A 1,133,110-nucleotide genomic window follows, 5' to 3' on the forward strand; every position below is an offset into this window, starting at 1 on the left:
TTGGATAGCCCTAACCTCAGCCCATTGTCATTTCTGCCCAGAACTCCTTTGAACTCAAGATCCACATCCATTTGGCATCATGGATGTGCTTTGACCACCTGAAACTCATCCAGCACTGAAATCGCTGCCCTCCTACCCTCAAAACTGCCCGCACTTCTCTTTCTAAGTGAGTGCTTCAGTTGTTCAAATCAGAAACCCAGCATAGGTGTTCCCGTTGTGGCTCAGCAGAAACAAACCCGACTAGTATCCATGAGGATACAGGTTCCATCCTTCACCTCGATCAGTGGGTTAAGGATCTGGCATTGCTGTGAGCTGTGATGTAGGTCGCAGATGCAGCTCGGATCCTGTGTTGCTATGGCTGTGGTGTAGGCTGACAGCCGCAGCTCTGATTTGACCCCTAGCCTGGGAACTTCTGAATGCCTTGGATGTGGCCCTAAAAAGGCAAAAAAAGAAACCCATCATATTAGACTTTTCCTTTTCCCTCTCACCCTTCCAGCCCCCACAGCCTGTCATTTCTGCCCTTTGAACACTTCTCAGTTGCCTTTGCCACTGGTCTCTACCATCTTTACTTATGTAGCTACAACTCTACTTAATGTCCCCTTACCTCTACTTTTAGTCCCACCAACTAGTTTCCACACTATTAACCAGCATGACTTTTTTTTTTTTTTTTAGGGGTGCACTCATGGCATATGGAACTAGAGGTCAAATCGGAGCTGCAGCTGCTGGCCTACATCAGCCACAGCAATATGGGATCCAAGCCATGTCTGTGACCTACACAGACATGTAGACATGTGCCTGGCTTTGCCCACATGCCTTTTCCCTTTGCTCCTTCTGCTTTTTATCTTTTCACTGTAAGAGTCATAGCCATGAGTATGACTATATGCTGAAACCTGGGAGTCGTCGTAGCAAACTGCTAAACCTGGTGGTCTTGGGGACCCTGGGTGCACTACCCATGCAAAGTCCATCTGGATATGGAAGGATGGTTATTATAGTGCTGATCTGCATAGGTCAAGCATAGAGGATGAGGACTCTCAAAACATACTTTTTTTTTTTTTTTTTTGTCTTTTTAGGGCTGCACTTGTGGCTTATGGAGGTTCTGAGGCTAGGGGTCCAATAAGAGCTACAGCTGCCGGCCTATGTCACAGCCACTGCAACGTCAGATCCAAGCCACATCTGCGAACTACACCACAGCTCACAGCAATGCTGGATCCTTAATCCACTAAGCAGGGCCAGGGATCAAACCCTTGTCTTCATGGATACTAGGCAGGTTCGTTAACCACTGAGCCACGATGGGAACTCCAAAATATACTTTCTAAAAATTTCAAAACATGAATCCAATTCAGGTATAGAATGAGCAGATCAACTTGTTAATGAAAAATCAAGTAGGATGATAAAGCTTGTTTGAGGAAAATAGAGGACAGGGATTATTTGGGCACTGGAGACAGAAATGTTAGAATATTTCTGGTTAATGTTCCTTAGAAGTGTGATAGGTTTGGACCTGGAACCCTCTACCTGAGTGCTTGCACCTGGACAAATACCTCCTCGAGCAACAAAATACAAATAAGTCATAAGGGACTAAAAATAACTGCACACATGCACTACATTGGGGCAAATGATGAACAGTAAGATATAAAAAGGCCAAAACCCAACTGCCGCTTCTGAGCTGCCAGGAGCAAAGCAGGATACTGGGCATGAGCCCTGCACACAGCACCACCAAGGGGGCTGGCAGATCACCTAAGTCACCCCTCTGTCCCAAAGAACTAATCTGTTCCCACCCTCAGCCCACTTAAGGAATCAGCCTGAGCTCCTGGGAAAGCAAGCAAGAGTACCTATTTTTGTCTTTCCTCTCCTGCTGCATGGATTCCCCTTGAAGCCATTCCTGGGATTCTCATCTGGTCTCAATTTTTTTTTTTTTTTTTTCAGGGCCGCACCTGCAGGATATGGAGATTCCCAGGCTAGGGGTCAAATCGGAGCTGCAACTGCTGGCATACACCACAGCCACAGCAACGCCGGATCCTTAACCTACTGAGTGAGGCAAGGGATTGAACCTGTGTCCTCATGGATGCTAGTCATTCGTTTCTGCTGAGCCACAAAGGGAATGCCTGGCTTCAATGCCTACCGATTCAACAGTCCAAGGACCCAAGTGGGTAAGGGGACATCAGAGTGACTTTCCTGCTTCTGCTGTTTTCTCAAAGTCCTTAAACTCAAACATATTCAATATGCTGAGTTGCCATATATGGGGTAGAGAGTCCTTATAACCTGGGGGGGCCCTGTGGGGCCTTCCTGTGACAGCCCTCCCCTCATCCCATAGTACCCAGATAATAGTATCTGATAAACATTTCTGAGTTGTTTTACAGATGCTAAAACCCCCACCAAATGGAAGAAATTAAATACTTGATCATCCTGAGCAAGTAGCCTCCAGACATACTAGCACCTAAGGATTGATAATTGTGTGTGTGTTTGTGTCTGTCTGTGTGTCTGTCTTTTAGGGCCACACCGAGGCACATGGAGGTTCCCAGGCTAGGGGTCCATTTGGAGCTGTAGCTGCCAGCCTACAGCACAGCTCATGGCAATGCCAGATCCTTAACCCACTGATCGGGCCCTGGGATCAAAACCAAGTCCTCATGGATGCTAGTCGGGTTCGTTAACCGCTGAGCCATGATGGGAACTCCAAGGATTGATAATGTTACCTGTGATGGTGCCCTGTTTCCTCACCATCAGCTAGAGAACTGTGCATGAGCTGATCACATGCCCTGTGACCCCCCTCCCCACCACCTGGTTGAAACCTTTCTGGGAGTTTGGAGTTATTGAGCATGAGACACCTGTTCTCCTAGTAGGGCGCCATTACAGTCAACACTGCACGTTCCCTCACCACAACCTGGTATCAGTAGATCGGCTTTACTACACATGGGCAAGCAGACCCAATTTTGTTTCCAAACCCCATCACTCTACACCCACAAGTACTGTTACACTGTAAGGGGACACATGAGAGGGGCTTGTTTTTATCAGTGATACTAATTTGTCAGGGTAATACTTGTACAGTCCTTTCAGCTTCTAAGCACTTGTATATTTTATTCAAATCTTTTAACGATCCTGTGAGAGAGACTAAGCATCAGTATTAGAGAAGGGATTAGAGTAACATAGTCATGTATCTGCAGTGTCCTGACATGGCTAAGTCAAGTGAATACGGAAACACTTAAATGGCTGCTTTAGGCAGTAGATCCTCTTCTATCTGGCTTCTGAGGAACCACTGAGACAGGAAGACAAGGGAAAAAGAATTTGGGAGGGTCTGGGGCCTGAGGGGTGGAAAATGAAAAGAGAAACACAATTAGGATTAGGAGTCTGGACAACAAAGCTGGGATTTAGTTACGACTGGTTCTTAGGCCCGAGATGTGAGAAGAAACAGGTGCAGAAACTGCTGTCAGGGCACCTGTGAGTGTGGCTGGGGGTGGGGACTGGGAAGGGGGTTGCTGGATCCCAGCGTTGGGGCGTGGCTCAGCTGTGGGTGGGGCAGGATCGAGAATGGGTGGGGCCTATGACGGGGGCGGGGCTATACTTAGGGCTCAGGTGGGCGTGACCGACGCCGGCGGGAACAACCTGTGGGTGGGCGTGGCCGACGTGGGCGAGCTGCCGACTAGCGGGTCCTGCAGGGCCGCCCGCGCACTTCCTGGTGTCACCCGCAGAGGGCGTCTGTCGCCGCGCCGCCTGGAGAGTCTCGAGGCCGGAAGCCGTCCGGCGCCGCCCCGCTCGCCCCAGCCGCCGCCATGAAGGCCGTGGTGCAGCGCGTCACCCGGGCCAGCGTCACAGGTCAGTCGGGCGGGGCCGGGCCGGGAGGAGCCGCCCCTGACCCCGCGCCCGGCCGACACGGCCACCCCCGCGAGGGTTCCCCCGCGCCGCCCCGGGGCAGCTGCAGCCCTGCGCGAGCTCGGTCCCCGGCGGCGCGCAGCCCCGGCCGGCTTGCGGTGCCGTCCACGTGCCCGGGGGGTCCCGGCGCGGCCCGAGCTGCAGGGTTTCCGCTTAGGGTTCACGATGAACGCGCCTCATTATTTTCACCAGCGTTTCTTTCAGTCCTGAGTGCCAGGTGGCCGAACCTCCTAGCATCCTCTGAGCACCTCTGTGGCCCGTTCTTCGTGGAATGTTGCACAAACAACATGTAGGGAGCATTTCCGGAGCAAGAACTACCCATTTTGCAACCTTCTGCTCGACATTTTCCTTTTGTTGCCCATTTTCTCCATATCCCAGTTTTGATGGAGCTTGACGCCCAGTGAGATGCACAGCTGTGAAGAGTTGTCGGTAGGGGTGAGTTCTGACCGTGTGTCCGCCCACGTGCCCAGCGCCCAGCCCCGGTGCAGCGCGTTCCTGCCCAGGACTCCCCTTCCTCACCGAGCCCTGAAGGGACAGTCAGAATCTAAAGGATTCAGGATGAGATGTTTCTCTTTTCCACCAGTTTCTTGTTGACCAAGCCACCCAACCATTAGTCATCAGTTGATCACTGTAGTCTGGTTTGAGCATCAGGGGTCCAGATGATTAATGGATAGAACGGAGTCGTTTATATTTTTGTTTGTTTGTTTTTTTTTTTTTACTTTTTGGTGGCATCCGCAGCTTGAGGAAGTTCCTGGGCCAGGGATGGAACCCGCGGCCACTGCTGTAAGCACAGCAGTGACAATGCTGGATCTTTAACTCACAGTCACCACACATTTCCTAGAAGGGAGTCGTTTTAAAAAACTCAAGCCAAGATAGTAAAGATATCAGGAAATTTTAAATGACTAATTTTAGATTATCTTCCAGTTTTTTGTTTTTTGTTTTTTTTGTTTTTGGCAGAATTCTAATACTGTTTCATTCAGGTAATCCTAGATAGCCTTTCCTTCAAGCCAGTCCATACCAAGTATGTGTTTTTGTGTCCAGGAAAGTATAAATCTAAAACCAAAACAGCAAAATCCCGAAGAAACAACCAAGCTCAGTAAAACCATATATTTAGATTTGAGATTCTACTTTCCAATCCTGCGTAATGATTTCTAAGCTGTTGTGGTAGCTGGTTTTGGTTATGGTCCTGGAGTAATAGGGAATAGGATAGCTCTGGGCTTTATGGAATTTGAGAACTGGGTTTTTTTTTTTAGCATTTTAGTTAATATATGTAACTTCACTAAAACTGGGAAAATTCATGGAGGAAAATGTCTTTTTTTTGGCTTCTGAGAAGTATCTTGCAGTTTGCTCTGTGTGTTCATCATGAACAGTGAGCAAACTTTGGAGTATTAAATTTTGATCTGAATGGAGAACGTTCCGTTCTGCTGATCTGAAATATTGAAAACATGGTTCAGTGAGATTAGCAGAATAGATTGAATGATTTCAGTTTACTAGTTAAATTGTATGATTTTCGTTATAAACAACAACTAAACCATCCTGCATATTAAAAAAGATAAGGGTGTTAATTGTGGGAAGGTGTTAGCAGAACGGAATTCTCTCAAGGTGCTGGAGGAACCTTCTGGTTAGCCAGGCCTCATATTTGAATTGTAATGGAGAGAGATTTTTCTGATTCCTTTAGAATGGGACTGGCTTCGCCGAGTGTGGCCTTTTGCAAATGGCATTTTATTTCAACAGTTCTAAAATGTCACTTCCGACTTTATGGATGGGACAGATTAGACTATTACAAATCACATGTTATGGTGCTAGTTCATTTTATAAGCTTGGTCAAGCACATTTATTGCAAGTACATTTAAGCAAGTTATTGTGATAATCTAATTTTAAAAGCTTTATGACGGGACATTCCAAACATGTCCATGTGGTTACACAGCTGGATACACAGCTGGAACAGTACCGTAACCGCCATGTCCCATCCCTTAGCTCTGTCAGCTAAAATCTCAATAGAATCGTAGAGTGTCAGGAAGAGGTTGGGGTTGACCATGTTAATTTGAGAGGTGTTGAATTCTTTAAGAAGAGGTCTCAGGTGATGCCAATATACTGGTGTCAAATAAACACTGACCAGGAGTTCCTATCGTGGTTCAGTGCTTAATGAACCCAGCTAGTATCCATGAAGATGCAGGTTCAATCCCTGGCCTCACTCAGTGGGTTGGGAATCTGCCATTGCCATGAGCTGTAGTATAGATCACAGACGTGGCTCAGATCCTGCATTGCAGTGGCTGTGGCATAGGCTGGCAGCTGCAGCTCTAGTTCGACCCTTAGCCTGGGAACCTCCATATGCTGCAGGTTCGGCCCTAAAAAGACAAAATAAACAAACAAAAACCAAAACACTAACCAGATACCTTAGTTCTTTTCTAGCCCTGTGATCTTTTGTTTAAAGTGGTGATTCTCAGGGTTTCCCCTTAGAAGTCCACTTGTCTATTATAAAATATCCTTCTGAACCTATGTATTCTCTTTTGTCTGACTGAAAAGAAAATGATATTGGTTTACTTAAACAGCAAATAAAGCCAAAGTTTTCTAAAGCAATGGAAGTAATGCAAACAAGCAAACAACCCCACTTGTTTGCTGCTTATGTCAAGATAGGTGATTTCAGTTTCAGCTTTTGAGCCAGGGGTTCAAAAGACCGTAAATCATGCATAGTCTGTTATTAAAAAAAGCAGCACAGAAGAAAACATTAAAATATTTGGATTTCTTTTCTTTTTTTTTTTTTTAGCATGAAAATAAGAGTTAAACTTTAAAAGGAGTTATTTTGGGAATAGGTTGATGCCCATGCTCCCCGGGTATCTGCCTGTCAGGTGTTCCCTTATCAGACACTTGCAGGAAGGTGGTGTCTCACCCTCTCCCGAGCTTGGCGATGGGGCAGCATGGTGAAATCTATGATGCCTTGTCAGGTATGTTTACAGATAATTTTTTTTTTCTTTTTTGGGTTGTTCCAGTGGCAAATAGAAGTTCCAGGCTAGTAGTCAAATTGGAGCTGAAGCTGCAGGCCTACACCACAGCCACAGCAACACCAGATCTAAGCTGCATCTGTGACCTATGCTGCAGCTTATGGCAGTGACAGGTCCTTGACCCACTGAGCAAGGCCTAGGATTGAACTGAAATCCTCACAGAGACTATGTTGGGGTTCTTAACCTGCTGAGCCGCAATGCCTACAGATACCCTTATCCAGCAAAAGCAAACAAGAAAATAGCAGAGATGACCCTTTTCCTGTTTGGAACATTATATCAGTACACGATAATCAAATAATCTCATGACCTTTGGCAAAAAGGTGAAAATTATGACGATCAACATTTGAAATATGGGTTTAGTTTCACCCTCACAATGGTGTGTCTCGGCCTAAATACTGTGCCAGCTCTGAGATAGTGTCTAGGGTGGTAGAGTGTACATTTGACTCTAAATACATATGCAAATGCTTGGAATAGGAATATATGTTTGGAGAGTTTTTTTTTTAATGGATGCGGTGCATCATTCAAAAAGATTTGAACATCATTGGCTTAGAATGCAACTTTATTTTTTTGTTTGTTTTTATTTTTTAGGGCCGCATCTGAGGCATATGGAGGTTCCTAGGCTAGGGGTCGAATCGGAGTTGTAGCCACTGGCCTATACCACAGCCATAGCAACACCAGATCTGAGCCACCTCTGTGACCTACACCACAGCTCACGGCAATGCCAGATCCTTAACTGACTGAGCAAGGCCAGGGATCGAACCTGCATCCTCATGGATACTAGTCAGATTCATTTCTACTGAGCCACTATGGGAACTCCAAGAATGCAACTTTAGTACCAAACTGGGAAGTAATAGAAGTTTGCTGACTTGAAGCTTAACTTTTAAACCGTGGCCTTTTTGTATATTTATCTTTTCTGCAGTGGGTGGAAAATCATTTCTTTATTTTTCTGACATAAATGTCTTCCCTTTTGCTCTGTATATTGTGCTACCTGACTTGCTGCTTTCCAAGAAATGCAGGCATCTCCTTTTTGATCATTAATATAAACTGAGCTGTATTCTCTGGGAAGGAAAACTTCCGTTGTTACCGATGACCAGACTCCATGCCAGAAAGTTTCACGTATCTCACTCAAGGTTGCCCAGATGAAATTGTGGCCCCAAAATCCAATGTAATGGCTGTTCACTTTACTGCTCATTCGGTAGGGGTGTAAAGTCAGAGTGGATGTAAGTTATCATAATCATACTGCATTGATGTCATTTCTTCAATGATTCAGTACTTGCTGACTTTACCAGAGAAATGAAGTGTGTGCGCTTTGCGGCACCTGTTTGGTTCTGAGTCTCTCTCTCTGTCTCTGTCTCTTTTTTTTTTGGCTTTTTAGGGCCTCACTCGCAGCATATGGAAGTTTTCAGGCTAGGGGTTCAATCTGAGCTATAGCTGTCAGCCACAGCCACAGCCGCAGCAACACAGGATCCAAGCTGTGTCTCATGGCAACACTGGATCCTTAACCCACTGCGTGAGGCCAGGCCGGGGATTGAACCCGAAACCTCCTGGTTACTAGTTGGATTCATTTCCACTGTGCCACAATGGGAACTCCAGTTCTGAGTCTGTTTTGCTGTTGTTTCCTCTCCAGTTGGAGGAGAGCAGATAAGTGCAATCGGACGGGGCATCTGTGTGCTGCTGGGTATTTCTCTGGAGGATACGCAGAAGGAACTGGAGCACATGTAAGAAGGAGATTTCTACGTCACTGATATTTTAATGGGGCATGTGGTGGTCACATATATATATATATATATATATATATATATATACACACACACACATATACGTATATATATACACATATAGAACTTCCATAGTATTTTGATCCTATAAAGTGAGCCCTTGTCAGTTTTTTAAAAAAAATTTTTATTCGAGTATAGTTGACTTACAACATCGTGTTAGTTTCAGGTGTATAGCAAAGTGAATCATTTATACATCTACGCAGATCCATTATTTCTCAGATTCTTTCCCCATATAGGTTATTATGGAATATTGAGTAGAATTCCCTGTGCTATACAGTAGGTCCTTGTTAGTTATCTATTTCATATGTAATAGTGTGTATATGTTAATCCCAAACTCTTGATTTCTCCTCCCTACCCCCCATGTTTCCCCTTTGGGAACCTTAAGGCTTTTTATTGTTGTTGATCAGTCCCTGACACTTTTATCTGTGTCCCATTTTATGTAGTGTGGTTTCTTCTGTGTCACAAATGAGAGCAAGGAGGAGACTTTACCCATTAATTCAGCAGCAGGGATAAATAATAGTCCTGCCTCATAGGGTTGATTGGTAATTTCCTTTTTTTGTCTTTTTTTTTTTTTTTTTTTTTTTTTTTTTTTTTTTTTTGTCTTTTTGCTATTTCTTTGGGCCGCTCCCGCAGCATATGGAGGTTCCCAGGCTAGGGGTCGAATCGGAGCTGTAGCCACTGGCCTACTCCTTTTTTTCTGTTACCAGCCCCTCCAATTCATAGCAGCTGCTGGTGTTACCAGCTCCTCCAATTCACAGCAGCTACTGGTGGGAGCTGTTTGCTGTTGCATCCTTGAACCACTCTCTTAATGCAAAAACTGAGCCTCTTATGAGTGTTTTATGTTTTCAGTTGGGGCACTATGATCTGGGCACTATTTACATATTTTATTTTTTTATTTTTTTCTCTTTTAGGGTTGCACCTGCATATGGCAGTTTCCAGGCTAGGGGCTGAATCTGAGCTGCAGCTGCCGGCCTATGCCACAGCCACCACAATGCCAGATCCAAGCCTCATATGCAACCTACACCACCACTCAAAGGCAATGCCAAATCCTTAACCCACTCACTGAGCGAGGCCAGGGATCGAACCTGAATTCTTGCAGATACTAGTCAGGTTCATTACTGCTGAGCCACAATGGAAACTCCTGCCAAAAGCTGCTGGGAATTGGAGGGGCTGATAAAAGAAAAGGAAATCACTAGTCAGCCTTAGGAGGTGAGGCTATTATTACCCCCTATTGCAGATGAGGAAACTGAGGCACAGATTGGAAAGTGACTGGCCCAAGGTCGCCCCTCCTATAAATGATGGAGCCAGCACATGTCCCTAATCAGGAGGATGCTGGTGATGTTTGGGGTGTGGGATGTGTTGGGGAGCTTGTGATTCTCCAGGTGGCACTCACTGCTCTTTTCCCCTTAGGGTCCGGAAGATCCTAAACCTGCGTGTGTTTGAGGACGAGGGTGGGAGGCACTGGGCGAAGAGCGTGATGGACAAGCAGTATGAGGTGCTGTGCGTCAGCCAGTTCACCCTGCAGTGCGTCCTCAAGGGCAACAAGCCCGACTTCCACCTGGCGATGCCCTCGGAGCAGGCAGAGGGCTTCTACAACAGCTTCCTGGAGCAGCTGCGTAAGGCCTACAGGCCGGAGCTGATCAAAGGTAGGAGGGGAGCCTAGCCGTCCAGGAGGGGCGACTCAGGGTGCGAAGGGGAGATTCTGCAGATGCAGTACTTCCTTTCCCAGAGAGTTCGCTGTTTATGCCGATTATTTAATACAAAGTGAGGCCTGCTGCTCCCGCCGCAGTCATGTGTGTCCTCTGAATGCCCCCCACTCCATTTCCCCTTCTTCATTCTAATGTCCATGTTTGAAATGTTGAACAGGCCACAAGTGTGTTTGATAGAGGAATGTTTTATTTTGGTGGCTTACCCTGTCTGACAGAGAAAGATAACATCAGCTACAAATTGGAGCCACGTGTCGTCTTAAATTTCTAGGAGCCGTATTAAAACAAAGGGGAGCTCCCTAGTGACTCAGTGGGTTAAGGATCCTGTGTTGTCATTGCAGCAACTTAGATTGGTACAGGTTCGATCCCTGACCTGGGAACCTCCGCATACCATGGGCACACCAAAAAGAGAAAAAGGAAAAAGAAATGAGTGAAATTAATTTAAAAACTGAATTTCATTTAGTCCCGTATGTCCCCAATGATGAAAATTCCTTCTTTGTACTGAAATCTTCTGATCTCATGTCCTTCGTGCTTACAGCACTTCCTCATTCAGACCAGGCACAGTTCCAGCACCTGGTGGCTGTGGGTGGCTCTCAGCCTCACTGTGACAGTGTTGGCTGTTTTTTGATTTGGGGGTTTTGTTTTTGTTTTTTTGGTTGGCTATGCCTGCAGCATGCTGAAGTTCCTGGGCCAGGGATCCAACCCATATTACAGTAGTGGCCTGAGCCACAGCAGTGACAACACAGGATCCTTAACTGCTAGCCCACCAGGGAACTCCTGGACAGTGTCAATTTAATGATTTCTCAGGAATGCCAGCCTAAGTTTGGCTGACCAAGGTTAAGTCTAGAAAATGCCTGAGTAGAATGGTCCTGGATTGTGGAATTATATGTTCATAATTATGAATTACGAATCTGAAATTAAGAATCTTATAAGGAGGGCCTTTCATTTCTAGCCTGTTTTCATGTGTCGGGAGCATATAGCATTTAAAGCACTTAGTTTGCCCTTTTCTTCAGAGTCATTAGAAACACATATTTTGGAGTTCCCGTTGTGGCTCAGCAGAAACAAATCTGACCAGTATCCGTGAGGACGAGGGTTCGATCCCTGGCCTCGCTCGGTGAGTTAAGGATCTGGCGTTGCCTAGAGCTGTTGTGTAGGTTGCAGATGGGGCTCAGATCTGGCGTTGCTGTGGCTGTGGGGTAGGCTGGCAGCTGCAGCTCCAATTCAATACCTAGCCTGGGAACCTCCATATGCTGCAGGTGTGGCCTTAAAAAGACATACACACACAAAAGAAAGAAACACATACTTGATTCCCCCTGGTGTCATGGCTCTGAGTGAGTGCTCCCTGAGCAGAAGTCCCCTTCCCTGTCTTCGTGCTCCCACTTCCGCCTTTCTTGGTAGACAGCTAATAGTTGTTAACAGTTAACTCTGTAGTGTCCCTAGACTTACCTTTCCCTCTCTGCATTAAACAAAGCCAAATCTGGCCTTTTTTTTTTTTTTTTGGCTGTTCCGACGGCATGTGGAAGTTCCTGGGCCAGGGATTGAACCTGCGCCACAGCAGTGACCTGAGCTGCTGCAATGATGCCAGATTCTTAACCCGCTGTACCACAGGAGAACTCCCAGGTGCTGCCCCACCCCTTTTTTTATCTTTTCTGACTACCCCGCATGTGGAGTTCCCAGGCCAGGGGTTTGTGACCTACGCCACACCTGCAGCAATGCTGGATTCTTAACCACTGTGCTGGGCCAGGGATTGAATCTGCGTCCCAGCACTCCAGAGACATCATTGATCCTATTGCACCACAGAGGAGCTCCCCAGGTCCCTTTTTTATTGGGCCTTTTTAACCTGTAGGTAAAAAAGTTATTATGTGAGTTTGGAGTTCTGTAGTGGAGCCCCACACTGAGGGATTGTCAGCTTATCCGGTCGGCTCAGGTTCAGAAGCGAGTCATATTCCAACCCCTCTCTGGTATTTCCTTTTTTTTTTTTTTTGCTTTTTAGGGCTTCACCCCTGACATATGGAAGTTCCTAGGCTAGGGGTTGAATCAGAGCTGCAGCTGCCAGCCTACACCACAGCTCAAGGCAGTGCCAGATCCTTAACGCACTGAGCAAGGCCAGGGATCGAACCTTTGTCCTCAAGGATACTAGTCAGGTTTGTTTCCACTATGCCACAATGGGAACTCCCAATGCTCTTCATTCTTGATCTCGTCCAGCCCTCACGGCAGCCCTGTCGGGTGGGCATTAGGATCACCCCCATTTTGCAGATGAGAAAACTGAGGTGCAGTGGAGTAACCTGAGGAAGGTCATGCAGCATGTAAGTGGCACAGCCTGGGATGGAACCAGCAGCCATTCCCAGAGCCCGAGCATCCCTGTAAAATTCACATCCTCTTGATTTGTTTGGTTTTTCATTATCTTCTGAATTCATCACCTCTCATGGGATTTTCCTGTCTTTTCTGCTGGGCTTAGGGAGATCAGCGGAGAATTTTAAAGTTCAGGTGGGTCTAGGAAGAGGGAGGAGGACCAGCCTGAGGCCAGGTGGTCCTTCATCTCTGGGCAGTGGTGTTAATCCAGGCTTTTAGTCCTATTTCTGTGCCTTCTCTAAGGCACCATTTATCTACCGGCCCTTGTCCTCGGCTCTGGGTCCACGGTGCTGTCCTTGCTGGAAAGGAGCTCCCAGTCCTGTGAGCAAGAGAGTGGGCAGCGAGGCTGTTTCTGCCAGAGCAGGAAGAACCTTGCCTTCTGCAAAACCACCTCTGAAACTACAGGGTTTGTGGCAAACCACTAACCCCTTGTGGCTGGGCCAGAAGGGAGCACGCTTATTTTTCACTTTCATAAAATACAGTCAGAACAGCTGCTGCTGCCAGCGCTGGTGACTTTCCTGCTGAAGGTGGTTCCTGTACTCTCACTGTGCTGCCTGTCTTTGCCTAAGAAAACCCCTGACCCTCTGCAGCCTGTGTGGTGTGCACACGCTCCCTGTTTACCAGTGCGTGTGAATTCTCATTATGGGAACAAGTATTGGCCTGATACTTCTGTAGTTTGTATGTGCTGCATGCTTGGAATGTGTGTGTGGGGATGAGTAATAGGTAGGTCTTGAGTGCTGGTGGCTGATGTGAGTGGTTGGGCTCGTTTCTCTGTTCTGAGCTGGACCGTCTTGACCCATCTCAGGAATTCCCATCTGCAAGGTTATTACGCTTGACGCAGGTGTATTAGGCTTCAAGTCCTCTTCCAGGAGATGAAACCCAAAAGCCTCTGGCCTTGTCTCGTTGTAATGCCCCCCCCCCCCTCTTGAACAACCTGGGCTGCTCACTCCCTGCTAGGGGAGAAATGTCACCCATTCCTCACCTGCCTCTATATAACCTGTCCTCTGTGTAATTAAGGCATCCTGCCTGAAACCAGTCAGATCAAATATGCCCCATACAGAGATCAAACCACACTCAGCCCTTATGCATGGTGTAGAGCACTGGGGGGTGGGGGGAGGAGAAATCGGGTCCCCACTCAGGTCCATGGCATGGGGAGGTAAAAGCAGTTGTAAAGTGAGGCATGTGTTTATGTGCATGTGTGTGCGTGCTCTCTTTCTTTCTCTCCCTCCCTCCTTCTCTCTCTCTGGAAATGTACTTTCATGTTAAAACATTTTAATGCATTTGTAAAACACCTGCCATTTTTTTTAGGGCAGCACCCGCAGCATATGGACGCTCCCAGGCTAGGGGTCAAATCCGAGCTACAGCTGCCAGCCAATGCCACAGCCACAGCAAACGCAGGATCTGAGCCCTGTCTGCAACCTACCCCACAACTCATTGCAACACTGGATCTTTAACCCACTGAACCAGGCCAGGGATTGAACCTGCAACCTCATGGTTCCTAGTCGGATTCTTTTCCTCTGCGCCACGATGGGAACTCTGGAAGCTGCAGTTCTATCATACTATCACGTGTACTGGGCTTCTAGGTAGCCTACTAGTCACTCACGTTGGAAACATCCCCACTTGGTTTTTCTTCCCTAGACTCTTAAGGGCCTCTTCTCCTGCTGTGGCTGTGACCCTGAGCGCTGGACAGATGAACCTCAGAGCAGAGGTCAGGTTTACCCAGGACTCTCCTGGTTTTAGCAGTGAAAACCCTGCACCCCCAGAGCCCCTCAGTCCTGGGCAGACTGGGATAGCTGGTCCCCCTAGAAGCAGCTGTGCAGCAGGGAAGCGCCCAGAGCTACCTGCACCAGGCAGGGTCACAGGTAGAGATGTCCTCTGAACCTGGGAGATAAGGTAAGGCTGAGGGTGACCAGCAGGCTGTCCACCCAGGAGGTTCAGGGCCAGAGTGAATGGAGGTGTGGACGAGAGACCCAAATGCTGAAAATTGTTAACAGCCTGATAGCTTGGTCATCTGGTGGACTGTCCTTCTTCACTTTGTTAGCAGCAAGGGCAACAGGAAGAGATGTTTAAACTGGGACCAAGGAGTTCCTTTTGTGGCACAGGGGAAACGAATCTGACTAGGAACCATGAGGATGCGGGATCTCTGGCCTCGCTCAGTGGGTTAAGGAGCCAGTGTTGTCCTGAGTTGTGGTGTAGGTCACAGACGAGGCTCAGATCTGTCATTGCTGTGGCTGTGGTATAGGATGGGAGCTGTAACTCTGGCGTAGGCTGGCAGCTACAGCTCCGATTAGACCCCTAGCCTGGGAACCTGCGTATGCCCAAGGAGCGGCCTTAAACAAACAAACAAAAAGAAAACTGGGACCAAAAGTGTAAGAAAAGATGCATACTCTAGGATTAGGAAGTGTTTTTGCAGCATGACCTGTCCAGGTTCTTTTTTTTTTTTTGCCATTTCTTGGGCCGCTCCCACGGCACATGGAGGTTCCCAGGCTAGGCGTCTAATCGAAGCTGTAGCTGCAACCTACGCCAGAGCCATAGCAACGCAGGATCCAAGCCGCATCTGCAACCTACACCACAGCTCACGGCAATGCCGGATCGTTAACCCACTGAGCAAGGGCAGGAATCGAACTCGCAACCTCATGGTTCCTACTCGGATTCGTTAACCACTGTGCCACGACGGGAACTCCCCTGTCCAGGTTCTTCATGTGTCCCTAGGGCTGCACACCCTTCTCAGTCTCTCTCCCTCATTCCCTTCGTCCTCCTCCCCTCTCCCCCTTCCCTGCCTTTCTTCCTTCCCCTTCCCTTCTTCCTCAGTCCCTTTCTCTCCCTTCCCCTCCCTTCCTTCTCTCTCTCCCTCTCTTTCTCTCTATTCCTTGTCTCTCCCTCTCTCTGACTCCCTCTCTTTTCAATATATTTTTTTGCATACAGTAAAATTCACCCTTTTTAGGATACAGTTCTGTGAGTTTTGACAAGTACCTAGAGTTCTGTCCCCGCCACTACCATCAAGACACAGAACAGCCCCCAGGTCCCCCAGATGCCCCTGTGCGGCCCTTTGTAGATCCCCTCCCCCATCTCCAGCACAAACAGCCTGTATACTCTGTGACTAATTTGCAGCCCACTTTGATAAAGGGGAGAGCTGGCATTTTCAAGGTGGTCAGCCATCCCCCCGGAGGATAAACTGCCGGGACAGGTTTCCTTGAGGGTCTATCCACCAGCATTTTTACGTAGGTGAAAATAGGCTAAAAATGAGTGTTCAGGGGAAGTTCCCGTCATGGCGCAGTGGAAATGAATCTGACTGGGAAACATGAAGTTGTGGGTTTGATCCCTGGCCTCGCTCAGTGGGTCAAGGATCTGGCGCTGCCGTGAGCTGTGGTGTAAGTTCGCAGACGCGGCTCGGATCTAGCGTTGCTGTGGCTGTGGTGTAGGCCAGCAGATGTAGCTCCGATTGGGCCCCTAGCCTGGGAACTTCCATATGCCGTGGGTGCGGCCCTAAAAAGACAAAAGACCAAAAAAAAAAAAAACAAAAAAAAAAAACCCACAACAAAAAAACCCAAAAACGTTCAGGGCACTGGGGAAAGTTGCCAGAGATCAGCATGCAGCTCCAGGAGAGTGACCCTAGATGGTTCTGGGGAGGAGGGCACTGGTTGGGCACTTACTTAGGTGTCAGGACCAGGACAGGTCACAGGTCGGGGTAGGTGTGAACCCATCCCCAGGGGAGCAGTGAGTGTCCAGGTGGGGCCTGTGCTGGGCCAGAGTTAAGGGGTCAGATTTGGGAGGGTGCAGACATGGGGGGTGCGGAGCAGGCGATTACTGTGGAGGGAACTGAGGCTTCGGCAATAGATAGAATGCTTCTGGATACAAGAAGCAGCCTGTCCAGTCGTCTGGACCAGAGGACTTACTGCTTTACGACTGAAACATGCAGAGGTTCAGTGAGGTCAGGTGTTTTGACCTAGAGGTTCCCTCTGCCATCACAGCTGTGATGTCTCTGGGGTTGGGGTTCTGTATCCTACTCTCCATGTGTTGGCTTTGTCCTCAGGCTGGCCTACAGTCCACTGGCCCCAGAAAGAGAAGGAGCCTTTGTCTCTGCCTTCCAAGCAGAAGTCTTAAAGGTCACTTTGCTTTTTTGTTTGTTTTTGTTTTACTTTTTTCTTAGGGCTATACCTGTGGCATATGGAAGTTCCCAGGGCTTGGGGTCAGAATCAGCTGCAGCTGCCGACCTGCAGCCATAGCTCACGGCAACACTGGATCCTTAATCCACTGAGCAAGGCCAGGGATCGAACCGCACCGTCATGGATACTAGTCCAGTTTGTAAGCCGCTGAGCCACAAAAGGAACTCCCTCTGAAGGTCACTTTGGACCAGCTTGGGTCACATGCCACCTTGAACCAATGTGGGATGGACTGTGGGGCTCAGCTTAGGTCACGGATTTTCAGGAGCATGGAGTCAGCCTCCTGGGTCCCACGTGGAACCACTGGAAGTCTGGGGCTGTTGGAGTGCGTGCTCGAAGGGCTCCCTGAAAATCCCCCCTGTGTGACCTTGACCTCTCTTGGCAGTGGCTTGGAGGTGGGGTAAATAGAAGGGGTGTGGACAGGGCAAGGAGGCAGTCCTGAGCTCCCGGCCTTCCTTTGTGTGAGGATGGGAAGGGGACTGTCTTATACACGTGTGCAGGTCTCTTCTTGGCCACTGGGAGGGAGGGGCACGTGGCATTGTTACACTGAATGGTGCGTTGGGGCTTATTTGGCCTCATTTGGCCTTGACTCGAAACCTTAAACCATTCTGGCCCATTGCACCCACAGGACCAGAGACTTAGCCCCTTTGCCCTGTCTGGAAACCCCTGCCTTTGCTCCTCCCACTCTGCTCAGATTCTGCTGGCCCCCTGGGCTTTGCCAGCGTGGTTCCTTTTTGCAGGAACTTGCTGCCTTGTCTTGTGCTCTGTTATCTATTGCTGCATAACACGGTGCCCCAAAACTTAATGGCTTAAAAAACAATTGTGTGTCTTCCTTACAGTTTTGTGGGTCAGAAATCTAGGAAGGGTGTGGCTGGGTGCTCTATGTCTTCAATCTGCGTGGTTTTGGCTGGGCTGGGGGATCTGCTCCTTAGATGGCCTGTGTGCATCTTCCTCCCCCAACTGCCCCCATCGCATCCAACTGTCCAGGGCCTCCCCACATGGCGAGGCTTCTCACAGCCTGACCATCTCAGGGCAGTGGGACTTCTCACTTGGTGGCTGGCTTCCTCCAGGCCAAGAGCAGGTGCTCCCAGAGGCAGGAAATGGAAGGCCAGCCCCCTGATCCCTGCTGGGATGGTGACCTGGCAGAGTGATGCTGTGTGCTGTGGGTCAGAGCAGTCTCTCAGGCCCCAGATTCAAGGCGGGGAGGGGACATCCTGCCACCTTTAGTTCTCCACCCCTTATCACTCGCCTCTCAAAGGGCTTTCTCATTCTCTGGCCCCTCTTCCAGTAGCTGCTTTAGGGGGAAAACCTAACCACACACTCATCAGTTCTCCCCTCACTGCCAAACCCGCCTGAGGTTCAGGGGGCTTTCCTGGACCCCCAGACCAGGGGGGGCCCAGGAGACTGGGTTCAGAGGCAGCCTCTGCAGCCCCTCCCCCCCCCAGGAATCTCCATCCTTCAGGTGAATGCTGAACGTCCTGTTTAGTGGGAGTCATTAACCACTTTCAAAATTGTCTCGAGAATGTGTTGCTTTTATAGTGGGGAAAAAAATAAACGTTCCACCAGAATGGAATGGCTCTCATGCCTCTCGTTCCAACTCTGAGCCATTCGTGATGGGCCCAGGAAAGGATTTATCTCTTGCCTTTGTTCAGCAAAACAGAAGCTTCCACGGTATTAAAAAAGTAGCTACCTGTGTATTCTCTGTGCGGTCTGACCTCTGGTGGGCGGCAGAGAGCTGGAGAATCGTGGAAAGAAGTGTAAGGAGTACAGCAGCTGCTGATGGCGTTGGCGCTGTTCACTCTCAGGACAGTGGTTACGTCCTGGTTCCCTGTAGGTTCATTGTGCAGAGAGAAGGTGCCAGAAGGAATAAGACCACATCTAGTCTTTGCTTTGTGGTTCGTGTTTGCTTTTTACAGGTTTGCTCAATTTTCTTCTCTTTCTGCTTATTAAAACACTTAAGCAGCATGAGGGAGCTTACAGTGGAAACCTGTTTTATGCGCTTTGACAAGGGCTGTGATGCCAGATGCACTATTGTTAACATAAATTTAGGCAGTCACAGAGCGGGATCACGTCTCTGTTGGGGACAAGTGGTGAGGCTGGCAGACTGGGCACAGGCTGGGCACAGGTGATGCTGCCGTCCGGTGGTTTTGTAGATGCGTGGCTGATTCTGAGCAAATCCAGGATATTTATTGTTCTTCTTTCCTCTTCTTTTATCCTCTTCAGTATTTTGCTCATCAACTTGCTTAGTTATCGAAGTTTGTCTCTTTTTGGTTAACGCTTACCCTTTTCACCCCTGTGGCTTCAATAATTTACCTTCTCTCTGGCCAAATGGCTGCTTTTACCCACTTTTGTTTTTAATCCTGGCTTTTCACGATTCCCTTGGTTTGCTTAGTTGATGATCCGAAGGTAAACAACAATCTAATTTGACCAGCTCTCTTTTCCCTCCTAAATAAGTATCCATCAGCTAAAACCCCGGGTAAGTCTCGTGGTGACTCAGGACCCCAGGGTCACGGCTCAGTGCCTCGTGTGCCACAGTGTAGGTGCTCAGAGTTCCGTGTGCGGAGGGCCTCTGGGCCCGGGGAGATGGGGGCCAGTCCTCCGTGGCTTTGCTGTTGCATCCGTCCTCTTCCTCTCCGGGCCTTCCGCCTCCTTATTCTCCTTTGTCCCCTTATCTCATTTCCCAAGTTTCCTTCATACTTCTGTTCCCGAATTTCAGGGCCAACCTTTTCTTCTTGCCCAGTGGGATCTATTACAGCAGTTCCATTGGAAGAAGTAAAGGCAGTTTTCAAAAGGAAGGCTTAAAAAGTGGAAGGAAACTCCTTTCACTGTGGTCACCACCCAAAGACATGAAATGACTCAGGATGAGGGGAATAGTCTGAATCTTTCAGCAGGGAAATAGGAAGAGTTTAAGACCTTATTGATTCAGGGACCACAAGTTCAGGAATATTGATAATTTAGTTGGGTCTGTTTTCTTCAAACAAGGGGTTTATTAAACAAATGAATGGTGTAAGTAGTATAGTGTCTTAATTGCCCTTTGCTGTGTGACTGAATCCTCTGGTTTACTAATTCTTTCTTTTTGGTGGTTGCCCTACAGTTTGTGCTGTACCTTTATAACTAATCCAAGTCCACTTTATTTTTTATTTTTATTTTTGTCTTTTTTGTGTTTTTAGGGCTGCCCCCATGGCATATGGAGGTTCCCAGGTTCGGGGTCTATGCCACAGCCACAGCACCATGGTATCTGAGCCATGTCTGTGACCTGCAACACTGGATCCTTAACCCACCGAGGGAGGCCAGGGATCAAACCTGTGTCCTCATGGATACTAGTCGGGTTCATTTCCACTAAGCCACAAAGGAGACTGGGAATTCCTAAAATTAGCCATTTTAAAGTGTAGAATTCAGCGACATTACTATATTCACAGTGTTATTCAGCTGTCACCATTTAGTTCCCAAACATCCTTATTACCCCCAAAGGAAACTGTGCCCATTAAGCAGTCACTCCCCATCCCCCCACCCCCACCCCCCCCTTAGCCCTGGTGACCACTAATCTGCTTATTCTGGATGTTTCATATAAATGGAATCACATAAGATGTACTTTTTGCATCTGGCTTCTTTCACTCAGCATGTGTTCAAGGTTCATTCATGTTGTAGCACATGTCAGAATTTCATGCTTTTCTATGAAAAAGAATTTCATTCTATGTCTTTGCATGAATATACCGCATTTGACTTTCCTCTTCCTTCACTGATGGACATTGGGTTGTTCTCATCCTTCTGACTGTTGTGAATAGGGCTGCTCTGAACATGTGTGTACGCCGATTTTCGTTTGAATCCTTGTTTTGAGTTCTTTTTTTTTACATGCTCAGCAGTAGAATTGGTGGATCACATGGTACTTCTGTGTTTAACGTACTGGGGCCCTGCCGCACTGTTTTCCACAGTAACCATTTTATGTTGCTACCAGCCATATGAAGGTTCCAATGTCTTGGCATCCTTGTCAACACTTAATATTTTCCTTTTTTTTTGGGCCGCACCCACGGCATATGGAGGTTCCTATGCTAGGGGTTGAATCAGAGCTGTAGCTGCCAGCCTACACCACAGCTATAGCAATGCCAGATCCAAGCCACATCTGCAACCTACACCACAGCTCACAGCAACGCCAGATCCTTAACCCACTGAGCGAGGCCAGGGATCGAACCTGCAGCCGCATGGTTCCTAGTCGGATTCATTTCCACTATGCCATGATGGGAACTCCATATAGTTTTAACCTTTGTATTTAGGTCTCTGATCCATAATTTTTGTAGACAGTGTGAGGTAAGGGCCCTGCTTCATTCTTTTGCACGTGAACATCCAGCTATCCCAGCACCATTTGTTGAAAAGACTGTTCTTTCCCCATCGAGTGCTCTGTGTTCTTGTTGATTGTATGTGTATGAATTTATTGTGAACTTGGAGTTCTGTTTCATTGTTTTCTGTGTTTGTCTCATGCCAGTACTATACTTTGATGACTCTAGCTTTGAAATAGGTTGAAGTAGGAAGTGTTAAGTCTTCCAGCCTTGTTCTGATTATTTTTTGAATACATACGTGATTGTGTAGTTCAGGTGTCACAGTGATGAAAAGACTGTTAAGGGTGTCTTGCTCTCACTTTTGTTTCTGTCCAGTCTCTGTCCCTTACTCTCCATAGCTAATCACTTTTATTCCTTTTTTTAAAAAATCTTTCTATTTCTTAAATATGAGCAAATATCAATACATATCTTCCACCTTTTATACAAAGGTAGCATATGTAACATCTTGCTTTTTTTTTTGGCCACAACTGCAGCATGTGGAAATTCCCAGGCCAGGGAATTGAACCTGTGGCACTGCAGTGACCCAAGCCATTGAAGTGACAGTGCCAGATCCTTAACCTGCTGCACCACAAGACAACTCCATGTCTTGCTTTTTAGAAAATTTCACAGTGTGTCTTAGAGATTCTTTCCATGTTAGTTCATACATAACTTTCTCACATCTCTCTCTTTTTTTCTTTTCTTTCTTTCTTTCTTTTTTTTTTTTTTAATAACAGCTGTGTAGTGTTCTGCAGTGAGAACAGAGCCTGGTTATTTAATGTATCTTGTATTGTTGGGCCCTTGGGTTGTTTCTAATTTTGGCTCTTAAAAACAACAGTGATGCAGAGTTCCCTGATGGCTCAGCAAGTTAAGGATCTGGTGGTGTCAGATCTGGTTTGATCCCTGCCCTCAGAACACATGCATGGCCAGCTCTGAAGAGCAGAGAATACCTTTGTGCAGGGCCTCCTGCTCGCCCAGTTTTCTTTAGTAGCATCTTCCTTTTTTTTTTTTTTTTTAAAATATAATGATTTTTATTTTTTTCATTATAACTGGTTTACAGTGTTCTGTCAATTTTCTGCTGTACAGCATGGTGACCCAGTCACACATACATGTATACATTCTTTTTTCTCACATTATCATGCTCCATCATTAGTAGCATCTTCAGTTTGGTTTTCTGTGGCCCACCTCCCTTTCCCACCTTTTGTCCATATACTAACTCCTCCTACTTTGCCTATATATCACCATGGACTGTGGGAGGAGTGAGCAGAGCAATAATGACTCAGATTTGCTGCCCACTGACTGTGGGCTCTGGGCCCAGTGGCCTGCCTGGTCTGACTCAATGTGCATCCTCCTTGTGGTGACTGTCCTGCCATCGTTCTGGCACAGTCCGGGCACTAGAGGCAGGGCCTGGCTTCTCAGTGGGTGGTGACGGGCAGTCAGACATGGTTCAAGGGCACGTGGGCGTTAGCGTTGCAGGTAGAGGGGCGCTCTTGTTTGGGGCTGGTAGGCCCTTGGACCTTGCAGGGGTGGCCCCCATGTGCAGTTTCCCTGCTAGAAACATGTGGGGCTTATATTGAAGGAGAACTGGATTATATCACCCTGGAGCCCTGATACAGTTTAGTAGATATGTTTCTGACTTTTAAGATTATTTTAAAAAATGGTTTTATTTTCCCTGGCCAATATAATTTTTCTTGGGGGCTTTTACTCTTTGATCTGGGCTGGAAAAAATGTTACCATTTTAAGACCTCTGAAAACATGTCTCTGGATTTATTGTCTGTACAAATGGAAATTCAGATAATAGTTCTGTCCTTAAGAAAACAGGAAAAGAAAATAAATTTCTTGCTACTTGGAATGATAAACACAGTGAAGTGTGTGCCGTGTCTCTTGCGGTAGAAACTCAAGGTCGGAAATAATTCCTTTCCTCCCCCTTCTTCTAGCAGCTCCCTGAGGAGTGCAATGGCTGATATTTGCTCCTAATTGTAGCCATAATTTTAGCCTGCAATTAAACACATGATTTCCTTCCCAGCTCATGTTTTTTTAGCTCTTCTGACATGGGAACGACAAAGCTCTATAATCTGAACGGTCACTTTAATCTGATAGGAGGTTGCAGGAAGTCACCATGCTCTGGGCACCACTGGCTGCCTGGGGGAACTAGACTGATCTTGCCTCTAACCTGGTGGGCAGCTTGGGTTCTGGTGTAGTTTCCATTCTGCTGCCTGTGCTGCGGGGTCCACTAAGACCCTTGGTGAGGTTAAGGGTCGTTGGAGCGAGCAGCAGCAGATGGGGAGGACCTGAGTTGGCCGAGGTCCCCTCAAGGTGGCGGATCTGGGGTTGGGGCCCCAGGGCTGAGCTGCCCTCCATGAGGGGCAAAGAGGCTTCTGCTCCAAGCCCGCTTGAGCTGCTTTTCTCATCCTCAGCCTGTCTCCCAGAGGCCGGCCGCCCTGTACAGGATATTGTGTGTGGAGCAGGGCTCCCTACTCCGGGAAGTTGGGGGACCGCCAGAGTGAGGAAAGAAACGGGTTTCTCTGCTCAAGGTCTTGAGAGCCCCTATCACTACTGTATGTCATGACCCCCAGGGACGTCAGGCAGGCGTGGTCCCCTGAGTCTGCAATGTGGCATCTTTATTCCGGGAGCACTGGCAGCCCGCGGTTTGGGAAGCCTTGCTGGGTGGGTCTCCTAGGATGGTGAGACTGACTTTGCACATGTGTTGGCCGCTGTCCCACGCACACATGTGCTAGGTCTCCCCTGACTTTTCACCACACCAGGGGTGCACTGAGAAGCTGAGGCCCCGGGGCTGGCTGGGGGCGTGAGTCCTGGCACCTGTGAAGTCTTGCCCCCCGGGAAGCCTCATCCAGGGGCCCTTTCTGATTCCCTTCCCCATCTTGGGTGGGAACTCTGGCCCTTCTGCGGCCTTGTGGTGGTGCGGTACTGTCATCCCCACCCGGTCTGCCCCCCAAAACCCTGGGGTCCCCAAGCACCCAACTGTCTGCACCTCTGAGTGGCGTCTGTGGTCTCCAGCACCGACCCTGGCACATAGTGGCTGTGCATGAAATCGGTGAGTGACTTTTAAGTGGGAAGTAGATCTCACCCTCACTCTGCTCCTTTGAGGTGGGAGGGAGAAGGGTTCTGGATGGTTCTCAGACCCCCGGGCTCCTACTGGCTTCACTCTGTGGCCCCGATGCCCGAATTGCTTGTGAATTTATTAGGAACAGTGCTGAGTCCCTCCCTGCTCGTGCACTTGTATGGAGCAAGTGCCGTGTGTGCCTTTGGCAGTGTTTACGCCAGCGTGTGCTGCTGACTCTGCCGCGCCTGCTCTCACAGCATCTGCTGGGCTCTCCTTGTACAAGTCAGGGGCCTGCAGGCCACCTCCAGGGCAGGGTATGAGATTATTTGGGGGGCCTTCTAAGCTTTCTTTGTCTTCCATATTTAATTTGTTCTAAAAATTTAATTATGAGGAGTTCCTCTTATGGCTCAGTGGTTAATGAACCCGACTAGCATCCATGGGGACATGGGTTTGATCCCTGGCCTCACTCAGTTGGTCAAGGATCTGATGTTACCGTGAGCTGTGGTGTAGGTCGCAGACTCGGCTTGGATCCTGCGTTGCTGTGGCTCAGGCGTAGGCCAGCAGCCACAGCTCCGATTGGACCTCTGGCCTGGGAACCTCCATATGCCACAGGTGTGGCCCTGAAAAAGACAAAAAGACCAAAAAAAAAAAATTTTTAGTTATGAAACATACAGAAAACAGATACAGGTGTGCTCATCAGCCAGGTGGTCACATAGGCATCCTGTCTCTCAAAGCCCCACTCCTGCCTTCTCGTCCATGTGGATGCTGCTGCTGCCTGCCTTGGGTATCCGTCTTTCCTGCCTCTGCTTCACGTAACTTCTCCACAAGTGACAGCATTTGTTTTGGGTATTTGAAAATATATGAATGGTGCCCTGATGATATGTCCTCACAGCAGATTACTTTTTAAAGATCATAATTTGTGTTTGAGACGCACTGTGTTGACGGCTGTGGCCACCCAGCAGTGTCCCGTGGAGGAGTTCAGGTGGAGTTCATGCATTTGTCCTTCACCGAGTGACCATCACGTCAGATCACTTTTTCTTTTATAAACATTACCAGAGTGAACACCCTTGAATGTTTCCTTTTTTGGTTCGTTTGTTTTTTTAGGGCCACACCAGGTCACATGGAAGTTCTCAGGCTAGGGGTTGAGTCGGACCTATAGCTGCCGGCCTACACCACAGCCACAGCAATGCCAGATCCTCACCGAGTGAGGCCAGGGATCAAACCCGCATCCTCACGGAGACTAGTCAGGTTCGTTTCCACTGAGCCACAGTGGGAACTCCCTTGAATATTTCTTTTTGTGTAAGGGTTTCTAGAGTATACCCCCACAGTGGAGTTCCAGGGTTGTAGGGTTTGTTCGTCTTGAACCTCGCTGGATACAGCACCAAAATGCCCCCCAAAGTGGTTGTGCCAGCTTTTGCCTTCTTGTCTTTTTATGTCCTGTTGACATCCCTCTTCCCTGATCCTTCTCTCTTGCCGGGTCTGCAGAGGCACCTGTGCGAGGGAGCTTGTCCTTCCTCTGGGGGTAGGCTGGCCCTGCCCCCCAGGTTACTGTTTACACTGACGACGTGGGCTTGAACTTGGGCTCTCCAGCTCTTGTAACCATTTGACTTGCCCTTGCAGATGGCAAGTTTGGTGCCTACATGCAAGTCCACATTCAGAACGACGGGCCTGTGACCATAGAACTGGAATCGCCAGCTCCTGGTGCTGCCACCTCTGACCCTAAGCAGGTAAGGCCGGAGTCGGAGATGGGCTGTCTCCTGGCAGCCAGTAACTTCTTGTGGCTTCAGTCTCGTTCCTGGAGCAGTTCTCAGTCTGAGGTGGAGAAAATGCTTTATTGCAGTGACCTAGAGTTTACTTGAATAGGTCCCTTCCCAAGAAGGCCCCTGTTCCCCCTGAATGTCCTTGGTGCTGTGACAGGGACTGCCTACCCTCCCCAGGGAGATGCCCGTTGTCCTGTGTGCCCTGTGTTGTGGCAGGGACTGCATGCAGCCCCCCACCCCCAGGAAGGTGCCTGTTGTCCCGTGTTTCCTCTGTGCTGTGGCAGGGACTGCATGCAGCCCCCCACCCCCAGGAAGGTGCCTGTTGTCCCGTGTTTCCTCTGTGCTGTGGCAGGGACTGCACATCTTGCTTCTTTCTAACTGGGTTCCAGACTGTCTTTGCAGACAGAGCCCAGTCCTCTGGGCTGTTCCAGGGTGAGGTGCTTTGGCTCCCACACGCCACTGGGTGGCAGCAGAGGAGCAGCACAGCCCCCTCGCCCCGGCCTGGTTCCGAGTGTGGGGTGGCTACGTTGAGGAGGTTTTATCCCACGTGTGGGTAGATGTGCTACCCGAGGTTCTTTGTAAATCTTCGTTTTTCTAAAGCAGTGTCTGACCTGGATTTGCTGCCAACTCTAAGCTTTCCAAAAAAAAAAAAAAAAAAAAAAAAAATTTAATTAAAATAGAGGAAGGAAATCTGCGCAAGTCTTTGTGAGCTGTGTGCTTCTCAGAGGTGCTCAGCACTTGTGAAGGCTTTAATTAATGCCCCCACTTCATGGCCTTTGAGAGGCAGGGGGTGGGCAGAGAGTGAGAGCTGAAGGGACAGCCTTGTTCTGCCCCCAGCCCCTACTAGGACGCTCTGAAGTGGAATGACGTGGGGGTTGGGGGAGCATTATATAAACTTCAAGTTCTGTGACCCGTTCAAAGTCATCATTTCCAAGGGGAACATAACCTTCCTTTTTTGTTACTGATTCTTTGAATTGACGGAGAAGCAGGAACACATCTGACGCAGCAGCACTGGGCTTCAAAGGTGATAATTGAGGTTCCTGGAATTACTGATAACATTAAAGAAAGTCACAAATGAAAAACGCACATGAAACATTCAACTTTTTATTTTGATGTAATTTGAGACTTACAGACAAGTTGAAAGGAGTCAGAGTTCCCATGCATTCTCTCCTCGGCCCCCCAAATTTTACCCTCTTACATAAGCACAGTCCACTCATCAGAACGCTGATGTCAATATTGATGCAGTACCACTGGCTACGCCACAAACCTTATTTCAGTTTCACTAGATTCTCCCTCGTGTCCTTTCTCTGCTTCAGGTTGATCTGGGATCCCACGTTGTGTTTAATCACCTTCTCTAGCCTGTGGCTGGTCCCTCGGCCTTTCCTCGTCCTCTGTGACCTTGTCACTTCCCGGGCCTGCTCTCTTGTAGGGTGTTCCTCCTTGGTTTCTGGAGTTGCACTGAGGTTGTGTCTTTGACAGGCTCGTTCTTGGAAACCCCTGTCTTCAACCTGGTTTTGTAGGACCCCATTCTCTCCTGGGTTCCCTCTTGCCTCTGACTGCTCCTTCTGCTTTCATTTAGTCACTATTTTGCAGTTTGGGTTTATTATTCTGCTTTAACTCTTATTTGGAGAAAATTTTTAATCAGGTTTTTTTCATTTTAAACATTTTTCTGGAAGTGATACAATAATACATTAAATCTTTAGGATCTTCAGCCTTTTTGTAGCAAGTACCCCTCTTTTCTTCTCTATCATTAAAAAAAAAAAGGTATCATTCTTTTTTTTTTGTTTTGTTTTTTCTTTGCTGCACCCACAGCATGTGGAAGTTCCCAGGCCAGGGATGAACCTGTGCCACAGCAGTAACCTGAGCCACTGCAGTGACAACGCTGGATGCTTAACCCACTATGCCACAAGGGAACTCAACTCCTTTTTTTTTTTTTTAAGTGTGGAGGTTCCCAGGCTAGGGGTCTAATCGGAGCTGCAGCTGCTGGCCTACGCCACAGCAACACCAAGATCTGAGCTGCATCTGCGACCTACACCACAGATCATGGCAGCGCCGGATCCTTAACCCACTGAGCGAGGCCAGGGATCAAACCTGAAACCTCATGGTTCCTAGTCGGATTTGTTTCCTCTGCACTACCACGGGAACTCCCCCCCCCCTTTTTTTTTGAAACCTCTAACAATTCATGCTAACTTATTAGGATATGAAAGTCTTTTGTTTTGGTTAGTTTTGAATCTTGTAAGAGCTTTCTCTTCAAATGCATGGAGTGTTCTGTGTCAGTTTCAATTATTTATTCCAGTTAACTGACTCCAGAAGCCCCAGACCCTAGAAACTGCCCAGATCTCAGTCCCCAGGCTCACCAGGAGGTGGCCCAGAGGGGCTTGGGGGCGGTATTGGCTTTGCCTGTGGCCTGTCTCTGCTTTTCCATTCTTAATAAGAACAGACTTCCTCTTTGGGCTCATAGCTGATTTGTTTGCTTTTATGTTATTTTAAAGCATAGGCTCCTTAAACCACCCGAACAAATGAACAATGTGTGTGTGTGTTTTATTGAAGTTGAGTTGATTTACAACGTTGTATTCATTTCTGCTGTACAGCAGAGCGATTCACTTATACGTCTATCTTGTTTTTCATATTCTTTTCCTTTATTACAGGATATTGAATATTATTCTCTGTGTTATACAGTAGGATCTTGTTGTTGATGTGTATTTATGTATCAGTGTCTTTTTATTTATTTATTTATTTTTTTGTCTTTTTGCTATTTCTTGGGCCGCTCCCGCGGCATATGGAGGTTCCCAGGCTAGGGGTCGAATCGGAGCTGTAGCCACCGGCCTACACCAGAGCCACAGCAACTCAGGATCCGAGCCGCGTCTGCAACCTACACCACAGCTCACGGCAATGCCGGATCCTTAACCCACTGAGCAAGGCCAGGGATCAAACCCTCAACCTCATGGTTCCTAGTCGGATTCGTTAACCACTGTACCACGACAGGAACTCCTCAATGTGTTTTTGGTATGTGACAGTGTACTGGGCACTGTTGGGGGGAGTGAGTACCCTCAGGGGCTAGTGCATTTAAGGTGTAAAGGCTTCATTTGTTCCTGTGTATGTGTTTTGGGTAGATTCTTAGTTATTTTAATCTTCTAATCATTTGTGGACGTGTTAAAAAAACAAACTCCTTACATTACTGACTTTGGAAGGTCAAGCTGAGGTTAACTAGTATCTTTTTGTTATTCCCAAGGGAGGGAGGTCAAGTTCATCCTCCCAGGGATTTATACATTGAGCACAACAATAATTTAATCAGCCAAATTCAAGATTTTAATCAGAATTCTTAGCTTTTTAGCTAATTTATTAGGAGCTTTCTAGTTCCGGGTAATGTAGGAAAAAAAAAACGTTCAGCCAGTCAGTTATGTTTTGTAGAAAGCCTTGTTCAAACATTTGCATTACTAATGGAAAGGGAAGAATGATCTGGAAGTGATAGAAATAAAAAATGAAGTTTTTTTTTTTTTTTTAAAGACTGTTCAATAGATTAAACACAGAAGTGTTTTGCAAACATTTGTCAGTCTGACTGATAAAAGGTTTATTATTTTTAATCCAGTTGGTCTTGAAGAGATGCTAAAGATGGGAGAGTGGGTTGTGAATTGGGTCAAGTGAGCTTTTAGGGGTTCGAGAATTGCTGTGGGCTTGCCCAGTGGATTTTCGGGGTGTCTGTGAATGAGTGCCTTTGCTGAGAGGGTGCAGGGCTTCTATCAGATTCTCCGCAGGCCTCCAGTGAAGTGAAGGTGCTGGGGGCCTGGGGGCTCTTGCGTGCACAGTTGCTTGTTCTTTCTTTATCTGAGTCACTTGGGACATCTGGCTTTAAGCCACTGAGGGTTTCTGCTAAAATGCAGAGTCTTGGAAACACTTCCCAATCTTCCCACCTCACCCCCCACAACTGCCAGATTTTTTGAACCAGAGTTCCTGGCATGTCTGGATGTGGAAGGCAGAAGGGTTTTGTTTGTTTGTTTTGCTTTTTTAGGGCCACACCTGGGGCATATGGGAGTTCCCAGGCTGGGATTGAATCGGAGCAGTAGCTGCTGGCCCACAGCAATGCCAGATCCAAGCTGTGTCTGCAACCTGCACCACAGCGCACAGCAACACCATATGTTTTTTCTTAAGAGTAATTTATTTATTTATTTATTTGTCTTTTTGCTATTTCTTGGGCCATTCCTGTGGCATATGGACGTTCCCAGGCTAGGGGTCGAATCGGAGCTGTAGCCGCCAGCCTACGCCAGAGCCACAGCAACACAGGATCCGAGCCACGTCTGCAACCTACACCACAGCTCACGGCAATGCCGGATCGTTAACCCACTGAGCAAGGGCAGGGACCGAACCCGCAGCCTCATGGTTCCTAGTCGGATTCGTCAACCACTGCGCCATGACGGGAACTCCGCAACACCGTATCTTTAACCCACTGAGCGAGGCTAGAGATCAAACCGGCATCCAGGTTTGTATCCTGCTGAGCCACAACAGGAACTCCAGATTTGTGTTTTTAACCATCTCTCCCTGGGCCCCTCACGTACAGTAACGTTTAAGAACTACTGAACTGGAGGCAGTTGGACAGTTGGCAGTAAAAATTGTCATTTTTATCTGCTCCAGGCGTTGGTCTCTTTTGGACCCCCTCCCTCCCCCATCCCGGGCTGAAATGTCTAAAACTACTTTACAGCCTGTGTTACTGCAGCTGCCAGGAAGCAAGATGGCCGAGCTCAATTACTGAGGTCACATAGGAGGCTGTTGTCATTTATCAGTGCCCCTCAGTCCCTTGCCACCCTCCCTCCACCCCCAGCCATGGTGGAAACACTCCCAGAGGCTGGTGCCTTCCACACGCAATTACAGATGTGCCAGGGAAAAGCCCATAGAGCAGCAGCTGCTCGACACAGTAGTGATGGTTGGTGGGCCCTCCTCTGAGGGATGGAGGCGTGTGCTTGTGGCATAACTTCTTCCTTACGAGAGGTGAGCCCTGTGTGTGGGTGGGATTGTGGCGCTATAGCCTCTTACAGTTTTCAGTTGAAAAGCAGTTTCTAGATCTCTTGGTTTTTTGGGTACCAGACATGGGCTGCCTTACCCATTGGTTGACATATTGGTTGCATTGATTGGACTAGAATCAAAACCCAAGATGACCACACCTAAGTCTTTGCTTGGAGAATTGAAGTCTCATGAGATGCATGGATATCAAGGTTACGTGGGCAGTTAACTAGACTAATCGTTTATGTTTAAAAACACGTGGGACATGGTTAAGGGATCATTTTTCACGGAACATTACTTGTTAGGTTTATGGTAGAGGCTTTTCCCATTGCATCGTAGGACTAGTTTCCTACAGGTTCCTTACTGTTTCTTGAGTAAGTGTCATTTTTTTCTCCTTAGCGTTTCTGTTCATTCTCCCTGAAATGAGCTCCCTCTCTCCCTCTTGCTGCCTTCCCCATCCTTTAAGGTCCGTTTCAGACGGTGCTTCATTGGTGACCTCATCTTAGTGCCCATCGGGGCCCGGTCTTCTTGTCTCTGAACCCTCGCTGCATGGTGTGGCACTGACTTCATGGTGCTTAATGCTCTACATAATGGCCCACGCACCTTTGTTCATTTCTCCATCTGTCCTTCCACCTGTGTGTCCATCCATTTGTCCACTCCTCTACCCACTGCCCAGCATCCCTCCACCCAGCAGGTACTCCCAGGGGGCCTGCTGCTACAGGCCCTGCAGAGGAGAGGTACAGCCCTGAGCAAAGCAGGCCCTTGTGGAGCTGGCATCCTAGTGGGAAACATACGGAAGTATGTGTCATTTATTTATTTTTTGTCTTTTGTCCTTTTTTTTAGGGCCATACCTATGGCATATGAAGGTTCCCAGGCTAGGGGGTCTAATCGGAGCTGTTGCTGCCAGCCTACGCCAGAGCCACAGCAACACCAGATCCGAGCCGCGTCTGTGACCTACACCACAGCTCACAGCAATGCCGGATCCTTAACCCACTGAGGGAGGCCAGGGATCGAGCCTGCAACGTCATGGTTCCTAGTCAGATTCATTTCCACTGCACCACGACGGGAACTCCCTCTGTAAAAGGGAGGTCTAAGTTTGTAGCCTTGTTTGCATTCCCTCTCCTCCTTCCCTGTGGGGTCACAGTGCCCAGGGAGGACCCTGGCCCGCCTTCTGTCTCAGAGCTGCAGTGCCTTTGACTGCTTGGAGGACAAAGGCTGCTGTTAACTGTTGGTGTCATTGCTGGATCATGGGACCTTCATGGGACAAGTACAATTTCTATAAACTTCATTCCAGAAATGCAGACCAGATCTGTGTTTTTTGTTTTTGTTTTTTTTCCTGTTTCATGTTGTTCCTTTGCCCCATCATTTTGTCTTGGGAAGAGTCTCATATTTTCATTTTAAAAATTTCATGCCAGCAGTGTATTAACTGGACAGTGCCAGGTTAGAAATGTTATTTTTATTAGTACGTTTTTATAGTGTTCCTGGGTAGAACTGATATTTTTATAGAAACAGTTCTTTTCCTGTCTTTTATTTTTCTCATGAGCCCATAAAATAACATTGTGATATTTTTTGTTACATATGATACATAAAATCAATATCTTTTAAAAAATTCGAAGTTTAACCAGAAGTTTGATACATTAAAGTTGCTTTTCTCTATAATCTCTTATTCCCAGAGCTAACACCATTAATAAGCTCTATGTGTTTTCTTCTAGACTTAATAAAAACATTTACCCACATTTACACACACTCATAGAAAACACGTGGCATTCCTAGGTGTGTGTAAGTGTGTTTGTCATACTTTTTTTTTCTTCTTCTTCTTTTTAGGGCCAAACTCTCGGCATATGGAAGTTCCCAGGAGGCCCAGGGTTGAATTGGAGCCATAGCTGCCAGCCTGCAGCCACAGCAACGCCAGATCCGAGCTGCATCTTCGACCTGTACCACTCAGCTCCTGGCAACACTGAATCTTTAACCCACTGATCGGGGCCAGGGATTGGACCTGCATCCTCATGGATACTAGTTAGGTTCATTCCTGCTGAGCCATAGCAGGAACTCCTCATTGGCATTTTAATACCATCCAATCCTCAGACCCCATTCATATTTTAGTGGTTACCCCTATAGCTTATCTATATATGTGTGTATGTGTGTGTATATATATGTGTATATATATATATAGACTGTGTGTGTATGTGTGTATATATATATGTATATATATCTAGACTGTGTGTATGTTGTGTATATATATATGTATATATATATCTAGACTGTGTGTGTATGTGTGTATATATACACACTATATATCTATATATCTATATATATATATATATATGCTAATACACATATATGTTCAGAATCATGTGTTGCATTCACTTCTCATATGTCTTTAGGTTCCTTCATTCTAAGTCCCTTCCTTGGTCTTTCTTTGACTTCTGTTATCTTGGCTCTTTGGAAGCCTATAGGCCAGTTATTTTGAAAAATGCCCCTCAGCTTGGGTTCCTGTGGCATTACCTTCAGGATGCACGTGTGTAGGTGTATGTGTGTGCATGTATGCGCATGCCCTTGACCTGCGTTTACTGTCCTGGGACAGGCTGCTTCCCCACCCTCCAGGTCACTTGTGTTGTTGCATCCAGAGCTCGTCCATTCATTTTCACTGCGGGGTAGGACTCTGTCATGTGACTGTACTGCCTTTGATGAGCTACTTTCCTTTTGGTGGACTTAGGGGTTTTGGCAGTTTTCTGCTGTTACTAACAGAGATGTAGACATTGTCCTTATTACATTTCTTTTGTGAATGTAGATTTTCAAAGCAACAGACCTTTATCATTGCCTTTAAAATTTGAACTAATTCAAACTTGCTGGACTGTGGAGAATAATATAACAACACCCAACTTTAGCCAGTATTAAATGTTGGCTCTAGAATCTTTAAGTTGGTAAAGTCATCGTCCCAGTCAATAAAGGGGAGTTTTACTGGGACTTGCTTAGAGTTAGTGGGTCACTGAGTGAGAATTACTGTTAATGATGAAATTGCCTCAAAAGTAATTTTTTTAAGGTCTCGCTCAGTGGGTCAAGGATCCGACGTTGCCGTGAGCTGTTGTGGAGGTCACAGCTGCAGCTTGGATCTGGTGTTGCTGAGGCTGTGGGGTAGGCTGGCATCTGCAGCTCCAATTTGACCCCTAGCCTGGGAATTTACATATGCCACAGGTGTGACCCTAAAAAAAAAAAAAAAAAAAAAAAGAAGAAGAAGAGCAGAAAACGAGCCTAGTGGCTCAGTGGGTTAGGCATTGGATGTTTTCACTGCTGTGGCTCAGGTTTTTGCTGTGGTGAGGGTTTGATTCTTGGTCCTGCAACTTCCACATACTGTGGGGGGAACCAAAAAAAAGCAAAAAAAAAAAAACCCCAGAAAATGTAGGCCTCCCACCCAGATGTGACCTGGGTAAATAACATAGCACATTGGCGCAGCCACCTTTTCTTTTCGGCTTCCTTCATGTCTCTGCAACAGGAGGAGTTGGTGAAGGTGAAGGATAATGGCCCTGAGAGGCTTGCTTGGCTCCTGGGCAGACTCGCTTCTCCTCTTGGATCCCTACCTTGGCCCTGGTGTCGCTTCGGGTGACATGAAAAGTGCCGTCAAGAGATTCGTCCCCAGCCTGCTCAGTCCCCAGTATAGATGGGTGATAAATCAGTTCCATGCTTGTGCATGATGTGAGGCTGACCCAGGAAAGGAGAAGGAAGGAATCGGGTCAGAGCCCAGCTGGGTTCACCAGCCCCAGGAACCAGAATTCTCCAAAGATGAAGAAGTCTGTCAAGGAGTTCCTGTCGTGGCACAGCGGAAACAAATCCGACTAGGAACCATGAGGTTTTGGGTTCGATCCCTGGCCTCACTCAGTTGGTTAAGGATCCAGTGTTGCCGTGAGCTCTGGCCTAGGCCGGCAGCTGTAGCTCCAATTGGACCCCTAGCCTGGGAACCTCCATGTGCCGGGGGTATGGCACTGAGAAACAAACAAAAACACCCTGTAAACTCAGGGCTTAGAAGCGTGGTGGGTGGGGGCAGCCTCCAGAGTTTTGTTGACCATCTTATTTTTCACCAGAGGAAATAGAAACATGGAGAGGGGGATCCTCTTGTGATCCCCACACCTGCCAGGAGAGACCCGGGGTCAGTCTGGACCGTGGTGTCCTTGACTACGTACAGCATTGGCCAGGGGTAGGAAAACACGAACTACTCAAACTCCGGCTCCTACAGGCTTAGGAGTCTGGTCTCAGTACCAAGAAGTGAAATCTCTTACCTTCTTTCCTGGGCATTTTCTCGGTTTCTTTTTATTTTTTTTGTTTTTGTTTTTGTTTTTGCTTTTTTAAGGCCCACACCTGTGGCTTAGGGACCCCAGGCTAGGGGTCTACTTGGTGCTGCAGCTGTAATGCCTACACCACAGCCACAGCAGCTTGGGATCCAAGCCAGACCTACACCACAGCTCATGGCAGCTCACACCGGATCCTGAACCCACTGAGTGAGGTTAGGAATCGAACCTGCATCCTCATGGATACTAGTCATGTTCATAACCTGCTGAGCCACAGTGAGAACTCCCTGGGTTTTTTTGTTTGTTTGTTTGTTTTTGAAATTTTATTGAAGTTTAGTTGATTTACAATGTAGTAATTTCTGCTGTATAGCAAACTGACTCAGTTATCCGTGTGTGTGTGTGTGTGTGTGTGTGTATTCTTTTTCTTTTCCATTATGTATGTGTTATACAGTAGGACCTTGTTGTTTGTCCATCCCATGTACTAGTTTGCAGCTGCTAATCCCAAACTCCCAATCCTTCCCTTCCCCGCTCCCCTCCCTTTGGTAACCACATGTCTGCCCTCTACATCTGCAGGTCTGTTTTTATTTCATAGATGTGTTGATTTGTGTCATATTTTAGATTCCACATATAAGTGATATCATATGGTATTTGTCTTTCTCTATATGACTTACTTCACTTAGTATGATAATCTCTAGACGCATCCATGTTACTGAAAATGGTATTATTTCATTCTTTTTTATGGCTGAGTAATATTCCATTATATATACACGGACCACATCTTCTTTATCCATTTCTCTGTCTTGGCTATTGTGAATAGTGCTGCAGTGAACATAGGGGTGCATGTAGCTTTTTGAATTATAATTTTGTCTGGATATATGCCCAGGAGTGGAATTGCTGGATCATATGGCACTTTTTTTTTTTTTCCTTGTCTTTTTGCCATTTCTTGGGCCACTCCCGCGGCATACAGAGGTTCCCAGGCTAGGGGTTGAATTGGAGCTGTAGCCGCTGGCCTACACCACAGCCACAGCAATATGGGATCCGAACTGCATCTGCAACCTACACCGCAGCTCACGGCAACTCCAGATCCTTAACCCACTGAGCAAGGCCAGGGATCAAACCTGCAACCTCATGGTTCCTAGTCGGATTCATTAACCACTGAGCCACGACGGGAACTTCTAATTTTAGTTCCCGAGGATCCTCCATACTGTTTTCCTAGTGGTTGTACTATGTATTCTCACTATGTACTATGTATTCTCACTGGGGTTTGTTTTTAATGCTAAATAACACCCTTAGGAGAGTTCCTCCTGGCTTGTCCATTAATAGTGGACTAAAGGGAACCACAGGGGTTTCTTCACATTTAACTGCCTTGGAATTCTGCTCCTGGCTGAAATAGTTTTTGGTGGTAATGTGTCTTTCACTTTTTAAGTCATGATGCCTTAATCGTAGGGAGAAAAAGGAGAGAAAGTCTTCCAGCCAGAGAAGCAAAGGCAACAACAGTCACCACAACCAGGAGCTAGTTTCGGGCTCTCTGGGGTCATTGCCCATACTCTTTGAAGTTCTCCGTAGTTTCAGTTATAAAAATGGAGTCTCTGCATTTTGGCACACAGCGGGGTGGACCTGTTTTCCGTCGTCACAGTGGGATTCCCATCTAGATAATAATCCCGAGGCTTTGTCGCGCATCCTTTCTAGGGATGCAGAGCATCCACATTTGAAGTAATGCCGTCTGGAGCCTCAGTCTGCTGCTGGATCTGTAGGTGATCAGGTGCCAGTGCAGTAGGCCCCAACTCAAGTTTGTCCCAAAGTTTGAGAGAGACTAGGGTGGAGTGAGCCTTCTCTGCACAAGGGTGAGTACATGGCGGCCACACCAGACCTTTGCTGGGGACCGTGTCCCTGTGGCCCACGGAAGAAGGAAGGTGTTATCATCTGCAGGCAGCGTCCTGTGTGGAGGGTGGGAGGGTTTTCAGGCCTTCCTGTGCTGTCCACCCCCCCCCCCACATCTGCCTCTTTATTCGAGGCTGGGGAAATACACAAAATGCAGAGTATAGCTTTTCCTTCCTTCATTTTCACTCCTGAAGGCCCTTGTGGCATTCAAAGTAAGAGAAGAGTCCTAAGCAGGGCCAGGAGTCGGGGTCCTGGGAATTCTGGCCTGATTGCTGCTAGGTGACCTTGGTCATGTTGCAGAACCTCTCAGGTTCCATGTCTTTGTGTATCAGGTTAGAGGGTGGGCCAGGTGGTCCTTTGGGCCTTTCCAACTCTGTTAATCCCTGATTCTCTAGTGCTGAGAGTAGGACCTCCTTCCTTGTCTGCCCTCAGTGGCTCGCTCGGTTGACCCTGTTTTAGGCCTACACCCCAAATGGTCTGCGGCCACCCCTGGAGGCTCTTAGGAGCTGTGAGCCTTGATGGAAATCAGAGGAGGGTGCGGTCAGTGAGCCAGGTCAGCCTCTTCTCCTGAGATGGTCCCTTCCCTTTAACCTCAGCTCAGCAGGGCAGATGAATCCCTGACAGGGGAAGGAATCCCCTCTTTCTCTGCTGCTCTAATCAATCAACCTGGAACTCTCAAAGGCCAAGGATTTCAGAAATACCAAGTTCTAGTAACTTAGCATTTGCATTACCAATATAGATCTTCCAAAATGTATGGGTGTTTTAATTGGCTTTGTGTAGGAGGCTAATTTCTATACTGACCATAACTGTGTATGTCAGAATTGGTCCAGTTATCAATTCTTTCCCCATATTTCCTTTTTTCGGGGGGGGGGGCTGCACTTGTGGCATGCGGAAGTTCCCAGGCCAGGGATTGAACCAGCACCACAGCAGTGACAACGCTGGTTCCTTAACCTGCTGAGCCTCAGGGGACCTCCTCCCGTTGTTTCTTTTCCACAGCTATTTGTTATTGCGTCTCATGTGCCAGATACCCTGAGTCATGGGTACAAGAGAGAGAGGTAAGACGTGGTTTCTTTCTTGAGGCTCACGTACTGTAAGGAGTTGGAAATCACATTCAGACAGCTCTGAGGGGCGTTGTTTGCCTGGTGCGGAGGAGGCAAGAGGAGCAGTGAATGCCTTGGGGGGCATGGTCGTCAGAACGAGTCTGTGAGCGGGTATCAGACATCTGAGCTGAGTCTTGAGCAGCTAGGAGGAGCCTCACTTGGGGCAGGACTCTCAGGACATGAACAAGGGGAGGGAGGTGGAGCCTGATTGGTGGGGCAGCAAGAGGTTGGGTCTGTGGGGCGGGAAGGCCATGCGTGGCAGGGAGGTTGGAGAGCCTGGGAGGCCAGCAGGTGACGCCTGTGTTCAGTGTCCTGGTAAAGACCTTGGGACTTGGTCCTTTGGCAGTGGGTGGCTACTGCAGAGGGGTGGGGGTGGGAAGAGTGGATTTGCTCCCCAGCCGTGACCCTCTTGTGACAGGATGGCAGGTTGATTGTCCTGGGCAAAGTGAGGGGTGAGCGCTGCCCTGGGCCAGGCCAGGGAGGAGCAGGGTGTGAGCTAGACGGGAGGGTGGGGGCTGGCTGATAGTGGAGGAGGGGGGGCGGTTGACGATGTGGCTTGGATTTCTGGTGGAGGTAACAAGGACATGGTGCAATCGTTGTCCCAGAGGCGGTCCCCATCACGTGCAGTGCTTCCAAAAGGTCTCTTCTGTCCCCAGAGCTACTGTGTGTCCTACAGGATCAGTTCTGTTTGCACATCTTGTGGTCCTGTCTGTTTTCCTCAAGTGCCCAGTTACCCTTGGATGTTGGTTCATATTTATGATAAAGGACCAGGTCACTAACCAGAAGAAGCTGGTGCAGTTTTCTCGTCTGATATCACAACAGGCCTTGCTGGAAGTGCCAGCTTCAGGGTCCTTGGCCATTGGTGGTCAGGTATGCCCGGTACCTGGTAACCTCAACCTAAGCTTCTGGTTCTCAGCCTCGGATGTGCCCTAGGGTGACTTGAGGGGTAGTAAAAATTCCCACTGCCTAGGCCGCACCAGCCCAATGACACCAGATTCTCTGGAGGTGGGGCCAGAGGTGGTTCTGGTCTGCAGCCAAGATTGAAAGCACGGGTCCAGGCTGTAGAGGGAGGGGCCAGGAGGATGGCTGTTGCCCTGGCCCATGCCTTGGTGGGAGTCTGTTACTCAGGACAACTGTGGGCTGGCTGGGTCATTTGTAGGCAAAATACTAAACTCCTTCTTCAAAAAGCAGGAAAGAGAGCCTTCAAAGCAGTGTAGAACTTTTTCCTTTTTTCTGTGGTCTCTAGACTTGTCACGGTGCTTTTATTTGCTATTTAATATCATTGTAACCAAAGATGAAAACTTAAATTATTGACGTGACCTTATCGCTTATATTGTCCAGCGCCATTTTTTTTATTCTCTTTTTTGGCTGCCACGTGGCATGTGGAGTTTCCAGGGCAAGGATCAGATCTGAACTGCAGTTGCAGCCTGTGGCAACGCCAGATCCTTTAACCCTTTGTGCAGGGCTGGGCATCAAATCTGCGTGCTGGTGCTACAGAGACCTGCTGATTCTGTTGTACCATAGCAGGAACTCCTCCAGTGCCATTTTAAAATGCAAATTTAACTTGTATGTGGGATCCCCGAGATCACACAGTTCATATTTCGTAACCTGCGTGTGTGTGTTTTGTTCTTACCAGAACAGTGGGATGCCGCTCAGAACTACCAGACCTGCTTTTGTTCCACTTTTTGCAGCACATGCTGCCAGCAGTCTCTGCCTTTGGCTTACAGATGAGTAAGAAAGGATTGTCAGGATAGGAGGTCCAGGTTGCCTTGTTTTTCCTTTTCTTTCAGTGTCACTGTGTTCAGCATAATCGGGGAGTACAGCAGAGGTTTTGGTGGGGTCCCTTGGCCGTTCGTGTTTCTTACGTGCTGTCACCCATTCTCTGCGTTCAGGGCACATTCTGGTTCGGGGGGAAGGTGTGGCCTCTCAGGGCTGTCAGCATTCCACTTGCTCACTCAGTCCTGGACCTTGCACGCTTACACTTGCTCCCCCACCCTGTGTGCTCACAGAATGCCGCATATGGCTGGGGTGGCAAGGAAAGGCAGCAGACGTCCTCTTACGTGCTCACAGGCATGCTCCCTTATCCCATTGGACTTTCCTGCCAAACAGAGTGGAAGATGAAATTATTAAGAATTTCGGAGTTCCCATCGTGGCGCAGTGGTTAACGAATCTGACTAGGAACCTTGAGGTTGCGGGTTCGATCCCTGGCCTTGCTCAGTGGGTTAAGGATCCGGCGTTACTGTGAGCTGTGGTGTAGGTTGCAGATGCAGCTCGGATCTTGCATTGCTGTGGCTCTGGTGCAGGCCGGCAGCTACAGCTCCATTTAGACCCCTAGCCTGGGAACCTCCTTATGCCACGGGAGCAGCCCAAGAAAATGGCAAAAAGACAAAAAAAAAAAAAAAAAAGAATTTCAAGATGGAGATGGCAAAGCAACGAACTAGGTGCAGGCCCTTCTGAGCACCAGCCCCCGTGCGCCTGCCCAGGTCATATGCCTGTTGCCCTTGGTCATACTGCAGCCTCCTGCCCAGTCTCCCCAGCACTGCATGCCCTGGCCCCCTGTCCTGGCCACCCTTCTTCATAGTGGAGCTTGCCCTCCCCCCATACTGCTGGCCCCCAACCCTGATCACCTGCTTCGTACTACAGCCCCTGACCCCCACCCCCGACCCCTGTCCCTGCTGTGAACTTCTAGTGCCTCCTGCCTGCCTCCACTTCCTGCCTTTTTTGTAAGATGTCACCTTCTGAAATATTATAACTGTATCTATTGGTTATTTATTTTAAACATTTATTGTCTCTTTCCCCTGCTGGACTGTATGTTTCCTAAGGGCAGAATCTAAGACTGCTAAGGGGAGGCAGTTGAGCATTGAATATTTGATATTTACTGTGTAAGAAAATAATGTGTTCTAAAAAGTCAGCATTACACATTCATGGCAGATGGAAGGATTTCTCAATAAGCAGTAGTTGGGCAACTGGTTGGCAATTATGGAAAACTTAATCATTTTAGATCCTTTTTATTATACCTTAAAATAAATTCCAGTGGAGTTAAAGAGATAAATGTAATTTAAAAACATCTCACAGAGCTACTGGCCTTCCTAGATATAAAGCGTATTACAGCATTACCGTAATTAAAACAGATGGTGCTGGCAGAGCAAGAGAGAAACCTGTCACTGGACCAGATGAGAGGCTGAAAGGGAGCCTGGTTGTTTATGAGAAATTTGGTTTGTAATAAAGATAGCATTTCAGATCTGGGCAAGAGGTGGGTTTCATCAACAGTGTTATGACAACTGGCTGGTGACTTTTAACAATTGTATTCAATGGAGATACATGCATTTATGTGAAAAATATCGTAGCTATATTATTATATGAAACAAGCACATCTCCAAATAATACATACAGTGTGATTCCAGTTTTCGGGTTTTTTTTTTTTTTTTTTGGTCTTTTTAGGGCCTCACCTACAGCATATGGAGCTTCCAGGGTAGGGGTCCATCCTGAGCTGAAGCTGCCAGCCTATGTTGCAGCCCAACCATGCGGGATCCGAGCTGCGTCTGCAACCTATACCACAGCTTAGGGATCCTTAACCTACTGAGCGAGGCCAGGGTTCAAACCCTCGTCCTCATGGATGCTAGTCAGGTTTGCTAACCGCTGAGCCACGATGGGAACTCCGACTCCAGTTTTTTTTTTCAATTTTTTTTATTAAAGTGTAGTTGATTCAAATATTGTGCCAATTTCTGCTATACAGCAACGTGATCCAGTCATATATACATATACATTCTCTTTCTTATGTTATCTTCCATCATTGATTTCAGTTATTTAAAAGCAAAGACTGGAGTTCCTATTGTGGCTCAGTGGGTTAAGAACCTGACATGGCATATGTAAGGACACAGGCTTGATCCCTGGCCTTGCTCAGTGGGTTAAGGATCTGGTGTTGCTCTGAGCTGTGGTGTTGGCCTCGGATGCAGCTTGAATCTGGTGTTGCTGTAGCTGTGGTGTAGGCCAGCTGCTGCAGCTCTGATTCGACCCCTAGCTATGAACTTCCATATGCTGCAAGTATGGCCCTAAAAAGAAAAAAATAAAAGCAAAGACTATCTGTTGGTATGTAACTCATTTATCTGCCTCCCACTTTCATGCATCTGCTGTCTGTAATATATTCTGGTTAAGAGGGGATTTATCGGGGGTTTTTTTTGAAAAATAGAAATGTAATTGTCATATAACATATTAATTTCAGATGTACAACTTAATGATTTAATATTTGTATATATTGTGAAATGATCACAGTAAACCTAGTTAATACCCATTACCATAAATAGTTACACATTTTCTTTCTTGTGATAAGAACTTTTTTTTTTTTTTCCCTTTTGGCTGTGCCAGTGACACATGGAAGTTTCTGAGCCAGGGATTGAACCTGCGCCACAGCAGTGACCTGAGCCACAGCAATGACACCACTTGATCCTTAACCCACTCTCCACTAGGGAATCCAGGGACTCTTAAGGTCCATTCTCTTAGCTACTCTCCAACACACAACACGGTATTATTAACTGCAGTCACCATGCTGTACATTACCGTCCATGATTTACTTATTTTACTAATTTTTTTTTATTACTCAAATGAATTTATCACATTTGTAGTTGTATAATGATCATAACAATCCAATTTCACAGGATTTCCATCCACAGCCCAACCACATCCCCCCACCACCTAAACTGTCTCCTCCGGAGACCATAAGTTTTTCAATGTCTGTGAGTCAGCATCTGTTCTGCAAAGAAGTTCCGTCTGTCCTTTTTTTCAGATTCCACATGTTAGTGAAAGCATTTGATGTTGGTGTCTCATTGTATGGCTGACTTCACTTAGCATAATTTCTGGGTCCATCCATGTTGGTAAAAATGCTGGTATTTCGTTCCTTTTAATAGCTGAGTAATATTCCATTGTGTATATGTACCACATCTTCTTGATCCACTCCCCTGTCGATGGACATTTAGGTTGTTTCCCTGTCTTAGCTATTGTACATAGTGCTGCAGTGAACATCGGAGTACATGTGTATTTGCCAGTTGTGGTTTTCTTTGGATAGGTGCCCAGGAGTGGGATTGCTGGATCAAGGTAGTTCTATGTTTAGTTTTCTGAGGAAATCTCCATACTACTTTCCACAGTGGTTGCACCAATTTACAATCCCATCACCAGTGTACTAGGGTTCCTTTTTCTCCACACCCTCTCCAGCACTTAGTGTTTGTAGACTTTGTGATGATGGCCGTTCTGGCTGATGTAAGGTGGTACCTCATTGTGGTTTTGATTTGCATTTCTCTAATAATGAGTGATGTTGAACATCTTTTCATGTGTTTTTTGGCTATCTGTATGTCTTCTTTGGAGAAATGTCTGTTTAGATCTTCTGCCCATCTTTGGATGGGGTTGTTTGTTTTTTTGGTATGGAGCTGCAGAAGTTGTTTATAAATTTTGGAGATGAATCCCTTGTCAGTCGATTCACTTGCAAAGATTTTTCTCCCATTCTGTGGGTTGTCTTTTCATTTGTTTAGGGTTTCCTTTGCTGTACAGAAACTTTTAAGTTTGATTAGGTCCCATCTGTGTATTTTTGTTTTTATTGTCAATACTCTAAGAGGTGGATCTGAGAAGATGTTGCTGTTGTTTATGTCAGAGCGTGTTTGGACTATGTTTTCCTCAAGAGTTTTATAGTGTCTGGTCTTATATCTAGTTCTTTCATCCATTTGGAGTTTATTTTTGTGTGTGGTGTTAGGGAGTGTTCTAATTTCATTCTTTTTGATGTGGCTGTCCAGTTTTCCAAGCACCACTTATTGAATGAGCTGTCCTTTCTCCATTGTATATCCTTGCCTCCTTTGTCATATATTAGTTGACTGTAGGTGTGTGGGTTTAATTCTGGGCTTTCTATCCTGTTCCACTGATCTCTGTTTCTGTCTTTGTGCCAGTACCATACGGTTTTGATGATTGTTGCTTTGTAGTATAGGCTGAAGTCCGGGAGCCTGATTCCTCCAGCTCCATTTTTCTTTTTCAGGGTGTCTTTGGCTATTCTGGGTCTGTTGTGCTTCCAAACAAACTTTAAACTATTTTGTTCGAGTTCTGTGAAAAATGTCCTTGGTAATTCGATAGGGATTGCATTGAATCTGTATATTGCCGTAGGTAGTGTATTCATTTTGATAATACTGACTCTTCCAATCCACAAGCATGGCATATCTTTCCATCTATTTGTGTCATCTTTGATTTCTTTCATTAGTGTCTTATAGTTTTCAGAGTACAGGTCTTTTGTCTCTTTAGGTAGGTTTACTCCTAGGTATTTTATTCTTTTGGATGCGATTGTAAACGGGATTGCTTCCCTAATTTCTCTTTCTCTTCTTTCATTGTTAGGGTATAGAAATGCCGTCAATTTCTGTGTATTAATTTTGTATCCTGCAACTCTGCCAAATTCGTGGATGAGCTTTTTCTGGTAGAGTCTTTAGGATTCTCTAGGTATAGTATCATGTCATCTGCAAATAGTGATAGTTTTACTTCTTCCTTTCCAACGTGGATTCCTTTTATTTCTTTTACTTCTCTGATTGCCGTGGCTAGGACTTCCAAAACTATGTTGAAGAGCAGTGGCGAGAGCGCCCATCCTTGCCTTGTTCCTGATTTCAGCGAGAATTCTTTCAGCTTTTCACCATTGAGAATAATGTTCGCTGTGGGTTTGTCATATATGGCCTTTATCATGTTGAGCTAGATTCTCTCTATGCCCACTTTCTGAAGGGTTTTTATCAGAAATGGGTGGTGGATTTTGTCAAAGGCTTTTTCTGCATCTATTGAGAGGATCATATGGTTTTTATTCTTCAGTTTGTTAATGTGGTATATCACACTGATGGATTTGCTGATACTGAAGAACCCTTGCATCCCTGGGATAAATCTCACTTGATCATGATGTACAATCCTTTTAATATATTGTTGGATGTGGTTTGCTAGTATTTTGTTGAGGATTTTTGCATCGATGTTCATCAGTGAAATTGGCCTATAGTTTTCTTTTTTTGTGGTGTCTTTGTCTGGTTTTGGTATCAGAGTGATGGTGGCCTCATAGAATGAGTTTGGGAGTATCCCTTCCTCTGCAATTTTTTGAAATAGTTTCAGAAGGAGAGGTGTTAGCTTTTCTCTAAATGTTTGATAGAATTCGCCTGTGAAGCCATCTGGTCCTGGACTTTTGTTTGTTGGAAGTTTTTTATTTTTTTTTTGAAATTTTATTTTATTTTTTTTACAGAATAAAATACATATATTTAAACACAATTACATTCACACAGATTATTATATCATGGATCTTAAGAAAGAGATTAAGTGACTCCCTTTGGAGAAGTGGGATGAAAAATATGCTGAGACAAATAGGAAATTTATTCTATACTTTATCCCATTTTTGTATGGCTTTCATCTTTACTCTTTAGTATTATCTATTACATTTCAATTTTTCTTTAAAAATTAGCATTATATTAAAATTGTGTATATTATTCAACTAAAATTTATAAAGAAGCCTTATATACCATTAAATATTTTATATAGCATATTAAAAAGAATAACAACTGGTAAGAATAACAAAAATAATATACCCTCTGAAAATAAGTAAAATATAATATGCATAAATTGGTTAGAAAACAGTGAAACTATATAAATGTGTCCTCACAATTTGTTACATCTTATTGATTCTTCAAAATAGGCATTACACCATTCTAGGTGGTGTGGTAAACAAGACGTTATAGACCTTACATTGTACCATGGAGAGAGATGGTTATTATAATAATACAATTGTAGAACTGTATTATTTAATTGTACAGTGGCATTGTTTAATTATAATTATCACAAATTCTTTGATGGAGAGGAAATCAGAATCAGATCTAAGAAGACTTCCAAGAATGATGTCAAATGACCCCCTTCATGGTGGATTATGCACTTATTTACTATGAGATATATTTCTTCTCCAGAGATTCCTTGTTTGTGTATCAATTGTAGATTTTTGGTTTGCAGTTATTCTGAAGTTTTGATATACGAGTCTATATGTATACGAGATTGTTTTAAGTTGTTGTTCTCTTAATTGCGAGTTCATCTCCAGTGTCCTGCATTTGTACCCACCTCTTCTCATGATTTCTGATTTTTGTTGTACAATTGTGCATGATGATTTTGTATCTTTATATATACCTTTACTGGTGAGCCTTGTCATGTGTGGAATTTTTGTTTCCTGTTGCTGCCTTTTCGTTTCTGCCTAGAGAAGTTCCTTTAGCATTTGTTGTAAGGCTGGTTTAGTGTTGCTGAATTCTCTTAGCTTTTGCTTATCTGTGAAGGTTTTGATTTCTCCTTCAAATCTAAATGAGAGCCTTGCTGGGTAGAGTAATCTTGGTTGGAGGTTTTTTCCTTTCATCATGTTAAGTATATCATGCCACTCCCTTCTGGCCTGCAGACTTTCTGCTGAAAAATCTGCTGATAACCTTATTGGGGTTCCCTTGTATGTTACTTGTTTCTTTTCCCTAGCTGTTTTCAAGATTTTCTCTGTCTTTAATTTTGGTCAGTTTGATTAATATGTGTCTTGGTATATTCCTCCCTGGGTTTATTTTATATGGTACTTGTTGTGCTTCCTGGATTTGAGTGAGTGGTTCCTTTCCCATGTGAGGGAAGTTTTTGGCTGTTAGCTCTTGGAATATTTTTTCTGTCCCCTTCCCTCTCTCTCCTTTTGGCACCCCTATAATACAGATATTGGTGTTTTTAACGTTGTCCCAGAGTTCTCTGAGACTCTCTTCATTTGTTTTCAGTCTTTTTTCTCTTTTCTCTTCCGCACCTGTAATTTCTACTAATCTGTCCTCCACCTCGCTTATTCGTTCTGCCTCCTGTATTCTGCTGTTAGCTGCTTCTAGTGAATTTTTTATTTCAGTTATTGTATTTTGCATCTCTTCGTGTTTGTTGTATATCTTGTATCTCTTTGCTCAGTGTTTCCTGTAAGTTATCCATCTTTGCCTCCAGTTTATTTCCAATGTCTTGCATCATCTTCAGCATCAGCAGTCTAAAGTCTTTTTCCTAGATGTTGAGAATCTCCTCCTCGCTTAGCTGATTTTCTGGGTTTTTTCCTTTCTCCCTCATCTGAATTATAGTTCTCTGTCTTTTCATTTTTATAGGTTTTTGGTGTGGTGACCTTTTTTACAAATAATAGAGTTGTAGCCTCTCTTACTTCTGGTGTCTGCCCCCCTTGTGGCTTAAGTCATTATGGGGGCTTGCTTTAGGCTTCCTGATGGGAGGGGCTGATGCCTGCTCACTGGTAGGTGGAGCTGATTCTAATTTCTCTGGTGGGTGGGGCTTAGTCTCTGGATGGGATTAGAGGCAGCTGTGTGCCTGAGGGGTCTTTAGGTAGCCTGTTTACTGATGGGCAGGGCTGTGATCACACCTGGGTTGTTGTTTGCCCTGGGGCTTCTCAGGCTGACTGACAGGTGGGGCCAGATTTTCCCAAAATGGCCACCTCCAGAGAAAGGCAGCTGCTGAATATTCCCGAGGGCTTTGCTTTCAATGTCCTTCCCTCACAACAAGCCACATTCATCCCTGTTTTCCCAGGATGTCCTCCCAGAACTGCAGTCAGGTTTGACCCAGATTCCTATGGAGACCTCAGTCTGCCCTGGACTCAGTGCACGTGAATGTCCATGTGGGCCTTTTAAGAATGGGGTCTCCGTTTCCCCCAGTTCTGTGGAACTCCTGCGCTCAAGCCCCACTGGCCTTCAATGCCAGATGCTCCAGGGCCTCTTTCTCCCAGTGCCAGATCCCCGCACTTGAGGATTTGATGTGGGACTCAGAACTCTCACTCCTGTAGGTGAGTCTCTGTGAACCAGTTAGTTTTCAGTCTGTGGAGCTTTCCCACCCTGGAGGTATGGGGTTGTTTATATCATGAAATCTCCCCTCCTACCTCTTGATGTGGCCTCCTTTTTTTCTTCTGGAGTAGGGTATCTTTTTTAAGGTTTCCGGTCCATTTGGGTGAAGAATGCTCAGCCTTTAGTTGTGAATTGTGTTGTTTTTAGGAGAGAAGTTGAGTTCCAGTCCTTCTATTCCGCCATCTTAATCCCATCTCCCTTACTTATTTTATAACTGGAGGTTTGTACCTATGATCCTTTTACCATTTCGCCCATCCCAACCCCACGGGCTCTGGCAGCCACCCCTTTGTTAAGAGAGGGTTTATCTTCAGCCTCTCAAGACTGGTGCCCTTGAGGCCATCTTACTGCATCATTTGGTCCCCTCTGGGGCCTCAGCTGACTGTATTCCTGGCTTGGTTGGAGCTCCTGGGTCCTGGTATAAGCTCGAGACAGCCTGCCCCACCCTGAGACAGGTCAGTGTGATTTTCTGGGGGGTAGTCTGAGCATCAGTTCTTCTCAAAGCTCCCCGGGGAGTTCCAGTATGCAGCTAACGCTGAAAGCCACTGCTCTTGTTGGATCTGGTACAAATGCCTCCTGGGACTAAGCACAAGGTCTCGGCCAGGAGCCAGTCCAGAGCCTCACAGGTGTACAGACACAGAGGCTGCAGTGCTCTGACCAGCTCACTTACTAAAGAGGGCAAAACACCCTCTGGGGTTGTCTGTCTAGAGGATAGAGATGGCCTTTAGCTCCGGATTCCTGCCCTGCTTGGCTTCTGAAAAGGCCCGCCCCTCCCCCTCAGGTAATAACCTCTCAGGACTTGCTTGAGGGAGGGGGCTGAGCTGGCACTTGGGCAGTGCTATCTGCAGCTGTGGCTGTTGTCCCAGGGGGGGCCAAGATTACAACATGCAGGCGCCCAGAAGGGTCTGTGTTGAAGTCTTTGCATATCCTCATGCACCCCATCCTGCCCATCAAGGCATTTTAGGGGAGTCTCATTACATGTTATTTGGGGGAGTTCCCATCGTGGCTCAGTGGAAAACGAATCTAACTAGCACCATAAGGACGCAGGGTTGATCCCTGGCCTTGCTGAGTGGGTTAAGGATCTGGTGTTGCCGTGAGCTGTGGTATAGATCACAGACTTGGCTTGGATCTGGCATTGCTGGGGTTGTGGTGTAGGCCAGCGGCTACAGCTCCGATTTGACCCCTAGCCTGGGAATCTCCATATGCTGCAAGTGTGGCCCTAAAAAGACAAAAAAAAAGTTTTTTGGGATAAAATAGTTGTAAGAATAAAATATCCTCTAAAGCAGTGATGTCAAAGCCTCATTTCTGGTTTATTTTCTGTCTGGTAGAATAGCTCCTAGGAAGGAGAAGTCAATCAGGTCCTTAGGCAGCAGGAACTGATTCCTTTCTGGTTCCTGCTTGGCTCCTATTAGGGAACCAGCAGGCTGAGCCTGGACTTAGCCAGGTGTGGCCTGGAGACCTCAGTAGGCGGGGAGGGGGAGGGGCAGGGATGCATGCAGTGACTTCCTGGTTCCAGCTCTGTGCAAAGTGTCCTTTTGTGGTAACTCATTGTGTTTGTCGTTGAAGGACAGGGTCAGGGATGTCACATAAATGGACCCTAACAGGTTCATCAACCTTGCCAGTCCCCTCAGGCATGTGCATCTCACATCTGAGAGAGTGCTCAGGCCTTCCGCTGTGATCACAGCCTGATGAGAGGGATGGTGGCCCTGGGGTCAGAGGAGAGTTACTCAGAGCAGGTATTGGCTGACTTGCTTCAGAAATAGAATTTTCCTGGTGTGTCTGAAGCTTCTTGAAGCAAAAAGGGCTCAAACAGCTGCAAATATGGCTTTTAACAAATACATTGTCTGAGTACCATGTCACCTAATATTAATTGAGGAATACTGACCAAATTCATGAATTATCTTTGCTTGAACTTAAGTATTGATCTAAAGTATATGAATATTTGAAAGTAGTAGTTGAGTTTGGTGTCTTGAGTGTGAAATAAAAATACACTAGAAAATGAAAGCAGCTTATGAAATCCAAGTAATTTGACTTACAAGGGGCTTATAATGTGATAGGTAAATCAGTTAAACAGACAGATGGCCAGCTTGTTTAAAAGTTAGCCAGATGTGAATTCATAAACTTCCATTCTGCCCTCTCTCTGGTATTCTCTCAACAGCTTCTTTTCTTTTGTAAATGAAATGTTGAGAAACTGTTGTAGGTTTTTTGGAAATGTATACCTCTAAAAATAAACGTTGCTTTTGAAAAGCGAAATTATTGTATTCGAAGAGTTGTCATAAACAGCAGACTGACATTGTTAATAAAAACACATTTGAAAACTAAGCTAAGTTTCTAAGCGTTGTATCCGTGCAACCACCGTGATAGGGGGAGAAACTCTGTCCTCTCCTCAGTTGACTTGTTCAAGGTCATGGGACATTGGCCACTAGGAAGCGAGATGGGTTCTAGCCGAAGACAGTCTTTCAGGTCACGCTGCCTCAGTTTTCTTCTGCCCTAACTTCCCCAACTACCATCTTTCTGATTTCTAATGTGGTCTGCTTCAACAAAGAAAGCCTCAAGACTTCTGAGACTGGTAGGTGAGTCAGCTGCTAGAGAAGTGGATTGGTGTCCTTGCCTTTGGCCTGCAGGTCGTCCGTGCTTGCCCCGAAGTGTGCAGGAGGTCTGTGCTCCCTTTTTCCCCAGCATCCCTCAGGACCTGCTTGCAAAGCCCTCCCTCAGAGCTTACTCATCCTGCTGTATTCTCCAGGTTCTGGGGTTGCTGGCTCCTCTCCAGAACCTGTGTATCTCACGGTGAGAAGCATTGTTTGTGTTTGACAGGCTGGAAATTTTTGTTGAGTAAAAGATTAGGTTATTAAAGGATATGTATGCAAATAAGTGTCCTACAATGTTAAAAGAACCTCCTTCTTGAGCATTAATTGATGTTGACAGTTTTCTTTCTGGTAGATTCACATTTACTTATCTGTTTATTGAGGTACAACATAGTGATTTCAACATTTAACTACATAATGAACCAATCACCATGATAAATTCAGTAACCATCTGTCACCATACAAAAGGATTATAGTATTACTGACTATATTCCTCATACTGTGTATTATGGTCCTGCGACTTGTTTACTTTATGATTGGGTGTTTGTACCTCTTAATCTTCTTCACTTATCTCCCCCCCCCCCCCAGCAACTACCAGTTCTATATCTCTCTCCCTCTTTTTTTTTTTTTTTTTTTTAAGCTTTTTAGGGCCATACCTGTGACATATGGAGGTTCCTAGGCTAGGGGGTCTAATCGGAGCTACCGCTGCCAGCCTGCGCCAGAGCCACAGCAACTCAGGATCTGAGCTGAGTCTGCAACCCACACCATAGCTCATGGCAACGCCGGATCTTTAACCCACTGATTGAGGCCAGGGATCAAACCTGCAGCCTCTTGGTTCCTAGTTGGATTCGTTTCCACTGCGCCACAGCGGTAACTCCTGAGTTCTGTATCTCTTGAGTTTACTCCTGTTTTGCTTCGTTTGTTAGTTTTTTAGATTCCACATATAGATTACATCATATGGTATTTTTTAATTTCTCTGCCTGTCTTATTTCACTTATCATGGTACTGTCTGGATCCCTCCACGTTGTTGTAAATGAAACTATTTCATTCTTTTTTATGGCTGAGTAATATTCCTTTGTGTGTATATACATCTTCTTCATTGATTTCTATATTGATGGGCACTTGGGTTACTTTCATAGCTTGGCTGTTTATAAATAGTGCTGCTGTGAACATAGAGGTGTATGTATCTTTCTGAATTAGTGTTTTCATTTTCTTTGGGTAAACACCCCAAATGAAATTGCTGCATCTTATGGTAGTTTAGTTTTAATTTTTTGAGGAATATCCCTACAGTTTTACATCGTGGCTGGACCAGTTTACGTTCCCACTGGCAGTGCATGAGGGTTCCCTTTTCTTCACGCCCTCACCACACTTATATGGTCAATTCATCTATGACAAAAGAGGCAAGAATATACAATGGGGAAAAGACAACCTCCTCAATAAATGGTGTTAGGAAAACTGGACAGCTACATGTAAAAGAATGAAACTAGACCATTTTCTTATACTGTATGCAACAACAAACTCAAAATGGATTAAAGGCTTAATCATGAACCATAAAACTAGAAGAAAACAGGTGGAACATGCTTTGACATTAATCTTAGCTGTATTTTTTTGGATCTGTTTCCTGAGGCATGGGCCACAAAAATAAAAATGAATGAAGTGTGGACTACATCAGACTGAAAAATAAAAAGCTTTTGCATAGTAAGGGAAACAATCAGCGAAATGAAAAGGGCACTTACTGAACAGGAGAAGATATTTGCAAATGATGTATCTGATAAGGGATTATCATTCCAGATTATATAAAGAAATCGTACAACTTGGTATCAACAAAACAGTCCGATTAAAAAAATGAGACCTGAACTGACATTTCTCCAAAGAAGACGTACAAACGGTCATTAGACACATGAAAAAATGCTCAGCATCGCTCATCTTCAGGGAAATGCAGCTCAAAATCACAATAAGATGTCACCTCATACCTGTCAGAATGGCTATTATCAGAAAGACAACAAATAACTAGTTTTGGCACATTATTATTTTAAAAAGCAATCAGGAGTTGGAAAATTAATGTGTTTATGGGTCATGCTTTTGTATTTTAATTTATACTTTAAAATATAAAATTAGTTTAAAGAATGTTTTTGGTTCTTAGACTATTTTGCTAGGTTATGATATTACATTTAAATTTAATTTCAGCAACAACACAGCACGAACTCCAAATCTTAGGGTCTTCAGTATTGACCCTAAGATCAATACTTCCAAAAGTATTGGAAGTGTGGATCCATTGGGAATGTTTTCTCTTCAGTATCTTTGTTTTTCGCAAAAGGTCGCAAACTCGCTTAAATTAATCTAGTTACAGCTTCAATTACCACTGAGTTTATGGGAGTGATTTTATAGACTGTTGAGTTAATCAGCAGCCCATTCTAATCACCGATGTACTAGAGCAATTGCTTTCTCTGCCTGGGTCAGCTTTCTTGTCTCTTTTAGTGAGTGTAGTCACTTCTGTTTTTTTTGTTTTTGTTGTTCCTTTTTTTCCTCCCACACCTGCGACATGCAAAAGTTCCCTGAGCTAGGAATTGAACCTGTGGCACAGCTGTAACTGGAGCCACAGCAGTGACAATGCTAGATTCTTAACCCACTGAGCCACAGGGGAATTCCCTCATTTCTGTTTGTTGCAATGGTTAGTCAGTTTTAATCATGACAATTTTGTGCAATTTTCATTTTTCAAACTTTGTATTATAGAAAACTTCAAACTCAAATGAACAGGATAATAAATCCCTGTGTACCCATCACTCGGTGTCAGCGACTGTAGTTCCTCACAGAGAGTTCACATCTGTGGTTGTTCCTGTGCCCAGCATGGCTGGAGACACATGTGGGCTCAGCCACATGGGAGGGTGGGGATGTGCGGGGACCAGGGGAGAAGGTCACTGAACAGCTGAATTTGTTCCCTGTTTGATGGGCACTTAATTTGTTTAAAAATTTTTTTCTAACACAAACAGATGGTGTGGCAGTAAACATGCTTGTATGTAAATTTCTGCTTACTAGTTTATTTCTGTAGGATAATGGAGGAAACATCTAAATATGAAGGAGGCTTGGGTATTTTCATTCTCCCCTATGAACATATTATTAAAACCTGGTAAATTTTGGCACCTTTTCTTTTTTTCTTAGAAGTTATAGGTGAATTATCATTTTCTGAATGAAATTATCTTTATTAAGATTATTATTATTATTTTGTCTTTTTAGGACCACACCCACAGCATATGGAAGTTCCCTGGCTAGGGGGCGAATCAGAGCTGTAGCTACCTATGCCACAGCCACAGCAGTGCAGGATCCAAGCCACATCTGCAACCTACACCACAGTTCATGGCAACACCAGATCCTTAACCCACTGAGTAGGGTCTGGTTTCGAACCTGGGTCCTCATGGATACTAGTCGGGTTCCTTAACCACTGAGCCATGATGGGAACTCTGAGATTATCTTTTTTAAAAAAGTTTTTTATTATAGTTTTGATTTACAATGTTCTGTCAATTTCATATTGAGATTACCTTAAGAGATGCTGGCTTCCACAGCAGACACTCATAAATCTCTATAGTTTAAGACAATAAAAGTTAATATCACCAACTTGCATGGGTTGGTAGACATCTGCTCCATTTGCTGACTCAGGGATCCAGGCTCCTTCCAGCTTGGAACACTGACCTCCCAGGCAGAAGAGAGGGATGGAGACACCTTATTAGCTCTTATGCGCCCCCTGAATTACTCATGTCATGGGGGATCCCGGGGTGCACTTGAATGCGGAGTGAGCGCAGTGTCTGCTCCCAGTTGTCCTCCAGTTATCAAGGAAGGGGACATCATACATTGGACTGCCCTCCATATCCAACCCCAGGTAATGCATGTCCAAACTCCTGAAGTCTTCGCCTCCCCAAGGGACGGGAGGTTTGAGATCAAGCCCTTCCTGAGCTATGGCTGTGTTAGAACAGCCTTTCCAAGTGCATTCTGGGAAAGTGGCATCTGAGCCTTTCAAGGGATGGATTTAGTGGCATTGACATTTCAGTGGCAGTGTGCTTTTTTTTGTTGTTGCCTTAAATCTATTTTATAGACTTTCTTATTTTGAAATAATGTTAGACATATTAAAAAGTTGTAAAAAGAGTCCCCAGGGACTGTATACCTGTGTACCCCTAGCCAGCTTTCCCCTAATGTTAACATCTTTCATAACTACAGTGACATGATTTAAACTAGGACATTAATGTGGATACGAGATCGATCTACAAATCTTATTTGAATTTTGTTAAAGGAGACACTCTTACAACCAAAGCCAGAGTTGCTCTGGTGTTTTCTCCAATTAGACCAGTAAAAATTAAAAGTTGATGTCATCCGTTGATGAGAGTATAAGGAAGTGGGGGCCGCGATACCCTGCTGGGGGGAGCAAGCTGGTGAAGCATTTTGAGAAGACACTTAGCAATCCTGATCAGGCTTTGAACCAGTGTAACTTGGCTGAGCCTCTCCTTCAGAAGGCTGTGCATGTGTGCATGAAGGATACGGGTACAGGTCAGTGCAATGTCATGGAAACAACCAAATCACTGATCAGTGGAGGAAAGGCTGGACCAATTGTGTCTCATCTGTAGTGTAGAAAACTTTGCACTGGTTACAAAGAGTGAGGCCAACCTATATGTACTGGCATCTTAAATTAGATAAGAATAGAAGTCAAATTATGCCCCCTCTCCTCTTTTTTTCTTTTTTCTTTTGGCTCTGTTTCCCTTTTAAACAGATATAAAACAGCCATCTGGTCACTCCTGACTTTCTTGTCACATTGTTGAACTGATACAGCTGCTTCAGATAATTCCGTTGTGGCTCAGGGAGGCTAAATTACTGATAAATTAACTTTCTTTTTATGGCTCTTATTTCAAAATTGTTTTATTGCTTTCATTATGTACCGGGAAAGGGGCATAAAGGTCCAGGGCTGAGGGAGGGGCTGCACTAAGGCGGGAACGGTGTGTCTCTGGCTTTGCCCAGTGGTCTGGTCCTCCCAGTTCCCTGGCCCCTTGTCAGCCTGGTCAGGTCAGAAGGGCATTGCTATCCTCTCTGAGCAATGGCCTTTCCTGTGACCAGGTCTTAATAGGACTGGCATCATGAAGAAGTCATGTTTTCATGATCCAGTTTGGAGGAAACTGGCATAAAAAGTATTCAAATAATAGTTTGAAGTTAACTAAGTACCTTGGTCTGTACTCCTTTCAAAATGAGTTGTACATTTTATTTAGTAAATTAAACTATTTATTCTTTCCAAAAAATTTTTGGAACAGAATTGCTTCTGTGAGCTGACCTCCTTTTCTGTATTTTTTTTTCAATTCAAAATATTGAATTATTTAAGACAAATAAGAAGGAGTAAGACAGTAAACACTGGTTTATCTACTTCCTAGCACAAGAAAATGTTCCTTTTACTCATAGATTCTTGAAGATGTTTCAGTGAAGGGGGACTGGCCCCGCATGCTGGTACCTTCTCTTTGAGTACTGGTATTTGGGGCTCAGCTACCTGCTGCTGCTTGTAGTGTCGCCTGTGATGGGAACATCTCCAGCAGTGCTCAGATTCTACAGTGATGCAGTGCTGGAGAAGAGACCAGGCCAGGAGAGCAGACTCAGAAAATGGCTTCTTGTGATTTCTTTGTGGATGAATTTTAGTACTTATTATTATTATTATTATTATTATTATTATTATTATTTTGCTTTTTAGGGTGGCATCTGCAGCATATGGAGATTCCAGGCCAGGGGTCAAATTGGAGCTACAGCTGCTAGCCTACACCACAGCCACAGCAACGCAGGATCCGAGCCGCATCTGCCACCTACACCACAGCTCATGGCAACATCAGATCCGTAACCCACTGAGCGAGGCCAGGAATCGAACCCCGCAACCTCACAGTTCCTAGTTGGATTCTTTTCTGCTGCGCCATGATGCGAACTCTGAATTTTAGTGTTTAATACAAAGTTTATAGGAAGCTGTTCCCCTGCTCTTGCCAGGGCTCTTGTAATTTGGGCACCTTGGGTAAGCCATTGAGATGAGTGCAGGAGTCCAGATCTGGTCCCTTTCCCATATTCATCCATCTGTCTGCACATGCATCTGTTCATCCATCCATCCATACATCCATTTGTCTGCCGATCATCTGTTCATCCGTCCTCCATCCATCTTGGCAACCCTTTGTAGATTCCTTGTTCTTTGAGCATCTCCTGTGTTAAGGCTCTGTGCCTGGCATGGCCAGGCTGTTGAACTTCTGCTTAGAACAATAAGAGCAGCTGTAGACCACCTTAGGCCAGCTCTACCCATCATTCTGCATCTTCTTCTGGTCCCACAGTGGCTTCAGGGTAGAGTCTAGAGTGGAGCCACCTTGCAAGCTGGTCTGTATGCCTGGGGGACATCTGTGACTGGGGGAGTTGATTTGATTGAGGATCTCAGTACAGGCTGACAAGGAGCCCTGGAAGGATTTTAAACAAAGAAACGATATCCTCAGCTTGCTTTTTCATTCTACGATTGTGGGGGCTGTGTGGAGTGCCTTGGGTAAGAGGCATGTGCGTGATCCAAGGGCAGCTGGTGGTCTGTTTTAGAGACCTGTAGGCCCTACCCTCCCAGGGCATCTGGGGTTAGAGTCCCCACTGGCCTCAAATCCCACCTCCTCCTCCATGAGGCCTGCAGGCTGCAGGGCTGTATTCATAATATACCAGTGGCCTCCAGAGTAGGCTGTGGGGAAAAAACTTCCATTTGGGGTATGGAAAGTAAATATCACCGCTCCTATCTGTATGTATCTCATTTTTATTTTATTTTATTTTAATTTTTTCTTTTTGCCATTTCTTGGGCCACTCCCGCGGCATATGGGGGTTCCCAGGCTAGGGGTTGAATGAAGCCGTAGCCACCGGCCTACGCCAGAGCCACAGCAACACGGGATCCGAGCCACGGCTATGACCTACACCACAGCTCACGGCAACACCAGAACCTTAACCCACTGAGCAAGGCCAGGGCTCGAACCCACAATGTTATGGTTCCTAATCGGATTTGTTAACCACTGGGCCACGACAGGAACTCTTTTTTTTTTTTTTTTTTTTTTTTTAGGGCTGTACCCATGGCTTACAGAGGTTCCCAGGCTAGGGGTCTAATTGGAGCTACAGCTGCCGGCCCTACACCACAGCCACAGCCATGCCAGATCTGAGCTGCGCCTATGACCTATACCACAGCTCATGGCAATGCCGTATCCTTAATCCACTGAGCAAGGCCAGGGATTGAACCTGCAACCTCATGGTTCCTAGTCAGAGTTTCTGCTGCGCCACAACAGGAACTCCTGTATGTATCTCATTTTTAAAACATTCTATTTTTAGGGCATTTTATAATGTCCTTAGTGTGTGAGTGTCACAGAAGATGTTTATCTCCTGGTTTGTAAAACCAGGGTGTTCCACCTGCCTGAGGCGCCACCGTCTCAACACACGGTGTGCCCACACCCGTGTTACACACAGTGGATCAGTACCGACCAGAGACTCTTTCCTGATGGTGTCCAAAGCCAGAACCCCAGGGGGCTTTCTCTCTCCCGTTGTTAACGTCCTGGGGCCCCAGTAACCCATCGAGTGTCAGGAAGATGCTGGCTTATCCAGCCCGCTTATATATGGTCCTTTTGGATGGTGCCCCTGAGTTCAAAATGTGACGAGTAGCTTTGATAACAAAGTGAGATGTTCTTAGCATTTGGGACCTGGATTCCTGAAGAGCAACAGTCCTTGCTTGGTGTTTGATGAAGTACAGATACCACTGCTCAGACATCCTTTGCAGCCTTTGTTTGCAAGGCTTACTTTGTAGTCCAAAATTTAAAAAACAAAATAAAAATAAATTTTCATAGTCTTTTGAGCAACTTTGAATACCTTTACAAAGGAATGCATCTGGTCTACAAGGGTTTATTTTTATGGCTCCTTGCGTCTTACTTGCAAAATGTATTTTTTCAAAAAAATTTTTTTTAAGGCAACCTGTGGCGTGCATAAGTTCCTGGCCTAGGTATCAAAGCCACACCACCACAACGACAACGCCAGATCTTTAACCACCAGAGAACGACAACGCCAGATCTTTAGCCACCAGAGAGCTCTGAAACTTTTTATTTTAAAATTATTTTAGACTTATAGAAAAGCTACAAAAATGGAAGTAAGTTTCTTCATCTAGCTTTCCCTTGTTAACATCTTACATGAATGTAGCACAAATATCAAAAGTAAGGAATTAACATTGTTACAATTTAATGAACTAATCTTCAACCTTTATTTGAATTTCTCCAGTTTTTCCACTGGAGTCCCTTTTCTGTTCTGGGACCCCATCAAGGACCCACCTTACACTTGTCTCGTCTCTCTGGTTTCCTCCAGACTAGACAGTGCCTCAGTCTTCATGTTATGTTTTTGAAAATGTGTCTGTCTGAGTTGGTAGAAATCCTTTATTTATTTATTTATTTTTATTTATTTACTTATTTTTTAATTTTTTGTTTCTAGGGCTGCACCCGAGGCATATGAAGGTTCCCAGGCTAGGGGTCTAATCGGAGCTGGAGCCAGCCTACACCAGAGCTACAGCAGCTCGGGGTTGAGCTGCGTCTGCTACCTTGTACCACAGCACACGGCAGTGCCAGATCCTTAACCCACTGAGCGAGGCCAGGAGTCAAACCTGCAACCTTATGGTTCCTAGTCGGATTTGTTAACTGCTGAGCCATGATGGGAACTCCAGAAATCTTTTGAACATAATTTTGTTTACTTCTCATATTCCTCGTGCTCCCAGCTACCACCTGGCTTTTCCTGCCAGGTTGCAACATTTGAGTGCCTGGCACATAATAATTGCTCAGTAAAGGGCAGCTATTGTCTGTGTGTGAACGAAGCATGGTCATTGCTGTGCCACCCGGATTCCTCACTTGCTCATGGAGAAGCTGATCAAGGGCTCCTTACATGGCACATGTGGGCAGGTGCTTTCAGTCTCAAGTTCAGGTTTTCACATGGCAGGTGTGAAGTGGGAAGGCACCCAGATTCTGTGCCAAAAGCATCTGTTTCCAGCCTCAGGACTGCTGGTGCTCTTGGGGGGTGTGGAGAGGGGCTGGCTTTCTCTGTTACAGACATTTGTGCTCAGGCCAATGCGGCCAAGCCTGAGAAAGCCCTGATCTCTCAGTTCAGTTTGTGCACAGCAAATGCACTTCCTGTGGGTAGCAGAGTGCTGGCCTTTCCCAGGACTTTGGGGTGCTCTAGCGGCGTCTCCAAGGCCGTGAAAGGAACGTACAAAGGTAGCACGCTTGCTGTGGTTGCAGACCTGGCTTGATGCTGGGCACAAATAAAGAGTGGTGGTAGGCGGACAGTGAGAGGGAGGGAGGGTGGTTTATTCTAGAGTTTTCTGTAAACGTGAGTTACCTGGACACTGGAGGTGTGCCCAGCTTGGTGTATTCAACTCAAGAATCCCATAAGTGTGTGCGTGTGTGTACATGTGTGTGTGCATGTGCTTATGAGCAGACACGTGGCCACACACGAGGAGAGATGGAGATGGAGAGGACCACTTGCCCCACTGCGGGTTTCCCAGGGGCCTGGGCTTGTGGTGTAGACACTGGGTTGATCCTGGGCAAACTGCAAAGGACCTACTTGGGACAGAAGGTAACAGGTTGGTGAGACTGGAAAACTTGCCTGTGTGAAGTCTCTTGTCATTGTCTTCTGCCATTGGCTCGTGCCTCTTTTAAAAGTAATCCTTACTTTAAAAAACTTTTAAGAAAACTACGGTTAGCAACATTGTCTTAATCTTGTTTTATCAACTTTCTGCTTATGTTTTGTGGGGGAATTTTGAAGCAGTTCTCTAATGCCCCGTCATTGAGTTACATCTTTAAGTTAAATTTTATTTAGGGGTAATTGTAGATTTATAGAAATGTTGCCAGGAGCGCAGCGTTCCCGAGTACCTGTCACTGTCTTCCATTTCTGGCACATTGGTCAGAATTGGAAGCTGACGTTGGTCTGCGACTGTTAACCAGACTCCAGCCTTCATTTGAATCCACCAGTCTCTGCATTCATGTCCTCTCTCAGATCCGGGATCCAGACACCTCATGGCATTTTGTGGTCTGACAGTTGCTCATCTTTCTCAGTTAAAGCATTTTTCATGACCTTGACATACTTGAGGATTTCCGGCCAGGTACCCTGCAGAACACCCCCGAGTCTGGGTCTGAGTCTGTCCCCTGTGCCTTGTGATTAGGTGGGGGTTATGGGTTTTTAGAAAGAGCATGGGTGTCTCATCATATTGGGAGTGTGTGACACTGGCAGGATGTCAGCCTCGCTCACCCGGCTAATGTCTCAGCCAGTGCCTCTGCTGCAGGGTCACTGTTTTCTCCTTTCCCTACACTGTTTTCGGACATGAATCCCTGAACACAGCCTCGAAGGGGTTCAGGAGGAGTGAGCACCACCTCCTGGAGGTGGAAATATTTATCATGTGTAGGGTTGCAGGATATCCCGGTGACACTGGTTTTTAGATAAACAATGAGTACTTTTTTAGTGTGTGTCTCTTGTGACATCTGAACTTCAGATTTAACCAGGCATCCTCTATTTTGTTAAATCTGGCAACCCTGATTATTTGGAATTCTGTAAGAAAAATTGGTCTCCTCCTCCCCACATTTAATTTTTAGTTTGATTCCCTCATTTTCCTGGTTTAGTTTTCTTCCCACTTTCTGTCCTTCTTTAGCAGAGTTTGATGTACTTTAGCGCTTTCACTCTGTCCATTTAATTTTCTTTTAAAGCAACATGGAAAATAGTTCTGTTTGTTTGCCTCAGAAGATGAATAAGCATGAGAGAGAGAGAGAGGGAGAGTGTGTGTGTGTGTGTGTGTGTGTGTGTGTGTGTGTGTGTGTGTTTAATCAGAGGCTTTTTCTCATTACGTGAGCCAGAAAGCGCATTAGTTTCCAGCCCTATAAATGAATCCCAGAGTCAAGGAAAGGAGATTTGTGCTGAGTTTCCAAGCATGGATTGTGGGAGGGGCGTGAAGGAGGAGCCGGTGTCCTTTGGGGCAGCAGCGAGCATGTGGGTGGACTCTGTGGGACACGGCCCAGCGAGGCTTGGGCTCCTGACCCTGGCTGGGGTGAGAGAAGCTCACTAAGAGGGTGTGGAAATGAAGAGGGCTGGGGTGGTGGGGACCTGGAAAGACTGGTGCAGTTTGCTGTTAAAAGGAGGCCAGACCCTTGTTTCCTTGAAGTGCACCTGGCCCATTGGCAGCTGCTGCATTCCCTTTAAGCGGCAGTTCTGCAGGACCGTGACCCTGGTCTTGTCCTCGTCAGCAGCAGGGGTTCCAGAAGGCAGCCAGGGACTGCCGCGCTCAGCGGTGGCTTAGTTCCTCCTGGACCCAGGGCCAGAAGCGCGTTCCCAGAGCTGAAGGGTCACTGATGGGCTTGGTGAGCAAAACATAGCTCTACCTGCTGACTTTGCCATCTTAGTTCATTTGAGAGGATGTGCTTGAGAGGGTCTGTGACACTTGAAGGTGAGAGCCTGCCTGACACACAGGAGGCATCCTCTTACATGTTTGTCCATCAAATGAGGGGATTCATTCTTTGCCCTGCCTTGTGCCCAGGTTACCCCCATAATTGTGACATTATCTGCTTGACAATGCCACTCAGTTGTCTTTGCCTAAAGTCTGTCCCGGGACTCTGGTGCCCGTTGATCTGAGTGCCCTCTCCTTGTTTCCTAGAGGATGGGGCTGCCCCTGCCTCTGCCACTGGAGCGGTCTTTCTTTGCTGCCTGTCTCTGGCACCCGGCACAGCCCTTGACCCTTCATCAGGCTGGGATTGTTTGTATATCCCGAATAAGAAATGCTTACAGGTACAGAGATGCCCAGGGTGACTCCTTAAAACACCCGCGCATGCGTCCAGGTCATGCATGGAGTCTGAGGCTGCGGGTCTCTTCTTCATAGGGAAACGAGAAGCCTCGCTCTTCACAGAGCCTCCTCAAGGTGTTGCACATGCCCGTGTGTGGCTCTTGTAATCCTCTTGACTAGAACAACACGTTTATCCATGTGTTTACATTTTTTAAGATACCAGATGTCTGTTGTGGAAGTGTTTATTACCTATTTTTGAATTATATCTTGAAATTTAGAAACGCATCTTGGGATATTGCTGCAGAAATGAGTGTTTTGTGCTACCTGATTGTGGAGTGTATTTTGGCAAGCTGTTTTGCGTTTTCTTGAATGTTTGTTTATGGGATGCCAGTGTTTAAATATACAAATTCAGTGACATCACTTCCTGACAGCTCTAAAAAAGAGCAGACAGCTATATTTTGGGTGAGGATTTTGGAGGGAAAGCATAAGCCCCAAAGAGTGACAGGCACATTCTGCATTGCTCAGAGGTGAGGACTTGGAGTCGGGGCTGTGCGCTGGGACAGTGGCTCCCTGGGCAGCGGCAGCCAGCTCAACCCACACCTGTCGTGGGGCTCCTATGTGGGCCCGTGGCTCCGCTGTCGTGGTCAGTGGAGCAGAGAGAGCCCTCCCGTGATGGTGACGAGGTTTGGCTCTCGGGGTCGCTGTCCCTCTGGCTCTGAGCCTCGGGGGAAGGGCCGAGTGCGGTGAGCTGCAGGGTTCTCATTTCCACACAGACCGCAGTCTCTTCTCAACTGCGCGCTCTTCTTTTACGAGGAAAAACTTAAATAGCTTTACTTGCCCGTTTCCAGATTTTCCTCCTTCTCCTTTTTATAGCGGAATATGAGGTCACCAGAAGGTTTTCTTTTCAGCTCTAAGGTTATTGAAGTGAACATTCCTGCAGCTGCGGCTCCTTGTTTTCAGATGTTGGTTTCCCTTGGTCCTGGCTAACGAGCATCTCGGAGGCGCGCAGCATCTTCCTGGAAGAGGCTCAGCCCCTGGGGGTCTTGGCGCATCCTCTTAGAGGTTAGGAAGGGTTATGCCATGGACCACTCGTTTTCAGGCTGTCTTAGCAGGGTTGTGTCTCCAGCACAGCAGGCCCTGCGGCAAGGGGGCTGGGTGCTTGATAGTAAGGCCCTGCAGGAGGTGGTGGGAGGGGCTGTCCCTGAAGCCACTTCTGATGAGCCCTGGGCCACATGGTAAGGAAAGCCGCAGCCCTGGAGTCCGGTCTCTGTGGGCAGGGCCACCGCACACCTGGAGGGGCTGTCCTGTCCTGCCCACCTCCCTGGGGCCGGAGACTCTCTCTGACCTTTGGGCCTGCATTTCACTGGCAGCCCCAGCATTTCCTTTGCTGTGTTCCTTTTCTCCGTCACATTCTAGATATGTCATCGGCTTGGGCCCTTGGGACCTGCTTCTCTTATTTGGCCTCCTGTTTTTCATCGGTCACCAGGGCCTGATCATCAGCACCCAGGTAATAATTAAAGCAGCATTAGTGGAGCCCTGGCAGTGCCATTCTGCGGTCAGTGTCTCCTCACCCAGGTGACCCATCCTTTCCATTTCTTGCATCGTTGCTGAGCCTGAGGACTTCTCACCTCAAACTGGAACAATTCTAATTGCCCCTGACGGGTCTGTATGCCCAGGCCTCTGTACTGTGCCTTGCATGCCAGTCTTGCTTAATCCCATAACACTTTGATTCCTCTGGTCCTCTCCACCAAGCTTTGCTGGTCCCCCAGCCTTCAGGGAGAGATCAGACCAGCCGGCCCACATCTCCTGCTGCTCCCCTGGGGGACCCAACAGGGTCAGGGAAGCACGTTTGTTTCCTGATCCCCAAGACGGTGCTCAAGCCTGGTCACCTCTGTGAGCTTCTTCCTCCGCCCTGCTTCTGGCAGGTGTGTGTCTGCGTGTGGCCCTTTGTCAGCTCTCGTTGCCTGGAGTTTAAGTCATTTCCATTTGACTTCTCAAGAGCTCATTCCTTGTTCTGCTTTAAATTACAAATTCTTTTTTATGAAAAGACCAGAACCTAAAAATCCGCCACAGCACCCATCACAGTTCACAGAGTAGGCGGTGGACAGATACTTGCTTTCCACTGGGGTTCTGAAGAAAGTCATTGCTCAGGACAAGCAGCCGAGTCCCTGCACGAGGACACAGTGTGCTGTGTCCAGCCCTGTTCTCCATGGTCACAGGCGCTTCCCTCTGATCAGAACGGAGAAGCCAGCAGAGTGAAGCGTGCTGATGTTTCTGTGTGGGACACTGAAAACACAGGCATCATCATCAGTGTTGTGTGTGAATAGCCCGCTGTGGGTCTGGAGTTCTGGTGGCATCCACAATGAATCATTTTGCATCATTTCTTTAATGTTATGATGTGACCGAGCTCCGTGGATTCTCAGCTGGGTGTGGTGTCAGCCTCCCAGAAAAGGGGGACAAGAATTGCTTGGTCCCTCCCTGATCAGCCTTTGAAACGTCTCCGTGGGGTGACCGCTTGAATGTGCAGAGTAGGGGCCTCTGTTTGCTGAAGGGTGGGGGCGCCTTTCTCTGTCTCTGGTATTTATTTCATTCGGAGACCTTGGTCTCATTACAGTTTAAATTTTGTTCTCTTACTTTCGAGGCTTATTACTTGAGAACATTTGATTAAAAAAAATGTTTAAAACCTAGCAGTTTAAAGAGTCTGAGGTCATGTAGAGGTTTTAATTGGTCCTTGTGATGAACGAAAGTGTATCCTGTAACTCCCAGTGAACGGCCTGCTGTCCCTTATTTCCCAAGGCCTTTATCCCTCTCCCTCAGCGTGGAGCAGCTTCGTGTTTTTGGCTGATTGCTCTCTTGAGTTATGCTCCTTCCAAGGCCTTGACTTCATCACCGAGAGGCTGCAGCCAGAGTGAGCTGGATCCCTCACTCCTGCGCTGCTCGTTGCACAAGGCATTAAAAACGCATCAACATGGTCATCTGTTCTATTTTTTATGGGCTCTGTCATCGCTTTAATTGGTTGTTGTTAGAACAGATGTTTTAAAAGGAATATTTTGGCAGGACTGTATTTGCTCATTTAATTTCTGATGACATACAGGACATTTATTTCTCGATTTTTTTTTTTTTTTCTTTTTTCTTTTTAAAGAGCTATGGGCCATGGGAGCAGAGCAACCCGTTGGCCCTTTCCAGACCCGGTCCTGGAAAGAGATAATAAGGTTGCTGGGGTGAGCTTTGCTGGGGAAGAGGTTTGCAGGAAGGAAACAAATTTGAAAAGCTAGGCCAGCAGGCGGAAGCTTCTCCATTTACAGTCAACAGGACGTTCCAAATGTCACACCACCTTCCTTGCAAGATGGCTTTTAAGAAGGCAAAAGCCAAGTTACCATTGTTTTAAGATAAGCAAAACTAAAAAGCAAGCAGTCAATTTGTTTAGAGAGAGCTTGTGAACCTGTTAAGTGTTTGCAATGCTGACACCTTAGTAAAGTACCAAACTGACCTCATTTCAGAACTTGGACTTGAGCCCTGGTTCATATGCCATAGCTAAATAACCCATGTATTATTTTTGTTCTTGGAAATGGGGTTTTCATAGAAAAGCTTATCAATACTAACTTAAAAAAAAAGATTTTTTTCCATGTTTGGGCCAAACTGTAATTCCTGAATTGCTGTTTCATAACAATGTTTGTAAAATAATATTGTAACTGTATTTTAAAGAATTTTAGGGAGTCCCCGTTGTGGCTCAGCAGAAATGAATCTGACTAGTATCCATGAGGACACAGGTTCGATCCCTAGCCTTGCTCAGTGGCTGAAGGATCCGGCGTTGCCGTGAGCTTGGTGTAGGTTGCAGACGTGGCTCAGATCCCGTGTTGCTGTGGCTGTGGTGTTGGCCAGTGGCTTCAGCTCCGATTAAACCCCTAGTCTGGGAAACTCTATGTGTCGTGGGTGCTGCCCTTAAAAAAAAAAAAGTTAGATTCAGAAAAAGTCTTTAAGGATAAAGGGACTGTTTAAAGGTTCTATATTCTTTTATACTATTTGAATCATCTTCTCTGCCTTAAAAAAAAATACCGGGGAGATGGGGAAACACCACTGGTTAAACCTAAAGCAGACCCCTGGTGAGTCAGTGTAACATCTTCCATGGACATGGTCATGAAGAAGCCTGTAGGCTGGCAAGATCCTTCTAGTTAATTGATTCATCAGCTGATTTGGGGCTGTATGGTTATGATTATACAGAAAGTGTCTGCTATGGGAAGCCAGGCAGATGCTTCTCAACCCATCATCAGCCTTCCTTGGTGCAGAGGTCTCTTGCTTCTGAGCCAAGAAGTAAGCATCTTCTGTCGCCCACCTGGGTCCTGTCCTATCTTCTTGGCATTGTGGGCACTGAGCTTGGTGCTCATTTGCTACATAGCCAGCACTCAGGGACCGCTTGTCTGATGGAATTGCCAAAGGCTGAACTAATGACCAGGTGTCATCTGTACATAGGGAGCCGCTTGGTGGTGGGGGTCGCCTGGTCTCCACGGTGTTGTTATTTTCTGTGAGTGTTAATTGATAGCAGCTAAGCTGATAAATCTGCCAAGTGTATTCAAGGCCTAAGTTGAAATTCTGAGGTTTTCTTGGATGTTAGTGTGATTTTTTGTTTTTATGTGATGTTTTAAATCATTTGAGAGCAACTGATCAATTTTTTTTTTTTTTGTACTCACCTAAGGACCTTACAGTTAATAAACTATCAAACCTTTCCTGCTGTGAAAAATGCTACAAAGCAAAGGCACATGGTAGAACACGTCTCTGAGTCACATTCGTTTCATGGTTGTTACTCATTTTTATATGTTATTGGGGGAGGGGGTGGGAGGGACTTAATTCTTTGCAGGTTCCCGCTCTTAGGTAATAAAAAGGGAAAGGTCTAGAGTGATGAAAATTATTCTTGTCAAGTTTATGATTCCTGACCTTTACAGAATAATGTCTATTCCAGTTGATGAGGAAAGTGGAAATGGAGTTTCATTGAAATACTGTCGCTTATGATTTTCAAAAGAGCTTTAACTCTTTAAAACCGGGTCACGTCTACATTGACACTAAAAGCCTCACTTTTACAGGAAGGAGAAATGGCATTTCTAGCTCATGCCTGGGGAAGCAAGCAGCATAGAAGTCTTCGATGGCTGAGTGGGACTAGACTATTTTTCAGCCAAGTGTCCTGCCTAAACCATTCTGGTAACATTTATCTGATCATTTTTCTCCATAAAAATATACTCAAAGTGAAATAAAACCTCACATTGAGGTATTTTTCTGTTAAGAATTCACAATTAAAACATTTTGTTATATTCTAATCTGGTAGCATCCATTTCAGAATCACTTTTTCAAAAATATTGGTCATAGGAGTTACCGTTGTGGCACAGTGGTTAACGAACCTGACTAGGAACCATGAGGTTGCGGGTTCGGTCCCTGCCCTTGCTCAGTGGGTTAACGATCCGGCGTTGCCGTGAGCTGTGGTGTAGGTTGCAGACGCGGCTCGGATCCCGAGTTGCTGTGGCTCTGGCGTAGGCTGGCGGCTACAGCTCCGATTCGACCCCTAGCCTGGGAACCTCCATATGCTGCGGGAGTGGCCCAAATAAATAGCAAAAAGACAAAAAAAAAAAAAAATTGGTCATAAAGGGGAGAAGATGCCTAGTTTCTCTTCTTAGTTTACCAAATTAAACTTCTTTACATTTCTCCCTGTATTTGCATCGATCGATTTCTATTTTTCCATGTAGATTTATATCAGAGATAGCTTCTCTCTTTTGGTTTGATTTCCTTTTTTTTTTTTTCCTTCCAGTTTACTGATTTGATGATATACACGGAAACTGTTGCAATTGAGATATTCTGAAGAGTAATCATTTTTTTGGCTTGGAAGCCAGAATTGTCTTCATTTCCAGTGGTTGTTTGCACTGCAGTGTTTAAAGTAACTGACAACCCTGAGATCATTACCAAAAGTTTATGACAAAAAAAGAAAAACAAGGGGTAGGGTGGGAAATGGAAAAAAGGCTGTTTAAATTACAAACTGCTTGTAGCAGTTACATAGGGAGGGCAGTTAACCCAAGTCATTTAAAACATGGTCGTAATTTTGAGAGTTAAAAATAATTTTGCTTTAGAAGAAAGGGCTAAGAACAAAAGTCTAACATCCAGATGGTTAAAAGATCATCAGAGGAGTTGTGCAGCTTGCCCAATTTCTTTTTTTTTTTCTTTTCTTTTCAGGGCCACACCTGAGGCACATGGAAGTTCCCAGGCTAGGGGTTGAATCGGAGCTGCATCTGCAAGCCTACACCACAGCCATGGCAATGCCAGGTCCTTAACCCACTGATCGGGGCCAGGGATTGAACCCTTGTGCATACTACTCAGGTTCTTAACCTGCTGAGCCATAATGGGAACTCCAGTGTGCATAATTTCAAGTGTTACTCTGTGGAAGAGCAATTTTTTTTTTTTTTTTTTTTTTTTTTTTTGTCTTTTCTAGGGCCACACTCAAGGCATATGGAAGTTCCCAGGCTAGGGGTCTAATTGGAGCTATAGTCGCCAGCCTATGCCACAGCCACAGCAACACCAGATCTGAGCCGTGTCTGCGGCCTACACCACAGCTCATGGCAATGCGGATCCTTAACCCCCTGAGCGAGGCCAGGGATTGAACCTGCAGCCTCATGGTTCCTAGTTGGATTTGTTAACCACTGAGCCACGACGGGAACTCCTGGAAGAGCATCTCTACTGTGGGTTTGCCTACAATTTGGGGCCACACATGCGACCTCGTGACCCCAGATTTATTCAGAGCGCTCTTTGTTGACAGGTCAGATGCTGTCTCCCCTGGGGGTGTTGGTACCCTCGCCTGGTGTCCCCTTTATGTAGTGTTCTCCAAGCACTACTGGAAGTTACCTGGCCTTCCAGGTGTCATGGAGGAGCCCTAGACCATGGTGACAAAAACGCATCCTGCCTCTGTTCTAGCAGAGCTCTGGCAGAGCAGTGTGAGTGCCTATACCAACCTCCCCGCAGCCCCTGAGTGAGGACCCCTGGCCCTTGCGGAGCCAAGCCTGCCTGGGTCACGGGCATTGAGCTGGTAAGTCAGACTCTGCGTTAGTTATCTAGGGCCACCAGCAAATCTCTCTCACCTAGGGGATCTACACAGCAATAAACATTTTCCGTGCACTTTCTGTGGGTCAGGAATTTGGGCTGAGTGGCTGAGTGCTTCTCCAGGGATCTCTTGTTAGGTTATAGTCAAGATGCCAGCCGGGTGGGTCCGAGGACCTGCTTCCCACGTGGCCCTTGAGGCTGATGAGCTGGTGCTGGGTTTTGGCTAGAGGCCTCAGCCTGCTGCCTTGTGGACTTTGCCATAGGGCGCTCAGAAGTCCTGCCAACACAATAGCTGGTTTCCCCCAGAGACTTCACCTCCAGAATTATACACTGTCACCTCTGCAGTGTCATGTTGATTATGCAGGTCAATCCCGTGCAGTGTGGCTACACAAGGTCAAAGTTCCTGGAGGCAGGAGTCACTGGGCAGACTTGAAAGATGGCCACACACCACCCCCAGCATCCCTTCCAGTGGGTAAAGTCCATCCTGTCATGCCATCGTGAGCTTAAAGGTGAATGGAATATTCACTGCCTGCGGATTCCATGTGATGAATCCTATTCTGCAGAGCTTGCAGAGGTGGCTGCCTGGGTATAATAGAGGAAAGTCTCATCCTTGCTTGTATGTGATGGAAGCATTTTATTCAAACATCATCCTTTTAAAATCAGTGGCAAGGAGTTCCCGTCGTGGCGCAGTGGTTGACGAATCCGACTAGGAACCATGAGGTTGCGGGTTCGATCCCTGCCCTTGCTCAGTGGGTTAACGATCCGGCGTTGCCGTGAGCTGTGGTGTAGGTTGCAGACGCAGCTCGGATCCCGAGTTGCTGTGGCTCTGGCGTAGGCTGGCGGCTACAGCTCCGACTGGACCCCTATCCTGGGAACCTCCATATGCCGCAGGATCGGCCCAAAGAAATAGCAAAAAAAAAAAAAAAAAAAAAATCAGTGGCAATACTTAATCTTGTTTTTTTTTTTTTAAGGGCCATACCCTTGACATATGGAGGTTCCCAGGCTAGGGGTCTAATCGGAGCTACAGCTGCTGGCCTTCACCACAGCCACAGCCATGCAGGATTCAAGCCTTATCTGCAACCCACACCACAGCTCATGGCAACGCTGGATCCTTAACCCACTGGGCAAGGCCAGGGATCAAACCTGCAACCTCATGGTTCCTAGTCGGATTCGTTTCCACTGCGCCGCAATGGGAACTCCACTTTTTTATAAAGAAGAAGATAAAATCACCTTTTAATTCTACCCTTCCTGGTACCAGAATACTTTAGTCTTTTCTCTGTGTAGTACTTCCCCCCATGCCTCTGTACAAATACCCATTTACAGCTATGTGTAAATTAACAAAATGGATATCACATCGTTCTGTTTTATAACCCAGTTTTCCCACTTAGGATATCACGGACATTTTTGCATATCTTCAAGTAATCTTTTCCAGCCTCAGTTTGAATGGGAGCCAATTCTTCTGCTGTCAGCTGCATCCGAGTCTGTTGAGCCGACTTGCTGTCGTTGGACATTTAAGTTATATCCTAGCTTTTCCTCTTAGGGCGGGGCTTTGGTTGAGGTGCATTGTGTCCCAAGTCTTGCTCTGCCCTGGGGTTGATTCTTGGCATAAATTCCCAGACCTGGAATTGCTGGGCGTGGCCCATAGACACACCCAGGGTTTGGTGCTTTTTAATCAAGAGCCCCCTCCATGCTGTCTTGAGCAGGTATCCCTCCCTGAGCTCTGGGCTCTGCACATCACCGTGAAGCTCTGCCAGGTTGTTAGATTGTTAGTTCGAAACATGGAAAAAGAAATTTTGTTTATCTGAAGTATGCTTCACTTACAGAAAAGCGAGTTAATTCCTAATCACCCAGGGAGACTGCATGGATGGAGGTGGTGGGGAAAAGTGGGGAGGAGCCTGGCTCCATGAAAGGAACTGCAGAGCAATTTGAGCAGAAACCTGAGCAGCCTCCCCTGTGAGAAGCTGACGTCTCCACCTTAGATGTAGCTAGAAAATCGGAAAATTGCCTTATATGTTTCATCCCTCGTTTCTTCCTGCCCACCCCAATCCAAGGGTCCTACCGAGCTGAAGAACAGACAAGAGCAGAGAGCACAGCATGGCGTGCCCGTCCCCAGGGTGACAGGTTTAGCTTCAGAGCATGGGGGCCAGCGATGTCCTGCCCCTTTGGCAGCCGGCTTCCGGGATGGTATTTTGGTCCCACCTGCCCTTGTGTCTGTGCTGGTTAACTTGGGCTCAGTGATGGACAGACTTTTGGGTCCCAGCCTGGTGTCCAAGGCCTGTGTATACAGGACAGATTCTGGCTGCCCGTTGACTGATTCTGTCTCAGGCCCCAAAAGGGCAGGAATGGGAAGGCGCTGGGCACTGCCATCTACTCAGCTCCCCGTTCCTGTTTCCTGGCTTCTCTCTTGTTTGTATTCTTACTGATGGCCTCAGCCCTCTCCCAAAAAGGAACGGAAAGAGGCATGTCGTATATTTGGGTGACAAAGTAGTTAATCACTTCTAAATAATGTGCAACTTAAACATTTCTCTTACATGTGCACTTTAAGGGCAAGTAAATATTTTCTTATTTGGGACTTTTGTTTTCTCTGCCTGGATTCAAGAGCTTTATAGTCCTTAACAGCCCATGTGCCCTTACATGGTTTGAGGTTTTGGTGTGCTGTTTCTGCAAACCTAAAGAAAACACACACAGCTTTTTCCATTGAGGAGGTGACAACACGTCTCATTTTTGTGAACTGGAGCCCTGACTTTTGAACCTGTCGCCGAAGCGTCCGTGTTGTTTCTGTGCAGCTCTGATGACTTAGGGACCATTTCAATGAAGCGTTGTTCCTGCTTTGTTTTACTCTCTTGTTTTTCTTTGTGGAACTGTTTCCTGTCATTTCAGAATACTGGACACGGGATGGGGGAGGGCGGCTGAGACTGACTGAGGTGCCTCCGGTGTCCCCCCAGTGCCCGGTGATGGTTGTGGGGAACCTGCCCTGGGGATGCTGTTCAGGGGGGCCCGTGTCCGTGCAGTGCCCTCGTTCACACAGTGCCCCCGTCTGAGCAGTGCCCACGTCCGAGTAGTGCCCAGGCTTTGGGTGTTGCGCCAGTACTGCCCAATGGAGATATTTACTTTCCCAAGCTTCAGAACCTTCTGTAGACACTGGTTGAATTCCCCCACCTCTTGGACACCTGCCTCAATTTTACTGGTGGGGAGGGCAAAGAACTGGGGACCTGAGTCAAATGAGAAAACTAGGGCCCTGACGCCCTCATATTTTCCCTCTTTCCTCATTTTTACTCACCTGTTTTCCAAATACATCTACAGACAAAGGCAAAATTCAGGAGCATTGACTCTACCAGTCTTGAGCAGTAATTTGAGAAATAGTGTTGCTTCTTTTTAAAGATTAAACCTCTACTCTCCACACTAGACACACAAGTGTGACCTTCCTGAAATGCGCAGGGTGAGAGGGAAGAGGGGGGCCTGACTCCACAGCGCCATATCCTTGATGCTCTGGTCCCTTGTGTAGTGAGTGATAAGTGCAGCTTTTCCTGCGATTTTTGAGATGATATGAGAGCCTTATGAGTGGAAATAGGAAAGAAAGGCATCGAAAAGAATTTGAAACTAAGAGGTGCTCAAAACTCAAATGTCCGTAGGGCCAAGATAGGACAGCAAACAAGAAAAGGAAGTGGAGACCACGTGCAGGAGGAATCTGGTGCGGATCCGAGGGGGTCTCAGGAGGGCCTGGGCCCCCCACCTGGCCTGGAGCCTCCTCTTGGCCCACATCTGCAGGTGTGCCACACCCAGTCACCTGGTGGGAGGAAATGGAGCTGATTGTAAGAGGTTTCTAAATGAGGGATGGGCCCTTAACACCTGCACTGGTAATTCAGCTTTACTGCCTGGAACCTCTCCTCTCTTTGGGATGTGCCTCTTCCTAGGTTAACCCCCAACTGCTGCTCACTGGAGGTGTAGTATCTCTCGAGTTCTGATTCTTGCCATTTTCTGCAAACTCAGTCTACTAATACACTTCAAGGAATTTATATATATATATATATATATATATATATATATATTTTTTTTTTTTTTTTTTTTTTTTTGCCATTTCTTGGGCTGCTCCTGCAGCATATGGAGGTTCCCAGGCTAGGGGTCGAATCAGCTGTAGCTGCCAGCCTATGCCAGAGCCATAGCAACGCAGGATCCGAGCCGTGTCTGCAACCTACACCACAGTTCATGGCAACGCCAGAAGCTTAACCCACTGATCTAGGCCAGGGATTGAACCTGCAACCTCATGGTTCCTAGTCGGATTCGTTAACCACTGAGCCATGACGAGAACTCCAAGGAATTTATATTTTGAAACTTGATTACAGGTGAAGGTCATATTTGTAACTGTGATTGGTTCTGAAAGGAGAGATTGGAAAAGTATTTGAGAAATAAACTTTCAAGGATTACAATGAATATTATCTAAATGCTTGATGTTGAGATGTTGTTCAGGTGAGCTGTTTACCACCCGGGAAGATGGCTTGTACCTCTTTGGTGTCCTATTCATTTTCTGTCTCAGCCTCTCTGGCTCTGCCCCGTCCCCACCTGCATTAGCTCGTCTCTCTGCTCCCCACCCGGGCCCCAGGAGAATTGAGTTCATTTCTTTTTTTTGTTTGTTTTGTTTTTGTTTTTGTCTTTTTGCTATTTCTTTGGGCCGCTCCCGCGGCATATGGAGGTTCCCAGGATAGGGGTCCAATCGGAGCTGTAGCCGCCAGCCTACGCCAGAGCCACAGCAACGCGGGATCCGAGCCACGTCTGCTACCTACACCACAGCTCACGGCAACGCCGGATCGTTAACCCACTGAGCAAGGGCAGGGATCGAACCCTCAACCTCATGGTTCCTAGTCAGATTCATTAACCACTGCACCATGACGGGAACTTCTCATTTCTTTTCAGTATATTTTGGACGTAGAATCAGTAAACTTTTCAGACACAGGTCTTCTCCTCGCTGTGCTGTCCCTCGGCTTTCTAGGAGAGCTCTTTTCTCCATGTTTGGCCCTACCATTTGTAGGACGACTTATGAAGAATGGAAGGAAAAGCTGGCGAGACCCCAGGCTTTATGTCATGGGTGTTCTTTGGATATTAAAGAAATGTCAAATTTGCTCTCAGAGTTGAGCCCATAATGAGCCACATCCTGATCAAAGTCAATCCAAGAGTGAGCCAGGGCCTTATTCCTGATTTTCTTGGAGCCGTACTTTTGAGTTGTGAAAGCATTTCTTGCTTTACCTTCTCTTCAGTTGCATCTGGAAGGGTCTGTTGGCCTGACAACCATTGCTATGGAGATGATACTTGCAGTGGGGCAGTTGCGGTTATCCAGAGCACCAGGTGCCTCTTTGTTCAGGGCGTGGGATGAGGTTCTGATCCACAGCACGTGACAGTGACAGACCTAACCTTGTTCTGTCCTCTCTGATGGTGCTCTGGAATCCATGTGACATGCGTCCCAGCCGTGGTCGTGATTGTAATTGGCCTCTGCAGTCTTTAATTTTCTAAGGCATCTAGAACTCGAGGTTCTTTTTTTGAAGAACAGATATTAAAAATGAGATTTTAAATAATCACCCTCTGATTTATATATAACACTGACCTGTGTAATGGACAGGAGGGAAAATGGATAAACCTCTGTTGGGAACTGACCTAATCAGCCCGGCCATGACATTTAGCTTCTTTTTGGTGGATAATAATCACTGCTGGCACGTTTGAGGTGGAGGAGGGTTAGTTATTCCCCCACAACCTCCCTGCAAGATGAGACACACACAGTCATCAGACCAAATTCTGCTCCACGGGATTGAGAAAGAGGTGCATTAATGGGCAGGCACGAACTAGCTTCTCCACCCGCTCTGTTACCTTGCTGAAGCCCCTGTGCTCAGGCTGGAGCTGCATCTTCTAGACTTAGAGGCAGGAACTCTTAGCTGTAGGTCTGCGTTGGGTTCCTGGGTCTGATTAGGATCCTGATCCGGGACCAGTGTGTGTAGCACCACGCCTGGGACATCTTTCCCAGGCAGAGGTGACACAGGTGGGTCTTATGTTCTGCTAGTGCAGGGTTGGGAGTTTAACTCCAATCGGGAGCCACGTCACAGTTCACAAATACCACTGGTTTCACTGGTTAGAACCCATTTCTAATACCCATTATGCAGATGGACTAATCCCTGCTTTTCTGCTGAATGCCCGCTTCTGACATCCATTGTGTCATAGCAGGCCTGTGGCCAGGGTGTTGTACTGAAGCTCCTGGCTCTGCAGCCTCTGGAATGTGGGTCCTGATTAGACACAGGGTGCCACTTCTGCAGTGTCAGTTCCTGCCAGGCTGTGTGGTCCAGGCCTCAGGGTCTCTGCCCAGGGTAGACAGCAAAGCAACCATGCCACTACTTTCTAGGGCAGAGACTGCTATCTTTCACAGGGTGACCTGGAACACATGGGGGGCCTATACTTCAGGGGAGTCAAAGTATAAAGTGGATCCAGTTCAGAGTGTATGATGGGTTAAACTTGGCAATATCATCTTTAAACGGCTACTTGAATTAGTTGATCACAAGGACAATTTTATACACTATAAAAGTCTTCCAGTTGGTTCCTTATCCCTAAAACCACCATAGAGAGGTTTCTGTTTTGAATGTGTATCAGTAATTTATTGGGTTCACAATAGGTTTTTTTTTTTTTTTTTTTTTTTTTCTTTTTCTGGCCACACTCATGGCGTATGGAAGTTCCTGGGCCAGGAATTCAATCCGAGCTGCAGCTGTGACCTGCACCCACTGTGCTGGGCTGGGGATCAAACCTGCACCACCACAGAGACAATGCTGGATCCTTAACCTGTTGTGCCAAGGCGGGAACTCCTAATAATGGTTTTTAATCATTCTTTCTATAAAGTTGACAAAAGCCAGCTGCAAGAAATAAGCATTCTCTTCTCTATCCCAGTGATGTTTCTTTAGGTCTGGCGAGTGATGAGTGGCTAAGAGGTCCTGAGTGCGGAACCATGCATGTCACACAGGGGCCTCCTGATGGGATGGGGGTCTGTGATCTCTGGTCAGATGCCAGCTGGCCATGCTGAGCTTTTGGTTTGGGACATCTTATAAGCAATCAGATTCATTTGCAATCTGGTTTGCTTGCAAGGTGTGGAATAATTTTAAGCTTACAGGCAGCCATCAGGCGAGGCCCTTTACAGACACTTTTACGGCCAGATGTCATCTACTTGAGCCTCATTAATTTGCCTGGATTGCACATACTGTGTAGGTTTACTGCCCTGGGAATTTTAAGGGGTCTGTAAAGAGGGTCTCTGTTTCTGGAGGAAGGTGTTTTACTGTGAGTTTTTCAATATGGAAATGAAATTCCATATTGCCTAGAGAAGAACAAGGGTGGAATTAGAGCGGGCTTCTTGTCAGAAACCACACAAGCAAGAAGAGAATAGAGGGGAGGAAACGCCGCCCATCCAGAATTCCGCATGCAGTGAAGTTCACCAGTGAAGGAGAAATAAAGGTCACTCTCCTTCACCGGTGGAGGAGAAACAAAGACTTGCTCAGACAAACTAAAAGAAGTGTGACGGTACCTGCCAGGGGCTCCCACCCAAGGAAGTTTGCTTTCCCTATGCATCCAGGGCTTGTCCTGCGGGTCAGCTGTGCAGGCACACAGTCCCTGCACGGCCCCAGAGGCTCCCGGTGTTCCCCACACGTCACTTGGTCAGTGTAAACTCTCCGGGCGCTCACAGAGTGACACAGGCCTCAGGCTGGCAGATGCTGTCATCATGCAGACGGTTCCAAGGGCCCAGCTCCTAGGATCTGCCCCATTAGTCCTAAAAATGGGCCTTTCTGGGGCCTATGCAGGCCTTGAGCAGCCCAGGCTGCACACCTTGTAATATTCTGTCAGAGGCCAGGCATTGATGAGGGTGTGAGACCCTAGGAAAGTCAATCTTTAGTGTGAGAACTGATGGTCATGTGATTCGAGCTGGGCTTTGTTCAGCCGGTGCTGTGGCTGGAGGTGCCTGAGGCTCCTGGTCGTCTGGCACTTTCATGGTCTCCCCTCTTACTCTGGGCTGTGCAGCCCCCCTCCTCAGAGAAGGTCAACCTTCCAGTTTTGGGGCTGTGAGTCCTCGTTGTCCCCTGGAGCCCTGTGCCACAGGGTGGGAGGTGGTAAGGAGCAGTCTGCCTGTGAACTTTAGTCCCTTGGCGGCAGCAGCTCCAATTCAACCCCTAGCCTAGGAACTTCCATGTGTCAAAGGTACGGCCCTAAAGAGGAAAACCGAAAAACTTGACAAGAAAATACAACAGACATCTAGAAAGCAAATTATCCTTGGTAATAAAATTCGTGGTCAAAGCACAAAAATTGGAAAAAAGAAAAAGGTTCTTTTTTCTCACTTAGGGAGCCTGGAGGGGCTAGAATGGGAGGAGTCCCCCTTTCCAAGTGACCTAAGGCTCTGTCAAGTCCGCTTTCTGGGAGGCGAGGCTTTGCCAGGGCTTGGTCCTTCAGCTCCTGGGGGTCAGGTGCACAGGAGCGCAGGTCCTATGCTATGGCCCCAGGAGTCTCTCTCTCACGGTCCACACCCTGTCTCCAGAAGCTAGCTGGCATTTCCCATTGAAATGTTCCTACCAGTTCATGGCTCCCTCGGCTCCTGTGCCGCTAAGCCAACCTTGCTGCGTCTGTCCACACACCTGTCTTTCCTTCTTGCGGGTGGTGGTTACTCTGCCAGCTTGGTCCTCTGATGGGTCACTGACGGCTTTTGCTGTCAGTGTTCAGTTTGTCCCGCTTTCTCTTGTGAGGACAGGAGTGATGACTCCCAAGGACTTTACGTGTTGGAGCTGAAGCTGGAAGCCTTTCCGAGCTGGTCCCCACGGAGTCACCCACAGCTTTGACAAGAGGCTCCTGGGAAGATGAGGGAGGCCGGATGGAGGTCAGCTGTTGGCTGGGGTCAGTCCCCCACATGCAGTGAAGGCGGGGAAGGATGGGTGGGGCTGAAGGAGCCTGAAGCTGGGCAGTAACCCTGAGTCGAGGGCTCTTCCCAGGCATGACCACAGCCAGGTCTGTTCTTGCGAAGATGTGTCAACTGGGCTGCAGAAGGGGTGTGTGTGACGGTGGCTCTGCTTCCATCTCTGGCCACGGGTGACTGCGCGATGGTTGCAAGGACAGAGGTGCTGGGAAGGAGAAGAGGCTTTGGCCGTCCTGGGCAGGGTGGATGCTCCACCCTCAGTGGCCCCCTCCTCAGACACCTGGATGGCAATCTCCCGTTGTGGTTGCCGAGTGCCCACCTCCGTTCAGTTACCAAATGCAGGGAATGAAGAAACAGGACACTTCATACTTAGTGCTGTGCTTTGGCTTTTCACAAAGCTCAACGTGAGCTTGCGCTTTGATGCGGCATCACAGATGATGGGGAGAGAGACGGCAATGCAGCAGGAGCATGGGGCAGCGACCCTGAGATGGGAAGGTGAGGGTGTGGGAGCCGCCAGAGGGCTTCTCCCTGGTCTGCACTGAGCCACCAGGAGACGTCCGGGCCGAGCACATACAGCTTAGGGCAAGTTGCTGCTGCGCTTGTAGGCTCTTGTTTGGCTGTTTCCCAGTGTGACTTCCTTTCCTGGGGCCTCACTTTTGCCACCTGGGTCTGCCCTGCCCAGTGAAGTGTCTCCTGTGTTTGCTTCAGACTCTGTCTCCTGGAGGACCCAGATGGAGACACTTATTTGCATGTATAAATTATATATTATTTATCTGTATTGTGATAACAGAGTATACACATGGTTTGTGCTCTGTTTTCAAAGTTATTTCATAGACATTTCCCCATTTTAATGATTCCTCTTTGTCATGATTGTAAAGGGCTGTAGAGTATTCCATGAAGTGAATATATCAACCTAAAAAAAACCAATCTCCTATTGTTGGGTATTTAGTTGTTTCCTGTTATTTATGTATTTTTTTGACAAATGCTGTCTTGTATGTCTTTGTAGATTTATTTTTGCATATACTTCTGGCACTTTCTGAAGGATAAATTTCTAGAAGTGGAATTTTTATTTTATTTTCTTATATATTTTGTTAAATATTACCAGTTAGCCCTCAGAAAGTGTATAATTTACATTTCTTTTTTTTTTTTTTTTTTTGTCTTTATAGGGCTGCACTTGGAGCATATGGAAGTTCCCAGGTAGGGGTCAAATCAGAGCTGTAGCTGCCAGCCTATATCACAGCCACAGCAACACCAGAACCAGGCCGCATCTGTGACCTACGCCACAGCTCACGGCAATGCTGGATCCTTTAAGCCACTGAATGAGGCCAGGGATCGAACCCATTCTATGGATCCTAGTTGGATTTGTTACCACTGAGTCATGATGGGATCTCCTATAATTTACATTCCTAACATTAGTGTATTCTTGCCAATATTGTGTATGCTTTTAATATTTTTGTCAATTTTGTGGGTGATAAGTGATCTGGGTGTAATTTATATATTACATGTGAAGTTGAATCTTTTAAAATACATTTAACTGTCTTTATTTTGTGCATGTGCGAATTATCTGCTCCTTCTGTCTTCTTTTTTTAAATCCAAGGGTCCTTTTCCCTCTTGTTTTTGTCTGGTCTTTTCGCCAGCACATCCTTCTGTGCAGGAGACGGTGTCCTGGGCCCACCTATAGACTACGTTAGAGGTGGAAGTTGACTCTCTCAGTCTTTCTGCTGATCCTTATTCAGCACCTGCTCTGTGCCAGGTGCTTCTAGACACTGGGATGTGGCAGTAAACAAGATATGCGCTGAGCCTGTGTTATGCATGGTATGTTGGGGGGTGTCTGTGAAGCCCTGGGAAACAGTGGATGTAGACAAGTGTGTCAGATGGTGGTGAATGCGGGGAAGGACAAGGAAGGCTGTGAGGATGCGGAGTTCCTGGTGGGCCGCATTTCTAGGGAACTATGTGCATCAAGGCCCAAGGGAAGGAGGAGCCACTTGGAGGTCTTGGGAAAGGCCTTTCAGGCAGAGGGAGCAGCCTGTGTGGGTTCCAGAGAGGGCCAGCGCTGGGTGAGTTGGAGAACCAGCCAGAAAAAAGTGTGGCCAGCATGGTACATGGGGTGTGAGGGTGGTGGTACTGGTGGGAAGCAGGTGAGGGGGCGTAGGACGCGGGGATAGAAGGCCCTACGTCCAGACTGCTTTAGAATTTAGGAATATGGATTGCAGAAGGCTCTTCTGATAAAGAAGCAAGCACTTCCCGGTGCTGCTAACCTGGGTCAGACTCAGTGAGACAGAGAAGGAAAAGGAGGTGCATGTTTGTAGGAAGCATATGTCGTGTTTTGAATGATGGGTTCGCGGTCTTTTGACAGTAATGAAGAAGGCAGTTTTCTAGAATTTGAGAGAACTTGTTTGCAGAAGGCTGTTTAATCTTGATCTGTAAGCAAGATGTCAGGACCTCACCTTCTCCTACTTCTGAGGTAGTTCAGTCAGTCGTTCCTTTGTTTTTATGGCTGCACCAGGGGCATATGGAAGGACCCAGGCCAGGGATTGAATCCGAGCTGCAGCTGCGGCCACACTGGTCCTTTTTTTTTTTTTTTTTGGTCTTTTTAGGGCTGTACTCGCAGCATGTGGAATTCCCAGGCTAGGGGTCGAATTGGAGCTACAGCTGCCGGCCTAAACTACAGCCACAGAGACACCAGATCTGAGCCACATCTATATGACCTGTGTTGTAGCTTGTGGCAATGCCAGATCCTTAACCTACTGAGCAAGGTCAGGGATCAAACACGCATCCTCCCAGACACTATGTTGGGTTTTTAACCCACTGAACCAAAATAGGAACTCCATGAATGCTATTTTTGTTGTCTGTTTTCATTCTATTTCCCAGTGTTTGGTTTTCTAACTATGGTGCATTCACAGAAATTCCCTGAGCAAAGATTTCCTTCTTGAGGAAGTGGTGCTGAGTCGGGCACTGTCCTGGAAAGCTCGGAGGTCCTGGCTCTCACTTGCCCTTGAAGGGGGGTGGGGAGGGAAGGAGGAAGGTAGAGCAGCAGTTGGAGCCAGCATCTCAGCCCGGGGGGGATGACCGAACGAGAAATCAAAAATTCAGAACCCTCTGAAAGCATTGCAGACCATTATGGGATTTGAAATTAGAAACATTGTGTGCATTTTTAATATTCTGCTAGGAAAAGGACCGTGGCACATCAATGTTTAATGCAGGGACCATAATAGAGAGCCGAGTAGCTCTCCGTGGCCCTATGGGTTCCAGCCTTGTCCAGAAGAAAGAAGTGTCGGGTTCTATTTTAGGCCTGTCTTTGGAACCTGGATTCTACTGTGGAATGAGAGCCCTAAGGTCTGACTTGTCTTTTCTCACCTCTCTGAGTGGGTACTTTTGATACAAGAAAAATGGTTTGCTCCGTGTTATCCATCCCTCCCCCTTCTATATATGTCATGTGCAATTTTCAGGGGTTATACGCAGTTTGGAAACTATACGTTCTTTTACCAGTTTTCTCTCTAGATGTTTGTAGAATCAGCTGTAGGCTTCTTTTTTGTTGTTGTTGTTGTTTTTTGTTTTGTTTTTAGGGCTACACCTGTGGCATATGGAGGTTCCCAGGCTAGGGGTGGAATTGGAGCTACAGCTGCCGGCCTACCCCACAGCCACAGCAACACGGGATCCAGGCTGCGTCTGTGGCCTATACCACAGCTCATGGCAATGCCAGATCCCCAACCCACTTAGCGCGGCCAGGGATCGAACCTGCATCCTTCTGTATACTAGTCAGATTTGTTTCCGCTGTGCCACAACGGGAACTCCCATAGGCTTCTTTAGGGTATTTCTAATAGGGACAGAAAAAGGGAATGGAATACTTATTAGCCTTTTTTCTCCCGTTGTTAGCATTTATTTGAGCAGTGATGCAACTGAGCTTTTCAATTGCTTGTGGATCAGCATGTCCCTCTATCACTAGGGAGGTTTATTTGGACGGTAGGGGGTGGGGGGCATCAAGAGAGCAGGGGGGATATTAATCACTAATATTGTTTGGAATTACCAGCGCGTGTTGACTGTAAAAACTTTTAGTTGGTTTTACTATTGTTTTAGAACTAGCTAGACCAGCACTGTCCAATAGAGTTTTCTGTGATGTTGGGATTGTTTTTATTTTGCATCTGAGCTGTCAAGTGCATTAGCCACTAGCCACTTCCAATGTGGCCAGTGTGATTGTGGAACTTTTTTTGGGGGGGGTACCAAATTCCTTTATTTGAAGGAATGGTACTAAGGAAAGAACTGAAGTAGATGTTTTGGCAGGACTTACAGAAAAGGTGAAGGTAACCCGAACATGCATGTACTGCTTTGGTGACCAGGGAAGTCACCCCCCCAACCCCCCTGTGGCTCTGGGAAGCCAGCCTAAGGCTTAGCTCTCCCTGCTCCCCAGGGTGTGCCTTGTTGAAAAGAAGCTCTGCAGGGCCATTCTCGGGGGGCCCCCATCCTGTGCAAGTTGGTAATGTGGTCACCCAAATCTTTGATGGATTTCGCCTGCTCATCCAGGTAATGTGTCTCAATGAAGTCACACGAATGGGGGTCATTTCTGTCAGTGGCCCATTTTTGCAGTTCCAGTAGCGACTGATTGACGTTTTTTCCCAAGTGCAGCGCACGTTCCATTGCATCAGCCCATTCTCCCAGTCGTCACGGTCTGGTTTCTTGATATCCTGCAGAAAGATTCAGCCACCTCATTGGTTCTGCAGCTTCATCAGTTTCTCAGCACGTTCCCTCTCTCCTCAGGAGATTGATGAAGAAAGTACTTGGCAAAGTTCTTTAAAGCCACATCATCACTGTCAAAATAGTATGACATGGACAGGTAGACCTAGGAGGCATGGGGCTCTAGGCTGGTCTGGCAGTTGATGGCTGCCTCCGAGTCCTGGTGGTAGTTCTGGCGCACCTGCGAGGAGCATGAGGTCGTCATAGTGGGAGGCTGAGGAGAGGTGGTGGCAGCAGCAGTGGCTGCATGGGAGCAGTGGCCTTGGGGTGGTCCGAGGGCTCTGGGAAGAGGTGGCGAGGGCTGGCTCTGAGCGGCTGGCCGCGGTGGGTGACCATTGCCAAGTTCCAGCAGTGCTTGGACAGGAGACCACAGCGACTCTCCATGAAGAATGTGGCCTGGTTGTGGAACTTAACATTTAATTTTAATAAGTTTAAACTGAAATAGCCCCGTGTGGCCAGTGGTCACCCTGTCGGATGGTGCAGGGCTGGACAGTGCCCGCCTGGTTGCCTGCCTCAACTGGGTCACCTTCACCCTCAGCCCCGATGCCTGGAGAACCTCACACCGGGTAGAACATCAAGCTGGCTCTCAGGCTGCTGCTCGCTTTTTGGTGTCAGCGCCATGAATAGAAGGCAGATGGCAGAAGGCAGGCAAGCGGTGCCCGTGTCACACATTACCACCTTGCTTGTGGCATATGGTGCAGTGCTAAGGGTAAAAAGCATACTTTAATTGAGTGCCTACTGTGTACCGAAGATGAGGGTGTCCTACGCAGACTCTGCCCTCCTCCTTAGTTTATTCTGCACTTAGTGTGCACCTTGGCTGAATGGAAGTTCCACTCTTTCCCATGTGATTAGATGGTAAGGTGACACCTGAGACAAAGAGTTTGATGTTTGCAGATTGGATGCTTGGTCTGTCGGTGATGGGGGAGTGAGATGGCTTCTGATTTCTTAGGGGAAGGTCTCTGGCCTGTGGCATGTTGGTATTTATATCTGTAGCAGACTCTCTGTATCTTTGCCTCCTGTGGTCATTTTCTAGTGGGAATGGCATGCATCTGGGGCGTCTGGGCTGTGGAGGAGGAGGTCCCCTCCCACACCTTGATCACAGAGCTGCCTGCCAGTAGGTAGGATCGTGTAGGGCAAAGGACAGGTGCTCTGCAAGCCACTGATCTGGTCGTCTGCGAGGTCAGTGGCCGAAAGGGACGTCCTGGAGGCTGGGTCCTCAGGCTGGAGGGAGGAGGAGCCCCCTCGAATGTCTCGAAGAGGGAACGGTGGCTCTGACCTGGGTTCTTACCAGCTGACACTTAGTGGGGAAATTAACGCTTACTTTTATAAAAATCATCCCCATAGTCTTCCTGCCGAAGGATAGAGCTTCGTATGAATTAATCAACACTCTTCTTAAAATACCTCATACCTTGAACTCTTCTAATTTGATATGTGCTGCTTGTACATTTGAACATCTTCTGGAAACATGACGTGGATATAGATTCATCTTTTCTGCTTTCAGTTGACACCTGAGTAACCATGACTCACATTTTTTTTTAAAGATTTTTATTTTTTCTATGATACAGATTTTTTGGTAACTGGTGAATTTGGTAACAGAATTATTCTTTGCTTTGCTTTTGACCTTTTATGATTCTTTCCTCTGGTAGTTGGGGGTGGTTAGAAAGGAAGGCGCTGTTTGTTCTCAAGACTCATAACCATGAAAGAAATCACTGAGAAAGTGATCAGTGAGTAAGGTTGTTGTTTTCTACCAGCTTTTGTCCAAAAACTGTGTCTTCAGCACACACCATGCTTACCTGATTCAATTAGCGCCTCTTTTTTCTCCTTAACCAAACACCTGGAAAGTACTGGCCTTCATACCCACCGTGTGTTCGGTGTCAGTGTGCTGCTCACCAGGTGTGGACCCGGGCGAGGTGTCTCCCGGAGCAGAGATCTCCAGCATCTCAGAAAGGCACAGTGCAGTGTTAGAACACGATGGGTGAGGGCCAGCGGGTCAGGCACCAGCCGCATCCCCCCCGGAGGTTTAAATTCATGAAAATTAAAAAAAACAAAAACAAAAAAAAACAACTTTCCTTTTCATGGCTGAGGTGTATTCCATCCCCCTATTTCCCACCTTCTTTATCCTTTCATCTGGCAGTAGGCACTTAGGTTTCTTCCTGATCTTCGCTGTTGTAAATGATGTTTAGGTGAACATGGGGGTGCAGGTATCTTTTGGAGTTGTTTTTGTATTCTCTGGATAAATACTCAGAAGTGGGATGGCTGGATCATATCGAAGTGCTCTTCCTCATTTTTTGAGCAATCTCCTTACTGTTTTCCATCGTAGTGGTGAATATGCTGTCTGGTATGTTAAAGAAGAAATAGGTTGTGTACATGAAAGAAACATCTCTCATGTTATAAACCATGTTACTTCAGTTTAAAAAAATAAAGTAACATGAGGATGGTAATACATGGATGTTTTTCCTCTTAGTCCCACCAGCCGCATTTCAAGTGCTCAGTGGCCATGTGAGTCTAGCAGCTGCCGAGTTCATGCAAATTAGGACGTTTCTGCCGCACAGAGAGTCCTGTTGGGCAGCGCTGTGGAGCCCGTTTTTGGAATGAGCTGTGTTTATCCAGTCGGCAGGTACTGCTGAGCATCTCCTTGTCAGGCCCTATCCTGACCACAGGGACCAGTCGCGAGTACAGGACAGGCCTGGCACTCACAGAGCCACCCTCGCCCTGAGGGACACGGTTCAAGAGGCTAAGCCAGACATGCCCACGTGGTGAACCTCAGGACCTCGGTGCCCACTGCTCGCTGGGGCCACAGGCAGTTCGGGGGACTGTCCCTCTTCTCTGCAGGGAAGGAAGATCATTAAATAGCGTGTTTTACAAAAGGGAAGAACAGTTAGTGCAAAGAAGTCCAGCCCTGGGCACGCCTCGTCCTTAATCTCCCAAGCTCTCTGAGCCCTATTTTCTCCCATTTTAATAGTAGGGCTTTTAGTACCTGTTTCACGGAGCAGTGGTGAAGGTTCAGAGAGAAGAGGTGTTTATAAAACCCAGCGCTCAGCACTCAGCATTAAACTCAAGACGGCTACTGCGCTAATCTCTTCCATCATAGAAACGTCTTAGAAGCTCAAAAAGTAACTTGAGCTGGAGGCGGGGGTTGGGAAGGCCCTTTCCTTGAACAGGCACAGCAGGGTCAGGAGCAGCTGCCTTGCACCTTCCCTGTTTGCGGGGGGTGGTAGGGTGCTGCGCTGAGTGAGGCCCCTGGTGTAAACGGATTGCTCTGCAGACCCGTTCTGCTCGTGTTTTAGTAGATGATTGTTTCTACCCAGGCTCCCCCAGCCTCTGTGTAAAGAGCACATCTTCCCTCGCGAGCCTTTCTTAGAATTCTCCAGGGTGAGCAGAAAACCTGGGCGTCCCTTCCGACCCTGTGTGTCACCAGCGCCCAGGACTGCGAGTGTTTGAGCAAGTCAGGTCACCTGCTGGGCAGCCTCATCCTAGGGGTCGGGAAAGATGAGATGACGTCTGCATTTCCTCGTCTTTCTCCCCAGATCATGTCTGGTCTTCCCACCCCTTCAGGTTGTGCCGACCCCGGGGCCCAGGCTCGATGGATGTGACTGAAATGCCCTTCAGTGAGGACATTCTTGGGAGGGGGTAACATGTCCCAGCAGTCGAGAAAGAGTTACCATGCTCGTGGGTGAGCTGTACCTTTTGTATTGCTTTTAAATGATTAAACAACATTACAAGAAAACACTGAATACAGGAAACCCATTTGCTCCTCTTAAGGCAAATGGGATCGAACCCACATCCTTATGGATCCTAGTCGGGTTCGTTAACTGCTGAGCCATGAAGGGAGCGCCTTAATTTTTTCTTTATATTCTTGCCCAGATATTCACATAACCTTTATTTTGATGTAATCATTGTGGATTTCTTTCAACTAAAGCTTTTCTTAAATATCTTCTGTGAGAGTAACTAATTTTCATGTTTATCATTTTTATGTTGTATATTAGTTATTAAATCAGTTTACTGTACTTACCAACTTTATGGCTAGACACCTAGGTTATTTTGAATTTTTTAACAATTGTAGATAATTCCAAAGTGGCCGTCTTTATTCTGATAATGTTTTCCTTTGATGTAAGAGGAATTGTAAGAAATGAACGTGAAGGGAGTTCCTGTTGTGGCTTAGTGGTAACGAACCCAACTAGTATCTGTGAGGATCCCTGGCCTTCCTCAGTGGGTTAAAGGATCTGGCAGCGCCGTGAGCTGTGATGTAGGTCACAGATGTGGCTCAGATCCTGAGCTGTGGTCTAGATCACAGATGTGGCTCAGATCCCATGTGGCTGTGGCTGTAGTGTAGGCTGGGCAGCTATAGCTCTGATTCGACCCTAGCCTGGGAACTTCCATGTGCCACAGGTGCAGCCCTAAAAAAGCAAAAAAAAAAAAAAAAGAAAAGAAATTGGTGTGAACACATTTATGGCTCCTATGTGAAAGCAAGTCAATGAAACTTTATCAGAGCACACATAGAATTTTACTGTTTTTAGGGTTTTCTAGGATCTGCTGATATGTTTGTTTTTAAAAATAATTACATAGCTCAATTCCATATTATTAACTGGAAATGTCCTTAACTTTTTATTATGGAAAAGTTTAAACAGTGTAGGCAGGGTGTAGAACCCCTGTGTACCCACTGTCCAGGGTCAGAGGTCACCCAGTTAATGGTACCTGTGGTATCTTTAACCCTCCAATCTTCAGTATTATTTTGAAGCAGATCTCAGCATTTACTTCAGAATTGTTTCATATATATATATATGTATACACATCGTTTCATATATATATATATGCATGCAGTGGTTAAAAAAAAAAAGACGCATGTAGATTTACACCCAAAGTCCTTACATTGATAAGCTGCACATGTACTAAGTATCTCCCCAGGGCATACTTTGACTCTTTGAGCCAGTGATTTTTTTTGAGCAGGAGGATGAAGTGGTGAGAAATACACACAATAGAATGGATTTGGAGCTCTCTGCAGGAGGCTTGATGTGAAAACCTGAAAGTGGGGAGCTGACCGTCTGCCATCCATATCTCTGTCTGTGACACTGCTGCTTCACAGTTCATTTTCTCTCTGTGTGTCTCGCTCTATCCTCTTAGGAATGGTGTTGATGATTGAGCCCTGCTTTGGCTGAAAGTAACAGAATTCTCAGTTAAAATTTCCTGAAGTATGACATTTAATTTCTCATAGTAAGAAGTCCCAGGGAAGGCAAGTCCAGGGTTGGTTTATTTGGCAGCTGAGTGGGGCCAGGGTTCTGGCAGCTTCTCTGTTGTTTTCTTGGTTCCCCCCCTCATGATTGCAACGTGGCTGCCACTGCTGTGCCCTTACACCGTCTATACCTGTGTCCGGTACAGGCAGGAGGGTTGCCTTTTCCTCTCATTTTCTTTCTTTCATCAGGATGAGAAGTCTTGCTGAGCACTGCCCCGCATTCTCTCTCCGGTCCTCTTGGCAGAGCTGGGTCACTGTGCTGGAAGTCTCCAGGGAGTTTGGGAGACTGAACTTCTGGCTTCCTGCATTTTCACCCTCTGGAGCGGAGCTGAGGCAAAGGAAGGGTTCTGCCACAGGGGGCTCTTATTTAACAACCTGCTTTCCGTGTAGGAAGAACCAAATCTAGAAGAGCTCTCTTCAGAGTCATAGATTGGGTGAAGCAGAGCTGGGCCTCATGGCCATTCTGACTGGAGTTTAGTGCTGTTTTTCCTCAAATGTCACCCCGGATGTCCCTGCAGGAGGCCAGGGCCGAGGGAATAGCAGCCCGGAAACGGGTGGAGCAGTTGGAATAGAAAAGGCCGAAGAGGGAAAAGCAGAGTCTAAGGGTAGACGCTCGCCGAGGGGGCGGGGCAGCCTGGCAGGAAGCTGACGCAGTTCAGCTTGAGGCTCTTTCCGGGAGGCCTGCAGAACCGGCAGTGCATCCTACCCGGGGCGCCTGACCTTGGTGTAGCTGTTAACTGGTGGTGTCGGTCGACCGGAGTGACATACATCCTCTCAGTTTCTCCATTGTAGAGGCAGTGTCCATTTATTTATTTTTGAAAAGAACATTTCTTAGGTATGTTTTAAAAAACACAGACGTTATTAAAAAATGGCTTATCTTTGACTATCGCCAATAACCTCCGCTGATACATTTAAGAAAATTAAACATTAAATGCACTTGGTTAGGAAATTCAAATGGTAGAGAATTATTTTTAAAAAAAATCCAAAACAAAAAACCTCCTCCTTGTGTATCCCTCTGGAAGGCTTCCTGTCCACATACTGAGACCATTGTGGACCCAGTTTCGAAGGAGAGGTGGGGGTAAAAGTCAGGGCTGAGGGGCCCGAGAGGTGAACGGGGTCTGGGAGCTTGATGGAGAAGAGAAGGCTCAGGGCAGAGAGGGAGCCTGGGAGGGGGAGGGCATTCCCAGCACAGACTGTGGAGATGGGCTACAAAGTCACTGGGGTCCAAGATACCCAACAGATGAAAGTTGCCAATAAAGTGATACCTAATGCTGTGATGCTGTGGGGTGAAAAAGCTCCTTCTGTTTTCCCATAGTGTTTTCTGGAGTATTCCTAACCAAGGGCAGTATAGCAATAAGGCAGCAGGTAATTGATGGGTTTTTTTTTTTTTTCTCTTCATTCATCCCAGGATGACTGACGAGGTTCTGGGTTTTCTCATCAGGGGCTGGAAGCCCCAGAGAGGCGCTGTCCAGGGGGTTGCCTGCAGAGATCTGGCCCCTGCCTGGTGTCTGGCACAGGAACACCTGTGGGCCAGAGAGAGATGATGTTGCCGAATCATTCCTGAGAAAGTCCCTGACAAGGGGAGTGTGTCCAGGTGTCTTTAAAAAGCAATGCAGGAATTCCCATCGTGGTGGTGCATCAGAAACGAATCTGACTGGGAACCATGGAGTTGGAGGTTTGATCCCTAGCCTTGCTCAGTGGGTTGGGGATCCAGTGTTGCTGTGGGCTGTGGTGTGGGTCGCAGGCACGGCTCGGATCTGGTGTTGCTTTGGCTCTGGCATGGGCCATTGGCAACAGCTCCAATTGGACCCCTGGCCTGGGAACCTCCATGTGCCGCGGGTACGGCCCTAAAAAGGCAAAAAAAACCCCAACCAAAAACAAAAACCAAAAACAATGCAAATGGCCTTCTCTAAATAGGGTAGTTCCTAATAATTCTTCACACTGTTTGCTAGATCCTGGCAGTATTCTTTGAGATTTTTAGGTTTTCATGGTGATAGAATGTTTGCCCTTCAGACTTCATACCTTTCCTTCATAACGTGCAGTCTGCAGGAGGTCAGGGCAGGAGAGCAGGGGCACGTCTTGGGGGGCCCTGTGTGAGCTGAGTATGCCTTTGAGAGGCCCTCTGTGCGGGAGCAGCTGGGATGGCCCCGCTCAGGGCATGGGCCTGCACATGGGTTGCTCAGGAGTTAGCATTTTGCTCATCCCGTCACCCAAGATGTAGCAGGCTGGCCTTCGGTAAGTACTTACTGAGTGAGTGATGTTCTTTGTGCTGCTCTGGCTTCGGCTTTTAAGTAATAAGTCGTGCAGATTGCTGATGTATCAGATCAAATGCACAAAGTGAACCAGCAACTCTGAAGAGGAACATATCTCATTTCTGGTTGATTTAAAGTAGCATTTAGAGTTGTTCATTTTGCAGAGAGCTAATGTAGTGCGATGCCTGAGGTCCATTTTAAAGTCCTGTTACGTAACCTTATCATTGTTACAAGAGGCATTTGTCTATGATCATTTTAGTCTATTGCATAATAAATGTTTAGAGATCCTCTTATTCACTTCTGTGCCAGAGCGTTTGGGAACAAGCATCTACTTGTAATGTTCTTGTACAGACCAAAGAGGTAAAGCAGAAATGCTAAGAGCAAGGACCATTTTATTGGTCCTTTAAGCCAGGACAGAGGGAAGGACTGATAATCTTTTCAAAGCAGGAAAGGTTTGCTTTCTCTTAACAGCTTTCATCTACAACATACAGCAGCATTAATTGTATTTATCACGTTGTGCATGACATCCCCGGTACTTATTTATCTTTTACCTGGAAGTTTGTACCACTTGGCTGCTTTCATCCAGTCCCCTCCCGCCCCACCTCTGGTAACCTCTGATCTCTTTTTCATTGAGCTTGTTTGCTTTTGAAGTGTAATTGACCTACAGCACTATGTTAGTTCCTGTTACACAACATAGTGACCTGATGTTTCCATGTGTTTCTTAATGATCACCATGATAAGTCTAGTTGCTTTATTACCACACAGAGATGTTACATTATTATTTATTCCGTACACTGTGCATCTCATACCTGTGACTCACTTATTTTGCAACTGGGAGTTTGTGCCTCTTCATCTCCCTCACCTGTTTCTCTCCCCGACAACCCCTTTCCCTCTGGCAGCCGCCTGTTGGTTCTCTGTATCTATAACTCCTCCTGTTTTGTTGTGTTTGTTATTTATTTTGTTTTTTAGATTCCACAAAGAAGTGAAATCAAACAGTATATGTCTTTTCTCTGTCTCACTTATCTTACTAAGCATAATACCCTCTAGGTACATCCATGTTGTTGCAAATGGCAAGATTCCATCCTTTCTATGGCTGCGTAATATTCCATTGTATATATGTCCCACATCATCTTTATCCATTCATCTATCGATGGACATTGAGGTTACTTCTGTATCTTAGCTGTTGTAAATAATGCTGCCATGGACAGAGGGGTGCATTTATTTTTTTCATAATTAGTGTTTTTGTTTTCTTTGGATAAATACCCAGGAGTGGAATTGCTGGATCAAATGGTAGTTCTGGTTTTAATTTTTTGATGTATCTCCATACCGTTTCCTGTAGTGGCTGCATCAGTTTACATTCCCACCCACAGTGCACAAGGGTTCCCTCTTCTCCACATCCTCACTGATACTTGTTATTTATGGTCTTCTGATGATAACCATTCTAGCAGGTGTGAGGGGATGTCTCCTTGTGGTTTTGATTTGCATTTCCCTGAGGATTAGTAGATGCTGAGCATCTTTTCATGTGCCTGTTGGCCGTCTGCTATGTCTTCTTTGGAAAAATGTCTCTTTGGGTCCTCAGGGGTTTTATATCTTCCTAATGCTCTCTGAAGCATTGAATTGGATTTTTAAAATGTTCACTTCAATTTGCTGAATTATCTCTGCTCAGAGTCAGCTGTTGTCTTTATTCCACTTGATCCTTCTCTCTTGAGCTATGGCTGCTCCCTCAGGCATCTGGATGTTTTTGGCTGTCTGTCCATACCTAAGAATGCCCACCAGAGTAGATTAACAGGAGTAGATTGGTGGGTAGTTAGTGTTGCAGGTTGGGCATTTGGGTTTCCAGGGGGCCTCTCCCCTGAACAGGAGGACGACTGAGCACTCAGCCTACATGCATGTGTGGGCGGGAACCTCAGAAAAACCTCAGTGCAGGAGCCCTGATTGACTCAGTTTTGAAGGCATCTGTGCTAGAGGTGGAGAAAGGGGCACTTAGCCAAGGGCAGATATGAGAGAGTAGCTGCGTCTTGTAGCACAAACTGAGACTTACAGAAATTCTAAGAAGGGCCTTTTTGCTGTTGTTTGTGTTTGTTTTTAAAATTTATTTTCATTTCTCAGCCATTTTCTACCCCAAGGACCTTTGGCACTATCCAGAGACATTTTGGTGTCACAGCCGGTGGTGGGGGGAGTGCAGCTGGCTTTCAGTGAGTCGAGGCCACAGATGCTTCTAAACTCCCTGAAATCCACAGAGCAGCCCTTGTGGCAGAGAATTAATCTGGCTTCGCATGCCAGCACTGCTGAGACCCAGGTTCCAGGTGCTTCATGCTGTGCCCAGGATGCTTTGGGGTTGTCACCCCAGCCAGCCCTGTTTGAGTCACAAGGTCTTGTTGGCTTGGGTGTTCTGGGGTTGCTGTCACATTCAGGCATACTTTACTCGGGGGCTGTCTCCGAGGCTGTGCTGACCTTCTCGGAACAGGTCACAAGGTGCATTCAGGTGCCAGTAAGAAGGATGTCGGATTGGGAGTCAGAGTGGGCACCCAAGACAAGGGAAGTGAACCCAGGGCTTCATCAAATTGCCGGGAACTAATCAGTGGTAATGCAGGAAATGAATGTTTACCGGACAAAGTACACTTATTCTGCAGCTCTTTCTTCACTGAGGGCTACACAAACGAGCAGCAAGTCAGGACCCTGAGGGCTTGCGGTAGAGGGTGGGCTTCTTCCCAAAAGGATCCAGAGAATTTGAGGGCTTTTCCTGACACGATAACGAGGCAGGGGTCTCAGTGAAAGGTAGAAGGGGATGGAAGAGGTTCAGCCGAGTCACCATGGTGACATTGTGTGAGCAGGTCTTTGATGTGAGAGTGACCCGAGTCAGAGAAGAGCCCCATCCCTATCCACCTGTGTAAGGGACATGCACCTGCCATGGGTGATGCTGCAGAAGACAGTGACCTTACTCCTATCTAGACTGTAAATGACTTAAAGGAACGGGGAGAATGGAGATTTTAGAGAGAAAATGCTACAGGACGAACTTTATTGGAATTTTTTTTTTTTTTGTCTTTTGTCTTTTTTTTTTTTTAGGGCTGCACCTGTGGCACATGGAGGTTCCCAGGCTAGGGTCCAATCAGAGCTGTTGCTGCTGGCCTACACCAGAGCCACAGCAACACCAGATCTGAGCTGAGCCCGTGCCTACACCACAGCTCATGGCAACACTGGATCCCCAACCCATTGAGTGAGGCCAGGGATTGAACCCGCAACCCCATGGTTCTTAGTCGGATTCGTCACTGCTGCGCCACCACAGGAACTCCTGGAATCTCAATTCTGCTCTAAAAATAGAAGTGTTTGCTCTGTGGCCCTGTACACTCCCCGCTTGTTTGCTGGCATTTGGGCCTGTGTCCTCCGGATGCACAGCCATTTGAACCCTCCTCCCCTGGGCCCTCTGCGTGTCCTTGACTGTCTGTGCGGTGGGGCTGTGCTACCCCAGCCTAGAGCCAAGACTCACCTGGAAAAGAGGGCAGCTTAATGCTCATGGTTTTCCCTCTTTTCCCTGAGGTTTGGATATGGAGGGTAAAACTGTGTGAGCTGCCACCAGTAGTTGTGTCTGAGGCTAGAGTCATGAGAGTTGTTGACCAAGCAGAGAGTCTGGAACTCTCTCCCTCTGCTGGTGGCTAGACCCAGGCCTTTGTGCCTGTGGGTGGCCTTGCTGGCCACACCGCTGAGGGTGGGACAGCCTTGCCTTCCCACAGGCTTGTCTGGCCCTTGCTGTGAACAGCATCATTGTAACTGGAAGGCAGAACATTGAAAGGGTGAAATACAGTCTCTTTGCTCCAGCTTTCGATTTCCTCATTGTGCTACTGCCATTTGGAATAGAATCTTCTTCCTTTGCTTTCCAGTCTGACAGGTAATCTGTCAGCTGGGTGGGGTTGTGCCTGGGTTTGGGCACTTCTGGGTGTCACCGTTGATGTTGGAAAAGGAGCATTGGGCGTCTTTATGGGCAGAGGACCCACTACCTTTAAAATGGGATTTGATGCTTTGACAGTGGTAGGACATTGCCTCTGAGGAGCTAGATTACTAGCTATAATCTCGTGAAAAAAATAACACAGAAAATGACCTTTTACTTCTTTTCCCTGGGGCAGTTCAAGTGGAGTATGTTTCTATGCATAAAAATGTTTTCTGTGAATTATACCTAAGGAAGCAGTGTGGCTGGGTGCTCGGTTATTAGCCCTGTCCTGGGGTTTAAGCCTCTGAAAGGAAGTGTTGCCTTTGCAATTGCGTTCTTTATAATCTTTCTAGTGGTGGGTTTATATAATCTAATTGTTTCAGCATTCAGCAGGTGACATATTTGGAGCGCTGGCATCGTACCCACCACGTGTGCCCCGTGGAGAGGTGGAGAGCCAGGTCCTGACGGGGCTGAGCAGCCTCGTGAGGCCAGACCCACATGCTTCTTTGCTCCCAAGCAGCCTGCCGTCCTTTTCCTGATGGTCATTGCCTTGAAGCAGTTCTTATCTTTATGAGCGAGACAACAGCGTTCAGAAGACTCCGACCTTCTTAGTTCCCTTGGATTTCAGTTATGTTCAGAAAGAGTTTTGTTGAGTGAACAAAAAAGTTAATCATAGTAATTGATTAGTAGAAACCAGAGACCCACTTGGTCTCAGCTCAAGTTCTTCAGTTTACAACCTCTTTAAGGAGTTTCCTGGTGGCTAGTGATTAAAGGAGCCAAGCTTGTCACTGCTGTGGCTCGGATTCAATCCCTGGCCTGGGAACTTTGGCATGCTGCAGGTGAGGCCAAAAGAAAAAAACCTATTTATTTTTTGTCTGTGTCCATGGCGTGCGGAAGTTCCTAGGCCAGGAACAGGTTCCTAGGCAACCATGCCAGAGCAGTAACCAGAGCCACAGCAGTGACAATGCCAGATCCTTTACCTGCTGAGCCACCAGAGAACTCCCTAATTGACTGTTTAAAACCACACAGAGTTGTTGACTAAGGAAAAGACCCCAGAATGCCTTGGAAATAGATGATTTCTGAGTCCTCCATGTCTGGCTTGGCCTCTCGGGTATGCGTCTGGTGTTAGCAATGGACCAGGCTGTAGAGGTCAGTGTCCTGGGGACCTGCCCTCTCCTTTGACTATAGGGCGCAGGGCAGGACAGCGGCCTCAGGACCCACAGTGGAGCCTGGCTGCTTGCAAGGGTTAGTGGCATTCTCAAGGAGAACCGTGGCCTCTGCTCACAGAGAGGCACCTGTTATTCCTCTTGGACCCTCCTCCGCTATTGAGGGGGATCTGAGCGCTGCTGCTTTTCTCTCTGGACAAGTGGACTTGGTCACAGAAAATCTTACAGCACGTGACAACACACATGCATGTGTGCATCCGTACACACTCATGTACGTGGCTTAGTGCTGCCTCCTTTCCAAGGAGAAGGGTGGGGGGACCTGGCAGAGAGGGGCAAGGGGCAGCAGCTCCTTGGCACTGCAGCTGGGGCCTCCCTGTAACCTCCCCATGGTCTGCTGGTCCTCAGGAGCCCACTGTCCAGCCCAGCCAGAGGTGGGATGGATCGTCCCCCAGGCCCCTTCCTGGGCTCCAGCTGGCACCTGGCCCTCACCTGCAGGCACCCAGAACAGCATGCCTATGGCAAGATAGGTGTGAGGGACAGCTTTGCAGACCCAGCTGGCTGGCTGACTCTCACCTTGGGGGTGGGGGTTCAGGGGCCATGCACAGAGGTGGTTGGGAGCTTGGGGAAGACAGAGAGAGCATCCTCTGCCTGCTGAAATGTGTCTGGTCCCGATGGAGGCTGTTGTGATATAAGGTGCATGTGGGATTTCAAGGAGTTAGTATAAAAAAAGGTGAAATGTCAGAGTTCCCGTCGTGGCTTGGTGGAAACGAATCTGATTAGTATCCATGAGGATGCAGGTTCAATCCCTGGCCTCGCTCAGTGGGTTAAGGATCCGGCGTTGCCGTGTGGTGTGGGTCGCCGACACGGCTCAGATCTGGCCTTGCTGTGGCTGTGGTATAGGCCAGCAGCTACAGCTCCGATTTGACCCCTAGCCTGGTAACCTCCATATGCCTTGGTTGCAGCCCTAAAAAGACAAAAATAAATAAATAAAAATAAAGGTAAAATATCTTGTTAGTGATTTTTATGTTGATTACATAATGTAACATTCACCTTTCCTTTCTAATGTGCCAAAAGAAAATTGTGTGTGTGCCTCTTATAGGTGGCTCCTATTGTATTTTTGTTGGGCAGCCTTGATTGGCACCTGCAGGCTTTAACTGCTTTCAGGGACAGTGGTGAACAAAGAGAGAGTGTCTGGACAGAGTATTTGCTGGCCTCTAGTCTTCAACAAAAGGGAGATTTTCTGCAGGGAGTTAATAAGAAAATTATAATAAAAGCAAGGAAGGGTGTGACCACGTCCGTGTATAGAGGTATATTCATATACGGTCACATGTGAATTTCCTGGGACTTTGAGATGAAAATGACTAAAATCTAATTGTAAATGCTGAGCTTTCTTGTCTCTACAACTCTTTCTCCACATCTCATTAGGGTGTATTATGGGAAAACTGTATGCGAATTATTGATGTGGTAAAATGTTTTGATCTCAAGAGAGCAAGAAAGTGCATTCACTGTTGAAATAAATTTCGCTTACATAAAAATGTTTTATGGACAGGAAGGTGATTTTGCTGATCACCGGCTTTTTGGTTACTCGTTTTTTAAAAATCGGTTTAAGTGGTAAAATTTTAAATCGAAGTATAGTTGATTTACAGTGTTTCAGGTGTACAGGCTAGTGGCTCAGTCATATATATACTCTTTTTCAGATTATTTTTCACTAAAGGTTGTTACAAGGTAATGAGTGTAGTTCCCTGTGCTACATAGTAGGTAGGCCCTTGTTGATTATTTTATACATAGTAGTGGGTATATGTTAATCCCAAATTTCTAATTTATCCCTCCCTCCTTTTCCCCTTCAGTATTGGCTAGTCATTTAAAAGATTTTTTAAAATTAAAGTAGTATAGTTGATTTGCGATGTTCTGTCCATTTCTGCTGTACAGCAAAGTGACCCAGTCCCCGCCACACACACCCATGCTTTTTCTCATACTATCTCCCATCATGTTCTGTCACAAGAGATTGGATACAGTTCCCTGTGCTGTACAGCAGGACCTCGTTGCTTATCCATTCTAAATGTAGTAGTTTGCATCTATTAACCCCAAACTCCCCGTCCATCCCACTCCCTCCCCCTCCCCCTCGGCAACCGCAAGTCTGTTCTCTATGTCTGTGAGTCTGTTTCTATTTCGTAAATAGGTTCATTTGTGCCATATTTTAGATTCCACATGTAAGTGATATCATTGGTCACTCATTTTAAAGAAAGGCATGTGGCTCAAGATTTTTTTTTCCTCAAATAAAATTCTTTGTTCACTTAAAAAGTGATTCTTGGTGTCTCCTCTTTGTTGCGGTTGATAGTTTTATGCCGTCGTTTGGGGAAACAGGATGTATCCATAGCTGCCTAGAGGGAGAGAGGTCAAATGGGAAAAACAGAGTTTTTCATATTAATGGTCAAATTATAATCTGTAAAAAGTTAGAACCTAATTCTCTCACAGATGTATAGTCAGCAGGTGTCATCAGAGATTTAGGTGACTCGCCAGTGAGGGAGCCAGTTGGATGGCAGTCGGGTCAGGGAGGCCGAGAGAGAGAGAGAGAGAGAGAGAGAGAGAGAGAGAGAGAGAGAGAGAGAGAGAGAGAGAGAGAGAGAGAGATGGGAATGTTGGAATTAGGTCGCGGTGGTAAATATGAATGGTTAACGGCCGTCAGACTGTAACCTCTGGGATTTTGCTCTCTTTCTATAACGTCGTTTGCAAGTTCTCAGTCTTCTAAATCTAGCCACTTCACACAGAGTCCAGGCCTGACTTAGAAGCAAACAGTAAGTCACGCTGAGCTTGGTTCCTTGGGTCCGTTGGACCCTGGTGCTCCCAACAGCAATGAAAGGTGGCCCAGACCTTGTCCCACCCATTTCCCATTTCTCCCTGTTTTTTTTCTATTTCCCAACAGAACAGGCTCGTTCGATCTTTTCCAGCATTCGTGACTCCCGGCGGCCTTGTCCACCCTTGTAAAGTCCAAGTGGACATGAGGATGTGTAAGATCACACAGGCCCCAGCTGTGCCCTGCGTCTCTTCCCCGGCCCCACTTCCCCCACTGCCGGGCCACCACCAGACCAGCCTACAGCCTGGCTTTTAACCTGTGGGAAGGTTTGGTTTTATAGTTGTTTGGGTAGTTTTGGGTAGTTTTGTTGTTTTTAATATCCAGTCTACTGAGGACCAGTACCATAAAATTCACAATGAGAATTGCCTCAGACATTTCTGAACTCTGTACCCGCCTCCTCGCCACCCTGCACAGTGGGGCAGACTGTGGGCTGCTGCTCTTACTTGGATCTGCACTAGCTTGGAGGGCAGTCTCCCAGCACTGCTGTCAGGTGGAGGTGCTGTCCCCTCTCACCTGCTCAGCGGTGGCACTGGGGGTAACTGTGGGAGAGCCCCCCATGCCCTCCTGGGTCCCCACCAATCTTGTAGGCTGCTCAGAATACGTATACACTGGACGTCACAGTGATGGTTTGCTGTAAAAGAACAGCTTCAACCCCTGCCCTCCCCCCGCCCCCAATGAATTGCCACATGGAGATTTTAGACCTTCCCTGCCTGCTGCCTTGAGGCAAATAATGGAAGACTTAGGAATGTACAGCGTTTTGTTTCCTAGCCTCTGTTATAAAATAGGACATTTTGAAAAAATGGAAGTACATGGTAAATAAAATCCCCATTCGCTTTGGTCTTTTGGAAGAGGCTAGATTTCTTTTTTCTTTTTATGGCCATGCCTGTGGCATATGGAAGTTCCTGGGCTAGGGGTCAGATCAGAGCTGCAGCTGTTGGCCTATGCCACAGCCACGCCAAAGCCGAGCCATATCTACGTCCTATGCAGCTTGTGGCAACACCAGATCCTTAACCCACTGAGCAAGGCCGGGGATCGAACCCTCATGTTCGTGGATACTATGTTAGGTGTTTAACCTGTTGAGCCACAACAGTAACTCCGAGGCTAGATTTCTTTTCAAAGGGTATCATCAAACCTTCCTCAATCATTACGTAAAAATGGACTTATATTTAAAAGTTACTTAAAAACACATCCAGGAGTTCCTGTCGTGGCGCAGTGGAAACGAACCCGACTAGGAACCATGAGGTTGTGGGTTCGATCCCTGGCCTCGTTCAGTGGGTTAAGGATCCAGCATTGCCGTGAGCTGTGGTGTAGGTCGCAGGCGCGGCTCAGATCTGGTGTTGCTGTGGCTGTGGCGGAGGCCGACAGCAACAACTCCTATTAGACCCCTAGCCTGGGAAACCCCATATGCCACAGATGCGCCCCCCCCCAAAAAAAAATAGACAAAAGACAAAAAACAAACAAACAAAACCCAAATCCAGGAACCCCCCTACTGCCCGTAAGTTTGTAAAGACATTTTCCTTCCCATCCAGCTTCCTTAGCCAGGAGCTTAACCCTGCAGACCATGGGCAGTACAGACATATTAATAGAATAAGCACAGTAATCTGAATATTAGAGAACAAAACCTGCAAAGCGAGAGCCAACACACAGGGGTTTGACCTGTTCAGTGTTTACACCTGAAGAAAACTAGTTGTGGGAATGTCCATCGTGGCTCATCAGAAACAAATCTGACTAGCATCCATGAGGATGCAGGTTTGATCCCTGGCCTCTCCTAGTGGGTAGGGATCTGGTGTTGCTGTGAGCTGTAGTGCAGGCCAGCAGCTACAGCTCCGATTTGACCCCTATCCTGTGAACCTCCATGTGCCGCAGGTACAGCCCTAAAAAGACAAAAAAAAAAAAAAAAAAAAAAAAGAAAGAAAACTAATTGTGTACATTTTCAGCTTTTGTCCGCAAAGCCACGACTCGGCCACCCCAAGCCTACAGAGGCCCAATGAGCAGCTGCTTTTTTTGCAGGAGGCACTGGCTCTTGTGTTCTCATCCCCTTGCAGGCAGCTGTACCTCCCGATCTCCCAGCACTTGTTGATTTTGCTTCCTCTGGTTTCACCTGCCCTGGTAAGTGCAGGGTGCTAATCGGTGGTGGATTCTCATCTGAAGCGTGGGTCCATTTCCAGCATAATGGTGGAAACAGGAGATCGTCCAAATGGCCCTTGAAAGTCTGTTATGAAGCCTGAGGTTCTGTAGAGACAGACAGTCCTCCACAGGAAGGTGCGTGTTTACATAAACTGGTGTGGGGCGTGCTGAGACATGTACCACAAAATCCATAGAAGGTCCCTGATGGTGACACCAGGGGGTGACCGTTCCTCTTCCTCCTCCTCCTCATGTTTGAGTAGACCAAGTTATCATTCCCCTCACTCCCTCATGGTCACTGTTCCTCTGTGACTCCCTGTCCCTTCTTCTGTCTCTTCCTGGAAGGTGCAGAAGGCTTAGCATCCACTGACCTGGCCCTTGAAGGCTCAGGTCATAGATGTGCTGGAGGTGGGCACGTTCTGTGTGCAGGTCTCCCTGGAACGGAGCAGGACCCTGTGGGCCTTCCTGGAGACAGACCCCCACCTCCATGCCCCTGGCTCGCTCTTGTAGAAAACCTTTAGTTTCCTAGGCTTTCCCTGGGTTCCAAAGAGCAGATTTAATCAGAGAAGTGAGAAGATGCAGAAACAAAGGGAGGTAGTCAAGCAAGACAAAATAATGATAGTTTAGCCATAAAACAAAGTCAAGGACTTTTAGTTCCTCTTTAAGGGCTGCAGGTAATATCCTGAGCCATAGCCTGGAGTTGTTTTGCAGATACCAAAAAACCCCACCAGGTGAAAGAAGTTAACTGCCTGCTGACCACCAGCCCGGACACCCCAGACAGGTTGGAACCAGAAGGTGGATGGTTGAGATTCCCAAAACATGACCCTGTCACCTCCCCACCCACCCAACCAGTCAGAGAATTGTGCCCAAGCTGACCACGCACCCTATGACCCCTCCCTCATGCTGTCTGTGAAAAGCCTTCCTTGAAAGGCGTCTGGGAGTTTGGGTCTTTTGAACATGAGCAGCTCCTTCTCCTTTGCTGGGATCTGCATTGAAAGCTGTACTTTCCTTCATCGCAGCCTTGTGGCAGTAAGTGGCTTTGCTGAGCGTCGGATGAGTAGACCCACGTTCGGTTTGATAAGATCTCCGGACAAGCGAGCAGCACAGACACACAAACACAAACACACACACACCCATTGCCACTGCCCATGAGCAGATGTTCTCCAAGGCCAGTGGCTGGCAGAGTGTCCAGGCCTGTGGGAGTTGCCATTTCTCCCTCCCTTCCTTCCTCCCTTGCTTTTTCTCTCTTTCTTTTTCTTTCTCTTTCTTCCTTTCTTTCTTTTTTTCTGAGTGCCAGGTGATTGAATTCTTATAAATTAAATGTACCTCTGGGGGGATTTATAATCCTGGGAGAGGCTTGGGCTACAGATCTTAACAATCTAACTGGGGGGCCTCGCATTTGCTCGAAGGTGATGGAAGCATCGGGTGAAGACTCGTGTGTCACCTCACACCCAGGAGTTACAACCATGTGAATTTACTTTTACGAAAGCGATCTAAGCCAAGATCCTTTCACAAAAGATAGAGCTTTTGACAAAGTAGAAAATAGCATTGTACTTTCAGAATCTCATGAAAATATTCTGGAACAAAATTTTTATGGGCCATGTTTGAAGGTAAATAGCAACTGTTTATTTTGTTAAGGATTCATCTATAAAACAAGCTCCGTGTTTAAAATTACCTCAGAGATTCATACGTCTCACTCAGATCTTTAATAAACAGTTAATTTTTTTATAAGATTGGCATTTCTAATAAAATCATATCTCATGACAGAATTTTGTTTACTAAGATGAGCTTCATAAAATCTGAAGGGAAAAATCAGCCCTTCAATTATTTTAAGTGGTTTCAGCCTCAGAAACAGCTGAGTAATGAAGACTTGCCCACAGCTTAGGATTCTGTGGGAATGATTATTGAACAGCAGCCCTTCCAGGAAGGTGGCTGCCGATGTGATTAAACGTGATGTGCCTGCTGGCCCACGTGCCTTCTGCTCAGCGAGAGCCCAAGCTTTCTGCTTCCTCTCCTTTGGCCATTTGAGGGTTAGGAAATTTGGAGAGAGTTTGGACAGTTTTTACTTTATTGAGTACTGGATATATTTGCATTCCTATAAATGGTTCTTGAGCTTTGTGGTTCGGGGACTTGCAATCAGTTTGATTCTTGTGGGTCTTGTTTTTATTGAGTTGAGGATATTGTTCCATCCGGGGCTGGTTGCTCCTCACTGTGGACACACGGCCTTGCCGAGCACCTCACCTGCTGTCCTGTGGGTCTGAGGTCGTCCGATCTGGCTGGTGTGCACAGGCTCTGTTCCCAGCCCTGTCTGGGGGCCAGGCCCTGTAACCCTCACTTGCAGGCGCTGCCCAGTACCTGGCCAGTGGTCACTCCTCCTCTCTGGCTCTGCCCTGAGCACTTTAGCTACTGTGGCCCCAGGACTCTCAATTCCATCTTCTCTGCTCGGGGGTCTTCCAGGCCCTGCATCTGTTCCCCTCTCCTCACCGCACCCTGGTTGTCCCTTTGTTGCCGCATGTCCAGTGTCTTGAAAACAGTTATTTTTTTCTTTTTTGGCCTCACCATGGCATATGGAGCTCTAGGGCCAGGGTTCAGATCCAAACCACAGTTGTGACCTGAGATGCAGCTGTGGCAATGCCAGATCTTTAACCTACTGTGCTGGGCCTGGGATGGAACCTGCGTCGCAGACTCCCAAGATACTGCTCATCATGTTACGTCACAGTGGGAGAAAACTATTTCTTCTATGTTTATCTTTTCTGGGGTTTTTTGGGGGGTGGGGGATTCAAATGGGAGGGTACCTCTGGTTCCTGTTGCTCCATCTTGGACAGAAGCAGAACCCTGAAGATAATTTTTAAAAAAATCTTGATTTATGCTAATCCCAACCCCACAGTCCATCCCTTTAGTAACCCTAAATTTGTTTTCGAAGTCTATGAGCCTGTTTCTATTTTGTAAATAAGTCAATTTGTATCTTTTTCTTTTTTTTAGATTCCACATATAAGTGATATCATGTTTGGCTTTCACTGTCTGACTGAACTTCACTTAGTATGATTATTTCTAGGTCCATCCGTGTTGCTGCAGGTGGCATTACTTCGTTCTTTTTTTACAGCTGAGTGGGATTCCATTGTCTATATGTACCACATCTTCTTTATCTATTCATCTGTCTATGGACATTTAGGTTAAAGAGAATGGATATGTGTATATTTATAACTGAATCACTTTGTGGTGCAGCAGAAATGATTGCAACATTGAAAATCACCTATACTTCAGTAAAACTTTTAACAATGAGAAAAGCCCATATATGCAATGGAATACTACTTGGCCATAAAAAGAATGAAATAATGGCATTTATAGGAACATGGATGCAACTAGAGATTCTCATAATAAGTGAAACCAGAAAGAGAAAGGCAAATACATATGATATCACATATGTGGAATCTAAAATATGGCAAAAACAAACTTATCCAGAAAACAGAAACAGACTCGTAGATGTGGAGAACAATCTTGTGGTTGCCAAGGAGGTTGTGGGAGGGAGTGGGATGGATGGGGAGTTTGGGGTTGGTAGATGCAAACTATTCCATTTAGAATGGATAAGCAGTGAGGTCCTACTGTACAGCACAGGGAGCAATATCCAATCTTTTGGGATAGAACATGATGGATGGAAGATAATACAAGAAAGGAAATGTGTATGTATATAAGACTGGATCACTTTGCTGTGCAGAAGAAATGGGTACAACACTGTAAATCAACTATACTCTAATAAAATATTTTAAAAAGAAAAGGAAAAAAAAGCCCTCTTTTTTGTCGAACTTTTTTTTTTTTTGCTTTTTAGAGCCGCATCTGTGGCGTATGGAGGTTCCCAGGCTAGGGGTCGAATCGGAGCTACAGCTGCACGCCTACACCACAGCCACAGCAAGGCAGGATCCTTAACCCACTGAGTGAGGCCAGGGATCGAACCCGCAACCTCATGGTTCCTAGTCGGATTCGTTTCTGCTGCACCACGACAGGAACTCCTGAACTTTTTTTCCTATGAGCTGTTCTGGCTCACGGTCTCTCTGTAGGTTGGGGCAACATCTGGGTTGCCTTCAAGTCCTTCCTTCTCCATTCTGCTTTTTTAGGACAAATCCAGCTTCCCCCACATCCCTTCCTTTACTGACTCCAGTTGTGAGAGATTTTCCTTTCTTTGAGTAAGGACTCTTGCTGTTGGCGGTTTGCTACTGTTCAGTGGGTCATCCTTTTCTTTCAGTGATTAAGTCTTGCCTTTCCAGACCTCGTGGGCCGGGGCTCTTGTTTACCTTTTGCCACGCCTCTGATGGTGATGAGCACAGGAATAAGCAGTAACATGCCAGCACATGCTTATTGGTGAAAAACTCGCTTTTGTGTCCAGAGGCACATGGGGGTGTCATTCTGAGAAATGCCGTATCTGTGTTTTGGGAGGGGTGTAAGGATGAGGTAGTGACCCTCACTCCCTGGCCAGGGTGGATGATCCTGGCCTTGCCGCTCTGCAGTCTCCCTCTGTCTGGGTTTTAGGTAGCCCTTTATGTCCCAGTGGGGTTGTGGCAGGGGTGGGGGTGGGAGTCGTCGGATCCCAAGTCAGCATGGAGTTGACCTGAGGAACTATCTGGAAGAAGCTTCGTCTTCCCTACTCACAGAGCTCAGTGGGCTCACTGGACCTCCCAGACTCCCATGTTCCAGACCTGCAGGTGTGCTGGGTCCCTGTCTCCCGTGCCCACCCTGCCTGCCTGGTCTCACCTTAGGTCAGGGCCATACACTGCCTCACACAGAACCCGGAACATCTTTTACCTGTAGGGAAGCCCTCCCAGGACCAGCCTCCCTCCTCGCCACCCCACTGAGATGTCAGCGCAGGGTCTGCAGAGCTCTTGTGCTGTGAGTGTCACTAGATCTCCTGTTGTGGAATCACTGTCATAACTGTTCTGTTTTACTGTCCCAACTGTTCTGTTTCACTGTCCCTTCCCTCATGACCCCTCTTCCCTGGGCCTTGACTGGAAGGAGCTGCGGGAGCTGTGGGCAGGGGTCACTGCAGCCTCCGATGCTGAGGCCCGCCCCCGGGCCTTCTTTGCAGAGGCCACTCTTTTTTTTTTTTTTTTTTTTTTTTTTAGGACTGCACCCAGAGCATATGGAGGTTCCCAGGCTAGGGGTCGAATCAGAGCTACAGCTGCCAACCTACACCACAGCCACAGCAAAGTCAGAGCTGAGCCACGTCTGCGACCTATAGTAGTACAGCTCATGGCAACACCGGATCCTTAACCTACTGAGTGAGGCCAGCGATTGAACCCGAAACCTCATGGATCCTAGTCATATTCGTTTCTGCTGCGCCATGACGGGACCTTCAAGAGGCTACTCTTTGAAAACGCCTCTTTGTGCTGTCTTCTGGCTGCTTTCTCTGCCTCGTGTGTGTCCCCTTGGCTTTTCCAGAACTGTTTAGTGTATGTAGGTTGTCTGACTTTGTGGACCTAATGACAGCAGAAGAGCTTTAATTATAGATGCCCGTGTTCTTTCTGCTCCTTCAAAAGTGTCCTCTTTTCAGAATCTTCCTGAGGTCCTTGTGCAGAGCTGGGGCCGGGGCTGTCCAGTTTGCCCAGCAGCCATCATGCTCCTTCCAGGAGCTGGCCATGCGGTCAGGAGCTGGGCAAGGACCTAACAGGGGCACAGTGGCCGTGAATGTGCTCGAGCTGCCCCATGTCCTGGTCTAGGTTGGCCAGAGCAGGTCCTCGGTGCACTTGTTGGCCTGGGGGTCATCGGCCAGGGCTCATGTCCCCATCTTTACCGTCTGACCACGTCCATTGGTCCTCTGACCATGTCTCATTGGTCCTCATTCTTCAGCATCTCTCCTCCCTGGATGTTCTTTTGCTTTATCTCTGGTTCCCTTCCTGCTCTTTCCCTTCTCCTGCTCATGTGGGCAGGGCTGTACCTCTTCTCAAGGGCGCCAACCGGGACTTCGGGATCCTTGAGTTTGGCAGTGCCCAGACCTCCAGGGCAGGTCTGTTACCTCTCGTTCTGCATCCTTCTCTGGACCTGGCAGGACTTCGAGGAGAATGGGTCCTTGTTAGAGGTCTTCATTGCCTTGACACGGGTGAGCTGTCAGGAATCCAGTGTGGTCTGCCCTGCCCTTCTCGAGAAATGTGACCCTGGGAGGCACTAGGCTTCCACACTTCGGTTCAGCTGCCTCACTTCTTTGGGGGTCCACAGGGCCAGGGACATGTCTGGGTGCACAGGTGTGGCCCGGGAAGGCCTCTGGCACAGACGGTCTGAATAGTTGATTGAACCTGAAGTTTTCAACATTTGTCTTTGCAGTGTGACCTTCTTGGTGACAGCAGAGACATTTTCTTTTCATGCTTCGTCAAACTCATTCTTCATCTGTTTGTCCAGAAATGTTCCTGATCTTCTCGATTTAATAATTGGAAATCATGCAATTTATTTGTTGGCCTCTGAGCCCCATATTTACTTTAATTCTCATCATGAAATTACATTGTACAAGTAATGTATTACCCAAAATGTAGCAGTGATGGGGGGCGTTGCCACTCCAGGCTTTTACCAGATTGTTGACATAATTCAGCCAGTTGATCATCTGTAAACGTCAGCTGCTGTCACTGAAATTTAGGTGCTTGTGTACGGCGCTGAAGAGACTAAAATCATGGAGATGCTTTTGAGGGTACCCCTTTGGCACGATGGGGGTTCTGCTTGGGTTGTAAAGTTGGTCTCAACAGGGAGACTTGCTCCTTTGGCTTTTGAGGAAGATCTAGACTTAGTCCTGGGGGGTTCTATAGGATTTTTTTTTTTAATTTATATTCTTTAAATGATTTTTTCCCATTATAGTTGGTTTAGTGTTCTGTCAATTTCTACTGTACTGCAAAGTGACCCAGTCACATGTGTATATATATAGAGAGATTCTTTTTCTCACATTATCCTCTATCATGTTCCATCATAAGTGACTAGATATAATTCCCTGTGCTATACAGCAGGATCTTGTTGCTTATCAACTCCAGATGCAATAATGGCCCCACCTGCAGCATATGGAAGTTCCTAGGCCAGGGATCAAATCTGAGCTGTAGCTGTAACCTATGCCACAGCTGTGGTAACGCCCGATCCTTTAACCCGCTGTACCAGGCAGAGGATCAAACCTGCGCCTCTACAGTAACCTAAGCCGCTGCAGTCGGATTCTCAATCCACTGCACTGGAATAGGAACTCTGCTTCGATATGATTTAATGCCACTTATTCTACTTTATTCAGTTCAGTAGAAAGGAGATAGGGACAGTGTTTTCCTAAGACGTTATTTGCCCCGGGGCTGGAGGAGGGGGTTGGAAGTGACTTTATCTTCTCCCAGAGAAGCAGATGGAGGGTTGGAGCCCAGAGCTAGTAAGGATGACATGTGGCCTCCTGTGACAATGGGGAGGTGTGGAGTGGCAGGGGCGTCATGGGCCATGGCATAGTGGTGGTCTAGGGCCCAGGACTCTCTTCCTGCATGGGGACCCAGCCAGAGTTTGTGCAGAAAGCAAAGGCTATTGACTCTGAGCTCTTGAGGGCGCCCCAGGCTGTGTGTGCTCCTGGCGCCCCCATGGGTGGGGCCAAGACTGTGCCCTGAGAACATGGAGGAGGGGGTGACCCGGGGGGTCTGGGCATGAGTGTGGGCCTGGGCAGGAAGCAGGCCGGGGGTGGTGGCGAGTTCGGAAAGCCTAGAGCAGGAATGGCAAGGTGAGGGAGTGGGAACGAGCTGGGGGAGCAGCGAGGCCGGTTCCAAAAGGCGCTGAGGAGCCTGAGCGTGGCCCTGTTGGGAGTAGGGACCCTCGAAGCTTCTTCATGGGGAGTAACTGGTTTTTAAACAGTTTTATTGAGGTGACATCCATGGACTATACAACTCACCCACTTAAATTCAGTGACTCTAGTCATTTATGCACAGTCGCGTGGCCATCCCCCGCAGCTGATTTTAGACACCTCCAGCAGCGTGGAAAGAAACCCCTACTGTGCCCTGAAGCTGTCACTCCCTATCTCCTCATCCTCCCCAGCCTCTTCCATCTCTGTAGATTTGCCTGTTGCCACCATTTCTGGTGGCTGCAATTATGCCTTTTGTGCTTGGCTTTTCCACTTCTTGTATCTGCACTGCTCGTCATCTTGTAGGGTGTGGGTCCTGCATCCTCGTCACCTCCACGTGATGTTCCATTGTGTGGCTGGACTACATTTGTTTAGCCTTTTGCCAGTTGGTGGACGTTGGTGTTGCTTCCATTTTGTTGTTGTTGTTGTTGTTGTTTTTTAGGGCCCCACCCACGGCATATGGAGGTTCCCAGGCTAGGGGTCGAATCGGAGCTGTAGCTGCCTGCCTATGCCACAGCCACAGCAACGCCAGATCCCAGCTGCGTCTGCGACCTACACCACAGCTCACGGCAACACCAGATCCTTGACCCACTGAGGGAGGCCAGGGATGGAACCTGCGTCCTCATGAATGCTAATCAGATTTGTTTTCTCTGAGCCACGGTGGAAATTCCTGCTTCCACTTTCTGGCTCTTGTGAATGGTGCTGCAGGGGGTGATGACTGTGGCCCAGTCCAGGACAGTTTGAGGGGACATGAGGAGCAATGAGCACTGTTAGGTGGTTTGTCTCTGGAGATGTTTTTCCAACCTCGGGGTGTGGAATCTTGTGTTTTAGCTAAAAGCTCCTGCAGAACCCATGTATAAAGCAGACAGAATGGAGCTGCCCTTGACAGGGGTGTGGAAGGCCTAGAATCCGAGCCTCCCCCCCTTCTTTGATGGGGCTGGTGGGGGGGTTCCTTTTTGAAAATGCCCCCAACGTGGTCACAGAGAGGGGTTTTCTGTGGGCAGTGTGGCCAGAGGAGAAGGGCAAGATGGGTGAGATGAAATGGAGAGTTGGAGAGAAGCTACGCACAGGGCTGATGGCGGAGAGAGTGGTGTGTCTGGATGTTATTTTGTGAAGGCGAAGAAGCCCGGGGAGTGTGAGGTGGGGGGCTTGACTAGAAACAGTGTTGCCCTGGCTGGTGGTGAGGCCTGGGCCAGAGACTGTGTGACAAGGGACTCCGTGGAGGTCAGAGGGGCAGAAGGTGGCATGGTCCCAGCTTGTGATGTGCTGGGGATGCGGGGAAGGAGGGAAGTGGGGGGTGGGCAGTAGGGTACAGCAGAGGGAAAGTTCTGCGGGAGGACCTTTGAGGAGCAGTGGCTAGAGGCAAGGCAGAGGGAGGCTGGTGCTGGAAGAGGGCTCTTTTCTCTGTGTGTGTGTGTGTGTGTGTGTGTGTGTGTGTGTGTGTGTGTGCACGCACGCGCACACACACATGGACAAGCAAGCTCATGAGCATGTGCGTGCACGTGCGTGTAATGTGTTTAGATTTGGTCCTCCACTGATAACCCTGCCTCTCTGCCTGGCTTAAACCACTTGCTGGACCTCAGGAACCCCTCGGCTGTAAGGCTGGTGGGATGGGCTGCCTGAAAGTTTCCCCTGGAGCTGGGAGGATGGGAGGCAGCCCAATGGGCTTCCTGCTTCACGGCAGCAGCAGGCAGGACTGGGGGATGGGAGCAGGTTTCTCTCCTAAGAGCCTCTCTCCAAAGCCACTTGCTGTGATCTAACTGAAAGCGGTGCTCCCTCTGCATCTTCAGTTTAAGATAAGCCCTTGAGCCCAGCGCTCTTACGAACTGAAGGTGCCCGTGAACTCCTGGGTCTGTTACAAGGCAGGTTCAAATCCTGCAGGTCTGCTTTTCCAGCTGCTCCCAGGAGATGCTTGGAGCCTCGTGGAGCTGCAAAGGACCAGCCATTTTCCCACACAGGATGTTGCTGCCCAACCCCTCTGTTTTGGTGTCTGGATATGGGAATCTGGAAAGTAGAGAGAAGCCGAATAACCTTAGTGGCTTGGCCGTAATGCTGTCAAATCTTTTTGGGACCTTTTTTGCCTAAGAACATCAATGACAGCACTTGTTGGAGATAAAACGGGTCTTTCTCCAGTGCAGGGCGGTGCTGATGTGTTTGGAGAAGCACCTGCACTATCCCGGGTCTGTCTGCTTACAGGTGTATTTTGAGGAAGAAGAGTCACAAGGGTTAGGTGGCTCTGAGCCTTGCTTCTGCTCTCTCACTTCTTTGTCAGCCAGCTTCCCCTCAGGAGGGAAGACATCTCCTGAAAAAGGAGTCCTGGCTGATGACAAAGACCTCTCAGGACTGGTGGAGTGAGAGCTCTTGTTTGTACTGAAACTACAACAGATGCTTTTATAAGTCATTTCCTCCCACACAGAGGCTTCATGAGAGTATCCTGGTGGCTTGCTGATACTTCTTAGAAGTAAATAGTAGGGATGACAAACAGTAGATTTCCAAGAAACTTTGCCCACTGTGTTCCTGGCTCCTCGTGGGGTGTTTACATGTGGGTCCCGAGGCTGGGTAGGCTTAGGAGTGCCTGGAGCTGAGGGTTTAATTAAATTCAAAGAGGTGTCATAATAACACTACTAGAGAGTACTTTGTTTTTCTGACCGGCTGCAATACTTGAGAATTCTAAGTTTGTGGTCGGCAGTTTTTATCTCTTTAGATATTCTGTTTGAAGGCAAGTCAGATTGTTGGAAGTGTCTGGGCAAAGCAGTGGCTGAAAACGAGGTGGTGTCACTCATATGTGTTCTTTTTTTTTTTTTTTTTTTTTTTTTTTTTTGTCTTTTTAGGGTTGCCCCTGTGGTATGTGGGGAAGTTCCCAGGTTAGGGGTCAAATTGGTGCTGCAGCTGCTGGCCTACACCATAGCTCACAGCAACACCAGATCCTTAACCCACTGAGCGAGGCCAAAGATTGAACCTGCATCCTTATGGATGCTAGTCGGGTTCGTTACCATTGAGCCACGATGGAACTCCACTCGTGTGTGTTCTAAAAAGTGTTTAATGCATAGTATCTGATAACTGAGAACGTTTGTGGTAACACATGTGTGTGTAAAAGGCACAAGGTGAAGGTAAGCATCCAAGGCTCAGCCTCCCACTTTGAGCCCAGAGCCGCACCCAGGGGCCTTCCTGTGCCCCCCTCACAGCCCCCGCCACCCCGCCCAGAGACACCCCCTCCTGCGTTTTGTGTTGGTCACCCGTCCGTCCCTCCCTCCCAGACGGCTTCAGCACCTTGTGTGTCTTATTGAGGGCTTGTCAGACGGGTTCTTCTGTGTATGTCTCCTGTACTCACTCTCTTCTGTCACCTCAGCCTTGTGGGGGCACTCGTGTTTCAACACCCTCCGCCCTGGAACAGGCCCTCACAGCTGAGTGTACTGTTCCCCAGAATTTACTCTTTTTTTTTTTTTAGTTGGTGAAGAGGTGGGAATTCTAGGTTTGGATGGCCGCAGCCCTAAATTTTCCTAGCAACACCTCAAATGGTAAATTGTTCTGTACTGAATGTCTCATAATGTATTTAAATTGTCTCTTTTTGTGGACATGTAGATTGCTCCAGTTTTTACTGTTACAGAAAGCAAGGCATTGACCCTTTGGCATGTATCTTTGTGCACTAAGCCACTTATTTTCCACAAGATAAATCCCAGGAGGAGAAATTTCTGGGTCATAATTTGCATATACTTAGTGCTTTGAAATGTGCTTGGCCAAATTGCACCCCTAAAGTCCAGATTTACTCACCATCACCAAAATGTAATATTTCTCTCCTTAAAGGTTTGCAAAGGCTGAGAATTATCATTGTTTAATTCTTTTCAGCTTGATGAATCATAAATTATTTCTCATTGTTTTTATTTGCATAAATTTAATTGCTAGTGAAGTTGAACTCTTTTTTCATACGCGTATTAGGTTTTTGCATTTCTTCTCATTAAAAGAAGAATTGCTTTTGAATCTGAATTTTAGATCCTGAGAAGTTTGATTAATTTCTCGTTTACATTTTATATTTTCTTCACCCATTAGTTTTGGGACTTGTAAAACTTGATACAGTTTCCATTATTACTCTCTTAAAAGGTTGGAGTTCTTCTGTGAGTGATTTATTTATGCTTTTTTTTAAAGGGTGGGAAATGCCATAATACTCTCTGAATAGTTGTGAGTTTGGGAACATTCTGGTTGGTATGGGATGTTTGGGTTGCCTTTTTTTTTTTTTTTTTTCTTTACTTCTTAGGCCGCACCTGCAGCACATGGAAGTTCCCAGGCTAGAGGACTAATTGGAGCCTACGCCACAGTGACAGCAGCATGAAATCTGAGCCACATCTGTGACCCAGACCACAGCTCATGGCAACACCAGATCCTTAACCCACTGAGTGAGGCCAAGGATCAAACCCACATCCTCATGGATACTAGTTGGGCTCGTTACCGCTGAACCACGACAAGAACTCCCTGCATATTGTCTTTTCCTCTCAGTATTGGACAGATTACATGAATTAATTTTTCTGAATCATTAATTTTCTTCCCTAGAGTTGGATCTGTTATTAACTGTATCCACTGTATGAGTTTTCTTCCTTAAATAAATTTTAAATTGCTTATTAACTATGTGCATAGATAAAGCCACATAGTACATAGACTTGTAAAGAAAAATAACCTTTTCTGCCTATTTTCCCTCATCCTTATCCTCTTCCCCACAAGCAAGTTCCTTGAACGTATTTTAAGCTGTTTCTTTGGATGCTTAACCGCTCTATCCCTATGTAATGAACTTTTACTTTTTCTTGATGAATTAAATTCTGACATTATGTATTTCATGCTACCGTAGATGAGGAGTTAGTGTTGTTCATGCCATACCCCCTCTACCTTTCCAGTGTTATGATATCATTTTAACTGAACCAATTAATGGTATTTATATTGTCGTGACTCTGTAACAGAGCCCAAGTTGTATCCTGTGCTTTTTTTTTTTTTCGTTCCTTATTTAACCCTTTGCTTTTCTGGCAATATGTACTTGTCTTTTCTTTCTTCTTTTTAAAAAAAATTTTATTGAAGTGTAGTTGATTTACAACGTCGTATTACTTTCTGCTGTACAGCAAGGTGGCACAGTTATGCGTATGTGTTCTTTTTTTGTTTCTTTGTGAAATTTTGTTGGAAGCACCACTTTTTTCCCTCCTGCTCCAGACCTGTTGCCCAGGCCTTCTCTCTAGAGGCCCTTCTGTGGGACACGCCCTCTGAAGCCCCCTCCTGGCCTCCTCCCCAGTGGACAGGTGGTCCCCCTGCTGCTGAGCATCCTGGCCTTGATTTCTCCCCCAAGTCATGTGCACTGTTTTTCTGCGTCCCACGCCTTCCTCTCTTCTGGATTATTGTTATTTTGCACAAGAATTCGTCATTGTTCTAGATCTGCTCTCTTGGCATTTGTACAAAATATAAGACCAAGTGGGGCAGAGAAAAGGTCTCCCCTCCCTTTTTAAAGAATCATGCAAATTGAAGAAACATTTTGAATCATTTAAAGAGCACTGTTGATTTAAAATGCTTATGAACAGTTTTCTGTTACCAATTACGCATTGGAATACCAAAATTGAAATTGTTCTAGTGTCTCCTTAAACTTTGCTCCAGCTTGTGATTGTTAACCAGACATGTGCCAGCAGTGAGCTCAATGTAGACTCAGGTTGAAGGTGGATGTTGACTGTTAGGTGCCTGTTATTTCTGCCTGGACTGGGTATGTGCACACAGGCCGGGAGGAGGAAGGAGAGCCGATCGCTCGGCCTGAGGAGTGGGGGAAGGCCAGACTCTGGCCTCCTGGGTACTAGGGCCTCTGCTGCTTTTTCGGTGGAGGGGAAATGGTTACTCCTTGTCCATTACTCTTGCAATTTTATTGTTAGCCCCCATCGAGGGAAGAGCCAGGCCTTGGTGTGATAAAGGTTTGGAACGTGGTAGAAATGCAGTCGATATCTTGTTCCTAGTGGGGTTAGGGAGTGGAGGGCAATAAAAATCCTGGCTGCTAGAATATATAGTTTGCCATGTATATTATGGGTGACCAGTCTTCAAAGAATTAGCGTATATATGGTGAAATGTCACAGGGCTATCCTGCATCTCTCAGCGCCTTGAGTGGGGATGGCATCCTAAACATCCCCGTGGCCCTGCAGTGTCCAGCATGCCAACCAGTGTAGGTACTGGTTAACAAAGGGCCAGTGACAAACTAGTTACACGTAACGAATGATCACATTAAATTGTGGCTTATTTCAAAGCATTTAAAATACTTCTGCTTTGGGTCCCCCATGAAGTGAATTTTGGCATAGGTCCAGGTAGTCAATTTAGGAAGTCTTCCCAGGAATTGAGACAGGGAGGGGGAGCTTGCAAAAGTGTGTTGGTGACCCCTGGGTACCTGGGGGACCTCGTAGAACACATCTCAGAGTTGGCACAGTGTTGCGTGAGGAACTGGAAGGGAAGCCCTCAGATCTCACTTCCTCCCCGCTAGAGGTGCCCTCTCCAGATGCTCCTGCCCTGCCCCACCCCACCCCCGCCAGCCGCATCTTCAGGCAGCAGGTGCAGGAGCTCGGGCTGTAGACGGCTGTCCCCCCGATACTGCAGGTGACGTCTGGTTTGGGGGCATAGCGGACCCTGACACCCTCTGCTGCCGCCGCTAACCTGGAGGATACGAGGGCAGCTGCACTGGTAGAGAAACACATGCCTGAGCTGACCTTGATCCCATGTTAGCCTGAGACAGGCCTCTACCAAGCCACTCCAGAGTGTGCCTGAGGCGCAGGGAAGAGCAGGGGACACAGCTGAGTAAGAATAATGCGAAAGACAGCCCAACGCCCCCCTCACCCACCACTTTTGCATGCCTAAAAGGGTTTTTGTAAACAATGGGGAATTAGAAAATAAAATTAGCTTGCATGATTTCAGATGGGAACAGATGCCTGCTTCCCTGTTTTTTTTTTTTTCTTTTTTAATTCCCACAAAAACCTCAAGCAGAGTTAATAATGTATGAAAATTCGTTACCATGTGTGTACTTTGCTTCGTAATGTTTTCATTAAGCAGCCAGTTGATTTAAAAATAACACAACACGACAGTTGACATAATGGCAGGCGCTTCGGTGTGTGTAGAAACATCCTCTTTGAATGTTCTGTCAGAGTTTCCATTACGCAAGGACAGTCTTTTGAAAAGAAGCTTTTAGAATTAATACATAATATGAAATTATATCAGGTTACAATGCGATAAAACAAATTGCCCAGATACACATTGCAATTGCTTTTTAAGAAATGGCTTAGTCAACTAGAGGTGGTCCGTGGAAGTAGGTTTCTACAGATTGCTTCTAATTCCATGGTAGATTCACACTTCCATCTTCTCGAAGTGTTGCTGGTTCCGTTTGCTGATTAGAATTTGCTTTGTCTTCTTTCCCTTCCCACCCTCTGCCCTGCTGGCCTGTCCGTAGTAGAAAGAAACAGGGAGAAGCAAAAGATCATGGACCCAGGAGTTTCCAGGAACTCAAGATGTCCCACTGCTGAGGGCAGCGTGGGCTGACGCCGGGCATTGGACTTGTGGTGGGCGGGGGTGGGTGGGGGCGAGTGCCCTGTCCTGGAGTTTGAGCTGGCCTCCATCATTCCCCAAGGCGTCTGCTCCTGAGGTCCTTGCCTGACCTGGAGGAGCAGTGGGCCACTCTGGTCGCTCTTCCAGGCCCTGGGGCTTTACTGCCTCCACTGTGGCGCTGGAAGGCTGCCTCCAGGCTGTGTGGGCCAGCAGAGCACAGGGGCCAGAGAGGTCCAGCGGTTCCACCTAAACCCCCAGGGACAGAGGGTTTGCTGTCGATGGGCTACTTACCTCTGTTTGTGTAGCTGAAAACGTGGCCTCTGTGCACCGGCGCCAGTTAAGTCTCGGAGACAGAGTTTTGGGCAAAGCAGAATGAACAGCTTTATTGCTCTGCCAGGCACAGGAGGCCACAGCTGGCTAACACCTTTAAAACTGTGTCCTGCCTTGAGAAGGGATAGCAAGGGGTTTTATAGGTTTAGTTTGGAAGACAGGGTTATTGATTAAGGTGTCAGTATTATTCTCCCTCCATAGATCATTTCAGAGTTGTCAAGCCTGGTGTCAGTGGGTCGGTGATGATTTCTGGTTGTCTTCAGGGTCATTGTTCCTTGACTTTTTTTCTGGAAAGAAGATTGCTTACAGGGGAGGGGGTTTAGGGAGTGTTCCAGTTACAAAAGAAAATGCTAGGTGCAGTATCATTCTAAGTAGAAAGTAACCATTACCAAAGGAAAGTAGTTAAGCAAGGAAGAGATCATTTGTGAAAAGCCAATTAGAGTAAGTTTGTGGGCCAAGGCAGGGCATAACATTATGGAGACTGTTGTAACTAGTTCTTAGCTGTATCAGTACTTCCTAACCACTGACTCTTGAGTCAGCCTTTTAAGACTGTGGGGAGGCCTAGGAGGCTAAAGGAAAGGTCTTTTCCTTCCAAACACAAGGACTTAGGACCTGGTATAAGGTTGCATCTGCTCTGGCATGTTTTACTTATTGCCTTGAATGCATTAAGTTGGTCAGCAAACAAGGATCAGTTGTCAGCTCCTTTTATCTGCTGAGTGCAAGGGTGGTCACATAGGCTGGTTTAAGTGACTCAACACCATCAGGACATCTATTACTGGTGGTAGAAGCTGGTGGACACAGGAAAGAGGGAGCGTCGTGGCATGAAGGTTCTAAGGCTATTCAAAAGGGTTTGTTCTTTAACTCCCGTCCTTACTTCTGCGGGGATGTGCCAGGCGTGTCCTTTCTTTGCACTTTCTGTGATGGCCCACTTGTGTCTCCTGACATTAGCAGGGCCACAGGTGTGGGCCAGCACCCTCGGAGCACTCTTACCTTGTGGTGTTCTAAAATGTAATTGCAAAGGAGACATTTGATCTTTATGACTCGTACCGTAAGACTTTCTTGGAATCTTTGCAAGGGGCAGTTGGAACAGAACTTTTCCATCTATACCACGGTCTATAAAAATCCTAGTAACTGACTTCATGGGGCTTGAGCTCCTCTTTTGTTATTTTCTTCACTCTCTAATTAGATTTTGCTTATGTGCGGGACAGAGCAGCCTGGCAGGACATAACCAGCATGAAAATAACTCAAAGACAGGGCTGACCCTGGCATTGCTCTAGCAAGAACAGAGTGGGCTTGGCTGCCCCGGACCTGTGGCTAACCTCAGAAGCCCTGTCCGGGTAAGGCCAGGAGTCTGGGGGCCTGGCATCCTTCCCAGCCTGGCTGCTGCCTGGACGTGGCCTTGAGTGCGCTTTCGAAACTGACTCCACCTCCATGGCCCTCAGAAACAATCTGGGGATAATAATATCTGCTTTTGGTTTCTCGGAATGCTCAATGTGACAAATTGGTTGTCACAGTCCAAGGGGTCACTTCTCCAATGTGAAGACAGACTTTCAAAGGCTGAAATTAAGACTTCAGATATGTTCATGGCCCTTTTGGGAAGGAGATGCTGCTTTTAGTCAACTGTAGTCTAAAAAGGAAGTAGAGAAAGACCTGAAATGGTTGTCGTGGAACTCATGAGAATGCACAGAAACGTCCACAGAAAGCTGTAATTTTTCACATCATTTCTCCAAATCCTGTTGGTAGCAGATTTGACACCATCTCACTCTGAGTGATCCTTACGTGAGAGATTCCTGGGCACCTGTTTTCTATAATGATTGCAGAGAAATCACTTTTCTAGAACCCTCCAAAACTGCTTCTAGGAGTTCCCATTGTGCTTAGTGTTTAATGAATCTGACTAGGAACCATGAGGTTGTGGGTTCGATCCCTGGCCTCGATCAGTGGGCTATGGATCCAGCGTTGCCATGAGCTGTGGTGTAGGTCACAGATGCGGCTCGGACCCTGCGTTGCTGTGGCTCTGGTGTAGGCCAGTGGCTACAGCTCCGATTAAACCCCTAGCCTGGGAATCTAGAAAAAGACAAAAAGACAAAACAAAAACCAAAAAACCCTGCTTCTTGTGCCTGTCGGGCAGGTGGTGGCAACAGCAGACACAAATCTCTCTGCAGCTCCTTCTGAGCCCCTCCAGCCTGGATGGATGGTACCAGTTGCAGAGTAGAAGCCTCACCTGAGCTTCTCCTAAAGGAATGGAATCCTCGGGAGGCCCAGAGTCTAACCGTGCATGGAGCGTGGAGTTTGCCAGTCTCCTCATCTGGGTCCCTGGGAGCTCACTAGGGTCTGGGAAGCCTGGAGGTGCTGCTTCATGACACATTTTATGTCATCGTCCACTGGATCATGCCACACTGTAAAGAGATCTGTCTTTAAAGATGCTTTAGAAGCACTCTTTTGAGTGTGAAGGACCAGGAAGGCAGGAGTAACACACATGTCTCAGAGCGCCATCCTCACGGCATCCCGGGCAGGTAATGGCCCGTCATTTACCGAAAATCAGATGATGCAGGGAGGGTACATGGGCTACCCCAGGCTCTCTGTGTCTCTTTCCAGTGACCTGCCACAGCTTAAGAGATAAATGCTCCTGTCCCAGGAGCAGGTCCCTCCCCAGTCCTCCCCTGTCGCACCTCCATTGTGTGGATCCCACCACCAGTTCCTTGTCCTGTGCTGGGGACAGAGGCAAAGACTGAGCCCCCGCCAAGCCTGTTACAGGTCACTCCGTCTTCCCTACACCCCTTCATCCATGTTTCATGGGCACTGCACCGTGGTCTGCCTTTACCGTCTTTGTTACTGAGGAGTCCCGGAGAGGTTTGCTCCTGGGGACACCCAATCCCCCAGCCAGCCATGTGGCATTGCCATGGCTGCTCTGTGCCCCAGGCTTTGGTGATGGTTGCCCTGGCAGTGCCCGACCCAACTCCACTTCCCTTACCTCAGATGTTGCACCCTCTGGCCTCGCTCCTCTCCCCCTTCTGGCTTTTTCTGGCTTGACTCCGACTTTTCTTGGCTTCTTGCTTCTCAGTCTCTTCTTAGGCAGCCCTTGATGTTCTGGTTCAGTCACCTCTGCTTGTCGCCTTCTTTTTTTTTCTTTTTTCCTTTCCTTTCCTTCCTTCCTTCCTTCCTTTCTTTCTTTCTTTAGCCTTTTAGGGCCACACGCAGCACGTGGAAGTTCCAGGGCTAGGGGTTGGATCACAGCTGCAGCTGCCTGCCAGCCTACACCACAGCCACAGCAACGCTAGAGCTGAGCCCTGTCTGCGACCTACACCACAGCTCACGGCAACACCAGATCCTTAATCTGCTGAATGAGGCCAGGGATTGAACCTGCAACCTCATGGTTACTAGTTGGGTTCATTACCAGTGAGCCACAATGGGAACTCCTGCCCGTCGGCTTCTGCTCGGGCAGCCTGCACTGCCTGTGCTCTCCTCACCGTGCCCAGTGGGAAGAGTGAACGCACAGAGGCCAGGGCTGGTCCTTGGGGTGGGCACACCTCTTCCTCCCTCCACCTGGACGCCCATCCCACCCTCAGCCCTGCTTTCATCAGCCCTCCCTGACCTGCCTCTGTCAGCTTCTCCCAACCTCCCTGAACCTGCCCCCACCTTGGACGGACTCCACACTCTGGCCACCCTGTGTTCCTGCTGCCATGCTCTGATGCTGACTGCTTTCTTGGGCAACTCCCTGCTCGTGATGGTCCCTTATCACCTCACCCCGTCTGGCCCTCCACTGCCACTGACCCCGCACAGGGCCTTTCCTGAGGTCAGGACCAGGCCCTCTAGACAGCTCCCACTAGGCCCTCCTTGCCTTTGGGGCTTCCCCATCCTGCTTCTTTCTCCAGCCTTGTTTCTGGCTCATTTAAGGTGAATGGTTGGTGCGGTTGATTCCCCTGCCATCAGGGTAGAAACATAACGGTCACACTGAGGTCCTGCAGCAGCTTGATGCTAAACCACCAAGGAGCAGGATCTGTGCTGGGGCCAGTTTCTCTTTAATTTGGCAAAGGGAGGTGGCCCTGAGGTTCCTGTATGTTCTCTGTCAGTGAGGACAAGCACAGTGAGCGGTGATGGCTTGGACTGCTGTGTGATCCAGGCAGAGTGGGGGTTTCCAGCACCCCCAGCTTCAAAACAAGGATGATCACAGTACCCTTTGTATGTGCCAAGGGCTAAGAACAGGGCCTGGCTTGTAAATGGAGATCGCTGAGTGTTTGTGTGGTGGACAGTCAGCCCGGGAACCAGGGGCTCTGCTTCTCCTGTGTCCTTGGCACCTAGAACAGGGCATGATGTGTAGCCAGGGCCCAGTAAATATCTCTTAAAGTTAGAAGATGAAGGAAGAAGGGCATGTGTCCCCCTGGAAGGAATTCAGAGTTAGGTGTCTGGAGGCCTGGAGTTTGGTCCCATCTCTGCCACTTGCACGCTGTGAACAATGCTGTGAGCAAGCCCCTACCTTATGAGGGTCCATTTCTCATGTGCCTTGATGGGCTTTCAGCTGCAATTGCTCCAGACCTGCCTGAGTGTGGCTGAAACAGTGAGGAGCTCAGTGACTTTCCCTAGCAGATGACTGGTTCCTCTTGCTCGGCCCTACCTTTCTCCAGAGACTTCTGTGTACCTCCAGACGCCCCCTCCTTGTCCTGGGAGCTGCCACCACTCCAGAGCTCCTTGTCTGCCCCCAGGTCTCCAGCACCTGTGTTCCTTTGGGAGAGACACCTTTCTTAGCAGCCCACCTAGAGCTCCCTCAGGTCTTGGTGGCTGTGAATTCTGTCTCCTGCCCATGTGATCACAGGCTCGGGCAGTGCCGCTTCTGAACCTGGAAGGCTGCTTGTGCCATCAGGGAGTGAGGAGGGAGCTGGGAAGATAACTCTGGTGCACGCAGCCGACAGTGGTTTCTCTGTGGGATGTTGGTGGGAGCACGAGTGTTATTGGGTTGTTCAGAGCAAATGGGATCACGTAGGCAGAAGTGCAAAGCAGGGTACCTACCAGGGGGCCATGCCTACCCCATCGAAAGTACTTTTGTCCAGATGTGTGTGTAAACAAAAAATGCAAGCTCTGGTGGGGCATGGAGGGGGAGGCTTGTCCTCTCCTTGTGGCCACAGACTTCACTATGCCCTAATGTTTTACACAGTTACTACACTCATTTTGCTTCTGCCTGGTCCCTCTGGGCATTAGGTTTGCAGACCCTGTGGAAGAGCCCTGTAACATCCATGTTCACCTAGTTGATTTGTACATTGGGCAATTACAGCACGAACATCTTAATTAAAAAAATTCTTTCTTTCTTTCTTTTTGTCTTTTTAGGGCTGCGCCCACTGCATATGGAGTTTCCTAGGCTAGGGGTTGAATTGGAGCTGCAGCCACTGGCCTACACCAGAGTCACAGCAACGCAGGATCCGAGCCACGTCTGCAACCTATACCACAGCTCATGGCAACGCCAGATCCTTAACCCACTGAGCAAGGCCAGGTTCCATTGAACCTGTATCTTCGTGGATACTAGTCAGATTTATTTCCGCTGAGCCATGACGGTAACTCTTTTTTATTTTCTTAAGCATGAGCTAGAGAGGTTTGGATCCAGGTATTCCAGTCCCCCTGCGTTGGGCACCCCTTTTTCAGAGATCCACCATGAGCAGCCTGGGCTGGCCATGGGGTGGTTACCTGGCCCCTGGTGTGTCTTGTGCCCAGAGCTGGCTTTGGAAACTTTGGGTTTTCTTTAAGGTGCTAGAGCCTGTATGGTTTGGACACTGTCTCCTTTGCAATGTGAACACTCTTATCAAATGATTATAAAACAAGCAAACAAAACCCCCAAAGTACTCCATTTCACTGTTTGTAGGTCCTGTGTTCACAGACCTGTAGTGGTTTATGTTCTTAACGTGCGTCTCCTCGTTAACTTGAAAGCATTGACATTCTGCATGAGTCTATATGCAGTACCAATTTCTTTTCTTCTTTTCCTTCCTCATTTGTCCCCCCCCCCAAAAAAAAACCTAACTACTTTCTTGCCTTGAGATGTAAATTCCACATTTTGGCTGCATAGGGTTCCAAGTTTTCCGAGAAAAGGCTTAAATTTATTAGGTTAGTTCACAGTGTTCTCACAGAGAACTTTAACTTTGAGGCATGGAGCCATATGTGGTTGGGGTTGTTTTAAGATAAATAATGGAAGAGAATCAGCATTACATCGTTTACAGAAACTTGGGCTGCGCCTGTCACTTAAATAATGATCACACATGATTTACACTCTTGGTCCATTGGGGACGGGGCTGAGGTGGAAGGTCACAAGGAGGTTGCCACAGTTTCGCTCAGTGCTGCTGGCGCCTCTGAGTCAGTGCGGAATCAGATGGGCACTGCAGGGACCTGAAAGCCTCTGGGAAGCCTGCTTCAATTGGGAATTATTCCCCATCACCCTCCCAGGATCTGGCTCCTCAATAGCGTTAAAAGAGTAGAAAGTGAGTAACAGGTTGGATCACAAACAAGCCTTTGCGTGAGATTGAGTCTTAGCAATTGGGGGAGCTTTGGTTTGGCTATGTCACGGGTTATAGTCACATTTTTAAATATTTAACTCTAAAGAAGGGAAGCAACTTAGAGGGCCTGTTATTAAAATTAAATCATGCTTTCTCAGTGTCTGACTCTGAACATGTTCACGATTATGTATGTGTATAAATATCTCTCTAATTGCAGATATAGACATACATAATACACATGTAAACACATGCAGGCACTGGTGTGAATGTATGTAATATGCACAAGTGTAAACACACATGGGTGTGAAAGTGTGTGAATATATGTAATACACATGTGTAATCACATGTAGGCACTGATGTGTCACTGATGTGAATTATGTGAATGAATGTAAAACACACGTGTAAACACATACAGACACTGATGTGAAAATGTAATACACACATGTGTAAACACATAAGATACTGATGTGAATTATGTGAATATATGTAATACACATGCAAACACATATACACTGATGTGAATTATGTGAATGTATGTAATACACATGTATAAACACACATGCAGACACTGATGTGAATTATGTGAGAGTATGTAATACACACATGTAAACACACAGGCACTGATATTATGTGAATGTATGTGATACGCACATGTGTAAACACACATACAGACACCAATGTGAATATAAACTGCTGGCAACAGAAGGCAATTTATCACAGTTCCCTGCTGAACATTGATTTCCAGATGTTTGGATTTCATGAACTAGGAAAACAGGAAGGGGGTCCAGCATGGATTGCCAACTTCTTGTTTCCCAAGATCATTAAAAAAATTTTTTTTGGTGATGGATGTTAGCTAGACTTATTGTGGCAATCATTTTGCAAGATATACAAATATTGAATCATTATGGTGTGCACCTGAAATTAATATAATGTTATATGTCAATTATATCTCAATACAATTTTTTGGGCCACACCTACAGCATGTGCAAGTTCCCAGGCCAGGGATTGAACCCAGATATTTGCAATCTGTGCCACAGCCGCAGCAACCCTGTATCCTTAACCTGCTGCACCACAAGGGAACTTCCAGTACAAATTTTTTAAATTGTAAAATACACGTAAGATAAAATTTACCATCCTACCCTTTTTTTTTTTTTTTGGTCTTTTTAGGGCCTGAAACTAATATAATATAACTAAGCTAATATAATGTCTGCTAGTTACATCTCAATTAAAAACATGCTAACATTTAGTCATCTTTGCTTCAGATCATTCCTGCCCTCAGGGCCGAGATGTGAGCTCTTTGTTACCAGGCCTGGCGAGTTGGAGAGCTCGACTGGAAGGAGCTCAGCTTTGCCACTAAGCACACAGCTCAGTGGTTTCAGTGGTGATGCTTTTTCACAGTGACTTTGCTGATGAAGGAAGCTGCGTGTTGATTTACATCCTGACACCGTGTGTCTTCTTGCCACAGGTCCGAGTGCCAGGAGCCAACGCTTCACATCTGGTGGTGGTCAGCAGCCTGGTTCTAGATCTGGTTTTGTTTTTATAGCAGTTAAAGCTTCCGGTTGTGGTTGGAGCCCTGCGGATTCATCCCACTATGACCCCCTTGTCTTCTCTTTCCTCTGAAGTCACCTAGTGAACTGATGGTCTGATGCTTCTAGGCCACCCAGCTTCTGCCCATTTGCAACAAGTAGTGCTGTGTGCAAATGGAATCCTCTCATTATGACCTCTGAAACTTGATTTGGTTTGTGTGACCTGGGTTTAAAGACTTAACCCGTTTGGGTTCACGTCGATCTGCTCTAGTGTGGCTCTGTGTGACTGTGCCACATGGTGGGCACTTGTCCTCCGATGAGTGCACATGTGGGTTGTTTCTAGGGTCTTGCTAATACACAACTGCATACAGTGGGGACTTTATCTGGGGGGGTTATCTGGGTCAAAGGTGAAGTGTGAAGTCTTCATTCACAAAATCAAATTAGCATGTTAACCAACCCAGTTGTGTATCACAGCTGTTCAGATACAGAGGGTGTGGGAAAGATAAGTCAACTATTAATAGATTTTTTTTTTTTTTTAATGACTGCACCCCGGGTATATGGAAGATCCTGGCCTGGGGATAATCTGAGCCACAGCTGTGACCTATGGTGTGGCTTTGGTAGTGCTAGATCCTTTACTTTTTTATTTTTTATTTATTTTACTTTATTTATTTATTTATTATTATTTTTAGGGCTGCACCTGTGGCATATGGAAGTTCCCAGGCTAGGGGTTGAACTGCGGCTATATGCCATAGCCGCAGCAACATGGGATCTGAGCCACGTCTGCAACCCGTACCGCAGCTCACAGCAACACTGGATACTTAACCCACTGAGCGAGGCCAGGGGTTGAACCCGTACCCTCATGGATACTAGTTGGGTTCATAGCCCACTGAGCTACAACGGGAACTCTCAATGCCAGATCCTTTCACCCACTGTGCCGGGCCGGGATGTAACCCACACTCCAGTGGCTGGAGCCACTGCAGTTAGGTTCTTAACCCACCATGCCACAGTGGAAACTCCCAATAAATGTGGTTTTCTGGACCAAATTGAAACCAGCTGAATATTGATCTATCTAAAGGTTTAGCTCCAAGTCTGACTGTAGTAAAGCGATGATCTGGGGCAGAGACCAGGAGGGAGGAGCCAGCCCCTCCCTAAGTGTCCCCCCTTTTAATGTGAAATAGAAAATGTCTGCAGACTTGGTCTGGGACACACATGAAACTGAGCCTTGCTATCTGTCTGGCTTTGTTACATATGGCTTTTTGAAATTGTCCAGGAAAATTCCTGGGTCATAAGTTGGTCATTCTCCTCTCATGAGCTTCTTTCTGGAGCAGCCGTGTTGCTGCTGAGTGTCAGCTGATCTCTCTTCACCCTGTCTAATCTGTGGTCCCTGAGCAAGTTGGGGACATGTCCAGGGGAGAAGTGGACCTGGTGCCTTTGGGGCTGGGTATCAGAAGCATGTTCCTCAGGTGGCCTGGAGGAAATCTGCAAAGGCCCCGTGGCAGTGTCCCTGTAGCTACCACACAGCCGCTGGGAGCACTCAGGGTTTGGGCTGTGGATGCATCAGGCTCCAGTCTCAGAACAAACCAAGAGCCAAGATGATGTCTAGATGTGCTTCGTGTACTTTATTTGAAGGCTTCCCTGTTACCTTCGGCACGTAGTGCAGTGTTTTGATCACGCTTTAGAAAACAGTAAGTGGGAAGACGGCTCTGTTAGAAAAAGCTATAGAGACATCAAAGAAAAAAATAACAGCCTAAAGTCTTTTCATTTACAGGTTCTGTTCAACCTGTCAAAGAAGCCTGTTAGTGGACCCTTCCCAAATACACTGTGACAGGCTGGGTTGTGTGTGTGGGGGGGTGTCACTCCTCAAATACTCGTGACAGGAACTCCCATTGTGTCTCAGGGGTTTAAGGACTAGTATCCATGAGGATACGTGTTTGATCCCTAGCCTTGCTCTCAGTGGGTTAAGGATCCAGCCTTGTAGTGAGTTGTGGTGTGTGTGGGTCGCAGACGTGGCTCCGATATGGTATGGCTTGTGGCTGTGGTGTAGGCAGGCGGCTGCAGCTCTGATTTGACCTCTAGCCTGGGAACCTCCATATGCTGAGGGTGCAGCCCTAAAAAAAGACCAAAAAAAAAAAAAAATTACTCCATGATAGGCTGAGTTGTGGGGGCCATTCCCCAAATAGCCCCTGACTGTCTGAGTTGTCGGGGAGAGCCTGACAGGGATCACAGGTATGACACGTCTGTGTTAAGGATTCTGGTGCTTAGCGAACAGATACCACGGTGACACACCAGGTTAACAGACAAAAAGCCTTCTCAGTGGTTGCCTGTGAAGTCGTTGGTGTTTTTGCACATACAGACACGTTACATTTGTAAAATAGTTCTTGTTTTTTATAACCAGCTGTCCAAGCTTGAGAAACAACAGCAGAGGAAAGAAAAGACCAGAGCCAAAGGGCCTTCCGAATCAAGCAAAGAAAGAAGCACTCCTCGCAAAGAAGACCGCAGCGCCAGCAGCGGGGCTGAGGGTGACGTGTCCTCGGAGCGGGAGCCGTAGGCCTGGGACGCTGCTCAGGTAGGCGCCCCCTGCGTGGCGGCTTCATCTTCCCACATTCAGGCAAAGAGTAATGAACTGCAGACCGAATGGTGTTTGAGACGATTCATTTATGGATGTTCATTCAGGGCTTCCTTATGGTGCTCCCTTCCAGGATGGAGAGAGGAGTGTGGTGGGTGGCTAGGGGGTCCCCAGGTCCCCTTGCGGAAGCTGTGTGTGCCCCTGTCAGCCAACCACCGCTGCTGCTCTCAGTGTTTCTCAAGTGTTCACAGGCACATGGTCCAGACAGGAGCCCCAGGCAGATCCCTCTTCTCTGCTCCAGCTCGGCGCACAGTGCAGGCCACTGTCAGCGTCGCCTCTTGTCTCTGATTCCCGAGTCCTGTTTGCCCCCCTTCCTTCGGCCTGCATGGCATTACGGTTCCCTTTTCCCAAAGCAGGTGCGTTTCCTTCTTGTCAGGAGTCACCCCGGCCTGAAAATCAGAGGCCTCCGAAGCTGTTCCCAGCCTTCTGATGGCCCTTTGCTCAAGTTCAGTCCCCCAGAGGACACGTTAAGGAGAGCCTTCTACTACCGGAGTTCACAGGTTCAGCGAGAAGTAGAGAAACAGTCACCCACTGCACGGTGCCGTGTGGTGGTGGGAATGCAGGGTGGGGAGCAGAGGAGGCCCTGGGGCAGGGGGGTCTGGAATGGGACCTCCAAGGACGTGTAGGAACCATGAGATGGGGGAGAGGGCCATGAGCTGCTTCAGCTGAGAGGAGAGCAGGTGCGTGCCTTGTGGGGGAGGGTCCAGGCTGGTGAGTTCAGGGCAGAGGCGGCGGAGAATTGAACATGTGGGCTGTTGTCCAGGGAGATGGAGGAGGAGGGAAGGGTCCAGGTTATCAAGGGTCTTGTGTGCAGTTTTGAGAAATTTGTCTTTCATCCTGGGGTAGTGGGGAGCCTTTGGAAGCTCTCAAGTGTACACCTGACAGATCTGAGGTTTCACCATTACTCCAGCAGCCGTGGGGGCGGTGGGCTGGAAGCAACGGGCCACTTACAAGGCAGTTGCCAAAATCAAGGGAACGAGAGCTTGTGGACTGTGGTTCACATCAAGTCAGCCTGCAGGTTTGTCCTGGAGACGCCAGATTGCGAGAAAGAACATTCATGAGATGGAGTCTGCCTCTTGAAGGGGGTGGGGGTTAGGGGTCTACCTGTGAGATGTCCTCCAGGACACATACCACCAGATATTGAGACATACTGCGGAGCCCACAGTGGTCCATAGTGGTCCACTGGAGCTTGCAAACGTGGACAAAGACAGGGTGGAGACCTTGAAAAGAACGGTTGTTGAGTCACAGTTTGAAGGGGGCTGTGTTGGATTGTAAATCCTATAATATCCTGTTGACTTTCCCCTGGTCACCGTGATTTTGCCTGCATGTAGCTACAGGGAGCTGACAGCTGTGCTCACTGCTCAGGGCTTCACGCAAAGGTGAGGCTGGAATCGGGAAAGTTCCTTCACACTCGGCCTCATTTGTCACTGTCACAGGCCCCACCTTTTTCTTGATCTTGTTGCTCCGGCCTAAAGCCATCGGTTTTTAATTCATGCACTGAAACAGTTGGTAAGAGTTAGGAGTCTTTTGAATGTGGTATTTGGTGTGTAAATCATGTTAAATACTCATGAGTACACAGCAGCATTTTATATGTCATTTTGTCACATAAAACTTCCATTCCTACTCCTGCCCATGCTTGATGAGGCTTAAGCATCATTGATACGGTCAGTTTTGTCATCAGAAATATTGCTAGTGCTTCTGATTTGCACCCGGTCCAGAAATCCTAAATCCAGGCTGAAACATGCTGCATATAGACAGTGCACAGGCGGCTCTCGTAGTTTTCTGTTAGGCTCAGTAAACAGGTCTGGCAGTAATGCAGAAACTCATCAGGTTCTTATTTGCATCCTACCAGTTTCTGTGTGGCAGTAGGTCATGTAATTTCTGCTTCCTTGGTTTTTCTTCTCTTTGCTAGACGAGTAAAACTCATCCCCTTCAATGGTGCTGGGAAAGTTGGGCCTGTAAAAGCCATAACACCCCGCACACTGGCCAGGAGGTGAAGGAGGGAGAGCTGTGGAAGGGGACAGCTGAGTGGGTGCTGCCGGGTCTCCATGTAGCCAGGGTGCAGGGAAGGGCTCGCCTGCCCTGTAGCTGCCTTGGGGTCCGTTGGGTCGGCCATGGGTCTTGGTGGAAGGGGTGAGGTGACCCCAGAGCTGTGAGGGGCCGGCTTCATCCAGGAGGCCAGAGTCATGGCCTCAGCCCTTAAGTAGCACTGATGGTCCCTGCAGCTCTCAGCCACAACCTCCACCTGGCCTCTGGGTGTGACCTGAGGGTCTGTTAAGGTGAGGCCAGGTCAGTTGGGGCCCTCTGGGCCCTGCAGTTGTGCATCTGTATGCAGGGCTGGTTGCTGGGCCCAGGGGGCCACTGAGGATCTGGCCAATTTGACACCAGGGCAAGACAGCTTTCCTGGGGCTTCAGGATTCTGCCCACTGCTACTCAGTGGGAAGGAGCCTCGTGAGGACATCTGGATGGGCCCGTGAAAATGCAGAAGCCATGTTATCTTTGCACATTTGTATGTAGTATCATCTGGGCTTTGGACCTAGAGCACGAAGGGACCGTTGAAGGCAGGGGTCCTGTTGCAGTTCTTCACACCAGGGATGGCAGCAGAAACCTGGGGGCTGGCACAGATGCACAGGCATGGCTGGAAGTGAGAGTCCTCTGAGACTCCCACCGCCAGTGAGAACTGGGAGGGGCTGGGGTTTTAACCGTGCTCTGGGATTTGCAGACGCTGAAGGGGTTAGACTACAAAGGAGCCACTGCTCCACAGGTATATTTGGGCGTTTTGCTGCCTGTAGACTTTCATTGCCCCTTCTGCTGGAATTTGTCATCCCAGGAGACCCCCAAAACCACCCCCTAGAAACTCGGATATCTATAAAGCTGAGTTAGGTAGTGACAGACAGAAGGTGACCTCGGCACTAGCTGTATTCCACAGGAAAACAGCAGCCCCTTGTCCCTTCCATGAGCTGCAGTTTTCATTTGCTTTGCTTCTCTTTCTTTTTCTTTCCTTTTTTTTTTTTTTTTTTTTTTTTGTCTTTTTAGGGCCACACCTGCAACATATGGAAGTTCTCAGGCTACCACTGAGCCACAACAGGAACTCCTGCATTTGCTTTTCTTAAAAAAAGGAAAGAGCCCTCCAGAGCTTCACAGGCCCTAGAGGGAACAGCTTTGAGAGAGAAAGAAAAGGCCAAAGAAAATGGAAGGAGAAACTTCACAATCTTGGGTGCATGTTTCTTTGAAAATGAGCCCCAGAGTTCCTGTGCTGGATCAGCGGAAACGAATCTGACTAGTAACCATGAGGACACAGGTTTGATCCCTGGCCCCACTCAGTGGGTTAAGGATCTGGCTTTGCTGTGAGCTGTGGTGTAGGTGGCAGACAAGGCTCAGATCCCCAGTTGCTGTGGCTGTGGTGCAGGCTGGTGGCTACAGCTCTGATTCAGCCCCTAGCCTGAGAACCTCCACATGCTGCAGGTGCAGCCCTAGAAAATACAGGAAAAAAAAAAAAAGAAAAAAGAAAAGACAATGAATTCCAAGCCTCCTTGGTCCAGAGGACATGCCTGGGGTGTCAACATTTCTCCATGACATGGACAACATTTCTTAGTTTATCAAGTGGATGTTAAACTGCTGAACTTCTTCTTTTTCTTCTAATTCCTTTGGGCTCCTCCCCTTGCTGGGAGGACTAGAGGTTTTCTGTGAAGCTGCAACTCAGCCCCACCTCCCACCCCATTTTCTGGCCTATATCTAAAGACCTTGGGGCCACTTCTCACTAAAAAAGAGTGTGGTTTCTGCTTCTGATTGCAGGTTCCAGGATTGCCTCATTCCAGTATTGACCTTACTGCCATCATTAGGGTGTGCATGAGAGGGGCGTGCTCCCTACCAGCATCCTATGTTTCTGCCCTCAGGGGAGCACTCGAAACTAACAAGCAAAGTGTTTTGGGAGCTGCCCTCTATTTGCTTTTTCAACTTGACCTCTGAATAGTGAGACATGTTCTGGCTGAGCACATTTCTGCCTAATGAGCTGGAGCAGTTTGTGTGTGTGTGTGTGTGTATTCTGTTAAAGGGATACTCCATCACTTTTCACTGTTTCTTTTCCTTGGAGAAGGTAGGATCTCTTTCATCCCCAGAGCTTTACCTGAGCTTTACCTTGCTCCCATATGAACATTCATACCACTTTCCCAGTCCCTATGCTGGTGTTTCATAGTATAAAACTCACTGCGCCTCCGAAGTAGTGTTTTTATTTTTATTTTTATTTTTTAACTTTAAACAACCTTCTTTTAGTGGCTTCCCTAGAGATTGCAATATGCGTTTTTTTGTTTTGTTGTGTTTTTGCTTTTTAGGGCTGCACTCACAGCATATGGTTGTTCCCAGGCTAGGGGTCAAATCAGAACTACAGCTGCCAACCTATGCCACAGCCACAGCAACGCAGGATCTGAGTCGTGTCTGCGATCGGAGTTGTGTCTGCGACCTACATCACAGCTCATGGCAACACCAGATCCTTAACCCACTGAGCGAGGCCAGGGATCAAACCTGCAACCTCATGGTTCTTAGTCGGATTTGTTTCCGCTGCACCACAATGGGAACTCCTGCAATATGCGTTTTTAACTAATCTGAGCCCACCTTCAAACATCCTGGCCACGTCTTGCATGCAGGTGCCTCATGATAGTGTTCCTCCCTCATGTTCTTTGTGACACTGTGTCACTTGTGTCATTTTCCATGTGCCATCCAACCCGATAACATTGTTACCATTATCATCTTATGAATAGCTTTTTTAGATTAAGAAAGAGAAAAGACGTTATGTTACCTTAATTTCATCTTTGACGTTCTTCCCTTTCATTATGTGAATCCAAGTTTCTGACCTGTACCATGTTCCTTCTGCCTGAAGAACTTCTTTTAGCATTTCTTATAGCGAAAGTCTTTATTTCTCCTTCACTTTTCAAGGATGGTTTTGCTGGTATAGAATTTTAGATTGGTGGGGGTTTTTTTGGGGGGGTTTTTGGGGGTTGTTTAATATTTTAAAGATTTTATTCCGCTCTCTTCTTGCTGGCATAGTTTCTTCTGAGATGCCCTCTGTAACTCTTGGTCTTGTTCTGCTGCAGGTGACTAAGGTTCAAAGCCATGTGCCCCTCCTCCCACTCCACCCCCAGCTTCTTTGAAGCCTTTCTCTTTGTTTTTTGCAGTCTGAATGTGCCTTGCTCAGGCATGGTTCTTGGGGCGTGTTCTCTGAGCTTCCTGGATCTGGGATTTGGTGTCACCTGTCACTAAGCTTGGACAGTCCTTGGCCTTTATTATTCTCTGCGCTCTCTCTCTCTCTCTCTCTCTCTCTCACTCACTCGCTCTCTCTCTCTCTCATCCCCTTCTGGTACTCCAATTATGTGTATGTTCCACCTTTTAACAGTTGTCCCACTGTTCTTGTCTGGTCTGTTCCTCCTTCCCACCCCCTGTCCACTCCTTCTCTTTCTGCATTTGGGAAGTTCCTACTGAGAGGTTCGTATTGACCTGTCTTCAAGCCCACGGCTTCATCCCCTGTCTGCGTCCAGTCTGCCGATGAACATTCTCCATTTCCTTTTGATTCTTTCCTGGAGTTTCCATCTCTCTGCTGACATTACCCATCTGCTCTTAAATATCTAAATCTCATTCTGATGATTGCTGTGGGTTTTCTGAGCTTCTGGAATCTATAAATGTATATCTTTCAATACATTTGGGAAATTTTAAGCAGTATTTCTTCCAGGATGATTTTCTGCCCTGTTCTCTCTCATATCACTGGGAGGAGGTTACTGTTCTCAAACCGTTAAGTGTTGTTCTGGCCTTTGTTATGGGAGGGCTGACCTGCTTTCTCACTGATACAAAGTAGGCACATTGTGTTACTCTGCCAGCAGTGGTGCTGGAATTTCTCCATGCCCCAGCTTGCACAGTAGTTGCCTTATTTATTAAAAAGAAATTGGCAAGAATCTGCCCACAATTAGCAATTCTGTTTATTGCAGAGCTGAGCTTACTGAGAACCTAGAATATAATAATACAGTAGGTGCTGCCTGCATGTGGATATTTAAATGTAAATTAATTAAAATTAAATAAAATTTAATTTCCTCAGTCATAGTAGCCCCAGTTCCTGTGCTCATATAGCTGGTGGCTGGCATCCTGGACAGAGCTGATAGAGAACAACGTATCACTGAGGAAAGGTCACTTGGAGGGCACTGGCCTGGAGGGGTTACATTTAGGCCTTGAGACCATCATCTGAACCCCTGTAGGTTTGGTAAGGCTAACGTGTTAGGAGTTCCTGCCATGGCACAACCGGATCAGTGGTGTTTTTGGAGCTGTGGGATGCAGGTTCATTTCCTGGCCCAGCACAGGCGGTTGAAGATCCAGCGTTGCTGCAGCTGCAGTGCAGCATAGGTCACAATTGTGGCTTCAATCTGATCCCTGCATATGCTGTAGGGTGGCCAAAAAACCAAAAAGACTGACATGGTTAAATCTATACAAGTGGATATTAGAAATACGTGGGGTAGAATTTAAGCCAAAAAAATAAAAACTAACTGCTATCAGAGTTTGTTCCTTCCTGATCAGGTGACATCAATTTGTTTGTTTGTTTGTTTTTTCTCCTGCTTTATTAGTTCACTCCAAGCTTTCTTTTCTCAGTGAGAAATCACATGACTGCCCCCAGGTTCTCATTGCCACATCAGGACCATCAGCACTGGCGCACAGGACGGTCTCTGCTCTGACAGTGGAGTGGAGGCTCACTGGGGTTTCCGACTTGCTAGAAGGGCCGAGTGAATCCTTCATAGATAATGTCAACTTTCCGGCAGCTTTTGTTTTTGCATGTTTTTAAAGGCCCCAGCTTCTTAAGTTTGGGTTAACATCTTGATTAATAAAATGTAGGAGCAAAGGGGTTGCTTTTGACTTTATTTTATTTTTTGTCTTTTTAGTGCTACACCTATGGCATATGGAGGTTCCCAGGCTAGGGGTCTAATTGGAGCTATAGCTGCCAGCCTACACCACAGCCACAGCAATTCCAGATCCAAGCCACATCTGTGACCTATACCACAGCTCAGATCCTTAACCCACTGAGCAAGGCCAGGGATCGAACCCGCAACCTTATGGTTCCTAGATGGATTCGTTTCCGCTGCACCACGACGGGAACTCCTGCTTTTTCTTGACTTTAAATGAGCTCATATTAGATTCCCGACCATAATATGAAATAAGTAAGTAAAACTCGGTTCTTTTGACAGTGGTTTGGGGAGCAGGTCTGTGGTGTGTGTACCCCGACTTACATCTTCAGTTGCTCTAATGGCCTGAAGCCAGAAACAGATCAGCTGGAAGTCAGCATGTTTCAGAGACTCAGTGTTTAAACCAGCTGTTGAGTTTTCCTTGCTTCTGATCCTGGCTGGTTCCCCGCTGCCTCCAGCCTTTGAAGGCAGTGGACGAGAACAGCCCTGCATCCTCTTTCTTTTTTCTTTTTTTTCTTTTTAGGGCCGCACCTGTGGCATATGGAAGTTGTTAGGCTGCGGGTCAAATCAGAGCTATGGCGGCTGGGCTACACCACAGTCACAGCAACGCAAGATCCAAGCTGCATCTGCAACCTGCACCACCGCTAACGGCAACACCAAATCCCTGATCCACTGAGGCCAGGGATGGAACCTGCATCCTCATGGATACTAGTTGGATTCATTTCTGCTGTGCCACAGTGGGAACTCTAGCACCCTCTTTCATAAGGCCATGAAATAGTGGTGCCAAGTTATCAAACACTTCTTAGGACTTTTATAACATTTTCTCTAAGCAGATAATTCATTGTCTCCGATTTCACAAAGATAGAGGCATACTATGTGTATAATGTTACCCACTTTTATCGTGGAACAGAGTATCATGAGCATTTTCTAGATCATGTATTCTGCTGTAGTAAACCTTGTCATTTTCATCTGCACATCAGATATTTGAAGCATAAATTTTCATCACAATTAATTCAAAATTTGTGGAATGTTTAATCGGAGTAAATAAAAAAGAATAATGTATTCGAGCAGGATCCCAAAGCTCATTTTAAGCTCAAAAACCAAAGGTTTTAATCTATGCCAAGAAGATAGAGTTCTTCGAAGGTAGAACGTGGGAACCAGTTTCAGGACTTTAGTTACTAGTATTATAGGTGAGGAAAGAGGTATTAAAAGGCCCAGCTTCTTAAGTTTGTATTAATATCTTGAAAAAAATATAGGAGCAAATGGGTTGCTTTTCTTGACTTTAAGATGTAAGTATTATGGTCTCCAGGATTTAGGCAGTGTGTTCCCCTGGTTATTTTTTAGTTATCTCTTAGGATGTAGTGCAGTGGGTTTCAGAGCCTGAGGGTAGGCCTGGGGAAAATTGTGATCCTCTGTGTGGGTCCAGATGGAATAAAACCGAACATCTTGCAGTTCCACTAGCCTTTCTTGGGTGGACCCAGGGACTTCGGTACTAAGCTGGGCTCTGGAACGAAAGGCTGATAATTCCATGGAGGCACTTGCTCACAATATGACCCTTTCTTAAGAATGTGACCTGTGTTGGAGTTCCTATCATGGCACAGCAGAAACGAATCCGACTAGGAACCATGAGGTTGCAGGTTCGGTCCCTGGCCTTGCTCAGTGGGTTAAGGATCTGGCGTTGCCGTGAGCTGTGGTGTAGGTTGCAGATGCGGCTTGGATCTGGCATTGCTGTGGCTCTGGCATAGGCTGGCAGCAATAGCTCCGATTAGACCCCTAGCCTGGGAACTTCCATATGCCGTAGGTGTGGCCCTAAAAAGACAAAAGACAAAAAAAAAAAAAAAAAAAAAAAAGAATGTGACCTGTGTTGCATGCATCTGGAAGCAGGTGCACAGTTGTGGCATCACCATGTGCAAATCACTGTAATGTTTTGCTTTTATTTAAGTTCATCTGATTAGAATTTAGGTGTGAGAGAATAGAAGCCACTCTGTTAAATTTGGGATTTACAAATGGGATTTCAAACATGGATGACAATACCTGCCACACAAATCTTGGCAAGACTAGCTAGCTTTTGTTGTAGGCTCAGAATTGCAAAGGGACACTCAAGACCATTGGACATTTTATATCAAAGAATCGTGGTCCTTTGAGTGGTAGTAAAAATCGCCCAAGAACTAGCATTTAAAGATATACAGATGGCCAACAAACACATGAAAAAATGCTCAACATCGCTGATTATAAGAGAAATGCAAATCAAAACTACCATGAGATACCACCTCACACCAGTCAGAATGGCCATCATTAATAAATCCACAAATAACAAGTGCTGGAGGGGCTGTGGAGAAAAGGGAACCCTCCTGCACTGTTGGTGGGAATGTAAACTGGTACAGCCACTATGGAGAACAGTTTGGAGATACCTTAGAAATCTATACATAGAACTTCCATATGACCCCGCAATCCCACTCTTGGGCATCTATCCGGACAAAGCTCTACTTAAAAGAGACACATGCACCCGCATGTTCATTGCAGCACTATTCACAATAGCCAGGACATGGAAACAATCCAAATGTCCATCGACAGAGGATTGGATTCGGAAGATGTGGTATATATACACGATGGAATACTACTCAGCCATAAAAAAGGATGACATAATGCCATTTGCAGCAACATGGATGGAACTAGAGAATCTCATCCTGAGTGAAATGAGCCAGAAAGACAAAGACAAATACAATATGACATCACTTATAACTGGAATCTAATATCCAGCACAAATGAACATCTCCTCAGAAAAGAAAATCAATCATGGACTTGGAGAAGAGACTTGTGGTTGCCTGATGGGAGGGGGAGGGAGTGGGAGGGATCGGGAGCTTGGGCTTATCAGACACAACTTAGAATAGATTTACAAGGAGATCCCGCTGAATAGCATTGAGAACTATGTCTAGATACTCATGTTGCAACAGAAGAAATGGTGGGGGAAAAACTGTAATTGTAACGTATACATGTAAGGATAACCTGACCCCCTTGCTGTACAGTGGGAAAATAAAATTAAAAAAAAAAAAAAAAAAAAAAAGAACTAGCATTTAGTTCGTACCCCATCCCTTTTCCCTTTACTTTCTTTAGGCTCAATACCCTCTGCCTCCCTCTTTGTTAGAAGGATTTAGAAACGAGACTTTTGTATTTTTTCAAGGAACTTGTCCATTTTATCCATGTCTAATTTGCGGGTATAAGGTGATTTGCCCTTTTTATTCTTTTAATGTCTGTAAAATCTGTACTGATGTTGCCTCTTTGATTCCTCATAGTCGTAACTTTTTCTTCTCTTTTTTCTTGGTAAGTCTAGCAAGAAATTTATCAGTTGTATTCATCTTTTCACTTATTTTCTCTTTTGTTTTTGTTTGAAATTTCATTACTTCCTCTCCTTATTATTCCCCTCCTCCTGCTTTTTTTTTTTTTTTTTTTTTTTTTTTGCCATTTCTTGGGCCGCTCCTGCGGCATATGGAGATTCCCAGGCTAGGGGTCTAATCGGAGCTGTAGCCACCAGCCTACGCCAGAGCCACAGCAACGCAGGATCGAGCCGCGTCTGCGACCTACACCACAGCTCACGGCAACGCCGGATTGTTAACCCACTGAGCAAGGCCAGGGATCGAACCCACAACCTCATGGTTCCTAGTCGGATTCGTTAACCACTGCGCCACGACGGGAACTCCTTTTTTTTTAATTTTTAAAAATTTTTTATTTTTATTTTTTTGTCTTTTTGCCTTTTCTAGAGCCACTCCTGCGGCATACGGAGGTTCCCAGGCTAGGGGTCTAATCAGAGCTGTAGCCGCCAGCCTACACCACAGCCACAGCAACGCAGGATCCAAACAGCGTCTGCGACCTACACCATAGCTCGTGGCAACGCCGGATCCTTAACCCACTGAGCAAGGCCAGGGATCGAACTCGCAACCTCATGGTTCCTAGTTGAATTTGTTAACCATTGAGCCACGACAGGAATTCCTTGTTTTGGGTTTACTTTGCTTTTATTCTTTTAATTCCGTAAGGCAGAAACTTAGATCATTAACTTGAAAGCTTTCTTCTTTTTCTAACGTAAGCATTTAATGCCATGAATTTCTCTCCAAGCACTGCCGTTGGTGAATGTCACAAATTTTGATGTTTGTATTTTCATTCTCTTTAAAATATTTTCTAATTTGCCATGTGCCTTCTCTTTGATGCAGAGGCCATTTAGAAGTGTGTTATTTAATTCCCAGATATTTAGTATCTTTTTGAGCTCTAAAAGTGAAGTTCTCATAAATTGGTGTCTCTTTGGTGAGAAGGTATTTGGATTTATATATGACAACACAGCAGATTTTTCACAGTAAAATGAAACACTCTCATTCTCTTGTCTTTGTATGAACTGGAAAGCTATTTTGTCATGCATGGTCACATATGTTAATAGGATTTGAAGGCCAGACTTTGGGACTCTTCTGAGTAATGTGTCTTGTCTTTGTTTTTTTTAGTGCATTATCATTGGGCAGAACTGGATCCTGAAAAATTCATGAAAGATACTAGGCACCTACACTACTTTAAGGATTTGGAACTGAATCCTGAAAAGGAAGATGGAAATAAGAAACTGGGAACCTGAATAGCCCTGCAAAAAACAAAAGCAAAACAAAACAAAACAAAAAACACCAAAGGAGCATTACCACTTTCTGCCGTTGCTGTGGTTTAATACAGGAAGTGGGTGCTGCCTACCCCCTCTCCCCGAGAAAGGCTGTGTTGGTTCCTATGATATTTTGGCTTCTTTCAAAACAGGCTGGCCCAGCATCATTCGTCACTGAGTCCTCCTTTCACAGTGTGGTTGGTGTATTTCTGCGTGTCTCTGACGGGTCCCAAATGCATTCATCCTCTCCATGTTTTTCCCAACACTGGCTCAGCCAGGGCACATGTTAAGATGTAGAGAGAACAGTCATCACTGATAATGTATTATGTGAGACCTTTGCATCTTGTAAATTTTCTCTCTTTTTTCTAAAAAAGAAATAAACTCCAACGCTCAACAAACCACTTTATTCTTAAACAAATCCCGCAATATTTCTTTTTAAGGATTTTGTTGGTAGAAATACGGTGTGTCTGACCCCTCTCTGTGTGTATACACTTCTTTCCAAATAACTCTTTTGCAGGAGGCCTTCCCTGAGTGGTCCACATGGACCCCTGATTTGACAGTGACAGCTTATCTATGGCAATTCATAGTTGATGCCATTTCCTTGGACCTGATGGCAGGAGAAGGGAGTGTCCATGGCAACCCCTTTTTAGAAAGGCCAGAAGACTGACACCCTGTGTGGCTGCCACATCTGTATATTCACCTTTTGGACCGCACAGATGCCCTTTTTTCCAGGAGCTGCTTGTTTGTGTGGACGTCCAAGTCAGTATCCCCACAGTTACGTGAAAATAGCACCATGTTCTACCAAAGAGTCTCCCAATTAATTTTAATCTAGTAGCATAACAGTAGTGGTCATTTTTAGACATTATATGATGTCAGTAGTAATATATTTATTATTATACATAATATACATTTATGTGACATATCTGTAGTACATTAATGCTTATATAAAGAGTCATCCTGGAGTTCCCGTCATGGCTCAGTGGTAATGAACCCAGCTAGTATCCATGAGAATGCAGCTTCGATCCCTGGCCTTGCTCAGTGGGTTAAGGATCCGGTGTTGCCGTGAGCTGTAGTGTAGGTCGCAGTCGTGGCTTGGATCCTGCGTTGCTGTGGCTGTGGAGTAAACTGGCAGCTGTAGCTCTGATTTGACCCCTACTCTGGGAACGTCCATATGCCACAGGTGTGACCTTAAAAAAAAAAAAAAAAAAAAAAAAGCATTATCCTCCCTGAAATACTTCTTGGATAACTATAGAAAAGAAATTTGGAGTTTCCATTGTGGCTCAGTGGATTAAGAACCCAACATAGTGTCTCTGAGGATATAGGTCCGATCCATGGCCTCACTCAGTAGGTTAAGGACCCAGTGTTGATACAAGCTGCAGCATAGGTCACGAATACAGCTCGGATCCCGTGTTGCTATGGCTGTGGCGTAGGCTCCAGCTGGCTGCAGCTCTGATTCAGCCCCTCTCCCAGGAGCTTCCATATGCTGCGGGTGTGACCATAAAAAGAAAAAAAAAGGAGGCATCCTCATTTGGCAAGTTTATAATGCTGAAACTTTATCTTTGACCTTCAAAATAACTTTAGAGTCCCTCTAGTGTGACCCAGTTGTCTACTTCAAATAAAAACACAGAAAACATGAGGGGAAAAAAGCTCAAATCACATCTCCACTGTGCATTCAAGTACCTGGAGTGTAGAGCCGGAAGGGGGCTGGCCAAGTTTGCTGTATTCTGACCTGAAGCGGATGGTCCAGGAGAGTCTACGATGGCATAAACCTCTAGATGTGAAGTCATGACATCCCAGATGCAGGTCCCTGGTTGGCTCCCCCAGCTCACGGCCAGGGAGGTCCAGGCAGCTCTCCTGTTTGTTGTCAAAGGCTTTTACAGAGTGAATTCAGGTTGACTTGATTCAAGTTACTTGAATCTCCAGCTTTGTAAACTCAGCTGTAGGGTCGTGGATTTGCCAGACGTGTCCCTGCCACAGCATTTGATTGCCTCCAATTCATGCTGGTTGAACAACTGCAGCCTGTCCGTGGGGCAGTGGGTGAGAGGATGCACAGAGAGAACCCCACGTACTCGACATTTGGATGGTGGTGAAACGGTAAGAGGCTTGTTGCTCACAACCAGTTCCCAGAGCCCATTTCCAAGGGACTTAGACAAATTGGAGTGTGACTAGCAGCTTGTGATGAACTTGCTGAAGAGTCTGAAAATTATAAAGGGAGATGAGCTGAAGAGGAAAACCCAAAGCTTTGAATATCTGAAAGACTCAGGGGGAGAAGCTGGGTCAGAGACCTAGCTAGGAGCAATGGGTATAATTGCATTAACAGAGATGCTGGCTTGATATATGGACCAACAACACATTCAGCAGTGGATGGTGATGCTGAGAAAGTTTAAGCAGAAGTCCTGAGTCTACTTACTGAGAAGATCTTTTATGTATCGTGATCGCAGTTTGCAACCTCCTGTGGATACCCAAGTCCACAGGTGCTCAAGCCCCTTATATAAAATGACGTAGTTCGAGTCCTCAGGTTCGGAGTCTGCATGTCTGGAGGGCAAGCCGTAATTTAAACATCTTCCCTTCCCAATGGGGGAACATAGAAATGTCAGAAAACGTTTGCTACTTTTGTAGCCCTGGATGGAAGGGAGCTTTTCCATCATCCTTAAGGTCCCTTTCAACTCCTAGCAACAGAAGAAGCAGTGTGTACACTGAAGACTGGCTGAAGAGGGTCAGGTCTGACCACAGGGCAAGGTTATGAAGATAGGAAAGCTCAAGAAGAAACCCCATGACATCCATAGCTGCATCAAAGAGGTAGTTAATTTCTGCCTTCCTCCAGCCCCTTCACTCTCCTTCTGAAGGTCGTCTCCAGCTCTTACTGTGGGACAAATGGCTAAAGTTAGATTTTGGGTTCCGCTTGCGGAGGATAAAACTCCGGGTCTTCGTGTTCCTCCCAGCATCTCCAGCTCCTCCTTTCTGCTTATTTATAAAGCTTGATGTTTATTGTCCATTAAAACACCATTCACATGTGGATGGGAGAGAATCGTACCATGTATGGCTTTTCTGAGCAGTCTTGGCAGACTCCAGGCCTGGGACTTTATAAACAGACCACCGCCTGGTGACACTGGGTAGCAGGGCCGTTTAATCTTTGCCTTTCATGGTTTACTTTACAGGAGACCAAGCTCTTCTGGGGACACAAAACACAGACCAAATAAAGACGCCTCCTGAGCTGGATACTCCACAGCATCGCCTTGGGCATGGCAGGCCTCGGGAAGGCGTCTTCTCTGTCAGGCTGCATCCTGAGTGGAGGTGGGCGCCGACTGGCAGAGAGAAGAGATAAACTGCACTGAGGTCACACAGCAGGTCAGCGGCACAGACGGAACCCAACCCTGAGTCTGCCGAGACCAGAACGCTGCTGGGAGCAGATCTGCACTCATTCTCAAGGTCACAGTCAAGGCCATGTCACATGAGAAGCTACTGAAGAACTAGAATAAGTTGGCCTGGAGAAGGTGGAGGGACATGAGATGCGGCCTGAACGCATGGCCGTGACTTACCAGGCCTGTTCCTACTCACTACCCAGTGTCCTTTCTGCCTGGGTCCCTCATGTGTCCCCTCCCTCAGCCCAGCCCTGGCAGTGTCTTAACCTCCCCTCTCTCACACCTTGAGGTGCTGCCTCTCCTGCCCATCCCACCATGTCCTGTGGACCTGAGCTCTCTGGAGGGTAGTCCAGGCCCACCTCCCTGCTGATGCACCTCCGAAAGACACCCCAGTAGCTTTCCTGCTCCATAATGGAGCCTCTAAGCCAACACCTTTCAGGAAGAGTCAATATATTGGTAGCAGAAGAGTTATGAATATGAAATATATTACCAAAAATTAATTTAAGTTTGAGATACCATCACTAAAAGATACTTTGCTAATGAGAATTTAAGCTTTTGTTTTCCAGAACCTCTAAACGTTCAGCATCTAAATGAAAACATTAGCAACAACTGCCGGAGGCCGACTCTCCTCAAAACTGATTTTCCGTCTTCATCTCTAATACCATCAATGGGAGGCTCTGCTTTTGATATTATTCCATGTCTTCTGAGATGAGGTTCCTAAACTCTATTCTTAAAAGACCTAAATCAGCAATAAATTGCAAATTAAGAACTCTTAAAGAGCTCGGCAGAAAAGGGCAGAAATCGGACTAATCAGAAAGCTCACCTCTCTGGTTTGGGACTTAAACTTTTTTTGTTCTCTGAGCTTCCACCCCATTCACACACTCCTGGAGCATGGGTGTCAGGGTTAACGGTGAGATGTACACTGGGCGTTCAGCACCACACCTCATGGTGACGCCCGCCAGGCAGGTCACAGATGATGTAGCGCCCTGTGATGAAAGCTACAGGAAGCAGCTGCTGCGTCCCATCTTTGACTCACCCCAAGCCTGCAGGCAACTAAAACCCTATGTGCTCCATATAACCCCTCTGGCCTGTGTCCAATCCAGATGAAGAATTTCATTGTGATCCTTTGGGGCGCCATCCTCTTGGGTCAAATATTATGCTGGCTACACATCCAGCTTTGTGTCATCTTCAGAAATGGTTTCTCTGTCTTTATCCAGGTCTTGGCTAAATGTGATGCACAGGACAGAGTTGGCTCCTGTTAGAAGTCTTCTTACAGGGAGTTTCCGTCGTGGCTCAGTGGTTAACAAATCCGACTAGGAACCATGAGGTTGCGGGTTCGATCCCTAGCCTTGTTCAGTGGGTTAACAATCCGGCGTTGCCGTGAGCTGTGGTATAGGTCGCAGATGCGGCTTGGATCCCATGTTGCTGTGGCTGTGGTGTTGGCCAGTGGCTTCAGCTCCGATTGAACCCCTAGTCTGGGAACCTCCATATGCTGTGGGAGTTGCCCTAGAAATGGCACAAAAAAAAAGAAAAGAAAAGAAAAAAGAAATCTTACAGATCAGCAGAGGCGTCAGTTATAGTCACTCAGCCCACCTTCCTCTTTCCCACGTCACTGTTCTTGCTGAAATCAGGCTCTGCTATTTTCACAGTATTTTGATGATTAATCCAGTGATGCTGTCCCAGAATATTAGTACAGCATGACGTGTAATTTAACTCGTGCTGGCTTCCAGTGATCACTGTGTTCTTTTCCACAGGCTCCCAAGCCATCTGTTTAATCATTGGTTCTAGGATGTTTTCAGGAATCCACTTCTAAATGGCCTGATGTGTCTGGGACCCTTCTTTTGTAAACCAGGATTTTGGACATGTTTAGTTTTCTGTCCCCTCTCTTCTTTTCAGAATATTTTTCTTTTTCTTTTTCTTTCTTTTTTTTTTTTTTTTGTCAGAATATTTTTCAAAGCAGTCAGTGGTAAGTCTGTTTCCTAATCACCTCTTTAAGTTATTTGTTATTCACTTCATTCAGAGAACCTAGTGAGTCCCTTCACCTAGCATGGGCTCTGAGTCCCTTTTTATGATGTTCGTTTTGCCTTTTCTGAGTTAGAAACAAATAACTCACTTAAATAGAGTGTTTCCCAATGACCAAAACAACTCTAAGCTTGTCACGTGTGTCACCTCTTATAATCAGCACTGCCCTTTTATCACTCCCCTCTTACAGTTGGGCAGGTGAGATTTGGAGAGGCAAGGGGGCTTGCAGAGCTGTGAAGGGCACAAGGTCTTACCTGTTTACGGCAGCAAGTTAGCCTGCCAATGTGTTCTGGCTGTGGCAGAACTCAGGAGACCCCGGGTCAGAGACAGCAGTAGGGGAAGCTGGAGTCAGCCTCCATGCTGGCTCCGGGAACCCCACTTTCCCGGGTGACACCTCACATGGAGCAGATCCCTTATTCACTGACTTGCTCCAAACGTCACTTGTCACTCACGTTCCTACCCCCTTCCCTCCTCCACTCTCATTCCATCCTGTTTGCCCATCCAGACACCCTCTCCAGCCTGCTGTTCCTGGAGGCTGCCCACCGTGCACCTGCTCCCCGCTGCCTGTTGGGTTTGGACAAGAGGAGGTGTCTGTGGGTGATCTGAGGGCTGGCTGACGAGGGCAGCTGTGGAAGAGGAACTTCCCTCTGTGGAGGCGAAGGCTTCCTCCAGTTTGTGTGTGTGTGTGAGTGAGTGATATAAAATAGGGGTCCAATTTCCTTTTTTTTTTTTTCCACATGGTTTTCCAGTTTTCCCAGCACCATTTGTTGAAGAGACATTCCTTTCCCCATTGAATATTCTTGGCTCTCATCTCAGTATTAGTTGAACATAATTTATAAACATAAATTAGGTTTATTTCTGGGCTCTCAATTCTCTTCCATTTGTCTATATGTCTGTTTTTATGCCAGTATCATGTCATTCTGCTTACTTTCTAATATAGTTTGAAATCAGGAAGTATGATGCTTCTACTTTTTTTTTTCCCCCAGAAGATTCATTTGATTCTTTGGGGTCTTTTGTGGTTCCATGTGAATTTTAGGATTTTTTTTTGTAAAATGCCGATGGAATTTTACATTGAATCTATTGATAACTTTGGGTAGTATGAGAATATTAATTCTTCCAGTCCATTAGCATGGAATGTTTATCCACTTATTCATGTCCTCCTTCATTTCTTCCATCAATATCTTATAGTTTTAATGTATAGGTCTTTTACCTACCTTGGTTAAATTTATTCCTAAGTATTTTGATGCTATTATAATAGTTTTCCTAATTTTTCTTTTTGTTAGTTTGTTGTTAGTGTATAGAAAGACAACTGACTTTTGCATGTTGACTTTTTATTCTGTAACTTTACTGAATTTATTAGCTCTAATAGTTTTTTGATGACATCTCTAGGGTTTTCTGTATATAAGTTCATATCCTCTGCAGAGACAACTTTACTTCTTCCTTTCTGATATGGATACACTGTATTTCTTTTTCTTGCCCAATTGCTCTGGCTAGGATTTTGAGTACTGTGCTGAATAGAAGTGGCAGGAGTTGACACCCTTGTTTCTGATTCTGATCATTGAATGTGGTGTTACCTGTGGGCTTTCTGGATATATGGCCTTTATTATGTTGAGGTACATTCCTTCTTTACATAATTTGTTGAGAGCTTTTATCATAAAAGTATGTTGAATTTTGTCAGATGCTTTTTTCTGTCTTTATTAAGATGATAATATGACTTTGTTCCTTCATTATATTATTGTGATGTATCACCTTTCTTGATTTGTGCATGTTGAATCATCCTTCAGCCCAGGAGTAATTCCAGCTTGATGATGGTGTACAATCCATTTAATGTGATATTGAATTCTGTTTGCTAGTATTTGGTTGAGAATCTCTCTATGTTCATCAGGGATATTGGCTGGTATTATCCTTTTCTTGTGGTTTGCATGTGTGGCTCTGGTGTCAGGGTAATGCTAGTCTCATAAAATGAGTTTGGAAGTGTTTTCTCCTCAGAAATTTTTTTGGCAAGAGTTTGAGAAGCATTCGTATTAATTCTTTAAGTGTTTGGTAGAATTCACCAGTAAAGCCACTAGGTCCTAGGCTTTTCTTTGGGGGGAGGATTTTAATTACTGATTCAGTCTCCTTGTTATTGGTCTGTTTAGTTTTTCTACATTTTTCATGATTCAGTCTTGGTAGGTTGTATATTTCTAGGAATTTGTTCATTTCTTCTAGATCATCCAATTTTCTGGTGTATAATTATTGATCATAGTTAGGGTCCTTTGTATTTCTGTGGTATACAAAAGTTATTAAAGTCTCTGCTTTCATTTCTGATTTTATTTGAGTCTTCTTTTTGTCTACCAAAAGGCATGTCAGTTTTGCTTATCTTTTCAGAAAACCAGTTCTGACTTTCATTGATCTTTTCTGTTGTTTTTCTGGTCTTTGTTTCATTTATTTCCACTCTGACCTTTATTATTTCCCTCCTTCTGCTAATTTTAGGCTTAGTTTTCCCACCTGGTTCCTTGGGTGTAAAGTTGGGTTGTTCATTTGAAATCCTTCTTTTTTTCTTAAGTAGGCATTTATTGACATGAACTTCCATCTTAGAACTGCTTTTATTACATCCCATATATTTTGGTATCTTGTGTTTCATTTGTTTTGAGATTTAAAAACATTTTCCTTTTGATTTTTTCTTTGACCTGCCAGTTTTTTAGGAGTGTGTTATTTCATTTCCACATATTTGTAAATTTTCTTTCCTCCTGTTACTGATTATTAGTTTCATGCCATTGTAGTTGGGAAAGATACTTGGCAAGATTTTAATCTTAAATTTGTTAATACTTGTTTTATGACCCAACATATGATCTATCCTGGAGAATGTTTTTATGGGCATGAGAAGAATGTATATTCTGATGCTATTGGATGGAATGTTCTGTATATATCTATTAGGTACATTATATCCAAATTGTAGTTGAAGTCTAATGTTTCCTTACTGATTTTCTACCTGGATGATATCACAAGAAAGCAAATGACATGAGGTTTTTTTTGTTGTTTCCCAGTGCATAGAAAAGTTATATTTATGCTACACCATAGTCTTTAAGTGTGCCATAGCATTGTATCTAAAAATACATTCCTTCATTAAAACATATTTTATTGCTAAAAAATGCCAGCCATCATCTGAGTCTTCAGCAAGTTATAATCTTTTTGTTTATAGAGGCTCATGCCTCAATGGCTGCTGACTGATCAGAATGGTGGTTGTTGAAAGTCGGGGTGCTGTAACAAATTCTTAAAATAAGACAACAATGAAGTTTGCTGCATTGGGTGACTCTTTCACAAATGATCCCTCTGTAGCATGTAATGCTGTTTGATAGCATCTTACCCACAGTAGAACTTCTTTCAAAATTGGAGTCAGTCCTCTCAAGTCCTGTTGCTGGTTTATCAACCAATTTATGTAATATTCTAAATCCTTTGTTGTCGTTTTAACAGACTTCACAGCATCTTTCCCAGGAGTAGATTCCATCTCAAGAAATCACTTTCTTTGCTCATCTATAAGAAACAACTCCTCATCAGTGAAGGCTTTATCCTGAGATTGCAGCAATTCATTCACATCTTCAGGATCCACTTCTAATTCTAGTTCTCTTGCTGTTTCTACTATATCTGCAGTTATTCTTCCACTGAAGTCTTGAACCCCTCAAAGACACCCATGAGCGCTGGAATCAACTTCTCCCAGACTCCTGTTAATGTTGATATTTTGACCTCTTCCCATGAATCATGAATTTCTTAATGGCATCTTGAATGGTGAATCCTTTCCAGAAGATTTTCAATTGGCTTTGCCCAGATCCATTGGAGGAATTATCATCTATAGCATCTATAGCCTTGTGGAATGTGTTTGTTTTTCTTTTTTTTTTAGGGCCACACCTACAGCATATGGAAGTTCCCAGGCTGGGGGTCGAATCAGAGCTCCATCTGCTGGCCTATGCCACAGCCACAGCAATCCATGATCCGAGATATGTCTGCGACCTACACCACAGCTCACAGCAACACCAGATCCTTTATTTAACCCGCTGAGCGAGGCCAGGGATCAAACCCGCATCCTCATGGGTATTAATTCGGTTCGTTACCACTGACCCACAACAGGAACTCCTGAAATGTATTTCTGAAATGTGTTTCTTAATAACAAGACTTGAAAGTTGAAATTACTCCTTGATCCAGGGGCTGCAGAGAGGATGTTGTGTTAGCAGGCATGAAAACAACATTGATTTTGCTGTGTATCTTCATTAAAGCTCCAGGGTGACCAAATGCATTGTCAATAAGCAGTGATATTTTGAAGGGAATCTTTTTTTTTTTTTTTTCTCCTGAGCAGACGATCTTAAAAGTGAGCTTAAAATATTCGGTAAATTTCTTCCCAGCAGTTAAAAGTCCTGGATGGCATCTTCTAAGAAGGCTGTTTCATCTACATTGAAAATCTGTTGTTGAGTCACCTTCATTAATAATCTGAGCTAGATCTTCTGGATGACTTGCTTCAGCTTCTACATCAGCACTTGCTGTTTCACCTTCTATTTTTCTGTCATGGAGATGGCTTTTTTCCTTAAACCCCATGAACCAACCTCTGCTAGCCTCAAACCTTTCTTCATTTCTTCTGTAGCTTCCTTACCTTTCTTAGCCTTCATAGAATTTTAAGAGAGTTAAGGCTTTGCTCTGGATGAGGCTCTGGCTTAAGAGAATGTTGGAGCTGGCTTGATCTTCTATCCAGACCACTCAGACGTTCTCCATGTCAGCATCAAGGCTGTTTCCATTATTTGCGTGTCCCCTGCTTCCTGGGACATTCAGGTTTAGGGGTGTGCCTGGTTGGCCCTGAAGCTTTGGCTCTGCCCCTATTTGCTGCCTTCCCCACCTCTCCACTGCTACTGGTCCAAGTTGCTTCCACCTGGACGATGACCACTTGTAACAGTTTCCTGCTTTCTCTGCCCACCCCCTTGGGTCTGTTGTGTATACATTGAATGACAAGAAATGGACTGCTTCTTGACTTAAAACTTGTAGTGGCTTCCGCTCCAGGCTCTTTATCGAGATCCATAAAAAGTCTGCAGTGTCTTTTGCCTACCCAGCTTTTTGGCCTCATCTCCCCCATACCCCACCCCCTGCTCCATTCCTCCTCTCTGACCTCACCTCCATCAATGACTGGTGTGATCTAGTTAGTCTAGGTCTTTCCTGGTCTTAGCACCGAATGTCTGACATTGCAGGAAACAGGTGTGGTTGGTCAGCCTACATCACCTCCCACTGCTCCCAGACCTCGCCCCCCACCCCTCCCCTTTGTTCTCTGTGCTCTTAGCACAGAGACCTTTGTTTTCCACAGTGGAGCCAAGCGCCCTCCTATCCCAGGGCCTTTGCACATGCTGATTCCCTGCTGGAGTTGTACTCCCCCTTCTAAGCTAGGTTCTTGCACGCTTCAGGCCCCTGCTCAGTTGTAGCTGTTCTAAGAGGCCTTGTGAGTACCTAGTGTCCAGGAGGATCCCTGTCTCTCCTGCCCATCTCTGGTTTTTTTTTTTTTTGTTTGTTTGTTTTTTTTGTCTTTTTGCCATTTCTAGGGCCATTCCCGTGGCATATGGAGGTTCCCAGGCTAGGGGTGGAATCGGAGCTGTAGCCTCCGGCCTATGCCAGAGCCACAGCAATGCGGGATCCGAGCCGCGTCTGCAACCTACACCACAGCTCATGGCAACGTCGGCTCGTTAACCCACTGAACAAAGGCAGGGACCGAACCCGCAACTTCATGGTTCCTAGTCGGATTCGTTAACCACTGCGCCACGACAGGAACTCCCCATCTCTGTTTTCAGAGCACTCTGTTCTTGCTGGCGCCCAGCACCGCTGGACCGTCCACCTCTCTGGTGTGCTGGCCAGATTGCTGCCAGATTCTTCCACTAAACTGGAGGCTCCTCAAGGGCAGGTACATCTGTCTGGTTCACCATGAAGCCCCAGCCCCTGGCCAGGGCCCAGCATGTGTGGCGAGGGTGCATGTGTCTGTTGACTGAATAAATGCACATGGGGATGGGCTCCTGCTGGGGAGTCATTTTCATCTTATCTAATGTTTTTAGTCTTCTCAGAAAAACAGGTAATTTTCTATGACTTAAACTACTTTTTAAAAAAGTTCCAAAGTTCCCATTATGGTTCAGTGGGTTAATAAGACATGTGTCCACAAGGATGTGGGTTCGACCCCTGGCCACACTCAGTGGGCTGAGGATCCGGCTTTGCTGTGAGCTGGGGCATGGGTCACAGATGTGGCTTGGATCTGGTATTGCTGTGGCTGTGGGGGAGGCCAGCAGCTGCAGCTTCGATTCAACTCATAGTATGGGAACTTCCATATGCTGTAGATGCAGCCATAAGAAGATAAAATAATATAAAATTAAAATAAAATTAAAGTTTCTTATCATGATCCTCATTCCATTAGGATTTCCCCAGATCTGCAGATAAGTCATGTGGATGTTTCTATTTGCTCCATCATCCTTCTGATTTTCCTACAAGAGTGAAGAGTGTAATAGCGTAATCCAGTGACAAAACGATCTGTCCAGGCCTTTGCTCTGTCATGTGGAGGGCACAAAAGTAACTGGTTTCCAAGGCTGCATTCCAGGGGCCAGGATCAAGTGCCGAGAACCCCTGCCGTGTACTCAGGCCCCCTCCTGGCAGGTGCAGGCACACCCCAAATGCAGGTGGCTCTTGAAGGACACTGGTTTGAACTTTGAGGGTCCACTTATACATGGATTTTTTTTTTCAGGAGCAAATACGAGTACCACACGATCTATGGCTGATTGAATCCATGGATGCAGTATCTCAGACACAGAGGGCTGACTGTAGTTACATGTGGTTATTTGACTGTGTAGAGGTTGGCACCTCTAATCCTCTCATTGTTCAAAGTCAACTGTACATGACTCGGAGTGGACATGTGAGTGGTTTTCCATCTGAGGCTTCAGGGTTGCCCTCTTTTTATTAAACAGACAAGAAGAGACTCACCTGTTCTTGGCCTCTGCTTTCTGTGGAGCAGGGCAGTGTTCCCTGCAGCCCTGGGACAGCCCAGACTAGAAGCAGGCATTAGAGAGGTTCTCAAACCCACCTGGTGGTCACAGTCATTTGTTGAGTTGCTTAAAAACAGATCTCGGGGAGTTCCCTGATAGCTGAGCAGGTTAAGGATCTGGAGTTGTCATTGCAGTGGCCTGGGTGATTGCTGTGGTGTGGGCCCTGGAACTTCTGCTTACCATGAGTGTGGCAAAACAAAACAAAATAGTACAAAACCAAAAAACAGATCCCAGGAGGGCAGTTCAGCAGCCTGAGGTGGCATGTGGTGTGTTTAAAAAGTTCCACAGGTGATTTTGATTTGGGACTTGCTTCTCAAACCAAGTGATTCTCAAAGTGGGGTCCCCAGAGTAGCAGAATCAGCACCCCCCTGGGAGCCTGTTAGAAATGCAGATTCTCAGGCTCCACTCCCACCTGCTGAATTGGAAACTGGGGGTGCAACCGTACAGTCTGTGTTAACCAGCCTGCTGCTGACGCTGATGCAGCTAAGCTTTCAGCACCACTGCCCTCACCTCTTCCAGGTGGGAGGCCTGAGTGGCCCCCACCAGGGTAACAAAGCATCAACTCTCTGGGGCTATCAGAGGCTCTTGGACTAAGCTGCATAAACAGACACCTGGGGAGTTTTTAAAAATCCTGGTGCCCAGGCTGTGTCCCAAGCCAGTGACTTCTCCCATCTGATTTCAGTGAGCAATGAGGCTGAGAACCAGCAGTGCAGATTTTACAATGCTCTTCTCCCTTCAAAGCTCCTTAACCACACCCTTCTTCCCTTAACCTATCAAAATAATGCACAGGGGGTAGTATCCTACATTTAAAAATGCTTTTGCAGGAGTTCCCATTATGGCGCAGCGGAAACGAATCCAACTAGGAACCAGGAGGTTGTGTGTTCAATCCCTGGCCTCGCTCAGTGGGTTAAGGATCCGGCGTTGCCGTTAGCTGTGGTATAGGTTGCAGATGCAGCTCAGATCTGGTGTTGCTGTGGCTCTGGTAGGCCAGCGGCTACAGCTCCAATTAGACCCCTAGCCTGGGAACCTCCATATGCCGAGGGTGCGGCTCTAAAAGGACGGGAAAAAAAAAAAAAGCTTTTGCAGATATGACCTCTGTGCTGAAACAACTTTGTGCTGTAACCAGAATTAAATCATCACTGTTATGCAGATTGGGCCACCAAGAAGGAAAAGGATTTGCTCAAGATCGAAGAAATAGAGACTGGGCCCTGGCTTGAGCCTAAGGCCCTAACTCTTGAGCCTCATTTGTTCATTCCTTCGTTTGTTCATTTGTTCGTTCATTCATTCAGCAGTGTGTATCAACTACTGTGCTAGTTGCCAGGCACACAAAGATGATGTAACTGAGCCCTGATCCCAGCCGGCTGAGAAGATGAATAGACTGGCAGACAGGTGAGCAGAGCAGAGCAGCAAGTACTTCAGTACAATTGGCAACAAGGCCTTTGGGAGAAGGCTGAGCAAGCATTCCAGAGCATTCGGGGAAAGTGACCATTGAGGGGAATTTCCCAGGCAGCTTGGTGGGTGGCCTGGGACATGCAGGGGATGCTCAGGCCACAGGAGACTGTATCTGCAGAGGTGCTCCTGGAGAAACACAGAGCATCCTGGGAACCTCAGGGAGATTTAATATCCGGACAGAAGGCTCCTTTGAAGACCTTGTGAGTCTTTCCCATCTTGAGTCTTCCTGTGGCCATGAATAGGTTATTCGGAAAAATCAGGGCTGTATGTTGAGGGCAACACCAAGCACTCCAGATTTTGACCCATTTTCGGTGGGTTCCAGAGGAAATGGACTTTGGTCTCAGAGTCTTATCTCTCATTTGGGCCAAGCACAGAGGAGGCCCTGCCTGCCTTGTGGCATAATGAGGGGGTCCTCTCCTGGGGCTCAGGGCAGGCAGTGGGAAGAGCTGGCAGTGGCCCAGATGAGTGTTTGCAGAAGGTGGAGCAAAAAGAGCAAGAAGCGCCAGGTCTGGCTTCCCGTCCTGCAGGTGTTCTTTGAGGTCACACCTTGGTCAAGCCCTTTGACCTCGGAGCCTCATTCTCAACTGAGCTATAGCTGTGGCTCCCACATGGCAGCAAGGTGGTGATGCCCAACAGGTGTGGCATCTGCAGCCTCTGGGAGTGGTGGTCGGGAGTGGAGGACCAGTACTGGGCTCTGATCAGGAGCCAGGGGCATGCTGGGGTCACCAGTTCTGGGTTTCCTCCTGGCAAATGTGGACACAACTGCAACTGCTGCTGCTCAAGGAAAACAAATACCGCATGGACAGCTGACAGCGAAGAATGTTCTCCCGGCATTTCTCAGTATTTCCTGAAGATGGGGTGCTTCCAAATAAGGGCAGGGAAAGAGAAGGGCCTCCCTGCTGGGAGTGGAGTCCCAGGACCATTTGCTTCTGAACAGAGTTGGGGTCATTTCCTCTTAGTGGAGAGACCCCCCTTCCCTCTCTCCCCAAGATGATGACAACCCCTTTGAGAAAACTCACCTCTCTGAAAAACAGTCTGTATTAACAAAAAATAAACTTTATTTTGGCATTTGGGGCCAGTGATATGGAGACACTAGAAATATGGAGAAAGATCCCTGGCTTTCCAGGAACGTAGGATTACAACCTATTGTAATAAAGCGTTTAAAGGATTACCTTTTAAAGCCCTTATTTGGAGATAATTTCAAACTGAGAGAAACGTGCAAGAAGAGTGCAAAAAATGCCCTTCTGTCCTGTATCCAGATTTGCCTGTTGCTGACGTTTTGCTCCATTTGCATTATCATCCTTCCCTGACCCCTCTGTACAGGTGACACTTTTTTTTCCTGAGCTTTTCAAGGGTAATTACATTCACATTTGAGGGTAAGGTCCACACCTCATAGCGCTTCCCTGGAGTCCTTCAGCGTGTGTTCCCTGGAAGGGGGACTTCTCACAGAACCCTGCCTCAGTGACTTGAATGCTTTCCATTTATTGTCCTTATTCTAACCCAGTAAAGGTTCTGCTCCCCAATTCTGATTCATGTGGGTGTCTCAGGGTTTCCCACACCAACAAGCAATTCTGGGTGTCTGGGGGTTTCCCACGCCAACAAACAATTCTCAGACAACACCACCTGGTTGTTTTACAACTTAACTCTTGACACTGTTTACTAGGGGACAGCGTCAATCCCACAAGTTAAGGCTCAGTCCTACCCCTCTGCTTCACCACCCCCCTCCCATCATTTCAGGCACTGGTTACAAGTCTAGCTGTGGCCTGTCCTGCTGATGGACTGGCTGAGATCAGAGTTTCCAATAACCACCCCTTGGATTCTATTAACCTGCTAGAGTGGCTCACAGAACTGAGAAATATTTAACTTACTATGTTACCAGTTGATTATGAAAGGATATAAGTCAGGAACAGCCACATGGAAGAGATTCATAGGGCAAGGTGTGGGGAAACGGCTGGAAGCTTCTACGCTGTCTCCATTCACCAACCCAGAGGCTCTCCAAACCCAGTCCTGAAGTTCCCGTCGTGGCGCAGTGGTTAACGAATTCGACTAGGAACCATGAGGTGGAGGGTTCAATCCCTGCCCTTGCTCAGTGGGTTAACGATCCGGCGTTGCCGTGAGCTGTGGTGTAGGTTGCAGACGCGGCTCGGATCCCGAGTTGCTGTGGCTCTGGCGTAGGCCGGTGGCTACAGCTGCGATTCAACCCCTAGCCTGGGAACCTCCATATGCCGCGGGAGCGGCCCAAGAAATAGCAACAACAACAACAACAAAAAAGACAAAAGACAAACCCAGTCCTTTGGGGGGTTTATGCAGGTTTCACTACTTAGGTGCAATTGATGAAAACATTGGCTACTAGCATTTGGTGCAAACACCAGCCCCACCACCGCCTCCTTAAAATTCTTAAATGAGATCCAAAAGTCACCTCATTAACATAAAAAAAGACACTTCTGTGGCTCTTAGCACTTGGGAAATTCCAAGGGTTTTAGGAGTTCTGTGCTGAAGACTACATAGATATTTATAAATCACAATATCACACCCAATCATGGACTTCATTGCTACATTTTTACTCTGGATTCAGTCTAGGATCAGGCGCCTTTCTGTAGTTTCTTTTTCTTCCAGACTAGCCCAGGAGCAAATCCCTTCCCGCTGTGGGCCATTGTTTCCTCACTGGTAAAATGCCAAGGTCCAGGTGGCTGATATCCAAGTTCTGTGATGATCTGATGCCCTGGGGTACCCAGCACAGTGCTTTATGTGATAGGTGCTTTTTAGATGTTTAACTGGAGTCCCACTTTCCATTTGAGGGAGCTTACATCTCACTTCCCTCTCTGAAACAAGACCGCTGGCAAGGGGGGCAGATCTAAAGACTGTCCTGGCCTCCAAGAGATCGCAAAGGTACCTGTCCAAAGGACTAATAGTAACAATGCATTTAGCGATTAAAACATACGGATAAGTGAAATGAATGACATGGTGTCACCAGGCTGGGAGGAAGGAATTGGGAGGTAGCTCTGTCATGAAGTACCTGTACTAGCTGCAAGCAGTATAGTGTCACTTGAAGGTGGGGCAAGATTAGTTTCAACTGTATATTTTAAACTCTAGGGCAAGTACACTATGTTTTCTCTAAGAAGCTCATTTTATTTATTTATTATTATTATTATTTTTTTGTCTTTTTTTGCTATTTCTTGGGCCGCTCCCGTGGCATATGTAGGTTCCCAGGCTAGGGGTCCAATCAGAGCTGTAGCCACTGGCCTATGCCAGAGCCACAGCAACGCGGGATCCGAGCTGCGTCTGCAACCTACACCACAGCTCACGGCAATGCCGGATCGTTAACCCACTGAGCAAGGGCAGGGACCGAACCCGCAACCTCATGGTTCCTAGTCGGATTCGTTAACCACTGCGCTACGACGGGAACTCCAAGAAGCTCATTTTAAATATAAAGACTCTGATAGGTTAAAAGGGATGGAGAAAGATATACCTTGCTAACACTAAGCAAAAAGCTGGAATAGCTGTGTTCATTTTTTCAGAATGAAGAAAAATATTATGGATGAAGAAGGGCACTACCTAGTCATAAGTGGGTCAGTTCTCCAAGAAGACATTACAGTGTATGGACGTAACAACAGGTCATTTGAACATGTGAGATGAAAATGGGTAGAGCTAAAGGGAGATATAGACCTGCCATTGAGGTTGGGGACTTCAACATTCCTCTCTCAGCAACTGACAGATCAAGCTGGCAGAAAATCAGTGAGGATAGAGTTGCCCTGAACAGCAATAGCCAATTTGATCTAATTGACATTTATAGAATACTCCATCCACCAAAAGCAGAATACACATTTTTCTTAAGCTCACATAGAACATTCATCAGGATAGACCACATTCTAGGTCATGATATACATCTTAACAAATTTAAAAGACTAGCAATCATACAAAGTCAGTTCTTAGACCACAGTGAATGAAACTAGGAATAAATAACAGAAAAAAAAATTTAGCAAATTCTCGAATATTTGAAGATGAAACAGCATACTTCCGAATGATTCATGGGTCCAAGAAGCCTTGACAGAAATTTTAAAATATTTTGAATAAGTGAAAACATGCAGCTTATTAGAATTTGTAGGAGGAAGCAAAAAGCAGCACTTTGAGGGAAATTTATAGCATTATAGTACCAGATAGTATAGTTTCACTGCCCCTCAAGTATTCTGGGCTCCACCAATTCATTCCTCTTTCTCCCTAACCCCTGACAACACTGACCTTTTTCACCATCTCCATAGTTTTGCCTTTTCCAGAATGTCATATAGTTGGAATCAGAGAGTATGTAGCCTTTTCAGATTGGGTTCTTTCACTCAGTAATATGCATTTAAGTTTCTTCCAAGTCCTTTCATGGCTTGATCTTTTCTTTTTAGTGCTGAATAATATTCCATTGTATTTGTGGACCTACCAAAAGACATCTTCGTTGCTCTAAGTTTGGGTAGTCATGAATAAAGCTGCTATAAACATCTGCATGACATCTTTATATGAATGAGGTTTTTAACTCATTTGGGTAAATACCAAGGAGCACAATAGCTGGCTTCTAAGGTAAGAGTATGTTTGATTTTGTAAGAAACTGCCAAACTGTCTTCTAAAGTGGATGAACCATTTTGCATTTCCAGGCACTGAATGAGAGTTCCTGTTCCTTCACATCCTTGCCAGCGTTAGGTGTTGTCAGTGCTTTGGATTTTGGCTATTCTAATAGGTAGGTAGTAGAACACACAGGTTTCATTTTTTGAGGTTCTGTGGATTGTTTGGATGGCTCTTCTCACATGGGCTGCTCAGCTGGGGCTGGGTGGTCCAGGCCTCTCACTTCTACTTCTGGACCTTGGCTGAGGTGGCTGGTGTGTTCTCCCATCCTTCAGCAGGCAAGCCCAGACTTCCTCACATATATATGCATCCCCGCCACCACCACCCATCATGGTCTATCCCAAGAGACTGGATATAATTCCCTGTGCTGTAGAGTAGGACCTCATTGCTTATCCATTCTAAGTGTAATAGTTTGCATTTACTGACACGGAAAACCCTGTCCATCCCATTCCTTCCCCCCGTCACCTTGGCAATCACAGGTCTGTTCTCTTGTCTCTGTGGACTCCACTTCTTGATGGGCACTGCTGAAAACTATTGTGTCCACATTTCCTCTGTCTGTGGCAATTGGTGACTGGGACCTAACTCAGCAACAGGATAACCTCTGATACTGCATTCAGAACCTCTGAATCTACATCTTAGGGTCCCCTGGAAAAGCAGCTTCTTGTTAATGCAGGGAAATAGAATAGGAAGGAGATTAGATACTTTCATTCTTCTTTTCTTTTCTTTTTTTTGTCTTTTTGCCTTTTCTAGGGCCGCTCCTGCGGCATATGGAGGTTCCCAGGCTAGGGGTCCAATCAGAGCTGTAGCCGCTGGCCTACGCCAGAGCCACAGCAACGCGGGATCTGAGCCAAGTCTGCGACATACACCACAGCTCACGGCAACACCAGATCCTTAACCCACTGAGCAAGGCCAGGGATTGAACCTGCAACCTCATGGCTCCTAGTCAGATTCGTTAACTGCTGAGCCACAAATGGGAACTCCTCGTTCTTCTTTTCTAATTACCCAGTTATTACCCAGTTGGTTTTGTTTCAAAGGAGCAGTCATATCTTCTTGGATCCATTAGGAACTCAAAGCCTCTGATCTTAATGCTCCATAAAAGAAGAACTTTGTCTTCATTTCTTTTTCATTTCTTTTTCTTTTTTTCTTTTTTTCCTTTTAGGGCTGTACTTGCAGCATGTGGAGGTTCCCAGGCTAGGGATCGAATCAGAGCAACAGCTGCTGGCCTGGGCCACAGCCACGGCAACACGGGATCTGAGCTGCATCTGCAGCTTTCACCACAGCTCACGGCAACGCCAGATCCATGACCCACTGAGCAAGGCCAGGGATTGAACCTACATCCTCCTGGATACTAATTGGATTCATTTCTGCTGTGCCACGGTGGGAACTCCCCTTGTCTTCATTTCTTAACAGCCGAGGAAGATGTTGTTGAGGTTTAAGGGGTCCTAATTAATCATGCTTCATCCCCTTCCATCTTTGGAATCAGTTGATAAATATATGCAAGCATTGGGAATTGGAGGTAAAAATAGTACTTCCGTTGCTGACAGTCCTGGACCATAGAATGAGGTTTGTGCTGCAGCCAGACGGGGTTCCCTGCTTCATCCCCTCAGAACTTGGGATGCCTATGAAAGTGGTACTTGGGTCTGCAGGGCAGGTCCCCTGGCCTGGCTAGACAAAGGAGAAGTGTTGCTGCTCAGATTTCAGGTCATAGCAGTCAACACAGAAGGATCAGTGTGAGTTAAGGATCTGGTGTTGTCACTGCTGTGGCTCAGGTCACTGTTGCAGCACAGGTTCAATCCCTGGCTTGGGAAATTCCGTATGCCATGGGAACAGACAAAAAAAAAAAAAAAAAAAAAAAAAAAAAAAAAAAGAGGGATCAGAGCAAGGCTTAGGAGAAGGGGAAAGGGGGCCATCCAGGCTCTATGTGGCTGTGGCTCCTTCTGTCTTCTCACCACCAGTCAGCTACAGTCCTGCCTTTCCCATGGGGAGGAGTCAGAAGGGAGAGGATGGAAGGTTAGATGGACACTTTCCTCCAAAACTTTCTGTTCAGACTTTAGGACAGTTTTTCTGTATGCACTTATATTTAAAACCTCTCACTGAGGCATATAAACCTATAGAGAAGAACACACATCAAAAATAACTTATGCCTCATATATTTTCCTAAATTACAAACACTCATGGAAAACATTCGGATCAAGAATCTAAAAATTACCAGCCCTCTAGAAGCTGTATGAACTATATTGGGGGTGGTGGTGGAGGGTCTGGCTTCTTTTGTTTAAAACTACGATTGTGGCATTCCCACCATGGCTCAGCAGGTTAAAAACCCAACTAATATCCATGAGGATGCAGGCTTGATCCCTGGCCCCACTCAGTGGGATAAGGATCTGGTGTTGCTGCAAGCTGCAGTGTAGGTTGCAGATGAGGTTCAGATCCAGTGTTGCCATGGCTGTGGTATAGCCTGGCAGCTGCAGCTCCAATTCATCCTCTATCCTGGCAACTTCCATATGCCACAGGTGTGGCCCTAAAAAGAAAAACAAACAAATAAACTATGATTGTGAGTTTCACTATGTTGTATATAGATGCAGATTAATTCCCACTGCTATTTAGTATCCTGCGCTATGAATACCCTGTAATTTATTACATTCTACTGTTGATGGGCATATGTGTAGTTGCTGGACTTGGCTTATTACAACCATTCTACTATGTGTCTTTTAGGAAAAAAAAAATGCAAGTCTTTCTGGTTGATATAGCCCTGGAAATATCCCCTAGGGCCCAGCAATTGCAGTTCCAGAGGTATAGCCAACAAAAATGCCTAGTGATGTTAGATACTGAAAACTTTTCCAGAGTGGAACTGTTGGACACGTCTGCTGGCCACCTCTTTGCCTCCTAATGTCTTAGAAAAGGCAGATGTTCCTGCTCTATAGATGAAAGCGGAATACCAAGAGAGGGAGAAAACGAGTTCCCCTGTAATTGAAAAGAGAAAATTTAAAAAAAATTTAAAACAACTAAAAGGCACCAATCTTTCTTATTTTTTTGGATGCATTTCAAAATAGGTTGCAGACAATTAATAGACGGGATCTTTTTAGGGGCAATACCACCCCGCAAGCAGGACAGTGATTTATGATCTAACTTGAGAAACTCAAGATGCTCGCAGAGTCACACCCAGGGATATGGAGGAAGGGTTTTTCGGACAAAACGTTCCCAGCACAGAAATTGTGATAAAGCACCAATTAGTGACTACAGCAATGAAGTGGGAGTGTTTAACCTTTCAGGCGTGCCAGCAATGTGCTCCTTAATTTGCAAATAGGGTACAAAGTGTTAGCAAGTGAAGAATAGTGATCATTCATCACTCAATTTGACATATCTCCTTTGCGGCAGAGGCGAGGCAAGGGAGCCTCTCTGCTCCGTTTATTCTGGCTTTCGTCTGCCTTCTCTGAGAATGGACCAGATGCTCTAATGAGGGGTACCAGACACTGAAAATATCTGGAGATCAGGCGAAAACATGCTGACAGCTTTCCCCTCGAGAAGCCTGCCTTCCCTCCACGCTCTTCAGGGCACTCCATATGCATTAGCCAGCAGCAAGGCTTATTATCTCTTTTTGCAAATGGGAGAAAAGTGATGCAGGGGGGCTAAAGAGGCTCGCTGGAGGCTACAGGGGAAGCCAAATAAATGTTCAGCTCAAAATAGAAAGCGAGAGCTCTGGGAAAATCAGACAGCCTGAGAGCGTCCTTTCATCTCTGGACCCTTCTGTGTCTTTGTAGACGATAAGCCTTCCCTTGAAGGAGTCCCCCCTACCCCCACCCCCAAGGACAGCTGGCAGCTCTCCTCCAGGATGTTGTAAAAAGGTGACATTTAACAGTGGAAATTGAAACTCTAATTGACTCCTCCTAAAGCTGAAAAACAAGTGCCCTGTCTCCTTTCTCTTGGCCTGATGTCTGAAACTGGCCCCTTGGGGTTTTACCTCGAGGGAAGCTGAAGAGGCTGAAGAGAACAGTTCGCTTGAACTGGTCTAGTCGCACCCTAGAGATTTGTTTTTACGGCGCGGTGGAAGACGTGCAGAGGCCATCCAAGCAGACAGAGGTTTCACGTTACTAAACCCTGGGACCGAAGCAGGCCCATAGTCTCTTGTAGAGATAAACAAAGAGCTGGAGGTAAATCTTCCATTTCCAGATCTGAGGGTTTGGGGGTCTGTGATTATTGGATTAGTGTGTTACTTGCTTTGGCTCATGGAATTTTAGCAGAAATGGGAGCAAAATCGTGACATGTACTCATGCAGGAGGTCTTGCCTTCTTGTGTTACAGTCTTCATCATGAGAAGAACATGCCCCAGGGGCCTGCTGGTCAAGCAGAATGAGAGACACATGGGACCTGGAGCTTAGCCCAGCAGAGCCCCGCCTAGATTGGCCAAGCCCTAGCCTCTCTGCAAACATGAAGCAAGAAATAAGTGCTTATTGGAGTTCCCATTGTGGCTCATCGACTAGTATCCATGAAGATGTGGGTTCAATCCCTAACCTGCTCAGTGGGTTAAGGATCCAGCTTTGCCATGAGTTGTGGTGTAGGTCACAGATGAGGCTCAGATCTGGTGTTGCTGTGACTCTGGCATAGGCCCAGAGCTACAGCTCCAGTTCAGCCCCTAGCCTGGGAACTTCCATATGCTGCAGGTGTGGTCCTAAAAAAAAGGCAAAAAAAAAAAAAAAAGCTTTTTGTTGTGAGCCTCTGAGTTTTGTGTGGTTTGTTATGCAGCACATTGTTATAGGTGACTGATACAGGGCCATTGAATGGAGAATAGAGATGCTTAGTGTGCCATGGACACAATTTGCCAAAGTGTTCAGTTTGGAATCATCACATAGCAAGCATCTAGCAACTGTGAGAGGAAGAAAATTCAACAGGGTAATTGTATCTCACATATTTTAAAAAAGAATAGCACGAACCACCCTATGTGTTCTGAATGTCTGGTCTGCCTTTGATATCTTCCTTTTAACTAACAGTAATTTTTTTTTTTTTTTTTTTTTTTTGGTCTTTTGCCTTTTCTAGGGCCGCTTCCCGTGGCATATGGAGGTTCCCAGGCTGGAGGTCCAATCAGAGCTGTAGCCACTGGCCTACACCAGAGCCACAGCAATGTGGGATCCGAGCCTGCACCACAGCTCACAGCAACGCCGGATCCCCAGCCCACTGAGCAAGGCCAGAGATGGAACCCGAAACCTCATGGTTCCAAGTCGGATTCGTTAACCACTGCACCATGATGGGAACTCCACTAACAGTAACTTTTATGAATCCTTTTCTAATGGCTTTTTCCCCATCTCCTCTCCTGTCAATAAGTTGATGTCTACGATTTAATACTGGGCTAAAGCCTAAACCCTCATATATTTACCACCTGGGTTCTACAATTAACATTTTGCTGTATTTGTTTTGTTATAAATCCATCCATCCTGTCTATCCATCCTTCTATCCAGCCAGCCAGCCATTTTATTTTTTAATGCATTTTGAAACAAGTTCCAGATATCGTTATACTTTATACTGTAGAGAACTTTTTAAATTAAAATATAGCTGATTTACATCCATGGAGAATTTTGATAAATGTATATATCCATTGCCTCCGAAAGTTTCTTTTTTTTTTTTTTTTTTTCTTTTGGATGTACCCATGGCATATGGAAGTTCCTTGGCCAGGTCTCAAATCTGAGCTGCAACTGTGACCTAGGCCACACCTGAGGCAATGCTGGATCCTTAACCCACTGTGCCACAGTGGGAACTCCCACCATCATCCCTGAAAGTTTCTTCATACCCCTTCCCAGTTATAATCTTATTCCCACACTTCAGGGTAATGATTGTTTTGATTGTTTTTCCATTATAGATTAGTTTTGCCAGTTTTAGAACTTTGTATAAATGGAATTATACACTATTTAGTTTTTTGTCTTTTTTTTTTTTTTTTCAGGGCCACATCTGTGGCATATGGAAGTTTCCAGGCTAGGGGTCGAATCAGAGCTACAGCTGCTAGCCTACACCACAGCCACAGCAAAGCCAGATCTGAGCTACATCTGCAACCTACACCACAGCACACAGCAATGATGGGTCCTTAACTCACTGAGTGGGGCAGGGACTGAAGCTACAACCTAATGAATACTAGTTGGGATCCTTACCACTGAGGAACTCCTTCACCATTTAGATTTTGGGGGGGGCATTTTCGATATTCATTTGTGTCATGTCTATCAGTAAGGGCCCTCATTTTATTTTATTTTTAAATTTTTTTTCTTTTTTAAATTACTCAATAAATTTATTACATTTATAGTTGTACAATGATCATCACAAACAAATTTTATAGCATTTCCATCCCACAACCCCAGCGCATCCCCCCCACCCCCCAAACTGTCTCCTTTGGAAACCATACAAAGTCTGTGAGTCTGTAGCTGTCCTGCAAAGAAGTTCATTCTGTCCTTTTTTCAGATTCCACATGTCAGTGAAAGCATTTGATGTTGGTGTCTCATTGTATGACTGACTTCACTTAGCATGATAATTTCTAGGTCCATCCATGTTGCTAAAAATGCCAGTATTTCGTTCCTTTTAATGGCTGAGTAATATTCCATTGTGTATATGTACCACATCTTCTTGATCCACTCCTCTGTCGATGGACATTTAGGTTGTTTCCATGTCTTGGCTATTGCAAATAGTGCTACAGTGAACATCGGAGTACATGTGTCTTTGCAAGTCATGGTTTTCTCTGTCTTTTTGTCTTTCTAGGGCCGCACCCTTGGCATATGGAGGTTCCCAGGCTAGGGGTCTAATTGGAGCTATAGCTGCCGGCCTACACCAGAGCCACAGCAACGTGGGATCCAAGCCGCATCTGTGACCTACACCACAGCTCACGGCAACGCCAGATCCTTAACCCACTGAGCAAGGCCAGGGATTGAACCTGTGACTTTATGGTTCCTAGATGGATTTGTTAACCACTGAGCCATGATGGGAACTCCTAATTTTTAATTTTTGACCACCCTGCAGCATATGGAGTTCCCTGGCCAGCGATCAGATCTGGAGCCACAGTCACAACCTATGCCACATCTGTGACAACACCAAATCCTTAACCCACTATGCCAGGAGGGGATCAAACCTGCATCACAGCATTCCAGAGACACTGCTTATCCCATTGAGCCACAGCAGGATCTCCAGGGCCCTCATTTTAAAGTGAGTAATTAAGAGAAGATATTTTCAAACTCCCTTTACCTTCGAAATTTGAGCTTCTGTGATGTCTATATGGTTACAGTAACCACTGTTTAAATAATAAACTTGTACCAAACATCCTTCTGAAACAGGTATCTCTCCTCCTTGTCTGTTAGAGACTTGTTCTTTGGTTTCCACTCTCACCCCACTCTTGTTTTAGGGTTGGTAAAGCTTTCAGAACTGTGGAGGGAATTTATCAAGATTTGTCCCATAGGCACAGTGCTTTTGATTTACTGAGTTCAGTAAGATGTAGGGGCCAATCCAGCTCTTAGGATTAATTGCATCTGACTTTTCTCTAGGGGGTCGTCTGCAGTTTATCCTTCACAGGCCTCACAAGAATGTGTTAAAACTGGGCATTAGTGGGAATAATGTTTCCATCAGCATCTTTCGACATGGTAAGCTGCCCTTACTTTGCTCTGCTCTGGTTGGGTGACCAGAATCCATAGCAGTGAGTAGGAAAAAAAAAAAAAAAAAACGAAAGCAAATAAAGCGGCATTTTCTCCATAATAGCTAAATGCCAGTACTCAGGCTATTTGACCGCTTTATCACTTAAACTTAACTTGATGTTCTGACCACACCTGTTCTAAAAAATCAAAGCCACACTGGATGTGGCTCCTGGCTTCGCGCCCGTGGTGGGCCGCGTGGCGGGGGTGGGGTTAGTGAAGCTGAAACTACATTTCCCAGAATTCCTCTCCCCACAGACATCCGGTTAGCGGGGCGTGGACCTCCCGTGAGCCTTGGAAGGTCGAAGTGACGCGACAGGGGAGCCCAGATACAGTTCAGCTTGAGGGAGCGTCCCTGGTTGCATGGTTTGGCAGGTGTGCGAGGCCGTGGGACCCCTGCCCGCTTCCCTGACTTTTGGGCCGGTTGCCTCTCTGCTGCCCACAAGTCCAGCCCGCACAGAAGCTGTGTGACCGGCACACTCCCACACGCGTGGAAAGCCACGTCCCCTCACCAGTCCCTATTCTGTGTCCCTCTTAGGGCTGCTGCCTCTGGATTGAATCCTGTATCCTGAGTGGATACACCCACCTCAGAGGGGCTCCCGTGCACCATGGGTTCTCCTCCTTTGCCCTCCTCACACCAGAATTTGGACCCTCCTACAGGCAGCCAGGAGATTAGGGAAAGCTGGCTGAGGCCCATCTCAAAGGTGACTTGGTGAACCTGTTGACTGAAAAAAATGCACAGCCCGTAAGTTGAGAATTATGTTTTATTTGCAGGACAAAACTGAGGACGTAAGCCCGGAAGACATCCTCTCAGATAACTGGGTCTGCCCTGATGAGGTAAGGGATAGTGAGGATATATAGGAGTTTTGCAATAAAAACCAGGTGGTGGAACTCAAGAGATTGCTGTTAATTAAGGAAAACCAGACATCTGCAGTTAAAATAATAAATTCAGTGCTTTTCTGTGTATGGGAAGATGCAAGGGTCTGGGCTCACTGAAATCATTCCTTTGATATGCATCTTAACTATCTAGGGCCAGTATCCTCCTCTTTCCCATGCAGAGGCCGCTCGGGGCTCACCGCTGGGGATGGCTGCAGTGGCTCAGGGCTTGCTGGTCACAACATCTCTGTTTACTGATACAGCAGAAAGTGTTTTTCATCCACAAACCTAATCTATTCCTGGTAAGGGTAATGGCCACAGTCCTAGTCAGTGAAAAGCAAGTGAAGGACTTGGGGAGAATAGGCTCTTTGGGTAAAGAGATAAGTATGGGAGACACCAGCTCTTTATGTTGCTGTTTACTGAATGTTGCTCCAAAGTGCTGCCGCCCCAAGGGTCAGTTGCCTTAGAGGAAAGGGCATCCGGATGATGGAAGGAGGGCCCTTGGGTCCTTGAAAACTGCTCAAGGAACCAGCCTGGGAGCAGCCAACTCCTCCCGTTTGCCTGGGACTTGCCACTTTAGCACTGAAGGTCCTGTGTCCTGGGAAACCCATCAGTCCTGAGTGTGAGGATGGTTCGTCCTTCTAGCCTTGCTTCAGGACTTCTTTAAGCCGTTTGAGTTGTGCTTTTTAATTTAATTTAATTTTATTTTATTTATCTTTTCCACTGTACAGCATGAGGACCAAGTTACACGAGTTGTGCTGTTTTTGGTGCTCATAGCTGAAAGCTTTCTGAATGGTACAGGGTAGTAAAAGAATGTGTTTTTTGTTTCTGACAGCAGTCATAAAAGAGGTATTTTGAAAGATGTTTGAGTATTGTCAGCATCATTGAAAAAGGGCTTTGCTTTTCTTAGAAACTTTATCTGTGTTTTTGTTTGTTCAAAACCAGTCTCATTAATTTACGGGCAGACATAACTTAGACATTTTATCTCATTAAAAGAAAGTTACCACTTGGGCATACATATGACATGTGGAACGATAAGGATAACTGTTCTTTTTAAAGCATTCGCCTGTCTTCAGCTTTATCTTAAAATAGGAGGGCTCTTACTTTGCCCTGTGATGCCTTTGTGAATGGAGGGAAGGGGTGATCTCTGGTCTGCGTATTTAAGAGTCTAAAGTAAGTTGCTGGGGCTTTAAAAATATATTCGTACTTGAGTTTGGTGTAGTTCAGTGTTTTATTTCCAGAAGGAAAGACTCCCAGGGCTTGGCACTGACTTCCTGTGGGTGTAGTTGGTTAATTGCATTATTGATCTTTGCCCTTTCCTGTGTCTACACTTGTTTTTAGCATGGGCTGCTATAGTAAAAATACCACGGACTGGATAGCTAATGAGCAACAGATTTTTATTTCTCACAGATCAGATCAGGGTGCCAACCTCTTTTGAGAGCCCTATTCCAGGTTGCAAGCTGTCGTCTTCTCATTGTATCCTCACATTAGAGAGCAGAGAGGGGGAAGCAAGTTCTCCTGTGATTCTTATTAGGGCACTAATCACATTCACGAGGGCTCCACCCTCAAGACCTCATCCAATCCTAATTATCTCCCAAAGGCCCTACTTCCTAATACCATCACTGGGGGGTTAGGGTTTCAGCATGTGCTTCTGCAGGTTATACAAACATTCAACCTATACTATTCTGCCCTTGCCCTCCCCCAATTCATGTTCCTTTTGCATGTCAAATACATTCATCCCATCCCCCAGTGCCTCCAAATCTTAACTTGCTCCAGCATCAGCTCTAAAGTTCGAAGTCTCATCTAAATACCATCTAAATCAGCTATGAGTGAGACTCAAGATATGATGCATCCTGAGGCAGAATTCCTCTCCAGCTGCAAACCTGTCAAGCCAAACAAGTTATGTGTTTCCAAATTACAACAATGGGACAGGCACAGGATAGACACTTTCATTGCAAAGGCTAGAAATAGTGGCAAGAAAGAAGGGCAGGATGGGTCTCAAGCAAATCCCAAGCCTAGCAAGTATGAGATCTTAAGGCTTGAGCACAATGCTTCCTTTTGTGCCACGCCCTGCCCTTTAGGTTGACTGGGTGACAGTCCCACCTTCCACTGGGGTAGAGGGACTGTCCCCATAGCTCTGACCCCCAAGGCTCTGCTAGATGACCCCACTCCCACTGATCTGGGCAGATGCCACATGGTCTGTTGAAAGCAAGGCAGTCACTCCCCTTTTGAAACTCAGGAGGCAGCCTTGGTCTCTGAATTGTCTTTAGGAGCATTCTTTCCTTGCTTTGAAGAATGGGGCACTTTCTGGAAGTTCCCCTGTGGCACAGCAGGTTAAGTATCCAGCATTGCCACAGCTGTGGCGCAGGTTCCATCCCTGGCAGGGGAACTTCCACAAGCCACGTGTGTGGCTTAAAAAAATAAAGGGGGGGGGTAACTTTCCTAGCCAAATTTTTACTTTCTGCCTCCTTTTAGCTTAACAGTTTTGTCTTGAAGTCACTTCTGCCTTCTCCCATTTTCTCGTGACAGCCAGTCAGGAGGAGCCAAGTCTCACCTTCCTCACTGTGCATAGAAAGCACTTCAGCTAAATACCAATTTCGTTATTGGCAAGTTCTGCCATCCACAAAGCTCTAGGACATGACCACAGTTCAGCCAAGTCCTTTGCCACTTTAGAACAGGGATTGCCCTCCCTCTGCTTTCCAGTAACATATTCCTCATCGGAGACCTCATCAGAATGACCTTTACCGCCCATATTTCCACTAATGCTCTGTTTGTGACTACTTAGATATTCTTACAGAAAGTTGAAGCTGTCTCTACAGCTCTCCTTTCTTTCCAAACCCTTTGCCAGAATTGCCTTTAAGGGTCTGTACACGACAATGTAGGCTTTCCCTAGCATGCATCCCAGAACATTTCCAGCCTCTATCCATTACCCAGTTCCAAAGCTGCTTCCTATTTTTAGGTGTGAATATAGCAGCATACTCACATCTCAGTACAAGTTTTCTGCCTTAGCTCAGGCTGCTGTAACAAAAATCCCATGGACTGAGTGGCTTATAAACAACAGGAATTGATTTCTTGCATTTCTGGAGGCGGAAAGTCTCAGATTGAGGTGCCAACATGGTCAGGTTCAGGTGAGGGCCCTCTTTAGGGTGGCAGACTGCTGACTTCCTGTTGTATCCTCACACAGAGAGCAGAGAGGGCCACAGTCTATCTTGTGATCTTATAAGGGCCCTAATCCCATTCATGAGGGCTCTACGCTCAGGACTCAGGAACTCATGTAATGCTAATTACTTCCCAAAGGCCCCATGCCTGGCAGGGGGGGCTTAGAGTTTCACTATGTGACTTTTGGGAGGCCACAAACATTCAGTCCATAACAACACCCTTTGCCATGTAGCCTGCTAGTGTTCTCCCACTGTGACCCTGGGATTGCCCCTGTGATGCTCTCTGGCCAGTAGGTATGAGCAGAGGCTGGAAAAGCACTCACGTGTTGGGATTCTTTGCTCATGCTCTGCCTTCCGCATGGCAGTGGGACGAGGTTAGCCTGTGGGAAGGCACCCTTGCTGACATTCAGACAACCTCCGGACATGCAGGTAGACCAGAGACCAGAAGAATCACCTGCTGAACCCATCCTAAATTGCTGGTCCATTAACTCATGAGCTAAGTAAATGCTTATTGTTATAAGCCAGTGAGTTTGGGGGTGGTTTGTCATGCAGCATTATTGCAGCAATTGATAACTAAGATAACTTTTTTTTTCTTTTTTTTTTTTTCTGTCTTTTTGCCATTTCTTGGGCCGCTCCAGCGGCATATGGAGGTTCCCAGGCTAGGGGTCGAATCGGAGCTGTAGCCGCCGGCCTACCCCAGAGCCACAGCAACGCAAGATCCAAGCCGCGTCTGCAACCTACACCACAGCTCATGGCAATGCCGGATCCTTAACCCACTGAGCAAGGGCAGGGACCAAACCCGCAACCTCATGGTTCCTAGTCGGATTTGTTAACCACTGCGCCACGACGGGAACTCCCAATAACTAAGATAACTTTTATCCATGGGGGACAGTTGGATGGGATGTAGGAATGGGTTACATATGTTGGCTTTATGGGCAGTCATACCTTATACAGTTTTACCCAGTAATCACCCATTTGGGCATGTATATGTCCTATTAAAAGATAAATGTACTTGTACCATTTTAAGTATATATGTGTGTCTTTAGGCCCTTAGCTTTGTGCAAAAATGGAGTGCCTTCACCTGGACCAGATCCCACCAATGGGGAGCTGGTTCTCTGTCCTACATGTGTAATAGTCTCAAGTGAGTTATTGGGGATTTGGGAATGGATTTTTATACAAGTTTGGTGTAATTCGGTGGTTAAAGATGGGGCACCCTCTAGATACCCGTGTAACTTCCTTACAACGGTTAGGATGATGTTGGGGTTGTTTCCCAGGATGGGGAATCATATATGGCTATCTAAATTTAAATAGATTATAGCTAAATAGGGAGTTCCCACCGGGGTGCAGCAGAAACAAATCTGACTAGGAACCATGAGGTTGTGGGTTCGATCCCTGGCCTCACTCAGTGGGTTGAGGACCTGGCGTTGCCGTAAGCTATGGTTTCAGTAGCAGATGCGGCTCGGATCCTGTGTTGCTGTGGCTGCGGCAGAGGCCGGTGGCTACAGCTCCGATTCGACCCCTAGCCTGGGAACCTCCATGTGCCGCAGGTGGGGCCCTAAAAAGACAAAATAAATAAATAAATAAATAAATAAAAAGTAGATTATAGCTAAATAAAACGAATTCCGCTCCTCAGTCATATGACGGCTATTGACTAGCCGTATGTCAAATGCTCAATAGCCACAGATCGCTGGTGGCTGCCGCTTTGGACAGCCCAGACACAGAACACATTCATTATCTCTGAAAATCCTGTTGGGCCGTGCTGGTCTCAGTGTTTGTGTTCAAATTTCTTATTTACAGAGAAGTAAAATTTCTTTTCACTCTGAACTTCTAGTTTCTGCTGACTACTTGGTTCCGACAGCCTCTCACTCTCTCCCCTCTGGGAAGAATGAGTTACCGTTGTTTAGGTTACCTCATAAAACTCAAGCTATCCTGCTTCGACACTTACGATGTTAAATATTCTCTTTGTTACAGGTCCCAAAGCTAAGCATTAAAGTTGGAGTCTGTATTTATTTATGTTTACTGACAGAGGGGGCGCCCATTCTGCCAGGCAGAGTGAGGCTTGGGAGGGACACAGGGCAGTGGACAGACCCCTAGTTTGAGTTGTACAAAGCCCAACACGTCATGCGGGGGAAAATGAAGAAAATGCAACACAAAAAGAGAATATTGGGGGGCAAAATCATGCTCCATGGAAGTCTCCCCTGAACCTGCCCTCACCCCCACCCACCCCACTGTGAACTAGAGGCCAAGGCCTGTCTCCACTCTCTGGTCCCCTGAAGGACAGATTTTTCTACAAACACTTTCTCCCCAAATCACTCCTGGCCTCTCTTCACCCCTTTACTCACTGGGATTAGGTGACTTTTTTGGGTGGTGAATCTCGGAAGTATAAACTAAACTCTTCCATGTCCAGAACTTTCACTGGGTGGGTCCCCCACTACCAGCTACATGTGCAGAGGCCTCCCAGGAAGGTGGCCAGGAGGCAGGTGGGTTTCTCTCTGCCTTGCATTGTGGGGTTTAATTGGCAGGACAATGGGGGCATCATATTAAGTCCTTCAGTTTTGCTTCTGTCAGTGACACAGGCAAATTTTTGGTCCCCACCTGCCATTCATTCTTTGTCTTATTTCTCAATTTCCTTAGAATTCAGATAGGGAAGAGAAATGCAGCTTACTGGATGTCCCCACAGGCCCCACAGTATGGGTAAAGTGTTTTCTGGGGCTGCCCTGTGCTTGATTTGGCCCGTATTTGTGCATCTGTCCCCAGTGTAGCATGTGTCTGACCCCCAGAGCTGGAAGTGTATCCAGCTGGATGCTTGTGTGGATTCTCCTGCATAGTGGATGGTATGGTGAGGTGGTGGTGGTAGTGGTCGTGGTGGCGGTGATGATGGTGATGTTGTTACTAGTGGTGGTGGTGGTGGTGATAGTAGAGGTAGTGCTGCTGGTAGTGTTGGTGGTGATGGTCATGGTGGTGGTGGCTTGATAGAGGCTGACGGAGTTTTAAACTGAAGTTTGAAGGAAAGACAGAGTTTGGGCAGAAATGGAGGACAGGATACAGAAACTTAGAGGTGGGAAGCTCAAGGAATGATCAGGAGGGAGTGTGAGACCAGCTGTCTGCAGGACTCCTGTAGGGACATGATGAGAGAAATGTCTAGAGAGGCAGATCATCAACTGGTGATACTTCTCTTTGCCTCAGAATCATTCAGCATATTTGCCCATCTTTTTTTTTTCATGCTTTTTTAATTTTTAAAATGAAAGTACAGTTGATTTACAGCACAACCATACAGAAAAATGATTCAGTTTTATATATACATATATAATTATTTCAGATTCTTTTCCATAATACATTATTATAAGGTATTGAGAGTTCCCGCTGTGGTGTGGTGGGTTGATGATCTGGCTTGTCTCTGTGGAGACACCAGTTTGACCCCTGGCCCAGTGCAGTGGGTTAAGAATCTGATGTTGCTGCAGCCCTGGCATAGGCTGAGACTTTGGCTTGGATTTAATCCCCAACCCAGGAACTTCCATATGCTGTGGGTGCAGCTGAAAAAGAAAACAAAAACAAGATATTGAATATAGTTCCCTGTGCTATACAGTAAATACTTGTTTATTTTATATATATAGTAGTATCTGTTAACCCCATACTGCTAATTTATCCCTCTCCACCTTTCCCCTTGGATAACCATTAGTTTGTTTTCTATGTCCGAGAGTCCATTTCTGTTTTGTAAATAAATTCATTTGTATTATTTTTTAGATTCCACATATAAGTGATATCATATAATATTTGTCTTTGACAAATCACTCAGCATGATTCTCTCTAGGTCCATTCATGTTGCTGCAGATGGCATTGTCTCATTATTTTTTTTATGGCTGAGTAGTATTCCATTGTGTGCATGTACCACATCTTCTTTATCCATTTATATGTTGATAAACACTTAAGTTTTTTCTGTGTCTTGGCTCTTGTGGCTAGTGTAAATAGTGCTTCTATGAACATAGCGGTTCATGTATCTTTTTGAATTATAATTTTGTCTTGATATATTCCAAGAAGTGGGATTACTGGATCATATGCTAACTATTTTAGTTTTTTAAGGGACCTCCATCCTGTTTTCCATGGTGACTGCACCAACTTACATTCTCACTAGTAGCGTAGGAGGGTTCCCTTCTTTTCTACACCTTCTCCAGCATTTATTATTTGTAGACTTTTTGATCATGGCTATTCTGACTGGTGTGAGGTGGTACCTCATTGTAGTATTGATTTCCATTTCTCTAATAATTAGCAATGTTGAGCATCTTTTCATGTCCCTGGTGGCCATCTTTGTGTCTTCTTTGAAGAAATGTCTATTGAAGTCCTCTATCCATTTTTTGATTGGGTTGTTTTTGGTTTTGTTTTGATGTTTTGATATGGAGTTGTATAAACAGTGTATTTTGGAAATTAACCCCTTGCTGGTTGCATCCTTTGCAACTATTTTTTCTCATTTATAGGTCGTCTTTTCATTTTGTTTATGGGTTCCTTTACTGTGCAAAAGCTTTTAAGTTTGATTAGGTCCCATTTATTTATTTTTGCTTTCAGTTCTTTTGCCTTGGGATACTGATCTAAGAAAATATTGCTATGATTTATGTCAGAGAATATTTTAGGAGTTTTATGGTGTTATGCCTTCTATTTAGGTCTTTAAACCACTTTGAATTTATTTTTGTATTTGGTATGAGGGAACGTTTTAACCTCATTGATTTACATGAGGCTGTCCAGCTTTATCAACACCATTTGCTGAAGAGACTGTCTTTTCTCCAATGTATAGTCTTGCTTTTTTTGCTGAAGATTAATTTACCATAGGTGTGTGGGTTTATTTCTAGGTTCTGTATTCTGTTCCATTGATCTAAATGTTTGCTTTTGTGTTAATCCCACACTTTTTTTTTTTTTTTTTTTTTTTTTTGTCTTCTTGTCCTTCTAGGGCTGCACCCATGGCAAATGGAGGTTCCAGGCTAGGGGTCCAGTCAGAGCTGTAGCCGCCAGCCTATGCCAGAGCCACATCAATGTGGCAACACTGAAATCTTAATCCACTGAGCAAGGCCAGGAATCGAACCTGTGTCCTCATGGGTGCTAGTCGGGTTCATTAACTGCTGAGCCATAATGGGAACTCCCACACTGTTTTGATTACTGTAGCTTTTGTAGTAATGTTTGAAGTCTGGGAGGGTTATGCCTCCAGCTTTGTCCTTTTTTTCTCAGGATTGTTTTGGCAATTCTGGGTCTTTTGTGTTTCCATATAGGTTTTAGGATTATTTGTTCTAGTTCTGTGAAAAACGTCATGGGTAACTTGATAGAGATTGTATTAAATATGTAGGTTGCCTTGGGTAGTATGGCCATTTTATTTTATTTTTTTGCACTTATTTTATTTTTGTTTTGGTTTTTAGGGCCTCACTTGCGGCATATGGAGGTTCCCAAGCTAGGGGTCCAATCAGAGCTGTAGCTGCCAGCAGTGCCAGATTCAAGCTGCATCTGCGACCTACAGCACAGCTCACTGCCACGCCAGATCCTCAACCCACTGAGCAGGGCAGGGATCAAACCCACAACCTCATGGTTCCTAGTTGGATTCACTTCTGCTGTGCCACGATGGGAACTCTGTAGTATGGCTGTTTTAATAACATCAATTCTTCCAATGCATATTTGCTTATCTTTTTAAGTTGAGGTATAAGTGACATCATATTAATTCCATATACAACAAAATTCAATTTTTATGTATATAGCGAAAAGACCATGACGATAAGTTTCAATAATATCTGTCACCATACATAGTTACAGTTTTTGTGTGTATGTGTGTGATGAATCATCATAGTTTTAATTTGCATGTCCCACTTTAATGATGATGATGAAAAGAAATACACCTCTCGAGGTGCATATCGGCCATTCATATTGGGATTCTTTTAATCTATTGAAAAGAAAGAAAGTCGTGAAGGGGATATGCGTGGACTGTGGAACTGCATTTCCCTCTGACATGTTGAGGCAGGAGTGGCGGTTCTGTTGGGGACCTTTCTGAACAATTCAGAGAACAGCTGGCCCTGGAGGAAAAGCAGGTATGGTGGCCCTGGGGCTGGGTTCGCCATTGGCTGCTCACAGTGAGCTTACTGGGGAATTGCCTGCCCTTTCATTTTAAACCCTCAGTGCTCCAATTGTCCAGACCTGTGGCCTCAGGTAAAGACTTGGTTTTGGAGCCCATTGGGTTTTGTTTAACTGCTTCATGTTAATAATACAAGCTCATCCATCATGTACCAGAGAAAATGTCCTTTGTATTTTCTGAATTCCTCCCAGAAAGAGCAGAGCTACCAGCACCTCCATTACTGTAGCTTCACTTACATAAAAGAGCAGTGTGGTTAGGAAAGGACACAGGCACCAACCCGATGGAGGTCCTAATGGCCCAATCTGGGACAATCTGAGGAAGAAAATAAATAGTCATCATAATAGATTTTGACCCACAGAATAAAATAAATATCCACAAGTCCATACTGAGATAAATCCATGATTGAACAAATAAAGAAATGGGAGAGAAGGGAAAGCTCATCATTACAGCAGAATTCCAGTTATTAAATCTAAAAGGAGTACTGGGCAAAGAAAATGACCATTTAGCACACATCACACTGATGGGCCATGAATGGATGCAGAAAGGAGTGGACTGAAGTATGATACAAAACAGGATAGTTGCAGTCTCAAAGTCTTTATCTTCCCACAATATACTTACTCATTACAGAGAGAAGCAGTTCCTGTAGGGGAGAGACCCTGTGGACACTACCTTAACCAAGTGATTAAGGCCACCATCATAGTTTTAATTTGCATAACACTGGCACAAAATACCTGCTGATGTGGTGCATCGAGAAGGCAGGAGAATACTTCTGTGGTATTCCTGCCAAAACCCCTCAACCTGAAATCATCAGGCAGACTGAAAGGGGGTTCTGGGGTCCTACCTCTGTTCAAATCTGGCTGCCCTACTGACTAGCTCTGTGACTTTGGAAAGTCACTTCATTCCTCCTTGCCTCAGTTTCCATAGCTGTAAGATGAGGATGAAACATAGTACTCACCTCAGAAGAAGATGAGGAGGGTTAAGTGTGTTAATACATGGACAGTGCCCAGAGCAGTGACTAGAGTCAGACTGAGGGCTGTATTATAATGTGCAGTTGGTATGTGAGACCAGCAGCATCTTATGCTCATCTGTGGGATATTTGCTTCTTTCTTTCTTTCTTTCTTTCCCACTCTCTCTGTGCTTCTGGAAGCTTTCTGGTGCAGGCCCTGGTGCTGATTCCTCCTCCAAACAGCTGTTTTGCTCCAAAAGCATTTCCCACTCCACCACCAGGCAGATAAGGCCCAATCCAGCATCAGGATCTGTGCCTCAAGGATCATCTACTTTTGAAGGAATCAGAATAACTGCTCTCTCAGTTAGGGTTGTTGGAAAGACAGAGCTCATGTCACCAAAGAACCTTCTGGGGCCAGTTCTTACTCCCAACATGGGGTGGGGTCCATACCTTTCTGGGCTTCTGAGACCTTGTGGTTTGGGGGTGTGTGTGGACCTGCCTCACAATGACCCGTCTGAGCCATTATCCCATGTCACATTTTAGCATCTGTTTGGCCAATAAGACTGCAGCACACACACACCAGCCTTATTTCCCACCTGGCCTTGCCTTTGATGTCACAATCTGCCCTTGTGGATATCAGTCTGCCCACGGCTGCTCACAAACCAGTGGGCAAGGTCCAGAGGACCAGCACAGTAGTATGTGGAAGAGAATCGACCACCAGCTCAAGATCAAAGCAGGGGATGGGCCTCAGGCAGGACAGTTCAAGGAGCTGGGTCCAGCTCGGGAACCCACTGTGCCACACCGTCTAGGGCTGTCAGAATTCCAGAGCTTCCCTGTGTTCGAGGACATCAGCCATCACATCAAAGAAATGGGGGCCCAACTGGTAAAGAAAGTCAATGCCGTCTTTCAGCTGGACATCACAAAGGATGGGAAGACCATCCTGCAGTGGACCATTGATCTGAAGAATGGCTCTGGGGACACATATCCAGGACCAGCCAGGCTCCCAGCAGACACTGTCTTCACAATCCCAGAGCCTGTCTTTATGGAGTTGGTTTTGGGCAAAATGAACCCTCAGAAAGCCTTCCTTGCCGGCAAGTTCAAAGTGAGCGGCAAAGTTCTGCTTGGCCAGAAACTGGAGAGAGTTTTCAAAGACTGGGCTAAATAATAAGCCTGCAATAATACCAGGGAAATGATCAGAACTTCTCTCCAATTATAATGTTGAGCGGAAATCACGCTTAAACTGAAGATTAAAACCAAAAGTATTCGATATTTTTACTCAAATTCTTCCTATTCAAGTTTGATTACTTTTCTTGCTGATGTGTAAATTTGGAGTGAGGGTTCTAGAGCAGTAAAGAGTGTTGGAGTGTATCACCCAAAATCTTTGTCTTTTTCTTTTCCTAGATTCCTCTATGCCCTATTATGGTAGGGTGAAAGCCTGAGGTAGAGAAACAGGTGGTTTTGACAGCTGGATTTCAATGCTCCAGTGGTTGAATTCCTGGGATTTTTATTTTGTTTTGTTTTTAGTCTGGTGCTTTGGGAAAGAAATGATAACCATCATTGTGCGGGTCTGCATGCTAATTGGTAGCTTGGTTCTTGGAGGAGACTTTGACCTGGGTTGCAGCATTCCAAGGGAGTGGGCCCCACAGCTGAGTGGATAGAATGAGGTAACAGAGGGGATGCTGTCTTGATTAGTGTGACCTCTGATGGGACTTAACTCCGGGGGGGGGGTGTCGAAGAGCTTGAAAGATGTTCTAGGCTAGACGTTCTAGACCATGCATCAGATTACCTGGAAGGCTGGTGGAAGCCCAGATTGCTGGCCTCCCCTCAGAGTTTCAACTCTGTAGGTCTGGACTGGGGAGGTGGGCATTTGTAACCAGTCCCCAGCAGATGCTGATGGGACACCCCCCCCCCCCCGTGCCACCACCAACACCACAGACCCTCCACGGTGGTCCATGTACGGCTTTCTGGATTGATCATAACTATTCTACTCTAGACCAATAAGATGCTGCCGTTATTCAAAGGATCTTCTGCAGACAGATTATGTAGCCCTCTTGTGGGCCACTTCTGGAGTGTCAGGAGCTTGTGTAGTGAGCATTTTACAAAATCACAGGTCATGCTGGGGGATTTTCCCTCCTGGGCCCATCTCCACACACTGGTAGGACTGGAATGAAGCAAGCTGCAGCCTGATGTGGCCTCCTTGGGGGGAAGGGTATGGGTCATCCGTTCCCAGGTGACTGGTGTGTATCTCATCTTGTAGGTTAAATACACACAGTGTGGATACTCTGTAAGCCATGTGGAAGCTTCATTAAAACGGCCAGGTACAGAGACATGACTTCTAGATAATCCAACTAGTCCATTCTTAGGTGTTTTCCCAAGAGAAAAGCATATGCATCAGTAAATTTGTATGTGAATGTTTGGGGGCAGCTGTATTTGTGATCATTCCAAACTATAAATAAACCAAATAGCCATCAATGGATGGACAAATTGTGCTATGTTGTATCCTGGAAAAGTACTCAGCAATAAAAAGAGATGAATTATTGATGCATGCACAACAACATGACGAATGTCAGACCTGTGCTGAGTGAATGAAGCCAGAGCAAACCAAGTATGTACCATATGATCCTATTTATACAACGTAGTGGAAAGTGCAAACTGTAGTGACAGAAAGATAGTGGTTGCCAGGAGACAGGGATGGGAGTGGGGGGTGGGGTGGGTGGGAGGGTCTTATAACTGGCTACAAGCAAACTTGGGGCTGATGGATACATTCATTGTCTTGGTTATGGTGATAGTTTCACAGGTGTATATGTAGGTCAAACAACAAATTGTGTACTTTACATATATATAGGCAGTTTGTTATGTGTCTGTTCAGTATAAACCTAATAACGCTGTTTTAAAAGCCCTCCCTTCAAAATGAAGTCTTTATAAAGAGGGTTACAAGTCCATTGTCTGCCTCCCACCCTGCCCCCTCCCCCCCACTGACCTGCCGCCTCTGCACAGGGCTTCCTAAGTCCTCTGAGTCAGAGCAAGGCAGAGCGAGGGCTCCTTGCCGACAGGATCTCATTCTCTCAGAGGGAAGCCTGGAGACCATTTGTTGAGCTGATGCTCAGCTCTGTGGTCAGGAGTTGCTGAGGTTTTGGGAGTGGAATGTGGAGCAACCCCTGGTTTCCTGAGTCATTCGGCAGGTGATCAGTGAGGTGTTGCTGCCAGCACCCTCGCCCAGGGCCATGGGGGGGCATCTCAGAGGCCTCAGGCTGATTTCGGATACTGTTTTTGTTTTTTGTATATTACTCAATGAATTTATTACATTTATAGCTGTATAATGATCATCACAACTCAATTTTATAGCATTTCCATCCCAAACCCCCAGAGCATCCCCCCCCCCCCATCCTATCTCCTTTACGGACCATAGGTTTTTCAAAGTCTGTGAGTCAGTATCAGATTTCAGATGTTGTTCACTTTGCCTGGTCCGGACACCTCTGTTCAGGCTGTATGTATGGGTGTCAGGCCCCGGGGTGGGGCGAGGGGGTGGGCAGGGCAGGGGCTGCTCTTAGGGACATGGCTTGCCCAAGCCTGTTCCCTGAGGGATCCTGCTTTTGGTACCCCAAGTTGATCATAGTCTTGGGGATTGGCCCTGAGATGGGTTCCTTAGAGATGTGGAAGGGGGTGGAAGGGGGTATGAGAGGGGGAGGGATTACAGAGGGTCACGCCAGGACTGGCCTCAGACCACAGGGAAGCCCACCCACAGGCTGGCCAGGGACCTGTGACCCATTATGACTTGGGACAGAAACATGACTGGAACCAGTTAGATTCCTTTCTCAGCAGCTTGGACCTGGGGAGCTGAGAGACTGAGCTGCAGGTGAGCGGTGGGAATGGAATCCGAAAGGCTGGGGTGTGGAGGGGCGGGGGAGGGGATGGGCCACAGAAGGAGCTGGAAAGAAGAGCCACCCTCTGAATAAGGAAAGGGAGCTGGTTTGGTCCTGAGGGAGGAGTCCAGCCTTGGGAAACACATAGCAAGCCCTCTGCAACCAAAAGAACAAAAGCATACCATGCTAGGGTGCCGTGTGGAGCAGCTGGAAAGAGGCAGATTTTGGACTCAGAAATGTCATTTTGAGCCAGAGTCCCCAGTTCATGTGCCGGTAATGCAGGTGGTCATTGAACCACTCTGGCCTCAGTGGCCGCATCTGAAAATGGGCCTGTGGTCCTTATGATGTCAGGTTATTGGGGAACAGAGAGCAGGTTCCCCCACATGATCATAGGGGTGGAGGGTCTACCATGCCTGTGAGTCCCTTTCTTTTCTGGGTGAGGGGAGCGGAGCCTCACACTGGGTCTCTATCCCCTCCAGAAAAAGCCCATGCTTGGGGCTTTCACCCTCTGTTCCTGGACCTTCTACCTCTTCTCTTACACTCAGTTGATGCCCTAGAAGGTCACTTCTGGCTCAAGACACATGTTTCTGTGCTGCTTGGTCTGTCCAAGGTTGGCCAGCACAGTGTTCTTAAAGTTTGAACAGGAATATTTTATACAAAAACTGGATTTCTGGCTTCTTGGGAAGAATTGAGTTATTTGGTCATATTAGGCCCTATTCCTGCCAGGCTTGGGGTCATGGCCAGGGTGGGCTCTCCAGAGGGCCCGTGGGAGGGACAAGGGATGTATGGGCCATGGCCACTCCTGGTCTTCCCCTCTTGCTGGGCTCCGTCTGCCCTGGGCCTCGCAGGGCGTGCCTGGCCTGGTGCATCCCAGATGGAGGACGCAGAAGACACTGCCAGGCATTGGGCCTTTTCCCTCGGGGACCACAGGTGTTGTCTGATCTAAGAGAGAGCCCTGGCTGTAGAGCAGGAATCAGCGGATGGAGCTGTAGAACAGCATCTCTGCAGCAGGTGGACGAGGGAGCAGGAGTAAGACAGGCCGGTGGGCTCCAGGCCGGCTAACAGGAATCCTGACTTTCCCCAAAGCCAGGAATACTGCAGTCATTTGAGCAAGACAGGAGATAGAATATCTCTTCTGATGAAGGGTTTTTAAATCACTTTTTTGTTCGAGGCGCAGGAGTCTTTCTCCTGGTGTAATCCCCCTCACCTGCCAATTTAATATGGGTTCAGTGGGTGTTTCTGTGGAAACTTCTGTTATCCTGTCAAGGGGTGGGAGGAGGGAAATCAGCCCCAGGTAATGGCTGTGGAGAGCTGGTCTGCAAGTGGGGGGCTCCTTCCAGGACATCCCTGAGGTGTAGATGCTGGGCATCCTTGAAGATGGCTCCTTGTCACCTATTGGTGGCTTGCTTTACACTCAGGGGATGAGCATCTCTCTGGGGGGTAGTACACAGGAAGTGTTGAGTGTAGGGCCTGTGTGCTGTCAGAACTTAATACAGTAATACAACCTCATATTGAAATGTTACTGTTTCAAAGGTGGAAAAACTTGTTCATTTAGCCAACATCTATGGTGCATCTTCCAAGAGCAGGCTCCGTGCCAAGGGTTGGGATGCAGTGGAAGAAGCTCTCCTTCTTGACCCAAGAAGATGACACCCCACTGGAAGGGGCTCAGTGGGGCCAAAAGCACACCCAGGCCAGGCAGGTGGAAGGAGTGAGGGCAGGGCCTGGGCTTAAAGAGCTTCCCTGGGACGCTGCCTTCCTCTGCCGAGGGGAGGCATGGCTGTGCACTGGGCCTTCAGGGGCCGGAGCAAATGGCTTGTGCCCTGTGGAGGCAGTGCCTGTGCTGGGCTTAGACCAGGTGGAGACTGGGGCCCCACTATCCTGAAGCCTGTTTATCCACTCCTCAAATGGGAACTGGGCAGCCTCAGCTCCCACAGGTGGGTCTGTTCACACAAGATCTGTTCTGGAGAGTCTAACTTAGGGCAGGTTTTGAGTTTTCAGCAGTGAGCTGCCAGATTTCACTTGTTCATTGATTGACTAAAAGATCCATTCATCTAACTAACACCTATAGCTCCTCTATCATGTGTTGGGCACTACTGATATTAAGCTAGTGTATACCATTAGTTATGAGCCCAGGATTCATCCTGATTGGTCAGACTCTGTTCTGATGGGTTTCTCCTTTGCTACATTCATCATTAGCTTTCTAAGAATCATCGAGTTGGGGGACAATGACAAGCAAGCCTAGGGTCCTCTTCTCCCTGAGATTTTATTTTTGGATGAGGTGTATGTGTGGGTGGTGGGGAGACACACAATAAGTGGTAAATAATCAAACATGACTTCAGAAAGTGAGTACTGGAGTTCCCATTGTGACTCAGTGGTTAACGAATCCGACTAGGAACCATGAGGTTGCGGGTTTGATCCTTGCCCTTGCTCAGTGGGTTAACGATCCGGCGTTGCCGTGAGCTGTGGTGTAGTCTGGCAGCTACAGCTCCGACTCGACCCCTAGCCTGGGAACCTCTATATGCCGCAGGAGCAGCCCAAGAAATGGCAAAAAGACAAAAAAAAAAAAAAAAAAAAAAAGAGTACTGGAGTTCCTGTCATGGTGCAGTGGAAATAAATTCAAATAGGAACCATGAGGTTGCAGGTTCGATCTCTGGTCTTACTCAGTGGGTTAAGGATCTGGCACTGCCATGAGCTGCAGTGTAGGTCACAGATGTGGTTCGGATCTGGCGTTGCTGTGCCTGTGGCTAGGCTGGCAGCTGTAGCTCTGACTGCACCCCTAGCCTGGGAATCTCCATGTGCTGTGGCTGTGGCCCTAAAAAAGAAAAGAAAGTGAGTACTATGAAAAGAGAAGCAAGTGAGGGGCTGTGGCTGAGGGAAGGTGGGTGACCAGGAGAGGCTTCCTGAGAGGGGCCACCTGAGTTAGACGCTTTGGGAGCAGACTTGGGGCAAAGATTCGAGTGGCAGCAGTTCATATGGGAGGTGGTCTTGGAAACACTGGTCAGAGTGTGGGGATGTGAGACTGAGAAGGAAGGAGACTCAGGGTTTGAACTTGAGCAGGCCACCACTGTGGATGGTCCTGTTTCAGGCCCATGGGATGTTTGGGAAAATGCCAGGGAACGTACCTTGGAGCCATATCACCAGGGAGGGAGCTGAAGGGCTTTTAAACCTGTCCCCAGCCGGGCAGTCTTTGTGGAGGGGGGCTGCTCCTGGGGCAGGTGTGTTGACTCCTATGCAAAGTGGGCTCTGGACACCTGGGGAAGTCCTCAGGTGGCTGAGCTCACCTGGAGGAGACAGCAAGACCCAAAAGGTGGACTATAGCAGGTGCCACCCCAGAATTAGGGGCTCTAATTTGTGGGGGCTGCAGGACACAGGGTAGGGACCTTGGATGCTCAGGCTAGACTGCCTGGGGCTGGGGCCAGACTTCCCAGCTGTGGGACCTCAGGCGCATTTATTTATTTTAAAATACACTTCCTGGAGTTCCCACTGTGGCTCAGCAGGTTACACACCCGACTAGTACCCATGAGGATGTGGGTTCGATCCCTGGCCTTGCTCAGTGGGTTAAGGATCTGGCATTGCTGTGAGCTGTGGTGTAGGTTGCAGACATAGCTTGGATCTGGCATTACTATGGCTGTAGTATAGGCTGGCAGCTGCAGCTCCAATTTGACCCCTAGCCTGGGAACTTCCATATGCCATGGGTACTGCCATAAAAAAGCAAAAAAATTGAAGATAATAAAATAAAATACACTTCCTTGCTGTTCTGCAACATCTGAGCTTAGAGATTCCTGGAAGAGAGGCTCTCAGCTTGTCATGGGTCTAAGCCCAGACTAGCAGGGGAGAGTCTGAAACTAACCACTGGCAGAGGCCGCCATGCTGAAACCTGGAGGAATTATTTTCAGACTTGATTTCTTCGCCAGTGCTCTTTACACCCACTGCTATGGCTCATCTGGAACGATGCTCTTTGTGGCAGGAGGTCCCGTCCTTCCAGGGCTCCACGGAAACTGTGCTGGGCCCTGGAGTCAGTAACAATGACCTCTCTCCCCCAAATGCAGAGATTTCCATTAACAACAACAACAAAAATACATGTGCAGCTCAACAAGCTTTCCCAAATGGAGCAAACCCTCGTAACCAGCTCCTGGCCTGAGAAATAGGACTTGAGAAACTGGCCTGCACCCCAGGAAGCCCCTCTCATGCCCTCTTCCTCTCTCCTCGAGAGTTCCCACCATTCTGACTTCTCACATCAGAGTGTTGCTGGCTTTTGTACTTGATGTGAATGGTTTCTTCCTCCCAGCATCTTCGTCTTCCTTCTGTGTCTGAGACCTGTGCCTACTGTCAAGGGGTGTTACGGTTCATGCACTTACTGCTGAGTGGTGTTCTGTGGCATTTGGTTTGTTTCCAGCTGGGGGCTCTTTCCAACAGGGCTGCTGTGAACTTCTTGTGTGTCTGTGTGATCCCCAGTCCCTTTTCATCACTTAGTATGTGTTAGCGTCTTATCCAAGTTTGCAGTGACAGCCACCGCACAGCGTCTTGCACCCAGCAGGTGCTCCATGAGTGTTTGCTGCAGGAATGTGGGGGCGGGCAGGGCAAGTCCAGAGGTGGAGCAATAGCAGGTTTTGGGATCAGGGGCCTGATTCCCTTGGCATTTGACCTACTCCATCTGCTTGGTTCCACCTGCTGCGTTTCAAAAGGAAACTCTGATGGCAGGAAGGAATCGAGCCCATGCTTACCCACCTCACGGAGAGCCTCACAGTGGCTGCCGGAGATCCCCTTTTGCTTTCCTTGGGGGAAAAACATTCTTCCAGATCTGCGACTTGGCTAATCACAAGAAACATCTGTGACCTCCTAAAAATATCTGCTTCGTGCCATTTTGTGGAGCTCAATATTTATATAGCCCCACAGTGTAATTAAATGGATGTTTAGTTAACGCTTGAGAACAGCTGGAGGCTCCCCAAGCCCAGGATGAGATTTGCAGGTGCCTGGGAAGCAGGCTGGGCAGGGGACTGGGGCAGAGCTGGTGGGGGGTAGGGGGGGAATGTTCCCTCAGGCTTTTGTGGGGGTCAGACTGGCAGGAAGAATACAGAGATGAGGGCCAGTGAGGAATCGATGAGGGCTGCTTGGCCTTCTGGGCAGCTAGATGGTGGTTATTTCCATGTTTCCATCTGGAAACCTCTGGAACACTTCTGACTGAGGAAAGGTTTTTCCCTAAAAGAACTAATCAGAAAGGGCCTCATCTCCAAGTGGCTTTTTTTTTGGTGGTTTTGAGCCTGAGGCGGTTAAGTGTGGTTAATGGTAGATCTTTTCCTGGAGATGTTCATGCTTGCTTCCAGGGAAGAGCAGGTACTAGTCAGGATTTTAGCCTGTGTGTAGTGAGTGCATGCTTTCTCCATCTCCTCACTAATAAAGAGCATGGCTGAAAACTTTTTTTTTTTTTTTTTTTTCTTTTTTTGACAAGAGAGTCCTCTAGCTTTTCAGCCAAGGAAGTGCGAGTCCCCAGAGTTTTGCAAGGCAGGATTGGAGCCTGTGAGAAGCAGTGATTCAGCACTCTTCTGAAACCTGAGATCTCCTTTCAGACATGGGTGGGTGTATTTTTTAGAAGTGCATCCAGGAGTTCCCATCGTGGTGCAGTGGTTAACGAATCCGACTAGGAACCATGAGGTTGCGGGTTTGGTCCCCGCCCTTGCTCAGTGGGTTAAGGATCCGGCGTTGCCGTGAGCTGTGGTGTAGGTTGCAGACTCGGCTCAGATCCCGCGTTGCTGTGGCTCTGGTGTAGGCCGGTGGTTACAGCTCCGATTTGACCCCTAGCATGGGAACCTCCATATGCTGCGGGAGTGGCCCAAGAAATAGCAAAAAGACAAAAAAAAAAAAAAAAAAAAAAAAAAAAAGAAGTGCATCCATAGCACGAGCTGGTTGGGGAATGGGATTCTAGGGGACTTTGAGGAGAGCTCTGGAGTTAGGAAGACAGTCCAGGAATAGCACCTCTCCCTTGGCTACCCCTTTTGGAATCCTGCTCTTTGCCTGGCAACCCATTGATGTTGTGAGCCCTTAAATATGGATTCATTCATCAGCAGTAAGTCTGAACACCTGAGATGTACTGGACCTTTGCCCAGTATCAAGGATGCAGTGGTGAGCAGAATGAACACCTCTGGTCCTCAGGGAACTTCCAGTGTGGTGCCTGGCTACACACTGTGGTGAGGGCTCAGAAAGAGAAACTAATGGGATCCTTGTGGACTGGATGAAGGTGAAGGTGGGCTTCACAAAGAATGAGATCAAGGGAGTGGGTGGGAGGCAACTTGATGTGGGGCAGAGGTGAGACTATTCCAGGCAGAGGAAACAGCATGTGCAAATGTCCTGTGGCTGGCAGAGCAGGATAAGTTCCAGGAACAAATCAGGCCAGTGGAGCGAGCTGAGCACAGCAGTCAGTGGTGGACAGTGGCAGGAGGGTGGACAGGCAAAGACAGAACTTGGACAAAAGGAGCCAGCCAGAGCATGGCCCTCTAGTCTGGGGATAGGACTTTGCTTGTCATCCTCCTATGATCTGAGGTTGGGAAGTGCTTGCGAAGATCTAGACACTGTGTTGGCCAGTCTTGTCTTTTTCTGGTAGAGAAGATTGGGTTGGGGGAATGACACTCTCCAAGTTGGGTCTAAAGACTTGAAAAGCTGGAATTTCCAGAAGGATTTAGTTTTTTTCTCCTATCTTGAGATCTGTGACCCCACATTCCTCCAAGCTCTCATAGTATCCCTCACGATGGAGGTGACTCTATGACATCACTGGTGGAACAGTGACCTAAACCCAAGACTCTGCTCCAGGAAACTGAGTGCTTCTTCAGTGTCTGGCCAGCCCATGGCCTAATAGGTCCCTAAGTAGGCTTGAGAGGAAAACAGCCAAGGGAAGGAGGACAGCTACCCCTTTGCAGTGGCATCTTTCCAAGTCAAAAAGAATCTCAAGGCCATGAATATGTGGCTAGTTCATGGCATTCAGTAGGGCCATGGGAAGCAGGTTGCAGGGTCAGAGGATACTGGTGGCATCCTCGTTGTATGGCCAACTAGACCTGTGATGCCATCCTTTCCATTCAGTGGGCCTCTTCCTCTTCAACCCCACAATGGCAAGCATGACCCTGGCTGATCCCCACGTCTCTTGGATATTTATACTTCTAAAAAAAAAAAAAAGGGTACTTGGAAGGTAACTGGGAAAGGAGAGTCACCTCAGTGATAACAGAAAGAGGTGGCACTTGGGGCACATTTGTCTATGTGCAAAGTACTGCATTGCATATCACCCCATTTCCTTGTCACCTCTGCTGGGAGAGGTCCTGAAGTTATTCCCACTGCCTTTGGGAGGGTGAAGACCTGCCAGGGTCCAGCCCTCAAAGAGATGGTGGCGCTTCCTCCACCTCCTGATGCATGTAACTAAAAGTAAAAACTGTGCTAAATCATAAATCAAGTGCAAGACAGACCAGCCAAGGTCTGGATCTTTCTCCATGGTGACTAATCTAATGTCTTTTGAAATATTATTATATATAGTTTGGGTGATGATTTATTTGAATGATGCGATTTTGAAATAGTTTAATGTAACAATAATAACAAAATCTCACTTTATTGACCTGAAGGTAAAATGGAGTACCAAGCACTTAAAGGTAGTTGGGAATTGCTGTCGCCATAGAACAGTTTGTAAATGTGTTTAAGCTACTGTCCGTGCCAGAGGGCCACTCTCAGCTGGTAAAGGGAAAACCTACCATCTGTAGTGAAAACTATGGAAAGCTTGGCCTTGACTTTTGACAGCTGGAATTTACATGAGGTCTTCAGGAAAGCATCTCTTCAATAAATACAACGGCCATACAGCAAATTATTTTGGAAAAAAAAAAAAAAGCTCAAGTGCCTTTGAACTGCTCTGAGTGCCTTTGAACTGCGTGTGGCCATGGGAAGGGCTCATTCTGCCTCCTGGGTCATCAGAGGAAGGGAGACCAAGACCCGCACCAGGGCATGAGGTCAGGGTGGAGCTGGGATTTGAAAACAGGGCTGTTGGACCCTAAACATCTCATCAAGAGAGATGGCATGTCCTTGACCTCCTCCCAGAGAATGGTTTAAAACAAAATCTAAGAGCTAGACAGGACTTTGGGTCTAACTTGGTCCAGGGTTTGTCTTTTAGAGTTGAGTAAGCTCCAGTCCAGAGAAGAACCGAAGGGTGCAAGGCCATGGCTGCCGTGATTCCCTGAGCTTCACCGGTTTTCCCAGGAAACTCCTGAAGGTGGACTGGAACTCTGTCGCAAGCTGGTTTCCAGCCTCACTCTGTGACCGCCAAGAGGTCACTTGCCCTCTCTGGGCTCTAGTCTCTCCTGTCTCAGATGAGTTGGTTTATGTGTACTCTCACCTTCTTTCAAGATTTATAGCTCCTACCTCGGGTTCCAGCCTCTTTTTATTGAGCTGCTTCCCATGTCCCTTAGGGGGAAATTGTGGTGCTGGAAGGGGGAAGGCCCCATAAGGGTGAAAATGAAACAGCAATGCAGAAGCAGTTGCTTTTCTAGGGAAGTTTATTTAATGAAGAGCAAGTAAAAATTTATTTCCTCTCTTTCTCACATCTCCCAAATATTCTTCCTGAAAGGGAGCTGCTGCATGACTGCTACCTAGACCAAGTGGTCATGAGAGATCTTTGATGATAAGGGACATCTCAGCTTCAGAACTGTTAAGATGGGAAACAAGGGTGCCTTAGATTCAAGTGAAACTTCCGTAGCCTCAACTGCCTGCAGGTCGGCTCTGCTGTCCACCAGATCTGTGACCTTCCAGAAGTCTGCTGCCTGGTTATGGGCTGTAACCTGTGTCTGAACCCTTGGTTTTTCTTCATCTTTCTGGAAATACTGTATGTCCACTGATGACATGGCTCCACTCCCCAGACCCCTCTAAAGTAAACCTAGGAACATGACTCAGTGATTTTGCCAGAGCAAAATGAAAAAGTACCATCAGCCTTCAGACCCAGGAGAGCTGTGGGTGTGGTATGCTCACTATCTAGTCACAAACGGGGAGAGAGTGTGTGCTGCCTTCCGCTACCACTCCTGGCCTTCCTCACACTTCCTCTCTTTGCAGGGTGAGCCATGGGTCCTGACTGACACCTGTGAGGGTTCATTTTCTGCTTGGCTTTCTCCAGTTGGCCCTGGGTTATACTTTAGCCCTGGTAGATGGATGCTTTGGTCTCTGCTGCTCCATGAAAGTGCTGCCCAGAGACCCTTATAAAAAAAGTTTTTTTTTTTTTTTTTTTTTTTTTTTTTTTTTTTTGGGACATGGGTTCATCCATAAAAGGGGTCAGGCAATTCCCCAGAGGGACTTTCCTGTTTATTTTTATTGACTTGGGAACCTGGAAGTTCAATATTCATCTCCCTGACTTCCGAGATTGCCCAAGAAGGGTTTGGAGGGTGGAAAGTTGAGGGCTTATTTTCCCGTTTAGAGTTTCCTCTTGGATGGTTCAGCCGCACCCTGGCCACGGACTAAGGGTCTGCTTCTTCTAAGGAGAGGTTTTGCACAAGTTTACTTTCTAAGCCAGCTTCCTGGAGATGTGGAGGGAGAGACCCACTTTCATCGAGGAGATGCTTTGGAAAAGGAAACACGTGCTTCAAGTCTGAACACAAGAGAAACTGTTCAGCTGAGGTGAAGGAAGCCTTTTCCATTTGCCCTGGACACATAGGCAAAGTGGGGAGAGGAAAGGAGGGGGTGGGGGTGGGGGCGGGGGCTGGGGAAGGCAGGAGACCCTCTTGTGGGAGTTGGAGTAATTGATCTCAATTCTTCCTTCCCCTCTATAGCTGGAGTAATTGATCTCAATTCTTCCTTCCCCTCTATAGCTGGAGTAATTGATCTCAATTCTTCCTTCCCCTCTATAGCTGGAGTAATTGATCTCAATTCTTCCTTCCCCTCTGCTATGGCCTCTCAGATGAGGGCCTAAGTGCTCCCCCTGACCCCTGACTTGAGCTCTGCTTGTTTAACTTGATTTGGCCAATGAAGTGTTAGCAGATGACATGGGAAGAGATGGCATGAAATGCTCTGAGGCAGCTCCCTGAGAGGCAGGGATCACCCATTTGATATCTGACCTAAATAAGAAAGGAACTCAAGCCAGGCACCAAAAATATGTGTGCGAGTCAGGATGCTCCATGGAGATATATGTATATATTATCTATCTGCCCATCTACCTATCTATCTCTCTATCTATGTATGATTTACTTTAAGGAACTGGCTCATATGATTATGGAGGCTGGCAAGTCCAAAATCTGCAAGGCGGGCCATCAGGCTGGAGACTTGGGGAAGAGCCAATGTTCCAGTTCAAGTCCAAGAGCATCTTCTGGCAAAATTCCTTCTTGCTGCTGGGGGGGAGTCAGTCTTTCTTTGCAGTCAGGCCTCCAACTGACTAGATGAGGCCCACCCACATTATGAAGAGCAATCTCTTTTATTCAAAGTCCACTGGTTTAAAAGTGAATCTCATCTGGGAGTTCCTGTTGTGGCTCAGTGGGTTAAGAACCTGAGTGGTATCCATGAGAATGCGGGTTTTATCCCTGGCCTTGCTCAGTGGGTTAGGCTTAAGGATCCGGTGTTGTCACTAGCTGTGCCATGGTTCGCAGATGTGGCTCGGACCTGGTGTTGCTGTGGCTGTGGTGTAGGCTGGCGGCTGCAGCTCTGATTCAATCCCTAGCCTGGAACTTCCATGTGCCATGGGTGCGGCCCTAACAGGAAGGAAAAAAAAGTGAATGTTATCCAAAAACACTATCATAGAAACATCCAAAATAATGTCTGACCACATATCTGGGTGCTAGGGCCCAGCCAAGTTGATATATAAAACGAATCATCACAATGGGCTTTAATCTTTCTTTGGCCTTGAGAGTAAGAAAACCATTTACTCCACATTGGCAAGCTGTAAGTTACCAGTAAGAAAGCCAGTGTCGGAGTTCCTGTCATGGCGCAGTGGAAACAAACTCGACTGAGAACCATGAAGTTGAGGGTTCCATCCCTGGCCTCGCTCAGTGGGTTAAGGATCCAGCGTTGCCGTGAGCCGTGGTGTGGGTTGAAGACATGGCTTGGATCTGGCATTGCTGTGGCTCTGGCGCAGCCCAGCAGCTACAGCTCCGATCAGACCCCTAGCCTGGGAACCTCCATATGCCGCAGGTGCGGCCCTGAAAAAAAAAGAAAGCTAATGTCATCCAACTGCTTTCATTCACCTCTCCTCACATCCCAGCAGAAGCAATGGGGGCCAATATTGAGGAAATTTCAGATTGGAATTCCCCAAGCTTTGGCAAAATATCATTTCTAATATTCTTTAAAAAACTTTGGCTAAATTATGGCATACATCCATAGAGTGCACAAATCAAAGCAGCTTGATGAATTTCACAAAGCAACACAAGATCAAAATATAGACCATTGTGAGCCCCCCAGAGACTGGAAGGTCACTACCCTCTTCCTAAGAGTAACCTCAGCCTCCCCTTCTAAGCCGCAGATTAATTTTGCCTATTCTGTAGGTTGTGGCAGGTGTATTTTCTAAAGATGGTGACACTAATATACTTACCCCCCTTCTGAAAACGAGGTGCTGATGTTCCTCCATTGAGAGGCAGGGTCTCTTTTCCTTCCCCTTGAATGTGCATGGACCTGTGACTGTGGTGGAGGTGACACCATGTGGCTTCTGGAGCTAAGTTATAAAAGGCAGTACAACCACTCCCTGATCCTTTTGGGGTGCTCACCCTTGGAACACAGTCCCATGCAAAGCTCTGTGTGTGTTCCAACCACAGCCCTGGCTGAGGTCCCAGCAGACAGGGAGCTTACAGCTTTCTAGCTGCCTTGGAGCAAAGCAAAGATGAGCTGTTCTCCACAGAGCTCTGTCCAAATTCGGATTCACCAGTGAAACAAATACTGTGGTTGCTCAAAGCCTCTATCTTTTGGGGTCACTTGTTACACAGCAAGAGATAACTTGTACATATTTTATACAAATGGCATTGTCAGGGGCTGTAGCGACAAGGAGTTAGGAAATCTACCTTTCAGGAAAATGCCCGTCTTGACACTTTGACAGATCCAGACCCAGAGTCACTGAGAAGGTCTGATACTTGTTGCAAGCTATTAAATGAATTAGATAGCTAAGCTGTTCGAGGTTAAAAAATCACCATGTACAATACGTAAGTTGCCCTTCTGGATAGGGGTTGTGGCTGGGAGTGTTCGATCCCGATATGCACATCTTCTTCACATGTCACCACCCCTGAAATCAAGGCCACTATCAGCGGCCTCTTGACCACAGCCGATGGCCAAGCAGCATTGGTGGCATAGCTGTCCTCACCTGGTCGTGTGATCTCAGCCATGGTTCCTCATACTGAGATCACTTCAGTTGTGTATTGTGGTTCTATGTCAGTTGGGTTTAATTTTCATTTAAAATGTAAACTAAGTAGTTCCCATCATGGCACAGTGGAAACAAATCCGACTAGGAACCATGAGGTTCCGTGTTCGATCCCTGGCCTTGCTCAGTGGGTTAAGGATCTGGCATTGCTGTGAGCTGTGGTGAGGGTCACAGATGCAACTCAGATCTGGTGTCGCTGTGGCTGTGGCATAGGCCAACAGCTGTAGCCCTGATTAGACCCCTAGCCTGGGAACCTCCATATGCCGCAGGAGTGGCCCAGAAATGGAAAAAAAAGAAAAAAAAATGGGCAAAATATCTAAACAGATCCTTCACCAAAGAAGATACATGGATGGCAAATAAGTACATGAAAAAGTACTCTACTTCATTAGTCATTAGAAAAATACAGATTAAAACCACGGTGAGATACCACAAACCACCTCCAAGAATGGCTTAAATTAAAAAAAAAAAGTAAACTAAAGGGAGTTCCCATTGTGGCTCAGTGGGTTAAGAACCCAACATTGTCTCTGTGAGGATGCATGTTCAATCCCTGGCCTTGCTCAGTGGGTTAAGGATTTGGCGCTGCTGCAAGCTATGGCATAGATCACCGACTCAGCTCAGATCCTACATTGCTGTGGCTGTGGCATAAGCCTCAGCTGCAGCTCCAATTCAACCGCTAGCCTGGGAACTTCCATATGCTGCAGGTGTGACTATAAAAAAGAAAAAAAAATGTAGACTAAAAAAGTAAAACATAAACAAAAGAACACATTAAAGGGCAACCTGGCCTTTCCCTACCTTCATTGGCATCTTTCTGGACTAATCTGATTTAGAGGGTAGAGCCTGCCTGCCGTGTGTGGGTCAGAAATCTTTTTTTTTTTTTTTGTCTTGTCAGGGCCTCCCCTGCTGCATATGGAGGTTCACAGGCTAGGGAGTGAATTGGAGCTGTAGCCGCCAGCCTATGCCACAGCCACAGCAATGCCAGATCCAGTCCTCATCTGCAGCCTACACCACAGCTCACAACAACACCGTATCTTTAACCCACTGAGCGAGGCCGGGGATCAGACTTGTGTCTTTATGGATGCCAGTCAGATTCATTTCTGCTGAGCCATGATGGGAACTCCCAGGAATCTTCTTTTTTTTTTTTTTTTTTTTTTTGTCTTTTTGCCTTTTCTAGGGCCACTTCTGCGGCATATGGAAGTTCCCAGGCTAGAGGTTGAATCGGAGCTGTAGCCACTGGCCTATGCCACAGCAACGCGGGATCCAAGCTGTGTCTGTGACCTACACCACAGCTCACGGCAATGCCAGATCCTTAACCCACTGAGCGAGGCCAGGGATCAAACCCGCAACCTCATGGTCCCTAGTCGGATTCGTTAACCACTGAGCCACAATGGGAACTCCAAGGAATCTTCTTAATCATGACTCTTGTTTTGTCTACAAGGCACTTCCTGGGACTGTGGCAATGGTATATTCCAAAAATAAGGCCAAATTTCAACTTTCATGTGTCTTCACAGATATGTTAAATGGGAGGAAAAGAGGAGTATGAGAAAGGGCCACTCCAAGGCTGTGTTACACTGGGAGGGTGTTACATTCTACAGATCAATGCTGTTAAGAGTTATGCTCCTTGCAAGCCTACTGGGTCCTGGAGATACAGGGCAAATATATACAACAGTCCTGATGTAGAGTCTTTTTCTAGAGAAAACTAGGGCACCTCTGATCTGATCTCTCTCCCGAGACTGGATCAAACTGCAGAAGATCAGTCTGTGCATAAGCCTGGGAAATTGCTTTCAATATTTGGTTCAAAAAGAATGTTAGAAAACTTCGTGGCAATAACTACTGAAGCAGAACAAAGACATATTCTATGACACAGCAATTCCAATTCTAGATACATATCCAACAGAAATACATACTTGTGTTTACCAAAAGATATATGTTAGAATGTTTGGCTTTTATTAATAGCCCCAAACTAGAAATAACTTATATCTGTCGATAATACAGTGGACACATAGATTGTATTGTAATTGTATCCATATGACCACAAATCAAAAAGCTGTAAGAATGAACAATCCACAACTCCATGCAACACTATGGAAGAATCTCACAGACCTAATGCTGGAATTAAGTCAAGTCATCATACTGTACAAGGCCATTTGGGGTGCTCCTAGGAGGAACTGCCCCTTTGCCACCGAGGTCTTGGGTGCTTGGGCCTGAAAATCCCACTCAGGGCTAATCAAACCCAGGGAAGCTACTGAGAGGTCTGAAATGAGGACAAAGGAGGGAACAGAACCAGGGAGTGAGAGGGAGAGAAGGATGGAGAAGGGGGGCAATGAGAAAGCAGTGGACCAGGGAGGAAGGAAGATGCAAAAGAGGAGAGAAAGCCACACACAATAAAGGTCAGGGCCCCAGGAGGCTGCTCCCATGTGCTTTGCCCACATAGCACAAAATAGTGATCTGGAAGCGTTCACGTGAGCCTCAGGTTCCACATCTATAAAACAGGAGCATCGCCATCATCTGCCTCCTTGCATTATCATGAAGGTTCATTGAAACAATAGCTATAAAGTCTATCTCAGCATCCAGTGTGAGGGCAGGGGTGGGGAGGAATAAATGTTTGATTAATGTAGTTGAGTGTCAAAATTCTACACTTATAGGAATCTAGACAGTAAGTAACAGATCTTCCTCTGACAAGCAAAAATACATATTTTTCTCTGGAAAATATTCTGACCAATTATTTCATATGGCTACATATAAATGATCATTAAAATTTTTTAAATTGGGAGTTCCGCTGTGGCTCAGTGGTAATGAACCTGACTAACCATGAGGACACGGGTTTGATCCCTGGCCCTGCTCAGTGGGTTAAGGATCCAGCGTTGCCATGAGCTTGGTGTAGATTGCAGATGTGGCTCAGATCTGGTGTTGCTGTGGCCATGGAGTAGGCTGGCAGCTATAGCTCCCACTGGACCTCTAGCCTGGGAACTTCCATAACTTCCTAAAAAAAATTTTTTTTAAATTAAAGTATAGTTGATTTATAACGTTATGTCAATTTCTGCTGTACAGCGAAGTGACTCAGTCATACATATGTATACATTCTTTTTTTGAAAATTATTTTCCATCATAGTCTGTCTCAGGAGATTGGCTATAGCTTCCTGTGCTGTATGGTAGAACCTCCTTGCTTGTCCACTCTAAATGTCATAGTTTGCATCTACTAACCCTACACTCCCAGTCCATCCCACTCCTTCCCTGCTCCCCCTTGGCAACTGCAAGTCTGTTCTCCATGTCTGTGTGTCTGTTTCTGTTTTGTAGATAGGTTCATTTGTGCCATATTTTAGATTCTACATATACTTTACATCATATGGTATTTATTTTTCTTTTTCTGACTTACTTCACTTAGTATGAAAATCTTTAGTTGCAGCCATATTGCTGCAAATGGCAATATTTTGTTCTTTTTTATGCCAAGTAGTATTCCATGTGTATATAGCCCACATCTTTTTAATCCATTCATCTGTCGATGGACATTTAGGTTGTTTCCATGTCTTGACTATAGTGAATAGTGCTGCTATGAACATAGGGGTGCGTATATCTTTTTGAAGCATATTTTTGTCCAAATACATGCCCAGGAGTGGGATTGCTGGATCATATGGTAGTTCTATTTTTAGTTTTCTGGGGAACCTCTATATTGTTTTCCATAGTGGTTGTAGCAGTTTACATTCCGACCAAGAGTGTAGGAGGGTTCACCTTTTCCCCACATCCTTTCCAGCATTTGTTATTTGTAGGCTTGTTAATGATGGCTGTTCTGACCAGTGTGACGTTGATACCTCATTGTTATTTTGACTTGCATTTCTCTAATAATTAGTAATGCTGAGCATCTTTTCATGTACTTACTGCCTATTCATATGTCTTCTTTGGAGAAATATCTACTTAGGTTTTTTGCCTGTTTTTTGAATGGGTTGTTTGTTTTTTTGTTGTTGAGTTGTATGTGTTTTGGAGATTAAGCCCTTGCTGGTTGCATCCTTTGCAGCTATTTTCTCCCATTCTGTGGATTGCCTTTTCATTTTTTTTTAATGGCTTTCTTTGTTGTACAAAATCTTGTAAGTTTGATTAGGTCCCATTGGTTTATTATTGTTTTTATTTCTATTGCCTTGGGACACTGACCTAAGAAAACATTTGTACAGTTTATGCTTATGTTCTCTTTTAGAAGTTTTATGGTGTCATGTCTTATGTTTAAGTCTTTAAGCCATTCTGAGTTTTTTGTGCATGGTGTGCAGGTGTGTTCTAGTTTCATCAGTTTACATACAGTTGTATAGTTTTCCTAGCATCATTTGCTGAAGAGACTGTCTTTTTCCCATTTTATATTCTTGCCTCCTTTTTTGAAGATTGATTGACTCTAGGTGGCTGGGTTTATTTCTGGGCTCTCTTTTCTGTTCACTGATCTGTGTGTCTATTTTTGAACTGATACCACACTGTTTTTGGTGGGAGGGGGATGTGTCATGTTCCAAAGTGCCTTTATATTTAAAGTTTTATTGAAGTATAGTTGATTTACAATGTTGTGACAATTTCTGCTATACAACAAAGTGATGTACCACATCTATTCTCTATCAGATTCTTTTCCCACGTAAATTATCACAGACTACTGGGCAGAATTCTCTGTGCTATGCAGAAGGTCCCATTGGCTAACTGTTCCATATACCTCAATACCACACTGTTTTGATTACTATAGTTTTGTAATTTTATCTGAAGTATGGGAGAGTTATGCCTCTTCCTTTCCCACCACCCCCTCAGGATTGCTTTGTAAGTTCTGGATTTTTTATGGTTCCATATAAATTTTTGGGTTATTTGTTCAGGTCTGTGAAAAAGGTCATGGGTGATTTGATAGGGATCACATTAAATCTCTACAGTGCTTTGGGTAGTATGGCCATTTTAACAATAGTAATTCTTTCAATCCTGGAGCATGGGATATCTTCCATTTCTTTGAATCCTCTTTAACTTCCTTTATTAATGTTGTATAGTTCTCAGCATATAAATCTTTCACTTTATTTTTTTTGTGTATGACTTTAAAAGACATTATATTTTTATTCCTTTTTAATACTTCATTATTTATATACGGAAATGCACCTGATTTATGAATGTTAATATTGTTTTCTACTACTTTGCTAAATTTGTTTATCAGAGAGAGTAGTTTTTGTGTGGAGTCTTTAGAGTTTCTACATATAGTATCATGTCATCTGCATAGAGTGACAATTTTACCTCTTTTCTTCCAATTTGGATACTTTTTATTTTTTACTTTTTTGTCTGATTGCTGTGGCTAGGACTTCCAATACTGTGTTAAACAAAGCTAGTAAGAGTGGGCATCTTTGTAATGTTCCATATTTTAGTGGGAAGGCTTTCAGCTTTTTTCTTTTGAGTATTATATTGGCTGTGGGTTTGTCATAAATGGATTTTAATGTTGAGATATGTTCCCTGTATACCCACTTTGGTAAGAGTCTTTATCATGAATCGAGGTTGAATTTTGTCAAGTGAATTTTCTGCATCTATTTGAGGTGATCATGTGGTTTTTGACTTTTCTTTTGTTAATGTGGTATATGACATTGATTGATTTGTGTATGTTGAACCATCCTTGTGAACTCGGGATGAATCCCATTTGGTCGAGTTGTATGATCTTTTTGATGTGTTGTTGGATTCAGTTCGCCAAAATTTTATTGAAAATTTTTGCATCTATAGACATCAAAGATATTGGCCTGTAGTCTTCTTTTTGGTACTATCTTTGTCTGGTTTTGGTATTATGGTGGTGGTGACTTCATAGAATGTCTTTGGGAGTGTTTCTTCTTCCTCAGTCTTTTGGAAGAGTTTAACAAGGATTGGTATAAATTCTTCTTTGTGTGTTTGGTAGAATTTGCCTGTGAGGCCATCTGCTCCTTGATAGTTATTTGTAGGGAATTTTATTATTATTATTATTATTATTATATATTCAATTGCATTTCTAATGATCAGTCTGTTAAAATTGTCTATTTCTTTTTGATTCAGTTTAGGTGGACTATATGTTTCTAGAAAATTGTCTCTTTCTTCTAGGTTGTCACATTTGTTGGCATATAGTTTTTCATAGCATTCTCTTATTTTTTTTGTATTTCTGTACTATCTGTTGAGATTTCTTCTTTTTCATTTCTTATTTTTTTGTGTGTCTTTTTACCTTTTCTAGGGCCACTCTCATGGCATATGGAGGTTCTCAGGCTAGGGGTCTAATCAGAGCTGTAGCCACAGGTCTACACCAGAGCCACCACAACGAGGGATCCCAACCACGTCTGTGATCTACACCACAGCTCACGGCAATGCCAGATCCTTAACCCACTTAGCAAGGCCAGGGATTGGACCTGCAACCTCATGGTTCCTAGTCGGATTCGTTAACCACTGAACTGTGATGGGAACTCCATTTCTTATTTTTTTATTCAGGTTCTCTATCTTCTTGGTGAGCCTGGCCAGAGCTTTGTCAATTTTTTTTCCCTTTCAAAGAAACAGCTCTTGGTTTTATTGATTTTTTTTCTACTGTTTTTTAATCTTTATTTTACTGATTTCCTCTCTGATCTTTATGATTTCCTTCCTTCTGCTGATTTTAGTTTTTTTTTTCTAATAAGTGATCATTTTTATTTAAAAATTTTTTAAAATTGTTTTTACTTTTTAGGGCTGCGCCTGTGGCATATGGAAGTTCTCAGGCTAGGGGTTGAATCAGAGCTGCAGCTGCTGGCCTACTCCACAGCCACAGCAACACCAGATGCAAGCCACATCTGCGATCTACACCACAGCTCACAGCAATGCTGGATCCTTAACCCACTGAGCGAGGCCAGGGATCAAACCTGCATCGTCATGGTTACTAGTCAGGTTCATTACTGCTGAGCTGCAATGGGAAGTCCTAAATGATCTTTTTAAAGATAGGCTATCGCCAGGTAAATGTAATTGAAGTAGATGAGATGACATAGAAGACATTTTGGAATCCTCCAGAGCCCCAGGGTACTGTTGGGACCACCATTTGCCATGGGCAGTAGCACCTATTGGTCTGAAACTTGTGATTTGAGTTTGAATCCTGATGCTGTCATTCACCAACTGTATGACATTGCGTGAGTCCCTGGAGCCCTCTGATCCTCAGCTTCTCATCTGTAAAAGGCAAATAATGAGAGTGTCTGTTATATAAAATGGTTGTAAAAGCTAAACATGGCTAGTGGGCAGACCCTTAAATAGGGGTGGGTACGTAGTTAGCACTCAGTACTTAGCAGCTGTCTTATTTGCAGTGGATGGGGGTGGGGGGGTCAGGGAGGATTCAAAGGGAACCCTGCTTAGGTAAATACTGAAAACTATTCACTCCAGGTTAGACCAAAGTGGGTGGAATACAGACTCTAAATTACTGCTTGCTGCCTGCAAAGTCAGCCCTCATTGCTGATGCCATGTGTCAGGATGGGGTAGAGGATATGGCTGCATCTTGGGAGGTTGTCATGAGCACTTAGGGCAGTTGGGTGGGCAGTGGGAGGCAGGCTCCCATGCCAGGACTTGGTCGACAGAAGCCAGCACTCCTGGAAGATCCACATCAGGCAAAAGAGGAAGGGTCCTGTCTTCCCAAGGGCTGTGTCACCCAAGCAGAACATTGTTGATTACTTTCAGTTCCTTATCTCCCCAGCCAGGTTTCCTTTGAAGGGTCCCTCCAGACCCATTCCCACCAGTGTACCCCAAGTGACCTCCACATGGTGAGGAAGTGAGAAAGAAGCTGGGTTGTGACTCTGGAGCCACCCTTCCAGGTTCCACTGTCCCCATGACATCTCAGGGTTGAAGTGGCAGAAGTGGATGGGACTGGTCTGCTGCCTTGAGACTTGTGCAGAGGCCATTCTCCTTGGCTATCAGTATGAGCACCGTCTCCTTTCTGGGTTTGGAGGATGTTTCATCTTGTTTATCTGGTGGAGCACAGGACCTAACCCCAAATGCTGAATGCTGGTGCTCCTGCCCTCCTCTGCAGCCAGGGTGCAGGCATGTCCTTTCGACCCTGCCAGCTCATGTCACGACCTTCATTTTGGAACCTTGGTCTGGAGGCTGGTACCGGATGGAAGCTGAACCTGGGCAAGTCCATCCTGGAAGGGTGGTGGCAGCAGCAGTGGGATCCATCTCATTCTCTGAGGCCACAGAACCATCATTAGATGGTTCCAGCAGGAGTGTCTGCTGTGGCTGGGGTCACTGGCGGGTGGTGGTCAGCAGCAGTGGCGTTGTGCTATTTATGCCCTGCCACTCTCCAGACCATTCTTCTCTGTCCTGATGGGCGTCCTGAGGTTGACCACTGTGGCCACACCACTGGTCTCTCTTGCCTGCTAGTTTCCAGTTGGGTTTGGGCACTGGGTAGCACCAGAAGGAAAGAGGACAGAGTCAAGGCGTTTCTTCCCTCCTTCTTGTCTGCTGGGGGCCAAATGTCTGGAAGGGGCTGTGTCTGCTGTGACTATAGCTCTGGACCAGTGTCCTCTCCTCCGAGCCTCTGGCACCCACTGGGCTTCAGTTTGGGCCTAGGATGGTGATGACTTCCTGCCTTTTTGAAGCTCTGGATGCTTCATTATGCCTTATCTTTATTCCTTTAATCTTTCTCACTTTGATAAATTCCTTTCTTCAGCTTAAAAGATAGTCTCTCTTCACTGTTTTTATTGAACTCTTAGGATACTTCTCTGCCCAGACTTGGGTCTTGCAAAATTTTTGTGTCCCAGGTGATGGTGTTGAGATTGAAACACTGTCCCATGGGCATCACAGTGAAGGGGTGCCTTGAATTTAAGCCCATGTGGAGGATACAGAACTGGGGTGTTCTTTGACCAAAACCATTTTATTAAAGATATCTTGAGTCCATTTTCATAGGTCTGGACTGTGTGATAACCAGGCAGAGGGTCCCTGTGGCATACTCTGGAAGGTTGGCCAGACTGTAAAAAGAGCCACACTCATTCTTTCTTTGCTGCACCCCTCTCTCTTGCAATGTGACTTTCAAGCTCCTCCCATTAATAGGGGTCTAATCCCACACCTTTTATTTATTTATTTTAATTTTAGGGTCACACCTGGGGCATACGGAAGTTCCCAGGCTAGGGGTCGAATCAGAGCTGCAGCTGCCGGCCTATGCCACAGCCACAGCAACACCAGATCTGAGGTGAGTCTGAGACCTACACTGCAGCTCAGGGCAGTGCCAGATCCTTAACCTACTGATCAAGGCCAGAGATCCAACCTGTATCCTCATGGATACTAGTCAGGTCCTTAAACCACTGAGTCACAACGGGAACTCTAGCAGTCCCACACCTTTGAATCTGGTCCTTCAACTCGCTTTAGCCAATGGAGTGAAGTGGAGGAGATGGGAGGTGGGGAGCAGTTCTGGGCCTACGCAAGAGGCCATGCCTGCTTCTGCTTGCTTTCTTCAGACACCTGTCCCCCTCTTCCCTCCTGTGTGCATCTGCCAGGGCTCACCTCCTGGGGGAAGAGAACCCTACTGCACCTGAGCCAGGTTGTCCCAGTTGAGGCTTGTGCATGCGAGGGAACCTGGGTGTATCAGCAAAACTCCTTGCAGCTGGTGGCAGACAAACAAGGGCATCCAACTGAGACCAGAAGAACCGTCCTGCTGAGCCTGACCTAAATTTCTGAGCCACAAAATTTGTGAGCTAAATAAGTTAGAGATATGCATTGCAGAGCTATCGCTAATGGCCACACTGACCTTGGGTGCCCTAGCAATAACTTCCAAGGGCGTGGTGGGTGGGCATGGCCATTGGTCACATCCGGCTATTTACAAGCCCCCATCACTAACCTCATTTTTCATTATGTGGGGCAGGGATTGAAGAAAAACTCCTATGTTACTGAGCTGAGTAAGAGAAAGAGGACAGTAGCGCAGCAGTTTCTTCTGCCCTCTGTGTCTGGCTCTGAGCTGAGAGCCAGAATTAGCAGTTTATCTGGTATCAGTGCTCTCTCAGCACTGCTTCCTCCATTCTGACTTCTCTGTGGCTTTTTCTGTGGAAGCAGCTGCTTCCCTGCCTCTTGTGTGTGTGCATCTCGAAGCTCAGACTGGTTCCCGAAAGGCAGACAGCAGAAGCAAAGGACTCCTCCGTCTTGACTGTTCAGCTGGCTTCTGAGCCATCCAGGAAGCAGTGGGAACCTACCTCAGAGTTGCTCTAAATGGGAAATTAGCAAACACAATATGATAAAATTGCCCCAAATTGAGAGAATTAACGTAAGGATGTGAGTTGGATGGAGGCGAAAACCATAATCAGGAACAATTGCAGGGGATGAATGGAGGGAAATGAGAATTGCTCGGTGGCACTGGGGCCCAGGCTCGCTGCCCCTCCCCCTCTAGACTCCTCTCCACCAGGCCTCACTTGCTGCTGGTTCCTCTGCTCCACGTTCCCAGCCATAGGGTTGGGCAAGTCTGCAGAGCATCCATCCCCCTGTGCTCCAGGGGCCCAGACCCAGATGTTTCTCTAGGAAAGCATGGCGCACACTCAGACGGACTCCCCACTGGCCATACCTCCTCCCCAAATGACTCTACCACTCTTGGAATCCACACCCTGTGTCCACAGGCTATCCTTAGCGTGAGTTCGAGGGCATAGGAGTGACCTAGGTTGGTATGCCAGTATTTTCTGTTGGAATGGTGAACAAGCAAACTGTTTTTTTCTCCAGATTTCATGACAATTACACATTTATTTCAATTTTTTTTTTTGAATTGCCTGTAGGGTCCCTGAAAGCAGGACTACGTCTCCTGTTTATAGAGGTGACCCCAATAATTGGTACAATACAGGGCTCTCGCTGGGTCACATATATCCACAAAATATATTGTAATTCAACTAACTATACTTCAATTAAAAAAAAAAGCAATTTTTTTTTTTATTGCTTTTTAGGGCCATACTCAAGGCACATGGAAGTTCCCAGGCTAGGGGTCGAATTGGAGCTACAGCTGCTGGCCTATGCCACAGCTGCAGCAATGCCAGATCTGAGCCATGTCTGAAATCCACACCACAGCTCACAGAACCCCGATCCCAGAAACACACTGAGCCAGGCCAGGGGTCAAACCCTCATCATTCATGAGGATGCTAGTTGGATTCGTTTCTGCTGCACCTCAATGGGAACTCCGGCAAACTTGTTTTCAACATCAATGCTGAGAGGGAGGGGGAGGGGAGAATGAGCAGCCTGCAACCATGGTGACCACAGGAGGGGGTGGGATTGGAGGCAAGCTGGGAGGAATTCTCTTTGGGCAAATTTCTATTTTTGGGGGGTCCTGAACTCCATAACTTTTCAAATTAGGCACTAGCTCCTCAAGAGGCAATTTCTTATGTGCTAATAGTAATTTTGAGGTGAGCCTGGCTTCTTGGAGGTCTGTGGATTCGCATTGGGGTGAGCACGTGATGACACTCAAATGACCCCAATGAGGGTTCGGTGGATGTACAAAGACGGGGGCTCTGAGATACCCTCCAGCGGCTCTGCAGAAAGAGTGGCTTAACATTGGGTCATCAGGATGTGTGTGAGGGACATTTGCCCAGCTCTGCACAGTAAAGGCATCACCAGGATGTGATGGGTAGAGAATGGTCTGTCATAGTGGGTCTCCTTCTTTGATGACCAGACCAAGATGATATACTCATTTTAATATTTGTATTTTGTTTTTGTAAATTATTTATTTGTCCTTTTTTTTTTTCCTCTTGGGTTTTTTTTTTTCTTTTTTCTTTTGTCTTTTTAGGGCTGCACCTGCAGATATGGAAGTTCCCAGGCTAGGGGTCTAATCAGAGCTGCAGCTGCCAGCCTACACCACAGCCACAGCAACTCGGGATCCTAGCTGTGTCTTTGACCTACACTGCACAGCTCGAAGCAATGCCAGATCCTTAACCCATTGAATGAGGCCAGGGATCATACCCTCATCCTAATGAATACTAGTTGGGTTCATTACCACTGATCCACAATGGAAACTCCTCTTTTGGGGTTTTAACAACTAATTTTTTTGGAAACCCTAGGTCGTTTTATTTCAAAATGTCAGCAGGAGTTCCCATCATGGCTCAGCTGTTACGAACCCAACTAGTGGCCATGAGGATATGGGTCTGATCCCTGGCCTGGCTCAGTGGGTTAAGGATCCGGCATTGTTGTGATCTGCGGTATAGGTCACAGATGAGGCTCAGATCCTATGTTGCTGTGGCTGTGGTGTAGGCTGACAGCTGCAGCTCTGATTTGACCCCTAGCCTGGGAAATTTCATATGCTGCAAGTTTGGCCTTAAAAAGCAAAAAAAAAAAAAAAAAGAAAAAAAAAAGAAAAAAAAAAGAAAAAAAAGTCTACGAAGTTTTAATTCTCCATTATACGCATAATTTTTCACAATTCAGACATTATTCAATATGTCCTGTAGAAAAACAATTAGTTTTTAAAGCCTCAATATGTGTTAGCTGTGATTTTTATACTGCGGGCTACATCTAATTGGCAGCATCAATTAACAGGGAACTCTTACGAGTTGGATTATCTTTAAGTATTAAAGCCATCAGCCAACTGTCTCTCCTCTGTGTTATACAGCTTTTTTTTCCTGGATCGAATCTGACTTTTAGCTTTGTATGAGTTGTTTCCGTCATTCGGAAAACTTAAGTTTGACGTAATCAGATTTATCTTTTCTTTCATAGTTTTTTCTTTTAGTGCCCAGAGAAAACTTCTCAATATCGTGTAGATCTCTAGTACTTCTATTGTAGTCTTCTCTCTTACATCCAGCTCTTGAAGGCAGCTGGAATTTATTTGAGAGTCTGTTGTATGTAGGGACATAACTTTGTTTTTCGGAAGCATTTAGATACTTCATTGGGGTCATAGCCCCACACCTCCTAGGCAGGCATCAGGAAAAAGTTGCCCTCCAGCACTTTGGCATTTTGAGAGGCTGAATCAAATTAAACTCTGTGCTACCTTGGGCCTGGGCATCCCCCAGGGGTGGGGCCCAGGTGGAAATCCTGCTGCTAACCGAAAGCATGTTGCCATTCCAGACCATCCCACCAGACAGAGACCTCAGAGAACAGCCCTAGGCAGGATGACCAAGCATTCATCATCCACCGAGGACACTTTTGAAAGTGAAGTGGGCACCGTTAATACTTATGCACGAATTATAGATATAAACTGAGATTTCCCCAGGCAAACCAAAGTGTTTTGTCATCTTTCTTGCAACTGATTTTCTCTCCTCTGATGATAAGGATTGAAACCGCCCCTGTACAATGAAAGTGGCATATGGGCAGGTTACATTACTTGTGCCCAGCTTCTGGGTGAGCCAAAGTTGACTGCCCCAGAATCTTTGACAATTAAATATGTCTCTTGAAGAAGAATCAACATTACGTCTGTCACGGTGTATATTTGTCCTGGGAGAAAGGCGGCCTGGAATCATGTCACCTTTGGAAGGAGTGCTGGTCAATTTAGTTACATAGGAGATCAATGGGCAATTTGATGTTTACACACCCATGGATTCCTGCTAGTACTGAGTACAGTAATGCACTTCCTAGGATAAAGGATGGCCTCGTTTTTCAGGGAAAAGATGGTCTAATTGGTTTTTTTTAAATGAGTGATAGTCATGAAGGTTTCCCTGCCTCCTCTTTCTTTCTTTTCAGCACCAGAGCACAGCAGCCCCTTGCACAGAGGTGCGATTGGGTGTTGCAGGAAACTCAAACAATAGCATACACGGGCTTCTGCAAGCTTGAGGGGCAACACTCCCGCTTGAGTTTTTTCCTGCAGAAATGTTGCTGCTGATTGATTGATTGATTGTGTGTGTGTGTGTGTGTGTGTGTGTGTGTGTGTGTAATTTTGTCCCCGCTGCTTTACTTTTTTGAGAGAAGAAGGGATTGGCAATGGCTTGGCATGATGATAGGGGTGTAAATGAAAACAGACACTTGCTCTGGGGTCAGGGTCCTGCTTTGAAAATCACCTGCTGCATTGGGGTTGGGGGGCAGTTAAAAAGCATCCTCTTGGAGTTCCCGTTGTGGCACAGGGGTTAACGAATCCGACTGGGAACCATGAGGTTTCTGGTACGATCCCTGGCCTTGCTCAGCGGGTTAAGAATTCGGCGTTGCTGTGAGCTGTGGTGTAGGTTGCAGACCCAACTCGGATCCCACTTTGCTGTGGCTCTGGCGTAGGCCGGTGGCTACAGCTCCGATTAGACCCCTAGCCTGGGAACCTCCATATGCCGCAGGTGTGGCCCTGGAAAAGACAAAAACAAAACAAAAAACACCCTTTTGATGGAAGTGGAATAAGTAGGACAAGGCATTTTATGTCATTTGAGTTGGCAAGGGATGTGGATATAGAAGTTAGCTTTGCTTCCCTGAGATACACTATTTGGGGTTTACTTATTTCTACAAAGATGTGTAACTGAGAAGTAAACATCATATAAAGAGGTGATGACTCTACAAGGTACAAAGGGTCATACTGGTTTCCAGTGGCTGCTGACAAACCATCACCACTTTAGTGGCTTAAAACAACACAGATTTATTCTCTCATCGTTCTGGAGGTCAGAAGCTGAAATCAGTCTCAGTGGGCCAAAATCAAGGTGTGAGCAGGGCCACTTCCTTCTGGAGGCTCTGAGGGGAGAGTCTGTCTCTGTCCCTTTGCCTCGTAGACGCTCATGGCCACCTCTACTCACCATCTTCTCTGAGTCTTGACACTCCCGCCTCCTTCTTGTAAGGACCATTATGATTGCATCTTGATCCACTCAGATTGTCCATGATAAACTCCCCATCTCAAGGGCTTAATCACATCTGTTGAGTCCCTTTTGCCGTGTAAGGTAATATTCGTGGTTCCAGGTGTTAAGATGTGACCTGTCGGGGGGTCATTGTCCAGCCCACTATAGGGTCTCCTGATCAGCCTTTTGGAAAATGAATTCTACATTCAGTCAAGGCCAGTGGCTCCAAATAGACCCTTTACTGGGAAAATGGTGAGATCTTTGAATGTGACCTTGCGTTTCCTAATTTATGAGGGGAAAACTGGCGGCAGCAAGGCCCCCAAACAAGACTCCTCAGCAACTCCTAAGAGGCTGAACCCTCTGAAAGCCAGTGGACATAGTGATGGAGGTGGAGGCCATGTGCGCAAACCAATGGAATCATGGGTTTGGAAGAATGCTTACCAAAAACAAACTCTCAAGTGTCAGATAAGTCACAGATCACAGAGAGAGAGTGGAAAACAGGACACAGTGTCCTGGAAGGTATCCCAAGGGAGGCAGCCAGATGGAGGCCCTCAGAGTGGCCAGGGAGCACTTGCTGCTTCTCCCAGGACTTAGCCAGTGGGGTTTTCAGATCCCCACTGGCTGGTTTCCTCTCCCAGCTCTATACCACCTGAGTTTCTTGCATTCTGCCTCTTGCTCCACTGTCTGCAAATGTGTATGAGGTTTTACATAGGCCACGTCACAGGGAATTTCACTGCTGTCCTTGCTTAGTCTCCAGGCAGTTGACCAGAGGAGGACAATACAGCTGGGTCCTTGTACCCCACAGATGCTTTCAGGTGCATAGGACCAGGCTTAGGGATGGCCAAGGAGGAACCGGAGCGCTTGCTATTTCCAGGTGGGACAAAGAAAGCCCAGGCCCTACCCAGAAAAGGAAAATAGGAAATGTGTAGCCACTACAGAAAATAGTATGAAGGTTCCTTAAAATTAAAAATAGAACTATGATCTGTCAATGCCACTCTGAGTATACATCTGAAATAAATAAAATCACTATCTCAAAGAGGTATCTACACCCCTGCCGCATTATTTACAACAGTCAAGACATGGAAACAAACTAAGTGTCCATCAACAGATAAGTGAATAAAGGAAATACAGTGTATACATTCAGTGGAATACCATTCACCAAGAAAACGAATGTGATTATGATGCATGCTATAAGGTAGATGAACACTAAAGATATTATGCTAAGTGAAACAAGCCAGATATAGAAAGGCAGATATTGGGGGAGTTTCCATTTGGTGCAGCAGAAATGAACCTGACTAGTATCCATGAGGATGCAGGTTTGATCCTTGACCTTGCTCAGTGAGTTAAGGATCTGGCATTGCCCTGAGCTGTGGTGTAGGCCGCAGCTACAGCTCCGATTTGACCCCTAGCCTGGCCCTAAAAAGCACACACACACAAAAAGAAAGACAGATATTGTATGATCTCACATATGTGTGAAATCTAAACCAAAACCAAAATTAACTCCTAAATACAGAGGACAGATTGTCAGCTGTCAGAGGCAAGGGGCGGGTGAGGGGTATATGAAATGGGTAAAGGTGGTCAAAAGGCACAATCTTCTAGTTATAAAATAAATGTCTGGGGAAAAAAATGTCTGGGAATGTAATGCACAGCATGGTGACTGGAATTAATGATACTCTATTGCACATTTGAAAGTTGCTAAGAGAGTAAATCCGAAAAGTGCTCATCACAAGAAAAAAGCTCTGCGACTACGTAGGAGGAGGGATGTTAATATTAAGTAGACTCGTGGGGGTGTTTAGTTTGCAGTCTATACATTGAGCAAATCATTATGTTGTACACATGAAACTAATATACTGCTGTATGTCAGTTATACCTCAATTTAAGAAAAAGGAAATGTTGTTTGGACAGCAAGTAAAGCCCCAAGACTTTGAAAATCAAGGCTGTATTTGGGGCATAAAAGAAGAAAATCCTCAGAAAATTAACAAAGGATGACTGAGTTGGTGTTCTCATGGTGTTCTGTGTCCCCACCAATAACACTCACACCACACACACGCACACGCATACGTGGCCCTTTTGACCATGCAGGTGGCCAGGATTCGACATCAGGAAACGATTACTTTCTACGTAGGGAGTGTGAGAGAGTGAAAGTCTAGGAGATCCGGTTCTGGTCTGAATCAGTTTTATTACATCCCCACACCTTCTGGATGACCTGAGATATAATTGACATAACCTTGTGTTAGTTTCAGGTGTTTATTTTTGTGAGGTTTGTTCCAAATGGTAGTTAAACCATTCATTAGTTTGAGGAATACTTTTTGGGTAATTGAAATGCTTGCTGTAACCTGAATTGAAATGCAGTAGTTGTTAATACTCTAATAGAGTTGTACTCTGGTAACTGATCACAATTCTGTATCTTTGCCTCCCTTTCCTTCTTCCATGTCCTACTTAGAATCTGGAAGTCTTGGCCATCCTTAGCTCCTGTGTCACCTAGCCAGTCTCTCTGTCTCCTGAGTCTGCAAGTTGACTTTTAGCCACATTGAGGAGTGAGGTGGCTAAGGTCACTTCACCAGGTCCCCTTTTGTCCAATCTGGTCACCCTCGGTGGGTGTACAGCTATTCCTTGATGCCCAAGGGTCCACAAGGAATGAGCTGTGTCCCATCAGAGGACCCTGGGGCAGGGAGGGGCCATCGCAGGTTCCTTCTCCCACAGAGGCTTGACTTCCTACACTTTCTATACAATCAAGAGCTTCCTCCCGCTGAGGAAGTGAATGGGATTAACACATCAAGGCTATACATTCTTGTTCTCTAGTAAGTCACACCAGGATCTGGGAGAATGTTTCTCAAAGAGAGTTCATGTAATTACAAAGTTATGTGGAAAACTTTAAAAAAAACCATGCCAGCGTGCTTCACGATGCCCTTGGAGAGGAGAAAAGAACTTATTGATTGAATCAGCTTTTCAGGGTGGAGATGAGTTTTGACTAATATCCTGGCCTCCTGTTGTTCTGATCTGGGAGAATACAAACAGAGGGTCAGAGGTGCTCTTCTCTCAGTTTAAGGTGTTTATGATGACTTGCTATATGTATATATCGCAAAACGGTTACCACATTGAGTTTAGGTAACATCCATCAAATTACAGTTATACTTTTTTTCCTTGTGATGAGGACTTCTAAGCTTTCCTTTCCTAGCAACTTTCAAATACGCAATCAATACAGGATTGTTAACTATCCAGAACTTATTGGTTTTATAACTGGACGTTTGTGTCTTTCCAGAAAAGACACTCGTGGACTTGGAGTACAGACTTGTGGTTGCCAAAGAGGAGGAGGAGGAGGAGGAGGAGGGAGTGGGATGGACTGGGAGTCTGGGGTTAATAGGTGCAAACTATTGCATTTGGAGTGGATAAGCAATGAGATCCTGCTGCATAGCACAGGGAACTATATCTAGTCACTTATGATGGAACACGTTTGGAGGATAATGTGAGAAAAAGGATGTATATATACATGTGTGACTGGATCACTTTGCTGAGTAGTAGAAATTGACAGAACACTGTAAACCAACTATCATGGAAAAAATAAAAATCATTAAAAAAAAAAGAAGTTTGTGTCTTTTGGCAGCCTTCACCCACCCTCCCAGCCCTACCTTTGGCAACCATCCACCTGTTGTCTGTTTCTATGAGTTTGGAATTTTTTAGATTCTACATAAAATGAATTCATACAGTATTTGTCTTTCTCTGTGTGATTTATTTCACTTTGTATAATGCCTTCAAGGTCAGTCCATGTTGCAAATGGTAGGATTTCCTTCTTTTGTGGCTGAATTATATTCCATTTTTTATTATAATCCACATCTTCTTTATCCATTCATCTGTCAGTGGACACTTAGGTTGTTTCCATGCCTTGGCTGTTGCGAACAGTGATAACGAACTCGAGGGTGCTCATACCTCTTTAAGATGGTGATTTTGTTTCTTTCAGATGCACCCAGAAGTGGGATTGCTGGATTATAGAGTAGTTCTGTTTTTAGTGTGAGATATAGAACCTCCATACTATTTTCCATAGTGGCTGCACCAGGTTATATTCCCACAAACAGTGCCTAAGTGTTCCCTTTTCTCTACATGCTCACCAATACTTGCTATCTCTTGTCTTTTTGATAATGGCCATTCTAACAGGTGTGAGGTGATGTCTCACCATGTTTTTTTTAAATTTAATTTCATTGGAATATAGTCGATTTACAATGTTGTATTGGTTTCAGGTGTACAGCAAAGTGAATGTCACAAATATAAATATATCCATTTTTTCCATATGTCACTACAAACTATTGAGTAGATTTTCCTATGCTGTACAGTAGGTTTTCATTAATTAATCATCTATTTTATACAGTAGTGTGTATGTTTTATTCTCACCCTCCCAATTCTCCCCTCCCCTCAATGGTTTCCCTCCCCCCAATGGTTTCATCAATGGTAACCATAAGATTGGTTTTGAAATCTGTGAATCTCTTCTCACTGTGGATTTGATTTGCATTTCCCTGAGGATTGCCCTGGCCTGATTTTTATTTTCAACTGTGGGCGTATGCTGATCATTCACACCGGCGAGTGTCAGGGTGAATATTGCTATTCATAAGAAGGTCATAGCTCAGGGAGAGTAGGGCTGGGTTCACGCTAAAGAAATGAAGGAATTTTGTTATAAATGGATTTTGGAGACTGTGGTAGGTTCAGTGATGAGCTGTCGGGGCCCACCTTATGAAAGCTGTGTTTCCTAGCTCCTAGGAATGCAGCTGGCAGACATCCCTTAGCCATCAGCCCATTTGGGATTGGCTGGTTCAAGTTCATTTTTTTTTTTTTCAGGTGCATAGTGAAAAAGTTTATGACAGATTTCAGAGAAGACAAAGAATGCACAAAAGCATCAGGAAACTGTTGCATAATAATATCCAATGACTGGTCAATGTGGGGTTTGAAGGCCTGGCCCTTGGCCCCTCAGGGGTCAGCTCTGATGGCCACTTGAGCACCAGAACCCCAGGGGATTGGCTGAGGCCTTGGTTGAAACTGCACCATAGCTTAGTCTTATCCTTCACCCAGTCCTGGTTCCTTCTCACCCCTTCTGCAAATGCTGACCCCAAGAGCCCTCCCTAAAAAGCCTCCTGCAAGTTGATCTTCATTTCCAAGTCTACTTTCCATGAAACCCAACCTGGAATGGTGACTGGATCCATGACACTGTGTGATAATCACACCCCTTGGCTGTGTGGGCCCTCTTTGTGTCCTGACAGGGAGTGTGTCCTCGGCCCAAAGACTTCTGTTCAGCAACCATTCTTAGGGGAAGTTCCAAGAGGCACTGAGGTCTGAACACAGCTCTTCTTAAGTCTTCAGGGAGCATACTTGCTCACACTTCCCAGGGGCTTCTCAGCTTTGCACCTAAGGCAAGACTTCTGTTTTCTTTTAAATTGAGGTATAACTTACATGCAATACAATGCATAGATCTGGCATTATTTCATTCTTTTTTTTTTTTTTTTTTTGTCTTTTTGCTATTTCTTGGGCCGCCCCTGCGGCATATGGAGGTTCCCAGGCTAGGGGTTGAATCGGAGCCATAGCCACTGGCCTACGCCAGAGCCACAGCAACGTGGGATCTGAGCCGCGTCTGCAACCTACACCACAGCTCACGGCAACGCCGGATCATTAACCCACTGAGCAAGGGCAGGGACCGAACCCGCAACCTCATGGTTCCTAGTCGGATTCGTTAACCACTGTGCCACGACGGGAACTCCTATTTCATTCTTTTTAATGGCTAAGTAATATTCCATTGTATATATGTAACACATCTTCTTTATCCATTCTTCTGTTAACAGACATTCAGGTTCCTTCCACGTTTGGCTATTGTGAATAGTGCTACTATGAACCGAGTGGTGCATATATCTTTTTGAAGCATATTATTGTATAAATATATGCCCAAGAGTGGGATTGATGGAGCATATGGCAACTGAATTTTTAGTTTTTTTGAGGAAACTCCATACTGTTTCCCATGGTGGTTGCACCAGTTTACATTCCCACCAACAATGTAGGAAGATCCCCTTTTCTCTATACCCTCTCCAGCATTTGTTTGTAGACTTGTTAATGATGGCTAGATGGCCATCTTCTTGCTGTGTCCTCTCATGGCAGAGAGAGAGAGAGAGAGAGGGAGGGAAGATAGAGCCGTCTCTCCAATGTCTCTTCTAACAAGGGAACTAATCCCACCATGAGGGCTCTACTATCATGACCTAATTACCTCCCAAATGTCCCATCTTCAAATGCCATCACATTGGGGATTGGGGGTTTCAACAGATAAATTTTTAGGAGACACAGTCATTCAGCCTACAGTATCCAAGTTGTTGTGGATATTATTAGGTCCTTCTTTTTTTGCTGAGAAGGATTGCATTGTTGGGATGGACTGTGGTTTATTCACTTTCCTGTTGATGGACATTTGGGCTGTGTCTAGCTTTTGCCTGTTATAAATATTCATGTACAAGTGTTTGTGTAGACATATGTTTTCCTTTCCTTTGGTGAATGAGGAGTGGGATTGGCGGATTATAGTACGTTTAACTTTATAAGACATGGCTGAGCAGTTTTCCAAAGTCGTTGCATTTATTTCCCTTCCCAGGGCAAGAAACTGGTTCTTTGATTATCTCCTGATTCATAGACTCAGTCAACATTAGACCAGGTGGCGATCTTGGAGTTTCTCACACTTTTCAATCAAATACCTCTAATGTTAGAAAAGTAGAAAATCATACTCTGGGAATGGAGCATTTGGCTCGATGCAGCCAACTGAGCACAAGTAGGCCCCATGATTTACTGTAAAGGTCCCCTGTTCCTACCTCCTTCCAGCACCTTACCCCTCCCCGTGGCCAGGTGCTCTGGGGTGAACCTCTGGGGGATTTAAGCCTGTTCATCAGGAAACATACATTTAGTCACCATCTTAATTTTATTATTATTATTTATTTTTTTGTCTTTTTTTTTTTTTTTGCCTTTTCTAGGGCTGCTCCCGCGGCATATGGAGGTTCCCAGGCTAGGGGTCCAATCGGAGCTGTTGCTGACAGCTTATGCCACAGCCACAGCAACTCGTTATCCGAGCCACATCTGCCACCTACACCACAGCTCACAGCAACACCAGATCCTTAACCCACTGAGCGAGGCCAGGGATCGAACCCGCAACCTCATGGTTCCTAGTCGGATTCATTTCCTCTGCGCCATGATGGGAACTCCCCCATCTTTGTTTTATACTCAGGCACTCAAGTAGCTTCTCTAAGGAAGCTATGGAATGAAATAGCCAATGGCTAGAACCCGATTTTCTTAACTGGCAGCCAAGAAAAATGAAATTCTACAGAGCTGGGGCCCCTGGTCACTCCTCCTCACTCCTCAAGTGGGGGCAGCGAGCGATTGGCTGGACGCCCTTGCCTTTGCTGTGTTTTACACTCCCACCCTGTCAGTGAGTGAAGACACTGCCACCAGGTCCTCAGAAAGGAGAAAGGGCTGAAGTTTTCTCCAGCAAATCAAACCCCACCTTGCATTTTAAGCAGCCTCAGAATGTAGGAACACAGAAAATTCACTTGGATTAAACTGTTAATATACCAAAGGGGATGCCAGCAAGTGGCAAGAGCGATTAGAAACACGAGCATCAAACTGCAGGAAGCCACCCAGAAATAGCAGCCTCCTCTAGCTCCCTGATGGGGAAATGAGCCTGTAAGGAGGAGAGATGACAGTGATGCGAGAGAACAGTGGCTCCGTGTTCCTTCTCTTAGCAGAGCAGTGTCTCTTCTTCCTGTTTTATGCAAGAGGTGAGCAGGGAGCAAGCCAGACCCTAACCTGGGGCAAATTCACATCACGGCAGCTGCACCCACAGGACTCTGCCATGTAAGGGCTCTGAGCTGGCCTGTAGGTGCCCATCCCAGACACCAGCCCTCAGCAGACCCCCTGTGCCATGGGTGAGCACCGTGCCATGATGTCTTCTTCCCCAAGCATCTTGTGATGATGGAAAGGACAAAAGATGAGAATTCTATTCATGAATCTGCCATGAACTGTGTAACTTTGGACAAGTCCTTCCATTTCCTAGAAGTGTTTCCTCACTATAAAAGACAGGATTGTTTATTTACTCACTCATTCTTTCTCTCCTGAACTCTAAAAAGCTAATAAGCACTTACTATGTACCTGCACAGAGATAAGCTCTGGGGATACAAAATGGGTAAGCCAGGGCCTCTGACCTCAGGAGCTTGTATAGACTGGGTTAATACCCCAGCTCTTCATCCCACCCTATATCTCATCTACTCTTTTGGCATTTGATTTTGTAGTCCCTCCCACTAAAGAAGTGGGGAAGGCCATGTGACTTGCCTGGGCTCATAGAATGTGTTAGAAATAAGTGTGCTGAGCCTCAAGAGGCCTTGGCTATTTCCCTTCTTGCCTCTCCTACTTCCATGAAAAGCACATGCCCAGGTGCCCTGATTTCAGGAGGAGGATGGACACATGGGGCAGAGCCATGCCAGCTGAGTCTAACTCGGATCAGCTGACCCCCAGTTAACTCACAGACACAGAAGCAAGCCAAGCCCGTTCCTAGCTGACCTGTTTGTTACGCAGCATTATTGTGGCTGTGGTTGGCTGCACAGAGCTGTTAGGTGAGCAGACATTTCAGTACAGTGGGATGAATATGTGGGAGACAGGGATTGTGAAGGGGTGGAGTGGGCTGTATAAGAACAGAGAATGGCATGGAGCCCCATGTGGGACCCCGAGAGGGGTCAGGCCACAGGTAAGCCTTTGTGAAGACCTGGAGGAGAAGCAGAGCTCAGATGTGGTGGTGGGAGGGGAGCTGGACTAGTCAAAGGATCCAACACTAGTTGCTTGAAGTTTGAATATGATTCACAGTTACTCTTACTTGGCTGGCATAGCATTTTGGACTTTTTAAATTGGTTAACCAATATTTTTAAAATGGGACGATTACATATTAAAATTCAGATTTTACCTTTTTTTTTTTTTTTTTTTTTTTTTTGTCTTTTTGCTGTTTCTTGGGCCACTCCCACGGCATATGGAGGTTCCCAGGCTAGGGGTCGAATCGGAGCTGTAGCCACCGGCCTATGCCAGAGCCACAGCAACGTGGGATCCGAGCCGCGTCTGCAACCTACACCACAGGTCACGGCAATGTCGGATCGTTAACCCACTGAGCAAGGGGAGGGACTGAACCCGCAACCTCATGGTTCCTAGTCGGATTCATTAACCACTGCGCCACAATGGGAACTCCAGATTTTACCTTTTCTAAAAAATTGGGAGACACTGGGTTTCCTTCCCCGCTTGCGAAAACGTCTTGGAGGTGAGCAGTGGCTGCCTCTTTAGAAATTACCTGTCCTCGCCTGTTCACTGTAGCCCTGGTTCCCTTGGTTGTCCCCCTTCCCTGGCTATGAGACTTCCTACTCCCAGAGACACTTGAGTCTTCACGTCTTGGACTAGGTAATCTTCCTGGACCCTGATGGTTCAAATTCACTTATTCCCTTGACTCCATCCAAGTCCAGGTTGTCCCATCTATCATGTTCTTCACCATGGCTAAATTTTTTATTTCCAGGGTTTTGAATCAGTCTTTTTAAAATATGCATCTCTCCTTCTTTGTATCAGGTTTTAAAATGAAAATTTTAATTTTGAGGTGATTGTAGATTCACATGCAATTGTAAGAAAGGATACGCAAGATCTCATGTATTCTCTATCCAGTTTCCCTCAATGAGAACATCTTGCAAAATTATGTACCACTGTAATGGTAAGGATACTGACATCAGTGGAATCCACCCACCCATCTGGCTTAGATTCCCCCAGTGTTTCTTGTACTCATTTGTGTTTAGTTCTCTGAAGTTTTATCACCATGTGTAGGCTTGTGTATCTACCGCCCCAGTTATGATACAGAATGTTTCCATCGCCACGAAGATCCCTTGTGCTGCCCTTTTATAGCAATTCCATCCTCCTCCCATTCCTCCCCAATGTGCCCCCCTGCCCCACCCGTCCTTAACTCTTGGCAAACACTTGTCTGTTCTCTATTTTTGTAACAAAATGGTACAGCATGTAACCTTTGAGACTGGCTTATTTTTTTTTCCAATCAATATAATTTCCTGGAGCTTCCTCTGAGTTGGTGTGTGTACCAATAATTCATTCTTCTTTATTGTAAGCACGTTCCATGGTACGAACGTGCCACAGTTTATGCACCTGTTGAAGGACATCTGGACTATTTCTAGCTTTTGGCTATGATGAATAAAGCTGTGATGAACATTCATGCACAGATTTTTGTATGAACATAAATTTTCATGTCTCTGGGATAAATGCCCAAGAGTTCATTTTCTGGATCATATGGTAGTTGTGTGTTTAGTTTTATAAGAAGCTATCAAACTGTTTTCCAGTTTGGATGTATCATTTCACATTCCCACCCGCAATGTGTGAGTGATCCAATTTCTCCACGTTATTGCCAACATTTGGTGTTGTCATTCTTTTTTGTTTTAGCCATTTTGATGGCTTTGCAGTGGTATCTCATTGTGGTCTTGATTTACGTTTCCCTGATGGCTAAGATGCTGAACATCTTTTCATTGTGGCCCTTTCAGCATGTGCTTTCATTGGGACATCCTTTTGGTGAAGTCTCTGCTTTTAAGGGAGCAGGTGGCTTGATTCAGCTCCTGGAATCAAACTGGATTGAAGTCTTCCTACATTTGTCAGCCCTAAGGGCCGTAATTCCAGGCAGCAGAAGGGTCTTCCTTTTGGGCAGCCTGTGTGGAAACTCCACCCTTGCTTCTGGCTTCGAGCAATGGACCTGGTGTCTTGTGTCAGAACACCTTTGTTCCATTTAGAATACCTTTATTCCAATTACTCTAGATGGAGTGTCCTAAACTGCCTGGGAAGGTCCACACTGAGGTCCCTGTATTCATCTGGGGTTCTTCACCACACAGCAATTGAATCTTTGTTTTTCCAGAAAGACACCGGAGTCAGCTCAACCTCCTGCTTATGTGTGTTTTGTGGGCTCTGTGCCTGACAGCTCTTTGGGTGATGGGTGGCTGGGTGAAGGACGCTCTTAAGGGAGGGCAGGTTGGGACCCTCCAGTAGATGCTGTAGGACCCTGTCCATATACTCTGAGCCCACCTCAGGTGTCGCCTGCAGACATTTTTGTATGTATCATGACTTCTTATATTTCTTTGCCTTGGGGCTTCTGGCTGCAGGTGTGTGCTCTGTCCCTAAACAGGGCAGCCTCAAAATGTTGGAGGTTTAATTCCCCAGAAGCAACTCTCACCCAAAGGGCGAATAATAATTGGTAGATTAGGAGTTTCCTTTATGGCTCAGTGAGCTAAGGGTCTGACATAGTCTTCAGGAGAAGGTAGGTTTGATCCCTGTCCTCACACAGTGGATTAAGGATCTGGTGTTGCTGTGAGCTATAAGGTAGTTCACAGATGCAGCTTGGATCTTCCATATGCTGCAGGTGCGGCCATAAAAAGAAAAAAAAAAAAAAGAATTGGTGGATGAATACCCTGCCTCTTTGACACTCAGTGGTACAACTTTGAGGCAGGCTATGCCCAGACTCTAAGAGGTTCCCCAGAAGGGCTGAGGCTCCTGCCAGCTTTATTCATAAAGGCCCAATGCCCCATGGATAGTACAAAAAAATAATTTACCCCAAATGTTAACATTTATCCTGTTTGCTGTCTCTCTCTCCTTCAGCCCGGATACCTAAGTGTACATTTCCTAAAAAAACAAACAAACAAACAAGAAAAACCACCAAAAAAAATTCTCTTACATAATTACAGTACAACTTTCAAAATCAGGAAATTAACTGTATATAATACTGTTGCTAAGCTATAGATTTTTTTTTTCTGCTTTTTATGGCTGCACCTGCAGCGTACACAAGTTCCCAGGGTAAGGGTCAAATCAGAGCTGCAGCTGCCAGCCTACGCCACTGCCACAGCAGTGCCAGATCCAAGCCACATCTGCGACTTACACGGTAGCTCATGGCGATGCCAGATCCTTAACCCCCTGAGTGAGGCCAGGAATCAAATCCGAATTCTCATGGACACTATTGGGTTTGTTTCCTCTGAGCCACAATGGGAACTCTGCTAAGCTATGGATCTTATTCAAATTTTGTCCTTTTTTCCATAATAGGTTTTACATCAAAAGACAAAAGACTCTCTGATTCAGGATTCCATCCCAGACTGTATATTGCATTTAGCTGCCATGTCTCTTTAATCCCCTTTAATCTGCAACAGTTCTTTAAAACTATTTTTGACTTTCACAACCTTGGTTTTTTTTAAGCGTATAAGCCAGTTGTTTTGTAGAACGTCCCTCAATTTGAGTTTGTTTGATGTTCCTCATGATCAGATTCAGTTGGTTTTTTTTTGGCAGGAACACCCAAGAAATGTGTGTCTTTCCTAATGCAGTGTATCAGGAGGAAATGATGTCCATTAGATCTGTAATTGGTGGTCCGAAGACCGATTGTTTCTTAAAGTAGGTGCTTAGAAGGAAGCCATCAAGGAGGATCTCTGTGTTTTAGGTTAAGCAAGGATTCACTCAAAATGTGTGCTATGGCCGGTGGGATCAGAGTTCCCTTTGGACGTGATTCTGTGTGGGTAGGGTACTCTCACCTTGGGGGCAGGTCTCTGGATTGAAAGATGATGGGTTTGCTCATGTCTTAGGCCTGAGCCCTGCTTCAGGAATTGGGGGCGGGGGAGTGAGAATTCTGCTTTCCTTCCCAGGCCCTGGGATTCAGAGGAAGCTGAGGAGTGGGGAAGTGGAGTAGAGACCTACGTCCTTGGATAAAATCTGTCCACACGGCTCTGGTCTAGACAAATCAGACTCACAAATCTGGTGGGAGCTATGCCCACGTGGGAGTCAGCTTCTTCAGCTATAGACTAGGCATCTCAGCTGCTGTGTCTCTATATTGTTTTCTTTTCTTTTCTTTTTCTTTTTCTTCTTCTTCTTTTTTTTTTTTTTTGCATTTTCTGGGGCCGCACCCGTGGCATATGGAGGTTCCCAGGCTGGGGGTCAAATCGGAGCTATAGCCGCCAGCCTACGCCACAGCCACAGTAACTCGGAATCCGAGCCTCGTCTGTGACCTACACCACAGCTCACAGCAACACCGGATCCTTAACACACTGAGCGAGGCCAGGGATCGAACCTGCAACCTCATGATTCCTAGTCGGATTCATAGCTGCTGCACCACAATGGGAACTCCTGCAGCTGTGTCATGAGAGATCTCCTGTGTTTGTTGCTTTCTAATGCAGTGTCGCCCACAACTACTCCTAGCAGAATAGTATATGAGTTTGGACAAGTGACTTAAACCCTTCGATCTCAGTGTCTTTCTCTGTAAAATGGTAATGATAATACATACCTTCTAGTGTAATATGAGGATAAGATGCTAAAACTGATATAAGGTGCAGCAAGCACCTGGAACACATACATACTCAACTTTATCTGTTATTGCTAATGATAATAATTAAAAAGTAGCTCACACTAGGAGTGAGGGAATCTGGGTTTGAATCCCACCTCAGCCTGTTCTGGCCTTTGTGACCTTGGCAAGCCTCCTAACCCAGGAGCCTTGATTTTCTTGTCTGTAAACTGAGGATAATCTTTTTTTTTTTTGGATTTTTAGGGCCACACCTGAGGCATATGGAAGTTCCCTGGCTAGGGGTCGAATTTGACCTTCAGCTGCCAGCCACAGCCACAAGCAACACTGGATCTGAGTCTCGTCTGCAACCTACACTGCAGCTCATGGCAACACCAGATCCTTAACCCACTGAGCGAGGCCGGGGATCGAACCCATATCCTCATGGTTACTAGTCTTCTTTGTTACTAGTTTGTGGCTTACTGCTGAGCCACAATGGGAACTCTAAACTGAGGATAATCTTATTGTCCCTGGCTGCCTCACTGGACTAGAAGGACGAAATGAGGTACTGTGTGTGGAAGCCATTTGTCCAGTATAGGGTCAATGCTAGTGGAGCCTGGCAGACCTCCTCACAGCAGCCTGGACCATGCTTCCATAAGAAGGGGTCTGGACTTTCTCATAGAAGGAGGGCTGGAGGTGGTCATTGGTCCTAGGGCTTTGCAGGGAAACCACTGAGTATCCTTCCTTGCCCCTCCCCTGAGCCCCAAAAGTTCAGCCCCAAAAGGCCTTTGGGATGCCTTGATGGCCCTTTGGTGGCTAGATAGCTCCTTGCTGTGGCATCGTGCTCCTGCAGGCTCACTTCCTATGCAGGTGGGTGTCAGACCTCAGGGGAGCCCTGGGCTCTGCAGATCTCTGCCTCTGCAATTGCCCTGGTTGCTCAGCTGACCCTGAGCTGGAGCAGAGATGTCTCTTCATCTGTGTCATTGGTACTGTGAGGCTTCTTCACAATTTCTTACAGATCCGTTGTATCAGTTGCTCCCAAACTTGGCTGCATGCTGGACGTCACCTGGGGATCTATAGCAGACACTGGGTGGAGCCTAGACATGAGTCCTTGAAACCTGGCCCAGTGATTAAAATCGGGAACTATTGCTCAAAAGTGTATTTTTCTCCAAGCCAGAATTTTATGGCTGTGGGAGCTCAGAGGCAATCTGCCCCACAGCCTGGGGCCTCTTGCAGTCTGGCTGTAGTTGGACTCTCCGGTGAGCCAGGGGCCTGCCAGCATGGCAGAGGAGCAAGACAGTCCTTTTAAGGGCATTGCAAATAGTAAATAACACTTACCAGCCTTTAGCCAGTTATGACCCTTCATGATTTTGACCTACTGGCTTGACTATTGGAAACTTTTGTCTATAAAAGTGTAGCTTGGGGAGTTCCCTGGTGGTTCAGTGGGTTAAGGATCCATCATTGTCACTGCTGTGGCTCTGGTTACAGCTGTGGCATGGGTTCAGTTCCTGGCCTGGGAACTTCCACATGCTGTGTTCATAGCCAAAAAAAAAAAAAAAAGTGTAGCTCTGAAGCACAAAATAATTTCACATTTCATTCAGTCCCTCCTGTGATCTTATGTGGTGGGGACTCATATAGAACCCACTTAAAAAAAATAAAACCCACTTAGCAACTTGAAAGATAGACCCAGGTGGTGGTGAATAGCTCAACATCACTCATAGCTGAATGGGCATCTTCCCCAAATCTAGGTCCTACGACCCCAATTTGTTACTCAACTCCTTGTGTCTTCAACTTTTGTGATATTTCCCACAACTTCTAGTACAGGACTGCATATACGGTGGATATTTTATTATGATTGTTAAAAAGCATTTTATCAAAACAGCTGACATTTATAAAGCATCTTATGATTTGCAAAGAACATTCTTATTCATGCTCTTTCTATTTTTTTTTTTTTTTTGTCTTTTTAGGGCTGCATTTGCAGTATACGGAGGTTCCCAGGCTAGGGGTCAAGTTGGAGCTACAGCTGCCGGCCTATGCCACAGCCACAGCAATGCTAGATCTGAGCTGTGTCTGTGACCTACACCACAGCTCTTGGCAACACCAGATCCTTAACCTACTGAGTGAGGCCAGGGATTGAACCTGTGTCCTCATGGATGCTAGTCGGATTTGTTTCCACTGCACCACGACAGGAACTCCCATGCTCTTTCCATTGAAATGCTTGCTGAAGGGTTGTGAATAAGTGCCTGGACATACAGTTTTGAAACGGAAGTTGGATGTTTGTATTTATACTCTTTCACATTCCCTGATATTCAGGAAAGCAGTTTCTTGGTCTTTGCCCTCAGACGGACGCATCTCCAGTCTGGTTCAGATCGTGATTTGGTTCCTCCCTCTTAACGCACCTCCTTCCCAGCCCCCACCCCGTGGTGTCTCACCAAGTGGCAAACCTCTGTCCTAGCTGGCTGCTCAGAACACACTTGGGTTTGATCTTGTCTCTGGTACCAATATAATGTGAAATTGGCTAAGTCATTTCCCTGGGTTTCCATATCTGCGTGTGACAAAGGAAGAAAGCTGGACTAGCCTGGTGCACATAGAAGGCCTATCTGTGCGTCTCTCCTCACCCAGGCACCCAGGATAATTAGGATGGACAGTGCACCTTCTCCCCTGCCTTTTTAGGGTACAGTCTCAGCACCCAGAGTCCAGAATGCCAGGGAGCCATTACTGATTGACTGGAGAGTTATCGTAGTGAGGTGGAAACCTCTCAGCCACCCTGTCACTAGATGGTTTCTGAATTTCCTCCCAGCTCTATTATTCTTTGATCTCTGATTTTACATGGTGGGCACTGCATGGAGAGCCTCCTGCAAGCTGTCAGGACCCTAAAGGTGGAGAGGGCAGCATAACTGGGGATGCCCAGGGCACTGATGAGGCTCAGAAATTTCTTTAAAGCAGTGGTTCCCAGGTTTGGCTGCACTTTAGAATTACCTTGGCAGCTTTTTGTTTATTTGTTTGCTTTTGAAGTAGAGGTATACCATACATACAAAAAAGTGCAGTATCTTAGGTGTGCAGCTCAGTGGATTTTTACATCTGTGTAACCACTATCTTAAGAATAGAACATTTCCAGCACTGCTGCAGGAGACCTTGTGTCCCTTCCCATTTGTACCCCGGAGGGTAACCACTGTTCTGTTTTCTGTTACCATAGATTAATTTTGCCTGATCTTGAATTTTGTATAAAATATGTTGTCTCTTCTGTTTGCCTTCTTTTGCTCAACCAAATGCCTTTGAGATTCATTTATGTCATTGCGGGTGTTCATTTGTGTTGCAGATTAGTATTCTGTCACATGAATATGTCTCACCTCACTCATTCTCCGGTGGATGGATGTCTGAGGATTTCCAAGTTTGCACTGTTTGGGGAATTCAGTGCATACTGTTGGGTGGATCCATGCTCTCTTATTTAGCAGTGGAGTGGGTTGCTGGGGGCTAAGGGCAGATGCACTGTCCATCCTAATTTCCATAGGTTCTGTATTGTGAATTTGCCTATTTGCCAAAAGAGATCTGTCGCCCCAGAAGTCAATACTCAAGCACATTTGCAGTCCTGCAGGCATATGCAGAGCAGAGGAATATATGAGTTGCCCTCCCAGCTGAGGTCAAACAAAGCAATGCTCTGCCTTCTTGTTTGAGCTCTCAGCCTTTAAACAGCGTCCTTTTCACTATGTATATTTAGAACCACCTTTTTTTCTTCATTTTGTGCTTTTATTGGTGATTTCAATGTTTAAAATGGCCCCAAGCCTGATGCTGAAGTGCCATCTGAGTTCCTAAGCTTGAGAGGCTGTGATGTGCCTCGTGGAGAAAATGTGTGTTAGGTCAGCTTCACTCAGGCATGAGTAATCGTGCTGTGGGCTGTGAGTTCAGTGCTAAGAAACCAACTGTAAAGTATGGTGTCTTGAAACAGAAACATACATAAAACAAGGTTAGGTACTGATCGGCTCATGGCAGTGTTATGACTAGATGTTTGTGGGAACCTAAGCCTGTATTTCTCCCGAGAACAGGGGTTCAGGAGTCAGGAGGTCAATGTCTGCTGTGACCTCGCAGAACAGGACTATGTATGTCCAACTTTTTGTTTGTTTGTTTTTTGTTTTTTGTCTTTTTAGGGCCTCACCTGAAGCATGTAGAAGTTCCCAGGCTAGGGGTCCAATTGGAACTGTAGCTGCAAGAGCCACAGCAACTTGGGATCCAAGCCACATTTGTGACCTACACCACAGCTCATGGCAATGCCGGATCCTTAACCCACCGATTGAGGCCAGAGATCGAACCCACGTCCTCATGGATGCTGGTTGGGTTCCTTAGCTGCTGAGCCACAACAGGAACTTGTGTGTCCAACTTTAATAAATCCTGTCCAACATTTTGCTAAGGTGATGCACCACCAGGGTTTTAAAAGTCCCCTTGGTCAGGCCAGTTAAATTAGCACCTCTCGCAGGGGGCCCGGTAACAGTGGTCTTAAAAGCCAGAGTCCACGGTGGTCACTGATAAAAACACACTGAATAAGGGTTGATTTTACCTAAGTGTGTTCTTTTGGGTTCTTTTTATTCAGTTATTTTGCTCTTTGTCTTTAGGTATGGTTTTCGCATATATAAATATAGTCAGTGGGAAACAATTGCTTACCTGGAAGGTAAATGACAAGAACGACCCCTACAGCAAGGTGCAACTGTCTCACCATCACAGGCCTGGCCGTGATGATAAAGGGCAAAGCAACTGCTCGGCCAACAGAAATAAAGAAGGCCAAATTGTGCATCTCTCAGCACCTGTGATCTCAGCAAAGGGAAGTGGGAAGCGTGTAGCACTCAGAGCAGTGCTGCTGCAGGAAACCAAAGTGAGGATTTCCAAATGCAAAGGAACAGCTCATTGTTACCGGGAAAACAGTGTCTCCTCTCAAAGCCAGCAGGGCCAATTTCCAAAGTAGTAGGCATGGACTTAGCCAAGAAGAACCAGATTTGCCCTGTCCCTAGAGGATTAACTGTTGTTGAAATGATTAAAGTCACTCAGGTTCAAGGGTGAGTTTGTGAAATCCACCTCTCAGTGACCAAGACAGTCAAGAGGTGCTCAAGGCACTCACTTTACCTGACCCTTGGGCACCAGCTTCCCACCCTGGAAGGAAGTACACAGACACAGGAAGACGACAATGATACCTGTGCGTATGCCTCCAGGGTGAGAAGCTCCAGCCAGCAGCGTTCAGAGTTGAAATGGAAATTTCTGAAGAGGGTATCTGAGTTGTCCAGGGCTTCTCAAAATGTGGTTCGCAGACCACAGCAACAGCGTCACCTGGGAACTTGTTAGACACACAGATGTTTGGGCTTCACCCGGATGAAATACAGGATGCCCAGTTAAATGAGGACTTCAGGGAAACAACAGTGATTTTTTTAGTATAAGCATGTCTCACACAACATTTGGGACTAAGTACTAAAAAGATATTATTTAGCTAAAATCCAAAGCTAAAGTCATGTATTTTTATTAGCAAATCTGGTAATTATACAATTCAGACCCATGGAATCTGAAACTCTGGAGTTGTGACCGAGCAAAGTGTATTTCAACCAGCTTTCCAGGTAATTCTGATGCAAACTTTAGCTTTAGAACTGTTGCTCTGTAGTTCCCGTCATGGCTCAGTGGTTAACAAATCTGACTAGGAAGCATGAGATTGCAGGTTTGATCCCTGGCCTTTCTCAGTAGGTTAAGGATCTGGTGTTGCCATGAGCTGTGGTGTAGGTTGCAGATGCAGCTCAGATCTGGTGTTGCTGTGGCTCTGGTGTAGGCAGGCGGCTACAGCTCCATTTAGACCCCTAGCCTGGGAACCTCCATATGCTATGGGTGCAGCCCTAGAAAAGACAAAAAAAAAAAAAAAAAAAAAAAAAAAAAAAAGAAAAAGAAAAAAAAGAAAAAAGAACTATTGCTCTGATTTCAGCTTTCCATCTTCTGTCGTTGATCTAGGAAAGGATTAACTCTGTCTCTCTCTTTGTCTTTTTTCCTTTTAGGGCCACACTCACGGCATGTGGAGGTTCCCAGGCTGGGGGTCTAATCGAGCTGTAGCTGACAGCCTATGCCAGCGCCACAGCAATGCCAGATCCAAGCCGCATCTGTGACCTACACCACAGCTCATGGCAATGCTGGATCCTTAACCCACTGAGCGAGGCCAGGGATTGAACCTGTGTCCTCGTGGATGCTAGTCAGATTCATTTCCACTGAGCCACGATGGGAACTCTGACATTTTCAAGTTTGAAATACAAAATCTGAAAGATTTTTACACTCACAAATATGAAGACAGTAGCGTGTATTTTCCTTTATACCTCATTTGTTCCAAAGACAGCTAGAATAGAAAATAGAAGATGGCGGAGGAGTAAGAGGTCATGCACACCTTCTCCCACAAACACATCAAAAAACCACATCTACATGTAAAACTACTTGTACAAAACATCAACTGAAAGCTGGCAAAAGAACTTAAACCTCCAAAAAAATCAAGAAACTCTTGACATAAGTGGGTGGAACAAAAGAAAAAAATATATATAGAGAAAAGGAATCAGGGTGGGACTAGCATTCCCAAGAGGGAGCTGTGAAGGAGAAAAGGAACCCACCTCCTGGGAAGCCATCTAACTGACAAAAGATGTGCCGAGTTTGCAGGACCTCAAATTTGCCAAGAAAAGCGCAACAGCTGGACTGAGAACAGCAAAGCAGAGTGAGAGCTGCACAGATCATCTGAACCACCGGCCTGGACATCACAGCCTGAGACATTCAGGCAGGGGCTGGCACTGAGACTCAGGCTCTGGAGGTCCTTGCTGCTGTTGAGAGTCCAATGACCAGGCACTGACTGCTGGCCCTAACCATTGCCTCCTTCTCCCTGAAAACACACTGAGCATCCTGGGAACAACACCTTGCTCACACTGAAGAAAGAGACAGCAAATATTCAAACTCTCGCACAAAAAATAAATATTAACCTCCTCCAAAAATACAAAGGGGTATTCTTGCATAGAAGTAACCTTACAAGACTACAGTTTGGCTTCCCCAAATTCACAGAAAAAGAAAAACGCAAGCAAGATGTAGAAGCTCAGAAACCATTCCCAGTTAAAGCAACAGGAGAATTCACCTAAAGCAGTCAACAATGAAACAGACCTCCGCAGTCTGACAGACATTGAATTCAAAAGGGAGGTATTGAAAATACTGAAAGAATTAAGAGGATACGAGCAGTAATGCAGATTCCTTTAGAAAGGAACTAGAAAATATAAGAAGGAGCCAAGAAAAACAGAAAATTCATTTGCTGTTACAAACTGAGATACAAACTGAGCTAAAGGCAATAAAGAGCAGAATGATTAATGCAGAGGAATGAATTAGTGACATGGAAGATAAAATAATGGAAATCACCCAATCAGGACAGCAGACAGAAAGCCAAACCAAAAAAACATGAAAGCAATATAAGAGGCCTATGGGATAATATAAAGCTGATCAATCTATGCAAAATAGGAATTCCAGAAGGAAAAGAAAAAGGGGATCAAAAATATATTTGAAGAAATTATGGCTGAAAACTTTCCAAATCTAAAGGATACTGATATTAAGATACAGGAAGCACAGAGGGCCCCAAACAAGTTGAACCCAAACAGGCCCACACCAAGACATATTATAATAAAAATGGCAAAAGTTAAAGAGAGGATTCTAAAGGCAGCAAGAGAAAAGCAAAGCATTAATTATAAGGGACCCCCCCCCCATAAGGCTATCATCTGATTTCTCTACAGAAACTCTTCAGGCCAGAAGGTAGTGGCAAGATGTATTTAAAGTGCTGAAAGGAAAAACTCAGCAACCTAGAATACTCTATCCAGAAAGAATATCATTTAAAATAGAAGGAGAAATAAAGAATTTCTCCAACAAACAAAAGCTAAAAGAGTACAGCAATACTAAACCCATTCTAAAATAAATACTAAAAGGGCTTCTCTAAATTAAAAAAAATGCAAAAAAAAAAGAGAAAAAGAAGAATTAAGATGGAAGAAACCACAATTGGAAAGCAGTCACTTAAATAAGCCAGCATACAGATCTAAACATGAAGATATTAAAAAAAAAAGACATCAAAATCATACAATGTGGGGAAGGAAAGTAAGAAAATATAGATTTTTTTTATTTTAATGATGTGTTTGAGCCTATATGACTATCAGGCAACAGCAAGCAGATATAGAAAGGGCTTAATGTGCTTAAAAAACAGGGCAACCACAAATCAAAACCGAACATTACATTCACAAAAGCTGAAAAGAAAAGTACTCAAGCATAAAATAAATGGAAACCATCCAACCCAAAAAAGAAAAGAAGAGAAACATTGAATCAACTGGAAAATGAGGTTTAAAAAGGCAATAAATACATATCTATCAGTACTCACCTTAAATGTCAATGCACTGAATGCCCCAATCAAAATACACAGAGTGGCAGACTGGATAAAAAAAGCAAAAACCTTCAGTCTTCTGTCTACAAGAAATTCACCTTAGAGCAAAGGACACATATAGATTGAAAGTGAGGGGATGGGAAAGGATATTTTATGCCAATGGACATGACAGAAAAGCAGGAGTTTCAATACTCATATCAGACGAAATAGACTTTAAAACAAAGGCCATAAAGAAAGACAATGAAGGACACTATTTAATGGTTAAAGGATCCATTCAAGAAGAGGATATTACAATTGTCAATATATATGCCCCTAATATAGGAGCACCCAGATACCTACAACAAATACTAATGGACGTAAAAGGAGGAATTGATGGGAATACGATTATAGTAGGAGACTTTAACACCCCACTCACATCAATGGACAGATCCTCTAGACAGAAAATCAGTAAGGCAACAGAGATCCTAAAGGACACAATAGAAAAGTTAGACTTAATCGACATTTTCAGAACATTACATCCAAAAAAATCAGAATACACATTCTTCTCAGGTGCACATGGAACATTCTCAAGAATTGATCACACACTGGGGCACAAAGCTAACCTCAACAAATTTAAGAGTATAAAAATTATTTCAAGTATCTTCTCTGACCAGAATGGCATGAAACTAGAAATCAACCACAGGAAAAGAAATTAGAAAAAAACTGACTACATGAAGACTAAACAACATGCTACTAAAAAACACATGTGTCAATGAGGAAATCAAGAAGGAAATTAAAAAAAATACCTTGAGACAAATGATAAGGAAGACACAACCACTCAAAATCTATGGGATGCTGCAAAAGTAGTGCTCAGAGGGAAATTCATAGCAATACAGGCCTCCCTCAAAAAAGAAGAAAAATCTCAAATCAACAACTTAACCCTCCACCTAAATGAATTAGAAAAGAAAGAACAAACAAAAGCTAAAGTCAGGAGAAGGAAGGAAATTATAAAGATCAAAGAGGAAATCAGTAAAATAGAGACTAAAAAAACAATAGAAAAAATCAATACAACCAAGAGCTCGTTCTTTGAAAAGGTAAATGAAATTGATAAACCTCTGGCTAGACTCACCAAGAGGAGGAGATAAAAATACCCAAATAAACAAAATAAGAAATGAAAAAGAAGAAGTCACAATGGATATTACAGAAATACAAAAAACCATGAGAGAATACTATGAACAATTGCATGCCAATAAATTTGACAACCTAGAAGAAATGGAAAACTTTCTATAAACTTACAGCATGCCAAAACTGAATCAAGGAGAAATAGACCAGCTGAACAGACTGATCACTAGAAATGAAATTGAATATGTCATAAAAACACTCCTTACAAATAAAAGTCCAAGACCAGATGACTTCACAGGTGAATTCTACCAGACATACAAAGAGGAACTTATACCCATCCTCCTTAAACTTTTTCAAAAGGTTGAAGAAGAAGGAACACTCCCAAAGACATTCTATGACATCACCATTACCCTAATTCCCAAACCAGACAAAGATCCTTCCAAAAAAGAAAACTATAGGCCAATATCTTTGATGAATATAGACGCAAAAATTCTCAACAAAATTCTAGACAACCAAATCCAACAACATATAAAAAAGATCATACACCACAACCAGATGGGATTCATCCCAGATTCACAAGGATGGTTCAACATATGCAAGTCAATCAGCATCATACACCACATTAACAAAAGAAAAGTCAAAAACCACATGATCATCTCAAGAGATGCAAAAAAAGCATTTGACAAAGTCCAACATCCATTCATGATCAAAACTCTTACCAAAATGGGTATAGAGGGAACATACCTTAACATAATAAAAGCCGTTTATGACAAACCCACACAAAATATAGTACTCAATGGAGAAAAGCTGAAAACTTCCCCACTAAAATCTGGAACAAGACAGGGATGCCCACTCTCACTACTGTTATTCAACATAGTTTTGGGAGTCCTAGCCACAGCAATTAGACAAACAAAAGAAATAAAATTCATCCAAATAGGAAGAGAAGAGGTAAAACTGTCACTGTATGCAGATGACAAGATACTATATATAGAAAACCCTAAAGACTCAACCCCAAAACTACTTGAACTGATTAACAAATTCATAGAAGTAGCAGGATATAAGATTAACATTCAAAAATCAGTCGCATTTCTGTACACTAACAATGAAATATTACAGAAGGAATACAAAAATATGATACCTTTTAAAATTGCACCCCAAAAAATCAAATACCTGGGAATACACCTGACCAAGGAGGTAAAGGACTTATATGCTGAGAACTGTAAAACATTAATCAAGGAAATTAAAGAAGATGTAAAGAAATGGAAAGATACTCCATGCTCCTGGGGTGGAAAAATTAATATTGTAAAAATGGCCATACTACCCAAAACAATCTCCAGATGCAATGCAATCCCTATCAAATTACCCATGACATTTTTCACAGAACTAGAACAAATAATCCAAAAAATTTATATGGAACCACAAAAGACCCAAAATTGCCAAAGCAATTCTGAGGAACAAAAACCAAGCAGGAGGCATGACTCTCCCAGACTTCAAGCACTATTATAAAGCCACAGTAATCAAGACAGTGTGGTACTGGAACCAAAACAGACAGACAGACCAATGGAACAGAATAGAGAACCCAGAAATAAACCCTGACACCTTTGGTCAATTAATCTTTGACAAAAGAGGTAAGAACATAAAATGGGAAAAAGACAGTCTTTTCAGCAAGCATTGCTGGGAAACCTAGACAGCTGCATGCAAATCAAGGAAACTAGAACACACTCTCACACCATGCATGAAAATAAACTCGAAATGGCTGAAAGACCAAAATATAAGACAAGACACCATCAAACTCCTAGAAGGGAACATTCTCTGACATCAACCTTATGAATATTTTCTCAGGTCAGTCTCCCAAAGCAACAGAAATAAAAGCAAAACTAAACCAATGGGATCTAATCAAACTGAAAAGCTTTTGCACAGCAAAGGAAACCAAAAGGAAAACAAAAAGGCAACTTTCAGAATGTGAGAAAATAGTTTCAAACAATGCAAGTGACAAGGGCTTAATCTCTAGGATATACAAGCAACTTATACAACTCAACAGCAAAAAAGCCAACCACTCAATTGAAAAATGGGCAAAAGACCTGAATAGACAGTTCTCCAAGGAAGTTGTACTGATGGCCAACAAGCACATGAAAACATGCTCAACATCCCTGATAATTAGAGAAATGCAAGTCAAAACTACCATGAGATACCACCTCACACCAGTAAGAATGGCCATCATTAATAAGTCCACAAATAACAAGTGCTGGAGGGGCTGTGGAGAAAAGGGAACCTTCCTGCACTGATAGTGGGAATGTAAGTTGGTGCAACCACTGTGGAGAACAGTATGGAGGTAACTTAAAACACTGTATGTCGAACTACCACATGACCCAGCAAGCCTACTTTGGGGCGTATATCCAGACAAAACTTTCCTTAAAAAAGACACATGCACCCGAATGTTCATTGCAGCACTATTCACCATAGCCAAGACTTGGAAACAACCCAAATGTCCATCGACAATGATTGGATTAGGAAGATGTGGTATATATACACAATGGAATACTACTCAGCCATAAAAAAGAACAAACCAATGCCATTTGCAGCAACATGGATGGAACTAGAGACTCTCATACGGAGTGAAATTAGTCAGAAAGAGAAAGACAAGTACCTTATGATATCATTTATAACTGGAATCTAATATATGGCACAAATGAACGTTTCCACAGAAAAGAAAATCATGGACTTGGAGAATAGACTCGTGGTTGCCAAGGGGGAGGGGGAGGGAGTGGGGTGGATGGGGAGCTTGGGGTTAATAGATGCAGACTATTGCCTTTGGAATGGATGAGCAATGAGATCCTGCTGTGTAGCCCTGGGAACTATATCTGGTCACTTATGATGGAGCATGATAATGTGAGAAGATAGAATGTGTACATGTATGTGTAGCTGGGTCACCAGGCTGTACAGTAGAAAAAAATTGTGTTGGGGAAATAACAATTAAAAAAATAAATGAGACAAAAAAAATCCATATACATTTTAACATAGAAACCACACACACACACAAAAAGAAAATGAAATGAAGAATCACCTGATAATATACCATTGGATTAATGTATTAGAGGGGGTCCTGCCAGGTTGTATGGTTTATCAGTTTATGGGTCAGAGGAGATGAGGTTGGGAACTAACATTACTGAGACATATTGTCTGCCTTAGCTTTGTTTCCTCCAGAGGATGAGCCTGAGACAAGGATTCAAGTGCAAGTACTTTGTTTGGGCAATGAGGGGAATGCCTGGAGGGGAGTCAGGACGTGATGCAAAGGAAGGAAAGCAACCAAGAGAGAGCCTGTCATCAACCCCTGTGGAAAGCTGGGGCTTAAGTGTGCTGGGCAAACAGTAAGCCACTATAGAAAAGGCTAGAAGGGTTCTTGTACTCAAGGGGAAAGGGAGCTGGGATATTAAAAAAAAAAATCCTCCTCACAGACGTAGAGAACAGATTTGTGGTTGCTAAGGGGGAGGGGGAGGGAGTGGGATGGACTGGGAGTTTGGGGTTAGTAGATGCAAACTGTTGCGTTTAGAATGGATATGCAGTGAGGTCCTGCTGTATAGCACAGGGAACAATATCCAATCTCTTGATAAAACATGATGGAAAAGAATATAAGAAAAAGAATACACACACACACACACACACACACACACACACACACACACACACGTGGGTCACTTTGCTGTATAGAAAAAATTGACATAACATTGTAAACCAACTATACACCAAAAAAAACCCTCCACTAACACTTGTCTGAGTTGAAGTCTGAGATTCCTACCTGCTCCAGGTGTGTTGTGGAGGTAAAAGAGACATCACAACATAACATGGAATAGGGAGGGATGGGCTTTGTCTGGGGCCTGGGCTAGTGGGTCAGGGAGGCTAAGGAGGTGATGCTGAAGAAGAGCCTTTGTGAAAGATTTGTGGGAAAGAGAGGAACGGTCTTCTGGAAAGAATAAATAGCATGTCCAAAGGAGTGGAACGGGGAAAGAGCGTGGCAAGTCTGAAGGACGGTATAATGTCTGTTCATCTGGCCATGTGGTCACCTGGTCATCTGCTCCTCTCATGCTATGGAAACCTGGGCTCAGGGAAGGGCAGGGAGTGGAGGGATGGGCTGCAGCCAGTCACAGAGGGTCTTATTTGACTGGAATTTGTCTTGTAAGCAAGAGTGAGGCAGGGAAGGGTTTTAAATAAGGTCAGATTTGCCTTTTAGAAAAATCTCTTTGGTCGTGGTGGGGATGGAGCGTGGGAGGGACACAGAGGCAGAGAGGCCAGCGGGAGGGGGTGGAGAAGGCCCTGGGAGAGCTGGGGGGAGCGGGATGATAGGAGGAAAGGATGAGGGGAGCCACTCTGGAGAGGGAGGAATTGCAGTGCTTCACCTTTTAAAATAAGGACACCAATGCCTTGAGGTGGTTACTGTTTTTCTTTTAACTTTAAAAACTTGATGCAATCTCAAATCTACAGAAAATGTGTAAGAATATTTTTCCTGACTGTTTGAGGATAAGTTACAGACACAATATCCCTCTGCCCCTTTATTCTTTCCCCTGTTTGTTCTTCTGACACGATTTCTCCAAAAGCCCTTTTATAAAACCGCTACCCAATTATAAAAAATGAGGAAATTGAACATATATAGAATACTATTATGATGTAGGCATCATTTGGGTTGCAGTCCTTTGCGGCAGAAAAAAAAGAAAAAATTCCTGGCTCAAACACTGCAATCAGTTGTCAGGTCCCTTAAACCGCCTGCAGGCGGGGAAAGCCTTCAGACCCTTGTCTTTCACCACCTTGACGTTTTTGAAGAGTGTAGGCTGATTATGTTGTAGAATGTTCCTCATTCCAAGTTTCTCTGATGTCTCCCCAGGATGAGACTCAGGTTGTGCATTTGGGGCAGAAATTCACAGAAGTACTGGTGTGTCTTCTGAGCACGTGATGCCAGGGAGCACGGGACACTATCGATCTCATTAGGGAAACTGATAACTTTGATCACTTGGTTAAGGTGGTGTCTGCCAGGCTCCTTCACTATAAAGCATCCCTTTCCCCTTTGTTATTCAGAAGGATCTTGTGGGGAGATGCTTTGAGTCGAGGCAAACATCCTGCTGTTCCTCAGATGTTCTCCTGAGAAGGATATTTTTAACCCATACTTTACAGATGCAGAAATGGATGCCTGGAGAAATCAAGTGACTTGTCCAGCTCATGATGTTTAGCCAGGAAAACTCGTGTTTGAATTTCCTGTCTTTGATCACACTTCTCTGTCTCCTCTTCTGGCTTAACAGTGTCAGTTCCTAAAACCCTCCCTCGAGTAGCAGATGCTGCCGGCGCCTCAGCCGGGTCCCCTCAGCGAGGTCCCCTCCCTTCCAGGTCCCTGACCTCGAGGGCTCTGTGTGGTCATGGGCACCTGTCTGCCACCCTATGCCCACTGATAGTGCTGGGAGAAGAGGCCCTCAGAACAGATTCTCAACTAGTTGAGGGCCACTCTACTGGGTGGGAGTTGCTGTAGGAATTCTTCAGCGACCCTGCCCCCGGGGGTGGGATGGGGCACAGCTCTGGGGTGAGTCCTACTGTTTCTCAGCGTCCTGGCCCCAGCAGGGCGGGGCTGCAGGTGCCCACAGCAGTGACCTGCTCAGTAATGTCATCTTTCCCTGGGTCACGCACCCCACATTCTTTCCTGGGATCACCTCCTAAATGAAGTGCCTGCATAGGAATCCTTGCCTCGGGGCTGCTCCTGGGGGAGCTAGACTGAGGCTCCTTGTGAAATGCTGGCTTCCCTCACCATCCTGTTCCCTCCCCCAGCCCCCTTTCAGGGTCCTGTAAAAGGCAGGGTCCCCAAGATTGGGCACAGCACTTGGGGCTGGGGTCTGAGCAGGCTAGATTAGCGCTGCCGACATCTCAGGAGGGGCCTGAGAGGGTAACCAGAGCAATTATCCCCTCACTAAACCTCACAGAACTGGCCAGAGGCTCCATTTGATTGGACAGAGACACAGTTGAGAATACAATAGGGCCAGAAATGAGGATTCTGAGCAGGGGGGCGACCAACAGAGGGGCCTTCACGGTTCCCTTCAGAGTTAGTAGTAAGTGGAGTGTGGGTATCAAGTTGGTGGGAAGCTTCGACATTGGGATGGAGAGCTCTTGTGAGCCAGGGTCTTACGAAGCAGCCCCTGAGACCACAGCATGCAAGTGTTTTATTTAGGCAGGACTCTGGAGAGACATTGGGAGGGAGTAAGGCAGGCAGGGGAGGGAAGAAAAAGAAGCAAGCAAGGCTGTAATTCCAGGTGAAGCCCCAGCCTCAGGCCAATCCTGTGAGTGGCTCTGGCATGTGAGGTGCATCAAGAGTTTGTTCCGCCCTGAGGCCAGAGAGGGAGACTTGCACACCCTGCATCCAGGTACCCTAAACACCAAAGCACCTGTGTTCTGTGTGTGGTAGTGGTTCTGGGCATGCAAGGGCACCGAATGAAGTAGGTTGCAGGTGTGGGCAATAGAAGTGAAAGGCCCAGAAGTGGGGGCCGGACACATAGAAATGGTGCCTTAGTTTGCAAGGACTTCCACAATGAAACACCACAGCCTGGGTGGCTTAAGCAATAGAGATCTATATCCTTATGATTCTGGGGGCTGAAGTCCAAGTTCAAGGTGCCAGCAGGGGTGGTTTCCAGTAAGCCTGTCTCCTGGGCAGGCAGATGTCCCTCCTTTTGGTGTTGTCCTCACATGGCCTTTCCTCTGTGTCCCAGTGATCCTGGTGTCTCTTCTTGTCATGACACCAGTCAGGCTGGATTGGAGTTCTACCTTAATGGCCTGATTTTTTTTTTTTTTTTTTTTTTTTTTTTTTTTTTTTTTTTAGGGCCGTACCTGCAGCATATGGAGGTTCCCAGGCTAGGGGTTGAATCAGAGCTATAGCTACTGGCCTAGGCCAGAGCCACAGCAACGTGGGATCTGAGCTGTGTCTGTGACCTACACCACATCTCACAGCAATGCCAGATTCCTGACCCCACTGAGCGAGGCCAGGGATCAAACCCGCAATCTCATGGTTCCTAGTTGGATTTGTTTCCACTGCACCACGATGGGAATGCCGTTAATGACCTGATTTTAATCACCTCTTTAAAGATCTTGTGTCCAAATACTATCACACTGAGGGGTTAGGACTTCAACCTTTGGATTTTGGGGGGGGGGATACAGTTCAGCCCTAGCTAATGGTCAGGAGGCTATCTGGGTGGAGTCTATGCAAGTAGACACCTCCAAACTCACATTGAAACCTCGCCATACCTTCTTTAGTGACCACTTCACACTGAGGGTGAAAAGCGGGGGTCCTGTCACCTGAACCCCCAAGCCTTGCCCAAGAGCTGGGCCTTTCCCATGCCCACATGGTTGGCCACCACCATGCTCTGTCTTTGCTCATCTTTAGTGCTGGGTTCTTCTTGTTTGGCGCCCTGCAGTAAATGCTGTGTTTTCCTTCACCACAACCTGGTGTCAGTAAATTGGCTTTGCAATAGGTAACTTTTAGCAAGTTCGGTTCCGTAACAGAATTAAGGCCCGTGGCACCTCTGGTGCCCTCTTGGTTACACTTCAGTTGGAGGTCAAGGCATTTGGCTTCCAGGGCGTGACCACCTCTGCCTCCCTGTAGCCATTTCCTTCACCGACTAGCTTGTAGTACAAAGGAAACACCTCCTCTTCCACCCTTGCTGCCCTTCCCGCCCTCAGATGTTGGCTGGGGCCACAGATCCTTGGGGGCTTCTCTTGCCGAGTCCAAGAGGGCTTCTCACACGGCTGCCAGCTGGGAGCTGAGCAAGGTTGGTGGCTTCTTCAGCTTGGTGGTCTCAGGGCCGTTGACCTCTTAGATGGTAGCTGTCCCCTCCTCCCCCTTCCCCCAGGACCAGAGTCCCAAGAGGACCCTGAGGAGCTTAGGACTTGTCCCTCCTGGCCTGGGAGTGACTCGGCATCTCTGCTGCTTTCCGTTAACAAATGAGTCCCTGGGGTGATCCTAGGTTCTGTGGCATGGGGTGGGGACTGGGGTGGGGGTGGCACAGACCGCACTGCCGAGGGAGGAGAGCTGAGCAGTTTGCCGACACACTCTCGTGCCATGATGGTGGTGGCATGAATTTTCCATGTTCTTTGTGCCTCCATAGATATCTTGGTGGAAACTTGGAGAAGCCTGAGGAGAATCTCATTTTGTCACATCTAAGGGAAGAGTCATTTCCTTGCTAGTTGTTTGTGGGATCTGGTGTGTGAGTCCAATGCAGGCGGTGGCAGAGGGCTTCCAGTCGGCCAGTCCACCCAGGGGACATGGGAGAAGGCAGTTGGGTGCATGGTCTGAACAAGGACTTATTTAAGTCTGTGTGGACCCGAGGGTCTGCATTTTAACAAGCTGCCAGATGACACTGCTGCTGGATCACCAGAACACACTTTGAAGGGGCAGGGGCCATACCAGGGCTTGGGGACCAGATCCTGCCAGCAGTGTGTTTTGTATGAGACATAGGCCAAGAGAGGGCTTTTATGTTTTTAAAGGGTTTTAAAAGAACCAAGAGGAGCATTTGTCAGAGACCATCAGCAGCCTGCAAAGCTCAAAATATTTACCGTCTGGCTCTTTACAGAAAATGTTTGCTGACCCTAATCCAAACCGCGCAGAGCTCCTGCAGGGCTGGAGGTATAACTCTTCTGTTCTTTGGTTTGTCCGAGCTCCTGTGATGGGTGTGGGGCCTTTGTCTGGGACATTTGGGAGCTCAGCATTGGGCTGAGGAAATGCTTTCCCCTTGAACTTTCGCCCCTTTTATCCCTCCCCTGCCAACCCTTCTTCTAGTGCTCACCCTTCAGTGGGAGGGTCCAGCCATTCAGCTATGGTTGCTGGAGAGGGGCTGAGCTGGGCCGGGGGTGGGGGTGGGACCGCTGTGATCCTCAGGGTGGAGAAGCAGCCTCGGGAGTGGGAGGAAGTCCATCTGACCTTGGGGAGTAGGGTCTGAAGGACAGAGCTGACCTTTCACCCTGCCAAGACGAATTTCCCACCCTTACATCTACTATATGTAGCTGTGATCCTGTTACAAGGCTCCCAATTCTCTGACACGCTTCCCATTCAGAGGCAGGGCCCGTGCTCCCTTCCCTTGAACCCGATTCTGTGACCGCGTGGTCAGGAGGATAGAGCTAAAGGGCAGTGATGCCAGTTTTCAGACCCAGGTAGTTTCTTCTCCCTGTCTTTTGGGGTACTGCCTCTCAGGACCTAGCTGCCCTACTGTGAGGGAGCCCAATGGCCTGGGAGTGGCTTTGGGGAGAGGAACCAGGGTTGGCTGTACCTGGCTGAGCTTCCCACCTGACTGGAGCCCCACCTGGGAACAAGGGAGTGAGCCACCTTACAGTGGAGCCTCCACCAGCCCCCACCTGGAGCAGAGATGAGCCGTTCTACTCTGCCCCACCTGCAACTTTGTGAGCAAAGCAGTTGACTGTGGTTGTTTTTTAAGTTGCTGTTTTGCTCCGGGGCAATCGCTAGCTGGGCATTTACCCTGAAAGTTCATCTTTCCGGGCCTAGGCACACATGACAAGTCTCCCAAGCTACTCTTCCAGGCCCGGGATATGTCAGGGCCCAGGAAATGTAGGGTGACAGATAGAGCACAAACCTGTCCTACAGCAGCAGGGTGAGGGGCTCCTGGGGAGATTTCCTCCCTCCTTGTGTAATTTCCCACCTGCTCTTGGGCTGCCCCACTCCACCGGCAGCCACACTCAAAGGCTAGTGAAAAACACATCTGTCAAAAAACAGTATTCCAAGAGTTCCCATCTTGGCTCCGTGGTTAATGAATCCGACTAAGAACCATGAGGTTTTGGGTTCGATCCTTGGCCTTACTCAGTGGGTTAAGGATCTGGCGTTGCCGTGAGCTGTGGTGTAGGTTGCTGAAGTGGCTCGGATCCCGCATTGCTGTGGCTCTGGTGTAGGCCAGCGGCTACAGCTCTGATTAGACCCCTAGCCTGCGAATCTCCATATGTCGCAGTAGTGGCCCTAGAAAAGGCAAAAAAAAAAAAAAAAAAAAAAACCCAAAAAACAAAAAAACCCCAAAAAACAGTATTCGACTCTACTTGCCCATCTCCTCCAGTGTTCCCCCCTGCCCCCAGGAGCAAATAGTTTAGATGGGCTGTTTTTCTTATGAACGAGCCTGAGCCATGGGGTTTTTCTCTTAGCACTTTGGAATTTGGGGCAGCTTTCCTGTATCTGAGTGTTCCTTGCTCGAAAGCTGCCCCTTAGGAATTTCTGTGCAGGAGGTCTGTTGTAGATGCATTTGGGGGGTATGTGTTCACAGCACTCAGTGAATTCTTTAAACTACCCTTCCTCCCTCCCACAGGGGTAACCTGCATCAGCCATATTTGCCCGATATGATCCCATCTCTCAGGGCACTGTAGATCAGATGCGGGGGTGTGTGAGTGTGGGAACAGGGGGCACCAAGCCCAGACTGGGCTCATGTCTCTCTCTGAGGGTGGCAGGGAAGGGGGATGGTCCGATGGCTCAAAGAGAAGGATGTAGCCGCACGCAGAGAGGAGCAGGGGCTGGGGTTGGGAGAAATCCTGCAGGGAGTCTCCGGGGCTCTGTTTCAGCCCTTCCCAGCCTGACTCCAGGATCCTGACGGTGAGCCTCCTGAGTTACGGATGCCAGCTTGAGTCCACTTCTGTTATTTTCCACCATGTGGTCCTATACAGAACTGCTTTCCCAGCGTCACTCTCTTTGATTTGTAGATGTGAAGGGGGCCGTGAGATGTGATCTGGGACAACTAGCCTCTATTTGCTGAGCCCTCGGCCAGGTTCAGGGCAGACAGAGATGAGCAGCACAGAGTCCTGCTATGTGCTCTATCCGCCCAGTCCCTGCGAGTCTGCAGAGAACTGCATTGTGGGAAGATCCTCCACCCCCTCAAAGGACAAGATGCCATGGCAACCGTGAATGCCGGGTCTGAGTGTACCAAATTTTCATGCTTTTAGTTCCAAAGAAGAAAATAAAAAAACCACCTAAATGTGCTTCCTCTCTTCAAAGGTTATTTTTTATTGAGGGAAAATAAAAACAAAGTCACAGAATTCTTTTTTTGTAAGATAGCTTTGGGGGCATAGAGTGACCTTTTGAGCGGGCGGAGAGGTCCAAATAAAAACACAAAATGTGAATAAAACTCTGAGAAGATTGGATGAGGACCAAGTAATGCTTTTATTTAAGATTCCATCCATGCTAAGGGCCGAGGCTGATAGATAAACTAATGAATTCACAAGGCAAGTAGTTATCGAGTGGCTGCTCTGCCTGGCACTAACCAGGCCAAGGGAATCCAGGTGTGTGTAAGACACAAGGTTTGGTGGAGTCTCTTCTTCCATTAGCAGAAGAAGAAAGAAAAAATGCACGTACCTGCCGTCTCTTTTCCAGGAGCTTAGAAAAGCAGAAGCAAATGTGAGCGGCTACTCATTCCCTCCAGGGCCTTTTTCATCCCAGTGGGCTAAGACAGCTTATGTAAAAGAAGCTCCAGCACCAAGTGTGTTCCAAGTTCACATGGGTAATGCAGATAAGACCTGTGTCTGGGACTCAGGAGGATGGCCCAGTGGGCTGGAGTGATCTGGGAGGGCTTCAAGGAGGAGGCAAGTTTTGACTTGTCCCATAAATGAGAGATTTTTGTTGGGCAGAGAGAGGGAGGGCAGGTGTTCTGAGGGAAGAGTGTTGAAGGTGACACAGTTTCTCTGGGTCTCAGCAGCTGGACTGACTGGCTCCTGGACCAGGAAGCCAGGCTGGTTGTGGATTGTGGAGCTTTAGAGGACTGGACATTGTTCTTTAGGCAATGAGAAGTATGACAAGTTTTGGAATAAAGAGGGGGTACATACAGAACTTGGCTCCACAAAGCTCACTCTGCCAGGAGTTCACAGCGTGGGTGGAGCACTGGAGGCCAGAGCCACGTTTGGGGACGAATGCCTTGGCTGGGTGAGATGTGCTGCTTACTTAAGAGTGACAGGACCCTCTGTAAACCATCTGACAACAAAAGCTGTTGTGGAAAGTCTGGAATCACCTTGTGTCCTGCGTCTGTAGGGCAGGGGTTTCTTCTGGGGGACTGGTTTTACTATTTCATGTGAGGGGGTTCAGGACACAATAGTCCACAGATGGCACCTTGGCCTAGGGACTGTCCCCAGCTGGAGGCATTAGAGAAAACAGCAGAAGCAGGAAGGATACTCTGACTCCACTCCCTCCCGCCCTCCCTTCTTCCCCAAAATAGGTCATAAAACTCCCATTTTTAGCACCAGAGATGGGGAATTGGGGAGCCAAGAAGTCTGTACAAAGAAACCTTGTTAAACTCACGCTCATCTTCCTATGTCTTTGCCATGCACTCCCCCAAGCCCAAGCCCCTTTGTTTTGTCAATTCTTCACAAATGTATTGTCTCTTCATCTACAGGGTATAAAAGCTGCCTACTCCGGTCAGTTCTCCAGGTCACCATTCTCTTGTGACAATTTCCATGTACATGTAAAAATTCAATAAATTTGCCTGCTTTTCTCCTTTGTCAGTTTAATTTTTGGACCCAGCCAGCGACCCTAAGACAGTTGAGGAAAACTCCCCCCTCCCCTTGCAGATGTCAGTCCCTTTTGGAAATCTCAGTGTCTGACTGTGGAGACTGCAGGATAGCCAGTGAACTTGGCCTGAGAAAGGTCACTTCAGTGTCTGAGGAATGGTGCTGGGCTGTATCCACCCAGGGGAGGAGACAAGCGTAGTTTATATCACTCAGAAGGCTCAGAAAACCCAACTGTCAAAGCAAATCTTGCCATGCTGCAGGTGGGGCTAGTGCCCTGTCCATCTGCTCTCTGGTCACTGTTTGGGGCATGCTGGGGGCCGGCTATGGCAGGTATCTCCAGCTCTCCACTGGAGGGCGCTCCCTAGCACACTTGGTCAAGGCGGGCAGAAGTTAGTATGCCCTGGGACTAGCCCTCTGCTAACCTTCATGTTATTACTTGAGGGATACACACCCCACTTCCTCACCCCTGTCCCAAAGGTGGGACAACTCTGTGCCCTGTTGTATGCTCTCTCCCAGAGTGCTCAATGTGACATCCCCAGTTGCCCACAGTGTGTCCCCATTCATCCCACCTCCTCTATTGGTGGCTCCCCTTCCTGGCCTCACTTTCCCATTCCTGTAGTGGGACTTCCTGGGACCACCTCTCAAATAGACTACTTACACTCAAATTCTCGTTTCAGGATCCTCTTCTAGGGGATGCCAACCCAAGAGGAATCAGTCAAAACCAGATGCTCTGATACGCTGCCATCCAGACATTCTCCTTTTAGCATCAGGCAAATTGGAATCACTACTCTTTGGAGCATGAGTCCATTCTGGGTCTACTTGTCCAGATGCAGGTGAGGTACCGATGGCTCTCTGTGAGGTGTCTCCGAAGTTCCTCACTCTCGGTTGCTACCTTCACTTTGAGTGTTGTATCTCAGGTTTCTATGAACTGGGACAGTCTGTGAGAATCAGCACTGCACTGTTTGGTAGCTCTGTGGATCAAAGAGGGTGTCTGATTGCTGTGTGTCATTTGGAGGCAAGGCCAGATCTAGGGATGAAGGGTAGGTGGCAGCAAAGTCTTGGTCATGTTTATTGGAACTTAAGGTTGTCTTTTCCTTAAACGTGTTGGAGATGAATTTCAGGCTCGCTACTCCTGGGGTTTGAAAGTCTTTTTCTAGTCATGACTCGGTTTTCCAAAAAGCTAACATCCCCATCCTTGAAAGCAGCCCCCTCCGTAACCATGTTGTCCCTGAAACTGTTTCCATTGTCAAGTTTGAAAATTTAAAGCCAGCAAAGGAATGATTCCAATAAAAGCAAATTAGGGAAGATTCTTAAGTCTTTCAAATCCACTAGTCTGCATATCTGAGGCCAATAGTTTTTGGTACATGTGAGTAAAAGTAATTTGTTAACTCCCTTGTCTTTTCTTAGTTTCTCTTTCTGAGCCTGACTCTTCCATGACTCCTTAGAGAGGAAAGTCAATGTGACTGAAAAGGTTTCTGGTAACTGATCCCCAATCAGCAAATCAGACCAAGCTGGAGGACCTGTAAAATGGCAAATGTGCATCAGAAAGATCTGGAAATATGTAATTATGAGTTTTTGAGATCAAGAGTGATTCTGGAAGTTTCCACTGTGGTGCAGTGGGAATCAGATGGTAGTGGCTGGGGTCACTGTGGAGGTGCCAGTTACACACCTGACCCGATGCACTGGATTAAAGGATATGGCATTGCTGCAGTTGAGGCTTGGATTCAACCCCTGGCCAAGGAATTTCCATATGCTGTAGGTTTGGCCATTAAAAAAAAAGAAGAAAAAAGAGAAAGAAAAGAATGATTCTTCTGAATAACCTGAAATAATAGTACCATTGTCCTTTAGGTAGCACAGTCAATTGCTGAAAGGCCTGGAGGGCATTTGGTGGGGGGGGGGGCAGTTTTAATCCCGGTGATGTTTGAAAACTTCTCTGTGAGGTACTAGTTGAGCTCAAATCTCAGCTTGTCTGAGCTTCTAAAATGGACCTTTATGACTACAGCAATCAGCCTGAAATCTTACCTATTTCTTTGTACATCCTCTTTGGACCTATGCTTATGGAAAAGGTAACTTTGCGGACAAAGTTAGAGCAGCAACGTAAGTAACCAGCCCCTCTATAAATAGTTTTCGTGATGGGCCAAGGGGACTTGGACAGCTGTTTTCATTCCAGAGACTCCATTAGAGTCAGAAAGTGTGTTTAGCACCAGGAGTTCTCGATAACATGCTGAGAAGGTAAAGGAGTCCTCCCCTGGGTTGGTAGGAGCCATTGATGAAGGGGTGAGAATGATTTCTGTAGGAGAAGAGGGGGGTTGGATAAAGGTACCAGAATGACTACACCTGTGAACCACGCCCCCCTTTTGCATTAGATCTCCAGAAATTACAGAAAAGACGTATAACACATCCATTATGCCTCTGCAAAACTGCATGTGTTACTTTTTATGGACCTACAATTACGAGGAATGCATGAAAGCCAGCAGGGGGATGAAATCAGAGAGAAAGTGGAGTTCACGTTCAGGTGAGAGTGCTTTAAATGGTGGGAGCAGTCCCAGGTGCTTTAGGAGGGCTCCCACAGAGCTACAAGCTTGAGGCTGGGGAGGCAGAGAGAGGGAGGTGTTCTGGGGTCAACTGTCCAGGTGATTGATGGGGTGTTGCTAGCCCAGTGGTTTGCCACTTACCTTTGTCACGTAGCAGCAGGCAGGTGGGAGCAGAGAGCACAGGTGCTTGGGAGAGAAGGTTGAATACCAGGTAGCTGATGACATTACAAGTTGACAAGCTTCTGAGACATCTGACAGAACATCTCAATACAAGTATCTACCAAACACCTGTGGCACTGCCATCAAAGTTGGGAACAACTCAAGACAGCATGACCATTGAACATTATACTAGAGGCCAATACAGTAAGAGAGGTAAAAATGAGCTTTTTGGATTTGATATGATTACTTAGAAAATCAAAGAAAATCAAGCCACAAATTATTAGACCAAAGCAGATATATATAAAGTGGTCTGGTATAATTGCAACATAAAAATCAAAGGATTTCTTAAATATTAGCAATAATAAATTAGAAAATCTAATACCACATAAGATTCCATAGCCACAAAACTAGAAAATATCTAGTAATAAATGTAACAACAAACTTGCAAGATCTGCATGAAAAAATTACAAATCTTTATTAAAAGTCACCAGTTGGGATTTAACTGCAGAGCCATACCATGTTTCTATACTGTCTATTTTTTTTGAATTCTCATTAAATTAATCCATAAAATACAAACAGGATTCTAAAAAAGCATATAATTAAGTATATTATGGAGTTCTTGCCTAATCAGCTATAATGTAAATCATGATATGCTTCATATATATCATATGCAATAGATTAGAGGACAAATGTACACATTACTATAAAAGTATTAGAAGAAAAGTACTAATAGAAATACAATTACAAATACACTAATACAAATAGGAACGTTTGTTAATAGTCTTAAGATAGGAAGATTTTCTTAAGCAAGACAAAAAAATGCATAAAGCATAATTGATATTTGATAGGGTACCTCAAAATTGAAACTGTAGTATAAATGGTAGCATTAAATCATCAAATTACAATAATGTAATAACCAGAAAATATCTGTAACATAGGGCAGTTAAAAGATTAATATTATGTAAAGTGCTCTAAGAAGCAATCGTAAAAGTGATAAAACAGTGCTGAATAAAAATGAGTGTGGCTGAATCACAAAATTACCCTCTACTCAGAAGTGTAGACAAAATACATTCCACTTTATTTCTCTGTGCCAGATCTGCTCTCTCCTATTGGGACCCCATGAATTTGTCCCCTCTAGGAAGTTTAATGTGAACCAGTATATTAAGTGGTTTCTTTAGGTAGATGCCAGGCTCATTTGGATAAAATGCCTAGACTTGTGTCTCCCATCCCTACCTCCTTCCTCCCTAAGGTGCTGCTGGGTGTGTGGGTGAAGCGGTAGCTTGGGTGGCCTTGTGATGATAAGGACGAGCAGAGGATTTATTTGTTGACTTCTGGATCCTCACTCATGTTTCCTCAGCCCTTGTATTGATGACTGTCCATGTGCCACAAGGCCAGTGCCTGCATATTCCATTTCCATTGGCTGGGGTTCTTTTTTTTTCTTTCTTTCTTTTTGCTTTTTAGGGCAGCACCCATGGCATATGGAGGTTCCCAGGCTAGGGGTCTAATCGGAGCTACAGCTGCCAGCCTACACCACAGCCACAGCAATGCCAGATCTGAGCTGTGTATGCAACCTACACCATAGCTCACAGCAAACGCCAGCTCCTTAACCCACTGAGTGAGGCCAGGGATCGAACCCACAACCTCATGATTCCTAGTCGGATTCATAGCTGCTGCACTACAATGGGAACTCCTGCAGCTGGGGTTTTGGTCTCTCTCTCAGCTTTGTCAGTACCTACGGCCCTTTCTTGCTGACCAGGCCCCCTGCTGCCTTCACTATGCCCACCGTCCCCCCTAGTTTACCTATGTTCTCAAGCCAGGTGGCCCATCCTGCAGCTCTTGCCTCTTAGGGAACTGCTGTCCCACTTCCCAGCCTCCTCCTCGCCCGCCCTTGGGCACACTCCCCAGCTACTCAGCTAGCCACCCAGGTTCCTTTGCACCTGAAGAGGCTGTGGGAAACTCAGGGTTCCATCTGTGCCACGTGTAGGGGTTGCCAGATAAAACTCAGGATGCCCAGTTAAATTCAAATTCCAGATAAACAGCAAATAATACTTTTTTAGGTATGTCACAAATAGTGTATGCCTTGAAAAAATTGTCTAGTGCATAGTTACACTAAAAAATTAGTAACCGTTTATCTAAAATTTAAATTGAACTGGACAGCCTGTATTTTTATTTGCTACATCTGTCACCACTAGCCGCAGGGAAGCCGAGGGCCACCTGGGAGACTCTAACTCAAGCCCTCCCTTCTTTGGCCCCCTGGCACACAGGGGTGAGCTAGCTCTGCCCACCCGGCTCCTTCTATAGTCTGGAAGGGAAGTAGTTGGGGGTTCTGCTGCCCTTTGCTTTCCCCACCCCCCAACTTATATACATGTCCCTACTCCTTCAACCCAGAGCAATTAATCCAGACACACTCCATCCTCGGCTGGCTGGCTTCTGGCCCCTCCTGCATTCTCATCCCCATCTCCAAATCCTCCTTTAGGTCCTCCAGGGTCTCCATGTGGTCCAGGAGGGAGGTGAAAGAATTGAGAAAAATTCCTTTTTCTCTGCACAAAGTCTGGCTCTGGAGCCTGTTACCTTGAGCCACTTAAGCCCTACTTTGAATGTCAGAATCTGAATATGAATTGTTGGTGTCACTGCTGTGCATAATTCTAAAATCCCTTCCTGGTCCTCAACCCCAAGGGCAGATAAATTCCTCAAGCAGCCTAGAGAAAGTTGGCTAAGGTATCATTTCCGAGAAGTTAGAAACATGACATACAAATACAAAATGAACACACGGCCGGGATTTTATTTAGCTCATTAATTATTGAAGGAGTCAGTCAGTTGTTAAAACAGATTTAAATCAGATTTTGAGTTACAGAGAGTTATATTCTCTTTGGGACCAAATCCATTTACATTGCTGTGGACAGGAAGCATTTATACTGCTACTAGCTGTCTTTTATTTCACTGCCACCCTACAGGCATATCAAATAGCTTAATCAATGGAAAGTCAATCAAAGGCACACACCTCTATAGGATTAGATAATCCGTGGAAGGTCCCATAGGCAATGCCCAGATCTCCAATGAAGGGACACCCAGGAATCCCTTTTGCTCATTCTCAAATCTTGGACAATTTTCTTCTGAAAAATTATAGTTATTCTCCAAAAAATGTTTAGCCTGTTACCAATACTGAAAGATAGTTTGTTCAAAGAGGAAATATAAATGGCTAATAACTTGACTAAGTGCTCAACCTCACCTGCATATGCATGGGAAACTCATATTAAAACAACATAAGGAGTTCCCGTCGTGGCGCAGTGGTTAACGAATCCGACTAGGAACCATGAGGTTGCGGGTTCGGTCCCTGCCCTTGCTCAGTGGGTTAACGATCCGGCGTTGCCGTGAGCTGTGGTGTAGGTTGCAGACGCGGCTCGGATCCCGTGTTGCTGTGGCTCTGGCATAGGCCGGAGGCTACAGCTCCGATTGGACCCCTAGCCTGGGAACCTCCATATGCCGCGGGAGCGGCCCTAGAAATGGCAAAAAGACAAAAAAAAAAAAAAAAAAAAAAAAAAAAACCAACGTGAGAATTTCGATGAGTTAATATCCGGGGTGAGGAAGCAAAGACATCCATGCCCTGATGTCAGGAGTGTAAATTGGTTATGTTTCCTGGAGTACAATTTGGTATCATCTATTGAAATTTTGAGTGCATACATCCTGGGCCCAGGAATTTCACCTATAGGTCCACCTCTTAAAGAAATTTTCACAAAAGTGCAAAGGAATGATCATGAAAGCATCATTCATTCATGTACCAAGTATTCAAAAAGCACCTCTATAGGCCAAGCTCAGAGATGTTTGAGATAAATCAGTGAACAAACCAGTGAACTGCCCTTGTGGAACTTACGTGTTCATGGGAGTAGATAGACAGTAAGAAGTTACCTAAGGAATATGTTAATTCTCTGGTGTTTTCAAAGGTAATAAGTAGAAGGGAGTAGAGGGGAGGAGAAAGTTCTCCTTGACTCTCTTAGGGTCCCTGGCTGGGTCTGACTATTCAATAGGCAAACATTAACAGGATAAAAACAAACAATTTAAGATATGTTTTATGAGACATGAGAACCTTTGTAAGTAAAACTGAAACACCTCTGGCTTGAACCCAGCCTAAACTCAAATTTGGACTTGAACCCTCAGTTTTTTAATTTGAATCACTCACCTGGGGTCTGGACTTACTGAGGCTCAGGTTCTTTGTGTCTCAGCACAGAAGGAATTTAGTGAGAGACAAAGTGATAGGTAAGAAATAGATTTATTAAGATAGGACACTTGGAGTTCTCATCGTGGCCCAGTGGAAACGAATCTCACTAGTATCCATGAGGGCACAGGTTCAACCCCTGGCCTCACTCAGTGGGTTAAATATCCAGCATTGCCAAGAGTTGTGGTGTAGATCGCAGATGCGGCTCGGATCTGTTGTTGCTATGTGGCTGTGGTGTAGGCCGGCAGCCACAGCTCTGATTCGACTCCTAGCCCGGGAACCTCCATAAGCCATAGGTGTGGCCCTAAAAAGACCTAAAAAAGATAGGATGCTTGTGAGAGATGCATGTGGGCAGGTGAGGAGGCTTTGCCTTGAAGATTAGGTGGACTAGATTTTTATAATCCAAGGGGAGTGGAGGAGCAGGAAAAGCCGTCTTCTTCATTCTTCAAGTAGATATCAGGTTTATATCACCAGCTCTCCTCTGTCTTGGATAAGATAGTATTGGACCCTGTAGGTCAAACTAGGACTGTCATGGTGCTTACACAAATCAGCAGAAGGGCGGTAACATACGCTAAAATATGTTGAATCATCTCAGGTCTCCATATGATGAGGGTCTCCGACTTTGGAATGTCATCCTTCCCTTAAATTCCTGTCCTTGGTCCTAAGGATCATTATCTTGCTGAACTTGAACGCAGGCCTCATTTTTATCTCTCCCTTAATGACCTGAGGCCTATCTCATGCTTTTATTTATGGTTTTATAGTTAAGCAAGCCTGTTTCGTTCCATAGGTGTTCTAATGGCTTTCTTGAGCAATTGTTAACTTACAGTTCTCTCCAAAGTTCCCTGGGTTTCCCTCTCAATATATCGCCCTCTGCTGGGACTCCTACAACTACCTGGGTAACTATCCTACTCTACCCCTATCACAAGGAAATGAAGACCAGAAGAAATAGTTGGACCTGAGTATTTTTTGCTGGGTTTGATGAAGAGAGAGTCATGGAGCAATATGATAGGTTAAGGGGTACAAGGCAACTATAGCAAACAAGGTCTTTTGTTAAGATTCTTCTTGGTGTCCCCTTGTCTTTAGAGATAAGGATGCTCTTTCCTCTGGGTGTAGGGAGTGCACCTCTCACATAAATGAGTGTCTTAGAACCTGTATTATGGGGGAAGGTTGGGGTAACCTTCTTGCTGCTACTTTCTCAAACTCCTTAAAGTGTTCGGTATGTCAAGGTGCCATATTTTGTCTTTTTTTTTTTTTTTTGCTATTTCTTTGGGCCGCTCCTGCGGCATATGGAGGTTCCCAGGCTAGGGGTTGAATTGGAGCTGGAGCCACTGGCCTACGCCAGAGCCACAGCAACGTGGGATCCGAGCCGCGTCTGCAACCTACACCACAGCTCACGGCAACGCCGGATCGTTAACCCACTGAGCAAGGGCAGGGACCGAACCCGCAACCTCATGGTTCCTAGTCGGATTCGTTAACCACTGTGCCACGATGGGAACTCCAAGGTGCCATATTTTGGATTCATGTATCCTGAACCCCATCAGGAAATCAGAGGTACTCAGAAGCAGGGTAGGGGTGGGGGTTTGGAAGTAGGGAACAGGTTTAGGCATTCAATAAGGTAGTCAGTGTAGGTCTCACTGAGAAGGTGAGATCTGAGCAAAGACTTGAAGCAGGTGAGGGAAGGTGAGGCAGAGACCTTGGGGTGGGACTGTGCTCAGTATACTTGGGGCAACAGGGGAGAATGGATGAGGGCAATCAACCTAAGAGCCTTATTGGATATCATGAGCACTTAGGCTGGCTCTGTACATAAAATGGGGAGCTTTTAGGATTTTGAGCAAGGGAAGGCACACCGTGTGATTTATGTGTCCCCGGAACCCCCTGGTGGCTGTGCAGGGAATATGTGGTGGGACAAGAGGGGAGAAGAAGCAAGGGCCCTGGTTAGGAGGCTGCTGCTCCTGGCCTGGACTAGGGCGAGAGCAGCAGAGGGGTTAAAGGTGGTTGGATTCTGCAAGTGTTCTGAAGATAGACCCCGTGTGATTTCCTGACATTTACTGTGGGATCAAGGCTGGCCCTGGGGTTTTTGCCTTGAGTAATCTGGCTGTCAACTGAGTTGGGAGAGGCTGCGGGTGGAGCAGGGATCTTTTTTGGGGTCTGTGGGAGTTGAGTTTTTGAACATAAGAGGTTAGAGATGAGACTTTTTTTTAAAAAAATTTCCCTTGGTAATAGCTAAAAGTTGAAAATGAATAGCCCTCCTTTGGGAAATAATTATCTAAACTAAGGTATAACAGAATGAAGTAGATCCACAGTTTTAGCATAGAAAGATTTCCAAGATAAGGCGTTGAAGAAAAAACAGTGTACAATGTACAATATGACCTCATTTATCTACATGTCTCAGTGACAACAGAAACAGAATCGTAGGTACTCTGCATACTCATACAGATGTAGCCAAGTATCAGCAGTGATATTCTTTCTGCTTAGATACATTTCTAAAGAAAATGGACGTTCAAGTATTGCTTATATCATTTAAAAGTGATGTAAAGAAAGCAACAGGGAATGATGAGAAATCTTGTCTTGCCATGGCCCCTGCTTTCCTTTTCTATAAGGTGACCTATAACATCTGCCTGCTTCTAGGAATCCACGTTCTATAATTTCACCTGAATATGGGTTTTTCTTATCTAAAGTCAAAGCGTGTGTGTGTGTTTAATACAGAAACTTCAGTTCTGGCCCAGTCATACCTGATTGTGACCAGAGAAGGACAGAATTTGACTTTTTCCTCTAGCAATAAAGTTGAAAGATCACTTTGAAGTTTGACTGAAATTTGGGATGCACATTGGTTTTCAATTCAGTTTCAAAGAGAAGTTAAAGCAAATGGCTTTCTGGCAGGTCCTTTCATGACTACATGGTCTCTTAGAAGAAGATGGTGAGATGTCGCTGCAATAAGTCCAACTTGGAGAGTGGTCTCATGACTGGGCAGCTGAAACCTTGGGGACATTAAGAAACATTCCTGGAAGTTCCTGCCATGGCACAGTGGGTTAAGAACCCACCTACAGTGGCTCACTTTGCTGCGGAGGTGTGGGTTCACTCCCTGGCCCAGCACAGGGGGTTAAGGATTTGGCCTTGCTCCATTTGTGGCATCAGTCACCCTGTGGCTCAGATTCAATCCCTGGCCCAGGAATTTCCATGTGCTACAGGCGCTGCCAAAAAAACAAAAAAACAAAACAAAACAAAAAAACAAAAAGTTGCACGAAGAAAAGAGAAACATTTCTTTCTTCTTTACATGGGTGATCAACCCTCACATATACTCAGATAGCAAAAGACTGTCTCACTCACTCCCTGACTGTATCTTCTGTCTCCTTACTGCTGCCCTGATTACTTAGCTCTTTGACTAGGTTACTGATCCCTAGTGTCTGACTATCACGGGGCAGTGGGATGATTGAAAAGATCTGGACAAGCGTGACCCTAAAGGCTAATGTATTTCCCCTAAATGGCTTGATCCACAATCAGTTCCTGTGGGCAGAGCATTTCTAGCTCTGTTTTTTAAAAAACAGAATTTATTTTAAGAAGCTAAGAATAAACTAAAAAATGTCTGACAGCTATGGCTGTTGACTTCCTCAAACTCCGCAGGATAATACTTTCATTTCATTTTTTTTTGATGATAAAAAGTTATGTGTTGTACTGATATATAACAAAATTGTAAAGATTCCAAAAAAGTATAAAGCCAAGTACCACCTAGAGATAATCATCATTCATATTTTTCATATTTAAGTCCAACCTCATTTTTATATGTGCTGTTAAAGAAAAATTATTCTCACATTTGTTAAAAGGAAAAGGAAGACTTTATTCAAGACTATTGCAGCAGGGGAGAGAGATTTGGCTTAATTTCGTGTATAGCAAAGACCGGTGGAATTTATCGTTAGTAAGCTGAACGAGAGAGGTCAGTGGGAGAATTACAAAGTGGAAAAATCAAGGGTGGGGGGATTCTTGCTAAAGGACTTGGAAGGATTCTTGCAATGACTGGGCTGTGCAGGGCTGGAAGGATGAGGCCAAGGTTGAAGTCTAGTAGAGAAAGGGGCTCAGAGGAGCCTGGCTAGAGTCTGTCAAGGTGAGAGTCTTTGTCAACAAATGGGGACAAGTAAAATATTTATTCACTGATGAAAGACCACAGCCTTTCCTCCCATATTTCTCCACACTAGTCCTCCCCAGCAGAACTGGGAAGCAGAGAGAGGAAAGAGCAAGGGCCCCAGGATCCACATCAGCCAGTGGTCTTAGGCAGGTGGAGGAAGCTGAGCAGAAGACGAGCCTGGCTTGTCCTCAGGGGAGAGGGGAGGGTGTGTTGGAGGAAAGGGGTGGACAGTAGATAGAATTTTCTCCTAATACCTCTTGATAGAAAGTGAGGGTCTGACTTTAGATACCAGGATTAGCATTTAGGGTTCCTCAGGGAGGCACTTGTTTTTGACAGACCATGGAGGAAGCAGCTCCTAATTAGCACCTAAGGAAGCTAGTCCTGCATCATTAAAACACAAGATCAAGCCAGAGTCATGAGGAAGGGGCTCCGTGTTTAATTCACTGTGCGGGTACCATCCCCTGTGTTGCCTTGAGTCACTCGGATTTCCCAGGCTTGACTTTCTTTTCCAGAATTGAAATGAGAGAGCAGAACTGGTCCACTTGTCAGCATCTGGGAGCCTGTGCTTTCCTCTGGTCTCTGGCAGCCTCGCCCTTCCCTTGGGCAAATGTGTGTGCCTCCCCTTTCTTCAAAACCGTGGCTGGCTCTGGGCACGGATCTGTTCCTGCGGTCCCTCTGGAAGAGTTCTTCCTGTTGACTCATGGCACCAACCTCAGGGTGCTGAGGCCGGGGCCAGTGGTTACCAGGATGCTCCCTGGTGGTCGGGAGAGTTTGGACTCAGGTGAACCTGAGGGAAAGAACATTTTAATGAGCTTGTGTGGGCAGTGAACCCATCTGCGGGGCAGTGGGTACAACTTAATGGAGTTGCTCCCTCCTCCCTCTGAGCTGTCTGCCTGCTCCCCGCCAGGACTGTACTACTTAATTATCTTTGCTGATGAAGATGAACGGTAGTCATTCAGCTCCGGAATGAGTGAAAAGAGAAATTGCGTGTGAGTCAACCAGGGTTTTCTTCCAAACCTTTCTGGAAACTAAGCTGTGTTTTTTATGACTTCGGTGCTTTGCAGGGACTCTAATTTCCCCCACCGGCCACCATTACGGTGCTTTATATAGAACAGCAACACAACATGGCACATTAACCTTTGCAAATGGCACAGTCAGACCGGGCTTTCGTAAGCAGCTCGCTCTTATGCAAACATGGCAAAATGAAGCAACTTTAGCTGCGTTACAGCTTGTAACCTATGCTATGCGTTGCATGGCTTTTCCCCGTTGCCCACGTGACACTTTGGAAGGGTCATAGACAATGCCAGCTCTGGACGTGGAGAGAGGGGGCTGTCACCAATGGCCAGTGTAGAACAGGATGTAGCATCTGACTGGTTTTCTCGGCCACACCAGCTCTCCCCAGGGTTATCGCAGCAGCTCTGTGCCTCAGCTTCCTGTGTCTACAGCTACCCCACAGTTATCTTTTCCACTAGCACCAGAGGGATCCTTTGATGGCGTACGTCGGATCATGTCACTGCTCCTCAGAGCTCCCCAGCCCCCCCCCCCCCCCTCACTCTGGGTAGAAGACAAGTCTTTCCAATGCCCCTCCTGGATCAGGCTCCCTGGAAGGGCCTTTGCCCTGGCTGTTCCCTCTTCCAGGAAGTCTCTTGACTAGATTTCCACTGGACCCCATCCCTCAGTTCCTTCAGGCTTTTATTCAAATGCTATTGTTGTAGGAAGGAGGACCTCTTCCAGGGCCTGAGCATGGGCTCTTGTCTAACACTCAGAAATGAGTTGTCCCGAGAGACACACCTGTTGATAAAGCAAAAGATGTTATTGGGAAGGGGAGTTCCTGTTGTGGCTCAGCGAAAATGAATCTGACTAGCCTCCATGAGGAGGTGGGTTTGATCCCTGGCCTCATTCATTGGGTTAAAGGATCCGGCATTGCCATGAGCTGTGGTATGTATTGCGGACATGGCTCAGATCTGGCGTTGCTGTGGCTGGGGTGGAGGCCAGTGGCTGTAGCTCCGATTCAACCACTAGCCTGGGAACCTCCATATGCCGCAGGTGTGACCCTGAAAGAAAAAAAAAAAAGCCTTTACTGGGAAGGGGCACCTGGGCGGAGAACAGCAGGGTGAAGGAACCCAGAACTGCTCTGCCACATGGCTTGCAGTCTCCTGTTTTGTGGGAATGGTGTTAGTTTCTGGGTTGTCTCTGGCCAGTCGTCTTGCTTGGCTCATACTTGGTCTGGCTCAGGATCCTCCCGGTGGCAGGTGCACCTCTCAGTCAAGATGGATTCCAGGGCCAAGGCTCCAGGGAAGTTGGTCATCTCCTCCCTTCTGGTGGCCCCTCCTTCATTCTCCTGGTTATCCTTCAGGGCAGCACCAGTTATCCTTATTAGGGCTTCCTGCTGTGAGACAACTCATGCAAGCAGCTATTATAGTGCCTGGCCAAAGTGGGTGGTTTTGGTCAATGGTCCACTAACATTCTTTTCAGTGAGGTCTTTCCTGCTCTAAAGATGCAAATGTATCCATCACACTCCCTTTCCTCTTTCTTAGCACTTACCAACATCTAACATGCTGGTTTCTTTCTTTCTTTCTTTTTCTTTTTTCTTTTTTTGCTTTTTAGGGCTGCACCCTAGGCACATGGAGCTTCCCAGGCTACTGGTCGAATCGGAGGTACAGCTGCTGGCCTATGCCACAGCCACAGCAACGCCAGATCCGAGCCGCATCTGTGACCTATATCACAGCTCTTGGCAACGCCAGATCCTCAACCCACTGAGCAAAGCCAGGAATCGAACCTGCAACTTCATGGTTCCTAGTCGGATTCATTTCTGTTGCGCCACAATGGAAACCCCCTAACATGCTGTTTTTAAATATAAGGCAAACAGTCCACTGGTCACTGGTAATTTTCAAAATCATCAGTATTGCATACAATAAACTTAATAAATTAAATATAATTTATTTATATGTATTTAAATAAATTATATTTCTGTCATAGATATATATACACATGATGTATGTATATATTATATACACATGTGTGTAATATGTCATATCACATATAGTTTATATATATAAATATATTTGTATTATATAATTTATATATCTTACATATAAAAATTATATTATTGTGTATATATCATATATATGATACTTATTAATGTTATTTACAGTTTATCTCCCCTAAGTGCAATAAGCTTCATGAAGATGGAACTTTTTGTCTGTTTTGTTCCCTGTCCTTGGGATTATATACTTTTCATCAGTGTTTCTCACACTTTAATATGCCTAAGAATCCCCTAGGGATTTTTCCAAAATATAGATTCTTTTTTTTTTTTTTTTTTTTTTTGTCTTTTTGTCTTTTTGTCTTTTTGCCATTTCTTGGGACGCTCCCGCGGCATATGGAAGGTTCCCAGGCTAGGGGTCTAATCGGAGCTGTAGCCGCCAGCCTACACCAGAGCCACAGCAATGCGGGATCTGAGCCGCATCTGCAACCTATACCACAGCTCACGGCAATGCCGGATTGTTAACCCACTGAGCAAGGGCAGGGATCAAACCCGCAACCTCATGGTTTCTAGTTGGATTCGTTAACCACTGCGCCATGAAGGGAACTCCCCAAAATATAGATTCTAATTTGGTGGCTTAGGGCTGAGACCTGAGCCTCTGCATCCCTAACAAGCTCAAGTGGCCCACACCTGGAATAGCAAAGCTGGAGTCCTTGTGGATCCCCACCTAGACATAGGGCCATTGTTGCTTCTTTCCAAAGCCAAGTTCAAAAGTCCCAGGCTGGGCTGATGGTACCGGAATCATGTGGGAGAGTTTCCAGGTACAGATTCTTGGCTGTGATTTAATAGGTCAGAAGCAGGGCCTGGGAACCTTGTTTTGTAAAGCTCTCCAGGTGACTGGAATATGGATCAGGACGGATGACTGCTGTAGAGAAATTAAGAATTTCTTGCATGTGCCTGGGAACCTTGTTTTGTAAAGCTCTCCAGGTGACTGGAATATGGATCAGGACGAGTGACTGCTGTAGAGAAATTAAGAATTTCTTGCATGTGCAGATGTGATTCTGATTTTGCCAAATTGTCATCTAGTGTGTATGAAATGAAAATTGATGTCTCGAATGAAAATCAGAAACCTCTCTTTCCTCCTTTGCATCATTTGGTTGGCCTCCAAAAGAATCTAATGATTTCAACAGAGAAAAAAGGAAAATGTGTATAATCAACTCAGAATATCCCCATTTGTCACTTTAAAATTCTACTTAGTGTTATGAAAATAGCACAAGCACATGATAAACAATTCAAGCAGTAAAAAGGTAGGCAATGAGAAGAAAGCTTTTCTTCTACCTTGGATTTCCAGTCTCATTCCTTTGAGGAAATTCTTGTCAACATTTCTTGTGAACATTTACAGAAAATTTCCAGACACACACACACATAGACACACACACACACACACATTTTTTTTTTCTTGTTAGAAAGAGGGAAATGTGACCAAAGTGCTTATCCCAGGCCTTTTCTTATTGTTGTGTGTCTACTGAGCCACGGACAGCAGGCTGTATTTTCTAAGATGTCCTTAAGGTTGAGGAGTGGGCTTTATGGTCCTTTCCTCTGAATCTGGGTGGGCTTGTGACTATGCTGGGAGTGACACCATGTGACTCTTGATGCTAGATCATAAAAAGTAATACAGTTTCCGTCTGGTCCTCTTGGAATGCTCAAGTAGGGAATCCAGTCACCATGTTGTGGGAAAGGTGAGAGACCACGTGGAGAAGCCATGTTTAGGTTTTTTTGGCCAGTGGCCCTAGTCGAAATCCCAGCTGACAGCCGGCATCAACCTCCTGAAATGTGTGGGGGTGAGTGTCAGATGATTCTGTCTCCCAGCCATCAGCCACTCCAGCATGAAGCAGAGTTGGGCTGCAAAGAAATTGAAGACAGAATTTCCTAATCCCATCTAAGAGCTCCACAGCAGGAATTATAGGAGGATGGTATAAACTGAGTGTCATTTGTGGGCGACCTTAAGCTCATACTTTTGTACGGATTACTCTAGGCTAGGCAATGCGGCAGTAACAAACAAATCTTCACGTTACAACTTCCTGTCATCCATGGTGATTTTTCACTTGCATTGCAGTCCAGTGAATGTCAGGGGACCCTCTTCCACATCATGACTCAGGGACTCAGGGATCCAGTTTCCTTCCAAGATGTGGTAGCTTTTCTATCTTTTAGAGCCTCTTTGGACTCCTTTTCTACATCCTCTTCATTCAACTAGCCTATCATTAAAGAAAGAGAGCATGGAGTATGTTGTAGGAAATCATATGGCTTGGACTTAGATGAGTTCTATCCCTTCTACCCCAAATCCATTGGCCAAAACCAAGCTTATGGCACCTTCCTAACTGCAACGGAGTCTGGGAGAGGTAGTCTTGACTACTTAGGGAGAGTATCTGGCCAGTTCCTACCTCCGTTTCCTCTCTGTGGATGGAGATGATAACAGTAGCAGCCTCACCAGGCAGCCGTGAGGATCAGTATACAAGAAGTCTTATCTCTGAAGGAGCTGACAGGACCATACCCATTTTAGGTATTATGATGTTTCCCATCAGAGGAAGTTGCCTGAGATAATGGACACTTTTCATTATCATTCTAGGGTCCTCATGGGCAATGGGCAGTGATAAGCCATTGTCCCTCCCCAGGGCTCTCCTATATCTAACAGCTGGCAACCATTGCCCTAAGACCAACAATCACTTCTACTTCTCCCTGTGGAGAGAATATGTTGCAAAGAGCGTTGCACTGTCATGCTATTCAAGCTCAAAGTAAGGAGTATCATGAAAACCATGACTCAAAAAGACACATGTATCCTAATGTTCATTGCAGCACTATATACAATAGCCAAGACATGGAAACAACCTAAATGTCCATCAACAGAGGAGTGGATCAAGAAGATGTGGTACGTATACCCAATGGAATATTACTCAGCCATTACAAGGGAAGAAATAATGGCATTTGCAGCAGCATGGATGGACCTAGAAATTATCATGCTAAGCGAAGTCAGTCAGACAATGAGACACCAACATCAAATGCTATCACTGACATGTGGACTCTAAAAAAAGGACACAATGAACTTCTTTGCAGAACAGTTACTTACTCACAGACTTTGAAAACTTATGGTTTCCAAAGGAGACAGGTTGGGGGGTGGGGGGTTGCACTGAGAGTTTGGGATGGAAATGCTATAAAATTTGATTGTGATGATCATTGTATAACTATAAGTGTAATAAAATTCATTGAGTAATTAAAAAAGAAAGGAATATCAGGCACACAGCTGGTCCTCACCAGGTAATGTTCAAGGGGGCATTAGCAGAGATGCAACTTGTTCTTTGTCTTCAGCTTAGTACTGTACTGGTGGCTACCCAGGCTCTATTTCCATAGCAGCGTGTAAACATCATATAAATAAGAATAAGAAAAGATTAAGTTAAAGGAACCGAAAACAAAGAATGGCAACTCTTTTAGACCCTGTTTGTCCACAAGGCTTTCTTGTCCATTTCCTCAGTAATGTGTTTAAATGTTGGGGAGCCCAGCTTTTTTATCTCTACAATGGGCATAATAATGCCTGAGCTGCCTCAATTTAGCTGCCTCAGTAGTGGAGAGGATCCTTCAAGGAAATGCGCAAGAAGGGACTTTATAAACTGCACAAACTCTGCTGGAAGAGGTGGGCAATGGGGCTTCTCCTACCATTTATTGTTTGAGAAGCAATGGGCAGTAGCCTTACCGTGCAACTCTAAAAATCACAGCCATTTTTCTGATTTTACATTTTCTGTAGAAAATTTGGAAAATACAAGGAAGTCTAATTATAGCCTTTGTTAATTGAATAATTTCCATGTTCAATCGATTCACTCTCATAGGATGTGGAGTAGGGGCTTGCCCTCTTGCTTGCATAACAGGCAGCTGAGCAAGCGTATTAGGATCAAGGCAGTTGTGATGCTTGCTTTATCTGTCTATTTCCAAAGCAAGCAACTCAGCAAATTCACAATGGGTGTGAAAAATGTCCATTTCCAACTCTCCTACTCTGTTGGTAGAAATGTGAGTTGGTATAGCCACTATGGAAAAGAGTATGGAGGTTCCTCGGAAAACTAAAGATACAGTTACCATATGATTCAGCAATCCCCTTCCTGGGTATATTATTATAATTATAATTCAGACAAAGTTATAATTCCAAAAAAAATACATGCACCTGCATATTCACTGCAGCACTGTTCACAATAGCTGAGACCCAGAGACAACCTAAATATCCACGTATAGATGAATGGATGCAGAAGATGTGGTACATATTGTACAATGGAATACTACTCAGCCATAAGAAGAATGAAATAACACCATTTGCAGCAACATGGATGGACCTAGAGATTTTTATACTGAGTGAAGCAAGTCAGAAAGAAAAAGACAGATACCATATGATATCACTTATATGTGGAATCTAAAATACGACACAAATGAACCTATCTACAAAATGGAAACAGACTCACAGACATAGAGAACAGGGGGAGGGGGAGGGATGGACTGGGAGTTTGGGGTGAGCAGGTGTAATCTATTATACACGGAGGGGATAAGCAGCAAGGTCCTACTGTATATCACAGAGAACTATGTTCTGTGTCCTAGGATAAACCATAATGGAAAAGAATGTATATAAATGAAGAGTATATAACTGAATCATTTGAACAACAGAAATTAACACAACATTGTAAATCAACTATACCTCAATGCAATTTTTTTAAATGTCCATTGCCTTTGACCCTATAAATTTCTTCTTAGGAATATTTCCTAAAGAGAGAATTCTAAACACAGCCCAGATTTATGGCCAAAGATCCAAAGATGGTCACTCTATGTTTATTCAGAAAAGTGAGACGTTGAAAATTTAAATACCTGTCACTAAAGTAGTGGTTAAGTGAATCAAGGAGCTTTCATGCAGTAGAATATTATGTGAGTCCTAAGAATAATGTTTATGTTTTAATGATATAGGAAATTGTTTATTACATAAATATTCATAGGATGGTGAACGCTTCATAGAGTTTTATCTCAGTTGTACTCAAAATGCATAGAAAAATGACAGGAAAGAAACAGGCCAAAAGGAACTGCATTCCTTCTGGATGATAGAATTGTGAGACACTTCTTTTTTTCTGTGCCTTCCCCACCTCACACCAACACTCACCCCTGATTTTCTGTAATTATTTATCTTTTTAAGGGCCGAACCTGCGGCACAGGGCAGTTCCCAGGCTAGAGGTCAAATTGGAGCTGCAGCTGCTGGCTTATACCACAGTCACAGCAACTCTGGATCTGAGCCGAGTCTGCGACCTACACCATAGCTCATGACATGATCCTTAACCCACTGAGAGAGGCCAGGGATTGAGCCCATGTCCCCGTGGATACTAGTCAGGTTCGTTACTGCTGAGCCTGAGCTACAATGGGAACTCCTGTAAAATTTTTAAAAATCTCTACATGGAGCAATATTAAAGGAAAATAATGTAAAATACTGAACAATTTCCAAACCCTGCAAACCCTCTCTCAACCTGACGTTCCCTATCCCCACTTTGTCTCACTTGTTTACAGTTTCATTTGCTTTTTCTTATACATGCTATGTTGCCATTGGCACCATAAGCAGGAGGAGAAATTTGATCCAAAACACATAAAAACTGGAGCCACACACTTGCCAAGCCTTCATCTGCCAAGAGGAATCTCCAGAGGCACCCAGAGTTAACCGGTTGTTATGCAAAATTCCCACCTTCAGGTACAGGTCAGAAAGTACAAATGTTCTTCGTAACATCCATCATATCTTCTGCAAACAAGATGAAATGGAAAAGGAACTAAAATCATGGATCCAGTTTTAGCTGCAGCCTGTTGGTGATCAACCTCCATGAAGCAGCAGGTCAACCTAGAGGACAATTTCTCTGAGCATGCAAAGAGACTGGTTTCCTTTAGAACATGAAAATCCCTGAGAACTCTGAGGGGGGCTTTGTGTGAGGGGAGGGTCTCTAAAGACTCTGCATGAAGGAAAATCAATGCAGCGAGCTCTGGGCAGGATGTCCAAACCCCACGCCAGAAGAGGAGTGCCCATGTGGGACACAGCGTTCCCAGGAGCCACCTGTCTGCCTCACCTGTTCTTGCCGTCTACCTACAAAGCCCTTGAGAAGATTAAGTTCTATGTGCAGTGACTTCCAAGCAGAAGCCTCTGAAAATCTGATGTGTACTAAATATCATGCAGTTATCCATATGTGCCAGATCCAAATCCAAGGCTAGCATTTGCTGTGAAGGTCTGTATTTCATGAGGCCTCGCCGACTTGATGAGGGCCCCTTGACAGCTGGGCCTCTACAGATGTTGACTCTGCATCTTTCCTGGTGGGGAAGATGTAGGAAGCCCAGGTTTTTGTTATTAGAAATTGCCTCAAAATAGGAGTTCCCACCGTGGTGCTATAGGTTAAGAATCTGACTTCAGTGGCTTAGGTCTCGGCAGAGGTGTGGGTTCCATCCCTGGCCCAGCACAGTGGGTTAAAGGATCTGGAATTGCTGCAAATGTGGCATAGGTAGCAGCTGTGGCTTGGAGTCAATCCCTGGCCCAGGAAATTCCATATGTCCAAATGCTGTGAGTACAGACATTAAAAAAAAAAAAAAAGCTTAAAACAAAATTTGGGTTTTGCCTGGAGTGTAGATTTAATGACTGCAATGGTGTTTGCTAATCCTGGGAGCTCAGAGACAACCACACTCAAAAGGAAGCTTTGGGTTGAGCAACTTTGTTTCTTCTTGATTTTTTTCTGGCTAATGTCTGACTTGGGTCTGTAGATCAAGCAGGGCTGTTGGTGAGTCTGCCATGGGGCCTTGAACTTTCCTGGGCCCAGGCATTCATGAAGGAGGGTGTCGTACATGGGAGAGTACTTCTGAGACTCAATCACACTTTTCTTGCACCACTAAGACTTTCATTTCCTTGTGCCTCTTGTGGTGTCTCTTGTGTTTCCTGGTTCCTAGCTTTGCATCTCTCCTCCTTTACCCCAACGAGGGGTTCACCAGCTCCCCTTACCCTCCTGGGTGAGTCCCCAGATTTCCCAGGCTGTGTCTCTGAAGGCACTGTACGTCTTGCTGAAGGCATTATCCGTCTCGTTTGGAGCCCAGAGCCTCTGCATGCATCCTCTGCCATGGAGTCCCTGCTGTGGTGACCCGACTTGTACCTCTGTACCTTCCAAGTTCTGGAAACCAGCTCTGCCCTTGTAGACCCTTGACAGATGTTAGACCTGCCTTCGAACCCACATCCAGGCCTTTTTTTTTTTTTTTTTTCTGTCTTTTGTCTTTTTAGGGCCGCACCCCCATCAAATGGAGTTTCCCAGGCTAGGGGTCTAATTGGAGCTATAGCTGCCGGCCTACGCCAGAGCCACAGCAATGTCAGATCCGAGCCATATCTGTGACTCACATCACAGCTCATGGCAACACTGGATCTTTAACCCACTGAACAAGGCCAGGGATCGAACCCACAACCTTATGGTTCCTAGACAGATTAGTTTCCGCTATGCCATGACAGGAACTCCCAGGCCTTATTTACTGGGTCTCACCACCTCCTGTTCTCTCCTGGGGGCGCGGGGGGGGGGGTGCTGTCCACAGAATGGTCGTCACCTCTGCTGTTTCATTCTGGGTCTGTAGCTTTCAGCTGTTTTCTGCAATTCAGCATGTTATTGATCTACTCTGAGGACAGCTGCAGGGAGGGACTCCATCCTTGAAAAGAAGCTTTTTTTTTTTTTTTTTTTGGTCTTTTTGCCATTTCTTGGGCCGCTCTCATGGCATATGGAGGTTCCCAGGCTAGGGGTCTAATCAGAGCTGTATCCACTGGCCTACAGCAGAGCCACAGCAACGCGGGATCCGAGCCATGTCTGCGACCTATACCATGGCTCACGGCAACGCCGGATCCTTAACCCACTGAGCAAGGCCAGGGACTGAACCCGAAACCTCATGGTTCCTAGTTGGATTCATTAACCACTGCGCCACGATGGGAACTCTGCTTTTTTTTTTTTAATCTTCTCTATGATTTTATTTTTTTATGATTTTAATTTTTTCCGTTATAGTTGATTTACAGTGTTCTGTTAATTTTTGCTGTACAGCAAAGTGACCCAGTCAATCATATAGACATACATTCTTTTTCTCACATTATCATGCTCTGTCACAAGTGACTGGATATAGTTCCCTGGGCTATACAGCAGGATCTCATTGCTTATCCACTCCAAATGCCATAGTTTGCATCATTAACCCCAAACTCCCAGTCCATCCCCCTCCCTCCCCCTCCCCCTTGGCAACCACAAGTCTGTTGTCCAAGTCCATGAGTTTCTTTTCTGTGGAAAGATTCATTTGTGCCATATATTAGATTCCATATATAAATATATAATTGAAATATATTAATATATAATATTAAATATTAATATATAAAATATTATTAGTATGTATTAATAATTAACAATAATATATTAAATACATCATATACATCATATGGTATTTGGCATGAAAAGAAGCTTTTTAGGTGACTCAGTTCCATCCCTCAGATCCAAGAGATGAAGATGTGACTCAGGTTGCTGCTGCCCAGGAGCTGGTGCAGGCTGAAAAGTGGACTTCTGGGGGGGTGGTTTTCCCAATGACATCTTCTTTCTTTTTCTTTTCTTCACCTAGCTTTATGAAGGTATAATTGATTGAGGTATAATTGACAACGAAAATGTCACGTTTAAAGCCTACAATGCGATGATTTGATGCATGCATATTTTCTGGGAATAGAGTCTGCAGCTTTCATGAGGTTCTCAAAGATGCCTTTATTCCCAGATGGTAGGCACCATCTTAGCCCCTTAACTGAGTCCCACACACCTTGATGCCTTAACTCCTCAACCCGAAGAGATTAAAAGCGAGGGGGTATGGAGCATATCTCTAGTTCCATCCTGGGTGACTGATTCTCCAAAGCAGCCATCTTTTTCAAGGGGGACCAATCACACTGATAACCAATTCAAAACACGATTTCAATAGAAATAGTACCCCAATATTTGGAATCCTGTTTATTACAGTGCCTACCTCTGGCTCTTGACAAGGTCCCATACAAACCAAAGCTCCTTGTTTTATGGTGTAAAAACAGAAACAATTTTGTTTAAAGCCCTCACATCTTTCCTTCCTGGAGTTCAGCTGAATTGGGTTTAGGGAATGGGCAGCAAATTTTGTTTTTATGGAACCCAGGGGGGAGAACTTTAACTTTAATCTGTTTTATGTTCTCAGAAGGTTAGAACAATTAATACTGTGGAAACAGTTCCACGTATGGGCCCAGGGATAGCTGTGAATATAAAATGATACATTAGTTTAATTCCCCCAATGAATGGCTTATCATCACTGTCAGCAGATGTGGCTTCATGTGTAATTGGCAAAACCACACAGATACTTTTGCAAAGAATCCATTTGGGGCTGGTGGGAGATTAGTGGCAAAATCACTGGTTCAGACTTGACTGATTGAATGTTGATAGTGACTGATGAAGTCCTTGCAAACTGACCTAATGGTTTTGAGGTCCCATGGAAGGAATGCTGCTTTTGGGATGGGGAGGCCAGAGTAACGGGGCCACATTGAGCACTAATAGGTGTGTGAACTTTGGTAAGTTACCTGGTCTGTCTGGACTGGACACTCACCTTCGTTCTTGTCTGTGGAATGAGGCTCCTGAGGTTCGGCACAGCTCTCACTTCTGAGCCTATTGACTGGACAAACTTGAGTGGTTCTGAAAAAGCCTGGGAGGGAACACGTGGCCTTGAATATGGGCCAAAGGAGCAAGAGGCAGGGCCCTGGTACTGTGAGTTGGGGTTGAACTAAAACAGGTGTCATGCAGTGGTTGAGTTAAAATATACTGGGGCAGTGATGATCTTATTTCGCTATCCAGGATGGTCAAATTGACAGCCTGAAACTTATCCAATGATTGTATATTTCCCTACCCGTCTTTGGCTCCATCGAGGCAAAGCACGTGAGCTGGTCCCAGAAACAAGAACGAAGTCCACGCACATTTGCTAATTGGGGTCACATTTTCACTTTCACCATCACTTATTTGCCCCAGTGCACATTCTCCTTTATCATGGCTGTGATCTGCAATAACAGTTACACGTTGGATAACCTTGGAATAAAGTTTATTCCATTTATTCATTTTCCGGGAGGATTCAGATTCACTCAATGTCTGCCTTGCAAGGCTCTTTCTAAATAGCTCTACATAGGGACCTGAGTAACACACATGCAAAGGATCTCTACTGGCAGATACTATCCAGCAGTTTAAGTGACTTCCATGACGACCCATCAATGATGTGCAAGCTCCTTCCTGTTCTCATTTGACAATGTATTGTTTGTAAAACCGGAGACAACCTTGGCCCAGGGGTGATATGGTGAAAGTTGAATGTCTCCATCTACAACATCTACCAGCAAACTCAGGCTTGAGTTTCAAAAATGTTTTCTATATATGAAACTTACAGTGACCCCATTAAGACTTCAGTGCAACTGAAGGCCCCATATAAGTATTTCCCAACAGGGCTAAGAATTGAGTACTGTACGAGGATGCAATAACATCTAGGTGAAAATAAAACCTCAAATCATTGTATCCCTCATGTATTAAATGTTTGGCCTAGGCCCAGCCAATGACCCAGAAACTCATGGCTAGAATGGTGAGATTTCAAAATGTTACTGAGTAAAATAATTTCCAGGAAATACTATCTTCAGACACAAGTGTTATGCTAAGCTCGACACAAATGCAAATCAGATACAGAAAGCCTATCCTAAATGAGCTTAAAGGGGAGGTGAGTTCGTAAATAACCAGGACACATAGTGGCACGGGTAAGGGTGTTTGGAGAGCAGGAGCCTTGATACAGAGGTGGAAACTGCCGTAGTTTCTACAGGACATGGTGCAGGAGACCATGCTCAGCTTGGGCAGAAACCAGGTTGAAGGGGGTCAGTGGAAGCCAGGATCTGTTCATGCTATTTTTGGCATCACAGGCCTGGATAACATTAACCTTTGTAAAGCTAACGGATCATCCCATAGACTCAAGTTAAGCTCTTGGGCTCTTAGAGGCCCCTGTTGGTTAGGAGGCTCCCAGGAGAGGCCATATCCCAGCTGGATTGTGTTTGGAAATTTGGAGGTGTTTATTAGACACCTCCTATGTAAAAAAAAGCTCTACAAGGCATTGCAAGAAATGCTAGGTAGGATTATATTTAAGGATCTATAAACAATTATGATTATCTTAAGAAAGATGCAAGGAAAGAGAGGATAGATGCTGAAGATGCATTTGATGAATGTCAACATCTGTTCCTGATTAAACTCTCTGAACCAGGAAGAGACAGAAGGATTGTTCATGTGAGGAAGATGATAGTAGAGGACACTTACTCTTTGGAGTCACACTCTGTCTATTTTCTAATTGACCTAAGCCAATTAGCATACCTGTCCACTTGGCCATTGTGTAGGAATGAGCCAATGTCTGTCCATTGGACCAGTGTGATATTAGGATATTTCTTCTGGCTCCTAGGAAAGCAACTGCCTAGAGAGATGTTTTATGTGAACAAGAAAACATGTAGCCTTAGGAGGTCTCTGGTAGCCATCCTGGGACTAGGGGAGGAAGTGGCCTTAGACCTAAAACTGGGAAGATGATTGACTAGATCAAGCCTTGCCTGAAACTTGCTGGTGGGACTTTTTTCTTTTTATTGTCTTTCTAGGGTCCCATCCACTGTATATGGAAGTTCCCAGGCTGGGGTCAAATCAGAGCTGTAGCTGCTGGCCTACGCCACAGCCACAGCAACATGAGATACAAGTTGTGTCTGTGACTTGTTCCATAGATCTCGGCAACTCCAAATCCTTAACCCACTGAGTGAGGCCAGGGATGGGACCTGTGTCCTCATGGATCCTAGTCAGATTCATTTCCCCTGAGCCATGGGAACTCTTAGAATACTGATCTTAAATTAAGAGGAAACATCACATTTAATGGGGAAACATTGGAGACATTCTCATTAAAGTCAAAAACAAGGAAAGATTGCCACGGTCCCTTCTGTAATTCAATACTGTTTTACGCTGCATTAGCCAAGGAAGTAGGATAGATAATGAGGAATGGGTTTTGGAAGAAGACTTACAGAGGATAGTATTATCATCTATCAATGGTACTATCTTCTATTCAGAAAACTTAAAGTAATCACTCAGAAAACAGTTGTAGGAGAGTTTAGAAATATGGCTGGGAATCCAATATAGGGGAAAAATGTGTAATTTGTCTATATACCAGTCACAGTCAGTTATAAAATATGAAAAATGAGTTTACTCACAATGGTCGCAAATAATATGTAGAACCCAGGCTTTAAAATAACAGCATTTCACAGAGGGCAGTCATTTCAAAAATATACTTGAATAATTCCCAATGTCAGTGGGAAGGCAGCCCCACTCAGACAAAAATGGCCTCTGCGTTTTTAGAACTCAGTGAGGCAATGAATACCAAAAGCTTTAACAGCTTCAAAACACTTTGTTTCCTAACCTTTATCTGTCCAGAAATTTATCCTAAGGAAATTGCTAAAGATTTATTCAAAGGCTTAGTTCCAAAGACATTCATTGAAATGTCTTCCATAAATACAGGAAATAATTAAAATGTGGACAAAATGGATTAGGTCAATTTATTCTGCTATTTTCATACATAATGGGATCGTTTGCAATTATTGAAAACATGTTATAAAAGAAGAATTGTTGATTTGGAAAGACAGATATGTTTTTCCTTTTTCATATTCTTTTCCATTATAGTTTATTACAAGATATTGAATACAGTTCCCTGTGCTATTTAGTAGGTCCTTGTTGTTTATCTATTTTATGTGTGGTGACATCTGTCAATCCCAAATTCATATTTTATCCCCCCCCTTTCCCCTTTGGGAACCATAAGTTTGTTTTCTATGTATGTGAGTCTGTTTCTGTTTTGTAGGTAAGTTTGTTTGTATCCTTTTTTTTTTTTTTTTGATTCTGCTATAGTGCTATGATGTTTGTCTTTCTTTGTCTGACTTACTTCACTTAGTAGGATAATCTTTACATCCATCCCTCTTGCTGCAAATGGTGTTATTTCATTCTTTTTTATGGCTGAGTAATATGCCATTGTATATATATATACCACAACTTCTTTATCTGTTCCTCTGTCGATGGACACTTAGGTTGTTCCCATGACTTGGCTATTGTGAATAGTGCTACAATGAACATAGGGGTACATGTATCTTTTCAAATTATTCTCTGGATATATGCCCAGGAATGGGATTGTTGGATCACATGGGAACTCGATTTTTAGTTTTTTGAGGCACCGCCCTACTATTTTCCACAGTGGCTACACTGATTTACGTTCCCACCAATGGTGTAGAGGGTGGAGAGAAATAAGAGGGAGAGGGAGAGAGGGAGGGAAAGAGAGAAGGAGGGAGGGAGAGAGAGAGTCAGAAGTGATGGGTGGGAGCCACGTGAAGGAGCAAACATCAGGAGGCCATGGGGCCATCTTGGAGGCTGTGGGAAGAGAGGAAAGAGCTGGAGACGGAAGGGGGGTGGGAGGGAGCCATGGTGACAGGAGGGCAGAAGTTTGGGAGGATCTCTGATAGCAGGTTGGGTTTGCCAAAGCTGCGAAATTTGAATTTGGAGCTGAGCTTACTTACATCTCTGGGGGTCACATAGGCTCAAGTGCCCTATGGAATATGCATGGGATTGGCCTGCAGGCTCTTGCTGCCTATTGGGGAGAAGTTGGAGGATCTCAAAAAGCACCTATCTGAGGTGGTGCTGGAGGTGAGGTAGATGTATGGTATTAACTAGGGGACCAAGGGGCTGAAAGGTTTCTCCAAAAGGGGAATAGCAAAGGTAGGAAGACTGGGGTGTTCAGGAAAGTTTTATTTGAGCATAAAATATAAAGGCGTTATGGGAGGGAGATGCAGAGAAACAAGCTTCCAGGGAAAATCTTGTCAGCTGTGCTAAGCCTGCAGGGGTTTGGCCAAAAGGGACCCAGTGAGACTAGCACTGTTCATAAGCCATCGGGGATGCGTGGGGTGGGTGAGGGGAGAGGGGAGAAGTGTGGGGTGCAAAAAGGAGGCTATTTGAAGGCAAACTGTTAGGCTTGCATGTAAAAGGTGAGAGATCGGGGAAGGTGGAGGGTGAGTCATGTGTAGGGAACAAATGGAGGGGGGTTGCCAGTGGCAGAGAAAACTGGGCAGGGCCAACTTTGCAGGGAAATGTGGGGTTGGTTTTGGCCATGTTGGCTAAGGTGAGGGCAGTGTCCAGATTTAGAATCCAGCAAGGGTCCGGGTGCTGGGGACAGAAACCCCAGCCTGGGTCAGGATGGCCAGGGGATGTGGGGGGCTTCCAGCTATGGCTGAGAGTCAGACAAGGGAGGTGCATAGGGGAGAAGGGTTGACACGAGCCTGGAGGAGAAGCTTCAGTTCTCCGGGGGAATGACCCAGCCAGAGCCAGGACTCAGTCTGACCATGGTGGGGAGTCGCTGGAGGGAGGCAGGGCAGCAGCTGTAGCATCTGACCACAGAAACTGGAGAAGAGGGGCCCAGTGGGGCACTGCCTGAGCCAGGGGTGCTAGCATGACACTACCTGAGTTCTCACCTGTGAATTATATTCTATTACTAAAATAATATAAATTATAACATTATCAATTAAAATGTATAGGGCAATTACTGACCTGGATAACACTGATTCATATGCCAGATATTGTTCTAAGCAATTTCTAAATATCATCAACTCGTTGAACTCTCAGAACAAGCCTCTATGCTAGGCATGAATATCATGACTGTTTCCTTGAGGAAACTGAGGCACAGAGAAGTCAGGTAACTGTCCCAACATCACCAAGCTGGGCTGGAGTTCTCACCCAGGCTGTGCATCTCCAGACTTCTGCTCTCTTAAGGCCACTATTAGGGTTAATGTACTTCTGGGAACTTAAGATCCATAAAGAAAGGGGAATAGGAGTTCCTGCTGTGGTGAGGATCTGGCATTGCCACAGCTGTGGTGTAAGTCACAGGTGCAGCTTAGATTTGAGCCCTGGCCTGGGAACTTCCATATACTGTGGGTGCAGCCAAAAAAAAAAAAAAAAAAAAAAAAAAAAAAAAAAGAAAGGGGAGCATGTTAACGGAAGGAACAAGTTTCTCCAGGAAGCAGGTGTAAATGTGCAGAGAGGGAGGGATGCCTGCATTAGTGTGGGAAGCATCTTATAGATGATCTTGTAGAGGACAGGTTTTCAGTCAGTTACTACCTCTATCCACCACCCCCCAGGCCAAATATTAGCCTTTTAGGGAGACCTTCTTGGATTGATTCTATTTCTGCCTGCGTGTGTGTGTGTGTGTGTGTGTGTGTGTGTGTGTTTTGTTGGCTGAACTTGAGGCATATGGAAGTTCTCAGGCTAGGGGTTGAATCGGAGCTCTAACTGCCAGCCTACGCCACAGCCACAGCAACGCCAGAGCTGAGCCTCGTCTGCGACCTACACCACAGCTCATGGCAACGCTGGATCCTTAACCCACTGAGCAAGGCCAGGAATCGAACCCGTGTCCTCATGGATATTAGTTTCGTTACTGCTGAGCCACAACGAGAACTCCCTTGAATTGATTCTAGTAGTGAGAATTTTATGCCATGGCTGCTGGGAGGCAATCTGTTGACTGAATCTTTGCACTTTCATCATGGCGCAGTGCTGAGTTGGCCTCTGGCTGGAGGTTTTGTTTTGCTCTTTATTGTTTTGTCTCAAGATCTCTCATCCATTGAGCAAATATTGACTTCTTGAATTAACTTGTAATGTCTCCAGCAACAGAAGTCAATATTTGTTGATGGCATATCTGGTGACTGAGTACAATGAATAGTCTCCCTATCAATAGGAGCACGTGTGAGGAAAGCCTGCTTTCCTTTTCTTTTTTCCCTTAATGTTAATAGTATAGTTTCATTTATTATGTACAAAAATATCATTGTGACAGGAGATCAGTATACAAATTATTGAGATATTTTATATGATTTTTCTTATTAAATCTCTCAAATTCAATGTGTATCGTATACTTACAGTGCATTACAATTTGTTTTTTAACTTTATTGAAGAATAACTGGGAGTTCCCGTCGTGGCGCAGTAGTTAAGGAATCCGACTAGGAACCATGAGGTTGCGGGTTCGATCCCTGCCCTTGCTCAGTGGGTTAACGATCCGGCGTTGCTGTGAGCTGTGGTGTAGGTTGCAGACACAGCTCGGATCCCGTGTTGCTGTGGCTCCAATGTAGGCTGGCAGCTGTAGCTCCGATTAGACCCCTAGCCTGGGAACCTCCATATACCGTGGGAAGTGGCCCTAGAAAAGGCCAAAAAAAAAAAAAAGACCACACACAAAAAAAAGAATAACTGATAAATATAATTGTATATATTTAAATTGTACAACCTGAGGACTTGAAATACACATACCACTGCAGAACGATGACCGAGATCAAGGTAATTGACACATCCATTGGCGCACAGAATGAACTCTTTGTGTGTGTGTGTGCGTGTACTTGTATGTGTGTGTGTGGTAAGAATGCTAAAGCCCTCTCTCAGCAGTTTTAAATATATTGCACCATATTATTAATTATAGTTGTCATGCCCTACCTTAGGTCCTCAGAATTTATTCTTCTTATAACTGAAAGTTTGTACCTTTCGAATTTCATCACTCCTTTCCCCCCTCTGTGCCCTAGGCCCAGCCCCTGGAAACTCTCTCTCTATCCTCTGTTTCTATGAAATTAGCCTTTTATTTATTTATTTTTTAAGATTCTACATATAAATGAGATCATACTGTATTTGTCTTTCCCTATGTGGCTTATTTCATTTAGCATAAAGCCCTCAAGGTCCATCTGCATTGTTGTAAGCAGCAAGACTTCATTCTTTTTTTTTTTTTTTTTTTTGTCTTTTTGTCTTTTGTCTTTTTGTTGTTGTTGTTGTTGCTATTTCTTGGGCCGCTCCCGCGGCATATGGAGGTTCCCAGGCTAGGGGTTGAATCAGAGCTGTAGCCACCGGCCTACGCCAGAGCCACAGCAACGCAGGATCCGAGCCGCGTCTGCAACCTACACCACAGCTCACGGCAACGCCGGATCGTTAACCCACTGAGCAAGGGCAGGGACCGAACCCGCAACCTCATGGTTCCTAGTCGGATTCGTTAACCACTGCGCCACGACGGGAACTCCCATTCTTTTTTTTTTTTAATGGATGAATAATATTCCATTGTATATTTAATCCACATTTTAAAATCCATTCATCTGTTGATGGACACAAGTTATTTCCATATCTTGGCTATTGTGAAAATCACGACATCGGACATGGGGGTGCAACACTCTCTCTTCAAGACACTGATTTCATTTGTGTGTGTGTGTGTGTGTGTGTATGGGTGTATATATATGTGTGTGTGTGGAGTAGGATTGCTGGATCATATGGTGGTTCTATCTTCAGTTTTTTGAGGATCTTCCATATGTTCTCCATAGTGGCTGCACCAGTTTACATTCCCACCCGCAGTGCACAAGTGTTCCCTTTCCTCCATGTCCTCACCAACATTTGTTTTTTATTGTCTTTTTGGCCATAGCCATTCTGATAGGTCTGAAGTGATATCTGATTGTGGTTTTAATTCCCCTTTTCTTTTAAGTCAGACGTTCTCTGTTCTCTGAGAGTGGGCTCCAGAATAGCAGGAACATTTTTTGGAGTTCCCATCGTAGCGCAGCAAAAACGAAAAAACAAATCCATTTAGGAACCATGAGATTGTGGGTTTGATCCCTGGCCTTGCTCAGTGGGTTAAGGATCTGGCGTTGCCGTGAGCTGTGGTGTAGGCTGCAGCTGCAGCTTTGATTCCACCCTTAGCCTAGGAACCTCCATATGCCATGGGCGCAGCCCTAAAGGGACAAAAGACCAAAAAAAGGAAGATTATTCAGGAACATTTTAGAAATGAAAACTCTTGGGCCTCCCCTTAGTCTTGATGAATCTGGAGCACCAGGTGTGTTAGCAAAGTTTAACAACTGGCTCACTGAAAAAAAATGAGAAAGTTTATGTATTTATATACATTTGTAATTATTATATATTTTACAGATATATAGGCTATGTAGCACACATGTTACAAATAAATAATAACAAAATATTCAATACTCCTTGTTATAAATTTCGTGTAGCGAATTGATTTTCACGGAATATTTTCATTGATTTTTGCCAAAGTTTTCAGAGACAACCTGTGGTTGCAGCAGATGAGTAAGTGTAATTCCATTGTGCATGTTGGCTGATATTTTTGTTTACACTGAGGAGTAAGATGAAAGTGAAGAAAAGAGGATGCATGTTATGTTAGAATGTTACTTGTTTGTCAACGACACGAGCAACTTCTTGACTGAATCAAATAATAGTTTTTGAGTACAAATACTGGAAGACTATCTCCTCAGTTTTAAAATTTATATTTGTCTTTTTGTTATTCACAGTGGAATAGCTACAGGCTATTTATGTTTAAAATTACGTGTCTAAACTTACATGCTTAAGTTTGATTATTAAAAATTTCTCCATCATTTTCTTAAATTTAGATAATCAGTAAAATAATAGCCACTTATAGACTTCCGGCCTTTGCCTCTATCTGTGGTGTAAATACTTCCATGGCCAATTTCAAGCCACATGACACCATAGGATGAGGAATTAGGAGGAAATGTGGAACAATGCATCATTTTACGCTGTTTCCACAACACGATATAATAGATAGATGTCCTAAAAAGCGACGTAATAGAAACAAGAAGTAAAATAATTAGCAAATACTTTTAATATAAAGACATAATTTCTTTTTTTAATTTTTAATTTTTATTTTTTGTCTTTTTAGGGCCACACCCTCGGCATATGGAGATTCTCAGGCTAGGGGTCGAATCGAAGCTGTGGCTGCTGACCTACACCACAGCCACAGCAACACCAGATCTGAGCCGTGTCTGTGACCTACACCACAGCTCATGGAGACACCGGATCCTTAACCCACTGAGAGAGGCCCGGGATCAAATCAGTGTCCTCATGGATGCAAGTCAATTTCATTTCTGCTTGGCCACAACGGAAACTCCTAATTTCTTTATAATACATTTTTAAGGATTTATTTTTTAATGATAGCTCTATTTCACAACTGGCTTGCAAAAGTCCTGCAAATCTATCAATCAGCCCTTGTGAGCTGTTCTGAATCACTCCAGAATGCCACGGGACTCAGTAATGTGTGTCAACACGCCGTCCAGGTGATTCTGACGACACTAACTTTGGAGAACCACTGCTTGAGCAGATGCTGAGGACAAGAAGGGCATTAACTGTAATTAACCTGGTGTGATGTGCGTGGATCTGGCCAACCCTGTGCGGTACTTAACTGTTTAAGTGGATTCAGATTTGGGGAGGAAAGGAGGAGTGTGTCTAAAGGGGTCGAGAGGAATGAGAAAAAGTTTCAACATTGGATCTTTGATTTTTTTTTTTCTTCCAGATCTGGCCTCGTTTGGTAAATAGCTATCCAAATAAACCCGAGGCCAAAATTATGGCTCAGTTTATCCTCTTGAAACAAAAAATTGCCGCCAATGCAACTGCTCAAATGACATGTCCTCTGGAGTCTATAACAATGGGTTCATTTATTCAATAAGTACTTGTTAAGCATCTGTAATGCTGGTGATGGAGACCACAGAACAAGACAGACCAGGACCCTGATCTGAAGGAGTTTATATTCTAGGAGGAAGAGTTAAAAACAAAAACAAAAAACAGGTAAATGCCAGATAAGTTAGATAATTGCTGGAACTATTATGTGCTACAAAGTAAACAGCAGAAAATGATGTCATAGAAGGTATTGGGTGGGAAAGAGCTATTTTTTTGGCCAGAGTGGTCAGGGAAGGCCTTATAAGAGGAGGTGACTCTTAAGTGAAGAACTGAAGGGAGAAAAGAATCAGAATCCAGCCTTGGAACTACCTGGGTGAAGAGCTTCCAAGCAGAGGGGATAACAGCCGTAAAGATCTTGAGGTGGGAGCAGCCTTGATGTGTCTAAGGCCTGCCTGCCAAGGAGGCCAGCAGGCCTGGAACAGTGTAAACAAGGTCAGGATGATGGATGTGTCAAAAGGCAGACTGATAGGGGCCCGATCAGGCAAGGCCTTTGGGGCCACAGCAGAAGTTTTAGATTTCAAGTCAGTGATTGGTCTCTTTTCTGCTTTAAAAATGATGCTGACTGCTGAGTGGAGAACGGGCTGTAGAGAGCAGGAGTGGGAAAGGGAAGGGCGCTGGGGAATGTTGGAAGGGTCCAGGGCAGACAGCATGGCTCAAAATGGAAGAGGCCAGGCTCGGGAGGCATCTCGGGAACAGTGGACCAGACTAGCTGAGGGACTGGAACAATTTCCTTTTAAGAACAAATGAACCATTCACCCTACCATCTTTAAGCAAAACAGACTAGGATTCTTTATGTTTATGCCTGCTAATATCTTACCCACCTTGGCCCATCTATCACTTTCTTTTTTTTTTTTTTAAATGATTTTTTTTTTAAACCATTTCTTGCGCCGCTCCCGTGGCATATGGAGGTTCCCAGGCTAGGGTTTGAATCGGAGCTGTAGCCACCGGCCTACGCCAGAGCCACAGCAACGCGGGATTCGAGCCGCGTCTGCAACCTACACCACAGCTCACGGCAACGCCAGATCCTTAACCCACTGAGCAAGGCCAGGGATCAAACCCGCAACCCCATGGTTCCTAGTAGGACTCATTAACCACTGCGCCATGACGGGAACTCCTAAATGATTTTTATTTTTTCCACTATAGTTGGTTTACAGTGTTTTGTCAATTTTCTATTGTACAGCAAAGTGACCCAGTCACACATATATCTATATATACATTCTTTTTCTCACTTTATCCTCCATCATGCTCCATCACAAGTGACTAGATATAGTTCCCAGTGCTATACAGAAGGATCTCATTGATTATCCATTCCAAATGCAATAGTTTGCATCTGTTAACCCCAAACATCTATCTCTTTCTACCTTCTTTATAGAGCTGCATTTACAGTGTCTTAGGAAGATGGTGGCCTCTTTTTTTTTTTTTTTTGTCTTTTGTCTTTTGTTGTTGTTGTTGTTGTTGTTGTTGCTATTTCTTGGGCCGCTCCCGCGGCATATGGAGGTTCCCAGGCTAGGGGTTGAATCAGAGCTGTAGCCACTGGCCTACGCCAGAGGCACAGCAACGCAGGATCCGAGCCGCGTCTGCAACCTACACCACAGCTCACGGCAACGCCGGATCGTTAACCCACTGAGCAAGGGCAGGGACCGAACCCGCAACCTCATGGTTCCTAGTCGGATTCGTTAACCACTGCGCCACGACGGGAACTTCTTTTTTTTTTTTTTTTTTTTGATGGTGGCCTCTTAATTGGATGGAGGCATCACTCAGAAGACCTCCATGAAAACTGCATATAGTGCTCTGAGTCCAGCCTCATGGAGCTTAGGTTGATAAGGACCAAGCAGGGGTTAAGAAGGGAGATCACCCAGCAGCCCCCGGTACCTGTATGCAGGTGGGAGCAACATGACAAGTGGGTGTTTGTACCCTTCCCACCCTGTTTGAATTAGGTGAGCAGGCCTCTGTGTGGGTCTGGGAAACATCACCTTTTCCCATGTTACTGGCCAGGCTGAGGTGTGCATTTGGCCAGGAATGGGGTTGGCTCCCAGAGGACTCTGGCCTGTGGACTGCTTCACGTATATTTGCTTGTCCTTTGATATATACGGAATAGGAGCTGTCACCGGGAGGGTTCACAGGGCCTTCTGCTGCCAAGGTCATTACGACGGTGCACCTTTTGTAGATTGTCCAGGATGTGGACTGATTAAAAAAAATGGTTTATCCCCTCATTTATTCACTTAACGAGTTCATCCTTGTTCTCTGAGGCTATGACATTTCATGTAAATGCATTTTTCCATATATGCCTTTAAATGTCAAGGCAACTTTTAGGCCATGACAATTTTTGAGAATTTTGGAGAGACGTCTTTCTAAAGCAGGTGAGTCTTTTAAACAGAGTGTTGACATGGTTTAACTTCCTGGATGACTCATATTCACCATTATGATGGTCAGTTACTCCTTTTCACTCTAATGCAGTGATGTCCTGCCCAGGAAGCTGACTTCTCCAGGAATCCCTTCATTCCCTTGATTTTTTTGTGCAGCATGAGGTTCTCTGTCCAGTGTTTTACACCACTAGCTCCTACTAATGGCGCACAGGTGGACAGTACCAGCAAACAGGGGTCATCCTTCACTTACTCTTGTTAGAAAATTGGTGCTTTTAAGAAGATGGTTTTAATTTGGGAGGTTTTGTCTAAGTTAGCCAGCCTGCTGTTATGGAGAGCAGAAGGCTCCAGAAGTGGTGGCTTTTTTTTTTTTTTTAAATCCCTCCAAGTAGAATACACTCTCTGTGACCCACTACATTTGTGTGTTATTTATCAATACAAAACCTTTTCTTAAAATTGGTCCTGGTTCATAGAAAGTGAGGAAGATGACAAAGAAAAATGCTTTCTAGGTTATCCAAGCAGAAGCTGAAGGAAGAAATTTGACGAGGAAACCCTCCTCCTCCCCGCCGCCGCCCCCCTGTAAGATGTAAAATAACATCAGTGAGACCTGTGTCACCAGTCCCTGCTACTCAGGCCATGCCACCCCATCCCAGCCACGGGTCCAGTAGCCATGAATGGAAGCTCATGGGAAGCTTCAAGGCAAACAGTCACAGCTATAATGCATTGCATTTTTTTTTTTTTTTAAGAACGGCTTATGCACTGAAAAGAACCTGGTTCCTAGGGGAGGTGACCTCATGGATCTTCTAGAGGGTCTACCACCCTGCTTGGATGTGTAGGAGCTGCCTTGCTCCAAAATTTGTGATGGGAAGAATTTGATGCAGTCATTTCCCTGAAAACATAAGTGGTGTCTTTCTTCCAGTCCCTGAGTTTCAGCAACAGAAGGCTCTTTTCAGTGCTCTGGGATGGGTGTTCTTATCTTTAGCAGCAGTTAAGTCCCCAACAGTAAAATCAAAGGCAACACAGGCTTCTTCCAAAGGCCAGGCACCAGAAGCGTAGGTGGGAAGGCTCAGGGCTGCCTGCTGAACCAAAGCAGAGGAGAGGTGGACCAAGAAAGTGTCCCTGTTCTGCCTGCTGTTCATTCCCTTCCTTTGGGGAAATAGATACTTACAGCTATTTATACACAGATGTGGATTTTTTTTTCTTTTCTTCTTTAAAGAGAAAGGCCAAAGATTGTCGTTGTCTATGTCACATCAAATTGAACATCTTCGGCCCCTTCCTCTGCTTTTTGTGGTGATTGGCTGCATGAGCCACTAGCACAGCAGATGTAGATTGAATAGGATGGGACCATCTGGCTTTTCCAAAGGTGTTTTCCCCGACGCCAGGAGTAACAGGGGCTGCCCTGGACTGTTGACTCTTACTTGAAGAGAAATCTGTGGTCTAAAGACTTTCCTTTATTCCTTGCTTTTCCCAGCACCAATGGACAGGCACTCCACCTGTCCTGCAGGGGAGGCTGTTGGCAAAACTTCGTGTCTTGTAAACCTGAATTGAATCTTCTGGGCCATTATTGACCTTGGTTTACTGAGTGCCCTTGATGAGTAAAAGCCTGTGCTCCTTACATAAACAAGAGGAATGCCTAAACATTAAACAAGAAAAAGCCAAAATAGAACAACAAAACAACCAACCGAACAAGCAAAATAACCCTCCTCCCCCCACAAAACAGCCATCATCCTGCCATTCTTCCCCCAACTCCCCAGCACTGTTAGCCGTGTCATTTCATTGCTAATCTCTTTTACTTGATTATGTGTTTGTTTGTTTGTTGGGGGGAGGGGCTTATGGATTTCCTGAGCTGGAGAATGTCAGTGCTTTCTGCCCAAATAATACGATCAGAAAATCTTTCTGTTTTCTAGGTGCAGGGAGCATAGTCTGTAAATCCCAGCCATCCAGTGAATGCTTTATTACAAAGAGCTTTCAAACACTGCATTTCATTTGGGGAGGGGAAAAAAATGCCTGCATTTAACTTCTGCCTCCTAATCTTTGGCTGAAACTGCTCAATTTCATATTTCAAAATACCCCATCTTGGCGAAGTGGCTAACTGCTCCACTTTGCAACTGCATTTCATTTGGGGAGGGGAAAACAAATGCCTGCATTTAACTTCTGCCTCCTAATCTTTGGCTGAAACTGCTCAATTTCATATTTCAAAATACCCCATCTTGGCGAAGTGGCTGGCTGCTCCACTTTGCAAATGCAAGGCACCACCATCATGCCTGCTCGTTTTCGTGCTCCCCACCCCCACGCCCGTGTTGGCTGATGCCTTTGTCCAAAAGGCAGGCTTTCATCAAATTGCATTCTGATTGACTGACCTGGATTTCTGCAGGAAGCTGAACACAGCAGCCAAATGGATTTGACCAAAACTCACTTTGCTGGGATTTCTAGTCTCTTTCAGAAGCAAGACATGTTTTATGAGCAGGCTGAAGAATATTATTCAAGAACAATTATACAAGCTAGAGTCACAATGAAGGGGGTTTTAGGGTTGGGTGAAATCTTGGGTTATCTGTCCTGAGCATTCAGCTCTTTGGGGAGACTCTGGTATTCTTTTGGGAGCATCTGTTGAGACCAAGTTTCAAAGTTCATAAAACCATAGCCTTCTGAACAATGAGAGCTGATCTTTTAACTGTCTATTCACCACCATGATAGCTGGATTCAAAACACACAGCCATTTCGGTCCATCTAACCAAGGAGCGTGGTATCCAAAGTGGGGTGTGTTCCCGTGGACTTACTTCGTAATGACACTAGGTGGTGCTGGGCATGACATGCAGGGATTCATAACTTCCTGATGGGGCTCACGCACCCTGGTCAAGACCATTGTTGTTTGTTTTCGGCCTCGCCGATGACAGTGGCTTCCAGATGATTTCTTGGACACCAGCTATTTCCTCTTCCAATCCAACTGGAAGCCCCAGGATTATCATGGTACTTTCCCCAATCGAAACCCAAAACTTCCTATTATTTTTCTAAAACAGCCTTTTAATTTTATAGTGGTTTTAAATTTATGGGGAAATTGCCAAGTTCCCATATACTCCAAACCCACTATCCCCTATTATTATTTATTATTAGTGCGTTACATTTGCCACAATAAAGAACCAATGCGAATACATTATTATTAACTAAAGCCCATACTTTGTTCAGATTTTCTTAGTTTTAACCCAATGTCTGTTTTCTCTTCTGGGAGCCCATCCAGGTACCACATTGCCTTCAGTCATCATGTTTCCTTAGGCTTTTCTGGGCTGTGACATTTCTTAGACTTTCCTTGTTTTTGATGACCTTGACAGTTTTGAGGAGGATTGACAAGGTATTTTGTAGGATGCCCTTCAGTCGGAATATGCCTGCTTTCTTTCTCTCTTTCTCTCTCTTTTTTTTTTTTTTTTTTTTTTGTGCACCCATGGCATGTGAAAGTTCCCAGGCTAGGTGTCATATCGGTGCTACAGTTGTGGGCCTATGCCACAGCCACAGCAATGGTGGGATCCAAGCTGTGTCTGTGACCTGCACCACAGCTCATGGCAAGGCCGCACGCCCAATCCACTGAGTGAGGCCAGGGATCAAATCTGCATCGTCATGGATTCTAGTCAGATTTGTTTCCGCTGCACCACAAAGGAACTCCCCACCTGCTTTTTTTCATCATAATTTTGCACTGTACATTTTTATGGGTTTTGGAAAATGCACATATTCACTGTTAAAATGTTGGTCAGATAAATAATGACCCACCAAGGGTATCCACACCCTAACCCCTGAAGCCTGTGAATGTATTACTTTACATAGTAAAAGGGACTTTGCACACATGGTAGTTAAGGATTTTGAGATAGGAGTTTATTCTGGGTTATCTGGATGAGCCCAATATAGTAATCATAAGGGTCCTTATAAGTGGGAAGCAGAGTGCTGTTGGAGATGTGATGGAAGCAAGAGGTTGGCGTAATGTGAGAAAGGGGGCCATGATCTGAAGAATGCAGGCAGCCTCTTGAAGCCAAAAAAGGCAAGGTGTTGATTCTACCCTAAAGTCTCCAGAGAGAATACAGCTATGCTATATATACCTGTTGATTTTAGATTTTTCACCACCAGAACTGTAGGAGAGTAAATTTGTTGTTGTTTTAGGCCACTAAGTTTGTGTTGATTTATTGCAACAGCAGTGGGGAATTAATATAGATTTTGGTGCCTGAAAGTGGAGTGCTGCGGTAACAGATACCTAAAAATGTGGAAGCAGCATTGAAATTGGGTAATGGTAGAGGCTGAAAGGACCATGATAGAAGAGGTCAAGGTTGCCTTGAACAGACTGTTGGTAGAAATGGGAATATGAGGACCCAGGAGGAAGTCAGGAGCATGATGGGCAAAGGCTGTGCTGTCTTAGAAAAACACCTGTGTCGTCACAAACAGAAAACTGGTAGAAATATGAACATTAAAGGTGCTTCAGGTGATGGCTCAGAAGGAAGTGAGGAACATTTTTTTTAATTAAAATATAGTTGATTTTTAATATTGTGCTAATTTCAGATATACAGCAAAATGATTTGATTATACATATGTATGTATATATACATACATATATATGTAGTTTTTTCCAATTCTTTTCCATTATAGTTTATTGGAAATATTGAATATAATTCCCTGTGCTGTACGGTAGGTCCTCGTTTATCTGTTTTATGTTTAGTAATGTATATCTATTCATCCAAAACTCCTAATTTATCCCTTCCCCCACTTTCCCCTTTGGTAACTGTAAGTTTGTTTTTTATGTCTATGAGTCTATTTCTGTTTTGTAAATAAGTTCGTTTGTATATATTTTTAAGAGTCCACATATAAGTGATATCATGTGGTATTTTTCCTTCCCTGTCTGACGTTTCATTTAGCATGATAATCTCCAGGTCCATCCATGTTGCTGCAAATGGCATTATTTCATTCTTTTTTATGGCTGAGTAATATGCCATTGTATAAATATGTCCTACTTCTTTTTATCTTTTCATCTGTTGATAGACATTTAGGTTGCCTCCAAGTCTTGGCTATTGTAAACCATGTTGCAGTGAACATTGGGGTGCATGTATCTTTTTGAATTAGAGCTTTCATCTTTTCCAGATATATGCCCAGGAGTGGGATTGCTGGATCATATGAAGAAATGAGAAGTATGTTATTGGAAACTAGAGGAAAGGCGATCCTTGTTATTTAGCGGCAGAAAACTTAGCTGAGTTTCATCCTACAGTTGTGTTGAAAACAGAGCTGAACTTAGATATTTAGCTGAAGGGATTTCCAAGCTCAGTATTGAAGGTTCAGCCTAATTCTTTTTTTGCTGAGAAGAAAGAGATAAATTGAAGGAAATGTTTGTTAAATAAAAAGGTTCAAGGGAGTTCCTGTTGTGACACAGTGGGTTAATGATCCAGCTTGTCTCTGGAGACACCAGTTTGATCCCTGGCCCGGGGCAGTGGGGACACTGCTGCAGCTGTTGTGTAGGTTGTAGCTGAGGCTCAGATTCCATCTCCGGCCTAGGAACTTCCATATGCTGCAGGGGCAGCTGAAAGAAATGAAGGAAGGAAGGAAGGAAGGAAGGAAGGAAGGAAGGAAGGAAGGAAGGAAGGAAAGAAAGAAAGAAAGAAAGAAAGAAAGAAAGAAAGAAAGAAAGAAAGAAAGAAAGAAAGAAAGAAAGAAAGAAAGAAAGAAAGAAAGAGGGAGTTCCCTTTGTGGCTCAGTGGTTAATCCTAACTAGGATTCATGAGAATGTGGGTTCAATCCCTGGCCTTTCTCAGTGGGTTAAGTGTCCTGCGTTGCTGTGGCTGTGGTGTAGGCCAGTGGCTACAGCTCTAATTTGACCTCTAGCCTGGGAACTTCCATATGCCATGGGTGGGGCCCTAAAAAGCAAAAAAAAAAAAAAAAAAAGAAAGAAGGAAGGGAAGAAGGGGAGGGAGAGAGGGAGGAAGGAAGACAGGGAAAGAAAAGAAAAGAAAAGAAAAAGCAGTAAGTCCTGAAACTTGGAAAATTCTTAGCCTGTCCAGATTGCAAAAGATACCAAACTTAGAAGATCCACTGTTGGGAGGTGTGCACCTGAGAGAAGGCCAAGTATAGCTGGACAAATCTTTGCTAGTATTTTAGAGGAAGAAAAGAGCACAGTCTTTAGTGACACAAAGGGCCCTCTAAAGAGATTAGGTTTTTGACTCATGAACTCCCCTCAGTCATCTCAACAGAAGCCAAAAATAGAGATGGCATTACCCAGGAATGATCAGTGAGGCAGTCTCTTCTCTAGTGGAGTGAATCTTCGTGACATACATGGGAGTCATTAAAAACCCACTGGTTTGGGGGAGTTTCCATTGTGGCTCAGCCAGTTGAGAACCTATGTATATCTTCTTTGGCGAGGTGTCTGTTTCGCCCATTTAAATTTTTTATTTACTTTTTTATTTTTATGTTTTGGCCACACCCACAGTATGTTCAAGTTCCTGGGCCTGGAACTGAATCTGCACCACAGCAGTGACCCAAGCTGCTGCAGTGACAATGCTGAATCCTTAACTGTTGTACCACAGGAGAACATTTAAAAAAATTTTTTTTGTTTGGAGTTCTTCCTATGGTGCAATGGGTTTGGCAGTATCTCTGGAGTGCTGGGATGCAGGTTCGGTCCCCAGCCTGGCATAGTGGGTTGTGATACAGCACTGCTACAGCTGCAATAGGCAATCGCAGCTTGAATCTGATCCATGGTCCAGGAATGCCATATGCTATAGGGCAGCCAAAAAAGAAAACAAAAATTTTTCTTTTTTTTTAAAATTAAAGTATAGTTGATTTTCTATGTTGTACCAATTTCTACTGTACAGCAAAGTGAGACTGGCTATAGTTCCCTGTCTATACAGTAGAACCTTGTTGTTTATACAGTCTAATAATTTGTGTCTATTAACTCCAGACTCCCAGTCTATCCCACTTCTTCCCTCAAACCCTGCCCCAGCAACCACAAGTCTGTTCTCTAGGTCCTTGAGTCTGTTTCATAGATAAGTTAATTTGTGTCATATTTTAGATATCATGTGGTATTTGTCTTTCTCTTTCTGACTTATTTACTTAGTTTGAGACTCTATAGTTGTATCCATGTTGCTGCAAATGAAATTATTTTGTTCTTTTTTTTTTTCTCAGTGTTTTGCAGAGATCATAGTATCTTCTATTTTTTTTTTTTTTTGGTCTTTTTGCTATTTCTTGGGCCGCTCCCGCGGCATATGGAGGTTCCCAGGCTAGGGGTCTAATCAGAGCTGTGGCCAGCAGCCTACGCCAGAGCCACAGCAACGCAGGATCCGAGCCTCGTCTGCAATCTACACCGCAGCTCACGGCAACGCTGGATCGTTAACCCACTGAGCAAGGGCAGGGATCGAACCCGCAACCTCATGGTTCCTAGTCGGATTCGTTAACCACTGCACCATGAGAGGAACTCCTATTTTGTTCTTTTTTATGGCTGAGTAGTATTCCATGGTGTATATGTACTACATCTTCTTGATCCATTCATCTGTCAGTGGGCATTTAGGTTGTTTCCATGTCTTGGCTTTTGTGAATAGTATTGCTATGGACATAGAGGTACCTGTATCCTTTTGAATTGTAGTTTTGTCTACATGTATGTCCAGAAGTGGGATTGCTGGATCATATGGTATTTCTATTTTTAGGGTGGTTTTTTTTTTTTGTTTTTTTTTTTTTTTGTCTTTCCATATTCCTGGCATATGGAATTTCTCAGGTTAGGGGTCGAATCAGAGCTGCAGCTGCCAGCCTAGGCCACAACCACAGAAATGCCAGATCTGAGCCGAGTCTGTGACCTACACAACAGCTCGTGGCAACGCCAAATCCTTAACTCACTGAGCAAGGCTAGGGATTGAACCTGCATCCTCATGGATACTAGTCAGATTTGTTTCCACTGAGCCTCAGCAGGAACTCCTATTTTTAGTTTTTTGAGGAACCTCCATACTGTTTTCCATAGTGGATTGTACCAATTACATTCCTACCAACAGTGCAGGAGGGTTCCCTTTCTCCATAACCTCTCCAGCATTTGTTATTTGTAGATGTATTAATGATGACCATTTTGGCTGGTGTGAGGTGGTACCTCATTGTAGCTTTGATTTGCATTTCTCTGATAATTAGCCATGTTGAGTATCTTTTCATGTGCCTACTGGCCATCTTTATGTCTTCTTTATAGAAATATCTATTTAGGTCTTCTGCCCATTTTTCAGTTGGGTTGTTTGCTTTTTCTGCTGTTGAGTTGTATGACTTATTTGTATATTTTGGAGGTTAAGCCTTTGCATCATTTGCAAATATTTTCTCCCATTCTCTAGGTTGTCTTTTCATTTTTTTTCTTTGTCTTTTTGTCTTCTTAGGGCCGCACCAGCAGCATATGGAGGTTCTCAGACTAAGGGTCCAATCAGAGCTGCAGCTGCTGGCCTATGCCAGGGCCACAGCAATGCCAGATCCAAGCCATGTCTGCAACCTACACCACAGCTCATGGCAACACCGGATCCTTAACCAACTGAGTGAGGCCAGGGATCGAACCCGCAACCTCATTGTTACTAGATGGATTCGTTTCCACTGCACCATGGTGGGAACTCCTCTTTTCACTTTTTAAATGGTTTTCAGAACTTGGTCCATTTATAAGGTAATCTATTTTCTTATTGTTGAGTTTTAAGAGTTCTTTGTACATTTTCAGTGACAGCCCTTTATCAGATGTGTCTTTTGCAAATATTTTCTCCCTGTCTGAGGCTTGTCTTCTCATTCTCTTGGTAGTGTTTTCCATGGAGCAAAAATTTTAAATTTTAATGATTTCTAGCTTATCAATGATTTCTTTCCTGGATTATGCCTTTGGTATCAAAAAAATTCATCATCATACCCTAGGTCATCTAAGTTTTTTCCCCTATGTTATGTTATGGGAATTCTATAGTTTTGCATTTTGTACTTAGACGTATAATGCATTTTGGGTTAATTTTTGTGAGGTCTCTGTCCTGATGCATTTCACTCATGGGGAAATTAGGGGCAGGGAACTGAAGCAAGCTGCCAAAGACCATAGCGCTAGTAAATGGCGATATCAGGATTTGAACCTAGACCGTGTATCTCAGAAGTCCATTTGCTGAACCACAATGCTCTACTTTCCCTAATAGATGGGGACCAACATTCTTGTTTTACCCAAGTGAGAATCCTATGGTTTAGTGAATTTGGGAGATTTGTCTTGGAACTCAGCCAAGATATCATAGTTAGCTCTCTCTGGTAGTGCTCATATTTTCTTATTTATCTCTTGCCTTTTTAGTCAATTTGTAGGCTTTTAAATGGTAGAACCCTTGCTTTATTTTTCTTTGGCACACAAGCTCCCAGTACAAACTAGGTGTTCACATAATGTCAAGTGAATGATTGTGCAGTTCCAGGCTTAGTCCAGTTGCTAATCTAAGTTGGTACAGGATGTAAATTTAACATGGTCTTTAGTGGCTATATTTCCATTTTACTGGATGCTTGGAGGAGGTATCAGGAGCAGGTGATGACTCTCAACTCATGCTCTCCTGGCAAGAGAAAGGAGCTTGGTTCCCAAAGTTCTAACATCCTTCTGTAGACATTCCCACTACCCAAAACCCAACTTGTCTTCCGGCTCAAATATCACTATTCCTCCTGTGGGTCACCCAGTCTGACTTTTCCCTCTTAACTATTCATGGCTTAAGTCACTATGTGGCAGTGTCCAATAGAAATTTCTATGATGATATAAATGATCTATATCCATGCTGTCCAACATGGCAGCCACTGGCCACATGTGGCTGTTGCGCTCTGGAGATGGAGCTAATGCCACTGGGGAACTGGATTTTAAATTTTATTGAATTTTAATTAAACAGTCACAGGTGGCTATTGATGACCTTATTTTAAAGTATAGATCTAGATTTAACTTCCACCTTGCTGTCTCCATCCCAGTTCTCTCTTCCGAGCCTCCAAATTAATGTTCATCTGACTACTAAACCTCCCTGCCTAATGTGACCTGACATAGACTGATAGCTTTTGGAAAGTGACTCTTTTATTTATTCTTGTATCCCTCATGTCTGTGCCTAACTCATTTCCTGGCATATGATAGATGCTTGAAACAGTTGTGATGAATACATTCTAAGGTGGTCTGCCCTTTGAGACAGTGTGATGAGCCTCTTGGGAGCCGATGAGTCCTGAGGTCTCATGCACATTAACATTCTTGTGGTTCTCAGAGTGACTTTGCCAGGAAAGGAGTTGTGTTTGGCAGACTGTGTTCTAGACTCTGCCTGCTGCATTCTAGGACAGATGGACAGGCAGCCTAATGCAGCCTTGGCCTTATCACCAGCTTATCCCCTTATCTCTCTGAGCATCAGGTTCTTTGTACCACGAGGCTCTTGGATTTGGGAGTCTCCCCAGGCCCTCCTGCTCTGATGCACACTTGCTGCATTCCACAGGAGCTGGGAAGCTAGAAGTCCCTCCAGAATTCCCCAGGTCTCCAGGAGGCATGCAGAGTTGGAAAGGATGGGGCAGCTAGGTGATGGGAATCAGCCCCGTATCATTGGCAGGGAACCTGGTTCTTACCAATTCCCCTCCACCTGTCCTCTAGTTATCTCTTTGCTAGATAAAAATGACACAAAAACATAGTGGCCCCAACCATACTTTTTTAGTACCTCTCATACTTTCTCAGGTTGGCTGGACTGATCTGGGCAGGTGTGTTCTTGTGCGCAGTCAGATGGAGCTGGGCTGCAGTTATTTGAAGGCTTGACCAGGTTGAACATCCAAGATGCCTCATCCACATGGCTGGCAGTTGAGGCTGGCTGTTGGCTAGGGCTGTCACTGGAGCACCAGTGTGTAGCTTCTCTGTGTGGTTTGTTTGGGCTGGATTCCAAGTGGGAGCAACCCAAGAATGAGAGTTCCTAGTGAGAGCCTCAAGCAGAAGCTGCAAGACTTCTCATGACCCAGGGTCAGAAAACTTAGAACATAATTTTTACCACATTTTTTTTCTTTTTAGGGCCACACCTGTAACATATGGAAATTCCCAGGCTAGGGGTCAAATTGGAACTGCAGTTGCCTGCCTGTGCCACAGCCACAGCAATGTGGGATCTGAGCTGTGTCTGCAACCTACACTGCGGCTTGCAGCAATGCCAGATCCTTAACCCACTGAGTGAGGCTAGGAATTGAACCCATATCCTTATGGATACTAGCCAAGTTCTTAACCTTCTGAGCCACAGTGGGAACCCCTTGCCTTATTTTTTTGGACAGGCAGTCATTTTCAGTGCAGCCTGGGAATGTGCTGAGATAAGAATATTGGGACAGGAAAATCCTTCAAGACTGAAAAAGCCCAGGGAAATGTAGCTGATCATTTAGGGTTCCCTGGAGGAGCTGCTTTTAAGGTCAAGAGGGGAGCATCTAGATCTTGTCCCATATTCAATCAGAGCATCTCTCCGAGGTTCACTTTTAGATTTTTTTTTTAAGACTTCCATGGCTTTTAAAAAAAGTAATGTCATGACTGCGGTTGGGTGTGGGTCCCTGATGTGTGCTGTTGTTGTTGTTCCCTGGGTGCTCCGAGGTGAGCCTAGGTACCTGCAGCAGAAGGCAGACTCTCAAGCTTGGCTTGACCTTATAGAAAGAGGTGCTTTCTTAGATTGAGGCTCCCCAAAGGCATGACAGAGCTCAGAGAGAGCCCTTCTCTTCGCATGGGAAAAATACCACACTTTAGACATCCGTTAAATTTCTCACTGATCTATATGTCTCTTCATGTCTGTTGTCAAAATCAAATATAAAATGGAGACCAGAATTGCAAATTCTCATAAGCCACACAAGCAGAATTAAATCGAGCTTACACTTAAGCTATTTCTTGTAAATGTCTCTGATCATCATAAGAGAAACCTAGGCTACCTTCCTGAAAGTGCATGAGATAGTCACTTTAAGCCAATCCCCTGCCATCGAGAAACCTTCAGTAGAATCACCAATCATTAGAAAGATTAAGCAATCTTCTGATTTTCACTTTATAAGCCATCCTGAAACATCATGCCCCTGAGCTTCATATCAGGTTTAAATTTGAAATCTCTCAGTTTGCAACCTGTTTTTATAGGCACAATGAATTCTTTTTGTTGTTATTGTTGATTTTATTTATTTTTTAATTTAATTTTTATTAAAGGATTGTTGAGTTACAATGTTGTGTCAATTTCTGTAGTACAGCAACGCGATCCAGATGTATGTATATATGTTCTTTTCCATCATGTTCTATCCAGGAGATTGGCTATAATTCCATGTGCTATACAGAAGGACCTTATTGTCTATCCATTCTAAATGTGAGAGTTTGCATCTACTAACTCCACACTCCCAGACCATCTCACTCCCTCTCCCCTCCTTGGCAACTGCAAGTCTGTTCTCCATGTCTGTGAGTCTGTTTCTGTTTTGTAGATAGTTTTTTTGGTGCCGTATTTTAGATTCTACATATAAGTGATATCATATTCACCATGGATTCTTTTTTATGCTTTTTAAAAAAGCAATTTATTTTTATCATTAATTTATTTATTAGGTGCTCAAGTTGCCCCAGTTGTGGCCATGAGAGCCCGTTCAAGTTGACACATTCACTGATGACCTTCATGACACGCCTTGTTTTTTCCTTCAGACATGTTTCAGACTTTCAGAGACCTGGGGTTTCCCTTCAGCCTGCACCTGCCTGTTCTGTGAAATCTAGTTAGACTATAGCTGTTTTTCTTATGATGACCGAGCATTGATCTTAAAAATCCAACACCAGTCCCAGGCCAGACCGGGGCCAGCAGCCATGGGCTCATGGATGTCGCAAACCCAGGTGAAGCCCTTCTCTGTGCTTGTGGGGATGAACACTCCTTGTCAGTTGGAGCTGATTTATCAGCAGTGAGACACAAAACATGGGAACACAAAGGAGCCTCTTTGGCTGAACGGCACTTTCTTTTGAGGAGAAAGATAACCTTCTTTATTCTTCAAGCCTATAAGATATTGAGAAGAGTGTTGTAAACTGAATAACCCTGAACTCCCTGTCCATCCCACTCCTTCTCCCTCCCCCTTGGCAACCACAAGTCCGTTTTCTGTGCCTATGAGTCTGCTTCTGTTTCAGATAGGTTCATTTGCACAATAAACTCTTACTAAGTATTCTGGGGGTTTTAATTTTGCTCCTTCTGGATTTTTGACACCGTTAACTCAGTTTTCCACTTGAAAACCAGGTCCACAGTCACACCCTGTAGCACTTGTCACACTCCTGTCCTCTGGTGTATCATGAACTCTAAAGGGACTCACTAAATGAAGCCCCTTGTGAACAAGCCCAGGGACTCATCTTCCTGTGCTAGCTGTCATTTGTCCCACTGAATGGAAATCTCATCAAGAGTAGGAACTGGGGTTTCCTCATCTCTGTATCTTACTTGGTGCCTTATCTGCACACAGGAGGCTCTCCATGTGGTTTAGCCTGGGGTTGGAGGAATGGAAAAGCTCCACACTGTCCTACTCCTTTTTTGGGGGGAAACCCCCCTCGAGTCTCTGATCAGCTCTGAATCCAGTGCTTTGAAGAAGATGCTTTGCTCCTAAAAGGGAGAGTGCTGTCTTTTCTGTTTTGATGGATTGGTGGCCAGGCCAGGGGAAGGAGAGGTCAGGGTGAACAAGGAGGGGGAAAGTCTTGGCCGGCCATGCTGCTTGGGGAACTGGTCCAAGGCTGGGCTTGTCATGCTTCTCAGCCTGCTTTTAGTCACGGGGGTCATTAGGTTCTGTGACACATGGCCCTGACTCTCAGCTCTGAGAAGCATAGAAAGATAGGTTGAGTATAGTCCAGGTCCAAAACCTGCCATAAATTTGTCATGATCAATTTCCCTTTTTAGGCTCTGTCCTGTGTATGTATATTTGTGTGTGTCTGATGAAGGCCTGGGAATGAGATAACTCGAGGACAGTTGGCTCCTCAGCCCCATGTTCTTGGCTCTTCAGGGTGTTAATGTCAGTGGAAAGAATGTAAAAGCAATAACTGGTTTCTGGGAGGGCAGCACTTACCCTGCCACTTCCCTCTCCCTGGAATTAGTGGTTGGCTCATTTCTTAAGAATGATAAAGTTGAATGGTTCTTTCTGGCACATGCAGCTGTTCCCTGGTGGGACTGAAGGCAACAGGAAGGGCCCTTTCTGGACTGATGAAGCCAAACAATACTAAGGTCCTGAGCTATCAATAATAGAATCTGTCTTGGTTTGAGTAGAGCCTGAGACCATGGCTTGGGTGCAGGTAGTTTTCTGGGAGATGCTCCGAAGAGGGAGGAGAAAGGAGGGTGAGACAGAAGAGGAGGACGAATCAAAATGAGAGTGTGTAACCGTCAGAAGCAGGGCTCAATTTTGCCAAGACCTCTGAGAAGCATGGAGAATGTCCTTCTGAAAGGTGAGTGGCTGGGGCACTTATCCACTGGCCCCTCAGGCCCCCATAGTTGTGAATTTCCCCCAAGGAGTGACTTCCTTGTCCTCCTGACTGCACTTGGACTGGGTCTAGAAGGATTCTGCAGTGTTGTAGAAAGCTCTAGGGGAAAAAGTGGATCCATGGGTGGGATCCACTTGAGGTGGGAAGCCATCAATGAGAGGTGGGTCTATGCTTCAAGGAGCTGTCCACCAAGCAGGTTAGCATCTGAGGTGGGCCGAGAAGATGTGATATAGGGCATCTTCTATTTTCAGCAGGGACAGGCGCTGATGATGTCTTGAACCATACGGAATAGTAGGTCCTTGGGAATTAACTCATTGAAAAGGAATAGAAGAAATGGGTTAGGTGGTGGGCTTGGCTCTTTCTGCAATGCTTAGACTAGAATTGTTACCAGTTGGAAGACCCACCACTATTGTCTACTCCTGGTCCTACTTTTTACCAGCTTGAAATATTTTCTCATCTGAGACCAAAAATATTCCATGAAAAATGTGCTTCAAATTTATCTTCAGTTTCACTATTTTTTCATTTTTTGTTTCTTTAAACAAATCAAAATATTTAAATCCTTGAAGAGATAATGACCAAGAATTGTCTAAAATTATTGAAATACCATAAGCAAGAGGCTTGATATAACCAAATCAAGAAAAATATAAGTCATATATCATACCCCCCCATAGTCAAACTACTGAAATCCAGAGTTGAAAACCTGAAGGCAACCAGAGAAAAAAGAAATATTGCATAAAGAAGGGGAAAAAAGGTCTTTCTTCTGTTCCATTTTCTCACTCCCTTTTCTCCTCTTTAATTACATGTATATTAGACTACTTGATATTGTCCCACAGCTTTTGCAAATGTGCTCTATTTTTTTCACTCTTTTTTCTTTTGGGTTTTCAGTATGTAGAATTTTTATTGACCTATCTTCAAGTTCGCTGATCCCTTTCTCAGCTGTATCCAGCCTGCCAATAGGCCAAAGAAGTATTAATCTCTGGAACTGTGTTTTGTATTTATAGCATTTCCTTTTGACTCTTTTTGTCTCTTGGCTGAAATTTCCTGTTCCATTCAATTCAATGGATTCATATTTAACTTTCCCATTAGATTTATTTTCCTTTTTTTTTTTTTGTCTTTTAAGGGCTTGTACCTATGGCATATGGAGGTTCCCAAGTTAGGGTAGAATTGGAGCTGTAGCTGCTGGCCTTCACCACAGCCACAGTAATGCAGGATTTGAACCACATCTGTGACCTACACCACAGCTCACAGCAATGCCTGATCCTTAACCCATTGAGTGAGTCTAGGGATTGAACCCACATCCTCATGGGTACCAGTTGGGTTCATTAACCACTGAGCCACGATGGGAACTCCCCCATTAGATTTCTTAAGCATAATTATCGTTATTATTTTAAAGTCTATGTTTGACAGTTCCTGCATCTGACTCATTTGAGTCTGGTTCTATTTGTTATTTTATCTCTCTACAGTGGATTTTGGGTTGTTCTTTCTTGCTTTTTTTGTATATCTCAAAAATTTTGATTACATGCCAGGTGTTGCTGAAAATGAAAAATAAAAAAATAGCTGAGACCAAAGTAAATAGTATTTATATTTAGAAGAGGGCATGCCTCTCCTGTCAGGCAGTTAGCATGGGTGGTTGAGTCAGTCTACTTAGGAATGAGGCTATGGTTCAGGACACCACAGACTTGACTCCTTTGTCAGTGGGCTGCTGATGTTTTTTGTTTAGTGAGGGGCTGGAGTGCTTGGGGGTGACGCTGTTTCACACTCAGCTTTCAGTACTACTTGTGTGGTCAATCCTCCAAGATCTTGACCCTCCCCAACAATAGACATTGTTGCTTGCCATGCCTGGATCACCACCTGCTCTACCTTGGGGCACTCATTCCAGTGCCTCTCTTGTACTCATCTTTCCCATGTGCTCCTGGTGATGGCCATGGCCAAGAAATTGTGAATGACTGTGAACTCCCTTTGTGTCTGCCACTCTCAGAAATTCTAGACTGATATGCTGGTCCTCACCTGATTTTTAGAATCCATTAAAATTCTGGCTGATTTCTGCTTACCTACTTCTGTGGTGGCATCCTCTGTCAGGCTGCTGTGCATGGAGGAAGGTGAGACAGTTCACAAACTGTGCCATCTGTCCTCCATGGGTGCTCATCCTTTGGAGTTTAGTACACTTAGTTGCATTCAAGTCTGATGGATTAAAAAAATAATGTTTTTGGAGTTCCCGTCATGGCACGGTGGTTAACGAATCCGACTAGGAACCATGAGGTTGTGGATTTGATCCCTGGCCTTGCTCAGCGGGTTAAGGATCCAGCATTGCTGTGAGCTGTGGTGTAGGTCGCAGATGCGGCTCCGATCCCGTGTCACTGTGGCTCTGGCGTAGCTTGGCAGCTATAGCTCTGATTAGACCCCTAGCCTGGGCACCTCCATATGCCAAGGGAGCAGCCCTAGAAAAGGCAAAAAAAAAAAAATGTTTTTGTAGATTTGCTGAACTTTCCTCATTGTTAGAGTGAGAAAAAAATGTCCTCTTGTGATTCTCTACATCCTTCCTCAAAAGGGGACATTGTCTGTTATCCACAGGGAACTGGGTCAGGTATGGTTCATTGATTTTGCACTGAAATTTGTCCCTTTTGACCATCCCCCTCAAAGGTGGACAACTCTTTGGCCCCCTTTTAACTTGTGGAAAAGTCACCTCCTGGATTTCTCCACCGAATTTGGCATAGGGAAGACCTATCCCTGTTTTGCACTCGGAATTCTGGATACCGCTTGTCTGGGAGGGGACAGTGGGCACATCTATTTTGCCATCTTGGGGCAGAGGAGTGCAGTGGGAGGGGATCAGGTATGTTGTCAGAACTGCTGACTCCATGACAGGGTTGACTGATGTCCCTTCCCTTGGGCTGATTCACACTGTCTGGATGTGTGAGTTTAAGCAAACCTCCTCAACTCTGGGCCCCAGTTTTCTTGTTGGTAAAGTTAGAGGTTGGACTGAATTCTCTTAGAGTGGATGGCCTCCAGACCATGACGGGCCAATGATTTCTGGGGTCTTAGAATCTGTCTGCACCCAGGTATTTCTCATTCAAGAGGTAATAAAAAGGCAACATTGCTCATGTGGGGTAGGAGAAATGCTCTGTGATAAAAGTGGTGCTCACAGATGAAACTTTCCACAGAAAAGAAAATCATGGACGTGGAGAACAGACTTGTGGTTGCCAAGAGGGAGGGGAAGAGAGTGGGAGGGACTGGGAATTTGGGGTTAATAGATGCAAACTATTGCCTTTTAAATAGATAAGCAATGGGATCCTGCTGTATAGCACTGGGAACTATGTCTGGTCACTTGTGATGGAGCATGATTATGTTAGAAAAAAGAATGCATACAAAAAAAAAAAAAAGCAAAACCCAATTAACAAAAAAAAAGTGGTGCTCAAATTTGGGAAGGAGGAAACCATTGCTGAGCTTCTCTGGTTCTCAAACAGAGTTAGCACCTCTGTCCACCAGCATTTTATCCAGCACAGCTCAGACCTCACATAGTTCACTTCTTGGGCTTCCCTTCAAATGTCTGCTTGAAGGTAAAGTTTTGTGAAAAAACAAAAACAAAACTAAATCCACTCAAAAATTAGATCAGTGGTTGCTGGGATGGGGTAGGAGGAAGGGGTGGGGGAAAGGGTCAGAAGAAAAGGGTGAGAGGTTTTGTGGGAATAGAAGCGTTATGTGTCTTGATTGTGGTGGTTGTTATATGGGTGTGTTGTGTGTATTTGACAAAACTCATGGAACTCTTTTTTTTTTTTGAGATGAAGCGTTTATTCAGTTTATGTTTAAGGAAGTTATATAACTTTATTTTGATTAGCATAATATTTTGTTGCCAATTAGCACTATTAATCTATACCATCTTATACAATTTGGTGTTTTAAATTCTTTTATTTTTTATACAACTTGAAAGGTTACTTTTAATTACAACTATTACAAAATATTGGCTGTATTCCCCATGTTGTACAATATATCCTTGAGCCTATCTTATATTCAAAAGTTTTAACCTCCCATTCCCTCACTCCTATATTTCCCCTTTCCTATGTTTACCCCTTTCCCCACTGGTAACTTCTAGTTTGTTTTTGTATCTGTGAGTCTTCTTCTTTGTTATATTCACTAGTTTGTTGTATTTTTCAGATTCTACATATAAGTGATGTATTGTATTTGTCTTTCTCCATCTGACTTATTTCACTTAGCATAGTACCCTCCAAGTCCATCTATGTTGCTGCAAATGTCAACATTTTGTTCTTTTTCATGGTCAAGTAGTATTCCATTGTATATATGTATAATATCTTCTTTATCTAGTCATCCATTGAACATTTAGTTTGTTTCCATATCTTGATAATTGTGAATAACGCTGCTATGAACACTGGGGTGCATGTATCTTTTTTTTTTTCTTTCTATGGCTGCACCTGTGGCATATGAAAATTCCCAGGCCAGGGGTTTAATTGGAGCTGCAGCTGAGACCTATGCCACAGCAATAGCAACACCAGATCCAAGCCACATCTGCAACCTCTGTCTCAGCTTGTGGCAATACTGGATCCTTATCCCACTGAGTGAGGCCAGGGATTGAGCCCCCATCCTTATAGAAACAACACTGGGTCCTTAACCTGTTGAGCCACAATGAGAACTCTGCTTATATAAGAAAAAATATTCAAAACTCAACTGGAAGAATACACACCTAACTTTCACATTATTGCCTCCAGGGAAAAAAGAGAAGGAAGGCAAGGAGGGAGGTGAGAAGTGAGATGAAATGGTGGTGTCAACTGTACCAATAATAATCTCTTGTGCACACACACTCAGAATGCATCTTTTTGAATTAGTATTTTTGTTTTTGGAACTGTATGTTAAAATGGGTGAAATGTGTTGTATATAAATAATACTTCAATTAAGTTGATTTAAATATTGAAAGCCACTGCTTCAGATTAGTGTTTCTCAAATTTTTAAATATCCATACTCCCTTTGATTAGACTAAAAACCTCACACTATTCTTTAGTTACTTAGAATTTCAAAGTAAATTAATGGGAGTGGGAAAGAGAAAATCAAAACAATGGTAACTTTAGAAAATGCCCTGTTAATTTGGAAATTAGACAGGTACCCAGCTTCCAGCTACTCAGAATTTGTATTTGCATTTTATCCTTTTTACTACATTTTTGTGTATGTCTGTGTGAGTGTGAGAGTGCGTATGACTGTGTGTGAGTGTGTGTGAATGGGTGTGTGTGCATGAGAAAATAATATTATGGGTACAGTTGAATATTATTATTGGTACAGTTGACACCACCATTTCATCTCACTTCTCACCTCCCTCCTTGCCTCCTTCTCTTTTTTTCTTGGAGGCAATAATGTGAAAGTTAGGTGTATATTCTTCCAGTCCAGTTTTGAATATTTTTTCATATATAAGTGTGTATATATGTATACATATATTATTTTGAACCTTTATTTCTAAGTTTATATAGTCAGTTTCAAAATAGACAGATCATTCTGCAATTTCCTTTTTTCAATTACCCTTATAGTTTTGAGGTCTGCTCAAAATGGCATGTATCTAGGTCTAGGTAATTTTTCTTCCTGTTGTGCAGATTTCCATTATACTAATACACCATAATTTAGTTTTCACTTTCCCTTTTTTCATTATCGTCAGGAACAGCGTGGCTATAATCATGTTACACACAGTGGGTTTCTCTAGGTTACACATAAAGCTGAAATTTCTCAATGGTAGGGCTAAAATATGCTTTTCCATGTATGCGGAGCATCCTAACTTCCACCCAAAGATTCTGAGGTTTGTATTTGCCCCGTCTATTACTTTGACTCCACCATGAATTATGGCCCTGAAAACAAGTGATTTCCTAAAGGGTCAGAGAGTAAATATTTCAGGCTTTGCAGCCAATGGGCAAAATCGAGACTATGATGTAGGTATTTATAGAGCCATTTACAATATAGCCATTAAATAATGTAATAACCATTCTTAGCTCCTAGGCTGTAAAAAAGCAGCACCGAGCTAGATTTGGCCCACGCACTGTAATATGCTGTGCCCTGCCCTAGACTCTTCCAGTTCCGGGCAATCTTCTAATTCCAGTATGAATTCACTCATAAATAGATACATTAATACATGTATACACACACACACACACACACACACGTACACACACATGCACAGTGTGAGAAGTTAGTCGCCACGTGTACGCTTTTGAGGGAAGCCCCAGGGGAAGTAGTGTTCATTTTCCTATGACATTGCTGTTGCCCTTGGTCTGTAAAAGCAGCGGGCTGAGAGTGGCTCCCTTTCCGTCCCCAGGCTGTGTCTTGCTCCCTTGCTCCTCTCCTCGCTGGGCAGACGTACAGCAGTGATGCTTCTGTCTCCTCTGGGCTTGGAGTTGCAGGGACACAAGAGCCCAGTCCTCCCCATACCTGCGGCTCCTTCAGGAAAGTGGCATGTGCATTGGGCAGCATTTCTCAGTGATCTCAAGGACAAGATTTCTGCAAGGTGTTTGGAGGAGCAGTGGCAGGGAGAGCTGGGGAAATGGGCAACGTTTTGGAAAACACAGACATCAGGAGTGTCAGTGGGTTTGACTTCATCTTTCTAAAAATGGGTCAGAGGTAGGATACAGGCAAGGCTGCTATGGATGTGGTAACCTACCTCACATTTTTCCCGGAGACAACTAGGGGAAAAGGGGTTGGTGGAATTGATGACAGTTTAAAGAGACTCAGGTTAAAGCAGTTTTTTATAATAATGAACCCGGTCCTGGGCAGAATTTGGCACAGCCATGCTATCCTTCCAGTGGGACCATATCCAGATCCACCTGGAGGGCTGACATCCAATCTTCTCTTTCTTGTTTCTGGATAAAGTGTCTCCAAAATCTCCTTCTCTTTCCCTTTTCAAATGTCGACTCACAGAGAAAAGCACCCTTCCAAACCTCAGGGCCCTCTCAAATTCTGCTGGTCCCACCCGACATGGATCAATCCATACCAGCCTTCCTTTCCCTCCATCCTCACAGCCCCCTGCTGCCCACCTCTCCAGCTTCTGAGACCCCTGTTATGCCCCTCCAGCAAACACACTTCTCACTCCCAGCCCGGCTCCACTGGGTCGACAGCACTCAGAGAAGACATGATGATAAAGAAGAGCAACTCACACAAGGGCTTCCAGACCCGGTGTCCTGAAGGGGGTGGGCCCACCTCCTCCCAACCCCACCTGGATGAGGCAACCTGTGAAGAAGTGAGCTGGGGTCACCAGGTGAGGCCAGTGAAGGCTCCGCCCCTTCTCCTACAGCACTTTCCATCTATACCTGGGATGGGGAGCTGGCAGAGCTGGTCAGTGCAGATTTCCACCCTCTCGCTGGTTTTACCATTTGCTGATTCAATCCTTCCACCTCTTACCTAGAGCAAAGGGCTCACCCCCGAGCCCCGGCCCCCCAGGGCTCAGCTTTGTTGCAGCCCACACAGAGTGCTAAATTAGACTGTTTGCACCTTGGCTGATGGCTTCTAAATGGTTCTGTGGATAATGGTGTTTATCCCCTGCAGAGATGGAGTGATGCAGAGGGAGGAATGCAGAGGTAGGATTCCGTGAGAAAACAAAGCTTGCTAGGAAACTGATCACCCACAAGTTAAAATATTTAAATTCTCCTTCAGGTAAGGGGAGACGGTACCATTATGTATTGTCAGGCTCCAGTATTAATTCCCAGCTCTGTAGCGGGGGCTCATCAGAGAGTCTTTTATCCCCTCTGGCCTCTGGAGATGCTGCTGCCTCCCCAGATACATGCGACTTGCTCCCACTCTTGCCCTGGTGAGTTTTCAGTCATGGCATTGACGTTACCGTCCGTGCCTTTTGGCACCCCTCGGCACTGGACCCCCCCCCCCCATGAGAGAACTTGTCAACAGTGCACTTATCTGAATCCTCCACTAGGTCAGAAATAGCCTCTTCATCGCTGTCCTCACAGCCTTTCACTGTGCTGGGAACATGCTGAATGGAGCCCAGACGGTCTCTGAGCTGCCCAAAGGCACCCAGACTCTTAAGACCCACTCTCACCCCCCACCAGGGCATCAAGATCAGCAAAGCAAGCAAGAGCAGTTGTCCAGCCAGGACACAGCGATGGCACAGTGAGGAGAGGCAGGAGGTTGGGAGCCATGGGCAAGGATGTGCTCTCCATGGTCGGAGTTCTAGTTGCTGACCTGGAGCCACGCTGGGGTGTCTGGACTTGTTTCCTGGCTGCTGGCTGAGGACAGGGAGGTCAGGTGGGGGTTTCGAGGTGCTGGGATAGTGCGAAGCCTCAGCACGGGGCAGGCAGTGTCCTAAGCTGGTTCTAGGGGCTCAGCCTGCAGGTGCCCGACCTCCAGGGTGGTCCAGAGGATGGAGCAAACCCAGGAGGGATCAGATGTGGATGCTCCTGCCGCTCAGGCAACTGAGGCAGCATAGGAAGTGCTGTCACCCAAGGGTTCAGCTCCCAGCAAGGCTGATCCAGGGCTGGGTGCTTGATGTGGGAGCCAGGCCTGCAGTGGGGAAGGACAGATATGTGGACTTCAGGGTCCAAATGGAGCTGAGGGGGAGAAGAAACAGCAAGGCTGTTACTGGGCTGGGCCCCTCCAGAAGCCACTCTGAGGCAAGGATTCCAGAGAAAGTGGCTTATTTGGGAGGAGGAGGGAAGCAGGGGTGGGAGGTGGGGGCAGGAAAGGAGGGCGCCCAGCAGGGGTGAGTGAGATGAGGGGCTGGGTGGGCACCCAGAGCCTGCCTTGTCCCCAGGGCGACCCTGTGCCTGCCATCCCAGGAAGGTGATTTCTTCTCCCACGTGGGTGGGAGCTGTGACTTGCATGCCAGAAAGGAGGCGTGGGGCTGGTGGTGGGCGGTTAGGCTGTGCTGAGTGATGAGGCTTGAGGGTCGGGGCTCTGAAGGCTTCAGTGTGAAGACTCAGCCCTGGAGCATCAGATGCCAGGCTGGGTTGAGCAGCTGTGCACAGTGTGCCTAGGGGAACCCTGCAGCCTGGCTGCTAACACGCCTCTTGCCTAGTTGAACTGGGCATGGGAGATCCTGCAGGCGTTCCTGCCAGACTGAGTCATCTGTGCACAGACCCCATCTTGACTCTTCTATTTCCTTATAGAAAAACCTTGAGAGCTTTGGGTGAACAGAGCTCAAATCCAGCTTGGAAGGGTCAGAGGAGAGGGGACCAACTGCTCCCTCAAGGGCCCCGAGGCTCTCAGCAGTGACCAATTCCCCCTGGTGGGGTGGCTGCCTCCCCTGAGACCCAGTGAGTGGCCACAGCAGCTGACACCTGTCTGCTGGGCACTGTGCTCCATCCTTACATAACTTAGCAGGTTAGCTAGCCTTGGTACCCAGTGAGAGCCCTTGGAGGTGGGCACTGGAGTGATCTGCTCTGCACAGAGGAGGAAACCTGAGAGTCCATGCCTACATTTCTCTCCAGCCTCTGTTCTGCACCCTTAGCTGCACCTTACCCATTACTGTGAATGGGCAACGTGTCCCAAACCCAGGGCTGGTCACGCGCTCCTAGTAGGATCCCTGAACATTGAGAAGCAGAGGTGGACTCAAGTCCAGGTTTTCTGTAGTCCTGCCCTCATTTTATAGTGGGGGTGGGGCACCTGCTCCTGGGTCCCAAAGCTGAGTCAGAGCCTCCCACCCAGATCTGCATCCAGTCCTTCAAACAGCCATTCCTGCTAATGGAAAGGCATTTTCTAAAATCATTTTCCTTGTGTAGCCCATTTTCTTGGTTGTATTTTTCCTGATGAATACTGTGTGTGTGTGTGTGTGTGTGTGTGTGTGTGTGTGTACCAGTGGATATCTTATGGAATTGTCATGCTATGTTTAGTTTGGGAGAAAAGGCCAATTTTTGGGAAGAGTTCTATGGCTATTAGGAAGAGCTTCTTGATCAGATCAAGGGCCGGGCCTTGGGTAAGAATGTAGAGGGAGACTGAGGCAGCCCTGCCAGAGCATCTGCAGCTCCCACAGGAAGTGGGGTCAGAGGGGGCCACGTGGGACCCCAGGAGGCCTGTTCTACCTGATTTCCTGGGCTTACAAGTCCTACACCCTTATTCTGATTTTTAGGGCATTGTCTAGGAAAATAGCGTTGCTGCTGTAAAAGCATCTTTCTTCCCCAGATATTTGGATGCACTTCATTTTCCAATTGAGAAAAGTGAGAGGGACATTGTCCTGGCCGCATCTGTGGAGGGAAAGGGCAAGGTCATGGTCACTGTCTGGCTGCTCATCTTCCTTCATCCATCCCACCCCCTCAACCAGTGCTGTTGGCGTGGAGAGCCCAGGGGCTCACCTGCTTCCCAGCTTCTCTTTTAAGGATGTTCTCTGTCTGTCTTGGCAGCTTTATTCTCCCTCAGGCTCAGGTTTCTAAGACACAGAAGACATGAGTGTCCCACTTCTCTACCTCCTATGTGTCCCCATCTGACACGGAACTATTCTGTTGGTATTTATCCCAATGGTCCCCTAATATCATCTGCCCCTGAAATTAACCTGAAAAGTTCCAAGCCTTTCTGTCATTAGCTGGGCCAGGCCTCATTCCCTCTGGAAACTGAGAGCAAGAGGATCTCTGTGCAGGGACCCCAGGGGAGGCACCCCTCATCATGCCAGGCTCCCTTGGCTGGGTCACTATTATGTCCACACAGTGACATCTAGAGGGAACGGTGGCAGGAAGCAGTGGTGATGAAGGAAAACACTGCATGGCTTCCCAGGCTACACCTGGAGGGCTTACGGAATTATAGATTCTTGGGTCTTGTATCAGTTGGCTCTTGCTGTGTAACAAATGACTTCAAACTGACTTCAAACCTTAATGGCTTAAAACATCAGCCATGGTATTTAGCTCATGATTCTCTGGGAGGTCTTCTGGTCTGTGTCTGTTCATCTGCCCTTGGTGGGTTTATTTAGGTGCTATGGTCAGCTGGCAGATTGGCTGAGACCTGGCTTGTCCAGAATGGCCTCCCTAGTGTGGCTGGTGGCCGGCAGGCTGTCGGCTGGGAAGACCAATTCATCTGTCTTCTTCCAGCAGGTCAGCTGGGGCTTGTTTCCATGCTGATCCAGGAACGGCCGGAGCATGAGACACAAAAAATAGGCGCCTTTCACGATTCATCTGTGTCACATTAGCTGCCGTTCTGTTGGTAAAGCAAGTCACGAGGACAAGCCCAGAGTCTTTGTGGGGTGGGATTACCCCAGGCCGTGGATGTGAGAGCTGCATACCAGCTGCAAACATCCACTGCAGAGTTTCACTCTGGACTCTGGCGGGAGCCCAGGAATCCTTAGTTTTAACCTGTAATTCTGGGTGATTCTCACGCAGCTGCTGCACAGAAGGTCAGCCAGGACCACTGGAAGTGACAATGATTTAGCTGTGAGCTCAGGAGCCTGCAGAGGAAGGCAAATAACATAAATGTGTGACATGGAAGGTGTAAGGTGACAGGGAAAGCTCAGTCTGGGAAAACCAGACCATCGTGGAAGGAAAGGAATTCAAATTCCATTTTCTTAACATACCAACCAGCCAAACCATGCATGTCCAAGTGGCGCACAGCTGTGAGTCTGTGTCCCTGGGTTTTATGATGATTTCCCAGATGTAAGAGAGACAGGTGGCCCTGGGGCTGTGGGCCCCGCTCACCCCACAAAGACCATGACTCTCCTCCCAGCCGCCCGTCCGTCAGTGTTTGCACAGGGGTGCTGGCCCTGAGGCTCTCCCTTCCTTCCCAGCTTGGACTCCAACCTGAGTTCCTGCTGGTCCCTCCCTGACCACCCGCTGCTTTACTTTCCCTCCGCAGCACTTATCACCATCTGACATATGTTTTCTCTGTTTATTGCTTTGCTGCCCTCTCTTTCCCACAGAACATAAGCCCCGTGGACTTATTGTGTCTACTTGTGGACCCTCGGGCTCTGGCACTCGGTGGGCCCTTAATGACTCTTCCTTCAACGAATGGAGCCCCCTTGCTATTGTTTTTCATTTCAACTGACTCTTTCTCTTGGCCTCAGGAACGGCCCCAGCCTGGCCTCAAGCATCCTCTCTGTGTTTGCTCTGCGGACTGAAGCCATGTTGATGGCATAGCCTCCTGCCATCTAGGCCCACCTCGATGTCAGTTCGCATCGCAGGCAGTTTCTCTCTGGGCTCCTCAGAGGTGAACGAAACCTCCTGGTTCCCTCCAGGTCAGGCCATACCTGGGGAGGGCAGAAGGGGATGCAGGGGCTTACCTGGGAGTAAGTTGTTTGGAGACCTTTGCTTGGGTGGTCCTCCACTCAGCATGTCTTACTGTTAATTAATTTGTGTGCGTGTGAGGCCACTTAAGTTCTGTTCTCTTAGCAAATTTCAGTGGTACAACACGGTGTTCTCAACTCTAGTCACTATATTTTACATTGGAGCCTCACTCATACTCATCTTTAGCTGGACGTTTATATCCTTTTACCAACCTCTCCCTATTTCTCCTACCCTGCTGGCCCTGGCAACAAGTCTTCTACTATATTTCTATGAATTTGACTTAAATTTTTTTTTTTTAAATTAAAAAAACTTCTTCCTCTCCTTCTTCTTCTTCTGTAATGGCCACACCTGCAGCATATGGATGTTCCCAGGCTGGGGGTGGAATCAGAGCTGCAGCTGCCAGCCTGCACCACAGTCCCAGCCACACTGTATCTGAGTTGCATCTGCGACCTACTGCACAGCTTGTGGCAATGCCAGATCCTTAACCCACTGAGTGAGGCCAGGGATTGAACTGCACTCTCACGGACACTATGTCAGGTTCTTAATCTGCTGAGCCAAAACGGAAACTCTGACTTTTTTTTTAGATTCTCATATCAGTGGTACTATGCAGGATTGGTCTTTATCTGGCTTATCTCACTTTTCCTCAAGCTCTAGCCCTGTTGTTGCACGTGGCAGAATTTCCTTCTGTCTCCCGGTCAAATAATATGTTGCTGTGTGTGTGTACTATATCTTCTTTATCCATTCACCCTCAGACGGACATTTCCAGGTCTTGGCAGTTGTGAATGGGGCTCAGCATCCAGCACCGAGGACTGCAAGAACAGTAGCCAGGAGAGAGCTGGGGGAGGGGGGAGAGGTGTGCATGGCCGGCACGGGGCACACAGCTCAGAGCCTCACATGGCCCTGTACTTACCTGGGGAGATTTGAATTTGCTTCCCTAGATCTTACAGATGAGGAAACAGAGCTTCGGCAATGGTGAGACTCTGCCCAGTGTCCCAGAGCTGGTTCGAGACTCCTTCCCACCTCTTAGCCCATTCGGTTCCCAGTGAGCCATACTGTCCCCTCTCATCCTTAAAGGGCTGAGAGGTCAGAATGTCCTTAGCACACCAAATTCTGACTCAACTGCCTGAAATGCACAATGCACATGGGCTCTAAAATGCTTCTAGAAAAAAAAGAAATGATTAGAGAGTTTTACAGAGATTAAAATCTCCTAGAAGGCTGGGGTTCAAATTGTTCAAGAGGGAACTGGAGTGCCCTACATGGGCTCTTGGAAAGGGGGCTAAATGTAGGGGAGCAGGAGGACACTGTGGCAGGACCCCGTCTTCCTTGTCAGAGAAGAAGTGGGGGCGCCGGGGGAGATCACGTGGGGAGTAGGAGGCCATGTTCCCAGCACGTCCCTAACTCTGCTCTTGCTCAGGCAGAATCATCCAGCTGCTTGTTTTCCATCTTGCTGGAAGCAGGGAGAGCAGCCCCGGCTGTTTTAGATCACGGTTTGCCGGCCGGAGATAGGGCACTTTTCCAAAGGTCAAACGTTCAAGGCAGATGCACCGTGTTCCTGCTCGGAAACCTGGGACAGGTTTTTGGACTAGAAAAATCTCCCATAAAACATGGGAATTCAGCAGCTCCAAGGATTGGAGGACTTGCAGATCCAGGTCCCTTCCTAATAGGCCCCAAAGCATGTCCAGACAGCTCTCTGGAAAAGGCACGTTCCTTCCCACGCCAGGAAGGTGCTTTCCTTCCCACGCCAGGTTGGGTCCAGGTGTCACTGGGTGGTGTCACGGACCAGGGCTGGATCCAAAGAGCAGCTTTTTAGTGGGGTGGGGGGGGGGGCTCTGTTCTTTGTTGGTAGAACATTGAGTTCTTTTCCCACCCCCACACCACCCCCAGCCCCGCCAGAACATCCCAGAATGTAACCCAATCTTTGGATTGGGCTGAACTGCACAAGGACAGTGCTTGCTCAGCCTGGCTTCCTGCCATCCACAGGGACCTTGACCTCAATATTGAAAATACTGATACCCGAGACTAATGAGATGCTGATTCTTCAGGGAGGTGGTGGGATCTGTCGGTCCAGTGGTCCACGTGGTATCTCCACTCAGATGGCTAAGAGGCATCTCACATCTGCACATCCCAAACCTGCTCCTGACCTCCCACCCACACCTGAGCCTCCCCGTCTTTCCCATCCCAGCCATGGCAAGTCCACCTGTCCAGGAGGTTGGGTGAAACATCTTCCAGTCACCCTTGACCCATCCATGCATCAACCAGTCCTGGTGGCTAGACCTTCAATGTGTACAAAATCTGCCCATTTTTAAACCTCTGCAGCCACCATCCTGGTCACCTCTTGTCTCTGATGTTGCTGCCATCTCTTACCTGGTCATCTACTCCTTACTGTCTTTTCTCAGCACAGCAGCTGGAGCCATTCTCTTAAAAACACTGGTCAGATTGTACTGTTCTGCTCCAGGCCATCTGTGGCTTTTCCTTTTACTCAGAGTAACATCTGAAGTCCTGACTTTGGTCCTGATGCACTGGCCTGCCACCCCCTTTCTGACCTACCTCATGTCTCAGCCCGCTCCCCAGGTCCCTGCCTCAAGGCCTTGGTGCTTGCTGCAGCCTCCTGGCTAAGAGAGCAGATGACCACTCCCACCAGCGACTCTCTGGAAGGTGACTGTGGCCTTGCCTAGTCCCATGGTGTTTCAGGCAGACACCCTCCATACTCACCTTTCTCATGCAGGTTGATGTCTTCGTGCCGGAGGTACCTGCTTATTTGATGTGGCAGCTCAAGGCTTGTGTGCAACAGGTCAGGTGGGGTTTGAAAGGTGCCCCAGCTTCCTTGTCCCCTGGGTGGGACAGCTCTGAGGCGTGTTCTCCGTGGCCTCCCAGGGACTCCGGCAGGACTGGGTCCTGGTTGCCCACAGGGGTAACTGACCTGGTAACACCTGTTATTTGCTGCCTTCTTTCCCATGCTCACTTCCCTACTTTCCTCTGTGCCTTCTGGGATCACCTGCTGAATAAACCACTAGCTTTCAAACCCACACCTCAGGGCCAGCATCTGGGCTTCCAAAGCAAAGCCATGGATTCAAGCATCACTATTGTAGAGCCATCCAGGGAGGCAGTCCAGAGGTGAGATCCTGTCTACACCTTGTGACCTGAAGCTCTGCATGCAGAGTTCCACTTCCCCAGAGACATTGCTACTCATAGCCTCCCTTCAGCAGAGTGGCTCTGGGTCTTGGGAATGTGAAAACAAATATGCTATGGGGGCCAAGAAAGGGGTCCTGTTGGGGTTCCACGTGGTCCCTCTCTGCTTGAACCTGCCAGCAGGCTAACTTATCAGGGTTAACGATTTATCTCCCATCACCCAGTGGGAAGAGAAAGGGGTCCCTGGGTCTCAGGGGGTCATGGGATTTCAGAGCCCGGGGTTTGCAGATTCTGCTTCTAACTGTGGCTGTAGAACAAACACCTGAAACAAACAATGACCGGAACTATTTTGCTCATGAATCTGCCATTTAGGCATAGCTTGGCAGGCAGCACCCCTCTGTTCCCATGGTGTCAGATGGGGGACGTCAGAGGCGAGGCTGGTGCCTTCACGACTCATGTCTGGAAAGTGATGGGAAAATGTGAGCAGGAGGGGTGCCTAGCAGGACCTAAGCTTGGTTCCTGCTCCCTGTCATCACTCCACATGGCCCTTCAGCACGATGTCTTCAGGGGAGCCAGGCTTCTGCCACGGGGGCTCGGACCCCCAAAGGTGCATGTTCCAAATGAAGGACAGCTTGCAGAAGGCGATGTTACTTCTGATGGCTTAGCCTAGGAAATCACACAGCATCACTTCTGCCCTGTCCTGTTGGAGGGAGTTATAAAGGTTTGGCCATCTTTGCCACTCAGATCTCTGCTTTTAGGTCCATTGGTGTGATGTTCCTCATGACCGACCCAAAGCTTCTAGTCTGCAGTGAACACACTGATACAGTCCCAGAGAAGCTTTGGCTAATGAGGCTATGATGGGAGCTTTTGCTGGGGCAGAACATGGGTTTTTAATAACACTCACAGGGACTTTCTGATTCCTTTAAGGAAAATTATCAGACTTATAACTGCTACAGTGTTCAGTAGGATCCGGCATTGTCACTACAGTGGCTTGGATTGCTTCTGTGGCATGGGTTTGATCCCAGACCCAGGAACTTCCACGTGCTACAAGTGTGGCCAAAAAAAAAAAAAAAAAAAAAAGAGAGAAAGGGAAATGCTTTTTTCCTGCTTATTTAGCAAAACACATGTTTACTTTTGAAGATCTAAGAACAATTTGAACAGGTAAATAATGAAAATAAGACCACCTTAAATCTCAACACTCAGATATATCTGATATTAAGTGCATCTATAAGAAAGGCATTCAACTATTACATCCTAAATACTTGTTTTTCTCCTCCCCTTTTCTGGGACAGGAGGTCTTTCTTAGGCTGAGTGGGAGATTGGTGGAAAAGAAATTTGGACAAGCTGAGAGGGTCCTAGTTGATCTATATACAGAAAGGCATGGAGATAATTGAAGGAGAAAAGGCTAAGAGATAGGGAGGAATTTGGAGAAGAGAGAGAAAGATCGAGAGAGAGGAGGGGAGGAGGGGAAAAGGGAAAATATTAGAAGAATATTAGTGAGAAGAGAGAAGGGTGAGTGATGAGACAGGTTCAAAGGCTGACCGGTTTGTGGGAATGAGCAAGCTCAAAAATAGAATGAGGAGGAATGCAAGTGGAGTAAATTTTGAGGAAAGGAACAGGTGGCAAAATAAATGTTTAAAAGGAATGTTTGTGGGAGTTCCCCTCATGACTCAGCAGTTAACGAACCTGACTAGGATCCATTAAGATGTGGGTTCCATCCCTGGCTTCCCTCAGTGGGTCGGGGATCTGGCATTGCTGTGGCTGTGGTGTAGGCCAGCCGCTGCAGCTCTGATTCGACCCCTAGCCTGGGAACCTCCATATGCCGAGGCTGTGGGCCTAAAAAGCAAAGAAAGAAAGAAAAGGAATGTTTGTTACCATACACCACCAAAAACCTTCAGTAAAGACATGCATTACTCTTTGATTCTGGCTTAATAATGAGCACAGATTTAAAACCTGAAGATGTCCCAGTTTTAGTTGGGATATTTATATCTATCTATATAACTCCACGTTATTTTTATTTTTTATTGTCTTTTTTTTTTTTTTTTTTTTGCCTTTTCTAGGGCTGCTCCCTCAGCATATGGAGGTTCCAAGGCTAGGGGTCTAATCAGAGCTGTAGCCACTGGCCTACGCCACAGCCACAGCAACGCCAGATCCGAGCCACGTCTGTGACCTACACCACAGCTCATGGCAACGCCGTATCCTTAGCCCACTGAGCGAGGCCAGGGATCGAACCCACAACCTCATGGTTCCTAGTTGGATTTGTTAATCACTGAGCCAGGACGGGAACTCCCCACGTTATTTTAAAAAATCAAAGTAAGGTCTTATTGTACACATTATTTTATTTTATTTTATTTTATTTTTTTTGTTCTTGTGCCCTTTATTAATTAATTACTTTTTACTTTACTGAATTATAGTTGACCTATAATATTACATTAATTTCAGGTGTTCAACATAGTGAATTGATACTTTTATAATACCATACAAAGTTATCATATAATATTGAATATATTCACCGTGCTGTACACTGTATCCTTGTGACTTATTTTTTTTTTTTTAATTTTTTTTTTTATTTTCCCACTGTACAGCAAGGGGGTCAGGTTATCCTTACATGTATACATTGCAATTACAGTTTTTTCCCCCACCCTTTCTTCTGTTGCAACATGAGTATCTAGACATAGTTCTCAATGCTATTCAGCAGGATCTCCTTGTAAATCTATTCTAGGTTGTGTCTGATAAGCCCAAGCTCCCGATCCCTCCCACTCCCTCCCCCTCCCATCAGGCAGCCACAAGTCTCTTCTCCAAGTCCATGATTTTCTTTTCTGAGGAGATGTTCATTTGTGCTGGATATTAGATTCCAGTTATAAGTGATATCATATGGTATTTGCCGTTGTCTTTCTGGCTCATTTCACTCAGTATGATTCTCTAGTTCCATCCATGTTGCTGCAAATGGCATGATGTCATCCTTTTTTATGGCTGAGTAGTATTCCATTGTGTACACATTATTTTATAAGCTGCCCTTTTCATTTAACAACATGTATAGAACATAATCTTTAATGACCACATAATACTCCAGTGTGGGAATGTGTTGTAATTTATCTAACTCATCTCTCATTGGCAAGTTGAATTATTTCCAATTTTCAAAACTATTCCAAGCAGTATTGCAATGAATAAAATAACTTTATTAGTAAATCTTCATGCACGTCTATGATGATTTCCTTAGGATGCATTTCTTGAAGTAGCTTTGCTGGATCAATGGAAAAATAAAATATTAACAGCCTTTAATACTTATTATTGGACTGCCTTTCAGAAATGTTGACTAATTAGGAGTTCCCGTTGTGGCCCAATGGGATTGATGGCGTCTCCACAGCAGCAGGGACGTGGGTCCAGTCCTTGGCCTGGCACAGTGAGTTAAGGATCTGGTGTTGCCTCAGCTGTGGCAGAAAGAAAGAAAGAAAGAAAGAGAGAGAGAGAGAGAGAGAGAAAGAAAGAAAAGAAAGGTTGACTAATTATTCTCCTGTTGAGAGGGTAACTCCTAATCTATTGGTCCTGAACTATCCTTCCTTGTTCTGTCACTACATCCAGAGGGTAATTCAACTAGAGTGTAAGCTTCAGGAAGCCAGCAGGCCTTTCTGATTCTGTGAAGCGTAGATCTAAACACATAACAGGAACTGAATAAATATGTTTGAATGAATGAATGATTGGTTGGATGGATGGATGGATTTGGACCCCTCAAGGGCAGGTTTCTACTTCTCTAAAGCCCTCTAATGTCTTGTATACTGCCAGGTGGGTGCCTAACACCGAATCCCCTAAGGAAGTTGGTCAAGGTCCAACCATCAGGCCAGTGGGTGTCACACACTCCTTCCTGTCTAAGAAAGAAGATTGTTCACTTGATCCTGAATCCAGAAGTCTATGGTCCCAAGGAGTTAGACTCCTTGGAGGCTTGGGTCCCAGTCTTCGCCACACCATCCATCCCAGGGACCTCTGATGGGGAATTACTCTTGGGGTGATCCAATCTGTGTAAATTGCTATCTTCTTCTGATAACAGATCAAACCACCTTTGGACATTCCTTTAAAATGCTGTGCTGTGAAGATGGAGGAGAGGATGGATGGGAGGCTTCTAGCACGATGCCAGGCACAGGGTCGGCTCCCCCAAGTGGGGCTGTCGCTATGACAAAACCATCACTGTCACTTTTTGGTATCACCCTTGGTCTTGTCTACTCAAAAAAAAAAAAAAAAAAAAGGAAATAATTAACATTTTGTTAGTTTTGGAGTTGAATCCTCTCCATGGGACTGTGAGTCAGGTACATTTTTTTTCCATTTTGCAGCTCAGGAAACTGGTGTTTAGAGAGGCAAGACATTCCCACTTTTTTGCAATTTTTAGTGGCCTCTCTGAGTCCAGGGGAGATGTGTGCAGCCTCAGTGTTAGTCACCAGGCAAACTCCCTGAGCTCAGCTGCCCTTTGGACCAGTCAGCAGATGGAGAGCAGAGCTGCTGGTCTCAGGGGCATCGTCAGTTGCCTGGGTGCTTGTAACATTCCTGAGGAAGGTGGGGGCTGTTTTCATCACAGCCTCTCTGACAGTCAGGGAGGCAGAGGCCAGCTATGTTTAAGAAAGTTCAGTGAGGTCAGCCAGGCAAGCTGAGATGGCTTAGGCCAGACGCTGTCTAGAAAAAGGAAGCCGGGAGTTCCCGTTGCGGCTCAAAGGTAATGAACCAGACTAGTAATCCATGAGAACGAGAGTTCAATCCCTGGCCTCGCTCAGTGGGCTAAGGTTCCAGCGTTGCCATGAGCTGTGGTGCAGGTCACAGATGTGGCTTGGATCCGGCATTGCTGTGGCTGTGGTGTAGGTTGGCAGCTGCAGCTCCGATTGGACCTCTAGCCTGGGAACCTCCATATGCACAAGTGTGGCACTAAAAAGCAAAAAAAAAAAAAAAAAAAAAAAAAGCCCAAAACAACAACAACAGCAAAACCAAAAACAACAAAACAACAACAAAAAAACAAAAACAAAAAAGAAAAAGACAAAGAAAGAAAAAGGAAGGTGATTCCTGAAAATTCTCTGCCCAACCTCAGGAGAGGTCTCTGGGGTGGTAGGGGGAAGGACAGGAGTCAAGGTTTGTCACATCAGGCAGAATTAAAATGAACATGTGCTCATGTTGAAAATAAAACCAAACTGGAGAGGTTGGGTTTTTTTTCTGTTGGTTGATTCCAGGTGTAGAGCTGACACTTTATTTGGCCCAGATTTGTGTGCTCCTTAGTCAGCTCCTGCGCTGAAGGACTGCGGGGAGTCCTGGCCATGTACACACAGTTATTCTGTCCTCTCAAGCCCCATCACTTTGATCCTCTTTATGTGTTTTCCCAGCGATGCTGGTGGCAATGGAAAATGGAATTAGCTCAAGTGGAATGCTTTTTCCCTTTGAATGTGAGAGTTTTTGCTTTTGGGAACTTTGTTGTGAACCAGATCTCATAGCCTCAACAGCAGCTATACTGACCCTGGCTGGCGTGGGGGATAAAGGGGGTGTGAGTCGGGGGAGAGGCTTTTGTTTTCTGCTGTCAGCACTCAGATCAAGTTCTCTGGGGGACTTTGTGTCTGGCATCGTATCTTGTCCAGAAGACATGGACAGTGCAGAGCAAAGCTGGGCTGTGGATGGAGGTCCACCCTGCCACACACACATGACAGAACAGTTTCTGCCTACACGCTGGGACTTGCTCTCTTGCACTAACCGTGCCCACAACTCTTCAAACCTGATTTTCATGTGCGCCTAGTTAGATACTCAAATGATGGCATTGGTGCAACAGCTAAGTCTGCCATATGAGTTCGAGAGAGTTAGAAACCACAGGGAACCTAATTTTCCGAAGTATAAAGTGGGACCCAATGATGTCCTAGCTTAGACAATAGAAGTGACCAGCTCTTAGTGGGCATGTGATAAATTCTCAATTCCACCTTTATTTTCTTGGGTATTAATTTCCTTTCCAACGCTCTGGACCACCTGACACAGATGCCTTTTTGGTGGTGAATTGTGAGGCCAGTCCTGTGCTGCTTTGACTTGCTGCCTTCCCTAAGGCATCCAAGGTCATCTTCTTAGGAAGTCTGAGAGACAAACCTCAGACTGTGTTCATTCTTTCCCAGATGGAAAATGGAAAAATGTGGTCAATCATCCAAATGTTTGGTCTATAAAACGCTCAAAACATTCAGATGTTTGGTATTGGGAGGGCAAGGTGCCATCCACCATGTGAGTGTCATAAAGTCACAACTGGCCCGGCCCTTGGGATCTTTGGTTTTGATCAGGTACCCAGGAGCAATAACCCTGGCTTTGTGGTTTAACTCATTTCTTCTCTTCCTTAGAAAAAGTTCTATTTTATCCTTACTCTAGAAGGTTTTAAAGAAGGTTGCTTTGAAATTAGTTCATTTGCAGTGACTGGATGAGATTCTTAGAAACTGTATAAATGTCTGACTTAATAAGGATTCACATTTGGATACTGCCTTCTTTACACTAAACTGGATCCAAAGGAAATTCTGAATTTGCCTTAGAGAAAAAAAAAAATAAAGTATTTGTTTTCAAGATTATATAACTTTTAAAAAAGCTAGATCTGGGAGTTCCCATTGTGGCTCAGCAGGTTAAGAATCCAACTACTATCCATGAGGATGTGGGTTCCATCCCTGGCCTTGCCCAGTTCATTAAGGATCCTGAGTTGCCTCAAGCTGTGGCATAGGTCACACAGATGCAGCTCCGATCCTGCATTGTTGTGGCTGCAGTGCAGGCCTGCAGCTGCAGGTCTGATTTGACCTCTAGCCCCGAGAACTTCCATATGCCACAGATGCAGGTGTAAAAATAAATAAATAAATAAAAATAAAAAGCTAGATCCTGTTTAGTTCTTTCATCTATACTTTAACCAAGAAGACTTCATTTTTCATCTTCTTTAGAATATAGGCTTATTTTCAATGCTATTCACAAATGAAAGTCATAATGTTAGATATTTCTCTGAAACAAAGAATCAGAATAAAAAACTCCCACCAGGAGTTCCTGTCGTGGCACAGTGGTTAACGAATCTGACTAGGAACCATGAGGTTGCGGGTTCGATCCCTGCCCTTGCTCAGTGGGTTAACGATCTGGCTTCGCCGTGAGCTGTGGTGTAGGTCCCAGACGCGGCTCAGATCCTGCGTTGCTGTGGCTGTGGCATAGGCTGGCGGCTACAGCTCCGATTCGACCCCTAGCCTGGGAACCTCCATATGCCACGGGAGTGGCCCAAGAAATGGCAAAAAGACAAAAAGACAAAAAAAAAAAACAAAAAACAAACAAACTCCCACCATCAATGTTGCCTTCATCCTGGAAGTGAAAACGGTGCCGAGGATGTGAGGCCCACTTGTGGTAGATTACTTGCATTGATGATGTAATTTTTCACTCCTCTCATTGTGGGCAGAGCCTTCTGTCCCCTCCTTAATGTCTGGCTCAGCCATATGACTTGATTTGACCAATGGGATTATAGCACATGTGGTGGGTGACAAAGCCAAGGCTAGAAAAATGCTTATGCATTGGAGCTTGCTCTCTTGAAATAGCCATGAGAACACACCTGAGTTGCCTGGAGGAGTGTGACACCTGAAACTCTGCCACATCTTCCCACATCCCAGCTGAGTCCATCCTAACAACCGTGAGAGTCCAGCTGAGAGTAGCTAGACCAGCTGTGTGAGCAGGCCTGACTAAGACTGGCAGAAAGACCCAGATGAGCCACAGACTTGGGAGGAATAACAATCATATAAGTACATATTTAAGCACTTATGAGTAATTATTATTTTATTTATTTTTTATTTTTAAAAATTTTTTGGTCTTTTTAGGGCCGCATCAGCAGATATGGAGGTTCCCAGGAGTCAAATTGGAGCTGTAGTCGGCTGGCCTCCACCACAGCCACAGCAACACCAGATCTGAGTAACCTATACCACAGCTCGTGGCAACGCTGGATCCTTAACCCACTGAGCGAGGCCAGGGATTGAACCTGTGTCCTCATGGACGCTAGTCAAATTCGTTTCCACTGAACCGTGGCAGGAACTCCAATTATTATTTTAATCTCCTGCATTTGGAAGTGTTTTGTTACCGAGCATTGTTGTGTCCTCCTACGTTGTTATACATACTGCCCTGTACCCTGAAATCTACTGGACGTGCCTCATTCACCCTCACTGTGTGACAAGGCGTGTTACTCCATCTCTTTGAACATCACCTGAAATCTGGAGAAGATAACTCCTGGCCAGCAAGATGGTTGAGCAGGTTGATAGGAACTCCTACTACCAAAGAATTGAGAAATATCTTCCTTAATAAAGAGGGGCTATTGTTGCCTTCATCTTTATTGAGAACAAATGGATTGAGTGAGGCAGCAGATGTTTGGGTGAACTAGTGAGGCAGCAGATGTTTGGGTGAACTAGTGTGGTTTGGGTAAACTCTTGTTTAAAGTCCTTGGAAAAAACCTACTCAGGGAGAAAATCATGGTATGTCCTTATAAAACAGAAGACATTTTACTGCGGGAAATAACCTTTGAATCTGGACTATCATTTTGTCCTCAGTTTTCATTGCTGATCTTTGAGAGAGGATATCCCCCTCCAAACAAACAAACAAACAAACAAAAACCAGGGAAATTTCTAGATTAAATCAGTCTCTTTAATCCTGAGCTTTGGGATAACCATGCAGGCCCCGCTGATGATCTCTTAAGCAAGGATATTTGAGTTGCAGAGGGAAACACATATAGTTTAGGGAGATAAATTCCACCATCCCAGTAGGTTTTTTGAAATGGACACAAGGAATTAAGCATCTGGGGCCCAATGCCTGGTTGATGGAGTGGAGAACTGTCCACTCCACTGGAGTCTGTTCTGTGTTTGTTTCTGGCAAAGAGATGAGAGTACTGACTGGTGAGAAAAAGACCATGTTTGCACTCTGCTCCAGTATGTTTCCATGCCTTGAGACCTCTTTATTCCAAAAATACCCTTCGACAGAGTCTCAACACCTCCACTTTCTGCAGAATTCACCCAGTGTGTTAGAATCTGGCTGAACACAAATACTTAAGTCATGACTGTTGGATAAATGAAGGATGGATGAGTGGCTGAATGAATTCACCTTTGCCACGAGATACTAACCGTCTGTAGAAATAGGTGAGACTGTTGACTAAGAAGGTCGAAACTGTAGGATATGCATACAGAAAGGGGGTTAGGAACCACTTTGTTCAGTTCTCTTCATTGATGAGGAAATAGTCTTGGAGAGAGGAAGTAGCTTGGTCTGGGTCACACAGGCAGGGATGTGCAGACTTAGGGGTGTGCACAGGGCAAGAATTTAGCTCTCCCATCTGCCCTGCCAGTGTCCTTCTGTTTTGGCCTGGTCTCTCACCCAGTATTTTATTTTTATTGACAGGTTACAATGTATGGCCCAGGTAGTATGCTGGGCTGTCGCACATTACTAGCCTTTTACCTTCATTGTGTGTATTGCTTCCTTTGAAAAGTTCCTTAAGTAATTAGAATTTTCCTGAGGTCCTGGATTTCATAATTATGTATTATATATATTTATAATTATTATATAATATGTACTATATAAATGCATATATAAAAATATATGTGTAATTATCCAACCATTGCACAGAATGACTTTCTCCATCATGCAGTTAAGCTACACCCATCCCACTGGGGCCTCATGGTTTCCATGGTAACTAATGCACTGCAAAGTGGGGAGCTCAGAGAGGAACTTGGTAGAGGATTAAAAACAACACCATATATGAACATAAATAAAATGTGCCTTTGGACAGGGCGTGGGAGAGGTCCATAAGGTTCTGAATTGAATGTCTGCTTAGAAAAATCCCTGTATCTGACTCACAGCTTTGCTATTCATAGAAATCAAAACTCTGTAGCTTTGGGGCATCAAATCCTTTCCACTCACAGTGCAGAGGAGCAGGGGGGATGTTTGGTACCTGCCATTGACCAAGGGGTAGAACAGAAGTGCTTTGGTTTCCCATCTTATGTTTGCCTGGAGACTTTAAAACTTTGAGGATGTTCCAGTTTCCCACTTGGGCTGCCCTGGCCTTTAAATCAACCATGCAAATTAGTGCCCGCCTGGAGACCAGAAAAAGGAGCTAGTAAATCACTAAGGACTTCGTGGAGGTGGACATCCAGCTCCCTGGACTTTTTCTTTTTTCCTGTTCTGATTTGATTTTTCTCTCCTCTGGCCTCCCCCCCCACTCTTTTTCTCTTTTGTTTGTCCTTTCCTTTGATTTTTCTGTGAATGCTTCTAGCACTCCTCTTCCTGTGACCCCTTGGTTTTGTCCGAATTGCCCAGGGAGGCAGTTCTTCCTGGTACTTAGTTGCTGCAAGCACTCACCTTACCCTCCCTCCCACGACACACTCCTCAGGATGGCAGCTTTATCTTATCTGGGCTCCTGGCACAGTGAGCAGTGCTTCCGCTTTGACCAGCCAAAGCCAGGGGTCCTCAGATTGGAGCATGCATCAGAATCTCCTGGATTGCTGGGCTCTAGCCCCATAGTTTCTGACTCAGTAAGTCTAGGATGGGAAGGCAAGTGAGAATTTGCATTTCTAATAAGTAGCCAGGGGCTGCTGCTGTTGGACCAGGGAGCACACTTGGAGAACCAAAGGCCTCAGTCAAGCATGGACCCTTGATCATTTGATGTCCTGTTATTCTCACTCTCTCTCTTTCCATTTTTGACAGAATCGCCATCATGCTGCACACAGTTTTGCATCCTGCTGGTATACCCTGCCATTACCCAGCCCTGGTATTCTCTGAGCCCCTGTACAAACCAGCTCTGAAAAGCTACAACATGTTTAAGGGCAGCGGTAATGGGAAAAAGGGTTTTACTCTTTCTAATCAAGTCAAAGGATTTATGGCAAGTGAGTCTGAGAGTTCCATCCAGAAAAGCCTTGCTTGCCTTAGCTTGCTTACCTCAGCTCAGAACCTGAGCTCAGACGTGATGATCTGATGGCCAGGATCTGCTCACATCTCACCATGGATGAACCCAGGAAGAGGGCACTTTCTGCATGAGGGACCAGCAGGGTCAGCTTGCCCACTCCAGTCTCTGATGTGTCCTGGAGTCACTTGGTGCTTTGTCATTTCTAGATGCAAAGTTCTTGGGTCTCAGAGGAGAATAGGAGGGTACCAGACTGGCTGCCTGGACTCTACTCCTGGGGAGTCTAACGCAGTGTGTCTGGGTGGGTCCTCACCTCTGGGTATTGTTTACACACTCCCTAGATTATTAGGAATCGGCACTACATGAGAGCTCATTGATCTCACTCATAGATCATTCCCTGCAGAAGCCACTGTGGCCAATCCCAGTATCTTGGAGGCTGGAGGGCAACCACCTGTGGTGCATCCTTCATCCCCCCTGTGCTTGGGAGACCAGCATCCCTTGTTCCTGAAATTCAGGGAAGAGGCCAGAGTTCTCTGAGAAGCACTTCTCGCATGGGGACAGAAGAGCTGGTTAAAGCCCAGAATGGACTGAAATAGCTGCCAGTGACCTTGCCTGCAGCTCTTTTATGTCAGTTTGAAATGTCCCAAGTTCTAAAGTTTCTCAGGGGAGTAATCAAGGCAACCCGCTCTCCTTTCTTCTATAAAGCCATGTATCATCGCTCCTCCCCGATGAGAGGTTCAAGGACGTGTCTGCACTTGGTTCTGTTTCATCCAGAGAAAATAGAAACACAGACCGAGGAAGGCTTTGCTCAAAGTGGAGGTGAGGTCTCTGAGCGTGAAGAGCTGGGAAGGGAGAGGGAAGGGAAGGAAGTGGCTGGGATGAGAAGAAAGAGGGATGTGGAAAGAATGAGGTGGAGAGAGACAGGGAAAAAGACATGGCTGGAAGGTGGTGGAAAGGGTGGAAGAATGGGAGGCAAGTAAAAGGGTGGCAGCCATGGCTCCCCCCAGATTCCATGGGTGCCACCTCCAAGTAAGTGCTGTTCTTCTACATCCAGAAGAGTTGTGGTCATCTGCCATCTCCAACTCAGGCAGTAGGTGGAACTCTGGTTGTGCCACTGATTAATTGGACCCTAGTGAAGAGTGCTTTGATCCTTGCCAGCCGCATATGATAACTCGATGCTGGGAGACAAAATAGAAGGAGACATATGGGAGCACCCAGATTTTTAGGGAAAGGGCTGAAATAAACCCAGGCTACAGTCGTCCATCACTGCTGGTGCCTTTATGAACCCAGAGGATGGCAGTTCTACATGGACTAAGCAAATGGATGGCTGACTTCTATCTTCTGGTTTCAGTTATTTATGATTCCTTTGGAAATCTGCTTCTCTTGGCATTTGATTCATTTATGGCTGAAAAATAGTTTGCCAGAAATGATTAGCCTCAGTAGCCCTGTTTGTCTCTTTAGCATGAACTTACTTCTGGCTACTGATTCCATACATCTTCCCCTGATCTGCAGCAATATCCATCTGGTCTACCTGGTCCATCAAGGGCTCTGTTACTGTTCATTCATTTATTTGTTCATTTACTCAATATATATGTATTGAGCATCTCAGCATCTCTGTTGGGTCAGACACAGAGGATGTAATGATAAACACATCTCTGCTCTTTTGGGACTTAACGGTCTAACATAGCAGTTCTCCATCCTGTCTGCACACCACTGTCACTTCAAAATACTCCTGTCCAGGCTTCATCTCTCAGCTACTGCATCAGAATCTCTGGCTGGGAGTCCAGTTCATTCTGAGTCTCACCCAGTCTGGAGATCCACTAGGAATGAGTGCTCTCTAAGCAATGGTATTATTTGATTCCTCAGAACGCCAAATTAGTCCCTCAATGGGGGCATGAAAAGTACCTGATTTTCTGTCTCTGCTCTGAGTAGCATTTTCTCCATGGCTTCCATGGGCTCAGAACTCACTGCTCAGGTCAACCATGGTTTCAAGGTCTGCAGCTCCAGTTACACCATTTCCTTGTTGTCCTTCCACCCTTGTGGGTGGAGTGGCCTTTAGCTATCACTAATCTTTGTGTGGTTTCTCACACATCACCCATGTAATTTATCCTTTGTAATGAATTTCCTCTGTATGAAATATCTGGTGTGGCTTTTATTTCTTAAAAGGACCCTGACTAATTCAAAGTAAATGTAGCAAGCCATCTTTAAAGCAGCCCTCAGCAGGGGAAGTTCTTAGGTACTATGCCTGCAATTTGAATAGCTGCCATTAGATGGTGGTATGGCACCATGGAATGCTATTAAAGTTGTTTGCGCTTAGGCAATTTCCGTTTAGTTGAGGTGGGTGGGAGGAGAGAAAATCCTTACCAAAACAGCAGTGTAAAACATTTAACTAATCATCAAATATCCTGTATATCTCTATGCTCTGTTTTTCTCAGTGCCAAATATTAAGGAAGAAAAACAGCTTCCCAGTGGAGAATGGTTACAGCCTGTAGACCTACAAGGTCTGGAATTTTCTTCGAGGGAAATTAAAGAATATTACTTTGGTGATTAATTAAACATTTATTCTAAAGGAAGCAGACTCTTAGTATATGATTCATGTAGTTTAAAAAAGAGAGGGGAAAAAAAACCCCACCTCACTCTAAAAGGTAAGTAAACTCAGGTCAGCATGCTAATAATAAATTAAGGGCCATAGGATGGCAAGAGTTATTTGGAGATGTGGATGAAATGTAAATGAAGCACAGTAGGCAAAGATGTAACTTGAAATATCATGTGCTAGGCAAGAAAAAAAAAACCAGGCAATCATTATATAAATGTGTATAAAACAAGGCCCACCCACCATCCCGTTCTGATTATCTGTTGCTATGTAACCAATCATCCCTAAACCTAGTGGCTTTAGAGAACCATCATTTTATTGTGTCTCATGGTTTGGTGAGTCAGAAATTCAGGCCAGACTCAGCTGGGCAGTTCTTCTACTCCTTGCCCATCAATTCGGGTCACTTGGTTGTGCTCAGCTAGTAGATGGCTTGTTTGAAGTGTCCAGGTGGCTTCTTCTTGTGGCTGGTGTCTTGGCAGGGATGGTTGGAAGTCTGGGCTTAGTTGGACAGTTGGCTGGAGCACCTCCATGTGGCCTTTCTCATAGCAGCTCAGGGATCCCAGAGAGGAGGTTCTAGAGACCAGAAGGAAGCAGCCACATTTCTTCTGATCTCTCCTTGGAATTTCCGAACATCACTCAGTGATGATCACTCAGAGACCAGACATGTCAGGTCCCCTGTGGACAGGTCTCTCCCTCACTCTGGCCTCCACTTTTCTCTTGAGTAGAGAAAGTGGTCAGGCTAATGGTTGCGACACCCCCAAGGGCTCTGATATGTGGTCTGAGTCCTCACTTTGTCCCTGGATGGGGCCGCAGTTGTCTCTGAGAGGAGGTACCTGCTGTGTCTACCGACCTTTCCAAGCTTTGACTCCTGTTCTCTGCCAAAGAAGCTGATATCCAGACTCCCTGAAAGAGGGCTTCAGGGCCCACGTCTTCCAGAAGGTGTGGCTGTAGAGTGTGAATTGAGCTGTGCCAGAATATCAGCGCCACCTGGAATCTCACCTACCTTTGTTGGGGAGGGGGGTGAGTGGTTGATGGAGCACCGGTGCCCTGTTGCAAACTCAAGTCAAACTCTATCCAGTCCCAAAGGCACCCCTAAGGCAAATGCAGGATCACCCCAAGGCATAGCTGTAGCAATACAGAGGCTTGTACCCACCCCTGCTGCAACCACGCAGTATCAGAATTGTCTGTGTTTATTTTTCCACAGATAAATTCTGGGATTTTCTTCCCTAGAAGTCATATCAACTAACATTTATCCTGAATGATTTGCTGCTGCTCTAGAAGTTCAGGATTGGTGACAGGATGTTTCTCAAAAGGGCCCAAAAAGAGCTGGAGAAAACAATTTGTTTGGTGGCCTGCCCTCGACTGCAGTAGAAGCTGGCAGAGTGATTCACGGCTCCTGGGAGACGGCTCCCTGCAGGGCTGGCCAGTGCAGTGCTTCTCCCGGAGCGTTAGTCTGGGTCAGGGTTTCTGGAACAGGTTGGGAAACTCTGTGGAAGGAGATTTGGAGGTGGAGGTGGGGAGAAGGGGTAGAGGTGCCAAGGCTGCAGATGTGCTGGTCAGACAGGTAGGGGCAGGTGGGGTGCTCCTATCTGTGATGGACTCAGAGGAGGAGGAAGGAGGCAGGCCTGCCCTGTGGGGGCACCTACCAGACTGGGGCAGATCTGTCAGCATCTAGTCCAGGACCTGTGCTCTCCACTCTCACTTTACTCCGTGAGGGAAGCACCTACTCTTTGTCTTGTCCTATGTGAGAACCTAGTATCTGAAGTGACCCTGAGACCACCAAGGTCACTGTAACTGTTAATTCTATATAACAACCCATTTTTTAAAAAAAATTTATTTCCTTGAACTACAGTTGATTTTCTGCTATACAGCAAAGTGATTCAGTATATGTGTGTGTGTGTGTATATATATATATATATGTAATATTATAATGATAGTATAGTATTATAGTAATATATATAGTATTCTTTTCCATTATGGTTTGTCACGGGATATTGACTATAGTTCCCTGTGCTGTACAGTAGAACCTTATTTATCTTTTCTGTATATAATAGTTTTCATCTGCTAGACCCATACTGCCAATCTATCCCCTTCCCCAACCCCGGGCAACCATAGATCAGTTCTCTATGTCTATGTGTCTGTTTCATAGATAAGTTCATTTGTGTCATGTTTGAGATTCCACATATAAGTGATATCACGTGGTATTTGTCTTTCTTTTTCTGACTTACCTCACTTAGTATGATAATCTCTAGTTCCATCCATCTTGCTGTAAATAGCATTATTTCATTCTTTCTATGGCTGAGTAGTATATATATGTGTATATATACCTTCTTAATCCATTCATCTGAAAATGGACATTTATGTTGCTGCTGTATCTTGGCTATTGTGAATAGTGCTGCAATGGACACAGGGGTGCATGTATCTTTTTGAATTATAGTTTTGTCCAGATATATGCCCAGGAGTGGGATTGCTGGATCAAATGGCAGCTCTGTATTTAGTTTTCTGAAGAACCTCCATACAGTTTTCCATAGTGGCTGCACAAATTTATGTTCCCACCAACAGTGTAGGGGGGTTCCCTTTCCCCCGCACCCTTTCCAGCATTTGTTATTTGTAGACTTTTTAATGATGATCATTCTCACCAGCGTGAGGTGGTATCTCATTGTAGTTTTCATTCGCATTTCTCTAATCATTAGCTATGTTATAACAATTGCTAATCTGATAGAGATCTTATAATATGCTGGGTTCACCATCTCTCTTTCTCATTGTGATCTTAAAACATAGGAATAATAATGCCTACATTTTATACATAATGAACTGGACTATCTGAGAAGTTAAATAGTTTGCTCTAGGTTACGACTAATAAAGAAGAGAGAAATCCATCAGACAGGCGCAGTCCAGTAGAAATAAAGTGAAGCACACAAGTAATTTAAAATTTTGTGGGAGTTCCCTGGTGGCACAGCAAGTTAAGGATGCAGTGTCACCACTGTGGCTCGGGTCGCTGCTGTCGCATGGGTTTGATCCCTGGCCTAGGAATTTCTGCATGCCATGGCTCAGCCAAAAAATGTTTTTTCTGGTATCCACATTAAAAACAGCAAAAAGAAACAGGTGAAACTAATGTCAATAGAATATTTTATTTAACCAAGTATATCCAAAATATTATCATTTCAACATGTAACCAACATGAAGATTTTTAAAATAAGCGATTTACGTCCTTTCTTTTTAAATAAGCTATTTATATTCTTTCTTTCCCTGCACAGAGTTGTTGAAGTTTTACGTGCATTTTGCCCTTAACAGCACATCTCACCTGGGAGTAGATTCTAAGTGCTCCTCAGGTGCACGGGGCCTGTGGCATCCGCGCAGACAGGGTGGTCCTAGAGGCAGATAGGGGGTCAATGAGAGCTGATTGGGGGGCACTCCCATGATGCCCTCCTGTCAGAGATGCTTCAAGGGCAAAGTGCCGCCTCAGCTGGACCTAGGGACACTGTCCCCTGTTGAGGGAACTGAAGCACCTGTCAAGGGTAGCAGTGCCAGGGGCAGGCTGGGGAAGAGGGGAGCAGGGTATGGTGGGCCTCGAGTGCCACCCCAAGGAGGCTGAGTTTCACTCTGCTGCTGACACAGTGACGTCACCAAGGGCTTGCTTCCCTTGGTTGAAGGGGGCGACTCAGGCCACCACGTGCAAGCTAGATTGCAGGGGCAGAGACAGCGAGGGAACTTTTATGGGGGGAAGGAGGGTAATGTTGGGGCTCTGCCCTTGGGCAGGGGATGGGCCCTTGCAGCAGAGAGATGAGGCCTGGGCTCTGGGATGTATGGGATTTGGAGGAGAGCGGAGGAGACCCCACAGGCTTCCATCTGCAAGGGCATGTGATTTCTCTGCAGAAAGCACCTCAACCACCAGGGGCAGGAGTAGATGGTCAGGAATTCGGAGCCCACAGCTCTGTTTTACAAACAGAGATAGAGATGCTAATTTGACCTCAGGAGGCAGCTGGAATCACTTTGTCACCTGTGCTCCCTGCTCCCCAGCACAAACCTTTCTGTAGTTCTAATGAATGTGGTTATTTCTTCCCGTGACGGCTCCGGACAGCTCTCTGTTGTATTGGGAACATTGTTCCTTGGGATTACTTGGGGAACTGCCAGATGGGACACCGGAGGTGAAAGATGGAGGTTTGTTCACAGAGCGCCAGCCACAGCTCCAACATCGCTCCCTGCATCTGGACCCACCGTCATTTAACGATAGTCATGGTTCCTCTTACACCAAAGTGCTCCTCTTGCCATGAGGGGTGTTGGATTCTTCATTTCCAACAAGCCCCCACAGACTGTACTCCAGGCCAGGTAAAGCGGAACCTGAAATGAGACCTGGGCCTCCGTCAGCCTTCTGGCTGTGCCTTGCCCTTGCCACATGCAGCCGCGTGTGAAGAAGTTCACATGCTCCAGCTGCAGAGAGAGGCCCTGGAGGAGGAGACACATGGAGGAGAGGCCGCAGGGAGGAGCAAGGCCACCCTGAGCCACCCCAGCTGAGGGCTGGGATACCAGTGAGGCCATCTCTGCCCTCCGTCCCCAGGGCAGCTGCCCAGCCAACACTGCACAGAGCAGAGAGCAGCTGCCCCAAAGCCCTGCCTCAGGTCCACACCTGCAGCACTGTGTGTTGGTATTTTTCAGCCAAATGGCTGTGGTTTGTGAGCCCCTAAGCCTGGGGTGATTTCTTATGCAGCCATAGTTGATAGGTACCACCCGAGGATCACTCTCAGTGCCCCCAGGTTTATATTTATGTGCCCAGCAAGGAAGTGCGGAGGACACTGGATGACAGAGAAAGGCCAGCGTGAAGATCACAGTGTTGTCCAGGCCACTGGCACAGTAAGTGGAGTTGGTTGTGTGGACATACAATCAGTGAAAATCAGAGCAAAGTAGGCACAGATGCTCCCTGGGGAGCATCGACCTCCTGCTGTCCCTCCCTCTCTGAGGTCCCCACATGATCCTGCCTCCAGACATGGCCCAGCTGCCCTGAGTGGTCACATGTGGTCAGGGAGCTCTGGGCAAGGTGCTCATGGTCAAGCCAGCTTCAGGAGGCCTCTCTTGGTGACTTTTGGCGCCTGTGGGTCTCCCAGGCTCATACATCAGGATGTTGGGACTGGGACCTCCCTTCCCTGGTGAGGGACTGGTCAGTGCCCTGGGGTGGCCCCAGAAGGGAGCACCCGGGTTCCAGGCAGAGTTTGTGGTCGCAGTGGCCTTTGGGGGCAGCAGCTCCTGGCCAGTCAGGCCTGACCCTCCTCTGGGTTGTGGGCCCACTCAGGGCTGTGGGGTGGGACTGGCTGGAGAGGAATGTGGTCAATGTAGCTTTAGTTCCTCTTGGGGTCTTGTCTGGGCTCCCCCTTAGCCCCGTGCCTGCTGCTCTCTCTTAGCTGTAGAGGACAGTGCCCCAAGGGCTGGACCTGGGGATGGAGGGGTGGCTTTGGTCTGCCCTCCGCTCCCTGCCTTTGTGTGAATGGACACGATACCCTTGTGTCCCCTGGCCCTTCTGCAGTGGGTCCACACCTGCTTCAGAGGGCAGTCCCAGAGGAAGTGTCTGTTGGGCTGGTGCCAGGGTGAGTGTGTGACAAGACCTCTGTGGGACATGGAAGTTGTTAGAGGCCCCTCCAGGTGGCCCTTGGGCTGGTGTCAGGCCACGAGCTCATTGGTAGTAGCGGGCGATAAAGTGAGCAATTAGGGATTTTTATGGCATTTCACCATTGCTGCAGCATCCATGCTTGTGATGTATTTTACAAAAGTGTCAGTTCATGATGGATTGGGGATAAAATAAAATGGACCCATCACCACAGAGCGGCAGCCCTGTGCCAGGAACCCTGGGCTGTGTGTGGAAACAGCAAGAGAACCACCTCTGGGAATCTCCACCTGCTGTGGGGCCCTGAGTTGGCATTCATGAAGCAGCGAGGAAGGCCGTCAGGCTCCCCCGAGTTCCAGCTGACTCCAGCTGCCCTCTGAGCTCTGCTCTTCTTGTGCTTCTCTAAGTGTGGCCTTGGGCCTCAGCATCAGCACCACCGGGGTGTGTGTTCAACTCAGTCCTCCCCAGTTCCCTGGCAACTTGCTTCCACAGCTTCCGATGCTCACTGCTAAGTGTCATCATAGATGCTTCTGTCCTCTGCATTTTTGGAACAGGTCCCTGGGTTTTCTAAAACCATATTCCAAGCCTCAAGGGCAGAGGCTCAGGATTCTTCATCTTCTGTACCTTCCACAGCTCCTGGCCCAGAGCTGAGACGGGGCTTCACAAATCAGCTGCTGACATGGTCTGTCTCCCAAAGTTTCCTCACTGTGACTGTACCTCTTATGTAGCCAGGCAAACCAAGAAGGAGAGAAATAAAATTTATTTCGGGACCAGATCATAGAAGAAGTGGGCTGAAAAGTCACTTTCTCCATCACCCCTGTAACTCACCCCACCATCACTTCCACCAGGTGTGGAGAATTAATTCCCTTCAGAGTATCTTCTTCACTAATTTTACTACCCCATGGCCTCCCAGAATCTGAGCTCACTGGTTGTGGCCTTTTGTAGGGCCTGCCTGGGCTTTTACATTTACAAGTAAAAAGTTGAGGAGCTACCCCATAGACGTGATTAGCTAACAAAGCTCATCACTAATTAGCAAACAACAGCAATCGGGGCAGTGGAATCTGACCTCTGTGGACCTTACTGCCTAGCACAGACCATACAGGTGCAGATTTGGGCATTTCTTTCATGAAGAGATACTGTAACCATCTGTTCTAGAACGTTCCACGGCCTGTGGTCATTCAGTGACATCGGGCCACACCCCTCAGGAGATGGAGAGGGACCACCCATCCCGATGATGCCAGGGATTTGGATGGAGGCACTGGGAGGTGTGCCCCCTGCCGCAGCACCCAGGTCAGGGGCAGTGGTTGTGCCATGCTGGGCTGGTCTTGCAGTGCAGGCCTGGGAGGGAGAGGCTGGTAAGAACAACCATGAGCTGGCAGATTTCCTGTCCTCACTGCTGACTAATTGCTGTAACTTAAGTTAGGAGATGGTGCAAAACAGACCTGGGGAAACAGCTGGCTTCTGCGCTGAGGACCCCAACACCTGCTGGAGCCTGATGCCATGTCCTCGCTTCTCCTTCCTGAAGTAAGGCCACCCCTCACTCCCGAAACCCCCTTGTTCAGCCTGGGAGGGCTGGTGGCCTTTGAGCTGGCAGAGCTTGGGGAACACTGGGAGCAAACCGTATCTCCAGGCGGGGGTGCCTGTGTGTCCCACACCTGGTCCCTACACCCCCCAACTCTTTCCTTCTGAGGCAGGAGATAGATGGGCTCCAGGCTAGACAGTTACAACTAGGCTCCTGTTTATACTTTTTAAGGCAGGAGGTGGGTGAGCTCCAGGCTAGACATTTATAACCAGCCACCTGTTTATGCTTTGAGATAGAAATAACAGGAACATAACTGGACTTTGCTTTCTAGGGACACTTTAAACAATGGTAATAGCAGGGGCAGAGAGGGGCTAAGCCTGCTTAGGCAAAAGCTAAAGAGGTCACATACTTCTTATCCTCAGGGTCAGGAGACCCCAACTCCACATGTGCAGAAAGCCCTCTCAGGGTCAGAAAGGGAGGGGGCACCACCAGGCCGTACTAAGTCCTGCTAACCTTCGCAGAGGCCCTTGCTCTGGAATCCATCTTGGCTAAAATATGTGCACATATATCAGGAGAGCCCTGGGTTCAATCAGGTGTGAGAAACAAAGCAAAGTAATTGGCCAGAGGAAAACAAAGACCCAGAAGAATTGCCCCTATGTAAGTGATTTTTATCACCCTTTTGGCATGCTCCCCACTAGCAGGGGGCATCCACACTCCTCTCTGAGTGTGCTGTTTTGCTTCTAAATTGCTTCCCTCTGTGCTCTCCCACATGTGCTGTGCTTACAGTAATAAACTGTGCCTGTTTTTACAGTTTTTGCCTCCTTGAAACACTTGTTTTCAATGGGGGCAAGAATCAGGGCAACTCTGCTTTTAGCCTCCAGCAGGTCTAGCAGCTAGGACTCCTGGTTTCCAGCCAGGCTTCCCAATTCCTGAGCAGGGAATTAAGATCTCTCTTCAAGACGTTGCTCCCTGCTGTCTCTTCAAGATCATGTCTATTAAAAGCTGATGCTCTGCTGCCCCAGGCAACTATTTGGGAGGAGGCAGCACCTAAAAGCAAATGTTCCGTTGACTTTCTTTCTTTCCCCTGCTTTGTGTGTTGTGAGGAGTAAATGTGGGAATGTTAAGTGTTGCAGGTTCTGATTCAGAAGCTCAGGCCACCCCCTTGCTTGGCACCACACCTTCCAATTCAAGATGACTCCATCTCGATCCCTAGCTCCTTCCTGCCCTCACCTCCCCACTGGGTCCTTGCTCACCATGCTGGCTGCTGTTTCTCCAGCTCACCAAGCTCCTGCCTGACTCCAGGCTGCACGGGGCCATCCCCTCTGCCTGGGTTATCCTTGGGCTCATCTTTCCATGTCCCCTTCAGGTCTGTTCTCAAATGCCATCTTCCCAGAAAGGGCTCTCATGACCACCTGTAACATCACCTGCTTTTTTCCACCTGCATCCTCACTGCCCTGGCCCCGGGCACAGGTCCTGCATTATTCCCTTCCTGGCACTTGTCACACTCTGCCCTTGCTTCTGTCCTTGTGAGCTACTGTCTACCTGCCTGGAATAAACACTCCACAAAAGAGGAACCACATCTGGCTTGTTCCTTCTTGGCTTCCCAGGGACCTTACCCTGTGAATGTTGGTGGGATGAAGGATGAATTCGGATAACAAATTTGGTTGGGTGAATTCTGTGGCTGCTGTAGCAAATTATGGCAAACTTGGTGGCTTTAAACAAAACAGATTTATTCTCTCACAGTTCTGGACTTCAGAAGTCCAAAATTCATTCCACAGGGCTAAAGTGTGGGCAGGCCCACACCCCCTCCAAAGATCTCAGAGACCTTCCTTGCATCTTCCAACCTCTGGTGGCTGCTGGTGTCCTTGGCTTGGGGCTACAACACTCTAATCTCTCCCCGCTGGCTTTGCGTTGCCTTTTCCTCCTTGTGTGTCTATTTCAAAACTTCCTTGCCTCTTTCTGATAAAGATGCATGTGGTTGCATTGCAAATCCATCAGGATAATCCAGAAAAAGCAACTCTATTCAAGATCCTTAATGTAATAACACCATTTGCCATGTAAGGTTATATCTGCAGGTTCCAGGGATTAGGAGCCACCATTCAGCTCACAACAGATGGGAATCATCATGTGTGCCTAGCTCGCTGCACAAAATTGTTGGCAAGAGCCAAGGACATTTGCAATAAAAAATGTGTCGAAACCGAACAATTCCCTTCAAAACTTTCTTCTTTGGGACTTCTAGAAGAAAGCAAGAGGCAACATAAAAGTGAGTTTTTGCACTGACAACCAAGATGCTTGCATGCCTGCCACCACTAAAATATGGGATGGTGCAAGGGAAATTTGTTCTGGCCCCAGTCCTCTGGGTGTTGCTGGCCTGGCGGCCTCTGTTGGTGTCACAGCCATGCTCTGACAGCAGCTGCTTGAACGTATGGGTGTTTTGCTGAAAAATTAGACAAGGCTAAAGCAATCTGAGGGTTGTAGCTCTTGCAGTTTTGCATGCTCAGCAAAGATAAGCAAACTTGCTTTGTGTGCAGAATATGGTTCCCTCTCCGGGAGGAAGCTCACGATATCGTTCCATTAGGAGAAGCCAGTGTCTGACTTAATGGCAGAGATGGAGGGACAGGCAGGGAACTGCTGAAGGCTTGGGAGGGAGGTAAAAAGAGAGAGGACCAAAGATGACTGGGGAGATGTTTTTATTTTATTATTTTTTTAGGGCCACACCCACGGTATATGGAGGTTCCCAGGCTAGGGGTTGAATTGGAGCTGCAGCCACTGGCCTACCCCACAGCCACGTCAGATCCAATCTGCATCCGTAACCTACACCACAGCAACACTAGATCCTTAACCCACTGAGCAAGCCCAGGGATCGAACCTGTGTACTCATGGATGCTAGTCAGGTTCGTTTCCACTGAGCCACGATGGGAACTCCCTGCTGGGGAGATTTCTGATCCCCAAGTAGAACCACGTGCAAAGCTTAAGGTCCTGACACCTGGGCCCCAGCCTAGCGCCTCTGATGTGATTCTGGGTGTGGCCCAGGCAGTGGAGAGATTTGAAACCTGCGCAGATGAGTTGAGTGTAGGCTGTATTCAAGATCATTGCACTAGGTGCTGGTTAGAGCCATGTTATAAGTCCATCCAGGTGTGGTGGACATGGTCTCAGGTTGGAGGGTTCAGCCGGGTCATTGGATGGGGAGAGGGCAAATTGGGGGTTTCCTTGGGAGTTCTGAGGTTACACACAGCTTCTCGACTGGTTTATATATAAAACAGGAGAGTTTCCAGGGGACTCTGGATTGGGGAGCTAGGGATATGGCCCCTGGAAGCGACCTTGGTGTGAGCAGGTTTTGCACCCTCAGCCCCTGCTCAGGTCCCACCAGCTCTTCCCACCTCATGATTAGAGCTTCTCAAACTTCAAAATGTGCTTGACTCACCTGCAGACGATCAAGCACAGATTCAGAGTCAATAGCCCGGTTGGGGCGGGGCTGAGAGTCTGTGCATCTCAAAGCTCCTCGTGCTGCTGCTGGCCCTCAGTCCCATTTTAAGGTGTAAGGGGCACCAACGCGGCTGACTTGAGCAGCCCGTGCCATTGGGCTTTGCCCAGGAACCTTCTGGAACTCGACAGGGTTACTTCTAGCAGCAGCGGAATCTGTTAGGAGCTTGTGCGAAATGTGCATTCTCAAGCCCAGCCTCTGAGTCAAGATTCGGTGTGAAACCTGGCAGTGTGTGGTCTAACAGCCTTCTAGGCAATTCCAAGGCACCCTGAGTTTGAGAAGTGATGCTTTAGGATACAGAGGTGGCCTAAAGCTAGCTTCTAACCATGACTGAGGGAGAGGAGAGGCAGGACCCAGCTCTGGATTCTTGAGCAGCCCTGAGCAAAATTGGGGGCTCTTGAGGGCCCAAGAGCCTTGGATTCGAGCCCTTCAGCACCATGCTTGGGGGCCAGGCCCTTCTGGCTTCCGCAGGCCGCCTTCCAGCCCCAGATGCCCCAGTCTTCAAAGTCTCAGCTGAATCATATTTTCCATCATGAGGCATAGACTTAGAGTCCTTCAGAGCTGCTGAGGATCATGTTTCCAGCTTATCTCTGTCTGGACCCGAGTCCCTGGGGTCAGTTTATTTTCCCTCCTAGTCGAGGCCAATGGAGGTGGGGGAGAATGACCTAGAAGGTCCCCGCCCTTGCAGGGAGCCTCACAGAGCTCACATAACCTTCACAACCCTCATTCATGTGAAAGCATGGCTGCTCTTGCCCTAGTTCATACAGCCTGTCCATGACGGCCCCAGGTCTATAAGTATAAGCCTCTGGGTTCAGCAGGCTTGTCCTGACCCCACTGTGCTTTGGGGGAGGGGGCTCTCAACCCTTCCACACTCCTCCCTCATGGGCTGGGGGCCCACCACCCTCGGGTGTGGATGTCAGGCTGTGGATTAGGTGATTTAGTTGCTGGGGCAACAGGATACCCCTGCCCCTCCCTCCACAGGGGTGGTGGTTTACAGAACACATCCCCAGAGGCCTGGTGCCATCAGCAGTCAGCATCTCCGGCTGGATGGGCAAAGCCCAGACCTCCCCTTGTGGGGCTCCCAGCCACAGCCAGCACCCCAGCCCTTCAACCTCCCACCCCAAGCCAGGACAAAAGCAGCCCCTGCTCTGGCTCCCTCAGGACCAGTCTATTCAGACACCCAGGGCCACGGCCCCACCTCCAGGCGTTCCAACAGGGCTCATCTCCTTGCACGGCCAGCATCCTCAAGCATCACCTGGATCATTGGTTCTGAGCAGGAGGTGCAGCCCCTGGTCAGGGGTGAGGGGGCTGGGGGGGACCAGTGGAGCTTCCACATCATCCACAGAGGCCTTGGCTGGATGAAACCCAAGGTAAAGGGGCTGGCCTTTACCTCCCCATCTGACTGACTTGTCACACAGGGGAGATCTGCCAGTGACCCTCGAGCTGCAGGGCCAGCATGTGCCCCAGCCTGATGAGTCTTTGTGGCCCTGGCACCCACCAATCACACGCCGGCTAAGAGCGGGCTCTGGCTGAGGGCGTGTCTTGGGTAGCAGCAGAGCCCGTGTGGCTGTTAACAAGGCTTGAGAGCTCTCAGGCTTGAATCAGCCTCACAATCTGGCAGCTGTGGGGGCTGCGGAAGGGCTCCGCCATCTCTGCGGAAAATCTCTGCATCTTTCTCAACTGCAAAATGGAAATCCTGTTAACACGAGTTTTGTCGTGAGGACTAAAGGAAGTGTCACACTTGGTGGTTGGCAGAGTGCTTAATAAACTGCACTTTCTTTCTGATAATGACCTCCTGAGCTGAGGCGTCTCCCTGGAGATGGAGAATGCCGAGTCCGAGGACAGGTATGAACTTGGGGATAGGTCAGGAGGGCGTCACACACACACCCCAGTGGAAGGACCAAGGTGGCTGGAGTGCAGAGGATATTAGCTGTCCTTTCTCACGCTTTGAGCTTCTGCATAAGCTCATGAAGCCCCATGAGGAGATGGGGCTTCAAGAGTGGGGGACCGGAATAGGCCACCCAGTGGTTCAGCCCCGCTGTGCACCAGTGAGGCTCTGCAGGGCCAGGTGGACACCAGGAATGGTTCTGAGCTGTTGCTCCACATCTCCTGGAACTCTCCTGGGCCCCTGAGCTGCGTGCACATTTGATGGTGTCCCCAGTGGGGAGGACACGGAGCATGTGCCCCATCAGCCCCAGATGGCTGGGACCAAGGCAGTGGCTAAGATCTGGGTGGGGACACGAAGCTCTGAAGATAGCAGCCTGGACAGAGACCCATCACGGTCAGAGAGCTCCTGCCTACACCTGGATACTGGTGGGCGCATCTCCCCCCTCCATCACCGGTTTTATGAGCTCCCCTGGGGAAAGGAAGGCAAGGGGAAAATCCATCTTAAGTCTGTAAGCTTCCTCACCTGTGTCAGGAGGAATGGGGTGCAAACTCGTGACTAAGTCACACTGTCATGGAGCCAAGGCTGCATCGGTGCCCCTTCATCCTGGACCTGGGTGTTCATACCTGCCACCTTCTGATCCTCTTTAGGTCTCTGGGAACTCATCAGCCCCTGGGGCATTACCACTTGGAAGGTTCCTGCAAACGCCACCCAAAGGATAGAGAGTAGAGTGTCTCAAAGGTGAGAGGTCACATAGGGAAGAGTACTTTCTGGGAGTGTCACTGCACAGCACAGTAAGAGACTGGGGGTTGGGGGGCTGCTGGTACACATGGAGGGATTATCCTGAGAAGGCGCCCTGGTGCTATTCCTGACTCACAGTGACTGTGCCATGCAAAGTCCTAGAAATCGCTTCCTGTCACTGTTAGAGATGGCATAATATGACATTACACAGGTGTTTACAAAGCTCTTGAACAAGTTGCATTGGCTAATTCCTTTAATTGTAGGGCATTTATTTATTTATTTTTAAAGCCCATAGACACGGCTTTGGAAAGCTTCCAGCAGGTGGTAGGCTCCATATCCAGCATAAGCCTGTCAAATCCGGTGTTTACAAGGTCAGAATATCGTGTTTCCAAATGCAGCTTTCCTTTCACAAAGGAGGAGGTTGGCTGCTTTTCTGTGCCAGGCCTGGCCATTTGAGGACAGAGGGTTTCAGCCTGCAGGTCCCCTGCCCTCTGATCCTGACCCTGCCTTCATTGCATCTCTCCTCTCTGGGTGATGACCTGACTCCTCGCTGAGCTCGGAGGCCCTTCTGGGGACCTGGCCCTGCTTCCTGATTTGGGGGGGAGGTTTAGAAAGTTCTGGCCAGTTTATGAGCTTTAGTTTCACACTCAAAGAAAAGTCTGGCTTCAAATCCTCCCCTATGCCCTACACCGTACACAAGACCTGGGGCAGGTTATTCAGATGAGCTTGTGGTTTTGTCCTGTGTGGGATGGGGCTGCTGCTGGTTCCTAACTCAGAACTTGGTTCTGAGCAAGGCTGCCTGGTGGTTGCCTCCCAGGGCTCCAGCCTCCACCTCCCACCCCTGGCCCGGGTCATCTCCACAGTTGGTTTCTCCCAGAGGATAGGGTGCCCTTGGCTTGTGTAACCTGGTGGGGGGCTGAGTGAGACCACCCACATATTAGCTGATTTGATACCGTGCTTGATTTTAGGCCTTGGGCATAAAATATGACCAAGGACCCACCATGACCACTGGATTCTTATCATACCTGTGGGGGACACAGGGACACCTGCTTAGGTCCCCCTCAGGGGGGAGTGTGGTCAGCTGGCAGCACTCAGCTGTCACTCCTCAGGTCTGCCTTGGCCGCAGATGGTCACCTCCCCTGGGTCACACCCGTAGGGATGACGTGCATCTAGTGACAGAGCGAGACAGAGAGTTGGAGGCCTGGCATTTCAGCCAGACCTGAGACAGCTCTGAAGGCAGGATTCATTCCAGAACTCCCTGCTGGGTTGGGCCTGCCTCGTGGTCTGACTTCAGCTACAGCCCAACCTTCCTTCCTCCCTCTTCCTTTTACAGAATTGATCCCTAAGAAGCATACTTTCCCCTAATAAGCAAATTCTGTCTCTGTGACTATTTCCTCTGTAAAACTAAACCTGTGAAAATGCCTTCCAGGGAAAGGAAGGTGGGGAAAAAGTGGTCCCACATACCCATTTGTGACTAAATATTGTCAGAAAAACACCTGGGGGCGGCAAGTCATGAGAAAGATGCCAGAGTCAGGAGCCCAAGTCCCTTTTGTGCCTCCTCCCTTCCTTCTAAGGAGAGAAGAGGTGCACCAGGAGGTGAGTTGGCACACTCTCCTCTCAGGTGGTTCTAACACTTTCTCACATGTATCAGCTAGCTGTTGATGAGTAACAAACCACCCGAGATTCAGTCTTCAGGCCAGGTCTCTGGGCTGGCAGGACCTCAATGGAAAGGATTCTTTTTTTTAATTCTATACTCCCAATTTGTCCCTGTCCCCCCTTCCCTTTTGGTAACTGTAAGTTTGTTTTCTACATCTGTGAGTCTGTTTTGTAAATGAATTCATTGGTATCATATTTTTAGATTCTACATATAAGTGATATAATAATGACATTGGTCTTTCTCTGACTTACTTCACTTAGTATGATAATCTCAAGATCCATCCATGTTGCTGCAAATGACATTATTCCAGGAGTTCCCTGGTGGCTCAGTGAGTTAAGGATATGGCATTGTCACTTCTGTGGCTTGGGTTCAATCCCTGGCCCAGGGACTTCCGTATGCTTCAGGTGCGGCCAAATTTTTTTTTAATAACATTATATTATTCTTTTTTATGGCTGAATAATATTCCATTGCATATGTGTACCACATCTGTATCTACTCATCTGTTGATGGACACTTATGTTGCTTCCATGTCTTGGCAATTGTAAATAGTGCTGCTCTGAACATTGAGGTGCAAGTATCTTCTTGAATTGGAGCTTTCATCTCCTCCAAATATATGCACAGGAGTGGGATTGCTGGAGCATATGTCGTTCGATATTTAGTTTTCTGAGGAACCCCCATACTGTCTTCCACAGTGGCTGCACAAATTTACATTTCCAGCCACAGTGTAGGAGGGTTCCCTTTTCCCCCACACCCTCTCCAGCATTTACTATTTATAGAGTTTTTGATGATGGCCATTTTGACCAGTGTGAGGTGGTACCTCATTGTAGGTTTGATGTGCATTTCTCTGATTTGTGACGTTGAGCATCTTTTCATGTGCCTGTTGGCCATCTTTTTGTCTTTGGAGAAATGTCTATTTATATCTTCTGCCCATTTTTTGATTGGGTTGCTTGTTTTGTTGTTATAGGAGGGAATTATGGGGGGCAGATGTAGTCAAAATGGCTGAGGGGCTCTTGTTCTGGTTCACCTTCTGCCCTTTCACTCTGTATGTTACACACAAGGGTGTGAGAGGGAATCTTCCTTCTGCTTTCTCCCTGACATGCTGCAGGTGGCAGAGAGAATCATGAACCAGGAGCCCCTTCCACCTCTGTCAGCTGCAGTGGAACTCTACTGAGGAAGCAGCTGTAACTACCACCCCACCTTTCCTTCCAACTTCTGGTCACATATCTTACTGGATGACATCCAGCCTTTCTTCCTATATCTTGTCCATCACATAGCCTGCCATGTATTTGCTTGGCAGTGCCTTATATATCTCTCATTAGGCAAACCTGTGTGGTCTGCATACATCCTACTTATGTGTTTCCTTTGCTTTTCCAGCAGGTTGCTGGCACTGGAGCTGTTAGGTGAATTCTCTTCACTTCCTTTTCTCTCCTGGGTCCTTTCATTTTTGTAGTTTTATTGTGCTTTCATGCAATGATTTAAAAATTCTTTGGTTTTAATTTTTAAATTAACATGCAGTAATATTGCCTTTTGGGGGCATAGAATTTGACTTTTTTGGCATGCCATTCTATGAATTTCAACATGTGTTTAGATTCGTGTAACTACCACCATAATTGGGATAAAAAAATTATTCCATCACCCCTTAAAGCTCCGTCATCCTACCCTTTTATAGTCTCATTCTTCTTCTACATCTAACCCCTGCTCACTAGTTTTGTCGTTTTGAGGATGTCAAATAAATGGAATCTTACATTGGATAACCTTTCCAGACTGGCTTCTTTCACTCAACCTAATGGCCCTGAGGTGCATCCAATTTGGTGCAAGTATCAATAATTCGTTATTTTTTTCTTTTTGCTGATGAGAAGTGTTCCATTGTATAATTGTACCACTTTGTTTATCCACTCACCCACTGAACTGAATTGCTTCCAGTTTGGGGGATTATGAATAGAACTGCTATAAACATTTGTGTATAGCTTTTTATGTGAACATAAAATCTTATTTCTCTAGGGTAAATACCAGGAGATGGGTCATGTTTAACTGGGTACATGTTTAACATCATGAGAAACTGCCAAACTATTTTCCAAAGTGGCTGAACTAGCCTGTCTTCCTCCCTCCCTGTCGTGGTGTTCCACATCCTTACCAGCACTTGATACCATCAGCAATTTAAAAAAAGCTTTATTGAGATGCAATTCGCATATAATTCAGTTCACCCGTTCAAAGGGTACAAAGGGGTTTTAGGATATTTGCAACCATTCTTATAATCAATCCCAGAACGTTTCATAATCTCAAAAAGAAATCTTGGGGAGTTCTTGTTGTGGCTCAGTGGAAACGAACCTGATTAGTATCCATGAGGATTTGGGTTGATTCCTGTCCTCACACAGTGGGTTAAAGATCCAGCATTGACATGAACTGTGCTGTAGGTGGATGGGGTGTTGCGATGAGCTGTGGTGTAGGCTGGCAGCTGCAGCTCAGATTCGACCCCCTAGCCTGGGAAATTCCATATGCCTCAGGTCTGGCCCTAAAAAAAGAAAAAGAAAAAACAAAGAAATCTTGTACTCATGAACTCTTTATATCTTACCTCCTATCCCCCCCCATTTCCTCCTTGCTCACTTCCCAGCCTAAGCAACAACCTGTCTACTTTGTATGTCCATAGATGTGCCTATTCTGGATACTTCATATAGATGGAATCACAGAATATGTGGTATTTCACTTAGCATACAATTTTCAAGTTTCGTCCATGTTGCAGAATGTCTCAATACTTTATTTTATGGTCAAATTATATTTCATTGTCTAGCTATACTATATTTTATTTACCTGTTCATTGATTTATTGATATTTGGGTTGTATCCAAAATTTTGCAATTGTGGGTAATGGTGTTATGAATTTTTGTATACAAGCGTTTGTGTGGATATATGTTTTCATTTCTCTTGGGCATATACCAAGGAGTAGGATTCCTATGGTAATTCTATATTTAATCCTTTGAGGAACTCCCAGAATATTTTTCAGAGTTGGCTGCACTATTTTATGTTTCCAGCAGTGACTGAAGGTCCAATTCTCTATCTCTTCATCAATGCTTGTCATTATCTGACTTTTTGATTAGCCATCCTAAGTGAGTGGGAAGTGGTATCTCATTGTGGTTTGGGTTTGCATTTTCCTAATGACTATTGATGCTGAATATATTTTCATGTGCTTTCTCACCATTTGTATGCCTTCTTTGGAGAAATGTCTGTTCAGGTTCTTTGCTTATTTTCAAAGTTAGGTTGTCTCTTTTTGTTGTGTTGTAAGCATTCTTTATATGTTCTGGATACAGTCTCTCATCAGATATTTGATTTGAAAATATGTTCTCCCATTCTGTAGGTTATCTTTTCAGTCTCTTGAAAATGACCTTTGATGTACAAAAGTTTTGCATTTTGATGAGGTCTGGTTTATCTATCTTTTCTGTTGCCTGTGCTTTTGATGTCATATTTAAGAAATCATCACCAAATCCCAGCTCATACAGATTTGCCCCTATGTTCTCTTCAAGGAATTTTGTAGTTGTAACTCCTAAACTTAGGTATTTTAATCCATTTTGAGTTAATTTTCATGTATGATGTTAAATATCCAACTTCATTATTTTGCCTACGGATACCCAGTTGTCCCAAACCATTTTTTGGAGACTGTTTTTTCTTTATTCAATGGTCATGGCACCCTTGTTCAAAATCAATTGACTATACATCCATGGGTGTATTTCTGAACTCTGAACTTTATCCTATTGATTCATATGTCTATCCTTATGCCAGTACCATATACTGCTTTGAGTATTATTTATTTACAGTATTTTTAAATAAGGGGAGAGTAGTCAAAATTTATTGGCTTTTTTTTTCAAGATTATTTTGGCTATTCTGGGTCCTTTGCAGTTCCATATGAATTTTAGGATAAGATTTTCCATTTCTGCAAAAATACTTCTTTGAATTTTGTTAGGGATGGCATTGAGTCTATAGATTACTTTGGGAAATATTGCCATCTTAACAATATTAAATCTTCCCATCCATGAACATAGGATTTATTTCCAGTTATTTAGGTCCTCTTTAATTCGTGAAGTTATATTATCTTTTACAATTACATACTAACCCATACTGGTCCTTTTTGTTTGTTGCATTACTTAGAAATTACTCTCTCTGGTCATTTGTGTTCAGCCTGAAGAAGTTTGGTTAATATTTTTGGTAAAGCAAATCTGCCAACAACACATTTTCTGTTTTTGATCTCACAATGTCTTTATTTTGCCTTTATTTTTGAAAGAAAGTTTTGCTATCTTAGGATGCTAGGTTGACAAGTTTTCTTTGAGAACTTTGAACGTATTATCCCACTGCCTTTTGACTTCCACTGTTTCTAATGAGAAGTCAACTATTTATCTTCTTGGTGTTCCCTTTTAAGTGATGAGTCTTATTTTCTCCCTTCTTTCAAGATTTCCTCCTTCTCTTTAGCTTTCATCGTTTTTACTGTGATTGGTTTATTTGTTGGTCTCTCTGTGTTTATGATGCTTAGAGTTTATTGAACACCCTCAATGTGTGGATTAATATTTAAAATTAATTTGGGAAGTTTTTCAAAATTGTTTCTTTGAGAATTTTTCTATGCCTTTCTCTAACTCCTTTCTTTCTGGTTCTTCCATTACATGTATGGTGGTGTTCTTAATGGTGTCCCACATTTTTCTGAGATGTTCATTTTTCATCATTCTTTTTTTCCCTCTCTCTTCTTCAGATTGCGTATCTATCAATTTATCTTCAAGTTTGCCAGTTCTTTCTTCTTCCAGTTTAAATATACTCTCCAGCCTCTCTAGTGAGTTTTCATTTCAACTATTATACCTTTATAGTTCCAGAATTGCCATTTGGTTATTTTATATAATTTCTATCTATCAATTTTTCTATTTAGTGCAACATTATCATCATACATTCCTTTATATCTTTATCATAGCTTCCTTTAGTTCATGAAAATATTTATAATGGCTAATTTTAAGGCTTCTTCTGTTAAATCTGACTTCTGCTCTCTCAGGCAGTTTCTGTTGCCTGGGTTTTTTTTTTTTTGTGTTTGTTTGTTTTTAACTGGTGTTTGAGCCACATTTTCTTATTTCTTTGCATGTCTTGTAATTATGTGTTGGAAACTGGACATTTTAGTTTATTTTGTTATTTTTTATTTTGCTGTGACTATCAAGATTTTTTTTTTCTGCTGTACAGCATGGGGATCAAGTTACACATACATGTATACATACTTTTTCTCCCATTGTTGTGTTGCGATGTAAGTATCTAGACATAGTTCTCAATGTTACACAGCAGGATCTCATTGTAAATCCATTCTAAGAGCAATAGTTTGCATCCGTTAACCTCAAGCTCCTGATCCCTCCCATCCCCTCCCTCTCCTCCCAGGCAGCTACAAGTCTATTCTCCACATCCATGATTTTCTTTTCTGTGGAAACGTTCATTTGTGCCATATATTAGATTCCAGTTATAAGTGATATTATAAGGTATTTGTCTTTCTCTTTCTGACTAATTTCACTCAGTATGAGAGTCTGTAGTTCCATCCATGTTGCTGCAAATGGCACTGGTTTGTTCTTTTTTATGGCTGAGTAGTATTCCATTGTGTATATATACCTCATCTTCCTCATCCAATCGTCTGTTGATGGACATTTGGGTTGTTTCCAAGTCTTGGCTATGGTGAATAGTGCTGCAATGAACATTCGGTTGCCTGTGTTTTTTTCAAGGAAACATTTGTCCAGATATATGCCCAAGAGTGGGATTGCTGGGTCATATAGTAGTTCTATGTATAGATTTCTAAGGTACCTCCATATTTTTCTCCAAGCGGTTGCACCAGCTTACATTCCCACCAGCAGTGCAGGAGGGTTCCCTTTTCTCCACAGCGCCTCCAGCACTTGTTATTTGTGGACTTATTAATGATGGCCATTCTGACTGGTTCGAGGTGGTATCTCATGGTAGTTTTGATTTGCATTTTTCTAATAATCAGGGATGCTGAGCATGTTTTCATGTGCTTGTTGGCCATCTGTACAACTTCCTTGGAGAACTGTCTATTCAGGTCTTTTGCCTATTTTTCAATTGAGTGGTTGGCTTTTTTGCTGTTGAGTTGTATAAGTTGCTTGTATATCCTAGAGATTAAGCCCTTGTCCATTGCATCGTTTGAAACTATTTTTTCCCATTCTGTAAGTTAACTTTTTGTTTTCTTTTTGGTTTCCTTTGCTGTGCAAAAGCTTTTCAGTTTGATTAGATCCCATTGGTTTAGTTTTGCTTTTATTTCTGTTGCTTTGGGAGACTGACCTGAGAAAATATTTATGAGGTTGATGTCAAAGAATGTTTTGCCTATGTTCTCTTCCAGGAGTTTGATGGTGTCTTGTCTTATATTTAGGTCTTTCAGCCATTTTGAGTTTATTTTTGTGCATGGTGTGAGGGTGTGTTCTAGTTTCATTGCTTTGCATGCAGTTGTCTAGTTTTCCCAGCAATTCTTGTTGAATACACTTTCTTTTTCCCATTTTATGTTCTTTCCTCCTTTGTCAAAGATTAATTGACCATAGGTGTAGGGGTTTATTTCTGGGTTCTCTATTCTGTTCCTTTGGTTTGTATGTCTGTTTTGGTACCAGTACCACACTGTTTTGATGACTGTGGCTTTGTAATATTGCTTAAAGTCTGGGAGAGTTATGCCTCCTGCTTGGTTTTTTGTTCCTCAGAATTGCTTTGGCAATTCTGGGTCTTTCGTGGGTCCATATACATTTTTGTATTGTTTGTTCTAGTTCTGTGAAAAATGTCATGGGTAATTTGATAGGGATTGCATTGCATCTGGAGATTATTTTGGGTAGTATGGCCATTTTTACAATATTAATTTTTCCACCCCAGGAGCATGGAGTATCTTTCCATTTCTTTACATCTTCTTTAATTTCCTTGATTAATGTTTTATAGTTCTTAGCATATAAGTCCTTTACCTCCTTGGTCAGGTGTATTCCCAGGTATTTGATTTTTGGGGGTGCAATTTTAAAAACTATTGTATTTTTGTTTTCCTTTTCTACTATTTCATTGTTAGTGTACAGAAATGGTGACTATAGCTCCGATTAGACCCCTAGCCTGGGAACCTCCATATGCCACAGGAAGCAGCCCTAGAAAAGACAAAAAGACCAAAAAAAAAAAAAAAAAAAAAGACACTCCCTACAAATAAAAGCCCAGGACCAGATGGCATTACAGGCTAATTCTACCAAACATACAAAGAGGATCTGGTTCCCATCCTCCTTAAAGTTTTTCAAAACGTTGAGGAAGAAGAAAGACTCTCACAGACATTCTATGATGCCACCATCACCCTAATTCCAAAACCAAAGATACCACCAAAAAATAAAACTATCGGCCAATATCGTTGAATGTTAATCTTATATCCTGCTACTTCTATGAATTTGTTAATCAGTTCAAGCAGTTTTTGGATTTAGTCCTTAGGGTTTTCTAAGTATAGTATCATATCGTCTGCATACAGTGACAGCTTCATCTCTTCTCTTCCTATTTGGATGAATTTTATTTCGTTTGTCTAATTGCTGTGGCTAGGACTCTCAAAACTATGTTGAATAACAGTAGTGAGAGTGGGCATCCCTGTCTTGTTCCAGATTTGAGTGAGAAGGCTTTCAGCTTTTCTCCATTGAGTATTATATTTGCTGTGGGTTTGTCCTAAATATCTTTGATTATGTTAAGGTATGTTCCCTCTATACCCATTTTGGTAAGAGTTTTGACCATGAATGGATGTTGAACTTTGTCAAAATGCTTTTTCTGCATCTATTGAGATTATCATATGTTTTTTGACTTTTCTTTTGTTAATGTGGTATATGACGTTGATTGATTTGCATATGTTGAACCATCCTTGTGAACCTGGGATGAACCACACCTGGTCATGGTGTACAATCTTTTTGATATTTTGCTGGATTCAGTTGGCTAGAATTTTGCTGAGAATTTTTGTGTCTATATTCATCAACGATATTGGCCGATAGTTTTATTTTTTGGTGGTATCTTTGGTTTTGGAATTAGGGTGATGGTGGCATCATAGAATGTCTGTGAGAGTCTTTCTTCTTCCTCAACGTTTTGAAAAACTTTAAGGAGGATGGGAACCAGATCCTCTTTGTATGTTTGGTAGAATTAGCCTGTAATGCCATCTGGTCCTGGGCTTTTATTTGTAGGGAGTGTCTTTTTTTTTTTATCTTTTTGTCTTTTCTAGGGCTGCTTCCTGTGGCATATGGAGGTTCCCAGGCTAGGGGTCTAATCGGAGCTATAGCCGCCAGCCTATGCCAGAGCCATAGCAACGTGGGATCCAAGCTGCATCTGTGACTTACACCACAGCTCATGGCAACACCAGATCCTTAACCCACTGAGCAAGGTCAGGTATTGAACCCGCAACCTCATGGTTCCTAGTCTGATTTGTTAACCGCTGAGCCACAATGGGAACTCCCTGTAGGGGGTGTTTGTATGACTATTCAATTTCATTTCTAGTGATTGGTCTGTTCAGTTGGTTTTTTTCTTCTTGATTCAGTTTTGGCAGGCTGTAAGATTCTAGAAAGTTGTCCATTTCTTCCAGATTGTCAAATTTGTTGACATATAGTTGTTCATAGTATTCTCTTATGGTTTTTTGTGTTTCTGCAGTATCCATTGTGATTTCTTCTTTTTCATTTCTAATTTTGTTTATTTGGGTTTTTTCCTTTCCTCTTCTTAGTGAGTCTAGCCATGGGTTTGTCAATTTTGTTTACCTTTTCAAAGAACCAGCTCTTGGTTTTATTACTTTTCTCTATTGTTTTTTGAATCTCTAATTTATTGATTTCCTCTTTGATCTTTATGATTTCCTTCCTTCTGCTGACTTTAGGTCTTTTTGTTCTTTTTCTAATTCATTTAGGTGATGGGTTAAGTTGTCCATTGATATCTTTCTTTCTTTATCTTTTTTTGTCTTTTTGACTTTTCTCAGGCTGCTCCTGCAGCATATGGAGGTTCCCAGGATAGGGGTCTAATCGGAGCTATAGCCGCTGGCCTACACCAGAGCCACAGCAATGCGGGATCCAAGTTGTGTCTGCAACCTACACCACAGCTCACAGCAATGCCGGGTCCTTAACCCACTGAGCAAGGTCAGGTATTGAACCCGCAACCTCATGGTTCCTAGTAGGATTCGTTAACCACTGAGCCACAATGGGAACTCCTAGATCTTTCTTATTTTTTGAGGAAGGCCTGTATTGCTCTGAATTTCGCTTTGAGCACTACTTTTGTAGCATTCCATAGATTTTGAGAGGTTGTGCCTTCATTATCATTTGTCTCGAGGTATTTGTTAATTTCCTCATTGACCTATTGGTTTTTCAGTAGCATGTTGTTTAGTCTCTTTGTAGTAGGTTTTTATTCTCATTTCTTTTCCTATGGTTTTCTAGTTTCATACCATTGTGGTCAGAGAAGATACTTGAAATAATTTCTATGCTCCTAAATTTGTTGAGGTTAGCTTTGTGCCCCAGCGTGTGATCAATTCTTGAGAATGTTCCATGTGCACTTGAGAAGAATGTGTATTCTGATTTTTTTGGATGTAATGTCCTGAAAATGTCAATTAAGTCTAACTTTTCTATTGTTTCCTTTAGGATCTCTGTTGCTTTATTGGCTTTCTGTCTAGAGGATCTGTCCATTGATGAGAGTGTGATATTAAAGTCTCCTACTATGATTGTATTCCCATCAGTTTCTCCTTTTATGTCTGTTATGTATCTGGGTGCTCCTATATTTGGGGCGTATATGTTGACAGTAATATCCTCTTCTTGAATGGATCCTTTAATCATTAAATAGTGTCCTTCATTGTCTTTCTTTATGGCCTTCGTTTTAAAGTCTATTTCATCTGATACTAGTATTGCAACTCCTACTTTTCTGTCATGTCCATTGGCATGAAATATTTTTTTCCCACCCCCTCACTTTCAATCTGTATGTGTCCTTTGCCCTAAGGTGAGTTTCTTATAGGCAGCAGATTGAAGGTTTTTGCTTTTTTATCCAATCAGCCACTCTGTGTCTTTTGATTGGAGCATTTAGTCCATTGACATTTAAGGTGATAATTAATAGATGATTATTTATTGCCATTTTGAACCTTGTTTTCCAGTTGATTCTATGATTCTCCATTCTTCCTTTCTTTTTTTGGTTTGATGGTATCCAATTATTTTCTGCTTGAGTATTTTTCTTTTCATTTTTTGTGAATGTGATGTTTGGTTTTGATTTGTGCTTGCCCTGTTTTTTAAGTATGTTAACCCCTTTCTATAATTGTGTGTTTTAGCCTGATAGTCCTATAGGTTCAAACACTTCATTACCTTGCTAAATTAAAAAAAGAAAATTAAAAAAGACTCTTTTTATTTCCTTACTTCCCTTGCCCACATTTTGATTTTGATGTCTCTTTTTTTCTTTTCAATTTTATTTTGTTTTAAACATCTTCATGATTAGATCTGTATGCTGGCTTATTTGAGTGACTGCTCTCTGATTGTGATTTCCTCCATCCTAGTTCTTTCTTTTTTTTTTATTTAGAGAAGCCCTTTTAATATTTCTTTTAGAATGGGTTTTGTATTGCTGTATTATTTTAGCTTTTGTTTGTTGGAAAAATTTCTATTTCCCCTTCTATTTTAAAAAATATTCTTGCTGTATAGAGTATTCTAGGTTGCATATTTTTTCCTTTCAGCACTTTATCTCTTGTCATTCCCTCCTGGCCTGTAGAGTTTCTGTAGAGAAATCAGCTGATAGCCTTATGGGGGGTTCCCTTATAATTGACACTTTGCTTTTCTCTTGCTGCCTTTAGGATCCTCTCTTTATCATTAACTTTTGCCATTTTTATTACAGTGTGTCTGGCTGTGGGTCTATTTGGGTTCAACTTGTTTGGGGCCCTCTGTGCTTCCTGTATCTTGAAATCAGTATCCTTTAGATTTGGGAAGTTTCCAGTGATAATTTCTTCAAATATATTTTCAATCCCCATATCTTTTTCTTCCCCTTTTGGAATTACTATTATGCATAGATTGGCCTGCTTTATATTACCCCATAGGTCTCTTATATTGCTTTCATATTTTTTCATCTGTTTTTCTGTCTGCTGTCCTGTTTAGGTGATTTCCATTATTCTATCTTCTGCATCACTAATTCCTTCTTATGCATTATTCATTCTGGTTTTTACTGCCCTTAGCTCAGTTTGTATCTCTGCAAATGAATTTTCTAGTTTTTCTTGGCTCCTCCTTTTATTTTCTAGTTCCTTTCTGAGGGAGACTGCATTACTGTTCATATCTTCTCTTAATTCCTTCAGTATTTTCATTATCTCCCTTTTGAAGTCTAAGTCTGTCAGACTGCAGAGGTCTGTTTCATTGTTGGCTGTTTTAGGTGAGTTCTCCTGTTGGTTTAACTGGGAATGGTTTCTGAGCTTCTTCATCTTGCTTGTTATTTTCTTTTTCGTGGTGGACATGCATTCCCCGTGGCTGGGCAGGGTTTGCCCTGGCACTGCTGTGGAGTGCTTCCCAAGGGCTGGCAGTGTTGGCTGGTCTTCTTTGAGGCAGTGAGGCATTTCCCAAGGGTGGGCGGGGCTAGCAGGGTTACTCTGAAGCAAAGGAGGACTTCCTGAGGGCAGGTGGGACTGGCAGGTCCTCACTACGATGGAGGCAGATTTCCCGTGGCCGGACAGAGCTTGCTCTGATGTCTCTGGGCCGCATAGCTCTTCCAGGGGGTGGGCAGTATTGGTTGCTGCTCTGCAGGAATGTAGACCCTCCAGAGGGTGGGAAGGCCAGGGTGGGGAAAGCCCTGGAGGTGGTTGGCTTCCCCGATAGTGGTGAGGCCAGCCCTCTGGGATGGACAGGCAGCCTTAGGTCAGGCACATGCGGGGTAGGGGAGGGGGGACGCATTGGGAAGCACTGCTCTCTGCTACCTGGCGGGCAAACATGCTCGCTGGGGCACAAGGAGTATTCTGTGGTGGCCCGCCCCTTCTCCTCTCCCCTCCGCAACACTGGCGCCTTGTCTTTCCTGCGGGTCCAGCTCTTCTCCCAGGTTCCCTCTGTTGTGGCTTTCCACTCCCCAGCCCTTAGCATATTGCTCCCTCCAGCCACAATGCACCACTTCCTAGTCCCCGAGGCTGTCTCCACACCGCCAACCCCAGCCTCCTCCCAGGGACTAACCTCTGGAGCTGAGGTCTCGGTGCACCCGAGTGTCTTGGTTTTTGGTGACTGTGCCAGTAGTTCAGATGATCTCTTTGGTTCTCACTCTGCTTTTCAGATCTCAGACCTACTACTGTGCTCTTCTCTGTGTCTGGAGATCCCTCCAACTCGGTTGATCTTTCCATTGATTAGGTGACTTTCCGGTGTGTGGGTTCCCTTTCCTTCATTGTTCCCTTTCCGGAGCACCTGTCTGGTCCCAGTTCCCCTTCTCTCACTCTCCTTTTTTCTCTTGTTTTACCCAGTTATGTCACGAGATTCTTGCTGTTATTGGAGGTTTAAGTTCTTCTGCAAGCATTTAGTTGCTGTTCTGTGTGAGTCGTTTAACATGTAGATGTATTTTTGTTGTTGTTGTGTTTGTGGGAGAGAGCTAGCCCATCCCCTTACTCTTCTGCCATCTTTCCTCTCTCTGAAACTGGACATTTTAGATAATATACTATAGCAATTTTAGATATTTGTCTCCCCTCTCTGGGACTCACTATTGTCATTTTTTGTTTACTTGTTTAGTGACTGCCTGGATTATTTTAATGAAGTCTATTTCCTTCTTCCCCTCCCTCCTAGCTAGAATGTGAAGCTTCTGATGGTGCTTCCTGGGAACAAACCCTTGGAAAAGCCCACAGTCATCCTGGAATAACGGTAGATTTGTATACTTTAAGTCCTTTTTTTATGTTTGTTAGGTTTGTCTTATAACCTAGGATTTGGCGTACCTTTATGAAGCTTCCTTATGCACTGGAAAAAACTGATGTGTGGGAGTATTTTATAAATATTTATTAAATTCAATTGTTCAGTGGGGTTTGTCATTTCTTCTACATCTTTGGAGATTTTGATTCTACTAGTTTTATCCCTGACTATGGGAGGAGTGTTGGGGTCTCCAACTGTAAATGTGTGTTTGTCTACTCTTCTTTCTCTTCTCAGTTTTTGTGGACAGGTATTTTGATGCTTAGTTGATGTGTACAAACTGAGAGTTATTATATCTTCCTCTTTAAACAATATTTTATCACTATATTATACCCATCTTTATCCTTAATAATTTCTTTGCTCTAAAGTCTACTTTGCTTCATATTAATAGAGCCATTTGGCCTTTCTTTCTTTTATTTTTTTCTTCCCTCTTTTTTTAGGGCCGCACCTACAGCATATGGAAGTTCCCAGGCTGGGGGTCGAATTGGAGCTACAAGTGCCAGCCTACACCATAGCCATAGCAACGCTGGATCTTTAACCCACTGAGCAAGCCCAGGGATCAAACCTGCATCCTTATGGATACTAGTCAGAATCATTACTGCTGAGCCACTATGGGAAATCTAACTCTGCCTTTCTTTTGTTTAATGTTTCAATGGAATATCTTATTCTATCCTTTTATTTATAACTTATCTATATCATTATATTTGAGGTGAGTTTCTTGCAGACAGAATCTAGCTGTATGCTATGTTTGTTTTTCCTATCTATTCTGACAGTTTCTTTCACTTTTACTTGTGTGTTTAAGCCATTTACGTTTAATATCATTATTGGAATTTTGGATGTAGAGCTATCATTTTATCACTTTTTCCCCTCTTTGTTTCCTCTGCTTTTTTATTCAACCCTCTGTTCTTCATTTCTTGCCTTCTTTTGGATTCTAATATTTCATTTTAATTCATCAATTTTCACACTACCCTTTGATATTTTAGAGGTTGCTCTAGGGATTATAAACTACATTTTTAATTTTTCATAGTTCCCTTAGAATCAATGTTTTACCACTTTCAGTGAAATGTAGAAATCCTTACCATCATATAACTCTCTCTAACTGTTCCTCTCTCTTTTTTATTTTTTAGGGCCACACTGCAGCATATAGAGGTTCCCAGGCTAGGGGTCGAATTGGAGCTGTAGCCACTGGCCTATGCCACAGCTACAGCAATGCCAGATCTGAGCTGTGTCTGTAACCTACACCACAGCTCATGGCAATGCCAGATCCTTAACCTACTGAGTAAGGCCAGGGATTGAAACCACATCCTCATGGATACTAGTCAGATTCGTTTCCACTGAGCCAGGACAAGAACTCCTCTAACTGTTCCTTTTTATGTTGTAGTCATCTTATGTATTATATCTGCATACATTGAAAACCCCATGAGAAGATGTTAAAATATTTATTTTCCACTTTCAATTGTCAAATATACTTTAAAAACTCAAGAGTTTTATATTATATTCATCTAGATATGTACCATTTCATTATTCCTCCTTAGTTCTTTTATTTTTTGGCCACACCCATGGCATGTGGAGGGTCCTGGCCCAGGGATCAAACCTGCACAATAGCAGCAACCAGAGCCACAGCAGTGACAATGCCAGATCTTTAACCTGCTACACCACCGGGGAATTCTACCTCCTTAATTCCTGATATTCAAAATTTTCTTCTTGTATTATTTTATTTTGAGCTGAAGAACTTTCTTCTGCAATTCTTTGAGAGCCGTCTTACTAGAAATATTTTGGTTTTTCTTCATCTGAGAATGTCTTTATTTTGCCTTCATTTCAGAAGGATATTTTCACCAGATATAGAATTCTGGGTTGACAGTTCTTTTCTTTCAACACATGAAAAATATATCTGTTCGTTTTGGCATTGATGGTTCCTGATGTGAAGTCCACTGTCCTTTGACAGTCCAAGTTTTAGGCTGCACTAAATCCAAGCCAGAGAACAGTGGAGAAATAGAAAATGGTAAATCAGTGTCAGTTCATTGGCACCTGAATTCTAGTTTTCCTCAATCTGCTTGCTACTGTTTACTTTTTGGAATCCTCAAATGGCTGCTCTATGCATTATGTGCACATTATAGCTGCATCCAGTGGGAAGGACAAGCTGGAGTGTACTTATTCCATCTTACCTCACACTGGAGCCTCACCTGGGTCCTTTTCTTGCCTTTTGGAGGTCACTCTCATACCTCCCTCACCACCAAAAAGTGCCCTGGTGATCCCTTCCCCTTGTACTTCTCCCGTACTCATAAGGCATTCTCCAAAAACAAAATCTGTGGTGAAGCTCAACTAAAAGTTGTCAGCTATAGAAGCCCCTCTACCCAGGATGGAGCAAAAGATTCAGACCCCTTCTCCTAGCACTATTTCTTATCCAGGTCCTAACCCAAACATGTGCTGAGCAAGAGTTACATAATTGGCAGGATCTTTGTTAACCACTGGGCATTTACTATTTTATTTTTAAAGAAAATAGGAACAAGACAAAGATGATAATAGGATACACATTGTAATAATCTGCCCAATCAGAATGGGAAGAGAGAAATATTCAGCCAACATTTATTAAATTCATAGCAATACACATTGCTTCAGCCCTCTTCAGAATTTGGGGAAAAACCAAGAAATGTTTAAGCATGGGAATTTATAGCAAGGAAATAACTCTAAAAACAAAGCTATATATGAAAAAGGTACTTATTAAAGGATTATCTCTGATAGCCAGGCATTGGAAATAGCACTGGAGTTCTCTTGTGGTGCAGCATGTTAAGGATCCAGTTTTGTCACTGCAGTGGCTTGGGTTGCTGCTGTGGCATGGGTTCAATCCCTAGCCTGGGGACTTTCATATGCTGTGGATGTGACCAAAAAATAATAATAAGTTCTCATTACAGGAAATAGCCCTGTGGACCCAATCTAGAGAACATTTCATTAAATTAGGGTACATAATTGCATGTTATGGAATATATACATAAGGTTTTGCCAGTATGGCTAAGGTAGCTTCATTGAATGGACTTAGAAAAGTTCCATCTTTTTCTGTGGTACAGAGTAGTTTGGTACAGGAATTATACATTTTTCTATTGACTTCCTGAGTCTCTTTATATATAAAATATCTTTCCTTGAAAGATGTGTGTGGGTATAGGATTCTTGGAACACTGCCTTCATGCAGTCACTTTAAACATTTCCCCATAGTCTTACCTCCCTTATAGTAGACAAGGTATCTGGTGCCAGCCCCTTTTTTTTCCATTGAAAATATCTGTCATTTCTTTACATAAGTGTGTAATATTTTCTTTTCCATAATTGGAACTCAGGAATTTCATCAGGAAATACTATGGGAGGTTTGGGCTTTTTTTTTTTTTTTAAATGATGAATTTTACTTGGGGCTCTCTCATTCCTTTAACATGAAGATTTGAAACGTCTTCTACTCGGACAAAGTTTCTTTTATGATTTCCTTATTTATTCCTTCCTCATTTGTTCCCCTTTCCCTTCTAGTAAACTTTTATTATTCACATTCACATATCCCGGCCTGTCCTCCAAGTCTCTTTTCTTAATTCCTTATGAATTCCACATCATTTATAAAATAGTTCTTCCGCTTGACCTTTCAAAACAGTAATTTGGTTTTCAACAAAGAATATTTCTTCTCAGTTGGTCAACTGAACTTGTGATTTCAGAAACAAGTATTCTAGTTCTAGAAAATGTTTTTGTTCTGTGTTAAACTGAATGGTCTCAGGAGTTCTCACTTGCTTTTGTTTAAGTTCACCTATCTCTTCCATTCGCTCTATGTTAATAGTAGTCATCTGTTCTTTTTATTAATGAGATTTAGTCTTGCTTAATTTCCTTAATTTGGTGGTTCTCAACCTTGGCCGTGCATGAGAATTACTCTAGGAGGTTTTAAACATCCCAATGCCCAGGACACGATGAAACCAATTAATGAAGAATTTCAGGCATCTGTAGCTTTTAGGGCACTCCAGGGGATTCCCATGTATCAGCCAAGAGTAAGTGCCTCTCTCTTAAGTGGCTCTCATTTATCTATTGATGGATATTCCCTTAGAATTTGTAGAGGTTATAGCTATGGTGTCTCAACTATTTTTGCTCTAATGATGTGGCGGTAAAAAACCTGGAAAACTATTCACTTGGCTGGAAAATGGGAGAAACCTCTTTGTCCCTGAGTCTCTTTGGGGACAAGTCACAGCACACCCCCATTCACAGGTGCTGGCATCCGTGCATTTCAGTGTGCAGCACCTGTGTAGATTCACACTCATGTGTGGGGTAGGCGGGCTTGCTGAGGGCCACGTGCAGCAGGGTGAATCCCCTCTCTTTGAGAGTGATCTTTTTGGTTGTACCTTGGTTGTTGTGTCATTCCAGATGGAAAGATGGGGAAGGGAGGTGTGTATCCATGCATGTAAGCAGCCATCTTTGCAGAATCCCCTCTGAGATTCTTCTCGGTAATGAAAACTTCAACACAACTTAGATTTTTAGGGTCTGATGACTAGTGTAAAGGTCAAATGTCTATGGTTTTGAGTTCATAAACCATCCATGTACATAGACACAGCAACTTGGATGGATCTCAACTGGATTATGCTAAGGGAAAAAAGACAGACTCACAGGGTTACACCTGGTAGAATTCCATTTGTAGGACATTCTGGAGAAGACAGACCGTTAGATTAGTACATGCACACTGTGGTATGTGGTAGAATTCCATTTGTAGGACATTCTGGAGAAGACAGACCGTTAGATTAGTACATGCACACTGTGGTATGTGGAATGATCTACCAGTGGAGCCCTGCTGTAGAGCACAGGGAGCTCTACCCAATATTCTGTGATAATCTATATGGAAAAAGAATCTGAAAAAGAATAGAAGTGTATATACGTATAACTAAATCACTTTGTTGTATAGCAGAAATTATCACAACAATTTAAATCAACTATACTTCAATATAACTTTTTTTATGTCTTTTTTTTTTTTTTTAGGGCCTCACCTGTGCATATGGAAGTTCCCAGGCTAGGGGTCGCTCGGAGCTGTAGCTGCCACCCTCCTCCAGAGCCACAGCAATGCCAGACCTGAGCCACGTCTGTAACCTACACCACAGCTCATGGCAACGCTGGATCCTTAACCCACTGAGCGAGGCCAGGGATCGGATCTGCATCCTCATGGATGCTAGTCAGATCGCTGAGACATGACAGGAACTCCCACTTCAATAAAACTTTTAAAAATGAAAAAAAAAAAAAAAGGACAAACCATTAGGACAGAAAACACATCAGTGGTTGCCAGGGGCTGAGAGGCAGGGGAGGGAGTGGGTTACAGATGGGGACTGGAGGGAAATTAGAGGTGAAGGCACTCTTCTCCATCTTGATCGTGGTGGTTACATCATCACATGTGTCTACCAAAACTCAAAAATGGTACATTCTACTGCATGTAAATTCCATCTCCATAAACCTTCTTAGAAAAAAATCTCATGTACCTCCTCCATTGTACTGAGCTTTTTGCAGATTACACCAAACCTCACAGGCCTCTCAGCCTTTGTCTACTCTATTCACCCTGCTAAGGCGTTCCCCTTTAACCTTTACGACCTGGATTAGATGCTTCCTCCTCTGGGAAGCCTTTCATGTCTGCAAGATCCCCTCCAGTGCTTCTCTAAAACGGGATGCTTCCTGTTATCCCAGCCCTCTTCCTGTGAAGTTGCAGGAGCTTGTCTGGCTCTTTGCATTCCCTGATAGACACTAAGTCAATGAAATCTTGGATTTCATCTTGTTTATCCTTGTGTCCCCATCACTTCACTCACTTCTAGGTATTGAGTCACCTATAGCTACCATCCAGAATATGCACCTGTGCACCATGAACCTGTGTTTCCGAGAACCTTCCAGGAAGCCCCTAAAAAAAATCAGGAAATGACCCAGAACTTACTTGTACTGGACCTCCTATGCTTTGGCTGTGATGCTCATGAAGCAGCCATCTGAGTTTCCTAGGGAAAGATATTTTGAGAAGACAAACGTGAGTTCCCTGAAAATCCATGGTTCATAACACCTCATTCATTTTCATGGCTGCAATCAAGAAGAAAGCTTGTTCTATTTGCTGTCCTTACTTGACAATATAATTTCAGAGACTGATGAAAAATGCTTTCAGCACTAGAATCAATACTTCTGATTACGGCTGCTTTTGCGTTCATCTCTCCCCCATGGAAACCCTGCCAGGAAGGATGGGAAGATCTGTGGAAGCCCCATGATCCTTATTTTTTCTCTCTCCGCAAATTGTCTGTTCTAATCAAATGCTGCATTTATTTGGAAAAATTTGAAGGCTGGGGTCAAGCTCGGAGAAGACATGATGACTTGGAGGGACTCACTAGAAAGCTGTGGTCCCAGCAGAAATACAGACCTATCCACTCACCTGGCCTTCAGAACCACATTTCTTTCCCCTAAGATTCCAAGCCAAAGGCATCTTGCAAAAGTTCTTAATTAGTGCAGGTGGGAGATTCCCCCTTGTCCTCTCAATCTCTCTGCCCAAGGAACCCTTGTTTGGAGTTCCTGTAGTGGTTCAGAAGATTAAGAACCTGACTAACATCTATGAGGATGTGGGTTTGATCCCTGGCCTCACTCATTGGGTTAAGGATCTGGCATTTCCATGAGCTGTGGTGTAGGTCGCAGATGCAGCTCAGATCCTGCATTGCTATGACTGTGGCGTAGGTCGGCAGCTGCAGCTCCTATTTTGACCCCTAGCCTGGGAACTTCCATATGCCACAAGTGAGGCCCTAAAAATAAATAAAATTAAATTAAAATAAAGAAGGAAGATGGAAGGGCCACTGGGAGAAGGGGCCCCACTTCCCCTGAGGGCTGAAGCCACTCTTTGGGTGAGCAAGAAACACGACTTCCTCTAACTTGTCTTTAACTGAATGAATTTCTCTTTTGCGTCTGGCTGGGCGGTGGGAATTTTCCCTTGCTTATTTCAGAGTTTCTTCTCCTTTTACTTAGGGATGGCATCTATGTTCTGGGAAGCCGCAGAGGGCCAAAAGTGTCCAGAGGTGAGGGGCCATGGGAGGCTTGTGATTGATCTAGTGATTTGTAATAAGAAATATATATATTGGTCTCTGTGCCGGGTTCCTGGCCCAGAGCTCCCAAAACCCTTACAAAGTCTTCAGTGAGAAAACTTAGGATGATCTCTTGTTCTAGGATCTGGTCTTTGACCCTGGCCTTTGACACAGGGCTCCTGAAACCCCTGTCATTTTCTGAGTCTTAGGAGTGTCCTTCGTTTTAATGAGGTAACTCATTGGGTTCCTGGATGGGGGCTGGTCAGTGGAAAAACAAGCCATAATTAGAAAAGCTTGGCATTTTCAGCCTACCCTCCATCCTCTTAAGGGAGAGGGGCTGAAAATGGAGTCCATGATCGATCATGCCTACATGACGAAGCCCCCATAAAATCCTAAAAGTACGAGGGTTCAGAGACCTTCCAGGTGTGTAGACACATCCACATGGCGGGTGTTGCACTCCAACTCCACAGGGACAGAAGAGCCTGCGCTCAGGACCCTCCCGGACCTCACCTTGTGCATTACTCCATCTGGCTGCTCATGTATATCCTTTGTTGTAGCTTTTAATGAACTGATAAACCTAAGTGTTGCCCTTTGAGCTTTGCCCTCAAAGTGTTGCATTCTTTGAGCTGCTCTAACACATTAATTGACCATGTGGAAGAGGTCTCTGGACCCTCTGATTTATAGCCAAATTGGATGGAAGTTTGGGTAACCTGGGACCTACTGCTAGGAATTGGTCTCTGAAATGGGGTGGGACTGTCGCATGGGACGGAGCCTTAACCCATGGGACCTGATGCTCTTGCCAGTAAGAGAGTTCTGGGACTATGATAAAATTGTGGGGCACACAGCTGGTATCACAGAGAATTACTTGCAGTGGGGAAAAACATCAACACATTTGGTGGCCAAAAATGAAGTATTTTGTGGGGCTAGTAAAATAGACTCCCAGGAAAGAAAGACAATGTCAAAGAACTGGGTTTTCCCCTCTTCAGGTGGAAAGCTGAGTTTTCGTTTTTAGAGACCTGTCCCATTCTCTGTACTTAGTTCTCTACCAGGTACTTCATCCCACGTGGTCCTTGGTCATTAGTTCATGCAGGTCATTTTAGCTCTTCCTATCATTGTGTGCAGGGTCTCCGAGGTTACCATCACCTAGTGCTTGGATGCTCAAGAGCTAGCGTGTCGTGTGTGTGTGTGTGTGTGTGTGTGTGTGTCTTTTTAGGGCTGCACTTGTAGCACATGGAGGTTCCCAGGCTAGGGGTCAAATTGGAGCTGTAGCTGCAGGCCTACCACCACAGCTACAGCAACACTGCATCCCAGCCATGTCTGTGACCTACACCACAGCTCATGGCAATGCCAGATCCCTAACCCACTAAGTGAGGCCAGGGATCAAACCCATGTCCTCATGGATACTAGTCAGGTTCGTTAACCACTGAGCCACAATTGGAGCTCCATCTCTTCCTCTTCTTATGAAATCACTAGTCCCATTAAAAGGCCCCACTTGAATGACCTCATCTAGACCTAATAACCTCCCAAAGGCCCCACCTCCAAACACCATCACAGCATCTCCTCTGTCTTAGGTCCTGTAGGCATTGAGCAAGTCATGCAGTTCCTAGGTCCATCAGGAAGTGAAGCACAGGTTTCCTGGCTCTCTGAAGTTGCAGTGGTGGCCCCAACTCCTCATGTACCTAAGTGTAGATGGATGGGTGGTGGGGCCCAAGTCCCTGTCTCAGGGCAGCTATGGGGCTCTAGGCCACTAGAGGCCACACAAATATATATATATGTGTATATGTATGTCTATTTGTATATATGTGTGTATATGTGTATATATATGTGTGTGTATGTATGTGTGTATATATTACGTGTGTATATGTATGTGTGTATTATATATGCATGTGTATAGGTATGTCTATATGTCTATATGTATTATATATAGTGTGTATATGTATATATGTATGTGTATGTGTGTGTATACTATATATGTATGTGTACATGTGTGTATAAAAGCATATATATGTATGTATATATGTGTGTGAATATACATATATATATTCAAACCATATGAAGTTGCCAATTTTGTTGGTCTGAACTAATTTAATAGCAGAAATTTCACTCTAAGTTGAATTAAATAGAATAAATACAATGTGGGCCATATCTGCCAAACTGTAATATAATATAACACAACTTTCAGTCTGTCTAAAAACTTTGCAAAGATTTTTGTTGAAATGTTTCTAGCAAATTTGGTTCCTCCTTGTGAGCTTTAGTTGTTCTTGCAAACTAATCACAAGGTGTTCTGCCTGTATATGTCGAACAAATTGTTTCTAAGCCAGTGACACTTTTTGGAAGACTGTTTAAAAGGTTAAAAAATGCTGTTCCAAGTTTTTAGAGTATAGAGAGCATAGAGTTTGTACAGGGAACATGCATGATTTTTTTTTAATCATATACTGTTGAGGACATATCCAGACATCTTTTATTAAAATGCTATCTTCAGAGCACACTTATTTTTTAAAAAGCAGTTTCTTTTCACTCTATGTTTAAATGTCATCTTCACCTTGAATGGACACGTGTGGAACTTCTTTTAAATAAGAAATATTTGTTAGATAGCAGAATAGTGACAGCCGCTCGTCAGCTCAGAAAAGGTCAGCAAACCTGAAACACTTGTCTTTTTGTAAAAGAAAAGCATACAACTCAGCTTGAAGTCTGTCACATCTTTTAAGTACTTTGCTGTGAGATAACATACTAATCTGTATATGGCACAAACAAGTTTCAAAATCAATCCCTTAGTCTGCTCAGTCTGCTGTAACAAAATCCCGTAGACAGGATGGCTTTACAACAGACATCTATTTCTCACTGTTATTGTAGCTGGGAAGTCCAAGGTCAAGGTGCGGGCAGGTTTGGTGTCTGATGAGAGCTGCTGGCCGGCTTGTGGGTGATCATCATCTTGCCTTGTGCTTCTGCCCTTTCCTTGGTGGGTGCTCATGGAGGCAGAGCTCATGTCTCCTGTTCTCCTTAGAAGGGCACTAAGCCCATCAAGGGGGCTTTACCTTTGTGACATCATCTGAACCCAAAAACCTCCCAAAGGTCCTACCTTCAAATATCATTCCACTGGGGGCCAGCATGTCAACATACGATCTGGGGGGGACACAAACGTTCAGTTCATTACAGCCTCCTTCTGTTAAAAAGAATTGTAAAAATTCTGCTTCATCTTCAATGTCTAATTCTGTAAATTTGCCAATACCACTAACATCCTATAGTCCTTGGCACACTTCTGGCTGCAACAGACTTGCTAGGGATTTTGCCTTCGAATGAGGCAGTGAATAAGTGTCTTACATGTATTATCTTGGCAGCCTTACCCTAGAATTTGTTTTTAATCTCATAAGACCTTGTATTTAATAAAAACTCAATTGTTGGGATTATATCTTTCCTTGCGCTTCTTTCCCATACTCTCCAAAAATATTTTCTGTGGATTGCATTACAAAACCAATCTGTCAAATCCCATATACTAAAACTTGTTAGAAACATCTGTCCTTGGTCTGTTTACAACCTCCCGCACTGCACGCTTGTTCAAATGCTCGTGTCTTCAGCAGTGTTTTCTGTGAGTGTCTGCTGACAAAGGGATGCATTTTAGTTTGTGACCATATAGTTTCCCGTGCATTATTGTGGTCTGTTTTTTTGTTTGTTTGTTTTTTGCTATTTAGGGCCACACCCACAGCCTATGGAGGTTCCCAGGCTAGGGGTCTAATCTAAGCTACAGCTGCTGGCCTACACCAGAGCCACAGCAACGCCAGATCCGAGCTTCATCTTTGACCTACACCACAGCTCATGGCAACGCTGGATCCTTACCCTATGGGGCAACACCCGGGATCAAACCTGCAATCTCATGGTTTCAAGTCGGATTTGTTTCCCCTGTACTATAATGGGAACCCCTATTGTCATTTTTTATTGTCATAGGATGACAGGTGTTATTCCAAAACTAAATGATTTTTTGTCCATCACTAACAAAGAGATTCTTGAAATTTTGTAAAATACTGGGCAGAGACTTTATATATCAATGAAAAAATATCAATATTTGTCTTTTTTTAAAAATTTTTTTAGGGCCATACATGCAGCATGCGGAAATTCCCAGGCTAGGGGTTGAGTCAGAGCTACAGCTGCTGGCCTATGCCACAGCCACAGCAACGTGGGATCTGAGCTGTGTCTGCAATCTACACTACAGCTCATGGCAATGAGCAAAGCCAGGGATCAAACCCGAATCCTCTGGAATACTAGTCAGATTCATTTCCGCTGAGCCACGACAGGAACTCCCTGTCTTCTTATTTCTGATGCTTTAAAAAATGTTTTTCTAAACGCGATTGCTTTGGAGTTCTCATTGTGACTCTGTGGGTTAAGAACCCAACATAGTCTCTGTGAGGGTACAGGTTCAATCCCTGGTCTCACTCAAGTGGATTAAGGATCTGGCATTGCTGCAAGCTGTGGTATAGGTCAGATACATCGTGGATCTGATGTTGCTGTGGCTGTGGCATAGATTGGCAGCTGCAGCTCTGATTCAACCCCTAGCCTTGGAACTTCATATGCCACAGGGGCATCCTTAAAAAGAAAAAATAAAAGCACATCATGGCTTCATTCAGCCATTCTCAGCTTAATTAGGCCCCACAGATAATGGTTTGAATAATTTTTCTGAATGCCTCCAAGGAAGATGGAGAGCTAGCTAGCACCTTTCTAGATGCATAGAGAGAAAGTAATCCATTACATTTAGTTGATGATTTCAGGCTTCAGGACTTAATTTCCTGGAACTCCAGTCGAGACAATTCAAAAAGTTCTACAGACAAAATGTAATTTAGGGTTATTTCTATTTTTAGTAACAGTAGATAAAAATGTTTGTTTTAGGAATTCCCATTGTGGATCAGTGGAAATGAATCTGACTAGCATCCGTGAGGACACAGGTTTGATTCCTGGACTTGCTTAGTGGGTTAAGGGTCTGGTGTTGCCATGAGCTGTGGTGTAGTAGGTTGCAGATGCAGCTCAGATCTGGCGTTCCTGTGATTGTGGGGTAGGTCATTGGCTATAGATCTGATTCTACCACTAGCCTGTGAACCTCCATATGCCGCAGGTGCAGCCCCCCCAATGTTTGTTTTATATAGGCTTAATTGAGATAAATTAAAAAATCACTGCTAGTCCCTTTACATTATAGAATTCCCATCCTTCCTTCAGAGTCTCTGGGGACATACCTGCATATGGAGCTATTAAAGAACCTATATCTTTCCATGTGGTAACCATCAGAAGGCTAAGACCTCTTCTATGTTTATAAAAAAACATATAAATATAGGCTTAAGTACTAAATTAGTTAAATATTTCTTTCCACACCTCAGAGAAGTGTCTGCCATATTTTTGGGGGTGTGGGTACCTCATCTTGGAAATGATTGATTTAGGGGCACAAATAGTGTTCCTCTTTTGAGTTATCATGCCAGTTTGCATGGAGAATTGAGCAAGTGTAAAGGGGGATGATTGTAAAGTCTAATTTATATAATAGCAAAAGCTACGTGGACACGGAATCCTGGGAGATGGTGGTAGATTGCTTTATTTTTTATGCAGCTTCTTCATAGTAGAACTGACTTATTTGGCAGAGGACACCCCTCTAAAGAGGCTATAGCTCCTTGATCCTGGATTAGAGAATTAAAGTTACACAGCACAACCAAACCCAACCTGCCACCTGGAACTGGGCCCAGAAGAGCCACTCACAACTGGCCTGCCATCCATAAGGAGTATCACAGCAAAATGATGGCAGATAAACTCCTGAACATGAGGTCTGAGTGTGCTCAGCGTTGATTTCAGCCTAGAGGACTCAGTGCTCTTCTCGCCTAAGTTCTGTGAAGAGTTCTTGACACAGAAGCACTCAGGTGCATATCCAGAGTCTGTGAGCACTACTGCTCAGAACTACCTGGCCATGATGGGTTCCCAAATGTATTGGTGTTTGGCAACCATGTCAGACTTTGAGCCACTCCCCAAATACTCCTGATTACTTCTTATCTCTCATCCTTCACACCTTTGGGATGGAAAATGTTTCTGTCTGGACAGAATCAAGGAAACAGACTCACTAGCTATGTTACAAGGAGAAGCAATTGGGGTTTACATGAATGTGGGGGCAGCTGAGTGAGTGACAGTCTGAAGGCCACCCTAGAAGGATGGGAGATATGCTATTAACTCAGAACCAAGAAGACTGGATTCACAGATGTATGAGGAGGGCTGTGTCTAGGCTGCTGGAGTGTTAGCTTGAGACAAGTTCTGCTCCCCAGCCACGCTCCGGAAAACTGCTGAGCTTGACATGACTTCCCAAGAACCGTGTCCCCTACTTTACTTCTGCCTCCCATACAAGCTCTTTCTCATTTAAACCTGTTTCCCACCCTCCCAGTGCTGGGAAGTGTAGCCCCCAGTCTTAGGGGGGCTCCTGGAGCACCAGCGGGCAATGGGCAATTCAGCTGAAGGGCTCCACTTTTTTGTGTTTATTGTCAGCCCCCCAACCCAGGGCTTTAGGTTCCTGACTCTAGTTCTTGTAATAACAAAGAAGAGTAGGACTTCCCCCAGGTTCTCAGGTGCTCAGGGACCAAAATGGGATGGGTGCCCCAAAGGCCACACTCTTACCACCCTCACAACCTCCCATGTGGTTCCTGCTTTGACCTGGTGGTGAATGGGTCATACGTCCATCTCCTCTGCTGGACTCCGGGTTCTGTGGCGGGGGGGGGTCCTCTCTCATTCATCATTCGTTCTTTAACTAATTGGAATTATTGTACTTTTCAGTCTAGCGTCCATACATAGAAGGAATTCAGTAACCATTTTATTACAATTGGATGATTTAGATCTATAAATAAGAAGTCAAAAATGTAGACGTGAAAGGTGGACAATCATACTCACCCATAAACACCATTCTTCCTCCCTGTCATTGAGGGTCTGTGTATTTGGAACAGGAATTCTTGCCACACTCACCAAAGCCTTTCTCTTGAGAGGCGTGTATCTTGATACCAGGCAAGGCTCCACTCCAACCAGATAGAAGACCATCTTTTTTTTTTTTTTAAATTATAGTTGATTTACAATGTTCTGTCACTTTCTGCTGTACGACAAAGTGACCCAGTCATATATACATATATACATACATGCATGCATATGTTTGTGTGTATCTAAAGATCATCTTTTATTTAATTAATTGTTCAGGATTCTCACCGTCTCTCCTGAACTTGCTCAAGAGTACGAAGATGAGAAATGAGATGAGACTAAATGTTCTGGTGTAGTCCCTCTTCCAACAGTGCATAACTTCCCTGGGGGTTGAGGGACTATTTACATTTAAGAAGAGCATCTGCAAACTATCGCATTTGGAGTGAACAAGCAAAGAGGTCCTGCTGTATAGCACAGGGAACTATGTCTAATCACTTGTGATAGCACATGATGGGGGATAATGTGAGAAAAAGAATGTATGTATATGTATAACTGGGTCACTTTGCTGTGCAGCAGAAATTGACAGAACATTGTAAATCAACTATAATAAAAAATTTTAAAAAAAGGACTTGATCATACACAAAAAAGAAAAACATCTGCTTGCTTGGTCTCTGGAATTTGCTTTCATTCCCAACCCCATCGAGTCTGTCTCTCCCAGCTTCTAAAAATATAACCTTATTTTTGCTCTCCTTTCAACTTGAAACAGACATCGGATGCAGACATCTCATACCATTTACACCCAGAAGGCTGTCAGCAGAGGCGCTTGGGGAGAGGGTGTGTTTAATCTCGAGAAGGAAATAGAATGTATACACACCCAGCAAACCAAAATGTTTTGTCTTGGCTCTGGCTTCCGCCGCATGGTAGCAGCTACCGAGACTTAGCTGTGAATTTCCACCATAGTCAGAGTCCTGTCTCTGGGGATAATTACTAAGGTTTTCCTGTTCTGTAGATTCAGGCCCAACCTGGCCACCAAGTCATCACTCGCCTGGGCTGCTGGTTGAGTCACATTTGCTGACTCTGCTGGGGTAGCGATTTCATGACCAGTTCATAGGGAGGAGTGATCAAAAGTACAGCCTTATTCTCTGTTGGTCTCTGCCCTGCTCTGCTGGCCTTATTTGGCCTTTGGAGCAAGGCAGTGACCACCAGCTCCTGCTGGTCCCTGTAGTTGTAGTTGGTGGATCATCACAGGCAAAGTCAGCCCTTCTCAGGCTATGAACCATATCACTGGTACCTCTGGGCTTCCAACTAAACCAGGGTCAGACAGGAGGGATTGCCGGCACCCTGAGGACAGAGGTGCCTGGGCTCCAGGGGTGATGTCACTTGCTGCCATGGAATGTCCCTAGGAGGGATATCAGATAATTCAATATTTACCCCCTCCCCTGCTCCCACAGCCCCAGAAGCCAAGGGCGCTAAAGCAAGAAGCTGTGCATGTGCTTTTAAGTCATAGCTTTTGAGAAAAGGCAAAGCTTGTGTTATCTTCCCTCAAATACTCCAGGGATCTGAAGAGGGAAGACAGGCCATTTTTACAGACTATTTATTTTCTCTGCCCCTTCCCCGTTCTCCTCCTCCTCCTTCTTCTTTTTCAATGATTTTTGGGCTAGAAACTAAACTGCCTATGAACTCTGTGGCACTGCTGGTGGATCTTTATTAGACGTAGTTTATATATGTATATAGGGCAACCCAGCAATTCCAATCCTAAGAATAAACCCAGTGGCAATGCATACATAGATGCATCAAAAGACGTGTACTAGAACATTCCTAGCAGTGTTATTCGTAACAGTCCCAAACTGGAAATAACATGGCTCTTCATCAGAAGTAGAACTGATGACTGACTCGTGCTGTATGTACACAGTGCAGTAGAACAGCAATGAGAATGCACAACATGCAACTAGGTCAACAACATGAAATGGACCTCACAGATGGAAGGTTGAACGTAGGAAGCCTGGCACGAAGGAGTGCACATGCCTGACTCCAATTACATAAAATCTGGAACAACGAAGCATTAATTGATGGTGTTAGATGGCAGGATGGAGAGGGACCCGAGACTGGAAGGGGCTTATGGAGGCTGGGGAGGTGGTGCTGGTGACGTTCTCTTTCTTGATCTGGAAGCTGATCACACATGTATGTTCAGTTTGTATAATTTCATTAAGCAATACGGTAGTGAGTTGTGTGCTTTGCTGTGTGTGTGTATATATATATATATATCTTATTTCAACAGTATTAAAAAATATGAAAAATAAAGGAGTTCCTGTTACAGTTCAGTGGGTTAAGAATCTGACTAATGTCTATGAGGATGAGGGTTTGATCCCTGGCCTCGCTCAGTGGGTTAAGGATCCAGTGTTGCCATGAGCTGTGGTGTAGGTTGCAGACGCGGCTCAGATCTGGCATTGCTGTGATATAGGCTGGCAGCCTACATCGACCCTTAGCCTGGGAACTTCCATATGCCACGGGTATGGCCCGAGAAAGAAAAAGAAACGACAAAGAAAAACATAAAGTTCATGAAGACAGAGGTTCCTTATGTGGGTTCTTTTTTTCCATACACATTGACCGTCGGTAGAGAGAGGAGTTGTTGATCTTCACCCCACTTGCAGGATCCCCTAGCCAGTGGGTCCCACCTCATTGTCCAGTCCTTGACCCCAAACGCACCTTTCCCCCTCCTCCTAAGTCTTACATCACAGGCGGACAGCAGCTTCTCTTCAACCTTCCTGGCTACAGGATTCCTAAAGCTTCAGATCCATTTGTGTAATGGCTACCCCACCACTGACAGGGCTGGCCTTGTGCAGTAGCTCCTGGTGCATGTTAGGGATCTCAAAGCAAAACCCTAGCTCCTTATGTCTCCCCACACCCCTGTGTATGAAATCCCCTCCCACCCACCTCTTTGAGACCATGGCGTTGAACTTTCCCACTCAAGTTTTAAAGTGGACGTGGCACGCTACTGCTCGATTATCATCCATCTGTCAACCAGGCTGTTCTTCAGGCTCCCGTGAACCTGGGGAACCTCTGCTCACACTTTGGGAATGGTCCTCAGACAGTTGGCCTTGAAGTTTTGAAGAATGGATGGAACATTATGTGTGCAATAGCTGTATTTTGTTCAATAGCTGTATTTTGTTCTTTCTCAACATAAATTGTGGATGCCAGAGATCTATCTAGTTCAGTAATTTTACAAACTACTTTCATTATCTGCCATGGTCCTTCAAAGGCCATCTAAATGAGAAGCACGAACACTCAAGACAGGTAAGGGCAGGGCTGCTGGGAAGCGGGGATAGGAGTTTCCCCAAGCACTCTCAGATCCTCCCCGTGGCTCCTGGCTCCCAGTGTTCAGGTCCATTCAGGGGCTCTGAGGAGCTGAGATTAGGACACCAGGGATCTTGTCCAATCTTTTCATCTACAGTCTCAGCTCCAGGTCACTCTGGCCAAAATGGCAGAGCCATATCAAGAATCACAACCTCCCCCCCCACCAAAGGGCCTCTGACCTCTCTGTCGCAGGAGGAATTCTGGTTTTCCATCTTGCCTCAACATTTGCAATTCATTTCTCCTTCTCTGCGTGTATTTTGAGTCCTTGAAGTCTAACTTCTCAGATATTTGTAATCTCTGTTTTAGGCCTGGAGGTTTATACTAGAGAAAAGTTCTGGAAAATTAATCCAGGGGCAAGGCCTTTCCTCAAGGAACTTAAGTCTTGGCATCAAAGGGCAGGGGGCCTGGAGTAGGTTCTGCACAGATAAAAGACAGAAAGACCAACTGAGTTTGGATCTAGGAGAATAATTCAGCTCGCCATTTCCTGAGTTAGTTGCAAGAGATTGGTGACCCCCTTGCTGTACAGTGGGAAAATAAAAAATAAAAATAAAAAAAAAGAGATTGGTGAAACCGATGGACACAATGAGTTTCATCTTTGAATATACTATTTAACCTCTTAAAATGGTGTGTGTAGGAATTCCTGTTGTGGCTCAGCAGGCTAAGAATTCCACTAGTATCCATGGGGATGTTAAGTTCGATCCCTGGCCTCTCTCAGTGGGTTAAGGATCTGGCTTGTTGTGGCTGTGGTGTAGGTCACAGACTCGGCTCAGATCCCACGTTACTGTGGCTGTGGCATAGGCCAGCAGCTGCAGCTCCGATTTAAGCCCTAGCTTGGGAATTTCCATATACTGTAGGTGTGGTCCTGAAAAAAAGAAAAAAAAAAAAAAAAAGAAGAAAGTCGGGAGACAGGGCCTGGCCATCATGTGAGTTGTAACATAGTGATTCTTCCAGGTGATTCTGATGCCGCTGAGGTTCGAGAACCACTGTTGTAGATGAGGCAGGGTTCCCTCAGCACAGGCACGGAGTCAGTCCTCTGCAGGAGCACACACCCTCACTTTAGAGCAAAGATTTGATCCATCTTCCTGTCTTGAGGAGGAAAAGCTGTGACAAGTGGCCATGAGGCCGTTTCAGGCCCCACCTGAGGACCTCCTGTGGGTCTCCCACCACACCCTGCTTCCGTGGGGTTTTTCCCACCAGTTTGGCCCCCAGGGCTGAGGAGGATGGAGATGCCAGGCGTCTTCAGGCACATGATGGAACCCAGCAGCTCTCTTTTTCAAGGAGACCCTCTGTCTCATGAGCCAACCCTGTCTAGAGACCCATGGACAAATCTGCAGCAAAGCCGAGGATACCGTAGAAAATGGCCCCCTCCCTCAGTTTCTGAACTTCTGGAGGAATTTTACAAGCACTCCGTCAGCCCATGCTGTGTTCCTGGGGTTTCTGGAATTGGGAAGTCAGTGCAGTAAGAAATGGAGTGTACTAGCTGGCTGGGCAGCCAAAAATCACTTTCTAGTCCGCCTTGGGAAATAATAAATTATTGGTAGCAAGAAACTTGTTTTTACTTTTCTTTGCTAAGTTTTCCAATGCTCTGAGTGTATTTCGATTCTTTAAGGACTATCCAAGTTTACCTCAGATTTGCCACCCCACTACCTGCCAACCCATTAGTTTTTTTCTTTCCTCCAGAAACTTCTGGCTGGAAGCATCCCTCCAACATCACTCATTTCCTGCCTGGACCCCTTTTCTCATAATTAACCAAGCCCAAAGCACCAAACAGTCTTGTTTTACAGTAAAATAAATTAACAGTCTCTTAACCAATTTAATTTTTTGAAAGATACTTACTTAATCTTTTTGTAAAACAAAAGCATCACCGTTACGTTAGCACCAAAATAAATCCCCCCCCCAAAAAAAGGAAAAAGTAATACTTTGGTACAAGGCTAACAGAACATACATAGGATCTATATACAGAAAAATGCAAACTCTATTGAAAGAAGTCAAAGCAAGTCTAATATTGATAATGGAGAGATATTCTTTTTCGTGTGTGTGTCTTTTTGTCATTTTTAGGGCCAGACCCATGGCATATGGAGGTTCCTAGGCTAGGGGTCTAATTGGAGCTGTAGCTGCCGGCCTACATTGGAGCCACAGCAACACGGGATCTGAGCCACGTCTCAGCAATGCCAGTTCCCTAACCCACTGAGTGAGGCTAGGGGTCGAACCTGCAACCTCATGGTTCCTAGTTGGATTCGTTTCCACTGGGCCACGATGAGAATTCCGATAATGGAGAGATAGTCGTGTTCAAGTATTATAAGTTTCATTATTGTCAAGATAGGGTTTTTTTCAAGTTTATCTATAGATTCATTACTACCTCAGTGAAAGTCTCAGCAATCTGTTGTGTGGGTGTTGACAGACTGACTGTCACATCTATATGGAGGCAAAAGACCCAGAAGAGTCAACACAACTTTGAAGGGGAAGAACCAAGTCAACTTCGTGACCTACTATAAAGCTACAGTAATCAAGGCAGTGTGGCACTGGTGAAAGAATAGACACATAGATCGATGAAATAGAATAGAAAATCCAGAATTAAACCCACAGGAATACACTCAAATGATATTTGACAATGGAGGAAAAGCAATTCAATGAGGAACAGATAGCTTTTCCAACAAATGGTGCTGGAACAATTGGATGTCCACATGCAGATGGAGGGAAGGAAGAAAGAAAGAATCGATTTAGACACAGACCTTAAACATTTCTTTAAAATTAACTCAAAATGGATCCGAGACCTAAATGTAAAATGCAAAGTCATCTAGGAAAACATAAGAGAAAAATCTGGGTTTGGTGATGAGTTTTTAGATAAAACACCAAAAGCATGATCCATGAAAACAACAACAACAACAACAAAAAAAAAACACTGGAGTTCCCATCATGGTGCAGCAGAAATGAATCCGATGAGGAACCTTGAGGTTGCAGGTTCAATCCCTGGCCTCCATCAGTGGGTTAAGGATCCGGTGTTGCCGTGAGCTGTGGTGTAGGTCACAGACGTGGCTCAGATCTGGCATTGCTATGGCTCTGGTGTAGGCTGGCAGCTGTAGCTCTGATTAAACCCCTCTCCTGGGAACCTGCGTATGCCATTGGTGCAGCCCTAAAAGGACAAAAGACAAAAAAAAAAAAAGGAAAAAAACCCCAAAACGCTAATAAGTTAGACTTCATTAAAATCAAAAAGCTCCTGTTCTGCAAGACATTGTTAAAAACGTGAAAAGACAAGTCATAGACTAGAGAACATATTTGCAAAACAAATATCTAATAAAGAACTTGTATCCAGGAGTTCCTGTCGTGGCGCAGTGGTTAATGAATCCGACTAGGAACCGTGAGGTTGTAGGTTCAATCCCTGCCCTTGCTCAGTGGGTTAACGATCCGGCGTTGCTGTGAGCTGTGGTGTAGGTTGCAGACGCGGCTCAGATTCCGCGTTGCTGTGGCTCTGGTGTAGGCTGGCAGCTACAGCTCTGATTAGACCCCTAGCCTGGGAACCTCCGTATGCTGCGGGAGCGGCCCAAGAAATGGCAAAAAGACCAAAAAAAAAAAAAAAAAAAAAAAAAAAAGAACTTGTATCCAGGGATTTCCCATTGTGGCTTAGCAGTAACGAACCCGACTAGTATCCATGAGGATGCGGGTTCGATCCCTGGCCTCGCTCAGTGGGTTAAGGATCTGGTGTTTCCATGAGTTGTGGTATAGGTCACAGATTCGGCTTGGATCCCATATTGCTGTGGCTGTGGCACAGACTGGCAGCTGTAGCTCTGATTCGACCCCTAGCCTAGGAATTTCCATATGCCATGAGTGCAGGCCTTAAAAAAAAAAAAAAAAAAAAAAAAAAAAGGCAGAAAAAGAACTCATGTCCAAAATATAAGAGGAACACTTAAAACTCAACAATAAGAAAATAACCTTTTTTTTTTTTTTTTTGTCTTTTTAGGGCTTAACCCATAGCATATGGATGTTCCTAGGCTAGGGTTCAAATAAGAGCCACAGCTGCCAGTCTCTGCCACAGCCACAGCAATGCAGGATCCGAGCTGCATCTGCAACCTACACCACAGCTCACAGCAACGCTGGATCCTTAAACTACTGAGCAGGGCCAGGGATAGAACTCACATCCTTATGGATGTGTTACCACTGAGCCACAATAGAAACTCCCAACCTGGCTTTTTTTGTTTTTGTTTTTTTTTGTCTTTTTTTTTTTTTTTTTTCTGTGGCCGCACCCACATCATATGGAGGTTCCCAGGCTAGAGGTCTAATGGGAGCTATAGCTGCCAGCCTACACCAGAGCCACAGCAACGCAGGATCCGAGCCGAGTCTGTAACCTACACCACAGCTCACGACAACACCGGATCCTTAACCCACTGAGCGAGGCCACGAATCGAACCTGCAATCTCATGGCTCCTAGTTTGATTCATTAACCACTGAGCCATGATGGGAACTCCAACCTGGTGAGCAAAAACTCTGATCATACACCTCATGGTAAAAAAGCATATGAAAAGATGCTCCACTTCATACATAATTAGAGAATTTGAATTAAAACAACAATGGAATACCTTTATACGCCTATTAGAATGGCTAAAATCCAAAAAAACTGACAACACAAAATGCCGGCAAAGATGTGGCACAGCAGGAATTCTCATTCATGCTGATGGGAGTGTAAAATGGTACAACCACTTTGAAAAATAGTTTAGCAGTTTGTTACCACAAAGCTAAACTTAGTCTTAACATGTGAGCTAGCAGTTGTGCTGTTAGGCATTTACCCAACAGAGCTGAAAACTTATGTCCACACAAAAACCTGCACACAAAGTTTTATAGCAGTCTTATTCACAATTGCCAAAACCCGATGTACGTAGGTAGGTGTTTTAATAAACTGTGGTACCTTCATACAATGGATTGTTATTCAAGGCATGAAAAGACATAGAGGAACCTTAAATGCTTATTGCTGAGTGGAAGAAGCCAGTCTTAAAAGGCTACATACTGTATGATTCCAATTATACGACATTCTAAAAAAGGCAAAACTGTGGGGACCGTAAAAATCAGTGGTTGCCAGGGTTCAGGGAGAGCGATGGTGGATGTGTTGGGTGCGAGTTTAAAGCCTATGGAACAGGACAGCACCGCATCTCATATAGAGTTGCCTCCCAGCTGAGCCTTTAGCCTATCTTTTCCAGTGCCTATCAAACCAGCTATGTCTGGGTGATGGGGCACATGGAAATTCTAGTGAATTCCACGTGCGCACGAGCCCATTGCCACACCTCCTTAGCAGTAAAGCATATCGTTTGAGCAGAAGCCATGTCATGTGGGATACCATGGCAATGGATCATACATTTTCAGAGTTTAAGAACAGTGGAGTCTGGCAGAAGTGCTGTTGACAGGAAGGCAACCCCCATCGGGGATGCGTGTGTGTCCTCATGAGGACCAAGCACTGCTCCCATCGTGATGGAAGGCCCAGTGTAGTCAACCTGCCAGCAGGTAGCTGACTGCTGCCTTGTATGGCACTGGCTGAGACCAGATGGAAGCCAGTGGGTTATAAGGCGGTCACTGAGGCTGAACACACCTGTAACCTCCTGGAGGTCCTGTTGGAGAAGGATGGAGGTCACACACTGGATTGTGAGATCCCCACATGTGGGTCTCCTGCCCTAGACTTTCTCGCTGGTCTCTGATGTCTTCACACATCCATGCTTTTGAGGGTGCCTCCTCTCCCTCTGTCACACGGAGCCCTCCTCGTGATCTCTTCCATCTTGGTGGGACTGCCAGGTGCCTCATGCCCTTTCCAGCAGGGTTCACATTTTAACATTACTGTTTAAAGTGCTGCTGAATCACGCATGGCTCATTCCTCTCTGACACCGAGTTGGGGCCATGGGAGCAGTTATCTGACTTGAATTCTTGGTTCTTGAGACTCACACCTGAGGTAGCTGGTTTGCCTGCCAGGTAGATGTGAAAACCCCACGGGGATTCATAGAGAGGTTTGGGGGAATCCTGATTTGCAGCAGTTCTTGGCAAATTTTCATAAAATGAATGAAAGATGAACATGACTCTGGAGTGAGAAAATCTGAGGTGCAAAGCCAGACTCTGCCAAGTCCTAGAGGCTTATGACTTTGGGCAAGTTATAAACCCACAGGGGAGATTCAAATTTCCTCTTCTGTAAGTTAGGAACAAGAGTGACTCCCCCGGGGGTGGTTAGGAAGTTGAATTTGATGGTGCAGGTCAATCACAGGGAGGGTCTGATGGATGTCAGCTGTGCTCCTTTGGCCCCTACACTGCGGTGACACATCAGACCCCACCAGCCACATCTGGATCATCCCTGAACCTCACCAAAGCGCAGAGTCAACAGTGATGTGTTTTGTTAAGCAGCCTCAAGGCCTGAGCTTTCCCAGGGGGGGCCAGACCTCAAAAAGCAGAGGTGTTAGGTAAAGCCATGGTTTTACCCATGAAACCCATCACATCAGTCTTCGAAGATATGGTTCATTATTGTTGGGATGATGCAATCAGTCTTAGCGACCCGGCTGGGATTCTGAGCAATGATTCTCACTGAAGCTTCCAGGACTAGAGTCAAAAACTCCATTGCTTGGGTCTCCTCATCTCCTTCCTGAGCTCAGCTCTGCACATTCAGACTGTGCTTTTGGTTCCATCTGGAGGGGAACTGTTTAGTAATTTGCTCTATGGGGCCTCCTGGCTTGTAGCTAAGGGATGGGTCTGCCCCCTGCAATAAAAAAAGCAGGCCAAGGTGGAGATCAAAGCCAAGGAGCTGGTGGTCCTCAAGGAATGTAGGCCAGTGGCTTGAGTTCTTCATGTGATTTCTTTGTGCATCACCCACAAAAATTTAATAATATACTGAGAGGCTTAGTTTTGTGTCCCTTTGAAGGATTTAAGTGACCATAAATTTGCTCTTCCAGAGTCTTGTCTCTGATCAGCACAGCCTCACCAGGAGCTCTTTACTCTGAATATTTATAATTCTCATGGTAGGTTAATAATCCCCACTGGGTCTAACCAACAGCCACCCCTGCCTTTTTTCATTGGTGGCAGGGGTATACCTCCTGCTCTGAGAAAGGCCAGATTCTCACACTGCCAGACACCTTTTCACTGAAACCCTGGCATGTGACCCGATCTGGACCATGGAACTGGACGGCAAGTCGGCTAAGGGCTTGGAAAGGACTTCCTCTGTGTTCAGAGAGTAAAGCGGGGCCAGAAACATCCGGTGCCTACATTTGGCAGGATGTGAGGATGGAGAATCAGCTCTCTAGGGACCAAGAAGGCCAAGCTGAAAGCATCATGGAGAAGCCACACTGGAGTCTGGACATAGTGCAGCTAATGGATACATGGGTCCCCGAGCTTCATATCTCAGGAGACCATCCCCTCCTGCTGCTGCAGATGGTGGCAGGTGGGCGATGCTGAGAAATATTCAACCATGCTCCTTGCAGAAGAGAAATCACAGTCTTATTCATTTGGGTGGAGATCCTCTCAGCCTCTGTGCTAAGGAGGATGTGAGGGAAGCCTTCCGGAGGCTCTAAGAAATATTCTTCTTCCCCAGTAAGAGTGAAATATGTGAGCAGAAAGGCCTGTCTCCTCTTTCTGTTTGAAAACAGCTGTTGAGAACATGTGGTCTGAGACCATGGGCATCCTCCTAGGACCCTAAGAATCTAGAGGGAGAAAACCACATAGAGGGTGCCCCTAAGCTGCTGAGCTGACCCCCAACACCTGCATTGGGGGTTTTCAATAAAGCCATTTAGTGCTATTGGATTTGTGGCCACAGGTCTGGCACTTTCCTGCTAAAGAGATGGTGAAATGCTTATGCTTAGTCCAGGGTGCAGAGGCTGGCAGAGAAGGAGGGGGAGACATTAAGAGTGATGTAGATTAGTTTTCCAGTCTAAACAAAGGGGATGTACACCATGTTTTTGGAGAAAAGGGGGAACTGGAATGAACCAAAATATTCAGTCCAGGGGGCAGAGGGGAGGTCCTTTGGCAGAGCCTGTACCATCCCCCAGGCAGTGCCCTGAGTCTGAGAGACCAGGCACTTTGCAAACCACCCAGGACCTGAGAAGGAGGCTGCGATGGGAACAGTGCTCCTGGTGACTATTTCTGAGTGATGTGCTTGGGGGTGGGGGTTGTTTTTACTTTCTTCCCAAGGCATTCTGCAAATTGGAAAGTCAGTCAGTCATGCTAATTGTGACAGCGTGAGACCTCTGTCAAATGACTGCAGAGCCTGTGCTCTGGGGAACACTGCCTTTTTGAGCTGAAAAATATCTTTTACGATAATGAACATCCTTTATCGGCATAAAAATGCACCAGAGGGCTCCCAAGAGAAGGAAATAGACTCTTTTCAATGGATGGTTTTCTGCCCCTTCCCCACCCCACGCCCCACCCCCCTGGATCTAGAGTAAGTATGAAACCACTCGATTATCTTTAGATGATGGAGAGGATGCGGAAACATGCTCAATGTATGAGCCAGAGTTACAGACTGAACTAGTTTCTCAGTCAGTCCTTGGGCAATGGTGATGGAATAACTCATTACTCTCTGGATGCTGAGAAATAGCCATATTCCTTTATCTCATTCTCAATTTTCTTTCTTTCTTTTTTCTTTTTTTCTTTTTGTCTTTTCTAGGGCCACTTCCTGTGGCATATGGAGGTTCCCAGGCTAGGGGTCTAATTGGAGCTGTAGCTGCCAGCCTAGGCCACAGCCATAGCAACACAGGATCCAAGCCGTGTCTGAGACCTACACCACAGCTCACGGCAACGCTGGGTCCTTAACCCACTGAGCAAGGCCAGGGATCGAACCCACAACCTCATGGTTCCTAGTCGGATTTGTTAACCACTGCGCCACGACGGGAACTCCTCAATTTTCTTTTTTTAAAAATTATTTTTATTTTTTCCATTACAGTTGGTTTACAGTGTTCTGTCAATTTTCTACTGTACAGCAAAATGACCCAGTCACGCATACATATATACATTTTTTTTTTCTCACATTGTTGCCAGAATTTGGCCTCTGTCTGCTGGTGCCAAATTGAAACAGAGAGACAGAGTTTTGGGTAAAGGAGAAAGAAAAAATAGCTTTATTGCTTTGCCAGGCAAAGGAGGGTCACAGCAGGCCAACAACTTAAGGACTATGCCCCCCCCACCCCTCCCCCAGAAAGCATTTTGGGAAGTTTTATAGTTAAAAGGAGAAAAACAGGTTTTCAGATAGGAATCAGGAACGGGACAAACATGCGTTCTTCTTTCTTTGGGGGCATCTTAGTCATCAAAGCTGGAGTCAGGAGATGCTCACGATGGCGGTCTTCTGGGTTATTGCCTAGAATAATAGTACTTGCAAAAAAGGCATATTGATCAGAGATTAGAACAAACTAGGAAAGTTCCTGAAAAACATCATGTGCTAGTAATCTTTAATAACCCACAGGCAATTATGCTCAGGGTGCCTAATCTTTAGCTTATGGGTGAGAAACCATACACGGCCCTGTGGGTCTCCTGCACCCAGGCTGTGCACAGGGCCATGTCTTGTTTCAACATTATCCTCCATCATGTTCCATCATAAATGACTAGATATAGGTCCCAGCAGGATCTTATTGCTTATTCACTCCAAATGCAATAGTTTGCATCTATTAACCCCAGATTCCTAGTCCATCCCACTCTCTCCCTCTCCCTTATTCTCAATTTTCTTAACCTATTAACTTCTAAGCATGATTGATTGCATAATGCATAGAAAATTCTGGGTGCTTTGTTTTCTCTCTTCTGTCACTTTAAGTTATTTCCATCTGGAGTGGGGCGAACCATCAGGGAGAGATCTAACTGGCAGAGATTCTGGAGCACCTGCCGGATGCAGGGGACTTGCTGGTGTTCAGAACAGAGGGGAAGTGGAGTTCTGAGGCTGTATGAGCTCCACAGAATCAGAGAAAGGGTTAACAGTTTTTCCTGGGTGGCCACACAATTAATGTGGAGTTGCCTGCTGTGAGTGACTTGTTATATTATCTTGGAAATCTATCCTAAGTGTTTAAGGGAGATAGCAAAGGCAATGCATTTAGTTGAAAACCACCAATCTTCAACTGTGAACTTCAATTGTTGAATCAGTCAACAAGGCTTTATGGAGGTTTTACGAAGTGCTGGTCAACCCCTGGATCCTGGGGAACTGCAGGCTGGTTAAGAGGATGGGGCCATGGAGTTAGACCACACAGTCTCACTAACTTCCAGCTTGGGACTTAGGCAGTTTATGTCATCTCCTCTCCTTTTCCTTGGTGACCACAGAGACCATGTGGTTTGGATGGCAGCACCGTAAGGTGGAGGGTTCTGGCTCTGGAGCCACCACATGGAGAAGAGTTGCTCAGGAGAGCCAGTGACTCATCTCCTGCTGTGGTGGGAGTGAGGAGAGGCCATGGACGTGCTAGACCATCTCGGTTTTAGGCTTTGTCTGTCATCACTGCAGAGCCCAAGAAGAAACGAATGTATTTCAGCCATCTCTTGTCCCCTGTCCTCTGCCCGCCTGCTGAGGGTTCCTCCTCTAGGTCTTCCCACTGCCCAGACCCCTGCCCACCTTGTACCCTTAGTCCACCTCTGAGGCTAGGAGGGAACTGTTGCCCCACCCTTCCCTCCATTTCTTACTTCTGTGTGCTTCCTGGGGCTCTCCTCAGACCACAGGTGCCTCTGGAACCCCAGCAGAGACCCCCAGGTCACAAATGTGAAACTTAGACGACAGAGGTCAGAGTTAGGTGGTGTCATGGAAGACACCAGTGGACATACCCCACTCTAGACCTCACAGCCTCTGAATTGGAAACGAGGCTGTCCTGGCAAAGGCAACCTTTCCTTCTGTCCTCTAATATCAAGAAACGTGGTGGCCTTGCATGGCAGGGAAAGGGGTTCATCGGACAGTGACCTTCTCTCCCAACACTTTCCATTAGAAAATTGTTCCTCACAGTGTGATGGGATAGACCGTCAGTCCCCAAGGTGCTCTGTGAGGACGTGGGGGCCAGATTAGTGGGGCAACATGGCACGAAGCATCCCTGTCTTGAGACTGTGCATGTACGTTAGTGCACCCAGGTTTTGAGATGTCCTGAGCTTGATTTAACCCAACTCGTTCGACCCTCAGCACATCTTCTCCTTTTGTTCATTAGCCCTAGCAGGGACAAATTTAGAGAAATGACCAAATTGATCGTTTATCCTTATTGCACAACCTCTGACTTTTACAGCTTCAGTTGGGGCTATCCCTTAACAGGAGGTCTACATTGGGTGTTGGGGGCAGTAGAGAAAGTATCATTCTTTAAGGTGGATACTTTAGGTGATTTTCATGGTTTCACACTATTGTATCCTAATGATGATTAATAGGAAGTAATATAACTAAATTTAATAAATGCTAGTAAAGTGCAATTACTTCCCTTTTAATAGAAGAGGATCAAGACTTTTCCTTCGAAGGGAAGGGAAGTTTAGTTTTATGTGCCTAGTTATGCTTAAATTTTTATAAAAATGTGTTCTGAAAAAAAAAGTATAAATCAAACTATTGAAAAAAACATCTCAGGAATTCCCATTGTGGCTCAGCAGGTTACCAACCCAACTAGTATCCATGAGGATGCGGGTTTGATCCCTGGCCTTGCTCAGTGGGTTAAGGATCTGGTGTTGCCTTGAGCTGTGGTAGAGGTCGCAGACGTGGCTCCGATCTGGTGTTGCTGTGGTTGTGGTGTAGGCTGGCAGCTGTGGCTCTGATTTGATCTCTAGCCTGGGAACTTCCATATGCCCTAAAAAGCAAAAAAGCAAAAACAAAACAAAACAAAAAATCTCATTTTCTCATTGACTTAGTAAAGCTTTCATCTCAGTTGTACCAATATGAGATTAAAAAAATTAATTTTTTTTTCCATCTTTTATCCCCCTGATGTTTTAACTCAGCTAATTATCAGGAGATTCCTCAATGCACAAAGAAATCTAGCAGTGAATCTTTAAATAAATGTTCACTCTCTATAGATACCTTTGGTAGATTTAGAGGCAGAGCTTTCTATATTATAAACATCTAATCAATCAGTAAGTTCTAAATAAATAAGTAAATTTTTTCTTTAGATTTCCTTAGTGCAGCTTACATCCAAATATGGGGACTATTTGAGCAAAACCTAAGTTTATGTCTGCTGTCAGAAATGTATTTCTTGGCTGGAACTCATACTTTTGGAAAAAGTGAGCATGTGGATACATGTTGAAAGTGTGGATATAAAGTTCTACTCTGATTGCTAAAGAAGTTTTCCTGGAAAGCAGTTTCAAGAGGAAAGTGGTGTTACCATGGTCAGGTTGGAGCAAGAAAAATGAAATACACCGAGATTCTGAAAGGAGCAAAATGGGAAAGATGACTGTGTTTCTCTCAAGCAACAGATCATGCTGTGAGCTCCCCACTTTATCCATTTTGTTCATTGTGTTAATTCTACATCTCACATCCTCCTCATGCCCTCTTGCATTTGCCCAGCTCAGAAGCATCTGGGCAGGTCTCACTGTCCGTCAAGAGCTCTGCCTTTAAAGTCTTGCCTTTGCAGCCGTGGCCTGCCCCTGAGGTGGCCTTCCTGGCAGCTATTGAGAAACATGACCCTTTTGGGGCACCACCTATGAGAGCTTTGGGCTGGCTCTAAAGGCCTGCCATTGACTAGAACACTGGAGAAGAGGGGCAGCTTTGGAGAGAAAGCACGGTTCACTTTGACATGCTTGGTTTGAAGCTCCTTTTTGACATCCAGGCAGGGTGAGCCTGGGGCTGGGGGTAAGGATTCAGCCGTTGTCAGTTACACACTGTGTAGTTGGGAGGAGCTGAGAAGGAGCCCTAATTTTTAGAGTTAGAAAAGGGAGGAGGAGCCGACCAAGAGTGACTTAAAAGGAATAGCCAAGAGAGAACCCAAGAATAGCCAAGGAAGTGCTTCATAGAGGAGGAAAGGGTGATCACGTGTCACATGCATGATGGAGCAGCAAGGGTGGAGGTGGGACTCGACCTCAGATTTCCCAAGGATTAAGCCAGCTGATGCCCCTGGAGCAGAGTGGGGGCTATGAAACATTCCATGATCATTATCATCACAGTATTGACTAATAATTGTATGGATCTTCACATTTTAATAGCCACTAGTATAATAATGTCACTCATTATTGATAAGCCTCATTATTCCTATGAGGGTCTGTGGGCTGTTGGGCAGCTAACTAAAACCTTTCTACCATTTGATGGAGCTCCCACAGTGGTGCAGGGGTTGAGAACCTGACTACAGCAGCTCGGGACGCTGTGGAGGAGCAGTTTCAATCCCTGGCCTGGCACAGTGGGTTAAAGGATCTGGCATTACCACAGCTGCGGTGTAGGTGGCAGCTGAGGCTCAGATTCAATCCCTGGCCCAGGAATTTACATCTGCTGCATGTGCAGAAATAAAAAATAAATACATAAAACTTTTCTACGCTTTGAATAGGAGAGAAGAAATGTGATTCCTTCTCTATCATGATTATTTCCTGTGTCTTGTCACACTCCAGGACCACTCTGCTCCAAGTGGAACAGCTGGCCCTAAGAAGAACTTGTGTTCAGTCTTGCCAGCATATTGTTGTTTGGCTCTTCTATGTCCATTTACATGACTGTGTTGTATGAGGACATTTCCATGCTCCTTTATGGTTTTGTAATGAATGTGGCGATGATGCATCAACCTTGATAAACTGCAAAGTGTGCCCGTCTCTTCCCTCTTTTCTTCGGCCACCTGTCCCTGGCTTCAGTTTTGACTCAGATGAGTGAGGATGTCTATGTAGACCTGGCAAGAAATATCCAAGTGTCAATGACATGTACTACACAAATATCCAAGGCCATGTCTCTTGGAGCATCTAGGTCCTTTATTTGGTGAGAAGTTGCTCCTATACATCACACCTGCTCCGCACATCCCTCAGGTATGGAGAATGGGCAGCTGGTGGTCATTTATTTCCACATTTTTGGGGTAGCAGGCAGAATCCTGGTGTGAGGGATAATCAAACATAGCTGCTCTTCCCCTGCTTGTGAATGCCACCTGTCACCCCACCTAGCTCTGTCCACTCTCCTCAGTCTCTGGCCACTGCCCTCTGGCTACTGCCCTGCTCAGCAGCATCTCCACTGCTGCATCATCAGGACAAAGAAGACAGATGAACCCATATCCCCCTGGAGTCCTGGGTGGCCTGGACTCTTGAATTTACGCTAGGCTTTATGATGAATTATAAGCTGGCTATAGTAGAACTTTGTTATCTGAGATTGAGGGACAGAAACATACACTGGCTGGAGCCCAGGGTTGCAACAAAGAGAAGCTTCAGTTGTTGATCTGCTTCTGCACATGAAATGGACCTCGGAGATGCCTGGACCGCTCCCTGAACTCGACTCTATACCCAAATCCCACCTCCACGTCCCTGCTTGGACGTTGACTAACCATCTCAAAGCGAATACATCCAACACTCAACTCCCGATTGCCTCCACCTCCAAAGCTCTCTTCCAGCAGTCTCCCCTTTCTCAGTAAATGACAGCTCCATCCTCCCATTGGCTCAGGCCCAAATCTTGGAGTCAGTTTTGACTCCTTTTTCACTTTTCTCATTTATCACAATATAAATCCTGAATCCAATCAATTCTCAAGATCTCTACTTACCAATGGGTGTGAGCTACCTTTATGTCTCACCTGGAATTGTCAGTGGTTTTCTAACCCACTTCCCAGCCTCCACCCTGCCCCGCCCCCACCTGCCTACTATCAGTGCTCACCCTGCCGCCAAGGCAATCTGTTGAAATATGGCAGATCACCTCCATTCCCTGCTCAAAACCCCCTGATGGCTCGCATCTCAGAGAACATCCAAGTCCAGTACAGTCTGGCTCCATTACTCCCCACCTTCATCTCCTGTTTGCCTCCCTTCACCAACTCTGGCTACACTGGCCTCCCTCTGCTCCTGGAGCGTTTCAGGAGCAGGCCTCAGGGCTTTTGCTCCTGCTGTTCCTTCTTTCCGGAGCCCTCTTCCCCCACATTCACACCCCTCACACCTTTTCTTTCAATGCCACCTTCTCAGTAAGGACTTTCCTTACTACCCAGTGAAAAATGCAGTTCTCTGGCTGGCCCCCTCCCCCCATCTACACTCCTTCCACCTCCCTGCTTTATTTTCTCTATGATGTACTCACCTGACAAGCTGTAGTATAGAGTAAAAGGCTTAACAGCATGGACCCTGGAGATGAACCAGTATCATTCTATTGCTATTTTTTCCTAAAAAGCCTTATTTTGCAGTTAGAAGAGTTTGGAATAAAATACATCAACATATAATACTGTTTTTCTCCAGATGGTGAAATAATGAATAATTTTAATTTTCTTTATCCTCCCTATATTTTCGAATGAGTTCCTACTTTCATGATCATGAAAAAAGAATATCATTTGTTTCAAATAGGGAAAAAGGGGAGTTCCCATCGTGGTGCAGTGGAAACAATCCAACTAGGAGCCATGAGGCTGCGGGTTCAATCCCTGGCCTTGCTCAGTGGGTTAAGGATCTGGCGTCGCCGTGAGCTGTGGTGTAGGTTGCAGACATGGCTTGGATCTGGTGTTGCTGTGGCTCTGGTGTAGGCTGGCAGCTACAGGTCCGATTAGACCCCTAGCCTGGGAACCTCCATATACGCAGGTGTGGCCCTAAAAGGACAAAAAGACAAAGAATAAGTAAATAAATAAAATAGGGAAAAAGGAAGTTTGCTTGTGGCTCAGCAGGTTAAGGATCTGGCATTTTCACAACTGTGGCACAGTTTCGCCCCCTGGTCTAGGAACTTCCACATGCCTCTTGTGGGCCAAAAAATTTAAAAAAAAAAAAAAAAAAAAGGAAAAAGAAGCACCACCTCTGGTCTTCATTTCTTATCTATCCTTAAGGTTAAACTGTCCTTCCCTTGTCCCAGCACATGGGGCATTCCACTGTTAAAGTGGAGCCAGTACCCAAGGTCATCCTCATTGCTGGATTATAGACTCCTTGAGGGTGCCGTCTCAGCCTTGGTCCTTTCTGACCCTGTGCTATTCTGTCTTGTACTCCCTTGAAATCCGGTATGTACTTGTTCAGGTGAGTTGCTGTGTGCAGCCCAGGCTGAGATCATTAAGCGGGAAGAGAAATAGACAAAAAGAGCCTAGAAGTCATCCTAGAGGAGGTGATTTCCTCTGTAGGACCTAAGGGTATTCTGCTTTACCTCTGTGCCTCACTCTGTTCATCTGCAAAATGGGAATGATAGTAGCACGCTCTTCATGGTGTAGATGCAAAGCTCTCATGAGGTAGCAGAGGTAAGATTCTCATGGCATTGCTGGGCACACTGACAGCATGCAGAAGCCTTGTTCTTACTGTCAGAAGCTCCTGGTTGGAGGCTTCCTGCCAACCCTGCTTGGGGATGCCACTTGGTGCTCTATAACTCTGACTTGAGGCTGTTTTCAGGCTCCTCAGCACCAACCTCCCTACCCCTTCTGCCTTTAATTAGTTCACTTGCAAACTTCTGTACCCTTTGGGGTCACAAACCCCCTGAAATCAGGTTATTAAACTTTATAGTCACTTCGATACATGGCACCTGGCAGGTACTAAACCTATGTAATTAACTGTAAAATGATGTGTTTACTTCTCCTCCCAGGGGCCATAATTTTTCCTTTTAAATCCCTTAATATAAAAGGTCTCTGCTCTCTGTAAGCCAGTTTCTAGAGAATGGCACCCCCCCCCCTTGGTGACTCAGGATGACTCAGGCTGTTGAATGAGAGGTCATTTGTCCCAGGGCATAGTCCCTAAATGGTGAAGACATGATGAAAACACACCCGAACCATATCCCCAGCTGGGATCTCCTCACTACTGTTCCCCCAGAAGCTGATCTTCAATGTAGAGAGAAAGGGACACGCTTCTTGCTTCCCATTTCCACCCACGGGATGGTTGATGAGCCATGTTTGTGTCCAGCTGCTGGGCACTCCATATCCTGTGTGTATTCTCCTGAGTGAATATTGATCTATCCTAAATTCCATTCATGGCCCCAAGCTGCTCAGTCACCCTTGCTCCAGCAGGTTTGTAGGGAATGGAAGCCCATTTTTTATTTACTCACACTCCTAGGGTTCTATTAGAGGTGACCTTCAGAGCATCAGTTGGGAAGAAGCTCATGTAGCCTGCCAGAGCCAGAACCCCGGAGCTCTTTTGGTACTCAAGCTCCACCCTACTTAATACCAATCACAGGAGTTCCAGTCGCGGCTCAGCAGCAACAAACTCGACTAGCATCCATGAGGATGCAAGTTCCATCCCTGGCCTTGCTCAGTGGCTTAAGGATCCAGCGTTTGCCATGAGCTGTGGTGTAGGTTTCAGGCTTGTTGCTGAGGCTGTGGTGTAGGCCAGCAGCTGCAGCTCCGATTCAACCCCTAGCCTGGGAACTTCCATATGCCGCAGGTGTGGCCCTAAAAAGAAAAGAAAGAAAAATACCAATCACCATCCAGGAGGAGTTCATGTAAGCTCAGGGCCAGTCCTGAACTGGAATTTTGTCCATAGGACTTGTTGCCTTGTTAAATCAGGCAGCCTCATTCATTAGCTCCATTGGAACGTTTTTCTCTAGCCCAGGGAGAAGTCAGTCTGCTGCTACTTGCTTTCTCCCCTATGGGAGCAAGGTGAGAATTCACATGTAAATGATCTCTGGCAGTTTTTTGAGCATAAATGTGAATGGGCAGTAACGTTTGCCCTGTTGATTTAGGAGCCTCTGGAGAAAGCCTCCTGTTTAATCTGCAAATGAAAGTTCCGCATATGACGGGTTCAATTGTGGGCTGCTCGTCATTTGCTGATGGTATTGGAGCATATGTCTTGCTGGCACATGACTCAGAGTCTGAATTGCCTGCCACCGGATGTCACAAATAATGCTGCTATTCAGAAGCAGAGAGAGATGCTACCCGCAGGGCTCAGAAGTGATTTTTTAAAATTAAAAACCTTATTTATGTTCCCTCCAGAATATTCCAAACAGAGGAGATACAATACTCTCTGTTTAGCTGGTGAGGCAGAAGAAACAAAACCCACATTATGTGTAATATCCCTGAAGCCAAATTACAATATTTACCCCCGCCTGGTAACCTGACGTGCATAATTATCTGTGCTGAGAAAAGAAAATGGAAGAGAAGGTTCAATGAACACCCACCTGGCTGTCGTGAATGATGTTGTTCCAACAGAAACAAAAGTTGAGGAGGAGGGTTCAGAGGGAGGGAAGGAAGCGTGGAATTTGAACATCCTTAGGTGAGGAATGAGGGGAGGTGCCTGGAGCATAAGAGTCTCTCTCCACCCCAGGGGGGGGTGGGACATTGTGTTGTTGTTGCCCCCTGTGAGCCACCACCGGTGTCCTGAGTGCTGCTATATCAACGACCAGAATGCAACAGCCTCAGTGCAGCAAGGCAAGCCCAGGTGGCATCTAGAATCCTGCCACCTGGAGATGGGCACTTGCCACCTGCCTCTACAAGGATTGAATCACGAGCTGCTGCACCTGCTAAGCCTCGACAAGCAGCTGAAAGACTTTAAGGTGGAGACCAGGAGTGAGGCACTCTGTGCTCTGGGAAAACTGGCAGAACAGGTCTTCGGAGAGTTAAATTTTTTTTAGAAGATTTTAGGAGCCCAGTGCTCACATCTCCCCATATGTAAAAAAGCACTGAAATCCTTCATGGGGATGTCTGCTCCTCATGACTAGTAGTAACCTTCCCGAGACTAAGCAGTGACCTGCAAAATGTGTGCTTCTTTGCATGTACTTCCCCCCTTTCACCAAAATCACATCTATACTGACCTTCACCCTAACGATTTGGGGGCTTTCTCAGAGCTTCCTGAAATGCTGCCTCCCAGGCTATAGTCCTTGGTTTGCTTCAAATGAAACTTAACTCTCAACTCTTACGTTACGTTTTTTTTTTTTTTTTTTTTTTTTCTAAGTCAAAAGTCCCACAGCAAAGGAATAAGGAAGACTCCACTGTGGCCTGTATGATGTTGGGCCCATTGCAGCACATGATGTAACGCTCTACTCACGTGCCCTGGCATCCTGCCCTCGGCCCCTCTCATGGCAGACTGACTGCCCTACCCTCACGTCAAGGGCAGACAGAGACCCAGAAGTTATTGACCAGTCACTGATGGATGTGGGGATCTAGACACTCCTCCAGCTCTCCTGCGGCCCATCGCACATCCACAATCCAGACAACTCTGATGTTTCTCCCAAGCCCCCCTGGGAGAAGGAGCTAGAGCCTTTCCATGGGACTTGGCTGGATGCCACACCCTGGTCCTGCCTTTCCATTCCCCTACCAGATTTTTCCTGGAATGTTTCCTAGGAAACGTTTCACATGAACCCATAGACGCTTGGCGATGGGCTGGGGAGCATTCTCATGTGGGGAAGGTGACACTCTGGGGCTGACTGGAGCAAGGATGAGGGTCTGACTCAAAGCAGCCTGCCAGGAGAATGGCTGACCAAGGAGGTCTGCCTAATCGATCTGGTCCTGGATGTCAGCTGGTTACCCCATCATTGTTATCTTCTCTTGCTCAGTTCAAACTGGAGACAGCATGACTAGTTGGGAACCCTAGGAAAAGCAGAAACAGCAGCAGAGAGCAGCTGTCTCACCAAAACGGCGTTAGACTAGGGGCCACTGGGCAATGGGGACATGGGACCACCTTCCAGCATTTGACCTTATTTTACCCTGAATGGCTCACTCCTGCATGTCCTCCAGTCTGTGAGGCTGACTGTGGGGAGGCTGAAAGTATTGTGTCCTCTTTTCCTTCTTGTACATAATCCTCCTCCCTATCCCTCTCCCCCTGGGCCAATGTGACCATGTTCCTTGCAAACTGAAAAAGCTTAACAAGCACAAAGAAGAATATTAAAAAAAAAAAAACCCACGCATAATTCTAGGAATCAGGAAGAGTACTATAGTCTCTGATAACATTTTTTAAACTTACATACCTAAGTGTATATATTTTATAAAGTTAGGGTTATATATTACATATTCTGAGAAATTTCTCATGCCCTAAAATATTTTTAAGTACATCCTGACATACTGCATAATATTTCATAACAGAATGGACCATAATTTAATAAGCCAATCCTCTATTGGACAATTACATGTCTTCCAAGTGTGTACTAGTATAGATATTGCCATCATGTCCATCCTTATGCATAAATCTTCATGTCCATCTCTGAACGGTAGAATTATTGGCTCAGGAGGTATGCCTGTCTTGCAAGGATTCACATGGCTGAGGCCATGGTTCCCTCACTGTGGTCCCCTGGGGAACTTCAGAAAGTGCTAGCTCTGGGCCCCTCTCAGAGATTGGGAGTGGTCCAGGGGGTGGACAGGGCTTGGCAATTTAGGATATTTAAGGAGGTTCTCAGCTGACAACATTAGAAATCGGACTCACTGTGCTATGTTGTTTTGAAGGCTGTTTAGCCTTAGGTGAGGAGAGCCTTTGATGGCTAACAGGAGCCCTGCTGTGTGGAAGGAAGGAGGCACCACACCTTGGAGAATCTCCTCTGTTTTATACCCAGTGCTTTTGGCCCAGGCCGATGGCTGACTCAAAGGCATCAAAGGCCAGGGAGTGTCAAATGTTGCCTTCCTCCATTCCTCCCAGTATCCTGTTGCCTGGTCCCATCCACCTACTACTCTAGCCTCCCTACCTGTTGGGGTGGGTGGTGGGGTGCTGCCAAGTTCCTGCAGAGCCGATGGCAGGGGAAGTTGATCTTGCTTCTAGAGACCTGACAAGAGATGGCAGGAAGTTGCTTGAGGGCTTGCCTCTTGGCACCGGCTGTGGCCCCCTTAGCTGATCTCCAATCCCTCTAGCTGCTTAGAAAGAAATGGAATGGGGAGTTTCTGTCATGGCTCAATAATAATGAACCCGACTTATATCCATGAGGACACAGGTTCAATCCCTGGCCTTGCTTGGTGGGTTAAGGATCCAGTGTTTCCAGGAGCTGTGGTTTAGTTTGCAGAGGTGGCTTGGATCCCACGTTGATCTGGCTGTGTTATAGGCCAGCAGCTGAAGCTCTGATTCAACCCCTAGCCTGGGAACTTCCATATGCCATAAGTGCAGACCTAAAAAAAAAAAGGAAGGAACAGGAATGACATTATGGGCTGGATATTCTGCTTGCACTCTCCCAAGGTTCTGAGCTTTCCCAGGGATTTTAAACCTTGTGGCCAACTCTGATGCTGAGACCATGTGGGGGCATTTCTGAGCACCCGCCAGTGAAATCTGCCCCTTCACTCTCGTATCTGGTGTTTCAGGTGGACACCTGGCGGACATCTCTCTCTCCCCCTCTCCACGCAGCTAGCTTGGGCTCTCTCCCAGCATGGTGGTCTCAGGGTAGTTCAGAATTTACCATCTTGGCTGGTTCCCCTCAGAACATGGGTTCTAAGAAACTCAGTCAAAGCTGTGAGGTTTTTATGACCCAGCTGTGGAATTCACACGGTCTCACTTCTGCCACATTCTATGGGTCCAAAAGAGAGTCTCTGGGCCAGCCCAAGTTTAAGGGTACACTAGGGTGTGAATGCCATGGAGTTGGGGCCATTGGGGAGGCATCTTTGGAGACAACTCACCACTGCAACTTCACGGGGCTGGGGGCTTGTGAGAAGTGTCAGGAGAAAGGATAGCCCCCTATGGGTAGGAGCCTTCAGACCTTTCCCCTTTCTTCTCTCTTTTCCTACTCACCTAGCCTTCGTTTTCCCAGCAAATTCTATCACATAAACATTCACTGAGGGAGGGGTTCAAAGAAAGAGAGCAAGAGCGACCTTATCCAAAAGTCTTGTGAGGGACCTCCTGTGGGACTGAAACCCTGTGCTTTTCTATACCATTTCTCCCAAACTTGATCCATCAACTCCATGATGTCTTAGGAGTCAAGGCTGAAGTTTCTGAGATCTGATATAACCCAGAGCACAGAAATACAGAGACCCTTCTACCAGGTTCCCCAGTGAGCCCACAAGGCTTGGGGCTCAAAATTGAGCTGTCCCTCAGTATCCTTGGGGGATTGGTCCCAGGACCACTAGATGCCAAAGTGCACAGATGCTCAGTCCCTTATGTAAAATGGCATAGTATTGGCATGTAAACTATGCACACCCTCCTGAATAGTTTATATCATCTCTAGATTGCTAATAATACCTTATAGGGTGTAAATACTATGTAAGCAGTTGCTGGTGCCCAGCAAATTCAAGTTTTGCTTTTTGGAGCTGTCCAGAATTTTTTTTCGAATATTTTTGCTCTGCAGTTGGTTGAATCCACAAATGCAGAACCCGAGGAGAGGGAGGACTGATGGTTTGTTTATCCAAGGGAAGTAGATATGGTGTAATCCAGTGACCACTTTATTAATGGTAGGTTGGGGCAAAACCACATTTTCTGAATTAGACCCCTGGGCAGATGCAAGGTGCACCGTTCACTAGGAGCACAGTAGTTTTTTCAGGAGCACAAAAATCAGTTATAGCTCAATCATCCCTCCCCACTCTTCCCATTCCCAAGAAGAGGCACTGCAGCCTTTAGTGTGTGTTCAGTCTCTTCAACAGGACCAGAGGCAAGACCTTAGTATATTTCAAACCTCTCTGAGTAAAATCCTGAGTGTGATGCTTCTTATCACAGAGGTCACTGTTAACCGTGAGTGGGAGGGCTGGTCAGGACCACTCCACTGGACAGCTCTAGGGAGAAATACCTTGGGTCTTGAGGAGCCCAACCTAAGGTCACCATTTGCCAACATGGCCCCTAAAACTGAGCCTTGGAGATCTTTTTTTTTGGTCTTTTCAGGGCTACACCCACAGCATATGGAAGTTCCCAAGCTAGAGGTGGAATCAGAGCTATAGCCACTAGCCTGTGCCACAGCCACAGCAATGAGGGATCCAAGCCACAACTGCGACCTACACCACAGCTCAAGGCAATGCCAGATCCTTAACCCACTGAGCAAGGCCAGGAATTGAACCTGCATCCTCATGGATGCTAGTCAGATTTGTTCCCACTGAGCCATGATGGGAACTCCCAGCCTTGGAGATCTTGCCAGGGAATTCTAATTCATACTTGTTGAATGAACAAAAATCAGTTAAGAGATACAAAGTGACTTGCCCAGGGTTGCACAGTCAGATAGCAAAGTGGTCCCCTCCTCCTCTCTGTCCCCTGCAAATACTTCCTTTGATGATGGCCCCCTGGCGCAGACCTCTCTTTTGAGATTTGTAACTATCTGTGCAGTGCTCTGTCTTTCCTGCTGGACCTAAACTCCTCAAGGGCAGGCATTTGCCATGGGCACCCCCCGCCACGCCACTTGGGGGGCCAAGCTGAAGGCCCTGCACATGGTGAGAGGTCAACAGTATGTGTTCCTTCTGATGCCATAAGCATTGGCTCTTTGAGTTGGTGCATAGGGCTTTGTGTGTTTTCCTTGATTCTATTGCTCTAAATTTTGGGGTAACTTTTTGCTTTTGTTGGTGTCTTCTAATTTGTGGCTTCAAAATTATCATAGGCAAGGAGGTCCCGTCGTGGCCCTGTGGTTAACAAACCTGACTAACCTCCCTGGCCTTGCTCAGTGGGTTGAGGATCTGGTGTTGCCGTGATCTGTGGTGTGTGGTGTAGGTCTCAGATGTAGCTCAGATCCTGCATTGTGGTGGCATGCGCTGGTGGCCGCATCTCCGATTTGACCCCTAGCCTGGAAACCTCCATATGCCTAAAAAGACAAAGACAAAAAAATAAATTATCACAGGCAAGAAATCAAAACTAAAACTGAGTTGGCATTCATGTACACACACACACACACACACACACAGAGTCAATTCTTGTTCTTTGTGGTAGTCGTATTCTACAAAGTGGCCTTGAACACTGAATTAGCCAGTGCTAAGTTTTTGCTCCTGGAGAAGTACAGGGTTGGAGGTCACAACACAGAACAATCCAGAGCCAGGGTGGACAATCTGAGTTCTGACAATGCAGTCCAAACCTGATATACTGCTCTGCTTTTTAAGTTGTGAGCCAGCAAATAAGTTTGATTGAGTCATCTTTTTTTGGTCACTTCCATGTGACTGAGTCCTGATTAATTTATCCACTTAATAAAAAATGTCTCTTACTGTATATTAGAAATGAAATGTAACCAGTATTGCTTTTCTGCAATGACAGGAAGCTCTCTTCCTGATGAGGCATTTTACAAAGATTGCTTTTATGTGTACAGCCTCCCTGACACAGAGGCATGCAGGACCTCTATTGAGCACCGGCTGTATATCAGGCGGGAGAGTATGCTTGGAGATTATAGAATGAACACGTCAAGTTTCTGTCGTGACTCAATGGTTAATGAACCCAACTAGTATCCATGAGGACGTGGGTTTGATCCCTGGCTTTTCTCAGTGGGTTAAAGATCTGGCGTTGCTATGAGCTGTGGTGTAGGTTGCAGATGTGGTTCAGATCCCATGTTGCTGTGGCTGTGGTGTAGGCCAGCAGCTGTGGCTGTGATTCCACCCCTAGCCTGGGAACCTCCATATGCCTCGGGTGTGGCCCTAAAAAAAACCAAAAAAAAAGAACATGCCAGCCTAAACCTTCAAAGATTTCATGGTTTCAACTCTTTTCAACTTCTAAGACATTGTTTCTGATCACTTATAAGGGAAACGTAATTTTCTTCTTGTTTGACTTCACTGTTGTTATAGTAGTGCTGTGTAAAAAACAACGATAGCGTCTTGGAGGCACGTAACAGCAATGGGCACATGAATTGGGGGTGGGGGGGTGCTCTGAAGATCCTAGCTGGGCTCACTTTCAAGTCTGTCGTTGACTGAGGTTTGGTGGGGGGGGGATCATCTGGACTGGATATGGTCGGATGGGTCTGCTTCTGCCCGGTAGGCTGGGCTGGCTCAGCATTGTGCTCCCGTGATGGGGTTTCTGCTCACATCTTTCTCATACTCCTTAGGCCCATGGGCTAGCCAGGTAGCCAGGCAGGCTCTTCCCATGTTCTTCTTCCGTCTAAGGCACAGGCTCCCTTCTGCCTTGTTCTCGTGGCTAAAGCAAGTCACATGCACAAGCCCCAAGTCAAGGCGGCAGGGAAATCATCTCCCTCTTTCCTGGGACAGACTGTCAAGGCATATAGCAAGTGACATGAATTTGGGGTGGTGGTGGTAATAACTGGCCCCAATAATGCAGTCTAATAGACCCCGTCCTCTTCTTAGAGCTGCCTTCTAGAAATCCACTCTAGCTTATGAGAGAGAATCACTTACTTAAAGGTGGCTTCCGCTGCTGCTTTGGGGTTGCTCCCCAGATGAACTGGGAGATCTTGCATGGCTCTCTCCTTCCTGAACCTCCCTTTCTTCAAATGGGGAGCGAGGCAGGAGCCGTCTGTCTGTGAAAGGTCCTAGAAAATTGTCCTTGGTACCTTCGTGAGGTGCTCTTGTCATGAGCTCTCTGGAGGTAGAGTCTCCATCATTCCAAGTTGCACCCTGCAAATTGCTGAGTTCCGGAGAAGCTAACATTAATGGCAACAACGTTAACAGTTAAGTCTGCCGTTATCTTGAATTTGAGTACTTGCTTCTAAAACCACCTTGAGAAATGTCTGCATCAGGCTAATTTCTCACTGGTTCCTTTGGTGGAGCTGAATTCTGGTAAAAGGATTGGACAGGCTATATTATTCCCCTTTCTGCCTTGCCGGTGAGAGATCGATTTTCTCAAAGCAAAATACAAGGCATCCTTTCCATTAAACTGACGAAACTGCTTAGGTCAGGAAGGCTACAGGGAGGAGCTGTGGTGGGCTGGTCAGGGTTCAATAGGCAGCTCCCCAGAAGAAAAAGCCCTGACTTGTAGTATTTGCTATTTCCAAGGTATAAACACTCCCACGATGGCTGATTTCAAGCTGCCAACACGAGGCCATCTCTGAAGACAGCCTTGGGAGGAGATAAGCCAGAATGGGTCTGCTCTACCACCCGCTGTGTTGTTGAGATAGAAGAATGGATCACTTCTCAGATATTCCTAGGGAAAGAGGGGGTGGCATTTGTGTCTCCTGCACTTTCTTAGAAGTGAAGGTTAGTACTAGATGGATCAGGATGAATCGAGAATGCTGACAGCAAAGGCTTTCTCTGGGATGGGGCTCTTTGGACTTAATATGTAACAGTAATTCCTTAGCACAGGAGTTCCCTGGTGGCCCAGGGGTTAAGGACCCAGCATTGTCACTGCTGTGTTGCGTGTTCAATCCTTGGCCCGGGAACTTCTGCATGCTGTGGGCCTGGCCCTAATAATAATAATAATAATAATAATAATAATAATAATAATAATAATTTCTTAGTACAACTCTGTAAGAGAGGTTCTCCTGGAGAATCTGAGACAAGCATGGTTAAAAGGTGTGCCTCAGGCCGCACTAATTAGATATAGTGGTGCTATTGCCTCGCCATTTCTATTTATTTGTTTATTTATTTTTCTTTTCATGGCTGCACCTGCAGCATATGGAAGTTCCCAAGCTAAGTGTCGAATCAGAGCTGCCCCTGCGGGCCTACACCACAGCCTCCGCAATGCAGGATCCAAGCCTGGTCTGTGACCTCCATCACAGTTTACTGCAACGTCGGGTCCCGAACGCACTGAACAAGTCCAGGATCAAACCCACATCCTCACAGACACTAGTCAGTTTTTTAATCCCCTGAGCCACAAGGGGGACTCCCAGGCTGCCCTAATTAAGTAGAGACTGAGGATAGAGCCCAGAGTGCCTGTCTGAGTGGTGACGTTCTCCCAATATCCTCTCAGAACCCAGGGAGGTTACAGTTAGGACCGATCGCTGTACTCGCCCTCCTGTGCACGTTTCCCACCGTCCAGTTGCCCTGGTCAGCTCTCCGCATTTGGCAAATGAATGCTTCCCCTGCAAGATGCAGGAACAAGAACTGCTTTCTCCAAGGATGAGCCTGCCTGCCTGCCCGCCTGCCTGTGGCCCAGTCATAGGCTACATCCAGTGATGGGCACCCTGGGCTGGGATTAGTTCACATGAGCCATTTGGTGGGTCTTCAGGAACTTTGTAAGCCATTATTAAAAATTAAATTATATCAACTTCAACTAAAATACTATCTTGTATACTCATCGCTTCCCCATTATTTTGCTACTATCTATATCTTGGGGTTATTTACATGGAAATACTCATCTTGTGTGGCTTCTGTCACCTCTTCCCAATGCCTTATTCAGCAACATCACGTTGGTATCTTGACATAATTCGTGGTGGGAATATTTACACCACGGAAACAAGCACAATCTGCAAAACAGGGTTTGGTTCGCTGTTTTGTAGATTGGCTAGACTTAAAGTGATGGGGAGAATATTAATAAGGCAGTTTAAACTTAAAAGGATGCCGTATCTGTAACGGCTATACCATGAATAGCATAAAAACCATTTTTCCAGTATTTGAAAACTGTTCATTTCAGCAAAGAAGTTGCTCCCATCACTGATAAACAAGTGACATTCCAACATATAGCTTTGTGTTACTCATTAATGTGAACAAAAATATCAACCAGCATTTGTAATAGAAACATACTCCCTTATCACTTGCAATCACAAGTTGGCTACAGATATAAGAGTTAAGACAGAAAATCAATGAAAGCAGTTTTCATTTTTTGCCAAGATGGATTAACCCCAGATTTACCCTCCCACCTGGAACATTTAAAAAAAAAATGGATAGAGGAAGCAACCCGTTGTTGCTCAGTGGTAATGAACCCGATTAGCATCCATGAGGATGCCAGTTCGATCCCAGGCATTGATCAGTGGGTTAAGAATCTGGTGTTGCCATGAGCTGTGGTGTAGGCCACAGATGTGGCTTGGATCCCCCATTTCTGTGGCTGTGATATAGGCCAGCAGCTGTAGCTCCAATTTGACTCTTAGCCTGGGAATTTCCACATCCCGCCAGTGTGGCCAAAAATAAGTAAATAAAAAAAAATATGTCATATCATATCATATCATATCATATCATATAGCATAGAATGTATGAAAAATGGTATCAGAATTTGGGACACCCAGAATTGAAGGAGAGTGAGAAACAGAAAACAAACAGAATGAGAGCCATGACTATCCCAGCTTGTCTGGAGAGACTTTCACAGCAGCAAAACAGAGGAGGGGGACTGTTGGAGGGGTGGGGGGCAGACAGAGCCTCGTGGGCTCCCTGAGTTGAGGCGATGGAGCTGCAAGTCTGGAGAGGCCAAGGCGGCCAGGAGAAGAGAGGGCAGCTCAGTGGGAAGACTCCAGAAAACTTTAGAGAGGGTCCTTCAACTATCCAGGGGTCTACCAGTCAGCTTGGTAGCTGCACATTACCTGGCTTCACTGGGCTTGGATTAAACTTGCTGGGTTATGCATAAATAGTTGTGACCGACTCTCTTTCTACGTCAGAATAATCACAGAAATAGAGACACAGTGAGTCTTAGATCGGATGCTTCCTCGCACATTCTAAAAGACGGTGGATTAGGTTTCTGTATCTGTAGACACCCTTTAGAATAATTCCTCTGGACAGTGAAAGAGCCAGACTTAGTTTTCTTACAGCCCACCTGGGATGCAGCATCACTAAAGGAGAGAGGGAGAATGGCACGCCATCCTGCACAGTGTGTCAACAGCTAATGGAAACCTTTCACCTCCATCAATGCAAGATGCAGATCTTTATACACAGACGTGGGCGTCAGCCTGTTCTGGAAACTCAGCTTCTGTTCACTGAATAGAAACTCCGAGACAGAGTTCTGGGCAACGTAGAAAGGAATAGCTTTTATTGCGTTGCCAGGCAAAGGAGGCCACAGCAGGCTTGTGCCCTAAAGACGGTGCCCTCTTTGGGGAGAGAATAGGAAGGGGTCTTACAGTTTGGGATGGAAAATAGGGCTGCAGAGGATTAGCGTAGATGCAAGCTTGTATTCTTCTACAAAGCTGGTGTCAGGCAGTCCTAGGATGGGTTCTGGCTGTCCTTGAGGTTATCACACCATGACCTTTCTGAAATGAAGGCTTCATCAAGTAGTTAACATCTTGAGTTTGTCGGGAGTTTTAGTCCTGCAGCAGAGCTCAAAGATATTGTTATGTGTATTCCAGAACCCTGCCCCAAGGCTGCACTATTGTTTCTTCCTTCCTTCCTTCCCTCCCTCCCTCTTTCCCTCCTTCCCTCCTTCCTTCCTTCCTTCCTTCCTTCCTTTTGGGGGTATGCCCTGCAGCATAAGGAAGTTCCCAGACCAGAAATTGAACCCAAACCACAGCAGTGACAATGCCAGGTCTTTTACCCACTGAACCACCAGGAAACTCCCACACTATTGTTTTTGGACTGCTCCTTCCTTGTCTCTGTATCCCCTCCCTTCCCTGATAAACAACTATTTGAACCTGCCCTTTGGAACTCAGGGAAGATCAGGGAGGCTGAATGAAGTTTGTTTCCTATAAACAAGAAATGGGGGAGCACAGAAAGGCTTTTGTGTCCAGTAGCCCCACAGGGCCCTGCTAGGTTTCAAGCCTGGGTCAGGTAGTGGAGCTGAGGCTGCTGTGTCTCTGGATTCAGAGTCGTGGACAAGCTGGATAGCATTATTATTTTTCCATGGTACTTACTTAAAAGCATTTATTGAGACTTTTGATGATGAAGTTAGGGCTCTAGCCATCATGCTGGATGGCAGGGTGGCATGGACAGGGGCAGACATGTCCACTCAGGTTGGGAACTCAGAGTCCCAGTGCTGAAGCCTCTGAGCCTGGGAGGGAGAAAGTTGGCCTTTGTCACTTCCCTGGAGTGTCACTCTGAGTTCCTGGCTACCAGAGATTATGCTTGTATCATGCCTCTAAATCCCAGTCAACAAGTTTGTGTGTCGAGACACAGAGACTGTAAATATTACTACTACTGAAGCCATCTTTTTTTCTGTGCGATGGGTCAACTGTGTCACTTGCCTTTCCATATGTCACTTAATAGGGGCTGGGGATTACTTCAGATGAAAATGCAAAGCTCAGAGGCAAAGTTATTTTCTAAGATCGCCCCAAATCTCCCAGTGATGTCTGTCTTGCCTCAAAACTTGCCTTTTAAACTTTCACATTACATAATAATTCTTGAGGAACAACACTATAAACCTTTGCCTAGTGGTTTACTGTTGAGCACTTAATATCATTTGATTTACACACTAACTCACACACTCAACACCATCCTGTTGCATGGGTATCTCTAACCCCATTGTACAGGTGAAGAAACTGAGCTTTAAGCAGGTTGTGTGTTTTGCCTATGTAGGGCCTCATGTGATGTGGCAGAGCTGGAATCAAAACTCAGGTGTTTTTGCACTAAATCCTAATCTCTTCTCACTCTACTATGAGGAGGAGAGGGTTTTCTTATGTGAAAGACCAGACGGAGTTTTGTGTGGTTTATTCAGAAGAATGTTAGTGTGCAGAATTGCTCCTGACAGCAGCTGGAGGATGAGAGAGGTTATTTCAACCTCTTTGCAACATCTGCAGTGCTATTGCCATTGTCATTGAGCCATTTAAAAAGGACTCTTTTCTTTTACCATCCACAAAAATTACTCAAAGTGGGTAAAAGACTTAAATGTGAGACCTAAAACCGTAAAACTCCTGGAAGAAAATGTAGGGGAAAAATTTCATGAAATGGACTTGGCAATGGTTTCGTAGACCTGACACCAAAAACGCAGGCAACAAAAAAAATAAACAAGTGGGAAGACATCAGACTAAAAAGCTTCTGTAGAGCAAAGGAAATAGTCAAGGGTGAAAAGGTAGCCTACAGAATTGGAGAAAATATTTGCAAACCGTGTATCTGATAAAGGGTTAACATCCAAAATACATTAAAAACTTATACAACTCAGCAACAAAGAAAAAACTAATAACCTGGATAAAATATGACCCAGGTTAAGATATGCTTTGACTAGGCATTCCTCCAAAGAAGATAAATAAATGGCCAACAAGTCTATGAAAATATGCTCAATATCACTAATCATCAGGAAAAAAAAAAGGAAATGAAAATCACCAATGAGAGATCATCTCATACCTGTCAGGATGGCTACTTTCAAAAGAAGTAAAAAATAAACAATAAAAACAAAATACCACAAATGCTGGTGAAGATGTGGAGAAATTGAAACTCTCGCACACTATTGATAAGAATGCAAAATGGTGCAAGTACTACAGAAAGCAGTCTAGAGGTTCCTCAAAAAATTAAGAATAGGACTTTGTATGATTCAACAATCCCACATCTGAATGCTTAACCAAAAGAATAGAAATAAGCATCTCAAAGAAATCCAGGCATTTCTCATTTTATTGCACTTTGAAGATATTGCATTTTTTGGAGTTCCCATCGTGACTCAGTGGAAACGAATCTGACTAGCACCAATGAGGCTGCAGGTTTGATCCCTGGTCTTGCTTAGTGGGTTCAGGATCTGGCTTCGCCCTAAGCTATGGTGTAAGTTGCCGTGAACTGTGGTATAGGTTGCAGACGCGGCTCAGATCCCGTGTTGCTGTGGCTGGGGTGTAGGCCAGCAGCTATAGCTCCGATTCAACAACCCCTAGCTTGGGAACCTCCACATGCCACGGGTGTCGCCCTAAAAAGACAAAAAAAAAGATATTGCATTTTTTATGATTTGAAGATTTGTGGCAACCCTGCATCAAGCAAGTCTATCGGTATGAGTTTTCCAATAGCATAATTTTTAAATTAAGGCATGTAAATTGTGTTTTTAGAGATAATGCCATTGCACACTCGATAGTGTAAATGTAATTTTTATATGCGATGGGAAACTAAAATATTCATATGTCTCCCTTTTTTGTGATTTTTGCTTTATTTCAATATCCTCTTTATTGCAGTGGTCTGAAGCTGAACCTGCGGTATCTCCAAGGTCTGCCCATTTTTAACACTCTTGTGTTCACTGCAGCACTATTCACAGTAGTAGAGAAGTGGGAATGTCCTTAAGGTCCATGGACAGATGACTAGATAAAGAAATATATCCTATACGTTCAATAGAATATTATTCAGTCTTTAAAAAGCAGGAACTTCTGCAATATGCAACAACATGGATGGACCTGGAGGACTTTGCACAAAGTGAAACAAGCCAGTCACAGAAGGCAAATATATGATTCCAGGTATATGAGATCCTAAAATAGTTAAATTCGTAAATTTGAAGACTGGAGTGGTGGTCGCCAGGATATGGGAGGAGGGAAATGAGGAGTTATTAATCAACAGGCTTAAAGATTCAGTTAAGTTAGATGGACAAACTCTAGAGCTCTGCTCTGCAGCATTGTGCTGTAGTCGCCAATGACATAGTATACACGAAATATAACAGGACAGATCCCATGTTGTGTTCCTAACCATGATAATTGTTTTTTTTTTTTTTTTTTTTTTTTTTTGTCGTTTTGCCTTTTCTAGGGCCGCTCCCATGGCATATGGAGGTTCCCAGGCCAGGGGTCTAATCAGAGCCGTAGCCATCAGCCTACACCAGAGGCACAGCAACTCAGGATCTGAGCCGTGTCTTCAACCTACACCACAGCTCACGGCAATGCCAGATCTTAACCCACTGAGCGAGGCCAGGGATTGAACCTACAACCTCATGGTTCCTAGTCGGATTCGTTAACCACTGAGCCACGACAGGAACTCCCCATGATAAAATTTTTAATGAAGAAAGAAACACAAAACCGGTTGACTTTTTAGAATAATGTCAGAATAAAAAAAAGAGAAAGACTCACATACTCAGGTCCAGAAGGGTTTCTTTGGCCTCCTGAGTTACATTTCCAACACGTCCCTTATGGGCTGGGTGACTCAAACAAATTTACTTACTCTCTCTGAGCCTCAATTTTTCCATCTGCCAATTGGAAATAACCCTGCCTCTCAGGGTTACTGTGAAGTTTAAGTGAGCTGATCCCTGAATAAAATATTCAGGCTGAGCAGGCTCAGGGGGTGGGGTGGGGGCCACAGACAGAGCCCCCAGGCAGAGTCACCTGCTGTTTTGTGTGCGCTATGTGCTGAGATGTGGCTGGGGGGCAGGCACTAGCAGCAGGCAGCATTTTCTATAGCTTTGCTTCCATACCCCTCTTGGGTGATGTGGTTGGGTGGTGAGGACTGTTCTCAGGCGTGTGAACCTGGGAAAAGACTAGATTTTTGCAGAGCTGGCTGGCGTGGGTGTGGAGCCATCGTGCTGGGTTGGTGGGGGAGAACCAAGATGCCGTAACTGTCCTCTTGGAGGGCTGAGCCTACAGGTCTGCCCCTCAGTGGGGTTAAGCTGTGCGTGGAGCTCCCTCTTTTCCCAGTCAGTATAACACAGCAAACTTTCACGTTAAACATCTAGGCTTCATTTTACCCTTCTGCTTTTGCAGCATTGCATGTGGCCCTTCGTTATTTTAAGCGAAGTTCTTCAGTTAAAATTTATTTGGAGAATTTTGCAACTCTGAGGTGTTGAAAAATCTGTCTAGGGAATCCCAGTTATTTTAACTCAAAATTATTAAGGCTTTAGGGTTAAAAAAAAATACTCTACAGGAGTTCCCGTCGTGGTGCAGTGGAAATGAATCCGACTAGGAACCATGAGGTTGCAGGTTCCATCCCCGGCCTTGCTCAGTGGGTTAAGGAGCCGGCATTGCCGTAAGCTATGGTATAGGTCACAGACGTGTCTCAGATCTGGCGTTACTGTGGCTGTGGCATAGGCTGGCAGCTGTAGTTCCAATTAGACCCCTAGCCCAGGAACCTCCATATGCCGCACGTGCGACCCTGAAAAGACAAAAAAACAAACAAAAGAAAAACACAAAACCTCTACAATTGAAGCATTTTTTTTTAAACTTTAATTGAATCTCTTGCCCTTGTGCAAACCCATCATAGATATTTAGAACCTTTCGGGGAGAACTGAGGCATCACTGTGTAATATCCTAGACTGAGGGTGTGACGGTGCCTGAGCTGTGGTTGTGGTGGTGATCAATTCCCTGGTATCCTCGGGAAAGAGAAGTAAACCCCCTGAACCTCGTTAAAACGGGGCCTAGGACCACCTGTTGTTCAATCTGCATTCCTTCCTTAACTGTTAAATTGAATACATGCAAAAGAACATTTGTAATGAGTCACAAATGCCTGAGATCCTATACTCACCACCCAGCTTAAGTGTTGAAATCTTTTTTCCCTTCCCATCAGAATGCTTTAAATGCAGAGTAAAGGATTCAAATGAGTGAACTCAAAAAAAAAAAATGCATATATATATATATACATATATATAAGAATCTCAAAAACAGGGAGTTCTTGTTGTGACTCAGTGGGTTAAGGATCTGGGCTCTGTTGAGATCCCTGAACCCGTGAATTCAAGCGCATAATGAAATGACTGAGTCTCTGCTTTGGGGTAATGCCTTATGCAGCAGCGGTAAGTGGGACAAAACTGAAGGTAGAAAAATACTCAGCTGTTCTCACTGATTTTTGTTGAAGGGCTGGGGTGGGAGTGGGGTGGTGTCACTAAGCATATGACCTTCCCCAGGAGTTTGTGATGAAAAGCACAAATGCAAGTATTAAGTATTTGTTGTTTACACTTACCGTGTGCCGACCCTGGATTGGGTGCTGGGTCCAGGGTCATGATCTCTTCCCTCACGGAACTTAGAGGCCAGCGAGGAAGAACCAACAATGAAACTCCAAACACATGAGGATCCAAGACAGTTTCAGATGATGATGACTGTGCAGAGAAGGGTGTGGAGCCTTGGGTGGTAGAGGAGAGGTAGGTGAAGGCTGTGGAAAGGGGTAGCCTCTGAACCTTGAATATTATGTCACACTTGTTTCAGAAGATGACTTCGTTCCAATGTGACCGCTATATCAGGAAACACATTTTGCATTTGCTGATGTGTGATTGCATCTGCAAAAACACTAGGAGAACACAGAAGACTGCACCCAGCTGCACTGAGCTACAAAGGAACACACTAAAGCCACACATGTGGGCCTCGGACACCTGCCAGCTACCAAGGCTCAGTGCGTGTGTGTCCAGCCACCTCATGCACAGCTTGTAGTCAACTTCTGTCTGATTCCAGAAAACCTCCCTCCGTCCTGTTCACTGCAATCCCAAGCTGCCACCTTGCCAACATCCACTTCCACAAGCAAACTTAAGTGCTTTTTCAAGATTAAGGGACAGAGTTATTGTTAAATCGACATATTTCTCAAATGATTGCATGTGTAAAACTGTGCCACTATTTTTATTAGAGTGCAATATTTAGAAATTGATACTAGGCGCCAATCTTTTTAAATGGGTCACTGACGTTTCTGAGTTCTGTGCTCCTCTGGCCATTGTCCCCAGAAGCCCTATGGTTTGGATGGCATGGTTTTGCATGGCGGGATGAATTTTAGGAGACATAGGTTGTGTTGTAGCAATAACTGTTCCAGAAAGACTGTTTGAGATCCTGGGAATCCTGGAGCAATAGATCTACCATCCCAGAGGCAGGACGGTGCTTCCTGTGCCTGGGAAGCAGGGTGACCGCATGACATGGCAAAGGGGGAGAGAAGGAGATAAGGGGTGACAGCCATTAGGGCTGGATCATTTGGGGCTTTCTAGTCCACAGTAAGGAGTCTGGATGGGGCACAATGGAGGGATCAAATATAGCATCAGCCTGGTTACTGGTGGTGCTGGTCCAGAGAGTGCACTGGAGGAGAGACCTCAGCTGTGTTCTTGCCAATGCTGCCCCCTGTGGGCGGGTGAGCACACGGGCACCAGTGGGGGACATGGGTTTCCTCCAAGAACTTGAATTCACTTCTGTTGCTTTGCACCAGCGCCTAGCCCAGTGCTCAGGGTGACATCCTCTTGGATGACATCTACACCATTACCTGGTCCCATATCCACTCTGGAAGGGGATGGTTTACATATGATCCTGATGCCTAACCTAGAACTGGAGACCACGCCTTGACTGACTGATGGATTGGCAGTGGACGAAGGCACACATTTTCAATTTCCTAGGGGGAGCAATGCCTTATAGTCCTCAATTGTTAATAATACCCTCATGGAAGGGATTTGAAGAAATTGTGTTTCCTGCTACCAATGTCTATTCATACGCATTATGAACTTCTTTGGCTGCATACTAGAAATTTTCCATTGGGACCTTATTTCTACTCAGAAATGTTTGCATCCTTGTCTTTCTAATGGTCTCAAGGACAAAGTTGTATTCCTCTCTCTGACCTCCCTTGAGTTGGCGTGCCTCAGTTCTGGAAAGTCTTTTCTGGCACCAGGATGAGGTTTTAGAAGGGTTGATGGGTAATTAGTGGAGGAACTCCAGTTGAGCTGGTGGTGGTTGAAGAGAAGTGGCTCAGTTCTATGGGTGGGGAAACTGAGGTGAAGGCAAAAGGGTGAGTGACATCAGGGCAGAGCTTGGAGTCGCCTTACAGCTCACACAGAATGTGTTCGTCTACTCCCTTCTCCCACCTCCTCATTTCCTAAACTACTCCTTACCAGAGAGTGGGACCAGCCTTCCAGGCTTTATTAGTCATCAGATGATGCTGGTCAGCTCTTCCATGTTTAGGGATCTGTGATGAAACGAGGGTCTCTCTTGATCTTCACTGAGCTTTCTGCTTCTCAGCTGTCCGTACCTTCTTCCAAAAGGACCTGGTGTGGAAACTACTAGTACCTTCACTCAGACCTGCCAAGCTTGTCCCATCATTGCTGCCCATCTTCCTGCTCATCTGCACCATCCTAACCCCATGCACCTCCTAAGCCTGGATCCCTTTTGCTTCCTCTGTGATTATTCCCCTGGCGATTCCAGCACTTACTGACTGTCCCTCCCCACCTCTGTATATGTCTGTAGCCTTTACATGCAAGTCAGAAATCTTTCATTAGTGAAGAATAGACTGATCTGAGTACAAGTTAAGAAATATCAAAATTAAGATCGTCTCTGGGAAATTTGTTCAAGAATACAGAAAGGGATAGAAATGGCTGAAAATGATGAGGCTTCAGGATGGGTGTGAACTGGTCAGTTCTGGGAATGAGGTTGGCCTCTCCTGTGTCTCCAGCTCTCTACTGCCCCCTGCCACCGTTCCCTACTTATTTGCTTCTCTCTGTTATTCTTATCCAGTCTCTACTTCCCGCCTTCCTCTGAGCATTACTTTCTTGTACCGTCAGTGTGAAAATGGTCCCAAATGGCTCCCCTGACCTCACTCTTTATGCTCCCAGCCCAGCACCTAGAGCTGACCAGAAACCTTCCTCTCCATATATTAGTTCTAGTTCTTGGGACAAAAAGATTTTGGTTGACCCAGTTCATGCTTCTGAACCAAGGCACACAAACTATGAGTCTGGCCAGCCAATGGATCAGCCCCTTGGGTCATGTGTCCATCCTAGCTCAAAAAATGGTGACCCCAAAGATTAGGGTGACATGGTGCAATGCCCATTGATCTGGGGGTTCATGAGGGGAGAACTCATTAAAGGGGTGTGTGCAGGGTGAGGGATCAATTGGCACCTTTAGTACAAGTTCTGTTCAGTTCCACAGAGCATGGTACGTAACGGTCCTTGTGATGCTTCATATGTCTTATTCTTGCCTCCTATGGGCCCCTGCTGGCTCATCTGTCAAACAGTCCCTGTTCTGTTTGACCTGAATTCTCCCCAGTGTTGTTGAGAGGGTCAACCAAATTGACATCTGTTTTAGAAATGAGATGTCAGCCTGAGTGTCCAATGAAAGGCGATTGATTGAATGAATTAAGGCAGGACTATGCAATGAAAACTGTTCTACTATTAAAATGCAGTAGCAGTAGCATATTTAGGTGGGAGATGTTTAAGACATTGTTAAATGGGAAAAAATGAATTCCAGACAGTGTACACATGATGATTCTATTGGTGAGCATGTACACACACACACTCTCATCCTTATATTTGGAAAGATGCTCACCAAAATATTAACATTGGTGGAACTGGGAGGTAAGATTACTGATGATATAAATGTCACCCTATTTGTTTAGCTATATTTTAATTTTTCCTCAATAAGCATTTAGCACTATTGGAAAAAGAAATAAAAGGAACTAAAATGTAATGCAAGGCTATAGTTTCTTTAAAGATAAGCTATACTTTTTTAAGATTTCATTGCAATAAATAATTTGGAGTTCCCTTAAATCTTATCTGGAAGTGTGTGTGTGTGTGTGTGTGTGTGTGTGTACACATACATGTCTATGCCTGAGTTTGTATGCATGTAAAAATGTGATTACCTGTTGCATTGCATTGAATGTCTTTCTTAGGTTGAGCTTCCAAGGAGTCAGTAGTTTATTTGAGAGGCGACTCCAGGAAATACTGATAGGAGAACAGGGAAGTGAGACAGAGACGGGAACAAAGCCCCAGCCTGTATGTTATGAAGCACCTGGGGGCACTCAGAGAGAAACTTTTCTCACAGGTGTCTTCCCCAGGAGCCGGGGAGCTGGGCATTCGTCTACCAGTCCCCTCTGCTAACAGTATGAGAGAGTGTTTTCTCTGGCACTTCCAGCCTCTGGTGACCAGGTGGACAAAGTTCCAGGAACCAGAAAAAGCTCTTGGTTTAACAGACTCTTACAGTTGGAAGGTGTTGAGTTGACACACATGAGAATGACAAGTCGAGGAGATGTGGGCTGGGTACCAACAGCCTCTACTGCAGTGGCATCCTGCCTTTCTTATCAGCACTACCTTGCCAGGTCTTTCTTGAGTTTCTACCCTGGTGGGCCTGGCACTGTGGTGGGAGGGGACAGAAGGGGATCAAGATGTAGAAGGTCTAGGGGGAAATCCTATGACTGGACTTGTTGCTACTCCAATACCCACAAATGCGTGAGTGTTCGTTTTGAAAGCTGACCCTCCCTAGGGGTCCTAGGAATGTTAAAAAAAAAAAAAAAAAACTTGTGCAATCCAGGTCTGAACATGAACCCACAGTGGCCGGTGAAATTGAAGAATGCACCATGAAAACATGATATCAGGACTTAGAGATTATTTATGAATTTGGCAACGGCTTTTTATTTTTTTGTAATGTATTTGGACTCTTCTACATATAAGACAGATTCCACCAACCCAAGTCTATAGAATCCCCTGCTATTCCTTTTATGACGTGTTTGAAATATTGAAGGCTAAATTATTTGTTGATGGTGTGTCCTTTCTTTTTGACAACTCAACTGGGGATTGTCGTTCCCAAAATAGAGTCGCTAACTTCTGGGAGACCTGTGGCTACTTTTTTTCAGAAACATCAGAGCACCAGGACAAATAAATATTTATTTATCGGGCCAAGTAGGTAGCAACAGAGTTCTGAACCTTAGAAGGTCAAGGAGGAACATGCACTTGTAGGACTAGAGTCACGAATTTCATCTTATGGTGGAGGAAACTGACGCCTAAAAGTAACCCAGTAGGTGCAAGGGGGAACTGGTGTAAAACCCACCGTCTCCTGTGAAGTAGCCTGTGCATGGGAGTTGATCAGTTGCCCATCCTGGTTGGCTAGTAAATGATGCCCATTGTATAAGTCTGTTTTACATATAAATTTTTTTTTTGTAAATTGCCCAGTCAGGCCCCAGTGGTTTTTTGTTTTTTTTTTTTTTTCTTTCTAGTTCCCAGGATAGGGGTCAAATCAGAGCTGTAGCTGCCAGCCTACACCATAGCTCACAGCAATGCGGGATCGGAGCCACATCTGCCACCTATACCACAGCTCACAGCGAAGCCAGATCCTTAACCCACTGAATAAGACCAGGGATGGAACCTGCAACCTCACTCTGGGTTCTTTCTGCAGTATTTTGGAGTTCTAGGACGGAGGGAGAGAAGAGGGGGCTGGGAGGCCGCACACTGCGTTCTGGCTGGGCACCTTCCCCTCCCCATGGAGGGAATTTTGAGGATAAATGAATTCACGTGTGCAGGGAACCCACTCTCTAGTGAGATATGAGTTCATCAGGGGTTACATGTCCAGTGGAAAGAAAAGGAAGTGAGTCTCTTTGAGGATTCAAGCAGACCATCAGCTAATGTCAAGGTGCCCCGTGTCAGAGCTACCTGCTGGCTGGTCTAGGAAGGCAGGGGCTTATCTCTCACTCTTTTCTGTGCACTTAAACTTATTTGCAAATGGAGTTCCCATCATGGCGTGGAGGAAATGAGTCCGACTAGGAACCATGAGGTTGCAGGTTCGATCCCTGGCCTCGCTCAGTGGGTTAAGGATCCGTCATTGCTGTGAGCTGTGGTGTAGGTCGCAGATGAGGCTTGGATTTGGCGTTGCTGTGGCTACGGTGTAGGCTGGCAGCTGTAGCTCCAATTGGACCCCAAGCCTGAGAACTTCCATGTGCCACAGGTGTGGCCCTAAACGGCAAAAAAACAAAAACAAACAACAACAACAACAAAATATTCCCAAATGAACAGGCTGTTAAAAAAAGAAAGAGACAGGTTCCCATGTGCCCTTCCCTCAAGCTGGCCTCCCCCCACTGTGAGCATCTGACATTGCTTTTGTTTCCCTTTAATTTTCTTTCTTTACCTCTTGAATTCTAAATTCCACCTTTGGATTATGAAAAATTATTTCTTTCCCTGCTTTTGTCTTTAACCTCATCCTGCCTGTTGCCATCTTTTGGAGGGGCAACAGGCAGGACCTCTTCTCTCAGACAGGGGAAGCCTCTGACCTGGGGAAGAGAAGGGGCAATGAGGTGCTCAGGAAACCAGACCCCTAGCCTCCTGGGGACTCTGCCAGCAGCAGCCGAGCACATGGACGTCTGGCCATTGGGAGGACCCGTGGGGAGTTTTCCAGTGAGGATGCCAACAAGAGCTGCTTTTCTCAAACAATCCTTTTTGCTTTAGACCTGTTGTACCAGCCTCTCAGCAGAAGACAGAAATGTGCTCAGGGAAGCTGAAGTAACACCTTCTGTTCTTGTGTTGCCTGTGGAAGGTGCCAAAGCTCCTTAAGGACCCAGGACCCCTGGTCTCCAGCATGCTCATGCCCTGCAGGCAGCCTGATACTCTGTTTAACAAAACCAGGAAGAAGGTAGAAGATGGGACCTGTGACATTACCCCAGGTGCGGCTGGAGTCGAGAGAGGCCACCGCATGGTCACATCGTGTGTGTGTGTGACAGTCACCTCCCTGGCAAGAGCCCCACTTTTTGGCCAGGCTCTGATCTCACACAGGTGCATCTGGGGTGGCGGCCCCAGTGGAGGGAACAGAGATGGTTCAGGTGAAAACTGAATCCATCCTATAGCCAGACCCGCAATCCATAACCTCATGTCTCAGCCTGGTATCCAGGGTGGGAGGGCTGTCTGATAGAGAGTAGGGGCCATCTCTTGGAATTGAATGTGGGAATTGGCAAAGAGACCTTTGAGGCTGTGGATGAAGTGCTGACTGCATCTGCTGCAGCTAAGCTCTCACACATCACCTGCCACCAGCACCCACCTGAAGGCTGTGAGGATTCCGAGCAGTGATGTAGTGTCTGTAAGTGACAGTCACCCACTCTATGAACATAGACGCTTTTCAGAGTAAGGGTGTTGGAAGCCTGCTTAAAACCCTTAGTGAGCAACAGAGAAGGAGAAGGCAGAGAGAGGAGGAAGGAGAGAGGAGAGAAAAAAAGGAAAATAAACCAAACAAGAAGTCTCCAAACCCAAAAAACAAAGCAACCACAACTGGCCTCCAGTGCTGAGCATATACAATCCCAGGCCAGGTGTCTCTGCAAAGCCTGAGTCTCAGTCCCTCTGCATGCGCCTCCACTGAAACACAAATACCCTTTGGAGGCAAGTGCCCCATGCATGTGCACACATGTGCACGCGCACACACACAGATGTCTGCACACGCTCTTTCATTCATTTGGCAGCCTGATGTAAACCAGCTCAGTCTGGCTAAACCTTCCCTGGTGACCATGGTGCAAGCTCATCTCCAGGTCATCATGTCAGCCCCATGTGAGATGGAGGGGGACAGAGATATGCAGGGTCGGTGGGCCTCAGAGGAAGCAGATAGGACTCAATGGTGCCATGGGCCCAGAAATGAGAAAAATCTAAGCAAAGTCCCATGGAACTGGCCCAGAGTCTTGGTTACAAACAGAAAACTGGGCTCGGTGATATATGGTACAAATGAACCTTTCCACAGAAAAGAAGATCATGGACTTGGAGAATAGACTTGTGATTGCTGGGGGCAGCGGGGGGGCGGAGTGGGATGAATGGGAAGCTTGGGGTTAATAGGTGCAGAGTATTGCCTTTGGAATGGATTAGCAATGAGATCCTGCTGTGTAGCACTGGGAACTATGTTTAGTCACTTGAGATGGAGCATGATAATATGAGAAAAAAGAATGTATACATGTATGTGTAACTGGGTCACCATGCTATACAGTAGAAAAAAGAAATAGTGTATTGGGAAATAAAAAAATAATAAATGAATAAATAAATAATGCATTTGGAGGATTTTGATGAACCTTTATTTACTTTGAATAATAAATCATTCTTAGACTAAAAAAAATTAAGCAGCAGAGGAATTTGGTGACTGATCAAATTAAGAGAAAATCATGGAACCATGATCAGAAAAGGATAAGGAGCTGGAGGAATTTAGGAGACTGGACTCTTAGCCAAGGTCATGTCAAAGGATTGGCCTGGGTGAGATGAAATGTGGCTCCTGAATGCTGTAACTGACACCCTAGACCTTGGATGCAAGAGCTGATGCTATATTCTCATCACCCTGGAGACTGGAAGGCACCACTGACACCTTTGTCATCTATATGGACCCTGGATGCAGATGCTGAGGCCACTGCCACCCCCAAGCCCTGAATACTGAGGCTGCACCACCACTGCCAGGTTGTATCTCAGGGCCACCCTGGCTCTGGGTGCTGGTCTTAGCCCCACCACTGCCACCCTGGATGCTGGATGTTGGATGCTAGAGCTTTCTTTTCTGGAATTGCGGCTGGCCTTGGAAGAAAATGGAACAACCCACCCCCGCTGCCAGAACAGCATCTGAAAAATTCCTGCCCCCCTGAGTCACTAGCTCCAGACTCAAGGTCTGACTTTTCTGAGGCCAGGCCCACACGACCCTCACCAGGGAGGGAGAGAGTAGCAGGTCTTCTATCATCTACCTCATGCGAGAGAAGTGCTGTCGTGATAGGGATTTCCATACAGAAGGAGGGGTACAGATGCTAGTCATAGCAAAGCACCCCAACATCCATCAGGTCTCCCCAAGAGCTTTGTTCATTATGCACTGGGAGCTATGTGCTGCCACCTCAGTGACACATGCCCAACTTCACTGGGCAGGCACCACCTGTGAGTGGGCTTTTGTTAACTGTCTTTGCATATTTTTTGTTTGTTTGAATTAGGATCCAAGTAAGGGCTACATGGTGGTTGATGGGTATTTAAAGTCTCTTATTTTATAGGTACCCCATTCCATACTTTTTCCTTGCAATTTATTTGTTGAAGAAACTGATTGTTTATTTTGTAGAACCTACCCTGTCTGGACTTCACTGTCTCCCCTGTGGTGTTGGTTAACGTGTTCCTCTGTCCCCTGTGTTACTTGCGAATTGGCATGTGGATCTAGACGTCCAGTCATATTTCTGGACTTCATACATGATGGTGGGGTTTCCCTTGTGGGAGGGGCTGTTATCTGGTGCCTCTGCCTTTGTGATGCTTGTAGCCATCAGTGGTCATTGCTTAGATCCAAGATAGGCACTCTTTCATACCCAGAGACGAGATCTAATCTCATACAAAGAAAGAACTCCTCCCTCCTTACCAGTATCCCCACAGTTGCTGGGCTAAGGATCATTCAGCTCTTTCCTAGCCCAGCTTACATGGTACACATTGTCTCTGTTATCCAAATGAGGTCTGTAGTCCCAGCTTCACTGAGCTTCTTTCCCCCATGCAGAAAGAGAGGAAATTTGCCTACCAGGTCAGATGGCTGTTTTACAGCTGCAAAACCCAAGACCAAGGGAGATTTAGCGACTGGCCCACAGTCACACAGCTGATAAATAGCAGTGCCAGAATTTACAGTCAGGTCTGTCTCTTCCCAAAGGCCATTCTCCTCATCACCCCTGGTTTCTCAGGTAATAAGTTATGGACACCTGTAGTTAAGAAGGAAAACGGGATGCAGGTCAAATCTAGTGGGTTTTTAAAAAATATATAATTAAAATAAGAGACAGGCAGGCTCAGGGCACAAGTGGCCTATGTGAAATAAAATATAAGCAAATGAGCCTGGAGCTGTGGGGGTCAGGGAGGGGGAAGCTGCTTAAGGTGTGTGAGCAATGTCAGGGGCTCCCGTGGCTGTCTGCAGGCACAGGAAGAGGTTAGCAGGAAAGGGAGGGGGAATTCTCAGCTCTACTCTTGGGGAAAATACCTTCCTAAAATGTGTAGCCTTGGAAAATGGAACATGGATCAAACAGCGAAAGCTGGAAGTTCAGAATTACTGATGGATGGCAGACCTGTTCTGTACCATCAAGTGAGCAAAAGACTGATTTAATTGCATTCACAGAATGCTTATCTTTAGAACTATTGGGAGCTCTGGGCTTTAGAAACACCTGGAAATTGTACTTAAACTTTGAAACATCCTCCTCTGCAGGCTCTTGGTTACTGGTTCCCCAACATGGGGAGGCGCCATCACGCTGGGAACATGGACTCCTTGGTCCCGCCTACCACCAGCCGGGGCTTTGTGCCAATGTCCTGAGTGTGGGTGAAGGGGAAGGCCTCTGAGGAGGTGTGAGCCGGTGATAACAGTCCAGCAGGTGGATGGGAGACCCCTGAGTCAACTGCACAGCCCAGCTCTCTGCATGGTTGAGGGATCACTGACTATGTTGGAGGTAAGTAATCATTTGGGAGGGACGAATGCTAAGAAATGTTATCTTCATCAGAATAAAAATATTGATGAGGAAAATCATGCTTTCTATGGTAAAATAATCAGGATCTTGGGTTCAAGCTTCAGTGTCATTGATATACTTCTGGGGGAGTAGTGTTTTGAAAGTAAGCAAAATGAATGAGATTTTTCATTTCTACCCCTTGTTATTACACAGCAACTATTTTCCAAAAATAGCCAGGAGAGGGGGAGGGAGAGGCACCCTCCCCCTTCCACCCCCCTCCCACCCCCCACCGGGGGAAGGAAGCTTTGACATCCTGGCTGCTGGGCTAGAAATGTGAGCCCCAGGGAACTGCGGGAAGGAGAAGGGGTGCTGATGGGGAAAATGGCAACATGTACATCCTGACTCTTCCCCTGCCCTGGTTCAGAGGAATCTTGGCCATGTTTCCCTCTGCTTATAGTGTTAGCTCCTCTGATTAGGCCAAGAGGGAGAAGAGAATTCGAGTGAGCGCTTCCATGAGCCCTCAGTTCCCAATGTGCTATGGTGAGGATCCAGCAGATTCCTGGGCTCCCAAGGGTGGGGAATCAGCAGTACAACCTTGGGAAGCTGATATAAGGGTTGCTGTGTTGGGACAAAGTGACTTGTAGCCAAGAGCTATGGGAAAGTCACCTGAACTGGGGACTGAATGCAAGTCCCAAAGAGATTTGAGCACCAGAGAGGGCAGGATTGGGAGGCCAAGTCAAGAGAGATACCCAGCTCTGATGGGGCCCAGAGCTGGACCACACACTCACTAGCCACAAGCCCATCCTTCACTGCAAACAGTGGATTAGGGGCCTCACCAGGAGGCAAAGGGGCCACAGCTGGTCCTGGACCTGTGTGTGTGGGTCTGAGCTCCCGCCTTCCATCAGCAAGAAGCGCCCTTCTCAAACACCACAGAACACCTTCGAAGGAGCAGGGGCTTAGGAGGCTATCCAGTGGGATGGATGGGGAGTGCGGGGTTAGTAATGCAAACTATTACATTTAGAATGGATAAGCAATGAGGTCCTACTGTACAGCACAGAGAACTATATTCAGTCTCTTGGGATAGACCATGAGAAAAAGAATGTATACACACACACACACACACACACACACACACACACACACATACATGGATGACTGGATGACTTTGATGTACAGCAGAAAGAAAAAAGAAGGCTCTCCATTAATTCGAAACATGCTAATTGACGAAGGGGATTCAACGTATTGGTTCAAGTAGAACTGACCAGACTAGACTAAATTTAATGTAGCCTGGACCTAATAGGATGGAGTGGTGGGATCATGTGGATAAGCTGGGTTTTCTTTGAATATGAATTTGTAGTCTTGTTCCACGGGAAGGCATAAATGAGGTCTGAGTGTCCTGATCTTAGCTCTCTGGCTCAACTTCTTGGAAAGGTTGAGGACAAAACTGAAAGCCGAGGGCATTTGCCTCATGTCCATTGGGAGTGTGAATGAGGCTGCTTGGGGGGGGGGGGACTCTGCGGCCTGAATGGACAGAGAGCTTGGGTTTAGGTTCTCCTTGTTTTCCCAGCAGCAAGGAAGTGATGCTCAAGTTCCACACTGCATGGAGGGATGCAGAAAGGAGTTGATGATGCTGCAGCCAGCTTCCCATGGGGACCGCATGGCGGGAGTGAAATGACCCACTAGCTGAGGGCCAGTCTCACCAGGGGTGTACACCACCACATCCACATCCCAGTGGCCAGAATCTGTCACAAGGGAGGTTGGGAAATGCATGCTCTGGAGATAAAGGAATATGTTTGGTGAATACATGGTACTATTTATGCTGCAGGGACAGACCCCAGGGGGCCATGCAGTGCCAGCAAGAGCTGAGATGGGGCATGGTTGAGTATGGAAGGTCACTGAACCCTGATAGACTCACAGCTGCAGATCTCGGGCAGGGGGGGGGTGTTCCCAGGGACACTGTCAACCCCCAAGCATGGGGACTTGTGGAACAATTGCTCAAGACCCCCTACCACAGTGTTCCCAAGACAGGATAAACCATTCCTTGTTCCCAGTTGTCACCTTAGGGAAGAGAAGGAGGAGGGGCAGAATTTGAAAGACCCCGGCCTTTCTCTGAAAGAGACTATTATAAACTGTAAGAAGATGGCTTAACCCCAAAGAAAGAATAATAGTTTATTGTAAAGATGGGTTTCCGGTTACCCTGAGGGGTGGGGTCAGGGAGACTCCATAGGGAGATTAAATCTTTTATTGTGAATAAAGAAGCCACACTTTCTTTCCCTGCCCAAGCTGAGAGTGTGTTCATTTGTGGCCTTGCACAATGTTTTATTTAGCTCAGCTCAAAATCCACACTGAGAAATGAATTTCATATGTCCTCTTGACTGGCCTAAGGTCTGCACCCCCTGGATGCCCTCCTTTAAAACTCTTCCCGGAGTTCTGATGAGGGACTTCTGGTGACAGGAATCCCTTGTACCTGAGCTTTGCCAAGAGTCACAGATTGAGTTCTGCCTAGAGGCAGGAGGGTATACCAGATGGCTCCTAGTTTAATGAATATATATGGTGGGTAACAGAGGGTGTGTGTGTGTGTTTTTTTTTTTTTTAAACTGACCATCAATATTAGTTCAGCTACTGCAAGCTTAAAAGTCTGCATGCCAGTAACAAAGAGGTATGTATAGTGAATAGTGAGACATTAGGGACTTGTGGGGACTGTAGCAAAATGACCACATGCCCTGGACAACAATATTCGGATTCATTAAAAAAAAAATAAAGCAAAACCCTATGGGGTAACTAATGGATATTCCCCCCACCTACTCTCATCAGCTGCCAACCCTTGGGAATAATCGTAATGAGTGTATGTACTGGGAGAAATAGGGTCCCCTCAAATTCCTGTCGACCTGGAACCTTTCCCAGTGGGGACCCCCTCTAGCCTGCTGAGCACTGAACACCAGAAACCACGAGGCCCAGAGGGGAAAACGTTTTCCCTTTCATCTCATTGTAAGGCCCAACTTCCCAGGTGATGGGTTGCATCCAATGTAGATCTCTTCCCAGTGGTTTAGAGCATGAACAACCCACAGATAAATACCACGGCTGCCTGCAGGGGTGTGAGTTTTCTGCATGTCTCTTGTGAGATGTTGGACTAGGACACAGCAAGCCAGCATCTGGACACACTGTCTTATCCTGGCTTTGGGGTACTAGGGAATGGCTGGACCACTTGCAATATCTTGGGTTCTCCCCATTCGTTAATTATCACTTTTCATCTGTCAGGAAGGGAAAACATTGTTCCAAGCTCACACGAACTCCTCCTGGTCCACTCACAGAAAATGATACCTAACTTCAGAAGCACAGCAGTAATGTGGGCAGTTTAACATCACAATCTAGTACTTCTAGGTCAGAGAGTGACTGAAACCCTTAAATCCCCCTTTTTAGGATTATTGGGAAAAGAAAAGTGTTTTTTTTCAAGGTTGGCTACAGTTTGAGCCACTTAGTTTAGGATAAAGGCAGAATTGCTTGTAAGGGAGAGCCATTCTGTAATTTAGTTGAATAATCGTAATGAGTGTATGTACTGGGAGAAATAGGGTCCCCACAAATTCCTGTCGACTTGGAACCTTAGAATGTGACCTTAACTGGAAATGGGGTCTTTGCTGTTGCAATTAGTTAAGCTAAGGTCATACTGGGTTGGGGTGCGTCCTAATCCAATGATTGGTGTCTTAGAAGAAAATGGGGGCACACAGGGAGAGATCCATGTGATGGGGGGCAGAGACAGATGTGTCTACACACTGAAGGCTGCCGAGAATTTCTGGCAACCCCGAAGTTGGAAGGGGCAAGGAGGGGCCTCTCCTAGAGCCTGGAGGAAGGACAGCATCTGCCCACACTTGACTTCAGACTTCTATCCTTTGGAATAACAATGAGAGAATATACTTTTTGTTGTTTTTAAGCCACCCGGTTCATGATCATTATTTTCAGCAACCTTAGGAAACTGATTCAGTGTGTTTGATTTTTGAAAGGTGATGTCCCTTTGAGAATAGTCTAAATTTTAAAGGAAGTTTTTTTTTTTTAAGTTTAAAAAAATTAGAGTTCTAAATAATACAGTATAGAAATTTTGAAGGTTTCTTTGGCAGGTGACTCGATGAGGAAATTGAGAGAGAATTCAAGCAGAGAAGGTGAGCACAGGAAGAGAAACACCAGGAGAAAATCTTGGGGTTCACTTTGTCCTGGAAGCCACTGTCCCCCATGACATTAGGCACAAGGGTATTGTTTTTTAGTTAATGAGCTAAAACAAAGAAGAGCTAGATTTTTGAAAATTGCGGTATCTTTTTATCAGTGATCAGAATCAAGTAGATGCTACAGAAAAAGACATCAGAAAGCCAGAGTTGCTATCTCATGGTACTTGGGGACCATGCTCTGCAACCATGTCTTGGGTGAAAGTGTCTTGCCAGACCACTTCCACTCCCTGCTTGGCTGAGTGTGTTCTCTCTTGGAAAAAAGGTGCTATGCAGGTGCTTGCTAAATACCAGGAATGACTGTTTCATCTCTTTCTGTGCATGTCTCGGATGTTTTTCCAGAATCTGTGTCCCAACTCCAAACAGACCCCTTGGACCCTGTTGGTAGGCAGAATAATGGCTCTCCCAAAGATGTCCTGGTCCCTGGAAACTGGATATTGCTTTATATGGCAAACTGGATTTTGCAGATGTGATTAAGGCTGAGGACCTTGATGGAGGAGATTTTCCTGGATTATCCAGGTGGGTCCAATCCAATCACATGAGTTCTTGAAAGCAGTGCACCTTTCCTAGCTGTGGTCAGAGAGGTGGGACCTTGCTGGCTTTGAAGCTAGAAAGGGAGAGCCATGAGCTGGGGGATGCAGGTGCCTCCAGTATCTGGAAAAGAAAAGTCTTCTCCTTTTATTAGTCTGCTTAGGCTGCCATAATAAAAGACCATAGCCTGGGTGGCTTAAACAACATAAATTTATTTCTCACAATTCTGCAGGCTGGGAGCCCAAGATCAAGGCGTCACCAATTCAGTTCCTGATGAGAATCCCCTTCCCGACTTGTTGGTGGCAATTTTTCTTTGTACATGCACTCAGGGTGAGAGTGCTCTCTCTCTCTCTGCCTCTCCTTGTAATGCCACCAATCCTATTGGATTAGCGCCCCATCCTTAATGTCTTCATTTAACCTTAATAACCTCCTAAAAGCTCTAGCTCCAAATACGCTTACACTGGAGGTTAGGGCTTCAACATATCAATTTGGGGTGAACACAGTCCAGTCCTTAGCTCTCCCCCTAAGGTCTCTAGAGAGGAATGCAGTGCTACGGACACCTAGATTTTAGCCCAGTGAGACCCAGATCAGAACTATAAGATAGTAAAATTGTATTGTTTAGCCACTAAGTTTGTGGTCATTTGTTACAGCAAAAACAGGAAATCAATGCAGCCTCTCTATCTTTGGCAGCCTTCCATCTTCCACAGATCAGGTTTGCAATGCAAACCCAGCTGTGTGCTGCATATAGCATCTCTTGTCTTTCAGCACCTACAAGGGAACTATGACTATATATACCATGGGCAAGTACTGAAGGTCCCTGGATGGTGGGGATTGTGTTGGTCATGACTCTGCCAGCCTAGTCCAGTGCCTAAAACATAGAAGGTGCTCAGTAACGACTGGTCAAATTTTAAAAAAGGAAGGACATTGATGTTCAGAAAGGTTACATAAATTTCTCAGGATCAGAGGCTGACAGGGGTACAAACCAAGATCTGTCCAGCAAAATGACAGTCATGCATTTTCCATCACAAGGTATAAACCCCCATTTTAGTCCTTGTATATGAAAGCAAGAGAACATATGGAGATCCCATTGTAGCTCAGTGGATTGAGAACCCAACTAGTATCCATGAAGATGTGGGTTCAATCCCTGGCCTCATTCAGTGGGTTAAGGATCTGGCATTGCTGTGGCTGTGGTATAGGCCAGCAGCTGCAGCTCTGATTCCACCCCTAGCCTGGGAACTTCCATATGCCACAAATTTGGCCCTAAAAAGAAAGAAAGAAAAAAAAAAAAGCAAGAGAACATATATTCAGTCCTCACTGTTGCAGACCCTTTTAGTGTATTTTTTTCATTTGGGTCTTATCAGGTGGACATTAATTATATTCACAGGATGGGTGAGAAAATCAAAGCTCAGAGAGTTAAGGAATGTTCTCAAAGTTTTAGGAATCATAGCTGTGGCAGAAATGACTTCAAAACCCATGTCTATTAGGTTTTGTAATGTTGGTGTTTTTTCCGACTGACTCACCCTGCACACATATTTTTTATTTTCATTTGTATGTGTGCATGAGTTGCCCTATGAAAGCAGCATCTGTTGTTCTCCTTTAATGTTCTAACACTGTGACCATGATCTTTTGAAGGGAGGAACCATGTCTGCTCCTTTCCTTTTATTCCCAGTGGCAGCTCATGTCAAGTGGCATATCACACACACACCCCTGGCAGCAGACTGCCTAGGTTTAACACAGATCTCAGAGGTATGCTTATACTAATTAGAGCTGCTTCAAAATTTTAGAACAGCTGGAACTGTTTTGTTCTGAAGAGCCACTCAGTCAAGACATTTTTTGGATATTTGTCATGCAAGAGACACCATGGGGGGAAAGAACAAAATCCACCTGGAGGCAGGATGGTCTGGTGGTTAGATGGCTGAACTCTAAAGTCAGGCAGGTTTGGCTTGGATCCCTGGACCATTACGCACCAACTCTGGCAAGTTATCGTACCCCTCTGAACCTCAGTTCCACATCTCTAACTCTAGTTCTAATTTCCCAGGTTTTGTTTGGTTTTGCTCTCCTTTGATTTGTTTTTGATCTTTTGAGGCTAAGGATTAAGTGCAGTGAATCTGAGACACTCTTAGCATGGATCCTAAGACATAGAAAACATTAAATGTTAGCTATTATTATTTTGGAGTTCCCATTGTGGCTCAGCAGAAACGAATCTAACTAATATCCATGAGGACACGGGTTCAATCCCTAGCCTCGCTCAGTTGCTGGTGTGGCCCTAAAAAATAAAAAAAAAGTTAGCTATTGTTATTTTATAGTACAAAATTTAATCTGTGTAAAGTATTTACTAGTACAACATATGGTATATACTGAGCACTAAAAACTGTTATATGATATTATTAATAAGATGTGGTCACAGCCATTATGAAACATCAATCCAGGTAAGACATAAGGCTGACATGCACATATTTAAAAGCTTCAGAGTGAGATTCCATTTTCTGGTCCAGCATGTAAGGAGCTTGGCTGTCACCCCTGTCTTCACAAGGAAACAGTTGGACACACTGAAAATCAGCAGCTCTTCTTAGAGCCAGGCACAGAGAAAACCACTCTTCCCCCACTTTGGAGGGACAGGCAGATACAGAGAGTCACAACTTACTGGGCAGAATCCCAGGAGCTGAAAACCCCATAGGAACCAGCACTGAGGTAGGAAAACCAGAACTGTAATTGACAAATTGCTGGGGGCTCAGTGTGGGCAGGTCTGAGAGTTAAAAAACTGGGGTCTTGGTGAGGGGGTCCCCAGATTTTAGTGAGTTTTACTTCTAGGATCCCTACCACATTCTCTGTGTGCAGAGCAGAGAAAAATAATCCTCTCATGCTTTTGTGGACAGAGGGAGTAGGTGCCATTTTGAAACATGCCCAGAACACTTTGTTCTTAAGAAGCCTTGCTCCCAAGAGAAATGATTTTTACCAGAACATACTCATCTTGGTTTTTTTTTTTTTTTTATCAGAGCCTAACCAATCTGGGGGAAGGGAAACACCCAGTTCCAGCTCTTGCTAGCCTTCTTATCTCACCAAAATGGGGAGAAAACTAAGAGGCATGTGTGAGGTCACAGCCCAGGAGTACAAACTCACTACAGGATGGAAACCTGTCATGGAACTATAGGATGCCTCCCTTGTCGTCATACCTTACCAACCATATCAGTAGGACTTCTGTATAATAACAGGGGCATGCAATTAAAGGAACTACCTGCATATTTCTGACCTTATTTAAGAAGAAATCTCCAGGGAAACTCAAAGATGACAGGAGGGGAAAAGAAAAACAAGGACCTCTGAGGAAATTGTAGCCTCTGACAGTAATAGCTACAGTGAAAGCTGCCTAATCTCAAGCCATATAAGCATGAAACCTCACACAAAATGCCTACTTACTTTAGTTCCCTTTACATAGTACATTATGTCCAGCTTTCAACAAATAATTGTAAAGCATATTGAAAGACAAAAAAGACAGTTTGAAGAGACAGAACAAACATCAGAATCAGTCTCAGATGTGAAAGAGATGTTGGAATTATCAGACTGGGAATTTAAAACAACACTGCTTAATATGCAAAGGGCTCTAATGGGAAAGTAGACAATATGCAAGAACAGGTGGGTAATTCAGCAGAGAGATGGATATGCCAAGAAAGAACCAAAAGGACAAACTAGGGCAAAACACTATAATAACAATGAAAAATGCCTTTAATGGGCTTATCAGTAGACTGGACATGTCCAAAAAGGAATTTCTGAGCTTGAATACATGCTAGTAGAAACTTCCAAAGTTGAAATATAAGGAGAAAAAAGAGTGAAAAAGACATGAGTACAGTCAAGAATTACAATTACAAATGGTATAAATATATACCATGGGAATTCCAGAAGGAGAAGAAAGATAAAAAGGACAAAAAAACAGTTGAAGCATTAATGACATAATTTTTCGAATTAATGATAAACACCAAACCATAGATCTGGAAAGTTTAGAGAACATCAAGCAGAATAAATGCAAAAAGAATATCTGGGCATATCACATGAAAACTGCAGGAAAACAAGGACAAAGAAAATGTTTTGAAAGAAGCCAAAGGGGGAAAAACACTTTGCTTGGAGAAGCAAGGATGAGAATGACAGTAGACTTCTCTTCAGAAACCGTGTGAATGAGAAGATGGTAGAGTGAAATATTTAAAGTATTGAAAGAAAAAAGTTCATAAACTTATAACTCTTTATCCACTGAAATTATCCTTCAAAAGTGTAGAAGAAATTAAGACTTCTTCAGACAAAAAAAAAAAAGAATATTTGTCAGTAGTTGGCCTGCCTTGCAGGAATTGTTTCAAAAAAAGAAAAATTCTTCAGAAATAAGGAAAATGATATTAGTTGGGAACATGGATTTATATAAAGCAAGGAAGAATGTTAAAGGGGAATAAATAAACTTAAAAGAAAATACTTTATTTTTCTTATTCTTACTTGCTCTAACAGATAATGTATTCAGTGATTACACATTATGGATAAATGAAATGAATGATAATAATGTTACAAGGTATAGGAAGAAAGAATGGGATTAGTTTGTTACATGGTGCTTATAAAGTGGTACAGTGTTAGTTTATAAAGGACTTGAATTACTTGCAAATATATATTGCAAACTCAAGGACAACCACTAAACAAGCACAAACACAAGTATAATTGGTGTTATAAGGGAGGAGAAAAAATGGAATCATAAATAATGCTTAATTAAAATCAATGAAGGCTAGAAAAGAGTAGGGGGGAAGAACAAGGACAACAAACAGAAAAGAGTAACAAATAAGGTAGTTACAGATACATGTATATAAATAATCGTTTTAAACATTAATGGTCTAGGAGTTCCCATTGTGGCTCAGCAGAAATGAATCTGACTAGGAACCATGAGCTTGTGTGTTTGATCTGTGGCCTCGATCAGTGGGTTAAGGATCCGGTGTTGCCATGAGCTGTGGTGTAGGGGCAGATGCAGCTCAGATCTGGTGTTGCTGTGGCTCTGGTGTAGGCTGGCAGCTGTAGCTCTGATTCGACCCCTAGCCTGGGAACCTCCATATGCTGCAGGTGTGGCCATAAGAAGCAAAAAAAATGAGCAGAAGATCTAAACAGACAGTTCTCCAAAGAAGACATACAGATGGCCGAGAAACACATGAAAAGATGTTCAACATCACTCATTATTAGAGAAATGCAAATCAAAACCACTCTGAGGTACCACCTTACACCAGCCAGAATGGCCATCATCAAAAAGTCTACAAACAATAAGTGCTAGAGAGGGTGTGGAGAAAAAGGAACCCTAGTACACTGTTGGTGGGATTGTAAATTGGTGCAACCCCTGTGGAAAACATTACGGCGATTCCTCAGAAAACTAAAAATAGAACAACCATTTGACCCAGCAATCCCACTCCTGGGCATCTATCCAGAGAAAATCACAACTGGCAAAGACACATGTACTCCGATGTTCATTGTAGCATTCTTTTCAATAGCCAAGACATGGAAACAACCTAAATGTCCATCGACAGAGGAGTGGATCAAGAAGAAGTGGTACGTATACACAATGGAATATTAGCCATTAAAATGAACGAAATACCAGCATTTTAGCAACATGGATGGACCTAGAAATTATCATGCTAAGTGAAGTCAGCCATATGAGACACCAACATCAAATGCTTTCACTGACCTGTGGAATCTGAGAGAAGGATAGACTGAACTTCTTTGCAGAACAGATGCTGACTCACAGGCATTGAAAAACTTACGGTCTCTGGAGGAGGCACTTTGGGGGGTGGGGGATATGCTTGCGTTGTGGGATGGAAATCCTGTGAAATTGGATTTTGATGATCATTATACAACTACAGATGTGATATAAAAAAAATCAATGGTCTAAACACCCCAGTTAAAAGGCGGAGGTTGTCAGAATGAATAATAATAATAAGGACCCAACTATATGTTATCTACAAAAAACCCATTTTAAATATAAACATACAGAGATTAAAAATAAAGAGGTGGAGAAATAAATACCATGCTAGCACTAATTAAAAGAAAGCTGAAGTAGCTTTATTAATTTCAGACAAAGAAACTTCAAAGAAAGGAAAATTATCAGCGGCAAAAAGAGGATATTATGTAATGATAAAGGGGTCAACTCATCTAAGAAAACAATAACCTTTGATGTGTATGCACCTAACAACAGAGCATCAAAATATCTAGATAAAAGCTAATAGAACTGCAAGGAGAAGGAGAAAAATCCACTATTATGGTTGAAAACCTCAACACCCATTTACTAAAAATTGACAGATCCAGCAGGCAGAAAATCTGTAAGAACATAGGTGAAGTGGATGGTATGTGTCATCCATCAGTTGGATCTAATTGACATCTATAGACTACTTAACAATAAAACAAGAGTTCTTATCAAGTTCACATGTAACATTCACCAAGATAGACTACATTCTGGGACATAAACACATCTCAACAATTTAAAAAGAATAAAAATCATAGAAAGTATGCTCTCAGGGAGTTCCCGTCATGGCGCAGTGGAAACGAATCCAACTAGGAACCATGAGGTTGCAGGTTCGATCCCAGGTCTTGCTTTAGTGGCTTAAGGATCCAACATTGCTGTGGCTGTGGCATAGGCCAGTGGCTACAGCTCTGATTTGACCCCTAGCCTGGGAGCCTCCATATGTTTTGGTGCCGCCCTAAAAAGACAAGAAAAAAAAAAAGAAAAAGAAAAAAGAAAGAAAAGGAAGTATGCTCTCAGATCACAATGGAATTAAACTGGAAATCAATAGCAGAAATAGTTGGAACAAGCCAAGTAAAATATGCACAAAAGGTTTGAACAGATATCTCACCAAAGAAGATAAACAGATGATGAATAAACATAGGAAAAGATATTCAACATCATATATCATTAGGGAATTGCAAATTAAAACAATGAGATGCCTATACACACCTACTAGAAAAGCTAAAATCCAAAACATTGATGCCATTAAGTGCTGGAAAGGCTATGGAGCAACAGGAACTCTCATTCATTGTTGGTGGGAATGTAAAATGGTACAGTCACTTTTTTTTTTTTTTTTTTTTTTTTTTTGTCTTTTTGCTATTTTCTTGGGCCGCTTTCGCGGCATATGGAGGTTCCCAGGCTAGGGGTCGAATCGGAGCTGTAGCCACTGGCCTACACCAGAGCCACAGCAACGCGGGATCCGAGCCGCGTCTGCGACCTACACCACAGCTCAGGGCAACGCCGGATCGTTAACCCACTGAGCAAGGGCAGGGACCAAACCCGCAACCTCATGGTTCCTAGTCGGATTCGTTAACCACTGCACCACAACGGAAACTCCATGGTACAGTCACTTTGAAAGACAATTTTCAGTATCTTACAAAACTAAACATGCTCTTACCATATGATCTAGCTATCACACTTTTTACTATTTACCCGAATGAGTTGAAACTGTATGTCCATAAAACCAAACCAGATCCAAATTGCACATGAATATTTGCTTTATTTATAATTGCCAAAAATTGGAAATAATTGAGATGACCTTCAGTAGGTAAATGAATAAACCAACTGTAGTGCAGCCATACATGAGAATATTATTCAGTAGTTTTTTTCTAAAAAAGAGCTATCACACTATGAAAAGAGGTGGAGGAATCTTAAATGCATATTGCTAAGGAAAAGAAGCATAAATGTAAGGTTACATACTATATAATTCCAATCACGATTGACCTTTAGACAACTCTTGTGTTGCCAAATCTCTGTGCAGTCAAAAACTCATGTATAACTTATAGTCAGTCCTCTGCATCTGTGGTTTGATACTTCTGCATCCAAGCTCCAGATGCAACCAACCACGGATCTTATAGTACTGTAGTACTTATTGAAAAAAAAATCTTGTGTGAGTGGACCTGTGAAGTTCAAACCCACATTGTTCAAGGGTCAGCAGTATATGACATTCTGGAAAAGGCAAAACTATGGAGACAGTAAAAAAGATTACTGCTGGCCTGGGGTTTAGGGGAAAGGAGGAATAGATAGGTGGAACATAAGAAGGTTTTAAGGCAATAAAAGTATTCTGTATAATAAGGTAATGATGGATGCATGTCCTTCTTTGTCAAAACTAATAGGAGATACAACCCAAAGAGTTAAATGTAATGAGAACTATGGGTTCTAGTAAACAATAAATTTTGGTTAATAATAATGTATCAATCCTGGCTCATCAGTTGTAATAAATATGCCACACAGTAGTGCATGATTTTTTTTAAAGTTGAGATGTAATTGACATATAACAATATTGTATTAGTTTTAGACATACAACATGATGATTCGATATGTATATATATTGCAAAATAATTGCCACTGTAAGTTTAGTTAACATTCATCACCACAGTTACAATTTTTTTCTTTTAAAATGTACTCTCTTAGCAAGTTTCAAATATATGTTATAGTAGTGTTAACTATAGTCATTGTGCTGTACAGTATATCCCCAGGACTTATTTATCCTATAGCTAGAAGTTTGTCTTCTATAGTGGTTGCACCAGTTGCATTCCTATCCACAGTGCACAAGGGTTCCCTTTTTTCTACAACCTTATCCAAATGTGTGACTTCTTGTCTTTTTGATAATAGCCATTCTAACAAGTATGAAGTGGTATCTTACTGTGGTTTAAGTTTGCATTTCAGTGATGGTTGGTGATTTTGAAGCCCTTGGGTTTCAGGTACCTATTGGCCATTTGTTGTCCTTTTTGAGAAAATATCTGTTCAGTCCTCTGCCCATTTTTTAATCTTTTTTTCCTTATGAGATATATGAGTTCTTTGTATATTTGGCTATTAAATCCTTCTCAGATATATGATGTGCAAATATTTTCTCCCATTCCATAGGCTGCCTCTCAATTTTGTTGATGGCATGATTTTGATAGTAGGGGAAACCAGAGGGGAAGATTAGGGAACACAGAGGAACTCTGTGCTTTCTGCTTAATTTTTCAGTACCTGTATAGATTTTTTAAAGTTTATTATTTTTAATGCCTCACATCCAAAAAAAAAAAAAAAAGACAGTACTAATGGCCTAAGTTAAAAAAGAAATACAAATAAGTCATGCTGTAGGAAAGGATAGTCAGGAGCCATGAAATTTATGGTATATCTGGAAGCCAGGAGAAATACGGACAAGTGGAGTTGGCACTTGAGACCAGAAGAATCGAACAAGCAAATGTTAGGGCCAAAACCTCCTAGATAAATTTAATAATGTTGTAGAAGTAGCTTTAACTTAACAAGTTAGAGAAGTGAATGGGAATGTATCCTGGGTGGTGCAGAATGCTATGTGTGCAAGGAGGACATTTTTTGCTTATCTGTCTCTTATTCTGTCTTCTGGTTAATAAGCCTCCACTTTGTTCTGGCAGGCTGGCAAGGGTTTGGTAAAGTCTAGATCTCCCCTGAGATCCTTGGGGATGCCCTTTGTTCTAAACCAACCATAGCAATTCTTTCTCTCTCTCCTCCCTTGAAACTCAGCTGCCATGTTGTAAGGAAGCCCAGGCCACATTCCAGCTAACACCCATAGCTCAAAAAACAAGGTTCCAGCCAACAGCCAGCCTACCAGAATGGCAAGTGAATAATCCCTCAAATTATTCCAGTTTCCCACCTTGGCGTCTTCCAGATGGCACTTCAGACATTCTGGAGCAGAGACAAGCCATCCCCTCTGTGTCCAGAGAAAGTGTGAGGCATAATCAGTAATTATTATTAAGTCATTAAGTTTTGTAGCGATTTGTTCATTATTTAGTAATAGATAACAAATGCATGCTCATTTTCTCCATCAGGCCCAAGGTGGACCTCCCAGGATACCCATCTGGCCTTGACTCATCTCTCTGACTTGGATGCAGCCCTTGTCAATCAACTACTCAGTTCTAAAGTTCTGTCTAAAGTTCTTGCCAACCAGGTTGGCAAGCATTGCTGAGGGGCTGAGAAGAGAACATACACTAAGATTTATTACCTCCTGAGAACTGTTGGGCACACTATAGGTTCTGCTGTGTCCTTTACACAAATTGTTACAGCAGCCCTGTGGGGTTGGTGTTACCCATCACTGCCTTCATTTTATGGATGAAGAAACTGAGGCTCAGCACATTTCAGCCCCAGAGTCACACAGTGGTTGAGCTGGGATTCACACCCATGTTTTCAGATTCAAGTCACAGTTCGTTCTTTCTTTCTTTCTTTCTTTCTTTCTTTCTTTCTTTCTTTCTTTCTTTCTTTCTTTCTTTCTTTTTTTTTTTTGCAAAACTGGGTCAAATTTATATTCATTTCATTCATCTCTGGGTGAGTCCCCACTACTGCCCAAGCATCTTTTATTTCCTCGTGCTGTCTCCCCATCTCTTGTTCATGAGGATTCTGAATGTTTTCTGTTTTCCTCAAATCCCGCCCACATCCTCATCAGATCAACTTACCTTCCTTCCAGCCACCTGGAGAGGAGAGAATCATAAAAGGGCTGCCTGTTGGGATTGGGACAACGGAGGAGCTATCCATCCACTGCTGGAAAACAGCACCTGGGCAGACTCTGAGAGCAGGGAGGAACCTGGCTCCTCCCACTTCTGCTAATTATCTTCTGCCAGTGCCTCCTGTTGGCTCAACCAGCCCAGACTCCAGCTGAACACAGCAGGGGACACATAAGCAGCAGAATGACACTTCACCAGAGCTTCTCTGCCCATATCTCTAGCTTTTAGTGAAAGCTAGGATATGCTCATTTTAGATTTTCTAGGTTAAAATTTTTTTAAATACTTGAAGATTATTTTTAAAATTATCCTAAAAGATGACCTAGCTCAAACTTATGGGCAAATGTTGGATTATATGCCAAGGCAGTCCCCACCCACATCAGATTCTGGAAAGTTCTCTTTTCCCTTTCTCTCCTTCCCACATGGTTATATTAGCAGTGGGAGAAACCCCATCTGGACTTAGAGAATTTCAGTCTCTTTGCAGATGGCTAGACATATAACCTGTCTACTCAGGATCCATAAGTGGCCATTGAAAAAATTATAAACAGTATCACACATACTAGAGACTGTATATCATATGTAAGTATATTGTAAAGAATAATGGTTATTTGTTGAAAGCCAAATACCTAAGTCTCTGCCTTGGAACCTTTGGAGTCTCCTATGTGCCCCTCCCCCAGTGCATCACCCCTCCTTCCATCAGGAGCATCCATCATTTCCTCGCCTTTCGTTTTTAGTTGTACATATTTGTGTGTTCTTCTAAATAATATATTACTTGTTTTTTGAACCTTAAACAGAATCATGTCTTAAGCATCTTTGTAAATATTGCTTTCTTTTTCCATCCAGCATTATCTTTTTTCAAATTCGTTGTTATCGATGTCTTTAACTGTAGTTTTTTTTTTTTTTTCCTGCTGCATTGTGGAATATACCCAATGTATTGATTCAGTCTACTTTGAACAAACAGTAAAGTTATTTCTAGATTCTTTGCTACTGCAATGATGTTATGAAAAAACGTTGTACTTTTTACCTTGTACACATTGTTATTTTTCCAGGGCAAATATAAAAAAGTAGAAATCCTGGGTTGTAGATATATGTATATCTCCCTATATATATATCTGTATCTATCTATCTATCTATCTGTACTTCCCATCGTGCCTCAGTGGAAATGAATCTGACTACCATCCATGAGGATGCAGGTTCCATCCCTTGCCTCGCTCAGTTGGTTAAGGATCCAGAGAGCTGTGGTGTAGGTCAGAGATGCAGCTTAGATCCTGTATTGCTGTCACTGTGGTGTAGGCCATAGGCTACAACTCCAATTCGTCACCTAACCTGGGAACCTCCATATGCTGTGGGTGTGTCCCTAAAAAAGGAAAAAAAAAAAAAACATGATTCTCTCTATATATGGTATATAATTATATTTTATATATATATACAAGTTTTTTTTCTTAAAGCCAAATTATTCCCACATTTTCAAGATATTATACTCCATAATTAATTATGAGCATCATCATTTCTTAAAAACTCACCAACATCCACTATTGTCAGATTTTTTAAATTTATGCTTTCCATTTGAATTTCCCGGATTACTAGTGAACCTGAGGATGTTTCTGCATGTGTGTCATTTGAAGTAGCTGTTCATGTTTACTCATTTTCTTATTATGCTATTTTTTCTTATGGGTTTATAGGCTATAAACATGTACTTTTTTTTAGATTCAAATTCTTTGCTTTGTGTGAGGCATATATCTTTTCTGAATTTGTTGCCTGCCTTTTTATCAATTGGAATCTTTTCTTGAACAGAAGTTCTTAATTTTCAAGTAGCTCAGTCAAGCAGTTTTTTCCTTTCTGGATTTTCTGTTTGTGTTCTCTTTAAACAATTTTTGTTCTATAGAAAGCACTTTTCACACTTGGATCATATCACACTAGCCCTCGGTCTGATTTCAGCACGGTTTGTTTTGGGAAGTTCTGCACAAGCTTGAACTCAGTAATTTTCTTAGATTTTTCTAATTTTGATAGGACCTTGTGTTCCAGAAATAAATCCACCTTGGTCATGTTATATATACACATTATGTTCATATCTGAACTCAATGTACTACTGTTCTGTTTAGGACTTTGTGCATCTCCGATCATGTTTGAGATTGTTTATAATTTTCCCTTCTCGTACCATTCTTGTCTGGCTTTGCTGTCAAGGCTCTACTTCATGTTGGCTCTGAAGAATTTGTGCAGAAAGAATGATCTATTCCTTGCCCACACAGGTGAATTCAGCTGTAAAACTGTCAGAGCCTGATATTTTATTTATGGAAAAAACTTAATAATTGTTTCATTAATTATTATTAATTACATCATTCGTGTCTATTTCTTCTTTGAGTCAGCTTTAGTAAGTTACATATTGCTAAGCTTTTCTGCAGATTTATTAACATAATCGTTAATATCCTCTTGACCCTTTTAATGTTTATGCCATTCATGATGATGTAACTTTTTAAAAACCTGATATGAGTTATCAGCTCTTCCCTCCATCTCTCCCTTCCTCCCTCTTTCCATCCCTTTCCTCCCTCCCTTCCTTCCTCCTCTCCTACTATTTAATTATTTAAACAATTCCTAATCAATACCAATGGCCTTTGTTTCTTTTTCATTCTTCCATAAAATCTTTTATATTTTTAAATGTATTAAACATACTTTTTTTATATTGACACCTGATCATTCCAGTATCACCGGCCTTTTTACATCTGACTCTGCGATTTGTTGTTTTTGTTGCATTTTGCTCAGGGGAACTTATTTCCTTTTGGATTGGGTCGTGTATGGGGGGGCACTCATGTTTCCTGGACTTTTATCTGTTTGAGTTCTTTGAGGCCAATTTTTGAAGAGAATTTGTTTAGAGAAAAATTTCCTTCACTCCTGCAAGGTGCCTAGGTGTATCCACCAACTTGGGACAATTTTTTAACTAATTGTTGTGTCTTCAGAATTTTCATATCACATAAGGATATACATTTAGCACCCACAGGACATGTGGACTTATGGTTGGAAATGCTCAAGGTAGACTTCTTTTCTCCCCACTCTTTCCAGAGCTAATGTCGAGCTGGGCTTGACGTCCGTACTCTTTCTGCTGTAGCAGAACCAAGAGACAAGGTCTTGCATCATTCTTGGAGGATTTCAGGGCCGTGCTTTTTCAGGGGTCTCCAGCATGACTTTCTCTCCTGTCCCATGTACATGGCTTCACCCTGGGCTGCAAGCACTGGGATGTACAACACCTCCAGAGCAGGTGGAGCTCCAGTAACCCACCTCATCCCCAGACCTCACATCCTCATCACTTATGGCCTCAGCTTTTTCACCACCAAAGCATCTGCTGGACACTGCCCCAGTTAACTTCTCAGCCCAAGTGGGATGACCTTCTCTTCAGGCACAACAACCTCTGTACTTTGCCTATGATGGTACACAGGTGTGTATTTAGAAAGCAGCAGGGAATAGCTACAGTCTGAGGAACTGTCCTGTTTTCCAAACCCAGTTTGGCATTTTAAAAGATGTTTCAGTACATTTCCCCAGCTTTTAAGATGTGCCACTGCAAGAAGATTATTTATCTGCAAATGATTTGGAAAGCCGGAAGAAGACACTTTGGAGGAGACCAGATAATAGAGGAGGGGAAAGAAGCCAAGCCGAGAAGGAAAAGGAGTATGGAGAGAAAGGAGAAAAGATAGGGAGGAGGAGAGAGGAGGACAAAGAAAGATGTAAAGAAGGATGAGGCAGAGCGATGAACACAAGCGAGAACTGGGAAGTGATGCTTCCTGAGTTCCTAGTAGAAGGTCAAATACTGGTTCCCGTGAATGGCTGCATCCCTGCCCTGGGGATATGGGACCATCCTGAGATCCCCACCCTATAAACATCCCCGTATTTATTCATTTGGTCATCTCAACCCATTTCCTATTACTTATCATCAAAAGAGTCTTCCACATACTCAATCAGCTCACTTCTGAGACTAAGTGGGATGGCCTTCTGCTTGGGCAGTGGCCCCTCTGCCTTCTGCTAAGACACGTGGGACTGTATTCAGCAGGATGGATAAGAAGGCTGCCCCCTCAGCTCCTGGCCACAGTGTATAATCTCAAAATCATCAACAGTTCAGTTTAGAAAAACAATATTCAGTGAAGCATGTTGCAAAACGTCTACTCTCTCAGTTGTTCTACACTTTTATTCCTGAACCAAGACCCCAGCTGAAGGAAATCAAGGACCCAGATAGACCCAGATATTTTCCTACATATCACTTTGCTCTGAAGGAACTCATCTATGCTGATGTCTGTTATAGGAAATAGGGGTGACCTGGTTGATGAGCATCTTGATTATTGTTAGAGGATCAATGGTAACTCCTTCCTCCAAATTCATATGTTGAAGTCCTAACTCTCAGGACCTTGAATATGACCTTATTTGGAGAGAGGGTAGTTGCAGATGTAATTGGTTAAAGGAAGATGAGGTCATTAGGTGGGCTAATGTAAGGATGGGGGCTGAGATTGGGGTTATACACTGACAAGCTAGGAATGCCAAAGGTTGCCAGCTAGCTACCAGAAGCCAGGCCAGAGGCAAAGGACAGAGTCTTCTCCCAGCCAGAAGAAGGAAGTGACCTCACCTGCACCTTGATTTTGAACTTCTAGGCTGCAGAACTGTGACACAATACGTTTCCATTTAAGCCACCCAGTTTATAGTCCCTTGGTACTACAGCCCTAGCACACTAGTCCTGTGAGTTCATCAACACTGGCTCTTTCCACGGGGGTGGCTAGTGGTGGTCCCCAGTATAGACTCGCACATGAATCCTGTCAACCCTTGCACCTGTGGATGCAGAACCTGAGGATACAGGGGGCTGACTGTATGATGGCACCTTATATAAGGATCCGTGGATTTTGATATCCATGGGCTGGCTGGGTCCTGGAACCAAACCCCTGAGGATACAAAGAGATGACTGCATGGTTTTCCCCAGTCACAAGCACTCACAGTGATGACTTTTCATAGCCTGTTCAACTTGAGCTTAGCTCAAATACACCCATGAGTGATGGTCCTTAATATTGTATTACTGCCACTCCCTAACTAGGAAGGAATGGCTCAGGTGTGCCAAGAAAATTGTTGTGTTGCACAACCCACAGATGTTGTGTTGTTTTAGAGATGCCAACGAGAGGCTGTCATCTAGAAAAAATCTAGTCATGCTTGAAGTGGAGCCTGTGCAAAAAAATGGCTAAGAAGCCCCCTGATTACTTGGGTTGGGGGTTATTGTCCATTTTCTATGATTTTGATATAATAGTCAAAATGGTCCTTTTCCATCTTCTTACATAAATACATGGCGAAATAATCCCTTGCACTAGAGAGGGGCTTCCAGCTACTGTCAGAGGGGGAGGGGCTTGTATTTCCCATCACAGCAGAGCACAGCCCTCGGCATCCCCCTGGTGTGGAAGAAGTATTCTATTCTCATGCCTGTGATGAGGACCAACACAGCCATGTTTCTGGTGGTGTTTCCTGTGGTCTTGGGCGGCTAACCACAGGGCTGCTCCCTCTGTCCCTTCCCTGTGGTGGACATTTTTGGTTACTTTTCCTTTTGTGTGGCTTTACCCACCCTGACTGGAGATATTATGAGAAGAGGAGATTAGGACACAGATGCACTCAGAGGGATGACCATGTAGACACAGGAAGGGGAAGACGGCCATCTATAGGCCAAGTTAAAAAAGTTAGCTTCTGTTGTTTAAATCACCCAGGCTGTGGTGCTTTGTTCTCACAACCCTAGCAAATGGATACCATTCGAATCCATCAGCAGCTCCACGGCCTGGGTTTGACTGGTCCTTGTCAATTGAAGCATTTGAACGCTGTGAAAACAGTGGCTGGTTTATTTGTGAGAGCAATAGGTTGGAGTATCTAACTTCAGTCTTCATCTATATTTACACCCTGATCATGGCTCCATCATGAACAGTGTATACTTTCCTGCCCTTTGATTGTGGCCTTGGCCGGGCACTTGCTTTGGCCAGCAGCATGTGGGCAGAATGAACCCTGTGCCAGTTTCAGACATAGACCTTAAGAAGCTTTCTGGGAGTTCCTGTTGTACCTCAGCAGGTTAAAAACCTGACATAGTGTCTGTGAGGATGTGGGTTGGATCACTGGCCTTGCTCAGTGGGTTAAGGATCTGAATTTGCCTCAAGCTGCAGTGTAGATCGAAGATACGGCTCAGATCCAGTGTTGCTGCGGCTGTGATATAGGCTGGCAGCTGCAGCTCTGATTCAGCCCCTAGCCTGGGAACTTTCATATGCCGCAAGTAGAGCCATTAAAAACAAACAAAAACCTTTCTGTGTTTCCATTTCCCTCTTGCACTTCTGTCATTTCTATGACATTCGTATGACTCAACAGGTTTCAGAGCTTAGGAGAATGGGAGACAGGTGGAATGGAACCTCCCAAGCTTAAAATAGAGCCAGTGGTCACCCCAGCCTAAATCAGCACACTCCCCCACCCAACCTGCAAATGAGTGAGTGAGCCCAGATGACATTAGTAGATCTTTCAAACAACTGTCAGCCACACAAGTAATACCTTTAAGTGCCACTAAGATTCTGTGGTTCTTACATACCATTTCATGGCAATAGCTAACATATACAATGATCACATGATCTGGGGTTGTTCAATCAAAGTGGAAACCCAAGATGTTCTTTTTCAGTGTTGGCAAGAGTTGTTCTTTCCCAGAAGGAGCACATAACATGGGAATTTTTGACAGCCACTTTGTACCCAGGTTGTAGATGAGATTAAGGAGATGGAACAGAGAAATAAGAAGAGGCTGTGTTCCTGTCAGTGCTGAGCTGCAAGATCAAACCAAACAGAAATCTTGGACTTATAAACTCTCCAGTTACACAAGCAAAGAAATTCCCTTGTTGTTTAAGCCCATGTGATTTAGATTTTCCATTACTTCCAAAGTACAGACTCGGAATTTTTGGTTTCAGCTCCAATGTGTAAAGAGCTTGGAAGTGATCATTCCTGTTCTTAACAACAGAAAAATCCTGAGCAATCTGAAAAATAAACACATTTTCTCAGACTGTCAAAGATGTAAAATCAGAGAGTAAACCACCACCCCAAATGTGGAGAGAAGATGAATGAATACAGGAAATCTGCTTACCTGGAGTGGAAGGTGCTGGAGCCACAAATGGGTCAGAACACTTACCTGGTGATTTTGATGAGTTGCTGGAGGCTGAATGTGGACATGCTCGAGAGTGAGAAAATTCTGGAGTCCACAGTCTCAGGGGGCCCCCTGATTTTGAGGGATTACTTCTAGGAACCCCCCAGGATCTTATGGTGAAGAGCCAAGAAAGATGCCTTCATGGCTGTGGCAGGAGGAGGAGAAATGTAACCACTGTGAGAATCTCCCAGAGAGTTCTCCAGAGCACATTCTCACTCTCCAGGGGTGAGATTTTACCAGAAACTAAGGGAAGGAGAAAAAAGCTAAGGAACACTTGTGAAGGTCACAGCCCAGGAACATGGGCCTATTAAAAGACTGGGATTTAATCAAACAATTTATAGAATACTTCCTCTCCCCAACACATTACCACCACATCAACAGAGTTCCAGTATAACACTGGATTACAGCTGAAAGAGCTGAAAGGCACAGACTCTATTTGAGGAGCCCAAAGGCAACAGGGGAGATAAAAACAAAGATATTAGATAGTTTTGAACCCTCTGACATCTACAGTTATAGTAAACATTAAACACAGCCCAACTCTGAGACAGATTAACACCAAACCTTATACTATAGGCTTTTTTACCTCAGTTCTTATTACCCAATACATCATGTTCAGCATTTAATAAAATATTGCAAGGTATGCTAAAAGGCAAAGAAAAACACAGCCTACAGAGAAAAAGGAAGCACTAGAACCAGACTCAGATATGACACAGATTTTGAAATGGTTAGACGGGGAATTAAAAATAACTATGATTAACATGTTGCAGGCTGTAATGGAAAAACTAGACAACACGCAAGAACAGATGGATAATGTAAGCAGAGAGATGGAAACTATAACAAATAATCAAAAGGAAATCCTACAAATCAAAAGCACTGTAATAGCAATGAAGAAAGCCTTTAATGGGCTCATCAGTGTACTCAACATGGCCAAGGAAAGAGTCAGAGAGGCTAAAGATATGCCAATAGAAAGTTCACAAACTGAATGAGAAAAAAAGGAAGAAAGAACAACAAAAAGGCAGCACAAAATATTCTAGAAATGTGGGTAAATTCCAAAAGTTATAGCATACACACACTTTGAATACCAAGAGGAGGAGAAAGACAAAGAAGATGAAATACTTGAAGTAATAATGACAGAGAATTTTCCAAAATTAATGACAGACATGAAACCACAGACCCAGGAAATTCAGAGAATACCAAAATAAAAACCAAAAAAAAAAAAATTTACACTTAGATATATTACATTCAAATTATATAAAAGCAATTATATAATTACATGTAATTATATAAAATTGTATGAAGGAAGATGGGATGGGGTGGAGAAGCTTATCTACAGAGAAACAATGATAAGAATTACATAGAACTTCTCATCAGAAACCATGCAAGCAGAGTTCCTGTTGTGGCTCAGCAGGTTAAGAACCTGACATAGTGTCTGCGAGGATGCAGGTCCAATCCCTGGCCTTGTGCAGTGGTTGCAAGCCGTGACATAGGTGGCATGTGGCTATGATCTGGCTTTGCTGTGGCTGTGGTGTAGGCCAGCAGCTGTAGCTCCAGTTTGACCCCTAGCCTGTGAACTTCCTTATGCCACAGGTGTTGTCCTAAGAAAAAGGAAAAAAAATGCAAGCAAGCAGAGAGTGGAATGAAATATTTAGTGTTGAAAGAAAAATATAGGCTTCTAAATTCGAGCAAAATTATCCTTCAAAACCGAAAGAGAAATGAAGATTTTCTCAGTGAAACAAAAACTGAGGGAACTCATTGCTGGCATACCTGTTCAGAAAGAAATGTTTAGAAAGTTCTTCATGAAGAAGCAAATATATAGGTCAGAAACTTGAATCTACATAAAGCAAGGAAAATCAATAGCAATGAAATTTTTTTAAAGGTAGAATAAAAAATGTAATCTTCTTGCTCTTTTTTTCCACCTTCACCCATTTTGTACAACTTCAACCCCCAGCCTGAAGGTAGGAAAGAGGGGAAAAAATAAAAGGAACAAGAATAAGTATGATGAATAGAAAATGATTTTAAACATGGTAGACATTAATCTAACTCTATCAATAATCAGGAAATGGGGATGGTCTATATATCCAAATGAAAAGAAAAAGATTGTCAGAGTGGATCAAAAAACAAGATTCAAATACACCTTGTCTACCAGAAATTCTCTTTAAATAGAAAGACCCATATATGTTCAAAGTAAAGGGATAGTGAAAAATATGTTAGCACAAATCCAAAGAAAACCAGAATTAACTACATTAATTTCAGATTAAAAACTGACTTCCCTGTAAACTGGTATAGCCACTCTGGAGAACAGTTTGGAGATACCCTAGAAATCTATATACAGAACTTCCATATGACCCCCCAATCCCACTCTTGGGCATATATCCATACAAAACTCTACTTAAAAGAGACACATGCACCCGCGTGTTCATTGCAGCACTATTCACAATAGCCAGGACATGGAAACAACCCAAATGTCCATCAACAGATGATTGGATTCGGAAGATGTGGTGTATATATACACAATGGAATACTACTCAGCCATAAAAAAGAATGACATAATGCCATTTGCAGCAACATGGATGGAACTAGAGAATCTTATACTGAGTGAAATGAGTCAGAAAGACAAAGACAAATACCATATGATATCACTTATAACTGGAATCTAATATCCAGCACAAATGAACATCTCCACAGAAAAGAAAAATCATGGACTTGGAAAATAGACTTGTGGTTGCCTGATGGGAGAGGGAGGAAGTGGGAGGGATCAGGAGCTTGGGGTTATTGGACACAACTTAGAATAGATTTACAAGGAGATCCTGCTGAGTAGCATTGAGAACTATGTCTAGATACTCATATTGCAACAGAACAAAGGGTGGGGGAAAAAACATGTATACATGTAAGGATAACTTGATCCCCTTGCTGTACAGTGGGAAAAAAATAAATTATAAAAAAATAAAAAATAAAATAAAATGAAAAAAAAAACAAACTGACTTCCATATGAGAAAAAAAGTCATATATAAAGAAGGGCATTACAAACCAATGAAGGGGTAAATTTCCCAAGAAAGCATGACAATCTTGAGTGTGTATATACCTAACATCAAAATATGTGAGGCAAAAACTAATAGAACTTCAAGGAGAAAAAGACAAATCCCCTATCGTGGTTGTTGACTTCAACACACTTCTTTCCATAATTGACAGACAAGGCAAGTAGAAAATCAGTAAGGATACCTTCAATCTGAACACCGTCAGTCAACTTGACATTTATAGAGTATTCGCTCCAACAACAGCAGAATACAGATTCTTCTCAAGGCCACATGGCCTTTATACAGGACTGACCAAGTGCCATGTCATACATCATAGTTTAACACATGTAAAAGAACAGAAATCATACAAAGTATATTCTCAGACCACAATGGAATTAATCTAGGAAGCAATGATAGAAAGATAGCCAAAGCATCCTATAGTAGTTAGAAATTAAAAAATAACACATGGGTCAAAGAAGAAGTCTCAGGAACAATTAACAACTATTTTGAACTAAACGAAAAAGAAAATACAACTTTTCAAAAACACATACTCCACACTGGCACATCCACCATGTTTGATTCCCAGAGAGGGGCTTGTGCTTTTCCAGGAATAAGGGCATTTCTTTGGTAAAGTGTCATCTAATCCTGATGTAAGGATCTGACCCAATCACAAGGACGAGCTCCGCTCTAAGGAGCCTAGGGCATTCGGATGAGCTTTGGTGGGTCTGAGAGTCAGACACTCTGTGACTGAAAACTTGAGAGAATAGACTTTGGAGAGCTTGTCCCATACAGAATGTTCAAATGCTCTCTCTTTTTGTTTTGTTTTGTTTTTGTAGACATTCTCAAAATGCTGCAAAACTTTTCAAAGTGTACATTTAAAATATTCTAAAAGTGACATTGCATTGCCCCAAAGACCTGAGCTTCTGCTCTGCTAGAGCTCATGTAGGCATTTGTTTTTTATTTTTATCTTTTTGTCTTTTAGGGCTGCACCCGTGGCATAATGGAGGTTCCCAGGCTAGGAGTCCAGTCGGAGCTGTAGCTGCCGGCCTACACCACAGCCACAGCCACAGCAACGCTGGATCCTTAACCCATTGAGAAAGACCAGGGATCAAACCTGCATCCTCATGGATGCTAGTTGGGTTCATTAACCGCTGAGCCATGACGGGAACTCCTCACGTAGGCATTTTGAGTTCAGTTGGGTGTCACTAGAAGTGCTGGCACAAAGTGCAAGGATGCAACAAAGTTGAGCTTTGACCTCAATACTAGGATCTCATTTGCCTTTTGGCTTTTCCTGGTCTTAGTCTTCAGAAGTCTAAATAGCCTATCACCTTGTTCACCAGGCTATTTTGTAACCTTATCTCCTGTTTGGTGGATGATCATGTGATTGTATAGAGAACACGTATCTAATCAGAAACAATGCCACTTTTCCAGTGCTGATTGGAATAAGACATGTCTTTTAGATTTAGTTTTAATATTTGAATATTTATTTCTGGATATCGGCAAGCATTTCAGATGTAGCTTAGAGTGAAGTCTCCAAAGTCTGAACTTCTATTAGTTAAAGTATAAATGTATATTTATTGTTGTAAGAGTAAAGTGTTATAGTAATGAATGACCATTGTGAGGCATCAAATGTACATATATTTTCAGATATTTTAACAAGAAAGGAGATTGATAGTTACTCTGAATTTTTTAAAGATAGGGTTCTAGCTAAATAACTCTAATATGACCAAAAGTCTTATCTTTTTTTTTTTTTTTTTTTTTTTTTTTTTTTTGTCTTTTTGCTATTTCTTTGGGCCGCTCCTGCGGCACATGGAGGTTCCCAGGCTAGGGGTCGAATCGGACCTGCAGCCACTGGCCTATGCCAGAGCCACAGCAACGCGGGATCTGAGCTGCGTCTGCAACCTACACCACAAGCTTACGGCAACGCCGGATCGTTAACCCACCGAGCAAGGGCAGGGATCGAACCCGCAACCTCATGGTTCCTAGTTGGATTCGTTAACCACTGTGCCAAGACGGGAACTCCCAAAAGTCTTATCCTTTTTGAGCAAATGTTTATGAAAATTTGAATAGTAATTGTATTAGTCTGTTTGAGCTGCTATAACAGGATACTAAAGACCGAGTGGCTTTGGAGTTCCCTGGTGGCTCAGTGGGTTGAGGACCAGGAATTGTCACTAATGAGTGCTGCAGGTTTGTTCTCTGGCCCTGAAACTTCATGGGTGTGGCCAAACCCCCCCCCCCCCAGAAAAAAACCACTGGGTGGCTTAAAGAACAGAAATGTGTTTATTTTCTCACAGTTCTGGAGGCTGGAAGTGTAAGGTTAAGGTGCCAAAAGGTTTGATTTCTTGTGAGGGCTCTTTTTCTGGCTTGTAGACAGCCACCTCCTTGCTGAGTTCTCATATGGCCTTTCCTCCAGCAAGTATTCCCGGCGTTTCTTCCTTCTTATAAGCACCCTATCGGATTAGGGTCCCACTCTTCTGTCCTTATTTAACCTAATTATCCTTTAAATATCCTATCTCCATATACAGCCCTACTGGGGGTCAAAGGTTGAACATATGAGTTTAAAGGGACATAATTCAGTCCAAAACAATAGTGTAATAATAATGTAAGGGAAACAATAATAATAATAATATAATTGTTTGGTGTGCTAGCATCCAGAGCATGAAATGAAATTACCTTTATTAAGTTTTAGTTATTTTATGCTATATAAGCTATAAGAAAAAGTCTTACATGGGACTTCCTCATAGCTTACGATGACGTATTAAAAGCAGAACTTCAACTTTCCCCCCTCAAGATTCATGGGGAAGAAAAAGATGTAATAAAACATCTTCAATCCAAATGTAATAAAAAGAAGAAAAAAGAATGAAGAAAAGAAGAAATACTTTGAAGGCTATGAAATGTATTTTTAGCTTATAAAAATTCAACAGAATTCCTAGTGCTTTGAGAAAAAAATTATTTAATTTTTTGAGAAAATAGGAGCTTAAGTTTTAAACAAAAACATGTCAAAATAATTATTTTAGGTTGTAAGGTCTCAGTAGTTGTAGATGAAGCCATTTGGTCCTATGTGCAAGGTTCCTTCAAAAAATGTTATAAAAATCTTTTACTGAATTAAAAAATGCTAAGGTCAAAAGGGTTGGAGTTCCCATCGTGGCTCAGTGGTTAACAAATCCAACTAGGAACCATGAGGTTTCGGGTTGGATCCCTGGCCTCGCTCAGTGGGTTAAGGATCCAGCGTTGCCATGAACTGTGGTGTCGGTCGCAGACCAGGCTCGGATCCCACATTGCTGTGGCTCTGGTGTAGGCCAGCAGCTACAGCTCCAATTACACCCCTAGCCTGGGAACCTCCATATGCTGCAGGTGCGGCCCTAGAAAAGAAAATTAAAAAAAAAAAAAAAGAAAGAAAGGGGTAATAATTATTTAATGCACCACTTCTGTATCTTGCATCAGGCCTTTGGACATGTAAACTCATGAGGTCCATTTTACATTTGATAATGATGGTGGATGGCTTACTAAGAGATTTTTTTTTTTTTTTTTTTAGTATCTGCTAGCTAGCATATGAATCTGCTGAAGAACTATTCATAGGATGGAAATTCATTAAAGGAAAAGCCCATGGAACTGATTATGGAACATACCTGGCAAAGGCCAGAAGTAAATGAGGGGCCAGAAGTAAATGAGGCCAGGAGTGAAACAAGCGAGCCGAGCTTTGTGCACATCCTCTGGTTGTGTGTGTTCACAGAGTAATAAAACAGTGAGTAATGAAAGAGCATTACTGGTCAGAAGTGGACACATTGTGGGCCACATCCCTCATCTCCTTTGATCACAAGCCATCTCCAAGATGTCCACGAGATTACAGAGAGCCGCCTTGTCAGATGTGCACATGAGAATCCTTACCAGATACAGAGCAGCTGTTACAGGTTTAAAAGGCTATTTGGACAAAAGAAGCCTTTAACCCTGCATTTTGCTGTGTGCAAAACCAACATCCAAGGACTAAGGACAATCGTCATATACACAGAAGTCATCTTATTAAAATGCACCATTTAGGGGCTTTTTACAAAGCAACATAAGCATCACAACTGTCTAATTTGATCAGTGGACATCTGGTCCCATCTAAAATATCTGTTGAGGCATTTGGTCCATGCCAAATGGTCCTTGATAATTGGTCCTGTCAAAAACATCCATGCTTAGAAAATGTCCTTGGGTTCAAATAGGCCATGAGGTTTATTTAGAGTTTTGGTTTGTAGGATTCTGCCATGTTTTATTGGTCCAATAATTGTCTTTTTGAGGCTGTATTGCCAGTAATATCCCTTTATGTTTCAGTAGCCCAGCTTGTAATGGGATATGGGAATATGTAGATGTGTCAGGGTTCAAATCTTGTAGAAAAACAGGATTTATATTAACTCTGCATTGAGGAAGATTCCTACAGTTGGAAGACATGGCTCAGAGGACCACAAGGTGAGGATAGGATCTTGCAATACGTGGGACATCGATGTCATTGGGCATCTGGTAGGGTGTGGTTGAGTCATTCATAAGGGTGGAGTTTGTGAAATGAGAAGCTTGGTCAATCTGCTAGGTAAAACAGGCAGCAAATGCATTCATGTAAAGACCTTACAGAGTCTTACTCTTTTGGGAGGACTTCAAACAGCTGTGGTTCTCCTACTGCATAAAGATTGAGTGTGATAGCTGCCTTGAAAGGGATACTGGGCATCTAATTAACTATCTAACTATCCCCTAACCCAGGGTTTAAGGCCATGTTTACCTGGAATAGATGTCCTCTAGAAGTAGATCAGAGTAGACCAGAATAAATGTCTGCTGCTATTTAGAGAGGTTTTAGTGGGTGTGACTTCCACACTTAATCTCAGTGTTTTGGGTTTTGGCCATTCTAATAGCTGTGTAATGGTATCTCATTGTTTTAATTTGCAAATTGCCTAATGATGGAGGGGAGAATCTTTTCATATGCTTATTTGCCATCTGTGTATCCTCTTTGGTGCGTTGTATGTTCAGGTCTTTTGCTCATTTTTTCAATAGGGTTGTTTGTTTTCATATGTTAAGTTTTAAGAGTTCATGTATATTTTACATAACAATCCTGTATCACATGTGTCTTTTGCAAATGTTTTCTCCCAGTCTGTGGCCAGTTTTCTCCTCCGGACAGTATTTTGCAAAGCGGACGTTTTTAATTTTATAAAGTCCAGCTTATCAGTTATTTTCTTCATGAATTGTGCCTTTTGTATTGTATCTAAAATGTTATAGCCATACTCAAGATCATCTAGATCTTCTCCAATTATCTTCTATGAGTTTTATAATATTTCCTTTCATGTCTAGGATCCATTCTGAGTTAATTTTTGTGAAGCGCGTGAGGTCTCAATTTTTTTTTTGTATGTGGATGTCTAGTCGTCAGCACTGTTGGTTGAAACGACTATCTTTGCTCCATTTTATTGCCTTTGCTCCTTTGTCAAAGAGCAGTTGACCCTATGTATGTGGGTCTATTTCTGGACTTTCTTTTTTTCCACATTGATATATTTGTCTATTCTATTGTGAGTACTCTACTGTCTTGACTATTGTAACTTTATAGTAAGTCTTGAAGTTGGGTAGGATCAGTCTTCTGAGTTTGTCCTTCTCTTTTAATATTGTATTAACTATTCTGGGTCTTTTGCATCTCCAAATAAATTTTGAAATCATTTTTTTTTCAATATCCCCCAAAAATACTTGCTGAGATTTTTCACTGGGATTGCACTGAATCCGTCAATCAAGTTGGGAAGAATCTGCCGTTTTGACAATATTGAACTTCCTATCCAAAAATATTGAATATCTCTTCATGTATACAGTTGACTCCTTTTACCAGAGTTGTGTGGTTTTCACATGTAGTTCTTAAATCTTCTGTTAGATTATTACATAAGTACTTAAGTTTTTGAGTGCTATAAATGATATTGTGTTTGAATTTCATATTCCACTTGTTCATTGATGGTATATAAGAAAGTGCTGACTTTTGCATATTAACCTTGTATCCTACAACATTATTGTAGTCATTTTTTTTTAGCTTCAAGAGTTTTTTGTTTGTTTATTCCTTCAGATTTAATTATTTAAAAAAATTAAACTATAGCTGATTTACAATGTTGTGCCAATTTCTGCTCCTTCAGAAATTCTACATAGACCATTGTATCACCTGCAAAAAGAGACAGTTTTATTTCTTCCTTCCTTATATATTTACCTTTTATTTCCTTTTTTTATTGCATTAGTTAGGATTTCTACAATGTTGGAAAGTGGTGAGAGTGATGAAAGGGGACATCCTAGCCCTTTTCTTGATCATTGTGGGAAACCTTCTAGTTTCTCACCATTAAGTATAATGTTAGCTGCAGGGTTTGTGGTTTGGTTTGGTTTTTTTTTTTTTTTTTTTGGTAGATATTCTTTATCAAGTTGAGGAAGTTCCATTTATTCCTAGATGGCTGATAGTTTATATCATGTTTGGGTACTAGATTTTGTTCAGTGTTTTTTATGTATCTATTGACATGATCGTGTGGTTTTGCTTCTTTAGCTTGTTGATGAGAAAGATTACATTAACTGATTTTTGAAAGGTGAATCAGCCTTGCATACCTGGGATAAATCTCACTTGGCCATGGTGTATAATTCTTTTTGTACATTCTTGGATTTGATTTGCAAGTGTTTTTTTTTTTTAAGGCTTTTTATGTGTATTTTTATGAGAGATATTAGCCTGTAGTTGTCTTTTCTTGTAATGTCTTTGGCTTTGATGTCATAGTAATGCTGATCTTGTCAAATGAGTTAGAAAGGCCTCTCCTTTCTGTCTCCTAAAAGAGATTATAGAGAACTGGTATAATTTCTTCCTTAAATGTTTCAATGTCTTGAAAGGTTATTGATATAGATTCAGTTTCTTTAAATGACATAATCATATTCGGATTGCTTATTTCTTCTTGTGTGAATGTTGCCACATTTCAAGGAATTGGTTTATTTCATATAGGTCATCACATTTGTGGGCATAGTGTTGTTCATAATATTCCCTTATTATCATTTTAATATCCATGGATCAGTAGTGAGGACTCCTTCGTTTCTGACATGAATAATTGTTCTTCCTTTCATCACCATAGCTAGAGGCTTATTGATTTTATTAATCTTTTTGAAGAACTAGTTTGATTTTGTTTCCTCTATTGATTACATACTTTTAGTTTTAATGATTTCTGCTGACATTTTTTTTTTTTTTTTTGTCTTTTGTTTTTTTTGTTGTTGTTGCTATTTCATGGGCTGCTCCCTCGGCATATGGAGGTTCCCAGGCTAGGGGTTGAATCGGAGCTGTAGCCACCGGCCTACGCCAGAGCCACAGCAACGCGGGATCCGAGCCGCGTCTGCAACCTACACCGCAGCTCACGGCAACGCCGGATCGTTAACCCACTGAGCAAGGGCAGGGACCGAACCCGCAACCTCATGGTTCCTAGTCGGATTCGTTAACCACTGCGCCACGACGGGAACTCCCTCTGCTGACATTTTTATTATTTCTTTTCTTCTGCTTACTTTGGATTTAAGTATATTTCCTTTCTCTAATTTCCAACAGTGGAAGTTTATATTATTGATTTTAGATCTTTCTTATTTTTTTAACATAAGTATTCAATACTAAAAATTTCCCTCTAAGAACTGCTTTCGTTGTATCCCACAAATTTTAATAAGTTACATTTTAATTTTCATTTAGTTCAAAGCATTAAAATTTTTTTTTCTTGAGATTTCTCCTTGACTCATGTATTATTTGGAAATGTGTTTTGTTTTAACCTCCAGATGTTTGGGGGACTTTACAGCCATCTTTCTATTATTGACATCTAGTTTAATTAATTCAGCTGTGGACTGAGGGCCTACTTTGTATGATTTCTGTTCTTTTAAATTCATCAAGGTGTTTTTTATGGCCCAGAATGTGATCTATCTTGGCAAATGTTCCATGTAGGCTTGAGAAGAATGTGTATTCTGCTGTTGTTGGATGAAGTAATCAATAGATGTCAATTATATCCAGTTGATTGATGGTGCTGTTGAGCTCAACTATGTCCTTATCGATTTTCTGTCTGCTGAATCTGTCCATTTCTGAGGGAAGGGTATATAGTCTCCAACTGTAATAATGGATTCATCTCTTTTTCCTTAAAACTCTATGAGTTTTTGACTCACATATTTTGACACTCTGTTGTTAGGCACAAACTCATTAAAGGCTTGTTATGTCTTCTTGGAGAATTGACCCCTTTATCATTATGTAATGTCCCCCTTTATCCCTGATAACTTTTCTTACAGCTGAAGTCTGACCTGTTTGAAATTAATAAAACTACTCCTGCTTGCTTCCTATTAGCAATACCAAGGTATATTTTCTCCATCTTTTTATTGTTAATCTACGAGTATCTTCATATTTTAAGTGTGTTTCTAGAGGCAACATATAGTTGAATCTTGCATATTAATTCACTCTGACCCCCTCTGTCTTTTATTTGGTATATTTAGACCATTGGTGTTCCATGTGGTCGTTGATACAGTTGGATTAAGATCTACCATATGTATATATTTTTTTATTCATCGCTCTGTTTTTTTATTCCTGTTTTTTTTCTCCACTCTGTTTCTGACATTTGTGGGTTTTATTTAGCATGACTCAATTTTTTCCTCAGCACATTATAGTTGCTCTGGAGTTGGCAATATACACTTACAATTAATCCAAATTCACTTGCAAATAATGCTACATTCCTTCACAGTTAGTGTATATACCTTATAATCACAAAATAATACTAATTCTTCCACTTCATCCCTTGTATCATTACTGTCATGCATTATATATACATATATATAAAGTCAAGTACATTGTTGCTATTGTTATTTTAATAAACTATTGTCTGTTAGCTCAATTAAGAAGGAGAAAAAAAGTTTTTTATTTTACCTTCATTTATTCCTTCTCTGGTGCTCTTCCTTTCTTTATGTAAATCCAAATTTCTTAATTTTATCATTTTCCTTATCTCTGAAGAACTTCTTTTAACATATTTTGCAGCACTTTCTTCTTGCCTTGCATGATTTCTGAAGAGATACCAAATGTAATTCTGTACTCTTCTATAGGTAAGGTGTTTTTTCATCTGGCTTCTTTCACATTTTTCTTATTTTTGATTTTGGAAAGTTTATATATAATATATTCTAGACGTCATCTTTCGAGGGGGTATTTATCCTGCTTGGTGTTCTATGAACTTCCTGGATCTGTGGTTTGGTGTCTGATGTTAATTTGGAGGAAACTATTAGTCATTGCCTCAAATATTTGTGTTCCTTTCTCTCTCCCCCCTCAAGTTTCTATTGACATATTCTCAGTTTGAGATTCTTTCCTTTGCTGTGTCCGGTGTACTAACGAGCTTGTCAAAGGCATTCTTCATCTCTGTTATGGTGTTTTCAATCCCTTGCATTTCTTTTTGATCCTTCCTTAGAATTTCCATCTCTCTGCGGTATGGTCCATCTGTTCCTGTGTGGTGTCAGCTTTATGAATTAGATCCTTTATCATGTTTGAGTTTGATTTTGATGCTTGCTCTGTCTCTTCAAATTGCACTTTTTTCAAGTAGAGAAATTTATTTTTTTATTAATGTATAGTTGGTTTGCAATGTTGTGTTAGTTTCAGGAGTACTGCAAAACAATTAAGTTTCATATATATATATATGATATATAAGAGTATATATATTCTTTTTCAGATTCTTTTCCCTTATAGCTTATTTCAAAATATTGAATATAATTTCTTGTGGTATATAGTAGGTCCTTGGTCAAATTGCACTTTTTGACTTTTAGTGTCTTGTAATTTCCTTCTTGGTAGTCAGGCATGATATACTGGGTAAATGGAATTGCTGTAAAAAGGCCATTGGTTAAGTGGTGGTGAGTTGTCGGGGGGAGAGGAAGCATCCTGTGTCCTATGATTAGGTCTCAGTCTTTTAGTGAACCTGTGTCTCTGAACCACGACCTTCCTAAGTGCTTCTCGGTTCCCTTTTCCTCTCCCTTAGCTGAGACAGAATGGCTAGAGTGGGCTGGAATTGTGTATTTCCCTTCTCCAGGTGGTTCAAGCCCTGATAAAATAGTTTCTCTTTAGGACGAGCCTGACTCACAAGAACAGAACGCTCTGTGATATTTCAAATGGTTCCTTTTCCCCATCCCCCACTGGAAGTGTGAGATTTTTCAACGTCACTGTGAAGATCTGGTCAAGCCTCAGGAGGTAAAAATCACAAACCTGTAAGATCCCTTCTATGACTGCCCCATCCCTCCTGGGGTTTTTAACTCTCAGATTTGTCTACCCTGAGCCTTCAGTATTTATTAAGTACAACTCGTATTTTCCTACCCTGGAACTGGGTCCCAAGGAGGTTTGTGCTCAGGGATTTCTATTTTGGTAAGTCAGGATTTTCTGTATTTGCCTGCCTATCTCTTTAATTTTGAGAGCAACAGTTTGCCCTGTGACCTCGCTGTTCTTAAAAGAGTTAAGATCTTAAAGGAGATTTTCCAGTTTGTTCAGCTTTTTAATTATGTTAGCGATGCTAGTAAAATTGTTAGGAGAGAGTGACAACTTCCAATATCCTGTACTGGAAACTGGAAGTCCAAATCCACGTAGATTTCAGAATCAACTTGCTAATTTCTGTGATAGGGCAGATGAAATTTTAGCAAGTATAACATTAAATCTGTAGATCAATCAAAAGAATATTACCATCTTAAGTATTCTAGTCCATGAACATAGGATATCTTCCCATTTCTTTAGGTGTCTCTATTTTCCTTAATGATGCTTTGCAGGCTTCTGAGGACTTGTTTTGCTAAATTTATCCCTAGTGTTTTATTCTTTTTGATACTATTGTCAATGTTTTAAAATTTTATTCTCAAATTGTTTGTATAGAAATTCAATTTATTTTTGTATGTTGATTTTGCATCCTTGCTAGACTCATTTATTAGCTTTAATACTTTTTGTGCATATTCTTGCAAATAGAAATAGGTTTGCTTTGTCCTTTTTGATCTGGTGCCTTTTATTACCTTTTCTTACCTGATTGCCCTGTCTAGAACCTTTAGTACCAAGTTGAAAAGTTTTGAGAACAGACATCCTTCTCTTATTCCTAATCTTAGAGGGAAAGCTTCTGTCTTTCACTATTACAGTGTTCCATGGGGTTCTTTATAAGTGCCCTTTGTCTGCAGAAAACTCTCTTCTATTTGTGCTTTGTTGAGTATTTTTATCATGAAAGGATGTTGGATTTTATCAGATTGGGGGGCATCAAGAAAGATGATCATGTGGTTTTAGCCCTTTATTTTACAGAAATTCTCTATTATTTGTTGATTTTTGTGTGTCAAACCAATCTTGTATTTCTGGGATAATTTGCACTTGCTCATAGTGTAATACTTTTTGTACATCACTGGTTTTAGATTGTTACTATTTTGTTGACTTTTTTTCCATCTATATGCATAAGGTTTTTTTTTTTTTTTTTCCCCTGTGATGTTGTCTGGTTTTGGTGTCAGAAAAGTACTAGCCTCATAGATTGAGTTGTAAAATGTTCTATCCTCTTCTATTTTTGTAAGAGTTTGTAAAGAATTCATTTAAATTCTTCCTTAAACATTTGGTAAAATTCATCTGTGAAGCCATCTGGTCTTAATTGTGAGAATTTCCTTAAATACTAATTTTATCTCTTGTTATAGGTCTATTCAGATATTTTATTTATTCTTGAGTCAGTTTTGGTAGTTTGTGCCTTTCTAAGAATTTGTGTATTTCATCTGGGTTATCTAATTTCTTGGTATATAATTGCTCACAGTACTTTCTTATAATTTTTTATTTCTGTAGTGTGGTAGAAGTGTCCTTTGTTTCTTATATTAGTAATTTGAGTCCTCTCCTTTTAAGTCTTCTGATCAGTTTTGCTAAATTTGTCAATTTTGTTTATCTTCTCAAAGAACAATCTTTTATATTGTTTATTGTCTTTATTTTTATAATTTCACTTATTTCCACTCCAATCTTTATTATTTATTTCATTCTTCTAGCTTTGAGTTTAGTTTGCTCTTTTTGTTTTTGGATAGTTTCTTAAGGTGAGGGAATAGATTATTTATCTGACTTCTTTATTTTTTTAAATATAGGCATTCACAGCTGTAAATTTCCCTCTAAACATTTCTTTAGTCACATGTCATGAATTTTGTGTGTGTGCATGTGTTTTCATCTCAGTATATTTTCTATTTTTTAGTTTTTGTATGATTTCTTCTTTGACCAATTGGCTATTTAGCAGTGCCTTATTTAATTTACACCAATTTGTGAATTGCCCTATTTTCCTTCTATTACTGATTTCTAATCTCATTCCATTCTAATGGAGAAACATACTTTTTTATTATTCCAATTATTTTAAATTTGCTTAACCTTATTTTTAATCCTAATATCTGGTTGATCCTAGATGTGTTTCATGTGCAATTGTGAATAATGTATTTCCTGCTATTATTTGGTGGAGTGTTCTATACATGTCTGTTAGGTAGTGTTGGTTTAGAGTGTTGTTCAAATCTTTTATTTCCTTATTTATCTCAATTATAGTTGTTCTATCCATTATTAAGAGTGGGTTATAAGGGGAGTTCCCATCGTGGCACAGCAGAAATGCATCCAACCAGGAACCACGAGGTTGCAGGTTCAATCCCTGACCTTGTTCAGTGGGTTAAGGATCTGGCATTTTGTGAGCTGTGGTGTAGATTGCAGATGCAGCTCAGATCTGGCGTGGCTGTGATGTAGGCCTGCAGCTACAGCTATGATTAGACCCCTAGCCTGGGAACCTCCATATGCTGTGGGTGCAGCCCAAAAAGACAAAAAAAAAAAAAAAGTGGGTTATAAGAGTTCCCATTGTGGCTCAGTGGTTAACAAACCTGACTAGTATCCATGAGGATGTGGGTTTGATCCCTGGCTTTGCTCAGTGGGTTAAGGATATGGTGTTGCCATGAGCTCTGGTGTAGGTCCCAGATTTGTTTCAGATCCCACGTTGCTGTGACTGTGGTGTAGGCCAGCGTGTACAGCTCTGATTGGACCCCTAGCTTGCGAACCTCCATATGCCACAGGTGTGCTTCCCCCTGCCAAAAAAAAAAAAAAAAAAAAAAAAAAGACCAAAAAAAGTGGATTATAGATGTCTTCAACTGTTACTTTTTATTTGTCTATTTCTCCATTCTTTTGTGCCAGTTTTTGCTTCATTTATTTTGGATACTGTTCTTAGGTGCATATATGCTTAAAATCATTATATCTTCTTGAAGGATTGATACTTTTTATTTTTATAAAGTGTCCTTTGTCCCTAGTAACACTTTTTGGCTTAAAATCTATTTTATCTGATAGTAATACAGCCACTCAGCTCTCTTTTGGCTACTATTTGCGTAACAACTTTTCCCCCACCCTTTTAATCTCAATCTATTTGTGTCTCTGAATCTAAAGTATGTCCCTTGTAGAGAACATATAATTAAATCATACTTTTTTCCTTCATTTATTCTGCCCATCTCTGCCTTTTGACTGGAGAGTTTAACCTATTTCTGTTTAATGTAATTAGGCAAAATATTGCTATTTTGCTATTTGTTTTCTATATATCTGAGGTTTTTGTTTCTCTGTTTTTACATTATTGGCATATTTTGTGTTAAATATATATTTTTCTAGGGTATTATTTTAATTCTCTTGTCATTTATTACACTTTTTAAAAGTTTATTTTCTTAATAATTGTTTGGGGGATTATAATTAACATCTTAATAATATGCAGATTAATACCATCTTAAGTTCAGTTGTATATAAACATTTTGCTTTCATATAACTCCATTGCCTCCCCCCCAATGATGTTATTGTCATTATACATTATGTGACCTTTAGCACAGATTTATAATTACAGCTTCATGCAGTTGCCTTTTAAATCATATAGTATAAAAGTGTTTCAAAAATACATTTATAGTGTCTTACATATATACCTATGTAGTTATCTTTATCATGCTTGGTATTTTTTCATGCGAATTTGAGTTATTCTCTTGTGTACTTTTATTTCAGCCTAAAGGAATTTTTTCAGCATTGCCCTTAGAGAAAGCCTGCTAGTGAAAAACTTCATGTTTTTTAAACATCTGTAAATGCACTAATTTATTCTTTATTTTTGAAGGATAGTTTTGCTGGACATAGAATTCTTAGTTGACAATACTTTTATTTTAGCACTTTGACTTTGTCATTCCACTGCCTCCTGACTTTCATGATTTATGATGAGAAATTTGTTGTTATTGAGGTGCCCATGTGTGCGTGTAATGAATCACTTCTCTCTTACTGCTTTCAACATTCTCTTTGTGTTTCAACACTTTAATTATACTATGTCTACATGTGGATTTCTTTGTGTTTATACTGCTTGGAGTTGTTGCATGTACAGATTAATGTTTTCATCCACATGGGAAACTTTCAAATATTGTTTCTATTTGTTTTACTATATTCTCCATCTGGGACTCCCATTATGCATATGTTGGTACACCTGATGATGTCCAACAGGTCTGTCATCTGTTCATAAGCCACTCTTCATCTTTCTTCATTTCTCTTTTTCAGACCACATACTCTCAATTGATCTACCCTCAAGTTTGCTGATTCTTTTTTCTGCCTCCTCAAATCTTCAGTTGAGACACTCTAGTGAATTTTTCATTTCAATTACTATATTTATTAACTGTAGAATATCTTTGAAAAAAAAAACCAAATCTTTTAAATGATGGTCTCTATATGGTGAGAGATCATTTTATATGTTTAGTTTTTTAGTTCATTGGACATATTTAAAATAGTTGATTTAAAGTTCTTACCATAAGGAACAGTTTATATTAACTGTTCCCCCCGCCCTGTTATGGGCCATACAGTCTTATTTCTTTACATGTTTCACATCTGTTTTGAAAATATCTGAAGTAAAATAATGTGATGACTCCGAAAACCAGATTATTTCCCCTTCTTAGGATTTGTTGTTGTTGCTATTTGTTTTTTCACTGACTCTTCTGAACTAATTTTGTAAAGTCTTCATTCTTCGTCATTTGTAGCCATTAAAATCTCTGCTTGGTTAGTTTACTGGTCAATTATATTTGGACAGAGGTTTCCTTAAATGCCTGGAACCAACAGTCTTCTGTTCTTTGCCAAGAGGCTCAGTGTGTACACTCAACCAGGCAGTATACAACTCTGTCTAATCCTTCTCTTCCTACTTACTCAGAGCCTCAAGTCAGCCAGAAGTGAGAACTCAGGGCCTTCTTGGGTCATTCCACAGCATGGGCACAGCCATGGTCATGCACACTGTCCTATACATGTGTGTGACTGTCCTTATTCCCAGGAATACTAGGAGTTTTCAAAGCCTTCTACAAACATCCCATTCTCTATTTTTTCTTTCTTTCTTTCTTTTTTTTTTTTTTTTGTCTTTTTGCCTTTTCTAGGGCCAATCCCACCTCATATGGAGGTTCCCAGGCTAGGGGTCTAATCGGAGCTGTAGCCACTGGCCTACACCACAGCCACAGCAATGCAGGGTCCGAGCCACATCTACAAACTACACCACAGCTCACGGCAATGCTGGGTCCTTAACCCACTGAGCAAGCCCAGGGATCGAACCTGCAACCTCATGGTTCCTAGTCAGATTCGTTAACCACTGCGCCACAATGGCAACTCCTCTATTTTTTATTTCTAAGCATTTTGTTTAACTTAATGTTTGTCCCATCTGCTATTCACTGCTATAGGCAGCTATGATATTAAACAATTGTCACTAAATTATTTTCAACAAATTTCCACAGGTAAAAGACTACTCATTGTTAATGAACACGAAGTCAGGTCAGATAAGGAGAGGGTTTCCAGAGAATCACTTGGTATGTCAAATAATGACAACTACCTATTCCGGTGGCTACTAGGATGCTTGTTCTGACTGTGACTGTGGGCTATTTGTTTTAAGGCTGCAATGGAGCTGAGCCATGGGGGTGGGAATGAGGCAAGTTAAGATGCTACAAAACTTGCTGTTCTTACTTAGCTTCAGTCATATTTTTCTTGACTAAATGGCCCTCCCCCAAGATTGTTGGTTAATTTTCAGGGTCCTGAAAAAGTCAACTCTGACCATTTTCCCAGTGTTCACATTGCTATTATGGAGGAAAAGACTTGAACCTATCCCCTTTACTGTTCTTCTGCTCAGAGAATTTTAAAGCAACCAGTGAAACAGTGCCCAGGTGAAATTTTTTGGCACAATAGAACATCTTAATAATCATGTTACATGTGAGGATTACTATAATGAGGCACTCAGAAAGATCAAAAGCCTTTAAGCCTGTGATTACAATGAGAGGGGTTAGCAGTTCCTCCTACCAAAAACTTGAAATTCTCTGATAGCTGTATACCACTTTGAATGATGAAGTAGTAGCTCTCTATGTTAGAGAGAAGAAAGAAACTGAAGTTTTCATGATTGAGGAAAAAGACACCTTATTTTGCAGATAACTGGAAAACCCAGAAATATCTCTTGGTTCTGTTGAGCCCTAGTATTGGTAAAATACTCACTCATAGTTCTGGAATCAGAGATTGTTGCTTAGGAAGGAATAAAAGCCCTTGCATGTGGAGCAAGGGCTGTTACTGTAACTTCAGTGCCTCTGAGGTTTCTCTTAAATACAAAGAGAGGTGAATGCATGTTTTAGGAAAACAAGAAAAAAAAAAAAAACACCTTTGAACTATGACATTTTAAAATTGGCGGTCACCAATGGCATCACACAGTAAGTCTGACCGGAGACTTCTTCATGAAAACTGCTTTAAGTAATCAAGGACAAAATGGTGTCTCTCAAAAGAATTTGTTAATACTAATAAAATGTGGATGACTTAAAAATGCCATCTTTTTCATTGTCAATAATTACATCCACTTGATTTATATGCTTTAATAACATTAGGTTTGGGATCATATAGGCAGTTAGCTATTATATTAGTTATTACATTTTCTCACTCTGAATCGCAGTCTTGTTCTTTTAAAGGTGCAGTTCTAATTCATAAAAGCCTTGATTCCTTGGCTGGTAGATTCATATCAACAGAGAGGTTATACAGTCTTATCTAGGAAGTCTTGAAGTTGAGTGCTGCACTTAAGCAGCTCCCTGGGATTCCAAGATAGGACAGAAATACAACATTTAGGGGAACACTTCTGTTTTCTTCCCCCCACCCCTTGTTTTAGTTGAATGCAGCTCGAATTCCCAGCCAGCTTACACACACTTAAGTTTCCCCTACTATTTATTAAATTCCTCAGGGAAATGGTAAGTAACTTTTTATAAAGTGGTTGAAGACCACAATAACCGTTGTTGTGGACAAGCTCCACCGATGGCTATTAAAATTAATGGGTGCAATTTGAGGAGAAACAAGTTTATATGGTTTGAAAGTCACTTCCCAAGATATTAACGCCAAGTGATGAAGATTAACATCACCAGTAGTAAGACACATTGACATTACAAAGCCCTTGACCTGATGCACTGAGGATTCAGCATCATTTCATTGTCAAAAATGTATAACCTCGGGCAAATCATGAGAAGACATCAGACAAATCTAAATTGAGGAGCATTCTACAAAATACACCATTGGTGCTGTTCAAAAGTGTCAAGATCGTGAAAGATAAGACTGAAAAATTGTCAGAGATTGGAGGACACAAAAGAGAAATAATAACTAAATGCAGTGTGGGATCCTGGATAATTCTATCTGAAATAGAAAAAGGACATTAGTAGAAAAAGCGGTCATGTTTGAAGAAGGTTTGTATTTTAGTTAGTAGTAAGTGTGAATTTTATAGATTTTATTATCATATCATAAATATTCAAATGTGATAACCTTAGGGGAAGTTTATGAGGGGTTTACAGGAACTCTATATTATTTTTGCAAGTTTCTGTAAGTTTAAAATGAGTCTGAAGTTTAAAAAAATCATTCTGCTCAATTTTTAACATATCAAAGGACTATTTTTCATTCCTTTAATAATTTATGTCATCCTACTCAAAAACTTGATATTTTTAAACATAATATCCTCATGAAAATATGACTAATGCAGACTATGGGTAGAAACATTTTGAATGAAAGTAAAAAAGTATACCAGCGTACAGCTATGTTCTCAAATTCTCATGCTGCATTTTCAGTTTAATTTATACCCTGTTTTTTATTTAAATGCATTATACACTGGTGGTGTTGTGAACTAATACAGTTTATGATGGGCATGGGATTTAACTTAGAAATTCTTCTTTTGGGAGTTCCCATCATGGCACAGTAGAAACGAATCCGACTAGGAACCATGAGGTTGAGGGTTTGATCCCTGGCCTTGCTCATTGGGTTAAGGATCCACTGTTGCCGTGAGCTGTGGTGTACGTACGTTGTAGATGCGGCTTGGATCTGGAGTTGCTGTGGCTCTGGTGTAGACCAGCAGCAACAGCTCTGATTAGACCCCTAGCCTGGGAACCTTCACATACCGCGGGTGCAGCCCTAAAAATACAAAAGACAAAAAAAAAAAAAAAAAAAGAAATTCTTCTTTTGAGTACTATCTGGAATGGAGGGACTTGCTATGCAACTAAATGTCTATGGTGTAGCTGGACTTCTTATTCCTCAAAGACTTCAGAATCTATTGCTTGTAGATGACTTCATGTGCTAAACATTAGGAATAGGGTTTTGTTGGTTTCCCCTATTTAAGAAGTGTTTAAAAGCAAATGACACATGGAAAATGGAACAAAATGAAACGGTACATGTAATCTTGAGTGTTAACATTTGTAGTTAGCCATAAATATGGGTAGTTATGAAGTTCTAGTCATCTCATCTAAGAGGATGCATCAACTGAGTCCATGCTTCTCATCTTTAATGTGTAGAGAAATCTTCTGTGGATTTTGTTAAAATGCAGATTCTGATTCATCAGGTGCACAGTGGATTCTGCGATTCTGCTTTTAAATGAGTTCCCAGGAGATGCTCCTGGTCCATGAGCAGCATTTTGAGTAGCAAGGACCTAAATGGCTGGGAAGGACCTGCTATGTATGGGTCCTGTCTACCTCAGGTGTACATATTCAAAGTGGATTTCATTTTAAACAAGTAAAATACTTAGGTACCTTCAGGCTGTACAGCTGCTAGCGAAATTTTGAGGGAAATCTCTCCAATGAAACAAACTCTGGAGACAAGGAGTGCTGTATGTGATGTACCAGGCACCCCCACGTCAGACGCTGCCTAAGCAGAAACACAACCAGGAAAGGACAGAGACCGGATTCGGTCTGAGATGAAGCTGAACCCGTCAAGGACCATGGGGTGGAAGGAAGCATGTCCCCGGGAAGATGTCTACCACCGCCAGCAGGGGGCGCGCCACCACAGCTTTTCACGGTGGGCAGTGGGGACCGTCCACCTCTCCTTGGGAACCCTTGGCTGGAGCATGAAACGAGAGAAGGAAATGAGTACAGCCCCGGACCGTGGCGCTGTCCCACTGTTTCAGACCCTGACCTCGGGTTTCTCTGGTGACAGGGACTTGGTTACGGGTCGTGTATTAACAACTCTTAGGATGTTATACTAGCAGTCAAGCGGGGCTTGAATGGAAGCAGATTCCAATCTGCAGTTAGATTCCAGCTGTGAGGGGTTTGCTGGCGGGGTTTGCTGGGAAGACCCTCCCACGGATAACACAGGGTTGTTGAAGTGCGAAGAGCTACCGACTCCAGCATCTCTTCCTTTGAATATTATGTGTTTTCACAAGGCCTCCTTGCTGCAAACATTCTTCTGAAAATGTTCCTAGCTATCATCGAGGGACCTGAGGCTCAGGGAAGAAATGGCTTCTGCCTTACATCTGAGGCTGAATTCCATGCAAAAGCCCCACTGCCTATCAAGGCAAACCACTTGGTGGGCTGCCCTCCTCTTCGGTCTTAGAAGCCTCCAGAAACAAGTCTCCTGGCACAGGGCAGCCAGGGAAACATGGGGCACAGGGCCCGCACAGGGAGGCAGGGCGGGAGCCTGGACCTGGCTGACCCTGTCAGCATCATACATCTCCGTTCCCTTCATTTACGTCAATTTGCCTTAACTACTAACACATTCTTTTAATTAATTAATTAATTTATCTTTTTAGGATAAATAATCTTTTTAGGCACACGAAGGTTCCCAGGCTATGGGTCGAATAGGAGCTGTAGCCACCAGCCTATGCCATAGCTCACCTCAATGCTGGATCCTTAACCCACTGAGCAAGGCCAGGATGGAACCTTCCTCCTAGTCAGATACAAGTCAGATTCCTTTCCGCTGAGCCACAACGGGAATTCCTAATTTTTCTTTATTTTTTAAAGTAGAAAAACAGAACATGCTGATGCCAGAAAAATCAGTCTAAAAATAAAAACCGGTGTAAAACAGTGAAAGTTCCACATCACTAACCCCACCCCAAATCCTGTAATCCCACCTCCAGAAGTAACCATTGCTGACCATATATATTTTTATGTATAATATAAACATATTTATATAAGTATACATAGAGAGAGACATAAGTGATTTTCCTTAACTTTGCAAAAATGACAATACAATTCATAATACAGCTTGCTTTCACCATTTAAGACACAGATCATAGTCTATCAGAAAGAGGGTTTTTTTTTTGGCCACCCCACAGCATATAGAGTTCCCCAGCCAGGGATCAGATCCGAGCCGCAGTTGCGGCAATGCCAGATCCTTGACCCACTGTGCCAGGCCAGGGATCGAACCTGGGCCCCAGTGCTCCCAAGATGCCACCGATCCTGTTGTGCCACAGTGGGAACTCCAGGATGAGATTTTGAAACTTTGAAATGAGAAAACATTTAACAGATCTATTTTCTTGAGTAAAAAACCAGGAAACCTAAGCCTAATATTTATATGTTCATAAAAATAGGCTCCCAGGGCCCTTCTTCGATTGCCTGCCACACTCAGCATCCTGTCTGCCCAAGTTCACACTGACAAAATCAATTTAGTGGGATTTCTGTGTTTTCTTTCCCAATGATTCTGATAGAATTAGCAAATTGGTCAAATTGTGAATACTTCATTTTTGTCTTCTGAGGATTTAAATGTTAACCTCTTTATTATTTCCCTGGCTCTAGATTATCTTTTTTTTACAGAAGCCTTTTTTTTTTTTTTTGAGTAACACTTGTGCGAAGGAGGAGATAGATATAACCATAGCTATAGGGTGGGTTTGAGTTCTTTCTCTCCCCTCCCCCATCTCCATTCTCGCTCCTTCTCCCTCCCCCACCTCTATTTCTTCCAAATATCCAAAAGGAGTCACTTCAAAATAAAAAAGGGCTAGGTAATATATTTTTCCTTTACATATTTGCTCTCCAGGATCCACTGACAACACATGCCAAGCTGTCCTGCCCTCTAAAACAAGAGAGCTCAAACATTTATATGGAAGAATCCCTGGAAGCTTCTGGATGGTGTAGATTTCCAGGCCTCCTGAATCCCATTTCCTCCGGCTGGACTGGGAATTGACATTTTTAATAAGATCTCTTGTACTTTCTCTGTCCACCAATGTGGGATTGAAAGGATCCTCCATGGCTCTGCCACAGATGGAGGGACTCTTTCCTGATGGTACCTTAATTCTATCTTCCTCTCATTTAGAAGAAAAAGGGGGAGTTCCCGTCGTGGCACATTGGTTAACGAATCCGACTAGGAACCATGAGGTTGTGGGTTCGATCCCTGCCCTTGCTCAGTGGGTTAACGATCCGGCGTTGCCGTGAGCTGTGGTGTAGGTTGCAGACGCGGCTCGGATCCCGCGTTGCTGTGGCTGTGGTGCAGGCCGGCGGCTACAGCTCTGATTAGACCCCTAGCCTGGGAACCTCCATATGCCAAGGGAGCGGCCCAAGAAATGGCAAAAAGACAAAAAAAAAAAAAAAAAAGGAAAAAGGGGATGGAAAGAATGCTCAAGAGATGGGTTGTGCTTTTTCCAGTAAAACCTGCCTCCAAATTTTATGCACATCTTAAGAATTCTTCTAGGCTTGTCTTGAAAAGCCCGACCCCCTAAGTTTGCCAGTTGACCTATTGTCCCGCAGTTACCCATGAGCAGCGTAACCAGTTTGAGAAGCAGCCCATGACTGTTTCAATTTCAGCTGAAGTTCCTTCTAAAACAAGCTAATCTGGAAGGTCATCTGTCTCTGATCCAGAGGCAGTGGTTTGGTTATTCTTGGCTGACACTAAACTTGGAAGGGAAATGAAGCATCAGGTAGAAAACAACCTACACCAATGCAGCATGAGAAAGAAACAGGCATAGCTTTACACACCCGTGTGGACAAATCCCTACAGAAAAAAGGCTGAGCAAACACAGCCTCCACTCACCTGAAGTTCAAGGATGGGTACCGATGACCCAGGGGTGAGGGAGAGGTGGGAAGAGGGGCCGCCTTCTGAGGATTATTTCCTGGTCGGAGGTTGGCACGAGGGGACCTTTGAGGGAGGAGGGGCCTAGAAGGTTCTAAGTTGTGATCTGGAACCCAAGTAGGTTCTATATATATAAATATATATATAAAATATATATAAATATATATATATAAAATATAAAAAAATATAAATATATATAAATATATATACATATATAAAGTCATTGAGCTAAACGCTTAAGCTGTGGGCATGGGACTGTAAATACACTTCAATAAATGCATTTTTTAAAAAGATGATGGGCAGCTGAGGATATGACAGTGGTCCATTACGCAAAAAATATCTACAGTCACATCCATGTAATGATGCAAAATCCAAACAAATGCCAACCTTTGGGCAAAAAGAAAGTGAAAAACTGGAAATGATGATAAAATAAGAAGTTTCCTTTGAGTGTGTTTTGAACGCTTAAAATAATGTGAACTCCACCTTGCAGACACAATACTCTCATACACCCTCTGACCAGGAACGGGGGCTCATGCATGTCTAGGACTGATTATTTTGTCTTCTTCAAAATGCTGACACTCCAAGAAGCATCTAAAGGAGCAGTTTTACCGGTCTTTTTTTGTTTTTTGTTTTTTATTTTTGTCTTTTTAGGGGCATACCCATGGCTTATGGAGGTTTCCAAGCTAGGGGTCCAATTGGAGCTGTAGCCACCAGCCTATACCACAGCCACAGCCACAGCAACGTGGGATCCGAGCTGTATCTGCAACCTACACCACAGCTCACGGCAACGCCGGATCCTTAACCCACTGAACGAGGCCAGGGATCAAACCCACATCCTCATGGATGCTAGTTGGGTTCATTAATGGCTGAGCCATGATGGGAACTCCGTACCTGCTTTTTGAAGAGGGCATTGGACAAGAATAGGGAGGGAGATAAGTCTTCATGCCTTTCTTGGTGGAGCCGTGGTTCTGCTGGAAACTAAGTGACTGACATGCCGGTGACATGTCTGGAGGTGAAGAGCAGCTGATCAGTCTGGCCAGGGCCAGGGTTGACCACACTGCGCCTGGGGGGTTAAGTCTCTAGGCAGGTGTGACAGTGGTGCCACATCCGAGGACTGTTCTAGAAACACAGGTCTCTCACCTATTTCCCGCTTCACCATTGCTTGGCCTTGGCGTGTTTGAAGGTGTTACGTGAACATTTAACTGCCTTTCCTCTCTCTGGTTGGTCCTGTCTCCCTGTGTTAGAGGCAGCCACGCACAGCGAGGAGACTTGTCACCTCACCAAGCAAGAGACTCCCCTGAGTTCTCCTCTGCCCTCTCCCTTCCATCTCAGTCGGTGGCTTGTCTGACACAGCTGGCATTGTTTGGTGTTAGGGAGACACAACCTGGCTTTGTTGTGGAAACTGCTCTATCAGGTCTGGGTGCTGTGGGCTGGGGAAGCTGGAGCCTGGGAACGAGGCTGGAGAGCACATAACACATGGGTGGTCTGGGCCCTACTTGCCAGCTGATGAGGGAGCTCAGGCTGACATCAGCGCATGTGGTCTATTGAGGGCTTTTCACATGGTAGAGGCAGAGCTACGGCAAAGACGAACCACTTCTGTGCCCCCACATCCAGTCCACAGTCTTTGCATGAAGCTGAAACTGGAATGATTTTAGGAGATAAAAACAGGGGGCATGGACCAGGGTGCCAGGCTGAGGAGGTGCCTGTAACTACGTAACTACGCCTGTCTCATTCCTGGAAGGGGGCCGGCCCCATCCTGGGGCGATGCACCTCCTTCCAAGCAAGTGAATTCTCAGAGGAATATATCAGGGCCTGGAATTTTCTCCCTGAGGCTCTTTGCATAAAATGTGAGATCAAATGCAAACAGATTAAGAAATAAAAGGCAAATCTGCCTCGGGATTGATGAGGATCCTGATGGTGAAAGATAAATAGCACCTTAGTTATTTCAGCTCTGGTTCCTTCCCAGATTCGGTTTCCTGGGGGAGCTTCTGCAGACGGAGAGGGCAAGGAGGACAAAACTGTTTTCAAGGGACCTGCCTGACAGAGGGAGGGGAGAGGGAACCTTCCATCCTGCAGAGAAGCCATGGCTTTGCAGGGTGAGGGACCCACTCACCCTAGGTGCTGTCAGGCTGGGGACAGGAAGCTTCTGTTTTTTTTCTTCCCTGGATGGTGGTTGGCTTCCAGGGGGTCTTTGTCTCTGCTACACTTCAGCATCCCCCCTTGGCTCTGAAATCCGTCAAAATGAATCTTAACTAAAAAATCATTTTTATACACGATAGGAGTGAGCTGTCTCTCTGGCTCCCTCTCTCCCTCCCAGCTTGCTCTGCTTCTTCCTCTCAGTGCAGGTGCTGAGAAAATTTCCAGGGAATTGGCAACTCCCACCCCGCCCCCACTCCTGACACCTCTCCTAGCCCAGATTACACAATTCCTGGTGCCTGCAGCAATTTCCCCCTGAGCCAGTGCTCATTCCCTAGCCCAATTAGTTCCATATTCCCGGATCTCCCTTTTATTTTTCCTATTTACACGAGAAAAAGGGATTTGAGTGTCTTTCTTGGTTAGTTGAATACAGGACGGTATGCTGAGCTCCTGAATTTCATGTCTGTGTCTCCAAAATGTTGATGGATGAATTTTCAGGGTTTCAAATCTTCCTTGGTGCCTGGTAACCTGAGCCAAGGGACAGCCACAGGGGCATCGTGGGGGAAGGGAGGTGCTCTGCGCCTCTGAGAAAGGAGTCAATGAACAACAGGCCTAGGAAGCGACGTCTTCCTGGCTCCCTCCGTGGAAAGGAAGACACCTAGGAAGGCCTGTGTTGTCCTTTGCGGTGACTCTGCTGTCCCCAGATGCTGTCGGGGGTCATCTAAGGAGACTTGGGCTAGCAGGCCACCCACAGGCGTGCACATTTGGATTCTCTGAGTCCTCTAGGAGTAGAGAAACCTGTGCAGAGGTTTCCCCCCCATCCCCACCCCACAAGATGTCAGAAGCTGGATTCCCTGATATGACTGGATTCCATGGAGACAGTCACCCGGACCAATACCGGTGAGCCTTTTCTGAACAAGCCCTTCTGTTTTCAACGCCATCACAAAGGCACCTCCTCCTTGGGGCTAGATCCACCATCCTGGCCAGCAGCCCAGGGGAGACACCAGGGAGGAAGCCCGAAGCCCAAGAAGGGAGGGTGGCTGTGCCTGAGACCGCTGGGTGCAGGCCAACACCTCAAGAAGGTGATGGCAGGAGGAGAACTGGAGGCAGGGCAATTCCAGGAATTAGGGCTCTGACCTCAGGAGGTAGAGGCAGGCCAAAGCTCCCTGGAAGACCAGGAGCCTTCTCCCGAGTTTGGCCAGGGACCCTCGGGCCGCCCTGCCCCAGGACAGTGCCAGCTGCTCTCCTTGCCTCAGCCACAGCTCTGGGCTTGGTCCAAGACGATCGATCTGCGAGTGAAGTGTGAGCCTGGGCCAGAGGCGGGAGCCAGGACACCCCTGGCGAGCCCAAGAGCCTCCGGGGAGTCCTGTTCCAGGTCCCCAGCCGGCGCTCAGGGGGATCCCCACAAGGGGGCGGAGGGAAACCCCGGGGACCCGAGGGAGGAAGCGAGCCCGGTGGCCCGGCGGGCATCCCAGCGCCTTCGCCGCGCGCTTCTCTGGGCAGAAGGTGAGGAAGGGGCGAGAGAGACCCTCCGCTCCTCGGAAACTTCGAGTGAACCCCTTTTCCCGGAGACCCGCCTCTCGGCAGCGCGTGCCTCCCGAGGGTGCCCTCCCGCGCCGGCACGATCTCAGGACCGCGCGCGGGGCTCCCTCCCCGCTCAGTCTCCTCCCCACGCGCCCCCTCTCCGCCCGGCTGGCCAGCGCCGCCGCGTCCCCCGCACTGCCCCCCGCCCGCGTCCGAGCCGCCGCGCCGCCGCAGGCTGCCGCCTCGCCCCGTGCTCCCGGCGCGCTCGGCCCCGGCTCGGCCCCGGCCCGGCGCGCGGACCATGGAGTAGGCGGGCAGCCCCGCGACGCGCTCCCGCAGCCCGCGAGGCCGGAGCCAGCCCCCGGTGGCCTCGCCAGCCGGCCGAGTTGACCAGCGGCGGGCCCTCCTCCCGCCGGTCCTTCCCGCTCCTCCTCCTCGGCCGCCGCCGCCCCCGCCTCCCGGCCGCCCCCGCCGCCCCCGCCGCGCCGCCGCCCGAGGCCGAGCGCGGACGCCGAGCGTGGGAGCCATGGCGCGCGAGGAGGACGGGGACCCCGAGCGCCGGGAGGCGGCGGCGCGGGCCAGCGGCGACGAGGAGGAGGACGACGGAGAGGAGGGACTGAGCGACAGCGACGACGAGGACGAAGACCGGGAGACCGGCGGCAGCCGCGAGGAGGAAGGGGAGGCGGCGGCGGCCGCCGGCCAGGAGCGCAGCGAGGACACGCCGCCGCCGAGCGCAGAGCCGCCTCCAGCCGCGGTCCCCGCCGCGGCCGCCCGCGACCGGAGCGGCCGCCGCCCGCCGGGGCCCCCAACGGGGCCGCCGCCCTGCCTCCCGAGGAGGATGCCGCCGTCGCCCGACGAGGAGGAGCGCGAGCGTCGCCGGAGCCGCCGAAGGGACCTTCTGCTGAGCCAGATCTGCTTCCTGGCCTTGGTGGCGCTGCTGCTCTGGTCGCTGTCGAGCATGCAGGAGCACGACGGTGAGTGCTCATCGCCCGCCCCGAGTGGGCGCTGCGACTCTGGCGGCGACGGCACGGGGCTCCTGGGGCCAAGACGCCCTCTGCCCCTCGGGGCTCCCGGGGCCAGGCGCGCAGGGTGCGGGGCCAAGACGCCCTCTGCCCCTCGGAGGGGGACCCGGAGGCGGGGGCCGCGCGGTGCGGCAGCGGCCGGCAGGCTGGGGCGCCTGGCTGCCCTGGGAACCCTTACCTGTGCCTCTTGGCTCTGCCCTTCCTGCTCACAAGCTGGAGGGCTGGTGGCGGCGGCGGTGGGGCCCATTACCCTAAACAAGTCCCCGGTGGCCATTATTAAAGTTGTCCTGGTAAGCTTCGTACCTGTGCGGCTGACCACCTGTGCGCTCCTTGGCTTGGGGACAGAGGGCAGGAAGAGGGCTGGTTGACTGGCAAACGCACAGTTAGTTATCCGTGCAAGGCACAGACGGGATGAACCCGGGTGGAAAGCTCCATCCCCGGGGCTTTCCAGAACAGGTGCGGGAACTCCTGGTGGGAAAAAAAAAGTGCCGGCTGGGGTTTCAGACTGGTTCTCTTCCACTGACCACTCACTGGGAAGACTGATCCCTTTTGCGGACTTGCAGCTCTGGAAGAAACTGTTAGACCGCACCATCCCTGCTCTCACGGATGCCCTGCCGTGGGTCCCCCCTTTACTCACAACTTTTGTCTGATTTTTGTCCTTGGCCTTTCTGGAGCTGCAGTAGACCTCGTGGAGAAATGTGCTTAGAACAGTTGTCCACTGAAAGAGTTTGGATCCTGGGTATGGAGCAGTCAAAGGAATGGAGGAAAGGCTTGGAAGAATAACTGTTGTAAAACGGTTTTATATCCCAGCCAATTCAAGTGGCCCGGTTTGTGGGAAAACAGCCATATAAATGCTTGTAAGAAAAAGCAGTTACAAATACATGCTTTGGTGTTGAGGTAGACGTAGCCCCCATACCAGGTGTTAGGAAGTGCAGAATGAAGGCATTTGGATAGGGGTGGTCAAGTATTTTTAAGGGTGCCATCAGTTAAGAAAAGGACCCCTTCCCCCAAATAGGCTGTTCTCCTGCCTGGCGGGGAAAGCGGGTGGCGGGTCTTGGTTCAGGTTTTAGCAGACCTCTTGACAGACTTTAGCATATATGGTAATAGAGAGGCCGTCCTGGTCTTCAGTGGAGCCCTGAGGCTCCTTGGTTCTCTCTGTCTCTCCTGCAGCCTACAATGTCAGGCGTTCGGGACCGACCTCAGGACTGTGCCGGGTGAGGGAGGCTGAACCTCTGTCCAAGGGCAGAATCAGACCTGCCGGAAGCAGTTCCTGGCCAATTCTCACAAAGAGCGTTTTCACTCACCCCCTTTTCACCTTCCCAGTTTTGATGAGCGCAAAGCCAGCCTGTTTTTTGCACCACTTTCAGAAAGGGCTGTTTCAAGTCAATGACATGCCGGCCATTTTCCTGCATGTTGGGGTTCTGTGAACCATAGTGCTCCCACCGCTTTCCAGGCTACAAATGACATTTGTCTGGATGGAGAATGTGACCCAGACAGTTAAGTCCATCCACGACAGTGGGCTGCCTTGGCCCTGGGAAAGCTGGGGTGTTCAGCTCGGGAGGTGTGCCAGACACTCTGCAAACTTGAAACTTGGTGACTAGGTGTCACTTGGAAATGGTCTCTCTAGCAGGGACATTTCTGTCCAGGTGCCACCAACTCAGTTTTAGTTCCACTCCACAGCCCTTTCCATCGTCCCTTCCAAGGATCATTCTCCTTCTTACCATTTGCATTCTCCTGCCACTCCACCCCCTCCATCCCCCTCCATAAAAGTGAGGCTTAAGAGGACCCACTGGGAGGGGTGCGACGCAGCCCCTACTGCCATGCTAGTTGTAATTCTCTCTCAAATCACCATTCTTCCACTTGATAGTTTCATTACGTGATGCTCAGCAGTATTTCGCAAGACCCGGGTTTTTCGATGTCGTTTTTAAGATACGGATTAATGTGCGTGAAGCTGCAAATGACTAATTTTGCTTGAGAGGTTTCTGATCAGCACCCTCAACCATTTGAATGGTGACTTTTACCCTGGCAACTTTGGCGCTGCTGTCCTTGAGGGTCCTTTTAGGGTGGATAAAAAGTTTGGAATTTAGTCTCTTTTTAAAAACACTGTGACTCGGAGATCCCGCGTGATAGGGTCACACAGAGGTTGAGGAAGAGAGGAAGAAATCTAGAGGAGGTGACCTGGCTCTTTGATCCCACCTCTGTTTCCTGGTATTCATGCCACTACCATTCATCACTGGGTGCAGCTTTGTAATATTTATGTAACCACATAGTGCTACCTTCATACACACCAAAGGTGGTATTTTTATTTATCCACCTTGAAAACCATGCAGTGATTAAGTGCAACTTCTCAGAAGCCTGTTTTCTAACACATATTGATTTTTCTTTCTTTTTATATATATACAAAAAGGACAGTTCTTTTACCAAACCAAAATAGGGATTGAGGCAGGTGTGTTACATAATGTTGAATAGCATTTCTAATTGCCTGGGATTGGAGATCCCTTTCAGGACATCTAACCAAACTCAGTCTCGATTCTTTTCTGCTAAGATGAGATGGGAGCCCTGTTAAGGTTAAGTCAGGAAGAATTAACGCTAGAATCAAGAAAAATGTTGATTCTCACAACAACAAAAGCAGTGACAACATCAACTGGAATTTGGCAGGCTTTTCTCTTCCGTCCCTGTGCTATGTAACCTTTCTATGCATAGTCTCATTTAAGTTGCAGACACTCCTTGCTGAAGGTTGAGCCTCCAGCAGTGAAGGAAAGAGGAGCCCTGGGTGCCCTATTTAGTTGTTGCCAGTGAAAATCTTAGTTCTGATGTTTTCAAAGCCATTGGAAATAAGGTGTCAGATTCGCTAACGAGGATTTTCTTTTCTTTTTCTTTTCGCAGTGTGAATGGATTGCTTTGTGTGTTTTGAGTGGTTTAAAAGTATTTAATTTTTCTTTGAAGTAAGGAACCTAAGTCTTCTTTATTCCAGAAGTGGTGTGAATAAAGTCCAGAGCTTGTAACTCAGGAGTAATGAGATATCCCCTCTAGAAGGTTCCTAGGGAGGTGAATAGTGAATATATATATATATAAAAATTATGCATGCATATATATGTGTAAACTTTAAGCTACTTTTTGGCTTGGTTACTATTGTTGCATACCAGATCACCACAAAACATAGTGCTGCCAAACTTCTATTTTGTTTTTCTACTCAAGGGTACTTGGTCAGGAATTTGGACAGGGCAGAGTGGGGATAGCTTTGTCTCTGCTGCATTATGTCTGGGACCTCAGCTGGAGAGTTGGGAGGGCTGGGGACTGACACTGGGATCTGCTGTCCTTGGGCGGGGGCGTCATCACTGACACGTTTGGGGCGCCTGCCATCTGTTGGCTGGACCCTCGATGGGGTTGTCAACCAGGACACCTACATGTGGCCTCTCCATGTGACTGCACTTGAACTTCCCCAGAGCGTGGCAGCTGGGATCTAAAACCTCAGAAGTCACGTGGTACCACTTCCACTGTTTTCTGTTGGTCAGGGCAGGGACAGATGTCAACCCAAGTCCAAGGAGAGGGGATGTAGATGCCACCACTTACTGGAGGTAGGAATGTCAGCATACGTTGGCTGTAGGAGGCGAGCGTATGTGATGGGAGATATTGTTGTGGCTATCTTTGAAAGACCAGGGGTGCAAAGGGATGATAACTTAGGCGTGATGGTAGACATTTCCCAAGATGGTAAAAGGCAAATAGTACATATATATTTGTATATATATGTGTGTTTGTGTATGTATGTATATATGTGCATGTATATGTGTATGTATATATGTGTTTTTATTTTGTGTGTATATATTTATGTACATGTGTATGTATATTTGTGTTTGTATGTTTTGTATGTGTGTATATATGTGTATATGCATGTCTATGTATGTGTTGTTTGTGTGCATGTATATGTATATATGCATGTACATATGCACACATGTATGTGTATATGTGTATGGATACATATGTATATATGTGTGTATATGTCTGCATATATGCATGTGTGTATGTATGTTTATGCACATATATGTATATGTGTAGGCATGTATGCATATGTGTGTATATGTATGCATGCATATGCATGTCTGTGTGTATGTGTGTGTGCATGTATGTGTATTGTGTGTAGATATGTGTATGTGTATATGCACATGTGTATATGTGCATATGTGTGCCTGTATGTTTTTACATGTGCATATGTGTATATATTGTAAGTGTGAATATATGTTCATGTGTATATGTATTTATGTGTGCACATGTGTATATATGTGTGTACATATATGTGTATGTATATATGCATCAATATGTTTTGTGTGTGTATGTATATGTGCATACACATGTGTATGTGTGTATATGTCTGTATATATGCATGTGTGTATATGTTGTTTATAGGTGTATGTGTATGTATGTATATGTGTAAACGTATGTGTGTATATGTACGTGTGCACACATATGCATGTCTGTCTGTATGTATATAGGTATATTGTGTATGTATATGTGTATGTATGTGTGTATGCATGTTTGTATATGTGCATACATGTGTATGTGTGTATTTGTGCATACATGTATATTGTATGTGAACACATGTATATGTACATATGTATTTATGTGTATATACTTGTATGTACGTGTGTATGCATGTATGTGTGCATGTGTGTATGTGCATGTATGTGTGTGTGTATGTATACAGTCTTTATTGAAATACTTTCTAGTCATGAAAACATTGCTGCTCTCTGTAACTGGTTGGTGTCCAGAGGTGGTATTTGAAAAGAGACTGCAGTGGGGATTTGAACGGTAAATTCCAGTTGCGGAGCTGAGAGCCTGTCTTTTGCTTTGTGCTTTCTGTTCCTCAGGGGACGGTGACCACGACCTTCCAACCCCTCCTGTGGCTTCCAGGGAGGCCTTGCTGGATTCTCCAGCCCTGTCTTCCCTCTCTGGCCTCTCCTGTCCATGGTCATCACTCTGGTCTTTCTTCTGCTCCTCAGAAGGGGGCCACTTCTGCAGGTGCTTGTCCCACTGTCACCACTGCAGCCTGTTCATCCTCCATCCTTCACTTCTGGGCCCAAGCAAGAGCTTCCTGATGGGCCTGCCCGGGTCTTGCTCTCCGAACACGCTGCGTTTTCCCTTGGTAGCCTTGATCGAAGTTGGCAATTATGTATTTATGCTCCTGGGGTTTGAACACCATCTCCTCTTCAGAAGATTCTAAGCTCCAGGAGGTCAGGGACCCTCTAAACTTTCCTCATCTTGGTCCCCTCATCACCCCACCCAGAGTAGATGCTCAGAAGGCATTTGTTAAGTAAGGAAGCTGTCTTGATGTCTACCTGACAGTGCCTGTGATAAAACCTAACTACGTGTGTCACAGACCCACTTACAGGCACATGCTGTTTTCATGATTTATAATTTGGCTTCCAATCCAGCAAATTTGAGGCTGTTACACATTTTTTTACCGACTAACCCTGAGCTGAGAAGGGCAAATGCCTTGCTCAGTGTCACTTCACTAAGGACAGGATCTGAAACCCAAGCCCTCCCGTGTCAGAGCTGCGGGCCACTGCACCCCAGGCCCAGCCTAGGAGGGGGCAGAAATAGAAAGTGGGAATCACACTGTCTTTTTCAGTCGACTTGGGAGTAAAGGAGTAACAGAAGGTTGCTTTCATAGAAGCAGTATTTTAGAGAAACATTCCTTTTCAACCTTTTCTATTTTCCGCCTAAACATATATAGATGTGTCTCCTTCCTCCTGGCTTTTCTTAGCTGCTCATCAACCCAGATTTTTCTCAAGATTTCCTTCATTTGTGAGTCTTGAATCCTAGTGGGAAGATTTTTTTTTTTTTACCCTGAAGGGTTGGCAAAGCCAAAAGAATTGCAAAACCAGCCATTCGCTCAGAATTCCAAGGCCTGGTGGAAGTTGGCTGATAGGACAGGATTTTGGCAACCCTCTTTTTCCTTAAGGAGATTTCTTTTCCTTGAGCAAAATAACTTTTTCAGGGGGAATAATAGTATGCCGACATTTATAATAGGGAAACCTGGGTTTGGTAGTTTCAGAAAATGTCCCTGGGAATGTCCATTGTGTCTTAGTGGGTTATGAACCCAACTAGTATCCATGAGGATGCAGGTTCAATCCCTGGCCTCACTCAGTGGGTTAAGGATCTGGCGCTGCTGTGAGCTGTAGGGTAGGTCGCAAATGCGGCTTGGATCCCACATTGTTGTGGATGTGGAGTAGGCCAGCAGCTACAGCTCTGATTTGACACTAGCTTGGAAACTTCCATATGCTGCATGTGCAGCCCTAAAAATTAAAAAAAAAAAAAAAAAAAAAAGAGTTCCCATTGTGGTGCAGCAGAAACGAATCCAACTAGGAACGATGAGGTTGCAGGTTCAATCCCTGGCCTCATTCAGTGGGTTAAAGATCCGGCGTTGCCGTGAGCTGTGGTATAGGTCGCAGACGTGGCTCAGATCTGGCGTTGCTGTGGCTCTGTCATAGGCTGGCTGCTGTAGCTCCGATTCGACCCCTAGCCTGGGAACCTCCATATGCCGTGGGTGCAGCCCTAAAAGGACAAAAGCAAAAAAAAAAAAAAAAAAGAAAAGAAAAAGAAAAAGAAAACATCCCTGAAGTTGTACAGCAATCAAGTAGTCCTGCCAGGAAGGGAATTTGAGTTTGGCCTTTTCCTGCCTTCAGTTTCTGTAGCGCTTGTTTGGCAATGCTTTTTGTTTCTTGTTTGCAGCCGTCTCAAATATGGTGTCATCCTGTGGGGTTTGAGAATTGGAAGTGTTGGGGATTCAGGGGAAGAAGGTTTTTCTGTGAGTGAAGTGGTGCTGGGCACCATTCAGGCAGTTTGGATCATGGGGTTCATAATTTCTCAGATGTGGATGGCATCTTCCAGACTCTCTCCGATTACTGAGGTCTCGTGGGGTCCACCTGCTGGTCACTCATCCTCATCCCTCATCTGGGTGATGCTTTTCATTGCTGCCGGTCCGGGGGGCTTTCCCGGCCCTCTCTGGTCTCTCCAACCCTGCCTGCACCTTTGGAAATGGTTCCTTATGAAACTGCCTTTGGCCACATCCCTTGAGTGAGCTCCTGCCTGGACCCAGCCCGTGTAAGATACAGGGACCTTCGTTCTTCCATTCAGTAAACATGTGGCTGGCTTTTTGCTTGTTGCTGGGGTGACAGCCATGTCTGAGATGGATATCCAGAGCATCCCCCTGATGCTCAGATTTTAGTGGGAAGAGAGGCACTGAACAACTAAGTTTTGAGAATTATGAGAGACAAATGAGAAACACAGCATGGGCGTGGAGAATGTGTTAGTGGTCGGTAGAAGCTGACACCTGGAAAACAAAAGGAATTAGGTTGGTGAAGAATGGAGGGCGGAAACACAGACTTAGAGAAAAATGGGTAAAAGAAATGGGAAGGCAGTTTACACACATACACACACACACGCATACACGCTCACCCTTGTAGATGGCCAGAAGACACAGGAAAAATTTTCAGCCTTGGTAGGAACCAGGGAAATCTAAATTTTACAATGATGAAATATGATTTTCCAAAACCAGACTGGCAGAAATGAAAACAAAGTGTCGGCTAAGATGCTGGGGAGTCCTCTTCTCTCATTTACTGCAGGTGAGGAGGTAACTTGGTACCCTAACCTCGTGAGGGAGAGGACGGCAAGCTGATCAGGCATGAGGCACGGACCTTCCCACAAAGCCTTGGCCTTTTAATGAGTTTGATGTGTAGAAAGGGGAGCAGTGGGGTATGAATGGCAGTGCAGAGATGCTTGAGACTTAGGAAAACTCAGCGTGGCTGGACCCATCTGTGACTGTGGAGCATTTTGGTCATGACTCTGTCTCTAGAGTTTAGAGATTAGGTGGGAGCTCAAGGGAACTGGGCAAGGCCCTGTCGTTTCCTGAGCTGTCCAGACCAGTCCAAGTTGCTTATTTAAATCATTAGATTCAGCTATTATTCTTGCTTGTCAATCACTCCTCATTTCTGGGAGAGGGAGAACAAAAGATAAGGAAGCTCATCACTGACCTAGTTTGGAGGAATTTCACATTGCAACTTTGTATTTTTCTCTTCCTTTCCCTCTGTGTGCTTCTGCACCCCTTTGGCCTTAGCAGGAGTCATTTTCACTTGGGTGACATGCGGTGGAATCCAAATCCGTGAAGAACAGGAAGTAACAAATGGGTTTCTTGAGCAGGACTTTGATGTAAGAACAAAGGGCGTGGTGAGAAGCATGGGTGACCAGGAGAAAGGGGGGATGCCACAGTGGAGGGCAAGATGTCACTAGCGCCGTTTTTTCCAGTGTGTTCTTTCTCCAGTGGTGCCAGTGTGTTCTTTTTCAGATTCTTTTCCATTATAGTTTATTATGAGATACTGAATATGGTTTTGTTTGCTATACAGTAGATCCTTGTTTATTCATTTTAACATGTGGTAGTTGGTGTCTATTAATCCCAACCTCCTAATTTATCCCTTTTCCACCCCCCCCCGTACCCCTTTGGTAACTGTAAGTTTGTTTTCTGTATCTGTGAGTCTTTCTGTTTTGTAAATAAGTTCATTTGTATCTCTTTTTGTTTGTTTGTTTGTAGATTCCACATCTAAGGTATATCGTATGGTATTTATCTTTCTTTAACTTACTTAGTATAATAATCTATAGGTCTATCCATGTTGCTGCAGATGGAATTATTTCATTCTTTTTTATGGCTGAGTAGTATTCCATTATGTGTATATGTGGAATATTGGAATATATATGAACACACATACGCACACACACATCTTCTTTATTCATTCATCAGTGGACATTGAAGTTGCTTCCCTGTCTTGGCTGTTGTAAATAGTGCTGCTGTGAATATTGGAGTATATGCATCTTTTCAAATTAGAGCTTTCTCCAGATACATGGCCAGGAGTGGGTCATTTTTTGTTTTTACAAGTGCCATTTTTGTTTTTGTTTTTGTTTTGTTTGTTTTTTGTTTTTGGCTGCACCCACGGCAGGTAAAAATTCCTGGGCCAGGGATGGAACGTGAGCCACAGCAGCGACAACACCAAATCCTTAATTGCTAGGCTACCAGAGAATTTCTACTAACACCATTTTTAAAAACAAACACGAAATACTCATTTGGGGACATTTTGACTTTGATTACGGGTAGGGCACCTAGGTGGAATATAGCTGATGGTTGTAAGTCAAGATTATAAGTAGTCGTTACAGGGAAGGTTCTGTGAGGGTTGCATGAGAGTGGAAATTGTATCTTTGGTCAGTCCTGTGGGTCTCAGTTTTCCCTGCACGTTGTAATCACTGGGGACCTTTAAGCCTTACTCAGGTCTGGGTCCTGCCCCCCGCCCAGGGATCGTGATGTAATGTCCCTGGGTATAGCCTGGGCTTTGGGATTTTTCAAAAGTGAGCCAGAGGAGTCTACCTCTTCAGCCAGCCCTGGGCACCACTGGGCCAGATCAATGGTCAGGAAATCTTGTTTCAGCCGCCTCAGTGCCCTACATAACTAAGCTGTGAAATACTCTGGGCTTAATTTTTCTGTCCTGAACATGAATTAGTATTTGTTTTTCTGCCTAGGATTCTATGCCTTTACCACCAATCGAAGCCCAGATTTTCCTCTGGCTGCCTTCATCTCCTCAAATGTACAGTGCTGTTAAATACCCTACCCGCTTCTCTTTGGAGAATATCTTCTGCAGATTTTTCTGGCCTGTTCTGGTCTGCACAGGTTGCTTGTTAAACCTGCTGCCCACCTGGCATCTTGACACCTTCCTTCAGCTTCATCCTCCATCGTTTTTTGTTTGCTTTTTGTTTTTCCTCCAGCTCTTCTTATGTTGAGAGCCCCCTTTCCTGGAACCCACATGTGTGTCTTTCTTGGTTTATGCCTTCATTTCTGGTATACATTTTTTGGGATCACATACTCCAGGTGCCTCCTAAGACGAGGGGTATAGAAATAACAAAGTTTGAGATAGTGTAGGTTTGAAAAGATATCAATTCTGCCTCCACACTTTGAAGACGGATCGTTAGGCTGGATCAAGGGTTTAGGTTGGAGCACATTTTCCTTAGCGTTTCGAAGGTATAGCTCTTCCAGCCTCCAGTGTTGCCTCTGAGAAATCTGATGCTGCCTGAGCTTTTATTTATTTATTTAGATGGCTGCCCCGTGGCATCTGGAGCTCCCGGGACAGGGATCATCAGATCTTAGCCTCTGCCTTGAACTAAGCTGCAGCTGTGGCAATGCCAGATCCTTAACCCACTGTGCTGGATCCACCCCACGTCCTGGGGCTCCCAAGATGTTGTCCATCCTGTTGGGACACAGCAGGAGCTCCCTGAGGTTTTATTTGCTTTGTATGAAACCTGTTTTTTCTCTCTGAAAGCATGTATGCTCATTGCTCTGCTTCTGATGTTCAGGCATATCACAGGTCTATGGCTGCTGCAGTTCTGTTTTCATGCATTTTCCTGGGTGTACTCACCTGGTTCTTTTAATCTGGAAGCTTATATCCTTCAGATCTGGGAACTTGTCTTTTGTGATTTCCTCCATCCTGAGTTCTCTCTTTACTCTTGGTGGATTATCTCGTATTTGGGTGTTTGACTTCCTGGATTGATCTTCTGATTTTCTCTTTTCTCTCTCTCTCTCTCTTTTTCATCCTCTTGCTCTATTTTCTGTAGGTTTTCTTAACCTCTCTTCTATATTTTATTTTTTTGCGATTTTATTTTATTTTTTAAATTAAAGTATAGTTGATTTACAATGCTGCTCTAGTTTCTGCTGTACGGCACAGTGACCCAGTCTCACACACACTCACACACACACACACACACTCACACACACACTCCCTTTCTTCTATTATCTTCTATCATGTAACCATTTCTCCTAATTCTCATACTGAGTTTTTAATTTCTGCTGTCATATTTTTAATTTCCAAGAGCTCCTTTTCCCCCTGCAAGTTATTTTTAGTATGATCCTGTTCTGCTTCATCAACACGCAGTCTCATCTCTTATATCCCTACATATATTAGTAGCAGTCTTGAAAGTTTTCTTTTCTCTGTATGGACTCTCTTTCTCCAAGTTGCTGTGTCTGTTGTTGTTTTGCATATTGTGTGCTTTTTTTCTTATGCCAAGGAATCTTTGGCCTCTATTCACATATGAGGCCATTAACAAGACGATTAGAAACTATGCATGTGGGAGGGGCTGCTGATGGTACCTCTGTAAGGTGATCTGAGTGGGCCATACTGCTGGCAATGCACTTGTCTCTAGCTTTAGGTCTTTATTAGGGAGCTGTCAGATTTCCCAGAGAAGGGTCACCCGGTCTCCTTGAGGGGAAAGACCTGGTTACTTCAGGGACTCCGATGGGAGAGGAAGTTGGGGTTGTGTGTACATAGAGGGTTTGTGCAAAAGAAACACTCCTATACTCAAGGACGGCATGAGAGCTGACTATTTAGCTACATTGCAGGACCATCCCAAGCTGCCCAAGTCTCCCTCCCTTCCTCCTTCCCCTCCCTACCTTCCTCCTTTCTTTCTTTTATGTTTATTTTTTATATTTTTTCTTTTTAGGGCCACACCTGCAGCACATGGAAGTTCCCATGCTAGGGGTCGAATGAGAGCTGCAGCTACTGGTCTATGCCACAGTGACAGCCAGCACCAGATCTGAGCCGGGTCTGCTCTCTGCACCACGGCTCCTGGCAAAGCCAGATTCTTAACTCACTAAGTGAGGCCAGGGATCAAACCCACATCCTCACGGATACTAGTCAGGGTCTTTACTGCTGAGCCACAACGGGAGCTCCTCCTTTCTTTTGACTCCTCTACATATGAAACAGATATGAGTGAGTTGCTGCCTCCTGGGAGGTTTAATGGTCTAATGGGGGAAGACATGGTTTTTACTATAACCTTTTTTTATTAATTGAAATTTTTGTTAGGATCTTTGTAGATTCACGTGCAGTTGTAAGAAACAGTACAGAGAGATTCTTTATACATTTCTTCCAGTTTCCTCCCAGGTAACATTTTGCGAAACTTGAGTTTGATATCATAACCAGGGTAGTGTCATTGATGCAGTCCACCAACCGTATTCAGATTTCCCCAGTGCCATTTATGTTTGAGTACACGTGTGTGCGCGTGTGTGCACGCACGCGTATGTGTGTGTGTTTTAAGTTCTATACAATTTTATCACCTGCGTAGGTTCATATTAGCCCTGCAGTCAAAATATTGGACTGAGCCAGTATCACAAAGATAGCTTGTGTCGCCCTTTTATAACCACACACACTCCATGTACCTTTTTCTACAAAAGAAAGTCAAGTTAAATAACTCCTGTCACCTTTTCCCAAAATAAAGCTAATTCGAAAATTAGAGCTCTAGGAGTTCCCTTTGTGGCTCAGCGGTTAACGAACCCAACTAGGGTCCATGAGGTTGCAGGTTTAATTCCTGGCCTCGCTCGGTAGGTTAAGGATCTGGTGCTGTCATGAGCTGTGCTGTGGTGTAGGTTGCAGATGTGGCTTGGATCTGGCGTTGCTGTGAGTGTGGTATAGGCTGGCAGCTACAGCTCCGATTCGACCCCTAGCCTGGGAACTTCTGTATGCTGTGGGGGCAGCCCTAAAAAAAAAAAGCAAATTAGAACCCTAAGGATTAAGGAAACTTCCACCTCCAGTAATATTGCTGGACACCGGAACCGGCTAGTGACCTGGGACGGGAGGCAAGAGTAAAGAAGGTCGGTCTGCATGAGCGAATCCGGGATGGATGTGGAGTTTCTCAGTCACTGCAGTTGTATTACTTTCAGCTAAGGGCCAGGTAAAGGCTACACATGGCTAGTTAACAGTTTCTCTGGTGAATAATTTTTTTTCTGTCATTTGCACAATATTTCTGAATGAATGCTCCATGAAAGTAGTTCACTCTTTTGTTCTTCAAGCGGTTTTACCATGCCCTTTGTTTTTTTTTTTTGTTGTTGCCTTTTTTGGGGGGTCTTTTTTAGGGCCACACCAGCAGCATTTGGAGGTTCCCAGGCTAGGGGTTGAGTCACAGCTGTAGCTGCTGGCCTACACCACAGCCACAGCAACACGGATCCAAGCCGTGTCTTCGACCTACACCGCAGCTCACAGCAACGCCGGATCCTTAACCGGCTGAGCGAGCGATCGAGGCCAGGGATCGAACCCGCAACCTCACGGATGCTAGCTGGGTTCGTTAACCATGGAGCCACGCCGGGAACTTCTAGCCACGCCCTTTGAAACACTGCTTTCACCGTTATTTGTTGGCTGGTGTAGAATATTGGAGATGGAGATCTTGGGGATCTTTTATCTTAACATCTGATTTTAGGTTTGAGGAAACTGACATGAAGGAGATTTGAAATTGGGGCCAGAAAACCCTGGTTTTCGGACTCGTTGCTTGGTAAACACTTAAGGGAAAAAAAACCGGCAGAAAGTTAAGATTAGAAATATATTTAGGAGTTCCCGTCGTGGCGCAGTGGTTAACGAATCCGACTAGGAACCATGAGGTCGCGGGTTCGGTCCCTGCCCTTGCTCAGTGGGTTAATGATCCGGCGTTGCCGTGAGCTGTGGTGTAGGTTGCAGACGCGGCTCGGATCCCGCGTTGCTGTGGCTCTGGCGTAGGCCGGTGGCTACAGCTCCGATTCAACCCCTAGCCTGGGAACCTCCATATGCCGTGGAAGCGGCCCAAGAGATAGCAACAACAACAACAACAACAACAAAAAAGACAACAACAACAACAAAAAAAAAGAAATATATTTAATGTAGATGGACTGGGTGAAATTATTTCAAACTCTTCAGTGTTTCTGAAGGGCTAGAATCTTGCTGGGAATTATTTGGCGTGAGGTGTGGTCACTAAGTGGGGAAAATGAGGGATTTTTATGGGGGGCTGCTCCTTCTAACAGATGTGGTTTATTCAGAAATACTGGCTCTTAGGACCCTGTTAGCTTGCTTTAGGAGAAAGTTACTGTTTTGGGATTTTCTTCTACCTGGGTAGTCACCCCATAAAACCGAGAGAATGATTGGTCGTTTTGGAAATTAGTGCCCATGAATTTTTCTAATTAGCAATTTTTGAGTTTAAAAGATCTCAACTGGTTTCATCTCTGATGTTGCAATTTTAGTCTGTGATCTGAACATGACTTCGAAAGAAAGCCAAGTTTCCTAGCACCTTAACAACCCAGGCTTAGAAAAATCTGATGGTAATGACCTTCTGCTTGGGATTTCCTTGTTTGGGCATCAGAAATCACAAGTGTTTGTTGGGGTATGTGCAGAAGTTTGTCATTGAACCTACCTTCCATAAATCGGGGCATGAGGAAGGTCAGTTTCAGTATTTTCCAGCATTGTGGTAAATTTCCTCCCTTAGTATTTTTAACGCTGATGTAATACTATATATAGTGTCTTGAAGCCTTTTTTTATTTTTTATTTTTTATTTTTTTATGGCCATACCTGCTGCATATGAAAGTTCCCGGGCCAGGGTTTGGATTCAAGCCACAGCCAGGACCTACGCCGCAGCTTTGGCAACACCAACCGGGTCCTTTAACCCACTGTGCCAGGCCAGGGATCGAACCTGCGCCTCCACAGTGATCCAAGCCACTGCAGTTAGGTTCTTAACCCATTGTGCCACGGCAGAGCTCCCTGAATCCTGCTGTTAAAATTCAAAGCAACTCAAATACAGTGGAATTGACTGACATTCAGGATGTAGAACAGAAATATCACCCCTCAAAACTCCCTCAGACTCTTCCTCTGTCCTCACACCCTCCCCCATCCCCAACCCCTTGTTCTCTGTCACTGTAGTTTTATCCTTCTGAGAAGGTCATCCAAATGGAATTCTGCAGTTTGTAATTTTTTGACACTGGAGTCCTAGTTTGTCGATTTTTTTTTTTTTTTTTTTTTTTTTTTGCCATTTCTAGGGCTGCTCCTGCAGCATATGGAGGTTCCCCAGGCTAGGGGTCGAATCGGAGCTGTAGCTGCCCGCCTACGCCACAGCCACAGCAACTTGGGATCTGAGCCTCGTCTGCAACCTACACCACAGCTCATGGCAACGCTGGATCCTTAACCCCCTGAGCAAGGCCAGGGATCGAACCCACAACCTTATGGTTCCTAGTCGGATTCGTTAATCACTGCGCCACGACGGGAACTCCTGTCGATCATTTTTATCTGAGATGAATATTGGACTTCATCAGATGCTTTTCCTGCATTAAATGATACGATCCCATGGTTTTTCTTTTTCAGACAGTTAATTTGGTGGATTGCATGGATTGATATTTGATTGTAGAATCATTTGTACCATGGATAAGCCCCCCTTGACCAGGGCGTGTTTTTCATGGTACATTTTCCTGGATTGGAATTGATCACTGTTTGCTGAGCATTTTTGTGTCTGTGATCACCCAGGGTATTAGCCCTAGTTTTCTTTTCTTCTACTGTCTTTGGTTTTGCTGGCCCCATAAAATGAAATGGGAGGTATTTCCTTCTCCTTTATTTCCTAGAAGAGATTGTGTAGAATTGGTGAATTCTGCTGTCTGATTCATCATAAACATTTCTCTTGACATCAAACTTAAAAATTAATTTCAATGTCTAATAATATTAAAAATCATAATACTTCTTAGTCTTATGTGAATTTATTATTATATACTATATGCACCTATATAATAAATACCTGCATATGCATATATAATACTTCTGATATATTAAGTGACATTTATTGAACACTTAGCATGTTGGAGGCACTGTTCTAAGAGCTTTTCCTGCGCTAGTGGAGTAGGTAGCATGGCTATCTCCATTGTCCCTGCAAAGAAAAGTAAGGCGCAGAGAGTGTAGGTCAGTTGCTCAAGCTCACAACGTTTCTATGTAGCCAAGTAAGATCTACACTCAGGCTGACTGACTCCAGATGCCAGTGGTTTTAACCATGACACTGTAGCCTCTGATTGTATCATAATGTGTTTATTTGGGATACAAAGGTATTTTCCATGTCCTGGCTGTGATAAATGTTCTTGGACTGGAGGCCGTGATAATCTCTGACAGCTTCCTTAGGTTGGATTCTTAGAAGGGCTGTTTCAGTGTCAGAGCGCCTGCCTGTTGTAAAGCTGACACAAGCTGCTGTATGATAACTTTCCAGGAATTGGAACCAATTAGAGATTCCAGCAGCAGTGTTTGAGGGCGCTCCATTTCGTGTGCTCTGCCAGAGTTGAATATTATGGTTATTTAACATATTTTAAATTTACTTGGATGGCAGAAAGACAGTATCTCATTGCTTTAGTTTGCCTTCCTCCTTTCGCAGCGAAACTAAAGTTCCCGGGCGAAACTAAATATTTTTAAAGATGTTTATCGGTCATTTATTATTTTTTTCCTTGTGAGAAAAATTTGTTCATGTCAGTTCTTCTTTTTTTCTTTTCCTAGTGGGGTAACAGTGTTGTTCTTACTGATTTGTAAGAATTCTTTATATAAATCTTTTATCCTATTTCACAAGTTTAGCTGGATTGGGGGCATAGAGAAGACATTATTTTTATCTAGTCAAAGCTCTCTCTCTTTTTCCTTGTATTTTTCTCATTGTTTTATTCTCAGATTCAGGATCTCCATCACAGATTTATATCACACAATCCTTTACGTCTTCCCCTTCCCTGTTTTTATGGCTTAACTTTAAAGTAACCCTTTACTACACCTGAAATTTATTTCGAGATGAAGATTTACACAGATCAACAGGCTTAACAGTTACATTGTTCATTGAGTAATACTTCCTTTACCCACACGTGTGTGGTGTCGCCTTTATTGCAAGCTTATTGTCTTATAAGAAGCAGTTTTTATGATGTCTGTTTTATTCTATTTTCTATTTCTCTTGTTAATTGCTGTAGGTTATTCACATGTTAATTATCAGATAGAGCAAGACTCCTCAGCACTTGTTTTTGGGGAAAAAAAAAATCACTTGCCGTTATCATTCTTTGGTAGTTCCAGGTGAACTTTAGAATCTCTTAAATTCTGTCCACATGCTTCTGGATTTTTCACAGATTTATAAAAATTATGGAAATATGGCATTTATGGCATCAATTTCTCTCATTCATAGTGTGCTTCTTCATGTGAGCAAGGCTTTAGAAAAATATCGGTCAAGATTCCTGGTTATTTCCCTGTCTCTTACATTTATTTGTGAAAGTTATTCTGGTATTCATTATTGACGGTGGCTATTGTTTTTGGAAATATTTCTTCTTTATAATTTCTTCTTAATTTTATTCTTTATATATTATGCTTAAGTATTAAGCTATGTAAGTAATAATAAAAACCAATAATTTGCTATTATAGGGAATTTTTAGATTCATGCTATAGTTGAATAGTTTTTTAGGGTTGGCTATTGGTTAATCTAGTTATTTTTCATTATGCTATGGAAGTTTCCTTGTCTTTCTGGTTTTCCAAGAGTTTTTTTTTTTTAAATGTCGTTATGTTGTCAAATGGCTTGTTAACATTTTTTTTTGAAATGTTTGATGTAACATGTTATAAGTAAATATCCATATTAAACTGCTCCTGAAATAAACCCTAGATAGCTCTAAAATATTTTTTTTTTCTCTGAAAATGTCGTTGGATTTGATTTGTTCGTATTTTCTGTAGAGTTTCTGCACTCACAACATGCTGACATATAGCTTTTTTGCCAGGTTTGGTGTTATCATTGCAGTGGGTTTACCAAACAAACTGATGATTTCCATGTTTTTCTCCATTCTGGAATATTTTATGAAGCATGGGTATGATCTTTCACTTTAAAATTTGAAAGACTACTTCGTAGTACTGCCCGGGCATGTCTTTTCTTGAAGGCAACTTTTCAGTTTCCTCCATTGCTACTTTTCTGTGTAGGTAGCTTGTTTTCCCAGAGAAATGTCAGTTCCATTAAGATTTTAAAAAAATGAACACAATTATGCATTGCATTTAAAATTTTCAACTTGTTTGTAATGGTGATTATGTAACATTTCCTCATTACTAACTTTTTACATTCTTTTTTCCTTGATAAAATCTGACCGTATTTGTTTATTATTTTTGGAAGAACCATCTCTGTGTGTCTTACTTAATCAGTTTTGCTTTTTCTCCTGTTTTGTGAGTTATTGGTTACCGCTTTAATAGTTCTTTAAATTTTTTTCTCTGAATTCCTTTGGTTTCTTTTCTGACATCTTGAATTAAGTGCTTTATATATTTTTATTCTTTCTCGCTAATGATGCATTTGCCTCCATGAGCAGCTTTAGACTCACATTAAAAGTTTTAAGGTGTCATGTAGTCATTATTGTACTTCTCAAGTAGTCTTGTAGTTTTATTTTTGTCTGCAATTCGTTATTTAGGAGACTGATTTTTTTTTTAATTGAAGTTTTGTTAATTTACAGTGTTAGGAGAGTGATTAAATTATTTAAATTAAAGTATAGTTTATTTACAATGTTATGCTCATTTCTGCTGTATTACTATATTACTATCTGATTCAGCTTTATATATACACACACACACATAATACACACATATATACATGCACATAACACATGCATTCTTTTTTTTTTGGTCTTTTTGCCTTTTCTAGGGCCGCTCCCGCGGCATATGGAGGTTCCCAGGCTAGGGGTCCAATCGGAGCTGTAGCCACCGGCCTGCACTAGAGCCACAGCAACATGGGATCCGAGCCGTGTCTGTGACCTACACCACAGCTCACGGCAACGCCGGATCCCTAACCCACTGAGCAAGGCCAGGGACCGAACCCGCAACCTCATGGTTCCCAGTCAGATTTGTTAACCACTGCGCCACGATAGGAACTCCCACATGCATTCTTTTTTGTATTCTTTTCCATTCTGGTCTAACCCAGGCGATTGGATATAGTTCCCTGTGCTGTATAGTAGGGCCTCATTGCTCATCCATTCTAAATGTCATAGTTCGCATCTACTAACCTCAAACTCCCAGTCCATCCACTCCCTCCCCCTCCCTCCTAGCAACCGCAAATCTGTTTTCTATGTCTGTGAGTCTATTTCTGTTTTGTAGGTAGGTTCATTTGTGCCATATTTTCGATTCCATATATGCATGATATCATATGGTATTTGTCTTTCTCTTTGTGACTTACTTCACTTGGTATGATAATCTCTGGTTGCACCCATGTTGCTGCAAATGGCATTATTTTGTTCTTTTTTATGCCTGAGTGGTATTCCATTGCATGTGTGTACTGAATCTTCTTAATCCATTCATCTATTGATGGACATTTAAGTTGTTTCTGGGAGAGTGATTTTCAATTTCTAAGTTGTCAGGGTGCTTTTCTGTATATATTTTTAAATGCCAACTTCAATTTTCTTTCACTTTGTCCAGAGAATAGGACCTTTGATTGAACTGGTACCTGTTGCCTCATGGTGTAAATGTTTAGATGGATCTTTATTCATAGAATGTTGATCAGCTGAGGGTTTTTCCCAGTTGCATTAAAACCTGCAGTCCCAGTTCGTATCATTCCCATGATTCTTCCTGTCTCTCCTCTTTTCTCTTGTTCTCCAGGAGGTAATATGCCCTCCTCCATACCCTTTTCCCTGGTTGAGTTTCATTTCCAGATTGGGGTCTCTGAGGAGATGGATAGAGAAAGACGTAGTCATGGAATGGGGATGCCCTTGAAAACAGTTCCTTTCAGGAGCTTGTTTCTGAGAGAGGGGTTCACACCTGGGGATCACTGTGCCTTCCCAAGTCCACCTGTCACCTCCCATTCCTGTCTTTGAGGCTCATCCGCACACACAGCATCTTTTAGGTATTTCTGTGTTTTTTTTCAGTAGGAACTCAGGAGAGGGTGAATCACATGGTATTGGCTAATTACCATAGTTTCTGAGAATGCCAGTTCAGATTTTGGCTTAAAATTTTTAGTTTGTTACAAAGAAGAAATTTAATTCACACATAGAGGGGTTTAGCAACAGATAGGCTTATCTAAAATTAACCAACTAACTGGTCTCTGTATTTTCCAGGTTCATATCTCTTTTACAGTTTTTTTTTTCCTTTTTTTGGATGCCCTGCAGTATATGGAGTTCCCAGGCCAGGGATCAGAGACAAGCCATGGTTGCAACCTATGCTGCAGATGCTGCAATGCCGGATCCTTAACCCACTGTGCCGTGCCGGGGATTGAACCTGTGTCCCAGAGCTCCAGAGATGCTGTGTCGCCGATCCCACTGTGCCGCAACAGGAATTCCCTCTTTCACATGTTTTACCTCACTTAACTCTCTCCATGGAACTGTGGATTCGGTGTTAGTACGCTCATTTGAGTTAAAGCAACTTGCCCCAAGTATCACACATAGGCACGGTAGTTTCCACTCTGCTAAACGTCCCAGCGGGAAGAGAGTATTGAAGATTTCACTAAGAAGCTACCCTAGTGTGGTGGGCAGAATAGTCCCCCTCCCTCTTACAGATGTCCACGATCTAGTCCCTGGAGCCTGCGAATGTGTTGCATTACGTGGTGAGGGGGAGTTACGGCTGCCCATGGAATTAGGGTGGATCGTCAGCTGACTTTGATATGGGAGATGGTCCTGGGTTAGCCAGGGCGCCCCTTGTCATCACAGTGCTTCTCACCAGTGAAAGCAGGAGGCCGGAGAAGAGTCAGGAAAAGAGACTTGATGACAGAAGCAGAGGTAGGTGCGGTACCGTTACTGGCTTGACGATGGAAAGGGGCCGCAAGCCAAGGAATGTGAGCAACCTCTAGGATTCCTAAGAGATGAGAAAAAGGGTTTCCCTCCAGGAGGATCACAGCCCTGCACCTTGAATTTAGCCCCGTGAGACTTCTGTTAGGTATCTGCCTTCTAGCAGTGTAAGATTTTGGTCTGTTTTAAGCCACTCATTTTGTGCGAATTGATGATTATAGCCATAGGAAACTAATGTACTCAGCTTATCAAATAGTGGCCAATGTCTGATTCTAAAAAGAGAACAGGAAGTCCCCATGTGCTTGACGCTGCAGGTACCCCACATAGGCATTTATTTTCACCTGTAGGTTCTGTGTGCTGGTTTGATGTGCTGTGTATGTATTTTCTCATTGTGTTGCTGACACCCTCCCGAAATGAGAACAACGGCTTCCTGAGAGCAGGAACTTCATCTTTTGTGCTTACTGTCTGATGCTCTGAGCCTGGTATGGGGGCAGAAGCTCAGTATTTGTTGAATTCTTTCTTTTTACCTGAATGGCAGTGTACCAACTACATGTGACCTAATTTGCATCCTGGATGAAATATGGCTGTGTAAATAACAAAATAAAAAGAAAAAAGAAATTGAGTTAAGATGATCCAAGATCAAAGACTAATTTCCAGTGCTCTTTCCAGTATTTGGTCATATACCTAAATATTTTTTACATATTTAGTAAATATTGCTCACACACTGAATGATCGTCTCATCAAATAAAATGATCATCACAAAATAACTGCATTGTTGCATTTTACTTATAAAGCTGATGTTTCATAGTGTATTTTTGTGAGATATTTTAAGAGAACCGTCAATTCTTGTAATTACCATTTCATAGGCTGGTTGAACATGTAGGATAGGTGTTGCCATGGTGGTGCAGCGGAAACTAATCCGACTAGGAACCATGAGGTTGTGGGTTTGATCCCGAGCCTCGATCGCTCGCTCACTGGGTTAAGGATCTGGCATTGCCATGAGCTGTGGTGTAGGTCACAGGTGTGGCTTGGATCCCAGATTGCTGTGGATGTGGCGTAGGCCGGCAGCTATAGCTCCAGTTGGACCCCTAGCCTGGGAACCTCCATATGCCGCAGGTGCAGCCATAAAAAGCAAAAAAAGAATATGTAGGATAGTCCTTCAAATATATTGAATACATATATTCATATATATAATTGATGTATTGTTTAAAATATTATAGGTTATTTAAAATACTTGATTACTATTAATTAAACACTTTTGTGCACAAGTCTGTTCCAAGTCATGGTGACTCTTATAACTGTTATTACTGTGGCGGTAGTGATCTGGTGGGTCTGGGCTAACTGGTAGACCTGTGGACAATGCCTGTGGCGTTATGGGGTTTCCACATATTTCTGCATAGAGCTCTCTCCCCTAGGGTCCTTACCCTAGAGTCAGGGACTCTAGTGCATGCCTCTTACATTTTTGTTTAGGTTATTCTCTAGGCATTCTCTGCCTGACTTCAAGTGTCCCTACCTCCTCTCAACCTCAAGTCACCCTTCTGCTGAAAATTGTTCCTTATCGGAAATTCCCAGAGCCTCTCGAGGAACCGGAGGCAAAAGCAGAGTGATAGTGGGTCAGTGAGGACAGAGAGGGGAAACACATCAGGAGGGTGTGAGCATTGCCTTAAAGTAGGTCACATGCTGACCATCACTTTTTAAAATCCATGTTGTGTTTTTCTTATCTGTTCCTCTTGACAGTTGCTTCGGTTTTCCTGCATGCTGACTGCTCCTCTGATAACAAAATCAGAAGGAAAAAAACCCCCCCGAAATTTAACCATCGAGTCCCCATTGAGTCAATTTCACAAGAGCAGGGAACAGGCCGGGAATGGGGGAGGGGATCTCCCCAGGCTCCCTCTGGGCTGTACAGGCGGGCGGTGTGCACTGAATTACAGACAACCGCTCTGAGCCTGGGAGGAGAAGGATGTCCTCTTCGAGGCAGATCTGGACAGTTTTGTTTTGCCTAAGATGGCAAGAACAGCATCTTTCCACCTCGAGCCAAGAAAGCCATACATGGACACACATTGTCCTGCCTGGGAAAGGGATGCTTCGGAAGGCTTCTTGGGGTGCCATCATGTCTCTCGATGGCTCTTTCCCTTTGGAGTTTGCTTTATGAATGTTTTTGAGTCCATCGGGAAGGAGGGCGGGGAGGAAGAAGGAGGAAGGGGAGGTCGGAGGTGTGCTGCCTGCGAGTGCTCTCTCTGGAGGAACATTCCGAGTGTCAGCACAGAAGGAAGGTTTATTTTAGGAGACACCAGGAATAACATCTTTTATGCTGATACTGTGCAGGACTGATCTGTCTTGTTCCTCCATGAAGGACAGTAAAAGTTCACGAACCTCCTCCATCTTTATAGTTTCTGCCATGAGAACATGCAAGGGTAAGAAACTTGGCTCATATTATTCACAACACGAGTGCTGGACGGTCCGGAGCCACGGGCTCTGGCCCCACTCTTGCCATTCACCTGCAGGTTCTTCTTGGTTCTCAGTTTCCTCATCGGTAAGATGTGAGCATTTATGCCAAGTCATACATTTGTCAGTGTATCTTGTCTTTACATTGGTAACAGTAAACTCTCAAATTCCTCATTGATTTTAAATCGCTCGCCTCCTGGAAGATGTTGGAAATAACGCTTCCTGCTACGGCTAATTTACAGCCAGGCCAGCACAGCTCTGCTTCTGAGCCTGCCCTGAATCATTATTCATTTTTATTTCATGAGAATTGCTCTTATAAACGTGCTTTTCCATTGGTTTCACAGAGCCATTGATGTTGGCACGGCTCGATGGATTTCTTCTGCATTTCATAAATTTTTGCTCCTAGAAGCCAGTGAGGTTCAAAGCCAGATCCTTGGATCGGTAACACCCGTATCATCTGGTACCCTGTGAGCTTGCTAGACGTGCAAAAAGTCAAGGGCTCAACCCTGACCTACAGAACTTTTGGGGACGGGAGCCAAGAAACTTCTTCCTAGCAAGATCTCTTATTGCATGTGACAGAAGTCTGAGAGGCAGTGCTCCAAGCATGGAGCAGACAGACCCTGTGATTTTGCCCTTCGCACGTGGACAACCCCCAAGCATAAGTTTGCTCCTCAAGGGACTGTACATCCAACAGACCTTGAAATGCCAAGACGGAGACCTTTCTTCCTGAAGCTGTTCCTGCTGTCGAGGGCCTGAGGGTGTGGAGAGGGAAGTGCAGACCTTCTTGGGGTGGAAAGGAAGATGGGTCTCCTTTCCTTGTGGGGTGGCCTCCCTCCTCCTCGCCACCCCAGGCCTGGGCCTCTCATTCTCCCAGCGAATGGTGCCTTTGCTGACTCTGGGAGGAGCTGGGGTGCCGGAGAGCGCCCAAGGTCACTGGCACATTGTGACTAAAGGACACAGTGGCAGAGGGTGTTTCTGAAAGGACCAGCATCGGTGGCCTCTCTGCCATTTCTGCTGCGTGGTATTTATTTTGATGTTGGGCCCTGGGCTTTGATTCCCAGCCTTGCGGTGGTGGACAGGCACCGGTGCTGAGTGAGTGCCAGGCCCTTAGCGAGCAGGGTGCCCCTAGGGTCCGTCTGGAGAGTCTGTCCTGAGTTCAGAGGGGCACCAGCCTGGAGTGGGTGCCAGGCCCTTAGCGAGCAGGGTGCCCCCAGGGTCTGTTCCTGGGGGATCGGCCCAGAGCTCAGAGGGGGTGTGCAGTTCCTGTTATCCATACTGATGGGAAGGTTCATCTCAGTGCTGGAAATAATTACATGTGTTTGTCTGGGGGCTGTGCCCCCACCCGCATCCCACTTATCCCTCCCAGTAGGGGATGTCATGAGGCGTTGCTCTGTTTCTCTGGCCTCACTTGGCACTTACCTGGAACCTGTGTGACAGTGTAGGCGCTGGTGGGCTTCCTTCCTGCCTGGACACTCGCTCACACTGAGTTAAATGCTGCAGAGCAGTGAATGCTCTATGTCAAGTCTTTTCTACTCAAAGAATGCTTTCTGGACTCATTTCTTCCATCTTTCTGTTATCCTTTTGCCATCAACTGGCATTTCATGACATTGCCCCAGCGACGCCCTACATGCGACGTCCAACCCAGGCGCCACTGGGGCCGAGACCCTGGCCTGGAGCTGCAGCTGCTGAGAGGAAGGGCTGCCTTTTGCAAATTTGCATCAAGGTGCTACCACCCATCTCCCCTGACTGGGCGCCCACGGCAGCAGGGTGCCCTCTGCCCTGCGTGCAAAGGTGCTGGATGGACTGGCTGAAGGGACTGTTTTCACTAAGATGCCTACCTTCATCTTCAAGTGTGAGTGTTGCTTAAACAGAACACACGGACTTGCCCCCCTAACCAGGGTCCCTTCCCATTTGGGTACCAGGAGTGATGCTATGCGCATCCTGGGTTCCTGCATCTTTACTCCATCAGCATCCAGGAGCCTGGAGCTCTATGCCTTCGTCCTTCACAGCTTCTCCCTCATCTTTACTCTTGCCTCGTCCCTCGCAGGTCCAGTTCTTGTCACCTTGTACCTGCACCTTCTGGCCTCTGGCCTGCAGCCCTCGGCCCGCTCACCTTGGGCCCTTCCAGCATGTGACATGGAACCGAGCTTCTGGAGGTGGTGCTGCGATGGTGGCAGATGCTCCCCTGTCAAGCATCTGTTAATATTTTCTGATTGCTCACTACTTACAGTATTTTAGTTGCCGTGACACAAATGCTTAAGAGGGAGTGACCAAAACAGACATTTATCTCATGGTTTCTGGGGCTGGAAGTCCAAGATTAAGGTGCTGGAGGATTCCGTGTCTAGCAAGGGCCCTTTTCCTAGGAATGGATGGCAGTCTGCCCTCGCCCGGTGGAAGGGGTGAGAGAGTTCTGTGAGGTCTCTTTTATCTCACTCACCAGGGCTCAACCCTTATACCCTAGTCATTTCCCAAAGGCCTACCTCCTAGTACCATCTCCTTGGGGATGAGAATTTCAACATATGACTTGGGGTGGGGACACAGTCAGTCTATACAAGAAAGTCAGACTGAACCCCGAAGTCTGCACTTCAGGCTTCCAGATTCTGGCTTAGCCTACCTTGAAGGTGGAGCACTGATTCATAGCCTGTAGAGCTAAGGTGGCCTATGGCTTACAAGAGAACTGGACAGGATGGAACACTGGGTGACAAACCAAATGAAGAAGCAGCTTTGCTCATCCTTTCCACGTGTGTTGAGTGCTTATACTCCGATCTCCAATATTTAATCCAACTCCTCTCTCAGAACCTAACAAATCCTATGTTCTTGATCCTTTATCTAATGGTGACCTTTTTTTTTTAACTTATCCACAATTTCATTTGATGTAGTCGAACCAACTTTTATTGGGGAACTGCTCTCTGTTGGTACCATAGGGAGCCAAGGAAGACACCGTGGCTGTCCTGGGGGCACCTTGAGTCCCTTAGGGAAATAGGATGTGTAAACAATAGATCCTAATGCCACATGTGACATGCTGCTAAGAAGAGCCACTGGAGGCTTCATGAAGGGGACACCAGCTCTGGCTGGCAGAGGTGGGACATAGCACACATCAGAGGTGGCTCATGCCATCACCTTTTGAAATGAGTTGTTCTTGACCAAAAGACTTCATGGGTTACTTCCTGCTCGTGAAAATTGAAGACATTGCAGGTAATGCTTATGTCTTCTTGAGCCCCCTGGCTCTGTCCCCAGTATCTGCGGCCCTGTCCAGAGCCACACTGTAATCAGTTGGACATGTCTCCATTTATGTTCGTTTTTCTCTATCCGTAGTGAATGTGTGGTATTTCATGGTCCCTCTCTGTGTATTTATTTCTGTGTCTTGCTTATTCTCGTTCAACAGTGGATGTTAGAGCTTGATCTGCTGCCTCCTTCTTAATGTTGGCATAGCGTGGCAGGGTATCTATCCTATGCAGCTCGGATGGATGCCTTCCTCGCCCCTCCCTGCTCTGCTCTCATCTCAGGTTACTGCATCTCCAGCTGTTTGGCCCTCTGACTTCCAGGCAGGCGTGGCAGGAGGAAGTGCAGGAAATGGAGAAAGAAGGGCTTCTCCCTCCCCTCCCCATCACTCTCAGCTCCTCTGCAGCTTCCCTGGGGTGCCTCTATTCCTGCTGGAGGCTCCTCCCTTCCTGGCCTGGCTCCTGAGCGGTGGTAACACCCTCTTCTCCTTTTGCCCGCCCTTTACCTTAAGGATGCTGTCAGCTTCCTTCTGTCGCTAAGCTCTGGGGTGCCCCACCAACCCTTTTGGCCTCTAAGCTACTCAGACACTTGTGCTAAATTCCCAGTATTAAATCCCCTCCCCTTGAAATACCTGGTGTGGCTTCTTTTCCTCTCTGTTCTGACTCATTTATCTGGATGTATCAGAGATGATTTTGCTTTTTAGCTCTTCCCCTTGTGTTGGACACTGGAGTTGTTTTCTTTGCTTTACCCATCACAGAGAGTGCTGGAGGTGAACCTCCCAGCACACTGCTCCTGCTCCTGTGTGGGAGGGACATTTCTCTGGTGACACTAAGCAGTGGAGCCACTAGCTCAGTCACTCACCTTTTCCCATTGACATCGATTCAGGTAGGTTCTGGGTGTCAAATGCCACCTTGTCCCTGCCCTGCCTAGTGAGTTACTCTGTGAGAGAAGAGATACTAAGTAACTATTGAGTGAATGAATGAATGAATGAATTTCCATTTGCAGATGGAACAAGCATTGTCTGGTTGACCCTCAGATGAAACACTCCCCAGCCTTTTGGCTTTGGTTCCGTGTGGTCAGCTCACCTTGAACAGAGTCCAAGGGCCCTTTGTCCTGGAGAAGCTGATCCAGGAACCAGAGTCTGTAACTTTGTTCAAGATCCAAAGCAGCAGTGCATCCAGGGGCCGTGGTGTGGCTGGTGCAGGAAGAGAGCCACAGAGAAAGTGCCTTAGTTTCCCTCTGATGGGCCTTAGGGAACCAGGTGTCTACTGTGACTTGGGAGAATGTTGTGACTTTGAGGGTGGGTGCGGGTGTTGCTAGTGAGCAATGTGGGTCAAGACCCCCAAATACCTCTGGGGAAGCAAGCATCTCATGCCTGCAGAAGCTTGGGGCCCCCCTGCCCTCGCCAAGGAGACAGTAGGCTGGCGCATGTTTCCTAGTCAGCTTCTCTACTCCACCCCCACAATATTTTTTGATAAGAAACAGACAACCTTAAGGTGAACATCAAAGGCTTATTGAAAGGCCAGGAGATGTGACAGAGGGCCCATTGCCAGGGAGGCAGGTGAGGAGGGAGGGTCCGTGGGAATGGTGAGCGTGGAAGCTTATGTGTACAGGTTTATAAACCTTTTCACTTTTTAAGTTTTTGCATTTTTCTTCCTTCCTTTTTTTTTCTTTTTTTCTTTTTTCTTTTTAGGGCCACACCTGTGGCACGTGAAAGTTCCCAGGCTAGGGGGTCGAATTGGAGCTGCGGCTGCCAGCCTATGCCACAGCCACAGCAATGCCAGATCTGAGCCACGTTTGCGACCTATACCACAGCTCACGGCAACGCCAGATCCTTAACCCACTGAGCAAGGCCAGGGATCGAACTGGCATCCTCGTGGATACCAGTTGGGTTCGTTATTGCTGAGCCACAATGGGAACTCCTTTGGGTTTTTTTTTTTTTTAATTTATTGAGGTCTAGTTGTGATACAGTGTTACAATGTTGTGATAATTTCTGCTGTACAACAAAGTGATTCAGTTACACATGGACACACATTCTTTGTTTTTCAGATTCCTTTCCCGTATAGACTATTACAGAATATTGGGTAGAATTTCCTGTGCTCTACGCAGGTATTAAACCTTACTTTTTAAAAATAGTTGTTGAGCTGGTAGAGTTTCCCCTGTTCTCCTTTAGGCTGTTATTCCCCAGGGCACTGCCCCGACTACAGATGCTTCCAAATCCTACAGTTAACTTTAAAAAGGAATGTGAGTTATGTGGTGCCTGGAATGATGATAATGAGAAATCACAGCAACATTGCATGAGCTCCGTGGTCAAACACACATGGGGCAGCAGTCACGCTGTGTCCGCTTTGGGGAAGGATTCTTTACATTTGAAGTTTCGGGGAGTTCCGTTGTGGTGCAGAGGAAATGAATCCAACTCGTATCCCTGGATGCAGGTTCGATCTCTGGCCTCGCTCAGTGGGTTAAGGATCTGGCATTGCCATGACTTGCAGTGTAGGTTGCAGGTGTGGCTCAGATTCCATGTCGCTGTGGCTGTGGTGTAGGCTGGGAGCTGCAACTCCAATTCAACCCCTAGCCTGGGAACCTCCATATGCCTCGGGTGAGGCCCTAAAAAAAAAAAAAAAAAAGGAAAAATTAGGAGTTTGGGGACCCTGGAGGTTTCAGGAGCTGCAGATGTCCATTCCTTTCCATTGAAAAGAGGAACTCTGTCTGTGGAGGGAGGGGCGGGCGTGGGCTTAGCAACTGTGGTGTCCCCTGATGCTGGCCAGGCAGGGGTGAGGGTGGCACGGTTAGAATTTGGTTGCCCAGCAGCACCGTCTGCTCCTCTCCCCCCTCGGCTGCTGGCCTTCACACACTTTGCCATCTGTAAGTCATCCTGCAAAGGAGTTTCATGAGAATCACCTTCTGAGGGCACCTGGCAGGGGTCCCTTTCGAGTCACAGGAATATGTGTGCTGCAGGTCCAGCATCTGCTCAGGTCACATGCAAGCTCAGCATGGTTCCAGTCTCTCTGAGGCATCGGAAAACCAGGGCCGGGGGGCCAGGCTAGAATTGGGGGTGCAGATTCAACGCCTCATACGTTTTCCTTGTGCGGTGTCCCGTCTCTGGGTCTGTGTCACCTCAATACACACGTGTGGTCATTTGCTTGAGATATTGATGGCCTGGGCGTTGGTGTGTGGCTGAATCCGGGTGGATTGAGATCTGCCCACCTGGGAGAGGCAGCTGGGGTGGAGTGGAGGGATGTAAACCATGGGGCTTCCCCGTGGGGTTCTGGTTTCCTCCCCTTCTCACCTGCCCCTCACGCCCCCAACCCCAGGCCCTGCTCTCCCTCCCGGCCTCACCTTCCCTGATTGAAGCCTGGCCCTGAGTCTTGCTTTCCATTGTTTAATTTTTTATGGCCGCGCCTGTGGCACGAGGAAGTTGCCACGGTCGAACCCAAGGGGCAACTGCGACCTATGCCACAGCTGGCAGCCACGCCAGTTCCAATGTGTGCCTCTGCAGCGACCCGAGCTGCTGCAGTCGGATTCTTAACCCACTGCACCGCAGCAGGAACTCCGAGTGTTGCTCTCCTTGATTTCACTTGCAGAGCCTGAGCCCCTCTGCCACGTCTTCTTGGCTGCCTTCTATTTGGAACCCAAGACGGAAATGACAAGGATTGTTTCAGTGCAGAGACCGTGATTCATTTTGTTACTTTAAAAACTTTAAAAAGTATGTGTGCATACAATGTATTTTAAACTTCAATATGTGTATACACACCGAAAACTGTGTTGACCATAAACGTATAGCTTGATGCATGTTCACAAATTAAGCAGCAGCTGCCGGATCAAGAAAGAGAGAAGGACCTGCACCCCTGAAACCCCCTTGTGGACCTTCCTAGTCACCCCAAGAGTCACCACTGAGTCGGCTTCTGACAGCAGAGTTTTGCCTGTTTCTGAGGGTTATTTCAGTGCAGCCCGTGTGTACATTCTTTTGCCGAGTAGGACACACATGAGATCTGTCTGCATCCTTTGGACTGGTTGTAGGTTATTCATTATCACTGCCATTGAGTATTTGATTGTGAGAATTGATGGGTGTTTGAGTCTTGCCCGTGTTTGCCGGTTATGCGTGTGCTTTTCAGAACATTCGTGTACGTCGTGCCTTTCTGTGGTCCCTGTGCCCCCGTTGCGGAACCACGGGGTGGGGGGTCTTCAGATGTGCCCCCACTTGGCTTCTGTTGACCCTCATCAGCAGTTTCCAGAGGGCATGTGCCTCTGTGAAGTGCAGCTCGGGTTTTAAAGCATGATGGGCTGTTGAGTTTGAACTGTGTGGTTCCATCTGTTGGATCGAAAGGCGTTGTGGGCACAGCACAGCCGAGGGGGTGTCAAGTTTGGGATGGAGAAGTCCTCGCACCATGGCGTCCCTCTGGTGTGGAGGCAGGGGGTGGCCAGACAAGAGACATATCAGGGGCACACTGGCTGAAGTGACAACCACAGCAGTTGTTATTATTGGCATTGACCCTTCTTTACTCCCCCTGCTCATCCCCCCCCCGCATAGATGTTCTCTCTCTTCCCAGAACATCTCCAAAAAGGACTTGTATTCACATCCCTCACCCACCACACACATGCACACACACACACACCACATATACACAACGTATGTGTACACACACACATGTATATACACCCCACACCCCATATGCACCACATGCCACACACACCACATATATACATGCACATATACCACACACCTGACATGCACACACACACTACACATACTCATCACACATGACACACACATACACCACACACACGCTCACACCATACATGCCACACCGTATGTACACCACATACACCACACACACTCACCACACTTACCATACACACCACACTGCACACATACCACATGCATGTGTCCACACACACACACACACACACACACACACACCTTCCACGTGGTAGGACAGCCTCTGGAGTAGGGATGTGGCTGGGGAGTCACAGCGCAGAGAAGGGTATTAATTATACGGGAGAAGGTGTGATCCTAACGACCAGAGCTCTTCGGAGGAAAGCTTACTGAAGGGGAGGGAGAGTGAGAGCGGGTCTTCCCAGAGTCATGGGGGCTGAGGCAGGAGCTGCGGGGGGATGGTGATGGGATGCCTCCCACCCCCGCATGTACCTCTGCAGGGCCCTGGGTCCTGGCGAGGAGGAGGTCCAGGATCTGGACGCCCTGCTGTGTCTCCAGCCCTGCTGGGACACTTGTTGGGGCATTTCTCCGGGAGTGGGGGCTGCTTCTCGGGTGATGACCTTCCCCACAGGTAGATCGCTGCCCGGGGTCCTACACAGAGGCTGGGCCTCGGGGTCTTGGTCACAGTGCTCTGCCTCCTGGGGCCCCGCAGGCCATGGGGCCCTGGCCCAGGGCTGGACACAGGGGTGTCCTGGGGGCCACTCGGCTGGCCGTGAGCCTGGGGCTAGAAGCAGCCCCTTAGACCCCTTAGACGTGGGGGGCAGCTCGGGCCCCTGCGTGGGGCGCTCCTCCCCATCCTCCATCTCCTCTCTGCCCTCCCGGGACCTGGGGGGACCATCGTTTCAGGATGCGAACGTGATGGCTTTCAGTGACCCCTGCTATGATGTCCTTCCGCCCTCTGATGTCTTCGCAGATTCTGTTGACCAGAGTCCCTATCAATAAAAAGGCTTCATCTGTTCGCTCCCCACTGAAAATCGTGCAAGGCCCACGTGACTGCTTTCCAGGGCTTTGGGTCACCCTGTGACAACTGGTGCTGCACCTGAGTTTATGTAATTGCAGCTGGATGCAGAGGCTGGTGGCGTTTCCATGAGCCACTGCGGCCCTATTGGGAGCGGACCTGCAGCTTCTGATTCTTGGACCTTCAGTGCCATGTCGCCACTCTGCTCGGCCAGGGTGGCTCTGAAGTGTGCGTTTATGCTGTAAAAGCAGATCTCCTGGTGCTTTTCCAGTTTTAGGTGCTGGGTGTCCCAGGGACGGGGGTCACGCTCTTGTTGGGGTGGGGCGGGGGTTGCCAAACAGAATGTGTGCAAAGTGCCCTTGGGCTCCTGGGAACCAGGAAAGTCCGCCTGGTCACTGCCCGCAGAAACTCGCCCCCTTGAGAAGGGGTGGATGAGTGGAGTCTTCAGCCTCTTTCTGCAGGGTGCCCGGTCTCTCTGGTTGGCAGAGCAGGAGTTATTGAGGGAGGGAAGCAGGGAAAGGAGGGGAGGAGAAGGCAGGGGATGCAGCCAAGCTGGGGTGCAGTCTCTGCTGGGGTCAGCTGATCCCACGGGGAGCTCCAGAGCCGGCTGTATCCCTGAGCCTTCCTGTCTGGGGTGAAGAGGCTGCCTTTGACATCCCCTCTCTGCCACTCCCTGGCCCCTAACAACCCCTGGCCTGGGGGGTGGGGTAACCTGCCAGGTGAGGCAGCTGTTCTGGGGAGGGGGGCAGGTGAGACCCCTTAGCCACCAGTGCTCACAGCATCTGGCGGTGAGTATGGGTGGGTGAGGGGTTTGCAAGGTGGAGGGCATCTGGGTACCAGAAGTGAGCACTGCACCACCCAGGGACCTGGCCAGTGATGGGCCGCCCCCTCTCCCATACCTGTCTCTGTGACCAGGACCCTTCTGGACCCACGACTTGGATAACCAGTCTGTGTGACCCTGCCAGGACCTTGCAGAAGGTTTTAGGAAAGCAAACCAACTGGGTCCAAGAAGACCAGACATGTGGGCAATGCTGGGCTTCGGGCGCGTGGTTGTGAGAATCAGATAAGGTTTGGGGGCTTTGGGGGCTTGGGGAGCCTGTCCTGTCTGAGGCCTGTTAAAGTGGACAGCTGTGTATTCCTGCCATATCCGTGGGCTCTGAGGCACCAGGGTCTATGCAGACGCCGAGCAGGCCTGGAGCCTCCTTTCAGTACCATCAGAACTATAGCACTGCTGCCTCCCCCACCATCCCCGTGCCATCCCCTCTGGGGACCCTCTCCCAGGGTGGCCCGGCCCCCCCTTCAGGCCATTTCTCTGTTTTCCAGTCTGGAGGTGGGGCTGGTCTGGTCTCACTGGAGCAAGTAAGAGGAGCAGGCAAGGCAGGTCCAGATTCCAAAAACCTGAGCAAATGCTTGTAGGTGGATTTTCTGAGAGTGCCTGGTGGTTTCCCAGGCCCTGGTTGATGAGTGGATAACTGAGATGTATCAGTAGCTCATGGCTGGCCTCTGTGGATGGTGCTTGTGGAGAGAACATGCCTTTCCAGCTAGAGCTAGGGCCAGGGCCAGGGCTAGGGCCTTCTTGGCCAAGATGCTCTCTTCCAGACTCAATCGGTGGCTCTGAATCCTGGGCTTCTGGTGCCCTTAGTTCTCATTGAGGGCAATTGTGACGGATAGTGAACCACATCTCAGACAATGGGGTCATTTTACTGCAGAATGGCTGCTCTTTGTCTCGCTGGTGAAAGGGTACTGAGAAATGAATGTTAAGGGCTGTAGAAATACTGAATAATAAGTGAACTTGATCCTACCAGGCAGCAAGTCTGAAAGGCTCCCTCTCATTGACCCAGTTATACCTTCAAGGTCTGCAGAACCGGGCTTTGGAAAAAGTGACTGACTTAGGCATCTCCCTCTGTCCCGTGATGCTATCGGATCTGCACCTCAGACTTGCATCTCGTCTGTGAGCGTTAAATTTCGAGAAGGAGAACTCAAAGGATTTCTTGGAAAAGGCAGAGGAAAGAGGGTGACCTGTGGGGTTGGGGATGGGTGTCCTGGGGTCCCAGATCCAAGAGGAAAATGAGTTTATACCTCGGGGAGGGGCGGTGGGGGTGGTGGCAGTTTATTCTGGAGCCGGGGCCCTGATGGAGTAAATGAAAACCCTAGTTTTTGTAGGTGTTCAGCTTGACTCATTCACCCATTTACTCATGCATGGAGACAGAAGACAGGTGTGGGATGGTGTTATGTACAGTGTGTTACATTATGTTATATCATGTTATATTGTATTTTATTATATCAGCGTAAAGGAAGAGTAAACAAATTAATGAATTAATTTTCAGTTTAAGGAGTTCCTGTCATGGCTCAGCAGCAGTAAGGAACAAAGCCCACTAGTATCCATGAGGACACAGGTTCGGTCCCTGGTCTTGCTCAGTGGGTTAAGGGTCCAGCATTGTCGGGAGCTATGGTGTAGGTCGCAGACATGGCTTGGATCCTGCATTGCTGTGGCTGTTTTTGTAGGCCAACAGCTGCAGCACTGATTCTACCCCTAACCTGGGAACTTCCATATGCCTTGTGTGCAGCCCTAAAAAAGACAAAAAAAAAAAAAAAAAAAATCAGCCTAAGAAGTGAGAGGAAAAAACGATAAATAAACACAAAGAAATTAGAAGGAAAGAAATAACAAAAATGAGACTAGAGTCAATGAAGTAGAAAATGAACTGTAATCAATAAAATTACCAAAACCAAAATTTGTTTCTTCATATAGAGCAATGAAATACAGACTCATTGACATGCCTGGCCAGCACAGATGACTATTAGGCATGGAAAGGCCTGCGTAGATAACAGCTCTAGCAGAGATGAGAGAGAATAAATCACTCTCAGTATATTAGGAAACTCTCATGAAGTTAACATCTTTCAAGAAGGATGTAACTTAAGAACATGACTGAAGACGAGAGGGAAACCTGAAGAGCTGTGTGATATGAAAATGCTTAATCGGTAGTTTAAAATACGTTTATCCATCTGTTTAAATGCGTTAATATAATTTTCCTCATGAACAGATAAAAGAAATGTGATCATCTCCAGAGATGCAGAAAAATATTTAAAAATTCAAACCTCTTGTCTGCCTCTCTCTCGATTTCTCTCTCTAGCTCTGCCAGCCAGGACGGACGGCCAGTGGGGAGTATCAGAGCCTGAAAATAGGTATATATAATCAGTGATGAAGAAACATTCAAAGCGCTTCCTTTAAAATTAGGAATAAACAAGAGTCTTCTTTATCTCTTGGGACCAGCATTTTATCTGAGGTTGTAGCTGATTGGATAAGGCAGGAAAACAGGTCGAAGGGGTGGGCATTCCAATGCAGGAAATAAACTTAGTTACAAAATTTATGGCTACCAAAGGGAAAAAGGGGGATAAATTGGGAATTTGGGATTAACAAATACACAGTAGTATATATAAGATAAACAGGAGTTCCCGTCGTGGCACAGTGGTTAACGAATCCGACTAGGAACCATGAGGTTGCGGGTTCGGTCCCTGCCTTGCTCAGTGGGTTAACGATCCAGCGTTGCCGTGAGCTGTGGTGTAGGTTGCAGACGCGGCTCGGATCCTGCGTTGCTGTGGCTCTGGCATAGGCCGGTGGCTACAGCTCCGATTCAACCCCTAGCCTGGGAGCCTCCATATGCCGCGGGAGCGGCCCAAGAAATAGGAAAAAAAAAAAAAAAAATAATAATAAAAGACAAAAAAAAAAAACAACCTTTGGAGTTCCCGTCGTGGCGCAGTGGTTAACGAATCCGACTAGGAACCATGAGGTTGCGGGTTTGATCCCTGCCCTATGCTCAGTGGGTTAACGATCCGGCGTTGCCGTGAGCTGTGGTGTAGGTTGCAGACGCGGCTCGGATCCCGTGTTGCTGTGGCTCTGGCGTAGGCCGGTGGCTACAGCTCCGATTCAACCCCTAGCCTGGGAACCTCCATATGCCGTGGGAGCGGCCCAAGAAATAGCAACAACAACAACAAAAAAGACAAAAGACAAAAAAAAAAAAGAAAAAAAAAGATAAACAAACACCCGACAAAGAATATATAAATATTCTTTATACATATATGTCTATATTTTTATACAGGTATATCTTTATACCTATATACCTATATCTATCTATCTATCTCTCTATCTCTCTGAGTTATTTTGCTTTATACCTGAAACATCAACTATAGTTCAATTCAAAAAAAGACTGAGTGATACCAACTTGCAAATCACTTAAAAAATAAACTTGGAGTTCATGTTGGGGCTCAGCGGATTAAGATCCCAGCTGGTATTCATGGGGATGTGGGTTTGATCCCTACCTTCAGTCAGTGGGTAAGGATCCAGTGTTGCCGCAAGCTGCATTGTAGCTCAAAGATGCAGCTCCGATTTGATCCCTAGCCTGAGAACTTTCATATGCCTCGGGTGCAGCCCTAAAAAGACAAAAATAGAATAAACTTAGTTACAAACACTGATCTTCTAATAAAAAATTACAGGTTGTTTGCATTAATGAAAATTTCTTCCGTATCGCTGGCTAGAAAATCAGTATAAGAAACCAATTTCTTGGAGTTCCTGTCGTGGCTCAGTGGTTAACGAATCCAACTAGGAACCATGAGGTTGTGGGTCCGATCCCTGGTCTCGCTCAGCCGGTTAAGGATCCGGCATTGCTGTGAGCTGTGGTGTAGGTCGCAGACGTGGCTTGGATCCCGCGTTGCTGTGGTTCTGGCGTAGACCGGTGGCTACAGCTCCGATTCGACCCCTCGCCTGGGAACCTCCATATGCCATGGGTGAAGCCCTAGAAAAGACAAAGAAAAGAAAAGAAAAGAAATCAATTTCTTGTCTACGCATCAGCCACATACAAATGGAAAAATATACACCACTTAAAAAGCAAAGCTGACCACCCCTGCACCCCCTCCCCCAGGGTACTGTCTCTGTCTGTGGGGTCTGCCCTGATCAGGCCACCTTCCTACTTCCGTGTCTGTATGCCCAGCCTGCTAGCCATCCCCACCAGAGTTCCTTCCTCAGTTCCTTGGCTGAATAGTTTTCTGACTAAAAGAACACTGAAAAGAAAAAAAAATTTTTTTCAATCGCATTTCTGAAATGTCTTCAGCTGTGTGTAGAGTTCTGTGACTTTCTCAGGATACTCTCAAGGAGGCAAGGGTCGAATTGCCGAGGCAGTAATTTCGTGGATGAAAATATGAGGCCCATGGCCACAGAAATGTACCTTCCTGGAGATAGAAGGCGGTTCCCTATCCTCTCCAGCACAGGAGCCAAGGGCCACAGGCAGGTAGTCGAGCTCTCGAGACGTGGATTGAGGGGTCTGTGAGTGCAAAACGCCCGCCAAATTGTGAAGACTTGGTTCAGAGACATGAGAACAACTTCTTAATAGTATTGAATTGTGTAATCTGTTGTAATGATAATAATTTTGATGTACTGAGTTAAATACAATAAATTACTAAAATTCATTTTCCTTTTCTTTTTCACTTAATGTGAATACCAGAAAACTTGTTACCTATGTGGCTTGCATTCGTTATTTCTGTTGTTGAGCCCTGTCGTCCTAGGTTTCTGATTCCTGATTATGTGGTTTGGGGTTAGGGCTTCTTTCTTCTCTCTGGTTTTTTTCTCCTTTGTAAATAGGGGTGATAAGTGCCTCTTGTGTCTTAGAGACTTGAGAGCCTTCCGTGGGAAAAACCTATTCCCCAGATGGGTACTTGATACACGGTAAAGCTTTATACCTGCACCAAATGGTTTTGTTTTTCCTTTGTCCATTTTTCATCCAGAGGACAGCGTAGTCCCACACGTAGGAGGGGAAAGAAAACGTCCTGGGGAAAATTGACCACACTGCTGGCATCGTGCCTGTTTATCAGAGGCAGCGATCAGGACCAGCCTCTAGGCAAGGTTTCACTGTTCGTCTTGTTTATGAGCTACTTTTAGAGAGAATTCTATGTGCTTGACATCATGTCATTCCCATCATGATTGTACAGGATGGTAAAAAATGGCCACACAGTCTTGAAACACACACAGCAGTCTTAATAGACAATGAAAAATGGTGGTGGTTTTGTGAACTTTGAAGGTTTGTGTCACATCATTAAACTCTGTCCGTCGTAAATGAAGAATCGTACAACATTTATTTAGCACACGGACTTAAAAATATCAGGGATTAAAGTGTTTGATGTCTCTGTGGAGACACTTCTCGAGAGGAGTGGAACTAGTGCTTAACGAGTGGAAAAGTGCTGAGCATCTTTTCTGTGCCTTGATAAGCCGTCCTTCCGCTTTCTGCATTTGGATCAGCTCCCAGCATTTTATCTTCTGTGCATTCAGTGTTGTGACGTCTTGCTACGAGTTCCTTCAGTGTGAAGCTTTTCGCCAGCCTCATGGCTTCCGAGACGCCGTCATCCTGGTTGTGGCAACCACTGTCTTCATTGGTGCTGCTGAGTTTCTCTTCCCTGAGTTCCTCTGGCTGCACCTCTGGTGTCTCTCTGAGTGTCAGCATCCTTACGCTCACCTGTTTATCTTATGGCTCCATTTCTGCTGTGTTCATGTTTCTCTTCCAGGTACCACGTTCCATCTCTTTGCTGCACTTTCTTCTTGCTGGCCAGGTCCTCCTCCTCCTCATCCTCCTCCTCCTCCTCTTTAAAAATTTTATTGGAATGTAGTTGCCTCGCAAAGCTGTGTTAATTTTAAGTGTACAGCAAGGTACATCAGATACACATATATCCATTCCTTTTCAGATACGTTTCCCATTGAGGTTATTACACTGTATTGAGTAAATTTCCCTGTGCTATGAGGTAGGTCCTTCTTACTCATCTGTCGAGTAGTGTGTGTGCCCATCTTGTGGACCCTCATATGGGTTTATCACTGGGAGACGAGGGGAGGGCAGCACCACTGCACGATTTGTGGTTAGCAGCCCAAGTTGGTGCTGCAGTGACCGGAGGTTATGAGCTTTGAGAACGTGGATGTGTTGGTTGCCGATGATGGCATTCGTGTTCTTTCCATAGTGCTTGTAGACTAGAGCTAGTGGAGAATTTGTGCTTTTAGCGATTCCTCACAGTGCATGTATTGTGGTAACGCAAACTGGAACCGTGTTGTTGAGGCACAGGTGTTACTCACCTAAACTGTGGCATCTAAAATTAGTGCCTCTGAAAACTGTGCCGAGTGAGGACTTCCTGTTCCCTGCATGCTCGGAAGGTCAATCCTGGAGGAGAGGCACACTGCGCCCTTGATCTGTGTCTCCCGTCCCTTGTCTGATCCGAAGGGCCACCTTTCCTATTTGTAGTTCTCAGGCATTTTATCTTGCTGCCATGGTATGTGTGCTGGGGGAATGTGCAGGGGTCAGTGATCCTTAAGTCATTTGATAACTATGTGCTCTGTATCTGTCTGTGCTAGGCATTGGGTTAGGCTCTGGCATGTTTGCTGGCAACTGAAGATGCCTTAAATTGCTCTCATTTTTGGTTTTTGGAAGCTAAATTTCCAGCATATTTTCCAAACCATCACTTATACCATTTGCACCAGATTTTACAGGGACTTCTCACTTGCACAAGTTTCCACTCTCTTGATGGCGAGGATCCACGTGCTGCAGGAGCATCACGTTCCAGGGACAAGGGTATGGGCTGCATCCTGGCATGCCAGATGGGACAGTCCCCTTTCTAAATCCAGCAGTCAGCCAGTGGACACTGTCTGAACTTGCGTAGTTGCTGGTTAATTACTCAAAGCTTGTGTCATCCAAGCCAGTCACATTTCTCAGCATCTCCTTTCTTTGGTGTTTTTAATTGAGCTGGGAATTATGGCTCCCCTATTCTAAAGGGTGTGTTATGGTTTATTTAGAATCAAATGTCTTTGCCTGGAGGGTTAAATTCCATGGAAAAACTGCTTCACCCAGAAGAGAGATGTGGCCAGAGGAGAGGCTTATGATCTTACAGCTTAAAAATTTTTTTTAATCCTTTTGAGATTCTTCACCACTAAATACACTAAGTAGTTTTGGCAAATAATGTATTTGTTTAAGAAATCCAAAACACGTTTTATTAAACAGCTCTCTGGCTCCCAGTGGTAAAGGGAACCAAATGCTTTTTGAACTAGCAGTGTGCCAGGAGCATTTACACATATCATCGTACACAATACCTATAAGAGTTGTGTAGACCAGGAACCATTATCTCCATTTATACAGTTGAGGAACCTGAAGCCTAGACAGGTAGATTTCGATGCCCAGGATCTTCAGTGATAAGAGTTGAATTTTGAGTTTGTCTGACTCCAGAGTCTTTATACTCTTCTGTATAGAAATGACTGCAAATGCCTAGTCTACCAGCCACCTCTCTCTTATCCTGGGCCCATTACAGACATCACTAATTGAGAACCTATTTATTCTCCCTGTCTTATACCATGCTGCTGCCCAGGAAGATGCTGAGTAGTGCTCAGAATGGAAACTCCATCTCAGCCCCCAGCTGAAAGGTGATGTGAGCAGAGGTGTTAGGGATGTCCGGACTAGGCAGGCACTGGCACAGCTGCTGGTGGGCAGCTTTCAGGACACTTTGGCTTCTCACTACTGTTGGGACAAAGGTGTCCCTCCCTCCTTCCAGCATTTTCCCTTTGCCCACTATTTCTATATTTGGGATACCAAGAGAGAGCTCAAGGGCTCCCTGCGGAATAAGCCACAGACAGGAAGAAAAACAATTACACGTTTAAATCCTGTCCGTTGAGCCTGTGTCTTGGTTTGGGTTTCCCTAAAAGTAGACCCTCAGGAAAGGACATGGGCACAGGAGGTGAGCCAGACTCTCCCAAGAGAGGGAAAGAGGAAAGTGAGACAGGGGGTAGGGGGCTGATAAAAATTGCCTTCTTACACAGAATGCTGCCGTGGGCAACTGGTCAACTCTAGCCGGCTGAGAGGCTGAAATATATCTTGGGGCAGGAAACTGGGATATCAGGCCACCGAATCCAGTCTCCTTCTCAGCAGGGGGTGTGGCTCCTGTTGTTCCTCTCCCCCAGAATGAAATATTCTGTACACACACCCCTCAATATCTTCAGGGGAGTTGTTCCAGCACCCCCACTGATACCAAAGTCCGTGGATGCTAAGTCCCTAATATAACATGGCATAGCACGGTCTGCCCTTCACATCTGCACCCGCAGATTCAACCAAACTTGGAATCCGCAGTTGCTGAATCCACAGATGTGGGCACCTGCACGTACAGAGCGCCGACTGTACTTCTCAGCTGCTTCTGTGCTCATCTGCCTCCACAGATGCTGGAGAAAGCCCTCAGGCAGAGAAGCTGGCAGATACAGGCCCTGGGGCAGCAAGGGCGGAGGGAGGGGGGAGCTGAGAGACCAGTGCATGAGGACCATGGGGTGGATAAGAGAGGCTGCACACACGGGGCCATGGGGGCCTGGGGAAGGCGGGCTTTCCCAGTGTCTGCTCTAGCTGGCTTCTCTTGGGTGATTTTCCCCGAGCATGGGCAGAAAGTTAAGCGGATCCCTCTTTCCTCATTTTAGAAAGTCACCCAGATTCTTTGTATTTTGAACACCTAATGACGAGGGTTATATAGAGCCCAGATTGCCTTCCTCTGTGGCCAGGCTACATTCTTAGTGGTTGCAGCCCAGCAAAGTAGATTTGAAATTTATGGTGGCGGCTGATTCCATCAAAGACAGCACAAGAGTCCTCCTAATAAATTCCTTGTTATCTTTTACAACCATCTCGGGCAAGCATTGTTCCTTTCAACACCATGTCAGCCAGAGTGAATGTTACCCCAGACAGCCATGAATTGAAGGTGAAAGTGTTTGGGGGCCAAAATAACTAGGTTTGAAATGGAGCCAAAGAGTCTTTCGCCCGTGGAAGGGGCAGATCCGAGGCAGAGTGAACTCAGATAACCTTTGCATTGAAGACACCCTTAGCTTTGGAAAGTCTCTGAAATTGTGGGTAGCACAATCTTCGCCACCAAAGCTTCAAGCAAGAAGAAAAAATGGTGGTGACAGGGTAACGATATATTTGTGGTAATAGGCGTTAATGAACCCAGACGGCTGATTTTAATCGTTGCTGGCATCTGTTGAAATCAGCTAGCTGAGAGAGTGGCTCAGATTCATCTTTTCTAATAGGCAGATACTCAAAAACTGCTCTCCTGTCCCTTTCTACATCTCCTCTTAGCTTAATAAAAGCCTAAAATTAGCATAGGGGCACATTTTTTTCCAGGACCCCCCCCCTTACAGTTTGCCTTGAGTTGTCTTGGTAGATTCTTTTGTCTGTGGTTTTGTCTTCCTGGACTGTGTGAACTAGGCAAAGTCCACATTTCTTAGTCAACACCTTTTTTTTTTTTTTTTAATTTATTTTTTAAATGGTGCTTTCATGGTAAACGTCTCAGAATCTTCCAGTAGAGCATCCAGTATGGGGAGGGATCACTGTGGATTTAGAACGAATGTGTTATGGTAGCTGTGTGTTATCTTATAAAGGGATGCGTGAAGAGGTGTTATCTGATTTCACCATCTCATGGGAGCAGCATGTGCGTTCAGATTTATAGAATGATGCAATAGATACTTTGTCTCTCAGAGTGAAGCAAGGTCATGTGGAAACATCTGGACCCATTCCTGGATGCTTGGTCTTCCCACGGGATTAGGCAACAGTGCTGGTCCCAATATGCCCTCCGGCAGCAGCAGATGGAAGGGTATCATGCGTGGACCGCATCCTAGCATTTGCCCCGGGGATCGTGGCTCATCTGCCTTTTCCTGGAGGAGTGGGTGGACGAGGGGATGGACCTGAAGCTTCACATCCCCAGGGTGTCCATCCATGTGTCCCAGGGTCCGGGTTATGTCCTGGCAAGTTCAGCCAGTGACCCGCACATGTTAAATGTGAATGATTTGCTTCTGTTGGTTTGCGGACTCAGTCCTTTTTAAGGTGTTCTCACTACAGGGGAGGCATGAAATTGTCCCAGCCTCCAGGGTCTGTGGAGGTGTGCCTGGCACATACTGGTGAATCCTGTACCAAGGGTCACCCTGGCCCAGCCCGAGTGCCCCCCCCCACCCCTCCCTGGGCCTGGGCTCTTCTGAGCAATCACATCAGATCCTCTGCACTTCCCAGCCCCTTAAGCTGCGTCATCTGGCACTTACTTTTTTTTCAAGTGAGCTTTTTAAAATTTACTTTTTTATCTAATTTTTTTTTTTTCTTTTTAGGGCTGCAGTTGCGGCACATGGAGGTTCCCAGGCTAGGGGTTGAATCGGAGCTGCAGCTGCTGGCCTACGCCACAGCCACAGCAATGCCAGATCCAAGCCATGTCTGCGACCTACACCACAACTCATGCAACGCTGGATCCTTAACCCTCTGAGCGAGGCCAGGGATCGAATCTGCAATCTCATGGTTCCTAGTCATATTTGTTTCCTCTGCACCATGCTGGGAACTCCTTTTTTTTTTTTTTAACATTATAGTTGATTTACAGTGTTTCAGGTATATAGTAAAGGGATTCAGTTATGCATGTGTATATTCCGTTTCAGGTTTTTTTTCCATTTTAAGTTATTACAAGATATTGAGTATAGTTCCCTGTGCCATAAGTAGGTCCTTGTTGTTTATTTTATTTTATTTTTATTTTTTACTTTTTTTGTCTTTTTGCCATTTCTTGGGCCGCTCCCGCGGCATATGGAGGTTCCCAGGCTAGGGGTTGAATCGGAGCTGTAGCTGCCGGCCTACGCCAGAGCCACAGCAACTCTGGATCTGAGCTGAGTCTGCGACCTACACCACAGCTCACGGCAACGCCAGATCGTTAACCCACTGAGCAAGGGCAGGGATCGAACCCGCAACCTCATGGTTCCTAGTCGGATTCGTTAACCACTGCACCACGACGGGAACTCCTGTTGTTTATTTTATATACAGTAATGTGGATCTGTTCATCCCAAACTCCCAATTCATCCCTTCCCCCCTTTCCCCTTTGGTAACATAAGTTTGTTTTCTATGTCTGTGAGTCTGTTTCCGTTTTATAAATCAGTTCATTTGTATCATTTTTTTAAGATTCAACCTATAAGTGATATCATGTGATACTTGTCTTTCTATGGCATCCACTTTTTTTTTTTTTTTTTTTTGGCCACATTTGTGGCATATGAAGTTCCTGGGTCAGGGATCGAACCTGTGCTATAGTTTTGACCTGGGCCACAGCTGTGGCAATGCTGGATCCTTAACCCACCACACCGCGCAGGAACTTCCGGGCATTCATTTCTTTAGCTGTCTCGTGGTTAATTTTGAGACATTGCACCTTTACAAATGGGAACCATGTCTCTGCATCCTCCATGGCCTTCTGAGGTCTTGGTACAGTTTCCATCAGCAGGAAGCTGGGTGAGGTCCTGTGTCCCCCCTGGTCCTCCTCAGATTCCCCATCAGGCTCTTCCTCTCATGCCCATCACCCTTGTCGATTGCCTACCATGGACCCAACCTGGTTTGGCAGGAATAGGAGCCAGGAGAAGGATATGAAATGTTCTTTTCTTCGGAGAGCTTCTGGAATGGGTGGAGAAGCAAGGCATTGACATAGGAGAGAAACCCAGGGTCTGACTTTCCAGAGCATCCCGGAAGCGGGAGAGCAAAGAAGGAAATGGGCCCAAGTATGGTCACAAAACAGGAGGGGTGCAGGCTGACCACCTCACCAAATGTGGCGTGAGTGAGGCTTCAGGGGACAGAACGTGCTGCTTGAGAAGCTGGGGCCTTGCCGTCATCTGCCCCGGCCAGGCCCACTGCACTAACTCTGTGTCTGTGCTGTGGGGCCTGGTGAGAGGCAATAGGGAGTGGTGGCGACTGTGGTGAGCGACGGGAGCGTTCCTTGACCAGAGGCGGGGAGATGCTTTCCTAAGTGCCGGTGGGGCAGGAACTCAGGCTTGTCTTGCCAGGTCTTCTGATTTTTCAGAAAAAGCTGAAAATCTGGCTTTTAACATGAAACCAGGAAACGTATACATCACTGTATGAACCAAACTAAAGGCCTCTGCCAGTTTCCAGCTGCATCGTGGTCTTTGGCCTTTGCCATCCCCACGTGTCCTCCTACAGGGTGACCTTGCCCAAGGAGCCCGATATCCGTCTACTCTAAACTGGATGCCAGCCAGCCTGAGGGCCTTCGTATGGTCACCCCCGATGCCTCGGGGGATCCCAGGGGGAGGTTAGGTCACGGGAACCCCACTGAATCCTCAGTGAGTAAAGGCTGGGGATAGGGTTCATCTGTGGGGAAACTGCCTTTCCCACACTCACTGGGCTGCTTGCTGTCTTCCGCTAGCATTTCAGGCAGCCAGGCAGGGGTGGGGAGCATGGTTTTGGGGACAAAAGCAGTGAATCCAAGTGTTGTAGCATCTGTCATTCCTCAGCAACAAACTCAGCAGCTCTCCTTTCAATTTAATAAATCCAGACCCTTGTGGCTTGTACAACAAGCGTGATGACAAGTAATAATAATTCATAGGGAACATTTTTTTTGTCTCCCTGACTCATGCCTCTAGCATGGGAAATCTAGGCAGGAGGGGCCACAAACAAATGTTCTCTGAAGCTGGGAGGGGTGGTGCCAGGGATTATGCTGTGTGGGTGGGGAGGTCTGCAGGCGGCCATCAAGAAGGAGGAGACACCGTGGGGAGAGACCTGGGCTCCCTGGCTGTCCCAGGTTGCTCCAGGGCAGTGTGGTGCCAGGGGCCCGGCTTCTGGAGCCCACTGCCTGGGTTCAAGTGCCTGCCAGGCTGCTTACTAGCTCTGTGACCTTGAGCAAGTTCCTTCACCTCTCTGTGTCATACTCTTTTCATCTGCAAATGCAGGTAGTAATAATTTTAAAAATCCCATTCTCCAGTTAGTGTTTTGAGGAATCTCCATATCGTTTTCCCACAGTGGCTGCACCAGTTTACATTCCCAGCAACAGCATACAAAGGTCCTCGTTTCTCCACATCCTTGACAATATTTTTTATGTGTAGAGTTTCTGATGCTAGCCATTCTGACAAATGTGGGATGATGTCTCATTGTGGTTTTGCTTTACCTTTCTCTGCTGATTAGGGATGTTGAGCATCTTTTCATGTGCCTGTTGGCCATCTTGTATGTCTTCTTTGGAAACAAGTTTATTCAGGTCTTCTACCCATTTTTTAAGCAGGTTTTTTTTTTGATGTTGAATTATATGAGCTGTTTATATATTTTGGCTATTAACCCTTATCGGTCATATCATTTGCAAATATTTTCTCCCGTTCAGTAGGTTGTCTTTTTGTTTTGTGGATGGCTTCCTTTGCTGTGCAAACACTTTAAAGTTTAATTAGATCCTATTTGTTTATTTCTGCTTGTGTTTGTTTTGCGTTAGGAGACAGATCCGAAAAAGATATTGCTATAATTTATGTCAAAGACTGTTTGCCTTGTGTTTTATTCTAGAAATTTTATAGCTTCTAGTCTTCAGATCTTTAATCTATTTTGATTTTATTTTTGTGTGGAGTGTTAGAGAATGTTCTAATCTCATTCTTTTACATGTAGCTGTTCAGGTTACCCAATACCACTTGTTGAAGAGACTGTCTTTTCTCCATTATATACGCTTGCCTCCTTTATCATAGATTAATTGACCATAAGTGTATAGGTTTACTTATGGGGTTTCTGCTTTGTTCCATTGATCCATGTGTCTGTTTTTGTGGCAGTACCATGCCTTTTTGATGACTGTAGCTTTGTGGTATAGTCTGAAGTCGGGGAGGGTGATACTAGCAATTCCATTTCTGGGTATATATATCCAAAGAAAATGAAAACACTAATTTGAAAAGACACATGAACCCCAGTGTTCATAGCAGCATTATTTACAATAGCCAAAATATGGAAGCAACCTAAACCATCAACAAAGAATGGATAAAGATGACATGATGTATATACACAATGGAATGTTAGCCCTAAAAAATGAAATTCTGCCATTTGCAACAACATAGGTGGACCTAGATGGTAGTATTCTCAGTGAAATAAGTCAGAGAAAGACAAATATTATATGTTATCACTTGTATGTGGAATCTAAAAAATGAAACAAATGAATAAATAAACAAACAGACTCACAGATAAAGAGAACAAACTAGTGGTTACCAATGGGGAGAGGGAAAAGGGGAGGGGCAAAGTGGGGGTCAAGGATTAAGAGATACAGGCTACCATATATAAAAATAAATAAGCTGTAAGGATGTATTATATAGCACAGGGAATAGAACCAATATTTTATAACAACTTTAAATGGGAAATACTCTATAAAAATATTGAATCACTATGTTGTGCACTTGAAACTTAATACATTGTATTATATTGTGCACTTAATATATTATAAAGTAACTATACTTTAAAAAAATACCTTCCACAAAGGGTTTTGAGAATTAAAACTATTCTATATAAACTGCTTAGAAGACTGTCTGGTGCATAATAGCTGCTATAAAATTGTTTGCTATTAATTATTGTTATTGTCGGGGTTCCCATTGTGGCTCAGTGGGTTAAGAACCTGATATAGTGGCTGTGAGGATGCAGATTTGGTTCCTGGCCTCCCTCAGTGGGTTAAGGATCCAGCATTGCTGCAAGCTGCAGCATAGGTTGCAGATGCGGCTTGGATCTGGCGTTGCTGTGGCTGTGGCACAGGCCAGCAGCTGAAGCTCTGATTTGACCCTTAGCCTGGGAACCTCTGTATGTCGCAGGTGTGGCTGTAAAAAGAAACAAGAATATTGTTACTGTAACATCTACAGAGGGAGGAATGCATCTGCTCTTTCCTGTAAGCAGTAAATGCCTTTGCTTTACTGGGTGGGGATCCACAGGTGGCATTATTATTTACAAGGAGTGGAAATTCACAGACTCTCCTTAACCCAGCAGGCCCTCCTCCCAGGTGTGTCTGCCTCTCCTGTCATGAGCACCCTGTAAAGTAGGGCTTGTGTGTATTGTCCCTCTGTCAAGGGGTCTCGGGGAAGATGAGTGGCTTATTCACGGTGACCCATCAGTTCAATCTTTGTTGCCCGCCTCCCCCGCACCCCCTCCCCACCCCTAGCGGCTGCCACCTTTGGGAGTCAGTTCGTCTGGGCAGTGGAGATGTGCTTCCTATAGGGTGATTGTGGCTGGGTGCCCACCATGCTCCACCCTGGGTGCCTGTGCCCTGGTTGAAACAGAATGATGCCCAGGCAGGTTTGGAGTGTTGTTGGGGAGGGAGAGTGGACTCCTGTGTGGATGTCTGTCCAGCCTGCTTGTTTTTACCTTTCCCCTCTCCTCGTGGCCCAGAGCCTAGGACGGGAGGAGCAAGTACCAGCAGGTGGGCCCACCTTTTGGGTTTGGACTCAGACATAGCCATTGACCAGCAAGTGGCCTTGGGCAAGTCATTGTCCTTCCAGGGCTTTATTTTCTAAAGAAAGATGACTGAACCGCAATAACATCAGAGCCATGAGCTACATGAAGCTGCAGAGCACTTGAGACCCGTGGCTGGTCCAACTGAGAGGTGGGTAAGACACAGTGGCTTTTGAAGGCTTTGTGCAAAAAGAAAGTGTAAAATAACTCATGGACCATTTTTATCCACACAGTGGAGTATTATCCAGCCATCCAGTTGGAATGAAGTCCTGATACTCTGCTGCAACACAGGTGAACCTTGGAAACATGATGCTGAGTCAAAGAAGCCAGTTCCCAAAGACTGCAATAGCATATTATCCCTCCAATGTGAAATGTCCAGAACAGGCAAATCCACAGAGACAGAAAGAAGATTGATGTTTGCCTAGAACAGGGCAAGGGGGGGATCAGAGAGTAACTGCAGCTGGGTGCAAGGTGTCTTTTTAGAGTGATGACAATATTCCAAAATTAGATTATGAACATATGAAAAACCATTTAATTGTACACTTTTTTTTTTTGGCCATGCCCACGGCATGCGGAAGTTCCCGGGCCAGGATCGAACTTGTGCTGCAGTAGGGACAACACCAGATCCTTAAACCGCTAGGCCAGGGAGCTCCTAATGGTACACTTTAAGTGGGTGAATTTTATGGTATATAAGTTATAGCTCAACAGAGGTGATGAAATAATTTTTATATTTATTGCATGGTGAAATGATAATATTTGGGATATGTCAGGTTAAGTAAAATATATTATTAAAATCAATTCACCTGTTGGGCTTTCCTTTTTTAATATGTCTGCAAGGAAACGTGAAATCGCATGCGTGGCTCAGAGTGTGTTTCTGTTGGACTGTGCTGCACTTGCATTCTCAAAGGACCTTCCTGGTTCCAAAATTATATTCTTCCATGAAACCCTCCCAGGTTTGGACTTCTGATGACTCATCTGGTACTATGGCTAAAACCCAACTTGAAAAAAAAAAGTCCTCTTGGGCCTTTTTTTTTTTAAAACCATGTGCAAAAATAGGATTTCAAAGAGAAATCCTGGAAGGAGACACAGAATCACATAAGTTGAGCCAGGGAGCCAGGGCCATCACTTTCTCCTGTCCCCAGGAGCTTCCTAGAGCCATCTGTAACCGGGGACAGGACTGTTTTAAAAAATTTACAGTCTGAGCCTGAACAATGGTTTTCTCAATCGATCCTCTTCTTGGAAAATTGACTCCGGGACTGTCGCGGCCCCAGAGGAACCGGCAGTCAATGCCTGATTGGCCAAAGGGCTTGAAGTTGCCTGGCGGAGCCCACGTGCCTGGATTCCTCACGTCCTCTGGCCCAGCCAGAGACCATGAGGGCGTTCTTTGTCCCAAGGCTCTCATGTCCAAGCATGAACCTTGGCCTCCAGTCTCACCTCTCAGGAGGGCCAAGGGTGATCTGGGGAAATGTCTTTTTCCTTTAGTTGCCCTCCAGGAATTCGTCACTGAATGCCCATTCTTCTTCCTGTTGCCTTTTGCTGGGTGCTGGGAAATTCAGAAGTCTGGGTTCTGTTGCTTTGTGGAGAGAGCTGACTCCTGCACAGCCTGAGCATCATAGAGAGCAAAAGCGCCCCTGGGCATGAGTGGGTCTTTCCCCTGTGCTCCTTCAAGGGTGTCTTTAAGGCTGGAGAAGCCTCTCAGACCTGGGGCCACAGCGCTGTTAGCCTCTGCATCCCTCAGCCTCGGCACGTGGGCTGGTCCCCGTTTGGAATGTGGCTCCTAAACTCCTTTACCTCTCTTGACCTGCTTTCATTTAAGCAGGGGTGCCAGTGTTGACAGTTTAGGGAAGGCCTGGCATTGGGGTCCTGAGGCTGGCCCCCCTGTGCCACCTGCTCCCACTAGCTGTCACGCCATGTCCCTGAATGGGCCAGCACGGGGAAGCGAGGGCTTTCAGAAAGGCCCCTCTTAACATTTCTTTAGGGAACAAGACAAAAGGCAACTTCCTTAGCTCTTGGGCATCTTTGGAAGTAATTGCATTCTCGGAGAAATAGTCATTGAAACGGCAGTAATGAGGAAGCTATGCGAAGGAACAGTTTTTAAGAGCTTTTCTACCATCTGAGCTTTCCAGAAGTCTGAAGAGAGGAATCGGCAGGCCCGGAGCTTGCACAGGGGATAAAACACAGGAGACAGAAAATTTAGCCAAGGCTGGGTGGTCTGCAGGACCGAGCGACTCAGGTTGAGGCCGTGCCTCGTCCCAGCAGTAATCCACCAAAGAAACGTGCCGTTTCTCCAGATCTCCACGTTAACATTGGTGCAGGGGTAGGGCCTCTTCCCCAGCTGAATTCGAGTCCCGTACGTTTTCCTGTCCCAGTGATATGAAGGGGAAGGGCTGACAAGCTGTTCAGAGACAGTTGGCCTCTGAGCCAAGTCATTTCCTGGCTGTCCCTGGAGAGGACACTTGGCCAACACAGCCTTGCTTCTGAGGGGTAGCCCCCCAAAGACTTCTGAGCAGAAGATAAGGCGGACTGTGGTTCTGGAAGAGGAAGTGAAACAAACGCTCAGCTCAGGCAGGGCAGGATGCTGGGATGTCCCACCTGCAGCACACGCTGCCTTGGGCATTCACCAGAGCCCTGCTGGGAGATTCTTTTCTCAGTGACTGGTGTCTGTGATGCACTTGGCTGAGGGGTGGGTACCATACCACCTGGGGCCTTTGAGACAGAGTAGATATGGTCTTGGAAGCGGAGCATGGCTGAGCGGCAGGACCGCACCGTGCTTTGGAACAGCAGCCATGGGACAGCCCCTCTGGAGGGGTTGCTTATACAGGAATCTTGGCCACACTGCTGTAATCTTTCTTTTCAGTCACTCTCAGATACTGTGAAGGGGATGCTATGAATATTCATGTACCTCTTGGTCCTTTTGCAACCATATTTTCCTCTCAGTATTTTATTTATTTTATTTTATTTTATATTTTGGCTGCACTCACAGCATGTGGAAGTTCCCAGGCCAGGGATTGAAACTGTGCCGCAGCAGCGACCGGAGCCACTGCAGTGACAACCCTGGATCCTTAACCTGCTGCACCTGCCCGCCCACCCTCAGTATTTTATATGAAAATGCCCAGTTCTACAAAAATGTGGAAAGAACTATGCAGTGAACACTCAGATCCCAACCACCTAGATTGCACCGTTAATGTTTTGCTACGCAGTATTTGCAATCCTTTTTTTTTTTTTTCCTTTTGCGCCATGGTAAAATCTCTCTTCACGATTCTCCCTTCATGTTTTTCTTTTATACAGCCAGCCCCATCCGTCCTGTGTCTCAGATGGAAACCTCAAGGGAAAGATTATAAAGCATAGCATCTTAGGGAGGAAGCCTGGTGGCCTCAGGTTTAGGAGGTGAGAGAGTAAAGGAAAGATTCCTAGCATGGGAGCTGCCAGGTGGAGGTGCCGGGCCAGGCTCTGCTGCTCAGAAGCCGGAGAGCTTCTCAGAGCTGTGTTCTGCCAGGACGGTGCCCAGGCTGACCTTGGACCGAGTGCTGCCTGCTGTCTAATTCATGGCCATGACTTTGGTTTCTCTCAAGGAGGAAGAACACCTACCTCTTAAGGCTGTTGTAAGATAAGTGAGGTGCTGAGATGCAAGGCAAAGCGCCTGCAGGTGGCGGGGCCGGCGGTGAGGGGGGCGCTACATCAGGAGGCAGACACTCTGAGCCAAGTGCAGGTGCGCCTCTGCCCGCGCGGTCCATGCTGCTCCTGGGAGAGGGTCCGTTCACCATGCTGCTGAAGTTACATCTGAATTGTGTTTAGAAATAGTAGTCGTAGCAGGAGCTGTAGTGACCGTAACGTTAAGGAAACCTGAACCGGAGACAAGAAGAGCCAGAGATTTAAAAGTGTCCCAGTTTACAGCTCGAGCATCCTCTGCAGGCGTTTGTGGAAAGAGCTGTAACATCTGCCTAAGAGAGGAGAATTTTCCGGTTTATCGCTTTCCATAAAAGCTTGAAGCTCTGAGAGTGCTGCCCTCCACAGCCCTCTGGAGAAGGCTGGGGCGGTCAAGGCCACGGGCTCCCTGGCTGCGGAGGACACGACGGCAGGAGCGCTGCCCTCCCGAGTTAGGTGACCACCTCAGCATGGATGGACGTGCTCCTCTTGCTCAGTGACTTCCCGATTATCATCTGCCAGTGGTGACAGCTCACGCCTGTCATCAGAGAGGATGGTTTCAGCTCGAGTCACAGATGCAGTGTTTCTAATCAAAACCCCAATCAGGGTGGCCCTGGAGCAGGGGGCCCGCAAGGAAAGGTGTTCTCAGCCCTTGGGAGGGCGAGACCCCCTCCCAAGCCTCATCATAGGCTTCCGGCTCCTCATAAATCAGATGTCACCGTTCACAGTGAACCCTTCTGAGGTGGAGAATCCCCTTGGAGAGATGGGGATTTATTTTGGGGCTCCTCATCTTTTTCCATCCTTCAGTTTTGAGCAGAGAGATGCTGGGGCAGGCTGGCAAGTTGCCAGGATGGGGCCGGGGGAGCAAGGGGATGGGTGAGACCGTGCCGGGGGTTGCCTCTCACATGACAGGGTGATGCAGTGTCACCTGATGAGGAATGGATCCCAAAGCAGGAGACGAGGACTCTGTGAAGAGCTTTCACTATATTATTTAAAAATTAAATTTTTTTTTTGTTTGTTTTTTGCTTTTTAGGGCTGCACTTGCGGCACATGGAGGTTCCCAGGCTAGGGGTTCAATCAGAGCTACAGCTGCCGGCCTACACCACAGCCACAGCAACATCAGATCTGAGCCGCATCTGTGACCTATGCCATAGCTCACGGCCACACCAGATCCTTAACCCACTGAGCAAGGCCAGGGATCGTACCCGCAATCTCATGGTTCCTTCTCAGATTCGTTTCCACTGCACCATGACGGGAACTCTTAAAAAATTTTTAAATTTTTATATAATGTTGAGGTTATATTCCATTTACAGCTGCTATAAAATCACAGCTGTCTTCCCCATGTGTACAATACATCTGTGGGCTTCTCTTACACCGGATGGTTTGTACTGTTGGAGGGACAAACAGTTGGGTGTAAGCTAGGCTCCCCACCTTTATCAAAAAGCTTTGCGTCCAGGTAGCCTGGCGTTTGGGTGTTTGGGACAGCTCACGCGTGTGTAAGGCTGGCTTCCAGGAAGAAGCTCGTGCAGTCTCAGATCACCCAGGGTGGAAAGTTGCAGAGCTAGAATTTGAACGAAAGTCTGATGTTTCTCACGATAATACTTGTATCCTAACACAGGGTTTAATCTGATAGACTAGTCAGGACATTTCTTGCTGCCAAAGACAGAGGACAATTGAAAATGCCTGAGGCCCTGGGGGGTTTATTGGAGGTGTTTATTGGGTTTCTGCTGGTGTGATCAAGGGACCGGTGATGTCACCAGGGTCCAGTTTCCTGCCCTCCCCTTCCCCTCTTCCTTGTGTGAGAACACGACTCCAGGAGAGATGGGCAGGGCTCTTTGTTCCCGGAATCCCTTGCTCCATCACCCCGTCTCAGCTGCTGTGTGTGAGAGAGAGAGAGAGAGAGAGTCCTTTTGCTGACCTCCTCTCCTTCGTTCCCTGCTTCCCTCACTTTTAGAAACAATGGAAGAGGCCTTTCACTTTTCTGTTTTCTTTCTGGCTTCCCAACAAAGGGCTTACTGGCCTTGGCTGGTGGTGGCTGGGATGGACGGGGTGTGGACAGGCAGGCAAAGTGCAAACCTCATTGAATGGGATGAGCAGCCCTCAGCTGGAGGCGCATAGTGAGTCCAAATACTGAATTTGGATGATCGCGTTCTTGCTCTTACCAGGCCTCTAGAGAATAAAGCCTCACTCCTTGGGCAAATCCCAAATCCACAGAAATTCACTGGGACAAGATGGGGGGTGGGGCTGCTGCTCTCTGGCTGAAATGACAGAAGCACACCTGTCTGTTGCCCAGGTGGCAGGGGGCCGGGTGGGGGCCTGGAAGGCACGTGTGTCAGCCTGTCCCTGTCTTCCCCTGCCTGTGGGTGGATCTCTGACTCAGGACAGAAACCCTGGAGGGCACAGATGCTGCCTTTCTCTCTGCTCCACCATGTCACTCTCCTAGCTCTCCTGGGATGGGCATCAGTTTCCAAGCAGAAGGATGCAAGCAGTGGGCTGGAGAGTAGGAGAACGTGTGAACCAAGTGGGTCTCTGCCTAAAAGCAGACCACATGGCCCTTCCCCCTCTCTGATCCTGTCCTCATTGTGACATGTCCAGAGAATATTTTATTCATAGTGTCAAGCTCTGTGGTAAGAGAAGGGTGAGAAGAGGCAAACATCCTTAGAAAAGTCTACAAGCTCGGGGCCCTGGATCAATCACATCTTCCACTTGCTTTCAGAGAGACTGTTTCCAAGATGAGGCCAAGGTTACCTTGGCCTTTGAGGCACCCCCCGACCCCGCCATCCTCCTTGGGTTCCTGCTGCACGTGCAGCAAGCAGTGGAGGGTGGGCCAGGCTTCATGTGGGCATGGTGCCATCTCAAGCATGGGCCATGGGTCTTTCGGGCTTGGAGTGTTCCCTGTAGATGGAACATGCTTGGCCCACCCAAAAGCACAGCCTGGAATATGGGGGAGTTCATGCTCTTGGGGCAGCCTAACTCATGGATGATGGGAGCCACAGCCCTCATTCGGCTGGAGGACAATTTTGGGAAGAATCCTGGGTGTATCTCTGACCTTCCAGTGGGGATGAGCCCTGGTTGCCATGGCAGCAACCTCCATACATCCTCTGTTTATAACCTCCCTCCTACCTCTGGTTTCCCTTTCCGGTCTTGCTCCCAATTCGCTCTCACTCTTCCTTCCTGGGATCCCCTTCCGAATAAACTGCTTGCACTCGAGCCTTTGTCTCAGACTTGGCTTTCAGGAAAGGCGAACCAGGACACCTCTCAACGTGGCAAATGCTGCGTTGCAGTCTAAAGAGTTACTACAATTTCCCGGTGACATCTGAGGCCTCTGGCTGTCCTCTGGCCCAGGCTGGTGGGATTTGGTGGGCTTTACGTAGACTCTGTGTCTCTACCATTAGGGGCCAGCCTTCACCCCTTGCAGCTTGTACTTGAACCCCTTGAGCCCCATCACCATCTTAAATCCCACACAATGTTTCTGGTGCTCCCATAGCTTCATTACCTTGATTCTTAGAAGCAGTTGGATGCTCTGTGTTCATGGCAGGATGAGGGCTGTTTATGCTGAGAAAAGAAAGCTCCCTGCTTGTCAGGGTACACAGTGAGCACGAGAGCAGGAAGGTTTGGGGAAGAGCCTTACTGGGTTTCTGTTTTGGATTCTTCTAGACTTTACATAGGGTGGGGCAAAAGGTGGACATGTCTATCAGCTAGGAATGGCTCCATTCCTCTTAGAGAAAAGCCACCCGCTTCTGGCACAGGCTAAAAAGGGAATACATTGCCACATGTGATGAAAAGTTCATGATTAGCCTGGCTTCGGGCATTTGGGGGCTGCAATGTGACGTCCTCAGGACCTGGGCTCCCTCTGCCTCTGGGTTTGCTCTGCTCACCTTTGTGTGCTGGCTGCATTCTGGGGCTCCCAACATTCACACCCTCCCTCCAGTTTCAAGCTCCCTGGGAGAGAGTGGGGGAGGCTGTCTCCTGTGTGCTCTGCTTTGATTGGCTTGTCTCATTACAGGCATACCTGGGAACCAATCATCATGGCGTGCAGGATGTCGGGCTTTGATTGGCTAGGCTCTTAGTGAGTGAGTGGCTTCCACCCAGAGCAGGTAGACTGGGAGTGAGGGAGGATCACTCCCGGAGGAAAATTTGAGGTTGATTCAAATTAGGGAGGAAGGGATGCTGGCAGGGAGGGGTACAGTCACCAAACTTCAGTTTAGTTAAAGAACATTAATTTCCTGGTGGAGATGTATTGAATCCCTCCTCTAAGTACTGGCAGCTAATAAAAAATTGGTGTCGTCAGGCAGCTTATGGTCTAATGGAAGAAATAAGAAACGTAAACATGTGTTGGAATGGATTGTATTGTCTGAAGCTGTGATTTCCAGACTATTCTTATGAATGGGTATTTATTTAGAAATTGTGTTGTAATTAATACTGTAGTATATTATGTATACACTTTATTTAAGCCTTCAATCTGCTTTTGCATTTGTAAATTTTTCTGTTTAAAAGAGAGAACCCAACATTACATAAGCTTCAAGCCCTATGAAACCTGGATCCAGCCCTGATTTTTATATAGCAAGAAACAAAGTTATGAGAGAGAAAATAAAGGGATGAAATAAATAGTTCTAAAATATTTATTCTATTAATAAAACATTTTAATTTTACTAAATTATTATGATTAATATTATGTTCTCTGAGTACTGTTTTATTGATGATAACATGATTGAATATATTTAAGTCATTTTTGAAAATATTAGTTCCATACTTTGAGGTGCAGCCAATTGAAAGTCTGTTTAAAGTTCAGTTTGATATTGACATTTAATGGCTAGCCTAAGTGAAATAGATAATTCATCAAGATACGTAGATCCAAATGGAAGAGAAGCATCATAGGCCATATCTTCTAAGTCAAGATGGTAATTTTTCTGTTTCATCCACCAATTATGCAAAGACTTTTGTTAAGATCTTTTTCTGGTTTCAATCAGTTAATCATACTGCTTTTCAGAAATTTACATATTTTTAATAAATGGGTTTAAAACTCATTATGTGAAACGTTTTTGATCAGATAACATACTTCTGCTTCCCAGTTTTAAGGTGGAAAATATGATAGTTTTAGGCTCTACTGATTTTTATCCTTTTTGGAGGGTGACACAATTTCTTCATATTTGTGTTCAAAATACTCTTTCCAGAGAACAAATTTTGTAGGAAAGTAGTACTTTTCACCTGGTTGTTAAAATGTCACCTTGGGGAGTTCCCATCATGGCTCAGTGGAAACAAACCTGACTAGCATCCATGAGGACAAAGGTTTGATCCTTGGACCTGGCTCTGTGGGTTAAGGATCCAGCGTTACTCTGAGCTGTGGTGAAGGTGGCAGACCTGGCTTGGATCTGCAGCTGCTGTGGCTGTGGTGTAGGCCAGCGGCTACAGCTCTGATTCGACCCCTAGCCTAGGGACCTCCATATGCCATGGGTGCAGCTCTAAAAAGACAATAAATAAATAAATAAATAAACAAACTAAAGTGTCACCTTGAAGGGTGTGTGTGTGTGTGTGCATGCATGTTTTCTGAAAATATCTGCTAGGTGCATTCTTAGCTGGTGGTCACGTGTCAGAGAAGGATGGCGTATTTATGGTGATTGTCTCTTATAAGAGAGAAATGCATAATTCATCTCAAAGTTCAATAGTTTAAATGAATTCTTTGCCCAAAGACAGTCAGTGAACGTCTGTATGGTATAAAAACATTTCATGATCATCTCCTACCTCATTTTAAAATAGTGTAAAAATTTTACTATCTCAAGCAGTATCTGAAGATCTGCTTCTCTGAGCCCATGGAAAGGTCACTGTGCTGGATGCTCTAAGAGCAAGTAGGCCAGGCAGGCTCCAGGTCCATCCTGGTTTTGCATCCATACTGGGCTCTGCCCTGGGTGACAGTGCCCTTCTATTACATTATTTATGGGATATCCTGGCAGGTGGACTCAGTGGGGGTACTATTGTCAACCTACCTTTTTATTTATTTATTAGGTTAGCAGTTTTCTTGTTTTTTTAACCTCTTTTTATAAATTGAAGCATACTTGCTTTACAATATTATATGTTACAGATATACAATATAGTGATTAGCAATTTGTAAAGGTTACACTCCATTCATAGTTACTATGTAATTTTGGCTGTATTCTCCATGTTGTGTAATACATTCTTGTGGCTTATTTTATGCATAATAGTTTATACCTCTTACTCTCCCACCTTATCGTCCCTTTCTTACCCCATAACCACTCGTTTGTTCTCTTTATCTGTGAATCTGCTCTTTTTTGTTATGTTTGTTTGTTGTATTTTTTTTTTAGCTTCCACATAAAAGTGATATCATACCATATTTGTCTTTTTCTGACTTATTTCCCTTAGCACAATACCGCCCAAGTCCATCCATGTTGGTGCAAGTAGCAGAATTTCATTCTTTTTCCTGGCTAATATTCCATTGAATATCTATGCTACATCTTCTTTATCCATTCATCTGTTGATGGACACTTACAACCTGCATTTTAAATATTAAATCAAGAGGTGTTTTTCTTATTTTTAGGGTGGCAGGTCAGATGTAGAGGTTCTAGTATCTTCTTCCCACTCTTCAATCAGGCACATAGCCCATGCTCCTGAGGTGCCCAGATCTACTCTAGATTTTTAACAGTCCAAGCTCAAGGGATTTTAGAGGTCGGATTCTTCAGCTTCTCAGTTTTCAGAGGGAGAAAGAGAAAGTGATTCGATGTCTCTGATAGCCCAAAGTCAGGGGTGGATCTGACCCTAGAACCCCAAATGCCCAAGATGCTGAAGTCTCATGCCCAGCCCTTGAAGTCCCTGGAACACACCGCTTGCTTTAGTTGGTAGGGTAGAGAAGAAAGATGGAGCTTTTGGAAAAAGAAATCTCTGACACCTGCCTATTGGGACCTGATCTTCTCAAGCCTTTTTTCTTTCTGCCCTCCTGGGCTGTGCCTGTGGCACATGGAAACTCTCTGGTCAGGGATGGAATCAGAGCTACAGCTGCCGGCCTACGCCATAGCCACAGCAAGGCTGGATCTGAGCCGTGTCTGCGACCTACACCCAGCTCATGGCAGTGCCAGATCCTTAACCCACTGATCAAGGCCGGGGATCGAAACCACACCTGCTTAGATACTAGTCAGGCTCGTTACCACTGAGCCATGATGAGAGCTTCCTTCTCAAGCCTTTAGTGGGAATTTGAAAGTGGGGGGGTGGGGACAAGGCAGATACAGAGGAGGCGTCTCAGGGCGGCCTGAGGGCCACTGAATATCAAAGCATGTCTCCTGCAGGGGCTTGTGCACAGTGAGGAGCCTTCCAAGTCCCTGGGGAGGTGTCCCTGCACTTGGAACTTGGAGGTGGAGAGAGCCAGTCAGGTGCCATCCCGGGAACTGGAAGGCGCCCAGTGCTGTCGGTGAACAAGTGAGGAATGAAAGACCCACTTAAGCACCGGGCTGCTCAGACCTGAGTGCACCCGGGTCAGAGTCACCTGTTTCAATGCAAAGTCTCAGGCGGGGGGTCTGAGGTAGGCCCTGGATTCTGCATTTCTAACAGGCTCCCCGGGGGGTGCTGATGTGGCTGGTCCCGGGACCACACTTTGAGTAGCGAGACTGTGATGCAAACAGTTTTGTCGGGAACCCCAGACCCCTTGGATTCTCTCTTAAGTTTGCCCCTGAAATTCCCAGGCCTGTCATTTAAACTTTACCGCAAATCAAGGGGTGTGACCCCTGAGGGATGAGGAAGAATCACCTGGGGGTTGTTCCTGGGGATGCGGCCGTGACTGCCTGTCCCACCCAGGTGGTGGCTTGAACGAAAGCCTGCGACGCTGTGGCTGTGGGGCACCCACCGACGTATAGGCCCAGGAGGCTGGGCCCCCTGGAGCTTATGACCTGGGTGGAGGGGGGAAGGAGCAGGGGAGACCTTTTGATATGTGTTTGGAAGGAGAAGTGGCTGGGGAGGGGTGGGGCTTGTGCTGTGGGGAGGCGGGTGGGGGTCCTGGAAGGTCAGGGAAGGCTGCTTGGAAGAAGGGGTTCTCCTGGGAGCAGTGGGGGGGGACTCTGTGGGCTCCCCCATCTAGGCCTCCAAGTCTCACAACCAGACCTTCCTTGTTTTGCATGACAGCCAAGGCAGAATCTGCATTCAGGGCCAGCTTGGACTCTTGGCTCTGGGCTGGGTGCTTTGGGCAGCCCTCGTTCCCAAGGCCACTCTGCCTCTGGGGAGAGGGTGTCACTGGGTGTCGAGGGGTGTCAGGAGGGATGAGAGGTGCAGCAGCAGTCAGGGCTTTGGTGGCGGTAGAAAGATAGCTGGGCCTTCCCATTCCCCTCTCGTGGGGTGGGGTGGGTGGGTATGCAAAGGGACCAGTAATGGGACCGGCTTCCTTGGATGCAGGACACGGCTGCACAGCACACGTCCCACAGCACAGTCTGGAGCCCTGCAACCCTCTCCTTTCTCCATCCAGAGCCCTAGCAGCGCTGGGCAGGGACCCTTGCCCTCAGCCCCTTGCCTCCCTCTGCATCTTGTGCTTGAAGGATGCCCTAGGGCTCTAGATCAGCAGCTCAGACCCTGGCGTGCCCAGTCTAAGTGCAGCATCTCTCACCAGCCCTGGAGGACGCCCTAGCTGCTGACTCACTGGTCTGTGCAGGGGCCTGTGGAGGATGCGAGTTGGCAGCAGGGCCCACATCCATGGGGCAGGTGGCCGGGGGTGACTGTACCCTCCCCCATCACAGGGACTGAGAAACCTCAACTTTCTGCAGGGTTTTCCTCTTGAAGTGGAGGAGCCAGGCCTCGATACTGGGATATGGTTTAAGTGCGGTGTGAGCGCTGCAGCCCGTGATTGCCAAGGCTCTGCCGCAGCACAGGGCGGGGGACGCGACCGGCCTACTGGCAGGGCATGTAAAGGGCCAGAGAAAGAAGTTTAGACGGAGTCTGTGGCCTCCCTGCAACTTCTCTGTCTTTCTGGAAGCTTTGAGGCTGTGGAGGGAAGCAGCGCCCAGGCCATCAAGCCTCCAGCTTCTTCCCCTCCCAGTTCCCTCTAGAGCCTCGCTCTTCTTCCAGCTGGAAAATCTGTGTAAAGATCCGCTGGCAAGGACCAGCCCTTCTGTCCTCCCTCCTGTTCCCTGTTCACCCACAGAGGGTGCAAACCACAGCGGGTGGGGGGTCAGGAAGGGGACCGTTTGGAGAGGGCGCTGGAGGGGCGGATGCGCCCTGCTCCAGAGTCTGCAGAAGGCGGTCCCAGGGCTGCGGGCTTGTGCAAACCCGCCCTCTGACCCCGAGGTGAAGACCCAGGCGCCCAGAGTGGAGACAGCTGTGTAAACTGCAGGGCGGGGTATTTATAGCCACGCTGAGCAGTCTGGAGGCCGCAGCCAGTCCTGCAGGTCTGGGCTCTGCCTCTATTCTGCTGAGTTTTCTGGACGTTCTGTCTTCAGTCGTGCCTTAGACTCTCCAAGACTCAGTTTCCCCACTGGCTGCCCTGACCCCCTGGGGAGCTCTGTCCGTCCCAGTGTCAAGAAGCAATGCTATCTTCCGATCCCGGTCCTCGGGGAGGGCAGAGTTAATGCCACCTCCCCAAGAGAGCCTGCTGATGCTGGGGGGCCCCTTCCCCTGCACTCCTAAGCTCTTGGACAAGGTAGGACATGTACACCTGGGCTTTGGAGCCAGGCGGTCCCCCATCAGTGACATGGGGAAGGTGGAATGAGGTGGGGTGGGAAGGGAAGGCTGGTGGACATGAGGCGAGGGGCATGAGAGACACTTTTCAGCAGCAGACCTGCTGTGTCTGCTGCTTATGCATGCATCCCAAGGAGGCCACCGCCCCTGCTCCCCAGAGGGCAGGGAGGCCCCCCTTCTCTACTGGAACCATACTTGGGGCAGGTGGGAGCCTGTGGGACTTGGGTGTGCACGGAGGAAGCGTGTTAGCCTTGGGGTGGAGGTGGACTGGGGGCATCCCAGGAAATCCGTTCTCGGTGTCAGAAATCCTTGGGCTTTCCAAGCCCTGGTCATGCTCACGGGGAACCGGAAGGGGAGGGGGGACAGAGACAGAGAGGGAGGGAGCAGAGAGGGTGAGTGCACAGCTCGGTCATGGAAACTTGGCACCGGGCCCCCCACGCGCCTTCTCTCCTTAGTGCCTGCCCTGGAGTCTGGAGTTGAGAACTTCCCTCCTCCAGCAGGCCCCCTCGTGTCCCCCTGCTCGGAGCTGGTGACATGTGACAAGTGTGCCTGCTGCCCCCCTCTTCGTTCCCCCCCACCCCCTCCCTGGCTAATTAATATGCAGCTTGCAGGGCCTGGCAAAGGAGGAGCCTGGAACGCAGTGGACAGGGGCCAAGTGCTTTTGTTGACATTGCTCAAGGGTAGCTTTGAGGAACAGCCCCTGCTGAGCAGAGAGGTCCAGGGGTCCAAGGAAGCGGGGATGAGTGAGGGGAGAGCAGTGGGCCCCTCCCCCCATCCCTCTGCGCCCCCTACCCCGCCCCCTGCCCCTGCCCCCCCTCTCCTCACATCAAAGACAGCAACCCTCCATGTCTCGGCCAGAGACCAGCTGAGTCTCTAAGAAATCCATGCTGAGCCCAGCTTCATGCATCCAGTGGGGTTTCCGTTTTCTTTCCTGTGTGTGATGCTCCTTCATCCCCACGGATCCTCAGGGTGTCTGGGGAAGTAGGTCCAGGGAGACTGTCCTCATGCCTCGCCTGCTGTAAGGTGCAGGCTGCGTCATGGATCTGCCTCCCTGTGGCTGAGGAACGCAGCCAGGTGGACCCCCATCCTCTGCAGGGACCGACCAAGAACATGACCTTTGGGGTCACCAGACCATGTTCAGCCCCATTCTGCTCCTCCTTGCCTGCTGTGTGACCTTGGGCAGGTCTTTTAATCTCTTCGTGCTTCGGTTTCCTTATTTGCAAATGGAATTAGTAGTTCCAAGTAAAACTGTTGTTAAGATGAAACATAGCGAAGAATGGAAAGTTCTTTACACGTATAATAGAAAATAAACAGAAGCCGTCATGACTTTATTTCTCACCGTTTTATGGTGGAGTCTTTAGAGAGTTCTTAATTTTTTTAACCTTTTAAAGTTGAAGTATAGTTAATTTACAATGTTGTGTTAGTTTCAGGTATATAGCAAGTGATTCATTTATATATGTGTGTGTATGTATGCATATATGTCTTTGCAGATTCTTTTCCATTATAGGTTATTACAAGATATGGCATGTAGTTCCCTGTTATCGTACGTCCTTGTTGTTTATTTCTTTTATCTATAGCAGTGTGTATATTTTAATCCCAAACGCCTATCCCCTTTGGTAACCATAAGTTTGTTTCTGTGCCTGTGAGTCTATTTCTGTTTTGTAAATAAGTTCATTTGTATCATTTTTAAAGATTTAACATATAAGCCATACTACATGGTATTTGTCTTTCTCTGTCTGACTTCACTTAGTTTGATAATGTTTAGGTCCATCCGTGTTGCTGCAAATGGCATTTATTTCATTCTTTTTTATGGCTGAGTAATATTCCACTGTATGTACCACATCTAATTTATCCATTCATCTGTCGGTGGATGTTTAGGTTATTTCCATGTCTTGGCTATTGTGAACAGTACCACAAACACTGGGGTGTGTATATCTTTTCAAATCAGAGTTTTCTCTGGATATGTGCCCAGGAGTGGGATTGTCGGATCATGTTGGTAACTCTGTTTTTAGTTTAAGGAACTTGATGTCACCATGGGTTGGCTTTGAATTTAGGCAGATCACTTCTACTCTGACTTACTTACTCCAAAAGTAAGTTGGCCTGAGAATCACTGCCCTGTCCTACCTCAGCAGCAATGCTTAAATTTTTATTTATTTTTAATTAAATATAGTTGATTTACAGTGTTCTGCCACTTTCTGCAGTACAGAAACGGTATAGACCCAGTCACTAACAATTTTACGAGGACCAACGCAATGGGACATAATATCATCACCCTTGGCTCTCAGTGGGAAGGGAGTGAATACAGTGCTTTGCTTTCATCATTCTTATTTTCTCTTGTCTCTGCATCCGTGTATCAGTGGTCAGGTAGATTTTTGTTGAGATAAAAGTATGTAGGTTTTGGAATCCAGAGGTGCTGCCTTAATAGTCTCTAATTCCTGAAGATATTGAATCATCCTGTGAAAAAGTCGTCTAATTTTCTGCTACAATAGCTGGCTTTATTTTTATATCTCTTAATTGGTATCAGCTTTTCTCTCAGAATTGCAAAACCATGGAAACTTGGCCTGAGAAAGGACTTTGGAAGTCCTTGCAAGGACGCTCTTGCTTCTTTGCACATTTTTGGAATCTGCCTGCATGTTGGATTAGAGGACCACAACGCACCTTTCTTTGACCCAGATTATAAGAAGAGCAGAATGGCCCATCTCTTGGTCTCATGTGGGCGGGAAGATGCCACTGGCATCCTGCCCGCATCATCCTGTCTCCCATCTTGAGCACACACTGGCACCATCCACCTGTGTCTCGTCATCTAAGACTAGAGCCCACATTGGACACCCAGGTGGAAGGTTGGAAGTGCCAAGGAATTAAAATTCCTTGGGAACAGGCTTTATTCAACCAATAAAGCAGGTGGACAAATAGCCAGGCTCCCCCTCCCCCGCCCACCCCTTGGGGGTCTGAGTTGCCTGTCTACACTGGCCCCCAGAGACTTCCAGAGGGGTCAAGCTCTGGTTTACTCATTTTAACAATGGACATGAAACATACCTCGGTTGGCTGGCTCCCTTGCCCTGACTCATTGCGCTGCTTCCAGAGGGAGGCTTCCTGGGATCGTCCTGATGTAAATCACCTGTGCTCAAATCCTTGTCCTCAGGGGCCGCTCCTGCGGAAGCCCAGCCAGAGACAGACAGGATGTCCTTCTCCACATGCTTAGATCCTTAATGATCACATGGTGTTACCTTCACATTTTAGGTCTGCCTGTCTGTTGAGGTTTAAGGCCACCGACCTTATTGCTTCTTTATGAGTTTTTGCAATTTTTTTGTCTGTGCTTGTCACCATTCTTAATCCTCAGAGTTAACCATTCAGTTAACCAGCTTGCATAAACGTCTTGCTTTAACCTTGAAATATCGTTGGTATTGTCCTGACAGTTATGGCTAAACTGATAACGTGCAGCTACCATGTAGGCTTTGTGTTTCAGAGTCTTAAGTTATTCTTTATTCTCGTTGGGCTCCACATTCTCCTTTTTTTTTTTTTTTTTTGCAAATACACCTGGGGCAACTGTGTCCTGGTGAATGTGTAAAAGTTGTAATAAGCTACTCGATTATTTTATTTTTAAATTTAATTTTTGAAAAATTATTTTATTTTTTACTTTGAATTAAAAACATTTTTAAACTTTATTTTTACGGCCACACCTGCAGCATATGGGAGTTCCCAGGCTAGGGGTTGAATTGGAACTGCTGCTGCAGACCTGCGCCACAGCCACACCAACCCTGGATCCTTAACCCACTGAGCGAGGCCAGGGATCAAACCCACATCCTCACAGACACTATGTTGGTAGTGAGCTGAGCCACAATTAATTTTACACGTGGGGGGCAGATTCCTGGTGACCGAGGAGGCCCTCAGTGTGTGAGATGCTGATTCCCATTGGCTTAGGGAAGATGCTTACAAGCACTGTGGTTTCGAGAAACTTCCACGAGTCTTACTTCATCCATCCACAAAGTGGGAACAGTTCTCCTGACACGAGGACCCTTCTACTTACTGAGCACCTGCACCGAGCCCGCAGTGGTTAGGTGTTAAAGGGACAGCAGTGGGCAATAGAACAGTGTCCAGGGCTCCTTCTGCCTTTCCTGAGCGGTGTCGTGAAGTTCCAAGAACGTAACACAAGTGACTCAGCTGGGAAACTGAAGTCACCATGGAGACAGAGGAGTGGGTAGGATGACCTTCAGCTCCTCCTCCACCGTTTCACAGCGCTGTGTGGGTGTGACTGGGTGGGCTGCACCCTCTGGCCTCTTGTGAAGACCCGGTGGGCTCATGAATTAGAACCCTGTCTTGTCCTTAGAGCCGTTTTCTGACCACAGCAACTCTAGACGCTCGAGTTGGAGGTAGCCAAAGCCTCATCTCACAACTTTGCTGAGTTCTAAGCCACTAGAAAGAGCCACCTGTGCTTGCTGTCTGCCTCCCAGGGACCCTCTGCTGTCCTGCTTGGTTGGTTCTGTGCTCTTGTCTTAGGTGATTTGTCCATTGTGGTCAGGGCTTTCCTTTTTGAAATTCTCTTTCTGCTTTTACCTTCGTGCCACCATTTCCCTCGCTCTCTTCCTTCCCTTCAGGATCTTCTGCCGAGTTCTTTTACTCCACTTACTCTCTGAAGGCAGGCTGAGTTTTCCATGCTTTCTGCCTCCTTTCCTTTCTCCTTGGGAAACCCCATCCATCCGTGTCTCATTCTCTTCCCTGTTGGCTTATGATTCTCCACACGTTCTGTGTAGCTTAGCTGTCTGCCCTCGGGGGTCGCTACCCACATTTGCCATCCCCCAGGATGGTCTGTGGGCACTTCAGATTCCGCACGTTCTGAGTGGAAGGCACCGCATTCTCCTCCACATGCTTTTCCATCTCTTCTTCCTCCTGGCACCTCTGGCCCCCAGTCATCAGAGACCTCAGCCCTGTTAGACGCTCAGCCCTAGTCATGCATTCCGTGATCTGCTCTGCTCTTGTTCATGCTCTCATCTCTTGTTTATCAAAATCTTGTTACATGGGGTTCACTGGCCTGGGCTCTAGACAGATATTGACACGGTGTCTTAGCTTGGCAACCCCCAAGAGGTGGATCGTGAGCAGGTGTCCCATTGCAGGTGGATTTTGTTTTTTTGTTTTGTTTTGTTTTGCTTTATAGGGCCACACCTGCAGCCAATGGAAGTTCCCGGGCTAGGGGTCGAGTCGGAGCTGCAGCTGTTGGCCTATGCCACAGCCGCAGCCATTTGGGATCCTTGACCCACTGAACAAGGCCATGGATCAAACCCACATCCTTATGAATACTAGTCGGATTCGTTTCTGTTGTGCCACGATGGGGTCTCCCCCATTGCAGGTGATTTATTTGGAAGGTGGTTCAAGGGAATGCTGGTCAGGGAGTAGATGCTGGTGGGCAGGACCAGACATACTGACTTAGTGGACCTGACTGTGCCCGTGTCTTCCCAAATCTGTGTTCAGTGAGGTCATGTTGTAGCTTGAAATTGGACTGGGTGGGAATATTTATACCATGGAAGTTGGCCGGTGGCTACAAACCAGAACTTTTTCCTGCAGAGAATTTGTGGTTCAACATTTCTCAGCATGTTATTGGGCGCAGGGGAAAAGTGAGGAAAGGACAGTGGCCAATAAAGTGTGTTTTATCAGGAGAGGCATCCTGTAGACAACTGGGGAGTAATCCCAGTGGAGACACTTGGAATCCAGTTTAGAGTACCCACTTCCGAGCCATTCCACAGAAGCAGCGAAGTCTATGTACACCACCTCCTTTTTGTTTATTTTTAGCGCTTATTTGATTTAAAAAATTTTAAATTACAGTTGATTTATAGTGTGCCAATTTTTGCTCTACGGCATAATGTTTCATGTATACATATATATGCATTCTTTTTTAAATATTCTTTTCCATCATGGTTTTAACTTATTTTATTATATTGTATTTGAAGTATAGTTGATTTCCAGTATCATGTTAGTCTCGGGTATACAGCACAGTGATTCAGTTTCATATACATATATATATATATATATATATATATATATATATATAGTATGTGTGTATTCTTTTTCATATTCTTTTCCCTTTTAGGTTATTACAATTTTTTTTTGTCTTTTGTCTTTTTAGGGCCTCACCCACGGCATATGGAGGTTCCCAGGCTAGGGGTCCAGTTGGAGCTACAGCTTCCAGTCTCCGCCACAGCCACAGCCATGCCAGATCTGAGCTGCGTTTGCAACCTACACCACAGCTCACGGCAACACCCCATCCTCAACCCACTGAGCGAGGCCAGGGGTTGAACCCAGAACCTCATGGTTCCTAGTCAGATTCGTTTTCCCTGTGCCACAATGGGAACTCCTGCTTATCACAAAGTATTGAGTAGAGCTCCCTGTGCCATACAGTAGGTCCTTGTTGGTTATATATGTTACACAGAGTGGCGTGTACACCTCCGATCATTTGTTGGCTGAGGGCTGCCGCTGTGGGGCCCAGTAGGTGCCAGCAGCCAGAAACGCCCTCAGGGTGGTGAGTGACAGTAGGCAGAGGCCTAAGGGGGGTCGTTGGGACTGAGCGCGTGGCGCCTGGTGAAGGCACTGGGCACCCGGCGTTTGGGAAGGTAACACCCTGCTCTTAGTGACGCGTGGGCCTGATCTCTTTCTCCCCAGACCTCGACTTCATGGACCTCATCGGGCAAGACAGACAGTGGACGGTGGGGAGGAAGTTAATGCAGGTGAACGACACGCTGACTTCCGAAGACACGGGGCTGCGGAGCAGCAAGAACTGCACTGAACCAGGTAAGACACGGCTGCGCGGGGGCTTCGCGCTGGGCGCGGTCTCTCTGGCGGTAGCTGAACCAGAGCCAGATGCTGTGTCTTTTCCTTGAGTTCTTTAAGGCCATTTAGGGGCACATGTCTAAGGAACATGCAGGATCCCAGGGAATGATTCAGGTGTGTTCTTTCCCTCGGGCGGTGGGGGGAAAGGTAAGTGAAAATACTGTGATCAGAGGTGGATGCAGGTGCTGCCGAGTGGGAGGCGGAGTCAGGAGCGGGTGAAGTTGTCCTGTGGCCGCGTTTGCCTTGATGCCTGGAGTGCTCGCTGGCTGGTCTTTAATCGGGAGCCTTGTTTCTGTTGCAGTAAAGGCACAGGTGTGGAACCCGGTCCTCACCTGTGAGGTTTGATCTTGGAGGCAGTGAACACTGATTTATCAGCTCTTATATTTGACATCTGTTGTGCCTTTCCTTGGAATGTTTTATCTCTAATGTTACTGAACCTAAAGAGAAAACTAACGCAAGGGGGTCCAGGGGACTTGGAATTGCCATGATTCAGCTGGACCAAGTCTCGGAAAATGACAAGTACCCTCTGAACAGACGAGGTCCTGCTAGAGGGGTCAGCATGCTTGTCCTTGGGAGGGCAGACAGCGAATACTTCAGGTTTTGCAGACCTAATACCATATCTGTAGTATAATAAAAACATTTTTTTTATAATCCTTTACAATTTTAAAAACCATTCTTAGCTCATGGGCTGTGGGATGGACTGGGCCTGCAGCTGCATCGTCAACCCCGATGGAGACTTCTCAGATCTCGGGGGACTTCTCAGATCTTGAGGGTCTTTCCTCCTTGCCTGGCGGGGTTTTGGGCCTCGAGTGTATTCCCTTTAGGGGCTGGGAAGCTCAGTCACATAGAGATCCCACATCCAAAGGCCTGTCTCATTTTGAGTGTCACTGTGGAAAGACATACACAGTCTTCCTTACAGCCCTAAGAACCCTAGACCTCGGAGGACAGACAGTGAAATCGTGTGTCTGCCCTTTTGGGGGGAGGTGGAGAGAGGCCCTCCTTCTCTCAGTGGGAAAGAATTAAAAAGAGATTACCCTTCTCCCCACCAAAACCAACCTACAGCCCTACGTGGTCTCTATTCCTTAAGCTGGAGCGCTGAAGGGCTCTTGTGGCTGTTATTAAATGCTCTGAAGGAATACTCTTGAAGGTCAGGGAAGCACATGGCAGCTGCGTGAGCTGGAAATGAAAAGTGGGCACGAAGGTTTCAAGTGCAAGTCATTGCTCCGCTGAGATCTCTGTCTGCTGATCTGGTCTTATGGCCAAAGGTTTTGCAACCTCTTTCTACAAGTAGGCGCACGGTGGCTGGAATGTCAGGAGCCAGGAAGTTCAGTCCTGGGGAGCCCAGTTGTCATCCTGCGTGTAGGGATGGGAAAAAAAAATGGGAGTCAGACACAACGTGGTGCCCAGCTCCGGAGGTTGGGTCCAGCCATGCCCAGGGCCACTGGTGACGGAGGGCTTCTGTTCCCTGTGGTTGGGATTGTGTCTTGGGGGCGGGGGTGCCGTCTCTCTGTGAGTGGCACCACTCACTCTTTCAAGAAATGCTTTCTTGGGAGTTCCTGTCGTAGCGCAGCAGAAATGAATCTGACTAGGAACCGTGAGGTTGCAGGTTCGATCCCTGGCCTTGCTCAGTGGGTTAAGGATCTGGCGTTGCTGTGGCTCTGGCCTAGGCTGATAGCAACAGCTCTGATTAGACCCCTGGCCTGGGAACCTCCATATGCTGCTAGTGAGGCCCTAAAAAGACCAAAAAAAAAAAAAAAAAAGAAAAAAAGAAAAAGAAAAAGAAATGCTTTCTCAGAGTGACAGGTGTAAAAGCCCTTGTACAAGAGGAATGACTCAGCTCACAGGTAGATCAGAAGATGCCTAAGTTTTTGAAAAGAGCTCAGGCCAGGTGCCTGCTGGTGTTGGCAGGGAGGGCACAGGGAAGGGGAGGAGAGGAAGGGCTCGGGCCAAACTACTCTTCATGTTGCACACAGCGCAGGTCCAAGAACAAGGATGCAGGAGGGGCGTTTTTGATTTCCTGTGGATGAGGGGCACTGGGCTTGATTTCTGGGGTCCTTGCCTCCAGTCCGCATTCTACAGGGAAGATGATTATGCCCGAAACAAGAGGGGTCCTGTTCAAAACCTAGCACTGGATCCAGGGCCTGCCTGGAGGCCCTGTCCTGGACGAAGCCTGCTGTGACCATTCTGCTTTCTGAATGTTTTTGGGATAAAATGTCCCTATCTATGCCGTCCAATATGGACATTCAACAGCCACCTTAATTCAAATTAATTTAAATGAACTATAATGAAGAATTCGGCTTCTCGGTTGCACTAGCCACACGTCAAATACCCAGAGAGGCGTGTGGTTCGTGGATGCCGTATTGGAAAGCTCAGATGGTAGCACATTCCATCATCACAGAAAGGCCTGTGGGACAAGCTGGTCTAGAACCTGCATTTGTCTTTGGACATATCCCCTGTCTTTCTGGCTCAGGTGCAGACACCTCCAGGACGTAGAGTGGATCTGTAAATCTGAGGGCCCATCTCTGGGCTTTGGGGTCACACGCACCTGGGTTTGAAGCCTAGCTTAGAAGCTGTGGCCAAACAGCCAGAGTCTCGAAGCCTCTATGCGCCTCTCCCTGAGCCTGAGGTCACCATTCTGACCTTTCACGGCTGCTGGGAGAATGGGAGTGACATCACTGGGGGTGCCCAGCAGGGTGCCTGTGGACAGTGGGCACACAGTAGGGCCTCACTCATGGATTTCCCACCTCCTGCGGAGTTGGGAGGGGGGCACCCACCCCTCCATCACAGTGGGGTCCCGGAGCTGCTTACTTCAGCCCCTCCTCTCAGGAATGGGCAGATGTGGCCCTGGTGCAGCCAACAGGCCACTTCCCCAGGTCAAGCATTGTCCTGTCACATAGACCAGCTCGGCAGATCTCCCTGTAATGAGTGCAGCGCTCTGAGGGATCCTCTGTCTATGAGGATGTGATTAAAACATTGCCACAGACCCCCCTGACCCTCAGTTACCTCTTGCTCTTTCCGGAAAGCCCTTGAAGTCTGCTGTTTGGACTTCACCAAGCAGGTGTTTTATGAAAAGAGCTGAGAGCCAGAGCACTCAGCAGGTCCTGACTTGGAATTAAAATGTAATAGTAGTCATCCTCTCTACCTCTGACCTCCTGGAGGATGAGGGGACCAACCTGGCCTGAGCCACCGCCCAGCCGCAAGACGTTGCCCAGCTTCCCTTGAGAGGCTGGGGTGGCCTGAGGGCGGCGGGGGTTACTTACCTGCTTGGTGTAGTTCTGCTTTCAGCATCATCCGAGCGGGGCTGGGAGGGGAGCCCTGAGCCTTTTGGACCAGGCTTCTTCCTGTTTATGATGATGTCGCCAAGTGAGGGGGCCCACAAGGGTGGCATCAGGGCTCCCGCTGTGCTCCTGGGGCTGAGTGTTTACGGGGGGAGCTGAGTATTTGGGGGTCCATGTGGGCCGTGGCCAGGTGAGTAGTGGTGTCAGGGTCACAGGCATTAAGTCATAAAGTCGTCAAGTCAGCTTTTGTCATGAAGTCCGCCGAGTGCTGCTTGTGGCATCACAGGGCTTCTTAGACGGTGTTCTCGGAACACCTGGCTTCAGATGCTGGTAGAGTCAATTTAACATAGGTTCAGTGGTGGTGCTGGAGTGACTTCCATTCTGATTGTGAGAGCAGATTGGAGGATGGGGCTGGCGTGCTTCTCGGATGTCCTTTTCCTCACCTGGGACCCGGACCTGGGACTAGTTTATCCCTTCTGGCCCTCCCATTGCACAAGTGCAGTCATTCCAAGCAATTTCGAGAGAATAGGGATTTCCAGATCCCCCCCCCCCCCCGCCAGACGTCAGCTCCCCCTCCCTTCATAACTTCTCTGCGGTCCCAGAATTCCACGTCCTGCCTCATTCCTCCTTTTATCCCTCCCTCCATCCATTATTTCCTCCTCCTCCACCTGTCCCTCCCACTTCCTTTCCCCCCCCCCCCAAACCCTGTCTTCCACTCTTTGGGGACCAGGAGCCCAGAGCACCATCCAGGGGAACTCAGGATGCAGGATGCCCATTATACGGTGGTATAGTGACAACTGTGAGATGGCTCTCCCTTTATATGGCAGCTGCCACTTTAAAGACATGTTGGCTTTTTTTTTTTTTTTTTTTTTTTAGTGTTGGTGGAAATTTGTAATTTTTTCTTCTAAATCTGCGTGAAAAAGACTGAGCCCCGGGCTCTAATTTTTCTGCAATTGTTCCAGCCCTCTGTGAATTTTTAAGGTTGTTTTCTTAGCCTGACACTGCCGATTTCATCTCGAGCCTGGAAACGTCGTCTTTTGGCATAGACCCGAAACTGTTTACTCAGATGACCTATTAAGAGAAATTTAACTTCGAATCAATTCGATCCCCAGAAAATTAAGTTAACTAAATGCAATATTGGGGGTGGTGGACAACTGTAGCAGAAATGAATTCTTGGTACTATTTACTGGTACACTTTGCTGTCTATCTCCAGAAAAAAAAAAAAAAAAAAGAAAGAAAACCTCTCATCTTTTGGTTTTCAGTTCTTTGCTATTTCAAGGAAATAAGCTTTTCCTCAGAAACTTTGAAAGAAGGAAGCTACTTCAAATGATAGCCTTTGGCCTGGGCTGGGCTCTGAGGTCTCTGCATTCTTTTCTGATAAAGGGCTCTGCTCCCTCCCTCTGCCAGGCTTGTTGGTTGGGTCTGAGGGCTCTGGCGATGGGGAAGCTACCCTGAGCCTGGGTTGCAGGACAGAAGTGAGGCTGATGGACACTGACCCCACGGGGCTGTGCTGGAGTGTTTATTAGATCAGGTTGTGTGTTTACCGGAATGGCCAGAAACCATATCATCCAAGAGTCCAATGTGAGCTGTCATAGAGGAGGGAAGTCAGAGATCTGGATGAAAAAAGAGTACAGGCTTAGTCCAAGGGTGCGTATGAACCATGAACAGGAACTGGAGCCCAGGCCAGGACTGGCAGGGCAGACTGGTTCAGGGTGCAGGTCTTGAGCAAAGGGGATGCTGGGATCAGCTGGTTTAATACCATGTGGCTGGGCATGACCAGTCTACAAAGAATGGAAGGTCCAAAGCGCTCAGGATTTACATGAAAAAAATGAGATCCAGGGGGCACGAGTGACCTTCCTGAGGTCACAGGGCTTTTCCAGAAGCAGAGCAGGGCTCCCACCTGTCATGCATGGATACTCAATGTGTATCAGTAATTATCCAGAAAATCTGATGTTTTCACGATCTGGGGCAGCATTGTCTTGTAGAAATGCACTGTGAGCTACGGATGTGACTTTGGAATTCCTGGTAGCTACAGTAGAAACATAAAAAGAAACAGGTGAAGGGAATTTGAATACTGTATTTAATATATCCAAAATATGAAGAATGATAATTTTCAATCACCTCAGCGTTTTATCCCTGGGTTCGAACCTGGGAAACAACTAAGATTTTTTTTTTAGAGTCTTAAAAGATATACTTTATTGTTCTAGTTTACATAACTTCCATTAACTTTTCTCTAATTTTCATGATTCAAATAATCGCTGTTTACGTTCTTAAGTGGAACAACTTAGAATTTTAACTCATTGTAATTGCTATTTAATTTGTGTCATAGTCGTTACTGGATTAGGATAATAGTAGCTGCAGTAACAAGTCCTTCAGACTTGGGAGTTTAACACAAAAGAAGTTTCTTTTCTCTTTTTATTGTTTTCCCCCTGCACCCATGACGCATGGAAGTTCTGGGACCACCAGGCCAGGAATCGAATCTGAGCTGCATCTGAGACCTGTGCCACAGCTGCGGCTACACCAGAGCCTTAACTCACTACTCCGGGCTGGGGAATCAAATCGGCAATGCCACAGAGACAAGCCAGACCATTAAACCACTGGCCACAATGGGAACTCCAAAACAAAGTTCTTTCTCATGTAAAGTTCTGGTCTGCGGTGGCCCTGCTGTAAGAGGTGGTCCATGGACTGTGGAACTTTCTATTTTGAGGCTTCTTTGTCCTCCCGCTTGGTTTCCAAGGTCACTGTGCTGCTTTGCTCTAAGGGAAATGAGGAAGGGGGGTTGTACAAGCTGAATTTTAGGGCCCAGACCCTCATTCTTGCTCATGTTCTGTTGGTCAGGGCTCAGTCACACGACCACCTCTAACTGCAAGGGAGGCTGGGACGTGGATGTTAGCCCAGGGCCTGCAAGAAGAGAAAGCAGGTTCCCCCTACTCCAGACTTGTTGCTTATTGAAAAAACAAACATCTCAATTTTCCTTTCAAAAGCAATATACTCTCTGTGTAGAAAAATCACAACCCAAATTTAATGCCATCTGAGACTAGCTTAGCTCTTGGGTGAACTTTCATGATTCTTACCTGGCCAGGTGACAGTTCTTTTTTCACCTTCAGAGGATCACAAGTGAGGAAGAAATTGTCCCCCTTGTATCTGTTTGCAGGATTTCGTCTTTTCTTTGTCAATACAAGGAGGCTAGGAAAAATAACAGATGAGATACATGAAGTCATTGATGATAACGTGGCAAGAGCTTGGGTTCCAGGGTAAATCCTCAATCGCAGTTCCGTCATTTTCGACCTGTGCATTGGCAGGTGTTTTCTAAATTCTTTGAACCTCATCTCCACCGTCTGTAAAATGCAGATTGAGAGGCCCACGTCTCAGAGTTGTGGTTGTCATGAGGTGAAGTAAGCTTCATGAAACAGCAAAACCTCAGAGTTCCTGTCGTAGCTCAGTGGTTAACGAATCTGACCAGGAATCATGAGGTTGAGGGTTCGATCCCTGGCCTTGCCCAGTGGGTTAAGGATCCGGTGTTGCCATGAGCTGTGGTGTAGGTTGCAGACTTGGCTCAGATCTGGCGTTGCTGTGGCTGTGGTGTAGGCCAGCAGCTACAGCTCCGATTAGACCCCTTGCCTGGGAACCTCCGTATGCCGTGGGTGCGGCTCTAGAAAAGCCAAAAAGACCAAAAAAAAAAAAGAAAGGAAAGAAATAGCAAAAGCTCAGCCACAGTAGGTGCTTACTAAATTGTGGCTACGATTTCTTTCTGCCAGAAGGACGATGGAGGGTAGACGGATGGCAGCCATTCACGGGGACTTCACCACGCGAGGGCACCTTAGGTCACGGTGTGATTATGAAGACAGTTTCAAGGATGGAGAGCGGTTCAGTGCAGTTAAATAACAATGCAGCATTTTCACAGCTGCGCAAAGGAGACGTATCCAGGGATTAACCAGGAGCCTCCTGACTAATGCCGTTTCCTGGCCTAAGAGGCCGCTGCGTAGACAAACAGGATGAAATGGGGAGTGTGGGATTTTCTATGGAGAGTTTAAAAGTTTCAGGCTCCAGGAGACAAGGACCAGACACTATTCATTTCTTCCAGCTTCGTTGTCCCTTTAGGCCCTTTTTACTGCAGCATTCTTTAAACCCCGTTCTTTAAAAGCAGCCCAGGCGGACATAACCCAGTGCCTGGAATCTTCCTGAAACACAGGTAAAGGATGGTAAGCTCTGCTCTTAGAGGCTTTGGTGGGTCTGCCCGTTTGCAAAGCTTAGGCTTTTCAAAGCATTTTTCACATTCATTAGCTCATCAGAACATTTTTGGTTCTTGGAACAAAAATCCGTGAAGTTCAGGAATGAGTGTATTCTTGATAGGTTAGACCAAGACTCCGGCAAGTAGAGTTTAAGAATTGAGAATTCATTGTCATAAATGTGGAAAGAATCTTAGGGTTGCGGACCCCACAGCGTTTTTCCCTATGCCAGGGCTCAGCAAAACTGGGGCCCTCCACTAAACCCGGTCTGTTGGCGGTTTTCATAAATAAAGTTTTATTGGAGCACAGCCACACACAGCCACACATGGCTGCTCTTGCTCTTTGAAGGCAGAGTTGAATAGTTGCAATACAGGCCACAGGACCTGCACGACCTAAATTTTTTACTCTGTGGCCCTTTTCCAGGAAACGTTTGCTGCTGCCGGCCCTGCCCTAGACCCTGGGACAGGTGCCAGGCCTGGAGGGGAGGCTGAGGCGAGAAAGACATCCTGCCTCCCTCTCTGCTCTCCCTGACCTTCCCTGAGATGGGGCCTGTGCCATATTAAAACTAGTACCGTAGTCAATACTTTATTTTTTAAAAAATTTATTTATGTATTTATTGATTGATGTATAGTTGATTCACAATGTTGTGTTAATTTCAGGTATACAGGAAAGTGATTCAGTCATGTGTATATATTTGTGTGTGTGTATACATACATGTGTATATATATTTTTCAGATTCTTCTCCATTATAGGTTATTACAAGATAGTGAGTAGAGTTCTCTGTGCTATACGATAGGTCCTTGTTGGTTATCTGTTTTATGTATAGTGGTGTGCATATAATCCCAAACTCCTATCTTATCCCTCCCCTCCCCTTTGTCCCCTTTGGTAACCATAAGTTTGTTCTCTGCGAGTCTATTTCTGTTTTGTAAACAAGTTCATCTGCATCATTTTTTCAGATTCCACATACAAGTGCGTGTGAGCATCTCTAGTTGCATACATGCTGCTGCATGTGGCAATATGTCATTCTTGTCTATGGCTGAAGGGTATTCCATTGTATGTATGTACCACACCCCTGGTGGCGGGGGTGGGAGGCTGTCTGGGACTCAGGGACCCCTCCCTCCCCACTCTCACCCCCACACAGAGACACACAGTCAGAACCTCAGCACTGGTCGACCCTGTGCTAGGGATCTATTAAAAAGAAGAAGAAAGGTTCATCCTCTAAAAATGCTTGAAAGCCACTGGTCTGGGCTAACCCCTTGTTCCGGGGGGTCTGGTGGCCAGGCCACCTGTCCGGTCTTCCTTACATCTTGGACTTACTTCCCTTTGGGAACAGAGGATGGCACATGCATCCATGTGCCATTGGCCACAGGTGAGCACCTGGGGGCAGTGTCCCCAGACTTGAAATTTCAGGCTCCCACGGAGCCGTGAGCAGTGAGCACACCTGTGTGTGGCGGCCACGGGCCATGGAAGTGGGGGTGCTGGGAACACCCACTGGGGGGGGTCATCTCAAGTGGCAGCCACTTCCTGGCCCCCTGCACCCCTGGGCTCCCTCTCCTGACCTGTGACAACGATGGCCACTTCTTCCTTGTGGCCAAGGAGCAAAGGGGCCCTGGGCGCGTCTCCAGCCCTGTGGGGTTCATTCTGGCCTGGTCCCCACCCCTCCGTAGCTGTTTCTGGAGCAGCAGTGTACCTGGGGTGACTGGGGATTCTTTACTTGAATTTACTTTGTTCCACTGGTGATGCCAGGACTGGGGTCTGCAGCGGGGGAAGGGGTATCTCCAGGGTCCGCCTCTGGATGGCAACAGAGCGAGGCCCAGCACTCACATTTCCCGGCTTTTCTGGTCACAAGGCTGGGCTGTGTCCTCTCACCTTGTTTGTGTCTGGGGTCCACCTGAAGTCCCATTTGCATACTGGGGTCCCCAGGAAGGCAGGGCCCTGCCCTCATCTAAGTGTTCTCAGGGCAGCTGTTCTCAAAGCAGGGGTGGGATCTGCACCAGCAGTGGCCCCCGGGAGCTTGTTGGAAATGCACATTCCAAGGCCCCACCTGAGACCTGCAGGGCAGAGCCTCTGGCAAGGGGACCCAGTCATTGGGGTTTCGCAGGCTCCCAGGGGCACGTTGGGGGCACCCTAGTGTGAGGAACCCTGGGGAGATTTTCAGCCCAGCACCCCCCTCCCCTTGGGCCAGGACAGCTGAGGTGTTTGGAGCCAGACATGAGTGGTTGGAAAGTTCCTGATGGTGCCGCCAAGGCTGAGACTGAGGCTGAGACCCTCCATGCCTGGGCTGCTCGCTCCGGACCGCTGGCTGCGGGGAGGGTGGCTGCGCCTGTAAGCCAGTTGGACCTCATCTCCTCCTGCCCTCGACAAATTGACAAACTCACAACCAGAGGGAGGGTGTCAGCCACATGTGAGCACCAGGCCGGCCTTGCCATGGGCTCATGTCCACTTAGCGTTTCTCGTGAGACACATGGTCGGTCATTCGAGACACCCCATCTCAGGGGATTTGTTTCTAAGATTTCTTGCCCTGAGAAACCCCAGGCTGTATTTTAAAATGTGCATCTGTGAGGATTGGGAGGGAAGGCTTCTGTGTTTCTGCCTCGACCTGCAAGTGGCTGGAACCTCGCCTTCCTGACCCCAGCGGTTGCCCAGGGAGCCTCCCTGACTCCCTGCCTGAGGCCCAGGCTGGCTGAGGACCTGAGCCCAGGGCCTTGGGGCACTGGCTGCCTCTCCCTGGCCTTCTGATCCTGGTCTGGATGCTCAAGCCTCAGGGTGGCTTCTGGGAGGATTGGGGTCAGGTGAGGGGGTGCCCAGCCTCTGTCCCCGGAGGGTCACAGCAGTTTCCTAGGCCTCAGACTTTTTTTCAGGGGGGGGGTTGTTTTGGTTTGTTTTATTTTTTGTCTGTTTTTTCTTTTTAGGGCTGTACCTGTGACATATGGAAGTTCTCAGGCTAGAGGTAGACCTGGAGCTGCAGCTGCTGGCCTACACTACAGCCACACCAGAATTCAAGCCACATCTGTGACCGGTGCTGCAGTGCACAGCAACACCAGATTGTTAACCCACTGAGTGAGGCCAGGGATCAAACCCACATCCTTATGGATACTAGTCAGGTTCATAACTGCTAAGCCACAATGGGAACCCCAGTAGGCCTCAGACGTTTTAAACAGGCTCCTGGGAACAACCCGGGCAGTGTGGCTGAGGGCTGGGGATCCCGGTCCGAGTTAACCCACTGAGTGTGGTTCCTACAGACCATAGCCTGTTGCTTCCTCCCAAGCCTGTTGCTTCCTCCCCCCTGGGGCTCCCCGTGGCTAGGGGGCTGACAGCCACCTTCCAGTATGCACCCCCGGGGACTGGCCTGGGATGACGAGGCCCACTTTCCACTTTGGAGAGTGAGGTTAAATGAGTCCATGTCTGGATTATCCTGCTGGCGCTTCTGAGGTTCCTGATATAGTGTGAAACCATTAGTTTGGCTGAAATTTCTGTAATAGAAAAATAACATCCCTGAATTAAAGATTAGCAGCCTTTTTTAGCTGCTGACTCAGAGCGGAATGAACATGAGCCCAGCCCAGTGGCTTGTCCGGCCTGGCCAAGGCCTTGTGCACAGGACCGGCCTGGGTTCCCCAGCTCTGGGCCTGCAGTGGGGTCTCTGGGCTCACGCTGCTGGACCAGGGATGCTGGGCTGAGGAAGGGAAGAGAACAGCTGCAGCCCAGTGGGTCAGGCCCCACGGGAAGGAGCATGGGACTGGGGTGTGAGGGCTCAGGCTCGGTCATGTAAGCTTCCGTTATCTCAGTCACTAAAATAGACACTTAGCGGAGCCCTTACTTGGGCCTCAGGGTCACTGAGAAAACCAGAAGATGGGTAGACCCACGTCTTATAATTAATTGTAAAGTAATTCCGGGTGGAGTTAGTGGTGTGGTCCAGGGTCCCACAGACCTGAGCAGGAGTCCTGCTGTGACACCCGTGGGCTGTGGGGCCCGGGACCAGCCATTTAATCTCTCCAAGCCTTGGTTTCCTGGGAGGTGGGGACCATTCACGGCACAAACCGGAAGGGCTGCTGTGAAGAATCCATGGGATAAAGTGTATAAAGTACTTAGCACACGGCAGATGCTCGGCCTGCGCGTGGGGGCCCATTTCCTGAGCACCCACCGTGGGTCAAGGGGCTCACATACACACAGAGCCTCAGTTCATTATGCAGCGGAGAATGTGGTTCTTACTCAGGGAGTCTTCTGCTGTGGGAGGAGGTCGAGTCAGTCTGGCATGTAGTAATGTGATAAAACGTGATAAAACCTAGGCAGAAAGTCAAGATAGTCTTAATTTTCAAAGCATTCGTGTTGAGCACACGAACAGCCTGTTAGCAGCAGCCTGCACCTCCCAGTGGCTCTTTCTCGGGGAGCAGGGTTACCACTTCTGCTGTGATCTGGTTGACTGCCCTGGGAAAATCCATAGAGAAGTCACAGACAATGGGAATTTGGTTTTTTGGTTGTCTGTTTGCCTTTTTTTTAGGGCCACACCTGTGGCATATGGAAGTTCCCAGGCTAGGGGTCGAATCAGAGCTGCGGCTGCCGGCCTACGCCACAGTCACAGCAACGCGTGATCTGAGTCATGTCTGTGACCTGCACCATAGCCCACGGCAACACTGGATCCTTAACCCCCTGAGCGAGGCCAGGGATTGAACCTGCATCCCTATGGATACTAATAGAGCTCCTTACCGCTGAGCCACGACGGACGGGAAATTGCTGGGTCTTAAAACTGAGTTTGCAAGGTCAGGTGTACAGAATGGAGATCAGCGGAGAGGGGGAGAGGAGGTTAAGGGCAGCAAGAAGGTGGGGAAGAAGCTGGACTTGTTCTGTGCTCAGTCCCTCCCCTCCCCTTTCACCGTGGAGGGTATGACCTTGGACGTGCCTTAGGTCAACCCGTCCAAAAAGAAGGGACCCCTGTCCCATGGGCACCTGTCCTTCCAGAAGCATAAAGTTTCCCCATTGTCTGTGCCGTTTTAACCACAACTACTAGACCAATATGTTAAATTAAATTATAATTTGATGAGTTCACACTGAATCGAAAGGAATGGAAGCTGTAACACAGCTGTACCTGTCCCTCTGCCCAGGTGTTCTTAGCAGTGACCCTAGTTTCATGAAGAACATTGGCTTCTCTGCAGGAACATCTTGTGTTTGTGGCTCACAGAAGGGATGTTTCCTTTAACGAGGCCCAGGACAAATAATGTGGGGCCTGGTGGCTCTGCAGTTCCCAGGGGTACACAGTCTCTCAGTCGTAGCTGTTGTGAGTCTGGAATTATTCTCTCTTCAATGCCACAGTGTCACGTGTTCTTAAAATTTTGCATCTTCTCTCTCCCCATCCAGTCCCAAGAATTCTGCCTGTAGGTACTTTTTTTTCTTCTCCCGCTCCAGCATTTTATTATGAAAATTTGCAAACATAACGAAAAAAATGGAAAGAATTGTACAGTGAACACCCACGGCCTCGGCACCTATGTTCTGTAATTTGCATTTCACTGTACTGGTTTTAGCATAAGTTTGTTCCTATCTCCACCTCTGCCAGTATCCATCCATCCATCCACCCTGTCTTCTTCTAGTGGATTTCCAAGTAATTTGCAGAGAGAAATACACTCCATCTCTCATAGTTTCGCCTGCGTATCATTAACTAGAGTGTAGGATTTATTTACCCCTCTTTTGGGCTAACACTTAGACACAGGGATGTTTCTAAGCCCTAAGTGTACTTTCAGTGGGTTCCTATATATGTCTCTAGGGCCCCAATTCCATCAAGATAGAGGACATATCCAGGAAGTTTCCTCATGCCCGCCTTTCAGGAAATCCTCAGCCCAGCCCACCCCTGCACAACCACTCTTCTGATTTCATCACCGTAGATTAGCTTGGGCTTGTTCTGGAACTTTCCATACACTCTGTGCTCTTTGACATAAGCCTCCTTCAGCGAGCGGCATGCTATTTTTGAGATTCACTCATGTTTTTCTGTGTAAATACATCCTTGACTGTACAGACACACACATACACACACTCACCCACCCATGTAGGCAGACATCTATACACATAACATACACATAAGACAAACTTCTCACGTAAATGTTGGTAGGTTGGGTGTATTTCTCTCCAGGAAGTGCCTTATAGATTTTGGTCCCTTTTCTTAGCTACATCCTTTAGGTCAGCTTTCAAAGAGATCTTTGTGATGTCTGGCAGATTATTAAGAGCTTTGGTTGGCCAGGGAAGGTTAGTTTTGGAAAGGTCCCCTCCCATATCCCTCCAGAGTGGAACCGTGAGCTGGACTCCGCAACCTTGAGGTGGTGCGAAGGGAAGGAGAGGGCAGGGGAAGGGAGAAGAGAGCCATGCGGGTACCAAAAACTGTCTGATTTATGGTGTCAACAGCCACACGTGTTCTGCAGTGGAAGTTGTTTCCAGGGGCCCGTGTGACGTTCTTCCCCTTTGGAGCTGGACACACTCCTTGTCACAAATAGCATCAGAGAGAGACAGGCATTCTTTTTTTTTTTTTCTTCTTCTTCGGTTTTTAAAGTTTTATCAACGTCCAGTTGATGTACAGTGTGGTGATCATTCTCTCTGCTGTGCCGCAAAGTGATTTGGTTCTACGTGTCCCCACATTCATTTTTGTTCAGATTCTTTTCCTGCAGAATACTGGGTCGAGTCCCCTGGGCTCTACAGCAGGTGCCCGTTGGCCAATCATCCCGTATACGATGGTGTGCATATGACAATCCCAACCCCCCCAGTGCACCCCTCACCACCTGTCCCCTTTGGTAACCATGAGTTTTTCAAAGTCTGGGAGTCTGCTTCTGTTCTGCAAATAAGTTCGTTTGTATCCTTTTTAAAGATGCCACTTGAAGAAAGGCGATCTTGTCAAGGTGCCCTGGGAACTAGATGTTCGGGTGGGGAAGGGGACCAGCCTCGCGCTAAAATGGGAACTGTGTGTGTGTGTGTGTGTGTGTGTGTGTGTGTGTGTGTTGGGGTCTTTGGAAAGGGTAAGAGCCTCGTTTTCCCAGACCAGCTCATCCCAGCAGAATCCTTTATTGGCACCAATCTTCATTTTTTTTTTTCTTGCTTTTTAGGGCCGCCCCCACAGCATATGGATGTTCCCAGACTAGGGGTGGAATCGGAACTACAGCTGTCAGCCTACACCACAGCCACAGCAGCGCAGGATCCAAGCCACGTCTGTGACCTATACCATAGCTCACAGCAATGCTGGATCCTTAACCCACTAAGTGAGGCCAGGGAGCGAACCCACAACCTCATGGTTCCTAGTCGGATTCGTTAACTGTGGAGCCATGAAAGGAACTCCTCATTTGTTTCTTTGTGTTCCTTGTTTACTTGTTACTTCCTGACACACAGGCTGACATGGAGTGGGTCTTCTGAGATGCACAGACACAACATGATACTGGCACGCTCCTGGCCATCATTAATTTCTTCCTGTAACCGTCAGCTACCTTGACTCAGTTTTGGTTCCTTTAGAGGCAGAGGGCAAGATGAGAGTTTGGGCGCATGTGGCTTATTTGGGCCCAGTTAACACCTGAGAGCTGGAAGTGGGGAAGAGAGACGGGGAGGTGGGCAAGGTGGCCAGTGCCCGGCCAGTTACCCCTGCGGGCAGCGGGGTTAATGACCTGGAATGGAGTGTAGAGGACACCTTGGCGTCTTCCTGCCTGGGCATGGAAGACACACCAGCTCCCATTGGTCACCAGGTGAGGGCTGCTTCCGGGGCGCACAGCGGGGGGCGGCAATGCCCTGGTCCATCCTGGCCTGTCCCTTGCACAGCAGAGCAGTGCCTGTGAGTAGAGGCAGCACCTAGGTGAAGGAGGGCAGGTGCTGGCCATTGGAAGATGGGCCTGTGAGCACCCAAGACTCAAGGAGAGGGAGGGTGAGCAGGGCCACAGCAGCCATTGCAAAACACCCACTCCCCCCTTTCCAGGGACGTGCTTGCATGTTCCTAACCCAGGAAAAGCTCTCGGTTCTCGGTGTGTGCATGGGTTTGTCTAGCTAGGCGGATCCCCCCGTTCATTGTCGCTGTATCCCAGTGTGTGTTTGGACAAGCGCCGACGGCTTGCCAGGCTCTCCTGCCACAAGCAGCAGCTTCGGTGGACCCGGCAGAGGAGCCCTTCAGGCCAGGCCGAGAGCAGAGGGTGCTTGTGAAAACCGGCAGACACCCCTCCCCTCCTCATTCACCTGACCACCTTTGGGCCTGTGTTGGCCTTTGGGGACCCCAGGGGAGCTCAGCGCATGTCAACATTGAGAAGAGGGGAAACCCAGAAAATCCTGCCCTACGTCCAACGACAAAGAAAACAGAGCCTTTGTGCACCAGGCAGGTCTGTTCCTTTTGCAAGCAGCTGAAAAGTGAAAGTTTCTTTCTAGAAGAGTTGCTGGGGCCTGAGGTCTGATACTCATGTTGAGTCAGAGGCAAGACTGAATGGGAACGCTGAACAGAAACTGGGAAACGTGCTGGTACTGCAGACATGCGGACTCTCCTTTACTGTCCGGCATCCGTGTTATTTTAAGGGCAGTCCCTGACTTTTCCAGCTCCAGGGTCAAAAGCCAGTGTATCCATCCCTCAGTGACCATTTCCCACCCCCCTCACTGGGCTCTCTCTGGTGTGAGATGGAATCCGTATTTTGCACCCAATTATCTTTCAAAGTGACTGGATATGTTTAAAGCAGGGAACCTTGTAGCCCTGGTAGTTAGGTCCTGCATGCTTTCATGTTTCTAGAGCCCTCCCAAAGGTGGGACTTCTAAAGGCATCCAAAAAAATATATCCAGCTGGGTGATGTTCTTTTGCCCAGAGCCTGGCACGATGGGAGGTAATTCCCACCTGGAATTTGAGGCATCTGGGCCCCTTGAAAGCTAAAAAAATACTGTAGCCCCCAAGGAAGGATTATACCTTATGGTGTTTTGAGACATGCCCACGAGTGCTCTGATCATTTCTCTTGACATGAAAGGGACTCTCATTCTCCTCCTCTTGGATTTGGCTGACTTTCATGATCCACTTCTAGTGGATGGACTGTAGCAGAAGTTGTGTGCTTTCCAAAGCTGAGTCATCAGAGGCAATACGGTTTCCACCAGCTTCTATGGTTGCTCTTGGAACCCGGCTGCCAGGGTGGGAGGAAGCTCAAGCGTCATGGAGGCTGCGTGCAGGTGCTTCGCTGATGGCCCAGCCAACGTCCTTGCTGACTGTGGATGGCCAGCAGTGGCAACCAGACTCATGAGGGGAGGCATCCTCTAGATGAGCCCGGCCACCATCAGACTGCAGCCACAGGAGACCCCAGTCACCCCGGAACCAGGAGAGACGAGAATAAATGGTGGGTGGTGTTTTGAGCTGCCCGTCAGGGCTGGTTCATTACGCAGCCAGAGTGAATGGTACATGTGTGCATTCCTGATCATTTTCTAAAGAACTTCTGGGGACGGTAAGGATCTCTGCTGTTCACCACTCACTTCTTCTGCTGGTGCAGTGACTCACCTGGGATCAGTGTCTGAGGGGAATAGACAAGAACGGTCATGTTTCTCAGATTCCCAAGTCTCCAGCTGGCCTTCAGTTTGGTGACCTAGAGGTGGCCTGAGGTTGCCTGCTGTTCTGACCTCAGCAGGCTGGGGAGCGAGGGCCTGTTCTGGATCTGACTGCAGAGGGTCATGGGTGGTGGAGGGAGAGGGCAGCTGCCTTTCTCCATCCAGATGAGATCATAGTGGTGGGGAGGCACCCTCCACACCATCCCCCTGCTCTGGGCTCCTGGGGGTGGCTCTGCACACCTAGCCTTTTGAGGTGACCTCCACCCTCTGGTCTCTGCCTGGGGAAGGAGCCGGCTGGAGGGTTCCAGGGCTTTGGGCCTGTGGAGGGTGGGTCCTCCTGTGCCCAGGCAAGGGTCTTCTCTCCCATCACCTCTTCTTAGTGGGACCACCAGCCATTCGTCGGGCGTCTTCTTGGAGGCAGGGCTGGGCTCAGTGTGCTACCAGGAATGGCTCCCCATTTTCTTCACTGTCTCGAGGCAAAGTGTGAAAATGCACAGGAGAGAACTTGGAAAATCTTGTAAAGGTGTTGCTGAAGGTGGAAGGTGCTATTAAGGGATTAGGAGGCAGTTACTGGTGGGGCAGGAGCAGCGCACCTGTGCGGCTGTTGTATCGTCTCCAAAAACCTAAAGTTAGAGTCATAAACTCTAAGTTAGAGTCATAAACTCTCTACACTCAGGGCCTCTAAAAAAATCACAGCCCAGATAGTGCTTGAGTTCCCCCTGCAGCTTCTCTGGAAAGTAGTCATCCATCATCTCCTTGGATGGCCTCAGTGATGGGAGGCTCACTCCCACTTCCTTGCAGAGGCCTTTTATTCTCCTGGGCACTGGGATCATTGTAGTTGTCATCCTTGTGCTGAACCAAAGTAGCCTTGCTTCTAGTCATTCTAAGTTCTCTAGAATAAATCGCATGCCTCTTCCACATGCCATGCCTTCAAAGTCAGCTCCAGGTCTTGCTTGTTGGGGTTTCTCCCTCTTTAGTTTTGCGGCTCGCCTCCCCCCAGCCCGTATATGGCATGGTTTGGAGACCCCTGTCACCAGCCTGGTTCCCTTCCCAGCCAAAGGTTAATCTCCTCTTCAGTTCTTAAAAATCAGTCTCCTGTTACTGTGGCTGAACGGGTCGTGACGTTGGACCTGATTCCAGCTGTTAGACGTGATGATTTCAGATACACACCCAATATTCCTGAGCTAGGATTTAAAGCCGTAGGTTCTTCCCAGGGACAAGGTGAAGGGACCACCGAGCATTGTGGGGTGTCTTCTTGGAGGTAGGGTTGGGTCACATGTTCTACCTGCGACGGCTCCTTCATTTTCCTAATGTGCCTGTGAGTCCGCCTTCCTTGGGCACCTGGGGGTGGGTGGCGGAGCTGCAGTTAAAACCCCGCCTTGCCCAGCGCCTCCTCCCAGCAGCCTGCTCCTCCCTAAGCTGAACTGCGGGCAGGAACGTCACATTGACTCACGGTTTCCACAAGCCCCGGTCCTTGCCTGCAGGTGCTGAACCTTGTGCAGACAGGCAGCAGGGCTGTTTTGTTCACTGTCCTTCCCCCAGGGTCTTGATGATGCCCAGAATGTCTCCAGTATTTGTTGATGTTAAATCTTTGTCGAACACACGATCGTGTGAATGAATGAATCCTTGTAACTTCTCCGTGACACTTTTTTTTTTTCCATTTTATTTTGAAACAACAGCAGTTGTAAAACTATAAGGGAAACTGTAACAGATTCCAGCATAGTCCGTCTGGGAATTAATAAGTATTAACATTTTTTTATTTGCTTCTGGTCTCTTCCATTTATAAGGAAGACAAGGTTACAGATCAAGTGGGCATCCCCTTTATTTGCCTCCTCCGGCCTTCCGCCTTCAGAAGCAGCCATCAGCCTTATTTTGGAAGTGGTTGGCCTGAGCTTGATTTTTTTTGTTTTAAATGATTTTTAGTTTTTCCATTATAGCTGGTTTCCAGTGTTCTGTCAGTTTTCTGCTCTACAGTGAGGTGATCCAGTCACACATATAGGTATACATTCTTTTTCTCACATTATTCTCCATCATGTTCCATCACAAGTGACTAGATAGAGTTCCCAGTGCTATACAGCAGGATCTCATTGCTCATCCATTCCAAAGGCAATAGTTTGCATCTGTTAACCCCAAACACCCAGTCCATCCCCCTCCTTCCCCTTCCTCCTTGGCAACCACAAGTCTGTTCAAGTCCATGAGATTCTTTTCTGTGCCATAATTAGATTCCAGATGTAAGTGATATCATATGGTATTTGTCTTTCTCTTTCTGACTTATTTCACTTAGTATGAGAGTCTCTAGTTCCATCCATGTTGCTGCAAATGGCATTATTTTTTCTTTTTATGGCTGAGTAGTATTCCATTGTGTATATATACACCACATCTTCTTAATCCATTCATCTGTCAATGGACATTTAGATTGTTTCCATGTCTTGGCTTTTGTGAATAGTGCTGCTGTGAACATGCAGGTACATGTGTCTATTTCAAGGAGAGTTTTATCCAGACATATGCCCAAGAGTGGGATTGCTGGGTCATATGGTAGTTCTATGTATAGTTTTCTGAGGTACCTCCATACTGTTTTCCATAGTGGTTGTACCAATTTGTGCTTGATTTTTAAAAATTTTATCTTATTTTTTTAGGGCACACCTGCAGCATATGGAAGTTCCCCAGGCTAGGGGTTGAATCAGAGCTGCAGCTGCCAGCCTGTGTAGCTTGCTTCATGTATTGGCATGCATAAGCAATAAATAGCATTGTTTAGTGTGCTTTCAAATTTACATATGTTATTGTACTGGACTAATTTTTTTTTTTTTTTGTCTTTATAGGGCCACACCTGCCGCATATGGAGGTTCCCAGGCTAGGGGTTTAATCAGCCTATGCCAGAGCCACAGCAACACGGGATCTGAGCCGTGTCTGTGACCTACACCACAGCCCACGGCAACACTGGATCCTTAACCCACTGTGCAAGGCCAGGGATCGAACCCACAACCCCATGGTTCCTAGTTGGATTTGTTTCTGCTGCTCCACAACAGGAACTCCTTACTAGCCAAATATTATGCAGTATTTTTCTCCACTCATGAATTTTTTGGATCTGTGTACATGTGCTAGTTCATTCATTTGAAGTGCTGTCTTGTCTTCCATCAGCTGACTCTCACCCTTGCCATTTATTTTTCCACTCCCCAGTAACACATATAATACAAGTGCATTGTCTTCAGTTCCCCGCTCTGGGTAATTAATAGTCTCCTTACCTAAGTGTTCAGACAAGGAACCTTAGAGCCCGCTGTTAAATGACCCAGCTAAGGTGTCACAGTTTTCACAGGCAGTGGAACCAGAGAATGAGCCAAAACGGACCATATCTTCCCTCCCAGGCAATCGTCTTTCTCACTGCTCCACAGTTATCTCCTTTCAGGAAAAGGAGATGATAAATTTGCAGGAAGTGTTAGAGAGTTTTATCTTTAAAAAGCTCCAGGGAGAAAACGATCTTGTTTTGAGAGCAGTGTGAAGGTTTGATGCCAGATGGGGTCTCCCCATGTGTTTCGAGGGCAGAGAACAGACCCGTGTGTGGCGGGAGGGTCACCCCCGACTTGGGGTCTTGTCTGTTGCCTTCCTGGGGCGGGCAGAGACAGTGAGTGTGACAACCACCTTGAAGCTGGCCTTCTTTTCACAAGGGCAGCCAGACACTCAGGGGACTTTATCTCCCAGCATAGAGAGTTCCTGGGGGAACGGGACCACTTCTGTCCTTGGGGGGGAGGGGTGTCCGCGGGGGGTGGTCCCCGCATCCTTTTTTTCCCATTTCCACTGAATATAGTGTCACTGGAGAGCAGGATTTGAAACCAGTTAACCTCAAAAGAGGCCAGTCATATCTGTCCCCATTTCTCTTTGAAAAATGATGAATGCTAAACAGTCCTCGAGGTTTACAGATCTACCAAAAGACGGTCAAGGTTCTGAAACAATGAGGACATTCTTTTCCACGCTGAGGATGGCACCAGGGCCTTGACGCCACCTGGCTCGGTCACTGGCTTCGGAGAGGGCCTGGGGCTGTTTTCGCAACTTCCCAGAGTTTCAGTTTCCTTGTCTTTCAAAGCAGATGCTGTTGACAGTCACTTGTACCATCAGACCAAGACTGACCAATTGTGAGCCTCAGGGCACCCCCCCTCGCAGGAGCCCTTCCAGGACCTCCTATCTCATTTTTATTCGTAATTTGATAGGCGTTTTTATAAAGTGCATCCCCCAAGTTGTGTAAGCTGTGGCCCCACAAGCCATGGGTGGGCCTCCTGGCTCATAAGGTGGTTGTAAAGATACCTGTTGCATAGTTAGCGCGTGGTACTTGTGAGCTCATTAGGATGATTATTTAATGAATAGCATGTGCCTTGAGTGTCACCCCATGCCTGGAACCGCATGGGGGCTCAATTAGTGGCAGCCTCGGTTCTTCTGTTCTCAAGTTGTGCGGTGTTCCGGTTTCCCAGAGTCTCCATCTTCAAGGAAAATGTGAGAAGGACCCAAGATACCTGCCCCTTTCTCCCGCTGCTACCATAAATTCTGTGTATAATAGATGAAAATCCTTTAATTCCTTAAGAGTTTCCTGCCTCTTCTGTCTTTTCTCCATCATCTGGCTCACCTGGTCCAGTCGACCCTGTGCTCCAGGGGAGGCCAGCAGTCAGCCAGGTGGGGACACCACGAGGCTGCATGTCATCTTCTCCTGTGCTTTCTTCTCATCCCAAAAGATTGTGAAGGAGTTCCCTGGTGGTGTATACCAGGTTAAGGATCCAGCATTGTCATTGGAAACTTCAGCATGCTGCCGGTTCGGCCAAAAAAAAAAAAAAAAAAAAAAAGAAACCCAAAAGGGAGTTACCCTGTGGCACAACAGGATCCGCAGTGGTGTCTTAGGAGCGTTGGGACACGGGTTCAATACCTAGCCTGGCACAGTGGGTTAAGGATCTGGCATTGCCACAACTGCGGCTTAGATTGTGATTTTGGCTCGGATCTGATCTCTGGCCTGGGAACTCCATATGGTGTGGGGTGGCCAAAAATTAAAACAAAAACCGCGAAAAACCCCCAAAAGATAATGAATATGGGAATCCCTTAACTAAAAGCTGATGACAAAACCTTTTTTGAGGAGGGGGCACTTTATGAGAGAATGCCAGTTACCAAACAAAAGCCCAGAAAGAGTGTTTTGGGGGGAGGGGTGGGATTGTGGAGGAGGGGGCAGTAGTGATGAAAAATTTATTCTTAGCCATCCTCGGTGCCTTTGCTCCTTAAAATAATCCACACCCTGAAAACTTGGACCAGGAGCTTTGGGCCCCAACTGAATTTTTAAGACCTGATGAGTTATTTTTCTCTTTCCTTCTTGAATGCCGTGTGACAGTTGTGTTTCTAAATTTAACTCTTCCTGTTTTGGCTGCTTGCAATGTTGGTTCACAGAAGACCTGTGTCAGATGAGAGCTGCTCTCCATGGAGGATCCACACTGCCAGGGGCTGTCACATCCCTTGGGAGAGGAGCGTGGGTGGAAGGGGGCTCGTCGGGGGATGGTCCCAGGGGCCTGGGGTTAGTGTCTCCTGGATGTCACCTTTCTTTCTCTGTTGTTGTGTGTGTCTGTTCAATCCCCAACCGCAGGGTCCGTTCCCCCGGCCGGCCTTCTGTTACTCGGGCTCCCAGTGCACCCCCCCTTTTTTTTTAGGATGTCCTGAATGCTGCCTCTTCCATGAGGAATGTGAAAGATGGTTGTTCTTTCTGAAAGCCATTTCTAGACTCTGCTTCCCATTTCTCAGTTTCTCTCCTCTCTCAGCACCTTTTCAGCACCCACCAGGCCTTGGGGATGCCCTCCGACCTTGGCCTGGCTCGGCTGTTTGCATCTGGCATATTTACACTAGGATGGCTCCTAGGGGTGAGACCTGGCTCTGTCAAGGGCCGGAAGTCGGCTGTTCTCGGCCCTGGTGAGGATTTTGGTTGGGGTGTTGTGAGGGTGTTGGGGGGGGGGTGAGCTGGAGGTTCTGGGCTGAGTTGTGGGGAAGAACTTCACAGACAGTTTGGAGTAGAAGCAAGCAAGGACGTGGGCTTCTGTGGACTAGATTTTGGTCTTAGCCTTTCCATTACTGAGGTAGGTGGGAACTTTAACCCCTTCAGCTCAGAATGGGGATATGAACTGCATCATTGGGATATTACGAACAGTGAACGAGATCACGTTTGCCGTCATGCCTGGCGTTTATAGGACCACATGTGCAATGAAAGATCAGTCAGTGGTCACTCCCCTTTGAGCCCCGAATTCTTCAAGAAATCGCATGGAGTAGACAAAATGTTCTTCATGGAGCCTCCTGCACTAAAATTGAATGTGCCATTAAGACATGCAGATGAAAAGCTTCCAAAGATGAGAAAAGGTACAACTTCAGTGAACAAGACATCTTGTTCGTGAAACACTTTACTGCAGAGGAATATTCGTCCCAGAAGCAAGTCTTGGTCTGGCAGTTCCTGTTCTTTCCGCAGCGCCCCCAGCAAGCCTTGGCACAGGGTGGGCTCTGGTTGGAGGTTTGGGGGAAGAATGAATGGACAGCATGCCTGTCTTTGTAGGACTTGTGAGCCCAGGGTCAGCGGTGGTCCCCAGAGATGGGATGGGACAGCGGAGGGCAGCTCTGTTGATGAGGAATTGTCTTCAGCTGTCGGGGCTGCTCTACAATTCATTGAGCTAGTTTCAATAAAACAAATGGGAACACTTGCCTGAAAAGTAGGTGCAGTCTGGTACCTACAGGAAATGCATTCCATTTTTTCAACATTCTGGCCAGACTTGGAAACCTTAGAAGCCTAGGCAGGAGCTTCTGTGAACTGTTAAGCTTAGGACCCAGGCATCCTAGGAGTTCCCTGGTGGCTCAGTGGGTTAAGAATTCAGTGCTCTCTCACTGCTGTGGCTCAGGTTGCTGCTGTGGCGCAGGTTCAATCCCTGGCTGTGGAACTTCCATACACCTCAGGTGCAGACAGAAAAAGAGGAAACAAGCATCCTGTTTTTGAAACAATCTGACACTTTCACGTCGAAGCCACTGGCAACTGCAGGGAGAAACCTGGTTGAGTTTGTTTAAGCCGAGGTTTCTCCAAACAGTTAGGTAACATAACCCCTTTCTGGTAATTCTTGTTAACTTCCTTAGAATCTAGGATTCTGCAAAAAACACTTGGGGAAATGCCCATCCAGGTGAACATGAATTATACTGCAAATTGTGCTTTTTTATTCAAGACATACAATTCCAGCTATTTTCAAAATCAGGGTCTGGTCCTCTGAAACGTCTTCTTCTGAGCAACATTAAAATTATAGAGGTGCCTATCTTCTTTTATTATTATTTTTTTTTTCTGCTTTTTTTGGGCTGCACTTGGAAGTTCCCAGGCTAGGGATTGAATCAGAGCTGCAGGTGCCAACCTACACCACAGCCACAGCAACACGAGATCTGAGCTGCGTCTGCGACCCACACCACAGCTCACGGCAACGCTGGATCCTTAACCCACTGAGCGAAGCCAGGGATCGAACCCACATCCTCATGCATACTCGGGTTTGTTTCTCCTGCACCACAATGGGAATATCCAAGAGACGCCTATCTTTTGTGCCCCAGGAACTCTGAACCAATCAGACATCTGTGGTGACCAAGCAGGTGCTGGCTTACTTACCCCAACTCAGCACGGGAATATTGGGCATGTTTCTTGTGTCTGATTTTAATGGAAACAGAGAAGTTTTGAAAGTGAAATGTCATCTTGATTTGTCATTAGGGCCTAATAACCTAAGGGACACAGAGGTTCCTCCACCGGGGTCTAAGGGGGGGACCTTGGGAAACGGACAGGGTGGGGGTGTATGAACGCCTGGGCGGTCCTCTCCCCCTTCAGCGTGGCCACTGTTTTAAATTGTGGATGCATCGTGTTAAGCACATTTTACTTGCATGTGCTGAGGCTTTCTGACGGGCAGATAAAGAAGTGCTTTGAAAGAAATGCTGTCTTCGGGGTGTCTTCGCCAACTCCCTGTTACCAGCTCCTTGACTTTTTATTTCTTCGGCGCCACAGCGCTCGGTATTGCCCCAGTCGCCCTTGCAAAAAAGAAAGTGCCTGCTTCAACGGGAGTGGCTTCATTTTGAAATTGCACAAGGCTAAAGATGCTTTTATTTCTGTATGCATTTTTTTTTCTTTTCTTTTCCCACTGTACAGCAAAGGGTTATTTTCGTATGCATTTTAAGAGTCCAGAAATCAGACTTGGCGTTCGGCTTTGTAGTCTCCAGACCACCAGCTGCTGGGGAAGGTGACAGCCGGGATATCTTCCAAAAGCAGCTATCGGAGTCCGCGTGGGCCAAGCGCTTGCCAGGATAGATTTCTTTTTACTTGATGTACCCTGCAAACCTCTATGGATTATTATTATTATTTTTTTAACAAACTGTCTGAAATCAGCTGTGCCATTTGGAACGTAGAGTGGAGAAATACTAAACTTTGCTGAATAGGGGCTTTATTTCATTGTTCAGGAGGCCGTATTATGACCTCATCATTCAGGCTGGGCTGGCCCAGGACTGACCGCGGCTACCTGGGGAGGAGCCGGGCTGCTGCGGCCACTTACTTGTTCCTCGCACGGCTGCGCCCTTGAGCCCTGGCTGGGGATGCCGTCCCCTGTGTTGCAATCTTGGGCCGCAAGAGGGTAAACAGCGTGTGATGCCACAGCCTGACTCTTTACACAACAATCCAGAGTCCTGCTCTCCAGATGTGGAGTGTGGACAGGCTCCCGCCCCTTGCACTACCTATTTCTTTAGCCGAATTCAGCTTTTCTGGGGAAAGGTCAAAGGCAAGCTCCCAGGACAGCTGGGGGCTTTAAATCTTCTGGGAGAATGCCTTTTTGGAGCTCATTCTGAGTTGTGTTTATTTGCTTTCCTGGAGTCTCTCTGAAAGAGGTTTTTTTTTTTTTTTTTTTTGGTATCTCTCTATAATTTTACTTTGCATGTACCCCCCTTTCAAGCTTTATTGAGGTATATTTATATTTAATAAATTGCATGCATTTAAAAGTGTATAATGTAATGAGTTTTGGCAATCCTGAAAGGGTTTTTCCCCCTCTCTCTGTAACCAACCTCCCTCTCTCCCTCCCTCCTCCCACCTTCCTTCTTTCCTCAAGCACAGTTTGGGGCCATTGGAGCCTCAGTTTTGGCTGCTCACATGTTCTTGCAAACCTGAGTTCCAATCTCGGAGGACTTTGAACATGAACCCAAACCCAAGTTCAAGGGCCCCGAGCCAGAGGAGACCCCAGCCTGACAGTGAGCAGCTTTGGGCGGGTTGGGTCCACCAGTGGTTTCTCACCATGTGGTGGGTCACCCTAGGGCCACACACAGGAAATCAGGACGAGGTAATGACTTAGAGACACACGCATCCTCCCTGACCTTAGGGCTGGCTGGCACCCTCCTGGGGATGGGGGCTTTGGAGATGGAATGGTCAGCTTCGGCCCTCAGGATTCATACTCTGAAGGTAGGGGACAGACCTCTGGCTATTTCTGTGCAGAGTCATAAATGCTCCATTGAAGGTGAGGGTCAGGACAGATGGCAGAGGCAGGGGAGGGAAGCTTCCTGGAGGAGGTGCCTTTGAGTTGACAAGTGTCTCCAAAGGCAGATGGTACATTCTGTCACCCCTGGGAGGTCGGTGGCACTCATCGGAGGAGGCGGGCAGTGGGATCAGTACAGCCCGTTATACATTAGCGACAGCACGCAGCTTCTCTCTTGCCACCCTGCGCACACCAAGGTCTTTTGCAGCGTTGCTTACTGCTCGGTAGGCTATGTCTTTCCAAAAGAAGACACCAAAGGGAGGCAATTATAGTGGCCTGGGGTGACCTTTGGACCATCTGAGAACTCAGCCACCCGGGTTCCTGTTTGTGGCATGAGGACTTTTTCCTACGATTCTCTCTCTCTTTCATCTGTCTCAGGTAATGAGTAATTTCGCACCCATTTGCTGCTTGTATTCTAATTCCCCTTCCAAAGACTGGAATAGGACAGTAACATAAGGACAATAAGTTCAGGGTGGCCTACTGTCAGGATGGAGAATGGCCCTGCGAACCAGGGCGCTTGATGAATTTATAAAGGTGATGAGGTCCCTTCTAAGTGGCAGTGGAGGTCCCTCAGTTAAGTCACAGCATTGCAGGAGGACTTCCGGAGGCTGAGACTCAGGGCTCCGTTTTCGCTTCAGAGAAGGGCTCTGTTCCTGCCTCTGATACGTGTGTGGGACGTGGGCTGGCTGCCCAGCGTGTGGGCAGGTGCAAGGGGAAGACATTCTAGGAATCCACCCAAAGGTCCAGCAATACGGAAGCTTAGAGCAGCTTCAGTATATATAGCTTTTGTATTTATATCTTCGGCTTTTTTAAACTGTAAGAGTTATTTAAGCACACACACTGAGCCAAGAAAATCCAAACCGTATTGAACCATGTGGAGTAAAAGTTACTGTCCTCCGTGTGAACCTCTCCTTCCCCACCTGTGCTCGTGGAGGACAGTCATTGTGAACAGGTGGGCAGGGTCCTTTGTGACTTGTCCTTCATTCATGAGTGCGCACATATCGATCATTGTAACAAAGGCGGGACACGGTTGATATTTTATCTTGCTGCTTGTTGAACTGCTACCCCTGATGGGTTGGGTTTGTGTTCCTTTGTTTTTCTGCACACCTTTCTGTCCGGATTGCATGTTGACACGTGTGGTGGGGAAAGGCCTGGGCTTGTGAGCAGGTTGATTTCAGCGCATGTGTGAACTTGGAGATGCCATGAGCTTGTGCCATCACTCAGTGTCTTGGAGCCCTGTGGGCCACCACCCCAAGGTGGAAGGCGTCAGAGTTGCCTCCCATCCCTGCCGGGAAGAGCTGGGGGAAGCTGGTTCCTCCCGACTGGCCCGGGCCCTGCACCTGCGTGGCACCGAATGGCCCCAGGAACCCGAGGGAGTTGGGAACCCGGCCCGGATCAGGGTCCTGGCCCATCTCAGCTCCGAGGCCCGGACTTACCTCTCTAAGTCCTTTCTTTTCCTAGTTGACAAGTCAGATTTTGAGATTGAACTGAAAATCTGGACTCTGACTACGGTGTTCCAACTGCCACGTCCTGGTGGACATGTCGTAGCTTGTGCTCTCAGAGTCAGTCCCTGGGGATGAGACGCGGGGCAAGTTGCTCTTGGGCTTGAACCTTTTCTTCTGCCCTTTTCCAGCTGGTAACAGGGAGGTGCCTTGCTGACAAGTTTATTCCCTCTGGGGCTTTAAAAACTCACCGGACAACCTCCCTGGCCCTCGCCAGGGGAGTCTACATTGGAAAGGGTGACCAGAGAGAAGGGTGATGCTGGACACCTGGGCCTAATGGTAGAATTTCAAGTGTTGGGGCTCAGAGAGACAACCTTTTTCTGGAGCATTTCCCAGTGGAGTTCATGGACCAGTCGCCCTGTGCATTTACCTTTATAGGATCAGGGGCTTTTGATGGATGACAGACAGAAACTTTGGACTTGAAGTCTCTCTGCCCCCAAGTTTTTCCTCTGGTTTTGTTGTAGGGTCAAGGGTCACAGGGCTGCAGACAGGTCCTTCTAGGGACAGAGTTTTCTGAGGCAGGCTGGAGTAAAGGAGCAGCTGTTGCCTGACCCTGTCCTAAAGCATCTTTTTTTTTTTTTTTTTGGTCTTTTTAGGGCCACACTCACGGCATATGGAGGTTCCCAGGCTAGGGGTCAAATTGGAGCTGTAGCCACCGGCCTACACCACAGCCACAGCAACACCAGATCCGAGCCATGTCTGCAACCTACACCACAGCTCACGGCAACACCAGACCCTTAACCCACTGAACAAAGCCAGGAATCGAACCCGCAATCTCATGGTTCCTAGTCGGATTTGTTTCCGCTGGGCCACGACATGAACTCCACTAAAGCATCTTTCCTGGCCTTCTGGACACTTGAGCTTCCTCATTCAAGTGGGGGAATTTCCTTGTCTTCAGGCTGAAGGAAATTACTGTGGAAGCTTCTTGGCTGTGCAGGCTGCTTGGTCCTCCTGCGTCCTGGGCACGCTGCCGGTCCCACGGTCTCCTAGGAGGAGTGCCAGGGAAGGCTTGTCCTAACACACCTCAGCGTTGGCCAGGCTGTGGCCTGTCCGTATGTCTGGACACGTGGGCAGGAGGCTGCATCAGATGTGCGATGTACACGTGGTGTCTGCCCGGGACAGAAGTGCAGAACCGCCCTGTCATCTTAAAACAGTAACTACATGATTAGGCATTTGGTCAAAGGCCATACATAAAAAAATGCCAAAGGAGAAAGTCGCCTTGATTTGATGGGTCATGGGGCCACGCAGGCTGGTGCTCAGGTCACCTCCCTCTGGGGCACCTACCTTCTGTCCTGGCTGGAGGAGGTCATCTGTTTTGTTTTGGCGGTTTTGCGAAGAAAAGGTCCTCCATGTGGCAGTGCTCAGCCCTGCTCACCTCACCCCCGTAAATGTTTCTTGCACGTTCGCACATGATAGGTTGGTTTCCTTTGTGCCAGGTGGACCTGTTTTTCCCTTTTTTCCACCAGCCTAGGAATGTTTTAAATGAGAACTGGAAAGGAGGTCATGGAAGCAGCCTGGCAGTGGCCCCAGTGCTGGTTTTCCAGAGCGTGATGCTCTTAGGACCAGTTGTCGGAAGGCAGAGTGGGCGTCAGAGATTTTCCACTCAGGTGCAGAGTAGGAGAGGCATGCACTGGAGGAATTTTCCACTGGTGGAATGTTCTGGAAGGAGGTGGAGTCCTGGTCCCACCCAAGGTATTTTGACTCCTGGACCTTGCAGGCCACCTCTTCCTCCTGGCTGCAGTCAGTGATCACATGGGAGGGTGCCCCGGTATTCATTATTTTACCAAGAACACGCGTGCTGGTGATTTGTATGTCTGTATGTCTCTGATGGCTCTGCTGGAGATTGATAACCCCATGACCAGAATTCAGAGTTCTTTAGTTTACTTGGGCACATAAATATTTGGAAAGTGCTGAAGTAAGAGGTGTTAGCAAACATGAGGCCCCGGTCCTACCTCTGCACACGAGTTGTGTAGTTGGAGAGAGAGAGACATGGGATAAAGGCCTAGAAGCCACCAGAGGAGGTAAGCAGGTCCCTGGGGTTTACGGGAACAGCCAAGGAAGAGAGCTTGCCTGCAGCCACCGTGGGGGTGGGGATGGGGCAGGTACAGGACATCAGTGTTTGGCCTCCCTTTGCCAGGGCAGTGGTCCCTTTGCCTGGACAGGGGTTCCCTGTTTAATCTGAGCTACCATTCATAGATCAGTCCAACAAAAAATCCAGGCTTGAAAATATCCGGCAGTTCAGAAACTCTGGGATGAAGTTACACCGATGGGAGCCGTAAACTAGCCAGAAACAAAGTCACTGCAACTCCTGGGCAGGATGGGGCAGGGTCGAGGCCACCTTGGCCGGGGAGAGGTGGCACCTGACCCGAGGTAGCACCGGCCAGGCAAGCTGCTAGCCGGCAAGCAGGACTTGAGGTTTTTAGGGCACCTGCTTCTCTCCGCAGAATTCTGAAATGGGGAGTTTCCTTGATCTTCGGGGAGTGAGCGAGGCTGGGCAGCTGCCTCCTTCACGGGGAGCAGAATCACCTTGTTTCTGTTTCAGTGATGCTTACATTTCTCCTCTGCCTCCCACGGTGACTCCTCTTGGAACTGCTTTGTTCACAGAGAAGAAGCTTAAGGGAAAAGGGCTTTTTGGGGCCAAGCAGCCCCGAAAGGCCACTGCCCAGACTCCTGTGATCTGAGTGGCGAGACACCAGGGTTCCCAGCCGAACCTCAGACCTGCAGAAAGCAGACAAGGACGGGCCACAGGGTTGCACCCCCACCCCAAGCACCGCCTCAGTTACTGTGACAGGCTCACGCCCCTTTGGGGGCCTCTCTTGCTCTCCCCTTCTTTTCAGGGAAATTAGAATTGTTTGCTTGGTGGGCAGTCACGGCTGTGTTTATAGGCCACCTCTTTTCCTTATATTTCCGTGACCTCGGGCAGCCTGGTTGGTGCAGTCACAGCTGCTCTGGGTCTCAGGAAGCAGGGATTGCCCGGGCTCTGCTCCTGAATCTTTCTCTTGTCCACTCCGTGCACCTGGTCCAACCCCACCTGCTCGCTCCTGCCTTCTTTCCCCACTTTGCTCCCCTATCGACTGGCAGGAAGGTCAGGGAGGCAGGGAAACCTGGAAGCAGCCCTCACCCAGGGCAGCGGGGTGGGGTGGGTTACTGCAGCGCCCTCAGGTGGGCTTCCCAGGTGCTTGCCTGCACCGAATGTGAGTGAGCTCTGCCGCCTGCCTCCCCATCCTCCACCCCAGTCTCAAGTCCTCTTTCCTGTCTTCACCTCCTACCTTCATTACTTGCATGGATTTCCCCCCCCCCCCCCCCCAAACATCTGTTCTGCGGAATCTTAAACCAAGATGTTTTACTTGCATCTGTCTTTGCAGGTGGCGATGGTGTGAACACAGGGAAGGAGTGATTAGCCATGGGGAGGGCAGGGGACAAGCCCAGCGAGGCCTGAGCCGGGAACCTGCCCTTCTGCCTGGGAAGGCCATGCTGTTGTCTCATCCCTCATGCTCCCACTCACAGTTTTCCCAGAAAAGCCACATTAGCCCCACTTCTGGCCCTTTCCCTGAACCTTGCCCGAACACAAGAGTAGGGGACGCCGATGTCCCTCTCAGCCACGTGGAGGCCCCAGCCCTACAGCTGGTGTCTCCCTGGTGTTGTGCAGGCAGAAGGGCAGGGAGGTGAGGGGATTGCCAAAGCAGGGTCCACCCAGCTTGCTCACCTGTAATTACTTTTGCTTAAAGCTGCTGGCATGTCAAAGCCACATCTGGGGCCAAACGTGTTTAAAGGAAAGCTGGCCCCAGGAAGCACCGATGCTGATGTCAGCCGTTCCCCACTCCCCGCCACGTGCTGCAGCCACTGCTTCGTGGCTTTGCTGGGTCCTGGCATGCAGAAGGAGAGGTGGTGCACGAGTGTGCTTTGTGTTCCAATCAAACTACGGTGATTTAACATCATCGTAAAGGCTGAGTTAGGAGATTAACATGTGGGAATGCCGCCTGGAGCTTCAAAGATTATTTCCACCTCACTCGGGAGATTGTTGCTGAATCCGTCCTCGGGAGCTCATGGGTTGGGACATCTGTTCACTTTTCTGGGAGGCACGTTGTTCCTCGTTTGGTTCACGCTGCGGTCCTTCTGCCTGGCGTGAGTTGATCTGAAGGATGCTGCGTGTTTCTGACTCTGTGTCAGCCTCCTGGGTAGGGGCATCACATTCGCTTGATCTCTCTGTGTGTACCTCCACAAGTGTGTGCCTTTCCTCTGGGTGTTTCCCAGCACCACCAAGCAGTCTTCCAGTTCTAAGTGGACCCTGGCTGGGTGTCCTACAGATTTCATTCTTCCTGGAGATAGTGGTTAAGGGCTCGGTCCACAAGGCCACTCCCACTTCAGACACTTGTCAGGTTGTTACCTGTGCTTCTGACTATAAAGTAGAGGTTCCCACATCCAGCTCCTTGGGTTCCATTAATTTACTAGATTGGTTCATGGAATGCAAAGAAACACTTATGTTTACCAATTTATTATAACGGCTGTTAAAGGAGTTCCCATTCAGCGGAAATGAATCTGACTAGTGGTCATGAGGATGCGGGTTTGATTCCTGGCCTCACTCAGTGGGTTAAGGATCTGGTGTTGCCGTGAGCTGTGGTGTAGGACACAGATGCAGCTCAGATCCAGTGTTGTCGTGGCTGTGGCACAGGCTGGCGACTACAGCTCTGATTCGACCCCTAGCCTGGGAACCTCCATATGCCACAGGTGTGGCCCTAAAAAAACAAAAATAAATAACAATAAATAAAATATATAATGTAATACATATATCAATTATATCTCAATGATATATATGTCAAATTATATCTCAATAAAAAGTGGAAGAAGGCTCTAAAGGATACAGAAGAAGACTATGACATGAGGGGTGTGGGATGGAAGTCCTATAAAACTGGATTGTGATGATCATTGTACAACTATAAATGTGATAAATTCATTGAGTAATAAAAAAAAAAAAGAGGATGCTATCATAGCAGAGGTATGTCAGGCGAGGTCCTGCACAGAAGCTCTGTCTCCATGGAACTGAGGTGCATCAGTCTCTCAGCAGGAATGTGTTTTCACCAACCTGGAAGCTCATCAGCTGCGGTAGTTCAAGAGTTTTGATAGAGCTTAATCTGCAGACCCCACCCTCCCCCTCCCAGAGGTTGTTGGGGGGGTGGTTAACATGTCCATCTCTCTAATCAATCGGTCTTTCTCGTGAGCAACAGCATCCTGAGGCTGTCTAGGGGCCCCACTGGAGTCACCTCACTGGCCGCAAAGGGCTGCTTGAGACTAATAACACTATTCCCACCCCTCGGGAAATTCTAAGGGTTTTAGGAGGAGCTTTTTGCCAGGACAGGGACAAGACCAAATATGTTACATTGAATATATATTATTATTATCATATACACACATGTGTGTTATGTATATATATGTATGTAAAACTTATTTATTTGGCAGAATCCTTTGAAAGAAAATTGCAGACAAATATCCCAACCCATTGTCTCTAGATATGTGGGGCTGATCTCCTGAGAACATACAGCTCCACCCATGAACTCAGCCTCACTGGATAAATACGCTCAAGATAGGGAACAGTCACCTCAGAAACTTTTAGAACAATGAAAAGGAGGTTTTTTGTGTGTGTGTGTTTTCTAGGACCGCACCTGCGGCATAAGGAGGTTCCCAGGCTAGGGGTCTAATCGGAGCTGTAGCCACTGGCCTACGCCACAGCCACAGTAACACCAGATCTGAGCCATGTCTGCGACCTACACCACAGCTCATGGCAACGCCGGATCCCCAACCCGCTGAGCGAGGCCAGGGATCGAACCTGCAACCCCATGGTTCCTAGTCGGATTTGTTTCTGCTGTGCCACAACGGGAACTCCGAAAATGAGGTTTGGATCAAAGGAAGACCTGACCTGAGTATCAGAAGCATGTGTAGTTATTAGTAATTTATTGAAAAGATGTTTACCAGCTCCCTGGTGTACGTGGACCACTAGGCTTGGAACTAAGGAAGCAAAGGGCAGGGGAAAGACTGAGTTGATAAAGAAACTGAAAATATGTGAAGGGCAAAAAAGTTTTTTTCGAAGTAGCTCATGCTGACATGACTGACCCAGTCTTAGACAATTAAAAGCTACTTCTGCTTCTCAGCTGTCAGAGTATCCAGGAATCCAAACAGATGATCTAAAGGAGTACGATTATCTTTTTCCTTGGGTCTTGAAGACACTTGTTACATTTAAATGTGTTTAAAATAACTAAAAGTGTGTCAGAGGACAGCAGATAAAAGATGCTGCAGAGTTACATACTTCCCTTCCCGTATGTTGAATGACCACAGTTCCATTTTCTGGTCGCCAAAATAACTTCAGTAATATCCAACCTGTACCCATATTGATGATATTCCCCAGAAGCCTTTTATAGTTTTATTCTTAAAATCTGGGATCTAGTCAAGCTCCACACCTTGTGTATGGTTGAGTCTCTTTCATTTACCTTATTCTAGAGCAGCTCGTTCCTTCCTTCCTTCCCTTCCCTTCCCTTCCTGCCCTTCCTGCCCTTCCTGCCCTTCCTTCCTTCCCTCCTTTCCTGCTTGCTTGCTTTCTCTCTCTCTCTCTCTCTCTCTCTCTCTCTCTCTCTCTCTCTCTTTCTTTAGGGCATTTGGAAGTTCCCAGGCTAGGGGCCCATTTGGAACTGCAGCTGCTGGCCCAAGGATCCGAGCCTTGTCCGCAACCTACACCACAGCTCACGGAAACGCCCGATCCTCAACCCGCTGAGCGAGGCCAGGGATCAAATCTGTATCCTCATGGATACCAGTCAGGCTTGTTATTGCGGAGCCACAACGGGAACTTCAGAGAGCAGTTTCTTGCTGTTTTCCTTTCCTTTCTGCCGCTGACCTGTTGAGGAGTCCAGGCTGTTGTCATTGAATGTCCTAAGCTCAGCATTTGTCTGATTGTCTCTCCCTGGTCAGACGCAGGGTGGACATTTTTGACAAGAATTCTGCATTGGTGGTGTAGTCCCCTTCCCCGCACATCCCCTCGGAGGCATGCAGAGACAGGGAACCCATCATTAATTGTGATCGGTTGGTTATGGTGTATCCCTTGAACTGACACTGCATCTGTGTCACTGTCCTCCTTCCTAGCAGGTGTTTATTCTGTGGCTTTAACATCTGTGGATCATCTTCACCTGGATATCAGTTATTATATCAGGTTTGCAAAATAATGACTTTCCTATTTGGTCATTTCTGCTGCATTATGGGGCCCTCCTCTCTAAAAATGACCTTCCCCCTTTAGTAACACCACGGATTCTTTAAATTGAAGTACAGTTTTTTTACAGTGTTGTGCCCATTTCTGCTGTACAGTAAAGTGACTCAGTTATACATGTACATACATTGTCTTTTATATTCTTTTTCACCATGGCCTGTCCCAGGAAAATGGGAATAGTTCCCTGTGCTGTACAGTAGGACCTCATTGCTTATCCATTCTAAATGTAATAGTTTGCATCTACGAACCTCAAACTCCCCTTCCATCCCGCTTCTTCCGCCTCCCCCTTGGCAACTGCACGTCTGTTCTCCATGTCTGTGAGTCTGTTTCTGTTTTGTAGCTAGGATCATCTGTGCCATATGTTCGATTCCACGTATAAGGGCTATCATATTCACCATGGATTCTTTTTTACCTTTAAAAAATAGCAGTTCATTTTTAACATTATTTCATTAGTTTATTTACTTATTTAGATGCTCAAATTGCCCCAGTTTTGGCGGTGAGAGCCCATTCACGCTGACACATTCACTAATGACTTTCCAAACTCACCTTGTTTTTCCTGCAGAGCTGTTTTAGACTTTCAGGGACCTGGGGTTTCCCTTCAGCCCACACCTGCTTGTTCTGTGAAATCCAATTAGACTATAACCGCTTTTTTTTTTTTGAGATAACTGAGCGTTGGTTGTAAAAATCTAGCACCATCCCCAGGCTGGACCAGGGCCAGCAGCCACACGTTTGTGGAAGTCACAGACACAGGCGAAGCCCTTCTCGGAGCCTGTGGGGATGAACACTCCTTATTAGCTGGAGCTGATGCTACCAAGCCCATAAGGTATTAAGAAGAGTGTCGTAAACAGAATGACCCGGAGCCACGTTCGGGTGGCTCCAGTGTGCTAACGTCTGGGTGGTCGTCCACACAGAAGCCTTGGCATGGGCCGCGGGCCAGCCTGGAAATGTTCTGGCAGGTTTCACCCGGGGTGGGTGTTTTGGCCAGAGGCGTCCCTTTCTTTTACAGTGAAGACCCTCTTTGGTCATGCACCGCAAGAAGCAATGGAATGGGACCCTATAAAGCCAACAGGACTAGACGTGCATATTCAGGTGACCACACACACCCCAAGACCAGCAGCATCTTTAGCCTGCAGTTTGAAATGCCTCTCTGTCAGCCGCTTCTCACTGAATCCCACACCCTCAGGTTTACCAGGAGGGTAATACCGAGGGCGAGGTCAGAGGGGGTCCTTTGCACCCTCTTACACATTTTGTGGAACTTTCCATCAGAAGGGTGCTGGAAAGCACACTCACCCCCGGGAGAGACTAAGAGCTAGGGCGTCATTTGCCAAGAGAACAGAAGAGTTGGCTTCAGCTGGAGTATTGCTCTTTTCCCCTACTCCATTTTAAGAATTATTTTTTTATAGCTTGGCGAACCATTTCATGGATGTTATTATCACCAGTACCAATATTAGCATTCAGACAGGTCTACTAAATTAGGACTCTTTGCTTTCTAGTATATGGAGGCAAGAATCCCTCACTCACTAGATCTTGGAGCATCAAATCAGACCAGGCACAGCAAGTCACGCAGACAATGCTGGGTGCAGGATCAGAGCTCAGAAAACATGGGTTATGATTATTGAACATATCTGGTAGTTGCCATGATCTGGCCTTGGAACCCTTGAGAATAATAGAAAGTACTCTTCCCAAGTCACGAAATGCTTCCTCTTATTCCGGTCACTTGAAATCTGGCTGGCTGCTGTGGCGGCTGATAAGTTACAAATTGATGTCAGAGGGCTAATACGACCGCCCTTTCTCCTCATTAGAGGAGGGACATTAGCCAGAATGCTGCTTTGCTTGGTGCTAAAACTGCCCTCAGATCCATTTGAAACCATTTTTAGTCTTAATGTGTTTCTGGAGGACTGATCAGATCTGAGATGAGATTGGGCAGCAAGCATAGCATCTTATCCAAGTTACAAACCCTTTGACATTAACCACGGAGCACGCCCGCTGCTCCAGCTGATGGACGGGAAGTTCTGTTTTCGAGAAGATGCCTCTCTCTGATTCATACTAAGGGGTGTTAACAATCCCACCAACCCCAAGTTCACGGTCGCAGCGTTCTGTGGTCACGACTGCCCTGGGCATCATCCTATCCAGACGCCGCCCCATGATAATATGACACCTTTACCCATCCATTTAATGTGAGAAAACCAAATGGCTAATTCATTAAAGAGATGCCCTCTGGCTGGGTCTACAGAATGCCGGTTATGCAGCTGGAAACGGGCGACACTCAGTGGTCTTCTTTCTCCCGAGGACCTTAACACAGTCTGGTGCTCGCATTACTATCGTGACACCGGCTACCGAGCGGAACGTCTCAGACTCCTGTTCGGTGCAGTCATCTTCTTGGTATATTCCTTTTTCAGTCTTCGCCCTGGCGGTTGACAGCCCAGAAGCACAGCCTTTCGGTTCTGACAGCTCATGGAGGTGAATGGAAGGTGGACCTTTTATTCTGAGATGACAGCATCTCATTCTTATCCCGGTGCGTCATTCTCTTGCATTCCTAAAATAACTTAGGTGGCCTTGAGGTCAGAGAGGGGTCATGCCCCAGCAAGAGAGGCCCCAGCCAGCAGCCTGGCCTTGGACGTGGCTGAAGCTCCCTGCCCTGCCCGTTTCCAGAGCGCTCGGCCCGTCTCCCAGCCCTGCTGCTCCTGGAGGAGACACAGCTGCCAGGCTGCATCTTCCCCCTGAATGGGATGTTCCCCCCCGGAACACAAGTTCTTCAGGCGACAGAGGGCGTTTCAAGAAAGGTCTCCTTACCAAGAAGCAGGCAGGGCAAGAGGACCAAGAGGAGAAGGCAAAGCCGCCAGAGAGTAGCCACAGTGAGGGGCCGTGACCTCCCTGGGCCTCGGAAGCAAAGGAGAGCAGGGCCCCCAGTGCTGTGAGCCACGGATGGGGTGCTTGATGGGAGCCCTGGGCCAGGAGAGGAAAGAGGAATAAGTGTCCTGGACTCTGCCTTTGACCAGATCCTCCGGCGGGGTGGGGTCCAAAGCCCCCCAGGAGCCGGGTCTGGCCTAGGGTTCGGAGCAGGGGCAGGGGGTGTGGGCTGAGGGTCACGAGGGACAGAGGGAGAATCGCCAGCACGTTCAGTTTTCCTTTTCTAAAAAACATAGAACAAAGCTCGTTGCTCTTGTTTTACAGAAACGGATTCTGTGGAAAGCCTGGAAAAATAAATCCCGCCCATAATTAGGGACTCTTTAGAGATTCATTAGAACTGGATTTGGTGCCAGGAGAGAGAGGTGGCCTGATCGTTTCATGGAGGTTTACTGTTCCCTGCATGTATTTTCATCAACATGTCTTTATTTCTTTAATTTTATTTTTGAAGCATCCTCCTTATCTCTCACTCTGCCAAGTGTTGGTTCGTCTCGTTCTGTGAGGGCTCACGCGATGGGAAGCGCGTTTCTGCAGCCTCTCCCTCTCGTGATGGCTGGATCACAGGAAATATCAAGCACTTCTCCAGCTTTGAGAGGGTCGCGCTGACTCCCTGTGTCCTCCCGCTCCTGGGGGAGGACTGGAGAGGATGCAGCGGCGCAGGCAGCTCCAGTGGCTTGGACCCCCAAAGCCCAGGCACACGGGTCCCCAAGAGAAAGACCCGCCTCCATTTTCCCACAGGACCACCCCCCCCCCCGCCGCCCTGCCCTAGGGAGACACCAGTGGTGGACACACTCGGGTGGGTGCAGCCCCAGGATTGTCACCTGCACAGACTTCTGCAGAGAGAACAAGCAAATGCCACTGGTGCCACACTCAGATGCTCCTGTGGCATGGCTCCTGTGAGCCTCTGTGCAGGGCAGCCTGGACCCCCGCTGAGTCCTCTACACCTGCTCCCAGATGGAGCTTTAGGACGTGCGACTCTGGCTCCATGCCTGTTGATTCCACTTATATGTGGGTTTTTTAAAAACCGAAGTATAGTCGATTTACAGTGTTGTGTTAGTTTCAAGTGTACAACAAAGTGACTCAGTTATACACACATACATTATATATGTATATATATATTTATACACACACATATATATATAACCATATGTATGGCTAGTCTAGGTTATTATAAGATATCGAGTAGAGTTTCCTGTGCTGTACAGTAGGCTCTTGTTTCTGTGTTCTGCATCGTTATCCTGTCATGAGAATAGTACCAATTTGAACTTGTCTGCACCCAGCTTTGGGCCTTGGAACCCTCTTCCACATTCTTTTTTTTTTTTTTTTTTTTTTTTTTTGGCTGCATCCGTGGCATGTGGAAGTTCCTGGCCCAGGGGCCAGGGAATCAAACCCATGCCACAGCAGCCACCTGAGCCACTGCTGTGACACCTCCGGATCCTTAACCTCCGGCACCACAGTGGGAACCTGCTGCATTCCTGACTCACCCTACTTTAATCCTACTTTAACGTGTGTATCCTCATCCTGCCCACTTTCCTACAAGGTTGGGTAGAGACATGTCCATTCGCCCTGTCTGTATTTGTTGCTGACACTGTGTGTCACCCGTTATGTGTTCTGGGACTTACAGACAAGGAAGAAAAAGCGAAGTTCCTACCCTTCGGGAGCTTCCATCCAGGGGAGGGGAGGGGTGGTGAAGACAAACCACAGACAGACACACAGAAGTGTAAAGTAAGCCAGAAAGTGGTAGGAGCTGTGAAATAAACAAACTGGGTAAGAAAGCTCAGCCTTTGAGAGGTGACTTTTTTTTTTAATTTTATTGAAGTATAGTTGACTTGCTGTATTGTGTTAGTTTTAGGTGTACAGCAAAGTGATTCAGTTATGTGTGGTCTATACATATATTTTTTTCCTTTTCATATTCTTTTCTCTTACGGGTTATTATGGACCATGGAGTGGCGTTTCCTGTGCTCTGCAGTGGGTCCTTGTTGGGTATCTGTTTTTTACGTAAGGGTGTGTTTTTGAGCAGCCTCTGAAGAAGGTGCGGGAAGGAGTCGTGGAGATGTATGTCTGAGGCTGAGCATTCCAGGCAGAGGGGACAGCACAGGTGTGTGATGTGCCCACAGGACAGGGCAGAATGAGGTGGGAGAGGGTTGGGTGGGTGGTCCGAGGGGCTGGCAGAAGGAGGTGGAGGTCTTTGGCTTTTACTGTTGATGGAGAACCACTTATTGCTCCAAGAAGTGACATGACTGGGCTTCCATTTTTAAAGGATCAATCAGAATGTGGGTCAATATGGAGTTCCTGTCATGGCGCAATGGAAATGAACCCATCCTGGAACGTTGACATTGCGGGTTTGATCCCTGGCCTCGCTCAGTGGGTAAAGGATCCGGCATTGCCATGAGCTGTAGTGTAGGTTGCAAATGCGCCTTGGATCCCATATTGCTGTGGCTGTGGTGGTGGCTGTGGCTGTGGCTGGCTGTTGTGGCTCCGACTAGACCTCTAGCCTGGGAACCTCCATATGCCGCTAGTGTGGCCCTAAAAAGAAAAAAAAAAGAATGTGGGTTGATCATAAAATGTAGGGGGGCGAGGGTGGGAGGGGAAGACTTGGGAGATTCTTAAGATGCGTTTGGCTCAGAGCAGGCTGGTGGTAAGGGAGGGAGTGAGGAGACATCGGATTTTAGCTCCAGCTTGAAAGCAGCAGCAACAGAATTTCCTGAAGGGATAGAGGTTAGAGAGAAATATAAGAAAATGGGAATTCCTGACCTGAGCTGTTGCAGGAGAAGGTGGGGCAGCTGGCGGAGCTGGCTCTGTGGGGAGATATTAATTTTGAGAGGCGCACTAGGCATTCAAGCAGGAATGGTGGGTAGGGGGCTGAAGTGTACACCTGGAGTCCAGTGGACTAGTCAAGGTTGGAGGTAAGAACTGGGAACCCTGCAGCCAGGTGATGGAGGAGCTCCCCAGTGGAGAGAGTGAGGGGGTGAGCACCACGGGGAGCCTGCAAAGGAGACTGGGAGGAGCAGCCAGGGACAGGGCGGGAGGACCGAGGACGTGGTCAACCCTGGAAGCCCAGCCCCTGGGGAGGAGGGCATGAGTGGGGGGAGTTGAACACTGCGGATACATCAAGTGACATCAGGGCCACTGGTAACATGGACAAGAGCAGCCTCACTGCTGGTGGGTATGGTTTTCTGATTGCATGTGTTCAGAAGAGGACGGGAGGGGTGGAACTGGAGGCAGATCACACATCGAACTCTTTTGAGAAGTTTTGCTGCAAAAGGGTGACGAGAAATAGCACAAGATCTCATAGGAAAAGTGTGAATGAGAAGAATTCTGACTTAGTGGAAAACACCCAGTGTCCTTGTCTGCTAGTAGAATGGCCTCCGTTCACCTGAATGTAAAGGCATTGATGTTACAAAGTCTTTTCCCCTAATACATGCATTCCTTTGCTTCATTCCACAAGGGTGCCTTCCTTCTCATAAGCAGGTCCAAACTGTCATTAGTCCTCTGGAAAACCCACAATAAAACATCCCTGAGTTCCAGTTTTAGTTCATCTCTTCATTGGGTGCATGTAATCTGACAGTGCTCAGCAGCTAAGCCTGTTATACTACTTAATGTATTTGATTGTTGTATTCTATTGTGTAGCTGCAAAGGTGATTTTGTATGTACTATTATGAAGTTTGTGGTTCAGTTTATAGGGCAATGGGAGGTATCGAATCATGGTTTGGGGAGCAGTTAAGATCCCTTTTTCTAGATCTTCTACCTCAGACATATTTCTTCCCCTTCGCAGCTGATTTACCCAGGTCTGTTAGTTGGTGGTTGAGAACGTGCTCTTGAGTCCTGAGTTTGCCATCCTGTCCACTTCATACACAGCAAGTGCTGTCCTTTGACGTGATTTTGACCTTGGCAGCGTGCAGGGACTCTCTGTGATCTGACACACATGAAAACCTGCTTGGAGGCTGGTCACATTGCCGGACACCCCTTGAGCTGGTTGAAATCCTTGCTTTAATAAGCAAAAGGCTCTACAGATGTTTTAATGGCAAAGAGCTCCTTAATGCACATCAGAGACCATTTTTTCTCCTTATGTTCACGATAGCAGGACTCTTGGGCTAGCCAGATCACACACTTGTGTTTTGAAACACAGTTATGCCTTCATGTGGAACCGTCTTAGCCGTTTGCAGGGACGAAGTGCTGGTGTCTCTCAGCCAAAGATTTCCCTGGGCAGCACTGGTGGAGGAGGAGGGTCTGTTGAACTTGGGGTTTGGACATGCAAAGACTTTGCAGGCCTAGCTTCTTTTCACCCCAGAGGAGGTGGTCGGGAGCTTCACAGAGCTGCGGCTTGGCCATTTAGATGGGCCCCTACTGTCCAGGGCCTCCAAGTGGGGTGCTGTAGGCTGCAGTGCTGTGCCCCCCAAATTGTATGTTGAAACCCTAATTAGCTTTAGATGAGGCCATGAGGCTAAAGCCCCGTGATAGGATTAGCGTCCTTATACAAAGAGGAAAAGGTTAGAACCCTTCCTCACAGCGAGAGGGTGCCCGTCTGCCAACCAAGGAGAGGATCAGAGGCGGCAGATTCTGAACTCGATGGCACCTTGGTCTTGGACCTCCAGCCTCCAGACTGTGAGAAATACATATCTGTTTAAACTACTCAGTCCCTGGTATTTTGTTACAGCATTTGTTATACCGGCTGGACTGTGACATGGGGGAAATGCTTATTGACCCCTAAGTCAAACTTTAGGAATAAAAGGCAGCTTTCAAGCAACCAGGATCTTACGGATATACTTAAAAATTATCTCTTTTTACACAGGGCCCAGCTTGAAGGGACTCCACGGGGACAAGTCTGGGACAGTTTGATCACCAAAGTATATAAGGATAGGAATTACGTGTAAAAATGAAGAATCCATGCTTCCATACTTGTGATAGATGACGGGGGAAGAGGAGGTCTCTTGCTTACAGTTTAAGCTAAGTACTGTCTGGTAAATATAGAGAAGGTGCTGGAGTGAGAAAAATCATAATTTTGCAGTCATCACAGTAAGGATGGGATCAGGTAAAAGTCAGCCAGTTTTGGATACAATTGCTGGGGGAAGTTTTGATGAGGAAGAGCATATTTCTGTGGTCTTAAAATGTCTCCCCATAGATGGCTTATAAATAGCAAGAGAAAAACATAGTAACTCTGCAGTGAATAAATCCAGTCGTATGTTGATTGGAATGACCCTGATCAGAGTCAGTGTCACCAATGGGACCCAGTGGTCAGGTGCCTTCCAGAGGTGATGCTCCGGAAGGAAGGGTGACTTTTGCCTCTATGGTCTTCTGGCCAGGAGCACACAACCTGAATCTAATTACAAGGAAGCACCAGAAAACCCTGAACAAGAAACATCCCCTTTAAACAAGGAATTGTGTCCTTCACAAATGCCAGGGTTGTGAAAGGACTGAGGAGGTGTCCCCGATTAGAGGAAACTGGGCAGAGGGAGCAGCTACCTGCAGATCTTGACTGGATCCTGTCCTGGAGGGAAAATTCTCTAATGGACTTCGTTGAGTCAAATGACAAAGTTTGACTATGGACAGTAGATTGGGTGAAGGAACTGTACTGATGATAAACTTAGCAAAATGTGCCATGTCCATGTATAAGAATGTCCTTATTATTGGGAAATAAGCTTTGAAGTATTTAAGGGCATACGGTCATGAGGTGTGCAACTTACTCTGGAGGAGTTCAGAACTTACGGTGGATGGATGGACAGACGGACGGATGGGTGGATGGTTGGATGGGTGGATGGATGGACGGACGGATGGGCAGATGGACAGATAGATTGATGGAAATAGATGTAGATAGAAATTAGAGAGGAAGGTGAATCGAATGATAAAACAAATGGGGCAGAATATTAATAGGTGAATCTGGACAAAAAGTTTATGGGAGTGCAATTTTTCCATAAGTTTGAAATTACTTCTGAAAAATAAGTTAAAGTGATGGGTTGATTGACTCCCTCATTCATGCAGGATTCACGGGGCCTCATTCAGGTCCTGTTTTGCATGTGGTGAGCCACGCAGATAAGCCTCTGGTTCTCGTGAAGCTTCTGTTCTGGGGGAGGTGACAGAATAAAGGAAGACCCCAAGAGCACAGGACCGTGTCAGATGGTAATGGGTTCTAGGAAGAAAGGCCACAGGGTCGGAAGGTGGTGATGGAGTTGATGGGAGGGGTCCCATTTCAAAGGAGGCCAGGGGGGGGATGGAAGCCTGGTTTTGGGAAGGACTCAGTCCTGGTTCCACCCGGGGAGAACTTTTCAGATGGAGGGACCAGCCATGGCAAAGACCCACCAGCAGGACAGAGATGCCTGAGGAACAGGGAAGGAGACTGGGACTGGGGGTCAGGGACAGAGAAGACTTAGAATCTTAGTGTGGGGGGTGACCCCATCAACCACAGTAAGGAGCTGGGACTTAATGCTAAGCAGGAGAGGAAGCCGATGGAAGGTTGGAAGGACGGAAGTGGCCTTGATGAATTCATGTTTCCAAAGATCACTCTGGTTACCTCGTGGAGTGTGAATGGGGGCGAAGAGGGACACACTGAGCAAGAGAAGCAGCTGTGGGCCACCTCTGCGGCCCTACAGGCACCAGGAGAGGCAGCCCGGGCCTCCCTCCCCTGGTCCATCCTCCCCACCCCCACTGGCGTGAACGTCCCCCAGAAGACAGGGGGGCTCGGTAAACACACTCCTCTTTTTTTCACCAAAATGTATCTTTAGTGCAGTCACTCAGTGCCTCTCAGCAACTCTAAAAATCGACCAGATTTCTTTTTCCAACATGACTTTGACACATGCCAAGAATGACAAAAATGCCTCTCTCTCCAAATTTTTTTTTTCACTCTTGAGCTACTTTCAGGCCTGAGTGTTGGAGAAGAATAAATAGAAACCCAGAACATGATGACTAAAGAGGCCCCACTCCACAGGGGAAAAACCACCAAGATGCCAGAGAAGTATGTGGGGCACCATGGAAGCCCTCAAATAGGAAGGGGTGACAAGGGGACATGTCCCATGGGTACTCGGAGGCCTCATGGACTATTTTAAGAGAAAGAAAGGCTATAGTTTTTCTCATTAATGGATGCCCACCTTGGCCTCTACCCTGGGCCATCAGCCACCACTTGTCTGGGGTCTGGCCTGAAGTCTGGGGTGCCAGGACAATTTAGGAAGGATGCTCTAAATAGCCTCCCCCTTTTTCTTGCTCTGGGTGTCAGATGAAGTGGGTTTGTTCTTTAGCAGCCTGGAGAGGCCTGGTGACTGGGTTCTTGTGGCTAATGGATGGCTATTTTGTCGAGGAATGATCCTCCCAGATAGAAGAAATACGAATCCTAGAGAAGGGGGCTTCCCCATGCAGTGGGTGGCATATGTAAGTTCCCAGGCTAGGGGGCAAACCCACATCCTCACGGATTCTATGTCTGGTCCTTAACCCACTGAGCCACAGTGGGAACTCTGTAATAGTCATTCTTGAGTGGGCAGCTCTTTTAAGAACCTTTAAACGCCAGGCTGTGTGTGTGTGTGTGTGTGTGTGTGTGTGTGTGTGACTGGTGGGAGGCCAGTGCACAGTGGGACATGAATATCTGGAAGGACATTCCCTATGACGTCAGATGCTTTGATGGTCGCGAACAGTGGTGCCCTTTCCTTTTCCCTCTGGATCTGTCACTTGCTCTAAAGCACTCCTCCACCGCGGACAGGGTGCTCACATCAGGGTCTGGGAAGCAGATCCCACTGGGGGCGTAAATGACCCCAAACAGATGCTGCGGGTATGTCTGGGGGGCAGGTGGGGGACTTGGCCTGTGGGGAGAAGAGGGGACTACTTCATCAGAGCTGTTTGTGGCATCAATAAAAATCAGACCTTGAGAGAGATGGAATTTTAAAACGCGTAAATGTGTGTGTGTGTGGGGGGGATTTGCATTTCGTTGAGCAAGCAAAATGTTACTCAGTCCAGTCTTGCTAATTGTTATTTTTTGCAGTGTAAAAAGGTGAATCAGTAATTGAGCATGGTGATCTGAGAGAAATGTAAAGGAAAGAAGCGTTAGCATAACTGTTGCTTACTCCTTTCGCTATCTTCAGTGGTCATAAATGATCCTCCAGTAACCGTGACCTTGCTTTTTGGATGCAGCCGCAAGGTCATCGAGCAGGAGTAATGTGTGAGATCTCACAGTCTGTTACCATTGATGTTGAAAGAAGACAATAGGAGCAAGGGTTGCACAAACCTGTGGTCTCTCAGTATTTGCAGGGGATGGGTTCCCGGACCCCCTTCTGATACTAAGATCTGTAGGTGCTCAAGTCCCTTGTATAAAAGAGTGTTTGCATATAACCTATGCACATCTTCCTGTATACTTTAAATCACCTCTCGATTATTTATAACACCTAATACAATATGAATATATAAATCGTATTTGGTATTACATATACCTAATATAAATAGAGTGAGGCAAATTCAAAGTGGTTTTTTTGTTGTTGTTGTTTGTTTTTTTGTTTTTGTCTTTTTTTAAGACTGCACCTGGAGTTCCCATCGTGGCGCAGTGGTTAATGAATCCAACTAGGAACCATGAGGTTGCGGGTTCGGTCCCTGCCCTTGCTCAGCGGGTTAACGATCCGGCGTTGCCATGAGCTGTGGTGTAGGTTGCAGACGCGGCTCGGATCCCGCGTTGCTGTGGCTCTGGTGTAGGCTGGCGGCTACAGCTCAGATTCGACCCCTAGCCTGGGAACCTCCATGTGCCATGGAGCGGCCCAAAGAAATAGCAAAAAGACCCAAAAAAAAAAAAAAAAAAAAAGACTGCACCTGCGGCATATGGAGGTTCCCAGACTAGGGGTCTAATCGGAGCTGTAGTAGCCACTGGCCTACACCACAGCCACAGCAACGCCAGATCTGAGCCTCGTCTGTGACCTATACCACAGCTCACAGCTAAGCTGGATCCTTAACCCACTGAGCAAGGCCAGGGGTCAAACCTGCAACCTCATGGTTCCTAGTCAGATTCATTTCCATTGTGCCACGATGGGAACTCCTCAAAGTGGTTTTTTTGTTCGTTTGTTTTATGGCTGCACCTGTGGCATATGGAGGGTCCCTGGGCCAGGGATTGAATCGGAGCCATAGCTTTGGCTTATGCCGCAGTTGCAGCAATGCCTTTAACCCAAGCCTCAGCAGTGAACCAAGCTGCTACAGTTGGATTCTTAACCCCCTGCACCACAGCAGGAACTCCCAAATTCAAGTTTTGCCTTTTGGAATTTTCTGGAGTTTTTTCAAAAATACTTTTGATCCACAGTTGGTTGAATCCGCGGGTGTAGAACTGTGTTAAAAAGGTTGACTTGCACATTTTAAATGGGTGGATTGTGTCATATGTGAATCATATTTGAGTAAAGCTGTTAGGGGAAAAAGGCAGGAAAAGAGACATAGGCAGACAGACCTGACATGAAGAAATCACATTTTAAAAAGACACACTGAAGACAAAACACACACAGGGTGCTCATCGTCTTCCATGGGCTATTGTCCACTTACTGTAATGATTTGATATTGGCCAAAAGGTCCTAAATCTGAATGGTGGGAAGAGCTTTGAGAACGAGGGATGTAGTGTGTTCAGTGTTCTCAGTGGGGTCAGATGTTTTTGGAGACTGATTTGATTTTTGGAAATAGCTAAAATGATTCAAAGGAAGGTTCGGCGATGGAGCAAATGATCAAGTTGAGAAATATCAACACAGTAAATAGTAGTAATAAAAATAAGATAAAAATAGGAGTTCTCGTCGTGGCGCAGTGGTTAATGAATCCGACTAGGAACCATGAGGTTGCGGGTTCGGTCCCTGCCCTTGCTCAGTGGGTTAACGATCCGGCGTTGCCGTGAGCTGTGGTGTAGGTTGCAGACGCGGCTCGGATCCTGCGTTGCTGTGGCTCTGGCGTAGGCCGGTGGCTACAGCTCCGATTCGACCCCTAGCCTGGGAACCTCCATATGCCGTGGGAGCGGCCCAAAGAAATAGCAAAAAGACAAAAAGAAATATATATATATATATAAAGCAAGACAGGAGACATTTTCTTTTGGAAGGTCTTCTCTACAAACTGACTTCATACATGATCATCTTTTTTCACCAGTGAAATTAGCTAGTTTTTCAACACCGCGGTCAGATGTCAAGATACACATGACTGTCCTGTGGTCTGTGAAGGACAAGGTGGTTGTCTTAGTTGGGTTCCTCCGGAAGCCCCCCCAGTCCCAACAAGTGAACCACAGCAGGTGGTCAGCTGGGGCTCACTGTTCCCAGGGAAGTCTGGGAGCCCTTGTAGACCCATCCCCAGGTTACCCAAGCCAGGGAGCGAGGAGTCCACTGAGTCCCCTCTGTCTTTTGTTGAGCATCGCCAGGGTGCTCTCCCAGCCAGAAACAGAGCACTCAGGCGAGTTAGAGGTGCTAGTCGCACTTGCCCACTTCAGTCTAAACCAGCGCTGTCCAGTAGAACTTTCTTTGGGCCGTGTTCTTTAATCTGCACTGTAGGGTCAGATAGTCACCAGACACTTGGAAAATATGACTGATGTGACTAAAGAACTGAAATGGTAATATTTATTTATTTATTTAGGCTTTTTAGGGCTGGACTGGTGGCATATGGAAGTTCCCAGGCTAGGGGTCAGTATCGGAGCTACAGCTGCCAGCCACAGCAACGTGGGATCCAAACATCATCTTCAGCCTACACCACAGCTCACGGCAACGCCAAATCCTTAGCCCACTGAGCAAGGCCAGGGGTTGAACCCACATCCTCACAGATACTATGATGGCATGTCGGGTTCATTACCGATGAGCCACAATGGGAACTCCAATTTTATTTAAACGTATACATTTAAATTCCTACATATGGCTAGCAGCTACCATTATGGACAGTGCTGGTCTAAACAGAGTATTAGAAGAGGAAATTCTTATGGTCGCAAAGTCTCCAAGTTAGTCATCACGATGACTAGAATAGAAGAGTGGTACCTAAAGATGTATTTTCATTGCCTCTTAAATCTACGTTCTTTTGCACTTTAGCTGGATTGGTTTTCAGCATCTCTTAGCTGACACAGGTGGTCGTTTGTGTGCTCACCAGAAGAGAATTGCTGAATAATGCAGTTCACATTTTTTGATGATTCTGCATTCTGGCTCTGAGCACAGAGAAGGGTAAGATGTGAGAGCCTCCGCTGAGAGCAGTCCATCCTATAGGAATGCTCCGTGCTTGCTTGGCCCAGGTCAAGGATGAGCAGGTAAATATTGTTGCAAGGGGGTTACTGGAAGAATTCATTTGGTTGGATACCTATAATTGAAAGCAGTGGTGGTTAGGCAAATTTTTTTTCGTCCTTTTTAGCTTCGTTGTATTAACCAGCTCTTTACTTTGAGGATGGTGTGATTGAAGGTGTCAATCAGATCACTGGGTTAAAGGCATTCAAAAGATTATTCATACCTGTCTGAAAAGCAGACTGAATTATCAACAATTAATTTTTATTGAAAATGGGCTGCAACAATATAGACCATAAGTGACAAATGTGAGGGACCCCAATTTACCTCATGCCATCTTCCTCCCTTCCCTTGCCCAAGGCAGACATTGCTAATCAATCACAGAGCTTTTTCTTGTGGCTCCAGGATAGAATCTCTGGGTATTTCTTATTAACACAGTACTCCTGGCAGGCACTGCAAGTCGATCAGGATTTGTATATTCAATAAGAAACAGTGAGTTGTTTCTGTCATGCCTGACAGAAAAAGAGTGGGTGATCAGAGATCATTTCTACATAAGAGAATTTTAATAGACTTTTTGTTGTGTTTTTCTTGACTCTGGGGATTGAAGACACTAACATTATAGCTTATTTTCCCTACCCTGCCCACGTAGCCTAGGCTAGGACTCAGGAAACTACCCCCCTTAATGTAAACAAAATCTTATTGGTCATAGCCACACCCAACTGTGTATGTGTTGTCCCTGGCAGCTTTAAAAAAATATTTTTTAATTGTAGTCTATTTACAATGTTGTGTCAACTTCTGCTGTATAGCAAAATGGCCCAGTCACATACATATATACATTCCCCTTCTTATGTTATCTTCCATCGTGTTCTGTCCTAAGAGACTGGATATAGTTGCCTGTGCTGTACAGCCAGACCTCATTGCTTATCCATTCTAAATGTAATCGTTTGCATCTACCAACCCCAAACTCTCAGTCCATCCACTGCCTCACCCCTCCCCCTTGGCAATCACGTCTGTTCTCTAAATCTGTGAGTCTGTTTCTATTTTATAGATAAGTTCATCTGTGCATGGCAGCTTTTTTTTTTTTTTTTCAAAAAAATTATTTTGGGAATTCCAGTAGTGAACCCAACTAGTATCCATGAGGATACGGGTTTGATCCCTGGCCTCATTCAGTGGCTTAAAAGTCTGGTGTTTCCCTGAACTGTGGTGTGGGTCAAAGATGCTGCTTGGATCCCGTGTGGCTGTGGCTGTGGCTGTGGCTGTGGCGTAGGCCAGCAGCTGCAGCACTGATTCATCCCCTAGCCTGGGAACTTCCACATGCCACAGGTGTGGCCCTAAAAATGCAAAAGAAAAGAGAAGAAAAAATTAAAAAAATTTAAAAATTATCTTGTGGACTAGGAGAAATGGGTTGCTCAGAACAAGCTCAAGTTGTCTCCCTTCGCACTTTAAGGAGACTGTTGTATGTTAGCTATAGCTGTGTAACAAGCCACCCTAAAACTCAGTTGTTTACAATAATAAGCTCCTGAGTCCATGGTCAGCTGGGTGGTTATGCTGGTCTGGTTCACACTCAGCTGATGTGAGCTGAGTTGGTCCATGGGCCTGTGGTCACCCGGGGGCTGGCTGGATAAGGTGGCCTCATGTGTCTTGAGCATCATTTCCACCATATATTCTCTTGGCCAAATCAAGTCTCAAGGATAGCCCAAATTCAAATAGCTCCTCCTAAAGATGAAATGAGCTGAAGAGTCCCTGCAGGGGGCACAGACAAGGATGCATGAAGAACTGGGAACCTTTCTGCAATTGATTACATTGGCTCCTTCACCAGGATGAAAAAAGTAAATTGAGAAATCACAGACCTCATGCCTTTCAGCCGTATGAACCATTAAGAGAAGTTTCCCAGTATTTTCAGCTACTACTGTTTAGCTTCATAAAGAAGACAGTGAATATACAATCTCTACTTGCAATAGAAAGAAGCTATGAAATGACATTTTTTAAAATATAGAATAATTTACTTTTTTCTTATTACTCAATGAGTTTATTACATTTATAATTGTACAGTGATCATCACAATCCAGTTTTATAGGATTTCCATCCCACATCCCCAGCGCATCCCCCCCACCCCCCACACTGTCTCCTTTGGAAACCGTGAGGTTTTCAGAGTCTGTGAGTCAGTATCTGTTCTGCAAAGAAGTTCATTGTGTCCTTTTTTCAGATTCCACATGTCAGTGATAGCATTTGATGTTGGTGTCTCATTGTCTGACTGACTTCACTTAGCATGATAATGAACTGACCTTTTTGATTAGCACGTTTCCATTGGCAACCCCAAGTTCTCCCTTGCCCTGTCATCCTGCAGGACTTCAGCCAGCAGACCCTTTGACAGGACAGGATGTTAATGTGAGGCCTGCCTCCTGCAGTTTGTCATGTAATAGGGTGAACAAACCTCAGGGCCCACTGGCTGGGTACATATCGGGCTTTGCTGACATTTTTACAAGCACCACAGCCCTTGCGTTCATCTGGGAAGGAGCCTGCGAGCCCCCACTTCTCAGACTTGCGAGTTCCCTGAGGCTGTGTCTGCTCCCTGCTGCGGAGGCTGCTTGGGAAGTGAAAATCGTGGCTGGATGGGGTGCCGTCTTGGCCTCTGGGATGAGGAGGGCCTGGATGATTGGCCGGTTTCATCTCAGTGGCTCTTCAGTTTCAGCCAGTTGTTTGGAGTTGGACAAACTCTTGAAAGCACGAGGGACTCGAGAGCTTGGACCCTGGAGCCAGGAGAACAAGGATAGCCGGCTCCACTGCCCACAGGTGTGGCCTTGAGGAAGAGGCTGACCTTGAGAATCTGGGGCTCAAGACCCTGGGCTGTGGAGTCAAGAGAACAAGGAAACTCAGCTCCACCACCTGCAGGTGTGACCTTGGGGAAGATCGAGGCTGACCTTGGGCTCTGGAGACAGTAGAACAAGGAAACCCAGCTCTACCACCTGCAGGTGACCTTAGAGAAGAAAGAGGCTGACCTTGGGCTCTAGAGTCAATAGAATGAGGACACTCGGCCCCTTGGCTCCACTACCTGCGGGTGTGACCTTGGAAAGAGGCTGACCTTGAGAGGCTTTAAGTTAGTAAGATGGGAACAATAGCAGAACTCAGGATCTGGGGCTGCAAAGACGCCACAAGTTAGAGCTGGGATGCATCTACTTCCGCGTGTGGGATAAGCACTCACTGGCTGACAGCTCCTATATCGAGATTATTTTTATGGGTCTGACTCCAGTGGAGTGAGCCCTTGGCGATTTTAAGTCTGAGTCGGAGGTCTGGTTTTGCCGCTTTGAAGGGGTCTCCACCACCATTTTTAGGCCACATCTGGACAGCCCTGTTTGAGTGGAGACGTCCGTGGGTTGCCCTGAAGATGTTATTTTGGATTCACATGGGGACTTTCCTCTTTGTGAAGGGGGCAGCCTCTCCTCAGCAAAGGAGCACTTGCCAACCTTTGGAAGAGCTATAAACTTGCTGAATCAGGGAAAAGCATTCTTGGACATGAAGGTCCCAACAAATCAGGTCCTTTGTGGTTAATTTGAATGCTTCCAGAGTCTTGTCCCCAACCCTCCCTGTGGCATTCCTCTGGGGAGCTCAGCTCTCTGCAGTCCTGGTTCTTATTGTGTGGGCCACTTTTCGTGGAGGGCAGTTTTTTTTTTTTTGGTCTCTGGATACCTGTTTCATTTGTCTTTCACTCTGCTCAGCATCTGTGTAGGTGTTGGCACTGCAGAAGGGAGCCCGTAAATAAACAGACTCGATGAGCATCCATGGGGGTATTTGTTCATGCCCAGTCTCTGAGCCTGTGTAGCAAGTTAGAGAACAGAATGTCAGGTCCCTCGTTTAGCTGTTCAGAAATTCTGAAATTTCCTGTTAAGTAAGGAAAGGTAAAAGGAGCAGGTTAGAAAAACTGAAGCTAAGGAATGGCAGTGTTGGCAGAAACAGGAATGTCTTCGTAACTGTTGGAGTCTCATTTCTTTTGGCTTCCAGGTGGCGTTTCAGAGCCCCCGCCCTGCTCTACCTGCTGGGCAGAGCTGTGTTCTTAACCCAGGGCTGTGAGGTTTGCCAAGCGCAGAGGGCTGAGGGCCAGAAACCAATGGGGTGAGGACAGGGCTGGGCTGGAGACGGCCTTTGTCAGGCCTCTGACCGTGAGCCCAGTCACTGGACACAGCTCTGAGTTAGTTACACTTGAAGTGTTTGATCCGTCATCTTTAACCGGTGGTAGACGGAGTTAAGGGAGGTGGAGGAATTCCAAGTGGAAATAAAGTAAATTCTGAATAATTCCCCAAAGGACTCCCTTATGATGGTGTGTGAAGCAAGGGAAGTTTGATGAAGTCACTTTTTTTTTTTTTTAAATGAAGTATAGTTGATTTACAGTGTTTCAGGTGTATAGCAAAGTTATTCAGTTATATGTACATATGTACATATATATGTGTGTGTGTGTATACATATGTTTATTTATATATGCGTGTGTGTATATACACCATATATATATATTTTTTCCATTATAGGTTATTACAAGATACTGAATATAGGAGTTCCCGTCATGGCTCAGTGGTTAATGAATCCGACTAGGAACCATGAGGTTGCGGGTTCGATCCCTGGTCTCGCTCAGTGGGTTAAGGATCCGGTATTGCCGTGAGCTGTGGTGTTGATCACAGATGTGGCCTGGATCCGGTGTTGCTGTGGCTGTCGCATAGGCGGGTGGCTGCAACTCCAATTGGACCCCGAACCTGGGAACCTCCATATGCCATGGGTGCAGCCCTAGAAAAAAAGCCAAAAAAAAAAAAAAAGATATTGAATGTAGTTGTCTATGCCATATATAGTAAGTCCTTGTTGTTTATTTTATATATAATAGTATGTATCTGTTAATCCCAGTCTCCTAATTTATCTCTTCATCCCTTTCTCTTTTGGTAACCATAAGCTTGTTTTGTCTGTTTCTATTTTATAAATAAGGCCATTTGTATCATATTTTATCTTATTTATTTATTTTAAAAGATTTTTTTGGCCACACCCATGGCATGCAGAAGTTCCTGGGCCAGGGATAAAACCTGTGCCACAGCAGTGACGTGAGCCACAGGAGTGACAACACTGGATCCTTAACCCACTGAGCTACCAGAGAACTACCTGTTTGCATTTATTTTTTTATTATTTATTTATATTTATTTTTATTTATCTATATTTTTATCACATATAAGTGACATCCCATGATATTTGTCTTTGACATAACTTCACGTAGTATGATAATCTCTAGGTCCATCCATGTTGCTGCAAATGGCATTATTTCATTGTTTTCTATTGCTGAGTGGTATTCCATCGTGTATGCTTACCACATTTTCTTTATCCAGTTGTCTGTCAGTGGACATTTAGGTTGTTGCCATGTTAATGAAGGGATGTTCTAACCAGGACCTCACACCCTTGCTCCTGCTTTGCAACCATCTCTGGTCACTGGGATGTGGGGCATGTGCAGGACCCAGAGGGTTGATCTCAGATCTCCAGGTTTAGGATGGTGTTAGTTACCGATTGAATTGTGTCCCTGCCCCCCGCCCCCTCGCAAAAAAAATGATTAGTTGGCATCCTACCTCCTAGGACCCAAACATGCGACCTTATTTGGAGACAGGGTCTTTGCAGAGGTGATGAAGTCAAAATGAGTTCCTTGGGGTGGGCCCTAATCCAGGACGACAGGTGTCCTTTAAGCAGGGGGCAGTTGGACACAGATCCAGGGGAAACATCAAGTGAAGATGAAGGTGGAGATGGGGGTGAAGCTTCTCCAAGGCAAGGGGCACCAAAGATTGGCAGCAAAGCCCCAGAATCTGCCCAGATTCTCCCTCGCTGCCCTCAGGGGACTTGGTCCTCCTTTGACTTCTAGCCCCTGGAATCGTAATACGTATACCTCTGTTGTCCTAGCTGCCCAATTTGTGGTACATTGTTGAGCAGCTGTAGCCAACAATACGGCTGGCATCTTGCTAAAGGGCATGGATACTCCCACCTGTCACCCACTGCCCTGCGCAGAGGAAAAAGCAGAGATGGGGCTTGGGGACGAGGTAGTTCCAAGTTTCCCCAAATGAACCTGGGAACCATTTGGCAACTAAGACTGATACATTTCAAATAACCCCCCCCAAAATAACATGATGAGGTCTAGCTTTCTACCTCTTACCTTGGCATCTGGATTTTACGTTTATGATAATCATGGTAATATTAGAGGACTGTTGTATATTGTGATCCACTAAGGGAGTGGCACACGTGTGCGGGATAATTTACATGAAGGCCATGCTTGGTCTTTGCCGCCACTGAGTCAAGGTCTTGTTGGGCCCATCTTGTGAGCGAACGGACGCTCCAGAGGGCAAATGACTTGTAGGAGGTGAATGATGGAACTAGAGTTCAAGTGCAGGACCCTGGACTTGCAGACCCTGTGATCGCCCTGCTGTTCTGTGGGATGGACCACCTGGAGAATTCTAAAGGGATTGATGCTTAGGTCACTGATTTAACTAGCCTGGGAGGTGGCCTGGGAGAGGAGAGTCTTCACATTTCCCAGGTGGAGACCTACCATGATGGGCAAACCAACAATGTGTTTAAGGTTAAAAAAATTTTTTTTTAATATTTTGGTAGCTTTTTTAATAAGATTTTTATTTTTTCCATTAGAATTGATTTACAGTGTTCTGCTAATTTCTACTGTACAGAAAAGTGACCCAGTCATATATATAAACACACACACATATATATATATACACACACACATATATATGCATATGTATATATACACACATATATATATATACACACACACTTTTTCTGACATTATCCTCCATCGTGTTCCATCCCAAGTGACTAAATATAGTTCCCTGTGCTATACAGCAGGATCTCATTGCTTATCCTCTCCAAATGCAATATTTTGCATCTATTAAAATTTTTTAAGTTAGCTTCTGGAGAAGTTCTCACGGAGGTTGGTGAGGATTAATTTTTCCTTGGGTAGAGATTTTGGGGTCCCACCCAGAAATTCTGGTGCGTGCTGCATCAGAATTTCGAGGAGTGGACTCCAGGTGTCTGTATTTGAAAGAAGGTCTGAAGGTCATTTGAGGGTCATACAGGTTTGGGTTCTAAAGTGTGCTCTAGAGGGATTGTAGCCCAGGAAGAGCCCTGATGTCCTCCTGTGAAGCCTGTGCTGGAACACCCTACCTCGTGACCTGGGGAGCGTGGTGGTCTGTTTACTTCAAAGATTCTAAAGGTAAACATTATAGTGTCACACTGGAAAGGACCTGGGACTTATAGACGGAGTAAATACTTTTGCATCAGTCACCGGGTATGTAACTCCCAACTCAGGAACTGTGTTTTGGAATTTTACAGAGTTTTGTGCAGGTCCACCAAATGGAAGCAGTTTCCTATTTCATAAACCCAGAGTGCAGTCTTTCTGATATTACTGGGCTGGTTTCTTTGTTCTACAAATGAAGAAACTGAAGCCCTTAGAGTTGTGGCCACTTGTCTAACCCCTGTCAAAGGTGGGTCTGTGGTTGGAAGCTCCGGCTACCAGCTATACCCTTCTGTTTCTGACCCTGCACCCACCCCGCTGCACTCACTGACCACACCCCTTCAAGATCCTTGCTCTGGATTGGGCCCTTCCTGCAAGAATCACCAAGATGTGGGGACATGATGCTGGGACCTAGGCTAGAGCCTGGGGGGATCTGCCCAACAAGAGCAGGAATACGCTCCCGCTGCATGGCTCAGGGGTGAAGGGAGTCAGGGCTTCCACTCAGGACGTTCTCTGGAACAAAAGACATGACCTTCTCTGGAGAGCCCACATCTGCCTGGAGAGCCCCCTGTTCCGCCTCCTGTAGGTCTGTGTGTTTCATCTTGTCCTTCTGCCCTGGGGTGGTGATCATCATTCTGGAGAAGAGACCTTGGAGAGACAGCAGGTGTAGTGGAAATAAGCACAGCATCTGGGCTTGGAATCCTGAGGTCTCAGATCCACCCTCAGTCGCATTAGAGCCACTCAGTAGGCTCTCTGGACTCTCCTTTTCTCCTCCCTAAAAATATCTACTTTTGGGGTGTTGGTGAAGAGTACACAAGATAAAAAGTATCAAAAAGCACCTTAAAACTTTATGCCATATTAGTTGTTATTCTTGTTATTGTTGTAATTATCCTTGGACTGTTAGTCTGCATCAGGTTGGTATGGGAACTCAGGATGGGGTGGAGTTCTCTTCAAGGCTCAGCAGTTAACGAACCCGACCAGGATCCATGAGGATGCGGGTTCGATCCCTGGCTTCACTCAGTGGGTTAAGGATCTGGCGTTGCCGTGAGCTGTGGTGTAGGTCACAGATGCAGCTCAGGTCCCATGTTGCTATGGCTTTGGTGTAGGCAGCAGCTGCTGCAGCTCTGATTTGATCCCTAGCCTGGGAACCTCCATATGCCACGGGTGCAGCCTTCAAAAAAAAAAAAAAAAAAAAAAAAAAAAAAAAAAAAAAAGATGGGGCACCGACTTTGCTTTGTACCTGCAAGAATAGTGAAGTACCAGTTTCTATTTGTCGTATTTGTGGGTTAAGTTTTCTTTTGCCAGCCTTCCAATAATTTAGAAACACAATGCCCTATACATTAAGTCAAGATGATTAGCTGTCTGTTCTCCTGAACATGAAAATCCAAGGCAGAAAATATTGGCAGGGACCAAGGTGTCTGGGCCATTGGCCAGAGTGATTTATTCATTATCAGTCTTTATGTCTTGTCCAGGAGCTGTGGGAAACCAGGGTGGAGGCCATGGCACCTATACTCTGCTTTAGGCACCCATTAAGGTAAACTTCTGCTGAATTGGCAATGGTAATCTTCGGATGATCAGACGATCCGATTTAAGATCATATTCAACTGTAGAACAAATGTCATTGGAATATTCATCATACATTAAAATTAGGTGGTTGAATATTGAGTGACATGGAAACATATTTATGATTAGTGTTTTAGGTGCAAAAAGCAAGTTATATGTATGGAAGTTTATGCCCTCAGTGTTAAGAATGGATTTCTGGTGTTAGAAAGAAAGTATTTCTGTTTTCATCTTTGTATCTCTTGGCATTTTTCAAGGAAATACTAGTCTTGCCTGATGAATCTGGTTTCACTTGAATTGGGTCTTGATGGATGTATACGAGTTGGGAACACAGGGGGTCCATCCTGAGGGACAGGTGTTGCATTTGTGGAGGCACAGAGGAATGAAAGTCTGTGGCCTGTTCTGGAAATGGCCAGGCCACATGGAGAACGTCAACCAGTTAGGGTTTGCAGCAAGGTCTGGCTGGAATAGGGAGAAGGAACTTGGGAGCACTGGGAAGCAATGTTGGAAAAGTTCACTGAAACCAGATGATGAAGAGTCTTACAGACCTGGAGGTAGATTCATCACCCATAAAGGGAGAGGGGATTAGGCTGTGTGGGATGCTTGTTGAAAATGTTGGAGCGTAAGGGGGCTTGCCCCCTGCCATGTTTTCCAAAGTCATGGGGTTATGGACCTCACTTCTAGCCAATACTGATCTGAAAGTATTTTGGACCTCAGTCCACAGTCAAGGAAATAAGCTCTGGTTTCTGAGCCTGGGAAGAATCATGGTGGACTTGACCTCTGAGCATTGGTTTCTGGGTTGGGGAAAGCAGCTGGGTATCTGTGGATACCTCCCCCTCCAGTGAATAAACAGGACATTGGTTGGTGATAGAGCAGTAAACATGTTCAGGCCACAATAAAGTGTGTTGTTACATCATTGGAAAATTTTTGTTTGCTTGTTTTATTTACTTTTTTAAAAAAAATTTATTGAAGTATAGGTGATTTACAATGTGTTAATTTCTGCTATACGGCAAAGTGACTCAGTTACATATACATATTATATATATATATAATTTTTCATATTCTTTTGCATTATGGTTTATCACAGGGTATTGACTGTAGTTCTCTGTGCTATGCAGTAGGACCTTGTTATTTATCCATTCTGTATATAATAGTTTGCATCTGTTAATCCAAAACTCCCAATCCTTCCCTTCCCCACTCTTTCTCCCCCTTGGCAACCACAAGTATGTTCTCTATATCACTGAATCTGTTTCTGTTTTGTAGATACGGTCATTTGTGACATATTTTAGATTCCACATATAAATGATATCAAATGGTATTTGCCTTTCTCTTTCTGACTTAGTATGAGAATCTCTAGTTGTATCCATGTTGCCACAAATGACATCATTTCATTCTTTTTATGGCTGAGTAATATTCCATTGTGTATATGTACCACATCCTCTAGATCCATTCATTTATCATGGACACATAGGTTGTTTCTATGTCTTGACTGTTGTAAATAATGCTGCTATGAACATAGGGGAGCATGTATTTTCTCAAATTGTAGTTTTGACTGGGTATATGCCCAGGAGCAGGATTTTTGTATCATATGGCAGCTCTATTTTTAGTTTTTTGAGGGGAGAATAGGGAGGATATGGGAACTCTCGGCTGTATGTTCCACCCAATTTTTCTATAAACCTACAACTTCTCTATAAAATGATGTCTATTAATAAATGAAAAGATAAAACAAACATTATGTAGACCTAGAGTTTTAAAAATAATACTTGTGAGTGATTAACTTGTAAAAGAAATTAGGACAGAATTCAGATTTTTTTCCCATAAAAATGATTCCCTGGTGAAGATGAAAAGGTGACATTAGAGTAATTGAAAAGACTGTGGGGACGTACAGGGTACAGTAACAGAGCCTGGGCTCAGGAATGCCTCGTGCCTGAGTCCCAGGCTGGCCTGTCTTTTAGAAGCAGTGTGACTTTGTTTTATTTATTTATTTATTTTTTTGTCTTTTTGTCTTTTTGGGACTGCACCCTCGGCATATGGAGTTCCCAGGCTAGGGGTCAAATCAGAGCTGAAGCCTCTGGACTATGCGACAGCCACAGCAACACTGGATCCAAGCCACGTCTGTGACCTACACCACAGCTCATGGCAACGCCGGATCCTTAACCTACTGAGCGAGGCCAGGGCTTGGATCTGCATCATCATGGATGCTAGTTGGGTTCACTCACTGCTGAGCCATGACGGGAACTCCCAGAAGCAGTGTAACTTTAGGTGAGTTATAACTCGGCTTCAGACTTTCCATCTGCGGAGTGAGGGTCGTATGACCTACTCCATGGGGTTGTGAAGGTGAAGGAACATGACGGCTATAAAGAGGTTGGACAGTAGGAGTTCCCATCGTGGCTCAGTGGTTAACAAATCCGACTAGGAACCATGAGGTTGCGGGTTCGATCCTTGGCCTTGCTCAGTGGGTTAAGGACCCAGTGTTGCTGTGAGCTGTGGTGTAGGTTGCAGACTCGGCTCAGATCCCGCGTTGCTGTGGCTCTGGTGTAGGCCAGCGGCTACAGCTCCGATTCGACCCCTAGCCTGGGAACCTCCATATGCCAAGGGAGCAGCCCAAGAAATGGCAAAAAGACAAAAAAAAAAAAAAAAAAAAAAGGAGGTTGGACAGTATCGCGTGTGGAACTCAAGTTCCCTCCCACCCTCACCCCACTTCCGACACCCTCAGGGCGCTGTCAGGGACCGTTCTTTTGGGTTCAATCAAGGGCTGTCCATCTTTGGCTTCTCTTCTATGGCTGGGAGGCCAATTGATGACAGACAGCTACTCCTGCAGGTCACAAAACGGTGGTAACTGACCTTGCTTCCCCAGGACGTCTGTTCAGGCTCTGCTAGAAGCCAAGGGCTCTCCACGTAGGGTTTCAGTTTCACACTCTGCGCCCCTGACTCTCTTTCTGGGTGGCCAGGGCGTTTCACACTTCAGATGGACCTCATGAGGCTGATCTGCTTTCTACAAGGAGAACTGGGAATTCCCAGCTGAGTGGAAGGTTCTGTTCCCTCTCATTTTATCGCATGAGGTATCCCGTCCCGCTTGTGCAGACGTAGCCCTATCTGGATGGGCTATCAGTCTGTGGCAGGGGTGAGCTGTCAGTGGGTTGGACAGTGCAGATATAGATTGTTTCCTTCATCTCAGAAAGTTCTCTTGGACAACACAGATAAGGAGTGTTCTGTCTCTCTCACTAACTGCCTTTTTATCTCCTGCATGCATTTGCCCTTGGCTGTTTGTGTGGCCGCCTCCCCAGGTCTGGCCCTCAGTGCCTATGCATATGCTGATTGATCGATAGAGTTGTCCCTTAGCAAGTCTGGCATAAGGCTATACCTCTGGCTTCTCAAATGGCAAAACTACTCCTCTGCTTGACAGTTGAGCCTTTACCAGGACCCCAGCCCCCATGTGCTGCCCGGTCTCCTCCCATCCCCCTGGCACGTCCCCAGAGCACGCAGCCCGTGCACACCAGGCTCACTGCTGTTTTGGGAACTCATCCTTCCGCTCCATGCCTCTGGGCAAGGTCTCATTTCACCCTCCGCTCTTGGAGTGGTCTCCCTCCTCTCCATCCGCCCTGTCAAAGTCCATTATGTAGCATGCTTCTCAGACGTCACCTCCTCAGAGAAGCCCTCCGTGATCAACCCACCAGATGGTTTCTTAGGGAAATGCCTTGACAATTTAGGTTTCCCTCCTTTGAGACCCCTGGCACATCTTGCTCTGCAGGAAATTTGTCTGTTTGTATGACCCATCTTTACTTGCTCCTGCAATAGCCATTCCTTTAAGGACAGGTGCTCTGGGTCCTCTGTACACGCAAGCCCAGTCTTCTGATGGCAAAACATATCCTTCCAGCCAGGAAACAATCTCCAGAGCCACTTCTCCAAGAAACTCTTTCCTAAACCACCATCAGAACAAGCTCAGTCTCACCCTTGCTCCCTTCCCCTCGATGAACATTTAGCCACTCTGGCTACATGTCCCCTTCTGCACACTGGAGGATTGGCTTGTGCACCAGACACTGTGGATGCCCAGATTATTATGTATCTCAGGCCTTAGTATTTCCAGGTGTACTGCCCATGCTGCTCACTGCCTGAACCTCAGTCTCTTTGCCCGAGGGTTTTGAGATGGTCTCCAAAGCCCAAGAAGACCACTCTCCCTGCCCCACAGAGCAGACCAGATGTTGCAGGGAGTGAACGTCCTTGGGAACCGTCCTCAACCAAGAGCTGATGTGGGTTGGTGTATAAATACCCCAGCTCTCTCTCCCATTGTGTGGGACGGCTCCGAGGGACGTGCATCATGGAGTTTCCCAGCATGTGGTTGTCCTAGAAGGACTGAGCTTCCACTGCCCACATGTAACTGCTTGATAACCTAACCCTTTGCTGCCTGCCTTCCTGCCCTCTCCCATTTCCCCACTAGCAAGGTTCAGTTTTCCTCCCAGCAGACTCGCTGCCTTGAATCTTTGTCTCAGATTCTGCTTCTGGGGAGCCCCAATTAAGGTTGAATGGCTGGAGTTCCCATTGTGGCTCAGCAGGCTAAGGACCCAGTGTTGTCTCTGTGAGGATGCAGGTTTGATCCCTGGCCTTGCTCAGTGGGTTAAGCATTCGGTGTTGTCACAAGCTGTGGTGTAGGACACAGACGCGGCTCAGATCTGGCATTGCTGTGGTATAGGCTGGCAGCTGCAGCTCCAACTTGACTCCTAGCCTGGGAACTTCTCTATGCCACAGGTTCTGCCATAAAAAGAAAAGAAAAAAGAAAAAAAAATGATTGGCTGCAGTTGCCTTCCTTTCTGATGTCCTGGCTTCTTTGGTTTTGTCATCCCTCACTTGGCTCCAGCTGGCATTTTGTCAACACCCTTTGCTGTGTGTGAGGCGTACACCCCTGATCTCTTAGCTGGAATGATTGCCTCATTCAGTTCCTAGGGCTAATCCTTGTAAGTGACATGTTCAGCCAGGGACCCAGTAGGGTCCCAGCAGGCTAGACATGCCTTCGGAGTCTGAGCACAGTTGGAGATCTCCAGGAGTTCTAGAGAAAGGGGTGCAGTGACGTTCTTGGTGGCAATAGCTCTGTCTGAGCCAGGGATTACTGAGAGCTATCAGCTCTGCTGTGTATAAGGAATGAATTTGTAGCTGGGGAGTTTATATATGAAAAGTAGGAAATACTGTTTTAATGTTAAATGCCATTTTTTCTACAGTTCACGAAAAGAATGTTTAATTAAAATAGAACTTGCTGGAAGAGATCAAATTTACTTTGCAAAGCTTCTTTTACAGAGGTATTTCTATCTGAATTTGCTCTGACTTCTCTTTCCTGAATTTTTGCCTTCCTGTCCACTCCTTTCATTCTTTTATTTATTTATTTTTGTTTTTTTTTTTTTGCCTTTTCTAGGGCCGCTCCTGCAGCATATGGAGGTTCCCAGGCTAGGGGTCTCATCAGAGGTGTAGCCGCCGGCCTACACCAGAGCCACAGCAACGCCAGATCCGAGCCGCCTCTGCGACCACGTCTGCCACTCCTTTCACTCCTTTCATTCTTTTCCTTCCTTTCTCTCTGCCTCTCCTCTTACCACTATTATTTGTGCTATTATATTTAGACAGTGTTAAGATGGGTTCTTAAAAAATATGTATACAACTAATTTGATTTAACTGTTTAGCATTTGAAGTCATTAGAACTTTTTTTTTTTTTTTTTGTCTTTCCTAGGGCCACACTTGCGACATATAGAGGTTCCGAGGCTAGGGGTCTACTCGGAGCTGTAGCCATAGTCACAGCCACAGTAACATGGGAGCCGAGCCACGTCTGTGACTTATACCACAGCTCACGGCAATGCCGGATCCTTAACCCACTGAGCGAGGCCAGGGATTGAACCCATAACCTCATGGTTCCTAGTCGGATTCGTTAACCACTGAGCCACAACAGGAACTCCTCATTAGAACTTTCTAAATAAAAAAAGGACCTATCTGTGGCACGCGTACCACCATCTCCTATTCACTGCTCTTGCCAGATGTCAATAATCAATCACCATGCCCTCCTCAACTCAGAACTCAAGGAAGTCACTGCCAATTGATTGTCATTCACACAGGAGATGACATTTTCATGATTTTATGTAAATGATTAGAATAGGGAGACCAGGAGTTCCCACTGTGACTCAGTGGAAATGAATCTGACTGTCCATGAAGATGCAGGTTTGATCCCTGGCCTTGATCAGTGGGCTAAGGATCCGATGTTGCCATGTGGCGTAGGTTGCAGATGTGGTGTGGATCCCGAGTTGCTGTGGCTGTTGCTCTGGTGTAGCAGCTACAGCTCCGATTTGACCCCTAGCCTGGGAACCTCCATATGCCCTAGGTGCAGCCCTGAAAAAGCAAACAACCAACCAACAAGAATAGGGAGACCAAATCAGGCAGATACTTGATATGCTTGTCCCTTTCACGTATCCTTTGTTAGGAGAGTGTCACAAGAAAGGCAGGTTCTAGGACGGCTTCTCCTTGAGTCCTGTGGGTTGTGAGTCAGTCTGGGTGCAGCACTGTGCTCACTTTTCCATCAGCCTGAGAAAACGCTGAGAAAGAAGAGAACCATGGCCTGAGTTTCCCACTCGCCTCTGTCCCAGCCCCAGCGACAGTTTATGGAAGACCTTTACCAGTACGTACAGGTGGGAATCTTGCCTTTTCTCTCCTACCAGAGATTTCATACTTACCGATGCACCAGCTTTCCCCATAAACTAGCTCCCAGGCCCTGTGATCACTGCCCTCTCCCTCCCCTCAGCTGCTTTGCTGTTTTGCTGTCTCTGTGATGGTCCTCAAGACTCAGGTCCAGGGCTGGTCTCCATCGAGTCTTTCAGTGGAAGCAGAGAAGAGCCATTTCCCCACATCCATTCCTGACCCGTTGTTCCCAGAACGTGGGCCTTGCCATTGTGGGCACCACCCACTGCTGCTCTGCCAACCCCAGCCCTGCCTTGGGCACGGGCTGACTCCTGTAGGCTTGTGGAGATCGCGTGCCCTCCTGCCTACGTTTCAGAAGTCAAAGCTCATTCTTGCTCTTCTTTATCTTGTCTCTGCATCATGGGTGAATCAGCATCTGGGCCGACCCATGGGGCTCGGCTGCTCGTGCTGTATCTGAGTCTGGACCTGGGACTCAACAGGACCCTAGGTCTCTGACTTTCTAGCCACCATCACACTTTCTGGCTTCTCCTCCCAGCGTGTTCTGTGTCCTAGCCTGAGAATCAGCTTGGAGGACGTCTCCAGTGTCTGCCGTATCCCCCAAGTTAAGTGACTGAGCCTCTCACCAGCCCTGTGTAGGCAGCAGCACTGGTCACTGGCAGGCCTCCCCAGATTCCTCTCCTGGGGTGTCTGTGTCTTTCATGCCATTGGCACCTGGCCAGAGGTATGTCTCCGGGCAGCCCTCTTCCATGCACCTGCTGAGGCTCTGGAAAGTGCCTCTTGTTTTCTCCGCTGCCTGGGTTTCCCCCAGGCGATGGGTTTGGGGGACTGGTTGAGCACTGTAATATCCAGAGAGTCCATGGGGTTTTAACAAGCACAGACTGTCTGGAAAGTGTCTTCAGACTCTTCACACTCCTTTGACTGGAGACCATGTCTTCAAAAATCCTCTTCCTTTGCGCCAGAGCTTCAGGGGAGAGGGTGCCCTGCACGCCTCTGGTGTCTTAGGTTCCTGGGAGCAGAAAGACGGGGATTCAAGAACACATGTTTTATTGAGGGAAAACACTCAGGAGGAGTCTGTGGGAGAGGGAGAGAAGCAGAGAAAAGCAGAAGGAAGGGGCCGAAAAGGATGCTTTCTGAGGCCAAGGTCAGCTTTGTCCTGCTTCATTGTGGGGGATGGTCAATCCTGTAGCTCAGATCACAGCCAGGATGGGTCAGGGGCCAAGGTACTTATATTAGTCAGTCAGTCCTTGGACAACCCCAGGCCATGGGGAACTCAGCCTTCAGGGAGCAGTTCTGAGGACAGAGCCCCTGCTTTAGCCTTGGCATCTGGGGGATGTAGTGCCAACTGCCAGGGGATATCTGAGCTGGCACTGACTGCAGTGGGAGCTCAGGAAGAAGGAAGCTAATTCTTATTGAAGGGCTGCTGTGTGCGGGTGTGGGGAGCTTCTGCATCCATCTTCTCATTTAATTCTTTTTTTTAATTTATTTTCTATTCTTTTTGTCTATTTAGGGCCACACCTGCAGCATATGAAAGTTCCCAGGCTAGGGGTCGCATTCCCACAGCCACAGCAACACCAGATCTGAGCCACATCTGTGACCTACGCCACAGCTCATGGCAAAGCCGGATCCTTAACCCACTGAGCGAGGCCAGGGTTAGAACCTGAATCCTCATGGATACTCGTCAGGTTCGTTAACCACTGAGCCATGGTGGGAACTCTGTTTTTTTTCTTGCTCTTTTTTTTTTTTGGACTTTACGTATCCTGGATATAAATTTATTGTTAGTGTTATATTTGGTCTATGGCTTGTCTTTTCTATTCGATGGTGGTTATTTTAAACCTTAATGCATCGTATTTTTCCTCTATGGTTTGTGTTGTCTGTTTTTCATAATATTTTTCTTCTAGTTTATTGAGATATGAATGGCATACAGCACAGTATAAGTTTAAGGTGTACAGCATAATGATTTGACTTACAGACATCATGAAATGATTATCATATTAAATTTAGCGAACATCCATCATCTTATATAGGTAAAAAATTAAGGAAATAGAAAAAAATTTTCCTTATGATGAGAACGCTTAGGATTTACTCTCTAAACAACGTTCACTTATTACCTACAACATTGTTAATTATATTTATCATGTTGTACATACATCATATCCCCAGTACTTATTTATCTTCTAACTGGAAGTTTGTACCTTTTGCCTACTTTCATCTTATTCCCCCCACCTGAACCCACCACCTGATCTCTTATTCTGTTAAGGTTGTTTGGTTTTGAAATATAATTGATCTACAATATTCTGTTAGTTCCCGTTATGCAAATGATCACCACGATAAGTCTAGTTACCACCTGTCATCATAAAGACATTACGTAATTATTGACTGTATTCTCCACGTAGTGCCTTTCACACCTGTGACTCACTTATTTTGTAACTAGGAGTCAGTCCCTCTTAATCTCCCTCACCTATTTCTCTCCTTCATTCCCCCTCTTCCCTGGTAACCACCCGTTTCTTCTCTGTATCTATGACTTTGCTTCTGTTTGGTTATATTTGTTCATTTCTTATCTAGATTACATATACGAGTGAAATCATACAGTATTTGTCTTTTTCTGTCTGATGTATTTCACTTAATATAATAGCCCTTAGGTTCATCCATACTGTTGCAAGATTTCATTCTTTCTTAACGGCTGAGTAGTATTCCATTGTGTGATACCTCCTATCTGTCTGTCTGTCTGTCTGTCTATCTATCTGTCTGTCTATCCATCTATCCATCTATCATATATCATATCTACTTTATCCATTCATCTATTTATGGGCACTTAGGATGCTTTCACATGTTGGCTATTGTAAATAGTGCTGCAATGAACATAAGGGTGCATGTATCTTTTCAAATTAGTGTTTTTGTTTTCTTTGGATAAATACCCAGAAGTGAAATTGCTAGATCATATGGTTGTTCTATTTTGACTTTTTTTTTGAGGAATCTTTATACTGTTTTCCGTAGTGGCTGCACCAGTTTACATTCCCACCAGCAGCACACAAGGGTTCCCTTTCTCTGCATCCTTGCCAATACCTGTTATTGTCTTTTTGATAATAGCCATTCTGGCAGACGTATGGTGATGTCTCCTTGTGGTTTTAGTTTGCATTTCCCTAATAATTAATGATGCTGAGCATCTTTTCGTATGCCCCTTGTCCATCTGTATGTCTTCTTTGGAAAAATGTCTATTCAGGTCCTCTGCCACCTTTTTAATACACCAGTCTTTTGTTTTTTGATGTTGAGTTGTATGAGTTCTTTGTGTATTTTGCATATGAATACCTTATTGGATGTATCATTTGCAAATGTCTTCTCTCATTCAGTGGGCAGCCTTTGCATTTTGTTGATAGTTTCCTTTACTGTGCAAAAGCTTTTTAGTTTGATGTAGTCCCATTTGTTTATTTTTGCTTTGTTTTCCTTTCCTGATGAGATATATCCAGAAAAATATTGCTAAGAACAATGTCAAAGAATGTCCTGCCTGTGTTTTCTTCTAGAAGTTTTGGGGTTTCAGGTCTTACATTTAAGCCCTTACTTCATTTTGAGTTTATTTTTCTGTGTGGTGTGAGAAAGTCCAGGTTGATTCTCTTGCATGTAGCTGTCCAGCTGTCCCAATGTTATTTATGGAAGAGGCTCTCTTTTCCCTATTGTATAGTTGCCTCCTTTGTTGTAGATTAATTATCCATATAAGTGTGGGTTTATTTCTGGACCCCTATTCTGTTCCATCAATCTATAGTCTGTTATTTTGCCAACACCATACTATTTTGATGACTGTAGCTTTGTAGTATGGTTAAAAATCATGGAGTGTGATATCTCCAGTTTTGTTCTTCTTTCTCAAGATTGTTTTGGCTCTTTGGAGTCTTTTGTGTTTGCATACACTTTTAGAATTATCTGTTCTAGTTCTGTGAAAAATGTCACATGTAGTTTGATAGAGATCACATTGAATCTGTATATTCCCTTGAATAGTATGATCGTTTCAACAATATTAATTCTTCTAATCCATGAGCATGATGTATTCTCTTTGTTTGTGTCATCTTTGGTTTCCTTCATCAGTGTCTTAGAGTTTTCTGAGTGTGGGTCTTTCAGTTCCTTAGTTAGATTTATTCCTAAGTACTGTATTATTTTTGATGTGATTGTAAGTGGGATTGTTTTCTTATTTTTTTTATAATAGTTCATTGTTAGTGTATAGAAATGCAACAGGGAGTTCCCTTTATGGCTCAGTGGGTTAAGAATCCAGCTAGTATCCATGAGGATGTGGGTTTGATCCCTGGCCTCACTCAGTGGGTTAAAGATCCTGCGTTGCCATGAGCTATGGTGTAGGCCACAGAGGCAGCTCAGATCCTGCGTTGCTGAGGCTGTGGTGTAGACTGGGCAGCCCCAGCTCTGGTTGGACCCCAGCCTGGGACCTTTCATATGCCACAGGTACAGCCCTAAAAAGAAAAAAAAAAAAATTCAACAGACTTTTACATATTCGTTTTGTATCCTGAAACCTCACCAAAATCATTGATGAGTTCTAATAGTTTTGGGGTGGCATCTTTAGGATATTCTATGCATCATATGATGTCATCTGCAAATAGTGACAGTACTCCTTCCTTTCCAGCTTGGGATTCCTTTTATTTCTCTTTCTTGTCTGATGTGTTGTATCTTGTTTAGGAAGTCCTTTACTACCCTGAGATCAGAGCTTCAAATATCCTGCTATTATGTTCTCAATATCTCCTGCTATTTAGGAACCTGGCTGGCCCCTGCCTTTAGGTGTGACATTCCAGCTGGGGAAGGTCGCCTCGCATAGATGATGAGCAGAGCCACCTGATGTTCTTTCAGCCTGCCAGGGAGCGCTAGCCTGGAAACTGGTGTTGGCTGCCATTTTCAAACCTTGATTTTGCCAAATGCCCATGCAAACTGCTTTGATGTTTAGCTTTCAAAGCTACATCTACTTTTGTACTTTTAAATCATCACTTATCATCTGCCACTTTTCACTTGCCACCACTGTAGGCCCAACTAAGGAAAATGTACCCCTTCAGCTCAGCTATGAGTTGTCAGCACTGTTCTCCCCCTTGCTCCAACTGTATAGTCATTTTTGCTTATTATTTGTCCTGCCTAGAATTCCAGTAATGACAGTTTTATTTAATTTTTTCTGGTTGATAATCCAGACCAGGGGTCATGACCTCAGATGCCTTCAGAGTGAGGCAGGTGATGTAAGAGACAGGAGGTGAGTGTCTGACCTTGGAGGTGGCTGTCTGCAGGCAAATCCCATCTGAAATTTGATGTTTTCCACACAAATTCCACCTGCCTACCACACGTGGGCACATCCCACCTGCCCATCCCTGGGCTCTGGCCCTGTGCTTGATGGCCTGTTATAGATCGCCTCCATATAAACTATGGTCTCACTTTGGAAAAAATGAAGTAGAAGCTCCAGCCAATGAAATGATTCCCTTTGTAGCCTCGCCCAAGTCATTAACTGCTCTGCATCTTTCTTGAGATTCAAAATGTGATTAGAGACTAGCTTATCTCTAAGGCCGCTTTGAGTCATGAAAGTGTCTGATGACACTCACTTATATCTGAAATCTAATATACGGTGCAAATGAACCTTTCCACAGAAAAGAAAAACATGGACTTGGAGAATAGACTTGTGGTTGCCAAGGGGGAGGGGGAGGGAGTGGGATGGATTGGGAGCTTGGAGTTAATAGATGCAACCTATTGCTTTGGGAATGGATTAGCAATGAGATCCTGCTCTGTAGCCCTGGGAACTATGCCTAGTCACTTATGATGGAGCATGATAATGTGAGAAAAAAAATGTATACATGTATGTGTAACTGGGTCACCAAGCTGTACAGTAGGAAAAGAATTGTATTGGGGAAATAACAATAAAAAATTAAATAAATAAAATAACAAAAAGAAATGCAAGGTGTCTGCTTTCACAGACTTCTATCAACATTTTTAAAAATTGTAAAATGTACGTAACATAAAACATAATACCACTTTAACCCTTTTAAAGGGTACAATTTAGTGGCATTTATTCCACTCAGAATGTCACGCAACCATCACCTCTTTCTAGTTGCAAAAACTTTTCATCAGCCCAGAGGAGATGAATGATATTATATACACACATATATATAAAATCATGTATCAATGTACATATATATCATGTGTCAATGCATGTGTGTGTGTGTGTGTGTGTGTATATGTAATCTTGTATTAATGCTTCATTCCTTTTTACGGCTGAACTGAATAATGTTCCAATATGAGGCTGTACTATATTTTGTGTCTCTGTTCATCTGTTGGTGGACATTTGGGTGTAAATAGTGCTGCTCTGAACATTAGCATATGAGTTTTGGTTTGAACGTCCCTATGGTCAACTTCTGAAGACCCACCAAACACTTTTCCACAGAAGTTTCACCATTTGTACCTTTTTTCAATCCTTTGTTTCCCTGGTGAAAGCAGAAATTCTTATTCATTCAAGTTGCCCAAGCTCTAAGATGCCTCTGTCTCTGTTAGCATCCTTCATTTATGATCACCCAGAGACTCTAGGAGGCATTAGCTGTGAACAGTCTATCTGGAGCTTCAGGACCGTCTCTCCTGATGGCGGGAACCATCCTGAGAGCCCCTCCCCCAAAGAGACCTGTCCACTCCTGTTGCCATTATTTATATGGGCATCTGGGGGTGGAGGGAGAGAACCAGCCCATCCCTGGAATGTGGTGGGAGGTGAGCTGGTCCCCAGCCTGGAAGGGAGGGGTGTAAAGGATGTGAGGCATCTCCATGGATTGCTGTCATTGGTGCCCTGTTCTCCTTGAGGAGCAGGTCCTGTCCCCTGTGCTTCAGCAGGTGCATAGTGAGGAGATGGGAACCCTGTAGCCCGTGGAAGAGGAGGAGTCCCCTTGGGTGGGATGGAGATCTTGATTCTGCTTTCTGACTATCTGCTTGGAAACAGGGCTGGTACTTTGGAGATGCTTAATCAGAAACAAAGAGTTGGAAACAGATAGATCGTTTGGGAGGTGGTCTCAAGAAACACCAGTAGGGGATGTTAGCATTGTGGACAACTGGGCTCAATTCTGGCGAAGACCCTCGGGGAGACAGTGTTGGGCCACTGACAGGTGAGGAAACTAGGGTGTTTATGCCCCCAAACCTCAACTGCATTGGTTGAGGGTCATTCCTGGGCTGTATGCACCGCAGCATTTCTTGCCTGCCCACATAGAGGTCACGCACCCACCCAGAGCCAGGTGGCATCCTTAGGCAGGGAGCTGCAGGAAGCCCCAGGCATGCGTGGACACTGTCCACGGAGACCTCCGAGGTCGTGTCAGCACTGCGGCAGGAAGAGAGGTGAAGGAAGTTTGTCAGGTATGGCTGAGGAGTCAGTGTCTATATCCTGGGCCTGCCTCAAGCCGTCTGATGTTTGAAGTCAGACAAATGAATGAGAAGGTCTGTGCATCTCAACCTGTGGATGTTCCAGCATTTCAACATGTGAAGATCTCAACAGCTGGATCTGGGAGTGTTTCAATACGTCACCCTGTGAATGTGTCAGCAGTGAATAGCTTCACACCTCAACGTGTGAACGTCTCAATATTTCAACATGTGGATGTCAACCTGTGAACATGTCAACAAACTTAACATGTCTATGTTTCAATCTCTCAACATGCAAACGTCACAACCTATCGGGGTGTGATGTCTGGGCTTGTGAACCTGTGTCTCAACCCCTCAACATGCAAATGTTTTGATGTCTCCAAGTATGATTGTCAGCATAACAACACATGAATGTCACAACACTATGGTTCCAAAAACTTGAGTGAGCTGTATCTTCCTTCCAGACCCAGCCCCTCAGAGGCCTCGTGAAATACTAGCACACAGAGCTTTTAACCCTTGTGAAAATTCTGTGCTTGTACAAATCAGCTCTGGATCTTACAGGTGGAAAGATCTTTGGGCGGAAGCTGTGTAACAATCTAGTAGCTCTCTCTGTGTAGATGGAAATCAGGCTACTGGGAATATCAGATACTCCCACATCCTTATGGGGGAGGGGGAGTGCCTCTCAGCCTCAGGGAAAAGACAGCCCCGAGGCACATGCACTTTCCTGAAGGTGGCTTTGAATTACTCTCATGGAATCTAATATACAGCACAAATGAACCCTTCCACAGAAAAGAAACTCATGGACTGGGAGAACAGACTTGTGGTTGCCAAGTGAGATGGGGGAGTGGGATGGACTGGGAGTCTGGGGTTAATAGATACAAACTATTGCCTTTGGAGTGGATAAGCAATGAGATCCTGCTGTATAGCACAGGGAACTATATCTAGTCACTTATGATGGAGCATGATGGAGGATAATGTGAGAAAAAGCATATATATATATATGACTGAGTCACTTTGCTGTACAGTAGAAACTGACAGAACACTGTAAACCAACAATAATGGAAAAAATCAAAAGCATTAAAAAGGAAAACAAACCAAAAAGTACATGCAATAGAATAATAAAATCTCTTAACAGCAGAAATTGACAGAACATGGTAAATGAACTATAATTTTAAAAAATTTAAAAAGAGTAAGAAAAAATGAATTACTCTCACGATTCCCTGTAGATAATTGCAGATAAAGTGAGGTCATAGATGAGAAACAGAACCCGTGGCACTTGTAAAGTGACAGTTGACCTCAGGGGGAGACAAAGGGAGACCTTTGGAGGTAGACTCCCCTGGAAGTGAGAGTGGAATTGACCAGGATATGGTGCCAGGGAACCTTCTGGGGCAGAAGTAATGGTCTGCCTCTAGAGCTATGGGCTCCAGAGGGGTCTTCATTTGTCAGAACTCAGTGAATGTTCATGTAAAATTTGTACATTTCATCATATGTGAATTGTATCTCAATAGAAAAGTACCACAAGCAGATCTTGATTTGATATGCATGCTGAAGTATTCAGGAGGAAGTGTGCTCATATTTGCAATCTGATTTTAAATGCATTTTTTTAAAAAAAAGGTGCAATGATAGATGGATAGAGGGATGGATAGATGGGCACCTATAAACAAGCATTTTATAACATCGTTACAACCTAGGTGTCAGACAGCGTTTTTTCAGCTTTTCAGCCTATTCGAATATTTTATTCCATAATAAAATATTCCAGAAAAAGAAGACTTGGAAAACTAACAAGTCCAGCCATTTGCGGCTGCTTTACTCCCATCACAGACTTCGAGAACACCTCCCAATGGTATCTCATTTTCATGCCTCATACTCATTAACGTCCTGGGTTATTTTTAGAAATCTCAAAATTAGGATCCATGTGTATTTAAGACAGCAAAAGAGAATGTAATTACTTTTGGAAAATTTCCATTAAAAGCCTCTGCCAAGTCGATTCTTAATTAGGGGTAACCTTTAGATACCTGAAACGTCCCACTTAAGTGAAATCGCTCATTCCCTGACAGAGCAGGACACGTGAGATGCCATTTTCATTAGCATTTCTGGTTTGTAGCATTTTAAGTAGCATTTCTTGCCTTTGACTTGGCTTCAGCATTTTCAGGGCATTTTCCCATGTCTTATTTCAAGGCTTTAGGAAAAGGGCTTTGGGGGCTAGAGTCACCTGAGTTTGGAGTCTATCTAGATTACCCGCTTGCTGGGTGTGTGACCGTGGAGACATTTCTTGATCTCTTTGATTGTGATGCTTTTATATGACAAGTGTGAATAATGACACTTAAAATATGGGTTTCTTGTAAGAATCAAATAATGCAGGCAAAGCATCTTAAAGAGGCTGACACATAGTAGGCTCTACACTGGGTGGAGTTGCAGCCTTGGTTCTGTTTACGAAACTCCCGTGACATTTCTGTGCAGCAGAATGAACACTGCCTTATGTGTTTCCCAGAGAAGATGACTAGCGTTTAGAGATGGTCAGTTACCTGTGGACCCTCCACCATCCCAAAGGAGAAGCCAAAGGAGATGGAGGACTCAAACCCACATCTCTCTGTCCACTGCTGTTTCTCCTTCAACCAGCCTTCCCCCAAATCTGGTGAGATGATTAAGAAAACAGAAGGAAGGCATGAAGAGCAACCGAACTGGAATCTCCTGTGGTCTCAGGACAGAAATGATGTGGCCTCAGACTTTTGAAGGTCGAAAAGAATTTTGTTGAAAGTTATTAACATCTGTGGTGGAAAGTTATTAACACTGTGGTGGAATGGTAAAAAGCCAGGCTGAACTTTCTCAGCAGACTAGTGTTGATGTCTACAAAATCTTTATAAACAGTAGTGTCTCGCACATGTCACCCAGGTAGTTTGGTCTGGGACAATTACCAAGAATTTGAAGTCTTACTGCTGTTGGCACCAAGCCTATGTCTTCCCATCCCAGGAGTGTCCCAGGTGTGTGGACGGCTCCTATGTTATCCTATCCTGCCACTCTTCACTGCATCCCCACTGGGACCTTCCCTGTGCTCCCACTCCCTGTGCTTCCCACCTGGGACACAACAATGGTGAGAAAGCTGGGGGGCACAGTTGAGGGCACTCATGTTTGGTGAAGTTCAGTCCCCTGCAGACCCCAGCATGTGCGCATCCCAAAGTAGATAGAAGATTCGAGCTCTCATCTCTGGGTCCCCTGCTGTGTCTTCTTCAACCTGTGGCAGTGGGTCAGTGGCACAGCAGTGGCCTTTCCAAAGGGTCCTAGATCCTTTCCAGGTGCCCTCTTCCTTTCTTCCTTTCCTTTGGCCAGAGCTGTAGGGTTTTCACACAACAACAGTTGAAGCACAGTTGTGTTACGAACCAGACCATTCCCCTGGGCCATAGCATCTGCCCCAGACCCGGTCACCTTGGACAGCCTTATGCCAGACATCTCAGTTTTAATGAAGGTTTGCTCATCTTGAGTTCTTCCTCCAGAATTGGCTCCTGGCTTTGTTTGCAGCATCAAGGAAGAAAACAGTGTCTACTTGAGAACATTGTCAGCTGTATGAGCATCACCTGATGCTGAAAGTAGAGCCTGGGAACCCAGCCTGTGTGTCTGGCGGGGATGGCCATTCAGGGTGTGTGTCTGGTGGGGATGCCCGTTCAGGGTGCCCCATGGCATCAGAGAGACCACAGCAGGCACAAAGTGTAGTCCAACCAATCCCAGGGGAGAAGTGATGGCCAAAGAACACACACCCTCAAGGGGATTATTGTGTTTAGAGCACACTAGGGAATTACAGCAGACTGTTTGGAGCCTTAACAATCGCTTATTTTGTATTGGATGGTTTGAAAAAGCAAAGGATTCTTTTTTCTTTGTGTATGACACATATGCCAGGAAAATAGTTCCTGGAGAATGAAAACACCTCAAGGGTCACTTTGCAACTTGAGATGGGCTGCTGCGCCCAGAGGCAGAGATGCCATTTTTTCCCTAGCGACAAGCGTGCGTAAAGGACACAGATGAGGCCTGGCGGATGGGTTGAGGTCAGAAGGTCTCCCATCATTGGTGAGGGCCCAGCGGGTCCTCAGTGGGAGCCGCAGATCCAGTGATGACCTCACTCCTGGCCAGGAGGGACATGGGCCACAAAGCATGGTGTCCAAAACCTAATGGGGAACAGGACTAGGGGCGTGACATGCTGGGCTGACATTCCACGGGCTGGCCTGGTGTCCACCTCTCTAGATCAGTTAACCTTTAAAAGACATGTTGCCTCAGCAACCCACCCAGACCCCAGACCCCACTTTTTCTCTGGGCCCCGCTGTCCTCTGCAGGATGAGAAGCTGCCAAGTTGAGTGATGCTGCGGGGGTGGGGAGCTCGAGGAGCAGGAGCAGTGGAAGGAGAAGGGAGGAGAGGCTGGGCCGGCGGTCTGCCTCCCCACAGGGCTCCTGGGCTGTGTCCACAGGCTTCTGAGAATGATGCCCCACCCGCATGCAGCACTGCTGGTGCTGACACGCTCTTCAGAGAGGCTGTGCACCAGACGCCCGCTGCCAACAGGAATCGTGTTCCCCCCCTGCCTTGACTTCCTTCCAGCAGGCTTGTGGGGACTGCAGGAGGCACCCATGCGGCTCCAGGACCAGCAGCATCAGTTCTCCCTGGGGGTGTGTGAGAAGTGCGTGTTCTCCCGCCCCACCCCAGCCCTACTGAGTCAGGAACCCTGGGGGTGGGCCCCAGGAATCTGAGTCTTCCTGAGCCCTCCAGATGAGCCTCAGCAACAGTCTGAGTTCAGGATCCATACATGGAGAGGAACTAGGCTGGCTCCAGCAGAAAATGGGTATTCCACTGTGGGCCGTGTCTAAGTCTCTGACCTCCTAGATTCTTTCTGTGAGCTTTAGTGGGATTTGTTTTGTTTTGTGTTTCTTTTTAGGACTGTGCCTGCAGCATATGGAAATTCCCAGGCTAGAGGTGAAATGGAGCTGCAGCTGCCGGCCTACACCACAGCCACAGAGACATGGGATCTGAGCTGCATCTGTGACATACATCACAGCTCAAGGCAATCCTTAAGCCAGATCCTTAACCCACTCAGCGAGGCCAGGCATTGAACCTGTATCCTTAGAGAAATAGCATCGGGTTCTTAACCTGCTGAGCCACAATGGAAACTCCTTTAGTGGGGTTTCTGTATGGGAGGGGCTTTAGGAAGACTTGGGGCAGAATCTGGCTGGAATGGGGACACTGGGGGATTTCTTTTGAGTTGCTTACTATGAAAGGTTAACTCTTACATAAAAGGTCAAAAGAAGCAGTAATGTCTTTCTAATGATGGTTTAGTTCACCCTTTACTTAAGAATGAGAGGGAGTTCCTGTCGTGGCTCAGCAGAAAGGAATCTGACTAGTAACCATGAGGTTGCAGGTTCCATCCGTGGCCTTGCTCAGTGGGTTAAGGATCCAGCGTTGCCGTGAGCTGTAGTGTAGGTCGCAGATGCAGCTCAGATGTGACCTTGCTATGGTTGTGGCGTAGGCTGATGGCTACAGCTCCAGCTAAACCCCTAGCCTGGGAACCTCCATGTGCTGTGGATGCGGCCCTAAAAAGACAACAACAACAACAACACAATGAGAGGACATCAGTGGTTCACCTCCAAGGCTGGTCTGAGTAGCCCTGGTCCATGAGGGCAGTGCTAGAGCCCCTGCCCCCAGCCTCTCCTTGAGGCTCCGTAATGGGCATATCCAATAGCAAAGGTTGCCAATTTCATGGTTCAAGACCTATCCTGTGAAAACGAAGATCTTTTTCTTTTTTTCCTTCTGATTTTTTCCTGACATGTGGGTCCAGGTATTATTTATTCTCTGGTTTCACTCCCTGCCTCTAGTCAAGGACTCTCTTTAAGCCAATTCAAACTTCGCCAGTCTTAAAAATAACTTTTGCTCTGCTAACCCCTTCCAGGTTTGGCAGGGGCTTCCTTCAAACAGGAAACCCATCGCTTTCTACCTGCCCAGCCCTCCTGCTTCACTCACCTCATGATCTGGTCTTCCTTGCACACTACGAATTGACAAGGTCATATTGCGTGTGTGTGTTGAGGGCGGGGTGTCCTGTTTCCTCTTCCATTGCCAAGCATCCTGCTCTTCAGTGTGGGAGGTCAGCTTCGTTAACGGGAAAACCGTCGTCCTGGCCCCTCCTGAAGAGCCACACCTTCTGTGAGTTCACCTTCATCTAATTGTTCCTGAAAGTTATCCCAGCCCTCCGGAAGTGAAAGTTACCAGGGCTGTTTTAAAGAGCAACTTTTAGATACCGCAAGCCCAAGGCATGCATTTAAGCTCATTATCTTGGATGTGAATTACTTTAATGCTGAAAGGAGACCTCTGGAGATTTTTCTTTTCTTGCAGTTCCTTAACTTTCCTGGGTTTTTGAGTGTGGATGTGGATTCTGTCTCTTCCCCCTACCACCGTCCCTTTCCAAGGACCAGACGTTTTCCTGTCCTCTAAAAACCACGATTGTAAGTATCTCCACAGCCCCGAGGCCCCCCCCATTACCCCTCTCTTCATGAGACCCTGAGTAATAATAAGTAAGAATCTTCCATCACAGAGGAACCTTTGGTACCATCAAACTTCTTTTCTTAAGAGTTGAAAAAAGGAGTTCCCTTTGTGGCTCAGGGGTTAATGAACCCGACTGGGAACCACAAGGATGTGGGTTCGACCCCTGGCCTTGCTTAGTGGGTTAAGGATCTGGTGTTGACGTGAGCTGTGGTGCAGGTCAAAGACGCAGCTGGGATCCCACGTTGCTGTGGCTGTGGTGTAGGCTGGCAGCTGGAGCTCCAATTCGACCCCTAGCCATGGGTGCGGCCCTAAAAAGCCAAAAAAAAAAAAAAAAAAAAAAAAAAGTTGAAGAAAAAATAGGGACCAACAGTTGGGCTCCATATGAAAGCAAATGTTTCAACTTGCTGAGGAACGAGTGGGAACGATTTGGAAGGTGAAAGGTCAGCAGAAGAAAGACAAGTGTCCCATGCCTCCCCTTCCCACCTCCCCACCCCCAGGTGCACACCCTGCACCAATCACCATCCTTGGGTGTGAGTGGAGAGGGGGCTCCTTGAGGTCCCGGCGGGCAGGGCTCTGACTCCCGGCTCGCTCTCCTCTGAAATGGATGGGCCCCGGGCCAGGCCTGGGATCCTCCCCGTGGGGACACAGTGGTCCCTGGACTGTTTATCCTGCAGAAGGCACTCGCCGCGTACGCCTGATGAGTACTTGACATGTGGCTAGTGCCGCCGACAAGCTAAATCTTGACTTTTATTTCCTTCGCTTTGATTTCCATTCAAGTGGCCACATGTGGCTAGTGGCTGCCATGCTGGGCAGCGCAGAGCTGGAGGGAAAGAAGCAGAGCCGCTGGTGCAGTGCCAGCTCCCCCCTCAGCTACCAGATAATTCCTCTGGACCGTGGTGCTTAAGAGAGACTGGTTCCCCCAAAGAGGAGTGTCTCCCCAAGGTATTAAATCTGGAAGCTGAGGAAGGAAAAGCCCACACTTTTGCAAAGAAATTGAGATAATTGAGGCTTGAAATTTTCACTGAGGTGAAACAGAGCCTTCCTTCATTATTAACAAACAGGCTTTTGGAAGGAAAACAGGGGACTAAATGGAAAGGCCTGCCTTTTCCTTTTTTAACCCTTCTTCATCCACCAGGGACAAATTGCAGAAAAGTCTGGGAGTGTCCAAGGACTTTTTGTGTGTGCATAGGAAAAGAGAGGCGTGAACAATGAATAGACAATTAGATGCTCAGGTTCTCAGACTGGTTGTGGTCTGCCTGCCTTCTGCTTTGGCATCGGCCGAACCACAGCTTACCTGGGACGTGGGGAGGAGACAGGAACGAGAACCAGTTGGGTTTGCCTTCGTTGGCCGTGTTCGGAAGAGGGTCCAGTGTGGGGGTGCCTGAGACTCCCCAAATCTGGAAGATCTCAGGTAGCCCTACACCCAGTGCCATTTGGCGTTGGTGCATTCACCATGTTTGTCTAAGAAAACTGCTCTGTTTGGGAAGGTTCTTTGTACTGATTGGCCAGCATCCGTCACTGGACATCTGCTGAGTAACTAGCTTTGTGTTTCATGAGATTCAGCAGAAGCATGATGTATTACTAAGGCACATGGCACTGTGGAGTAGAAAAGATAAAATATATACTCTCGGATGAAATGGCTGCAAAGGTGCCATCCTTGATCTTTCTGTAAAGAATAAGAGTGTGTGTGAGTGTGTGCACGTGCTTACAGATTGGCGGCAAATAGTGGGACAAAAATGTTATTAGAGGAGTTCCCGTGGTGGCGCAGTGGTTAACGAATCCGACTAGGAACCAGGAGGTTGCGGGTTCGGTCCCTGGCCTTGCTCAGTGGGTTAAGGATCTGATGTTGCCATGAGCTGTGGTGTAGGTTGCGGACGTGGCTTGGATCCTGTGTTGCTGTGGCTCTGGCGTAGGCCGGTGGCTACAGCTCTGATTGGACCCCTAGCCTGGGAACCTCCATATGCCGCGGGAGCAGCCCAAGAAGTGGCAAAAAAGACAAAAAAAAAAAAATGTTATTAGAGGGAAGTTGGGTTCCTTTTAAACTGAGGACAGTCCAGTAAGTGGTGACCATGAACACTGACAGGAAGGGTCTGGCCAGAGGGAAAATGGGGCAGACAGAGTTAAAAGTAGCCAGCCAGAGTCCAGAGACTGTCCTGGGAACCTGGCATGCCTGCCTGCCTGTCCCTCCCCTTGAAGTTGGCTCCCATCACCGTTCTTTCTGGCACACGCCTTTGGCCGGTATCTCCACGGGTAGCACTCTCCAGCTTGGCTGTGGTGGCAGGGCTGGTGTGCACCCTCCGTTCACGCCGTGGGCCACGGCCCTTAGCCAAGGCCGGGCCGTCCCCTCGTCCTGGGTGCTGAATGGGTACCACCCCATCCCCCTCTGCAGTCCTAGCCCCACTGCTTCACCTCTCTTCCCAGACAAGCTGCCATGACAACCACTGGCCCCAGGACCCAGCAGGGTAGCCAAAGGATGCTTTATTGAAAGACGAGCTTTTAATAAAAGTTAAGTCCCTTCTGAAACAAAAATGGAGCCCGTGGTCTCCCAGCGTCCAGGAATGTCTCCGTTTTGACATGTCAAAAGGACACAGCAGCCAGCTTTGAAAGGAGCTCTCACTGGCCAAAGCTGGGACCATTTGAAATGAAAAGAAGTGATGACAGTAACAGGTTATAACCCACAGAATCAGAATCTGTGAGTCTCCGTTTGAGTAAATGAATGAGTGAACGAACGAGATGGAAATAACTCTTCCTTTGAGTAGGAGAGATGGTGAATTTAGAAAAATCACCATATGGCCACCATGGTAATTGTTTCAAGCGAGAACCATAAATAATGCTACAACTAGGGGCTGAATGGTTGATGAACAGGCTGTTTACACACCCTCAAAGTATATTCCCGCAGGGTACTTATTCAGTGACAAAGGAAAGAGGAGTGGCCTTGACAGTGAGGAAGCTGGCTGGCCCCACCGTGACTGAGGGTGGTGAAGGGTCAAGTTGGCATCGTGCCTCCCGTTGGGACGCCACATCACTTCCAGGGTTGTCTTGTCAAGAGGCATCATCAGGGCAACCCCAGCGGAGGGGCAGGCTGCAAAATCTGGCCCGCAAGTCCATGAAGGCAAAGCAAGACAGAGCAGCTGCCCCAGGTGGGAGGAGACTAGAAGGACACAACAGGTAAGTGCAGCCTGTGGTTCTTCTTATCCTATAAGACACGAGGAAGACTAGGAGCAAAGCGCCTAAGGTCTGTGCATTCAACACCAGTGCTGTGAGCGTTGTTAATTTCCGTGTTTTGACACCCTGGCGGTGCTTGTGTCAGAGAGTGTCCTTGTTCTTAGGACCGCAGGTATAAAAGGGCACCATACCTGCATTTACCTGGAAGAGGCACAGGGCACCCCCTGGGGTGAGGGCATTCTCTGTCCCCCCATAGGGCTGTGGGTCACAGGGGCATCTCCATTTGTTGAAACGTACTGAGCTGTGCACCAAGCATCTCTGCATTTCCAATGTATAGGCTATGCTTTGCTGACAAATGAAATCAGAAAAAAAATCAAACACTTAAAAAAAAAGCGAGACAATTCCAAAATTGTTCAGTGTGTAAAGCCAGGGAGGCGGCTGAAAATCCTTCCAAAATGGTTCCATTGAAAGTTCAGAGTCATCCCTGATCCGAGCCTGTTAATTTTGACGATAATTTGCTATCGTTGCGTATGATTTTCCTCCCAGCATTCAGCATCGTTTGGTGCACCGTGAGTTGTAGCCAGTCGTTTGATGCTTGTTATCCTGGACGGTTCATCCTATTTGCAACCAGGCAGGCAGGAGAGACACTTGTGTTCCTAGAGGAGGGGCAGAAAGCAACTCCAGGTCAGAACTTTCCAGGCACTCACAGCCTCGACGGAAACACTTTCCACCCCGGGAAACGCTCCTCTGACTACCAGGCCAGCTGCGGTGCTTGTGGTTTGGAGCCTGACAGTCTGCTTATTGGAGTTTCCTTTTAAGGGACCCCAGCCAGCTCCTTGCTTCCACTGCAAAGATTGGAGAATGTATTTGTTGCTTTTGAAGTCACCCTCCGGTGCCAGGAAGCTTCAGGATGTTGTAATTCCCCCACCTCCGAGTCAGATGGAATAAAAATGTCATGCCAACCTTGCCCAGTGGTGGGACAGGGAGTGTGGAAATGAAGTTAGGACTCTGATCCCTGGGCAGGCTCTCACTTGGGCAGCATCTCACCTGAGCAGCGTCTTGACCTGGGCAGCATCTCACCTCAGTGTGGCTCTGGCTGCTTAGAAAAGGAACCTAACTCCCACGTCCAGCCAGCCCTCAGTTGTCAGGAACCTGGAAGGTCACCACGGTGTCCCTGTCCTTTAGGACATAGGGACCCCTCGGGTTCCCCGGGGCAGCATTTCAACCCTAGCTGCAGATGGTGACACCAAAGCTCAGAGATACCTAATCACTGGAGCCCGGGCTTTCTTCCCTCTTTTCCGAGGTCCCTTCCAGTACATCCTGTGACCTGTCCTAGTGTGTGTTCCTGGCAGCAGCCCTGAGTAAGGACCTGAGTGTGGGTCCTGGGTTTGGGAGGTGACCCAGGGAAGGGAAGGAGGCCCTGGAGGTAACCGCTGCCGAGGGATTCTGGGAAGTGGTGGAGAGCCTGCACTGCAGTGGTTTCTCAGCTGGGGGAGGGAGCCAGGGGTACAGATACCCCCAGCCCCCTTAGCCCTTGGTTGGGGCTGCCAGGCTCGGAGCGTGTTAGCTCCAGGTGCATCATCCAGTCTATCACATAGCTGGCCAGAGATGCTGGTGTTGGTCATGGAAGTGGATCTGGCAGAGGCTGAAGTGCTAAGGCGGAGGAGGCACGGGGAGGGCACCACAGTGTCTGCCAGGCTGCCTTTCGAGGGCCAGACCATGAGGAGCAGGCACTGAAAGCTTCGAGAGGAAAAGAGTTTCATGACCTGGACTCCGAGCCAGAGCTTGGAAATGGGTCCCTCTGCCCTGGCAGTGGGTCTGGGCTCAGCAGGCAGTGGGAGGGGACAGGGACAGGATTCTCCATTTAGTTCCCTAAGGGGGCCTGCCGTCGATAATAACCCCACCACTCCCCGGTGTGGGGCAGGCACCCTGACAGCATTCCCTTCATGGCCTCAGGCCGGCCCTGCCTCTGAGTGCTGGGTGTCCTTACGCTCATGGGTGGGACCCTAGACCCACCTCTGACCCCACGTCTGGAGCTTCAGACACTGGACATGAGCGAAGTCTGTAACTCCACGTCTCAAATTCCTCCTGTGCTGCAGTTGTGTTTACTTGGCATCTTAAAAAGGCTTGTGTGGGAATAAAGGCCGTGACCGTGGCCTCCTTGCATGGCCTGGGGGCAGACCCAGTGATGTCAATCCTGGGTTTAATATGAAAATGGTGAAACAAACAAACAAAGGAACAGGAGTTTCCTGGTGGCTCAATGGATTAAGGATCTGGCATTGTCACTGCTGTGGTCCGGGTCACTCTTGTGGCGTGGGTTGGACCCTTGGTCCAGGACCTTCTGTGTGCCCTGGGCGAGGCCAAGGGAAAAAAAATGGAACAAGTTAACAGGCAGACAAACCAAGTTCCCACCTTGGAGACGCTTCCTGCCGGTGGAATCTGCTGGAGCGAGAAGATGGGCATGCCCTTGTCTCAGCCCCACTGGCCTCCTGTTGTAAGAGGAGCTTAGACCAGGGAGGAAGGGCCCCCAGGCAGAGACAGTCAGTGTAGAGCTTTCACTCCACCTGTCACACCAGCGGGCAGAGGGCTCGGGAACAAGCTGCACACTTCCGCCTTTGTCTGTGGCTTCCAGAATCACAGATTCAATCAGGGGGCATCAGAAGGCAGATATTTGGATCTGTCTGTGGAAAGTTCTGCTCCACCATTTCCTGTGGTGGCCCGAGGCTGGTTGGGAACCAGAAGGGAATGAATTATTACATAGAGAGGACTCATGCCTGTCTTAGTTCCCAAAAGAGAAAGGGGCCGGGGAGAGAAAGAGAGAGAAATCCTTTAACTTTGTGATTCTTTTTCCCCCCCCTTCTCATGAAAGGGAGATCCTGGCTCCTGGCACTCAGTGCTGGTCAGGGGCCTACAGATTAGCTCCCTGCCTTCGTCCCACTTTGTCTTTTCAAAGGGATGCTTTTCTGGTCTGGTTTTCGATTGTGCTGGTGTTTAATTCCTGAGAGAGGATCTGACTTAACACACCCTCAATTCTCCCTGGGCCAACTCTGGAGGGAATCGAGCCAAGAGCAGAGGGGGCCCCTCGGTGTCTCACCGTCACCAACCCCACAAAGGCGGGGCCCGAGTTGGGTGGTTGGGTGGGGAGCTGGGGGTCTGGATCAAGCAGTGCCACCCTAGCGGTTTACGGCATCAGAAGTTCAGAAAACCAGAGAGGAAGGGAACTCGCAAGAGAGAAAGAGAAGGACAGACTCCAGTTTCAGAGAAGGAGGCAGGCCCTGGGGCAGGATCAGGCTCGTGACCCTCATTGCCAGCTTGTCTGGAGATGTGACTTGAAACAGTCTGGACCTCGCTTCCTCACTGGAAGGACAAGAGCATGGCGCACGGTGACCTCTAGGGGGTCTCCGTGTGTCTTCACTGAGTGCTGGACACCCCTTGGGGAACCTTCGGAAGACCCCCCCCTCCCCCCCCCCCCGCTTCCAGGTTATCCTCCTGCCCCTGCTGGGGTATATGAAACTGCCAACCCTCACTGCCTCCTGGGCTTTCAGACGTCTTTTCTTTGTCTGTCTGTCTGTCTTTTTTTTTTTTTTTTTTGTCTTTTTGTCTCTTTAGGGTTGCACCCACAGCATATGCAGATTCCCAAGCTAGGGGTCTAATCGGAACTACAGCTGCCGGCCTAGACCACAGCCACAGCAACTCCAGATCCAAACTGAATCTGTGACCTACACCACAGCTCATGGCAACGCTGGACTCTTAACCCACTGAGCGAGGCCAAGGATTGAACCCACGTCCTCATGGATGCTAGTTGGGTTCATTAACCATTGAGCCACAACGGAAGCTCCCTCTTTCTTTCTCTCTCTCTCCCTGACTCCTTCCTTCCTCTCTCTCTCTTTCTTTCTTTCTTTCTCTCTCTCTCTTTCTTTCTCTCTTTCTTTCTTCCTTTCTTCCTTTCTTTCTTCCTTTCTCTTTCCTTTCTTTCTAATAGGGCCATTTATTACACTAAGATTCCAGGAAGTCATTTTATTTCTGTGTTTATCATCCATTGGGAAAAGTTAAACAGGATCCATAGGTGACCAGTGGTGGATTGGGGGATCGTGAGGGAGAAGGGGAGTGTTTGACGGCTGTGATGATTCTACAACCAGGAGTCCTTGGGGGTGGGGGGAGAGGTGGGGGGTGCGGGGGAGGGGAGGGAGCGGGAGGCTGTAGGTGGTAACTGTCTGAACATGCAGGGGGAGCAGTGACTGAGCAGCTGCTGGTGTGAGGCGTTGCGCAGGCTTTATGTTTTTCAGTCTTCCCAGTAGCTCAGGAAGTAGGTGCTCTCCTGCCCATCCTCACATATGGGGAAACTGAGGCTCAGGAAATTTGTCACAGGGCCGAGGTTGGAGGGAGGAGAACCACTGCTCAGGCTAAAACGTCCCCGGGTAGATGGTGCTTTTCACGGAAAATGGGTCTGAATTTTAAAGATGACACCGTAGCCATATGACTGTATATGGTGTCTCCGCCTGCTTTAAACAACTTCCCACAGGAGCCCCTGTGCTTCCTCCGTCTGGTTGGCGCAGCTGGGTGGGGCGCTGGAGAGGTGCCCCCTTTTCTCTGTGTCTTGGGGATCAGAGCAGCCCACCAGCCCCTGGGCACTAGCAGTTGGCTCATCGCCAGCGCCGGGCTTTTCTGGGCATTGTTTTGTCTAGGATGGTGATTCCTTGTTCTTCAGGGACATTGCCCATGCAGAAGGTCTGATGATAGCAGCTTAAAATGTGAATTTTGATTTTGCTCCGATTTGGGGGCACTCAGGGGTCCCCTTTAAGCCCACCCAATGGGCCCCTAGCTCACGGTCCCAGGTTAAGAAGACTTTGTCTAGAGGGTGTGGGGGAGGGGAGGTGGGTGGAGGAAGAGCTTCGGCTGCTGCGAGGTGTCATTTTTCCGGAGTGGGTGGGCTTCTGGATTTGGAGGCAGCTGCTAAGGGCATGACCTGTTTTTAGGCCAAGACAGTATGAAATTCTTGGGGTGGGGGTGGGGAGGAGTGGGCATCTGTGTGCAGCTCCTGGACCCCTGTTGGGGTGAGTCTCAGCTGCTTTCAGGCCCTCCTGGCGTGGATTCCTGAATACTTGGGTTAAGTTGGAAGGATCCCTTATCTGTGTGGCCGTTACGTAGGTACTGATGTCAGCTTTCACACTGTTGTTTTGTGAGGTGGTTCGGGTACTTTGATGCAGAATTGTCTTCACTTGAGGCCCTGATTGCGTAGGGGCTTCAGACCGGGAGCGTGCAGGGTGATGGCTTACCTCGTGGTCAGAGGACAAAACAGGGAGCCCCAATCATGCTTCAAAAATAGGAAAGTTTCAGAGTTCCTGCTGTGGTGCAGTGGGTTAAGGATCCGACTGCAGCTGTTCTGGTTGCTGGGGAGGTATGGGTTCAATCCCCGGCCCAGCACAGTGGGTTAAAGGATCCAGCATTACCGCGGCTGCAGCTTGGATTCCATCCCTGGCCCGGAAACTTCCATACGTGTGGATGGGTCCTTACAAAAAATTTAAGGGAGTTCCCATCGTGGCTCAGAGATAACAAACCTGACTAGGATCCATGAGGATGTGGGTTTGATCCCTGGCCTTGCTCAGTAGGTTGGGGATCTGGCGTTGCTGTGGTGTAGGTCTCAGGCACGGCTTAGATCTGGCGTTGCTGTGGCTGTGGTGTAGGCTGGCGGCTGAAACTCTGATTCGACCCCTAGCCTGGGAACTTCCGTATGCCTCGGTGCAGCCCTAAAAAAAAAAAAGAAAAGGAAAAAAAAAGAAAAATTAGCAAAGTAAGGTTTCTCTGGTTACCTGACCCCCGGATGTCACTCAGACATCACCCTGGGGTGGCCTGAGAGGAAGCAGAATTGGCTACCGACCTTCCTGCTGCTCAAGTTGCCTTTTCTTACTGGTTTTGCATGAGTTACCCCCAACCTTGTGAAAGTGAGGGGATGTTTCCCCTGAGCTGGGATGCCAGTAGTGCAGGCTGGATTCATGCTCCCGGAAGTTAGGCAGAGCACCCCCTCCCCACGCCCCTCTACCCCCATCCCACGCACGCAGACTCAAGAGATGCTGACCAGTGAATGAGTCTCCCTATCAGTGTTGGGGGTTTGACGTGGAGACACAGCCTGCGCCCTCTCCCACCTCTTCTGGAGCTCCGGGCACACGGCGGGCTCCCGGCCGTCTCCGTGGGCTGGGGAGAGCTGAGGATTTTGCAGGGCCTTGTAATTGGCACAGTGCTTTCTTCTGCATCATCTGACTTCTCATCACAAGATGGGGGCCTTAGGTATGAGAGGAGTTAAGGACTTTGTCTCAAGTTCCAGCTCTGGGCCTCAGCAGGACCCAGGATTCAGAGACTGTCAGGGCCCCACCCCTGCCCCTAACCCATACCTTTCAGGACATCTGCCTAGCGGCTTTCTCTGGCCACTTAAGTGCGCTCTGCCCGCCTGTGCGGCAGACCAGAAGTCGGAGGAATGAACTTCCTGGGGCGGCCCATAGCCTGCGACAGGTGGGAGATGATGTATAAATACCCCAGTGATGAGAATAACACTGCCGTGTGTGGTCTCTGCATTTTTCCCAGAATTCCCCTGGACCCAGGATTGGGCCTCCTGTGGTGAAAACTGGCTTAACACCTGCTTCACCAGCCACCCTCCCTTCCTGGGGTCGCGCTCCCTCTCCCGCTGGCATCCCTTCGCCTCACAAATTAGTCACTTGCACCAGAATCCTTGTCTCAGAATCTGCTTCTATGAGACCTGAACTAAGACCCAGATTCTCGGGCACCAAATCCTGGCTTCCCCCATCTGGGCAGCAATTCTCCTGCATTTCCTTCTGGGTGTAAAGTTTCACCAAGCTCCTTAGAGAGAAGCCAGGCTGTCTTCCAAGGCTAAGGGCAACCAGTCTTGATAATACTGTGGTGCCCAGCCCAGCATTAAGGTCGGTGGAATGTCTTTTATTCTGAGAAGAAGGGAAACTGACTGCCCTCCCTGGCACAACCCTGTCCTTCTCCCAGACCAGCCCTGCTTCCTGACACCCAGGAGGAAACTCCACTGCCAGGGCTCCTGGCCCCAGAAGGCAAGCTGAGCCTAGAGAGGTTACTGCATTTACTCTGCCCTTGGCCTTATGTCACTTGAGGGAAGGAAGTGCCGCATCACACTGGATGGCAGATGTCATAAATCATGGGGAGTGTGCTGTGGCCACCTCTGTGCCGTGTGTCCACCCAGGAGGCCAGGCTGCAGGCCCTCACTCCCCTGGGCTCTGCCTTGGTGAGCAGAGTGGGCGCCCCTGTGGTGGGTGGGCCTCTGCACCTCCTTTGAACACTCCTGAAAATCAGTGAAGCTGAGAAACACTCGTCAAAATTTCCTGAGAAGTATTTTTTGCATCTGGCAGAGAGGAACCTAAATTTGCCATGTGAGTGGGGAGGGACTTTTTCAGTAAAGCAAGTTCTCCAAAATTCTTATGCCTGTTTAGAAGCATCTCTTGTGTGTCTTGAATGAGATTGAAATAAAGGGAAGCTGTTGAGGACAGCCTGGCTTTCTTATTTAAAACTGATTATTAGAGATCCCTGGTGACTCAGCGGGTTAAGGATCTGGCATTGTCACTGCTGTGGTGTGGGTTTGATCCCTAGCCTGGGAACTTCTGCATGCTCTGGGCGTGGCGCTCTAAAAAATAAATAAAACTGATTAAAGTTGGATCATTCTAAATGATTCAGTAAATAAATAAAACTGATTATTAAAGTTGGATCATTCTGGGAAGTTCCCATTGTGGCTCAGCAGTAATGATCCTGACTAGTATCCATGAGGTTGCAGGTTTGATCCCTGGGCTTGCTCAGTGGGTTAAGGATCCGGCATTGCCGTAAGCTGTGGTAGAGGTCTCAGAAGAGGCTCAGTTCTGGCATCGCTGTGGCTGTGGTGTGGGCCAGCAGCTCTAGCTCCGATTCAACTCCTAGCCAGGGAACTTCCATATGCTGTGCGTGTGGCCCTAAAAAAAAAAAAAAGGCTTGGATCATTTTAATCCAGTACAAGAAGCATGTGTGTGCCTGTGCTTGTGCCTGTGTGTGTGTGAAGGCAAGCATTGGAAGAAAATATATGAGGGTGATGGAAAGTGGGCAAATCAGGAGACGTCATGGAACCATGGCATATATTGTGTTCCCCAGTTCATATTTCCTGCAATTCCATTTTCTTTATAATTGTATTTGTTGTTCACAAACTGCCAGCGTGGGAACAATGCTTGGGTGGCAGATGCCGTAGCCCACAAACCAGAGCGAAAGGAAACACGGCAGGCTCTCTGTGCTCAGGATTGCTCCCTGCTGGGTTTCTGGTGAACACGTAAAGGAGGATGCACTGGAACACGCGTCCCCAACGAGGGGCCAGGATCATCCCCGGCTTGCTTGTTGCCCTGTTGTATCTGTGTGTCCTTGGCGGGGATAATTGTGAGCCCACTGTTGGCCTCGCCTCTCTGGGAGGCGGTTCCCCATTCCTTATTTCCCTCTCCACCGGGAGCAAGCCACGGGCAAGAATATTCCCAGAACCAGGGGGTTCCTGGTTTTCTGAAAGGTCACTGCTGCTCGTTTCCTCGTTGCTCCGGGTCCAACAGAAATGCTCGGATGCCCACCCTGTCCCTTTCCCCACGGCTTTTCGCCGACTCCATTTCTTTCAGATAAAACGTCCCTCCTGGTCCAGCAGCATTGACAGCGGACTTGGCCACGAGACAGAGGACCCTGTGTTCCTCATTATTTCTGGATGAAAAGTCCTGCGGGCGAGTGGAGATGCAGGACAAGGCTGGCCAGGTGGAGCAGGCGCCAGTGTGCAGCGGGTTGTAGAAAGGGGGAGATAATTCAATTAAGAGCGCCAGGTGCAGGCATTGAATGGTAACCGTGGGTGTTAATTATGCAGCCGGCTTCACTGGCCAGTGTTAGTGGGGGAAATGCCATGGGCCTGCCTGTCACGTGGCAGCTTGAAAGGCTTGGGGGAGAGACATTCAGGGTTTCTGCAGAATTTGCCAGGGCTGCCTACTTGAGATTCTGGGGAGGCAGGGATTATTTATTAGTTGGAGTGTGTGCATTTTTTTTTTTCTATTTCACGCAGTGGCAAGGAGGTTATTTGGGGTGGGAGGATGGGGAGGGGGGCTAACTCTGACCCACATAGAAATCTGAGGGTAGCCGGGAGGGTGGTTGAGTGTGTTGTTTCCAGTTTAGACACTTCTGGAAGTATTTATTCCCTCTGATTTGAGCTGAGTTTGATCGTATGGGTCTGAGGGTGTGTCCCCATCATGAAGATGAAGGGATAAATTTCACTGTGGCCTGAGACACGGCAGTCAAGGGTGTGGACCCCAAGAGCAGCAGCAGAAGCCTGGCCAGACCACAGGCACCGCATAGGGAGTCCTAGTCCTGCCTGATTCCATTTTGGTGAAGTTCTAGATCAAGTTCAACAGAGCAGTGATGACGGACGTCAAGTCTGAGGCTGCACAGGGGAGCTTTACGGGGGCAAGGGGGTATGTTCTGTTTTCTTTCTTGTACTGAGGGTTAGTTACTTGACTGTAAACGTGTTTCAAGATACATTAGCCATACATTTAAAGTCTGTGCATTTCATCACATGCAAGTGATTCCTCAGTGAGAGAAATGCGAAGGGACCTTCCATAGCTGTTCCTGACAGTGGATTTTGAACCCTGATCCATCTCAGATGTCATGTTTACGCTCCATCCTCACCACTCAGCTTTTCCGTTGGCTGTACTTTTCCAAAAAAAGGCTTTCTTTAGAAGGAAGTGCATGTGGCCCAATGCCTGATGGCAAACTGCAGCCCCTGAGCCAAATGCATTCACCCTCATTCATGCATATACAGTTGTATTGGAATAGGGCTGTTCGTTTATGCTGCACAGCCCCCTGGTCCGCTGCATTGGCCGTGTTGTTCCAAAAAGGCTTTCATTAGAAGGAAGTGCATGTGGCCCAATGCCTGATGGCAAACTGCAGCCCCTGAGCCAAAGGCATTCACCCTCATTCGTGCATATACAGTTGTATTGGAATAGGGCATTCATTTATGCTGCCCCCTGGTCCACAAGCCTAAGTAAGGTTTTGCGGCAACTTCGTCTAAAAGGATCATTTGCTTTTGGAACTTTTCAGCAGCTCTGTGTGGGTGGAGGTTTTGGACCAAGTGCACTGTCTGGGAAAGAGTCAGGGACAGATGCTGCAATTTAGATAAGTTGTTCCTTGTCCCCCGGAGTTCACTGGGCACACTTGGTGCCCTGGACTGACTGTGGAGGATAGATTGGCCCGTGTAAAGTTTCTTTAAAAGTTTTCTGTGTTGCTGTTGTCAAGGAGGGAGACACAAATAAGGCCTGGAAGCTGTCCGTGGCCAAAGCAAGGCTCCCATTTTAAAGTCCCAGCTTTGGCTGTAAGGGATCCCACCGTGGAAAAGAAAACTCAGCTGGTGGATTTGGAGAAAGCGAGGCGTGGTCTGGGGAGACCTGGTCCAGGGGGCTGGCGATGCCTGTTGGGGAAATGAGGGAGCGTGTGGGACACATGAGCCGAAGTCAGCATTTAGGTTTGATTCGGAGGCTCCTCGAGCAATTTTGTTGAAGATTTTTTTATTGTTGTTGATGGTTTGTAAAGGTTTAAACCTCTTTCTTTGCGTTATCTCCCACCCAGGATTAATGCTCATGACCAGGCGGGAACTCTCTGGAGGGTTTGGTCATATGGCCCCAACGACTTTGTAGAGGGGTTCATAGAAAAGACATGGGCCCCAAAGCTTTGTCTTTCTTCATTTTGCAATTATTGTGAATTTCCTCCATCTGCCTGTTTCCTTATCCTATGCTTACGAGAAGTAAAGGGTTAGATCTTGGGGAAGAGGGGTTGATAGTTTTGTGGGGTTTTTTAAATTATAGTTGATTTACAGTGTGATGCCAATTTCTGCTGCACAGCACCTGTGTCCTATGGACGTTCCTGGGCTAGGGGTTGAATTGGAACTGCAGCTGCAGACCTACGCCACAGCCACGGCAACACCGCATCTGAGCCGCATCTGTGACCTACACCTGAGCTCACAGCAACGCCGGATCCTTAACCCACTGAGTGAGGCCAGGGGTCCAACCCGCCTCCTCACAGACACCATGACAGGTTCTTAACCTGCTGAGCCACAAGGGGAACTCCTGTCAATAGTTTTGTTTTGTTTTTTTTTATGAAAAGAACTAAATGTGATCAGTATCACCTACGCTTGAGATGAAGATCCCTGTGCTCCTTAAGAAAGAAGAATATATATGTGCAGGGAGCCAACTATAGACACCAAGAGTCCACCTAATTGGGGACTTAAAAAATCAAGGCAGTGCTTTAGTGGCACCTTAGGCTGTTCCTTCATCGCCCTGGGCTACAAGGGCTGTGAGCAGGTGAGGCGTAATTGTTAGACCTGGAAAACCACTGTCACCAAGAGAATTTCAGAAAGAAGCAGACGAATCACACGTGGTAGAGATGTGCTGTGCCCAGTGGAGTGGTTTGGATTTGATCCCGGTTCCTGGGCCTCTTGTGGAGGGACCCGTTCATTCTGTCCACCACCTGTGCTTAGAACCTCCCAGGTGTCAGGTGCTGTGCGGTGCTGTCTTTTCACTTTGTTAGAAGTGAGGGGCCATGGGGCGTGTGCTCACACTCAGATGCCTCTCAGTGAACTGTATTCACTGGAAGATAGTCAAGGATATCAGATGCTCAACAGAACTCAGCCGGCCACTGCTTCTATGGCATGGTAGTGTCAAAATAATTAAATCTTTACAAAGCCATCCCCTCCTTCCCAGGCCCTGCACCTGACAACAGCAATAACAGTACCACGCACACCCACACCCACACACACACAATAACAACAACAACAAAAACATTGTAATCTGATGGTCTTTTCCTTATGGCCTCTGGTATGGATGTGGTATTGAGGGAAAATCCAGTTGTTTGTATCTCTTTTGACCACAACCATGGCTTAGAGAAGTTCCAGGGCCATGGATCCAACCTGAGCCACAGCCATAACAATGCCACATCCTTAACTACCAGGCCACCGGGGAACTCTGGATTTTTCATATTTTTGTAAAGTCTTTCCTTTGTTAGTATTTGTTACTATTCTTATAGAAACGCTAACAATAACCCCATGACCCAGAAGCTGGCTGGGCGGTACTGAATATACATTAATGAATCACCCATCCATTCATTAACTCATCTTTATGGGGCAGGCTGCCCTTTGCTAGGTGCCGTCCTTGGAGCCAGAGAGTAGATCATGAGCAAAACTGAAGCAGATTCCTCCCCACAGGGAGCTCACGGCATTGTCAGGGAGATAGGGGGTCATCAGGTAATATTCAAATGTCTGTTTGCCTGTTTAGTGTGACACAGTACCGTGTAATCACACAGCAGATCTGGGGTCACAGAAAAGAAAGTGACACTGGGGCTGGGGCCTACAGGGAGAATATGGACCAGCTGAAGGTTGAGGGAAGTTGTGCACAGGCCCTGTGGTCCAAAGGAGTGGGCCAGGCCGGAGGAATTGATAGAGGGCTGCAGAGAGAGAGAAGAGTGCATCCATGCAGAGAGGGCTTCCAGGTGACACTGGAGCTTGGGGGTGCCTGACAGTGCAGGTCATAGTGGATCATGTTCAGGGCAAACTGGATTCCAACAGAGCGGGAGGCCAGGACAGTGCTTTCTTCAGAGTGGATTCACATCTGGTGTCACCTTTGGGAGGATCTCTCCAGCCATTGTCTGGTGTGGACCAGAAGGGAGGGCTCAGCCTGGAGTGATGGCTTTCTGCGCCTCATTTTTCTTCTCTTGCTTTTTCCTCTGGATGGTGGGGCTCTGGGCTAACTTAGTCTCTGAGCAGAAGGACTGGTCATGGGTATTTATTAAAAGAAGGGTGGGTGGAATTTTCTGGAAGGGTATTCCTTGGATCTGGCATGAGTCGGAATACCACATATGGGCATTAATGGATGAAATGGGGTCATGATGGTGCTGACAGGTAAACGGATATCTGAAATGATTTCATCTACCAAACATTGAAGGTTAAGTTCCCGTTTAATCCAGTTTTTCCTTTGACAACCAGAATAAAGTGTGAGAGATTTTCCTTGACAGTAGATCTTAAATAACAGAGCATTGGGAATGAGTTCCAACTCTGTAATTATGAGTCAGGGTAAGATCAAAGTAGGTTAAGACATCTGTGTGAGGAAGAGACCAAGTGGGGGGAGGGGAGAAACACATAAGTACTTAACTCAGAGTCCTGCATGGATGTTAGCTATTATTATAATAGTCATAATTATTATAATATGTTATTATAATTACTAATATTAGTACCACCATTACCAACAGTAAGATCCTGCATCACTCTCTCACCTTTTATATCCATTCATTCATTTTTCATTCATTCACTCAATTCATCCTTTCAACAATGTTTATTGAGCACCTACTATCCCAGGCATTATTATACAGGTTGAGCAAAACTACATCCTGGTCACCATGAAGCTTACATTCTGGGTGAGGGCATTGAGTAAGTAAATAAAAACCAAATAAATGAATGCAGTATCCGGCCATTGGAATAAGAGCTAATTCAAAAAATAAAGTGGGAAAAGGGGGTGCAGAGTGGTGGATAAGATGGTCCAGAAAGGCCTCTTTGAGGAGACGCTGTTGAGCCAAGACGGGAGTGGAGGGTGTGGACTGTACAGATGACCAGGAAGCCAGATCAGCAGGTGCAAAGGCCCTGTGGCAGGAGGTGCTTTCAGGACTCAAGAAGGAAAGAGGTGGCAAGCCAGGCTCGAGGAGTGCCCTGCACGCTGTGCCAAGCTTCCATGATTGTATACCCTCCAATCCTTAATGACAGGTGCAGGAGGTGAGCAGCTCTGGTGGAAGTGATTGACATCCACATTCAGTTTTCTTTCTTTGTTCCCTGGGGTTCTGATTCCACCTCCCTCCCACTGTTCGCACAGCTTAGATCAGCAGCCATTCCTACACAAGGCAAAGGTTCCCAGAAGATGTATAGTGAGAGTTTTTGCAAGTCAAGGTATTCTTGTGTCTCCTTTCCAACAATTTTCAAGATTGACAAAAATCCCCATTTGTCTAACGATGTGGCTGGAGGGGCAGGTGTCCTGTTCAACCAAGAGCACAGAAAGAAGCAACAGGAGTCGACCGCTGCAGTAGAAATGGAAGGAAATTCATCTTCGGATGAAATGGAACCACTCAAGTGACATTTGGTGTGTCTGCTGGGCATTCGGTAGATGATGTTCCTGCCATGAGTGTCACCTTCCAACATATACGTGGATGTCTCTTCGTGCTGGTTCTTTGCTGGGGACCAGGAAGCATTCTTCAGTGTGTCAGCATCCCGGTACACATGTCAACACATGGTGTGATTCACTCCATGTGATTAAGTGCTATGATTTTGGCTGATTGATCAGGAGGCTGGTGCCGGCAAACGTGGGAGAAAATGCCACTTCTCATCTGTGGGCGGAAATGAGGAATCCAGACATCCTCTCCAGAATGATAATTATACCTCATCTGAGTCTGTGAAAAGTTCCAGAAACTCGATTATTGTTGATGACGATATGATTAATTAAAGCCACGTAAGAATCGGTCTCATTTACTGCAGTGAGGGGAAGGGAGAAAAATTGGTTTAACAAGAAAAATAAGTGAGTTTTATTTTATTTTTTTCAGAGTTAAGAGTCATAGAGATTAAAATTAAGCAGCTTCCGCATCTTTTTGCGCCAAGAACCTGGAGAAGCTGTTATCTGTGCTCTGGGGGCCTGGTGGCTGGCAGACATGCGATGTGAAGTCACTGTCCTTCCTGATTTGGAGCTGCCCAGGGACCTGTGTGTGACCAGACCCTCTCTGGCCTTTCCAAGCAACATAGAAACTTCTGGAATGTACCCAGACAAGATAACCAAAGTGCACCAATGCCAGAGGGGAAAAGAGGGTTTAATGACAGCTCCCCTCCACTGTCCTGTCTTCTCCTACCCAGAAATTAAGTTGTGAACAAACACAGCATATCGGTCCCAAAGAGGATCAAGCCAGAGGCTGCTTGGCGGCAGCCGGGCTGGGTGGTGGGGCCGCCATTTGTTCGGTGCTCCCGTATATCCACTCGAGCGGCTGCCCTGCTTTTTTTTTTTTTTTTTTTTTTTTTCCCAACGTCTTTACGGCAAAGCCTGCAAAATTGGGAGCATTCAGCTCTCCCAATTACCACTGACTCAGCTGCCAAAACATATTTTCCGTCCGTTTCTGACAGAGGCTTCTGTTTAAATAGAGAGAGGAAGAGAGATGATCTCCTTTCAGAGTGATTCCAGCCCCAATTCTCTGAGAGCAAGTGGTCAAGTCACCAAGTCCGATTGGAGTGAATTGATTTATCTTCTTTGGCAGCCTGATCAGCACCCTCCCGAGAGGCTGGGCTATAAATGGGAGGTAATCATGATGATATACGTATTTCTCTGGATGCTGCTGGGCTAATCCAGTCCATTTTCCATAGATATTAGCACTGCAGGCAGCTGCTGTTCCATCACTGGTCTTGAGTTTTTTGTTTAACCCTGTACTGGAGGAAGAGGAATCGGGGGGGGGGGGTGTTGAATGCTGTCAAATTCCGAAAAAAGAGAGCAGGAGCCCACTTCCCTTTGACGTTTTTCTATAATAGTTAAGGTTTTTGCTTGTTTGTTTTTTGCTTTTGCCAGGACAAAAATTGAATGATCATTTGTCTTGTGAAACGACAGAAGCATGTCCATAACGTACACATCATAATCAACTGACATGCAGGCGTAACGCGCCTGTGATCCTCAGCCCACACGCGTGTACTGACGTTCTGTGTTTATATGTCAGATCTGCGTGGCTTCTGTTAGGGGCTTCATGGGAGGGGAACTTGGGGTATTCACATGTCCTCCTCCTCGCCTCCGCTGACCCCTCCTTAGAAACTTGGAGAACTATTAGCCACTTGATCTGTTTCACCCGCCAGCTGCTTCCACCTTAATGCTGAGAGCTTCCCTCAGGCATTGCTTATTAATTTCTTAGGCCCGCAGCACTTGCTCCTGTTCGGTGCTTTGTCTTCCTTTTCCTTCTCTGTCAGTCCCTAAAGGCTCCACCTGGTTTGGGAAGGTATCTCAATCCACCTTTGTACTCCCCCCACTCCCCACAGTCATTCAATCCAGCCTTTCCCCTTCCCCCAAATGGGCATTGGTTCTGTGGCCCTAACTAGGGGGGGCTGTCTTGGTCCCAGATTGCAGTCCCCCAAGACCACAGGCATCTGCTGGTTCTGCTCTGTGCTGCCTCATGGGATGTAAACATATATAACCTCTAACATATCAGGTATTTTTTCATTAATTTTACCCCATCCCCAGGACAAGCTCTGGCAGAGTAGGGATTTCTTTATTGCTGAGTCTCCAGCTGAGGACAGTATCAAAGGTAGCAAATGCCCAGGACCCAATACATTTTTATTCAATGAAAATATAATAGCTTCTTTACTCACAGACAGAACAAACTTAGGGTTACCAAAGGGGATAGGGAGGCAAGAGGGGAGAGATAAATTAGGAGTTTGGAATTAACATATACACACTAGTATATATAACATAAACAACAAGGACCTACTGTATAGCACAGGGTACCATAGTCAGTATCTTGTAACAACCTATAATGGAAAAGAATCTGGGAAAAAGAATATATACAATTGAATCACTTTGCTGTATTCTTGAAACTAACACAACATTTTAAATTAACTATATTTCAGTTTTAAAAAAGGACAGTACCCCATCTACTAAAACACTACTAAAGATATATATTTATTATATATATGTATATAGCTTGACCAATAGAAAAGGAAACATAAAAATCATCTGTACTCACAGCTAGCATCATACTCAGTGGTGAAGGTTTGAAAGCTTTTCCTCTCAAATCAGGAACAAGACAAGGATGCCTTCTTTCACTACTTCTTTTCCACAGGGCACTGGAAGTCCTCACCAGAGCGTTTAGGCAAGAAAAAGAAATAAAAGCCATCCAAATTGGGAAGGAAGAAGTAATAGTTTCTCTTTGCAAACGATGTAATTGTTATCTAGAGATTTTACCAAAAAATCAATTAATTCAGCAAAATTGCAGGATGTCAATACTATCCAAAGTAATCTACAAATTTAACACAATCGCCTTCAAAATCCTGATGGTGCTTTTTTTTTTTTTTTGCAGAAATAGAAAAACACATCCTAAAATTCATATAGAATATAAAGGGGCCCTCACGAGCCAAAACATGTTGAAAGATAAAGACAAAACTGAAGATCTCATACTTTCTGATTTCAAAATGTGTTACAAAGCTACATTAATTAAAACACTGTGGTACCAGCATAAAGACAGGCATATAGATCACTGGAATAGAGTAGAGAGCCCAGAAATCAACCATTGCAGGTATGGTTAAATGATTTTGACAAGGATGCCAAGACCATACAATGGGGAAGGGAAAATACTTTCCAAAAATGGTATTGTAAAAACTGGATATCCACATGCAAAAGAATGAAGTTGAACCTTTACCTGGCACCGTATATGAAGATTAACTCAATATAAGGCCTAAAACTATGAAACTCTTGAAAGAAAACATAGGGCAAAAGCTTCCCAGCACTGGATTTGGCAATGATCTCTTGACTATGACACCACAACGAGAGTGGCAACAAGAGTAAAAGTAGATACTTTGAAGCTGTGCCTCTAAAGACGTAATCAATTGAGTGAAAAGGCATCCTACAGAATGGAATGAAATATTTGCAAATCATGTTTCTGATAAAGAGTTACTCTCCAGGATATATAAAGAACCCCTACAAGTCAACAAAAATACAACAACCCAATTAAAAAATGGGAGTTCTCGTTGTGGCTCTGTGGTTAACAAATCTGACTAGGAACCATGAGGTTGCGGGTTTGATCCCTGGCCTCGCTCAGTGGCTTAAGGATCTGGTGCTGCCGTGAGCTGTGGTGTAGGCCAGTAGCTGCAGCTCTGATTCAGTCCCTAGCCTGGGAACCTCCATATGTCTCGGGTACGGCCCTAGAAAAGACAAAAACAAAAACCAAAAAAGACAATTAAAAAATGAGCAAAGGACTTGAATAGACATTTCCCCAGAGAATATATACAGATGGCCAACAAGCATAGGAAAAGACGCTCAGTATCACAGATTATTAGGGAAATACAAGTCAAAACCACACCAAGAGACCACCTTATACCCATTAGGATGGCTGCTATTAAAAGTAAAAGAGTTCCCTTTGTGGCTCAGTGGGAACAAACCTGACCGTATCCACGAGGATGTGGGTTCAATCCCTGGCCTTGCTCCATGGGTTAAGGATCTGGGTTGTCGTGAGCTGCAGTGTAGGTCACAGATGTAGTTCGGATCTGGTGTTGCTGTGGCTGTGGTGTAGGCTGGCAGCTACAGCTCTGATTCGACCCCTAGCCTGGGAACTGCTAAATGCTTTGCGTGTGGCCCTAACAAGAAAAAAAAATTAGAAGTACCACATGATCCAGCAATCCCACTTTTGGGCACCTATTCAAAAGAATTGACAGCAGGCTCTCAGAGAGGTATCCATACTCTCATGTTCATGGCAACATCATTCACAATAGCCACAAGGTAGAAGCAAATGAAACTTGCTGCAGGCAATGAATGGATCAACAAAAGGGAGTTTTTGTTTTCTTTCTTTTTAGGACTTCACCTGCGGCATAGGGAAGTACCCAGGCTAGGGGTTGTATCAGAGCTGCAGCTGAGGGCCTATACCACAGCCTCAGTAACATCAACACCAGATCCAGTCCACATCTGTGATCTACACCACAGCTCACAGCAATGCTGGATTCTCAGCCCACTGAGCGAGGCCAGGGATGGAACCCACATCCTCATAGATACTAGTTGGTCTCTTAACCTGCTGGGCTCACAGTGGGAACTCCCAAAGGGAGTAGTACTCAGCTATAAAAAGGATGGAAATTCTGACGCATGTTACAGCATGGATGACCCTTGAGGATATTATGCTAAGAGAACAATTATGCCAGTCATCAAGAGGCAAATTCTGTATGACTTCCCTTATATGAAGTATTCTAGGATAGTCACACTTATAGAAACAAAGTTGAATGGCAATTGCCAGGAGGAGGGGGCCTGTTTAATGGGAAGAGTGTTTTCAGTTTTGCAAGATGAAAAAGCTCTAGAGATCCACTGCACAACAATGTGAACAGACTTGGCCCTACTGAACCGTATGCTTAACAGCGGTTAAGATGATACATTTTATGTTATGAGCATTTTACCACAATTTACAAAATCACCTGTAATCCTACCACCAGAATTGACTACTCTTAACATTTTGGTGCATAACCATGTTAGGTTTATAGACTTTTCTTTCTCATGCAGGTGTGTTTACAAATGTGTGCATATACACACACACACCATTTGTTGCATTGGACTGACAGTGTTGTAGGTACATGGAAGGGCACAGATGGAAGGAGAGCAGACAGAAGTAATCAAATAATTACAGTGAAACCCAGTTGTGTGCTAGTAATTAAATGCTAAGCGTGTTGGAGCACTGTGGGGGCAGAGCGGGAAGGTTTTGCAGAGGAAGAGCCATCTGGGTTGGGTTTTAAAGTATGGGTAGGAGTTTTACAGGTAGAGAAAGAGAATCAGAGCATTCCGGGAAGCAGGATAGCACATGAAGAGGCATGACGTGGGGAAAGGCTGCAAGGAATTTGAGAAACAGTGCAGAGACGAGGTCTGTGGATGTGAAGTATTGGGATAGGACAGGCAGCGGGTAGATGGGGGTTGGGGAGGATGCTGAGCCCAGAGAAGGTGGCTGAGGCCCAAAGGGGGGCATCTGTCATCTAGCTGTCAGCCGGTGGAGGTATTCCTCTTCCCTACCCAGAAGTTTTGTTTTGTTTTGTTTTTAAATGAGAATGACATTTTGGCTGTGACATGACATTAAAAGGATCCTCAAGAATCAGTTGTCATTGCAGAAGCCACACAGTAGCCCTTGAAGGTGACTGTTTCAAGTGGCTCTGAAAGAGGAAATTACCTATCTCCTGGTGCTCCTAGAGGATTCAACTTTTAATGGATGTGGATTCAGCGAAAGGAGAGTCTCTTTTTTCAGTTGCTTTTCAAGTCTAGACTGTTTAAAATCGACAAAGCAGTGAGTCTACAGGATTTATTAACCTTTGTTGTCTAGAATGGTGCTAACTAACAGAAATACAATGCAAGACACACGTGTACTTTTAAATCTCTAATAGTTACATTAAATGAAGTAAAAAGAAACAGGTTAAAAGGAGTTCCCTTCATAGCTCAGAGGTTAACGAACTCCACTAGGATCCATGAGGATGCAGGTTTGATCCTGGGCCTTACTCAGTGGGTTAAGGATCTGGCATTGCAGTGAGTTGCGGTGTAGGTTGCAGATGCGGCTTGGATCCTGCGTTGCTGTGGCTGTGGCTGTGGCTGGCAGCTGTAGCTCCAATTCAACCCCTAGCCTGGGAAACTCCATATGCCGCTGGTGCCCCCCCCCCCCACAAAAAGAAAGAAAGAAAGAAATGGGTGAAATGAGGGAGTTCCCTTCATGGCTCAGTGGTTAAGAAACCCAGCTAGGATCCACAAGGATGTGGGTTTGATCCCTGGCCTCGCTCAGTGGGTTAAGGGGCTGGTATTGCCATGAGCTGTGGTGTAGGTGGCAGACATGGCTCAGATATGGCCTTGCTGTAGCAGTGGCACAGGCCTGTGGCTACACCTCTGATTCGACCCTTAGCCTGGGAACCTCCATGTGCCATGGGTGCGGCCCTAAAATAGCAAAAAGAAAAAAAAGAAAAAGAAAAGAAATGGGTGAAATGAACTTTACTATTGAACCCATCTTACAGCTTGTTGAAATAGTGTTACAGCAACATGTAGTCAATATAACATCACTAATGTCGGATTTTCAGTCTCTCTTATTCAAAATCTCCTATACTTAACAGCACTTACCAGCCACGGTGCTGGTCATGTCATTGGCAGCCACCATATTGGATAGAGCAGGTCTAGAACACGCAGTGGTTTAAAAGAAATAAATAAGAGCTGTGCATCCTCTAACCCTTTGATTGGAATAAAATATGATCAGGATCAGCACCCTTTTTTAGAGGCTTTGCTCACAGCACAGATCAAATTATTTCCCTGGCATTTAGGAAGCTTTGAGCTGATAGAGTATAATTTTCACTGACACTTTCGTTTGCCAGGATCATATGGTGTCTAAAAAATATGCAGTCATGTCAACTCATGGTAATTAGTGCCAGAAAAAGCTTGCCAGGGGTAGGCAGGCCGACTCCATTACCTCCCCTTGCCAACTCCGTATACGGATGTTCTTTTGCATTTTCATCCCAGTCCACAGAACTGAATTCCGCTCCAGGATATATCCACATGGTGGGATTGAATTTAGAGGAGACCTTGAAAGGGTAAATGAGAAAGTGATCATTAATGTGACTGTTCGAGGTGGCAACATGAGACACTTTGATGAATTTGTCTCTGATGTGTGCATTTCAGCCCAACTCAATAGAATCAATTCTTTCAGTCTCCCTGTAAGCACATTCTACCCACTCTTCAAATTTCCCCTCATTCCCTTCCTTGCATATTTTTAACGCACAGATTTGGAACTCTTATATCATACATTATCTTTTTCTCATTAGCAAAATTTCTTCCGGAAGCCATATGGTTTTTCTCCCTTCAAAATACAAATGATTTGTTTTTCATCATCACCAGTGAGGTTCTTGCCAAAGGTATGAAATAATCATTTGAGATGCAAATCTCAAAGCTCAGCCCTCCAGTCAAGATAACAAACTAGTTGGAAACAACAGCATTTGGAAAGAACATGAGACCCAAACCCAGGAGTTTAGCAGTGTTTTCAAACTTTGAAGGAAAACAAAATCCCAAAAACAGCTTATTAGACAACAAACATGTATTGTCTTCAAAAGAAGGACTGGCTTTGTCTTCATCTCTTATTTCCATTTACCTTGAAAATATATGCCTTTTTAAAAAAAATGTGAGTGGTTATAAAGGCAAAGAATGTGCTTTATCAACAAGTGGTGGAGTTCCTGTTGTGGCACAGCAGGTTAGACACTGACATAGTGTCTGTGAGATGCAGGTTCGATCCTTGGCCTCACTCAGTGGGTTGGGGATCTGGTGTTGCCGTGGTGTGGCCTTGGCTGGCAGCTGTAGCTCCAATTCAGCCCCTATCCAGGGAACTTCCATATGCCTCAGGTGTGGTTGTAAAATAAATAAATGGACAAACAAACAAAAAACAAGTGGTAATTAAATAGATAAAGGAAACAGTGTTGAAGACTCTAAAGTTTGAAGCTGGAGAAAACAGTGAGGCTGTTTGCATCTCTTATGTAAGTTGGAAGCTTCTGAGGGAAAACATAATTTGGAACTATCTTTGTGATGCTGGGAGGGGGCTATTAGTTCCTGATGCAGTCTTGTGAAAGCTTAAAGAAGGAGTTTTACGGTACAAACTTTGCTGTCTGAGCACCTTGGTCAATAGGAGGTGAGATTCCAGTAGGAGGTAAAATGCTAATAGAAGTGAGATTCCAGTGGGAAGTGAGATGCTAATAGGAAGTGAGAAACTTACCTCATTCTCCCTCAACCTGAGCAACAGAGAGGTTCACCTACAGAGGAAATCAATACCACTGTCTTAAAACAATGCTTTAGAAGAACATAACCTACCTTATTGAGTCACAGGCATTTTATATTCTTTCTTCTTTCTCTGAAGTGTTTCCTTTCTGCTTGTCTTTTCTCCCGTTGGTAATCATTTCTTTTGGCTTATAACTTAACTTCTAAGACTCATAGGTGATATGCCTTCATTACTTAATCTAACTTTAGAGTGCCATAATTTTTCTTCTTCTTCTTCGGAAAGCCTCTTAGGATTTTGATTGTGTTGAATCTATTGATCAAGCTGGAGTAAGTTGACATCTTAATAATATTGAGTCTGTCAATACACGAACATTGTAGATCTCTCCATTTAATTTAGGTGTTACTTTTCTCTCATTAAGGTTTTGTAATTTTCAGTGTACAGATCTTGCACATCATTTGTTAGATTAATCCCAGATTTATCGTATTTTTATGCTATTGTAAATGGTATTGCTCTTTAAACTTCTAAATTTCTGGTATTTTGTCTGAATTTCGAGTTTTTAATTGTTCATTGTTAGCAGTCAAAATTACAGTAGATATTTGCATATTGATATTGTATCCTGTAGCCTGCTAAATCAAATACCAATTCTAGTAGCTTTTTGTGTATTACTTTAGTTTTTCCATATAGTGGATCATGTTGTCTGCAAATAAATACAGTTTCGCTCTTTTATCTTTACAATCTGAGTGCCTTTTATTTCTTTCTCTTGCTTTATTGCATTGGCTAGCACCTCTGTAATCTTGACCAGAAGTAGGGAGTGTGGACATCCTTTCTTGTTCTGTATTAGGCGTAAAGCATTCCTGTCTTTCACAATTTAGTATGATGTTAACCATAGGCTTTTTCTAGATGCTGTTTGTCAGTTTAAGAAGTTCCCCTGGGAGTTCCCATTGTGGCTCAGCAGTAATGAATCCTGCTAGTATCAATGAGGATGAAGGTTCAATCTCTGGCCTTGCTCAGTAGGTTAAGGATCCAGCATTGCTGTGAGCTGTGGTATAGGCCTCAGACTCTGCTCGGACCTGGTGTTGCTGTGGCTGTCCTTAGGCCAGCAGCTGCACTCCGATTTGACCCCTAGCTTGGGAACTTCCGTATGCCATGGGTGGAGCCCTAAAAACAAAAACAAAAAGAAGTTCCCCTATTATACCTAGTTTGCTGAGGGTTTTATTTTTTTTAATTAATTTATTTTTTTGCTCTTTAGGGCCGCACCTGTGGCATATGGAGGTTCCCAGGCTAGGGGTCTAATCAGAGCTGTAGCTGCCGGCCTGTGCCACAGCCACAGCAATACCAAATCTGAGCCATGTCTGGCAACACTGGATCCTTAATGCACTGAGTGAGGCCAGAGATCAAACCTGTGTCCTCATGGATCCTAGTCAGATTCATTTCCCCTGTGCCACAATGTGAACTTCGGGTTTTTTTTAAATCAAGAATGATATTGGATTTTATCAAGTGGTTTTTATGATCTCTTGAGATGATTATGAATTTCTCATTTGACTTAGTTAATATGGTAAATTACATCAATTGATTTTTTTTTTTAATTGAAGTATAGTTGATTTACAGTGTTGTCTTAGTTTCTGGTTTCAGCAAAGTGACTCAGTTTATATATATAAAACATATACAACATATGTAAAACATATATATTATATGTAAAAAATACATATTCTTTTTCAGATTCCTTTCTATTATAAGTTATTATAAGACGTTGAACATAGTTCCCTTTGTTGTCTATTTTATATGCAATAGTTTGTATCTATTAATTCCAAGCTCCCAATTTTCTCTCTCCCCACCCTTTCCCTTTTGGCAACTATAGGTTTGTTTTCTCTGTCTATTGGGCTACTACTGTTTTGTAAATATGTTTCCTTTGTATAATTTTTTTTAGGTTTCACATATAAGTGATATCATAAGATATTTGCTTTTCTTGGACTTACTTCACCTGATATGATATCTCTAGGACCATCTATGTTGCTGCAAATGGCATTGTGTCATTCTTTTTAATGACTGAGGAGTATTCCACATCAATTGCTTCTTGAATGTCAAACCAGCTTTGACTCCTAGGCTACCTTTCACTTGGTCATGAGCTCTTATCATTATATTGTTGGGTTTAATTAGCTAAAATTTTGCTACACTTTGGCATCTATGTTCATGAGGGATATTGGTCTATAGTTCTCTTTCTTGTAATGTCTTGTCTGGTTTTGGTAGGTAATAGATGCATACAATTCACATAAATTAAGTTGTATGGGAGCTGGAAGAGTTTGTGTAGGGTTGCTATTATTTCCTTCCTAAGTGTTTGGTAGAACTTAACAGTGAAGCCCTCAGGGTTTAGAGTTTTATTTATGTTAAGGTTTTTAAACTACAAATTCAGTTTATTTAGTAGAGAATTATTCAAATTATCTGTTTCAAAGGATTTGTTAATTTCACCTAAGTTGTCAAATTTTTTGGTGTAAAATTTTTCAAAATAGTTAGTATCATATATATACACACACATACACATATATATGTATATGTATATATTCTGTATTGATGACACTTCTCATTCCTGATCTATCAATTTTATTGATAATCTCTAGAACTAGTTTTGGGTTTCATCGAAATTTTCTCTATTGCACTCTTGTGTGTTTCTTTTCTCTTTCATTAATTCTCACTCTGATCTTTATCATTTTCTGTCTTCTACTTACTTTGAATTTACTCTTCTTTTTAACAACTTTATTGAGGAATGACCGACATTTGATCCAGATACACAACTTGACGGACTTGGAGACAGTATGCGTCTGTGAAGCCATCACTTCATTTATGCCATCACCATATCCGTTCACCTCCAAAAGTTTCCTCTTGCCCTCTTTGCTTATTATTAATTGCATGTCAAGACACTTAACATAAGATCTATCCTTTTAGAAAAATTTTCAGTATTTAGTACAGTATCATTAACTCTATACTCTGCTCTACAGTAGATTTCCAAGACTTACTCATCTTGCATAACTGAAGCTTTGTATCCTTTGATGAATACCCCCTGTTTTCTTCTCCTCCCAGCAGCTGGCAACCATTATTCTACTCTCTGCTTCTCTGTTTTGTGGAAGCGGTTTCACATATTACTTGTCCTTCTAGAGTTAGCTAATTCCACTTCGTGTCCTCCATATTCACTCAGTTTCTCCAAATGGTGGGATTTCCTTCTTTGTTAAGGCTGAATAATATGTCATTGTATGTATAGGCCACATTTTGTTTATCCATTCATCTTTCAGTGGACTTTTAGGTTTCTTCCTCGTCCTAGCTATTGTGAATACTCTTGCAGTAAATATGGGAGTACAGCTATCTCTTCAAGATTCTGATTTACATCCATTTTATATTCCTTCGAATATATACTTAGAAGTGGGATTGCTGGATCTTATGGTAATTCTTTGGGGGGACTACTACAAACTAAAACGCTTCTGCACAGCAAAGGAAATGATCAACAAAATATAACGGCAGTCTGTGGAATGGGAGAAAATATTTGCTAACCGTCTATCTGAGAAAAGGTTAATATCCAAAAAATAAAGAGAACTCCCACAACTCAAAAGAAAAAACCAACAAAGCAACAAAACAAACAAACAAGCAAAAAAAGCCTGATTAAAACACAGCCAAGGGAACTGAATAGACATTTCTTCAAAGAAGACATGCAGAGGGCCAGCAGCTATATGGGAAGTGGTGCTCAGCATCGCTCAGCATCAGAGAAATCCAAATCAAAACCACAAGGAAGTATCACCTCACACCTGTTAGGATGGTTGGGCTGTAAACAAACAAACAGGTAATAACAGGTATTAGTAAGGATTTTGAGAAAAGGGAACCTTTGTGCACTGTTGTTGAGAGAGTTAAATGTGCAGTCACTGTGGAAAATGGTATACAGGTTGCTCTTTTCCTAATTTTTTAAAGGTGAATGCCAAGGTCATTGAAGCATTTTCTTTCTTAATATAGATGTCCAGTGCTATGTATTTCCTCCCTCTTGGTGGCATTCCACAAAGTTTGAGAATGTGTTTTTTCTTTTTTTTTTTTCATTTCAAAATCAGAATACACGTACTTATTTTTTTTAAGTTTGTAGCTTTTATTAAAGCATAAATCTACACTAAGGCTTTTTAGATATACACATATAATTATTTCTGCTCTACATATTGCCATATAGCAGCTTCAACAAAGTTCTACCTGGACAATGACAATGACCTTCTATTTCAGTGTGTGACTGTTAGCAGTAAATTTTCCTGAAAATACTTATTCACAACTCTAGTTCTGCTAAATCAGAAATATTTGGGAATAGGGTTAGACAATTTATATTTTTATGCAAAGTCTTCAGATAACTCTTATGGACTGTAAAGTCTGACAGCTACTCTTTGTACCAGTTATATTGTCAGTCTTTCTTCCTCCTTTCTTTCTCCATATTTCTGCCAGAATGATCACTAATAAACCAGATTATAACCCTATACTTTTTAAAACCCTTAGTCACTGTCCACTAATGAAGAGAGTTCAAACCCTTTAGCATGACAGAGAAGGCAAATCAAAAATCTAATTTGCCTATTCTTTTAGCATGACTGTAACTACTTCCTTGGCTTCTGTTGTGTTTTATTTTCGTTCTGTTCAAAATGCCTCCTGATTTCTCTTTGTATTCTTCTTTAATACATGGATTATTTAGAAATGTATTATTCTGTGGAGTTCCTATCATGGCACAGTGGTTAATGAACCCAACTAGTATCCATGAGGATGCTGGTTCGATCCCTGGCCTTGCTCAGTGGGTTAAGGATCTGGCATTGCTGTGAGCTGTGGTGTGGGTCACAGATGTGGCTCAGGTCCTGTGTTGCTGCGGCTGTGGTGTAAGCTGACAGCTACAGCTCTTATTTGACCCCTAGCCTGGGAACCTCCATATGCTGGGAATGTGACCCTAAAAGACAAAAGACAAAGGCAAAAAAAAAAGAAAAGAAATGTGTTACTTTGTTTCCAAATATTTGGAAAGTTTTTCAGGTATCTGTCTGCAATGACTCAATCCCTTTTACATTAATTGAAACTAGTTTTCTGGCCTAGAATGTGGCTTATTTTTATAAATGGTCTGTGTGCACTTGCAAAGAACATGCTTTCTGCTGTTGTTGGGTGGCATATTCTGTAAATGTGAATTAGCCAAGGTGGTTTATGGGATTAAGTCTTTTATCTCCTGACTTACTTTTTTTCTACTTGGTATATTAATTACTGAGAAGAGAGTGTTGAAATTTCTTTGTTCTCTGTTTTATTTTAGGAATTTCTAGTACTGTATCTTTAAGGTCACTAATCTTTACTTCTGAAATATCCAGTCTTCCATTAATCCTGTCTGGTATATATTCATCTTAGACATTGTAGTTTTCATCTAGAGAAGCTCAGTTTGAATCTTGTTAACATTGTCCATGTCTCTGTATAACTTTTGAACTACGGAATGTGGCCATAATAATTGTTTTAATGCCCTTGTCTGCTGGTTCTAACATCTGTGTCAATTTGGACTGCTTGTTTTATCTCTTTATCTCCTCAATACCTCAACACAGGTCCTATTTCCCTGCCTTTTGTTTTGTTTTGTTTTGTTTTGTTTTTGGCTTTTTAGGGCTGCACCCTAGGCACATGGAAGTTCTCAGGCTAGGATCAAATCAGAGCTGCAGCTGCTGGCCTACACCACAGCCATGGCAACAGCAGATCCCCAACCCAGATCTCCCTGAGCGAGGCCAGGGTTCGAATCTGCATCCTCATGGATCCTATTTGGATTCGTTCCCCTGACCCATAACGGGAACTCCTATTTTCTGGCTCTTCTGCGGGCCTGGTAATCGTTTACTGGTTGTCCAGACATTGCGAATGTTGAGTGCTAGGTATTTTTGTATTTCAATAAATCTTCTTGAGTTTTGTTCTGGGATCCAGTGGAGGTACTTGGAAACTTGAATCTTTGTCCCCATGTCAGCTTCTCGAGGAAGCCAGATGAAACCCAGCAGCTGCACGAGGATAATTCATGAACATCAGGCAGGGCAGAATCAATGACGACAGAAATCCCTTTTTAATGCAATGTTATGAAAGAGGAAAGAAAGAATTACTGCGCTAAAGCTCTAATCTAAAGATTAGACAGAAGCCTTGGAGGAAATGATCATAAAATAACCAAATCCATGATGAACTCAATAGGAATAAGCCCCAAATGAAGAGAGTCCATTTCAGGAAAGCAGATTTGCATAGGTTTTCTCTCCAGCTATTTCTTCCCAAGCATTATATGAAAAGTGAGAGATGAATGCAGATCTTGGAGCTGTTACTCAGCAGCCTCAAGTTCTCTTTAGAAACAAACGGGCCAGAATATCAGAAGGACAGAAGTGATGAGAAACCAACCTGGGGCTTAGCCTAGACTCTAGAGGGCGGGTCTTGGGGAATGAGGTCAGATCCTCCAGGAGTAGCCCAGCGACACAAGGGGCAGCATTGAGGGCCGGCATTAGCAAAGGATATGCAAATAATGGGGAAAAAACCCAACCTAGAACATTGACAACCCATTGGACGAGATTGAGTGCGTTCAGGGTGGTATGGCTGCAGACTGAAATCTTTTGAATAGAAGGAAAGGATCAGAGAGGTTCTTTGACAGATGAAAGCTTTTAAAATCTCACTGTGTCCTTTCAGAGAAGACCAGCGTGAGCCTTCAGCTGCGGCTGGTTCTAGGTAGGATGTTAGGAAGGAAGGCAAAAGCCAGGTGGGGGACTGTGTGGTCCAGGATGACCCAGAAATACAGTGTGTGTTGGGCTAGGCAGGCGCTAGAACAGGGCTGGACAAAAAAAATATTGTAGTAGTAAAGCATCTGTATCTATACTGTTCAGCACGGTAGCCATTGGCCACGTATGGCTATGGAGCCCTTGAAAGGTGCCTAGTGTGACTGAGGAACTGCGTTTCTAGTTCATTTTAATCACTGTGCATTTAATAACCGCCTATGGCTAGGGGCTTCCATGTTAGACAGTCCAGGTCTTGAAGGTGCACCCCAGGGTAATTGGAGGTGTCATGTTGAGACATCACATAAGACAGAGGATGAGCCAGAGGACAGGGGAAGGGCTGGGGTTGTTTCTTTGTTTCTGTCTGCAAAGTGGGACCTTGACCCTGGCTTGTCCAGTGTCTTCAAAGCCATGCGATGGTGTCCCCATGGTAATGAACTCTTACTCAGCATCTTATGCATCATCTTATGCATCATCTCAATGCCTGTTAAATTTGTCATTCATTACCTCAAGGGGCAGGTATTGGGTTTAACTCTGTGTGAGGACAAGGTGGTGAACAAAACAGACCCAGTCTCTGTCCTTATCCTTGTGGAAGTGGTAAGCTAGCAAGAGGAACAGACGTTAGACCAAGGATGGTACTGATACAGTTCTTTTTAATTATGAAAAGGACCCTTAAGAAAAGGACAGATGCTGTGAGTGCAAGGAATCAGGACCCGGATTCCTCTGAGAACGGCAAGAGGCTTTGCTGAGGAAGTGACCTTTAAGTAGGAATTAGTCCAGCAAAGACCAAGCCATGGGTGTCCAGGGAAGGGCATTCCAAGTGGAGGGAACAGCATGCAGACTGGTCCTGGGGAGTGAAGGACTTTGGGGTGTTCTAGGAACCATGAGATGCCAGCGTAAGGAATTACCAACTTCGTCAGGTGGTAGTGTCTTACAGGCAAAAAAGTCAAGGGGTTTTTACTACCTTTCACCATTAGCAGTGGAATTCTTGTCTTTTTTTTTTTTTTTTTTTTTAAGGGCCGCACCCATGGCCAGTGAAGGTTCCCAGGCTAGGGGTCAAATCAGAGCTGTAGCTGCCAGCCTACACCACAGCCACAGCAATCTGGGATCCAAGCCACATCTGTGACCTACACCACAGCTCATGGCAATGCTGGATCCTTAACCCACTGAGCAAGGCCAGGGATCGAACCTGCATCTTCATAGATACTAGTCAGATTTGTTTCTGCTGAGCCACGATGGGAACTTAGTCAAAAATTGTGGGAAGTCTCATAATAAAACTGATGAAGTTGAGGGCAGGGCTCCTGTGTATCTCTGTCTTAGAAGCATCTCTGCAAAGCTTTGGGGCTTAACATAACATAGTTGGAAGCTCTGCTGGAGTCTGCCCCTCTCATTACAGATGAGGAAACCAAGGCTCAAGGCAAGCATGTGACTTGATTAAGGTCCGTGCAGCTTGAGGAGGACAAAGGAAGCCCACACTGTGGTTCCTCTGCCTCCCCCCTCCCTGCCCACCATGTGTTCTTTGTGCTTTACTGCAAAGGGAAAAAATTCTGAACCTGTCACTGGTGATTCCTTGGCACCTCTTTCAGAATTTGGTTCTACTTAGCAAATCATTCTGAGCACCTGTTCCATGTGCCAGGTACTCTCCTGGGCCCTGGGAAAGCTGTGTCAGTCGGCAAAATAGGCCGTGGTCCTTGGTGGAGCTAACCATCATGAGCTTGTATTCAGGTACTGAAATACTGGGCTGGATGAGCCAGTGGCCATTCTAGCTGTGGCCGTTTAGGGCATTGTGACATGGCATGGTAGGCAGATAAAGATGCCCTTATCTGCTTGCCCTGGTGAGGGCAACGGTTCAAAAGTCACTGGTTACCAAGAGGCTCTGAGGACAGGGATTTAGTAAGTAGACTTTTGATGGGCGTTACCAGGAAACAGGAGTCTACCAGGTCCTAGTTTTACCTGGGTTCTTTCCCTCCCCTTCCAACAGACCTTCCTTATGCATTTGTTAATTTGCGTCAGGTCAAGCTGAAGACTCAGGCATGAGCTTTAATCCAGTTCCATGCAGACTTTGATGCATTACAACATGGTGCTGATGGAGGAGTCAGGCTAGACGTCCTGTGGACCAGTCAGGTGTGGTGCATTCCAGGTATGAGGCAGTCATCTTGTAGCATCTGCTGCTTCTCACAGGAGTGATGGCTGATGACCAGTTGGAGAAGTGACAGGCTGTTTCCCTCGCTGAGTTGTAGTTTTCACCCAACACCCAAGCTGGGGGGTCTCCCACTCCTGGTTTCTTCAAAGCCTATCAGGGTTGAGGTGGTTTTATTTTTAAAAGCCCACTTGTTTTCTTCCACCTTCTGCCTCAGGGTGTCTAGGAAAGAAATAGCAGAGGGTATAGCACATCCCAAAGCAGTCCCTCCCCAACCCTTACTAGCCAGTGTCCCAGGCTGTCCTCTGCCCTCGGGGTGGGCTGCTGCAGGGCATGGCTCCCTCTGAAAGTCAGGAATCCCCTATGCCCCCGGGGCACCTCTGGAGACTTAATTCCAAGATCTGGTGTATTTCTCTATCACCTCAGTCACTGTGTGGCCCAGAGGGCCTACTCCTGGCATCATCTCCAGCACAGAGAGGATGCACAGTAGTTAGGAGTAGATCTGAAAGCAGGCTCCCATTCAGTGCTTCTTTGATCAGTCTGTTCAAGAAACCAGGACCAGAGAATTCCTGTTGCAGTCCTTAACGTGATATAATCTCCATGAGGATTCAGGTTCCATCCCTGGCCTCGCTCAGTGAGTTAAGGATCCAGCTTTGCCATGAGCTGTAGTGTAGGTCAGAGATAAGGCTTGGATCTGGCATTGCTGTGGCTGTGGTATAGGCCTCAGGTGCAGCTCCAATTCGACCCACAGCCTGGGAACTTCCATATGCTGCAGGTGCAGCTATAAAAAGAAGAGAGAAACCAGGACCCAACCAGCACTCCTAGCACTTCGGTCTCTAATCCACCTTGCCATTCCTTCTGTAAAATAAAACTTAAAGCTGGGAAAATCAGTTTGCATTTGAGAAAATAAAAATTCGGTGAGCCTTCTATCAGCAAGTGGCATCCTAGCTACCCCAAATTCCTTTCCATTTTGAGGTAGGGTGTAAACATGTAACCAAAATGCCATTGTTGCCCCCTGGGCATGTGTATGGAAACATAATTGAAACATAAAAAGCAGGATAGCGCCTTGGGTTTGATCACAGTGGTGAATCATAATTTCAGCTGCATATCTCTTCACAATCGTTTTCTCTGTATTTTCATCGAAAACCATCCTGACATAAATAACCTCATTTCTAGTCATACATTTGGCATCGATACTGTTTCCAACTGGTTTAAAACAGCATCCCAAACCTTGAAATATTTGAAGAACTTGAATTTTATTTGAACTAAGGAAACCCAGCTGCCTGGGCGGTACACACAAGACAGGATATAAAATTCGGTATGTTTTTCTTTTTATAGAGAGAACTTTGGGTGAAATAATGAAATAGTTTTAACACACGGATTTGCAAATATATTTACGTTTGTTCAGTGAATGCTTTCCTGTGCTGAAGGACTGTGTTAATAAATATTCTGGTGGCCAATGCGGTTTCTGAAAGGAACCTCTGAAAACCTGATTTTGAATTGCCTCATAGAACTTACTGAAATCTTGTGTCTACCCTTCTTTCTTTCTTTGATTGCTTTGGAAAACTTAGAGTTCAGTCTGAAGGGCTTAATGGACTTCAACAGCATTGGGTGGCAAAGCACTCAGCATTTTAGCAGAATGTCTGTGTTCTTACAAGTATGTGATTCTCATCTCTCTGCCTCTGTCTCTGCCTCTCTCTGTCTGTCTCTCTCTGTGTGTGTGTGTGTGTGTGTGTGTGTGAGAGAGAGAGAGAGAGTTTATTTGAATGTCGGTCCCAAACCCTACCCCATCTGGAAGGTTCCATTTCCTTTGAAATTCCACCTGAATATTCTTGGACTCACATGTGAGAACAATGGTGAAATTCTAGAGGACTAGCAGCGGTGATTTAGAAATCTAAGGGGTTGGAGTTCAGTTTGGGAGTTTTTCTGCCTTGTCCTTTAATGCCCATACAGAGGCTGAGAGAACTCACTTTTAGCCCTTCATCCAGAGACTCAGCTGAAAAACGTTTACTGAGAAGCCATTCTTTGCCTGACTACTCTACCCAAGCAGGAGGCGATTGTGGTTCCTGCCTTAGCAGAATCTGTAGTCTAGTAGGAGATGAAGACACACGGGACTATAGCACAAGGCAACTGTTTGCGATATCCTGCAACAAACAGTAATAGGAAAGAAAGAAACACGTTTATTAGAATGGAATGATCACTACAATGAGAAGAGTGGGGACAAGGTCCAGGAGGGTGGCAGAAAGAGGGAAAGGCAGCAAGAAAGGGAACGTGATTAAATTTGAGGGCCTGGGGATGCCGTGGGGCATTCTCCGTGTCCTCAGTGACCAGTTCCGTCCTCCTGCAGGACTGAGGCAGTCCCATGGCCTTGACCTCCTAGCCCAGGGGTGAGGTTATTTAGTTGCTCTATCTATTGTATGTGAGAGGAACCTCCCACCCCACTTATAGGACTAGCGGTTGCGGAGATAAGGTGCAAGCCTTGGGGAAGTAGGGGAGGGGTTTAGTAAGAGATGGCAACTGGCAGACCTGCAGTACTCCCAGGTCCCCCTCCCTGACCTGTCACAGACAGGCATCCCTCATCTGTCATGGCACTGTTTTTCTATTGATCTCTGATGAGGTGGTGAACCAGGCAATTTCTCCCAGTTGGTGAGGTTGGCTCTAGGAGGATCTCTGTTGACTGTTACCAGAGGGTCTATTTCTGAAAACTGAATAGGAAGATGAGGGTTTATGGGGTTTGTTGATCCGGGGACGGAGGAGGTGCCCAAGGACAAGAGGCAGTCCTTGTCTGTGAGTCCATGGCAGAGGGACTTGACTACCCTGGGAGAGCAGCTGGGCAGCGGTACTGAGAGGGTGCTTTGGAAAGCCCAGGGCAAAAAAGCATGATAGGGTCCCTCGTGGCCATTCAGGGACGTGCTGGAGGCAGGATGTTTGAGGATAATAGGACATGCCTTTCAGATAGAAAGTCTCTGTCATCTGTCGTTTCTCTGTGTCCCAGTGCTGTGTCCCACTTTCCACCCTCCTGGGAGTAAAGAAAGGCGAGGGTTGTGCCCTGATAGTGATGCTCCAGCTGCTCAGGTGTCCAGGGAGGCCGCCTGGCAAAGGGGGGGCTGCCTTTCATGTCAGAAACAGAGAAGGGAAAACAACAGCAAAGTTCTCCTGGCTTCAGAAGAGACCTGCAGGAAAGATGCAGCAGAAAAAGGTCTTCGAGAAAAAGTGACTCACAAAAGTGTCTATTTTAGGACTCTAGTTACCGGTGATCATCTCAGGCATGAAAAGGAAAAAAAAAGGAAAGAAAGAATGTCCAACAACAATAATAATACTGACAGCAATCATTTAGACGTGTCAGTTCCCTGTGTTCCATGCTGTGCCTTCTCACTCTCCACCGTTATTATTTGCTGAGCTTTCTATAGTTTAGCAAGAAATGTTGATGATGCTGTGTTTCTGTTGTGGTGTTTACGCCCTAACTCAGCAGAGGGTGTCGATGAGGTAGGAGTGGGTCCTGGTACCTTGTTCTACTTTAATGTGGTTTGGGGTACAGCAGGGGGAAGGGCTGCTGACAGGTCCAAGGAAAGAAACCTCCTGGTTTTCTAGGATTAAACCTGTAAAACCGTTTCTTCCTTTGAACATTCTTTCTGTAACACTTAAAAAATACCTACTGTTTGCAGAGTACCCCTAAGCATAGAAAAGAAGGCAAGAACCTCAAAAAAAAAAGTGTTGAGTACTAATTTTAAACTCAGAAACTGGAGACTTTTTAGTATTTCACTTTGTCTGAAAAAGAAACACATTCTCATTGAAGAAAGTGTGTCCAACACTGCAAATATAAAGAAAAACCTCATTCTCATTTTATCGGAGATATGCCATTACATTTGTCATTTTCACAGTTAGAAATTCTTCATAAACATGGTTTTTAATAGCTGCACTAATATTTCACCATTTATATGTGATTAATGTGTCACAGTTTCCCTGTTTTTCTTTATTAGGGTTGCTTTCAATTTTTTTTTTTTCTTTTTTGCCATTTCTTGGGCCACTCCTGCGGCATATGGAGGTTCCCAGGCTAAGGGTTCAATTGGAGCTGTAGCCGCCGGCCTACGCCAGAGCCACAGCAATGCAGGATCTGAGCCACGTCTGCGACCTACACCACAGCTCACAGCAACGCCAGATCCTTAATCCACTGAGCCAGGCCAGGGATTGAACCCTCAACCTCATGGTTCCTAGTCAGATTCGTTAACCACTGAGCCACGACGGGAACTCCCGAGGGTTGCTTTCAATTTTTAATGTGCTAAACAGTTTACTGATGACCTTTCTTTGCCCAAATAGTCGTCTCCATTCCTGTCTATGTCATCAGGGAAGATTCCTAGAAGCAAAATACTGGCCAAAGGTTGACAGATGTTTTCAAGATTTAAAAAATTGTGGGGTTCCCATTGTGGCTTAGCAGTAACGACCCTGACTAGTATCCATGAGGATGTGGGTCTGATCCCTGGCCTCACTCAGTGGGTTAAGGAATTGATGCACCCGTGAGTTGTGGTGTAGGTCGCAGATGTGGCTCAGATCCTGTGTTGCTGCGGCTGTGGCGTAGGTCAGCAGCTGCAACTCTGATTCTGCCTCTAGCCTGGGAACTTCCATATGCCGCAGGTGTGGCCCTAAAAAATTTTTTAAATGAGGAGTTCCCGTCGTGGCGCAGTGGTTAACGAATCCGACTAGGAACCATGAGGTTGCGGGTTCGATCCCTGCCCTTGCTCAGTGGGTTAACGATCCGGCGTTGCCGTGAGCTGTGGTGTAGGTTGCAGACGCGGCTCGGATCCTGCGTTGCTGTGGCTCTGGCGTAGGCCGGTGGCTACAGCTCCGATTCAACCCCTAGCCTGGGAACCTCCATATGCCGCGAGAGCGGCCCAAGAAATAGCAACAACAAAAGACAAAAAAAAAAAAAAATTTTTAAATGAAAAGAAGAAAGAAACAAAAAAGAAATTCACTGGGTCTAAAGTACATGCATATAATGTGACAAGTAGTATAGAGAGTAGTTCACCAAGGAAATGAGATGGATCTTCATGCTTTCATTCATTCATTCATTCATCATGCAGGAAATGTTTATTGAGCTCCTGCTATGTGCCTTCAGTATTCTGGGCAAAGGGGCCATGGTACTGAGCAGGAGAAACTGGGTTGGAGTGAAGGAAGAGGGAATCAAGAAACACCTTCAAGAACCAGCTGATATTGGGGGAGCTGGGTGAGGAGTTGAGTGGACCTGGGGGATGTCATGGAGCATGCCTGGTGGGGAGGAGAACCCACAATTTCTTTAGGTCATGGATCCCGAGAGGCTGGGGACCTGAATGACATGACAAGGAGATGCCTTTCAAAGACTTGGGAGTTGACCTTGGCAGGAAGAGGTGCAGCAGGTGCAAAGGCCAGGCCCAGGCCCTCTGTGTGCAGGCGAGGGAGGTCAAGGGCAGTCCTGGAGGGGCAGCCGAGGCCAGGCCCCGTGGGGTTAAAGAAGCAAAGACTCAAGCGCCAACGTTGGCATGGAGAGGTCTGGGGGCAGGACGTACCCATCAAGGGAAGACTGGGTTGGGCAGCTTTTGGACAGGTCAGGTGCCCTAAGAAAAAGAACATTTTGTGCCTGTTCTGACCAATAAACTGGAAAAAGTTCAGGGCACATTTGCGGGTAAGCCACTGAGTCAGAAGGCTGCGGCACAATTAAATTCAAATGCCTGTGGAGAGCAGACTTTTGGTTGCTAAGGCAGGGAGGGGGGTAGACTGGGAGTTTGGGGTTAGTGAATGGAAACTACTGCATTTAGAATGGATAAGCAATGAGGTCCTACTATGTGGCACAGGGAACTATATTCAATCTCCTGGCATAGACCATGATGGGCAATAATGCAAGAAAAAGAATGTCTATATGTGTATGACTGGATCGCTTTGCTGGACAGCAGAAATTGACACAACACCGTAAATCAACTAGACTTTAATAAATAAAATTTAAGTATATTCCATTTTTAAAAACACCAAAAAAAAAAAAAGTTACTGACATGATAGAAAAGAGTAAATCCAAATGCTTCTTTGGGGAAGAAGTTCAGGGAGATAAATTCCTTACACAACTTCAGCCCCCTTAAGGGAAAACAACCCAAGTGTCAAGTTAGGAAATGATGCAATAAATTATGGTAGATCCGTAGTGTAAAATATTATGCCACTATTTAAAATCCTGGTTGGAGTTCCCGTCGTGGCTCAGTGGTTATCGAATCCGACTAGAAACCATGAGGTTGCGGGTTCGATCCCTGGCCTTGCTCAGTGGGTTAAGGATCTGATGTTGACGTGAGCTGTGGTGCAGGTCGAAGACGCAGCTCGGATCCCGAGTTGCTGTAGCTGTGGTGTAGGCCGTGTAGGCTGGCGGCTACAGCTCTGATTAGACCTCTAGCCTGGGAACCTCCATGTGCCGCAGGTGCGGCCCTAGAAAAGGCAAAAAGACTAAAAAATAAAATAAAATAAAATAAAATAAAATCCTGGCTGTGAAGGACTTTAATAACATAGGGAAACGCTAACAATACTGTACTAAGTTTTTAAAAAAGAGCTAAAACTTTGTATGGTAGTACCATTATGTACAGAATACATACATACGTGCACAGGACATCCAGGAATAGAGTGGTCTCGAATGTTAATAGTGGATGTCTCTGGGAAGCAGGATTATAGTTATCTTTCATTTTTGCACCTTTCTACATCTTCCAGTTTTTGCATATACATGCCGTACATCTCTAATCGGAAAAATAAAATGTATGGCCGCTTTTTTGAATGCCAGCCTTAAGAGGATATTCATCGCATAGATATCCAATTATAGAGCCAGAAAGGGCGGTGAGAACAGGGGCCTTAAAAGCACGTTGAAAGGGGCCAGCGAACAAAGCCGGTGCCTTACAAGGAGCCCCGGCGACTTTATCAGAAAGCTTATTAAGGCCTCGAAAAAATAGCATAGAAAGAAGCAGAGCCAGGAGGTCCCCAGAGGGCGAGAAATTTAACTAACCATTTGCCAAAAGGCATTAGACAGTGTCCTTGAAGAAACTGATCCCCTGTGCCGTTGCAACCCCCGCAGCTAAGAGGCTGGAAAGAGAAAAGGAAGGAATTGCCTTGCGGGGGCGGCTCAGAGGGAAATGGAAATCGCTGGGCTCTGTCCTGGGCTCCCGGAGGAGACTTGGGCCGTTTCACTGCAGGAACTGTGCTCTCGGAGGAGAGACGGGCAGGCGAGCAGGGAGGGGGCCGCTGGGGGGGCACCTTAATATTCAGCGAGGCCCCCGTGGGGTGCACACGCTCTCCATTGTTAACAGGTGAATGGACCAAAGCGGAGTAGCAGGCCCGTGTCAGGTCTGATTTTAGGTCAGGCCATGATGCAGGCCTAAGCGCAGGGCCTCCCAGGGGCTGGGGATGCAGGGTGGTGTGGACGGAAGAGTGATAGGCATTCGAAGGCAGACTTAAAAGAGGAACACGATTTGATCTGGAAAGACGAGAGGAATGTGTCAGACCATGACATGATAAACGGTGGCACAGAAGCAGATACACTCGTTCATCCCCATCGAGGCCGAAGAGTAATTCGTACTTCCGTAGTGGCTTCCTGATGGCAGAACCACCTCCCCACCTTCCTTTCCATCGGAGATGCTGCCTATCACATACCAGGTGCTCAGGAAACACTGAAAACAAAAGGATAAAAAATTCCAGTGAACCATGAGTTGAAAGTACCTTGAGAGGTGATGCTATTAGCAAATTCCCTCATTCCTTCTGCAGATACTTAGTATGTTTCTGCACAAGACCCTACCTCCAGAATGGATCCGAGTTCATAACAGCCTTGACGACAATCAGTGTCCACCCTGGACTGTGAAAGGGAGCCGAGGTGGGTGGTATTTATGGAAACGTCCCTGCCCTTTTGCGGCGGAGCCTGGGAGAAGCCAGGTACTTCCTTTCTGAGCTCCTTGGTACCTTGCAGTGGCCACGCATGGACTGATTTGACTTTGCGTCCCTTCCAGTCCTGCTGCCTTTCAGGGCCACACCCTGGACAGAGCAGAGGCAGGTCCTCCACTGGCTGGGGTTGGGGGATCCTCTTTGGCCCCAGAGTCATCATGGTGTGGGTGACTTAACCCCCCAGACACATTCCTGTGTCATGGGGCACCCGAATCACTCTTCTCCCCGAGGGGGTGAACCACCCCAGTGTTCCCAACTTTGGCCCACCCACCATGCACCTGCAAATGATCTTTCCTCCAGTTTCTTCTTCAGCAGAGTGTGGTATTTTCATCTTGACACCCCTTGACTTTGTCACATGAGTCTTCAGAATCCTTTGGTGCCACGTTGGTTGCCAAGAAACAAAGTGGGTATTTGGGAAATGTCAAGACATCTTTGGGAGTTCCCGTCATGGCTCAACAGTTAATGAACCTGATTAGCATCCATGGGGATACAGGTTCGATCCCTGGCCTCAGTCAGTGGGTTAAGGATCCAGCGTTGCTGTGAGCTGTGGTGTAGGTCGAAGATGAGGCTCGGATCCTGCGTTACTGTGGCTGTGATGTCAGCCTGCGGCTGTAGCTCCAATTTGACCCCTAGCCTGGGAACCTCAGCATGCTGCGGGTGCAGCCCTAAAAAAAAAAAAAAAAAAAAAAAAGACATCTTTGGACCCAGCAGCCTTGGCCATCACCAGGCAACATGGCCATGGCTTCCGCCCAATTTTCGGGGCTGCATCTTTCAGGGACCTTGGCAGAAGACATGAGTTTGGTGTCTCAGGCAGTGAAGTGCTGGCCTTGGGGTCAGTCTGGCTTTCATACAGGGGCGGGTCAGGCCAGCTTGAGGTAGAAGTGACTTAAAGAATAGGGAGTCATGGAGGGGTCACAGCAGAGCATCCCATTTCTTCTCCCTTGAAGCTCTGGCCGTCTTTCCATCAGGTCAGATAACTGTGGGTTATGGTTTTGAGACGTGAAAACCCAAGCATTCTTTTTTGGTGGCCTCTGATACCATCTCATTCCAGCACCTGTGGGCTGTGACTTTGGATGTGGGGACATTGACTTCCCCTGGACGCTTTCAAGGTACTCGCATTTTATTTCTAATGCATTTGGTGAACCTCCTTCGTGTTCATCTCAGGGTCTCTCAGGGTCTAAGACATTCACACCGTGAGCCGCGACCCTTACTCCCCAGGCCTGTTCTTCATCATGTTTTTAACTGTGAGTGTTACAGGGTCATAGCCTCTCCTTCTGCAGGAATGGGGGACACTTCTGAAGGTGTTAGACCACACTCTTATTGAGGATAGCCCCAGGCGAATTTCAACCCCAGAAACGAGGAATTTAGACCACTTGGCCTGTGAATTCATCTCACGCTATTTTTGTTCAAACTCATCCAGTGCAGCTTTGTTTCTGGCCTAATGAAATTAAGCCCTAATGAAATTATTCAGGCAGAAGGAGTGACCCAGACAAAGAAAAATGTGCTGGTTGGGATGGCAAGACAGAGCTGAAAGCTCATGGAGAAAACTTTCCTCCAGGACAGAGATGGGAAAAGACTGGAGAACGAGACCGTTGATTTCCCTCATGGGTGAAATGCCAAGGTGGGAGTTCCTGTCGTGGCTCAGCGGTAATGAACCCACCAGTATCCATGAGGACGCAGGTTCTATCCCTGGCCTTGATCAGTGGGTTAAGGATCCGGTGTTGCTGTGCGCTGTGATGTAGGTCAGAGATGCAACTCGAATCCTGCATTGCTCTAGGCCAGCAGCTACAGCTTTGATTCGACTGTTAGCCTGGGATCTTCCATATGCTGAGGGTGCAGCCCTAAAAAGCAAAAAAAAAAAAAAAAAAAGCCAAGGTGGATCGTGAAAGGGGGAGGGCGGGGAGTGGGGGACAGGAGAACCATCCCATGGCAGCAGCTGGGCCCCCTGACCAGAGGAAGTGACTTCAGGACCTCTCGGCACAGTGTAGGGGCTTACTTTGGATGCTCCTTTGGCTTAATATCCTGCAAGAACAGACCATTTACTTACAGCCGAAATCCCCTGCACATCCACTGATGTGAAATAACAGCCAAACAGCCTGTAAATCTTTACCTGGTCAGCTTCTGGCCACTAAACTCTCCCAGTAACTGGCCACTTCATACTATTCTGTAAGCGTCTTTCTCTTTGACCTGTCCCTGTTGAAGACGTTGCAGTGTTTCCAGGATAAAAATAAAAGATAATCAGGACTGGAGACAGTAGCCTCCATGGGAAAGAGCCTGCTAACTTGACACTTGCTATGGGATCACTCTGTCCTCGCTCGATGGCTCTAGTCAGGAGTCTGCACGTGGCCAACCAGGGCGCGCCTACAGTCTCTTTGCAACTGAAGTCACAATCAGCGCTTTTGTGTTTTGCCCACCTACTTAAGCATTGAGAAAAGCCAAGCCCAGAAGTCTAAAGCTGGGGAAATTGGCCTGGATCTTTAGGTAGTGATTTTTTTTTTTTTTTTTTTTTTTTTTTTTTTGTCTTTTTGCCATTTCTTGGGCCGCTCCTGTGGCATGTGGAGGTTCCCAGGCTAGGGGTCCAATTGGAGCTGTAGCTGCCAGCCTACGCCAGAGCCACAGCAACGCGGGATCCGAGCCGCGTCTGCGACCCACACCACAGCTCACGGCAACGCCGGATCGTTAACCCACTGAGCAAGGGCAAGGATCGAACCTGCAACCTCATGGTTCCTAGTCGGATTCGTTAACCACTGCGCCACAACGGGAACTCCAGTAGTTATGTTTTAAGTCAGACTCTTTTCTAAAGACAAAGAGAGATAATGGAAAAATGGGAACACCGGTTTATGAAGCCTGTGGGGTGTCCTGGGCAAAGCCAAGATGTGGGGAATATTTTTGTATAAATAAATAAATGGTGCCAGGCACTGAGATCCCCTGGTCTTTGTGACAATAGAAAAGTACAGAATTGGAAAAAACACTGAAGGTTTAGAAAAATGTCCCAGGTCCTCTTCAAGGAGAGGATTATCAAGTTCCAGCAGGGACCTTTGAATCACCCGGCCATGGGCTCAGTCTTTTAAAGGAGTCCTGTCCAGGAGGGGTCCTGAAGATGCAAGTTCAAGCTCCATTGATTGCCTTCTCTGGTTCCTGGCTTTGGTTTCTGTCAAGGATTCTGACACCTAGTAATCACCTTTTACTTGTCCCTCGGCCCCACCTTGCAGAACAGACCCATGCTTATGTTTTGATTTGCAACTTCCTGTTCTGAAGCAGGTGAACAGAAGGAAAAGCGAAAGTCTCTGTGACATTCTACTGTAGTTCCTTAGAACAGGAATATTTTAGTAAGGCTTCCTGCTGGAATTGTTTAATGTAAATGCACTGAAAGAAAGCAAGAGGGAGGCAGTCCAATAGGTTTGACTTCATAGCTTTTTAAAATTTCTCTCTCTTGGAGTTCCCATTGTGGCACAGCAGAAACAAATCTGACTAGGAACCGTGAGGTTGCGGGTTCGATCCCTGGCCTCGCTCAGTGGGTTAAGGATCCAGCATTGCTGTGAGCTGTGGCATAGGTCACAGACGTGGCTCGGATCCCGCCTTGCTGTGGCTGTGGCATAGGCGGACAGCCGTAGCTCTGATTCGACCCCTAGCCTGGGAACCTCCGTATGCTGCACATGTGGCCCTAAAAAGACAAAAAAAAAATTTCTCTCTATAGCACTGTCTCATTAACAAAATTAACCAGCACATCTCAAGCTGGGAAATATTTAAAACAAATGGGATAGAACAAAAAGATTAGTATTCCTAATATATACGGAATTCATACAGATTGATAAGAAAAATATTAAGACCCAAAGTAGATACCAGAGTAAAGTACCCACAGATCTCCAAAGAGGATATGCAAATGGCAGATCAACATATGACAAAACATCCAGCCTGGCTGGTTTTCAACAAAATGCAAATCGAAACAGCCAAGGAACATCATCTCCCCTAACCAATGAACAAAGATGCTAAGATGATGGTCCAGAAGGTGCACTCAGGTAGAATGCTTTGTACATCTGAGGCAGAGCACAGACTTTCTGGAGAACAATTGGTCCTTCCACATCAAGAGCCTTAAAATATGTGCACTCCCTTTGATCCAAAAAAAATCAGCTCCTAGAAACATGTCTTGAAGAGGTTCTCAGAAGTGTGAGTGCTCATGGATGTACAAAGATATGCATGACAGGCATGTGGTTTATTAAAACACTAATTATAAAAGCTGAAGTGCACTGAATGATGAGAATGGTTCCATCAGTATGGCTTATCTGTTCCATGAAATATATAGCCTTAAACATGACGCGTGTGAAAACTTTTTCATAGCATGGAAAAACTCTTAAGACAGAACATCAATAGGAAACATGGGAAACTCTTACCACATATGAATTCATCTGGATTTTTTAAAATGGAAAGAGCCTGGAAGAAAATACCAAATCCATGCATCAGTTTCCTTAGGGAATTGAAATTATGGGGAACAATTATATTCTTTTAAAATGCTTCCTCCACGTTTTCCAGAAAGGGCATCTCTTCCTTCAAAATAGAAAAATAATAGTGATCCCCCATAGGGATGGTCCAGCACGTCCCCATCTGTGAACAGCTAACCCCGAATTACATAACGCATCACATCCTGTTGCCTTTTCTGCTTTGTCTGTCAAATAGCTAAGATCAAATTTAATTCACAATCAAAATATAATAGTCTTGACTTTGTATCAAGTTTTCTCCATCTCTCTTTATATCACTTTGTCTATTTTATTTATTTTATTTTATTTTATATCTTTTTTGGGCCCCACGTGGGCATATGGAAGTTTCAAGGCAAGAGGTAGAATTGGAGCTGCAGCTGCCGGCCTACAAAACAGCCACAGCAGTGCCAGATCTGAGCCAAGTCAGTGACTCAAGGCAACACCGGATCCTTAACCCAGTGAACAAGGCCAGGTATCGAACCCACATCCTCATGGATATGAGTTGGATTCTTAACCTGCTGAGCCACAGCAAGAACTCCTAATTTTGTATGTATTTTTATAGTATGTCTTTTTTTTTTTTTTTTTTTTTGTAAGGACCACAATTGCCATACATGGAAGTTCCCAGGCTAGGGATCGAATCGGAGCCACAGCTGCCGGCCTACACCACAACCACAGCAACACAGGATCCAAGTCATGTCTGAGACCTACACCACAGCTCGAGGCAATGCCAGATCCTTAACCCACTGAGCGAGGCCAGGGATCGAACCCATGTGTCCTCATGGATATTAGTTGAGTATGTTACCACTGAGCCATGACAGGAATGCCTCTTTTTAAAAATTTTTACTTAAAGAAATTTTTCTAATAATTTTTGTACAGCAGAGTGACCCAGTCACACAGAGTTCCCTGTGTAGCATAACTACTCAGCGTTGCTTCTATAGCATGTCTTTAATAAGAAAGCACGTCATGTCACTTTTATTTTAAAAATACCTCGCAATCCCACTATTAATAAGACAAACTTATAAGGCTTTCAGGTGGGTGGAAAGCATTGAACACGATTGGTTTTTAGTGTGTTGTCCAGCGGGGAGGGCCTCATGGGAGGTGGTGTGAAGATGCTGGTGACATGGGGAGGGCGCGTGCTCCTGCACACACAGGCACACACGTGTGCACGTGCACACGCACACACGCTGCTCATCCTTCCTTCTTCCACGTAGATCAGAAGCCTCAGGCCAGATCCCTTCCTGCCTCGATGCCCTTCTTCAGAACCGCATAGACCCGGCGCCTTGTTTGTACAGCCCGCTCCTGGCTGGGGTGTGTGACGGGCCCCCAGCGAGGCTGCTGTCAGTCCTTCTCTTTTTTCTCTGGGGAATTCTATCTCTGTTCATGTAGTGCAGGCACAATCTTAGTAGAATAAAATAAAAATGGAATAAAGTAGGGGGAAAACTTTTTAAAATCAGAGAATGGGTCTGTGAAATCTAAAAATCAAATAAACACAAGTTACAGAAAGGAAGCAAATGAAAAGCAGAAAATATGGAAAAGAAGAAAATATCCGATAAAAACAAGAAAATGTCCACCTCACAGATGGGTGTTGCCCACTTTGGAAGGACCCATTGAATGCCCATCACCATGGATTTTTAAAGACCCTCATCTCTAAATGCTATTCCTTGTTAAAAGAACCAGAGATCCTTGAGGAAGTGGTTTATTCTAGATCTAGGGTGGAAAGTGTAGAAGATGAAAATTGGGTTGAATCAGACGGCAAAGCCGTCCTCGAAATCTGGGTCTCATCAGTAAGAGTCAGGAGCCAATGTTGGACAGGTGTCCACTGACCAAAGATCTGATGGCTTGAGCCTCCGTTAGAATGAGGACCACGAGTCCCTCCTGACACTTAAAAGGAGAACTCATTGATCACCGTTGTAAGATGCTAGGGAACCAACTCCTTTATTTTTTTTCTGTTGTTTGTTTCTTTAGGGTGGCACTTGTGGCATATGGAAGTTCCCAGGCTAGGGGGCCAATCGGAACTGCAGTTGCCAGCCTACAACACAGCCACAGCAACGCCAGATCCGAGCTGCGTCTGAGACCTATGCTGCAGCTCATGGCAACACCGAATCCTTAACCTACTGAGCAAGGCCAGGGATCAAACCCACATCCTCATGGATACTAGTTTGGTTCTTAACCTGCTGAGCCCCAACGGGAAACTCTACCAACTCCTTATTTTGAAAGTTGGTAAATAACAAGAAAGAGTCAAGCATTTATTTTGTCTTCCTTGTAAACTTGTATCTTGAGTAACCAAACAGTGGATGAGAGAAAGTTTCTCTATAAAATGATTCCAGCTAATGAACAAAGAAGGAAGGGAAAAAAAAATACATAAGAACTTCAGCTTTGCATTCCCTAGTGAAATGCAGGACCAGGTGAGCTCTCTAGTTGTCACTGACAACACAAAGAGAGTGACAGGCAGATGTGTTGTGCCTCCCAGGGGAAGGACACGCCACCACCGGTTGGCACAAACCAGACAGTAAAAGGTCAGTTTCTCATTTTCCTGGCCACCTAAGACAGTAGGCTCAGTTTACACTCCACTTGCACAGAGACGGAGGATCTGGTATAAAGGTTCTTGCAGATGATTGATTTGATTATTTAAATGAGTGACCCAGTGCCTCCAAACCAAAGTTCCTGAGCCTCTGTCCCGATGGGATGTTGGAGGTTTAACTCAGCTGTCCCACCAGCAGGTAGGGCAGCACTGCAGCCTTGGGGACCCCAGGGGTAAGGGTGTGAGGGAGCCTTGAGGTTGCTTAGTTACCACTGCTGACCTCTCCACCTGCCCCATGGGAAGCAATTAGCCCAGTCCCTTATGCAGTAAATCCCTTCACTTCCAAGGGCTTTTAGAGGCTGAGGCAACCCCCAGTTCAGAGAAGCTAACTGATGTGAAGACATCAGGCCTCCAGATGTCTTAGCTTGGGCTCCTCCAACAGCTGAGCCTGAACAAGGGCTTGGGAGGAGGAGGTGATCCCAGAAGCATGGTGAGGGGGTGCAGAAGAGAGACAGAGGTGCCCATGCAGGAAGTATGCAGGAGCCAGGTACTGTGGGCAGCTGGGGCTTAGTCCCCTGGAGCCCCCGGCATGACCCATCCAGGAAGGAGGAAGCAAGGGTCTTCCTCGACCCAGTCCCTTCCCTGTTGGCTGAGGGTCATCCATGTCATCCCTGACACTCTGGCGCACCCTACTGAGCCCACTTTCTGGCCAGAGAACTCTTGCAAACAGGACCTGGGGCCCTGCCTAGCTGGAGGGAGCTGCCCACAGGTGATCTCTGAGGCCAGTCAAGGTCAGCAGAACCAAACTTCCTGACCCCAGTGCTCTGCTTGTAACCACTGCACTAAACTGGTCTTGGGGTCTTTGATTAGGTGCAGACCTGGAACTTGGGGAGAGAGGACAGGCTGACACGGGCTGGACTTGCTCATATCTAGAAGGGGATGACGCAGGAGTCAGAGGAGAAGGTATATAAGTAAGGCTGGGCATCAGCACCTCTGACACGATGCACCCCAGAGAGAATCAGGGATGCTCTTCTGCTCAGCGTGCTCACCAGGACCTGGCCTCTGATCTGGGCAGCCCTCCCTGGTTTGGCATCTTTTGCTGCCATCCCTCAGTCAAGGAAATCTGCCCCTTGCCTGGCAGCTTTGGTGAAATGTTTGCGGTGGTTCTCAGCCTGGACAACACATTGCGATCACCTGGGGACCTTTCAAAAGACAGATGGCTCTGTCCAGTCTCCAGAGTGATGGAGGAAGTCACTGGTCTGTGGTTCCTGCTGGCACAGGGAACTTTACAGTTCTCCCTGCGTGTTTCTAATGAGCAGCCAGAGCCTCTGAGAAAGTTCTAAAAGCTTAAGCAGGAAGTCCCTATTGCAAGTATTATTTTAGCAATCAGGAAGGAATTTCTCACTTCTTTATGAAACCCCACCCACTGAGTAGGGGGTGGGGAGAAGAAGACAACCTCAGAGGGGTGTGCTAGCAAGTTCCTTTCACCTGCAGGCCTCTGGTGGAAGAAGAGCTTTCCTATGTGAAATTGATTAGTAATTGATGGATAAGTTTTTTGGAGAGGTCCCCTGTTCAGAAGGCCCAATCTCTGTCATCTCCTGGCCATAAAAGCCTGCTTACCAGCTGTGCCTCTTCAATGCCCAAGCTTCAGTTTACACATCTCTAAAATGGGGATATGCAGGTTGCCTAAGAAAACACACATACACTGTGCGCTGAGCATGTGCAGGGCAGACGCAGGCAGCTCCTGCCCCAGGCACGGGTGGACAGGCCGCTGAGGGTGGTTCCGTGTTCTGGGCGACAGCGAAGTGGCGTTGATGGAGCGAGGAATGTTGCTTCCTCTCCGCAGTGCGGGCAGCTGGATGCCTTGCGAAGGAGACATCCGAGGGGCCAAACTCAGAAGGAAGATCGCCCTTCCTCCATCTTTTCCTGCTCCACCCACTCAGTCCCAACCACAGAAACCGAAAGCCAGCAGCAATTCAAGTGCAATATGACAAAGAGCTTCCACTCAGTCTGAAAGAGGCGATTCACCTGGGCTTTAGGACAGAAGACATTTATACGCTTTGCAAGGTGCTTTTCCTCCCCAAAGCAGGGGGAGTGGGAGCCCCTGGAGGTGGGAGAGGTTTGGGGCATCAGCAGCAGGAGGGTCTGCAGAAGCATTTCCTCCGATCCCAGCATTCACTTTCTGTTTTGTTGTGGGCACTGAACTGTCTTGACCTCCAGAACCCTGTGTGCTGTTATCCAGAACCCAGTATCAGCCAGAGCTTGAGCAAAGACAGGCAGGAAGAGAAGAGGGCACCCTGCTCTGCAGAGAGGCAGCTGTCCCTGTCTGGCTCCCACAGCGGGGGTGCCAGGTCCTGACGGTACAGTCAGAATTTGAAGCCACTTCTCTCTGGGGAGCCTACTGTTTAGGACGCAGGTCCATCAGTTTGCTTCTAGGCAACACGATTCAGGATGTGATGGAGGTAATGCCTGAACCTGGAGTTAGGGAGAGATGTGTAGAAAAGGCCTTTGTCCAGCAAGGATCTTGTCTGAGATGAATTTAAAGGAAAAGAAGTTATAGTATGAACAGGAAGAACGGAGACTGGGAGGCTCTCATGGTGGAAGGGGCTGCACCAGCCCTGGCAGAGTGGGGAGGAAAAGCATCATGAGCCAGAACAAGGGGTGGATGGGACACCAGGGGCCAGGGCTTGGGAGGTGGTGGTGACCAGAGATAAAGCCAGGAGATTGGGTGGAGACCAGACACCCAACACTCTTTGTGGGTCAGGATCTAGACTTAATTCCATGAGTGACCAAGGTGATGAAAGACTCTTTCCAACTTTTTATCCTGACCCTTGCAAACATACAGAAGAGTCGAAAGACAGGTTCAGTCAAAAATGGTACACCCTCCACATGGGTTCTCAAATTGTTAATATCTGCCCATTGGCCTTCCCTCCTCCACTTGGTATTATTTGTTTCAGAATCTTTGACAGCAGATTGCAGACATCATGACTAGATACGTGAGTGTGGGTCTCTGGGAAAGGCAAATTTGTTATCCTCCACAACCGCAATGCCACTCTCACACCCAAGGATGGAACTTTGACAATGCATTGGATGTGTTATCTGACATCTGTCCATACATAGCTTTCCTCTCTTTTCCCCAAAATGAATGTCTTGGCTCTTCTGTTCTTTATCCGGAGTCTAATGAATGGAGACGTGTTGCATTTAGGGGTGTGGCTCTCTATAGCGGGATCCCTAACCCACTGAGCAAGGCCAGGGATCGAATCCGCTTCCTCATGGATCCTTGTCGGGTTCATTACTGCTGAGCCACAGTGGGAACCCCTCCTTTTATAGATTGGTGTTCTCCCGGGTAAAGCTCCCCACAACACCTCACTTTTAAAACCATTGTCACTTTAAACACGGGATTCATTTTTCCTTCACTGGTTAGTGCTGTTGTTAATTCATTAATGCTGGTATGCTTATAGTTGCTCAGATTGCTGCAAACTGGGCCCCCAGGAGCCCCTAAAAGCCAGCTCCTGTGTTTCGTGGTCTCCATCCAGTGCCGAGCCCTTCCGGGATTTCTGCCTCACTCCATATGTTCACATCCCAGCCTTGGAATTGACTTCTTCTCCCAGGAGCCCTGGTTCTTTTTTGTGAGGAATGATCATTAGAAACCACAGTCTAGATGCTGACTGTGGTCCATGACTGCACAATTGTCATTGCTTCCAGACCTGTGGGTGGCAAGTGCTAGAAGATGTGTATTTATTAAAACGTACAAATTTTTACCAGTTACCCTCGTTCATTGTAAGGTTCTTCCTCACTTCCCCCCACTTCCGTTTCCCCACATTGGTTCCCAAATATATTAACACACTTATTTGCTCACCTGTGATATCCATGAGGTTGTTTGCGGATTTACTCTACTAGTAACACAACCACCAGCAACACATTTCCTCAGTGAAAGGCGAGGTTTCTTTGTACTTATTTTTCCTCCTTAGAGTAAGTATGTTGCACCAGGGGTGTGCAATCTGAGTACTTGAATTATTATTTGTGTGTGATTATGTTATAAATGTGTATAATGAGATGCATTTGTATAGAGAGTTTGATCTTTTCATCTTCAATTTTACTTTTTGGAATTGGGAGATACTTACATTTCAAAAGCCAGTACTTATAAAATTTTTATGTAGTCAGTCTCCTGAGGGATGGGCACTTGGTTGTTTCCAATATTCTGCTATTGCAAATAAGGCCGCGATGATTTAGTTCAATTTGCAAATGTGTGTCTTCCGGGCAACTAGAGCTGACAACGGGATTGCTGCACAAAAGGGCACGTGTAATTTTGTGAAAGGTTGCCTTCTCCCTTCCCAACACGGGCTGGACCATGTGAGTTTTCAGGAGGCTCTCTTGGATGGTGGGTTTGAGTGGAAATGAGGTCGCACACAGGGGTTCCCTGTGGCCATCCAGGCAAGTGGTGGTTTAGCATCTGAACTGTGATGGTGGCGGGGGAGAGAGACGGAGGCTGGTAGAGGGGCTTAGCTCTTGACTGCAAGTGGGTGGCAAGAAAATAAAAAAGAACAGGAGAACAAGGGAATGGAAACGCTCCCAGGTGTTTGGGCTGAGATCAGGGGACAGTTTGGTGTCTGCACTGAGATAGGAAACCGGAGGAGGAAGAAGACGTGTGTGTGTGTGTATGTGTGTGCGTGTGCTATGTTTGTCTCTGTGCATGTGTGTCTGTATATGTGTGTGTGTGTATCCATGTGTGCATATGTGCACCTGTGCATGTGGGTGTATGTGTGTGCATATGTGTGTCTGTGTGCATGTGAGCGCATGTGTCTCTGTGTGTGCATTGTGTGTCTGCATGTGTTTGTATATGTATGTGTGTCCATCCATGTGTATATGTGTGCACCGGTATGTGTGTGTGCGTGTGTAGTGTGCATGCATATGTGTGCCTGGATACATATTTGTGTTCATCCATGTATATACATGTGCATGGTGCATGTGTGTGATGTCTTTATGTGTATTTGTGTTCATCCGTGTGTGTATGTGTGCACCTGTGCATGTGGGTGCATGGAGGTGTGTGTCTGGATGTGTGTGCATGTGTGTCCCTGTATGTGTGTGTGTGCGTGTACACATGTGGGAATGAGTGGGACACAGACTTGCAGAGCCTGGAGCCCATGTGGGTCAGTAGCAGCAACGGGCCCCTGGCATGGAGAGGGCAGTAAAAACCAGGATTATGGTTTATGTCCGTGTTATGTGGCCGAGTGTCCCCAGCCTTTCACAGGGGACATGCCCAGGGAAAATGGTGTGTTCATTTTACTTTCCTCAGACGCGCACGTGGACCCCCTGCTTTCAATTTCGAGATCTTTCCCCCAAAAGGGCATCTGGAGTTTGAGGGAAAATACACTGAGCACAGTATGTAAAAATGTCACTAGCTGCTGTTAAAAAATAAACGGCCTGGATGTTTCCCAGACCACACCGACCTCATAGCCCCCGTGGGGGCAGGTGGGCACCCCCTGGCCCAGTGCACGGTGTGATGGCTCTGGTTGTGAAGCAGGTGCTGGCCACCAGCCGTGGGGGCCGTTCCTGTGGTTCTCCTGTCCTGTCCTCATGTCCCTGACAGGCCTGTCCTGGGCTGACCCCAGGACAGTAAAGGTCTCTCTGAGAAAAAAGTGTTTGTAGAGGGCTGGGAGCCCCCTGAGGCAGGGGTGTCATTTCAGGCACGTGTTTCTGGGGGACCCACACAGGCCCTCTGGGCATGAGCCCTTCTCTTCCATCAGGAAACATGGCTTCAGGTCCAGGCTCGCATCTGTTTGGCTAAAGGTGGGGCCCTGTGTGTTCACGCAGAGCTTAAATAACAGGTCCCCTCTTTTAGAAGCCCCCCCCCCCAGGAATCCTTCTTTCTCTCTGCACACATGCAAACTAGCATTTCTGCAGGAACATGCCAGGGATCAGGCATTGCCCTGCTCCTCCTATGTGAATTAATTACTCCAATAATTGAAAAACTCCTTCAAGCAGCAATTCAACAGCAATGAATTGGTCTGTCATTTATTTTGGTTTTCATCAATTTCAGTACGGTCTTTCTAAAATCATTCTTGCCTCCCGACCCCGCCTAGGCACACATGACTTAGGCATTTCTTCATAATTCAGTAGAATTAATAGAGTATTCGCCCAGCTTGGGTGTGATGGTTGCAGATTCTGCCTGCTCTCTTCAGGGATGGCCGCCAGCAGCTCTTTTCACACCCATGAAACCCAGTCACTCTGCATTCTGTTTGTTGACTTAAACAGGCAATGGACTTGGACACAGCTACCCATTCCTTGGAGTGTTAATACTCTGTGTTAAAGAGGAGTCCTGAAGCTCTGAGAGACTTCTTGAAAGTAATTCCACCGGCTGAGGAATTCTCACTGAGAGTGAGAACGTGGAGAAAGTTCAGCTTCAGGATGGTGGAGTCTTCATCTGTACTTGCCTATAATGTTCCTTTCTCTATCTCTCTCTCTTTTTTTTTTTTTTTGTCTTTTTGCCTTTTCTAGGGCCGCACCCGCAGCATATGGAGGTTCCCAGGCTAGGAGGCTAATCGGAGCTGTATCTGCCAGCCTATGCCAGAGCACAGCAATGCCAGATCCTTGCTGCGTCTGCAACCCACACCACAGCTTATGGCAACGCTGGATCCTTAACCCACTGAGCAAGGCCAGGGATCAAACCTACAACCTCTTGGTTCCTAGTCAGATTTGTTAACCACTGAGCCATGATGGGAACTCCCTTTTCTCTCTTTTTAAATTTTTTTTATTTCCCCAATTCATTTTTTTTTTTCTGCTGTACAGCATGGTGACTCAGTTACACATACATGTATACATTCTTTCTTCTCACATTATCATTCTCCATCATGAGTGCCTAGACATAGTTCCCAGTGCCACACAGCAGGATCTCATTGCTAATCCATTCCAAAGGCAATAGTTTGCATCTGTTAACCCCAAGCTCCCGAACCATCCCACTCCCTCCCCTTCCCCTTTGGCAAACCACAAGTCTGTTCTCCAAGTCCATGATTTTCTTTTCTGTGGAAAGGTTCCTTTTCCTTTTTTTTAAACTGAAGTATAGTTGATTTACAGTGTTGTGTTAGTTTCTGGTATACAGCAAAGTGATTCAGTTATTGATACAGATATGTACATATTCAGATAGATAGATGGATAATAGATATATTCTTTTTCATATCCTCTTCCATTACAGCTTATTACAGGATCTTGAATATAGTTCCCTGTGCTATTACTGTCGGTCCTTGCTGTTTATCTATTTTGTATATAACAGTGTGTATCTATTTGTTTCAAACTCCTAATTTATCCCTCCCTCTTTCCCCTTTGGCAGACGTAAGTCTGTTCTCTGCACCTGTGAGTCTGATTCTGTTTTGTCAAGAAGTTCATTTGTCTCATATTTTAGATTCCACATATAAAGTGATGCTGTTATGATGTTTGTCTGGCTTACTTCACTTACTATAGTAATCTCTAGATCCATCCATGTTACTGCAAATGGCATTTTTTAACGGCTGAGTAGTATTCCATTGTATATATGGACTGCATCTTCTTTATCCATCATCTGTCAATGGACCTTTAGGTTGCTTCCACATCTTGGCTATTGTAAAGAGTGCTACTATGAAAATGAGTGTTCCTTTTCCTTGAAGTGATAAGACCTCCAATACAACTGACCTAAAATAAGCTTCTGGCTTCATCATGGTGTGAATTCTCTCCTTGGAGTGGGTGGGGAAGGTGGGACAATCCTTAGTCTGTATCTGGGAGGCAGAAAAGAATGGGCATCTGAGTTCCTGCCTACCATGGAAGCTGTTACCTGCCTTGCCCAAGTGCTGAGCGTGGAAAGGCATTAAAGGAGCAACGCAGTGATGCAGTCTACAAACACAAAATATCCTTATCTGCACCTCGGGAATATTTTATATGTAAGGTAGACAACATATGGTGGTTTTTCTCAGCTACGGCAAGTGCGGGACATTTTCCTTCCCTCTTCAAGTTCCTACTTCCCTTTCAAGGCCTCTTTTACCTCCTTCTACCCCCAAAGAATTTTAAAAAGGAAATATAATGCTGTTTTTTTTTTTTTTACTTTTTGTTTGCTTTTTAGTGCTGTACTTGCGGCATATGCAAGTTCCCAGGCTAGAGGTCAAACAGAGCTAGAGCTGGCGGCCTATACCACAGACACAGCAATGTAAGATCCAAGCCACGTCTGCAACCTACACCACAGCTCACAGCAATGCTGGATCCTTAACTCACTGAGCAAGGCCAGGGATCCAACCTGAATCCTCACGGATGCTAGTCAGGTTCGTTACCACTGAGCCACAATGCAAAGTCCCTATAATGCTGTTTTTAAAACTCTGAAATAGGGAGTTCCCGTTGTGGCGCAGTGGTTAACGAATCCGACTAGGAACCATGAGGTTGCGGGTTCGGTCCCTGCCCTTGCTCAGTGGGTTAATGATCCGGCGTTGCCGTGAGCTGTGGTGTAGGTTGCAGACGCGGCTCAGATCCCGTGTTGCTGTGGCTCTGGCGTAGGCCGGTGGCTACAGCTCTGATTAGACCCCTAGCCTGGGAACCTCCATATGCCTCGGAAGTGGCCCAAGAAATAGCAAAAAAAAAAAAAAAAAATGAAGTTAGGTAGACAGAGAAGGGAAAGCAGAAGGTCTCACTCTGCAAAAGTGTTCAGATCAGGTTATTATCAAAAAAAAAAAAAAAAAAAAACAAAAAACTCTGAAATAGTGTCCTCCCCAGAGAGCTGTCATTACCAGCAGCCAGATCCTCACTTCTCTGGAGGGTACCTGATGGAGGAAGGGGTGGGAACCGTGTGGAGGAAGGCAAACACCTCCTCTGTCCCCCGTCCTCAACTTACCTCTGTAATCATCAAGAAAAGGATCAGGGGCTGGTGTGGGGACTGACCCACAGGAAGCTGACAACATCTGACCCCTCTGAACATTTAACACGCAAAAACACTTCCCCAGTGGTTTAACAGAATGAAACTCCAGGAAAAGAGAATCACTCTCGTGGTTCAGAGTTATTCAAGCAGTGTTGCGGGATTGCAAGATAATGCAGTAATGCTCATTTTTAGGGTGAAACGTCTAGGAAATAAACATAGGCAGCGTCGTCTAAGTGAATGCAAAGGTAATACACACCGCATCTCCCACTACTCTCTTTGCCCCTCTATTCAGGAGATACTGTTTTTACTTGAGTCTGGCTCAGTCCAGGATAGAGGCACACATTCATGTGGCAGTTGGGAATGTAACTGTAACATTTTATTTTATTTTATTTTATTTTATTTTTATTTTTTGGCCACGCCCACCACATGGCACAATTCCAGGGCCAGGGATTGAACCCGCAACACAGCAGCGACCCGAGCCACAGCAGTGAATAACACCATAACCGCTAAGCCACCAGGGAACCCCCTTACTGTGTCATTTGAATATGCTGCTCCCTTTCACTTGACAGTGAGTTTCACTGAGGACCATCTTGGAAGCACCGCTGGGCTGCTAAATAAATAACACCCTGGGCCGGCAGAACCTATAGACAGTGGGTCCCAGAAGCTCATAAATCCACTCCCCCAGGGGCACAGCCCTGCAGTCTCTCCATCTTTATTTCCGACTGACCCAGATGAGGCGTCACCTGAGTGGCTGTTTCATCTGATTTGAAGTTATGTCACCCTAAAGCAGGGAGAATTTCCTCACAGTCAGCCTCTCATTTTTAATCAGAGCTGCGGCAGGAAAGCCTGTCGGCACAGCTCAAAGAAGGGCGCCTGGTCCTGTGATGAAGCAGATGGAGAGATGAAGGCAGGTCTGCAAGAGGGCATCTGATGGGCTGCCCTGGCGCCCAGGGAGGGGCTCTGTTGAGTCTCCTCCTTCCCACCCACCCTGCTGCATCTTTTGCACTTCAAGCATCCCTGAGACTCTTGCTGGGGTCAAGCCGGCCCTCGGCTCGGGGTCCTGGAGCTCTTATCTCTGGGGCAGATGGGGCAGATGGGGCAAAGACACCACCGTGGAGGGGGGATCAGAACAGACAGAACATGGTACCATCTCCAGCCAGACCAGGGGGCTCGATGCCAAGAAACTAGAGAAGAGGTAACTGGGTGAGAAGGAGGAAGAGAAAGAGAGTGAGAGGGATGGAGGAAGAGGGACATAGAGGGAGAGGGGAAATTAAAAACAGACCCTGGACTGAAGGGTTCCTGCAGCCTTCAGGGAGAGCGCTAATGGGGAAAATAGTGCAGGAAAGCGCAGCTGAGCCATGTTAGGCAGCCCTGCTCCCCTGAGATGCCCCTGCTTCAGCCTGTGACCACACACACACACACACACACACACACACACACGCGCGCGCGCGCACAGACATAGAGACATGCACATGCACACACACACAGGCATGATCACGGGGCAGAGGAGCCTTTATATGCCCGGGAGGGTTTTAACTGGCTGGTTGTCCAGCAGAAAGGGAGAGTATGAACATGAGTCTGGTGAGACTTTGGGCTCTGACCTTGGCTGACTCCCATTGGGCATCTCAAGATCATCTCAGGAGCCTCCAGGAAGGGATGAAGCATGCAGGGGTTTTATTAAGGAAATTCCTGTGAACAGGGGGAGCTGGGGGGCTGGGAGGCAGAGGAGGTTGTGGGGAAGTGTCCTCCAGCTCAGCTGCATCCTGGGGCAGGTTCTGCAGCACCATCAGGGCATCGCCGAGCCAAAGCCGGCCCCCAAGGGTGTCCCACGTCCCCTGGGGACAGGCCTGCCTTAGTGTTCCCACCAGTGTGGCCATGGATCCTGCCACCCCATGGTCAGTGGGCGAGGTGGGTTGGGGGCCACAGGCCGAGTGTGTGGCCCCAGGGCCAATGGAAGTAGACTGAGCCCCAGGGCAGAAGCAGTGACCTACTCCCTTCTGTACTGATTTGAAACAGAAAATCAACCATTTGCTCAAGAAAGGGGTTCACTTAAAAGATGTTAATTAAATTTACTCAAATAAGCAATTGCTGACAAGGTGTTTTTTTCCCTCTGAATTCAGAGAGTTTCTCTGCACAGCCAGCTGGGCAGCACACAGGCCGCTGTTAACAGCACTGAGAGATGCCAGGACTGTCAGCTGAATCAGGGACATTGGGCTTGGAGCTGCGGAGGCCTCTGTGGGTGGCGAGGGGGAGCTTTAAACATCGCACAGGGTTGTAGCATCATTTTGTTTTAGGGTCTTCAGAAATCAGGTTTGAGTGGTCTGGGGTTTCAGATCAGTTGACCCTGTGTGAGGCAAGGGGTTTTGTCACCTTAACTTCCCTGAGTACCTAAAGCCCCCTGGCACGGGGCTGGGGTCAGCAGATGGCAGAGATGGGGTGACAGGAGGTAGAGGTCTTCCCACGGAGACCAAGGCAGTGCTGAGTGTGTCATATCAACACAGCGCTTGGCACTCGCCACCCCCCACGCAGAGAGTGTGAGAGGCGTCACAATCACCCACATCATTTCAGGAAATCAGGTTTGTGAGTAATCACGATGGTCATCCTGATAAACAATGGAAAATTTCAGAATTTTTTTTTTTTAGGGCTCCACCCATGGCATATGGAGGTTCCCAGGCTAGGGGTCTAATTGGAGCTCTAGCCACCGGCCTACGCCAGAGCCACAGCAACGCAGGATCCAAACCGCGTCTGAGACCTACGGCACAGCTCACGGCAACGCCAGATGCTTAACCGCCTGAGCAAGACCAGGGATCAAACCCACAACCTCATGGTTCCTAGTCAGGTTCATTTCCACTGCGCCATGATGGAAACTCCCAGAGTTTTTTTTAAAAAAAGCACTCCTGGAGTTCCCGTCGTGGCGCAGTGGTTAATGAATCCGACTAGGAACCATGACGTTGTGGGTTCGATCCCTGCCCTTTCTCAGTGGGTTGACCATCTGGCGTTGCCGTGAGCTGTGGTATAGGTCGCAGATGCGGCTCGGATCCCGCATTGCTGTGGCTCTGGCGTAGGCTGGCAGCTACAGCTCCGATTAGACCCCCTAGCCTGGGAACCTCCATATGCCGCAGGAGCGGCCCAAGAAATGGCAAAAAGACAAACAAACAAACAAAAAAAACACTCCACCCGTCTTGGAAGACAAGAAGGTGCCTGTACGTGTTCAGTCTTTGGTTGCTCTTTTCCTACGACCATCTTTAAGCCAGTTTCTTGGGATCCCTGTTGCTGCCCATGGTATTGCAGGCGGAGACCGGTAACCCCTGGAGAATCCCGCGCTGAAGTCGGATTCCACTGCTCCACACAGATCTCACGCCCCAGGCCATTCATAAGTGAAGGAAGAATGTCAGCAACAGAAGTGAAGGCAAGTCTTCTGTCAAGAGAAAGTTCTCTCTTCCAATTGGGTAAAGAGCTGTAAGGTTCAGAGACCTCCCCCCCCCTCCACGCTCAGCCCCGTAGTACATCCTCTTAGTAGCCAGATGCATTATGTAGCATGTGTTCACCAAAGCATCTTGTTTTTTGTTTTTGTTTTTGTCTTTTTGTCGTTTCAGAGCCACACTTGCAGCATATGGACATTCCCAGGCTAGAGGTCCAATCAGAGCTACAGCTGCCGGCCTACACCACAGCCACAGCAATGTGGGATCCAAGCCTCATCTGTGACCTACACCATAGCTCACGGCGACACCGAATCTGTAACCTGCTGAGCGAGGCCAGGGATTGAACTCACAACCTTATGGTTCCTAGTTGGATTCGTTTCCGCTGCGCCACGACGGGAACGCCTTTGTTTGTTTTTTTTGTTTTTTGTCTTCATCAAAGCATCTTAAAACACCAATTTAGTGCTGTAAATTTGAGAAGAATAAATCCCCCGGAATGTGTCAAGCTTTCAATGAACTTTCTTTAAAAGGAGCTGGTTGTAATTCTCTGTTGTCTTAAATAACCTCAGGACTAGAGTTCCATTCTTTAAGTGGCTCCGGTTAAGATGCAGATAGTTTATCCAGTGCAAGAATCATAAGATTCTAATCAGATGTCCTCCCACTCAGGATTTAATAGCATATGGGTTTTTCTCCATGATGTGTCATTCGGAGGTGTGTTACGTTCTGTGTGGGGCACTGTGGCCCCCAAATTTTATTAGTAGATGGATGACACATGTCCAGATCCTTACACAGAAAACATTTATATTTTATTTTCAGACTCTGGGAGTTGAAACTAGGTCAAATCCCAGAGAGTTTTTACACAAACTAATGAGGTTACGAAATCCAGATCCTCAGAAATCATGCATTTGCAGTGGTTTTAATGAATGTTCCACAGGGAAAATGCACCAAGACTTTTCCTTTGAATCGGGCAGTCACTAAAGTTAGGTCTCTTTAGGTAAGTTTTCTCCAGTGGGCAGAGTGTTAAACTTGCATCTGCATGTCTTTGATTCTTTGGATTCCTTTTTTCAATCACAACAGTTGGCTTTCCTCTTTGAAAAGCAGGATAAAGACAAAGCTGCTCACATATTTTTCCTTCTGCTGTCTTGTGGAAGGTGGATATGGAATGTGGTAAGAATGACTTAGTAGAGGCATCTGTCTTGTTTTATTTTTATTATTTTATTTTAATTTTGTCTTTTTAGGGCCACACCTGTGGCATATGGAAGTTCCCAGGCTAGGGGTTGAATTGGAGCTGTAGCTGCCCATCTCTGCCACAGCAATGCCAGATCCGAGCCGCATCTGCCACCTATGCTGCAGCTCATGGCGATGCCGGTTCCTTTAACCCACTGAGAGAGACCAGGGATCGAACCCACATCCTCATGGATCCTAGTCAGGTTCTTAACCCGCTGAGCCAAGATGAGGGATATTGATGGAAACTTTGAGGTATGATCAAACCAACAGATTAGGAGATGACTGCCATTGAAAACATAGTTTGTTCCTCACAGTTCCCCAGAGAAGGGGCCATGGCAGGCCTGGCAGGACCACAGGGGCAGCACCAGGTGGGTCCGCAGTCTGACAGTGAGGGAGGATGGATGGACGTAGCCTTGACTGTGGTCTCCATGGGTAGGAACAGAAGAGGCAGGGTGACCAGGATCAGGGTTGTCTAGTTTGGTTAGTTTCAGCAGGCTCTGGGGCATGGCGGCTGTCCCTGGTCATCGGGCCCTGGGTTCCAGATTAGGGCAGGTAGGTAATGGCCTGGAGGGTGAGAGCCACGTAAAGGAAGTGGCGTGCCTTGTGGGCTCTGGTTTGATTGGTTTGCATTTGAAAAGCTCACTCATCATTTACTATTTATCCCTCATGTGTTGACTCTAAGTATTGGGGGGACCCTGAGAGACACACTGTCCCTTTGGGGCCAGCCAGGCCCTAGATGGCAGACCATTAAAATTGAGGAAGTCAAAGATGTGACTTATGCCCAACTCCAAGCTGAAATTCAAGTGGTTTATCAAGCAAGATGAGTAATGGCTGAGAGCTGCATTTGTGTTCACAGAAACACAAATTGTCATGGGCATTAAAACCGAGAAATCACAGAACTTTATTCTCCCATGGAATTTGGCAAACCTGGTGTTTATCAGCCCGTGCTGGTCACTTGGGCAAGAGGCTCAGGCAGCTCAGCAAGCTTTGAGGGAGTGGGGACAGCGCAGGGTTGAGCTCCAGGGCACGGGGAGTGGGGAGCCAAAGAGAAAACATTTTCCAGGTGGCCTCCGTGCAAGAAAGTATACGCTGTGGGAATAACATTTCAGTTGCTGGATGGGATGAGAGTGTTGGGGAACTCCCCCTGTACTGTTAGCATCGGTGATGAATGACCTGCTGGGGGAAGATGGTGGCATTTACTTAGAAAGCGGGGAGGATGGCTGAGCATGGTCCCTACGGTATAACCCCATGTACACCGTGGTCCCTCTCTGCACACCTTTAACGGGTTATGTGGCAATTTGTTCTTGGCTCATTACAGAATGAAGGGATTTTACAGTCTTATAGCTCTTTCCCTCTTTTCTTAGAAAGAATGGAACTTATGGCTAATTAGAGTCACGCGTGCAGGGAATCCAATGCACTGACTGCACACCTGGAGGGAAGGGACCCTTCCCTTCTTGCCGACAGCTTGCAGTGATTCCATTTCTTGCTCTGGTAGCTGCATCGAGAGGTACCTCTTTCTCAGTGTTGCTGCTTGCTCTGGGGTACTTAGCACATCCTTCCACAAATGCTTTTTTTTTTTTTTTTTGCTTTTTAGAGCTGCACCTGCAGCATATGGAAGGTCTCAGGCTAGGAAGCCAATTGGATCTACAGCTGTCAGCCTACACCGCAGCCACAGCAATGCCAGATCCAAGCCACATCTGCGAGCTACACCACAGCTCATGGCAACGCCAGCTCCTTAACCCACTGAGCAAGGCTAGGGATCAAATCCAGGTCCTCGTGGATACTAGTCAGGTTCCTTACCACTGAGTCATGATGGGAACTTCCCACAGGTGCTTTTTACCCCTGGGTTGGATTTTGCCAAATGACTGTAAGATGCTGCCCTCTCTGTTTTGGGGCAGCAGTCCATAACAAAAAGAGAATGGGTTTTCCAAGCCAAACAAATCAAGGTTTATATCTGGGCAGAGCTGCTTACCAGCTGGACACATCTGGGCCAGTTCCTCACCTTCCCAGAACCCGACTGTCCTCTGTGACAGGAGCACCCACACCAGCTGCCTTGCAGCCTCTCTGGAGGTCAGAGCGTGCTGCTTGTGAAAGCCTGGCCGTGGGGCAGACTCGTTTTTCATACTTTTATATATTTCTACACCAAGCAACGTGAAAGTATTTGATTAAAAAAAGACATCTATTGTCACCATTTATTTTCCATATTATAGCAGTGAGGACAATTTCAAGGATAAGTATTTTACACGGAGCTCCATCTGCCCACTAAAAATGTTAGAATCAAAAGCACGTGGGGGGAGCTCCTGTCGTGGTGCAGCAGAAATGAATCTGACTAGTATTGGAGGTTGCGGGTTCAATCCCAGGCCTTGCTCAGTGGGTTAAGGATCCGGCATTGCCGTGAGCTGTGGTGTAGGTCGCAGATGTGGCTCAGACCTGGCCTTGCTGTGGCTGTGGTGTAGGCTAGCAGCTGTAGCTCCGATTTGACCCCTAGCCTGGGAACCTCCATATGCCGTGAGTTCCGCCCTAAAAAGCAAAAAGGGCTCTGCCAACGTGGGAAGAGAGGGAGGAGAGAGGAAATGTGTCAGAGGCAGTACAGGGGTCAAGAGAAAGCATGAGAATGATGGGGCCAACATGGTGCCCTGGGAATCCTAGGAGGTGGTGGGAAGGGCCCTGGGCCCCCCTTTCATGTGGGGTGAGGGTTTGTCATGGCAAGTTTTTATCCGAATGTCTGGGTGTGATGGGCATTGGGCATCTGGGTGGCCACAGCAGGACCCTGCTCTTCGGTCTCCGTGTCTGAGGGTGAGGGGCTTCATACGGCTGGTGGGGGGAGCCCCTTGCTTTGTGTGCAGTGTGTGCTGGTCTCTTCTCCATCCTCCTCCACCTTCCTCCCACCCCAGGCAGGGCACAGCCATGGACCCTGCCTTCCTCCCACAACCCAGTTCCAGAAGACGCCTCACTGCTGCTTCACCTCTCGGCGGTGAAGGCTCGTTAATGAGGTCGGTGCAGGGACCTGCTGTCTTTTCAGACCGGTCTTCTGTGCGGAAGCTTCACTGCCAAGGACCCCGTGCAAAACGCAGTGGTCTCTGTGACAGACCCTGGCCCCAGGGCCCGGAGCACTCTCCTCGCTTCGAGGTTGAACCCAGTGGTCCTGTGTTTTTGAACGTGAGCTGATCATTGAGCAGAGGAAGTCGCTGGAGCCACAGAGTCTGGGCACCACGCTCTCAGCTGTGAAAGGAAAGTGGTGGCCTTTGAACATAGAAAAGGCATCCGACAGAGGCAGAATGAGGTGGCTTTTCACCACTTTCAGGAGGCTAAATTAAACCTATAAAAGGCAGCAAACTGTTACATTTAGAATGGATAAGCAACGAGGTCCTACTGTACAACACAGGGAACTATATCCCATCTCTTGGGACAGACCATGATGGGAGCTAGTATGAGGAAAAGAGTGTGCCTGTATGTATGACTGGGTCACTATGCTGTATAGCAGAAATGGACACAATGCTGTAAATCAACTATACCCTAATAAAAAATAAATTTAGGAAGTCCCCATTGTGGCTCAGCAGGTAGCAAACCTGACTAGCATCTTTGAGGAGGAAGGTTTGATCCCTGGCCTCATTCAATGGGTTCAGGATCTGACATTGCTGCCAGCCCTGGTGTAGGTCACAGATGCAGCTCAGATCCCGAGGTGCTGTGGTTGTGGTGTAGGCAGCTGCAGCTCCAATTCGACCCCTAGCCTGGGAACTTCCATATGCCATAGGTGGTGCCCTAAAAAAGGGAAAAAATAAAATTTCATAATAATAAAAAAAGGAGGCCTTCATTCAGGGAGGCCTGGCTTACGTGGTGACTATTTCTGAGTGAGACAGAGCGACGCTCTTGGAGACCTTTAGTGTTACTTCCCCTGACCCACTGCCTGTTTCAGGGGTGGTAGGCAGTGTAGACAACAAGCCGTTCCTTGGTAACTGCACCCCACAGAGTGATTGGCATCCATCCTCCATGGCAACCAAAGCCCTTTGATTCTGCCCAGAACACGGCCGGGTGAGGATATCCTTTGGTCGTGGCTTTCTGGAATTCAAAGCAGCTTCCTTGAAAATGAGGCTGCTGTTTGCGTCTCCACCACGGTGTTCGTGGTCACCAGCAGGCCTGAGGCCCCTCAGTGCATTGTGGCTCCTGTCAGGACTGGGACCCCCATGTCACACTGATGTCACTGAGGGTCAAGCCACCCTCATCCCACACGATGCTCTGGTACTTTTAACACCATGTAGGAACATGGCACCAAATTTTCACCTTTGCATTTTTTTCTTGGTCTCATTTTTTTTTTTCCTCCAGTAGAGAAAACACAAAATTATATATTGGGAGAGTAGCAGGGCCCCTCCAAAGCATGTTGATTTGATTGGATTTCTCTCAGAGGTGTGCTTGTGAAACATTTGCGAATGACTTATATTTAGTGTAGTTTATGTTTTTAGTTATGTAGTTTAGTGTAGTTTAGCATTTGTACAGATTCTGTCAGCACATGTGACTTCTTAGGACACCATGGAAATACACTTATTAGTAATAGCTTGAATTCACCAAGAACAAACCCCCACTAATCTCCTTCTAAGGGCTTCCAAATCTCTCATACTCCTTTTCATTTGTTCGTAAGTGATGTGCAGAGTGTGAGTGGATTTGATCTGTGTGGTGGGCCAGTTCAGAGGTCTCTGAAAGAATAGAACTTACTAAACAGAGTGCCTCACTCATTGCAGTGTCTGATTTGGCCAAGGACAGTGTCTGTCCTTGTGCACGTGGCCAACTCCTGCTGGGCCTCAGAAAGGGACAGAAAGGTTAAAGTGTCATTGCGTCTGCACTTACTCAGCTTGGAGGGAGCGGGGCGGGGGGCGGGGGTGTTAGTGGCCGGGTTTCTGATTGGATGTAGGGATGTTACTCCTACATAAGAGGGAGCACATGTCCCATTCGATGAATTATATTTTACTCTTTCAAAAATGGGGAAAAAAGACTTACCCTTGACAGTTTTCTTTGCAGAAATATAAGGTTCTGAGAATCCTTGGGCATTAAAATCAGACATCACTCTAGAATTCATCTTTTCTTCCCATCTGGGTAAATTTCACTTTTTTTTTTTTCTTTTTAGGGCCCACCTGCAGCATATGGAAGTTCCCAGGTTAGGGGATCGAATTGGAGCTGCAGCTGCTGGCCTACACTACAGCCACAGCAACACCAGATCCGAGCCACATCTGTGACTTACACTGCAGTTTGGGGCAATGCTGGACCCTTTACCTACTGAGTGAGGCCAGGGATTGAACCTGCATCCTCACAGACACTATGTAGGGTTCTTAACCCACTGAGTCACAACAGGAACTCCTTAAATTTAACATATTTCAAAGCTCAGAGATACAAAATGTGAATTTAGAGCAAAACCATGCCTTATGCTGTATTTTTAGCATCCTAGTCCCCTTCTCATCATCTGCCCTCCCACTAGATCTTCCAAACACCTACTTGTCATTTTGGTGCTGTGTGACCTTCAGAGCCAAAGGCTTTTGTCTGTAATCTAGGAAGGAGCTGGCAGGGCAGGGGGCTGGGGGAGAGAAAAGGGTGAAGGAGCCAAGGTTGGGTAGGACTCACTCCATTCATAGACAGCCTCCTCCTCTGCCAACCAGATCCTATTGCTCAGAGCCCCAAGAAAGGGAAATGCAATTACAAACTGAGTATAATAGATATGGATATGTGCATATATATATTTTAGTGTTTATCTGAGATAATCTTAAACTGGAGTTCCCATTGTGGCTCAGCAGGTTGCAAACCTGACTAGTATCCATGAGTATTTGGGTTTGATCCCTGGCCTCCCTCAATGGGTTAAGGATCCAGCATTGCTCTGAGCTGTGGTGTAGGCTGCAGACGTGGCTCGGATCTGGTGTGGCTGCGGCTGTGGCTGTGGTGTAGGCTGGCAGCTACAGCTCCAATTTGACCCCTAGCCTGGGAATTTTCATATGCTGCAGGTGCAGCCCTAAAAAAAAAAATCTTGAGCTGGAATTCCCTTGTGGTACAGCAGGTTAAAGATCTGGCATTGTCACTGCAGAGGCTCAGGTCGCTGCTGTGGCTCAGGTTCAATCATTCCCTGGCCTGAGAACTTCTACATGCCTCAGGCATGGCCAAAAAAAAAAAAAGGAATATTAATTAATAGACTTTGCATTTTGGAGCAGCTTTCAGCTCACAGAAGATGAGTGGGAAGTGCCCATATACCCCTTCACCCCACCTCCCACCTCTTCTGTTCTTAACATTAGCATTGGTGTTACAGATGATGAACAAATATGAAACATTTTTACTAACTAAACTCCATAGTTTACATTAGGGGTCATCCTTTGGGTTGTATGTTGCTATGGGTTTTGCATAATGTGCAGTGTCACATATTCATTTTGTATATGAACCTTGTATCCTGCAACCTTGCTGTCCAGGCATTCCTCAGAGATATGGTGGGTTTAGTTCCAAACCAACACAGTAAAGTGAAGTTTGCAAGGAAAGTGAGTCATACAACTTTTTTTTTTTTTTTTGGCTTCCCATCATATATGAAAGTTATGTTTACACTACACTGTAGTCTTTTAAGTGTACAATAGGATTATGTCTAAAAAATGTCTATATCTTAATTAAAAAATAATGCCACTGGAAAAAATGGTGTTGATAAACTCGCTTGATGCAGGGTTGCCACAAACCTTCAATTCGTGAAACATGCATTATCTGCAAAGCACAGTAAAACAAAATGCAATAAGATGAGGTATGCTTACGGGGTTTTTTGATTGATTCTTTGGGATTTTCTACATAAACAATCATTTGATCTTTGGGGGGAAAGATAGTTTTATTTCTTCCTTCCCAATCTGTATGCCTTTGATCTGGTTTTCTTGTCTTATTGCATTGGCTTGGACTTCCAGCATGATATTAAATAGGAATGGTGAGAGGGGACATCCTGTCTTGTTCCTGATCTTAGGGGGAAGGTGTGTAGTTTTTCATCATGACTTTTACTGTTAAATCCTTCATATGATGTGCAGTTGCGAGTGCCCCACCTGTATTCCCTCGATGGCAACAGGTCCCAGGGACAGAGATTCAAGGGCATGTCATTTGTTTGGCTGTGCAGTTCATGGAGTGGGAAAATGAGACAGGGACGGGAAGAAGAGAGATGAATGCATCATTAAGGAAGTTCTAACCCTCAGTTCTAACTTCCTTAATGATGGACCCTCTCTTGTTGTCTTCCCAGCCTTGTCTCACTTTCCCACCCCCTGATCTGCCCTTCCAAACAGCTATCCCTTGACTCCTGTGGGTGACAGCACCTCAGTCCCACTGGGGACATGGGGGGTGGGGTATGGGACACACACAGGAAATGAGGAAGTGGATGTTTATCCACAGCTCCTGCCAGCTGTTGGCTGAGAGGGGCTCTGGGGGACATTGGGCCCCTGGAGTTTCTGGCCGAGAACAGAGTTGTCTCTGACAGCCCACATCAGCCCCCAGGCAGAGACTCACAGGTGTCAGCCGGCGGAAGTCAGGCAGGTGTGCACTGCATTGGTCAAGGTGAGGGGCCGTGGGCAGCCCGCCAGCAGCCTCTGCTACAACCTCTTATAAAAAGATTCATCTTCTAAGGTTTAACTCATTTAGTAAGTACGTAAAAAGAAAAGAGCAGGTGTTATGTACCAGGTCCTGGGATCTCGCTCTTCTTGTAAGAACCCTTTGCGGAGACTCCCATGACCTTTATCTCCATTGTCCAGATGTGGACAGAGTCTGACAAGCCTTCAGCACTCGAATTCTGACTCACTCTGACTCTGTCCAGGACCCCAGGCTGCCTTTATGAGTGTGGCTTCCGTGACCCTTGCAAACATGCAGGAGGGAAGAGGCTGCATCGGCAGAGAAAGCTTATTCTGAGGCAGCTTTGGAAGGGCAGGTGCAGGGAGTGCTGGCAGCCTTTTAATTCAATGTTGGAAAGCATGGGAAATGGCGTATAAGCTGCTTCAATGGGAAAGCTAATATTTACAGGTGAAAAAGTGTGAAAGTTGGGAAATCCATGTCTCTCCTTAGGGTTGGTATAATTACAGACTTTCCCTTTCCTGGCAGTAAGAACAAAGGTGGTCATTCTCAGTCCACCCTTTGCCTGCAGGCAGGTGTTGGATTTGGTCACTGGCTGAAGCCTGTTGTCTGGGGACATGTCTTCGGGGATTTATTGGGGGCACGTGTCCTGGGAGGGAGGGAGTTACAGTTATTCTCTGCCTTCAGATGATCTGGGTGTTCCCTTGGAGCAGTAAATATCAGAAAGAGAGTGCCCTTCATGTGACCTTGACACATTCTATGAGAACGTCTGCCTCTAGGGGGGACCTTCTGGGCTACAAAACCAAGAGATTTTAGCTTTGCCACTAACTGGCTATTGGGCTTTGGACAAATCCATAGAATGCTCTGGTTGTAGTGATTTTCTGTCAGGTCCTGTTGAGCTCTGTTAACTGCGTGTGACAGAGTGGCAAACATGTGAACAACAGAGCCTGTGTCAAACGGCCTGCCCACAGAGCTCACTGCTGCCAGCATCTGCCACCAGCTCATGCCACTTTGGTCATGAAGCAGCTTCCCCCAGGCCGAGCCTGGCCTTTGACTGCAGGGCTCCGTGGTTCAGCATCTCCCCCGTGTGACTTGGATGTGGGTATGGAAAGCACGTCCATCCACCTTCTGGATCCCATAAAGGTGGAAGGATGCTCAGAAAGTACCTTGTTGAATTTCTTAAGGTATCCCTAGCTGCCGACAGAGAGAGAACCCCAGATTTCATTGGTTTAATGCTGTAGAAGCTTGATTCTCACTCTGGAAAGGTCTGATGCCGTGTTCAGCAGGCACCCTTCTGTATAGTGACTTGGGCCCCGAGAGCCACTGCCTCCAGCTCCTCCTGCCTTAGCTGGTTCTGAGTCCTAGGGAAGGCCTATGGCAGTGGCCACTCCTCTTTCCCAAATGCAGCATCCAGGGTCCCCACCAGTCCTGCCCAGTCCAGCACCTGGTCTCCAGACCTTCAGCGCCAGGCACGAGGACAGATGCAATGCTCTGAGGCTATTTTAGCATCACTAAGAACAATGTCAGCACGGATGGCTGCCACACATTGGGCACTTATTATGTACAAGTCACAGGTGCTTACTTTGTGTAATCTTTTAATCTCAGTAATAAGTGTAAAATAGTTTTTATAATCCACATTTTCCAATATGGAAACAAAATCTCGGGTGTCAGAGAAGGGACATGGCTGCTCCTTCATGCAACCCTGGTCCTGCCTTACTTCAGCGCCATATGTCCCTGCCAGGATGGCATGCAACGTCTCTGCACCCTGAAGTCACGGCATCAAAGAGCTGGTTATCTGTCCTTTCTCCCCAGAAGAAGTCTCTCATGGTTCCCCAAGTCCATGCTGCCTTCCGGGGCTTGTGCCCCATGGTCATGGGCAGGGGTGTGAGGTGGGACTCAAACCACCTTGGGGTCAAATCTGGGACCCCACCTCCATCTCCCAATTTGGTAGCATATCATCCTGAAGCTTTAGGACACTCTGGGGGACACTAGAGCCCATTTCGCAGGAAGCAGTCCAGGATCTCCTGAAATTTAACCCTGCAAATTAGCATAATTCCGGCACCTAGCAAACGCTCCCTGAAGTATTAGTTATTGGAGGGAGAGCAGAGGCCTGCAAGCCATTTCTTCTCTTCCTGTCTTCAGTGGTGGAGGGGGGCCCAGGAACTTCCTATCCTGGGTAGGCAAAGTGCTGTCCCCTGGCAGCCCCTGTGCACACAGCCCTGGCTTGGACACATGCAGGGATCCCGCCTGTGTGGCTCGGGACGCCCTGAAACAGCAGAGCCAAGACCAGAGATTGAATAGTTCATTAGGGGGGAGATGTCAGCAAATGGAAGTGGGGACCAGGAGTGTGAGGCAGAGGAGGAAACACGAATCAGGAGAGCAGGTGAGGTCTGAGGCATAGAACTGGGTAGAACAGTCCTGCAAGTGTCCCTTGAAGAGATGGCTGCCCCCCCCCCCCCGCTGTCCCCCCAGGGCCAGGGCAGCCTTGCTGGGCTTCCAGGAGCCCAATGCAGAGGGTCTCCCAGCTGGGTGTGGGGCGGCAGGGGCGGGGGGCTCTGCCTGGAGACATGGGGTGCCTTGCATCCCCGGCTGAAATAAAGGGCCCCGAGTACGTTGGAACACCTTTTCAGGAAGATGTCCTGGTGGTGTCAGGCTGGGACCTTGCATCAGGAACTGGGGAGAAGCTTTGACCTCTGCCAGGAAAACACCAGGTCTCAGGCCTCCCTAGCCAAGCACCTGGCCCAGCAGGACGCCCAGGTCTGCAGCTCCCACGCTGAACTCTCCCATCTTTCCCTCACTGTTGATTCTCTTCCTGACCTTGAACTTGAACATTCCACTGACTGAGAAGTGCTCAGCAGGAGTTCCTGTTGTGGCTCAGAGGTTAACGAATCTGACTAGGAACCATGAGGTTGTGGGTTCGATCCCTGGCTTCGCTCAGTGAGTTAAGTATCTGGCGTTGCCGTGAGCTGTGGTGTAGGTCACAGATGTGGCTCGGATCCCGCATTACTGTGGCTGTGGCATAGGCCGGCAGCCACAGTTCTGATTAGACCCCTAGCCTGGGAACCTCCATATGCCGCTGGTGCAGCCCTAGAAAAGACAAAAAAAAAAAAAAATGCTCAGCAGCAAGATGAATGAGAACTTTATGTTTGCAAACCTTGGAGCTTTTGGGAAAGAACAGTTATCTATATGATTGCTGCATATTTTCTGATGAAACCCCACCTTCCAACCACATTCTCTGGCGAGAGGTCCAGACTCTGGTCCTTCGAGGGCTGCCAGGTAGGCAGGGCATCCTAGACACTCGTCTTGAAACTTCATTGGAAAGGAACATTAAGTAGAAAATGAGGGAGTTCCCATCGTGGCGCAGTGGTTAACGAATCCAACTAGGAACCATGAGGTTGCGAGTTCGGTCCCTGCCCTTGCTCAGTGGGTTAATGATCCGGCGTTGCCGTGAGCTGTGGTGTAGGTTGCAGACACGGCTCGGATCCCGCGTTGCTGTGGCTCTGGCATAGGCTGGCAGCTACAGCTCCGATTCGACCCCTAGCCTGGGAACCTCCATATGCCGCGGGAGCGGCCCAAGAAATAGCAACAACAACAACAACAACAAAAGACAAAAAAAAAAAAAAAAAGAAAATGAAACATCTTTTTCCCTCCTTCCTTCCTTTTCACAGTCACACCACAGCATATGGGAGTTCCCAGGCTAGGGGTCTAATTGGAGCTTCAGCTGCAGCCTATGCCACAGGGCAACACCAGATCCTTAACCCACTGAGCAAGGCCAGGGTTTGAATCTGCATCCTCATGGATACTAGTCAAATTTGTTTCTGTTGAGCCACAACAGGAACTCCTGTTTGTTTTTTCATTTTTATGGCTGCATATGTAGCATATGGAAGTTCCCGGGCTAGGGAGTTAAACCAGAGCTATAGTTGCCTTTCTACACCACAGTCACAGCAATGCTGGATCTGACTGAACCGCGTCTGTGACCTACACCACAGCTTGTGGCAGTGCCATATCCTTAACCCACTGAGCGAGGCCAGGGAACCTGCATCCTCACAGACACAACGTCAGGTTCTTGGCCCACTGAGCCACAACAGGAACTCCTGAAGCATTTTTCTTTGTTACAGCATATTTTTTTTGTCTTTTTTTTTTTTTTTTTTGGTCTTTTCTAGGGCTGCACCAGTGGCATATGGAGGTTCCCAGGCTAGGGGTCAAACCAGAGCTGTAGCTGCTGACCTGTGCCACAGCCACAGCAACCTACACCACAGCTCACGGCAACGCCAGATACTTAACCCACTGAGCAAGGCCAGGGATCGAACCCACAACCTCATGGTTCCTAGTCAGATTCATTAACCACTGGGCCATGACGTTAACCACTCCCAGTTATAGCATATTTTTCTTTTTTTTTTTTTATAGCCTTTGCATTCATCTAGTCCGCATTTTAGTATCCCTTGAGCAGTCTCAGTTTTGCTCTAGGGACGGCGCTCTGGGGTCCAGTCCTTGTGGCATGTGAGTCTGGTGATGGGCAGAAGTTGTGTGCCGCTTTGAAAAGAATTAACACGTGCCAGGGGAGGGCCTGATCAGGCTCTTTTCCTCAGGCTCTGGAGAAGTCAGGTGAGGAAGCCTCAGATGCCTCGATAGTGATCTTTTCCATGAAGCACTAAAACGTACTCACTTCCACTATTCGCCTAGCAGCCAAATGGCAACATTCAAACGCAAGACAGTGACCCTGGTTGCTTCTTCCTGTCCCATGGACAGTGAGCGTCTCATCCTGGTGTCCCCTCCCAGCTCCGATAGTGAGAGGATGTGATATTAATGTGGGGAGGAGATGGGACTGAGTCAGGGAGAGAGGAGGGGTGTGGACCTAGGAGGGCCTCCCTCTCTGCAGTGTCACTTGCCCCATCCTGCATCCTGTGGTTGTCACCTCAGTCCCTACCTGTCCCTCTCTGTGGGTGGTACGTTCTCGAGGGGCGTGCCCACCTGTCTGCAGACACCACGAGCGCATAGAAGATTCTTGTGCAGACTTGGAAAAGGTGCCTCTTAGGCTGGTCACAGCCTGGGGAACACTGGCTTAGTGAACAGAGTCACCTTGGTTGGAATTTTTTAAAGGCCACCTTTGAAGGGGTCCTGCTAGTGTTCTGTTTCTGGACCTGGATGCTGATGACCTGGATGTGTTCATTTTGTGAAAATTCATGAAACCTGGGACCTGTGCTTTATGAACTTTTCTTATATGTATGTAATACCTCAGTGACATTTACCCAAAAAAAAAAATGAATGAATAAGAATATAAGTTTTAAAAATACCCCTTCCTCCAGCTTAGCTTGGCAAGGGTACCCACTTGCCTCTTTAGCCAGGGGCCCTTGTGCAGTGCACATCTTATACAACTGTGCACAGCTGCCCTGACCTTACTCAGTGTCAGGTCAGATCTTGGCGGGGCCGGGGAGGGGGGGCGCTTCTTGTCACTGTGCCTGGCCCTAGCGGGTCACCTTGTCAATGGGCATCCACTTGGTCTCGTCATCAAAAGTATTGAGTCTCTCCAGCCCTCTGAGCAGAGCCAGTTCTGTGTCCCCTTCATTGCTGATGACAACTGAGTTGTGTGGCACAGTGGAGTGGTCACTTGTGCAAACTGCAGAGTTTTGTCACTTGGGCTGGTCCCCTGCCTTGGTAAAAGCAAATGAAAGGTCGCCAGCAGCACCCGCCCCCTCAAAAGACATTTTGTGTGATGGTACAAATGCCTGTGGGACCCCAGGAATTCTCAGGGTCATCAGGAGGCCACATGTTCAGCTGTTGATAAATGGCTTTCACCTGGTTTCTTAATGATGCCATCCCTTCCTGATGCTCTTTCCTGCCCTTTTCCTTGTACACCTGCCTCCAGAGGGGGCCACCTGCCATGGACTCTCAGCTCTCAGGCTGTCAAAGGGAAATCACACTTGGCCTCTGTTTTCTTTTTCTTCTTGGCGTTGCTAGCATGGGCTTTCAGCCCCAGTAAAGGGGCGGAAGGAAAGATTTACCAAGGGCCTCCTTCGCATCTTCGCTTGCTTCTCCCCACGTGCTCCCATCAGAGCCAGGACCGTCTTGGTAGCTATTTTCAGGAGCCCAGACCACATCGCATCCCAGCACAAGGAAATGATGCTGAGAAGCCCAGCTCTGCTCTGGGGGAAGCCTCGTGTGGGGGAGATAAGGCGCCTGGGGCTTATCCCACAAGGGCACTGGTTCTTTTTCAGCCACAGACAAATATTTGAGATGCCAAGGGGAAGAGATGGTGTACTTTTTAAAGAACAGGGCTAGAGTTTTTCCAAGGGTGGGGTTACGATTTATCAAAGACCTTCTATCTGTCTGTCTGCCCAGCAGTACTTCTGTCCTAACTGTATTTTCTGTTGTTGGAACTCCTCAGTGGCAAGGTTTAATAAAAACGGAAAGCAGGTGGCTAATGTGGGGCTGTGCATGTGTGTGTGTGTGTGTGTGTGTGTGTGTGTGTGTGTGTGTGTGTGTGTGTGTGTGTGTCTTGAGAGAGGTAAGGAGTGGGGAGGAGGGTTAGTAAAGGGGAAGGGAGGATGTTGAGAGTGATGCGTGGTCTGATATGTTTACTGGAGACGACAGAGATGCTTGGCTGGAAGATAACCAGAGGATGGTTGTTGGCTCTGCCCTCCCACAGGGCATCCCTGCAAGGGCTTGGCAGGGGGGTGGGTGGGGGGGTTCTGTTTGATCACAACCTCGATCCAGCCCTTTGGAGAGGACACTGTGTTGATGGACCCAAGAGCATGCTGTCAGAGTCCCTGGGGAGCCTGACCAAGTTCCGGAGGTCCTTGGCTTCAGGGGTCAAATGAAAAGCTGCCAGGTGTTCAAGGAGACGTGAGGAGTGGATGGGGTGGTTTATGCTGGAGGGGAGGAGCCTGGGGACAGCGTGGTGCATGTTCAGGTTCTGATGGAAATGCACTGTCGGTCTCTCCTTTGGTGCCTTTGCCATGTGCCCAGCTGCTCCTTCAGCCCGACCCCTCCCCTTCCTTCGCACAGGATCCTTACCCATGTTCACCCCTCCCTGAGCCTGCTCTCTCTCCCCGGGCCACTTGCCCTGCCCACTGATGGAACAATGGGGGAGCTGAGAGTGTTCCCAGGCTGCCCTGCCTGCCTTAAAAATGACAAAACAGGAGTTCTCGTCGTGGCGCAGTGGTTAACAAATCCGACTAGGAACCACGAGGTTGTGGTTCGATCCCTGGCCTCGATCAGTGGGTTAAGGATCTGGCGTTGCCGTGAGCTGTGGTGTAGGTCACAGATGCGGCTCGGATCCCACGTTGCTGTGGCTGTGGTGTAGGCTGGCTGTTACAGCTCTGATTAGACCCCTAGCCTGGGAACCTCCATATGCGGCAGGTATGGCCCTAGAAAAGACAAAAAAAAATTGACAAAACATATACCCAGAAGCTTCATGTACCCCAAGCATTTGGGCAAAAGATCGATAGCACCACCAGTGGAGCCGTTTTCCATTTTACTAGTTGCTGTATCCAAATTTTAGTGAATTCCTCCTTGCAAAATTCTGGCCAGCTTGGTGACAGTATCATCTCATAGTTTAGGAGGTGGAGATCCTGGGGGATGGTTGGGAAGTGTGCTCAAAGCCAGGGATTTAGAGACAGGTCTGATGTAATGGAATATTTATGGACCCAAGGTTTGGGGAGAGACTGGGCAGCTGGCCCCGCTCACTTGCTGACCATCTAAGGATTATCAGACCAGTGAGGGAAGGATGCATCAATGCTGTGTGGTCCCCAGTCTATAAACCCCTGATCTAGGATGGATTTAAGGTTCTTTGTGGACATCTTTTGCACTGGTTGTTCATTTCCTGTTTCGTGATAGGATTTCCAGGCCAGCAATTCAGGGCCAGGAGGTAGATAGAAGGGGTCTTGACTTCAACACGAGATTTGCAGAATCAGTTAGGATTTCGTTGGAGGCCAGAAAGACAACTGGGCATGGATGACGTGTAGCTGGTATTTAAGCAACTGATTGACAGACTGCTTCGAAACTGTGATTAATGGCCTTGGGTGGGGAGGGGTCCTCTCTCATGGCCCCCTTGACTCCAGCAAGTTCAACTTTTTTCCAAATAAGAGTGAATGGGAAAAGTCAAGCCATAAAGAATTTCGCTAAAGACATGAAAGGCGTAATGACCACATTTGCAAGAGACCCGAGGGTTGTAGTTGTAACCACAAAGTGTACGGGAGAACCAAGGTTTGAGGCTGTCTCCACCGCCTGCAGATGAAGGAGATGAAATTTCACTGGGACAAGTGCAAAGTGCCACCCCAGCCACATTCCCCCCACCAGCTATGCAAGTGCATGGTGGGAAGCTCTGGCTAAAGAGGGGTTTCCATAGGTGCTTGTAACTTCCAGTTTGGATCACGTTCCTCTGATGGATTTGGCTGAGGATGTGCACATTGGGAATAGCGCATGCGTGATAGCATCTTGCTCAGACCTCCCGCCCTTCTCCTTTCCCTCCCCATCCCCTGCTGCACGTCTCTTTTTATCAGCAAGGCTGACTCTCAGTTGAAGACTTTCTTCTCAACTCTCATTCCAGAGCCAAGCATGTGCAGGTACAATGGAACCACCATTACTGGTTCCCAGATACTTGCTTGTGAGGAGGACACAGCAAAATAGGGATCCAGAGAGAAAGGAGCGGGGGAAGGAAAGCTGGGGTCTGGGCAGGCAGCCAGGCGAGGCAGCTGCTCTCTGACTCTCTAGTGCTCCTTTGTCTTCCAAAGAGCCTGGTACAGTGTTGTGTCACTGGTGGGTTGATTAACTCTCAGATTCTGTCTGCAGCCACGGCCGTGTGCTCAGCCTGAGCACAGAGCAAGCGAAAATGCCTAGAAATTCATACCCCGAAGCAATCTTCAGCCAGTGATATGTGGGAGTTAGGAGGTAAACAGCAGCTCCCCTGCCTCCTCGAAGAGCTGTTCCAAGTGGCTCAACTTCATCTCTCAGCGCATCCTCAACGGGATTGCGCCCCAGCTTCCCATTGAGCACATAAGCTCAGGACTCCACCCTCTGCTGGCTTCCCGCCCTCCCCGGTGTCGCTCCCCCACTCCCTCACTGCTGCTTCCTGGGGTCACTCCTGGCATCAACCACTTCTCTCCAGCTCAGCTTCTGGGGGAACCCAAGTGAAGACGGAGGCTGCGTAATTCAAACTAGTTGATTGGGAGACTAAAGTGACAAGTGTCGCCATAACACATAATCAGTTCCTGAAGTGACACTTATTAGGCGCCTATTCTATACAAGGAACGGCACTCCATATTAGACACATAGAGTGAGCTATGAATTTATAGTGTCCTGGGAAGGTCAGGTAAGTCCAGCCCACCCCACAAGCCCTCTCGGCTGCCAGACAGTGCAGTCTTCTGCATGAATCCTCCTCCCCATCTGTATCCATAAAATGTTTCTTTTCCTTGACAGAAAGACCTTTAGAAAAGAGAGATTAGTGGAGTTCCTGTCGTGGCTCAGTGGTTATTGAACCCGAGTAGCATCCCTGAGGACAGAGGTTCGATCCCTGACCTTGCTCAGTGGGTGAAGGATCCGGCATGGTGGTGAGCTGTGGTATAGGTCACAGAGGCGGTGCAGATCCTGTGTTGCTGTGGCTGTGGTGTAGGCTGGCGACTACAGCTCTGGTTAGACTCCTAGCCTGGGAACCTCCATATGCCTCGGGTATGGCCCTAAAAAGACAAAAAAGACAAAAAAAAAAGAAAGATTTGGGGGGGGGATGCTGCTGTTTGTGGTCCCCAATTGAGTGGCCGTGGGAGGAGGGCCTATAGCAAGAGAAAGACAGGTATTCATTTTTTCTGAGAGCAAACACATCCCCTTCTCAAATCCTGCCTCTTTGTCTTGAGATGGCCAATGTTTCAGTGGCCAGGCTTTCTCGCAAACTGCGGCTCGGCAACTCGCAGCGGCTTAGAAACTCTGTCAACCCTCGAATCCCAAACACAAGTCTTGGGGCAAAGCAGGCTGGCAGGGGCAAGGAGGTGGCTGTGGGTGGCAACCTCAGCCTTGGGGGGTCTGTGATCCAGGCATCTAGCCCTCCCCAGTATTCGCTCTGGCAGGCACGCTGTGTTTGCCCAGACAAAAGATGATCCTGCAACTTTGGGCAGAGTCCCCCGTTAATGTCTTGGAAGCTTAAATATTAGAGCCTGAGCTTTCCCTCGGGATTAATATCAGGGGAGGCATGTGCCAGATCTGGCTTGTCCGTGAGCTCTCTGATGCTATAAAAAGCAATACTGCAAAGGGCATCCAAAAAAACGTCTGAACCCAAGAGAAAAATGAATAATGTAGTACTTACAGGCATGTGGCTTCGGATGTAAAGGGAAACCCTAATGGCAGGATCCCAGATGTGTCTGAGGCCTCGCATTTTATGACCAGAGTCTCTCGTTGTGCTGGTGGAATGTGCAGAGGGGACAGAGCTCTGGGGCTTAATTTGCTGGGTGACCTGGGGCTGGTCAGTTTGCCACCTGGGGCTTTCATGTTCAGATGAAGACTTTAGACTAGGTCATTTTCGAGCAGGATTTTTTTTTTCATGATATGGATTCAGACTAAAATAAAAATTATTTATAGCCTAGACTTTTTTTTGACTCAAAATGAAAGTGCTTGATTCAATTCTATTTGAGAAAATGTCTATTTAATTAGATGATTGACTTGACTGAATAGAAGAAAGCCAGGGGAAAAGTCAGCCCATGGTTTTACCCTCTGGGTGTTCCTAGCTGGGCACTTTGAGAAGGGGTGAAATCGCTTACCAACCTGGGTTCTTGGCCTTCTCAACCGCTAGAAATTGATAAGAAGCCAGACAAGGAATTCAGGCAAGGCTTTATCCGGGCCCCTGCTGCAACAGAGGGGAGTGACAACATGCAGCTGGTCCCTTTGCTTGCTTGCTGGGTGGGGTGGTGAGCTGGTTCCTTATATCGGGCAGGGCCAGGGGTCGGGCCAGAAGGGTGGCTTAGGTGGTTTGACCAGCCCTTTGGTGGTGTCATGTGCAGGGGGCCTGCATGGTGCCCTGCTTTTTGCTCTTGGCTCTTCAGAAGTAGCTGTTGGTTTTTTTAGTTTTTGGGGGGTTTCTTTAAATTTTATTGTCCATAACTTGCCCCAACTGCTCATACATGCAGTTGTTTTTATCCCTGATAGTTTCTTTGCATTTTGTTGCTCCAGTAGAGGTTTGTCTAGTTGCAAGCACTGCAGTAAAAAAATCCCGAGGTGCAGCCTGTCTCAGAATGGGGGAAGCTTTTCAGGGTTCTAGCCTGAATGGGCCTCTGGGCTGTCTTGTGAAGCCAGGCAGACTCCTGCATGGTTTAGCCACGGATCACGCACCAGGGGACCACAGCTTCAGTGCAGACTCCATCTGAAGATGGAGTCTGTGGACCTGTGACTCTGGCCCAGCGTGGGTCCCATCTGGAGGAGGGTGCGAGAGCCAGCTGGGTGAGCAAGCCAGCAGTCCCCAGAGGGGTCCATGGGACCTCCCCAGGCATGAATTCCTCCAGTCCATGGTCATCGGAGTGGCAGCTCCAGGCCCAAGGCTCGGAGGCGGCAGAGTTTCAGGATTGGGTGTCCCTCAGGGAATCACAGAGCATCTGGGGGGCAGTGATGAATTTGCTCCTCAGGGCTGTCCTCCAGCAAGTCCAGATGGCACACACTCTGCAGTTACATAAGTACCTTTTCCTAAGTGACTTCTGCTCACCTGGGCTGGCAGGGCTGGGCGGGAGCTACAGCAGTTCGGAGGTCTGGCTGTGTTCTGGGTTTGTTCATCCTAATCCTGCAAAAAGGGTGGCTTCCAGCCTGTCCCATGCATGGGCACACACACACACACACACCAAAGTACACCCAGACACCTACATACATGCAAACACATACATATGCACGCATGTCTCTCTGTGTGTCCGTCTGTATCTCTCCAACCTTGGTTTCATTTGAATAAAGTCAAAGGCAGGCTTCCTCCCCAGGCCTTTAAGTGTTGCTATGAAAAAAATGATTGTTTTTTAAACCAATTCTAGCCTTATATGCAATGTTATTAGTCCATGTTTTTTTTAATTTCTACTGACCTGTTTTTTTAATTGTGGGAAAATATACATACAATGTGCCATACTAACCATTTTATGGGTACAGTTGAACCCCGTTAAGTATATTCACCATCACCCACTGTGACACCATCCCCCACCGTTCACCTCCAGAACTTTTCTCGTCTTGCAGAACTGAAGCAGTAACTCCCCCCTCCCAGCCCCTGACAGCCACCCTTCTACTTTCCATCTCTATGAAGTTGATGATTCTCAAGCAGCTTATATAAAAATTATATGGTATTTGTCCTTTTGTAACTGGTTTATTTCACTGTGCACAATGGCCTCAAAGTTCCTCCATTTTACAGCATGTGACAGAGTTTCCTTCCTTTTAAGGCTGAGTCATATTCCATTGTAGGGATAGACCACATTTTGTTTATCCCAGACTGTATTTCTCACAGCTGATTGAAGCTGTTTTTTGTTGTCAACATGTATACTGCGGCCATCCATGTTTGGAATAAGAATTACATTTAATTCTGCAAGGTCAGTGGAAAAAATGGATGCGTTTTTACTGTCTGAGCTTTGTCAAGTCACATTCCTTGATGGACTTAAGAATTGTTATCTTGGGAGTTCCCGTTGTGGCTCAGCAGGTTAAGAACCTAATATGGTGTCCACAAGGAAGTGGGTTCTATCCCTGGCTTTGCTCTGCAGGTTAAGGATCCAGCATTACTGCAGCCTGCAGCGTGGGGCATAGATGCAGCTCAGATCCACTGTGGCTGTGGTGTAGGCCTCAGCTGCAGCTCTGATTTGACCCCCTAGCCTGGGAATTGCCATGTGTGGCAGGTGTGGACATAAAAAGAAAAAAAAAAAAAAGAGTTGTTATCTGTGGGCACTTGAGAACTTGGGACTGGTTAACACACTTGCCTTGGTCCATTAGGTGGTAAACTGTGGTGTTAAGATCAGGCTCGCTCAGAACTCGCTTCTCCACTCCTGGGCCTGGGGATCATTGGAGTGTCCTGAGATTTTAGAGGACTTGAGGCCCAGCACCTGCCTACAAGCATGGTGGGTGATGGCCAGTCTTGCTTGACTTGAATTGGGTGGTGAACATGTGGCTTATTTTCACCAGATTCAGGTACATGCTAAGGGAGATTGAGCAAACTGTGAGCATCCGGGCCAGTCTCATTACCGCCACCAGCATCTCCTTCCCAGTCTTCAGTCCCCTAAAATCACCCCATCTAAGTCTCATCAGATAAAACAATTGAGTAAATGTGGATTTCTTGAGCGCCTCCATATTAGTAACCTGCTCACTGCCACTCATTTTTTTTTAATTCATGTAGTTTTATTTTATCTTTACTTTTTTTCCATTATATGTATTTTTAATTGCCGTTCATTCTTCACCTCTTTCAGTTGCGGAGGGAATGGGAACTCAGGCATGTGCCAGACACGTTGTTCTTTAAAGTTCTGGATACATTTGCGATGCCATGCGAATATGTATTGATTTTATTGCACAGACTATATTGACATAATGCAAAATTAAACAGACTCTTCGTACTGGGTGGAACCTCAGGGTGGTGGTTCTTCCATCCAGAGGCAACGTGTGAGCTCTGTTAAATATTTAATAAATCATCAATAACTATTTATTTTGATATTAATCAGTGTGATGTCTCTCTGGAAGCCAGATGTAGGTTTGTGCTCCCAAGGTGGCTGAGAGAGATTTGGGAAACCCTCGGAGTCTCTTCCTCCCTCATATGGGCCATACACCTCCCCAGCCCAGCTTCACCACCCCCCCACCAGCCAGCATCAGCACCAGCAAGGCTGAGAGATGGCAGATGCCAGGCGGAGCTGCAGTGTCTGCCCTTCCTTAGCCCTGCCAGCTCCCAAACTTTAATTCTGCGCATGTGAATCACCCGGCGTCTTGTTAACATGCAGATTATGACTCCTTAGGTCTGGAGTGGAACTGAGGTTCTGCATTTCTAACAAGCTCCTGGGTGATGCTGCTGCTGCCAGTCCGTGGACCACTCTGCACAGCGAGGCTCCTGGGAACCAGGGCTATGGAAGAAGCAGGCCAGGCTGGGTTCAGGGCGGTGAGCATCCAGGGCACAGTGTAAGGAGGTGGTCACCCTCCCAGAAATCTGGGCGCACCTAGGGCGACCCCTCCTCTCTACACATGCAAGTGCAGGCTGCCTTCACCCCCAGGGCCAGCACTTCCTTACATCTTGTGACTTGCTCCCACCCCTTCAAGAGGCCAGCCCCCACCTGGACATCCCGGGCGTATACCTCATACTCACTGATGCCCTCTCTTGCTTTGGCCCCCTCACCAAGGATGTGCTTGACGCCGATGATTTTCCTCCCTGTAGCCCCTACCCCCACCCCAGCTGCACACTCTTGCACCTGCAACTTTGGCAGGTGGCTGCACGGGCCCTGCCGCAGCTCGCTGCCTCTGAGGTCTCCCAAGTGAGTGGTGTTCCTCACAGAGGCCTGGTCCTCCCGCAGTCGCGTCCCGTGCCTTTGAAGACAGGTGTGGGCGTGTGACAGGTGTTCTGCAGTGGAACGTGGCAGAAGGGACATGTCCTGTCCCATGTGGGAGCTGTAAGGGCAGATGGTGATTCTTCACGTCCTCCTCCTTCGAGGCGGGGTGACCGCAGGAGCAGGGGTGAGACGGAGGCTCCCAGAGTGATTTCCGGGAGCATCGCCTCTGGCCGCCTCACTTGGGCACGTGCGGATGAGAAGCGAACAGCTGTGCTGTTTCACCTGGAAGATCCCCCTGGTTGGGTGTGACTGCAGCGGGGCCCCGCCTCCCCCAGTGATGCTGCCCAGCTGGGTGCAGGTTACCTGTTCTCTGCCTTGTAGATTTAAGTTGCTGATTGCTCTGCTCAGGCTTTTCCCCCAAGTGTCTTACCTTCGGACTGCTTTGGGCTTGAGTTTCCTCCTGCAGCATCTGGACTCCTCCTCCAGGCCTTCCCCAAAGTGTTTTTGGAGAGGTTCTTCAGGCCAAGTCTGTTCTCAATGTCCCTCTTCCTGAAAAGGTCCCCTATTCTTAGTTTTCCAGCAAGCCCCTCTTGCCATCGCCTTGAGAAAAGACAGTATCAGTGAATGGAGTTGGGATTCCATTGCAAGATGTCCGTTGTCAATCAGGGGGCTCTCTCCTTGTCAACACAGAGAGAAATATTCCGTGGTATTTCATACCACCTGCCATTTCCCTACCTGGATGGTCCATGTTCATTTACCTGGGCTTCTCTTGTGAGGCACCCAGTTGACAGCGTCTCTATGTCATAAACATTACTGCATCCTTGTATGTCCACCTGTCCTGACACCAGATTCCTGGAGCGTGTTTGCTGAGTCCAGTAATGCCGGTGTCTCCTGGGAGAGCCACGGTGCCCAGAGCTAGCTGCCCTCTTCGCCAGGGCACCCCCCACACTCCCTCCATCAACAAACATTTCAGTGTTGGTGAACTAATGTCTCAGGTATATGGTTACATATTTGTGTGCAGAAAGACCCTCAGAATCCCTCCAGCGAAGCATCATTTATGCCCCATCATTGTCTTTTTCAACCAGTAAATATCAAGATACAGGAGAGCTTTTTACCATCTTTTCCATGATTTGTTTGGAGACCACTCCCTGCAGAGCATGAATTAGAGGGGTAACAGGAGAGGCGGGGAGAGGCGGCCCGGATGATCAGAGATGGTGGGCACCGAGGTGGGCTCAGCTGGGGCAGGGGGGCGGGTCCTTCTTTACAGTTGCTGCCAAGATGCTGGGACAGGCAGACAGGAGCCCTCTCCCCAGCTGTGAATGCGCATTGGGAAATTCAGGAGAAAGCCCTTCTAGCGGGTGGGGTGGGTGTGGGTGGCGGGGGGTGGGGAGACCTGGAGATGGAATGAGAGCTGAGAAAGGTCCCTTGGGGGAGGGGCTCCACCCCAGCAGCTCTGTCCTCCTCAGTCAGCCACCTGCTCTGCCAGGATGGTTGGGAGTGGGGGGCGGCCCTGGTGCCTTCTCCACCTGCTACCCCAGCCCCGTTCCTGCAGCACATGTGCAGGCCTGGAGCTCACTCCTGCCCTGTGAGCTGCCAAGGAGGAAGTCACAGTAGTTAATGGTTTTCTATTGACTTTCCCGCAGGTTAATAGAACCTGCGAAGAGCTGCCACGACAGTGAAAGGTGCTTCATCCCCAGGCTGTCAGGCTGCGCATACCTCCTGGGCAGCCCTGGCAGGTTGTCCTGTCCCCTTGCAGCTGGTCTGTGACTTGCCCAGGCCTAAACACCCTCCTCTGTGAGCACCCCGCAGCTTCTGAGGCCCTTAGTTCATATGCATGTGTGCACACATGTCTATGCACATGTGAGTGCATGCATGTGCACCTGCTCCCCCACAAACACACACACTGCCAGCTGGGGTGTGTGTGGGTGTGAGCCCATCTGAGCCTGTGCTCACAAAGAGAGGGGCAAAGAGAGGGATCAGGTCAGGGGGGAAAGGAGGGACCATGCAAATCGTCATCAGGTCTAGAACCAAATGAAGACCTCTCCTCACTCATTTATTCCCAGTTTTCCTCCTGGGTCTGGTTTCTGGGGGCTGTTGGTTAGGACTGAATGGTGTCAGCGTTAATAACACTAACGGCACATTCTGTATACACAGTACATTTGTTTCAGGAATGCGTCTCCATCTCTGACAAGCCTGCGTGTCCCTCGAAGCTGAGAGATTAAAGGAGAGAATGTGCCCATTATACAGATTAAGAGACGAAGGCCCCCCTGGACACACCATGCTTTCCTCTTTTCCCAGAAGGTCATGGATGATACTTAGACATTTGATCTTTCACTCTCTTAGTGCCCCCCCCAATCAATATTTCTGCAGGGACCTTGGCAGGGGGACTGTAGGTCCAGAGCAGCACTGCCCAGTAGAACTTTCTGCAATGACAGACGTACGGTACCCCACCTGTACTTGTATGGCAGTCCTATCCAGCATGGCAGCACCCACCCCAGGTGTTTCTTGAGCACTTGAAACACGGCGCAGCCGAGGGACTGCATTTCTAATTTTACTTCAATTTAACTAATTTAAATTAAGATAGCCCCATGTGGCTTGTGGCTTCCATACTGGACCAGATGGAGTGTATACAGGAAAGAGCACTTGGGAAGGCAGAATTCATGGAGTGCATGATAGACGCTCTTTGGTGCCTTTTGGTCTGTGATCCCTTCACAGGAGCCAGTTGGGAAGGAGAAGGGGCGGGGAGCTGTGACCACCCAGGGGTCATTAAAGGTATGGAAGCATCTGCCGGGTCCAGCCCTCCAAGAGAAACTTTCCACGTGGAACAGAGTCTCCCTTAAGGGCCTTGGGAATACCTTTTTCAGAAATAGAAGATTCTTACTCACATGGTTTGCTAGAATGCGTACTTGTTTTCTGCCTTCTGGCAAATGCATAGTGAAATTTCGTTAAGACCTGTCCCACCAAAATCAGATTTGATGATGTGCCTGTCCTCTTACCAACTTGTAGAACAGGATCCACGTGGTAAATTCATGTTCGGTTCTGGGGTCTTCCAGAAAAATAGGAAATCCTATCTCTGCAGACCCAGTGCCGTCTCCCCCAGCAGAAAATGAAACTGGTGTGGCATGGCCTGCTTCTCTTTTGTCATAAATGTCTCAAAACATCCAGGCAAAGGCCCTGCCCAGTCACACTCAGTGGTTTATCTCCGGGATGATGCAGAATCTAACCGTACTTCCTCAAGGCCAGCCCTGCCACCACTAGAAGTACATAAAAATCCCTGGGGAGCTTTAAAAATAACCCCCTGGGCCAATTAAACCAGACTCTGTAGGCACAGCCTGAGAATGGACATCTCTCAAAGTCTTGAGCCTGCAGAGTGGAGCACCTGGCTTTCCATGGTCTTTTTCCCCACCTGCTTTATTTTGCATTTAATTTCCTTGTAAGCCACCCAAGGTCCATTTAGAAGTAGACTGGTAAACCTTAAATACACGTCTTCATCCTTTTCATTAGAGAAAGTATACCAGAGTTCCCCTTGTGGCTCCGCAGATTAAGAACCCACTTGGTATCCATGAGCAAGTGGGTTTGATCCCTGGCCTTGCTCGGTGGATTAAGGATCCACCATTGCTGCAAGTATAGTTTGCAGATGCAGCTGGGATCCTGCGTTGCTGTGGCTGTAGTGTAGGCCGGCAGCTGAAGCTCCAGTTTGACTCCTAGCCTGGGAACTTCCATATGCTATGGGCGTGGCCCTAAAAAGAAAAAAAAAAAAAAAGATGAGAAAGAATACCATATTTTCACCAGATCGAGACATTAGCTTTTCTTGAATAGAGGTATCCCAGGTGATGAATCTGAGCAGAATTGCGATAAATGTCACATGATGGCACCATTTGCAGACTGATTCCCTCTGTTCCTACTCCCTGTAATAGTTCTTTTGACCAGAAAGTCTTGCTGCCTCAGACAAGATGCTACAGACGTCTTAAACGGGGATTAAGTAAAACTACACCTAAGAACAGAGGGCAGTGAGCAACTTTGATGCCTGAAGCCACACGGGGAAGGGAGTCCAGCCAGAACCACCTCTTTTATCAGCCAATATGCGGTAGAAGTGGCCCGTGGGGGTTCTGTGTTTGCGTCAGAGAGCAAAGCACAATCCTGGCTCCAAAAGGAAGCCCCTTGTGCTTCTGGAATAGTCCCTGGTCATCCTTCCTTCCAAAGGTAATAAAGTCCATCCATCTGCTGATGCAGAACAAAGGTCAAGTGTCCACCATGATGGAAGTCTCCCATTTCCACGGCTCTGATACGTCGCGGCGGTAGCTCATGAATCTTTAATGCCTGGCCTATATTTAGGGGCTTTCAGTGTCTGAGAGCGATAAAACCTCCTGCAGAGATGGAGTTCTCCGACTGCCCTGTCTTCTGCCAGCACTGCTGCCTATTTAAAGCACGTCTCGTCTTTCTAATGCACCAAGATTCTGCTGACCACAAAAAGCTTCCTGGACCTGAGATGAGATGATAAGACCTCCCCCCACCCAAGTGTTTATTATTTTATCCCAAAAAATGTCCACTAGGTGTCTGGCCTTGTGCTAGTCACCGTGGTCAATAAGATAAGGCCTCTGACCCCTGACCATATATTCTAGTCGAGGGAGACAGCCAACAGACGAGGGAACAAAAAATCGAGATGATGACAGGCTGTGCTCATTGCCATAAAGGAAATAAGCAGGGTGGTGCCATATGTGACATGGCCTGGTTTGTAGTTGGAAAGACCACACAAAAGTGACATGGCCTGGTTTGTAGTTGGAAAGACCGCTCCTGCCGCTGGGGGCAGGGAGACAATGCATTGCTAAAGGGACAGACGCGAAAGCCAGGACATCAATTAGGAGGCCGTTTCAGGGGTGCAGGAAAGCCGTGGTGATGATGGTAGGAAGGAAGATAAAGGGCAGACTTGTAACATATAGGAAAGTGCAGTGGAGAGAGCTCGCCATGATTTGGATGGGAGACCAGGAAGGAAAGAAGCCAGAAAACGCAAGGACCAACAACCCGATGGCTTGTTGTAACCTTTCCCAAGACAGGGAAGATCGAGGTGTGGGTAGAAGGGACAGGTTTGGGGGGAAATATCAAATTGCTGTCATCTTAATGATGGAGCTATGGATGTCGTCTAAGTGTGGATGCGCTTAGAGTTCGGGCAAGAAGTTAGGCCTGGAGATACGCATTTGGCAGACCTAGTTTTTGAATGGCATTTAGGAGTTCCCGTTGATGGAGCAGTGGAAACGAATCTGACTAGGAACCATGAAGTTGCGGGTTCGATCCCAGGCCTTGCTCAGTGGGTTAAGGATCCAGTGTTGCCATGAGCTGTGGTGTAGGTTACAGATGTGGCTCGGATCCTGTGTTGCTGTGGCTGTGGTGTAGGCCGGCAGCTATAGCTCTGATTGGCCCCCTAGCCTGGGAACCTCTGTATGCCATGAGTGCAGCCCTAAAAAGACACACACACACACACACAAATGGACAGCATTTAGAATGATCCCTCTGGTCCTTCGCCATTTGGGACCCCATAGAAGAGGTCCCAGTGGAGGAAGCCAAGATGGAGTGGCCAGTGAGGGAGAAGGGGAAGAGGGCACAGTGTCCTCCAAACCAAGAGAGGTCAGGAGGGTGGTCACCAGGGAAACAGGGTCAGAGCAGCATTTATGGAAAAGCCCAGCACCATGGAGCCTAAGCAGCCTGGACACGAGGAGTTTTCGAGGGAGGTTGGAGGGTGGGGAATGGATGGACTGATCAAAGAGTAGTTGAGTTGGACTTCCCATCGTGGCTCAGCGGGTTAATGACCCAACATAGTGTCCATGAGGATACACTGGGTTTAGGATCTCGATCAGTGTGTTAAGGACCCAGCATTGCCCCAGGCTGCAGCGTAGGTCACAGATGTGGCTCGGATCCCAGGTTGCTGTGGCTGTGGCTGTGGCCGGCAGCTGCAGCTCTGCTTCCACCCCTAGCCTGGGAACGTCCATTTGCTGCCAGTGTGGCCATAAAAAGGGGGGGGGAAGAGTAGCTAAGTTCAAGAGTAAGATGAGAAAGTTGAGCTTAGACTTTGCTGCAAGTTTTTCTTTGAAAACTGAGCACAGGCCCGGGGCAGCAGTTCAGAGGATGTTAAAGCAGGGAAGGGAAAGGCTTTGTTTTGAAGATGAGATAATTCTGGGTGAGATTCTGTAACCTATTTGTTTTTCCGACTGAAATGATGGGTAGGAAAGGGAGACCTGCTATTTCGGAAGCAACAAGAATGGGAGGAGGGGTAGAGTTGTGTGGACAGTCCAGGAAGAGATGTGGCCGAGAACACGTGTTCCCTGACCACCTTCTAAAGCTACAAGGACTGGGAGTTCCCATCGTGGCTCAGTGGTTAACGGATCCGACTAGGAACCATGAGGTTGTAGATTCGATCCCTGGCTTTGCTCAGTGGGTTAAGGATCCGGCGTTGCCATGAGCTGTGGTGTAGGTCGCAGACGTGGCTCAGATCTGGCATTGCTGTGGCTGTGGTGTAGGCCGGCAGCTATAGCTCCGATTAGAACCCTAGCCTGGGAACCTCCATATGCCATGGGCGTGGCCTTGAAAAAGACACACACACAAAAAAAGATCAAGCTACAAGGACTGTGCACTTTAACAGTGGGGAGAGGTGTGGGGAGGAGGGGAGAGAACACAGGTGCAGACATAGGGGGGCTCTGGGATCTGGTGGAGGGAAGATGAGAGCCTGATTGCTCCTGATGTTCCTGGACTAAGGCCAAGTAATGAGCTGATGGAGAGGATGCATTTGAGAGAGAAGCCAATATGAAGCCATCACCCCAAAGAATGGGGAGCAACTTACATAGAAAATGTGGTTGGATCCCCCATTCCCCGGGTTCCCCTTTGGGTTTGGGTGGCCTGTTTGAGGGGAGCCCTTCCAGCCCAGGGGTGTCACTTTTCTCCGGCCATGTCAGTTGCTCAGGTGTGGCTCAGAGTAGGTGGAGGGTTGGCTTTTATCAAAGTTTCACCTCTTGAGGACCGTGCAGGAGGAGAGGGGCAAGGAGGTGCAGGGATTTGAAAAGGCGTGATTAGAAGGGTAGACAGTGGGACCTGGTGGATGATGAGAGCCATGAAGAAAGGGAGATGATGGATCGTGAAAAGGGGTTTTGACCCTGGGGGTTCTAGAGGAAGTGGCCTGGACAGTTTGGGTGAGGGGTGGTGGTGGTCAGAAAGGATGCTTGAAATGAGGATGTTGGGTGTAGTGACATCATTCGTGATAACAAGAGTCCAGTCTTAGGAGGGACAGAGAACATGAGTGATGGGAGTGATAAGATCAAGAACGGGAGAGGCCAGGCTCTGGAGGACTGTCCCATGGCTATTGGGGTCACCCTGGTTATGCCAGGAGCAGGGATGGAGAAGCAGAGACCAAGCTGGTAAATGAGGAAGAAGGAAGAGGAGTAACAGTGTGGCAGCAGCAGAGGGGCTTTGAGGGAAGTTAAAACTTTCTGGGATGCTTGAGTTTCCTCACTATTTGGGCTGGGAGCCACTGTTTTACTCAGTGCCGTGGAAGCCTTTTGGAGAAGACATCCCCAAGCTTGAGGACTCCCAGCTGCTCCTGACCAACCTGCCGTGCTGCAGAAAGTCACCATACTCAGCGCCGGGCAGGGGACATGCCCAGGGGCTGCGCCTCCTCCACATGCAGCCAAGTCCATAGTGTAAATGCGTTCCCCTGGGGACATTGGCCAAGTCCATAGGGCAGGTGCATTCTCCTGGGGACATCAGGCAACCTGAGGGCCAGCCAGCTCTGCCAGTACATCCCTGTGTGACTTTGGACATGATGCCACCGTGGTTTTCTCATGTTTAGCATGAGAGAGTCAATGTACTTCTTGCTCTAGATCCATTTTCACTCTAGTTTCCCATGACCCTGCATGGCTGCGTCCAACCCGAGGTCTCTTTCCACTAAGTCTCGAGAAAAACTAGCAAGCTGCAGCTTGTTTACAGTGGTTTATGAATATTGATGGACCAAATGGCTGTTGTCATAAGCCCATCCAAGCATGTCACCTTGCCAGCTTCAACTGTTAGAGCCTAAAAATATTTCCATGCCAATGGGACACCCATCTCAGTGCCAAGGGGGGTGTCTGTCCACACAGACCTCCTCCCTGCAGCCTTACAGGTGCTCTCAAGCCCACCAGGGCCCACGCTTGAGGGGGCATCTAGCAGGCCCAGGTCATTCCCACCACCACTGCCCTTTTAATACCTTGGAGAATCCAGCTTGACCCGCCTTCTGGGAATTCGAATTAGGCTGAGTCCTGCCTGCAGAGGTCTGCCCAAACACCATTGCTTTCCTTTCTACTGTAGAACTACTGCTGTGTCTAGCATGTGGCTCAGGGGTGACAATGGCCAGATTTGAGACAGGAAGCCTGGCAGGTCCCTGAGGAGGGCTCTTATCTCGGTGACTCCAGGTGTGGGACTTGAGGGACGGCCCTTCCTTCTCTGTGAAGGGAGTGGATGGAACCAAGAGGCCAGGCTGTACCATCTGGGTGTGAAGGGAGGGATCCTCTCTCCAAATTAGCTTTTGCTCAGACCCTAAAATATGGATCACATCATGGGCTGGGAGATGACCACGTGAAATTTGCACACCAATCCCCTCCCCCTCCTTTGTACGTACACACACATGTACGTGCACACATGCAAACGAGACCACTTGTGCCCAGTGCCACCACTCACAATGCACAATCCCAGAAATTAGACACAAGGGCAGACCAACCCATTCATCTGTGTCACCGGAGCCCACGGGACTTGGATCAGGTAGGTCACAAATGCAAACGCTAGTACATCCTCATTCTTGTGTTACTGATGTGAAAGCTGCATGGTCCCTGACATTTAGGAACATGCAGTATGATAGAGGTGAACACACGCACACACACACACACACACATATACATATGCATACGCGCATACACGCGCACACAGCGGCTGGATTGCAAGTGTAGTGAGTGACCTAAGATACCGCTTAGCCAGACACCATGGGAGTTCAGAGAAGGGTGGATCTTTACTAGAAGGAGAATTCAGGAAAGGCTGCCATGGGAAGTGATGCGGGGATGCCTGCGATTTCAAAAGGCAGAACCTGGACCAGCAGAGTGGGTATCGGGGGCTCAGAGGCCACATCAGGGATTCTGTGCCTACGGTGTTGTTTCTGGATCAGGATGTCTTCGGAGAAGTGGAGGAAGAAGCAGGGCGAGAGGGGGAGCTCCGGGCTGAGCCTGCATGTGGCAACCTTGCTGACCATGTGGCCATGTGTGATGTCACTGTGAGGTCCTCTCTGATGGCAGATTTCCAGTTTGCCTGATCTTCACTCTGGGCTACCGATTCGGTCACTCCGGGAATGTGGTCCTCAAACAGTCTCAGGAACTGCCCCAGACTTCATCCTTAATTAACAAATATGCCATTGATATCAAGTTTGGCACCAGTTTCTTCCTGGGCGTTCATTGCTAATGCATTTCTGGTTTGGGTCTGGAAGCCAGAGAGCCAGGCGCGATCTCCATGGACATTCTGGGTGTTGACTGCGCTATGTAACCAGGGAACGAGATGGGAATGCCTGGTAAACTGGCCCTGGGAAGGAGAAAAGCCCCATGTGTGATTTGTAGCCTTTGCTGATTTCTTTGGAGCCCAGACTCCCACAGTGGCCAGTGTCAAGGTAGTAATGATCTGGAGTTCCTGTCATGGCTCAGTGGTTAACGAATCTGACTAGGAACCATGAGGTTGTAGGTTCGATCCCTGGCCTCACTCAGTGGGTTAAGGATCTGACGTTGCCGTGAGTTGTGGTGTAGGTCGCAGACGCAGCTCAGATCTGTCATTGCTGCGGCTCTGGCGTAGGCCGGTGGCTACAGCTCCGATTAGACCCCTAGTCTGGGAACCCCCCATATGCTGCGGGTGCGACCCTAGAAAAGACAAAAACACAACAACGAAAAAGCCAAGGTAGTAATGATTTAACAGCTGGCTGGTAAATTTTCTGAATGTTTAACATGTGGCTTAGGAGCTGGTCCAGGATGGAGGGAAAGGTGGGGATGCAGAAGTTAAAGCGTCCAAACAAGGTCAAATAGTTTCCTTCCCCGGTGCCCTGCTGTCTCTGACGCCAACTCCCCATCAACAGCTGCAGTTTTTCACATTAAAAAAAAAATGCAACCGAGTGGATGCAGCCAGTTTATGTACCGATACCAAAAATTTCAAACTCTTCATTTAAAACAGAGCAACGCTTAAAACTTTAAAACGTAAAAATCATAGTTTGTAAATCCCTGCATCATGGAGAGATCATTGCTTTACAGAGGAATTTGCCATGTAGCTCTTCAAATATAGTTCTTCAGGTTATCTCGGGGTTTAAAAATTATTGCATTTTGCAAATATTTAGCTTACTGTTTCTTAAAATATCCGTCTTGTATAAAGCAGAGGTTTAGTCTGGGGTCCCTGAATCGCTGGGGCGAGGCTTTAGGGACTGTGTGGACGCTTTGCATTCATGCACTTGAGCTTTGTCTGCAGAGATGGTGGAACCTCCCTCGGTATGTTTATTACTTAGAAGGTCATGGCCTGTGTCACTTGCCACAGGGCCCCACATCATGCACGTCATAAATGCACGGGCCGTCGTGTCTGTGGATCCAACAGGCATTTCCAAGTTGAAGGCACATTTAAAGGTGATGCCAATTTAGTCTGTGTAACCATCACCTTCACCTGCTGGAGACGTTGGCCTTGCCCTGGGATGGGAGGTGGGACGTGGGACGTGGGCTTTTCAAGGAAGGGTCAGTCTGCAACAGATGTCTGATGGTGACAGTGACAGTCATGAGGACACCTCCGCTCTACAAATGTAGGAAGGGAACTGAACCAGAAGCCGAAGTTCGTGAGCTCCCTTCTCCCATACGAAGCCACTCTGCCTGTCGGTGAGTCTAGGGTTATAATGTAGGTGCATTTCTGCAGGGCCGAGAAAGACAGTCTTCCAGGACAATATTCATCACCACGCGGTCTCAACAAGTTCTGGTTGGGAAGTTCCCGTTGTGGCTCAGCGGGTTAAGAACCTAACTAGTGTCCATGAGGATGTGGGTTCGATCCCTGGCCTCACTCAGTGAGCTAAAGCATCCGGTGTTTCCGTGAGCTGCGGTGTAGGTCGCATTGCTGTGGCTGTGGCATAGGCCTGGGAACTTCCATATGCTGTGGGTGCGGCCCTAAAAAAAAAAAAAAAAAAAAAAATTCTGGTTAAATGAGAACCTAGCCTTCCCAAGGATGGTCCTGAGGATGCTCTGCCCCCATTCAGTCAGGTACCTCCTGCCCCTGAGGCCAGGGCTCCCGGACCCTGGTGGCGTCTCCCTATCACCTCCCTGGTGGCTCACAGTTTAATAGGTTCTGGAGTCAGCAGCAGTGGGAGATGCTCCCCGAGACCCTGGGAGAGAACAGGGGCCTTCAGACCATGGCCAGGCTGCTCAGCTCTGCGGACACTCTGCATAGGTGTTGGGAGCTGTGGGTTAAAGGAGCTTGACTGACCATGCGGGGGCCCCCTTCTGCGTCGGGCTCCACACTTAGCGCTCTGGCCTCTCACGACTCCCTGACCCCCCCGAGAAGCCCAGCTTTGCCATTTTCAGAACCACAGCTATTGCTCCCGAGAGGGTCAGGGTGTTCCTTACAATCAGCTGCACAGGAGGCCTTGCATCCACCGGAGTCTTCGGATCTTGTTTAATTTTTCATTTCATGTTATTTCAAGTTTTATTGACATATGGTTATTGACAATGTTGTGATAATTTCTGCTGTATAACAAAGTGACTCAATTATACACACACACACACATCCATTTTTCTCCAGGCTTTTTCCCATGTAGATTATCCCAGAATATTGGAGGGTGGCGTCCCCTGTGCTATGCAGCAGGTCCCTGTTGACCATCTATTCCATATATAATAGTGTACATATGCCAACCCCAAACCCCAAGTCCAGCCCCCGTACCTGTCCCCCGTGATAACTATAAATTTGTTTCCGAAGTCTATGAGTCTGTTTCTGTGTTGTAAATAAGTTCATTCATATCTTTTTTTAGAGTCCACATGTAAGTGATAGCATATGATGTTTGTCTGACTTACTTAACTTAGTGTTATAATCTCTAGGTCCATCCATGTGTTGCTGCAAATGTTAGTATTTCATTCTTTTTCATGTCTAAGTTGTTTACTTTCTTTCTTTTTTCTTTTTTTTGACTTTCTGCCTTTCCCAGGGCTGCACCCGCAGCGTATGGAGATTCCCAGGCTAGGGGTCTAATCGGAACTGTAGCCACTGGCCTATGCCAGAGCCACTGCAACGCCAGATCCGAGCCGAGTCTGCAACCTACATCACAGTTGACGACAACGCCGGATCCTTAACCCACTAAGAAAGGCCAGGGATCGAACTGGCAACCTCATGGTTCCTAGTCGGATTCGTTAACCATCGAGCCATGACAGGAACTCCTAAGTCGTTTTCCATTGTGTGTATGTACCACATCTTCTGTATCCATTTCTCTCTGTCGATGGACATTGAGGTTGCTTCCACTTTCTGGCTATTGTGAATAATACTGCAAATGAACATCGGAGTGCATGTATCTTTTTGAATTATGGTTTTCTCTGGATAGATGCCCAGGAGTGGGATTGCTAGATCATATGGTAGTTCTATATTTAGTTTTTTGAGGAACCTCCCTACTGTTATCCATAGTAGTTGTACCAACATACATTCCCACCAACAGTATACAAGGTTCCCTTTTCTCCAAACCCTCTCCAGCATTATTTGTTTGTTTAATTTTTTTTAAACTGTGCAAGTGATCATGATTTAGTGAGAAGGATTAAATTCAATCACTGATCGTACCTGGAAAACTCACCAAGAGACCGGAACACTTTGCTCTGTGGTCACCACATTCGCCCCACTCTGGGTGTATGGAATTCTCTTAGGCCCCTGCAGTGGGATTAGTACCAATTCCTGCCTCGCAGCTTGGCAGACACCCTGTGCAGTCAGCTAGCCTATCTCCACCAGCCAGGTGTGCCCCCCCATCTTGCTCCAGGTATATCCCTGAATGGCATGCAGGTAATACTTTTGCACATCTCTCTGCATGCATCTCATCCTCAGAAGAAGTGCTTTCTTTCAAAAATCATGAGCAAATGAAAAGAAGGGAAAAAAACGGCGTTCCCACGGTGACTCATTGGAAACAAATCTGACTAGCATCCATGAGGACACAGGTTCGATCCCTGGCCTCGCTCAGTGGGTTAAGGATCTGGCATTGCCATGAGCTGTGGTGTAGGTCACAGATGTAGCTTGGATCTGACATTGCTGTGTCTGTGGCGTAGGCCAGTGGCTATAGCTCTCATTCAGCCCCCAGCCTGGGAACTTCCATATGCCACGGGTGTGGCCCTAAAAAGACAAAAAACAAAAACAAAAACAAAAAAAATAAAAATAAATAAATATAAGTAAATAAAAAATCATGAGCAAATAATACATATTCATACGGTAGTATATAAACATACCATATTCTGAGGAATATTAGTATTTCAGTCTTAATATAGTTACTGTCTGGTGAATGTTTTTTTCTCTGTGAATTTTGTCTTAGAACAAAAGAGATACTTTCTTTCTTTTCTTAGTCTTCAGAATTTTAAGACACTTGTTCCTTAGAACTCAAACAAGATAGACCGATATTATTTATGTACAATATAAAGGTAAGAGAATGAAGCCTGGGAGTTTATGGCATTGGCTAAGGTCAGAAGACTGGATGCCTATCTCACAATCCACCCCCCATCTGTCAAAAAGAAATAATAATAATAGTTAAGCAGGAGTTCCCTTCGTGACTCGGTGGTTAGCAAACCCGACGAGGATCCATGAGGATGCAGGTTCAATCCCTGGCTTCGCTCAGTGGGTTGAGGATCCGGCGTTGCCGTGAGCTATGGTGTGGGTCACAGACTTTGGCTTGGATCCCAAGTTGCTGTGGCTCTGGTGTAAGCCTGCAACTACAGTTCTGATTGGCCCCCTAGCCTGGGAACCTCCATATGCTGCAGGTGCGGCCCTAAAAGACAAACAAAACAAAGCAAAACAAAACCTCCCATAAATAGTTAGGCAGTAGCAGTATAGTGTCATAGTCTCAAAAATGACAGCTGACCGCTGTGGGCACTTTTTGGAACTGTGCTCAATCCTTTATGTGGCCTTTCATCCCACAATAACCTGTGACCTCTGAAGGCGCTGACATTGTTCCCATCTTCAGAGTCACTCAGCAAGCCACTCACCCCTGGCCAGGTGGCAGGGCTCGGGGGCGGGGGGGAGGCGGGGGGATCCAAGATCTGAACCAGCTCTCTCTGAGCTTACTAACCACCTTCTAGAAGGTTCTGTGCAGTCTATACAAGACGCTCTGGGGAGCTGACCTTTCTTCCAGGGAGGGCCCGGGAGCTCCTTTGCAGATGCAGATGCAATGAAAAGCTCTGGGAAATGCCCCTGGGTGGGTGGGCAAGGAGAGGTGTAGGAGGGAGGGGCTGGCACAGGCCTGGGCACCAGGAGCCTCTTCCTGTTCTTTCCAGGCTGATCAGTCCTTAATTCGGCAGCTGGATCTGCAGAGACTTCTAATTAAAAGACGGGTTTTTTTTAAAAAACTTTTATTAATTCAGCCATCTGCCTGGATGCTGAATTGTCATTTTTGCTAATAGAGAAAAAGGTTGGGTTTATTTTCCAGAACAGAGCAAGTCACTCAACTTAATTAAACTGTCTGAGGAGATTTTCTCCTTGTCTCACTGCACACGGGCCCAGGAGGTCGCTTCGTAGAGCGTCCGCCTCGGTCGAAAAACTCATGTCCAGCTTTTCTCCCAAGGGTGAAATGGTTTTGCTGTCAGCCGCTTCTGAAATCCCAGTGTGGTCTCCAGCCACACCGACCAGACAGAGAGCATAAGGGGAGCTGCCTGTGCTCTGTGGAGTTACCGGGAGGACCCCCAAGTCCATGGGGTGTCCCCCACTGTCCCTGGGCCAGAGAGCCAGGGAGCTGCAGAGGGTGCTCTTTCTTCCCAACAGCTTAGAACTTCATCGTAGCTCTGATTTTTAGATTCTAATTGAGAGCACCCTGAAAAGAGAATGATGGAGGATGCAGTCTGGAAGTAGGAGTGTGGGATTAATAGATGCAAACTATAACATTTAGACTGGATAGACAATGAGGTCCTGCTGTACAGCACAGGGAACTCTGTCCAGTCTCCTGGGATAGACCATGATGGAAAGGAATATAAAAAAAGAATGTTTATGTGTATATAACTGAGTCACTTTGCTGTGCACCAGAGGTTAGCATCGCATTGTGGGTGAACTATGCGTTGATTTTTTTCAAATTATTTTTTAAATTTATTTTTTATTGAAGCACCGTTGATTTGTAGTGTTGTGCTGGCTACTGGTGTGGAGCGGGGTAATTCAGTTATATGTGTAATAGATTTATATATATATATTATATATGTAAATATATAAATCAACCTATCTCTCCATCTGTCTATAAATCCAGAACTGCCAAAGGAAACACTAATTAGATTTGACAGGACCTTAAAGGAAGTTCCTCTCCTAAGCGGGTAGCAATTGATGTCAGTGATGCAAAGATTGATTAATAGTAGAATATCTATCAATGTCACATTTTGTAGAGATGAATCTCCATCGGGGAAAAAAGCATTATGTGAAAAAAAAAATTGATGTTACAAAAGGAGTATTTCCCCATGTCAAAAAAAAACCCAAAAAAAAACTGTCTGTCTGATACTAACAGTCAGCAATGGAGGTGACCAGGAAACACACATGCCCCATAGAAATCTCATCCATGACAAAGAACAGCTACTGGGATGATGTTTATTTAACACGTGCATGTCGAAGGGGCTGGAGAATAGCAATTATCAATAGAAGAACGAATGGTATTTATTTGCCTATAATATAATTATATGCCTAGAAAATCATAAGAATCTGTTGTCAATCTCTTAAAATTAGTAAGACAGTTTTTCAGTGGTCAGATACAAGATAAATATTCAGATATCACTAGCTTCCCAGAATAGTTGATAGCGACCGTTAGAAGATGGACCAAATCTTTTATGCAGATAATATCAATGAAAAGTAGTAATATATATGATATCACTTGTATGTGGAATCTAAAAAAACAATACAAGTGCATTTATTTACAAAATAGAAACAGACTCATAAACTTCTCAAGTTTTTCAAACTTCTTCAAGTTTCATAACTTGAAAACAAACATTACCAAAGGGGAAAGGTGTCAGGGAGGGATAAATTAGGAGTTTGGGATTAACATATACATACTTCTAGATATAAAATAGATAACCAAAAAGTACCTACTGTCTCTATTCTTTTGCAGATTCTTTTCCCATATAGGTTATTAGAGAATATTGAGTACGGTTCCCTGAGCCAAACATCTGTAACTAATGCTTTGCTAAACATCTAAAACTAAAACATTGTAATTCAACTACACTTCAATAAAAATTTTTAAGTAGTAATATAATAACTAGGATTGACTTTAACAGTGCAGGATCTCTATAAAGAAAACTTCAACCTGTATCTAAATATGTATTAAATGTTTTAATAGGTTGGTGTTAAGTCTTAGATAGAAGATAGAAACTTATTCTTTTTGTTTTGTTTTGTTTTTGAGGGCTGCACCCACAGCATATGGAAGTTCTCAGGCTAGGGGTCAAATCTGAGCTACAGCTGCCAGCCTACAGCACAGCCACAGCAACGTGGGATCTAAGCAGCATCTGCGACCTATACCACAGCTCACGGCAATGCCAGGTCCCCGACCCCGTGGGCAAGGCCGGGGATCAAACTCACATCCACGTGGACACTAGTCAGATTCGTCTCTGCTGTGCCACAATGGGAACTCCCTGGAAACTTATTCTTAAATCATCTTTCCAAAGTAACCAATCTGTAAGATTTATTTTTGGATTTACCTGGAGCCCTGAAAATATTTTGCAGAAGAGCAATGAAGGAAGATTTTTTTTCCCTACTCTATATAGAAATGTGCTTTATACTTTATGAAAGTCACAGCATGGAAACAGACAGGTGAGTGGTACCCAGGAGATAGCCTGAATTTGACATTAGGATGTGAGCCTAATCTCTAACAAAGAAGCAGGTTTGACTGAGGCAGAAGGGAAGGATTTTCAGCAACGTGTGTGGGAAAATTGGCCAATGACTTGGGAAGACTCCAGTTAGATTTATGTCTGACCATGTATCTCAGGCCCTCCTTCCTTTCCCACTGCCGTGTCAGATCCCAGCAGGCCACTTGCAGATGGGGGAGTGTGGGCCGGCTGCCTCCCAGCCTCTTTCTTGCTGGCCTTGCAGCCGGTTGGTTATATGAATGCACTCAGAGGTCCATTTTGATGAGCAATTGTCATAAACCCAAGATGTTGGTAATTAAGTCACAGGAAGTCTGAGCTGGCCTCAAATGCAAGTCCTGGACCTGATCAAAGACAGAGCTGAAGGCAGTTCTGATGTTCACACTACTTAGCAAATGACCTTAGTTAATAAAATAAAGCCCCGAGTGTAAAATGCAGAGCTGTAAAGCTCCTAGAAGATAACATGGGAGAAAGTCTCCATGGTGATAACGTTTTAGATGCAACTCCAAAAACACAAATCCGTGGCAGAAAGAAAAAAAATGGGTAAGTTGGGCTTTACTAAGAGGAAAACTTTGTCTTGGTGAAAGAGACTGTTAGGAGAATAAAAAGATAAGCCACAAAATGCAAACGTATCTGCAAAACACAAATCTGATAAAGGACTAGTATCTGGAATATGTGAAGTTGTACAACGTATGGTTGGAGAGAGCTCGGTGAGTGCTGGGAGGTGGTTGCCTCAAAGGAGGGAATTGTGGTTGAGAGCATGTGGGTTTGGGATGTTGTTATCCGGAAATTCTGAAACCTCCAGGGTTCCCTCCCCAGCACAAAGGGTTCCACAGGTGGCCCCTAGAGGAGGGATGTGGTAGTGCAGGCTTGTTAATCCTTTTCTGTTTCACTGCCCTGACTCTTCTGGGCACCCTGTGACATTTTTAGGAGTGTGAGTTCGGCACAAATCACACTACAAGGCAAGGACTCACTCACTTTCCTTCCTGTGGGTGAGCCCACAGGGCACCTGCTGGGGTGTGGATGATGGAGCGTCTTGAACATCATAGTAGGGGCTGTGGTCACCACTCGGCCGGCAGTCGAGCTGGGACAGGGGTACTCTGTGAGCAGGAGCAAGCACAAGAGATTGGAAAAGGGAGGTTTAGAGCTGGAGAAACTGGCTTGTCATTGATCCCCAACTAGCTGGACCTCCTGAGGACCTGCCCAGATGGAAATGAGGTGAAGAAAAACTCATGGGTGGAAGACATGGGCCTCCTGACTTGGAAAGTGCCGGACAGGTGCCGGGTCTGGCAATGGGGAGACCAAATGACTCCAGGTCTCCTTTGCAGCACCTGTGTAGGAGCTGCTGCCATTTATACGAATAAATAGCAAATAAGGAATGCAGGAGAGAGAGGCAGGTGTTTGCAGCTGGAGAGATGGCAGAGAACGGATGGCCAATTTTAGCTTAAGGCAAGCCAAGTCCGCAAAAAGGAGAGATTGAGTCGCAGAGTAATAGTTACCTGGAGGTATTTTTGAGTTACAGGGTTTCTCTTCTACAGGATAGGTGTGTGTAGAAGAACTCTGCAGAGAAAGGACAGTGCTTAACCCAGAGTTAAGAATCACAGGTGTCCTGGATCTCAGATGGGGGAGTTTTCAGCCGAGGGGTCAGCCAGTTTCTCCTGGTCACGCTGGCCTTGCCTGTCAGGAGGGTGCCACATGCCTAAAGATCAGGTGTCAGTGACATCACAGTCAAGGCAGGTGGCTTGTGTCTCTGACAGTTTCTCCCATTTGCCAGCCTTGCTGATGAGTGTGGAGGAACCCCTGGATATACTCGGTGTCAAACTACTTAGACTGGATGCCAGAGGGAATTAAATGAATCATATTGGGCTTCGGGGCGGTGTTGGAAGTGAGTGAAGTGACGTGGTTGCCCTGTTCACATGGGATAGCCTGTAGAGGGGGTTAAAAACCCCTGCAGGGAGATTGAATGTCCAGGTTCCTGGACGCTCCTTCCTGCCTTTGGACGGCCTTCAGGCCTCCCATGCGTGGTTTCAGCAAGAAGTCCTCAGTCACACTCGGGCATTGCCATTTGTCATCTTGATTAATTGTCAGGGTTTCATTTAATGATCTGAATCCAGAAATCATCTGTCCAGAGTCAGGAGCCAGGGGGTAACCTTATACGGCAGTGCTGGTCCGGTCCCAGCCTTCCTGCAAAGGATAAATGACGCACCCTCCCCCAGCCCCCTGGGGAGAAATGAAATGCAGGCTCAGGGCCTTATTGATTTTCCATAATGACAGATGCATCTTTAGGATTCTATTTTCGTCCAGAAGTGGCCTTCTGACCTGATTCCGGTCTGTAAATCAGCTGTGAGAATGTAGTGCCATTGCTGTTTTTGGCTTGATCCTTTCTGATGTGGTTTTTTTCTTATATCCGACCTGGAGAATATCCATGGGGTTCAGGTACACCTCCTTCTTCACTGAAGGGCTTTCCTCAACTCTAATTTCAAAGGTTTTTGGAAAGGGGAGTATCAGGGCCACCACCCTTGATCCATGGTGGTTTGACAGGTCAAGCTCAGAAAGCTACAGCGTGTCCCAAATATGACTGCGGGGAGCAGCAGTGTTTCTCAGCCCCACCGGGTGGGGGTAAGGGGGCACTTCCACCAGCAGGAGTCTGGGCCCCCGGGCCACTTTTTATTTTCAAGGAGAACTAGTATACCTTCACCAGGAAATCAAAATCACCATCACGAGGAGGGCCAGATGGCCATCATCTCTCCAAATGTGATACAGAAAGATACATCACTGAAGTCATAGTTCAGCCAGGGACACATGGCCTGAATCAAACTGGAGCAGACTGAATCTTCCAAAGATGGTCACACCAATACGTATTCCATCCCAAATGCTTTGCTTTGCTTTCTTTTCTTTTCTTTCTTTCTTCTTTTTTTTTTAGGGCTGCACCCGAGGTATGGACATTCCCAGGCTAGGGGTCAAATCAAAGCTACAGCTTCTGGCCTACACCACAGCCTCAGCAATGTGGGATCTGAGCCACGTCTTTGGCCTACACCACAGCTCATGGTAACGCCAGATCCTTAACCCACTAAGCAAGGCCAGGGATCGAACCCACATCCTCATGGATACTAGTAGGATTTGTTTCCGCTGCGCCACGGCAGGAACTCCCCGCATGCTTTTCTTTTTTTTTTTTTTTTTTTTTTGTTGTTGTTGTTGTTGTTGTTGTTGTTGTTGTCGTTGTTGTTGTTGTTGCTATTTCTTGGGCCGCTCCCGCGGCATATGGAGGTTCCCAGGCTAGGGGTCGAATCGGAGCTGTAGCCACCAGCCTACGCCAGAGCCACAGCAATGCGTGATCCGAGCCACATCTGTGACCTACACCACAGCTCATGGCAACGCCGGATCGTTAACCCACTGAGCAAGGGCAGGGACCGAACCCGCAACCTCATGGTTCCTAGTCGGATTCCTTAACCACTGCGCCAGGACGGGAACTCCCCCGCATGCTTTTCTAATGAAGTGACATCGACATGTCTCATCTGGAGTTGGGGTCCACATCCCTTGCCCTTGAACCTGGGAAGGACATTGTAATTTCTGGGCAGTGAGTCACTGCAGAGCGTTTCTGCTCAGGAAGATAAAGTTCAGGCTCCCCGAGGCCATTGATATTACATGACGAGGAACCCTAAGCCACAAGCATTTTGAGGGCAGGATCTGTCTCAAGTTCGTCTGTGTCCCCAAATACCGCTCAGTGCCTGTCACAGTCAGCTCCTGTGGACTGAGTGGGGAGTGAGTGGTCTTGGTCACCAGTTCCACGTCTCCTTAGCAGGCGAGGCAGTGCCCCGTGCACTGTCTGCAGAACTATTCCTTTCCTCTTCCAGAAAACCATGCTACTGTCTCAGCGCGGGTTCCTGGCAGGGTGTGGAATTCTCCCAGGCTTCTGAAAGGGCCCGCCAGGTTCCCTGGACAGATGCCCCCACGTGGTGAGATCAAGGTCCAGCGGGTCACCACCCTGGTCCTCTGAGTCCTCCAGAGCCAACATATGCACCTGCGGCCTCTTTTCCTGCCAAGCCCTGATTTGTTTCAGCCCCTCATCGGGAGCGGCTGACTGCGGGCAGATCCATAGGTTAATTACTTGTTGCCAAAGTCTTCCACTTTATCCGTTTGCACGCAGCTCCTCTTGGTTTTGTAATTGCCCCTCATCTGCATTTGTGGGAGAAGCTACCACCTCTTGACTGGCTTTGCCGACATTTCTCTTACGGGTTTCATGTTTCCCATTGTCACAGATACGGAGAGAGGATGGCCCTGCCCTTCTCTCTTGCTGTCTTAGCCTGGGGTCCCCAAGGAGCTGACCCTGAGCAAAGATGCAAGAGGTTTACCTGGGAGGTGCGGCCAGGAGGCCTCGGCGGGCCAGTGGGGAGGCGAGAGGGGAGGGAAGGGCGTGACTTCAAGGTGCGCTAGCAAGCAGAGGTTTTAACGCGCAGGTGGGACCCAGGCCCTGCTGGGAGCTCTGGGACACGATGGAGGAGGAAGCTGCGGTTTTGAATGTCCAGCTCCCGCCCATCATTGGCTAGGGCTGCTCCTGGGGACATCCACCCCCAGACCTGCTGGTCTGTTCCACTGTCGCACCTGCAGGATGGGAGGGAGGCCTCGGGTGGAGGGTCTTGGCCACTCACATAGGGACCATGAGTGTTCAGGGTTTGGGGATATTTGGGTCCTGGGAGACCTGTTTTTCCTGGCCCTGGGGCCTTGGTGTCCTCCTGGAAGACTTCAAAACAGCAAAACTGAGTATAGTTATGTAAGCAAAATCCAATAGGATTTGACAAATGCCCATCGACTCCCTGTTAATATCACGAGCCTCTGAAAGTCCTCAGAGTTCTTGGCAGGAACGTCATAAATGCTTGTCTTTCCCACCACCGACTGTGTGCCTGGACTTGTCAGATGCCTCGTGGCTGCATGTGCATTGGCGGGATGGTCACTTACCCAGCACGTCCAGGGCACCGTCTTGGGGGGTAGGGGTGGGGTGGTCTCGGGAGACATCTGTGAATGAGAAACAGCCCCAGGAGTCGTCAGTCCCGAGGAAGAAAGATATTTGAAGCAATGCTCTCAAGAGAAGGTGCTGCGTTGCTGCGTCTTGGCTGTCAGTGCGCAAAGTGTGTTGAAAGAAACAAAATCATGGTAATGCGTATTTGATAAGCAACTGCTCTGTGTTGGACACTAGTTTTAGGACTTTACATGCCTCTGTGCCTAGCTTTACACAACTCTAGGGGGTCTAGGAGTCAGTAGCCGTAATTTCAGTTGAGGACATTGATGCCCCGAATTGCCCATCCAGGTGCAGAGTGAGAATCTGGGAGGCCTGGCTTCAGACCTTCCTGGAAATGCATCCTGCCAGTACCAGAAAAGTCTGATGGGGTGGAGGGGAGGGGCCTGGAAGGTCAGGGTCTGGGATGAAGAGTCAGGAAAATTCAGGCGGCCTTGGCTTTTCTTCATTCAAGTGCCCGGGGGAGAAGTGGTCCCTCTGGTCCGTAGGAAGGATGCTGGATGGGAGCCCAGGATGACTCTGAGATGGGAGCGCAGAGTGAGCCTGAGTTGGGATGGGTGGAGCTGGATGCTGGTGGGGTAGCAAGGGAGGGTCCAGGGGCCTCTTGGAGAGTCAGGAAAGTCAGGCCAGTCTGCTGGGTGACCTTCCCCCATGACCTCTTCTTGGCAGTGGCTGCTCAGCCTCCCCGTTTGGCCTCTGCCCCCAGGGTCCTCCTTCTAGCTCTGGACCCAGTGCACACCTCCTCCCAGAGAGCCCTTGGCTCCTCACACTCCGCGGGTCCTAAGTGACCCGTTGACCCCCCTTGGACCTGGTTCTCCTCTTGGATTCTCGTCCTTGATGTCCCCCTCAGCCACACACTGTTGCTGAAGCCAGAAACCAGGATGTCCTACTGGACCGGCCTCTTCCTCACACCCGAGGCCAGCTCGCTAACAGCACTCTGGCTGTCCCTCCCCATGAGTCCTCGAATCTCCTGGCCAGCCCCCCTCCTGGGAGTGCTTGCCCTTCCCTCTCCCGGGCTGTGCAGTGACCCACGTCGCTTCTGACGTCCAACACTCTGTCTACGTGCTGGCCAGCGTGACCCTCCTACAGATTGAACTGATCAAACTCCCCCTTTAAAAATGCACAGGAGTTCCGGTTGTGGCTCAGCAGTAAACAGATGCGACTAGTATCCATGAGGATATGGGTTCGATCCCTGGTCTTGCTTAGTGGGTTAAGGATCCAGCATTGCCATGAGCTGTGGTGTAGGTTGCAGGTACAGCTCGGATCCTGTGTTGCTGTGGCTGTGGTGAGGGCTGGCGGCTGCAGCTGATTCAGCCTCTAGCCTGGGAACTTCCATGGGGCAGGTGCAGCCCTAAAAAGGACCAAAAAAAAAAAATGCTCAAAAGGGGACACTTCCAACCTGCCCCCCCTCCCGCCCCGGGCTGCAAGGACTGGCCCCTCCCCCTCTGCCTCACCTCCTCTCATGCTCCCCTGCTCTCCTCCCTTCCAGCCTCCCTCTCCCTTAGTTGCATAAACACCACATTGGCCTCCCTCCTCCCCCCCACCCCTGCCTCTAGACTCTTTATTCTCTTGGACAGTTTTCTCTCTGCTTAACCCGACCTCTCCCCATTCTTCTTACCTCCCTACGTAGCCAGGGGAATCACAGTCCTCCTTGCTCAGGCTCCTTGAGCCCCATGGAGCATGTGGCCCTCATCCCAGCTGAAACCTTACACTTATTAGTGAAATTAAATTATTGGGCAAGAATCCCTCCCTATCCCAGTCCATAGCAAATGGCAGGTTCGAGACAGGTGCTCAGCTGATGTTAACTAAGTGAATGAATGAATGAATGAAGATAGCAAGCCGGGGACAGTCAACCTTCTTTCCCATTTGGAGACTGTTCTTGCTTGGTTGAGGACAGAGCCCCTCCCTTGCTGAAATGTCCGGGACAGTGAGAACGCTTCTGCCAAAATATTTCCTTTCCTGCAGCTGCTGACTTGGTGGGACTGGAAGGACCCCTGGGCAGAATTTGAGGACACCCCGAGCTGTGGCTCAGTCAATACGAGACTCTATAGCAATAAATTTCCTACTAGGGATTAGCTTATTTGCTTGCAATTAACGATGGCTGAGGTCAGGCTGATCACAGCCAGCGACCAGATCTGATTCATTGATCAAACCGTCCCACTGACCAGGGTGTCTAGAAAGCACCTGCCCTTGTCACGGATAATGCTTCCCCTGCCCATGCAGTGAAGGTTGACGTTTAACAAGCAGTGGTTGCTTGGCCGATTTTTGACTGAATTTGGCTTTCCAAAGCAGTGAGAAAGGGAGCCAAATAAGAACAAGAATTCCTTGCAATTGAAAGAAATGGAAAAGAAATTCTAGAGGCCGCCAGCCTAGGATACTGGACACAGAATTTGGCTATCACGTTTCAGTGGCTTATAGGGTTGTGGAGGAGTGATGTGTGTATGTTTTAAACCAAACCTAAATTTGGGGTTTGGAATATTTGGCAAGATCTTGAGAATAGATGGCATTTGTACCAGCTTTCCCGGCTGTTTTTCTTGCCTCTGAGGTTAACTGATGTTCCCACCACCCAAAGGACCTGCCTCCTTTGCGTGGGCAGCGGAGTTGCTGGAGCTGTGAGCAGGAGAGAAGACAGTGGATCTCCAGGGCCAGGAGGCTGGGCCAAGTGCCCCGAGACCCAAGGGAGCCTTGGGAGTGGCTGCCTCCACTCTGTGGCCCAAGATTTTGCAACTGCAGGGCCAGCTTGGGTCCACAGTGCTAGGGCTGCTGCTGGCTTTATTCTTGGGTTACACTGGGAGGCAATGTCCCAGAGTTTCATGGGAAGTGGCGCCAGCTGAGGACACAGCCAGCAATGGGCTTGAGGATGGAAGAGAGAGACTTTCTGTGAACAGAGGTCCTGGGTGGGGCCGAGTGGTCAGCTGACACTAAGATGGCATCAAAACATATTGAAAGAATTAGGAGTTCCCATTGTGGCTCAGCAGGTTAAGAACCCAGCTAGTATCCACAAGGATAACAGGTTCAATCCCTGGCCTCTCTCAGTGGGTTGAGGATCCAGCATTGCCGTGAGTTGTGGTGTAGGTCACAGATGTGGCTTCAATATGGCATTGCTGTGGCTGTGGTGTAGGCCAGCAGCTGCAGCTCTCATTCCACCCCTAGCCTGGGAACTTCCATATGCCACAGGTGCATCCCTAAAAAGAAAAAAAAAAAAAAGAATTCAAAATAGAATTACCATGTGATCCAGCAATTCCACTTCTGGGTATATATCCAAAATAACTGAAAGTAGGCTCTCAAAGAGATAGCTGTACACCTGTGTTCACAGCAACATTATTCACAGTAGCTAAAAGGTAGGAGCAACCTAAGCGTCCAGCAGATGAATGGATAAGTAAAATGTGGTCTGTACACAATGGAATACTATTCAGCTCTTTAAAAAGGCAGGAAATTCTGAGACATGGTACAGCCTGGATGAATCTTCAGTGGAAGCTCATCCTGAGGGAAATAAGCCAGACGCTAAAAGGCAACGAATACTGTCCGATTACATGACTCTGACCTTGAGTGGTCAAAGCCAGAGAGACAGAAGGCAGAATGGTGGGTGCAGGGGCTGGGGGAGGGGGGATGGAGAGGTATTGCTTAATGAGGATGGAATTGCAGTTTTGCAAGACGAAAAATTTCTGGAGATTGATTGCACAACAGTGCGAATGTACTTTAACGCTGACGAATGGAACATTTAAAAATGGTTAGGATGGTAAATTCTATGTCGTGTATATTTTACCATAGTTAAAAAGAAAAAAAAATTAAACTCAAAACATATGGATAGATATTCAGTCACATCACTCATAAGCAAAGCAAAACTCCACTGGACACCATGTTTCCAGGATCGTAGTGATGGAGGTAAGAGAACTCAGTGTGTTGTGTTGGCAGAGGTGTGGGGACTAGGCACCCTCATACAGCACCTGTGGTTGTAAAAATGGGTGCAAACCCTTTGGATGGGATTTTATTTCCAGCAGAGTATTTTTTTTTTTTTTTTGGTCATTTTAGGGCCGCACTCATGGCATATGGAGGTTCCCAGGCTAGGGGTATAATCAGAGCTACAGCTGCCAGCCTTCGCCACAGCCACAGCAACACCAGAACCCGGCCAATCTGCAACCTATACCACAGCTCACAGCAACACCGGATCCTTAACCCACTGAGCGAGGCCAGGGGTCAAACCCAAAACCTCATGGTTCCTAGTCAGATTCGTTTCCTCTGCGCCCAGCAGAGTTTTAAAACATGCATTGCTTTTAGCCATCAAATCCCCTTCTAGGAGTTTACCCTATAAACAGACTCGTCCAGATACACAAGGAGGCGTACATGAGAATACTGCACCCTGACTTGGACAGTTAATGGCTGGGACCAGTGTAGATGCTTTTCACCAGGGCGCTGGACAGACCGATCTTTCTTGTGCTCCAGGTGGTGTGTGGATGTGCCCACCTTCAGAGCTTTCCAGGCTAGGGTAAAGGGAAGGAGCAGCACCAGACCATGCTACCACTGGTGTAAAATCAGCCGTCACTTATGTAAAGGAAAGGAGGCCCCGTTTATGCCTGTGTGCTCATATATGCCTAAGAATATTTGTGCCTGAGCCTAGGAGGGACTGGGCACCCTGGTTGTTGCTGCGCCTGAAATTGGGTGACTGGGGGACTTTGTTTCTTCTTGCGTCTTCCGGGATTACTTTTCATGAGCTTGTATAACCGACTCTAAGCAAGTGCATGCACTCCTAATAGAGGCCTCCACACAAACCTGTGCTTTCTTGGCGTTGGCTGATCTTGGGGGCCCAAGGCCGAGCAGCTTCTCAGAGGCCTCTTTGGTCCACAGCTCTGTGGACCAAACCATGGAGATTCACCCCCTTGCAGAAAATGCGCCTGCTCCAGGGGTCTCCCCATCATGGTCAGAAACAGTGGACCTGAGATCCTAACAATTCAAGACACTCGTGGGGGCTAAGGGCCAGGATTTTTCTGATTTCTATTTTTATTTATTTATTTATGTCTTTTTGGGGGCTGCACCCGCAGCATATGGAGGTTCCCAGGCTAGGGGTCCAATCGAAGCTGTAGCTACCATCCTCCATCACAGCCACAGCAACACCAGATCCGAGCCACATCTGTGACCTACACCACAGCTCACGGCAACCCACTGAGCAAGGCCAGTGGGTCCTTAACCCACTGAGCAAGGCCAGGGATCGAACCCACAACCTCATGGTTCCTAGTCGGATTCGTTTCCGCTGCGCCACGACAGGAACTCCTGGGAACATTTCTTATAACTTTCTTTGACATTGCCCATGGAACCAAAGGCTCAGATGCTGAATACATTCCTCTTGGACTGAATTAAATGTCCTGGAATGTGATACGCAGATTGGATCTCAGAGCCTGGAGGCCTTAGAGCCTTTTGGGGATCCTCCTGGTTTTCTTCCAGGATCACAAGGAGGGTGCTGTTTTCTCACCCCCTTCATTCTTTGCCTTTTCTTTTCCTGATTCACTATGTTCGTTTCCATCATGCCTTTTTCCCCATCGTGCTTCGACCCATAGTAAAATACCATAAGCTCTTAACTCCAAGGTGTGGAACAGGAGTTGCTCAGTGGGTTGGTTGGGTGTCGTGGACCCTTTATGTCTGCTTTTGCTACTCTGCTAATTTTAAAACAACCACCAAATATCTGATGGGTTTTTCTTACACCAGAATCAACGTTTCTGAGGAATAATAATGATAACATCCACAGTCGTGCTTTGGTAAGTTTCCAAAGCACAACTGTCTTTGGCCTGATGTGGTGGATGAAGAGACCGAGGCTCAGAGATGCACGACTCACCCAGGGTGGACCCAGCACTTTTGGCGAACTGGTCCCCACTGGTGCACCATTTAGCATCAGCATTAGACTTGAAGTAAATCCATCCTGAGTTCATCACATCCCCTGAACCTAGTCAATCCCTGGGTTGAGAAGATGAAGGAAAAGTCTTCCCACCACTCCAGCAGTGCAGTGAATTTACACAGCAGGCTGTAACTACTGAGCTCCAGAAATCCCCACTGATCCCCAAGATCCCCGAGCCCCTCAGAAGACAGGAAGCTCTGTTCCATACCTTCTTGGAATGTTCTTTGTGGTTCGCTGCTGCTTCAGCTTTATTGTCAGAGTCCCCACTGAATTTTGTGTAGCTTGCCCCTTCCTCATAAGGCCATCTATGTGGGGATGTTTCCTTTAAATGTGGGCTGAATATGGATAATCCTCTCACATGTGTATGTCACTACATCCAAACAGCCCCTTATGTCATTGCACCCGCCTCTTCTCCGAAGCCTGATGGGGAGTCAGCCATCGCCGAGGGTGGCTGTCTTAGACTAAGAGAGGGGCGGTACCCTGACTGCTCTTGTTTACTCTGGCCTTTCTCCCGCAGTCACGGCTGCAATCATGGGGCCTCGGGCCACGCTCTGTTCCCTCATCGGTGTCGGGCATGGAGGCCGGAGGGCAGGTGCTTTGGCGCTCAGAGGTGGACCCCTCACCCCAGCTCTGCTCCCTGTTCACCTCTGAGGATGCTATTTTTTTTTTTTTAATTTTATGGCCACACTCGAAGCTTATGGAAGTTCCTGGGCCAGGGATTGAATCTGAGTTGTAGCTGCAGCAATCCCAGATCCTTTACCCCACTGTGCTGGGCCAGGGATCGAACCCTCACCTCCAAAGTGACCCAAGCTGCTGCGACCCAAGCTGCTGCAGTTGGAATTTTTTTTTTTTTTTCCTTTTTAGGGCCACACCCACAGCATATGGAAACTCCCAGGCTAGGGGTCTAAGAGCTGCAGCTGCTGGCCTACACCACGGTCACAGCAATGCCAGATCCAAGCCGCATCTGTGACCCACACTCCAGCTCACAGCAGCACTGGATTCTTAACCCGCTGAGCGAGGCCAGGGATCGAACCCACATCCTCATGGATACTAGCTGAGTTCTTAACCCACTGGGCCATGGCGGGAACTCCTCACCTCTGAGGATAGATTGTCCCTCCTTCTTCCTGCCTTGAGGGCTTCAAGGATTGGGCTAAGTTAGGAAGTGACCCTTTCTATTGGAAGATGCATCAAAAACCGGTAATGCTGTATTAGAGAGCTTTGCAGATTGGGTTCTATTCTCCTTCAGATCGAGAGAAAGATCTAAGAGAGCACCCACTGGAAATGAGTGAGACGGGCAGCCCAGCCCCACCCAGCCCACCACCTCTAGGCATGCAACTCTCCATTCCAGGGACCACCAGGAGATGCTGCTTTTCCTAGATTTCTCATTTCATACGTCTCTGTGGGTGAGCCCGATTGGGAAATTAGCCAAACTGCATTTCAGCCTAGTTAGCTCAGAAAAATGGAATATGGCAGCTGCTCTAACCATTTCTGGGGAGGGTGCATAGCCTGGCAGGATCCATACATTCAAAACTACTGCCTCCTATAATTTCCTGAGACAAAGCCCATCGTGTCGTGATACCATAGAGAATTACTAGGCTCTCAGTTCCCTTTATAGAGACTGATAAATACACACATCCCCTTATGCATATGATTCACCCACTGGCTCCATGAGGTTTTGTTTTTTCTGGGTGGAGAGGGGTTTTCGAATTTCAGAATCCTGACTTAAGATCACACATTTTAAGGGCAAGTCTTTCATTTGATTTTATATTATTTAATTTTAATTATGACTGCAGGATAAGGCAGCCCATGACTCCGGAAAATTAAGCAAACACCAGAGCAATATTTTCAACAAAGGTCATATCCTTTGTTCTCAGTTCATAATTTACATTTACCAAATGCCTGAAGTTTGGTAGCTACTATTATAAACATTTACATATTTTGCTCTTTTATGGATTTTTTTCCCAATTAATTTTTTTCAAATGAGCTCAAGGGCTTTTGGAAGAAAAGCTTAACCGAGGGTGTTCCAGGACTCTGAGAGCCATAAATCACTATTTAGACACCAGCATACTTATCAGTGAAGTTTTAACTGCTATTGAGCTTAACAGTGGCTCTGAGGAGCTGTGGATCCTGAACTGTCTTTTGAACCTGGAAGAAAATCAAATTTATGTTTTAAAAAATTGTTAGTGCTGAGTGTATCTTATAGTGTGTGGTCCTTTTTTTTTTTTTAATTGAAGTATAGTTGATTTATGTTTTGCCAAGTTTGGTACACAGCGGAGTGAATCGGTCATACATATACATACATTCTTTTTTATATTGTTTTCCATCATGGTCTGGCCCAGGAGGTGGGATATAGTTCCCTGTGCTGTACAGCAGGACCTCATTGCTTGTCCATTCTAAATGTAATAGTTTGCATCTACTAACCTCAAACTCCCCGTCCATCCACTCCCTCCCCACCTCCCCCTTGGCAACCCACAAGTCTGTTCTCTAGGTCTATGAGTCTGTTTCTATTTTGTAGATAGGTTCATTTGTGCCATAAAATAGTGTGTGGCCTGGAAGTTCCCTTCGTGGCTCAGCAGTTAACGAACCTGACTAGGATCCATGAGGATGCTGGTTCGATCCGTGGCCTTGCTCAGTGGGTTAAGGATCCGGCCTTGCTGTGAGCTGTGGTGTATGTTGAAGATGAGGCTTGAATCCTGCATTGCTGTGGCTGTGGTGTAGGCTGGCAGCTACAGCTCTGATTAGACCCCTAGCCTGGGAACTTCCATATGCCGTGGGTGTGGCCCTAAAAAAAAAAAGAAAAGAAAAAAAAAATCGTGTGTGGCCCTTTTAACTGACAGCCAGTGTGTTGCATTCTGAAGTTCTGAAGGGGGCGCTCTCTGCAATGCACCTTTCCCTTGACGGTATTGAATAACAGAGTTACGTGTGTGACTGGGTCACTTTGCTGTACAGCAGAAATTGGCACAACATTGTAAATCAACTATAATTTTAAAAAAATTATCTTTAGGAATAGAGAAAGTTTGTATCGTTTGAGTGCTTGTGATCCTGAATTGCTTACCTCTCTCTCTAAATCCGTAAACTTCTAAAGGTTCCTTCCAAGCCATGCTTATTGCTCATTGGCTGTATGAACCATTGCCAGGTCACACACACTGTCCTCGTGAGCACAAGGGCCACATCTCTGCCCTCTGTTCCTTTGGACAGTAATGACATGGACATCGATCCTGAGCTCAGGGTAGCTCCTCTTTAACACATGGCCCGTGGCCCTTCGGAAATCAAGAAGGTGGCCTCTGGTCTATTCCCTGTGGAGAAGACTCTTCTCAGGCTCATGAGAAAGCTGCAGGTTGTTGAAGGTATCTCTTGACCCTTGCTCCATCACTCCACCCACTGAGCCCAAGAGGGAGGCAGGTCAGAGCCCAGGGTCCTACGACAGCATTGACCTCTCAGATTCCTCTGCTTCCAGATGGGAGAGATGAATGACCGTAAGACCCTTTCCACCCATGTACTGATCAGGTGTTGTGGGTGGACCCTGGTGTCAGGCCATGAATACACCTTGACGGATAAACGGAATTGTCTCCATCACACAGATGTAGAGTTTTGACTCAGAATGGCACAGCACTTGCCCAAGGCCCCATGACTCCTCAGCATCAGAGCCAGACCTAACACGCAGTTTCCTTGGACTCCAGAGCCCATGCTTTTCACCACAATGTTGTCCTGATCACCAGAAAGCAAACACTGGCCCAGAGGTTAAGGAAGACACATAGGACGAGGTCAAGGTCAGGGCTAGGTCTGAAATACTCCCAAAGTGGCCTCTCATTTTAGTTGACCCTTTCAGATCTGGTGCGCAGTGGACAATGGAGGGGACCTGCCCAGTCTTCTTGGTTCATGTGTACCCCTCGTTCAGCATGTTGTAGCTGAATGACTAATGCAAGGGGGGAAAAGCAGGATTGGATCTTATTAAAGTTCCACAGTTTAAGTATGAATAAAATACTTTCTGCTCATTGAAAAAAAAACATGGAGACAATAGGTCCTCACTCATTATGGACCTTTAATCCCAGGGCCCAGGTGCCTGTCGCTGTAGTTTAGTTGCCTACATCCCTTAGTTACATGTTTGCCCTGCCCACATACTTTATGGATGATTATTTCCTTTATACTTTTCTTAAACTCACTTTCAAAAAATCTATTTCTATTTTATTTATTTGTGTGTTTTTTTAGGATTTTTTTTTTTTTTTTTTTTTTTTTTTGCCATTTCTTGGGCCGCTCCTGTGGCATATGGAGGTTCCCAGGCTAGGGGTCTAATCAGAGCTGTAGCTGCCGGCCTACACCAGAGCCACAGCAATGCGGGATCCGAGCCACATCTGTGACCTACACCACAGCTCATGGCAACTCCAGATCCTTAACCCACTGAGCAAGGCCAGGGATCGAACCCACAACCTCATGGTTCCTAGTCGGATTCGTTAACCACTGAGCTACTCGGTAACTTTTTTTTTTTTTTTCTGGTAATTCTAGTTTTAGTTTTTTAAGGAACCTCCATACTGTTCTCCAGAGTGGCTGCACCAGCTTACATTCCCACTCACAGTGTAGGAGGGTTCCCTTTCCCCACACCCTCTCCAGCATTTATTTTTTATAGACTTTTTGATGATGGCCATTCAGGCTGGTGTGAGGTGATAGCTCACTGTACTTTTCATTTGCATTTCTCTCATAATTAGAGATGTTGGGCATCTTTGCATGTGCCTGTTGGCCATTTGCATATTCTCTTTGGAGAAGTGGGTGTAAGCCATTTCTTTGTTCATTTTCTCAATGTCTCTCATTCCCATTCCTCTGAGAAGGTCACGCCAGCCTCTGAATCTCAGGTGGGAGGATCTAAAAACGGTAGAACACTGTCTACACTGCATGATGCAGTGATTTGTGTGTGTATACATATACGTATATATAGATATGTGTATAATATATATATGACAAAGAATGAACCAGATACTGAAACCATACTATGTAATAGTCATGGGTCTGCTCAGCAAGCTTTACTGCCTGTTTTTCTGCACTCTTGGGACCAGGTTGAAGATAAAAGAGCAGAATGGTCTGGAAATTCAAAGCGCTCCTGGAATGTGAGGGGGTGAGTGAAGAGGTGGGGAACGTGGGAGTTTCTTAGGGAAAGAGGACCAATCAGAAAACGGGAGCGCTGGGGGATCAGGAGTTGGGGCCAGGAGTCCAGCATCAGGGGCACACCTGTCATGCCCATCGCCTGTCCATCCACCAGTTTGAGAGATGGTCTAGCCCTTCCCACCCCCACATGGCTGGTTCTTCTGCGGCCAGCTGCAGGCAGACCACTGCGTTGCCTGCCTCTTTGGGGCCTCAGAAGAGACCAGATTTGTTGGGAAAATGCTCGCTTGCTGTTCACTGTATCCCTTGGCTGCGGCTCCCTTGGCCTGGCTTGCCGCATTCCAAGTTAAAATAGCTCACGCTCCTTCCGGGCGGGACCCAGCAGCCTCCCCAGGGCCTGGGGTGTAGGTCTGTGTGGAGGGACAGAGGGTCTGTGGTGGCCGCTGCTGCCTCGGGTGGCCATCTGCCTGCGCCTGTCGGCCTCGGCCACTGGGCTTTTGCGTGACTGGCAGAGATGCTGCCTCTGTTGTCTGAACATTTAGACCCTGGGGTTACCCATCTGCAGGCCCTTCTGCCCAGATCAGCCATGCGATTGGAACTTGCTAAACATTTTTAATCCTTGCCGCGGAAGATAGAGAAGCACTCCTGTGGCGACAGGGCTCAGACTCCAAGAGGAAAAGAGTTCGAAATTAACCAAGGACAGTGTTGCAAACGCTCATCTTTGGGGCATCTCAGCGGGGTGCCAGGTTTGTCCAGACTCATTACCTTCCAAGTGATGGAATCATCTGGAAAATAAGTTTCTTATTAAAATATAAAATCTCCCCAGAATCCCTTCAAACTTCAAAGGGAGATTTGGGGGAAAGAAATCCTACCCATTTTTATCCGTTTGTCATTATTCCAGGGATGTTTTGGGGGTGGGGTGGGGAGGAAGCAGAATTGTTTCTTGGTGTCAAGTCCAAATCTGATTCCGTGCTGTCAGTCCATTCCAGGACACGCAGCTTGGGCTCAGCTCTGCTCAAGCCTGGGGCTTCGCTCTCAAGAGAAAGAGCTAGAACCACTGGTCCAGCTCTGGGCTATGGTGATTGGGAGGGTTCAGAAGAGGCAAAGCTTGCTCTGGTCACCCCTGAGTACAGATGCTCCCTTCTCTGTGTGGAGTGAGATGCCACATTCCCTCGGGGACTTGAGAGTCACATCCAGCTCAAGGGGTTGTCTTAGGTTGGCCCTGAGACGGGAGTTCCCGTGCAGGTGATTTACTGAAGACAGTTCTCATTCGAAGGGGAGTGAGAGAAGTAGGCTCCGGCAGGAGCAGTTAGCCTCAGCCTGATCCCGCGGGGACCAGATAGCATGCAGGGCACCGAGGAATCATCCTACTTTGAGACAGGGGATTGGCTGCAGGCTGCTCTCCCAGGACCTAGTCTCCCAGGTTTAGGGTGAGGTGGCGTGCACCAACCTAGAGCAGGTCTCTGAAGAAGGACGCCCGCAACAGACAACCTTCATGGCACTGGGCGATGGATGCGCCCCAGCCCAGTGCAGGAGAACTAGGTAGCCACCAACAGCATCCACGATAAGGATGCTCCCCGCTGTCTTGCTTGACATGACCAGGGACTGGTTATAATCAAACTGTGTTCTTGCCCACTTGACTAGGAAGCAGTGCTCATCTGTCTGTGAGTGGTTTGCTTTCTTTTCCAGGCCATCATACCTCCGCGGGTTTTAGATGTGTTTTAGAGAGGGATGCAGAGGCAGGGGCATACCGAAGCTAATGTAGCTGGTCCAACATCATAGCCTTTGCTTGGACCCAGCAGTGCCAGCCACGGACGTAACCGCTCAGCTATTCATCCAGGCTTATTAAAAAGGAGGGCGTAAAAAGAGCTGATTTCATTCATTTTATGGCAGTGTACTTTCCCCCAGGACAGGCAAGGCTGGCCAAGATGTGTGTGGTCCATACCTTTTGTGTGAAAGCTGTTTTCAGGACTTTTCTCCCTTGTCCATGCCTAGTCTTGCCTCTGACCATCACCATGGTTCTCGGGCAGGTGCTCCCCACTTATGCAGCACCCGCATATGTAGGCTGTTTCTACCACTTGCCCTTACGTTACGTGGAAATGGCCACCCCAGATTACAGCTGTGTCCATTCCCAAACCCCAAGCAGCCATTTCCTTTCATACCGTGAGGTTCCAATGTCCAAATAATCCACATACCCCAGATTCAGGTCTCTATGTTCTGTTGGGTCTGTTCCCGCTTCCTACAAACCTCTAAAACATAACCAGAAATCCTCTTCTGTTTGGTTGTGTGTTTTACTTTTTTGCTGAAGTATAGCTGATTTACAGTGTGTTAATTTCTGCTCTACAGCAGAGTGATTCGGTTATACATATATATATATACTTTCTTATTTTTGTCTATCCTTTTTTTTCTTTTTTAGGTCTGCATCCCACGGCATATGAAAGTTCTCAGGCTAGGGGTTGAATCAGAGCTGTAGCTACCAGCCCTCCCCACAGCCACAGCAACACAGGATCTGAGCCATGTCTGCAACCTGTACCATAGCTCATGGCATCACTGGATCCTTAACCCAGTGAGGGAGGCCGGGGATGGATCCCGCGTCCTCATAGGTACTAGTTGGGTTCGTGACCACTGAGCCACACAGGAACTCCCATATGTTCTTTTTTTTTTTTCATGTTCTTTTCCACTGTGGTTTATTACAGGATATTGGGTCTAGTTTCCTGTGCTATCCTGTAGGACCTTGTTGGTATCCACTCTGCGTATATCTATTTGGCTGTTTGGATCTGAGCTTCCTGATTTTAAAAAAAAGGGTTTTTTTTTTTTTTTTTAATAATGTGATGGGAGAACATAGAAATGTCTGGAAGGTGTTCAAGACCAGTGAAAACACTGTGAGAAGACGTTCCGGCTGACGCCTCACAACTCAAACAAGTCAGACGTGCCCCTGGGACGCCCCCGCCTCCATCCGCTGGCACCAGCAGTGGAAACTTTGGCTTCGGGTAGCTGTTTCTGCTGTTTCTCCACACCCTGCCTCACCCCCCGCCCTCCACGTCTCCCCAGCATTTCTCAGAGCAGGTCCTCTCTGGCGAGGTCCCATCCTTAGCGCCAGCCGGCCCACCTTCAGGCGGCAGGGACCAAATGGGCGAGCCAGAATCTCACCAAAGAAATGCTCATCCTCCGAGCAAGAACAGACTGCTTCCCAGACTGATGGGCTGATGGGCTGAGCTGTGTGGCTCACAGGGAACTCTGTCATTTGAAGGGAAGGGACGACTGCCTCGTGCACCCCAAGGGGCGTGGGGAGCAAGTTGCTTCCTCCGCGTCCCCCCCACCCCCACCACCGGCCTGTGCGCACGTGGTCTGGAGCAGCTCCTGCGGTGACTGAGTGCAGGATTCCTTTGGGACGATCAAGGGGATGTTTGTGGGAGAGGCGGCGTTTGTGTGGTTCCTGGGGTAGCCTGGGTTCCCAGAAGCTGAGCCTGGCATGAGCGCCCAGTTGAGAAGAAGTTGGAAAGGGCTCCCTGGAAAATTGGTGGGAGCGTGAATTGTGGAACCAGGGGGAGGGGCATGATGCCAAGAGAGGCTCCAGCAGAGAGCTCAGCTGGGGCGGAGGGTTGGGGGGGGAGCGCTGGTGCTGGCTCTCCGGCCGGAAACCCCCCCAAGCTGGCGTAAGGAAGTGGTGCCGGTGTCCGCAGGGAGGCGGGCGAGCACAGGCAGGGCTGGTGCCATTCCCTCCTGGTGACTTTCACATGAGCAGCAGCTGTGCCAGGACAGTGCTTCTGCATATCAAACCTCTCTTTGTTGTACACAGGGATCTTTCCAGAGCCTTGATACCAGTTCTTTCTGATTTCTCCTGTGGGTCCCAACACACCGGATCCTGGGTACTAGCATCCCACGGCCATAGAACGCGCCCTGGGATGGAAATCCTGCAAGAGGTGCTGGCGTGCTCTCCACCAGGGTGGAGCCAGGTCAGGGGAGAACCTGGGTCAGCTCCTGCCTCCCTCTCGGCCAGTGACAGATGTCAGGATGGAGGTGGGCATTCCCAGCACTTCCATAAGGCAGGGATGCCAAGCTAGTCCCTCTTGGGGTGGAGAGGGGCTGGGAAATTGTTTCAGCTAATAGGAAGCCCTGGAGATGCAGAAAGCTATTCACCGCAAGGCCCGTGGTGGAGCAGAATCACAGACTCTGGCGCTGCAGAGTTCTCTTTCTCTAGCCCGAGGCTTAGTAAATGGCTAATCAGGAAATCTGGCCAATTTTCGTCTTGGGTCCCATTCTAGGTTCTAAAGTACCATGAAATTCATGCAATTCCACATGCTCTTTTAGATTCTGGGTGAAGTCTTTTCTTTTGGAAAAAACAAAACCAGGGTTTGCATAACCATGTGCTTCATCTCCTCCCTGGGCCTGGGGGACATGTGAACCAAGCCCTGACTCGTGGATTCGGAAGAGGCCATTATGGTGTAGACAAAAGGGCACCTGCCTTGGAGGACCTGCCCCCGGGGCACTCTTGCTTTGTGGGCTGGGCCTCGGTTTCCGTCTCAGAAGAGTGCAGAGCTGCCAGGGTAGCTGGGAGGATTAGGAAAGGTCACCTAAGGGAAGCGGTAATGCATTAATAGCTCTTACTGTTTCCCCCGGAGAACTTGGCTGTTGGTTCAAGGAGAAAAACATTGAAGAGTCCCCACCTCATTAGAAAATCAAAACTCTCCTGGTTTTGATTTTCATTGCCCTGATGACTACAGCTATTGAGCATCTTTTCATGTGTCTCTTGGCCATTTGTACAACTTCTTTACAGAAATGTCTACTGAAACGCCTTCGCCCCTTTGCAGTAGTGGGTCTTTTTATTGAGTCATAAGACTCCTTTACATAGTTCTGGATGCCAGCCCCTTATCACCAAATATGATGTATGTATGTATGTATGTATATATGTGTGTGTATATATATATTCTCCCATCTTTGGGTTGCCTTTTCACTGTCTTCAAAGTGTCTTTTTTTTTTTTTTTTTTTTTTTCTTTTCTAGGGCCGCACCCCTGGCATATGGAGGTTCCCAGGCTAGGGGTCTAATCGGAGCTACAGCTGCTGGTCTACAGCACAGCCACAGCAACACGGGATCCGAGCTACATCTGTGACCTACACCACAGCTCATGGCAACGCGGGATCTTTAACCCACTGAGTGAGGCCAGGGATTGAACCTGAAACCTCATCGTTCCTAGTCAGATTCGTTTTCCGCTAAGCCACAATGGGAACTCCTTCAGAGTGTCTTTTGAAGTGCAAAAGTGCTCCTTCTCACCGCCCCACCTGAATCCCTTTTTCCTCCCCCTGGAAGGCCTCTGGATGGCCTCTGCTTCTTCAAGGCTCCACTCAGGACCGACTCACCCCGTGCCCTGTGGTCCTACCTGGTGCTCTGGCTCATGCCGGTGCTTCAGTTCCTGACTGCACATGCTGCCCACTGTCTGATCCATCTTAATGTAGATACAGATACCTGGTAAATGGAGTTAGAGATATTGTTATCATTTCAGACAGAGAGAAATAGTGGCAGAGTTCATCCTCCCAAATGGCCGCAGCCATAGTTCCAGGACCGCATGTGCCTCCGGGATCTTGTCCCTCCCCTGCAAAAATCAAGACCAAGAGTCTAGTGCCCCTCCCCGCCTCTTGAAGCCATTGGGGCTTTTGTAAGCACCAACCAGCAGGTGGTGATGGAAGTGCTCCGTGTGACCCAGGATGGGTCCTCAAGGGCCGTATGACTTCTTCCTGGGTCTCTGTCTTGAGACAGATGCCATGTAGCTCTGAGCCCGTGTGAGGAGCCCTCATGCTGCAGAGATCCCCAAGGGAAAGAGAGACAGGGGCCCAGGAGGCCCAGCAGGTCAGGCCCTGGGTGTTTGAGTCATCGGAGCACAGGAGCCAGAAGGGCAATGAGCATGCGAGCTTCCTGCTTCCAGGGCCAGCCCCTATGTTGCTGCAGTTGTCTGAGTGGCTGAGTCAGGACCACCTGCCTGAGGCCAGTCACCCCACAGAAATGTGACCCATAACAATAAAATGTTTGTCTTAAGCCACTCCCTTTTGGGATAGTTATTATTCCGCAATTGATGTGTGTAACATGCACATACATTTATGTGTGAGCATATACATATGTACATGTATGTTTGGGGTATAACCTGCCTTCTGTAGTCCTCCGTTTGTGTGTTTGTGCACCTAAATGTGGCCTCTCCAAGTGGGCTGTAAACTCCAGGCTGTGTTATACGCGCCCTCGTTCTCCACTTCGGGAGTTAGACCAGCCTGGTGGATGTAATGATCACGCCGGGCGTCGTTGAGTTAAAAGGGTGGGGAAAACATCTGTGTCCCTGAAAAGCCTGCTAGTGTGACAGGATGCATCTGTGATCATCAAGAAATCAGAGTCTCTTTGGTCTTTGAAGGCTTCTCAAAGGAACCTTGAATCCTTGGAGAGAACCATTTGCTCGAAATCACTGAGGATAAGCCACTTGCCTTGCTTCTGTGTCATAGGTAAGGCAGCTCTGTGCACCTGACCACTGGTCTCTTAGATTAGCCTGGACCTTGTTTCCTTGGTCCAGGATCCCCAAAGGGTTGGCCTCGTCCATCTTCAGGTCCCTTGGCCTTTCGTCTCACCTCAGTGTCAGCTAGAAGATCAGAGATTTTTATGCCGTTAAATCGAGCAGTCTGGTCATGTTTGAGCTACGCAAGAAAGCTTACACGTCACAGTTCTTCACAGAACAATACTGTTATCTGTCCCCTCCATCCACTTAAAAATGTCCCCTCCACCCACTTAAAAATACCTGTCTCAAATATTTTCAATAATACTTTCAGATAATTTTCTTTGGCTCTTTAGGGCCACACCTGCTGCCTGTGGAAGTTCCCAGACTAGGGTCAAATCAGAGCTGCAGCCACCAGCCTGCACTATAGTCGTAGCCATGCTGGATCCGAGCTGAGTTTGCAACCCACACCACAGCTCACAGCAATGCCAGATCCTTAACCCACTGAGCAAGGCCAGGGATCGAACCTGAGTCCTCATGGGTACTAGGCTCATTGCCACTGAGCCACAACTGTAACTCTGAAAGGGTCATTTCTTAAAAGGATTATTTTAATAGATTTTTCCCCATATATGAAATGCCCCCCAAATTCAGCGTCGATGTGGGAAAAGATCAAAGGAAGTAATGATATAAACTTCTTTTTCATCCTTTGAAAGTCTGCTGTCATTCCACCCCACCGAGCCCATAACTCTGCTGTCCAACGTGCCAGGTGAGCAGCAGGCCGCCATCTTGAAATACATACTAATTTAAACCAGTCCTTGGATGGTGGCGGTGGCAAGGGGAAGTTCACTGTCTTTGATTAGCCTTTGACTCAGATGGACAGGCTCAAGATTTTTTGTGGCTTAAGACAATAAATGCCTACATTTGCCTCTGGCCTCTGTGATGATGGAGTTTATTACATGAACCTGGGGATTTATTACTCATTTATTACTCATGATGGAGTTTATTACATCACAAAGTTGATGCCACTGCCTTTGCATCTTTCTGTCCCCAAATAATTATGTTGATTTCTTTAAGGATTGCTTTGAATGTATGTTCAGCTCCAACCTGTAATGAGATATAAGCATGGAGAAAGACACGAGTTAGACAGAAATGACCCCAAATCCTAAATTGTGAGGGGGCCAACAGTCATTGACAGGTAATGGGAGTGTGACGGGGTTCTGATACCAGAACAAAGTGAAGCCTTTCCCTCCTCCTTACTTTGGACACAAATTATGGTATTTATTAGTTTGATCTCAGCTCACTCAGGAACTGAGCAGGATTTTCCTTTTCCTTGTATTCCGTTCTAAAAAATTAAACATTAATACTTTTGTGTGTTTTATGTAATGGCCATATGTAGTCCCAGTTGTGTTCGCTGCCCGCTTTCTTCCCTATTTCTGAAGCTTTGTAAATTTGCCTGGGCTTGAAAAGCCTTTATTAAACACCTACCTTCGATTGCTGTGAATTTCAATTTGCCAACTTCACGTGGGACATCAAAATCTGACACTTTTGGGAACATGTAAGAGATCCTCCAGACTCCAAAAGCAAGTGGGCCATGATTTCACCCCCTTGTCTGTAACTGGTTTCTGAAATCATTTTGCCTCCTAACACACGTTCTTGCTCTGAGCCGTTGGGTATCACCTGTCAGAGACATCAGAACTGCTGCAGATGCATCTTTGGATTCCCTTGACCTTGACATACTTATAGTTGAGGTCTTTGGAAGGCTGCGGCCTCTCATCCTGTAATCTCTTACTGTATTTTTTTTTTTTTTGTCTTTAGTCTTTTATCTTTTTAGGGCCTCACCCGCAGCATATGGAGGTTCCCAGGCTAGGGGTCCAATCGGAGCTACAGCTGCTGGCCTACACCACAGCCCCAGCAATGCCAGATCTGAGCCGTATTTGTGAGCTGCACCACAGTCCATGGCAACTCGGGATCCTTAACCCACCGAGCGAGGCCAGGGATTGAGCCTGAAACCTCATGGTTTCTAGTCGGATTTGTTTCTGCTGAGTCACCACGGGAACTCCCTCTTACTGTATTGAGTGTTCTCTCTGTCCATATCAGTTAATATGAAATTAGGTTACCTCCCAGCCCTTCCATCATAATTTATCAGCTTATCCAGTGACCTTTGCTTTCCCCAGGGTATTAATTAGCAGTGGGCCACACAGTTGTTTCGAGCTGCATGAGTTCCATGGAGGACAATGTGGCTAATAGCAAGTTTGAGGAACCTTTCATATGAATTTAGTTTGCTGGAAATTTTCTGCAGCAGGTTGTGATCTAGGGTATATTTTGGACTTTTCCCTTCCAGCAGAAGTCATGGTAGAGTAGCTTGCATTGGATTAATGCTCCTGTAGGAACAATATAGACTCTGAAAAATGTAAAGAAAAAAAAGTGTTTAAAAGCTCTGGAAAGTGAATAAATAAAGCAAGAAGAGACTGGAGGGTATACAAAGTTTGAAAGAAGGAAACTGAATGGTGTGGGGGCCACACGAGTTGGCTTTTCCTCAGTGAAGCTCATGCAGTGCAGTGCATGGGGGTAGAGCTCAAGCAGAAAGCAGTGATCTTATTGAGCTGAGACATCAGAGATTAGAGTTGGGAGCTCCTAGAGCACCTGGGAATTGGGGGATATCCCAAAAAGGAAGAATTCAGAAGGAGAACCCAAAACATGCAAGTTCCCCTCCAAGACTTGACTGGCCCCCAAATGGTTCATGCTTTGGGGCCAACTCCAGGCAGTTCCTGGGAAACAGCTGAGACGCCATAACTGCTGAGTGAGATTTCAGTAGCTTTGGTGAGACAGAGTGTGGAGTTCAAGTCTCCAAAGTTAGAGGCTTAATAAACAGCTCAAGCTTTCCATTGAAATCCTATCAGGACCACATCCCAGAACTAAGAGTATAATCAAAACAGACTTTTGTTAGAAAAAAAAAGCTTAAAATCAGCCCCACAGATGACCCTCCAGTAATTTAACTTCCTGCTCCAATAAAACTCAACACTCTTCAGGGGAAGACAACAGAATCCAGAGTCTTCTTGGTGTATCATCCATACAATCCAATATGCAATCAAAAATTACTAGACACACCCCAAATAGATTCTATATCCCCTTGTTTTAATATGCCTGCTCCAAAATGTAACCAACCTTGCTCTGCTAATGACAAGATAGCACAATAGCTTTCTTTATTTTTTTTTTCTGTCTTTTGTCTTTTTTAGGGCCACACCCGTGGCATATGGAGGTTCCCAGGCTAGGGTTCAATCAGAGCTGTTGCTGCCACCCTACGCCAGAGCCACAGCAACTCAGGATCCAAGCCACATCTGCAACCTATGCCACAACTCACGACAACACCGGATCCTTAACCCACTGAGCAAGGCCAGGGATCGAACCTGCAACCTTATGGTTCCTAGGAACTCCACAATAGCTTTCTTAAGAGATCTTTCTTGTCATCACTTCATACTTTTGGTTGATACTCTGAAAGCCTAGTTGCAGAACAAAGCACATTATGGAAGCAAAAAGTGCTTAGTCTCTTTCATTCAAATCTGTAACATGCCATCCCCAAAGCCCAGTGATGGGCTAAGAAAATGGAGAAAACTGGATGTAAGAATTACTTTTTGTTTAAGATTCATTATTCTCTCCTCTTAATTTTCATTCATCTTCAGAGACAGATGTTTTCCCAGAGATGGAACCATGATATTTGAAGTTTAGACTTAGGTTGCACAACTTAGTGATCCAAAAAAAAAAAAAAGCCTTGAGTTCAAATATCTACTCTTAAAAGAGTTTCAGGTATGATTAGAACATTCTTCAGTACTTTGACCTTAAGCATAGGTAAATGGTCAAAAGATATCAAATGTATGGTAACATAAAAGGGAAAATGATTTCCTCCAGGTAACATCTTCATTTTTCCCTCAAGGAGAGGCCAGAGGTTGCCAAGTACTAAATGAGGAGTAAGCACAGCTTGTATTTGGCCAACTGAATTAGCTCATAGTCTGTGTATTTCTTTATGCATTTCTTCCTTCAACTAGCAGTGGGTTCTCTTAGATACATATTTCATTATTATTGACTAGATTTTAAGATAATACTTTATAAATGGGTAGCCATCTAATACATCTGCTTGAATGTATTTGGCAGCTTTGAGGGATCATATTAAAACATTTATTTTCAATTTGAGTTCTGAATATGTTTTTAAATTGAGGTGTAGTTGATTATTGAAGCACTTTTAACCTCCCCCCAGCTTTTTAATGAATTATACTCTAAAACAAGTGTAGATCAAAATAAATGATGGCAAGAATCACTATTACTAGGGGTAAGGAGGGCTAATTTTTCTTTCATTTTAGGGTTTTGTCAGCAAAGCTTTAGTGCAGGGAAATAAAAAGCACACATATGCCCCCATTCCTATTCCTATAACCTTGACAGACATTATTAGCAGATCATGATGCTCTTCCACAATGAACTGCATCCAAGATGCAGCCGACCAGTCATTCATTACCAATCAACTTATGAACATATGAGATGAGATTTATTTTCTGTCCCTGAAATTTACGAGTATGAGAAAAAAAGAAGGCCGTTTTTTAAAGGGGAAACAGAGGGAGAACTTTAATAGTCCTTCTCACCAAATCCTCCTGTCAATTATCTTTCCATCTGTAGACCAATGGAACTTTAAAGATTACTTCTAGCTCTGAAATTTGATGAATTAACATTTTAAAAAATCACTGACTTTGCAACTACCATTTAGTGTGCACACTTTGTCTTCACTAAAATAAATGCATGATGAGTGAACATTTTCAATATAGAGCCCTGTAGGGAATTGCTGCATTCATAAAGACTATTTTAATTACATTTTTCCTAAGAACCCTTTTCCTGGAGTCTCATGCTCTCCACGGGTGCCAAAAAGGAATGGGCAATGTGTGGTCGTAAGCAGCAATGTAGTGGGTTTCTGCATATTTCAGCTTGGTGGCCTGTATTTCTCTGGATCGGTTAGTGGACATGAAACTGTGAGAGATGCAGTACCTGAGTGAGACTCCAGTTTATCCATCCAAACACTCTGTCTCTGCCATTGGCACCAAGGGACCTTTTGAGGAACACCAGTCTAGGAAGGGCAAGAACTGAATGCCACAGGGCTAGTTACCATAAATATTCCATTGCCTTTAATAAGAATTCATTACCGGGAGGTCCTGTTGTAGCTCAGCGGTAATGGACTCGACTAGTATCCATGAGGACGTGGGTTCAATCCCTTGCCTCGCTCAGTGTGTTGAGGATCAGGTGTTGCTGTGAGCTGTGGTGTAGGTCACAGATGTGGCTTGGATCCCATGTGGCTGTGGCTGTGGCTGTAGCTGGCAGTTGTAGCTCCAATTTGATCCCTAGCCTGGGAACTTCCATATGCTGTGGGTGTGGCCCTAAAAAGCCAAAAAAAAAAAAAGAGAGAGAGAGAGAGAGAGAGAGAGAGAATTCATTACTAACACAGCTGTGGTGATCCTGCAGGAGCAGCAAATGCAAGTCACAGGCTCTTGCCTCTGCAAAGAAGCCGTCTTCTCTCTGGGGCCACGTCCGTGGCCTGAGAAAATGACATTCTTCATGAGATCGCTGTGTTTTCTACAGTAGCTGCTGGCTCAGAAACGTGAGCAGCATGGATGCCATGGCTTTTTATTATTGATAAAGAAATATGTTTCTAGTTCATCAAATTACACTTCAGGGCCCTGCCAGGCCAAAAGTCTATGTAACTAATGACCGGGGTTCTTCAGTTGCAAAGAATGTCGGTTCCCTTCCAGGAGAAAAGCTTGTGGGATGATTGTTTAAAAGCTCCTGCCAACCCGGACATGAGAAAAAAAAAGCTCTGGAGTGGAAACCAAGGAGCCCGTCCTGGGTGTTGGATCAACTCCTGCACCTGGAAAAGGAGCAAAGACAGTCCCCAGCCTGCGTTCAGGAGTGAGATGCTTCCATGCCGCTGTTGACAGCATGGGCTGGTCACTGCTCTGTAAATGCACCTGGGGCCATTGGCAACTGTTGCCATTCTTGGAGGGAAAATGCACCTGAAGATGGATGAATTCTCTGCTGGTAAAACCTAACATTGGTTGAAATGGAGGGGTGCACGTGTGCAAAATTCCTAGCTCCTTCTGTCTAAATGTGGGCTCACCAGAAGGGGGCCCTGAGGCAAACTCAAGTACAAGTTTCCTTTGGGAGGTGATCCAGATAGGAGAGTCGGGAAGCGAGATCGAGAAGCATCGGCAGCCAATCAGAGGAGTGGCATAAAGCCCGTTGTCACCCTGGGCAGCGGGTGCTTCATCCTGCTGAGAACTATGACAAACAGTGCAGAACATGCCTCATTTACCTCGCCCGGTGGCGCCGGAGTTTACACCTCACCTCCCGTATTCTCCTGCGGCAAAGAGCTGTATTAATTCTCCAGCGTATCCAGCCTGCAGTATCTGGGCAGAGTGCCCTTTCTTAGCTTTGGAGAAAAGTCCGCAGGCACAGAGATGCAAGTGCTGGGAGTTAGCTGGCAGGAAAATGGTGGGACCCCATGAATGTGGGCTGGCACTGGTGCCTTGGGAACCCCCCTTGTCCATATTTCTCTTTTTCCATTTTTTAATACTGTAAAAGGAGCTACCCACTGATAACTGTGTCCCTGATTCTAGATAGGATGTATTTCCTCATCACAGGTCATCCTTGGAATAACCACATAAACTGGTATTGTTTTCGTTCTTCCATTTTGCACATTAAGACAGGAAGGCTGGGGGAGCTCCCTGGTGGCTTAGTGGTTAAGGATGTGGTGTTGTCACTGCTGTGGGTCGTTTTCACTGCTCTGGCTCTGGTTCGATCCCTGGCCTGGGAACTTTTCGTATGCTTCTGGTGTGGCCCAAAAAAATAATAATAAAAATAAAAAAATTAAAAAGTGGGAAAAAATATGGCCACAAAAATATAGGAAACAAAGTTCCACATTAAGAAAGTAAGATTGGAAAAGGTTCCAGGAGTTTTCCAAGGCCACCGAACTCACACGTTTTGAAGGAGGGCTTCAAATCCAGGTGTTCAGGCTCTTGGAAAATCCTGGCCACCTGTGGTAAGTGGATGTCACCATGTAAGCATTTGGCTGAAACAGGTCCTCTGGGTGAATTGGATTGGTGATAGTTTTTTGAGCAATAGTTTGATGAGCCCTGGATTGAGGCTTTTGGTTACCATGACCTGTGTCACATCCTCCTTCACAGAGACGCTTTTCAAGATCTTATTTCCACCCGCACACCAACACATTTGAGTCCAGAACTTTGTCTCTGGCATTTCAAAGGAAGGCTCGTGCCCTTAAAAGTCGAGGGGGTGTGGGGAGTTCCCGTCGTGGCTCAGTGGTTAACAAACCTGACTAGTATCCATGAGGGTGCAGGTTTGATCCCTGGCCTCGCTCAGTGGGTTAAGGATCTGGCGCTGCTGTGAGCTGCGGTGTAGGTCGAAGATGGGGCTCGGATCCCATGTTGCTATGGCTGTGGTGTAGGCTGGCAGCTACGGCTCCAATTCAACCCCTAGCCTGGGAACCTCTGTATACTGAGGGTGCAGCCCTAAAAAGACAAAAAAAAAAAAAAAGAAGAAGAAGAAGTCAAGGGGAAAAAAAGGTCAGGTTACCTTTTCTAATACAGAAGAATCAACATTCCAGAAAGTCAGATCCCAATCATGAAGTTTCCTCCACTAATACCAGTGTGAATGTGGGCTGAGTACTTGCCCTCTTGGGCATCGGTTTACTGATCTGTAAGCTGAGGATAATGATTCTTATTCTGCAGAAGCAAGGAACAAGTGATAAATATATGTTTCGAATACTCCTTAAAAATTAGTTCTATTCTGGAGGAGTTTCTGTTGTGGCGCAGTGGTTAACAAATCCGACTAGGAACCATGAGGTTTCGGGTTCGATCCCTGGCCTTGCTCAGTGGGTTAAGGATCTGGTGTTGCCGTGAACTGTGGTGTAGGTCACAGATGAAGCTCGGATCCCTCATTGCTGTGGCTGTGGCGAAGGCTGGCGGCTACAGCTCTGATTAGACCCCTAGCCTGGGAACCGCCATATGCCGAGGGAGCAGCCCTAGAAAAGGCAAAAAGACCGAAAAAAATTTAAAAAATTAGTTCTATTCTTCAATTCAGGATACACAAGTTATTGCTGTGATTGCAAAGAGAGTTGAAGATTCCCTAGCTCCAAGCCTAACCTTTCATCCACTCATCTGTTAATTCCTCTGTGATCAGAACTGTACATTCTTCGTCTTTCTAGGACTGAGGTTGAGTATGGTACCCAGAGCAGGGGAAGGGCTAAATTAATGAACAAATCAAAACTCTGCAAAAAAAAAAAAGTATTTTGTTAATTAATTGTCCAGTGTTATCACCAGTCCTTAGAATGAGGCAGAAATTCCAATGATGACCTCACAGCAGCTCGAATCCTCCTGTTGTCATCAGCCCTTCTCCCACCCCCACCTTGAACACCTGTGTCCTGCTCAACCCCACTGAGCATGGGCGGGGGGAGTGCTTAAATATCTGAAACTGTTCAAGTTGTGAATAACTCTTCTTTCCCAGATTCTTTTCTAGATGATTTTGGCCAAGGGCCTTCAGTTATGACACACATGTTCATTTGATCCACAAACACTCATTGAGCAACTGTTCTGTTGCAGGCACTTAGTCAGGTATGAGAAATGCAGAGAAGAGTCAGTTTTCTCCAGTCTTAAGCACCCTCTCCTGAGTCTTGTGGTGGTGACAAAAGAAATCAAAAATCCCTGCGGGCAGGGCTTCACACGCAAAATGCTATGGGGATGCCAAGGACATATTCCGCTATTGCATTGCTCAGGATGGGCTTGGATATGCTGGGTAACAAACATCCCCAGATCTCAGAGGCTAAGAATACACATGCTGTTTATTACTCAGGCTACGTGTGCCAAATGTGCTTATCGGGAGTGGGATTCTGATATCAGTCACTCTGGGACCCAGGCTGATGGAAGATCCCTCCTGAGAGATGTTTCCATGAATGCTTAGCCAGGAAAATACAGGTAGTAGGTCAGACACCGGCTATGACAGTCTGCCCAGAAGTATCAGCTGTGTCATTTTACTCATATAACGTTAACCAAAGGATGCTCTGCACAGCCCCAACTAGCTGTGCAGAGCAACCTGGAAGCATGTTCCTTCCAGATCTCAGAATAAGAAGAAATAGGCTATTTTTCAACCACCTGAGTTAGAAAGAACCCAGTTGTTGGGGGTTTTTATTGACCTGTCCCTCATTTCTCTGCTAATAATTCTCTCATGAGTTTGTGTAGAAGAAAGGCTCCCTGAATTCGTCTTTATCGTGCTTTTTCATGGACCCGGCCTGGTGGGTGCCCCACCAGGACAGACTTCCTGCCCTTGGGACCTCACAGGGTGGTTGAGTCCAAGACCCCAGTTCTTGGGTCCATCCCTACGTAGCCAATCAGTCACGTTGCGCAAGGTATTTGGGGATGAAAACCCCCTGGGATGAGAAAGGGCATTTTGATGGTTGCAGGGGCCCAGATTCCTGTTGCTCAGGCATTTTCAGGCAGCCGGGCCTTTTCAGATGTGTGGGTCTTTATTTTGGTCTGCTCCATTTGATCAGTCTGTGTTGAGCACGTCTAAAGATGTCATGGACATCCCTGCTGCACTTTTTTTTCCAAACCAAACAAAACAAAACAATCCTCTCCATCTCCTTCCAACCTCCGTTTAGACTCATCAAACCCAGGCCTCAGGAAAGCCGCCAGGAGAGAGAGCCGTTGCCTTGGTGAGGGGAATCCGCTCCCTCCAGGCTCTGTGGTTTCCATGGGAACACTGCTGCTCGCCTCTGCCGCCCTGGGGCTGGCAAGATGTATTGAAAGGAAACTTGGGGGAGAGAAAGAGAGGAACAGAAAGAGGCTTTGAGGATTTTGAAAGTATTTGGGGGACCCCTCAGCTGGATGTCTGTATGGCTCTTCCCCACATGACACGTGAACCACGTGACCTCAGCAGCCCAGACACAGCAAGTACTTAACCTAGAGGCTTATGCATTCATGCAGTGCCTTTGGACTGCATGACATCCTGGAGAAACAGACACCAACACAAGGCAGGTGTCCCCAGCTCCTGCAGGACCAGCCTCCCTTCATGGCCCTAATTATGAGCAATAGTGATTGGTACCCAGGAAGCATGGTGGAAGGTGTGTCATATACACTGCGTGCTTCCCAGCAGCCCTGCATGGGTGGCATCCACATGCCGTCTCATAGATGAGGGAGATGCGCTCAGAGAGGGCAAAGGGTAACCTGGGAGCAGCGGAGGTGGTGTTGGAACCCAGACCCAGTTCCCCATGGTGGTTCTTCTACAAAATCTAACCAACTACCCCAGGAGAATGTCAAGTTTCCAGCTTGGGAAGAGCATCCTAGCTCCAGCCTTGATTGCAAAATGCCCCGAGATCACTTTGCTGTACAGCAGAAATTGAAGAAACATAGTAAATCAACTCTACTTTAATACAAAATTTTTTAAATAATAAAATGAAATACAGTGCAGACCAAGCTGTACATTTCAGAGGCATGTATTTTAAGGTATGCAAATCATATCTTAATAAAATTGATTCAATAATACAAAAAAGAAAAGAAATGCCCCCAGTTCTTTTGGATTTGGGTGCAAGAAAGCACCTCCAAGTGGAAGGCAGCTGGAGTGACATCAGCACCACTGGTGGGGTGAAAGCTGAGGTGACATCAGCCAACAGCGCTTTGGGGGGCACCAGAGGAAACTTTATAGATGAGGAAACTGAGGCCAAGAAGCACTGAGCACAAAGAAGCTTCCAGTCCCTCTCTGTACACTCTTGTCTTGAAAGCTTCAGTCTTTCCGAAAGTTTTTCTGGGGTGAGTTTGTGGCACAGAGTCTGCGGGCCAGGTGGGGGGCTGTTCTGCCTCAGAGAAGCAAGTTTAGTTGCCACTGCTCTTTTCTTGACCCTCCAGGCCAGCTGGGCAAGGCTGACTTACTCCAGCCCCGGTCCGTGTCCCGGCCGCCTCCCCTGAGAGCACTGCATCCTGCTGACACTTATTAGGCATCTGCTGTATGCTCTGTATCTATTCGTGGCCTAGAGGGAGCAGAGAGGAGGAACTGCAGCCATTTCTCAGATGGACTAGTGGGCAAATCGAGGCCTGGAGAGATGAAGTGAGACAAAGGCCACCCTATGGGAGGCCTGGAATCGAGACTCCCGTATCCAGGTGCCCAATGGAGGGCCCTTTCCTGGGCCCCAGGCTGCCCCCTTCCTAAAGAAGATTAAACACAGCCATACCAAACCTGGCTTTAGAACCAGGACAGCGCAACGCTTTTTGAAATAACAGTGTGTGTGCTAGTAGGCGCTGTGTGTGGAGTGTAGAGGGGCCAGTGAGATAAGTGATAAGTGCCAGGGGCCTCCCCACAACAGAGGGGAGTCTCAGTGGGTCTCTGGTGACAAGGCTGTTCCTGAGTCACATCCTCCATGGCCAGGGTCATCTGGTACTGCCCTTTGCAAAGGAGCTGGATAAGCTTGTAACATGGTAGGGTCGATACTTAATATAAGGAACATGTTAAGAGTTCCCGTGTGGCTCAGCAATAATAAACCTAATATCCATGAGGACGTGGGTTCGATCCCTGGCCTCTATCAGTGGATTAAGGATCCATTGTTCCTGTGAGCTTTGGTGTAGGTTGCAAGCACAGCTTGGATCTGGAGTTGCTGTGGCTGTGATGTAGGCCGGCAGGTGCAGCTCCGACTTCACCCCTAGCCTAGGAACTTCCATGTGCTGCAGGAGCGGCCCCAAACATATAAATAAAAATTAAAAAAAAAAAAAAGAATGTGTTGGAATTCCCTGGTGGCCTAGCAGTTAAGGGCTCAGCATTGTCACTGCTGTAGCATGGGTTCGACCCCTGGCCCTGAAACTTGCACATGCTGAGAGCACAGCCAAAACAAACAAACAAAATGTGTACAATGCAAGTAACTCTGGTGAAATATTAACATTCAGGCGGTACCATGCTGAACTCGGTCTGCAAGTCCCAACCCCAGTTTATCTGAAGCTGTAGGCCTGGGCACGGGGCCTCCCTACTGCCACCTCCACCCCATGCCCTGCTGCTGTGTGCTGACTCCAGTTATGCATGAGCAAGTTATGGTCTCCCGCTCCTATTCACAAAGACACCTGCACCTCCTCGGTTCAGTACCTGGGTGAGGGGCTGGGAGGATGGCAGGGATGGGGTATGTGGGCATAGCTGATACCATGCGGGCCAGGCAGACATCACCACGCTAGACGTGTGGATGGTTTCTTGATGCACCTGTGACTCTGTCCAGGGACCTTCCGTGCTCCCAGAAACACACTTGACTTGGACATGCAGAGCTGAGGAGAAGTGTTAAGGGATCCATGCTGAGGTTTGAGGACAGGTGTAAACATGACAGATGGACATCTGCCATGTCCTACAGCATCTTCCAAAGGGACCCCAGCAGGTCTGAGTCCACCCAGCAGCCCCTTCCCTTTCTTATTTATTTACTTATTTACTTATTTATTTATTTTGCTTTTTTGGGCCATACCCAAGGCATATGGAAGTTCCCAGGCTAGGGGTCTAATCAGAGTTGTCGCTGCTGATCTACACCACAGCCACAGCAACGTCAGATTCAAGCCGCGACTGCGACCTACACCACAGCTCACAACAACACAGGATCCTCAACCCACTGAGGGAGGCCAGGGCTCGAACCTACATCCTCGTGGATACTAGTCAGATTCGTTTCCACTGAGCCACAATGGGAACTCCCCCCCCGCCCCCCGCCTCTTCTTATCTCACCTCCCGAATCGCCTCTTGGGATCGCCTGCAGGCATTCAAACCCTCATCTGGGAACCTGCTCTGGAGGGGCCAGCTCCAGATGCAGGCACATGGGACCTACAAAGGAAGGGTCATTTCTTGGAGCACAAGAGAGGCCCCAGCTCAGCTGTTCAACGAAATCCCTCCTTTTTTCCAAAGGATGGCGCAGCTATAAGAGGGAGAATAAAGCAGCAGCTGTATTCTTTGCAGGTTGTGCATTAGCTCTTTGTCATCACTGTTATCATTTCATCACCAGCCCAGTACATGTTTCCACAGAGGAGCTGTAATGATGGAGCCTGTCAGGTGGGGGCTCCCCAGGGATACTTAACCGGGTCATTCTTCCCCCATGGCTGTGAGCCTCCAAATAAGAGGTTTGTTGTTGTTCTGGAAGCACCGCAGTTCCAAAGCTTTTAACTGACTCTCCTCTGCCGTCTGGTCCCACCCCCATCATACCCACCCTTCTTCTCAGCCACTGATCAGCCACCTTCCGCTTAGTGAGGAAGTCCGACGGGGCCAGCTGCTCTGCTCACAGCCCCCAGCCCCCAGTGCTGCTGCTACACTGGGATCATCCTGTAGAGACAGTTCACCGATTTTTTCATGGTCAGTCCTGGGTTCTGACAGGAGGAGAAGCCCTTGTCAGAGGACTGGGAGTTTCTGGCTGGTGATGAATCAGACACCAGGTCATGAAGGGCAGATCACAACTGGGCCACTGCCAAGCTCCCCTCCCTGACCCCGCCACTCCCCAGAGAGAGAGAAGAGGGCCTCTGAGCAGTGAGGAAGGAGAAGCCTGGAGAGTGTCATGCCCCCACCTCACCTCCAACACCTGCTTGGTCAGGACTTGAGACAGCACTCAGTCCTTCCAGAGCCAGCACTGGGCTCTGTGAGTCCTTTGCCATTCAAGGCCACAGCCCTCAGCCAGCTCCTACCCAAGGGGCCTCATCAGGTCCCGAGATTGCTGAGCATCCAGACCTCTGCTGGATGACCCTTCCCTGCCCAAACTCAAAGCCCAGAGGATCTGTCTGGTCATAGTCCATTCCTCCACTCACTGTTGAGTGTCAAGGGGATTTAAAATCAAATGTCTGGATTTAAAACATAAATGCATCACTCATTGACATGGTACCCTTGATCAAACCATTCCTGCAGGCCCTGGCAGAAAGGTGGGAAGGACGGAGCCCGCTCCATGTGGGCACCTTGCAGACAGACCGGTGGGGTTGCCCACATCATGGCCTTCACTCCCTTCAGTTGCTGCCCTCAGCCCCATTTTTGCCCAAAGCCACATCACTCCTCTCTGAGGAAGTGGGAGGGGCAGGAGGGAAGGAAGTAGCTGGCTTTCACACATTCATGACAGAAGGTCCCTCATTGCCCCCTCACTTTTCCGCCTCACCTCCTGATGGTAAGCGGTCCCCGAGCATCATTGTTTTGCCTGATGCCCATCACAAGCAGGCCCTGGCTTCAGCTTCCCCAGGATGAGGGGATTCCTGATCAATATGTTAAGCTGGCATACTGTCCCCTGTCTCCCAGGGCAGGGGATGCATATGAGGGCAATAGGATGGTCACATTTGCCCCTGAACTGCCCGGTGCTAAAAAGCCCCGTGGTGGTGGCACAGAGAAATGCAAAGAAAAAGCAGCCCACCTGTTTCCCTCTGGTGCATGGGGCAGAATTGATCAGAGTGGGCCCCCCACTTGGAGGAAGCCCTTAGAGGGAAGAGGTTACCAGGTAAAGTGAGGTTGCAAATAGATGCTGGGAACCAGGATGACAGCAGTGAGGGCATCACCAGCTGGTCTGCTAGGTGCGGGGCCCCAGCTGTGGCCCCTCCAGCATGGTGTCCAGCCCTGCTGGCTCTAGGCTTCCTCCTTGACGTGGGAGCAGCGGCTTCCCTTTCTGGGAGGGTCAGAGGGATCATGGGTGCGAGATGCAAGGCCAGCACCTGCCAGGGGCAGAGCTTGGCGAGTGCACCGCTGTCATCTCTGCAGAGATCTGCATGGCATCTGCCTGGCCATCCTGCCATCAGAGCCGCCATCTCTCTCGGTCTTGGTCCATCAGCAGCCAGCCCAGCTCAGGGGTGCTGAGAGTTCATACAAAGAAAGGTAGTGTCCAGAAGGGGCAGCGCAGCCCTGTGGGCAAAGCTCGTCTTCAGAACCACCGGTCCGGGCCCAGGACCCTCGGGTCCAGGCCACATGGGGGCCAGGAAGTGCCCGGGAGTTTGGGCCCTGGGTGCCTGAGGGTGAGGGTCAGGCCAGCCCTGCTGGTGGGGTCTCTGTCCTTACCTTGCACCAGGGCCGTGCCCCACAGAGACCCTCAGCGTCCTGGGTTTGGGTGGGAACATTTCTCGTGGCTTCCGCCCCACACTGGACTTCCTGGGGAGGGGAGGGCACGTTGGTACAGAAGTGGGAGCTGGAAGGAAGTCGAGAGGCCCAAGACCCCACCAGGCAGGTGCAGGCAAGGGAAGGAGAGAAGGAGAGACAGTTTAGAGCAGGGGTTGGGGAAAGGGGAGGGAGGGGACTTAACCCTATGTGTGCCGCGGAGCCCGGGAATCTGTGAAACCTACAGACCTCTGCTCCAGAAAACATTTCAATGTTAGCAAGACGCCGTGTGAGGTCACGGAAGGAAACTGATCTGTTGGAATGAAATTGTCACGGCCGTAGAAGATAGACTTGGATGGTTCCTGTGTTTCCCCGTAAACCCTTGGTCCCAAGTCCCAACCTCAAAGCCCCCGACCCAGGGCTGAAGCGCTGAGAGAGAGCAGCGAGGATGGTGGGATGAGAAATCAAGAGAACCCCTGCTGGGGGCAGAGCCCCCGGGGTCTTCAGGTGCGACTGCCGTGTGTTACCTACCTTCTCATCTCAAGGAAACACTAAATTCCAGCTAGAGATGTGTGGAGATAAAGATGTAATTTTTCCTCATCCAAGTTTGTGGACCCCCCATTTGAACGAGGATGGCAGCGCCGTCCCAGACCTGCAGCCCTTGAAAGTGTGGTCACCTGTACTGAGCTGGTTTTCTCTCTCTCTGTTCCACAGCCCTGCACGAGTTCCCCAGTGACATCTTCACCAATGAGGACAGAAGGCAGGGGGCAGTCGTCCTCCACGTGCTCTGTGTAAGTGTCCCCTCCTCTAGGAGCCCTGCCTGTGGGGGGAGGGGAGGGAAGGGGGGCTGCAGAGGAGTCTCCCCTCCCCCTGTTCACACACCTGGTGGGGGCCTCGAGCCAAATATACAAATCTCCAAATGTACTCTTTCGTAATAATATTTTTTGTGGAGGTGTAATTGATGTACAGAGTTTCAGGCGCAGAGCAAAGTGATAGGGAGTATAGTTCCCTGTGGTATACAGTAGGTCCTTATCGTTTATCTGTTTCGTACATGGTAGTGTGTATCCAAATGGACGCTTTTCCTTTTTTTGTCGTCTGTTTCTAAAATTTATTTTATCGAAGTAGAGTTGATTTACAAGCGTGTGTTAATGTCTGCTCAACAGCAAAGTGATTCCGTTATAACGACCATAGATTCTTTTTTATATCCTTTTCCACTGTGGTTTGTCACAGGATGTTGAATCTGGTTCCCTGTGCTATGTAGTAGGACCGCGTTGTTTATCTATTCTGCATATAATAGTTTGCACCTGCTAACCCTAAACTCCCAGCCCACCCTCGCTCCACCCTCCCTCCCCTTGGCAATTCTATGCCTGGGAGTCTGTTTCTATGTCACAGATAGGTTAATTCGTGTCATATTTTCTTTTAGTTTTTTTGTCTTTTCGGGCGCCGCATCCGCAGCATATGGAGGTTCCCAGGTTAGGGGTCAAATCAGAGCTGCAGCTGCTGGTCTATACCACAGCCACAGCAACACAGTGTCTGTGACCTACATCACAACTCATGGCAACGCTGGATTGTCAACCCATTGAGCAAGGCCGGGGATCGAACCTGCATCCTCAAGGTTACTAGTCAGAGGCATTTCTGCTGAGCCACAATGGAATCTCCAATTTGTGTCATGTTTTAGATTCCACATGTAAGTGATATCATATAGTATTTGTCTTTCTCTTTCTGACTTATTTCACTTAGTATGAGAATCTCTAGTTGCATCCATGTTGCTGCAAATGGCATTCTTTTGTTCTTTTTTATGGCTGAGTAATATTCCATTGTCTATATGTACCACACTTTCTTAATCCATTCAACTGCTGATAGACATTTAGGTTGTTTCCATGTCTTGGCTATTGTGAATAGTGCTGCTATAAACATAAAGGTGCATGTATTCTTTTTGAGTTATAATTTTGTCTGGATATACGCCCAGGAGTGGGATTTCTGGATCTATATGGTAGCTCTATTTTTAGAAGTTTTTAAGGAACCTCTATCCTCTTCTCCGTAGTTGTTGCACCAATTTACATTCCTACCCACTTTATAGAAGGGTTCCCTTTTCTCCACACCCTCTCCAGAACCAAATGTACTCTTTTTAAGAGGCCACAGATACATGCACGGGAAGATATCTGTATGTTTTAATTCCTTGATATCTGTGCCCAGAGTGTGGGCTTGGAGATCAGACAGAGTTGCTCCCCACTTTTGACCCTGCTCTTTCTGCTGAAACGCTGCCTTCTTGGGACGTGCTTTTCCAACCAGCCTTTCTAAAATGCCTCTGTCTTTCCCCTTACCTGGCTTTACTTTGGTCCACACCACTCAGCACTAAGCAACATAATATTATATCATTTTTTGCTTATAGCCTGTCAGCCTCCCTCACATGTCAGCCCCAAGAGAACAGGGGCATTGTTTTGTGCATGTCTTCCTTCCTGGACCTGTTCCTGGCACAGAGTAGGGCCAAAGTATTTGTAAAATTCGTGGATTACATGTAACGGCAGTGGCCTGGTGTCTGGCACACAGTAGGTGGTCAATAAAGTTTGTTCTGGCTCTTCATAGCCACCATGGCCCTAGCACTTCACCTGCAGGCCCAGTGGATCGAAGGCCTTTGATCTGCCTTGTCCGCTTTCAGAGAGTTTGGGGAGAAAGTGTGGGGGAAGCTACCTCAAAGGCGTGGCTGCAGAACCACAAAGATCCTGGGCAAACTCTCAACGAGCTGCATCACTGTGTTTTCCCGTCTCTGTAGCATTCATGCTCCTAATTCCATTCTGGTCATTTATTGCTGCAAAACATTCTCCACATTTAGTGACATGCCCAGTAAGCTCATGGGCCCTGGGGGGTGAGTGTTCAGAAAGGGCGCAGAGGGAGTGCTGTATGACAGGGGCCCGAGAGGGAGCAGCTTATGGTGACATTGATGGCTATGGCTGGAGCCACTTCTGCTGGAGGACCCAGAAGGCTTGTCCACTCCCAGGTTTGGTGTCTGGGCTGGGGTAGCCAAAGGACCTGCCCGGCTGGGACTCTTGACCAGAGCATCTCTGTGCAGCCCCTCCCTTGTGGCTCCACGGGGCAGCCCAGGACTGGCAGAGGGAGGGTGTCTGAGAACAAGGAGGAAGCCCATCGCCTTAACGTCCCAGGCCTCAGAAGTCACACGCGTCATTTCTCCCAGACTCCATGGTGGTCACAAGCCCACCGGGACTCGAGGGGAGGGGACAGAAACCTTACTTTTCCATCCAAACTGGAGTAGGTCATAAGCACACCCGGGGCTCAGGCATCACCCCAGACTTGGGTTGGGTCCCATTTTTGCTGTCCTTGTTTGTGTGTGGCTTCTGGCAAGACATTTAACCTCTGGCTCTATAAGCTGCCCTAAGCCTGACTCCCTGGTAAGAGGAGTTAGCTCTTCAAGTCTTTCCCGTTTATCCAACCCCCAAACCCTCTTCTTGAAAATAAGCCCTGAGGGGTCCCTTTGTAGCAAAGGCATTTTCTAAAGACACCAAATGGAGGAGTTCCCGTCATGGCTCAGAGGAAATGAATCTGACTAGGAATCATGAGGTTGCAGGTTTGACTCCTAGCCTTGCTCAGTGGGTTAAGGATGCGACATTGCTGTGGCTGTGGTGTAGGCCTGCAGCTGTAGCTCTGATTAGACCCTAGCCTGGGAACCTCCATATGCCGTGGGTGTGGCCCTAAAAAGACAAAAGACAAACAACAACAACAACAAAAACAACAAAAACAACACCAAATGAAAAGCCAACTCAGCACCCCTGTGCCCTTCAGGAGAGTCACACGCACAGAGCAATCACCGTGGATGCCAGCTGCTACCTCTGGCACCAGGGAGCCTTCCTTGTCACAAGGCTGAGAAGACCCAGGCACCGATGGGATCCAGAACCCCCCGGCAGCCTTAGCACCCAGAAGCCTTGACGTCTGTGATATGAGGTTTCCATTCTTGGCCCAGACGACACAGCTCCTTCTCCCAAGGCGGTGTCACCACCCACCAAGGCTGGGACTCTTCCTCCCACCTCTACCTCCAGCCCCCAGGAATTTTCTGAATCCAACTGAAGGCAGAGGAGGGAGCCTGTGCCTTGCTCTTCCCTGTAAGGCCTCTGCTCTCTGTGGCAGTGCATTTTGCGCAGGCGTGAAAGCAAAGTAGACAAAAAGGGGTCATTTTCCCCTTTGCCTAAAGGTGCTTTTTCCCCACTTGCTTACAAGAGTGGACGTAAGCCTGCAGCATCAAGCTTTGTCATCACTGGTGTCTAATACCGCAGCCCGCCCCCGCCCCAGGCCTGCATTGTAAAAACCACAGGGCAGGGAGCCCAGGGGTCAAGGTCAGTCTTCTGCCCTTCAAGATCACATTCCAGGCACCTTGAACTTGACACTTCTCCACCAAAACAGCCTGTGCCTGCAGCCAAGGCCTCCTTTTAGAGGGGGGAGTCCCAGGTGAAGAAGGTCCCCTGCTTGCATGGTTGGACGTAAGAAGTACTGCCAGGCTAACCTGAGGCATTTTGGTGGCCTATAGGAAACAGATAAAGCACAAGTCACCGCTGCAGGAGAGACATACAGATCCTTGCACCCCACTTTCTGGAACGCCTCTCTGAGATCCTGCAGTGTGGTCATGCCAGGCTGGAGCCTGCAGAAGGCCACCTCTGGGTGGCTCCTGCCTTGTGTGAGCACAGCCTTGGTCCCTAGCACGGGAAGGGCCCATCTGGTGTCGGGAGGCAGTTGAGTGGGTGGGCCTTTTTCCAAGGAAGAAAGGGAAAGGGATTCCAGCAGGGGCAGAAAACCCTGGATGGAGGCTGTAGACACTCAATAGGCCGGGGGTCTGGAGTCAGTGGAAATTAAGGTCAGGAGTCTGTGGTGGCGGGGGGGGGGGGGGGTGGGCACCAGGAGGTGCCGCAGCCTTGGGCTTGGAAGTGGTGGGAAGCAGCCCCCATCCCCCATCCCTCTGCTCTTGGCTGCAAATCAGGGTCCGGCATGGCCAGGGCAACCCAGAGCAGGCTGCACCCCAGCCAAGGTGAGAAAGATCCAGGCAGGACTGCAAGGAAGCCTCAGGGCCATCTGGGTAGGGGTCCCAGAGTCCCAGGTACCCGGAGGAACAACCCTGTGGGCATTGAGAAGATGGTGCAGGGACTCGTCATCCAGGCTCCTCCGGAAGCAGGGTCCCAGAGCTGTGTCCTGTCACCGGAGCCTGTCTCCAGAGAGGGGGCCCCGGGGACTGACTGGCATGATTTCAGCTTTCAACCAGAGCGCCTTGGCCTTTCAGATCGTATCCCACAACCTGATTAATTTTCACATTGCACCTAAACTCACACACGCCATTCTACTCAGCCCCTGAATTTGCTTTTCACTGGGCGGGTGGGGGGCTTTTCCCATAGCCTTTGACCTCAGCCAGGCACTGACCTGTGGGCACAGGTGGGTCTGAGGACCCCCAAGCCATCCTTTGGATCTTACACGTCAAAGCCAGCCTCTCTCTTTTCTTTTGAGCAAATACTTCCTTCTTTTGTGTGAGCTTTGCAGAAATCAAGCAGCCATTTCTGCTTAAAATTTCCCAATGCTGTGAGTTTAGTTTTCCCTTGGCAATTTCTGGCTTTGTGGATTTCAGAAGCCCTGGAGCCTGAGATTGTACTAAAAAAAAAAAAAAAAAAAAAAAAATACATTCCTTTTCCTTGCGGCTGTTCTTCACATATGGGTTCCTTGCTAGAGTGGAAATCCCTCATCTGTGTAACTTTATCAACAATGAATATTCCCAAGAAAGCACACTTGTCTTAAAACTTGCTTTATAGTCAGTCTGTTATGATGTTGAGAACACTGAAGGCGTGTTCCCTCTCTGGGGGGGAATTTGCACCGTATCCTCTCATGGACCCCTGCCTGCCCCAAGAGAGGAACGAGCCTGAAAATAATTTTCTAGAACTGTGCTTTGTTTGTGATTTATAAATACCTTGTGAGGTTTTGCTAATTATCCTGCATGAAGACAGCTGAATCTTCAAGATTATGAGCTGGGCCAACACATTTTCCCTTCCAGTAAAAGAAACTTTAATCAGTGTTTGAAATTCTTTCTTGAAACTGGTCTGTCTTTAATAAATCGGCCTCCACAGCAGAAATACCCTTGGTGCACCTTGCCAGCTTTCAAAGGTATTCTTCCTAAGATTTGAGACTTCTTTTTGAAAATTAAAGTATAGTTGACTTACAGTGTTGTGCCAATTTCTGCTATATAGCATAGTGACCCAGTCATACATATATATACAATTTTTCTTTCTTTCTTTCTTTCTTTCTTTCTTTCTTTCTTTCTTTCTTTCTTTCTTTCTTTCTTTCTTTCTTTCTTTCTTTTTTTTTTTTTTTTGGCTTTTTGTCTTTTTAGGGCTGCACCCATAGCATATGGAAGTTCCCAGGCTAGGGGTCCAATCAGAGCTGTAGCCACCAGCCCACACCATAGCCACAGTAACTCGGGATCCGAGCTGCATCTGTGACCTACACCACAGCTCACGGCAACGCAGGATCTTTAACCCATTATGCGAGGCCAGGGATCGAACCTGCATCCTCATGGATGCTAGTCAGGTTCGTTCATCGCTGAGCCACAACAGGAACTCCAATATACATTCTTTTCCTCATGCTAGCTTCCATCGTGTTCTGTCCCAAGAGATTGGATATAGTTCCCTGTGCTGTACAGTAGGACTGCCTTGCTTATCCATGCTAAATGTAAGAGTTTGCATCCACCAACCCCAGACTCCCCGTCCATCCCACTCCCCCGCCCCTTCCCATTTTTAGTGTAATTCTCCTCTTTGGGCAGGCGGATGCATCTATGTGGTAAAGCATCACCCTCCTGGAAATGAATGCATAGCCCTTAGGAAGGCAAATCCCTGCTGAGCGAGTCTGGAAGATGGGCTGCTAACTGGTCCAGTGACTCAGACCCATCTGTGGACCAGCCTAGGAAAGAAATATCAATGGGAATGGTCCCCACATTCATCCTCATCTTCTAAAACCTAGACATGCTCCGAGAAGCCTCCTAAGGACCTCAGGACTGGACCCTGTGCCGCAGGAAAGGCTGCTTCCTCCCAGGAGCTTTTAGGGTCACCTCAGGCTTCCCAGGGCAGCCAGAGGGTGCATGAGCTACCAGGAGGTCCCTGGCCATCTGCTTTAGGCTGGCTCTGTCCAGTGAGGGCATTCCCTTTCCCCATCTCCATCTTCACTGCACCCCAGTGCCTGGTCCCATTTTAGGGGCTCAGGTGTACAAAAAGGAGCTGGGCTCCCAACAGGGTGGGGTACTGGGAAGCACAGGCAGGAGTCTCAAGCTGGGCCATCACTCGAGGACCACACGCAAGGAGATGCTGTAGGAACCAACACAGGGACTGGTGATGTCAGTTCCTGCAGCATCCCTGTGGGATAATGTCCAGGGCGGGACCCCAAGGTGGGGGGGGCCTCCCCCAAGCCCCCAGCTCCCGTCCACTTTTCTCTCCTCCACCGGGCCACTGGGGTGGGATGCTTGATGAGGAAGAAGCGCACCCAGGTCAGGACTGAGAATGCTTCTTTATCACCAACGTGCTGGGGGCTTTGCATCAAGGCTTCTCCTGGCCTCAGTTTCCACACCTGTAAAGTGGGAGCACTTCCTTGGCACTCGGGAAATGTTAGGTTTTTAGTCGTCACCTTTTCCCTGCCCCGCACCCCTCTAGGGGCAGCTCACTTGTGCTTAAGCCATTCTAAAGGACCTCCTGCCACAGGACCAGAGTCGGATCCTTTGGAAGACAGCCCTTTCCCTGTGAGCACCAGAACAGGGGGTGACCCAGAGGCCTGTCTGAAGCTTCCATGTCCACCAGGTCCAGGGCTCTGGGAGGGGGCTGCTGCAGGGGTTGTGATGCTTAAGGGGATCTCTAGGGTCTAGTCGGCAAGGTCCTGGCAACAACTCCCTAGCCGGGCAGACGTGTTTAGTTAAGGGATTTCACCCTGGAAGAGAAAAATGATTAGAAGGGCTTGTGGAATTTCCTGTTTACTGTTGGAAAAGTGCTGAGCGTGGCCTTAATTTGTCAGTGTCAACACAAAGCTGAAACTGGTGTCCGGAGAGGATTAGCACAAAGAGAGTAAATTATGTCCTGATAGATCTTAAATTGCTCCCCTCCCCTCCTTGTCTGAGATCTAGGTCCAACCATGAAAAGCCCAGGTCTAACCATCAGGGCCCCTGGGCTGCACACGGCTGCCTGGTGGGTTGGTTCCTCAGGACCCTGAGCTGGATAGAAAGCATGATGGCTTAGCGCATGCGCTTTGAATGAAACCCCTGAGTGTCAGTCCTGGCTTTTCCGCTGATGCGCTGCGTAGTCATGAGCAAGCTGCTTTGCCTTGCCAAGCCTCCGTTGCCCCACCTTTCACTCAGATAAATACAGCACCCACTTCTTTTGGTGGCTTTGAGGACTGCATGAAGGCAGGCCTGCAGACTCCTGGCAGAGTGTCTACACCCCATAGGAAATGCCCCACCTGTACACAGCAAGAATTTACAGTGTGTGTGCACCTGCCTGACCCCCAGCTGTCAGCTCCTGGGACTCTGGGCTTTTTCTGGTCCCCAGAGCCCATTCTGCCAGAATCCAGGACAGCCTAGAAGTGCCAGGAAATCACCAGCCCCCAGAAGTAGCCTTCGGACAAGGAGGAGTCGATGGAGATGTTTCCTGGTGGCTCGGATGTGCTCATTGAAACTGCCTCCCGTAGTTGCCAGGGCAGGAATAAGGTCTAGGTGCCCATGCAGCGTATTGCTGGATAACATGGTTCTTCCCTGCTCTTCTATGGGGTGCTTCCTAGGATTCCCCCCTCCCAGTTAAAGGGCTTGCACTGGAATCCTGGAATGCAGTTCTGCTTCTGGGGTACAGACTAAACAGATAGCACCTACGTTATTATTGTGCAGTAAGCATCAGTCCTTCTCTAAAACCCACACGGCTGCAGGGGATGAAGAATTCCATGGCCCAGCCCCTTCTGGGCAGACGCAGACCAGGTGCAGTAGGAGCTGATCTCTTGGGTTCATGTCCTGAGATGAGTGCAGGAGAGAACGAAGCTTGGGGAATGAGCTTTGGAGCAGATGGCGTTGAATTTGGTCTTATGAGGAGCCAGCCCCCAACCATGATGGGAAAGAACACATACATTGCTTAGATACCACATGTTTACCCGTGGGGACCAGACACCTGCAGCCTGCTGTATGCTACTCTTTATCGTATTTATCTAATTTATCACTTGGTCCACCCATCCCCATGCTAGGTATTTTATTTTTCTTTGTTATCTTACATAAAGAGCAAACGTATGTGTTTATCTGAGATGACACTGCCTGCAGTCACAATTTGGGCACGGTAGTTCTATACCAACTTCAATTCTGTAGTATTTTTTCCTCTGAACAGTGTAAGTTCAAAAGCTAAGTATATAGTTCTTGTTGTGGCTCAGTGGAAACAAATCTGACTAGCATCCATGAGGACTCAGGTTCGATCCCTGGCCTCAGTCGGTGGGTTAAGGATCAGGCAATGCCATGAGCTATGGTGTAGGTTGCTGATCTGGATCTGGCATTGCTGTGGCTGTGGCATAGGCCAGCAGCTACAGCTCAAATTCGACCCCTAGCCTGGGAACCTCCACATGCTGAGGGTGCAGCCCTAGAAGGACAAAAAAAAAAAAAAAAAAAAAAAAAAAAAAAAAAAAAAAAAGCTAAGGATGCAGTGAGATATGACTGAGGAAGAACTAGTCTTTAGCAAATATTCGACAAATCGATCTGGATAAAATGCCGATTGCATGCTCTAATTTATCAGAAAGCTCTCCATGTATTTTAAATGTTGGTTCTCAGGGTTTTGCTGTTTGTCGAGTTTCACGACGATTCTGTTCTCTGGAGAACCTCGATTTGAGAAAGCTACTGTTTATTCAGCCTCAAGACAGCAGAACAGATGCTGGGATGGGGGGGCGGGGACCGTGGTTTTGATTCCCTCTATCACCCTGCACTGCCTCTGGTGTAATACGGAGACTCCACATAGGGGTTTCAAATTTAACCAAAAAACTGACCTTAAAATCCAGAAGCTTCTGCACCCCAGATCTGCAGCCTGTAGTGAGAACGATTTTCTCCTCGCAGATCTGCACCAGACGTGCTCCCAGACATGTGTCTCATTTGCGGGCGCCCCCAGAAGCTGACCCTGAGACAGGGTCTAGGGTGGTGCCCTGGAGGCTGACCCGACCCTGGGGAGGGAGCAGAGAAGCGAGGCAGCAGTGGAGGGTGTGTGCTGCAGCCAGTTTCTCCCGGGACAGGTGGCTGGAGCTGATCTGTGGGACGGACAGGTGGTGGAGGGCCTGAGACTAGGACGATGATCCTGACGAGGCAAGAGGGGGCCGAGTTCCTCGGCCATTGATGGACGTTGTGGGGTTGGAGCGCAGGGACCGAAATGCCAGGGATGAGGGCGGATGCTGGCTGGCAGCTGGGACAGGTGCAGGGTACCAGCCAGGTACCCAGGTGGGAGCTGACTGGCTCCTGTGCCCCCACCTCAAGTTCCTCCTGAAGATCCTCTCCCAGCCCCCACCCTCCCAGGCACGGGGTGCGCGTTTGAAAGTCAGATGCCAGCACCCCCTGGGTGAGTCACCTGGTGGGGAAGCCTCCTGAGGCTGGGAGGCTCTCCTGCAACTTTGCGCAGCCCGTCTGAGCCAACATGGGGAAGGGAGTAGAAAAAAGACATTATCCCTCATTGAGTGAACTGGGGATGTCTGCCTGCAGCTGTCCGGTCCAGCACCCCCAGTCTGCCCTCGGGGTGCTGGGTCACGCCCTCTTCCCCTCCCCAAACTGCTTTTCTTTCTGTTCAGCCCCCACGTTTCCTTTCCCACTGCAGAGCCAGGAATAGCAAGGGTCTGGTCTGGTCCTGGAGCATTTGTTTGCTTGGACACATTCCCTCCACGCTGCATCCAGCTCTGGACTTGACAAGTTTTATTAGTTCTACCTTTTCTCAGGATTACTGTGAACGTCAAGAGTGTAAGCTTAGATGCTGCCACATGCTGCCTGTGTGGCCTTTAATACTCTGGGCCTCAGTTTTCCCATCTGTGTATGGGGAGCAGGCTAGCGGCAACCTCATAGGAGTTCCGTGTAGGATCAGACAAGGCGTGTCATGCGCTTGGTCCAATGCCCAGCATGGAACAGGCACAAGAAAACCTTGAGTATCAGTTTCTGTGTTCTTCCCTGCATCCATCTACGGTCTCTTGTGCAGACATGTCCCTCACAAGGACTTTCCTAGCTTCCTTCTCTTCTTCTCTAGTGAAAGTTAAGCATCACCAGCACGAGATTAGCATCTATGTGCAATGTCCAGGTTGTGCTTTGCTCAGACATCTCCCAGTAATGTCCCTGCTGCCAGAGGGCCAGCCTGGCTGGGTGGGCATGGTTTGAGGTCAGAGGGGCCGAGTTCAGATGTCAGCCTCACTGCTGTAGGTGCGGTGCCCCAGGCAAGTTACTCCTTGGTTTTCCCTGACACGAGAATAAGGATAGTGTCTGCTGCAGAGCGCTCTCTGCACCAGCATCAGAAAAATCCATTCTCCCAAGCGCTTAGCTCCCAGTCTGGCACTAGAAAATGCTCGGTAAGTGTCAATCATTGTCCTTATTCTGATTTCAAAGTATTCCCCCTGTCCATGTGTGTGCTAGCCATTTGTCTTCTTCTCCCTTCTTCTGTGCACCCATTTATTACAGTCTAACAGAAACAGATTCTTGGGAGTTCCCGTTGTGGCGCAGTGGTTAACGAATCTGACTAGGAACGATGAGGTTGCGGGTTCGATCCCTGGCCTGGCTTAATGGGTTAAGGACCCGGCGTTGCCGTGAGCTGTGGTAAAGCTCACAGATGTGGCTCTGATCCTGCATTGCTGTGGCCCTGGCGTAGGCCGGCGGCTACAGCTCTGATTAGACCCCGAGCCTGGGAACCTCCATATGCCGAGGGAGCGGCCCTAGAAAAGGCAATAAAAAAAAAAAAAAAGAAAAAAAGAAACAGATTCTTGCCCACCCCCTCCAAGGAATGAATGCCAGGGCCTCCCATCACCCTGTTCCTGGCTGGGCCCCCATCCCTTTCAGTCTCTGGGCTCCCCAGCTTGACGCCATCTCCTCCCTGAATCTTCCTGTAACTTCCCATAAGGAAACGTGGGACTCTTCACTAGCTCAGACCTGCCCCTCCTCTAAAGTCCCACTTTCTTTCTTTCTTTCTTTCTTTTTTATCTTTTCTAGGGCCGCACTCACGGTATATGGTGGTTCCCAGGCTAGAGGTCTAATCGGAGCTACAGCTACCAGCCTACACCACAACCACAGCGACTCGGGATCTGAGCCGTGTCTGCAGCCTACATCACAGCTCACAGCAATACTGGATCCTTAACCCACTGATGGAGGCCAGGATCAAACCCGCAACCTCATGGTTCCTAGTCCGATTTGTTTCCACTGTGCCACAACAGGAACTCCTAAATTCCCACTTTCTCTGTGCGTCTCCCCAGGCCTGGCATGCAGGCTGCCCTGTTACAGAGCATCTTACCTCTCCCCCTCTTCCCAGTGTAGCCTTAGGGAGTGGGGACCACAATGCATGCAGGGATGGCTCATTGGATGCGTAGCGCGTGAGTGCGTGAACGAAGGACGTGTGTTGAATATTTGGTTGCTGAATGTCTTGTCTTCCCACTAAACTGGTGGGTAAGAGCAAAGCAATGAAAGTCATATGCTGCTTCTTAAGGCTGGAGTGGGGGATGCGGGGGGTGGGTGTCCATCAGTCCTGAGTATAAGGAGGTGACCTTTGGGGATGGACTTTTATTGAGATGTGTGCTGGGTGAAATACTCAAATACTCCCTAGAACAAAGCAGGGGAGAATAGGTTAAAGCAAAAACACAGGTGCCGACGATGCCAGTGACGTGCCTCGTCTCTCTCCACCCTGTCGGCGCTGCCGGGTAGCTTGGGTTTTGCAAAGATCCAGGGATGGTAGAGACCCTGCCCTGCAGAGAGATGACTGTTCCGCAATTTCATGGGGACTCAGTCCTTTCTGAACGTCTGTACCATGATGTAGCACCTCATCCATGTCACTAATGAGAATCCCAGTGTTCTCTTCCTCTGTGACGTTAAATTCTTCCCCTGAAGTGTTGTCCTCTGAGCCATGATTATTTCAGTGGCCAAATCCAGTGCCTGCACGTGAAAACCACCCAAGTGGGTTATCAGTTAAGGAACAGGCAGAAGTGGCTTCAGGATGGAAATTTGTTGAAGCCCATTCAGCCTAGGGAGCGACTATGGGAAAGGAGCCAGACCTGTTTGTCCCAGAGGCCAGGACTCCCCCAAGCCCTTGCCCTGAGAGACCCAGAGAACTTCTTTATCTCTTCAAAGGCTCCTGAAGATTTTTCAGCATGGCTCCTATTGCTAGTGTTCTTTTGTTCTCACACTTTAAGAACCTCAAGGGGCCCCCCAAGATAACTTGCCCTTTCAGTAGGTACCACCCCTTTCACTGGGCACTGAATGCTGGTTCTAAACCAAGGAGTTGGTTTAGAGAGGCACCCAGGCGTGGAGGAGACTCTCAGCCATCAACCTTCCCACCAAGATGGTGCCCACCTACCCAACTCTTAACCCAACGCGTGTGTCCTCCACCGCCGGCAACTCCTGTGACACTCACTTTGTGAGTCCTGTTTCCTAAGCCTCCCTTCACTTTCCTTCCAAAGTACTAGGAGCAGTTTGCAAATAGATTTCTTGATGAAAGGCTCTCTCCCAAGAGATCACAAAGCAAGAATGCAGATTTGGTCTGAAGGTGGCCTTCGCTGATCCTCACGCTGCAGCTTCAGGACACTGAGGGCGCCTCACTCCTGGCCCAGGGGTCGATTCCAGGGGCAATTGTGGAATCTGTCTTGTCAGCTATTTCATTAGCGCACTGACAGTTCTCATTTTGTGTACAAAGGTAGCAGCCTGAGGGTCCGTTTTTTTTTTTTCCCCTCTTAAACTTGTTGAAGCTGTCTTTGCCTCTGTGCTATGGACAGCAGGGATTCAGGCAAATGTAGATTTCTGGCAGTTAGCATAACTCTTTTCAGCATCTGAAGCTGTGATGGGACCTGCCGTTTTGGCGTGTGCTGGGCCCTCCCCACCTCTCCTGGACACCAGCCCAACTTCACTTGACTACATTGCTTTTTTGTTTTGCAGAGGTGGCTTGAGGCAGACCCATTACTGTCCTCTGCAGAGGGCATAGCCTGTAGGGTAATTTTATCCGCAGTCTCATGTGCACCTGACACAGGTCTGTACTTATCCATGGGTGTCACAACCCCCTTTTCAAAGACAAGAGCAAATAAAATTTAACATTTAGGCACAGCTACTTAAAGTGGTCTTCTGGGTAAATTAAGGGTGTGTGTGTGTGTGTGTGTGTGTGTGTGTGTGTGTGTGTGTGTGTGTTACCTCTCCCTTGGCAACTCTGCACTCCATTGAAGAGGGTCATGGGATCAGAATGTGGTTTGAAATGGAGCTCAGAGTTTTTAAAAGACAGCAACCTTCCATTCTCCCTTGCAGACCCACTTGTCCCTTAGCTTCTGGTCTCAGAAATCATTGCCACCATCCACTGAGGTGCTCAGGCTAGAACCTTAGGACTCAGCCTTGCTTTCTCTCCCACCCACCCCACCCATCAGCAAGTCCTGGCCATTCTACCTCCAGCCTCTGTCTCTGTCCCAGTTTCCTCTCTCCCTCTGTGCCAGCACGGCCATTATCCAGGGCCCCATCACCCGTGGCCTGGACCAGAATCCCTTCTTCACGTCCATATTCCATGCAGTGGTCCAGGCGATCCTTTAAAGACATGTGGGGACCGGGCTACTTGTTCTGGCCCCACCTACCTCTCCAAATTCTGCCCCCCACCACACTTCCACCCCACAGACCTTCCTTCTCTCCATCCCTCAAATGTTTTGGGCTTGTCCCACCTTGGGTACCAGGGTGCACCGTCCCCTGATTCCGGCTTGACCCCCCGTATGGCTGTCTCGTGCAGTTTGTACACGTGCCTCCATTCTCACATGTGAACACTCCCTAAGAGCCTGTTGCCTGAGTGTTTTGCTCCATGCTTTGCTGGAAAAGGGAGAAGACTTTTCTATACCAAAAATGGTAAAAAAAAAAGTGAACCCTCTTGTCTTCTTTCCTATAGTAAATATACAACTCTGTTCAGAGAGGAATCTGTTCAACCTAGAAAAACTCAGCGTGACTCACGACATGATTTACCACATCATCCCTTATAAAATCCGCTGGCCCTCATTTAAAAAAGAAAAAACCTATTAGAACGGAGGGAAAGAGCTCTTCTGTGAGTGTATTTGTCTCTACGTGATTTAGTGATGGTGTTGCCATGGAGACCATTGAAGCATCAGAAGGGAAAAGGAGGGGAGAGGAGGGAAGGCAAGGAGAGGAGAAGGCTTGTCTGCACTAAGATGTGGCAGAGACTTGGATTGTTTCCCATTGTGATATTTCTAATAAAAAGATACAAAGAAGTCCTAGTCTCTCGGCATCAGCAGGAGACCCATGTTGCTCTGAATGTCTTTAATTCCACTGATGGCCGAGGGTCTCTCTCCATTTGTCTTTGGGGTACTGTTCCCCAAAGAGAGAGAGTGTGGCTGGGGGAGGATGTCAGTGTCTTAAGTGTGTTGATTTCTATGGCAACTCAGTGGTGGTGGGTCATTCTGAAACTGACAGCATTGTTGATTTGACGCTGGCCAGAACCCAGATTGGGACTTGAACCCACGTGCCAGGACTCAAACCCAACCTAAACCCAGATTGGGATATGGACCCACAGTTTTTAAATTAGAATCAGGGAGTTCCCATCGTGGCGCAGTGGAAACGAATCCGACTAGGGACCATGGGGTTGCAGGTTCGATCCCTGGCCTCGCTCAGTGGGTTAAGGATCTGATGCTGCCGTGAGCTGTGGTGTAGGTCACAGATGTGGCTCAGATCTGGCGTTGCTATGGCTATGGCATAGGCTGGCTGCTGTAGCTCCGATTGGACCCCTAGCCTGGGAACCTCCATGTGTAGCGGGTGCGACCCTTAAAAAAAAGACAAAATGACAAAATAAAATTTAAATACATAAATATATTAGAATCACTCACCTGGTGTCTGGACTTACTGAGTCTCAGGTTCTTTGTGTCTCGGCACTGAAGGAATTCGGCAAAAGACAAAGGCAAGAAATGGATTTATTAAGACTCTTGTGAGAGATGCAAGCAGGCAGGCAAGTCCCAGGATTAGGTGGGCTACATTTATATAATCCAAGGGAAGTGGGGAGGGGGAGAGACTGCCCATTTCTCTTTCTTTGAATAGACTTCCATGATTAGCTCCTCCTTCGTGTCCAGTAAGGGAGTATTGGACCCTATAGGTCAAACTAGGACTGTCATGGTGCTTACGCAAATCAGCAGAAGGGCGGTAACATACGCTAAAATACGTTGAATCATCTCAGGTCTCCATATGATGAGGGTCTCTGACTTTGGAATGTCATCCTTCCCTTAAATTCCTGTCCTTGGCCCTAAGGATCATTAACTTGCTGAACTTGAATGCAGGCCTCATTTTTATCTCTCCCTTAATGACCTGAGACCTATCTCATGCTTTTATTTCTGGTTAAGCAAGCGGGCTTTCTTGAGTGACTATTGTTTTTTTTTTTTTTTTTTTTTTTGTCTTTTTTCCTAGGGCCGCACCTTTGGTATTTGGAGGTTCCCAGGCTAGGTTGTTGAATCGGAGCTGTAGCTGCGGGCCTACGCCAGAGCCACAGCAACTCGGCATCCGAGCTGCCTCTGCGACCTACACCACAGCTCACCGCAACGCGGGATCCTTAACCCACTGGGTGAGGCCAGGGATCGAACCCACAACCTCATGGTTCCTAGTCAGACTTGTTAACCACTGAGCCATGACGGGAACTCCTTTCTTGAGCGATTATTAACGGACAGTGATCTCCCAAAGTTCCCTAGGTTTCCCTCTCTATCTGTGGTCCCCTGTTGGGACTTCTACAACCACCTGTGTAACTATCCTACTCCATCCCTATCAATTCTGTCCCAGAGCTGCTACTCTCCAGCTCTCTGACCTTGAATAAGTCACTCACCCTCCTCGGATCTTGGCTTCTTCACCTTTAAATGAGAAAAAATGTTCTCAAGGTCCAGTCCAACTCCAAGAGCCACAGTTTGTACAGTAGAAGGCAAAAGCGCTCCTGTGTGACTTCAAGCATCCGTCGCTGGTCAGCCAGGATACCACCCAGTTCCCTGGGACTCAGCCCCTTCCTAGGAGCCTGGGGTTCCTGGAAACATTCAGGAGCATGGCTGCTGCCAGAGTGAAACTCACCAGGCGGCAGCTGGAAGTTTGAACCCTCGGGTACAGCCAGACACTCTCAGAGGGTCTGAACCTTCTTGTCACAAGAGAATAGGCTCATTTCCATGGCCCTGGAGTTAGATCAAGTCCCGTGACCAGTGTGGGCAGAACAAAGACCCCCAGCTGCTCCATGTAAGGGGCTGGACTCTGTAGAGCAACAAGAGCCACTGCCCCAAAGCCTAATATTGTAACTGAGCTGGTGCCCTGGGGCTCCTAGGCACACAAGCCTTTTTGTGTCCTCATTTCTTACTTTTAGGGAATGAGCCTCAGCCTCCATAACCTTTCCTGAGTTCCAAATGGCAGTTGCTAATGAGGGAAGGGAGGGGATGCAGGGGCCGTGAAGGAGCAGTCAAGACAAAATAGAGCAGCCTTGGGGCAGGATGCTGGTTCCTCCTCAAGGAATATACACAATATATCTTTGAGCCTCTCTGCAGAACTAAAACCCCCAACAAATGGAAGAACGACTCGATGAAGCCTTCTTCATTCAGGGAAGGAGAACCACCAAAACCAGTCCTGGGGCCACTAAACCCCAGCTTTGAGAAACCAGTCAAGCTTGCCTCCATCCTGATCCTTATCTATGGCCCTGATCCTTATTCCATTCCCCAAACTATAAAACCAACTCCTCACCCCTTCCAAGGGGGGCACAGTCTTTAAGACATTAGCCTGCTGTGGTCCCCTCTGCCTGGCAGAGCAAAAAAGCCATCTTTTTCTCCTTTACCCAAAACTCTGACTCTGCATTTCAATTTGGCACCTGCAGACAGAGGCCAAATTTCAGCAACAATATAAACAGCAAGAGGCTAGATGCTAGACAACTTCTGAGTCCTTTCACTAGTGACCTGTACACAGCAGCCCATCACTCCTGCCAGAGTCCTCGGGCATCAAAATGGGGGCTGGGTGGGAAGGTCCCCTGACATTTATTGCTCAGCTGTAAGCTTAACTGCCAGGTTTTTTCACGGGCCACAAGTGCTGTTTTCGAAACTCAGCCTCTGTCCACGGGTGCCGAAGCGAGACACAGAGATGGAGTTTGGGGTGAAGGCAAAGAAAATAGCTTTTATTACTTTGCTAGGCAAAGGAGGCCACAGCAGGCTAATGCCTTAAAGACTGTGCCCTCCCTTGGGAGAGAATAGGAGATGCTCATATTGTGGGGACATGGAAAATAGGGCTGCAGATAAGGACCAGGGTAGGTGCAAGCTCGCCTTCTTCAAAGCTGGTGTTTAGTGGCCCCGGGACTGGTTCTGGTGGTCCTCCTTCTTTCTGGAATGAAGAATGCTTCATCAGGTAGTTAACATCTTCCATTCGTTGGGGATGTTTGTTCTGCTGAAGAGCTCAAAGATATTGTCATGTATATCCTTTGAGAGGGAACCAGGACCCTGCCCCAAGGCTTTTTTTTTTTTTGCTTTTTAGGGCTGCACCTGTGGCATGTGGAAGTTCCCAGGCTAGGGGTTGAATCAGAGCTACAGCTGCCAATTTATGCCACAGCCACAGCAATGCCAGATCCGAGTCGCGCCTGCGACCTACACCACAGCTCACGTCAATGCTGGATCCTTTAACCCACTGAGCGATGCCAGGGATCGAACCTGCATCCTCATGAGTACTAGTCAGCCTCCTTACTGCCTAGCCACAGCAAGAACTTCCTGCACTCTGTTTTCTCAACTGCCCCTCCCTTGTTTCAGCATTCACTCCCTTCCCCAGTTAGCAACTGTTTGAACCTGCCCTTTGGAACTCAGGGAAGGTCATGGAAGCTGAAGCCCATCCCTAAAAACAAGAAATGAAAGACACAAAGGCTTTTGTGCCCAGGAACCCCACAGGACCCTGCTCGGCTTCAATGCTCCCACTTCATTTTTCAGCCACCAGTGGACCCGGCAGTGGTCCAGGTGCATCAGAGAATTTCCCAGAAGCTGAGAAAGGCAGTCAACCAAATAGGAATTTCTTCCCTCCCATGAAAACGCTTACAGGGGAGAGGGAGAGGGAGCACCAGGGCACTTGTAACCATACGATGCTCAAATGCAGCATCCAGCTACCCTGCTCCCAGGCCAGCAAGGAACGAGGGGCAGGACTGGCATTGGCTGGGGCTCTGCTGCATGGCAAGGAGCGTGCCCATGTCTCCCTCCCACTATCTCCCTTAATCCTCCCATTTTATAAAGGAGTAAACTGAGGTTGGGCAGAGTAAACAGTTCAAGGGATCAAAGGTACAGGGTGGAGACCTGGGCCTTTGGAGGCCCCTGGAGGCCTGACATCTCCTGCAGCACAGACTGGGAAACATCGCACAGTATCAGAAGGTGAGGCACTGTGGGAGTGCTGGCACAGATCTTAGCCTGTCCTGCCCTGAGCTGTTCTCATTCCCATGTTGCAGATGGATGGTTAAGGCTCTGGGAGGGTCAGTGACATAATACCTCGGACGCGGGTATTTTTTCCTCATTTCACAGGTGAGGAAACTAGGCGCAGAGAAGTCACGCAGCTTGCCCAGGGCCCAGATCTTAGGTGTGCCAGCCAGGGTTTGACCCAGGCGTAGGGAGATGGAGTTGGGACAGCGGGGAGGGAGGCCCCTTCCATGGCAATGACCCTGACAACTTTGGAAGTGTTGCCGGAACTCGGCCTGTACTCACCAGTACTGAATAGAAACAACACGGAGATAGAGTTTTGGGGGAAGGAGGAAAAAAAAATAGTTTCATGGCTTTGCCAGGCAGAGGAGGGTCACAGCAGGCTAATGCCTTAAAGACTGTGCCCCCCTTAGGAGAGATGAGGAGGTGGTTTAATAGTTTTGGGAGAGAAAAATAGGGCCATTGATAAGGATCTGGGTTGAGGCAAGCTTGCATTGTTTTCAAAGCTGGTCTTCAGTGGTCTGGTGGTCTTCTTTCTGGAATAAAGAATGCTTCTTTAACATCTTCCATTTGTTGGGGGTTTTAGTTCTGCAGAAGAACTCAAAGATATTATCTGTATTTTTTGAGGGGGACCCAGGACCCTGCCCCAAGGCTGCACCATTGTCCCTGACTGGTCCTCCCTGGTCTCTGCATCCCCTCCCTTCCTTGATTAGAAACTGTTTAAACCTGCCCTTTGGAACTCAGGGAAGGTCAGGGAGGCTGAAGTTTATTCTTTAAACACAAGAAATGAGGGGAAAAGAGAGAGAGAAGGGAATTCCCATCATGGCTCAGTGGTAACAAAACCAGCTGGGATCCATGAGGACGTGGGTTCGATCCCTGGCCTTGCTCAGTGGGTTAAGGAGCTGGTGTTGCCATGAGCTGTGAGGTAGGTTGCAGATGTGGCTCGGATCCCACATTGCTGTGGCTGTGGTGCAGGCCAGCAGCTGCAGCTCCAATTCGACCCCTAGCCTGGGAACTTCCATATGCTGTGGGTGTGGTCCTAAAAAGACAAAAGGAAGGAAGGAAGAGAAAGAAAGAGAGAGAGAGAAAGGATGGTAGAAGAAAGAAAGAAAGATATAGGGGATCACAGAAAGCCTTATGTGCCCAGGAGCCTGCAGGACCCTGCTTGGTTTCAGAAGGGATGCCAGGCTCAGTCAGTGGGCACATTGTCTGAGCAGTTTTCAAAGCCTTTATTCCAGGCATGGCTCTTGAAGCTTCCAAGTTCCTGTAAGCTGCCTGAGGACCCAGGAGGTTCTTGGGGGTGGGATGTAGGGACTGTGGCCCTGTGACACTGTCGGAGCAGTGTCAGCCAGCCTCAAGTCCAGCACCAAGGTGGGCTGGTCATTCTTGGACAGACTTCATCCCTCCAAATCCAGACCCTGGAGTCCCTGGGGTCTACCTACATACTCCCCCATCCATACCCCCAGCAGAGAGGCCACCAGGCCCAACCTGGGTCACGCCTTAGGCCAAGGCCCTGCCTGGCCCTTTGCTCTTACCTGAGTGGCTGGGCCACGTGCAGGAGCAGGAGCCCAGGGCACTGGGTTGGTAGGGCTCATCCAGCTCTGTCTGTGACCCTCATTTGTCTGAGATTCCAGAAGCCTTGGAATAGCACTTGTGGTCCTTACCCAATTCCCACATACATTGATGAGAAGCAGCTACATAAATAGCACAGCTTGGTATTTACAAAGTGCCAGTTTTTGGTAAATATAGAATTCTGGCGGTGACAGCTAGACAGCTCTTCCACCTTCTGGAGGAGCACTTGTCTTGTTTCAGCTTTTCCCAGAGGCTACTCCACATCCCAGATCTTGTGGCCTCACCAGCTGCGGTGAAGCCTCCAGGCAGTTGGAGGCCAAGAGCAGAGACCCCGCCCCACTGTAATGCGGGGACTCTGGGTTGACATCCAAGGGGTGTTAAGACCATCCTGCCACCATCTCCACATAGACACCTGTCTGCCTACAATCACTCAGTCTGCTCAGTGGGTCTAAAGGTTGGAAATCGAGGGTCCTTTAGTGATCTGCACAGCATTTCCCAGACCATTTTCTCAGGACTCTGAAGAAAGACAAATGGTCATGGGTATTATGTGGACAACAAGTATTCTTTAATCGCATGTTTAAGAAACGATAAGTTGGAGTTTCTGTTGTGGCTCAGCAGGTTAAGGACCAGATGTTGTCTCTGTGAGGATACAGTTCGATCCCTGGCCTTGCTGAATAGGTTAAGGATCTGGCATTGCCTCAAGCAGTAGGTTGCAGATGCAGCTCAGATCCTGTGTTGCAGTGGCTGTAGTGTAGGCCACAGCTGCAGCTCCAATTCTGCCTCTGGCCCAGGAACTTCCATATGCTTCAGGTGTGGCCATAAAAAGAAAAAAAGTTAAGTTGTTATCTGATTATTTTCTAAATACAGCATTTCTTACAAAATGTTAATGCACTAATTTGGACCATGAATCCCCCTATAGGAAGTATAATAACAAGGTTTGCAGAACCAACCACAGAACTCTCCCTCTCAAAGTACTTTATAAGAGTTTGCTAACATCCTAGTTTGAAGAACAATGACTAACCACCCTCAGGGCTCATTAATGATCTCAGCTCTAAAAGAATGGTATTATATCAGTTAGCTTCTGCTGTGTAACAAAAGACCCTCCACTGTAGTAGCTTAAACTGACAACCACTTACCTTTTGGTTCTCTGGGTCAACAATTTGGGCAGGGCTCAACCGGGTGGTTCTTCTGGGCTTGACTGGGCTTCCTGGTGTGTCTGCCATTAGTTGTCAGTAGCCAGGCAGCTTGACATTGGGCCAGTGACTGGCTGTAGGCTGGGCCACAGGTTCTGTCATCCTCCATCAAGCTAGCCTGGGTTTATTCACATGGCAGCTGAACCAGGTCCCAAGAGATCCAGCAGAAGCCACACTGGGCACCCACTGGCACCACATCACTGCCACATCCCCAAGCCAGAGGATCTTCAGGGAGGTGATTTGGCTGGGAGAATAGGGCTGGGGTTATTGTTGAAGCTGTAGGTGCTTAATAAAGAAAAAGAGTTTTGGACCTAGATAGCAGGTGTGTGTGTATGTGGGGGGTGGGGGGCGGGAGGGGAGAGCCTACTGATTACATAAGACGAAAACCATCCTGTTACCCACTCTTCCGCACTTCCACTGGAGGTGAGTCTAAACTTCTTTCTCCCCATAAAATAGTATTCTTGGGCCTCAAAGCCCACCAGAGAGGACCAGGACCACCCCTGTAGTCACCCAGCACAAAGTTTGATTCTTTTCGTTGCATCAGCATGGGGGAGAATTGCCCAGAGAAGCTTTCAGAAATGTCTCTGGGTCGCGGAAGTGGGGATAACCTAGGCTGCTTGACTCTGGAGAAATGGTAGAAGGAGGACTAGGGGTTGGATGCATCAAAAAGGGGGTACAGCTGGTGATTGGATACCTCTGTAGTGTCTCCAGGAAGCAGGAAGATGTGAGCAGTGATGCTGCTCTTACTGGAAGGAGGCAGCAGCAATCGCCAGGCAGGCAGGATGGGGGTCCTTTCAGGTTTGGGGTTTGGCTTTGTCTGTGTCCTATTAGACAGTGTTGCTCAGAATCTGTAGGCCTGTGTGGAAGTGACAGAGTTCTCTTGGGTGACCCCATGGCTTTGGTCACCTGTGGGCAGATCTTTATATCATCCTAGGCCAGGATGGCAGTTGGTCAGTAAGGAACTTTATCCATATGCCAACATCAGCCATCTGCTGTCCACTGCCCTAGGCTTCTTCAGTCGTGTTGGAGGCATGGCAACATTGAGAGTCAACACCCAAATGGGGCAAAGAGTTGATTGGGCAGGTGGCAGTGGTGGCTCTCCGCCTCTCCCTCCCATTGCTATACGAAATGCTACACAGATGGGCACTGCCCAGAGGACCCCATGGGTTGTTAGCCATGAAAGGAGCACCTGCATTGGAAGAGTGACTCTTGGAATACCCTAGGGCAAACCACTGATTGCCAACAGGAAAACCAGCATGTGGCTGCCCATCCCTGCTGACCTCATAGACCTCCAGGGAAGCTGGTGGAACATGATCTAGGGAACACTTTGAGAGGCCACCGCTACCACACATAGTGTCTCTGGGTGAGTGACAAAATGGCTCCCCTTCCTGGGTGGAGCAGCCCAAACAGGGCATAGCACTAAGCCACAGGGTAGAGACTGGGAGCGCCTTCCCCTCAGCTGGAAGACCTATGTGGTAGACAGACTGCATGGCTGTTCCCAGAAGTCTCTGCAGTCTTGGGAAGAAAGTTTTCTGTTCATGGTCTGTAGCAGAGTGAAAAGATACCCACATAGTTCAATGCTTTACTTGAGGTCATTGTTTGCTCAAATGCATAGCACTTAATAAAGAAGATTTTTTACCCTGGATCAATCAACCAACAAATGCACAGTTGATCTCATTACTCACAGACTCTGCATTTGCAGATTGACCTACTTGCTAAAGTTTGTTTGTAACCCCCAAATCAGTGTTTGTGCATGCATGTTCTCAGCTGAGGTTGGCCCCCTGCCTGGGCTCTGATACTGTCAACAAGCATCCTATTCACAGTCCACTTGGTGCCACGCTTTTTGCATTTTTGCACTTGGAGGGGGGTGATTTTGCTGTTTAAAATTGCTTCTAAGTATAATTGGTGAAGTGTGGTCTAATGTCCCTGCCCATGAAGACTGGCATGTCCTGAGGAAATACACATGAGATGAGCTTCATTCAGGCATGAGTTGCACTGCTGTCAGCCATGAGTTCAATGCCATTGACAGCAATGTATGTTAAATACGGTGTTTTAAAATAAACAAGGTTCTGTGTTGATCATTTGATGAAAATGTTGTGACTCGAGGAATCTTGTCTTGTATTTCCTCCAGAAGGAAGGGTTTGGTACTCTTATGTTGGTATTTGTGGCAACTTGATGCGGCCAAGCTACTGTGAGCAAGGAGGCTAAATGACATCAACATTGCTTCCTTGCACCTGCAGCAGAGCAGCATGGACCATCCATCTCACTGCAGGAAGGGCCATAGTCTCAGGACTCACCTTGTGTCAGTGAGAGGGGCAGGACCACACAGTATAGGGCAGAGGGAGGTGAGCAGCAGGAGACCTGTGTTGGAATTCCACCTCCACCACAAGACCACTGTGTGACTGTTATGTGGACCTCCTGAGCTGAGCTTCCCCTCCTCAAAGACAAGAATACTACCTACATTGTGAGTTTACTGTGAATGAGGTGGAAAATGTATATAAAACACAACCTGGTGCTGGGCTTCACCAAGGCCTTAGTGGGTGCTGGCTGTTAATAGAGAGATGACACTGGCCCTTCTCAGGAGGAAGCCGAGACCAGGGGAAGATCAGAAAGATACCAAATGAGACTATGGTTTTATTGCAAGCATTTTGGATTTCCTGAAAAGCATAGACCCCTGTGTTCCTGTGCTTATATCCAGACACCTTCACGCACCTAACATTAATGCATTTGGCATTATCTGTATTAATGTCCCTTGCCATTATGCAACATTTAGAATTAACAGTGTTTTCATTTGCATTGTTGTTACCGAGTTCAAGCTCATACTGCTCACTGCACAACAGGCCAATAAATCGAGAGACAAGCTGTTGGGGCAAGGAATGGCAACCTCATTATTAGGAAAGCCAGCAAACCAAGATGATGGTGGACTCACGTCCCAAAGAAACTTCTTGCCTGAGTTAGAAGTCAGGCTTCTTTCATAGTAAAAGGGAAGGAGTGAAGGCAAACATATCCTGGTTCTGGTCAGTCTCCAGAGGGGACCTGTTAATTTTTTCCTTCCTGCAGCCATTTACAGGTGGGCTGGTCAGGATGTTTCCTGTGAGCAAGGGACAAAAGTATTTTAGTTTATGGCTCATTACCTGGGAGACAGGGTTTCCAGAGAAGGGCAGCTTATCGGAAACATCCCTTTAGTGATTAACTTGTGATAGAACACAAACGTTCTTCCCTATTATGTTGTAATTTTTGAGACTGGGTCTCTCTTTGTCTAATACAGTCTAACCTTGAAAGGAGCCCCATAATGATGAATTCTCATAAAAATCAGACCTTCCATACAAGGAGGACATTTCTTCTTTGTTCCTCATCCTAAATCATATTTATTTCCAGGGAATCCTTATAGATAGCACATGAAAGACAGGGCCACTCAGAAAATGGGTCTTGTACTCTGCTGACTTGTTTGCCCTCCTTTGACTAAGTTAAGAACACCTTTATTTTACAGATTATGCCAAATTTTCTGGAGTTCTAATTTCTCATCTGATTCTGGGTCTCTTCACTCTGCTTTCTGGTTCCTTTTACGTCCTTTCTCTTCTTATCTGGCATTTTCAAGGAAGGTTTTTTCCCTTGTTTATTTGCCTACTTTAGTAGCAGGGATTTCATTAGCCACAGACAAAGGATACCAGATTCCCTAGTTACATCTGTCCCAGAGACTTCCAGAGCCATCCCTTCTCCTCTTATTCCTCTCCATACTCCTGTCCTCCTCCAGGCTCAGGGGTTTGGTCCTAAGCAAAGAATCTAGTTCCAGTGTCATTTCCTATCCCTTCCCAGTTAATATCCCTTCCCAAACTCATCCCTTTATTTCTCTTTTACACTTCCTTACCCAGTAGCACTTTTCCATTCTCAAGGCTAGTGGTGTTTTCAAAGCACAAAACACACATGCACACAATCACATAAAACAAAGGATGCATATTTAGACTATACTAAAAATCTGTTATAAATTAGTAACCAAAAAAAACAGACAATGCCATAGAAGGAAAAAAGGAAAAGATTTGAACAAGCACATCACTGAAGGAGAAATCCAAATGTCCAGTAAATATATGAAGGGTTAGTCAAGTCCAGTAGTCATAAGGGAAATGCAAATTTAAAACATAGTGCAGTACTAACTCCACATCCACCAGCAGGCTAAAATGAAAGACTGGCAATCCCAAGTGTTGACAAGGATATGGAGCAACCACCATTCCCATTCTCTTCTGGTATGATTATAAACTGATGCAATCCCTTAGTAAAATCATTTAGCAGTAAGTACTGAAAATGGGTTGCTCTGTAACCTAGCAGTCCCACTCCTCTGTATCAACAGGCATGCATATTGTATGTGTACCAAATGTACTAGAGCATCCATGGAAGCATTGCTTGTAATAGCCAAACACTGGAAACTACCCCAATACCCATCAGTAATGGAAGGGATAAATAAATGTGCTAATGTCACACAGTGGAACACTATACAACAATGATAATGAACTACAATGATCTATAACTACTTGCAACAAAGTAGTTGAAGCTCACACATGTCATTCTGAGCCAGGCACAAAAGTGTGTGGACTATACGATTCCACTTATATTAAAAGTACAAAGACAGGAGTGGCCTAGCTGTTAAGGATCTGGTGTTGTCACTGCTGTGGTTCAGGTTCAGTCACTTCAGCATGCTGTGGGCATGACCAAAAAAAGGTACAAAAATAGATATATTGGGATAATGCTTAGTCTTAGGGGTTAGTGACTAGGAGAGTGTTCTGGGGTACTAGTAATGATCTGTTTCTTGATCTGATTGCATAGGTGCCTTCAGGTGTAAAAATTTATCAAACTGTCTGATTATAATGTGTCCACTCCAACAACAAAGGAAACTTAAATCAGAACCCCTGAGTCAATGGTGAAATGGCAGCCTAAGCATTCTGTCCTCTCCAGCCATGGGCAGCAGGCTGGAGTGGAAGCCCAAGCTGGATTTCAGCTGAGTGCAGGTGCTGTTCATACCATCAGCCCAAGAGCTCGCTGGGTCTGCTACTCACACTTTTCCTCCAGGAGTTCAAGATGCCAAAGGGACCCCTGTGTGCCTTGAATTGTGAATAGGTGGTTAGCACAGACCCTGGACCTACCTTCCTCGATTCCAGCAGTTGATGGATATCTGTGCTCATAACACAGACACAGTAAACACCACATATGTATTTGCTATCATCTGCTTCATTTTACAAATGAAGAAACTAAGACTCAGAAAGTACTGGTGGCCCATCCAAGGTCACTTGGAACACGTTCAGTATGGAGAGGGAATTAGAACCAGCCTCTCCCAGATTCCAGAACCTGCCTTCTAAGTGGCAGGCCCATCTCTCAAAAGAGGAGGAAAGTGAAGGACTTGGTGTTCTGATCTGGCACAACCTACAACTCAGAAACCACCTGAAGCCCCCCCATGCCATTCTCTCTTCCTGAGTGCCCATTTTAAATGCAAACTAATTCTTTAATCTGCCTTGAAAATGCAAAAGCTGTTCCTTTACAGAAGTGTGAAACCAGAAGGTTCTCAGAGGCCGGTAACACCACCTCCTCCACATTGTACATTCCAAACAGTATGGAAAGGATGAAGCCAGTACCAAAGTGAGGAATAAACATCCCATGTGTTAGGTGTGGGTAGTCAATATTGCATGAAGACTGGCGAAGCGGATTTCCTGACGCTCTGATTCTACATCAGTGCTGCAGGAATGGGAGAGTTTGCATTCAATTTGCTTTATTTCCAGAATTATTTTCAGAAATGGTAAAGGAAGCTGAGAGAGAAAAGCAAAACATTTCCGATATCCTTTCCTTTTATAGTGTAGTTCTAACTCATCTGTTACAGTCACTAAAGATCAGTGACAAGTGTTAATAAAAAGAAACTTATTTAAATAGCAATGCCACTTTAACTGCATTTGAAATGTGTAAACATTGAAGTAATTTTAAAATGACTGACAATTTAGTATTCCTCTCCTGCCCCTATCCTGCTTCTTTCAGGATAACCCGGAAAAGCCATGCTTGGTAAGAACATGAAATGATGAAGACTTGAAAGCTGGCTAGTTTAAGAAACCCTATATATTTAGCTCACATGATATGATTTAAAAGCAGTTTTCACTCTGTTCTCCCTTTTTATTTATTTATTTATTTATTTATTTTTTTTTTTTTCTTTTTTAGGGCTGCACCTGTGGCATATGGAAGTTCCCAGGCTAGGGGTCATATTGGAGCTGCAGCTGCTGGCCTGCATCACAGCTCACGGCAATGCAGGATCCTTAACACATTGAGTGAGGCCAGGGATCGAACCCGCATCCTCATGGATACTAATCAGATTCATTTCCATCGCACCACAATGGGAACTCCCTCTATTCTCCCTATATAGTGAACATATTTTGCTCAAACCTTCCTTTTAGGCTAAACCCATGATGGAAAGTTTTCAGACAGAAAAGAATGACTCATGTGAAAGACTAAGTAATAACCATGACACTGGCAGCACACTGGGGAGATGTCTCTAGAAGATGTTCAGGCTGCCCTGATCTTCTCTATCCTCCCACACATTCTGTGCTCTGGTGAATGGTGCTTCTGCCCCCTGCCCCAACCTTCTTCTTTCCTCCTTCCCCACTTCTTTCCTAAGTCAGTGTGAAACTTTCATTCGCAAGTATCACTGTTTACTTTGTGCTGTCCCTGGTTGGGATAAATCCTGAAGGAAGAGGATTTGGAGGTGTAATCCAAGGATGTGGAAACCTCCTCCTCTTCCCCATTTAACTGGAATCACAGACCCCTCACATTTCAGAATCAGTCTTAGGATGCATGGTCTCATTCCTTATCAAAGTCATTTCCAGAGAACCTGGTCATTATTTCCAGGGTATCCTCATTAAAATATAAAAAGCTTTTCTGAAACATGAGAAACTTAAGCACCATTAAAATAAAAAAAGGGGTGTGTGTGTTTACCTGTTGGGACTTAGCAAGCAGGTCTGTGGGATGTGATCTGTGTGCTGCTCTGGTCCCACATCCTCCTGGTTTGCAAGTCATCGGCTGTAAAGAATGTGTCAACATGCATCCTATTACGTGCAGGCTCCCAGGCTTGCCAGGTGTGGGAGTGGGCATGAGGGAGTAGGGAAGGGATGAGGAAAAAGCCTCCACTCCTGCCCTCCAAGCCTTTATGGTCTGGCCAGAATCCAAACCAATGGCAACTCCAAATGGGACTCCAAGTATCCCAACCAGCAAAATATTCTCAAATCAGCAAACTGATTTGGAGGACCTGTAGCCAGATTGGAAGGTGGAGTCAGAAGGGGAGAGATAGGGCAGTGAGTGTAGAGAGGCAGTGCCCAGAGCAGACACCCAGGAGCTGAGTATTGAATGATACGGCCTAAGTGAAATTGCACTTCTGTCTATACAGAAACCCTGGAGCACATGAAGTTGGCAGATTGTGCATGTTATGTGTTTATTAGGTACTGAGTATCTATAAATGAGTAATCGCTTATTACTCAGCATCAGGGCATCAGAATAAGGGGATGGTCATCCTTTTGCACACTAAGCCTCCTGTTTTCAGACTTCCTCTTACTGAGAATGCAAACTTACGTCAGGTAAATTGACTGGAAATCAGGACCAGAGCTTCCAGGGGAAATTAGCCCTGTTTTGTTTCTTTTTTGTTGTTTTTTGTTTTTTCGTTTTGCTTTTCAGGGCTGCGTGGCATATGGAATTTCCCAGGCTAGGGGTTGAATCAGAGCTACAGCTGCAGCCTACACCACACCTCACAGCAATGCCAGATCCTTAACCCACTGAGAGAGGCCAGGAATCAAACCCATGTCCTCATGAACACTAGTCGGATTCATTTCCACTAAGTCATGACGGAACTCTCTCCCTGCTTTGGTTTTGAAGCTGCGAAGATTGGGTTTTCCCTGCTGTCCTGTGGTTTCTGTTCCTGTGACAGCAAGATGACCCTTAGAGTTTGGGGAAAGTCTGAATTTGGGGGACTCAGATTTACTCCAGGGTGGTCCCCACAGAGATAGGGCAGCATCCCAAAATAAGACTGAGGAAAGGTCTCAGTGTGCAGATGTCGGATGACGTATATCTCTGATGCTGTCATGTTGAGCCCTGGCTGGGGCTGTGCCTGAGGGACAATGAAAGGAGGACTGCACCCAGGGATGGTTATTGCTTGAGTTGGGGGTGGGAGCAGGAGAAGGAGAGGGAGGAGGTGAAAGGCCCCTGAGGTCACACGCCTGTGGGAGAGAGGAACCACCAATGCTAGGTTTGAGTTGGGCAATTTATCGAGGGTCCCAGCAAAGGTCTATGGAGTCAGAGTGAAGGTCAAAGCCTGACCTTCTTATGGAGTGACCCGTGGGAGTGACTGACATCCTCCAGGCTCAGCCTTCTTGTCTGTGAAACAGGGACAATGATACTTACCATACAGCCTTAAAGAAAGGATTGAAAAGGTGTGTGTTTAACGCACATACCTGAGACATCGTTAAGTCTCAACAAATGGGATGTTTATTACAATGATCATAATTTCATTTATTCTCCAGATAAGCAAGGGAGCTGTGTCTTCCTCTCCCCATTTTATAAGTAAAAAATCAAAGCCCCATTTCCACGAGGCCACTTCTTCAGTGCCACACATCTAGTGAGTGATGGTAAGGAGATGCAGTCTACTGCGTCTCATTCTCAAGGGGGTGTCACTAGCCCTGGAGGGGGCCCGCGGTAAGGAAAAGGAAACCTGGGTGCAGGTGGCTTTTGCAGAGAAGGGGGGGGGCTCTTGTTTGAAGTGGTTTGTCATAGAAAATGTTGAGACAGGCATCCCATTGTGGCTCAGCAGGTTGGAACTCAACTAGTATCCATGAAGATGTGGGTTTGATCCCTGGCCTTGCTCAGTGGGTTAAGGATCGGGCATTGCTGTGAGCTGTGGTGAGGTCACAGATGCGGCTCAGACCCCACATCACTGTGGCTATGGTGTAGTCTGGCCCTGCCGCTCCAATTTGACCCCTAACCCTTTTATCTGGTCCCTAAGCCCTTAGGAGCAGGTGTGAGTTTGCAAGGAGCTCAGACAGGAATAGGGGCAAATGCCACCCTGGGAGGAAGGAGCCCCCCCACCTCCATGGGGTAACAGGGTGTCTGAGCATCAGCTCCTGCAATAGAGATGCTTCCCCTGCAGGCAGGTATCCCTCCACCCTCCTTCAGAGCGGCTCCCCTCTGTGCAGACTGTGTTTACTTAAGACCAGATAAAAGGGCTCCTATGTTCTGATTCTTGTTCCCATGTGGAGTTGAAAGGTATCAAGCCCTTCGGCCCTACCTGGGAAAGGAGTGATGTTATTCCCGGATCCCTTGGAGACAGGGTTGGAGCTGTAGAGTTTGGTCTCGCTACTTTGCCACCTCCCCTCCCCATGTGGTGCATCCTGAGGCCACCTGCCCCCACTGGGGGACGTCCTGCAGCATGTCCACCCTGGGGCCGAGATGAAGTGCAGTTTGTAGGCATGTACCTTTTCAGGCACCCAGAAGAGACAAAGAACTGTTTTCCTTTTTCCTTTTTACTGATACCATTTGATTGATTTGTAGGGTGTTTCCATTTCCTTGGAAGTAAGCACCATTCCTTAAAATCCCTCAAAGCAGGTAGCTAGCCTGAGCCTTTCTGCCTCTGCCCTTCCCCAGGATGTGGCTGGTGAGGAGCATTTTGTGGCTGGTGAGAAATCCTTCTCCACACCCTCCCTACAGCCCTGAGCTTGTGCAGGAACCTGAAGCCAAGATTAGCAGAGCTGAGAGAAGCCTTTTCTGTGACTTATCATGACAGCGGGAAACCGTACCAGTCTCTTGATGCCATGTGATACCAAATCTTTTCACCCCCTACTCTATCTTTTTTTTTCAAGATGTGGATTATAGAAGTTCCCACTGTGTTTCCATGCCATCCACAGTGTGGCAGCTGTAGCATAGGTCAAAGTTGCTGCTCAGATTTGGTCCCTGGCCCAGGAACTTCCATATGCCATGGGTGTAGCCAAAAAAGAAAGAAAGAAAATCTAAAAAAAAAAAAGAAGAAGAAGAAGAAGAAGAAAGAGATTATAAACCAAGTCTCTTTGATACATGAAGCAGAGATGCTTTCCAGAAGTGGGCTGGAAGGTCCAAAGGCCTGCATCCCCCATCCCACTCCCACCCCACCCCCTACAAGGCAGTGAACACTGAGAACTGGAACGCATGGTTTACCTTCATTTTCACTTTCCTGGCAATCTAGTGATTTTTAAGGTCTCTTCTGGTCAGAGGTTCTCTGATTCTCTGAGGCGTAGTCACACAGCCCTCGTCTGCCCCCAGGAGTAGGTCCAGACCTTGTGTCCCAAGCCTGGCCCCTTTGCAGACTCCCTTTGCTCTGAAATTGGAGTTGCTCTTCCTGTAGTTGCAGAGCCTGGAAACCTGGTACTGTCTACCTTGCTGAATCCCCTACCTGGCTTTCCCAGTCCTGGCTACTCAAAGTGTGGTCCAGGGACCATGACGTTGAGTGTCACCTGGGTGATGGATGGGATGCAGAATCTCTGGCCCCGCCCTAAATCTCCTGAACCTACTGAATATGAATGGGCATCTTAGCAAGATTCTCTGGAAACCTGTGTGCACATGACAGGGTGAGCAGCAAGTGGTACCAAGTCTGTCTGTTTCCCATTTCTACTGCTCCTGGGTCCCTGGGCTCTTGCCTCTGGAGGGGACAGCTTCCTGGTGCCATTGACACTCCAGAGTCCTCCCTGGGTTCAGGCTGAGGCTAGCATCGCCCTTGTCCTTCCCTAACCCCCACCTACTTCCCCACTCCCCCACAGTGTGCTGCACAGCTCTGACCTCCTTCCATTCCTTGGGATGCCTCTTCTCTGGAAGGTTAACTGCTGTGCATCCCTACCTAAGGTGTCAGCTAGGAGATCGCCTCATCTTTGTAGCCTCCTCTGACGTGGATCAGATCACACACATCTCCTGTCTGTGTGAGCTAATAGCACTCTCTCCTCTCCTCTGATAGCTGTTATCAGGATGTGTACTTAGACATCTATTTGTGGGATTGTTTGATTAACATCTCTCCCCCCAATGGTCTCAAATCTGCAGAAAGTTTGGAACCATGTCAGTTTCACTCATCACTCTGCCACAGAGCCTAACTCTGTGCCTGATACATCATGGATGCCCCATGGGCATTAAGCTAAGCAAAAGAAGCCTGATACAAAGGCCTAGATGCCGTATGATTTGTTATGTAAAATTTCTGGAAAAATCAAACTAGAGACAGAAAGCAGATCTCTGGTTGCCTGCAGATGGGGGTAGGAGTAAGGATTGGCTACAAATAGACATGGGGGAATTTGGGGGGCATGTGGAAGTGTCCTAAAACTGGCCTCTGGTGATGGTTGCACGGTTGTGTGAAATTTGGCTAAAAAAATCATCAAACCATACAGGTACATGGGCCAATTTTATGACCTGTAAATTACACCTCAGGAAAGCTATTCAAAAATGAATGAAATGAAATGAACCAGAATCACACAGAGTGGCTACATCGACATGGCTGCTGTCATTTCTCCCCCTGCACCCCCACTCTTCTCCCAGTGTGGAGATGTGTGTGCTCAGCTAGGTGAGTGGCCAGGCCAAAATCAACTCCCTCCCCTGATCCCCTTCATCCTACGACAAGCTCAGGTGCAGATGCTGAAACTGCAGTTTCTTCGATGATGTCCCAGAGCGGGGGCAAGAGGAGATTCATGATTTCTAATAAACCTCAGCCCTGGTTGTATCTCCATCCTCTTTAATTAGACAATGCTCCTTTGGGCCCAGCCCAGAAATCAGGACATCTTTGAAGCCACCACTGTAGCGTTGAGCGAAATAACCAAGCATTGGAAACTGCGATACAGTCAAGGATTCTTTCCCCCTACATCGTGCCCAGCCAATTTTAGTCCTATTATAATTCTTCTGGCTGCATTCTTTTCTCCTCTGAATGTACGTGGCTTTCTCAGATATGCTGTAGATTAACTCAAGCCCAGGATGCAGAGGACTGTGGCTCTAGCCTGAAAGGTGTGTCTTACAAGCCGGGCTGACATTGAGCCCTTCTCCATGCTGATGGGGTCATAGCTATTCTAATGTGCTGTGTTGGTCCTTCCCTGGTGTTGTGCATTTAGAATGGCTCCTCTGCTTTTAAGGAACACAATTAGAAGGCTAATTGTCGCAAATTAGAAGGCTTGGCCTGCAATGTAAGATCTTTGTTTTCACATATTACTTACACTGTAAACGATGACCTTAGGCAGTCTGTGCCATTAACTAGAAGTTTTCTTTATCACTAATTTTTTTTTAATTTAACAATGGATGTGACATGACATTTACTTCTATAGTAAATAGGCTGATGTGCTGATTAGGAAAGGCTAAGTACAGTGACAAACAGATCCTTTCCTGTTGCTGTGTAATAAATGACCGCAACCTTAAAAGCTTGAAGCAATACCCATTTATTTTCTCACCGTTTGTAGGTCAGATGTCCAGGCACACTCTGGACAAGGTGAAAGTCAAATGTCAGCCATCACTGGAGAATATCCCTCTAGGCAGGTGCCTCCCACTCTTTGAACCTCTTTCACCAGCAAGAGCTCACCTGTCTGGATTAGGTCTGCCAAGAATAACCTCCCTATCTGAAAGTCACTTACTTAAAGACTTTAATTATACTTGCAAATTCTGTTCTCAACAGCAGCTAGATTTGTGTTTGAATAACTGGAAGAAGGCATATGTACATTAGAGGGTCATCAGAAGTCTGTCTACCACGGACCCCTAGTTGCATCATGGCACGAACACAACAAAAGTTATTTCTTCCTCACATAACATTCCTAGGTCAAGGCAGTGGGGTGAGCCCATTTCCAGAATTAGTCAAGGGCATGGACTCATGGAGGTTCTGCCATTTTTTATACATGGCTTCCAAGATCTTCCTGAGCATGACAGCAGCCCACAGGAGGGGTCAGACACGGAGGAGCACAATATGAAAGGTCTTTGTGGACCAGGCCTGAAGTGGCGCCCATCACTTCTGCCTGCTTAGATTTGATTGGTTGGAACTCAGTCACATGATGACACCCAACCACAAGGGATGCTGGAACGTGCTGTCTTTAGTTGGGTACCACTTTCCAGTGACATCCTTATAGTCTGGTTAGGAGAGCACAAGTTTTTGGTGGATAGATAGACATCCCTCTGCCACCAATTGGTTTTTAAGGAAACAGTACAGAATGAATTCATCCAAATGAAGGGTATTGTCCTCTGAAATTTAAGGTTGATGTAATAGGACCAGTATCTCAGTTCTGACCAAAAGACGAGCACCATTTTTTAAAACATCAACATGCATGTTGCTCATAACTTCATTTCACTGTTTATTAGATGTCACCTCAAAAACCTTCGATAGTTTGAAAAATAATGTCCATTCCCAAGATGTAGAGTTGAATGACTAAAGGTTTCCAGAAGATGTGATAGAGATTGTCAAAATCTGGGTTCCAGATAAGTTTTGAAAGAGAGGAAACCTGAGAAAGACTGTATCACCTCCCAAGATGACTGCTTTTAATTGCAACATTAATTAGAAAACAAAAATTGTAGGTATTTTCTTTAAAAAATTCTGTATTTGATTCATACGTAATCATTGTCAGTCTTTCCTATTAGAAAGGATTTTGTTTGAGAGGAATGCAAATAAAGGATCTGAATTGCCAAGGCAACTTTTACTAAATTTAGTCTGGACAAATTTCCTGAAAGTTACTTTTGCCATGCTATCCTAGATGGAGCCTACGAATTACAGCAATTTCCTTTTTTCCCACCCTTAACTTTTCCACTTTATGTATTTCTTTTTCGGTTCTCTAAAAAGCCATGGATAAAATAAATTTTAGAGGATATACATTTGTTCTACTAATGGGCCATTTGAGAACCTCCAAACCATGCACGTAGGCTCATTGAGCTAATTTCTGTTATGTCCTGGAAGATGTGACACGTCTCACAAAGGAGTGAGGAAAAGAGAGACCCAGCAAGAGGTGGGGCTGGCAGGAGGAGTTTTCAAGACTTAACCTTAGTTCATACAGTGAGGCAGATGAACAGCTGGAAATTGAAAGAATTCTACCTTCTTGACCTATGTGTAGCCATGATTAGAGAAGCTTGGGCTTTGGTGTGTTGCATGTGTATGCATATGTCCACCTGTCTGTATGGACAAGAAAAGTAAAAAATGTCTCTCTACCTTTCCTTTGGGCCTGAAGTTCAAGACCATCAGCAATGATGTCAGAATGAAATTAGGGCTTTGCTCAAGGAGAGGCAACCCTGAACCTTCTCTCTGTGACCTGCCAGACCCATGCATTGTAGCTGTGTGGAATGGTCCCTGCCAGGTCTGGCTGAGAGAAGTGCCTTGAAAGTCATGAGCAGTTAAAGAACCGGAGTGACAAACCTAACAAGGAACAGGAGTTCCCATTGTGGCTCAGCAGGTTAAGAACCTGACGAGTATCCATGAAGATAGTGGTTCGATCCCTGGCCCCAGTCAGTGGGTTAAGGATCACAGTGGCAAGCTGCAGTGGAAGTCACAGATGTGGCTCGGATCCAGTGTTGCTGTGGCTGTGGCGGAAACCAGCAGCTGCAGCTCCAATTCGACCAAGGCCCTTAAAAAGGAAAAACAAGGCAGTAAGGAAGAGCAATTGAGGGTAAAGGTGAGAGGGGTAGGTACATTTGCCCCAAGTGGGCAGTGAGCTCTGAGAGCTGAAGAGAGTGGGCAGGAGGAGGAGGACAAGAGGCAGGAATGAAGCGGGCTTCATATCGCTGGACTTGGGTTTCAGGGAATGGAAAACTCAATGGATTGTGGCTTAAACTCTTAGGTGCCTCTTTTTCTCAAGGACAGAAATTCAGAGGAGTCAGTTCAAGGGCAAGTGAAGTGCCTTTGCAGTCTCCTTTAATGTGCTGAGGCCCTTTTATCTTTCTGGCTGGTAAAGCTTCTCTTTGGTCCTCTGATTTCAAGATGGAAGCTGTATGTAGGGAAAGGGTTGTTGGAGTCAGGATGTGAGATCACAGGGAAGTGGTGATCAGGGACAGGCATACATTTGAGACTGGGGATGGGAACATAACTAATAAGAATGACAGGGTCGGAGTTCCCATCGTGGCACAGCGGAAACGAATCTGACTAGGAACCATGAGGTTGAGGGTTCGATCCCTGGCCTCGCTCAGTGGGTTAAGGATCCGGTGTTGCCATGAGCTGTGGTGTAGGTCACAGACATGGCTTGGATCCCACATTGCTGTGGCTGTGGTATACGCCAGCAGCTGTAGCTTAGATTAGACCCCTAGCCTGGGAACCTTCATGTGCCACCAGTGTGGCCCTAAAAAAAAAAAAGAAAAGAAAAGAAAGAAAGAATGACAGAGTCTACTACAGCGGTGTGATTCTATAGCTGAGCATCTGAGATGGGCTGGAGGATAAGACCCTTGGAGAATTCAAGAATTCAAGCAACGGAGAGTTGGGGGGTGGGGTGGGGGGGTTGAGAAGATTGTCCCCACATGTAATGAAATCTCCAAAAGTTAAAACAGAAGGGGTATTATTTTTTAATCCCTTATCACTCCTGCTTCCCCATCCCCCATCCACATGACCTTCTATTGCCCTTGGAGTGGGTGTAGAAAAAAACGACTTCCTTGGTGGAGCTGCTAAAACACACCAGGAGTCTGTTTTCCTCCGGGCTCTGCATCCTCCCAGCCTCCCTGGAGACCTTTGGAGACATTGAAAGGACAGCGACCTTTAGCCTGGGAAGGCTCTGCTCCTTCGGCTCCTGAGGACTGGAGCCGTCCAATGGGAGGCTGTTCTCCTGCTCATCACGCACCCTGGGGACACGCTCTTAACTGCCCTCCCAGTGAGTCCTAGGCGCGCTTTCGAGAGACCACATGAGGTTCTCCTTTCCCTCCTTCTCTTTACTCCCCAGGGCACCAAACAGCTTGACCCCAGCTGCCTGGTCTGCCCTTGGGGCTCCAAATACATCACGACCTCAAAAGCCAAAACCTAAAAACTAAGACAAAAACTCAAAAGATGATTTTGCTGACTGCATAAGAAGCCACTCACTTCCTTGCTGCTGGCGCTTGCCTTCGCCTGGAAGCTATTTTTAATGGAGTTACCTCTCACCTAAAAGATTTCAGTTTCCTGAGAGATTTATCTTTAGAAAAACTTCCTTTTTCTCTTTGACTCGCTTGCAGTTGGTACATTCTAAGAATAATCCTCTCCTGCTAAGATAAAAGGTCGGGTCCAGGCTGGAGCCAGGAATGGGTCCTCCCAGCCTCTCCCTCTAGCGGAGGTGAAGGTGGATGGGAATGGTTCTACCCCCACGCCCCCAGGTCTCCGCAGGCAGCCCAGCTCGCCTCCTGTCTCTGTCGCACCCCTGCCCACACGCCTGCCTCCGAATGCAGGTGAAGACCATCCAGAGAGCCCTGCAGGGTAGGCTTTGTTCCCTGCCAGATTGTCCAGGTCATTAAGGGTCTAGCTGCTCCTCCCCGTGGCCGTCTCCTGAGTTTAGGAAAATAGCTGCGTCTCCCTACTTTCTCTGGTGGTGGCATTTCTTTCCACCATCTTGCACCGCAACAGGACTCCTTTCCTCGCTCTCACCAGCTGGATCTCTGGGCCCCAGCACCGGGGCTCAATAATCATGTCATCATGAGATGACACCTGATTCTGTTCACTTTTGACTTGGATGGTAAACATTTCAAAAGATCTTATTTTCTGGGAGTTCTCGTCATGGTGCAGCTGAAACGAATCTTACTAGTATCCGTGAAGATGTGGGTTCGATTCCTGGCTTCGCTCAGTGGGTTGGGGATCCAGCATTGCGGTGATCTGTGGTGTAGGTCGCAGAGGCAGCTCGGGTCCTAGTTGCTGTGGCTGTGTTGTAGGCCTGCAGTTGTATCTTTGATTCGACCCCTAGCCTGGGAACTTCCGTGTGCCGTGGGTATGGCCCTCAAAAGCAATAATAATAATAATAGTCTTATTTTCTTCTTTCTGCCTCCTCTTGAAATTCTATTTGGATTTTCTCAGCTGCCTCCCCTCTCCTCAGCCCATAGCTGTCACTGATGGGGAAGCTCCCTCCCCCCCGATGACTTTGAGTGTCAGTTCTGTGCATAAGAACAAACAAGACTGGGCGACACCCTACACCTGTGTCATCTTGCACCACAGGAGGAAAGAAAGGCAACATACGTACCCAAGTCCATAAGCCCACACTGAGCAAGGACCTGGTCATGTGTGAGTGGTGAGCAGGTGCCAAAGTTCTCATCCTCCCCTCTCTCTCCCTCCTTCCCCCCTTGTCTTCCTTCCTTTCTTCCTTCCCTCCCTCCCCCCTCCTTCCTCCCCTCCCTCCCCACCCCTCTCCTTCCCCCCTCCTTCCTCCTCCTCTCTCTCCCCACCCCTTCCCTCCCCCTCTGTCCCTTCCCCCTCCCCTCTCCCTTTCTCCCTCCTTCCTTCCCTCCCTCCCCTCCCCACCCCTCCCTTCCTTCCCTTCCCCTCCCCTTCCCTCCCTCTTTCCTTCTATCCCTTTTTCTCTTGGTGTCTGGAGAATTATTCTGCCACATCACATGCAGTTTACAGCAAACAAGCAGCCCGTACACCTGCGTGTGTGCATCCCCGAGTATGTGATGGATGAAGGCAGAGGCTGGTGTCGACAGAATGTCTAGAAGCTGTGGGGAGAGGATATGCAGGTTACAGTTACTATAAAGTGACTCATGGCAGCGCAGGAAGCTAAGTGACTTTCCTGGTGCGAGGGAAGCCCTGAGCTGGGACGCTGTGAAATCTCACTCATCAAAGGGTAGAAAGGCCTCTCTGTGCACAGCAGTGTAAATGTCAGAAAGCCAGAGTCCAGATGGGAACGATCCTTACTTCCTCCTCAGCCCCTCGGAATGTGTCTCTGACGTCTCAGGCACACGGTGCATGTTTAATAGCAGAATGACTGATGGGGTGGCTAAGACCAATGCTGATGAAAACGTTTACATGCAGTGATGCTTTTCATGTCGCTGACTGTGGGATGGAAGCCCCAGGCCTTTTAAATGAGGCTGTGGAAGATAATAGCCAGGACCAAGGCAGAGAGCGTGGGCACTGAGTGGACAAATTTGCCTTGGGCTGTTCCTAGGACAGGTTGGTGCACCCTTGGGTGATGTCACAGGGAATTTATGCGGGGGGTGGGCCACCTGAGGGCAGCAGGCAGTGGTGGCCAGGTGGCAGAGTGTGAGAAAGGGAGAAAGAGGACTCAGAAAAGGCTGAAAATGAAATCAATCAAGGGTGTTGAACACAATGGAAGGGGGACAGGTCCAATGGCAACAATGCGATTTAAGAATAAGTAACTCAGAGATGGAAATGGAGCATTCTCTGTGCATGTCCAGCATGGCAGCTACCGGCCACCAGGGTCACTGGAGCCCGTGAAGGGTGGGTGGCAGTCCCAGCTGAGATGTGTTGTGGGTGTGGAACGCACCCGATCACATGCCCCTGGTGCAGAAACGGAGAATGTCAGATAGCGCGTGACTGATTATACTGACTGCATGTGATGTAAATGTAGCTATGGTATTATGTGGATATATTCTGGTTTTTTTAAGTATATTAATTTCACTTTTCTTTTTATTTTATTTTTTTTGAACTAAAACTACTACTTCAAAAGTAGAAATGTGTAGGCGTTCCCATTGTGTCTCAGCGGGTTAAGGACCCAGTGTTGTCTCTCTGAGGATGTGTGTTGGATCCCTGGCCTCGCTCAGTGGGTTAAGGATCTGGTGTGGCCGTGAGCTGAGGTGCAGGTTGCAGACGTGGCTCAGATCCAGTGTGGCTGTGGCTGTGGCACAGGCTATAGCTGCAGCTCTGATTCAACCCCTAGCCTGGGAACATGTGTATGCTCTGGGTCTGGCCATTAAAGAAAAAAAAAAAAAAAGTAGAAATGTGTAAATTGCATGTGCAGCTCACGTTATATCTGTCTTTGCTCATCCTACTCCAGACGCACTTTTGGCGAAGCTTCTAGGGAAGAGGAGGGCAGGGAGACTGTCTCGGGTATCCCGTTGGGCTGGGGTTATCTTCCTGGCTGTAGGTCATGGGCAAGTTACGTGAGCTCAGGGAGGTTCCATGTCCTCGTCTGTGACACAGTGTCTGCCGATGATGTCTGTTTCATGGAGTTGCTGTTAAATCTCCGTAGGAAACCATGCAGAGCCTCTCGCGGGACCCCTTGCGTGTAGCAGGAGGTCCTCAAATAGAGATTCCTTTCCTCTTTTCCTTTCCCTCACCCAGAGTAACACGTCAGAGGGTCCCGGGGTACCTGGGCGGGGCTGAAATAGAAGTTAGTGGATCCTGGATGCATCTCCACTTTCTCAGTGTCCCAGTTTGCAGCGGATTGGGCAGGTGAAAAGAGGAGTGGAAAGTCTAGTGGAGAAGCAAAGCAGAGGTGAGAGAGGACTTCACTCAGCCACCCGTGATGGCAAGGCCATCCACCTGGGTCCATACACACGGTGTGGAAATAGAGAAAGGGTCCTGAAGGGGTTAGCAGGAGGGCTCAGGAGTGCTGTGCTCCCAGGGATGCTTGGGTTAAGCACATACTTTGGCTCCTGTTAGGTAAAGCAGTGTGATCTGCTAATCCTTTATAGTTTTTTTGTCCTTTTAAGGTGGCACCTGGAAGTTCCCAGGCTAGGGGTCGAATCAGAGCTACAGCTGCTGGCCTACACCACAGCCACAGCAACGCTAGATCCGAGCAGTGTCTGTGACCTACACCACATCTCACGGCAATGCTGAATCCTTAACCCACTGAGGCCAGGGATCGAACCCGTGTCCTCATGGTTACTAGTTGGGTTTGTTACTGCTGAGCCATGATGGGACCTCCAATTCTTTACGATTTTGGAAAACCATTTTTGAGTGAGTCGTAGCCTCGGCAACCTCCAGCATTAATCTAGCCCCCAAATAGATGTTAGCATCCCTGAAAAAGATGGTCAAATCTGTGCTTATTGTTCATCTCAGAGACTCGTATGGAGGAGAGGGACCCATGTACTTGCTACTTATGAATAAGCCATCTGCCCAAGAGGCATCGGCCACCAGAGAATGTCCCGTGATCCTGGTAGGGCTCGGCGGCAGCAGCAAAAGTGAATTATTTTGGAGGCCCTGGTGGTAATTGGACACTTCCCAAATAAAGGAAACTGAAGCCAGGGAATGCTGATAGATGAGAAATCTAGCATCCGGTTCCAACCTGTCAGATTCACAGTTCAAGAATGGCCAATATGGGGAGTTCCCTTCATGGCACAGCAGTTAAGGAACCCAACTAGCATCCATGAGGATGCAGGTCCAATCCCTGGCCTCACTCAGTGGGTTAAGGATCTGGTGTGGCCGTGAGCTGAGGTGTAGGTTGCAGTAACAGCTCAGATCCCACGTTGCTGTGGCTGTGGTGTAGGCTGGCAGCTGCTGCTCCATTTGACCCCTAGCCTGGGAACCTCCATATGCTAAGGGTAGGGCCCTAAAAAGGAAAAAAAAAAAAAGAATGGTCAGTATGTCTTCTTGCATTCACCCCAGCAAGGGGAAAAAAACAGTTTCACAGCTAACACAGGACAGCAGATAATGAGCACATTCCTCCAGGAGGTATTCTGAGAACCACTGGTCTGGCACGAGTTCACGAGACCTGCTTCCATGGCAGTGGCAGCCCTGGCCTGGTCCATCCCCGCCAGGAACATCCAGGCCCTCCCCAGGGAGCCTGGGTTTCTCATTTATGAAATGAGGATCATTGGGCATGAAAGGACCTCCTCAAACCAGTTCTCTTATTTTATGGGGAAAAGAAGCCCCCTACCCCAAGTCATCCTGGAGATGACTGGGGGGCCTGGTGAGCTGCTGCCCTGAAGTTTCAAGGACCCTTCTCCGCTGCACAGCAAATGCACCACACCAGTGGTTTTATCATCCCACGTCGAGGAAGTGCTGACCACCACTGGAAAGTCACAGAGAAAGACACGCCAGGGGCATCCAAAGTGGCTCATCCTTTCCGTGCAGCCTGAAAATCCCAAACTCCAACTCCTTTCTCACTGGCTGTGTGTTCTCGGGAGAAAATTGGTCAGGGTGTTAATAATCAGTTTGTCTTATTAAACTGTCCTCTCCCCCGCCCTGCCCCCGTCACCCACATTGGTAGAGAATTTCGAATCAGCTGAATAATTTTACCATTGAGTTAAGCCACTTAAGAAGTGTGGGCTTTCTTCTGGCAAACCCTAAATAATCATGTCACATTGAGAAGGAGGCATTGTTTTTAGCTGGAGTGTAAAAATGTTGCTGAAGTAGCCAGTGTGTGGAAGGAAGAAAGAGAGAGAGGGAGGAAGGAAGGAAGGAAGGGAAGGAGGCAGGGAGGAGGAAGCAAGCGAGGAAGGAAGAGAGACAGAGTTTCAGCTTGGCAGCACAGGCAATTCAGATGTAACTCACTTCGACAGCAGGTTTGTGACACCTGCTTGGGTCACTTTCTCCCAGGATTCCCAGGTTCAGGTCATTCTTCCTCTGTGAAACATTTCCTCTCTTAGAACACTTGTGCTTCATCCTTACTGACCTCAAAACCCAAAATTATTGAAAAGGAATTCAAATTAGAAATCACTAAGTATGATTATTCCCCACACTTCTCAAAACCCTCTTGGGGGCGGGTTGCCTATACCTGCGCCATAGGCTTATGGAAGTTCCCAGCCCAGGGATCAAACTCAGCCACTGCAGAGGAAATGCCAGATCCTTCAACCACTGCACCATAGCAGAAACTCCCTCAAAATATATTTTTATTTTTTTGATCTTTTTAGGGTTGCACCTGCAGCATATGGAGGTTCCCAGGCTAGGTGTCAAATCGGAGCTACAGTACATTACAACCACAGACATGCAGAATCCGAGCTGTATCTGCGACCCACACCACAGCCCATGGCAACGCCAGATCCTTACCCCACTGAGTGAAGTCAGGGATCAAACCCATGTCCTCATGGATGCTAGTCAGATTCATTAACCAATGAGCTATGATGGGAACTCCCTCAAAACCCATTTTCAAAAAGCCTTCCCAGGAGTTCCCATTGTGGCTCAGCAGTAATGAACCTGACTAATATCCATGAGAATGCAGGTTCAATCCCTGGCCTCGCTCAGTGCTGTGAGCAATGGTATATGTTGCAGGCGTGGCTCAGACCCCATGTTACTTTGGCTGTGGTGTAGGCTGGCAGCTACAGCTCCAATTCAACCCCTAGCCTGGGAATTTCCGCAATGTCGCCTGCAGCAGCTCGGGTCGCTGTGGAGGTGTGGCTTCCATCCCCAGCTAGGTGAAGTGGGTTGAAGGACCTGGCATTGCCACAGCTGCGGCAAAAGTTGTGTGTCCCTGGCCCAGGAACTTCCACATGCTGCAGGTGCAGTCATAGAATTAATAAAATAAGATAAAACAAAATAAAATATAAACCAAACTGAAATAAAATGCCTTCCCTCTGGAGTTTCCTGGTGGCCTAGTGGCTAAGGATCCAGCTAGTCTCGGGTTCAATCCCTGGCCTGGGAACTTCTACATGCTGCAGGTGCAGCCAAAAAAAGTCCCTTCATTCCCCGTGGCCTGAGATGTAGGGCTTTCTCCAGTCTGACTGGTTCTCGAACCTCTTGCTGCCAAAGAGATGAGCAGGCCTCTGGGCTTGTCCAGAGTCCAGGCTCCTGGGGTCTTTTCTCTGGCCCAGCATCCTCGTGGGGCTCAGGTCCCTGGGTAATTCCTAACTCCTCAGCGCACACACTCCTGGGGGCAAAATGTGGTTCTTTTCCCCCCATGTCTTCTTTGTTCTTCTGGGATGGTGACAGCATGACTTTTCTACCATGGCTTTCATCAGCCAGATAAAAAGGAATTTACCATCTCCAAACACTTGCGAGATTCTCTCTCCCAATTACCAATATACTGAGTCCTGCCCACTTTGCCATCTGTCCATGGTGCTGGCCATGGCTCCACCTGGCTCACAAGGGCCACTGTACACAGCTTTCCCCACCTTCACCATCATGGTGGTGGCCTCAAATTGGCCATGGTGGCAGTTATTTACACCATGGCAATCAGCCAATGCTACTTATCAGGGCTTCCCCCACCCAGACTGTCAGTTACCAAACATCTACCAGCTCATCACTGAGTCCACCTAGTATTGCGTCCACCACCTCAAACTCAGCAGCCATCTCCAAAACCACCTGTCCACTTCCATTTTTTTTTTTTAATCTTTTTAGGGCTGCCCCTGCGGCATATGGAAGTTCCCAGGCTAGGGTCCAGTCACATCTGTAGCTGTCAGCCTACACCACAGCCACAGCAATGCAGGATCCTTAACCCACTGAGCAACGCCAAGAATCGAACCTCTGTCCTCATGGCTACTAGCCGGGTTCATTACCCCTGAGCCATGACGGGAACTCCTCATTTCCATTTTTCTTAAAGATGGGTTTTTTCCAAAAAAAAGTTAGACCTAAATTGAAAGTCTCAAAATATAATCCTGTTGTTGAAAATGTTTAATAGTTCTTAGTAATAAGATCCCTTTTGAATGAAAGAATAAGCAGAATAAATGTGTATATATGTATGTATGTATGTATGTTTGCATGCATATATGTATTTACATGTGTATATAAAACAGGAGGTAGCAGGTCATGCTTGGTGGAAGCATGACCCAGGGAGAGGAATGGGACGGCGGGAGGGAGACATGAGGATGGGGGTTCCGATGCTTAACGCTTCCTCATTTGAGGCACCTCAAAGCAACATCAGACTTTCTGAGTCACCTTTCGAGAAATATGCAACTGTTCATTTTTTCTAATCACCTTTCTTGAGGTATAATTTGCATATAAAAATCACCATTTCAAAACGTTTTCTTTTAAAATAGTTTCAGAAAACGCTGCAAAAGAAGACAGAGAATTCCCACATACCTTGCAGCTAGCTTCCTCCAAGGTTAATCTCTTCTATAGCCATAATACAGTTACCCAAACCAGGACACTAATATTGAAATGACGCTATTAACTAATTATAGAACTTACTCAGATTTCCCCACTTTTTCTTTTTCTAGTCCAACCCAGGATCCCACATTGCCTTTAGTTGAATGTCTCTTTAGTTGCTTCCAACTCAGGACACATCCTTCGTTTTGTTTTTGTTTTTTTAATTTACATATAATATTTATTCAATTTTTTTATTTAAGTGTGAGAAATGTTTTAATAATGGGACAATAAATGACGGTGCAAACTATCACATTTAGAACAGACAAGCAATGAAGTCTTACTGTACAGCACAGGGACCCATAGCCAGTCGCCTGGGATAGACCATGATAGACGACAATATGAGAAAAAGAATGCATATATATGACCGAGTTTCTATGCTGCACAGCAAAAGTTGGCAAAACACTAAGTCAACTATACTTTAATTTAAAAAATAAAAATTCAAAAAGAGGTATGAAGGAAAAAAAAGAAATTTTTTAGTCATTGTCAAGGTTTTGCCTAGCAAAGGAAAACTATGTGTAATTTCTATGTACTATATGCAGATGAGATGCACCGTCTAGCTATCAGCAAAATTATAATTTTTACATAATTCCCCTGTTGAGCTGAGGTAGGAGGAAGCCAGTTGACTAAGGTCAGAAGATGAATCAGTAGTTGGTCAGGAAATGAAAAGGAAGGCACTTTCAATGTGTAAATCCTCTATTGTAACCACCTGATAACTCAATCATACCTGACAAGAAGATGCTACCACAGTTATTGGTTTTCTACATTTTGCAGCCAAATAATAGTAAATAGCAATTATTATATGTCTGTGAAATCCTGCAAACAGGATTACCCTCATGTCCTCTTTCCAGAAGCAAACCTCAACCAATACACAGTTTCAGAAAGGAGCAATTTCAATTTGGTAACATAGACTCTATTTTTCATGATTCCCACCCCCAGGCCAGTTTGGATTTGCCTTCTGTTTTCTCATGATTTGGTTGAGGTTATGTATATTTCAGCCAAATTACCGCAATGACTGTGTATTCTTTTCAGTGTGTTGCATCCGTATTCTTTTCAGTGTGTTGCATCCGAGTGTGTGTGGGGGGTGATGTTGATATGTCTCATGACTGGCAATATTTACCTTCATCACCTAACATAATGCTTTTGAGAGCCTTCAACGTTGTGCAGATGTGTTGTACGTTACAAGGAGTTTCTTCCATTTTATTGCCAAGTAGAATTCCGTAGTACAGGAGTATCGCCATTTGTTTATCCAACCACATCTGGGTTGTTTCCGTGTTGGGGTTATTATGCATAAAGCTGCTATCAACATTCACGTACAGGAGTCAGTGTCTACAGATGTTCTCATTTCTCTTGGGTAAGTGTCTGGGAGTGGTATGTAAGTGTATATTTGATTTTATAACATTTTTCCAACATGAGTATAACTTTTTGTTTGTACTCCCGCTGGCATTGTATGAGAGTTCCAGTTGCTCCACCTTGTCATCATCACTTGATACTGTTAGTCTTCTTAATTCCAGCCATTCTTAATTCCAGCCACTCTGGAGTGTGTAGAGGTATCTCACTGTGTTTTGTTTTATTTATAACTCAGTGAAATTTGCTATATTTGTAGTTGTACAGTCATCATCACAAACTAATTTTAGAACATTTCCATACCAAACCCCCAGTCCATTCCTTCCTCCCCACCACCTGTCCCCTTGGGTAGCTGTAAGTTTTTCAAAGTCTGTGAGTCTTTTCCTGTTCTGCAAGTAAGTTCATTTGTATCCTTTTTTTAGACTCCACATGTAAGCAATACATGATTGTCTTTCACTGGCTAACTTCACTTAGTGTGATAATTTCTAGGTCCATCCATGTTGCTGCAAATGCCATTATTTCATTTTTTATGTCTGAGTAATATTCCATTGTATATATGTATCACATCTTTATCCACTCCTTTGTTGATGGACATTTAGTTTTTACTTGCATTTCCCAGATGACTAATAATGTTAAGCGTCTCTTAATTAGCTTATTTTTCATTCCTTTATCTTCTTTAAGTGTCTGCCTGAATATTTTGCATGTTTTTAATTGGGTTGTCTCCTTGTTCTTGAGTTATAAATATTCTTTATATTGAGTAAAAGTACTTTATAAGATATATATTTTGCATTTTTTCCCTCAGTCTCTGTCCTTCCTTTTCATTTTCTTAACAGTATCTTTGAAGAGTAAAGTTTTGTTGTGTTTTGTTTTTATTTTGATATGGTCCATTTTATCAATATTTTTCTTTTCTGGTTTTTCTTAAATTTTAGTGTTCTAGCTAATAATTTTTTATGTAACACACAAAGATTTTTCTTTTATATTTTCCTCTGGAATATGTTTCAAGTGAAAGTAGCTCCTGATATTTTTTTTTCTTTCAGTTTTTCTACCTACTCCCTTACCTCTTAATTTGGAAACAAATTCTCTTCCACCAGTTACGTGCATGAAGAATTATTAATTTGGCCAGTGAAGGAATGCTTTTGATAATGATGGCAAATTTGATTCTTTTGTGCCAAAGATCCTGGTGGGTTGGATTCAGTGGGGCAACTGCTTCCCACACTCTTAGTTTGGGTGCTCCTGAAACAAACCCTGAGTCAAGGACCAGAGGGAAGACTGTGGGGTGCTGGTAAAGATTTAGCAACTGGTTCTCCTGGGGAAAAAAAAGCCCTGGTTTGTATCATTTGCTAATTTCCATGGTGTAAATAGCTACAACAGGACCACTTTTCTTTTTTTCTTTTTTTTTTTTTTTGTTTTGCTTTTCTAAAAGTAATTTTATTTTTTAAATTACTCAAATGAATTTATCACATCTGTAGTTGTATAATGATCATAACAATCCAATTTCACAGGATTTCCATCCCATAACCCAAGCACATCCCCCCACCCCCCAAACTATCTCCTCCAGAGACCATAAGTTTTTCAATGTCTATGAGTCAGCATCTGTTCTGCAAAGAAGTTCAGTCTGTCCTTTTTTCAGATTCCACATGTCAGTGAAAGCATTTGATGTTGGTGTCTCATTGTATGGCTGACTTCACTTAGCATGATAATTTCTAGGTCCATCCATGTTGCTAAAAATTCTGGTATTTCGTTCCTTTTAATGGCTGAGTAATATTCCATTGTGTATATATGTACCACATCTTCTGGATCCACAACTCTGTTGATGGACATTTAGGTTGTTTCCATTGTCTTGGCTATTGGAAATAGTGCTGCAATGAACATTGGAGTACATGTGTCTTTGAGAGTCGTGGTTTTCTCTGGATAGATGCCCAGGAGTGGGATTGCTAGGTCAAATGGTAGTTCTATTTTTAGTTTTCTGAGGAATCTCCATACTGTTTTCCACAGTGGTTGCACCAATTTACGTCCCACCAACAGTGTAATAGGGTTACTTTTTCTCCACACCCTCTCCAGCACTTAGTGTTTGTAGACTTTTGGATGATGGCCATTCTGGCTGGTGTAAGGTGATACCTCATAGTGGTTTTGATTTGCATTTCTCTAATAACGAGTGATGTTGAATATCTTTTCATGTGTTTTTTGGCCATCTGTATGTCTTCTTTGGAGAACTGTCTCTTTAGATCTTCTGCCCATTTTTTGATGGGGTTGCTTTTTTTTTTTTTTTTTTGGTATGGAGCTGTAGAAGGTGTTTATAAATTTTGGCGATTAATCCATTGTCACTTGATTCACTTGCAAACATTTTATCCCATTCTGTGGGTTGTCTTTTCATTTTGTTTAGGGTTTCCTTTGCTGTGCAGAAACTTTGAAGTTTGATTAGTTCACATTTGTGTATTTTTGTTTTTATTGTCAATACTCTAAGAGGTGGATCTGAGAAGATGCTGCTGTCATTTATGTCGGAGTGTTTGGCCTATGTTGTCCTCGAAGAGTTTTATAGTGTCTGGTCTTAGATCTAGGTCTTTAATCCATTTTGAGTTTATTTTTGTGTATGGTGTTAGGGAGTGTTTTAATTTCATTCTTTTCCATGTGGCTGTCCAGTTTTCCCAGCACCACTTATTGAACAAGCTGTCCTTTCTCCATTGTATTTTCTTGCCTCCTTTTTTATAGATTAGTTTACTGTAGGTACGTGAGTTTAATTCTGGGCTTTCTATCCTGTTCCACTGATCTCTATGTCTGTCTTTGTGCCAGTACCATATGGTTTTGATGACTGTAGCTTTGTAGTGTTGTCTGAAGTCCAGGAGCCTGATTCCTCCAGCTCCATTTTTCTTTTTCAGGATATCTTTGGCTATTCTGGGTCTTTTGTACTTCCAAACAAACTTAAACTATTTTGTTCAAGTTCTGTGAAAAATGTCCTTGGTAATTCGATAGGGAGTGCATTGAATCTGTAGACTGCCTTAGGTAGTATAGTCATTTTGATAATATTAACTCTTCCAATCCATGAGCATGGCATGTATTTCCATTTATTTGTGTCATCTTTGATTTCTATCATCAGTGTCTTATAGTTTTCAGAGTACAGGTCTTTTGTCTCTTTAGGTAGGTTTACTTCTAGTTATTTTATTCTTTTGGATGCGATGGTAAACAGGATTGCTTCCCTAATTTCTCTTTCTGCTCTTTCATTGTTAGTGTATAGAAATGCCATCCATGTCTGTGTATTAAATTTGTATCCTGCGACTTTGCCAAATTCATGGATGAGCTCTAACAGTTTTCTGGTAGATTCTTTAGGATTCTCTAGGTATAGTATCAGGTCTTCTGCAAATAGTGCTAGTTTTACTTCTTCCTTTCCAATGTGGATTCCTTTTTTTCTTTTACTTCTCTGATTGCCGTGGCTAGGACTTCCAAAACTATGCTGAAGAGCAGTGCCGAGAGCGGCCATCCTTGTCTTGTTCCTGATCTCAGTGAGAATTCTTTCAGCTTTTCACCATTAAGAATGATCTTAGCTGTGGGTTTATCATATATGGCCTTTATTATGTTGAGGTAGGTTCCCTCTATGCCCACTTTCTGAAGGGTTTTTATCAGAAATGGGTATTGGATTTTGTCAAAGGCTTTTTCCGTGTCTATTGAGAGGATCATATGGTTTTTATTCTTCAGTTTGTTAACGTGGTGTATCACACTGATGAATTTGTGGATATTGAAGAACCCTTGCATCCCTGGGATAAATCCCACTTGAGCATGATGTACAATCCTTTTAATATATTGTTTGATGTGGTTTGCTAGTATTTTGTTGAGGATTTTTTTATCGATGTTCTTTAGTGAAATTGGCCTATAGTGTTCTTTTTTGTGGTGTCTTTGTCTGGTTTTGGTATCAGAGTGATGGTGGCCTCATAGAATGAGTTTGGGAGTATCCCTTCCTCTGCAATTTTTTGAAATAGTTTCAGAAGGAGAGGTGTTAGCTCTTCTCTAAATGTTTGATAGAATTTGCCTGTGAAGCCATCTGATAACAGGACCACTTTTAAGCTACCAAGACATGACTGGACTTAGAACATTTCTGAAAGTTTATTTCCTTATTTATTTTTAATTTCATTGAAGTATAGTTGTTCTGCATTCTGCACAGCGTAGTGACTCAGTTATACATATGTGTGTATATATATATTCTATTTTGTTGACATTTTTATTTTTTAATTCAATGAATTTTCTTATATTTATAGTTGTACATCCCTCATCACAATCTAACTTTAGAACATTTCCATCCCAAACCCCTATCCATTCCTCCCCCGACCCAGCCTGTCCCTTTGGTAACCGTAAGTTTGTTTTCAAAGTCTGTGAGTGTGTTTCTGTTCTGCAAATAAGTTCATTTGTATTCTTCTTTAGATCCCACATATAAGTGATATCATAAAATGTTTTCACCTCTCACTGTTTGACTAACTTCACTTAGTGTGATAATTTCTAGGCCCATGCATGTTGCTGCAAATGCCGTTATTGCATCCTTTTATGGTTGAGTAACATTCCATTGTGTATATATGTACCACATCTTCTTTACCCACTTCTCTGTCGATGGATGTTTAGGTTGCTTCCATGCCTTGACTATTGTAAATAGTGCTACAGTGAACATTGGGGTGTATGTATCTTTTTGATATTCTTTTTTATATTCTTTTCCATTATGGTTTATCACAGGATGTTGAAGCCAGTTCCCTGGGTCATACAGTAGGACTTTGTTGCTTATCTATCCTCTATATACTAGTTTGCATCTGCTAGTCCCAAACTCCCAATCCTTCCCTCCCCTGACCTCCTTCCCCGACCCCCACCCCCTTGGCAACCACAGTCTGTTCTCTATGTCTGTGCATGTTCCTGAAAGTGTAGTAACTGGCCCTTGTGAGCTGATGTGAGCCGCCCCAGCACACCCTGGGGTGCAGGAAATTTATTTCAGGCAAAGCCCAGGAAGCAGAAGCAAGGGAGCTGGGGAGGCAAGGCAGGGAAGGGAGGGGATCAATAAGGGGCTTCGATAGAGCTGGTTAGCACTGTGATGAGCTGGACTCAATCCCACTGAGGACCCTCAGGGGAGCGGTGTAGACCCAACCCAGGGCTGTCCACTCAGGGCTGCACAGGCTGAGTTTGGGTGCACTGACGCCTCTCCAGTCTCTTATGTTGATGGTTGTCACCTTGGGCACTTTCAGGCAGCTCTGCTCAGGGGCTGAGGAAAGTAGCACTGAAGGTACTGGAGCTGCCAGCCCAGGTGAGGTGGGAGGCTCGCTCTTCTGGGAAGAAAGCTGCCAGGGTGTCTTAAGTTGTCCCTTGTCAGAAGCAGGCCAAGAGGCATTAACAGCATCTGCTCCATGTACCACAAACTTTTCCTGGAATGCTTCATCACCCATGCTGAACAACAACCCCCCCCACTAGGTCCAAGGACACCGTGTTTTGTGCAAACTTGCTCGAAAAGTATAAAGGAAAAGAGATGCTTTCTCTGTCTGTTAGGCAGTGCTTTCCTTCTCAGCTCCTATCAGTAGATTTATTTATTTATTTATTTATTTATTTATTGCTTTTTAGGGCCTCCCCTGAAGCATATGGAGATTCCCAGGCTAGGGGTCAAATCAAAGCTGCAGCTGCCCGCCTACACCACAGCCACAGCAACACAGGGATCAGAGCCACATCTGCGACCTACATCACAGCTCACAGCAGTGCCAGATCCTTAACCCACTAAGTGAGGAAGGGATTGAACACACATTTTCATGGATACTAGTTGGGTTTGTTAGCACTGAGCCACAACGAGCGCTCCCTAGCAGTGGATTTAAAGTCCCCACCTGACCAGACCAAGTGACACTAGCATTCCCTGTGGAAGCCGTGATGCTTATTTTTCTTCTGTTCAATTAGCAGATTTTGTTTTCTTCAAAGAAAGGGAAAGGCGTTTGTAGCAACATGGTTGGATCTAGAGATTATCATACTAAATGAAGTAAGTCAGATAGAGAAAGACAAACATTGTATGCTATCATGCATATGTGGAATCTAAAAAAAAAAAAATGATACAGATGAATTTATTTACCAAACAGAAACAGACTCAGGGACTTCAAAAACAAACTTATGGTTCCCAAAGGGGAAAGATGAGGAGAAGGGATGGACTTGGGGTGGGGGGTTGGGATTGGTATTTGCACACGATTCAATATGAAATGCCTGGCCAACAGGGACCTGCTGTATAGCACAGGGAACTCTCCCCAATATTCTGTAATAACCTATATAGGAAAAAAATCTGAAAAAGAATGGATATGTGTATGTGTATAACTGAGTCACGTTGTTGTATAGCAGAAATTATCACAACTTTGTAAGTCAACTATACATCAATAATTTTTTAAAATTTACTAGTTCAAGCATCTCAGATCAACATGAGAGAAGCCAGTGTTTATCAAGAGCCTGGTTTGAAAGCCACTGATACAAATTTGAATGCCTTATTATCTTGATACTTCTCTTTTATGCACTTGCATTTATTAAGAGGTTAAGACTTGACTTAACCTTTGAATGGGGCATTAGATTTGGATTACAATAAAAATAGGACAGAAAACCTGAGCGTGAATAAAGTGTAGGAGAAAGATGTGCAGATAGACCTTTACTAGAATGCAGAGGAGGATCGAGTTAGACTAACAAGAGAACATGTTTTGGGGAGACTAGACCTGATAGGCAACACGACTCTATTGCCTTAAATTTGCACAATGGAGTATGATATTTGTTGGAAAAACCTGAGCTAAAAGGCTTGTAAACCTCTTAATAAGGAAAAGAAAAAAGGGAAATTATTTCTTTGTCAGTTCTTAAAAAGAGAGGTGATATGAGTAATAGAATCCAATCAAATAATTCCCTCATCCAGACCACTTCATAATTGGAACTGTATATGGGCGGTGGGGGTTGTCTGACAAGCCAGGACCCAAGGCCTATTCAAATATTTTCTTATCTCCTAACTGCCTGGCTTGCGGTAAGAACTTGAACTTGGGTTGCCGTCCACATTCTTGAGGTTGTTCCATGACCTTCCCCTGTTGGATGTCTGACCTCACGCTTCTGTGGTTATGTACATCAGAGACAGTCTTATCATGATAACGAATGAGATGTTTTCTTAAGTGTCCCGTCTTTCTTTGGGGCAAGAAGTAGTTGGCTGTAGCTCTGTGGTCTCCTCTGGGGAAGCTTCCCACAGACGGAGAACAGATGGGGCTCGAGGTAGACACCATCTGCTTTTCAGTTGTAATTAACATCCGATCCAGGGGTGGGTTGCTTTTACCATCGTGTTGGCCATCCCCGCTGACCGCTGGGGAATCCTAAATCATGTGTTTGTTGGAATGTGAAACTTAGGTTGGCTTTCTTTGGTTGGGTAACAGCTCTTAGGAGACCCGGGAGGAAAAGGAAACCATTCCTGAGTGCCTGCTTCCATTTAAGTGGCCCTGAGATGCAATCAAAGAGAGGAATCACCTGTTAATCTTTCTTTGTGTTTGTGTAAAGAAGAAAGTATGAATGATTCCTTGAGTCTGCTTCAGTTCAGTTGGTCCCACTTTTCTAGCAAGTTGATTGACATAGTAATGGCCCTGGCAACAGTAATGTTATTCAGCGTTTATGGGAGGCTTACAACATTCCAGCTCCGATGCTAAGAATTTTGCATGCGTTATCTAGTTTCAAAACAGCCTTGAGGTGGGTTCTGTTATTTTCCCCATTTTACAGACAGGGAAAGCTGAAACCTTAATCAGGTTGAAATATGCACCTCGGGTTACACAGCTGAGATACAGACCCAAGCTCACCGATGCCTGTTTCATAACCACAGTTCATCACTGCCTCCACCTTCTTTACATCAGAGCAGGAAGAACCAGCTGACAGATTTCTTCCAGTCCCACATTGTAAGGTCCAGGAGAGAACTGCCGAACTAGAAAAAGGTGCCACTGCTCTCTAGTTCCTTTATCACCTCAAGGGAGTGCATTTCTCCTGGGCTTCAGGGTGCTTTGTCACCACGCCTTTCCATGATCTCCTGGGTTAGTATTTAGTTATTTATTTATTTTGCTTTTTGGGGGCTGCACCTGCGGCCTATGGAAGTTCCCAGGCTAGGGATCCAGTTGGAGCTGCAGCTGCCAGCCTACATCACAGCCACAGCAACACGGGATCCGAGCCACGTTCTGCAACCTACACCACAGCTCACGGCAACACTAGATCTTTAACCCAGTGAGCAAGGCCAGGGATTGAACCCAAGTCCTCATGGATACTAGAGGGATTCATTAACCACTGAGCCATGACGGGAACTCCATCCCCTGGGTTTTTAGATGCAACTCTGCATCTTGCTTTTTGTGAGCCCTGGGGGAGGTGAGTGAAAACGTGATTAAACCCTAGCTCTCTGTCTTAAAGCCCCAGCTGCTAATGCTGGTGGCAACCTCTACAAACTACCTCTGAAGTCACTCCCCTTCTCATTAGTAGTGGCATTGTTTTTCCATCAATGGGGCAGATTTTAGTAGAACATATGAGAGCATCTTTGCCTTGAGCCCTGATGCTTTCTGAAGGCACAGCATGTACAGTGGGCAGAATGCAAGAAGGACACCCCAAGACCAGCAGGCATTTGTGCTGTTTTCCAGATACAAAGGATCCCTTGGAATACCCTCAACATCAGGTCAGCCCAGAGGAAGGACCCCCTGTGTCCAGCTAATTGCCTGGCAAGAGAGGTTTTGAACCTCCTAGTTAGAAGTCCATAAAAATCATCTGGAATGATTTTAGTGGATTTCCATTGAAGTGTGAAGTTGGAAATACTGTATTATGAAGCTCTGGTCAGCCTTCATTAGCTGCACTAGATCTTAAGCAATAAAGTGAAAGCCAGAGTTTAAGCCCCACAGAAGCCTGGTTTTGTTTTCTTAGACACACAGCCCCAGACTGGACCCCGATCCACAGCCATCCAGCCAGTGGGCCCTTTACACCAGTCAAAGTGGGATGACCTGGTGTCACCCTTTACCATGAATGGGAAATCGCCTTTCACTCAGGGAACGCATCTTATTATACTGGGTCAGTACTGGTAAGAGAACATAGTATGTAGATGAGGAAGACATGCAGTTAAGGAGGTGGTCCCAACCTGGAACATCGCCATGGCTTTCAACTGGGTGCCCAAAGCTGCAATGTGGGGTCGCACGTCATCAGGTCACTGACTTACCAGGAGCACTGAAACATCACTGTAAGAAACAGGAAAGATGGTACCACTTAACCTAGGTTTCCACATAGCACAACAGATAACAAATAGATTCCCTCCACTTGAAGCAAACAGCCTTCTACACTAGAAATAAGATGGCTCTTCTTGCTTGGGGCTACTGCCAGCCTATTTCTAGCACATGCACTTTGTAAGTGCTCACACTGTCCCACCAGCTGAAATTTTTAAAAGTTGAACACTGCATAAAATGTTTCACTTTCTAAATATTAGGTGTTAAAAGTTTGAATTCACCAAGAGAAGTTGCCAACTTAGGAGTAGTCCTTTTTGCAAAATAAACTTGAGAGAGGATAACAACTAGAGGAAAAAATGGGGGAAGATTTTGCAGAATGTTTTTCAGAACACTGACTTTGCCTGCACCAGTGGAAATGCATGAGGAAGAGGCCTGATTTCTATGTACATTTTTTTTATTAATAGAAGATGGATTTTCTCTTCCCTCCTCCACTAAATAAATGTTGAATAAATATTTAAAGAACATGGGTTTGAAGAGGCACCAGATGATGAGCCTGCTTGAAGTGCTGGTGTCTCTGGCTGACTCTGTTTTTGAGTCCTGGTTGCCCGCCCTTGATTGGCCTGCAGTTCCACAGTTTGATAGTATTTGGCAGCTGCAGTGCCCACCAGCTCCCAAGACTGTGTTTGCACAGAAAATAACAAGAAGATGACAGAAAGGCAAGAATGCAAATATCTGGATAATTTTAACCAGCCCGGTGTCTTTTAAAGGCTCCATATTGTGCAGTAAGCTTAGCTCCAACCCTGGCATGGAAATTCGTCCCATATTGTGGTTCACCTTGGAAAGGCTGGGCTCAGGTTACTAATAAAATTTTTAAGGTCGAAAGCAGGTTTCTCACCAGCCTTGAAGTGAAGAGTTCTACCATCTTGCAGAGAGCTGGGTAAATGTTGGAACTGCAAAGTCCTCCAGAAAAGTTACATTCTCTCATGTTGATAATATATCCCCAAGTAGAAGTCATTGCCACGTTCTCAGTGATCCTGAAGAAGAGGCCAGTGCTGGAAAACAAACCTGTTGTCAGCCAGTCTCACATGGGGTTTTCAGAACTTCTAGAGTTTGCCACGGGGTGTAGTGGTGATGGGAGAGGGGGAATGTCACTGAGAAGTAGGAGAGGAAGAAAGGAAAGAAATAACTCAAGGAAAAACGAGAGGTCTTGAGAAATCTTCAAGCCAGTGGGCATTCTGAGCATTCAGACCACATCTCTTCTCTTGCTGCTGAAAGCAATGAGGGTTAGAACCATGACTGGCTTGGACTGGAATAAGTCCAATTCTGTTTTGTACTGGTGCTGGGGCCTTGGGCTTATATTCTCCGCCTCAGTTTTTTTCCCTGAAAAGTGGAGATAACAGAAGTACCTACCTCAGGGGCAAGTCGAGAGGATTAAGTTTTAACGCAGTTCTGTGTTCAGTCATAAGATCACTATTCTCAGTGGTCATGTGCTCCATGGTCAATATTCCAAAAATGGTAGCTGTCATCATTATCATCACCATCGCCACCATCGCCATCGTCATCATTGTCCCCATCATCACATCACCGTCACTGTCATCAGTTCCATCATCATTGTCCCCATCATCGTCCCATCACAGTCACTGTCATCATCATTGCCATCATCCCCATCACCACTATCACCACCATTGCTGTCATCATATTGTCCCCATCACCATCCTCATCACCCTCTTCATCATTTCCATCACTGTCATCACCACCACCATCACCATCATCATCATTGTCCCCATCATCATCCCATCACAGTCCCCATCACCATCATCATCACCATTACAACCATCATCACACCATCAAAACCACTTCCATCACCGTCATCATGAGGTTTTTCCAGAACAGTCAACTGTGATTCCTGATCGTCACAGGGAGTCTGCACATGTGCATCCACATACTTCAGCCTGGAGTACAGGAGCCCTTTCCAAACTGACCTTTGCCTAATCCTGCAGCCTCGTCCATCTCTGCTTCTTCCTCATTCCCAATGTGCACTCCAGCCATAGGAAACAGTCTGTAGTTTTCAGCACAAACCATGTTAATTTATGGCACCTTGCTATTATTCATGCTATTCTTTATTCTAGTCCTTTCTTTTTCTTATGTTTTATAAGGATTTTTATTTTTTGCTTGACTAGTGCCTGTTCATCTTCTCAGACATATAAGCATCACCTCCTCCAGAGAGTCTTACCACACCCTACCCCTTACCCTCTGAAACTTAGGTTCCATATCCTTCCTCTAAGCTCTCAGAGAATCTGTGTGTTCTGTGTTTAGCTCTGCCTACATATCTAGCAGATAGGTTGGTGCTTCGTTTTTCTGATCAAAGAATTGGGCAGTTGGACCAGACCTGAGGCCACAGTGCTGACAACTGGCAAATTTCACATCATTGGCAAAGTTATTTACAAATGTTGAGTGCAGTCCTTTGCTCAGTAGGCATTTATTGAGAACATACTATGTTCCAGCCCTGTTCTAGGCACTTGGGTACATGAGAGAACAAGATGGGCAAAAACACCTGTCCTTGTGGAGCTTACATTCCAAGGAAGGGGACACAAAATTCTTAATAAGAATTAGGGAGTTCCCATTGTGGCTCAGAAAGTTAAGAACCTGATGTTGTCTCTGTGAGGATGCAGATTTGATCTCTGGCCTCATTTAGTAGATTCAGAATCCTGTGTTCCATGTAGTGGTGTAAGCCTCAGCTGCAGCTCCAATTCTACCCCTAATATTGAAACTTATGTATGTTGCAGGTGCAGCCCTAAAAAGAAAAAAAAAGAATTATTTAGTATACTAGAAGATAATCCAGGTAATGGAAGAAGAAGGTGGAGGTAGGGAGGTGAAAGAAAGGCACATCAAAGGTAGGTCAGGGGGCTCTAGAAGGATGAGATTTGAGCACAGATGAAGGAAGCAGGAAAGGAGCCATGTGGACAGCTGGGGAGAGAGTGCGGCAGGTGGAGAGCACAGCCAGTGCAAGGGCCCTGAGGCAGAGCCACGCGACCCAAATGTCCATTGACAGGTGAATAGATAAACAGAATGTGGTCCATCCTTACAATGGGATATTAGTCACTATGGTAAAGGTAGGAAATTCTGGTACAGGCTACAACATATATGAACCTTGAAGACAGTATGTTGAGTGAAATAAGCCAGTCACAAAGGGACAAATACTGTAAGGTTCACCTTATATGAGGCCCCTAGAGGAATCACATTCATAGAAACAAAAAGTAGAAAGGTGGTTTCCAGGGGCTGAGGGAGGGGAGTGGAGAGGTAACACTTAATAGAGGCAGTTTCAGTTTGGAATGAGGAAGATCTGGTGATGGTTGGTGGTGATGGTGGTACAGTACCCTGAACATACTTAATGCCTTGAACTCTACACTTAAAAATGGTTAAGATGGTAGATATTGTGCTGTGCAAATTTATCACAATAAAAAAGTAAAACAAATGGTTTAAAAATCAAAAAATACACGATGAGATGTATAATATATATGTATGATATACATTTATATAGATATATGTATCTCTTTGGAATCTGTATCTATGTATATCTCTATATTTATATCTGTACCTAGATTTATGTCTATCTACCTATTGTATCTATCTGTCTGTCTGTCTGTCTGTCTATCTATCTATCTATCCATCCATCCATCTATGTGTCTATTGGGAGATGCTATGGCATGGTGAGTAGAAGCACAGACTAGGGAGGTAGGTCCCTGGGTTTAAATCCTGCCTCTGCCACCTACTAGCTGATCCCACTACTAGCTGAGCCCAGTTAATGAACTTGGTTCCCCCCATGCAAGGACGCTGGACTGAACCCAGTGCCCCATCCCACAGCTGTTGTGAGGGTCAGTGGAGAACCTATGTAGCCCGACACCCAGTGAGCCCATGTAAGGCCCACGTGGACATCAGCCCAGCCATAGAAACCGGTCCTCCGAACCTTCCTTTAGTGGATATGGAGGGGAAATGGCAATTATCACCCCCACTTCCTTGAGAAACTGACAATGGAGAGAAATGAATGGCGACCTCAGGGACTCAGGAGCCAGGGTCCGGGGTGGACACCTGTGCGAGGCCTCCAGGGTGGGGAAGAGAGAGGAGAGAGAAAAAAGAAGAGGATGTGCTTCCTCAGAGAAGGCAGATCTCACTCCCAAGGCTCTGGGACAGTGACTCCCACGTGCTTACCTCCAAGAACACTGTCCACCGTGGATAGGTCTCGTCTGGGCATCATGAGAGGCTTGAGAGGCTTTCAAGTAACATAATGACCGGGTCTATGAGTATACATACACTCATTTTCTTTAGTGTTTGACTCCCTGCAAGAGAATCCTCTTCAGTTGGCAGTGGTTCCAGAAAACCTTAAATGCCAACGACAGGAGGAGCGGAGGGTGCCAATGACAGGAGGACCAGAGGGTTTCCCCATGTTTTGTAGGTCTCGGCCTTTTCAGGGTGATGCTATGGCTGGGACTGCCTGGGGCGCTCACCTGGGTGAGCCCCCATGGGCATTTCCCCAGCAGGAGCCACCTGCCTGGTTCTGTGACCTCAACAGCAACCCTCAGAGAACTTAGAAAAGACAGGGTTTATCACTCACAGATCCTGGAGGTACATGGCACATTCTGGGCCACACAGTGAGGTCATGGGGCAGGGGTGGGGGGGGGGCGTGAAGGAGAGAGAACAGACCCGGGGTTCTGCCTTTATTGGGGTTATGAGTAGAGTTTCTGGGGTTGCTCTTGTTCACTCTTTATTGGTGAATTTAAAACATACATGCAGGAATTAGGGTGCAGGTAGGGAAAATCAGCATCACTCAAGTGGTCCTGATCTAGGTCACCCAGACATTCCGACAGGGGGAACTTCCTGGGAGGGGTGGCCTGGCTCCTTATCTAGTTGCATATCTGGTGATGTGTTTATTGAGATGGACGTCTTTGGAACGGTTGCCTCGGCAATCAAAAGCCTAATGTCAGGCAGTTCGATTACAATCACAAAAACTCATTGGGGAGTTCCCTTCATGGCTCAGCAGTTAACAAACCCATCTAGGATCCTTGAGGATGTAAGTTTGATCCCTAGCTGTCAGTGGGTTAAGGATCTGGCATTGCCATGAGCTGTGGTGTAGGTCACAGACGTGGCTCGGATATGGCGTTGCTGTGGCTCTGGTGTAGGCTGGCAGTGTAACTCCGATTGGACCCCTAGCCTGGGAACCTCCACATGCCACAGGTGCGGCCCTAAAAAGCAAAAAGAAAAACTACTAATAAGTCCTGAAGCATATGATATGATGGGATCAGGGCGCACCCCTAGCCATCTGCTGCATACCTCTTCCCTGCAGCAGCCCCCCCCCCCAGACCCTCTTGGTCAGAACCCAAGTCCAGCTGGGACTGTGCTTCTCCCTCCAGTCACCAGGGCAGTGAACGCTTCCAGGAGAACCATGTCCGTGATGGTAGCAGAGCTCAGGTGTGGGCACATGGGTCCATCCCGCCATAACATCATGGGACCACTGGACACCAAGCTTGTGATGGGGGAGAATGATTTTTTTATTATTACTATTTCTTTTAATAGTTATTTCCCCAATACATTTTTTTTCCTACTGTATGGGAGAATGATTTTAATGAAAGAACTTTTTTTCCAAGCCCAATCATGTACGACCATTTGAAACATGAAAAAGACAGAGAAGGAAAAGAGAAAGATCTCTCTTTTTAGTTATTATTCTAACCGTATTCTATGAGAGGTTTAGGACAATTTCCATCAGAGCCTAGAAATCTTCCCTAGAAATTGCTTCTCTAGCACCACCTTCATCAAAAATAAAGACAGAGCAGCACAAGTACAGAGGAGGGAATAAAATGAAACTGTCTGTGAAAATCGCTGACTGTAGATGCCTCATAAAATGACGGGGTTAATGTCATGCTATTGGGATACATTTGCCCTCACAATTCAGAAGTTCTTAACGAATCTCGACATTTCAGCTAGAGCCTGTTCACCTCCACTAAGCCACAGGCCACGATGATTTCCTGTTACCTTAGGAGTTTTTCAGTTTAACCATTGCCCCTAAAGTTCTCTGGTTGCATTAGTCCCAATCAACCTTTAAAATTGCCTGGTGAGATAGAATTGATCTTTCAAACTCCCAGTTCAATAGCCGCTTTCTCTGTGAAGCCTTCTCTGACCTTCTTCACCCATGCCCAGCAGAATGAATTTTCTGTGCCCCATATCAGTTCAAGAGGCACATGGCTACAAGTACAGAAACCCCAACTAATGGTGACTGAGGCAAATAGGAGATTCACTTTCTCATGTAGTAAGAAGTATGGAGGGAGATGGTTTCTGGCATTAGATCAGCCAGTGAATGGCATTCTCAGGACTCTGCTACCCTTTGCTTGTGGGTGTATAGCATCATGCTTATTGTCTCATGGTCACATAATAGCTGCTGGCATTCCAGACATCACATCTGAATTCAAGGCAGGAAGAAAGGATGACTTTAGCTGAATCTATCCCTTATTCTCGTTGCCCAAAATTGGCCACATGGCCATGGTGAGTTCTAGGGAGGCTAGAAAAGCTGAGTATATATTGTCATTCAGAATGAGAAAGTCTGCTTTCTTGGAAGTTACTTCTTATTATTATTGTTTTCACTGTGGTTCTCTCTGTCACCTTGACTGTATCTGGTACCTGTTGCCACAATAATGCTGTGTAACGGATGGCCTCACAATCTCAGTGACATACAACAGCATACATTTATTTGGCTCGGGGGGTCTCTGGAGTTCAGTGGAACTGGGTTGAGCTTGGCCGGTCTTAGATGGGCTGGCCCGTGTCTGGGGGTGAGCTGCTTGTCAGTTGGGCTGTGACAGCTTCATCTGAGAGGACAGGAGTGACTTGGCTCTGTCCTCTGGCAGGTTAGTGGGGACACATCCTCACGGCATTGTTGTTGTAGCCTGAGGTACTCTGCTATGTCTGAGCACCTTAGCTTTTCAGTTTACATTTGTTCTCCACAATAGCTTTGTAAGCTAACTGGAGAGCTTGGTGGGGCTGGTCTCATGTTAGAGGTTAAGCAAGGTCATGCAGCTTGGAAGTGTCAAGTCTGGGGCTGGATGCGAGGTCTCTACCCCATCCTGAGCTTCCCCCAAGGCTGCAGGCTGCCTCTTTCAGTGGCAGCTGTGCCAGTCATGCTATTCAGCTATTTCCCTTGATGGCTTCCAAAGGTGACACCAGCTACTCTGAGTACCACGTGCTTGGAGCCCATTCACTTTATGGGAACGGGGCCCTCATCCCTGGAACAGAATAGAGGGGAAGGTGTGAAGGATGCAGCTGCTGTTCTTCAAGAGAAGGGGCAGAAACACAGACCTGAAACGTGGTCTGTGGTCCAGGCAGCACATAATCGATGCCAAATTACCGATGCCCTGATCAGTTCCCAGGGATAAGAAGGCCGTGTGGTCTGAGACTTGAGCTGAAGGTCAAACACACGCCCATCTCCTCTCCAGACACCCTCACTCATCACCTCCAGAACGTGGCCCGCCTGCAGCTGCCCGGGTGGCTGTAGTCCGGCTGCAAACTCAGATTCCCGGTGTGTTAGTGCTTATGGGCGTTCCCCAGGTATTGGACCAGCTCAGCCATTTCTGAGACTTCCAGTCTGTCTTGTATTTTGTAATGCACCTTGTAAAAATAAAAACATTAAAGGAGTTCCCGTGTGGCTCAGTGGTTAACGAATCCAACTGGGAACCATGAGGTTGTGGGTTCAATCCCTGGCCTTGCTCAGTGGGTTAAGGATCCGGCGTTGCCGTGAGCTGTGGTGTAGGTTGCAGACGTGGCTCGGATCCCACGTTGCTGTGGCTCTGGCGTAGGCCAGTGGCTACAGCTCCAATTGGACCCCTAGCCTGGGAACCTCCATATGCCACGGGTGCGGCCCTAGAAAAGGCAAAAAGAGAAATAAATAAATAAATAAATACATTAAAGATCATCACCCAACAACTTGCCATCTGGAAGTTCATCCTAGAAATGCAAAAAGGGTATATGTTTAAAGATTTGTATTGCCACGCTGTTTATGGTCCATTCATTGAGAGAGGAAAATAGGAATTCACTCAAAGTAAAGACGGAGCTGGGGTTTGCTTGTGTTCATTTTTATACGGACCACACTCATACTTTAATGTAAATGGTATATTCGAATATATAATCAAAATAAAGCCTTTAAAATAAATATAAATAAATAAAAAAGGACTTCAGTGGCTCTGACAGGCAGCCCCCAGAGAGGGTGGCTGGGATTCTGAATCTGCCGCTCACTCTGATTGGAGAAGACAACTTTGGAGCAGGCAAGCTGAAAATAGAGAGTGGTGATGGGCTAGCAAATAGGAAATGACCTCTGCTCAGGGAAGCAGCTGGGCTCTGTGGGAGGCTCAGAGAGGGTCCTTGGACAAATTATGATGCTCTCTGGGGCATCTGAGAGGTGGGGTCTATAACTCCCTGCCTCCCAGAGGAAGTGAGAAGAATTCAGTGAAATCGTCCTTGTAAAGTACCAGAGCGTACCTAAATTCCTAGCCTGACAAGGAGTGGCAGATATTATTACTAGTGGTAGAATTATTATTATTGTTTTTTTTTGTTTGTTTGTTTGGTTTTTTTTGTTTTTTTTTTTTTTGTCTTTTTGCCATTTCTTGGGCCGCTCCCGCAGCATATGGAGGTTCCCAGGCGAGGGGTTGAATCGGAGCTGTAGCCACCGGCCTACGCCAGAGCCACAGCAACGCGGGATCCGAGCCACGTCTGCAACCTACACCACAGCTCACGGCAACGCCGGATCGTTAACCCACTGAGCAAGGGCAGGGACCGAACCCGCAACCTCATGGTTCCTAGTCGGATTCGTTAACCACTGCGCCACGACGGGAACTCCCTATTATTATTGTTGATAATGATATTGTTCTATCCTTTGGAAATATAGGACTGGTCCAGTTAATCCCCAGATGCCTCATTGTTTAAAATACTTACGCCAGCGGTACTGTTTGCTAACAGATCAAGATCACATTTTCGAGGAGTTCCCATTGCAGCTCAGCAGAAATGAATCTGACTAGTATCCATGTGGATCCGGGTTTGATCCCTGGCCATGCTCAGTGGGTTAAGGTTCCGGCGTTGATGTGAGCTATGGTGTAGGTTGCAGACTTTGCTCAGATCTGGCATTACTGTGGCTGTGACATAGGCCAGTAGCTACAACTCCAATTCAACACCTAGCCTGGGGAACTTCCATATGGCGCACCTGTGGTCCAAAAAAACAATAAAAAATGAAAATAAAAATCACACATTTCCAATAGGACTGCTGCATCTTAAGGTTTGACTTTATACATTTCTCTTGTTCCTTTGTGCTGTGTGTTTATTTTCAATGACTAGTGGACTTTTTCGTGTGTGTCTTTTGTCTTTTTAGGGCCGTGGTTGTGGCATGTGGAAGTTCTCAGGCTAGGCTTCGAATCGGAGCTACATCTGCCAGCCTACGCCACAATCACAGCAACGTGGGATCCAAGCCGCATCTGTGACCTACACCACAGCTCACAGCAATGCCAGATCCCTAACCTACTAAGTGAGGCCAGGGACCAAACCCACATCCTCATGGATACTAGTTGGGTTCATTACCGCTGAGCCATGATGGCAACTCCTTCCTTTTTTGTTTGTTTTTTTGCTTTGTTTTCAAATAGTAGACCTTTTTTGAAGCAGCCTTAGGTTTGAAGCATCGTTGAGCAGAAGGCACAAGAACTCCCTCACCTCCCCGCCCCGTCACGTGCATGGCATCCATATCTCGTTCTGTTTGTTTTTCCAGCGGGAACCTGATTTCCAATGGGTAACATGGCACAGAGCTAGAGCAGAGCTTCTTGTAAGCAAAGTGGCAGCTGCCCTCAGATGCCGGGAGGTGTTCTATGGCCAGAAAGGAGCCCTGTGGCCTGGCAGACCCCACTTACCCAGAGGAGCTTTGTCACAGGGTATCTGAGGATTGGGTGTCCCTGGAACACGCTGCCTGGGCACGGAACTAACGTGGCTGTCAGTGGCCATCACCCTTGAAAGCGAGGAGAGCCTGATAGATCTATTCATGGCTCGTTCTGATCCAGTGGTGATATTCCCATGCATTCGATGGAACTTCTTGCCTTGAAATAGGATCAATACGTAATATTGGAACGTGGTCTGGAAGAGCTTATGGACTCCTAAGTGGCACTGGGGGTTTTAGCCTGTTGAGTATGTCAGCTCAGACAGCTTACTTAGTTCTTGGCGAAACCACAACTAGACAAGTCTGTATTCCAGTTACTGCATTTGGCTGTCCCTTCAAAGATAAAGGTAAAGCCTGCATGTCGTTGGATCAGCCGAGTCCTACAACAAAAGAGAGATAGAGTCCATTGCAATTCAGGAGTGTATATTTCTCACCCACAAAGCTATAAAAGAGAGCATTAGTTTTGTTTGCTTTTTGTCTTTTTTTTTTTTTTAGGGCCACACCTGCAGCATATGGAAGTTCCCAGGCTAGGGGGTCAAAACAGAGCTATAGCTGCCACCTACACCACAGCCACAGCAATGCAGGGTTTCTAGATACATCTGTGACCTTCACCACAGCTCAGACAATGCTGGATCCTTAACCCGCTGAGCAAGGCCAGGGATCAAACCCATGTCCTCATGGGTAGTAGTCAGATTGGTTACCACTGAGCCATGATAGGAACTCCAAGACAGCATCAATTTTTTTAATTGATATTTCCACCCCCCCAAAAAAAAAAACCACCCCACAGGCAAATAACTTTGTACAGATTATGCACAGACTGGTCAAAAAAAGTTGGTGGTTTTTTTAAATTTTTTAATTTAATTTTTTTAAATTCCATTGGCAGCATATGGAAGTTCCCAGGCCGGGGATTAAATCCGAGCCACAGCTGTGACCTCTGCCATAGCTGGGGCAACACAGAATCCTTAACCTGCTGCACCACAGTGGGAACTCCCCAGTAGAAAGTTATTTTTTAGGCTTCTCCACAATGCTGATTTCCCAGGCTCTCCAGAGATGAGAAAGTGTGAGAGAGTTCTTACCTGTCAAATCTCCCACTAACTACAAAAATTATGTAAGAAATACAAATTCGAGGTGGATGAATTAGAAAATATGGATGGGAATTATAAGTGCAGATAGAGCCACACCAACCAGGGGAGAAACTATTTTGTCTATGGTCTTGCAAACTCTCATACTCAACTATGTGTGTGTGTATAGGCATGTACATCTATACATAGATAATTTAACAAAAAAGAGATTGTAGACCAAAACAAACAAACAAACAAAAATTGGAGTTCCCGTTGTGGCTTAGTGGTTAATGAATCTGACTAGGAACCATAAGGTTGCAGGTTCGATCCCTGGCCTTGCTCAGTGGGTTAAGGATCTGGTGTTGCCGTGATCTGTGGTGTAGGTTGCAGACGAAGCTTGGATCTGGCATTGCTGTGGCTCTGGCATAGGCCGGCGGCTACAGCTCTGATTAGACCCCTAGCCTGGGAACCTCCATATGCCACAGGTGCGGCCCTAAAAAGACAAAAGACAAAAAAAAAAAAAAAGGAGAGAGAGAGAGTGAGACTGTAGGGGTTCCCCTTGTGGCACAGCCTAAACGAATTTGATTAGTATCCATGAGAATGCGGGTTTGATCCCTGGCCTCACTCAGTGGGTTAAGGATCGAGCATTGCCGTGAGTTGTGGTATAGGTTGCAGACATGGCTCAGATCCCCCGTTGCTGTGGCTGTGGTGTATGCCAGCAGCTGCAGCTTCAATTCAACCCCTAGCCTGGGAACTTCCATATGCCTCTGGTTCGGCTCTAAAAAGCAAAAGAAAAAAAAAAAGGCGGTTGTTATATTTTTATATAACATAGATAATAAATACCTTCCCTTGTCACTAACTATAGATTTACAAAATCCTTTTTAACAATATTTTCTTTTCTTTCTTTTTTTTTTTTTTAGGTCTTTTTAGGGCCACACCTATGGCATATGGAGGTTCCCAGACTAGATGTCGAATCAGAGCTGTAGCCGCCGGCCTATGCCAGAGCCACAGCAACGCCAGATCCAAGCCATGTTTGTGACCTACACCACAGCTCACAGCAACACTGGATCCTTAACCCACTGAGGGGGGCCAGGGATTGAACCGGCATCCTCATGGATACTGGTGGGATTTGTTACCACTGAGCCACAACAGGAACTCCCTTAACAGTATTTTCTCAAGTGATAAATCATAGTTTATATAACCTATGCCCTATGGTATGTGTTTTTAGGTTGTGATAATTTATTGTAGTCAGCATTTTGGAATAAATATCCCTGGTGCTTGTTTTCATGCCCTTGTCTGATATTTCCACAGTCAAGTGTTAACTTGCACTTTAGAATCTTACAATCTGGTTAAAAAGACAAACACACACGTGTGAAAGAGAACACATGTTGTAAGGGTGGGGAGGAGTGTCCAAATCAATGCAGGAGCCAAGAGTCAAAGGCTAGAGCCATCATCTCGTGCTTGGGTGGCTCCAGAAGGCTGCTCAAAGGACAGCTGCAAGTGACAGAAACTTAACTCAGCTTAAGTGTAAAACGCACGTTATTACCTCATGAAATTGGACAGCCCACTTTGGTTTCACACTGAACTGGGCCCAGAGTTCACATGGCGTCAGTGTGTGTGTGTGTGTGTGTGTGTGTGTGTGTGTGTTTATCTACCTGTCCCTTCTCTTGGTCTCTCCTTCTTATTCCACGAGTTCATGCTCAGGCAAGCTCTCTATGGCATCTGCCTCCAGCAGCTCCAGACTCAGTGGTTCTTACATCCAAAGCGAGAGCCCCTGTCTCCCTCCCAGCCTCTCTCTTTCCACCCCCTGCCTGGCCCCTTGCAAACCTTTTGCCCACCCACCACTGCCTGCTGGAGAATGGGGTGTTCTGGTGACCAGCCTGGGCCCTGTGGTGAGGCAGGTGGGGTTGGGTAACTGAAGACCCTGCCTGTGGAGCAATTATGCAAAGGAAAAGATGCCAGGAGGTCCAAATATGAAAGAGAAGTCACTACTGAGAATGCTGCAACTTGAAGGAGGAGCAGCCATGGCCATTAGAAACTTTGGGCTGCAAGTAACAGAAAACCAGTATGTTATGTTATGAAGTCCAAGCCGGGTGGGCTCTAGGACCACATGATCAATGGCTCAGTGATGTCATTAAGTTGACTCAGGGTCCAGCTTCATCTCAAGTCAGATTTCCCTCAGGAGGTCTGCCATGGCAATCAGGACCCCGGCTTCCTTGTTCTCAGTCAGCGCTAGAGGGTGGGGAAAGGCTCCCCACAGCAGAGATTATAAAGCCTTTCCTGCCCTCTGATTGGGCCAGCCTAGGTCACATGCCTTCCCCGAGCCAATAGCCATTCCCAGGGAATACTACACACTGATTGGCCCATCAGTATCTACTCCTGGAGGAAAGGGCGGGGGGCACTTGCCACCTGGGATGTGGTGGATGAAACCAGGGCCCCATCAGAAAGAAGTGGAGTTGGATGCTGAGTGACCAACCAACAATGGATGCTGAATAAGATTTCACTAACTAGAGAGGAGACCCAGAGTAAGACAAGGTAGAGAAGTGATTTATGGCCCAAAGGTAGAATTCCAGGGGGTGTCCTGGTCACTGCTGACCAAGGGTCTGAAAGCAAGTTTGCAGGGGTCGTCCTTCTGGGAATAGGAGTGTAAACAAGCTCAGAAGTATTTGTGTATTTATTCCCTCATTGCACGTACATTTATTCAGCATCTACTATGCACCAGGCCCTGTGTTGAGTGCTGGAGATCAGTGAGATAAACTGCGTATCCACATAGACTTTTAGTGGGGAAGGAGACAGCAAGCAAATTAATTTAACCTAAAATATGTCAAGGAAAACAAAGCAGAATAGGAAGTTAAAGAGAAATGGGAGGGAGGGGAGTCCAAGGCCTCCTGGTTCGAGTGACCTTTACCTGGGGACCCAAAGGACATGGAGGAGTAGGCCAGGTTGATCTGGGGGTGAGGGGGACATGTTCTCGGCAGACGAGACAGCAGTGCCAAGGCCCTGGGGCAGGTGTCCATGGCATGTTTGGGGATCTCGGAGGTGGACCGTGGGGAGAGTAGCAGGCGGTGAGGTCAGAGAGGGGGTATGAGGTCATTAGCCTGGCAGGTGTTGCAAAGACTTTGTAGTTCCTGTGAGTGAGATGTTGAATTAATGATGACAGAGGATGCCGTTAACAGAGGGTGGCGTGACCCTCACCCCAGGGCTTCTGCCCCGGCTCTGATTTTAACCCCTTCTCTCCTCTCTTCCAGGCCATGTACATGTTCTACGCACTGGCTATTGTGTGTGATGACTTCTTTGTCCCCTCCTTGGAAAAGATCTGTGAGGTACGTGTCTGAGCCGGGTCCTAGTCCTGTTCCAGCCTCCACACCTGAGGTCCTGGGGTGGGAAGGCCAGGCACCAGCGGGCTTCAGAGCAATGGGCAGCATTAGCACAAAAGATCCAGCAGTCTGCTTAGAATTTCAGGGTACCCATCCCTCGTCGGGCTTTCCCCCTTGCGGTCAGCGCTCCTTGCTCCACTGGGCGTAACACAAGGTGCTGCTTGTGTTCCGCTCCCCACTTTCTCTCTCTCTCTCTCTCTCTCTCTCTCTCTCTCTCTCTCTTTTTTTTTTCCCCTTTAGGGCCGAACCTGTGGCATATGGAAGTTCCCAGGCTAGGGGTCGAATCGGAGCTGCAGCTGCCAGACTATGCCACAGTCACGGCAATGCCAGAGCCTTTAACCCACTGAGTGAAGCCAGGGATCAAACCCACATCCTTATGGATACTAGTCAGGTTCTTAATCCACTGAACCACACGGGAACTCCCCCACTTTCTCTCTTAAGTCCTGCTCTTCCTTTCTCCTATCACTTCCTCCATCTTCCTCCCTCCCTCCCTTCTGTGGCAGTCACCCTCCCTCGATGATTCGTGGGGTCCCAACCGGGTGAGAACTCTGCAGCCACACCTCCATCTCCCTTCCTCTCTGTGCAGAGATGCTCCAGGCAGAGGCCCGAAAGGCAAGAGATGAAAGCTTTGGCCACAGGGACCAGGACAGGGACTCTTGGACATCAGCCCAGGGAAGACCAGGCTGAATACCAAGTTACCCTTTCATCCGAAAATATTTAACATAACTAGAACCCTTTCATTCTCTTGCTTCTTTCATCTCTTTTTTTTTTTTTCTGTTTTGAAATAGTTTCCTTTATCTGGAAGCTTTCTGTTGTATTATAAATTCAGAACCCCGTCTTCAGAAGGGATCTTTCCCAGAGGCCCCTCCCACCCTCCCCCAGTCTCTCATTCACTGGGCCTTGGGGGTGCAGCGGGGAACAGAAGTTGCATTTCTAATAAGTTCCCAGATGATGCGGAGGCTGCTGGGCTGGAAACCTCACTCAGAGAGCCACTAACTTAAGCAGTTTCTTCCACATCCTGAAGTCGGTTAGTTTTGTGGACTTCAAAAAGCAAAGGAGAATCGTTCTGCCACCCCCCAGAGGCCCCGGTGGTGGGTTCCTCTCCACAGTAGAGGTGGAAAGAGGGAATGGGTGAGCTGGTGTCTGAGATGGACGCTGGCAAGTGTGGAAGCCTTTCATCCAAAGTGATTTAACCTGAGAAGCAGGAGAGGAGAAAGCCCTGAAGCACCTGTCGTTGGGTCATCTGTGAACCACTTGGCAGCTCATTCCTCGTGGGAAGCAAACGACTCTCTCTTTTGCACACATTTTTTAATAGAAAACTTAAAGCTTCATCGTAGAAACATACATGCAGTTGTCAGAATGTGGTCTCCTCCCCTGAGAAGACCTGTAGCACCTGTGAGCATGGCCCTTGGGGAGGAATCTGGGTGGAACACGCCGAGGTCCTCGCCATGGCGGGGCTGAGGGCACAGAGGTGCTCCAGGGTGGTACACGAGGCCAGGTGATGCCCCAGAATTGGAGGTACAGAGAGGAAAGGAAGGGGGAAGGTTTCCAGGGGATCAGGGAAGGGCAGGATGGGAGCAGCCCCAGAGAGCAGTCTCTGGGGCAACGAGCTGCAAGGACGGATATTTGAGCAGAGAAGAGTCTGAGCCATAGAACTTGGGGTGGGATTCAGGGAGCAGGGAGCCCTGAGGATGTCAGGCTGGACATCAGAAGTTACTTGGAGCTCAGAGGGAAGCTGGGAAAGCTTTTGACGACCGTTCTGGTAGATGGAAAGGGTCCAGAGATACAGAGACCCCCTAGCTAGTGACTCTTAGCACCCAGGGAGACTTGGCCCAGGCTGAAGTGGATTAGAGATGAAAGAGGAAGGGGGTGAAGGAGAGGAGCCTGCGGTGTGGACTCCACAGCTAACACCCCATTGGGATCCTGGGCTGGAAAGGACACAGCCGAGCAAGACTCACAGCTCCTGGCAAGTCTGAGCGAATGCAAATGCAAATGCCTGCATTTTGTCTGTAGAGAATATTCCACTGCCATGTGTGAGCATGAGCGCTGTGTCAGGCACCTTTCACCTTGAGGTAGCAGCATCTGCACCTTAGGGTCCCCTCAGAACCACGTGTGAAGTTCAGCTGTTCAGCCAACATCGAGGGCACCCAGGTTTCCAGGTCAAAGTGTTCAGAAGGGCTCCAGCAGCAGCCTCTTGCTGGTCCATGGAGCCAGCCAGTGGCCTCTGCCGAGGCCATGCTGCCCCTCCCTGGCTGAGCACGGAAGTGCAGCTACAGTGCCCCTGGGAAGAGGCACCGGGACTCAGTTGGGACACCAGGAGGGAGCTGGCTGTTTACAGACAGCCAGAAGCTTACTTCTGGGTCATGCCTGAAGGCAGAAACGCTCCCCACACTGCCTAGCCTCGATATGCACCTGTCTTCTCACAAGTTCCCTTTGGGATGAACAAACAGGGCAACCTGGAGAGTCTGTTGTGTAGAACGTCTAGGCAGGGTTCATATCCCTTTCTACTCAAGTCTCAGCACCCCTCTTCCCCAGGGAAGGAGGAGTCAAGACTGCATTGAGGATGGGGAGTGGGTTTCAGGAGGGTGACCCTCTCCACCCCCAAAGCCTCCATAGCCTCCTAGGCTGGAGCCTGGAAAACTGGTTACAGTGAGCCGGAGATCGGAATAGTACTGACAAAAATCAGAATATCGTACATAGAAATGTGGATTGAGGCATCTCTTTAAAAACAGGGACGTTTGGTGACACGAAGGGACCTGAGTGCTGCTGCCTTTGGAAGGGAGGGGATAGCCCTCCCTGCCTCAGAGGCCCGCTCCTCCCCTCCTTGTCATCTGTGTGCCCCCGGGGCATTTGGTGGTTGGTGGGGGGGACACCCTGGATCTTGCCAAGAGACTTTAATTCCCAGGGACATGTGGCCCGGCTTGTGTCCCATGGGGAGGATGGTGAGAGGAGGCTGGGATGGGGGTGGGCAGGAGGCGTGGCCCAGTTGGGTGGCAGAGGTGGGGTAGTGGTCCCTGAGGAAGGGGTGGTGAGGACGGACTGAGCCGGGGACCTGGGGCATCACGGTGGCCTCCGTTCTGGAAGGAGTCCCAACTCACCTGTGCCTTTGCCCCCTTGCAGCGCCTGCACCTCAGTGAGGATGTGGCAGGAGCCACGTTCATGGCGGCGGGCAGTTCGGCCCCAGAGCTGTTCACATCGGTCATAGGTAGGTGCCAACCCAGGGAACATCTCAGCCCTGCCCTCTCTGAAGAACAGGGGCTCTGGAGACCAGAACCCTCATACCCCCAAGAGGCAGAACACCAGCCTCCCACCTCTCCCCCAACCCCAGTGGTTGCAGTTATTTTATTTGTTTGTATGTATGCCACACATATGGAGTTCCAGAGCCAGGGATCAAATCAAAGGCGCACTTGCAACCCAAGCCACAGCTTTGGCAACATCAGATCCTAAACCCACTGTGCCTGGTGGGGGGTTGAACCTGCACCCCAGCACTCCCAAGATGCCACTGATCCTGTCAAGCCACAGCAGAACCCCTGTTATTATTTTATTAAAGTGAAGCTTTTACTTTGCATGAGTGGGTCCCAAACCAGGGAGCCCCAGGGCAGCTCTGATTAGAAAGCCTTCCCCGATCCTGTTTCCTGTAGATCCTGAGAATGCTCTAACCAAGTCTCCCCGGGAGTTCCCGTCGTGGCACAGTGGTTAACGAATCCGACTAGGAACCATGAGATTGCGGGTTCCATCCCTGGCCTTGCTCAGTGGGTTAAGGATCCAGTGTTGCCTTGAGCTGTGGTGTAGCTTGCAGACGCGGCTTGGCTCTCAAGTTGCTGTGACTCTGACGTAGGCCAGCGGCTATAGCTCCGATTAGACCCCTAGCCTGGGAACCTCCATATGTCGTGGGTGCGGCCCTAGAAAAGGCAAAAAGACAAAAAAAAAAAAAAAAAAAAGACAAAAAAAAAAAAGGCTCCCTGAAGCTCCCCCGCACCCACCTTGGAGGCAGCCCTCTGCAACAGGCAGCGGACATTGGTCTGTCTTTCAGGCGTCTTCATCACCAAGGGCGACGTGGGAGTGGGCACCATCGTGGGCTCCGCGGTGTTCAATATCCTGTGCATCATTGGTGTCTGTGGGCTCTTCGCAGGGCAGGTAAGACTGATGGCAGAACACAGCATCCAGGAGGGGCTGTGTGGAGCTAAGGCAGGGGCCTGTCTTGCTGGAGCGCCCCCCAGCGTGGGAGTAGCGGTCTCGGGAGGGATGACTTGAGTTTCACGCCCCAGGTGGGACTGGAACCTGTGCTGGTGGATCGTGGAGCACTCAGGTCCACGGGAATAAGTAACCAGCCCACCAGCCTAGAGATGCAGCCAGTGAATCTGAACATGTCATGCTCGTTTTGATGCGGTACTGATCCTAACTGGAATAACATAAAACAATCTTAGGAATGGAAATAGAGTAAATAAGAGAGAGAGAGGAAAGGACCCTGATCTTTTTTTTTTTTTTTTTTTTAATGCTAAAAAACAGTTTGCATTTGTCACAGTTTGGGATGTGTCCTCTCTTTTTCTACAAGCATCAAGCATTGGACTTACATGTCCACTTTAGCTGACTTTGAGGGTCATGAGGAGTTTTGCTTGCCTGCATTTTGTCTATAGAGACTATTCCACTGCTGGAGGTGGTGTGGGGCCATGTCCATCTTGTGTCTGTGTTGGAAAGTCTTGGGAAGACACCAAAAGTCACCCAAATGTGAGGCTGCCAGGCGTCTGCAGTGTTGCAGTGGCAGCTGGGGGTTTACAGTCACTCCGCCAGCTCTGAGGCCCTGGTTTCTTCGTAGGAAGATTAATCAGAAACACAGTCCTGAGCTCACTGCCCAAACACCCAGGACTGTATCTTCTAGGAAAAGCTCCTTTTAGTAGCCCACTGGGGCTCCCCCTTGGTGGTCTTGGGGAACCTGGTGATCTACCTGGCCGGAGGGTACAGGGACCTGCTAGGAGCAGCTGGCTGGTTTGCAGGGCTAAGGAAAGCTCTTATGAACCTTCTCCATGCCCTTTTGCAGACCCCTGGTCTTTCAGTCACCTGGCCAGGGGCACCCAGGGCTGCCTGACTCTCATGCAGGCTCCAGAGTCCAAGACAGGGTGTGCCCAGGCACCACTCCCTCCCCACCACCCACCCCTTGTTCCTGTCACCTTCAGGCCCATTGATTAGTCTGGGTTGCCTGGTGGCTTCCTTGCTTCTGGGCGGCAGGCAGAGGGACCCCTTGATGATCTCATCAGGAGTCAGCTGCAAAGCCCACAGATGGATGGTTACCTCTGAAGAGGACCCTGGACACCTGGGGCCACATGGGGTGATCAAGTTCTGCCCAACTCCCTCTTCTGGGCATTTCCTCATTTCACCCTTTTGGTCAGTAATCTCTTGTCTTAGATTTTGTGGACCCACGATCTGGTGGTGTCTTATATCTCCTATAAATGTAGTCAGTACTACACCCAAAGAGTTGTCCATCTTTTCCTTCAGTGCATTTGCACTTCCCCAGTTCACCTGCCTCCTGGAGAAGAACTTTCACGTTCTGCAGAGCCTGTAGCCCTTTGCGCTCTCTTAATTAGCTCCATTGCCATTAGCTCTCTGAGCCTCAGTGCAGCTATGATTAGTGTTGGCACTAGGTCATTTGTCATCTATACCTGAAGCTTGATGTGAAGTCAAGCCCAAAATGGGAGACATAATGTAAAGGAATGAAACAAATGGCTGGAAAGTGCCGAGTAAATGCCATGCAGCTTATTACACAGGAGGCGGGTGGAAGGCATTTGTGTTTCATAATTTATCAGCAATGCAGTTCATCACTGGTGTGGTTAGAAAACCTGCAGAAAAGACAAATGGCTTCCTGAGCTTCAGCAAGTGCTGGTATTCGTCAGGCCACCCTCCCTGCTTGGAAGGTCTTTGCCAGACTCATCTCATCCCATCGTGGAGAAGAGCACCAACCACGTGATGACTCTGGGCCCATCCCATCTTCTGATTTCCCTTGTCCTGTGCCCACTTGGAGAGTCCAAGCCCATCCAGCTGTCTTTCTTCAGGCCTTTGTAGAATCTCAGAAGTCTCTGCAGAGGGAGAAAAATAATGTTTTGGACAAAACGTGAGCCTGGAGGTCACACTGGCCTGAGTTTGAATCCTGACTCTGCCTTTGCTGGCTGTGGAGCCTTGGAGAGGGTGTTTCACCTCTCTAAGCCTCAACTTTCTCATCTGTAGAGTGGGTGCAAGGGCACCTACCTCCTAGCATTGCTGTGGATGAAACATGTTCAGTATTAAGTTCAGTATTAAGCAGTATCTGGCCCACACAGTAAAAGCTCAATAAGGAGTTACCATTGTGGCTCAGCAAGTTAAGAACCCAACTGGTATCCATAAGTTTGAGAGTTTGATCCCTGGCCTCACTCAGTGGGTTAAAGAAACCAGTATTGCTGCAGACGTGGCTCAGATTTGGCATCGCTGTGCCTGTGGTGCAGGTTGGCAGCTGCAGCTCCGATTTGACCCCTAGCCAGGGAACTTCCATATGCTGGTAGTGCAGCCCTAAAAAGAAAATAATAATAATAATAATGAAAGCTCAATAAAAGTTAGACACTGTTATCAGCTCTCAGAAGAATCAGGTTCCCTGGGACCCCTGCCTCCAGATTCCACCCCCAGTCACTGGAAATTTGACCCACCCATTGGCAGAGCTTATTAGCTTACTAGTGGAACAGCTATAGGACACCCAGTGGGGAGGGAAGGTCAGGTCAGAGAGGAGGTCTTTTCATTGCAAATCAGGATGAGGTGTTGACGGAAGCACCATCTCAGGGGACTGAGCCTTGCCTCTGTGCTCTCTGATCAGTGGGAGGGAAACAAACACCGCTTCCAGCAGTGGAGCCCATGCAGCGGAAACTCACATTGGAGGATGGGTATTGGGAATTGAACTGATTAATAAATCCAGTCACGAGTCTCACTTAACAGTGTTATTTACGTTGCTCAAGACTTTCATTTTCTGGGAGAATTACCAGCGAGCGCCCATGGGCCTCTCTCTAACGTATTCCGGCGTGAAGGGCTGCTCGTGACCAAGTCTGTTACCCATCTGAAATTAAAGCAATTAAGCCATAAGGTTTGAGTTCCTGTCTCAATTAGGGTTTTGATGAATTCGCTGTAATTAAATGTCTGCTTTAGTAGCAGTTTGCAAACATACCCAGTGCTTTGGTGTTCGCCTAAGGTGCTTTGGGGAGTTTTATGGTACAAGAAGGAAATCGCTTCTTAGAAAGTGGCTTCTAGAGCGGTTCTTGCCATCCTCACAAGATGTTTACAGGGCTGTGGTTCCTACAAGTTGTCTTTATTTATGAACGAAAAAATAATAATAAAGAAAGAAGACGAAGCTCTGGAGGAAACATGTGATACAGTTCGCATATTGTATTGAAAAAACCTCATGCCTGTTTTGTCAATGTACTTCTGAATTTAAAGCTACCATTTAGGGAGTTCCCGTCATGGGGCAGCAGAAACGAATCCAACTAGGAACCATGAGGTTGCAGGTTCAATCCTTGGCCTCACTGAGTGAGTTAAGGATCCAGCGTTGCCATGAGCTGCAGTGCAGGTCGTAGATGCTGCTCAGATCTGGCATTGCTGTGGCTGTGGTGTAGGCCGGCACCTGCAGCTCTGATTAGACCCTGAGCCTGGGAACCTCCATGTGCTGCAGGTGTGGCCATAAAAAAACAGACCAAAAAAAAAAAAAAAAAAAAGCTACCCTTCAGAATACGTGAAGCTTTAAAGACATAACCACAAACAGACAGTAAGTAGTGTAAGTAGTTTAACGGCATCCCAGATCAGGACTTTCACATTTCGGTTCCTACACGCCGGCAGATGGCTCCAGCTGATAGTAGAGAACCCCCACATCAGCTCTCTGGCATCCTTGAGATGATGTGCTTTGGTGAGGTCCATCTAATTTTGGCCGTGTTGGCCTTTTTCAATTAACACTCTGTCCATGCCGGCCCCTTACACAAACCCACAGCACCTAGAGGCTGCACCTTTGAATGGAAACTTGCCTTCGATTGGGTTTCCCCAGAAGGAGAATCTAAGCAATAGTTTCAAATTCAAGTAGTTTATCTAAAAGGTGATCCAAGGACATGCCAGCGGGGAAGTGGAGCAGTGAGATAAAGAAGACTCAGCAGCCAAGGAAAGTGTGTTCCCAGCAGGGCACCACTGTGGGCTGGGATTACTGCTTCTGGGGGAACTGGGAGATGGTGTAGATTAGTTAAGAGGTTTTCGGTTTCAGGAAACAGAAAACCTTAACTCTAACTAGCCTCTTTTTTTTTTTTTTTCTTGTGCCTTTTCTAGGGCCACACCCATAGCATATGGAGGTTCCCGGTTTAGGGGTCTAATCAAAGCTGTAGCCTCTGGCCTACACCACAGCCACAGCAACTCGAGATCCAAGCCACGTCTGTGACCTACACCACAGCTCACAGCAAGGATGGATCCTTAACCCACTGAGTGAGGCCAGTGCCCTCAACCTCATGGTTCCTAGTCGGATTCGTTAACCATTGAGCCATGATGGGAACTCCTAACTGGCCTCTTAAATGACAGGAATTTATTGGAGTAGGAAAAATATAGAAGAAAGTGGACATCAGGCATGGTTTGATCAAGACTCCAGCCCCATTTTCTGTGATCCTCTTGTCACTAACCTCCTCTGACCCCTTCTTCATTCCTGTTTTCCTTCATGGCAAAAAAAAAAAAAAATAGCCCCAGCAGTTTCAGGTCTCACATACTCATTCCACCTTGACCAGGAAGGAAGAGAATGCCTCCTCACCCTTCATCCCCGACCCGGCATCATCAAACAAAAATCTAACTGGGGCCAACTCAGGTCACCTGACTATCAGGCTAGAGTTACCCCATTGGCTTAGATTACTCAAGAACCACTCAGGCACTTTCTCCTCCTCCCTGGAGCTAAGAATGTGATCAAATATGTTGGTTTTTGTCCTTGGTTATCATAGAAAGTATATAAACAATAACAGAACACAGCCTACACAGTATCACTTTGCCGCCTCATTGGCTGTGTTCCCTGGCTGGTGTAACACAAACCACCAAGTTCGTACAGATCTGTCACAGATCCTTATGTGGACCTATATTTTCATTTCTTTGGGGTGAGCAGCACAGGAGTGGGATTGCTGGGTCATATGGTGAGTATGTTTATAAGAAACCACCAATAGTTTTTCCCAGCAGCCCAAACCATTTTGTATTCCCACCAGCAATATGTGTCTTCCAGCTGCTCTGCATCATCACCAGCACTTGGTATTATCAGGTTGTTTTGTTTTAATTGTAGCCATTCTCGTGCGCGTGTGTGTGTGGTACCTCATTGTGGTTTTAATTTGCATTTCCCTGATGGATCATGATGTTGAGCATCTTTTCATCTTTTCATGCTTGCCACCATGCATATATCTTTTTTGGCAAGAATCTGTACAAATCTTCACCCATTTTTTAAGGGAGGTTTTTGCCTTCTCATTCCGCTGCCCAGCAGTCTCTCTACCATTATACTCAACCACTTTTCTGAGACCTTCTGTCCAGTTCATTTCTATCTCCAAATCGATAACGTCTCCGTCTCGGGCTGTTAGAAGTGTTTTACAGTGATCCCAGCAGTGTTTCTTAGTTTCGTTGCATGCATTTGGTTTTGCAAGAGAGGCTCTCAGAAACAGCGCTCTTCAATTATGTGGGAGAAAATGAAGAGGTCACTTCCCTTTTGTTCTGCAAACCAGGATGTAGCAGCAATGAGATCTGAGATGCATCGTTTGTGCAACTTGAGGAGCACAGTAGGAGTCCGTGCAGCAGGGGATGGACATTAATTACAGGGAGCCTCACATTGCTCCTTGAAAGTGAGCAAAGGGGGTGGCATTTCTGGTCATCATCTAGGTCCTTGGAAAGGCGCCCATGGTGCTGGCTTAGCAGCAAGGTGCCTAATTAAACTGCATGAGCATCTGAGCAGGCTGGGTGGACCCACACTCCAGCTAAATGCTGTCACTGTACCAGGAGCTCAGAACCTCATGGCAAGCACAGCTGAGCACCACTCCAAGAAGGAAGTCCATCTTTGGGGCACAGATGTCATTTCTTTTCAAGATCATGCCCAGAGGGACACTACATGCCTGTGCTGCCTCTTATTACACCCAGGCCCCTGGCCCCACGAGCAGCTGAACCTGGGGTTGAAGGGTGAATGAAGTGGGAACAGAAGCCTGCCTGGCTGGCAGATGCTTGTTCTATTGTTTCTCTTTACCAAGCATCTCTAGTCGGCAGCCTGTGCCTGGTGCTGTTCTCACAGCTTTACACGTTATCAGTTATCAACTCCTTCGATCCTCACAAGAACCCTCTAGGAGGTCAGGGTCTTTACAGAAGGAGAAACTGAGGCTCTCAGAGGCCAGGTAACCTGTCAGTCACAGAACCAGTAAGTTGGGAGGCTTTTAGGGCTTCAGGGGAAGCACATAATGCCCAGCTCAGCAGGTGGCTTTAGACCAGAGGCCTCACTCATTATGCCACTTCCTCATCAGAGCCATCCTCCCTTCATGGCTCAGCGCCTTCCCATCTCCACAAAACCTGCCTTACCAACTAAGCAGAAGGGTGTGACCCAGTGACAAGGAAAAGTGGGCCATCAAATGCCTCTTGCACTGCAGATTAGCACATGTGGGTGGCATCCACTGACCTTCCATTCTTCTGCTGAGCTCGGGCATCTCAGGCCCCACCCCTACATCCACTCCTAAGCCCCGTGAAACTACCAGGTTGGCCCCAGACACCCCCAGCCTGGCACAGAGACCCCCTCCCCAAGGCACGTGTCCTTAATTCACAGGCAGAGCCTGTGTGCAAAACTAGGAGGTGAAGTATTACAGTCACAGCCTTCTAACTCCATGCCAGGCAGAGTCACTGCGAAGCGTCCCAAATGGAGAAGAACTGAACATTAGTGGATCATGAACCTGAATGTGCAGAGGACAAGGAAGACCGCGTCTGCTCCTGCAGCTGGGTCCACCAGGGTGCCCGTCTTCCCTCCTATTGCCCCTGCAGTCAGAGGGCACTGCAGGAGCCATGACAGAACAGACCAGAGTTGATGCTCTGGTCAGAGTGTGCATGGCAAGAGCGTTGCCAGCACCTGAGGCTACCCAGGACCTAAAATCACAAGCCTGTCTTTGCACAATGATGTGAACTGATGGTGGTTCAGTCTTCCACATTGTTATCGGTGAATTTAAACCCAGGCTAGTGGGTTCAAGTGGGTTTAAATCCATGAACTGTGATTGGGGAGGCGGGGGGCGGGGAATGGAGTGTTTACTATGTTCCTTCTTTGGGCAGTAAGTCCATTCATTGACTCAACAAATGCCTTTTTTTTTTTTTTTCGCCTTTTGTCTTCTTAGGGCCACACCCACAGCATATGGAGATTCCCAGGCTAGGGGTCTAATCAGAGCTGTAGCTGCCAGCCTATACCACAGCCACAGCAACTAGAGATCCAACCCACGTCTTCAACCTACACCACAGCTCATGGAAACGCCGGATCCTCAGCCCACTGAGCAAGGCCAGGGATAGAACTTGTGTCTTCATGGATGCTAGTCACATTTGTTTCCGCTGAGCCACGTCAGGAACTCTATTGTGTACCAGGCACTGGAGAGACACCAGTGGGAAAAATCACAGAGTTGTAGCAAGCTGTGGGGTGTTAAATATCCAACAAAAATGATAGATGGGCCGATGGATGGATGGGTGGATGGATGGAGTTTGAGATAGTGGCACAATGAGATAGGTGTGTGTGGCAGGGGTGGTCCATGTCAAGAAGAAAAACATCACAAGGTAAAGATCACAGAGACTGGGTGGGAGAAGAGATCCTTATTTCTAAAGCCTTTCCAGGGACGGTCCCTCCGCAAGCATTAATAGTTTAATGGAGTGAGAAAATAACTGCTAAATTCTACTCCATAAAAAAAAAGGGCACCAAATAAAATTTAAATTTTTTAAAAAAGATTCCATTTCCAGGCACTGTTTCAAACATTGGAGTGACTCTCTGAGCAGAGGGAACATGCCATCCAAGCAGATAGGCAGCCCTTGCCCCTGGGACACGTGAAAGGCTGGTGTGCTGATCTCACAAGCTAGAGTAAGGGGAGAACAGTGCCACGGGTGGCAGCAAGGGGTGTGTGCAGTGGCCAACCCAGCCCCAGTGGTGACCAAATGCATAAGGAGGCTGCAGAGTGAGGGGATCTCTTTTGTGCCAAGAGACAATCGTGGTGCCAGGCTGTGAGCACCCCCCCACCCCCTCCCCCGCCAAACCCCAGCCCATGTCCACCTGTTTCCCACCCTATCTACAGCACCAAGAGTATTGGCTGCATGTGGCACGTCTGGGCAACCTTTGATACATTCACTGTGTGATACGATACCCTTGACACCAGAGAAGGGAGGATTAATATATGGAGCAGAGATAGAGTTCACAGTGCCCTGGAGCCTGACACAGACACACTCAGGAACAATTTGACCAATGCCTGGGACATTAAACCATGTTTGGAGAATGTCACAACTTGCCATCAGGTGCCACCAAGGCAAAGGGATTAAAGCAGTGGGAACTCTCTGGGCAGAACTTGAGACACAGTCTTGAAACAGCATCCTTGGTGTTCTGTGGATTTCCATTCACTGCCTATTATGTGCAGACACAGGGCATACGGAGATGAACGAGGAAGGAAAATTCCGTCTTCCTAGAGTTCATAGACTAGGGTGGGACCCAGGCAAAGAGCATGGAACCCCATCAGTGATCAAGCAATAGTACAAACAAAAGGCTTTGGAGGAAATGCACTGGGCAGTGGGATGGGGGAACTGGAGTGGGGTCGGAGGGGGAGCAGCCTAGGGAGGTGGTCAGGGAACATGTCACAAAGGAAGCGCAGATCCTGAAGGCAATGTCATATGAAGATCCGGGAAAGGAAGCCCAGGTGGAAAAAGCAGTGGGTGTTGGGACAGGACCAAGCAGGGCACACCTGAGGGCCAGAGGAAAGGCCAGTTTAGAGCCTAGCGGTGAAGGGCTGTGGCTGGAGGAGAGCTCTGAACAGATCGTGGTGGGGACTCAGCTGCCATGGGAAGCTGTTGGGGACTTTAAGCTGTAGGGTAACATTATCTGCTTTCTTCTCTGGGAAAACTCCTTCCAGCCACTCCATGGAGAAGGGCACCCTGTGGTGACAAGATGGTGGCAGAGAAACCAGTTAGGAGGCCGGGGATGAGGCATGAGTTGCATTCTGGTCACTAAATATAAGAAGTGCTTATTGGATTTAGGGTGTTTTTGGAGATGACATTAAGGATTCACTGGTGAATTGGAAATGGGGGCAACAAAATGAGAGGAATCAGGAAAAGTTCTGGGATTTTTGTTCTGAGCAATGTCCAGTGGGTGCCAACTCTGAAAATGAGGACTAATTGGTCACGAGGAGTTCCCGTTGTGGTTCAGCAGGTTAAACATCCATGACATAATGTCCGTGAGGACGCCGGTTCGATCCCCGGCCTTGCTCAGTGTGTTAAGGATCCAGTGTTGCCATAAGCTGAGGTGTAAATCGAAGATTTGGCTCTGATTCTGAAACTTACAGCACTAATGACTTGAACCTAGCCAGAACCCAGACTGGGACCTGAACCCACAGTTTGTTTTGTGTGTGGGGGAGTGTTGTTGTGGGAGTTTTTTGTTTTTTGGGGGGGTGTTTTGTTCTGTTTTTGCTTTTTAGAGCCACACCCGCAACATATGGAAGTTGCCAGGCTAGGGGTCGAATCAGAGCTACAGCTGCCAGCCTACACCAGAGCCACAGCAACACAGGCTCCGAGGCTCGCCTGCGACCTACACCACAGCTCACAGCAACGACGGATCCTTAACCCACTGAGCAAGGCCAAGGATCGAACCCACATCCTCATGGATCCTAGTCGAGTTTGTTAACTGATGAACCATGAAGGGAACTCCCCGAACCCAAGGGTTTTTTTAAATTGTTATTTCCCCAATACAATTTTTTTCCTACTGTACAGCATGATGACCCAGTTACACATACAGGTACACATTCTATCTTCTCACATTATCATGCTCCATCATAAGTGACCAGACATAGTTCCCAGGGCTACACAGTAGGATCTCATTGCTAATCCATTCCAAAGGCAATAGTTTGCATCTATTAACCCCAAGCTCCCCATCCACCCCACTCCCTCCCCCTCCCCCTTGGCAATCACGAGTCTATTCTCCAAGTCCATGATTTTCTTTTCTGTGGAAAGGTTCATTTGTGCCATATATTAGATTCCAGATATAAGTGATATCATATGGTATTTGTCTTTCTCTTTCTGACTTACTTCACTCAGTATGAGAGTCTCTAGTTCCATCCATGTTGCTGTAAATGGCCTTATTTTGTTCTTTTTTATGGCCAAGTGATATTCCATCGTGTTTATGTATCACATCTTCCTAATCCAGTCATCTGTCGATGGACATTTGGGTTGTTTCCATGTCTTGGCTATTGTGAATTAAATAGTGCTGCAATGAACATGCAGGTGCATGTATCTTTTTCAAGCAAAGTTTTGTCCAGATATATGCCCAAGAGTGGGATTGCTGGGTCATATGGTAGTTCTATGTATAGATTTCTAAGGTACCTCCACACTGTTCTCCACAGTGGTTGTACCAGCTTATACTCCCACCAACAGTGCAGGAGGGTTCCCTTTTCCCCACACCCTCTCCAGCATTTGTTATTTGTGGACTTATTAATGATGGCCATTCTGACTGGTTGAGGTGGTACCTCGTGGTAGTTTTGATTTACATTTCTCTAACCATCAGGGATGTTGAGCATGTTTTCATGTGCTTGTTGGCCATCTGTACATCTTCCTTGGAGAATAGTCTATTCAGGTCTTTTGCCCATTTTTCCATTGGGTTGTTGGCTTTTTTTGCTGTTGAGTTGTGTAAGTTGTTTGTATACTCTAGAGATGAAGCCCTTGTCAGTTGCATTTTTTGAAACTCTTTTCTCCCATTCTCTAAGTTGTCTTTTTGTTTTCTTTTTGGTTTCCTTTGCTGTGCAAAAGCTTGCCAGTTTGATTAGGTCCCATTGGTTTAGTTTTGCTTTTACTTCTGTTGCTTTGGGAGACTGACCTGAGAAAAGATTTGTAAGGTTGAGTCAGAGAATGTTTTGCCTATGTTCTTTTCCAGGAGGTTGATGGTGTCTTGTCTTATATTTAAGTCTTTAAGCCATTTTGAGTTTATTTTCATGCGTGGTGTGAGGGTGTGTTCCAGTTTCCTTGATTTGCATATAGCTGTCCAGGTTTCCCAGCAATACTGTCTTTTTCCCATTTTATGTTCTTTCCTCCTTTGTCAAAGATTAATTGACCATAGGTGTCTGGGTTTATTTCTTTTTTCTCAATTCTGTTCCATTGGTCTGTCTGTCTGTTTTGGTACCAGTACCACACTGTCTTGATGACTGTGACTTTGTAATATTGCCTGAAGCCTGCAAGAGTTATGCCTCCTGCTTAGTTTTTGTTCCTCAGAATTGCTTTGGCAATTCTGGGTCTTTTGTGGTTCCATATAAATTTTTGTATTGTTTGCTCTAGTTCTGTGAAAAATGTCATGGGTAATTTGATAGGGTTGCATTGAATCTGTAGATTGCTTTGGGTAGTATGGCCATTTTTACAATATTAATTTTTCCAACCCAGAATCATGGAATATCTTTCCATTTCTTTACATCTTCTTTAATTTCCTTGATTAATGTTTTATACTTCTCAGCATATAAGTCCTTTACCTCCTTGGTCAGGTGTATTCCCAGATATTTGATTTTTGGGGGTGCAACTTTAAAAGGTATTATACTTTTGTTTTCCTTTTCTAATATTTCATTGTTAGTATACAGAAATGCAACTGATTTCTGAATGTTAATCTTATATCCTGCTACTTTACTGAATTTGTTGATCAGTTGAAGTAGTTCTGGGGTTGAGTCCTTAGGGTTTTTTATATATAGTATCATGTCATCTGCATACAGTGACAGTTTTACCTCTTCTCTTCCTATTTGGATGCCTTTTATTTCTTTTGTTTGTCTGATTGCTGTGGCTAGGACTTCCAATGCTATGTGGAATAACAGTGGTAAGAGTGGGCATCCTTGTCTTGTTCCAGATTTTATCAGGAAGGCTTTCAGCTCTTCTCCGTTGAGTATTATATTTGCTGTGGGTTTGTCATAAATGGCTTTGATTATGTTAAGTTATGTTCTCTCTATACCCACTTTGGTAAGAGTTTTGATCATGAATGGATGTTGGACTTTGTCAGATGCTTTTTCTGCATCTATTGAGATGATCATGTGGTTTTTGACTTTTCTTTTGTTAATGTAGTGTATGACATTGATTGATTTGCATATGTTGAACCATCCTTGTGCACCTGGGATGAATCCCACCTGGTTGTGGTGTATGATCTTTTTTATATTTTGTTGGATTTAGATGGCTAAAATTTTGTTGAGAATTTTTGCATCTATGTTCATCAAAGATATTGGCCTATAGTTTTCTTTTTTGGTGGTATCTTTGTCTGGTTTGGGAATTAGGGTAATGGTGATGTCATAGAATGTCTTTGGGAGTGTTCCTTCTTCTTCAGGCTTTTGAAAAAGTTTAGGCAGGATGGGGATAGTGAACCCACAGTTTTTAAATTAAGATCACTTACCTGGTATCTGGAATTATTAAGTTTCAGGTTCTTTGTGCCTCAGCACAGATGGAATTCAGCAAGAGACAAAGATAAGCAAGAAATAGATTTATTACAATAGGACACTTGTGAGAGAGGCAAGCAGGCAGGCAAGGAGGCTCTGCCCCAAGGATTAGGTGGGCTACAGTTTTATAATCCAAGGGGAGTGGAGCTGGGAAAAGACCACTTCTTCCTCTTTCTTGGGTAGTAGCTCCTCCTTGGTATCTGGTAAGAGAGTATTTCACCCTATAAGGTCAGACTAGGACTGTCATGGTACTTATTCAAATCGGCAAAAGGGTGGTCTTTAAACTCCTGCCCTTGGTCTGAACCTGAATGCAGGACTCACCCATCCCCCATCCAATGACCTGAAACAGACCTCATGCCTCCACTTGTCAAGCAAGCCTTTCTCATTCTGATGTCTTTCTTAAGCAATTATTGTCTTTTTTTTTTTTTTTTTTTTTTTTGCCATTTCTAGGGCAGCTCCCACGGCATATGGAGGTTCCCAGGCTAGGGGTCTAATCGGAGCTGTAGCCACTGGCCTACACCAGAGCCAGAGCAACTCGGGATCTGAGCCGCATCTGCGACATACACCACAGCTCACGGCAACGCCAGATCTTTAACCCACGGAGCAAGGCCAGGGATCAAACCCGCAACCTCATGGTTCCTAGTCAGATTCGTTAACCACTGAGCCACAACAGGAACTCCTTCAGCAATTATTAACTTACAGTGGTCTCCCAAAGACCCCTAGGTTTCCCTCTCTATCTATGGTCCCCTATTGAGACTTCTACAATCACCTGTGAAACTATCCTACTCTATCCCTATCAATTCGACCCCTAGCCCAGGAACTTATGACTGCCATATGCCACAGGTGTGGACATAAAAAGAAAAAGGGGAAAAAAATTGGTCACGAAAAATTAGGAGGGTTTCCTTTCAGAGGATAGCCAGCCTATTATCTAACCTGTTCTGAAGCCTGCCATGGTGTGTCAGATCCAGACACTTGGTAGAGTCACTGAAACCCACTGTGACATTTTTTTGTAGTAGAAAGTTGGATCAGCCATCTGTTACTCACCAGCCACTTTGCTGAGCAGCTTCTGAGCAGCTCAACCCGCTCGACCTTTCTGAGCAGCCCCTCGACTCTCTTATGGATCCACTCCTCCTGCTGGTGTCACCTGTGGGAAAAGCCCTCGCTGATTCCTCACAGATACAGTGACACTAAATCCTGGACAGCACTGCCCATCTCACACCAACTAGACTTTGTGAATTTACAGAGGGCACCTGGGAGCTCCACAGACCACCCGTTGTTGTGATTTGCACACACCGAAGCCGGATCAGAACAGCTGAATCCATAGCACTCACCCTGGTGTGACCTGACCATCGTCTTCTCCATCATCACCCCCCCACCCCACCTCCCCAACCCAGGTCCAGACACAGCTGGGGTATTTGATCAGATCATGTGTAAGATGCTGCAGTGCTGTGGGGGTGTCCGCGTTCTCTGGGTTCCTGACCAGCCATACTACTTGCTCATTCATCAGGCAGTAGGGACTCAGTTTGCAGTTTTTAAGTGGAGAAGCAGGGGAGGTAACCAGGGAAATTTTCATTCTTTTGGTTTGGATATAATATTTTTTTCATATAACAATACACTTTCCTAGTCCACTTGTTATTTTTTTTTTCTTTTTTCTTTTGGCTTCCCTGCAGCATATAGAGTTCCCAGGCCAGGGGTCAGATCTAAGCCACAGTCTCAACCTAAGCCTCAGCTGCGGCAACGCCAGATCCTTAACCCACTGTTCCAGGATCGAACCTGCATCCCAGTGCTCCGGAGATACCACTGATCTGCTGCGCCACAGCAGGAACTCCAATTCCACTCGTTTTTATTCTGGCCAATCTCCATTCATTTATGCGAAGTAAGAATTTACTTCCTCCTGACCCTGAATCTCCAAGAGAAAGAAACAATAAAATTAACCTTTCCAGATAGTGTGGGGACCATTAGGGGCAACAGGTGGGCTCAGGTGCCAAATGCCTGGCTTTTTCAGACAATGTGAGGTGGGGCCTCAGGTGGCCTGGGGCTTTCCCTCCTCTGACTCTACCAAGGGATGGTGTTTCTATGGCAACGAAGGGACCACACCCTTTCCTGTAGTGGATGTGCACGGGTGCCACTCCCCAGCAGATGGGGAAGAAAATGGCCTCTTAAGCTTTGTTTGTGATTTTCCCCAAGATCAAGCTACAGCAGCTTCCAAGTTGGGGCACAAAAAAATTAGAATGAGGGTACTCGAGGGGTTGGCCAGTAGCTGGGAGACTCAGGGGCTAGGTCAGCTGTTTGATGACATTAGACCCTTGGCTTTGATGGACTGTCACAAATGAGATTGTCTTAGTTTTATCACTTTAAGATCTTGGTCATTATACAGTAAACTATTTATTCACCTTCTTGCTCTATCTTTAGTCACTGCAACACGCAGCTTCTAAAAACGTGTATCCAAAAAAGAGGGAGGTGGGGAGAGTTCCCTGGTGGTCTAGTGGTTAGGACTCAGCACTTTCACCGCTGCAGCCCGGGTTCAGTCCCTGGTCTGGGAACTGAGATCCCCCATCAAGCCACTACATGTAGCGGCCAAAAAATAAAAAAAAAATTTTAAATTAAAAACGTAAGCCCCAGCGTCCCCGTGACCTCTTTCCTTTTCTCCCCTTTTTGTTCTTTTTAACAATGTACAACTTCGTTCTGCTCCCTCTCTCTATTTTACTATATATTTTTAAACTAAAGACACTTTTTGTGTTAATAGATCATCTTTTTGGGATTATAAAAATACAGAATAACATGCCTTAACTCACTTTAATCCTTTCGTCTACCCCATGGTGTAGATACTGCTTTTCTCATTTTACAGATGAGAAAACAGAGCCCAGAGAGGGAGGTGGTAAAACTTGCCCCGGACCACACATCCAAGAAGAACAGAGCTGGGATGCAGAACCAGGCAGACTTATTCTAGAATCTGTGTCCTTAATCTTAAGCCAGTGGAGTAAAGCACGTGGCAGGTTGCAGAAGAACATGTCTCATGATGGAAGGAAGGGGCTGTCCACATCAGACAGCTCTTCCCTCTGGTCATGGACAGGGCATCCTTGAACCTTTCATTTTAGAACCTTTTATGCAGGCGCTGAGACAGGTGACCCTGGAGTGGTCTCCAGGTAAGAGATAGCATGATGTCTCCTTTCAGAAACTGGAACTCTTTCTGCACTACGTTTGTACGTGCCCTGATTGTGGAGGGTCCTGAGACAAGATGTGGATTTCAAGGCCTTTTCTGTTATCAGGTTCTAGAACCCACACACATGGCCCTGCAGAGGGTGCAGCTGAAAATGCAGCCTCTACACCGGCACCAGTTAGGTCTTGGAGACAGAGTTTTGGGTGAAGCAGGAAGAACAGCTTTATTGCTTTGCCAGGCACAGGAGGCCACAGCAGGCTGATGCCTCAAAACTATGTCCTGTCCTGAGAAGGGATAGCAAGGGGCTTTAGAGGTTTAGCTCGGAAGACAGGGTTACTGATTAAGGTGCCTGTATTATTCTTCATCCATAGATCATTTCAGAGTCATCAGATCTGGCGTCTGTCAGTCCGGTGATGGTTTCTGATTGTCTTCGGGGCTATCGTTCCTTGACTTTTTCTCTGGAAGGAAGATTGCTTGCAGGGAAGAGGTGTTAGGGAGTGTTTCAATTACAAAAGAAAATGCTAGGTGCAATATAACTCTAACTAGAAAATAACCGTTAGTAAAAGAAAGCAATGAAGAGATCATTTGTGAAAAGGTAGGCACTATGTGTAATATAACTGTAACTAGAAAGTAAACCTTACTAATAAGTTAGTTGGCCAAGGCAGGACATAACATAGTGGAGACTGTTTTAAATAGTTTTTTTATGTATAATGATTTTTACTTTTTCCATTATAGCTGATTAACAGTGTTCTGTCAGTTTTCTACTGTATAGCAAGTATGTGGTATATATACACAGAGGAATACTACACAGCCTTAAAAAAGAACAAAATCATGCCATTTAAATAGTTTTTAGCTGGGACAATATTTCCTAATCATTAACTCTTGAGTCAGCCTTTTGAAACTGAGGGGAGGCTAAAGGAAAGGGCTTTTATTTCAAAACACAAAGATTTAGGGTCTGGCATAGCCCTAGGCTGACTCTGTTCGCTCTGCCCTGGTTCCTAGTCTCTCTTTCAGGGGAACTGAGTCTGCTTCAGGAACAAGCAGAGAATATGGAGGGAGGGCCAGATGGGTTCTCATTCATAAGAGGGAGGCGGAGTGCAGGCATGTCCCCGCTGAGTTGTTTGGTCTCCTTATGGAAACACGATCCTTTTGGAATCCCTGGATGGCTTGGTTTTGCTTGAGACCCCTGGAAAGCTTCCTGAAGGAAAGCCTCAGTGCTCTCCGGAGGAAGCTGTGCACAGAGCTGGGGCGGGAACTCGGTGGCTTTTTGCCCAAGCAGTGGGACACCTCCTACCCTCCCAGCCTCTCTGTACCCACCCCTCTCCTTCTCCAGCCTTCAGACACTGCCAGCTCCACTCAACAAACCCCAAGCATGACTTAGAAGCAAAAGGGTGGGAGTTCCCTGGTGGCTCAGCAGGTTAAGCATCCCACACTGTTACTGCTGCAGTGTGGGTTCCCTCCCTGGCCCAGGGACTTCCACAGGGTGCCGGCTTGGCCAAAATAATAATAATAAAATAAATAAATAAAAATAGAAGTAAAGGGGTCCTGACGAATAGTCAAGTCTCTGTCCCTGATTTGGCCAGGGCTGCAGCTGAGTTTACCGCATCCCAGGCCTGAGCTGAAATCTGTGGGGTTTTGGTCTGCATACTCCTGGCCACACCTCGGCATCTGCCCGCTGACCATCCCCCACTGCTCCCCCAGGGGTTGGGCCAGGTCGCCCCGTGGGGGCTGATGGTGTGTGCTGACTTTTAACTTCTCCTGATGTCTGTTTCCAAAGAAAAGAGCAGTGTGGAAGCGGGGGTCCCTAGTGAATATTTCTGAGGTTGTTTTGGGGTTTTTGGTGTTCACATATCAAACAAGCTCCACCGGAGGTGGAATCACTGAACTCCAGAAATGGTCCGAAGTGACTTCATATTTGTGACCTCATCCTTTGGAGGTCTGAACACCAGGCTGGCTGTTGTCAACCACTGAGCCATTGTTTGAAAGCAAGAAGTCTTTCCCTTCAGGAGAAAGAAGTTTCCTGGAGCTCGCAGTGTTTGGGTGCATGTTCTCCCTTCATTCTTTTTTTATTCATTAAATTGTTTTGGAAGCAAGCGTGCTGGCGCCGGCCCTGGAGCCATGCATGTATATAATCCAACAAAACTGCTGGAATTCCTGGGGGTGGGGGTGCCGGCTACAGCTGTCCTTGGCGCCCTGCTCACAGAGCCTGATGCAAAGAGAAATGTCCAGGAGTTCCCATCGTGGCTCACTAGAAACCCAACAAGCATTCGTGAGGATGCGGGTTTGGATCCCTGGCCTCGCTCAGTGGGCTTAGGATCCAGCATTGCTGTGAGTTGTGGTGGAGGTTGCAGGCAAGGCTTGGATCTGGCGTTGCCGTGGCTGTGGTGTGGGCCGGAAGCTGTAGCTCTGATTCGACCTCTAGCCTGGGAACCTTCATATGCTGCAGGTGCGGCCCTAAAAATACAAAAAAAAACGTCCACCTTTCCTCTCCGTTGTTTCTGGGCCCTCACTGAGCCCCATCACTCCACATCTGTGCAAGGATTTCCAAGGAAGGTCCTGGGGCTCTTTATTCTTTGAAGGCCATTATTCTTTGATGAGTAGCAGGGGTTTTAGTTATATGAAAGTATAGGTAATTTACAATGTTGTGTTAGTTCCAAGTAGACGGCAAAGCAATTCAGCTATATTATACTCAAGAATATATATTATTTTTCAGATTCTCTTCCATTGTATTTTATTCCCACATATTGAGTGTGGCTCCCTATGCTATGTGGTAGGTCCTTGTTGTTTATCCATGTTGTATATAGTAGTGTGTATCTGTTAGGACAGCAAAGGTTTTTCCAAGCCCTGACAGCACCAGTGCAGTGTAGTCACTTAGTCAATCAGTGCGTTTTTACCGAGTGATCGTTCCACTGACTGGGGAGATGATGGTGACCAAGAAAGTTCAGGCCCTGGGTTTTCCTGCCGATTATAGTCATGTGGAGGGAAGAGCGATGGTAAATAGGTGCCCAGTAAATCAACAAGGTAATTTCAGGTAGACGTAGTCTGACGATTGTAAAATAGGGTAAGGTGAGTGACCAGCAGGGATCGAAGGGCTACAATGGGATCAGGGGAGATGGTACAAGGCCACTTGGGAGCTGAGCCCTGACTGGTCTGAAGGAGGAGCCGTGGGAAGGTCTAGAACATTCCAGGCAGAGTGTCCTGCCGTGCAGGTGGGGGAGCAGAAAGAAAGCCAGCGCTGCTAGAGAGCAGGGGCCCAGAGCGAGAGGTGGGGGCTCCTGAGGTCTGGTGACGGGTTTGCTTTCAATCAGGACAGTATTCTAGGGAATTTCTTAGGAGCATTTTCCCTGGAGCATTTTCACAGGAGTCAGAAATCCAGATGTTACCCTAGGTCTTTCCAGGTAGATGCCATGTAGGGACATCTCTAATGTCCCCTGAGTGTGAGTCTCCACTGCAGCCCCCACCCAGTGCCCACCCCCCACTAGCTCTGTGTCCTCCATTCAGAGTCCCTCCCCTTCCCGCCACATCTGTTCCATTCCTGAAAGACCATGAGCCCATTAACCTCAGCCACCTTCTTCCCTTGGCTTTTTCTCAGTCTCATCCTCAGCATCCCCTACTTGATCAGCTGGTCCCAGGCTCTAGTATTTGCCTCCCTACCTCTGGGGCCCCTTCTCCCTCCCTGCCTGCCCATATGGGAGCAACTGGTCTGACCAGGGTTTATGGTATTTCCAGGTTCAAGGGTTAAATCAGGAAGTCAGGTTTGGGTGCTGAAATACTGGAATTGCGTTGGATGGTCAAGTGGTTTATTACAAACAACGGGTTGGAATAGTTGAAACAGAGACTTTGCATGTCCACCTTCTACAGTTAAGTAGCCATCTCTTCTGAGTTGTAATTTGTCTGATTTCTGTTAAAGGTTTGCTTCCCCTGCTTCCAGACTCTGTCCATGGTGCCTAAACCACGTGTCCCCCAGTTTTATTCTCCCCTAAACTAGAGTTGCCTCAAAGCCTAGTGAAAGGGGGCAGGCTTTGTTGCATGCAAGGTACTGCACCTGCATCATAATAACATTAGGATAAAGTTACCCTAGGTTGAAAAGTGAAGACATTTGGTGGATGTGGTGGCCAGCCTCCAAGATGGTGTCCCATTGACCCCAGGCTCCCGGTGTTCAGGGCTTTTTGTTCTCCTCCCACACTAAACACAGATCATACATGTAACCATGTACCTTATGGAAAAGGCAGCATGTGGCCCCTGAGGTTGGCCATAAAAGGCACCATAGCATTTGCATCCCTTTCTCCTTTGGACCACGTGCTCTGGGGAAGAGGCAGCCATGCTGGTAGGACACTCAAGCAGCCCCATGGAGATGTCTTCCTGGAGAGAGACCAAACCTTTGCCAGAACTCAGACTCACCTGCCAAGTGACTGAGCCACCCTGAGAGCAGCTCCTCTGGCTCCTGTAAGTCACCAGGTGACTGCAGCCCCGAACAACCACTTTCTTGCAACCTAGTAAGATCTTGAGCCAGAGCAATCCAGCTAAGCCACTTCCAAACTCCATACCTTCAGAAACTCCATGAGATAACAAATGTTAATTGCACGAACTTGCTAAATTGGGGGGTAATGTATTACACAACCGTAGGTACCTAATACAGTGAAAGTTACCCCCAAATGACAAATGACAAAGGCTTGGAAACACTGGGATTTCCAGTAAGTGGCAGAGCAGGGAATCCTGCCCACATCAGTTTCACAGAAAAGTGCATGCTCTTACCTCCCTGCATAACTGCCTGTGGCATCTGAATTTTGACAGGCAAACTGTACCAGGAAAAAGCAACAGACCGTGTGGACTTCATCTCAGTCCTAGATTTGGGAACCCCGAGATAGGGTGGAATGGGCAGAAACTAAGCAAGAGGATGATGTCATAATTTGTATCAAGTGTTTGATTGAGCAGATTTCTTTTTTATTTTTTTATGTTCAATTTTTTGTCTTTTTTAGGGCCACACCCACAGCATATGGAGGTCCCCAGGCTAGGAGTTGAATTGGAGCTGTAGCTGCCGCCCTACACCACAGCTCACAGCAATGCCGGATGATTGATCAGATTTAATTAAAGCTCCATGCTCAGTTCAGCTACAGCTGTCTGGTGTTTAAAGACTTTTTCGCTGTGTTTATTTCTAATTCTTTCTTTTATAATTTTTTAAAATCACTTCTTAAGTCCACAGCTGAAATAGTCTGTTACCAAATAGGACTTCTAAGATTTCTCCACACGAGAGGTCTTTTCTTTGCTTCTTTTCTGTTCTTTTCTTTTCTCCTTCCTTCCTTCTTCCCCTCTCTCCATCTCTCTCTTTCTTTTTCTTCCTCCCCCCTCCTCCTTCTTCTTCTTTCTCTCTCCATTTCTACAAACTGTAGCCATGCTGCTAGAATGTCATAGCAATGTATGACTTTCTGAAGCTGCTGTCATCTGATTCTTGGACTTGTAGCAATTTATCTTCTCTGCCATGAAAAGATGACGGTCCACCCCCACAGCCTACCATCCTCATTTTCACCCCATTGCTCGTCTAGAGCCGTGGCCTGGGCTGTCTTCTTTCAGAGAAGATGTTCTTTACACAGCACAGGCTTTCTGTCCTCTGCTTGCAGAATCTCCATTTAGTGACCTGGTTTTTCAGCATCTTTCCCCAGCAAGTCACAACCACTAAATCGTTCAAGCTTCAGTTTTTCCCCCCAAATTGCTCTTGCTCAACTTGCCAAACCAAAAGAAAACTAGTACAACTTAATAGCTTTGAAAAGAAAATGGAAATTCTACCTATTGGGATGGGGTTTTTTCCCAGTTCCTCTATGCAGTGGCAGCTGGAAGCAGCAGCTGGAGGTTCAGTGGGACTCGAAGGAAGAGGCTGCCCTGCGGTTACTCTCCTCCATCCACACAGTGCACCCACTTTCGGAAGCCAGTTCTGAAACCCAGCTCAAGTCCCTAGCAGGGTGCCGGGGGACACTCGTTCCTAAAGCCTGGAATCACCCTTGGGTGAGACCTCATGACACCCCCATCTGCACTTGTTGTTTGACCCTGGTGGCCACTCAGCAAAGGAACCTCAGCCAAACTAGCCAGCCTCGCACTTGGATCTCCTGAGATAAAGCAGGCCTGTGGCATCATGCCCAGAGCGCCCTGCTAACAGACTCCTCCCCTGAAAGCAGTTCTGGGGTGCAGGGGAGGGGGCGACTGCCCATTGCGTTCTCCATGAACCCGCTGCTCATCAGTGTAGATGTGTCTTATTCTAGTTACTGCTTGCTCGGTGCTTAGGGCTCCCAACACTTAACTGAGCTTCTTACTGCAGGGTCATTCTGGTGGAGACTGGTTCAGGCAGGAACCATAGAAGTGATGGCAGTGGGGGTGTTCCTATTGTGGTGCTGTGGCGTAGGACAGCAGCTGTAGCTCCAATTTGACCCCTGGCCTGGGAACCTCCATGTGCTGTGGGTGCGATCCCCCCCCAAAAAAAAAGTGATGGCAGTGGGTATTGACTGTACTTTTTATTCCATAGCTCATAGTATTTAACAATTATTTGGTGCTGAAATGCAGAAACACACATTTTCTATAGGGGATTTCACACTCCAATAAAACCCCAAGACTGCTCACTAAGTGTGAATCTGAGTTACTGCTTGGCAAGAAGTATTCGGCGGACTTTGGCGAGTGATTTTTTTTTGATCAGTGAATTTTTAGAGCCCAAGGAAGTTTGCTAAGTAACGTCCTGTTTGTCCATGAATAGAAAGAGAAAGCACTTGCACACCTCTCCTGGTGTGGGAGGGGGATTAAAGGGCGTGTGGGATTGAGGATGCAGAGGGAGGAAACCAGGGGAGGTCAGGAGCCACGGCAGAGGACCAGGGCGGATGGGCAGACGGATGCTGGGCGGGGGGAGGGAGGGGGGCTTTTTCATACCCACACCTAGTAACTGTCCCCACTTCAGCTAACTCAGAGTGTGTGTGGGCCTGTGTGACTGGTCACCTGTTGGCCCTGCCCCTCTGCTGTGCTCAGGGCTCTTTGCCACTTATCTAAGAGACGAGCATGCATGAAGGAGAGGAGAGGGCTCGGTTGATTGGATCCAGATGGTTCTCTTCAGGGAAGCCACCAGAAAGATGAGTCAACTCAAGAGATGTTCTTTGAGAACCTGTGACACATGGCTGGCCTATTCTCCCGCCCCCCACTCTCCAATTGGAACAGGTTCTCCAAGCTCCTCAAATATCTCTTCCTGGACCCAGACCCAGTGAGTCTTTCCCACCCGGCGTCCTCTTCACCTGCTCTGCTCTATGCAGTGCCTTCTTCCTGAATCCCCTCCTCTTGCCCCCGATGGAGCTGTCCCTCCCCGCACCCAGAGCTGCCCTTAGCCCATCCCCCCTTGTAGGGCACAGGCTCACCCGATCTCGTGACTTCTGCCTCCTCCACTGGGCACTGCCTTCTCCCATCCTCAGGGCTTACTTTGCAAATAGGCTGCCAGACCTTTCCAACCGGGGTCCCCTGGGACAGCCTCTAATTCAAGGTCTAAACCTTGCCATTGATGATCTGTATTAGTCTAGGTTCTCCATAAATTATGTATGCATATATGTATATAATCATATATACATGATCTGCTAATCTTATATATACAGTCATATACTATGTATATGATTTGCTCTTTAAAGAATCAGCTCACATGATTATAGAGGCTGAGGAGTCCTGTGAGCTGCGAGATGAGTCAGCAAACTGGAGACCCCAGGAAAGCTGATGAAGTAATTCCAGTCCAAGTCCAAAGGCCTAAGGACTGTAAGAGCCTTTGGTGTCACTTCCAGCCCGAGTCCGAATCTGAAGACAGGAGACTGATGTCCTAGCCTGAAGACCTACAGAGAAAGAATTCTTTCTTCCTCAGCCTTTTCTTCTTTTCAAGCCTTCAGTGGATGGCGGTAGGCCTACCCGCACTGGGAAGGGAAATCTTATCCAGAAACACCTTCACATTCATGCCTCCAAATAGTATTTAACCACATGTCTGGGTTCCCCGGGGTCCAGTCTAGTTTACACATATAATCGGCCTTCACTCCATCCCCCTCCAATTCACCATGTCTACTGAGGGCATCTCTTGAGGTCTGTCACTCATAGTTTAAGCCTCACCTCATGACAGACTCTCCACGTCCAGCCCCTCTTGAACCCGATCAGTTCTTCCATCACTGCATTTCTCGTACCTGTCCCTTTCCAAGCCCACTGATACCATCCAGTACAGACCCTCACTCTGGGTTACCTGGACTTCCGATGCCCCTCTCCCTGGCTTTCTGCCCTTGTCCTCTGTTCCTCAAATCCGTGTTCACACTGATTAAACTTCCTGAACCTCCACTCTGACCTCATGTCTTGCCTGCAAGGCCACCCTCTGTGATCATCTCCCATTTCCAGCTGGCTTTCACCCATCCACATCTACAGCAGAACTGAACCGATCATTGCCTGTCCCTCATGTTCTTACCTTGTTCAGGTGCTTGCACATGTCTGTTCCTTCTGGGGGGAGTGCCCTTCCTCATCTCTGGCCACTCCACACCATCTCCCAGTTTTGAAAATGCAAGTCATGGCATTCCCCTTGTGGCTCAGCAGGTTAAGAACCTAATGGAGTCTCTGTGAGGATGCGGGTTCTATCCCTGACCCTGCTCAATGGGTTAAGGATCCAGCATTGCCACAAGCTGCAGTGTAGCGACAGACGTGGCTTGGATCCAGTGTTGCTATGGCTGTGGAGTGAGTAGGCCAGCAGCTACAGCTCCGATTCGACCCCTAGCCTGGGAACTTCCATATGCTGCAGGTGCGGCCATAAAAAAAAAAAAAAAATGCAAGTCATTTTTTGTTCTACAAGTATGTATTCAGTATGTCACCTCCTGCAAGAAGCCTTCCCTGATTTCACTAGGTGGACAAAATCTTCTCTCCTTCAAACTCTGCTGGCAATCTTTTCAGTTTTATTTTGTTATTCATGTCTGCAGGTGATAATCTCTAGTAGCATCCTCAATTCATCTGTCCAAACTGATTCTTCTGGTAGATGGTTCCTTTGGTGGTGGTGTTGTGGGGGAGAGGGGGTTTAAAGAAAATACAGGGAGTTCCCGTTGTGGCGCAGTGGTTAATGAATCCAACTAGGAACCATGAGGTTGTAGGTTCGATCAGTGGGTTAAGGATCCAGCGTTGCCGTGAGCTGTGGTGTAGGTCGCAGACGAAGCTCGGATCCCTTGTTGCTGTGGTTCTGGAGTAGGCTGGCGGCTACAGCTCTGATTGGACCCCTAGCCTGGGAACCTCCATATGCTGCGGGAGCGGCCCTAGAAATGGCAAAAAGACAAAAAAAAAGAAAGGAAAATACATAGGCATGTAAATTTTAGCACTATAAAATTCATATACATGTTAAGACAAACAAGGTAAAGTTGCAATTTGGTAAATGATTAGGCACCAACTGAATGGTACAGCTTTCAGGATCCTGGTTCGTTTTTTCTACAGCATGATTTAAAGTCAGTCCATTGGTGTCTGTGCCTCCTGTCAGTACACACAATTCTGGGGAGAAGCATAACTAAGTCAGTAACTTATTTTGCAAATTAGCAACACTTGCTGCATTTTCCAGGTGTGCTTTTGTTGTCTCTCTAGAGAATGGCTTAAAGAAAGAAGAATGACGATGTGCTTCTTTTAAGTGCACAAAAAAGAGTGTAATGTTGATGGAGCCAGGGGTCCCCACTGATCTACATCCAATGTTCATTAGCCAAGTCCCTGCTGTTAGCAGTTTGCACAGAGAAGCAAAGTTGTCAAAACATATAATATTCATTAATGAGCAGAGCCTTTGAAAAACCTGCCCCCCATACATCTTTCCTAATTAACAATAACGCTTTTTCCCACCCATTATCTCCATCTCTGTGTCCAGTTTACAGCTATTGGTTGGACCTTCTAACATCCCTTAAAAGTGCAGGTTTCACAAAGCTGATGTGTGGCAGAATTGCTCACACTCCACATGCAAAGGTGTTAATGAATGAGGATCTCACTGTTGAGGAAGAAAATGAGACGAGGATGATGACACAGGCCCTATAACCCTTCCAAAAAAAAAAATGATTCATCTAGGAAGGGCTTAGGACAGAGCCTCGGAAAACTTGAACCCTTGAATATCTTCCCCCAGCCTCTCTCTGTGACTATGGGCAAGTAAAAGCCAAAGGGGACGCTGTGATGTCACATCCTGCTGCTATTTTATGGGGAAATTACACCAAGGAGCAATCAGTGCTTGATTCCAGTCCCATTCATTGATAGCAACCAGGTCGTGCTTGCTCTTAGAATGTACATTTGGGGGAAAACATTAGATCCAACATTTTATTTCTCAAGATTAAAAAAAAAAAAGTAACCATTTTGGAGTTCCCGCTGTGGCACTGTCGGTTAGGGATCCAGTGTGGTCTCTGCAGTGGCTCGGGGTGCAGCTGTAGCTGGGATTTGACCCCTGGCCCAGAAACTTCCATATGCCTTAGATGTGGTAGGGGAAAAAAAAAAACACAGAAAACAAAAAACTTTTTTACTAATACAGCTTTTCATGTCAGATAATTTATGTGAAGGCATCTTTTTCCTCTGCCAGCACTCCCCATGTTTATTATGTTTCAATAACAGGAGAAACTTCCTTCTCTGAAAAAGAACTTTGAGATCAAAAAGTGTTTCCTTGCAGGGCTGGGAGGTGTCCTCTGCATTCAGGGGAGTCAGTGGAAGTGATGACAGTAATGAGCTTTGAGGTGTCTGACATCAAACTGAACCAGCACTTGTTCATCTTGGTCATAACCAGGAATCCTCAATTTGTATTCACCAAGTCCATATGCCAGTGTGGGACTGCATCCCAGGACACTCAGGTAGAAAACTGTTTATTGGGGTCCCACTGTGGTGCAATGGGTTAAGGATCTGGTGTTGTCTCTGCAGCAGCTCCGGTCACTGCCAAGGCGCAGGCTCGATCTCTGGCTCAACGCAGTGAGTTAAGGATCCGATGTTGCCGCAACTGTGGCATAGGTTGCAACTGCAGCTCAGATTCAGTCCCCGGCCCGGGAACTTCCACATGCAGTGGGTATGGCCAAAAGAAAGAAAAAAAATTGCTTATTTGTTCTCCTTCTGAGCTAGTTCCCATCACCTTACATCGAGTAGCTACTCCATTTCCAAGGAAATAAAGCTTTGCCCAAAAGCTGGTGCCTTCTTCTTATTCTTTCTTTGCTTTTTCTCTTCTCTTCCTCCTCCTCCACTTCCTCCGTTGTCTTTCTTTTTTTGTTGTTGTTTTGTTTTGTTTTGTTTGTTTTTTTATCACATCTTATTTCACTTGCACAAGGATACCGTGGGACCTTCCAACTACTCTTTCTCACAATGTAGAACATTGATGCTGACAGCCCTTAAAGCCAATTTAGTCCACTTCCTTCACTTTATAGATGAGGAAACTGTGGCTGGAGCAGCAGGGGAGACTGAATGGGGCCCCTCTTGCCCCCTCACACACACACCTTCCTGTGCCCTCATCCATAGCTCTAAGCAGTATTTGTCCTCCTGGCAGCTGTCTTCCATCCTGGTAGGGATGGCACTGACGTAGCCTACACCAGATCTCAGAGACCTTCCTGCCATCTCCACTTCTATATTCCCCCAAAGTAGACCCCCAGACAAAGATTGGGGAGCAGGTCATGTGTTTGGGACTGGATCCTAGGAAACTCCGGTGCGACAATGGGAAAGAGAGACCATGCACCCAGAGAAAGAAGACACCAAGCAGGTCACTGCTCTGGGCACCCGGGACTTAGCCCCACGGTGGGGGGGGGGCTCTGGGAGGCAGTGGGGAGCACGTACTCCTCGGGGGTGAGGGGCTGTGGGGGTGTGCACCAGCTGAGGGCAGAGCAGACTCTGCAGCCAGCAACCCTCCAGGCAAAGTCATCGGTGCTGGAAGTTGGGGGTCCAGCCTGAGTCCAGCCTGGAAGTGGTGGGTGCTGTGGAGACACAGATAGGAAATCAGCCATGCTCTCCACACACCACATCCTGGAAGCTCACCACAGAGGGTCCACTCTACTGTCATGGGAAGATACTGAGTTCCTTTCTCAAGAGGGATGGGAGGAAGGGGACCTAGAACGCATGATGGGCCTAAATCCAAGTGACTCCCTGCTCCCAGAATGGATCCTTTGGGGCAAATCTCATCGACACACGAAATGCTACAGATCCAGTGGGTTGGTGGACTAAGTTTGGGATAAAAGATACGTTTTATCCAGCCTGTCTCCACAACAAGATCCTACACATTTCTGCCTGTTCTTCAGTCTTTCAACTGAAGGTGTGTCCATCACTGATGTGGTTTCTGGGACAGAGGAATGGAATCAAGAGATTCTTAGAGTTCTCCTGTGGTGCAGCAGGTTAAGGTTCTGGCGTTGTCTCTGTAGCAGCTGTGTTATGGGCTCAATCCCTGGCCTGGGAACTTCCACAGATCTCAGGTGCAGCCAAAAAGAGAGAGAGATTCATGGCAAGCAGTCATCACTCTGATATCTCAACTATAATTCCTGATTTGTCCATCAGGACTCTCTCAGCAGAAGAGTTATTTCATCAATAAAGCCACTGCAGTGATGGATTGACTTGGGGAAATGCATCTGACTGCTGCTGAACCATAGGTCAAGGTCAGACCTTCTTCAGAGTCTTTATGACCTTCAGGAATTGGTGTAGTTTTTTCCTCTTCCACTGCCCTCAAATCAAGTCAAAACTTCTTCAAAAAGGAAAAAAAAGTAAGAGTCTAGAATCTTAAGGTTCAGAGAGGACATTAGGGATTTTTCATCCAGATTTTCTCCCCACAAAGTATCCCTTGAATGGGCTCTTCATTGCTCTCAAATCAGTGTTGTGCCCTAACTGCTCTCATCAGAGTCACAGTGACCTCCAAGTCCCTGAGTCTCAGCTGGCCCTCCACCCTCTTCTTGGTGCAGTCGCAGCACTTGGCACAGACCTTCACTCCTAGAGCCACTTTCTTCCCTTGGCTTCTGGCTGCTCATAGTCCTCGCTCCCCTCCCCCACCTCCCCATGGCCCCTTCTCATCTCCTTGCTTGGTATGTCCCACCCCCACCCCAACTAGACTGGAGCCAAGTGGGGCGCGCTCTGCCCTCTGACCATTCCTCTTTTCTCTCCACATGTGCTTTCAGGCTTTGGCTTTAATACCAGCCCCCAGGTGATGCCTCTAGACCCCCTACCACCTACAGGATATCTCAGTCTGTCCAAACCTGGGCTTCAGACTCTTGCTGCAAATCTCCTCCCCCCACAGGCTCATCAGTAAATGGTGGCTCCATCCTTTTAGTGGGTGTCACCCTTAGTTGACTCCATACCCTGTATCCTATGTCCAGATCATCTGGAAATCCTGTTGCATCTACCTTCAGAATATTTGCCAGATCAGCCACTCCTTTCCTCCTCCAACTGGCCACCTTGGCCGAGTCCCACTGCCCCTCTTTAGGCCGGCTGCGGTGGGCCGCATGGTGACCTCCTTGCAGCCACAATAATGTTTGAAAGTCTTCTGGGGAGCTGTCACCTCTCTGCTTAAACCTGACTGGGAGCCCCATCACATTCAGAGGAAAAGCTAAACAGTGGCCTCCAGGGCCCTCTGCCTTCATCTCCCACAATCTGCCCTCACTCTGAGCTCCCCGGCCTCACTGGCCTCCTCGATGATCACAAACACACCCCGTGCTCCTGCCTTTGCACCTGCTCTCCCTTCTTGCAGGAACAGTCCTGGCCCACACGCCCGTGCTCACCTTCCCCCATCCCTCGCGCTTATTCAGACATCACTTCTCATGAGCTCTTCCTTGGTCATCCCACTGAAAAGGTCACACGCATTGCCATCCCAAACTCTCATCCCGTCTCTCCTGTGTTTTTCTCCACAGTGTGTATCATCACAGAACTAGCTGTATTGTCTACTGTATAATTATGCATTGGGCACCTTCCTGCCATGGGGTGTGAGTGTGATGGGAGCAGATGGGCTCATCAGTGATGCTTCCTTCTCTGTCCCCATTGCCTAGACCGTGCTTGGTATCCATTGGGTAATTGACTGATAGAATGACATCACTGATGTTCAGTGATGCTGAGCGTACCATTGTGCAGTGTGCTCCTTCTGTGAATTTTTAGGTGACTGTGCTCAAATCTCCCTCCCTTCCGGGACCTGTATCTGCCTTCTCTACTGAAATAAAATATAGCTCTTCCTTGCTTAATCAATAATGAACTCCAGATCTAAGACTGACCCCAGGCTTTGCCTCCACCTAGGATGGGAACTGTGCCCTGGCTCTCTCCATTCTTCCAACTACTTTTCTGGAACTTGGCCTCCAGACACCTGTTCCTCCTTGGGATGTTCCTACATGGTCAATGTCTCCATCCCAGTATGGGGTCCATTGGGATGGGGGTACTGTGCCCTGGGTGAATCACGACTAATGCTGGGCATGGGGCGATGTTGACCTCTTACCCATCACAAGAAATTCTTTTTCATGCACCTAGAGCCTGTTCTAGTCTGTGTAGCAACTGGATCTCATTCTTGGCACATGGGAACTTTTGAGCAGCTCCAATCTCCAGGTAATTTCCCCATATGCCACCCTGTTCTATATTTCAGTGCAGGATTTTTTTTTTAACATTCATCCCTCTCACACCATTCCTATTCGGTTTTTTTTTTGGGGGGGGTTGCCTTTTTTTTTTTTTGCCATTTCTAGGGCCGCTCCCACAGCATATGGAGGCTCCCAGGCTAGGGGTCTAATCGGAGCTGTAGCCACTGGCCTACGCCAGAACCACAGCAACACAGGATCCGAGCTGCATCTGCAACCTACATCACAGCTCACAACAACGCCGGATCCTTAACCCACTGAGCAAGGTCAGGGATTGAACCCGCAACCTCATGGTTCCTAGTTGGATTCGCTAACCACTGAGCCATGACGGGAACTCCTTTTTTGCGTTTTCTTGAGCCGTTCTCGCAGCATATGGAGGTTCCCAGGCTAGCAATCTAATCGGATCTGTAGCCACCAGCCTGCGCCAGAGCCACAGCAACTCGGGATCCGAGCCGCATCTGCAACCTACACCACAGCTCACGGCAACACTGGATCCTTAACCCACTGAGCAAGGCCAGAGATCGAACCTGCAACCTCATGGTTCCTAGTTGGATTCGTTAACCACTGAGCCACGACGGGAACTCCCATTCTTATTTGTTTTGAAAGAGGCTGTTGACATCTTTTTAAATCTTGACTCTCTCAAGAGGTGCTTTCTGTGTCTCACAGTTGTGCGTGTCTATGCATCTGAATTGGTTTCAGTAGTGTGATAAGGGCGGAGGCAATTTCCATCTGGTGTGTTTCCCACAAAGATTGGTCTTTCTCCACATTGTAGATCTGAGGGCTGATGAGAACAGGGCCAGAACAGGTGCCCCCACTCAGAAATGCTGAGCATCTTCGGAGAGGCAGCAACCTTGAGAATGTATCTCTCCGATTTCTGACTACAGTAAGAGGACAGGGATGCCCCATTTTATGTCTCTTAGCTTTATTGCACTTTGCAGATAGTGCAGTTCTTGCCACTGGAAGGTTTGTGGCCACTCTGCAGCAAGCAAATCTGTCAGTACCATTTTTCCAGCCGCCTTTGCTCACTTTAAGTCTCTCTGTCACATTTTGGTAATTCTTAAAATAGTTCAGACCCTCCACTAGCAAAAAGATTACAACTCTCTGAAGGCCCAGATGATGGTTAGCATTTTTAGCGAGGAAGGTTATTTTTGCCTTTTTAAATTATACTTGATTTACAATGTTGTGCCAATTTCTGCTGTACAGTAAAGTGACCCAGTCATACATATATATACACATTCCCTTTCTTATGTTATCTTCCATCGTGGTTTATCTTAAGAGATGGGATATAGTTTCCCTGTGCTATGCAGTGGGACCTCATTGCCTATCTATTCTAAACGTAATAGTTTGCATCTATTAACCCCAAACTCCTAGTCCATCCCACTCCCTCCCCACTCCCTCTTGGCAACCATAAGTCTGTTCTCTGTGTCTGTGAGTCTGTTTCCGTTTTGTAGATAGGTTCATTTGTGCCACATTTTAGATTCCACATATAAGTGATATGGTATTTGTCTTTCTCCCTCTGACTTACTTGACTTAGCATGAGACCCTCTCATTGCATCCACATTGCTGCCAATAGCATTAGTTTGTTCTTTTTTATGGCTGAGTTGTAAGTATTCCATTGCGTATATGTACCACATCTTCAACAGATGAATGGTTTAATCAATGAAATATTTTTAATTAAGGTATGCATGTTGTGTTTTTAGACATAATGCTGCTGCACACTTAAGAGACTAGAGTGTAGTGTCAACATAACTTTTATATATGCCTGGGAAACCAAAATATCCTTGTGGCTCACCGCATTGCAACACTGGCTTTATTGCAGTGGTCTGGGGCGGAACCCGCAATATCTCTGAGGTGGGCTTGCAATTGACTGCCCGTCCTGGTGGCTGTGTTCTGAAACTCATCACAGCATTTGGGCCGGGGCAGCACCTCCCCCAGGCTGCTCCCAGTGATGCTAAGGAGTCCTGGGCCATCTGGGGACTCTCCTAACCAGCGACTTTGGTTGGAGGTTGCCCTGAGAGCCCAACGCTTAGGATTTAAACTTAGAACGTAACCTGCCATCTAAGATGCTTCTACATCCCCGCTCTCTCCATATGCCCCTGGAGTCTGATAGCCCCCATCGGGACCCTGCAGGATGGCAGAAAAATCACCTTTGGTGTTCTTTGCCATTTCTGCAGAACCACGGGCATCATAGGGCTGCAGTGGCATCTTGAACAGCTTACGAGTGAGAGTATGATGAAGAGCTTGCAATTTAGAGTCACGCTGTTGGGGTTGAATCCCATCTCTGCCTGTGTGGCATCAAGCACATGACTTAAATTTTGTGTGCCTCTGTTTCCTTTTCTGTGAAGCAGGTTAATAGTTTTTACCTGGTAGGGTCATTGCTGTAGTTACATGAATTAATGCAGGTATGGTATTTAGAATGGCACCAGGTGTGTAATAGATATTCAGTGGAGACGCCCTGGTGCCAGGCTCTTGCCCCCACGGTGTCCTTCTCCTCATGGTCCTTGTTGCGGGGTCCAGCCCACGCCTGTCCTGTCCCTTCGTGCCTCGGGCCCACAGACTCTCCCTCACCCAGATGTTGGTCTTCACCCCAGAACCTTGCTCTGGGTCCCATCCTGCTTTTCTTACCCACTTAGCACATGTTCCTCTGGGTCGACAAACCTGCCTGTGGACAGCAACAGGGGAGCAAGGGTCCCCGCATATATTTCTGTGTCCCATTGAGTACGTGAAGCACAGTAGAGTCTTGCTCGAGAACCAGCGCAGACTGCAGAACCTGGAAAGAGTGGTCGGTGGCTCTGAGGTCCCTCTCAGTGCCACGTGGGTTCTGATTAAGCTGCCTCTAGCCTTGCAGCTGCCCGGGACTTGCTTCTCTTGACCCAGATGGATCCCCGACTTGGAGGTCTCTGCTTTGAACCCCGGGACTGATCATGAGTAATGAGGCTGAACCCAGAGGCATGTTCAAGGAAGATCAGATGGTCCTCTGGGTTAGCATCCAACAACCCAAATTGGAATTTGCTGGGGTGTGTGGATATGTGCGTGTGTGTTTTGATTAGTGAATCTCTCCTGTTTGTTCTGCATCCAAGTCGTCATCCCTTTTTAAGCCATAATCTTTTAAGCTTTAATCTCACAGATGATGTGGTCTTTAGCCGCATCTTTGAACAGACCTCTGTGGGCCAGAGGATCTTTCCTACCAAGGGGTTTAATTCCTTTTCTACTTGGTTTTATTACTATTTGATGTAGTTTGGTTTATGTTTTGGTTTCATCTCATTTTAAAAATAAATCTTTCAGGGACAGATCCAGTTAGGAAGGGTCTGGAAATTTTAAATGAATTGATGACATGCTGGCACCGGTCAGTTTCCTGCAAGCAGGCACCTGCCCAGACAGAGTTCTGGGTGCAAAATGTTTTTAGGATCAATGCTTGGGAAGGGAAAGGGGAGGGAGATGAAGTCAGGCTTTAATGCAGGCTCGCCAAAGCCTCAGCCAACCTGGCAAACAGTTCTGGAACCAGTAAGGCCCACTTGGAATATCACTGCATCTCAGCCAGTGAATGAGTGTCACCCAGGAAATATGTGACCTTGGGCAGGGCGGTGAGCAGCAGCTGAGGCAGACCCATCCCATGGGAGCTGCCCGCTGGAGACCACCTGCTGAGCTCACCCCTGGAGCTGGGCAACAAGTCCTTCCCACCCTCTGAACAGAGCACCCAGGAGCTCTGAGAATGCACAGCCACCCAGTCAGGGGACAGTATGCTGGGGAAGGTGGGCTGAGTTCTCAGCAACATTTTAGCAAGTACTGTGACACCCCCCCCACCGCCCTATTCTCAGGCCCACTGTCTATTCTGAGACACCTGGGTCAGGTCTTCCCGTGGTGCTGGGGCCACCCAAACAGTAGACACTTGAACTGGGCATGAAGCTTCTGTGTTCCAGTCACCCCTAAGAAAAAAGATCCCAGGAAGAGTGCGATTATCCAGAGGGCCCTGGAAGGCCTTGGAGCCACTGAGGAATTTTGATCCATCCATGTGGCGCCCCATCCCGAAGGATGTCCGCCCCTCCCCAGCATCACAAGCCTCCTAAAGACGACTTCAGCCAAGAGCCCAAGCCTGCTTCTGTCCAAGGTACTGCTTGTGCAGCTTAGAACTCCCACCAGGGCCTCTTAAAGGAAGGAGAGGAGGGAGAGAAGCAGACCAACCTCTGCAGATGCCTCGTGCTCCCACTGGACGGGAGGTCGAAGGACCAGGCACCTGCTCTTTCAGTCACCCAGTGTTTACTGAGTGCACGCTTGTGGTGGACCATGCAGCTGAAACCAGTGTCCTTGCAGACCTTACATGTTTGGGGGTGCGGGGGGAGACCGTGGTCTACCAGTCACCACGCTGGGATCACACACGGGCCAGGCGCACGTGGCCCCAGCCCTCAGAGCCTTTGGTCTTACGGGACGAAGCTCCAGATGAAGCTGACGTCATGGGGGTCCTCTGGAGCAAAGGATTTGCTCTGCTGCGTTTGGACTGTGCTCTGCCGAGGTGTGGGGATCTAGAATGGTCATGAAGAGCACCTGCTGGGTTCCCTGCCAGTGCATCTAGGCCCACCACACCCCTAGGCACTGCTGAGTCCCAAGAGATGCTGAGACAGACTGTAGCAGCCAAACATCCAGGTCCTCCTTCCCACCGCTCTCACCACTGGCCAGCGAGGAACATAAGCAACCCCCTGGTCCTGGAGCCACAGGATATTGAGATGTCCAGCAGGACCAGCCTCGTCCCCAAGGTCTTTTCTTCTCACCATGGACAGCACCCATAACATTTGTTCCAGGCAGATCTGGGAGGGCAAAGGGCAGTGGAATCCATGCTGTGCAAACCAAGCCTGACTGCGGGAGAGTGTTCAGGGTCCCCTCTGAGGTCAGAGCCAGGGGCTGTCCCCTGAAAAAGCCTGCCAGCCAAGGTCTGGTTCCAGAGCCACCTATGTGCCGACATACCCTCAGCAGCCACCACCGGCCCCATGCTTTTTCTGCCTGCATCACAGAAATAATTGTAAAAAGAGAGATTTAGTAAAAAAGAGCGGTGCTGCCCCAGCAGGAATGTTTAGTCCTCGGTTCAGCTAAGGCTGCAGGTTATATAACCACACGGTAATGAAGGCAGGGAAGCTCCGAGGGGCTGTGGGACTTCTCTTTTTGATCTCCAACTTCCTAGCCAGATCCCAGGGAGCTTTAAATCTCCCCTTATCCTATTTTAAATGATCTCATTTCAGATATTTTTTTCCCCTGCCTTAGTTGGCACAGGCTTCTCCTAGCATTTGCATGGAGCATCCTTGAAATGTGTAGGGGAGGAGGGCTAGCCTGTCTTGAAATGCAGGGGTTGCTGGTGGTGAAGGAAATTGGGAAGAAGGCCACTGACCCACTGATGGAGCCCACCCCTGACGGAGCCCCCTCCGACCCCCGCCCCAGGGAACGCTTGCCAGCCCCAGGAGTGGGATGGGTAAGGATGCGCCGGAGGCAGGCTTGCCTGGGTCCAGATTCCAGGGTCACCACAGCATTGGTTTGCTACCACTGCTATAATAAAGTACCACAGGCTATGGGGGGCCTTAAACCACTGAAACTGATCTTCTCACAGTTCTGGGGACTGGAAGGCCAAGATCAAGGGATTTCAGAGTTGGTATCTTCAGGGCTTCCTCCTTGGCTTAGAGGCAGCCATCTGTCTTCTGTGTCTTCACAAGGTCGTCCTCCTGTGCGGGTCTGTGTCCTAATCTCTTCTTCTACAGACACCAGTCATATTAGTTTGGGGCCCATCCATGTGATCTCATTTTTCATGAATCACCTCTTTAAAGGCCCTGTCCTCCAGCTCAGTCACATTCTGAGGTCCTAGGGTGTAGAGCTTAAACACATGAACTTGGGGGACACATTTCAGCTCAAAGCAACCATGTACTAAGTGATCTTATGCAAGTACTTTTTTATGCTTCTTGGGCCTCTGTTTCTTCATCTGAAAAATGGGCACCATGATAATGCCAGCCTCATGGGGTGTCGTGAGGACTAACTGAGTTAATACCTCAAGCATTAGGATGAGTTAGAAGAGTGTAAGGGGGTGTTATTTCAGAGGGAAGCAGAACAAAATTCTAAAGCCATAGCCTTTTTGCTCTAGTGATCCACCTCCATGGGACGTTTCATGCCCAACTCCATCCTCAGACTTGGAAAGAGTCTGTGGTCAGTTCCTCTTTACCGTTTGAGAGTGCTGAGTGGTTCCAATTTCCACAAGAAAAACTGAAGCTATGGCAGGGCGGACCGCCAGGGCTGGCCACAGTTCCCAGCTCCCTCCCAGCATTGCTTTCTGGCACCCACCTGCCTCCCCCAGCCACCCGCTCCTGCCCAACACATGGCAGCAAATCCCTTTAATTTCCTCCCATAAAAAAAAAAAAAAAGAGTCTAGTTAGTTTCTCTTTGACTGGGCTCGCTCGTGAGTCGCTTCCAGCAAATACAGAGAGCTGGAAATGACAGTGCATGGCTTCCCAGACTGGTCCTGAAAGGCAGCAGAGCTTCCCCTGGCTCACTCTCAGTGTCTCGGGATGTGTACCTCTGGAGCGCTGAGCCCCCGTGAAAGGAACCAGCTGCCCTGCTGGAGAGACAGCTGAGGATGGAGAGAGGCGCTCAAAGCCCCTGTATTTCCTGCCCCAGCTGTTTGACTGTGTCCAGCCCGGAAGCCAGACATGAGGATAGCAATCCTGTTTCCCGCCATTCCTAATGGCCCTCCCCCACCCCGATCCTGGGGCCACCCCAGCCACCGTCAGCTAGAGCAGAGCCGAGCTGTCACTGTGGACCTGCAGGGTCTGTGAACAGAGGAGTGGTTGGTTTCGGCCACCACGTTCTGGAGTAACTTGTTACGCACCCGACAGCTGAAGCCCCACCTTGGCTCAAACCCAGCCATTTCAGGCAAAATACTTGGCTACAGCTCCCCCTGGAGTGTTGGGGTATAGATCTGTGAGAAGAAGCTCTATAACCTGTTAATGTTTGCGTCAGGCTGAGTTTATTGGAAACAGTCAGAAGGAACTGTTTATTGGCCAATGACCGTCGATAGTCTGAAAAGACCAGTTCTGGTTATTGATGGTCTTGTGAGCAATGAATTGTGGGTGCAGATTAAACTATAGCAAGGAGAAATCTTAATTGACTGGAAGGTTGATCAGGCAGGAGGAGACAGAGGATGGGGGATATTCATGGTTTTAGGACACTTTATTCTGCAGGAAAAAAAAAATCACTTAGGACCCACCAGAAGCATCCACAAGGCCCTTCCCTGTTCCCCACGCCCACCTGCAGAGACCCCCCCTTTGTATTTTCAGAGGAACTGGACCACGGCTTCCCTTGGTTGAAACACTCCGTAATCCCCAGTGTTAACTCAGCAACCAGGAGTTCCACCAAATTTCTGCCTGGGGTCTTGCAGCACATCCAGGCAATAATCCTGTAAAGCCTCCCCGGGTCACCTTTACTAGTTAAGCAGATCTTTTTATCATCTGGGCAGCTTCCAGCCCGCTAGAATTAAGATTAAATGGCGATTCTTTTCCCCTTGGGACAGAGGAAGTGATGAACCGGAGAGTCTGAAGGTTCCGTGTGCTGGCGGTCTTCTTTGGGGGAGAAGCTTGACAAGATAATGATTGCACTTCAGCATCTCAAGTTTAAAGCTCTTGAAAACCAGCACATTCTGCAGCACTCTGTGATGGGAACCCTTATAGATGGCGCAAGATTAGGCATTCTTGAGGGAAAGAGAAGAGTAAGAGCTGACATCAACCGGAGCTTTAGCTGTTTGACATTAAAGCTTGATGGCAGGGAGGGGTTCTGCTGGGGGGCGGTGGCAGGCAGCTGCAGGGTCCACACCAGCTGTCCTCGGATGTCACAGGGACTCCCGTCACATTGATGGGGGCTAGCAGGTGAGACCCTGCCTGTTGGCATATTACTGGATCCTCTGTCTTGTTTTTACAGAGCAGCCGCTTGGGTAATTCATTTACTCCTTACCTGACAAATAAGCCTTGGGCTTCCATCCTGGGTGAGAGGGTCAGAAAGGAGAGTGAGCATTTGCTGAGCTGGAGGAAACCACAGCTCTGGCCTCATTTCGAATCCACCTTGCAAAGACAGACAGAGACATTGCTGTGGCTCTGGCATAGGCCAGCAGCTACAGCTCCGATTAGACCCCTAGCCTGGGAACCTCCATATGCTGCACAGCCCTAAAAAAAAAAGACAGAGAGAGAAGGTTGAGCTCCCCAGCTCTCATCACACCTGCCAGAGTGAACGCTGGCAAAGCCCAAAGACATTTTTCAAGGGACCTACGTTAGTGTCCTGAAGAATGAAAACATCCCTGGCTCTGAAAAGGTTTCTTACCTGAAAAATACAATTTTCTCTGCTGCCCGTCTCTTTCAGCTTTGGATGTGATTTGAAAGGTGCCTTTCGATTTTCTGTTCTCTTTCTTCAGTGGCCAATTGAGAGTTCATTTTCCAGAGTCTTTATGCTCATGGTCTGGAGGTGATAAAAGGAAGCAAATAACATATTTGCCAACAGCCTCCCCCTGCCCCACAGAATTCCACCAAAATTCCCGTCTTTAATTCAGAGTCCCTCTGGATTCACATCTGCCCTGCTGTGCCTTCCTCTGTACAGACAGCCATCCTGCAAGGATGCCTAAATGGATTTCCTGAAATTGACATTACCACGCCAATAGATTCCAGATAGTTGCTTTGGCCCAAGATCTCTTAGCTTTTTGAATAGTTGACCCCACTCACCCCCACCACAGCACCCCAGACGCTTAGACCTCACCTCCTCAGACTGTGTTCATGGATAGAGGGGTTTATTTTGGTTTCTAAACTAAGGCTATTTCATAGTGTTCACTATAAGGAATTGGATTTTTTTTTCCTTGCTTTTTGCTTTTTAGGCTGCATGTGCGGCATATGAAAGTTCCCAGGCTAGGGGTCAAATCAGAGCTGCAGCTGCTGGCCTACACCACAGCCACAGCAATGCTGGATCCCCAACCCACTGGCCGAGGCCAGGGATAAAACCTGCATCCTCATGGATACTAGTCGGGCTCCTTACCGCCGAGCCATGACGGGAACTCCAGAAACTAGATCTTAACATTCTTTCTCCGAGTGCATTGGTCCTGGTCCCTTCAGAAATAATACTAAGTCCCAAGTGTGAAGTGAAGTGTTCGTTTTTGTAGGACTCCTGTCTCTTAGGTATGTTCCAAATGTCTTTCCTTCTAAACTCGTGTTTCTCAAATGCTACTGTGCAGTAGATCCCTGGGGGTCTAGTTAACATGCAGCTTCTGGTGGGGCCTGAGGATCTGCATTTCCAGCCAACTCCTGGCTGCTGCTGCTGCTGCTGCTGCCACTGCCATTCCCCAAGCCACACTAAAGAACGAGGCTGTAGGCTATTGCCAGTGTCCTGCTCTTTCCATGGTGCCCAGAACCACTCACTTCAAGGGAACCGCCTTTCCCTTCAAAAGCCCTCCTCTCCACTCTTCCATTCCGGCCAGAGCATTACCATGAGGCACTGAAGCCCAGAAATGCCAAATCGCCTGGTTGCAAATGCTGACCTGTCACTTCCATGAGATGTCAAGCATCCCTGGCGCTCCTTCCTTGTGCCACCATCAGGCAAGATGCAGGGGGTGGGATCCGAGGACCCCTCCTCAGGGAGCTGCTGCCGAGTTGCTGCTTGCCACTTGCAAGGTCAAGGGCACGGAGAGAGAACCAGACAAGAAAGAAGGAAGGGCTCAGAGTGGCACTGGGGCAGTGCCCCCTGCCTTCAGGAAACTGAGAAGGGCCTTTGGAGCTTGAAGTGGCTAGGGAACTGCAGCAAGGTGCTGAGAAGCTGCGTCAGTGGGGTGGGGGGTGAGCTGGTGAGCAGAGTGAACACAGATTCACTGAAGAGGTGAGATGGGCCATGAAGAGGCTGGCCTGCTGACAGCTGAATGGTGATGCAGGCTTCAGAGGATGCAAAAGCGGGTCATGGAGGCAATATGCCGAGGTCCTGTCTTGAGTCTGAGAGTGAGCGGGTGCCAGGACTTAAATAGAGTGTTCTCCTTGCCCTCAAACCAGGGCCACAGTTCACTCCCCTGGAGGAAGGGCTTCTAATCAGAAGAAGCTGAAAGATGAAACATCAGTTTGACATTGATGAAACCTCAGTGGTCCAGAACATTCTCACACTTATTCCTGAAGTCTGGGTAGACTTCTGAGAAGAAACACCGTGCTTCTGGCTCAGCTTGGGGAGTAGAAAGCACATGTTATGTTGCAAACATTCCGCGTCATTTTCCAGCCCTGGGGCATAAAAGTGAGTTCAGTTGTGTTTGGAGGGTTTGGGGGTTTGTTTTGCTTTGTTTTCTAAACAAGAGAAGCTACCCAATGCAGTGACTCGAATCCCCACTCTCTAATCAAACAAAGGTAAGGGCTTCCATCAGCAGCTGCCTGGCACTCGGACCCTGGAGAACCTGCCCTGGAGGCTTGAAAATTCACGGGCCCATGTTGCTCTCTTCTGTCTGGTTGTGATGGTGGCAACTCTTCACACCCTAAAACCTTTCTCCAAATGCATGGTACTTGGCACTAGACATGTAATCTCTTCACATGCCGGCTGGCTCAGATCTGGTGTTGCTGTGGCTGTGGCATAGGCCAGTGGCTACAGCTCTGATTAGGTGTTTAGCCTGGGAACCTCCATATGCCCTGGGTATGGCCCTAAAAACAGAAAACGACAGGGGAAAAAAAAAAAAGTGTGCTCAGGTCTGAAGCAGGAGCTATAGGAGGGGCAGCAAGCCCATGGCCCTCTGTGCCAAGGCCGAGCCTCTCACAGGCTTTCATTTTAATATTTGATGTTTATTAAAGGTTCACCATGTACTGGGGGTGGTCAGTATACTGCCCCCTAGAATTGTGCTGTCCAGCCCAGTAGCCACTAACCGCCCCCCCCCCTTTTTTTTTTTTTTGCTTTTCAGGGCCATACCCTCGGCATATTGAAGTTCCCAGGCTGGGGGGTTTAATCAGAGCTACAGCTGCCAGCATACACCACAGCCACAGCAACGCCAGATCCAAGCCTCGTCTGCAAACTACACCACAGCTCACGGCAACGCCGGATCCTTAACCCACTGATCAAGGCCAGGGATCAAACCCGCATCCTCATGCACACTAGTCAGGTTCATTTCCACTGTGCCACAAAGGAAACTCTGCCACTAGCCACGTTTAAAATTTAATTTAAATTAAATTTAAAATTCAGTTCCTCAGCCACACCAGTAACATTTCCAGTGCTCAGTAACCACATGTAGACGGCAGGTACCATAGTGGACGGTGAAGATTTTAAACCATCTCTGTTGTCATAGAAAGTTCTACTGAACAGCTGCCCTAGAACTTAAGCACACTTGTTGTCTCGCCAGCCAGCAGTGGTTGGAAACTCAGCCTGTCAGAGAGTGAGCCCAGAAGTTCCTATTGTGGCACAGTGGAAATGAATCCGACTAGTATCCATGAGGATTTGTGTTTGATCCGTGACCTCGCTCAGTGGGTTAAGGATCTGGCGTTGCTGTGAGCTGTGGTGTAGGTCTCAGACATGGCTCTTGGATCCCACATTACTGTGGCTGTGGCAGTGGAGTAGACTGGCAGGCACAGCTCTGATTCGACCCCTAGCCTGGGAACTTCCATATGTTGCGGGTATGGCCCTAAAATGACAAAAAAAAAAAAGAAAGAAAGAAAGAAAGAAAGAAAGAAAGAAAGAAAGAAAGAAAGAAAGAAAGAAAGAAAGAAAGAAAGAAAGAAAGAAAGAAAGAAAGAAAGAAAGAAAACAGAATAGCTGGGGGAGGAGAGCATGGTGTGTGCCTAAGAAGAGAGGCCACAACTGGATCACCCCAAGTGGGCTGAGCCACTTACCAGGTGCCAACACCTGCTGGCCAGCCTCATTCCTGTGTCTTGGGAGGAAGAGAAAGAGGTCAAGAGTTTACTTAATTCTCCACAAACCCGCTTTTTCTGAACCAGCCTAACAACTTTTTCTCTTCGGGAGGCAGAACATAGACCTTCCTCAAAAGAGCCAAAGCCTCAAGAAATCTTTTCAGGTCTCACCTCCTATTATTTTTCTTCAAGAAGTTACTTGTTTTGATTAGATGCCTCCAGCTCTTGTTCTGAGGCCTCTTTACCTGGCATCCACCTCTCTGCCTGTCCCTTCTCTCTAATGCTCTGATAGGACGCTGCTCAGTTTGATCTTTCCGTAGCCTCTGAAGATCCTTTTTCCAAAATCACTGTGACTGCTGTGCAGGCAGTGGGCCCAGAACCCTGGAACCCAGGCTTGGAAAAGTGCCTGAGACATTCATCTGGGAAGGAAGTTCAGACATGTTGGCTGTGTCAAAGTAAAGCTGTATGTCTGAGTCAGCTATTGCTGTGTAACAAGCAGTCCCTAAATCTCAGTTGTAAACAACAATAAGCACTGATTTCTCACCTATCTGTTCATATTGGGGCCCAGATTGAGAGAGTAACAGCTACAAAAGGGAAGGTCTTTTTGTGGTAATGGTAGATATATAATAGGACAAAAAAAAAAATTACCCCAGACCTCTGAATACTAGGCTTAAACTAGTGAACCATCACTTCTGCTCTCATTCCAGTGTCCAAAGGACTTGAAAAGTATATTCTACCTTTCATAGGAAGAACCATAAAGTTATGTGAAATAGGGTGTGGCTCCAGAGTGAAAATCCAAGCTAATCGTTCAGTCTGAGACCTGCTGAACCACTCATCCAGATCTCAAAAAGAGAACGTGAGCTCATACTCCCTGAATCCTGAATCAGTGGATGAGTTCTGGATAGTATCAGTTATCTGTTGCTGTGTCACAAACGATCCAGAAAGTGAGTGACTGGAAACAACCACCATGTTCTATAATTCAGAATTCTGTGGGTCAGCAATTAGGACTCAGCTCAGTGAAATAATCCTTCTGGTGTGGGCTGCCCTTGGCTGTGTTAGTTTAATGTCTCAGCTGGGAAGGCTGCACCTGACTTTCTCCAGCAGACTTGCCCCAGCTTGTTCACATGGTGGAAGTATTCCCACTGAGAGCCAAGCTCAAGGCCTGTAGACACCTAGGCTTGGAACTGGCACCCTGGCACTTCTGCTGCCTCCTATGGCTCAAAGCAAGGCAGCCCAGATTCAAGGCATGGATGAAGGGATAGATTCCACCTTGATGAGAAGAGCTTCAGATAATCTGGGGTCATATTTGCAATTTACTAGATAGATCCAGGATATATATTCCACAATTGGAAATAAAAATATAAGGCTTGGCCCCCATCCAAAAGTGACCATGGAGAGATAACCTGAGGAGTGAAAAGTATAAGTGCAGGTAGAATTCATAAAAGGATGTGTCTCTTTCCTCACTTTCTCCCCATGCAGCAGGAGCATCAATGGCATGTCCTCACTTAGTTGGTGAGACAATATTTAAAAGCATGTTGACATTAAATAATACACTAGGATAGCAGCTAGTCATTATTAATCCAACATCACACCAGTAACAATTCACTGGGTCTGATCAAAGCTGATCCCCATCAATGTCCATCCCCAGAGAGCACCACCTGTCAGGTCTTTTCGAAAGGATGGAGTTGCAGCTGCTCATAACAGCCATCCACAACAGCCGTACCCTTCACACTAAACCACGACTTATTACACTTTCATTTTTTCTAAGAGCCAAAGTGACTATAAACATATACTGTGTCCTTTGTCCCTGCAGGAGTATAATTATTCAGGAACAGTTGGCCACAAGTGAATGCAAGGATTAACTTCTTAAAATATATATCTTCTCTGTGCAGTCTCCCTTTTCCATTTCATCCTATCAGGAGTTTTAAAGCAGTGCTCTCCTACATCAGATTTTTTTTTTTTTTTTTGTCTTTTTGCCTTTCCTAGGGCTGCTCCTGCGGCATATGGAGGTTCCCAGGCTAGGGGTCCAATCAGAGCTGTAGCTGCCGGCCTACACCAGGGCCACAGCAATGCAGGATCCGAGCCGCATCTGCAACCTACACCACAGCTCACGGCAATGCCGGATCCTTAACCCACTGAGCGAGGCCAGGGATCGAACCTGCAACCTCCTGGTTCCTAGTCGGATTCGTTAACCACTGTGCGACGAAGGGAACTCCCTACATCAGATGTTTTTAAACTAGTCATCGGGTTCAGGTTTCTCTTGGATTGCCCTTTTTCCATATTTGCTGAATTATCTTTTTCTTCCCATGTATCTATGGAAGTAGTTTGTTCATTTTCCATTACTTTGGTCCACCATAGCTTTATGGGGTGTTGGTGAATTTGTTTTAGTAACAGTTATTTTTTGTTGTTGTTGTTACAGTTGATTTACAATGTTGTGCCAATTTCTGCTATATAGAAAAGTGACCCAGTCATACATACATATACATTCTTTTTCTCATATTATCTTCCATCGTGGTTTATCTCAAGAGACTGGATATAGTTCCCTGTGCTGTACAGTAGGACCTCATTGCTTATCCATTTTAAATGTAATAGTTTGCATTTACCAACCCCAGACTCCCAGTCCATTCCATTACCTCTCCACTCCCTCTTAGCAACCACAACTCTGTTCTCTGTATCTGTGAGTGTGTTTCTTTTTTGTGGATAGATTCATTTGTACCATATTTTAGATTCCACATACAAGTGATATCATATGGTATTTGTCCTTCTCTTTCTGACTTCGTTCACTTAGTATGGTAATCTCTAGTTGCATCTATGTTGCTGCAAATGAGATTATTTCATTCTTTTTTATGGCTGAGTAGTATTCCATTGTATACATGTGCCATATTTTCTTTATCCATTCATCTATCAGGGGACATTTATGTTGCTTCCATGTATTGGCTGTTGTGAATAGTGCTGCTATGAACATAGAGGTGCATGTATCATTTTGAATTATAGTTTTGTCTGGTTTGTTTGTTTGTCTGGATATATGCTCAGGAGTGAGATGACTAGATCGTATTGTAGCTCTAGATTTAGTTTTCGGAGGAACCTCCGTACTGTTTTCTATCATGGTTGTACCACTTTACATTCCCACCAACAGTATAGAAGGGTTCCCTTTCCTCCACATCCAACAGTCATTATTTTTAATACTACTTGGATTTATAAAATATTTCAACTTCATAATAGTAACTTAGTCCAATAAAAATCCACCAGAATTCAGAATGAAAGATAAATTAATGTTTCTTGAGTGCCAACTACATCCACTCTTGAAAGTAAGTCTTAACATTATTCGCCTTTTTTTTTTTTTTTTTTTTTTGGTCTTTTTAGGACTGCACCCACGGCATACGGAAGTTCCCAGGCTAGGGGTTGAATTGGAGCTGTAGCGGCCCACCTACACCACAGCCAGATCCGAGCCACGTCTGTGACCTACACCACAGCTCATGGCAATGGCAGATCCTTAACCCACTGAGCAAGGCCAGCGATGGAACCTCTGTCCTCATGGATACTAGTCAGATTTGTTTCTACTGAGCCACGAGGGGAACTCCTATTCTGTTCGTCTTCATGTTAGTCCTAAAAGAGGAGGATGGTTATTTTTATGTTTCAGCTGAGAAAACTGAGATGCAGAACAGTGAGGTACTTGCCTAAGTTCTAGGAAGAGAGGGAAGAAGAGCAAGAATATTGTTTGTGTCACTTTATCTAACAGCAAAACTGTAACATAAGTTACATATAGTGTAAGTCAGAAATCCCAATCTTTTTCTCAAAACCATCCATTTTTGCACTTTGTTCTTATTAGGGGACCAAAAATGGGTGTTTAATTAAAGAGAATCAGAAAGGTCCCCCATGGTCTAGTGGTTAGGATTTGGTGCTTTCACCGCTGTGGCTCAGGTTCAATCCTTAGTCTGGGAACTGAGATCCCACATCAAGCCACTGCATGTCATGGCCAAAAATAGAATAAAATAAAAAGTAATTAATCGAAATCAAATCCATCTTTACGGTCCCAAAGCAACTCATGTCAAGAGGAAGTGATTATTTTTTGGTCTTCTCCTCCTGGGTTCTGATTAGATTTCCTGGGGAAACCTAAGATACATGAAGCTTAAGTAATTAGTGCATCCCTGTGAGCTGTTATTCCTCCCTGCCAACACTCTCTATACTTTACATAAAACCTGAAAAGTTGACATAAAATTACCCTGGGAGTCCTGTTCCACCCTTCAAGTATTCTAACCACTAGGCATAAGGAGGAAGACAAAACAATGTTGATGTAGAGAGAAAAATAATTTTCATGGCTTAAGTCCTCCAATTCTGAAGGGGCTTTGGTTGTGTCCATTACTAGCAATATGTCTATCTGATCTTTCTCTCTCCCACCCCTCTTTCAAAATGTGTATGGACTGTCATGGAGAGCCAGTTGAATATAGGGAAAAGGTGAGCTAGAAAGTCTTAGGGGAGGAGTTCCCTGGTGGCTTAGTGGGTTGAGGATCCAGTGTTGTCACTGCTGTGGCTCTGGTTCAGTCCCTGGCCTGGGAAATTCCACATGCCATGGGCACGGCCAAAGAAAGGAAAGAAAGTCAGTCAGTCTCAGGAGAGATCATAGACAAGAACCTGGATCTCTGAACTCCTAACTGGGGACTCTTCCTCCAGGGTCATACAAACAGGGTGCCTGACCCACTGGGGATCTTCAGGTCAACCAGCAGTGAAGCCTATTAGAGCCGTTCAGACTCTCTCGTTACCTGCAAGGCAAGGCTGAGTGGGGTCAGGGACACAGTCAGGGTTTGAGTGCACCAGGCACTCAGAAAAGGTCTAAGGAAATGAAGGCATGCAGAAAGACGCACCTGCTCCCAGGACAAAGTTACCTGTTTGTGTTCTTCCTAAGGAGCAGTATGGTTGCACACAAACCATTCTTTCCAGTCACCATCTCCCCATTTTTACATGTAAAAATACTGTTTTTGTTGTTCCATTACAGTGGATTTTTTACTTTTTTAGCCTCCCTCTCCCACTGTCACCATAGTATCTCCACTGTGCAAGATTGGGGCTTTCTGAAGTGGAAAGTCTCCATTTATAGGCATGCCTCAGAGATTCTGTGGGTTTGGTTCCAGACCAATCCAGTAAAGGGAATATCATAATAAAGTGAGTCACAAATTGTTTTGGTTTCCCAGTACACATAAAAGTTACATTTACTAATGGAGTTCCTGTTGTGGTGCAGTGGTTAACCAATCTGACTAGGAACCATGAGGTTGCAGGTTCGATCAGTGGGTTAAGGATCCAGCGTTGCCGTGAGCTGTGGTGTAGGTCGCAGACGCAGCTCGGATCCCTTGTTGCTGTGGCTCTGGTGTAGGCTGGTGGCTACAGCTCTGATTGGACCCCTAGCCTGGGAACCTCCATATGCTGCGGGAGCGGCCCTAGAAAAGGCAAAAAAACAAACAAACAAGCAAAAAAAAAGTTACATTTACTAAGAGTTCCCTGGTGGCTCAGTGGGTTAAGGATCTGGCATTGTCACCACTATGGCTCAGGTCACTGCTGTGGCTTGGATTCTATCCCTGGCCCCGAAATGTCTTCATGCTTCAGGCCACAGGGCCAAAAAAGTTATGTTTCCTATACTGTAGCCTGTAAGTGTGCAATAGCATCGTGTCTAAAAAACAGTGTATGTACCTTAATTTAAAAATAATGCTGTTGAGAAAATGGCACTAATAGACTTGTGCAGGGTTACTACAAGCCTTCAATTTGTAAAAATTGAACATCTGCCAAGCACAATAGAGCAAAGTACAATAAACCGTGGTCTGCCTGTCCTTAGTTTTAGCACTTAGGCTAAACATAATTTTTGACCATTCTGCTTTTAGAAACCTCAGGCTACTTCTGTGGACAGAAGGAATCCTGATCTTGTGTTTACTAGGCAGATGGGCTGAGGATGGATGAAAAGGCACAGAATGAAAGTAATTAAATATTCTTGGGGGAGGATTATGATGAAATAAAGGAGTGACAAATTGGACTTCCCACTGAGGTGCATTGGGTTAAGAGTCTGACTGCAATGGCTTGGGTTACTGTGGAGGTTTGATCCCTAGACTGGTACAGTGGGTTAAAGGATCAGGCATTGCCACAGCTGCAGTTTGGGTTTACAGCTGTGACTTAGATTCAATTTTAACCCAGGAAGTTCCATATGCCTTGGGTGCAGCCATAAAAATATTTCTTTAAAAAAAAAAAAAGGAGCAACAAACTTTGAGATGCAAGGAAGAGAAGAATAAGTCATTCCTGGGCAACAGTATTGTAATTGTTCCATGACATTAGTTAGCAGTGGAAGGAACCCCATGGTGCCTTCCCTTGAGAAGAATGTTCAGCTGAATGATTTGTGAGATATTTAGCTGTCACATTCATTGAACAAGTATAAACACTAGGTAATGATAAGTGACAGGATTTCATAGGGAGATATATATTAGCACAAGTAGAGGCAAATTTGAAGTAACTTTAAAGAAAATTTTAATCAGCTGCCAAGTTGAACAGATACCTTAAGGAAGTATCACTGATGACTAGTGAGCATTAGAGTGACATTAGCAAGATGATGGAATAGGAAGCCCCAGGCACCGCTTCCCCCACAGAGACCCCATCTCAAAAGCAGTGATATGGACCAGGCACCCCTTCCCCCAAGGAGACACCAACTCAATATCAATGATATGGACTAGCCACCCCTTCCCCCATGGAGACACCAGCTCAACAGCAATGATATGGACCAGGCACCCCTTCCTCCACAGAAAGACCAACTCAACAGCAATGATATGGACTAGCCACCCCTTCCCCCATGGAGACACCAGCTCAACAGCAATGATATGGACCAGGCACCCCTTCCTCCACAGAAAGACCAACTCAACAGCAATGATATGGACCAGGCACTCCTTCCCCCAAGGAGACACTGACTCAACAGCAATGATATGGACCAGGCACTCCTTCCCCCAAGGAGACACTGACTCAACAGCAATGATATGGACCAGGCACCCCTTCCCCCAGGGAGACACCAGCTCAACAGCAATGTTATGGACCAGGCACCCCTTCCCCCACAGAAACACCAACTCAATGGCAATGATATGGACCAGGCACCCCTTCCCCCATGGAGACACCAACTTAATAATATAGACCAGGTGTAGGAATCATACATTGCCTTTGTGAGAACTTAAAAAGCCATTTGAGAGGTTACATCACCCCCAGGGGCAAGGCCAAAAAGAGACGCATTCGGGCAGGTAGGAAAGTCCATTGCACTTACCTCATACTCCACCTAGCATAGTACAGCATGATCAGGAGAAAACTCCCAACTCACTGCCTCTCCCTCTGAAGGGAAAAGAAAGATGGAATGCATGTTCAGTGTTCTAGGTTTTCAGACTACTGCCCAAGGGGCCAGCTTCTGTCTTCCCTGACTCAGAGCAGTGACAGGAAAACAGGAACAACCTTGGCTGCCTGGGGGCCCCTGAGAATCAAGGTGAGCCCTTAGGCTTGCCACAGTAGCAGAGAGATTGCATACACCAAGGAGAGCTCATGAGTAGAAACAGGTACATTTATTCCACTGGGAAATGAATTACCCTTCCAAGTCCAGAGAAGAAATGACCCCAGAAAAGGTGAGAAACCTGTAGAGCCTATAACTGGGCTGATTAATGATGATTTTCCTCTATATGAAAACTATCTTTAAAGACTGGGAGAAGTGGCTATTTTTTTTCAGATGCCCAAATCTTAAAAGGCACACAAAGAAACAGGGAAACATGGTCAAATCAAAGAACTCAAATAAATCTCCAGAACCTGACCCTAAAGAAATAGAGGCCTGCAAATCTGACAAAAAATTCAAAATAACCATCAGAATTTAATGAGCTAAAAGAGAAAACAGACAACAAATGAAATCAGGTACATCATGTATGCACAAAAGGAGAATATCAAAAAAAGATATAAACTATAAAAAGAATTAAACATAAATTCTATAGCTAAATAATAAAGTAACTGAATGGAAAAAAATCCCTAGAGAGGCATATCAAGCAGAAGAATCAGCAAATTTGAAGGCAAATCATTTGAAATGATTGAGTCAGAGGGGCAAAAAAAGAAGAAGAAAAAAGTAAAAAGAATCTAAGGAGTATATGGGCCACCATTATGCAGACTAATATAAACTTTATAGAAAATCTTAGAAAGAAAAGATACAGCAAAATGGACAGAAAGGCTATTTGAAGAAGTGATGGTGGAAAACTTCCCAAATTTGAGGAAATAAATGGATGTAGAAATTCAGGAAGCATAAAATTCTAACTAAGATTAAGCCAAAAAACCTACATTAAGACACATTATAATCAAATTGTAAAAGGCACAAAGACAATGAGAGAATTTTGAAAGCAGCAAGAAAAAAGGTGACTCAGCACATACAAAAAAGCTCTCATAAGATTGTCCACAGATTTCTCAATAGAAACCTTGCAGGCCAGAAGAGAGTGGAATGATATATTCAAAGTTCTGAAAGGAAAAAAACTGCCAACCAGGAATACTATATCTAGCAAAATACCTTCCACAAATGAAAGCAAGACTCTCAGATAAACAGAATCTTCATTACCACTAGACCTACTCTATAAAAAAAGGCTAAAGGGAATCCTTCACATTGAAATGAAAGGATGCTGTAGCAACATGAAAGCACATGAAGATAAAACTCGTTTGCAAAAGTAAATACATAAATATAGTAATTCTTTAGCATTGTAATCTTAGTGCATAATCACTCTATAGGATAGAATTTAAAAGACAAAAGCATAAAAAATAACTATGAATTATTGATGAGTAGAGAGAAATAAGCTCAGTGTACTTGAGACCCTGTGGGAAGCCACTTTGATTTATATGCATTAGCTAGAAAGTTCTCTAGCTAATGGTGAAGAAGATATCCAGAGAATAAAGCATTAGATCAAGTCAAATAAGATATAGACAGCATGTGACTGAACTAAAGATATATGTTCAGTAATAATATCAATAGCAATGAGTGATAAGAAGAAGCCACTCAGATACTCCTGAGGTCCTTCCATACTTGGTTCAAAAGATCTGGGTTGACTTGAGCACATGAATTTGCCAAGTCAGCTGTTGAAATCCTCAGGTCATCTGCTGCTTATGTTGACCAGGTAACTCTGGCTTTGTTTTGAAAGAGGTTATCATGAGGAAAATGAATAACAAATTAGGTTCAAGAAGCCCATCTGAGAAAGATGATTGCGATTCTGGTTCTAGGACAGAATCTCAGAAGAATGGTAAAATATAACTAGCCCAAAGTGTTCTCAGCTAAAAGAGCTTCTTTTCTACAAGATTGCAGGCATCCTTTTCTATTTGACTCAGCAATATTTAACCTCATTTTTTACTTAAACTTCAGGTTCATATCTGTGATATAATTCAAACTCCATTAAAGCAAAAACATATTTAAAGTATCTACACCAAAAAAAAAAAAAAAAAGAAAACCCTAGGAATAAACGGACAAAGGAAGTGAAAGACTTATACACTGAGAACTGTAAAACATTAAGAAAGAAATCAAAGAGGAATCAATAAATGTTCCTGGATTTGGAAGAATTAATGTCATTAAAATGGACATACTTCAAAGCAATCTACAGATTTAATGTGATCCCTAACAAATTACCCATAACATTTTTCACAGAACTAGAACAAATAATCCAAAAAACATATGGAACCATAAAAGACCCAGAACTGCCAAAGCAATCCTGAGAAGAAAAACAAAGCAGGAGGCATAACTCTTAGAGACATAAGACAATATTACAGAGCTACTGTAATCAAAACAGTGTGGTATTGGTACAAAAGGGGAAATATGGCTCAATGGAACAGAATGAAGAGCCCAGAAGTAAACCAAGACATCTACAGTCAATTAATCTTTGACAAAGGAGGAAAGAATATAAAATGGGGAAAAGTCTCTTCAGGAAGTGGAGCTGGGAAAACTGGACAGCTGCATGTAAATCAATGAAACTAGAACACACCCTCACACCATGCACAAAAATAAAATCAAAATGGCTTAGAGACTTAAACATTAAGACACGACACCATAAAACTCCTAGAAAAGAACATAGGCAGAACATTCTCTGATATAAATCTTACAAATGTTTTATTAGGTCCGTCTCTCAGGGCAATAGAAATAAAAGTAAAAATGAATGGAACCTAATGAAATTTACAAGCTTTTGCACAGCAAAAGAACCCATGATCAGAGCAAAAAGGCAGCCTATGGAATGGGAGAAAATAGTTGCAAATGATGCAACCAGTTCTTGTCATGGCGCAGTGGAAATGAATCCAACTAGGAACCATGAGATTGCAGGTTCGATCCCTGGCCTTGCTCAGTGGGTTAACGATCCAGTGTTGCTGTGAGCTGTGAGGTAGGTCAAAGATGTGGCTCGGATCTGGTGTTGCTGTGGCTGTGGTGTAGGCTGGCAGCAACAGCACCAATTAGACCCCTAGCCTGGGAACCTCCCTATGCCATGGGTGCAGCTCTAAAAAGACAAAAGACCAAAAAAAAAAAAAATGATGCAACTAGCAAGGGCTTAATCTCCAAAATTTACAAACAACTCATACAACTCAGCAACAACAACAACAACAAAACAAACAACCCAATCAAAAAATGGGCAGAAAATCTAAATGGACATTTCTTCAAAGACATATGGGTGTTCAGTAGGCACATGAAAAGATGCTCAACATCACTAATTATCAGAGAAATGCAAATCAAAATTACAATGATTACTTCACACTGGTCAGAATGGCTATCATGAATAAGTGTACAAATAACAAATGCTAGAGAGGTTATGGAGAAAAGAGAACCCTTCTACACTGTTGGTGTAAATGTAAATTGGTACAACCACCATGGAAAACAGTATGGAGGTTCCTCAGAAAAGTAAACATAAAACTACCATATGGTCCAGCAATCCCACTCTTAGGTGTGTATACAGACAAAACAATAATTCAAAAAGCTACATGCACCTCTGCATTCATAGCAGCACTATTCACAATAGCCAAGACATGGAAACAACCTAACTGTCCATCAACAGATGAATGGATTAAGAAGATGTGGCACATATATACAATGGAATACTACTCCGCCGTAAAAATAATGAAGTAATGCTATTTGCAGCAACAAGGATGCAACTAGAGATTCTCATACTAAGTAAAGTAAGTCAGAAAAAGAAAGACAAATACCATAGGATTCCACTTGTTATGTGGAATCTAAAATATGGCACAAATGAATCTATCTACAAGACAGAAACAGACTCATGGTCATAGACAACTGACTTGTGGCTGCCAAAGTGGGGAGGGAGGGAGTGGGATGGACTGTGAGTTTGGAGCTAATAGATGCAAACTATTACATTTAGAAATTTAGAATTGATAGACAATAAGGTTCTACTGTACAGCACAGGGAACTATATCCAATCTCCTAAGATAGACCATGATGGAAAATAATATTTTAAAAAATAATGTATATGTATGTATGACTGGGTCAACTTTGCCATATGGTAGAAATTGGCACAACATTGTAAATCAACTATATTTGAATAAAAAATAAAAGTAAAAGTGTCTAATCAGACCACAGTGGAAAAGGACTGACTCTGTACATAAGGCTGGTTGGGGAGACATTCCCCAAGGTGCAAATGTGCCCCAGAACCAGAGCAGCAAGGAATAGGGACCTCCATGGACAGAGCTCTGAAAGTGGCTTCATGGAACTTGAGTGCCAGCCCTCCTGCAGCTAATTGTGTTGATGGGGTGTGTTAGCTGCTTAGAAGTAAAAACCAATTACATTAACAATTATTTGGACCATAATCACCCTGTCAGCATATGTATGGAATATGGATTTAACTGTGTGGAATATGGATTTTAAGACTTATAAAAATATTTTGAGTGATGAATCAAAACATTGTATAGTTTTGCTGAATAATGCAAGGACATGTCCTTTGTGGAATGTTTAGAATAAGCCAGGATACATCCACGCTTCTATTTTGGATTATTATGATATTTTTAATCTTGTCAAGTACTCTCGTTTCTCCCTCTGTCCCATTTTGACAACCAGGAAATAAAGGCAGTGGAAGCATCATTCTGTATTTTCACATTAGCGGGCTTTGTGGAGAGGGAGGGTGGGTTGAGATGATGGGCTTAAAGAAGGATTTGGCAATTATCTTTCATTCTGTTATAATTAGTAAAGCCTCTTTGTGAGCAAGGCAAGGACTGCTTGAGCACACTTTGGTCTCCGAATTCAGTGTTTACAGAATTCTTCGGGACCACAAATGTGGCTCGAGCTTCTGTAAATGTGGGCGGTGAGCTGAGATCATCCACACCACTCCCACCCTCAGCTTTAGTGTGGCTGAGCTGTGCATCAGCAGGAAATCATAGAAGAGGTAAAGGGTGGGCTTCGAACATGGACGAACCTTGAAGACATGACACTGAGTGAAATAAGCCAGACACAAAGGGCCAAAAATTGTATGATCTCACTTACATGAAGTACCTGGAGTAGTCAAATTCATAGAGAGAAAGTGAAAGGGGGCGGTTACCAAGAGCTGGAAGAGGGGTGGGGAGTTAACTGTTTCAGGAACACAGAGTTTAAGACTGGGGAAGATGAAGAAGCTCTAAAGATGGATGGTGGTGATGATTGCAAAGCAACATTTTTTTTTCACTGTTTCAAGGACTTTATTTCTTATTTATTTATTTATGTATTGCTTTTTAAGGCCTCACTTGTGGCATATGGAGGTTCCCAGGCTAGGAGTCAAATCGGAGCCACAGCTGCCAGCCTATGCCACAGCCACAGCAACGTGGGATCTGAGCCACATCTGCAACCTACAGCACAGCTCATGGCAACACCAGACCCTTAACTCACGGATCGAGGCCAGGGATCAGACCCATAACCTCATGGCTCCTGGTCGGATTCGTTTCCACTGCACCACGGCAGGAACTCTTATTTCAAAGACTTTAAATTGATGTATAGTCTATTCGTTTATGAAATTCACTTACTCCATTCATTTGTTTAATAGCTAGGATTCAAAGTGATAAAGATTTGATTTACTCCAGTGGGAAAAAAGACTAAGTCATTTTTAAGCCCCATTTCCAAAGAATATGCCCCATGTTTCAAATTATTGTTTGTGCCTTATTACAATACTAACATCCTATCACATTTCTCACTTATGCCACTGAACTGTACACTTAAAAATGGTTGAGGAGTTCCTGTTGTGGCTCTGTGGGTTAAGAACCCAACAAGCATCCATGAGAATGTGGGTTAGAGCCCTGGCTTCGCTCAGTGAGTTGAGGATCCATTGTTGCCATGAGCTGTGATGTAAGTTTCAGATGTGGCTCAGATCTGGTGCTGCTGTGCCTGTGGCATAGGTCTCAGAGGTAGCTCTGAGTCAACCCCTAACCTGGGTTAGTCAGCCCCTAACCTGGGAGCTTCCACATGCCACAGGTACAGCCCTTAAAAAAAAATGGTTAAGATGATGGAGTTCCCTTGTGGCACAGCAAGCTAAGTGTTGTCACTTCAGTGGCTTGGGTTGCTTCTGTGGCACAGGTTTGATCCCAGGAACTCCCACTTACCATGGGCATGGCCCCCCAGAATTGGTTAAGATGATAATTCTTATATTTTTCCACATTCACAAAATAAAGAGTTTAAATGAAGCAGTGTAGGCCTCAGACTCTAGAAAATGTGAGTGTGGCCCTTGGCAAGTCTCTCTAAGCCTCCATTTGCCTCTCTGTAAAATGGGAGTAACCACAGGCTCCTGTACAGGTTTTTGGGAGAGCTGGAGCATGAGGCAAGTTCATTAAATCCCCAGCACAGCCTGGCTGCAGCTTTGGGGTCCCAGCTGGCCTAAGGAAAGCAGGACATTTTTATCTCAGGAAAAGAATTTGAACTGCGCCTTGATTTGAACCTTTGCTGGGTGTGGCATTGGTCCTGGTCAGCCCCACTTGGCACCTGGTGCATCGAGGTTCATGCTGGGACAGGTGTATTAGTTTCCTATCACCACTGTCACAAAGCACACAAACTTAGTGACTTCAAACAACACAGCCTGAGTTCCTTCAGTTCTGGAGGCCAGAAGTCTAAGGCTAGAATGTCAGGAGGTCTGTTTCTTCTGGAAGTTTCAGGGGGAAATCCAATTCCATTTCTTCTTTGGCACCTGGAGGCCACCTGCATTCCTGGGCTCGGGCCCCTTCCTGGGTCACTCCAGCCTCGTGCTTCTGTCATTACACCTGTCCTCTCTCTGACCCTCTTCCTTCCCTCATACAAGGATCCTTGCCATTACTTTGGATCCACCCAGATAATCCAGGAAGATCTCCCCCACCTCAAGATCCATAATTTGATCACATCTGCAAAGTCCCTGTGTCTGTGTGAGCTCACATAGTCTCAGGTTCCGGGACGTAGATGGGGACATGTCTGGGGGATGGTATTCTCCTAACCACCCCAGGCAGTGTTTTTCTCAGGAGACCATGAAACAGCCCCTTAGGTCACCATGAGCCCAGGCAAAGGGTGCAGAGCAGGTGTCCTTGACTACAGACCCAGCATGTTGGGGGCTCTGGGCATGCTGGCCTAGACAATCTTCTAAGAAAGCTCAGGGAGTTCCCACTGTGGCTCAGCAGATAAAGAACCTGACGAGTGTCCATGAGGAGGTGGGTTTGATCCCTGGCCTTGCTCAATATATTAAGGATCCGGTGTTGCCACAAGCTGTGATGTAGGCTGCAAATGTGGCTAGAATCTGGTATTGATATGGCTGTGACATAGGCCTGCAGCTGCAGCTCTGATTCATCCCCTGGCCTGGGAGTTTCTATATGCCTATATGTACAGTCCTAAAAAGAAAAAAAAAAAAGAATGGTTAGCCTAGTCCTGCAACTTTTTGGGTCGTTTGGATTTGACACCTGAACCACGTAGGCTCTGCCTCTTGCGCTAGACTTTGTCTTCACAGTGAGTCATAAACTCCTATAAGATAGGGACCCACCTTCCATTTTATTTTTATAAGTTGATTAAAAATAAGACAAAACAGTTTTTTGTATAATGCCTACAAGCTGGGGCTTTTGAGTCAGTCAGCTGGCCCCCCAGCTGGGTATACAAGCTCAGCAGGTGACCGTGATCCTCAGTTCTCCATATCTGTAAAATGGAGACATTATATAGCAAGGCCTTCGTCAGCCAGGCAGCCTTAGCAAAGGGCCTGAGACCAGGAGGCTTAGACAACAGAAATGTATCTTCTTACAGTTTTGGAGGCTAAAAGTCTGAGATCCAGGTGTTGGTAAGGTTGGTTTATTCTGAGGTCTCTCTCCTTGGCCTGTGGATGGCCGCCTTCTTTCCATGTCTCCATGTGGTCCTCTCTGGGTGTTATCTGTCCAGATTTCTTCTTCTGTGACACCAGTCTTGTGACATCAGAGGCTCCCTTCATTTTCATTGAATTACCTCCTTAAAGGCCCCATATCCAAATACAGTCCCATTCTGAGGTCCTGGTAATTAGGAGCACATCATGGCAGGGACGCCTCTCAGCCCATCAGCCATCTTCAAGAGCTGCATGGGAATGAAGTTAACTAAAGCAGGTGGAGGAGTTCCCATTTTGGCTCAGCAGGAATGAACCCTACTAGTATGCATGAGATGTGGGTTTGATCCCTGGCCTCACCAAGTAGGTTAAGGATCTGGCATTGCAGTGAGCTGCGGTGTAGGTCGCAGCTGCAGCTCTGATTCGACCTCTAGCCTTGGAACTTCTAGATACTGCAGTTACAACTCTAAAAATACAAAAAAAAAAAAGTCAGGTGGAGAAAAGTCATCTAGATGGTGCCTGGCACTGGGAAAGAGTCAACAAATGCTACTGCCCCTGCTTTCCTGTTTAAGGGTAGTTGGCCAACACCCCCTCCCACCCCTTTCTATATCTGCTGTATAAACTAGTTCATATGTTTATAGGTAGGGAAAAAACTTTCTGTGCCTTTGGGGTTCCCTACTCTGTGCTTATTTTTAGGCTCATGACCAGGCCTACATAGATGCCAGTCAAAAGGGGTGAATGTTAAGTTGTTGGCTCCAAAGTGCTGGAATTTATGTGCTATGGAAAGGGAGGCTGCTTATCTCTTTTAAATGTTTATTGTCCAGGTGTGCCTGAGTCAGCTTCTTCAGTGCAGCAATGCTGGTTTTGATTGCCTTTTTATTTTAACTTGATAAATTTTATTACATTTTTAGTTGCACAGTGATCATCATAACCAAATTTTAAAGCATTTCCATCCCAAACCCCCAGCCCAACCCTCCCCACCTCAACCCGTCTCTTTTGGCAAATGTAAGTTTTTCAATGTCTGCAAGTCAGTAGCTATTCTGCAAAGTTCACTGTATCCTTTTTTTTTTTTTTTTTTTAGATTCCACGTATTAGTGATAGCATATGACATTTGTGTTTCACTGTCTGACCGACTTCACTTAGCATGATAATTTCTAGGTCCATCCGTGTTGCTGAAATGCCATCATTTCATTCCTTTTTATGGCCGAGTAATATTCCATTATGTATATGTACTATGTCTTTATCCATTCCTCTGTCAATGGACATTTAGGTTGCTTCCATGTCTTGGCTATTTCACATAGTGCTGCAATGGACATTGGGGTACATATATATTTTTTAATCAGGGTTTACTCTGGATAGATGCCCAGGAGTGAGATTGCTAGATCAAATGGTAATTCTATTTTTTAGTTTTTTGAGGAATCTCCACACCATTTTCCATAGTAATTGCACCAATTTACATTCCCACCAACTGTGTAAGATGATTCCCTTTTCTCCACACCCTCTCCAGCATTTATTCTTTGTAGTCTTTTTGATGATGGCCATTCTGGATGGTGCAAGGTGGTACCTCATGGTAGTTTTGATTTGCATTTTGCTAATAATGAGTGATGTCAAACATCTTTTCATGTGTTTTTTTGACCATCTGCATGTCTTCTTTGGGGAATTGTCCATTTAGATCTTCTGCCCATTTTTTGATGGGGTTGTTTTTTTGGTATTGAGCTGCAGGAGATGTTTATATATTTTGGAGATTAATCCCTTGTCAGTTGCTTCCTTTGCAAATATTTTCTTCCCTTCTGTGGGTTGTCTTTTCATTTTGTTTAGGGTTTCCTTTGCTGTGCAAAAGCTTTTAAGTTTAATCAGGTCCCATTTATTTATTTTTGTTTTAATTGTCATTACTCCATGATGTAGATCTGAGAAGGTACTGCTCTGGTTTGTGTCAGAGATGTTTGGCCTATGTTTTCCTCTAAGAATTTTATAGTCTATGGTCTTTTATTTAGGTCTTTAATCCATCTTAAGTTTATTTTTGTGTATGGTGTTAGGACATGTTCTTATTTCATTCTTTTACATGTAGCTCTCTAGTTTTTCCAGCACAACTTATTGAAGGGACTGTCTTTTCTCCACTGAATATTCTTGCCTCTTTTGTCATAGATTAGCTGACTGTAGGTGTGTGGGTTTAATTCTGAGCTTTCTATCCTGTTTCACTGATCTATATTTCTGTTTTTGTATTTGTACCATTCTGTTTTGATGACTGTGGCTTTGTAGTATAGTCTGAAGTCAGGGAGCCTGATTCCTCTAGCTCCATTTTTCTTTCTCAGGATGGCTTTGACTATTCTGGGTCTTTGGTGCTTCCAAACAAACTTTAAAATATTTTGTTCTAGTTCTGTGAAAATCATTCTTGGTAATTTGATGGGGATTGCATTGAATCTGTAGATCACAGTCACTTTGACAATATTGATTCAATACCTCGGCATAATAAAGGCCATATATGACAAACCCACTGGTGAAAAGCTGAAAGGATTCCCTCTAAGATGAGGGACAAGACAAGGTGTCCACTCTTACCACTACTATTCAACATAGTTGTGGAAGTCCTAGCCACAGCAATCAGAGAAGAAAAAGAAACAAAAGAAATCCAAATTATAAAGGAAAAAGTAAAACTATCACTGTTTGTGGATGACATGATACTACACCTAGAAAATCCTAAAGATGCTACCAGAAAACCTTTAGAGCTCACAAATCAATTTGGTAAAATTCAGGATACAAAATTAATACACAGAAATTGACTGAATTTCTATATACTAATAATGAAAGATCAGAAAGAGAAATTATGGAAACAATCGCATTTGCCATTGCATCAAAGAGAATAAAATACCTAGGAATAAACCTACTAAAGAGACAAAAGACCTGTACTCTGAAAACTACATGATGCTGATGAAAGAAATCAAAGATGACACAAACAGATGGAAAGATTTACCATGCTCTTGGATTGGAAGAATCAATATTGGCTTTGATTTTCATAGACTACTTTGGACTTGGTTGACTCATCCCCTTTAACTCCTGGGATCCAGAATGTTATTTTTCATAGGAATATTGAGAAGATGAGTCTCTCAGTGACAGATCTCAGTCACCCAGCTGGCACCAGGAAATCAGCTAAGGATACCCTTGTCTCTCTAAGAAGGAACTGAAGGGCTTTGCAGTATGTGGGCTGAATCCTCACCTAGAGCAAAAGACTTGTGCCAAAATGGTCAGAGCAGCTTTAATCATAATACCTCGGAACATCCCCAATATATATGAACAGGTCAATTGATAAACAAATGGAAGAATGACCAACACTAAAAAGGAACAGATTATTGATATACACAGCATAGGTGCAGCTCAGAAACATGCTGAGTAAGAAGCATCAGATGCAAAAATATAAGTACTCCGTGATTGCACTTACACAAAGTTCCAGAACAGCGAAAGCTCATCTACAGGTGATAGAAACCAGGTCGGTGATTGACTAGTGGGAATGGGTGGTGTGAGTGGCTGTGAAGGGAATGGGGGATACTTTTATGGATGATATAAATGTTCTCTGTCTTGACTGGGGTGCTGGTTGCATGGACAGATGCATTTGTTTGTAACTCATTCAGCTGTACATTTTAAATGGATGCATGTTATTGCTTGTAAATTAAACTTCAAAATTTTTCTTTAAAAAGCAACCAACAAATAAAATAACATCCAATAGAAGAAAATTAATCTAAGCAATTTCACAGCCCATGAAATTAGGGGAAAAAAAGATGTCTGACTACATTTTTCATATTTATGCCTATGTTATCTCCTAGGCACAGCCTATTTCTAATTCATCAGCGACTGTGAAATGTGCCCATTTGTGAGCAGAGGGTCTTTCTCTAGCTGGTTGGTTCTCAGAAGGGATACTCACCTCCCCTGTCCAGAAGCTCATTGAAACCAAGTTGTGATGCACAGAGGGAGGGAATCCATCATTTCCCAGAGACCAAGCATAGTCTAGAAACTTCCATGAGCTTCTACAGAACAGAAATCCGAGGTGATTGTGTTGAGCCTGAGCAGGAAAAGCCTCCACCCAGAGTGCCTGTAGGAAGGTATTGCAGTGGAGACAGATCCACTGGAGGGATGTCTAGGGTCCTGGAAGAGCTCTCAGAGCTTCTAGCACAGAATCAGAGAGTGTGGTGTCTGAGGAGGTTGGTGGGGAGGGATTAATCTGGGTAATTCGTTAAAGGACTCTCTTTGTGCTGAGGGCATCAATTGCTGTGAAACTGGACTCAAAATAGGGGAGTCCAATAACAACTGTTTAATTCTGCCCAGTAAGTCTGCGCTCCAGGACTTTGGACAGAGCACTAGAGGAATAGCTTGTTACTGTTCCACAGGGTCTAGGGGAACACTGGAAGTATTCAGAAAGACTAGGGACATGCCACATCACTGGAAATACTGGACTGGCTGGAGGTGACTTGAATGGCTAAGCTGGGTCATCTGGAAGATCCCTGGGCAGAATGACCTGAGGCTGGGCTCAGCTGGGACTGATGGAGCACCTGCATGTGGCCTCCCCAAGTAGCAGGGACCTCCTAACACCATGGCAGCTCCAGGGTATCAGCTGACTTTCCCAGCGACTCGGGACTCCATCACATAAATCAGACATTGTATGGCCTCTTATGACCTAGCCCCCAGAGTCATAAAACACTCTGTTATACTCTGTTGGTCAGAAAGCCACAAGCCTATCTAGGTTCACAAGGAAGAGACATCGATCTCCAACTCTGGATGAGAGGAGCGTCAAAGATGTTTGAAAAGTACTCATACCCTAGAAGGAGTGAATCAGCTGGCCCTTTCCCATCTCCATCAACTGACTTGTGTCTTTGCCAAGGCAGAACCAGAAGAATGGTCTTTAAAGCAAGTGAAGTTCTGACTAAGGAGACTTGTGATTTCAACTGTAGGAGTTGGTGGCTGAGAATGACATGTCTGAGCTAACTCTGGACCTTTGTGATGGCCACAGTTGTAGAGGAGTCACCAAGTAAGTGGTTCTGTAAACACATTCAGGTGTTACATCCCCTCTTTGGAGGCCCCGCACTGACCACACCCCCGGAAGTGGAGCTGGCCCATCTCCACACCCCATGTACCTTCACAGAGCCAGCAGTCAGCTCTCCCACCTGGAGGAGCTTGGGGAACTGGGCCTGTTCACCTGACAAGAAAACCCAGGTCAGTTGCCATATGACTCAACATCTAGCATATATGTGTGACCACACTTCCAAAGACAGTCGGGCATTTGAGGATCTTTCCCAAAGAAAGGATCAAAATGCACCAATGGAACATCAGTCCACCAAGTAACCACAGATAATCCAAGTGACAACAACAAACTTATAAAATATAATTGGGGGAGTTCCCATTGTGGCTCAGCAGAAATGAATCTGACTAGTATCCATGAGGACGCCTGTTCCATCCCTGGGCTCGCCCAAGGGGTTAATGATCCAGCGTTGCCATGAGCTGTGGTGTAGGTCACAGACATGGCTCAGATCTGGCATGGATGTGGCTGTGGCATAAGTCGGCAGCTGTAGCTCTGATTCAACCCCTAGCCTGGGAACTTCCATATGTCAAGGCTGCAGCCCTGAAAAGCAAAAAAAAAAAAAAAAAAAAAGAGTGTCTTCACATCTTGGTAATATGGGTAAGAGAGCACAAAGAAAGAAACATCATTTCCCACTACAAGACAAAAAGCTATGCAAGAAATGCATTGCGAATGTACAGTGCAAACTAAAATGTGGAGTAGTCTGTTTTTTAAGCATGATGTTTAAGGTAATAGACTCCATTTTGTCTTGACAAAAGAGCATTATCTTTTATAAGTTTTATTGAAGGGATAGTTCATTTACAAGGTTGTATAATTTCTGATGTACAACAGTGATTCAGTGACACCTGTACACACATCCATTCTCTTTCAGATTTTCTTCCCACATATATTTTCAGTGGCAAGTGGGTCATGACATTGACCCATAAGAAAAGATTGCATTCTGAGCACACTATCTGAATGGGAATATTACTAGCAGTAATGATGTAACTGCCATTTTTTGTTTTCCCACATTTGAGGCTCCACCTTTCGATCAAACACAGACAACTAAAAGATGGTGATTTACTAGAATGTAAATGTTTTTGATGTTGATGATGTAAAAATCAAGTTGTACCTGAGAAAAGTTTAAAACCTGGAACATGGGATGAGGAGGGGGCTAGAAGTGGGGATGTGAACCCATCTAATCTACCCAAGAAGGAATCAAGAAATACTTCCAAAAGCTAACAGAAGGTGAAATAGAGGAGGAAACCTCAAGATCTATTAGCCTGACTAATAGCGATGTAACAAATATTCAGCGTATAAGGGGATGTGAGGAATAATATAAAGGAGAGAAATCTTTACTTTCATAGTGAGATGCAATAGATGATGTCGAAAATGGATAAATCTAGGAGTTCCCTGGTGGCCCAGCAGGTTAAGGATCCAGGGTTGTCACCACTGGGGCGTGAGTTTGATCCCTTCCACAAGCTGCAGGTGCAACCAAAAATAAATAAATAAATAAATCTCAAAAGAGCTATTGTGATGCTTTTATATGGCATTATAGAAATAAGAACAAAACAACCAAAAATGAAAATAATTAAAGTGTATACTGCTGGAAAGTAGGAGGGATAAGAAAATAGTTTTTCCTCATAGATTTTATGTATTTGTCTAAATTTTAAAATATGTGCTATTTAATCATCTTAATATGGAGATAAATTCATTAAGATAATTCTTAGAAGAACTAGCTCAAATATCCAGGAAAAGGGGAGGAGGAAGGGAGAAGAGAAACAGCAACGATAGCTAATTCTTGTTTATACATACTGTAGTCAGAGTTCTAAACCTGTTACATGTGTCAGTGCATTTGATCCTCCTTGTAACCCTGGAGGGGGATGCTATTATTGGCCCCACTTTGAGGATGGGGAAACAGAGGAGCAGAGATGTGACATAGTCACTTGCCCAAGGTCATACATCTGGGGATATTGGGGCTGGGACCTTAGCTCAGGGACTTTGGCCAGGGGTCCTTATTTTCATCATCTGCCTTAGTGCTGTAGTCATGCCAACAGAAATGTATCCCTTCCTTGTGTTTCATAACCAGAGATCAGTAGAAACCTAAAATAGACGTAGAAGCAAACTAGTTGATCTTAGTTTTGTGACACCTAAAATAATCAAAAGCAGAAATGTTAAGAATGGTTACCTCTAGTGAGTGAGACGGGTGAATGGAAGGCAAGGGGGAGAGTCATATTTTTATTTTCATGCAAATGCTGCATAGCTGTTATCATTATCTGCATAACCGTTATCAATTTTATGTTTGAAAGTTTGTTACACAAGACCTACACATTTCAGTGGACTTTTAAAAAAGAATTTATGATAGTATCGTTGATTTACAGTGTTGTGTCAGTTTCTGCAGTTGAGCAGAGTGATCCGGTCATACATGTATATATACATTCCCTTTCTTACATTATCTTCCATCATGGTCTATCCCAAGAGACTGGATATAGTTTCCTGTGCTGTACAGGAGAACCTCACTGATTGTCCATTCTTAATGTAATAGTTTGTACCTACCAACCCCAAACTTCCTGGTCCATCCCACTTTGTCTGCCTCGACCCTCCCCCCCACCAGCAACCACAAACAAATCTGCTCTCCATGTCCATGATCTGTTTCTGTTTTCACAGATAGGATCAATTGTGCCCTATCTACAAAAACATATAGGTGATGTCATACGGTATTTGCCTTTCTCTTTCTGACTTACTTCACTTAGTATGAGAATCTGTAGTTGTGTCCATGTTGCTGCAAATGGTATTATTTTGTTCTTTTTTATGGCTGAGTAGTACTCCATTGTATGTATGTACGTACCACTCTTCTTAATCCATTCATCTGTTGATGGACATTTAGGTTGTTTCCTTGTCTTGACTCTTGAGAATAGTGCTACTATGAACATATGGGTACATGTATCTTTTTATTTTTTGTGTTTTTGTCCTTTCTTTAGGGCCGCACCTGCAGCATATGGAGGTTCCCAGGCTAGGGGTCTAATCAGAGCTACAGCTTCTGGCCTATACCACAGACACAGCAATGCTAGATCCGAGCTGTGTCTGCAACCTACACCACAGCTCGTGGCAACGCCAGATCCTTAACCCACTGAGCGAGGCCAGGGATCAAACCCACAACCTCATGGTTCTAGTCGAATCCATTTCTGCTGTGCCATGACGAGAACTCCACATGTATCTTTTTGAATGAAAGTTTTGTCTGGATATATGCCCAGGAGTGGGATTGCTGGATCATATGGTAGTTTTATATTTAGTTTTGTGCCAATTTACATCCCCACCTATAATGAAGGAGGGTTCCCTTTTCTCCACACCTTCTCCAGCATTTGTTATTTGTTCACTTGTAATGATGGTCATTCTGACCAGCCTGAGGTGGTACCTCATTGTAGTTTTGATTTGCATTTTTCTGAAAATTAGTGATGTTGAGCATTTTTTCATGTTCCTGCTGGCCAACCATATGTCTTCAGTGGACTTTTCATTTAAAATCAAATAGAAATGGGAAGAAACTTGTGAAAACTAGATTCATGACCCTTCTGTCTCCCAAGATTGGAAGTAATTTATGTAAATGGAAGTAACTTATGCAATCCTTAGGGGAATTTGATGATTTAAACATTTTATTATTTTAGCGTTTGTTTCATGTAAAGGGAAATACATTAAAATGTTCTTGCCAGTACTTCTATCCAATTTTAAGGCTTCAGACAATGATTAGATTTTTACCAGTCTTGTGATTTAGTAAAAGAAGCTATGTGACCTTTAAGGCCAGATCCCAAAGGCTACACAGCTTCTGCCTCTTCTCTTGACACACTTCCATTGGGAGCCCTGAGCCCTCATTTAAGTTGTCTGACTGCCCCAAGGCTGCCATGCTGTGAGGAAGCCCCAGCCATGTGGAGAGGCTGCTTGTAGGTTAGGCCAGTAGCCCCAGCCGGGACACCAGGTGACGGCCAGCAGCAGCCACCAAACAAGCCAGTGAACAGGCCTGATGATTCGAGGCCCCAGCCTTTGCGTCTTTCCAGCTAAAAGTGAAACCCAGAAATTCCATCCTCCCTTGTTTTATACCAATGTGTCTCTCAAAGTAAATTTTGGTTGTGAATCTGAAAGAAATGCTAAAACAGATCTACTCTATAAGCAGAGTGATGGGTGGCAACACTGCTAGTGTGTGGGCTCTGAAATATTCATAAGGAATATGTAAAATCTGCTGTTATTTCCCCACATCTCCTACACATAGATGGAGTTTCCTTCTGCATCGTGCAGGACTGGAGATGCCCGGTTGTTTCTCATTTGTGATTATCTGCATCCTCACAGATGCAGGATGAGGCAGTGGTTTCAACCCTTGCTGGATGTTAGGAATCATCTGGGAAGCTTTGAAAATTCCCAGTGGTCCAGCCACAGCCTGGTTCAGCGAACTCAGCATCTGTGGAGGGGGGGCCCAGGCATGAGTGTTTCCTAAAGCTTTCAGATGATTCCACAGTGAAGCCAAGGATGAGAATCTGATGCAGAAGGTCTGTATCATCAAACAACCTAGGTCATTCTTATCAGCTAAGTTAGTAATCCCCAGCAAGGGGGTAACCGTGTAGACTCTGCAAGTATTCAGACTTGGTTCAAGTTGTGGCTCACTTTCAAATTGTGAACCTTGGGCAAGTTATGTAACCTTGCTTAGCCTCAGTTGACTCCTCTGTAAAATGGGAATAGTAAAAGATTGGAAGTAAAAAGGCATGTAAAGAGCTTGGTGCAGTGTTTGGCACCTAAAAACTGATTTGTAAATGTCAGCTGTTATAGGAAGGGGTTTTTTTCTTTCCTGGGAACAAGGTAAAGCCACTCTTTGGAAGTGCCACACTTCGTTCGTAATACACACAGGCACAACATCCCTCTCATCCCAGAATCTTAGGATTGGAGCTCCCATTGTGGCTTAGCAGGTTAAGGACCTGACATTGTGTCTGTGAAGATTCAGGTTCAATCCCTGGCCTCACTCAGTGGGTTGAGGATCCGGTATCGCCATTAAGTGTGGTATAGGCTGGCAGCTGCAGCTCCAATTTGACCCCTAGCCCAGGAACTTCCATGTACCACAAGTGTGACTATTAAAAAAAAAAAAAATCTGGAGTTCCCATCGTGGTGCAGTGGTTAACAAATCCGACTAGGAACCATGAGGTTCGGTCCCTGCCCTTGCTCAGTGGGTTAACGATCCGGCGTTGCTGTGAGCTGTGGTGTAGGTTGCAGACGCAGCTCAGATCCTGCGTTGCTGCGGCTCTGGCATAGGCTGGCAGCTACAGCTCCGATTAGACCCCTAGCCTGGGAACCTCCATATACCACGGGAGCGGCCCAAGAAATGGCAAAAAGACAAAAAAAAAAAAAATCTTAGGACCATTTGACCATTTCAGACATCTGTGCCTGGCTCCTTACACAGGGCCGAGGGGCTGATGTGGGTAAACATTACGATTCCAGTTGAAATGATGATGATCCCAGGCCATGCTTCTGGTCACAGCATGCGAAGGGCGAGCTGGGGAGAAGCCCAGGCCTTCAGGCCACATACCGTGAAGAATGGGGGAAGGAGAGGAGCGTGCAGAGGGGTGAGGCCCCACATCCATCCCGCAGTCACCCAGAGCCCACCCCGAGTCTCAGCCTCCTCCAAACAGGATAAACACTGTATCATTACTGTAATACTTTCCACTTGGATTACACTTCTGATCCTGTGAACTGCGAAGGCACTCACTACCCTCCATTTGCACGCTCATTGGCAAACTGAAAAATTAACATAAGTACTTAGATAACCTCTCCCTGCGATTTTGATGTTTGTTTTGGGTTTTGTTGTTGTTGTTGTTATTGTTTGTTTTTTATTTATGGCTGCACCTGCGGCATATGGAGGTTCCCAGCCCGGGGCTCAAATCAGAGCTGCATCTGTAGTCTACACCACAGCCACAGCCATATCGGATCCAAGCCGCATCTGCAACCTACACCACAGCTCATAGCAATGCCACATCCTTAACCCACTGAGTGAGGCCAGGGATCGAACCCACATCCTCATGGATACTATGTCAGGTTCTTAAGCCGCTGAGTCCCAACAGGAGTTCCTCCCATGATTTCGGCTACAAGTTAGTCAGCTCTTTGGGGAAGGGGCTTTTGCTGGCTGGAAGGTTGTACTGGCTGCCTTTGCCACACGATTCCCTCTGCTCTCTGCTTCATTGCTTAATGCACATCAAGCCTAGGTATGTTTTGATGTCACTGTGTTTTAATTCTCAAGATCTTTCAAGCAGGGGGAAGTTATCTTTAGCACCCATGAAAGAAATGATCTTGGGTTCAGTTTGCCAAGGCTGCAGAATCGATTCATGAGCGTCACCTGTTCTCTGTACCCTGAGTCACAGAAATTACTTAAAATAAACTGCCTGGCAGATCAATTGGGGCCGGATGAGCCACACAGACGTGGCAACCAGTATTTTTCAGTATGAAAATAATCCTACATCCACATCTGGCCGGGAACAAGTGCTTCCTTTCCAACCTGGTGCTCCCACGGGTACCGCCCCCACGCTTCCTGTGGACACATGCTCCATCATGAGTCAGATTAGCTCCTGGCATTACCCAAGTCCCAGGCCTGGTCAAACAGTAGGTAGAAGTCTTAATTTTAAAGTACACAACCCACATTTCCTCTCCTCTGTAACTTGATGAAGCCAGAGAAACGTGGATCCTTGCAGGTATGAAACAGACCCTTCTAAATCCATACCCAAGCCTATGGATGGGAAAGTAGCTGGCTTTCCTGTTTTTGCATCCCTTTGCCTCCAGCGCTTGAGTTTTCAGAGAGACTAGAGGCAAATGGAGCATCTTTCCCCTGTGATTCCATTACCATGTTTTCTGACAGCAAGGAAAACATCCCTGATCATAGAGACACCAAATGCTAATGTAATAAAGTGTGTGATTGTAGCCAGGGTCTTACTTGCAGAAGCTTCAGCTCAAATACATGGTCTTAGCAGTCTGATTTCTGAATGCATATGATATGGTTGTGGGGTTTTTTTGTTGTTGTTGTTCTGCTTTTTAGGGTCACACCTGCATCATATGGAGGTTACCAGGCTAGGGGTCAAATAGGAGCTGCGGCTGCCAGCCTACACCACAGTCACAGCAAAGCAGGATCCGAGACATGATATGTATTAACTTCCTTTCCCATCAACACTTCAAACCAAGAGAAACCCCACATCATTTTGGAGACCCTAGTACCATGAGGATGTGTGACAGATCCCAAAATGATCCCTCAAGCTTGACACTGTCCTTTTAGGTTTTATACCTGATAAAATGAGGAAATATTTGCCTCCTTTGTGTATCTGGCTACTAACCCAAATGGTAGAAATTTAAATTTGGTACCACTCTGATTCAGATTTCTTTGTACTGTCTTTTCAGTAGATCGAGTAGGAGGGCTTGGAAGGGAACAGGAATTTTCTGGCATGGTTCTACACTGTGCAAAGGGGTGGTTTCCCCAGCATCTTAAGCAGAAATTGCTTGAAATTGATGCTTGAAATTTCCTGCTAGAAATTGATGATGGAGTTCCTATTGTGGTACAGCGAAAACAAACCTGACTAGTATCCCTGAGGATGCGAATTTGATCCCTGGCCTCGCTCAGTGGGTTAAGGATCCAGTGTTGCTGTGAGCTGTGGTGTAGGTTATAGACGTGGCTTGGATCCTGCATTGCTGTGGCTGTGGTGTAGGCTGGCAGCTGCAGCTCTGATTCAACCCCTAGCCTGGGAACTTCCATATGCCGCAGGTGCAGCCCTAAAAAGCAAAAAAAGAAATTGATGAAGTAGGAAACCCCATACAGGCTGTGCTTCTAGTTTGCACCTACAGCTCAAATACACCCAAGTGCTCACTGGCCCCAAGATCCTAAGTGGCGACCCTTGCCCACGGCATTGCAGCCAGATCCCACCACCCAGGGTGAGGGCCAAGGGTCACATCACCAGTCTGTTGCTGCTTATACTACAACTTCACAGGTGTGACTCAGGCTCCAAAATCCTGTGTCCTCTGGGCCAGAGCTTCTCACACTATAACCTGCACTTGGGTCACCTGGGGGTCTTGTTAAGATGCAGATTTGGATACAGTGGGTCTGGAGTGGAGCCTGAGCGTTGCAGTTCTAACAGGCTGTCCTGGACCCCACTGGGGGAATGGCGGGGGAAGAGCTCAGCTGTGGGAAGGGTGTCTCCTCAGCCCACGGCAGGTGATTCCCGCCCAGCACTTGAGAGCAGAGGATGCAGGTTGTATGAGGCACTTTCATTCTTCCAGGAGAACTGTAAATATAGCCAAGTTTCTCTCTATGATAACAGATGAAACAGAAGCTACACATAATCGAAATCTGCAGATAGCCCCAAACCGTGTTTTTGCCATTAGTTTCAGCCTCCTCCAGCTGAGTTCTCACCAGCACAGCCAGGATGAGCTGAGAGCCACTGTACCTCCTGTCCCCTTTCTAGTGGAGGGACAAGAAATTAAATGACAAAAAGGCAGGAACTAAGAAGGAGCAGAACCTCAGGGCTTTGCTTTCCAAACACTAGATTAATGGGTCTGTGAACTTGGATGAGAAAAAAAAATGCATCTTTTTTCCCTGAAGGATGTGTTTTTTTATTTGGCTCCCCTTTCATTTTTTTTATTTTTTATTAAAGTAGAGTTGATTCACAGTGTTGTGCCAATTTCTGCTCTATAGCAAAGTGACCCAGTCATACATACATATACATTCTTTTTCTCATACTATCTTCCATCATGTTCTATCCCGAGAGAAAAAAAATGCATCTTTATTTTTGCCAACTACTTATATTTAATATTTCACTTCATTATTCATGAGGAACAGACTATAGTAACATGAGCTGGAGCTTTGTCTCCAACAGAAACATAAGCTGTTTTCATGCTGTGTGACAGATATTGCAGATACCCCAGATCCTTCCCATTCATTATTCTTTTTCCTTTTTTATTTTTCAATTTTTATTATAGTTGATTTACAATGTTCTGTCCATTTCTGCTGTACAGCAAAGTGACCCAGTTATACATATATATACATTTTTTTTCTCACATTATCCTCTATCATGTTCCATCACAAGTGATTGGATAGAGCTCCCTGTGCTATACAGCAGGATCTCATTGCTTATCCACTCCAAATGCAGTTTGCATCTACTAACCCCAAACTGCCAGTCCATCCCACTCCCTCCCCCTCCCCCTTGGCAACCACAAGTCTATTCTCCATGCCCATGAGTTTCTTTTCTATAGATAGATTCATTTGTGCTATATATTAGATTCCAGATATAAGTGATATCATATGGTATTTGTCTTTCTCTTTCTGACCCATTTCACTCAGTATGAGAGTCTCTAGTTTCATCCATGTTGCTGCAAATGGCATTATTCTGTTCTTTTTTATGGCTGAGTAGTATTCCATTGTGTATATGTACCACATCCTCTTAATCCATTCATCTGTTAATGGACATTTGGGTTGTTTCCATATCTTGACTATAGTGAATATTGCTACAATGAATGTAGGGGTGCCTGTATCTTTTTCAAGGAAATTTTTGTCCAGATATATGCCCAGGAGTGGGATTGCTGAATCATATGGTAGCTCTATATTCTGTTTTCTGAGGTACCTCCATACTGTTTTCCATAGTGGTTGTACCAATTTACATTCCTACCAACAGTGTAGGAGGGGTCCCTTTTCTCCATACCTTGCCCAGCATTTGTTATTTGTAGACTTACTAATGATGGCCATTCTGATCAGTGAGAGGTGATACCTCATTGTAATTTGAATCTGCATTTCTCTAATAATTAGTGATGTTGAGCATTTTTTCATGTGCCTATTGGCCATCTGTATGTCTTCTCTGCAAAAGCTTGTAAGTTTTATTAGGTCCCATTGGTTTATATTTGTTTTATTCCTATTGCTTTGGGAGACTGACCTAAGAAAACATTTGTATGATTGATGTCAGAGAATGTTTTGCCTATGTTCTCTTCTAGGAAGTTTATGGTGTCATGTCTTATGAAGTCTTTAAGCCATTCTGAGTTTACTTTTGTGCCTGGTGTGAGTGCGTGTTCTAGTTTCATTGATTTACATGCATCTGCCCAGTTTTCCCAGCATCACTTCCCATTTTATATTCTTGCCTCCTTTGTCAAATATTAATTGACCATAGGTGTCTGGACCTGTTCATTATTATACCTGAATGACTAACTGCTTATAATAAGGAAACTTACTGGCTCTTGTTAATATGTTATGATATCTTGATATATTATAATATCTCCATTTCTCAATGTTTCAATAACTGGACTTCAGTAAATAGGTTTCTGTATAGTTCTTTGTTATTTGTTTTATGCCTTCTAATTCACAGTTCTGGAAAAGGATCCCTAGAGTACAAAGGGACACGTGGTACAGAATGTTTAGAATGCCAAGCACAGCGCTGGGCTGTAAAGAAGTGGCCACTGGTGTGTTCAGCATTGTCAAGGCTAATTAGAATAATTCTTCTAGATCGGGGGTCACAGATGTCTGTTCTGGCAGCACCCAGGTGTATAGAATAAATGAGTGAAGGGAACAGGTCTGGGGACTTCAAGAGCAGAAAGGAAGGCGTCCATGTCGGCTGACTCTTGCCTTGGCCTCTAGGGGGCGGTAGAATGGGGGGGTGGGAACCACGGCCAGCTGAAGGATGTATGTCCCATCTAAAGAGGGCTGTGCTGACAGCTGCACTGGGCACAAGAATACACCCAGATTGAGGTCTTTTGGGCTTTTTCAAGAGAAGCCAAAGTCTTGGTGTGGTGGAAACTTCCTTCCAAATTGTAATGTACATTTGGGCAGTTATTACAATTAACAAGAAACAAAGAGGGGGGGGGTACCTCCAAGCAGGCTAAACAACCAGAATAAAATAGTGGTTAATATCCAACACGAGGTCAGGAGGCAATGTAGAAAAAGTTCGGCTATCCATTTGTCTTAAAAATATTTATTCCAGAATCACCAAACTTCCAATTTTGTGCTTCTCCAACGAAAGGCAAAATAGTTATCTTAACCAACACCCAAAATCTAATAAATAGGGTTACCAGATTTCACAAATAAAAATATAGGGCATTCAGTTAAATTTTCAGTTTTCAGATAAGCAACAAATATATTTTCAGTGTATTTTTCCAGGTGATATTTGGGATCATACTTACATTTTAAATTAATTATTGTTGACTTGAAAGTCAAAGTTAACTGGGTGTCCAGTGTTTTTTCTGGCAACTTTACTAATAAGCCAACTCTAAGTGTGATGGAATAGTTACTATTACAATAAATATGTAATATTAACATTAAAAACTAGCTTGGTAATTGCATTTTTGTTTCGTTTTGTTTGCATAAGATTTTTATTGAAATGCCACATAGATTCAGAAAAGTGTACATGTCATAAGTACAGCTCAGTGGCTTTTCATGGCTGAGCACAGCTAGTAACCAGGACCTTGATCAAGAAAGAGAACACGGAGTTCCCATCGTGGCACAGTGGAAAGGAATCCGACTAGGAACCATGAGGTTTCAGGTTCGATCCCTGGCCTCGCTCACTGGGTTAAAGATCCGGCGTTGCCGTGAGCTATGGTGTAGGTCACAGACATGGCTAGGATCCCACGTTGCTGTGGCTGTGGTGTAGGCCCTCAGCTACAGCTCTGAGTAGACCTCTAGTTTGGGAACCTCCATAAGGTGCTGGTGCAGCCCTAAAAAGACAAAAGACAAAAAAGAAAGAAAGAGAAAAGAACTGGCCTCCAGGAGCCCTTGTGCCCTTTCAGATTCTACCTCTGGCCCAAGGTAACACTGCTCCAGTCTTAAAACAGCATAAGTTAATAATGCTTTGCTTTTGAACTTTAGGTAAATGGGGGGTTGGGTTGTATATTTTTTTATTAGTATAGTTGATTTACAATGTTATGTTAGTTTCAGGTAAACAGCAAAGTAATTTGGTTTTATATATATTCTTTTTTAAATTCTTTTCCCTTATGAGTGGTAGAGTTCCCTGTGCTCTACAGTAGGTCCTTCTTGGTTATCTGTTTTATATTTGGTAGTATCTATTAATCCCAAACTCCTAATTTATCTTCCCCCCCCCACTTTCCCCTTTGGTAGCTATAAGTTTGTTTTCTGTGTCTGTGGGTCTATTTCCATTTTGTATATAAGTTCATTCGTATCATTTTTTTAAGATCCACATATAAGTGGTATCATATGTCTTTCTCTGACTGACTTGGAATGATAATCTCCAGGTCCATCCATGTGCTGCAAATGACATTATTTCATTGCTTTTTATGACTAATACTACTCTGGCATATGTCCAGAGAAAACTTTCATTCAAAAAGATAGCACATGCACCCGTGTCCATAGCAGCACTATTCACAGTAGCCAAGCACAAGGAAGCCACTTAAATGCCCATCGACAGAGGAATGGATAAGAAGGTGTGCTGTTTAGATACAATGCGTTGTATTTTCAAGTTTACAGAACTGCACTGTGTGTGTGTGTGTGTGTGTGTGTGTGTGTGTGTGTGTGTGTGTGTGTGTGTGAATGCTTACTCTGATGATTGTGTTCTTATGTAAATCATGTTTAGGGTTAAAGCAGACACTGAGGTGCCCCACCCATGCGTGACGCCTGGGCCCTGAGGGCTCTCTTTGCCAGAGAATCAGCACTCGTGGGTTAAGCCCTCAAGCAGTGATTGGTAGGAGCAGGTGGATAAATACCCAGCTCCCCCTCCCCTTGGACAAGAAAAGGGGAGAGAGTGTTCTCCAGGGTCCCCCAGAGCGCCCCACCAGGATCACACCCCCCAGGATCACGCCCCAGTTGCTTGCTGCCATAACTTGCTCATTATCTTCTTTCTGTTACCTGCCTCACTCGCCCCAAGTGTCTTTCCTAGAAACGCCCCCCTAGTAAACTATGTGCATTCAAATCCTTGCCTTAGGCTCTGTTGCTGGGTACATCCAAGCTAACACATCCAATTATGTGAGGTTACCCTAAATCCCCTCCATTGATTCAGCACATTCGTACCTAGTGCCGGCACAGCAGTGTCTGGCAGGGCAGGCAGACCTCACATCTGGTCCTTGGTGAGACGCAAAGGGCCCCAGAAGCACAGCCTAAGCAGTCAGAGCCAACTCCCTGTGAATCCTGACATGTATGAGGCAGGCAGTCACTTCCATTCCCCATGAAAACTCCTGCCCATGATATTTTGAATGATTGAGAAGGCACGTCTGCATCCCAGGTGCTCTGGGTCATTCGAGCCTCTGTGGTTACTGTTCGGTGTGAGCAAGAGCCTTCAGGAGGTTACCATATGACTGCACAGCCCTGATATGGCCTCATTTTTATTTAAATGTAGCTCTAGTGGCAACTTGTTTCCTTGTCATTTGTTTTCTTCACATGAAACTAGAGCTCTAAAAGGATTTTCTTAGAAAAAAGTAAAATTAAAAATAGGAGTTCAGGAGTTCCTGTTGTGGCTCAGCAGGTTAAGAACCCAACAAGTATCCATGAGGATGCAGGTTGGATCCCCAGCCTCGCTCAGTGGGTTAAGGATCTGGCATTGCCACAAGCTGCGGCATGGGTCGCAGAAGTGGCTCGGATCCCTTGTTACTGTGGCTGTGGTGTAGGCTGACAGCTGCAGCTGCCAGGCCCCTAGCCTGGGAACCTCCATATGCCGCAGTCGCAGCCATAAAAAAGAAAAAATAAATAAATAGGAGTTCATTTTCTGTTCTCGTTTGCAAAGATTAATAAAGGGAACTTCATTATATTTTGCAAAAACATAGCACTGTCTTTTTACACACCCTATCACTGTCCATTCTCAGCAGTAAACTTCCAAAAGCAGGAGCCATTTTCATTGCAGTGACTTTACCCAGGATCGAGGTGTGTTGAAAGTGCACTTGAATAATGAGCAGACAGTAGTGCCAAGACCTCTCTCTGGGGCGGGGGGTGGGGGGGAGGCCCTCACCTGCTCTGACCTGGCACCACTGGACCTTCTCAGCCCGTGGAGGGAAGCCTCAGAGACCCCGCCCCTGCTCCCCAGGCCATGGCTCTTTTCTGTAGTAAGAATTGGCTGTAGGAGCTGTGTCAGCTCAAAATCTTGGAGCAAAACTCATGTTATGATTTTCAAATCCCCTTTCCATGAAATGTGTGTGAAATAACAACTTTTCTCTGAGACGATCACACTTTGTTTTATGTCATGTAATTCTTATGGTGTTCTGACTGCTTCAGTGGCTTTTTAAAAAGGCAGAGTGTTCACAAATTGAGGGCATTTGTTCCTTTTAAAATGTGTCTGCAGTATCGCATTCCATTCTCCATCAAGAAAAATCATCATAAATATTAAGTTGTAATATATATATACATATGTATATGCTATATATCCATATGTATGTGTGTATATTAACATATATATAAATAGCTGTATATAGATTTGGAATACAAATCCAAAACCAGATAATGCACAGTCTCATCATAAACAATTAATTTTAACCTCCTCGAAGGAGTCAGAATTCCATATTATTATTCAACAGTTGAATAAAGGAGACGATATTTTCCCATTTTTGAAGTGTGGGGTTTTTTTTTTTTTTTTTTTCCTTCTCACCTTATGCCACTCTAAAACGAAATGAAATTACAAGAAGGAAACCAAAGCTGCATATTCAATAGAAAAAGTGTGAAATGCACTCCAGAAATAGAAAAGAAATATCAAGATGAAATTCCAGCTGGGAGGGATTCCTGGAGCTATAGGGGGAAAATTAAGCCTCTGGCTTTAATTTATGGAGAAGTTTGCCAGCGGATGGCCCCTTGTAATCTGCACCATCTGTATTATTGATGAATGAGGTCAAGGGCAGCATTACTCACTGCTGGTTCTCTCCCAGCACCCTTGTTCACTTTGCAAAGTGCTTGGGAAGCACTGTCTTCTCATCACCGTCTCCCAGCCCTGGCCTGGGTGACACCTGCCAACATATGCCAAAGAGCCTCCCGGGTTGACACAGAGGTGCCAACAGCTCCCTCTCTGCCAATAAGTGTGTTCAGGGTCTGAGTCCCATGGTCCCTGGCCTCCTTCTAGAGCTAAAAGACCCTTCACCAAGAAGCAAAGAGAGTGGCTTAGACCCAAGCATCAGTGTATTCACATCTATGAAACATTCAGTCACAAAACTATGAGCTGTATTGGGGGGGGGGGGGTGTGTTTAACCAAACAAGTTAAATGGAGTAGTTTTCACATTACCTAACTGACCCTCTCCCTCCTAGAATAGGTCCATACCATAGCCGTATCCCTGTCTGTGGTCATTCTGGTCACTCCTTTCTGCTTTGATTGCTTGCCCTGAGTCTCCTTAAAGCAGTAGGTTATTAAATTGATCCTTTTGGCCTCTCACCTCCAGCTCTTTTCTCCTCTGGCCACCGTCTCTGATGCACCTGCCCAAAGGCGTAAAGTCACAAAGAAGAGAAAATTTAGGTAGTTCCCATCGTGGCTCAGCAGAAACAAACCTGACTAGTACCGACTAGTACCCATGGGGACTCGGGTTTGATCCCTGACCTCACTCAGTGGGTTAAGAATCCAGCATTGCCACAAGCTGTGGTGTAGGTCACAGACGCAGCTCAGATCTGGTGTTGCTATAGCTGTCCAATGGTCCCTGGCTCCTTCTAGAACTAAAAGACCCTTCACCAAGAAGCAGAGAGAGTGGCTTAGACCCAAGCATCAGCTGTAGCTCCAGTTCGGCCCCTAGCCTGGGAACTCCCACATGCCACACCTGCTGCCCTTAAAAAAAAAAAAAAAAAAGAAGAGAGAGAGAGAACATTTCCATGAGAGGCAGCACAAATATCTGTCTGCTTTCACCCTGCCTCCATTCACTTGCTGTAGCATGGTGTGTGGGATCAGGGCCCTAGACCCAGGCTGCCTAGGTTCAGATCCCAGCGCCCCCACCCCACTGCTGATGGCACAGTCTTGGTCAAGTCTTCAACTTACCAAGCCCAGATGGCTGGCCAGTGAGAGTGGCAGTACCCACCTTATTGGGTTGCTGTAGGAATGAATGAAATAATCCTTCCCATCTTCTTATTTGTGGGAAGTGGCAGATAAATATTTGCTCTTCGGTGAGTCGTGGTCACAGAAAGGAAAGTAGAGGTGGACCTTCCCAATCCGTTTCCACTAGAGCATCCGCAGAATCGATGCTTAATTTCCTTCAGAGTGTGGAGAAAAACTGTTCTCTAGTTTGACTCCTTCTTACTCGTCCTCCAGTTCATTCCTTCTACAGGAAAAATTGGTTTTGCAGAAATAGACTCACTGACATGGGAAATAAGCTTATGGTTCCCAAAGGAGAAGGAAGGATAAGTTAGGAGTTTGGGATTAACAGATACACACTATTATATATAAATAGATAAACAACAAGGACCTACTATAAAGCACAGGGAACTATATTCAATATCTTGTGATAATCTATAATGGAAAATAATATAGAGAAGAATGTATATATGTATGTATATATATACACTTTCACATACAGACACACACACATACACACACACACACACACATATATATAACTAAATCATTTTGCTGGACATCTGAAACATGGTAACAACTATACTGCAATAAAAAAAAAATTTGTTTTGTCTTTTTAGGGCCCCACTCACAGCATATGGAAGTTCCCAGGCTAGGGGTTGAATCCAAGCTACAGCTGCTGGCGCCTACACCACAGCTACAGTAACACAGGATCCAAGCCACATCTGTGACCTACACCACAGCTCACAGCAACACTGGATCCTTAACCCACTGAGCAAGGCCAGGATTAAACCTGCATCCTCATGGATGCTAGTCAGATTCATTTAACGCTGAGCCATGACAGGACCTCCTTCAATAAACATTTCTAATAAAGTAATTAATTTAAAAAATCTGTTTTGCTAATTGTAGGCTTTGAATCTGGAGCTGAAATTTGGAGACAGTCTAGGCACTGAAAACTAGTCTGTTTATAAAGAGATAAAATGTATCACCATCCAAGCAGATTTGACATCTAGGCCTAGTGTGAGGTGTTTTGTTTTTTGTTTTTTTGCAATAGTAAGTCTAAGTGGAAAACTCATATTATGCATTCTTCTTTTTGTTTTAGTCTTTATTTTTATTAAAGTTATATGCAAAGTGCTTAAAGAAACACCCAGTTCCAGAGCTTATTATAAAAGACAGCCACCTTCCCATCCCACCAGCATCAATTTCCCACCCTTCAGAGGCAATTACTTTCTTTTTTTGTCGGTTTTTGTTTTTTATTTCCTCAATACATTTTTTTTTCTACTGTACAGCATGGTGACCCAGTTACACATACGTGTATACATTCTTTTTTCTCACATTACCATGCTCCATCATAAGTGACTAGACATAGTTCCCAGTGAACAATGGGAACTCATTGCAAATCCATTCCAAAGGCAATAGTCTGTATCTATTAACCACAAACACCCATCCATCCCACTTCCTCCCCCTCTGAGGCAACAAGTCTTTTCTCCAAGTCCATGATTTTCTTTTCTGTAAAAGGTTCATTTGTGCCATATATTAGATTCCAGATATAAGTGATATCGTATGGGATTTGTCTTTCTCTTTCTGACTTACTTCACTCAGTATGAGAGTCTCTAGTTCCATCCATGTTGCTGCAAATGACATTATTCTGTTCTTTTTTATGGCCAAGTGATATTCCATCGTGTTTATATATCACATCTTCCTAATCCAGTCATCTGTCGATGGACATTTGGGTTGTTTCCATGTCTTGGCTATTGTGAATTGAATAGTGCTGCAATGAACATGCAGGTGCATGTGTCTTTTTCAAGCAAAGTTTTGTCCAGATATATGCCCAAGAGTGGGATTGCTGGGTCATATGGTAGTTCTATGTATAGATTTCTAAGGTACCTCCACACTGTTCTCCACAGTGGTTGTACCAGCTTATACTCCCGCCAACAGTGCAGGAGGGTTCCCTTTTCTCCACACCGCCTCCAGCATGTGTTATTTGTGGACTTATTAATGATGGCAATTCTGACTGGTTGAGGTGGTACCTCGTGGTATTTTGATTTACATTTCTCTAACAATCAGGGATGTTGAGCATGTTTTCATGTGCTTGTTGGCCATCTGTACATCTTCCTTGGAGAATAGTCTATTTAGGTCTTTTGCCCATTTTTCCATTGGGTTGTTGGCTTTTTTTGCTGTTGAGTTGTGTAAGTTGTTTGTATATTCTAGAGATGAAGCCCTTGTCAGTTGCATTTTTTGAAATTCCTTTCTCCCATTCTCCAAGTTGTCTTTTTGTTTTCTTTTTGGTTTCCTTTGCTGTGCAAAAGCTTGCCAGTTTGATTAGGTCCCTTGGTTTAGTTTTGCTTTTATTTCTGTTGCTTTGGGAGACTGACCTGAGAAAAGATTTGTAAGGTTGAGTCAGAGAATGTTTTGCCTATGTTCTTTTCCAGGAGGTTGATGGTGTCTTGTCTTATATTTAAGTCTTTAAGCCATTTTGAGTTTATTTTCATGCATGGTGTGAGGGTGTGTTCCAGTTTCCTTGATTTGCATGTAGCTGTCCAGGTTTCCCAGCTGAAAAGACTGTCTTTTTCCCATTTTATGTTCTTGCCTCCTTTGTCAAAGATTAACTGACCATAGGGTTTATTTCTTTTTTCTCTATTCTGTTCCATTGGTCTGTCTGTCTGTTTTGGTACCAGTACCACACTGTCTTGATGACTGTGATTTTGTAAAATTGCCTAAAGTCTGGGAGAGTTATGCCTCCTGCTTGGTTTTTGTTCCTCAGAATTGCTTTGGCAATTTTGGGTCTTTTGTGTTTCCATATAAATTTGCAATCTACAGAATCAATGTAATCCCATCAAATTACCCATGACATTTTTCAGAGAACCAGAGGCAATTACCTTATACCAATTTGGTTGTTCCTGATACTTGCTCAATGTCTCCAAATAACACACTTCAATGGCAGTTACTTGCTGTTTCCAGTATTCCCCAGGGTTTCATGGTGGGGAACAAGAGGGTTAAGATCTCTGCCAGCCCTGCCCACCTCTACTACCCAGCCCTCTGTCCTCCCCAAATAATAACACAATATATTTGGTTAGGCAGTAGTCTGTGCTTCCTTTATTATGACTATGTGGCCACTATTTATGGCTGAGCCATTAATAGGTAATGATTCATCATCTTTTCCTGCACAACTCTGTTTTCCCCATGGTTTATAATTGTCTTTTTTGTTGGTGGTGGTTTGCTTAGGTTTCCATGTTCTGTTTCCAGAGCTCACCAGTTCCTTTCTGTGCATTCACAATTATCAGTTATTCCATCAGTTTTTATCCTTCTGGCATCATTTCTTCTGAGTCTTCAGACCTGCTGCAGAAGTTTCATTTTGGAATCTCCTTTTACCATCTTTCTGGAATCTTCCTTCGCCACCATTCTAGAAATCTTCTTCACTTACTACAATATATTTTTCTTGTTTGGTGTAATGGTTTATTGTCAATTAATTCTATGTAACAAAGACTTACTCCCTGATTTTGCTGGAGTGCATCCTCAAGTAGCTTTTTGGGAAAGGATGCAAAGGAAGACATTTTTTGGAGATAATTAAACTTTTATTTTTATTCTTTTCTCAATCTTAATGAACAGTTTTGCTGGGTGTAGAATTCCAGGCTGAACCTTTTTAATTTAGAATCCATCCCTCCACTGTCTTCTAACTTCCAGTGCTTTGGTTGAGAAATAAAATGTCATTCTTGTTTTGATCTTTTATATATAATCCTGTTTTTCTCTCTCTGGTAGTTTCTAGGACCATTTTTTTTTTTGTCCCAGCATTTTGAAAATCCTTGATGATATGCCTTGGTGTTTATCTTTTTGCCTACTCTGCCAGAAAATGCACAGCCTTAACTTCTGGGAAATTTTCTTTCATTCTTTATTTGATTATTTCTTCTCTTCTGTTTTCTGGTTCTTTAAATACCAGGACTCCTGTTTCTGTTAAGGTGACGCATATGCAGTCACTGGTCTGCTTGAAGTGAAGGATGAAGTCTGGGGTTAAATTCTTAAACAGTCTTGCAGTCATCTATTTTCAGGCTACCTTTACTACCACTTCCAGAGCTTGGCCCATGGTCAGCTGAGTGACCAACTGTTCTGCTTTTCAGCCTCCAAATTTTGTTGCTCTGATCAGCTCTTCTGTTCTCTATTCCTTTCAGGTTTGTGTCTTGTTTAAAAAAGAAAAATCCCTTTACCGTTACTTTGTTATAGTATAACAAGAAAGAGCAAAATTACTGGTATGCATTCAATCTGCCATTTTTAACTAAAAGCCCAAGTGATTTTTTAAGAAAATTCAGAATTGATATTTACCTAGTTATAATAAATTTAAAAATATTCACCACCTTTTCTGACCTCATGGAAAATGACCAGTCTAGTCCAGTGTGTTCTGTTCCATAGACAGTGAGTGATGGTCACAGGTTCAAAGAGTATACAGTTCAAGGAGAGATGATAAAGGGTAAAGAGTGCTTTATATTTCTTCTAAAGTGATTCTTGTGGCACAACTCCCTTTCTTGACAACCCATCATCTGTAACTTAGATCTGCAAATACGAAACCTAACAAGGCAGAATTAGCAACACATACCTCAGTGTCCCCAGCAAGTGGAAGAATGTGTTAAGGGAAGGCCGCTGTCCTCATTATTCATTTATGGTTCTATTTAAGTCATAGCTCTCATGTTATTTGAATCCAGAAAGCCCTCTCTGGTTTGACTTTGCCTGATCTTTTCTTTATAGATGGACACAGCAATCGGGGCAGGAAGAGGCACTGAAGGCTGCCTGGTCCCTGGACCCTCTTTTCCTTTTGTCTTTAGTGCAGCGCATGCCTATCGTTGGCCAGCTGAGAGCTTGCACTTCCGATTAAGAGGCCAAGGGCAGAGGCAGGTAGACCAGGACCTTGGCCCTGCAGTGGCTGACACTCTTCTAGGGAGGTGGGAGGACTGCGAGTGACAGTGCAGGGAGCGCCTCCTGCAGGGCACTGCAGGCAGTATGTGAAAATGGACCTGCTCTGCAGGGCAAAGGAAGAGATCAGGTTTCCCTTCAAAAGAGACTGAAGGACCTACCAAGGAGCAATGACTCTTTCTCCAGAACAGGGGTCTCAACTTGGCATTAATGCCCCCCCACCCTGTCCCCAACTCATGCTCCCCCCACTGACCACCCCCGCCCCCTACCCCCAGCTGCACAGCCTCGCCTCCCACAATGCCCTGCTCTGCCCCCCTCCCCCCCTTTCCCATAGCTGCTTCTCCTACAATGCCCTACCTGGCTGCCCTCCCCAACGCACAGCTTCTCTTCCCATAATGCCCCCCGCCCCTCCCCCCCTTCCATGCACCCAGGCCTCCTCCTCCTGCAGGGAGTCTGCACACAGCCAGTCAAGGTTGCCAAGGCTCCAGCAACGTGTCTTCTGGTCTCAGCAGAGCCACCACATCTTTAAAGGGAATTCTCCCCACTGCTAGGAGAACATTTTCTCCAGATCAATTTACAAATCAATTTTTTAAAAATTCTGATTGAGCCAGGGGTCACGTGCCAACAAAGCCAGGCTTATAATACAGATGAGAGAGGAGGGCCAGGAAAGACTGCAAATGGGCTGTTCCTGCCCCTTCTGAAGGGCGGCAGCTCCCAGCTCTGGGGAGAGTGTTGACAGGAACACAGGGTAAGATGGCTTCTCCCATCCCCTTGGTGTTAGAGATACTGAGGCTGGGATGACACGGACTTTGTCCACCCAGCCTTCCCTCTCCCTCAGGGGTCAGACCCACTGATTCAACCCCATCTTGGCATCTGATTTTTAGGAGATAAGGACTATTATGCCTAAAGACCTTCAGTAAATTCCTATCGATGGGCAGATGGACCGGGGCCAGGACAGAGACAGAAACACTAGGTTGTGTGTCTAGGTCATTGCTGGCTGCAGCGCCAGGAGCCAGGCTGTCCCCCCTACACAGTCTGATGTCCTGTTGTTCACCTTCCCTTCCCTTTTCTTCCAGGTGGTGGCTCTCTCCTCCTGGTGCCTGCTGAGGGACTCCATTTACTACACGCTGTCTGTGGTCGCACTCATCGTGGTAAGTGTCTGATGGGCACCTGGCCTGGCTCCCTTGCTCCTTGCCCCCCACTCATCCTTCTCAGGCCTAGATGACCTGCAGCTCCTCCAAGGGGAGCAGGGGCCTGGAGGTGGCTTTTCTTCCTTGCAGCCACTTTGATCACCCAGAACCCCAGCCTGATGGTCTGGAGCTCATGACAGGAGCTGACTCTGCTTACCTGGCTCTGAGAGCCTGCGTGACAGTTTTCCTGTGATCCCTGACCCTTTAGTCTCACTCTCCTCACAGGCTCCTCTGTTACTCCAACATCCTTGAATGTGGACCTTCCTTCCCCCCCCTCACTCTGTCTACTCTCCCAGGACACACCCGCCTGTCCCACAGTGCCCGGTACCGTCACTACCTTCCTGGGGAAACACACACACACGTACCTAGTGGTGGCATCTCCCCAGCCCCAGTGGCAGACAAGCAACCCTATACTAGACATCTTCATGTCCCAAACCCAACATATATCTGCACTTAGAATGATTTCCTCAAGACGGGACCCTCTTCCTGCATTTCAGCCCCCATTCCCATCCTGGCCATCCAACCTGGGAATGGTATTAAACTAACCTTTCACCCAAATCCCACCAGACGCTCTTGGCTGAATTGTCCTGTGGATATTCACTTCGTCAAAATCTCCCGAGCATATCCCTTGTAGCCCATTTCACTCAAGGCTTTTGACATCTCTGGCCTAAACTGACACAGCTCATTGTTGGAATGAGTAGCATCACAGGCACCCACCCCCTGGTCAGTCCACAGAGTCCACCTGTGTTTCTACAGAGGGGCAAATGATCAGTGGCCTGTTGAGACAAACCCATGTCCCTTAGCTTGGCAAGGTGAGCCAAGCCATCCAGGAGAAGGACAGCAACTCAGAGAGAATACTGATGGGAGTTGGGAGATCTGATTCCTAATTCTGTGCTCCCCTCCCCAACTAGCTCTGATGACCTTGGAGAAAGCAGTTTCTCCAGGTCTTAGTGTTCTTATCTACAGAATGGGAATAGATCCACTGTAGGGCTGACTAACCTGTTTACAAAGCACTTACCTGTCGATTATTTAATTGTAAACCTCTATACAAATAAACCAAAAGTGACAGTTAATACAAGATTTTCCCCAAGGAATCTGATGGGTACTTTAGTTCCTACAGTGAAGATCTTGGCTTTATGGCCACAGGCCCCTCATTCCAGGGGCAACTGATGATCACGGGGTTTGACACTCTGGCTCCAAGGGACCAAAGGGCTCTGATGCCCATGTTGGACTAAACACATGGTGAGTCTGTTGACTTCCAGTAAGCAGATTTAAGGTTACTCATGAACTCTGTGTCCTTGGAACTGTGGGAAAGGTACAGTCACCCCAGATCTAGAAGCCTCCAGTCACTCACCTCAAAACTGCTCAAACAGTCTCTGCAGGAGCTCTGTCCTGCTACATCTGAACCCATGCAGATCATGTGTGCTCTGCTCTTCTTCCATCATGGTATTTTAGGATGAATTATAGAAGTTACTTTTATCAAGAGATGTGGTAGGGGGTGGTGAGGCCAGCACTCCACTCTGCTGAATTCTGAAAAGATAGACCCACCCCCCCAGAGACAAGGTGATGAGACAGAATGGCGCAGCTGAAAACCCCCTGGGAGCGTGGACTCCAAAACATCCACACCCACTGGCAGATTTGTCGGCATCAGCTTCACTCTTTTTCACATAGACACCTCCTGGACTGGGTGTGAAATAACCTGACTATAGTCGGATTCATCTGGACACGTTTGAGAGAGAACAAACATAATTGTTGCTAATGACGTGTGAAGAAGCAAAGCAATTTCACTTCCTTGGGCTGTGGGTAACACTCACCCGAGCGGGGTCTGCCATGGATGCATCAGAGATGAGCCAGCTGCACCCAGGATGCCAGCAACTTTGAATTCCTTCGTATGGCAACACAGCACAAAAGCAAGTGACTCTTCACTGTGACCCAGAGATTGGACCGTGCTCTTGTGTATTTACAGACCTGACACCAAGGCTAGAGTTTTATGATCTTGAGAAAAATTACATTTCTCCACTGTCAGGAGATAATGGAAAAGAAAACATCTGAGTCTTCAGGGTTTGGTCTTGGTTCTTTTTACTTTAACTGGCGTGCCTCCAAATCTAGCATGCATCGGAAATGCAATCTAGCATGCATCGGAAATGCCCAGACAGCTTACTGGAAAGTGCGGCCCAGAGATTTTAATTCAGTAGGTCCTGGGGTTGGACCCAGGAAACTTCCCTTTAACCAGGATCTCCCCCGGTGGTTCTGATGCCAGTGGCACCCAGTGCACTTAGAGAAACTCAACCTCGGGTGTAGTTAGACACCATTTCTTTAGGACGTGCATCTGCTGCATGGCAAAGATTTTCTCTAGAGTAAATTTTGAGAATCACCAAGGCGAGGGATCATGACGGCTTGCTTGTCTGGATTTCTGATGCTGTTCATTTCCAGGGTCATTTTCACATGAGATTTAAAGCCAGGGTAATGAGCAAAACAGCCTTATACCCAGAAGAGCAGCACTTAGCAAAGGAGGGTTCTCAGCGTCCCCAGATCTGCCTCATGCACCAGCCCCCGGCTGCGTGCTGTTCTTTTGGTCAAGGTTTCCTATTCTCCTCTTTCTACATGTTCCCTAATGTCAAGGTAACAAAATCACTTTTCTTCGGGTTTTCTTTACATAACCTGAAGCTTCTCCACCTGCCCTGGCAATGGGCACTGAAAAGTCCCCTGTTTAGAAGCCCTCTTCCTACCCACAAATAATTACCAGCCATCCCAATAATTTAACTATTGGGGTTTTTTACCCTCTCTCCCACTTATGGTTCTGAAATATTTGGAAGATGGTCCCCTGAGGTGAGACGGTGAAGAGCTCATTCACCTGGAGGGCAAGTCCTGGCTACGTGGGACCAGATGGCACATCTAAATGTGTCCCAGCCGTGCAGAGGAGCCCCAGGGCCATCTCGAGGCTGGGCATCCGCAGAGCAGGAAAGACAACTTCTCCCGGGATGCAGCCTTCTTTTGCTGGGCCAGGAGAAGAAAAGGGTCATTACTGCCTGGATGCAAAGCAGTGGATGGAAGCTGATGCTGAGGCCAGAGAGCAAAAACACAGCACGTCCATTCTGAAACCAATAGAGCTTCAAAGAGTTAACATCTCTAACTCAAGGGGCTCAATTTCACCTAACCTTTGCTCTCCACTCTTTTCTAGTTTGTTGTTGTTTTAAAGAGAGAGCAGAAGATTGTGCTCTTGTCTAAAGCAGTTGTAATTTCCAAAGCGTACAGCGTGTGTCTCTCACTGCCTCTCCCCCACCCTGCCAAGCATCCCCCTTGAGCCCTGGGGACACTCTCTACGGTGACGCATCAGGTCCCGGAGAAGCTGGATGCAGTCCAGGAGGCTCACCTCATAACTTGGATCTCTCTCTGCAATAGGTGTCACCGTTTAGGTACTGAGATAATCCCAGGTCCTTCGAAGCACATCCTATGTGCATCTACCCAGGGGATTGTCTGAAGACGCCTAGGTCCCTCTTGCTGCCTTTCTCTGACACCAAGACCCACCCCCGACTGACTCTGAAGATGGGCAGCTCCAGCCTCCCTGTCTTCTTCTTTCTCCAGATTCCAGCAGGCCTGGCAGTCTCATTTATTGAAATGTTACTGTTATTTACATAATCATGTGATTTACATAAATGCAAATGATTCTTTACTTCATCAATCTAACAGCTGCCCTAAAAGGAATACTTTATTTTTACCCTTCATCTCTGCTTTGCAATCGGGGATTATGAGCATCAAGAGAAAGGAGACTCCCAGAGGGGGAATAGCAGCCTGGAGACAGGTTCCAGATAACAGCAGCTCGCAGATCCAGCCCTGGGAGCGCTCCCCACCTGGGGAAGGGCGGGCGGGGGGTGAGATTGTCCAGGGTGATACTCCCCTCTGGCTCAGCCCAGCCTCCCACTCTGCAGGGGATCCCATGGGGACAGAGGGAGACCGCTCAGGTGACCCCCTGGGCAGCCCTGTCCTATATGGTCACCACCAGGCACATAAGCCCTTGAGCTCTTCGAAAGCAGCTGGTGAGACCAAGGAACTGAATCTTTAAAGGTACATAGTCACATCATCCTGGAGAGCACAGTTGTGGAGAGTAAATCCTTCCCCGGAACATATACCTACTTTCTCGCAGGCAGCCGTGAGTTTTGAGAAGCACAGACTCCACACTTCACGCAGGACTGAGGATGGTGTTGGGTCTGTCGATGGATTTTCTAGTTCAGTACTCACGACTGTGCCAGCAGCTGTGATGGGAGCCCTGTTTTACAGGTGGCGAGACCGAGGCTCCAGAGATTCAGGGATTTGCCCAAGGCCATGCCTCAGCTTTACCAGAGCAAGTCACTGCAATGTCCAACTACTCAGCCCAGCAAAGAATTCGGAGTCTCCCTCCAACAAAATCTGCCTCGTCCAGTCTGATTTTACCAGCAAGCAATCCATCACCAGAGAGGTGTTTGAACCACTTACTTTATCTTCTTAGACTGGCGAGACGTCTGCCTCCCCTCTCCTGGGGTCTTTGATGAAGACAAGTAATCTCGAATGATCCCGAAGTCTTATCTTGCCCTTTCTGTGAGAGAAAAATGTCTTAGACGCGCTGATGACTGGCTCCCAGCCCCCTCTGGCCTCCACGGTGCCTCCCCCTTAGCCCCCTTCCTCCTTCTGCAGTTTAGAGACCCCCCGAAGTTCTTATGCTCAGGATTACATCTCACGGCCCCCAGCAAAGCAGCAAAGCAGCCATGACTCTGGCAGCCAGGAGCCTCTCCCAGGGAAGGATGTGAGAGACCTTTCAAGTTCCTTAAACAGACCAAAGGGTCACCTGTTCTGGAGAGGAGGGGCTGCCATCAGAGGTGCTGAGGTGGTGGCAGGAGCCAGTGATCTGGGCCTTTGCTCCTGGAACCGGAAGTGGGTCAGTGGGCGGGGGTGCAGAGAGGAGCCTTGCTCTCTCGCAAGGGCAGCAACTCAAATGTTTTAGTTCCCTGTCTGTGTTTTTGCACTGCTCAGCAAACAGAGCCATTTGCTGTAAAACCATCATCTCCTGTATCCTAAATCAGTCCTCTCCTTGCTGCTGCTTCTCCTGTGACCCACCCTCCATGTTTATACGGGGTGACCAGCTCTGCTCAAGCCCTGCCTTCAGACCTTCTCTGCTTCCAGCCGTGCTGCTGCAGACCCCACCACCGACAGGCCAGCCCGCTGGAGATGCTAGTGTGGGAATTCCTATTCACCTTCCAGTAGAAACCATCCCCATGCCTTACAGCCGCTTTCCAGCCGATTCCATCTGATTCCACTCCTCACAGGGGATCCCCGGGGCCTCCGCTAAGCACCCGCATCCCCAGTCCCCAAAGCTGAGGGAGTCGGGACTCCACGTAGGCACCCATCTCTTGAGCCTTGGAGGGAGAAGTTGGGGGGTGGGGTGGGGGGCATTGTCCATTCCCAGCAGGCAAGGGAAAACGTTCAAGGTTTCAGCCTCTTGAACAAGAAAGATAGTGTTGATTTTCTCCTGCTACTTTCACTGCTTAAAATTCCGACAGTGCCAGTGATCATGGTACAAGATCTCAGCCCCAGCAAGGCAGCCACCCTGCACCTCAGTTACACCTGACAGTCAGCCAAGCCAGGGTCCACCGTGTCATGGGGGCCAGCCGGCCTCTCCTCTGCTGCCCTCTGGCCTACAACCCTTGGCTGTCTGTTCCCTGCTGGTCCATCCTGAGTTCCGGATGCGCTGCCATCCAGGGATGCACCTGCCTGATGGAAGCCTGTCTCTCGGGAGAGTGCTAGAGCAGACATCAGCCCTGAAAAGCTGGTTTCCATGGTACCCAACCATTTCTCAGAGGCCTGAAGGAAAAGTGTGTTTTTTCACCTTCTCTCCTGTGTGTTCCCATTTAGTGCCTCTGCAGAACACATGCAAAGCTTAGGGTGAAGCTGGAGGTGAGAGGGGAGCTCGGGAGGAACCACGTGTGGGTCAGAGAGCAGCACCCACCCTCCCCACCCCCGCCCTGCAGCCATCAGCATGCTCTGCAAATGTAGGACCCAGATGTCAACACACCCACGTGTGTCACAGGGGCCATCCAGGGCCTGGCCCTAAACACGAGTAGCAGAGCACAGAGAGCTGCTTTCCCAAGGCTGGTGTGCAAAATCCCACCGGGAAAAACGGTGGGTCAGCTCTGCTTCAAAGCGGTTGGGCACGTCTGGGGATTGCACGTTGGTATAAATGAGGGTCCCGCCCGTCCTCATCTTAGAATGCCTTTTTGCCTGTGACAGCGGAGACCTGGCCGCAGGCTCCTGCAGGAGGCTGCAGGTGCCTCCCCTGCTTCCAGGAGATTTACCAGAGCTCCAAGGGGCCCTGGGTCGGACTTCATCTCAACCTCCCTGCCTGGGCCGAGCCGTCGGGATGCGGGACCGGGACATGAGCGCCACCTAGTGGCGGACGACTGGAACTGGGGCGCGCTTTCTTGGTTTCAGAGGAGGCGGGGAAGTGATTTCTGGTTTCCTTCTGCCCTAGTCCTCCCACCAAGAGGGGTGGGGAAAATGATTTTGTCTTCTTAACTCACAGAGAGGACATGAAAATACTGAGGGCTATGAACACTGTCTTCAGGCTCCAGGCTCTGTCTTTCATCTTGTATCTAGTCCAGTCTCGTCCCGACGCACTCTGCTGTTTCTCTGATTTGTTGGGTTCCCCATTTCTGTTCTCACCCTGGAATTCTTTGCACAGTTAAGCCCATTCTAATTTTTTTTCCACTGATAAGATCATTGAGATAATCAATAGCCAAAGACATGTAGATCTCTGCCCCCATTTGTCAGTTAGATGGCACAGAATAAGGCTTCCTTAAAGCTGCTTCATATTGTGGTGTGTCGGCTGTCTTCCCCATAGACGAAAATTAAATCAGCGCTCTAATAAACTCTTTATCGGTATCTCATGCTCTCTTAAGTGGCCACGAATTGATTGTTCCAGCCTGCTGCCCAAGGCTGATATTGAATTAACTTCAATTAATAGAAAACATTTTCCAACTTAAATCATTGGTTCTGTTCCATGATTTCTTGGGTTTTTTGAGAGCTAGGGGTTATATAAAAGCAGCATCTTGGGAATGGATTCCACACCATCCAGCCTGGATCATGAGATGGTTTCCCCTACTTCTTGATTTCTCTTCCCGTTCTGGTTTGACGTTTTCACCCAAATGCTGACTTGGTGAATCCGATAACGACAGATTAACCAAATAACCAAATCCAATAATGACAAAATGACCAAAACTGATGAAGCCAGTGTATTTTGCCGTGTCTCACTGGGAAGAGCGAGTTATACATAAGGGTGGCTGCTTCCTCCTCATCTGTCATTCTTGTTCTTTGGGACATGGAGGGAGGGCCTCTTCTTCGCCTTCTGAGCTGTACCTGCTGGGTTATACTCACCGGGTGATGGTTATAATCGCGGGGGACTGACCCGAGGCCCAGTCATTATCCAGTTGACCATCTCCATGCAGTAATCACCCTCTGCCCACCCAGGTGCTTTTGCCATAGCATCCAGAGGGCTACTGCCCTGACAGATGGCCACTCAGAGATGATGGCGCTCCAGTCATGATGCGTGAGCATGGAGAGAAAGAGCTTCCCACCTGAAAACAATATCAGGGCATTCATTTAGTTTCAACACCATGCCATTGGACAAATAAGGATGCCATGAAAGAACATGAAATTAAGAGCCAGGGCTGGGGAGTTCCCTTCATGGCTCAGCGGTTAATGAATCCAACTAGTATCCATGAGGACAAGGGGTTGATCCCTGGCCTCACTCAGTGGATTAAGGATCCGATGTTGCCTTGGGCTATGGTGTAGGCTGCAGACTCCACTCAGATCTGGCGTTGCTGTGGCTGTGGTGTCAGCCGGCAGCTACAGCTCTGATTCCAATTCAACTCTAGCTTGGGAACCTCCATTGCCGCCAGTGCAGCACTAAAAATTAAAAAAAAAAAAAAAAAAAAAAAAAAAGATCCAGGAATGGATTCTAGGACCAACTCAGCTAATTGACCAACCCAGGAATATTGCCTGTGTTTTCTGTGGCTCCATTCCCTGTATAAATTGGAGGTCCAAGGTTATATCACTCTTTCTCCCAAAAGGAGAAGTGATTTTAGATGCCCTATGGACTAGGGCTTAAATAAATTCATCCTGTTGTGTGTTCTCTTTGGATTCTAACTGACCAGGGGAGCTCTCCTCCTGGCTTTCGTGTCTTCCGCTGCTTCTGACCCTTGCTCATCTCCCTTCACAAAACGGCAGGCCTGTGGCCCCAGACACGGGGCAGCCAACAGTGTCCAGCCAGGATCTTCACTGTTGTTACTGCATTTATTTTTTCTCTCTTGGCACTCAGTGCCAAGGGGTGCTGTTTTGCCAATTCCAGTGCAGATGCAGAGTTTTCTTTGAAAATAAATTCTTTTGAGGAAACAAAAGAATAGATTGGCTGGGGAGTTCTTATTGTGGCTCAGCGGGTTAAGAAGCTGACACAATGTCCACGAGGATGTGGGTTTGATCCCTGGCCTTGCTTAGTGGGTTAAGATCTAGCATGACCATGAGCTATGGTGTAGGTTTCAGATACAGCTTGGATCTGGCATTGCTGTGACTGTGATGCAGGCCAGCAGCTGCAGCTCTGATTTGACCCCTAGCCAGGGAGCATAATAGTCATATGCTCTGACTATTAAAAAAAAAAAATAGACGAACTGGAAGAAAAATACTGGTTCCATAGAAGCCAAGTATTTTCATAGAAGCCGGAAAGTGTGTACACTACACAGAGATGTGCAGACAGCCTAAGGTGGTCCGAAATCAGCTAATGTCAGCTCCTGCATCCCTTCCACGTCTAAAATTCTACAGTGTTTCTGACTCACATAGCAAGGCTGGCCTCTCTGCCATTCACTCCATCCTCGAACAGAAATTGCTGTCTTGTTCCCCTGAACCATGCCCACCCCAACCTGTCAATGAGACCCCCTTCCACCAACCCTGAACAGAAGCTAAACCAGCAGAGAAGGGTGTTTGCCCACAGATGCTTCATCCCCCAAATCAGCCCCATCAGCAAGGGCAGGTAATGTGCAGAGGTAAAGTACACCTGTGCATGTGTGTGTTTGACTAATCTTCTCTCTCCTTTTTATTTTTTTCACAGTTCATTTATGACGAACAGGTGTCCTGGTAAGTTCCTCTTTCTCCCTTCGCATTTCCTCTGGCTGTGTTGCAGAGACGGTATATGGAAAATGAGAGTCAGGGTTTGGGCAAGAAAGGAAAATGTCAGGGCAACTTGGAACTCCTAGCGTTTCTCAGGAACCTTCAGCTGTCATGGACCAGAGACCTTGTCCCTTAGGCTGGACTTGTGGGCTTCCTTTGGGGATCCTGTTATCTCACTGTCTCTATCATCCAGGTTAGACGGTGCAGCATCACTGTCCCTTCCCGCCATCAGTCATTGGCCATGGTTAAGACTTGACGAGTCTTTTCCAATTGTCCAAGCTGGCCAGCCTATTCTAAATGCACAACTCAGGAACCAGGGGAGCAGGCACCTCAGGGACCTTTAACCCATTAAAGTTCTGCCTGACATTCAAGATCCGAGAGCTCTGAAAACAGTGATTTTTTTAAATTACCCAAATTATATATATGGGAACATTTCCATTTAGGTCAATGTCCACATCCCCCCCCCCTTTTTTTGAGATGGGTCCTGAGCAAGTCAGATCTCTTTGAAGTGGAAATAGAAATCGGGTTTCTTGTGCATTCTTACTACATTTTTCAACTATTTGATCTTGGAAGGAGAAGGAAGGAGAAATAGGCAGTTGTGGTGCCATAGGTCGATTTCCGAAGTATGATTTAAAGCTGAGACTGGGCTAGAAAAAAGAAGTACGGGGGCCACTGGTCTTCGTTTTCAGCAAGATGAGTGCTGGCCCTTTGCTGGAGCATCATCTCTCTGTCCTAGGATATCTTTGTGATTTTCAGAATCTGGGGTGGCGGGGACCGTATCACCTTGACTGGGAGAGTTACACACTGTCCAGGGTACTGAGATCCTCTTGCCAGTTCTCCCTCCTTTTTCCCCAGGGCGAGGAGGCGGCAGCTGGGAGAACTTGCTGTGGGATGCATAGTCTCTCTATTAACCCATAAAAAATAACAAGGAAGCCTGAATAACTACAATCTTTAACGCCAGATCCTTAACCCATGAGCAAGGCCAGGGATCGAACCTGCATCCTCATGGATACTAGTTGGGTTTATAACCCACTGAGCCACCCTGGGAACCCCTCCTTTTCTTGTTGTAAGCATTCCAGCTTGTTCTAGCAATCTTAAGGCAGATAACTGGTTCACCCCGAATCCTCAAAAGGAAACGAATGCCCGTTGTGTTTATCTTGGAACTAGAGTCCTCTTTAGGAGGAAAGGAGCCTTGTCACATACAGATACACAAGGACAAGGTATCTCCATCATGCATGGTTGAGATTCCTTTACCATTCCTGAAGCAGCATTCCGCAGCAAGTGGCATTCAGCCAAGAAGTGGTGGTCAGAAGGCTTTTAGAAGCAGGTAATAGAAAAACCATCCTCCTTGGATTAAAGAAATTGTGGCTTATTTTTCTTACCTTAACAAGCAGCCCAGATGTAGGCAGCACGATGGCTCTGCTTTTCTCTTGGCCTTATCCTAATGGTGCTAAGATGGCTGCTGTGGTTCCAGCCATCAAGTCTGGATTGAAGGTGAGAAGGAAGAAGAAAGGGGCTATGTCATTTCATTTAACACCTTTCCACCCTCTATCTCTTTGATCACAAATGGGTCTGCCTTGACCAATGAGTGACCAGGAAGAATAAGTTTACAACTGTAGACCAGTCATTTACCCTAGAGGTGGGCCCACCCGCCTTGAAATCAAGGGTTCCCATTTACCACCTCAACCTGCTAGGGTCCTGTTAGCAGGAAGAAATGGAATATCTGTTGGGTGCTCTTCCGTTAGACACCTGCTCCCAAAGGCATCTAAAGTGGAAAGCGGCCCATCTCTTAGGATGTCATTCAGCCTGCATGACAAGGCCCACAAACCCTCAGTGATAAGTCAGTGAGGCCCCCAATGTTGCCAGAGGGAAATTAGAATATGTCTTCAGTGAGTCTGGAAGCCTGGCGAGAAGACGAAGGGATCCAGGGTGATGCTTTTGTTTCTTCTTTGAGCAAGTCGTGACTTTGGGAGAGAAAGGAGAGCCTGGGACTCTACCTGGACACTGTCCGCCTGAGTCATATTCAAGATCGGCTCTCGCCGTTCTGGGCCCTGGTCAGGAAGATGGAGCTGCACCTGCTGGGCAAGAACGGGGGGGTTGGGGGGGTGGCAGAGAGCAGCCCTCCAACAGGGAAAGAATGATCTTGGGCCAGAGAGTCCAGGGCCAGTTGGAGGTGGTTCGGGATGAAAGAGCACGCCCGGCTCACGCAAAGCCAGGTCCTCGGAGGACTGGGGGTGGCTGTGGGAGTCGCCGGGGGGCGATGGGGAAGAGCCATGTGGCTTCAGAGGTCTGCAGAGGTCTGCAGGCAGAGTCACTTCAAGTCTGGAACGCTTATTCCTAAGCACCTCCTGGATGCCGGGCTCCGTTCCAACCAGACACAGAGTGCAGAACCCAGCAGGGCCCCGGCCTTGGGGCTGGCGGGGAGCAGATGCACAGTTGCAGCGTCATTTGAAGATCCTCACGGAGGTTAGGGGACCCCAAAGAGCATTCAACCAAGATGCCCAAACACTGAATCGGGTGGAACGCAGCAGAGGTGCAGGCTCAGCAGAGTGGCCTCAGAGAGCCTGTACTCCACGAGGGCTCCACACTGACTTCCAGATCCAGTGGGGCTTGACTGCAAGGCAGTGGTACAGATCCCCGAGGTGGCAAAGCCCTGAGGAAAGCAAAGCTGGAGAATAGAATTAAGGATTCTCTTCAAACCTGCATCTAGAGGCCATGTGGGGAGGCTGTGGTGATGGGTGGACAGAGCCTGGAGCCACGGATTCGTATGGGGTGGACATCTCGGCTGGTTTTACGACTATAAGACAAGATGACATCGCCTGGGGAGAATGTGTAGGTCGCAGGAGAAGGGGGTCCCATGTTTAGGGGTTGAACTGAGAAAGTGGACTAGACAAAGGGGAGAGAGAAGGAGTTAGGGGACAGGTGGGACAGCAGGAGTGTGGCCCCTCGGAGTCAGGAGGAGAATGTTTTATGAGGGAGGGTGGGTAGTCAACTTTCGATGCTACAGAGACACTGCGCAGAGTGACCGCAAACCACCCCCAGGGTTGTGTAGATGCAGGTGACTGGTGCCCCTGGCAAGTGTTTCAGGGATCAGTGGATGCAGAAGTGAGACTAGAAATTGGCCAAGTGGATGGGAGGTGATGAGATGGGGGGCATGCACCCCTTTGACAAGGCCGCTAGAGAGAAGCTGAGAAATGCGGCCGAAGTGGGAAGGGTTGGTCCCCCAAGTCCTCTCAGTAGCAGACACATGTTTGCAGAATCATTCTGCACTGATGCGTGATAGCCCATCCCATGGACGCATGAACTGTAACTCACAGACCCCGTCCCACACCTAATAACCACCTTGCTTCTCTCCAGCTCCTCACTTTCATGAGACAGCACTGCAGCAAAATTCTATGTCTGACCACGTATTCCCCTAGGATCCATTTCTAACTATGGAACTTGAAAAGCAAAAACAAAGGAAAGCCATAACCTGGAATTTCTTAATAGAGCATCCTCCAGGAACCTTTTCTTCAAGCCAAAATTATTCCTTCTATTAGATAATTAAATTTTACAGCAAAAGAGGAACCTAGAAATGATGTTCCCTTGTTTGTAAGGTGGAAGTTACTAAAGTAAAGAAACCAGAGGGAGTTCCTGTTGTGGCTCAGTGATTAACGAATCCGACTAGGAACCATGAGTTTGCGGGTTCGATCCCTGGCCTTGCTCAGTGGGTTAAGGATCCGGCGTTGCCGTGAGCTGTGGTGTAGGCCGGCGGCTATAGCTGTGATTCGACCCCTAGCCTGGGAATCTCCATATGCTGAGGGAGGGGTCCAAGAAATGGCAAAAAGATGAAAAAAAAAGAAAAACGAAAGAGTGAAACCAGAGGAAGTATTCAAAGTATCAGAAGTTCAAGGTACATTCCAAAAGGTTTTTGTTTCTTTCTCTTGACTGTTTTCCCACTCGTTCATTCCTGTCCTTCCTGCTCACATCTTCCCTGCCCAAGATGTGTCTGTGTCTCTCTCCCTCCCCTTCCTCCTCCCCCTCCTCTCCCTTCTTTTCTCCCCTCCTCTCTCTCCCTCTCTGTCTCCCCCTCTCTCCATATGCTTGGCTCCCACGTTATCTAAAATCCCCCAGTTGCCCCTGTCAGTTCCTCTGGCTTGCCCTTTGTAGCTGTATCTGAATGGTTTCAGTGAATGATGGAGCCGGGGTCAGATTTATAAATCTAGTCCTATATTCAGTAATATTATAGAAAGCTTTCTGTGTTCAAAAAACTCTTTGGGGGAGTTCCCATTGTGGTGCAGTGGAGACAAATCTGACTAGGAACCCTAAGATTGTGGGTTCGATCCCTGGCCTTGCTCAGTAGGTTAGGGATCCCTCGTTGCTGTGGCCGTGGCGTAGGCCGGCAGCCACAGCTCGGACTCGACCCCTAGCCTGGGAACCTCCATATGCCATGGGTATGGCCCTAAAAAGACAAAAAGCAAAAAAAAAAACAGAAAACAAAAAACCTCTTTGGGGTGAGCACGTCACAGAGAAAAGAAGAGAAAGATCCTTGGAGGGTGGGTGCAGCGGTTTGCACTGATGCCTTACCCTCGCCGCCCTTGGCAGGTTTGACTGCCATTCTCAGCACACATGTATCTGAATGGCCTGCGGGGTCTCGCGTCTGTCTGGGGGGCTTCTTTTTTTTTTTTTTTTTTTTGAGAAGCAGTTAGCGTTTAATGATTCATGAGCCTATTAAGTTCATGAAAAGCATAAGCCCACCGTATTACATATTATCTGAGTGAATCTTATTGCATGCAAACTATACAGCAATAAAACAGATTATAAAAAAAGAACATCTATTTCTTGTGGGAAACAGGAGAATATATTTGCTGTCTGGGGGGCTTCTGTTCACTAAGCACTCTTGGCTTGTCCACAGGTGGGAGTCTTTGGTCCTGGTGCTGATGTACCTCGTCTACATTGTCATCATGAAGTAAGTCACATAAATACCTTCTCAGTTTCTCTCCCCAAACTCTTTCCTGCACTCATTATGTGACAGTGCGAACAGCGGATCGGGGGAGAGGGCGGGTGCCTGGCTGCTCTTGGACGTCTCTTATCACAGCCTCGCTGGGCTCCCTGGCTGCAACTTCAGAGCAGAGACCCTGCCAGCCCATGTGTGTGATGACGGAACCAAAGCCTCAGGGTTTCATTCGAGAACGCTCTCCAACCTTTGCTTCTTTTCACAACCTGGCAGTCTGGCTTCTGGTGATTGCTTCCCTGTCTTTCGGAGCAAGAAAGGAGTTAAAAACCCCATGGGTTCTGCTTCCAGATAGTGGAGGGAAGATGGGCCCAAAGCCGGATAAGATGTGACTGAAGCCAGGGATCAGATATCTGCAGTCTTCCACTCTTCACATGTACCAGTCAGCTACTGCCGCTTCACAAATGGCCCCCAAACTTAATAGCTTAAATATGGGAGTTCCGCAAATGTGGGAGTTCCCATAGTGGCTCAGTGGGTAAAGAACCCAACTAGTATCCACAAGGATGTGGGTTCGATTCCTGGCCTCACTCAGTGGGTTAAGGATCCAGCATTACCATGAGCTGTGGCATAGGTTGCAGATGTGGCTCAGATCCAGTGTGGCTGTGGCTGTGGCATAGGCCGGCAGCTGCAGCTCCTCCAATTTGACTCCTGGCCTGGGAACTTCCACATGCTGCTCATGCAGATATAAAAAGAAGAAAACACACACACACACAAATACACAAATACAGTTTCTGAGAGTTAGGTCTGGAGGAGCAGCTGACTGGAGAGTGCTAGCTCGGGGCCTCTCGTGAGATCTGCGGGGAAGAGGTGGCCCAGGGCGGCCATCCTCCCCTTAAGGCCCCATGATGGGCCAGCCACACAGCCAGTGCAATGTCGTTTGTTGACTGGAGGCCCCGGTTCCTCACCATCTGGGCCTCCGTTTGTGTCCCCCCACACGGGAGCTGGCTTCCAGCAGGGCATGTGATTCAAGAGAGAGCGAGAAGGGTCCAGCCACACATTTTACGATCTAAGTCACATACCATCCCTTCTGCCATATTCTGGAAACGCATCCCTCAGTCCCACCCACATTCCATGGGTCTGCCTCGGCTTTTGAAAAGGGACGTGTTGACGATGCCATGGGTATATTTTAAAATCACCATATCATACCTTCTTTTCCCCTTGGAGTCTGGGCCACTTACTCTCTGTATTAGGAATTATGTTGTGATGGTTTCTGTCCTCTGAGGTCACATGGAAGCGTGGGGTGCTTGAGGACCTGCTGATTCATCCTTTTGGGAAGTACCGCTGAGAGGGGGAGCTTATAAACAGTGCAGAGGTTTCTTGCGCCACAGCTGCCTATCCCGTGGGAGCTGTTTCTTTGGCTCTAAGTGAGTCCACCCTCTTCCCCAGTGTATGTGGCCGCCTTCTCTAGGGCATAGGAAAGTAGGACACTGTCAGAAAGTGCCACTTCAGACCCATCAGTTCACAACCTGTGATTGACATGTCAAGTTTTCCTTGCTCATGAGGCCTGACAAAAATTAATGCTGGCCCCTAGTGGCTGAGGGTCCTGTTGGGAGAAATCAGTGTGGCCTTTGGCAAAGGTCACAGGGTCAAGGAAGGGAGCTGCTGGCGTGGCCGATGTCCAGGGTGCGCTGCAAGCCATCTGCCGTCACTGCGCTCAGTGTGGCACCCAGCTGTCCCTCAGGAGCCATCCCCTGGTCCGTGTGGACCCAGCATCTGGGTCTTGGTACTGGGAGAGGGCGTTTCTGGACAGACACTTACCCAGGCATCCTGGTGTGGAGTTACCACGAGGTAGCTGACAAAGAAACCAGGTACTTTGACCAAAAATCACCTTCCATTTAAACACCCTGTTTTGTCCGTTCCTGTGAAAACCAGAGATGGCCCAGAGGCTTTCCCAGTTTCTAGACTCCAGAGAAGAGCCTGTAAAGATGGGAGCAGCCAGCTTTGCTCCTCTTTCTATCAAAGAGCAAAACAACTCGGAAATGAGTGCCCCAGTCAGGAAACCTCAACAGCACACATCTTCCTTCAGCATGTTTTATGTAGCTCGCTCTCTCTTTTTTTTTTTTTTTTTTGACATTTTGATGCTTTTAGACCCCAAACCAAGAACTCTCATTTTCCCCTTCAAAAAGGTGCGATCTGTCAGTCATTCCAGAAGAACTGACTGTCTGCTCCACGCCCAACATTGACCTTGGGCTTTAAATCTGAATTCAGATGAAAGCATGTCTCATTCTGAATTCCCCAGGAGCTTCACAGAGTAAGGTCTTCAAAATTTTGTTCTCATCTAAAAAGAAGGAAGAGGAGTTCCATGCATAGCTTGTTGGTTAAGGAACCTGACTAGGATCCATGAGGATGTGGGTTCTATCCCTGGCCCCACTCAGTAGGTTAGAAATCTGGCATTACTGTGGCTGTGGTGTAGGCTGGCAGCTCCAGCTCCAATTCAGCCCCTAGCCTGGGAGCCTCCATATGCCATGGGTGTGGCCCTAAAGAAGCAAGATAAATATATAAATAATGTTTTAAAAAAAATTAAAGGAAGGAAGATTGAAGGATTTCGCTAGTGTGCCTTCCATGGCCACTCCACCTCTCCACTGGGCCATGATAAAAGCCCTTGAGTTGCTGGCTGGGCACGTGGACATTAAGATAACACAGTGAACAATTTCTCTACCCCAAACCATGCCTCGTGTGAAAGCTAACATGGTGCATTTCTGCTGATGCCTCAGCTTTTTCCAACCTCCCAGCTGTTCAAACCAGCAAGATACACATCAAATGAGGAGAGGCAGCTACTGTGCTCGTGGAATTTTCTGCATAAATTCTGGTCCTAAATTCTAAATTGAAATCTCTGCTCTCTCTCCATCCCCCTCCGTAATCAGAGGCTTTAATCATTGGGTTTTCTAAAATCTGATTTATAAAATTGCATGCTTCACAATAAAATAGCTTCAGGGTGCAAGCACAAAATTTAAAACATTCAATTAGAAATATAAAACAGAGCAGCAGCCATTAAAAACAGCATCTATTAGAATCGTCAGCTGCCTCCTGGGCAAATGGCTTTAAAATGATTTTAAATAGTCTGCCTGAAGGTCAAAAAACAGTATCAGTTTGGCCCCACAGGCAGAAACCTTAAGAGAGCCTGAGGCCACAGCAATGCTGGTTCCTTAACCTACTGAAGGGCGCCAGGGATCAGCCTCAGAGGACTGATTTCTGTGCTTCCGGGTCACTTTGCTACGATCTGGTCCCCAGGGGCGATAGTGTGGCCTAGTGGTTCAGAGAAACTTCACGTACAGCCCTGGCCACAGGACCTCAGCCAGGTTATTTATTATTATCAATCCCAGTCTCCCTGGCAGAAAACAGAATTCATGATGCTTCCTGCCTGACAGCAATGCTTGTCAGTTAAGTAATTAACTAATGTCTGGTTCCAAGAAAACGCTCCTAACAGTGCGATGCAGAGTGTTGTTAGCCTAATATCCAAATCCAAATAAATGCATCGCACGCAGTCATTCACTTTAAAAGCAAACCCCCAGGCCAGGCGGTCTGTCTGTGGGGACAGTGGGTTCTGAGTCCGGATGATAGAAACACTGCCCCTCCCCCAGAGCTCCGTCAGGAGGGTGAGGCATTGTTGCGTCTGGAAAGTGGGGAGACCTTTGTAGGAAGAGGAATGTTGCCCGTGCATGACAGTCAGCAGAATGGAGCGACACCCCGAGTGTCGTCACAAGCCCCAGCAGCCATCCGCCACTTCCTCCATCCACACCCCAAGCCACTGTCCTCCCTCCATAGGAGCTGAAGCCCACGACGACATTGTACCAGTTCATCTACCAAAACATCAGTACGTGTCTCTGAAAGGGCTCCTTTTTAACCCAACCCGCAATATTATCATCCCTATGAAGAATGCTAATCCTTTAATAAGATGAAGTCTCTGATCAATGGTCAGTGGTCTCATAAGCATCATTTTATAGTTTTCTTCTCATCTCATAAATGTCACAGATATTTTAAAAGCGAGAATCCACATGAAGTCCACTCATTGCAATTGGTTGCTCCATCTTTTGGATGGATCTCTTTTTTTTTTTTTTTTTTGTCTTTTGTGTTTTTGTTGTTGTTGCTATTTCTTGGGCCGCTCCCGCGGCATACGGAGATTCCCAGGCTAAGGGTTGAATCGGAGCTGTAGCCACCGGCCTACGCCAGAGCCACAGCAACGCGGGATCTGAGCCGCGTCTGCAACCTACACCACAGCTCACGGCAACGCCGGATCGTTAACCCACTGAGCAAGGGCAGGGACTGAACCCGCAACCTCATGGTTCCTAGTCGGATTCGTTAACCACTGCGCCACGACGGGAACTCCTGGATGGATCTTTTTGAATTTAGAAATTCCCCCTCTGTTGATTTTCAGTTCTTTTTTTTTTTTTTTTTTTCTTTCCTTGCCATTTGTTCTTTGACAAAATCTGATTGCTCACTCTGCAGAGTTTCCAGAGGTTTGGAAATTGTTGATTACGTCCAGGGGGATAGTGTGGCCTGTTCCTTTGGCCTCCGTGTTTGCTGTGTGTCAGCCACGGATTTGATTCAGGCTAGACTCGGTCCTGAGTGGTGAGGTGTTCCACCATCAGCAGGCACGTGGATGGTGCCTCTCTCTCTGTTTGTGATCTTGGTGGCCTCTGCTGCCCAATATCTGTCTCCGTTATTTCATCCAGTTGCACAGCAGTGATGTCCTAATTTCATTATCTGCCTCTTATAAAACCCTGAGATTACAAACCCCAGGATTTATAATCTGCCCCCTTCCCTCTTCGCAGCCACCCCCATCACTTTAGACTAGCCTTCTCTTCTCCCTCAGGCCTGCAGGAAGAACTACAGGCTCCCAGGATGTGCAGGAAGGACCCCGACACCTGTACCGTGGTGGCCGTCAAGCCCCCATAACCCCCCGGCCTGGACCTGCATTTAGGGAGGAACAGACACAGGACCCAGAGGAAGGGACTCCAAAGAGCCTTGTGTCTATGGCAGGAAAAGGGATGAGGAAGAGGAGGGGGAAATGGCTTGTGAGGCCTGCAAGCTGGGTTTAGAGTCTCTGGGCTGGCTGCCGTTCCCACGGGAGGCCAGAGACCAAATTGGGGTGTCTCATGGCCAGTAAGCCATCAAGACCTTTGGGTCTTGAATGGAGAAAGCAGCAGTGGCCTGAAATGCCCTGGAAACTCTGCCAAGCAGCTGTCTTGGCCCATGAGTTTTCCAGGGTTCTTCACAAGGAATCCTCTATCTAATACCAGTGATAAAGGGGCCAGGACATTTACCTGCCAAAACCATCCTAGGAACTTGTCTAAGCCTCCTCTCTTCCAACATGTCAGAAGCACAGCACAGTGTTTCGATTTTTTTCACTTACTCCTTCTGGAGAATCAATGCCTAGAATTTTTTCATAAAGCCGAGAGCCCAGCGGACCTAAAATTATGGCACCCCAGTAACAGAAAGTCACAGGACCCCAGCCTGTGACCCCATGAAACCAAAGGTAGACAGAGACCGAGATGGCCAGCCCACCTGTGCCCATGGACCCTGACACACAGCGACCCCTTGACCTTCCCCCGCCAAGCATGGCCCTAGGGACACGGCCCAGAGCAGGGGGACCTCCCCACCCTACTGCGTCTCATCACAGACCCTGAGTAAGGGCACACAATCCAGCCGACACTGAAGACACTGCCGAGAAAGCCGTGTGTCCCCATGCATCTGTGTGATGTTGGGTTTATTTTCACTTACCTACCATATATCCTTAAGTTGGGAAGTGGGACAGGGTGTGTTTTCTGGGGGCCACAGGATGATAAAATAACAGCCATAATAACGTGAAGCATGCCCCCCCCCGACATGCATCCAGGGTGGGGGAGCTGCGGGGAGCAGATGCAGGAAAGGCAACTACTGATGGGCTCTTTGCGTTTATGGCCACGTTCAGGTATAACGCCTGCATTCATCAGTGCTTCGAGAGAAGGGCCAAGGGAGCCGGGAACATGGTCAACGGCTTGGCCAACAACGCTGAAATCGATGACAGCAGCAACTGCAATGCCACCGTGGTGCTACTCAAGAGAGGTAACCGTGGGGAAGGGCCGGGGGACAGAGGAAGCGATCCAGGGATCCATCCTCCCTCCCTCCCACTGGCTGCATTGGGAGGGGAGCCTATTCTGGTGATGGGCAGGCTCTGAAAGCCCAGAGAAGTTCTTGGACCAAACATGCACTGCAGGTGATACAGGGAAACTGGACAGGATGAGAAGGGAGAAAAGACCATGGGTAGTGATTTCTGTCCCAGACTGGCTGAGGGACCATGTAGGCAAGTGACTTAACCACTCTGAGCCCCAATTTTCTCTTCCGAAAAGTGAGGATAAGTTTGTAACAAGTAAAGGAGATAGATGGAGTTCCCGTCGTGGCTCACTGGTTAACGAATCTGACTAGGAACCGTGAGGTTCTATCTCTGGCCTTGTTCAGTGGGTTAAGGATCCGGCGTTGCGGTGAGCTGTGGTGTAGGTCGCAGATGTGGCTTGGATCCCGCATTGCTGTGGCTCTGGCGTAGGCTGGCAGCTACAGCTCTGATTAGACCCCTAGCCTGGGAACCTCCATATGCCCCAGAAAAGACAAAAAGAGAAAAGAAAAAAGGAGATAGAGTATCTAAAATACTTCTTTAACGATAGTTATTCTTAGTGGATGATTATATCCAAATTCACTTTTAGGCTACTTTAGCTCAGTTTCCAAGCCGCAGAATGGCATAGAAAATTACCTCTTTTTTTCTCAAAGTAATTTTTATATTCAATAAATGCTTATTAAGCAGTTGGTTATACAAAGAGAAATAGTACTGTGCTCGTTAATAAATAATATTCTTTCCTAGAGGAACACAGAAAATTGTTTACTCTTGCCTAGAATATATTTCATTTTCCATTTAATTTTTTTTAACTTTCCCCTTAAAATGTGTAAGATTTTTTTCTTTTCGGTTCCATTTTGTTTGTTTTTCAGAAAAACAAAAGAAATTTGAAAATCTGTAGGTTATTTTCAAATATATATCTGAGTTCAGCATCTGTGGGCAATTATTAGAATTTGAAATTCAATCATTTGATATACTCTTCTCTCTAATGATATGCATGTTTCACAAAAGACTTAGGAGTTCAGTGCCATCCCACATAAGGATTTCATTTAGTTTCTTCTCTCCAGGGTACTTTATAACCATAAAAGGAATACTCTCAGGGAACCAAAGAGCTACCTATTATTAACCAGTGTTTTCAGAGATCATTCCATGGTTTAGCGGCTTGGAGAACAGGAGTGAGGCCGTGGCCAGGTACCCCTGAGCTGTGTGCTCATATTGCAGCATCCACGGAGAGGGACTTGGGCCACAGTGGAACTTTTATTTCAGGCCTGCCAGCACATCGTTACCAAGATTTGCCCTGAGCCCCCTCTGGACTTGAGCCTCTGTAAGTTGGCCAGCTCACCTCCAGCCCCCCCCGGGCAGCCCTGCTCACAGGCTGGGCTGGGCCACATGGATGGTCCCCGACCGCGTCCTCCACTTGGCCTAATGTCAGTCCTGCAGCTTTTAACAGCTCAGTATGAGCACCGCTGACATTTAAAGGGTGTAAAGGGTTTTGCTAGAGACTATGAGGGTCTTTCCTACGCCCCAGAGGTGAGCGCCAGGAAAAGAATCTTTGGAGGATGAAGAGGAATTCTCGTAATTTCACTCTTTCTTTAATTTCACTCATTCTTACGTCAGCAAAGGACGCTTAAATTGTTCCAAGTTGTTTCAAAAGAGGTATTGATGAGCCCCATGGAAAGCAAATTTTTACTCTTCAACAAAGTCTAATCACTACAACCCTTCCTAAATAGATGGATGGATGGTTAGAAGGATGAGGGGAATGGAAGGAAGGAAGGATAGATTGGCTGGCTGGCTGGCTGGCTGGCTGGCTGGATGGATGGATGGATGGATGGATGGATGGATGGATGGATAGATGGGAGAGAGGGCAGATGGATGTGTGGATGGATGGATGGAGGGAGGGAGGGATAAATGGGTGGGTGGATGGATGGATGCATGGATGCAGGGAAGGATGGAGAAGAGAGAAGGATGGATGGGTGGGTGGATGGATGGGTGGGTGGATGGATGGGTGGGTGGGTGGATGGATGCATGCATGCATGGAAAGAAGGGAGGGAGGACAGGAGGAAAGAAAGGAGGGAGAGGGAAAGAGAAAAGAAGAGAAGGAGGATGAATGATTATCTCTTTCCTGCTTCGAGCCTCAGTGTTACTTTTATTTTATGCTTTTAATCTTCCCAGCCAATTTCCACCGCAAAGCGTCAGTGATCATGGTAGACGAGCTGCTGTCGGCCTACCCACACCAGCTTTCCTTCTCTGAGGCTGGCCTTCGAATCATGATCACCAGCCACTTCCCCCCAAGACCAGACTCTCCATGGCCAGTCGCATGCTGATTAATGAGGTATCTGGGAAAGCTCTGCTCCATCCATTTGCCGCTGGACGCAGTGGGGAACTAGGAAGGGGAGAGAGTTTCTTGGTCTGAAAGTACAAGCACCTCCTTCAGCGTCCCACCCAAAATACCCTCTCCCTCGATCATTTCCCAGTGTCTTTGCTCACTGGACCAGCTGGGCATCCTGGTCGCTGCTCTTCCCTCCACATGTGCAGAGACATCGTCCAGCTCCCAGTTATATAAGAAAACCCTTCACCCTACCTTTGCCTGTTTATCTCCCATTTGAATAAAGCCCTTGGATGTGAACATGCACAGAAGTCGTTGCTAAATCAAGTCGTCTTTAGTTTAAACCACAGAGCCCTTACCTGAATTTTCCGAGTCTTCCTTCCTCTGAAGGGGCAGCCTTATTGATACACTGATCCAGACACAGTTGTGTGGCTTTCGCACGGGTGGATCGGGGATTCCTACAATCTGTTGATAAAGCCACAGTTAAGGGATCAAGACCCTGAGCGAAAAGCAGTGCCTATAGTTTACTTACTGAACAGTACATTTTAAGTACATTTTTTTAAAAAAGAAAGAAAAGCAGTGCCCATCTGAGATGTGGGAGTTTTCCTCTAAAGGGATTTGCAAGTTCCAATAGATCCTAAAAGATGAATTCTTCCTTCCAGAAAGAGGTTGTCTGAGTTGGTTATCACTTTGAGGAATCCCTTAAAACGTGTCTGCAGCATCTTCTGGAAGCAGCTCCTGGTCAGCTGACCAGGAGAGACCCCAACAGCTGGTGGTCTGGGTGGAAGGACTTGCAAGCCCCCTGGCCATATCAGAACCTGCTTTCTCTTTCCAGAGACAAAGACTGATAAACAGCAGGGCTTACGCCAATGGAGAGTCCGAGGTGGCCATCAAAATCCCCATTAAGCACACGGTGGAGAACGGGACGGGGCCCAGCAGTGCCCCGGACAGAGGCGTGAACGGGACCCGGAGGGACGATGTTGTTGCCGAGGCTGGCAATGAGACGGAGAACGAGAACGAGAACGATGAGAACGACGAGGAGGAGGACGAGGAGGACGAGGAAGGACCATACACGCCCTTCGACCCCCCCTGTAAGAGGTCCTGCGTCTGGGCTGGGCTGGGCTGAGGTTTTGAGCTCTTGGAGGCCACGGGGTTGACGCCTTTCCCTTGGGAGACTTTCCTGACATTAAATTCAAGGAGGAGTTCCCACTGTGGCTCAGTGGGTTAGGAACTGGAATAGCATCCATGAGGATGCGGGTTCAATCCCTGGCCCCAAGCAGTGGGTTCAGGATCCAGCATTGCCGCAAGCTATGGTGTAGGTCACAGATGTGGCTCCAATCTGGCATTGCTGTGGCTGTGGGGTAGGCCGGCAGCTGTAGCTCCTCTTCAGCCCTTAGTCTGGGAACGTCCCTTGTCCACAGGTGGGGCCATAAAAAGCCAAAAAATAAATAAATAATTTTTTTAAAAATTCAAGGTAATAGGAGGTCCTACTATGGCCCAGTGGGTTAAGAATTTGACCTCAGCAGCTTGGGTTACTGCAGAGGTATAAGTTCCGTCCCTGGCCTGGCACAGTGAGTGAAAGGATCTGGCATTGCTATAGCTGGGGTGGAGGCTGCAGCTCCAGCTCAGATTCAGTCCCTGGCCCTGGAACTTTGACTGCGGGTGCAGCCAAAAAAAAAAAAAGAAAGAAAAAAAAAAGTTCCAGGAAATGTCTCTGCATGAACATAGACATATTTTCATTAATCTTACAGTGGCTAAGACTCCATGTAGAGGTTGCAAAGGTGACCAAGATGTTGACACATGGTCACTGGTGGAAAGGTGGGCATTTCCAGGAGGCGGGCCCTCTTCGCTGTTCCTCGGGCCCCTGTGGTGCTAAGTAGGAAAGCGTGTGACCCTGTCAGCCCAGCAGTGGGATGCTGGGGGAGGCGGGGGCTTCACTCCCTTTACCCCCCCCATTGCTGCTGGTGGCGGTGTCCTGACAAGGCCAGCTCCCCAGGAACCACTGTCCTCCCCGTCGGTCTTTGTTCTCTCATCTCCATTCAGGCCCCTCCTCTCACCCGACCTGCTATTTCCAGAGCAGGCGCCACAGGAGAGGCACAAAGCGCCTGGGTCACACAGCGGGACTCCAGGGCATCTCCCTGGACCCTGACACAGGGTGGGGGCAGGAGCGAGGCTTGTAAAGCTTTCAGGACCCCAGCCACCAGGGCGGTGTCCTCCCCTAACTGCTGCCTCCAGAAACAACTGGGCTGTTCCAGCTGCCTTGTCCCCCCAAATACAAAGAATTCTGCCCATTTGCAAGACCTTCCAGAAGTTTCAGGCTGTTTCAAGAAAGAGCACTATCCAGTTCACATTCACTGTCAAGTGTGTGAAGCTTAGTTAGCCTGTGTGTCTTCTCTAAGATGTTCGAATTTATAGAGGACTGTACATTCTGAGGAGGGATTGCTGGATCCACTTGAAAGGTTGGTTCGTGGTGGGCGTGGGTACCAAGTGTCAGAGTTACTGTTACTTTCAGAAGCGGGGTCCTTCTGTGCGCCCCCCCCCCGTGTGTCCAGGGACAGCAAATAAAGCTAGGGGGTCGGGGTCTGGGCCCCTGCAGGGCTCCTGAGATCTTAACCTGATTGAGTACTTACCAAAACCAACTAGAAAACCACCACCCCGATTCCTATACCCCAAAGTCACACACCGCCCAGCCAAAGTTGAATTATTGCTTGCTAGCAGTTATTTTGATAGAAAAAAAGTGTCCTGGCTCTTAATCCATTTGGCCACCTTTGGCGACATTGCTTGGCAACCTTCCTATCAACCAGGACAAAAAATATGCTAAGGATTAAATGACCAGACCCTCTGTTCATCCCTCATAAGCCCTTGAGTTCATTATCCATTGCTTTGTAACAAATCGGCACCAGCCCCGCTGCTTAAATGCCCTTGGTTGGCTCAGGTTCATGGGTCAGGCAACCAGCATGGCTTGGCTGGGTGTTCCAAGGCTCATGGCCATGATGGAGGGTCAGGTAGGCACACTCAGGTTCCCAGCAGGAGTCGGCTCCTGGTTGTAGGGCTGGGTCTCTCGTCCTGTGGCTGTCACCAGGCCTGCTCCCTGCCTGAAGGCCACCGCCTTCTATGCCCATTGGTCACGTCTGGTTCTCCCCACGCTCCTTGTCACTCCAGCCCCCCCTTCTGCCTTCAAGGGCTCCCATGACGGATGGGGACCTCTGCATCTGGAGACCAGCTATGCCCTATGGTGCAGCACAGTCGGGGCTGGCGGTGTGTCCTCCTCACAGACCCTGACCTCGGGGGCCATGCTGAGGGCTCTGCATCCCCCAGCCCTTGTTTCCAGAGTCCACTATTGGCAGCCTGTGACCAAGCTCCAGGGGTGCTTACTTGGCAGTGAGACTGGTTGACAAGGTTGTAAGTGGCCAGGTGCTATGCCTTCAGCCCTGGAGCCCAGGGGCCTCATGCACCTCCCTAAGAAAACGCAAAGACACATGAATAGGGCAGACAAGCTGACCCACTCCCACATGTGGCTTCATCGCTCAGCGGGACAGAGGGCCCCCTTCGGGTCACATGTTCCCTGTTTCTCACCTGGACGAGGTAAATGCCAGACCTAATGCTGAAGTTTTGGTGTATCTTCTCTGAACCCCTGATCCAACCTCTGTGATTAGGATGCAGGTGTGGGGGCCTTCTCAGGTGTTCAGAGAAGGTATGGCAGGTGTGGACTCGGGCACCCACCTCAGGTACCCCACCTCCCTTGGAAGCACAGGCCGAGGAGAGGATGCTCTGTGTGGTCCAGCCACCCCAGCGTCTCAGCTTCATCCTCAGAGCCCTGAGCTGCTGGTGTGGGAAGTGGGATCCCGAGTTCTCCTACACCAGCCCCTCTCACCTGGGCATCCTCCCCATAGACTGGGCTCTGATCCAGGACGTCTGGTGGGGCCTGAGATTCTGCATTTCTAGCAAGTCCCAGGTTATGCCGATGCTGCCGGTCTGTGGGCCACTGGGGGGGTGGGGGCTTCTAGAGGCCTGGAGCCTGGGCCACTGCAGGGCTGGAGCCCCACCAGCCATCTTCATGGCTCCTCTATGGCACAGGTTCAGGACCAGGTTCCGCCCCCGAAATGGAGAACAGGCTTATCCACTTATGGCGCCTAGTTCTCCTCCCCCAGCTGCTGAGACACCCCATTTCTGGACTCAGGAACCTCTATTCAAGGCTAGGGGCCGTCTGTCCAGCCAGGTTCTCCCGGGGCAGGGCCGTCTCCTCCTGTCCGTGTGCAGGCGGAGGGCGCAACAGGCCAGCAGAGGGCACTCGAGGGCCCTTTCACATCAAGTTCCTTTGGCCTGAAGAAGGATGAGGATGGGTTTTTCTCCTTCGGCGGTCCTGCCAGGGCCTGGGTTCCCTGTGTTTCTACCCTCAGGACATGGCCATAGTGCATATAGTTAACAAGTAAGCAATTATGTGGCAGTATGTAAATACAGGAATGTATGGGACATGAGCATATATGTGTGAACATGTAAATATAGGTGTATGTGCAAATATATACTGTGTGAAGATGTATGATTGATATAGTGTGTGCATATAACATGCTTTATGTGTACTGTAAACATTTAATTATTGTGTGTTAATATACAAATATATATTTAATGTATATTTTATAAATGTATACACATGTTAACATGGCTATGTTTATATGTTCACATCACATATGTACAGTTCACATGCATATATTTATTTTTATACAGCTATGCATAGTATATGTATATACATGCCTATATACATATAAATTGTGCATAGATTATTATCTCTTCTAAGAAACACCTACTTGTATATGTAGTAAACACACATCCCCTGGAACAAAAACTGGAAAGAAATACACCAAAATATTAGCATGTTTATCCCAGGTGGAGTTATTTTCTGTTTTCTATTTTAACACTGTGTGCATTTTTAATTGCCTATATAATTAGAACAAATTTATATACTTAGCCCAAGATCTACAGTATTGAGTGTTGACATTTTCTCCACCCAATAGCATTAAGCTTCCTAAAAAGCTTGGTAAAGGAGTTCCCATTGTGGCACAGCAGAAAGAAACCCGACTAGTATCCATGAGGATGTGGGTTCCATCCCCGGTCTCGCTCAGTGGGTTCAGGATCCGGTGTGGCTGTGAGCTGTGGTGTAGGTCGCAGATGCAGCTTGGATCCTCCATTGCTGTGGCTGTGGCGTAGGCCAGCAGCAGTAGCTCGGACTGGATCCTTAGCTTGGGAACTTCCATATGTTGTCCCTGTGGCCCTAAAAAGCAGAAAAAAAAAAAAAAAAAAAACTTGATAAGGATCATTACTTAGTCTGGTTACAGATGGTAACTGGTCTCAAGGCAGTGACTGGTTCACAGTGAATACAAATGTTGAATCAGTATGTTGTGCACCTGCAACCAGTATCATATTGTGTGTTAATTATAACTCAATGCAAATTTTAAAAGTAATAAAAATTTGTAAATAAATGTTTAAAGGACTATAACTTAGGAACAAGACTTTGGCTCTTTAGGAAGAGTGATGCTCTGTGCTCTGTGAGTCCCCAGCTCACGCCCTTACTTCATCTCCTGACTGGCCGGCCGACTCTCAAGAGGTTACATAATTGCTGCTATATTGGGTGCAGGGTGTCTTGTTTACTTAACTTTCTGCTGGATCCTCAGCATCTGGAGCAGGGCCGGCATGCAGTGGCCAAGTGGGCATTCAGTGAATATTTGTTAAATTAATGAATAGGCCAGTCCCCCCACTGGGGAGCGGGGACTCTATTTAGACTACATGGCAGTGGAACAAAAGCTGGAAAAATATCTAGAAATTCTGTTGATGTAAAGAGGAACGGAAACAATTTTTAGGCTTTTATTCAGAAATGGAAATTTAGACAAGCTAAAACACGACCGTCCTTTTCAGACTGTCCTTGCTCCTCGGCCTCACTTAAACAGCACATTTCTGCACTGCTCAGTTTGCTGGAGCAGTTATATCGTTATATTACATTTGAAAGTTATTTCCAGGAGTTCCCACCGAGGCACGGTGGGACTGGCAGCATCTTGGGAGCGCTGGGACACAGGTTCGATCCCCAGCCCAGCACACTGGGTTAAGGATCCAGCATTGCCAGAGCAGCAGTGTAGGTCACAACTGCAGCTCGGATCCAATCCCTGGCCCCAGGAACTCCATATGCCATGGGGCAACCAAAAAAGGGGGGAAAAAGTTATTTCCAGATGATACTCATTGATTTCTGTGTTGTTTGTTGTTTTACCATGGAGCTATCACTTAAAGCATATCATCCTCAATAATGGGGAAAACTGTTTTCAAGATATAATGCTCTCCCAGTGTCAAGTGTCAAGTCAGAATTTTTTTTTTCTTTTTTGTCGTTTTGGGCTACACCCATGGCATGTGGAGGTTCCCAGGCTAGGTGTCAAATCGGAGCTGAAGCTGCCGGTCTACAGCACAGCCACAGCAACGCGGGATCTGAACCACGGTCTTCAACCTACCCCACAGCTCACGGCAACGCCAGATCCTTAACTCACTGAGCAAGGCCAGGGATCGAACCTGCATCCTCATGGGTACTTCGGGTTCATTATTCGCTGAGCCTCGATGGAAACTCCAAGTCAGAATTTTTGAAACAGCTGACAGAAAAAAAAAAAAAAAAAACCTCAAAACTCATTGGTGCAAACTTATGCTGCTTGCCACAGCTTCCTCTCATCAGTATCCCTTTCTAAACTCTTCCACCCATAGTCTTGACTTCATTTTCTTCTCTTTTCTGTTTTCTGAAAAAGGGGAGCCAAATGGATGTCATTTCTCTTCTCATTCACATGTTTCCTTGTGACTTTGGTTAAGTGTGTGTTTTAAAGGAACCAGTCTCTCTCTCTGTCCCTGGAGCCTCAGGAAGACTGGGAGGCCAGTGATTCATGCCTCATGAGCCTGGCGCAGGGACCAGAAAAAGTGCAGAATTCCAGGAGGCATGTGGGATATAAGACTCTGGATGGTACGGTGTTTGGAAGCTCCTCGCAAAAGCTCTCAGGTCCTCTCGTTGCTTTGTCATCCAGCCAAGCACAGCAGGCGGCTCACTGCTCACTTTACTGTCTCCAAACCTTGAACCTAACAAGATGCATAGCAGCTAACGGGAAGGGTCTTCCCCGTCTTTACCTGTTCTCTCTGCCTTACTGTGCACCTGTGAGCAGGATGCCCTTAGATTCTCAAATACAAATCATTTCTTTTGGTCTGTCATATTAGATTGTTTGTAGTAATGTTACAACTGTTGATATTTATATTAATGTGTATGTAGCATGTGATGTAAGCCCTGCGCTATTTGTAGCATCAAAACAGTGGTGGGCAGGCTAGAAAAAATACTTGTTCTTAGAGAGTTTAGAGTCTAATTCGAGGGCAACTGAAAATAGTGAGGAAGCACATCAACCTGATAACTTCAGAAAGAAAACATTTGCAGAGTTGCCGTCATGGCGCAATGGTTGACGAATCCGACTAGGAACCGTGAGGTTGCAGGTTCGATCCCTGGCCTTGCTCTGTGGGTTAAGGATCCAGCATTGCCATGAGCTGTGGTGTAGGTCGCAGATGTGGCTCAGATCCCACTTTGCTGTGGCTCTGGCATAGGCCGGTGGCTACAGCTCTGATTGGACCCCTAGCCTGGGAACCTCCATATGCCACGGGAGCGGCCCTAGAAAAGGCAAAAAGACCAAAAAAAAAAAAAAAGAAAAAAGAAAGAAAACATTTGCTGTGAAGCAGATACATGCAGATGCTAGGAAAACAAAGAATGGGGTGGATGGGGGTCCTACTTAGATTGGGTGATCTGAGAGGTCTGGTGACACTTGAGCTAGGAGGTGGCCTGTGAAACAGGACAGCTCCAGCCCCAAGATCTGTACAGAGGGAACCACAAGTGCAAAGGCCCTGAGGCAGAAAGAGTCTGGGCAGGAGGTGGGGTGTAAATGGGGAGGGGTAGGCAGGATTCAAATCAGTCAGTGATGCGGGGTGGGAAGATGCAGTGTTATTCTGAGGGCTATGAAAGCTAGTGGTGGGTTCTGGAACAGTTTGCTTTCTGAGACTCGCTTTGGCTGTGGGTGACAAGCAGGTAGAGGTGAGGCAGGCGAGGGAGCAGAAGTCCCCTTAGGAAGCCAGGGGAAGTTCCCAGGCTAGGGGTCGAATCAGAGCTAAAGCTACTGGCCTACACCACAGCCACAGCCACAGCCACACGGGATCTGAACCATGTCTGTGACCTATGCCACAGCTCATGGCAATGTTGGATCCTTAACCCACTGAGCAAGGCCAGGGGTCGAACCAGTATCCTCAGGGATACTAGTCAGATTTGTTTCCTGCTGAGCCTCAACAGGAACTCCCGGAAGAAATTCTTAATTTGCAAATCCATAGCCGCTTGGGATGCAAACCTTCAAGCTGTGTTTTAACAACCTTGAGAGCTTTCAGAACATCTTTCAAGATTTCAGCAAGTTGGCCGGTAATGTTGAGAAGCTCCACTAGGTGGCGCTGTGACTGCTGACACCATGCAATCTGGGATGTGGTTGCCCATCCACAGGAAGCTGATTGTCTATACCTCCCCTCTCCCACCTCCACCCCACCCCCACACCCGGCCCCTGCCCCTTTTGTGTCCTGAGAACCTTCCTCATCCTTTACCACCCAGCTCCCTTTGCCAAACCACCCTCCCAGCCCTGTATTACTCAGAAGTGACTCATCCTGGCAATTTTGAGGCCTAACTAGCAGGTGGGCAGTGGTTAGTTTCTGTTCCACATGGTTTTGTTGGCCACAGAAAGCCATTTGGTTCTTTGGGGAAAAGAGCAACACATCAGGTTTATTTCACAGGCCTTCTGTTAGGATGCAGATGCCTAAGGACAGCCGTGTGGAGGGTGGAGCAGAGAAATGGGCCTCACTGATTTTTTTTTTTTTTTTTTTTGCCTTTGTTATTTTCCCAGCTGGCAAACTGGAAACAGTGAAATGGGCATTCACCTGGCCCCTGAGCTTTGTCTTGTACTTCACGGTCCCCAACTGCAACAAACCCCGCTGGGAGAAGTGGTTTATGGTGACTTTCGCTTCCTCCACATTGTGGATCGCAGCCTTCTCCTACATGATGGTTTGGATGGTGAGTCTAGGACCTTATGCAATGTCCCATCTCTTCAGAGAAAAGCACTCCCAAGCAGAGGGGAGCAGGGTTGGGGGTTTCAGTCCATAACTGTATGAGTCAGCTGCTGCCACAGTATACTGTGTAACAACCAGCCCCAACCTCAGTGGTTTAGAGTCACAAGCATATGTCCTCCTGCTCAGGTGTCAGCAGGTAGACCGAGGGGTGACTGATCATAGCAGACACTGGTTAAGTTGTCTGCTCCCAGCTCCTGTGGGGTTACCTTGGATTCAAGCAGCAGAGCGGGGCTCACTTCTACTCCTTGTGTTTGCTCATTTTCCTTGGACCAGGGGCTACCTGGGGAATACTTCTCATGGTAGATGAGTGGGATGCAAGAGGGCAAACACAGGTGCCTCTGAGGAACTTGGCTGGACTTCCACCCACGCTCCATCAGCCAAGCCCACACTATGGGAGTGGGGGAGAAATACCCTACCTACTCTCATGGGAAGAACAGCAGAGTCACGGGCAGCCGGCTGGAGGAGGGTGTGAGGTATTGGAGAGAGGTAATCCCATCCACCATTGTCACTTCCCCATCTCAGCTGTTTGTGCAACCAGAGAAGGAGGTCACTGGAGCTGGTGACTGCTCAAGAGTCCCTTGATAATAATGATTCAGGGATTGGCATTGGCTGGGGGGCTGTCACTCAAAAGAGCCTCTGCCCCAAAGCTGTTCTAGGAAACCCAGCCATCCACAGTACCGCCCATGTGTGAGGCTCCTTTTTAACTGGGAAGTGAACCCAATTCATTGGAGTTGGAGCTGGGCAGAAGTTAGAAGCCACGACAAAATGATGCCCATCTAATCATGCTTGAGTGTCGGGTAGAAATGCAGTCTAAATTCTGGAGAATTACATTCCAGAGCTTAAAAAAGTTTCTGAAAAGATTATTTTGGAGGTAAGAATGAATGCATAAGCCTAACTCATAATTATTCCTTGCCTTCAGCATCACAGACAGATCACTGGTTTTTTTCAATCCAAATCTTAGAGCCAGGGTTTCCCCCTCATCCTGTGCTCATTAATGTTTTCATTGAACGTTATGGGGTGCCAGGTTTGGGGAATGGCATTGGTGTCCCTGACCTCCAGGGGGCCCAATGGTTTCCTCTGAAGTCCACTATCATACAGGTAGCTGACAGATCTGAGGTTCACCCTCCATCTGTCTGCTCCTCCGGCTTCGGGGGAGGTTGTGAGAACCCTTGGCAAATGGTCGGGAGTGAAGGGGCAACCAGGAGAACAACCCCCCACCCCAGACCACCTGGAGGATCACGTCCTGAAAACTCCAGGCTCAGCCGTAACCATGGTAACAATACCAGCAGCAGGACAGCGGCTCCTTCCCAGGCCAGGGCCCACGGAGCCAAACTGCTTCCTGCAGGGACCCCGCCGAGGGTCAGAAAGGAAAAGCAAGGGTCAGCCAGAACTCTGTGGCTCCATTTCACAAAAGGCTCTAGAATGACCAAGAGAAAGCTTTGTTTCTGTGTCTCACTTTCATCCCTGGAGAGCGGAGGGCAGAGAGCCCAGGGCCATGCAAATTCAGTTCCACACTGGACAGATGGGTTCTCATGTTTGAAAGGGGTCACACCAGGCATCCCAGCGGGTTTAACCTTTGGACAGGGAGGGAGCTATGTCAGGGTTCAGCAGAGCTGTCTCTTTTGGTCCCAGCCTGAAGGAGCTACTGACTGCTTGTGGTTTGCATTTCTTGTAATTTTATAGAGTGTGGGAGGGCAAGTGGCCCCCAGAACGACCTAATCAGTCGTTTCAGCGCTTGCCTGCAACCCCCTCCTGAGGCCAAGTGTACTGAACTGGTCTCTTCCGGCTCCCTCAATTTTGCCACCTGCTCCCATCACACCCCTCTTACCTCTCAGTTTGTCCATCTGGAAATTAGGGCCAGAATGGGCTCGTTTACATAATGGAAGCAATGCCGCAGGCATCACCTGTTTCCCACCCCCCATCCACCAACCCGCACACCCTTGTGAATAGAGGTGCAGCCAGTGCAGGTGGGTCTGCTGTCTAGTGAGCATGGCCCCTGTGCCACTTCCTCAGGCGCTGTCTGAGGTCCCCGTGCTGTGTGGACCTCAGGCAGTGCCTCCATTTCCTCATCCGAAGGACAGAGATAGTAACAGCACCTACTCCGTGGGGTTGCGGTGAGAATTAAAGAAATTAAGCCCACACACATCACATAGCTCTGTGCCAACGTGAGCCCTTATGGAGCAGAAGATGCTGTGGATGGAGGCGATGTTACCACGCTTCCAGGAAAGGGAGGAAAGGAATCAGCTGCCTGTGGCTGTTCCCACAGGACTGGATGGTGGATGCACATCAGCCCCTTTCCACTTCTTGTCAAGTCTCATTCTGCAGCGTGGATGATGAGATTCCCAGCCATGCTTTCTCAGTTTCCCCGGAAGGTCCTGAGTTCAGATACTGCCCCAGTATTGCCTCTTCCCACAAACTCCGTTTCTTCTCTCTCAAGCCACCTGCCTCGCCCACAGGAACAGGTGAAAGAGGCCACGCTTTGCTGGGAAAGCATAACCTCCGTTAGTGCATCCTGGCCCTGATGCACAGCCCCGTCTGCTCCAGGAGCCCTTCCTGCCCTCTGTCTTGATGCAGAACAGACGCGGCCCAGGAGAGTCCGCCCACAGAGCGGGCTTCTCTGCTTCTTGGTCAGAGAGTCCTGGGCTGGCGGGGCTGGTGCCTGCCTCCGCTCACCACCTCTTCCCACCGCCTCCAGGTCACAATCATTGGTTACACGCTGGGAATTCCTGATGTCATCATGGGAATCACCTTCCTGGCGGCCGGAACCAGCGTGCCCGACTGCATGGCCAGCCTCATCGTGGCCAGACAAGGTGGGGCCTGGAGTGGGTAGGGACGGGGAAGGAAGGCCTTCCTACTGGGTGGGGGCTGGCTGGGGGCAGGGGTGGGGAGGTGGCCACGTGGCAGTTACCAGGGCACCAAATCCGGCTGGGAAGGAGCCGTGGGCAACATCGTTGGCCAAAAGGCTTCTTGGCATCAGAATAACCAGGGAAAGAAGCCAGAAGATCCACCCTGCAGGAAGGCAGAGACATTTTCTAGGTAGCACCCACATGTAATCCAACTTGGGTTGTATTACTTCTGTTACTAAAAATAGCAATAAATACAGGATAGTGCCACACACTGAACAAAGCCATTTAGGCACGTTACCCCTTTTTCTCTTTTTTTAAAGGCAACATATTGAAGTCCCTGGCCAGGGACGGAATCAGATCCTCCGCTGCGCCAGATCCTTTAACCCACTGTGCCAGGCCAGGGCTCAAACCCATGCCTTCCACAGCACCCTGAGCCACTGCAGTCAGGTTCTTAACCCATGGCACCACAGCAGGAACTCCTAGGCATGTTATCTTGTTGAACTTACACGCAACTCTGTGGAGTAGTGATGCACACACACCCATTTTATGGACCAGGAAACAGCTCAAAGTGTCAGCTGCCAGAGGTCACTCACTCTTCGGTGTGTGACAGACCCTCCATTCCCCACAGCTAAGACCGGAGTTTGCCTTCCCAGGTGGCCGTGGCCTCCCCAGCCCCCCTCTCGCTCACATGCCCGATTTGTGCCAGAAATGTGTTTTCAGCAAATACAAAGGTAGCTGCGACCCTTAGCCATTGTCTTCCACTGGTCCTCCCCAAATTCTGCTGGTTAGATTATTCTTCTTAACATGGCCAAGCATTTAGAAGAAGAACTGGATACAGTGAGAGCGGTTGGGTGATATCACTGAACTGTAGGGGTTGTGAACCTGAGCCCTATAGACCTTTCTATAAGATGTTTTAGAAATTTTTGGAACCATGTTTGCTTTCTTGAATCACATTTAATCATTGATCATATTTTCTTCTTTTTTTTTGGCTACATCCACGGCATGTGGAAGTCCCTGGGCCAGGGATTAAACCTGTGCTACAGAAGTGACCTGAGCCACAGCAGTGACCACGCCGGATCCTTAACCCACAACCTGCTGCACCACAAGAGAACTTTTTTTTAAAACCAGTGATCATATTTGAAGTAAAGTCAACAGTTAAACCATGTATATTTCTTTCTATTCTATTGAAAACACATACTCAGTAGATGATTTTACAGCCGGCACCATCCTACAGTGGTGGCCTGGGAGCACGGGGGCTGGCACACCTGCCTTCCAGGTCTCTGGCTGTCAGGCCAAAGGCTGGGATGAGTCTTCATGGGCCAGCGCGCCCCCAGGGACCACCTCCCTCACTCGAGTGACCTCTTGTCGTTGCAGGCATGGGGGACATGGCCGTGTCCAACTCCATCGGGAGCAATGTCTTTGACATCCTCATCGGCCTCGGTCTGCCCTGGGCCCTGCAGACCCTGGCTGTGGATTACGGCTCCTACGTAAGTGCTTTTTCTGCTTCTCATGGCCTTGGCCAACATGACTTTGTCTCAAAGAAATGCTCCCAGACAATGTCCTTAAAGATCGGGCCTATGGGGACAGTTAGGACTCAGAAGCAGAGCCAGTAAATGATTTCCTGGCGTTGACCGTAAGGGCCAGATGGTAAGTGCTGTCGGCTTTAAGACCCGGATGGTCTCTGTCACAACTGCTCAGCTCTGCTGTGTGGGCGAAAGGCAGCCACAGATGATGGCAAGTGGATGGACGTGGCTGGCGTGGCTGGTTCAGTCCGACTTTATTTGCAGAAAATGAAAATTGAGTTTCATGTAATTCTCACATGTCACGATATGTTATCATGCTTTTGAATCTTTTCAACCAATGAAAAATGGAAAAGCCCTTCTGAACTCAAAAACAGCCGGTGGACCCTAATTTGCCATCCCCCACTCTGTGGATTTGCTTTACATGCAAAATATTTCTGTTCACGAAGGGAGGGACAGAAAATGCACAAAGCCTTGTCTGCCAAGGGTCTGGTGACAGTTGGCCCCTGCAGTGGGGGTCCCCTGAGGTCTTTCTCAAGGCTAAGCTGACCTTGAACTCCAGGCAGATTTGCAGGTGGGTGACACGGGATCCAGGTAGATTTCAATGCTCTTTCCTAACTTGTCAAAACAAAGTGTCCCCCGCCCCTGCTCATGGCTATTTCTGTCCCAGATGGTGACCAGAGACAAAGAGAAACTCCACTTAGAGATTTCTGTCTGTATCTGGAAGGAAACCGTACTATGCCTCTGAAGTATTCACACCTAACCTGGTGCCCGGTGCTCCACTGCATGTGTTACTGAGCACTGCTTTGGTCTGTCTGTGTCATAAGTGTGTATTCTAAAGAAATTGCTGTGGCTCATTTTATCAGATGATAAAAAAGTCTCGGGGAGTTCCCATCATGGCTCAGTAGTAGTGAACCCGACTAGGATCCATGAGGACGCAGGTTCGATCCCTGGCCTCACTCAGTGGGTTAAGGATCTGGTGTTGCTGTGAGCTGTGATGTAGGTCGCAGATGCAGCTCAGATCCCCCGTTGCTGTGACTGTGGCATAGGCCGACAGCTCCAGCTCCAGTTGAACCTTTAGCCTGGGAACATCCACATGCCACGGGTGTGGCCCTAAAAATTAAAAAAAAAAATTAAAAAGTCTCGAAATTCTCAGTATATAAGTCTTTCACCTCCTTGCTCAGGTTTATTCCCAGGTATTTGATTTTTGAGGTGCAATTTTTAAAAATATTGTATTTTTGTATTCCTTTTCTAATATTTCCTTGTTAGTATACAAAAATGTGACAGATTTCTGAATGTTAACCTTATATCCTGCTACTTTGCTGAATTTGTTGATCAATTGAAGTAGTTTTGGGGTTGAGTCCTTAGGGTTTTCTATATATAGTATCATGTCATCTGCATACAGTGACAGTTTTACCTCTTCTCTTCCTATTTGGATGCCTTTTATTTCTTTTGTTTGTCTGATTGCTAGCCAGGACTTCCAATGCTAAGTTGAATTACAGTGGTGAGAGTGGGCATCCTTGTCTTGTTCCAGATTTTAGCAGGAAGGCTTTCAGCTTTTCTCCATTGAGTATTATATTTTCTGTGGGTTTGCCATAAATGGCTTTGATTATGTTAAGGTATGTTCTCTCTATACCCACTTGGGTAAGAGTTTTTATCATGAATGGATGTTGGACTTTGTCAGATGCTTTTTCTGCATCTCTTGAGATGATCATGTGGTTTTTTACTTTTCTTTTGTTAATGTGGTCTATGACGTTGATTGATTTGTGTATGTTGAGCCATCCTTGTGAACCTGGGATGAATCAAAAAAAAAAAAAAAAAAAAAAGTCCAGAATTGCTCCACGCATGGCTGTTTCTGCTGAGGAAGGTGTGTCCAACCAGTTTCAATGAAATTGAAAACCGTGCAGGGAGTTGCACACAGTTTTGGCTCATGGGAAGTTAGCTGCTGGCTGGGAGGTTTTGCCAGAGGGTAGAGATGAGCCTGAGGAGGTGGAAGGAAGCAGGATGTGTCCCGAGGGCTGAGGTCTTTTCTCTGTCGTCTGCGAAGCTGGGTGCTGACATGGTGAGAGAGACTGCGTCACCTGACCCTCAGGGGTCTGGGAGAGCTGCTTCTAAGAGGTGAAGTCTGAATAACGAGAGAGAGAGAGACAGAGACAGAGAGAGAGAGAGAGACAGCGAGAGAGAGAGAGACAGCGAGAGAGAGACGGCCAGGGTAAAACTGGGCAGCACAGAGCAAAAGCATTTCGGGCAAAAGGAGCAGCAGGTGCAAAGACCCTGAGGCAAGAATGCACTTGGCCTGTTGGAGAGACAGGAGTCCAGTGTAAGGGGACTAGAGAGCATGAGGGCGCAAGGCGTGAGATGTAGCTGGGGGAGAGGCAGGACCAGATCATGTGATGCTCATTCAACAATTGCTGAACAATGATAAACAGTCAAACTTATGTGATATATGGATTTACAGAGTGATGTTTTTGTTGACTTTTATGAGAGATTCAACAGCATGAGTTTTTTTTAACTGTGTTTTAATTGATCTTTCTTTAGTTACCAGAGAGACTGAATATTCTTTTTTACATATATTGGCCTTTTGGGTTCTTCTGTAGCATCGTTATCTCTTTATGCCCTTTACTCAGTTTTCTATTAGAGGTTAATGGTGGGGGTTATGAGTTAATTTTTTTCTTGTTTTTTTCCCTTAATGACTTCTGAAAAATTTATTTTATTGAAGTATAGTTGATTTACAATGTTGTATTAGTTCCTGGTGTACAGTGCAGTGATTCAGTTATTTATATACAATCTTTTTCATATTCATTTCCCTTATGGTTTATGTCAGGATATTGAATATGGTTCCCTGTGCTGTGCAGTAGGACCTTGTATTTATCCATCCTTTATATACTAGTTAGCATCTACTAATCCCAAACTCCCAGTCCATCCTTTCCACATCTGCTCTTCCCTTTGGCAACCATGAATCTGTTCTCTATGTGTGTGAGTTTGTTTCTGTTTCATAGATAAGTTCACTTGTGCCATATTTTATATTCTACATATAAGTGATATCATATGGTATTTGTCTTGCTCTTTCTGACTTATTTCACTTTGTATGAGACCCTCTAGTTGCATCCATTTTGCTGCAAATGGCATTATTTCATTTTTTATGACTGAGTAGTATTCCATTGTACATAGGTACCACATCTTCTTTATTGATTCCTCTGTCAATGGACATTTAGGTTGTTTACATGTCTTGGATATTTTGGCTATTGGGAATAGTGCTGCTATGAACATAGGGATACATATATCTTTTTGAATTAGATTTTTGCCCAGGTATATGCCCAGGAGTGGGATTAACAGCGTGAGTTTTGATCCTGGTCCCTAAGCCCAGGTAGGACCACTTAGCCTCAAGTGATTGTAAAGTAAACAGATATTCATCAGCCCTCAGTGGTCCCCCAGCAATGCTCCCTAAACACCAACCTCCCAACTGTCCACTGTCTTGGACATTACACAGAGTTGAGCCAGAGCCCACAGACTCACGGCCCCTGGAAGTGTCCTGTGCTCCCCCTGCTGATGTCTGTCCTCTAGCATCCCTGCCTCAGATGCACACTCCCCATCGCTTTTCCTCTTCTGTGTCTGTCTCAAATGCCACTTCATTCAGGATTCCTTCCTAGACCCTATCACCACCACCCCTGCCAAATGGGATCTCTCTCCACAGCCCTTATTTCTACCTCGCTTACAGCTCTTGGCCTCAATCATGTCAGCTTGCTTCATCTTATCACATGTTATGTGAAGCATATAAGAGAGACTGAAGAAATGTCATCTAGGTTAGCCGTTAAAGGGGCACTATCCACTGGGTGGTCACAGGACTCCAGATAATCTTCCCAAGATTCCTAACAGTGAGGTCATTGTCAGATTCTGATGAATGGACTCACATCAACCCAGTTCACAAGAGTTTGATGTACATGCTAGAATGCCTGAAGATGATAGTAAGATATCCAAGTGCCAGATAGAAAGCATACTTGTTCTCTCTTTTCCTGGAGAAGGATCTCATGTGGGAGGTATCTGGGGAGCCCCGTGACTACCTTGAGTTCACTAACTCAGCAGCAGTACTCGTAGGACTCCCTATAGAAGGTCATAGTCATGGCTAAGGTTTATTAGATCAAAGCCTTTGGAGTAAAAGCCACAGGAAAGTAAGAAGTCCAGAGAGGTCAGGTGCAGGCTTCCAAATCCTGCTCCACCCAGGCTACAGAGACATGCGCTAGAGATGACGTCTGAGGCTTTGGGGAGGGCTGGTCAGGTAGGTGCATTCTTGCTACATGAACTGCCATGGTAACAACATTCAGAATCCCAGCACAGACACCAGTTACACATAGTAAAGCTTGCTGAACATGCTGGCAAGCTGGCTCAGCCTGCCCCCCCGCCCCCAACACCCCCGTGTTGCTTCTGTGTACACACCAACATCATCAGTCTGTAACATAAAGAACACTCAAGGGCCACATTCCCAGGGATCAGCCAAGGGCCAGTCATGGTTCTAGGCTCCTCTGGAGGGAGGCAAGATTAATCAGACCTGCTGCGTTAATACCTTCCCCATAGCAGGTCAAGTTAAAATTTATTTGTCAGAGTAAGCATTGCTACTGCCATAGTACAACCCACTCCCAAATCTGTCTGAGGTAGCCCAACAAAAGGTTTATTTCTTGCTCAGTATCCACTGCAGATGTTTCTATTCTGGAAGCTGCCATGGTTCTTTAAGCAGGAACTGAGGGCTTGAGGCTTATTCCCTACGATGGTTCTACCCTCTTACTCTTCTTCGCTACAGTCACCCAGAAAGCCGAGAGGGTGAGGGCACGGAAGACAATGCAGATCGGGTTTTGATGAGACCTGGAAGTGGCGTGTGTCCTGGCCGCCCCTAACTATTGTCCCGATAAGTCACATGTGCCCACTTCCATGCAAGGGGCATCCAGGTCATGGGTTGAGCTTTGTGCCTCGAAGGAGAGAGACCCAGATGTGAGTGAGCCGTAGTGGTGTCTACGGTCAGGTGTCAGGCTGAGAACGAAATCCAAACAAAAGGGGTTTGCTGGACAACCTTCCACTGGGGCTGTTGCACTGCCGCTGTCTGAGCATCCACCCCCGTGTGGGGTCTCCCTCTGCCCCCCAAAGCACCCCCTCTGCTCCAGCCACCCAGGGGCACACTGACTAATCCCACCTCTAAGCTCCGTTTTCTGGGTCACATGTGGTCACACCCCCCCACCCCTGCTTCTGGTGAACACAGCTCAATCTGAGAACAGTATCTTCCATAGTGTTTAAGCTGCCATTAAAGTTTTGCTGCTTCCTTTTTTTTTTTTTTTTTTCCTTTTTAGGGCCGCCCCCTCAGGCATATGGAGGTTCCCAGGCTAGGGATTAAATCAGAGTTACAGCTGCCAGCCTATACCACAGCCACAGCAACATCAGATCCGAGCCGGGTCTGCAGTCTACACCACAGCTCACGGCAACACCAGATCCTTAACCCACTGAGCAAGGGCAGGGATCAAACCCGCAACCATGGTTCCTAGTCAGATTTGCTTCTGCTGCACCACGACAGGAACTCCGCTGCTTCTTTTAAGTAGAAGTCTCCTTGACTCTGTTTTGCCTTTCCTAGAATCATCTCTTGGGTTTTCCCTGCAGTCCACTAATCTAAACTTGACTTTTTTAATTCCTTTTTTCGGATTATAATAATAGCTCAGAGACTTCCTAGAAAATTAGAGACATTTTAATTAGAGAAAACTCAAGAGCAGTACCTGCCCAACAGAACTTTCTGTAATAATGGATATGTTCTAGCTGTCCTCTCAGATATAGTAGCCACTGGCCACAGGAAACTTGCAGGCACTTGAAATGTGGCTGGAATAAGGGAAGCCCTGAATTTGTAATTTTAATTTTATTTTAACTAATTTAAATTTGTATAACCACACAAGACTTGTAGCTGCCCAGGGGATGCTGCTGCCCTAGAGGATGAAATAAAAACCACACGTTGTCGAATCCCGTTAACATCAACTGTTAACATTTCTGCCTAATTTTCTCTAGATTGGCTGACATAGCTGAGGTCACGTTATACAATTTTGCACATTGCTTTTTAAAATATTTCTTACATCAAACATAGTTTCCTTAAAAATCTCATTAGAAACATTGTCTCTAGAAGCAGGCTAATATCCTCATTATACCAAAATTTACTTAATCATGCTACTGCTATTGGACATTGATGCTACTTCAAGATTTTCACTGTTAGAAGCGGAGTTCCTATTGTGGCACAGCAGAAACGAATCCAACTAGGAACCATGAGGTTGCAGGGTTCAATCCCTGGCCTTGCTCAGTGGGTTAGGGATCTGGCATTGCTGTGAGCTGTGGTGTAGGTTGCAGACGCAGCTCACATCTGGTGTGACATAGGCTGTGGCGTAGGCTGGCAACTGCAGCTCCAATTCAGCCCCCAGCCTGGGAACTTCCATATGCCACAGTTGCTGCCCTAAAAAGACAAAAGATTAAAAAAAAAGATTTTCACTGTTATAAGGAATGATGCCACAGACTTCTTAGTACATCAGTTTCATAGAGTTTAAAGATCTACAGAAATTGACCATAAAATCATATTTACAGGAGTTCCCATGGTGGCTCAGCAATAACGAACCCAACTAGCATCCATGAGGATGTAGGTTCCCTGGCCTCGTTCTGTGGGTTAAGGATCCTGCATTGCTGTAGCTGTGGTGTAGGCCAGCAGCTGCAGCTCTGATCCAACCCCTACCCTGGGAACTTCCATATGCTGCAGGTGCGGCCCTAAAAAGACAAAAAAACAAAACCAAAAAGAAATAACAAACCATATTTAAATGTGAGGCTATTTCTCTTGACCGTGTTCCCAGTGTGGGACTTGTTAGAGCGAATAGGAACATTTTGGAGCTCTTTATACAGGCCTCATTATTTTCAGAATCACAATCTTCCATCCATTCTCATTTGTCCTGATTTCATTCCTGAGCTTTGGGGGTGGCTCTGTGGCACCAAATAGTCTTTTCTTTTTTTTAACCCAGCCTCCCTCCTCCCTCCCTCCACCATGTTCCGACCACAGGAAGTTCAAGGTCAGAAGGTGAGCAGCCTCAGAGCACACACCTCGGGGCCATACTTGACCATAAAAAAAGGTGTTGAGTACACAGAAGCCAGGCCTCTATCATCCGTGCAGTTGCACTAGCATTGCCAGCAGCTGCTGTTCATGACTTAGAGGGAGGCTTCAGGCCCAGAATGAGCTGTGAGGGCAGGAGAGGTGCTTAAAAAAAGAAAAAAATTGGTTCAGCTTTTGTTTTTTTTGTTTTGTTTTGTTTTGTTTTGTTTTGCTTTGTTTTTGCCTTTTAGGGCTGCATGTGCAGAAGTTCCCAGGCCAGGGGTCAGATTGGAGCTACAGCTACTGGCCTACACCACAGCCATGGCAACGCCAGATCCAAGCCATGTCTGCGACCTACACAGGATCCTTAACCCACTGAGCGAGGCCAGAGATCAAACCACATCCTCATGGATATTAGTCGGGTTCAGTACTGCTGAGTCACAGCAGGAACTCCCAAGATTTATTTATTTATTTATTTATTTATTTATTTATTTATTTATTTTGTCTTTTTGCCTTTACGTGAGCCACTCCCTCAGCATATGGAGGTTCCCAGGCTAGGAGTCGAATCGGAGCTGTAGCTGCCAGCCTACGCCAGAGCCACAGCAACGCGGGATCCGAGCCGCATCTGCAATCTACATCACAGCTCATGACAACACCGGATCGTTAACCCACTGAGCAAGGGCAGAGACCGAACCCGCCACCTCATGGTTCCTAGTCGGATTCGTTAACCACTGCGCCACGACGGGAACTCCCCAAGATTTATTTTTGAGGAGAGACAGTACTGCCTGAGGAGAGGGTGGAGAAGGGAGGTTACTGTCTCCATCATCCAGCCTCCCCTTGTTACTGCCCAGTTCAGCTCCAGCCTTGCACCTCTATATCTTGCTCCAAGCAAAAGCCCTGCAGAGAGCCCACCTCAGCATCCTTAGGACACACACCATTGCCACCTGGTCCTACAGGGTCTGGGATAGCTCCTCCCTCCCTCCAAAGGCACTGGCTCCTCTCAGCACAAAGTCTGCCGTTTCATTTCTTCATCCATCCTTTTTGCCCATCTTTATCGGCACCCCAGATTCTGCTTGGCTTCTGTGCCCCTGAACCCCACTCGGAGTCCTGGGTATGGATCTGTTGAGTTCATTATGAACAACATGCCACCTGTTTATTCCTGTTTGTTTCACCTTCCCACTTTCCTCTTATCAAAGTTATAAAGAAGCAGAATTCAGTCCTATATGAATTTCAACTACTTCCTGTCTTCTCTGGTGGCTAAAATCAGGCAGCAGAAAGATGAGCAGAAACTACATTCTAAATAACCAGTAAGATCGGTCCATGAATTATGGATTTTTACCACTTTAACTCTCTCCAGGGAGGACTGGACAGGCAGGAACAGGGGATGCAAATCTTTCCTATGTCCCTAAGATCCATTCTGTTTATTTTTTTCTTTACTGGGATTAAAGGGTACAATCAAGGAAGAGGAAATCAAAAACATTCAAAAACAAAACTCAGAACTCACCCTGGAAGTAAACCAATTCCTCTTCCCAGCTTCGAAATCTTCCTGATTGAACATGAACTCGAAGCTTCACCAGGCAGGTTGTCTGCCATAAATAATCTCTTAATGATCTGCCTCCTTTCATCTCCTGACATCCTCCCAACACCCTTTAGAGAACAGAGAATTAAACATAATTCTCATATCAGTAACACCCACAGCCATGAAAACATATCCTTTTCAGGTTCCAAGCTCTAGTGACAAGATGATGTCATGAACACAAAAATTCAGGCCCTATTAGATGTTTGGCCCAAATTCACATTTTCCATCTGCAGATGACATAACTGGGTCACTTTGGTCATTCTGCTGGAATTGGACAAGGAGCACATCTAATTCTGTTGTTGAAGATCACCTTCATTTTTGAAGTAGAAGGGGAATGCAGAAGAAGCAGGCCACATCTGGTTTATGAACAGCTGTGGCACACAGGAGGGTGCCTACCCTTTGGGGAGATGTTTGGGTAGGAGGACTAGAAAAGGATGTGTCCTGTTTCCTGTTTCATTTTCATCCAGATGCTGCTGTCTCTGTGACCAGCGCCACAGAGATCTTCATTTATTCCAGGGATGCCAAAATCTAATGTAGGTCTCTCTTTTGAAAGCAGAAATCCAGGGAGTTCCTGCCATGGCACAGCAGAAACGAATCTGACTAGTGTCCATGAGGACGTGGGTTCAATCTCTGGCCTTGATCATGAGCTATGATGTAGGTCGCAGATGTGGCTCAGATCCCTCATTGCTGTGGCCGTGGTGTAGACTGGCAACTATACCTCTGATTCAACCCCTAGCCTGGGAACTTCCATATGCCACAGATGCTGCCCTAAAAAAACAAACAAAAAAAAAAAACAAAAAAAAAGAAAGAGAAGAAGGAAGGAAGAAAGAAAGAGAAGAGAAAAGAAAGAATGAAAGAAGGAAAGAAAGAAAGAAAGAGAGAGAGGGAGAGAGAGAGAGAGAGAAAGAAAGAAAGAAAGAAAGAAAGAAAGAAAGAAAGAAAGAAAGAAAGAAAGAAAGAAAGAAAGAAAGAAAGAAAGAAAGAAAGAAACCAGAAATCCAGTGATATAATCTACAGTTCATGAGCCCCACAAAAATCAAGGAACTTTCATTCGGCCAATGGTGTGAGGTAGGGATCCAACTTCACTCTTTCTTGTTGGATTTATTGGATTTATAGCTGTTTCAGTATCATTAGTTGAAAAGGAGATTACATTTTGAACTTTTAAAATTCTTTTCTTTTTTTTACAGCCACACCTGTGGCATATGGAAGTCCCTGGGCTAGCAGTCAAATCAGAGCTGCAACTGCAGTCTACACCCCAGCTTCAGCCACACCGGATCCAAGTTGCATCTGCAGCCTACACTGCTGCTCATGGCAACACCAGACCCTTAACCCATTGAGCGAGGCCAGGAATAAAACCTGCATCCTCATAGACACTGTGTCAGATTCTTAACCCTCTGAGCCACAACAGGAACTCCTGAACTTTTACAGTTCTAAGGGGAAAAAAAATTCTAGTTCATTTATTTTTCAGTAATATTCACAACTCAGTAACTAGTAGGAAGCCCACGACTGTTTCACCTAAAACAGTGTATTCTAGAACCCCATTATCTTGTAAATAGTGATCCTCTTCACTATCAGGAAAAGTCTCCATCCTGAGCCAGAACTAAAATATAAATGGGCAGGAAGAGGCAGCCAGGTGAGCTGACAGAGTGATCAACCCCCACCCTCGGATACAAGTGGCCTTAGGTTGTAGCTTTTTGACCGGGAGGGTGTTGAACAAGGGCAGAAATCTCTATGAGAACACCTGCGTCCTGCCCGCCTACCTGACTCCTCTTATCCTTCCAAACACGGCCCCCGCTGCACACCATGTAGCCTCCTCCCACACCCCCATTGGCCCACTCTTTTCCTACTTTGCCATGTATCCACATCACCTCTCTGCCGCTAGAGCCAGAGTGTAAGGCCTTGTCCACGTTGGGTTTGCCATTCGTACGGCACTACACCATTGCCTGACCACGTGGCAGACACTTTACTTGTTTAAATCGAGAGCAAGGTTGATTTCCTCAGCTTTATGGGTGAGCAATCCTCATGCATCAGTAGGTCCTGAGAGTGTTGCTGTATTTCACGCCCATTAAATACTGTATATTCATCCTAGTAATTTTGAGTCATCCAGAAAAGGTTAAGGATGAAGTGTTTTTATCGAAAACAGTCAAAGTGCTGGCATGTAAAAGGGTGGACCTTAATTTCCTGGGAAACGTTACTTATGCAGACTGCCCTTTGTCTCGTCAAGGTAGTGGCCAAAATAGTGGCCCTGTCTGCCGCAACCAAGCTCCGTCTTTTGGTTTCCCTAGAAGCTAGGGGTCAGGTCACAGAAAATGGCTCTCTAGAAGCAGACCACTTACAGAGGGGGTAAAGGGACCCATAGCAGGGGCTCCCATTGTCTCTTTCTCCAGCTCATCCTTCAGGAATTGACTTGGATGTCAACTGCAAGCTCCCAAACCTGGTTAGGTGTCACTCCTGGGTTTTCATTACCAGGTACCATTCAGACTTATTTTGCCTCTCTGTCTGAGTCTTCCCAGAGAGGTGCTCTCCCTGAGAGTCAGAACTGTGCCCATCTTACACATTTCTTATTTCTCTGTGCCCAGCACAGTGCCTGGTATTTATAATATGCTCAAGAAATATTTGTTGGATAGAAGGATGGATGGATGGATGGATGGACAGGTGGGTGGATAGGTGGGTGGATGGGTGGGTAGGTGGATGGGTGGGTAGGTGGATGGATGGATGGACGGACCCTAACTTTCCCCGTCAGCACCACCTCACCTGGGGAGGAAGACACATGAGCAAAGAAGAAGGGAGGAAGAGGCTGCTCTGAGAAAAATGCAGGGGACAAACAAAGCAGCATGAAGAGTAGCTTAATATTCATTGAGTCCCTCCCATGTGCCAGGCACTCTAGGAATGCCCTGCACACATGGGCTCATCTAATTCTGACAACCTAAGACAAGGATCATTTCTGCAACCAGTGCTTATTGTGCACCTACTATGTGCTGGGAACTTGGACAGATGCTGGGAACACAGAGTGAATGAGGCCGACCAGACCCACCCCCTCAGACTGTGCGTCGGGTTGAGGGGGACAGAATCCATGACTGACATCTCCGTGAGTGATTTTCGGAGAGGGGGAGCCCATGAAGACAGACAGGCGTGTGACAGAAAGGGGGGTGCCCAACATGGCAAGGAGGTAGTTTCTGTGCTAAGCAGTGAATGGTAAAAAAAAAAGTGGGGTGTTTGAAGGGCAGGGGGCATGTTTTAGAATGAGAAGACAGCAAGTGCCAGAGACCCTGAGCGGTGGGGGGCTGCATCTGAGGACAGAGGAAGGCAGATGCAGGGTGAGGCAGGCAGGGGTCAGAGTCTTGCTCTATGTGCTGTGCTAAGCCCCCTTCTGCCGCTCAGGAACCTGAGGCTTCAAGAACTTAAACCACAGCCAGAAGGAAGCTGAGAGAGGACAGTAGGATTTTTTTCTCTCCCCACTGGGGTGCTGTTGCCAAAGCAAATCATGTCGCAGAGACCACCGTGCCCAGTTGGGCCCGGGAGCATGAGGGTTGTCACTGTGGTGAAACGTGAGACCTGACCCAGCCCTGGTTTGAGTCTGTGCTGGAAGGGAGGTCGGGCTCTGCTTGTGAAGGCTGCGATGACACTTCAGCTTCACATGAAGAGAGGAGGAGCTGGAAGGAAGAGGTCTGACGCCCACATTCCAGTTCTCAGAGCCCCACAGATGCTGATGCCCCTCACCCCTGTCCGGGGCCCTAGGAAGTGGTGAGTCTGCAGCGGGTTCCATCTGAGGGTTGGAGGAACCATTCTGCATCCTTCCATGAAGACACCCCACTTGTCCAGCCCTGGCTCCCTCCCCGGCTTCCATCGGGCCATCCAGCACCAGCGCCCCCCACAACCAGCCACGTTGAACAGGCACTGTGTCAACTTCAGGCCGAGATGCAGCGGTTGCTGGGAAAGATGGCTCCAGGTTCGTGGAAAAGCCAATGCAGGGGCTTATTAACCTCGAACACTAAGCTCCCTTCATCCACGCCTCCAGCTGTTCCTGGGAGGGAGTTTATTAGCATCGCAGTAACCCCACGACATCTTTTAGTGGCTCTGACATCAGCAGCCTGTGTGGGTTTAATGGCCTCCCCACCCTCGCAAGCGACCTGCTGACAGTCCTGAAGTGGTTTTTCCATCTTGCCTAGATGGATCTCCAGGTCATAATTATTGGGTAATTACCATTGAGACAGCTGTTCTGTGCATGGGATTCAGTTCGGGTATCTGACCGTGAGGAATGAAGGCAGTTTTACAGATTCTGACATTTCTTGTGGCTTGCTCAGAAGCCAGCTAGCTACTACCTAAGTGCCCCAAAAAGAAATATTTCTAACTTGCTTTGGAAAACGAGTCCTTCTTGCCCCATTTTGGTGAAAAATGTCTCTTCCACATGCTCCAGCCAAACTAAGAAAAGTCACCAGGCAGGCTCCAGGCAGCCAGGGGAAAATCAGATTTCCGAGCTGGGGCTTAGAAATGTAAAATAAATCGAAGAGGCAGTGACCAGAGGCAGCAAGGGAGAGTATCCGTTTCTCTTTAAAAACAAGAACTGGAGTTCCCATTGTGGCTCAGGAAGTTAAGGATCTGACATTGTCTCTGTGAGGATGCAAGTTCGATCCCTGGCCTCGCTCAGTGGGTTAAGGAACCAGCGTTGCCATGAGCTGTGGCGTGGATTGCAGACACAGCTCAGATCCAGTGTTGCCATGGTTGTGGCGTAGGCCAGCAAATGCAGCTCTGATTCAACCCCTAGCCCGGGAACTTCTATCTGCCATGGGTGTGGCCTTAAAAGCCAAAAAAAAAAAAAAAAAAGCTAGAGCCCACCTGACTCCAGAATTTATGGAGGTAAACAGAAGTGATCTGAAATGTTCTCACCCCCATCCTCTGTCTGGTTCACTCTTTTTCTGACCAGACATTCATTGACCACTTCTCTGTGCTAAGCTGGTAGTGGCATTGGGGATGCCTCAGTGAGCCTTAGCCGACAGCCTCTGGAAGGAGATGATGACAGGAGCAATTCCAAAACCAAGTGTGACGCAAGCTCTGCTGAGAGCTGGTCATGCAGGAGGTGTGGCAGTGGGTGGCCGTGTATAACAGAGCCTGGGGGACCTGCAGTGCTTGTGAGGGACTCTTACTCTGAGCATTAGGAGCCAGGTAGGTAGAGGAGGTGAGAGCCTTTTTCAAAGCTGAAAGAACAGCTTGTAGAAGACCAAGATCTGAGAACGTTCCATGCACCAAAGGACCCGAGAGCAGCAACTCTGTTGGGGGAGGGGGGTTGCCGAGGGCGGCAGTGGGGAGGTAGAGGGTTGAAACTGGAGCCCAGAGAAGCCACCTCTTAAAGGACACTGCGATCCCTGGTAACAAAGAGAAGAAAGGCATGGCGTGGTTGTGCCTTTTATTTATTTTTATTTTTTATTTTTTTTTGTCTTTTGTCTTTTTAGGGCCACACCCGCAGCATATGGAGGTTTCCAGGCTAGGGGTGGAATTGGAGCTACAGCTGCTGGCCTATGCCAGAGCCTCAGCAATGCCAGATCCGAGCCGCGTCTGCGACCTACACCACTGCTCACAGCAACACAGGATCCTTAACCACTGAGCAAGACCAGGGACTGAACCCACAACCCCATAGTTCCTAGTCAGATTCATTTCCACTACGCCACGATGGGAACTCCGGTTGTACCTTTTAGAAAGAAGATTCTGACTGCTTCGTAGGGAAGGGGTTGGAGCCAAATAAGACTGACAGCAGCAAGGCCAGTTATGACACGTTTGTAGGAGAGAGAAAATACGGTGACCTGGGAAAGACAGCCTGGGCAGGCGGGGATGGGTGGCATATTTAGGAGGAAATGTCAAAGGATGAATTTAGGACAGATCAAGCTTGGTATGTGTGAGGGTCGTCCCAGTGCAGATGTCAGGTAGGCAGTGGATAAATGGGTCTGAAGTTCAAAGGCAAGGTCTCTGTCTGACAGTCAATAGCATCAGTATGGTTTTTCAGGCATAAAGCTCATATAGGACATAAGAGAGCCCAGAAGTGTATCCGGATGTCAAGTAGGAGAAAACCATGCATGAAGGAGGCTGACGAGGGGTCAGCCAGAACCGGGGAGGATTAGGGGAAAGTGGGGCCAGGACCATGGTCTCTCCCAAGGTCCTTCTTCCAAGGCCGGCTGTCCACCAGCCGTCCCCTCCACCCAGAAGCCGCCCCGGCCCCATCGGCTGCCTCTATAGTCACATGGGCTGTCATCTCCCCTCACTCTCTGAGAGCTGGATGCTGCTCCAGCTGCCAGACCAGGTTTTTTTGTTGTTGTTTGTCTGTTTTTTCTTTTTAGGCCCTCACCCGAGGGATCTAGAAGTTCCCAGGCTAGGGGTCGAATTGGAGCTGTAGCTGCCGGCCTACACCACAGCCACAGCATCACAGGATCCGAGCCGGGTCTGTGACCTACACCACAGCTTATGGCAATGCCGGATCCTTAACACACTGAGCAAGGCCAGGGATCGAACCCGCATCCTCCTGGATACTGGTTGGGTTCTTAACCCACTGAGTCACAAGGGGAACTTGGACCACTTTTCCTGTTTCTGAAAACCCTGCCCCAACCCCCAGTGACAGCAAGTCCTGGAGAAGAAACTGTAGGAGCTCTTCCCCACCCACCCTTCTCAAGGCCTCATGGGTGACTTCCACTTGACCTTGATGGGAATACTGACACCTTGGAAACCAACAGGATGCAGAAACCACTGCCAGGGCCCGTCCACAAGCTGTTCCCACAGGACCTGGAGGGGTAACCGGGATCACGTGGAAATATTACAGCGAATGTTCTTTCTCAAGGTTGTTCTAACAAAGCCCTGGGAGCATAAGGTGAAACTTGACCTTTAGATCCCAGGCACTGTTTCAGGAAAATAAGGTGATATTAGCAGAAGGCAGGGTTCTTATAGCCGCCCCACCCCACCCCTGTGAAAAGGCTGACCTGGGACATAAGTCCTGGAGCCCATTCAATCTCACTATATATCAAAGTTTAAATCCCCCTAGACAAGGTTGGGGTGAGGATTTTATATGGGAAAGTCGGGAGGGGGCACCAGGCAAGTCAGCCGGAGGGTCATGGGAAGAACCCTCAGGCACAGACACCAGTCCTGGGTCTGGGGAGTCAGCTGCCCACCCCTCCACCAATGGTAAGAGGGTGGGGGCAGAAGGGGACCTGGATAGGAACCCCAGGCCTCTGTGGCTCCAGCAGTTTCCTCAGGAGCCTTTCAGAAACGATAGGCAGGAAAGACCACTTCGGAGAGTTCCAAGCAGGTAAAGAGAACACTGGCTTTTCCCCTGTGCCCTGCAGGGTGCAAGAAGGAATCTAGAATTTGCAGTCAGAAAGCCAACGGTAAGTGCAGACTTGCCCCCTTACCAGCTTCATGGCCGTGTGTGGTTTATTGTAAGCAATATATATTTGGTCTTTGTTTCTAGCACAAGGCTCCTAAAACCCTCTGAATTTCCTAAGTGATGAGAGCAACAAAGGCAACTTTCCTGTGTTAATGAAGTGACTTTAAGACCTCACCTAAGGATGGGGGCTGGTTGCCAAGAGAACCAACCCTGTGACTTGAGGGTTGGAACTTTTAGTCCCAACCCCCTGAGCTGAGGAACAAGAGAGGGGCTGGAGGCGTGATCATTAGCCAGTGGCTGTTGATTTAATCAGTCCTGTCTATGTAATGAGGCCTCCATAAAAGCCCCAAATGATGGGGTTCAGAGACCCTCTGGCTTGGTGAACCTGTGGGGATTCAGGGAGAGTGGGGCTCAGAGAGGGCGTAGAAGCCCTGAGCCCTTTCTTCACACCTCGGCCCATGAACCTCTTCCATCTGAATTATGTCCTTTCACAATAAACCAGTGATCTGGTAAGGGAAGTGTTTCTCCAAGTTCTGTGAGCCGCTCCAGCAAAGTAATAGAACCCGAGGAGGGGGTCGTGGGAACCTCTGATCTAGAACCCGTTCATCAGAAGCACAGGTGATAGTCAGGACTTGCAGCTGACATCTGAAGTGGGGGGAGACAGGATACAGCCTTGTAGGACCCCTAACCAATCGGATCTGACACTGTCTCCAGGTGTGTAGTGTCAGATTAAATTGCAGTACACCCAGCTGGTGTCCTAGAATTGCTTGGATGTGTGGGGAAAACACATGTAGGGACCAGAATCTTACCTTGATGTGCTCACCTTCCCCATCTCTACACGGAGAAAACAACCCACCTTGAGGGGTTTTCTCAGACCTCAGTGCAACCCTGTGTTTGGCATGTACCCTGGGAAGGAAGGGACTTGGGTACCAGCTGCTGTGAAAATGCTGCTTTTCTGTCCCTTGTTCACTTTCTTACTTTTTTTTTTTTTTCTTTTGTCTATTTAGGGCCGCACCCATGACATATGGAGGTTCCTGGGCTAGGGGTCAGCTGCCAGCCTACACCACAGCCACAGCAATGCCAGATCCAAGCCGTGTCTGTGACCTATACCACAGCTCACGGCAACGCCGGATCCTTAACCCACTGAGCGAGGCCAGGAATCGAACCCAAGTCCTCATGGATACTAGTTGGGTTCGTTAACACTGAGCCATGATGGGAACTCCACCTTTTTCACTTTCTTGCTTGATTTAATTGTTCAAGAAAAGAGATTCCCACCCATTGGTGTTATACAGCATAACGTCAAGGCTGGACACATCCATTTGGGACCTAAGCCCAAATAAGTGTTCACCCTACCCCAGTCAGAAAATGCAAATCGACACACAACATGTGTTCCAAGTTATAAATAGATTAGAAAAAAATCCAGGGGCTTCTTGTTTTTCCTAAAAGAATTTGCTGGTTGGGTGGAGCTGACCTCAAACCTAGAGAGATTTTAAGCTGTAACGTGGGGGGAAGCTGGAATCTTTGAGGCTGGGTGTTTTAGATCCTCATACAAATAGCGTAGGATTTGGGGAGCTGTTTTATGAGCCATGTGCTGCAGGAAACTAGGTGTGACGTGGTCTCAGTGTGCATCTGTAGGAAAAAAACACACTTCATGCCCAAATTCCTCTTGACAAGGGAGGTAGCCAGCCTCCCGTTTCCTCTTTAGCAACTGCCAAGAGGGAATTGGAGAGTAAAAATTCATAGTTTTGAAGGCAAGAAATAAAAACAACGTTAAATGTCAGGGCTGAACCATCCGAGTGAGTTGCTTACACTCAGAAGGGCATTCTCACGGAGACTTCCAGCATTTGCAAGGAATGGGCTTTGCATCTGGGAGGCAGGAGCAGCCAGAGGATCGTTTAGAGCCATGCTATGCAGTTGGAGTTCCAAGTCTTTCCCAAAGGCAGTCCAGGGGTGAGAAGGGTTGGTGTTGTCGTCTGGTTAGCAAGCCCCCAAGCAACTAGTTTCTGAGGGGGTTGAGTAAGATTTGCTGCCCTCAAGTAAACTTAATGTGTGATAGAAATGTTTTATATTCTCTTTGGGGTGGGGGTCACGCAGGTACGTGCATTTGTCAAAACTTACCCAGTGGTACAGTTGAGATCTGTGCATTGTACCACATGCAAGTTTGCCTCCATTGGTGGGGTGGTGGCAGTGGGGGGTGGGGGTGTCCTCTGACTTTATTGCTTTAAAAAAATCGGCTTAAAGCCAGCCTTCACTGTGGTCATCCTCCCCCTTCCAACTCTCCAATCTTTCCCTAGACCCTCCAGCTTCCCTGCCTCCAACACATGAAAACACACACACACACACACCCTCAGCATCACCAATTCAGCTCATGTAAACATACAGTCTGTGGAGCTGGGGGGTTGGGGTGGAGTTAGGTGCTCCGTGGAAGGAGGAAAAGCTCAAGACCCAGGCGTCTGAGTGCTGGGACCAGCAGGGGAGGTAAGAACCCAGCTCCTGGGGCAAAGTTAGGATGAGATCTGCACCAGCGGGGGTATAAGGCCAGCAAAGACCCAGTGAACTTGGAAGAGGCGAAGGGAGGGATGGGCAGAGGAGGTGGGAAGGAAGTACAAACGCCACCTGACTGGACTGCACGTTCCCAAAGAGGAGAAGAGTGTGCTGGGGGGCAAGGGAGGTGAATGGCTCTGGTTTGGCGAGGGCTCCAGGTGCCACCGGCAGAGAGGGGCTGCCAGAAAAGTGAGCGGGTGCATCTGAGGTCCAAGAGGAGAGGGCTGTCTTCATTCTCCTGTGGGAGAGGAGGAGCCATTGTCAGCATCTTTTCATTGTGTTTGTTGTGTTCTCAAATCAATACCTGCTAATAGCCCCAAACTAGAAGCAGCCTATCAACAGAAGAATCAAACACTGTTATGAAAAGAACTGAGTATATTTGAAAGTTACTAAAAGAGTAGATCTTAAAAGTCCTCACAAGAAAAAGAAATGCTTGTAATTACACATGGGGACATATTGTGATCATTTGCCGGTCTATACAGACATCGAATCTCTATGTTGTACACCTGAAACAAATATAATGTGATATGTCCATTATATATATATCTCCATTTAAAAAAAGAAATGAGCTATTGATGCAATGAAAAATACAAAGGAATCTTTAAAAGTTATACTGAGTAAAATAATTCTGACATACAGGAGTGTGCATGTAAGATTCCATTCATACAACAGGCTAAGCCAACCTGCGATGGTGAGGCTTAGAGCACTGATGGCAGAAGAGAGCTTTCTGGGGTGACAGGAGTACTATGTCACCGCTGGGGTTTGGGTTACATGGGTGTATGCATTTCTCAAAACCTACTGAATGGTGAAGTTGTGATTTGTGAATTTCACCATATGGAAATTGCATCTGAAAATAAAATAGGGAGTTCCTGTCGCGGCCCAGAGGAACCAAATCCAACTGGTATCCATGAGGATGCAGGTCTGATCCCTGGCCTCACTGAGTGGGTCCAGGATCTGACGTTGCCATGAGCTGTGGTGTAGGTTGCAGATGAGGCTTGGATCCCAAGTTGCTATGGCTGTGGTATAGGCTGGCAGCTGTAGCTCTAATTCGACCTCTAGCCTGGAAACTTCCACATGCTGTAAGTGTCGCCCTAAAAAGCAAAAAATTAAAATAAAATAGAATAAAATAGCTATGAAGTACAATGGAACCCTGTTTGGCGAGATGCAAGCTGAAGTGATTGGAGTGACGTGTACTGGTATCCACTAAGCTTACTTTGAAGTTCATTAAAAAATAAGATGGTCTGATTCTTTCAACTTTTCTGAAGCTTAAAGACATTCATAATAGAATGTCTTTCCCATAATAGGTGGGGAAAAAAGTTTATGCACGTAAAAAGTGGGGAAAGTAGACAGGAAGTCTGGAGCAGGGCTTGCTTTGCTTCTGGAACAGCATCCAGGCTTTCTCTGGCCAGTCCACCCCAGCCCCACAGAAACACTGGCCTTTCTGTAAACCACACTCAGCATGCTACCTCAACAGCATTTGTTATCCATTCAATGATTACGTATTAGGCACGTGGTCTGGACCAGGTAAAGAATGAAATCAGACATGGTCCCTGCTTTCACAGTGTTTGTCACCTGCTGAGGCCTTGATCAGGGAGCCGCCAAGCAAGGAAGTAACCAGGGGTGCCTGGGCAGTGGCCCCAGGAACCTCATGAGTGGGTGGAGAATAAGGACCTAGACGTGTGGCGCTGGGACTGTGACTTAGACTTATACATCAGATCCTAGTCAAGCTAAATGTGGATTAATCCAGTCAATACTTACAACCACCCCTTAAGTGGGAACTGTTATTATGCATCAGAAAACCGAGGCTTGGGGAAGTGAAGTCAGGTATCCATGAGTATATATTGAGTGGGTGACTAAGCAAAGATTCAGAACCAAGGGAGCTGGGTCTGGGGCCTGTCCCTAAGCCAGGAGTCACCAGAGGGGAAATACACTAAGCCCTGTGGGCCATACTGGCTCTGCCAGTGCAGTGTCAAAGCTGCCACACACAGCACATCCAGGAATGAGCTGAGTTACAATAAAGTTTTATTTATAAATGCAGGCAATGGGCCAGATATCACCCATGGGCCATAGTTTGCCAACCCCCTGCCCCAAGTCGCCTGTAGTGTCCAGTGGCTGGGCATCATTCAAGTTGGATCAGAGGCAACTGAAGGAACCCTGATTCCTGACCGTCACGTCCATGGGGGAGTGGGGGTTCAGGTAGCAAGGAATCAACACAGGCTCCGAGAGCCCAGGTCTCTAGTTAACAGTGAAAAAAAAAAAATGAAAATACACTCCTGGGTGCCTGTGGCCATCCATTACGAAGGGAAGCTTCACAGAAGAAGATGGAAAAGTGAAAACTACTCAGGACCCCCAAAAAGTTGGTCGTTATTAGTCCTTAGAGTTTCAGCTGCACTGTTCTTTGAGACTTTATGTGAATGTAGAAAGAGTCAATAAATTCCGAAGCGTTGGGTGAACTTGATTCATTTTGAAAAGGCTTGGCCAAAGGGGACTCTGCTGCTTTGCCTTGCTCTCACTGGCTCTGCTTTCTTAAGAGCATGAATCACACCGTTCAGTCTTGTTGCTGACAGGGTCTGACCTTGGAGCTCATGGGGCGCTCTGGGCTCAGAATGCATTGGCCCCATTCTTAGAAGAATCCATCCATGTTGAGAATTGAAGAGCTCGGAAGAGAATCTCCTTCACACAAGGCATTTGTGATGGACTCCAGGGTGTTGGCCTCTTTATACTAACAGGCTGATGAAAGAGAAACTGCCAACAGGCCAACTGAAGGTCTCCAGGAAGTTAAGCTCCCAGCTGTACTAGGATGGGGCCAACCCTCCATTTTTCTGCAGTGGATTTACTGGGTCAGTCCGTTGCTTTAGTGTCAGAAGAATATGCTTTGTGTTCTTTCTTCTTGGGGAGGCCTGTGCAATGGGAATGATCTCCCAGCTGGGCATCAGCAGGTGCTGGCTCACAGGGATGGTTCTCCAGCTGGGGGAGAATCTTGCCTAGTGAGCTGTGTCATGCTCCCAGGTCCCCACAGAAAGGGTTGGCTACTTAGGACATGCTGTTTCTTGTCACAAAAGATGAACTGGCACACCCACCTACAGAGACACCCACCCATTACCCACACCTGGTGGTGACCTGTGGAAAGGGTGGCAAGTAGCACCTTGAACCTTGTCAGATGGGCCCAAACCACTCCCACCAATAATCTCCACTTTGTTCTCTGATGCAATCAATCCACCTGCCTCCTTGCCTTTCTGTGAGCACCGATGAGCCTTGGACTCCCAGGAAGGCAGTGTACATGGCGGGGGGAAGGTGGGTGGGTCCCCAGACCTGAGTGTGCATAAGAGTTACCGAGGCAACTGAGGAAAAATAAAGGTCAAAGGCCCATCCCCAGGACACTTGGCGATCAGAAGTGGATTGAGCCTTAGTACTTAAACTTTTCCTGCATCAGAACCACCTGGAGGGGCTGCAGGGGCTGCCACAAAGGTTGATGATTCAGAGTTTGCTGATTCAGGAGGTCTGGGTGGGGCCTGAGATGCTGCTTTTTTTAAATAAGCCCCCAGGTGATGCTGCTGCTGCGGGTCCAGAGCACGGTCACTCTAAGGCAGATGTCTAATTTCAGGGCAGCGGGCCTCAGGACCCCGGTCCAAGTAGGTCTTGACGGTATGGAAGAAACTTTACAATCCTTGTTGGCCAAGTCGGCCCCTTACTACCCTCTCTCTGCTCTGCCCAATACTGCAGCCGTGACTACTAAAGACATGTAGCTCTTTCAATGTAAATTTGAATTCATTAAGGTAAGAGTTAAAGTTTTGTTCCTCTGTTGCTGGAGCCACCTTTCAAGGGCTCAGGAGCCCCATGTCCCTAACAGCTACCATAGTGGACAACACAGATGTAGGACATTTCCATCATTTCAGAAAGTTCTACTGGACGGCACTGTTCTGTAAGAATACCAAAAATTGTCTTTTTCTCCTAAAGTTTGCCTGTGAAAAAACAAAATTTGGGGCTTTCCCGGCGTGGCGCAGTGGTTAACGAGTCCGACTAGGAACCATGAGGTTGCGGGTTCGATCCCTGCCCTTGCTCAGTGGGTTAAGGATCCGGTGTTGCCGTGAGCTGTGGTGTAGGTCGTAGATGCGGCTCGGATCCCGCATTGCTGTGGCTCTGGCGTAGGCCAGTGGCTACAGCTCCGATTGGACCCCTAGCCTGGGAATCTCCATATGCCGCAGGAGCGGCCCAAGAAATGGCAAAAAGACAAAAAAAAAAAAATTCTTTATTGACTATCAGAAGCGAAATGTTAACTCTTCCCTCTTCTTTGCTTGTTTAAGATAGCAACCCTCACCAACCAGTTCCCATCAAGTTCAGGTGAAGGTCACAGACATTTGAATGCAAAAGAGATAAAAACTTGAGCAATAATTTTCAAAACGTGACTCCGATGACCCATGTTATTAAATTTACCCTAAAAGTTGTGTGTCAAGAAAGCAAAAGCTCCATGGAGGTCGGGCTTCCAGGTGAGCGTTGTCGGCAACAAGAATCAGGCCACACAGGATGGAGAATCCAGGTGGCTGAGGGGCAGTCAGGGGACACGGCTGCTGGAGGGAGGGACAGGATCGGCTGAGAGTGGACCAGACAAGGGTGTCCTCTGGGTGTTCTAGGAAAACGCACACCCCTGCGGTGAGCTGCCCATCGTTCTCCATCCTGGAAGACTGAGTTGAACGCACCAGTACTCACTGGCCCGCACACAGCAAACGCATCTTTGAAAACCTAACTCCATGTCCTCCTTTCTTACAGATTCGGCTGAACAGCAGGGGACTCATCTACTCCGTGGGCTTGCTCCTGGCCTCTGTCTTTGTCACGGTGGGTCTGCAGCTCCCTCCATTCCATGTTCCCATGTTCTTCCCCCACCCCTTTGGGTTCTTTGGCCGCAAAGTCTGTTTGGACCCCAGATGGGCTTGGCCTCCTGGTGTACAGGGACTGCCAGCCTCCAGATGCCCCATCTCCTGGCTCCTTCTTCCATAAGTGGATCCTGGTCACCCACGAGAAAGCCTTCTCTCTCCCCCAAAGGAGCTGGCCTCTTCTCAGCAGCGTGGCCTGTCTCAGGTCAAATACAAACTTTTAGCAAAAACAAAAGGGAGGACATTCCCGTTGTGGTTCAGTAGTAACAAACCCGACTAGGATCCATGAGGACGCAGGTTTGATCCCTGACCTCCCTCAGTGCATTAAAGATCCAGCATTGCCGCATTGCGATGAGCTGTGGTGTAGGTCGCAGACACAGCTCAGATCCGGTGTTGTTGTGGCTGTGGAGTAGGCTGGCGGCTACAGCTCCGATTCGACCCCTAGGCTGGGAACCTCCGTATGCCACAGGAGTGGCCATGAAAAGCAAAAAAAAAAAAAAAAAAAAAGACCCCATTTTTTTTTTTGCAAGATGAGTCCACGGAAGGTTACATTCCAATTAACTGACTATTCCAGGTTACTGAACGTCTCCATAAATCCATGGATTTGACCAATACTCAAACACTAAGAATAGACTTTATTGACAGTGCACTTTCATGCCATTCCTCCATCTCGTCCATTGCATCCATTTGAATAACTTAATATTCCAACTCATTTGATACATTTGGTGGGAACAGGTTCATACTACCACATGGATAGACCCACTTGAAATGTGTTAACATACACATACATTACTGAATTTTCACAAGGAGAGATGCAATGTGGTTTTCTGAATTTTTTTTAAGGAACTCTTCTTTGAATTACACCTGGCATGTGAACATACCTATGCTAGACAAGGAGAATTCAGAAGGGCAGGAGAGGTAATTCACAGAATCAGGGTATAAGTCCAAGGTCAAGGTTTTACCAAAGCAAATACAGCCTTACACAAAAGTGCAAAGCCTATGATTCATTATTTTTCAGGTTAGGGGTCCTTCTGGTATGACTTAAGATTGTGGTACTTGAAATGGCCACACACTGTGCTTAATGCTTTACATATGTTTTCCCATTTGAAGCTCTCCCCCTCCCCCAGTGAAGTAGCCACTGATATTAGCCCCATTATACAGACAAACAACCAAGGCTTGCAGGGAGTTGTGTCTGATATCAGAACGCATGCGCCTAGCTGCAGTGCTTCCATGCTGCGCTGCACTTGTACAACACATAGCAGATGGGCTGTAGAAGGGTCAAAAAGGTTTAGGAGGAAGAGGAAGTTAAGACATAAGTTTGCAGTGCCTATTTGACATCCAAAGGGAGATGTCAAGACAGTTTTGGGGAAGATGAGTCCGAGTTCAGGAGGAAAGCCCACACCAGAGAGGCCAGAACGCAGATGGGGTTAAGGATGAGATCCCCAAGGGAGTGAGGTGGACAGAAAAAGAGGGGCCCAAATTGTGAATCCCGGCGCCTTGGACAGTTGGAGGTCGGGATGATGGGCAGGGAGCAGCAGAAGAGAAGGAGCCCTGGGAGGGGCAGGTGGGGAACCGGAGTGCGAATCTGGGCGCCAAGTGGAGGAGGAGCTTCGGAAGAGAGTGTGTCCTAGGGATGGACTTGTGGGCTCGAGGCCACACTCCCGTTGCCCGCCTCCCCGCGGCCGGGGCCCCTGACCCCAATCTGCCTTGCAGGTGTTTGGCGTTCACCTGAACAAGTGGCAGCTGGATAAGAAGCTCGGGTGCGGGTGCCTTTTCCTGTATGGCGTGTTCCTGTGCTTCTCCATCATGACCGAGTTCAACGTGTTCACCTTCGTGAACCTGCCCATGTGTGGGGACCACTGACCCGCGGCCGCCGCCCAGCCTCGGCTCCTCCTCTCTGTGCAATATGAGGCCGGCGCCCGAGTTGCGGCCCCGCCCAGCGTTATCTCCCGCGCTGCTCACCGGCCTCCGCCCCCGCTGGGTGGCCCCGGCCTCCTCGCCCCGCCCCCAACCCCGCCCCTCCCCCGAGCTCCGCCCCTATCCCCGCCCCTCCACCCCCAGCCGCCCTGGCTCCGCCCTTCCGCCTCTGAGTGAAGACTTCCGACCTCCGCCTGAATTTTCCAGCTCCGTTTTTGAACAGCGACTGAGATTCTAGGAAAACTGGCTGCTAACTGGCCTCAGCCAGGCGAAACTGAGTACATCCCTCCTCCTTTTTTAAGTTATTGGATGGAAGACCAGCCTAATTTATAACGTGAGACTGTGGATGGAAGGAGAGGGTACTTGGAGGGAAGGAAGTGTTGGGATTTCCTGATGTTTGGAGATGATCTCTAGATAACTGGGTCAGGGGGTTGTTTGGTTTTAGCAGCACCCCCTTTTCTTGCTGTTCTTCCAGAGATTGAGGATTTTTCTTGCATCTTCGTTCCCTGGGCTCTGGATCCCTCGATGACGCACAGGTGTCCCAGCTGCATCCTGTGGGCTCAAGTCCCAGGAGCATTGGAGCTTGGTGGATTTAGTGCTGATCAGAGGAGCAGCCAGGCGAGGCCCCTGGATCAGATGCATGACGCGTCACACCCAGGGGCTCCCCCAAGTCCCACAGGTGTTACCTGGGTCGCAAGGTTTTCCAGAAAGGAGACAGCTCCCCACCTGTGCATTTCCGCCATCCCTTTCTCTCCGTTCTTTCTAGCCTCTCAAGCAATAGTTCTAGCCTGCCGGGGGTCTTTGAGAGCCCCTGGTAAACCATCCATGTGTGAGCGCCAGGCAGTCTTCGGCAGAAGCTTGCCCGCCTGTGAGTCCCTGACCTGTGCTCTCTTTGCTTGGCGTTTGCGGTGACAGGGAGTGACCCAGAGGCCACCACTGCTTTACGTGCAGGAGTTACAGACACTGGTTTCTTGGGAAATGGAGAGAAGCGCACTTTGCACAGACGTCGCCACTTGGTATTGAGTACACTGGACCCTGACCCCCGGCTCTGGGGCCCGCGTCCTTCCTCGCGGCATGCAGAGGCCCAGCGGCTCCAGCTCCACCCCTCCGTTCCGGGAGGGAAGGCAGGCGCAGGAAGGAGAAAACAGAACTGACACCTTCGGAACCGCAGAATGTGTTCAATGCAGACTCGCTCCAGCTCAAGGGCATAAGTTATTGTGAACGTTGTTGCCAATCACTGCTCAACGGCCCTGCTAGGTTCTGTCTGATGCTGAATTATTATGCAGATAATTCCACCGAGTTGAGACCCACCCATGCTTGTTACACTTGTATTTATTGAAACTGTGGATTCTTGCCTGTGCTGCCCCTTGTATTTACTTTAAGCACTGATCACTTATTCATTCGGTATGGTTTTTCCTATCCCTTGTACACATCCCGGTATGAATTGTACAAATAACCTGCTACGAATGGGTTGAATGTTCCTGTCGGTGGTGCAGACCGAGGCCGGCATTCGCCGCCGCCAGGGCACCCGACAGCTGGAGGAGCGGGAGAGGAAATCACCGCTTTGGGCTCTCAGAGCTAAGACACACTTAAGGATTCTCTTACACATTTTGCACTGGTTTATGGCGATTGTTTTCTTGGACGGATAGTGTAAAATAAACTTCTCTGTTCTGTATCCTTCCTTGAGCGGCGCTCTTTGCTTCTCCCACGCCTGCGGGTGACCCGTTTCAAAGTGAAGAGCATGCATGGAAGGTAAAAAGATGGCCCTACCACGTGTTTTTGTTTTCAGGTTGACGCACCTGGAAAGCTGGGCAGTGTCTGGTAGATTGCAGGTACCAGGAGACAAATCATGCATCCCCTCTAAATCTTGGAGGGACTGTGGGCCTGTTGTCCTGTAGGATACATTTGACATTGTTTTAGGAATTCTTTTTTTTTTTTTTTTTTTTTTTTGGTCTCCTTTGTCTTTTTAGCACCACAACCATGGCCTATGAAGGTTCCCAGGCCAGGGGTGGAATTGGAGCTGTAGCTGCCGGCCTACACCATGGCCACAGCAATGCCGGATCCGAGCCATGTCTTCGACCCATGCCATAGCTCACAGCAATGCCAGATCCTCAACCCACTGAGCAAGGCCAGGGATGGAACCTGTGTCCTCATGGATCCTAGTCTGGTTCGTTAATCACTGAGCTATGACGGGAACTCCAAGAGTTCTTTTAGCAGGACATGAGCAGAAGAGTGTTCCAGGGCTGGCAGTCACGTCCAGCAGAGCTCAGGTCACCCTCCTGTCTGATTTTACTAGTTTTCAATTGTGCAAATTAAGGCTTCCCCAAACTTGGTTCCTTGAGAAAGAGGGTAACACATAATCACGTAATCATAATAAGCTATGTTCTTATCCTCCATGACTCTCTAGAAATTATTACCAGGACCTAAAAGTAGCTCAAGATTAGTAATCAAGCCAGGGTTCCACCTGAGATACAATATAATTTACTTATAGGAATGAGAAAAAAAAATAGCTAGTAATTAACACCAGCAATCTTTATTTACCAGGTGGTAGGAAAATACTAGGAACTTAGCTTTGTTTCAAGTGTTTACATCTAAAAATGTTTTACTGGAGTTCCCATCGTGGCTTAGCGCAAATGAATCTGACTAGCATCCATGAGGACCCAGGTTCGATCCCTGGCCTTCCTCAGTGGGTTAAGGATCTGGCATTGCTGTGAGCTGTGGTGTAGGTCACAGACGCAGCTCAGATCTGGTGTGGCTGTGGCTGTGGTACAGGCCAGCGGCTACAGCTCCAATTCAACCCCTAGCCTGAGAACTTCCATATGCCCCAGGTGCAGTCCTAAAAAGACAAAAAGATAAAAATAAAAGAAGTTTTACTACTGTTTTTGTGCTTTCTATACATATACTCTGGTCTAAACCAGGTATTATCATTATGCTGATTGATGCTTACAAAGCATAAGATGCTTTTACATTAAATATTCTATCATGATGATCTTTAGTTTTAGTCTTTTGCAAGAAAAGCTTGATTTTTTTTTAACACATTTGCTGTGAAATCTTCATAGACCATAGTTCCATGGTAAATTCTCAGAGAATTCTGTCATGAGGTTGTTTCCATGTCTCATGGAACTGAGCATTTGGCCTCTTTCTGCCCAGATCGCAGCCACACACATGGTCTTACACTGTCCATCAAGAAAGTGTTTCTGGAGTTCCCTTTGTGGCCAGGGGAAACAAACTCAGCTGGTATCCATGAGGACATGTATTCAATCCCTGGCCTCGCTCGGTGGGTTGGGGATCGGGTGTTGCTGTGAGTTGTGATGTAGGTCTCAGATGCAGCTCAGATCTAGCCTTGCTGTAGCTGTGGTATAGGCCGGCAGCTACAGTGCTGATTTGACCCCTAGCCTGGGAACTTCCATCTACCACAGGTTTGGCCCTAAAAAAGAAAAAAAAAAAAAAGTAAGAATGTGCTTCTAAGTGAGCCCACTGTTCAGCCACAGAACTGCTGATGTTGCTGTTTTCACGTGCCAGGATTTATTTGGGAGATGTTGGGATGGGTTTGAGGGAAGAACTTTTTTTCAGTATCCCAAACCTGACAGTATCGCCAGAGAAGCACTCTCAGCAATTTTCTGGGATCTGCTGCTTTCAGTAAACTCCCAGACCATGGTCTGATGTGCAAGGGGCCATCTCCGTGGCTCTGAACAGGAGAAGGCCCACCACTCTGAAGCCGCACTTCCTCCCGAGCAGACTGGCTCACCCCACAGGGGTACTGCCAGAATGCCCTCTTTCTGAAAAGTGTTCCCAACGTGGCCTGGGCCTGCCCAAGGTCACTGTCCCCACACGTGCCCTTCAGGTGGCCTCAGATACAAAAGAGGCTATGACAGGGGAAGTTTCCAGGTGGCTTGGCCCCTTCCCAGGGGGACGTGCTGGCCCTGCCTTTGTAAGGAGTGTGCCCTTTTATAGGTGCATGGTTTGTATTTACTTCCAAAAGGATCTGGAGGGCTGCTTATTATGTTCTCTTAAATCTGTTGCTTCTAAGATCATAGCTTGGTACTAAATTTACATGCTAGGGTTTGAGACTCTATATATCTCAAATGGCAAATCTGAACTCATTTGAAGCACCCAGGTTTCAAAGAAAAGCCTAATTTTTTTTTTAAGGGAGGGCAAGGTGATACATTCAACCTGCAATAAATGTCATTAAGTGAAGCCTTAGAGCTTTACCTAATTGTTCATGAAAATATTCAGATTGAAGGGAGGAATGGAAGTAGGAAATTAGAGACGGCGATATTGCTCTTTCCGAAATTTATTTTCATCTCTTCAAAATAAGATGATTATAGAGTTCCCATCGTGGCGCAGAGGAAACAAATCCAACTGGGAACTGTGAGGTTGCGGTTTCGATCCCTGGCCTCGCTCAGTGGGTTAAGGATCCGGCATTACTGTGAGCTGTGGTGTAGGTCGAAGACACGGCTTGGATCTGGTATTGCTGCGGCTGTGGTGTAGGCGGGCAGCTGCAGCTCCGATTCGACCCTTAGCCTGGAAACCTCCATATGCCATGGGTGTGGCCCTAAAAAGACAAAAAGACAAAAAAATAAAATAAGATGATTATCCCATTAATGGATAATTATCCAACTATTCTATTCTGACCAACTTATTTTGAAGTAGATGGGACATTCCTATGTTGGATTTTGTGTAGTCTCATGCTAATTAATGTCTCATTTATTTTGATATTTCCGGTAATGGCTGCTCAACACACACACACACAACTGTCTGACACCAAAACTCTGTATGAAAACAGTCCAGTGGAGCTTTGAAAATTTCCCAGCTATCCAGCTGCCTAGTACAGTCCAACTGCAGGAATGGGGTGGATTAAGCAAACTTTTATCTGATAAAAAGCCATGTGTCCATTGCATCATCAGCCAGAGATGCAGGCCACTGCAGAGATGCTGGAAAAGCCTAGAATGGAGGCTCTGCATGAGCAGAGAAGATCAGCAATGTGCACAAGATAAATTATGCCGTGTTTCAGAATTTCTCTCACGTTGAACTTTGTAGTTAGTTTTAAAACACAGGGCTGAGTGATTTTAAAAAAAAAAAAAAAAAAGCTCCACTGAAATCTTTCAGATGGCTTTTTGCTGCACTCAGGACATTAATTTCCTTCATAAAGTATACCCAGGAGTCCCATGAACTCTTTTACTAAACCTCAGTTTGCAAACACTCTTGCCAAGTGGTAGAGATTTTAAATAAAGTGAATAGTCATAGTTAATATTCTGGTTTGGGGGCTTTGCTTTTGCAGCAGGTGGAAGGAGGGAGATTTAAGATTACAGCTTTAACATATACGCCATTTAAGGTGTAAATTGAAGTCATTTCATAAGTGTAGGCAAGTATACATCTCATTTCTTCTTTACATAACAGTCTTTTAATTCTGTTTATCAAAAGCTGAATTTGGTACTATTACATCTTCTGGATTATTGGGACAATTAATCCAGTAACCGATTCCAGAAAACTGCAGATAAAACTGGCGATGAAATGTGACAAAGAATTTCCGGATCCCTGCAATTGTTTTTTGTTGTTGTTTTTGGATATTTCTGAGCTATGCCTACAGGTCACTGTTAAAGAAGAGATGCATGTGTGTGCAAAAAGTGCTTTCAGTATAAAACGAATATTTTTAAATTTTTGCAGAAAAACAAATGTACCCTCTCAGTTTCATGTCTTTCTCTGTGATACATAGGTCAGATGTTTCACCCCACTCCCATGACTGATAAAGAGGACTCAAGCGTCAAGTATTAGATACCGACACTTACTCTAACCACCAGTGGGTTTGAACCCACATGCCTGCTGCTTTCTTATTAGGAGAGTTTATTTGTTATGCTGGTTACAGTTTTGGGAAATACTGGTTCTGTAATATCTAAATGTTCATTGTCATATCAGGTTGAATTGTTCCTTCCAGGTGCTTAAGGTAAGTATTTCTCAACTTCATATATGAAAGATGCATTGACCTGCTTTGACTCATCTTAGTCTAAATCAATGTTTGCTAAATTCGAGCATGTGTCAGAATTACCTAGAGACATTAAAATGCAGATTTGGGGAACCCCACCCCTGATTTCTGGCTCAGTCGATCTAAGGATAGGCCCCCAAACTTGCATTTCTCACCAACCAGCCAGATGCTACCACAGCTGGGTCCCACTTTGAGAACCACTGGTGTAACTAATGTCCTTTGCCCATAAAGCCACGTTTTTATATCCACTAAAAGTGTGGGAGTTCCCGTCGTGGCACAGTGGTTAACAAATCCGACTAGGAACCATGAGGTTGTGGGTTCGCTCCCTGGCCTTGCTCAGTGGGTTAGGGAACAGGCATTGCCATGAGCTGTGGTGTAGGTTGCAGACGTGGCTCGGATCCTGTGTTGCTGTGGCTGTGGTGTAGGCCGGTGGCTACAGCTCCAATTCGACCCCTAGCCTGGGAACCTCCATATGCCACGGGAGCGGCCCAAGAACTAGCAAAAAGACAAAAAAAAAAAAAAAGTGTGGCTCAGAGTCAAGAAGTGAGCTTAGCTATTGGTATGCACAGTCAGAGTGGGGGGTGGAGGGCAAAGAGGAAAGGCAAAGTCTTCCTTTCCAGAAAGAAAACTTTATGCTTAGCCTCTGCGGGCACAGGATGGCCCCCAGAAGGCAAGGAAATTTCTCCCGGCTCTAAAAAGCAGTAACATCGCCAATCAAGGAACATGACCGCAGCTTTGCTAACGTGAGGCCCACGTGTATCCTGTCACAATTAACTCCGTGCAAGGTACGCCTTGTTTCCAAGACCCATCCTACCAGCGGCGGCTCTTCACATTTCCAGGCGGAATTTAATCTGCCCCCTGAATGTTGGGTAAGGACACTTCTTAGGAGGAAACACAGCAAGTCTGAAGACCTACGAGAGGTCCGCGCCAAGAAATTCCCTCGTGTGTTATAAACAAAGCAAATCAATGCCTTGGAGGCATTCTTTCTTCCTGTGCCTGAGCAGGGTCACCGAGTTGGCTTGCATCCCCCGCAAAAGGAACCGAATACAATTCCAAATTGTGAGCTCCGTTTGGGCATTGGTTTCAGGAAGGAGTTTCGGCCCGGTGGTGTTTTCACCTGGATGGAATGGCCACACAGAAAGTTTCACAGTTTATATGCATGAATTCTGGAAGGAGACAGCCTTTCAGAGTGAATGGTGAGTTTCGCTGCTCCCCCATCTCTCCTCCCGGTGAAGGGAAATGTTTCTTCTGAAAGTTACTGGTTGTGACTCAGTGGTCTGGAAAGCAGTGAGGGACCGTCTCGAATGCTGCCAGCTCCCTCTTTTTCCTTCCTCGCCTCCCATCCCTCAGTGGTCCTGATTGATCCCCCTCGGCACTTGGTCATGCGCCACAGGCAGCCGGACCTGACATCTTCCTTTCGATGGCGTAGAGGTGGCCAGAGCTGGGTTCTTTTTTTTTTTTTTTTTGTCTTTTTTGTTGTTGTTGTTGTTGTTATTTCTTGGGCCGCTCCCGCGGCATATGGAGGTTCCCAGGCTAGGGGTCGAATCCGAGCTGTAGCCACCGGCCTACACCAGAGCCACAGCAACGCGGGATCCAAGCCGCGTCTGCAATCTACACCACAGCTCATGGCAACGCCGGATCGTCAACCCACTGAGCAAGGCCAGGGATCGAACCTGCAACCTCATGGTTCCTAGTCGGATTCGTTAACCACTGCGCCACGACGGGAACTCCCAGAGCTGGGTTCTTTAGGGGTTCTCCTTACCAGCTGAGCACTGGTGCTCACACACACCAAGCCCCCAAACTGGGGGTGGGGTGAGGGGGCTGGGGTAATAGGAGACCCAGGTTTTGGGACACATGAAATAGAAACAGGGAACATTTCTAACCCAGCTTTCAAGCTCTAGATAATGACATGGCGGCAATAATAGTATCCTTCTTCTGAAAGGTATAATTCAGAGGCTCCAGCAAGGTCTGGACCCAAGGGCAGAAGTCCTGGCCTGTCCACTGACGTGGGCATCTGATTTCTCCCAAATGAGTGCCTAGGATTACAGGGTCACTGCACCCTGCCAGCTCGGGCACACTAGTAATTTAGACCAGAGAAAAGACAATTTGTCCCTAGAAATTAATATGCGTATTATGTAAAGACAGTAAGACTGGTGTGAGTTTTGATTTATAAGAGTTTGCAAGTTGTGGCTCAGCAGGCTACAAACCCAACTAGTATCCATGAGGATGTGTGTTCGATCCCTGGCCTCGCTCAGTGGGTTAAGAATCTGGCATTGCCATGAGCTGCACCGTTAAGTAGGAAACTATAATTGTGATTCAACCTCTAGCCTGGGAACCTCCATATACCAAAAGTATGGGCTTAAAAAGCAAAAAAAAAAAAAAAAAAAAAAAAAAAAAAAGGTTTTGCAAGGTATTCTGTGTGTTTCAGTTCACCTGTAAATGGAATTTATGTTTATTATTGTTGGTATATTATTTTTAATGTAGGTAATTTTGGAAACTGCCTAAAAAAAACCCTCTTTGGAAAAGTCTCATCCCTCATCATCCTCAGGAAGAATTTGGGGAGTTACAGAGACTAGGAACACATTCATTTTTTTTTTTAATTTATTTTTTATTGTTATTTCCCCCAACACACTTTTTTTTTTCCACTGTACAGCATGGGGACCCAGTCACACATACATGTATGTATAATTTTTTTCTCCCATTGTCGTGCTGCGTTGTAAGTATCTAGACATAGTTCTCAGTGCTACGCAGCCGGATCTCATTGTGAATCCATTCCATGAGCAATAGTTTGCATCTGTTGACCCCAAGCTCCCGATCCCTCCCCCTGGGGAACCACAAGTCTCTTCTCCAAGTCCGTGATTTTCTTTTCTGTGGAAAGATTCATTGGAACACATTCATTTTTTAAAGGCAATGTGCAGTATCTGGTTTTTTACCTGACAATGGCTGTGGGTATATTTATCCTTTCTAAGCATCTTATGTAGCATAAGTTCAGAGCCTTTGAAAAAAGCCCCCAAGGTTACCCATCTTTCCGGGGGTGAGGGGGTCCACATGCTGCAGGGACTGCTGGACTGAGAGACTCCGCTGTAGGCAAGTCATGATGAGCAGCTCTGCACAGGTCACCTGCCTCCGAACTTCCCAGTAGAGCTGGTGGAATGTGCTCAGCCCCGGGGGTTCTGCTGGCCTGGAGAGGAGAGAAGGCCAGGCATCTTTAGCAAACCCCACCTTAAATCCATCTTAACACACATCAAACTTGGAGAACCCCTCAGGTAGTTGCTGTCCCTCTTACATGTAAGTCAATTTGGGAACAAAGAGCATTTCAAGTAGCTATAACAGGTGGAACTGAGAAAACAGCACTGTCATTGTTGGTTGACAGGTTACTCATTTTCTTAGATATTATAGGACTGTCTGAATGTCCGAGTTCCTTTGTTTCTTTGTTCACACTTAAAACTCACTCTTTGGGGATTTCCAGTTGTGGCACAGTGGTTAACGAATCCGACTAGGAACCAGGAGGTTGCGGGCTCCATCCCTGGCTTCCCTCAGTAGGTCGCAGATCCAGCATTGCCTTGAGCTGTGGTGTAGGTTGGCAGCTGTACCTTCAATTTGACCCCTAGTCTGGAAACCTCCATATGCTGCGGATGTGGCCCTAAAAAGAAAAAAAAAATGTTTTACTCGGCCTACTATGTCAAATAGGCAGGTTTCAGTTTGGGGCACCTTGAAGCTAAGAAATGTCAAAAGGATGTTCTGTTTACTCTCAGGGTCTATAAAGCCCCTCTTCTTGTGTGAGAGGGTCATGGCACAGACGCCCCAGTTTTTTAGTCATTGTTAGAGTTGTTAAGTAATAATAGTTGTTAAAGCGGCAGCCTTGCATCTCAGAGATGCCACCTGAAAATGAAGGCACTAAGAAAGCTGTGAGGGAGTTCCCATCGTGGCGCAGCAGAAATGAATCCAACTGGGAACCATGAGGTTGCGGGTTCGATCCCTGGCCTTGCTCAGTGGGTTAGGGATCAGGCGTTGCCATGAGCTGTGGTGTAGGTCTCAGACGTGGCTCAGACCCTGAGTTGCTGTGGCTGTGGCTTAGGCCGGAGGCTACAGCTCCAATTAGACCCCTAGCCTGGGAAGCTCCATATGCTGCAGGCACAGCCCTAGAAGAGACAAAAGACCATAAAAAAAAAAAAAAAAAAAAAGAAAGAAAGAAAGAAAGAAAGGCTGTGAGTAGGGAGTTCTCCTGCAGTGCAGTGGGTTAAGATCTGCTATTGTCACTGCAGTGGCCTGGGTTGCTACTGTGGCATGGGTTCAATCCCTGGCCCTGGAATTTCCACATGCCTCGAGGGGAGCCAAAAAAAAGAAAGCTGTGAGTAGATGAAACCAAGCAGTCTTCTTGCTGGCTGTTCAGAGACACCTGCTCCACCCTGACCCACGAAGAGTCCTGTATTTTGACAAGCCACCACCCCACCCCTCACCGTGTGTCCATGCAGGTTGTGGTACTGAATTCTGCCGTAAAGCCATGGTCATGTGGTCCCACATAAGAATCCCCTGGGGTGTATGTACGATTACCCACCCCCACCCCAGCCATAATTCTAAATTGGATGATCTGGTTACCTGTTTCCCAGTGCCCAGGTAGAAGCCTGTGTCACAGCTCATGAACATATAGTCAGGCCATCTGGGATATTTTATTGTGCAGATCTAAAAGGCAGCACGGCACATGAACCTTTCCACAGGAAAGAAACTCATGGACTTGGAGGGCAGACTTGTGGTTGCCGAAGGAGGGGGATGGACCGGAAGTCTGGGGTTGATAGATGCAAACTATGGCATTTGGAGTGCATAAGCAATATATCCTGCTGTATAGCACAGGAAACTATATCTAGTCACTTGTGATAGAACATGATGGAGAATAATGTGAAAAAAAGAATGCGTGTGTGTGACTGGGTCACTTTGCTGTACAGTAGAAAATGGACAGAACACTGTAAACCAGCTATAATGGAAAAAAGACAAATCATTAAAAAAAAAAAAAAAGGGGACGTGCTATTGTCGTGGGTCTTTGCTACCCAAAGTGTGGCTGGGCCTCCACCTGACAGATTTGACTAGAACAAGAGATGTCGGAGTTCCTAGAGAACGGTTTTCAGCTGGAACTTCCAGTGACGAGGGGCACGTCCCACGCCTGTGAGGTCCAGTGCGGCAGCTATGAGGCGCACACGTGGCTGGTGAGGACTTGAAAGGTGGCTCGTGCAACCAAGAATAACATTTGATTTATTTAAATTTGCATTAAAAGAGCCACATGTGATCCGTGGTCTCAGAGCAGATGGAGAATAGTAAGGGGCCGACCTGGCCGACAGAGAGGGAAGTTTCTTCCATAGTGTCCTGAAGATGCCCCTTCTGCCCTGTCCTGGGCCCCGAGGCCAGCTGCCCTGAAATCAGAGATGTGCCTCAGCGCAGCCGTGCTCCCCAGACCAGCAGCGGCAGCATCACCTGGAGGCCATCAGACCCTTGGGCCCCCACCCAGCCCCCCCACATCAGAACCTGCCTTTTAATAAGGTCCCCAGGTGATGAGTATGGACATCCAGATTTGAGCAGCTCTAGGAATAAATCCTGCCCTGCTCTCCAGGGGACACATGGCCATTTATAGACACATTCTTCTAGGAGGTCACTCTGCATTGTGACCCACATCAGTGTACATTATGGGAAGTCCCAAATGGGGACAGGCACGGATTGTGGGGAACAACACACTTGTAACTGGGGATGGATTGGTGGATTTGGAAGGCAGGAGAGTCATATTTTAGCTCAATGAGCCCTCATTTATATTGGGTAGGGGAAACTGCAGAGAACTCAATGGAAGGGCCAAGATCCATCTCATCAGAACCTCAAATTCAACCCACTCTTTAGACACGGACTCCCGTGGATTTGCTGCCACATGTATTGGTAATATGGGAAATTCCTGCCTTGTCCAATAAACTAAAGGCTGGGATCATTTCTTTGCCTGGCTTCTTTCTATAATGAATCTGGGACCAATGCAATGCTTTTTCTTCTAAAGCCCCACCAGATTTTGCTTCATTCTCAAGGTGAGAGGAATTTCCTTGGAGCCCATGGGAAAAAAAAAATCGCTCAACCAAGAAAGTCATTGCATTTAGCAAGAGGGGAGAGAAAATAGAGCAAGGAGGGGTGTGATTTATGTAACCACCATTGTTTGTAATAAGTCTGGGGACAGGTCCCACTGGGAGGACATTTAGGTTGCAATTTTTGTAAACGATCATTAGGACCCAGCTGGAGGGTGGCAAGATTTGAAGCCAGAAGCAAACCCAGCCAGGAAGTGGAGTAACAGAGGGCTCAGCCCACGGGCCTGGGAGTCTGGGATCATTTCTTTGCCCAGGGGAGCACCCACAGTCATCTGTTGCGTTGGTGGTACCCTGTAGTCATCTTGCTGTGTGTGAGAATGAAAGTCAGTCTGCAGACAGCTTGTGGAAGTAATTCAGTCGCAGTTCCCTGTGTGCCAAATTCTGGATGTTCAGTCCAGACGGCCCCCCCCTGATTTTCCTTTCCTAAGGACCTCCTGTCCCCCCTGCTCCATTCCCTATTGAGCACCCCCAACCCAAATATAAAACTCAACTGGAAACTGGTTTTAGGAGTTCCCATCATGGCTCAGTGGTAATGAGCCAGACTGGTATCCATGAGGATTCGGGTTCGATCCCTGCCTCACTCAGTGGATCAGGGCATGAGCTGTGGTGTAGGTCACAGATGCAGCTCGGATCCCGAGTGGCTGTGGCTGTGGTGTAGGCTGGAAGCTGCAGCTCCGATTTGACCCCTAGCCTGGGAAACTCCACATGCCACAGGTGCAGCCCTAAAAAAAAAAAAAGAAAAAGAAGAAAGAAAGAAAGAAAAAGAAATTGGTTTTGAACTCCTCTTTCACAGCTGTTCAGGCCATTCCAAGAATGTCTCCGAGAAAGCAGATTCACCGATTGATTTGATGTGAACACTCATCTCTTTTCCTCTCCTTAGGCAAAAGCTATTTTTTAAAGTAATCATAGAATTTCATTTGTAAAAAAGCAGAAGATGAAAACAAACAAGGTATTTAATTCTGGTATTTACTGTGACTCTACCCCCATGCAAGAGCAAAGCAGTGAGGGCATTTGGTCAGTGGCCTCCTCGGAGAACTTACATGGGCCTGGCATGAGAAAGCACACCCTCGGAGCTTTGACAGATGACTTCTTATATTCCACCTCCAAAATAAGGATATAGAGGAAAAAGTCCAAAAGGGTATCAAAGCACTTATGCAAAAAGTTTTTCAAGATGACTCTTATTCACAGGTGAAGGATGGTTAAGGAGTTCTCATTGTGGCTCAACTGGTTAAGAATCCGACTAGTATCCATGAGGACAAGGGTACGATCCCTGGCCTTGCTCAGTGGGTTAAGGATCTGGTGTTGCCACAACCTGCAGCTGCAGACAAGGCTGTGAACCCACATCACTGCAGCTGTGGTGTAGGTTGGCGACTGCAAGTCTGATTCAACTCCTAGCCAGGGAACTTCCACATGCCTCAGGTGCAGCCCTAAAAAAAAAAACAAAAAAAAAAAAAACCGAAAGAAAGAAAAGATAAAAGGGAGTTCCCGTCATGGCGCAGTGGTTAACCAATCCGACTAGGAACCATGAGGTTGCGGGTTCGATCCCTGGCCTTGCTCAGTAGGTTAAGGATCCGGCGTTGCCGTGAGCTATGGTGTAGGTTGCAGATGCCGCTCGGATCTGGAGTTGCTGTGGCTGTGGTGTAGGCCGGCGGCTACAGCTTCAATTCGACCCCTAGCCTGGGAACCTCCTCATGCCGCAGGAGCGGCCCTAGAAAAGGCAAAAAGACAAAAAAAAAAAAAAAGATAAAGGATGGGATTTATTAGCTCCTTAATGCGGGAACCAGAGAGCATTTAGTAAAGTGAAGAGCATTTTGAGGGTCTGGGGGTTATAAGTATTTATAAGGACTATGGAAAGAAAAGTGCTGGGCATGGAATTAAAAGTTCTGTGATGTGTCTCACTGTCATACATACACAAAACAGTGAAAAATTGAAATATGATATAGTGTTAATTTCTATTTGGGGGAAACTACAGTCTAAAAAAAGAAATTAAGGAATCAAAAAAGGAGAAGTTCGTTCTCAAGTATTATTTCCTTTTCACCTTAAGATAAAGCAAAAGACAAATATTGGTTACATTTTTAAAAGAGATACACTGATTTTTTTAGAATGAATAAGTGAATTCATTATTTACAATTTTTGTTAAAATACAGTTGATTTGTAATGTTCTGTCAATTTCTACTGTGCAGCAAAGTGATCTTGTCATATATATATATATATATATATATGTATATATTCTTTTTCATATATTATCTTCCATTGTATTCTATCCCAAGAGATTGGATATAGTTCCCTGTGCCATTCAGCAGGACCTCATTGCTTATCCATTCTAAACATAGTAGTTTGCATCTACTAACCCCAAACTCCCAGTCCATCCCACTCTCTCCCCCCCACCACAAGTCTGTTTTCCATGTCTGTGAGTCTGTTTCTGTTCCGTAGAGAGATTCATTTGTGCCATATTTTAGATTCAACTTATAAGTGATATCAGATGGTATTTGTGTTTCTCTTTCTGATGTAGTTTGCTTAGTATGATAATCTCTAGTTGTATCCATGTTGCTGTATATGGCATTATTTTGTTCTTTTTTATGGCTGAGTAGTATTCCATTGTGTATATGTACCACGTCTTTTTAATCCATTCTTCTGTTGATGGACCTTTAGGTTGTTTCCATGTCCTGACTATTGTGAATAGTGCTGCTATGAACATAGGGGGGCATGCATCTTTTTGAATTGCAGTTTCGTCCAGATATATGCCCAGGAGTAGGATTGTTGGATCATATGGTAGCTTTATATTTAGTTTTCTGAGGAACCTCCAGACTATATTCCGTAGTGGTTGTACCAATTTTCATTCCCACCAACAGTATAGGAGGGTTCCCTGGATTTATTATTTTTTTAATTGAGGTATATTTGATGTAGAATATTATATAAATTTACAGGTGTACAACACAGTGATTCATAATTTTTAAAGTTTTACTCCATTTATAGTTGTTATAAAATATTGGCTATATTCCCTGTGTTATAATATATCCTTGAAGCTCATTTATTTATTTATTTATTTATTTTTATTTATTTATTTATTTATTTTTTGTCTTTTTGCCATTTTTCTTGGGCCGCTCCCGCAGCATATGGAGGTTCCCAGGCTAGGGGTCCAATCGGAGCTGTAGCCACTGGCCTACGCCAGAGCCACAGCAACGCGGGATCCAAGCCGCGTCTGCAACCTACACCACAGCTCACGGCAACGCCGGATCATTAACCCACTGAGCAAGGGCAGGGACCGAACCCGCAACCTCATGGTTCCTAGTCAGATTCGTTAACCACTGCGCCACGAATGGAACTCCCTCATTTATTTTATACACAGTAGTTTGTACCTCTAATTCCCTAGCCCTATATTGTCCCTCCCCACTTCCCTCTCCCTACTGGTAACCACTAGTTTGTTCTCTATATCTGTAAGTCTATTTTCTTTTTGTTATATTCATGACTTTGTCTTATTTTTCAGATTCCACATATAGGTAATATCTTATAGTATTTTTCTTTCTCTGTTGATTTATTTCACTTAGCATAATACCCTCCAAGAAAATCCTTATTGTTACAAATGGCAAAATGTCAATCTATTTTATAGCTGGGTGGTATATATACAGACCACTTCTTCTTTATCCATTCATCTGTTGATGACACTTGGGTTGCTTCCGTATCTTGGCAATTGTAAATAATCCTGAACATTGAGGTGCATGTATCTTTTCAAATTATTGTTCTCATGGTTTTTTTTTTTTTTTTTTTTTTTCCTGTGAGGAGAGCAGATATGCAACAGTGGAATGGCTGGGTCATATGATAGTTCTGTTTTAATTTTTTGAGAAAATTCCATACTGTTTTCCAAGTGGCTGACCAATTTACATTCACACCAACAGTGTACAAGGGTTCCCTTTTCTCCATACCCTTGCCAGCATTTGTTATTTGTGTTCTTTTTGATGATAGCCATTCTGACAGATATGTGATGATGTCTCATTGTGGTTTAATTGCATTTCTCTGATGATTAGTGATCTTGAGCATCTTTCCATGTGCCCGTTGGCTATCCATATGTCTTCTTTAGAAAAACATATTCAGGTCTTCTGCCCATTTTTTTAATTGGCAGATTTTTTTCTCTTTTTATAGCTGCACCTGTGGTATATGGAAGTTCCCAGGCCAGGGGTGGAATCAGAGCTGCAGCTTTGGTCTACCCCACATCCTTGTAACACTGGATCCAAGCCACATCTGCAAATTATATCATAGCTTGTGGCCATGCTGGATCCTTCACCCACTGAGTGAGGCCAGGGATCCATCCTGCATCCTTATGGAGACTGTGTTGGGTTCTTTATCTGCTAATCCACAGCAGGGACTCCCAGAACTTTTTTTTAAAATGTGGAATTCCATGAGTTGTTTATATATTCTGGATATTAACCTATAATTTGTCATATCATTAGCTTATCACTGTCTTTTAATTGGGTCAATGGTTTCCTTTGCTGTGCAAAAGATTTTAAGTTTAATTAGTTCCCATTTGTTTATCTTTGCTTTTATTTCCTTTGCTTTAGGAGACAGATCCAAAAATATCTTTCTACAATTTATGTCAGAGTGTTCTGCCTATGTTTTGTTCTTGAAGTTTTATGGTTTACAGTCTTAAATTTAGGCCTTAACAGGTCTATTTTGAGTGTATTTTTGTATATGGTGTTAGAGAATATTCTAGTTTCATTCTTCTACAAGTAGCTGCCCAGTTTTACCAGCACTTCTTATTGAAGAGAAATTTTCTCTATTGTATATTCTTGCCTCCTTTGTCATGGTTTAATTGACCATAAATGCATGGGCTTATTTCTGGGTGTTCTAGTCTGTTCCATTGATATATATGTCTGTTTTTATGTTAGTACCATAGTCTTTTGATTATTGTAGTTTTTCAATATAGTCTGAAGTCAGGGAGTATGATTCCCCAGGTCTGTTCTTCTTTCTCAAGATTAATTTGGCTGTTTGGGAGTCTTTAAAGTTTCCATACAAATTTTTTAATTATTCTAGTTGTATGAAAAAATGCTCTTGGTACTTTGATAGGGATTGCATTGAACCCGTGGGTTGCCTTGGGTAGTATAGTCATTTTAACAATATTAATTCATCCAATCCATGAGCATGGTATATTTTTTTATCTGTATTGTTGTCTTCAATTTCTTTCATGAGTGTCTTATAGTTTTCTCAGTATAAACCTTTTACCTCCTTAAGTAGGTTTATTCTTATATATTTTATTCTCTTTGATGCAATGATAAATGGGACTGTTTTCTTTTTTCCATTTTTTTATTTCTGAAAAAGAATGGATATGTGTATGTGTATCTGAATCATTTTGTTGTACAGCAGGAATTATCACAACATCGTAAATCAACTCTACTTCAATACAACTTTTAAAATATATTTTAAAAGAAAAAAGAAACAAAAAGACTCAAAGTCATATGGTGGTATTTTGGGGATTAGTTTTTTTCACTTGTATCATTGGAGAGACAGAACTGGGAATGGATTAGATGATTAATTCCTGCTTTGTGTGAAAAGGATGCTTCTAATTTCTGCTCTTGCCCCGTCCACCCCACCCCCCATCTACCCTGCAGTAGTGGCCTTGGGCCCCTTCCCCCCAGGAATCAGCCACAATAGTTTGCAGGCAGGTGCTGGAGCAAGCGGGCCAGTACCAAGCATGGTTCGGTGATGACCACCGGAAAGAGGCTCCCAGGACCCGTGGCCCTCGCCATTCCTTCCTCCAGACTGTAGGGATGGCTGGCCAGAGCATAGGGGAATGGTTTTCCCAGTGCTGCTTCTTCTGTGAGTTTAAGGATGAAACTGGAGCAGGGATGTTGTCTGGTGGAAGCTGGTAATGGAGGTGACCAAGAGATGTCCTCCAGGGCTTGGAGTACGTTGCTCATGGGCCCTCCCCTCCCCCACCGTTGTGGGCAGACTCTGGTGACCCTGGGGAGAAGTGCCTCATGCCCCTCGCCCCTGGGGTGATATCCTCCACACCTCTCCTCCTCAGTTTGGGCAGGACTGTGACTTGACACATGGCAAGGTAACCTATAGAACATGGCAATGGTATGGCTATCATGCCTGTAAATACATAATAACGTATATACAAAACTCTGTCTGGCTGGTGATGAAATAAAATTTATATTTTAAGGCAGGACAAGAAAAATTAAACATAACATTCTCTCCATGCATTTGTCTGGGCCTCCCCCCTTCCTCCCCAGTGTGCAGTGTGTATCCTCATTACACTAACCACAGCTCAAAGGTGGGAAGGCTTGGGGGTTCCCATTGTGGCTCAGTGGGTTAAGAACCCAACTAATATCCATGAGGATGGGGGCTTGATCCCTGGCCTCACTCAGTGGGTTAAGGATCTGGTGTTGCCTCAAGCTGCGGTACAGGTCAAGGATGCAGCTCGGACCTGGTGTTGCTATTGCTGTGGTGGTAGCTACAGCTCTGATTTGACCCCTGGCCTGGGAACTTCCACATGCCGCAGGTGCAGCCCTAAAAAAAAGAGACCAAAAAAAAAAAAATGGGAGGGCTTGCTCAACCCTAAAGATAATTGTTTTTTCTTCTGATGCTAGGAATGTAACTTCTTAGAAGAATAGCATTGTTTTCCAGCTCTGTAGGGTGTCCCAGTGACTTGCTGCTCACTTCGTTTGTGTTTAGTGGGACTATGTATCCTTGGTGAGCTTTATGTAAAATAGCAAGATGTCATTTTGATGTACGATCCTTTGTCTCAAAATGTGTATGACTATGCCTTCAACGTCTATCAGGCAGAACAGTTCTGAGAACTTTCTGAGAATCTGTTTCCCAATCTTCAGTTTAGAGCACATAAAAATTCCCCTTTTTCTTAACTTGATAATAAATTGGATTTCCGTCGACACTAGAATGCATTAGAGTGACAGATGCTCTCTGCTGGCCATGAAGAAGCAACTGCCAGGCTGTGAATGGCCTAGAGTGAGGGCCTTGTGCCAGGGCCAGGGGGCCGCAGGCAGCCTCTAGAAGCTGAAGACTGAACATACCAAGGGCCAGTGGGCAGGCCATAGGCAGAAAGAGAACTCTGACCCACAGCCTTCAGCAACCAGCCCAGGAAACCAACCCATTATCTCCAGCAACCAGGAACCCAGCCATTGTTTAAAAGCCAGATTGTAGGGGAGTTCTTTGGTGGCCTAGCAGGATCCAGTGTGGTCACTGATGTGGCATGGGTTCGATCCCTGGCCCGCGAACTTCCACATACCATAGGCATGGGGAAAAAAAAAAAAAAAGCCAGACTTGTAGGACGTCAGAACACTATCTCTAGCCACTGGTCCAGGAAGCCAACAATAACCCCTGTAACCATTGATCCAAAATGCCCAGAACTTGTGTGAAAAGCGCAGAGGTTAGCACACCTACTGACAAAATAACCAGAACTCCATTAATAACTGACAGCCTCCTGATTTTTTTTGTCTCTGAATCCAATGTGAGACACCAAGCAGTCCCATAGGATACTCACTCTGAGCATCTGCAGCCCAGGAGTCCCACCGGACACACCCAAATTGAAGCCACTTCTTTTCTCAGCTGTAAAGCTTCCTGCTCCCCTACCTGCCTTTGAATCTCTGCCAAATGCAAATAATGGTGGCTGAATCCCTTGCTCTAACGAGCCCTGAATAAATGGCCTTTGCTTGTCCTCATTTGGTTGGTCTTAATTTATTGCCTCGGAGCCAAGAGCCTCAGCCACACAGCTGCAAGGAAGTAACTTCTGCCAACAACCACACAGGCTTGGAGGACCCAGATGACAGGGCAGGGGTCTCAGCTGAGGCTACAGCTCTGGCCACCACCTGGATCGAAGCCTGATGAGGATGAAACACCCAGCTAAGCTGCACCCAGACCCTTGACCCGTTGAAACTGTGAGATGAGAAGTGTGTGCCAATTGAAACCACTGCATCTGTGATGATCTGATGCGCAGCCGCAGAAAACACAGATCCTTACACACATGAGGAGCAGCCTCGTGCCAAGCTTGCCCCTCCCCTGATACATAAGCCCGTTAGAATAGCCAGTGCCCTCAGCATATGCCTCCTGAGGGGCACGAATGCCAATAGGGGGCCACAGATGTACCAAGAGGCACCATCCAAAGTAGAATTATTGGAACAGCCACACCAACATGTTCAAAGAAGCCTGATAAAAATATTAAGAAGGTCAGGAATTCCCGTTATGGTGTAGCAGAAACGAATCCGACTAGGAACCATGAGGTTGCAGGTTCGATCCCTGGCTTTGCTCAGTGGGTTAAGGATGTCATGTTGCTGTGAGCTGTGGTGTAGGTTACAGACATGGCTCTGATCCTGTGTTGCTGTGGCTGTGGCATAGGCCAGCGGCTACAGCTCTGATTAGACCCCTAGCCTGGGAACCTCCATATGCTACAGGTTCAGCCCACAAAAGACAAAAAAAAAAAAAAAAAAAAAAAACCCAAACCTATGTATATATATATAATAGGGGACGAAATTAGCCATATGAAAAAAGCCAGATGTCAGACAAAAGGGAAACTAGTAGAAATATATGAAAATGATATTTTAATACAGAAAATGATAGGTAAAGAATACATGGGTACATTCCATGTGGAAGGGATAAATAACAGGGTCCTACCATACAGCACATTGTATTTAGATGAGTTAAAATTCTGTGATAAACTATATGGGAAAAGAAGTTGAGAAAGAATGGATGTGTGTGTGTGTGTGTATGTATATATATATAACCGAATCACTTTGTCTTACTGCAGAAGTTGATACAACAGGAGTTCCCACCATGGTTCAGTGAGTTAAGAATACAACTGCAGAGGCTCGGGTTGCTGTGGAGGTGTGGATTCTATCCCTGGCCCGTTGCAGTGGGTTGAAGGATCCCTTCTGTTCCTACAAATGGCATTATTTCATTCTTTTTTATGGCCAAGTAGTATTCCATTGTATAAATGTACCACATCTTCTTAACTTAGTCATCTGTCAATGGACATTTAGGTTGTTTCCATGTCGTGGCTATTATGAATAGTACTGAAATGAACACAGAGGTGCATGGATCTTTTTGAATTATAGTTTTATCCAAATATATGCCCAGGAGTGGGATTGCTGGATCATATGGTAGTTCTATAATTTGGTTTTCTAGGGAACCTCCATACTGTTTTTCCATAGTGGTTGTGACAAGGTTTACATTCCCACCAACAGTGTAGAAGGGTTCCCTTTTCTCCACACCCTTTCCAGCATTTGTTATCTGTAGACTTATTAATGGTAGCCACTCTGGTGTATGGTGGTACCTCATTATAGTTTTGACTTGCATTTCTCTAATAATTAGAGATGTTGAGCATCTTTTCATCTGCCTACTGGCCTCTGTATGTCTTCTTTGCAGAAATGTCTATTTAGGTCTTTTGCCCATTTTTCGGTTGAGTTGTTTGGGTTTTTTTGTTGTTGAGTTGTATGAGTTTTTTGGTATATTTTGGAGATTAAGCCCTTGTCCATTGCATTGTTTGCAACAACTATTCTCACCCATTGTGTAGGTTGTCTTTTGGTTTTGTTTGTGGTTTCCTTTGCTGTGCAAAAGCTTGTAAGTTTGATTAGGGCCCATTTGTTTATTTTTATTTTTATTGCCTTGGGAGACTGACCTAGAAAACACTTGCATGGTTTATGTCAGAAAATGTTCTGCCTGTGTTTTCTTCTAGGAATTTTATGGTGTCATATCTTATATTTAAGTCTTTAAGCCATTTTGAATTTGTGTGTGTGTGTGTGCATGATGTGTTCTAGTTTCATTGATTTACATGCAGCTGTCCAATTTTTCCAACACCACTCACTAAAGAGACAGTCTTTTCCCCATTTTATATTCTTTCCTCCTTTGTTGAAGATTAAGGGACCACAGGTTTATTTCTAGGCTCTCTATTCACTTTTGTTTCTTTACTTTTGTAGCTATATGAGAAGATGGAGGTTCATCACACTGACTGTGGTAACCATTTCATAACCTAAGTCAGCCAAGTAAGGATACTATACACTTGAAACTTAGACATGCTGAATGTCAATTATATCTCAATAAAATTGGAAGGGAAAAAAATAGAAAAAAAAAAGAAAAAGCATGAAATTAAGGATAATGCAGAGGTAGGGAAGTTTAGGTTAGAGTTTTAAGGGAGCAAATTAGGAATTCTAACTTTGGTGTATAAATACTGAATAGATGTTATCTCCTAAACTTAAAAGATGTAAAAACTAGAGCGCCCACTGTGGCACAAGGGGATCGGCAGCGACTGGGGACCTCTGGGATGTGGGTTTGATCCCTGGTCCTGTACAGTGGGTTAAGGATCCCGCCTTGTTGCAGCTCGCAGCTCAACTTGTATCTGATCCCTGGCCCAGGAGCTCCATATGCCTCAGGGTGGCAAAAATAAATAAATAAATAAAAGTATGAAGTTTGCAGACCACGTGAGAGGTCAGGGGTGGGCTTACAGAATTGTGATCACTGGTATAGATAAAGTGTTTAGAGCCCAGGAAGGAATTCATTACCCAGAGAGGGTGAATGTATATAGAGATGGGGTTGGGGGGGGTACTCCCTGGAGTCTGGTAACGCAGGAGGAGGCAGCAAAGGAAAAGAAAGGAGAGGAGCAGATCTGGAGAACTTGCTGTTGCCTTAAAAGCCAAGAGAAAAGGGCCTTTAATAGAAGGAGAGAAATCAACTGTGTGGAGCAAAATGAAGAGAGGGACGTGACCACAGAATTGGTAACATCCCAGGCAATGATGACATTGACAAAAGCCACTTCAGCCTAACCTCAAGGACAGATTGGAGCAGTAGCAGAGCAGATGGTGGGTGAGGAAGACATGTTCTTGGGACGAGAGCACCATGACATGACCTCAGAGTTACAAGTGGCCCAGAGCAGGGGTCAGCACACTTTTTTTTTTTTTCTGCATTTTAGGGCGGCCCCTGTGGCATATGGAAGTTCCCAGGCTAGGGGTCCAATTGGAGCTGTAGCTGCCAGCCTACACCACAACCACAGCAACTCAGGATCTGAACTGCGTCCGTAGCCTACACCACGGCTCACGGCAACACCAGATCCTTAACCCATGGAGTGAGACCAGGGATTGAACCTGTGTCCTCATGGTTGCTAGTCAGGTTTGTTTCCATTGCGCCACAATAACTACTCCAAACTTTTTTTTTTTTTTTTAATAAAGGGCCGGATAGTAAATATTTTAGGCTTTGTGAGAAAGAAGATGTTTTGAAATATAGGTTTTGTTATTATCCAGGCTTGGTGAGGCTAACAGATCAGAGGAGGACTGCCATTGAAAAGATAGTTTGTCCCTCACAGTTTCCAAGAGGAGGGGACATGGCACACCACAGGGGTCCTTGTGGGGAAGCACCAGGGTTGACCAGGGGGCCGAGGGGTCCATCGGAAAATGCAGGCAGGAAACTATTGTGGTTTCTGCAGGAAGGAATGGGTGGGTCAGGGTGAGCTGGCCTAGCATTGGCTGGTTTGAATAATTTCAGTAGGGTCTGGGGCATGGTGACTGACCCTAGTTGCCTGGTACTTGGCTTTGGGTGCAGGTGGACAGGGGCCCAAGTGGGAGAGCCTGATGAAGGAAGTGGCTGGGGTGTGGGTTTTGATTAGTGGGTTTTCATATGAAAGGCATGCTCAGAGGATGAGCTGTTTGCCATCTGCAGGGATTAGCTAACCCTGGGGAAGGGCAGCCCCTTCCAGTGTCAGCAAGGTCCCAAGATATCAAAGCATCAGAACAAAAAGACAAGCTTAATACATATGGTCTCAGTTGCAGCTTCTTAGCTTTGCTCTTGAAGCATAAACACAGCCACAGACAACATGTAAATGAATGGGCGTGGCCGGGGGGAGGTTTGGGATATAAACACACACACACAGACACACACACACAAACACATCCACTCACATGCACACAATTTCTAAAATGCCGTCCTAAGTATTCCACTGTAACTCAACTATATCATAAGAGACAATATTTTTTCAGTTTATGTCAACAAATATTTGCTTTTTTTTTTTTGCTTTTTAGGGCCGCACTAGCGGCATATGAAGTTCCTGGGCTAGGGGTTGAATCAGAGCTGTTGCTGCCAGCCTACACCACAGCCACAGTCACATGGGATCTGAGCTGCATCTACAACCCACACCACAGTTCACGACAGCACCAGATCCTTAACCTACTGAGTGAGGCCCGGGATTGAACCCACATCCTCGTGGATCCTAGTCAGGTTCGTTAACCGCTGAGCCATGAAGGGAACTCCAATATTTACTATTTTTAAGACATCCTCTAACTTTAGTAAAGGTATTGATGGCTAAGATTGACTAACATGTAATCAAAATTGTATCCAAATGTAATACAGGAGAGACATGGATATATCCAGTGGTCCCACCTGCAGAGTGTGAGGGAAACACGGGTTCCCTCTATCCTCTTAGTCTCTGGCTGTGCCCGAGACTTAAGTTCACATGACACAGATCAAGAAGAATAAAACATACTAATTCTATTTTTATATGTGCATAGGATCCTTCAAAGGAAAATGAAGACCCCCCTCAAATGATTAAGGCTAAGTGCTTATGAACTAGGTTGAACAAAATGATTTTGAAAAGGTAACTGACATATATGAGGAAGCAAAGGGGAGATAAAGGCTCTTCTCATAAAGTTTGTACAGATTCTTCTTGGCCTCATGTATTTATCATGTATCTACCATGTTTAGGACAGTAACTCCTGTCCAGCACATAATCACAATTGAATAAAGGACTGAATGAGCCACTCGAGCTAAAACAAGAAGTATACTTTTCAAATGGCTGGAGAACATAGGAAGAGATACAGTACAGTCTGTTGAACCAAAAAGCATAGAACCTAGGAAATAGCAGGGGTTTATAAAACCTCCAAATCATACAACAAGATGGTAGAAACTGAAACAAAGTCTCCAGTTGGGTTTTAAAATAAAATTCAGTTATATAAATGTTACTTCAAAAAGACTGGCCCAGGGAGTTCCCTTCATGGCTCAGTGGTTCGTGAACCCAACTAGGATCCATGAGGATGCCGATTCGATCCCTGACCTTGCTCAGTGGCTTAAAGATCCGGTGTTGCTGAGAGCTGTGATGTGGGTTGCAGACATGGCTTGGATCCCGTGTTGACGCCCTCAAAAGCAAAAACAAAACAAAACAAAAAAGAAACCAAAAAACTGGCCCAAATAAAAAGATGCAGGAAGATTTAAAATAGATGATAGACAAAAAAAAATGTATTAAATAAATGCAAACACAATGAAAGCAGAAGTCATGATATGAATTTCAAAATAAATCAGGGACAAAGGAGGTTTATTGTACTGATAACTATGCAATGCACAGTGAAATCACAGTACGCATAAATATTTATGTACTGTGTAATGGCATGAAAATGCTAGAATACAAATGATAGAAAATTCAAAATAAAACATCAGAATTCCAACTGAAATGGCATATGTTAACAATCTTTCTGCCCTAAGCCCATTTTATTCAAGAACAAGGGTAGGGGAGAAAGCAGGATATAAATTAAGAGATTGGCAAATAGAATAGCAAAAATAAATGATGCAGAGAATTAGAATAAATATAAAAGATGAATTCACATTTAACTAATTGGTGTTCAAGTTCAGTAACAAAAGGTTCTGAACGACTACAATTTGCTAAGGATGAACTAGATTATGCAGGTTGTTTGATAAGCCTTCTTTCCTAATAAAGAAATATGGAAATATTTTTCAAAATGGATCATATACTAGGTCACAAAGAAAGCCCAGATTAATTTCAGACTGGGGACTGAGCAAGGTGATGTTACCCGTTACTATTGCAGATGAATAGACAGGCCATAATCCTTATGGCGAGTACTACATGGCTCAGACCCTGGAGTACAAAACCACTCTTTCCAAGTCATTTTGTGTGCACAGCACAAGAACAGCTCAACGGAGAAGAGAAACAAACTGCTGAGTTGCCAGTTCTGGGCAATGCTTCCAGACCAATGCTTTTTGGTTTACTTTAGAAGGGAAATAACTTCATTAGAAATGACAGTTTCTTGGCCAGCTGGTCCTCAGCTGACAGAAGTGCCCCCAGAGCACTTGCGATCTCTGCGGTTGACTGGAGTGGCCACTGCAGCCTCCAGGGACCCTAGAGGGGGAGGCCAAACCTGCCAAGTGTAATTCCTGGAGAGGGTCCAAGGTTCATTATTTCAGTGTGTGTGTGTGTGTGTGTGTGTGTGTTTTCCCCTGGAGTTTTCTCTGATGACCTATCTCAAATTGTGGCCTCCCTAGCACCGTCTTTCTTTTCCCAGGTTAATTTTGTCATCAACTATGTCCTATGTTTTCCTTGTTCGTCTGGTTTATTGCCTCTCTCTCCTGAGACCGTGGATTCCTGGAGAAGACAATGTTTTGTCTGTTTGGTTCCCTGCTGCAGCCCCAAAACATACAACAGTGCTTGGCACAGACATGGTTGCTATGCAATAAATAGTTTTGATGAATAACCCACCAACTCACCTCTACAGTAAGATGTTTTCCAGGCGGAGGTCAGAGCCCAATGGGCCTTGAATTATGGAACAGATTGTGCCTGTAGGGCCATCTGTGGGGTGGTGTCCACAAGATGAAGGAAGTTTTTAAGGGGGTGCATGAGAGAGAAAGGGAAAAGAGCAGGAAGAAAGGAGCAGAGGCCATACTTGTTCAGCATTTACCTGGGGTGCTTTGTCTATAGAACACAATCACTCCTGGCTGAAGAAGGGACAGAAGGGGAAACATGTGGGGTCTGGTCTACCTCTGTTTCTCCCTTCTGCAAATGTATCCAACCTCAAAGGAATTCCTGACAGTTCTACCTTGAAAATAAAGAAAAATTCCCATTGTGGCTCAGAGGGTTAAAAACCTGACTAGGACCCAGAAGGATGTGGTGTGGTTCCCATCCTTGGCCTTGATGAGTGGGTTAAGGATCTGGCATTGCTGTGAACTGTGGCTTAGGTCACAGACACAGCCCGGATCTCCATGTTGCTATAGCTGTGGTATAGACCGGAGCTACAGCTCTGATTCAGCCCCCTAGCCTGGGAACTTCCATATGCTGTGGGTGCAACCCTAAAAAGAAAAAGACAAATCCATACTCCTCTCCACCTCCACTGCTAGGACCCTGCTCTGAGCCATCTTCATCTTCGGCCTGGGTTATCTCAGTAAAACCTAACTGGTTCCCACCTAGGCAGGGAGAGCTTTGTTTTGAATCAGTAACAAAGATCTTTTGATCTTTTGTTCCTCAGCACATCCCAAACATCAGAGCACACAGCAGGTGCTCAATTATTTATTGAATGGGTGACTTGGAACAGAAGCGCAGTGGGTTGTTTTCCCGGGAGCTGAGCCGATTACAAATGATAAATAACCGTGGGATTTTCGAAGGCAGGATTCACAAGAACCAGCATCAGAGAAAGCCAAGCCTCCTCTTCGGCTCCTGGGCTGAAGCAGAACAGGAACAAAAATAAGGTCATTGGCCGCTTGTTGCCTTTTTCTCCTCCTGTCCAAAATAGATGTCTTTGAATTTTTTTTTTTTTTTGACACCAGTTACTTCGATAACTAATACTTTTAGATATTTCTCCTCAAAGGTGCTTTCCCCAGCGGGGAAGTAGGAAAACTCAGCAGCTCACCAGGGACCGCCAGCAGCAGAAAGATGACTGCTGGTTCTTGGCCTGGAACCGGCCCGCAGCTCCCTGCCTCTCCTCCGGTCCGCGTCGCCTCCCCAGGGGTGATCCCGCATCCCGACCCCCCACCTGCCATCGCCGCTCTCGCTCCCTCCGGCCCAGGGCTGGGCGACCCTGCACACGCAGAAACTAACCTAGGCGGCCTGCTGCCCAGCGAGGGTGAGCAAAACACCTCGCGGCCGGGCCGCCCAGGCTTCAAGAGCGCGTCCAAACCGCGGACAAAGGGCCGCGCCCACGCGCGCCTCCCCGACTGGGGCCCCCAGACCGTGCGGCTGTTCGGGGTCCGCAGCGGTGCGACGGGGCTCGTCATGGTAAGGGGTGCACGCTGCTCTGGGATGAGCTGATAGGAAGGAGACCTGGCAGAATCTCCGAAAACAAAACTCCCGTCCTCCCAGGGGAGTGAGAAGAGCGGGTCGGCGGCGCCGAGGCGGGTGGGGAGCAGGGCCAGCCAAGTTCGCCCCGGGTTAAATAAACTTTCTGGTCCAGCTCTCCTCCCTGCAACCCGGGTCCCAGGTCCCCGGGCAAGCGCAGAGGCAGCGCGTCCGGGAGGCGGAGGGTGGGCGGTGCCGGGGAGGGGCGGGGGCGGACCCGGGTCGCGCAGGCGCCTTCCTCGCCCCCTGGGCTCCCCCGCCCATCCCTCCCAAGCACCGGAGGGCGGTTGGGGGAGGGGGATGGCTAGCGCTGGAGCCGGGGGAGGGCGGGAGGCAGACACAAAGCCCTTCCCTCGCCTCCCTTCCTCCTCCTCCTGCTCCTCCCGGGAGGGGAAAGTCAGCCCCGCGCCAGTCCGCGGGGCCACCGGTCGCCCCCGCCTCCGAGACCTGCGGGGAGGGCCTGCGCGAGGTAAGGGGCGGTGGCAGTGGAGACCCCACCCCCTGTGCCCGCACCCTGCGCGCAGGGAGACTTCTGGGCGCGGGCCGGGGCTCTGCGGGGTTGCGGGCAGAGGGTGCTGCTCGGTGCACGCTCCTCCCCTCCGGAGGAGAGCCGGGGATCGTGGGGACGGACGAGGAAGGGGCGCCAGGGAGTGGGGACTCCGGAAGGGGGCAGGGTGACCTTCCGGGCAGGGTCCTGCGGGACCTTCAGCGGACTTCCTCGGGAATGGGTGAGGGGCCGACGAGGCTGCGGGCGCGGTGGTTCGAGGTGCGGGTGCGCGCGCGTGGCGGCGGAGGTAGGGACCTTGATCGAGTTTACCTGCGGGGACGCCTGTAGGGTGTCAAGTGCGCCCCGCGCCCGTCGGGTCGCACGCCCGGTGCCCAGCGCAGACCCGGCCCGTGTTTTTGGCCGTTGCGCAGGGCAGACGCTCCCCGGCTCGAAATTACCTCCCCCGGGGGCAAAAGCCCCTCGGGAGAGTCGGTGAGTCCGGGTTGGGGGCGATTGGGCTGTCGAGGTGATTGATGGCGGTGCAGCAGGCGGAGGAGGAGCCCGGGTTCCTGCCGGGAAGGGACGGGGCCACTTTCCCACTTGGAGCCCTCCCCGCCCCCTTCTGGGCTGGCCTCCACCCTAGGCCTCCGACCCACCCGCGCCCCTCGACGGCCGGGCGACAGCGGGGAGTTTGCAGAATTCAGCAAAGCCTGTGTTGTGTTGCCAAGGAATACAGGGCCAGATCGGCCCCCTGGGCCCTAACTGGCGCCTCTCTTCTCTGAGCTCGCAAATCCTTGGGGGGCTTTCCCAGTTGTGCAGAGGAGGCTGCGCACAAACCCGCACAAGGCGGAGCTGCGCTTTTTTGAAGGCTTGAGGGTTTCAGGCATGTTGGGGTTTCTTGGGAACGTGCTGTCATCAGTAAGAAAACCCCAGAGCACTCTTGCGACCAACAGGATTTTGTAAATATTGCAGCAAAAATAAACATTTGGCGGAACTCAGTCATTAAGAAAAATAGTATTTTAATGCAATATCTTAGAAAATCAAATTTCATGGAAAAAAGCCCTGCGATGAACAAAATACTAACATTGTAAATAAAGACCAGGTGGCTGTTATGATCTTCCATCATTGTGCAATGGGAACACTTGTTTCCAGTTGCCGTCTGTTGGGACCCCACCTGGGGGTTTTATGCAGGTGGATAATGGCCTGCTACAGGTAAGGCAGTGCTGGCTTTGTATAGATCCTGCTTTTTGACTGTGGATCTTATTAACTTCTTACAGGCAAGTGTATTTTGATGAGTGTACACAGAAGTGGGTGTTTTCTTTTTTTGCCTCAGCTTCCAGTGTGTCTCTGGAACAATCATGCATTGTCCTGGGCATTAGGGCAGCAGATTGAGAGGGCCAGGGCCAGTTGTGTGTGTGTGTGTAGGGGGGAGGTTGGGGGGAGAGAGAAATGGACCACTCCCATTTGAGACTCTAGAAAGAAGCCTGGAGGTTGCACCAGCTTTGGGTTTGGAGTCTCTGCGCTCACCACCAACCTGCTACCATGACCTCCTTGGCCTGGCAATGCTCTCCTGCAGACAGGTTATCTAAGTAGAGGAGACCAAAATGGCCCACCCCTGAGCCCCTGCAGCTTGACACCCTCTGGGCTGTGGTATGTGCTTATTTAGAGATAACTAACTTCCCAGCAGTCCATTTCCCCTCACCCGAGGCCTCCCTCCCCTTCGCCAAATTCAAGGGCTACTCCCCACCACAAAGTGGGGTGCTTTCTCCAGAGATACTTCCTCCACATAGAGGAGACGGAGAACTCATTTCCCCTCGGTTCAAGGGCATGCAGCACTGAGAAATCAACCTCAGTTGGGCCCGTTCTTCCCACAGGGCTTGTAGGCCATCTTTTTGCCTGTGTGTCTGGTTCCTCTCGTATAGCCAAGCCTCCTGATGTGCCTTCCAGATTCTTAGTGGTTTCAGCTGGGGAGGTTTCCCTGTACTCCCTCCTCCTTTCTCCAGTAAGGTACCGGAATTCCTGGATGGGTGTTATTTATGAGCAATATGCCATGGGCCCCACTTATCCATGGGCTATCAGTTTCCTAAGGGTGAGAGCCAGCTCGTAGCTCTGGCTGTCTGGCACTCAAGGAATGAGTGATGAAAGAAGGCCTGAAAGTATCCCTTGGTCAAAGCCCTTTGAGGCATTACATAGCACTAAGTATATCCTTAGCAGATGATCATATTTTTGTAGTGCCTTATGAAATGCTTTTACAGGTAATATCTCCACTGTTTATCACATCGATAATAATCATTCCATTGGAGAGGTGGGAAGACAGAAGCCTGGAGAGGTCAGAGCACCAAGTTGGAACCAGGACTCCAGGCCCACTAATCATTTCTCCATACCATTTTGCTGACTTGCTAGAGGTGGTCAGAGGCACACCTTATGCAGTATATGTCTAGAGCAGAATGTGTGCAATGGTGTTTTAGAGTCAGTTTTACTAAGCAATTTCCAGAGTTACAGGGGTAAAGTGCTTTAGAGAAATGCTAATGTTTAGCAGGTTTTCCATTGCAGGACTTTTCAGTGCTATTATTATTATTATTATTATTATTATTATTATGTGCATTGGGACTCTTTAGGATGACTCCATAACATGGAATGTTTGCGAATCACTTCCTTTGGCTACAGAACCATGAATCATCTTCTGGATTCCGTGTTCTAAGGGGTCCACTTTGGGAAATGTTGCCTAGTTCACTCAAAATCTTCTGACATCTAGGCAGTATTCAAGGAACACTGGTGCACAGAATAGTAAAAATGTATATTCTGGAGATTTAAAAGGCACAGGAATCTTCCCTAGTAAATTTAGAGTAAATCGTTGGCTTGCCAGCTTCTGTGCATCTGATAACATGAGTCAGTTCTGGCTTCGATCAGATCTGAGGGGACTGGAGGAGTGGGGTAGACAATGCAAACAGGCCCTGGAGAGCCAGGTCTTCATGCTGCTGGATGCAGCAGAGCTCACCCAGCCTCCCCCCCGAGGATGCCTCAAAAGCATCCTGTTTCCACGGAGTGGCAGCTTAGGGGCCCTGGTCCTGAGGGAAGCATGGCTTGGTTGACCTACCATTGAGTGGGAAATACATTTGCCTCTCTTCCTTTCTCCCTGGGAGCTGGCAGTGTGGATTCTGTAGGGCGTCAGTGTGTATACTTATGGAAAGGAAGCGACAGGCACTCTTTGAATGCCTAGCACCAGAAACAAAGGGGTGCTGCTGGGGGAACCTCCTCTAGAGCCCTCACTGCAGGAACTGCAGCCCCATTCATATGCACCCTTGTTGGAGATTATTTGAAATTGTTTTTGGATAAGAGCTTGCCTGCAATCTGCTCTTAGGTCCTTTGCACAGATCAGTAACCCTGGCTCTTCAGGCTTTATTATTGCGTTTAAGGGAGGAGAGGACAGCGGTAGCCAGAGTTCCTGTTCCAGGGATTCCAGGAGCGGAGAGCTAGGCGGAGCCTTGGCAGAGTGACACCCTCCCCCCACCCCTTGCCCCAGATTGCAGGCAAGCTCTTATCCACTCAGAAGGCTGGGTGAATTTAACATCCATCTGCATTTGGATGGAGATGGTTCTAGGTCTCCAGTGCTGAGCAAATGTAGCTCCAGACTTGTTTCATAGATTTTTCCAAAATATGGAAAGTGAGTAGGCTCATTTAAAGATTTGTATTGACTAGGGTGATGTCACAGAGGCCAAGGAAAAGAAGTTTTGAGAAAGATGGACCTAGTAGATGGGATGGTGTGTGTATCCTGCATGTGTGGCCAAGGAGGAGGATGGGGAGGAGGTATTCAGCGTGGTTTCCAACCAGTTGAGTTTAAAAGACCCAGATAGAGGGAGTTCCCGTGTGGCGCAGTGGTTAACCAATCCGACTAGGAACCAGGAGGTTGCGGGTTCGCTCCCTGCCCTTGCTCAGTGGATTATCGATCCGCTGTTGTCGAGAGCTGTGGTGTGAGTTGCAGACACGGCTCAGATTCCACGTTGCTGTGGCTCTGGCGTAGGCCGGTGGGTACAGCTCCGATTAGACCCCTAGCCTGGGAACCTCCATATGCCAAGGGAGCGGCCCAAAGAAATAGCAAAAAGACAAAAAAAATAAATAAAAATAAAAGCCCAGATAGAAACTGTCAGTAAACAGCCAGAGTCAGGTGGTCACTGGGGCACTGTGGGGACCAGGACATGGGAGTGGAAACTCACCTGGGGAGACGCCACGGGCCAAGCAGAATAGGGTCAAAGTAGGACCTAGAAGCCCGTATCCATGGGCAGGGAAAGGAAGAGAAAGACCCTGCACTGATGATGAGCCGGATAGCCCAGATCTTTCAACCTGCTAGTTCATGGCCAGCATCTGTTGCCATTGGCCAGGACCCAGGCTACCCCAGGTTGTGAATTTTTTTTGATACATTAGTTTCAGGTATAAAACTTAATGATCTGATATTTCTGTATATTGTGAAGATCACTGCAGTCAGTCTAGGTAATATCTGCCGTATATAGTTACAGAATTTTTTTATCTTGTGATGAGAACTTTTAAGATCTACTCTCTCTGAGCAACTTTCAGATAGCAATAGAGTAGTATTAATTGTAGTCACCATGCTGTACATTACATCGCATAACTTATTTTATTCCTGGAAATTTGTACCTTTTGATCATCTTCACCCATTGCCTCCCTTGCCCCTCCCCCCTGCACCTGCCACTCAGGCAACCAGCAGTCTGTCCTCTGTCTATGAGCTTGGTTTTATGTGTGTTTGTGTGTGTGTGTAAGAGTCCATATATAAGTGGAATGATAAGGTGTTTGTCTTTCTCTGTCTTATTTCACTTAGCATAGTGCCCTCAAGTTCTATCTATGTTGTTGCAAATGGCAAGATTTCATTCTTTCTTATCTGAATAATATCCATTTTCCATCAGTGGACACTTAGGTTGTTTCCATGTCTTGTCTGTTGTAAGGAATGCTGCAGTGAACATAGGGTCAGATGTCTTTTTCTTTTTTATTTATTTTATGGCTGCAGATGCAGCATATGGAAGTTCCCAGGCTAGGGGTCGAGCTGGAGCTGCAGCTGTAGGCCTACACCACAGCCACAGCAACACAGGATCCAGGTAGTATCTGAGATCTACACTGAAGCTAGCAGCAATGCCAGATCCTTAATCCACTGAGCGAGGCCAGGGATTCAACCTGCATCCTTATGGAACCGCTGAGACACAATGGGAACTCTCAGATATCTTTTCAAGTTAGTGTTTTCATATTCTTCTGATAAATACCCAGAAGTGGAATTGCTGGATTATATGACATTTCCATTTTAAAGTTTTTGAGGAATCCCTTTATTGTTTTCCATGGAGGTTGCAACAATTTACATTCCCACCAACGGTGCACAGGGTTCTCTTTTCTCCACATCTTCACCAGCATTTGTTATCTTTTGTCTTTTTTTTTTTTGTCTTTTTGCTATTTCTTGGGCCGCTCCCGTGGCATGTGGAGGTTCCCAGGCTAGGGGTCTAATCGGAGCTGCAGCCTCCAGCCTATGCCAGAGCCACAGCAACGCAGGATCTGAGCCGAGTCTGCAACCTACACCACAGCTTACGGCAACGCCAGATCCTTAACCCACTGAGCAAGGGCAGGGACTGAACCCGCAACTTCCTGGTTCCTAGTGGATTCGGTAACCACTGTGCCACGACGGGAACTCCCCGTCTTGTCTTTTTGATAATAGTCATTCAGATGGGTGTGAGGTGATGTCTCATTTTTGTTTTTTGATTTTTGTCTTTTCTAGGGCAGCACCCACAGCATATGGAAGTTCCCACGCTAGGGGTTGACTCGGAACTGCAGCAGCCAGCCTACACCACAGCCACAGCAACATGGGATCTGAGCCGTGTGTGAGGCCAGGGACCAAACCCGCAACCTTATGGATACTAGTTGGATTTGTTTCCACTGTGCCACGATGGGGATGCCTCATTTTTGTTTTGATTTGCTTTTTCCTGATGATTAGTAATACTGAGTTTTTTTGTTTTTTTTTTTTTTTTTTTTTAAGTGCCTATTGGCCATTTGTACATCTTCATTGGAAAAATGTATTTTCGAATCCTCTGTGTGTTTTTCTTTTTTTTGCTTTTTATGGCCACACCCATGGCATATGGAGCAGACTCCGAGCCGTGTCTGTGACCTACACCACAGCTCACAGCAACGCTGTATCCTTAACCCACTGAGCGAGGACAGGGATCAAACCTGAAACCTCATGGTTCCTAGTCGGATTCGTTTCCCCTGCGCCATGACGGGAACTTCTCCTCTGCCCATTTTTCAATTGGAATGTGTTTTTACTACTATTGATTTGTATGAGTTCTTTATGAATTTTGGATATTAATGCCTTATCCGTTATAGGTTGTCTTTTCAGTTTGTTGATGATTTCCTTTGCTGTGTAGAAGCTTTTTAGTTTGATGTAGTTCCACTCTGTTTTTGTTGCCATTTGCTTTCAGTGTCAAATCCAAAAAAAATCTTCTCAGAGACTGATGTCAAGGAGCTTACCGCCTATGTTTTTCTTTTAGGAGTTTTGTGGTTTCAGGTCTTATGTTTGAGGCTTTAATCCATTTGGAGGTAATTTTTGTGTATGGCGTAAGATAGTGGTATCGTTTCATTGTTTTGCATGTGGTGTCCAGTTTTCCCGATTTCATTTATCGAGGAGACTGTCCTTATCCCATTTTTTTTATTCCTGGGTCCTTTGTTATAAATTAATTCACCATGTATGTGTGGGTTTATTTCTGAGCTTTCTGTTCTGTTACATTGATCTCATGTGTCTGTTTATATGGCAATACCATTACTGTTTTGATTATGATAGCTTTGTAATATAGTTTGAAATCAGGGAATTTGATGCCTCCAGCTTTGTTCTTTATCAGGATAGCTTTTGCTGTTTGGGGTCTTTTGTATTTCCATACACATTTTTGGAATGTTCTATTTCCGTGAAAAATGCCATTGGAATTTTGTTAGGGATTGCATTGAATCTGTAGATTGCTTTGGGTAGTATGGACATTTTAACAATATTCTCTAATCCATGAACCTAGGGTATCTTTCTGTTTAATCCTGGTGAAGTGTGGAGTGTCAGCTGAGAGTGTGAATAGAGCCACATCAATTAATACTTGCAAATCAAATCAACATGATTATCATGTACTGAATTAATGAGTGATTAAATGACACTGGTTTTGGTAGTAGAAACTTTAAAAACTTGCTAATGGTATGGTGAAAGTCTGAACAGAGCTGTTTTGTAGTTTCTTAGAAGATAAAGTTGGATTTCGGGGGGTTGAGCAAGGGCAAGGGTACAGGCACTCCAACCCATGTGAGGTGTATTATTCTGGTAAAAGAATTCTTGGTAGTAAGGAGCCCCATTAGTAACTTTGAATAAGCCCAAAGTTGTAGGAAAAGTTATGAAAGTATGCTGATTTTTTTAAGCCACCTTTTTTAATGCAAAAATCATTATTCTAACATTTAAAAGAAAGAATTGCATATCCCTTCCAACAGCTTTACCAGCTCTTTGTAGTGATTTAAATATTGCTGAATTTCATAGTGTCCAAAAGAGAAACTAATTTAGGAGGAGTGTTATTGACTGAACTCTCTCTTCCACCCCTCAGCAAGGATGGGTTATGGTGAAGGAAAGCATGACATTTATTTGCAGGGCACCAAGCAAGGAGAACAGGCAGTTAATATTCAAAAGACTTGAATGCCCTGATGGCTTTCAGACAGGGGTTTCTCAAGAACATTGGAGTAAGGATCATAGGCTTTGCGGTCAGTTCATGGATATTCTTTTGATTGTTTGGTGGTGAGGTGACAAGGTAATATTTTGGGAATCTCTATCATCAACCTTCTGGTTCCAGCCAGTCTGGGGTCTATATGCTTGCAGTCAGTGTGTAGTTAACATCTTGTACCTGGGCAGGAGTTTTAGTTTCTGCAAAACAACTCAGATGCACATCAGATTGTTATCTATATCCCTTGAGGAGGATCTGGGAGTCCTCTGTTCTAAGGCTGCTTTGTCCTTTAAGCTATTATTACTTATCTTGCTTGACTGCTTTTCCTGTTTCTGCATTTTCTCACTTTTCTAATCATTTACTGCCTGAGACTGCTCTTTGGAACTCAAGGAAGGCCTGGGAGGCTAAAACTTTTTTTACAAAGAGGAAATAGGTCTCTGAAGGCCCTTTGAAGGCCCTGCAGAAACCTGCTTGGCTTAAGGTGGTCTCATTACTGTGAGCTTATACCTTATTTGTACTTGACCATGACCTGTGGTCAAATGACAGTCAACAAAGGTATTATGTAATTTCCCCCACTTGCCTGAAGTTCTCAAAAGTTGAGCATTTTAAAAATCAGGCTTGGGAGTTCCCATCGTGGTGCAGTGGTTAACAAATCTGACTAGGAACCATGAGGTTGCGGGTTCGGTCCCTGCCCTTGCTCAGCAGGTTAACGATCTGGCGTTGCTGTGAGCTGTGGTGTAGGTTGCAGACTCGGCTCGGATCCCGTGTTGCTGTGGCTCTGGCGTAGGCAGCGGCTATAGCTCCGATTAGACCCCTAGCCTGGGAACCTCCATATGCCGCGGAAGCAGCCCAAAGAAATAGCAGAAAGACAAAAAAAAAAAAAAAATCAGGCTTGGAATTATTCTGGGGTTCAGTGGTTAAGGATCTGGCGTTGTCATTGTAGTGGCTCAGGTCATTGTAGTGGGGTGGGTTTGGTCCCTGGCCTGGGAAGTTTCACCTGCCACGGGCACAGCCCCCCCAGAAAAATCAGGCTTTGTGGAAACATTTGTGTTTAATCTCTTTGAATGAATTAAGTCTATTTTAATTGAGTAGGTTAACCTAGTAGATGAGATATATGACAGATATTTTCGTTTTCACATATAATTTCGTGTGTTAGGTCAGGTATGCAAAATGCAGAAATACAAACTTTCAACTAGTTTAAATATCAGCTAGATGAATGCTATTGCTGTTTTTCTTATTTGTTTGTTTTTTTTTGTTTGTTTGTTTTTGGTCTTTTTCTTTAGGGCCACACTATGGCACATGGAAGTTCCTGGGCTAGGGGTAGAATTGGAGCTATAGCCTACAGCCTACACCACAGCCACAGCAACAGCAGATCCAAGCCACGTCTGCCACCTACACCACAGCTCGTGGCAATGCTGGATCTTTTAACCCACTGAGCAAGGCCAGGGATCAAATTCGCATCCTCATGGATACTGGTCAGGTTCATTACCACTGAGCCACGACAGGAACTCTGAGTGCTATTTACGTTAAAAAGCTTTTTTTTCCTTATTGAAGAAATTACTACAAGTTTATTTCTGACTAGCTAACTCCCCATTGCATTTAAATTCTGGTTTGATTACAGGGATATTTTAAAAGAACGAGTCGAGGCAGAGGTCCCCCCTGGATGATCAAGGAGGGGCACCTCCCAAGGTCAGATCCTCCCAAACCCTTGTGTCTCCTGATATCAGCCAAGACCCCGCAGTCTCTGTGGGGCCAAAACCAGAGGCCGTGTCTCCATAACCAGCCTGGGGTTTGTCTGCCTTCAACCTGTGGTGACAAGAAAAGCAGGATGTTGTCTAAACAACCGTCCTCATCTCACGATCCAGACTTTGCTCAACTTAAGTGCTGTGTATTTGTGACTTCTTATCACACAAAAGCTTTAACTTCCCATGTAGTCAAATGCCTGTACTTTGTCCTTGGATTTCTTTCTTTGGCTCCTGTGCATAAAACCCCTTCCTGGATTCCTGGAACTTCATACAACTTGCCATTAATAGTTTCTTCTGATTTTTATACTTTCGGTTTTACCGATTACTGTTGAAATTCATTTGGCATCATTTGGCTGGTGGTTTACGAAGGAAGAAGGCAGCTTAATCATTTTCATTCCCACTGGTTTCCCCTGCAGGCTCGGGGTCATTTGAGTAACATACAGCTCTGTAAACCATGCTGTCTTTGGCTAGGCAAGTCCCACTCCACTCTCCGCCTCTTTATCTTTCTTTCCTGTTCTTTCCCCTAAGATTTCTTGGCAATGTTCACATTCATTCCTTTAGTCAGTTTTATCCTGTGGGATTTGTTTGGAATTGGATTAAGCCTAGCTGCAGATCTGGGAAGGCCTGAGACATAGTTTAGATCCTCTTCTTCCAGTAGTTGAAGTAAAGTGTACAGGTGTTGCTTGGGCAGATTCGGGCCTCACTGACTTAGGAGTCGGCAGTGCCTGGGGAAGAAGGCACAGACCTGGGCTGGTCCTGCAGGGATGTGGTTACTTCTGGTTCCGGTGATGCTGGGGGGTGTATGGGATCCTGGCTGACCTCTCGGAGGGGGGCCAGGGTTCCTTCGGGATCTGACATGTGCAGGTATCCCTGCCCTGAAGGCCCCTGGCCTCCAAGGGGACACTTACAAACACTGGTGAGGGCAGGATGGGGTGGTCAGTGCTCCCTTCATGTTACCGAGTCCAAGTCCACACTGCTTACCACACAATAAAATAAACCAAGAGATGAGTTGTTGGGACAAGAATAGTGACTTTATTCGGAAAGACTGAGAGGATGGTAGACTAGTGTCCCAAAGAACCATCTTGCCCATGTTAGAATGCAGGCTTCTTTTATAGTAAAAGGGGAGAGGATGTGACTGGTGGTTGTAAACCTCTTGGTGCCGGAATCCTTTGTTTTTGCAGCTGTCCAGGTAGTAAACCACCAAGACAATGATTATTTTCTGTTCTGCAACTTTTTATCTCAATGTGAATCGAAAAGTGTTATTATGCCTTTAAAGGTCAGAGCCCTAAGAATGGGCTATAGATCAGGCTGTAGGCAGCATTCTTCCTTTTTTTTTTTTTTTTTGCTTTATAGGGCTGTACTTGCGGCATATGGAATTTCCCAGGCTAGGGGTTGAATCAGAGCTGCAGCTGCCAGCCTACGCCACAGTCACAGCAATGCCAGATCTGAGCCACATCTGTGACCTACACCACAGCTCGGGGCAATGCCGGATCTTTAATCCACTGAGCAATGCCAGGGATCGAACCTGCGTCCTCATGGATGTTAGTCAGGTTTGCTTCCACTGAGCCACAATAGGAACTCCACATTCTTAATTTGTAGCAAAAGCAATAGAATACAAAGGCTAGAGTCAAAGAAACAGATCCAATATGGAGTCAGGTTTGTTCTTCCCTAGGATTGGCGACATACTTATGCCAAGTTTGAACTTGAAACCCCTAATTAAGTTCTTTTTTAAGGAGTTCTCATTGTGGCTCAGCAGAAATGAATCTGACTAGTATCCATGAGGATGCAGGTTCGATCCCTGGCTTCACTCAGTGGGTCGAGGATCCGGCGTGGCTGTGAGCTTCAGTGTAGGTCGCAGACGCAGCTCAGATCTGCTGTTGCTGTGGCTGTGGCATAGGCTGGTGGCTACAGCTCTGATTCAACCCCTAGCCTGGGTACCTCCATATTCTGTGGGTGTGGCCCTAAAAAGCCAAAAACAAAAAGTTCTTTTTTCTTTTCCTTTGCAGTTGTTGTCCCCCTGGCAGTTTAGGGTGCCAAGAAGAACACAGAGAGAGTATTGTGTTTTAAAAGAGATGTGTGTGTCTCATCTCTTTCTGAACAAGTGTGTGAGGCGTGATAAGTGATGTGCAGTCAGAGCTGACCATGTCTCTCCCTTCCTGGGTGGGAGCCCTCTCCTGGCCAGGGGTCCATGGGGTGTCCCCCTACCCCATTCCTCTGTAGTTTGGGACTTCTGTCTTAACACATACTTAACATGTCCTCCAGGAGTTCACGTTGTGGCTCAGTGGTAATAAACCTGACTAGTACCCATGAGGACACAGGTTTGATCCCTGGTCCTGCTCAGTGGGCTAAGGATCCAGTGTTGCCGTGAGCTGTGGTGTAGGTTGCAGACGCGGCTCCGATCTGGCATTGCTGTGGCTGGGGCATAGGCTGGCAGCTGCAGCTCCAATTGGATCCCTAGCCTGGGAACCTCCATATACTGCAGGTGTGGCCTCACATCTTTATCTAATGTCTTTCTCTAAACAAGTGCTGGCTGACCTTTGGGCTTTAGGTCATATGTGATCCAAACAGTACAGATAACTTCCCACACTGTGCTGCTGGCTTAGGCCATACCCTCAACTCCTTCAGCTCTGTTTCCATGGGACTCTGGCACCTCCTGGAGGTGGGGTTGTGTCAGAGAGCAGGGGCTGGGAGAGGGCGGTGACCTCTTTCTTCTGTCCAAGGGAGGCATGGCTGCACACAGAAAGGGCACTTCCTCCTGTCCTGGGCATCACACAGGAGTCACAGTGGGCAGGATTGGCTGTGATGGATGGATTGGTGGATGTCAGCTAGTATTGGGCGGGTTTGGTGTAGAAGGAGGGTCCATGGTGAAGAACGAGAATCAGGAGGAACCAGGTGTGTCTCGGAGAAGACCCTGTAGTTCACTGTGGCTCCACTTGCAGTGCTGGGTTCCCTGCCTGGGTTCTGCGGAGGGTGGAGAGAGGGAGACCGAGGTCCAGACCCTCTGAGGGCTTCCTGCCCAGGGAGGAGGAGCTGGATACGCAGGACCAGTGGAGAGAGGCCAGTCGAGGACAGCACCAGGTGCAGAAGACCCAGACTGTGGAGCGATGGGGAGAGTCTGGGAGGGAGACCTACTATCCACCACCCTGAGTGGCACTGTCTGTCTCAAAGAAATGCTCAGGCCTGCAGGGAATTTAGCCCTATTTTAAAAAATGTATTGAAGTATATTTGATTCACAAAATTTCCGATGTATAGCAGAGTGATTCTTTTTGAGATTCTTTTCCATTATAGTTTATTATCAGATAGTGAATATCGTTCCCTGTGCTCTCCAGTAGGTCCTTGTTGTTTATCTCCTTTATATATAGTAGTGTGTATCTATTAATCCCCACCTCCTAATTTATCTGTCACCTCCCGTTCTCCTTTGGGAACCATAAGTTTTCCATATTGGTGAGTCTCGTGCCCTATTTTTGATTTAAGTAGAACCTTAGCCTCTGTCTCTAAAAGGAAATAAGCAGAGCTTGCCACAGAAAAGTTCTGGAGATAGTATGGGATCCACCAGAGGGGGCAGATCCGAGGCCACTTGCTGTGTGCAGGAGTTGTTGTGACCTGTGTGGGTCAGTCTTTGGCCAAGGGTGCCCCAAGTGCTCCTGGCTCTCTGTGTGCACACCAAGCAGGTCCCGCTAGCCTGAAGGCTGTCCTCTCTCAGAGAGAGGGGTGCGGGCCGGGGGAGAGAAGATGTGTTTGACTGTGGTACGGGGTCTACACAGACCTCTGCCTGGGATGCTTCTTCTCAGCCTCACAGAAGCTGGCAGGGTGGGCAGTTGGAGGAATGGTCCCTCCTCCATTTCTTATAAGGATGCCAGAAGCAGCAGTTTCTTTCTAACCATCTGCCCTGAGGGCTGACATGTATGGCTTCCGGGCCCCTTGGTGGTCACACTGGCCCACCAGCCATTCTGATGCTTCCTGCCATCTTTATTTCCCACATTTCTGCTGCTGAGAGTTTTATGCTCTCAGATCTTACTGGAAACATTCAACATAATCACAGGATGCCTATGACTATGCACATATCCTTCTTGGATATAGTTAACTCTTTGTTTCTGTTATTGTTGGCTCTACTATTGTTGGTTCCTTGCAGATTGATAAGGTGTAGGGTGGGGGACATTGAGAACAATGGAGAACGTTAAGATCTAAAGAGCTTCTTAGTCATGTCAGGAAAGGACAACACGTACCCTCACTGCCCAGCCCCGTCTGAAACACAGGTCAGCATCTGAGCGCACGCACACCTGCCCCCTCCATCCTTTCTGTGCCGTGCGCATCCTCATCCACTCCAGCCCTGCGCCAGCCCTGCCTGTGGAAGCTCAGACCATGGGGTGAGTGAATTGTTTCAAACTAGCCAATCACAGGCCGCTTTAGAGATGAATGAAACTGATGTTTGCTGGGGGCTGCAATTCAGCAAGAAGACCCTCTCAGTGATAAACCACCAGTAAGGACCGCACTCTTCTGCTCTACTGAGCATCTGGTGGCTGGAATTGGGGTTGAGGCAAAGAAGCTAGGATAACTTGTGGACTGAGATGAGAGTTTAAACATTATGATTCAAGATATCAAGAGATCTATCGTCAGATCTAATTTGAACTCTTGGTAAAAGGTGGAGCTCAACCTCCTGGTTTGAGGAGAGCCTGTTTGACCACACGGGTCACGTGCCACAGAGCCGGCCCCACCACACAATACAAATCTTATGTTACAGGCAGCATGAGACATAAGAGTCCACTGACCAGTGCTTTAAGATCCCAGCTGACAATCACCAGCCAGTGGTACTGAGCACCATGAGCTGGGTACCTCATGTATCATGGTACACAGGAAATGGTTTTATTTTCCCTCCTTTTTCAGATTATAGTTCTGAGGCACAGAGAGGTTAAGTAGCTTGTCTGTGTCACAAAGCATGAAAGGAGTAGAGCTGAAATTCAAACCAGGTCTGTGAGACACAATACCCTGTCCTATGGCCAGAGCATCTCTTTGTAGAAATACAAAGATGTATTAGATTTCCAGGGCTGCCATAACAAAGTGCCACAAAACTGAGTGGGTTACAGAAATGTATTGTCTCACAGTCTGGGAGGCTGGAAGTCTGAAGTCAAGGTGTGGGCAGGGGAGTTCCCACTGTGGCACAGTGTGTTAAGGATCCAACTGCAATGGCTCGGGTCACTGAGGAGGCATAGCAGATTAATGGATCTGGCATTGATACAGCTATGATGTAGGTCTCCACTGTGGCTCCGATTCAATCCCTGGCCCAGGGACTCCCACGTGCTGCAGGTGTGGTTTTAAAAAACAAACAAAAAACGGTGAGGGCAGGGCTGCTCTCCCTCTGAAGGTGCCAAGGACAGAACTGGTCCAGGCCCCTCTCCTACCTTTTGGTGGCCTTGGGCATCCCTCAGCTTACAGACACCAGATTCCCATCTCAGCCTGTGTCCTCCCATGGTGGCATCTGGCATCCTCCCTCCATGTCAGCACATGCCCTCCCTCTCCGCATGTCTGTGTCCAAATTTCCCTTTTATAGGGATCCTGGTCATCCTGGATTGGGGACCACCTAATGACCTCACCTTGACTAAATCTGCATAAATCCTGTTTCCAAGTAAGGGCCTATTCTGTGTGGAACTGAGGACCAGGACTCCAACATATCTTTGGGGGCATAATTCAGCCCGTAACAGGGTGCAAAGTTGAAAACTGATGAAATATGCAGGAAGTGTGACCAATGCGTATGGACAGAAGTAGGGCAAGGCATTCTGGGTAGTAAGTAGAACCTGGCACTCTGGGTAGAAGAAGAACTGGGGACTCTGGGTAGGAGTAGAGCCAGGCACTCTGGGTAGAAGTCGAGCCAGGCATTCTGGGTAGAAGTAGAACCAGGCACTCTGGGTAGGAAATAGAGGCAGGCACTTGGGTAGAAGCAGAACCAGGCAGTCAGTAGGAAGTCGAGCCAGGCAGTCTGGATAGAAGTAGAACCAGGCATTCTGGGTAGGAAATAGAGGCAGGCATTCTGGGTAGGAAGTAGACCCAGGCCTTCCCTAGGTCCAAGTTCCTGGAGGAATTGTTGGTCTCCTGCCCTCCTGTCTTGTTCTCAGGGCAGGGAGTTCCCTCCCAGAAGTGGATGAAAGTTTAAAGAAGTGACAGGTGGAGTGGGTGGATCTTGACTCTTGGTTTGGAGATGTGCTGTCTGTTAAACCACAGACTGTGCTGTGCTGGTGTCAGTGCCAGCGTCCTTGGAGGGGTCAGGGTTAAGGAACCACAGCTTCTTCTGGCCGAGGCCAGAAGACCATGCCAAGGAGATGAGGAGTAGGACTTCCAAATTCCTAATAATACAGTGATGCAGATCACAATCCTTGTTAAAACTAGCAGCATGCAGTGTGATGCTAAAAATAAAATAATCAATAAATTCTGTAATAATACATAAATATAAAATGTTTTATACCTAAAACAAAAGGAATAAAGTTAGCTTTGTATAAAACTCATGGCCGTGGCCTTGCTTTCCTCCTAACCAGCACTATCTCCATGACCTTGGAGGTTCCTCCGTGGAACCCTAGGGTTCTGTCCCCTGGAACCACTACCATCAGACACGAGCAGGATTTGGAGGCATTTGCAGACTCCCCCCCCCATTTTCTCATAGAAAGTTGGCGAGGGCAGAGCTCAGGTTCCTATCCTCGGCTTATACCACACATCTGAAACCAGCTCCAGCATCCCTTGTCCCTTCCTGCCTCTCACAGCCGAACACAGAAGCAGGAGAGAGCCTTGGGATTGCTCACGAGAGCGGGGTGACAACACCCAGCCCCCAGAGGACCCTCCCCCTGACTTGTGTTTCCAGAGGAAGTCAGACAGGAATGTGGACCGGGCACATTGTATTGTTTTTGGAGCAGTGGGTGATAAAGGCGACATTTTTACAGGAAGAGAAGAAGCAGGGAAAAGATCAAGAGCCTGAGATGGCAGAAGATGGAGAGGAATATTTAGTCGGGAGAAGTGATGATTACCCCTGTCTTCTGCCACTGTGGCATGTGAAGGAATTCAAAGTATCTGGAGAAAAGCTTTCCTATGCTAGAAAAAGGGTGGAAGGGAATGAAACCCTTGGCGTTCCTTCAAAGTGCTGTTGAGTGCATCAGGCACTGAATGGGTGGGGTACCCACATTTGTGCTTCCCTGAGCCTTCGTGGCAGTCGTCCCAGTCCATGCTATCCTCACATCTTCTGAGAAGAATGATATACATTCGACCCCCTATCCACTGGGGGATTCAACAAACTTTGAATCAAAAATATTAAAAAAAAAAAATTCCAGAGAGTTCCAAAAAGCAAAACTTGAATTCACCACGTGCTGGCAACTTTTTACATAGCATTGCACTATGTTAGGTATCATAAGTAATCTAGAGATGATTTAAAGTGTATGGAAGTGTGTGCATAGATTATATGCAGACACTACATGGTTTTATATAAGGGACTTGAGCATCTGTGGATTTGGTATCTGAGTGATGGAAATAGGATTTTATCTGAAAAAGGTCACCCTGAGTGCTGGTTACAGGAAGGATGTTTGTGGAGCAAGAGTGGCCTCAAGGAGACCAGATGGGAGAGGTCTGTGATCCTGCAGCAGGTGGCTCTAGGCTCTAGGGAATTAGAGGCACAGTTTAGAGAATTTCCCAGCGGAGCTCAGTGGTAGACTTGATGTGAGGTGGGTGAGGAAGGAGGCATCCAGGATAGCCTTGGGCTTCTTGCATCAACCACTTGGGTTAGTGGAGGTGCCATTGAAGAGATGGTAACTCTGGGAGGAAAAGGTGTGATGCTCGAGTCCCATGTTGTACGTGTGAAATTTGAAGTGATAGTGGGAGCCCAGGTGGAAGTGTCAAGGAGGCTGACTCCAGGATTGGGAGCTTGAAAAAGACCTTTGGGCTGCAGATTTGTAGTAAGCCATTTCAGTGAACAGAAAGCCAGGAGAGGGGACTTCCTCTTGTGGCATAGCAGTAACGAATCTGCCTAGTATCCATGAGGATGCGGGTTCGATCCCTGTTCTTGCTCAGTGGGTTAAGAATCTGGCGTTGCCACAAGCTGCAGTGTAGGTTACAGATACAGCTCTCAACCTGTGTTACTGTGTCTGTGGCATAGGCTGGCAGCTGCAGTTTCAATTCAACTCCTAGCCTGGGAACTTCCATATGCTGGAGGTGTGACTGTAAAAAAAGAAACAAAACAAAACAAAACAAAAGGAAGCCTGGAGAGGAAAACGTTGCTTACAGAAGGAGTATGAAATTTCTAGCTTAGGCTTAGCTCCCGGAGCAGGACGGTAACAAGTACAGAATTTTATGTTTCTAGATCTAGTGACTAGAGTCTGAAAATGTTTTAGCTCAAGGGTTGCTCTTGGTTCATTTCTCAGCGACATCTCTTCCCAGCAGACGGAGCCCCCTTGAGAGCTGGGACTTAAGACATTCACGTCTGGTGCCTTCTGACAGGGGTTCTGAGTCTGATGGAGATGGCCTTGGGGCTGAAGAGATCCCCTGGATTTTGGCAAGGGCCTGTCCATAGAGTCCTGGGGCGGGGGGGGGGGGTCCCAGCGGTCCCAGCGGTCCCAGTGAAAACTGACCCTTTACTGAGTATGTGTGTGTCATGTGCTCAACACACTGACCTAGTGACATTGTCTTATTAGCTTATATTGTCCTGAAGATGGGTATTCTTATTGCACCCCTTTCTCATTGGGAAGACGGAGGCTCAGGCAGCAGGAATAGCCCTCTTAGAGGCAACCTTGCCAGCGCCGGGTCAGAGGCGGTCTCAGGTGTGTCCCTGGACAGAGCCTGATTCTCCAAGGCAGCAGTCTGAGGAACTTTCCATCTCATGACCCAGTGCCATGCAGGTGGGTGTGGGACGCAGTGCAGCCTGCATCCGGGAGCCCTTCCTCCCACAGTGTCCCAGCCTCCAGCTCAGCTCCCACCGTAGCCATAGGGAAATGCCTGGGAAATCTGGCTTTACAATTTCCCACTGAAATAGAAGCACTTTCGCAAATATTTTTGTGATGTCTGTAGTTCATTAAGCACTTTCCTGGACATTCTCACACCTCCATCCTTTCTGTGCCCCAGAGTCTACCCTTAATTTCTTTGCAGTGAATTGGTGAAATAGGAAGAGGGGTGAAGGAAGGTGCTCCTGCACCCTCACCCCCCACCCCGCCCCACCTTCAATTGTCTTTTATTTGTTAAGTTTGTGTTGTTGGTGGACCACCAAATTTTCATCTTTAATTTAAAAATAAGCATTTCAACTAATAGATGGGTTGAAGTTTTTTTCCCTTCCTTTTAAATTGTAAAATGTAACAAAGTTGACCATCTTCAGCATCTTAAGGGGACCGATCAGTGGCATTAAGAACATTCACACTGCTGTACAGCCGTCACCTCCGTCCATCCACAGAACTCTTCATCTTTCCAAACGGAAATGCCTGTTCAATACTAACTCCCCACCCCTCTCCCTCCAACTCCTGGCAGCCACAATTCTTTCAGTCTCTGCATTTGACAACCGTAGGTACCTCATATAAATGGAATCATAGAGTATGTGTCTGTATGATTTTATTGGCTTATTTCATATAACATAAATCCTTTGTATTTATGACATGAAATACTAGGTTATTTCGCATAGCATCATGTCCTCAAGGTTCAATCATGTTATAGCATGTGTCAGAATTTCCTTTTCAGGGCTGAATACTATTCCATTGTATGCCACACCCCATTTTGTTCATCTGTTTATCTATCACTGGACCCTTGGGTGGCTTCTGCCTTTTGACTATTGTAAATGATGCTTCTATGAACAGGGGTGTTCAAAAATCTCTTTGAAAGATATTTCTTTTCGGTTTTTAGGGGAGTAGACCCAGAGTGGGATTGCTAGATCATATGGTAATTCTATTTTTAACTTTTTGAGGAATTGCCATATTGTTTTGCACGGCGGCTGCACCATTTTGCATTCCCACCAACAATTCACAAGGGTTCCAGTTTCTCCACATCTTTGCTAACACTTATTTTTTTGTTTTGATTATAGTTGTGCTAATGTGCGTGACATATCTTATTGTGGTCGATTCGCCATTTTCTGGTGATTTGATTTGCTGTTGGTTACTTGTTATCTTCCTTAAAGAAATATTTACTCAAGTCTTTTGCCCATTTTTTAATCTAGTTGTTTTTTGTCACTGAGTTATAGAAGTTCTCTGTATATTCTGAATATTAATCCTTTAACAGATACCTGCTTGGTAAATGTTTCCTCCCATTCTGTGGGTTGCCTTTTCACTCACTTGCTGTGTCTTTTCAGGCACACATGTTTTTAATTTTGTCGTAGTCCAGTGTTTTTTTTTTCCTGTTGTCTGTGCTTTTGGTGTCATACCAAGAAATCATTGCCAGATCCAATGTCTTGAAGCTTTTCTCCTGTATTTTCTTCCAAGAGTTTTATAGTTTCAGCTTTTATGCTTTGGTCTTTGAGCTGTTTGGAGTTAATTTTCGTTTATGGTATAAGTTAAGGGACCAACTGCATTCTTTTGCATGTAGCTATCCAGTTTTCTTAGCACCATTTGTTGAAAAGACTGTCTTTCCTCACTGAGTGGTCTTAGTGCCCTTACTGAAAAGGATTTCACTATATATGCCTGGATTTATTTCTAGGCTTTCTGTTCTGCTCTGTTGGTCTTTATGCCAATACTGCATTGTTTGGATTACTATAGTTTAGTAGTAAATTTTGTCGTAGGAAGTGTGACTCCTCCAGCTTTGCTCTTCTTTTTCAAGATTACTTTGGCTCTTTAGGGTTTATGGAGATTTCATATGATTTTTCAATTTTTACAAAAAGCACCATTAGAACTTTGTTAGGGATTGCATTAAATCTGTAATCTCTTTGGTTAGTATTGACGTCTTAACAATATTAAAATCTTCCAATCCATAAATGCTGGATGTAATTCCATTTCTTGGTGTTGTCTTTAATTTCTTTCATCAGTGTTTTGTAGTTTTCAGCGTATGTTTTTTGCCTCCTTGGTTAAGCTTATTCCTAAGTATTATGTTCTTTTTAATGTGATTGTAAGTAGAATTGTTTTCTTAATTTCCTATTTGTATTGTTCATTTAAAATGTATAGAAATGCAACTGATTTTTATGTGGTGATTTTGCATCTTACAATTTTGCTGAATTATTTTATTCTAATTATTTGAAGAATCTTTAGGAAGTCATGTCATCTATGAACAGGAGTTCCCATTGTGGCTCAGAGGGTTAAGAACCTGACATAGTATGTGCGAGGATGCAGGTTCAATCCCTGGCCTCGCTCGGTGGGTTAAGGATCTGGTGTTGCCACAAGCTGTGGTGCAGGCTGCAGATGGAGTTCAGATCCTATGACTGTGGTGTAGGCTGGCAGCTGCAGCCCCAATTAGACCCCTAGCTTGGAACTTGCATATGCTGCAGGTATAGCCTTAAAAAAAAATCAAAACAAAACGTAAAACCAATGAACAGAGATAATGCTCCTTTTCTTTTAGTTGGTATACTATTTATTTCTTTCTCTTGCCTAATTGCCCTGGCTAGGACTTCCAGTACTGTGCTGCATAGAAGTGGTGAAAGTGGTCATCTTTGTCTTGTTTCTGATCTTAAAAACAGGAGGGAGGGAGTTCCTGTCGTGGCGCAGTGGTTAACGAATCCGACTAGGAACCATGAGGTTGCAGGTTCGATCCCTGCCCTTGCTTAGTGGGTTAAGGATCCGGTGTTGCCGTGAGCTGTGGTGTAGGTTGCAGACGCGGCTTGGATCCTGCGTTGCTGTGGCTCTGGCGTAGGCCAGGCCGGTGGCTACGGCTCCGATTGGACCCCTAGCCTGGGAACCTTCATATGCCGTGGGAGTGGCCCAAGAAAAGGCTAAAAGACTAAATAAATAAATAAATAAAAATAAATAAAAACAGGAGGGAGTGTTTTCTAACCCTCACTGCTCCATCATTAGTGGCAGATTGTTTTGGAATTTTTCTTTGTAGGCAGAGCCTTAAAGAAGGCTGTGTCCTTAGGGTCTGAAGATATCATCAGGGGCCATGGTGACCTTGGGGAGGCTGGGAAGGGATGGATGCTAATGGACCAGGGGCTGGGCTCTGTCTGTCAGGGGAACTGCAAGCATATGGGGAGTAAGTGTGTGACTGCATCGTGACCCTGGAGCTGGGGCTCCCACCAGCCATGGTGGCCTGGTCCACAGAGCTCCTTCCCCTCTTAAGCCTGGGAGACCCCCTTCCCCATGTCCACCCCACCTGGCCCCTCTTACCTATGGCTCCCTGCTCATCTTTCTGCTGGGGTCTTTGCCCCAGTGGAGAGTCAGGGTGGGGTGGCCTGCCTCTCAACAGGGAAAGGTGGTTTGAACCTGAGCTCTGCTTTCTTTATACATTTTTTTTTTCACCCAAGAAGTTTAAAATCCCACACTCCAGTTACCATAAAACTGCACCGTAGGGATTAAACAGGGATCGATCCCTTTCCCACCACACATCTCAGAAATTCCAGAAAATGACCATGTAAAACCCTCAAGTAAACTGGAGAATCTTGATTCACAGTAGAAACATTCTCCAGTATTTTTCTTTAACTTTGTATTTGCTGCTGGCTGAGAATCAACCGTCTTTGTGGTGAGGGGGGTTTCCTGTTCACATGAAATCTTTCAGGGCTCAGATGCAGTTTTCATTCAATGTGAATTTGAAAGTACTGTGAAAAAACAAACAAAATGCTCAGGGGGAACAAAGCCTTGTTTTGCGGCATCCTGGGGCTTTTGTTTTGCTTTTTTGTTGTTGTTTTTGGCTAAGCCCATGGCACCTGGAAGTTCCCTGGCCAGGGATTGAACTCTAGTCACAGCAGTGACCTGAGCCACTGCAGTGACAGTGCAGGATCCTTAACCTGCTGTACCACAAGAGAAATCTTACTTTGCCTTTTTTTTTTTTTTTTTTTTTGGTCTTTTTTAGGGTTGCACCTGCAGCATATGGAGGTTCCCAGGCCAGTGGTTGAATCGGAGCTGAAGCTGTAAGTGTACACTACAGCCACAGGATCCAAGCCACAGCACAGCTCCTGGCAACGCTTGGATCCTCAACCCACTGAGCAAGGCTGGGCATCGAACCTGTGTTATCATGTATACTAGTCAGATTTGTTTCCATTGGGCCACGACAGGAACTCCTTCCTTTGCTTTTTTTAAATGTCAAATTTCACTCTTGGAAACAAAAACATTTGAGGCATGGACCTGTGATAATCACCAGGTGCTACAACCCGGTCTTTTTTTTTTTTTTTAATGATTTTATTTTATTTTTTTCCATTATAGCTGGTTTACAGTGTTCTGTCAATTTTCTTCTGTACAGCATGGTGACCCAGTCACACATACATATATACATTCTTTTTCTCACATTTATCATGCCCATTGTAAGTGACTAGATATAGTTCCCAGTGCTATACAGCAGGATCTCATTGTTTATCCATTCCAAAGGCAATAGTTTTCATCTGTTAACCCCAAATTCCCAGTCCATCTCCCTTCCCCTCCAGCTTGGCTACCACAAGTCTGTTCTACAAGTCCATGACTTTCTTTTCTGTGGTTCATTTGTGCCATGTATTAGATTCCAGATATAAGTGATATCATACAGTGCTTGTCTTTCTCTTTCTGACTTACTTCACTTATATGAGAGCCTCTAATTCCATCCATGTTGCTGCAAATGGCATTATTTTGTGTGGTTTTTTTGATGGCTGAGTAGTATTCCATTGTGTATATATACCACATCATCCTAATCCAATCATCTGTCAGTGGACATTTAAGTTGTTTCCATGTCTTGGCTATTGTGAATAGTGCTGCAGTGAACATTCAGGTGCATGTGTCTTTTTCAAGGAACGTTTTGTGCCTGAATATGCCCAAGAGTGGAATTGCTGGGTCATATGGTAGTTTTCTATATGTAGTTTTCTAAGATACCTCCATTCTGTTTTCCATAGTGGTTATACCAATTTACATTCCCAACAACAGTGCAGGAGGGTTCCCTTTTCTCCACACCCGCTCCAGCATTTGTTGTTTGTGGACTTATTAATGACAGTGGTACCTCATGGTAGTTCTGACTTGCATTTCTCTAATAATCATGGATGTTGAGCATTTTTCATGTGCTTGGTGGCCATCTGTACATCTTCCTTGGAGAAATATCTATTTAGGTCTTTTGCCCATTTTTCCATTGGGTTGTTGGCTTTGTTGCTATTGAGTTGTATAAGTTGTTTGCATATTTTAGAGATTAAACCCTTGTCAGTTGCATCGTTTGAAATTATTTTCTCCCATTCTGTAAATTGTCTTTTTTTTTTTTTTAATGGTTTCCTTTGCTATGCAAAAGCTTGTCAGTTTGATTAGGTCCCATTGGTTTATTTTTGCTTTTATTTCTGTTGCTTTGGGAGATTGACCTGAGAAGATATTCATGAGATTGATGTCAGACAATGTTTTGCCTATGTTCTCTTCTAGGATTTTGATGGTGTGTTGTCTTACATTTAAGTCTTTAAGCCATTTGGAGTTTATTTTTGTGCATCGTATGAGGGTGTGTTCCAGTTTCATTGATTTACCTGTGGCTATCCAGTTTTCCCAGCACCACTTCCTGAAAAGACTGTCTTTTGCCCATTTTATGTACTTGCCTCCTTTGTCAAAGATTAATTGACCATAGGTGTCTGGGTTTACTTCTGGGTTCTCTATTCTGTTCCATTGGTCTGTTTGTCTGTTTTGGTACCAGTACCACACTGTCTTTATGACTGTGGCTTTGTTATATTGTCTGAAATCTGGGAGAGTTATGCCTCCTGCTTGGTTTTGTTCCTCAGGATTGGTTTGGCAATTCTGAGTCTTTTGTGGTTCCATATAAATTTTTTTTTGTCTTTTTGCCTTTTCTAGGGCTGTTCCCACGGCATATGGAGGTTCCCAGGCTAGGGGTCTAATAGGAGCTATAGCTGTTGGTCTATGCCACAGCCACAGCAACGCGGGATCCAAGCCGCATCTGTGACCTACACCACAGCTCACGGCAATGCTGGATCCTTAACCCACTGAGCAAGGCCAGGGATCGAACCTGCAACCTCATGGTTCCTAATTGGATTTGTTAACAACTGCACCATGACAGGAACTCCATCCATATAAATTTTTGTATTGTTTGTTCTAGTTCTGTGAAAAATGTCATGGGTAATTTGATAGGGATTGCATTGAATCTGTAGATTGCTTTGTGTAGTATGGCCATTTTTACAACATTAATTTTTCCAACCCAGGAGCATGGAGTATCTTTCCATTTCTTTACATCTTCTTTAATTTCCTTGATTAATGTTTTATAGTTCTCAGCATATAAGTCTTTTACTTCCTTGGTCGGATTTATTCCAAGGTATTTGATTTTTTGGGGTGCAACTTTAAAAAGTATTATATTTTTGTATTCCTTTTCTAATATTTCATTGTTAGTATACGGAAAGGTGACTGATGTCTGAATGTTAATCTTATATCCTGCTACTTTGCTGAATTTGTTGATCAGTTCAAGTAGTTTTGGGATTGAGTCCTTAGGGTTTTCTATATATAGTATCATGTCATCTGCATACAGTGACAATTTTACCTCTTCTCTTCCTATTTGGATTCCTTTTATTTCTTTTGTTTGTCTGACTGGTGTGGCTAGGACTCCCAGTACTATGTTGAATAACAGTGGTGAGAGTGGGCATCCTTGCTTGTTCCAGATTTTAGCGGGAAGGCTTTCAGCTTTTCTCCATTGAGTATTATATTTGCTGTGGGTTTGTCATAAATGGCTTTGATTATGTTCCCTCTATACCCACTTTGGTAAGAGTTTTGATCATGAATGGATGTTGGACTTTGTCAAATGATTTTTTTACATCTATTGAGATGATCATGTGGTTTTTGACTTTTGTTAATGTGGTCTATGACATTGATTGATTCGTGTATTGTGAACTATCCTTGTGAACCTGGGATGCATCCCACCTACAACCCAGTCTTAATTGGGGATGTGATTTTTCCTCCAAATCGAAGGAAATTCCCAGGAAAGCAAATCATGCTAGAGAAGCTATATTTTCAATGGAAAAAGAATCAAGTTTCTGTTTGAGGTCTAGCTGAATAGATTTTCATTTGTTTGAGAAGGAAAAATAAAGTCTCCTGATATAGGAGAGAGAACGTTAGAAATGCAAGAGGTGTTATTGCCCCCTGGGCATTTACAGATTTATTAATTGTCTATATGAACTCACTTCCAGGTGTTATAAAATAGGTACAGTATTGAATTAAATTTATATGAGCATTTACACAGATAACTTTAGGTAACACTAGACCCTAAAAATCATTGAATCCTAGCAGCTAACTTTATAGAAGGGAAAACTGAGTCCTAGAAAAGTTAAATCATGTGCCCAAGTTCTTGTAACTTGTACATGTCACCTTTGGGGGCTCTTAGCTGTGCACTGTCACTGTACTGTGCAGGCCATTTATTTAGTTGTGGCTGGGGTGAATAAGCGTTATGTTTTATTTTAACCTCATATCGTGAGTTGCCTTTCCCCCCCTTTCTGGAGAGAAAACAGTCTTCTCTAGAAGGAAAGACATTTCATGTTTTTCTTTGTTTTTCTAAGAGAGGTGATATTGTAAATTGTGCTGTTATGACTAAGTTATTTTTAGCCATTTGGATTTTTTTTTTTTTAAGAGTATTGCTCCTAGTGTGTTACCTGCTGTAATTTCAAACTGATCATTTCTTTAATTTTTTTTTCAAATTAAACAAGTGAAAAAAAGAAAGGCCCACAACAGAAAACAAAGAGCATCATCTTTGCTCTCTGGGTAGCACAGAGGACAATGTACATGGGAAAAGCCTGCTTGGAGCAATGACCCAGAGCAATTGGACTGAGTGAAACCTTAAAGAACTAACCTCGCTCACAGGTGTCTTTTTGTAGGTTTACCCAAAGTGGTGATGACTTATTAAAGGCATATCTAAGTGAAATGGTGATCTTCTGATGCAATCAAGTAAAAACATCTCTGATTAAAAGGAAAATAGGGAGTTCCCATCATGGTTCAGTGGAAACGAATCTGACTGGTATCCATGAGCATGCAGGTTTGATCCCTGGCCTTGCTCAGTGGGTTAACGATCTGGCATTGCTGTGAGCTGTGGTGTAGGTCACAGATGTGGCTCAGATCTGGTGTTGCTGGGCTGTGGTGTAGGCCAGCAGCTACACCTCTGATTCAACCCCTAGCCTGGGAACTCCCATATGCTGTGGGTGTGGCCCTAAAAAGACAAATAAATAAATAAATAAATGGAAAATAGTCCCCACTCAGCTGGGAACTTCATCTGCTTTATTCCATTCACACCCCCCTGCCAGATTTTGGGAAGTAGGTGCCTTGACCCCATTGTACAGATGGGTAAACAGAGGCTCTGAAAAGAGTTAAGTGATGAGCTTGTCCCAAGACACAGAGGTAGTAGGGTGGGCCAGAGCCAAGATTTGAAACCAGGAGTGGACTTCCCATGACACATCCCAAATGCAGGCCTAGAGCCCCCACTCCCCCACTCCAACTCTAATTCATTCATAGCTCAGGGCAGATGCTGGGAGAACTTCAAGCCCCATGGGGACAAGGAGACAGGAAATTACCCGGTCCCAATCGCCAGGGCTTGGGCCACATCAGAGCAGTGGCGTCCTTAGGTTGGGACATTTGGAGGGAAGGCATCTGTTCAGAGAGCTGGGGAGCTTCTGGGGCTCCTCTTGGGGTGCAGGAAAGGAAACGGAGGCCCAGAGAAGCCACAGAGTTACCTTGCTAGTGTTTGGGATGGTGTCCCAGGCTTTGTCAGAGACCAGCCACCGCAGGGAGTCAGGATCTTGAATCTGGGAAGCTAACCAAGTCAAAAGGTGTGAATATCCAAGAGAAAATGCAAAGTGTTGACCATGCAGCTGACCCCATGAGGGCAGGAATGGCAGTGCTTTGATGGATCTATCCCTTGGGTCGCTGCAAAGCACTTCGTGTACACAGAGTCCTCACCGTACGAGTGGCAGGAGGATGGGAACAGTCCACTTCCTATTCAGGGGCCTCCACAGGGTTGGTCTGTGTCACCAAACACATAGGCAGGTGGCACCATGGATTTGGTAAGCGAACTATAGTGCTTAGTCTCTGCTAAAGCAGCGAAGTGGGTTTCAATCTCTGCTTCTGTAAGAATCCTGAGTTTGGGATTTTCAGCTGTCACTACTACAACTCCTTTCTTTCTTTTCTTTCTTTCTTTCTTTCTTTCTTTCTTTCTTTCTTTCTTTCTTTCTTTCTTTCTTCCTTCCTTCCTTCCTTCCTTCCTTCCTTCCTTCCTTCCTCTCTCTCTCTCTCTCCCTTCCCCCACCCCTTTCTCTCTTTCTTTTTGGGCCACACTTGTGGCACACGGAAGTTCCTGGGCTAGGGTCAAATTGGAGCTACAGCTGCCAGCCTACACCACAGCAACGTGGGATACAAACCACATCTGCGACCTATGTTGCAGCTCACGGCAATGCTGGATCCTTAACCCACTGAGCGGGGCCAGGGATCAAACCTGCATACTCACAGAGGCAGCGTCAGGTCCTTAACCCGCTGAACCACAAGAGGAACTACCATCAACTTCTGAATGTTTGCAGTCAATTGCTGAAACAGTCCACAGACATATTATGAGTTTCACTCTCTTTTCAAATGTCCAATCAAATTCCTTCTAACTTTTTTTTTCAAGGAAGCTGGTTGACTTGGTTTAACTCCTGCTGCAGTGGCTTTAAACCCACCGTAGGAACTTGCAGGATCACACTGGTATACCTGAGAGCCTGCTCTTCATCTATACCAATTAAAACCATCCAACTGGAGCTCCCTGGTGGCCTAGCAGTTAAAGGATCCACGTTGTCACTGCAATGGCTTAGGTCGCTGCTGTGGTGGACGGTTGATCCCTGGTCAGGGAACTCGCACACTAAGGGTGCAGCCAAAAAAAAAAATCAGAGTTCCTGTTGTGGCTCAGCAGTTATGAACCGACTAGTATCCATGAGGATGCGGGTTTGATCCCTGGCCTCTCTCCGTGGGTTAAGGATCTAGTATTGCTGTGGCTGTGGTGTAGACCAGCAGCTGCTGTTCTAATTTGACCCCTAGCCTGTGAACTTCCATATGCCACAGGTGCAGCCGTAAAAAGCAAAAAAGAAAAAAAAAAAATCATACAGCAATCAAGAGGCCTCATTTCAGCATCCTGTGTACAATCTGAGAAATATCAGTAGTGGGGATGCAGAGGGTGTCTGATTTCTGGCTCAGTTTGCTCTGAAGTCAGCCAGTTCTTCTTCTTCTTCTTCTTCTTCTTCTTCTTCTTCTTTTTTAAAGTCTTTTTAGGGCATATGGAAGTTCCCAGGCTCGAGGTCAGATTGGAGCTGTAGCTGCTGGCCTACACCACAGCCATAGCAATGTAGGGTCTGAGCCGTGTCTGCAAACTACATCACAGCTCACAGCAATGCCGGATCCTTAATCCACGGAGCAAGACCAAGGATCGAACCTCACGGATACTAGTCATATTTGCTACTGCTGATCTACAGAGGAAACTCCTGAAATCAGCCAGTCCTGTAACACAGGCTGCATCTCATGTGTCAAAGTGAGATCAGGCCTTCAAAGACCAGATAAAAAGAATCTTCTAAATATTAGTAATATTAATAGTAGTTACTCTCCACCAGGTGTTATCAATGCCACCCGGCTAAGGGCTCTTCCTTTTTTTTTTTGGTCTTTTTGCCATTTCTTAGCCCGCTCCTGTGGCATATGGAGGTTCCCAGGCTAGGGGTCAAATCAGAGCTATAGCCACTGGCCTACGCCAGAGCCACAGCAACGCGGGTTCCGAGCCACGTCTGCAACCTACATCACAGCTCACAGCAACGCCGGATCGTTAACCCACTGAGCAAGGGCAGGGACCGAACCCGCAACCTCATGGTTCCTAGTCGGATTTGTTAATCACTGCGCCACGATGGGAACTCCAGCTCTTCCTATTATGTTATTAAATCTTCCAGTCATTAGCTAGAAGAATTGTGGTAGATCCTCAGAAGAGCACAGTCAGCAAAACCAGATACTGAGAAGCCATGTGCAAGGAAACTCGAGGTCTGTTTTTTTCAGGCTCACTCATGGGAAGGGAGGAGGGACAGAGTGGGCAGTTTCTCCAGGCCAGGCTCTGGGCTGGCCGTGCCCCAGATGCCAGATCCCTCCATTCTCATTGCATCCTCAGGGTGACATGTGTCCGCCCACCGTTCATGGGTCACCAGGCCTGAACTCCAGGTAGGTTCATTCATGGGCTCAGGATCCCAAAGGAGAGGATTTAGGAGCTGGGATTTGAGGAGGAAGTTCATTCTGAATTCCAGGACCCATGTGGCCTCTCAGGATGAAAAACAGAGATTCACTGTGGCCACGCTTGTCAAACGGTAGCCAAGCAGCAGGCCCCAGATCAATGTGCCCCAGATCCAAATGGTGGAACTATGAGAATTTTGACATACGCAGATACTTAGAGATTTGCTAAAATAAATCCTTTGCTGCCGAGACAATCCAGCCATGCCGTGCTTCCAGAAGTATCACAGCCATTATTTACAGACTTCAGGTTCATGCACTTGGTTTGCTTTGTCATTGGTACCAGCATATTTTCTGCTTCTAGGGAAAGAACACGCCAAATCAATCTCAGGTCTGCCAAAACCTAGCAAAGCCAGCCCAGCTCCGCAAGTCGGAGCGTTTGCCCTAGAAGGAACGAATCATGGCTCTGTTGTAGCCGGGTCATCCTTCTCCCTGGGATAATGGAATTCATTTCTGATGTTAAAGGTAGGACCCCCTCGTACACAATTGGAATGATTCTGAAAAATGCAAGAGATGGAAACACGAAACACCAAAGCCCACTGGTGCAATTCTTGGTCCCAAGTGTGATGTGATTCAGGACTCGAGCTGGCAACGGAAAGGAATTTCTTGAAAAACTCCATCCATCATGAAGGCAGCTATATAAATTTTAAGACTGCGTCAGATTAGAGTTCTGTTAAAAGAAGAGCATTAAGGAGTTCCCATCATGGCTCAGCAGAAACAAATCTGACTAGCATCCATGAAAATACAGGTTCGATCCCTAGCCTCACTCAGTGGGTTAAAGATCTGTCATTGCCATGAGCTGTGGTGTAGGTGGCAGATTCGGGTCAGATCTGGTGTTGCTATGGCTGTGGTGTAGGCCAGCCGCTACAGCTCCGATTTGACCCCTAGCCTGGGAATCCCCATATGCCACGGGTGCAGCCCTAAAAAGCAAAAAAAGAAATTGATGGATGCTCAGTGGGTTAAGGATCCAGCGTTGCTGTGAGCTGCGGTCACAGATGCGGCTTGGATCCCAAGTGGCCGTGGCTATGGCATAGGCTGGCAGCTACAGCTCTGATTTGGCCCCTAGCCTGGGAACCTCCATATGCTGCAGGTGTGGCCCTGAAAAAAAAAGGAAAGCATTGAAATAGCTTGGAAGCAGTTGTGGCCCAGGGTTCTTTGCACAGATAGCATCCCATTATGATCCTGAATTTATGGATTTTGGAGAAGCAATGTCTCCCTAAAATATAGTCACAAGGGGAGATGGTGTTTTCTTCGCTGCCAAAATGCCATGTCACCTGCCCTCTGCTGAACCCAGGGAGTCATAGATCTCAGAGCAAACCCAGTGTGAACACGGGAGTCCCCGTGAGACCCCCATGAATCCACGGTTAGTGGAAGTGAGCAGCCTCCGGAGGCCACTGGAGAGGCAGTGCAGTGCGATGTACAATAGCGTGTGGTCTAAAGCCATGGTGCCTCCACTTGCTGGCTGTGCACACTGAGGCCAATGAATTAACCTCTCTGAGCCTGTTTCTTCCCATGTGAAATAGGGATGCAAACAGCCTCACCACGGAGGAGAAGATTAAGAAAGAGTTATGCGTGCGTAATGGTTACATGTCTTCAGCACGTGGTCTGTTCTCATGATTTTCATAGGCCGTGAGGACAGGAATGGGATTTGCTGAATGGGGTGCAGGGCCTTTTTGCATTTTATCCCAGGTGTCCTGCAATAGACGGAAGACTGCAGTTTGACCAGATGGTTGCATTTGTTAGGAGAGGTTAGTAAATAAATCCCAGACTTTCAGGGCTTAAGACACAAAGGTTTATGTCTGGTCAGTCGGGGGGTGGGTGGCTCTTCTGCACGAGGGGAGAGGGGGCTAGAGAGCAGAGTGGTTTTAAATGCCACATCGAAGGGGGACATGTCACTTCCACCTGTATTTAGCAGGATGGACCCCAATCACACAGGTTCCCCAGATGCAAGAAGCTCTGAGAAACAGCACACGTGGATGTGTGGGGAGCAGCCGTGGCCTCTGCCACAGGGGCTGCCGTGCTGGGTGTAGTGACGTAGAATCACCTACTTATTAGGCTCTTAGGTATAATGGTAGAGAGCACTGTGACCGTGACATTGAGCAGGGGACTTTCTGGAGGCTGGGAAAACTTGTGTCCTGGCTTTGGGGATCTGTTTAGAAAAGCAGTCATGTGGCATCACCTGGAAACTTTACATCTGCATATCCGTCACTGTGCTTTTATGAGAGGCTGATGGCTGCAAAGGAGGATGGATACTGATGGGTTTTGTTATTTCTAGGTGGACATCTGTGGCCAATCCTAACCCGTGCTTGCATTTATAATGCTACTTGCAGCAAAGGGTGCAAAGCCTTCATGCAGACACATGCACTGAATGTTTTGACCGTCGAAGGGCCCGTGATGGTTGTAGATCATCACAGAAAGGTTATGTTTCTCCTGACGGGCTGCTGACGAAGGGAGAGCAGTTTAGGACACATTTTAAAGCCCTATTAAGCAGGCTGTTGAGGAGTTCCCATTGTGGCTCAGAGGTAAGGAACCCAATAGGATCCATGAGGACTTGGGTTCAATCCCTGGCCTTGCTCAGTGGGTTGGGTATCCCGCTTTGCTGTGAGCTATGGTGTAGCTTTCAGATGTGGCTTGGATCTGGCGTTGCTATGGCTGTGGCGGAAGCTGGCAGCTGCAGCTCCAATTCAACCCCTAGTCTGGGAACTTCTGTATGCCGTGGCTATGGTCCTGAAAGAAAAAAAAAAAAAGAGGCTGTTTAATTCTCCTTGGTTTTAATGCCTAAGGGTTAGGCGTCAGGTATCTGGGATCTGGTTACGTGCAGATCCCAGATGCCCAACATCCGACAAAGTCGATATTTACAGGAGAATTATTTGTAAAATATTCCATGAATTGATCACACCAGATTGGGCTGTCTTTCTCACAAAGCTCCTTGAAGAAAGGTGGCCTGCCTGTTCCTGGCCGTGTGCCCAGCGCCGGATCCCATGCCAGGCATGAGATGTGTATTGAAAAGTGTTGATTATTGTAAAACAATGGAAATTAAAAATAACTGTTGACATGATTCACCGATCTCGCTAAGCATTCAAAACAGCAGTGAATTTGCCTATAAATGTCCATCTTTTTCTCCTGCTTTAAAAAGGTCTCTCTTGCTCGCTCGTGGTAGGACATGAGCTGTGCAGGGCCTCCTCTAAAATGCCACCCAGGTTGACTGTCCTTGTTTGAATCTTTAAAGGCTCCCTTACCTGGTGCACAGGTGTGCTTTTCTCACGGCCACTCAGCAGGTATCTCGTAGGCTCCACTGCATCCTGGATGCTGGTAAGGCAGCTCCTGTCTGTAATTGGGGGGGTGGGGAGAGGGGATGCTGGGGGAGGGGTCAGTGTTCAGTTTTCAGAGCCCCCCCCCACCCTGTGGCAGTGGGAGGGATTCTGCAGAATCAACTCCAGCTCACTTTGCTGCTCTGGTTTCTCTGATACTTCAAAAAACAGCAGGTATCTCGATTCTGTGGGGACTGGAACGGGGTTTACCGTGGTGTCATTTCCTGGAACCGAGTTCCTCCTCCCGCAGAAGGGGCATTCCTGTGCCCTCAGGCCTGGGTCCTAGCTGCCGGGGGTCCAAGGCCTCACCGCCCCCTCAGCAGCCAGCCAGGGCCACACCCATGGTTCTGGAAACGGAGAAAACCCCACACTCTGCTCGTCCACTCACTCCATCTGGACCTTCGCGGGAGCCTCCTGGACCCATGGGCGTTACATCCAAGGCCCTTGTCCTTCTCGCACTGCTGGGAGCTGTCCTTTGGCTCCAGAGGGTGGGGGGCTCTGAGAGGGTAGAGGGGAGGCCCCAAGGGGGCTGTCTCAGCCTGGGGACCCCAAGAAGCAGGCCTTAAGCAAAGAGTCCAGTGTAATTTATCGGGAAGGGGGGGAACCCTAGGAAGTGGCAGCAGGGGAGTGGGGACTGAGTCGAGCAGGAGGCATCAGACCCAGGGGGTGTTATCAGTCAGGTCAACCCATGGACAAGGTCAGGGGAATCTTGCCCAAGGGGTCAGGGCTGGGGCGGCCCAGGATTCCTACTCTAGCTCCCAGCTGTCCTGGAGAAGGGCTGTTTGGAGTAGGGGGGGCGGTGGTTGGGGGGGCTAATTCCCAGCAGATTATCTGAATTTAGGCAGAAACTTGTAAATCCCAAGGTAGCGTGACTCTCAGAAGTGGCTTTTCCAGTGACTTGTGCTCCCTGACATTTCATTCGGGGTGGCAGGGCTCTGCCCTCTGCTGATGTGGTCCAGACAGTTTTGGCTGTTTGGGGGGAATGGCTGATGATATTTAAGAATTTCAGCTTTGGGTATGTTTCAGTTGTCAGAAAGTATTTTAAACAATTGTTGTGTGTGTGTGTGTGTGTGTGTGTGTAGAGAGAGAGAGAGAGTTAATGCAAGTTCATGTTTACGAGTTCCTTGTTTAAAAAGTTAATATTGCTGTTGCACTGAAACTTTTTAATTTTTTGTCTCTTTAGGGCCACATGCACAGCGTATGGAAGTTCCCAGGCTAGGGGTCCAGTTGGAGCTGTAGCCACCAGCTTATGCCACAGCTACAGCAATGCAGGATCCGAGCCATGTCTGCGACCTACACCACAGCTTATGGCAGCACCGGATCCTTTAACCCCCTGAGCAAGGCCAGGGATTGAACCTGCATCCTCATGGATACTAGTCAGATTCATTACCCCTGAGCCACAATAGGAACTCCTGAGACATTCTTGCATTGTGAAGAGTAAATAGGTTTGGGTGAAATGGATTTATTTAATGCAGTAAATGGCATTATTATTTCAACATATAGAGCTCTGAGTTACAGTAAAATAATCGTAGTTACTTAGATCCAGTACCTTTGCATAATTAAAAAAAAATGTCAACAAATAGAGCAAAGAAAACCATCCTTTACACATGCCCTCAGTTTTACTAGGAGACAATTCTACTTCCAAGTTACCTGTAAGTAATGACGATATACACCCAAGACAAGCTGGGTGGATCTAGAGCCCACCCCTGTCAGAGTGCTGGGAAGAAGACAGCAGAGAACAGGTGGAGAAAATGACAGGAGTCTGGGGAGCCTGGAGTGACCCAGTCAGCATCACCCTAGAAAGACAGGTCCCACCCTGAGTGGAAATACTGGAATGCATGTGGGACCAGAGGCTTTAAGACAGAAAGGGAAACCTTGGAGCCGCAGTTACCCCTTAGAGACGATATGGAGAAAGAACAACTAAAAAGGATAATAGTACGACTCTTGCAGCGATAAAAGAGTCACGAATTCATAATCTATTCCCCCCCCCCCCGCCCGAAGCACCCAATGTAATAAAGAAACTGCACTTCACCAAATCAACGGCAGAGGGCGCGTTTGAATCAAGAAACCTGGTTAGCCACCCTGGGCCCTGTCCTTTGTCTGGTCAGCTCACTGCTGGTCCAAGAAAGAAAATCCATTATAAAAGGAGCAGAACGTGGCAGGCAACCTGCACACAGAGCTGCAATCAGAAGAAAACAGAGCTTGAGAATCAAAATCTTTCCAGGGCTAAATGTTCACCCTTCTCCCAAAGCAGAAGCAAGGGCATACACTGTTCCAACATTAGGTAATTGAATGTCTTGAGATGAACATTTTATTTTATAAAATTTTGATATAATTGATGTATATAAAATATATATATAATTTATAAAATTTGATAAAATTGGTATATGTGTATCAATTATATACATACCATATATATATTTTTGTACATAAAGTTATTTTTAAAAATTTTTTGTTGTTAGTTCCCGAATACAATTTTTTTCCTACTGTACAGCATGATGACCCAGTTACACATACAGGTACACATTCTATCTTCTCACATTATCATGCTCCATCATAAGTGACCAGACATAGTTCCCAGGGCTACACAGTAGGATCTCATTGCTAATCCATTCCAAAGGCAATAGTTTGCATCTATTAACCCAAGCTCCCCATCCACCCCACTCCCTCCCCCTCCCCCTCGGCAACCACAAGTCTATTCTCCAAGTCCATGATTTTCTTTTCTGTGGAAAGTTTCATTTGTGCCATATATTAGATTCCAGATATAAGCGATGTCACATGGTATTTGTCTTTCTCTTTCTGACTTACTTCACTCATACCATATATATATGACAGCCTTGAATCAAAAATTTTAAAAATTAGGACTGGAGTTCCCGTAGTGGCTCAGTGGTTCACGTATCCAACTAGGAACCATGAGGTTGCGGATTTGATCCCTGGCCTTGCTCAGTGAGTTAAGGATCTAGCACTGCTGTGAGCTGTAGTATAGGTCGAAGATGTGGCTTGGATCCCACGTTGCTGCGGAGCTATCGCTCCGATTAGACTCCTAGCCTGGGAACTTCCATATGCTGCGGGTGCGGCCCTAGAAAAGACAGAAAAAAAAATTAGGACTAAAATGGACAAATCCCAGGAATATGTGAAATGCAAGTGGGCTGAACCCAGGAGAGGACATGAACTTCAGTTTGCAGATGCTAATCTTGTCCCTGGACCATGCTTTCTATTGCTTTTATTCCACTTGTACTGGTGGTCTTGTCAGGGCACCAAGGCAAGACAAATAAAAATTACTAAAATGAAAAAATAAAAATGAAAACTGTCCATTTGGAGATTAATATGCTAGCAACAATTAGGGAAGGAAATAAAAACATGGTTTACAATATCATAAAAAAAAACAAACACAGGGAAAAATTAATAATAGATGTACCTTCATATATACGATGGAATATTACTCAGCCATAAAAAGGGAAGAAATAATGGCATTTGCAGCAACATGGATGGACCTGGAAATTATCATGCTAAGTGAAGTCAGCCATACAATAAGACACCAACATCAAATGCTTTCGCTAACATGTGGAATCTGAAAAAAAAGACAGACTGAACTTCTTTGTAGAACAGGTGCTGACTCACAGACATTGAAAAACTTATGGTCTCCAGAGGAGACAGTTTGGGGGGTGGGAGGATGTGCTTGGGCTGTGGGATGGAAATCCTGTGAAATTGGATTGTTATGATCATTATACAACCATAGATGTGATAAATTCATTTGAGTAATAATTAAAAAAAACCAAACACAGAGAAAAATTAATAATAGATGTTCCTTCATATACATAATGGAATATTACTCAGCCATAAAAAGGGAATAAATAATGGCATTTGCAGCAACATGGATGGACCTAGAAATTATCATGCTAAGTGAATTTAGACAGTGAGACACCAACATCATATGCTGTCACTTACATGTGGGATCTAAAAAAAGAACCCAGACACTGACTCAGACTTTGAAAAATTTATGGTTTCCAAAGGAGACAAGTTGGGTGGGGGGTAGGCTTGGGGTTTTGGAGTGAAATGCTATGAAACTAGGTTGTGATGAACATTGTACAACTATAAATGTAATAAAAATCATTGAGTTAAAAAAAAACAAAACAATAGATGTATCATAACACCACACTGCAAACTACACAACACCAAGAGATATTGACAAAGATCTCTAATTAAACAGAAGGATATACCATGATCATGGGTTGGAATAGGAAATATTTTAAAGGTGTCAGTTCTCTCCCAAAAAACCTAGATTCATTGAAATTCCAAAGTCCCAGTAGCATTATTTTTTTCTTTTCTTTTTTTAATAAATTGACAAGTTTATTATAAAATTCAAATGGAATTGAAAAGTAATGATACTATCCAAGACAATATTTATTTATTAAAATATAGTTGATTTGCAATGTTGTGCCAATTTCTGCTGTACAGCAGAGTGACCCAGTCGTACGTATATATACATTCTTTTTCTTGTATTATCTTCCATCATGGTCTGTCTCCAGAAATTGAATATAGTTCCCCATGCTATACAGCAGGACCTCATTGCTTATCAATTCTAAATGTAGTAGTTTGCATCTACTAACCCCAAACTCCCAGTCCATCCCACTCCTTCCCCCCTCCCTCTTGGCCACCCCACAATTCTGTTCTCTGTGTCTGTGAATATGTTTCTGTTTTATAGATAGATTCATCTGTGCCATTTTTAGATTCCATGTATGAGCGATATATGGTATTTGTTTTTCTCTTCTGACTTACATTACTTAGCATGAGAATCTCTAGTTACATCCATGTTGCTGCAAATGCATTATTTCATTTCTTTTTTATGGCCAAGTAGTATTCCATTGTGTATATGTACTGCATCTTCTTAATCCTTTCATCTGTTGATGGACATTTCTCCAAAGACATACAGATGACCAGCAACACATGAAAAAATGCTCAACATCACTAATTATTAGAGAAATGCAAATCCAGATTGTAATGATATACCACCTCTAACTGGTCAGAATGGCCATCATTAGTAAATCTACAAAAAACAAATGCTGGGGGGCAGGTGTGGAGAAAAGGGAACCTTTCTACAGTGTTGGTGGGAATGTAAATTGGTGCAGCTGCTGTGGAGAACAGTATGGAACTTGCTCAGAAAACTAAATATAGAGCTACCATATGATCCAGCAACCCCACTCCTGGGTATATATCTACCTCTGGACAAACTTTTCATTTAAAAAAGATGCATGCACCCCATTCTGTTTTTTTAATGCCCATTTCAGACATTTAAATAGCTATGGGATCAAGAATTTTCTAAACTTACCAGAAATGTTCATGTTTTGGAAATACCCGTAATTACTATCCTAATTCCTTCCATATTTCTTTCCTTCTCTCCCAGTCAATTTCCTCTTGGGTGGATTTCTATGGTTGGATAGGTGGGGTCTGGATGCCCTTAAAGGACAAGGTCAAGGACAGGGTCAACTTGGCAGAATGAGCTAAAAGAGAAGCTACAGGTCTTCAGAGGTGGCCCCACCCAAGGGGACATTAGACATCCAGCCACGCTCCTTCCCACTTGCTGTCTTTGGTTTTGTCTGTCAGCAGTGGTCATCCACATCAATTTCCCCAAGTTCCTTTTCTTTCCTTTCTCTTTTTCTTCTTTCTTTCTTTCCGTCTCCCTTTCCGTCTCCCTTTCTGTCTTCCTTCCTTTCTTCCTTTCCATCCGTCTTCCTTTCCATCCGTTCTTTCTTTCTTTCTTTCTTTCTTTCTTTCTTTCTTTCTTTCTTTCTTTCTTTCTTTCTTTCTCTTCCTTTCTTCCTTCCTTCCTTCCTTCCTTCCATCTTTTCCTTTTTTTAGGGCTACACGTGTGGCATATGGGGGTTCCCAAACTTGGGGTTGCATTGGAGCTGCATCCGTGATCTATGCCACACTCACAGCACTGCCAGACCCTTAACCCACTGAGTGAGGCCAGAGGTCAAAACCTCACCCTCATGGATACTAGGTGGGTTCGTTAACACTGAGCCACAACGGGAACTGCCCCCAAGTCCCTTTTCAACAGCAGAAGTCTGCCTTTGTAGAATGGAGTAAGAGGAGGACATTCAGATATATAATATGCTGTAGATTAGGTGAGCACTGAGAGAAGCTTCATAGTGCCATGTTTCACGAAGGCTTAAGCAAGAGCAGAGTTCATCCTGGATTGGACAACATCGAGAGAGAGAGAACAGCGCAATCTTACATGCTATGAAAATATACATAAACTACTACCTAAGTGCAGGGAGTCTTCACAGGGCTGAGAGACACGTGATACATGGGAACCCAGAATAGACCAAGGGGTTAATGATAGCGGCAATGGTGCCGAATCGGGGCTTTGCCGCCGAGCAGCTCATGGTGCTAAGCCGGTCCCTTTGCCTTGTCCCACTACCACTGATTCATCAGTGCTGGGCTGGCTAACAGGAGTCATGGAGAGAGAACTTGGTATAGTACCTGGCATAGCATCATTTCTTCATATGGTCCGGCAGGTACCTGCTGTATGTGGAGATGGAACTGAAAGGCAAGGCTGTATTGTAGTAGGAGGGGGCAGCAGACTTTAGTTTTAGGCTAAGCATCGTGTGTGTGTGCACGTGCGTGTGCATGCACATGTGTTCAGAATACAGTAAGTATGCCAAAGAGCAGGGGACATCCAGGTGGGGTTAGTGACCAGTGAAGATTTGAGGGTTATTCCACAGAGAAATGCTTGCTGTCCAGTAGAAATACAATGTGAGCCACATGTCATTTTAGATTTTCTAGTAGTTACATTTAAAGATGTTAGAAGAAATAAGTAACATTTTTTTAATTTAAAAAAATTAAAAATTTTTCTTATAGTAGACTTAAAAGGTTGTGTCAGTTTCTGCCATGCAGCGTAGTGACCCAGTCATACATATATATATATAACGTTCTTTTTCTTATACTAGTTCTATCACATTGTATCCCAAGAGACTGGATATATTTCCCTGTGCTGCATAGTAGGACCTCATTTCTTTTTTTCTTTTTTTTTTTTTTTTGTTATTTCTTTGGGGCCGCTCCCACGGCATACGGAGGTTCCCAGGCTAGGGGTCTCATCGGAGCTGTAGCCACCGGCCTACGCCAGAGCCACAGCAATGCGGGATCCGAGCCGCGTCTGCAACCTACACCACAGTTCACGGCAACGCCGGATCGTTAACCCATTGAGCAAGGGCAGGGATCGAACCCTCAACCTCATGGTTTCTAGTCGGATACGTTAACCACCGCGCCACGACGGGAACTCCTCATTTCTTATCTATTCTAAATGTCATAGTTTGTCTCTACTAACCCTGATCTCTGCATCCATCCAGTCCCCCCCTCCCTGCCCCTTTTGGCAACCACAAGTCTGTTCTTGTTTTTGAGTCTGTTTCTGTTTCATAACTAGGTTCATTTGTGCCATATTTTATTTTTATTTTTTAGGGCTGCACCTGTGACATATGGGCATTTCCAGGCTAGGGGTTGAATTGGAGCTGCAGCTGCCAGCTTACACCACAACCACAGCAACACTGGATTCTTAACCCACTGAGCAAGGCCAGGGATCAAACCCTCATCCTCATGAATACTAGTCGGGTTTGCAACCCAGTGAGCCACAATGGGAACTCCCCATTTGTGTCATATTTTAGATTCCACATTTAAATGATATCATGGTATTTGCCTTTCTCTCTCTGACTTAATTCACTTAGTATGACGATCTCTAGTTGCATCCATGTTGCTGCACATTCTCTAGCACCATACACAAAAATAAACTCAAAGTGGTTAAAGACCTAAATGGAAGACCAAATACTATAAAACCCCTAGAGGAAAACATAGGCAGAACGCTCTTTGACATAAATCACAGCAACATCATGTTTGATCCATCTCCTACAATAATGACAATAAAAACAAAAATAAACCAATCAGACCTAATTAAACTCAAGAACTCTTGCACAACAAAGGAAACCATTAAAAAGGGAATAGTAGCATTAATTTTAATATATTTTATTTAATTCAATATTGCCAAAGTATTCAACATGTCAGGGTAAAAAATTGTTAATGAGGTATTTTACCTTTTTTTTTTTTTTTTTTTTGCTTTTTAGGGGCTGCATCCATGGCATATGGAGGTTCCAGGCTAGGGATCCAGTTGGAGCTGAAGCCGCCAGCCTATGCCAGAGCCACAGCAACCCCAGATCCGAGCCTTGTCTGTGACCTATACCACGGCTCACGGCAACGCTGGATCCTTAACCAGGGATCAAACCCTCAACCTCGTGGTTGCTAGTCGGATTTGTTTCCTCTGAGCCACAAGGGAACTCCTATTTTACTTTTTTTTTGTAGTAGGTCTTCAAAACCTGGTGTGTGTTTTCTGCACATCTCAATGTGGATGCCCCCTATTCCAAGTGATGAGGAACCACGGGGCTGGTTTCTGCTGTAGGGGGCAGCCCAGCCATGGAGGGTCTTACTCTGATAACAGCAGCACCTTTTCCTTTGTAGCCCCCTCTTTCTCCCCTCTCCCCTAGATGGCAATGCCTTCTTCCATTAAAGAAAGGAAGAGGAAGGAAGAATTGTCAGGAAAAAGAGAGGGAGAAAAAAATACTCCAGGGCACCATCTTTCACAGCTGGCTTAATCCTCACTAACAAAAAGTCTTTGGGCAAAAAAATTGGGGACTGACACACTGTAACATACTTTAACCCTTTTCAATGGTATTCACATAGAGACTCTAGAAATCTTGTGACAGAGAAACCTGTTTTACCCCTTGTAACTGCACTTTCCCCAGTTTATCAGGGTTATGGAACCGTGTTTTCCTTTAATACTTAACTCATGTCTGTTGTCAGCTTACTGTCTTCAACCTGCCTTTAAAAAAAAAAAAAGTTTCAAGTAGTATTTTTTTTCTTTTTTCTTTTTAAATTAAAGAAAATTTACACTGTTATGTTAGTTTCAGGCATACAGCAAAGTGATCCAATTGTATACATACACATACATATTCTTTTGCAGATTCTTTACCATTATAGGTTATCATAAGATACTGAATATAGTTCCTTATGCTATACAGTAAATCCTTATTGCTTATCTATTTTATATGTAGTTGTTTGTGCACATTAATCCTAAACGTCTAATTTATCCCTCTCCCCACCCTTTCCCCTTTAGTAACCATAAGTTTGTTTTCTATGAGTCTGTTTCTATTTTGTAAATAAGTTCATTTGTATCATTTTTAAGATTCCACATATGAGTGATGTCATATTGTGTTTGTCTTGCTCTTTCTGACGTACTTCAGTTGGTAGGATAATCTGGCAGTCCATCCATGTTGCTGCAAATGGCATTCATTCTTTTTAATGGCTGAGTAATATTCCATTGTGTATATGTATATATATGTGTGTGTGTGTATAACAACTTCTGTCATAGAGCAAGAGGACGTCCTGTACAACATTGCTTTTATCCTGAGGGTCTTAGTTTAAAATCTTTAAGGGCTTTTAAGCTTCTGATGAGAATAATGAGTCCGTATTTTCCACAGTGCATTGCATCTAATAGGTGCTTAATCAGTACCCATTTAATCAATGAATAGTTTTGATCAAGACCCCCTTTTATAAATTTAGCTTTTCTCCAAAAACGAAGCAAAAAGTTAAGATAGTTTAAAATTGTCAAGGTTGAAAACACTTTAATATTCCTTAGAGCAAATCCATTTGGCTTAGGAAAGCAATGTAATTTTGAAATGAATTTGCATTTCCCTTAGAAACACAGCAGTAACCAATGGAAAACAGACACTCTTTGCTGGGGAAATGCTTCTCGTATCCACAGACTGTGAGACCAGCACAGCAAGGTTGGGTCAGCTTCCCAGGCCATTCCACCTGTTCTCCATGACTCAAAGGGAAGTCTCAGAAAGTCTGCTCCTCTTTTTAACATACAGCTATATTTTTCTTATATAAAGACACAATTTTTATACTACTGATGTTTTGTTTTATTTTATTTTATTTATTATCATGATTTTGCTTTTTAGGGCCACATCCCCAGCATATGGGGGTTCCCAGGCTAGGGGCTGAATCTGCGCTACAGCGGCCAAGCCTACGCCGCAGCCATAGCAACTCAGGATCTGAGCCGCATCTGAAACCTACACCACAGCTCACAGAAACGCCGGATCTGTAACCCACTGAGCAAGGCGAGGGATCAAACCCACATCCTCATGGATCCTTGTAGGGTTCGTTAACTGCTGAGCCACAAAGGAAACTCCATGCTGGTGTTATAAGTTTCTGTGTATAAGATTTTATAACATCATAAATGCCCACTGTTAGCTTGGTTAAAATCTATTCTGTGGATTGGTCAGGGTTTGGCTGGTTGTATTTTTCAAAATCAAAACCCCTTTGGGGAGTTCTCTTGTGGCACAGTGGGTTAAGGATCTGGCATTGCCACTCTAGCAGCTTGGGTCACTGCTAATGGCTTGGGTTCAATCCCTGGCCCAGGAACTTCCACATGCTGGGAGGGTGGCCAAAAAATCCTCACTAAAACTCTTTGGAAGTTAACTAATAGCTTTTTACTTGGTGGGTTTTTTTCCCCTTGGATGCTCAAAAACCTGCCTTCAACACTTAGAGGTGCCACTGCAGCAACATTAGTGGAAATTGGGTGCTGGCCGCAACATCTAATACTCTGTTTTGCCCATGTGTTCAGAGCACCAGCTACCTAAAACTATAGTCTAATGTTAGAAGCACAGTGACTACTGAAATACTGCTGGTGGCAACAACCCGCTTTCCTGAAAGGCCAGATAGGTTTAGCAACCTCCCTGGTGTATTTTGTTACATCCAAGTTGGAAATAGATGCCCGAATGCTCAACCTCAGGCAGCAGGTATTAGTGCAGATGCCTACTTCATGCTCCATACTGTGTAATGCCCAGCGGATTACGGGCAAAGGAAAAAGACCCGCATCCCTGAGCAACACCCGTTGAAACAATGTACTTAAGCTGTAAAAGCTCTGCAGTTGGGAGTCCACAGTGTAATCCTTTCAAATAGATGAAATGCTGAATAACATTGACGTGAAATCATGGGCAGTGGGCAAAGCATAACGTACCCAGGCTTCTGGGCACACTGAGGGCATGAACATAGGCATTTGGCTTTTCCTATCTTGTTGAATGAAAGATTCACAGCATAATAAAGATTTTCAAAATAGGTATCTCTGAAGTATGGATGTATTCTCAGGGCTTCACGTATCTCTTCGGGAATTTTCAGAGTGTGTTTTTATTTTAAAGATAATAGTTAATAATTCATCTAACTGTACTCTGCGGTCATCTCAGGCAATGTTTATGAAACTGTGGCTGTAACTCCCCTAGTAGACTCGTTAATGGGTGAAGTTGGGCATTGATTTCAATCGAGTGAATGGAAAATAGCAGGATGTAAGAGTCAGGTATTGTTTTGAAAAATGTTTGTTTCTGTTTTGTATGTATGTGGGAAGGGGGCCTGGGTCCTGATGGGAACTGGGTTTATTACTGTGGGCAGATGTCCAAAGAGCTTGAAAGCCGTTAATCACAGGTCACTGGTTCTCAAGCCTCACTGCACTTTAGAGTCACCCAATGGGATTTGAAAATTAAGGCTGCATGGGTCCCACCCCCAGAAATTCTGCTGGAATGGATTTGAGGTGTGGGGCTTGCTTAAAACTTCTCAACGATGTCGCTGGGGGTGTGAACCCATGAAAAGTTGAGCCTTGTAGCCAAGTCTTGCCGGGTAACTTCAGTCCTGCCTCTGGTTTGTGTTTCTTTGGTTTGCCTGGAGGGCCAAGTTGTCCTGCAGATTGGAATTGGAATTGTCAGAGGGTTTGAGGAGGAAGCAGGCGGGTTGAGGCCATAGATAATGCTTTGCCCTAGGGAAAGGCAGGTGCAGTCCAGTGGGGCGAATGGATGAAAGTTCCCAGTGGATCCTGTGGAGACAACGTGAAGAGAGAATGCAGAGGGTGGAAGAGAGGAATCATGTCAATTGTGTGAGCAATTCCACTGGCCCTTCCCCTCAGAGTTGGCACAGTAGGGGGCGCCAGAGTCTGCAGTCTGTGAGTAGATGCCTCTCCTTCCGGAGAGCCTCCCTAGCAATTTACCTTTAAGGGTGACTCCTGGCTGATTTTCTTGCATTAGCCCTTCCCCTCCCAGAAGATGCAACTCCACTCTATTCCTATGACAAGGGATGGATGGGTTTAGCAAAACAACATCATCCCTTACATTACATTTAATCTGGTTACTTCTAGTCATATTGGTTTACATTCTTGTTCTTACAGACTTTATAATTGCGGCTTGTTGTGTAATGATACAAGATAATGAGAACAGGGTATTTACACCGTTATTTTATTTGTCCGTATTTATTTATTTATTTATTGTTGTCTTTTTGCCTTTTCTAGGGTCACTCCCATGGCACATGGAGGTTCCCAGGCTAGGGGTCTAATCAGAGCTGTAGCCACTGGCCTACACCAGAGTCACAGCAACGCAGGATCCAAGCTGTGTCTGCGACCTACACCACAGCTCACGGCAATGCTGGATCCTCAACCCATTGAGCAAGGCCAGGGATCGAACCCGCAACGTCATGGTTCCTAGTCAGATTCGTTAACCACTGAGCCATGACGGGAACTCCTGTCCATACTTATTTAATCATAATGTAAACAATGTGATGGAGGAAGCAGTAGAATTTTTGTCCCTTCCTTTGCTCACTGGCCCCCTTTGCTCTGTGCAACTGTGCTGCCCATCCTGGAGACAGTGGGCAGTAAATCAACCCAACCTCTCATCTATCTGTTAGCAACTCTCAAAAGACACTGTGAAGGGATGTAAATGGGACAGAAACTTCTTGGGATGATTTTTCAGTAGCCCTCTCTGCAATATGAAATAGGCGTTCAGAGGAAAATCTGAGTTCGGAAGGAAAGCGGGATTTAAATTACAACCCCCCCCCTCCAAAAAGGTGAGGACAATGATGGCGATAACTGCCATTGGTGGAGGTGGCCGTTAACGCTTATTGAGCATTTGCTATGTCACCTGCCATAGGCCAATGCTCTCCATGCTCCTTCTACATGGTCCTTTGAACAACCCTTTGAGGCAGGTGCTGTTACAAACACCCCCCTTTACAGATGGAATCCAAGGAGGTAACAAGTAACTTGGCTGAGAGATTCAACTGGGATGCAAGGCTGACGCTGTTGCCTCCAGGCTTGAGAGCTGGATCTTCTCAAGTACATGGAGAGGGGAGGCTATCTATTCCAGGCCAGAGATGGGGTTCAAGGGAGTAAAGGAGGGGTGTGTGTGACCTCCCGTTGGGGAGGGTACCAGGGGAGGTGCTGGCCAGGAGGTCAGGGTCTAGTTATGCAGTGCGATGGAGCCATGAGACTATGAAATGTTAATGAAGGAGGTAAAAAAAGGATGAGACCGGAGTTCCCATCGTGGCACAGTGGTTAACGTATCCGACTAGGAACTATGAGGTTGCGGGTTCAATCCCTGGCTTTGCTCAGCGGGTTAAGGATCTGGCATTGCTGTGAGCTGTGGTGTAGGTTGCTGACGAGGCTCAGATCCCGAGTTGCTGTGGCTGGGGTGTAGGCTGGCGGCTACACCTCCGATTAGACCCCTAGCCTGGGAACTTCCATATGCCCTGGGAGCGGCCCTAGAAATGGCAAAAAGACAAAAAAAAAAAAAAAAAAAAAGGATGAGACCATCTTTTTATACTGATGTGGGGACTGTACATAAGACATCCTGAGAATGGAACAAGCAAAGTGCAGGATGACACACAAACATTTATTTAGAAAAGAAATGCGCATGAAAGAGAGGAAGAGAGAGAGAGATTGAGATTGGATGCTTGAATGCACAGAAATTGTTCTGGAAAAATATCCTCCCAAGTTCTGAGAGTGTCCACCTCTGCCAAGATTGTAGACTTCAGGCATGAGTGGTGATGGCCAAAGGAAACTTGAGCTTTGATCTAATATTTGTGCTTTGTTTTCTGTTTGTTTGTAAGCAGGATGACTGCAGGCAGGTACGTAGGTAATTCTGAAAAGGTTAGGGTGTTGATACAAAAAAAAAAAAAAGAAAGAAATAGGAGAATCATTTGGGTTTCATATTCAAATTAGTTCCATCTCCAAATCCTAGGCTTGTAGATTGCAGAACTCTAAATCGATGGAGCTGGTTTTGATAGGGATGCAGTAGGCACAGGTGGCTGTAGAAGTCCCAATGAAGGATCATAGATAGAGAGGGAAACCTAGGGATGTTGGGAGATCACTGTAAATTACTAAATCGCTCAAAAAGCCACCAAAACAAGGCAGGCTTGCTGGATTAGTGGAAGTGTGAGAATTGCCTCAGGTCCTGGGTGGGGGATGGGATGAGCCCTCCATTCAGATTCAGACCAGGGGCCAGAGTTTGAGGACCGCCCTTTTGCTGATTTGAATACACACTTTACCGGATGCTAAGGAGGAGCTACTACTTGAAGAATGAGGAGGTCTTTTCCAACCCCCACACCCCTTGGATAATAAAACTGTAGCCCATTGGATCCGATCCTGGGGGCGGATCTTCTATGTCTGCCAGCTTGCATCTCTCCCAAGCGTCCTATCCTCATAAATCTCTTTCTTGCCTATCACTTTGTCTCTCGCTGAATTCCTTCTGCGCAGAGACTTGAACCTGAACCTCAGGGAGGCCAGACACTGAGTGAGTGATTCTAATTTAAAACTATGGGTTCAAGTCCCAATCTGGGATTAGGCTGGGTTCAAGTCCTAGCGTGTGGGTTCAAGTCCCAGTCTGTGTTGTGCCTAGGTTCAGGCCATTAGTGCTGTCCGTTTCAGTTTGATGCAGAGTAAAGGAACAAACTGCCACTTAATTGGAAGAGAAGACAGCATCCTTGCTGATTTGTTCCTTTTTTAAAAACGAAAGACTATTTGGAGTTCTGGAAATCTGAGTGTTGGGATGGAGAGAACATTCTGGTAAAGCAGGTGCCTTCTGAGTTTACCCAGCTCAGAGGTGGGATTAAGGGATCAGAATAAGAGCAAAAGGCCCTTCATGGTACTGCCTGCCCTCTGCATCCGCGGATTCAGTTTTGCAAAATTTCCATCTGCGGACAATTGAATCTGTGGATTCGAGACCGCCAATATGGAGGGTCAGCTATATTCATGTACTACAAACACCCTTTCAATAAAGGGCTTGGGCATCGTGGCTTTGGTACCTGTGGGTCCTGGAATCACCCCCCCACACACACCCCTCCCCATGGATGCTGAGATGCCGATATCTCCACTCCCAGCGCTTCCTCCCAGACAGGGGAAGGGCAAGTCCCTGGGTGGTTTTCGTGGTGTTTTAAAAATGCATACAAAACGCTAAGCCGCCAGCTCTGTGTGTTGTAGATGGAGACGAGACAGCCAGACTTCTGAGCTTCCTCAGGGGAAGATAACTGTGCAACCCTTCGGGATGCTGCGAAAGTTGGAGCTGGACTGAGGGGGAGACAGAGAGATGCTGGCGTGAAGGGTAAGTGAGAACTAAAGCCGGGTGCTCGGCAGCCGGGTTCTTTCACGTCTGAGTTCCTCGGTGTGCAAGCTGTGTGTGCTCTGGATGTACTGCTGTGCACGTGAACTCTGTCAGCCAGGGCTCTGGAGCATGCTTACCTGTTTCCAGGTTTCTGAGGGATTCTGTTACAGTGCAGTGGCAGTGGGGCCAAGCCAGGATCAGGATGCCTCAGGAGCCCCAGAGCGTAAACCATTACTGCACACATTTATGGACTATGGTTCAGGCCTGGCACTTCGATGGGTTATGTCATTTAATTCTCATCTTAGAGACGGGACGCCAGGGAGCCCTAAGAACCTGGCTGATCACTGAGAGGAAGGTCATAATGCGTCCCATCCCAACGTAAAAGCCTTTTCTCTCTTCTCCAACATTCCCGCTTGCCTTTCTTCTGTTCCCAACGTTCCATCTATTTTTTTCTTAAAAAAAAAAAATTGTTTTGTTTGTTTTGCTTTTTAGGGCCACACCTGCAGCATATGGAGGTTCCCTGAGTCATGGCCACAGCAATGCCAGATCCAAGCGACACCTGTGACCTACACCACAGCTCATGGCAATGCCGGATCTTTAAACCACTGAGCGAGGCCAGGGATCGAACCTGCAACCTCATGGTTCCTAGTCAGATTCGTTTCTGCTGAGCCGCAATGGGAACTCCTCTTCTAAAAATTTTTTAAATTTGATTTATTAATTTTTACAATATTTTTTTATTAAGGAATAGTTGGTGTAAAGTGTTGTGCCAATTTCTGCTGTATGGCAAAGTGACCCAGTCATACATATATATGGTTTTTTTCTCATACTATCTTCCAAAATGTTCTGGTTTTTTTCATGGAATCACAAGTCTCTGTGTGAAAGGGAAGGAGCACCAAGGGGATGTCTGCATAGGTCACTGTGGCGGATCATTGACCTAAATGGCATCACAGTGTCCTGGCTCTTCCAGAACCTTGCCCTGTCCTCTCAACCTGGGACGTCTGCTTTCCCTCCTCTTGCATCGGGCGGGACTCAGGGATGGGGACTGCCTTTGCAGAGAAGGTGGCAGAGGTGACACTGAGTGACCTCAAAGCAGAGATCAGCGAAGCAGATGAAGCTCCCTGCTGGCCCTCCTGCTCCGGGCCCTCCTGCCTGTGAGACCAGCTACCATGTGGTAAGGCAGCCCAGGCCCCCAGGAAGCCCCCCTTACTCCTGCCCCCCAAGGCACCACTGACATATAAGGGAGACTTGGTGAGAGGGGTGGCGGCTGCAGCCCCCCCAGCCTTGAAGCTGCTCCACTGGTGCCAGTGGAGTGCTGCCCGGACAGTGAACCGTTCCCTCTGAGTCCTGCCCCTTCCGCAGATGCAGGAGAGGATAAACACTGTCACTGATTTGAATGATCTTATTTAAACCCCCTGTGATGCCCTTTAAGGTGGATGTCGTTACACAAATTATAGGTTAGAGAATGGAAGTCAAGTCAGATGAAGTGACTCACCCAAGGCCATGTGATGATGAACTGGGATTTGAACCCAGGGCTCTCTGACACCAATCTTGTGAGATCCAGCTGTGCCCCAGTGCCTGTTCCTCCGGGACCAGGAGCTGGGGCCTTTGCTGCCCTGCAGACATAACTGCTCTCAGAGACGCAGGCCCATTGGGAGTAGGAGGACGAGAGAGCACAACTTTGGAGAACTAACTTTACGTGGTTTGTTGTGACTCAGTTTCCCTAACTAGAATCCTAGTTAAACCCTCCTGGTCCCGCCTTGAACATTCAGTTCCCAAGGGAAGCTGCCTGCCTTCCCCCCAGGAGCTGAGATCACGTGGTATCTGCTCACGTTACAGGAGATTCCTATCATGTAAAATAATAACCACGTTTCTAGGTCACCCGCAGAGTGACTTCAGGCTCTGGGAGCCCAGGGCCTCATTCTTTAGCACAGGCTCTAACCTCTGATAGACAATGAATAAATGCAAGTTAAAAAAATACCAAAGAGCTGAAAGTGTGGATTTTCTTGAGAAGGATGGTGGTAGGGTAAGGACGTGCAAAATTCCAGGTAGAGATACTGAAATCTTGTCTAGCTAAAAGTTTGTCTTCTGAGGTCAAGTTTTCTTTGTCACTTTCTTTGTCTTTTCCTGTTAGATAAAACATCTTTGGGTTTGACTTTGATAAATAAAGAAATTCCAACAAAATGCAACAACAAACTAAACAATAACAGGAAGAGGAGACACTCTTTCTCAGTGAATAGTTATTCAAGTGGAAACTATTTTCTGATGTGCGACATTGGAGAATTGACTTTGGTATGCATGTGGAAATGTGGAAATGTGACGTGTAACGTCTGCACTCAGCCTTTTCAGGCTTCGATGGGTGGCTTTGTGTCTTTCAACTTGAATTTAGTTGTCACTGCAGCTGCTTGAGCACTGGGAACAGTTCTTCACTCCACTTGAGCCTGTGCTTTGTAGGTGTAGGACTCCAGTAATAATGGGGGGGGGGGAGCAGCACGACCAGAATATGAGGAATTTTTTTAAAAAAGAAGTATAAATAAATGCATGCAAAATGTTAGGCAAGTTTGGAATTCCTGCTGTGGCTCAGTGGTGTCTTTGTAGTGCCAGGAGGCAGATTTGATCCCTGGCCAGGCACAGTGGCTGAAAGGATCTGGTGTGGCCACAGCTGTGGCATATGTCACAACTGTGGCTCACATCCGACCCCTGGCCCAGGAAAACTATATGTCGTGAGGTGGCCAAAAATGAAAAAAAAAAAATTAAGCAAGTTTAAATCTCTAATTGTCTTTTTTAGTGCCTGATCTATCAGTTAGCTGTTGCTGCCTAACAAACACACTCCCCCCTGCCCCCTGCAAGCTTAGTTAGTTCAAATAATAGCCATATATTTAGTGGATGATGCTGTGGGTTGGCAGTTTAGGCTGGGTCTAGCTGGGTTAGCTGGACTGACTGGCACATCTCCCATCAGCTGCCAGACTGGCCAGGAGCTGACTGGTGGGTGAAGCCTCAGCCAGGGTGACTCACCTTTGCTCTGCCCTCCTCCTCCAGCAGATGAATCAGGGCTCCAGGAGGGCACACGGGTATGGCTTCTTGAAGCTAGGGCGTGGGGATGACACAGGGCCACTTCTGCCACATTCTGTTGGCCAGAGCAAGTCACAGACCATTCTAGATCGGAGAGATGAGATGTAGACTCCAGGCCTTGGGGTAGGAGGTGCAAAGCCACCTTGCAAAGGACAGACACGCAGGAAGGGGATGAACTGTAGCCATCGCTCCAACCCACACACCCAGCAAGATGCAATACTGTGCTGAGGGTGTTGGCCACACTACAAGGGAGGCGGTGGAAAGGAAACCTTTGCGTGGTTTATAAATTATGAGCAAAACAGAACTGGATTGAGAGGGGAGAGGATGCCAGGAGAGGCTGAGATGGACACGGAAGAGAAGAGAAGAGCCCTGGGCGCCCCTCATTCTCCATCCGCTGTCTGGAAAGGCGGGGGGGGGGGGCGGGGGAGATTGAGACAAGGGGGGGAAGATGGAGGCAGCGCATGGGGTGGGTAGTTGATAGTGAAAAGGCTTTCTTTTCCTTTGCTGCTCTTTTCTCTTCCTCTGTCAGCTGGGGGGTGGCAGATGGGTCACAGGTAAAGAGTAAGCAGCCACCTACCTGTCAGAGTCAGGAGAAGGGGCCTGCGCTGAACCCCGGAAACCTGGACAGCATCACTACTTCCGCCTGCTTCCTGCCACTGAAGGCTCAAGGGCACATGGCTCGTCTGATGGGTTTGTTTCGTGGAGGGGCAGGGGTACAGCGGCAGTGGGGGTGGGGGAAGGGTCAGCTGGTCTGTCTCCTGCATCCCTTTTTTCATGGAATTTCAGGAAGACTTCAGCTTCCACTGCCCGCCCCCACTTCCCCCACCCTTCTGACACCACCACATTCATTGTTACATTTTTTTTGTCACAGTGGCCCTGGAAGGGTGGGTCTCACTTTTCAAATGGGGAAACTGAGAGCTTAGAGGCTCAGGAACGTGCCTGCATCTCACAGGTGGGCAGTGGCCAAGGCGGGGTTTGGAGCCTGGCTGTGTTTTAGGTCTCACAGTGCAGGGCCCAGAACACCGCTGTGCCAGCGTGGCCTGCGAGTCACAGAAAGGGTTGCTCATCCAGGTGTCACCAGGGAAATGAGTGTCGTCCCTCCCCTTCCTCTGCACCACGCGGATGGAGGTCGAAAGTCCAAGATCGGGGTGTGTTAGGAGGGCGGCTCCCCTGGGATCCACCAGTCAGTAGCAGCTACCTGGGCAGACCCCCACCCTGCCCTGGGTGGTGGGAGTTGGGAAACTTCCATCCCACTCAGGTGGCCTCTCTCCTCCCCTGGCGGAGTCTTGAGCGCCTGAGGCCAGGTGTGAGCACCCCCAGGAGTGCTCTGGCTGGGTCTGGGCAAGCCTGGTTCTCTGCCTGCAGACCCACATCCTCCGGCTCCTGCTGAGCCCATTCGAGATGGTCCTTGCTCAGGGCACTTCCTCCCAGAGTGGCTCGCATGCCTCAGCCACGCACCCAGAGGAGAGAGACCCCACTGGCCTCTCCCCCTGGACACCCCTCCTGTCTCTGGTTCTCAGCCCGGAGCCCCCGGGAGCAGAATGTCCCTAAGCAAATCCTGGAAGGTGCACGTCGATGGCTCTGCTCAGTGTTGAGTTCAAGGTTAGTGCTGCCATCAGCTGGCTGAGAGTTTTAGTGCTATCCCGAAGGTGGAATTTCCTTTTCTCTTCATTGTCTCTTCTTCCTCCTTGTTTGCCTCGGTCCTCGGTCCTCCTCATTCCATTCTTAGCAGTAGGTGGATGCCTATTGGAAACGTGATGGTGATGAGAAGCAAGGCTTGCTTGAAGATAGTGGTGTTCAGAGTTCCCGTTGTGGCTCAGTGGATTACCCGACACAGTGTCCGCGAGGATGCAGGTTCCATCCCTGGCCTGGCTCAGTGGGTTAAGGTTCTGGCGTTGCAGCAAGCTGTGGTGTAGGTCCTACAGATCTGACATTGCTGTGGCTGCGGTGTAGGTCATGGATGTGGCTCGGATTGGAACTCTAGCCCTGGAACTTCCTTATGCCACAGGTGTGACCCTAATAAAAGGGGGGGGGGAGAAGAGGGGAAAAAAGAAAATAGTGGTGTTTTGGAAGACTTGCCACAAGCTGGGTCCTGTTCTAGGCATGTTGCATGTTCTTTCCTCAAAACAGCCTTGAGGGACACTGTTTTTACCCCCATTCTAGAGATGAGGAAACTGAGGGACAGAGAGGTGAAGTCACCTGTGTGTCGTGGTGTCTGGCACGTGAAAGTGCTCGATGAACGTTAGCTGTTATTTGTGGAAAGGAGCCCTGTCTTTAAGTTGAGAATCCCAGTGCAAGTGTTTATGGAGCCGTGATGCTTAGAAACACGGCGAGGGAGTGTGGAGTGGACAGGGACCTGGGAGGCCATGCAGGGCAGGACTATGAGCAGGTGACCCCTGGGCGTAACTGGGCCTCAGTCCCTCTGGGGACCTATGACAGACTGTGTAGGATGTCTCCTGAGATTGTCCCACCAAGACACACGGAAGCTAGTGTATTTCTAGAAGAATTGTGGGGACCTTTTGAAGCCATTGTAAATGTCATGATTATATCCTGTGAGTTCCCCGTTTGTCCAGGGCAGGAAAGAGGGAGAATCTATGGGCACGATTCCCCTAGGTTCCTGTACTTTCTCTTTGTCCTCTGTGTCAGCTCTCACTACGCAACAAACCGCCCCCAGGTGCAGCGGAAAAATTAATACTAAGCATTTATTTCGCTCTTGCTATAAAGGTTGGCTGCAACTTGAGGCTTAGCTGGGCATCTCTACTGACCTTGGCTGAGCCAGCTCACATGCGGGTGGGGAGTGGGAGCTGATCCAGGCTGGGCTGGGCGGCTGCTTCTGGCTGGGGTCCAGCTAGCCAGCTAGGTGTGGCTTCTCACTCTCCACCTGGCTGCATTCTGAGTCCAGGCTAGTGGGCAGTGGTGGCCCAAGGGCAGCTCTACTTGTGACCATGGCAGGGGCAGGGGGTGCAGGTGGAAACCCAGAGGCCTCTTCATTGATGTTCCTGCCTCTTGTATTGATAAAGCAAGTCGCATGGTCAGACCCAAGTGAGGGGCTGAGAGGCAATCTCCGCCTGTCCTGGGGAGGTGTCTGCTGTTGGCCTTGGGCAGGAACCAGAAGGCACTCAGCTGCTACCAAATTGGGCAGATACAGTGTGAAATGTAAAGCATTTTACCAGTGGCATCTTAGTTATAACTTGGGGCAAACCCCCAGATCCTAAGTGATAGTCTCAGTTCTTAACCGGAGATACATGGTCATTAAAAGCTACACAGGCTCAGCTTGCAAAAACCGCTGCTATCTCAGACCTTTGCAGGGGTTTCTGCCTTATCTTGTGTCACGGCTTGGCTCCTCGTGGACTCAGGAGGTGTCTGGCATTGTCAGGTTCCCTCAGTGACAACCTGCTATGTTCCCGGCAGCTGCCTAAAATGGCTTGACTTGGCATCCCAGAGCCCCAGTTGCTCAAGTGCGTCAGAGTGAAATAAGAGCAGCCAGTGGGCTGAAGAAATTGTCAATTCTATTTGCTGTGTGTATTTCCTACAGTTCCGGAGGACGCTTTGAGTGCTATGAAAATGTCATTTCTTTGCCTCGCGCAGTACCTTGGCTCTCTCATCTGGCACGAACAAGGCTTAGCTGGAAGAGGAGGCATCACTTTTATGTTGGTTGGAATTAGCAGAATCTACAGAACTTTTTCCAAGCTAGTATGGAAAAGACTTGCCATTTTATGCTTTTTGTGAGTTCTAAGTCATAAACCATATGCTGAGGGCGGCTTGACTGCTGTGTTCTTGGCCCCGTAGGTCTATGGAAGAAACCTAAGCCTTGAACGATTAAACGTCTTTCCAAACACTCTTAAGTTATTTATGCTGTGTTCACGCGTTGGCCAGGCAAGCAAGACCCTGATCTAGTGTCTCCGTGAGGGCACCCTGTTAGGCCCAACAGAGCAGTCTAAGTAACCCATCACTGCAAGCATGGGCCTTGTCCATGCTGTTGAAATGCCTGTGGCCTTCGGGGCTTGTTTCCATCTTTGTAAATGTGCAAGGATTGGGCAGAAAGTACCAGAGGTGTGAGCCATTTGGTGTGTCACGTCTGGGTGGGAAGGATGGCGGGGGAGTGGAGAGATGAGACAGAGAAGGGAAGCGGTTGTGTTAATGAGCCTCTTGCCACTGTGGACAGCTGGGTCAGGCCCATGAGGAGCTCACCTTAGAGTTGCTTCACCCAGGGAGTGAGGACCCCCAGGAATTTATCCACCAAACCCCATCCATCACTGGCGAAGACCATTCCAGGGGCAACCATCCATCACTGGTGAGGACGATTCCAGGAGGCAGTAGCTCCTTGGTCTTTTGGTCCACCCATGAGTGAGCCACGCCTGCTCCTCAGTCTTCAGATCAAGGAGAGCGGCAGGTACTTGCAGTAGGAAACCCTTGATGGAGATGGGTGGATGCTGAGGGCGTCTGGGTGAGGCACCCTGGGCATCTGCTACAGAGTGTGCCAGACAGTTTGAGGAATGGAAGGAGGGAATTTGTGACTTTTAAGTCTGTGCACAGCTGAAGCTAAATCCCTCTGAGGCCTTTGGACAGAATGGGAAAAGGAGAGCATGGTTTTTTTTTTTTTTTTTTGGCATGGCTATTTACTTAAATATTATCACAGCCATATGATGAAACATTGTACAACCACTGAAAAAGAACTCGCTGGATGACACAAAACTGTCATCAAATTACAGTTTTGAGTAGAAAAAAAGCACAGTTCAGAACAACTATGGCTCTACCCATTGTTTCCAGGGTTTTCCATTATTCCAGAGTGGTTGATCCCAGTAGCTTTGAGGTTTCTTTTTTTTTTTTCTTTTATTTATTTATTTTTTAATATTTTTTTATTTTTTATGTTTTTAGGGCCACACCTTGGCATATGGAGGTTCCCAGGCTAGGAGCCAAAGAGCTGCAGCTGCCAGCCTATGTCACAGTCAGATCCGAGCCACATTGTGACCTATGCCACAGCTCATGGCAACGCCAGATCTTTAATCCACTGAGCGAGGCCAGGGATCAAACCCGCATCCTCATGGACACCATGTCTGTGTCTAAACCCGCTAAGCCACAGCAGGAACTTGATTTGTTTATTTTTTACTTCTTTGTTGATTGAATTCCACTCCTTTGTTTTACATTCCTAGATAACTCATTACTGAGAAATTCAATGATGCCAATTGAGAGACGCCTTATAATGAAGCAAGCATCCTAGTTGCAAAGATAATGTGCACTTTAAGCAAAAGTTTTAACATTTCATTTGGCATTTATTTAAAAAATTTATGGGAGAATAGTTGGCTTATAATGTGTTGGTTTCAGGTGTACAGCAAAGTCAATCAGTTATACATTTACGTATGTCCGTCCTTTCTCAGATTCTTTTCCCGTATAGGTTGTTCCAGAATACTGACTAGATTTTCCTGTTCTGTGCAATAAGTCCTTGTTAGTTATCTATTTTATATGTAGTAATGTATATATATTAATCCTAAACTCCTAGTTTATCCTCTGGCCCCCCATGTTTCCCCTTTGTAACCATCAGTTTGATTTCAAAATCTGTGAGTCTGAAAATCTTTTTTTTTTTAAGGGCTGCACCTGCCGCATATGGACATTCCCAGGCGAGGGGTCAAGTTGGAGGTACAGCAGCCGGCCTATGCCACAGCCACAGCAACTTGGGATCCAAGCTGCATCTTCAACCTACATCACGGCTCACAGCAACGCCAGATCCTTAACCCACTGAGCGAGCGAGGCCAGGGATTGAACCCCCGTCCTCATGGATACTGGTCAGGTTCATTACCACTGAGCCACAAAAAGAACTTCTAAAAGCTTTAACATTTTAATGTCTGATAGTATTCAACAAAAATTAACAAAGGGATATAAAGGACATTTGAGATTGGGTGAGAAATACTATGTTGGCTCCTTTTTTCTTGTAACAAATACCAACTTTATGAAAAGCAATTTGTTTCTTTTTTATGTAGCTGCATTGTGCTTTATGCTCATTCAATTTGGCTACAACTGGTTTTATTAGGCTTTGTTTTGAAAATCTGCCTTTTTTTTCTTCTTTGGACTCTAAAAAGCAGAAGTTCCAGTGACATGCTCAGTGTGGCATTTGCTGATGTGTAAGTGTGCGTGTGGTTTTCATTTCTAGTTGTTTTTTCTCTCTCAACCTTTTCCTTTAGTTAATATGAATCACGTTGTATTTTCTGCTCTTGATCCCTGATTCATGCCATTCACTTCCCCCCCACCCCGAGCTCCCACACCAGAGTCCTCTGGGAAGTGGATTAGTCACCGCCCAGCCGGGTACCTCGCGTGTTGTGGCCAGGATCCACTCCAAACCCTGCCTTCAGGAGGAAGGTCAAGGCCAGGATCCTCTCCAAACCCTGACTTTAAGAGGAAGGTGAAGGCCGCTGTAGCATCTTCCTCTGGGGAAATACTAAGACTTCAGTTTGGGGGTCTGCATGGCTTGTCACACTCCCTAGAGTCATCTTTATGACACAACATACAGACAGATGGGTGTGAAGAAAGACAGAGGGTCTCATTTAATTCAGAAGCTTTTCAGGCACCCATGTGCCCTCAGGAATCAGACATCTGAATTGATCAGAACCCCTTGCCTGCAGCATGTGCATCATGTTTGCGGTTGGGCTGAATCTTACTTTGTGGATGTGATTTTTAAAAACTTGGAACATTTATTTATCTCTAGTATATCTTTATCTGATCCACTAGAGACTGACTTCAGAAATTTTCAAGCCAAAGGAGTTATCGTCTTAGGCCAGACTTACAAAGACATTCTCAAGGTGCCTTAATCATGTCAATAATTGTTGGTAGGTTTCGACTTGCTTTTAGCATCAGGATTGACAGCTTGTGACCACCTGTCCCCAGGGTGTAGATGCCTTCTTCTGTCCTTTTTTTTTTTTAGAGCTGCACCCAGGGCATATGGAGGTTCCCAGGCCAGGGGTCAAATCGCAGCTGCAGCTCTGGTCTCTGCCACAGCCACAGCCACGTCAGATCTGAGCCATGTCTGTGACTTACACCATAGCTCATGGCGATGCCAGATCCTTAACTCACTGAGCGAGGCCAGGGATCGAACCCACATCCTCATGGATTCTAGTTGGGTTCATTTCTGCTGAGCCACGACGGAAACTCCCACTCTTCCTCTTGCTCGCACCCAGCCTAAGGCTGCCATGGCCGTGACCTCTACCATCACTGGGACGCTAATATTCCTATTCAAAGTGAAGCCTCTTCAAGTTGGAAGGAACTAGGGCAGCTGAAGAGCAGGGACCACGGATTAAGCAGTTTGATAAACCCAACCAAGTGTCAGAAGGTCAAATTCTGCTCTGTGCCCCGGGCAGCTTTGGGGAACTATTTTTGCTGCCCTGGGACTCAGGTTTCTATGAGTCTATTAGCAGGAGCAGTAGGAGACAGAAAGGCCAACAGAAACAGTGCATCCAGCTGAGCATTAGGCGTGGTTGACCTGCAGTCAGAACTGGGTCTACCGGCCTGACCACGTATTAGATAACACACAGAAGTCTAAGTCCTCAACCTTGGCAGTAAAAAGGACCCCCAGCCCTGGCTTCCGAGACCACAGAGCTCTTGTCTGGAAGGTCTGCTGTCACACGTCCTGCTGATCATCTGGAAGCCCTGGGGAGCACAGGGCACAGTCGCCTCCCTACTCAGTTGGAACTTAAGTGTTGGCAGCTGTTGAGGCAAATAGGAGAGCCACCTTCCACCCCAGCTCTGATGCTGGCTGGCCATGCCACCTGGGTAGGTAATGGAAGCTTTGGACCTCACTGTCTTCAGTGATGGAATCTGAGAAGGGCCAGCGCTGCCTGAAGGCCAGGAGTGCTGTGTTGGAAAGGGTTCTGGCCACTCCACCAGGAAATGGCATCACAGCTGATTCTCAGGGTCTGCAGTGTCAGGGAGGGAGGAAGCCTCCGATACCTGCCACCCACACCCTCAGTGATCTCTCAGCTTCCCCGGGGCTAACAGCTCTCTGAGATGTGACTTGGGGCAAGTCTAGAAGCCGTGCTTGTTGCCGACATCACGGAGCACCTGCCAGTCATCACTATAGGCATAGACGCGAAGTTAGCTGCAGGGCAAGGGCCAGACTTTGGCTCGTTCCTCCTGGCTGGTCTCTTAGCTTCTCCCATGGGAACCACAGAGCCAGCCTGTTGCTCTTCCCTGGGAGCTAAGACCCAGTGGGAAAATTGGAATCTTCCCTTTGGTGTTGGAATGCGTAGACCAAGGAAAACACACTGCTTTTCCCAAAGGTACCTTTGATGAGGTTAGGACTGGAAAGTGAGTGGTGTTAGGGATCATTTCCTGTAGATGACTAGTCAGCCATCTACAGCTATAGATGACTGGTCAGCTGGGTGTCTGACCAGTCCCCTCACCAGCAATCCAGGGGAACTCTGATAAACTGCTTCCCGTTAAGCCTTTTTGTTTCAGTTACAGTTCCCACCGGAGTGTTCAGTGTTTCAAAATTTTTTATTGAAATATAGTTGATTTACAATGTTATTAGTTTCAGGTGTACAGCAAAGTGATGCAGTTATCCACATACATAGCTATCTAGTCTTTTTTATATTATTTTCCCTTGTAGGGTATTACAAGATACTGAGTAGAGTTCCCTGTGCTATACAGAAGGGCTTTGTTGGTTATTGTACGTATAATGTGTCTATGTTAATCCCAAACTCCTCGTTTATCCCTCCCCCTCCCATACTTTGTTTTCTGTGTCTATTTTGTAAATAAGTTCATCCATTATCTTTCTTTAGATTCCACATATAAGCGATACCTTATGATATTTATCTTTGATTTACTTCACTTAGCTTGATAATATCTAGGTCCTTCCATATTGTTGCAAGTGATGTAATTTCCTTCTTTTTAGTGGCTGAGTAATATGCCATCATGTATATATGCCACACCTTCTTTATCCATTCATCTGTTAATGGACACTTCGGCTGTTTCCACGCCTTGGCTCTTGTGAATAGTGCAGCTATGAACACTGAGGTGCATGTATTTCTTTTCGAATTACAGTTTTCTATGGTTATATGCCCTCAAGTGGGATGGCTGGATCATATGGCAACACTCTTTAGTTTTTTCAGGAACCTCCATACTGTTCTCGAGAGTGGCTGTACCAGTTTGTGTTCCCACCAGTAGCGTGGGAGGGAGTGTTCAGTTTTAATTATCTTGTTCCCCCTGGCTGGTACAGTGAGGAAGAGGGGTTTGTTTCGATGTAATTTCAGTAATGTTTGTTCTCTTTAGCCTTTTATTGATTTCATATTTTAGTCATTCTGCAGCACTTAATTTAGGAAACTGACTGGACCTGGTGTGTGCTGGTTCCGGAACGCTGCTGGGGTGATGCTGACCTCAGATCTAGATGAACCCTCTGGATTCACACGTCAGATTTCATCCGGGTCATTCACTGGCCATCCTGCCTACACTCTCGCTGTGTCTCCACCCCCTGACCCTGCGCCCAAGCTCCAAACTCATAGCCAGCTCTCTCTCAGTCATCACCGCTTTGGCAACCACAATCTGTTCTAATTCAGCTGCCCTAAACTTCATCCGTTTTGTTTCTCCCACTATACCTGCTATTTTTCTAGACACCCTATTCTAATGAACTGTACCATCTTCTACCCAAGTTTCCTACAGATGAAACCTGAGTGGTAGCTGAGACTTTTTTCCTCTCCCCACATGTATCAAATAAATTGCACATCTATGCCCCACCCTTTATACACATCATCCTCCCACCCTACTCCCAACCTGGTTGGCCCCCGAAATGTCCCTCTCCTACTCAGAGGTATCCAGTGGTGTCTCCTCGTCACCTATAGGGTTAGATCGACAGTTGTTTGCACGGCCTACACCTCCATCTGTTCTGTGCAACCCCAGTTCCCTTTCCACAGAATATCTGGGGCTCCAACAACAGTGAGTGAGGTTGGATTTATGTTTTCCCCAAGGCACAGCTCACCCCTCTCTTCTGAGTGGCATTTCTCATGCTCTCTGCCTGGAATCCTTCCACTGCCTCCTTATCCTTCAGCCTCGACTCCGAGGTGGCCTTCTTGGTAAAGCAATTCTGGTCTTTCTCAGAAGAACTTATACTTTCTATCTTCTGTTGCCCTAGTACTAGACACAGATCTCAGCTTTAACAGTGATCTTGTTGTAAGTGCCTGGGTGCAGAGGGCAGCATTTTAATGTGTCTGTTATCTCACATTGACTGCCTGGTACGTCGTAAATGCTCAGCGGCATGAGTTAAATGGAAGAGGGGTTGTGATGCCGGAAAAATGTTACTGGAATCCGGGTTCTTGTTCACGCAGTCGAAGAATGAACTCCGTGAACACGCAGGCAGCAAGCAAGCAAAGTCTTTATTTCAGAAAAGCAAATAGCTTCCAGGGCTGCTGGGAGTGGGGAGAAGAGCCCCTCCCCCATTGTTCTATAGGGGTTTTTATCCCTTAAAGATGCAGGGGGTACCAACATGGGGTCTAGAAAGATGTGGTTTTCTCCCATTGGCCTTGCTCAATTGCCTGTATCAGTCTTTGTCCAATAGGGGTTTTAGGAGTGGAGATGGCCCATCAGTTTTATGATTTCTTTGTCCTTCTCTTTCCTTAGACTGAGTCACCATTCCTCTCTCCTTTTTTATCAGATGAGGAGTGGGTTAGAGATTAAGGTCCGTGTGGGGGGAGGCACATTTCCTATAGTAAATAAGGGCTGTGGAGAAAGTACACTTCCTATAGTAAACAAAGCCTGTGGGGAAGGCACATTTCCTGTAATAAAACAAGGTCTGTGGGGAATTACTCCCTGGAGCCCTTAAGCCACAAATGTTAATCAATAGCCATATCAGAGAGTTCCCATCGTGGCGCAGTGGTTAACGAATCCGACTAGGAACCAGGAGGTTGAGGGTTTGATCCCTGCCCTTGCTCAGTGGGTTAAAGATCTGGTGTTGCCGTGAGCTGTGGTGTAGGTTGCAGACGCGGTTCGGATGCAGCGTTGCTGTGGCTCTGATTAGACCCATGGGAGCAGCCCTAGAAAAGGCAAAAAGACAAAAAAAAAAAAAAATAGCCATATCAAAGAATGCATCGAAGCCCATGCTCCTACACTGACTGAGTTACTATTCTGCCTCAATCGAATGGGTTGTGGGGCAAGATACACCCCTCCTGGGTGCATAGGTTGGGAAAAGGAGACCAGGCAAGCTGAAATCCAGGGCTAGAGCAGGCCCATTCCTCTTCCAAAGTCTTTGGGGGATGTTTTCAGACCACCCAGGAATATGGTCTCCAAAACCTTTAGACCCACCAAGTTTATTCCAGCCTGTGTTCCATCTTTTAAGATGGACCCAAATGTATTCTATTTACAGGTGGCTCAGAGGTCTGAGCTTCCTGGGAGATTTGCAGACTAGAGATGCTGTAGGAGGGGTATAGGGCAGGTCAACCAGTTCTCTAGGACTGAGTTGAAGGAGTGGGAATAGCCTAGATTTGACTAGTGGCAGCTCGGGGGGTGGGGTGGGGCAGTATTCTCTATCTTTCTGTTGGGCTTCCTGTGCTTTCTCAGAGCTTGCAGATGAGTTTCTTCCAATGAATCCAAAAAATAGCAAGAATTTTCAGGGGCTGCATCAGTGGAATAGAAGCAAGAGCCCATATTAGTATGAAGAGACATGGGAAGTAAGGAATTTTAAGGCCAAGAATAGATTCTAAACAGATATTCTGATTTGATCTTTGAAGCTGCCTTGCTCAGGGCCACCCTTCCCCGCATCTCCTTAGGTACCTTTGTTCTGGCAGATGTTAGAATTATCCTAACTCAGAACCCTGGGCATGGCTCTGCTAATGATGCCTTTTCTCCTGGGCACAGTCAGTGCTCCCTGATTTACGCTAATGAGAGAGACACACACAGTTATAAATCCTGAATGCTAAAGCACCATGTACATCTATTTGGTGGAGCATAATGAAGTTTTAATTATTTACATTCACTATTGCTCATGCTAATATATGCATTATTATGGTCGCATCATTTTGACATAATTTAACTTGAAAAGTGCTTTGTGTGCATTTAATGTATTATCCACAATGTACCTTATCAAAGGAAGAGGCTGTTTGCATAAATCCTTCTTATCTTGGCCTACTAACTTAGGAAAACAGGCTTTAAAACTTTTTTTTTTTTTTTTTTTTTTTTTAGTTTCTAGGATTTCCCTTGTGGCACAGCAGGTTAAGGATCTGGCATTTTCACTTCTGTGGCTCTGGTTACCATTGTGGTGTGGGTTTGATCCCTGGCCCAGGAACTTCTGTATGCCATGGGCACAGCAAAAAAAAAAAAAAAAAAAAAAAAAAAAAATCAGAAGAATTTCTAGTGATTAATGGTAATCATTAGAATAGCAAACATACATGAAGGACGTCCCGTATTCTGGGCATTGTGCTAAGAAGTGCTTTTCCATAGATTATTTCGTTGAATACCCATTTCACAGATGAGGAAACTAAGGCACAGTAAGGAGACTAAGTAACTGCTTAAAGCCTCCCAGTTAGTGACTCCCTGGGAGGGACCCTTCCCTATTTTAATGGTCACAGAGCAATATATAAAAAGGAGATCTCGGAGTTCCCATCGTGATGCAGGGGAAACTAATCTGACTAGGAACCATGAGGTTGCAGGTTTGATCCCTGGCCTTGCTCAGTGGGTTAAGGATCTGGCATTGCTGTGGCTCTGGCGTAGGCCGGTGGCTACAGCTCCGATTAAGGAGATCTCGCTGATTGTTGGGGTTTCTTAAAATCAAAGTGAATAGTCAGGGTGTAAGGAAGCGGAAGGTGGTGAAAATGTTGAAGCTCTGACACCTGGAGTTAGGCTCGATTTCCCCCTTCGAAGCTGTGTGACCTCTGAGGAAAAGCCAGTGATGGTGTGATCACCTGGTGTGGTCCCTCCCACAGCTGCCGGGGGCTGGGTGAGCATCCGCAGAGTTGGTAGCTGTATCAGAGTACTTTGAAAGCTGGACCTCTGATCAAGGTCCTGCTTCAGGGGCCAGAACTGGGCTCCCTCCAGCTGACCCTTTACTTCCTGGAAAAAGCCTGGGGCAGAGAAGGAAGCTTCCAAGACTGTTTCCTACCACAGGAAGGGGGTTACATCTCCCTTAGGTTGAATAGGAGATGATTTTAGCTGGACCAGGGGATTGCGCTTAGGGATTGGTTTTAAGATTATTTAAAATATATGTAATTAGCACATCAAATTGTGATATTACCATGATTACTAATATTTAGAATGAGTTTAGGTATATTTGGTTTTAGGTGAATTAGTTTAAAAAAATAATAGTACTGTATTCCATGAATATGGCAAAAATGAATGCAGGCAGGAGTTCCCTTGTGGCTCAGTGGTGACAGACCCAACTAAGATCCCTGAGGATGTAGGTTCGATCCCTGGCCTTGCTCTGTGGGGTAAGGATCTGGCGTTGCTGTGAGCTGTGGTGTAGGTTGCAGATGTGGCTCGGATCCTGCATTGCTGTGGCTGTGGCATAGGCCATAGGCTATAGCTCCAATTCGACCCCTAGCCTGGGAACTTCCATATGTTGTGGGTATGGCCTTAAACACACACACACACACACACACACACACACACACACACACACACACACACACACAAAGAATGAAGGTAGACATAGTTTTATTGGGTATTGAGTGACACTCAAGTGTCATTGAGGCCCTTATCTTGCCCTGAGCCCTGCTAGGGGCTTGTGGGCATTTTGCTTTAGTAATTTTGTATTTTTCCCATGGGGCGGGGGCGGGGGGTGCTTCCAAAATAGACTCTGCCTCAGGCCCCTTGAGACCTGGATCCGCCCTGCCTGACTTGAACTAGGTGACAATTACAGGAGCTTAGAATCTCAGGGAGAAAGATCTTGGGATGTTCTAGATGCCAGGGATACAGTCAGAGCCAAGAAGAAGGAAAGCAGTCTTTTAAAAATGAACTCAAGGCATGAATTACAAAAACTCAGGTGCCACCAGTCATTTCCAGGTAGAGAGGAATATGCAAAGCCCCCCTCTTAAACCACAGGCTGGGTGGGTACTGGGTTTCCATGGCTTCTCAGAGGCCCCCCTCTCCAGAGACCTGATCTTGGTGACACATAGGAGGACACCCTGCCCCTGCCTGCACCCCCCTGACTGACGACAGGTGCGAAGGTAGGCCCTGTGGCTCCAGTGGGACACACGTGGTTCCATTCATGCTGCAGAGGGGTGGGGTCCGTCCGAGGCTGGACTTAACTGCAGACACAGGTGTGCCTGGCTCTTTAGCCTTCTCTGCTCTGACAAGAGGCTCCTTATAAGCCTTGGGCATCTAAAGCCCCATCTCAGGCTCTGCTTCTGGGGCATCTAATCTAGGACAAAGCCTTTCTCAGCATCCCTTCCTGGGGCTTGAATGGCCTGGGCTTGACCAGCAGTTGGGGGCTCCCTGCTTTCCAGGGCCGTCCATCCCCTTTGTAGGCAGCTGGTACCCTTATTACATGAGCCTTTCGTAGGCTGAGTCCGGCAGGTGGAGCTTATTTGTAAGAAGCCAGCCCTCCTGCCCCTCCCACTTCCTAGTCGTTCTGAGAAAACCTTCCCAGGCTGTCCGCTCATCCTCTTGTGGCCAGGCTTTTGTTCTCTCACCTCCTGGTTTCTCTCCTCACCTCAGTCCAGCATAGCCGAATCCCACCATTGGTGCCCATTGAAGCTGAGCCCCGCATGATCACTGAGAGCTGGGAACTCACAGAGCAGGGCTTGCCCCGGCATAGAACCTGTGGAAATTGGTTCCCACGAGCCCAAATGCATATTTGTGACTCAGGAAGCTCCATCATCTTGCACTCAGATTCAGTCCAACCCAGAGTCCCTTTCACGTGCTCTCCTGGTGGGCTGCACCTTCCCCAGCCTGTGTCCCTGTGATGCTCTGTCCCCCTGTCCCCAGGATTACAACCAAATTTCATTTTGTGAGCCTGTTGTCTTAACCATTTGGAGGTGTATTTTCTTTCGTTCTTTTTTTTTTCTAATAATGATTTTTATTTTTTCCATTATAGCTGGTTTACAGTGTTCTGTCAATTTTCTACTCTACAGCAGAGTGACCCAGTCACACATACATGTATCCATTCTTTTTTCTCACATTATCATGCTCCATCATAAGTGACTAGATAAGAGTTCCCAGTACTATATAGCAGGATCTCATTGCTTATCCATTCCAAAGGCAATAGTTTGCATCTATTAACCCTAAATTCCCAGTCCATCCCACTCTCTCCCCTCCCCCTTGGCAACCACAACTTTGTTCTCCAAGTCCATGAGTGTCTTCTCTGTGAGGGAGGTATATTTTCTATCCCAATTAGGTCACCAGGTCCCATTTTTCCAAAGCAGGTTACAAAACTGTAGATGGAAATGTTCTAAAATTAGGTTGTGATGATAGTTGTACAACTATAAATATAATAAAATTCATTGAGCATGATAATGAGAGAAAAAGAATGTATATATGTATGTGCGACTGGGTCACCTTGCTGTGCAGTGGAAAATTAACAGAGCACTGTAAACCAGCTATGATGGAAAAAATAAAAATGATTTTAAAAAGGAATATAATAGTAAGTAAGAAATATTGATTAGAATAGGGTGACCACAGTTCCCTTTGTGGCGCAGTGGAAATGAATCCGACTAGGAACCATGAGGTTGCAGGTTTGATCCCTGGCCCCACTCAGTGGGTTAAGGATCCAGCGTTGCCATGAGCTGTGGTGTAGGTCGCAGATGCGGTTTGGATCTGGCATTGCTGTGGCTGGGGTGTGGCATTGCTGTGGCTCCGATTAGACCCCCAGCCTGGGAACCTCCATATGCTGAGGGAGCGGCTCAAGAAAAGGCAAAAAGACAGAAATAAAAATAAAATGAGTCCAAGAAAATCCTTAAGCTCGTGTGATACACAGTGGTGAGAATGATGAAGGTAATTCCCTCATGACTGATGTTTAGAAAACATTGTCTTAGAAATTTTACCCCTTCTCTTTGCTTTAAGCCATTGGTCAGCTTAACCTTGATGCAGTTCTGATTCTACTTTATTTTTTTTTTATTTTTTATTTTCCCACTGTACAGCAAGGGGATCAAGTTATCCTTACATGTATACATTACAATTACATTTTTTTCCCCACCCTTTGTTCTGTTTAATGAACATCCTGAGCAGAACGGGCAGGGGAAGAAACGGGGGCCTGCTCCCGTGTGAGAGCTGTTGATCAACCAGGACTCTGTGTGTGTGGACATTTAACTACTGCTTTGTCACATTCTTACGCACAATTTTCCATCTGGCGAAAAGGTATTGTTTGTCAGATCCTTTTTGGAAATTCAGGTCCAAGGCTAATAGGTTTTCACTTATCTCCTGGTCAGATAGCCCTGCCGAAAAGCAAGTGTGGCTTTGGAAACCCAAGCTGACCACTGGGGATAAAGACTTTGGCCAAAGATAGTTTTGCCCATAATCCCAGTTATGGTCATGAGTTAGATAATCCTCAGACCCACATCTTCAGAGGGAAGGGTCCACTGTCTTCTCTGGTTTTGAAACTGGGGGTCAACTTTATCTACCAACCTTGTCCCAGCCCCTCTTCAGTTCCCATGAAAACTTGATAAGAACTGCAAATCAGGAGTTCCCATCGTGGCGCAGTGGTTAACGAATCCGACTAGGAACCATGAGTTGCGGGTTCAATCCCTGGCCTTGCTCAGTGGGTTAACGATCCGGCGTTGCCGTGAGCTGTGGTGTAGGTCGCAGCCATGGCTCGGATCCCAAGTTGCTGTGGCTCTGGCGTAGGCTGGCGGCTACAGCTCAGATTCGACCCCTAGCCTGGGAACCTCCATATGCCGCAGGAGCAGCCCTAGAAAAGGGGAAAAAAAAAAAAAAAAAAAAAAAAAAACTGATATTCATCTCATGCATTTTGTTTTCTTTTTAATTTTTTAAATTTTTTATTAAGGTATAGTTTATTTACAATGTTGTGCCAATTTCTGCTGTAAAGTGACCCTGTCATATATACACACACACACATATATATATACACATTCTTTTTCATATATTACCTTCCATCACAGTTTATCTCAAGAGACTGGATATAGTTTCCTGTGCTGTATAGCAGGACCTCATTGCTTATTCATTCTAAATGTAATAGTTTGCATCTACCAACCCCAAACTCCCTGTCCATCCCACTCTCTCTGCCCTCCTCTTGGCAACCACAAGTCTGTTCTCCATGTCTCTGAGTCTGTTTCTGTTTCGTAAATAGGATCATTTGTGCCATATTTTAGATTCCACATACGAGTGGAATCCTCTGGTATTTGTCTTTCTCTTTCTGACTGACTTCACTTAGCATGAGAATCTCTAGTTGCATCCGTGTTGTTGCAAATGGCATTATTTCATTCTTTTTCATGGCTGAGTCATATTCCATTTTGTATATGTACCACATCTTCTTAATCCATTGATCTGTTGATGGACATTCAAATTGCTTCCATGTCTTAGCTATTGTGAATAGTGCTTCAATGAACATAAGGGGTGCGTGCATCTTTTTAATTACTGTCCAGATATAGGCCCAGGATTGGGATTGCTGGATCATATGGCAGTTCTATATTTAGTTCTCTGAGGCACCTCCAAGCTGTTTTCCATAGCGGTTGTACCAATATACATTCCCACCAACAGTGCATGTGACCCCTCCAGGTTGGATAATGGAAATGCCCATGGAATACCCAGGTACCCTCTTACAACTGTGCTGTGGACTTGAGGATCCAGTTCGGTTTATTAATTCTGGCCTCCTCTTCCCCAGCTATAAAGTCTTACTTCTTTCTTTATTTGCTCCTGACAGGGGTGTTAAACATACCAATGGACAGGAGTTGAGTAGGTTTGCTTTTCTTTTATTCTGCTGCCAGTCAACCTTATCTTGTTCCAGAAACACATTTCAAAACTTCCTTGGTAGTTCCCATCGTGGTGCAGAGGTTAACGAATCCAACTAGGAACCATGAGGTTGCAGGTTCGATCCCTAGCCTTGCTCAGTGGGTTAAGGATCCGGCGTTGCTGTGAGCTGTGGTGTAGGTCGCAACCATGGCTCGGATCCCGAGTTGCTGTGGCTCTGGCATAGGTTGGCGGCTACAGCTCCGATTCGACCCCTAGCCTGGGAATCTCTGTATGCCGCGGGAGGGGTCCAAGAAATGGCAAAAAGACAAAATAAATTAATTAAATTATTAATTTAAAAAAAAGTTCCTCTATGGTTTTCTTTAGCTTTGTTTGCAAGACACCCTTTCCTGGGTGTTAGGCTTGTGGACATGAGCATTTAGCTCTGTCTCACAGTTTGGGATTCATCTCTGTCTCTGGAAGCCTTCCTGGGACCATGGTCCTTTTTAGCTGTGACTTCACTACATCGTTGTCTGTGCAGACATATCAGCTTGTTGTGGTTCTTTTACCTCTTCATCAATTACTCATCTGTGTGGTCAGAACCCCGTTTTCAAGAATTGAGAAGGAGGATGGTTTTTTTAGATTCCAGCTCACCTTTCAATTCTTGGAAATCTCTGCTTTGAACTACGAGATTCTCACCAGATTAGGTTTCTTTCTCCTGGCCGTCATGGACACAAGGATGACGTGCGCATCTTCTCTCACTGTGTCTATCACTTCCACTTCTCCCATCGCTTCCTCCTTCTTAATTGGAAGTCAGTCGAGAACAGCAGCCCCTCCCACTGCTTTCTCAATCTTCCGAGACCTGGATCTGTCAGCAGGTTCAGTCAGGGGTGTGTCATGGGCCATTTTTATCACAATGATGCTAGGAGATGAGTGTGCACATTTGAAACCTCCCTCCCCGCCAGTTTTGTCTTTGATGTTTCTTCCTGATTTCTGTGCCAGGAATGATCATGCATTTCCTGTGTTTGGCAGTGGCCATGGCGTCCTGGATTACAGGAGCACTTTTCTCTATGCATCCCCATTCTTTTCTTTTCTCTTTTTTTTTGCCTTTTTTAGGGCCACACCCAAGGCATATGGAAGTTCCCAGGCTAGGGGTCCAATCAGAGCTGTAGCCGCCAGCCTGTGCCACAGCCACAGCAACACCAGATCCGAGCTGCGTCTGCAACCTACATCGCAGCTCCAGGCAACGCCAGACCCTTAATCCACTGAGCAAGGTGAGGGATTGAACCTGAGTCCTCATGGATGCTAGTGGGATTTGTTAATTGCTAAGCCACGACGGGAACTCTGCCATTATTTTCCAACATGAAAACTCATGTGTAGATGCAGAGATGTATTGGTTTCTGACTTAGAGAGACAGCTCACTGACACTCCAAACCAAACCAACCAAACTCTGTATCTTATGAACACGGCGTGGCGTCCTCCCTGCATCATGTTCTAGTTGAGCCCATTCCCGGTTGTCCTGCTGCCTCCTGTGAGCTTCTGTGCAGCTGTCATCTCCACAGACCCAGGTCTGGTTTTGCTTTTTCCAGACTCTGTGCTGCAACTGGACTGGCCCCACCAGCCACTTTTCCTCCGGCCCCCTTTGCTATCTGGCCCCCGCTGGGTTCGGCCCATGTGAGCACTGATGGGTGTTGTGGGTGGAAGGAAGAGAAAAACCAAGGCAACTCATCAGCCGTGGTGTGTTAGTGATTCAGATCCGTGCTTCTGCACAGTGGCAGCTCACCTGGGCTGATCACTGCAGAATGGTTACGTCTGAAAATGGTGGGGCCGGGAATGCCAAGCGCTGTCAAAATGACCCATCACGGGATGAGAAGGAACACTGGAGAGAGGTTTGTGAGGAGGGCACAGGCACACAAATCTATGAAGGACGAGAGACGAACAGCTACGAGACCCAGAGCTGCAAGGCCTATAGTGCGGGTTAATTGAGTAAGACTGTCCAACAGGCGGCATGAGAGAACAAGAGAGATTGTCCTTCACTTTCCCCTGTTGTGGGTGACAGGAGATGTGCTGATCAGGGGGATGCATACGAATGGCCGCTAGCTGGTGAGGCAGGAAGGGATTTTGACGAAGCGTTCTCAGAATCCTGGGATGGATCAAGAAGTGGGTGGAGCTTCCCAGGTGATTCCCAGAACGACACAGCAGAGTCAGCCAATCAAGGGTCCGGAGGCTGGTGAGTTGGGGGCCCCTCCCCTGGTGCTGCTCAGAGCCACACCACTAGCTCCCAGCAAAGCCTCGAGGGAGCCCTTCTGCCTGGCAGAACCTAAGTCACACAACTGCATCACAGCAGCACAGAGGCCAGACCAGGAGGGTTTGGTTTCATTGGCTCATTCTCTGTTGGAAAGAAGGAAATTATCCTATAAGACGTTAACTGTGTGGAGAGTACAGTCAGAGGTTTGGGACATACACAAATGACAGGTGTCCGCTTCAGGAAGGCGCTTTTTTAAAGGCAGGTGTAGAGGGTGATGTTAATCCATTCAAGCTGCTGAACCCACCTACCAGGGCCTGGACGGCTTGGCAGTAACAGAAATCCACCGCTCACAGTTCTGGGGGCCGGAAGTCTGAGCCCAATTCCAGGATGGTCCAGGGAGGGTCTCCCTGGTTGCAGATTTCTGTTGTGTCCTTATGTGGTGGGGGGAGTAGGGAAGCTCTCTGAGGCCTCTTTGAAAAGGGCACAAATCCCATTCATGAGGTCTCTGCTCTCCTGACCTGATCACTCCCAAAAGGCCCCACCTTCTAGCTCCACCACCTTGGCATTAGGTTTGCGGCATGAATTTTGGGGGTCACAGACATTTGGGAGTTCCTGCCATCGCGCAGTAACTTAAGAATCCGACTGCAGTGGCTCAGATTGCTGTAGCAGTGGTGAGGGTTTGATCCCTGGCCCAGCACAGTGGGTTAAAGGATCTGGCATTGCTGCAGCTGCAGTGTAGGTCCCAGCTGTGGCTCGGATTCAGTCCCTAGCCTGGGAACTTCCATATACCACAGATGTGGCCATAAAAAAAAAAAAAAAAAGATATTGGAGATGGACTTTTCATTTTAAAATATCACTTTGATGAGACCATTTGTTTTCCCAGTCAAAGCCAGTCCTGGCGATTGTGTATAAAGTCTGTGACTGCTGGCTTCTTTAGCTAGCTTCACATTTCATTTTAACAAGTTTTCTAAATCCAAGTTAGTGGTTCATGAATTTTGATCTCAGGTCTCCAATCGTCTTTTTAGGGCTGCACCTGTAGCATATGGAGGTTCCCAGTAGGGGTCGAATCAGAGCTGCAGATGCTGGCCTACCCCACAGCCACAGCAACTCCAGATCCGAGCCATGTCTGCAACCTACATGACAGCTTACAGCAACGCCACATCCTTAACCCACTGAGCAAGGCCAGGGGTTGAACCTGCATCCTCATGGATGCTAGTTGGATTCGTTTCCGCTGAGCCATGACAGGAACTCCCTCCAATCATTTTTTACTTCCGTGGCACAACACTGAAATCCTTTCTTGGTCCCTCTCACACATGTCATTCTTGTGCAATTGGGGGAGTACCTCTTGTGTCATGTGAGGAATCCCCCGATAATAAAACAATCAGCCACAAACCCTAGCCCTTTGCAGACTCATTCCCACTGGCCATGACATACAAGCAAATGTTTATCATGGATGCTAATTCAGTCCCCAGAACACTAAATGCGGTTTGGCTGGAATTTCCTGTTGCTATGGAATAAAGCTTGTACATTTGCTCCATGATGGGTCCCTAAAATGAGCCAAGTGTTATCAGTGTGGTGGACGCCATGATGTGCCACCAAGACCCCTTTCAAGGAGGGACTTGTCCCCTGGCTGCAGGGCATTCTCCCCCTCTCCACTACCAGCAGACCTCAATGCTCGCCCCTTTGGGGGTGCTTCAACTTCAGAGAGTGCCTAATCCAAGGTCATGGTCATTCCCAGGGGACCCACATCCAGGGCCATGGGGATGCAAAAGCCCCTCCATCTCAGCCCAACTCAGGACAGCTTTGAATGCTATTCCGGCTCCCTGGGGGGTGGCTGAGGCTGCACCCCAGTCTACTTCTCCTCTCTGTGACTCCTTCCTGCCCCTGGAGCCCACAGGCACTGGGCCCATAGCTGCTCTTTCATAAACTTCCTGCTACCTGGAGACACCAACCTGCAGCAGTTAGCATCTGCAAGAAGCAGGTAAACAGAGGCGGAGTACCATGTACTAAGCAAGTGCCCTGCCCACCAGGGATATTCAGTGTCCCCTAGAAATGAACAGCTGCCAGCTGTTCTCAACCAGGTGACATCCCTGTGCTTGGAAGTTGTTTCATCATCTAAAATCTTCATGTAAATTTTATGTTAAAAGAAGAAAAACTGAAAAAAGATCAGAAGTATTGATGAAGTATTTAAGGGAAGTACAGATGTCTATGATTTTCTTTGAAATACACCAAAAATAAGGTGGACCAATGGATAAGTAAAGGGACAGATAGATGGATACATGTGTGATAAAAGAAGGAATTGTAGGGAGTTCCCATTGTGGTGCAGCAGGTTACGAACCTGACTAGTATCCATGAGGATGAGGGTTCGATCCCTGGCCTCACTCAGTGGGTTAAGGATCTGGCATTGCTGCAAGCTGTGGTGTAGGTTGCACATGCAGCTCGGACCCCACATTGCTGTGGGCTGTGGGGTAGACCGGCAACTGTAGCTTCGATTTGACCCCTGGCCTGGGAACCTCCATATGTCGTGGATGTGGCCCTAAAAAAGAAAAAACAAACAGAAAAAGGAATTGTAAAATGTCAATGGTAAGAGTTCCCGTCGTGGCTCAGAGGAAATGAATCCGACTAGCATCCATGCGGACACAGGTTCGATCCCTGGCCTCACGCAGTGGGTTAAGGATCCGGCGTTGCCTTGAGCTGTGGTGTAAGTCTCAGACACGGCTTGGATCCCTTGTTGCTGTGGCTGTGGTGTAGGCCAGCGGCTACAGCTCTGATTGGACCCCTAGCCTGGGAACCTCCATATGCCATGGGTGCAGCCCTAAAAAAGCAACAAAAAAAAAAAAAAAAAAAAAAAGTTAATGGTAGAAGCAAGATGGTGTGCATATGGGTGTTCACTGAAAAATTCTTTCAAGTTTGCTCTGATTTTTTAAATCATAAACTATTAGAAAAATAACTATGAAAAATAACTATTGTATTATAAAAAATAACCTTCATAGGAAGGGCAGACTGGAAACATTTTATGAATTTATTTTAAAGATAAGGTTAAGCCCATCTAGCACTGAAGATAGTATCAGTATAATTGCTCAGATATTTTGAATTCATTATTTCCTCAGCAAACATTTATTGAACATTTACCATGAACATGTATATACAGATGTTCCAGGGAGGATAAACAAATAGCAAAGCTTTATTCTGCAAGTGCTCTAGTAGATGAAACATAAATATAAAAATATATCATAAAATTTCATGTCATATCATCCTTGACATAGATTTTTTGATAAAAATATATCATAAAATTTCATGTCGTATCATCCTTGACATAGATTTTTTGATAAAAATATATCATAAAATTTCATGTCGTATCATCCTTGACATAGATTTTGTGTGTGTGTGTGTGTCTATTTCTTGGGCCGCTCCCGCGGCATATGGAGGTTCCCAGGCTAGGGGTCAAATCGGAGCTGTAGCCGCCGGCCTACACCACAGCCACAGCAACGCAGGATCTGCGCCGTGTCTGCAACCTACACCACAGCTCACGGCAATGCCGGATCCTTAACCCACTGAGCAAGGCCAGGGATCAAACCCACAACCTCATGGTTCCTAGTCGGATTCGTTAACCACTGAGCCACAATGGGAACTCCCTTGACACAGATTTTTTTTAATATGTTTATGGGTTCTACTGTATGGATAACAGTTCCAGTAATTGACAATAATATTTAATAATAATAGTAGCCATTTACCCAGAACTCATGGTATGCCTGGTGGCATTCCAAGAGCTTCACGAGTTTTGATACATTTCATCTCTACACTTGCGTGGCTGTGAGGATGTGCAGATTTCCAACTTAAGGGGACATGATTGACCAAGGTCCCAGCTGCTGTGCTCTGTCATCTGTCACTGAATTTCCCAGCTGGTGACTGACCCCAGCAGGGATCTGAGTCAGGCCTGTTGCTGAGAGATGGGGGACTCCTGTGACAGCCATTGCTGCCTCTGTGGCTCCCTGGGGGCCTTCCTGTCCATCTTCAGGCTTTCAGTGTTCTAGGGTTTTCCTCTACCCTCCTTCCTCTCTTCCTTCCCTCGCTGCTTCACAGGATAAGACCTGCATCTCAGCCTGATGGCTCTCCCAGCCTCCCTCTGCCACCTCTTCCCATCTCCTGCAGCCATTCCTCTAAGACAGTCTTTGAACCAATGATCCCATCCTGGCACCTTCATCTCAGAGGACCTGGGCAAACCCACTTCTGTCCTTTGAGCAGTACTATTATTATCTTCATTTTACAGATGAGGAAACTGAGGCACAGGAGAGTAACTTGCAAAAGGTCACCCAACTAAGCCGGAACTCTGACCTGTGTCTCTGGCAACATCACCTGCCGAGGGATGCTCTTGGGCAGGTCTTGAATGTCATAAGTTGGAAAGGCAGCATCTAGGGGGTAATAGTTAATAATGATAATAATGATGATGACAACTCCAAGGTCAGTGGTGCAGGCATCGTGCTTATTGCTTTGCAATCCTTGTCTGGTTTAACCCTCACAGCAACCTTGTGGGTAGGTATTATTATCTCCACCAACATCACACACTGTGTGGTAAGAGGCAGGGCAGGCTTCTCCCCTGTGACTCTGCTTTGGGGTCTTACTCCTGACCTATGTGCAGCCCACACTTCTAAGGAGAGATCTGATCATTAGGACCTGCCCCTTTAAGACCAGAGGCAGGAGAAGAGCAGTGCTGGTGGAGCCTCAGCTCTTCCAACTTTTGACTTGTTGGTTAGGGGTGGGGTCTGAGCTTAAGGAAGGATACAGGCTAGGGTATCAGGTTTGAGGGCATGGCTGGCCCTTTCTTGGGCTGTCCTGCTTAGCTGAGGTAAGAAACCTGGGGCCTGGTGGCTTGGGGCCCTGGAGATGTGGAGAGAGGTGGCAGCGAAAGCAGGACAGGGGGCTTAGCCAGGGCCCTCCTGTTAACAAGCTGCTTGGACTGCTCAGGTGCTGCTGGCCATTAGGCTTGGCTGTGCAGGTTTGGGGCCTTTGCATCCACCATGTCCTGTGTTTTCTGCATTCTGATGTGTCTTGCTGACCCCGGATTTAGTAACATCCTAGAAATAGTAAACTGGACCTGATGAGAGTACTTTTCAAATGCAAACTGACCCATCCAGAGACAACACCCCCAGCCCCCACCACCTCCTTGAGGGGCCTCTCCCACTCTGGACCACTCTCCCCCTGCCCTGACCACCTCAGGGCCAGGCACAGACCCACAGGGACCATCCCTATATCCAGAGCCCATAGGCATTATTCAAACTCACCAGTCCTACAACAGACTAGCCCCCTCATCCTGCACACCCAGAGTGGTATCTAAGCTCTGCACCAGGCAGTTCACGGCAGACCATGGGTTGAAACGTGGCTGTTCCCTGTTCCTGTGATGTCATCCCACGATGTCTTCGTCCTGCACAATCCATCCTGAGGTCTCCCAGGCAAAGTGGATTAAAGAAGGAATGCATTTCCAACCACATGGATGGAACTTGAAGGCATTATTCTTAGTGAAATCAGTCAGACAGGGAGTTCCCATTGTGGTTCAGCAGGTTAAGAACCCGACACTGTCTGTGAGGACGCGGGTTCGATCCCTGGCCTCACTCAGTGGGTTAAGGATCTGGCGTTGCTGCCAGCTGTGGCGTAGATCACAGATGCAGCTTGGATCCAGTGTCACGTGGCTATGGCATATGTCTGCAGCTGTAGTTTGGATTCCACCTGAAGCCTGGGAATGTCTACATGCCGCAAGTGTAGCCCTAAAAAGAAAAAGGTCAGACAGAGAAAGGCAGGTACCATGTGATCTCATGTATGGAATCTAAAACAAGAACAAAATCCAAGCTCATGGATAGAGAACAAACAGATCAGTGGTTTCCAGAGGCTGGAGGTGGGGTGTTGGGTAGGAGAAGTGGGTCAGAAGGGAGTCACAAGGTACAAATCTCCAGTTATAAAATGCCATGGGATATAATGTGCTGCATGGTGACTATAGCTAATAATCTTGTGTTGCATATTTGAAAATTGCTAAGAGGGTAGATCTTAGAAGTTCTCATCACAAGAAAAAAAATCTATAACCATATATAGTGACGGATATTAACTAGACTTACTGTGATCATTTTGCAGTTTAAACAGATGTTGTTGAATCCTTATGTTTACAACTGAAACTAATGTATGTCAATTACACCTTAGTTTTTTTAAAAAAAAGCACAATACATTCAACCATAGGCACCAAAAAAAAAAAAAAAAAAAAAAACCAAAAACCAAACAAGCAAAAAAACCCAAATGCATTTAATGCTCTACCATGCTAACACTGAGCATAAGAGATTTCCTTTTCTCCTTCTTCCAGGTTAATTCTAGTTTCAATTAATTATGATTTAAGTGAATTCATAAGTGGCTGTTTTCCTAAATTAAAAGGATTTATCCTCAACTCTCAAATCAGCAATTTAAAAATTACAGTATAAAGAGATTTGTCATTCTCATTGTGTATTACCGGCTTGTTCTTCGGAAAAACTGAGCTAATTTAGTTTAACTTCATTCCTGACAGGTTGGTACTTTAATTGGAATTATATTAAATTTCTGTTGAATTAAGGAGTAGTCTAATCTGTAGTATTTCTAGACTGCCAGCAAGGAGACTGTGATATCTTTCCCTATTATTTAAATCTTTCTTGACTTTTCCCATTAGGGTGGCATAATTTTAAATGTTTCTTATACTTATTGAATTGCAGAATTCTTTTCTAGTTAATTTTTTAGCTATTATGATGAAGGAAGGTAGTGCGTTTCTATTCTGTTACTAAGATTAAGCAATGCACTTGAATTTTTTTTTTCATTTATGGGTAACATCCTGTAATTTTTTTTCTCAAAGAAATTTTCTGTTGATATTTGTGCAACTTTAAGGTACATAAATCACATTGTTATAGAAACAACAACAACATAATGGAGTCTCGTAGCTGTATAAGCAGTAGATGTTCATTTTAGAGAAATTGGAAGATATTAAGAGGCTCATCGAGGCCATCCCACCATTGTCATTACTACCAGTTATCACCTGTCATATGAAGATACTTCCCTTAAAGATTTATTTGTCCCCATTTTATGGATGTGGAAACTGAGCCTCGGAGAGGTAGAGTACACAGAACATAGATCTCTCTCTCTCTCTCTCTCTCTCTCTCTCTCTCTCTCACACACACACACACACACACACACGCAGTATATTACAATGTTGGGTTTTAACCCAACTCTTGAGTCAAAAGCCTTTGCATTTTATAGCAGCAAAAAAGGAACTACTTGAGAATGAATTTAACTCAATAAACTTGGGGAACTGCTCAGAGAAAATGAACATGCCTCAGGGAAAATAAAGGCTCTGAGAAGTCAACACATTTGAGCCTTGTCTTTTTCCTAATTTGGGCTAATTTCACAAGTAAGAAACAGCCTCTCATTATCAGTTTTACTTGCATTTTTAAATTTTTTATTCCTAGGAAGTTTCAACATATTCAAATTAACCACACATCTTTTTTTCTGTCCTGTGGTTTTTCTTTTTTTCTTTTTCTTTTTTTTGTTCATAATTTCTAAATTCACCATTGGGAAAGTCGGGCTTTTTACTGACTCATTTGAATTAATTATATTCTTTGTCAAATTCCTAGCAAAGATGAAATCATCCTTTTTCTTTCCCTTTTAATTGTCTTTATGGTCTGTGTTAATGTCCAGATACTTTAATTATTTTTATATGTAATCAAGCCCATCAATCTTTTTCTTTTTGAATCTCCCCCCCCAATCGGGGTATATACTGAGAATGATTTTCCCCATCCAGAGGTGAGATAAATGTATGCCTGTATTTTCATCTAGTTTGATTAACTCACTTATTAAGTCTATAATATATCTGAAATGTATTTTGAGTTGAGGATAACAAAAAGAAAGCACTTTATTCAGCTGGCTTACACAGTCACTTCATAAGAATGTTTTTTTCTTTTACTCTAAAAGATCTTCAGGGATTTTAGCTTGAAAATAATATCACATTTTCTCCCATTTGGGAAGCTATTTTGTTCTTCTTTTAGCATGAAGTTACTTATGTTAGTTACTTTCTAACTTTTATTTAATTTATTATTTAATGGCTGCACTTACGGCATATGGAAGTTCCCAGGCTGGGGATCAAACCCACGCCTCTGTACCGACCTGAGCTACTGCAGTTGGATTCTTAACCCACTTCACCACAGCAGGAACTTCCTAACTTACCTTTAAACTGCATTATCAGTCGGAGGCTGGTCTTAACATACGGCACAGAGTAACACAATGTGAGATGAGCTGGCATTTGTTCTGTCTTAAGGAGTAGAAGTCTGCTCTGGAGGAATAGACTAGATGCTATGGGTAATTAACTAATTTACTCAACCGACAGTGGCCTTGACTTTAATAACACCATTTTTTTCTCTGTTTTTTTTTTTTTTTTTTACTTTTTAAAAATTGAGATATGTTTTCTCTTTGGCAGCACATAAATTAAAATTGGAATGATACAGAGAAGATTAGCATGGCCCCTGCGCAAGGATGATGTGCAAATTCATAAAGTGTTCCATATTTTTCTTTTGAGATTCTCCTGACAAAAGTGCCAAAGATCACAAACATAAAATACAGTCCTGTGTATTTACCAATGATATATTAACTTTGTCAAAGATCATACTGAGGAATGAAAAGCTTTAATAGGAGTGATGTGAGGTCGTCATTAAATTTGCATATTAAAGTAAAAAAATTGAGATATGATTCACATGCCATAAAATTCATTCTTGCAGTGCATACGATTCAGTGGTCTTCAGTATATACATAGAGTCTTGCAGCCATCATCACCATCTAATTCTAGGTCATTTCCATCACCCTAAAGAGAAAACCCATAGCCATTAGCAGTCGTTCTCCATTCCTCCTTCCTCCCAGCCACTGGCAACCACTCATTTACTCTGTTTCTCTATGGATTTGCCTATTCTGGACATTTTGCATAAATGGAATCATATGATATGTGGCCTTTGTGTCTATCTTTTAATTAGTATATTTATTTATATGACATATGTCAGTATTTCTTTTTTAGTGCTAAATAATATTTCAGTGTATGGATATACCACATTACATTTATCTGTTCATCAACTGGTGGACATTTGGATTATTTCAACTCTTGGCCACAGTAAGTAATGCTGGTATATGGATTCACGTACAGGGTTTTGTGTGGATATGTACATAGTTCTCTCCAGTCAAGTCGAATTGATGGATCAGAGAGTAACTCTGTTTAGCTTTTGAGGAATTGCTACACTGTTTAGTAGCTGCACCATTTTACAACCCCACCAGCAATTTGAGGGTTCCAATTCCTTTGTATCCTCACCAACAATAGTTACTATCCCTTTTTTTTTTTTTTTTTGGTCTTTTTAGGGTCACACCCAAGGCATATGGAAGTTCCCAGGCTAGGGGTTGAATTGGAACTGCAGCTGCCAGCTTACACCACAGCCACATCAGTGCCAGATCTGAGCCAAGTCTACAACATACACCACAGCTCACGGCAATGCCGGATCCTTAACCCAGAGGCCAAGGATCGAACCCGGGTCCTCATGGATACTAGTTGGGTTCGTTATTGCTGAGCCACGATGGGAACTCCCCTCTTTTTGATTATAGCCATCCTCCTGTGTGCAAAATGATATTTCATTATGGTACTGATTTGCCTTTGGCCAATGACCAGTGATATTGAACATCTTCTCGTGTGCTTATTGACTATTTATCTTTTTTGGAGAGATGTCTATTCAGATCCCTTCCCCACTTTTTTTCCCCATTGGATTATTTCTCTCTTGTTGTAAGAATTATACAAGTTTTTATAAATTCTGGGTACAAGTCCATAATCAGATATATAATTGGTACTGTAGCTTTGTAGTACATTTTGAAACTGGGACGTTTTCAAAGTCAAGTCCTCCTGCTTTGTTCTCTTCAAGATTGTTTTGGCTGTTCTGCATCTCTTTCACTTTAGGATCAGCTTATCAATTTATGGGAGAAAAAGGTTTTGAAGGGAGTGTGCTGAATATATAGATCAATTTGGGGAGCATGGCCATCCTAACGTTTTCCAATTCATAAACATGGAATGTCCTTCCACTCATTTGCATCTTTTTTGGCAGGGGGCGCACTTGCAGCATATGGAGGTTCCCAGGCTAGGGGTCCAATCAGAGCTGTAGCTGCTGGCCTACACTACCTACAACCACAGCTCACTGCAATGCCGGATTCTCAACCCACTGAGCAAGGCCAGGGATCAAACCTGCGTCCTCATGGATGCTAGTCAGATTCGTTTCCACTGAGCCACGATAGGCCTTAATACCTTTCAAGGATATTTTGTAGTTTTCACTGTATAAGCCTTATACTTCTTTTGTTCACTTTATTCCTAAGTACTTTATTCTTTCTGATCCTATTGCAAATTAAGTTTTCCTAATTTCATTTTAATTGTTAGTGTATAGAAATATAGTTAATTTCTGTCCATTGATCTTCTATCCTCCTAAACCTATTTATTGGTTCTGTTTTTTGTGTGTGGATTCCTCAGGATTTTCTGTATATAAGGGCATGTCATCTCTGAATAAAGAACTTTATTTCTTCCTTCTTGATCTGTATGCTTTTTATTTCTTTTTCTTTTTTCTTTTTGACACATAGTTGATTTACAGTGTGGTGATTTATTTCATTTTCTTGCTTAAAGTTCCCTGGCTAGAACCCCCAGTACAGTGTTGAACAGAAGTAGCAAAAACAGACATCCTTGTCTTCTTCTTTTTTTTTTTTTTTTGGTCTTTTTTTATTTTTATTTTTTTTTATTTTTTATTTTTTGGTCTTTTCTTGTCTTCTTCTTGATCTTAGGGGAAGACTTTCAATCTTTCACCATTAAATGTAATAGCAGCTGTGGATTTTTCATAAATGCTCTTGATCAGGTTGAGAAAGTTCCCTTACGGTTCTAGTGTTTTGAGGGTTTTCATCATGGATTAGATTTTATCAGTTGCTTTTTTCTGCATCTGTTGATATGATCATGTGGTTTTGTCCTTTATTTTGTTTATATGGTATATTACAGTGATTTTTTTCAGCTTTATTGAAGTATAATTGATACAATTTTAAGATATTTAAAGTGTACCTTAGGATGACTTGATACACATATACATTGTGAAAAAGTTCCTTCCATGTGGTTAATTAATATATCCATCACCTCATATTTATTTTTTTAATTGTACAGTTGCATTATTTAATTATAATTATCATAAATTCTTCGATGGAGAGGAAATCAGAATCAGATCTAAGAAGACTTCAGCATTCCAAGAATGATGTCAAATGACCCCCTTCATGGTGGATTATGCACTTATTTATTTACTATGAGATATATTTCTTCTCCAGAGATTCCTTGTTTGTGTATCAATTGTAGATTTTTGGTTTGCAGTTATTCTGAAGTTTTGATGTAAGTGTCTATATGTATATGAGATTGTTTTAAGTTGTTCTCTTAATTGCAAGTTCATCTCCAGTGTCCTGCATTTGTACCCACCTCTTCTCATGATTTCTTATTTTGGTGGTATAATTGTGCATGGATGATTTTATATCTTTACTATATATATATACCTTTACTGGTGAGCCTTGCCATATGTGGAATTTTTGTTTCCTGTTGCTGTCTTGTCTTTTCTGCCTAGAGAAGTTCCTTTAGTATTTGTTGTAAGGCTGGTTTAGTATTGCTGAATTCTCTCAACTTTTGCTTAGCTGTGAAGGTTTTGATTTCTCCTCCAAATCTGAATGAGAGCCTTGCTGGGTAAAGTAGTCTTGGTTGGAGGTTTTTTCCTTTCATCACGTTAAGTATATCATGCCACTCCCTTCTGGACTGCAGAGTTTCTGCTGAAAAATCTGCCAATAACCTTATTGGGGTTCCCTTGTATGTTACTTGTTTCTTTTCCCTAGCTGCTTTCAAGATTTTCTCTTTGTCTTTAATTTTGGTCAGTTTGATTAATATGTGTCTTGGTGTGTTCCTCCTTGGGTTTATTTTATATGGTACTTGTGCTTCCTGGATTTGAGTGAGTGGTTCCTTTCCCATGTTGGCTATTATCTCTTGGAATATTTTTTCTGTTCCCTTCTCTCTCTCTTCTCCTTCTGGCACCCCTATAATACAGATGTTGGTGTGTTTAATGTTGTCCCAGAATTCTCTGAGACTCTCTTCATTTGTTTTCAATCTTTTTTCTCTTTTCTGTTCTGCATCTGTAATTTCCACCAATCTGTCCTCCACCTCGCTTATTTGTTCTTCTGCCTCCTGTATTCTGCTGTTAGCTGCTTCTAGTGAATTTTTTATTTGTTATTGTATTTTGCATCTCTTCTTAAGTTTTATATGTTGTATCTCTTTGCTCAATGTTTCCTGTAAGTTATTCATCTTTGCCTCCAGTTTATTTCCAATGTCTTGCATCATCTTCATGATCAACAGTCTAAAGTCTTTTTCCTGGAGGCTGAGAATCTCCTCCTCACTTAGCTGATTTTCTGGGGTTTTTCCTTTCTCCCTCATCTGAGTTATAGTTCTCTGTCTTTTCATTTTTATAGGTTTTTGGTGTGGTGACCTTTTTAGAGATACTAGAGTTGTAGCCTCTCTTCTGGTGTCTGCCCCCCTTGTGGCTGAGGTCAGTTTGATGTAGGCTTTCTGATGGGAAGGGCTGATGCCTGCCCCCTGGTAGGTGGAGCTGATTCTAATCCCTCTGGTGGGTGGGGCTTTGTCCATGGATGGGATTAGAGGCAGCTGTGTGCCTGAGGGGTCTTTAGGCAGCCTGTTTACTGAAGGGCGGGGCTGTGAGCCCACCTGGGTTGTTGTTTGCCCTGGGGCTTCTCAGTGCTGACTGACAGGTGGGGCCAGATTTTCCCAAAATGGCCACCTCCAGAGAAAGGCAGCTGCTGAATATTCCTGAGAGCTTTGCTTTCAATGTCTGTCCCTCACAACAAGCCACGTTCACCCCTGTTTTCCCAGGATGTCCTCCCAGAACTGCAGTCAGGTTTGACCCAGATTCCTGTGGAGACCTCAGTCTGCCCTGGGACCCAGTGCACGTGAAAGTCAATGTGGGCCTTTTAAGAATGGGGTCTCCGTTTCCCCCAGTTCTGTGGAGCTCCTGCGCACAAGCCCCACTGGCCTTCAATGCCAGATTCTCCAGGGGCTCTTTCTTCCAGTGCCAGATCCCCACACGTGAGGGTTTGATGTGGGGCTCAGAACTCTCACCCCTGTAGGTGAGTCTCTGTGAACCAGTTAGTTTTCAGTCTGTGGAGCTTCCCACCCCGGAGGTATGGGGTTGTTTATATCGCAAAATCGCCCCTCCTACCTCTTGATGTGGCCTCCTCTTTTTCTTCTGGAGTAGGGTATCTTTTTTAAGGTTTCCAGTCCATTTGGGTGAAGAATGCTCGGCCTTTAGTTGTGAATTGTGTTGTTTTTAGGAGAGAAGTTGAGCTCCAGTCCTTCTATTCCGGCACCTCACATTTCTTTTTCTTTGTTTCCTTCCTTTAGGTGATAACATTTAAATTCTCTTCTCCTAGCAATATTCACATATACAATACAGTGATATTAACCACAGTCACCACATCATCCATTAGTTCCTCAGACCTGATTCATCATATAGCTGAAAGTTTGTACTCTTTTACCAAACTCTCCCTATTTCATTCACCGCCCCCACCCCAGCATCTTGCAGCTAATTTTCTACTTTATGTTTCTGCCAATTTGGCTATTTTTTACATTCCACATATAAGTGATACCATGAAGTATGTGTCATCTTCTGTTTTGCTTATTTCATGTAGCATAAAACCCTCAGGTTGTCATTGCAAACAGGCTTTCCTTCTTTCTCATGACTGAGTAATATCTTCGTTATCCATTCACCCATCAATGGACACCTAAGTTGTATCCATGTTGTGGCTATTGTGAATAGGGCTGCAGTGAGCATTTGGGTGCAGACATGTGTTCAATATCCTGTTTTCATTTCCTTTGAATATAGAGCCTTTTTTTTTTCTTTTGAGGAAACTCAATACTGTTTTCTATAGTGGCTGTACCAATTTACATTCCCATCAACAGTGTATAAGGATTTCTATTTCTCCACATCCTTGTCAATACTTGTACAATGATTGAATATATCTAACTTGAGGGTATTATGCTTGTTTTTGCTTTCATTCATCTCAAAATATTTTCTAAATTCCTTTATGTTTCTTCATTGATCCATTGGTTACCTAAGTATATTGTTTAATTTCCACATGTATAGGAATCTCCTAATTTCCCTGCAATTGATTTCTAATTTCATCTATGTTGTCAGAGAACATGTTTTGGGAGTTTCTGTCATGGCTCAGTGGAAACAAATCTGACTAGTATCCATGAGGACACAGGTTCAATCCTGGCCTCACTCAGTGGGTTAAGGATCTAGGCAGGGAACCTCCATGTGCTGCAGGTGTGGCCCTAAAAAAACAAAAAACAAAGGAACATGTTTTATGTGATTTTAATCCTTTCAGATTTTTTGAGACTCGTTTTATGACCTAAGATGTGATCTGTCTTGGAAAATATTCATGTGTACTTAAGAAGAACGTGTATTCTGCTGCTGTTGGATGGAATGTTCTATGGCTATCTGTTACGTCTTGTTGGTTCCTATTGTCATTCAGTTTTCTATTTCCTTGTTTATCATCTATTTCTTCTGCTCCTTATTAAAAGTGGGTGTTGAAACCTGAAAATATTGGTGAATTTTGATTTCTCCCTCAATTGTCAGTTTTTGCTACATGTATTTGGAGGCTGTGTTGTTAGATGGATTGATCCCATTATCATTATAAAATTTCTTTGTCTAGTAGTAATTTGTGTCTCAAAGTCCCCTTTGTCGTGATATTAGAATAGCACCTTCAGCTCTGATTTGGGTTCTGAGTGCATGGTATAACATTTTCCATTCTTCTGCTTTCAGACTATTTGTGTCTTTGAAGAGAAAGTAAATCTCTTATAGAGAGTACATTGTCTGGGTTCCCTAGAGAAACAGAAACATGTATACATTCTTTTTTCTCACATTATCATGCTCCATCATAAGTGAATAGACATAGTTCCCAGTGCTATACAGCAGGATCTCATTGCTTATCCATTCCAAAGGCAATAGTTTGCATCTATTAACCCCAAATTCCCAGTCCATCCCACACCCTCTGCCTCCCTCTTGGCAACCACAAGTCTATTCTCCAAGTCCATGACTTTCTTTTCTGTGGAAAGGTTCATTTGTGCTATATATTATATTCCAGATATAAGTGATATCATATGGTATTTGTCTTTCTCTTTCTAACTTACTTCACTTAGTATGAGAGTCTTTAGTTCCATCCATATTGCTGCAAATGGTATTATTTTGTTCTTTTTTATGGCTGAGTAGTATTCCATTGTGTATATATACTGCATCTTCCTAATCCAGTCATCTGTTGATAGACATTTAGGTTGTTTCCATGTCTTGGCTCTTGTGAATAGTGCTGCAATGAACATGCAGGTGCATGTGTCTTTTTCAAGCAAAGTTTTGTCTAGATATATGCCCAAGAGTGGGATTGCTGGATCATGTGGTAGTTCTATGTATGGTGTTCTAAGGTACCTCCATACTGTTTTCCATAGCGGTTGTACCAATTTACATTCCCACCAACAGTGCAGGAGGGTTCCCTTTTTTCCACACCCTCTCCAGCATATATCAAATAGATATTTTTGAGTGTACCATTTTAATTCCCTTGTTATGTTTCTTTTGCATTTATTTTCTTAGTGTTTGCTCTGGGGACTACAATTAACATTAATTTGCAGCAATCAAGTTTGGATTAATATCAACTTAAATCTTTGCTTCCATGTAGTTCTGTTTCCTCTTCTTTGTGCTAATATCAGCATATAAATTATATATTTTTTTCCTTTTCTTTTTTTTTTTTTTTTTTTTTTTTTGGCTGCCCTGTGGCACATAGAGTTCCTAGGCCAGGGATCAGATCTGAACTGCAGCTGAAGCTGTGGCAATGCCGGAACCCTTAACCCACTCTGCCAGGCTGGGAATTGAACCTGTGTCCTGGTGCTGCAGATTCCGTTGTGCTACAGCAGGTGGTTGCAAAGGGCAGGGGGCTTTCACAGCTCTTGGGCCAGACTGTGGCTGTGGCCACTCCCTTCCCCATTGGGCATCACTCTGGGGTGTGGCGCTGGTTGTTCCATTCTTTCATGTCACAGCTGGGGAAATCGTAGTCCCAGACGTGGTCAGATCTAAACCGAAGGCCTGGGTAAGTCCACTGAAGAGGTCTGGCACTGTGTATGGCCCCAGGCAGGTAGCACACCCACTGGCCAGCACCTGTTTCTGTAGTGAGGGGTGTGGCTCTGGGTCAGGGCTGATCCTGGGGGTGACCCGCCCACCCCCATCCCATACACTGGATCTCTGGAGATCTAAGCCTCCTCACACCAATATAACTCCTCCCAGGGCCTGACAACAAAGCCTTCTCAGCTTGCTGGGCCTCTGTGATAATTTTTATTCTGTATGTAAGTGGACCAACCTGTTTATTAAGAACAGGATTCCAGCAGGAACTGTGGTCTGAGATTGTCGCCTCGGTGGGAAGCCCCAAATCTGATCCTGTGTTGGCCTGTGCTCGCTGCCTGGTTGATGTGTCCCGGTGTTTGTTCTCACCTGGGTCTCCTTTAACCCCTGCCTCACCAGCACGCAGTCTCCACGGGAGGAACTACATAACCGGTGAGAAAAGTTCTGTGCACACAGGCCCTTCTGTGGATCTTGGCTGCCTGAATGCTTGGATGGAAATAAAACAAAGGCCAAAGTGGGGAGGGGCTTCCTTTCAATGGGAGTGAGAATGAACTGCTCTGAGCACGCTTAGGGCTTGCCTGCTGCTTTCACGAGCTGATCCATTTTACCTTCCCACCCATACTTTAAAGTAGGAGTGCTCACCTACATTTTACAGACAAGGAAATGGAAACCTGGGGAGGTTCAGTCACCCACCCAGAGTCACAAAACCAGTTCCACGAGGGAGCCAGACGTGTCCCCTGGCTTCCAGCCCAATGCCTTTCCTCTACCAATGGCCGCATAGCTACTGAGTCTGCAGTGTCATGAGAGTTATTTGAGGACAGAAAACCCTGGTCCCTCTGCTCCTTCCAGCCTCCCCCCAGAAGATCTAGTTCAGCTCAGCCCTGGCTGCTCTGCTTGACTTTCTTTCTGCACCTCTGCTTCCCCATCCTCCTGTCCCTCCAGCTTCTGGTGTGATGTGGCCTGTAGCATTTTCTCCTTTCCATCCATCCTTGGAATGAATCACATATTATTACAGTAAGCACATATCATTTCTGTAATCAAGGGAATGAAAACACAGAAAGTGAATTTTTCAGTGCCATCAATTTCAACCTCAAATTTCGTAAACAAAGGGACCAAGAGAACATGCCTGGTCCAAGGTCAAACCAGGGGAACCGGCCAGATCCAGATCTCACAGCTCCTGTCCCTGTGGCTCTCCCTTGGTGCCAGGCCTTGGAGAAGCTTAACATTAAGCTTCTCAGCACCTACCTGGGTAGGAGTTTGGGGTTTGTTGTTTGTCTGTTTCTCATAAAGTACCTTTTCCCTTTTGTGACATGGAACAGGTAATGTCTAGGGACACACCAATTGAAGTAAAGAGGCACCCCTGTTTCTTTTTTCTTTTTCGTCTTTCTAGGGCTGCACCTGTGGCATATGGAAGTTCCCAGGCTAGGGGTCAAATCAGAGCTAAAGCCCCGGCCTATGCCATAGCCACAGCAACGTCAGATTTGAGCCACATCTGTGACCTACACCACAGCTTATGCCAACGCCGGATCCTTAATCCACTGAGCGAGGCCACAGATTGAACTTGCATACTCATGGATACTAGTCCAATTTGTTAATGCTGAGCCACAGTGGAAACTCTCTCATTTTCGTCATTGTTATTCCCTTCCCTCAGATGTCCCCTCCCTACAGTTTACAGGAATGTTTTATAATCGTTGACACAGCCCACTTATAGGCTTCTCCCAAGGCTAAGTCTCCATGCCCCTGCATCCAGCCCCAGAAGTATTTCTGACAATTAAGGAGATGTCTGTACATGTCCAGTCATGCCCTGAATTACTGGGAGAGCATCTTTGTCCAGAATGGGTAGCGAGGGACCAAGCTTTAAATCCATACAATCCTGTGGCCCCACTGAGCCTTTTCCAGGCACATTTTACCAGGTCCTGATCTGGCACCTCGTTGTGCCTGGACTTGTCCAAAGCAGTTGAGCAACAGATGCTCATAGATTAAAAATCTTAAAATTTGGTTTAGGTACTTTTTTGAAACATAAGTCAATTCAGGAGTGTGCCCACCATCTCCAGCACGGAGCTTTTGCACCACTTGTGCCTTTCTTCTCTGGCTCCTTTCATTCCCTAAAAGATGTCTGTTCTTTTGGGAGCATTTGGTTGCATGGGCTGTATTCAGTCTCTCATCCATACCAAGCAAGGGCTTTTGCAAAAGGACTGTATTATGATTGTTTGGCGTCACTGCTTTGAACACGAGTGCCTTTGTTCTTTCAGTTCCGTTGAGGTGAAGTGAATCTATAACTTCACCTGCAGTGAGGAGTCACAGATGCAGCCTCACAGACTGTGCTGACTTATGGGATAAAAAGGCCACTGTTGAGAATGATGATTTGACCCATGAAGGCAGAGCCGCCTGCCTCTTTCTCTGTTACAGGTATTCATATTTATTTTGGAAGATGATCTAAGTATCCTCATTGTAAAAGGACTTATCACGTGATGAAGGTGCCCTTTGCTAAACCTTTGAGAGCCTCTGCAGTCAAAAATCAGGGGGCAGGAGTTCCCCTCGTGGCTCAGTGGTTAACGAATCCGACAAGGAACCATGAGGTTGCGGGTTCGATCCCTGGCCTCGCTCAGTGGGTTAAGGCTCTGGCATTGCCATGAGCTCTGGTGTAGGTCACAGACGTGGCTCAGATCCCGAGTTGCTGTGGCTGTGGTGTAGGCTGGTGGCTATAGCCCCAAATAGACCCCTGGCCTGGGAACCTCCAGGTGCCGCCCACGCGGCCCTAGAAAAGGCACACCCCCCCACAAAAAAAAAATCAGGGGGAGGCTCTGGGCCCCAATGTCCAGAGCAGGGTACCAGTGATGGGAGCTCAGAATGCTTAGCTGGCCCCCTATCCCTTCTCTGAGCAGGGGTTTGTCGATTCTACACCAAGGCCCCTGTGATGCAAGCACTTCGTGGTGGAGAAGGCACCTGGGGGAAGCATGATGGGGATAGGATTGCATCAGGTGTAGGCCAGAGCTTTCTGAAGGAAGGTGAGTCTTGAGAAAGCTCTTGACTGGTGAGGTTCTGGAGGCAGAAAGAAGTGGGGAGAGTGGATCCAAGGGTGATTCAGGATTAGGAGGCACTTGACAGAGGTGATGGGGAATGTTTAGGAGGCAGCCACGCTGCCCTCGGCACTTTGCATGATTGATACAGAAACTCTGTGGCCTGGAAAGGGAATGAGCGCACCACGCAGCCTGTGGTGTTCAGACCAGCCAGGGCTGCCTGGGAGGAAGCAGGGGGTGGGGAGGGTCCCAGCTCAGGACTTCACATGACCCCCATCAGCAAGGCCGCTCTGCCCTTTTTAGGTGAGTTGGAGAAAGGGATTCTGCTGCAAATCAATAGTGTTGGAATTGGCCATGCCAGGCTCTCTACCCCATGTGAAATATGGGGAAACTGAGGCTCAGAGGATGAGGATGAGGCTTTGTAGGTTGTCCAGCTACAGGCAGCCCCTCTTGTGTCTGATGCAGCAATCTTTATGCTGCCACACCCTACCAGCATGTTCAAAAATAAAATGGCAAATCCTCAATGAAATATAGAGTCACTTTCTTTGGGTTTCTTTTGAGAATAATTTTTGTTAGGAGTAGAAATTATTCTGACAACATAACTTGCGGTCCTCAAAACGTTTTCAAGTAAGAGATGCTGACTTTATAAAGAATACATTTTATAGGAGTTCCCTGGTGGCCTGGTGGTTAAGGATCCGGTGTTGTCACTGCTATGGCTTGGGTTCGATCCCTGGCCCGGGAACTTGCGCATTCTGTGGGTGCAGTCAAAAAAAAAGAATACATTTTACGCTTGTATAAAACATGCAGTGCCACGGCTCATAAACTATTTATGACTTAATACAACATGATATAGGTAAATAAACATGATTCAGGGTACAAATAACTTAAATGGGGATGCCCCAAGAATAAACTCTCTGAGAGTTCCCTTGTGGAAAAGGGCATAAAGGACCCAGCATTGTCATTGCAGCGGCTCAGGTTTCTGCTATGGTGCGGGTTCCCTGGCCCAGGAACTTCCCCATGCCATGGATGCAGCAAAAAAAAAAAAAAAAAAAACCAAAATGACATGTAGGTAGTAAAGTTCTCTATATTTTTTTAAAAAGAAAGAATAAACTGTTTCCTGATTGTCAGTCATATTACTTCTAAAGTATGTCAAACGGCAAAGCCACAATAATTTAAGAGAGAATAACTCTAGAAATGATGGTGGTAGAGTATTTTTCCACTTTGGCTGGTGAGATTGGAAAGAGTTTGTAATTACAATCTTGTGCTCTTGCAAGCTGCACCAGCACTACATCATCTCAGATGATTAAAGGATAAAAAAAGCACTTGCCTCTGATCGGGAACCAACTATTCTGCTAATATATAAGCTAAAGATTCAAAGCCCTTCAAGATTTAATGGAAACCACAAGAGTATACACCTGATGAATAATAGTTTTTACTTCTGCTCAAATTTTCCCCATTGCCAATAGCATGTAACTGCATTACTTTTTTAAAATTTATTTTTTATTATAGTTGATTCCAATGTTGTGCCAGTTTCTGCTGTACAGGAAAGTGACCCAGTCATCCATCTATCTATCTATCTATCTATCTATCTATCTATCTATCTATCTATCTATCTATCTATCTATCTCTATCTCTTTCTTTCTCTTTCTTTCTTTCTTTCTTTCTTTTTTTTTCTTTCTTTCTTTCTTTCTTTCTTTCTTTCTATCTATCTATCTATCTATCTATCTATCTATCTATCTATCCATTCCCTTTCTTATATTATTTCCATTATAGTCCAACCCAAGAGATTGGATATAGTTCCCTGTGCTATACAGCAGGACCTCATTGCTTATCTGTTTTAAATGTAATAGTTTGCATCTACTAATCCCAAATTCCCAGTCTATCCCGCTCTCTCCCCTCTCCCCCCTCCCCCTTGGCAACCACAAGTCTGTTCTCTGTCTGTGAGTCTGTTTCTGTTCTGTAGATAGGCTCATTTGTGCCATATTTTAGGTCTTTCTCTGTCTGACTTCACTTAGTGCAATAATCTCTAGGTCCATGTTACTGCAAATAGCATTATTTCATTCTTTTCTATGGCTGAGTAATGATCCATTGTGTATATGTACCACATCTTCTCAATCCATTCATCACTGATGGACATTTAGGTTGTTTCCATGTCTTGGTTATTGTGAATAGTTCTGCTATGAACATATGGCTGCATGTATCTTTTTGTATTATAGTTTTGTCCAGATACATGCCTAAGAGCGGGATTGCTGGATCATATGGTAGTTCTATATTTAATTTTCTGTGGAACCTCCATACTGTTTTCCATAGTGGTTGTACCAATTTACATTCCCACCAACAGTGTAGGAGGGTTCTCTTTTCTCTACACCCTCTCCAGCAGTTGTTATTTGTAAACTTATTTATGATGGCCATTTTGACCAGTTTGAGGTGAGACCTCATTGTAGTTTTGATTTACATTTCTCTAATAATTAGTGATGTTGAGCCTTTTTTTCAGTGTGCCTACTGGCCATCTTTGGAGAAATGTCTATTTAGGTCTTTTGCCCATTTTTTGATTGGGTTGTTTTTGTTGCTGTTGAATTGTTTGAGTTATTTGTATATTTTGGAGATTAAGCCCTTGTTGGTTGCATCGCTGGCAAAGATTTTCTCTCATTCTGTAGGTTGTCTGACCACATTCCTTTAAACATCATCCTGTCCTAATTCTAAAAAGTTATCTCAGTGTCTCAAAGTTATGTCTGCTGCAGAGGTACAAACTACAAAACCAGGTAGTGATGCGAACAAGTGCATGATGGGTGTGTGCGGACTCAGAATGATGGGGACTGTGGCCAGCTAGAGAGTATGCTCTCCTGCTCTGGGGGCTGGGGCACCCACTCTTCCATCCATCCAGCTGTTGTCACCTGGCCTGTGTTTCCAGCCCTTGTGATTCTTCAGTGATGACAGAAATGCATTGGTAAGTGGTGTGTCTTAATTCTTATACTCGCTGCTATGCCTTTTTTCTTTTGTTTGTTTATTCCTGTAACCAAAATTAAATTAGGCTTTGCCCTGCAGTCAACATTCTTTTATTGCTAAATAGAACCATCACATGGCGACATTGCCAAAGATATACTGAAGGGATGCTCGTCAAAACTTCGTTTCCTTCTGTCCTTCTGACGCATTTAGCGTTTCTTTCTTTTAGCTTGTGTATTAGCATTATTTTCCTCCTGACAAAATCTGAAGGTTTCTGATGCTCCCCACCAGATCATCCTGCTCTTTCTTATAAGGTTGTGAGTCTGAGCAAGTCTTTCCTTTTTTTTTTTTTTTTTTTTGTTCTGGGGATAAGTTACCACTAAGAGTTGTAGGATTTCTGAATGTGATTCTTCAATTCACATTTTAAAGAACCAGGGAAGCGTCCTCAGAGTTGGACATGCAGTTGAAGGGAAGGAGCCCAGACTGGCAGGGGGCTCAGCGAGGGGGTGGAGGTGCTGGAGCTCCAGGTTCTGAGGGCCCGAGGGTGTTCCAGATTGTGCTGCAACAGAGTCGGCCCAGGCCACATGGAACTGTTGAGCTTGGAGTGTGGCTGCAATGAATTGAGCTGTGTTGTGTAAAATACACTCAGACATTGGAAACTGTAGGGAAAAGAGAGACGATACCTCACGTTTTCTATTGATAACATGCTGAAGTGATAGGACTTTAGATGCATCAGGTAAATAAAATAGGTTTATTTGTCCTCTTTTCACTTTTTTAATTAAGGGATAGTTGATTTACAATATTGTGTTTCAGGTATACAGCACAGTGATTCAGTTATATATACACACATATGTATACGTAAATATAAATATAAATATATATATATTTCAGATTCTTTTTCATTATAAGATATCACAAGATATTGAATATAGTTCCCTGTGCCATTCGGCAAATCCTTGTTTTTTATTTTATATCGAGTGGTGTTTTTGTTAACCCTAAACTCCTAATTTATCTCTCCCTGCCTTTCCCCCTTGGTAACCATATATTTGTTTTCTAGGTCTGTGAGTCTGTTTCTATTTTGTAAATGTTTATTTGCATCATTTTTTTAGATTCCACATATAAAAGATATCACATGATATTTGTCCTTCTCTGACTTAGTAGGATAATCTCCAATCCATCCATGTTCCTGCAGTTGGCAATATTTCAGTCTTTTTTATGGCTGATATTCCATGTTAGGGGTGTGTGTGTGTGTGTGTGTGTGTGTGTGTGTGTGTACCATATCTTCTTTATCCATTCATCTGCAGATGGGTATTTAGGCTACTTCCATATTGTAAATAGTGCTGAGATGAACATTGGGTGCATGTATCTTTTTGAATTAGAGTTTTTGTCTTTTCCAGATATATGCCCCAGAGTGGGATTCCTGGATCATATGTTAGCTCTATTTTCATTTTTTTAAAGAACCTTTATCCTGTTGTCCATAGTGGCTGCACCAATTTGCATTCCCATCAATTGTGTAGGAGGGTTGGTTCTCCGTTCTCCACACCCTCTCCAGCGTTTATTATCTATAGACTTTTTGATGATGACCATTCTGACTGGTATGAGGTGATACCTCATTATAGTTTTGGTTTGCATTTCTCTACTAATTAGTGATGCTGAGCATCTTTTCGTGTACCTGTTGGCCATCTAGATGTCTTCGTTGGAGAAATGTCTATTTAGGTCTTCTGCCCATTTTTGCTTTTTAATCTGGCTACTAGAAAATTTTAAATTACTTCTGCGACTTATTATATTCTGCTGGACAGCACTGACCTAGAACAGAGTCTGCAAACTTTTTCTGTAAAGGTCCAGATAGTAAATATTTTAGCCTCCTCAGGCCATAAGGTCTTTGCTCACAACCACTCACTGTGTCTTTCTGGTGCAAAAGCAGCCACAGACAGTGTGTGTTTGAATGGGCATGGCTCTGTTTCAATAAAACTTTATTTATAAAAGTAGATGGGAGGAGATCCCGTTGTGGCACAGTGGAAATGAATCTGACTAGTATACATGAGGACAGTCTCTGGCCTTGCTCAGTGGATCAGGGATCCAGTGTTGCTGCGAGCTGTGGTGTAGGTCACAGACAAGGCTCGGATCCCACATTGCTGTGGCTATGGTGTAGGCCGGCAGCTGTAACTGGGAACTTCCATGTGCTGTGGGTGCAACCCTAAAAAGCAAGCAAACAGATGAAAACAACAGATGAGGGTGGATTTACTGACTTCTGCTTGATGAAAAGATTAAAGCCAATGGGAAGGAGGGCATGAGGGTACCTCTGGGGGGCTGGTGGGTGGTGTTCTGCTTCTTGGTCTGAGTGCTGGTTCCCTGGGTGGGCTAATGTTTTGAAAATTCATCAGGCTGTTTAAGTGTAATTGGCCAACTTCTGCATATGTATATTACACGTCAATAAAAGAGCTGACTTAGCAAGAGCCAGAGAGGTGTGCCTGCTTCTATCAGTCCCTGACAATCCTCTTCCCACTTTGTGTTGAAAACAGGACAGCAGCCCCAAAATGGAGTCACTTATGCTAAGCCTCATATCACCAAGCTGAGTTACAGTTTCAGCTCTCCCAGAAATGAAGTCTTAAACCAGTCACTCAGGAATCCTGTGCTCATCACTAGTGAGGTCACCTGTCTGATAGATAGACCCCTTTCATCCCCTAAAGGAACTTGACCTTGCAGTAGCCAGCCCACTTTTTTGCTTGGCAAGCTTCCCTATCCCTCTCCCTCTGCCTGGGAGAAGCTTTCGTTTTGTACAGTGCCTCCGAGCTCCTTTCTAACTGCTGGATTGGGTGCTGCCCAATTCGGATCATGTTTTCCTCAAACTCGTAAACATTTCGATATGCCTCAGTTTATCTTTTAGCAAGAATGAAACCAGTTTTTCATTTGCCCACCAGTGGTCAACCATTTAAATCATCCAGATAATTTGGTCTTTCCCCCCAAGTATCTGTGACACCTGTCTCACTGTCTCTTCATCCTATACAATGGTCACTACCTTTGGGAGTTATTGTGCAGGGAGAAAAGCCAAACTCCTGGCCATTTGGGGAAGTTTTTTCTGTTTGCTTGTTTGTTTGTTTTCTTGGGACCACACCCACAGCATATGGAGGTTCCCAGGCTAAGGGTTGAATTGGAACTGTAGCTGCCAGCTACAGCCACAGCCACAGCAACCCCAGATCTGAGCTGCATCTGTGACCAACACCACAGCTCACAGCAACACTGGATCCTTAGCCCACTGAGCGAGGCCTCATGGATACTAGTCAGATTTGTTTCCACTGAGCCACAGTGGGAACTCCTATTTGAGGAAGTTTTAAGGGGACAGAATTCACTGGATATTAAAATCTTAAGCTATATTAAAGCTGTATGTACTTAAAGCACCAGATTGTGCCAATTAAAAAAAAATTCGTGGTTCCCTATGAGCTCATCCTGTCTGCAGAATGAATCAATAGTTTTAATACTTTGTCATTTAAATATGGACAGTCAAAAAGTCTTTTTCCTTCTGAACCTCAGTGCTGACCAACCCGCAAGGCTCTTGTGCCTCCTGTCTGTCTGCTGGGATCTGAGGAGAGAGCCTGGAAAATGGGCCAGGTTCTGGGTGTGGGAACCTCACCCCTACCCCAGGGGCACCACTGTCCTGGGGCTGAGGGAACATCTTTCTACTCCAGCTCTTGGCTCCTGCTTAGCATCAAAGAGATGGGGAGAGGGCTTACAAAAGTAGAAACTTTATTTTTTTTTTATGTGTTCAGAATCTTCCCGACTTGATTTACTTATTTTTGGCCAGGCCTGCATCACCTGGAAGTTCCCGGGCCAGGGATCAAACCCATGGTGACCCAAGCTGCTTCAGTGACAACACCGGATCTTTAACCCACTGTGCCACCAGGGAACTCCCAGAAGTGGAAACATTTTTAAAGAAGTCTTTTAACTTTTCGTCTGTGGATCCAGCTGCATTGACACAAAGCCACGTTTGAGGCATGATGTCTCAGAAGCCTGGCACCACGGAGTGTTTTTCTACTGGGACCCATAATGGCTGCTTTTAAGAGTTCAGTTCTATCAATGTGGTGCTTGAACCGGCCTTTCAGCTGACCTCCAAAAGGAAATAGTTTTAAAAGGAAGAATTTTAAGTCTGCCAAGAGCCAGATAATGGCACAGCACAGAAAAAGCAAGGGTTGTGTGGTTTTTATATTAAAATACAAGTCTCTTAATGCCTCAAAACAGCAGCCTCCAGAAAATGTGCAGTTTAATCTCTGAGGCGAGAAAAAGCAATTTTTAAAAAGATCAAAATTTTCCCTCTTTGTTCCTTGTGATGTATCCGAAAGGAACAAGTTCCTTTTTCCTGAATCTCCTCCTGCCTCTATTTTGGATTTTATGCAAGTGACCGTTCTCATTAAATTTCAGAGTTCTTTGAGTGGCCACGCTGTGCCCGCCGCCTCCCACAGGGAAGCTTTTAGCCTGACCCTACAGAAACATGCGCCTGGGGACAAAGGCCATTGCCATTTGCTTAATCCAACATCATGGATTACTATCCCATAAACTAACATTAAGAGGGACCCCCATCCCCTGCATTTCTTTCTCTGAGCGGGTCCCGTGTATCTAGCCCCACCTCCCATCCCTCCTTTTGCCCAGTGCAGTCAAGTAAGGTCCCTGAGGATGAGGGGCCATTCACTGTCCCAGCACGGGCCACCTGACTTGGGGGATGCGTTGTTTCCCCTAAGAGTGAGCGTTGGTGAGGACAGATGCTGTGTGTGCCACCATCAGGGTGGCCTCTGGCTGGATTCTGGACGGGGGACATAGCACACTGATGCATCAGTGCAAGGGTGATGCGATATGTGGTTCTCACAGGCCGTGTGGCTGCCATTGTCATTTACCTTCTCTTTACAGCCCTCACAGTAATGGGTGCTGCAGGCTCCTAAAGGGATTGGGGAAGCACAAATTCAGCTCCTACCCTTCTGTCACCCAGTGCTCTTGCATCAGTGCAAGGGTGATGCAATATGTGGTTCTCACAGACCGTGTGGCTGCCATTGTCATTTACCTTCTCTTTACAGCCCTCACAGTAATGGATGTTACAGGCTCCTAAAGGGATTGGGAAAGCGCAAATTCAGCTCCTACCCTTCTGTCACCCGGTGCTCTTTCCCAGTGCAGCGTGTCCCCTTATAAGAGCAGGTTCTAAGGGATTGCATGTTGGGGTTAGGGTTGGCCCCCAGAAGGGAGGCTGCCTGGTGACATTGTGCCCTGACACCGTCTCCAAGCCTGCGGGGAGCCAGGGCAGTGAGAGAGGACAGGGGAGCAAGGAGGCAGAGAAAAAAGCCTTGAGGCAGATGAGATGGAGAAGGTGGGAAAGAGGTCCAGACGGTATGGAGGTGACACTGGGCCAAGCAGGATCCAGTCCATGAGGGAGGAAAGATCTGCAGTTTCGGGAGGTCCAGACAGGTGGAGCTTGGAGCCTGGGGTCCTTGAAGGGGAGTGGGAGAAGTGTCCAGCCCCAGGGAGGCCCACCTGAGTGTTGGAGAGCCAGAGGGCCAGAGAGCCCTGGGCTTCAAAGAGCTCCAGGTGGGGCGACTGCACATGGTTGGTGGTATCATAACAGCTGCAGTGACTGGCTAGGAAGGTGTATCAGTCAGCTGTAAGCTCAAGAGTGCTGCTGAACAAAGCACCCCCAAACTCAGAGGCATACAGCCACTATCATTTCCTTCTTGCGCTCACATCTTCAGCTTGGCTGGCATTCATCTGGACTTGGCCCCCAGGCCTTGGCTGGTTCAGGTGGTCACATGCCCCTCTGCCCCCTGGGCTCTCTGGACATGTCCTTCTCGTGCAGCGGCAGAAGCGTTAGAGCACAGACCCCACTGCAGAACCACTTTGAGGGCCCGTGCTGGCATCACTGGTTCTGTTGGCCAAAGCAGGTCACACAGTCAAGCCTAGCATCATGGGAGCCAGGAAATACACTCTGTCTCTATTAGGGGGAACTGCACAGTCGTGTGGCAGAGGGTGTGGATAGAGAAGCATGAAGAATTGGAGGTGGATGGCACGATCAAATCCATCTCTGCCAACATGTCCGGGTGGAGATTGTGGCTCCAATAAACTCCTGCTAACCAGACTCAGGCTTGGTCACGTGAGCCAGAATGCCAGTGGATTGATTTGCAGTGAGAACCTGGAATAGGCTGTGGATAGGTCACTCTTACCATCCACTCAGTATACTCTTCCTGTAGGAAACCTACTTAGAGCACCAGATCATACTTGAAATTTTACTTATGTCGGAGCTGGGGGTGTGTGTGGTCAGATGACCCAAATGGCTTGAATGATCCAGGTCTGGTTGCCAGAGGCCTTTACCACGGAAAAGTACCCACCACAGGGGTACTGGGAAGACCACCCCCATTTGACTGACACTGTCGGCTTATTTTTTTGTACTACTCTTTTCCAACCTCTTCTCAATCATTCTTTTTTTTTCTTAAATTTATTGTATTGAAGTATAGTTGATTTATAAGTTTGTGTTAATTTCTACTGTATAGCAAAATACATACATATATATATATATTATTTTTCATACTCTTTTCCATTATGGTTTATCATAGGATATTGAATATTCCTTGCATTATACAGTAGGACCTTGTTGTAGATCCATCCTATATATCCTAGTTTGCAACTGCTAACCCAAAACTCCCAATCATTCCTTCCCCCTCCCCCTCCCCCTCGGCAACCACAAGTGCATTCTCTATGTCCCTGAGTCTGTTTCTGTTTTGTAGATAAGTTCATTTGTGTCATATTTTAGATTCCATGTGTAAGTGTTATCATATAGTATTTGTCTTTCTCTCTCTGGCTTACTTCACTTAGGATAAGAATCTCTAGTTGCATCCATGTTGATGCAAATGGAATTATTTCATTCTTTTTATGGCTGAATAATATTTCATTGTATATATATGTACCACATCTTCTTTATCCATCCCAAGTGCCATTGGATGCTTAGGTTGTTTCCATGTTTTGGCTATTGCAAATAGTGCTGCAGTGAACATTAGGGTGCATGTATCTTTTCAAATTAGAGTTTTCATCTTTTCTGGATATATGCCCAAGAGTGGGATTCTAGGATCATATGGTAATTTTATTTTTAGGTTTTTGAAGAACCTCCATACTGTTTTCCATAGTGGTTGCACCAATTTACATTCCCACCAACAGTGTAGGAGGGTTCCCTTTTCTCCACAAACTCTCTGGTATTTATTATTTGTAGACTTTTTGGTGATGGCCATTCTGATCAGTTTGGGGTGGTACCTCATTGTAGTTTTGATTGGCATTTCTCTAATAATAAGTGATGTTGAGCATCTTTTCATGTGCCTGCTGGCCATTTGGATATCAAACCGTTCTTCATCTCCATTCTTTCTTTAGGTGTAACTCAACCATAGCTTTAGATACACAAATGAAATTATTCATCTGTGGCTAGAGGCTGCTCGCCACATTGGGAATTAAGATGTTGGCAAGATTCCCTAGCTGCTCAGTTACTGACTATGAGTTAGGACAAAGTGCTGTGTTGACTCATTAATATCTCTGAAATTGGAAGTATCACAATTGACGGCATCCTACAGGCCCTGCTGGCCTCATGATCAGGCAGTAGTTTTCCTTTCCTGTGTTGTTATTCTTGGGGGCATGACTGGACACCCATAACCTCAACACTTCAGTCAACAAAGCATTTGGGGACAATTTGAGGAAGGAATAAGAATCTGGATTGTCATCTGAAAACCTTTCATTGACCTCTTCTGTAAGATCAGGAAAATACCACCATCAGATGTGCACAGTTGATGTCAGAGGCTGGGAAGAAATTCCCAGAGACAAGAGAGGAGCACTCTTTTAAAAGATCCTGCACAGTGATGTTCTTGAAAGATCAGACTCTGTAGATGAAGGAGGTTTAGGACCAAATTAATTTATTTGGCTTATATTTTCCTTTTAATGTGTGCAGAAAATTATATATGATAGCATTGTGTATCTAACTAAGTCTTCTGGCTTTTGAGACCTCTTTCAATAAGACTGAAATACATTCTGAGGGATGAGAAAGCATGAGGTCATGGTTTAATTGGCAACATTTGGCCCAGGGGATGGAGGGTGTAAAGTAAAGGGGCTTTTGCTGTCACCGGCGACTTAGAGGCTCTCAAATGGAGCATTTCTCTGCTGCAACATCCCCATGATTGGTCATCAGAAATGCAACTGGGACCGTAAGTGAAGTGACTCCAGACTGCAGGATGGCTCGCAAGGAAGAAATAGGAAGAAAGACTACTTTTTGTATAGATTTTGAAGACCTTTCCTGGAGTGTTTAGCCTCTGTCTGCTCTCATTTTTTAAAAAAATTATTTAATTATTTTGTATAAACACAAATTATAAATAAAATTACAAATAAAATTATAAAAATATTAAAATATGGAAATTAATTTAAATATTTAAATATTTATTAAATGTTTAAAATTACTGAGTGATAATTTTCATACAGTAAAAGTAAAATTCTGTATGTATAGCTCAGTGACATTTTTTATCATGCCCCTGTAGCCACCACTCAGATCAAGGCATAGAAGCTCTCCATCACCTCAGATAGTTTTGTCAATATCACCCTCGTGCAAGCGTGGCCGCTATTTGGAAAGCTGTCACCATAGGTTGGTTTTGCCTGATCCATGGCATGGAGTATATACACGTTTGTGACTGGCTCCTTTTGCTCAACATAATGTTTTTGAAGTTTTTCTGGGTTGTAATATGTATCAGTAAGTTCCTTTTAATTCCTGGGTACTTATTCTTGGTATGAATATACCATCATTTTCCTGTTCCTGGATTTTTTTTGTTTTGCTTTTTCGGGCCACACCTGAGGCATATGGAGGTTCCCAGGCTAGGGATCGAATTGGAGCTGTAGGCGCTGGCCTATGCCACAACAATGCCAGATCCAAGCCTTGTCTGCAACCTACACCACAGCTCATAGCAATGCCGGATCCTTAACCCACTGAGCGAGGCCAGGGATACTAGTCAGATTCGTTTCCACTGAGCCACAATGGGAACTCCCTGTTCCTGGATATTTAAGCTGTTTTTAGGTTGAGCTATTATGAATTGGGTTGCTGTAATATTCTTGTACCTATGTCTTTTTGGGGACATATACACTCATTTATCCTAGATGTATATACCTGGACGTGGAATTCCTTGTTACAGGGTAAACATAGATAATGGTAGATATTCCAGTTTTCTAGAGTGCTTGGACCAAATTTTACTCCCACACACAGTGTGTGAGAGTTCCAGCCACAGCAGCGCCAGATCCGAGCTGTGTCTGCGACCTACCATAGTTCATGGCAATGCCGGATCCTTAACCTACTGAGTGAGGTCAGGGATCAAACCCGCATCCTCATGGATCCTAGTCAGGTTTGTTAACCACTGAGCCATGAAGGGAACTCCATGATCAATATTTAATTTAATATTGTCTTTTAATGGCCTCAGCTGCGACATATGCAAGTTCCCAGGTTAGGGTGCAAATTGGAGCTTCAGCTGCTGGCCTACGCCACAGCCATAGCAATGCCGGGTCTGAGCCGAACCTGTGACTTATACCACAGTTTTTGGCAAAATTGGATCCTTAACCCACTGAGCAAGGCCAGGTATTGAACCCCCATCCTCATGGAGACTATGTTGGGTTCTTAACATGCTGAACCACATTGGGAACTCCATATGATCAGTATTTTAAATTTTATCCATTCAGCTGCTTACATGGATGTATCTCATTGTGGTTTTAATTCAGATTATCTTGATGAATAATAACATTGAACACCTTTTCATGTGCTTTAGATTTGCATATTTTCTTTAGTGAAGGTTATATTCAAATCTTTTGCTCCTTTTAAAAATTTGTTTTGTCTTTTTTCTTGTTGACTTTCAGCATTTTAAAAAAAATATAAGTTCTTTGTTAGATGTATATTCACTTCAATGCTGTGTTTTGTTGAATAAAGTTTTTAATTTTTTAAATATCATAACAAAACAGAAAATCTTCAGTTTAATTATCCACGCACCTAAGTAAAACCTATGTGGATGCTATAGAGCAATGAATACCTAAACCTTTTTTTTTTAAATCTTTTTGTCTTTTTAGGGCCGCACCTGCAGCATATGGAGGTTACCAGCCTTGGGGGGGTCTAATTGGAGCTGCAGCTGCCTATGGCACAGCCACAGCAATGCCAGATCCAAGTCAAGTCTGTGACCTACACCACAACTCACAGCAATGCCAGAACCTTGACCCGTTGGGCAAGGCCAAGGATCGAACCCACAGCCTCATGGTTCCTAGTCGGATTCATTGCCGCTATGCCACTATGGGGACTCTTGAATACCTAAACCTTGATTTCCTTAGTTTTTGTTTTGTTTTTTTTTTTCCAAAGTCTTTAATTTTAATGAAGTCCAATTTATCCCCTTTTAAATGGTTTGTCCCTTTAAGATGTTTTATTGAGATGGTTCTTACTTTTTATGTTCTATTAAAAAAAAAATCTTTGCCTATCTAGCATTGGCCTTCGCTGAAAATTCCTATTTCTCTTAACAGTTCCATTGCATGTCAAAGTCAATGTACTTTCTTGAGTGGGGGGAATGGAAATCAGGTCAGGCTGAATCTAGATGAGGCAGGAAGTATGCCTTAAGTTAGGAAGATTCAGCTGATTTGCAGAATAAACTGAAGCAGAAACAGGCCCAACACCATTAGCTTTTGGTTCAGGGACCTAAAAGGAAACATCCTCTAGAGACTTTGTGGATTGCTGGAAAATTGTCTGTATTGCTGTCTGGCCCACATTATATCTCTTGGAGTATTTTGAGAGGCTTGTCAAACTCCTTCATAAAGTCAGACACTTAGAGGTTCACAGCCTATGATTTATTGCTTAGAAGCATTAAAAAGGCAGTGAGGGTTGTGTGTTTTATGGACAGCATGCTAATGTCTATTGGCCATCATTTTTCTTCTGCATTCTCAAAACCCACTATCATATAATTCTTTCTTGACTATATTCAGGAAATAAAACCTCCCCTTGAAATAATATTTACCCAACCCTGATCTGCTGACTCCTCCCCTGTTCTCCATAAGTTTTCCTAAAAAAAGGTCAATGTCAATAGTTCCATGATCTCATCTGTTTTCCTACAGTCCAGGGTAAATGTTTGGGTTTGCTTTTTGTAATGAGACCCTGGCAGGGCTGAGACGGAACTGCCCAGGCTGTGGGGACCAGAGCCAAATAGAAGTTTGAGGGAACATAAGACATGCAGGGAGAAGGCGGGACCACTGTGGACTCCACGGCAGAAAGAAGCCTGGGTCCCAAAGTGGATTTAGATGAGGGAGAAGCAGCCGAGTTGAGATTCAGAGCTGGGGAGAGGGACCCTGGAGGCTGTGGGGTCTGTAAGGCTTTTCTGGGAAGGTAAGTGCAAGCACCTGTCCAGCCAGATGAGCATCCATCCAGCCAGGTGTGCACCCATCCAGCTAGGTGAGCATCTGTCCATCCGGGTGTTGGGAGGCAGAGTCACTGAGTCACATCATCCGAACTGACCAGGAACTTGGAGACCAAAAATGAAGGGGGCAACTCCTTATGGTGCAATTATGAATTTTATCATGGGGACCTCACCTCCAGGCGGGAACGGTCTAGCAATCAGGTGATCCTGGGGCATTTGAAGCTGTACTCCATGCTACCAAGAGAGGGACAGCAGGCTTACAGGGGCCGAAGAATCCAATCTGACTGCCACGTGAGAAGCACATCCACATGGACAGGAATCCGGGCTTTTCCACCCCACCCAGGGGTCCCCTGACCCTTAAACCACCTGTGTCAGCAAAAGGTACTCTTCCAGTTTTCCTATCAGATGAAGGAAAAGGTACAAGTTGATAGGAACGCATCTGGCTTGGGTGCATTCCTGAGGAGGAGGCTGAAGACCAGTCACCAGGAAGGGGAGGAGGTAGGACCACAGGTATAAGCGGGAGCTGGCAGGATGGAGCCAGTGTGGTTCAGCCACACACTAGGCCATCTCAAGAGTCTTATCCTTAGAACATCAGGCCAACAGGAATGGAGCGGAGCTCCTGGGTGACAGTGATTGGCAGGAACAGGATGGGAAATAGCAAGTTTCCTGGTGAAACAGTGGGTTAAGGAGCTGGCGTTGTCACTGTTGGGGCTCAGGTCCCTGCTGTGGTACATGTTGAATGCCCTGGCCTGGGAACTTCTGCGTGACAAAAAATGATGGGTAGAAGCCACTGAACTTCTGAGAAGTGAGCCAGGTGAGTTGCAGAGATGGCCTTAGGCCTTCACCCTGAGGGACAGGGTAGGTGAGTGTGGTACCTAGAAGCAGAGAGCTCTTGGGAATCAAACACACCTGGCTTGAACCATGGTAGGACACTGGGCAAGATGGCACCTCCATCCTGACTTTGACAAGAAGGTCACGCAAGATAGAATGGGTACATTGTTGACTTTCCCACTTTCCTCCCCTTTCTTTAGCTTTTCCTTCCCATTGCTTCACCCAAGCTTTCAGGCCTCGTTTTTGCTGCCCACGTTGCAGCACGGCTCCATTGAACAGTCACCATGTCTTGAAATAAAACCTCCCCTTGGCTTCGCATAGATCCCTCTATTCCATGGCAACAGCTTCCGTGTTATATCAGTGGACGAGAGCTGCCCTAGACACACTGGGAGATGTAAACGGTTCTGGGGGCTGGAGGTCCAAGGTCAAGGTTGCTGGTGGGATTGGATTCCTCTGAGGCCTCTCTTCTCGGTTTGCAGCTGACCACCCTCTTGCTGCCTCTTCCTCTGTGTGTGCACATCCCCGCTGTCCCTCCCTGTGTCCTCATCTCCTCTTATAAGGACACCAGTCCTGTGGCTTTGGCATCCCCCCAGCAGCCTCATTCTAACCCAGTTACCTCTGGAAGGGTCCTGTCTCCAAATTGTCTCATTCTGAGGTTCTGGGGGTGAGGGCATCATGAGTTTGGGGGTGGGGGGCAAAATCGAGTCCACAGCACATGTACGTGCTGACAACTCCCATGCTTCTATCTCTAGCATGTAACACCTCCCCCCCCCCAAGAGCAACATCAGCTGATGTTCCTGCCTCCTGAATTTTCCACGTGGATGTCCTGCTGCCAAGTCAAACTCAGCAGCTCTCAAATTCAGCACAGTATCTCTTCCCTAAAACCTCCCCTTCCTCACCACCTTGTGGATTTATATAAGGTGATCGCTGTATCTCATGGGAATCCTGTCGATTTGTTGAATCAGTTCGAATCGGAAAGATCAAGAAGAGCAGCACCTACGTGCAAGGTGGGGGAGGGGGGCAGGGTAAGTTCGTGGTGTGAAGCGTGTGGCCTCTGAGTCATCCCTTATCTCTACAGTGGTCTCCTGGTTGACACTGAGAACATAACTGCATATTTTTAGCCCCTATTTCTGTACCTGTAAACTTCGACTTGATTAGGATGCCAGCTTCTCATGGAGGGTGTGAGAATCACAGGGGACGCTGTGCGTGGTCCAGCCTTGTACGGCTGGACCTTCCCAGCCTGACCGTGGCTCCTGGCATCTGCATCTCTCTGCCAAGAGAGTCCTGGAAATGCATGCTCCTGGGGAGCAGCCTCAGCCAACACTGATGAGAGTTGATGTGTAAATAACCCGGCTCCCGCCCCCTTTCAGATGGGATCACTGAGACTCGTGTTCCCTGTCCCCCAGTTTCCTGTGAGATCAGAGTCCAGGTGTCCATGGAGGTAACGGCATGGACACTATTTCACTCTTTCCTTGCCTCGTTCCCCACTCACCTCCCAGTGTCTCCTGGGATCCTCTTGGAATCCTTGTCTTAAGATCTGCTTTTGGGGAAACCCACACTTTACTCATGTGCTATGATCTGAATGTTTGTGTCGCCTGCCCCCATCACATGTTGACATTTTAATGTCCAAGGTGACGTTGTTAGGAGATAGTGCCTTTGGGAGATGCTTACTCCCTCCTACATGGGACAAGTGCCCTCGTAAAGCAGCTCCACATGAGGATACAGTCTGGAGTCTGCCACCAGGAAGGGAGCCCTCCCCCAGCCACGCTGGCCCCCTGATCTCAGACCTCCAGCCTCCAGAACCGTGAGCGGTAGATTTTTTGTTTTGTAACAACTGTAGCATTTTTGTTAATAGAATGTCCAATAATGAAAGCACAGTATAGAAAAACTCCGCCCAGTGCCTGGCATCCAGCCGGTGCTCAGAACTGTGGCTGTGTCTGCCATGATCAAGTTCATCAGTAGAAAACGGAGATGCCTCTGGGCAGGGTACCGCCTTCTACACACTGTGCTCATCTCCACGCTGCAGGCAGAAGCCCGAAATGAGCATCACCAGGCTGGGAGAGCCCAGTTAATGATGGTCAGTTCATTATCTGCCTTCTCAATGGGGGCTCTGCGGGTCCCGTGAAGCCAAATTTGGGGGGGGGGAATATGTGTGAAAAAATCTTACTGTTTTTGTATACACATCACAAAGCTACATGGCATAGAAACAAATACACTGTATATCTGTGGTATTAAAATTTAATGAGGGGAGTCAACTGGAGAACATTATCTAAAAGGTTTCTGGAAAGGGGGGGGGCATAACAACAATAGAAAAACCACACAGGCTTTTAACAAGCAGGAAAATTACAGCTGACACGGCCCTGGCTTTGGACCGTCCTGGCGGCACTATTTCGTTCGCAGGGTCCGCATCCTCTTTTCTGGAGTGGGGAGTTAACAGCTGAACTTTTGTAAAGTGGTTTGGTTGGTTAGGTTTGCCCATCGAGGCACTAGGCTTTTTGGCAAAACATCCATCTGTTTGTGGTTAAGATTTTCCTGGTTCTTATTATAACCAGACGTGGTTATGTCTCGAGAACCATGAGGCTTGGCTCTGAGGAACAAGGCGACCCGTTCATCCCTTCACGTCTCCGCAGCTTCTCCTCCTCCTGGCACACAGCACTGAATTTGACCAAATGGACCAAATTTTAGTTCCAGTCTGTGTTTCCTTTGTCAAAGCATAATCATTAAAGAGTTTTTAAAATATAGCTCTCCGACAGGCGTGGAATATGAATGATCTGAAGATTTATTTCACCCCTTAAGAAACCATCCATAGGAGAGCCAAGCTAGTTCAAAGAAGGGCACAGGAGGCTGATGCAAACAGAATCAATTCAAACCGGGGCTGCTAAATTATGCTTGTAACTTAGATACCTAACTAGCAACCATCTTACAGGGCAATCAAACCATAATCTTTTTTCTCCATTTTTTCTTTTCCTTTTCTTTCTTTATTTTTATTTTTTTATTTTTTTTGTCTTTTTAGAGCTGCAACCCGAGGCATAGGGAGGTTCCCAGGCTAGGGGTCTAATTGGAGCTGTAGCTGCCAGCCTATGCCAGAGCCACAGCAACACCAGATCTGAGCTGTATCTGTGACCTACACCACAGCTCACAGCAACACTGGATCCTTAACCCACTGAGCGAGGCCAGGGATCAAACCCGCAACCCCATAGTTCCTAGTTGGATTCGTTTCCACTGCACCATGACAGGAACTACTCTTTTTTTTTTTTTTTTTTTTTTTTAAGTAACATGGAAGTTCCCAGGCAAGGGGTCAAATCGGAGTTGCAACTGCTGGCCTGCGCCGCAGCCACAGCAATGCCAGATTCAAGCTGTGGCTGCCATCTATGCCAAAGTGGCAATGCCAGATCCTTAACCCACTGAGCAAGGCCAAGGATCAAACCTGAGTCCTCATGGACACTATCTCAGGTTCTTAACCTGCTGAGCCGCACCGGGAACTCCCAAACCATAATTTTTGCTTCTCTCCTGGACAGATGTAATTTGTAAATTATATTTGGATGATTGTAGCTGTATATTTTGGTCGATTTTTCTTAAATCATCATCTGGATTCACCTTAACATTTTTCTATACCAGTCTGTCTGGGCTATGAAATCTTACAAGCTTGAATTCTTGGTGTTCCCCTTTGAGTAGCTGAAAGGCTCTCTGAAAAGCTTTGTCGCTTTTACATCAAAGGCACTTTGGAGCTAAGTGCCTTCCGTGGTTTGCTGCAAATGTTTACAACACCCTCAGGTGCCATACTGCCTATTTCTGTGGTGTAAATACTCCAGCTGTGGTGAATTTCAGTCTACCGACGTGGTATCGTTGAAGGCACTGAAGGCAGAGTTGGAGGGAGATGTTTACAGTGACTACCAGGAGCCAGTATTTTCTGGGTCCAGCACTTCCTGGGGTGTGTGCTGTGACACACATTTTAAAGATTATTGTCATGGTATTCAAGTTACCAAGGGTGTGGAATCATGGTCACTAGGTAAATAGCTCTGAAGAGCCTGAAAGATTCGCTCACCAACTGATTCTAAGATTATAATCCCTGGAACTATAAGGTTCCTTGAGGGCCTCTCGGAAGTTACGCAAACCTCATTTCTTTTTCAAAGTTGTATTTTACTACCCACTATTCTGTGATAGTACGTCAGGGAAAAGAATCTAGAAGAGAATGGATACGAGTACCTGTATAACTGAGTCACTTTGTTGTACAGCAGGAATGATCACAACATTGTAAAACAACTGCACTTCAGTAAAATGTTAAGAAAATATGGAGTTTCCATCGTGGCTCAGCAGTAACGAACCCGACTAGTATCCCTGAGGATGTGGGTTTGATCCCCGGCCTTGCTCAGTGGGTTAAGGATCTGGTGTTGCCATGAGCTGTGGTGTAGGTGGCAGACACAGCTCAGATCCTGTGTTGCTGTGGCTGTGGTGTAGGCCAGCATGACCCCTAGCCTGGGAACTTCTATATGCTGTGGGTGCAGCCCTAAAAAGACAAAAAAAAAAAAAAAAAAGTTAAAAAATGAAAAAAGCTATATGTTAAAAATACAAAGATAATATACACATACACATGTATGTAGCAAACAAAGAAATACAGGATCCTGATGATTGCTAAGTTGAATTCTTGTAACTTCTGAAGAAAGGGAGAAGAGGATGCGATGGGAACTGGTTTGCAGGGGTGGTGAGTGTGTAATACTATCTTAAAGCCTTTGTGGGAGTTCCCGTTGTGGCGCAGTGGTTAATGAATCTGACTAGGAACCGTGAGGTTGGGGGTTCGATCCCTGGCCTTGCTCAGTGGGTTAAGGATCTGGCGTTGCCGTGAGCTGTGGTGTAGGTCGAAGACGCAGCTTGGATCCCGAGTTGCTGTGGCTCTGGGGTAGGCCAGCGTCTACAGCTCTGATTGGATCCCTAGTCCGAGAACCTCCATGTGCTGCCGGAAGTGGCCCTAGAAAAGGAAAAAAGACAAAAACAAAAAACCTTTTTGTACATCTTAAATTTGCATAATACATAAGAAAACACACACCCACGAATGCATTTTACTTCAAATTCCAAATCTTAAAAAATCACTCAGCCATCAGATTGTGCTGCCAGGCTAATTAATTTTGTCCAAGTGATGGAATAAAGTCCTCCCCGCCCCTGCCCCCATCCTCTGTGTTTAAATAAATGTTGTCAAGTGTTGCATGGTCAGCTGCTCCAAAACATTAAACTGTCACTAAGAATCTTGTTTTACTGTATATGAGGAGGCTGTGGAAGGTACTTTCAAATTTTAAAACAATTTCAAATTTAATACGTGTTGCAGGTATAGTAAGAGAATACTAGTACTCTATTGATTTACCCAGATTAGTAAAAAAAAAAAAAAATTTTTGGAGTTCCCATCATGGCGCAGTAGAAACGAATCCGACTAGGAAAACAATGAGGTTGCGGGTTCGATCCCTGGCCTCACTCAGTGGGTTAAGAATCCGGCGTTGCTGTGAGCTGTGGTGTAGGTTGCAGATGCGGCTTGGATCCCGAGTTGCTGTGGCTGTGGTGTAGGCCAACAGCTACTGCTTTGATTCATCTCCTAGTCTGGGAACCTCCATATGCCACGAGTGCGGCCCTAAAAAGACAAAAGACCAAAAAAAAATTTTTTTTTTTGGTCTTTTTAGGGCTGCACCTGCAGCATCTGGAAGTTCCCAGGCTAGGGGTCAAATTGGAGCTGTAGCTGCCGGCCTACACCACAGCCGCAGCAACTCGGGATCCAAGCCATGTCTGTGACGTACACCACAGCTCACGGCAATGCCAGATCTTTAACCCACTGAGCAAGAACCAGGGATCGAACTCGCATCCTCGTGGATACTAGTCGGGTTCATTAAACACAGAGCCATGACGGGAAATTCAAGATTAGTCAAATTTTTAAATGCATTCCCACATCTATTTTAGCATTCTCCCTCTCCTACACACACACACACACACACACACACACACACCACACACACACACACACACACACACACACACCTTTTTCTAAATGCTTTGAGAGTAAATTCCATGCATCTCAGGCAACTTAAGGTTGATGCGGTACATTAACCTGCAGACGGTACTCCAGCTTCACCAGTTATCCCACTAATGCCACGTAGGGCAATTTTATTTTTTATTCTTTGGATTCGAGATCCAATCTGGGATCGTGCATTTAACTGTCATTTCTCTTTAGATCTGTCATTTCTCCCTTGATTTGAAATGAGGCCTTAGTTTGTCTTTCAAGACCTGGTCATTTCTGAAGACCTCAGGCCAGTTGTTTTTGTGGAGAGAACCTCAGCTTGGTGTGTCTGCTGCTCCTCATGAGTGGGTTTGGCTCCTGTGCCTTTGGCCCCAGAAGAGATGCTGCATCCTCCTCAGTGCCTGGTCTCGGGAGGCACGGGTGGCAGGTACCCCTGATGGCTGACTACGGTGGCATCCTTCAGTGGGAGGGGTTGTTCTGAATTTTTTTGAAGTTGATTTACAGTGTTCTGTGAATTTTTGCTATCTAGCAATGTGATTCAGTTATACATACATATGTTCTTTTTCATATTCTTATCTGTGATGATTTATCGCAGGATATTGACTAGAGTGCCCTGTGCTACATAATAAGTCCTTGTTCTCTATCCATTCTTTACAGACTAGTTTGCATCTATCAATCCCAAACTCCCAGTCCATCCCTCTCCCACCCACCTTCCCCCTTGGCAACAACAAGTCTGTTCTCTATGTGAGTCTGTCTGATTTGTAAATATGTTGACTTATGTCTTAGATTCTACATGTAAGTGATATCACATGGTAATTGTCTTTCTCCTTCTGGCTTATCTTACTTAGCATGATAATCTCTAGCTCCATCCATGCTGCTGTAGATGGCAGTATTTTGTTCTTTTTTATGGCTGAGTAGTATTCCATTGTATATATGTACCACATCTTCTTGATCCATTCCTCTGTCGATGGACTTTTAGGGTGCCTCCATGTCTTGGCTGTTGTAAATAGTACTGTTATGAACATAGGGGTGCATGTATCTTTATGAATTATAGTTTTGTCCAGAAAATGCCCAGGAGTGGGATTGCTGGATCTTATGACAACTCTAGTTTTAGTTTTTTTGAGGAACTTCCATTCTGGTGGAAGGTTTTGGGAGAGCCATGATTTGACCAAAAATGATGGGTGAATCCAACAGGGGTTGTTTAGACCTTTCAGGATGGTGGCTCCCAAGTTGCTTGGAAAACATCATCCAGCAGAGCTGCTCTTCCCTTTACGCTGTGAGGCACTATTGTAGCCCAGGAAAGGGCCTCTGCTTTGTGGCAGGACTGCAGAAGCCATCAGTGCCCATGTGTCTGGCATGGGATGCCCTGGGATGTGAAGAGCCGACAGCAGCCGGGCCTCCAGGATGGTTGCTGAGCTTCGCCGCCTCCCTTTGATGATGTGGTATTTGTGATCTGTGGCTTTTCTGAGGTTTCCCCACTTTTCCATATAAAATGAAGACCGTCTTTCCTTCTGAGCCAGGGTGGCGAAGTGCTCGCCCACAGACCTTGCATTGTCTGACCTGGCTGGGTCAGTGTCTTTGCAGAGAAAAACAGGAAATTAGAACAACGCACTTTCCACGTACTGGCTAAATGATGCGTTTCTCAGCGGTTCCATGCAACTTAAATAACAGGGCAGTTTAATACACCCAAACTAATTAAGATGTATTTCATTGGATAACATTTTATTTTAGGGAATTATTTCATATCCAGCACTGTTTTAAAGCACTTTCACAGATTCACTCATGAAATTCATTCCACAAATGTTTCTTGGGCAGGAAGCACTTGGTGTCGGCCGGGCAGATGCTGTGCATGGGTCCACAATTTATGGATGCAACGGACACTTTCTAAACCTTAAGCAGTAGCCAGGCTTTGTCCTGCTGAAGCATGTGGTCCATGGGCAGTGACACAGAAACACGGGATCATAATGTCATGTGAGGCTGCTGGAGGGGCCAGGCCGCCTGAAAAGGGAGCCTGCCTGGTGGTGGAGGGAAGGTCACACAGAGGAGGTGAGCAAACCCAGTCTTGAGGGACAAAGTGTTTACCAAGTGCTAATGGGGGGTGTTTTTTGTTTTGTTTTGTTTTTGATATTTTAGGGCCACATATGGAGGTTCCCAGGCTAGAGGTCGAATCGGAGCTGTAGCCGCCAGCCTCCACCACAGCCGCAGCAATTCAGGATCCGAGCCGTGTCTGCAACCTACACCACAGCTCATAGCAACACCGGATCCTTAACCTACTGAGCAAAGGCAGGGATCGAACCTGCAACCTCATGGTTCCTAGTTGGTTTTGTTTCCACTGCACCACGACGGGAACTCCAAGGGGGGTGTTTTTTAGACAGAGAGGCTACTGCAGAGATGGGGGAGTGGCAGGTGAGGGGGGCTCCTGAGAGGGTTGAGAATGGTCATGAAGTTTGTTTTTTTTTTTTTTTTTAAGAATGTAGTTGATTTACATTGTTGAGTCAGTTTGTATAGCATGGTGACCCAGTCATACATATATATACATTCTTTTTCTCATACTATCTTCCATCATGTTCTATCTCAAGAGATTGGATATAGTTCCCATTGCTATACAGTAGGACCTCACTGCTTATCCATTCTAAATGTAGTAGTTTGCATCTACCAACCCCAAACTCCACGTTCATTCCACTTCCTCCTCCCTCCCCCCTGGCAACCAGAAGTCTGTCCTCTGTCTGTGAGTCTGTTTCTGTTTTGTAGGTAGATTCATTTGTGCCATATTAAGTAGACTCCACTAATAAGTGATAGTCTATGCTATTTGTCTTTCTCATTCTGACTTAACTTCACTCAGTATGAGAATCTCTAGTTGCTTCCATGTTGCTGCAAATACACTATTTTGTCCTTTTTATGGCTGAATGCTATTCCATTGTGTATATGTCCCACATCTTCTTAATCCATTCATCTGTCGATAGGCATTTAGGCTGTTTCCATGTCTTGGCTATGGTGAGTAGTGCTGCAGTGAACATACGGGTGCATGGATCTTTTTCAAGGAAAGTTTTGTCTGGATGTATGCCCAGGAGTGGGATTGCTGGATCATATGGTAGTTCTATGTTTAGTTTTCTGAGGAAGCCCCATGCTGTTTTCCATAGTGGTTGTACCAATTTACATTCCCACCAACAGTGTAGGAAGTTTCCCTTTCTCCACACCCTCTCTAGCATTTTTATTTGCAGGCTTGTTAATGAAGGGCATTCTGACTGGCGTGAGGTGGTATCTTATTGTAGTTTTGACCTGCATTTTTCTAATAATTAGTGATATTGAGTATTTTTTCATGTGCCTGTTGGCCATTCATATGTCTTCTTTGGAGGAATGTCTATTTAGGTCTTGTGTTCATTTTTCTATTGCGTTGTTTTTTTTGTTGTTGTTGTTGAGTTGTATGAGCTGTTTGTATCTTTTGGAGATTAGGCCCTTGTCTATTGCATTGTTTGCAAAGATTTTCTCCCATTCTATGGGTTGTCTTTTTGTTTCTTGAATGTTTTCCTTTGCTGTGCAAAAGATTTTGAGTTTAATTAGGTCCCATTGGTTTATTTTTGTTTTTATTGTCATTATTCTAGGAGGTGGCTCAAACAAGATATTGCTGTGATTTACATCAAAGAGTGTTCTACCTATGCTTTCTTCAAGGAGTTTTATAGTATCTGGCCTTATATTTAGGTCTTTAATTCATTTTGAATTTATTTTTGTGTATGGTGTTGCAGAGTGTTCTGATTTCATTCTTTTATATGTAGCTCTCCTGTTTTCTCAGCATCACTTATTGAAGAGATTGTCTTTCTTGCACTGTATTTTTTTGCCTCCTTTGTCATAGATTAGTTGACCATCAGTGCTTGAGTTTATTTCTGGGCTTTGTGTCCTGTTCCATTCAGCTACACTTCTATTTTTGCTCTAGTACCATATTGTTTTGTTAACTGTAGCTTTGTAGAATAGTCTGAAGCCAGGGAGCCTGATTCCTCCTGTTCTGTTTTTCTTTTTCAGTATTGCTTTGGCTATTCAGGGCCTTTTGTATTTCCATACAAATTAAGATCCTGTGGTTCTGCTGCATCAGAGGGCTTGGGGACTTCATGTCCGACATGTCGTGGAGTCCTGATCGGATTTTGTGTGTAGAACAGAGTTTCTCAAATGGGAGGGAAGAGTTTTGGGTGAAAGAGGGAGCTGAGTTGTTTCTAGACAACAGGGCTGGGGCTGGAAGCCTGGGCCCACCATAGCCATCTACCCCCACCCACCAGCCACTCTGAGGATGGGCTGGTACTGACCCAGGAAGGGCAGAAACAGGAGACAAAAGGAAGTGAGGAGAGCAAGGCCTTCTTGGAATCACAGAGTCACTGGCAGCGGGGGAAGGATATGGTGCTGTCACTGCTGTGGCACAAGTTCAGTCCCTGACCTGTGAATATCCACATGCTGCAGGTACAGCAAAAAAAAAAAAATCATGGAGCCACTGGACTGGCCCCAGGATCCCCTAATCACTTTCACCTCTTAGTGATTTTTTTTTTAAATTTACTGTATTGAAGAATAGTTTGATTTACAATGCTATGTTAATTTCTACTGTACAGCAAAGTGACTCAGTTATACATACATACACACACACACATTTTTTTTCATATTATTTTCCATTATGGTTTATCATAGGATATTAAATATAATTCCCTGTGCCATACAGTAAGACTTTGCTGTTTATCCATTCCATATATAATTGTTTGCCTCTGCAGGATGTTCCCTTGTGGCACAGTGGGTTAAGGGTCTGGCATTGGCATTGCAGCAGCTTAGGTTATTGCTGTGGCACAAGTTCAGTCCCTGGCCCAGGAACTTCCACATGCAGTGGGTGTGGCCAAAAAAAAATTAGTTTGCCCTTGCTAATCCCAACCTCCCAGTCCATCCCTTCTCCTTCGCCCTTCCCCTTGGCAACCACAAGTCTGTTCTCTATGACTGTGAGTCTGTTTCTCTTTCATAGATAAGTCCATTTGTGTCATATTTTAGATTCCATATATAAGTGATATCATATGGTATTTGTCTTTTTCTTTCTGACTTACTTAGTATGATAATCTCCAGATCCATCCATGTTGCTGCAAATGGCATTATTTCATTTTTTATGGCTCATATTCATATATTATATGAATATATATATTTACATATATGCTGCATCTTTTTTATCCATTCATCTGTCAGTGAGCATTTAGGTTGCTTCCATGTCTTGGCTATTGTGAACAGTGCTGCAATAAACATTGGGGGGGGGGTTGTATCTTTTTGAATGAAAGTTTTGTCCAAATATATGCCCAGGAATGGGACGGCTGGATCATGCGGTAACTCTTTTTTCAGTTTTTTGAGGCACATCCCTGCTATCTTCCGCAGTGACTGCACTAATTTACCTTCTCACCAGCAGTGCAGGAGGGTCCCCTTTGCTCCACATCCTCTCCACTACTTGGTGATTTCTGCTTTGATTTTGAAATAATTTCAAACTTCCAGAAATTGGCAAGAATAGTTAGAGTACCCCTGTTTACCATCTAGGCAGATTCACTGATTTGTTCGGCTTTGTCCCATAGGCTGTGTCATCTCCGATCCAGTTGAGAGCAGAGAGCAGACAGCACACCCTTTGAGCGCTCACCAACTTCTTCCTGTCGAAAGATCAGGGTGTCTTCTCCCATCCCCTCTATCCTATCATCCAGGACTGGAGCAGAGTCATTGACATGATAGTTTCTAAGTCACAGATACCAATTTTATTTTTATTTTTTAATTTTTAAATTCTTTTTCTTTTCAGGACCGCACCTGTGGCATATGGAAGTTGCCAGCCTAAGGGTTGAATTGGAACTGCAGCTGCCAGCCTACACCACACTCATAGCGACACCAGATCTGAGCCACATCTGTGACCTATGTCACAGCTTACGGCGATGCCAGCTCCTTAACCCACTGAGCAAGGCCAGGGATCAAACCCACATCCTCATGGATACTAGTTGGGTTCTTAACCCACTGAGCCCCAATGGGAACGCCACAGTTTTAATCAATGTTCCCAGTTAAGTCCTCTATAGCATGTTTCTTTCTCTGGTTCAGGATGATGTGTTCTTGTGTTCTGGTGGGGGGGGGGGTGTTGGGGGACACTCAGGTCTCTTTAATCTCTTTTAATCTGAGGTGATTCCCCAGCCTTTCCTTGTCCTTCATGACATTGATACCTTTGCAGAATCCAGGCCAATTTTCTCATTGAATGTCCCTCAAGGAAGTGCAGGTGATGTTTCCTCATCACTGGTTTCAGGTTCCCCGTCTAAACACCCTGTGATCGAAGCATTCGTCTCAGGGCCTCATGTCTGGAGGATCACAGCGTCTCTGCCCTCAGTGGGGCATTCATCTTGCTCACCTGGTCATGGTGTGGCTTGGTTTCTCCATGGTTTAGTTAGGATCATTCCTCTTGCAATTAATGGACAATCTCTAAGGAGATAGGACTGTTTTTTTCTTAAGCCAATTTGAATTGGGTTTTCTGTTACTTACAAATAAAAGCTCCTCACTGATTCAAGGGCCTATTTATATTGTGGGATTAATTGCTCATGATTGTGGGGAAACAAGCAAGGGATTATGATGAGAAAAATCAGAGGAGTTTCTTAAAAGCTCTAATTGTGGTCACATGGGGGCGGAGCTGGACTAAATGGGAGAGAATCCTGAGAAAACTGATCATTTGGTGACACTTTAATTCTTGAATTTATTTTGCAAGGGCTGGACTCCTCCCCCCTAAAAAAATGTTTCTATATTAATAAAAATTACATCCTTAGTTCAAAATGGATTTATTAGTTGCACTGAATAATATAACATTTCAATTTATCTGCAAATAAGTCTTTCAAGTTTGTTCCAAATTTGCAATGGTTGGCAAAATAGGTCTCTTGTTTCCATTTTTACCTGGAAAGTGTTAGTTATGCTCACACAGAGCAGTGGTTCTTTACAGGGACACAGACATTTTATTCAAAATATGTCAATGCATTTTTTTCTGGATTTTTCTATTGGCAAACCTGTTTCCATTAATTGTGAATTCAGTACGAATTGAGCAGGATTCCTGAGGGAAGTAGCGAACCAGACTCTGAGACAAGGGTTCGTGTAGAAGCTGTCACCTGGAAGCTGACAACATGGGGACAGGACACAGGGAAGGGGAAGCAGCAGTTAAAGTGTATTGCGGTGTGTGTGTGTCCATCTGTGATTGTGACTGGCTTAGTTTGGGTGCCCCCAGAAGCAGATCCCAAGATGAGGATTCAAGAGCAGATAGCTTGGGGTGGGGGGAGAAGGGTTTTTTCTTTAAGGACCAAACTTTAATATTTCAAGGACATCCCAGTGCATTACTAGTGGGCATAACAGATGCTTCCCTTCACCCCCCTAGAGCGAGAACCAAGAACTCTGAAAGTGAGCACAGTTATCTCTTTGGGACTTAAAAACAGCATATTAAAGCCTGTCACGGGGTACAGATAAGGAGGCATTCAGCAGGGCAAAAACAAGCAGCAGGCTGATTGTCCTAACAAGAGGGCAGGGAAAGTCCTAGAGCTCACAGGCCCGGGAAAGTGTTGCAAAGAGGTGCAGACATGGGTTTAGGCTCTTTCCTTTTCTTTTCTCTTCTTTTCTTTTCTTTTTAAATAACCAAGAAGTGCATTTTTGAGGATATGTAATATATCATTTACCTGACCTATAGACCAGAAGAAGCATTAATTCCAAAATAGTGACAAAAGCAATAATAATGTCTGTGTTCAGCCTTCTTATTTGAGTGCCTCAGTTGACTGTGCAACACAATGATTACTAATATAGCGTTTCTCTCTTTGCAAAGTCATGGATTTATTGATGTGTTTAGCCTTATCTTTGAGATGTATAAAGAGCACCTGGGACACAGTGGGAGTTGAAAATATCTTTTTTTCCAATCACCATTTCTGAAAGTTTATTTTGTCAGTCTTTTCAAAGAACTAGGTTTTTGGGGAATTGTGATTCTTATTACAACTAATCAGAGAAAACTGAGGTTCAGGAGTTCCCGTCGTGGCTCAGTGGTTAACGAATCTAAGAACCATGAGGATGCAGGTTCGATCCCTGGCCTTGCTCAGTGGGTTAAGGATCCGGCGTTGCCTGTGAGCTGTGGTGTAGGTCGCAGACGTGGCTCGGATCTGGCGTTGCTGTGGCTCTGATTAGACTCCTAGCCTGAGAACCTCCATGTGCTGTAGGTGCGGCCCTAGAAAAGACAAAAAAAAAAAGAAAAAGAAAAGAAAAGAAAACTGAGGTTCGGATCTCCCGTGGCTGTGTTCAGTTCTCTCAACAGAGAGAGCCTTCGTTTCCTTGTCACATGGACACCAAGCAAGGACTAAGGGGCGAGGCTTAGGCATTGATCCCAACCCAGCCAACATCTCCGCCTGATCTCTGAGCTTGTCCTCTGGCCAGAGGATGCAAAGTCAGGAGGGAAAGGGGAAGGGGTGTGTTACCAATCCAGCCCCACTGGGGCAACTGGAGCCTGATCTCACAGGGACCCTGGGAGACAGCTCAGAATAGCACCTGGGGCAGTGAGGGAGCTGGGTCAGGTGAGACAGGTACATCCCAAGGCCGCCAGCTCAAGCCTCTACAGCTCACTGGTCCACGTTTGGTGCCGTGGCTGCCAGCATGCAAATGTCAGGTGTGAAAATGCACAAGGTTAGGGGTACCAGGCAGGCCCATGCTCCTTCTCCATTCTTGTGGGAGCTTTATTCTGGAAGGCACAGGGCTGGTCCATACACATCTCCATGGAGGTTGGAAAATCAGGTTGGGGAGTTATTTCTGTGGTGGCTCAATGGGTTAAAGATCTGGTGTTGTCCCTGCTGTGGTTCAGCTTGCTGCTATGGCACAAGTTCAATCCCTGGCCTGGGAACTTCTGCATGCTTCAGGCAGAAGGAAAGGAAAGAGAGAAAGAGAAAAAGAAAGACATTGAGTTGGAAACAAATCAAAAAGGGGCCCTGAATGTCCTACCAGAGAAGACAGACATTAGATTCTTAAAAATGGATTGTGCACCATGTAACACACAGGAAGCAGAGTTCTGGAATGAGGCCCCGCCCCCTTTTCTTTGTCTTTTTTTTTTTTTTTTTTTTTGCCTTTTCTAGGGCTGCTCCCACTGCATATGGAGGTTCCTAGACTAGGGGTCTAATCAGAGCTATAGCTGCCAGTCTACACCAGAGCCACAGCAACTCGGGATCCAAGCCACATCTATGACCTACACCACAGCTCACAGCAACACTCGATCCATAACCCACTGAGCGAGGCCAGGGATCGAACCCGAAACCTCATGGTTCCTCGTTAGATTCATTAACCACTGAGCCACGATGGGAACTCCACTCCCTGCCCCCCTTTTCTGGGGGTGAGGGCTGTGGGATGGGGCGATGCAGACGCAGGCAGTGGGGACCAAAGGTGGCAGGAGCTGCTGAAACCATTCCGGGTGCTGTGGCCCTAGGCCTGAATTGATGTGGGTAATGGGGAGGAGGACGACAGAGGTTTGGACAGGAGACTCCAAAGGCCTGGAGGTGATTGATGTGCAGAGTGAAGGGGGGGCGGGGTGCTGAGGATCCGGGCCTGGAGTTGTCATTAAGGGAAGGGGAGCAGAGGACTTCAGAGGAACGGAATGTTAAGTGGAAAGTCAGCCTTCGAAGCTGCGTTTCCGAGACAGAAACCAAAAGAGGGCTTCCTTCTGTACTTTACTGTAGGCAGATCTGAATTCAGGAAAGGAGGTCGAGACGGAGGACTAGGGCTCCACAAATGGTTTGGTTTTGCTGTTTTCTTTCCTAAATTGGGAGCAGACAAAACAAAGAGCTGGGATCCAGAAATTAGCCACAAGCCTGCCAATGGAACGGTTTGACTTCTGTCCATGCTCTTTGTGCACCTCAGTGAAATAATAAAGGGCTAGGAAATAATCAAAAAGAGGGAGCAGGAAGGGAAAGGAAGCACTCGAGCTTGTACTGAGAACAGGGTCTGTGCAGAAGCCCTGGTTAGAAAAGAAGCTTCCAGCCACGGGGGAGCCTCGTGTTTGTAGATGGGGAGCCGTGGACGTGTGATGCCAGAGCAGGTGGGTAAAATGAGAATATGTGGGTAAAAGCCCTTCGTAAAGCAAAACACCAACACCGGCTGGGTCCCTGCCCCCACGGTCATGGGGATATTGCTCTGATGTAGCCAGACCCCAGCGCCATTTGGGTTAGGCCACAGGGGACTGGCAGAAGGATGGTTTGGCCCAGCATTGAAGCAGATATAAACTGCTTACCTGGCTTTGATGAAAACGCTGTCAGCCTTCTGGAGAAGAGCAAGAGGGGCTTTAGGAAGATACAAGCAGTAACCTCTAACCTTCCCCTATGTGTTTTTGTGGGGTTTTTTTTTTTTTGGTCTTTTTGTCTTTTTCTAGGGCCACACCCATAGCATGTGGAGGTTCCCACGCTAGGGGTCCAATCGGAGCTGTAGCCGCCGGCCTACACCACAGCCTCAGCAATACCAGATCCGAGCCGCGTCTGCGACCCACACCACAGCTCACGGCAGCGCCAGGTCCTTAACCCACTGAGAGAGGCCAGGGATCGAACCCACAACCTCATGGTTCCTAGTCGGATTCATTAGCTACTGAGCACACGGGAACTCCATAAGCTTCCCCTGTGTTGAGAGAGGGAGGCCTTGTTTGACCATGATAACCAGCTCGGGGCTGATTCTTAGGCACTTACACAATTTTCTATTCTCTGCAGTAACTTGAGGTCGATAGAAGCTGACTATAGGGTCAAAGCGTCCCCGGCCCCAAAGAGCATGTGTATAGGGGACCTTGATCTCAGACACAGAACAGGAATACTCTTCAGTGCTCACTGGTGGTTTTTTGGTTTTTGTTTTTTTTTTGTTTTGTTTTTCTTTTTAGAGCCACACTGAAGGCATATGAAAGTTCCCAGGCTAGGGGTCCAATCAGAGCTGTAGCCATCGGCCTATGCCACAGCCACAGCAACGCAGGATCCAAGCCGCGTCTGTGACCTACACCACAGTTCACGGCAATGCTGGATCCTTCACCCACTGAACAAGGCCAGGGATCAAACCTGCATCCCCATGGATGCTTGTCGGGTTCACTCCCGCTGAGCCATGGCGGGAACTCTCCTCACTGGTGTGTTTTGACCCCCAAGGTGAGGCTGCTGGGTTGGAAAAGGCCGCCGGTCTAGGATTAAGACAGGACTGGAGGAAGAGTCCAAAGTGGTGGCCCCTAGTGAAGGTTTCAGCACAGCGGCACAAGGAGAGAAGGCAGACCCAGAGCACAGTAGCCGGGCTGCTTCCAAGGAGAGGGGGAGGCCTTGCAAAGTGGAATAAAAGCAGAAGAGAGATCAGGATGCCTTCGGGCTATTGAATCCCAGCCTGTGTGTTTTCTCCAAGTGCCACAAGGCCCTTGGGGACTGCACTTTACACTTGTGCAAAGAAAGGTGGGAGAGAGTGGGAGGAGCCCAGAAGCAGTGGTGGCACCTGGGTGCATCCTTTCATGGGCCCTCAGATGGTCCAGCCTGCCTCCGGAAGTGCCCTGAGACCTGTGCCCTTAGCCCCACTCTAGCCTCCTCCCTCCTCACGGAAGGAGAAGTCTTCAGGGTCAAAGGCTGTGCTGACCTGAAGCCCACATCTCCTGCCACCTCTTGCTCTAGATACGTGACGCCCGGGCTCCCTGTCCTCATGCCTCTCACCTGCTTGTGCTGCCTGTATAGACAGGCTCTCCCCATAGCTCTCCACCCATAGGCTGGCTCTGCTTCTGGAAATGGAGTTAGTACGTGTCCACAAGCTGGAGGGCTTGAGGGGGTGGGGTGGGCGTGTGAGATGGCCAGTGTGTGGGCAGTGTGTGGGCTGGGATGGCCACGGGGCTGTTTGAGAGAAAAGTAGGGTGACAAGCCACGGGGTCGGTTCCGGATGGCCCCGTGTCCCCCCATTCAACGCAGAACGCTGAAGAATCTGAAAAATCTGAAACCAGCCTTCCAGGTCCTTATAAAAGTCCATTTGTCGTGGCAGGAGAATAGAAAGCATTTTAGTTAAGTTTTTGTAGCCTTGATGGCAGACATGGAGTGTGTGAGCTCCCATTTGTCCGCCTGTCCCAGGCCCTGAAAAGATCGCTGTCCACCCATCATCCTCTCGGGAGGCTTGAGAGCCCACACAAGGTCAATGGCACATTATCTCCCCTGTCCATCCAGACCACGGGTCCATCTGACGCCATGGCCTTGCTTGTCTTTGTCCAGAAATCCGACCCCAAGGCTGTCATGATGACCCAAAGCAGTCCCCCTCCCAGGCGCATTTCACCCCCAAACACTCCTGATGGAAAAGGGTGAGCTTGCTGCCTCCCCTTCACCCCACCCCCACACCCCGGGCCATCATGCCCCATCCAGCCTCCGCCCTAAGCGTGGGTCAGACACCCGCCCAGGACGATATGAGGGAGGGGTGACCATCAAGAGGAAAACACTGCGCTTCCAAGAGAACCCGCCGAGCCCTGCAGGAACTATCTGGTGGTCGTAGCCCATGCAACACTGAGTCATATGAAACAGGACTTGTGAACTGGCCCAATCATATGTGCTTGTGTCTCCCAACGAAAGACACATGTGCCCTTGGCCAGCGAGAGAGAGAACATGCCTGAACTTGGGGGTACAGTTTCAGACAAAAACTACCTTTTTGGTGATGGCAGCAGATATCTTTAAGAACGTCACTGGGCGTTCCCTGGTGGTTTAGTGGTTAGGACTTGGTGCTTTCACTGCTGCAGCCCAGGTTCAGTCCCTGGTCTAGGAACTGAGATCCCATATGAAGCCACTGTACTCCGTGGCTACAAACAAATTAAATGTAAAAAAAAAAAAAAAAATCTCACTGAGCTATGTGGATTTCCATGAATTTTTTTTTAAATTTTAAAATTTTTTTTTTAGGGCCTCACCTGCAGCATATGGAGGTTCCCAGGCTAGAGGTCGAATTGGAGCTATAGCTGCTGGCCTACGCCACAAGCACAGCAACACCAGATCCAAGCTGTATCTGTGACCTACACCACAACTCACGCCGGATCCTCAACCCACAGAGCAAGGCCAGGGATCGAACCTGCGTCCTCATGGATGCTAGTCAGACTTGTTTTCACTGAGCCATGACGGGAACTTGCCATGAATCTTTTGCAGACATATAAAATATGAAATTACTTTGGAGAGCAACTGTTTATTTCTGTATGTATCTCTTTTGATAATACAGATTCTGGCTGTGAGATAGTGTTAATATATGTTATAGGGCAGTTACTCTGTAGAGAAGGTACTGTGGTACTTTGTTACTCTGAGATTGGACATTGTGCTTCTGCTGAGCATCCCATGTGGAATCTACAGGCTTAGAAGGAGGATATTCTCCAGAGGGGACTCAGCAATTCCCCACCCCACTTCCTAAGAGCAAGAATAGGAATTTTAAGGCTCTAATCCCTGTAACACACGATGCAAGTACGCGCCCAAACACACGGAGAAGCCAGCCTACTCGGCCAGGTATATTTCACTGGGGATCTGGCATCTGTAGATCTCTTTGGTTTGTGGTCTCTGGTGAAGATGGGCTGGTTTGGACACACACTTGGAGACCTCTGGAGAGCTCTGATGAAGTGAAAATAAAATGCAAAAATGAAAAAGCGGGGAAAAGTGTGTGGCCGAGGATATGGAGAGAACAGGAGGTCTGTATGTTCCAGAGAGATGAGAGGCCTCCAGATCACAGACCCTGCAGGAAATCCAGCCACAGAGAGAACACATGGACTCCACAAACCGACATCCTTGTGTTTCAGGGGGGTACAAAGAATGTTTTTTCCAGCATGTGGTGTGGGTTACCAGCACGGAATGCCTGTTCCTGGCATTTGAGCTTGCCTTGTCACTCCTGAGGCTGTGTTCTTCCTAGCATCCTATTCTTTGCTGAAGCCTTTCCTTAAAAAGCCTTCCTTTCAGCCTTGATGATGTCTCTGCAAAATCTCATGCACCTGCTTTCCCAGCAAACACCTGTATTGCTCATATGTCCCAGGCGCTGTGTAAGGTGCTAGAGAGATTGCTCTGAGTAAGGCATGTGGATCTCCAGTGTCTGGTTGGCTAAAGCTCTTTTCTTCCCCTCTCCAACCTCTAAAGATGTGGTCTAAAACAAATTAAAGTAAAATAAAATGAAATGAAATGAAATAAAATAAAGCTGAGTCTTAAAATACCAGACCGGAGGAGTTCCCATTGTGGCTTAGCGGGCTAAGAACCTGACTAGTATCCATGAGGATGCAGGTTCGATCTCTGGCCTCTCTCAGTGGGGTAAGGATCCAGTGTTGCCATGAGCTACAGTGTAGGTCACAGATGCAGCTTGGATCTGGCAGTGACCAGCAGCTACAGCTCTGATTTGACCCCTAGCTTGGGAACTTCCATATGCTGTGGGTGCAGCTGTAAAATGACTAAATAAATACATAAATAAAATAACAGATCGAGCATGTATGGGTTCCTTCACATTCTCCTGATGGCACCATTTAAGTTGGTGAAGATGACAGCCAGAAATATTTCATTTTGTGCTAGGGTCAAGTAATGTGGTCTCATGGATAAAGCACTGGTTGCAGTCTGGAGATCTGGTTTCTGACTTTTGCCATCTTGTATTACTTCACTCTATGAAGAAACAAATAAAAGCAAGCTCTGCAGAGACCCTGTGGTTTAGAAGGGGTGAAGTGGGTGCACTGGGGAGCTGAGTCAGTTCCCTCTGCTCAGGAGAGCTGACTGTTGAATTTTCATGACTTCTGCAAGCCCTTGATGTCACGTTGGTGGCTTGAAAGTGGTCACGCTAGGAGTGTTTACCCAACAGCCTAGGCAAATGCCAAAATGTGGGGCTTTTATTCCCCAGCAAGCCAACTGTTAAACATTTTCCAGCATATCACTGATGACATGGATGGATGAAAATATCCTCATGGTGAAGCAGAAATTTTGGAAGACGTCCACATGTGCAGGATGAAGATGAAAGAGAAAGAAACAAATTAGCCCATGCAATTCTAGGCAGTATACACCTTAGTTTGTAATATAGGAATGCTGTCCCTCCCTTTTTTTTTTTTCCTTCATAGAGTGCTAGTCATGACATTTTAACCTGGGGCTATTTCATTTCACTTTATTCTATCCTATTCTGCTAAGAACCCTGAACATGGAATCTGTTCTCTTAAAGAGAAAGTTCTTCTGTACCCATTTGGACTTGATGTATGTTCTTCCCTCTTTGGTCAACTAATGACATAGGTGGTTACTAAATAAACCAACAAGTAGTAGAAGGAGAAAGAGTATTGAGTTTGGAATTACAATAGCCCATTGCTGGGATATTCCTAGAGTATTCTCAGAGGCCCCTAGGAGAATTACTTCCATGCTTTTCACCGATAATTCTACAAAATACAAAATATCCAGTATTGTAGCTGATTCATAATGAAATAGAAGCTGTATGGAACATAATTTGTGATGGATCCAAACCTAATGAATTATATTTGTAATTCTTGAAACAGACTTGGTCTGAGAAATATTTTACACTGGTAGAAGAAAACCTGACAATAGCTAAAACTATGCACAGTCACATTTGTTATTGGATCAAAATTTCACAGAAGCACCACATAATCTTGCAAACTATATATTCAAAATTTAACCCAGGAAAATTGGAACTTCATGAACATAATGAAAAAAACCCCAACTGCCTTTCAGGCAGGAACTTATTCAGTAGTGTTTCATGAAGACAAAATCCTTTTCAGCCAGTCACATGTCTGATAAAAAGGTTATAAGGAACAAGAATGCATCCTTAAAAACTAGTTCCCATAAATTTAAAATGAAATGAATATCCGTAGGGAAAAATAAAGACTCCCAAACCCTACCTCATGCCTACACAAAGACTGATTTGAGATGGGGAATGATGTATGCATTAAAGCTAAAGATATAAAGCCTTGAAATAGAACATAGAATATTCAATAGCTTTAAATGCTTATATTAGAAAAGAAGGTACAAAATTAAAGTAGGACTGAAGAAAGTTTTAAACAGTTATCTGTGCTATATAAGACACTGACTGAAGGGAATACCCTGGTGGCTCAACGAGTTAAGGATCCAGCATCATAAGTCACTGCTATGGCTCAGGTCACTGCTGTGGCATGGGTTCGATTCCCAGCCTGGGAACTTCAGCCTGCCACAGGTGAGGTAAAGAAAGGAAGGAAGGGAAGAGGGAGGGGAGAGGAGGAGGAAGGGAGGGAGGAAGGGAGAAACTGACCAAGGCATTGAGATGGCTTAGTGGAGTTTGCGCCAGAAAATATTTTCTCCATGAAAATACTCAGTATTGGTAAAATTCCAATGAACATATTTGTGTTTATCAAGCATTGAGGTAAAATTTCCTGGAGGTCACAAAGACCAGATTAAAATCAGGTAAAAATATCTTTACAACTGTTCACAACTCTGATGAAAAAAGCTGAATCAATTCCATTTCATTCGAGTCAAAAACTTAAAAATTTTAAGAGGTAAACACATGCAGCAGAGCCACCTGTACCTGGAATGGTGATGAAAGAGGTGGAATATGTGCCTTTGCTTGTGCTCCTCACATCCCATCACCCACCAAGGCATCTTTCCTGGGATGAGCGGAGGTCCTCCCTCTCCTGTATTCATCTAGGAAATACCTACCCAGGCTGACATCTGCAAATTCTGTACTGGTTTGATGGGACTTTTTCTTTATCAGTGTGTGCTTTACTTTATTCCGAGATATTTTTAAAATTAATAGCTGATTTACAATATTATGTTTCAGGTGTACAGCAAAGTGATTCAGTTATATTCTTGTTTCAGCCACTTTTCCATGATAGGTTTTTACAAGATATTGAATCTAGTTCCCTGTGCTATACAATAGGTCCTAGTTGTTTATCTATTTTATATCTAGTAGTGTGTATCTGTTAATCCCAAACATCTAATTTATTCTCCCCCTGCCACCTTTACCTTTTGGTAACCTTAAATTTGTTTTCTATGTCTGCGAGTCTGTTTTGTAAATAAGCCCATTTGTATCACTTTTTTTAGATTCTACACATAGGTGATATCATATGATATTTGTCTTTGACTTACTTCACTTAGTATGATAATCTCTAGGTCTGTCCATGTTGTTGCAAATGGCATTATTTTGTTCTTTTTTATGGCTGAGTAGTATTCCATTGTGTATATGGACCACATCTTCTCCATCCATTTATCTGTCAGTGGACATTTAGGTTGCTTTCATGTCTTGGCTATTGTGAATAGTGCTGCTATGAACATAGGGGTAAATATATCTTTTTGAATTGTAGTTTTATCTGGATATATGCCCAGAAGTTGGATTGCTGGATCTTATGGTAACACTATTTTCAGTTTTTAAGGCACCTCCATGCTATTCTCCATCATGGCTGCACCACTCTGTGTTCCCACCAATGGTGTAGGAGGGTTACCCCAAGATCTTTGAGTTAAGCCTTTGATAAGATGATGATAAATACCTCATAGTTCTGTCTGCTTCAGAGAACTCACAGTCACCTTTCTGAAGCTGTTCTGGTCAAAGCATAATTGATGGAAGGGAATATAAATCTATCCAAACTGCTTCAGAAGAGGGGACACTTATTGTCAGGATACAAGATGCCCTGGATGTTGGCACTGCCAGGCCTGATGGGAAGCCTAAAGCCATCAGCCTGAAGCCAAGAGTCAAGACTCTCCTTCCCCCACCATCCATGGTCCAATGGCGTCTCAAATCTGCTCACTCAGAACACCTGTTCCTTGTAAGTTAGGCTGGCATATGGCTCACAATCGACAATCCAGCTTTCATGTGTAAGCACCTATCCTGTGACTCTCAACTGAGAATCTTGAGCAGAAGATTCTCCTTCATCTAAGAACAGCCAATGAATTACTGGCCAGGGTGTTATGACACGACTGGTTTCATCCAATCAGCTGAGAGGAATCACTCCTGCTACAAATCAGACAGGACCTGGGGCGGAGGCAGGTGCTCTGCTGGGGGTGTGGTGACACAGGCAGCTGTCCAGGTATGGAGAGAAAATCCATGGTGCTGGTGAGCGGGAAGAGTTCACCTCCCAGCTGGAGAAAACTCCCGAGTCAGCCAGCTGTGGCTCTGCTGGGAGTGGAGCATGACAGAGAAGCCAGACACCCGCATTTTATGCAAAAGTCCTGATTTTTGTCAAGTTGCCAGTTGCAGCAGATGTTGTCAGGCCTTCCTGTGTCCCTTGGGTGCTCAGCATTTCTGTGTGCTGGTCTGGTTTCCACCCGCAGCCTCGCCTGAGGGCTATCTTTGCCCCACCCCCACCACCAGGGTTGGGGATGGGGAGGTGTTGGAAGTGCTGGTGAACAAAGCCCCCAGCCACTGGGTGGTGGGAAGTTGGGGGGGGGAGGTTGGACAAATATCCCAGCTGCCAGGTCAGTGGGGACTACCTACTGGCTGTCTACACTGCTTGCTTGGTGATGTGCTTTGTGTTGACTGCCCTTCCTCCCCTGTGTCACATCCCTTCTCCCCAGCCAATGCATCCTGAAGGCACCTCTAATAAACAACCTGGACATGAATTCTTGACTCAGGGTCTCGAGATAATTTATTCACACTTTTTAAAAGTGTATTAGGAGTTGTCTATGGCTCAGCGGGTTAAGGATCCAGCGTTGTCGCTGCAGCAGCTTGGGTTTGATTCCTGGCCTGGGAACTTCTGCACTCCATGGGTGCAGCTAAAAAAGAGAAAGAAAAAAAAAAAAAAAAAGGAGTTCCCATTGTGACTCAGCAGTAACAAACCCGACTAGGATCCATGAGGATTCAAATTCCATCCCTGGCCCTGGTCAGTGGGTTAAGGATCCGGCATTGCTGTGAGCTGTAGTGTAGGTCACAGATGTGGCTCAGATCCTGTATTGCTGTGGCTGTGACGTAGGCTGGCAGCTGTAGCTCCAATTCAACCCCTAGCCTGGGAACTTCCATATGCCTCATGTGTGGCCCTAAAAAGCAAAAAAAAAAAAAAAAAAAAAAAAAAAAAAAAAGAAAAAGAAAAAAGAAAAAGAATGTATTACTTAATCTATTTTGTTAGCAGTGTAAACTCAGTCCCAAGAGCCACCAGGTCAAAAACCTCCAATTAAGATTAACCACTTACGTAGATACCTTCACCATCATGGCCAGAGAACCTTGGAAGGAAAGCTGTAATCTCAGTGCACACAGGTTGACAATAAACCTGAGGGGACCTGGAGGGTGTGGCTTCCCGCCCAGTGTGTCCTTTGGGCTAAGGGCCAACAAGGTTGATGGGACTTCTTCCTTGTACGTGTGATCCCAGCACACGTACACCGGGTGTGAGCACTTACTGCATGGTGCTTTTCAAGTCAGGAGGTTAAAAGATACATACTTTTCGGGGGCTGCTGAAAGAGAATGACCTTGGGGTCACTGCATCATCCCTCTCATCCCTGTTCCGGGTGGGCTGAGTGCACCAGCCCCAGGGCTCAGGGCTCAGGAGGAGCTGTCCCCTAGGAGGGACAGGAAGAGCCAGAAGGCTAATTCTTGGATGGTCTGAGGGCTGAAATGAGGGCACTGGGTGGAAGGCGAGAGAAGCAGCCTCCCATCCCAGGAAAGAAGGAACTTCTAAGCACCGCTGCCCACGTGTGTCCAGGGTGCTTTCATCGCACGTGGTGAAGGTGTCCATGCCTGGGCTACCCTGGGCACCAGCGGAGTTTCTGCAGGTGGATGAGGCCAGAGCTTCTGTGAGACACCCATGTTCCAAGGATGCAAGGGATGGACCTCCCTGGAATTAGCCCCCCGGGACAGGCCAGTCCTGTGAGTGGCAGAAATGCGCAGTTTACCCCCAAGCACCTTGCTGAAAAAAGAAGAAAAATTATTATCCTCCATCACTCCTGACAATTAAGATAGCTAGTAGCACGGTTCCTAATTCTGTTTAAACTCTGCAATCAGGCAAGGGGCCTGGGAATGTAGTTCTTTGCTTCTGATTTCTTACCTCCCACAAATTAGTTTCTCTTTTCAATGAACAGTTGTCACGATCTTAAAAATGTTTTGGGAGTTCCCGTCGTGGCGCAGTGGTTAATGAATCCGACTAGGAACCATGAGGTTGCGGGTTCGATCCCTGGCCTTGCTCAGTGGGTTAACGATCCGGCGTTGCCGTGAGCTGTGGTGTAGGTTGCAGACGCGGCTCGGATCCTGCGTTGCTGTGGCTCTGGCGTAGGCGGGTGGCTACAGCTCCGATTCAACCCCTAGCCTGGGAACCTCCATATGCCGCGGGAGCGGCCCAAGAAATAGCAACAATAACAACAACAACAACAAAAAAGACAAAAGACAAAAAAAAAAAAAATGTTTTGAAAAGTTCATCTGATGACTGAGAGCAAATCAATGCTGGTCAGTGGTACAAGATGCTCAGAGGGAAAAAAAAAAAAATTAAATTCACTCAAATCGTCAAGCCAGAGGCTGGAGTAGAGCTTTTCTGTCCAATTTGTACAATCCGTGGTAATACCAAGATAATTATGGAAATATTCAGAGATCTTTCCTGGATCCAGACACAGAACCGCCCCACTGGCTTATACCTCTTTGTAAAGACGAAAACCACTTAAAAGAGAGGACCTGCTGTTATTGGAGCCACTCAGGGAACCAGGAGAAAAGGTGACACATTTCTCAGGACTGGCCTCAACCCGACAGGTCCCCAGGGGTGAGTCACTTTTTCCGACTTCAGTGAGTTTGACTGTGAAATGATTGGAGTAGTGAGATCTTGTTTACCAAAGGACTGAGGCTACTTTGCCTCGCTTCATTCAACTGCTGGGAAAGAAGAAAGAAGGGGGTGATGAGAAAGCTGCTGTGGCCGACGTTCGCAGCAGCAGGTGATAAGAATCCACGACTTGCAGAAGCCGAGTTTGTTTTAAAGCAGACTAGTGAGTGGTGGGTGCCTGTGTGTACCTGCTTCTGCTTTGTGGCTTTGCTCTTGTGACCAGAAGTGGGTGCACTAGGAAGCGTCTAGGCTGACTCAGTAAGTCCAAGACGGGTAGGGAGGGGAGGAGGTCCCTCTCGGGGGAGAGACTACCTTGCCCAGATCTGGCC

The 1,133,110-nt window shown here is 46.2% G+C and overlaps 3 protein-coding genes and 1 pseudogene across 10 annotated transcripts; 3 read left to right on the top strand and 1 right to left on the bottom strand.

The window, feature by feature from the left end:
* On the top strand, window positions 3,576–139,088 carry DTD1 (D-tyrosyl-tRNA deacylase 1). The gene is made up of 6 exons (XM_003134277.6): window positions 3,576–3,807; window positions 8,494–8,584; window positions 10,055–10,290; window positions 25,860–25,966; window positions 126,892–127,062; window positions 138,545–139,088. The coding sequence occupies exons 1-5, from the start codon at window positions 3,765–3,767 to the stop codon at window positions 127,042–127,044; spliced, it is 630 nt and encodes a 209-aa protein (XP_003134325.3). The 5' UTR covers window positions 3,576–3,764; the 3' UTR covers window positions 127,045–127,062; window positions 138,545–139,088.
* LOC106506615 lies at window positions 82,902–84,833 on the bottom strand (annotated as a pseudogene).
* SCP2D1 (SCP2 sterol binding domain containing 1) lies at window positions 164,228–321,268 on the top strand. Of its 8 annotated transcripts, XR_002340052.1 has the most exons (6): window positions 164,784–165,185; window positions 165,585–165,647; window positions 238,094–238,232; window positions 242,770–242,925; window positions 319,401–319,514; window positions 321,131–321,268. XR_002340052.1 is itself a non-coding variant. In XM_013985108.2 (4 exons), exon 4 carries the CDS (start codon window positions 176,591–176,593, stop codon window positions 177,056–177,058), a length of 468 nt encoding a protein of 155 aa, XP_013840562.1. In that variant the 5' UTR covers window positions 164,784–165,185; window positions 165,585–165,647; window positions 174,770–174,903; window positions 176,437–176,590; the 3' UTR covers window positions 177,059–177,791. The 8 variants fall into 8 exon arrangements, 3 of the variants coding, with proteins under 3 accessions (XP_020933659.1, XP_013840562.1, XP_020933658.1); XR_002340055.1 differs by lacking the exons at window positions 164,784–165,185; window positions 238,094–238,232 and adding an exon at window positions 164,229–164,762; XR_002340051.1 differs by lacking the exon at window positions 238,094–238,232.
* Window positions 462,669–972,972, top strand: SLC24A3 (solute carrier family 24 member 3). The gene is given in 18 exon segments (XM_021078001.1): window positions 462,669–463,176; window positions 531,324–531,452; window positions 750,672–750,748; window positions 821,056–821,130; window positions 824,305–824,389; window positions 825,218–825,321; window positions 909,687–909,761; window positions 918,931–918,956; window positions 923,884–923,937; window positions 929,894–930,027; window positions 932,243–932,359; window positions 932,362–932,402; window positions 933,232–933,487; window positions 941,333–941,499; window positions 944,251–944,365; window positions 945,776–945,888; window positions 969,271–969,336; window positions 971,088–972,972. Coding segments are annotated over 18 exon segments (2,232 nt in total). The 5' UTR covers window positions 462,669–462,728; the 3' UTR covers window positions 971,238–972,972.

Source organism: Sus scrofa, chromosome 17, assembly GCF_000003025.6.
Source record: "Sus scrofa isolate TJ Tabasco breed Duroc chromosome 17, Sscrofa11.1, whole genome shotgun sequence".
Taxonomy (NCBI): domain Eukaryota; kingdom Metazoa; phylum Chordata; class Mammalia; order Artiodactyla; family Suidae; genus Sus; species Sus scrofa.

Bases quoted from the DNA above. Each gene is read 5' to 3' on its own strand.
- DTD1 (XM_003134277.6), top strand. From the start codon at position 3,765: ATGAAGGCCGTGGTGCAGCGCGTCACCCGGGCCAGCGTCACAG. The intron at 10,291-25,859 runs GTAGGAGGGGAG...TTGCCCTTGCAG, and splicing joins CAGGCCGGAGCTGATCAAAG to ATGGCAAGTTTGGTGCCTAC. The intron at 25,967-126,891 runs GTAAGGCCGGAG...TTTTATAACCAG, and splicing joins CCACCTCTGACCCTAAGCAG to CTGTCCAAGCTTGAGAAACA.